Genomic DNA, 1,107,579 nt, shown 5'->3' with positions numbered 1-1,107,579 from the left:
TCCGAGGGTACTTCATATGTCGCATAAATATTTTTTTTTATTTTTTTTATATTTGTTTATTTTTGAGAGACAGAGTGTGAGCAGGGGAGGGGCAGAGAGAGAGAGGCAGACAGAATCAGAAGCAGGCTCCAGGCTCCCAGCTGTCAGCACAGAGCCAGATGCGGGGCTTGAACCCATGAACCATGAGATCATGACCTGAGCCAAAGTCAGATGCTCAACTGACTGAGCCACCCAGGCACCCCTGTCGCATAAATATTTGTATTTTGTAGTCCTGTTTTTATACATAAAACATCTGTTTAATACATGAAAATGAATAGCAGTCTAATCCAGTCATATCTCAGTCTTGTTTCACTTACATATTTACTTCAAATCAATATATTATTTTAGAAATCAGAGTTTTCTTGAAAAGTTTATTCCTGTATTAAACTGCCTACTTAGAGGGAATTAAGAATTAAGGAAGAAAACTGCATGTATTTTTAATTGATGTTGCTTTACATTTTTTTCATTTGATAAAACACAATCAAGCACTGAATATTTAGCAAATTATATAAAGTTACAAAATGCCAAAGGAATGACTCCAAATTTTTAATTCTAATTACTTAGTTTCATCATTGTAGAAAAAAGTGAAATGTTCTAGCATGAAGGTTGTAATTAGGAAACTGTTAAGATAGAAAACTCCATATATAAATTTTATAAGTAAACCCAAACATGTAACTGCAGCTGAAAAATGTTTTCTCATAGCTCACTAAATTTTTCTGTAAATTTTGGCTCTGTTTATGTATTTGTGAATGAAGCTATACTTCTGATCAAAAATGGTTATAAAAGATGCATTTCTCTGTCATCATTCCAAAAATACATTCACTCCTCTTTTTCTAAGAAACATGTCTTATTCAATGGACATTTAGGCTTCATGTGAGCGATTTGAATTGAAAAATCTTAACAAGTTGTTCAAGTTGAGGATGTGGTTTATTTTCAAGTCAAAATTTCCAGGAATCCAGTATTTTATTTTTTTTTATTATTTATTTATTTTTTTAAGTTATATCTAAGTTAGCATATAGTGCAACAATGATTTCAGGAGTAGATTCCTTAATACCCCTTACCCATTTAGCCCATCCCCGCTCCCACAACCCCTCCAGTAACCCTGTTTGTTCTCCATATTTAAGAGTCTCTTATGTTTTTGGCCCCTTCCCTGTTTTTGTATTATTTTTGCTTCCCTTCCCATATGTTCATCTGTTTTGTATCTTCAAGTCCTCATATGAGTGAAGTCATATGTTTGTCTTTCTCTGACTAATTTCGCTTAGCATAATACCCTCTAGTTCCATCCACATAGTTGGCAAATGGCAAGATTTCATTCTTTTTCATTGCCAAGTAATACTCCATTGTGTATATATACCACATCCTCTTTATCCATTCATCCATCGATGGACATTTGGGCTCTTTCCATACTTTGGCTATTGTCGATAGTGCTGCTATAAACATGGGGGTGCATGTGCCCCTTCGAAACAGCACACCTGTATCCCTTGGATAAATACCTAGTAGTGCAATTGCTGGGTCATAAGGTAGTTCTATTTTTAATTTTTTGAGAAACCTCCATACTGTTTTCCAGAGTGGCTGCACCAGTTTGCATTCCCACCAGCAATGCAAAAGAGATCCTCTTTCTCCATATCCTTGCCAACATCTGTTGTTGCCTGAGTTGTTAATGTTTGCCATTCTGACAGGTGTGAGGTGGTATCTCATTGTGGTTTTGATTTGTATTTCCCTGATGATGAGTGACATTGAGCATTTTTTCATGTGTTGGTTGGCCATCTGGATGTCTTCTTTGGAGAAGTGTCTATTCATGTCTTTTGCCCATTTCTTCACTGGATTATTTGTATTTTGGGTGGATTATTTGTATTTTGGGTGTTGAGTTTGATAAATTCTTTATAGATTTTGGATAGTAATCCTTTATCTGATATGCCTTTTGCAAATATCTTCTCCCATTGCATTGGTTGCCTTTTCATTTTGCTGATTGTTTCCTTCTCTGTGCAGAAGCTTTTTATTTTGATGAGCCTAAATGATGATAGTTCATTTTTGCTTTTGTTTCCCTTGCCTCTGGCGACGTGTTGAGTAAGAAGTTGCTGTGGCCAAAGTCAAAGTTGCAGGCCAAGTTGCCTGCTTTCTCCTCAAGGATTTTGATGGCTTCCATCTTACTTACATTTAGGTCTTTCATCCATTTTGAGTTTATTTTTGTGTACGGTTTAAGAAAGTGGTCCAGGTTCATTTTTCTGCATGTTGCTGTCCAGTTTTCCCAGCACAACTTGCTGAAGAGACTGTCTTTATTCTATTAGATATTCTTTCCTGCTTTGTCAAAGATTAGTTGGCCATACATTTGTGGGTCCATTTCTGGTTTCTTTATTCTGTTCCATTGATCTGAATGTCTGTTCTTGTGCCAGTACCATACTGTCTTGATGATGTACAGCTTTGTAATACAGCTTGAAGTCCGAGGAATCCAGTATTTTATATATTCATTCGGATAAATGAGTTATTATACGTCTGTATGTTTACTTTTATTTTGAAGGTGTTTAGGTTGAATACAGCTTGTTTCTATAGCACTGGATAGTACAACTATAAGCATAGTTCAAAGAAATTTAAAATGATAACTTACCAGTTAAAGAATTCATCTATAGATTAGGATATATTTGATCCCTAGTATTGTATATTTTTCTTAGTTGATCAGTGAGTAATAAGTTACAAGCACTAGAATAAAAGAAAATTTCTAATTTTGCAAGAGTGAAACCATTTATCCTCTCAGATGTAGTTCCTAATCCACAGATAAGGGTAGTAGGGTAGTAGAAAGAAAAGCAAGTGGAAGACAAGAGACTTGTGTTCTGTTCCTGGCTCTGCCACTAATTTGCTAAGTCTTGTTGGCAATCACCATGCCTTTTGGGAAATTAGTTTCATCTGTGAAATGTGGGATTTAGTATATAAAATCATGTAAATCCCTTTCAGCTTTAAAAATACATAATTTAAAGATGTTAATATTTTATTCTGAGTCCATTTTCATTTGCTTTTGTTCCAGAATGCTTAAAATAAGGCAAACCAGGGGTACGTGGATGGCTCAGTCAGTTAAGCATCTGACTTTAGCTCACGTCTTGATCTCACAATTTGTGGGTTCTAGCCCCGCGTCGGGCTCTGTGCTGACAGCTCAGAGCCTGGAGCCTGCTTCAGATTCTGTGTCTCCCTCTCTGTCTGCCCCTCCCCTGCCCGTGCTGTGTCTCTCAAAAATGAACAAAAGTGTTTTTAATAAAAATTAAAAAATTAACAGGGGCTCCTGGGTGGTTCAGTCAGTTAAGCATCTGACCTCTGGTTCCGGCTCAAGTCATGATCTCACGTTTGGCGGGTTCGAGCCCCACATTGGGTTCTGTACTAATGGCATGGAGCCTGCTTGGGATTCTGTCTCCCTCTCTCTCTGCCCCACCACTGCTCGCTCTCTCTCTTTCTCTCTCTCTCTCTCTCAAAAATAAATAGACATTAAAAATTTTTTTAATAAAGTAAACCATTTTTTAGAAACAGTGAAATAACACTCATATCTTTAAGGAATAATTGTATGAGTATGTACATAGTAACTTGAGAAGCAAGATATATATTTTTTTAATTTATTTATTTTGAAAAAGAGCGCAAGTGAGCAGAGGAGGGACAGAGAGAGGGAGTGAGAGAATCCCAAGCAAGCTCTGCATGGTCAGCTAGAGCCCAATGCAGGGCTTGAACTCACAGACTCACAAACCATGAGCTCATGACCTAAGCCAAAGTCAAAGGCTTAACTGACAGCCACCCAGGTGCCCCAATATTTATTTTTAACAATGCTATAATGAAAACATTTTTGACCCTTAATATTGCCTTTAGAAGAACTGGCAAATTACAAGAGAAAAATTAAGCACAATATTTTTTAGTCATACCTTGGTGTATTATCCAACCTTATCTCAAATTTGTTCTCTCCAAAATCTAATTCTTTCTGAGGCTAAAAATTTCCACTATCTGAGAACATATGTAGAGCTGTGCCACTAGTGTTTAGTAATTCCAAAAGATATTTTAAAAATTTTGTGCAGTGGTACCATTAGTGAAACAGGTATATAGTCTCCTTAGATAGCAACTTTGACCAGGATAATATTGCAAGAATTAAAGTACCAGCCTTTATAATAGATTAGGTTGTAGAACATTTTAATTAGTAATAATGTGCTTTTAAAAGAGATGTTTTAGAGAGTTAAATAAGTTAAAATGTGAAAGCATTTAAAAGAATATCTGGCACATGTCAAACCCTCAAATATTAGCTAGTAAATCAATCATATATCTGAAGTACACCCTTGCTTTATATGAAGCCTTCCCTTTTTTGATGATAGATGACAGATACATACGGAGATAAACTGACAATAAAGAATTGTTATATAGTAGGAAGGAAAAATTATTTGGCTAGTTATTTTTTAAGGCTTTGGAGATACATAAGTTAGAAATTGTTTATCAGGTAATTTGCCTTACCCATTCAATGGATATATGAGATAATTATACTGAATTTATTTAAGGGCTGAAATTATATAAAGCATACTGGCCATGAATCAGGAAAACTGCCAGCTGGAAAGGGCTTTATTGATGGAGAAAGGTATAATGTAAAGAGTAGATGTTTCATGATTTTCCTTTTGAAATTTAGATAAGTCATTTAAAACTTTTTGTAATTGTATTGGAAATTAATGACAGTTCATACAATGCTGCTACTATGCACTTAGTTATTACATGGTTTTTAATTTGCTAGTGTATCTAAATTCTCATAAGGCTTTGTTTTTTGTTTTTTTCTTCATTAAAAACAAATTTTTTTAATGTTATTTTTGAGAGAGACAGAGCGTGAGTGGGGGAGGGGCAGAGAGAAACGGAGACACAAAATCCAAAGCAGGTTACAGGCTTTGAGCTGTCATTACAGAGCCTGGCATGGGGCTCAAACCCACAAACCACGAGATCATGACCTGAGCCGAAGTCGGACGCCTAACCGACTGAGCCACCCAGGCACCCCTTGGTTTTATTCTTTTGATCTTTGTGTTCATTAACTTTTTTATTTCCATATTTTTCTGCAACGACTTTGTTGTTATTTTTCCAAAGTAAAACACATTCAAAATATTTAATTCTTCAGGATTGTTTATAAAACTTTATAAATCAAAGTGCCTATTGTAAAATCACTTGAAAGACTGGTTATTGTAGTTATTTAATCTCTAAATGATGGCATTTTTAAAAATTTGATTACCACACAGTTATTCTTGCTCATGCCTCAGTTATCAATGAGCTGCACTTGATTTTACTTTAGCCTTCATAAACTCTTGGTAGTTTCTTGTCTATTCTGTAGACAAATGAAATCAATCTTCTATAAAGAGAAGGGCAGTATTAATACTGGACATTTTCATAATAAAAAATAAATTTAATGCTACATCAGACAATGAATGTCTTAAAGAAGCTAAAATAACAAGAAGTATATGTGCAACTATTAAATGTACAATAAAGAACATCACTTCAGGAAATGGAAATTTAGACAGATGACCTGGGCTTATGATTCTCTAGGCTTAAACGATTTTCATGTCTACCCACCTCCTCCCCCCCCCAAAAAAGAAGTTTGTTTCTTAAGGTTTCATTTGATAGAACATTGGCTGCCCAGCTTCCTGTACTCTACAATGGAGCCTTGTTATAATATCCATGGGATCTGAGCCAGTGGATCACCTTATTGGTGAAACTACCTTATAATGAAGTGCTTTCAGTAACTAAACTCTTGGACAAGGTCCAAAACAACCCATCTTATACCAAATTCCACTCTGTAATAAACAAGTTTCAATGTATTAAAAAAAAAATTAAAAGCTGCATGAAACTTACTATTCCCAGAAATTAACCTTTAAAATCTAATGGTAAATACCGATGAAGAGGAATATATTTTAACAAGGCATAATCAGGTAGTTACTTTAGTGCTTTTTTTATAATAAATTTGTATTTTTATCTTGGTTTTCCTTTTTAAAGCAATTTATCTGATTTTTATTTTCTTATGATTTTTCCCAAATTCTGTCATTTTACATAACATTATTTTACATCAATATTTATAAAGCTCAATATTAAAATGTTTAATTTGGCTCTTTGATATTGTAAAGTACTAAATTGTACAAGTGGCGTATCATTTATCTAAACTGTTAGATGCCACCATCTTGGCCAACAGGCACATGAAAAGATGCTCAACATCGTTCCTCATCAGGGAAATACAAATCAAAACCACACTTAGATATCACCTCATGCCAGTCAGAGTGGCCAAAATGAACAAATCAGGAGACTATAGATGCTAGAGAGGATGTGGAGAAACGGGAACCCTCTTGCACTGTTGGTGGGAATGCAAACTGGTGCAGCCACTCTGGAAAAGTGTGTGGAGGTTCCTCAGAAAATTAAAAATAGACCTACCCTATGACCCAGCAGTAGCACTGCTAGGAATTTACCCAAGGGATACAAGAGTACTGATGCATAGGGGCACTTGTACCCCAGTGTTTATAGCAGCACTCTCAACAATAGCCACATTGTGGAAAGAGCCTAAATGTCCATCAACTGATGAATGGATAAAGAAATTGTGGTTTATATACACGATGGAGTACTACGTGGCAAGGAGAAAGAATGAAATATGGCCCTTTGTAGCAACGTGGGCGGAACTGGAGAGTGTGATGCTAAGTGAAACAAGCCATACAGAGAAAGACAGATACCATATGGTTTCACTCTTATGTGGATCCTGAGAAACTTAACAGAAACCCATGGGGGAGGGGAAGGGAAAAAAAAAAAAAAGAGGTTAGAGTGGGAGAGAGCCAAAGCATAAGAGACTGTTAAAAACTGAGAACAAACTGAGGGTTGATGGCGGGTGGGAGGGAGTGGAGGGTAGGTGATGGGTATTGAAGAGGGCATCTTTTGGGATAAGCACTGGGTGTTGTATGGAAACCAATTTGACAATAAATTTCATATATTAAAAAAAAAGATGCCACCATCTTTCATATATGATTCATATGTAGTTGAAAGATTTAAAGATATTAAATACAGATTGTTATTTTGAATCAAGTATAGTTTTGATATATTTTCCCTTTTTTTCAAACTAGTTGTTATGGTATTTATATTTAAATGTTAGCATTCTTTCAAACACTGATGTGTTTCATCTGTTGTAAAGGGACCCAAGTAACCTGTCTTGCCAGTCAGGATGCTATGTATTACATGGGGAACAATTGCCTAAAGCTGGAGGTAGGAAATGTAAAAAAGATTTTGTGCCATCCTTAGTATAGGCCTACCTAAAAATCATAATAAAGTAGATTGATATATTAATATTTCCAGATTTCAGCCTTTAAAGTTGATTGCAATACACATGAAATTTTTTACCATTGGACTTGGAAACATGTTCCAATTCCACCTGCTGACTTTTTTGGACAAATCACTTCTCGGAACTTCCATTTTTTTATCTTAAAATGGAGATAATAATCATAAGAAATTGATCAAACATTATGACTATCAGATTCAGTAGAGTGCACAAAAGCTTTCTTTTTTATTAAAAAAAATTTTTTTAATGTTTATTTTTAAGTGAGAGAGAGAGTGCACAAGCAGGGGAGGGGCAGAGAGGGAGACAGAATCCCAAGCAGGCCCCAGGTTTCAAGCTGTCATCACAGAGCCCTACACGGGACTCAGATCCACGAACTGTGAGATCATGACCTACACTGAAGTCAGATGCTTGACCAACTGAGCCACCCAGGCGCCGCTTTTTTATTTTTTGAAGTAGGCTCCACACCCAGCATGGAGCCCAACATGGGGCTTGAACTTACAACCTAAGATCAAGACCTGAGCTGAGATCAAGAGTTGGATGTTCAACCAACTGTGAGCCCCCAGGCACCCAAAAAGTTTTTTTTTTTAATCAGACGAAGGGAAAAGTAACAGAATTTGGGGTCAAAGGAATAAGTTTGAGTTTTGGCTCTGCTATTTGCTAAGTGACCATGGTCATACAGAGAAAGACAGATACCATATGTTTCCACTCTTACGTGGATCCTGAGAAATTTAACAGAAGACCATGGGGGAGGGGAAGGGGGGAAAAAAGTCAAAGAGGGAGGGAGCCAAACCATAAGAGATGCTTAAAAACTGAGAATAAACTGAGGGTTGATGGGGGGTGGGAGGGAGGGGAAAGTGGGTGATGGACATTGAGGAGGGCACCTTTTGGAATGAGCACTGGGTGTTGTAGGGAAACCAATTTGACAATAAATTTCATATTAAAAAAAAAATGTATGGAGGGGCGCCTGGGTGGCTTGGTCGGTTAAGCGTCCGACTTGGGCTCAGGTCATGATCTCACAGTCCGTGAGTTCAAGCCCCGCGCCGGGCTCTGTGCTGACAGCTCAGAGCCTGGAGCCTCTTTCAGATTCTGTGTCTCCCTCTTTCTCTGCTCCTCCCCTGTTCTGTCTCTCTCTGTCTCAAAAAAATAAATAAACATTAAAAAAATTTTTTAAAAATGTATGGAGCATTCTAATAGTATATTTATTTCTCTCAGGACTTTATCATATGATACTTGACTGTCATAAATGCCTATTTCATTTGACCAACTTCTATACTCTAATGACCTTTCTCTTTCCAAATGTTTTATTCTTTATTTCTTTATTTCTTTAATAGCATTAAATCTTTCACATTTTCTCTGTTCCTTCAGTTATGGGCCAGAGATTTTCTTTTCTCTTTTTATTTTGAGGGGTATACTTTTACCAACTTCACCTATAAGGAATGTTGGATTTTTGTACATTCTATAGAGATGTTCATAAACGGTATTATTTCAACACAATTGGATTCTAAAATATTAATTGAGGGGCGCCTGGGTGGCTTAGTCAGTTGACCGTCCGACTCTTGATTTTGGCTCAGGTCATGATCCCAGGGTCATGGTATCAAGCCCGTCTGATCATGGAGCCTGCTTATGTCTCCCTCTGCCCCTCTCCCCTGCTCACTCTCTTTCTATAAAGTAAAAAATAAAATAAAAATAAATGTCAATTGAATTTCATATTAACTAAATTGATTAGCTAAAATGTCAGCTATTTTGTAAGCCTTTCATTACCACCCTGTGATAAAATGAGTTGTTCTCAATGTAATATTTATTGCATGATATTGCAATTAATTATGTAGAAGTCTGTCTGTCTCTGGCACACTGTGACTTCCTAAGATTAAGGACAGCTTCCTATATTACTTAGCATTTGTTCATCCACTCACTCATCTAGCATATTTTGAGAGCCTGCTTGCATTAAGAGCTATGCTATGCTCTAGGGATACCAAAGATGAGTAAGACAAGGATCATATCCACCAGGAATTCATACCCTAATTAACATACAAGCAAACAGTTACAGTACAGTGCAGTAAGAGCTGTAATAGATGCAAGGCACACAGCATATTGGTATGCATATTAATTATTCTAGTTAGAGGATCTGTAAGTTAACAGTAGAATTTAACACAGGAAACATCTTGACAGATTTTCTTTCATTTTTTAATGGAAAAATACTTACAATTTTGAAATATATTCTTGAGGAAATTCAGGATATGCTATTTCTCCTGATAATCCTATCTTCGGATCTCTCAGGCTCTCTACCCAGGATTATTGAGTTGTTAATTTACCTAAAGGAAAGAAAACAAGAACACGGCAAGTAAATCTTCCATAGTACTTTTAGTATATAGTATGTAGTCTATCACAGAGCTTTCATAACCATTAGCTCTTTGGTTCTCAAAATAGCCAGCCAATGTCAGCAACACATTTTATAACCGAGGAAAATTAAACATGAGGCTACAATCAAGGTCATGATACTCTTTCCACTGTTTTGTTGCAGTTTTGTACTTTCATGTTGATTTCAGTCCACCTTTGTTTCCAAAAATCTCTTTATGAAAAGTATATAGCCTTAGAATTCTGAAAGCAAGCTTCATTATCTTACTTTTTTCCAAGGGAGTACTTGCCAGAATCATCTTAACATTTCTTACTAATGTGCTCGCTTCGGCAGCACATATACTAAAATTGGAACATTTCTTACTATTAAACAAAGATACAGTAACATCCATTAAGGAGTTTAATCTCTTTGAGGGCAGAACAGTCCTAGAGTATAGTATACTGCTTGACCTATAGCAGCAGATGCTTAGTAAATATTTTTTGATGAGAAAAGGAATCTTTTCAAAACTACCCCAAAACCTTAACCTTGCCTTAGGTTACATAGCTAACTAGTGACACTACAGTTCAAAACTTGTACACAGGTGTTATAAGTTCTATATTCTTAACACCTTACCAACTTACCTAATACCAAAGCCTCAGTTTCTTGACTTGTGATTTCATTTCCATTTCATCCACCCACTTCCATTGACTATACCCTGAATGAATATCCTTCTCTCTGATTACATTTCTGATCCTGTCCTCCAGCTTTTACTCCATTCATCCTTGTATACCTACTCTCTCAGTTTTCTCCCAATTTATCAGTTTTCTTCAGTCTTAGCTTCCTTCCTTCCAAGTTTCGACTTCATAGTCAGTCACTAGGACTGTTTTCTTCCTAGTGTCCTGAACTCCTGTCTACTTTCATCATTCTACTATCTTAGCTTTGCAAAATCATAAGCCTAGTTTAATGTCGCAGTCTGTTTTTGCTATTACTACATCTGGGGAGTTGACTACTACTGAAAAACATTGTATAGTAGTGTGGATTGGTGCCACTACAGTATTATGGCTTCTAGTCTTAATGGGATTCTCAATACCACTTTTCCACTTACGTATTTTACCTGATTAGTTTTCCCTCTCCCCTCACCCACTAGTGACTGAACTAAACTTAAATGTTACTTCTTACCCCAGTTTCCTTCCCAGTTGATATTCTTCCTCTGAATAATCTTATCCTCTCTTGAACTATATGCCAATAATTCCTAAACCATCATCTAGCTGTGTACTCAACATCTTGGATGCCCCATAACATCTCAAACTCAATTTGCATAAAACAGTTCTTTTTTTTTCTTAATGTTTATTTATTTTTGAGAGAGAGAGAGAGACAGAGAGAAGAGGAGACACAGAATCCGAAGCAGGCTCCAGGCTCCGAGCTGTCAGCACAGAGCCTGATGCAGAGCTCAAACTCACAGACCAGGAGGTCATGACCTAAGCCAAAGTTGGACGCTTAACCTACTGAGCCACCCAGGCACCCCTGCACAAAACAATTATTTCCTGAAACCTGTTCTGCCTCTTTCAGCTGATGGTACCCATCATTCATCTAGTTCTCTAAATCTTAAATTCAAGTCATCTAAGTGTTAGAGTTGAGCAATATTGCTCAACTTTCTATCTTTACTGTGATTGCATTAAGAACCTCGTAATCTCTTCTAACCTAGTGTAATCAGTCACTTTGCCGCTAGTCTTAACCCCTTTCCACTTTGTTGCCATTTAGTCGATCAAAAATGCAAATCTGACCATTTCATTCGCTTGTTTAAAATCTTCTATGTACAAGACCAAGTCAAAACTCCACCTGAAAACGTACCAGGCCTTTTGTGATCTGGTCTTTGCCGATGTTTCCAACCTCATCTCCTGCCACCCTTTGCTGACATTATACTTAAGAATAGTTTTAAAAACAGACCATACTGTTTCAGACCCATTACTTTTGCTAATGCTCCTTCACTTGTGCAGAGTTCTCTCCCTCTCCTTTACCTGACACACTCCTACTAATCCTGAGAAATTCAACTAAGGCATTATTCCTCTGAAAACATTGTGTTCTCCCAACTGCATTAAGTATACTTCATCAAACTTTCTTGGCCCCCCAGTGCCTAACTTCAACATAGTATTTTCAGCACATTAAGTTGTTTATTTTTGCTTGTCTCTGTACCATACTATATACTTGTTTGTCTTGGTAACTCTTGCATCTGGTACATGCTTTAAAACCACCCAATTTATCGCACTCTTCAGTTCCACAAGCTGAACTGTACCAGGCTATTTTAAGATAGGCTACTTTTATTTAGGTGCTGCTTAGATTTGCTTATTATATTGTTTATTACTGCTTTAATATTTTAGAGTAGGCCAGAACTTTAGGAATCATATACTTCCCTTACATTAGACTTGAGGTAACTGAGGCACAGGGAGAAACTAGACCAAGGTCATTGATAGCAACATCACACACTGTTTGTTTTTAATGTAGTTTAGTATAAATTAACCTGATTTAGCCTCTTTTTCTGGGCATTCTTAGAGAAAAATACAATGTTAGATAACCAAAATCTAACAAATTAAGATACTAATTAAGAATCCACTCAATCACATTCTTTGTGACTGCATCTAACTATAGAGCTTATTATGAGAAGAAGTATATGTTGGTGATAATAGATTTTAATGATAATACATTTACTTGTTTTATTGTTACCACTATGTACAATAATTCTCCATTGGGCTGTCATCTGATTGACTAAATATATACACCACACCTTAACAAGTTACTACAGCCAGCAGTGTATTTTTAGGAAATTAACATAAGTGTTAGTATGATATGTCTTTCCTAAATCTTTTTCACTTTATTTTATTCTTTTTTCAAAAAATGTTTATTTATTTATTTTGAGAGAGAGAGAGTGAGCAGGAAAGGGACAGAGAGAGAGAATCCCAAACAGTTTCCACACTGTCAGCACAGAGCCTGATGCTGGGCTCGATCTCACAAACTGTGAGATCATGGCCTGAGCCAAAATTGAAAGTCGAATGCTTAACCAACTGAGCCATCCAGGTGCCCCTCACCTTATTTTATTCTTAGGAATTTGTTTTAAAAGCTTTTTCCAAGAATCAAAAAAATCCAAAGAATCTTCCTGATGTAAAATTGCACAAAATTCCTTTGCTATTGCTTAACTGAGAGTACAGATCAGAAGAAAATTTATTTTATGTCACTGGCAACAGAGCAACCCTTTATTATTTAAATGCCACATTAACAGTTTATCAGACTTCAGTGAAGAATGAAGATAAACTTACTTAATTGCTACATTGCAATTGCTACATTTGAAAAACTTCAAATGTAAATAAGACACCTTTCTCATTTTCATGTAAATTCTGAAATGAAAAGCAAATTTTTTAATGTTTATTTTTGAGAGAGGGAGCCTGCATGCACAAGCGAGGAAGGGGCAGAGAGAAGGAGAGGGAATCCCAAGCAGGCTCCACATTGTCCGCACAGAGCCCAGTGGGGGACTTGATCCCACGGACCATGAGATCATGACCTGAGCCGAAATCAAGAATCAAACACTTAACTGACTGAGCCACCCAGGTGCCCTGAAAAGAAATTTTTAAGCTGCTTTTCAAAATATGGCCAACTGACTTAATAATTGCAAAGGAAGAAAAAATAAAACAATCTCAGTTCTGTTCAAAACAAAGAAAGTAAGAAATGTCACACTGGAGCAGATAAGCATTGATCTATTTGTGTCTGATAATGAATTTTAAAACAAACAAACAAGTATTCCCAAGTATTCCCAACACATAATCCAGATCTCATGCCTTGGCAGACTTGACCTGGGAAAAGGATGGGCAATAACTCATGGAAGCAACCTAAAGATAAAAGGACTGGTTCTACCAGCTGTTCCTAAAAAGCAATGTGATGGGTGCTCGTATACAAACAAGTGACCCATAAGCATTTTTCCTTTGCATAAGTATGTCTCAGTTTGCCTGCTACCCTTTTTCAATTTCCCAGTCACTTTTTAAAAAATGTTTAATTTTTTTTAACGTCTATTTGTTATTGAGAGACAGAGCATGAGCATGGGAGGGGCAGAGAGAGGAGGAGACACAGAATCTGAAGCAGGCTCCAGGCTCTGAGCTGTTAGCACAGAGCCGGACACAGGGCTCAAACTCAAACCGCAAGATCATGACCTGAGCTGAAGTCAGACGCTTAACTGACTGAGCCACCCAGGCGCCCCTCCCAGCCACTTTTAATGCTGCTCATCATATCCATTTTTATTATTGGATAGAAAAGACTAGGTCACACATGATTTACTTCAGGCCCTGAACCTCAACTAGAAATAATCCTAAACTCCACTTTTCCTAGGAGCAGTATGGCCAAGGAGAAGCATATTAGTTGTATTCCAAAATGCTTACTTAAATAACCAAACATTTATTATTTACCCATTTTCAAAATCAGTGGATTCATCCAAACTCTCTTTTCTACCCATTTAAAAATCTGAGGGTAACAAGTTCTATGATAATATCCATTCATTCAATACTTAAGAATAAAAGACACTTAAAACTATAACTTGGGATTTTCTCTGCTGCTACCCCCTCAAATGTGGACCATTTATGACAAGTCTGAATGTTTACTTTGGTTACAAATGTCTGCAGAAACATATGGTCAGATCATATGGTTCTAATAATGTTCCCTTTAGTACTTTGCAGCTTTGACCAATTTCAATATTTTTTCTGGAATTGGAAATTCTTTCTTGTGGGAATGTACTCATTTATCAAAAAATGAATATGTGGTTGTTAAGAACTTTTTGGCTTAGTGCAATGTGAAAGACTGTAAGAAGTTTTTTGAGAATTACAACTTTGCATAGATTCATAGTCTTATTACACAAATTCTTCTAATTTCAACTGTGTACCCTTGAGCTTGAAGTAAAATACTATGTTGTTATTATTTTTTTTTTTTGAGCTACATCATACAATGTCTACTCATTCTGAGTTTCCACCCCTCTCTACAGTGACTTCCAGACACAAATGTAATTCAATCCCAAAAGAGATTGGGGGAATGTAGTAAGGGAGGCTCTCTCTTGGTCTATTGTCTTCTCTTTGCTGTAACTGAAAGCCTCTGTTATATAGTACCATTAATTCCTACAGAAGGTAGGAGTTTTACTCACTTTATACAAAAGGCAGTCTAACAAAGAAGACTGTCCTCGATTATTTGAGATTTGTTTGGTGGATTGTCCAACTAAAGAATATGGAGAAACTTTTTATTCTGAAGCCAGTAGTGTGACAGTAACATATTATTATTATTATTATTATTATTATTATTATGAATATAGTGTAAAAGGAATGGTAACTCTCACAGGTGTATTACAATGTGGAGGAAGCTTGAATAAAATTACTTTGCTATTTCTAACTGCTGAAGAAATAGTTGCATTTTAATATTTTTCTTTTAAATTAGCCTTCTCTTAGACTATGAATCTTCCATGTAATTTTTGTTATAGCCTCTATTATGGGAAAAATTAAGTTCTTACATATTTATATGATAATCAAATTTCTGTTTTAAAACTAACTGGTTTGAAAAATTTTAAAGGTGCTATTTCACATTTAATTAATATAGAGAGGTTTTTCTTATGGTAGATTATAGAGATTTATTAATATTCTCATTTATACATAATTTAATTAGAAAACAGAAATAGGGGTGCCTGGGTGGCTCAGTCGGTTAAGCGCCCAACTTTGGCTCAGGTCATGATCTTGTGGTCTGTGGGTTCGAACCCTGAGTCGGGCTTTGTGCTGACAGCTCAGATCCTGGAGCTTGCTTTGGATTCTGTGTGTGTGTCTTTCTGCCCCTCCCCCACTTGCTCTTTTTCTCTCTCTCTCTCTCTCTCAAAAATAAATAAACATTAAAAAATTAAAAAAAAAAAGAAATATACTTTTCTCTTGAAAACAGTTTTGATTCTTAGGAAGGCACTAAGCCTAAGGAACTGGAGCATGTGTTTGGGGTTCGGACATTTTCAAACCCAGCCTACTGCTTCCTAACTTTTACTTATATTCTCTGAAACTCAATTTTCTTATACATAAAATGAGGACAATAATACTTACTTCATAGTGTTGCTATGAGAATAAATTGAATTAATGAATTTGTATAGTAGGCAATAGTAAATGTAAGCTAGTACTGTTTTTTTAAACCTATTTTTGTACTCTTCCATGCTAAACTAAAGATTGTGAAAGTTAAGAATTTACTTTTTCCTTTAAAACCTTTAAACCTAATGGTTTATCCAGTCTTAACATCCATTCTACCTTCTATTAGACCTTTATAAGTGAAATTGAGATGTTGAATCTGGTGGTTCAGGGTTTTTGAAAGCCTTTTTAAAAATTTTTTGTAGGCATGGAGACAGGTTTATCTTTAAATGCCATCTGGAATATGAAAGAATGTTCTTTAACCAACTACTTATAGTATAGGAATTGTATCAACCAGTCCCTATTCCCATGCCCTTTAATTGGTGCTGGAAATTAAAAAAGTGATCCTGGAAACATTGCTGAATCAAGGGTAAGTTTTTATACATTTGTTCTTGAAATTTAATATGGAGCTGCTTATGCATAATAATATTTCATATATCTTAATAACATAAATATTGCTGTGATGCAGATAAATATAATTAATAAGGTCCATTCTCTTTTTTAATAAAAACAAATATAAAATATGATATACTATTAAAGATAAACTATTCCTAGATATAGTGCTTTAGTAAATTTGGCATTAAACCATAAGTATCAAAGCCAAAACTAAAAAGCCATTTAGTATGTCAGCATAGAAAAATTAGACACCTTATAGTTCCACATTACAGTGAAATTACACTTTAAAAACTTGCATTGTTAAAGTAATTCTGTCTTATCTCTTCGTGTGTTTTTTAATCTGCTCACTTAAACCTAATCAGGATTAAATATACATTGGAGACAAAGACATGACCCAAAGATTAGCTTTGTAAAATAAGGATCAGATTTCCAACTCAGTAAACTGCTAGTGTACATCCCAAACTAAGAAGATTCAAAGTTATAATAGTAATGTAAACAATTTGGTTATAAATACAGTTTTATCAAAGGATAGAAGTAGTTTCAGCAAATATGTTCTATGAATTAAGACTAGGTATGTTCTTAAAGACCTATGAATAACATTACTTTAAAAAACATCAATCCCAAATAACTAAAGGTAGTAAGATTTTTAAAAATGTTTTCTTAGTGTAATATAATGTAGCAGGTAAGAATGTGAACTCTGCAGTGAGACCAGTTGAATATCAAATTCTACTTCTCTCACTCTTTATTAGCTCCATGACCTAGAGCAAGTTACTTAACTTTTCTGTTACTTTTGTGCAAAACTAGGGAAATAATAATACCTAAGCGATAGGGTTGTAATAAGGATTAAATAAGTTAATTCCTATAAACCACTTAGAATAGTGCCTAGCATGATGTAAGAGTTCATGCAACAACAATCATAATGATAATAATGCTATATTATTGTTGTTATTATTATTACTATTATTATTTATATTACTTTAAAAGTCTTTAGCTATTAAAAAGTACAAGATCACTCATCATCCCAACATTAAATAACGTAATTAGAGGTTAGAACATTTATCCAGTTTAGTGTTTAAGTTGTCTGATGATGGCTAGGCATATGAACAATTAAACTATAATATTCCTGTTTTAGCATTATGAAATAGTATCATAGTCCCTTAGCAACAAGAAATGTCCTACTGCTGTGGATTTTATAAGGTGAGTTTCAATACACGTTCAGAGGAAATGCCATTTATAAGCATACAGTTAATTGAATGCTCACAGGAAGAGCACAGTTAAGTAGTATTCCTTTGTGGGCTGCTGAATTATGCCTTACAATTAATACTTCTCTGTGGGAAAAAAATAGAGCTTGTCTTTCTTCCAAGGAAGGTAAAATTGGCAGTATGGGAACATTGAAAAGTTCTGGCAGGGTTATAGATTTTACTTTTGAAAATTTACTCTTCCCAATTGGAAATGTAATAAAGATTTTGCAACAAGGTTTTGTTCCATTGTCTTGCCTGATAAGAAATTTAGACAGGGCAGTGAGCATAACCTTATTTGGGTTAGAACCACTGGGAATTAACTTTCAAATATGGCTTTCTCTTTTTTGGTTATGCTCATGTCATATCCATCCATATTACACTCTTGTATTAGTGAGTTAGGAAATTATATCACTATCACACATCTTAACTAAACATAACTATCACCTGTGTTACTGAGAGACTGTTTTTTATTCTCTTGTTCAGTCTTACCTAATAGTAACACACTTGATATTTTTTTTACTTATTTTAATATGGTGATTTTCTTTTCTTTTTTTAATGTTTATTTATTTTTGAGGAGGAGGGCAGAGAGAGAGGGAGACACAGAATCCGAAGCAGGCTCCAGGATCTGCGCTGTCAGCACAGAGCCTGATGCGGGGCTCAAACCCACAAGCCATGAGATCGTGACCTGAGCTGAAGTCGGATGTTTAACTCACTGAGCCACTCAGGCGCCCCCATATAGTGATTTTCTTAAGTCCATTCATTTATTTTGAGAGAGCACAAGTGTAGAAGGGGCAGGGGGCGGGGGGGACAGAGAGAATCCCAAGCAGGCTCTGCACCATCAGCATGGAGCTGGATGTGGGGCTTGAACCCGTGAACCATGAGATCATGACCTGTGCTGAAGTCAGATGCTTAACCAACTGAGGGACCCAGGAGCCCCAGGATAGTGATTCTTTTTAAATACTGAATATATTTGGGGATCTGAAATCTGAAATGATTCTATGTTCAAATGTGCTGTGTACAAATAAAGGATTAGTTCTGCTGTTTGTGGCTTTACTGAAGGTGGTTTTTATAACTATTATTGACAATCTTATTGATGAAAATGAGATTTGCTCTAGAGATGTTCATATTTTTAACTTAGATATATCATATGTAACTTAATAACTTGTGGAAGATATATTTTTTATATTTTTATTACCACCCGGGGTAAGCAAACTACATTTTTCTCTGATTTATTATTTTTAACATCTCCCCTTTTCCTTTTGTCTTCAAAATATCCAATGAATAATGTTAGTTTTTTAATTTTTTGTAGATTTATTTTTTATTGTTTTATTTCTCTCATATATGCCTATGTATAACCCTTTTCTCTTTTTTCTCTTTTTGCCACTATTTATACTAAATTAGAGTTTGCATACTAGTGTTCCTTAAATGACTGCATCAGTGAAAATCACATTACTCTGTAAAAATATTTTATTTGTTTTAGGTGGTATAACACTCTTACTTCAGTAGAAAAGCTGGTAGGAATGTTTTCGCACTTTATGCATGTTGGGCATGTGGCTTGATGATGGACCTACATGTACGTATATAGCTTGAAGTCTTTATTTCAGTGAAAACATTATTAGAAGAGCAAATCAATAAGGAAGAGAATCTGAACGAAAAGGGGAAGGGGTAATATTATAGCAAGCACTGGCATCCTATTTGGCAACTATTAGAAGAGTACATTGTATCATTCCAAAACATATAATTTCTCCTTAGCTAAGACAACACTTCTTTCTAAGAATTAGACATACTGTGAGATTATTATGGCACTGCCATAGCAATATCTCTAAAGCAGGATAAAGGATGAAGAATAAACTAAAAATCTCAGGTTACATCCAAAGGTCAATAAGAATAATGGTTCCATAGGGAACTGGTAAAAAACTGCTTTCTTTTGCATCTCCCAGTTTGGTTAGTATGTGTACGTAAATGAAAGAAAAAAAGTTCTAAATAAACGATTTTAAGGTGTTCTTTTTAATAATCCATTCTCTATTGATAGTTCATTAAAGCTTCAGAAAAAGTTGTTGTTATCCTTAACATTTATTGTATGGGGTACCTGGATGGTTCAGTTGGTTAAGTGTCTGACTTGTGCTCAGGTCATGATCTCAACGGTTTGTGAGTTCAAACCCTGCGTAGGGCTCTGTGCTGACAGCTTGGAGCCTGGAGCCGGCTTCAGATTCTGTCTCCCTCTCTCTCTGCCCTTTCCCTGCTCTCTCTTTCTCTCTCTAAAATAAATCAACATTAATTTTTTTTAATTTATCTTTGTAAACTTCTAGATTCTTTAGAAGATACCTTAATACAGCTGAGAAACTATTCGCACACTCATAGTGATCATTTATTATAATTGATCATCTAAGTTTTCAGTAATTTTTTGAAACGATTGTTTAATTCAAATTTACTGGGCATTTTCTCCAGTGAGTTAATTTTCTACCTATTTGTTATTACGCAAATCTTTAGGTATATTTCTATTTTAATCTTAAACTTGCATCTAACACCATAGTTTCAAAATAAACACTTTATTTTTTTAAGTTTATTTATTTTGAGAGTGAGAAAGAGAGAGTATAGGGAAGGAGTAGAAAGAGAGGGAGAGAAAGAATCCCAAGCAGGCTACTTGCTGTCAGCATGGAGCCTGACGCAGGAGTCAATCCCATGAACTGTGAGATCATGACCTGAGCTGAAGTTGGATGCTCAACTGACTGAGCCACCCAGGCACCCAAACAACACACTTCTAAATAACACATGGGTCAAAGAAAAAAAAAATCTCAAGAGAAATTTGAAAATATTTTGAACTAAATGAAAATGAAAGCACAACTTTTCAAAATATGTGGGATGCGGCGACATCAACACAAAGAAGAAATTTATAGCATTGAATGCATATATAAGAAAAGAAGAAAGATCTAAAATTAAGAACCTAAGTTTCCACCTTAGGAAACTAGAAAAAGAAGAGCAAATTAAATCCAAAGTAAGCAGAAGAAAAAGAATAATTTACAACAGAAATCAATGAAATTGCAAATAGGATATAATAAACAATGAATCCAAAAAGCTATTTCTTTGAAAATATCAAAAATCAATAAACCTGAAGCCAGTGTAACTAAGAAAAAAAAAGGACAAAAATCACCAACATCAGAGATGGAAGAGAGGATATTGCTGCAGATCTTGTGAACTTTAAAGGATAATAAATACTAGAAACAACTTTATACCCAAATATTGATAACCTCTATGAAATAGGCCAATTTCTTGAAAGACGTAATTTACCAAAACTCACACAAAGAAACATACAATCTGCATATTGTCTATATCTATTAAAAAAATTGAATCCATATTTAATAACCTTCCAAAACAGAAAGAACCCAGCCCAACTGGGTTCACTGATGATTTCTACCAAACATTTAAGGAAGATATTACGCTAATTTTCTAAAATCTCTTTCAGAGGATAAAAGCAGAGGGAATACTGCCTAACTCATTGTATGAATCCAGAATTACCCTTATTTCAAAACTACACAAAAATAGTACAAGAAAAGAAAACTACAGAACAATCTCTCTCATGAAGATTGATGTAAAAATTCTCAACAAATATTACCAAATCAAATCCAATAATGTATAAAAAGATTATACCCCACAACCAAATGGGGTTTATCCCAACTAGGCAAAGCTGACTCAGCATTCAAAAATCAAATTAATGTGGGGTGTCTGGGTGGCTCAGTTGGTTAAGTGTCCAACTTCGGCTCAGGTCACGATCTCGCAGTTCATGCGTTCAAGCCCCAAGTTGGGCTCTGTGCTAACAGCTCAGAGCCTGGAGCCTGTTTCGGATTCTGTGTCTCCCTCTCTCTGACCCTCCCCCGTTCATGCTCTGTCTTTCTCTGTCTCAAAAACAAATAAACGTTAAAAAAAAAATTAACTCCACTTTAAAAAAAAATAAAACAAAATAAAACATAGATATATAAACTAAGGATCTACCCCCCGCCCACTGCCATAAACAGCAATTCACTCCTGGGTATTTATCCCAGAGAAATAAATGCTGTGTGCACTCACAAAAGCATATAGCAGCTCTATTCATAATAGACAAAAAGATGAAAACAACCCAGATGTTCTTCAACAGGTGAGTAAAGAAACTGTAGTTTATACATACTATGAAATACTAAGCAGCAATTAAAGATATGAGCTATTGGTACACATAACAACCTGGATGTATCTCCATTGAATTACACTGACTTTAAAAAGCCAATCTCAAAAGATTACATGCTGTATAATTCCATTTATGTAAAATTCCTGAAATGACAAAATTACTCCAATGGTGAACAGATTAGTGGTCACCAAAGATTAAGGAGTAAGTACAGATGAGAAGTGTGTGTGGCCATTAAGAGCTGAATCTCGTCATGATGCAAATTTTGCATATTGACTGTCAACAGTCTTGTGATATCATGCTCTAGTTTTGCAAGATATTATACTTCAGGAAACTGAGTAAAAAGTCACAGGATCTCTGTATTATATCTTATCACTGTATATCAGTTTACAACTATCTCAAAGTAAGGTTACTTTTTAAAATGGAGAAATTCTGACACCCTCTGATAAACACAAACAGAATACATTACTAGCAAACTTGCCCTGCAAGAAATGCTAAATGAAAGATGTAAATTGTGTGGCAATAATTGTACAAGGGAGAGGATGGAAATGTCAGAGAAAACTTGGTGTATACCATTGAAGTTAAGATAATATTAATCTGGGGTATCTGGTGGCTCAGTTGGTTAAGCATCCGACTCTTGATTTTGGCTCAGGTCATGATTTCACAGTTCATGAGTTCAAGCCCCACATTGATCTCTGTGCAGACAGTGCAGAGCCTCCTTTAGATTGTCTCTCTCCCTCTCTCTCTGCCCCTCCCCAACTTGGATGCTTTGTGCTCTCCCATTTCTCTCTCTCAAAATAAATAAACTTAAAAAAAAAAAGATAATACTAGTCTGAACTCAATTGTTTTAAGATGCTAATTGTAATCCCCAGAGTACCCATTAAGGAAATAATTTTAAACACATGGGAAGAGGGGCGCCTGGGTGGCTCAGTAGGTTACAGGTCCGACTCTTGATTTCAGCTCAGGTCTTGATCTCAGTCCAGGTCTTGAGTTCAAGCCCTGTGTTGTGGGCTCCATGCTATGTGTGGAGCCTACTTTAAAACAAACAAACAAACAAACAAACAAACATGGGAAGAGACACAAAGGAGTTAAATAGTACACTAGAAGATACTTAGCATGAAAGAAGTCCGTCTCCTCTCCTTATAAGGACACCAGTCATATTAGAATAGGGCCCACACTAATGATCTCATTTTAGCTTATGTTTTTTTTTAGTAGTCCTATCTCCAAATGCAGTTATATCCTGAGTTAGTGGGGAGTTGGGCTCCAATATATGAATTTGGGGGGGAGACGATTCAGCCCACACCATTGTGTATGTAATTTTCATTTTTTTTCTGAGAAATTTCTTCTAACATTTCTTGCAAAACATGAAAGTTGCCTACTGGCAACAAATTCCCTCATTTTTTGCTTTTCTAAGGAAGGTATTTATTTTCCCTTCAGTTCTGAAGTTTAATTTAGCAGCAGATAGAATTCTAAGTTCGTTATTTTTTTACTTTCAGCAGTTTATTTTACTCCACTATATTTGTGCTTGCATGATTCCTGATGAGAGGTATCCTTGTTCCTGTATAGGTAATGTGTTTTTTTTCCTCTGGCTTCTTTCAAAATTTTCTCTTTGTCTTTGATTTTCTGAAGCTTGAATATAATATGCTTTTGCGCAGATTTTGTGATATTTATCCTCAGTGGTTTATGGGCTTCATGGATCTGTGATCTGGTGTTTCTCATTAATTTTGGGAAATTGTCAGTCATTATTGTTTCAAGTATTCCTTTCGTTCCTTTCTCTTTTTTTCTACTTCTGGTATTATCATTACACACTTTACACCCTTTGTAATTATAATTTTAATTCTCATTTCTTAGATATTCTGTCTCTCATTGTATTTTCTCTTTGCATTTCACTTTTGGAAGTTTCTATTGACATTTCATCAAGCCCACTGATCTTTCCTGAGCATGGGTCAATCTATTGATGAGCCCATCAAAGCATTCTTTATTTCTGTTAATGGTATTCTTGATTTCTAGCATTCCCTTTTGATTCTTTCTTAGAATTTCCATTTCTCTGTTTATAATATCTATACATTCTTACATGCTGTCCACTTTCCCATTAGACTTCTTAGCATATTTATCATATGTTTTAAGTTCCCAGTATGATAATTTCAACATCTCTGCCATGTCTGAGTCTGCTTCTCATGCTTGTTTCTTCAAACTGTTTTTTTTTAATCTTTTAGTATAACTAGTAATTTTTTTTTATATCTACTTCATAGGTGGTATTGTATTCTTCCATCAAGAAGTATATGTCTACGTAACTCTCTTTTGATGATGTTAACAGCCATTGATGTTCAACATCTAGGGCCATTAATTTATTAAGAGTTGCAAAAGAGTGATGTTTCAATTCTCTCATCCTTTATTCAGTTATTATATACAGAACTTCTAGGAGAAGAGCTTCTCTTTGTCTGCTATCTGGTTACTCAGAGGAACCATATAAATAGGAAAAAAACTACTTGGTATTTTTCTTTACCATAATTATAATGAGTTAGTTCAACAGCATCCAATAGCAATGTTTTTTGGTTGTTTGCTTTTTTGTTTAATTATAGGCTCAGAAACCTAAAAATATTGATATATTTCAATTCATTTCATATATTAAAAATATAATAATAACTAAAATTTCATTTACATGCTGGTTAATACAACTACTTTTAGGAGATATTATAGTTTGGCTTGGCAGATAAAATGTAGACCAAAGACTTGAATAGGTACTTCACCAAAAAAGGGTATTTAAATGGCCAATAAATATATGAACAGATGTTCAACCTTATTAGTTTTAATGGAAATGCAAATTTAAACCATAATTTAATACCACTATATGCCTACCAGAATGGCTAAATGAAGGCAGAAAATGCTAAAGATTGGTGAGAATGTAGAATAGGCAGAACTCTTGTTATACTGTTAATGGGAATGTGAATTGGTATAGCCATTGGGAAAACTGATTCACAGTATCTAATAAAATTGAATATATGTATATTCTAAGCCCCAGCGATACTCCTGGATATATGCTCAACAGAAATGCATACATATGTTTACCAAAAGACATGTGTAAGATTGTTTGCAGCAGCAGAATTCACTATAGCTACAAAATGACAATAGTATCATGAATAAACAACCCAAAATAAATAATGGTATATTTGCACACAAAGAAATGAATGAGCTATAACTGCTTAAAAACATTGAAGAATCTCAGAAACATTATGTTGAGAGAAAAAGTCAGACACAAGTTCAAAAACAGGCCAAACTAATGTGTGGTTTTTAAAATAGGGTTAGTGAGGGGCGCCTGGGTGGCTCAGTTGGTTAAACGTTCAATTTTTGATTTCGGCGCAGGTCATGATCTCACAGTTCTTGGGTTCCAGCCCCATGTTCAGCTCTGTGCTGACCATGCAGAGTCTGCTTGGGATTCTTCTCTCTCCCTCTATCTCTGCCCCTCCCCCTCTCCCTCTCTTTCAAAATAAATAAGTATGTTTTTAAAAAACAGGGTTAGTATGGGGCGCCTGGGTGGCTCAGTCGGTTAAGCATCCAACTTCAGCTCAGGTCACGATCTCACGGTCAGTGAGTTTGAGCCCCGCGTCGGGCTCTGGGCTGATGGCTCAGAGCCTGGAGCCTGCTTCAGATTCTGTGTCTCCTTCTCTCTCTGCCCCTCCCCCATTCATGCTCTGTCTCTCTCTGTCTCAAAAATAAATAAAAACGTTAAAAAAATAAAAATTAAAAAATTAAAAAAAATAGGGTTAGTGGTCGGGCAGGGAGGCTTCTAGGATGCTGTTTTTTGATGTTTAGTTTTAAAAATCTGGTTATTGGTTAATGTGTGTGCTCACTTTGTGAAAATCCAGTAACCTCTTATTATTTGTGTATTTCTCTGTATGCTGTTCTTCAATAAATCATTTTAAAAACACAATTTATGATATCCTCATCTAACCTCTTACATACTTTATTAATTGGTGCTTATTTAGATAAGAACAATTATTAAACCCCATTGGATCCAAGGCATTTTAGGAATATAAATATGACTAAAACAGAGTACCTTCAAGTTGCTCATAAAATGTCATTGGTAGAAAAACTTCAGCAATGGAACAGTTAAATCTCCTATAGCATAATTTTATCATGTTTTCAGTGTTTGGAGATCAAATTGATTTAAAAATTTTCTGAAAAATTAAATACATATAACTCATAAAGATGTTTTGTCTATTACTTTCCTAACTGATAGACAAGTCAGCTTTTAAAAAGGTGACCTTTGTATAATAGGGATTTTGTGTGGATTTTTTAGGGGGGGGTGCATGTTAACACATTTGATAAACTTTTATCTTAATGCGCCTTTCTGGAATACCAGTCTGACCTCAATCTGAACAAAGCCTTAGTTGATGTTTGCTGGAGGTGGCTTGGTCATTTTCTCAGCCTGTATGTTTATTATCGAATGTTAATCAGATTCATTATTAAAGATTTCATCTGCTACACAAATACGTAATTGGCTATGTCTGAGTGGCCACCTTTTGTCTTGAGCAGATTGCTTAAAACTGCATTAAGCATCATTAGACCAAAATGATGACTGAATTAATTTGTCCTTTAGTTGTTTTCTAGTGAATTGGGTCTTACTATTATGCAAACACACTACAAAGAGCAGTCTTAGAAAAAGCTCATATGAATTCCTCTTATTTCATTATAGGTTTCTATATTGAAGGATGCATGAAATAATTACTGATTATGTAAAACTGTTTCCTTTTGTATATATTATAGAGCATCATTTAAAGTCCATGGCTTAAAAGTAGTACAAAAGTGAGAAATTTGTAAGCATTGCTCTCTGCCTTGATATATTTTATCATCCACTTTGATCAAATAATACAGAAGAAAAAGGATTAAATATATTATTTAAATATACATGTTAGTTTTCTCTTAAAATGAGTCAATGAGTAGAATAAGCAGAAAAATAATCATGAAAGTATAATTATTAAACAATATAATTATAAATCCACATTTTCCCTGCAACATATTTTTCTTAAAATCATATTTGCTGACCCACACAATTTTATTTGTAAATTATTCATCTAAGGTTCTGATTCCCCAAATGAATTATGTATAATGCCTTCTTTCTTGTTCAGTTTCTGTTATTGTTGTGATTAAATAAATTCAGTGACTATGAAATGCATGAAATTGACTGTCATCAGAGATCTGGCAATTTCACCATAATTGGTTTAAGCAGAATGTACTTCAAACTGATCTTAGAACATCTTTAGTAATCTGTCTGCTCCTGGAACTGACTTGGCCACAAATGAAATTATTGCAGCCTTAGAAATGAAATCCTCACCCATTAAGGGTTCAGGTGGACTTAGTTTTATAATCTGGTTAAAAGTTTTGAGTAGATGGAATTAGATGGTTGTCCTTCATATTTCCTGACCAGTGAGTCTTAGGGAAGAGTTATTTATTATTTTCTGCTTTATCAAGGAACTGAATCCTCTCAAATTCATACAATGCAAATTATGTTAGGAATGAGTTATGGTCAAGCATTTTATAAATAAAGCAATTATTATATGCTGTAAAAATATTTCTGTATATCTATTCAAGAGTAAAAATACTCACTTAAAAATTCTCTAGTGCCTTTATTGTTTTCTATCCTCATTTAGATTTACAATGTATCTGGGTTTCCCCCAGTTTTATTAAGGTAAATTATACAGATTTAAGTTGTACCACACAGTATTTTGATATTTGATACATTGTGATATGATTACCACGATAACCTAATTAATATATCCATCACCTCATAAGACCCTTTTTTAAATGTGGTAAGACAAAAGATCTAATTCTCCTACCAAATTTTAAGTACACAATACATTATTATTAACTATATAGTCACCATGTTGGACATTAAGTCTCTAGAACTTATTCATCTTATAACTCAAAGGCTGTACCCTTTGACCAAATCTCTCCATTTCTTCTGCCCCTTGTGAACACCATCCTACCCTTTGGTTCAGTGAGTTAGACTTGTTTAGATTCCACACATAAGTGAGATCATGTAGTATTTGTCTTTTTTGTCTGGCCTATTTCACTCAGCTTAATATCCTATCCTCCAGGTTCATCCATGTTCTTGCAAATGGCAAGAATTTCTTGTTCTCTGAGGTTGAATGTTATTCCATTATATATATTTATATCATATTTTCTTTATTCATCCATTGACAACACTTAAGTTGTTTTCATATCTTGGCCATTATGAATAATGCATTGAACATGGGGGTGCATATATATTTTCAAGTTAGTATTTTCTTTTATTTTTTTTAAATTTATTTTATTTTATTTTTTTAATTTTTTTTAACGTTTATTTATTTTTGAGACAGAGAGAGACACAGCATGAACGGGGGAGGGGCAGAGAGAGAGGGAGACACAGAATCGGAAGCAGGCTCCAGGCTCTGAGCCATCAGCCCAGAGCCCGACGCGGGGCTCGAACTCGTGGACTGCGAGATCGTGACCTGAGCTGAAGTGGGACGCTCAACCGACTGAGCCACCCAGGCGCCCCTCAAGTTAGTATTTTCATTTTCTTCAGATAAATACCCAGAAGTAGAATTGCTGGATCATATGGTAGTTCTATTTTTTATTTTTTGAGGAACCTCCATATTGTTTTCCATAATGGCTATTTCAATTTACATTCCCACTGTAGTTCCCAAGGGTTCCTTTTTCTCCACACTCTCACAAACACTTGTTATCTCTTGAGTTTGTTTTTGGGTTTTGGTGTTTTTAAATTTTATTTAATATAATAGCCATCCTAACAGATGTGAGGTGATATTTCATTGTTGTTTTGCATTTTCTTGATGATTAGTTATGTTGAGCATTTTTCATATTATACCCATTGACCATTTGTACATTTTTGGAAAATGGCTATTCAGGTTCTCTGCTCATTTTTGAATCAGGTTATTTGGGTTTTTGTTATTTGTTGTACAATTTCCTTATATATTTTGGATATTAACCCCTTATCAGATAAATGGTTTCCAAATATTGTCTCCTATTCTGTTCGTTGTCTCTTTGCTCTGATGATGGTTTCCTTTGCTGTGCAGAAGCTTTTTAGTTTATGCAGTCCCACTTGTTTACTTTTACTTTTGTTGCCTGTTTTTGGTGTCATGTCCAAAATATTATTGTGAAGACTAATGTCAAGGAGTTTTTTCCCCTATGTATTTCTTCTAGGACTTTTACAGTTTGAGGTCTACATTTAAGTCTTTTTTAAATACATTTTGAGTTTTGTGTATGGTGAAAAATAAAGATTTAATTTACCTTTTGCATGTGGATATCCTGTTTCCCACTTCCATTTTCCGAAGAGACTATCCTTTCTCCGTGGTGTATTCTTGACTTCTATATGAATGGGTTTACTTCTGGGTTTTCTATTGTTTCATTTGCCTGTGTGTCTGATTTTATGCCAGTGCCATACTGTTTTGATTACTATAGTTTAAAATCAGGAAGTCTGATGCCTCCAGAAGAATATCCATTTGGTTTTTTCTCATTATTGCTTTGGTAGTTTTATGATTCCATACAAATTTTAGGATTGTTTTTTTCCATTTCTGTAAAAAATGTCATTTGGATTTTCTAGGGATTGCATTGAATCTGTAGATCACTTTGTGTACTATGGACATTTTAACAATAATAATTCTTCCAATTCACATACACAGATACCTTCTCATTTACTTGTGTCTCCTTCATTTTCTTTCATCAGTGTTTTATAGTTTTCAGTGTAAAGACCTTTCATTTCCTTGGCTACATTTGTTCTTAGTATTTTATCTTGTTGATGATATTGTAAATGGGATTGTTAATTTCTTTTTTGGATATTTATTGTTAGTGTACAGCAATACAACTGATTTTTTTTAAGTTTGTTTATTTATTTTGAGAGAGAGAGAGCTCATAGCAGGGGAGGGGCACAGAGAGAGAGAGAGAGAGAGAGGAAGAGAGAGTGAGAATCCCAAGCAGGCTCAGTGCAGCCAGTGCAGAGCCCTCTGCAGGTCTGGATCTCATGAACCATGAGATCATGACCTGAGATGAAATCAAAGAGTCAGATGTTCAACAACTGAGATACCCCTAGAAATACAACTGATTTATGTATATTGACTTTATGTCCTGCAATTTTACTTAATTTGTTTTGTAGTTCTAACAGTTTTTAGGTGGAGTCCTGAGGGTTTTTTATATAGAAGATCATACCATCCATAAACAGAGACAATTTTATATTCCTTTCAATTTGGATGTCATTTATTTCTTTTTCTTGCCTAATTGTTCTGGCTAGGATTTGCCATCCTCTGCTGAATAGTAGAGGTGAGAGTGGGCATCATTGTCTTGTTCCACCATGGAGTATAATATTAGCTGTGGGCTTGTCATATACAGACCTGTTATGTTGAACTACATTCCTTCTATACCTAATTTGTTGAGAGTTTTTATCATAAACAGATGTTGAATTCTGTCAAATACTTTTTCTACATCTATTGAAATGATCATATGATTTTTTCCCTTCCTTCCATTAACGTAGTGTATCACATTGATTGATCTGTGTATGTTGAACCATTCTTGCATCCCAGAGATAACTCCCATTTGATCATGTTGTATGACCATTTTAATGTACTGGTGAATTCAGTTTGCTAGTGTCTTTTGAAGATTCCTGTACCTATGTTCTTCTGGTATATTGGTGTATAATTTTTTTTGTAATGTCTTTATCTGGCTTTGTTATCAAATGCTGACCTCATAAAATGAGTTTGGAAGTATTCTCTCCTCTTCAACCTTTTGGAAGAGTTTGAGAAGAACTGGTATTAATTCTTTAAATTTTATGTAGCTTGCCCTCATGAAGCCATCTAGACCTAGCCTTTTCTTTGTTTGAAGGTTTTGATTATTGCTTCAATATCCTTACTTATTATTGGTCTGTTAATATTTTCTCTTTCTTTATGATTCACTCTTGGTAGGTTGTATGTTTCTAGGAATGTATCCATTTCTTCTAGGTTACCCAATTTTTTCGTATATAATTGTTTATAGTAGTCCTTTATGATCTTTCATATTTCTTTGGTATCAGTAGTAATGTCCCCACCTTCATTTCTGGTTTTATTTATTTGAATCCTTTATCTTTTTTTCTTAGCCTAGTTAAAGATTTGTCAAATTCATTTATCTTTTCAAAAAAATCAACTGTTAGCTTTAATGCTCTTTTGTTTTTGTAGTCTCTATCTCATTTATTTCTGTTCTGATTTTTGTTATTTCCTTCCTTCTGATAACTTTGAGTTTAGTTTGTTCTTTTTCTAGTTCCTTGAAGTGTGAAACTAGGTTGTTTAGTTGAGATTTTTCTTTTTAATGTAAGTGTTTATTACTATAAATTTCCCTATAATAAATGCTTTTGTTGCATCCCCAGTGTTTAGTTGTGTTTTGTTTCCATTTTCCTTTGTCTCAAGATAGTTTTTTTATTCCCCTTTTGATCTCTTATTTAACTCATTGATTGTTCAGTGATGTGGTCGATTTTCACATATTTATGAATATTCCAGTTTTTCTCCTGTTATTTATTTCTAGTTTCCTACTGTTTGTGTCAAAAAAAAGATACCTGACATGATTTCAGCCTTCTTTCTCTTAAGACTTGTTTTGTGGCCTTACATATGATTTATCCTGGAGAATACCCTATGTACTTGAGAAGAATATGTATACTGGTGCTGTTGGGTGGATTGTTCTATTAGACCCATTTGAAGTGTAGTTTAAGCCCACTGTTTCTTTATCAATTTTCTGTCCGGATGACCTATACCTTGTTGAAAGTAGGGTATTAAAGTCTGCTACTATTATTATATTATTGTCTATTTCTGCAGATCTGTTAATATTTATATATTTAGGTGCTCTGATGTTGGGTGCATATATATTTACAACTGTTGTAGCCTATGATAACTCTCCTTGTCTCTTGTGACAGTTTTTGACTTAAAGTTTATTCTTTCTCATTTAAGTATGGCCACCCCCCAAACTCTTTTTGTTTCCATTTGCGTGAAATATCCTTTTCCATTCCTTAACTTTCAGCCTGCATGTGTCTTTAAAGCTGAAGTGAATCTCCTGTAGGCAGCGCATAGTTGGGTCTTGTTTTTTTATCCATTCGGCAGTCACTCTGTGTCTTTTGTTTGGAGAACTTAATTCATTTGCATTTAAAGAAATTTTTGATAGATAAGGCCTCAGGATTGCCATTTCATTAATTGTTTTCTGGCAGCTTTTGTAGTTCCTTTTTTCTTCAGTTGCTGTTTTTCTTTATGATTTGATGATTATCATTAGTGGAATTCTTTGATTCTTTTCTTTTTATCTTTTGTGTGTTTACTATATAGGCCTTTGCCTTGTGACTCCCATGACACTTACCTAAAATATATTTTAATTCTAACAGTCTATTTTAAGGTGATAACAATTCAAATTCAATTGCAAAGAAAATCTCTACACTTTTTCTACTCCCTAGTATTTTGTTTTTAATGCTACAATTTATATATTTTTGTATTGTGTATCCATTAACAAATTATTTTAGCTACAGTTATATTTATTTATTTATTTATCAGTTTGTTTAATGTTTATTTATTTACTTTTGAGAGACATAGAGAGGGGAGAGAGACAAGAGAGAGAGCATGAAAGGGGGAGGGGCAGAGAGAGAGGGAGAGAGAATCCCAAGCAGGTCCCACACATTCAGCACAGAGCCCAATGAGGAGTTCAATCTCACGAAACATGAGATCATGACCTGAGCCAAAATCAACTGACTGAGCCACCCAGACATCCCAGATATGGGTATTTTAAATACTTTTGTCTTTTAACTTTCATACTGGAGTTAAAAGTGATTAACTCACCACCATTCTCTATTAGAGTATTCTAAATCTGAGTATGTTAAGGATTATCTTATTTCATTGGACTTTGCAAATATTGCACTTTTTACAAATTGAAGGCTTGTGAGAAACCTGTGTTGAGCAAGTGTGTGAGCACTATCTTTTCCAACAGCATTTTCTCACTTTGTAATCTTTCTGTCACACTTTGGTAATTCTCAAAAAATTTCAAAGCTTTTCATTATTATTGTGTTTGTTATTTTGATTTGTGGTCAGTGGTTATAATTCACAGAAAGCTCAGATGATGGTTAGCATTTTCTGGCAAATTTTTTTTTAGTTTATTTATTTATTTTGAGAGAGAGAGAGAGAGAGAGAGAACAAGTAAACAAGGGAGGGACAGAGAGAGAGGGAGAGAGAGAATCCCAAGCAGCCTCCACACTGTCAGCACAGAGCCTGGTGTGGGACTCAAATTCTCAAACTGTGAGATCATGACCTGAGTTGAAATCAAGATTTGGTTACCTAAACAACTGAGCCACCCAGGTGCCCCAAGTATTTTTAAATTAAGGTAGGTACATTTCTTTTAATGTAACACTATTGCACGCTTAGTATACTATAGTGTAGCGTTAACGTAATTTTTATATGTAGTGGGAAACCAAAAAATTCATTTGGCTTTTATTTATTTATTTATTTATTTATTTATTTATTTATTTTTTATGAAGTTTATTGTCAAATTGGTTTCCATACAACACCCAGTGCTCATCCCAAAAGGTGCCCTCCTCAATACCCATCACCCACCCTCCTCTCCCTCCCACCTCCCATCAACCCTCAGTTTGTTCTCAGTTTTTAAGAGTCTCTTATGCTTTGGCTCTCTTCCACTCTAACCCCCCCTTTTTTTTTTCCTTCCCCTCCCCCATGGGTTTCTGTTAAGTTTCTCAGGATCCACATAAGAGTGAAACCATATGGTATATGTCTTTCTCTGTATGGCTTATTTCACTTAGCATCACACTCTCCAGTTCCATCCACGTTGCTACAAAAGGCCATATTTCATTCTTTCTCATTGCCATGTAGTACTCCATCGTGTATATAAACCACAATTTCTTTATCCATTCATCAGTTGATGGACATTTAGGCTCTTTCCATAATTTGGCTATTGTTGAGAGTGCTGCTATAAACATTGGGGTACAAGTGCCCCTATGCATCAGTACTCATGCATCCCTTGGGTAAATTCCTAGCAGTGCTATTGCTGGGTCATAGGGTAGGTCTATTTTTAATTTTCTGAGGAACCTCCACACTGTTTTCCAGAGTGGCTGCACCAGTTTGCATTCCCACCAACAGTGCAAGAGGGTTCCCATTTCTCCACATCCTCTCCAGCCTCTATAGTCTCCTGATTTGTTCATTTTGGCCACTCTGACTGGCGTGAGGTGATCTCTCAGTGTGGTTTTGATTTGTATTTCCCTGATGAGGAGCGACGTTGAGCCTCTCTTCATGTGCTGTTGGCCATCCGGATGTCTTCTTTAGAGAAGTGTCTATTCATGATTTCTGCCCATTTCTTCACTTGGTTATTTGTTTTTCGGGTGTGGAGTGTGGTGAGCTCTTTATAGATTTTGGATACTAGCCCTTTGTCTGATATGTCATTTGCAAATATCTTTTCCCCTTCTGTTGGCTGCCTTTTAGTTTTGTTGGTTGTTTCCTTTGCTGTGCAGATTTTATCTTCATAAGGTCCCAGTAGTTCATTTTTGCTTTTAATTCCCTTGCCTTTGGGGATGTGTCAAGTAAGAGATTGCTATGGCTGAGGTCAGAGAGGTCTTTTCCTGCTTTCTCCTCTAGGGTTTTGATGGTTTCCTGTCTTTTTTTTTTTTTTTTAATTTTTTTTCAACGTTTTTTATTTATTTTTGGGACAGAGAGAGACAGAGCATGAACGGGGGAGGGGCCAAGAGAGAGAGAGACACAGAATCGGAAACAGGCTCCAGGCTCTGAGCCATCAGCCCAGAGCCTGACGCGGGGCTCGAACCCACGGACCGCGAGATCGTGACCTGGCTGAAGTCGGACGCTTAACCGACTGCGCCACCCAGGCGCCCCAGATGGTTTCCTGTCTTATATTCAAGTCCTTTATCCATTTTGAGTTTATTTTTGTGAATGGTGTGAGAAAGTGGTCTAGTTTCATTCTTCTGCATGTTGCTGTCCAGTTCTCCCAGCACCATTTGTTAAAGAGACTGTCTTTTTTCCATTGGATATTCTTTCCTGCTTTGTCAAAGATTGGTTGGCCATGCGTTTGTGGGTCTAGTTCTGGGGTTTCTATGTGTCTGTTTTTGTGCCAATACCATGCTGTCTTGATGATTACAGCTTTGTAGTAGCGTCTAAAGTCTGGGATTGTGATGCCTCCTGCTTTGGTGTTCTTCTTCAAAATTACTATGGCTATTTGGGGCCTTTTGTGGTTCCATACGAATTTTAAGATTGCTTGTTCAGTTTCGAGAAGAATGCTGGTGCAATTTTGATTGGGATTGCATTGAATGTGTAGATTGCTTTGGGTAGTATTGACATTTTGACAATATTTATTCTTCCAATCCATGAGCATGGAATGTTTTTCCATTTCTTTATATCTTCTTCAATTACCTTCATAAGCTTTCTATAGTTTTCAGCATACAGATCTTTTACGTCTTTGGTTAGATTTATTCCTAGGTATTTTATGCTTCTTGGTGCAATTGTGAATGGGATCAGTTTCTTTATTTGTCTTTCTGTTGCTTCATTATTAGTGTATAAGAATGCAACTGATTTCTGTATATTGATTTTGTATCCTGCAACTTTGCTAAATTCGTGTATCAGTTCTAGCAGACTTCTAGTAGAGTCTATCGGATTTTCCATGTATAATATCATGTCATCTGCAAAAAGCGAAAGCTTAACTTCATCTTTGCCAATTTTGATGCCTTTGATTTCCTTTTGTTGTCTGATTGCTGATGCTAGAACTTCCAACACTATGTGAAACAACAGCGGTGAGCACCCTGTCGTGTTCCTGATCTCAGGGAAAAAGCTCTCAGTTTTTCCCCATTGAGGATGATGTTAGCTGTGGGCTTATCATAAATGGCTTTTATGATCTTTAAGTATGTCCCCTCTATCCTGATTTTCTCGAGCGTTTTTATTAAGAAACGTTGCTGAATTTTGTCAAAGGCCTTTTCTGCATCAATTGACAGGATCATATGGTTCTTATCTTTTCTTTTATTAATGTGATGTATCACATTGATTGATTTGCGAATGTTGAACCAGCCCTACATCCCAGGAATGAATCCCACTTGATCATGGTGAATAATTCTTTTTATATGCTGTTGAATTCGATTTGCTAGTATCTTATTGAGAATTTTTGCATCCATATTCATCAGGGATATTCGCCTGTAGTTCTCTTTTTTTACTGGGTCTCTGTCTGGTTTAGGAATCAAAGTAATACTGGCTTCATAAAATAAGTCTGGAAGTTTCCCTTCCCTTTCTATTTTTTGGAACAGCTTGAGAAGGATAGGTATTATCTCTGCTTTAAACATCTGGTAGAACTCCCCTGGGAAGCCATCTGGTCCTGGACTCTTATTTGTTGGGAGATTTTTGATGACTGATTCAATTTCTTCACTGGTTATGGGTCTGTTCAAGCTTTCTATTTCCTCCTGATTGAGTTTTGGAAGAGTGTGGGTGTTTAGGAATTTGTCCATTTCTTCCAGGTTGTCCAGTTTGTTGGCATATAATTTTTCATAGTATTCCCTGATAATTGTTTGTATCTCTGAGGGATTGGTTGTAATAATTCCATTTTAATTCATGATTTTATCTACTTGGGTCATCTCCCTTTTCTTTTTTGAGAAGCCTGGCTAGAGGTTTATCAATTTTGTTTATTTTTTCAAAAAACCAACTCTTGGTTTCGTTGATCTGCTCTACAGTTTTTTTAGATTCTATATTGTTTATTTCTGCTCTGATCTTTATTACTTCTCTTCTTCTGCTGGATTTAGGCTGTCTTTGCTGTTCTGCTTCTATTTCCTTTAGGTGTGCTGTTAGATTTTGTATTTGGGATTTTTCTTGTTTCTTGAGATAGGCCTGGATTGCAATGTATTTTCCTCTCAGGACTGCCTTCGCTGCATCCCAAAGCGTTTGGATTGTTGTATTTTCATTTTCATTTGTTTCCATATATTTTTTAATTTCTTCTCTAATTGCCTGGTTGACCCACTCATTCTTTAGTAGGGTGTTCTTTAACCTCCATGCTTTTGAAGGTTTTCCAGACTTTTTCCTGTGGTTGATTTCAAGCTTCATAGCATTATGGTCTGAAAGTATGCATGGTATGATTTCAATTCTTGTATACTTATGAAGGGCTGTTTTGTGACCCAGTATGTGATCTATCTTGGAGAATGTTCCATGTTCACTCGAGAAGAAAGTATATTCTGTTGCTTTGGGATTCAGAGTTCTAAATATCTGTCAAGTCCATCTGATCCAATGTATCATTCAGGGCCCTTGTTTCTTTATTGACCATGTGTCCAGATGATCTATCCATTTCTGTAAGTGGGGTGTTAAAGTCCCCCGCAATTACCACATTCTCATCAATGAGGGTGCTTATGTTTATGATTAATTGTTTTATATATTTGGGGGCTCCCATATTCAGTGCATAGACATTTATAATTGTTAGCTCTTCCTGATGGATAGACCTTGTAATTATTATATAATGCCCTTCTTCATCTCTTGTTACAGCCTTTAATTTAAAGTCTAGTTTGTCTGATATAAGTATGGCTACTCCAGCTTTCTTTTGGCTTCCAGTAGCATGATGAATAGTTCTCCATCCCCTCACTTTCAATCTGAAGGTGTCCTTAGGTCTAAAATGAGTCTCTTGTAGACAGCAAATAGATGGGTCTTGTTTTTTTATCCATTCTGATACCCTATGTCTTTTGGTTGGCGCATTTAGTCCATTTACATTCAGTGTTATTATAGAAAGATATGGGTTTAGAGTCATTGTGATGTCCGTAGGTTTCATGCTTGTAGCGATGTCTCTGGTACTTTGTCTCACAGGATCCCCCTTAGGATCTCTTGTAGGGCTGGTTTAGTGGTGATGAATTCCTTCAGTTTTTGTTTGTTTGGGAAGACCTTTATCTCTCCTTCTATTCTAAATGACAGACTTGCTGGATCAAGGATTCTCGGCTGCATATTTTTTCTGTTCATCACATTGAAGATCTCCTGCCATTCCTTTCTGGCCTGCCAAGTTTCAGTAGAGAGATCGGTCACGAGTCTTATAGGTCTCCCTTTATATGTTAGAGCACATTTATCTCTAGCTGCTTTCAGAATTTTCTCTTTATCCTTGTATTTTCCAGTTTCACTATGATATGTCTTGTAGAAGATCGATTCAAGTTACATCTGAAGGGAGTTCTCTGTGCCTCTTGGATTTCAATGCCTTTTTCCTTCCCCAGATCCTGGAAGTTCTCAGCTATTATTTCTTCAAGTACACCTTCAGCACCTTTCCCTCTCTCTTCCTCCTCTGGAATACCAATTATGCGTATATTATTTCTCTTTAGTGTATCACTTAGTTCTCTAATTTTCCCCTCATACTCCTGGATTTTTTTATCTCTCTTTTTCTCAGCTTCTTCTTTTTCCATAATTTTATCTTCTAGTTCACCTATTCTCTCCTCTGCCTCTTCAATCCGAGCCGTAGTTGTCTCCATTTTATTTTGCAACTCGTTGATAGCATTTTTTAGCTCCTCCTGGCTGTTCCTTAGTCCCTTAATCTCTGTAGCAAGAGATTCTCTGCTGTCCTTTATACTGTTTTCAAGCCCAGCGATTAATTTTATGACTATTATTCTAAACTCACTTTCTGTTATATTGTTTAAATCATTTTTGATCAGTTCGTTAGCTGTTGTTATTTCCTGGACGTTTTTCTGAGGGGAATTCTTCCGTTTCATCATTTTGGATAGTCCCTGGAGTGGTGCGGAACTGCGGGGCACTTCCCCTGTGTTGTCTTGAATAACTTGTGTTGGTGGGCTGGCCGCAGTCAGACCTGATGTCTGCCCCCAGCCCACCATTGGGGCCACAGTCTGACTGGTGTATGCCTTCTCTTCCCCTCTCCTAGGGGCGGGATTCACTGTGGGGTGGAGTGGCCCATCTGGGCTACTTGCACACTGCCAGGCTTGTGGTGCTGGGGATCTGGCGTATTAGCTGGGGTGGATCGGCAAGGTGCACAAGGGCGGGAGGGGCAGGCTCAGCTGGGTTTTCCTTCGGAAATCCTCTTCGGGAGGGGCCCTGCGGCACCAGGTGGGAGTCAGACCCGCCAGAGGGATGGATCTGCAGAAGCACAGCGTTGGGTGTTTGCGCAGTGCAAGCAAGTTCCCTGGCAGGAACTCGTTCCCTTTGGGATTTTGGCTGGGGGATGGGTGAGGGAGATGGTGCTGGTGAGTGCCTTTGTTCCCCACCAAGCTGAGCTCTGTCGTCTGGGCCTCAACAACTCTCCCTTCGTTGTCCTCCAGCCCTCCCGTTCTCCGAGCAGAGCTGTTAGCTTATAACCTTTCAGATGTCAAGTCCCGCTTGCTGTCGGAACACACTTGTCCGGCCCTTCCGCTTTTGCAAGCCAGACTCGGGGGCTAAGCTTGGCCGGCGGGCCGCCCCTCCACCCCAGCTCCCTCCCGCCAGTCCGTGGAGCGCGCACCGCCTCTCTGCCCTTCCTACCCTCTTCCGTGGGCCTCTCAGAGACTCTGTTCTGCTAGTTTTCTGGTAGTTTCCTGGGTTATTTAGGCAGGTGTAGGTGGAATCTAAGTGATCAGCAGGACGCGCAGTGAGCCCAGCGTCCTCCTACGCCGCCATCTTCCTAGAGTATCATTTAGCTTATTTAAATGCAATAGTCACTTTATGGTGGTGGTCTGGAACTGAACCGTCAATATCTCCAAGGTATGTCTGTACTTCCCTTTACCAGTGAATTCTATACTTTAATATGGTGTTCATATTAGTAATTAGCATCCTTTTGTTTCAACTTGAAGAATTCCCTTTAGCGTTTCTTGTGAGGTAGGTCTAATGGTGATGAACTTCTTCAGCTTTTGTTGGTAAAGTTTTATCTTCTTCATTTCTTTTCTTATTCTTTTAATTAAAAAAATGTTTGGCAGAGAGAGTGAGAGAAAATGAGGGAGTGGGGGAGGGACAGAAGGAGAAGGAGAGAGAGACTCAAGCAGGCTCCACGTTTAGGGTGAAGCCCAATGTAGGGCTTGATCTCATGACTATGAGATCATGACCTGAGCCAAAATCAAGAGTCAAACAGACTGAGCCACCCACACACCCTTATTTCCTTCATTTGTAAGAGGCAGATTTGCCGAGCAAATTATTCTTGGTTGGCAATTTTTTTTTTCTTTCAGCACTGAGTATCCCTCTCTTCTGGCCTGCAAGTATCTCTCTTCTGGCCTGCAAGATTTCTGCTGAAAATTCTGCTTTTAGTTTTAAGGGGGTTCCCTGGTATGTGATGAGTCACTTTTGTTGCTTTAATAATTCTCTCTTTGTCTTTGATTTTGGTCAGTTTAATTATTATGTGCCTTGGTGATTTCCTCTTTGGGTTAAACCTGTTTGGGGATCTTTGACTTCTATGTACCTGGATGTTCATATACCTCCCATGATTTGGGGATTATTTCTTTAAATAAACATCTGCCCGCCCCTCTTCTCTTCCTTTTAGGACTCTCATACCACATATATTAGGGTTTTTTTGATGGTGTCCTATAAATCCCATAGGCTTTCTTAATTCTTTTTATTTTTTAAAAAAAATGTTTATTTATTTTGAGAGAGAGAGAGAATAAGTAAGGGAGGGGCAGAGAGAGGAGGGAGAGAGAGAATCCTTTCAACGTTTATTTATTTTTGGGACAGAGAGAGACAGAGCATGAACGGGGGAGGGGCAGAGAGAGAGGGAGACACAGAATCAGAAACAGGCTCCAGGCTCTGAGCCATCAGCCCAGAGCCTGACGCCGGGCTCGAACTCCCGGACCGCGAGATCGTGACCTGGCTGAAGTCGGACGCCCAACCGACTGCGCCACCCAGGCGCCCCCTTAGGGAGAGAGAGAATCCTAAGCAGGTTCTGCACTGTCAGTGCAGAGCCCAACACGGGGCTCAATCTCACAAACCTTAAGATCATAACCTGAGCTGAAATCAAGAGCCTGATGCTTAACCTACTGAGCCACCCAGGTGTCCCTCTTTATTCTTTTTCTTTGTTTTTTCTCTCTGACTGTATCATTTCAAATGATTTATCTTTGAGTTCAGAGATTCTTTTGCTGTTGACACTCTCTATTGAATTTTTCATTTCATGTATTTTTTTTGTATTTTTCAGCTCCAGAATTTCTCTCTCATTGGTTTTTATGATTTCTTTCTTTTTGTTGAGCTTCTCAATTTTTTTGTGTATTATTTTCCTATTATTTTGTATTGTTTATGTTATCTTGTTGTTTGCTGATCTTCCTTAAACTAATTATTTTTATGTCTTTTTCATGTACTTTGTAGATCTCTCTTTCCTGGGGTTAGCTACTGGAAAATTGTGTCATGCTCCAGTGACACATGGTCACCACTTTGGTGGTGTTATGTTTCTTTGTTCTGTGTGTGTTTTGTGAAGGCTTGTGTTCTGTATTCACATTTGAAGAAGCAGTGACTTCCTTCAGTCTTTATAACTGACTTTGGGAGAGAGCTACTATCACCAGTCAGCCTGGCTAGAGATTCTGGGGCTCTCTTCAACATTTTCTATGGGTGTGCCCATTCGACACCTCTTTCTGGGCAATGAGGATTCTTTTTTTAACCTTTATTTATTTTTTTGGCACAGACAACGGACGGGAGAGAGTCAGAGCGGCAGGCACAGAATCCGAAACAGGCTCCAAGCGACGGGCACGGAGCCTGACGTGGGGCTCGAACTCACAGACCGCGAGATTCGACCTGAGAGACAGTCAGACGCGCAACCAACTGAGCCACCCAGGCGCCCCATGGGCAATGAGGATTCTTAAGGTTATCTGCCTTTTCTTGATCCCACAAAGCCAGTCAAATGCTGAGATCCTCCCATTTGTTTTTCCTAGGGTGGTGCCCTGAAATATTTAAGTTTATGTGCCTTCTCCCAAACCCACAAAGTCATGTTGGATGTCTGTGTGTGCTTGCAAGTTGTCTGCAGAGACCTGCACATATCCACAGGGGTTATGCATGGTGATACAGCCATGAGGGAAGAGATGCACGGAATGTCGGGGAAGTCTATGGGCCAGTTGTGGGGGTTCTTTACATGAAGCATCCCAAGTGGCTCATTGCTCAACTCAAAAACACCACGTTCATTGCAGCATTATTTACAATAGCCAAGATATGGAAGAAGGAGAGAATTTCTTTGCAAAGCACTGTTTTCTCTGACTTGCTAAAGGCACTCTGATGGAAGCCAAATTAATATCTCTTCCAGGCACTAAAATTCATAAGAAGCAAAGATCTAGTTAGAGTATAAGAAAAAGGAAAGAGCTTAATTGTCGGTAGCATCTAACAATCTAAGCAACCATCGTGCATTTGAATATGAATTATACTAGGCATAAACAAATTAATCAGCAATTTTATCAGAATGTAGAAATAAAGCAGTTAAGCTAAAAGATGTGCCTTTTGCTCAATATTAATTTAACTAAGTGTGATTGTCAGTATTTGGCCTTTTTTACCTACAAAAACATTAATTTCATACAGTGTAGCCTGATGGTGTTAAGGTATTGAATTATTCGGCAAGATTCATATCAAAACCCATTTTCTTGATAATCCAGTGAGGCAGAGGAACTGGTTAAATGACTTGCTCAGTAAGACAGCCAAGACTATACTTAGGTTTTGTGTTTTTTTCTAGCTTAAACACTACATATCAACCCATGACATTATTTTCATCACTGGTGTATTGTTGTTGTTGTTGTTGTTTTTATATTAAGTCATCTCAATACAGTAGGCCTTAACTTGCTCTATATTTGTACCACTTAGTTAATTAACACTTTTGTGGCAGGTCGGGAGGAAGACTACTGGATGAAGAATGAAAAAAAATCTTGAGTACAGGCTTGATTTCAGCTCAGGTCTTGATCTCACAATCGTGAGTTCAAACCCTGTGTTGGGCTCCATGCTGGGTGTGAAGCCCACTTAAAAAAAAAAGTCTAAATACTAGTCTTAGCTTTTCCACTGTACTTCCCTTAAAATCTTGATAAGAACAGCATGTAAAGGATTAATTCTTTTACCCAAGATTTCTGTGAGCCTGGAGAGGTATTGGTATGTTTTCTTCTTTATCAGAAGTCTAAGCTTCTGCTTCTGCTGAATTTATTCAGTTATGGATTATTTGCTCTTCCTCCACATGCTGCCCTTGTCTCACATCATACTAACTTAGCTATAGAATTGGACCCTGTTCATAAATATCATTTTTTTTTTAAAAAGGAGGAGGAGAAAGAGTGAGAAAAAAAGAGAAGGAAGCTAAATAAAAAGAAAAAAGAAAAAGAGCCACCTGCATCAAGGAATTTGTGTATATATCAGGTTTAATGAAGATTTGGAGACGGGGAGATTTAAACTGAAAGAATGTGTGCATCCGATTGTATACTTCAGGAATCGTAAGTGTTGCTAACAATCCTTCTCCTTGTCTCTTCTATTTATTCTTTTATACTATCTTTATGCCTCAATTCCTGCTCATCTCTAATGTAGAGCAATTTAACTATCTCTTGTTTTCCTGTCTCCAGCTAATTATGTTCTCAGAATCTCATATTTTTTATTTCCCAATGACATATCAAAGTTTTTTCTAATAAGAAAGAGTTGACTCCTCAATGGAAAATAAATTTTTCTGTTTACAATAAAGATGATTTTTGTCACCCTACTGCAACAGGGTGAATTTGGGTAAAAAGCTTATACTGCCTAAAACCTAATGTTTTCATCAATAAGTTAGAGGTGTTCTACTTGATTTGCTTTTTTTTTTTTTTTTTTTAATTTTTGGGACAGAGAGAGACAGAGCATGAATGGGGGAGGGGCAGAGAGAGAGGGAGACACAGAATCGGAAACACGCTCCAGGCTCGAACTCACGGACCGCGAGATCGTGACCTGGCTGAAGTCGGACGCTTAACCGACTGCGCCACCCAGGCGCCCCAATTTGCCTGTGTCTTAAAGCAATAAACATTAAATGGGTTATACTTAAATGGAAGTGTCATATAGACTTTTATACACATTTAAGAACTTGGGAGAGAGCATGGCAAAAATAAAACTAAATATCAGTTGGAAATGACATGTATTTACTTTGTGCATTAATTTATTCCTCACAATAATATTGAATAGTTATTACTGCCAATTTTACATATGAATAAACTGATACAAAGAGATGCCAAGTAATATGCAATGTCAGACAATTTTAAGGTAGGAGAGGTGGGATTTAACTCCCAGTTTAATTACCTACAAAACCTGTGGATCTGTTTGTTTTTTATTATATCTCACTTCCAGATCCGAGTTACTAGAGACACTATGTATACACTTAATTTATTAGAATTTCTGAGTTTTTTATTTATAAGTCAGAAATAATACCTGTAATGCCTACCTCACAAAGATTTTCAAGAATCAAATGAAGTATTTTGAAAATTTAAAGACCCATCTAAATTTAGTTAGTATTACTTTATTGAGAAATGAATGCAAACAAAGTGAAAGTAGATACACATACTTAAGTAAAGAATATTTAAATTCAAATGAAAATAATTGAGATCATTTTGAGTGCAAAAAAGTTTATGAGATAAGTACTTCAACATTTGATTCAATACAATGACTTTCCAGAATGGCAGTCAGATTTCCCTTGCCATGTGTTATGGCCACTGCATGTACTTTCTGCATCCTTCTTTTATTTGAAACAAACAAAAAATCATAATTAAAAATTATCATGTGAGATTTAGTCAAGAATGTCAGTTCCAGCCAATGTTTTAGAGTTAGTATAGATTCAACTCAGTGTCCTAAATCATCTGTATTAATGATTCTGAGTTTTTATAAATGTAAGAAATGATAAGTATAGTATACTTACTAAATCAGCAAAGTATGAAATACTACACATATATAAAAAATGATTAAAACACAAATTTTTGAAGTTCGCAAATACCAGCATTTATGTACCCAATAATTCTATTTTTGAGGGCCTACACCAATTCAGTACAATTTTGCTACACTTAGTTTCTTTCTTCTTTCTTTCTTCTTTCTTTCTGTCTTCTTTCTTCTTTCTTTCTTTTCTTTTCTTTTCTTCTTTCTTTCTTTTCTTTTCTTCTTTCTTTCTTTCTTTCTCACTTAGTTTCCTTTTGAAATCATTTAATTTTTCAGCCTTTTAAGAAACTTAGAACTTTTCCAAATATTGAGATGTATTTCTGTTATTATATAGGTACTGGTAACTGAAACTAAAGGATTAAAATAATTGATATAACAAATGTTTGCAATTATTAATATTTAAAAATACACATTCCAGACAAAAATAATATAATGTTGGCCAAAATTCAAAGTTCTTTTTTTTAATTTTATTTATTTTGAGAGAGAGAGAGAGGGAGAGAGAAAGAAGAGAGCAGGGGAGGGGCAGGGAGAGAGAGAGAGAGAAAGAATCCCAAGCAGACTCTGTGCAAATGGCACATGGGGCCTGAACTCACAAAACATGAGATCATGACCTGAGCCAAAAGCAAGAGCTTAACCAACTGAGCCACCCAGGCATCCCTAAAATTCAAAACGCTAACAAGGCCCTTTAAATGTTAAAATATTTATGATTAGGGGCAGCTAGGTGGCTCAGTTGGTTACACTTCTGACTTTGGCTCAGGTCATGATCTCACCTTTCATGGGTTCGACCCTGCATCTGGTTCTCTTATGACAGCTCAGAGCCTGGAGCTTGCTTCAGATTCTGTGTCTCTCTCTCTCTCTCTCTCTCTCTCTCACACACACACACAAATAAATAAACATTAAAAACATTTTTAATAAAATAAAATATTTATGATTATATATAATTTGTTTGAGATGTCTAAATAAGTAGATGTGTATTAAACAAATCTTATAAACATGATGTATGTGTAATTTGTCTTTGCTCATTGTATTATGAATGAAAAACTTTATAAGAGTGTGCGTATGTTTTTTTATTAGCTAATGTATACATAGTTGTATTTTGGGTTACAATTTAGCTTTGGCCATTATAAATTTAAGAATTTTGCCATATAACATTACTTTTAAGTTATGGTATGATGCAGTCATTAAGTTAGAAATCGCATTTAATTCTAGAAATTTGTCATGTGAGATTTAAAAGGTCACATGCAGCTTGCAAGAGTGCTTTAAACAAATTGTTTTTGCATATTATCATTTTGCAAGTTAATGTGTCTCTGTCTGCCTTCCTGAATTGATACTTCAAGACCGTGTAGTTCTAAGCAAGGAATCAGTATATATTTAAAGCCTACAGGAGTACCTGCTAAAAGTAAGAATTATAGATTAGGTTGTTGCATATTTTGATAAAGATTCATTAAAATGGGATTGGGCTTTATGCTGATTGTTCTGCCATTGACACCTCTCAGGAGTATCGAAATATAAACTGCTTCTTTGTTAGTAGCATATTATTTGACTTTGAAGGATGTGAATGCAAAACATCAAACAACACAAAAAACAATCAAATTGAGCAAATGCTATTGGAAAAATGGTACCAATAGACTTAATTAATGCAGGGCTACCACAAATCTTCAATTTGGTAAAAAAAAAAAAAACCCACACAATATCTGTGAAGAGCAATAAAGCAAAGTAGAAAAAAGTGAGGTGAGCATGTAATGTAATCCCTCATTGAATCAATAGGCTAAAAAGAATAATCACATGATCATATCAGTAGATGCAGAAAAAGCATTTCACAAAAGCCAATACCTATGTATAATAAAAACTGTCAGTAGAGTAGGAAGAAAGGGAAACTTCTTCAACCTAATTAAGACTAGTTTCAAAAACCTTTAACTAATATCATACTTAATGGTGAGAAATTCAGAGGTTGCCCACTAAGATTAGGTACAAAGCAAGGGTGTCCTCTCTCATCACTCCTTTTCAACATTATACAAGAAATTATAGCTAATGCAATAAGACAAGAAAAGGAAATAAAATTTAGATAGAATAAGAAGGAATAGGGGCGCCTGGGTGGCACAGTCGGTTAAGCGGCCGACTTCAGCTCAGGTCACGATCTCGCGGTCCATGAGTTCGAGCCCCGCATCGGGCTCTGTGCTGACAGCTCAGAGCCTGGAGCCTGTTTCAGAGTCTGTGTCTCCCTCTCTCTGACCCTCCCCCATTCATGCTCTGTCTCTCTCTGTCTCAAAAATAAATAAACGTTAAAAAAAATTTTTTTTAAAGCTGCAATAATCAAGACAGTGTGGTATTGGAACAATCATAGCTATGTAGATTGATAAGACAGAATAAAGAGCCCAGAAATAGACCCCCATAAATATAGCAAACTAATATTTGACAAAGGAGCAAAAACAGTAAGATGGAGCCAAGACAGTCTCTTCAACAAAGGGTGCTGGAACATCTGGACATGCACATGCAAAAAAAAAAAAAAAAAAAAAAAAGAATCTAGGCACAGACCTTACATGCTTCACAAAAATTAACTCAAAATGGGCCACAGACCTAATGTAAAACACAGACATATAAAACTTGTGGAAGAAAACATATGAGAAGAACTAGATGATCTTGGCTAAGGCAATAACTTTTTTACATACAACACCAAGGGCATGATCCATGAAGAAAATAATTGATAAACTAGACTTCATAAAAACTAAAAACTGTTCTGTCAAGAGAATGAGAAAACAGACCACAGCCTGGGAGAAAATATTTGCAAAATACATATCTGATAAAGAAATTTACCCAAAATATACAAAGAACTCTTAAAACTCAACAAGAAGAAAATGAACAACCCAATTTAAAAACGGGCCACAGACCTTAAATGGTACATCACCACAGAAGATGCACAGGTGGCAAATAAACATATGAAAAGGTGCTCCACTTCCTATACCATCAGAGAAATGTGTATGAAAACAATGAGATACCACCACCCACCTACTAGAATGAACAAAATCTGAAACACTGACAACAGCAAATGTTGGGAAAGATGTGGAGCAATAGGAACTCATTCATTGCTGGTGGAATGCAAAATGGTACTGCCACTTTGGAAGGCAGTTTGGATGTTTTTTACAAAACTAAACATACAATCCAGGAATTGCAGTGCTTTTGGTGTTTCCTCAAAGGAGTTGAACACTTTTATTCACACAAAATTTAATTCATAATTAAAACTTGGGAGCAACATAGATGTTCTTCAGTAGGTGAATTGGTAAATAAACTCCGGTCATGGTACATGACTACATCCAGTCAATGGAATATTATTCATCACTAAAAAGAAGTGAGCTATCAAGCCATTGAAAACTTTTAAATGCATATTACTAAGTGAAAGAAGCCAATCTGAAAAGGGGCACATACTGTATTATTCTAACTATATGACATTCTATTAAAGGCAAAACTATGGAGATAGCAAAAAGATCTGTAGTTGCCAAGGGCTGGGGTTGGAAGGGAAAGAATGAATGCGCAGAACACAGAATTTTTATGGCAATGAATATACTCTGTTACCATAATGATGTATACATCATTGTTATATGTATACATCATTGGTGACAATACATCATTGTTACCATAATGATGTATACATGTCGTTATGCATTTGTGCAACACCAAGAGTGAACTATAATGTCAACTCTGGACTTTGGGTTATCTTGATGTGACATTGTAGGTTCATCAAATATAGCAAATGTACCACTCTGGTGGGGGATATTGATAATGAGGGAGGCTGTGTATGTGTGATATGGGAAATCTCTGTACCTTCCTCTTAATTTTGCCATGAATCTAAAACTGCTCTAAAAACAATACTTTTTAGCAACAAAACAACTACAGCCAGCAATATACTTAATTTTGGTGAAAGATGAAATACTTCCCTAAGATCAGAACAGAAGGATATTTGCTCTCACTACTTCTTTTTTTAAAATTTTATTTAAATCCAAGTTAGTTAACATATAGTGTAATAATGATTTCAGGAATAGAATTTAGTGATTCATCACTTACATATAATCCCCAGTGCTCACCCCAACAAGGGCCCTCTTTAATGCCCATCACCTATTTAGCCCATCCCCCCACCCAACACCCCTCCAGTAACCCTCAGTTTGTTTTCTGCATTTAAAAGTCTCTTACGGGGGTGCCTGGGTGGCTTGGTCGGTTAAGCATCCGACTTCAGCTCTCAGGTTATGATCTTGCGGTTCATGGGTTCGAGCCCCACACCAGGCTGTGTGCTGACAACTCAGACTCTGGAGCCTGCTTCAGATTCTGTGTCCCCCTCTCTCTCTGCCCCACCCCTGCTTGCACTCTTTCTCTCTCTGTCTTTCAAAAATTAATAAACATTAAAGCTTTTTTAAAAATAAAAATAAATAAATAAATAAAAGTCTCTTATGGTTTGACTCCCTCTCTCCTCTTTTTTAAAATTTAATTTATTTTTTTAATTTACATCCAAGTTAGTTAGCATATAGTGCAACAATGATTTCAGGAGTAGATTCCTTAATGCCCCTTATGCATTTAGCCCACTCCCTCTCCCACAACCCCTACAGTAACTCTCTGTTCTCCATATTTCAGAATCTCTTATGTTTTTGTCTTCCTCACTGTTTTTTATTTTTGCTTCCCTTCCCTTATGTTCATCTGTTTTGTATCTTAAAGTCCTCATATGAGTGAAATCATATTTTTGTCTTTCTCTCACTAATTTCGCTTAGTGAAAATAATACCCTCTAGTTCCATCCATGTAGTTGCAAATGGCAAGATTTCATTCTTTTTGATTGCCAAGAAATACTCCATTGTATGTATGTATATATATACCACATCTTTATCCATCGATGGACATTTGGATTTTTTCCATATGTTGGCTATTGTTGGTAGTACTCCTATAAACACTGGGGGGGGGCGGGGGTTGTGCCCCTTCAAGTCAGCATTTTTGTATCCTTTGGATACATACCTAGTAGAGCAATTGTTGAGTCATAAGGTAGTTCTATTTTTAATTTTTTGAGGAACCTTAATACTGTTTCTCATACTGGCTCCACCAGTTTGGATTCCCACCAGCAGTACAAAAGTGTTCCCCTTTCTCTGCATCCTCACCAACATCTGTTGTTTCCTGAATTGTTCATTTTAGCCATTCTGACAGGTGTGAGGTGGTGTCTCATCGTGGTTTTGATTTATATTTCCCCGACAATGAGTGATGTTGAGAATCTTTTCATGTGTCTGTTAGCCATCTGGATGTCTTCTTTCAAAAAGTGTCTGTTCATGTCTTTTGCCCATTTCTTCACTGGATTATTTGTATTTTGGGTGTTGAGTTTGATAAGTTCTTTATAGATTTTGGATACTAACCCTTTATCCATTATGTCATTTGTAATTATCTTCTCCCATTCCATCGGTTGCCTTTTAGTTTTGTTGATTGTTTCCTTCACTGTGCAGAAGCTTTTTATCTTGATGAGGTCCCATGCTCTCATTACTTCTATTCAACATTGTGCTAAAGGCCCTAGCCAGAGCAAGGAGGGAAAAAAAATGAAAGGAGAGCATATATATTGGAAAGCGATAAGTAAAACTTTTTATTCATGGACAACATGACCCCCTTTGCAGAAAATCATAAAGAATGTACAAAATGTTACTAAAACTAAGAAGTGTGTTAAGAAGGTCTCATGATGCAAGATAAAATACAAAAATAAATTCTATTTTTACATAGCAGTGTTTCTTTTAGTGTTTGTCCTCTGGTCACAAAGTCTTTCAATATTTAGTTGTGTGTAAATACTCTTCTTTCACATTCATTTTTGAAGGATATTTTCATTGGGTATAGAATTCTCAGTTGGAGTTATTTTCTTTAACTGCTTTGAAAATAATCTATTCTCTTCTGACTCCCATTGTTTTCATTGAAATATTATATGTCCTTTCTTTTGTCTACCTCTAAGATTTTCTTTTTGTCTTTGGTTTCAGCACTTTTATTATGATGCTCTTAGTTATACTTTTCTTTTTATTTATTGCTCCTGGGGTATTAGTACTTCTTGAATGTATGGCTTGGTATCTTTTATGAGTTTTAGAAAATTCTCAAGCAGTATCTTTTCAAATATTTTCTGTTCCACTCTCCTCCTCTCCTCTTGGGCTCCAGAAAAAGTCTCAGAACTTTTGTACCCAATTTATTACATGTTCACTGAAAGAAAATGGCTTAAAGTGTCCTCATCTCTCTATTAATATTTTTAGACTATCATGCTGTAATTTTGCTACATAGCAACAAAAATAATTTTTTTTTTACTTAGTATGAGCACCAAAGCTTCTGAGTAGCTTTCAAAAGAATATAATATTTCTCTGATTTGTAACTTCTTGTGAATTAAATGTATGTTTTGGCTTTAAAAAAAAAAGCATCAATCTCAAATACTGTTTTGATACTTACACTGTATTTTATAAGCATTAACTTCTATTCACCCACACTTATGGAAAAAGTCTGTATCCTTCCTTTATTACTACCAGCCAAGGATATATGATTGTGGATGCATATTTCTGTTTCAGCTTTTGTTTGAGCAGCTTCCAAAACATCATCCTATAGGTTTTTAGAATCTGTGCCAAGTTCAGTTCAGATTAAGTTTCTTTGTTAGAATTGCTTTTTAAAGCATCTGGATCAGAAATCATATACTTCTGCTGCATAGCAAAGGAACATTTGGAAATCATCAGGGGCATCATAATAGAAGATGATAGTATTGTATGTTTTTTCTCAGAGTAGGTAAAGACTACAACAAAAAATAATTTTATTCAGAATTTAGAAAATGCTGGTTTGATATTGTTAAAACATTTTAAGTAGTTAATGGCTGGCTTCAAAAATGTCATTCTACATATTATTGTTGCTAAATTCATCATAGAATATTTGAGTAAAAGTAGAGATTTCTGCTTTTTACCTATTTTCAATGGTATGCATACAGACATACACACACATGTTAAGAGGCACACATTATTAAAAATTTTTAGTTTAATATCATAATTTTATTTTTGCTTCTTCCCTAAATCTGAAGCAGAGACCGCAGTTAGTCTTCATATCATTTTAACAAACAGCATCCATTTAGTTAGGTTTAGTTTGGATTTCATTAGATGACAATAATAAATTTGCTCTCCTAAAGAGAAAGATCCATCTTTTTCATTTGAAAAAGAAAGAAAGAAGAAAGAGAGAAAGAAAGAAAGAAAGACAAAACTCCAAGAGAAGCCTTCAGTTTCTAATATAGTACATTGTGTCATTTTCATAAATTTATGAAATTTATTCATAAATAAAAAAATTTTCATTGTGTCAATTTAATTTCATAAAAAAATATCATTTTCATTTCATAAATGAGACTAAAAATAGTCTCAGTACTTTTGTACCTATGAAGTAAACTTAAATCTATGGTTTTTAGGCTAATAGTTTCTAAAATGATTGATGGGTTTTGGAGCGATCATTTGATTATTCCATACATAGCCATGAGAAGGTACATTTAGGTTGTGGTCTGGAAATCCAAATGATTTAGTGGATAAGTTCCAGACTGTGGAACCAGAAGAAAAGAGTTCTTTTTCTGGTTGGAGTGTGACCTTTGTCATGCTTCCCTCTGTGCTATTCTTAAATTTAGAAATAACTTTCTCCATTACGTTCACTTCCAAAGATAGTGTGAGCCTATGAAATCATGAGGATACCTCAACAACCTATTTGTACTTTGTCATAGCGACATATGGGATAACCATATGATCTCTCCACATCTCATTAGTCATGAAATTATGATTAGTATGACCATTTTGGTACCAATTAAAATGTCATAGTTCTTATTTTTGTGAATCAGATCACCTTCATATTGGTAGCACTATTTTTCCAAAATCTAGCCTAATATATATTTTGTTTTTCCCTCTCATTAGCCAAGGAAGATAGTAGAGGAAATGTGGACACATCCTTTAGAGAGTAAGGAAATATACTTTTGCTTCTTTATAGCCTACCTTATCTGCTCCTTAAAGACATAGCTAAAATGTGATGTCTGAGATATATGTAACAATGAAGTTTTTATTGATTGATATAAATATGGATGACTTTGTTCAGCTGAATAGTGCTGGTAGGAGTTACTGGCGTATGTAATACATTATCTTATTACACTCATTTTATGGAAGCTGATCCTGATGGGACAGTGGAAGGAGAGCTTACTCCAGCTTTCTGGAAAAGCAATTAATCCTACTGCTTATATAGCAACCATGTCTTGGATCGCATTGGTGTACTGGCACCCTTTCTCCTTTTATTAAAACAAAAATGCAGCTGCTGACCAGAAGTGCAGCTCTACAAGTGGGGCTTTCATCGTATTGGTAAGAGATTCATATCCAGGGTTGACATCATTTCAGTTATGGCTTTTTCATTATTAAATTTTGGAATTTCAAGTTTGTTTATTAAAGATTTAAAGCTATAGGTTAAATCACCAAATTGAAATCCACTTATTTTTCTATACTATGATAAGTGGATAAGGTGTGCTGGAAAATGTATTTTTCAGATTTTACCACCAGATGAATTATTTTAATTATGAAATGCATGGTATCATAAGGAAATGGACAATTTTTTTCTGAATCTTTAGCATTTCTATTTCATGTGTAACTCTCCACATGCCTCAGTTTCTAGTAAGTAAATTTAACAAATGTTTTAGAGCTATTGACTGTTGGTAAAAGTAGTGACCAGGTCTTTTACTTAGCCCTTGTGGCAACTTTACTGTATTTCATCTGTTTCTCATCAGTATTGAAAACTGATAATTCTTTAAAACACGTGGCATTCACTATTAAAGATTTTTAACTTTTAGTATGGTCCTGTATACAAGGGTTCTCTTAACTTATAATCCAGTCTTTCTCAAGGCCATTCATCTTTTACTGCAAAACCAAAAATTAGCAGGATGCTTTTTATCTAGGGTTTAATGTAAATTTTATTTTAAATAGCAGAAGTAACATTGTATAAAGACACTTTTACAAAGACATTAATGAAACAGAAAGTTCCAACTGCAATATATTTTATATTTGTAAATTTTTGATGCTTTGGGGTTTTGATATTTTAGGTCTTGCTTTCCCATTAAATCAAAGTCTATTGGGTTTCAATTTTGACCTCTATAAAAACCATTTTAATAAAGACCATTGAATATATGTAATGTACAATGGCTTCTATTCTCCTGCCCTGTGCATTTTCCATATATATTAGTAGGTTATAGTTGTTTTTTTAATTGTTGTTATTTATTTGTTTTGTTATTTAGGATGAAAATAACATTTAGAACAAGCTACCAGAATAATGACTGACACACCACTCTGTCATATTTTCTTTAAAGACTATTTAAATTGGGGCTCCTGGGTGGCTCAGTTGGTAGAGCGTCCAATTTTGGCTCAGGTCATGAACTCACAGTTTGTGAGTTTGAACCCTGTGTCAGGCTCTGTGCTGACAGCTCAGAGCCTGGAGCCTGCTTCGAATTCTATGTATCCCTCTGTCTCTGTTCCTCCCCTACTCATGTTCTGTCTCTTTCTTTCTCTCAAAAATAAGTAAAGATTTTTTAAAAATTAAAAAAAAAAGACTTTAAATTGATTTCATAGTGCAGGGGGCAGGGGTGGGGAAATAAATCCAAAAGTTTACAGTTCTTAAGATAAAAGTTGTGTGTTGCTGTGTTCCAACACCAATTCTCTGACACCAATTGGGTGTCCTACGATTCCATTCAATTCTGATACCACTTACCCAGAGTCATGTCAGACTCCACAGGTTTAAGACAAAGTCTTTCATAAGACTGCTCCTACTTCAGCTGCCAGTTGCAAGTTTTGGGTGTCACCAAAACACCCACACTTCTGTCTGGTCTACTACAAATTTAGTCAGGGCTTCCCACAACATTTTCAGGTTTGATAATTCACTAGAATGACTCACAGAATTCAGGAAAGTACAATACTTATGACTGACATTTTATTATAAAGGATACAAACGAACAGTCACGTGAAGATACACAAAGAGCAAGGTCTGGAAGGTCCAGAATACAGGAGCTTCTATCTCTGTGGGGTCATGATGTGACACCAGCATATCAATTTGTTCACCAACCTCAAAGCTCCCCTGGGGCTAGGTATCCAGATGGTTTCATTATATAGACACAATAAATCAAATCATAGGACACTGTGATTGATCTCTCTAGCCTACCTCCTTTCCCTGAAGGTTGGGCTGACCCAGAGTTCCAACACTTTAATCATGTGGTTAGTTTTCTGGTTATTAGCCCTCTCATTCTGAAGCTATCTGGAGGCCCTGTCCTAGGTCACCTAATTAACATAATAAAGACACTCCCATCACTCAGGAAATTCAAAGGGTTTTGGGAGTTGTGTGCCATGAATAAGGTCAGATACAGATTTAATTATATTGCAATTGCCTACTATAATAGTTATAATTACAAATACTTGTCATGGGATAAAACATAAAGAGATATTTAAAAAGGTAATTCTGATGTAGAGGTCATCAGTAAATTAATGGCAAACACACTGGATATGTTTCCTGTGGGAGTTGCAATTTTTTAAAATTTCTATATCTACATGTAAAATAGATTTAAAGACAGGACCACTTTCTTACACCATACACAAAAATAAACTCAAAATGGATTAAAGACCTAAATGTGGGGCAGGAAACCATAAAACTCCTAGAAGAAAATATAGGCAGAAATCTGTTTGACACTTGTTGTAGCAACATTTTTTTTAGATGTGTCTTCTCAGAAATGGGAAACAAAAATAAATGTATGCACAGCAAAGGAAAAACATCAACAAAACAAAAAGGCAACCTACTGAATGGGAGAAGATATTTGCAAATGATACATCTGAGAGGAGGGGTTAATATCCAAAATATATGAAGAACTTATACAACTCAACACCAAAGAAACAAATAATCCAACTAAAAATGGACAAAGAACTCGAACAGACTTTTTTTCTTTTTATTTCTTTTTTTAAAAAATGTAAACTTTATAAAAATTAGTTTTATTTTTTGAGAGAGAGAGGGAAAGAGAGGGTGTGTGCATGCTCACATGGAAGTGGTGAAGAGGCAGAGGGAGAGGGAGAGAGAGCATCTTAAGCTGGCTCCACACCCAGTGCAGAGCCTGACGTGGGCTCAATCTCACCTCTGTGAGATCATGATCTGACCCAAAATCAAGAGTCAGACGCTTAACCAACTGAGCTATCCAGGTGCCCCTGAACAGACATTTCTTCCAAAGAAGGCATACAGATGGACAATAGACACATGAAAAGATGCTCAACATCACTAATCATCAGGGAAACACAAATCAAAAACACAACGAAATATCACCTTACACCTGTCAGAATGGCTAGACTCAAAAAGACAAGAAATATCTAGTGTTGGCAAGGATATGGAGAAAACAGAACCCTTGCGCACTGTTGATGGGCATGTAAATTGGTGCAGCCACTGTGGAAAACAGTGTGGACGTTCCTCAAATAATTAAAAATAGAAATACTATTTGATCCAGTAATACTATTTATCCAAAGAATACAAAAACAAGCACACTGACTATGTTTCCATCTATTTGAAAAGATACCTGCATCCTTGTGTTTATTTCACCATTATTTACAATAGCCAAGATATGGAAGAAACCCAAGTGTCTATTCATAGATGAATGCATAAAGATGTGGTATATATACAACGGAATATTACTCATACATAAAAAAGAATGAGATCTTGTTATTTGTGACAATAGGAATGAACCTAGAGAGCATTATGCTAAGTAAAATAAGTCAGAGAAAGATAAATACCATATGATTTCACTTATATGTGGTGGAATGTAAAAAACAAAACAAATGAATAAACAAACAAAAAGCAGAAACAGACCCATAAATACAGAGAATAAACTAATGGTTACCAGAGGGGTGGGGGGTGGAAGATGGGCTAAATAGGTGAAGGGGAGTGAGAGATACAGGCTTCCAGGTATGGAATGAATAAGTCACAGGAATGAGAGATATAGCGTAGGGAATATGGTGTATGAATGATATTGTAACAGCGTTGTGTGGTGACACATGGTAGCTATACTTGTGGGAAGCATAGCATACATATTATATAGAGTTGTCCAATCACTATGTTGTACACCTAAAACTAATGTAACATTGTGTGTCAACTATTATTTATAATAGTTATTTATTTGGTACAGAATCATGAAAATAATGTTCTGATTCCAGTTTTATAATTTAAAAAGCCTTAAACTTCACAAAGTAAATGCCAAACACCAGTGTACTTGAAATATGTACTTTCTACCCATTGAAAACTGGTTTTATTTATCATTAGCCAAATTGTATTTATGATATCCATGTCATAACAATTTGCTAACACAAAGATCAAGCTATTTTTTCAGCCACACATTGTTAGTGCCAGAAACAGATCTGAATACTGACTTTCCATAGCCTGTGCTCAACATGTTTATACATAATATAATTCAAATTACTAAAAATATAGTTTTTTTTGTGAAATACTTTGATAATATAATAATTATTGCATTGTATATATCACATTGCCAGGTCTTATTTGTCCTTTTGTTAATATCACTCCCATTTGACACAATAGATTTCCTTATGAAAATGAATAACAATATTCAAATCTTACAAACATAGAAACTGAGAAACCATGCTGTTTTTATTTTTAGGAGGAAAGGAATTGAATTTAGGTTTTCTGCTAAGTTCTCGGCCTGTGTATTCATTACTATACTAAACATACCCCTTTCTTGTAAAAGAATCATAAGTCACACAAAAAAATATGAGGATTTATAATCTAGGAATGGCTGAACATGGAAGTTAAGATTGTTAATACCACCTTGAGAACAAATCAAGAATGATTTTTTGGGACACCTGGGTGGCTTAGTCAGTTAAGTGTCCAATTCTTGATTTCAGCTCAGGTCATGATCTCATAATAGTTAAGATCGAGCCCTTCCTTGGGCTCTATGCTGGGCATGGATCCTGCTTGGAATTCTTTCTGTCCCTCTCTCTCTGCCCTTCTCCCACTCATGCTCTTTCTCTCAAAATAAACTAAAAAAAATTTAAAAAAAGAATGATTTTTCAAAAAATATATTCTTTTATCAGCAACAGCCATCACTTTCTTCCAGTGAAATTGGAAAATGCAGCAAAACACACAATTTTCAAGAAATTAATAAAATTAAATATTTTGAGTAGTAAATGTGACATTTAAGTGAAATTATTGCTATATTTTGGGATAACGCGAGAAACCATTAGAAGAGAGGACCATTGATTTCAGTAGGGAAAATCAATTTAAGATAACCCAAAATTATCTTTATTTAGTTTTCTAGATTTCTTTTAAAGCAATAAGATAGGAACAAAGTTTCAAACTCTAATAATCAATTATGTAAAATAATAATATATTTTATAGTATATGATTTTTTGTAGGAAGGTTACATAGTTGGTATTATGTTTGTGTGTATGTGTATGTGTAGTTGGATGTATGTGTGTATATCCTGGCAGTGGGAGGAAAAAGAAAAACAGAAGTATTCAGGAGTAACAAATAGAATGAAGGAAAAATGAAACTCAGAATAAGTCATAAGTGGAAAAGGCAGTCAGATTTACCTAATAATGTTGGATTTGGGGGGTAAAAAATACATCTAGAGTTTTTAAACTGATAAGTATTGCTAGAATTTCACAATCAAGTATTTATTGAGTACACATTATATGCTTAAACCATGCTAATAAAGGGAATGAGGGGAAAGTTTAACACATGGTCCCTGCTTTCAAAGAATGTAAAATCCAATGGGAGCGATGAAATTAACATACAAAAGACAACTAGAAAAATAAATTATATGGTTTTGGCGTGGAATGAGTTAGCTTCTCAAAGGAGGTGGAATTTGCAAATTTTACAAAAAGCATGTATATTCCTTTTTATAGTTTTATATAATCATTCCTGAAATCAGGTCTTTGTTTTCATTGAGAAATTATAGCTTCTTTACTAAAAAGTATGGTTACCACAATTCCTTTTACATAAAAGCAAGTCTATTTTAATGTTTTAACTATTTTGTTTTTCTAGAAGGTAGCTGTTAAAGATTTAAAGCCATGCTTCTGCAACTCTTCCTGTTCTTGCTCCAAGAGCTGGCCATATAAAGTTAAACTAAGATTTTGATTCAAACCCTGATATTAGGCTGGAAGTTCTCCTTCCTCTTTTGCCCCTCCCCATTGTACATTAGATAAAGAAAAAATATTAACAGAAAGTACCTACATAAACATAAATTATCAATGATGATAAACTTGCAAGAGATAACTTTTTCATGTTATTCCAATATCTCCAATATTATTAAAATTATTTCAGAAAACAGCAGTATTTGATATGAGGACTTTAAACTAAAATTAATATGCACTTGGTGAATGTCATTGTAAGAATTGTATAGATCAAGATTGTTTTACAATAAGAGAAGTCATTTGTGGTCAGTGGGGTATAAAATGTGGCTTTAGATGCCAAAGTGTAATGAAATTAAATTTATGTCACTCTATTTTTGCTTTCTTTTCTATGGGCTAATCATGAATCTACTATGTCACTTGAGTTTGCTTAACAGCTTGTGTTGATGAAAAGATACTGTTCTTAATATATAGTAAAGGCAGTTATAATAAACCTAGTACAATATGCTGAAAATTTTTATGAGTCAGTTCATAATGTACATGTGAACTTGTCAAAAAAAAATCAATACCTTTGTGAAGGATAAAGTTGAGAGGAAGTGGCTAAGATCAGAATTTTTAGATTATTCTAACATTTGTTTTAAAATTTTTTGAAAGTACTTATTTTAGAATTATATGTGGATTACATTTGCATATTTTTAGGTAGCTATTTTGCCTCATTAGATTAGTAAACAAATCAATGATACTTTACTAGGAAACTTTTCCCAATCTGAATGTTAAGAAAAATTGGGTATGATGATATTAATTTGCTGTTAACTAATGTTGTACAACATTGTTAAATGACAGTCCATCTGTCAAATTAACATCATGACATCCTACTTGTTATTTTAATATGTTATAACGATGAAATGTGTTTTTTAGATATGTTTTACATTTGCACTAAGTAATGGAAAGTACAATATATTATGTGCCTGTGCCCTGAGGAGAGATTTTAACAAAAATAATTGAAGGTAATAAATCTTAGCTCCTTTCCTTCTGTGTTGCCCCTACCCCAGTATACCTTTTATATTATTGTATCTCCTGTACATAGCAAGCTTTCTAGATAGTGACAAAGGTTGAGCACTATTGTGTGTATTATAGAGTAAAACTCACAATACCTGCCAAAAGTTTACTTTGCCCCAAAACATTGCTTTAATATACCCTATGATCACTTTTATGATGGTTTGATCCCCTTACCTAAGATTGAAATGCACTCTTGAATGATGTTGCTCTTGAACATAAGACAAGTTTTTCAAATAATTAGGAACATCTACAAGCTAATAAATCTCTCTACAGTTTTAATTTGATTGTATACCTGGTAGGTGTTTTTGCTTAAGAGTGTGTGTGAGGGTGTGTGATTTATAATGTGTTTGGATTTTTTGTTTAAATTGTCATGGGCAGCAATGATAACATTTGGTACAAAGAAGTGATACAACTCATATTTGATATATAATATGATTATCTTAATCATGCCTTGGTCTTGCCAATATTCCCTAATGTGATTTTTTTTTTAATTTGCAATGGTTAATTTTCAGACACATTATTCTAATAACTGGTATTCCTTATAGTGCTTTGTTTTCACGTGTAACTATATAGCACAGATGATTATATACCATCTTTTCAAAAATGATTACAGAGCCTTGTAACTTTTGTATAATATTATCCAGAGTGTTTTCAGTGTATATTTAAGTGTGACAATATATTGTGAAAAGCGAATTTTAAAATTATTCAGATGGAATACTTTTCAACAAGAAATAATGATGTGAATGAAAACTAATCCAATATATATGAATGTAGCTCAGGCTTGCAATATTGGTTTATCCATTAATTTTCTTAGCCCAGGTGTTTGTTTAGTGGGAAGTCATCTCACAAAGTGATGATAGATGTATTTTACTCAGAGCTAGTAACACAAGTCCAACATCTTGTACTTTTCGTGTTCAAAACTGTTTGGTTAGGAAACTTTGCTTATAAATGTTTAAAAATCACAATTCAAGAAAATTGTTCATGATTTTTCAATAGAGGAAACACTTTCTAAAAGCTTTCAATGAACAAAATAGAACATTTAAAAACCTACGTAGGAATGAATTTGATTCATAATGTTATTAGAAAATTCTTATTGAATAACATTAGAACAGATTTTTTTCCTAAAATGGAAAACTTTTACTGATCTTTCACCCTTAAGGAACAATACATTTTTGTTGTAAAACTCAAGCAATACAAAAAGCTCAAAACTGGAAGATTCTACCCAATCTTCCTTCTCAGAGAAAAACATTGTTAATACTCTGCTTGCAGGATTTTTTTTTACAAAATAGTCTTAAAATTTACTTATACTTATGTATATTACTTTGCAAAATGCCTTTTTTCAGTTACTGTATTATGGATAACTTTCCATGTCAATAAATTTAGATCTTGATATTTAAAAAAATTTTTTTAATGTTTATTTATTAAAAGCTTTTTTTTATCTTTATTTTTGAGAGAGCGAGAGAGAGTGTGAGCGGGGAGGGGACAGAGAGAGGGAGACACAGAATCCAAAGCAGACTCCAGGCTCCAAGCTGTCAGCACAGAGCCTGACGCAGGGCTCAAACTCACAGACCGCAAGATCATGACTTGAGCCGAAGTCAGATGCCCAACTGACTGAGCCACCCAGGCGCCCCAGATTTTGATAATTTTTAATGATGACCTAGTATTCTGTTCATACTTAACTCCCTACAGGCAAATGAGTTTATTTAATGAATCTCTCTAGGGATGGTCATTTAGATTGTTTCCAATTCAGGGTTTTTATAAACCACATTACATTTGTTTAATGACTTCCTTGGAAAAAATTCCAAAAATTCCAATTATTGGATTAAGTGTTTAGGTGTTTTAGTTTTATATATCTTGTCTAGTTGCTCTCTGAGAGAATTATGCAAATTTACAGTGCCATCAACAGTATATGATATCAACACCCTCACCTACTGTGTATAATCCATGTTTCTAATATTTGTTAATTAGATACGACAGAGTAGCACATCTTGTTTACCGACAAATTTAGATTTTTTCATTTGTGAAGTACAGGAAATACATGTTTTCCCCCCCCATTTTTCTATCTTTTCTATTTAATTGGTAAGAGACTTTGAATGAAGATATGAATCATTTGTGTATTATATGTTGAAATTTATTTTTTTTTAGCTTTTTAAAATTTATTTTTATTGTTTTTAAGTTTGTTTATGTAATTTGAGAGAGACAGAGAGTGGGGGACGGGCAGAAAGAGAGGGAGAGGGAAAATCCCAAGCAGGCCCGCGCTGGCAGCACAAGGGAGGGTGGCGGGGCTCCAACCCATGAAACTGCGAGATCGTGACCTGAGCCGAAACCAAGAGTCAGATGCCTAACCAACTGAGCCACTCAGGTGCCCCTGAAATTTTTATTTTAACTTTATGTAATGTGTCAATGTGTGGTCAATTTTATTAGTTTTTTTATTGACAATTTCCAGGTTTAGTGCATGCTAAAGAAGGTCTTCCTTACTCAGATTATGATAATATCTTTTATTTTCTTCTAGGGCTTCAATAGTTTTGTTCCATTCATTTCTTTTTTATTCTTATTTACTTTTTATTGATACACAGTTAATAAATCATACATATTTAAATTCTACAATTTGACAAGTTTTTATATATTTGTAACCCATGAAACCACCAACACAAGATGATGTGCATAATCATCACCTCAAAAAGGTGTTTCCTGCTTCTTTGTAGTTCCTTCCTAACATCTCTTTCTCCCCCACCCCCCAACAACCACTGATTAGCTTTCTGTCACTGTAGATTAGTTTGCATTTTCTAGAATTTTCTATGGATGGAATAGTAAAGTATACATTCTTTTTTTGTCTGGCATCTTTAACTTAGCATAATTATTTTGAGATTCATCTGTTATTGCATATAACAATAGTTAATTGCCTTTTATTACTAAGTAGTATTTCATTATATAGCTATGCCAAAATTTGTTTATCTGTTCACATGTTAATGGACATTTGGGTTCTTTCAAGTGTGGTGCTATTACAAATAAAGCTACTATGAACATTCGTGTACATGTCTTTGTATGGACATGTGCTTTTCATTTCTCTTATTGATGAATGTTTAAGTTTTTAAGAAACTACCAAACTGTTTTCCAAAGTGATGATACCATTTTACTTTCCTACCAACAGGGTGTAAGTGTTTTAGTTCCTCCACATTTTTGCCAACACTTGGTGTGGTCAGTCATTTTAATTTTAGCCATTCTAATAGGTGTGTGGTGGTATTTTATTATAACGTCAATTTGCATTTTCCCTATTGCTCAATGTCTATTCATATGTTTTCATGCTATCCATATATGTTATTTGGTGAAATAATCTGTTCAAATCTTGTGCCCATTTTTAACAATTGGGCTGTTTGTTTTCTTGCTGAGTTTTGAGAATTCTCTATATATTCTGGATTTAAGTCCTTTATCAGATATAGGCTTTGCTTTGCAAATATTCTTACAGTCTGTGGTTTGTCTTTTTATTTTTATTTATTTTAAAGTTTATTTATTTATTTTGAGAGAAAGTGAGAGTGAGCAGGGAAGGAACAGAGAGAGAAAGAGAGAGAGAGAGAATACCAAGCAGGCTCCGCACTGTCAGTGCAGAGCCTGACCTGGGGCTCGAACCCACAAACCATGAGATCATGACCTGAGCCGAAACCAAGAGCTGGATGTTTAACCAAGTCACCCAGGTGCTCCTGGTCTTGTCATTTTCTTAGCAATGTTTTTCAAAGAACAGAACCTTTAAATTTTGATAAAGTCATATTTGTCCATTTTTCTTTTTTTGGATTTTGCCTTTGGTATTATTTTTAAAAAATCTTTGCCTAACACCAGGTTGCAGAGATTTTTCTAGATGTTTGTGGTCTATGATGCATATTAGGGTCATGTTTGTATATGGTGCAAGATACAGGTCCAAGTTTGTTTGTTTGTATCCAATTATTCCAACAACTTTTGCTGAAATGAATACTTCTCTCCACTGGATTGTCTTTGCATCTTTGTCAAAAATAAATTGTCCATATATGTATGGATCTATTTCTGGACTCTCTATTCTGTTCCATTTATTATTTGTCTGTCTTTACAATACCACACTGCCTTAAAATAATGTTAATCCTCCAACTTTTTTTTTTATCAAAGTTAAAATGTCCTTTGCATTTCCATATGAATTTTGGAATCAATTCATTGGAATTTGGATTCCAATTTGGACGAATTGGAATCAATTTGTCAATTTATACAGAAAAAGTTCACATAAACTTTGGCTGGCTGGCTCAGTCAGTGGAGCATGTAGCTCTTGATCTTGGGGTTGTGAGTTTGAGCCCAATGTTGGTAGTGAAATTATTTAAAAATAAAACCTATGGGGCACCTGGGTGGCTTAGTTGATTGAACATCTGACTCCTGATTTTGGCTCAGGTCATGATCTCAAGGTTGTGGGATCAATTCCCACATTGGGCCCTGTGCTGAGTGTAGAGCCTGCTTGGAATTTTCTCTCTCTCCCTCTGTTTATTTCCCCTGTTCTCACATGCTCTCTCTCTTTCTCAACAAAACAAAACAAAGCAAAATGAACAAAAACAAAAACAATAAAACAAAAAAAAACTAAAAAAGAAAAAGATTGCAGTTGGAAGAATTAACATCTTAAAAATATCAAGTCATCCACATATGAATATTTCTCCATTATTTGGGTCTTGTTTAATTTAACAGTGTTTTATACTTTCCATGTATAGGTCTTGCCCATCTTTTGTCACACTTATTCCTAAATATTTTATATTTTTATGCTACTGTTGGTTTGTATTTCAGTTTCTGAATGTTTGTTGTTAGTATATAAACATATAATTGATTTTTGTATACTTATCTTGTGTCCTGCAATCTGACTAAATTCATTTATTAGTTCTAGTAGAGTTTTGTATATTCCATCAGATATTCTGCATAAATGAATATGTCATCTATGAATAAGAATTCCTTTTCAACCGGAAGCTTTTAAATGCTTCTTGTTTATTCCACTGAATAAAACCTCCAGTACAATATTGAATAGGCATGGCAAAAGGAGACAAACTTGTCTTGTTATTGATCCTAGAAAAGTTTCACACAAAAAATTTAACTCTTACTACATATGATACAGTCTGATATTTTCTCTTCTATGTCATTTAAAAAAATTAATACTAGTGGGTGCCTGGGTGGCTCAGTCAGTTAAGCATCCAACTTTGGCTTGGGTCATGATCTTGTGGTTTGTGAATTCAAGCTCCACATCAGGCTCTCTGCTATCAGCTCAGAGCCCACTTCAGATCTTCTGTCTCCTTCTCTCTCTGCCCCTCCCCTCCTCTCTCTCTCTCAAAAATAAATTTAAAAAAATATTTTAAACAATTAATACTAGTTATAACAAACTAAACTGATGAATGACCAAAGTAATGGATTACAACTTGCAGATTGAAAAAGACTATACTAAGATGATAGAAATGTGAGTAAAACAAGGTTCATGTTCTAAAGGAGCTTTCATTGTAATGGCAGAGGAAGACAACATACACAGATAAAGTTTAATGCAACATGATAAACTGTGATAGAATACAGGGCATTGTGGTATATTAGAGTTGGTGAAGTGAACAAAAAGGTCAGTTTTCCAGGCCAAGGGAACAACAAGAGGAAAGAATGAAAGCTTAAGGTTAGAAGTGGAGAGTAGTTGGGAAATGAAGCTAGAAATAGATAAGAACCAAGCCATTTAGGGCTTTGTATGAGGAATTTGGTCTTTATCCTGCAGGTGATGGAAAGCTATCAAAGGATTGTCAATAGGGACTTGACATTATGTGACTGGTGTTTTAAAGAGATCACTCTGAAAACTAAAAGGCAACCTATGGAATGGGAGAAAATATTTGCAAATGACATATTGGATAAAGGGTTAGTATCCAAAATCTATAAAGAACTTATCAAACTCAACATTCCAAAACCAAATAACCCAGTTAAGAAATGGGCAGAAGACATGAATAGACACTTTTTGAAAGAAGACATCCAGATGGCTAACAGACACATGAAAAGATGCTCAACATCACACATCATCAGGGAGATACAAATCAAAACCAAATGAGATACCACCTCACACCTGTCAGAATGGCTATAATTAATGACACAAGAAACAACAGGTGTTGGTGAGGATGTGGAGAAAGGGGAAACTTTTGTACTGTTGGTGGGAATGAAAACTGGTGCAGCCACTCTGGAGAACAGTATGGAGGTTCCTCAAAAAACTAAAAAGAGAACTACCCTATATTCCAGCAATTGCACTACTAGGTATTTACCCAAGTGATACAAAAATACAGATTCCAAGGGATAAATGCCCCCTATGCTTATAGCAGCATTGTCAACAATAGCCAAACTATTGAGGAAGCCCAAATGCCATCAACTGATGAATAAATAAAGAACATGTGGCATATACATATATAGTGGAATATTACTTAGTCATCAAAAAGAATGAGATCTTGCCATTTGCAACAATGTAGATGAAGCTTGAATATATTATGCTAAGCAAAATAAGTCAATCAGAGAAAGACAAATACCATGATTTCACTCATATGTGGATTTGAGAAACAAAACAGTTGAACATATAGCAAGGGGGAAAAAAAGGAGAGAGGGAAACAAACAACGAAAGACTCTTAAGGATAGAGAACAAACTGAGAGTTGATGGAGGGAAATGGGTGGGGGATGGGCTAGATGGTATTAAAGAGAGCACTTGTTATGATGAGCACTGGGTATTGCATGTAAATGATGAATCACTGAAGTCTACTCCTGAAGCCAATTTGCACTGTATGTTAAGTAAAATTTAAATTAAAAAAAAAAAGAGATCACTCTGGCTGTGGTGTGGAAGATAGTTTACAGAGGGGCAAGAATAGGGACAAGAGGACTAGTTAGGAGATTATTGTAAATGCTCAGGTAAGAAATGATGATGGCCTGAACAGAATCAGTAGCAGTGATAATAGAAGCATATTTTAGAGGTTAATTGAAGGATTTAATGATTTTAGAATGCTGAGTGTAGGAGAAGAGAATGTGACCATTGGATTCAAAGGTAATTCTTTCTTTCTTTCTTTCTTTCTTTCTTTCTTTCTTTCTTTCTTTCTTTCTTTTTAATATAAAATTTATTGTCAAATTGGTTTCCATACAACACCCAGTGCTCATCCCTCAGGTGCCCTCCTCAATGCCCATCACCCACTTTTCCCTTCCCCCCATCAACCCTCAGTTTATTCTCAGTTTTCAAGAGTCTCTTATGGCTTGGCTTCCTCCCTCTCTAACTTGTTTTTTCTTCCCCTCCCCCATGGTCTTCTGTTAAGTTTCTCAGGATCCACATAAGAGTGAAAATATATGGTATCTGTCTTTCTCTGTACGACTTATTTCACTTAGCATAACACTCTCCAGTTCCCTCCATGTTGCTACAAAAGGCCATATTTCATTCTTTCTCGTTGTCAAGTAGTATTCCATTATGTATATAAACCACAACTTCTTTATCCATTTATCAGTTGATGGACATTTAGGCTCTTTCCATAATTTGGCTATTGTTGAAAGTGCTGCTATAAACATTGGGGTACAAGTGCCCTATGCATCAGCACTCCTGTATCCCTTGGGTAAATTCCTAGCAGTGCTATTGCTGGGTCATAGGGTAGATCTATTTCTAATTTTTTGAGGAACCTCCACACTTTTCCAGAGTGGCTGCACCAGTTTGCATTCCCACCAACAGTGCAAGAGGGTTCCCGTTTCTCCACATCCTCTCCAGCATCTATAGTCTCCTGATTTGTTCGTTTTAGCCACTCTGACTGGCGTGAGATGGTATCTCTGTGTGGTTTTGATTTGTATTTCCCTGATGAGGAGTGACATTATCTTTTCATGTGCTGTTGGCCATCTAGGTGTCTTCTTTAGAAAAGTGTCTATTCATGTCTTCTGCCCACTTTTTCACTGGATTTTTTGTTTTTCGGGTGTGAAGTTTGGTGAGTTCTTTATAGATTTTGGATGCTAGCTCTTTGTCTGATATGTCATTTGCAAATATCTTTTCCCATTCCATCAGTTGCCTTTTAGTTTTGCTGATTGTTTCCTTTACAAACAGCAGAAGCTTTTTATCTTGATGAGGTCCCAGTAGTTCATTTTTGCTTTTAATTCCCTTGTCTTTGGAGATGTGTCAAGTAAGAAATTGCTGTGGCTGAGGTCAGAGAGGTTTTTTCTGCTTTCTCCTCTAGGGTTTTGATGGTTTCCTGTCTCACATTCAGGTCCTTCATCCATTTTGAGTTTATTTTTGTGAGTGGTGTAAGAAAGTGGTCTAGTTTCATTCTTCTCCATGTTGCTGTCCAGTTCTCCCAGCACCACTTGTTAAAGAGACTGTCTTTTTTCCATTAGATATTCTTTCCTGCTTTGTCAAAGATTAGTTGGCCATACTTTTGTGGGTCCAATTCTGGAGTCTCTATTCTATTTCATTGGTCTATGTGTCTGATTTTGTGCCAATACCATGCTGTCTTGATGATTACAGCTTTGTAGTAGAGGTTAAAGTCTGGGATTGTGATGCCTCCCGCTTTCGTCTTCTTCTTCAATATTACTTTGGCTATTCAAGGTCTTTTGTGGTTCCATACAAATTTTAGGATTGCTTGTTCTAGCTTCGAGAAGAATGCTGGTGCAATTTTGATTGAGATTGCATTGAATGTGTAGGTTGCTTTGGGTAGTACTGACATTGTAACAATATTTATTCTTCCAATCCAAAGATAATTCCTTAAAAAAATTTTTTTTACATGTATTTTTGAGAGAGACAGAGTGCGAGTGGGGAAAGGGCAGAGAGAGCGAGGGAGACACAGAATCTGAAGCAGGCTTCAGGCTCTGAGCTGTCAGCACAGAGCCTGACGCAGGGCTCAAACTCACGAATGTCAAGATCATGATGCTAGCTGAAGTTGGATGCTTCACTGACTGAGCCACCCAGGTGCCCCCCTACCCCCACCCGACAAAGATAATTCTTAAAGATATTCTGTCATTTGACTGTCCGACTTCAGCTCAGGTCATGATCTCAAGGTTTGTAGGTTTGAGCCCCGCATTGGTCTCTGTGCTGATATCTCAGATCCTGGAACCTGTTTCAGATTCTGTGTCCCCTTCTCTCTCTGCTCCTTCTCCACTCACACTCTGTCTCTCTCACACCCACAAAAATAAACATTAAAAAAATGAAAAAATAAAAAGATATTCTGTATATTAGGCACCCTACTGGATGCTAGAGATCCAGTAGTGAGCAAAACATGTGGTGTCTGCTCTCATAAAGCTTACAGACATTGAGGGAGCAGATATTATGCAAATGAATACATAAATAGATTCATTAAAATTGTGATGGGGCTCCTGGGTGGCTCAGTCAACTGAGTGTCCAACTCTTGATTTCAGCTCGGGTCACGATCTCACAGTTCGTGAGTTCAAGCCCCACATTGGGCTCTGCACTGACAGTGCGGAGCCTGCTTGGGAATCTCTCTTTCCTTCTCTCTCTGCCCCTCCCTCTCTCTCTCTCTCTCTTTCTCTCTCTCTCTCTCTCAACATAAATAAATAAACTTAAAAAAATTGTGATACCACTATGAAAAAAGGAACAAAATGCTTTGAAAGAAGAGAGCATGAACTAGTTTAGATTAAGAAATAAGGAAAGACCGGGGCGCCTGGGTGGCGCAGTCGGTTAAGCGTCCGACTTCAGCCAGGTCACGATCTTGCGGTCCGGGAGTTCGAGCCCCGCGTCAGGCTCTGGGCTGATGGCTCAGAGCCTGGAGCCTGTTTCTGATTCTGTGTCTCCCTCTCTCTCTGCCCCTCCCCCATTCATGCTCTGTCTCTCTCTGTCTTAAAAATAAAATAAACGTTGGAAGAAAAAAAAAAAATTAAAAAAAAAAAAAAAAGAAATAAGGAAAGACCAACAAGGCACACAGTTGATAAGGGGAGTATTGTAGATGGGGGGAGCATCATGTTTGAAGTCCCCGAGTTAATAAGGAGCTTATTGTGTTCAAGAAGGTAAAAGGAGGCCAGAATTGTTGGAGCTCAGTGAGCAACTGGGGAGCATGCTATAAGACAAGATTAGAGAAGGTATCTGGAACCAGAATATAAAAGGACTTATAGACCACGTTAAGGATTTAAAATTTTCTCCTTTTCTTCTAAGAACAATGGGAAGCAATTGAAGAATATTAGACTGAGGAATATCATGATCAGATCTGAGTTTTAAAAGATCACTGTGGTTGCAATGTGGAGAATGGATTAGATTTGAGGATGGCAAAAGCAGAACCATGAAAGTTCTTATAACGGTCTGGGTAAGAGAAGATGGTAGCCTAGATTAAGGGTGATATCAGAGTAACTGTATAAAAGTGAATCAATTCAAGATCTATTTTGGAAGTAGAATTAACAGGACTGAATAACATGTGTGAGAAAAGGGATATTGAAGTAGTTAGAATTCTTTTTTTTTAATATTTATTTAATTTTGAGAGAAAGAGAGAGAGAGAGAATGAGTGGAGGAGGGGCAGGGAGAGAGGGAGACACAGAATCTGAAGCAGGCTCCAGGTTCTACACTGTCAGCACAGAGCCCGACATGGGGCTCAAACTCATGAACCACAAGATCATGACCTGAGCTGTAGTTGGATGTGTAACCACCTGAGCGACCCAGGTGCCCCTAAGTAGTTAGAATTCTTGATTGTAAGATATAAGAACTAACTTTAGCTGACTTACATGAAAAGGGAAATTTAAAAAATAAGGATATTGAACAATTCACCAAAATGATTAAAAGGTGAGAGAATTAGGATTAGAAATGATGGAGCAAGTTCAGCTGAAACCAGTTGACAGTCTCATTAGACTGCCATCACAGGAATGAAAGAAATCCAACTGATTTTTTAATCTTTTCATGCCTGCTATAGATAGAGAGGTGTCAAGGATGACTCCCTTTCTCAGACAATAGAGCTCTCAGACTCTAAAAACCCTTCGTTAACCATCCTTAAGCATTACAAGGATCTAAAGGGTAGAGACACCAAAAGTCTCGTTACCCAAAGGCCTGAGCTCTTTGCAGACTCTTAAAAAAAATTGAATTGTCAGAGGGCACCTTTCTACAAATGGGGAAAAAAGCAAATTTAGAAATGAACTGCCATCCCAGGGCATATCAATGAGCTGGAGGCCAAGTACTTCCAACCATTTATACTTATAGTCTTCTTTCACTCTCCTAAAGACTGAAAAACATTTTCTTTAGTTCTCCTATTATTACAACTATTGACTTCAGCTTCTGTTTTCCTGATCTTTTCTGTGTCCCATCAAACTCAACATTAAACTTCTTTCTTTCCTACACAATGTCCTCCCCACTCCCTTCCTATCCTTCCTTCACTGATTTCAAATAAGTGATGCTATGGAATTTGAGGTCCGAACCATTTAGTATTTCTTAGTGGTGCTCCATTGACAGGGGTAACTTGTAGACTTGGGACCTGCTATCTACAACCAAACACCATCTAGAGATTTGTGCACCTGATAATCCACTTAGTAAGCATGAGGGGGGAACAGTACTGGTTCTCTAGGCAAAAGCCCAGCTATTAGGAGTTCTAGAGAACAAATTCCATATGGAAATTCCTAGAGTCTTTAGAAAATTGGAATTGGTCTTTGAGTGGTGATTATATCTCTGATCCTCTTTGAAGAAATAGCACTACACATGAAGATGATCCTGGTTAAATGGAAACCACTGTAATAAACAGGAATTCTTTAACAAACATCTTGTGGGCAGAACTAATGTAGAAAGATGTATTCTTTGTATTTAAGAGGCTATAATTCCTTTTATTTTTATTTATTTATTTTTAACGCAAGTTTCTTTTTTTTTAATGTTTATTTATTTTTGAGTAAGAGAGAGAAAGCATGAGCAGGGGAGGGGCAGAGAGAGAGGGGTACAGAGGATCCAAAGTGGGCTCTGTGCTGAGGCAGACAGCCTGATGCCGGGCTTGAACTCATTAACCGTGAGATCGTGATCCGAGCTGAAATCAGAGGCTTAACCAACTGAGCCACCCAGGCACCCCTATAGTTCTTTTTAATCTCCTATCCTGCCATCACCCGTTAATGAAACACTTGGAAACCATTTCAGATGCTTTCTTAAGATTACAGTTTCTCTTTCCTACCTATAAATGGGGTCTGAACCGAGCTTCAGTTGCCCTGTTCACTTGCCTAAATCTATCCTTGTCCCTAATAGTGTATCAATGTGTCTGTTTGTTTAGGGAGTTCCATTCTAAATTAATAACATTGTTAATCCCATTGTTTGTGCATTTTGTTTTTGTTGTTTTGCAGTTAGCTTTTTCTGGTCCCTGCCATTTGACCATGTTACTTGCTTAATCTTATTGCAACTCCAGTTTGCATAAAGAAACTAATTTGGGGCTTCCTGGGTGGCTCAGTTCGTTAAGTGTTGGACCCTTGCCTTTGGTTCAGGTCATGATCTCATGGTTTGTGAGACTGAGCCCTGTGTTGGGCTCTGTGCTGACAGTTTGGAGCCTGCTTGGGATTCTCTCTCTCTGCCCCTCTCCCACTTGTGCATGCTCTCTCTCTCTCTCTCAAAATAAATAAATAAACATGAAAAAAAAACCCTAATTTGGTGTTTGTTAGTATTTGTAGGCAGATCTAAGAGAGAATTTTATAGTGTTAACTGATAACTTCCAAATGGCTTTTAAGGTCATCATTACAATTAAATCAATTGACAGGTTGTTTTGTTTTTTTTTTTAAGTTTATTCATTTATAATGAGAGAAAAAGTGCGACTGGGGGCGAGGCAGAGACAGGAGAGAGCGAGAATCCCAAGCAGGCTCTGCACCATTAACACTGAGCCTGATGCAGGCTCATGAACCCTGTAAGATCATGACCTGAGCAGAAGTTGGAAGCCTAACTGAGCCACCCAGGCACCCTTCAATTAACAGTTTTTTTTAAGGGATGTAGTGCCAGAGAGATGCCAGGGTGGCTCAGTTGGTTAAGTGTCCTACTCTTGATTTCAGCTCAGGTCGTGATCTCATGGTCCGATGAGTTCAAGCCCCAAGTATGGCTCCACGTTGTCTCTCCCTCTCTCTCTGCCCCTCTCCAGCTTGTGCTTTCTCTCTCTCTCTCTCAAAATAAATAAATAAATAAATAAATAAATAGAATTTAATGCCTGAAAAGTAAAATGCTAGGCACTGGGGAGAAAGATAATACAAAGAAATTTCATGGTTCTTGCCCTCAAATACTGTTTGGTGAAGGAGAGGGACATATAGATAATTAAGTTCAACCTAAGTTTGAATAAGAAAACAAACCCAAGAAACACATTGTCGTACAGGACTGGCCAGATAAGGATAGGGAAGAGTTCACAAAGGGGTCGGAATAAAAATATTTTTTAATAAGAGCGAATATTTATATAGTATCATGAACTAGGTACTGTTTATTTTTTTTTTAATTTTTTTTTTCAATGTTTATTTATTTTTGGGACAGAGAGAGACAGAGCATGAACGGTGGAGGGGCAGAGAGAGAGGGAGACACAGAATCGGAAACAGGCTCCAGGCTCTGAGCCATCAGCCCAGAGCCTGACGCGGGGCTCGAACTAACAGACCGCGAGATCGTGACCTGGCTGAAGTCGGACGCTTAACCGACTGCGCCACCCAGGCGCCCCGAACTAGGTACTGTTTAAAGTGCTTTACAGATACAGTTTGCCCTTCAACAACATGGATTTAAACTGCATGAGCCCACTAATACATGGATTTTTTTCTACAAACATTACAGTAAATGTATTTTCTCTTCCTTGTGATTTTCTTAATAACATTTCTTGTCTCTAGCTTACTTTACTGTAAGGATATGGTATATAATATATATAACATACAAAATATGTGTTAATTGTCTGTTTATGTTATTGGTAAGGCTTCCATTCAACAGTAGGCTATTAGTAGTTAAGCTTTTGGGGGAGTCAAAGTTATATGCAAATTTTCAATTGTACAAGGGTCAGCACCCCTAACCTCTATGTTGTTCAACGGTCAACTGTATTAATTCATTTTTGAAAATATAACTAGAGGGGTACCTGGGTGGCTCAGTTGGTTAAATGTCCGACTTTGGCTCAGGTCACGATCTCATGGTTCACCGGTTCAGGAGTTGGAGCCCTGAGTAGAGCTCTGTGCTGACAGCTCAGAGCCTGGAGCCTGCTTTGGATTCTGTGTCTCCCTCTCTCTCTCTACCCCTCCCCCGCTTGCATTCTGTGTCTCTGTCTCTCAAAAATAAATAAACATTAAAAAAATAAAAATAAAAATACACGTAGGATTTTAATATATGACTATAGAGGGAAGAGCAGAAGTCAAAGCACAAAAGCCTAAGTTCTTTCTTATCTGTAAAAAAGAAAGGTTGGACTAATATCTCTTACCTTTTGGGTTACCTTTCCAAGCCATAAACACAGGAAGTAGCCTTAAACCCTTGGGTGGTGGCAACAAAAGCAGGAGTTAAGTATTTCATCACAGAATGCAAGAATATAATCTCCATTTATACATGTACAGAAAACAAAACATTTCGACAATTTGTCTAATGCTACATAAAGAATTAGTATTGAACAATGGATTAAATCTAATTCAGCTAATATATTTGATAGGATGCAGTTAGAATAACCTTTCAGGTAGCTAAATAAACAGAAGGTGGAATATATAACTGTTTCTTTAGTTAATTCCAAACTGCTGTATCCTGCCTGTAACCAAGCATGCTGTCATTTTAAGACCAGGGCCTTCCATTTATGGTGTTGTGGATCCCTGAGGTATATAAATTAAAGCTGGTCACTATAGAGATCTCTTTGGGACCACTTATATGAAAAAAATAATGGGGTTAAATTAAAAAAAAAACTAAATCCAAAAATCTTTCCCAGAAATTATGTATAAACCTTCATTAGGTACATTTTCCATTTTGAATTCTGGTGGATGGGAGCCAGCAGGTGGGTGAAGCCAGCACCACATACTGCAATATACTCAACACTTAAATTCTTAGTACTTGAATCTTTCATATTTTTGGTTGAGTAGAAAGCAGCAACTCTCAAGCCAAGTGAGAATAATGAAAGAGAGAAAGCTTTCGCAGGTAAAAACACCAATTTTGTTAAGATACAGTAAAACCTTGGTTTGCAAGCCTAATTTGTTCTGGAAACATGCTTGTAATCTAAAGCACTCGTATATCAAAGCAAATTCCAAGAACCATTGGCCCAGTTGTGATCATGTGACATTCGGTGTCTTGTACTACCTGTATCGCAAGACATAGCTCATTTATCAAGTTAAAATGTATTAAAATGTTTCCTCATCTTGCAGAACACTCACAGAAAAAGTTACTCTCAATTCAAGGTTTTACTCTACTGGAATCATATGAGGCTTTAACCCCATCCCCAATTTTTGAATGCATGAGAAGAAAATGTATTTATCTTTGATGGCTTTGGAGAAATATATATATATATTTCCTTTATGTTTGTTTACAAATCTTCAGACTTAAGCAGTAAGCAGTTTGGTAAGGAAGGACAATATTGATGTATACTTATAGTAGCTAAAGAGCCAATTAGAAAACCAGTAATATAAATTGAAACGGACAGAAGCCTGATGTGGCTTCTTTCCATGTTGCTTTGGTGTTGCTCACTCTGGGAAAGTGATGCATTCAAAATGTCCTTGGAAGGGTGATGAATTGAGAAAAATTGTCTTTTTGCGGAGGGGGGGTGGCGGTGCGGAAACCCAGGAATGAACCATCTTCTGGTGAGATTCTGAATTTCAGTGCAATCATTCTCGTGATACAGAAAAGCTTCATATCAGCTATCACTTTACAGACCAAGCAAGTTACCAGGACAGAAACTTTGTCATTTTCTTAGAGACCCAGAAGATAGCAAGCAAGGGATAGAAGGGAAAAAAGTGTAATTTCTTTCGATGCCAGAGGGCCGCTGTCCAGCCCTTGTTTATATTCTTCCTCACTAGTTACATTAAAAGGAAAAATTTGATACTATTGGAAAACAAAATCCTCAAGACCTTCATAAATTTGAACTTTAAAAACCGAGAAGGAGATTTCAGAGCAATGACAGGAGTTTTAATAAAGGAAAACAGAATACTGAACCAGGAATTTGAAAATTGAGGAAATTCTCAGTGTTGATGAAAGGTATGGATATGGAGATTTAAGGAACTAAAGAAACTGCTTTCCCATGGAGAGTCTTAGAGCCTTTTGGAAGCATTCTTTCCCTGGCATTCATGTTGACTACAATTCTGGGGTTTTTTTCCTGTTCTTGAAATTCTTGGCACAGTGTCTCATGTGGCAATTGGGACTAACTACATTCTCTTGTTCATTGCAATTAGAACACATTGTTTCATTTTGAAACATAAAATTTATATTTATCCAGAATTACTATATTCCTACTATGAACCAATTTGCTGTCATTAGGTTTAAATCAAAATATATCTCTAAGTCATGTAATTTTAGTTCAAATAGAAATTCCACGACTAAAATTTAACTTCTCAAAAGATGATGATGTCAGTCAGTTTTCAGCAACTAGAATTCAAGAAATAGAAAATTCACTAGATCTGGCTACAGTTTACTAGAAAATGCTTGGGGATTTAGATTCAATCTTTTCTATTTTCTATATTCTTTAAACTCCTACTCCCACTGCAATCTGACTTCCTCCTGGTCGTCCCCTGGAACTCAAGAAAAAACTCTTGTAACTAACCTCTATTTAACCAACATAATAAAAAATAATGGGTACTCTCCGTTACCTCTATAAACAAAACGTATTAACTGATGCACACAGCACATTGAAGCCATTGAGGTAATATGCCACTGCCCAGTATACACGTAGACTTTTGTTCTCACTAGAGAGTGGTAGACTTACCAAGAAACAGTTGTGTTTATTCAACCTGTTTATGCTAGATATACTTGTTATTGAATTACATCACTTAACTGATGTTTGTATAAACCGTCACATAACTGTTATTTGAAATATAAATAAAGAAAATGGTTAGTTCTATGAAAATGAAATTGAGTACTTTGGAAAAATTCACAAAAGGAAAATGGCTTAAAAATTTTCCATTGGACCTGGTAAAAAGATTGGGGAAAATACTAAGTATCTAGCATTCTGCACTCAGATGGCTTCACGAGCACTTTTTTTCATTTTTTTTATTATGGTTAATAACATTTTCCATTTAAAAATTTTTAAGTGTATAGGTCAGTGGTATTAAATATACTCATAATGTTGTGCTATCACCACTACCATCTATCTCGAGAACTCTTTTCATCTTATAAAACTGAAACTCTATACCCATTAAATAATAACTCCCCATTTTCTCTTTTGCCCCAGCCCCTGGCAGCCACCATTCTACTTTCTGCCTTTATGATTTTGACTAAGTATTAACCTAAGTGGAGTCATACAGTATTTGTTTTTTTAATTTTTAATTTTTCTTGTGAGTGGTTTATTTCACTTAGCATAATGTCCTCAAAGTTCATACTACTTAAAAATATTCCTTTTTAAGTCAGAATAATATCCCATCGTATGTCTATACAACTTATTTATTCATCTGCCAGTGCACATTTGGGTTGCTTCCATGTTTTGGTTATTGTGAATAATGCTGCCATGAATTTGGGCATACATATATCTCTTTGAGACACTGCTTTCAATTCTTTGAGATAAATACCCAGAAGTAGAATTGCTAGATCATATGATAATTCTGTTTTTACTTTTCGAAGAACTATTTTCCTTGGTGGTTGTACCATTTTACATTCCCAAGCATGCACAAAGGGTTCGAATTTCTGTACATTGTTATCAACACTTGTAATTTTCTGTTTTGGGTTTTTTTTTTTTTAATTAGCTATCCTAATGGATATTAGGTGGTATCTCATTGTAGTTTTGATTTGCATTTCCCTAATGACCAGAGATGTTGAGCATCTTTTTTCATGTGCTATAATATGGCCATTTATATCTTCTTTAGAGAAATTTCTATTCAAGTCCTTTGCCAAATTTGGAATTGGATTGTTTGGCTTTTGTTATTTAGTGTCAGGAATTCTTATATATTCTTGATATTATCAGATATGTGATTTGTAAATATTTTCTCCCATTCTGTGGTTTGCCTTTTTACTCTGTTGATAGTGTCCTTGTTTTACAGTTTTAAATTTTTTTAAGTTTTTATTTTAATTCCAGTTAATTAACATACTGTTATATTAGTTTCAGGTGTACAATATAGTGATTTAACAATGCCATATATCACCCAGTGCTCATCACAACAACTGTACTCAGTTCTTAAGAGTCTCTTATGCTTGGCTCTCTCCCACTCTAACCTCTTTTTTTTATTTTTTCCTTCCCCTTCCCCATGGGCTTCTGTTAAGTTTCTCAGGATCCACATAAGAGTGAAAACATATGGTATCTGTCTTTCTCTGTATGGCTTATTTCACTTAGCATCACACTCTCCAGTTCCATCCACGTTGCTACAAAGGGCCATATTTCGTTCTTTCTTATTGCCATGTAGTACTCCATTGTGTATATAAACCACACTTTCTTTATCCATTCATCAGTTGATGGACATTTAGGCTCTTTCCACAATTTGGCTATTGTTGAGAGTGCTGCTATAAACATTGGGGTACAAGTGCCCCTATGCATCAGTACTCATGCATCCCTTGGGTAAATTCCTAGCAGTGCTATTGCTGGGTCATAGGGTAGGTCTATTTTTAATTTTCTGAGGAACCTCCACACTGTTTTCCAGAGCGGCTGCACCAATTTGCATTCCCACCAACAGTGCAAGAGGGTTCCTGTTTCTCCACATCCTCTCCAGCCTCTATAGTCTCCTGATTTGTTCATTTTGGCCACTCTGACTGGCGTGAGGTGATATCTGAGTGTGGTTTTGATTTGTATTTCCCTGATGAGGAGCGACGTTGAGCATCTTTTCATCTGCCTGTTGGCCATCTGGATGTCTTCTTTAGAGAAGTGTCTATTCATGTTTTCTGCCCATTTCTTCACTGGGTTATTTGTTTTTTGGGTGTGGAGTTTGGTGAGCTCTTCATAGATTTTGGATACACAACAACTGTACTCCTTTAATTTTCATTACCTATTTAATCCATCCCCCCACTCACCTTCCCTCTGGAAACCATCCGTTTGTTCTCTGTAATTAAGAGTCTGTTTCTTGGTTTTTCCCTCTCTCCTTTTTTTCCTCTTTGCTCATTTGTTTTGTTTCCTAAATTTCATGAGTGAAATCATATGGTATTTGTCTTTCTCTGACATTTTACTCAACATTATACTCTCTAGCTCCATCCATGTCATTGCAAATGTCAATATTTCATTCTTTTTTATGGCTGAATGATTTTCCAGTGTGTGTGTGTGTGTGTGTGTGTGTGTACACATATATACCATGTCTTCTTTATTCACTCATCAATCAATGGACACTAGGACCACTTCCATAATTTGGCTATTGTAAATAATGCTGCTATAAAAACAGGGATGCATGTATACCTTTGAATTGGTGTTTTTATATTCTTTAGGTAAATACCCAGTAGTCTGAATCCTGGCTATTAAGGTAGTTCTATTTTTAAATTTTTGAGGAAGCTCCATACTACTTTCCCACAGGCTGCACCAGTTTGCATTTCCACCAACAGTGCAATATCCTCCCCAATACCTGTTGTTTCTTGTGTTGTTGATTTCAGCCATTCTAACAGGTGTGTCTCATTGTAGTTTTGATTTGCATTTCCCTGATGATGAATGATGTTAAGGATCTTTCATGTGTCTGTTCGTATGTCTTCTTGGGACAAATGTCTGTTTATGTCTTCTGCCCATTTTTTAATTGGATTGTTTGTTTTTTGGGTGTTGACTTGTATAAATTCTTTATATATTTTGGATAGTAACCCTTTATCAGATATGTCACTTTAAATACCTTTTAAATATGTCACTTAAATATCTTGTTGCCTTTTTGTTTTGTTGATTGTTTCCTTTGCTGTGCAGAAGCTTTATATTTTGATGTAGTCCCACAGTTTATTTTTGCTTTTGTTTCCCTTGCCTCAAGAGATGTATCTAGAAAAAAGTTGTTATGGCTAATGTCAGAGAAGTTATTGCTTGTGTGCTCTTCTAGAATTTTTATGGTTTTAAGTCTCACATTGAGGTCTTTAATTCATTTTGAATTTATTTTTGTGTATGATGTAAGCAAGTGTCCAGCTTCATTCTTTTGCATGTTGCTGTCCCGTTTTCCCTACACCATTTGCTGAAGAGACTGTCTTTTTCCCATTGGATATTCTTCCCTGCTTTGTCAAAGACAAATTGACCATATAATTGTAGGTTTACTTCTGGATTTTCTGTTCTGTTTCATTGATCTATGTGTCTATTTTGGTGCCGGTACCATACTACAGCTTTGTACTATAACTTGATATCTGGAATTTTTTTTAATGTTTATTTATTTTTGAGACAGAGAGAGACAGAGCATGAACGGGGGAGGGTCAGAGAGAGAGGGAGACACAGAATCCGAAGCAAGCTCCAGGCTCTGAACTGTCAGCACAGAGCCCGAGTGGGGCTCGAACTCACGGACTGTGAGATCATGACCTGAGCCGAAGTCAGATGCTTAACCGACTGAGCCACCCAGGCACCTCTTGATATCTGGAATTTTGATGTCTCTAGCTTTGCTCTTCAGTTTCAAGATTGCTTTGGCTATCTGGGATCTTTTGTGGTCCTATACAAATTTTAGGATTGTTTCTTCTAGTTCTGTGGCAAATGCTATTGGCATTTTGATAGGGATTGCATTAAGTGTGTAGATTGCTTTGGGTAGTATAGACATGTTAATAATATTTGTTCTTCTAATCCATAAGCATGGAATGTCTTTCCATTTCTTTGTGTCATCTTCAATTTCCTTCATCAATGTTTCATCGTTTTCAGAGTACAGGTCTCTCACCTTTTTGGTTAAGTTTATTCCTAGGTATAAATTCCTAGGTATTATTATTTTTGGTGCAATTGTAAATGGAATTGTTTCTTAATTTCTCTTTCTGCTGCTTCATTATTGGTATATAGAAAGGCAACAGATTTCTGTACATTGATTTTGTGTCCTGCAACTTTACTGAATCTGTTTATCAGTTCTAGCAGTTTTCTGGTGGAGTCTTTCAGGTTTTCTATAGATATGCAAATAGCGAAAGCTTTATTTCTTTCTACCAATTTGGATACCTTTTATTTCTTTTTGTGTCTGATTGCTGTGGTTAGGACTTCTAGTACTATGTTGAATAAAAGTAGTGAGAGTGGGCATCCTTGTCTTGTTCCCAACTTAAGAGAAAAGCTCTCAGGTTTTCCCCAGTGAGGATGATGTTAGCTATGGGTTTTTCATATATGGTCTTTATTATGTTGAGGTATGTTCCCTCTAGACCTACTTCGCAGAGAGTTTTTATCATGAATTGATGTACTTTGTCAAATGTTTTTTCTGTGTCTATTGAAATGATCATATGGTTCTTATCCTTTCCCTTATTGTTGTGATGTATCATGTCGATTGATTTGTGAATATTGAACCACCCTTGCAACCTAGAAAGAAATCCCACTTTTACTTGGTGATTAATTTTTTAATGTCTGTTGGATTTGGTTTACTAGTATTTGGTTGAGGATTTTTGCATCTATGTTCATCAGGGATATTGGCCGGTAGTTCTCTTTTTTTGTGGTGTCTTTATCTGATTTTTGTATCAGGGTTATGCTGGCCTCATAGAATGAATTTGGAAGTTTTTCTTCCTTTTCTATTTTTTGGAATAGTTTGAGAAGAATAGGTATTAACTCTTCTTTAAGTGTTTGGTAGAATTTGCCTGTGAAGCTCTCTGGTCCTGGTCTTTTGTTTGTTGGGAGTTTTTTGATAACTGATTCAATTCCTTTGCTGGTTGTCAGTCTGTTCAAATTTTCTATTTCTTACTATTTCAGTTTTGGTAGTTTTATGTGTTTCTAGGAATTTATCCATTTCTTATAGGCAATCCAATTTGTTGGCATATAGCTTTTCATAATATTTCTTATAATTGTATTCCTGTGGTGTTGGTTGTTATTTCTCTTCTCTCATTTGTGATTTTATTTATTTGAGTCCCTTCTTTTTTTCTCTTAGTAAGCCTGGCTAGAGGTTTATCAATTTTATTGATTTTTTCAAGGAATAAACTCTTGGTTTCATTGATCTGTTTTATTGTTTTTTTAGTTTCTATATCATTTATTTCTGTCCTAATCTATATTATCCTTCCTTCTGCTGGTTTTAGGTTTTGTTTGTTGTTCTTTTTCTAGCTACTTTAGGTATAAGGTTAGGTAGTTTATTTGAGATTTTTCTTGCTTCTTGAGGTAAGCCTGTATTGCTATCAGTTCTCCTCTTAGAACTGCTTGTACTGCATCCCAAAGGTTTTGGACCGTTGTGTTTTCATTTTCATTTGTTTCCATGTACTTTTTTATTTCTTCTTTTATTTCCTGGTTGACCCATTGATGGTTTAGTAGCATGTTGTTTAACCTACATGTATTTGTGTTCTTTCCAGGTTTTTTTTTTTTTCCTGTGGTTGATTTCTAGTTTCAGAGCATTGTGGTCAGAAAAGATGCATGGTATGACTTTGATCTTCTTGAATTTGTTGAGGCTTGTTTTGTGGCCTTATGTGTGATCTGTTCTGAAAAATGTTTCATATGCACTTGAAAATAATGTGTGTTCTGATGTTTTAGGATGCAATGTTACAAATATTGATAGCGTCTTTTGATGCACAAACTTAAAAATTTTTCATCTAGGGGTGCCTGGGTGACTCAGTCAGTTAAGCATCTGACTTCAGCTCAGGTCATGATCTCATGTGGGTTTGAGCCCCAGGTTGGGCTCTGTGCTGACAGCTCAGAGCCTGGAGCCTGCTTCAGATTCTGTGTCTCCCTCTCTCTCTCTGTCCCTCCCTTACTCACTAACTCTCAAAAAGGAATAAATATAAAAAAATTGTTTTAAATTCATCTCCTCCTATTTGTCATTTTTTCCTTTGTTGCCTGTACCTTTGGTGTCCTATCCAAGAAATCATTGCCAAATCCAGTGTAATGAAGATTTTGACCTGTTTTCCTTTAAATAATTTTGTAGTTTTAAATATTATGTTTAGGTCTTTGATTCATTGAGTTAATTTTTATATATAGTATTAGTCAGGGTCTAACTTCATTCTTTTACATGCAGATATCTAGTTTTCCCAGCACCACTTATTGAAAAACCTTCCTTTTCCCCATTGAATTATTGTGGCACCCATGTCAAAAATCATTTGACTATATGTGTGAGGGTTATTTCTGGGATTTCTATTCTATTCCATTGGTCTATATGTCTGTATTATGTTTTGATTATTGTAGCTTTGTAGAAAGTTTTGAAATCAGTAAATGTGAATCCTTTAGTTTTGTATAATCCTTAGGTTTATTTAAATATTCAACAGTGAAGTCATCAGATCCATTGCTTTCCTTTGTTGGGAGATTTTTGATTACTGATTTGGTCTTTTTTGGATTTTCTATTTTTTTCATAATTTAGTCTTAGTAGGTTTTGTGTTTCTAGGAATTTGTTCATTTTATACAGAGTATCCATTTGGTTGGTATACATGGTACTCCTTTATAATCTTTTGTATTTCTGTAGAACCAGTAGTAATGTCCCCACTTTCATTTTTGATTTTAGTAATTCAAATTTCTGTTTTTCTTAGTCCATTTAGCTAAATATTTATCAAATTTTTTGATATTTTCCAAGAACCAACTTTTCATCTCATTAATTTTCTCTATTTTTTAAATTCTTATTTTGTGTACCTCTGCTCTCATCTTTATTATTTCCTTCCTTCTGCTAGATTCAGTTGTTTGGGTTTCATTTTTTCTTCTTTTTTTCTAGTTCCCTCAGTTGTAGTTTGGTTGTTGGTTTAAGATTTTTTTTTTCTTTTTTTCTTTTAGCACTGTGAATCTATCAGCCCACTTTCTTCTGGCCTCCAAAGTTTCTGATGAGAAATCTGTTGATAATCCCAGGAATATTTCTTGTATGAGATGAGTCACTTTGCTCTGTCTGTTTTCAAGATTCTCTCTTAGTCCTTGTCTTTCAAAAGTCTAATTATAATGTGTCTTTTTGTGGGTCTCTGAGTTCATCTTAAGTCAAGTGCCTTGAGCTTCTTGGATGTTTATTTTTATGTTTTTTATCAAATTTGGGAAGTTTTCAGCCATTATCCAAATACTCTACCCACTTTCTTTCTCTCTTCTCTTTCTGGGACTCCTACAATGCATATGTAGTCACATTAGATTGTATCCCACAGGTCACTTTGATGCTGTTCACTTTTTTCAATCTTTTCAGTTTTTGTTCCTCAGATTCAGTAATTTCCATAGCCTTATCTTCAAGTTTACTCCTTCTTTCTTCTCCTGGCTCAAATTTGCCTTTGACTCCCTCTAGTAAATTTTTCATTTCAGTTATTGTACTTTTCAGCTCCAGAATTTCTTTTTAGTTTCTTTCTAAGTTTTCTATATCTCTATTCATGTTTCTTTTTTTTTTTTTTTAATTTTTTTTTTCAACGTTTATTTATTTTTGGGACAGAGAGAGACAGAGCATGAACGGGCGAGGGGCAGAGAGAGAGGGAGACACAGAATCGGAAACAGGCTCCAGGCTCTGAGCCATCAGCCCAGAGCCTGACGCGGGGCTCGAACTCACGGAACGCGAGATCGTGACCTGGCTGAAGTCGGACGCTTAACCGACTGCGCCACCCAGGCGCCCCTCTATTCATGTTTCTATTTCATACATTGTTTTCTTTTTCCACATCTCCCTGTAATTCTTTGAGTATTTTTAAGGCATTTGTTTTAAGGTCTTTGTCTAGTAGATCCATCAGCAGGTCTCTCCCTTTTTTTTTTTTTTGGACAGTTTCCATTAACTTATTCTTTGAATAAGTTGAATGAATCATTCTTTCATGTTTCTTTCTATCCTTGTGTTTGCTGTTGTTGTTGAAAACTGGACATTTGACCCTAATAATGTGGTAACTCTGGAAATCAGATTCTTCTCCTTCCCAGGATTTCTGAGTTTTGTCTTTTATTATTATTGTTGTTATTTTATTGTTATATGTGTCTCTTTGCCAAGGATTGGCCTGAGGTATAAACTTAAGGTCTTTTCAGGTCTTTTCTTAGCCTGCACCTTTCCCTAGGCATGCATGGTGGCTTTCTAATTTCCTTTGTATATGCAGTTGCTTTTGAATGTCCTAGTCTTTAATGTCTGGCTTTCAAAAGGGGAAAGATAAAAATGAAGGAGGAATGATAAAGTGCCAGGCTTTTAAATCCCCTGGAATTTGTTCAGCAAAAGGGGTGGAACTTGTAATAACTGGGGAGGTGCAACAAGAATGGCCTCATATCTCTTTGTACCTCTGAGATTAGAACCAGTAATTAACAATTAGAGCACAGATCCTTGATATTTTGTGGAAAGTCCTTTTTGCTACCCTGGTTCCTGCAAGCTGCATTGCAAGCTGCCCCTGGAGTGCATGCACAGCTACCTGTCACTGGGCTGAGATGTAGGGTACGTAGCTACTACTATGCTAAAAGCTGAAATTGATCAAAATTTACCATCCAAACCTTCCCCTGGAAATTGCAAGCCTCAGTTGACTCCAGAATTCCAAAATAGTTACATGAAACAGATCTGCCAGTGCAATTGTAGTCTAGATAGAAATACAGATTCCTTGTGCTTCTTACCCTACCATCTTCTCAGAATTATCTCCATGAGCACCTTTAAGTTCTTAATTTACTTTAAATAACCAAAACAGGCTATCATAAAAGATGCAGTTATGGATATGGTCTATACAAGAAAACTGAAGGTGATTCCAATAAACATATTCTAATAACAGAACATACTTAAAGAAATCCAATGAACAGATTATACTCAAAGAAGGTTTTAGGCCCTAAATGAAAAGATTGGCAAACAAATTCACAGTTATATGTTTTAGGTTAAAATAAATGTTAAAGAATGTAAATTTTTCTATGATTCCCCAATTTAATGTCTTTCTCAATGAACTACTCATTGACCAATTCCTAGGTCCTTTTACTAAATAAGAGGCTTTCTGTTGTACTCTGGACTATCTATAATTTATATCCTCTAAATCCAGCCTTATTTCAATTCCAACCTTCTTTGACTTCCTGGCAACATTTAACACTGTTGACATCTGTCTTTTTAAATGCTCTTTTTCTTTGGTCTCCATGCCACCACATTCTCCTGATTTTTTTCTTTCCTCTCTGGCATGCTCCTCAATTTCTTTTGTGGGCATCTCCTCATCTCAGCTCTTAAATATTGATATATCTCAGGGTTTTTCCCAGCTTTGTGCTCTTTTCACTCTATATATTCACCTTAAATTATCTGATTCATTCCTGTTGCTGATGACTCACAAATCTATAATTCCAAATTCAATCTTTGTTCTGAGACACATATGTGTATGTCCAAATGCCTACTTAACATTCTTTCTTGGATCCCCCTCTGGCACCTCAAACATAGCATATCCAAAAGTGAATTAATCACTTCTCCTTTATTGATTGATTAGAGATCTGTCTCCAGTGTCCCCAGCTCAATGAGTGGCACCATCACATACATAATTTCCAAACCAACAACCTGATAATCATTCTTAACTCTTCCCTGTCCTTATCTGTGACATCCAATAAACTTTCAGTTCATGTTGCTCTTACTGCCTGAGCATTTCTTAAACCCAGGTACTTCTCTCAATCGCTACTACTATTGCTGTCTCCAAATTTTTGTAATAACCTACTAAATGGTCTCCTTACTTCCAGTGTCCATTCTCATCAATCCATTCTTCAACCAGATTTGCATATCCATTCTTCAGTATGTACAACTCTGACCTCTGTAATATGGTTTATTAGGCCTTGTATGTTCTGGCCTCTGTCAGTCTTCTCTTGTTATCCCCCCAAAAACACTTAACCATACTGAATTTCTTTCGGTTCCTGCAAAATCGTGCTTCCTTGCCACGAAGCTTTTACATGCTACTGTCTCTACCTGCAACATTTCTACTCATCTTTTAGATCTCAGCTTTAAAGTCATTTTCTCAGGAGAGTTAATCCTGGTCCCTAGATTAACTTAGATCTCCCTCAAATATGTTCCCATTACACCACTCTTTCTGCAATTGCTTATTTAATCTTTGTCTTCCTGACTAGATGAAGAGTAGTGGCTATGTCTGTCCTATTCACTGCTAGATCTACAGCTCAATGCCTATCACATAGTAGGTAATCAATAAATACTTGTTGGGTGAATGAATGAATAAACAAATTGGCAATAGTTAGAACTCAATAACTATTGAATAAAATGATCTTTTTAAAAAAATGTTCATTTATTTTTTTTTGAGAGAGCACAAGTGAGGGAAGGGAAGGGAGAGGAGCCAGAAGATCCCAAATGGGCTCTGTGCTGACAGCAGTGAGCCCGATGTGGGGCTTGAACTTATGAACTGAATTGCAAGATCATGACCTGAGCCAAAGTTGGATGCTCAACCAACTGAGCCGTCCAGGTGCCCCACTGAATGAAGTGATCTAAAAAGCCCCAAAAACCCAAACACTACATCTTTCTATTCAGGGCAGAGTTATCCTCAGCAAACTTATTGCCATGGGAGATGCCATTCAGGCATCTGGAATTTTGGAATTCTTTTTGGGATTGCCTCCATGCAATATATTCCCCTCTAATACCCTAGATTGTGGCAGATATTTATCCTTTGAGGTTGGATTTTATTTTGGAAGCAGCAAAATCACTCAGAGCCAAGATAGGTAATCAAGCAGAGCAATATTATCAGAGGTAAAAAAAAATTATGCATGACTATAAATGAATGAGTCTGATTTTTTTCATATGGCTCATAAACTGGGTCATAAGGCAATTCTAGAAGAGAAGCTTCAAAAATGTTTTGAGCAATGGCAGGATTGTTAAAATATTTGTATAGCATCCCAAGGGAATTTCTTTGCAGGGAACACTGTTCATTTAGATGTATACAGTCAGGAATGTTTTGTTTTGTTTTGTTTAATAATTCTTGTTTCCTTTAGACACAATTTCTACATACATGTAAGCTTTACTCAAGGCTTCAGGGAGAGCATGATATAATAGAGCCAGAAATGTGAAGTAAATGTTACTTATCATCAATATTGTGAACATTTAATAATGTGCAAGGCACTTACAAATTAATCATCATCATAATTTGGGCACATAGCACCATAAAGTTACTTCAACCGACCTACTTTATATACCTCCCCCAGCAAAAATGTTATGAAATATCGGATAATCCTTTGCCAACTAAGATAGCTCTCAAGGGTACCAACCACTGTGAGATTGGGTTGGCTCAGTTTATTGAAGCTAATGAATGAGTCCAACTGCCACAGATGGTGCCTTCAGACTCTGGTCAGACTACTCAAAAATATGTATTATTGGTCACAAGGGAAATCACGGGCAGGAACAGATCTACAGAAATAAATCTATCTTCCCTATTAACAGTAACACTAATAGATCTTATTTAGATCCCCCATTATGTGCCAGAAATGCTAAGCATTTAATATGCAGGTATTATTTTTTCATTTCAGAACCCAAAGCTAAGAGAGGTTAATTAACTTGCCCATCATTAAAAAGATAGCAATTGGAAGATCTAGACTGAGAGCCAATGCTCTACCTAGTTCCGAAGCCAAGTTTTTTCCACTTTACTCAAAATACAAAATGAACCAGGCCATCACCATAGGCAAAGATGGTACATTTGAAGTACCACCTCTATTGACTAGACTTTTTTGTGTGGCTCATCTTGTCATCAGTGTCTTAGTCTTCGGGCAGCTTTGCTTTCTTCAAAATGAGAATCAGGAGTTTTCCATTCATCTTTTTCTCAACTGCCCTTATGCCTCACTTCTAACTTCATTGCCCAAAAAGTTGTTACTGAAGCTCAGATCTTGCCTCCAATGACCTGCATTATGGAAACCAACTTTCCTTGACCTTTGTCTCCTATAAAATGGTAAGCACAAACCCTTCTCTATGGAGGAGGGGGGTTCTTGCCATTTGATATTGAGTCTTGTATGGGGAAGGTAACAGAGGGTGGTTGATGGAACATTCCCAATTATTAAATCTGATATCCATGCTTTGCCCAAACATAGATTCCAATTTGGATATGGACCGCAAATAGACTGTCAGTCTCCCAGGGAATGCATTGACTGTCGTAACATTTTTGTCATATATACATGTTGATTGTGCCATTATGTTGATGGAATCAAATTTAGCTGCCACTTTTAACTTGATGCTGTTGATGAGGGTCTTAGAGGAAAGTATGATTTGTTGTGGGTAGGTAGGTTGATACATTATCTTTGTCTTCTAGCTTAATATTAGCCAAAAAACTATGATGCAAGAGCCTTTAATGTGCAATGAAAGGGAAACATCTGAATAAAGGAAATTGGAAAGGAATTAATAAAGCTTTGTGTCATAAAAATCATCATTACTCTCACATGCATATCAAACTATAAATCAATATTTTTCTACCTACTTACGACCTAACACATTTTAATATTTTTTTAATGTTTACTTATTTTCGAGAGAGACAGACTGTGAACAGGGGAGGGGGAGACACAGAATCCAAAGCAGGCTCCAAGCTCTGAGGTGTCAGCACAGAGCCTGAAGCAGGGCTCAAATTCACCGAGCACGAGATCAAGACCTGAGCCGAAGTAGGCCGCTTAACCAACTGAGCCACCCAGGCGCCCCATGCAACCTAACACGTTTTAACCCCACCTCATTGTGTTTCTCCTCTTATCTATATTCCTGACTGATTTCATGGTGTTTATTTTAAGGTCAGTAGAGTCTGTTTTCAGCTCCACATAATATTTTAACTCTTTATCTGTCCTTCATCCTTCATCATGATTTAATTATTTATTATAAGCATCTCTTAAATCACATCTGTTCATAGAGCTCTTTTCTGTGTCTTAAAATGATATTGAAGCTCTAAGTCATGCTGTATATTCTCAAAAAGGAAAACTCTTGACCTAAAAGAAATATTTTGTAAGGGTATAAAGAACAATCAGGAAGAAAATATGCAATGAAGAGAATTAAAAGAGGTCTAAAAATTGCTATTCTAGCAGGTCTCTCCATCTATGTATTTATCCTACAGTATTACTCAGAGCAGCCTACAGTATTATTAGTCTGCTAATACTAGTTTTCCAAGGGTCTAGAAAGTAAGTTAGCAGCAGAAATTATTCTCACAAAATAGATGAGGAAACTAAATCACAGTAAGATTGTACAAGGTCTCCTGACAATTATAGAACTAATATTTAGATGTCCTGACTCCTACTAAGTTATTTACTAAAGATAAGTTGATTGCTGGAGAGGCTCAGCTACATGTTCCTTCACTATCTGTTAGCATACATTATTATTGTATGTTAGAATACTATTATATATATGTTAGTGTATGTTATCTGTTAGTATACATAATTCTTCTTCTGCAAAGCTTTCAGTGTGGAAAATAAATTCCAGGATATGATAATTAGTGATAAAAAAAAATCAAGGGTTACCAAGAAGGAAACCAAAGAAGAGAAACATGCACAAAATATTGAAAAAAACTAGCAATACTTTTCATAATTGTTTTACTCAGAATCAGTGCTTTTCAAACTTTTAAAACCATAATTCACAGTAATAAATACATTTTATCATAAGACTCAAAAGTAGTTATCCTTACTCTGTATAATGCAACCTTTGATACTACTTTTTTAAAAATATTTTTAATGTTTTTATTTGTTTTTGAGACAGAGACAGAGCGTGAGCAGGGGAGGGGCAGAGAGAGAGGGAGACACAGAATCTGAAGCAGGCTCCAGACTCTGAGCGGTCAGCACAGAGCCCGATGCGGAGCTTGAACTCACAAACCGTGACCTGAGCCGAAGTTGGACGCTCAACCAACTGAGCCACCCAGGCGACCCCCTTTGATACTATTTCTATTTCATTTCTTAAAAATCTGTTTAGGACCTAAGAAGTGTGTCAAAGTCCAGAGTTTGAAAATCACTGCCTTAAGTTGTCCACAGCTATGAAGAAGGAGAAGGAGGAAGAGGAAGAGTTAGTGATGACATAGGCTAGTCCAACTCAAGTTTAGTAAGAGATACTTAACATGATCCTTCTTTTCCCCCTCACTGACAAATATGTACATTTTCTTCCAAAGAGACCTGGTGTACTTGAATTCATATTTTATTATAGGACTCATCTGGGAATGTAGAACATTTTGTTTACCAGTTATGAATCATACAAGAAACATCTTTTCTGAATTTTATACCCATTTTTTAAAACAAGGGAAGTGATACAAATGGTATTCTAATTCTATTTTTTAAAGACTTCAAAAGAAGGAAGTTACATGTGCCCAACATTGCATATTTTTAGGATGCCAAAGAGTTTTTACTTAGGTTTCTTTTTCTTATTTCAAAGTAATAGTCAAAAAGCAAAGATGCATATATGTTTTTTTTAAATCAACTAGTGTGAATTTTAAATAGCAGATTTCTGCTTTCATAAATCATTTGTATCAAATTCATCTGTTCTTCTTTATATGGTATATCACAAGTGGGTTGCAGCTGGCTGCTTTACAAACTGGGAATTTGGATTCTATTAACAGCTGCACTGAAAGATTCTTCCCCAGTATCTGGGCTTCTTCATTGCTACACACACTGAACATGGCTTTAGCACAATTACTTAAAGCTCCTTCAATTAGAAATTGCAAGATAGCTGTCATCAAACTTATGTAATGTGGATCAGCCAAATATCTGGCAGAATTCGTATGTGCAACAGATTAAATACCTACAATGTTTTCTCTTCTTGAAGCAAATGCATTGCTTTTATAGCTAATGGAAAAGTCAGAAGTGTTTCCATTATCCTGGTTTTTAAAATACACATACAGTAAAGCAAATGTCAAAGTAAAATGCATGTTTTTTAAAAACTGCAATTAGGAAGTACATAAAATAGCTTTATTTGCACCAAACTGAAACGATAGCATTACTTTTAAGAGATGAAATATAAAAATCACAAGAAATTGAGAGCATTTGAATAAGTAGCAAAGTTGCTAAGCATAATGAATTTTGCTGTCTGGAAAACCCATTTGAAATTCACTCTACTGCTAAGCAGTATTGTGCTGTATAGTAGAAAATGTACTAAAGAGTATATAAGGCCTGGGATTTGGTCTTAGCTCAGCCATTAACTGATAGTATAATGTTGGGTGATCCACTTAACCTTCTAAGACTCATTTTCCACAATATCCTAAATTCCACAACATCTTGGGGATAGTGAGGTTCGAGATAGGTTTTTAGTATATAAATTGTTAACAAACAGGAATTATCTGCTCTTTTCTTTCCACATTTATTAGTGGATACCTCTCATCATGTAGGTAGAAAGTAAATACCTTTGCTTAAATTCAAGAGAGTTTAATAAACCTTTAAAAAAAATCTCTGACCCCACTTAGAAACTAATGGAATAGAAGTTGCTAAAAGTCTATTCTGGTTATCCAGGCAAAATGATCATTATACTAAAAGAATAAATCACAAAGGAAAACACATTAGTAAAAACTGAAGAGAGTAATAAAACAGTGTGCACATCCACCCATATCACTGAGAAAAGGCAATGTGTTTTTATACAATTCAGATTGAACAAAAATTATACTAACTTATGAATACTAGAGCAATCAGAGAAAGAAAGTGGTGACCATCTGGAGTTAAGAAGTTTCTTCTTCATATAATCACAGTGACGACATCATTCACAAGTGGCAGAACATGATAAAGCATTTATATTTCATTCCACAAGGTGGTGTGTTTATGTATAAACTATTTGAGGAAGTTTTTTTATTCTGAATCTAATGGTGTGCTTTTAAAACAGGTTTCTTATTTTTGCCTTGTTAGTACATGACTTAGAATCCTGCCTCTGGGTCTAACAAATTGCCTGATGCCAATGTAGATACATGTACTTGTTCCCAAATTGATAACATATGCCAAGCTTTTCTGTATTGCCCTCAATAAACACACTTTTAGGGGCATTCGTGACCCTGATCCCAATGAGAACTCCAAATGTGTTCTCTCAGCAAGAGGATCAGCTTCCCTGTGCTTTTTACCCCACAGTTATGTCTTTGAAATTAAACATATTTTGAAGACATAATATGATCCTTTATAAATATTATTTGTATAGAGTATAGGGCTGAATAAGGTTTGTGGAATAGTATTAGAATATATTTTTAATAGGGGCGACTGGGTGGCTCAGTCCGTTGAGCAACCGACTTCGGCTCAGGTCATGATCTCATGGTTTGTGAGTTCAAGTCCTGTGTCAGGCTCTGTGCTGACAGCTCAGAGCCTGGAGCCTGCTTCGGATTCTGTGTCTCCCTCTCTCTCTGCCCCCCCCCCCCCCGCTCATGCTCTGTCTCTCTCTGTCTCAAAAATAAACGTTAGAAGATATTTTTAGGGGCGCCTGGGTGGCTTGGTCGGTTAAGCGTCCGACTTCGGCTCAGGTCATGATCTCATGGTCTGGAGTTCGAGCCCCGCGTCGGGCTCTGTGCTGACCGCTCAGAGCCTGGAGCCTGCTTCAGATTCTGTGTCTCCCTCTCTCTCTGCCTCTTCCCTGTTCATGCTCTGTCTCTGTCTCAAAAATAAATAAACGCTAAAAAAAAAATTTTAAAAAAGAAGATATTTTTAATAGTTTTTTTAAGTTTATTTATTTAATTTGAAAGAGAGAGAGTGAGCAGGGAAGAGGCAGAGAGAGAAGGAGGGAGAGAATGCCAAACAGCTGAGCTGTCAGCATGGATTCCCACACAGGGCTTGATACCATGAACTGTGAGATCATGACCTTAGCCGAAATCAATAACCTAACTGACGGAGCCACCCAGGCACCCCAATATTAGAAGATACTTAAAACAAAAGTCGAGGAGTTTTTGGCAATAGAGTTTGCCGACTGTAACCAAAGAATCTACTTAGAGCCTCCCAAATATCTGAGATTCTGCCTTTTCCTCTCTTCCATAATGACTTCTTCAATCAAACCCCCTCTCAGATAAGTCCAAGATTCAGATGAGTCCAAGATTAGTTTCAAGGAGTCCAGGTTAAAAGTGCTGATTCTTTTTTTCTTTTTCTTATTTTATTTTAAAATGAAGAGAGAGAGAGAGGGTGGGGAGAGAGAGAATCTTAAGGAGGCTCCACACTCAGCCAGAGCCGATATGGAGGTCAGTCCCACCACTCTGGCTGGGATCATGACCTGAGCTGAAATCAAGAGTCAGTCACTCTACTGACTGAGCCACCTAGGCGCCCAGTTGCACTGATTCTTTATGTTCTCCGACATTTTTCTTTCAGATACATCTGTAAACCGAGTATCAGTGGTAAGGTACAGGCTTATGCATAAACTGCAGTGTATATCTAGAGTACGTCGGCCACTTATTCATTCATTCATTCATTCATTCTCTCACTGATGTTTCAAATAGTTGTTGTCTTCATTGTTCCAGGCATGTGTTAAGCATTGAGGATGCCAAATAAAAGATTAATATTATGATATTAATTATATTTACATGTAATATAATTAATATTTTATATTGTATATTAATATTATATTAATATTATATTATTAATATGTTATGTTAATAGTATAATATACTATTGACATATTAATATTAATATCATAATATTAGATTAATATGAGATTAATATAATAATGATAGCATTAAACCTAATATTCAGTAATGTAAATGAAACTTAATAACTTTTCATTTGCAATATCTTTATTTCTAATAATTTTCTCTATTTTTTCGATTATTGATCATTTATCATCTGCTTTTCTGTCTTTGATACAGTTTAAGGTAAGAGTTACTTATGGTTTAAACACTACATCCTATCAAAGAAATTATCAGTAAATACATTTAGATATTGTAGGAGATTTTAGTGGCTCCTAGTTGTTATTCCACTCTTATTTTTGCTCTAAAATAATTTTAGATTCTCTTCGTATGCTTGGGTCTCAGAGTGCTAGGAAAATGGAGGGAAACGGTCTCTGCCAGCAGATCTTTGGGAACTGGAACTTGAACGTTACTTATTTAGAGAGGATTATAATAGGTATGAGCTCAGAGATCAGGAGACAGTACACACTACAAAAGTAAATATAATTATTAATAGGACACATAATAGAAGGTTTAACTGTGTATACATCCGAACTGAGTAGTTGCTTTCCACCCTGGGAGGGACTGGTTGTCTTCTTAAAAAGTGTCCCAATTCAAATGTATAGCAAAGCCAGTGATCAAATGCTTTCCTAACTAGAGATTAGCTCCAGTGTTTACTTTTAACAGTCTTTCTACTCAGGGCATAAAAAATGGCATGTTAAGATGAAAAAACATTCCCTATACTGAGAGAAAATGATGCTGCTAAATGGTAAGATAATTCTTATTCAAACTAAAATGTCTTTTTCTTTCACTCAAATTGAGTCATCAGACCATTCAGTGGTACACCTAAGCCAATAAAAGAAAGAAAGAGTAAAATATTCAGAAGTAAAACATGTCCATACTTACACAGTTTCAAGTTAGAAATGGTTGGTTAATTATCTTGTTAAGTTGCTATCCACTACAATATTGAATGCTTTCTATTTCTCAAATGCTGCACAAATATTAACAGATTGATTCCATAACACCCTTTAAAGTTTGCGGCTGTTGTCACTGTGATTTCTAAGGTAAAGAGAGAAGAGACCATTTTATTAGTGTACTTTGAGCTGGAGGAGTGACAACATGTTCAAATACCTGTAAGTAAGTTAGTCCTGTTTTGGAAGCAAGATACGCACTTCTGGAACAACTAGAAAATATTCAGCACTGGACGTGATCACGTGCCAAAATAGACCTGCATAGAGAGGTAGAAAACCAGATCTATGGTCAGTGTTAGAGCCAGGGCTATTTTACTCCTGAGGTACAGGAAATATTCCTATGCCATGGTTTTGTCTTTCACCCTAACTACCTCAGTAGTCACTTTGAGACCAGGGAAAGTAAGTGCCCTTTCTCAGCTAATTCGGAACACATATGGAGCACATATCACTGCACATATCACTGCACTCAAAGGCAGGTACTTTAACATCTAAAATGGGTGCAACTGTGCTTGTCAAATTTTCCCCAAACAAGAGACAATAAAAGCTTAACTGTTCCCCAGGAACAGATCTTCAAAATTAGAAAAGTGACTGGAAATTTGACGGAAAAAAAAAAAAAAAAGGGTTGGGGCCATTTTCTTCATGAGCTCTCCCCACCAGCCCCTACTGCCTTTTAAAAAATAAATTAACTCATCATGAGACTTCCAAATGCATTCCTTTAACATATGGTAAGAGCGTAAACATACTGAATTTATTTCAGGGGAAGAAGTAACCTGATTGATTCAAACAGTACCTCAGAATTTATTTAGTGATGTCAAAAGTCACAACTTCTTTTTATCACTTTGGATTCACAAAATTGCATCAGAGGAAGATATATGCTTGAGTGTGATTGCTCCCAGACATGCATTTTTCCTCCGTCAAGGATCTGAAATAATACCAAAAAGCCAACTTGTATTCGTGTGGGTTTTAGTGGCACTCATCCAGAATGATTTCCCACTGAATGTTATGTCAAACTTGTGAGGCAATAAGGTTCTATCTTGACACCAGTAATTTTGTCTCTGGTATCTAAAATTCAAATCCTTCTGTTGGTAAAACTGTTCTTCAGATTTAACTGGCTCTCTTGTATTGCTTCTGCAAGGTGAGGATAAGAATGCTGAGCAGGCAAGCATGAGAGTGAACATATGAAAAATTAGAAGAATGTGAGAAATTGCTTAATAATAGAAGAGTTCTAATGATGGTATTCTTACACTTTGAAATGGACAATGCAAAAATCAAAACACAGTTAAATTGAGTGTAGAGGAAGGATACACTGGAATGAAGTCAAGTACTGCCAGGATTAAGCCTTCATTCCTTTTCATTAGGAGTCCCTCCCATGCACACATGTCACCACACTAATAGGCAGCAGGAGACACTGTTGCACTGTTTTCTTCCCAACACAAGAGGCCTCAGGATGAAATCAGAGATCATCTGCTTGTGAATATGGGGGAAAGAACCCATTTTCACTGCAAGGATTTAATGTGATGTTGATGGTAAGTGACATGATCACTGAAAACAGATGCCATATGGAGTCTCGCTGATTGATGTGCTAATCTTTGACAGCAGAAACCCAGGTTGTCAGTTTGCCTTCATGGTTGTCTTATTGAGATCTAGTCAGCAAAGGATCCTCTTCATTTAAAATGTTGGGACATGAATCACTCTGACAGAGAAATAAAAGGTTCTTCTGTCTGGCCTTATTATTCCCAAGTGTAAGCAACAGGGGGAGTTTTTCTAAAGGTGAAACTCAGGAATTTCAAAATCCCCTTTAACAAATTCTCTTCTTTAAACGAAGGACATTTTCACTAAATAGTTCACTACACCCTGTTTTCTTGTTTGAAACAATGTTTTATTATCCTTTTAGATGGTTGTTACTTTTAAGGTGTTTGCTACCACCCCTCCGACGCCCCAGCCCCAGACCCATGTGTGACAACCTTGGTTTACTTGGGGTTTTGTGAAATGAGGAGTCATGGCCCTGCAAACTTTTGTATGAGTTTGCATACAAAGAAAAAACATAACTCTCCCATGTGCATGAAAGAGTGAAAGACGACTGCCTTGAATTAGGAAACCTCTCTGGAAGTAGCCAGAGGAGCCTCTCCACCTGAGTTAAGTTTGGGAGACTTGTGCAATTTGGTTTTAATTGGTGCAGTCTGATCAAGGAAATCAAAAGACGGAAGTGTTTATAAGCCCTAGAGTTAATGGTATTCTTTAGAATCTCAAAAAACTATATATTTTGTTAGATATTAATCATATGTGATTCTGCAAACAAAAGCACTTAGCAACGACATAAGAAATGATGGCATTGGAGAATGTGTGTAGTGGAAAGGCATCTGAACCCAAAGCCTGTAAATACTTTAGTCCAATGGTAGAGCCTAATTATAATCTGAGTCGGTTTTTGATGGGCTGACTCACTTTATATTTGTTGTAATAACATCTATTAAAGATTTTTCTACTATAAAAGCAGTACATACTTTTTATTAAAACATCTGATAATATAAGAAAAAAACACCCTTTCAGTTGGCTAAGTATTCAACTCTTGATGTCGGCTCAGGTCATGATCTCATGGTTTGTGAGTTCAAGCCCCTCATTGGGCTCTGTGCTGACAGCGTGGAGCCTGCTTGGGATTTTCTCTCCCTCTCTCTCTCTGTCTCTCCTCTGCTCTCTCTCTCTCAATAATGAAGACATAAACATAAAAAAAAAAAAAGAAAAACCACCCATATTTTTACTACCCTAAGACAACCAATATATTTTTCTGTGTACAGGTTTTTATTTTTTAAAAATATGCCACATGTAAAATTTTGTACTTTTTTAAAGATTTTATTTTTAAGTAATCTCCACATGGGGCTCGAACTCACAATCCTGAGATCAAGAGTTGCATGCTCCACCAACTGAGCCAGTTAGGCATCCCTGTATTCTGCCTTTAAAACTTGGGGTGCCTGGGTGGCGCAGTCGGTTAAGCGTCCGACTTCAGCCAGGTCACGATCTCACGGTCCGTGAGTTCGAGCCCCGCGTCGGGCTCTGGGCTGATGGCTCCGAGCCTGGAGCCTGTTTCCAATTCTGTGTCTCCCTCTCTCTCTGCCCCTCCCCCGTTCATGCTCTGTCTCTCTCTGTCCCAAAAATAAATAAACGTTGAAAAAAAAAAAACAATTAAAAAAAAATAAAACTTAACATTCTATCACATAATTTCTGTGTAAAATTCATCTAAATTTTCTTTTATTTGCTACTATGACAATCGTCAACTGAATATACTATGGTGTTCTTAAGCATTCCCTCACTAATATTTATCATTTCTTATAATGATAAGTAAGGTTGCAATGAACATTTCTCTGCAAAGTTGTATCTCTGGATCTTAGTTTATATTTATATAATTGGTTCCCAGATATAGAATTATTAGGTTAAACTATACAAACTTTTTTTTTTTTTTCAACGTTTTTATTTACTTTTGGGACAGAGAGAGACAGAGCATGAACGGGGGAGGGGCAGAGAGAGAGGGAGACACAGAATCGGAAACAGGCTCCAGGCTCTGAGCCATCAGCCCAGAGCCTGACGCGGGGCTCGAACTCACGGACCGCGAGATCGTGACCTGGCTGAAGTCGGACGCTTAACCGACTGCGCCACCCAGGTGCCCCAATATACAAACTTTTTAAAGGCAAATTGTGAAATCGTTTTCCCGAATGGTTGTTTTAATTTACACCGTGTCTAGCAGAATGTGATAGCCTGCATTTCATGGCTTATTTGGATGGCTGATTATTAAAAGTCTCTTGGGATTTCATGAGGCCCAATGGAGCTTGGAAAGAGATGTGATTGCTGTTTGACTCTTTCCTTGACCTCCCCCCTCCCCAATCTCTGCATGTTCAATTTTCTTCATCAATGACATTAACTACAAAATATCTCACAAAATTGTTGTGTGAAAAAAACAGTAAAAATAAATGGAAAATAAATCATAATTTAAAAATATTTATTAAGTACCTGCTGCGCATGAGATTATTCTACATATAAATATGGTTTTTCAATTGACAACACCTAACAAATTTTTATTTTCCCTAGATGATAGTAGTCTATGGAAGGAAATAATGAAAACTTTTGATCAGAAAATCAAGAGACCCATTCTCTGTTTTACTCTTAGACTAACTTGCTGCATGACCTTGTGTAAATCACTTAACGTCTTTGGGTCTCTATTTCTTCATCAAGGACAGTGGATTTAATCAGATTATCTGTAAACTACTTCTGGCTCTAAGATTCTTTAATGCTATCAAAAGTCATTTTTCCAGAAAAGAATGACCCTTCTAACTCCTCTTCCTTTCAAAATCCAAATGAAGAGTGCCTGCAACATTTATTTCCAAAAACTTCCAGTGAGTTCAAACGTATATGGCTCAAAAGCTACTAGGGGAAATTTTTGTTTCTATTCAGATTTACTTTAAAGAAATATCATGATGAGAGCATAACCTTTGCTTGATCCTTTGGTGAGTTAAACAAAAACAGATGAAAGTTATGACAAAGAATCCTTTAAAAATATAAGTATACTGCAGAATGTGCCATATCATGCTCTAAGCTTTGTAGTGTATGGTCACCGGTATCAGTGGACATTTCATACAAGTCTTTAAGATTACAATTTCGTACCCATAACTACAACACAGAAGATATCCTACTCTAGACAGAGAACATCATCTTATCTGGGCTGCAGTGAAACCTTATTTTGTTTATTTCATTTTGTATACTCTTAAATATAGTGCTAGCAAGGAAAAAATCACATATTTTTTACTAACAGGATTTTGTTACAAGAAATTTTAGCTTTTTTAAATAACACTTTTATTATGATGTAATTCATACTTCTAAAGCGTATAATTCAATGGTGTTTAGTATGCTTACAGAGCTGCAGACCCATAATCACAGGTGTGTTTTAGAAACAAAACTGAAATGGGGCGCCTGGGAGGCTCAGTCAGTTGAGCGTCTGACTTCAGCTCAGGTCATGATCTCACCCTCTGTGAGTTCGAGCTCTGCATTGGGCTCTGTGCTGACAGCTCAGAGCCTGGAGCCTGCTTCTGATTCTGTGTCTCCCTCTCTCTCTGCCCCTCCCCCGCCCACACTCTCTCTGTCTCTGAAAAATGAATAAACCTTAAAAAAAATTTTTTAAAACAAAATGAAAGTGATACATATATATTCACTCAGGACCTTGTTTAGTTGTAAGAATTTAAATTATTCAGAGTTAATAAAATAATTGGTTGTGTTATGGGAACATTTTCAGTTCAATTTGAAATCCAACATCTACCTAATCCTACTCAGAAATCTTTCGTTTACAGAATATAGAAAAATTAAAAGTGTGTGTGTTTGCTGGTTTTGCAGTACAATTAAATGAATAAGTGGCTGAGAAGAGTTCATGTGTTTCTGAATTTATTTTAAATATTTAGAGTCTTTTAAAAATTTTGCCTCCCTCTGTTGACTTAGAATTCTTATGGACAATTAAATATCATGCCTTAAGAAAAAACATCCCCCAAAAACTCTGAAGGTGATAGAGAGGGACAGTAGTTGTCTTTTCTCCTCAAGCCGTGGGGAAAAAAACTGCTTGTATTTTTAGAAATCATAGGTATGATTTAAAGCCATACATAATAACTGAGATATTTATATTTATCCCTAATATTTCATAAGATTGATTTTGAAAGAGCTAGATTTTTCTACCTAAGCCTTTGCAATAAGCTTGCAAAGTCTTTTCTTAACCGTTTTATAAAGCTGAATATCTTACTACTACCGGATGAGTTTTTAGTAACTTGACTACTGAAGCTATAAACACATAATACTACCACTGTAAATTTAGATAAAACCTTTTTTTCCTTAACATTCCAATCTAAATCTTTCAATATAGCATCTCATTTTTCTTCCCTATCCATCTCTTGGGAATTGCATGGGTTGTCATAAATTATTTTCTCACGGTTCAATTTGAGAAATTGGTGCCCATTTTCAAAGAGAAAATTTATTTTATTTTATTTTTTTATCCAAATATAGTTAACATGCAATGTTATATTAGTTTCAGGTGTACAATATAATGGTCAGATGGAAAATTTGAAATAGGCCTCTCACTAGAGAGGTAGAAAAGGAAAGGTCTAACATTCTCTCTAGGACCTCAGTGCAGATCTTAAGAACCTCTTCTCTAAGTGCTCATGCAACTCACTTGAAATGACCTTGAGTAAGTAATTTAACCCTTAGATGCCTCATTTCTTATCTCCCAAATGACAGTAAAGAGTAGTCTAATTGTGTAGTTACCTATGATAACCAAATAGTTTTATATCTTCTGTTCCTCACAAAGACATCGACAAACTAATATTTTTTTAAATGTTTATTTTTGAGAGAAAGAGACAGAGCACGAGCTGGGGAGGAGCAGAGAGAGAGAGACACACAGCTGTCAGCACAGAGCCAGATGCGGGGCTCAAACCCACGAACCATGAGATCATGACCTGAGCCGGAGTCGGATGCTTAACCAACTGAGCCACGCAGGCGCCCCAACAAAATATTTTTAATATGACCTATAAATTTTCTGTGATATCCTTGTCCACATTTGGGAAACCAGTTGAATTCTTAATCTAAAATACCTAGAAACACTATAAGGGTAGAAACTCATTTCATATCATAATAACTCATTATGATATTTTTGAGAGATTTTGAACACTGATTTTTGTTATCTTATCTTTAAGTGAGCACTGAGATATATGAGAAGCAAACCTAGCTTGAAAAAAATAAGTGGATTCATAATGAGACACAAAAATTTCAGAAAAAATGTGGGACAGTTGGTAGAGATCAAATAATTAGCTGAGCAAAAACAAACTTGGAAACAAGTTAGAAACTGGAAATAGCGATCACAATTTTCACTTTCGTAAAATTGGTTATTTTGGGGAACATTCTGTGTTTTATAAATGCGACTTATGTATTAGATACTACTTATTGAGGCAGCATTGTTCTCTTAGGAAAAAAAAAAAGACTGATGCCCTCTGCTGTCATCTTCCTTCTGCTTGCCGTCAAAACAGGACCGAAAGGGCAAAACCCAAGCAAAGTGGTCAGAGAGCAATAATGGTAAATTCTGGTATCTGCACTGCCATGGACTGAATCACCTGCCTATATCTGACTGTTTTATAACTTCACTCTGAAGTGAATTCACACCATCATTAGAGATAAATATAATTCTTTTGTTTTTTATTTATTAAAAAAAATTTTTTTAATGTTTATTTATTTTTGAAAGACAGAGAGACAGAGCACGAGCAGGGGTGGAGATGGGGGGCAGAGAGAGAGGGAGACACAGAATCCGAGGCAGGCTCCAGGCTCTGAGCTGCCAACACAGAGCCCGACATGGGGCTCGAACTCACAAGCCATGGGTTCATGACCTGAGCCGAAGTTGGACGCTTAACCAACTGAGCCACCCAGGCGCCCCAGAGACAAACATAATTCTTTTAAAAAGATGTTGTACTGATAGAAATGTGTGCCTTTGAAATTGAGGAAAACTGGTATGAAGTGAAAGTATCATCTGTTTGAGATTGCTCCTGAAATCTGATTATCCGAAGAAATCTCAGCCCAAAATGTTTTTGGAACCAATGAGTACCTCCTTATTCAATGAAGCAACCTAAAAGATTGGACAGGCCTAGAATAGTTATTTTTCACGGAAGCATTTGGAAAATTCTGGCTGTAGATGGCAGCATCACACTAATGCATCCTTTCTAAAGCCTCTTGCAGTGAATTTGTGAGAAAGATGCTGAAAACTCTCCAGTGCCTACAGGACTGAAAAACAGCCACCATTTTTCTTTGTTGAGGGTGAAAACTTTCTTTGACTCTGCTAGCGTCCACCTCTAAATTTACTACATTCAGACTTACCCTCAAAGCTTTGAGCATATTCCTATAGTTGTGGGGTTTAGAAGACAAAATGAATGTGTATTTTATTAGAGCTTCTGAAAATACCAATTGTAGGGCCTTTGAAAACACAGATTTGTCAGCATTTCACATTAATGGGTCTTTTATTTGTTTGTTTTTCTTCCTGATTTATAGACAGCACCCCATTATAGAGGCAATATATCTTAATTTAAATAACTTTCAAGTTATTTATGACTGGCAATGACTTTGAGGCTGGGGTGTTTTACTTTGTTTTATTTTTGTTAACAGGTTCATTCTGGTGCTAGTGATAACAGTGGAGCCTAAAATAAAAGCAGTTTTACAGAGTTCTCTGGATGATTGGAATAATCTAGTTAATTATATGAAAGACCCAAATTTTTCCTGAAAAGTCTTTTATCATTTCCAGCTATATTCTGACTTAATTTTTAACAACAGAAAACTATAATCAATAAATGATGAAAACTCACTATGTCACTGATACTATGTAGGGTTCTTTTATCTTATTTCCTTTAACTCTTGTTATGAACCCACATCATTCTTATTTTGCACATGAAGAAGAAAGGGCAAAACAATCCGATGACTTGTCCAAGATTTCTCAGCTAGTGGTGGTAGAACCAGGCTATAATGCACATTTTTTAATTCTCAGGCCAGTTTTTTCAAAGCCATTACAGCTGCTTCTCCTTGGAGAAAGACAGGCTGGTAAGTAGGACATGAGAGATTTAAGACAAGAAAATGGATATAATTTGTAAACACTTGGAATGGGTGGTGGGTGATTTTTAAATTTGTTTGTTTCTTCATTCAATAAATATTTATTAAATGTCTGGTATGTACCAAGCCCTGGATAGGAACTAAGGAAACACTAGTCCATAATACACAATTCTTGTCCTTTTATACTCTATGGGGGGAAACCGGCACATAAATAGATCATTATAACACAGTGACTCTATCTTTGCATTTAGTACATTGTAATATATGGTAATACGAGAACATAGAAAAGACAAACCTTACCTGGGGTGGAGGGCAAGAGAGCCTTCCTGAAGTAATTGATATTTCAATTGTGGCTTATAGGCTAGACTAGCCAACTGAAAGGGATAGAGGAAGGGCATTCCAAACAGAGGGACAGCATAAATCAAAGACAGCATGGTGTGCACATTAAATAATATAATACAGTTCTAATATTAAAGTGAAATTTCCAGGAAATAGTTTTGTTGAAGTCAAAGGGAAGAGTCAAGGTCACTATTTTCTCATCAACCCTTAACTATAACCTAAAACTATAACCTAAAAAACTACAACCCTAACTATAACCATTATAATAATGCTAAATCTTTTAAAAACATTTTTTAGTGTTTATTTATTTTTGAAAGAGAGACAAACAGACAGAATGCGAGCAGGGGAGGGGCAGAGAAAGGGGGAGAAAGAATCTGAAGCAGACTCCAGGCCCTGAGCTGTCAGCACAGAGCCTGACGGGGGGCTTGAACCCACCAAGCCACGAGATCATGACCTGAGCTTAAGTTGGACATTTGACTGACTGAGCCACCCAGGAGCCCCAATAATCCTAAATCTTAAAGACACTTAGATAACAACCTCAGCTATCAAAAATATAGTTAAAAACCTGGAAGAGGAAGGAAAATAAGAACACTGACATTTTTTGAATAGCACTCGTGGTGTCTCAATACTGCACCTTAATTCTGTGATATTAATAGTAATGTGTCTGTTTTATGACAAGGCTTAAAAATATTAAGGAAGTTTCCCATAGCAAGCTCGGGAATGGTAGAGCCAGAGTTGGGGCTCTGATGACTCTAAAGTCTATGCTCTTGTTAAGCTTTTGCAGGGGAGGGAAAGATATCTTTTCCTCCTACCCTTCCAAGATCTTGCCTGGGTCCCTCTAACAAAAGACAGATTAACAAGAGAAAAGCATACAAGGGTATTTAATATAAGTTTTGTGTCACACAGGAGCCTTCATAAGGAAATGAAGACCCAAAGAAGTGATTAAACCAGAGTGATTTTATGCTAGGTGTGACAAAGAGTAGAAAGTCTTGGGGAAAATGTGATAAGGCAAAAAAGAGTATGAGCTCAGAGTAGTGAACTGGGAGAAGCTGAGTAAGGCCTTGTTGACATTCCTCATGGTGTCCCTCTGCACGTCAGAGATAAGGATGCTCCCTTCCTCCAGGTACAGACATGAAGGTCTTATGACCTGCTTCAGGGGAAGATCAGAAAGTTCCTCCTGCACATGGGAATTCTCAAATTCCTTCAGCTTCCAATAGTATGCCAAGGTGCCATATTTTGGGGTAGCATGTCCTGAACCCTGTCACTTTCTTTCTTCATAGTAGCCAAAAGTTAAACATCACAAAGTCTATACACTATGATTTCCTGATGCACTTTATTCATAGGAAAGTTCCTGAAACTCTGACTCACGTGGTTTGCTTTAATAAATCACAAATCCGTTCCCATTGCCCACTCCTTATCATCTCATACAGAGATTAAAAACTCTTTGCCTCAATCTTACCACCAGCACCACACTCCATACCACAAATTTTCTGAAAACAGAACTACTCATAACAGTTATGCAAACAAAAAACTTTACTGCCTTCCAATTGTCTTCACAGTAAAGTTCAAACTCCTTAGCGTAGTTTTCAAGGCTATTCACTCAGCCTCATGTTTTCCCATCTTTATGTCTGTTCCTTTCCTTCTGCTCTTCCTCTCTCTCCACTTCCCTCTCTCTCTTTCTCTCCCTTCTCTTTCTCGCTCTCCCTCTGTCTTCCTCTACCTCTGTCTCATCACCCCCCCATCCTCTCTCAACCCCTACTTAAAAAAAAATTATTTAGTTTTGAGAGTGAGCACATGAGTGGGGAGGGGCAGAGAGAGGGGAGACAGAGAATCTGAAGCAGGCTCTGCACTGACAGCAGAGAGCCGATGCGGTGCTTGAACTCCCAAACTGTGAGATCATGACCTGAGCCGAAACCAAAAGTTGGACACTTAACTGACTGAGCCACCCAGGTGCCCCTTAATCCCCTCCTTTTTTACCATGACTCTAGTCACACTGGAATATTTATTGTTCCCTGGGCATCATATGTTCTTTTCCCCTCGAATGTACTTCCCACCCTTTTCTAGCTGATAAGATCTGATTCATCTTTCAAGGTATAGTTTGTTTGTTTGTTTGTTTGTTTGTTTATAATGTTTATTTATTTTTGAGAGAGAGAGACAGAGACAGAGAGTGAGCGGGGAAGGGGCAGAGGGAGACAGAGACACAGAATCTGAAGCAGGCTCCAGGTTCTGAGCTGTCAACACAGAGCCCGAGGTGGGGCTCAAACCCACGAACCATGAGATCATGACCCGAGCTGAAGTCAGAGGCTTAACCAACTGAGCCAGGAGTCCCTTTCAAGGTATAGTGTACATGTCACCAACCCTGTGAAATCTTTCCCTATCTCCCAGGACTAAATTAATTCCACCTTCTTCATGTTCCCACAACACTATTCTTACCTCTATTAGTGCATTGAGCATTTTATTTTACAATTAGCTATATACATATATGCTTGTTAAATTGTGAGTATGTTCATACTCATCTTAGAATGTGAGAGTCATTAACTCTTTCTCAAAAACTAAAAATGTGGACACTCAGAATGTTTATGGAATGCATAAAGCTCAGTTATCTGAATTCACAGAGGCACTGAAAATAATGAATTAGGAAGGGAAAGGTGAGAATATAAATTGTGATAGGCACCCTGATCATAGCAGAAAAATAACAGCCCTGAGCAAGGGGAAGATAGAAAACCACATAAAACTAAAAACACCAGTCTGAGCTTATTTTCTGTGAAGTAAACATCCAGTTTATTTCAATGTACCCTGAGGTGGCACTGTTGTAACACAGTACATTATAGTTGACACTAAGAGTAGTGATCTTGTATTATGAAAACATTTACAATTTGTTCTGTATGGTGTGTGTAAGAAAGCATGCCGGCATAAGAATAGACATATAGATCAGTGAAACAGAATTGAGAGTTCAGAAAGATACCCATGTGTCCATGGTCAACTGATTTTTGGAAAGTTTCTAACATTATTCAATGAGGAAATAATAGTCTCTTCGACAAATGGTTCTAGGATAACTGGAGAGCCACAGGCAAAATAATGAAGTTGATCTCATACAGTATACAAAAATTAAATCAAAATGGATCAAAGACCTCCATGTAGGCAATAAACTACAAAACTTTTAGAAGAAAACTTAGGTGTCTGTCTTTGTGACATTGGATTTGGCCATGGAGTCTTAGATATGACACCAAAAACACAGGCAACAAAAGAAAGAATAAATTGGACTTCTTCAAAGTTTAAAACTTTGTACATAAAATGACACTATCAAGAAGATGAAAAGACAAACAGAAGAATGGGAGAAGATACTTGCAAATCATGTATCTGATAAGGGTCTAGTATCTAGAATATATAAAGAACTCCTACAACTCAACAAAAGGACAAACAACCCAATTTAAAAATGGATAAAGGTTTGGAATAGACAATGGCCAAAAAGCTCATGAAAAGATGCTCAAAATCATTTGCCATTAAGGAAATGCAAAGCTAGACCACAGTGAGATAGTACTTCACGCACAATGGGATGACTATATATTTTTTTAAAAAAAGGAAAGAACAAGTGTTGATGAAGATATGGAGAAATTGGAACCCTTGTGCATTGCTAGTATGAATATAAAATGATATAGCTTCTATGGAAAGCAGTTTGGTGCTTCCTCAGAAAGTTATGGAATTATCATATAGCCCACCAATTCCACTCCTAGGTATATACTCAAGAATTGAAGACGTATTCATACAAACTCTTGTATACAAATGTTCATAGCAGCATTATTCACAATAGCCAAAAGGTAAAAATAATCCCAAATTCCATCAACTGATCAGTGGATTCAAGAAATGTTAACATTTTGCTATATTGGCTTTAGTTTTGCTTCTCGAGAAATAAAAGATTACATGTACAGGTAAAGTGTCTTTTGTATTCCTCCTTGATCTCATTTCCCACTCTTCAACCCCCAGAGGCAACCACTATCCTGAACTTGGTGTGTGTGAATCTGTTCCATTTATTTTCAAAAGATTTTTTACATACTGAATCCATAAACAATATTTACTATTGTTTCATGTGACTTAAATTTTTTTAAAAAGGTATCATACCTATCCCACTGCATTTTGCTCTTTTCACGCAATATTTTAAATATTGTAAATTTTATTATGTAATTTTAAGACATTAAAAAACTGTCACAGATGTCTCTTAACTTGGTCTCCCCCTTTAAAGTCCTACTATCGCCAGTGAAGCCCTATTTAACCATTTCATCAGTTAAAATTTCTAATGATTCAAAGACAAATGACATAAAAGAAGACATGAAAGACAGTTCTGTATTCCAGAAGCAAAGTCTTACCATGTTCTATGTATTTTTCTGTCACTACTGAGATTTCAGAACTTAAGCTATAAGACATAAAACATTCAAGGAAAATCATAGTTAAAAGATACAGTAAGTACCCAAGATTCTTAAATTTGTATGTTTCAATTTCTGGAGAACACTGGCCCTAAGCATAATCCAAGCACTTTATAAAAATTAACACTATTGAGAAACACAATCTCATTGAAAATACTCAAATAATTTGGGAGTAAAACTATGTACATAACCATATAAGATCAATAGTATGGGCTAGATCATAACTGTATTTGATATTTACACATGGCACTGTATGTTTGTATCTTTAGATCAGGACTTGCAACAGTTATAGTCTCAGACCAATAATTAGCCTTCAACATATTTGCTTTGAGAAACTAATTTTATCAGGAGGTGAACTTTGGTGTTTGATGATTTTATGTGTTCTTCAGGTACCTCTACAGACCACCCCCGTCTCCTAACGTACGTATATGACAAATGCAATCTTTCCTTTGACTCAGGAAAGACGTTATGTTCTGGTATGGAGTACGATTGCAAGTCTGATTCTCTCCTCCCCTCTCTCACTTTGCCCCCTTCTTTGTGCTCACACCAGCAGCTACAAGAACTCAAAGATGGATGAGAGGTTTGGCTCCAATTAGCGTCCTCTGGCACCTGAGCCATTAGGTTGGCAATTCATTTATACATCTCTCTGGCTAACTCATGATCTCACTCAATAGTATTTTCCTGGGTGGTATTTTTTGTTGTTGATCTTTATGCTTAAATATGGGTTCTTATTTTTCTCTGTGAATCATTGTGTCAACAGAGGTGTAGTTGGTTAGGTAAACACAGAGGAGATAAATGAGCTAAATCTGAAACTGTAGAAACATTTTATTTTCATTGCTTATAGTAACGACTTGCACATTTGTAGTATTTCTTTTTGTCTTCTTTTCATGGTAGGTATTGAGACTGGAAGTAAAAAAAAAAATGGAGCTAGGTGGAGATAAACGGGGAATGTTTCCCACTAAGAGTTCAAGACATCTAAAATAAAAGTTGCCTTTTTAACAAAAATGCAAATGAAACACTTGAAAGAAAACAGGTACCTAATTGTTCTCAGGTAGAATTAGTCTCTATAATTTTGTAATACCTTCCAAAGTGTGCTTCTTTGAATTTTCAGTTGAAATGAGACCTGTGTTAATTAGCATGCAGCTTCTTGTCTTGGAGATCAACACATTTAAAAACCAGTGGATACATCAATTTCAATGTTAATCTAAGGTGTCTGAAACTCCTCTTAGCTTTCAAATGCTTTAAAATATCCAACCTTCCAGCTCGATAGAAAAATCAAGTGTTTGTTAAGGAAATTTTCAGCTTGTTTTTCCTTCATTTTCATTGTTAGTTTTTATAGAAATAATAGTTCCTAGTAACAATTGTTTCCAGTGAAAAGAAGTTCAGGGCAGATTGAAAATATTTTTGAATGAGCTCAAACAATTTGTAATTTATATAGAGTACAGTACTCTCTTACTCATAGGTAATATTGTTTAATCATTGTTAACATGTTAGGTATGAGATCAATGATTTCTGTTTGATAATTCCTTGCACTTGAAAGTGTATTTAGTGTTTACTTACCATCTGGTTTTAATGTGGTAGAGTCATAATACATAAAAGAGAATATTCACCAGGCCCATCTTTTGGGTTACACCCATTAACACAAAAGTTGTAATGTTTTCCAAAATGCCTTCATTTAATTACCAGTTATGCTGAACTTTTCACAAGTTGCATCAATGGTGAGTCACATAAATTAAAATCCACGAATGTGTACAATAGAACAAAAGAGAGGGGCAAAAGAAGTTTCAGCCTCTACACAAAAGTAGACTTTTCAAAAGGTACAAAGAAATAATCTTTTGTCAACTTCCCATCCTATAGAAAAGCTGTAAGAAAAATACTAAAGAGTCTAGTACCATGTAAACATTAATAGAAACTAATATTTCAGCAGGTGTGCGTGTTGTTTTTTAAATTGAACAGAGTAATCCTTTTGATCCTGTCTTTGAAAAGGATTTCTTTCCCAGATATGTTGCTGCAACTTTTCTTAAAGGTATAGTTTCTCTTTCTGGACATTTCTTGATATCATTATTATTTTTTGTTTAAAAACATTCCATAAAATAGTAATTTGGAAAGTAACTATTGGCCATTCCGAAAATACTTGTTTTACTCTTAGAATTTCTACTTAGACAAATTTACTAAATTCTGTTATTAACCATGTCATTAACTGACATTAAGTTTTATTATAATCAGAATATAATTTTCTTTACAGTCTAGTTAAAGGAGTGACATTAACATATTTAAATAGTATGTGTAGGATTAAAAATATACATGACACCAAAATAATAGGTAAACTGTCAACATTTGGAAAAGTAATTTAAAAAAAATATACAATTGGTGATACAGTAATGTGTTTTGAAGGTGTTTTTAACAGTTTTACCTTTCCCAGGTTTTGTCAATGTCCTAAGCTTAAGGACAAACCTCTCCATCTCTGCTACTCATACTCTAATTCAAATCTGCACGATATTTTGCCACCTATCTAGGCTTCCTGCCTCTTTTTAATCTTCTCTTCTCCTAAATCTGTCACCCAGAAAAATCTACCTACAACTTCCTGCTTAAAACTTCAGTATTTCTTTAATATGCATATAAGACTGTTGGCCCCTCATTGCCCAATCTTATCCATTTCTTCAACTAGAATTTTATGCTCTAGTAATACTGGATATTTTATTGTTACATAGGCACATATGTTATTTCATATTTTTGGTGCCTTTTTTCTCATTATGTTCCCTCTACCTCTACTTCCCATGAATCTTTGCTTGGCTGATTCTTACTCATCTTTTAAGATCCCAATTCAGGCATCATTTTCTCCTGAGGTCCTAGGTTGAATTTAAAAGTCCTTTTCTTTGTGATCACATAATGATCTCTACAAATCTCTATTCAGCATATTATATTGAAATCATTTATGTCTACATAAAAGATCTGCCTTACTTTTTTTTATGTCATTAGTGTCTAACACTAAACTTAAAATGCATACTTTTGCATGTTTTCTGAAGTAAACATATAATAGCTTATAACAGTGAGTTAGGTGGAATTTTTTTTTCTTGCTTATAGCTTTACTACTTTTTAGCTAATTGCACTTGAGCCAATCACTTGCCTCTTTAAAACAGTTTTTTCATCTTTAAAATGAAGATAACAATTGCTAATATTTACTAAACACTAGCCGTTACTTTTCTAAGCATTTTGCACGTGCACACAACAGAGCTGTGAGGTACATACTATTGTCTCTGTTTTACAGGTAAGCAAACTGAAGCATTAGAAAAGAAATTTAACCATTTTGTATAGTTAGCAAATGGGGAAGCTAAACTTCCAGCTTAAGCAGTCTGATTCCAGAATCCATTCTTTTAACAATTACACTGTGCTGCATCATAGGAGTGAGGTTTTTAGGAGGAGCAAGTGATATGCCAGCGAGAACACTTTGTAAAGCACGTAGTATTATGCAAGTAGTAGTAACTACCATTTCGGAACACTCATATGTGTTGCACATGGTGCAAAGGAACTTGCATATTTGATTAATTGGTATTATAATTGATTGTATCAACTATATTATACTAATTATAGTTAATACTAATTGATTTAATCCTAGGTACTATTGTAATCTCCCCTAGAGAGAGACGATTAAGGCAAAGAAAGTTTGTATGGCAGTAGGCCTGAATCGAAGCACAACAGTCTGAATCTGTAGCCAGCATGCTTAACCATGATACTATGCTGCCTCTTAAATATTACTGTCAATATGGTCGCTGTACGCTCCCTCCACATGAATTTTGCTACGTAAATCTTCCCATTTACATTGTATGTATCTGAAACTATATATGCTTTAAACAAAGTGAGTTTATTTCATTTGGAATCAAATAGAGGTGTTACAAAGCAAAACACACCTGTCATGCAAGTGAGGGCTTTCAGGATTGGCACCTATAAATAACCTGCTTGCTTCCTTAATATAGGCATGTCTTTAAAGATAGAATCACACATATACTAAATGTGCTTATACATATGGTGTAAGTGGAAAAGGAAATCAATGAAGAATTCAACGTGTCCAGTTCATTATTATCTAATTCATTACTTCCTAAATAACAAATACCAGCATTATATCCTCTTTTGAAGAATTACAGCATATGAGTCAGAGACATTTTTTAAAAAATCCAAAACTGGAATCCACTGCTTAGTGAAATAGGGAAATATGAGCTCAAAACACCCTGACTTTTGGTGGGGTTAGGTGAGAAAATAGAGTGATTTCATTTTAGTGCTGGCTTTTAACATTTAATTTCCTTTTATAATAGTAGTTTGGGGGTGCCTGGGTTGAGCGTCCAACTTCGGCTCAGGTCAGGATCTCGAAGTTCGTGAGTTCGAGTCCTGCATTGGGCTCTGTGCTATCAGCTCGGAGCCTGGAGCCTGTTTCAGATTCTGTGTCTCCCTCTCTCTGCCCCTTCCCAGCTCATGCTCTGCCTGTCTCTGTCTCTCAAAAATGAACAAACATTTTAAAAAATTAAAAAATAAAGTAGTTTGACCTTTGTGGAACATGGGAAATATGAAGGGACTGAAGAAAAGCCCAAGGTTACTTTCCCATCCCTCCAGAACCATCTTCTCCAAAGGATGCCTAGACCAGATGACCTGCTTTAGCATTACTCAGCTGCCTTCAGATGGATAGGCGCTTTTTTTTTTAATGTTTATTGTTCAAAGACTGAGAAAGTATGCACATATGTGCACACACAGGAGAGGGACAGAGAGAAAGGGAGACTGAGAGTCCCCGGCAGGTTCTGCACTGTTAGCCCAAAGTCCAACACGGGGCTCAAACTCACAAACCGTAAGGTCATGACCTGAGCCGAGAGTCAGAAGCTTAACCATCCCAAGTGGACAGACTTCCATCTTCGAACAGCAGCTATATACTTGGCATAATATGGCATTTTTACCTAACAGCTTGCTATGTGCCTATTATGCGAAGTTCCTTTTCATGGCTGTTTGTTTCTGTTGGACTATATGTGTTTAAAAAAATAATATAAGGTCAAATTCCATAAGAAAGCATGGTTCTGATTGAATTTCCAGTCCCAAACTCTGGACCTAAGCCAGTAGGATCTGGGAACGTGGCACGGACAGTATGCCCTACACTGCACACTCAAAAGCGACTACGTAGGTTGATTAACTAGTAGTAAGGATAGGTTTGGAGAGATGTTTCAATCAGACTAATTAGCAAGCAGTTAGATATGACAAAAAAGTGAGAAAAATATCTGCTACCTCTCTGGTAGGGAGCTAAAGGAATCACTGGGAAAAGATGGACGCAAGATGCACGCTGGAACCGCATGGTGAGAAAAGTCAGCTCCCCTGCATGACTCGTGCTGTTTAAAAGTGGAGCTGGGAGCTCTTAAGCATGCGTTAAGTTAGACTAAGAGTTCCACCCCAAGCATATGTATTTAGCTATATAATTTTTTATGCAATTTATTATAGGCAATGTTGCCTTTAATGCCAGGTTAGAATTCAAATTAAGATATGAAACCTGGGTGGTTCAGTCGGTTAAGTGTCTGACTCTTGATTTCTGCTCAGGTCATGATCTCACGGGCTTGTGGGTTTGAGCCCCACGCCGAGCTCCGTGCTGACAGCTCAGAACCACCTCAGGATTCTCTGTCTCTGTCTCTTTGTTTCTCTCCTGCTCGTGCAAGAGGTCTCTCTCTCTCTCAAAATAAATAGGCTTAAAAAAAAAAAAAGATGAAATCTTAAAAAAAAAGGCCATATGATGTCCCCTCAACTGCATTAGTCTAAATTTAAACTCTGAAAGGATCAGTTTTTTTATCTTTTTAATTTCCTTTGCAAAATACCCAGAAAAACATACATGTTTGTGTTGACACTTTTTGAAATTAACAATGGAATGAAATGGAATGAACAATCTGCACAAGCATACCACCTTTAAAAAATGGATTGTGATTGTAGATGACGTAGTTCTCTTATATGGCTCAAACAATTAAAACTTTAATCCTTACTTGGTCACCCTCATACTCAATTTTTGTCTCTTGGATTCTGGCTCTCACTTATGTTTCTACTCTGAAACAACTTTCAGTCATCAGCCTGAAATGCCTTTCTCACCTTGTTTAGCTTAATGAAATCCTATTCATCTTTCAAGGAATATTATTTCCTACAAAAATTCTTCTCCATTTCTTACCCTCCATTCTTCCCAAACAGAATTATTCCCTGTACTCCGTGGTTCTGGTACCACTTCTATGACCGTACTTGAAACGTTATATTACAATTAATATGTATTTGTCATTCATCCAAATTAACTTGTAAGCTGCTTGAGGGCAGGAATTCTTATTTATCCTAGAACACCTACTCTCCGTGATCAAGAAATTAACATAAAGTCTTGCACCTTGTTGACACTTCATGTTTTTGAAACCAAAGGAGGTTCAAAGCAGAAATTCTTCTACTTTGAAGGTTGGGGGGGTGGAGGAGGCAGCAGGAAGGATCCTTCCAAACATTCTTCTTCTTTGTTCCTGAATGAGGCTCCCTATTTGCCCATGTTCTCCACAATGTAGATATGAATTTCCCTCTTATATCTGCACATCTGTTTGTCAACTGTTCTCATTATGAGGTTGAACATGTTACTTTGGATCTATTTATTTGTTCAGAAAGTATGTGTTGACCACCCACTATGGCACTGCTGAAATTTTCATCAATGTTAACTCCTCATTTTTCTCAAATACTGATAAATGATAATGCCCACCACCACCACCACCATTGTTTGTGTAGCATTTTACAGCTTAAAAAACACTTTCACAGTCTCCGGTTTCATTAAGTTTTCCAAAATGTATGAAAGTGGGTAGCATTATCTCAACTTTTAAGGCTTTTCTCAGATTCCCAGCTAACTTCATGGAACAATGCCTTTGTTTAATCACGTCTGATTATAAAATTTAAGATCTCTAAGGGACCTTAATGATTGAGTCCTGCTGTTTCTTCCTACAGATAAGTAAAATGATTATTGGACAGGTAAAGTAACTTCTCTGTCACATATTCTTAATAAGTGGCAGAACCTAAGCTGCATTAGAATCTGTCTTCCCAGAGTCCTAGCTCAGTGTTCTATCTACTGCCTTCATTGCCTCTAGGACAAAAAAATTTGAGTACATCATCCTCATTTTTGAAAAATTCTATTTATTCATTTTTGAGAAGTGTCATTTTTGACACAGTTTTTAAAAATTTTTCTTAATATTCATTTTTGAGAGAGAAAGAGAGACAGAGCACAAGCAGGGGAGGGGTAGAGAGAGAGAGAGAGGGAGACACAGAATCTGAAGCAGGTTTCAGGCTCTGAGCTGTCAGCACAGAGCCTGGTGGGGGCTCGAACCCACAAACCGTGAGATCGTGACCTGAGCTGAAGTCGGACGCTTAACAAACTAAGCCACTCAGGCACCCCTCTGACACAGTTTTGTAAATCTCGTTCTTGTTATAGTCTTCTTCCTGGATTTGTATTCTCTTTTCTTCCTTCTACTATTTGAAGTAGAACTTACGCACACCTCCACCATGTACAACTTTTTCTATGCAGCTTTCTCTCTCTAGTAAATTTTATCTGCAGATTTAAAAATCTCAGCTTTTTGGCCTTTAGTTTCCTGTTTTCAGTGTTCAGATAGCTGGGTAGTTTTATAGCCTTTACTCAAGGTCTGCTGAGAGACTTGAGTAATGTGATATCTATGCACCACTGCCTCGTATTCCTCCTTTGCTGAGAACTCAGTGTTTTAAACTGGAACAATTCTTAGAGGTGCTTGGTCTAATTCCATTGTTTTCCAGATGAGGAAAATGATTCTGGTGAAAAGAAACTTGCCTAAAGTCAAACCCAGGCTTCTAACTTCTAACTGTGGCCTTTCTACTACTTGTATTGCTTGAGTGGAAATAAGATCTCTGAGCAAGGGCAAGGGCAAGGCTGAGTACAGAGAAAGGAAATCAAGGAGTTCATGCTGATCATTGTAAACTGGTTAAATATGATCATCCAAAGCTGGTTAAAAATGTAAACACTTTGAGGATATTGTTTGTAAAAATTGATCTTAATTTGCAACTAAACCCGAAGATATATTCTGAAGAGCCTAGCAACATTATCTTCCTATTCCAGCTAATCAAATTATTAGAAGTGTAATCATTTTTTAAGAAAATGACCTTCGTGTGACAATTTCCTGGCACTTTATGCCATTTTACCTTTAAATATAAGCTCCATTATCCTTTCCATGGCGCATTACAGGGAAATACTGATAGTGTCACAGCTGAAACTAGCTGAACTTAAACATAGTGTGCAAACGCTTTATAATTTATTAACAAGATTTGAGCATAGAAGCTGATTTTTGTAAGATTTGGTTCTGTGAGACAGAGTCTTTTACATTGATTTAGGATACCTAAATTCAGACTGAAACTTTCCAGACTTGAGAGTGTTCACATTTTTGTAGCTTAATTGTAAATCATCTTTCATTTAGAAGATTTAAAGACAGGCTAAAGACCTAAATCTTTTCAGTCACCTTCCTAACTAGGAAGGCTTCTAGATGAGCCTTACTATGTTTTTTTTTTTTTCCTAATGGATTAGAACAGTTTGATAATGTTCAAATAGAACAAATATCATCACAAGAAAAACAACTTTGTCCTCCAAGAGTTAAATGTAAAATTAGGTGTCATTATAGGGCATTTGGAAGACGTTTGAAAGCAGTCTAGCCCAAGCAGGCCAAACCGCTCAACTGTAATGGGCAGCAAATCAAAACCAGAGTGGTAGGCTTGTTGTTCCCCTATTTGTTTTGCTTCATTCTGCTTGATTATTTTGGCAAGGCTAAGCTGAAACGGCAATGCTCTGAAGTTCTGTAAATTTAAGCTTTTAATTAGGTAAAAGACTCTTTTGCAGCTCTTGTTGAGTGCTCATTTTGTGCTTGGAATGCTTTATTCCATCCTTCGGTATGTTTGGAAAAGAGTTGTGGTGCCCTGCTGACTCCTGTCAGTAGCCATGAAAACCCTCCATGGGCCTTTTCCTAGTTCTGCGTGCTTACATGCTGTTCTGGTGCCTGGTGCGCTTGAACATCTCTGGGATCTTCTGTACATGTGCGCTGTTGAGAAGAAAACGGAATTCTGCTTTAAGATTGCCCACTTAAAATTATTTTTAAATTAAAAAAAATGTTTAATTAGCAGTGCCTGTAAGTGGTAGATTTTTCTCAGAAGAGAGTCTTTCTACTTTGCTTTTTCACAAAATTTCCTCTAATGTTTAACTGATTTGCACATATTTTTGTATCTGTGGTTTTAACTAAAAAATGGAACATTGGAGAAAAACAGTTGTCAAGTGATGATACAAGACCATGGTCCTGTGGTTTTCTTTTAAGAAAAAAAAGTATGGTCTTTAAGTTGATATTTTTCATATGGATAAAAAAAATCTTTAAATAATAATTCTCATATGCTAGGGTATTAGAGCCTGCCTTATAAAGAATTCATTTAAACAATGTAAGGATCATAGGGAAATCTTGATCAAAATCAGATAGGTTAAGTATGTGTTTAGAAACATCAGTCACTTTTAATGTTTTTTGCTGCAAGGAAAATCTCTAAATTGGCTTCCTTCTGAAATAGAAAATATATTGCTTATGAATTAGTAACCATAGTAAGAGGATGGTCTATTTATTTCCAATTAAAATCCGGTCTGTTTTTTACCTAGAATGTAACATTTATCTACATTGTAGAAAAAGTAGCCACCCTTATGAAAATGAATGCTACAGTATTTGTGTTAATGTTCAAATGTTAAGAATGTCTACAGAAGAAAATTGCTACCCACAGATAATCTTATCACACTTACTCTTGTGAAACAGGTGTCTGAACTGCTTTGGGAGCTTGGGTTTTATTTTTGTCAGTGTTTAATTTCCTGCCATGCAGATGCACTTCGTGTTAAGGGATTTATGTGATTAAGTGGCAAAATGACAAACAAGGTTGTCTGGTGCTCATCTTCCCTCTTTAGTCGACTAATCACCTTTGGATTCTGGGCTCTGTCATTGAGTGTGTCCCTTACCAAGTAAGCCGCATTTATCAATCTAAACATTTGATCTGCACATGACCACATCAACTGGAGGTGAAGTCCAAGAGAAAAGTTATAGTTTGGGAGCGTCTGGGTGGCTCAGTCTGTTGGGCTTCCGACTTCGGCCCAGGTCATGATCTTACCGTTCACAAGTTCAAGCCCTGCGCTGGGCTCTGTGCTGACAGCTCAGAGCCTGCAGACTGCTTCAGATTCTGTGTGTGTGTCTCTCTCTCTCTGTCCCTCTCCCACTCACACTCTGTCTCTATCTCTGAAAACTAAATAAACATGTTTAAAAAGTTACAGTTTGGATTTAGGAAGACATTTTATAATCCTGGGTTGGAAATGGTTTTCTTGGTTAGCATTAGTTTACTTATCTTACCTTCTGGTTATGTTGACGGCACAATCCCGCCCTTGTACTTCAGCTTAAGTGGGAATCACAACACTGTTGCCAAGGTTTAAAGCGTCAACAGAGGTCACCTAGTCAAAACCGTATCTTCTCATAGCAGTGAGGTTAGAATCATTTTCTTAGCAGCAGATGTTCACAGTGAAGGCTTGAAGCTCGTACAAGATCATTCTGACACCATTTGTACATCTCTCACTTGCCCTTGACTTGACACACAACTTGAGGGATTTGAGGTGATTAATAGCTTGTTCTTTCTCTCTCTCTCTCTTAGGTGATGATTACCTCCCTGCAGGTACTATCATCCCAGTGTATTAGTGGTGATAATGACTGGGATTTAGGTAACACTGTCTTAAAGAAGATTGCAAAGTATTTTATGCTTATTATCTCCTCTCATTGTGTTACCAGCCAGAATTGTTATTTAGAGCACTATGGTGGGGAAACTGAAGCATTGGATTTGTCCCTGAGCCCCATGAATAGGCAGTGGTATAAACAAGGTTTCGATCCTTGATTTCCTGATTGTTAACCCACTATTCCTTCAACCAGATTGTTACTCCCTCTTCATTTTTCAAAGTGCAAAGGAAACATTAGCTTTCCCACTTCACTCCAAGCATAGAAAACAACAAAAATCTCCTGGCAATGTGAAAATACATCTATGTGCTAGCTCGAATTTGTATTTCGGCATATAGTTCTCTGCACATGGTTTGATACATCTTTTCACAAAGAAGTTTCCGATAGAGGATGACCTAACTCTGAGTCCTCAATGGTGAGGCATGGGAGCTGTTGAATTTTCTTTGCACAGACGGCCCAAATGTACACGTTGCATGTTGTGAGAGTGGCTCGACGGTGGTTAAAGTGGTGTGAGCCTCCTTTATATTCGAGGCTTCAGTTTCTCTTGTTTTGAACTTTGGTAGGATTCTTTCCCTCATCAACTCCTATACCAAACCACATATTCACGTGCAGCAGTAAGATGAACTAAACTCTTGTAATTCTATCGAATTTCTTATATAAAATGGATTATGCCTTTGGTACTTTATATGTACACCCAACCCCCCTAAAACCCACTTCCTCTGGTCAGCATCAACTCAAATTTGCCTGCCTTTCTTCTGGTAAAAGCACAATCTGATGAGGAGAAGAATTTGGTTTGATTCACAGTTGGCTTGAAAATATGTTGTTGATAAAGGATCCCACCTGGGCATATTTTAAAACACAGATAACTCTTACTTTGAAGTTATTATTTAAAGTGTTCTTTAAAAAGGGAAAGGAAAAGTAGGGAAACATATATTTAGCCTTAATTTGGGGTGAGTCTTTGTCATAGATGTTTCTTACTCAAACCTCATAAAACCTGCAAGATAGTTATTTTCTCCCATTTTAATAGAAAAGAAAATTCAGAGTCAGAGGAGTTAAGTGACTTGAACAAGTTACTTAATAATAAACTAAAAAATGACAGAACCCAAATTTAAGCTTTAGTGGGTGTGATAGTTATTATCCAAAATACATCTGGAGAAGCCTTTGAGTTAAAGTTTATTTATTGATGTTGAGAGAGCAAGAGCAAGAGCGAGCGAGCGAGAGAGAGCGCGCGCGAGAGAGACAGCGGGTGCGCGAGTGGGGGAGGGACAGATAGAGGGAGAATCTCAAGCAGGCTCCAGTCTATCAGCACAGAGACCACAGAGCTCGAAATCACGAAACTGAGTTCATAACCTGAGCGGAAATCAAGGGTCTGAGCCCCCCAGATGCCCTCCCCCCGGTTGGGTTAGTTTAAATGCTATCAATGAATATCATGGAAATAATGGAACTAAGGCTCTCTGAAAGGGAAAGCTTACTGTGTAGAGAGCCATATCCATGCAGATATTAAATATAAACAGAAATCTTTCCCAACCCTATAACTTGTGGCAGTTGAGAAAATCTTCTCACAAAAACCCCAGTTTAAAAAGTAATTACACGGTTTTAAAATCTTCTGAGATAATTTAGAGGAAATCTGAGGGAAAATGTGTGTTGTAGGCTCAATGGTTTGACAGAATCAAACAGCTTTTGGATTCCGACTTTGTAGGGGAGTAAACTGTAGGAGAATCTTTAGTGCTTTTAGTCAACATTTCAGCATCTGGGTAGATTAAAAGAAAAATTATCTGAAAAGAGTAATATTTCTCTTGACCACTTTGCATTTCTAAGCACTAATCATTTTAGATGGAGGTTTTTCTTTAGAGGCAGGAGATGGATTTAAGAAACACGCTCTCCCTTTTCTAAATTAGGTAATAAATTACTATGAGATAATAGATTACTTCCAACTCTTAGTATCAGTGGGGATTTAAATTGTGTAAACATTAGATTTGTTTGTAATCAGGCCTCGGAAAAACTGTAGTAATCAGACCCAATACAGAGTCATAGGCCAGAAAATAGCACTAGGATAAGGGGCACCTGGAGATGAAGTAGTTCCAGGAGATAAGAGGAGACCTAGATTCAACTTTATAAGCATTTCTGCATAAACTTCAGTGATTATCTGTGTGCCTCTGAAAATAATTTCTGAACTTTGGGCAGGCTGTAGATTGCACATGCCTGATGTTTTTCTGAACATTTAATCCTAACATTGAAGCCATTCACACTCTCAACAGTAGAGGTCCTCAGTATCATAGTTCTTCAACCAAGATGCTGAAAATCCCACTCTTGAATTATTTGGCTTTATGATTGCTTGTGGAACTTAAGTCACTTTATGTGTACAATGGTCTACTTTTATGTCATCGATAAATGAAAAAAAAATTAGTTCTAATCATCTTACCTTGGCTTAAATTTCATAATCTTTTGTAACAGCTGAAATAATGTGTCAGACATGAGTTATTCAGGTGGGTGGGGGGATGGGTGAAATAGGTGATGGGGATTGAAGAGCACACTTAGCAGGATGAGCACTGATTTATGCAGAGAATTGTTGAATTACTATATTGTATACCTGACACTAATATAACACTGTTAACTCTACTGGAATTAAAATGAAAAGCTTGAAAAAAAAATGAGTCATTTAACAGTGGGACATTTGAAAAAAAATGTAAACTATTTTCTCGAAATTCTGGAATGAAAAGACTGTGAGAAACTGTTCAGAGAAGATTTTAAAGCTTTTTGAGATGAAGGACAACAATGATTTGGGGAGGAGAGCTAGGGGTTCAGTTCTGGTTTTCTAAAAACTACCAATTTACTTATTGTTTATTGTGTTTGAAACTATGGATCTACAAGATTTGGGACAGGTTATTTTTTGGCTTTGTCCCAGGGATTTTTCTTTTCATTTATTTTTGTTAGGAATTTCTGCTATTAACACAGTTCACTAAGAACATTCCTATATACCCTCTCTTTTTCACCAAAATCTGACATCATACTTAACTCCTCCCAATTCATCACTCTCCACAGCTAAGTAATCACTAAACGTTATCAACTCTACCTCCTATATATTGCTGTGCCATTTCCCGTCTCTTTAGCACTCACAGCCCTAGGTTAGACCCTAACTTAGCTATTGTAACTGTCTTCTAATTAATCTATTTCCAGTCTCACCTGTTTCTAAATGATTGCTTGCATATTTACAAAACCACCTATCTGAAATGCCGTTTTCCTCCTTAATACTTTAAGTGGTTTGCCATCACTACTCAATAAAGCCCAAATTTTCTTAGCATAGCCTGCAAGTTCTTTTATAACTTTGTCCCTAACTACCTCTTCAGCTTTACTGCTTCCTTCTCTCTTCACCACCGCCCTCAAATCTATGTTCCAGTCATACACTGAACTATTTAGAGTTCTTGAAATGCATCAAACTGTTTCAAACTTTCAAAGTTTTCAAACTTTGCATGCTGTCATTCTCTCTAGTATTACGATTCTTTTTTCTTTCACTCCTTGTTTGCATGACAAATAGAGAACTCTTCCTTTAAGATCCAGGCCAAGTATATTCTACTTCGTAAAAACTTTGCTGAATCTAAGACAGGGTTAGCCATTACCTTCTTGTGCCAGTACTCTCCTGTATATACTCTTCTGTAACATACTCCCCATATTGTATTCATTATTTCTCCTGCTAGACCAGTGGTTTGGGTGCAGAGGGGTGGGGTGGGGTGCTATTTTGCAATGTTTGGAGACATTTTTATTGTCACACAGGGGAGAGGAGTGTTACTGGCATTTAATGAGTAGAAGCCAGAGATGCTGCTAAACATTCATGATGGATGCCCAGGGCAGCCTCCCACAACAAAGAACTATCTAGCCAAAAAAGCCAGTCATACCAAGGTTGAGAAACTCTGTCAGACTATAAACTTGTGTCTTTTTTCAACTTTGGATCCTTAGAATGTAAAACAATGCCAGGTAAAAATAGGCCCTAGGTAAAAACTGGTTCAATGAGTGAAAAACTTCATAGGATTCTCTGAAGAGAATTCATCCAAAGATAGAAAAGCAAGATTCTTTGAGAAAATAGCCAGAGCTCAAATTCAATCCCATGCAAAGGTATAATTTGAAATTCATTTTGAACTTCTCTTAGTAACACATTGTAAGATTGGATTAAAATCATGGTCTGTTGTGCCTACTTCCTCTCCCAGCAAGTCACAAAATGTAAGAAAACATGCATTAAAAAGAAAAAACAGTTCATCAGATTAGATATTTTGAAGAATCTCTGAAAGAATACAGAGGATAAAAGTAAGGAAATAATCAAAGAAATAATAGGAGAAAGTTTTCTAGATCTAAAGGAAAACAGAAGCCTTCAGATTAAAAGGACCTACACCAAAATACCACGGATAAAGAGAGGAAAAATAAATAATCTACAAAGGTATAGATACCAGTTCAACATTATATGCTTCATTACTAAGGCTGGACGCCAAAAGACAATGAAACAATATCTCAATATAGTAAGGGAAAAGTATTTTAATTTTTTAAATTTAATTTAATTTTTTTAATTAAAAAATTTTTTAAAATATTTATTTATTATTGAGAGAGAGACACAGAGCATGAGCAGGGGAGGGGTAGAGAGAGGGGGAGACATAGAATCTGAAGTAGGCTCCAGGATCTGAGCTGTCAGCACAGAGCCCGGCACAGGGCTTGAACTCACAAGAGATAGTGACCTGAGCTGAAGGTTGTCACTCAACCAACTGAGCCACCCAGGTGCCCCAAGGGAAAAGTATTTTAAAGCTAAAACCTATTGCCAGCCAAGTTAACACTTAAATGGGGATTGGGGGATGGAGGAAATTAAGGCATTTTTAGGCACATTAAGACTTGGAAGCTTATCACCCACCAACCTTCTCTTTAGAGTATTACTAAATTATATAACTCGACCCCTCCTCCTTAAGAGGAATTTTTAGAAACATAAATGATCAACATAGCAACAAAACCTATAGTAATTCTAATAATGTTCATAAATAATGAAAAATTATTAACAACAACCTGGAGCTAAAATACCAGATAATTTTAGCATGAGCAATAGGAGGGACAAGATGAGAGGACAGAGCAGTAACTGAATGCTTACTAAGACTCTTTTGTTGTTGGGGGCAAGAGCTGTGTTGATAAGTAGACTAATTGATAGGGAAAAATGGTGGAAATTTTTTAAAAATTAATCTAAAAATATGTGTAACCATCAGAAAAATATATAGTTTCCAGTAAGACAGTAAAGGGAAAAAGAACTAAATCAATCCAACAAAAGGCAATACAGAAGGAAAAAGAAACAATAAGAAATCATAGTAAATACAAAATGTAAAATAAGTTGTCAAGTTTGTCTAAATATACCAACAATCACAATTAATGTAAACAGGTTAAATTCTCCAATTAAAGGATAGAAAATCCAATTGAGCTTTTAAAAAATGTTGCCTTAAGCTGTTTACAAGAAACATATAGAATATAAAATGATTAAAGGTTAAAATTAAAAAATGGAAAAATATATCCATTATAATAAATAGATGCTAACAGAAAGTAAATATAGTAATATTAATTTCAGACAAAATATTAGTTTCAGTCTAAAAAAGTGAAAAACATAAAGAGGGCAAAGGATTGTTTATATTGATAGAAAGTATCATCCACCAAGAAGAAATAAGAATTTTGAAATTTTATCAACTAAAAACATAGTTTTGAAATATAGAATAGTAAGTAAAAATTGATAGAAATATAAGGAAAAATGGACAGCTCCATAATTAGAGTGGAATATTCTAATAGCTCTCTCTCAGAAATCAGATAATCAAGTACACACACACACACACAAAGTTAAGAAATAGAGGATTTAAATTGCACAATTAAGCAATCCTATTCTAAATGATACACATAGAATATTATATCCAGCAAAGACATAGTACACCTGTTTTCAAACAGCCATGAAAGATTATTAGAATTTAACCATATATTAAACTACAAGGGAAATTTTAACAAATACCAGTATAGCAAATATTTTCTATTCTACAAATCTCTGGCCACAATGCAATAAAAATAACGATTAAGAATTAACAGTTTTAACTGTTCTCCCACCCAAATTTCTCTAAATGGAAAAAATTAAGCATTCTTAATACTATTGCACCAAATCACAGACTATTTAGAAATGGAAAACAATAAATACATAACATAACCTAAATCTAGGGGATTCAGACAAAGTGATAATTGGAGGAAAATTTAGATATTGGAGGAGATATTAGAAAATTTAGATAATTGGAGGAAAATTATTGCATTTATTAAAAAATAATAAAGATGAAAGATGAATGAATTAAGCATTCAACTCAGACAACTAGGGGGAAGAAAAACAATAAAATAAGCCTGAATGGAGGAAATAATTAATCAAGATGAAAGCAAAAATTAATAGGAAGGTCAAACTAGTAGATCCAATTAATAAAACCAAATATTGGGTTTTTTTAAAAGACTAATAAAATATACAAAACTTCAGTAAATCTGATCCAGAAAAAAAAAAGTACAAATAGACATTGGGACTTTCTAGCAAAGTATAACTTACCCAAATCTATTCCATCAAATAAATAGTTTAATACATCAAAAATAAGAGAAAATTTAAAAGTGGGAAGAAGTCTTCCTCGAAGAAAGCGTTAAGCCTAGTTTTTTTACAGACGGATTCTATCAAGCCTTAAGGAATAAATGTTTCTTTTGTTAGATAAAATGCTCCAGAACATAGAGAATGCGCTAAAGCTAGCTCCATCTCCAAGGTTGAAACCAAATTCAGACAAGGGCAGCATGCAGATATAGGCAATGTTATCTATGAAAGATTCCAAATTTTAAATATATTCATAAATCCAGTGATGTATTAGGAGATAAATGCATTATGTCTAATTAGGATTTATCTCAGGAATGTAAAGACAATTTAATATTCTATAAGTTATAAGAGGGAAAAATCAATAATTTCAATAGTCCCCACCTAAAAAAGAACATTTAACATAACTCAGCTCCATTCCTCATTAAACAAATAAAAACCATCAATTTTTAGTAAATTAGGAATAGAAGTAAACTTCCTTAACTTGATAAAGTTTATCTGTCCAAAATCTACAGCAAACATATAAACATTCCCTTCAAAATCTGGAATGAGAGGATGCCCACTATAACTACTTTTTAATGTTATACTGAAAACCAATGCAATATGAAAAGGAAATGAGAATTATGAATATTGGAAAGAATGACTACAGTGTCATTGTTTGCAGACCACATGATAGTCTGCCTAGAAAAATCAACAGCTCCAAAAACTAAAAGAAAAAAACTAAAGAAAATTTAGCAAAGTAACTAAAGATCAATATAGAAAAATCAATGGACTTCTTATATGCCAACAATTACATGAAGCAGATAAATTCCTAGGAATAAATCTAACAAGAAATCTGAATGAGCGATATAAACTACTGAACTTCAATTAAAGTCATAAAAGAAGCATCAGTGGAGATAAATACCCTGTTCTTGGATTGGCAGACCCAACATTGTAAAGATGTCAGTTCTCCTCAAATTGCCCATTAGTTTAATGCAATCCAAATCAAAATCCTAGTAAGTTTTTTTCATGAAACTTGACAAGCTGATTCTCAATTGTTTATTGAAGAAAAACTGAATGAGACCATAAGAAAACTACTTGATACAGAGCAGTGAAGTGGGAATTGCATTACCAGATATGAAAATACACTATAAACTTATGATAATTAAAACATGTGACACCGGTACAAGAATAGACAATGAAGTTAATGGAATAAAGGCAGAGCTCAGACACAGATATATTCATACAAATAAACTTGGTTTATGAAAACAATGGTATTTCAAATGAGTGAGAAAATACTGCTGGGGTGATTCAATGTCAATTTAGAAAAATAAAACAAAATCATATCACAATCTCACATCAAATACAAAACTCAATTCTAAATAGATTAGAAAGCTAAATATAAAAAGTAAAAAATAAATATCAGAAAAAATATAAAAGAATATCTTAAATTTGGTCTGCAGAAGTCCTTCTGTAAAGAAAAATCTAGAATCCATAAAATAGATTGGCAGTAAATAAAACTTTTGTACAACTGAAAAACACATAAGGTTTTTTTTTAACTTAAAAAAAGTTTTCTTGGGGCGCCTGGGTGGCGCAGTCGGTTAAGCGTCCGACTTCAGCCAGGTCACGATCTCGCGGTCCGGGAGTTCGAGCCCCGCGTCAGGCTCTGGGCTGATGGCTCAGAGCCTGGAGCCTATTTCTGATTCTGTGTCTCCCTCTCTCTCTGCTCCTCCCCCGTTCATGCTCTGTCTCTCTCTGTCCCAAAAATAAATAAACGTTGAAAAAAAAATTAAAAAAAAAAAGTTTTCTTAATGTTTATTTATTTTTGAGAGACAGAGAAAGAGTAGGGGAGGGTCAGAGAGAGGGAGACAGAATTTGAAGCAGGCTCCAGGCTCTGAGCTGTCAGCACAGAGCCCGTTGCAGGGCTCCAACTCACAAACTGAGAGATAATGATCTGAGCTGAAGTCAGATGCTTAACAGACTGAGCCACTGAGGCGCCTCCACATAAAGTTTTTTTTAATGACATGAGGGTAAGTTTTTATAAAAACTTTTGAACTGTATACTTATCATATGTAAATTATACCTCAAGTTTTTTTAAAGGATAGAAAAAATGGGAGGGAGAAAATAATTGCAACATACTTAATAAATAAAGGTAACACTCAAAATATAAAGAGTACTACAAGGCAATTAGAGAAATTGTAAACCAAGAGTGAAAAGAGCAACTGACAGAAGAAATAAAAATGACCAATTAACATCTGGCAAGATGTTCAAATGCACTAGTAATCAGGAAAAGGCCACGATAAGCAAAAAGAGATGCCACTTTTGCTCATCTGCCGGGCCAAAACAAAAAATATGGGTAATATCCACTGTTGATGAGTAAAAGCAATAACCACTCACATGAATCACTGAGCTTGAGAGGTGACTTCACTATTGACAGGTGACATCTACTATTCTCATCAACATTTCACTTGTTTCTTGTTTTTTATTCTAGATAAACACTTGTGCATGTATATGTTGAAATATGTATGATATTATAATAGCAAAAAAGAGAGAAATAACATTAATATGAATGGAACTGACTACATAGACTCTGGTTCTATCAATTCATGGATATGATCCTATTTATAAACAATATAAAAATATACATATACATAAAGTATAAATATGTAGAAAAATGGTCAAGAAGGATATATGAAACTATCAATAGTAGTTACATCCTAGAAAGGAAATAGAATTGGGGACAGGGATGGGAAGAAAGAATTTTTCAATATTTATACTACTATTTCTGTGTTTTTTAAAATGTCATGATAATGTATTTCTTGTTAAATAATTTAAAATTTACATAAATGTTTGAAATGACATCCTTATTATAAAAACAATATATGTTTATTATAGAAAACTTAGAAAATTCAGAGAAGAAAAATAGGAAAATAAAAATTAGCCTAACCCAGAAATGACCATCATTAACATATTGATGTATAAACTGTCACATTTTTTTAATTCACAGATATGCGTATTTCCTCAGACTAGATTCCTAAGCTAGAAGTGTTGATGCTGGATCAGATGTAGTATGCATTTTCTAGGTCTTTGAAATGTACTTTCACAAGCCTTTTAGAAAACTGCTATTTAGTACCCACCAGCAGTACATAAGAGTACCAGTTTCCCAGGGCCCTAACCAACACTGGGTATTGTAATTTTAAAAAATATGAATTAGATAAGTCTGGCATTTTGTGTTTATTCCTTGATTATGAATAAAGTTTAGTATAACGGATATTACCCTTTGATAGAATGTTGCAAATGTGCATAAACTTTTTAGCCTCCAACCCATAAACAGAGATTACATTTGATTGCTTTTAGAGGTCTCAGTAATATTTGTTGTTTAAACATGCTATTAAGTATGTGTTACGCAGTGTGTGTGTGTGTGTGTGTGAAATACATCACTCTACATAGAAAAATAATATTACCCTCTTGGCTTGTGATTGACTACCATATTTCCTCATAGAAAATTTTAATTTATTTCAATCAATTAATAAAGTTTTAAAAAATAAAATGTTTTCTGGAAAACTACAGTCTTCGGTAAAGCTTTCTTCATGAGAGATTAAGATCTGCCTAGACTTTTACATGGATTTAGCTTTAAATTAGCATAGAAGAATAACAATATGAATCAATTTGATCAAAGAAAAAGTGTCACTAATTATTTAAACAAGACACTTACAACAGGGATTTAAAGGCAAAGAAGCGGATTTCCCTTGCATGTGGATCAAATCAGAAGTATCCCATAATTGACTCTTTACAAGAGCCTGCTTCAGTATAATGGACTAGATATTAAAGCTCTAAGTATTTAAAGCTAGTTTCCGTCTTTCTCTAAATGGAGGCCCGCCACTAAGAGCTATTTTACAAGTCTGACACATTAGCTGCATCACGGAGAAATACACTGGCTCTCTTCTAGGGTCCGGAATTTCAAGTGCTTTCAATAGTTAAATGGTGTGAAATGGGTAACATTGAACCTGTGAGAAGCAGTGAGTGCCTAAAAAATAAAATCCAGATGGGAAAGTTGATGAACAGGGATATAGATACTGTAATGGTTCTTTCAATGAATTAATTCCAAAAAGAGCCCATACATTTTTTTAAATATCTTTAGCTAATTTATTTGTGCACATTTGGGAGGGAAACCCTGTATTTCCCCCCCTTCTATTATTTAACATTGTTTGGAAACAAAGGAGCTTTTGTAAACTATTGCTGTCAGATCAAACACAGAAGTAGAACAAGAGGAGTTATGTAAGGAGTATTTTATAACTTTCTTAGAGCAGTAAAGTCAAAAGGGTCAAGTCGAGACCACAGCTCTTCCTTACAGTGTAATTTTAGACTAACTAACCTCTTCATACTTCAGAATTCCCCCCACAGAATGCAGGTTTGGGTCCTACCACTACAGTAGTGAACTATAGTGGGACCCCTAATGTGTTTCAAAGAACCTGAGTTGTTCTGATCTCACAACATCTTTAGCAGTTCACATACAAAATAACTCTGAAGAAGCATTACAGGGTAATGAAAAGGGTTTTAATATTTGACTAGATGTGGATTCGAATCCCACATTTGCCACTCAGTAAATGTGTGATCTGGATCAGGTTACTTAATCTCTCAGAGCCTCAGTTTCCTCATTTATGAAACAGGGATAGTAGTCTTATCATTAGGTCTGTTAAGGGAATGACACAATTCAGTGTCTGAAAAGCCCTAAGAGGAGTGGCTAACTTGAAAACCTTCAAATTCGTAGCTATTATTATTCTTGGTAAAAGCTCATATTTGAATTAATTTTCTTGTAATTTTTCTTCCCAATAATAAAAATAAAGACTAATTAGTACCAAAAAGAGGTCCTGTTTTGACCCTCAAACACTGGCTATTCTTTCTCTTGTACAGAATACTGGAAAATGTATATATGCTTCTACTATCCAATTCAATGAATGGAATAAAGCCAAAGCAATACCCTCAGACTGACTTTTTGAAGCTCTAGCTTTGTATCTTACCAACACAACTGCAGAAAACCGATGGCTCCAAGGCACCATGGTGTTCCATTAGAGAGTCACATTGGCCAGTGAAGGGGGACCACTCTGCAACTCCCACAGCTCCATTTGGCAGGAATTACTCGTAAGTGAAAGGTGCTGGAGGAGTCGGGATAGGGATCTGGCTCTGACTCTAGTTAAAGTTCTCCATACTTTCATTACCAACTCCATTTTTATGGTTTAAACCGTGGCTATAGTAAACTCCAGATTGAATAGATGCCTCAAATATACATCTGAGACCAGCATTTAGCCTTAAACAGTCAAGTTGCCTGCAGATGCATTTTTTGAAATGGGGCATAGAAAGGGTTTAAAAAAATGTCAGGCATCAAGCAGCCTCACAAATCATTTTTACGTGGCTTCCTGGACCTTTGTTTTTAGCAAATCCTTTAACGGGGGATTGACTCATTTGTGTATTTCTTCAAAGGAAGGATTTTGCAGGTAGCTCTTCATGAGGCCTGCTACCTTCTGGGATTCGGGAGAAGGAGAGTTTTAAAAGAGTAGAGATGTTTACTCTTGAGAAGTCATTGTTTGGTACCTGCAGCCATTAGCTCACTAACTAAACCACTAGCAATCTCTGGAGTAAAAGTATGTGTCTGCATTAGTCCTGTAGTCCTCAGACTACAGTTTTAAGATCCCAGGACTGAGCTGGAGACAGAGCTATGATGTTTTGGAATCTCATTAGCATTATTAATAAGTGGACATGGCTCCACGTTAACCTGAAAGCTGATTGTGGCTTACTTTATAAATAAGAATTTTATTGTATGATGTTTGTTTTGAAAGCAAAACCATTTAAATGCGGTGAAATTATTTTTTTTGTCCCTTCATGTTGGGTTTTTGAAATAAAAACATATATGTAATTTAGATGGCGTGTGCCTCTAACTAAGTTAAAACATAAGCAAATCTACTTAGCCAAAAAGCCAAATTTATTCTCATTTTATTAGGCAGGTGGCGTACATATTAGATGATTTCCCTCTCGGGTTTTACATTTATTTCATCTGTTTTTCTCCAAAGAACAGGAGTTATTCTGTCAAAAGTGGGGAGGTGAAACCTCGGTTAAGGGGATACTGCAAATTCTACCCTTTCAGCAGAAGTAATTTATAGTTTCATAATATTCCAGAGTTTCTCTTTGTCTTTTACATGACAATTTATGACCGAGATATTTTCGTGTTTCCCTTACTCCTTGCTACAAGCCTGAACAAATAAACTGTGTGCATATAGGGTCTGTTTCCCCATGCTAGTTTCCAGGTATCATTATTTTTTTCTTTCCCTGACCTCATGTGACATAAACTGGATTCTGCATTGCATTATTTTAATCCAGAAGGCGTGTAATGTGAAACTTAACTAGTGGGAATAAGCTTTTGTGTTATTTTGTCTAAAACTATTCTTTAAAGCAATCCAATTGTTAAAATCCAATATTCTGAATATAGAAAAAAATGTTTGTGGCTGCCTGGAGTGTATATATACCTATATATATCTTTGGTTTACCTAAAGAATGACTTTTTCAGACATTTGCCCTGGAGTTTTTTTTTTTTTTTTTTCAACGTTTATTTATTTTTGGGACAGAGAGAGACAGAGCATGAACGGGGGAGGGGCAGAGAGAGAGGGAGACACAGAATCGGAAACGGGCTCCAGGCTCTGAGCCATCAGCCCAGAGCCCGACGCGGGGCTCGAACTCACGGACCGCAAGATCGTGACCTGGCTGAAGTCGGACGCTTAACCGACTGCGCCACCCAGGCGCCCCTGCCCTGGAGTTTTAAAAACATTTATTATGACCTATACAAAACCATGTAAAAAGTAATACAACAAACACCTCTCTACTCACTGCCTAACTTAAGAAATGAAACATTAAAAAAAAAAAAAAAAAGAAATGAAACATTAGCAATAAAACCGAAGCTCTCTGTGTGTCCCCCTCCCCAGTTCCATCTTCCTTCCAATTCCCTAGATGAGGAAATCTGGTGTTTATCATTTGCTGGCATTTCTGTATATTTTTACTACACATGTATGTATTCCTAAAAAATATACAGCACTAATACCCATTTTTAAAACTTTATATAAGTAGGGGTGCCTGGGTGGCTCACTCGGTTGAGCGTCCGACTTTGGCTCAGGGCATGATCTCACAGTTTGTGAGTTCGAGCCTTGCGTCGGGCTTTGCGTCGGGCTTTGTGCTGGGCTTGTGCTGGGCTTTGAGCCTGGAGCCTGCTTCAGATTCTGTGTCTCCCTCTCTCTCTGTTCCTCCTCCACTCGCACTCTGTCTCTCTCTCTTTCACAAAAATAAAGATTAAAAACAATTCAAAACTTTATATAAATGTCATACTATATGTATTCTTATGAAACTTGTTTTTTCTCCCACATTTTGTGTGAGATTCATTTACATAGCTCTGACTCATTAATTTTTGCTGATGTATGGTATTATATCGTATGGTTATACTGCAACCTATTTATACATCGTCTGTTGATAGACATTTAGCTTGTCTGGTATTGTTTGCTATTATCAGCATTGTTACTATGAACATTCTCGTGCACAGCTTTTTGTGCACACATGCAAGAATTGTTCTAGAGCATATCCCAAAAGTAAATACATATTCACTTTTTCTACTTATTGCCAATTTATTCAACGAAGTGGTAAATCAAATTATACTCCTACCAGCAGGTTTTGCTTCACCATCTCACCAACAGTTGGTATTATAAGGCTTTTTAATTTTTGTTAATCTGAGGGATGTGAAATATCTCATCTCCTTGATTACTTAGAAAGTTTTTATATCTATTTGTTTACTGGCCATTTGTGTTTCACCTTCTGTGCGACATAAGCTTATGTCTTTTGTCCTTTTGAGGGGCAGGAGTATTGTCTTTTTCATATAGATTTGTAGAAATTCTTTATATATCCTGAGTTTTTATGCCTTATTTGTTCTATGTATTACCAGTATCTTTTTCTAGTGTTTATCTTTTCTTTTCATCTATTTCATGGTATCATTTGATAAACTGAAGCTTTAATATTTAAAATGGTCAAATTTATCAGTCTTTATAGTTTGTGCTTTTTGTGTCTTACTATAGTTTTATAATAAGTGGCACAATTTATCCACCCTGTTCTTCTTCATAATTATGTCCTTGGCTTTTGAAAGTGTGCTTTTTCCTGACTTTTCTGACAGTATGATTTTACTACATGTCTATTTCTAGCCATCTGAAGATTTCCACAAATGGGCTGAATATCTTTCCTGACTCTACTCCTCCTCTAACTCCAGCTTCGTCCCAACCTTTCTTCTGCCTTCTCTGATTTTTCAGAAAAGTGTAAAAAAAACTATGAGTATCTCTATGTAGATTGCCAGTTAAGTGATCAGTTGCCCTATAAAGAACCAAGATACATAAACTTTTAATGCTATTTAAAAAAATTTAATTCTAAAAGGAATCAAAGAGATTATTGGTTAAAATCCCATCATAAATGGTGTGAAGATGAGAAAAATTTTAACTAGGTAGAATTTCTCTAGGTAATAGAAAACTAACTCATGATCAAGTACAAAGGACATATGCTTTGGATTCAGGTAGCTCTTCCTCTTACTAGATACATTATTCAACCTCTCTAAACTTTGGTGACTTCATCTATAAAATCAATCTCACAAGTTGGGAATGCAAACTGGTGCAGCCACCCTGGAAAACAGTATGGAGATTCCTCAAAAAATTTAAAATAGAGCTACACTACGATCCAGCAATTGCACTACTAGGTATTTATCCAAGGGATACAGGTGTGCTGTTTCAAAGGAGCACATGCACTCCAATGTTTATAGCAGTACTATCAACAATAACCAAAGTATGGAAAGAGCTCAAATGTCCATCGATGGATGAATGGATAAAGAAGATGTGGTATACACACACACAAACACACACACACACACACACACACACACACACACAGTGGAGTATTACTTTGCAATCAAAAAGAATGAAATCCTTCCATTTGCAACTATGTGGATATAACTAGAGGGTATTATGCTAAACGAAATTAGTCAGAGAAAGACAAATATCATATGACTTCACTCATATGAGGAATTTAAGATACAAAAGAGATGAATAATGGAAGGGAAGCAAAAATAATGTAAAAACAGAGAGGGGGACAAAACATAAGAGACTCTTAAATACAGAGAACAAACAAAGGGTTGCTGGAGGGATTGTGGGGGGGGATGGGCTAAATGGGTAAAGGGCAATAAGGAATCTACTCCTGAAATCATTGTTACTACTATATGCTAACTAACTTGGATGTAAGCTTAAAAATAAATAAGTTAGGGGCGCCTGGGTGGCTCAGTCGGTTAAGCGTCTGACTTCAGCTCAGGTCACAATCTCGCGGTCCGTGAGTTCGAGCCCCGCGTCGGGCTCTGGGCTGATGGCTCAGAGCCTGGAGCCTGCTTCTGATTCTGTGTCTCCCTCTCTCTCTGCCCCTCCCCCGTTCATGCTCTGTCTTTCTCTGTCTCAAAAATAAATAAACACCAAAAAAGTTTAAAAAATAAATAAATAAGTTAATTAATTTAAAAAATTGTCTCACAAGATTTTTGTAAGCATTAAATGTTAAGTATCCTGCATGAGGCCTGAAAGATGGTAGGTACTTAATAATGTTATTCTCTCCATACCCTCATCCTAAATCTTTCCCATGATGTTAGCATAATGCTATGGGAGGAGGTAGTGCTTCAGCCAAAACCTGAAGAATATGTAGTAGGGGTAGGGAAGGACCAAGGAACATTCTAGGTCCAAGGAACAGCATGTGTTTGGCAGTAGTTCACAGTCTGGTTTCCTCCATGCAAGCCACAGCTATCTTTTGGTAATTCATAAAGAAAAAGACTTGCAGAAGCTTCCCTGCAGGTTTTGTACTGTAGTGATAAGTTGGAACAAAGGGGTCAGCCCTCTTAATGGATTTTGGACTCCAGTTTCTTGTTAAGCATTTCAGTCGGTTGTGGGTGTGTTAGTGCCAAGGGGGTAAATAGAACAGTGGATCTCAACTTTACAGATTCCTGGGAATTCCCAATACCTTTTCAGGGAATCCACAAGGGTAAAACTATTTTCTTAACAGCACTGAGACATTAATTTCCTTTTACACTATGCGGATGTTTGCATTGATGGTTCATAAACAATGGTAGGTACGGGTGCCTGGGTGGCTCAGTTGGTTAAGCATCTGATTTCGGCTCAGGTCACGATCTCACAGTTTGTGGGTTTGAGCCCTGCATCAGGCTCTGTGCTGACAACTCAGAGCCTGGAGCCTGCTTTGGATTCTGTGTCTCCCTCCCTCTCCACCCCTCCTCCACCCGTGCTCTGTGCCCCTCAAAAATAAATAAACATTAAAAAATTAAAAAAAAATAAAGCAATGGTAGGTAAAACTACCGTAAAAACTGCATAGTAGTCACTGTATTCTTCACCACAACACCCTCACAGTAAAAAGCAAAAGCAAAACAACAACAAATAAAAAGAGTAAATTTCCCTTGAGAATACCTTTGATGAAACAGTAAAAATTATTAATTTTATTAAAATTCAACTCTCCACTACAGGACTTTTTAGTTGGTGTAACAACAACAACAACGACAACAACAACAAAAAGCATTCCTGCTGCATACCAAGCTATGATGGCTGGCTCAAAGACAGTTATTGTGCACCTGTTTGCGTTGTAAGTTAAACTAACTCCTTTTTTCACAAAATCTTATTGTTACTTGAAAAAATTACTGACAGACAAGGTGTGGTTGCTCAGATTTGGCAGATATTTTCTTAATGATGAAAAAAGGAAGCCAGTCGCTTCAACAATGAATTGGTATTTGTTGCCAATGATAAAAGTCCAGCTTCCAAGCAAAAATAGAATTTTGGAAAACTTTAAGACATTTATTTATCACATCTATATTGATATTGGCAAGCATGATTTTTTTATATTGTATAATGAAATGCGTCAACATTTGGAAGATCTATATAACTCGGTGAACCAATATTTTCCAAATTACTAATGAATGATATTACAAAATCATCAAGAGTAGATGACTTGTTCTCAGTGCATGAGAAACCAATGATTTTAATGAAATATAGTACAAAAATTCATTGATAAGGTTTCAGATTCTACCTTACAACTAACATTTAAGAAACCACCACTTGTCAATTTTTGGTGTAGCATCGAAGAAAAATAGCCACAATTATCTCCAAATGCTACTTAAAACACTTCTCCTTTTTTCAACTACATGTCTGTATGAGGCTGTTTTTTCTTTATATACTTCAAGCAAAACATTTCACAACAGATCAAATGCAGAAGCTGATATCAGAATCCCCTGTCTTCTATTAAACCAGACATTAAAGAGAGTTGTGAAAATATAAAGCATTACCACTCTTGTTGTTATTTTTTTTATCTTGGAAAATATAAGTTTTTTTATTTTTAAATTTGAGTATAGTTAACACACAATGTTATATTAGTTTCAGGTGTACAACATAGCAATTCGACACCTCTATATGTTATGCTACGCTCACCACAAGTGTAACTAGCATCTGTTAACCACACAACACTATTATAATATCATTGACTATATTCCCTATGGTGTACATTTTATTCCCATGACTTATTCATTCCATAACTGGAGGCCTGCATCTGCCACTCCCTTTCACCCATTTTGCCCACTGCCTCTCCCCCTGTCTCTCTGGCAACCATCAGTTTGTTCTCTGTACTTAGAGATCTGATTCTGCCTTTTGTTTGTTCATTTGTTCTGTTTTTTAGATTCCACATATGAGTGACATTACATGGTATTTGTCTTTCTCAGTGTGACTTGTTTCACATGAAAAGTACAGTTTTTAAAAATAAATGTATTTATACTAACATTTAATAGGTTTATTATTAAATGAATTAATAAATATATATAATTTTCTCAATTTTAATTTGGAATACAGTAAATACTGATAGACTCACACAAGAACTCTTTGGGGTCTTCAATAATTTTTTTAATGTTTTATTTATTTTTTTGAGAGAGAGAGAGAGAAAGCAAGCAGGGGAGGGGCAGAGAGAAAGGAGGACAGAGGATCTGAAGTGGGTTCTGCACTCACTGGCTGACAGCAGCTAGCCTGACGTGGGTCTTGAATTCACAAACTCATGAACTCATGAACTCACGAACTGCGAGATCATGACCTGAGCCAAAGTCAGTCGCTCAAGGGACTGAGCCATCCAGGCGGCCCAGGTCTTCAATAATTTTTAAGAATAAAGGATCCTAAAACCAAAAAAGTTTGGTAACTACTAGTATAAAGGGAAAAGAAACTTTGGGCTCCAAAGAGAAAAGTAGCAGAATTCAGAATAATAGAATTATAATTAAAGGTGAGGATGAAGATGGTAGAATTAGTATGGTTAATGGATTGTGTTGAATTAGAGCAAGACTATGATGTATGAAAAGGTAGAACAATATATATTTTTTTAAATCACTGGAGTCAAAACTAATTGCTCCTAATTCTACCATTAAACAACGGTTCAAGTAAGTAAAAGACATTTCCCTTTAATGTTGCCATATTTAGCAAATAGAAATACAGTGGGCCCTATTAAATTTGTATTTTAGATAAACAACGAATTATTAGTTAGTATAAGTATATCCCAAATATTGCATGGGATTTAAATTTAATTAGGTGTCCCGTATTTTATCTGGCAATCCTACTTCCTTTTCCAAGTCTTAATTTTCTCGTAAGTAAAATGAAGATTCAGGTTAAATTCCTATATTTCTACTCTGGTAATGCTGCTGGTCTTTGATGGTAAAATGAGAAAAATAAGCAGTATATAGAGTGTTTGTGTGCATGTTTTGTGTTGAGAAGGTCTACCATTTGTTTTGAGGTTATTCTTCTATCATATGAATTCATAGTTTGGATGTCTACCATCTTCAACCCTACTTCTGATTCCATTATTCCAAATTCTGTTACTTTCTTCTTTATCTCCCTCTAATATCAGCAGTTATAAACTTCTTGGTTTCAGGGTGTTATAATGTCTCCTTTTTCATAAAATTACAGGTGTTGTTTTTCTAGTGTCCTTTTTGGAGAAAATTTATGATTAATCCTTTAAAATAGCTTCAAAGTTTTACTTGTATATAAAATCCAAAATATCAGGAATTACTGTACTAGATGATAGGTCTAAGTTTTCTCCCAGCTTTAACATTCTATGGGCTTTGCCATAGACATGAGAGGCACATACACTTCCACCTGACACCCTATGTGACTCTAACATACATTCTTTTCTAAGCCACATCTTCCTTAATATATAATATATAGAGAAAAGTTCTCACTCTTCCCTCCCGCACTGTTAGTTACTGGCGAGCAAATGAAGTCATGTCTGGAAAGTGCTCTGAGCTCTTCAGAAAAGTACCTAGAAGGGGTGGGAGGTGACATTACTCTGTATTGGGAGCAATAGTTGAGTTTTTAGGATGAACTGAAAAGCTGAAAATATGTTTAAAGTCTTGTTTTTGATTTGCACATCTTCAGTATGATCCTTAACAACATGTGTGCTATGATTCCAGGAATTTTGTGATCTTAGTTCAGTACTGACATTTTACATCCTTCCCAGGACTTTAAGTACTCTTTAAGGAATGCATGGTTAATGTAGTAGAAGGAAAAATCCAAAATCACACCATATATCAGAGCCAAAAAGGCCAGCCTTTTTATTGGCTTCCAATACTGACCTTAAACAAACATGACTTGTTTTTCTAGAAACACCTGTCAACTTAAAACAAGCAAAAAGGACAAAGCCAGAATTCTTAAAGTTCACTGAATAGCTAAGTCAGACATCATTTCTATTCTTCCAAAGATTGTGATTGTTTGTTTTTCCATACAATTTCTTAGACTAGGCTTTCACCAAAAATGAAAGCTAAATATGATGCATCATGGGCAGAGAATTCTTGATCCAAAGCCCCAGAGATTACCTGACTTGATTATTCCACATACTCTGTATTCTCAACCAAAATAGACTTCTTTTTAAAGAGAATCCAATTTCCAATGGGTTTAACCTAGAAAAACAGCAAAAAGCTAATAAAAGCTCGGAGGCTGGTCCAAGGAAAGCATTGTGGCTGCTACACATTTGGAGGCCTGGTCCAGTGGAGCGGTTTGGAGTAGCCGCCAGTTTCTCTAGTGAATTTGCTGTTCTCTGAGATGTGGGATGGGGCACCTGGTAGACTCCTGGTAAATTCTTATCCAGGAATAAATTTTGCTTGACTGCTTTCCTATATTGCCAAAACTTGGAATAACTGAGATACTAGGGTTGTTAACAGAATCTTTGGAAAGAAAGAAAGATTCTTCTCCAAGTTCTTCCTACTCACTCTTTATCACCCAAATTAAGATTATGGCAAATTCATATTTTGTGGTGCACCTGAGAACCAGATTTTTTTTAGGAAAGCATATTTTAAATGCCTGGAATAATGCCTACCACTCCCCTATCCATTCTCTACCATAGTATCCCACACTACCCAAGAGGTAGAGCTTAAAATCATTATTCAAAGTTAAATTGATTTTTCTGTTATCAGTAGCTGGATAATCTCAACAAGCGTCAGATGGGTAATGACCTTTCCTTTCTCCCCATACTTATAAGATGTCTGAATGCAGGGCTTTAAGTCTTATTGTCAGGTTTAGAACCTTGCATCTACATGTATTGTATGGTATTATATAGTAGATTTATATCCACATTTAGCATAGGGTCTGATTAGGAATTTCTTCTTTCTTTCTTGCTGGGCTTCAAAATCAACCTTACTTTCCTTGTTCTTAGCTAGATTGACTAAAGACAAGGAGCTAATACAAATTAGCTATTAACAAGCGATTAATTTGAGGTGTTTTTGTTTTGTTTTGTTTTGTTTTGTTTTGTTTTTTGAGGTGTCAAAGCTATTAACATGAGGTTTTTTTTTTTTTTTTCCTGGACTAAGGATCTAGTATGTTCCCATACTTGTTTCAGGTGTCTTTGGCTGCTTCTCCCTATCTTAGAAAAACTAATTACCCTCTCTAGATGAGAAGTTCTACCTCATAAGTAAGTGTAAAGCAAACAATTATGAAGTGTCATGACTTCCAAGGAAGAAAGTAGACATCAAATACAAAATAGTAAATATCACTATGTAAAGAAATCTCATTGAGGCTTGGGTTGATGCTACCACGGGATGTCTTGTTTCTAGTGTATTATACTCATGGGATTCTAGCATCAGTGGCTTAGGAGGTCAAAGGCCTCTCTGTTTAGAGAAGTTTTTGTTTTAGATGAGCTAAGCCTGTTGGGTTACAGTGGGCCTGAACAACTGAGAAAAACAAAGGATTCCAAAGCAGCTCCTAAGACAGCTTTGTAGAACTTGCTTCTCTGCTGCCAGGATGAACCTACTAACTCTCTCCCCTAGACCATAGAAAAATTGACAACTATCATTGTTAAAAAAATGCATAACAAAATTCATTTATTGAGCATCTACCATGTACCAGTAATTACACACGCTAGCTTGTTCTTTTTTTTAAAATATAATTTATTGTCAAATTGGTTTCCATACAACCCCCAGTGCTCATCCCAACAAGTGCCCTCATCAATGCCCATCACCCACTTTCCCCTCTCCCTCACCCCCCCATCATTAGCTTGTTCTTGAGACAGCTCTGCAAATTAAGATTTATTGTCCCCATTTTAGAAATAAGGAAACTTGCGTCAGAGAGATTAAAGGATTTATTCAAGCTAGTAAGAGAACCGGAGTTTAAGTGGTCCTCTTTATACAAATAGGGACACTAAATTCCAGAGAAAGAAAGTGGACTTCCAGGTCCATATTGTTGATAAGCAGAAAAAGCTAGAGTTAAAACCCAGTTGGATAGTGATTTTTCTATCATATTCCAATTCTCCTTGGTCTGAGGACTCTTCAGCTACAGCTTAAGAGGACCAGGATAGACCATATGGTGGAACATAAAATAAAAACTTCAATAGATTTAAAAAGAAAGAAATAATACAAAGTATGTTCTCTTACCATGATGAAATGGAGTTAGAAATCAATAACACAGGGGTGCCTGCGTGACTCAGTTAGTTAAGTGTCTGACTCTTGATTTCAGCTTAGGTCATCTCACAGTTCATGAGATTGAGCCCTGCACACAAATTACCAAAACTGACTCAAGAAGAAATAGACAATCTGAATAGGTCTATAACAAGTAAAGAGATTGAATTAGTAATTTAAAAAACTACCCACAAAAAAAATCCAGAACCAAATGTTTTCTTTGGTGGATTCTACCAGACATATAATTTAGAATTAATACCATTTCTTCACCAACTCTTCAAAATATAAAAGAGGAAGGAACACTTTCCAAATCATTGTAGAAGGCTAATATTAGCCTGATACTACAACCAGATGAAGATGAAGAAAACTATAGACCAATACCTGTTAGAAAAATGACCGTAAAAATTCTCAATACTTGCAAACTGAATCCAGCACTTATAAAAAGAATTATATACCATGACCAGTGGGATTTATTCCAGGAATACAAAATTGGTTTAACATTTGAAAATCAACTAATGTAATATATCATATTGACAGAGTAAAAAACAAAACCTCATGACCATCTCAATAGACACAGACAAGCATTTGTCAAACTTCAACACAACTTCATGATAAAAAACACTCAACAAAAACTACGAATAGAAAGCAACTACTTTAATAAAAAGCATCTATAAAAATCCACAGCTAACATCCATACTCAATGGTGAATGACAGAAAGCTTTCCCTCAGGAACAAGGCAAGAATGTCAACTCTTGCCAGTTCTATTCAACTTTGTACTGGTGGTTCTAGCCAGAACAATTAGATAAGAAAAATAAATAAAAGACATCCAGGTTAGAAAGGAAGAAGTAAATCTATTTGCTAATAACATAATCTATTATGAAATTCTGAGGATTCCACTAAAAAACTATTAGAACTAATAAAAAAGTTCAGCAAGTTTTCAAGACACATGATCAATACATAAAAATAAATTATATCTATAATCATATATATAATTTGCATATAATATACAAAAATCAATTAACTGTGTTTCTATATACTTGCAATGAATAATTCAAAAATAAAAAATTTTAAATTACACTTACAATAGCACCAAAAAGAATAAAATACTTAGGAATTAACTTAACAAAAGAAGTACAAAACTGGGGTGCCTGGGTGGCTCAGTCAGTTAAGCATCCGACTTCAGCACAGGTTATGATCTCCTGGTTCGTGGGTTCGAGCCCTGTATCAGGGCCTGTGCTGATGGCTCAGAGCCTGGAGCCTGCTTCAGACTCTGTGTCTCCCTCTCTCTGCCACTCCCCCACTTGCACTCTGCCTTTCTATCTGTGTCAAAAATAAATAAACATTAAAAATTTTTTAAAAAAGAAGTACAAAACTTATACTTTGGAAACTATAAAAAGTTGTTGAAAGAAACTAAAGGAGACCTAAATACGTGGAAAAATATCTCATATCCATGCACAAGAAGACATATAAATAAGATGGCAATGTTCCCCAAGTTGATCTATAGATTCAATTCAATCTCTGTCAGAATCTCAGCTGACTTCTTGGTGGAAATAGATAAACTAATTCTAAAATTCGAATTCAATCAAATTGAATTCAAATTCAATTAAAATTGAAATAGCTAAAACAGGGGCGCCTGGGTGGCGCAGTCGGTTAAGCGTCCGACTTCAGCCAGGTCACGATCTCGCGGTCCGTGAGTTCGAGCCCCGCGTCAGGCTCTGGGCTGATGGCTCAGAGCCTGGAGCCTGTTTCCGATTCTGTGTCTCCCTCTCTCTCTGCCCCTCCCCCGTTCATGCTCTGTCTCTCTCTGTCCCCCCCCAAAAAAAAATAAATAAACGTTGAAAAAAAAAAAAAGAAATAGCTAAAACAATGTTGAAAAAGTAGAACAAAGTTGAAGGACTCACACTTCCTAGTTCCAAAACTTACTACAAAACAACAATAATCAAGACAGTGTGATACTGGCATAAGGATAATCATATAGATCAATGGAATAGAACTGAAACTCCAAAAATAAACCCATGTGTCTATGAACAAGAGTGTCCATATCATTCAGTGGAAAGAATTGTCTTTTCAACAATTTGTTCTGGGACAACTGGATGATAGCCACATGCAAAAGAATGAGGTTGGACCTTTACCTCATGTCATACCCAAAAATTAACTAAAATGTGATAGTTAGAAGTATAAAACTCTTGGGGCCCCTGGGTGGCTCCGTCGGTTAAGCAGCCGACTTCGGCTCAGGTCATGATCTCACAGCTCCAAGGCCCACAGTTCAAGCCCCATGTGCTGACAGCTCGAGCCTGGAGCCTGCTTCCAATTCTGTGTTTCCCTCTCTCTCTGCCCCTCCTCTGTTCACACGCTCTCTCTCTCTCTCTCTCTCTCTCTCAAAAATAAATAAACATTAAAAAAAATTTTTAAAAAGAAGTATAAAACTCTTAAGAGAAAGCATAGAGGCAAATCTTCATGACCTTGAATTTGGCAATAGATTCTTAGATATGACATTAAAAGAACAAGCTACCAAAGAAAAAAATAGATAAATTGGACTTTATCAAAATTAAAAAGAAATCTTTGTGCTTCAAAGGATACTATCAAGAAAATGAAAAGCTAACCCACAGAATGGGAGAATATACTTGCAATCACATTTCTGATAAGGGAATTGTATTTAGAATATATAAAGAGCTCTTACAATTCAATAATAAAAAGATAAATAGCCTAATTTTTTAAACGGGCCAAGGATCTGAATAGACATTTCTACAAAGAAGATAAAAGCCAATAAGCACATGAAAAGATGTTCAACATGATTAGTTATCAGCAAAATGCAAATCAAAGCCATAATGAGATGCTAGGTCACATCAACTAGGATGACTATAATCAAAAAAGTCAGATGATAGCAGGGTTGCTTTGGTGAGGTGTGGAGAAATCAGAACTTGCACACACTGCTGGTGAGATGTAAAATGGTGCAGCAAGCAGTTTTGGCAAATTGTCTGGAAGTTCCACAAACCATATGTTACCGATGACCCAGCAGTTCTACTCCTAGATATATACCCAAGAGAAATGAAAACATATGTTTTCAAAGGAGCTAGTCACAAAAGACCATATATTACATGATTGCTTTTATATGAAATGTCCAGAAGAGGCAAATCCATAGAGATAGAAAGTGATTAGAGGTTGCTTTGGGCTAGGGCGTGTGGGAAATATGGTGGCAATAGTGAAGAGATACAGGGTTTATTTTGGAGGTGATGATAACATTTTAAATTGATTATGGTAATGGTTGACAACTCTGTGAATATACTAAAAATCATTTAATTATACACTTTAAATAGGTGAATTATGTGATATGTGAATCTTAATAAAGCTTTCAAAAATGTATCAGGGACAGAGAATATTATAATTAAAGCATTTACCCAAATAAAAATTCTCCAAATATTTAAAAAAGAATAAAGAAAAATTGAAAAAAGAAGAAGTTTAAATCGAAGAAGAAGAAAAAGACGGCAAAATTAAATAAGGTACAAATCAGAAAGCTCACAGAATCAAGGCTGGCTGGAATCAAATCACCTAATAGGTTTTCATCTCGTGTATCCGAATCTTTATATATACCACAAGGGTTTCCACTGTCAGTTTCAAATCCTGTGTGTCTTCACACTTCTTCTAAAATTTTTGACTAAGAGGTAAAAGATTTAGCTAACGATAATAATGAGAAAAGAAGGAGAATGCCTTGTCAGTTGGAAGAGGGTAGGTATGAAGAGGGATTCAAATCCACAAAGATTTGAGAGCCTAGTGTATGTTTTGTACTAGGCTTTATAGGGAAACAAAGATGAATATATTCACATGGAGGCTATAGACTCTAGGAAAAATTTGATTAAATGACCAAGCTATTTGGGCTGGAGAGACATGAGGGAGGAGAAAATATGTACCCTGAACCTTCCTGGCAAGTTTGTGTGTTTCACAAGTTAAAAAAAATTGAAAACTACTAATCTTGACTGGATATGTTCCCTACACTGTGATAGATGACTCTTTTTCATTTCTCTGGTCAGGTTGATCTAAACTTTTAGAGATTAGACCCTCCAATAAATGCAAAAATCTGGCTGCATTATGTGGTTTCTCCTTTCCTCCCCTTCTTTTTTAAGTTCATCATCTTGTGTTCATGTCTCCACATCTAAATGGGGGGGTAAGAGCAGAGTTCTTCCTGACCTTAATGATATCCAGCCCTATCTCCTAGGACCATCATAGTTTACCAGTTGGAGCCCTAAACTGGCCACTTGTTACACACAAGGTTTCTGTTCCTTTTTCTTTTCTTTCTTCTTCTCTCCCCTTTTCTTTTTCTTTCTTTCTCTTCTTTCTTTCTTTCTTTCTTTCTTTCTTTCTTTCTTTCTTTCTCTTTCTTTCTTTCTCTCCCTTTCTTTCTTTCTTTCTTTCTTTCTTTCTTTCTTTCCCTCTCTCTCTCTCTCTTCTCTCTCTTATTTAATAGAGGCAGTAATGTTCTGGATGACTCTGCAGTTAACTCTGGTCTGACCCTGCATCTTAGTGGTTTTATTAGCTGTGTGTTTGGCTGTGGGATCCTCTCTCTAGCTATTGTCATTATTGAGACTACTTGTGTCTCCACTGAATCTCTCCTAAATCCCCGGCTGTTATCTGGCTTGGGTATGTGTGTCTAAGAAGTGAGTGCATTCTTGTCTGAAGCATGTCCTGACTGTCTCTGATAGCAGCCATTTCTGACCTAACTTTACTGGGTACTCAGATTGATATGATTAAGATTAATGAGGCTTACTCTCAGTCATGAATCTATTTGAGGATAAACTTGTAAATCCAATGAGTTCTGAAGATGACTAGTAACTACTTACCTTTCAACCTTTAGGGGATTTGAGGGATGATTTATAACTACTCCTTTTCCATCCAACAATATCATTAGAAAGATGTCGTGAAAGATACTACTTTGCAGCCCACAGATTATCACTCACAAAAATGTGCTTTTATTAACAATAATTCATAAATTATATTTATGTGTTTGTACAAACTCTACCAAATGGTGGTTCAATAAAATCATTGCCACAAAGGCAGGCCAACACATGCCCCAGCTGAAAAGTGTATAGTTCTCATGATTACTATGACAAAATCCTTCCTGAATTGGATTTTCTTCAAATTGTCCACTGAGATGACCATAAAAGATCATCTATAAGACATACAGACATGAAAATTATAATATTGCACTAATGTTAATATCAGGTTGGGAAAACTGTAAGGATCTTGATTATATAGTGCTCCTCTGTTGTTGTATCTCTAGTCATCCTGGAAAGCTAAGTTTTCCAGAGAACTAGGTGTTTGTACACTTTCCATTAGTTTAACCAATACAGTTTCCCTGGATTTTTAAACAGTTATAAATTAACCTTCTTTCAGTGACTCAGAGCCATGCCTATAAACGTGGAGGCAACATGACAATGGAAAAAGCACAGGCTGTGAAATCAGCAGACGTGAGTTTGAATACTGGCTCCTGTTCTTCATAGCTATATGACTTTGGGCAAATTTCTCAAAGCTTTTGAGCTCATCTATAAAATGGGAATGGTGGGATCAAACTGAACAGTGATTATTTGATAATTAAGTGATATAATGCAGTGACTTTTCAGTATTTTTCACCCCAAAATTCTTTTTACAAATGAAATCTTATACAGAGCTGTGTCATGAATAAAAAAAAAGTGGAAATGCTCTGGGTCTTTAAAACCATTGTGTCTAGCACAGAGCCTGACACTTAGTAGATACTATTTAATAATATTTATTTATTTATTTTTGAGAGAAAGAGAAAGAGAGAGAGAGAGAGAGAGAGAGTTTGAGAGAGCTAGCAAGGAAGAGGCAGAGACAGAGGAAGAGAGAATCCCAAGCAGGCTCCACGCTGTCACTGCAGAGTCCAACATGGGGCTTGATCCCACGACCATGAGATCATGACCTGAGCTGAAATCAAGAGGCAGACACTTAACCGATTGAGCCACCCAGGTGCCCCAGTAAGTACTATTAAAATGATAGCAGTGTAGGATTAGCATCACTTACCATGAAGCTTTTATTCATATTTATGATTTTATTCTATATCTGCTTTTAAATGTGGTTTTCTATCTTACCATCAAGCTATAATTTGTCTCTTCTCACAGTAATCACTGTACTTGTTCACAAAAACTCTTCTCCCATCTTCTTTTTTTTTTATTAAAAAAATTTTTTTTAACATTTATCTATTGTTGAGAGACGAGAGAGACAGAGCATGAGCATGGGAGGGGCAGAGAGAGAGGCAGACACAGAATCCAAAGCAGGCTCCAGGCTGTGAGCTGTCAACACAGAGCCTGACGTGGGGCTCAAACCCACAAATCGCGAGATGATGGCCTGAGCTGAAGTTGGACGCTTAAGCAACTGAGCCACCCAGGCGCCCCAGCATTTTTTTTAAATTAATTAATTTATTTTTAAGAGAGAGAGAATGTGAGAGAGAGAGTGTGTGTGTGAATGGGGCAGGGTCAGAGAGAGATGGGGACAGAGGATCTGAAGCAGGCTCTGTGCTGACAGCAGAGAGCCCAATGTGGGGCCCAAACTCGTGAACATGAGATCATGACCTGAGCCAAAGGCAGGCGCTCAACTGACTGAGCCACCCAGGCGCCCCAATTTGCTACTTCTTTCTAATCAGCTCTGGACTTCAAAACCAGACAGCCATAATTTAGAATAAGGGCAACCAAGTTCTGCATGGGGGTTTTAGACTACTTATGTGAATAAGACACTTTGGTTTTATACTTTGTAACACAGGTCTTGGTTATTCAGAGACCTTTTCAGAAAATAGTGTGGTACAGTGGAAAGAATATGAGTTTGGAAGTTAGACAGACCTAAGTCTGAATCTTAAGTCCTCTACTTGTTAGCTGTGTGACCTCGGGCAAGTTACTTGATCAATCTGAACCTCAGATTTATTGACTTTAAAATACAAAGAATAAAACCTGTATCATAGAATTACAATGATTAAATGAAGGAAATGTATAATGGAGTCCTTCATTCTCTTTCCTTGCCTCGCCCTTCATTTTCCTTTCTTCCTGAATTTTCGCTGTGTTTCTGAATAGATTAGGTTGCCAACTGGCTCAGGTGAGGTATGTGGTTCAATGGCATACATTTTGGAATATGTTAGAAAAGGGGTGGTGGTGAGACTGTAGAAGACTGAGACCACGGGAAGCTGAGACATGGAGTATGCCTATAATTTCCCACCCATAAAAGAAAAAAGGAAGAAAAATGCCAAGATGATAAGGCAATTTTGTGAAGGTCGTAGCATACAAAATCAATAAAGCAAGCATTAGCACAATACACGCAGTTACAAGTGTAGTGCATCCTTATTCAGGCACAAGTCTGTCAATCTTGCCCGCTAATTTTTCACATAAAATCTGGACTATAGTCGTGAGCTGGAACCCAGTTCATTCGAGCGTCATCAATAGTTAAAGGGTTTTGTCTGTTTGGTTTTTTTGTTGTTGTTGTTGTTTTTCAACGTTTATTTTTATTTTTGGGACAGAGAGAGACAGAGCATGAACGGGGGAGGGGCAGAGAGAGAGAGGGAGACACAGAATCGGAAACAGCCTCCAGGCTCTGAGCCATCAGCCCAGAGCCTGACGCGGGGCTCGAACTCACAGACCACGAGATCGTGACCTGGCTGAAGTCAGATGCTTAACCGACTGCGCCGCCCAGGCGCCCCGGGTTTTGTCTGTTTGAACTCAAGACTTCATAAAGACTTTTCAGAGTTTCTTCAGAGAATGACTAAAAACATATCATAGAATGAACCATATTTTGTGAAATAGTTAATTTGAACATAAATCTATAAATACAACTATAGTAATAAATAACTCAGTTCTGATGTTAAGCACTGGGGGGACAGCTCTCTCCTGGGCCTGTGAAGTTCCTCTTCTTTCTTTGTCTGCCCTCGCTACAGTGCACTGCTTGCCCATCTACTGTGTCCCACTGTCTTACAGTCACCACTGTTTTACCTTCTCCAAATGCTTTTCAATAATCACACAGAATTTTCAGCTTTTCTGTCTGCAATTGCTCAAAGTTTACTCTTTAATTACAGTCCTTTTGAACTGCATTTCCACAGCACTATCAAAACTGTTCCACATCTGCTCCTGAACAGAACCATTTAAAGCTATAACATATGAAGGTTCATTTTCTTTTACTGTGCACCCTGCAAAATGCCTGCCACAGCCATCCACTCTCTGTCTTCTACAGCTTTGACTTCTCTTGTTCTCACTTGCTTGTGTTCTCTCCCTTTCTCTTTCTCTAGTTCTTTTTTTTTTTTTAATGTTTATTTATTTTTGAGAGACAGAAAGAGAGAGAGTGTGAGCAGGGGAGGGGCTGAGAGAGAGGGAGACACAGAATCTGAAGCAGGCTCCAGGCTCTGAGCTGTCAGCACAGAGCCTGACGCGGGACTCGAACTCAGGAGCCATGAGATCATGACCTGAGCTGAAGTTGGACACTTAACCGACTGAGCCACCCAGGCTCCCCTCTCTATTTCTTTTTTAAAGAAAGAGAATGGTTTCCAGGTTGGTACAATCTGAAAAGTCTTCTCCACTGTGCAGAAGAAATGATAGTTCTTCTTATATCATACCATACTTTCCTTTCTTGTTGTAGCAAACTAGGGTTTTGTTGTTTAATTATTTGTGTATATATACACAAATATATATACAAGTGTATATAGGCATATATTTATAGGCATTAAAACTCTAAGCACATTTTACTAAATTATGAAAAATTTCCCAGCAGTTTCCTTTGATTTTATGTTGTTTTACTCTATTGTTTTCTAATTAAATTCTGATCATGGAGTGAAAGATTTTATAAGACAGTTTCTGAGAGAAAGAAAATTACTGAAACCAAAATTGGAGAAAGTATGAAAGAAAGAAGAATTAAGTTAGACAGTTCAATATAGTCCATTTAAAAACATGCTCATTTGATCCTTGATTGTACCAATTCCAAGGTACTTTCTGGGGTTCTCAGTGATAAAGAAATGAGATATGCTTTCTTTAGATAGTGAGTGTTTTAAAGGTATAATGTCCACGTTTTAGATTAAGAACCCATAAGGTGATGAGGACTCCACCATCACCATCAGCCAGTCCTTCTAAGTCCATGAAACCCATGGATTAGTGAAAAAAGCACCAAACTTAGTGTCAGGATGTGGTTCAAGCCACCCCCCTCTTTTTTTGAGAGAGAGAGAGAGAAAGAGAGGATGCAAGTGAGCGAGGGGCATAGAGTGGGGAGGGAGAAAGAGAAGAGGGTCCCACCCTTTGCAGGGCTCAAACTCACAAACCGTGAGATCATGACCTGAGTCAGAGTCAGATGCTTAACTGACTGAGCCCCCCAGGCTCCCAGGCACCCAGGCCCTGGCTTTTCACTTGCTAGCTATATGGGCTTGGCCATGTCACTTAAGCTCTCTGAGCCTTAGTCTGTACAATGGAGACAACCTCCCTAAGGATGCTCTGATTAAATTATGAGACCATACACTGTAACACATCAGGCAAATAAAATTTTATTTTGAAGTCATCAATTCCATCTTATCTCCCTTGGGTTCACTCATGTGCAGTGTTCCCAGAGCCAGTCCTCTTAGTTCCTGACCCTGCCTCTTGATTCAGGGTAAAAGAGCACACCGCTCTCACCCAGTCCTTCCCGAGTGAGTGTCAAGCACTCCGAGTATATGACCTCACTGAATCTTCAGAACAATCCTGTGAGATAGGTACTGTGTGGATTCGAATCCAGGCAGTCTGACAAAGTCTGCATACTTGAATCATACTGATTTGAGGTAGCTTTCGGGCAGCCATCAATACATGTCATTCTTGCTGCCATGAAGGAAAGCATTTCTGACAGAGGTTTTCTTTCAGGATGATGGGAACTCAGCCAAAAGGCCCTGGCAAATCCAGGGGGAGTCCTGTAAACCTCAGGAATGGTGGCCTTCTGCATCATGGGAAGTATTCCCAGGAAGGTGTTGGCTTGCCACAGCATGATAGCTCACTGTAGTACCTCTCAGGGCCACTTGGGAGATTTTAGGCTAGGAGGGCTCACAGACAGCGCCATCGCAACACCACAAAGCTCTGAAACCAGTAAGGGCTCCACAGGCTGCTCTCTACGGTCCGTCCAGGCATCACACTGAGTATCTCCAGATGGGCCTGTATCTAAGCTTCCTTTCCTAGCTGGGCAAGGGGAAGGCTCGGGGAGATCTAAGAGAACAAGAGGCCCCACAGTAAAGAAAGCTGGACAGGAAGTCTCCTAGCACAGAGGAGGCCAGCAGCAGCAAGAGGATAGCACCACCCCCACTAGCACTCAACGTTCTACGAAGTGCAAAGATTGTGTCAGCATTTCCATTTTAAACCCTTAATTTCATAGGCTTACAGCTCAAGTCATAAAAATTCACTCTGGGTTGAAGTTTGGCATCTACTCTCTTAGCTGTTCTTAAGCTGTGTGCCCAAAAATAGAGACGTTTCTAGTTTTAGGTATTTGGGGGATGTCTATAAACACCCCCCCAAAACTTCATTAGGTAAAAAATAGGCTTCTAAGCTGTTGGTCCACAATGCCTCAAAAGCTTGCCTCTGTAAATATGCAGGAAAACATGTTTTGAAAAAGCAGTGTTTTTCCACCAGAAATATGGATTCTCTATACACTGAACTAGGGCAGTGGAGTGATGGAATCTAATGTTATTGCATATTCAGAGTAACAGGCCATGTGACCTTCACTGTCCCTCACCACACTGGCTGGAGCTGTCCTTGCCTTAAGAGGTTTGGAGTCAGTGACTGATTCAGATTTTTACAGGTTATTGGATTTTGACCAATATGTATTTAAATCTCGGTTATACTTTCCTTGTAAGTTTGGTACCAACAGAAAAGATAATACATGCCAATACGGCCTGACATATAATAGACTCACCTTTATTGGTAGCAAATAATTGGTCTTTTAGATCTGTGAAGTTTATCTATAGTAGTCATCAGTGAAAAGTCCTTTAACTTCTTCATTTTGTTTTTTTATTTTTTATTTTGAGAGAGAGATAGAGAGCAAGTGAGAGAGGGGCAGAGAGAGAGGGAGACAGAAACCCAAGCAGGCTCTGCACCGTCAGCGCAGAGCAGGATGTGGGGCTCGAATTCACGAACCATGAAATAATGACCTGAGCAAAAATCAAGAGTCTGATGCTTAACTGCCTAAGCTGCACAGGTGCACCTAACCTCTTCATTGAAAAAAATTTCACCCATTCTGTTCTTCTTCTAATACCTTTCACTGGCCACTGAAGCTATATAGACACTCAAAGTATCAGACAAAGTGAAAAATAGATTCCCAAAAGAAAGCCCCCAAAGTTTTAGGAGTCAGACAAGTGACAAGGAGCTAATAATGCTACCTGTATGGCAGGGGTGCCGAAGAGCTGTGAGAAATCAGTCAGATGACTTAGCTCTGGTAAGTAATACTCTGACAACTCAGCTCATTAGAACAGCCCGATGTGAGGCAAGTTTGAAGAGTCTGGTCTCCTGAAGTGTTAGAACTTTGGCGGCTAACAAAGAGGAGCTGAAGGAAAAGCAGAGCGGGAGCAGGGAAGCCACCATATGGGACCTCCCATCCCTGAGCAGGAGGTTGCCCTCTGGTCCCCAGTCTGAGAGACTTGGAGAGTCAAGGCTTATCTCAGGGGAGAAAGGGAATGTCTGGCTGTGGCGCCTGGTTTGGGAGCCAGGAGGGGAATCAGTGGCTCTGAGCCCTAATCCCAAACTACCCATATGATATCTATCTCTTGAAACAAAGTGTCTATCAACAGAGGGATTTTCAAAAACATCTTCTTCATTAATGGAGGAACTACTGAAATGTCCATGGAGCATTTAGGGGTCATTCACACCTGAAGTTTACCTTGTACTTTTTAAATGTCAAAAGCAAACTGCAGATCTACCAACAGTTAGCAATTTTACCTACTGCTGTCTAATCCTTTTATCCACTGCAAATTCCATTCCAAAGAGAATCATTAAGGCAAAGTAAAAGTGATGAATACTAACTGATTAGGGAGGGGAAATTAGTGAGGTCCTATTAAAACTAATGCATTTCTAAGCCCTTAATGCTATTTCTTTCTTCATTTTTTTAAGTTATGCATACAAAGGAATGCATATAAAATATGTATCAGGCAGAAGAATAATAAGATAAGCACTCTTGTACCCAAAATACAGGCTAAGAAAAAGGACACCATTCATACCACTGAAGACATCTGTGTGCTTCTGCCCCATCTCAAATCCTGCTCCCTCTTCCCTGGAGGTTACCCTATCCTGAATGTCATGTTTATGACTCCTTGACTTTTCTTTATTATGTAGCTCACCTATGGAAGTAAATATTCCTAAACTGTGATGCTCAGTTTTTTTGTTTTGAGCTTCATAAAAATGTTGTCATACCGTGTGTATTCTTCTGCAACTTACTTCTTTCATTCAACATGCTTGCAATATTCACTCATGTTGATATACATGGCAAAACTTTGTGTTCACTGCAGTATAATACTCCACTGTTTGACTATACTGAAATTGATTTAACCATTGTCCTCTTGAGAGATATTTGGGCTGATTACAATGTTTAGCTATTGCAAACAATTCTGCTTTGAACATTACTGTACCTTCCCTCTGGGGAACATGGCAAAAATTTCTCTAGGGATTTATTTCTGCTGAGTCATAGAGTTTACACATCTTTAACATCCCAAATAATGCCAAACTGTTTTCCAAATTGTTGTACACAACCACCAGCAGTGTACATTTGCTCCAGTTGCTTTATATCCTTTCTATTTCTTGGTTTTATTTGACATTTCAAGTTTTGGCTGTCTAATGAATGTGAAATGTTTTCCCTTTCTGGTGTTACTTTGCATTTTCTTGATTTCCAGTGAGGCTAAGCATCTGTTCATATGTTTATCAGTCGATCATATTTATTCTTTTATGAAGTGTGTGTTCAAGTCTTTCTGTCAGTTTTCTATGGAATTGTTTGTCTTTTTCTTATTAATTTGTAGAAATTCTTTATATACACTAAATCTTTGTCACTTGATATGTTCAAAATATATTTCTGACTTGTTCTTTTCACTTATTTATGCTGACCTTTGATAAGCAGAATTTTAAATATAGTTTGTTATTGCTATCTTTGTTCTTCTTTTTACCTAATTGTTTCTCACAAGAGGAAAAATAAGCTGGAATTTGGTTCATCCTTAGTGAATGGCTTCCCTAGTCCCACTTGGATAGTATTGGTTGGATGAATCTGGAGTTGATTCAGTTTATTTTACACATACTTTTTTTCCCCAAAAGCAGGAGTCTGTCCCAAGAGGCCCTCAAAAAGTATGGGCTTTTGTTGATAACTTTCACCTGTTTCTGGGGGATTTCTGCTTAGTGTCAAACAGCCATCAGAGTCTCACAGAGATTTTTTGTTCCTGAGAGTCAGTAAGAAGTTGTAAAAAAGAATCTTCATCCTTACTTAGGGTTCATGGTGGTGTGGTAATATGGAGCTAACAAACCTCGTATCTAAACCAAGTTCCAATCTTCACCCACTGTGTAAGCTCTCAGACCCTTCTTGTTTGTTAAAGGAAGGTAATTGCACTTGCTTTATTCCCTTGTGAGAATCAATAAGATGATACGTCCACGTGCCCACATGACACATAGCTCTCAACAAATGTCTGTCCCCTTCACCTTAGGAAGGGGGACCCTTTAGCAGTTAGTCTGTTCAGTCCATCTCTAATCTTTGGTCAAAAACCTTTCTTCCACCACTCTCCCCAAATTTGCGTCTGCACCTTTGGCATGTATGGAGACTACAGTGGACAAATAATTGTTGGCCAGGGCTTCTGATTGTTTCTTTCTTTTCTTCAAATACTCAGAAATAGCAGAACCATGTGCTTAACCATTCCAAGCAATTCAGTTACCATGTTCCTTGTATTTGTCAAATGAAAATCCAGTATTATTTTTACAATCACAAAAGCTAGGGAGGAATACTTACGGCAAATACAATTGGACAATCTGATTTTCATTTTGTCAATCACAATGTTTCACTCACAAATTACACATAGACTTTCATTCATATTCTCTCTCTCTCTCACACACGCACACACGCACACACGCATGCACGTGCACATGCACGCACACACAAACATGCTCTTTCCTGCTTCTTATACTAGTATTTCTTAGTTGCCATAAGGTACTCAGAGTAGCCAGTTATGATCAGAATGAATCAGGAGCAGTTGCGATGAGGTTTTGCCTCCAATTCCATCTTTACTGCTCCTTATAACAGAATTTAAGAAGCTTTCTAAACCCTTTGTCCTTGATCAGTCTTCATCAATTGACCTCACCCTGGCTAGCACCAGGGTTTGTGATCTTGGTAAAGTAAGGAGATATCCTAGCATCTATGCTGTTCATTCTCAAATTTATTTTTAGCCAATGTATCAACTCAAGATCTCAGACACTCTTTGTAAGCCATCCATTCCTTTATTTTACAATTTTTCCTGCTTGATTAGTTGCACTGATTCATTTATCACTCTCCCATTCTGAATTACTTAACAAATTCTTCATTCATCATTTATTTAATCAACAAATATATTGTTTCACTTTTAAAAATATGCTCTTAAATTTACTATTGCAGAAATCACTGTTAGAGTTTTTAGTGACTCATAGCACATTTATCTGTGTGTTGTTGGTATGCACATTGCTTTTATTATATATGCATTCAGATACTTTTATCTCATTCTACTTTTCATTAATATCAAAGCCTCCCCTTGATGTGGTGATTTTCAATGTTTCTGTTTTCCTATTCTGTACTCCAATAGTTTTTTTGTATATACCACTCTATGGCATGTATTTTACAGTGCTTTGTATTATGATTTTACTTGTGTTAATCTCCTTTCTAGATTGTAGGTGTCACATAAGTGCCTACCTGCCCCCTTTCAAAGATAACTTTCTCCTGGGACACCTGGTTGGCTCAGTTGGTTAAGCATCCAACTCTTGATTTTGGCTCAGGTCACGATCTCACAGTTTGTGAGTTCAAGCCCCACATCAGGCTCTCTGCTGTCAGTGCAGAGCCAGCTTGGGAATCTCTGCCCCCCCCCCATCCCCACTCTCTATCCACCCCCATCCTCTCTCTTTCTGTCTCTGTCTCTCTCAAAAATAACTAAACATTTAAAAAAATCAATAAAAAAGATCACTTTCTTCTAATATCCTTGATGAAAGGGGTTTTGTTTCAAGGGAATAGCCTTGAACTGTCCTTCTGCCACACACTGCTGCTACCAGCCACATTAGCCTCGAGGAGAGGTGATATAGTGAAAGCTTCACTTCTTTTTACTGCACCTCATTCTAGTTTCCTTCAGCACCATTTATGCAAGGCTGTTATGGATAGTATCTTTTTATGGGAGTCATAGAAGGGCTAACAACATAGCACAGCAAACAACTCGGAAGTGAACATCACGGTCCTATAGTCCCCAGGCCACCCTCATTACAGAGAATCTCTCAGAAAGAAAGGAACTTTCCTTTGGTTCTAGCTTACTGGCCCTCTTGTCTCCTAGTCCCTCTTCACATCTCTGGACATCTCCATCTGGTGGTCCCACCCACTCTCTTTCACAATGATTCTCTGTAGAAACTCAAGTCTTCTCCCTTTTTTCCATATAAACGTTCAGCTCTTTGTCTAGTACATCTAAGCTGTGCCCTTCTCAGCTAAAAAGTTCCATCAAAGTGTCTTCTCAAACAATCGTGTTATGTACCCTGAAAATCAATGTTGCAACTTCCCTATTAGTTGGGGCTGTGAAGTGTGTGTGTTTTTTTTTAATAGAATTTTTTCCTACCACCACAAATGTGAGAATCTTATTTCACACCATTCATAATACCTTACACATGAGATTATTTCATTTTGCCGTTCCCATTCTTTTTTTTTAAGTTTATTTATTTATTTTGAGAGAGAGAAAGCAAGAGCAGCGGAGGGGCAGAAAGAGTGAGAATCCCAAGCAGGCTCAGCATTGTTAACGTGGAGTCCAACACGGGGCTGGATGCCATGAACCGTGAGGTCATGACCTGAGCTGAAGTTAGATGCTTAACTGACTGAGCCACCCAGGTGCCCCTAATCCAACTCTTTTGGCCTTATTTAATAAAAACATTTGTGTTTCAATTGTATGTGAGAAGGAGAGGGCAGGAAGAGGAAGGGGACAAAACTAAGTTTTCTTCCTTAGATGAATGACCAGGTGATTGGTAAATCATCAGCTTCTGCTTAGGACACACGAGAGAAGGAACGTTTTTTTTAAGGGGAAAGGATTTCAATTTTGAGTATGTCAAGCTTGCAGTATCCATATGACATCGGATAACAATACCCACAACTAGGAATACAGATGTTGATATTCAAGACAGAAGTGATTTGTTTCTTGATTTGGAAATCATTAGCATATAAGGTACTGGTTAAGCTATAAAAGAAATCACTCAAAATACCAGGGAAAAGAGAAAAAGAACAATGAGACAGCATGATAGATACAGAAGTCAGTGGATAAATGATGCTCTTAGAAAGAATTGAACAAATAGAACAAATGCAATAATCAAATATATAATATAAGAAAACATAAGGATAAAGTACTAGAAGGATTTCAAGAGAAGTCAGAGTCAAGACAAGAAGGTCCATTGTGTTTTTTTAAATTTTTAAAAAATTTTTAACATTTATTCATTTTTGAGAGTGAGAGAGACAGAACGTGAGCAGGGTAAGGGTAGACAGAGAGGGAGACACAGAATCCAAAGCAGGCTCCAGACTCTGAGCTGTCAGCACAGAGCCCAACACAGGGCTCGAACTCACAAACTGAGATATGACCTGAGCTGAAGTCAGATGCTCAACCAACTGAGACACCCAGGCACCCCCAAGAAGATCCATTATCGCTACACTTATTTTACATTGTTGTTAAAGTAAATTCTGCCCAATAAAAAGATAGAAGGGAAGAGAGGGAGGGAGGGGTTTTATTATTTGCAATATTATCAATGTTTGCAAAAGATAAGATTGTGTAACTAGAAAATCCAAGAGAATCAAAGCTACTAGAACCAAGAGAGGGTAATAGTACCCATTTACAAAATAAAAACTGTTTTCCCACCATATCTCAGAAACCTCCATTTAGAAAATATAATGGAAAGATATTGAAATAAATATCATGCACCACAAAAACAAAATAAGGGGGTCACCTGGGTGGCTCAGTCAGTTGAGTGTCCGACTGGGCTCAGGTCATGAGATCTTGCGGTTCGTGAGTTGGCACCCCACATTGGGGTCTCTGCTGTCAACACAGAGCTTGCTTCAGATCCTCTGTTCTCCTCTGTCTCTGCACCTGCCCTGCGTGTACTCTCTCAAAAATAAATTAAGCATTATAATAAAAATGTAAAAAACAAAAACAAAATGAGGAAACAGCTATGTTTGGAAATGCAGAGGAAAGAAATGAAAGGTACTTCTTTCTTATGTCCCACGTTATAGGTGGTAATTATACTCCACGTTTTTGCTATTGCTGCACGTGTGCTAGTTCTGAGTCTCCAGTCAAATAACAAGCTCCTAGACTGTAGGACCATGTCTTCCCTTCTGTTTCTTCCCTGAAACCGACTGGAAAGCTAAGCACAGAAGAAGAGGGCTACAACCATCTGATTCATCTTGTTTTTGTGCATTTTTTTCCCAATTTAAATTAAACTTTAAGTAGAGACTTAACAGGAGAAAATAACCAGTTTGTGAACTAACAAAAACGTATCACTATATCAAAATTATTCTTCTAACTACCTCCCCTGACTCTGAGAACTAATGGTTCCACAACACAAGATTTAGTGTGCACATTCCTGTTAAATTTTTCTCGCTTCAACTAAGCACATTTTATAAAAAGGCCTTTTAAAAATGAATCTGCTGGAATACCCATAAGAACCAGCATTCTCAAACAGACTAGGGTCAAGGGAAAGAGAAAGCACACTCTTTCAAACCAGAGTTTCCGCTCTCCTGTCACTTCTGTCTCCTCACCTTCTTGCTGGCTGGGGGATTACTTGGTGCAACAAGGAAAGTAATTAGTACATCTAACGCCTAAGAATGTAAGGCACAGCAGGGAAGATAATTAGTATGTCTAAGTCAGGCAGAGAAAGACAAATATTGTATGATCACGCTTACATGTGGAATCTAAAACAAACAAACAAGCAAACAAAATTTACAGAAAAAGGGACTTGTAACAAGAGACTTGTTACCAGAGGTGGAGGGTAGGGGGGAAAAGGAATTAGAGGAAAGTGGTCAAAAGGTACAAATTTCCAGTCATGATGTACAACATGATGAATGGCTAGTACTATTGTGGAAAGTTAAGAGAGTAAATAAATCCTAAGAATTCTCATCACAAGGAGAACTTTTTTCCTTTTTTCTTTTTTATTGTATCGTTTTGAGAAGTTGGATATTAGCTAAACCTATTGTGGCAAGGTAATCATTTCACAATATATATATATATGTAAATCAAGCCATCATGTTGTATGCCTTACACTTATACAGTACTGGATGCCAATTATTTCTCAATAAATCTGGAAAAACAATCCAGGTGAGTCCAGAGTGATACATGAAGAACTGTTTGTTAAGACTAAATCACTGGTGTCTTTTGCCTCATGGTTGACTGAGTTTAGATCCCTGCCATAATTAGAAGAGAGTCACTTGAGAAGTAAAAATGCTTAAGGAAATTTCAAACAAGAGGGGGTGTAATAGTGTTGTACTATGGTTATAATTCGCATTTTCTGGATGACTATCGAAGTCAAGCACCTTTTCATAAAAGACTTCTGGTTTTGGCAATATTATAATCTGAAAAATGCTCCAGCTCAAAAACCTTTTCAAAGATGGATAATATAATATAGTAACTTTCTGCTAACAGAGTAGATCTTAAAAGTTCTTATCACAGGGCACCTGGATGGTTCAGTCGGTTAAGCGGCTGACTTCGGCTTAGGTCGTGATCTCACAGTTTGTGAGTTTGAGCCTCATGTTGGACTCTGTGCTGACAGCTCAGAGCCCGGAGCCTCTTTCAGATTCTGTGTCTCCCTCTCTCTGCCTCTTCCCCTACTCACTCTGTCTCTCTCTCTTTCAAAAATAAATAAACTAAAAAAAATTTTTTTAAAGTTCTTAACACAAGGAAAACATTTTAACTATGTGTGGTGATGGATGTTAATTAAACTTATTGTGGAAATCATTTGGCAAGACAGTTGACCCTTGAACAACGTGGGTTTGGACTGTGTGGTCACTTATATGAAGATTTTTTTATAGTACAGTAATGTATTTTCTCTTCCTTATGATTTTCTCAATAACATTTTCTTTTCTCTAGCTTACTTTATTTTTTTTATTTTAAGTTCAGTATAGTTAACATACAGTGTTATATTAGTTTCAGGTATACAATATAGTGATTCAACAATTCTGTACTTTACTCTCATGTACAATGAGAGTACATTGTACTCTCTGTACAATGCTCCTCATAAGTGTACTCTTAATTCCCTTCACCTATTTCACTCATCCCCCTACCCACCTTTCCTCTGGTAGCCATCCATTTGTTCTTTATAGTTATAGCTGCTTACTTTAAGAATACGGTATATAATGCATGTAATATACAAAATATGTGTCAATCAACTGTTTATGTTATTGGTAAGGCTTCTGTCAACAGTAGGCTATAAGTAGTTAAGTTTTGGGGGAACCAAAAGTCATATGTGGATTTTCGACTGTGTGGAGGTCAGCATCCCTAACCACCATATTGTTCAAGGGTCAACTGTACATACATATATCAAATCACTATGTTGTACAACTAAAACTAGTATAATGTTTTATGACCCGTATATCTCAATTTAAAAAAACAGAGTAACTTTCTCTTAAATATATGGTTAAATTTTAAGAAAGTAAGAAAAATCCTCAAAGATGAAAAATGTAGGAAGAACTAAAGACAAAGTTGTAAATTTAAGTTGATGCTAGGACTACCTGGGTGTAAAGAATCTATCTTATTAAGCCAGGGGCTTGAATTTTGTTTTTCTCTTTTTGATTGGTTATGGAGTGTCTTTTTTAAATAACCTTTTTTTTAAGTAGACTTTTTCGAAGTATGACATGCAGAAATTATAATTGTATGCTTTAATTAATTTTAACAGCGTGAACACATTCAAGCAGTACTCACACCAAGAAACAGACTTTTTTGCCAGCAGTCCAGTAGCCTCAGTTGAGTCCCATTTAGTCACTACTCACCTCTCCAAGGGAAATCCTAACTTCTAACAGCATCAAATTAGTTTTGCCTGGTTGGTCTTTGTATAATGAAAACACACAGTAGGTACTCATCTAAGTCTGGCTTTTTTCCCTTAATATTATGTTCGTAAGGTTTATTTATGCTTTTGCATTAAGTTGTAGTTCACTCATTCTCATTGGTGTGTAATAGTCCAATGTATGAATATACTCTAATTTGTTATCCTTTCTACTGCAGATGGACATTTGGGTTGTTTTCACTTTTGAGTTATAATGAATAGTGCTACTGTTAACATACCATACCTGCCTTTTTGTTAGCATATGCACATATTTTTCTGTATATACCTAAGAGGGGAATTGTTTGTCCATACAGTACATTCCTACATTCCTAGAAAACATAATTGTAGGATGCTGACAGTTCAGTAGATACCACCAAATCATTTTCCAAAGTGGATGTACCAATCTATATTTCAACCAGCTGTGTGTGAAAGTTCCACCAACGCTCAGTATTGTTTGTCTTTTTCATTTTGGCCATTCTGATCGGAGTACAGTAGTATTGCATTATGGTCATAATTTGCATTTTCCTAATCACTATTGAAATTGAATGCTTTTTCATGTTTCTTGGAAATTCGGATATCCTCTTTTGCAAAGAGCCTGTACAAGTTCTTTGCCCATTTATCTTTTGAGTTATTTGTCTTTTTCTTGTTGATTCATTGGAGTTCTTAAAATGTTCTGAACTTAAGTCCACATATATACAAAAAATGTCTTTTTTTTTTCTATTCTGTACTTGGCTTTTCATTGTCTTAGCGATGTCTTTTGATAAACATAAGTTTTTAATTCAATACAGACCAGTCTATCAGTTTCTTTCATTATGGTTAGTGTTTTTTGTGTCTTTAAGAAATCTTTGCTTAGCCCAAGGTCATAGAGACATTCTTCTATGTTTTCCTTTAAATATTTTATTGTATTTCACATTTAGATCACAATACATCTGGAATTTATTGTTTCTGTATGGTGAGTCAGGGGTCAAACTTCATTTTGTTTCAAATTGGTATCCGATTGACACAGAACCATCCTTTTCTACTATAGTATAACGTTTTTCATAATTCAGGTACCATATATGTGTGGGTGTGTTTCTGGACTCTATGTGCTGTTCCACTGGTCTGTTGTCTATCTTTGCACCAGGACCATGCTGGTACAACTGGTAAGATAAAGACTGGTGTAGAATGAATTCTTACAAAATTGCAAAACAATAGAAAAAAATCCTGTTCTGAAACATCAGTAGACCCAGTAAATGGCATATCAGATGCTTCCTTCCAAGAACCTCAGAGAACAGAATTACCATCTAGAGATTATTTTAAAACATGGTTAAGATAGATAAAAAAAACAGATCACACAGAGTAAAAAGCAATATTTTTTTAAAAGACTAAATTGACTGAAAAAGGAATCAAATAGAATTTTAAAGAATGTAACATACTCCTTAAAATTGAGAGTATTCATTGATTCCATGCAAGTGTGTCAAACCTTGACAAATAAGTGATAGGTTTTAACTGTAGTAGCATAAACATGACTCCTGACTGGGGTGCCTGGGTGGCTCAGTTGGTTGAGCATCCAACTGTGGCTCAGGTCATAATCTCACGGTTCATGGATTCAAGCCCTGCGTCAGGCTCTGTGCTAACAGCTTGGAACCTGGAGCCTGCCTCGGGTTCTGTGACTCTCTCCCTCTCTCTCTCTCTCCCCCCTCCCCACTCACTCTCTCTCTTTCTCTCAAAAATAAACATTAAAAAAAAATTTTTTTAAGCCATGACCCCCTGATTATTGTCCTTTCCAACTGCAGACATCAAGCAACCTTCTATCTTAAAAAAAAAAAAAAAAAAGTTTATTTTTGAGAAGGCACAAGCAGGGGAAGGGCAGAAAGAGGGGGACAGAGGATCTGAAGCTGCCTCTCCACCAACAGCAGTGAGCCCAATGTGGGGCTCGAACTCACGAACTTCGAGATCATGATTGGAGCCAAAGTCGCAGGTTCAACTGGCTGAGCCACCCAGATAACTTCCATTTTTTTGTCGTGACATGCTTAATGCAACAGCAGACATGAAATAAGTGGGAAATATTCTGAATGGACTGGGCATCCCTACCGATTCATCTCCAGGGTATTTGTCTGTCTTAAACGTTAAATGTCTTAAATGTTAGTGAAACACCACCAAGAAGGTAATGCCAAAAAAAAAAGACCCAGCAAAATAGAAATTCAAAGGGAGTTTTCCAGGTGGTTAAGCAGTGAGCATTGGAGGGGTTTTTAGTGCCACCTAAGCAAAATAAGCCCCATCTGGCTGATTCAGCCTTAGGTTGTGCTACAGGAGAATTATGGAGATATAATTCTCCATATTTACTTTACCTAACCTGGACAGTGGAACCAGCTTTTGGAGTCAGATCTGGATTTAAATTCAGGTTACACCAGTTATTGCTATATCTGGCTCAGAGTGGACATGCAGTCCCTGAGGCCTCCCTTCTCCCACTCCAGAAGCCTTAACAAAGCCCGAGTACACACAATGATTGTGCTTTTGCCCATCTGAGTCCTAAGGATCCTCATGAAATACTAATGGTAGCTATTTACAATCACCCGGTCGGTCACTGCACTAGATGTTTTACATACATTACTTCTTTCCAAGCCTCCTAATAACCCTGAGATAGATACAGATACAGATAAAGATAATTTTTCCCATTTTATTTGCCCCAGATCACATGCTAAATTGCACCAGAAATGAGATTTGAACCTATGTCTGTTCTAGGTTCTTTCCATAACACTACGTTGCCTGACTTGTGGCTTATTTCGATGTTTTTTACATTCAGCTTCCTTCTGAAAAACGTATTTTCATAAAATTTTACACACTGACAAGTAAAGGACTCTGCTGATTTTCTTCTAGGCGACTTTGTGGAGCTTCACGACAGTCGTGTTTCTGTTGCAGGCCTGGCTGCTCCCCTCAGCTGTACATGCTGCACACTCTTATGCAAACCCCTCATCCAGGACAGGCTTTATTGATCTTTATTGATGCTGCCTTCAAAGCCAGGGCAGCCATCTGAGAGGATGGAAGAAACCAGTAAAAGATTGGATTCTGGGGAGCCATCCCAGGTAGAGTTGTGCTTTTACGCACCAGCACATTTGTGGAGCAAATTTGGTGTGTACTCAGAACGGCAGCTAATGAGCACAAGTGAAGTTCAGTTCTTTGTGTAAACAAGGGAGAGAGCATGTGTCTGAATGTAATTCCGACTGCATCAAGGTCATTTTAGAGCTGGTGGAGCTCTATTTGTCTTAGGAAATCTCGAAAACTTTTATAGGGAATTCGGAAAATATTTTCAGCCAGCAGGAAAGATAAAATCCCTGCACACAAAGTACAGGCATGGGCCCAGAGACTGAACAGACAGACTGCTGTAAAACCCCCGTTTAATAAGGCATTAAAATGCCATCGACCTGGACACATTAAAAAAAAAAAAAAAAAAAAGAGCAATGAAAACAAATACCATTCAAATAATTAGGATCTTATGCCTGGGGCCAGCCTTGATGCCAAGCAGGGACTCCCCTGCAGGAATCAGCATTGAGCCCGATCCCCGGAAGGAGGGGAAGGAGGGATCGGCTAAGACAAAGGCAGCTCTGGCCCGGAATTTTTGCCAGCACCCCCCGCCCCTCCCGCCGCTACCGCCGGCTCCTTGATGCTGAAGGCAGCGCGTTTGAAGTAGTCTTCCTCGCCGACATCTTGGGCGACTTTACAGCCCAGTAGCTCGTGTGGGGCTTCGGTGCTCGGAGGATTACCGAGCTGCCCCAGGGAAGGGTCGAGAGCGCGCTCCCTACCGTGGCGGCGAAGCTAGCGGCGCCGCGCTCTTCAGTTCCATGAAGGACAAGGAGGCATTTGAAGGCCTACTTTATTGGGTAAATATGCTCCAAATTGGGGTGAGGGTTGGAGAGTGAACATTTGTTTACGAACGTAGCTGTGAGGGGAAAAAAGATGTCTTTTCACTAGCTCCTGCAAATACGGAAGCTGCCCCCGAGCTATTTCCTGCCGCCCAAGCTCCTGAATAGCTGAAGGCCAGGTGCGCAGCGGCACGTTTCATTCCCACCCTCCCCCAAGGTAGTTCCCGAGGGCTCAGCCCCAGAAATTTAAAAAATAAAGGACTTGCCTTCTCCTTATTTCTGGAGTGATCATTTGTTTGCTTGTGGCACCAGTATTTTGCAAAGTTGCTGTTACAAAAGGATGCCTCCCAGGTCTAACTGGAGGAGCTTTGATACGGTTGAATTTTAAATCCCATTATATCTCTGGTACAAATGGAGAGGGTCTGGTATTTTTCTCCTCTTCATTCACTTTTAAAAGTTTCTCATGTGAATCTGTGTCTCTGATCAGGAACTCTTGTTAAAGACTCCTGTAGACAAACTTGTGACTACCTGAATATGTTTCTAAGATTTTCATTTCTTCCTCTTCTTGTACATTTCCTTTTCTTCCAACAGATTGTAATCTCCAGCAAAATTTGTAGATGAGAGGCTGGAGAAAGGGAGAGAAGAAGAAAGAGAGAATGGAAAAAGAATGAAAGAAATTATAATTAAAGTCTAAGCATTTTCTGGGGTTAATTTGAATTGGACCAGTTGGTTTTGTTTTGCAATACAAAAGAAAAATTCAGGCCTTGGGGCCTAAAACTTTCATTAAATTCAGCTTTGGTGAGTTCTAATAATACAGCGGTTTATTGCAAGCGTGAAAAATGTCATTGTGGAGGCCTTCCTAAGCAGCAGCCTCACCTCTTGGGTATGACTCATACTTCCTCCATGGCCGCCTGAGCTGTAAAGTTGTGGGCAGGATATTTAAGGTCCAGTGAACCAGCTCCTTGAATCCTTCTTGCCATTTTACTGGGATCATGTCCCAATTAGCAATCTTGCCATCCAGAGCAGTAGCTGGACAGCAAAAGTGAGAGAGGGGCAGGGTGCTTAGGGCTGTTGCAAATGATTAGTCCAAAAGAGTAGCGTAAAACTTAGAACTCAGTCCCCGGCAGGAGTCTGCTGGAGGAAATGAAGGGATCAACAACATGAGAGGAGTACTGTGGCCGATTGTTCCGACCACAGCCACAGGCTTTTCTGTGTGTGCCGGAAATTGACCTCGTCAAAAGCTGAGGATGCAGGCTGGGCAAGGATAATGATAAGGTAGGTGATGATACTAAATCATCCACCTCTCAGAGCTGATGAGATTGTTCAATACCTTGCCAACCATTCCGCCTCCTTAGTCTATGAAAAGCAGTGATTTTTTTTTCATGAATAGGCAGAAATTAGTGTGGGCTGGTGCTAATTGGACCAACGGGAAGCTTAATAATTGCAATCACTTTCATTTCTTACTATTTTCATGCAGAGCGTCTCATTTGGCCCATGAGCCATGCCAAGCCTAGGCCGTTGGCAGCACAGATAGTGCTCATCCTTCTTTGCAAAGAGGAAATTGCAGCCGAAAAAGACTGAGGGATTGTCTAAGGCCTCCAACAAAATAGTGGCAGAGTTGGGACTTTCTTTTAAGAGTAGATTCATTTCCAGTGTCACTGAATATGGCAATGAGCTTTGAATGAAGGAGCAAAAAACTCAAGCTGTCTCTTCCTAGGTGAAGACGGCTGGCTTCTCCGCTGGAGGGATACCCTTTCCTAAATGTCCTTGAATGGTGTCCTGAATCCTGGATGAGCCCCAAACCCCTAGGAGTGTGAGGTGCTCAGAGCGCTGGAAAGACCAAGCAGGATTCTTCCCAGCATGGCCCTCCAGCTCCCCTTGGCACTCTATACCTAACTGCACATAGGCTTTGGCGGCTGTTAAAGAAGGCTTAACTGTGAGACAGGAGAAGCAATAAAGTACCGAAAAGCAATAAAAGGAATTTCCCAGAAAAGAAAATGTCTACATTTTTTCAGCATCTAAAATGAAACCTATGCAGACGGGCATCCCATGGTAGGGAAGGGGGACAACATTAATTGGGCACAGTTTTATCTGTGTTATCTCATTTAATCTGTTATTTAAGCTTGGAAGGTAGGTAGCGCTTTATTACCCCTAATTAAATGTAGGGAGATATTGAGGCTCACAGAGATGAGGCATACAGCTAATAAGTGGTAGGGCTCCAGGCCCATTCTCTCTTCACTACCTCACTGTGCCTCTTCATCCAAAGCTCTGGTAAACTATCTCTGGGAGGTCGTGCAGAGCGCAGAGCCTCACAGTGACTGCTCTAGCACCCTTTAGTCTCCATCCTTTTTTTTTTTTTTTAATGTTCATTTTTGCGGGGGGGGGGGCGTCACGCATGCGGGTGTGCACAAGGGGGAGGAGCAAAGAGAGAGGGAGACAGAGGATCTGATCTGGGCTCTGCGCTGACAGCTGAGAAGAGCCCACAAAGCCACAAACCCGAGATCATGGCCGGAGCTGAAGTTGATGTTAAACTGACTGAGCCACCCAGGTGCCCCTCATCCTTTTTTAAAAATCTCACCTTGGGGCGCCTGGGTGGCTCAGTCGGTTGAGCGTCCGACTCCGGTTCAGGTCAAGATCTCTCAGTTCGTGAGTTTGAGCCCCGCATCGGGCTCTGTGCTGACAGCTCAGAGCCTGGAGCCTGCTTTGGATTCTGTGTCTCCCACTCTCTCTGGCCTTTCCCCGCTCATGCTCTGTCTCTCTCTGTCTCTCAAAAATGAATAAACGTTAAAAGAAAGAAATCTCACCTCCCTTCAGCAAAAAGCTTTAAAGCACATATCCCAATATGTTATTTATTATTTATGAAGTTATTTATCAATTATACATATTTACTACTATGCTACACTAGATATCTGAAAAGGATGAGATAAATATAATTAGAAAAAAGTTTCTGTATTTCCTTCCATTACTCTTTTTTGGAGCAAGTCCTGCTATAGATTCAAACAGAGTCCTGGTTATAGCTAAGAAATTCATGAGTGCAGACATTATTATTCACGGACTTACAGACCTTCAGTGCTGCAAGGGAAATGAGGAGCTACGCGGAAGAAGGAAAAGGAGGCTCAAAAAGAGGGCAAGCCACACAGCCAGCATTTGACGAACTCTCACACCCCATCCCAAGCTCTTTTCACTGCTATAAGAAAAAACCAAAAGCTCATTTTCTTGGGCTAGAAAATGCAGGTTTGCAGTGTGACAGGCCAGAGCTTAATGCCTGAACCTTCGGTGCCTTGTGTGGAGTAAATTCAGGTCCATCGACTGCCCTGAAGAGACAGCCCTTGGCTTTCAGTCTGGGCCAGAGAACATGTGGGCCAGGCCATCAGCACGTGGGGTTTAAGGGAAGGAGGACTGTGCTGTGCTGTGCTGTGCTGTATTTGGTGTTATTAAAAGCAGCTCACATAGTTTCCATCATTCCTAATGGAACTACGTCATTTTACAGACCCAACCCTTGCTTCGGGCACCCTAGCTAGGAATTCTTGGTGTAAAGAATCGTGACTCCAGAACAAGTCTCTTCCAGGTCATCCCAAGGAAGAACTCTGTGGCCAGGAGTTGCAAAGGCAAGGGAAAGATACCCTGGCTCTGCCACCCAACCCGAGGGAGTCTTGAGGCCATTCCCCAGACACTTTAAACAGTCGTTTTAGAGGTACTTGGATTATTTACTAACTCTGCTAGTTTGGACCAACCTGACCCAGCCTCATGGAGAGGATGGGACCTAATGCAGTGACAACCTACCTCCCTGTGAGGTGGAGGGCAGCAAGTTCATGGCCAGCATGTGGTGAGTGGAGGCAATTATAAATTGAGGTGCCACCAATTGTTCACTAAATTATATTTGGAGGAATCTCCCAATTCCTTAGACCTAACTAAGGAACACCATCATTTCCTAAGCATGCACCCTGTTCTAGGTGCTTTATGTACAGAGTCATGTTTGGGGATTTATTGTCTTTGTTTTTCTCTTCTTTTTTTTTTAATTTTTATTTATTTATTCTGAGAGAGAGGGAAAATGTGCACAAGCAAGGGGCAGAGAGAGAGGGAGAAAGTGAATCCCAGGCTCCTCACTGTCAGTGCAGACCTGGAACTGGGGCTCGCTCTCACAAACCTTGAGATTGTGACCTGAGCTGAAATCAAGAGTCGGACACTCAACTGACCACGCCACCCAAGCGCCCCTGGTTTTTCTCTTCTTAAGGGAGAGACAAAGCCAGTCCTAAATTGGCATAGGTCTCACAAGGAAGTACTTGGGAGAGGGGACAATTTGGAATCCCTGAAAGAGAAAGAGATATAGGTACATGGAGGGCAGATGCTGGAAACAGCACCGATCTAGTACTCCTGGGGCTCATTTACCCCCTAGCAAGCAATTGGATACGTTCACAGAGAGTTGTCATTGGGAGCATACACTCTCAATGCCGGCCTACAGGGCAGGAGGGTGGTCAGATAGCTTGTGAGTCTGGGGGCTAGCCTGTGACCCTACAAAATGAGCTGCAGGAGGGCCCTGCTTTCTCACTACCTCCACAGTGGCAGCCAGGGCAGAAGAAGCAGACCACACCATGCCTAAAGCAGAGTCACCAATGAAAGCAGCACTCCTACGTTTGAACAGCCTCTTGTCTTCTGCCTGGGCAATTCCCTGGTTCAACATGTCTGAACAGCCATCACCCCACGAGCAATGTTTTAGTGCCTTGGAGTGCTGCTCCTGCCAGCCCAAAGCCCTGCAGCCTCACACAGCTAACACTAGAGGGTAGGCAGCCCAGACCCAAGGATTTGCCACTCTGGGGGACACAGACTTAATGAAGGAGAGAAAAAAATATACAGATGTAAGCAGTCTTTAGAACATAGAACCTGCATAAATTAGCAAGTGTTTGGGGGTTGGGCAGGTAGGGAACTGAAGCCCAGGTTTCTGATTTGAGCAATGAGACTTTGGCTGGCAGGGCCATTTACCAAAACATATAAGGCAAGGAGATGTTTGGAGGGCTCAGGTTTGAACAGGGGGAGTTGGAGATTCTGAATCTCTTAAACAGAAACATCCAGGAGACAATCTCAGGAGACGGAAAGATTAGACTGGAGATTTGTCAGTGTATGTTGGTGAAAGAGCCGTGGGAACAAATGGCCTCACCCAGGGAGAGTACCTTGTGAGAAGACAAGGCTAAAGCCCCAGTCCTTGAGCAACAGCAGCATTAAAGGACTGGGCAGAAGAAAAGGTGTCTAAGAAGGACAGCCCGAGGATCAGGAGGAAAACAAGGGATGTGAGGGGGCCCAGAGGTCAATCTCTGTCCACCTGACTGGGAGCACTGGCCACTTCCCAGGGTTACTGCCATAGCATTGGACACAGTTTCTTCTCTTTTATTCCAGGCACTTCTATAATCACAAGTTATTTTTCTTTGTTCTTTAATTGAATCTTTTGGTTACAGAAGAAATACATGCTCATTGTAACAAGGAAAATAAAACAGACATGTATGGGGGAACTATCAGAAAAAATTCCTCCTAAGTCTTCTCTTAGCCCCTACCACACACACCCACACCCACCCAACCACCTACCCTCCCCCACACACACCATGCACACACATATATGCACATAAACAGGTTTGTTTTTTGCTTTATATTTCACACAAATGGGAAACCATATCTATTACTTAGAAAATTGTTTTCGCATAATATATCATGGACCTATATATTTATATATTTCATTCTCTTGTCGATTGCTATTTAATGATCTGTAGTTTGGCTGCACTGATGTATTTTTTTCATTCCCAAATATTCTTGAGATCATACTCGGTGTTACGGTCCTCTTTTTTCACTTAGTATTAAATCAATTCTCCGTGTCACTAAACACACTTTGTAAATATATTTTCAATGACTACATCATAGTACAGAGTATGAGTATATCATAATTTATTTAACCATTATTTACTTTCTGCCAATTTGGGCTATTAAAAATAATACCATAATGAACATTATAGAGCATTAAGCTATGTCCACATTTCTGGTTATTTTCTTTAGGATATGAACACTTTTAGAGTCTTTGTCCAAGTTACCAAGTTGCTTTTTCCAGAGAGACTATAACAATCTGTGTTCCCACTAGCAATGATTGAGAGGTACTCCCCACATCTTTTCTTAAATGTTTATTAATTTGTTAGATAGAAGTGATGTTTTCTCACTTTAATTTGCATTTCAGATTATTAGTGAGGTTAGCTTTGCTCAAGTTAATTATCATTTTGTGATTCTCTTATGGAGGGGTTGATCAGGGCCACCCGTGGCTCTTCATTTCTAAATCTGCCCTTCCTCTTTCATTGACAGCCCTGCCTCAGATGCTTATTTCCCACCCGGGGCTCCAAGAGAGCCCTCTCCTTCCTGGTTCTGCATCTTCCTGGCCATCTGCTCACAAACCTCTCTCATTCCCACCTCAGTCCCATAGCTGGTCTCTCTCATGGCTTCTGTGCCTGTGGGGTGCCCTTTTTCTGCCTCCTCTGCACTGGAGAACCAAACACGAGCCTAGAGTTTTCAAGCAGGCTGACAGGATCCACCATCAGACTGGGGTCAGTGCTGAACTTGGGCAGACACAGCCAGGGCCCTTCCTGCCCTGCACTGGGCCCAGGTAAATGGGGGGCCACAGTGGGGGCCTAACCAGCTGGGACTCTGTACAACTCTGTCTCATCTTTTCCTTTCCCATTTGCCTCCTCTCCCCATTATTCCAACTCGGGCTTTCATTTTCGCAAATGATACAATTTGGTGGTTTGGGGTTTCTGCAGGAGAATTTCTGTGATCCTCAGAGCGCTGGGACCTGTTTGCACTCGTTAGGGAAGAGAGACTCTGGACGCTCTGCAGACCCCGTCAGGCTGTGGTAATAAGCAGGGGCTGTTTGAGCTGCAAAGTGTAAAACTGGTCCTTCTTAGTGAGACTCTGCAGAAATCCCACTGGAGATTTTTCTGCCCCTGCCCTGTCTACTTTCCTTCATAATGATAAATGGCTGAAAAGAAAACTATCTAATCTCCAAACTGCTTGCTTTTTTTCTACTCTTTCTTCAAGGAGAGAAGGAAGAACACAGTCACATAAAACAGAGTCCTTCATCGCCTGCTTCTCAGGAGACAGTTCTTTCCCTTTTCATCCCAGGCCTGTTTCTGATCTCTGATGGGCTCGCACTGAAAGCTCCAGCAGGCCCCTCTAATCAGCTGCGACAGACGCTGCAGTTGCTTGGGTCGCCCATCGAAATTGAATTGATTACCCGGCCCCTTTGCCATTTTGTTCTGCACACAATTGCTTAATAGCTGTCACCTTGGCTTTCAGTCCCAACCGGCTGCAGGCTGACTGGTTCCCATTACTCAGGATGGCCAGTGCAAGTTCATCACCTTTACAGGATGTCCCTGATTGATTCCGTATGCCTGGGAGACCTGTAATATATTTGCATAGGAGCAGGGCGTCGCTGGGGGACGTAATAGAAATCTCTGGGCTACAGGGACTGCCAGATTTAGCTGCGGGCTCGCCATATTTGAATCATTACAGGGCTTCTTGTCGGGAGTCTGGCCTCTGCTGACATAGCTGCTAATGAATTTGTAAAATTTTCTAAAAATACAAAACAACCCAGCCTGTCCTAACCTTTGCTGTCGCCACCTGCTGCCTGGGTGGGGAAGGCAAACAGAACCAGGCTTTTCCTGCCTGAGCTTGTGCTGGTCTTTTGAAATGACAGTCTCTCCCTCCCCACTCCCTTGCCCTGCCTGCCAACTGGGGCTTGGAGGGGGACATCTTTCAAGTGAAATCCTTTGCACTGGGAACTACTTCAATTAGACAGCAGGGGGAATGTTAACATGCCCTCCGGCCTTTTAAGTGGGTTTTAATTTTATGTTGTAAGATAAGACCCTGCGAGGCTGGGGCTGCTACTTCTCCAGCAGGCTCCATTAGTGGGGCAAGCTGAGGCCTCTTGACCCCCTGAGGCCCAGCCAAGACTGGAAGTTGGTTTGGTTTTTTAACAATTTGTCAGTCTGCTCCAGCTTCTCTTTCATTCTCCATTTTGTTATTCCAGGCTCTTCTGTTGTTGGAGGGCAATTGGGTAGCTGAGCTGCAGGTAAGAGCCTAGCCCAGCTTCACCAAGTGGCTGGCTCTGGGCTGGTGAGCAGAGCCTTGGGGGCTGCCTGCCTATGGCCTCACAGCTGAATATTCATCTCCCCCCCACCCCCCCTTCCCAGGCAGGGCACTGTAGAAGCAGACACTTTTCATGTGGCAGGTTTCTGGCCCGATGATGTATGACCTGTTGGCGCTACTGAATGGTGCCCTTTGTTCCAGGGTATCCCATGTGCCCCCTTTTTATTGACTTGTTGATTCAGAAGGGCAGGAAAGTTCCACAAATCCCACTGCAGGCCTTGCTCTCTAGCCATGTCCAGGTGGGAAAGCCCCAGGACCTCATGCTTCCCAGAAAGCTGGTAGGAAGATATGGGCCGCTTAGACTCAGAATATCCCATAAGAGACAGACAGCTTTCTTTACCTTGGATTCAGGCAACTGTGTATCTGGAGAGAGGCTGGGAACCCATGTCTAGCTCCCAGCCCTCTGCCTGGGGTTCTAGAAGGTGTGGAGTGTTCCAGAATGCAGTCCACCCAGAAAGAAAAGAACAGAGCAGGTCCGAGTTAGGATGAACCCACCACTTCTCTGTGTCCTAAGCCAGGTTCAGTTAAGTTTTTCTCTGTGACCAAAAAGCCCAAGGTGGGAGCCAACAGCCAAGGAAAGGAGGAGCTTGGCTTCCTTCTGCAGGAGGAAGTCCACCCAGAGAGCAGCCCTAAAGCCACAGGAAAGGACTCTGGGGAAATAGGAGACAAGGTGGACTTTTTATCCAGCAGGAAATCTCATCTTCATCCTGATGAAGGTATGGATTTAAAGAACACCCTTACCCTTGTCTTCTTTTCTCCTGGCTTCCTAGACCAACCTGCAGTGGACATGGTGGGTGACAATGAGGGGAGGGGGCAAGAGGCAAGGCGTTGTAAGGAGGGAGCCCCAACATACCTCCTGACACCAGCTTCTCTTCTAATAGGGTGGACTGGATTCATCTCCTTTTTTGCCACTCCATCGTGTGAGCAAGCTTTAGGGATCTGGTTGAGGAGGAGGATGCAGAGGTCTCTGCCAGGCCTTGAATCCTTTCTCTAGGGTGCAGGTGGCTGATGAGCTCATACATCTGACTGCTCTGGAAAGCCTCAGGTTCTCACTCCAACCTGCTCTTCAGTTCCTCATCTGAAGAAGTTGCATAGATCCCACCGAGAATTCCCTACGTGTAAGACCACCTCCTCCAAACCACCAGGTTGTGTGCTGACTACTGAAATGTGACAGATTCTTGTGTACTGCCTGCCTTGCCCTTCTGGGGTCTTTGTGGACCCTGAAATCCAGACCCATCATCTGCAGAGTAGCACGAGATCAAAGATACAGCTGTTCCGTTGGTCCTAAATTCCTTCACTCTAGGCTCAGAGGCTCCATAGTGTAAATGCTCAGAGGCACAGAAGAAATACCAGCAAAAGGGAGGATGAGACCATTGCTGAGCCAAGAAATGACAAGTCAGTAGTAAAGAGCATCCACACACTTCACAGTTGTAAAATGGCTTTATGTTCTGATATGTAAAATAAAATGTCCATGCTATATAACAAAACACTTGAAGTTCCATACCCCCTGTTGGCTAATGTGTCTTTCTAATAAAGTTTAATCTGTGGTGTGTATGTTTATATATATATATTTATTTATATATTTATATATTTATATATTTATTATTTATTTATTTATTTATATGTTTTATCTAAACCATTCTTAGTTTTTAACATCAAATGTGTAATAAAATTTTAAATAGATGTCTTTCCAAATACCCCCTCCAGCGTTCATTTTATTAGGTTTATTCATTTGTAAAAAGCAAAGCTGAATTTGACATGTGGCCTGCATTTGTGAGATATATATATATATATTTATTTATTTATATATATATAATATATAAATAGCTATTCAGCATGCAAAGAGTTTAGTGATTTCCCAAATTTGATTACAGAGTTCATACCAGCCCCATGGATGGTCTGGTGACGTTCGATGCTAAAGAGCTGGGCTGGGGACTACATGATTCACCTCACTGGAGAATTATCCTTGCTCTCTGAGCTCACTGGCTGAATTTACTGGAAGAAATGAATGTTTTCTCAATTCTTGTTTTTATTTCTGTTGGGCTTTCTTGCTCCAGAGGCGAGGATTTTCTGGGAGAACAGGCTCTGCCTGGCGGCAGCTCCGATGTAACCTCCTGGGGATGTTGCCAGGTGAAGTGTGTTTCATAATTGCCAGTCACAGGATGCAGATGGTGCCTGAGAGGCCGAGTCTTATGCACCGGAGAGTGAGAAACTATATGTCAGGGACGGAGGGGAAGGGCTTTGTACTGTATAAGAAAACCTGAATGATGACAGAGATGCTATTGGTTGCATTTTCCCTCCTCTTGAAGGAAAAAAAACCTTTTTTAATACTCATCAGGTAGCACTTAGCACATGACCTTCTCTGAAAATCATCCCTCAGACCTCAGAACTCCAGGGATCAATTTCCAGGCCAGTAACTGAGCAGTCAGCTCTACTCTCAGAGCAGGCTTTTGTGGCTTAGCTGAGTGCACGTCTCAGGTAGTCTCACAGAATCTCCAGAAGCCAAAACAGTGGGCCTCCTGTCCCCCAAACAAGATTTTCAGCTTCTTTGCTAACAGAAGGCCAGGAGCTCTAAGATGTGCACAGAGCCCTCCCACCCCAGCAATGAGAATCTTCCCCCAACTTTCCCTATGAGAGAGACTGCACCACCTGGCCCCTGAGTAAATCAAAGATTATATTACCCAAATCTCTAAATAACTCGCATGAACTCTCTACTCCCATCCCATCCATGCACATGTCAAGACATGTGAGATAACAGTGGACCCAGGTCCCGCAGCCAAAATCGCTTCTTAGATAATTGTAGTTTTTTTTTCTTGTCATGGCCTCAATTGTATATCAGAAGATAGATGCTTTCCAAATGTACGCATGTACAAACACACACACACACACACACACACACACGCATACATCACACCCTCTGAAATACCTTCCTGTGTTTCTTGGTAGTGCAGGCCACCTACAGAGGTTAACACTGGATGAACATGGTCCTGGGGCTGTCGAGAAACATGGGAGTCATCCGTCAGTCCAGTTCTCTACAGTTCCCATTCCTGAATGGTATTGTAAGGAAGCCTCCCGGGACAAGGAGAAGCTTTGAGAGTAGAGAAACTCATTGGCAGCATTCAAGTGTGGAGAGGGTGGCTTCCTCTCGCACACTGCAGGGAGGCCTCGCTCCCTGGGGAAGGAGGCGGCGGGCCCCCGCTCCCGGACCTGAGACTGTGAGAGCTGATTGTAGACGCTGAAGTGGGTGTTTCCCGGTGGCTGGGAGCTCTGAGCAGAGATAGTAGGCAGCCGAGGCATCATAGTGGTGGCGGTGAAGTGTGTGGGGAAGGATTGGTAAGGCACAGTCTCCATCGTCTGAACGCTGTAGCTTGTGTACGGTGAGACCGATGTCCACATGTTACAGCTCAGTGGGGGTGGGGGCAAGTCGTCCACACCAGACACCCCAGCAATCTCGGGCCCTGAACCTGAGTACATACAGGCTTCTCTTGGGGTCACCTCACTGCAGTAGGAGGGGCTCAGCATCTGTTGGTCATAGGGAGGGGGAGAGCGGAAGTAATGATCCTCCCCCACTGTAGGGGGAGCCTCCAGATAGGATCGCTTGCAGGGCAGGTCCAGGTGGCGGGCACTGTCTGCTGGAAGACAAAGAAACCTTCAGGAAGGGCCATTTCTACCAACCCAGGGCCCAGAACACCCCTTGTGGATGCCAAGACAGCCTACCCTTGCCATTCAGGGCTTGCCCTGCCCCATGTTGCCATGGTACTCCCAGAACCATTTTAATCAGCAACAGCTTTTATGAGGTGGTGGCAGCCAAGAAATGGTCAGATTATGGACACTGCTCAAAGGCCACAGGGGATACCACATCAGTGGACATTGAGTGATGTGGTTAGCCAGGCGGCATATAGCTTTCATCCTTTGCCACCCTGACTCTCGGGGATGGTAAGAGGCCTTAATGTGCATTAGCATTCTTAGGCTAGGCCCACCCTGGCCAAGGAAAGTGGAGGCAATTGCCAGGCCAAACCAGGCCCAGAGGCCACATCTGTCTGAATTAGCCAGAAAATTAAAGCCACAATGTTTCTGCCTTAATCCTCAGCTCCCAGGAAGGCCTTAGCAAGCCAAAGCTACTCGCAGGCACGTTCCTATTACTTTTAGAAGAAGAAGTAAACACTACATATGTTCAAAGAAATCCTGGCAGATTGTTATTATACAGATTCCAACACAACAGTATTTACAAAATTAAGAAATGGAGTTGATAATAAGTAAAAGGTGACTTCTACTTTTAAGGCTAAACTGATACTCTCTTTGGGGAAAGATGACATCAGCTGCCCCAAACCATTTTTGCATGTCTTTCAACCTCCTCAACCATGACAGCTTGACTCTCTTGGAGTGTCACATCCTCCCGTGGGACCCAGGGATGACCCAGGCCTGAAGACTTGGGCAAAAGACCACTAAACAAATTTAAGAACACTTGTCCAAAGGCTTAACTTGGCCTCCCTCCTTCTGTTTTCTCTAGGGATTCATTCTGGGAGCTGTGTGTATGCACAGGGCAGGGTGGCCTGGGGGATGAGTGGACTGAGTTTGAAGGCCTGCACTCATCTCTCCACTCTGCCCCTCTGGAAGCATCTTCCCTGAAGAGGAGAAACTTGCCTCTCTTTTCACCCAGCTCTCTCACCCTTACTCATCCCTCCTTTCTCTCTTCTCTCCAAATTCTTCTTTCCTCTCAAGAGCACTAAGCTCTTGGACCTGCGAAGTGGCCCAGTGACTCTAGGTCAGGAGTGAGCAAACTTTCTCTGTAAAGGGCCAGATAGTAGACATTTTAGGCTCTGTGGGCCGTAACAGAATCTTTTGCAGCTATTTGACCCTGCTGTTATCACACGAAGGTGGCCATGGACAGTAGTTGAGCAAATGCATCTGTCTGTGTTCCCATAAAACTTTATTTATGGATATTAAAGTTTGAATTTCATATAATGTTCACATATCATGAAATAGTCATCCTTTGACTTCTTTCAACTACTAAAAAAATGTAAAACCATTTTTTATGGCTCACAGGTTGAACAAAAACAGACAATAGTCCGGATTTGGATCAAGGGCCACAGTTTGCTAACCCCTGCTCTAGGCCATTCATTCTAACAGGACTAGAGCAGCAGATACTCAGAACTCTACCAGCTGCTCCCTAGGAGCTAGAGAGAACATTCTGGATTGTAAGCAAAAGTCCCTAAAACCCATTCCCAAGAGAATCTCAGGGTCCCTGAGGGTTCTTCTGGTGTAAACACCAATCATCTGTATTTTATATATGGAGAAACTGAGAACTGCTACCAGAGCTCAGATGTGCCAGTTCCCAGCTCAGGGCTCTTCTCCAAAAGAAGAAGAAAACATTTCTTTTGCTTGTCTTCCTGGCTCCCAATCTACATCCACAGTAGTTTATTTCCATTCTCAAGAAGCCTTTCCATTCTCATGACTCTGGGTCATCCTTGTTTTAGGATTGAAGTTGCTTTGATAAATGACAGCCTCAATCTCAAAATCTCTGGACTAGGATGCTTCAGCCTCCTTCCATGCTTAGAGATGGAGTCCAGCTGACTTTGTGTGATCTGCCCATCCCGTGGAGGCTCTGAAAGCAGTGGCTATAAAGCAACATCTGAAACGGGGAAGGGTACCAGTGTCTGGGGACACCAAGACCACAGGCTGTCTCTGAGGATTCTGAAGTCTACATTAAAATCAAGAATTGGGGCACGTGGGTGGCTCAGTTGGTTAAACGCCTGACTTCGGCTCAGGTCATGATTTCGCGGCTTGTTTGCTTTGGGCTCTGTGCTGACAGCTCGGGACAGCTCGGAGCCTGGAGCCTGCTTCAGATTCTGTGTCTCCCTCTCTCTCTCTGCCCCGCCCCAGCTCATGCTCTGTTTCTCTCTGTCTCAAAAATAAATAAACATAAAAAAGATTTTAAATCAAGAATCAATATTCCTGCACGGGGCCTGACCATGGTCCCTAACCTTTCAGGCTTATTCTCCCAGGCCACACAATAACCAGGTGTGTGTGTGTGTGTGTGTGTGTACCCATGCATTCGTGGAAAGTGTTTGTAGGAAGAGCTTTATCCCTCCTCTGACCCTCTAGGGCTTCCAGACTTGGAGAGAACTACCTCGTCTTTTCAGGCAGTGATAGAAGAGACTGGAGTCCCTCTGGGCTGGGAAGGTGTTGAGGGGAAGGTCCTGTGGCTCGGCCGCAGCAAACTGCATGTGAGCACCATTCTCATACTGGTAGTGCTGGAGCGCCTGGTGGGCACCATGCAGGGGGCTGACGTCAGGCTTGGCTGAGAGCTGGGTGGAGACAAGCCTCTGTCTCATGATGCTTTTTGAGATCACAGGATATTCTTTGCTGGAGGTGTGGGAGGACAGTCAGAGGGAGACAGGAAGAGAGTAAAGATACTTTGAGGGTTACCAGGTCTGTGTGCCTGAACCCAGCCGGCCTGCCCTCCCTACCCCCAGGCCTGGCAGCCCCACCTCTGTAGTCGGGCCACACGCAGGTCGCTGTCGTCACTGCCCCGGAATCCCTTGGCAAAAGGGTTGTTCTCAATTTTCAGCTGTGTGATCTGTCAGGAGAGGACACACAGAGTCGCTGGGGTAGAGGGCTGGACTGGCTTTGGGCCCTCCCCCACCGCCCCAGGCACATTCAGACATTCAGAGCCTGGGTAAATTGCACACCCAAGCCCAAGACCAGCTGCAGTCTTGCTGGGTCCTCCTTGGCCTCACTGTTCACATCTGGCTCCTTGCTAGCTTTCATCCATTCTACTAACTGCAGACCTTCTGATTCTGTCTCCTGTCCTCCTGTCCCACTGTGCCTGGAACAGCTTCCCATCTGCGTCACCCTTGTCCAGTACAACTGCCACCTCAGCTTCCAAGTGACCGTACAAATCTGTCAATGTTCTGCCTAAAATATGCCACAGCCTATGGCCCTTCCCCAGTATCCCCAGCCCACCTTGCCAGTCCCAATATGCATGATGTGAAAAGAGCCCCAAGAAGGGTAGCATGGGCAAAGGCAGAGAGACAGGGGACAGCAGCCCATGCAGGGGTCTGGAGGCAGTTTGGGACGGTCAGGCTATGGAAGGGGGTGTAGGGTGGGAGGAGGACCTCTCTGACTGCAGCCTGGAAATGGCCTCCAGAAGGCTCAGTCCTGGCTCTTCTACAGCTGACAGTACCCTGGGCTCCTTTCCCCATTCTCTCCCTTTCCTTGACAGGCCAGAATCAACTTTTAAATCCCACCAGGGAGAAGTTTGTAGAACAAAATGGCTAACTAACACTCAAGCCACAGGGCAAGATCCATGCTCTTGGCTTCTACAGTTGCCAACTTGGTCCGTTCTCCGTAATTACTTTGCACTGAAGATTTAGGGGTCTGGTCTACTTTCCTGCTCATCATCCAATTTCTCACTGCTCTGAGGGACAATATAGGTGTCTAGGGCGTCTCAGCCACACTGCATGGGGACGTCACTTCCTGCCTTTCTGTAGTAGCACAGAAATGCCAGGCAGCATCAGCAGTGTGGGCTATGGGGGTGGCCGTACCTTGTGATTCTGGTAGGAGGTCACAGATATGAAGGAAGTCTCTGGGAACACATGGGTGCAGAAGGCTGTGTTTTTGGAGCCAAAAGCATTGTTCTCATCAGCCTTCACGATGTGTAGCCGTGGCTGGTACTTGTGCATGGAATTGAGGATGATCTGGAAGAGAAGTGTCTCTTTCTGAGCTCCAGGTCTCCACCCTGGTCTCAGTCAGCTGGCCTTGGGCTGGCTTTCATTCTCCTAAAAGCCCAGGCTCCAGGGCCTGACTACGGCCAGAAAGGTGCTAATGCTCCCAAGTGAAGAACCAGGTCCCTGAGCGCCAGTTCAGCCCCCATGGTCCCCACTCAGCCTCTCTGCTCTGGAACCAAAACCTGGCCTTCCTAATGGCACAGATTGTTTTACTGCAGTAATGGAGAACCAAACATTTAAAAGCTCAAGTGACCTCAGTATATTGTAGCAGGTGGAATTCCAAGCCATAGGCAAAGTCCCAGGGTGCCACTGACTTGCCGTGTGACCTCAGGCAAATCACTGGACTTCTCTGAGCCCCAGCTTTCATATTTGTAAAATGGAATCCTAATATATAACTTACCCCTCAGGTTTCCTGCTTCAATTGACTCTTTACCCAGATCCTCTCATTCTTCTCCCACCTCTCCTGCTCCTCCCCACTCCCCATCATGTGACTGGCCTTTCTTATAGATACCTGACTGGGTGTGCAGAATGGCGGAGGAGCGGAGGAAAGAGTCCCACTCTGACTCTTTTCCATCTGTCTCAACATTTGCAGAGGCCTGTGGAAGGGATGCCGGGGAAACCCAGCTACATCCTGCCCTCAGACCTGCCCAAGACACCTCACAGCCTGGAGAGAAGCTCCATCGTGGGCTAGAATTCCAGGTGCCGAGGTAGGAGACAGCAAAGTTCCAGAAGTAATGCCAGAGAAGGCCAGAGGCCCCAGGAACCTACTGGCCCTTGGGGATGCCTGGGACTGGGGAGGAGGGCCACCTCACCAGACACGAAGAGCCCAGGAGGCTTGGCCCCAGAGCCCCGGGAGTAACACACAGTAGTTGCTGCTCCAAACCTGCTTCATTCAGCTGTGCCCCACGGTAGCGGCTGAATCATGTGCCATTAAAATGTATTTTTTATCGTTGACATTTGCCAGACGCCCTCCCCATTGGAGGCAGGACCAGGAATTTGGGGCATTTTATCAGCACCGCTGCTTTCGTTAACCCTTTGGCTCCTATCCTGGCTGGGCAAGGCCGGCCCTCTGGCCCCATTACTCTCTCACCTCCTTTCTTTCCTTCCTTTCCTTCCAGGAGTGCCCCTTCCTGGGCTAGCCCTGCTGGCTCCCACCTTTCCCCATTCCCAGTGACAGGCCTGATGCTGAAGCTCGTTGCAAGATTAAACCCCTGAGCAACCAGACTGCCAAAAGAAAGGCCAGAGCCAGACTCTTCCATGGAAAACCAAGGCAGAAGTCTTAGTCTGGGAAGGCTCCACTTTCAGCACATGCTGGGGACAGAGACAGCTCAGAGGGCAGGCTCAGCTGAGGAAGTAGGTGGGTCAGGAGCTGGGCTGTGGCCTCTGGCTTTCCCTGGGCTCCTCAGTTTGGCCTGGTAGCTTCATCCAGCAGGAGCTTGCTTTTCTGCCTTCTGCACTGGTTGTGCCCCACTAAACCCTAGTGATAAACTTATGGACTTTCAGGGCAGGTACAGAGCACTCCAAACCTCAAGCCAGGTCCTACAGCTGGGGACCCACTGCTCAACTGGGAGCCAGCCAGATTTAAAAAAAAACAAAAACAACAACTCAGGGTGGACACAAGTTCTCCCTTGGGAAACCTCAATGGACGTCCATTTCTAGGAGGCTGGGGAGAGGGACTGGAACTTGGGAAACACCTCCCAGTCTCTTTGGGTTACTCTGTCAACCTGCACTGCTCCCAGCTGCAGGAGTCCACAAAGGACCTAAGTTCCCAGAACTAAATAACTGAGGTGGCCTGGATGCATCCAGAAGTCCCCAGATTCCCACCTCTGGGCCTTTTCACATGAAGTTCCTTCTGCTCAATTTTCCTTTCCCATTCTCTCTCACCTTCTAGAGCAATCATCTCAAGGCCTAACTCTTCTGGGAAGCCTTTCCAGATTACTAGGTCCTGTTCTGAACTCCTGATGCTGACTGAAACTTCCTCCTTGTGCACTGTCTGCCTGGCTGTTGTGTTGCTTCCTAGTGGCTTCCTATTTCTTCTTGTCCCTTCAATTAAACTATAAACCTCTCAAGAGAAAGGTCCAGATCTTTTACTCCTTTTGTACCTCTAGGCTCCTTTACCCCAAAACAGGAACTAGTAAGTACAAGACAGGGTTACAGGACTGGGGAGACTTGGGCCATGATCACAAGCTCCCTGTCCCTTCCTCTCCTGTCTTTCTTTGCTCACTAGAGACAAGGCAACCTCTGAGGCATTTTTCAGGTGAAACACAGTGATTAAACATGTGTGCAGACAACCTCCCCATGAGCACTTGCACACTGCAGTTCCCTGGCCACGCTGGCTCTCCTAGTGCGGGGAGAGCACAGACACCGGAATAACAGACCCAAGGCAGATGCAGGCATCTGCATGGTGAGGCTGGGCTATCCCTTCAGGACACCTTCAGACCAATGACAGCATCCACCCTGCTCCTCTGCCAACTGGGCAGTCACAGGCTGTGTTAGTCCAGCCAGAGTCCTGGGTATTATCAACTCCCCTGCTCCTCACTGTCACTCACCTCCAGGTCCAGTCAATGACCAAGTCCTGTGACTCCATCCGCAGGATAAAAACCTCTCCATTGCCCCACACACCCTTGATTCAGGCCCACCATCTCTCTCCAGGTTTGGGACCACCTCTTCCCTGTCTACATCTATTTCCTCTCCATCTTCACATGCCACTCATCAGATCAGGTCACTCCCCTGATTAGAACCTTCCAGTTCACCCAGGAACACTGCACACTGCTTGAGAGCGGCACATTTTGTAGTTTCTCCTCTTGCCTCCCATGTTCCCCTCCCCCAGTTCCTGCCAGCATTTAGAGCTCAATATATGTCTTATATCTATAATGCCACCTTTGATGGTTCCCTCTTGCCCCTTGGGTTAAAAACCAAACTCCTTAGCCTATCAGACAAGGTCCCCTATTGACTGACGTGGAGAGATTGCCAAACACACCTTTTAGGGGAGGGAACCAGACTGGCTGGCAGGGAAAACTGGGAAGAGAGAAACTGCCTGCAGGGGCAGGAAGGAGCCACTAGGGGAGTGCAATCCCAGACACATAGAAGTCAAGAAGGGTCCAGAAGCTTCTATGGATTTCTGTTCACCAGTGATAAGTCTTGAGCAAGCTCTTCCCCTCCAGTCCCTATCTATAAAGTGAGGTCTTCAACTAAGAAGTGGTCCCAAACACCCCTTCTAAATTGGACAGTCTGGAACCTGGACAGGTGTCTGGAAGAAAGTCCCCTCATTGAACCAGTGCAAATATAAAGTGGAGCCTCAGCCCCAACAGCCCAGGAGAATGTGAAACCAACTCCGTGACTCACACCTGGCTTTACTCGGAAGTTCCCCAGGCGCCACATTAATCTCTTTTGCCAGAGTCTCACATTTATATTTGTGGCAGAGGATGCTGGGCCAAATGGACCAGCCACATCCACAAACCCCACTACATGACTGGTCCCGTTATTGTTTTACAGAAATGGGATTCATTATGTTCTGGCTACAATTCAGAAGCCTGTTCTATTTTAACAACTGTGATAGTGCCAAACATCCATCTCCTCGAGAGATCTCCATAGCGTGCTTGGCCAATGAGGTCCAGATTTATCTGCATTAGAATCACAGAACATTAGGGCATGGAGAGACAGACCTTAGAAATCATTCTAGTCCAACCTCCTAATTTACAGATGAGGAACAGGAGGCTTGTAGTGGGAACGTGACTTGCCCAAGAACACATAGCTGGTTGGAGACAGAATCCTGAGAAGATTCCAGACGACCTTCGAGAGAGCACACACTGCTCTCAACAACATATTCAGTAACAAATAACAAAGTGTCAACCAAACACCGTACGAGATGAGGACTCACCAGGCCCTATTGTCCATCACAGAATGCAGTGTATCTGAATGCTAGCCATACAAGTGTGGCTAATGTCCATTTTGTCATCTATTAAAACCAGATTTTCCCCTGCATCATAGTTTTACTTTCTAAGACTACCTTCTCCATCCTCCTTCTTACACTCTCCAGTCCTGCAAAGAGGGAAGGACAGAGACAGGATCTACAGCTTGCATAAAAAGAAAAGGAGCACCTGGGTGGCTCAGTAAGTTAAGCGTCCAACTTCGGCTCAGGTCGTGATCTCACAGTTTGTAGGTTTGAGCTCCACATCGGGCTCTGTGTTGACAGCTCAGAGCCTGGAGCCTGCTTCGGATTGTGTCTACCTCTCTCTCTGAGAGAGTTCTGTCTCTCAAAACTGAATACATGTTAAAAAACATCTTTTTTAAAGAAGAAAAAAAGCGGAGACCCAGAAAGGTAAGTGATTGGCTGAAAGAATATCTAAACTAGAACTGAGTTAGCCAACTGATATGCCTTAGGTCTCACTCCCAGGGCAGCAACTCAGGGTTCCAGAAACCTTCTGCCTTCTCCCACAGTCTCTGCACTAGCAGCCAGTGTTTATGGAGCATAGCCTAGGTGCCAGGCCCTGTGCCGAGGAACCTACACACATCATGTAATTACTCTTTACAACATCTCTGTAAAGTAGGCATTATTATTAGACCCACTGACTGTGGCTCAGGGAGGTGAAGGAATTTTCCCAACCTCAGACAGCCAGTGGGAGGCAGAGCTAGAATTGATACTAATTTCTGAGCCTGAGCTCATATGTGTACCTGGCCAGGGGCACCAGGCCTGATCTGGAGTGTATGGGGCATCTGTATCTCCCAACACATCCAGCAAGGGCTCGGCACATTGTCAGGGCTCAGCAAATGTGGGAGAAAAAGAGGAAAAGAGGGAGATCAGTAGCTCTGAGTCCCTACTGACAAGTTGACAGCATAAGCTTTGGAGGGATGTCAGCCCCTGGTGGAGGACATGCCTTCTCTGTCTAAACACCAAATATCACCCCCTTCAGCCGGTTCACTCATTCGCTTACTGCTTACCAGCATCCACTGTTCCAGACACAGTAACAGGCACTAGGATAAAATGGTGATTTAACCTTATGGTTTCTGGGGTGCCTAGGTGGCTCAGTCGGTTAAGCATCTGACTTCGGCTCCAATCATGATCTCATGGTTTGTGGGTTCCAGGCCCCTGTTGGGCTCTGTGCTGACAGCTCAGAGCCTGGAGCCTGCTTCGGATTCTGTCTCCCTCTCTCTCTGCCTCTACCCCGCTCATGCTCTGTCTCACTCTTTCAAAATAAACACTAAAAAAAAATTTTTTTTTAATAAATGAATAAATAAACCAAAAGCAAGCAAGCAAGCAAGCAAACAAAAACCTTATGGTTTCTTATCTGGTGGGGAAGTCACACAGTAATCCAAAAACCAAGCAAAAGTAAGTAGTGAGAAAATGTACTGGAAGGAAGACTGCATTTATAATAGTAATGAACAAGATGAAATACCTAACAGAAAATGTGTGGGACCTTATGAAGAAAACTTGAATATACTTTGGAAAGACAAAAAAGAAGACTTCAACCAAGAGAAGGGTATTCCTATTAATCCTCCCTAAGTAAAATTATAATTTCAGGCAATTCTAATAAAAATACAAATAAGTTTCTCAACAATATAAGCTGATTCTAAAGTTCATATGAAAAAAATAGATAAGACTAGCCAAGAAAATGCTGAAAAAAAAAAAAAAAAACAACAGCAGTGGGGGACCAGCTCTGCCAGACACTAAAACCTATCATGAAGTCTCAACAGTTAAGGCACTGGCACATGAACAGACACAAATTCATATGGGGATTTAGTGCACAGAAATAAGGCATCCTAAGCCAAGTAGGAAAGAGAAACAGTCAATTGCTGGTGTCGGGACAACTGGATGGCTCTTTAGAAAAAAAGAAAAGTTGGATTCACACCTCATATCGAATGCCAGAAAAAATTCCAAAAGGATCAATGGTTTAAATGTAAAAATAAATCCATAAAATACTAAAAGAAAACACAAGAAATTTTCCTTACAAGTATGGAGTGGATAAGGGCTTTAAACTAGTCAAAATCCAGAATCCATAAGGATAGAGCAATACATTCAGTCAAAAACTTCTGTGTGGGAACACCACTATAGGTAAAATCAAAAGGCAAATGACAAACTGGGGAAACATCCGAGCAACTCCTAACACATATAAAAGCTAAATTCTCCTAATTTATAAAACCTTCTAGAATTAATAAATGTTCAAAAATCTGGGAGAAAAAATGAGCAAAGGATAGAGACAGACGTTCACAGAAAGGGAAAAAAGATGCCTGACCTTAGTCATAATAAAGGAAATACAATTGAAATACAATTGAAACTATAACCAGTATCTATATTTTACCCATCAGACTGGCAAAAGTCTAAAACTTTGCTCTCCCACCCTGTTGGTGAGGCTACAGCAATGGTGGGAATTATACATCAGTTAAAACCTTGATGGAGGGTGAAACTATGAATTACAAATCCAAATACCTTCTGACCAAGCAGCTTATCACACAGATGTACTTGACACACGTGTAAAATGATATATGTAGAAATTTAATTAAAAGTGCAAAAATAGGGGAGCCTGGGTGGTTCAGTTAGTTGAGTATCTGACTTCGGCTTAGGTCATGATCTCGACATTTGTGGGTTCGAGCCCTGTGTAGGGCTCTGTGCTGACAGCTCAGAGCCTGGAACCTGCTTCAGATTCCGTGTCTCCCTCTCTCTCTCTGCCACTTCCCCGTTTGCACTCTGTCTCTCTACCTCTCTAAAATAAATAATAAACATAAGAAAATTTAAAGATACGTAGATAAAAGAGCAAAAATAGGCATCTTAATTTCTTCAGTAAGGGCTGGCTACATAATTTATGAAAGAAATGTGCACTGAAATTCTATGCAGCTGTTAAAAAAAGGAAAAAGGAAGCTCTATATGAACGGAATGATCTCCATTTTAGACTGTTTACAATGCAAGGTGCAAAAAGTGTTTATAGTATGCTACCTTTTGTGTACAGAAGAAAGGATTTGAGATTCTGTATTTTGCTTGTATATGCAAAAAGAAATGCCACAAAGAAATTAGGAACAATGGTTATGGGTGGCAGGGATTGAAAGAAACTGGGTGGATAGGGAGCCAAGAGGAGAAAAATGGTTCATTACAGACATTTTTATTCATTCATTGATTGATTTTTAAGCCATGTGACTGTATTTCCTACGCAGAAATAAACTTGATAAATAAGTATAAAACTCTTAGTGTGGTAAGTACTAGGACAGAAAGGTGCGTGGCACTCTGAGAGCCAGAGTGGGGACCCTGAACCATCTCTCTGAAGAGGTGGCATTTGAGCTTGGATCCCAAGGCTCAGGAGTAACTAACTAGGTGAAGAGCCATGTGGCCAGAGGAGAAAGTAGCATACAGAGGGGACAAGTGCATGCGCCACTTTGTGACCAAGAAGCTGCAGCCCACACCCCAGCCTGGAGCTAACTCGGCCTCTGGAACCATTAGACTTTCTGTGTCAGAAATCATTTGCTGGTCTTCCTCCTCAGCAATCTGGGAGTCCTGGGACGTAAGAGGTGGTGAAGGCCATTCCTTCTCTCTCTCTCTCTCTCTCTCTCTCTCTCTCTCTCTCTCTCTCTCTCTGACACACACACACACACACACACACACACACACACAGACACACACACCCCACTGCAGCCATTGGCTCCCTGCCTCCAGATCAGGAGAAAAGTAAGTCCCAGCCATCTCCATGTGCTGCTGCAGGATGCAGGCCCTGTCTCAGTGAAGCCTGCCTCAACTTTCTGAAGCAGCTTCTCTTTCCATTTCATGGTTACCTGGCCCAGGACCCTGCTGTGGATGGAAGAGGATGGCAGGTAGGCAGCAAGGGACAGGCAGTCTCTACAGCCAGCAGAACAGAAATGGAACTGAATCGGAACTGTCCTAGCCCCCAGCCCCCAGGATCCTTTCTGTCCCTGCTTGCGCTTACTCCCAGAAACCGGTCATCATCCCTGAACCTGCCCCAGGAAGGAACAGAGGCCTTCCTTGACTACAGCAAAAGCCCACAAAGAGTTTTCTAGTCAGAACCCTGTGCCAAAACATGTGGCCATGTGGTCTGAGGGGTCCCTGTTCCCTGTATGTAGGACAGGCTGCCAAGCCTAAGCTCTCCCCGGGACCCTAGGCTGCAAAATCTCAGTTAAAATCCCTGAGATACTATGAGACCTGAGGGAAAAGTCCAAAGCTCATTTGGCTGAGAAAGGTCCTCAACACCTAGGAGATTTTAGGGAAAACTGAAACTGGAGGAGAGCAGCACAGAATGAAGGGCTTGTTTGGGGCAAATTCATAGTATATGAGATGGCTCTTTCCCAGGTGCCTGCACTGAGAAGCCAAACAGGGTGATGAAGGGCTCAGCACTCCCACTGGTGCAGGCCAATGAGCAGAAAGCCATGGTCCACGTGGCTTATCTAGGAATATTTAGCTCATCTCCACAGCCCTCGCCTGCACAATCAGAAGCTGTTCCCTCTCCAGTGATGCTCCAAATAGCCGAAGATATGCCAGCTCAAGCCTTGGGTGTAGAAAGACAGGTGGACAAGCCAAAAGAATGCTGGACTGGGAAGAGAAGGTGTGGGTTCAAGCACGGCTCCTTTACTCCCAGCCCCTGAAACAATCATATCATCCCTGAGTCCTGCCACTGTACGCAGGGTGCTGTGACCAATAAGCTGCCTGTGCTGGGTAGGTGTGGGAATGGGGAGAAGGAAGATGCTCTGCATCCCAACCCTCTGGAGAAAGCTGCATTTGTGTCAGGAGTATCCCTATTGCCAAGGAGACATGAGTTCTTGGCAGGCACAGCAAGTGTAGCCAGGGGCAACCCCCATGTCACCAGCCCATCAAGCAGCCCAACTTGCTCAGACTCAAGACCATATGCAGGATTATTGCAAACCCTTCATGGACTCCCGTAGAGCCACCAAGGAGGCAAGCCAGGCTGGGAAAATCTACTGCTGGGCTATGAAAGCCTCTCTCCCACTTTAAAAAGCCCAGATTTTCAACCACTTGAGTCCCACCCCTGCCACTTTCTGCTGGGGTGGCAGGGGTGGGGTAAAGGTAGAAGAGTCATCTGAGGCACCCCTGCAGTTGGGAACCATGATAGCAAGCTGTGCATCTGAAATTCTCACCAGAACTTTGATGCCTGGGTACTTTTGGCCACTCACCGAAACATCTAGCTCTTGCCAAGCTCTGTGCTCCCCCCAGTGGTCTGTCCCATGGGGTCCACATGCACATTTGGGGGCAGAGACCTGCCCGCCAGCTAAGCTCCCCAAATCCCAGCACAGAGGCTTTCACTAACCTTTCCAGGTTAGTGTCATGGCCTGGGCAAGCAGAGGAGGCCAGGTAGGGGTCAACTGGGAGCAAAGTCTTGGCCAGGATAGTGCCCAGTAAGACCCAGAAGGCCCTTCTGCCCCTCGATTAAAAGGGCAGTGGGTGCTTGGCCAACCCTTCCCATTAGATCAGTGGCTTATCTCTGCCCCCATGAGAGGTTGGGGCTGCACATTTCTGCCACCCCTCGCCCACAGCATCAGCCTGCCTTGCATGGGAAAGCTTGTGCTGCTCGCAAGATGGAAAACTCAGGGATTAATTACATTAATTAAGTATTCTCCTACTTGCTTGTTTATAGATCACCAACTGAGAAAAAAACTAAACAGACTCTGAGAAAATTAGAACTAAGAGCTGTCTGTCAGTTATATACCAATCAATCAGAAATGACCCATTGCTGGCATTTTCCATGAGGAACTATGATTCACAGAATTCTGATTTGCATACAACTCCCCAGAAATGGAATTCAGATATAAAAAAAGGCACATACCTGCACACCCCTCACCCCTGCTTCCCCTACCACCATCCACACTCTGAATGTTACATGTATGGCCTGGGCAACTGCATCTAGCAGCCTCTACCGCACCCATGCTCCACCCCACCCCATCCTGTACTTCCAGGGTACCAATGGGGAATGGAGAAGGGCAGGGCCTGTGCCCTGGCAGATAATACCAGGTCCCCAGGCTTCAGTTTACCACACACTTGAGCTAAAAATTTCCACATAAAACGCTTTTTGTGGGCCTGCCAGAATCAGATGGGGAAAGAATGAGCCTCAGCAGCCTGGATGGGGCGTCAGCAGAGCATCCCTGGGGCTTCAGAGTCTCTCTGGCAAGAACCAGGTCCGAGGCAAGGCCAGGAAGGAGCTGCCCTCCGAGCCAGAGTGAGGCCTTCCCTTCCAGAGGGCAGGAGCTGCCAGGCCAGGCAGACGGCATACTCCAGAGAGAGGCTTTGGAACTCATAGTGACTCTTTTCTTTTCCCAAGAAAGTTAACTTGCCTTATGCTCCAGCAAGGCCAAATTTGGGGAACCTGAAGCTGAAAGATTTGATCCAGCATCACTGTCCTTGTCATAGCTGCCATATTTAGAGCCTCCCATGTGCAAGGTGCCTCATGCATATTCTCTCCGTTAATTCTCGCAACCACAAAAGGTTTCTAGATAAGGAAACTAAGGCTCAAAAACTTGCCCAAAGTTACCCAGTTAGCAAGTGGGAGGGGAAGGATGTACATCAGAGGGACTCAGACTCTGGGCTCCTTCCTCCAACTGGCCCGGCAAGTGCCAAAGCCTGGAGCTGGATCCCCAGAGTGGATTGTCTAGAGCTCCATCCCTACCTAGCCCACCCCCAGCACTGCTCAAGGACTGGCTCTCAAGGCCAGGCAGTCTCTTTCTTACATGACCGAAGGGGTCCAGGTGGTTGTTTGTGAGTTTCAGCTTCTGGAAAGAGACTAGCTGCCGCATCCAGTGGGCCCCGGTGGCAGGAGAATCGGGGTGGACATAGAGCCTTCCTGGCATGGCGGGCTCAGCCTTCCCGGCCACCATCCTGCCAACAGAACAGATGATTACAGCAGTTGATTACTCTGGGGTGGTCTGGAAAAGCCCAGATTCCCTGTCCCCTGTTAGAGCAAATCCCCATAGACTTGAGGGGGAAAGAAATCACTGCTAGTCTTATACTCTCAATTTCGGACTTTGTGAGTAGGAGTGAAGGTCAAAGGAGAGAGTGCTGAGGAGGAGGAGCAATTATGAACCTCTTTTATTTTACTGCAGTAGAAAGAGAAAGGGAGGGTACAGACAAATGTGATTATTTACTTCAAAGAATGGGGCTAATCACAAATATTTGTGGGGCGATTTAGGCACCTCTGTGTATGTATTACAGTTACAACTTTAAAATGTTATAAATTATATTATTTGGAGGGAGCTTCTCAGAAGACCTAGACAACTTTCAAAATGCTTGTCCCCAAAAGAGTGCTCACCCCCAAGGAAATTAATTGGTAAACCTCCCCTCAGCCAGAGCCTGCTCTGAATGATAATCCAACCCAAAGAGAGAAGAAATAGAAACATGGCCCGTGGCAAGACCTGGTCACCGAATCCAGCCTCCTCAGCCAGGTTTCTGCTGGCCCCACTACCAGCCTACTGTGAAGCCCACATCCTGGCTAGCTACTAATTCAGTCAATCCCTCTTTCTCCTTGGGCGCTGTCCTGGGCTCTGGGGGCAGACAGGGTACTAAGAAGGTGACCTTAGGAAAAGTAGCCTAGTGTTTACTTACCCAGCCCCTGTTTTGCCTTACAGCCCACTTGTTCCCCCCAGCCTCTTGCCAGAGGGTCCCATCATCCAACCATCAGGCAGCTGCCACTCACTCTGGATCAACAGCTTAAAGGGAGGGCTCATAGCCAGACAATGAGGAACTAAGTGGAAGAGCAGCAGAGAGATGTCATTGGATGTCTAACCATCCAATATCAAAGTCCCTCAAGCAAACAGCTCCCATCCTCCTCCCCAGTGCAGCACTACCAGAACCTAAATTCATCCAGTGTTCGTGTTCATCTGTCATCCCACAGCGTAGTCACCAATCTTGTTTGCCCATGGCTGTAGGGAGAGAACAGCCTCGAAATCCACTAAACACTCAAACCCTGCAGCTCACTTTCAGCTGTAGCGGGTGTGCAGACATTGGCCGACCCTGCAGCCTCTGCAGGCTCAGCTCCCAAGACTGCGGATCTGGGCAATCATATGAACTAACTGGTGAGTCCCTGGACCAAACATCAGGTACAGATGGGTGTGGTGAGTGGACAGAGCAGTTCAGAGAAGGCAGGTGATGTGAGGGTCCCAGGTTCTTACCATTTGTTGTCACAGAACTTGTAGCGGTGGTCATCCGCAGGGACGATGTCAATCAGCAGGATGTACTTGGTCTTAGGGTTCATGCCTGTGACTTTTACCTTGTAGCTGGGAAACATCCTCCTAGGGGAAGCCAAGGTGTGAGGCAGAGGCATAGACAGAGCATCAAGAGAGATGCCACCCAGGGGGGAGGGAACAGAAGGCCTTAAGAGACACCGGCCCTGATCAGAACTGTGTGACCTTGCCTCAGCCTCCCCCTACACAAGGGAAAGTTTGCACTAGCCGTTCTCTCTGGGTCCAGATAGCTTCATCTGGTCTGCATGTCTAGAAAGAGGGTTTACATGGCTTCCCCAATGCAATTCCCTCTCCCCAACAATCCCCTAATATTTAGGGCAACTGGTTGTAAGCAGCTAAAGCATAGAAAGTTCCAGGATCATGAGAGAGGATGTCAACACCAACCTGGCTGCTTAATTTCCCTCCTGCCCTTTGCCAGTCCCTACACAGCTGAAGTTCTGGGCTGCCATTACAGGGGGTCAGAGCAAAAGACTTCAAAGCCCTGTCAGTTACTTCTGTAATCAATGGGGTTTCTCCTCTGGGCCTTGTCTCTGTGGAAACCCTCAGGCTGGAACCAACTCACAGAAAAACAAGAAAGTGTTGCTAGGTCTTTGGATTCTTTTGGTGTGTTTAGCAGAGGTGTTTAGCCATGTGAAGACCTTGCCTGGGCTTGTGTATACTAACTGGGTACCAGGTAAAGTCAGTTCAGGAGCCTCATGGAGAAAAGCATGGATTCTAGAACCACTCTGCCATGGTCCACCAGCCTGGCCCACCCCTGACAAGTTTTGAGGCATTAGGCAACTTGCTTGGATCTCATTCTCTGTGCCTTGGTTTCCTTATCTCTAAAATGGGGATATTACTACCTATCTCATAGGTTGGTCTGTGGATTAACTGAGTCCATTTGCGACTATTACCACTGACTCCCACTGCATTCCTCCCTCCTCAAACAAGTGGATGACTTACCTCTGTGAAAAAGGACTCACCAAAAAACCAGGAAGTTTTCCAGTTTCTACAGCTCATGCTAAGACTATCCAGGACCCTGAGGCTCAGTGAATATTCTAGACACAGGCTTCCCCAGACCCCTCAACACACACACAGGTACAATAGCATGTACACATACCTGCAGGGGCAGAGTTCTGCCCCTTAGTCATCGAGTCCCTGACACTGGACTTCTCCAGAGGGAGCAGATAGAACTTTACCACAATCCTCCTCAGACACCCCCACCCCCTCCTAGCTGATCTCCCACAAAGATGTTTCCCCAAGAGAGAGGCAGGATCCAAACCTAACTGAAGACACTAAGGACATCAGGAACCAAATCCCCTGAGTTGGGAAAGTGCCCAACCAGTCCACTGAAGGAAAGCCTCACTAAGAGACCATAAGGGGAACCTCAAGAGAAGCTGTCCTAGACACCTCAGACCCCCGTTTTGTCAACATGGGTACCAGTTTACCAGGGTTTCCAGAAGGGACCAAGGCCTTTACAAGCAGGCAGACCCTACAGCAAGCCCAGGCCAGGACCCTGAGGTGGAAGGTTCAGTTCTACCCCTGGCCCAGCCCCAGCCTGTTCACCCTCTCTCTTGCAGGAGGCAAGGCCCGGGAGAGCACTGCAATGGGCCAGGGATGTGGGAGGTATGTGGCCATGTGTACGCTCAAGGGCACGTACTTGAGTACACGGTGGAGTGCGCATGTGTGCATGTGTGCGTGCCTGGAGGGAGGAGGGAAGTTCTAGCTGCAAGTCTAGGGACTTATAAACCGTGTGGAAGAATTTGTCTCAGATGTCAATTGAAAGCATTTTCAAATGTCCACCCCACCCCCTCTCCAGGAATGGGGGAAGTGAGAGGGCTCAGGAACCCAATCCTGCCTGCTGCTTACCAGCCCCTGCCCAGCCTGGGGGCACAGCTGGAGCCTGCACCACCTTCTTTCCTGGCCCAGCCTCTCCCCTGATAGGCCTAAAGCTGAAGCAGGGAAGGCATCCGCTGCCTCACTTCCCCTGCTCCCCGGGGAAAGGCCAAGAATCCTGTCCCCTCCAGGTCACCATTTTGTAACTGCTACAGGAACTGCCACAAAATGGGGCAGCCCTGGTTGCCCTTGGGGCTGACCTGGCACCAGTGCCCTGAGCTTAGTCTGTTTCTCCTGTAATCACTCCAGGTGGCAACAGCAGAAGGCAGACATGGCTTCCCCCCAGGCCAGTATCCACAAAGGGGTCCAGGAAAAAATGTCCTGCTGCCACTTTGACAGTCTTCATAACCTAGGCTGAGAGGGGGATGAAGACCCTGTCCTTCCCCTTCTCCTACTCCTTACTACACTTCATCTCAGCAGCTCAGGAAGCCAGGCTAAGATCCACTAAATGCTTTTTAGAAGGCCTGTAAGTAGCCTGTGCTCAGCTCCCCAAGGCACGGAGCTGGTGTCCTAGGATTTGGCTTCACCCAGAAGCTGACTAAAGACTGGATTCCTGACCGAAAACACCCTCAGGGAGGTTTTGCCAAGAGTTGGGGCAGGGAAGGAAGTTATCTCCTAGCTTCTGCCTCCCCTGCCTACCAATCCCCCCCCCTTCCTAGGGCAGCTGCCCTTAGAAGCAGGGGTGGGGGATGGGATATCTGGTCTGAAAGGGGACGCTGCTCCAGGCTGAACTACTCAGGCTCAGTGAACTCCACTGCTTTCATGAGAACCTGTATCGGCTTTTCTGTCAGGGTCCAGTTTGGTGACTGCTTCTGAGAACACGGGCCCTGGGGACCCTAGGCACTATCACTGCCCCACCTAGGGGGCTCCAGTGGGATGAAGGGCACACCCTGTGGGGAAAAGGCTGAGTGCCAAGGGGAAGTGTATGTTCCACCCACCCCAGAAGCCTCCTGCCACAGCTGAAGGCATCTGCCCTTGCCCTAAAGTTGAAGCCCCAGGCGCAGCATGGGACCATTCACCAGGCGGGCATGACTCCTGCTACAGAGGCCAGGCTGGGTCTGGGAGCTGTGCCATCCTCTCTGGTGACTCTACACTATAAAGACCCTCTCTACTGAAACAGATGAAAAGGATGGGGCGAGATCAAGTTGTTTCTGTGGCTTAGGATGTAAAATGTACCTGAAAACCAACATCAGTGGGGGAAATGAACACCTGGGGGAGCGGGCAGGAAAGGAGGGAAGGACTCTGAGCCGCCAGTGTCCCACTCTGCCCCGCCGCCAGCGCTGGCCTGGCCGGAATCCCTGGCTCGCCCGCCCCGGACACCTCGCGGCCCCCAAGCCCCGCGCGGTCGAGCCTTCGCCCCACCCTCTCCCTGCGCCCCGCGAGCCTCCGGTCCGCGCGCCTAACGCCCCCTCGGGGCTCCTGGACCCCCAGACAGAGGGGCGCTCCCGGCACACGCGGAAACGGCTCCGCCGGGGAATAAACAAGCCGCCCGCCCCGCCGGCCCGGGAGGAGATGAAAGCCGGGGGTTTCTCCTCTGATCACGAAACAGGCTCTGAAAGGATGCGGGCTGGAGCCTTTATCTACTTCATACTCGGAAATGGTTTTAGAATGAACTGCTAAGATAAGCTTCCTTGGACGTTTCTTCGTGTGGGAGGCCTGCGGGGCACGGGGCAAGGATTCGGGACCTTGTGATTTTGGCAACAACCCCTCAAATGCTCGCTGGTTGCTGAGTGGAGACTCGCAAGTTCAGCTGGTCTCAGAGAGCGGCGGGGGGCTCCCGGCTCTCCGGCCAAAGCGATCGCCAAATTCCTGGCCCGACCTACTAGTCTCCCACCAATCCCGAATGGGGGTGCAGGGAGTCAGCAGGACGTAGGAAACCAGCCAAATTCTCTCCACTTGGCCGGACCCCCAAGTCCCCAACCCGGTTGCAGCCTGACTTTCTGTGAGGGCCTGGAAACCCCAGGAGCAGCTAGATGTGCCTTCCCTTAAACTAGACACAAAACCAAATAGAAGGGGTGAGAAGTCTGGAGAGGGGCTTCGAGGGGGGAGAGGAATGGTGGGGAATGGGAGGGCACACAAGAGGATTCTGCTGTGTTTCTTTATCTGGGTGGTGATTTGTACTAGTGTATTCATTTTGTGGAAGTGTATAGAGCTGTACAATTAAGATTTGCTCACTTATGCAGGCAAGTTCCACTTCAATAAAATTGACATTGAAAATTATACACGTATATATCATATGTGTGTGTCTATACACACATGTATATACATACACCAGCCGTGGATCCCAGAGTCGGAAAGAAACCGGCTGCAGGCAAAGGACAGGGGTCCCCAGAAAACCCCACCATTCTTTCTATCCCTAGTGTCTGGGACTCTTGAGAGGGATTTCTGGGTATGTTGGGAAGAGGCTAAGGCCCCGTCCACCAAGGCTGAGTTTGCTGGAGGGGTGGGGGCTGCGTTGCTGGTGCTGCCTGTACGGAGACTAAACCTTCTAGAGCCAAATGATTTCTGAGAGCAATGGCAAAGCTTTGTAATTTAGTCCCAATTTTCTCTCTCTCTCTAACACACACACAATTTTCTAATTCACTCAAAGCATTTTTAAGAAATATTTTCCCTGAGGTCGGGGGAGGGGGGGTTGCAAGAGTGAGGGTATATGGAATGGATGCTGTTTTGGAAGATCAGTTGCTTCTCAGATTTTTTTAAAGACACTTCCTTCTGATAGACTTTTGCTTTCAGAAAATACTTTAGAAAGAGATCAAAGGACTCTCTCCCCAACCCACTTTCCCAGTGTCTTCAACCCTTACTTGTCTTATCACCCACGCCACTGGGCTCTGACGCTCTGTATACAGAGCAAGGGCAATTGGCTTTGAAGCCCCGGATTAAGCCGGGCCAAATCCTTGCCTCAGAATAACAAACAATACAGGTTCAACAGGAGTTCTCATCGGTAGCTCATTTTTCAAACGCAAATTCACTGTCACTAACACAAGCAACATTGAACTCAACAGGCTATGAAGGCTGATAGTGGAGATTTATCTGGTGGCAAAACCATGACCTAGGAGTAGAGCAGTCAAACGGTTAGGAAATTTTCATTTTTGGGAGGTTTATATTTAAATTTTTGTGGAGCTCACTTTTATCTGTGTTTGGGAGAAAATGCAGTTTCTCACATCTTTCAAGCTTGGCAGGGATGTGAAGGAGGTAGACAGAGGAGGGGTCTGGTCTCTGCAGTAAACAGCCTTCTGGGTGCAGAGGCCCCTGAAAGGGACAGAAACGGGCTGGGAGGATTCTGGCCTCGTTTTACACCTGACATCAGGGGTTACTGAGCATTCAGAAATTGATGTCTCCCAATGTGATTGGCATTTTAATCCCCAGATCAAATGGTTTGAGAATCCGAAGTCACTATCCAATGAAGGGGACTATCCTCTACTTTGGCCTTCAGACCTTCATACCTTCAAGAGCTTATAGGCAAGAGGCTTGTGACTCAAAGACTCAAACTAGCTTGAGAAACATTGTTCCCCTTGTTTGGGACCTGCCTCTCCCTCAGCCAGATAGCAAGTATCATGCCTCTAACCAACCAGGGGGGTCTCTAGGGCAGAGCAACAACCCCATATTGGAGGGCCCTGTATCTAAGGGGAATTTCTCAAAGTTGGGTTTTTTTTCTGGGGGTAGAGTATCATCTGCTTGGCTTGTGTGGACCTGGCAGCTGCTTAATTTTGCTTCTATCTATAAGAGCCAAGTGCCTTCCCTTCTCTGGGGTCAGGCTTATGTTCCCTCAGTTTACCAGCAGTCTAGGAATCTGCGATTCCAGGTTCCGGACAAGGGTTCAGGCCGTCTGCTGAGAAATGCAGGTGTTCCAGGAAGGGTGCCGGTAGAGACACAAAGAAGAGAACTGGGACTCCACAGGATGTTGAAGAACCACAAACCCAAGCAAAGCAAGCTGCCTCCTGTGGAACGGAGGCGGTGAAGGGGGAGGGGGCCACTGGGATCAGAACTGAGAATGTGGTCTCCAAAGTCAGTGAGCAGCAACGCAGGAGGAAAGAAGGTCTGTGAGAACCATGGGGAGGGGCGACGAGGCTAGTGACTTTCTTAAGGACTAGGCCTGGTGCAAGAATAACTTTCTGCCAGAGAAATGAAAGGCCAAGACCGTGATGAAACCATAAGTGGTCAACCTCATCACAGCCATTTAAAAATTATTGTCATCATTCCCTGAGGCGCATCTCTAAGTCTCCACTAGGATCAGGCACAGACATCCACCTGAAGCTGGTCACCTCTGGAGGTGTGTGTGTGTGTGTGTGTGTGTGTGTGTGTGTGTATGTATGTTGGGGAGGGAGGGAGGGAGGAGGACCCATACTGAGGCAGGAAACCTCACTGAGGAGAATCACAAATGTCTTTTGTTTAAAACGGCAGAGGCCAGGCAAACCCGAAGAACATGCAGACCATTTATTTTTCAAAGACAAGAATATTTCTGCTGCCTAAAAAGGGAAATTCTGGATCTTTCTCTTTCTTCTTTCCATCCCTCCACCCCAGCAGTTCCAATAAATAAATTCCCTCTCTTCATACCTATAATCCAGTCAACAATTTACCATATGCAGCTAACGTGACCCCCATTTGAGTCTCACAGTAACTAAGAAAAGAAGAATGGCAGGTAAGTCTACAGTCACCAGCTCTGTTTACCCCAGCACCATTGAGCCACAGGAAGTGTAGAAACCTGCCCAAGGGCACTCAGCTAGGAAGAGGCAAGGCTTGAGAGCCACTGTCTTCAGGACTATTCCAAGTGGCACCCTCTACCAGGCTTCCCTAATGCATCCTCCTTCCCCAGCCCCCAAATGCAGCAAATTCAGGCCCTGACATCCCCATGCTCCTTCCCCTGATAGAGGCTCCAGGTGGCCTTGCCACCTACCAGGGAGCCTGACCAAGTGCCCAGAACTTACCCCCAGCAAAACAAAGGAAACCTCGCAAGGTCTGCCAGTGAGCAGACAAGAAGGACCACAGCACCCCTTCACTACACACTGCAAAAACTACCAGCTTTTTGCTTCTTTTCAACAGCTCACCGTTCTCTAAGCAGTTCAGCAGAGTTCTCTAAGAAGAAGAAAACTGCTGAGTGGGTGTCAGACATTTCTCTAATTACAATTAATTTTGGCTCATATGTATGGCATGCTCATATGTGCCAGGAGCTAGGCTAAGTGCTTTACATACAACTGTATGTATTATTTTGCAGAGGGGGATGTGGAGAGGGCAGATACCCTGAAGCACCTGGCCTGAGGGCTGCACAGATGGAAGCAGCTGAGTGGAACTGGAAGCCACTCTGGTCTGACTCCCCATCCTGGCTCTTGAGGCTTCGCCACCTTATTTCTTCGAAAACCCGATTATGGGCCCACAGACATTTTTACACCTACCCTGTCCCCCAGGGACTAGAATCAAATGTGAGTAAGTGGGGAGAGGGCAGTTCCTACACCTGAACTTTCCAGCTTCTCTGTCTGCAGCAATCCCCCTACACTGATAACCGCTGGCCTTGCCATTCGCGCCCCACCTGAGACTCCTGGCCCCGCTGGCCCCAACGAATCTCTCATCTTGCCCGGTCTGCATCTCCCTCCTTTCCCCTTCTCCTCGAGACTCTCTCCCACAGACACCAGCACATTTTAAAGATGTTTCCACTTTATAAATCATCATCTCTGGCAACCACCCGAGAGTTGCTCCCCAAACAACACACACGCAGGGCCCAACGGTGCCTTCCCCTTGGCTGAGGTGGGGGGGCTGGCAATAGACGAGCAGCACCCCGAGGGATGAGAGGTTTCCTGGTTGCCACTGCCAGGAAAAGTTATGGAAGTAGGAAAACATGGTCCAGTCCCCTTCCTCCATCTGTTGAGGGTCATCTCCGGGTCCCCAATCAATGCAATCCTGAGAAACCAGGCAGGTCCCCAAAAGGAAGAGGACAAAGCAGCCCCCCTGGGGGCCAATAGTGCAGGGACTGGGACCTCCGGAGTCGCGATCCTTATTTGCATTTTATTTGCATAGCGCTACCCCTCCCATCCTTCCAAGTCTGGAGGCTCCCTGGAGGAGATGGATCCTCTGGTGAAGTTCTGCGGCCCAGTCAAAAGCCGTGGTAGGACAAGGGGCTAAGACCCGAGTGGTGAAAGGAACTTCTGGCGCTCCTTTGGCAGGAGCCCGAGAGGACTGTCAAGGGAGCTCCTGGGGGATTCCCATCGCTCCCACCAGGCATCCCCATCCCCCAAATAAATGTCCCAGCGCTGACCTGCCCGCCTTGGTGATGATCATTTCGGTGCCCGCTTCGTGGAACTTCTTCCAGAGCTCCTTCTCATGCAGGCCCACCTTGATGTTCTCGATGGTCTAGGGATGAGACGGAAGGGGTCGGCCTGAGCCACGGCTCCATGCGGAGCCCACAGAACGGAGAACACAGGCCCAAGGAACTGTGCAGAGTCCTGCCAGCCCCCGAAGCCCATGCCTCAAGATTTCGTTTCATAAAATTATCCTGTGCCGCTGGTGAATTTTTCAAAATTTAATCAGTAGCTGAAACCCACTCCTTCGGAGCTGCACCTATAGATGGTCCGCAAAGGACACATGCTGACCATGCCAGGGTAGATGACACACTACACAAACATAAACACTCCACGTGGCGGGACACAGCCACAGGCTTGCAGACACACACAGACACAGGAGGGACAAACGCCCCTGCAGCCAGACTCGCGCACCCTCAGACTCTACGCAGACCCACGCAGGCCGAGGGTGCGCACAGACGGATTCCTTACATTTTGATCATCAGATTGTCAGTGTGACCCTCTCAGCGACGTCCCCGCGGCGGCTCCCGCTCGCACACGACTGGGATCTGTTCTTCCCTCCCGATGCCAGGCTTTCGCCCACGCCCTCTCAGCGTCGTCGGAGCCGGACACTTGGCCCGGGCTCGCCCCGCTGCCACAAGGGTCCCCTCCCCAGCCTGTCCCCTAGTAGCCCCAAGGGAGCGAAGCAGAAGAGGGACGAAAGGCAAAGAGCGGGAGCCCTGCCCAGCGGAGCAGAACGCGCAGTCCAGGACGCAGCCAGGTCCCCCGGGAAGCGAGTCTTGTCCTCAGTGGGGCGGATTGGCAGACGCAGGCTGCCCTGCAGACAGACCGACGCCCGACCTCTGCCCGAAGGCCAGCGCGGCCCTACCTGCTCGGCGGCGGCAGCGGCGGCGGCGGCGTCGGCGCCTGGGCCCGGGGGGCTGCCGAGCGCGGCTCCGCTGAGGCCCGGCGCGGCCAGCGCGGGCTCGGGGTTGTTGGCGGCGTTGGAAGCGCTGGCCTCGCCGAGCGCCGAGCCCGGGGCCCGGAAGGCCTCCTCGCTCTCCGACAGGCCCTTATCCTGCAGCATCTCCTGCGGGCACAGCACACACCGAGTCACATGCCCAGGTCCACACTCGCCAGAGGCCCAGCAGCTCGCTCCAGCCCAGCCAGGGGACTTCGGGGCCGGGGCCGGGCGGGAAGGTCGCCCTGGCGCACGTGGACACCGCCCCCTTCTGAGCTGGGGGAGGGAGAAAATGCGGAGGGCAGGACCGTCGCCTCCACCGTCTGGGGTCTGGACTTGGGAGGGTCTGTGTGCGGTTCAAGGTCTGCCTGCCTCTGGGTGTGGGGCTGTGTGATGAGCAGGTCTGGGGGAAGGACCGCCCTCTCGGCATTGCCCCAGCTGCACCCCCAGTCCCTCCCTCCTGCTGGGCGCCAGGGGAGCCTGAGGCCTGGGTCTCTCTTCGAAGTTTCCTAATAATTGGGGTCCAGGCTCACTCTTGGCCCAGGGCAGCCAGGACAGTGAAACCAGGAGGCAGGGCCCAGGCTCCTGGGGCTCCACACCTGCAGAAAGGGCCTAGGGTTGGGCAGTTCCTCAGGCTCCTGCTCACCCATCTGCCCTCACCCACTCCCTTAGACAGCAGTCAGGTAGAGCCTCCCTGAGCCAAAGGCTTTCACTCCTGCACATTCCCACTCCCACAGACACCCTGTGTGTCATTCACACAGGTACACACTTCACACCCAGACACAAGCACCCACACAGAGTCTTCTAGTCACTCAAGCAGCCACACTGTCCCAGGGCAGCTCTGATTTAGGCCCTGAATTCAGCCAGGGGCTCCCCAGCCTTGCCCATATATTCACATTCGCTGGCTCCCTCAGTCCAAAGGGCTCTGCTTTGGGGCAAAGGATCCAGACCCTTCCCAGCTAAGGACCAGGCCAGTTGGGTGGGTCCAGTTCACAGACACAACCTAGTCCTGCCCACCACACCCCTCCCCCCTCCCCAGCACAGCTATCCTTCCCCAAGAGTCTAGAACTATCCACCAGGCTATCCAAGGCTGCAGAACCTGCTTTTCCTGCCTCCATCATGGATGCAACCCTGCATTGTATCTGCTTCTTTCCACCTCCCTGCTCTTCTCCCTTCTTTTGGGTCTGGTGCGGCTTTCTATGTGCCTGGCTGCCTCTCTTGTGGAAGAGTGTTCCCCTTTCCTCCTGTCTTCTTTCTGTTCTCTCCTGGATCTCCCTGAGCATCCCAAGGCCCAGGCCTCTGGCCATCCTGCCTACTGGTTTCCCCATCCCAGGTCCTAGACATCGGCTCCCAGGGCCTCACAAAGTAAACAAGCCAAGTGCAACAGAGGGAGATAAAAAAGGGGCCTGGGCCAGTAGGGCTGGGAAAAGCCCATAAAGATAAAGCTGACAGCCCTCCCAGTCCTTGGTCCACAGGCAGCAGGAAACAAGTCTTGCCCGGCATGGCCAGCCCCAGTACCGGCCTTGGGCCACGTGCTGGTTCCAGCGGAGCCTAGGAAACCCAGAGCCCCCAGGCAAGGGGACATTGCGCGACCAGGGTAGTTGCACGCCCTGGCCCAAGACGCTGGTCCGGACTGTATCTGGGGTCAGAGGGATGGGCGCGGGCCATCGGCTGGTCACAAGCGCGGCAGACCACGGGGGCAGGAAGACGCGCCGCCTGGCGCGATGCTGTTTTGGCCACCGGGTCCTCTACGGAGCACTTGTCGCACCCGGAGCCGTGCAGGGCCGCCTTCTGGCTCATGCCCGGCACTCTCAGTCTTGGGCACTAAGCACGTCCGCGGCCGGCATCCACTGACGCGGGTCCCACCGCTCCCACCTGGCACGAGGGCAGCGTGGTGCTCTCCTTCCACTCCGCGGGCTTCACCTCTTCCTTTTCTCTCAGCCGCGGAGACACATCTCGACATCGCGACAGCTGGCCCTCGCCCTCGATGGGGCTCCCCCCTAATTTCCTTTCCTTCCCTCTGGACTGGCCCAGACTGGCCGTCCCCTTGGTTCCCCTCGGACCCCGAGCCCCGGCGCACTGTACAGCCGCGTTCCACATCAGCCCGAGCCCGAGGGCCGCAGCCCATCGCCCTCGCCCCTCTCGCGGACCCCTTCGCGGACGCGCCGGCCGGCTCGGCGCGCTTTCGCTCCGTCCGTCGCTTTCAACCAACTCGCTTTCTAAGGAGAACAGCATTTTTCTCTTTACTCTAAGTTACTGGTGATATTTTTCTTGCACTGGGGAAATTAACATTTTGTATTATTTTAAATATTTTAATTATCTCTATTATGAGAGCAGTATTCGGGTCAGCTCGATAGCATTAAAAATATCACATAAATTATTAGAACCTTTTATTTTTAACACTGTATATTTAAAGTACTGGTTTGATTTGTTAATTCATCATTATTAAATATGTTGTTGCTCTCTGGTCCCTGCTCCATCATTCTAGGGCTTCCTGGTACATTAGTGACACAGTTACTAATATCTAGGTAATTACTAAATATAGTATTCCAGCAGGTCATGTTAATCTATTGTTATTTTAATTTTTATTCCGTACCCCTAAAATGGTTCTGTTGCTGGCTCCTCAGTCTCTGTACTTTGTCACAGTTTCAATAACTTATTATTTACCATAACTTGTAATATCATTGTTCTCAATATAGACGTTAGTTTTCTTCACATCCTTATAATACTTCTTGTTATTTTATCATTATTTGTTTTGTTAGAATTGTTCACAATACTCCAGGTATTCTTCATCACATCGTTACAATATCTTGTTACTTTGTCATTATTTGTAACGTTACAATCTTAATTCGCTGGTTATTTTTCATCACATCATTACTCCTTGTTACTTTGTCATAATTTGTGATATTGCTGTAGTTCTTAATACTCTGATTATTTTTCATCACATTGGTACGATACTTCTTATTACTCTACCATTATTTATAATGTTGCTGGGACTATTAATATGTTGGTCATAAATTGTCATATTATTTCAGCAATTCTTGTTGCTGTCTTTGTTTATATTAGCATTGCTCTAAAGATTTTGGTTAATATTTATTATAATAATTCATAATAGTATCAATAATAAATTATATATAATACTCCATCAATACTACTAATATTAGTATTTCCCTTAATAGTGTTTTTAATTGTTTACCCTTTTCCTACAGTTTTATCATTTGTTACTATTTCCTATAGTATCACTATTGATTTTATTTTATTTTATTTTTACTATTGATTTTAATACAATGGTTCTTATCACATTGTTCCTATATTTGGAGTTACTTTGTCTATGATCCTTTTAAGTTTGTGATTACAATTTTCGCTTGGTTCTGAAAGTGACTATTATTTTACTGTTGTTTTAAAGTGTGAGTGCTGTATTAGTTTTCCACTTAGCCCTGTTTCTTTGGTAATTGCTCACATTCTGATACTTCCTGATCATTGATAATTATTTATATACAATGCTCCTTGCTTTAATTTTGACGAGCCCGTTGCATCAAAGGCTCTGAAGTCCAGGGTTCCGATCACACATTTCTTCATCGATATCGCCTCAAGCACCCGGGCCCTCTTCCTTGGACTTTCTTATTCTGCAAACACCAGTTTCAAGACCAACGTTCCTCTAGTCGCAGCTTAACCATGTTCTTTTGGCTCTGGCGCTGTTGTTTCTTTGCCCTTGGGTCCCTAGACCCAATTCATCCTGTTACTCGGTGGAGATGAGGGCTCGCGCCCCAAACCGCTGGAAGTAGGGCCGAGGCGGCAGCCTGATCTGAAGCACATCGCGGCACCATCCTGCAGCCTTGCCTTTCCCTGAGGTTCTTACCCCCGTCCCGTTACTCGCCTCTTTCCCAGTTCACTCTCCTCAACCCTGCAGCCTAACGCTGGGCTCGGGGTGGCCCCTGTCCCGCACGCCCGGCTCACCCCCATCCCCGCCGGAACCCACACTCACCCTAACTGCGCTGCAGCATGCGGAGGCGCCTGCGGCCCGAGGTTCACTGCAGGCTCGGGTCCGAGTGGCACAGGACGGCCTGGGCACCGACTCGGGGCCGCTGGGTCAGTGTCCCGTTGCCCGCCGCGCCCTCGGGGCCCGACACATCCTGACTCTGGAGCGGGCCCTTGATCTCCGAGGCTGCACTTTGGGGCCTCAGCTCCCTCCTCCTTCCTCCCTCCCTCCGGGGCCGCCACCCCCCTGCGCTGACGTCGCCGCTGTCAATCAGTCTGCGCCCGCCGCCCCCCGGGGAGGGGGGCTCTAGGGTCCCTTGGCTCCGCGGCCCCAGGACCCCGAGCCCCGAGCTGGCCGCGCGCTCCCCCACCGCGTGGCTCGGTGCCCTCCCTGCGGCCCTCGGCCCGGCAGGCCTGGCTGGGACAGGGATCCCCGCATGGTTTAGATTAGAGGGGCGGGAAGAGGCAGAGCGGCCTGGCGGTGCCGCACGGCTCGCACGGAGACTCGACAACCAGGACCGAACGCCCGGAGCCGCAGCGCGGCCCGCACACTGGGGCGCGGCCCGGCCCGGCCTGGTCGGGCCGGGGGCCCACTTGCAGACAGCCGCCCTCCGCCGAGCCCCAGGCCGCGGGCTCCGCGCCCGCACACCCCGCGGTCCGAGACCCGCTCCCAACGGTGCACGCAGCGGCTCGGTAAGCCCACGTCCCGGGAGGCAGGCGCACAGCGCCCCACAGCCCCGCACTCGTCCACAGACCATGCCCCTCACACATTCTCACACCTACGCGCTCCGGCCCGCGCGCTCCTGCTCCCGGGCTCTGGGCGCGGGCGCGACGGCCAGGGCGCGGCCCCTCTGCTCACCGGCCCCTGCTTGTCCCGGCCTGGCGGACAGCGGCCGCCGGACCCGGCCTGGCGCGCCTCGGAGTCGGCCCGCGGAGGTCACGGGTGAGGGCAGGCCCTTCGCTCAGGCGGGGAGGAGGCCGGGCCGCCAGGCCTGAGCGGCGGCAGCGGGGAAGTGCTGGGCCGGCTTCTGAATCCGAGCCGAGGCCCAGGCTTCAAGGTGCCAGGGCTTGGCAGAGTCTCTGGGCGAAACTGCAGCGGTGAGGGCCAAGACTCCGCCAGCAGCCTCAAGATCCCAGAAAGCTGACGAGGAAGCCCAATCCCTGCCCCAGTCTAGGAAGCTGAGACCACTGCACTGGGAGCTACCCGGCCTCTGTGCCTCAGAAAGTCAGAAAGTGAGGCCCCCTCACTGCCTAGACCTCCCTGACCAACCTCTGACTCTCCACTCCCTCTGTCTCCACTTACCTCTATTTCTTTATGTCTGTCTGTACCTCTCCACAGGACCCTTGAGCTCCACAGGCAGACAGAGCCATGTGGACCCCAGTCCATGCCCAAGCCTCACAGCCTGTTACATGCCCAGAATACTGAGGCAAGGCTAGGTCTGCCCACCTATCCCAAAGGGCCCAGAGTCCCCTGTCAATAGAATTCCCAAATTAGCTCCTTGCTCCTCAGCATGGGCTGCATCGTTTCCTCCACTGGTGCCCCCAATAGTTCCAATCAGCTTCTGTTCCTATCCAGATTTTTACCTCAAAATCAGATGGAAGGAAATAGGACAGGGAAATTCCTTCCTTGGATGGATCTGTCCCTTTTCTAATGCTAGGAAATGGAAAGCCAACATCCATGCCTCTCCCACTACCCTGCACTCAAAGGAGGAGGCAAAATACCAACTCAGAAAAGCCAGCTGCTGCTGTCAGGAGCCTGGGAACCCATTTCCACAATGGGCTCACTGCTCAAGAATCCCTATCACCCTTAGCAATACCAGATTCCACTACCCCATCTTCCCTGCACAATTTGTCTGATGGAATCCTGAACCAGGAAGGGGAAGTAAGGTCTAAGGGATGGAGAAGCTTAATCTTCCTCCAATCCTGCCTTCTTCTGGAGTGGAGAAAGGAAAGGCCCTGGTGTTTCAGAGATGCCTGGGGAGTCATGTTTCCTGTGTTAGGGAGGACTGGATGACATGTCTCAGCTTCTGCTCCCAAGCCCCCTCCCATGCCCTCTCCAATAACCTGTAGGGAAATCCCTTGCAAATAAATAGTGTACAGACTAACCAACCAACTACTGTATGGAATGGTGAACAGGGAGGGCAGTGAATCACCAGATACCATGGGAAGACTACATTTAGGCCAGACTCTGGAAAGAATTTGTTGACAATCATTGGAGGAAGTTCATAATGAGACCATCTAGTGTTGCTCTTTAAAGAAACTAGAATGGAGACTTTCTGTAAGTGCAAGTCTTTCTGGAGATTCACAGGAGATACTCCAAATCAGTATCAACTAGTTCATGATGACATGGAAAAATGAGATATGCAAGGGACAGGCAACGTTTTGGCAATGAAAAGGAAGGGGCAAACCAGCCAGCAAGTAAGAGAGAAAGGGAGGTTTTGTATACACATTCCCCGTTAGTAGAATGGAATTCTTTCTTTCAGTGATTAACACATACATTTCTTTTTAACGTTTTGACATCTTTGAAATTTTGACATCTTAGAATCAAAGGTAATTTAATTCCTTGTAGTGTTGTAGTTTAATTGGTATTTTTTTTCCTTCTTAGTAGTACATAAAATAATAGGAAATGGGCTGATAAATGGCCTGTGGGAGGAAAAAAAAAGACCAGTGTTTTTGTTTTTGTTCTTCCAAAATGGATTTGAGGAGTTCAAAGTATAAAAATTCTCCTCAACTAGCTAAGCAAATAGTTGACCATAACCAAGCATCTATCACACTGGCTTGGGTTGGCTGAGGGGAAACCCTCAGGTTTGGTGTCAGGCTCACCGTGGTTTTGAAACCTGGCTCATCATTTAGCAACTGTGTGACCTTGGGCATGTCCCTTAACACTTAAATAAAATGGAGATAATCACATGGACCCACTAGCTTATTGTGAACTTTGGCTAAGTTAATGCATATAAATTCCTGACATGTGGTAGGATAGCTAATATGTTAGTTCCCAAGTATTTCTAAAATTTCTTTTATCCCACTTCTTTTCCAAAAAGGCTTGAGGTGGTTTATAACCAAAATAAGCTAATAAAAATACAAGAATAAAGGTGAACTAGGATCAAGGAGAAAGAATACATGCTATCACTAAGCGTTGACAAAGTTGCTATAATTGAGAACAAAATCTGGCTTATCAGCAGCAGGGCAAAAGGTAGTTCTCCATTTCAGAAATGTGGAAACAGTATGTTTTTGGTGAAGGGTGGGGAACAAACTTTCTCCTGGCCCTAAATTTTAAAGTAGTTTCTTTTGTCAACTTTTATTCTTATGTCTGTATAGTGTCTTGCTATTTACGAAGTGGTTTCACAACTACTATCGCATCAGATGCTGTATTAATTCCATTTTATCTCCATTTTATGGATTCATTCATCCAAAGTCCTTACTATGCTTACCATGTAAGTAAGTGCTCACTATGTGTCAGACACAAAAAGGAAAGGCCAACTAATTGGTAAGTTTATTAGTTCTATTAGTTAGTCAACTGATTGGCTAACCAATTACTAACTGCAAATTCACTAATGAATAACCTGCAAACTTACTAATTAATAAATCCCAAGGGGAGCAGGGGCTGCAGGATAAACCTGAGAATCCCAGTCAGTGCAGTAACGTGGCTTATCCAGAGGGGAGGGGAGGCTTGTTGAGGATGACTACTTCAGCTGGCTCCACAGTGTGGTGAAAAGCAAATTACAATTAAAAAATTTTTAAAAAAAGAAAAGAAAAGAAAAGCTTTTGGAGTATTTAGTAAATACCAATGTCAAGACCCACCCCAGACCCACTGAGTCAGAATTTTTGAGGATAGGATCAAAGCTGAAAATCACTGCTGTATGTCAATCATGGAAATCCTGTTCCCTGCTTTCTTAGTCTCTCTTGTAGCTAGCAGTGGGCACATGATCCAATGTTGGCCAATGAGGCCTGGGCAGAAGACTGGCAAGAGGAAGGTTGGGAAGGAATTTTTTGCTTTCTGGATGAAGGGGAAAACATAATCTTTTCTCCTGTAGATGAGATCCTTGGCATTCTCACTCTCTAGAGACCCTGATGCAAGGATGAAGGCCAATATGCTAAGGATATCAGAACAAAAAGAAAGAGCCTGGGTTCCTGATGGCATCACTGAGCCAGTAGACCAGTGTCAAACTGCTTCTTATAACGTGAGAAAAATAAACCCTATTTCTTTGCATCGTTGTTAGTCTGGGTCTCTGTTACTTACAGCCAAATACACTCCAGAGACATGTGTAAAGATCCCAGCTCAGTGTTGAGTGAGTCCTTAGGCACTCCATAATGACAGATACATATCTGAACGTGTGTCCTTGTGCATTTGCACATACCTTCCCATTCAACTCCAGGACACAAAATTCCTCCACATCCCCTTCCCAGCCATGTTATTTAATGTGTGCTATGATCTAAGGCCTGGGGGTCCTTAGTAAGTCCCCAAAAGGGAAAAGATGGGTGAGGAAGCAGGGAATTCACTTGTCCCCTATGACTTTATTGTTACCGAGTAGCCCCAAATCTTGGTTCTAGATTTTCCAGCCCACATCCCATTGGGTTTATCAAGCTAAGGCAACTGGGGTAGTGGAAGCAGGAGCTTGAGCTCCTTCTCGAAATTGGAGGATGGAGCAAGGGGAATGGGTAGTAGGTGGCAGCTGCTTCAGGGGCTTTCCCTCCTACCACAGGTGCAGTTCTGCTCACCTGATCTCTCACCCTGGCCTCCCGGGCCTTCTCCCACAAAGAGAATTAGGAAGCTTCCAGTGAGAAGAAACTGAGGACTGTGCTGCTCTGATCCCTGCTGGTCTGAGCCCCCTCAGGACTGAGGACAGAGGTAGTGATTTACCAATAGCACAGGTGAGTCCCTCTTATAACTCTCAGTTGAGGCACTACAGAGATAAGGAATGAATGATCAAATTTGCGTTTTGTATAGTCAGGGCTAGCAATCTAGGCCTTCTGTTCCAGAGTCCTTATCCATAGGTGGATTCTCTGCAGATCAGACTTTCTCCTCCATTACACTACATGCTCCTGCACTGCTACTTCTTTCCATTTCCTCCAGTAAGACTTCTCTGAAATACACACTTATTTTACTACCTGTCTGAGGAAGTTATATCTGCTAGGGTCATATTGGGTAAAAAATATTCCTAAGTCAGAGAATCTATTGCATTATCCAACCTCCCTTTTCTTTCCTCCTCTTTCTGCCCTCTATTCTTCCCAAGCACACACTATCCAAAACTGGGTCCTCAAGGTTTTTTTTAATTTGGGTCCTCAAGTGGTTTTTTTTTTTCTTTTCCAAATGTTTATTTATTTTTGAGAGAGAGAGAGAGAGAGAAGAGAGAGCACAAGCAAGCACACAAAAGGTGAGAAGGGGCAGAGAGAGGAGGACAGAGGAGCTGAAGCAGGCTCCATGCTAATAGCAGAAGGCCCTATGCGGGGCTCAAACTCACAAACCGTGAGTGAGATCATGACCAGAGCTGAAGTCAGACACTTAACTGATGGAGCCACCCAGCCACACTGAGTTTTTTTGTTTGTTTGTCTGTTTGTTTTTAATTAATTTATTGGTTAGAGACAGAGAGTGAGGTGGGGAGGAGCAGAGAGAGGGGGACAGAGAGAATCCCAAGCAGGTTCAGTGCTGTCAGCTTGGAGCCTGATTTGGGGCTCAGTCCCACAAACCATGAGATCATGACCTGAGCCAAAATCATGAGTCAGATACTTAACCGACTGAGCCCTTTGAATGAGGGGCTGAAACAAATTAGGATTCAAGAATGAAAGAGTACACGAGCTACCACAGCGTCCTTGGAATTTGAGTTAAAAAACCTAAATGCAGGTCATCAGCAGGCTATTAACAGAGGGACCTACAATATGATATGCTTTAAGCCTGTTTCCTCACCTGTAAAATGAATTTAATAATAACAGCCACCTGAAAGGACAGTAGAAAGTATCTACTTATCATATAGATAATCGTGCTTGAAGGGCTCACAAAAATAGCTAATGTTTATTGAGCACCTACAATGTGTCTGACAGGAATCTAAGAGCTTTATGTGCTTAACCTCATTTCAACCTTACCACCTCATCAGGTGAGTACTATCATAGTCCTCATTTCAACAGATGAAGAAATTGGGTAATATACACAAGGCCATACAACCAGGAAATAAAGTCAGGATTTGAATCCAATTAGTCTGGATCTTCAGTGACCATGTTTTTAAATATGCTGCTCTATGGTCATTTAACCTAAGTTCATTTCACTTGTTAAGCAAGGATAATAATACCTCCCCCACTGGGTTGTTGTAAGAGTGTAAAATACTGCCTGACACATAATAACACTATTCTCATTTTTGTAAACAGGACTCTCCCAAGGTCTCACAGTAAGAAAAGAGGTCATTGGACACCCAAGTCTCAAGAGCCCAAGAGCTTAGCTATCATTATTGTTTATTTTCTAAAAAATAAAATACCTACCTAGTTTCTCTTAGTTTCTCTTTAAAAAACTAAAGACTTAGTTTCTCTTTAGACTCCCCAAAGAAAGACAATACATCCTTCATGGTCCCAGAAACGCCATGCTCTGCCTCCCACTGACCCCACCAACCTGGCCACTGGAAGAGTCAGCAGGACTCATGCAAAAGGCTGCTCATTCACCAGGACACTTGGTAGTGGAATGGAGAGCACTGGATACACAGACTGTACCACAAACTTTTCTTATGCAAAGACCATACTGATGGCCCTTTCTAGCTGGTAACACCATATTGACCAAAAAAAGGCAGTGTTCACTAACCCAGGCACAAATGGGGATAAAGATAAGTGTGCTTTCATCTGAAATAAAATCCTCTATAACAGGCCTTCTTCCTTGCTTCCAAGATTCATAAACTCCCTCCACCTAGCTAATGTTTGGGAAGTGCCTCCTAACATCTAGCTTCAACCCCTATTGCTGCAGTTGGTCCTTTCTCTGTCTCTAAGGAATCAGAGGCATACTGGGGCTCTGTTAACTGGTCGGACCTCCACAGTAAGTTTCCATTCCCTCATTCAGCCACGGAAGCTGGGCGGATGGAGCTATTCAAAGAGCCCTGAGCTTAAGAGCTATGCCAGCACTGGCGCTGAACAGGGCACAGACCCCGTGTGCATTTCTGGGAGGCAAGGCTGTGGCTCGCCTAGAATTCAACAGACCCTAGAAGGGGAGGGCAGGGAGGAGTCCCCACGCTAGACCCCCATGTCCCTGTATTTTCTGAAGTTCCTCCTTTGAACACGTCCCTTTATTTATTGGGTCTCATTTAACCTCAGCCTTGTCCCCCTGAGGTCATTATTTGGTAACTGTCACTCAGCCTGCTGTGGCATTAACTTCATAATCCTATTGATTTCCTTCAAGTTATTTGGGGGTTTTCTCGACATCTTCCTGGGCCTGTAGGAGCTCATTCCCAGTTCCGGTCATTCCCGAGGAAGAGGCCCCAGGCCGTTAAGGATTTGCCCAGAGGCCCGTCCCGGGCGGGGTTCCTTGTTCCAACCCTGGCCCTTCCCAAGATGCGAGATTTGGACTTGCGACACCGCCTTGGTTGCTTAAGTGTGAAGTAAAGCGGCTAGGTGCCCACTACCACCTCCAGGAGCTTCCTGAGTGGCTACTGAGGCCGTCCTTCAGCTCACAAGGCCTGGGCTTCACCAATCACAGCTTTGCTTGGCCTGGAACCCCGCCCCATACCCCATCTTGGATCCGGAGGGGTAAGGGGCCCAATCACCACCGGATGGGCGGGGGGAAGCGGGTGAGGGTGGGGAGAGGTCGCCGCTAGTGCCCACGTGGCCGCCGACCTGTGCCTTCCCGCCACCTGCGGCCGGCTGGGGCCTGGCCCCTGTCGAGCTGCAGCTGCAGCTCCCAGACACCACCCCAGCCCGTCGCCAGGGGATTAGTGTCTGTCTGTGGGTTGGGACAGCCTCAGTGGGGGTTGTCCTGGCCCAGACGAAGGCTCCCTTCACCCTTCTCCAGGAGTGCCTTCTCAGAGTCCAGTTTGGGCAGAGAAAGATTGTGTTGGGGGTCTGACAGCCTGGGGTGCTGATCTCTCCCAGAGCTGAGGTGTGGGGTGACAGGAGTCCCCCTCCCCGCCAAGCCTGAGCCACATGTGCTGGGAAGTTCATTTCCCCTTGTTTTGCAGAACGGGCTCAGGGATTGACCCCAGGAATGACCCCAGTGTCAGGAGGCATTAATGATCTCCATACGGGCAATAAACAGGCAGACCGGCTGGCTTGGTGTGGAGGTGCCCTGGAATGGGGCTGCCTTATTAGCCTCACATTCGCTCATGGGTAGAGGCTTAATTAGCAAGGGCTCCCTCATCTGTCTCCCCTCCCCCAAACATCCTTGAGCTCAATGGGAACGAGGTTGGAGACACTGGAGTTCTCTGGCTGGTTCCTCTGCTCCATATGGGCCTCCTCAAGAGGCCGACTCTTCAGACTCGGACATTTGTCTACTTCTAACAGGACTTGGAAATTAGTCCTCCTGATAAAGTCTCTCTTGTTTTTAAAAGCCCCCAGAGGTCAAGTCCATGCATTCCGAGTCAGCTCACTTTTTTTGTCTAGGAACAAGAAGGCCTTGCTCTTCTTTAACTTAAATCTCTCCTGACTATTTGAGTTTGAGCCCAATTTTCCCAAAGGGAAATTTCCCAAGGGAATAAATAGGCGACTACCACCCTGTATATGGGTGGGAGGTGGGGGGCAAACAGTCCTTAGCAACTGCCTAGACTATAAAAAGCACCATCTGATGTATAACATCTCTCTCTCCAAATCCCTCCATCAGGTTGGTTACTTCTTCTAGGTGTGTGACTTAACCTCTTTGGGCTTCAGTTTTCTGTATAGTTCACTTAAGATTCACTGAACCCTACATTCTAGGCACAGTGCTAAGCACTAGAAGAATGAAGCAGAGGAAAACCGAGGCTCTTCTTGAAGGGAGCTCCCAATCTAGTGGGGGAGACAGACTTGTAAACAAATGCAGTAATAAAACGTGCTCAGGGCTGTAATCTAAACCCATACTGGGTATGATGAGAGTACAAAAGAGGGAGTTACCAACTCATCCTGCCTTGTTAAGGAAGGTTCCATGAGCAGATAACATCTGAGCCCATCTTTGAAAGATGAATACGTATGGGATCCTGAGAGACAGAGAATGTGAAAAGGGTATTTCAGGAAGAGGGAATAACCTGTACAAAGGCACAGAGAACATGTTTGAGGAACAGCAGAGCTCAGCGACAGAAAATGAAGTTTCGTGGGAAGGTAAAAGTTTAGAAGGGCCTTGTAAGTCATGTTAATAACTTTACCTAGACAGCCAGTGTAGTACATTGAGCTCCATAGAAATAGCCAGGGCACTTGAGAGTCAGACAGGCACTGGGTGACCTGAGCCTCACTGAGGAAAAATAGGGAAACAGGAGCAAAGGAGATCCTAAGAGGGATTCTGAGAGGCAGAACATCATCATATGCATTCTTTCTGCAAACTTGCCAGGAGGAGCACAAGACAAAGTGCAAAGATGTTTCAGTCAACTTTTCAAAGTTTTCTAAATAGTGCTCAGAAAGGTGGAAGACTTGTCTTCTAAAGAGAAAGGAAAATTTGAAGACAAGCTAAAGACCAACAAGGCTCAGTATGAGACATGAAAACCTGTATCCATCCCCCCTACAGGGGAAATAACAGGGAAGTTCAAGGATCCCAGTGTATCCAAGATTGGCCTTTGGCCTTTGGCCTTCATCTTGTTTTGTTCTGAGTATCATCCAAAAATCAAAGGAGAACATCTGGGCTTGTCCATTGGTGATGTTGCAAAGGACCTGGGTGGGACGTGGAATAGCACTGCTGCAGATAACAGGCAGCCTCATGAGAAGAAGGCTGCTAAGCTGAAGGAAAAGACAGGAAAAAAGGATATTGCTGCATACTGAGCTACAGGAAAGCTGATGCGGCAAAAACGGGAGTGATCCTGGCCAAAAACAAGAAAAAGAAGTTAGGTAAGGAAGATGGTGATGATGAAAAAGTTGGTTCTAGGGCAGTTTTTTCCCATGTCCATAAAGCATTTAACCCCCCAGAACTCACTACTTTTAAAGAAACAAATTTACAGCTTTTTTTTTTTTTTAATAGAGTTTACACACTACTGAACGCATCTTTAGCTAGCCTTATCCCCATGGTATTTTCAGTAGCTACTAACCTTGGTAGGTGCAGTATGGAGGCTGTAAATTGGCATGGGAATTTAAAGCAGGCTCTTGTTGGTGCACACCCCAAATTAGATATCCATGGGGATGGTAGTTTTTTCATCTTTAGTTGTTTTTGATGCAGCTTCTGTGAAATGTTTTTCTGTTCATTCTGCAGTTGGGGGGAAAAAGTTGTAGCTGTTTTGTTGACATTCTGAATGCTTGTAAGTAAACACAATTTTTTAAAACTAGCATTGTCCTTTTCATAGATCTGAATTTTTTCTTCTTAAGGGGAAAACTCTAGTCCTCTGCTTTTGCCCTTATTGGATCACATGAATTACGTACAATATATATCTTTTCATGTAGTTAGCTGATAAAAAGCTTTTGTCTACACACCTGTGTATAATGAGGGTAATAAAAGTTGAATTGAGACAAAAAAAAACCCCACACCTTTATCTAAGGTCAATGGGGAAGCCATAACAGGTTTTTAGGAGGGAACAGAGCTGGGCTAATCAGATTTGTATTTTAGAAGATGACTAGTGGTGGGGTGGGAAGATTGTGGGGTGAAGAGTGGCAGCAAGGAGATCACTTATGCAGGCAGGGAATTTATTAGAATAGTATTTAGGAGAAGTGGAGCAGGAAAGAGGCAGGAGTTAAAGATGTTTCTGGGCAGGAATATGTTAAACATATGTCATTTTGCATCCCCCGAGTCCACTCCCCCTTTTCATGTGCAGAACCCCAGTATAGGGGCGCCTGGGTGGCTCCATAGGTTAAGCGTCTGATTTCGGCTCAGGTCATGATCTCACGGTTCATGGGTTCGAGCCCCACATCGGTCTCTGTGCTGACAGCTCAGAGTCTGGAGCCTGCTTCAGATTCTGTGTGTATGTCTCTCTCTGCCCCTGCCCTGCTCACACTCTGTCTCTCAAAAATAAATAAACCTTAAAAAAAATAATAAAAAGAACCCTAGTATAGTTTTAGGGGAAAGAATCATTTCCACTGAGGATTTTGGTGGGATTGTCAGTGAAGGGGATCTGTCTGCCCCAGCCAAGATCATATTAGATGGTGTCTTCCCAGAATTCTCATCTTGAGCATAATGGCAGGAAGAATGAAAGGAAAGGGAATTTAATTATGTTATGGGGCCTCAACTTGCTTATCTGTACTGATCACAGTACAGATTCAACAAACGCTACATGGTAGGTAACATTCTTATCCTACATTCTTCAGTCTTCATGCCCTGAAGGAGTTATTCACCTGCACCAACTGCTTGGCTCCCAGAACTGCTCCAGCCTCCATCATTTCTAAGCCTGGATCTTCAGCCTTTCCTTCAAGATGGTGAGTGGATCCATCCTTCTAATAAATCCCCTCTCTGCTTAAGCCAGCCAGAGGTTCCTTTCAGTCATGACAAGACTGAAGTTGGAAATACAGGGTATCTGGGCACCTGGGTGGCTCAGTCGATTAAACATCCAACTTTGGCTCAGGTCATGATCTCACTGTTTGTGAGTTTGAGCCCCGCATTGGGCTATCTGGTGTCAGCACAGAGCCCGCTTTGGATCTTCTGTCTCCTTCTCTCTCTCTGCCCCTCCTCACCTCTCAAAAATAAAATAAAAAACATTTAAAAAAAAAGTCAAAATACAGGGGCTAAAGATTTCGAACACATCAGTGCATGGTGGGGGGCTTATACTGGTAGTCGATAAGGCCACTAAGGGCGAATTCCTAGAAAGAGAAAAGAAGGAAGCCCAGAGAAGAGTCTGGAAGGTGTGGGAAAGGAGAAAGGAAAGCAGCGATGCAGCCCAAGAAGAGCCAGTTAGAGTTGTCTAAGACACAGTGCAGTCCTGGCAGAAAAAGAGCAAAGGAGAGGTCAGCAATGTCAAATACTGGCAAAGGTGTCAAGGAGGAGCGTGTAAATGATTAGGGGAGGGGGGCAATTAGAGGTCACCGGGGACCTCAGGAAGAGCAGATCGAGTGCAGGGGAGAGGAGTCTACCTGCTTCCCAGACTGTGGGAGGATCAAATGAGCTGGCTCTAGTCAATGGGAAGGGGCCACCGAATAAGAGAGCAGGCACTCTGGTTTCTCTGGGTTTCTGGAAAGAGCAGTAGTGCTACCTTCTATATCATCCTTCCCTCTTATGGACAGCGCCTAAAATTTGCCAGCAAGTCCCTACACACCACTGGAGGCCTCACCCACCCAGAGGGCCTGTACTGAGGGGCTCTGTCTCAAACCCTCTTAGCCGCCCAGGAGCCCAGCTGAGAGGCTGAAGACAGCCTTGCCATCATCCTGGATTCTACTCCTGCTGCTTTAGAGTAAAATATCCTCCTTGTAGAGAATCTGGCAGTCAAGAGCCAGATGCAAAGGAAACAAAACAGATAACTAGTGTCAACATTTTGCTAGATTATCTTCTTTTTTTCTTTACTTTTAGAAAATACTTTTTTAAAATTATGAAACAAAATAGATGTAGAAAAGTCAGTCATTGGCTTTTCAGATGAGGGTTGTTTTGATGAACCATTGAATACCCTTTGTGCATATTTAAGCATTAGTGCCCAGTTTTTATAATTTTTCAGGGTTTTCTTTTTTTCTCCCTAACAAATATTTAGCCCATTACTTATGTTCTTGAGTACTTGTAAGAGCAAAGAGTTGTAACAAAGCAACAAAAATTACTTAACTGAATTATGGCCACCATATATACCAAATATATACCAATGTATACCAAATTGTATATATGGTGTGATCGAAATTTTACAGTTAATCATATCTGAAGGGACCCACAGCAAGGTGTGATTGGTAGTTGTCTCAGACAGGGTAAGATTGTGGATATTCTTCCTTATTTTCTTTGGCTTATGTTTTTCTTTGTATGTAAAATTTTCTATTATGAGTATGTTTTGCTATTACATATATATATATATGTTTATTTATTTATTTTGAGAGAGAGAGAGAGAGCACAAGTGGGGAAGGGGTGGAGAGAGAGAGAGAGAGAGAGAGAGAGAGAGAGAATCCCAAGCAGGCTCTGCTCTGTCAGTGCAGAGCCCAATGCAGGGCTCGAACTCACAAACTATGAGATCATGACCTGAGCTGAAATTAAGAGTCGGATGCTTAATTGACTGAGCCACCCAGGCATCCCTGTATTGCTATTTTTAATAAGAAAAATAGAAATAGGAACAATAATGATAAGTAATAACTAACTTTAAACACTTGTCATATGCCAGTATGCTAAATGCTTGATATAAATTCCCTTACTGAAAGCAACAACATAACATAAACACTATTATCCACTTTTAATTTTTTTTTAAGTTTTATTTATTTAAGTAATCTCTACACCCAACATGGGGCTTGAACTCACGACCCCAAGCTCAAGAGTCACATGCTCTTCTGACTGAGCCAGCCAGGTGCCCCTATTATCCACTTTTTAAAATAAACTTTTTATTTTAGAATAGATTTATGGAAAAGTTGCAAAGATAGTACGTAGAATTCCCATATTGCTCACACTAGTTTCCCTTATTGTTAGCATCTTACATTAATATAATTGTCACAACGAATAGATATTTTACATTATTATTAATTAAAGTCCACACATACTTTATTCAGATTCCCCTAGTTTTAACTTAATATCCTTTTTCTGCTCCAGGATCCCATCCAGGATATCACATTACACTTAGTCATGTCTCCTTAGGCCACTCTCTGCTGAGACAGTTTCTCCAACTTTCCTTGTTTTTGATGACCTTGACAGTTTTAAGGAGTGTCAGTCAGGTATTTTGTAGGACCCCCCTTGATTGGTGTTTGTCTGATGTTTCCCTCATGACTAGACTAGGCTTACGGATTTGGGGGAGGAAGGCCTCAGAGGTGAAGTGCCCTTCTCATCACATCCTATCAAAGGTTTGTATTATCAAGATGACTTATCACTAATGATGTTGACCTTGACCACCTGGCTGAGTGTTTGCTAGGTTTCTCCTATTAAGTTCCTCTGTTCTCCCCTCCCCTGCAGTAGTTGGGAGGAAGTCACCGTGCATAGCTGGAGTGTCAGGAGTGGGGTTACACTGGCCTCCTTGAGGGAAGAGCATCTACAAACAGTATTTGGAATTCTTCACAGTAGATTTATCTCTTCTTTAACGTTTCTTTATGCATCTAGTCATTTATTTATATCAGTACAACCTCATGAATACTTATTTTATACTTTGGGTTAAAATCCAGTTTTACGTTATTTATTGTGTCATTCAAATTGTTCCAGTTTTAGCCATTGGGAGCTCTTTCTCTGGCTGGCTTCAGTGTCCCTCTCACATACCATCGTTATTATCTATCTCTTACAGATGAAAAAATCAAAGTCAAGAGAAATTGAGTAACAGCCCCAGGGTTATACTGCTGATAAATAGGGGTCTCTTTGTAATTTCTGGGCAGAAAGTACAACCACTATACTCCACTGCCGCCTCTAAAAAAATTTATACACACACATGCTCATTTCTACTTACATCCTTAACAAGGATTTGAACTGTGCAGGTCCACTTACATATGGATTTTTTTCTTTAATAAATACAGCACAGTACTGTAAATGTATTGTCTTGTTCTTACAATTTTCTTAGTAACATTTTCTTTTTTCTAGCTTACTATATTGTAAGATTACAGTAAATAATATATATAACAAACAAAATATATATTAACCGACTGTTTATGTTACCATAAGCCTTCTGGTCAACAGTAGGTTATTAATAGTAAGTTTTGGGGGAGCCGAAAGTTATTGGCAGATTTTCGACTGTGCAGGGGTGGGCGCCTCTAACCCCTGTGTAGTTCAAGAGTTCAGGCCACATGTGCTATAGGTCAACCTCAGGAAGGAGATGCTGGAGTGAGTGAGTGCTGTGCTGTTGGCCCAATGCAGGTTGATTAAGAGCATGGTTGTGAAGTGATGAACACTTATACCCACAGCTGATGTTCTGAACATATTCATATTTTTAGTTCCTTGTGAAGTGGTTTTGCAACCTTTAGATATCCTTAGGCGTTTCTGTCCACCTTTTTAAGGTGTTTTAAATCTAGTTTTAAATTTCTAATTCTTTTGTAGCTATTTCTTCTCTATGTTGTATATATTGGCACAAATTTGGAATAACTGAAAGGTCTATAATGAACATTAGTCGGAACAAAATTAAATATCTAACAACAGAAATTTGTGGGAACAAACTAGATGTTCTCTCCCACACATGTGCATGAAAAGAAAACCATAGCCAAAGGTTATGGATTAAGAGATATTAGGGGGCACCTGGGTGTCTCAGTCAGTTAAGCATCTGACTTCGGCTCAGGTCATGATCTCACGGTCCGTGAGTTCGAGCCCCGCGTCGGGCTCTGTGCTGACAGCTCAGAGCCTGGAGCTTGTTTCAGATTCTGTGTCTCCCTTTCTCTCTGCCCCTCCCCTGTTCACGCTCTGTCTCTGTCTCAACAATAAATAGTAAAAAAAAAAAAAAAAACTTTAAAAAAAAAGGGAGAAATTAGGAAAGTTTTATAAGTAAGAAAATTTTTTTCCAAATTCCTAAATTCCTAAAAACTTTGGGACTCCTGGACAGCTATACAGCACCTTCCCCCTCTGTGTGAGAGCTACAAAAGAAAACAGAATCATCAAACGAAGCCTCCATCTGCTGCCCAGCACTGTGCTGCCAGCCACCCCCAACCCCTCCTTCTCCATCCCCTCCTTCTCCTTCCGTTAGTACCTGGTTGTTTGTAACCCCACAGGCTACTCATTCTGATCTCTCAGCCCAGAGTTATCCTCCCACCTCTTGCTGGCCACCTGGGAAACTCCTGTATCCACACACACAGGCTGCTCGGTGGGTTGGTACTGCCTGACCTTTGAGTTTTCCAAAACCCAGTCACACCCTTCATCTCCCCTGACCCTCACAACAACCCTGTGAGGAAGGCAAGAACAGGCACCTGTGCCCAGAGGAGGAACTGAAGAAACTGAAGCACAGAGATTAAGTGACCAAGTCAGAAGCAGAGTCAAGCAGAACTAGAACCCTTCAAATCCAGTGCTCCTTCCTGCCCCTTGCTGCAGCTGGTCTCTGCTCTGGACGCTCTTCCAGGGGAGATACTCATGCAACACCTTGCCTCACTCTCATCATGCTTGGGTTGGTTCCTGGGCACCTCTTCAAAGGCAGTTGCCTCCTTATATCTGCTGACAAGAGAGGAAGCAGCAGAGAGCCAAGGGGTCCCAAGCCTCTCCCTTCTGACAACAACACCAAGGCCAGGACCAAAGTAAGTAGGACAGAAACCAATGCCAGGGCCAACACCCTGGGGTCCACAGGTACAGCACCAGAGAGCCTAGACCAGGGTTTTTCGACCTGGGCACAGGCTGACATTTAGACTGGCTGATCCTTTGTTGTGGAGCTGTCCTGTTGTGGAATGTTTGGCAGCATTCCTGGTCTCATCCCTACCCTAGGTTGTAAAAACCAAAAATGTCTCCAAGCATTGCCAAATATCCCTTGGGAGTCAAAATCGCCCCCATTTAGAATCACTGGCCTAGATTTTCAAGACAGTGTCTTGCCTTGATTGCATTCTTTTCCAGAAATATAATTTATTCTGTATGTAACTACAACATAATTTATATATGTTTAACTTTGATTGACTTTTTGCATCAATCAATCTACAAATTTTTTTTATCAAGCATGATGTCGTGATTTGGGATTTTATTTTGTTTTATTTTGTTTTATTTTATTTTATTTTATTTTATTTTTATAGGTTTTTAAAAAAAGTTTATTTATTTTGACAGAGAGAGAATGTGTGCCAGCACATGAACAGGGGAGGGTCAGAGAGAGAGAATCCTAAGCAGGCTCTGCACTGTCAGTGAGGATCCCAACACAGGCCTGAATTCACAAACTGTGAGATCATGACCTGAGCCGAAACCAAGGGTTGGACACTTAACTGACTGAGCCCCCCAGCTACCCCTATTTTTTAATGTTTATTTTTGAGAGAAAGAGCAGGGGAATGGCGGTGGGGGGCGGGGGGGACGACCAGGATCTGAAGTAAACTCCAGACTCTGAGCTGACAGCAGCAAACCCAGTTCAGGGCTCGAACTCACAAACCGAGAGATAACGACCTGACTGAGCCACCCAGGTGCCCCCTGATTTGGGATTTTAAAATATGGTCACCATGGCATGTTTTCAAAGAGGGGACAGTTTTCCTCTTCTGGGAGAAGGATGGCGGCTAAGGCCTGAATGCTTGCCTTTTGCCCAAAGTCCTGGCCAACTTTGGGAAGGGTGTCTAGCTGCTGACCCTGAGGTACTGGGTGATCTCTAGCTGTGACATAGAACTTTTCTGAATGTTGTGTCCCCACTGCTACCACACATCCTCCTGATGTGTTGGGGTTTTGCTCATGAAAACAAAATGTCTGCTTGCAGAGTAGAGAGTGCTCATTGACATGGTGACCACCTCTCCCTGTGGCCTGAATGCACAGAGGAAGGAATCCCCCCCACCCCCTCCAACAGCTTCACACCTACCACTCTGACCATGGGGAATGTGTTCACTAGGTTAGGTTAGCATTGAATTATCAGGCCAGAGGAGCAGAAACACTGCCTCGTCAAAGGACCGACATGTTTGACCCAAGTTGCAGAACTGCTTAATAAAACATTTACCCTTCTGAAAGATAGTGGGATTTGGGGAGAGGGAACTTTTTTCTATTTTTCCCAAGATGGACCAAAAAGTCAGGAGCTTCTGAAGGGGGAGAGAGTTAACTAAACAGGGGAATTTCTGGTAGACAGGCTGAGACTCCAGGAGCAGAGAGGAAGAAGGAGTTGGCAGATTCCCATTGGCCAGAGGTAGGTAGGTAGGTGGGTGGGAAGGGTTACCCTTCACAGGCCCTTCTAGTTCAAAGTCCTCTAAATGGGGGGGGGGGGGTGATTCCCACCTCTGCCTGAAATAGAGACCATTTTCTCTAAATTTACCCAATGTGAAGATTTCCCTGGGACACTTATTAAAAACAAAGATTCCTAGGGGCGCCTGGGTGGCGCAGTCGGTTAAGCGTCCGACTTCAGCCAGGTCATGATCTCCCAGTCCGTGAGTTCAAACGCCGCGTCAGGCTCTGGGCTGATGGCTCAGAGCCTGGAGCCTGTTTCCGATTCTGTGTCTCCCTCTCTCTCTGCCCCTCCCCCGTTCATGCTCTCTCTCTCTGTCCCAAAAATAAATAAACGTTGAAAAAAAAAAAATTAAAAAAAAAAAACAAAAAAAAAAACCACAAAGATTCCTAGGCCTTTTCAGCATTTCTAAGTCAGGGATGGAGCCCAGGCATTTTTAATACTTGTAACAAGCATCTCAGTCAAGGTAGCACTGATGACACATTCTTTTCCCTTGGCACATTCTTTTCATCCTAGCTCATCTGTCTTTGGGAAATTGGCAAGCTCTGTTTCAGCCCTGGCCTCCTGAGGGCACACCCTACATTATGGACCTCCCAGTGCCAACCAGATGCCCACACACTGGGCTGGTGTTCAATACATATCTGTTTTCTAAATAAATTCTCGAGGCACCTGGGTGACTCAGTTGAGCGTCCAACTTTGGCCTAGGTCATGAGCTCGCTGTTCCTGAGTTTGAGCCCCGTATCCATCCCTGCTGACAGCTCAGAGCCTGGAGCCTGTTTTGGATTCTGTGTCTCCCTCTCTCTTTCTACCCTTCCTCTACTAATGCTCTGTCTCTCTCTCTCTCAAAAATAAACATTAAAAAATTTTTTTAAAAAAGTAGACTTCTCCACATGCAAGATGCATATTCTATTTTTATTGAAGTAGAGGTTGTAGTATTTAGGGCCCACAGCTTACAGAGTTTTCTTTTTAATCAACTTTATTGAGATATAATTTACATACAATAAACTGAACCCATTTAAAGTTTTGATTTGATGAGTTCTGATAAATGTATACGTCAATGTAACCATAACCGTGAGCAAGATGCAGAATATTTCCATCACCCTCAAGAGTCCCCTCCTGCCCCTTTGCAGCCAGTCTTCCCTCTACCCCAGCCCCAGGCAGCTTCTAGTCTTCCTGTCACGATAGATTAATTTTCTGTTCTCTAGAATAACATGTAAATGGAATAGTATAGTATGTACTCTTTTGTGTCTGGCTTCTTCCATTCAGCATAATGACTTTGAGATTCACCTATACTGGTGAATAGATTAGTCCTTTTTATTGCTGAGTAGTATACCACTATAGGGATATACCACCATTTGTTTATTCAGTCACCCGTTGATGGAATTTGTATCGTTTCCAGATTTGGCTATTGTAAATAAAGCCTCTCTAAACATTTGTGTACAACTCTGGGTATGGACATGTTTTCACTTCTCATGGAATTTTCTAAGACTAGGGTAAAGGTGGGGACATCAGCAAAACCCATCCCTTATCTCTTAAGTCAATAAATATTTATTTGGACAATGATGTACCAAGCCTGCCCTACAGACCAAGCAGCACAAAGAGGTTTCTCATGACCTTTTGGTCTGGTCAGTGTTTGGGCAGAAGTGCCCTCTGCAGAGTGAGCCAGCCCAGCCAGGGAGACCAAGAAGGCCTTGAAAATCTTCAGACCCACATTCCACCAAGAAAGCTTCACTTGGAATGCAGGCGTGTGAGGGAAAGTTTTTAATGCTCAGAGGGAAAGACTTTTTTTTAGCTAAATTATCCTATTTTTTTCCACTTCACATCAAGGTAAATTTCCCCAAGAGGTGGGTGTTTTTGCTAGGAGGAGAGAGAAATGTGAACAGACCCTTGCAACAGAGAGTGAGCCTGGGCAGGGCCTCTGGACAATCGGAAAGAAAGGTGTACTCATTTCCCAGGGCTGCCATGACAACTCACCACAGACCTGGTGCTTTAAATGATAGTCATTTTTTCTCTCACAGTTATGCAGACCAGAGTTGGGAATCAAGTTGCCTCTGAAAATTCTAAAGAAGAATCTTTCCTTCCTCATTCCAGCTTCCGATGGCTCCACTTCTTTGGCTTGTGGCAGGCATAAATCTGTTCTTCACATGGCCTTTTTGACTCCATGCCTCTCTTTGTGTCCTTTCTCTTGTAAGGACACCACTCATTAGATTTAAGGCCCACTCTAAATCCAGGGTGATATCACCTTGAGATCCTTAACGGCCTACCCAAATAAGGTCATATTCACAGGTACCAGGGGATGGGACTTCGATATACCTTTGGGAGAGGGAGACACGGTTGAACCCACTACAGATGGGGAAATACCATTAGTTTAAAAAACTCTGGCCCAGAAACTACGAGTAATGAAATCAGTATTACTAAGAGTTTCCCATGTGTCAAGATCTGTCCTGAGCACTAGCCATAAAAAATCATTTAATCTTCTTGGCAATTCTGAGGCAGGTAAGATCATTAGCTTCAATTTGACAAAAGAGGAAACTGCGTTGTGTCAGGAGCTTTGTTAACATATCCATGGTTGCAGAGCCAACAAAGAAGCAGTCTAGCCCCAGAGCCACTGCTTTGTTGTACCTGCAGCAGGTACTGAGAAGCATGTTCTGGCGCAGGCTCTGCTCCTACAGTTCTTGGAGGTTTTGGACATTTTTCTCCTTTCAGGGCTTGGGAGATTTGGGGGGGGGCGGGGGGGAGGTGGGAGGGGCCTCTCAGGCCTAGGCCTGTGGACTTGGGAGAGGGGAGTAGAGGTGGTGGATGAATCTGCTGCCTGGCTGGCTCTGTCCATCAGTCCTACTCAACCTCTGAGCCTGGGGACTGCCACTGAGACAGAAGCACCAGGCAGGAACAAACACAGAATATTGTGACATCTCAGTTTTGAAACATGCATCTCAAGAGTAAGGCAGGAAGCCCAGCATCTGAGGTGTGTCAGGAATGAGGATGCTCAGGGTGAGGCAGAGGTCTGCTTTAGGAGTCCCATCCATCTAGGGCAGAGGTTTGCTCTGCCTGGGAGCCAGGCTTGGCTGGGCACCCATCTTCTTGACTTGCTATCTATGAATGGGCTTTGGAAAGTAAGATTCTGACAGTATTATAAGTAACCAGCTAAGAGACAAAAGAGAAACAGGGGGTAGAGGAATCCTCCCCCAGTTCAGCCAGGGCTCCTTCCTCCCACTTGAAGGGTTTATTCTCTTCTCTTCTTTCTTAGTTAATCAATCTACTTTCTTCAGGTAACCTATTTTGAAACCTACCCACTACCCAGATTAACCCAAGAAAAACTGAGGCCAGTAACTGACCAACCCCTGTTGCAGTGTGCAGATGGATGATCTAGCAATGGTGTGTGAGTGGCTCAGAAAAGCAGCCAGCCCAGATTCATTACCAGATATATTAATATGTCAATGTTTATTGATCACTTATGTGCTAGGCACCAAGCTAAGTGTTTCTATGCATTCTCTTTTTAATCCACAGCTACCATATTAGGTGGGATTACTATCTTGATTTCAAAGAAACTGACATGCAAACAAGTTAAGGTCTACCTGACTCCAAAGCATTTCCTTTGCCCCCATACATCAGTGGTTCTCAAAATGTGGTCTCTGGACCAGTAGCTTTACCGTCACTGAGAACTTACCAGAAATACAAGTGCTGGGGCCCCACTCAGACCTCCTGAATCTGAATCTCTTTGGGCAGAGCCTAACAGTCACCCTCCAGGTTATTTTTAGCCATGCTCAAATTGGGAAACCATTTCCCTGCTTTATCCCATCCCCTTAAAGATGCATGCAGGCCAAAAAAAATCTCATTTTCTTTTGTAATAGGATATCCAGACTGGCAGATGAAGGAGATACCCTGTGTCTGGAGTTTGGTGAAGACTTTGATCTAGTTCTCAAGAAATCTTTGAGGACAATGTGGGAAAATGTGGAGAATACTAGCGAGGAAGGAGGCAGGACACAGCATGATGATATATGTATTATTCCAGAGGCACAAGTAGGACGAGTGGCAGTTAGACTGTCATACCCTAAGGGTGTTAGTCCAAGTCAGTAGAAGTCTGGCAGGAGGGCTCTACTGAGGAGCCACAGAGTTCTGCCCAGTTTGGCTTTTCAATCAATGGTGTGGAAGATGGCATAGTATCAGCTCTGTAGGTATCACCAAACTGGGGGAGATGGCAAGTATATTGGATAACAGAATGAAGACCCAACATGATTTTCACCAACCAGAAACAGAAATAGAAAATGTAGCACATGGTCACCATGTATGGTTGCATAGGCTGTTCACTCCCCAAATGCATCTTACAGGTTGAGAGACTAAATGGGAGCTAAAATGAAGGCACTCCACTCAATTTCACCCAGAGGAAGAGGACCCTTTTTCAAGTTCACATTGAAGGTATTTTATGACCTTGCAGCAGTGCTGACCCATTACCTTTTTTTTTTAACTGAGGTAAAATATATACAACATAAAAATTGCCATTTTAATCATGTAAAAACATTTTTCTAAGTTTATTTCTTTATTGAGAGAGAGAGAGAGAGAGAGAGAGAAATTGGGGGAAGAGCAGAGAGAGAAAGAATCCCAAGTGGCTCAAACCCACAAACCCTGAGATCATGACCTGAACCAAAATCAAGAGTCAGATGCTTAACTGACTGAGCCACTCGGGTGCCCCAATCATGTAAAAAAGTTTTAATTGTGGTAAAACATATATAATGTAAAATTTACCATTTTAATAATTTTTCATTGTACAGTTCAGTGGCATTAAGTACATTCACATTTTGTGCATCAGCAATATCTATTTCCAAAACATTTTCATCATCCTAAACAGAAACTGCACATATTAAGCAATAATTCATTTCCCCCTTCCCTCAGCCCCTGGTAACCTCTAGCCTACTTTCTGGATCTAAAAATTTTCCTATTCTAGACATTCTATGTGAGTGGAATCATACAATATCTGTCCCTTTGTATCTAGCTTATTTCACTTAGCACAATGCCTTCAGGTTTTACCCATGTTGTAATATATATCAGAACTTTGTTTTTTTGTGGCTGAATAATATTCTCTTGTACATATGAACCAAAGTTTGTTTATTCATTCATCTGTTGATGGACACTCAGGTTGTATCTACCATTTAACTATTGTGGATAATGCTGTAATCAACATAGGTTACAACTGTCTGTTTAAATTCTGTTTTCAATTCTTAGGGGTATATACCCAGGAGTAGAATTCCTGGATCATAAGGTAATTGTTTAGCCTTTTGAAGGACAGCACCATTTTAGATTCCCAACAAGATATGCAAGTGCTCCAATTTCTCCACATCCTTGTCAACACTTGGTTTTGTTTTGTTTTAATTCTAGCCATCCTAGTGGGTATGAAGTAGTATCTAGTTATGATTTTGATTTGCATTTCCCTAATGATTAATAATGTTGAGCATTTTTTCATGTGCTTTTTGGTTATTTGTATATCTTCTTTGGAGAACTATCTATTCATGATTCTTTGCCCATTTTTAAATTGGACATTTGTCTCTCTGTTATTGAGTTGTAGTTCTTTACATGTTCTGGATGTTACACCCTTATCAGATATGTGATTTGCAAGATTTTTCCATTCTTTTGGTTGCTTTTTCACTCTCTTGATAATGTCTTTTGATGCACAAAAGTGTTTAATTTTGTGAAGTCTAATTTATTTATTTTTTTCTTTTGTCACTTGTGCTTTGGTATCATATTTAAGAAACCATTGCCAAATCTAGGGGCCATGAAGATTCTCTCCCATGATTTCGTCTAAGAGTTTTATAGTTTGAGCTCTTACATTTTAGGTCTTTGATCTATTTTGAGTAATTTTTATATACAGTATGAGGTAAAAATCTAACTTCATTATTTAAATGTGGATATCCAGTTTCCCCTGCACCATTTGTTGAAAAGACTCTCCTTTTCCTATTGAATAGTTTCCACACCTTTGTGGAAAATCAATTGACCATAGATGTGAAGGTTTATTTTGGGGTTTTCGGTTCTATTCCATTGGTCTATACATCTGTCCTAATGCCGATAGCACACTGTTTTAATCACTGTAATTTTGTAATATGTTTTGACATTGGGAAATGTGAGTTTTCTTCCTTTTTAAGATTGTTTTTGGCTATTTAGGGTTCCTTGAAATTCTATATGAATTTTAAAATAGGTTTTATCATTTTTGCAAAAAAGAAAAAACCACCATTGATCTATCATTTCTTTTCTTTTTTCTTTTAAATGTTTACTTATGTTTAAGAGACAGGGAGAGTGAGAGAATGCAAGCAGAGAAGGGGCAGAGAGAGAGGGAGACAGAGAATCCCAAGCAGCCTCTGCACAGAGCCAGACATGGGGTTCAAACTCACAAATTGTGAATCATGACCTGAGCTGAAATCAACTGAGGTGCTTAACCAACTGAGCCACCCAGGTGCCCCAACCCATCATTTCTGATTAAAATAAAAATCAGTGTCACTTGTCCATAATGGAGAGATGATGTGGCCAAACAGCTGACCCCATAGAACCAATTTAAGCCAACAGTGCTTCATGGTTGCCAAAAAGCAAGTGATACTGAGTTCTATTTAAACCAGTGCAGGAAGAGAGAGATGCTGTGTTCTGTGCTCTACCCGCTGAGGCCCACATTTTTCAAAGGGTCTCTTGAGACCATAGATTCTTATTAGTGGAAAGCAGTTGAGGAAATTAGGGAGATGACTGGGTGGGTTAGAGGAAAAGGGGTGCATGACAACTTTCAAGTATTTAGATGGTTCCCCCTCTAGAGAATTCTGTCTGTTCCTCCACTTATAATCCAAAAGCTTTCCTACAGATGAATGAAGACAATCAGGAGCCAGCCCAAACTACACTGTTTCTAATCATTGGGGATGTTTCTAGCCATTAGACTAGTTCAAATCTGGAATAAGTTGCCTACCTTGAGAGGTGGTGAGTTCCTTGTAAGGGCAATGTCCAAACAGAGGCCAGGTGATGGATTACTGACTCAGTGATTCAGTATGGCAACAGGAGTTAATGATCTTAGAGACTCTTTCAATCGTGGAGCAGGGCTTGTAAAAAATTTAATCTGAGAGTGTGGCCACCCCCTCCTCCCAGGGCATCCTCTCTGTGACAGCTGCCACAAGAGGTGCTGGGAACAATATAGCTGTCAACAAGATTCTACTTCATCAGGTGATGTTTCAATATCACTTTAAAAAGGGGTAGGGTGATGTTCTGGGAAGAGCAGGCAGACAAAAGTTTGAATCCCAACTGTGTCTCTAGCCCTGGTGAGTTTCCTAATCTCCCCATGCCTCAGTTTCCTAATTTGTACAATAGGAAAATTATACCAACAATAGCTGGTCATATGCAATCTGTTTGCTCCTTCCCAATTCTTGTGGCACCACTGCCCATAGGTCTGTCTTATCTTCTGGCTGCAGGGGTGGCATGTGATCTGGCCTGGCCAATTAGAGTTGCCCTTCCCATGTCCACTGAATAGATATGTGACCTTCTAGAAGCCCAAGTATCCTCAAGTAGTTTCCTCTACACACAGAGAGCAGGCCTGTCTCTTGCCCCTGGGATTGAGGGCTGTTAAGGCCATCCAGGCTTTGGATGCCTTGGGCATCTTTCCAGCTGTGTGGGCAGAATGTTCCTGAGCCAATACAGAGGGGAGTCAGGTTAAGAGCTGGAGTTAATGAGGGGCACCTGGCTGGCTCAGTTGGAAGAACATGTGACTCTTGATCTTAGGGCTGTGAGTTTGAGTGCCACTGGGCATGGAGATTACTGGGGGGGGGGGGGAGGGACCTTAAAAAAAAAGAATTGGAGCAGGGGTATCTGGGTGGCTCAGTTGGTCTGACTCTTTAACATTTTTTTAAATGTTTATTTAATTTTCAGAGAGAGAGAAAGACAGAGTATGAGCAGGGGAGGGGCAGAGAGAGAGGGAGACACAGGATCCAAAGCCGGCTCCAGGCTCTGAGCCAGCAGCACAGAGCCTGACGCGGGGCTTAAACTGTGAAATCATGACCTGAGCCCAAGTCGGTGGCTTAACCGACTGTCCCCAGTCTGTATTTCCCCGTATGTCCCCAGTCTGGCTCTCAATTTCAGCTCATGTCATGATGCCACGGTTGTGGGATTGAGTCCACCTTCAGGCTCCACGCTGACTAGGGATTTTCTCTCTCTCCCTCTGCCCTTCTCCCCCTCTTGCATTCTCTCTCTGTCTCTAAAATAAAATAAAATAATAATAATAATAAAAGAACTGGAGCTAATGAGAGACAGCCCAACTAATCTGTCTCCCTGGATCTAGCTATGCCTAAAGTCCACTCCTGTTTTTATCAGTTATGTGAGCAATAAACTCCCTTTTTGGCTTAAGCTAATTTGAGCTGGGCTTCTTGTCAGTGGGAGGTGAAAAAGCCCTGACCAATATATCTTTCTGCAGGGCAGTTGTGTGGATTAAAAGAAATTATATTGCCAAGTACCTGGCACCTGGAGGGCATTCTTCGAGAGACCAACAAGCCCACCTGATTTTCTGGTGTAACCGTACAGACCACAGTGGCAGATGGGAATGGATTACTTGTGTGTATGTATGAGGGCAGTGAGTGTGTCATCAGCAGGGGAGCAGCAGGGCCACTAAGCTGAATTCTGTAGCCAAGCTCCCTGTGCCATGAAGAAGCTCAACCATGGTAGGAGAGAGTGAAAACAACATGCAAAGAAAAGAAATAGGAGAGAAGACAGAGTGAGAGAGCTGGGGACATTCATGTTGCTCGTCCCCAGCATCTTAACCCTGCACTTCTAGGTACCACATACTCCAGTGAACTATTTCTCTTCAGCTTGATTTCTGTCCCTTGCAACTGAGGGATCCTGACTAATGTGCCCAGAGGCCAGCTGAGATAAGGCTGTAAAAGACCCACCGGGTCAGCTCTGCAGCTGTGATGGTTTGTCCCTCACTCCTGGCTTGGGAAAGGCCAGCATCCTTTCCTGTCAAGCAGCTCTCACATCCAGTGTCTGAGGCAGACTGGGCTGATACAGGGCACTGATGTCACAGTCTACTGCCCTCTTCAATGGCCACCTTTCAAGTCCTTGACTAAACTGTTGCCTGACAGTGTCCTGACAGGTGGACCTATTTAATGATTGTGTGGTGAACAAACATGCTTCCCCCACCTTTTCCCTCTTCCTTAGGGAAGAGGTTTGATCCTCTGTCACCCTGGCTGATGAGGGTGAAAGCATGAGTGGTCTGGACTGAGCCCCCATGACAGATTTGACAGGTGGAGGTAAGGGGCCCTTGGTGATGCTCAGGACACCTCTCTGAGGCTTCACCATACTGTACGCTGTGTCCCCAGCAGAGTGCCATCCACGTCTTCATTCATGTGTTACTCCACAAACATTGTTTGAACAGATGTTATGTGCTGGGCACTGTGCTGGGAACAATACAATGAACAAAACAAAGCTCATGTTCTAATGAGGGGAGAAAATAAATAAAATAAAAAATGCATAGTGTGAGATGTCAATAATGACAACAGTCACAGGAGGGGAGGAGGACAATGGGGAGGGTGAAGGTGGGTGACAGTTTTGTAAAGGACGACCTCTTCAAGCAAGCAGTTGGGGAGCAAGGAGGTTCATGGCTGGCATATTCAAAAAATGGCAAGGAATTCCTGGTGGAATATACAATGGTACAGCCACTTTGGAAAACAGTTTGGTGGTTTCTCTCAAAAAGTTAAACAGTTATCAGAGCACCTGGGTGGCTCAGTCAGTCTGACTTCAGCTCAGATCATGATCTCAATGTTCGTGAGTTTGAGCCCCACATTGGGCTCACTGCTGTCAGTGCGGAGCCTGCTTCAGATCCTCTCTCTCCCTCTCCTTCTACCCCTCCCCCACTCACACGCTCTCTCTCAAAAATACATAAGCATTAAAAAAAAGAGTTAAACAGTTATCATTTAACCCAGCAGTTCCACTCTTAAGCGTAGACTCAAGAGAAATGAGAACATATGTCCGCCTAAAGACTTGCACATGAATGTCCACAGCAGTATTACTCATAATAGCCAGGAAGTGGAAACAAACCAAATGCCCCTCGACAGACAAATGGATAAACAAAATGTGGTATATCCATATGGTGAAATATTTTTCAACCTTAAAAAGGAATAAAAGCACTGATTCATGTTACAACGTGGATGAGCCTTGAACATACTATGTAAAGTAAAAGAATCCAGCCACAAAAACCCACAAATTGTATGATTCCATTTATATGAAATGTCCTGAATAGGCAAACCTCCAGAGACAGAAAGTAGATTAGCGGATGCCAAGAGCTGGAGGCAGGGGCCATGACTGCTAATGGGTCAGGGTTTCACTTTGGGATGATGAAAATATTCTGGAATTAGATAGTAGTGATTGTTGTACCACCTTATGAATACACTAAAACCCACTGAATTGTACACTTTAAAAGAGTGGCTATTATAGTCTGCAAATATTTCAAATTTTTTAAAATTTTTATTTTTTAGAGAGAGAGAGCGAGCAGGGGAGAAAGGAGGAGAGAAAGAGAGAGAGCATCTTAAGCAGGCTCCATGCTCAGCAAGCCCGGTGCAGGGCTCAATCCCATGACCCCGGGATCATCACCTGAGCCAAAATTAAGAGTCGAACACTTGGACCACCGAGGTGCCCCAAATTATATCTCAGTTTTTGAAAAGAATGAAAACAACCCAAGGAGACCAGTGCCTCTGAGAGAGAGGATGAAGCCCATTGAGTTGAATGGGCCCTCACCCACCATTGCTGCAAGGGAGGGAGCCCTGGGAAGGGTGAGACTCCACCAATGCCTGGAAAGGCATTGTCCAGAAACATTCAGGAGGTCAGCATGCAGGGCCACGGGAGGGGTCCTGAGGACAAGTTGTACAGCTGCCACAAGCCAGCCTGAGGCTCGGGCTCAGCCAAGGACCGAGGAGGAAGGGGAATGATGGATGAGGCAAATGAGGACTGTCTTACATTCATTCAGTTTCTCCTGCTGGGTCAGCTTGTTTTATGTGCTCACCAGCAAGACCATTCCACACCCTCTCTGTGTGGCAACCAGGGTGGCCACATTTCCTCTTGCTCTTTGCAGAATAATTAGACTCAAGTCTTTTTTAGAGATGAGGACACTTGAGGCTCAAAGGGTCAAAGCCACAGAGCTAGAGGTGCAGCTAGGATTTGAACTCAGGTGTCTGGCTGCAGAAAGTCCGTCATTCCCTTCCCTCAGTGTCATTGCCTAGCAGCAGGACCTAGCCAGAAATTAGAATGGAGGCACAGGAAGTAGGCTTGGATCCCCCAGAGGCAGCAACCAGGCAGGTTGAGAACGCTTGATCTGAAACAGGCCTAAGGCAGGAGGGGCAGGGACTTTGGGTAGAAGCCCAAGCCCCAGACTCCAGGCCTGGATGACTCCAGATCCCCATCTAGTGGTAAAAGGTAGCCACTGCAACATGGCCCAGGCAGCTCACTGGCCACACTGATGCAGTCAGGTCACCAGCAAACAACCCGCCAACAAGAAACGTCCCTTCCCCCGGCCTGAGTTCCATAGAGAGAGAAGAGGACCCATCAAGGGGCATGCACACTGGGGTTCATTGCCCTTGAGATTTCTCTGCAGCAGCACAGTTGCCTGTGGGAGCTCTGTCCTCAGCCAGAAACCTCAACACACGGGTCCCCACGTGGAGGTCAGATTCTTCAGGCTCAGGGACTTGACAACTTGTCACCCCAGAAGGCAGGTCTCATTGGCCTGTGCTGGCCTCCAGGGCGGGAGGGGTCACCTAGCTCTGATAGGCTGAACACTGGATGCTGCCCAGGATGGGGGAGGAATTTGCTCTGCCTCTAGATGGCTCCTAGGACCCCATCCTTGGAAGCTCCGAGGCTCCTCCAAAGGGGCAAGGCCTCCTCAAGAGGGGCAGGGATGCAGCATTTACTATTGTTGTTTTTTTTTAATTTTTTTTTTTTTTTATTTCTTTTTGAGAGAGAGAGAGACAGAGCATGAGCAGGGGAGGGGCAGAGATAGAGGGAGACACAGATCCTGAAACAGGCTCCAGGCTCTGAGCTGTCAGCACAGAGCCCTACACGGGGCTCGAGTCCACGAACTGTGAGATCATGACCTGAGCTGAAGTCAGACCCTTAACCAACTGAGCCATCCAGGCGCCCCAGCATTTACTGTTCTAAACAGTGTTTCAATCAAAACACCCCAAGAGCTAGGTACTATTATCTCCATGTGGAAGAAGTGATGGGGGAGGAGTAATTAGCTTTAGTCACTCATTAGAATGAGTCACTCATTCATTGAATACTAACTTAAAACATTGTGTGTGGTCACCTTACCCAGAAGGGAGAAGGTCAAGGGGAAGCTTCCTGGAGAAGGGACTAGTGGGCCAAGTTTTGAAGGAAGAAAGGAAAAAGATTCCAGGCAGAGGGAAGAGCATGTGAGTGTGAGAAGGACATGAGGCAAGGTCAGCAAGGTTAACCTAGATAGACCTGGGCAGGTGGACAGTGTGGGTAGAGCCCTGGGGTGGGGGTGGGGTGAGGTTAGCAGGCAGAACTCATACAGGCGCCACTACCAAGTTAAAGATTCTGGACTCCAAGGTCATGGGAAACCTTTAAATAGGGCGATGACCCCATCTCATCTGTGTTTCAGGAAGGTCCTGGCTGGCAGGAAATGTGGTCTGCCTGTGAGGCTCTCAAGTGTCCCAGGTGCAGAGGCTTGCCCTGGAACTGGGGGTGGCAGGGTAAGGTCCTTAAGGCAGGGGCTCAGCAGCAGCAAAGGCCCAGAGGCCAGAGGGCCCCAGAGCCTCTCAAAAACAGAGAATCACTCAGCATAGCTGGAGAGAAGCGTTTGAGGGCTGGGAGGGCTTGGGCTGTTGTAACATAATGCCACAGACTGGGTACCTTATAAAACACAGATATTTATTTCTCACAGTTTTGGAGGTTGGACATTGGATATCTTGGTGCCAGGAGGGGCAAGTGAGGGACCTCTTCCAGGGCACTGACGTCTCATTGTATGCTCACATGGTGGAAAGGGGAAGGGTCTCTTGTAACAGCACCGATCCCAGTTATGAGGGCTCTGTCCTTGTGACCTAATTACTTCCCAAAGGTTCTGCCTCCTAATACTATCACCTTGGGTGTTCGTTTTCAACATGAATTTTGGGGTGATGCACACATTCAGACTACAGCAGCCTGGACTGTTTTCCTGCAGAGGCAAGTCCTCAGGCAAGATATACAGCTTCTCTGGATATCTCCTCAGGAGAGAAAGGAGGCTCTATTGGCTGTGACTGAGGTTCCCAGCCCTCAGGGGCTCTCTGCGGCCAGTGTCAAGTGGGCTTGCAGCAGGGGCTTGTGGCCTGGGGCCTGGGCAAGCATATCCTGGAAGGACCAGGTGTGGGCCCTGCTTCTGCAGTCTTCCTTTCTTTCTTTCCTTTCTTTCTTTCTTTCATCAGCAAACACTTTCTGCACCCCTGCCATGTGTTAAGCAATTTTAGGTCTGGGGACCTAGCAATAAGCACAACAGACACCAGCCCTGCCTTGAGGGAGACAATGATCTCATAGAAGACAGAAACCTTAAACAAATATAGCCCCTCCTGGAGGAGATGTGGCAATGCTGAGGGGTGGGGTGAACGGGCTCCGCTCCAGCAAACTGAGGGAAGAGGGGAGCCTCAGAGAGTCTGGACAGGTGATTTCTCCAAGGAAAAACACCAAACATCTTTGTGAGAGCATATCTATGTGTGTTTGCATCCATGAATGTCTATGTGTGTGTGCATGACTGTGTGTGTTTGTATGTACATCTGAGTGTTTGCATATGCTGTTAAATGAGTGTGTCTGTGTGGTGTGTGTGAGGTGTCCGTGTATGTATACATTTGTGTGTCTGTGTGGGGGTGGTAGTAGTGTGCTATGTGTGAGTCTCCGTGGGTATGTATGCATGGTTGTCTATAGGGGGGACTCTGTGTGGGTGTCTGTGTGCGAGAGGTAGGGTGCCTGCTGGGTGACTTCTAAGGGGAAACCACAAGATATCAGTAATAAAACTAGAACTGCCATGAACACACTAGGACAGCTGTGGGAGGCCAAAGCTGGAAGGGTGGACAGCCCCTCCAAGAAGGGAATAAGACCCAAAGTTGGGGCAGGGTGAAGAAACAGACCAGCCAGACCAGGGGTGAATAAGTACCAGCCACATAAGAGCCTGCCACAGGGGGCTGGGCCAAATGTCTGGTGGGACTCAGAATCCCCCAGAGCTGTAGAGAAGGAACTCTGAGACCTCCAGGAAAGAGTATAGGTTTGGGGGCAGCCATACCTTCTTAGCAGCTGCATGACCTCGGGCATGCCCAAGCCTCGGTTTTCTCCTCTGTAAAATGGGGATAATCATATCCACTGCCCAGTGCCTAGAACTAAGGAAATGTATGCCCGGTGTTAAGCGCACTGGTCGGTGTTGCATAGCTCCTCCATCAGCTCCTCCCCATAGGACCTGAGGATATCTTATTTTCTTTGGGATGGAAATCAATAATAAGCAAAGCAAACATGAGCCACGCTTGAGCTAAGCACTTGCCAGTGTGACATCTCAGATAACCCATCAACATCCCTGCTATTGTTTTACACAGAAGCCCCCGCTCCCACCAGGGGTCCCCAGCAGGCCCTACTGTGTTGATATGAAGCTGGGAGGCCACTCTTCCCCTTGGTCTCCTGCACTTAGACTCTGAGTCTGGCTGCTGTTTTCATGGACACACCTCTGGGCGGGCGGGCCAGAGGGCATTCTCCCAGACTCTGCCTTTTCCCAGCTGAGGCTGACTCTTAACCATTATCACTTATCAGCTAATGTTTTCAAGGATCAGACCCAAGGGATTGGGAAAGACCTCTTCCTTTATTTACTGGATAGCCAGGGGGCATTTTCCTTTATTTCTCTGAACCTCAGTATCTTCATCCTTGAAGTGGGGATTCATAATCAACACTCTGCCAGTGAGGGCTCAGTGAGAGCTCATATGTGCAACTGCTTTGAACAAAGCTTTCCACACAGGTAAGGAATTAGCCCATTGGGTGTCCCAGGTGTGGGGGGGCATCCTTCAACACAGGCACCTGAATATCCTCCATTTGTGTCCTCTGGTGGCTCTGGGAAGAATTCACATTCAACAAACTGGTGCTAGGTGGCAAAGCCACCCTCCACCCGTCTGTGCCTCTCCTAAAGTTTGCTCCAAGGTGGAAAGCAAGGCAGGAAATAACCACATCCCACAAGGAGTGGAGAGGCAGCTGGAGCCAGCTGGTTCTTGAGGGTTTCAGGACCTGGAATGCAATTTCCTAATTGTGAATTCATCCTGGCCACCAGCCCCGCCCCCACACCAAGAATGTCAGCAACAGTATCCCTCAGGCTTCCGTTCCTTAAACATTAAGTAGAAGTATAACCCCTACCTCTTGTATGAGGAAGTTGAGGCTGGGGATCACTGAGAATTGGACCAATGTCGACTGGCCACTCACACATCTATTTGATTTTGGCCCAAACCACTTATTCTCAGGAAGAGGATTCTGGGGTCCAGAGAAGAAAGTCACATTGTCCAAGGTCGCACAGCTGAAGCCAGAACTTAACCTTGTACCTATCTCCCATGCAAGCAGTAGATGAATATGTAGATAACTATTGAATTACCAAACGTTTGACTCTATCCTGCATTATAAATCGAAGAGGGAATAACTAACTGGAAGCCTAGTTCAGGGAAGACACCTGGCTGGGATCACAACAAGCTGGTGACTGTGTCGTGGTGGAAATTACCCTAGCTGGTGTGGACTGGGCTGCTTTCTAGCTATGTGCCCTTAGTTAATAATAAAGGAGATAATCTCCCAGAGTGCAGAGCTCATCCAAGGACGTTAAGGGTCAGCTGGAATCAAAGCCTTCCCTGAGTCAAACTGGCAATCTGGCCTCACATCTTTCCCCCCCTCCCATTCATACCTGACAGAGAGCTTGGGTGGCTTTTAACCCAAGGGAGAGATTCTCAGGCTGACCCCTGTGCTTTCCCCATTTCCCACCACCTTCCACAGGAATAATGCAGACCCAAAGCTTCCCCAGGGCTTCTGGCACATGCGGCCTAAGGCAGGTCAACCAGATGAGCAGCTCTTCTGGGCTCGAGGGAGCATCCTGCACGCCCCGCCCCTGCGCCCCTCCCCGCCGCCTCCCCCCGCCACGCCACCCTCGCTCGACCTTGAAGACCACAATGGAAAAGGTGAGGAGCTGGAGGAAGGAACTTAGGCTGACCTCTGCGAGGGAGGAGCATTGAATCCGGCCAGTCAGCCCCAAGTGGGCCCGCAGGCCAAAGCAGTTTTTCCCTCATGCGGAGGATCCAAGCCCATAGCCCTGCTTCTGAGAGGCGAGGAAGGCCCGAGTCAGGACCCCAAGAAGGTCCCAGCCTAGTCGGGCACACAGAAGGCCGAGGGGAGGTATTTGCAGCCAGGGTCTCAAAGGTCCGGGAGTTGGCACCGCAGGACGGTCCCAAGGGAGGGAAAGAAGCCTCGTTCCTGTCCGGGTGTCTGTAGGCCCACCACAGCCCCATTCGGGCTCCGCTGAGCCTCTTGGTCCCTCAGATGCTTGTACCCGTCTCTAGGCCAGGATTTACGTCAGTTTGTGGTTTTGTCTCCGTGCGCCTCTGCGGATCTCTCTGTTCACCTCTGGCTCTAGCTCGCGGCCGGCTGTCCGGCCGCGGCCTGGCCCCTGGCCTGGAGCGCCATCTCGTGGGCTCTTGGGGAGTTGTCGCGGCTCGTCGACGGGGCAAGCTGCAGGTTTGCTTTGGGCGGGGAGTTTCCAAAGCTACCTAGGGGAGGGGCTGGGAAAAGAGCAGCGGCCGTCGGCTTCGCGAGTGGGTGTGGGGTGGGGCAAGCAGATCTGCGCCTCTGAGAACCCAAAAAAGAGTTCCAAGGGCAAATATGAATTCCAGAATCTGGCATTGGCATCAACGCATTCACTGAGGAAAGACCAGACTGCACTCCCAAGGGCGCTCCCCGGGGAACCCAGAGAGACGCCCGGAGCTCAGGTTCCTTTCCCTTTGCCTCTTCCCCGGGCGTACATTCCCTCTGTTGTCCGGTCCCTATTACATGGTCGCTCGGCCCCTCGCCGGACTTTGAGATCGAGGATCGCGAAGAGAGGAAAAAGTGGGATTAGATTTGGGGTGCTTTCCAAAGCTGGGAAGAAGGCAAGGCTCAGCGTTTAAACTTCGGTCTCATGGAGACTCTGTCCCTCGAACCATCCAATATCCGGGAAAGGGAGGTAAGGGGGCTCGAGCTGAGGTGTTCACCTGTGTCCTGGAGCGCGAAGCTGAACGTTCCGCTCCAGCTACAAGGAGTGCCCTGTGTGGACGTTCACGGTACGCACGGGAGGCGGACCCCAGTTCAGCGCCTTTGGGGGGGGCGGGGCCAGGTCGTAGATTTCCGCCGCCGCAGCGTGAGTGGGGTGGGGTGAAAAGAATGGCTTGAGGGGATTCGGTAGACTCCTATTTATCCCAAGAGGAAATGAGTTCTCCTGGGCCTGGAGATTCACACTGCTTGGCCGCTAGGGGTCTCACGGAGACCCCACACCCACATCCCCCGTCTCCAAGTTCCCCAGGGAAGTCACACTCAACCATCCCACACAGCCAAGCACAGTTCCCTCTCTAACCCCACAGTTCCAACGCACACGGCCCCTCAGTGACCCCTCAGTCCCCATCAACCCAAACGCGCCCTCCACATACAGCCGTGCGCAGGGGATTCTGCCGTCTAGGGCCCCTGGTGTCAGGCCCAGAAGGGTTAAGAAGGCCTTGGGGCACCAGAGCGGTGGGACGCGGAACGCCGGGGCTAATTGGCGACCCCGGGAACAATGAGGGATGCGAGGCGGGGAAGGGGGGTGACGGGTGGCTTAATTGGGCCAGGGAGCGTCCTGGCCTTTGCCTGGGACAAGGCCTTGCTGCCGGCCGCGCGGTTCCCGCAGCCGAACTCAGGCTCTCAGCTGAGACCCAGCGGAGCGCCTGGAGGGCGACTCCGGGACAGGATTTGCCGGCGGGAGGCGGGGGAATTCAGGACGACTCCCCAAACTGCACTCAGGGCCTGGGGCCTCTCGAGGCCCTTAAGTATCACTCCACCTCATCCGGGGTGCTGCAGCAACGATGCGGCGAGACTGCGGCCGCAACCAGGCCGCCCTGCCTGGCATTCGCGGCCACCCTCTTGGAGTTCCCCACTCTGCGCGCAGCCCTCACCGCAGCTTTAGGTTGGTACTGCCCCCTGGTGTCAGCAACCCGCTCCTGAGACTGCCGTGCACTTGCAGCCTCTGACCAACTTTCCTTCTTAGACGTGCGGGGAGAAACCGGAAGAAGTGAACGCGCCCCGCTCTTCGAAAATTTCAGAGATGTTTTGAGCCGAAAGCGACCTCAAATAAGCACACTGTCCACGAGGGATTCTATTTGAGCTGAGAAAGTGGCCTCTCTGGCCCGCCCGGTTCCTGGACTGCCCCATTCGCTGTCCTGCCTGCGGAAGGTCAGAGAGCGAAGAAGCAGCCCACACTCTGGGAGCTGGGACAGTTTTTGCACCCTTTTGCTCGCTCAGTGGCCAAGCCCCTTGCCGAATTCAGCGTGGGCTGGGTCCAGCTCCCTCCGTGGAACAGGCGGACACAGTTCTCTTTCCTTGCAAGTGTGTCGGCCCACGGAGGCGTCCTGGGCCCTTGGAGGCCCGGATACTGGCAGTTCCACCTCCACCTTCACCCTTCCTTCATCTTACCATTCCTGGTGTTCCTGGTGAGTTGGGGGACCTGTGCTTGCCGCCCCCTAAAGTACCCAAGGTGGGCAGGCAGTGTGTTTGTCCAGGGCGGCACGGACTCCCAAGGCTTAAAGAGCAGAGAACTGGGAAGGAGGTGGGGGCTCGGTGATGGACAGACCTGAGGGTGGGTTAAAGGAGTGACTTCCCATCTCTCACCCCTTCCCACTACTAGGATTTGGGGGTCAGAGACACCTGTTGGCTGTGTGAAGCAGAAAGAAGCTCAAAGGATGGGGGTGGGAGGCCCACTTGCAGGAGGGGGCCACTGGGAAGAACGTGCCACTGGGAAGACACATGGGACTCCCAGAGATACCCCAGCGGAGCCCTTTATTATACCAGAGGAAACTGAGGCAGTAAAGGAAGTAGCCTATTGACCCACACTTCCCACACCCCCAAAAGAGATTTAGATGAGTTACACGGGAGAACTTTCAGGTTAGACTCTGTCACTCTAGTCAACAGCCCTGACAAGGAGAAATGCTTCTTTCTTCTTTTTAAAGAAAGTAATATCTAAGTCAAACGTGGGGCCCAAACTTACCACCCCAAGATCAAGGGTCTTGTGCTTTACCCACTGAGCCAGCCAGACGCCCCAAGAACGGTTTCTTTTTGAGGTCCAGGAGGCAGAGAGATGAAAAGGATTCTAGGGTCCGCGGTAGTGGGTGCACCACGGCCAAACTCCTCCTCAGAAGGGAGAGAGGGAGTAGGGTGCACCCATCTTACCAGCTCCGCCTACCCAGAGGCGCTAAAACGGGATTCGTTTCTACTCTGGAGCCCCAGAAAGGGAGTCAGGAGTCCCGGTGCAGAGTGGCTGGGGCGACGGCCGGAGGCAAGTGGCCAGCAGAGGGAGCCCGGCCCCTGGCTTGGGAGGCGGCCCGCGCCGGGAGCGCGGGGGACTCGAAGCGGCTCGGCGCCTCCCGGCCCAGCCGGTGGCCCGCGCCGGCGCCGCTCGGCCTCGCAGCTCCGCCCGCTGCCCCAGCCAGCCTGCTGCCGCCCCCGGGGTGCAGCTGCCGCCGAGCTGGGGGCGCCCGACGTTTTGTCCCCGCCTCCAGTCCCTCCTAACGCGCTTGCTGCGCCCCTACCCCACGCGGCCCACAGAGCGCACAGCGCCGTTCACTTCGCATTGCAGCGTTTTATTGTTTTCTCGAGTTTTTGTCTTTTCGTCTCGCTCGGTAGCGAAAAGTGAAAACCTGAGGTGGAGCCCGCGGGCCGGGCGAGCAAAGCCCGGGCGGAGGGGCCGAGGGGCTGGCGGGGTGGGAGCCCCTCCAGGGATGGGGCTTCTCCCGCAGCCGAGGACCCCCCAGCCCTGTACAATATAGATGCTTATGTAAAATGAAAAGAAATTTTAAATGCTATGAATTAATCTCTAAATATTATGTACACAGCAATGTACACCTTTGAATAAATTAATACCAATTTGTATATTCTGGGAACCTTAAAGCTTATTTACACAAATTACCATTTATTTTATAAATATCTTTTTTTTTCTCCCCCTGGGGACTCAAGGCAGAAGTGCCACTCCCTCCCCTGACCGAGGGGTGGGAGGAGCGCCTGTCTTTCGGGGGAAGAAGTGGGAGGACTAAAAGAACAGGTCCCTCCCAGCTCAAGTCTACACTGATTTCAGTCTTCACTGAGCCCGCATCCCTTACTGCAGATTCTCAAGCGGTCCAGGCCCAAGGCTAGGGGCTCTGGGGTTCCCTCCGAAGTTCCCATCCCTGACTCCTGCACCTTCTGTCTCCCGAGGAGACCACTGGGCGGGGCAATGAGGCCTCCCCACAGCGCTGGAGGACCTGGAGGGACACCTGGCCAATGCCACTTTGACATCGGAGCAGATCTGGACAGTGACCAGTGGCTCCTAAGCGACTGTGTTCCCGGCAGCCGGGTTCTTCTTGGGGCCTGGGGAATTGTCCCAGGCTCCGGCTGGCTGGCCAGGGCTCTATTCCGGCTGCAGCAGCCCGCTTTTGCTCCTTTATTTAAATAAATACCCATTCTGTGCTGTACACGTCCCAAGCAGCAGGGGCAGGCAGCCGGGGAGGTCTGCGTGGCAGCGGAGCAGCTGGGCAGTCCCCTCACTTGGGCGACTCCCTGCCGGGGGAGAGGGCTCGCTGGCTCTCCAGCCCACTCACCAGTCTCTGGATGCTCTGCAGTTCACTGGCCGCCTCTTTGGCTGAGCCGCTGGGTGACAGGGCACCGCGGGATGGGGCCCCAACCTTGCGGAGAGCCAGCTCCGGTAGCGGGCTGGGCTCGCGGCTGTTGCTGCCGGCAGCCTTGGAGCCCTCTGCCGCCAGCCCCGTGGTGAGAAGACTAGCGCTAGGCGGGATAGTGACCGGGATCTGGTAGGGGCTGAACCGCAGGCGGGGCCGGGCATTGCCCAGAAAGTGGCTCCGGGATAGGGAGCCCGCAGCGGCAGCAGCTGCAGCCGCAGCACTGGTGGCTGGCAAAGCAGAGGCCGCTGCCGCAGCGGCCGCCATGTAGGTGTAGGGGTAGGGGAAGAGGCCTCCGAAAGTGGGCATTGGGATTCCCTGAAAGAAAAGAACAAGACAAGGGTTAGGCATCCTGCCTGAGGTGTTCTAAGGGTGAGCTGGGTGCTGGGGGTGGTGCTACCACCAGGAATCCTTGCCCTACTGTTTTAGGAATATAATACCAGAGCTCACATAACTGTAACCCCAAGCAGCACAGGTAGAGGAGAGCCAGTATGCCTATGGCCAAACCCAGTTAGACAGGAGCTCACTTCAGGTTATGATGCAAAGGTCTGGTGCCGTCAAGCTCTGTGCCAGGCATTACAGTACGAGTGAGGGAAAGACATGCCAGGTGGCTGAACTAGCATGAGCAAAAGCCTAGAGGGAGGAAACTGGGCAGGCATAGAGCCAGGTGGCAAGTAGGCAGCTTTGGCTGTCTTGGGAGGTTCTGCTCATTTAAAAGAGTGTCCTCCCCAGCCCTTCTATCTGCAGGTGCCCCAAAGGACTGAGAAAGCCTGGGCAGGAGCGGTGAGGAACTCCGTACATTCTCCTTCTACCTGCCTGCCTGCTCAGGGATCTCCTGCCTGGGTCAGAAGGGCATAGATGCCAATCCGTTTATAAACTGGCCTGGATATTCTACAAAGAGCTCCTGGCAGCACCTCAGTGGCAGCTGAGGAAGGAATGCAAAGTCTGCCCGTGGAGAGCACAGTAGCCAGGAAACCCTGACAAACATCTGCTGAGTCTATGAGGCCCGACTTTTGGATTATCTGACCTTTGAGATAATGGCTCACTCTCCAGAGTAAGAGGGTATGGGGAGGAGGGCAGGGAGCTGGCTGTGCTGGGCTTCCAGGGAGCCTCAGGCCTGGCTCAGGCAGGGAGAAGGAAAGAAGTAGCCCAGTTGGGAATGAGAAAATATCCTTCCTGAGAAGGTCAAGTCCTACTGGGCATTTAGTCCTGGTATCTCAGGGGGAGAGGAAGGAGGGAGGCTTCAAATCTCCCCAAATTTGGCTCTACCTGATGGCCAAGGGCGGGCTACTCAGGCATAGGAACTTAACCAGTAGCAGTATACCAAGTGATACCTCCTGAGTGCTGGGTACTCTCAACCTGGCCTTGCACCTGTTGACCAGGCTGTATCTAGAAGCCCTGACTTCCCGACAACCTTTATGATGCCCATGCTGGGGAGGAGGCATTCACATACATATGGAATCAAGGATGCAGATTAAACCTCCAGGACCTGAGCTACATTTTCCAGAAGCTTCCTTGCCATCTCAGAGCCACAGATATGTGATGTTAGTGTTTCAAATGTTCACTCCACATATCCCTGACACTGAGCTCTATTTAAAACCCATTTCAGGATCCCTTCCCCCATTTTAAAAATATTTGCTTCTGAACCAAAGGAGCCTTCTCAGACCTGAACTCCTATTTTCCTTCCCTTAAGATAAGATCTCAAAGGTTCAATTTGCCAGAAACCTCAGAGGGAAGAAAATGAATGTAGAGATTCCAAATCTTTCCACAGGGAATATTCCACCCAAGCAACCAAAGAGGCCGCTCTCCCCATTGGGTCTCCTTATTTTGCTCCTAGCCAGTTTCATAAAGTCTCCCCTGGGAGCTCAGAATTTCAGCCTGGGCTTGGGGAACTGAGCCCTTCTTTCCTGAGATGTGTGGTTGGGAGACCTAAGGTGGGGGAAGGAACAGGAGGACTTCTGGAGGGCCTGAAAGGGGCCAGAGGCATCTGAGAGGTGGGTCATTTTGGCAGTCAATTGTCCAGAAAATATTGCAAATCTTCCTACTCCCTTTTTCCAGGCATCTTAGCCCTTCAGGGACTGACAGTGAGCCAAGGGTTTTTGTTTCCAAGAGAAGTGTCCTGAGGCCAGGAAAGTGGACTTCACAAAGCCAGAGGCAGACTCAGTCTGTCAGAGGAAGAGTCTACTGGGTGCCACTCTATGCTGGAGTTATAGGGAAGGAAACAGGCCCAAAGAGGATCAGGCACTTGTCCACAGTCACACACAGTCAGAACAGCACCCTGGCGAGACCCTAGACCTACACCCTCAGTCTCCCCGAACCTAGGTGTGGTGGAGTGTCAGGTCTCCCCAGGACAGAGTCGTTGTCCGCTAGAAACTCAGAGCACCTATGACACCCCCAGGCCCTATGCCCACCTTGCTCTTTCTCCCTTCAGATCACAGGTCTTACCTGAGATGCCAGCATGTGCTGGGAGAGGTGGAACGGGAAGGGCGCAGCGGTGCTTGCGGCGCTGGCCGCGGGACCCAGCCCGCCTGCGTCCAGCCCGGTGGCGGTCCCTGGGCCGCCAGCCCCCCCACTGCTGCTGCTGCCCGCCACCGATGCCAGCAGGTGACCCATGCCCATGGCAGAGAAGGCTCCGGGGCCCATGGCGAACTGTCCCGGGTGCAAGAAGAGCGGCTGGCCGGCCCCCAGCGGCCCGAAGAACTGCTGCCCGTGCAGATGGCCGGAGAAAGCCAGGCCCGGCAGGTGTCCGGCGCCCAGAGGGGACGCACTGTCCGTCTGCACCACCAGCGGCGCCAGGCCGGGCTCCTTGCCCTCGCCTGCCTCCTTGCGCCCCTCGTCCTTTCGCCTTGCTTCCGTGCGCTCCTTCTCTAGGCTCCGCAGGCCAAACGGACCGTCCCCGCCGCTCTCCGCCGGCTCCTTGCCCCTCTCGGGGCTGCGCCGCTCCCGGGACCGCTCAGGTTCGGTCAAGCGAGGGGGGCTGGCGCTGTCCAGGGCCGGGCTGCGGCCGAGAGCCGGCCCTGCGCGCTCCTCGCTCAGCCTTTCCGGCTCTGGGTCGCTGTCCGCGGCGCACGACTTGTCTTCGGCTGCAGGGAGAAAGGACGCGGGAGGTCACAGGGGTCCCGGAAGAGACAGACGCGAGGCCTCCCCTCCTCCACCGGTGTCTGGACCGGGTCGGAGAGACTGGGAGAGGCCTGCTCCCGAGGAAGCCACGTTCGAGGAACTTCCAGATCCTCGTCGGGCAAAGGGGCAGCTGCAGGTCACCTAACCTAAGGCTCCGTATTTACAGCGGGAGAAATTGAGCCATGTAAAGGAAACTCACTGCTAGAGTCACACAGTGCCAAGGACCTAGCTGGGCAGCCAGATCTTCTGGATACCCGGACCGCCCTCACTGGAAAGGCCTCGGTCGTTTGCCCCATCCCAGACACACTGCTGACGCTTCCCGCAGGTTTTGTGGTTACCCGGAAGCTGAGCAAAGAGCCAGCCTGGGGTCGGAAGGAGAACCTCCCCTTCCTCTACCCCAGGTCCGACCACCCAACTCTCACCTCTGGTCCGATGCAGGCGCAGGGGACTAGGCGCTGACCCCGGGGAGGGTGGCGGTTCCCGCGCGGGGGCAGGGTCGCAAGAAGAGGCGTCGGACTCGGCGCCGTCGCGTTCCGGTTTGCAGTGCTCCTCGTACAGCCGCAGAGACGGCAGCGTCAGCTGCTTCCTGGGGATGAGCGGAGGGAGCCGGTCAGAGACGAGCTCACACCCCCCAGCGTTCTGCTGGCTCAGTCTCCCACCGCGCAGCCGTCCAGCTCACCCCTCACCTTTTCTCCCGCCGGCCATTCCCGGTGTCCCGGAAGCCCTTGGCAAACGGGTTGTTGTCGATCTTCAGTTGAGTGATCTGCAGGGACCGAGGGGGCGGCGCCAGGTCAGGACGAGTCTCCTCCAGCCTGGGCTGAGGCACCCCGAGGTCCGAGGCTGCCGCCCCAGAGGAGAACCCCGCGAAAGTCCACTTGATACCCGCCCGCCTAGGATACTACTCTCCGAGCTGGAAGACGAGTTGAGACCAGCGGGCGGGCCTCGCGGGAAGCCACAGGGTCTCTCCTCTTCCACTTTATTCGAAGCACATTCCCTTATCTTGCACACACAAGCCCAAAGGTGTGTGCAAAGAGTCGAAATCTGCCCAAGCATGCACACAGACGCACTCGGTCACTCAAGTTTAACAAACCGGGCATCGGAGCAGGCGCGCACGGAGACAGCAAAACACACGCGAGTCCACACCACAGAGACAAATCACACTCACGGGCCCGCGCACACGCAAGTACACACAGACAAAATAAGCAAGTGCCCAGAGAACAGAACGAATTCACACTCCTCCACACGTATCTGAGTCTCCCGAAATGTTGCCCACATACCCGCATACACGCCATTTCACAAAGACAAAAAGAACGACCGGCAGGACACTTGGACACTCTCCCGAGAGTGGTATATGGGCACAGGCCCAGAGGGAGTGAGCTCTGCACCTCTAGAAAAGGGGGATAGAAAGGCAGCAAGCAGAAAAATTCTCTAAGCACCTCCCAAGGGGTTCACAGCCTGGACCGACCCAGAGTGGGGATACTTTGGGAAGCTGTGTCACCTGTCCCGCCCTCTGGCTCCCCCGAGAGAGTGAAAACTGGGCCCCAGGTTCCTATTGCTGGTTTCCAGAGAGTCAGGAGAGCCAGGGCAGGGTGCCTCAGGCTCCCTCTCTTCATTTAAATTCCCATTCCAATGCCAAGAAATAAACGAATAAAATGTAAAAATGTCAGCACGGGCTGGGAGTCTCGGCTAATTGCTAAGTAAATATCCCCACCCCTTGGAGTGCCCAGCTGTTAGCGCCCCGAGGGGGAGCCTGTGTATACGTGTCACGGACTTGGTTGGGGGGGGAGCCTGGAGGATTTCAGTGGGTGCTGCGGTTACAGATGAGACTTGCTGCTCTGGAGTGAGCTGTGAGAGCGAGAGATGGGTGCTGGGGTCTACGGGCAGATATGAGTGAAGGGGTGGAGTCTGCAGGTGTAAGGGGGCATCGGTGCAGGGGCTGGGCCCATCGCCCCCCCCAAGCGCACCTTATCGTTCTGGTAGGCAGTGACCGCGATGAAGTCGGTCTCAGGGAACACGTAGGTGCGGAAGGTGCTGTAGGGCAGCTTCAGGATGTCGTTGGCTCTCACAATGTGGAAGCGCGGTTGGTACTTGTGCATGGAGTTCAGAATGGTCTGTGGGGAGGGTGCGGGTCAGCCGATAGCCCCCAGCTTTTGGCTGGAGCATTTCTACTCTCTGGGGACCCGACCTCTTTCCAATGCTCTCTCTCTCTTCGTCTGCCTTCTACACCCCCTCCTTCGCTATTTTCTCCTGTCTTCTCTGCCTTTTTTCTTTCCTATATTTCTTTTTATTTTTCTCTCAGCTTTCTTTATCACAGTTTCTCTCTCTTTCTCGCTCTACTTAAAAAAATTATCCCAGTTGAAAATAGAAATAAAACAAAACAAAACCCCCATAAAACTCCACTCTTAACCTCTCTTCCTGGGCTCATTGCTAAGCCCCTAGTAACTCTACAGAGAGAAGCTTTGGATCTTTGGGGGCTCAACGAGCGCCCTACTTCTGAACGGACAATCCCTTTTGCCCCATCACCCCCCCCTTCCCATTCGCTGGGGCCCTGCCTCAGGCAGAAATGGAGAGAACCCCCCAAACTCCCTCCTCCTGGTAGGGCGTTTGCCTATGGGAGGAGGGAATGGAGACTTAGGATGTTAAAGGGGCTGGTTTAACTTTTAAATCTCCTAGGCTGGGGAGGGGGTGGGAAGGGAAATGGGGACACAGGTCATGGGGAAGGGTGAGGACAAGCTGAGGTTGGGGGCAGGACTTCCAAGCTCAGCACTTAAACACCAGAGGCCACACAACTGAGTCGCACCTGCCTCCGGCTGGGCTCTAGGAAGAGCTTTGGAAGGCTTGACCCCAGCCAAGATTGTGAGCAGCCTGGGGCTTTCCACCGCACAACCCAGGCTTGCAAAGGGGAGCCCTCTGGGCCCAGACTCAGCCAGCATAGGCCACAGGGCGGTGACCCAAGCAGGGGCACTTTGAGAGTTCGGCCAGCGCTCCTCTCTGGGGAACCCCGCCGCCTGCTCTCCCGCCCCCACCCCCTGCAGCGTAGGACACTCAGGCTCCGACCCCCATCCCCACACCCGCCCAGCACTCACGAAGCCATGCTTGTCGGAGATGTTGTTGGTCAGTTTCAGCTTGTGGAAAGCCACAGGCTTGGCCATCCACTGCTCTCCCGTGGCCGGGCTGTCTGGGTGGATGTACATGCGTTTGGGCATCTCTGGGTCGGCCTTGCCCGCCACCATCCAGCGCGAGTTATGGAATTTATACCGGCAATCATCAGCGGCCACAATGTCCATCAGCAGGATATATTTCGCCTTTTTGTCCAGGCCACTGACTCGCACCTTGAAGGGAGGAAACATCCGCCTGCGAGGAAGGGAAAGGGCAAGACTCCATGGGACCCGGTTTTATGTCGGAGGACCTCACTCCCCAAGCACACACCACTGCCAGGAGCTTCCCCATCTGTGTTTCCCGGTTGTCTGGGCTCTGCCCCCATATTACTGCCTGAGAGACCCCACCTGTGGTTATTATTCCTGGGGGATCCCATTTCCGCTTGTCAAACTCTCTCTTATTATATGGTTTCCCATCGGCTTTATCCTCAGATCTGGTGACTCTCTTTCTCCCTCATCTGAGATGAAAGCGGATGTCCAGGAAAGAAATCCAGGCCTCCTAGAAATACACCTGCTTCTTTTGAATCTTCCCAAAATTCATTCAGGAGATATGCCCACTGGGACTGAAACTCCCAAAAATAAAACCAGAAGATGTTTGCTTGGGTAACTGGGTTGCAGCCCAACAAGAACCTTAAGTTTCGGGGGAAGAGGGTGAACCTGAGGCCTGGATTCCCGGCGGCTGAGTCAAAGGGTGGAGGGGCTGGGGGCTGTGATTTTCTTCAGGCGTTAAGGCCTGGAGTGGTGTGTGAGTAGGGAGCTTTTTGCTCCTTGGGCCAGGACAAGGCTCCCAGCCTGGGTCAGGCTTCCACAGGGCCGCTTGGGGCTTACTGCCGGAAAGGGACGGCCGGCTGGAATCGGCTGGCCAGCCAGGGCCTAGCATGGTACAGATTTCATTATGGGCTTCAGGGTCAGAGGACAGTCCGGGAGATGCTACATCTCCCTGGAGCTCCGAGTCAGACCGGGAGGCAGGAGAACGAGGCGGCGAGGCTGAGTTACCGCGGAGATGTCTGAGACCCGCCCGGGCCGAGCCGCAGGACCTCCTCAGCTTTGGGACTCAGAATGGTTAGGACTGTTCTTTAACAGCATGTTTTCGTTTTACTTTATTCGGGAGATTTTCATGTTTTAGTTTTTAAAATTTCTCTCGGTGCCAAATGAGAAAAGTCAACTTGGTTGCCTGTGGGAGCTAAGCGTGGCGCCGGGGCCAGAGCCCGGAGCCTCGAGCGGCAGGCTCGGCGCTGGTCTGTGCTGTCGGGTCCCCCAGCCCGCCCGCCCGCCTGCTTGCCCGCCGGCCAGCCGGCCGCCCTACCTCCCAGACTTGGTGATGACCATCTCGGTGCCCAGCTTGTGGAACTGGTCCCACAGCTCCTTGGCCTCCAGCGTCACCTTGGGGTCGTCCTCCACCTCGTCCTCGGGCTCCAGGCTCTTAAGCGAGCGCAGATGCGCGGCGGGCGGGTGCGGGCCGAGTGCCGAGACGTGCAGCCCCGCCTCGGCCGCCGCCGCCGCCGCGGCCGCCGCGGCCGCCGCCCCCGCCAGGCCCGGGTCGGGCAGCGGCTTGGCCAGCGCGCCGGGCGGCAGTGCGAGCGCCGGGAAGAAGGAGGGCTGCGCCGCCGCCAGGAAGGCGGACATGGGGAAGTCGGCCGGCCGTGGCGCGTGGAACGGGTGGTAAGCCATGGCGCTGGCCGCCAGCGCCGGCTCTCTCATCGGGACATCCGGCCCAGGCGCCCAGGGGCCGGGGCCGGGGGCGCGCGGCTCGGACCCCCGGCCCGGGCGGCGGCGCGCGCGGAGGAAGGGCGACCCGGGTGGCAAGCGCAGCGGCGGCTCCTCCCGGCTCTCCGTCCGAGGCACGGCGAGGGGCGCGGGGCTCTGGGCGCGGGGGTGGCGGGGGCTCTGCGCTGGGCTGGGCTGGCCCGCTCCGGCGCCGGGGACCACGCGCGACTGGTTAGATCTTGTCGTGATCTCTGGAAAACTGTGACTATCTCACATGTCCTGCCCTGCTCGGATCCCCTGCGCTAACGAGCCAGGCCCCCCTTGATTGCTGATTTTACGCTTTTTGGACCAATTGTGGGTCTCCGGGGGCGGGGTTTTGACAGCTCTAGCCAAGCTCCGGCCGGGAGGGGGGGCCGGGGAGAAGGTGTCGGAAGCCTCAGCAGTAAGAAAACATGTCAACAGAATAAAATATTAACCAATGACGGGCAAGCGGGCCCCGAGACCCCTCCCCCTGCCCCGGCCCCCACCCCACCGCCCGCGCCCGCGGCTGCCTGCGCCCGGACGGGAAAGAGCGGCGGGCCGACCCGACCCGCCGAAAGGGCCTGAGGCGGGGGGCGACCGGGTCCCAAGGCCCTGGGGAAGGACCCCCCAGCCGCACGCCGGCTCCAAGTGCAAAGCATTGACATGGCCCCGTGAGGAGAGGGGGCGCCCTCCTTCTCCCTCGCCCGGCGGCTCAGCCGCTCTGGCCCGCGCCCCAGCTTGGCCTCCGACCCCGCTCTCGGCGGAGGCGCCGCCCGGGGCCCCTGCACTCCGGAGGGAACTGGAAAGAGAGGCCGGTGGGCGGGCGAGTCGGGAGGCAAGGGCGGCCGAGGTCCTGGAGAGGAACCCAGGTGGCGGGAGCCGGTGAGTGGAGCGGTGGTAGAGCCCTTCGGTGGGGCCGGCATGGGAGGGAGTGGGATGCGGCCTTGTACTCGGGAAACGCGGGGACCCCCCAGTCCGCGCCTCCCCCTCACAGGAAGACTCAGGAGGAACTTGGAATTCTGGGCAAGCCCTGAACTCAGCCCAGTATCCTGCCTCCTGCATCCAGCCCTGAGACATCCGACGGCCGGGAGAGCCGGGTCCTCGGGGCTAGGAAGGTGAGCGCATAGTTCGCCGAGCTGGACGGCTGGTCCCGGTCCCCAGATTCTTGACCCGCGCAACGAATTTTCGCCGTATCCGGTACCGGAGACACAAGTCTCCCTCATCCTAAACAGCGGCATCCTTTCTCCGCTCTCGGCCACATTCCTAGAGTTTGTTTCCGGCTCTCCGAAGCGCTAGTCTCCCAAGTTCAGTAGTGCAGAGAAACGAGTACGGGGGTCGGAATGTTTGCACTCACCTGTGGTTGAATCCATCCCCACCCCGACTATCGGCAGTCTTCGTTCTTCACCAGCCCCAGTATCCCCCCCCTGCCACATGGGTGTGTGTGTGTGTGTGTTGTGCGCTCTGTATGGTGGTGCCCACTGTGCGCGGCGCGAGCGGCAACTTAAGGAGTGTGCCCAGAGAGTGAAGCCGTCACACACCTGCCGTGAATCGGGCTGGGGCGCTGACACTCAGACTGATTCCTGGTGGTCGCGTTCGAAGGATAAGAAGGACCACGTACTGCACATAGGTGACACTCCTGCCCGCACAACCAATACAAGTGAGGGTGAGTTCAGCCGGTGTGGGCCCTGTGCCCGCGTGGTAGGTGTGTACAGCCCACATCCAACAGTGATCCAGGCAACACTGGCCGTCCACTACGCACACCAAGTCGCAGGGCACCTTTTCGCTGCACACGTGGACCTGGCATGTAAAGCCTGCTAAGTCGAAGGAGTGCGGGTTCAGGACCGGCCGGAGTGGTTTGGCCTCTGCGACCTTTTTTCTACTTTTCCAGGCCAGTCCCGGAGCCCTCAAAGCTCCTTTACCCAGCTCGCAAATGAGCGCCGCCCCCACAGGGTTTTCCTTCAAAACCCTGCTCTTCTTGTAGTGCCTCCTCTCTGTCCCGAACGAATCTTTGACTCTGCTTTGCGCAGTCTGCGAAGATGTGGCAGGATCCGTTGCAGCTTTGCATAGGCAAAGTCCTGCCGGCTCCATTTAGGCGGGATATGGCCCCTCAGGGAGGGACATGTGTGGGCAGGTTTGCGCAGTCAGTGAGGTGACCAGATAAAAGGGCAGCGTTCCTTAGCCGGGAATCCGGGTGCGGGCCTGGGAATACGTGAATACATTTGCAAACTCGTGCGTGTACACATACTTTCCTACTCGTAAGAATGTGTGTACAACTAATTGTATGCAATTCGGACATTTTCCCGGGAAAGATCCGTAGCTGGTCCAGAGTTCCAAGGCCCGGAGAGTTCGAGAAACACGCTGGCCTGGGTTGTTTGCCGAAGAAACCCGGCGACGGTGCAGCGGCTGCATTTGGGGACCACGATCCCAGCTGGCCACAGCCACTGGGTCATGGACCTGCCCTCCCGCGGTCACAGGCTCTTTCCAGTCAGGCCCCTGTCGTCTGCCCGGCCTTGCTGTCCCGCAACCACCCCGAGGTCCTGCTACAGCCGCCCTCAAGATTCTGAATCTACCGACCCCCCCCCCCCCCCCAGCCATACTCTCCAGCGAGGGATATCCTTGCCTCCTCGAAAACCCAGGCAGGGGAGGCCCAAGAGGCCTCGGAGCGGCGCCTAGAGGTTCCCAGCTCCTGCTCGGCCCCTCCCCCACCTGGGTCTACCCCACTTCCCCTTCCCGGGAACAGGCGCCTCTTGGGGGGGTGGTCCCCGGGGCTGAGAGTTCGTGTCTCTTTAAGAGGCCCCGGGGGGCGCCTCGCAAGCCGCCCGGGGCTGGAGAGGGGAGGGCACGGGCGGGGGCGGCTGGCGCCAGGCGGCCGAGGCTCCACAACAAAGCTCCGGCCCCTGTCACTTCGCATCGGTCGGGCCCCGCAGACGGGCGGGGGACGCGCGCTCAGCCGCCCCTCCCTCTCCCAGGCAGTCCTGGGCTCGGGCGTCGGACGGGCGCGGGCCTCCCCGCCTCTGGCGGGTGGTTGCGCGCCCTCAGTACGCTCCACGCTTCCTGCAACCAGGAAATCGGGCTGGGAAGGCCTGGGAGGTGTGGTTCCTTGGTCCTGAGCCTCGCTGGGCTGCCCGTCTGTCCTTGGCCCCGTAACATTTCGCGTGGTTAAGGGCCACTGATGGGACCTGCCGCGGATTGGGCCTCGCTGGTGTCTTTGGTCTGTGTGACCGGGCGTGGATTCGCGTGCGCCCGCGTGGATGGCTTAGTGGTCGAGTGGGGACCTGCGTCGTGCGACGTAGCTGGGGGCTGTCATGAGAAGAGTACTAAGGAAATGAGTGTGCCCGGGCTAAGCTCAGGTGATGTGTGTGGCCTATGCGTGTGACCAGCAGTGGAGGTGCCACTGGGCGCCTGTCCCCGTCTTGGCGTGTAGCGTGTGTATGTGTGTGTGGTGGTGGGGCGCGGGGAGACACAGAGTTGCTTCCCATTCCCGCTTCCCGGACCGACCCGCGCCTCCCGGAGTCTTGGCGCCAGCCAGCCCGGTTTAGCGGCCGGGCCCGGCTCCCCCGCGGTCCCGGGTCTGGCTGGGGTGGGGGCCGCGGCCTCGATGACCCTGGCCCACAGCGGCCGGGCCTGTCCCGTCCACTTAGACAAATTGCTGCTGACAGGCGCACAGTCTCTCTGGAGTCGCCGCCCGCCCGACGCCTCCCTCCCGACCCAATTACCCCGCGCAGGGTCGGGCCAAGTGGCTGGGATGGTTTGGGGGGTGTGGGGAGAGCGGGAGGCGCGACCTTTTCCAGGCCCGCGTTATGGCCCCAGCCTTGCGCCAGGAAAGGCGCGGGGCCACTTTTTTCCGGGTAGGTTCCGGGAAGTGCCTGAGCAGCCACGGCCTGTGTGGCCCAGTCCCCAGTCTTTCAGGCTAATGCGAAGCCGAGGTCCCGCCTGGCCGCTCTGGTCCAGGACAGACCTGTCTTTGAAGGGTGTCGTTCTACACCCGAGGGCGAGGGCGAGGGGGAGGTCAGTGGGCCGGCAACCCAGGGCGCGTCCCCTCTGAACTTTGGACGACTTCCCCAGAGTTTTGGGCACCCCGTAACCCTAAGGGGCTCCAGACTATTAGCTGCTCTGGAGTCTTGGTCGCCGCTGTCCGCTTCGGAGCGGCGGGTCGGCAAAAGTGAGGTGTACCTCTGTGAACCTGAGTGTGCGTGGACGCACACAATTGTGAAATGGTGGGTGTGGGTGCTTGGGATCACGGCAGCGCGAACAGGCCACGCTCCGGTGGCACTTGAGAGAGGGGGCAAATCGCAGGAAGGACCCCGAGGACCAGCCCACCTGCGAGAGAAGGGCGGGGCTGGTCTGCCAGCGCTCACCAGGATTTGGATTTGCTTTCAAGAAACTTTCCCAGGGAGCCGGGCGGCGAAGCGTCCGGGGGGCTGCGCACTACAATCAGGGCTCCAGCTGTGCCGCACCGGCCCTCCCTCTCCCGAGGTAGAGCTACCTGGCCTGTCTGGGCAGTCTCTGGGCCTCAAACCAACCTTTTGCCTTTTTTGACCTGCAACTTCCCTTTTGCTTGCTTCAGCCCAGCTCTTCCTCTTGGCAGGGCTTGCACCTCTCCCCATTTTACAAATGAGGACCCTGAAGCCCAGAGGTGCAGTAATTTACCCAAAGCCACATGGCTACCAGTGGCAGAGCTGGGATGGGACCTTGGGACCTTGAGAGCAAGGCTCCATCCACTCCTTAGAAGCTGGTGATGTCATTGCTGTCCTGATAGCTACCCCTACTTCTACAGCAAGACAATACTGAGACTTTGGAGACCCACACTCAGGCTGGGCTCTTGCTTTGAATACAAGATATACCAGATGCTTTCTCCAGTTGCCGCTAGAGTTTCCAGCTCTAGGTCTGTAGGAAGGGGCTGCCTTTCCAAGTTACACAGGGACAGGGAGCAGCTTCAAAGTCAGGGGCTGGGTCTGAAAGCTCTCAGGAGTACGGGATGGGAGTGAGTGGGATCAGAGTCTTGGACTGTGCGGGGGTGCAGGCCAGTGCAGAATCTGGCCCTGTAAGGGAACCAGCCAGGGCATGTGAGGCAGTAAGGAGCAGACAGAGGTCAGACTAGCTGTGTGACTTTGTAACCGTGGGCAAGGCCAGGGCCTTCTCTGGGGCTCAGGCTTCTCATCTGCAAAATGAGGACCAAACAGTGCTCTCTTAAGTTCTTTCTAGTTTAGAAATTCTCTGATCTGTGAACAGCAGAAAAATGAGCACCTGAGAAACCATTTCCAATCCCAGACTGGCAGCTGCCTGCTCTGGCCTCTGCTTGCTTCCAGAGCTGATACTGTTTGGCAGAGTGCTTGTGTGCCTGAATTTGCCTTGGGACCACTGGGCCTTTTCTCAGATCAATCCCAGACAGTGCCCTCCCTCCTTGAGCTGCCACCCCAACTCCCATCAGCCTCCTCACAGACCATGAAGATATTTTTTCCTGCATCAAACTGAGAGAAAGTCCATGGTAATTTGCCCGTTGAGCAGGTAGCACTGTGAGAATCAGGGAGATCACATGGCTTCCTCAAGGTCACTCGGTCAGGCCACAATTAGATGCCTGTTCTAATGGCCTCCTAGGTAAGTAATGCCATCATGGAGGTCTGCTGGGCTTCTGGGGGGTGAGGTGGGAGATTGCCCTTGGTGTTATCTCTAGAGGATAGGAGGCTGGCTGCTCCAGGGCCAGTGGGCAGTGAGGTCCCCCACCCGGGGGCCCAGATCTCACTTCCAGCTGATTACAGGCTGTGGCAGGGTCCATAACCTCCCCAATTAGCCAGGGGCCAGGCCCAAGGCCTCTCTGATAACCTGAGCTCTGTGGCAGCCGCCATGGGGCCAGCTTATCTGGCCTCTCTTATCCTTCCCCTTCCCCCACATACTCAAAGAGTTGCCCTGGCTGTGAGCAGATGAATAACCAGATTGTCCTGCAAGCTCAGCCGGCAAGTCCAGCCCTACACCCACCACTTTCCCTGACTAGAGGAGGCCACAGATGTTTTGCACCCCCTGGAGGGAAAGGGCTGAGCCAGGGAGGACTCCTGACTCTAAGCTGCCAGCCGGTTCCCTGAATGGTTGGAGAGAGCTCCCTATATCTGCCCCATCCATAAACCCACGTGGACTCAGAGGGGCTCACCTTTCCTAGAGCTCTGGACCCATCCCCAGGGAGCCAAGCAATAGATAGTATGCACTGGCAGCCTGGTGGCACCTCTTTCGCCGTCCCTTTTTGACTGAAACACTGCTCTGGCTGGGGGTTGGGGATGTGCCAGACACATCAGTGTCTCTGATTCAGCTGAAATGGTGAAAAGCTGCTGCTAGTCTGACAGCCCCCACTGGCTGTGCCCAGACCTCCTTATGTTCCCAGCCATGCCTCTCTAGGGCATGTGATTCCTCACCTTGCAGGTCCCCAGACAGGAGGGACTGGCTTAAGCCACCCTATGGAAGGCCATCTACTCAGCCTACAGAGCCTAGTTTGATTCAGGTCCCGCTTCTCCCAAGATGCCCAGCTGACCCGGTGGAGGGAACTGAGGATGAAGTCTCTTTTCAGTTGTGAGGACTGGATGGGATGCATGTGAAAGGAGCAGAGGCTCTAGATGCTGCTCCAGTTCCGGCTGGATGGTTGCATGGGGATCCCTGCTTGTGAATTCAACTCATCTGCAACCATTACATTAAACTTTACCCCAAACCACACCTGGCTCAGTGGGTTTCCTTCAAACCTCCCAGGCTTTTCTGGGTTCTCAGGGAAGAGGGGAACAAGGGCTACCATTAGTCTCCTTCATGCTCAACACCCCTTTTTGCTCCTGCTGTTCCTGTCTCCTTTCTGCCATTCACTTTAGGTCCAGAATTGGGAAGAGATAGGGGAACAAAATCAGGAACCTGTCATCCAAGGTTCCAGCCAGGTTTCAAGAGACCTACCTACACCTAACTTTTCACCTTCTGAGTTTGAAAAAAGAAGCAATTACAAAGTGCCCGCCTTAAAGATAAGGTTAGGGTCTTTCCTCCAGCAGTCCTCCCTTAGCCCATGTCGAGGACCTGACTGGCCCTGACTGCCACAGCCAGGGAGGCTCCAGGCCTGTGGTGCCTCCAGAACTACCTGCTCTGGTAACAGGCAAGAAATTTGGAGAATAAATTTAAATCAGGCCCTACCCAAATTGCAGAGCAAATATTCTCCTCCTTCTTACCCCCCCACTGACTCTCCAATCAATTGCTCGTATCATCAAGGCAGGGGGTGCTGGAAGCAGGGACACATGGTCAGGCCCACAGGACTCTGCTCGGTGCTTGGAGAGGACCCTGACCCCAGCAACTCAGGGATAGACACCAATTGCAGCGTGATTTATTGGACAAGACGTGCACTTTTTGACAGGGTCTTGGTAACCACGGTTTCCTTCACTCAACAGTACAGGACCAGGGTAAAAGGGCTTACAGACAAAAAAGACAAATCCTTCCCATGAGCCAAAGGGGAAAGAAAAGAGGAAGGGGGGGTGCTTCTCCTTCCTTCCTCCTTCCCTGATACTCTGGGCCTCAGTTTACCCTATGCCAAAGGGAGGTTGGCCAAGGGAAACTGGGCAGTGCATATCATAGCCAGGAGTGGGCTAGAGCTGTCTGCTCAGGGTCAAAATGCCCAGGCGGGCCATCCACTCTCTCTCCTCCCAAGCCCCCTGTGGGTATGGTTAGAAAATACAAAAGCGGATCCAATGCAGGACATCATGTGCAGAGGAGGGGACGGAACTTCTGCAGAGTCTTTTTCAGCCACAGCCCCACTGATGGGGGACAGAGGTCAGAGTGTGCCAAGGTGCTTTGGAGAAGGGTCTCTTCTCCATCCAGGGAGGGTGGGCGGCTGTTGTCACTAAGCTTGGGGAAGGTGGTTGGTGAAAGAGGAGCAGAGACTGAAGGGTAGGACCACGAGGGGGGCTTCTCCCCCTCCCCCCAGCAGGTGAGTGGGCCGGCCAGTCAGAAGCAGGTTGCTGGTACTATGGGAAGCCAGTAGGGAAGAGGCTGAGCGGCTGACTCTCGTTGGTGGGCAGTGGAGATCGGTAGCCATCAAAGTTTCTTGGGATGCTGCCGCTGGTGGAGCCTGAGCTGTTACTCAGAGTCTCGATGCTTCCCTCTCGCTGTAGTTCTGCAAGACAGAGGAGAGGACCAGGCCTGGTCAGAGTGGGTCTGGGGGGAGGGGCACACCCTGGGCTGGGCTGTCTGCCTGGAGGGGGATCTCCACCTGCTCCCCAGATGCACCAGGCAGCAGCTCAGGTCACAGAGCTCAGCCGAAGGAGGGAGAAGCTCCCTTGGCTAGGAGACTCCAGTTTTAGGCCACAGTCTTTCCCTCACTGTGGGAATCCCTTTGGGCCAGAAGTATGGCCACCCTGCTGATTTGTCTGGACCACACTGCCATACACGGGACGTGTGCCCACACCTGCACACATACTCATGCTCAGCCAGCATGCTCCCCAATTCCGTAAGTGGCTCTGGTCCTGGATCTACTGGTTAGGCAGGAGAAAAGACAGACCACAGCAAGGACTGCAGCTTTCCTGCCTGATCTGTCCCTACCTTTCCTCCCTGGCCCTGCCTGTTACCCAGAGCTTCCACCCTGGCTTAGCAACTCACTTGCTTACATATTCTGACCCATCCAATCTGCCTGCTGGCCAGGCCTTGGCTCATCTTTGGCACCTCCTGGAAAGTGTCCTGTTTCCCTGCAGGAGGGAATGCCTGGTTTGAGAGGGGCCTATTCCAATGGAGGGAAGGTCCCTACTTGCCTGCAGTATCTCCTTCCTTCCTTCCTTCCTTCCTTCCTTCCTTCCTTCCTTCCTCTTATCCCTCAAGTGTCCTGGAGGCCCCTCAGAATGTACTTGCTCAGGGTTGCCCTGGGAAGTAGGCAGGGAGGCTCCAACCCCTTCTACTGCCCTTTCCCTGGCCCCAGCACAGCCATGCTGCCATCTTAGATAGGGCAACTGGCCCTATCTCATTGAGTGGTGGGCACCTTAACTGTCCCCACCACCATCTCTTGACTTAAGATAGGGACTGGAGCAGGTGGGGTGGAAATAGATTTCTTTGCGTGCTGAATGAAAGGAAGAAGGAATTACACCTTGGTTTTTTGCAAGCGGCTGGTTTCTATCCCCTTTCAGTCCCTCATAGTGGGCTCTGAGGTACGGGCACACACATACCTGGGAAGACTCTGGGAGCCTACCCCAAGCCAAGATGTGGTGACCTGCAATTTCTCTTCTTCCAAGGTACACTTGCCTGGGACTGAGAGGATCTTAACCGTCCACCCCGGGAGCTCTGGACCCCAAAGCTGCCACTTGGAACAGCAAGGTGTGCTTGAATGTTATACTTGTCTGGTCTGGCTTGAGACCTTTATCTCCAGCTTGCACCTGCTCCCAGGCCCCCTGCCATCATACACACACAGCACAGCTAGTTTTGGTTAGGGAATGAGTCATGGACTTTACTCTTGGGCTGGCCACCAGCAGCCATCCAGGCACTAACCACTGACTCCCACTCTTTATAGGTCACCCCCAAAGCACAGAGGCTACCCCGCAGCCACCACAGAATGGGGTGGGAGAGTGTGCCTTCAGAGCAGGCACCTGTACCTGGCCGTGAGGGGCCCTCAGGCTGCATAGACATGTCTGGGGCCCGGGTCCAGGCTGGAAGGGTGCACTGGACACTGGAACCTCTCAGCAGATAGGGGGCAGTGGAAGGAGGGGGCTGTGGGCCCGATGATGGTCCCAGTCTCCAAGACGCACTGGCTTCCCTGTTGGGCCAGGGGCCCTGGGATACATCAAGAGTTATCTACATATGGACAGAAAACAAGGCAGGTGACTACTGCATGAGCTCTGTTTTCCCTACTCGTTCTCTGGTCTCACCCTAACTTGGGAGTACAGACCATGTGCCAAGAGAGGGACAGGATGGGAAAGCAAAGAATAGACCCTGGAATTTCTGCATGGAAGTATCAGACTCCAAGAAAGCTTCCTTTGTTCCCTTCTTTGCCCACAAGCAAGCCAAGGAGCGTGTGGGGGATCTCTGAAGCCCCACTGGATTTCAGAGACCCTTGCCCTCATGCATGGCCATCCTGGCACTAGGGGGCGCTAACGGCAGGGCCAGGAGGGCAGGAGAGAGGAACACCCGCAGTAGCAAGGAAAGCAGGGGCTTCCTTAGGATCTGGACACCAAGCCTAAGCAAGAAAGCCCCAGATGAAGGAGCAGGAATGGCCACTAGTATAGGGAAGGCTGGCCCCCTTCCAGAGCTGGGGGACAGGCCCATAGCTCTTGATGCAAAGTTCTGACACATCCACGCTGCCAAGGAAACTGAGGAGACTGGAGCCCAGGACCAAGCACAGCACCCCCACTGCCTCTTGGCACTGGCCAAGGGCAACCCCCTCGGCAGCTCCAGGGGTCCCGCTCACACCTCATCCCATCATGTGACAGTGCAGGGACCGTTGCTAAAGGGACTTATGAGTTTGCCATTCTTAGGGGGCCAGATGTAGCCTGACCTGCCTGGCTCCCATTTTCTCTTCACCAGTTAGGCCTGGGGTAAGATGGGAGTGGGCAGGCTTCTCCCCTGCCCCCAGATCCCGGGTGGTCAAGCTCTGCCCAGTCGATCTCCTCCAGCCTCATCCCCCCTCTCCACTCGCACTGCCGCTGCCTGGTTAGGCCTGCACTTCCCACCTAGATAATTTCAAGAACTCCCTACTGGCCTCCTAACCTCCAGCACCCGCTGTCCATCCCACTTACCAAAGCCAGAATGGCTTGTCTACAGCACAAACCTCATCTCGCTTTTTCTCTGCTTAAAAACCTTTATCACTCCCAATAGTCCTCAGGATAAGGCCTAAACTCAGCACTACAAAAATGACCTTTCATGACCTGCCCCTGAGACCCCACCTCACCAATGCCACTCATTATTGGATTTGAAGCACCAAAGTAATGAACTTGTGCAGTTTTGGGATCTCTCCAAGTTGCCTCAGGCCCCTGGGTCTGTGCTGTTGCAATTTCCTTTGACTGAAAAACCCTTCCCAGGATCCCCAGGCCCCCAGAACACCTACTCATCTTCCAAAGGTTAGCACATGTGTCTACTCCTCCGTGAGCCTGTCCTGCTGTCCTGCAGAGCTGGCCAGGCCCCACTGTGCTCTGTACTTCCTTCTGCCCCAGGCCCTCTAACACTCTGTGCACCATCTGTTCACACTGTGTGTCCCCATCCAGGGGGAAAGCCTCTCAGGGACTGGGTCTGTGCCTTATCTCTGTATCCCTGATGCCAACCACTGGGCCTGGAAAAGAGTTGGTGCTCAGAAAACATTTCTTGAATGAATGATGTGGGAAGGGGAGTCGGGAGCTTCTTCTCAAGTATGGACTATCAGTGAAAGAGCCAGCGCCGGGCTGGACCTGGGCACTTTTCCATATGCCTTCCGTCAACCCCCTTTTCTCTTCTCACTGAGACAGGGCAATGAGTGTGTGCGGAAGAGCAAGTGGAGGAGGGCTGCACACAGGTTCCCCCACCTTCGAGTTACCCCGGCCGCCCAGCCCTAGGAGCAAGCGGCAAATGGAAATGTGTGGCCTTACCTTCCTCCATCCCGAACACCTGCTTTGTTACTGTTGGGTTGCTCACGGACGCTGGGCTGTTGGCATTGTTTTTTTTTTCCTTTTTTTTTCCCTTTTGAAAAGAAAAGCATTGAGGAATCTTTTTGGAAAAGATATGGACAACGATTGAGAAGTACACTGATCTCTGCAAGCAGGTGGAGGAGGAGTGAGGAGGTGTGGGGTGTCACGCTGGGAGGAGGGCAGGCTTGCAGCAAAGTCCTGCAGTCAAGGAGGGTAGTGACATGCACGTGTAGGGGGGTGAGGACCGGTCAGTCTTCAGGGTCCCAGATTTGGAACTGGTGTGACAGAGTGGAGACCCCCTTCGGCATGGGGGGGGTGGGGAGAGAGGAGCTGCACACAGAGCATGAGGGCAGCTGTGGGAAGGGGAGAGAAGGGTGCCAGGACACACCCCATGTGGGCAGGTTGCTAGAGGGAGAGGAGACAAAGGCAGGCTGCAGAGTTCTGGGGGACACCTCCAGACCTTTTGACTCAGGGGCCCAGCCTCTGGGCTGCTGCCCTCCTTCCCCATTCCCAAGTCCCCAGTTCTGGGCAGCTCTGCCAAAGTTGAGGTGAGCTCGTGGGGAGAGTCCACCAGCTACCTGCCAGGGCCGCAGAGGGGAGCTGGGGGCTCTGTCAAGTGGGGGGTGGTGGTGGCTAAGAAATCACTCCCAGCAGCCTCTCTGCTTAGAAGAATGCAGATTCTGGCCAGTGGGAAAATGCCAGCTCTAAGAGAGGTTGCTCCCCTGGCCTCAAAGCACAGTAGGGGATGAGGAATAGTTCCCAGACCAGTTGCTGGACTGAGAGAGAAGATAACTTATTGTGCCCTCACATCCTCCAGTGACCCTGTGTGCCGGGGAGTTGGGTGGTTGTCTCCCCATCTTACAGACGGCAAAACCAAGGAAGAGTAGGAGGTCACCGGCTCTAGGTATACAGTCTCCCCGAGAGAGAACTGGTGCCGGTTTGGCCCCAGGATGGAGATGTTGGCAACTCCAGGCATCACCGACTGGGTCCCAATGCCCACCGCTGGCTGTGCCCACCCATTCCCATACTGGCTCTCATTGGAGAATGGGCCTACTATCCACAGATGCCCCTTGATGCCATGACCAGGATGGGCAAGTCATGGGGGATAGGGGCACAATGGGATGAGCAGCAACTACAAGGGAGGTGCCTGGGCTCTCGCGAAATAAGTGAAGGAAAGGGAATGCTCAAGCCTCTTGTTGCTCCCATTCCACCTGGAGTCTGGCAAAATGCAAAGGTGTCAAAAGGGGCAGGGAGGTGGCTGCCCTTGTCAGGGAGAGCTACTCTGCTACCTGGTCATGTATGCAAAGGAGACCTAGGGAGGAGTCACGGTTAGTCTGTGTGAGGAGGCAGGAGTCTGGTTGGCTGCAAATGTCGGCCCGCCCGGGGTTGGGCCGTGCAGAATGAGGGAGTCTCTGTGGTAGTTCACTCCCTCATCCCACAGGAGGATACTGCAGCCCTTTTGCAAAGGTCCCCACTAAATGCCATGGTCTTTGTTCCCCCATTTCCTGGGAGGGGGCAAAACGCTGAGGACAGGTACTAGGTGAGACTTGTGGGGAGCTGGGGAAGCCCAGGTGGGCAGGGGATCCCAGTAGAAGGTTGGGAGTGAAGTCTCCCGACTTCGGGTCGAGAAGACAGTTGGGCTTTACCCTCTTCAGGCCTCTTCTAGGCAGGATGGCAGTGGGTCAGTTGGCCAATCAGAGACTCTGAGGGAAGCCCCTGAGGCTTCTGGTAGGTGGGGGGTAATTGTGGAAAGCTCAAGGCTCAGGACTCAGAGGGAGGCCTGTTTCTGGGATCCAGCAGGGTCAATGAGGGCAGTACCGCGCGCGCGCGCGTGTGTGTGTGTGTGTGTGTGTGTGTGTGTGTTTGGGAAGAGGGTGCCTGGGACCCCTGGTTCAGCCTCCAGGCAGCCCTGGCACTTCCTCCACCACAAAAGCAGCAGCATCTACCAGTGGCCCCTCTGCTGTGCTCAGCAGCCAGCTCTATTCTGTACACCTAGAGCCTCACGATGCTGCTCATTAAAGGGATTAGCAGAGCACTTTTATTGGGCCCTGGCTGCAGCCACACAGCTCAGTCCTAAGCTAACCACCCAGGAGGCTGGTGGGAGTAGGATTAGACCTTAGGGCAGAGTCTTACCCTGCACCCACAGCCTATCCACTCCTGGCAGTGGGAGGGGACAAGGCTCCCCCCACTGCCATCCCCACCCCACCCCCACCCCGCAGCCTCAGGGGCCTGAGAAGAGGGGAGGGGCAGTGTCTGGCCAGAGTGGGGAGGCAGTTTAGGGAAATGGTTAAGAGCACAGGCTCCGGCCTGCTGCCACCTGGGAGACTTTGGACAAGTTATTCAGCATCTCCTGTACCTCAGTTTCCTGTGCATGAGAACAACAATGTTTGTTTCATAGTGTGGTTGTAAGAATTTAATTAAATAATGTAATGCAGGTAGAGTCCATCACAAAGTGCTTAAAGCATCCATCCAGCAAATGTGAGTTACTATTATTGTTGCAATTGTATTAGTGATTGCGACTGTCCACAGGATCCTCTGGGTCCCTCTCGTCTTCCCCCTCCAGCAGGTGCCTCTGCCAAACAGGGCCCTAGCAGCTCGCCCTCCACTGGAGCTTGGGAAGGATTTTTTCTTTTTAATCAAGAAATGGCTTGCTGAGGAAGATGGCAGATATGTGTTTACACATTTCATTTCCCTCCTTGCCTCTTTGTAAATACCCTTTTCCAAGCTGGAAAATAAATTTCCAACCCTGCTGACATGCATTGATTTTTCCCTCCTGCGTCCACCTTCCCGTTCTTCCCTATCAGAAGGGCCTGTGGTTAAGCCCCTTGCCTGGGTTGGGCTCAGTGGCACCCCAGGGGCGTGGGTGGCCCCGGAACCCAGAACAGCCAGCCAAACTGCCCTACCCTGCCCACTGCCTGGCTCAGAGGAGGCCTGCAAACAGAAATATTCCAATCCCCTTCTTGGCTGGGAAGTGAGGTTGGGGTGGGCAGGAGGGGGTGGTGCTCTGACTGGGAAGTTAGAGATTTTCAGAACTTCTCTGGATGGGATATATGGAGAGGAGACCAGGGGACTACTGGACTGCTGCCAAGTTCAGCAGATGGATCCGAATGGGGTCTGCCTCAAGCAATCGACTTGGTCAGCCACGGCCTACCAACAGGCTGGGGACCAAGCAAACTGGGACTCAGAGAGAGAAGAGTTAAGCAGGTAGGGGTCTTGAATGCATCCTGTGGGGCTGAGCAGGACTGGCAGCCTCCTGATGGTGGAATCCAGAGAGATGACCTGGATGCCAACCAGGCAGCGGTGTAAGACAGCTTTGGGCTGCTTGTCTTACAACAGTCCTGGGTCTGGAAACTACTGCTCTCTCCTCCAGAGTGCAGCTGAGGGAGGCAGAGACAGAGAGGGAGTTGGTTACAAATGTTTCTAGAAACCCCAACAGCCCTGTCAGAGACCACTCTCTGGATTGGAGCCAGTCTCAGCACTGGCAATTTTGAGGAGGACGAAAGGGTAGCAGGTAAAGGAAGTGGCCTTGCTTTTCTCCACACTCAGAAATGCCCACCTTGGAGGCTGCTGCCTCCCCCATACCTTCCCTCTCCCCAGCCCTCTGCCAGGCCCACCCTGCCGTGTCGGGCTCCTCTCCTCCTCTGGCAACCCTACAGGCTGCAGGGCTGGCAGAGATGCCAAGAGACCGGCACGGACATCTTGGGAGGATGGGGCTGGGGGACACAGGTCACCCTCCCCTTTCCAGGTATGCTTGTAGAAGGAAGTAGGGCAGCTTCTTGAAGCTGAGGATGAAATGGCCCCTCCACATCCAGATAATAGGAGTCCTGGTTTGGGCTGATGGAATCTGGGAGTAGAGAAGAAACAGGGCTAATTCTGGCCTGGTTGCCTCCAGGCCTCACACCTATGCTGAGTGCAGAGCCCTGGCCCACTGATGTTACATACTTCTGGTGACCTGACTTCACACAGCCTGTGGGAAGGCAGGTGCGTCCTTCTTAGCTGGAGTCCTTTTCAACCCACAGGGCTCCCACAAATGTGCTTTCTCTCCCCCTTGCCCAGTTCTCGTCCCTGACCCCTGCAGGTACTGAGGCCCAGAAAGCCACAGAACAAGGCTAGGACCACATGGCCTGCTCTGCCCCCCCCCCCCCCCCCCCCAGTTTCAAACAATGAGAGTAAATATCTGGTGCTTTTGGCTCAGGAGATTACAAACTATTTCCCTTAGCCACTGGGGCCATGCATGTGCCTAATAACCTTAGGGTTTTGGGTGCAGGAGACCTGAAGTCTAGGGAAGACCTCAGATCCTCCCGGGCATCCACTGGCTCCTGGAAGATTGTGGTCAGTTGTGGAAAGTTGTGGAAAGGATGATGGTTGAGGAGACTAGGCAAGCAGACAGCCTCCGTCAAGGAAAAATGGGGAAAAGGCACATCACCTTTCTTCCTCATCGCCCTTTCCCTCCAGTAGCCAAAGAGGAAGGCTACTCATGACAGCAGGCCAGTGTGGCATTAATATCATGACGTGGAAGCATAGAGGTAGCTAGATTCACAAACTCCTGGTGGGCCCAGTAGGCAGAGGGGGGTGGCAGGAGCTGAGCATGCTGGAATGTTGGGGAAGGGAGAATAAAAGTAGAAAGAGCGGGGGAGGGAGGCCTGAGGAATGAGGAAGACTCAGGAGGGAGGATCCATGTTCAAAAGACCAGTCTCTTACCACATCCTGTGCCCCCTCTCTCCATTGGAACTGGCTGTGTGTGTGTGTGTGTGTGTGTGTGTGTGTATTGGGAGAGTGGAGAACAGAGCATCTGAGTTACAACAGAGCAGCTCATGGCCTGACCCCAGGTTCCTTCACAGCCTTTGAACAGCTGATGAGCTATGGCAGTATGTGGGGTATGAGCCAGAAGGTGTGCTGGTCTGGATGGGGGCTAGAGCCTTTCCCCAGGTCCCCCCAAATAATAGCCATGATGAGGCAACCAATCCCAGGTAGGGAAAGACTTGAACCTGAAATGCTGCCACACTCCAATCCCAGGAAACCCACATTACCTAAGCCTTCCTAAGTCTTGGCTTCAAAGCACAAGACAGCAGGATCCCCCACCCAGACCACCTGGACTAGTATCCCATGTTCAGGGACCCTCTCAGTACCACTATGTTACTATAACTTTAAATCCTGCCCTGTCACAACCTATTCTACATGGGGACAGCAAAGGCTGAGCGGACCTGGCTCATGTTTCCCTGTTTTTGAGGTATTTGGTAAATCTGGCTGAAGCCACACTCCGGGAACAGCTCTGCACTGAACCCCGCTATAGATGGCAGGAAGGAAGAGTAGGAGGCGGAGGGCTCACTCTTGCGCCAGTCCTGCCGCCCACGTGCTGAATGACCTGGGCGAGTCACTTCACTCCTTGTCTGCTTCAGCATCTGTCAGGGGGGTGGGGAGGGGCTGCTCTGGCAACCTCACTGGGTGTGTGAGGCTCTAAAGAGAAAGGAATGCGATGGGGCTCTCAGAAGCAGAACATTCACTGAACACGTGTAAGAGATCACTATTACTGCAGTGGTGTTTTGGCTGGAAAATCAGTGTTGCCATCTCTGGTGTTTCAGCAGGCTGAGACCCCTGGAGAAGGGCTCCCCATGCAAGAGGGCCTGGAAGGGCCTTTCTGGCTCCAGGTCACACACAATCTTGGGGGCCGAGCCTTGGTAGATGCCATCTAAGGTAGACTCAGGCCTGGGTAGTTCGGAGATGTGTCTTTGGTGGTAGAGAATGCCCCGCCAGGTGCTGGGACATGAGTTCTTTGTGTGTGTGTCTGCGTGTGGGGTAGGTGAGGGTGCTAATGAGGGCCCTGCAAACATGCCCACTCAGCATGGCTACCAGGACGACACAGCACTTGGAAACTCTCTAGTGGAACCGGTGCTTGGTACCTAGCCTTGACCTGCCTATCACCTACAGTCCAGCCTTGAAGCTCAGGAGACCCCACCGAGCTCCCAGGCAGGGTGTTCCCAAAGAGTAGCCCTCCAGGGCTAAGAGACAGCACAGGGGTCTGCAGACCACAGGAGAGACGCAGCTCCTTGAACCCTGCTGGCCTGAAGGGCCAGAGCCACATCTGGTTCTCATTCAAATGTCCAAACATAATTAAATTCTCTATGATGCAGCGGAAGAGTTTGGTAAGATGTGGCTTTCCCCCTTTCCATCAAGGTTAAGAAATCAGTCTCTCATCCCACCAGCCGGCCGACTCATTCTCCTCCCTGCCACTGGTCTGTCCCATTCTGCAAACCAGAGGTCTGTGCTCTGATCTGATTTCTAGAGCTGAAGGGGCTGGGCCGGCGGGGGCTACACGAAGCCTCTCTCCCCCACTGGCCCACTTACCCACCTGAGACGATTAACAGCTGAGGCCAAAGCAGCAGGCTGGCAACTGAGAAAGTTAGTATGCTGTGGGCTGGGTAGGGGTGAGGAGGCAGCTGTCTACCCAGGCTATGCCAGGACACACCCCTGTCCTCTCACTGACTAGAGGCGAGGATCCCCTCTTTGTAGTTCCTCACAGTGGGAAGCTCTTGAGAGTCTCCAAAGTCTCTGGCTTGGCCCTCTAGTCCCTCTGTGGGAAATGGAGCTTTCCACCATCAGGCAGGGTGAGGCAATCCCCCTGTACCTCTTAACTCTCAGCTTGCAGCCCAGGGACTGCGGCAAGGCGACACCCTGCCCCTGGCCCTCCTCCACACACAAAGGAGGGAGGCACGGGGAATGCTGGAGGAATGGAGAAGGCCACGAGCAGCGCTGAGCCCTCTCAAAGAATCCCTGGGATCTCTATGTCTCCCAGGATTGCTGGTTGTTTCTGGCATGTTGAGGCTCTGAACAGGGTCCAAGGTGCAGTCCTCAGAGGTGGAAGGTGGCCTGCTCAACAGGAAGGAGGCCCACTAATCTGAGGCTTCGATGCCTCTCCTAAGTCGCCTGTTCAGGACTTCCCCGAATTCAAGCAGAATTCCCCTAAACAGGCTGCCTTTTCTAGCTCCCCTTCCCAACCTGGTATCTTCTGTTTATGGCTTTTTTAGTTTTAAACTTAGGGATTTAAGACTTTCATGGTAATGGGTTCCATTCTACTTCCTCTGTGCCTATTTTTCTAATCTTTGTGGTATAGGCTTTACAAGAGTTTCTTTATAAGTTGGGATATTTTCCCTTTTGAAACAAGCTGTCCTGCAAGCTAATGACTTATAGTGGTTGTGCCCCAAAGACAAACAGGGGCTGGGAAGGGGATAACCAGGGTGGTGTAGGGGAGAATCTTCTAGATTAAACAGAGCTATATGGAGGGCCCTTTGAGACCCTGTGTCAGAGGGTCCTGTACTAGAGTCCTCACCATCATCTCTATCAGAGAACTAGGACCCTTTCAGGTTCATGTGGTGTTTCCATGCCAGAGAATGCTCATCCTGGGGACTGGTGTGCCTGTGCACACACGTACACACACACACACACACACACACACACACACACACACACATACACAATCCCAACATTGCTGACCTCGCTCTAAGTAGGAATAACTTTGTGTATCTTTTTCCAAATGGTAAACTTTCGTTTAGTAATGAATTTAATTAATTTCTTGGTGACATTAGTGCCAAGGCCATGAGTCTGGTGCCTTCATATCAGTGGAGAAGGTTTTAAGGAAACTTAAGCCAGTTGTCCTAGGCCAAGCCTAGCAAAGAGAATGACAGTGGGGCCAAGATCCCTACTGTCCCAGCCTGCGCTCTGGCACCCACACTCCATGGCTGCGGGAGGAGCACGAGTCTCAGTTAATTGCTGTGGTGCCACCCGTCCAGATGAAAAAGCGGGGTGGATGCCGGGTCTGCCTTTGTGCTCTGTTCACAGACTGGCTGCTGGTGCCGGGGCTCTATTCATTATTCAATTCAGCTAGCTCAGACCAGCCTTTCCATTTGCTCCTCCAGGAGGAATAACAAATCTAGAAATGCAATTCCACTTTGGTGTATTAAGATATTGATTTGCCTGTCGAGTGGAAGTGCATTTGTTCTGTCAGCCCTCCTGTGGGCAGGGAAGGGTTAACCAAATGTTTATCACAAGGCTGGCTTCAGAGTTGAAAGTAATGTGATCAGTAATGAATTTTGTGTTACATTAGGTTGTATAAATGGACAGACAAGCGCAGACAACAAGTGGCCAGGAGTCGGGGCTAATCTAATGATGTAAAAATAGAGACAGCACCAATTATACTAGGGGCCAGCTCCAGGCTCCTGCAGGGACTGCAAATGAATAGGTACAAATCAAATTACTCACTAATAGACGCACTACAAGAGGGGCAGTCAATGGTAAATGCATTAGAGCCTAGTGACCTCTCTGCTCTGCACAGCAGAATCCGAAAATTTGACTTCCATCTTAAAAGTGGGGGGCTGGGAACGAGGGTCTCAAAGAAACTCTTGTTGGGTGAAGAACAGCAACTACTTCCCATCCCAAACCAGTCTGTTGCCAGAAGGTACCTCCTGTCTGTGCTGACCTCCTGCCCTTGTTTCAATGCCTCCTGAAGCCTGAGCACCAGGGGGTAAAGGGGCAACTTCTTGAGGGACAAAGCCTTGCACGTAGGCAAAGACGGGAGGTTACATACCAACATACTTCACAGCCACGTGTCTCTCGGGGGTGGTGGTTTTTACTGCTACGTCAAGGGCTGTGTCTGTATTGAAAATAGAATATTTCTTTAAAGAGGATCACGAAATGGACCTTTGAGAGAGCAGCAAGAGCTGAAACCAAAGAGAGTAGGTATCAGAATCTGGTTTGACCATTGAGACCTCTGCAGGGGGTGTTTGTGGTCTGTTCCAAGGAAGAACACATGCAGGCTTTTACCTATATCTCTCACGAGCCTAAACCACTGCCATCCTTCCTTCTATTCCTCCTGCCCAGTGCTGCCTACCGAGTGCCCACATTCCTGCCTGCTGCACGGCCCTGGGGGCAGGAAAAGATGTGGAGGTAAACCCAGAACTTTGGGTGGCCCCTCAAGCATTCTTCCTCCTCTTGGGGTCCACGGAGGTAGAACCAGGCCTGAAGTTCAAAGCTGCTTGGCAGTGTGGCTGGACTGCTGAGAGAAGGATCATGGAGAACACGCTCAAAGGCATGAACTGTACACTCATATTCAGCTTTCCGTGGCTTAGGGATGAACAAAGTGTGAAATCAAAGAATCTCCAACCCTTCCGAGGACCCAGCCAGGCCCAGATGTAAGCAGGACCCCGGCAGGCTTAGCCCGCACTCTCCCAACCCACCTCTGAGGCCAGCACCAACGTACACATCAAAGTGGAGACGGCATGCTGGTCCCGGCCAACTGGAGCCCAGAGAGGATGGGAACATGCCAGTAGAATGAGCACAGGGAGGACACAGAATGGAAAAAGTCACCCTACACAAATGAAAAACCTGGATGTCGATTCTTCCCAAACCTAATTAAGCACACAGAGGAGTGGAATTGCAAGCTATCAAGCTATACTAAATAAGATGTTGGGGGAATTGGGGGAGGTCTGTGAAGCCTGGTGCTGGAGGATTCTGGCAGCAAACTAAAAAATTTATGCTTATGCAGTAGGCCCCGCAGTTGCCTGGGGGTAGGGTTGGGGTTCAAAGAGAAGTGGGCAAGGAGAAATCACCAAATGTCAGAGGTTAGACCACTCATTCTGGTACAGGTACTTGGAAATGTCTCATTCTGTTCAGTTCAATCAGATTGGCATGGCTTGGCCTTCTTGGTATAGTGAGGATCTGGATTCCGAAAGGGTCAGAGGGTCATTTCCAACTGTTATTTTTTGTGTGTTTGTGTGTATGTGTGTCTCTCCTCTGTTACCAGCCATCAAACATGGGGGGTGGTCCGTATACCTCAGACCATCTTCTGAGGAGGCAGAGGCAGGAGCAGAGGGAAAGATGGGTACTTAACGATCCATGACTGTGTTCAACTTTGTTTAGATCTCACACCTCACAGAGAGGTCAATGGTTAAAGGTGAATTCTCTGGCAGAGGAGGAAGAACAGAGAGAAATACTCCCTTTTGTTAACCATTTACCTATGTTAATGTCTCCAGAGGAGGGCCTTCATCTGGGGGTGCAGCCACCCTTCCCCACCCGCTTGTCCAAGCCTGTACATTTTCCACAGGGACTCCCGCCTCCAAGTTGGGGGCAATATCTGGAAAGGGGGCTCTGAAGGTTCACCAAAGAAGCCACACTGGCACTTCCTCCTTGTTGACAGGAAAACAGTGTGCTTTGGTTAAAGAATTCAAAGTAGACTTTGGGCAACTGAAAAATGCGCAGGGAAGCTTCTCAGCCCTAAGCTCCCATTATAGTTCTGCCTCTGCCTTGGACTTCTAGCAGTCTTGGGAGGAGAAGGAAGGGGGGACAGAGAGAAGTAGGAGAGAGGGAGAAAGGGAAGAATGGAGATGGGGGGGAGAGAGAGAGACAGAGAGAGAGAAAGAAAGAAAGAAAGAAAGAAGGAAGGAGGGAAGGAAGGAAGGAAGGAAGGAAGGAAGGAAGGAAGGAAGGAAGAAGCTGTTTACCTAGATTCAGATTTGATGACTGGCCAGAAACTAACAAGTGTGTCTTAAACACAGTAATTTTTCCCACTGCTCTGGCTGGCTTTCATTTACCTCTTAGGAGCCATAAAAACCCATGCAGTCATTCAACAAACATTCACTGGGGCTCAGCTTGGCTCCTGTCCCAGTGCTGGATGCTGGGCAATGAGGAGGTTGGTGGTTACAGGTAACAAATATGAATCAGACTCAGTCCAAGGAACCGGAATTAGGTTAAGACAAGCAGTATGGGCAGTATGGCTGAGGGAGCTGAAGGGACCACCAGAGCTGAGCCTTCCCCCAGTGGCACGTAGAAGGGAATCAGACACTGCTAGTTAAAGGGAAAGGCAACATACACGACTTGTCCAGGGCCAAGTGTCCAGTGAGTAGGTGGTTCAGAAGTTCAGAGGAGAAAGGGCATTTGGCTGCATAGTTAGGGAGGGCTTCACAGAGGGGTGAGATCGGAGCTTGGTCTAAAAAAGTGACTGGGCAGAGAGGGAGGGTGGAGGGTACTCTAACAGCTGAGTGAACAGCACATGTGTGGCAGACGATGGGATGGTTTTGACAGGTGAGCTTGTTTGCACGAAGGTGGTGGTGGTGAAGAAATATGAATAAGGGGTTACTGTGGGCAAGCAAGGGGGAGATCAGATTGGAAAGTAAGGTGAGGAAGTACGATAACACTTGAAATCTCACAGAAAGGAGCCGAGGCTGGAATGTGGGCCCTGGGCACTTGGCAAACAGGGAGACAGGAAGACAGAGCAGGCCCTGAAGGTGAGAGACCCCTTCCTCTTCTGGGGATCCCCTCTTATTCTGAGTAAAGGGTCGGGGGTCACTGAAATACCCTCTGACCAAGTGAGACTGATGGGATCTTAAATTCCTCCTAGTTATCTCTTTTTGTTTTTTCTTTCCCTTCCCTGTTCTCTTCTCCTCTCCTCTCCTCTCCTCTCCTCTCCTCTCCTCTCCTCTCCTCCCCTCCCCTGCCCTCCCCTCTCCCCTCCCTTTCCCTCCCCTCTCCTCCCTCCCTCCCTCCCTCCCTCCCTCCCTCCCTCTGTCTCTTTGAATTCTTGGGCAGTGTGAGCACAGTCTCATTATTTAATGTTCCTGGGCCTTAATTCACTTCTTGTGAGGTTGCATCTGATGCTTCTAAACCTCGGCCTTGCTTACTTTGTGGACGAGGTGAATGCATGGCATACAATGGAAACAATTTCAACAGACCTGTTTCTCTAGATCTCCTGAGTCAAGTTTATACAAAGTTACTTCTGTTTTGTGTAGATTCCAATTTCACAAATCTTTCTCATGAACAACTTTTATCATTTGCATACACATGTGCAACCTTATTTCCACTTCTCTAACCATGACTAAAATAACCAGTACCATAGGTCCTTGCCCAATATTGTTACCCATGGAGAACAGAAGCGCGCCCAGTTGGCTGATGGGTCACTAAAGGGCCCTCATTATCTTTACCTGGGGTAGAAATAAACATTCACAGTTGCGGGTGGGGGTGGGTTTGGAACCACAACTTGTGTGTGAAATCCCAGACAGAGAGTCACAGGTAGGACCCACAGGTGTGGGAGGACCCACAGGTGTGGGAGATCCCACCCAACCTTCACCTGCAAGCAAGGGTGTAGGCACATCTGGCCAGGACTGCAGCACCACCACCCGGTCTCAGAGGCCCTCCCTCCACCCTCGGAACAATGTCCTCTGTCCAGGAAACCCCTGTAAGGAGGTTTGGTCTGAACGCCAAGAACACCATAACCATGGTTGCCCGAGAATGCTATTGTCCATGGGAAAGACCCTTAATGAAATAACTATTCTAACACCAGAGTGAAGAAAACTCAGCTCAGCTAATTGCACTACTTTATAGAGGCTGGGCTTCCAGCACTTCCTTGACGTCTCATTTTGAGCCTATATCTTTTAGTTATGATCGGACTTCAAATCTTTAATCTTTCCTCTCTTGTGAGTTGGAGAGACGAACGTCCACCTGGTGGTGTTGGTGATTTATGTGGCTAGCATAGAGTCTGGAACACCGAGGCCATTTGGGAGGTGTGGCTGTTAACTGTTGAGAGGAGGAAGTGAGACGCCATACACAAAGTGCTCAGTACAGCAGTCCAGCGGCCAGGACCCAACACACATGGAGGGCAAACATTTACCACATTTACTGGTTTCCCTCGCCCATGGGATTAGAGAAGAATGGGAAAGAAACTTGCCCAAGGTCACAGGCTTCCCCCATTCCTTGATGAGGGTTTCTAAATGCCACTGAAAAGAAAAAAAAAATTACCCCCAATGGCAGTAATTGGACTCTCAGATTTGGCCTTTCCTACCAGTGGAAAATAGCTAGGGACAGGCACTCTGCCACCGAACTGAGGCACAGATAGCAATACCAACAATGCCACCACTGCCGGAGCCACCCGCCACCCCCAGTCCCAATGGCTGCTTCCTGCCACCCTCAGCAAGAGTGCTCGTGGCCTGCCGATGGCACTAGGCTCTATGTCTGGGTGCTCCTATGTCTCTGGGGACTTACTCTTTTCTCCCCACCCTCAACAGTCATGGCATCTGTTCATCCTGCTCTTCACATCCTACAAAGACCACAGCCTGTGGGCAGGGGACCAGTCTAGACTTCTGTTTGGTCCAGCTCTGCGAGGTGGGCCCCAGTGGGCAGGTGGGGATAGGAGCCAGAGAGGAACACCCCCACAGTTCACTGTTGCCTCCTCTGGAGCTTTCACCTCTCTGAGGGTAGGAACCATGCCTTACCTCTTCCCCACAGTGCCCAGCCTAGTGTGGAGAAACCAGCAGGTGTCTATAGAGAGCCTGCCTGTCCACTGCAACCATGGAAGAAGGTGCAGGCCCACCGAGGAGGTCGTTGAGAGAGACACAAGAAGCATTTTGTAAATGTACTGTAACGGGAGAAAAATTCCAGGGCCCAATTAGGTAAAGCAAAGGAAAGGACCTAAGCAACTGGCTAAGTTACCTGGATGAAAGTACTTGCCTGAGAGTAGGAGTGTCTAAAAGATAACAGAAGTAATTCACTGCCCCATGCCCGCAATTGTGGTCTGCCGATGGCACCCTGATCATGTGGCACCCTGAGATGGGACAGGGCTAATAGGGCCCCTACTGGAAATGCAGCCTTAGCATGAAAATGTTCTCAGCTGTCAGCAGTGGGGCGAGCAGGAGTTTCAAGACCCATTGGAAAAGCTAATCCTAGAGGAAGGATAGAAGGGCCAATGCTCTGGGTTATTTGTTTTGAGGTACATAACCGGTCAACTCCATTAACAATGGCTAACATTAATTATTTACATTAATTTCTATAGTCCTGAAATGAAAGATGGTTATTAGCATGAGGGTGCACATGTGCACACATGTGTATACACACACACACACACACACACACAGTGCTCTTAGTTCCTCTTTTGTAAAACATAGGTGATCATCAGGTATTTGTTGATTAACTTACTGAAACTTTCTTCTGACCATTTGAAAACTGTGTACAGGGGCGCCTGGGTGGCTCAGTCGGTTAAGCGTCCGACTTCGGCTCAGGTCATGATCTCACGGTCCGTGAGTTCGAGCCCCGTGTCGGACTCTGTGCTGACAGCTCAGAGCCTGGAGCCCATTTCAGATTCTGTGTCTCCCTCTCTCTCTGCCCCTCCCCTGTTCATGCTCTGTCTCTCTCTGTCTCAAAAATAAATAAAAGTTAAAAAAAAACAACTGTGTACAATGTTCAAAATGTGCTTTTCATGTAAGAAGGAAAAAAAGGCAAAGCCCTTTAAATAAGTAAAAGTAATTTCTAACAAATCTTTGGAAGAGCTTTTGCTGAAAATAATCCTAGAGCTTTTCTGCTGAGTAATTAATATACATATAGGAGAACTCAGAGGATTTGGCAGAATATACTAGCACATTGGCTTCCAAGCTATGGATGGAAATTCATTGATGTATTCTGAAGTCCGTTTAGTAGGTCATGACCACATTCTTAAAAAAAAAAGAAAATAGAAAGTACTAGAATGCATTGCTTATAATATTGTTTTGTGAAAGCTTTGCATGTTTGGTAAGGAAGTAAATGTATGTACAGAAGGTAAGAGGCAAAGACTGAGCCCACAGTGTGATCCTCTAGAGTAACTGTTTCTGGACTAGAACAGAATTCACTGAAGACACGGTAGACAGAAAGAGACGGAGCCTCCTTCCTACCTTTAGTGCTGTGATAGTATAGGAGAGTGAAACAGTGTTCCCAGGACTGCAGGAAGCCACAGTCAGGGGGAAGAGACAGTCCCTCTTGACCTTGAGAGCTGACTTAGTGAGCTCTTGAGGGTCAACAGCAGCAAAAGGAGGCTGCCTGCAAACAGAGACGTGTCAAGCTGATCAGGACTTGTGAATGAGGCCTGGGGCTTTTGCTGTTGGATGTGGGAGAGAGCAAAGAAGAAAGACAAGGTTTAGCTAAAGATGGAAAGAGTTAAAGTCTAAAGAGAAAATTCACTTAATATGTATCCAGGTGTTTATTAAGATTTTTTTGGTATTAAGTTATATCTACCTAGACTCAAAACAATTGGAGTACGTACATGTTTTGCTTATTTTAAAAATTCTATTTTTCTAGAAAAGGCAATATTGAAAGGAATGTCTGCTAAGCAGGAATTAGTCAGGTTATTTTGAGGGGGGTGATAGAGAGAGGAGGGGATGTGGGAGACAGCATTCCGGGAAGGAGGAGAAGTATGTGCAAGGGCCTGGCAGGCAGAGAGAGCATGTGTGCTTGGGGACCCTCCAGGGAGTCCAGCTTGGCTGGAGCTTGCGCAGAGCAACAGGAGAGGGGTCTGGAGAGAGGGCAGTGGCTGGTCATGAAGGGCTTTGTATGCAGTGATATGGGGTGGTCTTGGAGAAGGACAGGGCTGGGGGAGAGTTCAGGAATTGGACATGTGGAAATGTCAGTAGGTGGCTGGATAAATGGTTCTGGAGTTCAAGAGAGAAAGCCAACTTGGAGATTATTTGGAGACAATTTGTGGATAGCATCTGAGGCCCCAGAAGCAGAGGAGACTGCCTTGTACTGAGTGAGGGAGAGGGAAGAGGGCCAAGATAGTGCCTTGAGAAATACACTTAAGGCCAACAGAGAAGGAAAACCCAGAAAGGGGACTGAGAAGTGGTCAGAGGCAGAAGTAAAACTGGGAGAGTGTGGTGGGACAGGAGCCACAGGAAAGCCTCTCAGGATCGCAGGGCCAGGCTCTCTGCCCCTCCCCAGCTCATGCTCTGTCTCTCTCTCAAAAATAAATAAACATTAAAAAAAAAAGATGGACTGAGGAGCACCAGGGTGGCTCAGTTGGTTGAACATCCAACTTCAGCTCAGGTCATGACCTTGCAGTTTATGAATTCAAGCCCCGCCTCGGGCTCTATGCTGACAGCTCAGAGCCTGGCTCCTGCTTCAGATTCTATGTCTCCCTCTCTCTCTGCCCCTCCCCCACTCATTCTCTCTCTCTCTCTCTCTCTCTCTCTCTCTCTCAAAAATAATAAACATAAAAAAATGATGGACTGATCATATGCACTGTATGAAATAAAGAGTAAAAATGGAGGGAAAATATAAAAAATAGAACAAACTCTTAGAGGAACCAGAAGTCTGTGGAGTTGTCAGGAGAATGAAACCAGGCCAGAAGCCACAGCAGCAGAACTGCTAACATCTAGGTTGAATGTAGAATTCATTCATTCGGTAAATAGTTACTGCATGTCTACTGTGTGCCAGACACTGTTCTAGGTGCTGGTTTCTGCCGCAAAAGATGAGCACCAACTGAGAATAAGAGGAGGAGCACTAGAAAAACAGAGAAGGCCTCCCATGGCTCACTGGAGAGTAGGAGCCAGAAATTTGTAGAGGTGCTAATCTGAACAATCTGTGATTCTTCTTCAGCAACGTAAGGGTAAGAGCGGAGTTGGACTGACCTTGATTTGGAGTTTTGCTGAATGGGGACAATGGAAGGGTTATAGGGACAAGGGGTGTGATGATATTGCAAGACAGCAACTCAGCCAGTTATTTTAGGGCGGATTTGCAGATCACACGTCTGACCTAATTAGACTAATTGGTCAGCAGACCTCATGGAGGACAGAACTAACACCTGCCTCGTAGGTTATCCATGTTTTAAAACAGACCTTCTCAAACATGCATAGAGCTCTTGTTTAAAATGCAGGTGTTGACTCAGCAGGGCTGGGTGGGGCCTGAGTCTACGCATTTCTAACCAGCTCCCCAGGTATAGATGGTTCGAAGACCACTCTTTGAACAGGAAGGCTTTAAAAGGTTTTGCTTTACTTTTGGGGACAATTAATTTGCCCACGGTACAGCTTGCCAGTGGGGTGCTGGAGCCAGCTGACTGTTACACGTTCAGGAATTCAGCTAGCCTACTGACACCATGTTGATAGTGTGAAATTGGCCCTAATGTGAGTTTTTATACTACAGAAATGTTCAAATGCTACAAAGCGGGGCTTTCCTGCTTCCCTTTGGAGGACTTGTTGTGAAACAATTCCCAGCAGGTCACTAGCTAAGCCTGTATAATAGGCATGCTAGAGGATGGGTTTCGGTGCTGGGGGGTCACAGGGCATGTTCCATTCATACCTTGATAAAGAGGCCATCGGTCGTGGTTGCTATACTATACAAAGTGCCTGCTGGAAGGCTTTACAGGACTGATCATCTCGGGTGCCTCAGAGTACCTAACACAGGCAAATACTTAATGTCACCTTATCTGTATATCCGATGAGCCACTGAGAGAAGCCAGATTGTGGGAAAAGAGAGAGGGAAAGGCTGCTATGGCAAAGGGTGGCTTGTTGGAAATTCTCCCCTGTCACACTGTACTTCCTAGGCTCTTTCTGGGTGTGCTGGGCTGCCCTTCCAAGGCTCTGGGCTCAACCACCAAGGTGATACTTCATCTGGAGTTGCAAAATGTGAAAAGTGATTCTCGGCAAAGACAGGGGGAAACAAGCTAATTTCCATAATATCTGCTTTGCTTATTGACCGTTAAAATAGAGGCAGATTAAAAAAAAATTGATACATTTAATATGATCAAAGAAAACCAAATGAATCTCTTTTGGTGATGGTTTGGGGAGGAAAATGAAATCCCTCTGCCCAAAAAGGGCATCTCCTATTTTCTGACCGGTGGGTCATGCAGTTTTAATTTCCTCTCTCGTTTCTTTTCTTCCTTTTTTTTTTTTTATTTCACAAACCTGCTTAAGGCTACAAAGACTCTCCTGAATCCCTCAGCTGTCTGGCAGATGAATTGCTGCCAGTTTTGTTCAGGTTACTGTTTGTGCCAGGCTGAAGTTCCCCAGCTCTGGCCGAACGCACCTTTAAAACTGCTGGCTGGCTGGTGCTGAGGGGCCCCAAGCGGTGTCTGAGGAGGGCTCCCCTGGAGCTGCTCCCTGCAAGGGTGGCTCCCAGGGAGTGAGTCTGGTGACGCCAGGCCCTGGTTTACATAGCAGGGGCTGGCAGGAGGGAAGGTGGTGCTACAAGGAGGTTCGGAAAAGGAAAAGCCCTCCTCCCTTTCACCGGCTTCCAAGGAAAAAGGGGTCGGAGCTCCCGCAGATGGCACAGCCGTGCCTCACCTCCAGATGCAGGTAGAACAATGGCACAACGGGCTGCTATCCACAAACCGGAGGGCTGGATGTCGGGGTGGAGTGCTGGTGTGCACACGTGTGTGCATGCGTGTGCGCGACGGAATGGGACATGGCTTGTTGCCACTTCCGAGATCCACACCTCCTCTCTTTCCAGGGAAGAAGTGGATGTGGAAGGGGGCTGGCCCTCAGAGACAGCTGTCTCCTACAGCCTGGTAAGATACTTCTCTATCTCCAGACAAAGACCTTCTCTCCCCTTCGTGCCTCCACTCTGTACATTTGCCAGTCAGTGCACAAGAACCGTGGGCAGGCCCAGAGCTGGTGCTGTGCAGGTGGAGATGGGAGTGCTTTGGTCTCTCTCCTCTCCATGCAGGAGCAGGAGAACTGAATGGGAGGGAAGAAGAGAGGGAAAGGCTCAACTGCCAACTATCTGAGGGAGAGGGAGGAGCCGCATGGAAGTGAGAAGAAGTGTGATGACATCAGGCATTTCAAGACCTGCCAAAAATGCTTTGACTCTGATTCCTGTCCCACGGTTGTAAGTTTCTCCTGGCTGGGATCCTCTTTCCAGGTAGGCATGTGGAGCAGGGGCGGAAACGTTGGCGGTCAAGAGTAACAGTCTTGAGAGGCCTCGGGCAAGCAAGAGCAGGAGGGCCCACAGCCAGGATCTGCGTGACCCGGTAGGAAGTTCCTGTTGACCTCAGGGAGTGGGGAAGAGGCCTGTTGTGCAGTCTTTCTCTTGGGCCTAAACGTGGGCTGGAGCAGGCATTAGCAGCACTGATATATAGAATGAGGAGGCGCTTTGGAAAAAAGGAGAGGCAGGCTGTATTGTAATCGTGTGGAGATGGAAGAATTGTGGTCTTTCCTAACTGGATGTTGTATACGTGTGTGCGTGCACACATGTGTGGGTGTGTGCACGTGTATGCCTGCTGCTGGGACAGGGCTCACCCATCTTCGAAAGATGCTCTTCTGACTGCTCTCTGGTGTGAGAAGCTGCCCTGGGCCCCAGCTCCTGGGCCCTCTCACAGGCAAGAGTGCGAGGGCAAAGGCAGCATAAGAAGAAGCAGTCTGGGAGCTTAAACCAGCCTTGCCTACTTCATGTTTGCTCTCTCCAGGTCAGCAGGCCCCCCTGATACTTGCTAATCTATGAAGCCTCAGGCATGACAGAAGGTGTCCTGCCTTCACACTCAGTGTCTTAGGGCTGCTAAACTTGGGGACTCCATGGTTGTCCCTTCCCCTGGAGAAGATGTCCTTCGGGGAGCCACACATACAATACAGTTGTGTTCATGACAGCATGTTTTAGGTATTCTTCCATGTAGGAGGGGTCAGTTCCACTGGGAACTCCTTTACACAAGGCTTTCCTGATACCAGAAACTTCGAAAACAATGGCAATCAGAGTGCTAACTAAAGAAACACATGGTTAAAACAAACACATACCCTCTCTTGCCAGAGAAGGTCTACACCAACATGTGCCAGTCACGCCCAAGTCAGGCTGGAAGTGTGAGGCCACCTTTACCTGTTCCAGATCCCACAACGTCCCGGCTTGGTGACTCTGCCATGGCATCGGCGAGCCGCTCCCGCAGGCCTTCCTCTGTATGCTCCATGGAGGACATGTGCCGTAGCCCAAAGCCCTCAGGCCAGCTCCCACACACCTCTAGCAGGGTCACGCTCCGGTCAAAGGTACCTGTGGCACACATGGGACATCTGACATTGAGTTCGTGCTTTCAGAGAGCGGACTGTTCTTCTGGCTGCCCACCACCAGCTCCCCTCCCCGCCCAGGGCCCATTTCAGCTCCTCTACAAGCTGGATGGAGGAGAGAACACCACGAAACATTTGTAGGGCAGAATGAGGCAGCTCATGCCAGTGGATCAGAGAGTGTAGACATTCAGAAAAAGACCTTCACATCACTGGGCTAGTGGTTTTTAAAATGTTCCCTTAGGGGGACCCCTGGGTGGCTCAGTTAGTTAAGTGTCGACTTTGGTTCAAGTCATGATCTTGTGGTTCTTGAGTTTGAGCTCTGCGTCCAGCTCTGTGCTGACAGCTCAGAGCCTGGAGCCTGTTTTCAGATTCTGTGTTTCCCTCTCTCTCTGCCTCCCCAACTCGTGTTCTGTCTGTCTCTCTCTCTCTTTCTCAAAAATAAATAAAAACATTAAAAGTTTTAAAAAAATGTTTCCTTAGGGGCTACAGGGGTCCTCTGAAGTCTTCAGGGACTGCTTCAGAGAGAGGTCAAGGGCAGAGAACCTCCTTGCCAAGTTCAACCACAACACCTCTACTTTTCTTTGACACAATAGGGCTTCCCTTAACAGCTCATTTTTTTTAAATGTTTATTTTTGAGAAAGAGAGAGAGAGAGAGAGAGTCCATGAGTGGGGGAGGAGGAGGGGAGAGGGGAACAGAGGATCTGAAGCAGGCTCTGTGTTGACAGGCTGACAGCAAAGAGCATGACATGGGGCTCGAACCCATGAACTGCGAGATTATGACTTGAGCCAAAGTCGGATGCTCAACTGACTGAGCCCCCCATGAACCCCCCACCACAGTTCATTTTAAAGAGGGGTTACATAGCTTAAAATTTTTTTAAAGCTTTCTAAACCACTATATTCTATAACTTATGCACAATCTCCTCATTTGACATTTGAGAATCAGAGAAGTAATGGCCCAAGATCCAACAGCAAGTTTGTGACACACTTGGTTCAAGGACTTAGATCACCTGATGCCTCAATCCAGAACTCATTCTACTCTACTGCATATAGTCTCCTGGCTGCCCAAGGACATATGTACAACTGGGGCACCACTTGGGGGATGCCAGTTGGGTGATAGAATCTTCAGCAAAAATCTTTCCTTAATCTGAAGCTGCTCTCCAATTCCAAAAAGTACATGGTGCTCTGTTTGGTGCTGAGATTAGATTTTACATGCACGATCACTTCAAAGTCAAAATTTAAGTTATTCTACTCTATTATACAGCAAGTCTTCTGTGAAAGCTTATTTCATCTACTCTCTTTTGGAAGGAGATTATCGTCATGCTCTGTTGCTTTAAGCACATACCATTTTCCCAGTGATTAGGTAACTGAATCCACTGCATTTATTGGGCTTGGTTCCTGCCAGCACCAGGAAGATGGGGAAAAAATGCAAATGCCAATGTTTCCTAAAGTTAAAAGTACGCACAACACACACTTTTTATCAGGCCTTGCTTCTCCTCTTTGATCAGCCGTCAGAAACTATCTTTCCTAGGCGGTCAGGACTGGGCAGCGTCAGCACACACTCTCTACCAATGACAGGTGGTAATAGAGAGGGTGCGAGCCCCGGCCCCGGCAGGCGGCCCTGCCTCTGATAATGGCCAAAGCATTGAGGTGATAACCGTTAGTAAACACTCCGACAGCCGGTGACTCCATACATCAGCAAAGAGGGCCAGATAATCCCGAGCTCTTCTGACCAGACAAAGGCCCTTGGCCAGCCGGCTGGGATTTATATGTGTGGCAAGGGTCACTACTGGCTCCTGAATGTCATCAGCCAAGTTTGGCTTTGATTTATCTCTTGCCTAATTGTTGGGTAGATTTCTGGTGCTGGGAGAATGGGAGACATCTATAAATGTATCTCCCCAAGAAGAGGCCCACCTTGGGACGGGGTTGCTGGGAATTGGCTTGTCAGGTAGGACCCAGGAATGGGGAGCTGCCCTGTACCACCGTCTCTCCCCATCAAGTAGGGTCAGGATGGATCTGGAGAGCCAGGCACTGGTAGTGGGGGTAGGGTGCTCTGAGTGTCAGCCCTCCAAGGGCCTGAACTGTGCAGTCATGCCTTGGCAGTGCCAAGCCCAGAGCCAACACGAGACCAGCATTAGCAACAACTTAAAGGTGCCCAGTCCCTAAAGACACACAGGGACTGATGACAGAAGCTAAGATTTTGATTCCCCTCCCCGCTCACAAAGTCATGTTAGGCCAGTCCCTTTATCTCCTTTTCCCATCTCTGAAGGAGAACTAACAACCCTGCCTTGAAGGAATGAAAGGTGAAGCAAGGTTCCTGCCAGGAGCCTGTGTTCCTCTCTAGTGCTGCCCCGCTCTTAACTACAACAGCAAGGGCTACAGCATCACTGTTTCTCCAAAGACTCTGCCTGGGACACGTACGCCTAGTAACTTCCAGCTGAGGGAATTAATAATAAAACACGGACACTCCTGCTCCTTGTACTCTCAGGGCTGGGGCGGGGGTGGCTTTCTTATGGGCAGACATGTCTCAGAGCCTGTCTCAGGAATGGGGAATGCCCTTTCCTTTTGTCACTTCCCAAGAGGAGCGTGCCTGCCTTTAGAAAGGCACTCAGTCAGCGTTCGTACACGCTGCTCTTAGAGGTCAGGGCGGCCAAGCATACAGCAGGGCCAAGAGGAGAAGAAAACAAAATAAGTCAGCAAGATATTACAGCAAGAAAGGTTCAGGTAAGAGGGTGGGCCTGGACTGTGACAGATGGCAAAGGCCAGAGGAGCAGTAGCGTTTGAGGGACAAAACAACAGCACACAGGAGGAAAGAATCATGCGCTGGTGGAGAATGGAAACAGATCTGGACCTAAATGTAGGCTCTAACACACTTCTTCTGATCCTCTGAAACCTCATCCGTACAAATTGAAAAGCAATACAATTCTACAGGGTTGTTGTGAGAATTCCATTAGATAAATGCACAATCACCTGGCACATAGTAAGTGCTCTGCACAGGAAGGGTGTGCTCATGTATATGTTAATAATAACAAATAGGTACAACTTTATACCACTGGAAGCATCATCATAAATTTTGACTCTCACAATGATCCTGAGAGGCAGTTCAGGTACTACTCCAATTATGAGAGAGGAGCTGGACGCTCAGAGAGATTAAATGGCATGCTGGAAGTCTCTAAGTGACAGATCCGGAACACAGGCCCCTGATTCTTCCCTGGGAGTTCATTCTATCAGTTTACACATTGCTTCCCTGAGCTGCTTCTGCATATGGAGAAATCACCTCGTCTTTTCTAACTTGTTCTGAGAACTCTTGTCACCTTCAACCAATACCTTTAAAAAAATCTTTCCCACTGCTGGGTGCTCAGTCATTTAAGCATCCAACTCTTCATTTTGGCTCAGGTCATGATCTTATGGTTCGTGAGCTTGAGCCCCGAGTCAGGCTCTGCGCTGACAATGTGGAGCCTGCTTGAGATTATCTCTCCCCCTTCTCTGCCCCTCCGCTGTGCTCTCTCTCTCTCTCTCAAAATAAATAAATAAACTTAAAACAAAAATCTTTCCCACTCCCAACCAACCCAGCTTCCTTGGAGTATCAAGCTAATGCTGATGATCCTCACGGTAATTATCCTGTCTGTTGGATGGTACACAGGAGGGAAAAAACAGTGAAAGAAGATAGAATATGTTCTCTCTCTTTTTTTTTTTTAATTTTTTTCATGTTTATTTATTTTTAAGAGACAGAGAAACAGAGCATGAGCAGGGGAGGGACAGAGAGAGAAGGAGACACAGAATCCGAAGCAGGATCCAGGCTCCGAGCCGTCGGCACAGAGCCCGATGCGGGGCTCAAATTCACGAAGCGCAAGATCATGACCTGAGCCGAAGTCGGACGCCCAACCAACCGAGCCACCCAGGCGCCCCGAATATGTTCTCTCTTAACATGGGCATTACTAGGATGCTGTTGGTAGGAGGCTGGGGATACAAAAAGCATCCAGCAAAGGAGCATTGGACCATTTCTACTGTCCTGAGAACTCAGAGAGAGGATACAATCAGTGGTCCTGCTTATTGTGCTGGAAGGAATCCCAGTAGAGCCCTCTCCCTTGTCCTTCCTTCCACCCCGGCCAGTGCAGATGAGGACAGCAAAGGAGCTCCTGCATTCTCCCAGTCTTGGGGAGAGAGAGCTGCAGGTGTGTGTGTGTCAGCAGGGGCTGGGGTTAAGAGGCCAAGCCCTTAGAGAGTGAGGTCACCTCCTCGCTCTCAGGCAACCGCACATCTTGTCGGTGTTGTCGGCACCGCTATCATTCATCGGGTTGGCCCAGAGACACTCCATCAGACGAGCGGGCCCTCTGAGTCCCATTATGGGAGAAAGGGTCAGTTTCAAGGGGAAAGGACACTTAGTGCAGGCCGTTTTCAAAGCACAAAATATACATTCTTAGCAACAAAGATCTTTTGCGGAAGCAATGTTCTGCTGTTTGCAAAGCCCCCTTACTTTTATGATTTCAGTTAACTTGCACGTTCATCAAATATTGATTAGTGTCCACTACGATTATGAGTCAAGCATTGTACTGAGGTATGAGGATACACAGTGAGCCAAAAAATAAAAATAAAAAATAAGTTCATGGTCCTTCACAAAACTCTGGGAAGCAGCAACTGTCACCACTTTACAGATTTATCTTTCACTGAGTCTGAGGGAGAGAGGTGAGGTAGCTTAAGGGCACGGGCTTTGGATGTAATAGTCTTCCTGGGACTCCCTCCCCTCAGGGCTGCCACCCAGCCTGCTATTCTCTGCACAGCATTTTCTAAGATTTAGTTCAAGTCTCACCTGCTCCGTGAAACCTTGAGTGAGTACCCAAGTTATAATGGGTGCTGTTTCATAAAGCCTGATTGTATGACAGGCCCTTTACCTCTCTGGTGAAGCTGATGAAAGCGATAAACTTACCTGAAAAATGTGTTTGCACACATGAAATTATGTAAGCAATGTCATAAAACACTGTAAAGGGATTATGTTTCTGTATGCTTCTGAAGCCCCACTTTGGATCCCAGGTGGTATCATTCCCATCCTGCCTTATATTATTCTCATGATCTGCTCTCCAGCCTAGTTTAGAAGCTCCTCGAGGGCATGGATTCCTCCATAATCCATAAGTCTGTAGTAAGTACAGGACTTTGGGCATCATGCTTACTCAAAATATGTTTGCTTATCAACTGATTACGACAACCTGAGAAACACCCTTTGGAGTCGATACCCTTTGAGTAGGATCTCAGAACCTAAACATCTAGGGCCAGGATTGGGAGGAATGGGATGGAGGTAGGTAGAAAAGGGGGCTAAAACTAAATAAGTTAGGAAGGAGGTTATAAGTGAGCAGAAAACAATGTCACAATATCCCTCTGCTGACTTCTGTGCATTTATTTTAGATTTGAGACCCTGGGAATTGGAAGAACCAAACAACGTGCCTTGGATGGCACAGAGAGCCAGGCTCATACAGGTGAGCTTCCCGAATTCTGCTTCCCAGCTTGGCATCCTGTGTTACACTCGTTCCCCAGAGGAGAAATGGGTCAGGTTCTTGGGTTTCACAAACCCATTAAAGACATGCTGTGACAGCTGGTAAGCCTGCAGATCCTGGGGAGCCTAGGGGAACACGTGCTCTATCTTTTGTATACCATTGTTGAGGGGCAACGAAGCTTGAGGGAAAGAGGAGGTATGGGGGAGGTGGGGTGTTCCTCTGAGCTGATAGTGTCTAATCACACCATAGCTATTCAGGAGACTGTGACACAGCCTTCCCTTTGCATCAATTAGGTTCGGCCCAGGATCTGGATCTTGATGAGAGCCCGTTGATCGGATTTCCAGCCACCAGGGAGGCCAAGTAGCAAGAACAAAACTCATCATTAAACAATTCTCTTCAAGACATAAGCCCTTCTAGGTGAGAGCTCATGACAATAATGATGTCCACAATAACTAAGAAATGAATCCAGGTGGGATGAAAGCAGCCACTGGAGAACTTCCTTGCCCGTTCTCCGAACTAGCTCGCTAAACTGAACTTGAGCCTGGTACTGTGGGAGAGAGCTCCTCCCCTGTTCGTTCTGTATAAGCACAGGCTGAAGACATTAGCTTTATTTGGTTACCGGATGTGACCACTGGCATATTTCACTATGTCAGTATGCACTATGTTGGTTCTGACCAACAGAGATTGGTTCACCGTAGGAAGGTGAGAGAATATGAGGACCCTGTCTGTACCTCTCAATCCTTTAGGATGGTTCCCAAGATAACCATGATCCCATACCCACAGACATGGTACAAAGCAAAGGGACCCAGACTCTCGAAGTCTTTTATGACTCAAGATTATCTAATGTGACAGTGTGCCATGTTTGTTCCATATTCATCCATTTGGCTGTGGGGTTTGGATTTTAGGGTTGGGCCGTTTTTAAAGGATTTGCTATTCCACTGGGGCCCCTGGTTGGCTCCGTTGGAAGAGCACATGACTCTTGATCTCAGGGTCATTGAATTCAAGGCCCAAGTTAGGTTTAGAGATTACTTAAACATATAAAACTTAAAAAAAAAAAAAAAAAAGGATCTGCTACCCCAGTTCAGAAGTGAATTGAGCAAGAGAAAGGAAAGGTACCAGCAAAGTAGAGAAATGCCTGCACTAATGTTGGCAAGCCAAGATACGCTGACATTCCAGATGTGATGATGTTGTGCACATCTGTTCTCACAGGCCCTTGGGGCCACTACTGGGAAAGGATTATTCATCATTCATCATAGGTCCATGACTAGACTGCCCTGTGTGACCAACATATCGAGGGGTCCTAAGCCAGAGAACAGGAGTTCAACAGTAAATAAGATGCCAAGATTTCTTTGCAATTTAACAGAGTAGTTGTTTTAGCAACTGCTTTCACAAGTGCAATGTACGATCACAACTCCTATGTTAAAGATTAGAATACAAATCACAACTCAAGACATCTAGGTTACAAGTAGACTCCTCCCATGAACTTTTCTGGTTATTCTAGTCTTAACTTCCCCACTTACCACATGGACAATAAATGACTGACCCCACATAAGGGGTTCATTATGTTAGCACGAATGGTTTCAAATGTAATTAATAGTCATACACAGAGTACTGGAGAAATGGTGTTTGATGTATCCTAGAGTAAAAGGTACCACATTTCATCTTCTGGGAATCAGAAAACATAATTAAGCATTCATACCATATGTGTCTTTTTGTTTGTTTGTTTTCTTAATTAAAGGCATATGGTAAGCAGAAGACCTGGGTTCAAATGCCATTTCCTGCTGTTTTCTCACTGTATGACCTTGGGCAAGTCATTTAGCCTCTTTGGACCTTGGTTTCTTTACCAGCTAAAGTGGGTTGAATTGCATTTTCCCCCAAAATAAGAATATGACCTTGTTTAGAAATAGGGTCTTTGTGGACATAATTAAGGATCGAAGATGAGAGTATCCTAGAGTTACAGTGAGTTCTAAATGCAGTGACTGGTATCCTTACAAGAGAAAGGAGAGAGAGATCAAAGAACGGGAAGAAGGCCATGTGAAGACAGAGGCAGAGAGCAGACTTCTGCTGTAACAAGATGAGGAATACTGGGAGCCACCAGAAGCTGGAAGAGGTAAAGAAGGATTCTCCTTTAGAACCTTTGGAGGGAGTGTGACCTTGCTGACACCTTAATTTTGAATTTGTGGCCTCTAAAAGTCTGAGAGAATAAAATTCTGTTGTTTTAAGTCACCAGGTCCGTGGTAATTTGGTACGGCAGCCCTAGGAAAGGAATACACGTATAAAACAGGGAAATGAATATTTGCCTTCTAGGTTATCGTGAGCATCTGATCAGATAGTACATGAAAGAGTGCCTCGTAAAACTGCACAGGGCCGCAAGAATACAGAGGACTACCCTCGGACTATGTGTGCAGCTCTCTGGAGTGGCATGGGATTCGGTGAAAGGTTTAGAAAGTGAAGAAAGTGACTGGGGACACCTCTAGGCCAGAAGACAAGAAGCTAGAGGAGAGGTACTGGTGTGGGAGCTCCATCATTTTATTTATTTATTTATTTATTTATTTATTTATTTATTTATTATTTTATGTTTATTTATTTTTGAGAGCGAGAGAGACCGAGCATGAGAAGGGGAGGGGCTGAGAGGGGGACACAGAATCCAAAGCAGGCTCCAGGCTCTGAGCTGTCAACACAGAGCCTGATGCAGGGCTCAAATTCACAGACCACGAGATTTTGACCCAAGCTGAAGTCGGAGGCTTAACAAGCTAAGTCACCCAGGCCCCTATGGGAGCTCCATTATTAAAGCTGAGTGGTTCTGTGTGGTCACACAGCAAAGGCCTTTGATGGGGACTTATGGCACAGAAGTGGGTGCATGTCCCCCACTTCTCTGAGGATGTCTGCAGGGGGCCCAGGAGGGCAGGGCAGGTGGCCTCTTAGCTCTGAGGTTGGTTCCTTTCCATCCTTGTGATGTCCCTACACCCGTAGGCAGGGACAGGATGTTTTAGCTCCTAAATTCTTTAATAAATGAATAGAATCATACTCAACACAGGTAAGGATAATATGAGGTAGGCTGCTGCTGGTGGGAATACTACTGCTATAAACTACCTGAAGGACAGTTTGGCAATATGTATTAAGAGACTTTTAAAAACATGCCCAATTACTGATCCAGGGATTCCACTTCCAGAAATCTAGCCCAACTAAATACGATGCCAATATGGTAAGATGATAAGATGATCATCTTAGGTATGATCAGATGCCTTCATGCATAAAGATGCTCACTGCCACCTTGACACGGCCTTAAAATAAGGTAGTTGTTAAGTAAATTATACTTGCTTCTTGCAGTAGAATATTAGGTAGTCATGAAAAATAATGTTTATAAGAGGGGAAATTCTTTAAGATATCATATTTAATAAAAGAAGCCAAACAAAATTATAGAGTTCGTACTACTGAGCAGTGTAAAGGAAACATAGGCAAACATTTTTGAAAATTTATGACTAAGTGTTAATCATGGTCGTAGTTGGGTTACCATGGACCCTTCTGTTACAGATTATACCTGTCTATATATTTCCTGTGATGTTGGCAATCAGTATAAAACAAATAAATAAACATGAAAAAGCTGAGAGAGAGAAAAAAATGCCCTGTGCCAAAGCATCTGTGCTGGGACCCAGACAGCAGCCCCATGAGGAGCACTTGAGGGGAGGACCTGAGCGCTGAGTCGCTTCCCCTGCACTTGGACTTGACTCAGCTGGAGGCAGGTGAGCCTGCAGCTCCATGGCCCTTATTTGACTCCTCTCCCAGTGTCCATCACTGGCTGAATGTGATGTTGACTCATCCCTGTGTACACTTGACATACTTCCTTTAAGTTCGTGTCAGGAATGTGCACCAACTTGTGTGTGAAAATGGCAGAAACAATTCTACCTCTGTACAAATTTCATACATCAGATCAGAAAGGACCAGAAGAGCAACTCTGGAAGGAGTCCATTTTTAAATCGAGTCCCTTTATCTGTCATCTTTGTCCGGCCCTGTCATCCCAGCCCCCAACCTTTTGATAAACAGGACACAGCTTGCTAGGAGACGCCCTTTCATGATTGTCAAGGAATGTCTGAGCCCCTCACACATCATTAGGAGGTCATTGAACAGGGCCCCTGACTTTTGCCTGGGAGCCCAGGAGATCAGTCATCACTGAAGGGCCCACTAAGGAGACTTTCAACTGGCTCCACACTCAGAGCAGACCTGGAGGTGCCTCCGACAGAAGAGCTTTCCAAGTCAGGCTGACACTGGCATTTCCCAGACAGGATCTCAGAGATCCTTTCCCCCTCTGCTTTAAAACAGACACAATCAAGATTTCTATCCTTCCAAGTGGGAAGAGAAGGATCATTTTGTAGCTAGACTGCAATGAAAATATTCTCTGCAGGACGCTCTGCCCTGCTTCTGAGGGTAAAGAGAAAATGTACACACGGCACTCTGTTATAGGACTCCTATGGCAAGGCTCAGAATACACCGCAAGACAAACTATATCCTCGGAAACCTAACATCTCCTTGAATGGAAAAACTTCATGGAACTGTATCTCTCAGGACAAGTAAGCACTGGGTTTTCTAGAACAGTCCCGCTCCCAAATAATTAGTTCTGTGATCAGATCGGAGAGCAGGGAAGGCAAAAGAACTAACATTTGTTACCTATTTTGTGCTAGGCATTGTCACTTTATAAGACATTATCTCACAGAAATTACCCCAACAGGTCTATGAGAATGTGCTAACATTTCCATTTTACAGATCAAGAAACTGTGGCAGAGAAAAGTAAAATTTTGCTTAAGAGGACAATGTCAAGGGTATGGTTAAGATTTGGATTCTAGGGGCACCTGGGTGGCTCAGTCAGTTAAGTGTCCGACTTCGGCTCAGGTCACGATCTCATAGTTTGTGGGTTCAAGTCCCACGTCAGGCTCTGTGCTGGCAGCTCAGAGCCTGGAACCTGCTTCAGATTCTGTGTCTCCCTCTCTCTCTGCCCCTCCCCCACTTGCACTCTGTCTCTCTCTCAAAAATGAACATTAAAAAAAAAAAAAAAGATTCGGATTCTAGGTCCAAAGCCTATACTTTCCCAACTAAAATTCAGGCTGGATTTTCATTCTGAAAATATGGCTGCAGTACTAATAAGCGGTTTTTCAGTTTAGTCTTTCTATTCCAGGATTTTTAAGTGGTTCTTGCAGTTAGGCAGTAGGGGGGGGGGGGGTGGGGACAGGACAAACAACCCAACCGAAATCCTGTGTTTGTCTTAACAGAGATTTCAATGCTCCACAAATAAGCCAAATTTGAGGCTCTCAACTGAGAACTCTGAAGTCTGGAACCTGGGGCTAAGAAGTCTCCTGTTTTTATTAATTAAAGAAGATGTTTCAAAATCATCAGATTTATCACGACTGGATTTCAGATATGAAACTCAATATACACACAGACATGCATGGCTTGTCCTTTTGGGTTATTTTTGATCCTTCCTGAGGATCTGCATTTCCTCAGATGAGACCTCTTTGCTTCCTGGGCTGGCTGAGATGTCTGGAGACCCAACGTTGCAGACCTGGGCCCCTGCTGGCCTCAGGAATTTCAAAGGCCAGGGAGGGAAGAGTGGGCAAAGTGGCTCCAAACTGCCATTTGCTCCTCTAAGCCCCCAAGGCAGTAGCTGTGGGAAAGAAGACAGGAAGTCACCCTGTGCCGAAAGAGTGTCCTGGATGTGCCTGCAGGTCTTGGAGCTGACTGGTTTGATGCGGTGCCAAGTTTTGGTTTTGTTATTTTGGTAGTCACCTAACCATGTGGGCTTTAAAATGATGCTCCCAGCTTGGGCATGAAGCATTGCCATTTGTAGTGTGTGGTCAGCCTTCCGCTTCTCTCTGCCATCAAAACCCATCAGCTCTCACTCCAAGGGGCAAACCTGAACCAGATTTTCAGCCACAGGGGTCTTGGGATGAAGATTTGTGCCTGGCCTACCATTCTCACACGGGGTATACTATATAACAGGATCCCTACTTTTCAGGCCCTTACAACAAAGCTGTTCAGCAAAGACTTGGCCTCGGGGCCTGAGAAGAGCAAGATGAGAAACAGCACTGTTTGGACAACGGGGGACACCCACTGGAGCTGGGGTGGTTGGGGACGGTTTCCATCAGTCGTGGTGGTTTGACGTGGGTGGAAGACATTCCACAGTAAAGGGGACTGTCTGAGTACAAACAGGAAGGCAGGGATGTTCCTCATGTAGAGGCGGTCAGTAGAGTACACTGGGGTGGAGGGTCCCTCATGAAGAGTAATATCTCACATGGTTTCTCAGAATCGGTGCATATTTTCACATAATTGTTTCCTTTTGATTGTGGGATCATAGCAATTTGTACCATAAGCAGGACAGACACTGTTGATTCCATTTTACAGATGAGGATACTGAGGCTCCTGCTGAGTAAATGACTTGCCTCAGTTACCTTAGTTTCTTCTCTTTTTATTGCAGTATAGTTGACTGTCACCTTACTTTCTTGCCTCACAAGGGAGCTGTGGAACCATCGGTGAAGGTCCTCCGTGAACAAACTGACACTACAGAAATACCATCATGGTGGCCTGAGGCAGGCGCCAACACTGGATCACAGGGTAGACGGGTGATTTACCTTGCTGAAAACCTAACTAGTGCTTGCTTAGGCCCCCTGTCCTACAGAGACTTCCTTGACTTTCGGCCTCGTTTCCAGTCTTGCAGCCCATGGGGGTGTGGGTGGAGGTGGGGGTTCAGCTTGGTATCACTTGAATTTATTGCACAAGGTGTGTCCATAGCTTGTTCCACACCTGAAACAGTGGGGGTGCCTGGGAATTGTCATTTCCTGCCTTGACATGTCCAAGTGTTTGTTCAGCCCTGGCTGGTCACACTGACTCATCAGCCCAGGCATGGAAACCAGGGAGGATGTAGGGAAAGGTTGAGAAGCTGCAGGAGCAAACAGGGGGAGCAATGAGGTGCAGAAATCTTAACAATGACAATAATCCCTGAGACTGCACCTCTGCTTTACCCTTTACAAAGTGCTTTTACTCTCTTAATCCTCACAACACCCTTAGAGAGGAAGGCACCCCTAGAGAGGAAAGCTACTAGATACCTCTAGTCCTGGTTTCACAGCTGAGGAAGTAAGTGCAGGGAGTTAAGTGAGGGGCGGAGAGGAGTTTGGAGAACTCAGTCCTGCTACACCTTTGCTACTCAAAGTGGGAGCCACTGGCCAGCACAGCAGCATCACCTGGAGGCCTGGGAGCAATGCAGGCCCCTGCCCCAGGAAGCAGAGTGGGCACTGAAATCACACCCCCAGGGAGCTGTGTGTAACTAAAGGTGGAGAGGGCTGCTGACTCTGCCCTCCCCTCACTCTGCCCTGGTTCCTCAGAGTATATCTGGTTCTTCTTCTTCTTCTTTTTAAAAAATGTTTATTTACTTATTTTTGAGAGAGAGAAAGAGAGAGAGAGAGAGAGAGAGAGAGAGAGAGAGAGAGAGAATCCCAAGCAGGCTCTGCACCGAGAGTGTAGAGCCTGACGTGGGGCTCAAACTCATGAGTGCTGAGATCATAACCTGAGCCGAAATCAAGAGTCAGAGCTTAACCACTGCATCACCCGAGTGCCCAGAGTATACCTGGTTCTATCTACACATTTAAAGACCAGGAAATTGAGGCCCAGGGAGAGGATGGGATGTTGCCTGCTATACAAGCAGGAGCAGACAGAACCTTGGTCTCGCAAATCAGTCCTGGGTCCACTTAATCCAACTGACATTCAACTGCTGTTGGCCTTTCCTTGCCTCCTCCCTCTCTACAAATTCAACCCTCAAACTGCTCTCAGCTGCCAGTCCCTTGGCCTCTCCCCTCAATTCCAGCCTTGTGTTAAGTGTTAACACAAGTTCTAGGGCCTAGGGTTAACACTCTATTAAAGCCAATAGGGAAGCTGAGACCTCCTGCTACCATGGAGGAGCCAAGCAGGAGTGCGGGGCACCCAGGGGCTCCTGGCATAGCTGCCCAGGGCTGGCCACAGCTCAGCCAGCCCTCCCCCCGCGCCCCCCCCCACTGCCCCCACCTCTCCCCTCATGGCCTTACTGACTTTAGGAGAGGGCTGGGAAACCCCTGCTTACCTGTGGAGGAGATACTGCACAGGCCTTATAAAATGTCCACTTCATTAGGAAGTGTGAAAAATGCCCAAATAAACTGTGTTAAGCCGGTTATGATTTCCCCTCCACTCACTGGTCTCCCTGGGTGCCAAGTTTGGCGCCTGTGAGTAAAGCGATTCCTAGGCCTTGGCGGGAGCCTGGGGCCAGGATTCCCCCTCCCTTCCCTCACTTCTAGTCCATTGAGGCCAATCAGGATGTTATTCATTTCCCTAGCTGAGAAGCAAGTTCAAAAGGGCCAGCAGAGCTCCTCTGCTCTGTCCCAGTGTGAGAAATGCCAATCTTTCCCATGAGGAGGAAGCCACATATTTTGTTTCTGCTACACTCATACAAGGAGCAGCCTAGAACGAGTGTGTGTGTGTGTGTGTGTGTGTGTGTGTGTATGTGTGTGTGTGCACACGCGCGCACGCGCATGCGTGCAGAAACCTAGCTTTTTATCTCTGGACCTATGGTTCATAATGGATCCAGAGATCGGAGGCATCCATAAGTAGAGAGGCGAAAAAAGCCAAGGCGCCAAGAGGCCCCTAGGAGGGGCCTGGAAACCTCCTGTTACTCTCTCAGACAGACACAGACCTGTCATCCAACCTTGAGTTAGGGCTAACAGCTGAACAAAAGAATTTCTCATTGTGCTTCATTTGAGTTTCAGAAATGCCTTTAGGGTTGAAAAGCTACTAGAAGAGCTTTCTTACATCCCTCAGACTGTTAAAAAAAAAAGTAAATAAGAACCAAGTATATTTATTGTAGAAACACCTACCAAATAGCTAAATGAACTTGCAAATTTACCAAAACTCTCCTGGGCAAGTCATTAACCCTTTCTGGGCCTCCCTTTAAAATAATGAGGCCTGGGGGCACTTGGGTGGGTCAGTCCGTTAAGCATCTGACTTCAGCTCAGGTCATGATCTCACGGTTCGTGAGTTCGAGCCCCACATCAGGCTCTGTGCTGACAGCTCAAAGCCTGGAGCCTGCTTTGGATTCTGTGTCTCCCTCTCTCTCTGACCCTCCCCTGCGCATGCTCTCTCCCTCTCTCAAAAATAAACATTAAAAAATTATAAAAAATAAAAATAAAATAAAATAATGAGGCCTGGATAAGAGCTCTATGATCTTCAGAAATGACTCTCCTGCTCTCAAGATCCAAAAGGGGTGGTGGCACCTGGTTTACTGGGTGAACCAGCCGTCCTCCTCCTCCCCTGCCCAGCAGCTGCTGCCTGTACTCTTTGAATCTAGCTGCTATCTCTTCTCTTCATTTAGTACCTTTCTTCTTATTTTAAAAACCATTGTGAGATAGCGGTGTGGGGCAGATCTCTTGGACAGATGAGGTGGTTGTAAGGTCACTGAGTTCTCTGTTGGTAGAAAGAGCACTTGCTTAAGAGTGAGAAACCAAGTGCTAGTTCTGGTGCTGTGTGACCTTGTGCAAGTCACTTCCTGGAACCTTGGTCTCTGCACTGTAAAAGTAATAATGCTAGTTATTATTATGACTAGCTATTCATAATTCCCAAAATTATGCTAAGATTCAAATGACAATGTATGTGATAGAGCCTTTGAGACTATAATGGTAATCAGAATGTAAAGTATTGATTTTACCCTTAGAAGCCAGATGGCTTTATGCTGGTGTTCTCACTACTTCCCTCTAGATCCTTTGAGACTTAAGGATAATGTCTAAGCTGTCTGGCTTCTGGAGGTGGGGAATGTCCACACAGCTCAGCACACTGCTCGATTCTAAAACGGGAATGTGAAGTTACCAATCGTGTTTTCACTGGAGCATTAATACTGCACGAGACACTTAACTGCTCTCCTCCAGGGTCAACGGACCTCACCCTGAAATTATTATTCTGATGTCCCAGAGATATCCAAGAACCAAGAGCCTGCAGCACAGATCTTGCCACGTAATAGGTGCCTAATAAATGTTTATTGAATGAATGAATGAAAGAACAAACCTTCAGTATATTTTGATCTGAAGTGTGTATCAAGGGTCTGAAGAGGAGTGCATGAAAGCACCTCCCAGCCACCTGCCCTCCAGGAAGCACTCCCCTTAATCTCTCATTCTAAAATAACTCCAAAAAGAGGAGGTCTCTATGCTTTTTAGAGCCACACTCCTTAGTATTCTACTCAGCAGTTACCTCTCCCTGCAATATTAAAGCAAGTACAATTAATATCTCTATTTATCCTGGAAAGATAATATCCTAAGATGAATCATTTAGGAAAGATTACTTGTCCTGACTATTCATGAATGACCATGTTTGAATTTCACAGATTTGCAATTTCACACAAGGGGCACAGACCCTCTGAACCACTTCTATGTCTAATAAAATACCTTCAGTAGAGACAAAGCCTTTCTTCTCAAAATTGATCCTGAGAATAGTTGTATTAAACATATTTCATGAACTTCACTGTGAGGGCCAGTGGGCAGTATTAGGTCCCAAACATATAAGTGAGTAGAGCCAGCTCCTACATTGGCAGTAACCTACAAATGTCTTCTTTGTCTACAGATGGTGCCTCTTCCAAACTTCTTTAATAGCTTTTTAACATATGGTGGGGGCTTTTTTTTTTTTTTTTTTTAATGCTGGATCACATTCAGGCCCATTATTCCATAAAATGGAGTGGGCAATCAGACTGTCTACACCAGAGGGCAGTGAGGGTGCTCTAGTCTAAATGCTTTAGAGAAGCACCGCTGGACCAATTATCTGTCTAAATGCAGGATTTCGATTGGCTTCCCGAATACTCAGACAGTTGCTGAGAAACTCTCCTTTAGATTAGTGGGGTAGCACTTCCGTCTTCACATATCTGAGGAATGCCACAGAAACAATGGCTCAAACTACGGGGATTCTCTGGAACCTGAGGTGGAATCCGGCTGTGTGTAGGGTGGGAGGGTGGGTGTGATTTGTGTCACTGGAAAGTGCTCCAATGCTCTCAGGTTATTACTGAACAGCCTCTGGTGTAAAGCATCATTCCCAGATTTTCCTAATGAGAAGAATCACCCAGTGTGCTTCCTGAATAAACAGATTCTCAGGCCCTTCTCCAATGTAGTGGTCCTGGGATAGGGTCCGATTTTTACCTGGGAATTCGGGGAACCACTGCTCTAGAGTAACAGGTCCTCAAATCCAGCCTTATGGCAAAAGCATGTGACTGCCCTCCCTCCATCCTGGTAGCTCAGGACTGTCCCCTGTGGCAACTCAGATGCTACAAAGAAAAGCTGACTGTACTGGCAAATTGCTGATGACTCCCCATCCTTCCTTAGCTTTCTTTGGTTTTCCTTCTCCCTCTCTGACCACCCCCAAGTCTCTCCCAGGGCCTAGCTTGGCTCCTTCTGCTCCTCAAATTGTACTGCTTCTAAGGGTTCTACCCTCAACCCTCTTCTCTTCTTCCTCTGTACATTTTGCCTGGGCGAGCTCATCCACTCCCAATAGTTACAACTACCACTGACACGCTGCCTCCCATAACTGCATTTCTGACTCAGTTCTCTCCTGGCCTCCAAATCCACGTCACACACCAAATACACTCCACAGGCACCTCCAACTCAGTATGTCCAAAACAGATTCACTGCCTTACTTCTCTCAAACTTCTCTATTTTCTACCCGAGTGAATGGCAGCACTGTCTTCTCAGTGACTGCCCACCCAGACTTCCCCCTTTCCTCCAGCCCACTGCTCAGGAAGTGCTATGGATTTTACTTCCTAAACCCTCTCCAATCTGTCCCCTACTCCGCAGCCACTGAGTTTAGGCCCTCATCGGTTCCCATTGGGATTATTCCAACAATCTTTACATTGGTCTTTCTGTCCCTTAATATAGCTTCCCTTCATTTAATTCTTCTTAGTGCCACCAGAGTAACCTTTTCTACAATGCAAATCTGAACATTTTACTCGTCTATCCTCAGGACAAAGCCCAATCTTCATAGTACCACCGTCTCTCATCAGGTCCTGGCCAGCTCTCCAGACTCCCCGCACACCATGCCCCACCTTGAATTTTGCCCCTGTGCCCCTGCATCTGTGTCTCCCTCTGCCTGGAATGCTCTTCTTCTCTAGCTAAGTCCTACTCATCCTTGAAAACCTAGATCAGCTGGGAAAGTTAACCACTCTTCTCAGTCTGACTTAGGTCTTCCAAAAGGCCCCCACAGCATCCTGGCTTACCTTCCTCATTGCACCCTGGTGTAGGCAATTCAACAACAGACACTTATTGGGTGCCGGGAATTTTGGTAAAGGGGCAGAGTGCAAAGGAGAACAATAAAGTGTTTCCTGGTCTACCCTGCTCACTTGACTGTAAGTTCCCGGAGGGCAGCATCTGCTGCTGCTTTTTTTTTTTTTTTCTAAATCTCTGTATTCTAAGTGCACAGCATATTGCCTCAATTCTTGTCACTTAGCAGGAAAGAAAGAAGGGAAGGAAGAAACGGAGGTTGTCTAACCTGGAGATTAAGAGAGCTGGGATTCCAGTACTCAAATATTTGAAGCGCAATTTTATGGAAAAGGGAATCGATTTTTTATTTTTATTTTTTTTGAGGCCCAACAGGCAAAACAGGACACACACACAGAAGACAACATGCTGGCATATTTCGGACCAACGTGAGAAGCAGCACCAAATGACACGACAAGCTGTCTCCTGCAGCCACTTCAAGACCCAACCCGTGCGTGAGCTCCTTCATGAAGCCTTCCTAGAGGCCCCTGGGGAGGGACTGGTCCCTCTGCTACATCCCCAGAGAATCTGTGCAACCTCTGACGCGGTGCACAGGTGATTGTGGCGACCTGTTCTCGTGTCTTCCTCTCAGCTTAGTGCTGTGAGTGTTTTGCCTAATTTTTGTATTCACAGAGCCTAAACATGCAGTACAGGAGATGGCTAAAGGCTCAGGCTTTTGGGCTTTTATTCTGTCACTTAATAGTTGCATATGTTGGGCAAATTAGTTAACTCTCCTGTTTCAACGTACATCTCTTTAAAAGGCGACTAATAAAAAATATTAAGGCTGAAACAAATGTGCTCAGCACAGTGTCTGGCACACAGGAAATATTTCCATGTACTACCAGCCTGCTGGTCCTCATCATGACCTGGTGAAGTTCTTCTGTTTCACAAAGACGCTGAGGTACAAAGAGACTTTGCACTAGGCCATGGAGCTGGACCCTGGGGCCAGCGTTTTAGATGTCTCATACAGTGTATTTCTTCCAGGCTTAAACTTTAAAAAAAAGTTTTCTCCCTGATTTTTCAATCATGCTGAAATGAGCTGGCAATAAAAGGAAGTACTTTCTTCTCCAAGGGAATACAAGTGTTCTTTGTGAATTACATCACCTTTTCCAAAGGAATTATTTTATCAATCAGGAGAGAAGCGCAACACTCCCAGGAACTGTTTACAACAGTGCCCCTTGTCCTTTTCACTGGACTCTGCGGACCTTCTAAGTCGATTCCTTGAATTCAAAGAGGACTATGGCACTACACCACTGTCACTGTCCCAACAACAGCTCCAGCCAAATGCTGAGAAAGTGTGATGCTCAGGTGTGTGACCAAAGCAACACTCCTGGCCTCACAATTCAGTGACCTCACACGCCAATGACTTCACCTTCATTCCAGCAGCTCACTCACCTGGATCTTGCAACTACCTCTTCTAGTATTTTAAGCAAGAAATCCCACATCTTGACCATGAAACTTCCTATTTGTCTATCTCCCTGACTTTATTCTTCCTGATGATGCTCTCCCACCTCGTTGAGCCAGCTAGCCCCTGGAGCCCTTCTCTATTGTCCCAATCTACTCATTCCTTCCTAGTGACACTTCTTCACTGTCCATCCCAGAGTTCAGGCTCACAGGTCCAAGCGCACCCTCAACAACTCCCCTGTCACTGCTCCCCTGGTCTATCTGCCTCCCACCTGCTTTTCCACATGCATCCAAGATGATCCATCTAGCCACTGGATTCCTCTGCAACTACTCCTGGGCTGCTGGGCTGCGCTGGAGAAAATCTTGCACTTGCATCCACTGGTCCCACGACAAATTTACCAGCCAGGCCTTCCCTGCTCCTCAACCTTTTTTTTTTTTCCATTTGTTCTTGGTCAGTTCCCTCCTGTATTTCTTCCTCTTCTCAAACTCCCTAAACCTGTCACAACTTTCTCCCTCATCCTCAATAGATGACCTGTCAACTAACTGCCTTTGGGATTTCCTTTTTAGTTCTTTCTTTTAAAGATTCAGAAGTCTGTGCATCTTAAAAGCGACCAGTGTAGGGGTGACAAGCACAAACCGCAGCCCCTGAAGAATCAGCCAGCAAGCCAGTCAGGCATACTGGAAGCGGAGACTCCTCTGGTAAGAGAAAGCAGGCGAGAGGGGTGTCGGCTGGGAACACGAGGAACGCTCTTCCCGCCTTTAGTTTCCCACTGAATATGTTCTGGAGGGTTTTTGATTTTGCCCTTGTCACTTCTATTCTTCATCAGATAGCTGGTGCTGTGTGAGGCTGAGTGGCATCCTAAGGTGGAAGAAAAAGATGATTACAGCAGGAGAGTGAGCTTCTGCCCCAGGCGGGTGGTTTATAATCCGGATTACCCTGTACTGCCTCCAAACGAGAAGGGACAGGGCAGTCAGTGTTCCTGTCAGATGTGCGCCGTGCACCTGCACGCATATGTGGATCTATTTCAGAGTGATCCCAGGACTCCGAAAACACCTGTCCAAAGTGGCAGAAAGGTGCTAGAATGATGCCTCAACTCTTTGCCATGGTTGCCAAGCCTCTTGATGACCTGATCCCTGCTCACTCGTCCAGACTTGCCTCTCCCGCTCCCTCCCTGTCCTTTGCATTAAACATAAGAAACCTCTTTCCGTTCCTCTGGTGGACTGTGCTCCCTTTCGCCTCTGGCCTTTATATCTTCATCTTGCTCTTCCCTTGATGGCAGCTTAAACAGAACTTCTGGGGCACCTTTCCTGACTCTCCCCTAGATTAGGCCAGGTGCCCCTGCTATGCGCTCCAACAGCAAAGCCTCCTGAACCTCCCTCATCATAGTACACTCCGTAAGTATTGCTGGTGTATCTGCTTCCTCTTCTAGAATAGAAGCCCCACAAAGGCAGAAGTATCATCTGTCTTGTTCTCTATGGTATCCTCAAGACTTAGGACCCACTTTCTCTAATATCTCTATACTGATCCCAGAAAATCAAGCGTTTTAGATGTGGACAGAACACCAGTATCAGTTCACAGAGGGAAGAAAGTCCTGGTGAGGATGAAGCCGGGCCCGAGAGGGAACCAGTCTCTAGAAGAAGACCCAGAATCAACTATTGCAGGTTTCACGATGCAATAGCCCCAAATTTCAGCACAAGGTCACGCATGAAGAGGCCCACGCCTCTGATAAAGTAGAAGCAACTGGTAGGAGATGGCCCTTGAAGACCAAGGGGACTTAATGACAAAGAATGATGTAGGCAGGTGAATTCAGGTTCCTGTACGTAACAAGAGCTCATGTGTTCCAACTCCTCACGGGCTCCAGTGAGACTCTCAGACCCAGTTTCAGTGTTTTGTGCTGCTCTGGCCTGCACCTTCAGCCTGCTGTCCAGGCTCCTGGCCCTAGTCTCCTGCTCTCTGATCTTATTATGGACATTCACCTCTCTCAGCCCACCCAGGACCTTCTTGCCAACCAGATTTTATCTGGCCAACTATACCCAAGCCTGCATCCAGCGAGGCCCTCAGTTCCTGCTGGAATGAGCTGACCTCCCCAAGCAGGTACCTAACAAAGCACTAGACCTTGTGGCAGGAAGAGAAATTTGGGGGCAGTGGTAGAGGGTGCCCCGTGGAGGCTGCAGGACTGAACTAAGCAAAGAACACTGCCACAGATTTGCTTTGCTCCTTCCAGGCAAAATGCCCAACTGGCACTGTTTTCAGAAGAATTAAGCTGCTTTGGACTTAGGCTGAGGATAATCACAAGTTCCTGGAGGATAATATTGAGAAGGGAACTGGCAGGAGAAATATTTGATCACACTCAGATCTGGTAGAGGATTGGCAGTGGGATGTTGCATATCTGGCCATCCAGTTGTTTGGCACAAACTTCTACATATGCTTCCTCGACCAGTACTTCTCAACTGGGGCTACAACATCAGAATCAACTAGGGGGGTTTCCAAATATATGGAGGTACGGGTCTCACCCCATATCATAATCAGAATTTCTAGGGCACAAGATTGGGGCCTGGGCATCTGCATTCCCAGGTAGCTTGGAGGCACTCCCGGTTGCTGTAAGCCATGACCAGATAGATCTCTGTTCCCATCTAGGTCCGCCTGGGCCTTGGCTAACGTGCTCACAAAGGAACATGGCCAAGAGGGCTGATGGAGGCATTTGATGCATACCCTCCATGAATCGACCCACCTCAGTGGTCTGGCAAGCTGGGAAACTAGGATGAGGTGGCTAAGAAGAGGTTACTTTCTTGGAGCATGCAGGAATATTCTCCCCTTCCTTTACGAGGAAATCTCTTCATGCAGTGCGTGGAGAGAAACCTGTAACCATTTGCTGCACTTATTTCTTTAGGGTAGTGCTCATCTCTGGATGCTCAAAACTGCAACAGGTGATCAACACGCGCTTGCTAACTGAATGAACAACTGAGATCACATTTGTTTGGGTGTGGGCTCTCTGCCTATGAGAGTGGGTGGCTCAAGGAAGTTGGAGGGATGGGGTCACCCAGCAGTTGGGAGATTCCCACACTGCCCTATTGCCCTCTCACGGAGCCTGAGAATCAAGGATACATTCTTTTTTTTTTTTTTAATGTTTATTTTTATTTTTGAGAGGCGGGGGAGAGGCAGAGAGAGAGAGACAGAGACACAGAATTTGAAGCAGGCTCCAGGCTCTGAGCTGTCAGCACAGAGCCCAACGTGGGCCTTGAACTCACAAGCTGTGAGATCATGACCTGAGCCCAAGTCGGATGCTTAACCAACTGAGCCACCCAGGTGCCCCAGGAAGGAAAAATTCTTAAGAACCAAGTCCTGAACTACCACGGCTTAGGCATGTTCTTAGACACCTAAATTCCTTAAAACTAAAATGCCATATTATTTCCATTTAGGAATTGTTACCCCAATTATTCCTGAAAGGAAATGTCCACTTATGTCCCATTACTGGCTGCTAAGTGTAAGATATTTTGGATGTCACAGAGAACAGTGGATCCGAGAGGGCCGAGAATAGGCCAGCCTGACTTTGGGTGCTGAATCTTACGCTATGGAGGCAGCATTACAACACTTGTGACTTTGGATTAAGTATGCTTTCATGGGTTCTATGGAGGCCTACTGGAAGGTTGTTGAAAGACTCAAATAAAATAGGAAGTGTATATATACTTCCTCTCTAAAGTGCTGCACTTTGAAAAATACAAGGATTTCTTCTGAGGACGCTGCCTGCCCAGTAGTCCTCCCCTGTGGCTGATTTCTCTCCTCCATTCCTTTTAGCTCCTCACTGATGCAGACTTCTCTTCTTTTTTTCATAAAACCCACAGCTTTGACTCTGGTGGCATAAGACTGTACTGCCTCTGGCCTCTCCTTGTCCAGCACCCCACCCCTCATCCCCCATCACACCCCTTACTCCTTTAAGAGTTTAGCTCCTGATTTCTGTCATAAGTCATATAGACGATCCTTCCAATCACCTGGCCTCTTAATTCCTGGACCTCCTGACTTCTAGCACTCACCTCCTTTGCCTCTGCCACTCACTGCAATGGCCGTTCCTTTGATATAATGAACAACAACGGCAAACACTGCCACAACGTCAATTACCAAATTATTTCCCCACCTCCTATCCTTCTAGTACCACAACTCCCGACAAGCCTCCGACCCCACCAAGGTCTCTTACCCATTGATCCTGCCTGCCTTGGGTCCTTCTCCTCCCACCATATGCAATTGTTACACTCAATCCCTCATATATATCCTCAACTTCCATACCCCCTCTCCTTTTGCTCTACTCACCTGGTGAAATCAAAACCTTGTTAGTCTGCCCACTCACTGTCCCCATGCAGTTACTTGCAGCTGAGGAAAAAAGCACACCATGCTAACCGGTCTTACTTTAAATTTATGATCACTAACTGCAAATGGGCTTTTAATGCTGCCTTCTGATCACATTTCCTCAGTCCATTTGCTCTCTCGCTCTCCTGGCCAGTGACTTCCCATACCTTCTCCACCATTCCCATGTTCAGCTGAGGATTTTAATTACTGCTTCATAAAGAAAGCTGAAGCAATCAGAAGGAGATTTAAAGTCCCAGTGCTGCACCTACCCACCCACCTGCATCTGAGTATATATACCCTCCCTCCTCCCACCAAGTCCAGTCCATCCACCCATGCACTAGAGCCCATCTCCTCTTGTCACCATTATGCCAGTATTTCCTCTATTAAAAGAAAGAATGTCTTGACCCCCACTTCCTTCTTGAGCTACTGTCCCATTTCTCTCTTTCCCATAAAATTCTTTAAAAGAGATGTCTGGATTTGCTGTCTATAATTTCCTTCCTCTCTATGAAACCAATCATGGTGCTGCCCCCACCTCTCCACTGAAACTGCTCTTCCAAAGTTAATGACCTCCATATTACTAAATCCCATGGCCATTTCTCAGTCATCTGCCCCAACCTGTCAGCAGATCAAGTCACTTGGCTTCCAGGATGCCACATGCACCTGGTTTCCTCTCGTCTTTCTAGCTGCTTTCTAGCTCTTGGTCCCTCTCGTGGACTCTTCCACATCTTCTTAGCCTCCAAATGTCGAGACTCCCAAGTTAACAAGCAAAGCCTTGGTCTTGCCAAGAAAGGATCAGAGTGCCCAGGGAAGTCCTAGTTTGTGTTCCTTCAGGTTCCTCGTCCCCAGCTTCCTTATCACCTGGGTCTCAAGTGAGCCAGTGCCTGGGGAATCTACTCACTGAACCAAAACCTTTTCTTCACTGGCTTTTGAGGTGTAACCCGGGAATGAAGAAGTGGATTCTGGAGGTGAGGCTCTAAAGCAGACCAAGGACAAGGGCCAACTGCCGGCTGTGGAACATGATGGCCAACTATCAGCTTCTGCAGGTTCCACAGAACAACCTTCCAAGGAGCCCACAGGTTGCCTCTTGAATAGACTGACTGAATAATAAAGTCTAAAACAACATGAGGAAATGGGACAATTCAATGGCTTTTTGCACTTTTTTTTCTTTTAAACCAAGATGTTAAACTTTGGCTCAATGAGAACGGGTATGAAGAGGGACGTGACTGCCATGAAGGACAGAAACAAGGGTTCATTTAATTTGTTATTTTTCCTTTCTTTTTTGGTAAGGGCACCAGACTGGTTTCCCATTTGAGGACTGATAAGGATTTACCATGGGACACCGAAAAAAATAAATAACTTGTTTCAGTGTCACAAGGGAACATGTATTCTTCCTGGGAAATGGGAAAGGCATTAGTCAGGGTGAGGGCAAAAGGGTCTATTCCCACATAGGCTGCTTTTTCCAGATCCAGTGGTGCTGGAATCTGGAACCTTCTCCTTTCAGGCGGGGTGTAGCCTGACTCATAGCTCCAAAAGCTCCTACCTCCACTTAGCAAACAATGCCAGAGAAACATCTGCTACCCCTAACCCTCCACTTCCCAAAAGAAATGATTAAAAAGTTAAAGAAACACTTCCATATGGAAGAACCCTATCCCAACAGGTCACTACAAAGATACTTCAAACACAATAAAACAGGAAGAGCTAAAAAAAGCAGGGAAGTTCACAGAACCCACACAAACTTTTATATAGGGGGGAAAAGCCACCCTGGGTAACTTTACACAGTTCAGAACACCATTTGGCAGTTAAGTATGTCCTTAATCTGCTCAATTTGCTTATTATAGTAAAGGTTTAGAAGAATTTGAGAGTGGTGGCCAAAAACACTGCAATAATCTCTATTCCTAAAGTAAACTCCCAAAGTGAATTAAGTTCTTTAACTGAAATATTTCAAAGCTGAAGGCCCTCCCTCCTTGATGTAGAGACTGGCCACAGGGAAGCCACGGTTGCTTAAAAGCAGAACCACTTCAGTGGACTTATGGTTGTTCATCCAACAAATATTTATTGGGCACCTAGTACAAGCCAGGTCCAGCACCAGTCACCAGGAAACAAAATTAAGCATGACATTTAACCTGCCTTTGAGGTGCTTACAACACAGAAGGGATACTGTAGTTCCTAAGTTAGAACTTGGACCTTGCATAGAAGGAGGGATAGGATATAGGTAGCAGGGAGAGGCCACCCAGTGGAGAATGCAAGCCTTGGACTTACACAAATCTGGTTGCTTCATTCTTAGTTGTGCCATACATGTGTGACATGGAACAAGGCCCTCATGGAGCCTCGGTTTCCTCACTATTAAAATGGGGATGGAACTGTCTTCCTTGTAGGTTTAGTATAAGAATGAACAGAAATACACATAGGTGCTCCACCAATTGCTGATATTAAGGAGACTTTTTCCATCTCTAAAGTCCTGTGAAATGCTGAAAGGCTTCAGCTAAGAACCTTGTGGATATTTAAGGCCAGAGGAGAGGGAATGGACAGAAAATGACCTTTAAGGAGGGAGAGCAAACAAGAAAAAGGAAAAAATAACACCAGCAAAAAAAAATCCCACCGGTATTCAGTTTAGGTGGATTAGAAATAGTGGTTTTGTGTGCGTGCGTGCGTGCGTGTGTGTGTGTGTTTTGGAGAGTAACAAAAACAGAGGCAGTTCACATGGAGTTTGGCAAATCAAAGGCGAAGGGCAGCCTGTCGGGAGCTTGGCAGGATGATGGCGGGAGTATTTTCTCACTCCAAGGGGAAGACCTGGGGCTGAGGGTGCTGGGCGAGGCTGAGCCTTCCAACCAGGAGGCTGCAAGCTGACTTCTTTGGCTACCTCCCTTGGGCCTTGAATTGCTTCCTGAGGCGAGGACCCAGCTAATGGTTTATTTACAACAGGAAGAAGCAATTACCTTGGAGAATGTGGAGTCATATACCCCACCATTAGCCAGGAACACCGCACTCTCTACCAATAATCTCCAAAGATATATGAACCAGTGACTGCCCCCGTTTAAAGACACTGCCACCCCTCTCCTCCCTACTCATGAGGGGATTTTAAACAAAGTATGAGAAAGGGAGCCTGGGTCGAGCTTTGAGTTGGGAAAGTGTAAAGTTATTTTTGGTTCTGCAGCTGCCTTTTCTGTGTGATGTTGAGCTTTTGTTTTGGTGAGATGTCTGTCCTCTACGGGCAAAGTGACATGACATATTCATGCCCCAAATCTACCTTCCCCAAAAGAATGCTGTTGGTAGCATTAAAACAAAAAATGGATAGAGAAAACTCCTTGTGGGTGAGTTAAACAGCAATCGTGCAAAGGACTCAGGCCTGGAAGTGTGGGGAAGCCAGACTTGGAACACACACCGTGCACCTCCAAACTGGAAAGCCAGATTATCTGTTAGGGAAAAATTGGCACGGCTGCCGCCAGGGAAGCTGGGTTGGGGGTGGGCATAGGTGGGTAAGGTTTCTAGAAAGACCCACAGAGAATGGGAGGAAAGCCGGAAGCTCTCTATGGGAGGAGGCTGACCAAGACAATGGGAGAGAAGCCTACGGAAATGCAGGCTGTCTGTTCTGATATTTAATATCCGAGAACTAAAGGCAGAAGAGGTGCAAAAAGCTTAATAGTATTTGTAGTTCAAATTAAAGTGTTCAAAGCCCCGTTATAGAGCAGGGTAATGTATGCAATGACATCTGGGACTGTAATCAGCAAAGCGCTTTCAAGAGCTGCCAAAGCAAACAGCCAAATAACAAATCCACTTTACAGATCATCAATCTGGTCGTGGACTTGCCAAGGTAAATAGTACAAGGCTGAAGTTTGCTTTGCAAACCAGGGAGCTGGGAGTCTAGTAAGGCCTTGATCCAGAGCAGCACCGTTGGGGCAGGGCCTCTGGAGCTTCGCTCACATCAGCAGAGTTGACAAGCCTTGCATCTGAGCAGAACACAGACAGGAGGCCTGCAGAGTGGGCTCTCTGAAGCGGGAGTCTGGGCAGCCTTCTGGGGTGGGGTCGGAAGACAGTTGTCAAGCTGGTTGACCGCCACAGCTGCCAGGCTAGGTGGTGACCTTTCGGGTGCTCACTCTCCAGCCAGAGTCTCCAGAGTCTCCAGACTCTGTCCAGACTGGAGTTTGTGGGCTTCTGGGAAGACAAAACAGCCCAAAGTTGCTTCTTCTCCCATTTTTCCAAGCACTGTGAAGGGCCATGAATTCCCAAGGCAATTATTTGTTTAATGTCGGTTTTCCCTCACAGACTGGGTGGAGAGCTTCCTGACTGCTTGGGTTTCTCACTGTGGTATCTCCAGGGTCCACTGGAGTGTCTAGTCCACAGGAGGCCCCCAGTAAATGTCTGGTAGCTAAGGGGGCAATGAATGAGAACTACCAAGTACTGAGAACTACCAAGTACTTAGTATATGCAGAGGTGCTCATCTAGGTACACTGTTTAATCCTTAACAAGAGCTTTGTGAGGTATTATTACTATCTGCCCACCCCCTCCCCCGCCGCGCCCATTTTCCAGGTGAAGACATTGAGGCCCAGAAGGCAAACAGTCATTCAGACCCCCTTCACTGTGTCAACATTAATGAATTGACAAAAATAACTGTTGGTAGGGACGTGGCTGCTCAGACAATCCCTACACCTTGCATCTTTGCATTTCTCACATTGTGGGATTCAGAGAAGAGACTAAAGAGTATCTGTCAAATGGCGAAAGGTAACAGAATCTACTCTGCTTATTTCTTACTATGTTAAGGATGTAGGGCAAAAATAGCTGTTTTGGGTGAGAGGGTTGAAGAAGAGGTATTTCCAAAAAGTCAGGTGCCTTGACTGAGGGCATATTGTTAACCAGCCCCAGGACAGCAGGACTCAGCGTGCCAGGCCAGAAGGGAATATGCTCCTCTCCACCTCTGGGAGGAATTTGCTGTTCCGAATTTACAGAGCGCACACAGGCCTGAGGATTTTAAGGACTAAAATGGGGCCTCCCAAAGGGAGGTTTGCCTCTGTGGACCTGGTGAGAAAAAGAAATGGGCTGAAAATGATGCACATCTACAAGAGGGCAGCGGTGTGTCTGAGGAGGCCCTCCATGGCCTGTTCTTCAACAGTGCCAGGGCCATTACAGCTTTATTCTTTTACTGTCTTCTTTTTAGTTAGATAGTTAATTAATTAATTAATTAATTAATTAATTAATTTGTAATCTCTACACCCAACGTGGGGCTTGAACTCATGATCCCAAGATCAAGAATCACATGCTCTACTGATGGAGCCAGCCAGGTGCCCTTAGAGCTCTAATCTTGGCTGAGCTCCTGCACTGGAGGCAGGTTCTGGTTCTTTCTACCAGACACCAACCTCTGCTCAGGACTCCCAGAGTGCAGCTGAGGTTTCAGCCTCAGGTGCTGGGCTGAGTCCCACAAACGGGTCAGGTGTTTACTGGGCACTAATTAATATTGCTGTCATGAGTTGTCCCTGTGACACTTATTTTTCCAAAAATTAAAATTCAATATTCTTTGTGGCATCTTTGCTATCTATGACATTACGTACAAGGCATTGACTCGATGCTTGAATACACTGGGCATTATCCTTACAATGAAACTCTGTATCGTAGGCTTTATCATCCCATTTTATAGATAAGGAAACTGAGGCTCAGAGAAGTTATATCACTTGCCCCAAATCATCCAGCTCACCCCTCTCTGTGACTTCTAGAGAATGATCCCCACATTCTCTTTCCCTCAACAGCCTTCAATGCAGATAGCTCTGACCGGAGCTGGGAAGTACTTTGTTGATGCTCCTACTGTACCATGATCATCTGTTTATACATCTGTTGCCCTGCTAGATTATGAACATCTGGGGGTGGGGGGCAGAGAGATTGTGTCTGATTACCTTTCTGAATCTCTAGGGCTTGGAGTCCTATAATTTGAATCTTGGGGACACATCAAATTATATGTTGAATGAATATAAATGAAAGAATTGATGAATGCATACATGCATTCTGACTTCATTTCTCAATCAGGGAGATAAAGGACCAGAAAGGTTCAGGAACTTAATAAAGCTGTACAGCTAATCTAGTGGGCAAAAAAGGGGCTCTTGTGCTCAGGAGGAAGGACGGGCTGGGACAACTGTATGGTATGCTCAGGACTGGCCAGGGCTGGGGCGGCAGGGAGTGGGCCGACAGGAAGGTATGCTACTGGTGATGATGAGGCAGAGGCCCATCTGTCTCACAAAATGCCTCCATTTTGTCCTGGGCCTGGCGTGAGGTCAGGGACAACTATTGCGTGATGGGAACTGGTGCTCTCTGGAGATTACAGGTGGAGATTAGTGGCTGGGCACAAACGCCTCTGAAGATGGAGCTCTTCCAAGAGCGGCAGCCATTATGGCAGTGGCTGTCGGAGTCTGAGGGGCCAGCTGCTCCCTGTGCAGTAACTGCACTTGTTCCCCTCACAGAGATTTCATTCTTATGCTCACACAGGCCGCCCCCTGGCCCATACACCAACTGAGGTCCAGAGACAGGTGTGAGGTGGCACAAGGGAGACAGGAAGAGCCTGAAAAGGCACCCTCATGGGGTCTATGGGAAAGGGCTTGAAGAGGCGTGAGGCTGCAGAGATAGAAGTTTGGGGAGTGCAGTGTTTTAGAAAGAGCACTGAACTTGGAGTCAGGAAGCCAGGATATAGTCTTGGCTCGCTCTCTGCCTCTTACTGGCAACATATCTTCTCCGAGCCTTGAGAAGAATACTTCCTACTTCACGAGGTGGTTGTGGGGATTAATGAAAGTTAAGAATTTGAAAAAAACTTTGTAAAATTATAACATACTCTTCACGTGAGGTGTCTTTTTCTGCTGTCACGTTGTTCCCCCTCCTTTCAATCTGTAGCTATAAACCCTATCAATCAGTCTATTTGCTCTTATAAACACGGTGAGCAAAGGCTACATTCTGCCGGGAAAGGAAGTTTACCTCTAGCATGGTGAAGGGAGGGGAAGAGAGGATGTTGGTAGTCAGAGCAAGAAGTTCAAGGCCTAGAGCATTCCTTACCTGAGAGCCACGTGCTGCTTGGCTTAGGCCCACTGTCCTAGTGAGACTCTGTTCCAAGTGGGTCACCAGGCAGTAGTTGTTCAAAGAATGCCTTCTTCTCATGCCTCACTAAACCCCAACAAGAAGCCCATCTGGGTGCCTCTCCACAGAGCCTAAAGGGGGCTATGCTCTTCAGAGAGCCAGCCAATGGCCTCGCTCCAGAGCCTGGCAGGCTGGGCAGCAACTCTCTGAACTTGACTGAGGCAGCCTCACCCTACTCATGGGAGGTCGGGATGCACATGCCAAACCAGACACACATATGGAGAAGATTAGCCCAACATGCAAAAGAAACAGACCAGCATAGGAGGGTACATGGAAAAGGCTGGTTTGGTACAAACCAAAAAAAGTACACCACCCAAACCCGTCATGGGTTCAATTATGGGCAGATAAAACTCTTGTCAGCACCAGCGATGAGCTGAGAGCTCAGAAGGGTAGTCACTTTTGGCCAATTAGTACAAGCTGTACACCTGCTGTGTGTTGAGCACACACTGAGGAGCCCACAGCAGACGGAAATGACAGAAGTGGAACTGAAATGTGTTCTTCGTTCATGGTTTTCTTGACAAGTCATTCCCCTCTCACTTTCCCTAACTCCTAGGAGTGGGATGTAAGAAGGGTTATATCATTTGAAACCTCTCTTTCTGCCAGGGTGGGCAGTAAGTATACTCTAGAAAAAAAGGAAGTGGGGGCCTCAGGCTGCTTTCCAACCCTCCCTCACTCCTCAGGAGGTTTCCGACGCTCTAGTTCTCATACTCTCATACCCTGTCTGAAACCGATTCAGAGAACAGGATGTCCTGGAGTGAAACAAGCCAATGGGGCTTGCCACACTCCCACCACTGTTAACCTGCTGTGCACGGACCATCACTTCTGCGAGAGTTCCTTGGGCAGTTCTGCCTCATTATCTGCCTGTTCCCTCTACACACCGCACACCTGGCTGTCAGCTACCTCTTCACACACCCGCATCACATTGCTACATCATTTACTATATCCATTTGTAAATGTCTCCTGGAGTCTGTAGTCCCATTGCCTCTCCAGATACATTTGGGGAAGCCAAAAGGGAGAGAAGGTGTCTATTCCATCATTTTTTCATCCTTCTCCCTGTCCTTCTCTGAGGAAATGCCTAGCCCAAACATCTCTTCTGTGAGGACCCACAGATACAACTCTAAGGATGTGGAGTCAACGTCTTGACATCTCCATGGAAACTCAATGGGCCCGAGCCTCCTTCCCCACATGACTGGCAACACTAAGTGAATGAAATAAAAAGAGTAAAACAAGTCAGAGAACTGAGGACCATCCCTACCATCTCTTCCCCTCTTGCCTTCCCGTACCGATGCCATCAGAAAGTCCTGATGACCGTACCTCCTAAATGTCACCTGTGTCTGGCCATGTCTATTACTTTTTTTTTTAAGTTTATTTATGTTGAGAGAGATAGGGACAGTGTGAGTGAGGAAGGGGCAGAGAGAGAGAGACCGAGAATCCCAAGCAGTCTCTGCATGGTTAGCATGAAGCCAGACACGGGGCTCAAACTCATGAAACCGTGAGATCATAACCCGAGCCAAAGCCAAGGGTCGGACGCTTAACCGACTGAGCCACCCAGGTGCCCCTGTCCACTTCTATTATTGGTACCAGTCCAATCCATGCCATCATCTCCTATGGGACTTCTGTAACAGTCTGCTTCCAGAGCGATCTTTCCAAAACTCCAATATGATCCTACTACTCTCTGTTGCAAACACATTTCCCATTGCCTTTAGGATAAGACTGAGATCCTTCACGTGAACAGCAAGGCCCAACCCCATGCTGTTCTCCCTTTTGGGCACTGAGCCAGCCACACAGGCTCTCTTTCACCTTAACCATTCCCCTCACCTCCCCTCACCCCTGCCTCCTTTGCTGACTCAACTCACCCCTTAGGGCTTAGCTGAAATGTGACTTCCCGCCTGGAAACTCTCCTCAAATGCCACTTTTATATGCTCTTCTACCACGTGGGATTTTTCCTTTATTATACATCACACAATTTATAATTACATTTATTTGTGAGGTCATTTGATTTGTGCCTTTTTTTCCTCCCTGGACCATAGACTTCACATGCTCCACCATGTCCAGGCCTAGTGCATTTGATATGCACATAGTAGCATTTAATAGATATTGGATGGATGTTGAAGTAATGAACAGTGGGTGCTTGGTAATGTATGGCAACATGGTTTTTCAATTTTTTGCTGTCAAGGTTTCCTTGCTCTATATTTTAACCAGATTTATCAGATGCTGTGAGTTTTTTGGTGGGAGAAGCACTCAGCATGACTGGTTCCCAGATGACAATCCCCAGGGACCACCTTGTACTCTTTATACTACCAAAGACACCAGGAGAAATGGAGACGCTGTTTTCAAAAACACCTCCTAAAAGAGCCCCTGCTTTGCAGAGCTGGCCCATCTCTTTCTTGCTAGTCAGGCCTGTTGCTCCTGGAATCTAGCCAGTCATTTTTTTGAAAAAGAAACCCTGTCACTTTAAGAATTTAGTCCCTTGCCTGGGCCATATATCAACGTTCTTTGCTGCAGTGACTATGCTGCCTGCTGTTCAAATTTGTCCAATTAGACACAGCCCCACAGGGTGGAATTTAGTGTGAAATGTGCCTGCCACTGACCAAGAATGAACTGGTGCGTAACTCTGTTGCTCTGCAAAACCCTCGGGGAGAGCAGGTCTTCCCGGGAACGGCTCCCCGCCTTCTGGGTAGTGCCCAGTGCCTGGGGCAGAGGGTCACCCTTCCCACACCCCTCTGAGGCCTGAGAACCAGGCAGGACAGGGCAGGGCAGGGTGTGGGGCGGGGTGGAGGCTAAGAGTCAGCCCCCACAGACATGAAAAGGTCAGGGTGCTGTTTGGACGGCTGAGAGTTCCTTACCATGGTCTCTGGCCAGATACCAGCATTCTGCCACGCCCTGAATGTGACTGTGCTATAGCCTGTGGCTTGTGCTGTGGTCCGTGGACACAGAGTCAAACGTTCAAGAGCCTCCAACCAGAAACTTAACTGTGATGCGTACTTCTAAGGCATAGGCAAAGTGCTCACGATGGGACCCTAGTGGAAAGGGGCTTTAAGATAAGAATTTTTAACAAAAGACCTCCTTTGCAGTAATTCTGTAACTTATTTTTATGTGTTTTGTTATTTCTGCTCAACAAGCTCAAACTTCTAACAACTCATGCCGTTCTTAGAACATCAGACTTCTGGAATACGGAGAGACTTAGAGATCATCTCAGCTAAACCCTTATTTTATAACCCAGGCAAATGAGATGAGGGAGAGGAAATGACTTAGCCAAGGTCATGCAGCCAGTCACTGGCAGGGTGGGCAGCCAGGCTGCTGACTCTAAGCCCGGCTCTTGCCTTACCATCTGGTACTGCCTTCCTTTCCAGGATACGTTAGTTTGCTTTTTAACACCCAGTCAACACTCAGTCAGGATTTAGCCGTAGATATACCAGAGGCAGGGTATTCTAGAACTGAGATTATTTAAATATATACTTATTCTAAAAGTGTATTTAATCTTGGTTCTAGTTTTCTCTGCATGATCAATACACATAGCAGCTGTGGGCTTTGGTTTCCTCAACGTGTGCAATGAAGGAGGTACTCTGGGTCCTTTTCACCTCTAATTCATTCATTCACTGATGGAAACATTTACTGAGTGCTTAGCCTGTGTCAGGTCCTGGGGACACGCAGATGCAGAAAGGAGGGGGAGAGAGACCCTATGGGAGAGACCCCCTCCCATAGGAAGAGAGACCACAGGATGCCCTGTGTGCTAAGTGCTCCTCCAGAGGTGTATGCAGAAGCCCTGGGAACACAGAGGAAGGAGGCCCTCGCTGAAGAAGAACTAGGATTCCCGTTGAAAACTAAGGTGTACATGATGAAAAGACCCCAAACACTTTGCGGACACTAGCAGTTCTAGTCTCGTCTCCAAACCCAGCTTTGACAGTGAGTTATCATTTTTCTCCAGGAGGAATGTGCACACGAGAAGGGAAAAGGTAGTCTGGGAAAGAGGGGAAACAAAGGGCCAACAAACCCACATAGGGACCAAGGGGCCAAAGGATAAGTGAGGGCTGCCTGCTTCTGTTGGATAGCTTATGAGCAGCAGAGTACAGCAGACAGCACAATCCTGGGGATTGTGCACCGTAGTGATGAATAGACTCTGAATCCTTGGAGGGAAGTGGGGTCTACTAAGGAAACACAGACCCACCTTCTGACTGAGATGCCATGTGGAGGACAGAACTGGGGACATTGGTCACCAACACCCTCCCCAAATTCACCTCCCCTCCATACCTTCAAGCATATAATTTTGAGAACATCTAAGATATTTCTTCAAGTATTTTTTACATTATTAACTTTTTTACATTATATTTTACATAATCAACTATTTTTTCCCTTCCAAGCCCACCCTCCAAGGTATGAAGCATTCATTTTATTGCTTCATTTTACAGAGCAGAAAGCCAAGGGCATCTCAGGGCCACTCAGTGGCCTCAGTGTGGACTTAGTGAGTCCACAGCTCCTTGGGAGGTCAGAGCAGAGACCAGAACCCAGAACCAGAACTCCCTGTTAGCTGATCTCTTACTGCATTACTTATTTCCATGGCGTAGCTGAGTGTTCCACATATATTCATATTTAACCAGTGAGATTTAGGAGAAAAAAATAATCAGAATGGGTTATAAATGAGTCCTTTCCCCTGGGGAAGTTCAGGCTCTAGACAAAAGTCTTCTCATCTTTAAAAGACTCCCTTTTGTGAAATGAACAATCTGGCCCGTGGTCATCAGCTGTCTAAAAGACTGCTGGGTTACAGCGAATTTCCCCATGTGATGCTAAGTCCATGTGACCATTATCCTTTTTCTTCTCCTTTTTCTTTTTTTAAAATCAACTGCTTAGCAGCTCAATCAAATTAATTGTGGTGCTTTCAAAAGGCATCAAAATAGCCACAACTCTCCCTGAAAAGAAGGAAGGCGCCTTGTTTTCAGGAAAAGATGTAAAGTCCTCACTCTAGGGTACTCAAACAGATATTCATTCCATGACAAATCTCCCTTTTCTCCCAGAGCCCTTTTTTTTTTTTTTTTTTTTAAAGAGAGACTTAAAAATATCAACACCAATAATGAGACTATACTCTCAGCTTACTTCTGGCCAAATTTTATTTTCAGCTTTGAGTAACTGGGAGTTCTTTATGGTCAAGGACAAAAAAAAAAAAAAAAAAAAAAAAAAGAGGCTGGAAAAACCTCCTTAGAAAAGTAACCAACACAACTCACTTGTCTAAAATAAAGTGGAGGCTGCAGAGAGGGAGAAGAAAGGAAAGCAGAGTGGGAGGCACAGTTGAGGCCATGTTCTTGGCCCAGCCTCAGGCCTGAAGAAATGTCCCAGCCAAGTCGTGACTGAGTTACAACCTCATTCCTAAGAGGATGGCAGAGGGCTTGGAGGGCTGGGCGTAACCCCAGTAGGCAGTACTGATCCTTACCAGGAGTGATGAGAGGAAAGAATTCTTTCTATTCTTAAGAACTGCTCAGTTTGGCAGCTCCCCTACAACACCATCTTCCAGAGACTACTAGCACCTTCCCTCAGCATGAGTCTCTTGCATTTGAGTGGGCTTGAGAATGAGCAAAGTGCCTTTATACATGAGCTCATTTTTGCCTCATGATAAACCACCAGAGGAAATAAGTGGGAATTGGTGTTACTAGCCACATTTTACTGATGAGGAAATTCAGCTGAAGCCCAGAGAGATAGAATAATGTGCCTAAGGTCGTACAGACTGCAAGAGCAAAAACCCAGCCCTCCAGGGGCTCTTGCTACTATCATTTCTCCTCTTCCAGCCAAAGCCTGGGCCAGAATGGGGAATACTAGCCAGACTGGTTCTCATAGTCCGGGGTAGCCACAGGGGCAATTTGCTGGCTCCAGTATGAAGAATTCCTGATAACAAGGCCCAAACGCTAACCTAGTGACACTCAGCAGAGAAAGGTTTCCTGAAAGCATAGGGAGCCTAGTAATCCACAGAGCTATCCAGATGGTGCCAGGAGCAAAGGGCTTCCTGGCCCAAGCCTCCCACACCCGAGGCCAAAAGGCCTTTTGTTGGGGGTCATCAGCCACTTAAAACCACTGCTTTTCTCATGTGCTTCCTCCTGGCCCAGGACCGCAACCAAACTCTTTGAAAATGGGGGTCATGAGCTCCCCAGAAAGGCAGAGGATGGATGGATACAGGGAGAAGAGGGTGGGGGGAAGAGGGGAGTGAGTATCCCTCAGTCAAATATAACCGACAGCTTTCCTCTTCTGTTAGCTCCATCCTTCCCTGGGTGAGTAAAATGTGGCCATTTAATTTCATACTACATTTGTCCAGGGTACTGGATGCCAGAAGGAAACTGACAGCCTATTTTAAACAGGTAAGCTGAAAAAGGGAAATTGGAGATGCCACATTTTTAGTTATGTTTTGGGAAAAACGATAGGAGGCCAAAGACACTAGATTAAGGATTCAGGAGACATGAGTTCTAGTCTCCACTGACATGGGAAAGTATTAAATTCTCTGGGCCTCTTTTCAAAAATCTGTAAAATGAACTAATAGTAATAATCCCTGCCTATATCACAGCATTCTTTAAGGATATCTGAGATAACGTATGGGACAGCCTTCTGTAAATGTTAAAGTGTTATACACATGTGATCTATTATCATTATGACTGAAGAGTTTATTACACATGTTGCAGGCAGATTAAAGAAATCCTCTCTGCCTATTAAGAAAACATATGAAACACCCAAAGCAAATATTAGAAGAGGTCTAATTATACTCTCTGGGTCCTGTCACCAAAGCAGGTAAATGTTTTGTGATTTAAGAAAAGCAACGGAGAACTGCGATGACAAAAGAACATACAGCCAAATATTTTCCTTCACCAGGTCCCCTGGCTCCGAGCTCCAAGGACGAGTGAGGAACCCAAGACTTTTTGGGTTGAAGGTAGCTGTCCAGGAAGACATGGCCCGCTGCAGAACAAAAGAACTGGGGTTTAGAGCCACAGACCCGAGCTCCGCCAATTGCTAGCCATGTACCCAGAGGAATGTGCTTCGCCAATTTGGGCTTCAGTTTCTTTGTCTGAAAAATGAGGATGAAAGTATCTTATTTGTGCAGAGTTGCCATAAGAATTTGGAATTATGCATCCAAAGTGACTGGCACATAGCAGATGCTCATCAGAAAGTGATCTGACATCCTACACATCTCCTAAGATACCGTAAAATTCTAGTGGCTTGCTGAAGAAGATGTCAGAGAGACGACCTGAAGACATAGTGGAGCAGCAGACTCAGGTTTTGAAGGCCTGGGTTACTAGCTCTGAGACCATGGGCAAGGAGCCGCTCAAGTTTCCTCCTCTGTAACACAGGAAAAATACTATACCATAAGAGACAAACTACGAAAAACTCTAGAATGCTAAGTGCATAATAAGAGATCAATAAATAGCAGTTACAGGTACATCTTCTTTTCTCAATTTATCCCCCCCCTTTTTTTTACAGTTCACAGTGTCTGAAATTTGCCTGTGCAGACATCATAAATATATTACATAAACTTTTAAATTTCATTTGCTAATTGTTTCTCGAGGCCTATAAAGCAAAGTACAGATATACAAAAGTGGCCAGTTGTTTTTCCTGGCCCACCACATAGAAAGTGCCTTGGTTTTTCCTTCTTTTGGCAAACATCCAGGGCCTTGGATTTAAAGTAATGGACAGCTTTAGTATAACAAGAACTTAACAAGCATTTCAGAATGATTCTAGATAGGCAAATATCAGACTCAAAAGTGTGCCTCGTGTATCACAAAGGTTTTCCCGCCTGCCTCTGATTTCCTGTCCCTACTACTGCCATCTTTGGCCTCTGGAATCCTGGGACAGTTCTGTACATACGTTTATTGCCATACCTGTTCTCGTAATCCAATCCAGAAACACGTCTCTTCTCTCAACTCCCACCTTGCCTACTTATCATCGTATTACATCTCATCTCCCTCACTTGGACTGAGTCTCATGTCCAGTACTGTTAGAGATATAGCAGTTGGCTAATACGTGGACGTTTATTTGCTACTTCTACATTGAACTGAAGAATGCAGCTGAAAGCTAGAAAAATTATAAAGGCATATTTGGAAAATATCTCATAATAAATGTATATAAAAAATAACCTGTTCTCTGAAAACTCTGAGTTCATGCAGAAAAAGACATTTAAAACCTACCTTCAAAGATACAGACTACTTTTCGTTTTAATGGAATTATAACTATTTAGTCTGACTAAAGGCTAAAAGAGAGACAGCACTGCACTAGAGAGGAAGAAGAAATTACTTTAGTCAATGTCAAAATGACAAGCCATCAAAAATTTGTGGTTTATTAAGAAAAAAAAAAAAAGAGCTCTTAAACAGACCTAGATGGCCTGGCAAACTTTTGAATTTAATCCTGTGATATACTGTAACAACAAAGGCTTCTACAGCATATCAAGCAAATTTATAAGAAAATGATCAATACATTTGACATATTATTTAATTATAATCTTTAGTGACAAAGACAATATGAAAACCCAGCATCAACGTTCTGACAGTGGAATAAATAAATAGATATAATTATTCCTCATACTAATCCCGGCAGAATTGTAAATTATCAGGCCACACTGCAGGTCTGAGTTCTCAGGTTTCCTTAATAAGACTGAATTTGATGTAGGGGGTGTCATATCACCAATATTATGCCTTTTTATTAGAACGAAAAGCTCTCTGAGGATTTCAGGTTCAAATGATCAGAATGGCCCGAGGGTCCCTACATATCATTAGTATTCACAGTCCTGGGTAAGATAGGCACATGGAGAAGAACCGTGTGGGGAGAGAAGCAGGGTCGAGGCGGAAGTAGGAGTTAGACTAGCAGCCTTCTCCAATTCTTGGAATCTCAGACTTAGAGGTGGAAGGGCTTCAGAGACCTGCTAGCCTTCATCCATCATCACACAGAGCAGGAAAATGAAGATCAGAGAAGAGGATGGATGTGCTCAAGGTCACATGGACCTGGCAGAACCAGGTCCAAACCCGAGTTCCACGATGCGCGGTGCAAAGCTCTTTCTATGTCACGACAGGAGAGAAAGCAATTGCTGAGGTGGTCAGCTAGAACACAGTCAGTATAACTGTGCCTGTTATCATACCAACAGAAGGAATGCACTCTCCTGCAAGGGCCAAGAGAAATTATAGTTAACATTTAACATTATGGGACCAACTTCAAAGGCACTCCAGCTGGACTCTAATAATGGGAGATGAAACTGCTAACACTGGCAGAAAGTTGCAGGTGGACAACCGGCTGGAAATAGCACACGTCCTCTGAGCAGGAGGGCTCTTCAGAAACCCCACACCAGGCTGCCGCCTCACCGCAGGGTGGGGAGAAATATGGGAAATACCCTTCTGTCTGTTTGTGGTTCGACATGTTATTAAGCTGTCCATTCCTTGTTAATGCTACAGGACACTTAGAAATGGCCACGTTTGCCATGTGGGGGAGGGGAGTAGGGTGTGGATGCTGATGACAACAGGATAGGGGGATGGTGTTGCTCTGGTGGGCTTCAAGAAGACCACATTTTGCTACAACAGCAGGAAAGGAAGAGAGGAGATGGCTGCTGCTCAGATGTCACCAAGGAGGAGAGAGTGGACAGTGCACATCCTGGAGCCTGACAGGGGTGGTTCCAATTTAGAAAAGTCAGCTAATTCTGGAATCTCTACTCTTGCCTCAAAAGCAGCAAACTTTACACACAGAAGCCTTACTAACTTCAGGCCACTGCCAACATCTTGAATGAAGGATTGATTCCACCTAGCAGGGAAACTGTTCCAGACATCCCTTTTTAGCAGGTTCTAGTCCCTTCTAGCCAGGACTGATCCCTGGTGCGATGGTGCAGGAGAGGATCACAGGCACAGGACAGAGCTCTGGCAGCCAAGGAGGTCTGGGCCCCTGCTTCTTTTTTTTTTTTTTTTTTTTTTTTTTTTTTTTTTAAATTTTTTTTTCAACGTTTATTTATTTTTGGGACAGCAAGAGACAGAGCATGAATGGGGGAGGGGCAGAGAGAGAGGGAGACACAGAATCGGAAACAGGCTCCAGGCTCTGAGCCATCAGCCCAGAGCCCGACGCGGGGCTCGAACCCACAGACCGCGAGATCGTGACCTGGCTGAAGTCGGACGCTTAACCGACTGCGCCACCCAGGCGCCCCTGGGCCCCTGCTTCTTGCACATCGTGGGACAAAAGCACTGACCTTGCCGGCCCCCTTCACCACTTGGTTGGACGTGTCAGGCCTGCAGAGGCATCTTGGTCAGGGCAATCTGCCATGCTCTACCTGGTTCCTCCCCACCTCAGACCTGGGTTCTTCATCCAGGTCTGCCCTCAGGTGGTAGAGGGGAAGAGATTCGGCATCAGCACCTCCCTGCCCCCTGCCCCTGAGGCAGACCATTGGCTGGCTCCAATACTGTGCCTCTGCTCCAATATCTATGCTCTGTACTATCCCTGAGGACAAGTCCCCCAGTGTGTGCTTTGTACTGGCTTCAGTTGTCTAAGAACAAGACTGTGCCTTACCCTGTCAACTGCCACTCCCCTGCACCCCCCCCCCACCCCCAACCAAAGAATCTTGTTGGATTCTCAACGTTTATTTATTTTTGGGACAGAGAGAGACAGAGCATGAACGGGGGAGGGGCAGAGAGAGAGGGAGACACAGAATCGGAAACAGGCTCCAGGCTCCGAGCCATCAGCCCAGAGCCTGACGCGGGGCTCGAACTCCCGGACCGCGAGATCGTGACCTGGCTGAAGTCGGACGCTTAACCGACTGCGCCACCCAGGCGCCCCTCTTGTTGGATTCTCAATGTGCCGTTGAGGCCCCATGGCCAGCTGCCCCTAATGCTGCTACTACCCTGTCAGCCCAGAGGTCTGTACAGGGCAGTTCCTCGGGTTCCAGTCACTCTACCAAATGAGGAACGGTATGTCCCCAGGTCACGGCCCCAACACCATGAACTGTGTGGTTCTTCAGGCCTAATGCTCAGCACAGGTCCACAGGTCCAACAGTTTAAGAGAGGCTTTTTGCTGACAGTGAAAATGACACTATCAGTGAATGAATGAATGAAATCAGATGAATGAATGAAAGGATAAAGTCATATGATCTATTATTTAGGCAGTGTTGCCTTTGTTTTATTACATCCTGTTATATATGTCACCTCTGGGTGGGCTCTGGTGACAAGTCCCCTCTCCTACTGGTCCACTGGTTCATCCTGAGACAGATGTGGAGCAGAAGCTTCTTAAAAGCTTGGCAACAAACACACACATCGATCAAATACCTGGGGGAAGACAGCTAAATATAATATAATGGATATAATATAAAAATACATTAAATTTAGAAAGAGGATGCTACTCTTTGGAAACCTGAAATTTTTAGGAAAATAAAGCAGGGAAAGCAGTTTTTATACATGCCACACCCGTCTCAGAACTGTATACGAGTCTCCCAAACTCTAATGGTATCATCAGTGTCTGTGTGGAAAAGGAACTTTGGATCATATACTAGCAGTTTCACAAGAGGACCAGCCATGGCTGGAGTTAGCTTCTTGCACAAATAGACTTAATTCATGAGGAATTCCATCGGGGAAAGCAGCTAAACATAATGTAAGCTGAAACTGTTAATTTAATAAACCTAAATGGCAGGAGCTGTTGTATCTTACCCTGAGGAATCTAGCCCAGAACACAGTCCTGCATGTAAGCCTGAGCAGGTGTTTGACTTGTTAGTCAAAGCCACACCATTCAGAGGGCCTGGATTTCTTTCCTGAAGAAGTCACCTATTTTTTTCTCCTTCTCTTTCCCTTCCTCTCTCCCTCCCTTCCTTTTGTCTTTTCTCAGGCATTAAGTATACCTGGCTCTATGATCTTATCTTTGCTGCTCTAAGAATGACATCTTAGGCTTTCTGGTGAGATATAGGTCTCATTCAGCACATATTTGCTAGGCACCAGCCATATATCAGATACTGCTCTAAGCACCAGAGGATCACAGATGAAAAGTCCTGCTCCTGAAGAAGTTCAGTGAAACAGAGAAATAGAGGGACAAGGGAGGTAGAGCTAAGATATTAGCCACGGGAACCCCCGAGCCCCCCAAGCGGTGAAGAAGAAGGTTGGACCGTGAGGTGTTGCCACTGGGGTGACTCTAGAAGGAGAAGAAAGTGGCAGTTGGCGGATGGAAGGGAAGAGGAGGGGAGGGAAGGGGAGAGGGTGAGTAGGGTGACATCTCAGGGACTGGTAATGAGCAAAGGCAAAGGGGCATGAGACTGGGGTCAGAGAACTACAGGCCATTTGGCCTGGTCAGAATCCAGGACCCACAAGAGGGAGCGCAGAGTGGGGAGAATACTTGATATTAGGTAGGACAGTTGGTTTACTGGCCCATAATCTCGACTGTCATTAACCAGCGACACTGTGCAGCCTTTTCTGTGGGATCATTTGCTCTCTGAGGTGAGAGCACAGGCCCCAGGGCTGAGAGTCGTATTTGAGGCTGTTCCGTAGGCCCTCCTGTGCCTCAGAACAGGGAGTGCAGGCTGAGATGTGCAGAGAAGCGCAGAAGGGCATGCCATTGGAATGTTTGGGAGAGGATTAAAGGCATTTTCTAAGCAAACTGTTCCTCAGATGGGTGAAGAGGAGTTCCAACATCAGACGAATGCAGTTATTGCTAATAGCATTCAAATTTGGAATCCTCTCTGGTGGCTGAAATCAACATTTCCCACAAAGGAAACCTGGACAAGTATGATCTGTAAAGAGCATTATCCATTCCCTGTGTACAATTTCTTGGCCCAGAGTATAAGGTTAGCAAGCTGAAATAATTAAACATCAGGCCAGCTGTTTTAGGCAATTAGGTAACATTTTTCATCTAGGAGACCACACAACAGAGAGGAGAGAATACAGAGATAAGACCGGTGTTTTGATTTACTGAGTCTCTGCTGCAGATAAAGCCCAGCTTTTTGGAATCCTTCAGGCAATTACTATTTCAGGCTTGGCAAGAACTTGAGTCTGAAAGTAACTATTGGGCTTGTCTTGGCAAGACTCAAAGTGACTGTAGTTGTAAGGTTGTCCCAGGCAGCGGTAGAGGGAAAAGTCAGTGGCAAGAGGAAGCCAGGAACCGTAGAGCCATTAGGAGGGCTGTTGCAGGCTTGGAGCTCAGAGGAGGCCAAATTTGGTCCTCCCACAACATGTTCTTAGAGAGGGAATGTGGTCAGATGGTGAAGGCTCAAGCCTGCTGGTTGAGATTTTGTGGTTCCCTCTCTGGCATCTGTTCTTGTCAGTTCTGTGGGCACTGCTTACACTCCCTGTCTTAGTATCCTTTCCTGTAAAAGAGGAGGAGGGCTGAGCACTCCTGTGTTTGGGGGAAAAAGGGAAGATGCATGTCTGGCATATTGTCAAATGGTGGCTTAGTACACATAGGGGGAGGGGAGTGTTGCTAAGGCCATCAGAACACCTCGACTTTGATCTCTTCCCTGCTGGTAACCTAGCTGACAGAGTGACTCTGGTCAAGTCACTTCCCCTGTCTGGGCCTCAGATTCCATAGCATTAAACCAGGGAGCTCGACTAGGCGAGAGGGTCTCTAAAGACCCTTCTAGTTCTGACATTCTACTCTTCTGAGACGCCAAATAAGATAAATCACTGGGCTGAAGGCAAGCAAGTTTTTCTTTGAATGGAAAAGAGAAAAAGCCTGCATGCTGCCAGCTGACATCCCCCACAAGATTCTGGAGCCAACACTAAGTATGGGGCGGGGAGAGCGGGGCCGTCTGAGGAGACAGCAGGCCCGCGTGTGGTCACTGGCGACACTGTATTGAAACATCTCTTCTTGAGCTCTTCCACTTAATTGGGAGCTTGCCTTTCCAGTTGTATATTTTTATCTGCGCCCTGGAACCCAAACCATTAGGTTTGTAGCCAAAGGCTGCTTCTTGTTTAATCGTTAACTGCCTCGGCACTGAAGAGCTCTAGCTCAGCCGGAAAAGTCCGCGTCCAGATGCCGCACCTCTCCAGCGGGCAGGACTCAAGGGAGGATGCGGAGCTGGACCAGAACTCAAGTCCTGTCCTCCGACTCGGGAAATAAATCCCCTACGCTGTCTGGCCCACACAAGCCCCGGTTCAGCCCGGTCTCTCCTGTGGGGTTATTCTGGTAACAAAATGCTTGAGATCAGCAATTCTTTTCTACTCTTACCCACTCTCAGCGAGGAGCCAACTGGGCTATTCCTTAGGCTCCACTTTCCGTGTCTGAAATGTGGTTGAAAACTAATATTCCAGATGTTTCCTCATATTTTAAGTGGAACCACAGATTAAGCTTCCTGTAGGAAGGCAGTATGGCACGGTGGAAGGAGGACAGTCTTTGGATTCAGACAGGCGTCTGCATCGTGGCTCCACCCTCTACAGCTGTATGGCCTTGAGAAAGTATTGATTTTTTGAACCTCACTTTCCTCTTTTATGGGTGTAACAGCATGCACTTCTACTTGGCGGTAACCTCCATGAGTACAAAGACTGTCTGATTTGTTCCCCATTATGTAGTCTAAGCCTAACACAGAAATTTCTCAATTAATATGCACTGAGTCAGTGATTAAAAACCTCACAGGATTTTGAGAAGATGAATGAGATTAAAGATATGAAATGCCTAACCTTGTACTTGGCCCTTGGAAAGTGCTTATTTACTAGTCTGCCTTGCTTGGAGACACATTTCTACCTGAGTGAAGTGAATGCTCAAAGAAGTATACAAGCCCTTGGTTATGCCCATTTAAGTGAGGAAAGGGCACCTCCTGGGAGAAAAGACAGGCACTTCGAAAGCCCTTTGATTTGGGGATATTTTCCAATACGACCAGTGCTGACCCTGAAGCTGCTGCTGCAGCTTACTTTCTGGAGATGGGAAAAGAAGCCGATCAGACACAAAGCCACTGATGTCACGGATGGTGGCAGGAGGTCCCCCAGTAATACCAATGGCTTCCTGGCCTTAGGGTCTTCCAAGGAGATTCACGAAACTAGACCCGGGCATGGAAACTAGATTTTCGAGGGCCCCCAGTACACTAGACTATTGTTCCAGGACAGAAACAACTCAGAATGAAAGGATGAGTGGGATTTTCCTTGCATTGGCCACAATACATATGTTTGTTCAAGAAAAAAAAGTTGGAGCAAGAAGACATGGACGTCTGCTGCTAAAGAAAAGCCTGTTTGTGCAGCCACAGTGGTGAGATTGTTCAGGGAGTTCATCTTGAAAGTCCAATTACCCCAACAACATGGCCAAGATCAGTGTCATATTGGGGTGTGCCAACACTCCAGTCTCTTCAGTACCAGATGTGAGTTACACAGGAAATCTGCCTTGTGGGAGGACAGGCATCCACCAGACTAGCTAGCCCATCTGGGTGGACACCACCTTTCTTCCTGCTCCCTTCCATCTCCTTGGACAGGCCTGAGGATACCACCATAGATACCAAATAACTACAAAATGTAGAATCCCGGACTTGGATCCAGGTCTGCTGTTCTTAGGGGGTGAATTGTGGAGAACACTTGCAAGGGCCAGGACCTCTTCATGATGACCCAGGACCCACATTCAAGGGGCAAGACATCAAAAGATCCTCTTGCTTTGTTTCTAATGGAACTCCCTGAAACCACACCAACCTGGAGAAATACGAGTCTCCTGAGGCTAGGATGGGAAGTGACCTATATCTCCTAACACTAGGCGTAAAATGTACCTTTAAACATAGGGTGCCAAGTTCCCTTCTGCCCTACCTTTTAGGGGGATTCAAGGGTAACAATTTACCTACAGGTTCTTCAGGCAGCCTAGAAATTAGTATACACTGATTTCTCTAAACAGTGAATAATGTGCCCTGATATGGATATAAAAAACAAAAATCTAAAATTCTCACAAACTATGGGGCACCTGGGTGGCTCAGTCAGTTAAGCATCTGACTTTGGCTCAGGTCATGATCTCACAGTTCGTGGGTTCGAGCCCTGAGTCAAGCTCTATGCTGACAGTACAGATCCTCTGTCTCCCTCTCTGTCTGCCCCTCTCCAACTTGCATGTGTGCTATCAAAAATAAACATTTAAAAAAAAAAAGAAAAAAAGAAAATAAAATTCTCACAAATGAAGCAGCCTAAATGTGGACTTTGAAGGATGTAACACCGACAAGTGCAGGAAGATCCAATCTTGAAGAGGTGCCACCACACAGAATTTCTAACCTCTGACGGGGTTTATAAAATTTCTCAAAAAGAAAGTTGATTTAAAAAAATTTCTTTTAATATTTTTTCATTTTTGAGAGACAGAGAGAGAGGCGGGGGGAGGGGGAGAGAGAGAGGGAGACACAGGATCCGAAGGAGGCTCCAAGCTCTGAGCTGTCAGCACAGAGTCTGATGCTGGGCTAGAACCCATAAACAGCGAGACCATGACCCGAGGCAAAGTCGGATGCTTAACCAACTGAGCCACCCAGGCGCCCTGAAAGTTGATTGTAAATTAATGTCTTAAGATAAATCTGTATGTGCTGATATGGAAAACAAGTTAGGGCTTCTGTATACTATGAGCTCAAGTGAGAAAAAAAGGATAGGTACACATGTATGATGTTTGTAATACACTCACACAAAATATGTGTAAGTAATAATAATAGCTAATACTTATATAGCATTTACTGTCAGTATTTTGTGTGTGTGGTGGGCAGGCAGTATTTTAAGTGTTCTTCATATTAACACACTGAATCCTCACAGCAACCCTAGGATACAGGTATACAATTGTATGGATGAAGAAATGAGGCACAGAGAAGTTAAGTAACTCGTCCAAGGTCACACAGCTAGTGAGAGGCAGAGCTGGGAACTGAAATCAGTGTGAGCTGTTCCAGAGTCCACGTTCTAATCTGCTGAGCTAACCTGCTATGGATGTCCTGGAAGATCCTCAAAAGCCATTTAGAACACAGCCTTCCCTCTTTGGCCTTCAACCTTGCTCCCAGCTGCTCAACAGAACTGGGGGCCCTTTTTCTCTCATACCATTTGCCACTCGAGCCATCTGTTTCTACAGCATGAGCCTGGGAGCTCTCAGAGGGAAAGGCACAGAGGCCTCCCTCTTGTCATGTCTCTCACACCTCTAATTTGTGGTTCATAGCTTGGCTTTAATTAACGGGGTTCAGGGGAAACACTGGTTTCCGAGAGATGGTTCACATGCAGGCGAAAGAGAGAGATCTGAGAGTTCTTTAGATGGGCTCCATTCCCGATTACTCAAATGGCCCTTTGAAAGAGGGATCTGTGGGTCAGGGAAGCTCATATGCATATATGCATAACAGGGAAGAAGGCCTGGATATCTGGAAGCTGGATATCAAGAAGGAATGTGATCCCTTTTGATCCATGCACCTGGCAAACCTATGGCAATTCCCTCTGATAATTGAGAATCAGAACCAGGTTCATTAAGCTTTGAGTTTTTATATTTATTATTATTAACCACATGGACAGCAATGACTAATTCCTGACACATGGCTAGAATATGGCTTCCTTATTAAGGAAACACAAGGAGGTAGACTAAATGCTTTAAGAAAGAAAACTGCTTTAAGCATATAAGCTTTTCCCTTCATCTTCAACCACCAACGTTCTCATTTGCTAGTGTTCATGGCTTCTTTTTACAAATTGCCATTTGACTTCACATGTTTCTTACAAGGATGTAGAGGTTCACGGAAGGCTCCTGGTCTCCCCCTTGTCATCTGTCCTTCCTCCTTCATCCATAAACAGGCACCACTTTCCCACAGCGGCTGCCTCACAATCTTAAAGCACCTAGGGTCGCCTGTCTAGCTCCAGACTCTTCTCAGAGTGCCTTACATATCCATTTTCCTGGGGAGGTAGGACACACTTTGGGAAGAGGAAGCAACATCTATCTGAGATGAGGACTATTCTCTCTCAGGGAAAGCAATCAAATCAAAATATTTTTTCATGCTGTGATGAAGCTGGGAAAGAGGCTAAGTGAGGCAGGAAAGGGTCAGGGCTACATTGGCCATGGCACGGTCCATGTGACACCCACTTCAGGTCCAGTTATGCCCCTCCAAGCAGCTCCCTGCTGCCCTTACTTTAAAAAGACAACTTGAAGAGTGATGCTCTGGAGTTTAGTACTCAAACATTCTCATCTCCCCACACCAGTGCCCTCCAAAATTTTACACTACCTCGCCATTATCCTTCATTATGAATGGGGAAAAAAAGGAGACTCTGGATATCTCTTCTATCTTGAAAATTTTGAGGGATGTTTGCAGAACCGTAGAGAATTATCTGATTCCCCTATAAGCTTTCTCACACAGGCTAAGTTTCTTTTTTTTTTTTCTTCTGTCACTAAACCTAGAACTCCAAAGGAGACTTACTCTTCATTGGTGGGGGTGGGGTGGGGTGGGTATTAACCCTTGTTAGGGTCAAGAACCATGGACTCCGAAAGGAAACAGGATTCCATGCTGAAAATACGCAGAGGGTGGGCCAGACAGGTCTCAGCATCTCTGCTGGAAGAGTCCATATAGCCAGATAGAGGGGACACGACACAGAATACTCTCCAGGCCTACTTATGCTTTGGTACATAAACTTTATTATAAGTACAATGTTGCCAGATTCCGGTGCATAAAAAACTGGCTGAAAAAACTCAAACCATAAATAATGCCAAGTAATAAAGGAGGTGAATGTTTCTGTTATTAGATTCTTTCATTGTATAAATCTGTTTAATAAGCTGGCTAGGAATCACTGATAGAAAACAGACTTAGTATGGTGTTACAGACCAACCCGTTCTAAAAGGCCAATATGGGAACTCATGCCAAGTTATAGTTTTCTGTTCTTAACCAATGCAACTTAAAATGCAATTGTTGTTTTCTTGTTCAAAAGTGGAAAATGGCTTATGAGGCTGTGTTTAGAGGGAGGAAAAGGCATGCTTGGTGTCACAGATTACTACCCCCTCCTTCTTCCTCTCCTCTCCACCCCCAACACTCTTCACTTGAAGGCACTTTACCATATTTATAGATCACGCTGCCTTTTGTCTTACTCACCCAGAGGGGCTGGGGTCTGTGTACAACTCATAGTTTTTAGAGTCCTATTTCTCAACATTTATATGCGTGTGTTTAGAAAAATCCCTCCAAATATCCTCCTTTTGACCCAAGAACCATGGCAACCACTTTGACTAAAGAAATTCACTGAACATTAAAGGGGGTGGCGAGGGGGAGTGTGATGAGATGGTGGAGCGGATGGAATGGAGGTCTCTGGGGTCACATTCATCTTCCAACACTATGGTTTCTAACGGCTTGTTGATGTTTTTCTGGGGTTGGTTACTATCATCATGATGGGCTGTAAAATGAAATGCTATAAACTAGCTGAGGACTTAAGGGGAAATATTTGCCAAATGGCATAAACAACAACACCAGGAGTCCCCACATACTCGGCCTCACTCACAGGGCTTGGCCATTGTACCCAGGCTGCTGTTTACAGCACTGGGATGCATAAACTCCACCGCCTGGCCAGTCTACTCTCTGACCCTAGTTCCCAGGTCCCTTTTTTAGGAGGCCCACACACAGCTAAATAGATAAAACAGAGCTAATTGGATGAAATAGGTATTTATCTGCCCAATTTCATTAGTGTTTGGAAAATTTAAGTCTCAATGGTATAAAGGTGCATCGGAATTGTTTGTGTAACTGTTACATTTGTAACTATGAATTAGATGTTTTGCTATGTGTTTTATAGAGGTCATGTGGAAGTGCCTATAGAAGGTGTTCCAAAAAATTAGTTAAAAGTTGGAATTAAATCCTTATGGTTATTTCCCAACAAGTTAGCCATTAATTCTGTAGTCAGGAATATGACTCCTTACAGAATACCGTTTATATGGGAAAAAGTAATTCAATGTAGAGCACTTGGGACATGAAATTCCTTAGAGGCTTTTCAGTAGTTTCTGGGATTCATATTGTTCCTTTCGTTTCTGAATACTAATTTGGGGGGACAAAATCCCATTGAGGAAGACTAGGATTATTCCTGTTTTACACAGGTGGATGCTAACCACAGAAGATGAAGTTTAAAAGGCTGCTTGGTAAGGTATACCATGATATGTATTGTATATTTGAAAGTTGCGAAGAGAGTAGATCTCAAAAGTTCTCAGCATGAAGGGAATAAAAAGTATGTGAGGTGATAGACATTGATTAATCTTGTTGTGGTGATCATTTCACAATATAGACATAGACCAAAACATTATGTTGTACACCTTAAACTTATGCGGTGTTAGATGTCAACCATATCTCAGTAAAACTGAAAAAAATAAAAGGGGCTGCTTACATGTTGGCTAGAGGCTAAAGAAGGGTAATACCACATGTATCATACTTACAGCTGTGGGAAATGCAACGGGAGAAAGAAAGAATGGGTTAGATTTGTCTGAGATTACTCTCAAGTAATTTTAGGAGTCCTATTACTCAAGGAACTTAAGTAAAACTCTAGTAAATGCTAGTAAAACTAGAGGGGGGGGGACAGGAAAAATTACAGGTAGTATTCTTTGTTCCCCCCAAATCAAAGTAAAAACGGACACAAAGTTTTCCTTCTGGGAACAATCCCAGAGGAATGACACAGCTGAGGCAGACTGCAGTGTATTCTCTGTGACCGTGGGGACAGCAACCAACATTCAGCAAGTGCCAGCCCAAGCTTGACACCGTTCTAGGCCCTTAGCTTCATCCTTCCTCTCGTAATTCTTTGGCGTATGGGGAAAGAAGAAAGAGAAAACCACAAGGACTCAGCAGGAATGATTCTCTGACAAACACTGTCAGACTTTGGAGAGAATCACAGAATCTAGGAAAATGGGCCTGGAGGTTCTGATGCCAAACTGGCCAAGAGATCCAGAGCTGTTCCTAGAAAGATCAGAGACCAGGAAATAACAGAGTTAGAAATAACCATCCTACCTAAGCCTGGGGGAAAAAATCCAAAGCTCCATTAAGGAATGATTAATACTAATGAAGATCTATGTGCTTATTTTCAAAGAAGTGTTTGAAAGAAAAGGGCTTCTTTAATTATCTTTGGGAATTAATATCTGGTGATACAGATAATGTTATGGTTCCCAAGGTGAGTTTTGTTTTCATTTAAAAATGAAACAAAACCTGCTAATCTCTCTCCTTTTTTAGAGATTTATTTATTTTTGAGAGAGAGAGAGAGAGAGAGCAAGTGGGGAAGAGGCAGGGAGACAGGGGGGACAGAAGATCTGAAGCGGGCTCTTCAGTGACAGCAGCGAGTCCAATGCGGGGCTCGAACTCACGAATCATGAGATCATGACCTGAGCTGAAGTCAGACGCTCCACTGACTGAGCCACCCAGGTGCCCTGTAAAAACTGCTAGTCTCTGACTAAATAGTTATAACCAAACCAATACTGTACTGCCAGAGTACTTTCATTGTTAGCAAAGTATCTTAAAGAAATAAAAAACATCCAACAATAGAAAGTTTCATCTAGGGGTGCCTGGGTGGCTCAGATGGTTGGGCGACCGACTTCGGCTCAGGTCATGATCTCACAGTTCATGAGTTCGAACCTCATGTTGGGCTCTGTGCTGACAGCTCAGAGCCTGGAGCCTGCTTCAGATTCTGTGTCTCCCCTCTCTCTACCCCTCCCCTGCTCACGCTCTGTGCCTCTGTCTCTCAGTAATAAATAAACGTTAAAAAGTTAAAAAAAAAAAAAGAAAAAAAAAAGAAAGTTTCATCTATACGTTCATCTCACGGGATGTTCGCAACTCAGGTGCAGAGCTGAAGCATCTGGATGTACCTGAGGTCATGCAGCTGCCAAGAAGAGAACCAGGGTCAGAAGTCAGGTGTACCAACCTTTTCTATACTATACTGCTTTGCCACATACAGAAGTGGGGCTTTGTACTGTTCTCATTAACTGTTTGAACACTGGAAACACATACTACGATGTTTGAGGCCTCCTAAATCAGCAGCGGCCCAGGGCTCTGGATTAGGCACACTGGTGGATTTGGGAGATAAGCCTCTGGGTCAAATTCAGTGAAACAAGAGGGATACACACAGACCTTAGGGATTAAGGTTTTCATTGCTCAGTATTGTCTTTCTGGTGGAACCAAGACTGGGGGAAATAACAACAAAGGCAGCCATCATTACTGATCGCCTACTCTGTGCCAGTGACTCTTCTAAGCATATAACATATATTCATTTAAAGCAGTGTGCACATTTAACAGAGGAGGAAGAATTTTAAGGAACTTGCTAAAGTTTACAGAGTAAAGAGGCAAATGATGGATTTGAATCTGGGTTTGTCCATCTTTCTTTTTAGTTCAGTCCCTGCGGCTGTTTCCACTTTTCTGCTTTCTCTCCAGCTGCTTTTGGGTGGGAGGGGGGTGGCGTTTTTCCCATATTCTCTGCCCCCATCTCTGTCCTCTCTCCGCACGCAAAAGCAGCTCCCTGCCTTCCATGGCTTTTCTCTCCCCCAGTTCACCTCTCTGCGCCGTGTACCTGCTGAATTCTGTGGTTCAGGTTGTGCAGATTGTTGTGCTAATCCTCAGATCAGTTTTCTAGGTGTGCAGGATGGTTTAGTGTTGGGCTGGCTGTATTTCATGGACGAGAGACACACAAAAAACTTCCATGCTGTTCTGCCATCTTGGCTTCTCCCCTGGGTTTGTCCATCTTTCAAAGCCCATGAACTTTCTAGTAATGCTGTCTTTTCTCCTGGCTGGGCTCAGCACTGCTTTCAGCTCACTGCCCCATTCTGCAGCGTGTGCTGATGCTCTGCTTTCTCCATTCCTTGCACTACACAGAGTAGAAACTGTTCACTCAACTGAGCAGCTGAGTCAGAGTTCACTTGATTCTTCGTTATCCACTGTGTCATCTGGCAACGCCATGGGAGGCATCCTCATTCACTGAATAAGGCCGGTATTTCATCTTTAGAGGAGTAAGCCCCCATAAAAATGGCAATCCTCTTACGAAAGATCATGCATAGCCGTTACTTTCATCCTAATACGAATAAAAACTTTAGAAAATGACCCAGAAGGCAAATGGAGAGAATTTGAGGATATCAGGCAACTGAAAGAGACATGTTGGAGGTTCGATAACTTATGGACGTGTCGGGCACATTGAGGTGCGTACACAGTTCTACGAACGCCCACAGGAGATGTCACATACCTTCCTCTTCCTCCCTCCCTTCCAAGGAGGCCCCTTAGAGAAGGTGACATATATGTTGAATCTCACAGTATGACTAAGAATGGAAAAAGCAAAAGTGAGAGGGGCATTCTGGGCATCAAATAGTGTAACTAATATGGAGAATGACACAAAGTCTGGTGATGCTGAAACATAAAATTCATGGCAGGAAGTGGTCTACATGGCAGCTGTAGATACAGGGGCAGGCAGAAACCAGACCAAGGAAAGTCTTTGTAGACCATGCTAAAAAGCTTGGGCTTTTTGTTGTGGGCAAACAGGGAGCCTCTGAAAGGCTGTAGACAGAGTAGTAACACGATCAGAGTGGCCATGTCACAGGACAGATAAGTGGATGCCAAAGTGAAGACAGGAAGTCTAGATAATTCCAATAATCAAGCAATGAATTAGGTAGTGGTAATATGAATGAAAAGGAAAAAGGACAAATTTGAGAACTATTTAAGAAGAAATCAGCAGGAGCTGGGTACTTGTGTGGAGAATGAAGGAGAAAGAGGCAATGGTGAGGATGACTCCTGTATTTCTAGTTTTACTGACAGGGTGGATGGTGGTGCTACAAGTTCAGACCAGAAAATAATAAATGGCATTGTTGGAAGTGGAGCACGGTTAGAATAGATCAGGCCAGGAAAATTTCTACTCTTTAGCCATCCATTCAACAAATATTAAGAACACCTACTAAGTGCCAGGCACAGAGCTTGGTGCTAGGGTCACAGAGATGACTTTTCAATCTCTGCTGTCCAGGGGCTCACAATCCAGAAGGGAATCAGAAATGTTAGCCAGGGGCATCTGGCTGGCTCAGTTGGAAGAGCATGTGACTCTCGATCTCCAGGTCATGAGTTCGAGGCCCACGCTGGGTGTAGAGATTACTTAAAAACAAAAATAAATGTTAACCAGGAAACTAAAGCATGGTGTGCCGAGGGCTCAGTAAAGGGGGGACCAGAGAGGATGGAGAAACACTGATCCTGCCCCAAACCAAAGACGGGCAGGGGATGAGAGGGTCAGCACCGGCATACACCCGGGCCCCCTTCCTGAGGGCTGGTCTCTCCCCACTGTACCTGCTCCCCTAAAAAGAGGTCAAGGACAGAAATGAGAAATGACAGGAGGCGAGAGCACCAAAGTCCAATTAACAACAGGTGGTAAGGCTGTCAGTTCAAATCGCCGTTCTGGAAGTCAAGCAGATTTGAGGCTGACTCTGGATCAGTACTCAAACTCTATTAAACCTACAGCAGTAATTGCTCAGTGAGGCCCATGTGTTCCTTCTCACCCAGTGGATGCTTCTCTGGCAGTTCAGAAGTTCCAGGCTGCTGCTGTGTCCCCACACATAGGCGCTTGTTTACATTCTTTCCCTAGTCTCACAGAGGAGAGATTGTTTTTTCTTTTCTTTTTTTTTTTTCAGGCAGCTCAGAAGATGCCCACAGACAGAGTCTCCTGCAGCCATGTGCAGCTCTAGTTCCCCATAAATCCTCTTCATTTTGTCTCCATCAGAGGACATTCAAATATTATTCGAAAAATCAATAACATCCCTGGCTTTGCTGTATCAGCAGAGTTGTTCAGCACACAGGCCGATGGCTGCAGTGCGCTGCTCCATCTCAGAGGTCCCGTTGCTGGGAAAGTCTTTGCCTTTAATGGCCAGCCTGAAAGGCAGGGTGGGAGCTCATCACAGATTGGGCTTTTTCAGCCATTCTTTGCTTTGAGTAGCCTAGAACTTCTGATGGTGAAGTGGCACTGTCTCTCCAAAAGGCCTTATTGCATGATGGGAAACTTGGGAAATGATCCAAACACTATACTAGATCCTCTGAGTTTATAGTCAGAACTACTCCATTTCATGGTCTTTCTTTCTCTTAGATAAAAACACGCCCAGGGGCTATAGCTAATCCTATAAATGAAGGGTCATATAAAGTAAGGTTGTCTTTTCTTCCAAAGCTGGAAAAAAACATACATGAATTCTGGAACCTCATCACTTACCGATGTGACCTAAACTCCCTATATCTTAGTTTTCTCAGCAATAAAATAGGAGTAGTGATATGGACCTTCTGAGTCTGAGTCTGTTGTGAGGATTAAATATGACAATCCTAGGGCTCCTGGTAAAGAGACTAAAACTAGTGTAAGAAAACAATGCATTTTTATTTCCAGTTCTCAATTCATAATAAAGAGGATATTTCATTCCTTAAGAGTCGAAAAAATGACCATACCAAAAAAAAAATAGCAGGAAAATTTGCATTTCATTATTGGAATGGTGTGGTTAGCATGTTGAAGATTCCATTAGATGGTACCAATTTTCACATTAAGTGGACATGAGTTATTGCTGAATACTTGACGTCGTCTCTGGAGAATAAGACATCATAGCCACATAAATGATAAAGTCAGATTTCATGGTATGTCTAGATGTGACATCAAGAGTCAAGATAAGAAAAGTCAAGTTATATACCATAGATGATAGGAGAAGCTTGGGAGGAGGAAGGGAAATTCTGGCTCTTTCTTCCAGTGGGGCAAGAGTGGTAATGAGTGATTATGCAGAGAATCTTCTATTTTTCTTAGCATTAGCTGACTGAATGAGTTTTCCCCAGAAAGACACCCCTAATTATAGGGATGATATGGATTATTTTTCATTTACTACTTAAATATCCCTTATATGAAAATGTTAAGTTGCAATACAATTGTAAGAGGAGTGCAGAGGGAGCAGATTTTCCACACTGCAAAAAATTCTTTCTTTCTGCTAAAAGTTCCTTTAAATTGTAACCCCATTCAAAGGTTTCTAACCTAGGGTCCACTGGTTTAGACAGAATTCAGGTGGCCTACGGATTTGGCTGGAAAAAAATCCACCTATATTTTTGCTAGCCTCTAACTGAACTTCAGCACTTCTATCAATTATGAATGTTGGCAACAAATAGTGGTTCACAGTACCTATGACTGTCACCAATAGAAATTAGCATTTTTATTGCACATTACTATTGTTGTAATTTACACCAAGGATTGGGAAACTTCTTCTGTAAAGGGCCAGATGGCAAATATTTTAGACTTTGAAAGCCATATGATCTCAGTCCAACTATTCAACTCTGCTGTTGCAGCATGAAAGCCAGCAAAGATGATATGTAAATGAATGAGCATGGCCGTGTTCCAATAAAACTTTATTTACGAAAATGGTCTGTGGGCTATAGTTTGCTGACCTGGTGTACATACATTATGACTTTAAAATTATAGTAGTGATTAGTTCTTGTTACTGAATATGTTAAAAAAATAAATATGCATTACTATATCATAAATGTGTGGGCATATAAAATATTTTAATACTGACATTCATATACATGTTATTTTAAGCATTGAAAAATATTCTGAGAATGGGTCCACAGGTTTTATTGGATTACCAATAGTCCATAGCATGAAGATTAAGATGCCTTGTCATATAGATATAGTGCTTGTTTACAAATTACTCCTGGGCAGAGACTAGAAGGGATAGGGAAGAGGAAAGATAGAAAACAAAATCAGAGTGGTAGATGGCACTGTCCACTGAAACTAATCAGGTAGGAAATCAAAACCTCTCTGGACTTCCTAGGGCAGTCTATGAAAAACTGGAATTCTTTTCCCTCTGTTCAGCTACTGCAGGCAGTTTCATGTTTTGTACATTACTTCTCTCTGTTTACAACGGCACTGAGGATTCCCAGTCTGCCTTCCCTGCCATTACTTCTTGCTGCCACACATTTTTCTGAAGGGTTTACAGTGCAAATATGTTACTTCAGCACAACACGTTCAGATACGCCAAATTGTGACTTGCCTTCCTGATGATTTATTTCCCCAAATGTCACCTGCATAATGCTTATGGGATAGTAGGGAGCAAGTTTTCACTTTGGAATTTTCTACTTAGAAACCTGAAGTGGAAAGATGGGGGGAGCTGGAGGAGAGGAGGGGACCTGGGGACCAGGCTTCTCTGTGCCTCATCAAGGTCAAAGCTCTATGAAAATATCCTCAGGGTCTCGGAGCAGTGAAACCAACTGGGAATATATGTGACAACTCACATCTTTCTCATGGAGGACAGGCTGTTTTGTCTTTTAAGTATAAGCCATATTTACTTCTAATAATGCAACAGCAAAATATAATGTGAGGAGAAAGCACCTTCTGCTTAGTACTGTACTAAACAGCTCTGGGTTACATTTACAATTTTAATAAACTGATTTGTCAAAACTGTCAGAATCAAGGGAGATCATCTGGATACCAGATGAACAAAAATATCTGTAATTATAAGTTGTCCATTTTTCTCTTTCATCTTCTATATATGTATCTGTGAGCAGCTACATATTTTCATGCACATACGTACACATAAATTTTAGATCATTTAAAAAAACCTGTCATAACAAAATTCAGGAGAGTAGAATATACAGTTCTCCTGGGATAGCAGTGGGGCCTAGAGGCTAAGCCGTGCTCCCCATCCTAGGACCAATATCCTTTTGCTGAACTATCCTGTCAGAGCCAAAACATTTCAGTTTCATTACCACCTGGATTGTTACTAATGTTCGCTGGTTACTCACTTGCTGTGCGAACACAGGCAAGTAACTGAACTTCTCTGGCTCTCTGAGACCTATGTGTGAAATAAATATTTTGATATACGTTAACTGCCTCACTTAAGTGGCACAAATATTAATGAGATTCTTTTGGTAAAGAACCCCAAGCCCTCTGAAGAATGCTATGAAATATTGCCGTGAATGTCATGAATTAATTACTTAATTAACATACTTCCCTCAAGTTTAATCAGAATCCTATCTTCTACAATGCAAGTGTTAGATTATGATATGTGACTACTTTCAGCTGGAAGGTAGCCCACATTTGAGGGCACAGAAATCTATTCCCATAGAAGAGGTGAGAGGGATGAATGGAAAGATGACAGGATGCAGCCTGAAACACGGAAACTGAAGAAGCATGAGTGTCACGTCATAGGTTGTGGGACATCCCCGCTGGGGTCTGGATCTGACTCCCTTTTGGAAGTAGTTTGGAAAGGCAGTAGGATAGTCTCCAGTGCCCTTTTCATCATTATTCTCAGGGTAGAGAATTTGAGCTAGAGACTCAACTCACATGGAGAATGAAGATGTTAAGAGAGCCAGGGTTAGCAAAGGCAGAAAGATCAGGACATTTGGGAGAGTTTCCATGTATTAGAGCTCAACATCTTTTTCATTTTATTTTGTTTTTATTTGAAGACCAATGAGGAATGAAGCCTCTAGATGAGGCTAGCTAGGAAGCTGACTTTGGTGGTGGTGGTGGTGGGGGGGGGCAGCATAGATAGTTGATTTTTAAGCCTGACATTTTAAATGACCCCTGAAGGGTTAAGGGCTGCAGTGAGCATCTCTATGGCAATTTTCCAGCCTAGCTACCCACCAGGCATAGAGTGTGCTGGGAAGCACAGTTTACTGAAGTATATTGCCTGCCTTTGGTGAGTGAGAAGAGTCTACCACTTTAAACAAGTCTTTGGGCTTGTTTAGTCCAGAAATAGATACAGATATGGAATGATAGTTCTAGAAGTGATCCTAGAAACCTGCTAGGATGTGTTACTTAACTTTGGGGAAGTGAAAGCTAAAGTCCAGAAAGGGAAAGTGACTTGCTCAAGACTCCACAGTGAGCTACTAATGAAGCCGGAGGCGGTACCCAAGTCAGTGTCCAGACTGCTGGTCCAGCATGCAGGCTATGGAAAAATGTTAATCAATGGTCCTTCTTTGATACTATCCTGTCTGGACCACTTAGAAAGTCTTTCTAAGGTAGGAAACACTTGACTACAGAGGAAAAGGGAATGTGTTACTAATAATGGGTAGAATAAAACATTCTTGGAAGCCTAGCCACTGGGCACAAGTTCCTCTCAGAATGAATACAAACATCTGTACTTGTTCTAGACTCCCTATTTCACTCTCTCCATCACACCCGGCTTGCCTTGTTTCATCTCTGTCCATCGACCACTGGGGACCCACACTGCAGTGACCTTTCTAGCAGGAACACCTGGGCTTGGCTTTCTCTATAGGCTTGCTCCTTTGCTTAGCCTACAGTGGTCTAGGTCTTTGCCGACTGCCGCTTTAATCATTTGTTAATTTGCTTAAACATCTGGTCAAATTTTAGAAATAATCTCAACAGAAGGGTTTATGCTAACTTCTTTTGGATGTTGAGAGTTTCCACATGCTTCCTCTCTCCCCTTCTCCCATACTCACACACACAAATAAATCACCAAGGAAAGTGAGACAGTCTAAGTCAACAGAAAGTCAAGGAATATGACTCTGGCCACGATTTCTCTTGGTTGTTCCTTAAGCTCCTTAAATTCAACAGGTTATGAAGTAAACATATCTTCTCTCCATCCCCACCCTTTTTCTGTATAAATGGTACTTACGCCTTCTACTTAGTTGCCAGACCTTGAGTATCATCCTGGACTCCTCCCTCTTTATTACATTCTGGGCACAATATGCCATTAGCTCTCATAGAGTCCTTCTAAATTTCTCTTGCATTTTGCCTCTTGTCTCCATTCCTACAACCACTACCTTACTTCAGGTATTTGTCATTTAGATTAATATAGTTAGTACCTGATGGTTTTCCTGGATCCAGTCTCACCTCACTTCAATCTGTTTTCCAAACTGTAGCCAAAGTGGTTTTTCTGAAACACATATCTGATCATATTGTCTTGTTTAAAATTCCACAAGAGATCCCCAAAGTCTTCAGGCTCCTACCATGACACCTAAACTCCTCATGACCAACTTTCTATCTCTCCCTTCTCATCTCCTACGTGCCCTATATCCTGGCCTTCCTGACCTAAATGAAGCTCTACTGGTGCTCTGACCTCTTGTATTCATGGACTTTGTCCATGCTGTTCCATCTTCACTGCTGCCTGGCTAACTCCAACTTATTCTTCAAGACTTGGTTCAAACCATCATTTCCCCAGGAAGCTTCCCTGCACATGCTTGGCTCTTCATACATTTTTTGAATGAATGAGTAAGCCAAACAAAATGGTAGAAACACGTTCTAGTAAACACATCTCGTTCCTACAAAAGCATGGTTATAACTGCAAAGGGAAAGGAAAGAATGTAGGCTGGGGAATGTTACTTTTGTCAGAACTGCCTTTCCAAAAATGAGATAGAATCCTAAAGGCCAGTCTTTCTGCAGAAGACCTGAAGCCTAGACCCCTGGGTCGAGGCTGTTTAACCTGCTTGGGAGAATGAAGGAGTGAGTGGTTAAGTGGAGGCAAGTACATTCTGCCTCATATGGTGATGATACACAGTTAGATTTTTGTGTCCCTGGGGGAAAATGTCACTAAATATCATCAGCAGGACAAAACTCATTTTCAGAATAAAGAGAAACTTTTCATGACCCTCTTGGGCCAACGCAGGAGCTGTCTCAGCAACTGTTAATGTTTAAAATTGTGATGATCTTCAGAAATTTCAAATGGCCACAACAGACATCTCAATAAGATTGGCCTTGAACTGAGTCGTGCCAGAAACAGGTTTTACCATAAGCACGTAGAGAACCAGACAGAAGAACCTTCACCTTGAAGACACTGCTTTGGCTCTTGGTGGCAGCAATCTCGCAGAAAAGGCACTCCCTCTACTACCTCAGAGCTGCGAGACAGCTACTCTTCTGAAAAGACGCTCTCAGTCTGTCCTTTGCCTTGGGAATAATGCTGGGCATTGTTAGTCTCAGAGACAGAGGTTCTCTACTCTGTCCTCCCCGCCCAGGAGTCAGACTGCTCTCACAGAAGTCCCCATCACTGACACCTCCTTGCCGCCATCACCTGCTCCTTATAAACCTCTTCACTTGAGAATTGAGTTTTAGGAAAGAAGAAAGGGGTTGCTAGTGAGGCTGCCTAGTAATCCAGCATGATCATTCCAGATGTTGTGACTCATTTGAAGGGAGTTCCCGTCTGGACTGCCCATCTCAGGCAGCTTACGAGGGAGTGTGCCCTCCAAAGGCTTAGAGAGAAGTCTCAGAGGGGAGCACATTCCCCAATCAAGACTTCGTCACCCAGCAGGGGCTATTTAGAAGCCGGGCATCTCAGCTTGTCTCCTCCGTAGAGTGACACCAAGACCTTCCTGTCAGCCACAATCCTGAGTAGTGATGACATCAAAGTGACGTCATGTGGGTGGAGGCAGTCTTTGTTTTCTGAATTACTGAGGTGGCTAACTGTTCACCTGACCTGCCATACTGAAAGCACCATAGGAGCAGAGAGAACTGTCTTAGGGGCAAAGACCTCAAGAGTAAGAAATGAACAGGAAGTCTCCAGAGAAACTGTCTTATGATGTTTGGAAAAGACTGATTTTATCCCCAAGCACGGCTGCATTAAACGCAGGCTACATCCCAGCAAATGGGACTTCACAGAGTCTGGCAGAAAGGACTGGCACTGCCGGATTGTGCTTAAGTAACAACACTGTCCTGAGAAGTCTGACAAACACAGGGACAGGAGAGGTGGACCAGAAGAGGTGCCCCATGGGATCCGGCATTTCTGCCAGCCAGCGTAGGCCTGAAATTCGACACTGTTAATGACTCGAGCAAGGCCTTTCAAAGCCACTTTGCCACCAACACCTGGAGCAGAGCATTAAAAGAGCACTAGACAAAAGCTCTCTATTTCTTATCCCTCCTCGGGCTTCCTGAACTCATACTACCAGTGTGGAATTTTTTAATAACAAAAGGAATTCCAAATACCATGCTGTGGGTAGCAGAACTCTGTTTGCCCCTTGTATGGCTTAATCAAACGTTTAAAGATACTTAGGCCGGGTGATTCTCCCCAGGCTGGTGAGAAGTTCCATGTGTCACAAATCAAGAGGTAAAGGACCTGCAAGTGTGAGCACATGATAGAGTTTCTAACTACCTGTGGGCCCAGGGGAAAAAAAAAATTAATAAGCTATTACATGTCAGGGCTCTTTTTAAACACAGGGCACCTGGGTAGCTCAGTCAGTTAAGCGTCTGACTTCGGCTCAGGTCATGATCTCCCAGTCTGTGAGTCTGAGCCCCACGTGGAGCAGAGCCCGCTTTGGATCCTCTGTCCCCCTCTCTCTCTGCCCCTCCCCTCCCACGCACGTGCGCGCTCTCTCTCTCTCTCTCTCTCTCTCTAAACAATAATGACAACAACAAAAATTAAAATAAACATAATGAGTAACTTCACAGTAGTTGGGCATCTCTTGTATACTTTTCTTTTTTTAATAGCAACTCCTTTTAGTGACTGGAAGATACAGGAATAAAATGCTCTAATGCATTACTTAACTACGTTGACCACAGACACAACATTCTACTTTGCAGTGAAAGGAGCTGCTACCTCTACCAGATCTCTTGAATCCTGCATAGAATGGAATTTAAGCTTATGACCATATGCAGTTCTTCATATCATTTCACTGGCGACATGGTCTTTTCTCTTTCCTGCTTGACCGCTGTTGACCCCTGGTCACCTACGTGAGGGTTGTAACTTGATGGCTTAGAAACGCCTGGTTTAGGCTGCGACAGAACAAGAAGACCTCAGTCTGTTTTCTTCTCTAGGAGTTCCCCGGGCCCTACTTTTCTCATCTTAAAAATGAGCCCTCCCCACCCCACTTCCACCTCAACATACCTGAAAGATCAGCATCTCTCCTAGTAAGAGCAGGAACGATTTTTAAGTTGGGGTGGGGAAGGTGAGAAATAAAAGAGAAAGTGATCAGGATCCCTTGGATAGGAAGGACAGGGGGGCTTTTCTCAAATTCTGAGATTTCCAGCCGAAGGGTTTCTAATATCCCCTCTAAATAAGGAACTGTAGGGGCGCCTGGGTGGCGCAGTCGGTTAAGCGTCCGACATCAGCCAGGTCACGATCTCGCGGTCCGTGAGTTCGAGCCCCGCGTCGGGCTCTGGGCTGATGGCTCAGAGCCTGGAGCCTGTTTCCGATTCTGTGTCTCCCTCTCTCTCTGCCCCTCCCCCGTTCATGCTCTGTCTCTCTCTGTCCCAAAAATAAATAAAAAACGTTGAAAAAAAATTTAAAAAAAAAATAAATAAGGAACTGTAACTACCTCCACACCCCATCACCCCCTCATTTTCTCTCCATTTATTCCCCAGTGAGGTTGGGGCCGCATCTCTTTCAAGATTACATCAGCAATGTTTTTTGTTAGTGGTCTCTGAGCTTGCTCACAGAACGTGAGTTCACAGAGACCCTTCTGGTTGCCAAATTTTAGCAGTAATTGGCATTTATGCTTTAAGAAATCTTTATCAAAAGTCTTGTACATATATCAAATAATACATTTGTCAAAAATAACTCCCTTAAATTATTTTCTTCCTGGCGTATATGATCACAGGTTATTGCTTAAGTTTATATGATTTAATTGGAGATGTTTAATCACCAAGGGTTCAACTTTGCAAATATTCTGTATGTACTGATGAAAAACAGACATCTCTGGGCAGATTTAAAAAAAATGAAATCCACATACTTTGTTACTTACATGACATCATGTAAGTGATAGTTTGCAAGGCTATGGTAACTGGTTCGTCAAGTACAAGTACTAGGGGCACAATTAGGGGATCCTCTGTATTCTCCCGACCTGGCCTCACCTACCCAATTCCCAAGCATGCGGGACCTCCCCCACCCACCTTTGTTTTCAATAAAACTAGGGAACTGTCCTCTTCTCTTAATTCTCTGAAAACCTACCTGAAAAAATAAGAAATACAAGAGCTGCTCTGAGAAGGTGCAGCGACAAAGAAAGAAAGTGAGGGGGGGTGGTGGGGGGTGTTGGAATTCATCTAAAGAAAACATCGGGGTGATCCTAGAATCCTATCCCCTAGAGGTGAGTGGGTGCCAAGTTCTTCATTTCTCCTAAATGATCCCAGCAGCTGCAGCACGTTATATGTGGCAACTTTTTTAGGATCTGAAAGGGTTTTCAAAGTCATGCTGGCAGCTGCCTCCTGTCGCCCCACTCTGTAATGATTGAACCTCTTGTTCCTTTTATAGAGTTGTTCTCTCCTAATAAAACACTAAATGCTGGTCCGAGCAACTGCTCCAGGATCACTAGATGCAATCCTCCCTCCCTCTTGCACCTCACCCTACATGCATTTTCTTTTCTGGTCACAATGGCCCCCTGTGTAAACTGTTCCAGCAGTGACTTACAGCAGCACAGGCACGCACGCAGGCTTGAAAATGTGCACACACAAACACACACACAAGCACCACCAGTCCCATTTCAACCGAACCTGAACTCCACATCCATTTCCAGCTATTTTAAGAGCTGCTACTTTAAAACTGGGCAGCCGTCCTAAACACATGAAAGCATATATGAAGCACAAACTGCCATAAATGAAGAACCGCAATTCATTGTGTCGGGAGCCTGCAGACGTGACACCTTCAAGCTGTTTGTCAGAATCAAAAGCTGTGACTTGTCAACCTTTGGATGGGAAGCCCTGCAAAACAAGCTATTTTTTTTTCCTGGCAAATATGAACCATATTTTAGAGGTGTAAACTTCTTCTAAACTTCAAAATGCAGATGGAAATAGCACCATGCCAATCTAGGAATCGGCTCGCAAGGGATTCCTTGCTCATCCCAAACCTCAGTCCTTCTGTTAAGCCACGACCTGGGAGCTACAGAAAGAAAGCATGATTCCCTTTCCCACATGGAGTACAGCATAATTTAAAAGGGGCCTCTGTTTTTAAGGTTTCATGCCCAGTTTATATTTAATCTGTATTTTTATATTTCCATTTAAGACTGTAAGCTTCTCAAGAGCAGGAGACCAGGTTACTCAGCTTTTTATCACTGGCAGCTCGCAACATGCCTGAAAGGTAGCAGTTGTTTGCTGAATAAACAAGTGAAATCCTGAAAACAAAACGAACTTGGCTTGTGGGTGCTTGGCAAAAACAGGCAAACTGTAACAGTCCCTCGATCACATTTGCTCCTGAGATTTTGAAAGATTTTTGCTGGGCTTTTAACGAGAGAATCCTACCTTTTTGAAATAATTCTAATTGAGCAATGGCCATTTGATTATAAATGAAGACAAAACAAAACAGAAAGAAGCTTCAATGTCTAATGGGTAGTAAACAAATGAGGGTACCCAAATTTTCTGTGCAGCTTTTCTTTATCCTGAAGATGTCTCTGAAAGCATAAATAAAGATGCTGTAATTGGTGATTTAATACTTTGGCCTACATTAGCTTGTGTGCGTTGTTTTTCTATTGAGTGCTAAGCATTTTATGTGAACTGCTTTATTTACTTTCTATTATGGAAACATTTTGCAATATAGAAGCACAGAAGATGGCATAATGAACCGCATCCACACATTACCCGCTTTAATGATTTTCGATTCACGGCTCCTCTTATTTCATCTATATAAATTTGTTTTTAACTTAGGTTTTGTGACAATCCAACTTTTGCCTAGAGCTCTCCAATTAGTTTATAATTACTACCAACTTTTTAGTTTTGAGAACCTCCCACTCAGAAGGTGGAAGTTTTGAGCAAAAATATGACATTTGACATGGGTGCAGCTGCTTAAAATATGTCTTCATTAAAGTCAGATGAAGGAGATAAGCCTGGTCTTGGCCTCCAATGGAACACAGTCAACGTTTGCATTTTTTCTTTTAAGCATAAAAGTAGAACTCTCTCCACCACCACACTCCCTCCCAGACTCCCCACCCCTGCCACGCAGTAAATACCCTAGTTCTGAACAATTTCCTTAAGAGTACGTTCCTAGACTTTCTGGTCATTAGCACCCACGCCTCCTGTTCCCAGTTTCTGCACTCACACTTTGAAGGACCTGAAGGCAAGGACATGGGACAAAATAAATGCTCAAACAAATTCATTTTAAGACACAGACCTTTATACATCTTTTCATTTTTATGGCTTAAGATGGTGCAAAAATGTTACTTACTCCCTAAACAGTTATTAGTCTCTGTAATGTAACATAGCAGATACTTTCTAAATCCTTTTAGCCTTCTCCCCCTTACTGGAAAGATCATCATTTTTTTTTTTTTATTTCAAAGTGGATTTAATAAAGAAAAGGAGCGCTGTTAAAGTAATACGTGAGGCTTTGACATTAAGCAGGGCAACCCTGCGGAGTCGGCAAGAACAGGGTCTCTAATCTCCAGTGATTTATAGAGGCTCTTCCTTCATCTCTGTACTTGGGGAGGGCCAAAAAGTTTAGAGACAGCCTGGCGTCCCTCTTACTCCACACCACTAACTCCTGCTGGCCAGTCTGCCTGCTAAAACTTTTAACTCTTTAGCTGCTAGCTGACAGCACATCCATTAAAGCCAGTTATTTGCTTTCAGGACAGAGGTTTCATATTGCAGTAATGCACATGGAGGTAAACATCTACATCTGATACTGGAAAATTATAAGCAAAGAGCGAAAAAAAAAAGTTAAAAACCAGATTGGGCTCATTTGAAGATGAAGAGAAACTCCTTTTCATGAGTGAATTGAGAATTTACTGGGTCGGCACCCTTACCCCGCCCCCACTACTTGCAGTGAGCCAGCTGAGTCATGGTGGCTGCATTCTCTTCTAAGTAATGCTTGGAAATATAACTCAAGGTCAAAGCCAAAGTTCCAGAATATGATTAGAAGGATCAGACAACATTAAGGGTCTGAAACAAGTTGTTCTAACTTACTACGTAAACTACGGGGTAAGAAGGAAGGTGTACTTGTCCTGGGCCCTGCCCAAAAGGAAGTGTGCATAGACAGGGCAGTTGGGCCTGTGTGGTCCTTCTGGAATGGGAGGGACTGAAGGAATGATGCCATGAAGCTGACACTAGTACTTTTAGACATTGATAGATAAATACTATGAGCATATTTCCTCCCCTCTATCCCTGTCTTCTGAAACAAAAATCCTCTTGCCCAAGCCTCTCTTTAACATCAAGGTACCTGCAAAACACCAGTCACTCACTGCCTGTGCCTAAGCAGGATCTGATGGTTCTCAGTACAGTACTTTCACCCAGGGCTGAGTGCAATTGCTCTTGAAAGGATTGGCAGGTGAAGAGTAGGTCCTTTCTAGGCATCTCTGCATAAAAACCCATCAGGAATACTTCCTGGCCCTCTAGAAGGCCATATTTTGTGGTTGCCTCAGACTTGGTTCCTTGTCTCTACCACTCAGAAAAGGAAGCACTCCTCCTAATGCATCAAGAGTGAAGGAGAACTTACCTGAGTCAGGGTCTTGGGCTGAACTGCACTTTTTTTTTAATGTTGATTTATTTTTTGAGAGAGAGTGCAAGCAGGGGAGGGGCAGAGAGAGAGGGAGACACAAAATCTGAAGTGGGCTCCAGGCTCTGAGCTGTTCTCATGAACTGTGAGATCATGACCTGAGCTGAAGTTGGACGCCCAACCAACTGAGCCACCCAGGCACCCCTGAACTGCATCTTTTAAAAGACCAGAGAACACTGCATTTGATAACAAGGCCTGACAGGGGATCTAAAGTAGAAAGTACATGCTGATGTAAAGCTAGGACAATTTATATCAGAGATGGCCTTGGGACAAGACCCTTGTGTTTGATAACCTTGGGTCCCTGCTGCCTGGGCCACTTACGACAAAGAAAGGTAGAGAGCCCTACTTTAAGAGGCTTTCTGGAATCAAGCACACAGGTCAAGAAGACTGACAAAGATCAATATCACTTTGTCTAGGGCTTGCAGATGGCAAGTCAAGGTCACAAAATTCACAACTGATAGTAGCAACAGCAAGCAGCAAAAGACCCTATTCTTCCCCCAGCCATAAGCCAAGTGTTTTCTATGATTCAGGAAGCTGGCTGAGTGCCTCATCTAATGGTGGGGCTAGGGAGGGAACTGAGGCAGAGATAGGCAGTGACCTGCTCAGAGCTCACAGCCTGTTGGTCGGAAAGTCAGCCCCAGACCAAGAGCTTCTGAAATTTGAGTTCTGGCTCCTATCTTTGGCAAGTTATTCAGTTTCAGTTTACTGAAACTTCAGCAAGCTTCAGTTTACTCCTCTTAAAATGAGAGTAATAATTATACCTATATGATGCTGTGAAGATTTGACTGAATGAACAAAAGCCTGTAGAATGGTACCTGGTACACAGTATATACTGATCAAATGTTCTTAATTACTGTATTGTTGTTATTACTGTTTTTTTCCAGAAATTCCCACTCAAGTGAAAAGGGTAACAAGTGCACTTCTTTGGAACAGCACATGGCCCTCAAGCCAACTCCAAGCTGCTCTGAACCCATGCAGTAGGGCAGACAATTTTCCCCATGATAGCCCACCGCCATATGCCTCCTTGTTTCTGACGCGGCACATACCACATTTGGTTGTGATTTAGCCTCTATACAGATTAATTCCTCAACTAGATAGAGCTCTTTTGGGGTAGAGTCCATGGCTTATTCCTACTCACATCTCCAAATGTCTGGCCCCGTAGGTGGCCCACAAGCATTTACTGGATGAGTAAAAGAATGAATGTAGCTTATAGGGCCTAGAAAGCCTTCTCTGTCTCTACTCACTCTGCCAGGATTTCTAGAGTGTAACCTGTCTAAATATGCTGCCTCCTCACTCTGGTAGGCCCAGGGCAGAGTTTAGACACCAAACATATTTACAGTCTAACCTTCTCTGAAGGTGACACATTCAAGGAGTCCCTCTGTGATGCTCTGGGCAACTCTTTCACCAGGCCGTGAAGTGAGTATTTAACACATCACACCTCTTAACAGCATTCCCACAGACTCTGGCATACTGTTAGCACTCTCTGTTAGTGTGAAAATCCCTATTTTGTCAGGTTATTTTTTGGTCCTGCACCAAGCAGCAGCGCGCTAATGTGAGAAAATCTGGAGACACTCCTTCTAGGTCGAACTGCCAGAGGCCTCCAGGGTCATAAACACCATGTCACAATTCTCCTCTGGTGGCCCATTTACCAGGCTCGCACTAACCACAGGCCTTGCCACATGCCAGACTTTGCCAGCTCAGGAGTAGGAGCTGACATCAATACCAATCCAACTATTGAGGCTTCATCTCCTCATGGTGACCTTCAAATGCAGATCGAAAGAATTCGTGAGCAAGAAATGTGCCACATTTCCCATCCAGGCCCACAGAGGGCCACTTGCAAAGACCCTCCCTTGGAATGCTGTAAAGCAATCGCGGAGGGAGAGATGGATGGAGTTAAGCTGCTTTGTAGCAGTCTGTGTCTCACACTCACAGACCGAAACTCTTTGGAGAAAATTTGCCACAGGTTGTTTCCTTTTATGAAACATTTCTGGTCAACAAGTAACAAAGGTGTCACAATATTCTGACAGCCAAAGCCTGGTGCTGGCTTTAGGATGGAGTTTCCACAAGGCAAACACCATTTGTTTGACTTTTTTTAAATTTTATTTTATTTTAAGATAAGCTTCCCAAGTCTTGAAAATCAAAACGTGGTGGAGCTCTAGAATTTAATGGATTAAGCCGATTTGCCCAAAGTAGGGACCAGAAATGGGAAGGAAGATGCCAGAATCCAGAATCTCAGCTGTAGGCTCTCTACCTCTGGAAAACTGCAGACAGACCTCCAGCTCCTACCTCTCTAGGCATCCTGGATACACAAGCCTTATCGGCCACCCACACTACTTCAGTTAGTAAAACGGCTTAGGAATGTAAATCACACTGGAGTGAAGTGTGATCCTAATTTGCACTTAATCAAAGCCAATTAGAGGTACATTATTTACACAAAGCCCATGCATCTCAATTATGCCTAGCACAGCCCAAGACAGTTTTGAGTCCAGACCTTAATTCTGCTTAATTAGAGAAGTAAACATTTTCACTGAGTCAATCCTCCAGTCTAGTCTCGAGCCTATGGCTAAACGGAACCAAATAGGCAGAGTTCCTCACTAGAGGGCCAAAAAAGTGTAACTGAAACCTGCTGGAAATCAGCAGAAAATAAAGATCAGTATTCAGACCTGGGGGCTACGCTGGGCTGAACAAAGTAGCACGGGGTTCTCTGTTTGACACCTTTCTTAGCACCTACTCTGCCAGGCACTAAATAGCATATTTGTTTCTCCTCCTTTTCTGTATTTTAGCAAGATAAACCACAATCTAGGGGGATGGGAAAGCAAAGGACCCCAGTTCACCTCTCAGGTAATACTTTTCATTTCTCTAGTTCATGTGGTCCCCGGTCCACTTAGCTGGAGGCAGCCTCAAGGGAGGTGGTTTGAGTCAGGAGGGGGCAGAGGAGGCCCTGAGGTCCAGGCAGGAGGCCAAGAGAGAGCAGCAGTGTCTAGGTAGAGATTGAGAACAGGAATTTAGGGCAACAAGGTTTCCAGAGCCTACAGACCAGATAGTCGGGATAGGGCCCTGGTGACAACTGCTTGAGAACGTCACTCACCCATCCATTCAGTGACTAGGCGCTCTGCACTGAGCCAGGTGCTGGGGAGGCTTCTGTTGCCCTTGCTGACAAGGCCTCAGGTCACCATGCTGTGCCTTGCAGTGCCTGGGCAAATCCCCCGACTTTACTAGTAGGCAGAGGGGTGAGGAGCTCTCCCGGAATAGACTCTGATGGCTCCTTGGAGGGTTCCTCCTCTCCATGGTTACAAAAAGCAGCATGGCCTTACAGGGACCAACGAAGGCCCTGGCAGTGGAAGGACCAGCACTACGAAGTCTAAACAGCCACCTCCAAAGCTCAGCCAGAGAAAGAAAACAGGAGCAGAGAAAAGACCTGCAGCTGTGGATTGCACTGCTAATTCCAAGGAGCTCAAAGGCAGTGGAGGTCAATAGGCTTCAGATCAAAATACCAAAGGTACACTTCAAGCTGCTCTGGTGAGTGAGGTCAAGTTTTAACTTGGACTATGGTCCTCAAGTTCTGATGGCTCATAAATCAATTTATTTTAAACTTCATTTCGGTCCACTTCCCTTCTAAATCCACTCACCCATCCCTCTGTCACCTCTGTCTCCTCCCAGCTAGGAGTGGAGAGGCAGAAGGAAACAGAAGCAAGACATGGCACCTGGTGCAAAGTGGGTGCTTAGTACCAATTGTACAAAACCAAGACAAGTTAGATTCATTGGTACATTTCCAGCACAAATAGTCCTATTTGTAATAAAAAATAAACGAGATGGTAAAATCACTGAAAGGACTAGGCAGCACTATGGAACGTCCTGGCGGCCCAAGTGTTTTCATCACATAAAGGAGCAAAACGGAGTGAAGTAACCATTACATTACAATTTCCAGTATCACAACATCATAGTATTATTTAGACATAATATGCCATGGGCTGCTTTATTTTTAATATTAAAGGGGGGAAATCACAAATATATTCACATATATATATTTCCAATTGTTACTGTTTATTCAATTACACATTGCATTCCACTGCATGAAATATTTACCTCAACAAAAATTGTTTAGGTAGATAAAGGGATGATGTAATTTGACCAACTCATTAAACCAGGATGGACACAAAAATAACAGTATTATTCTCAAACTGAGGTATAGAAACTTCTAGAATGATGTGGCCTACAATACTCCTTGTTGACAGGCTTTCTTCTTTTTCATTCAACTCAGCTCTTCCACTTTATTAACAAGGACCAATCCAACAAAACTTTTTATAACTTGGGCATTTAACATGTCCCAGAGCCTCTGTAGGTCAGGCTAGGGAACTTTCCCTGGCTGACATATTTGTCTAAGAGTAAACCCACTTTAGTTCCCAAAATATTTTCCCTTCAAACTCTTTCAACACAACTGGAATGGACTGGGTTCTCTGTCCTTGCACATGAACCAAATGCCCTGCCCACTTTTCCCAACCATTCAACTCTCAGAAATTACTAGTCTGGACACTTGGGGAGAACCTCTCACTAACAGCCCAATATCCCCCTCCTTTTTCAGCTGCCAATTCGAAGGCTCAGTAAAGATTTCACATTGGTAAGTTATTCCCAAAGAAGCAATAAAGGAAATTTCACATTTATGAGGTTTGCTTTTTCCTAGAGACAAATTTTATTTCAAACCTGAGACCAATTAGGGAGAAAAATAACAAAAGCGTGTATGCAGTCAAATGATCTATCTACCCCTGAGCTATGCCCCCAACAAAAGCATGTATGAATGTGTTCACTGAGACACCATCCTGAACAACTCTTTTACAGCTAAAACAGCTCTTTCTCATATATTATTTCATTTGATCTTATTACACATTCACAAAAGTCCAAGAGGCAGATACACAGTATATAGCTGGGATCTATGTAGTACAGTTAGTTGGTCTTCTGAATCCAAATTCAGTGGTTCTTCCACTATGTGAAACAGTCTAAATTGAAACAGTTGATCAAGAAAAAAGTTCTTGAGCATCTTTTTGTGTGCAACCTCTGAAGGAAGTAACAGAAAAGAAAGTAAAGATACTTGCACGGGAACTAATATTACACTGTGTGTTAATGAACTGGAATTTAAATAAAAACTTGGAAGAAAAAAAAGATTTGTCATGAAAACACAGGAGAACTTTTTAATCAGTAGAGAAGGGGAATGTTATTCTAAGTATGATGCAAGCCCCAGAAACCATTGAAAATTGCTGATAAATTTAAACCCATAAAAATTTAAAATATTTTATGGCAAAACAAGTATCACAAACCTGTTAAAAGATCCTGACAAACCAGGGAAAATATTTATAATAAACATGAAAAATAAAATGCCAGTTTACTTAGTATGGAGAAAGTTTCTCCAAATCAATATGAGTAAGACTAACAACCCAATAACCATGGAAACAATGAGTGGAGAATAAAAAAAATAAGGAACTTAAACATAAGAAAAGATGTTCACAGCCCGTCTAAGAGAAATGCAAATTAAAATCACATTGAGGGGCGCCTGGGTGGCTCAGTCAGTTAAGTGTCTGACTCATGATTTCGGCTCAGGTCATGATCTCACAGTTCATGAGTGAACAGTGCAGAGCCTGCTTGCGATTCTTTCTCTTTCCCTCTCTCTCTGCTCCTGCCCCACTCTCTCTCTCTCTCAAAATAAATAAATAAACTTAAAAAAATCACAATGAAATATCACATTGAATCTGACGGTCAAAACTAAAAAAATCTGATAGCATGCTGTATTGGAAAGATATAGAGAAATAAGCACTCTCATACATTGTTGGTGGGAATATAAGTTAGTAGAACAAGTATGATGGGAAATTTGGCATTTGTTAATATGCACCTACTCTTTTAACTTGGGAATTTTACTTCTAGTAAGTAACTGTAGAGTTCCTAATCGAACATTACACAAATGCTCAAAGATATAAAAAGATGTTTATAACAACAAAAGATTGAAAACCATCTATAGGTCCAAAATAGAGGTTCTAAGTAAATTATGGTAAATCACTGCAATGAAAACCATGTTTTCTCTAAAAATAACACGGACATTCCATAAATACTAAAAAAGGAAAAATATCCAAGATATATTGACGTATGATGAAACTAAAACACAAAAAGAGTGTGCATAGTAGGATGTTCTTTTGATGAAAAAAAAAGGATATTTGTATATGCATGAGTATGCTTGGAATGACACACAGGAAACTGGTAACACTGATTACCTTTAGGGATAGATCAGGAGATAGGGGTGGGAGACTTCACTATATACCCTTTTGTGCCTAATTTTCAACTTTTTAATTTTTTTTTTTTTCAACGTTTATTTATTTTTGGGACAGAGAGAGACAGAGCATGAACGGGGGAGGGGCAGAGAGAGAAGGAGACACAGAATCGGAAACAGGCTCCAGGCTCTGAGCCATCAGCCCAGAGCCCGACGCGGGGCTCGAACTCACAGACCGCGAGATCGTGACCTGGCTGAAGTCGGACGCTTAACCGACTGCGCCACCCAGGCGCCCCTAATTTTCAACTTTTTAAAATGTTTATTTATGGGGCGCCTGGGTGGCTCAGTCGGTTAAGCGTCCAACTTCGGCTCAGGTCACGATCTCGCAGTATGTGAGTTCGAGCCCCGCATTGGGCTCTGTGCTGACTGCTCAGAGCCTGGAGCCTGTTTCAGATTCTGTGTCTCCCTCTCTCTCTGACCCTCCCCCGTTCATGCTCTGTCTCTCTCTGTCTCAAAAATAAATAAACGTTAAAAAAAAATTAAAAAAAATGTTTATTTATTTTTGAAAGAGAGAGAGAACAAGCAAGCAGGGGAGGGGCAGAGGGAAAGGGAGACAGAGAACCTCAAGCAGGCTCCACGTTGTCAGAGCAGAGCCCGATGTGGGGCTTGAACTCACGAACCATGAAATGATGACCTGAGTGGAAATCAAGAGCTGGATGCTCAACCGACTGAGCCACCCAGTCATGGTATATATAATACCTATTTGCATATGGTACATAATACCTATTGGAAAAGCTGAGATATCATAGAAATAAAATAGACCAATGAATTGAAACTTGCTGGAAAAAGCAAGGTCCAGATATTCCCATATGTCTCCATCTTTGCTGTCCAGGGGAGGAGGCAGGTGTGAGGAGAGCTGGCAGAACCCCTGGCTCTGGTACGGCCCATGCAAACACTAATCTGTCATAAGAATGTCCTTGGAGGGGCCACTTCTCGCCTGGCACATGCACAAACACACACAAACAGTACTGGATCTTTTCATGGGAATACACCTTTTGTTCCAAGTTACAAGAAGTTTTATATCTACAATTTCATCAAATCTGCATATGTTCTAAGGGAGGTACTTTTTATTCCTTCCAGTTACATAAATTTGTACCTTGAAGCTCAGAAACTCAAGTCCTCACCCCAGATGTAAAATCAGTAAGTGGCAGGGCTGTGATTTAAACCTGCATCCCCTAATTCCAAACTGGATATTCCTTCTGCCATACAAACTACCTCGCATTCCCTTCAAAAGATAAATTGTGATTCCTCAGACCCCAAGCTGTGACGGTTACAAGCTATGAAGTATTTATTCTGCCTGTGTGACTCCCTGGATCCAGTGGCATCCAATGGCCTCCTGGACTTTAACAAAGCATAACTGCCTTTCCCTGGGCATCCAGGGTGCTCAAGTGTCAAGTAGGGAGATTCGACTATAAGAATTCTGAGAGCTCTTACAACTCTATTCTGCAATGAAATAGAAGATTTCTTGAGTTCTGCTAACAGTGGGGAGCACATTACCCCAGGGATGAACACTTAACAACAAAGAAAGTACTCCTAGCTGTGGAGCCAAGCTAGAGTTAATGCTGAGAGACACTGGAGAGGGAGAAAGAGTGAGCCAAAGGAGGCTTAGCAAAACTCACACCATCACAGTCGTCCAGCTAGCATGAAGCAGCCAAGCCCAGAGTGGCTTGTGGTCACCTGCTTGGCTTTTTTTTACTCAGGCAGAGGGATCCGGGCCCCCTCACCATGGAGGCCCGATGGCTTGGCCCACTATTTTAAACATGGTTTGTGGTCTATACTAGGATGGATTGAACAACTCTGTGTCCTCCAAGCGATTAAGAACAAATGTAACATATGCTTATCCCAATGACAGTGATGAGGATGGGTGAAGAGACATTGGGCCACAACAACATTAGGCCCCAAATTTTTCTAAAAATATCCTCTGTGAAGCCCCAGGGAAAACTTTGCCAAATACAAACAATGTCTAGTAAATCTCTTCACCACAGCAAGCTAGGTAGAAGCTGCCATTTATAAAGAACCCAAATGACAAAGAATGGAATAAAGCTTTCCATCTGCTCACACACCTGCCCACAAAAGGAATTACTGACTAAGGAAAAGAGGAGAAATAAGCAAGAGCTTCTATCCTATTAAGTATATCAGTCCTAGGTTGCCCTCCACCTTTGAAACAACAGCTTTACGGAGATATAATTCACCTACATACATTTCACCCATTTAAAAGGTACAATTCAGTGGCTTTTAGTATAGTTATAAGATGTACAACTGTCACCACAATCTATTTTGGAACACTTTAATTACTCCAAAAAGAAAAACCCTGTACCTCTTAGCCATCACCTCTCAAACTTCTCATTTCCCCAGCACTAGGCAACCACTAATCTACTTTCTGTCTCTCTAGATTTGCCTATTCTGGACATTTCATATAAATGGTACCACGGAATCTATGGTCCTTTGTGATGTGACTGGCTTCTTTGAGTCACAAATATTTTCAAAGTTCATCTGTGTTATGGCATGTATTAGAACTTCATTCTTTTTTATGGCTGGATAAAATCCCTTTGTATGAACATACTACATTTTATCCATTAATCTGTTGATGGACGCTTGGGCTATTTCATCTTTAGGCTATTGTGAATAATGCTGCAACGAACACTGGTGTACAAGATTTTGTGTGGATATGTTTTCATTTCTCTTGGATATATACCCTGTTGTGGAATTGCCGGATCATATGATAACTCTATGTTTAACTATTTGAGAAACTGCCAAACATTTTGCCAAAGGAGCTGCACTATTTTACATTCCCAAAGGCAGTGTACGAAGGCTTTGATTTCTCTACATTCTTATCATGCTTATTATTATCTATCTTTTTTATTATAGTCATCCTAGTGAGTACAGAGTGGCATCTCACTGTGTTTTTGTGTTGTATCTCCCTGGTGGTTAACAATGTCAAGCATCTGTTCACGTGATTATTGGTCATTTGCATATCTTCTTTGGAGAACTGTCTATTCAGATCCTTTGCCCATTTTTAAATGGGGTTACCTGTCATTTTACTATTGAGTTGTGGTAGTCATTTACATAGTCTAGACACAAATCCTTTATCAGATATATGACTTGCAAAAATTTTCTCCCATTCTATGGGTTGTCTTTTCACTTTTGTGATGTTGTCCTCTGAAGCACAACAGTTTTTCACTGTGGTGATATGCAGCTTATCTATTTTTCATTTTGTTTCTACTTATGGTGTTATATCTAAGAAACCATTGCCTAATCCAAGGTCACAAAGACTTATACCTATGTTTTCTTCTAAGAGTTTTACAGAATTAGCTCCCATATTTAAGTCTTTGATCCATTTTGAGTTAAGTCATATATGGTGAGAGGTAGGGTCAAACTTCATTCTTTTACATGTGGCTATATAACTGTCCCATCGCCATTTCTTGAAAAACTATTTTTCCCCAAGAATTGCCTTGGCACCCTTGTTGAAAATCAATTGAGTATAAATGTGAGGGTTTATTTCTGGACTTTCCACTCTATTCCATCAATCCATATGTCTATCTTTATATTGGTAAGACATCATCTTGATTACTGTAACAGTAAATTTTGAAATTGAAAAGTTGAGGCCTGTATATGTTCTTATTTAAGATTGTTTTGGCTATTCTGCATCCATTGTATTTATATATGAATTTTAGGACCTGCTTATCAATTTCTACACAGAAGTCGCTGGGATTTTGACAGGGATTTCACTGAATATGTAAATCAATTTGGGGAGCACTGCCCTCTTAACAATATTGTCTTTCCATCCACAACATGTCTTTGCATTTATTGAAGTCTTCTGTAATTTAACACTTTGCATTTTCAGAGTATAAAGTTTATATTTCTCTCAAATTTTTTTTCATGTTCATTTATTTTGAGAGTGAGAGAGAGAGTATGTGTGTGAGTGGGGGAGGGGCAGAGAGAGAGGGAAACAAGGAATCCTCTGCATTGTTAGCACAGAGCCCAGTGTGGGGCTTGATCTCACGAACCATGAGCCAAAGTCCATAGTCAGACATTTAACCAACTGAGCCACCCAGGTGCCCTTACACTTCTTTTAAAAAATTTATTCCTAAATGTTTTAATCCTTTTGATGCTACTGTAAGTGGAATTGTTTTCTTAGTTTTGTTTTTGGTTTTCTCATTACTACTACATAGATATACAAGTGCTTTTTATATATTGTTCTTATATTCTGCATCCTTGCTGAGTAAGAATTTGTTCCTAAAGCTCTTAAAAAATAGTTAAGTCTTGTGGTGGCTTTGTACTGACTCAACTTATATAAGCTGGAACTATATTTCCCAGAATTTCCTTCCCTATATGGCTATGAGTTAGGCTTGTCTATAAGAAAGATTTATATGAGATTCAAAAGATGGATGTGCAGCAGCCAACATTACACTCTGAAGGTTAAATGTTGGGCGCGTGGCACTGTGGCATCTTGTGCATTCTGTTGCTAATGTGCTGGCCAACCCACCAGGCCTGCATATCCCCCAGCTCTCACCAGATATCCTCCTTCAGATTCTTTGTGTCCTGGGCCAAGTGCATGTGCAGCTGTGTAATGAGGAATGTCAGTGCCTGCTCCAGATCACCCATTTCATCATGGCTACCAGCCCTGAGAAAGAGACATGGGTTCCAGTTTGCCTCATGGGTTAGAGTTTGTCCTTTTACTCTGTCACTTCACATTAAGCTTTCTTCCCAACATCAGCCCTGATCTCCATTCAGGCCCACCATGAGACTCAAAGGCAACAGATTTCTTAAATAGCTACCACAATCATACAAGGTCAGATATAGGTCTAGTCCCAATAATGGATACCTTATTCTATACCAGTGGTTCTGCTTCTGTGATGAAAAATTATTAGAGATGCATTGCACAACAATATGCATAAGGTCAATACAACTGTACTGTATACTTAAAAAAGGTTAAGATGGCAAATTTTTATGTTATGTGTTTTTTACTATGAAAATAATAATGTGAATCTAGTAAAGGGAAAGCAAAAAAAGACTAAAAAAATGTGGTAGTGGGGCGGGTGCTTGTTGTTGGTGATACAAAAGGGGAAGGAGGGACAGACAGGCTATATAACTCTGTCTTCCTAATTGGAATAAGGATATACCTCGGAGATGGAGAATATGTCTTATTCATTTTCATCTCTGAGTAGTCAAGAGAATCTTTAGTTAACGAAAGTACTGAATGAATGAATGAATGAATGAATGCAAAACGGGCAGGGGTGACACAAGTAAAGGTGGAAGCAGTCCCCCAAATCAAATATGACTAGCGATGCTGAATCTTCAGTGAATGACAGAAGATCTGTGGCTTGAGTGACATCTACAAGTGAGTAAAGGTTTTTCTCCAGGCACAAAATGTAGGACATGATATTAAACATTCAAGAGATACATGACCTAGTTTTTGGGGGGTAAGGTGGGGGTGTTGGGTTTTCAGTGAGCTCTGAGAATACACAGACCTATATAGGACAAGTTTGTGGACATAGAGGAGAACAAAACAAAGGAGAGCAGAATCTCTTACCCTATGGTCATGTTTCAGGTCAAATAGTCCTTTCTTACATAGCCCTTTCTGGCTATGCTCTGGAAAATTCCACGTTTCACCTCCCCATCTCTGTTCTTGAGTTCAGAATCAGACTCAGACTGTAAGTCTATGGGCATCCATGCTTTTTTTTTTTTCATCCTATGTTTCTTGCCAAAGGTAATACTTTTGGGCAACACAGCATTCACTCACTCACTCACTCACTCACCCACCAACCACAGCTAAGTGTTGGGAATTTACTGTTAAGACATGGTCACTACCACTGTAGCTATTTGTAAGGGCCCTGAATACTTCTGAGAGACCAGTCAATCTCCTGTTTAAGTTTCCAAAGAAATAAAAGCCTCGGCATCACTACTAATTACCTTCTAAGTTACTAACCACTGGGGCGATTTAAAAATTAACTTTCCTATCTTAGTAGAGAGGGGACAAGAAGAAAAGAAACTTGCTTTTGGAAATTTGGCTTTATTAAGAAAATATTGACTGTCCCCATTTAAATGTATCTCTGACCGGAGATGGTTAATCTCTGGCAACAAATGATGTGCGTGTGTGAGGACACTGTTTATTCTAGCCTTTCTGCAATTTACAAATCGAAACAAATAATGGTGGAGACATTTGCAACTATGGAAAAAGGGTGTTTACAAAGTGGGAGAAAATAGACTAAATAGGCTTAGACTATAGAAAATTTCTAACACGGCATGGGACGGACTGCACAACAACGGAAGGTGCAAAAGGCTATGAGTCACAGTTATTGTAGCAATTAGATCTTTACAGAGATTTCCTAAATATGTCAGTTTTAGAAAATAGTATCTACATGCAAGTTATCTTGGTAAACCCTGGGGACACCAGACAGGAAAATTTTCCTAGGCCTCCTGTCTCATCTCTCCACCCTTAGAGATAGCTTCTCAGATACCAGGTCTTAGTTTAGTGTTAAATCATTCAAGCTCAAGGTGCTTCTCACACTTTCCTTTGGAAAATAATTCTTCTTTCCCAAACGTTTCCTTAAATGGCATTGCTCACAGTGAGTTTCCCTGTGAGAAGCACGCAAGAGAAGATCTCCTTTAAAAATCCACACCAGCCATTTTCTTTGTCCATGATCTTTCGCTCCGTTTTTAAAGCCATCTGTCCCCCTTACCTATTACAAAGCCTTTCTTTTTAACATTGAATGTCATATGTAACTCCTCAAATACTAGAGTAAAAAAGAGGTTAAGTCTTAAGCCACAATCCTTAATTTGCTGTCTTCTTGTTGCAGAAGTGTTCATATGAAAAATATCAAATTACTTGTTAATGATCAAAGGGGGTCTGCCTAGAATAGATAAAATTTTAATGACAGTGAGGACAAGTTTCTCCCATGTAGAAACTGACCCTGACTACACAGGCTTTCATATGGATTTCGTATCTTTACAAAAACAACAATCAAATAGCAACTCATTAGAGATGAAGAAGGGAAACAGTTTAGTATTCATGAAAAGTAACACTGGGTTTTCACAAGATAAAGACGTTTATCTTTTATGGTGCTGAGGGGAAGAACTATTCCCCAGCTCAGCTAGCAAGAGAAGGTGTAAGTTCACAAGTGCTTATTACAAAAACAGTATAGTCAAAGAGGTTTTAGGATAAAGGTAAGGACTGTGGTCATTAGCTCTTTATTATCCAAAGTCCAAGACAGCACTACACACGCAGACACTGGGAAATAACAGTACTTGATGGAAAAAGAACGATGATTTTATGCAGTGAGATCCTCAAGTTCATTTCTTTATCAAATGAGCTTGTTTCACTAAGTTTGGGCATGAACTGGCAATGCTTACTTAAAGTCAACATGAACTGAAGCCAAGACAAGATTGTGGAAACCAGGCCCACAGAAGCAGAAATTTGGTCTAGAATATTTTCCAAGGAAAATGTTGATGAGACTTTTTCTTCCTTGCACAAGAGGGAAAAGAATGGAACGATAATTGAATGTCTATTATGTATCAGGCACTATGCTATGTTTTGTATGCTATGTTCTGCTATATTCAATATAAAAATACATATACTATGCTACATACAATATACATTATATTATTAATCCTCAAAATATCCCAGTGAGGTAACTGATGTTAAGTAACTTATACAAAGTGACAGATCTAATTTTTTTAAAAAGTAGAATGGAACCCGGGGCTGTCTGCCTACAAAGACAATATACTCTTTTCCCTACAAGGTAGTTTCCTCCTATCATACTTCTAATATCGCTTTCATGTTTTTAAAACCTGGCCATAACTTACTGCTTAGCTCTCTCTCTTTCCAGTTCAGATTTTTTTTTAAAGGCTGTTAAAGATATTTACTATTACAGATATAGCTGAAATCTCTGTGTACCTTACCCCACCACGGTCCTCTTTGTCAGTAGCACACTATTCCCATTCCTCTGCAGTCTGTTTTCTCCCTCAACATGTTTTTAAGATTTAGCTACATTGCTAAAGATAAGTTATGCTCACTCACTTCTACTCTACATAATAAACTTATCATAATTTTTTAAATGCTCATTTAAAAAAATGTTTATTTATTTATTTTGAGAGAGAAAGCTAGCAGGGAAGGGGCAGAGAGAGAGAGAGAGAGAGAGAGAGGGAAAGAGAGAATCCCAAGCAGGCTCCATGCTGCCAGCGCAGAGTCCGATGTGGGGCTTGAACCCATGAACTGTGAGATCATGTCTTGAGCCAAAACCAAGAGTCAAACACTTAACCAACTGAGCCACGCAGGCACCCCATTTACCATGATTTTTAATAAATCTATGCTTTTGTTCATCTGCAATAAACATTATTATATGAGTCTTCTTTTATTCAAGTCAGAACTTTCTCCGGACTACCTAACCTTGAGGTGGAACCGCCAGATCCTAGAAATAATAATGATGATAATAACTGACACTGACATAGTGTTTATTTTGTGTCATTGTGCCAAGTACTTGTTACGTTAACTCATTTAGTTTTCACAATAACTTTATGAGGATTCTGTTATTATCACTATCTTACAGATGGCAAGTAGTCTGGCTCTAGAATCTTTGCAACCAGACATTGCAAAATATCTTCCAAAACGATTACATCAATTTATATTCCACCATCAGCCTATGACTTTCCACATCTTTGCCCGCACTTGTGGTCAAAGTTTTTAGTTTTGTTGTCCTAATATGAATTTTTCCTAAATTATTCCTATATGCGTAACCATTTGTCTCAGCACAATTTATTGACTAGTCCATTTTACAGTACTGATTTGTAATGCTATCTCTATCACATTTCAAGTTTTCAAATACATGCTGATTTCATTCTATTGTTTGTCTACCTCTGTAACAATACCATTCTATACAATTACCGCAGTTTATATAATACATTTTGGTATCTGAGAGATAGAACTTAAATGAGATTCTAATAAAAATCATAATTGGTTGGTTCTCCAAAATTGTTCTTTGCTATTTTTGGTCCTTTCGTCTTCCATATGAAGTTCACGATCACCTTGAAAATTTTTATGAAAAAACCTGTACTGGATATTCTCTGATTGCTCCTTCAGATCCACTTCCCACTCTTCTCCATCTTCCTCTATCCCCATGCACTGTCTTCCAGATGGATAGCATCAACTGGGTTCCTTTATCCTAGATGCAGCCAATGAGAGTCAATGGCAGGAGAAGGAAGAGCAAGAAAAACAGGTACTTTACTCCTTGGCTTTCTTGCCATGAGGTCCAGGTTAGCAGTGGCTATTTCTCTGTGGAAGGCCTGTCAGATACCTTCTCCAAAAGCTACAGCTACAGCACTCTCTGGGTTCTGACAACTGCTCTACCCCTTGCTGTTTCAGACCCAGGAGTGCTAAAGGCTTCTATTTTTTTTTTTTTAAGATTTTTTTATTTTGAAGTAATCTCTATACCCAACATGGAGCTCGAACTCACCCCCTACCGAGACCAAGAGTCACAAGCTCCATCGACTGAGCCAGCAAGTTGCTCCTAAAGGCTTCTATCTTTTGATAGCTCAGGGTACTTCACCTTCCTCTGTTGGTTTCTTGGTTTCCCTAAGCTTTTTCTAAACATTTGCAAACAGACCCTTCATTAACTCTCTTTAGTAAACACTTTCATATGTGCCATTGGTTTCCTGCCACGCCTTTGACTGATTCAAAACCTATTATGATTTTCATTAGAATTTCATTTCTCAATTAATTTGAGGATAATTGACAACTTTAATATATTGAGTCTTCTCATACATGAGTATGTTATATCCATTTATTTAGGTCTTCTTTCATCCCTTCAATTTTATAAATTTTCTGTAAATGTTTTGATATTTTTTCTAAGGATTATTCCTGGCTTCTTTGTGCTTTCGACCATTAGTGCAAATAGGACTTTTCTTTCATTGGTTATTGCTGACATGTAGGAACACCATCCATTTCTGTATTCAGCAACCTTGTTGAACTCTTTTATTAATTCTGTTTGTTGACTCTCCTGGATTTTCTTTCTTGCAAATCATATCATCTGCAAATAAAGTCAGCTATGCCTCTTTCTTTCCAATTCTTCTATCTCCTATCTCTTGCTCTTACTTCATTCCATTGGTTAATACTTCCACACAATGTTGAGTAGAAATGGTGTTAATGGGCACCCTTGTCTCATTTCTCTTAGCATATTCTTCATGAAGTAAAACCACTGTAAATCCTAAAGCTATGGCTCCTAGCTTCCACTTGCCCTTAAATAATTACACTCAAATTAAAGCGCCCAGGAGTCACATTAGCCAAAAATTCATGTTACTACTATGTGCCCTGGAGAGTACGCTATAACATTCTAATACAGAAATAACAAGCCTTGACAATCGTAGTCTGCACTGAAACAGCATTATGTGAGTTGTGAACTCTGGCTTAGGTGGAACTAATTTAAACAATAAGGTTCAACCAATTCCTATATAAGCAACCACCATCCATTCACCCACCAGAATTTGTGGAGATGGTCATATCAAACATTACATGATTTACCATTTTAGCTTTTGAAACTGGGAGGAAAACATGCCGAAAAGAAATAAACAGCTCCCTCTCTCTCTCTTTTTTTTTTTTAATGAATGTAATAACAGAAGAGTAATGAGGTTGGAAAACAGATGTGGACAAAGGGAAAGCGCAGGCTACAGTGTGGCCCACACATTCTGGAAAGGAATGATAAAAAAAAAAAAAAAAAAGCTTTACAAGCTGTTCCGAGTCTTGAATTAAAAGAAGTAATCAAGCAAGGCTGACTTATAAAGGGTCAGGGGGTAGCATCCTGCAGCAGAGAATAAACAGAACTCCTTTTCCTTAACTGTCCCCTGCCCAGCTAAATATGGGAAGGAGGATATTCCTGGGTAGCAGCCTCTCTGAACATATTCTTAATTCAGTGTTTAATAACTGCCATGTAACCTCCTTTCCCTGCCCACCCGCTCCCCAGGGAGGTACTTCCCTAATGGGTTGGCTCTTTTTAGTCTGGTTTTAGTCTCTAGCTCTTTATATTCTGACGGGGGCACCACAGTCTCTTTCTATGACTTCCAGGCAAAATGTGTCAAATTAGATAAATGTGTTCAATGTTGGTTTGGGAGAGCTCTCATTCTCTAAATGGCTTCTTCCCACACCCTTTTCACCATGTTTGCCTCCTAGAGTCAGTCAGAATGTGTATAAAAAAAGAATCCTAACTTGAGAGTGTCGAAATCCTCAAAAAGAGGTTTGTTGTTGTTGTTGTTGTTGTTGTTGTTGTTATTTTAACTTCAACAGTACACCCGCAGTAGAGCAACATCAAGAGGTAAATGCAGCATCTTGGTAAAAGGGAGATAAAGTCTTATCCTGTTTCCAAGGAGATTAACCACACAAAGCTAATTTTCTTGTGTTCCTATGGGCACTGTTATTAATAGTGTTTTATGGCGGAACTGTCAGGCACTCGTCAGTTTACCAAACTATGTTAGTCTGTACAAAGTGTCTTTCCAAGTGGCACTGTGAGAAAGCAGTCTGCTGCAGTTGTCTGACTTGGCCTCTGAAAGCTTTCAAACCAACTACTGAAGTCCAGCCAGCATCTAATTTTACCCGTGAGTTCCAGGAGAGAGTAAAGCTGGTGGGAAGATTACAGAGTTCCTTGAAGCTCTGACCTACAACAGGAAGAGAGTTGTCAGCCTTCATGTCTCTCACCCTAAATCCCAAGGCAAACAACAGTGGCAGGGCGTTTTATAACACGTTCCCATTGTAAAATTGCATATTTCAGAAACATGATGCTGGCTCCCTCATTTTCCATAGACTTCGTGTCAGTATAAACAGATGACCTTAAAATGAATATTTTTTACTTAAGCTTTTTGATTCCAATTTGTCTAACTTGGGCTTCTCTGGGTTGTCTTGTAAAACTGTGGAAATCTACTGTTTTCAAATTGGCTAATGCCTCTACACGTTCAATTCTGATCACTTCATTAATGTCCTGGGAATTTCTGGTAATGTTAGTGTGAAATACCACAGGGATTTCAGAGTTTCAGGGACATTTTGAGCTTACTGTAAACAGAGTAGAAAAACAGGGCTTTGAAGTTAAGTCTTGCTTTGACATACAGCAACTCGGGCAAGTTGCTTAACTTCTCTTCTCCCATGCTTATCTGTAAAATGGGTATAATAATAAGACAAGGGTTGCTGGGAGGATCAGCGACAACCTGCGTTAAATGACTTGCAGAGTGCCAACTCACACGGCAGTTCAATCAATAGTAGCTATGGCCAGTCCAAAGTGAAAGAAGTCAAACCTACAGTTCTGTTCAGTAAAGGTGCCACAGAGGACACCCCCTAGGGAAAAAGATGACCTCAGGTGCCCTTAAAAACACTAGGAGGATCAGCCAACAGGAGAGCAGAGGTGATAGCAAGTGTCTGGTGTCTAGGGAGATCTCCAAGATGATTGTCCTAGGCCAATAATGATGGACAACTGCCCATTCTAAGGCTGTTTCCCTCAGAAAGAATACGAGCCTCTTCTTGGAGGTAGGCTGATGAAAGGGGGGAAAACAAACAAAAAGCAAAACATAAAACAAGAGAACCAACTCCCATGGGTGGAAAACTTAAATGGTTTCATTAAAATTCTTATGTTGACCACCTTGCTTTCTGGAGTAGCAGTTCACAAAGTAATAGCCAGTAACCTAAGAATGGACCAGTCTTAGGCACCCTCACCTTCTCCAGTGTTTAAACAGGTGATCTGCTTTTCTTGTCCCCTATGGATAGGAGCTGACAATTGCTGCTGTGCTATTAAAGTCAGAGCTGGACTCTAATAAGAACAAAGCACAAACCATACTGGAACATTGACCATAACTCTGGGTCATTAACTGGCTGAATTTCAGTGTTCTCAAATTCTATGTGCCCTTGAGAAGGGAGATCAACACAGATTAGTTATGCCCACTACTCCAAGCCTCTTCCAAAATAATAAAAAAAAAAGTAAATAAAAAGTAAAGATCATACTACTATTTACTAAGCAACTACAAAGTACCCGGTACTACTAATACTACTCTTCGGTCCACTAGAAGGAAACATTTTAGAAGGGGCTCTGATACTATAAAACCTCTTCAGTATTCAATAGAAAAATAACAAGTTTACTTCTGACATTCAAATAAGCTGTTTAGGAGAGAAGGGCAGTATATACTTAGACCCTTGGGTTTAAGAAAGAAACTCATCTTTTAATCAGATACAAAATAAGAATCCCCAAGAGCTCAAGGCTCACTACAACATCTGCCAGTTTAGAATGGATTAATAAAATTAAGAGGTATGGTAAAATCTTATCTAGGGAGAATTACAAATACAAATCCATATGCTGGAATGGGATAGAACAGTCAGCTGTCAATATTTAGCCAGTGTTCCATAATTCTTTTACAGAGTAACACCTGCCTTCCCAAATAAACTACAGAGAGTTTTTGTCAGTCTCCATTATTAGGAGAATATACTAATCATCTTATATCATATTAGACAAATATACTAAATTCTAATATCTAATATCATATTAGACGAATATACTAAAATTATTACCAATAAATTCCTTGCTTAGAAAATCATGGCATGAGTAGGCTTCATCCTACTTACTTAATCCATTTTTTATTGTGATCAAGGGAAAGAATCTAACATTTATTACGTGTCTATTTGGTGGCAGGCACTCTAAATGTTACTTCATTTAATCCACACAATGAATCCATGAACTAAGTATGATTACCTATATTTTATAGAGGCTCAGTGGGTGATGTAACTTGTCTAAGGTCAATGGCTAGTAAGGAAATGGCAGACCCAGGATTCAAACCCAGATAAGCCTTCCTCTAAAATTTGTGTTCTTTTGACCACACCATACAACCTCTCAGGAATCATGCTATGTATTAGCATGATCTAATCCAGATTAGATATCCAATCTGGAGGCAATGAGTTTAAAATCTGAGTGAAAGATAATCAAAGTATATAAACAAAGAACATAAGACAAAACATGGTAAGTGCCACATGAGGGCAGTGATTATTAAAGACATGGACATTCAGAAAGACAATTTTTGACTGGAACAATCAGGAAAGGCTACAAGGAGAAGTGATATTTGATCTAAAACTTGAAGGATGAGCAGAAATTCTAGGGGGCTAAAGAGGAGTGTGTGAAAGGACACTGAAGACAGAAGGGCTATTTAGAGGAAGGAGACAGTGTGTACAAAAATATGACGGTGGGAAGACAGAAGGCATGCTCAAGAGATGATAAATAATTAAATCTGGCATGAACAGAGGGTTCATCTAAGAAGGAGTGGGAGGTAAGGTAGAAAGGTCGGTTTGAACCAAACTGTGCTGTGTCAGTTCATTTAGACTGATCAGAAGGAAGACACTAAGTGAAGGTCCTACGTTTATTACAGAACGGAATCATGTTCCAAATTATTTGATTGCTCTTAAATTACATGTTCCTCCCACAGCACGATGTCACCTTAAACAAGAAATTAATGAATTTGGATTTCTATTATTTGAAGGTGGCAACACGTCGTTTAAGTTTTAGAGGAGGAAAATATTTTGACATGATCAAAATATTTGTTATTTGGGGATAAAGACTCTACTGGGGCCACTGAGGTATTCCACTGAAAGGGAGGTAATGTGGTAAAAAGTATTCTTGAAGGGATGACTGAGGGCATGGGTTGAATGCCAGAGTTTTGCCCTTTATTAGCAATGTGATCTTTGAGAAGTTTCTTTTGCTAAGCCTCATTGGTAAGATGGGGATGACAACACCCAACTCACAGGTTTGGATTTGAAAGGATATAATATGGGTAGAAGCACTCTACAAGTATAAAGAATAATTTAAATTTTTAAAAAATCCAAAATTCTTGATTTGGTAGAGAAAATACTTTAAACAGAACCTGAGTTCACCCCCAGAAATTGTTCATACACATGCTTATGTGCAAAAATAAGGTCCAACCCTTACTTGTAGGTTGCTCAAAGTCTGTCCGCAGGGTTTGGGGTTGAGGCTGAGTAAATTACTTTGGGTTCTTGCGCCTTGGGATACAAACCAGCTTAACCCCCAGGCCTCTTCTGAAATGGTTATTTTTGTGTAGCTCCATCTCTGTTCACCTGGAAATCCTACTCATCCCTCTTTAGTCCCAAGACTCAATGGTTTTAAAGGCAACAAGTGGGCATCAACCTTGGATGCACAGCACTCCATAGGCAGAGACATTAAATTTTTAAAAAATCAACAAAAAAGAAACTACTTCTTGACTTGAAAATGTAAGACTGATGACTTCACATAGTCTGGTCCAGTTCAGGGTCACTTGGAAGGCACTCTGAAACATAGTATTTTCATGTTAAAAAGGAAGCCTTAACTGTACAACGATCCACTGGCCAACTTATTCTGTGACTACCAGTAGAGGTTGGCAGTGGGTAGGAAACATTTGTTAACCACAAAAAGTAAATATCAAAGTCAGAAAATAAATATAATATACTTGTGACTTAGAGTTTCAGAAAATAATCTCTCAGTTTGATGACTCATTTTTTAGGGGAAAAAGGATGGTGTGGCATCTCCTATCCTGAGCCTAGGAGCAAAGTTGCAGAGAGTTGGCAAGGAAACCATCAACGCCTCAAATTCCCTTAGAGTCAAACCCCATCCACTTAGTATTTTATTAGGTGTTACTCACTGAACATCTAAACAATTGCCAGGACCTTCCTACAAAAAATAGCTCAGGGAAGACAAAGCTGTGGTAAGGTTCTCCACATGAGCAGCTCTATCAGGAAACCTTTAGCCCCAAGACCCTACACACAGCATACATAGTCAAGCAAAAAATGTTTATAAAAGTCTTCCAAAGAATGAGTACTCTGATGCAAAAAACTTCCCCCAATACACTTAAGCCAACTACGGATATAGACACGCAAAGCCAAGTCTACTCTAATTTCAGGGCTCACACTAACACCACAGGATGCAAGCATGTGTCCATTGTGGTTCCACAGAAGGATAGAAAGACTTATGGGTACTGATGACAGTATGACTGATGACATACTGATGATAAGTCTCTGCCCATTGGTTGTCACCATCAGTTTCCCATGATGCTTTCTAGACATTGTCAAACTAAGAAGAAATTTAGCAAAGTGAAATGTGTGCACTAAAGAAAGAATATTTCTGGAGGTGTTTTGGAGGCTGTAAGGGGAAAGAAACTTGTGCGCACACATCCAAGCTCTCTTCTTACCTTGTCAGGTGACCTTGAGATGAATAGTCACCTCTTGAGCTTTGTTTTTATTCTTTGGAAAATTAGGAATGTGATTAGCTGGGGAGGGTATTTCTGACAAACACCAGAGAAAGGAAAACTTTGATATTTTCATCCAACTCTGGGGTAGAGAGGAGGATGGAGAATCTGTTCCAATCTCCGGTGGCTCCAAACAGAGCAAAATTTGAAACTTCAATAAGTCATTGTGCTCTTTCTGTGACAATTACAGCTCTTTGAAAATCAGCTTTAGTGCCTTCAGAGCAAGTTTGGATGAATGAAGCCAAACCAAGTCCCAAATAGGAAGGTACAAGGAAAGGGAAAGTGGGATGACACACAGGGCTGTCTCAGTGTCAGCAGGCAACACCAGAACTTAAAGTCTTAAAAAGAAACGCTAGAATGTTCTAATTGAAGACTGGGATGAATTTATGGTTGATTTTTGTAGGTAAATAATCGTGGGTGTTATTACAGTACTGTTGTTGGTAAGTATGCAGGACCTTTCCAGCAACCTAATACCGTACTTATTTTCTGATCTTACCAAGTACTTGAAACGTTTTAGAAAAACAGGAAAACCAATTTGACACTAGGGCAAGGGAGAGATAAAAACTCAAGGAAAAGACAATTGAGGCATAAACTAAGAAAGTAATTTTACTTTCTAAACCAGTGAGCATTGTATTAAGCAAAGAAATGTACTTGTCATAGTTTTTAAAGCAACCTGAAAGTAAGTCTTTTTAGTACTATGTGAGGCCTGTGCTGCTCACAGAGGACACTGCTGTGAGTGAGGCAGTCAGGGCCCAACAGGGTTAAATCTCTTCAGGGTTTTAAATGGAAAACAAACATCCATTTAATTTGTATAGGGGGTTGTTCTCTCATAATACCTAAGAAAGGGGCTGGATCTCTTGAATTTTTTCTTCGGGTTGTCTCTATGCTGACTAAGGAATAAGGTCACAACTGGGGTTTTAAGTAAGGTAGCAGTGGGCCTGATGTAGAAGAAAGGCCAAAGGATTTAGGTCTTGTGGGTATTATCCTAAGGCTCTTCTCCTCCAGTTTTCCTTTTATATATAAATAAGACAAGAGCTCCAGTCGGTTGTGATGTTGGGGTAGAAAGGCACAAGGCAAATCACTTTATCTTTCTGAGCTTCAGTTTTCCCAGGTTAACTGAAGAGTCTGAATTATACTAATAATATATATATTATATATATAATTACTCAGTCACTTCTAAAGTCTGTTTCAACAAAAATTACATAACAAAGTTGGAAAAGCAAGCCACTCCCCGAACAAAAACAAACAACAACAACAACAAAAACCCTTCTAAACTTCTGCTCCTCAGTTGGAATGTGATGACAGGACTTTATGAAGCGCTGGCCCAGACATATCCATGACTCATCGTCCCCTTTACATTGCCCTTCCATCCTGGGTGTGACAGTCTATGAGTGACAGAGCTGAGGCCCCTTCCCCCGCCAACTCCAATCACCAGAGGGTGACCACTGATGTAGCGACTGTTGAAACAATAGCAGTCATAATAATGAAAATATAAATGACAGTAACAATGCCAACAGATGCTATTATTAAAGATAATAGCTAACATTGAGCCTTTATCAAGGTTACATGTATTTATTCAGTTAATCCTTGTAATAACTCTATGAGGATTTAACACTGATGTTATATCTCCATTTTGCAGATGAAAAAACTGAGGCTGAGACACAGAGCAGTTAGGCAAGTAGTAAGGGCAAATAGTAGAGCAACGAATCATGGACAGCCAAAGTCCAAGAAGGAGGATGTCCACAGGGCTCTGAAACAGTACAGCAGGATGCTAAAGATAGGACAGAGTTCCTAGGAGTGGAAGGCTTAGCAGACTGAGAGCAGAGAGATACAGATTCCACCCTTGGCTCTGCCACTATTGCTGAGGCAGGTCAATTTCCTCATCTACCAGACAAGGGCAGAAGATGAGATAACCCTTAAGGCCCTTTTCAGCTCTGACATTCTCCATGAGGGACCATGTTCCATAAGGACTCAGCAACTGTTGGATTCCCAGGCTCTTTTTTTTTTTTTTAAAGTTCTTCATTTCTATTTTAAAAAATTGCATGTTCCCGTGGCCCTGGAATGCCTGCCTCCGGCCCCTCTGGAGCCCTGGGTTATGTGAAAGCAGCCGTGCCAAGCTGGCCCATGGGCGGGGCTGAGTCTTCCTGGCTGGCTTGTGACATGTTCCTGACGTACTGTGTGGTCAAGGAGCTGGGACTGGGGGGGCTGAACGAGGGCCAAGCCTTGCACTTCAGCTTCCTGACCTGGCAGCCATTCAGAGAGACCCTGCTAAGTGCTATTTCCTAAATACACTCTCTTTTCATAACAATCTTACCACATTGCTTTCCTTTACAAGCGCTCTTAAAAAAGGGACTGGACTCCTTCTGGTTAATCTACACAGACTACATTTGGAAACCATCAGAAACTGAACTCTAAACAAAACGTTATTAATGCGTTGTAATCTGCCCTCTATGTTGCAGATGAAAAGAAAATGTTTTATAGTTTCAGAGCATACGTTTTAATTGCCTTTTAAGAGTGCATATACTTTTAGTACTTAGTGTTATAAAACTGTAGTATCTGTTTCTTGATAACTGTTGAGTGATCTCAGCTATTTTTATTAGTTTTTTTCCTTATCCTTTTCTCTCTTTTTCTCCTAAACTGCCACCCATACAAAGTTCCTTTAGATCAAGCTTGATATAGGGCTCACATATTTGAGATCTTCATTATAAATAGCTTCTTAACAACCTCCACCTCACTATATAAAACACTTATTCCTGAAAATGAGTTCTATAAACAAAGATGGAGTGGGTGGCTTTGTCTAATAATCCAGTATAGCTGGGAACCTAGCAGTCTAGCCTTTTCCCACTTGCTATGGCTTTTTTATAGGGGCCAGATGACCTACAGAGATCGGATGCTCCTGCTACTTCTCTCAGCTGTACAGCTTTGTCCCAAGAGTCCAACATATCAGTCATCGACCCAGAGGTTTCAAGGGCAGACTCTTGGACACACCAGGATCCAGTCTTCTTTTCAGCAAGGAATCCCGAATCCATTAGAATCAGGCTGAAGTTAAATGAGGGACTGGACTCTTCTATAGCTTGTCACCAGGCAGACAACACCTGGAAGGTCAGGTCACTGACAGAGTCTGCGGGGGCTGAGGCCTCCATTGCTCATCTTCCAGTTGGGCAAACAGTATCCAGCTTCAGTGATATAAGACTGAATCACAGACTTACAGGAAATGAAGTGACCATTTGAGCTAAGAGTCTGTTGGGGCAGGGGCAGAGGACGAAGGTGTATGGCCATCTGAATTATTGGCTAGGAAGAAACAGCAGCTTTGGGCGCCGGCATCCGCAGTGGTCCAAGCGGCATGTGCTCTCAGTGATAGGAAGTAGCCACAAATGATAAAACCTTTTGGGGTAAATTATCCAATGTAGGATAATGTTCAAAAAAACCAGATTCAAGACTCCTTGGACCAGAAGGGCTCACAGAGATGTTGTGGTCCATCACTCATTTTCAGGCGAGGAAATGAAAGTCGAGATGGGCAGTAACTTGCCCAAGGTCTCCTGGTGAGCTTAGGAAACTGGTCTCTGGCTCTCTGTCCTGGCATTCAACCATCTACAGGATGCCCGTCAGAAAGTAAGGGAAGCGTCACTAAAAGCGATTCCCTTTAGTTGTCTGAAAATTAGAGTGTGCCCTTTTACTACAGTTTCTTTTCAGAGACAGTCATCTTCCTTATCTCGAACATTAACTCCAATGTTTCGTATGGTGTCTCCAGTGTTTCCCTAATGCCTTCATGACTCACTGGATATTATGGCCTGATACAGCACAGAGCAGTGCTCGGCTACAACCTTGGTTTCTAAAGCAATTTTTTATGAAAAATAAGCCTTTTTCTCAGTCCCCTTCCCATCAAAACTCACCCAATACATTGAGAATTCTTCCAATGGCTCAGCAGGCCCTGATTTCACAGTGCCCCAGGTCACACTGTGTGAAAGAGCAACTGTCTATCAATCTCCTTCTTAACTTTAAATTATCAAAACTTGCATTTTAAATTGGGTTTTCTTCCCTTTAGTAAGCTTTTACTTCATATATGTGCTGAGGAGGAGAAATAAACTAGGGACATTGAGGTCTTACTGTATACAGACAACCATGAGGCCAAAGCTCTCTATTGGCCCCAGGGTCTGAACTTTTCTAAAACTCTCCAAACTCATGGGAAAGACCCTTGCCATAGAAAAGCAAGGTCTTTCCTAGTCTTCTCTACATCTACAATGGCTGCTGTTATTCAGTACCTTATTTTTTGGGTCTTCTTCAAATTGCTGATTCAATTTGATTTCTGGTTCTTAATATTTGGGTGCAGGTGACACTTGAATACCTTAAGAAATCAGCTGAAAAGAAAGCTTTAAAAAATTGGGTCATGACATTTTTGTCTTCCATGGGCCTGTCAGCTAACTATAGCAAGTCTGTCTCCCTTTTGACAGATCACAGATTAAGGAATGGTAATTACAAAACTATTGGGCAGAGAGCAGCTACCTGAATATCCTTGAAAATAACTCCTTCTACTACCATTTTACAGCTACTCTTAAAGAATTTTCTTTTGAAACACCAGAAATAACACAAAAAAGGAGTTTTCCCTTAGATTAAGGGAAAAAAGCCTTTTTATTCGGTAGCTTTTGTATTAATTGGTGCTCCTAAAACACACCGTTTGTTCAGCTAGGGACATGACTCTATGTTGGGATAGGAGAGTCCATCTCTGCTGCTCAGATGTCCTTAAGATTTCAGCAATACAGTTTTTGGGTGTGTTTCATGACCTTTTGTGCTAGCAAATAAGCCTTTGGAGGATTAAAATTAGCTTTTCTCATCGTACTTTAAGGAGTGCTCTGCCCTGGGAACATTAAAAAAAGAAAAGAAAAAGAAAAGAAAAAAGAAAAAAATTAAAGCCCTGGTCTTGAGCCAAATACCCAGTCTACCAGTACTGATAGTGCTTTCAAGGTTCTTATTTTAAAAATAAAAGTTTGCAGGAGTAGTCTAGGAAATAGGGAAAGAATATACATTAAGTTACACAAGTTCTTCTCTTTAAGATCAAAGAAGCATGAAGCTTTATGTTACAGGTATTTGAGCGTATACTAGTATTTTAAATGAGTCCAAGTGGTTTGAAATTGTAAAAATGAATATACTGCTTCAAACTTCTTGATCTATAGATCTAAAGAAGTCATTCACTTTGTCCTATGTATCTTAATATGGACGAAATGGAATATTCAATGAGGTCCCAGTATCATATGCGTTATAAGCCTTAAAATCAGGCTATCAGAACTGATCATCTGCTACAAAATTGGCTAGATAAACTGCCACAACGACACGCTCCTAGTATGATGTTGAGGGACTCAGGTCACTGCTACTTCTTCCTGGCTGAGGAAGCACAAAGCAGGCAAATTCTCACCATATGGCCTTTGCTCTCTGATCTTACATCTTACCTGTCCTCCCCAGGCCTAAGGCTCTGTGGGAATTCATGCCAGACTGGGGCTTAGACACTTAATTGCCATTATCTTTATGAGTTGATTTCTTTGGAAGGTCCCAGGGAATAGGCTGCAATCACTGAATGGAGTGGTCCTTAAATTTCCATTAAAAAAAATATTATCAGCCACAATTTGAAAATCTATTCCTTTACCTCTGTACAAAGAACAGGGAGAGAAATTGTATTAAATCATCCAAACCAACTCAAAAGCAAAACCAGGCCTTTAAAGTGCTCCAATTTTCAGGCTCAAATAGGTACCATCCATGATAGGTACAAACAGATGGGATCAGAAGAAGTTCCCTTAGCTGTCTTCATGGGGAAAGAGTCAAGAAGTACTCAGGAAGGCAGAAAGCTCTCCAAAAGAAGCTAATTGAAAAGAGATTTCCAAGTCAACATCCAAACCAAAGAGATGTGGAAAATTTCAGAAAAGCATATCCTAACAAAACATCCCAACAAAGTACCCTAACTCCTTTTTTGCAAACCCACAACTGGTTTGCAAAGTTCCAATGTGTACACACACACACACACACACACACACACACACACACGGGTTTGTTTTTTTTTTTTTAATTACATGGGTGGGTAGGGAAGCAAACTCAAGAGGACTGCAGTTTATAAGAGGCCTGGGAGGTAAGATACATGGAACCTATAAGTGGGGGCCTCGTGATAGAGAGGAGGGTGGCTAAGATCTCTGGTCACTCATCAGGCAGAGTATACTGCTCTATACTTGCAAAACTGTTCAATAAAATTTTACTGGCAAGGCAAAAGGAGAAACATCTGCTCTAGTCAAGAGCAGCTGTGGTCAGCAATAAGGCAGTTGGCACAGGGTCAATGCTGCTCTTGCTAGTAGGTGGTATTGTGGTCACCAGTAATTACTTTGGAGAATTTCATGGAGTCAAGGATAACTAAATGGACAAAGAACATTTTATTTTACTTTCTATCTTTAGCCCAGGAGCAAAAATCGTGACATGTTGTACAGAATTCAGAAGCCCAATGCAATCCATATTTTTCATGGCAGAACTTTTTACCCCAAAGACTGGAAATCCTTAAATGTAAGTATTTCAAACAATATGTTCTTGACAAGTGACCTCTCCACTCATTATTTCTGATTGAACAGTTCCTGTAGATTGCATTAGTCTTTAAGTGTTTCCTTCTGAAAGATATATTATAGACTACTATAAAGAAAATGTGAAAATTATATTTAGCAAATCAATAAATGGTGCAAGTTTTTAAAAACCTCATCTTTATCAAATCTGCATGGTATCTTCAAAGTTAAATAACTCTACATTGAATGACGATTTGGAGTGTAAATAAAAATCTGTTCAATGCATGCAGCTGTGATAATTTTTCACGGAATGATGAATGTCAGAAAGTAGCAGTTAAATTAATATACACTGTACTTAAAAAATTAAACACTTGGGAAATAACCTTTTGAGCCACTGGAAAATGACACAGTCTAAGATATTTCAATCAAGTTAATTTTAGTACCAAAGTAATGCATTTTTCCCACCAGAAACTATATGAAAAAACAAATTAACCAAAATGGGTCTCCGAATGATGGGATAACATCAGGCTCAAAGAGAACTTCATGATTACTTGTCAATTAGGTTATTCTACACATATACACTCAAAAGCAAAACTAGCCGCATTCATTTTAAATCATGTCAAGGCTGAATGGTTGATATTATATTAAAATGAAAGCATGACTTGCATTTCAAAGAGGAAAAGGAAATTCTCTTACCAACCAAGAGAGCTGACCTACAACAACTGACATAATTCAGGTACACAAGCTCCAGTGAGGCCATGCCAGGTGAGCCACGTACAAAATGTTACCAGATATGATATCTCTGGTCTATCCCTTGGCCACTGGGGCTCCTAGAAAATCTTTAGGATAGTTTTGGAAGTAGAGGGAGAGACCCAGGGACTAATTGCTACTTACTTTTGGCATATTCTAACCATCTCCTGAATGCTACCTTTAGACTCAAGTCAGGGGTCATGTTAGGTATAGGGTTCTCCCAGGACAGAAAAGAATCCCTGGTCACTATGTGAGACAGGCTAAATAGGGGTGTAAGAAGGCTGGCATTCTGAGTATCAGCTCTCTCAGTCACTGTGGAATCTTGGAGAGCTCACCTGAACCCTCAGAACTTCAGTTTTTTTTCACATGTTGGAGGAGGAGGCCTTCCAGTGTTAACATTACACTGAGTCTACAAAGAATGGGTCTCTAGACCCTAAAGAGCTGGCTCATCAGCTCCCTAACACTCATGACTTTGTACTAGGCAGTAAGAAGTAACTAACAATCTCCTGTTGTTTTGTCTTTCAATGAAACCCTTCACTACCATTAAAAACAAGTACTAAATTTAGGTGTTCCCTTAGGAACTGTTTTTTATGATAGTCCAACATCTCATATTGTTATGTTAAAGCCTACCATCTGAAACCACTGAACAGCAGTCAGAGAAGTACTTTCTATCATTTTGATTTGTACATATACAATTTTCTACCAGAGAGAAAAACTGATTGACATTAGATTGTTTGGAAACAACTTTTCCACTTTTAAAAATAAACACTTGTATACAGATCAATATTACTTGTTTAAGGATTGCCTACAATTACAGTCTATTACATTGCATTTGGGAAGGTGAATAGTGAAATCACAAACTACTACGCAATTATAGTTAAGTCTTTAAAAATATTGCTTTTTCCCTGTATGTCCCAATTCATAAAACACAGAATAAAGTCTGTGAACATTAGGCCCTTTTAACACTAAAGTAAGATTATCTTCTAAATTCTACCTATTGTTATTCTTTTATGACACATATTTTTGCTAACTTCTAGTCACCCTGCTTCCAAATTCATGTCTTTGCCCATATTACTTCCATCGACGGAATGGATTTTCCTTGTTTTTTTTAACCCATTGAAAGCCTACTTCTTTGTCTTCTTTTTTTTCTTAAAACTTTTTAATGTTTATTTATTTTTGAGAGAGAGAGAGAGACAGAGTACAAGCAGGGTAGGGACAGAGAGTGAAAGAGCCACAGAATCTGAAGCAGGCTCCAGGATCTGAGCTATCAGCAGAGAGCCCAACATGGGGCTCGAACTCACAAACTGTGAGATCATGGCCTGAGCCAAAGTCAGATGCTTAACCGACTGAGCCACCCAGGTGCCCCTACTTCACTGTCTTCTAAAGACACAACCTTCTAAAGAATTGGCAAAAAAAAATCCTGACATATCAAATGGTGGAGTATGCACCCATTATATACGATCATAAGTGAATTTCTCATGAATCTATTGAAAGAAATAGGGATTAGTTTGTAAAAGCAGTGAGGGACTCAACAATCTTTAGAGAACTGTAATCAACGGTATTCCCTGTACTCAACATTGACTCAGAAAAAGTGGGTTAAACCTCTTTGCAAAAAAGCAGATTGGCCGGGAGAAGAGACATTCTGAATGTGAATTTTCCCTTTAGTTCTTCCTGAATTCCATGCTCTTTGCATCTCATGGTATTGTAAGTATAGCTTACAGCTCTTTGCAATAATTTGCATTCAGTGATGTTGTTCTAATTGGAGGAAGAATCTAGGCATCACAGGCTAGTCAGTGAGGAAGTTCTTGTCCTGTTGAAAGTGTCAAATATAAAGAGAGAAGGACTGGAGTCTGGGCCTAGCCACAATAACCAAATATGGACTGGGACTAAAATAGACTTGTTAGTTACTAAAACACCACTATGAACATCTTTATGTGTTTTAAGGTAGAGTGATCTGTCAGAGGGCTAACTAGGACATATTGAAGGGTCACTTCTGGGTCAGATTCTGGGTCAGATTCTTTATACTATCTTCCTCATGTTTTTGGCTTCTTCCTCTTGGATAACAAGACCCACTCTGGTCCTAGATATACTTATCACTGGGAAACCATTCCCCATTAATTAAAATACACACACACACACACACACACACACACACACACACACACACACACACAGACTAAACTTATTCCATTATCATGAAAGCTCTTAGATTTCTTAGAAAATGTGAACATTTATTCAATAAACTTTTACAAATACCTAATGTGCTAAATGCTATTAGTGGGGGGGGGGGGAAGTATGATTTCAAAATTGATTTTGCCTGAGAACTATTGTTTCATAGGCTTACTTTCTCTTCTCTTCTATTATTAGCATAAAGAGATGGTTATGCCAATGTTTATACCAGCACTATCAACAATAGCCAAAGTATGGAAAGAGCCCAAATGTCCATAGATGGATGAATGGATAAAGAAGACGTGATATATATGCATACAATGGAGTATTACTCAGCAATCAAAAAGAATGAGATCTTGCCATTTGCAACTACGAGGATGGAACTAGAGGGTATTATGCTAAGTGAAATTAGTCAGTCAGAGGAAGACAAATATCATATGACTTCACTCATGAGGACTTTAAGAGACAAAACAGATGAACATAAGGGAAGGGAAACAAAAATAATATAAAAACAGGGAGGGGGACAAAACATAAGAGACTCATAAATATGGAGAACAAACAGAGGGTTACTGGAGGGGGTGTGGAAGGGGGGATGGGCTAAATGGGTAAGGGGCACCAAGGAATCTACTCCTGAAATCATTGTTGCACTATATTCTAACTAATTTGGATGTAAATTAAAAAAAAAATAAAATTATAAAAAAAATAAAATAAAATATGATTTATTTTTCTTTTTTTTTTTTTTTTAAATTTTTTTTTTCAACATTTATTTATTTTTGGGACAGAGAGAGGCAGAGCATGAACGGGGGAGGGGCAGAGAGAGAGGGAGACACAGAATCGGAAACAGGCTCCAGGCTCTGAGCCATCCGCCCAGAGCCCGACGCGGGGCTCGAACTCCCGGACCGCGAGATCGTGACCTGGCTGAAGTCGGACGCTTAACCGACTGCGCCGGACGCTTAACCGACTGCGCCACCCAGGCGCCCCGATGATTTATTTTTCAAGAACAATTCACCCTCAGCTTTTCAGGTATAATAAATACTGATAATTAAAAAAAAAGAGATGGTTATGTTGTGGATGTTTTAAATCATGGCACGAGATGACAAATAGGGAACAATAGAGCCAAAGGGAGATGTGGGTGCTGGATGGTCAAACAGACTGTCTCACTGGCTTTGCCACTTGCTCCTACAAATCAGTAGCAACAGCAAATTCCTCATTGACTTTTGGAATCCCTTTCAAATAGTCAAACCTCTAATGTCAAATCTACTGATTCAGTGTGTTTACTATTTTGAGGGTCCCCCAAAGAAAGCCTAATTGGATGGTGATTTGGGGATGGATTCTTTTAAAGGGTGAGAGATGAGGAGTGAGAGTGGAGGGAAGGGAGCAGATGGTTTCTCATGGCAAGAATTCTCTCATGCCCAAAGGAAAATTCCCAAGTAAGAGTGGCATATTGAAATCTAATCAGATGTCTAACCTATTTTTGCCCTTGAATTCATCAAAATCGAGAACAACAATCCTTGGCACCTCTTAAGAATGCTTCTTTCGGGGGAAGGTTTTAGTTAAGATATACTTCAGTGTGTTTAAGGCTAATTTAAAACGAGCCCTTCAGTCATAGGTCTCCATGACCCAGGTAAATGAAATTGGTTTGCTTTATTCGATAAGATTGGCTTAGAACTTCTTAGGGTTATGTGTGCTAAGTTTTAATGAGCATCACCTACAACTCATGCCTTTTTAATATCATGGTACAGTGGGAAGAATATAGACTTTGGAGTCAGAGAAACCTGGGTTCAAATCCTGTCCCTATCACTTATCTTCTCTTAGGCTCAGTTCTCTTAACTGTGAAATAAAAATATTATACGTGAAAGGATAGTTGTGAGGATAACATATTATGTATATAAAGTACCTATCATGGAGCAGGTATTCAATAAATGGTAGCTCCTGTTATTATTATTATTTTTAAATTATTACATATATTTTTTGAGATGACATGGTTACAGTTCCCAAGCATCCAAAGGTTTTGGCTTTCTACCTATACCAAAATACTGGTCATTCCCAGTATTTCTGGTGTTCCCAGAAAACCCCAATCAAAATATTGTTATCATATGCATATTTAAAACTCAAAGGATAAGACTTTTAGTCTTGTGAACTTCCAACACAACAGTTATGGCTCCACATACCTGAGTGTTCTTTTAAAAAAACATATTCACATTTAAAAGGTCAAGTTGTAAAGCCATTTGATTAAAACAGTAATGAAAGAGTAAACATTAACTCACAATTTCTCCTTTGGCCTTTACTATTGCAAGTGGTACCACCTCCAGAATAAGTTGCACCTTAAGACATTTTAAGATTATCTTGATTAAAATCTTGAAGCCCTTAATTTTAAGTAGGGAAAACCTAATCTCCAAAAGCCAAGTTTAATACTTTTAGCATGATCTAGATCTTAACAGTAGCAAGTTATCCTCTGCTACTCCTGAAACATTAACACATTGAAACATGATCACCAAAGTAAATGAAGTTCCCTTATTATATGAATTTTAGAGCCACTGATAAAATGCAAATAATTAACATTATAAAGGAAGAATTGCTCATCATTAGGCTACCCTCATTTCCAAAAGTATCATAAGCCATAGAAAGCTTGTCTCTAGAATCTCAATAGTTTTCTCAAAGGTTTTGGAGCTATCTGCTAGAGGCCTGACACACTGAATTAAAAAACAAAAGAAAACAAACAAATTACCCGCTTTCCCCTTCCCTGCCCCCATCCGTATGGCTTTCTTCTTGCATTTGTAACTATCCTTCATGGTGATGCTGTTCAAGTTAGTATGTCCTATGCAGAGAATTTGTTTAAAGCCAAGCTAAATAAGGATGTTGGTGCCAATTAACTTCCTCTATCTATAATATGGTAACTTGCTATTTTATTCATTCTTGCTTTGGCTTTTCAAAAATAAGCTCACTAAAGCAGCACCTGATCTTCCCATAAGAACTGTAAACCCAACCTATCTGCCATCCATAGGAAAAAATGACAAAAAATATGCAATATTGCTTTTATTGTTAAAAATACCCACTAATAAATTTAAAAATCTGAAGTATCCAAGCATTTGGATTTCTTATTTGTTTGCCTGGACTATCTGCAATATCCATTTCGATTTTTGCTATTTCTAGCCACGAAGCCATCACAGGAGTTGGCCTCAGGGCCCTGAGAGGAAATCTGGCTTCCACCTCTGGGACACACGTTTCAGTGCTTATGTCTGACTGACCCTGCCAATCACCCCTCCCAGAAGCCACAAGCCTGGCTTACAATAACAGAGTATATCAAAGAGGACAGGAAAGAAAACAAGACAGTGGCAGGGTCAGCAGAGGATAAGAATACAGTGAAGATGCCCTGTGGAAACCGGGAAGTGGGGAGCCATATTCTAATAGTATCAAATGTGTTTCTCAGAAAAGGCAACGTCATAAATACCTAAGACCTTCACTGCCAAAGTCAGCTCTGTACTACTGTAAAATCACTGTCAGAAGTACCTAGGAAAGCAGACTGTCATTTGATGGAATTGGTCAAGAATACTCCTCACACGAACTTACTACAACCCATATGCTTAAACCAACTCCAAGTGTTCATTGTAATTGTATAACTGAACTCTGATATAAAAATCATCCATGTAGGGGCACCTGGGTGGCTCAGTTGGTTAAGCGTCTGACTTCGGCACAGGTCATGATCTCACAGCTTGTGGGTTTGAGCCCCGTGTCAGGCTCTGGCTGACAGCTCAGAGCCTGGAGCCTGCTTCGGATTCTGTGTCTCCCTCTCTCTCTGACCCTCCCCTGCTCATGCTCTCTGTCTCTCTCTCTGAAAAATAAATAAAGCATTAAAAAAATTAAAGAAAATCATCCATGTACCATGATCTCATACTCATGGGTTGGAGCCCCACATCAGGGTCTGTACTGGGCATGGAGCCTGCTTAGGATTCTCTCTCCTCTCTCTGCCCCTTCCCCACACTCACTCTTGCAGCCTTTTTCTCTCTCCAAAGAAATTCATCCATGTAAAGTAATTCTCTTCACTCTAGCCATCCAACTAAAGAATAATGATAATCCATTAGAATCAAGCTTCTTGCTTTCATATAAAAATATGCCTTTTATATTCTGCATTACGATCATAAAGTCAGCAAATTAAAAAGGCATAGAGAGTAGAACAGAAAAGTGGTTAAGAGCTGCGGGGGGTGGGGTCTATAGTCAGTCTAGGTTTGAATCTTGATTGCCATTTATGGGCTGTGATCTTGGGAAAGTTCCGTAGTTCCTCTGAATCTCAGGCTTGAGGAGAATTATTATCAGGACTCAGTGTCCTGACAGATGGTAGACTTTCAATACATGTTAACTTATCATTAAAGACAGCTATGTAAAAATGAAAGATAACTTTTATTGGCTTCTTGATGTAGCAAATAAAGGCCACTCTCTTAGCCCTGCCATTCTCAATCTACTTTTAGTCCTCATCTACTTCTTCAGCCTTCTCTGCCTCCTTCCCTTCACATCCACTCTCCATCTCTCCTGCCTTGATTCCTTTATTTGTGCTGTTCCCTCTGCATACAACCACATTTAGGGTCACCTTTAAAGATTCAGGGTGCCTGGATGGCTCAGTCAGTTGAGTGTTCCACTCTTGATTTTGGTTCAGATCATGATCCTGGGGTCATAGGATTGAGCCCCACATCAGGCTCTACCCTGAGTGTGGAGCCTGCTTGGGATATTCTCTCTCTCTCTCTCTCTCTCCCTCTGCCCTTCTGCCCCACTTGTGTATACTCTCTTCTTCTCTGTCTCTAAAAAATAAAAAAATAAAGATTCAAGCTTACCTTTCCTCAAAGTTAGTTCAAATGACACTTTCTTCAAAAAGCCTTTATTTTCCATGTTCCCCTCTAGCTAAATTACTCAGAATATTTTATAATCTTTTGACAGCTGATTGTTTTATGCATCTATTATAGCCATCTGTATACAGGCATACCTCAGAGATATTGCAGGTTCGGTTCCAGACTACCATAATTAAAGGAAGTGAAATGAGTTTTTGGTTTCCCAGTGCATGTGAAAGTTATGTTTACACTATACTGTTGTCTATTAAGTGTGCAATAACATTTTGTCTAAAAAAAACACTGTAAATACATTAATTTAAAAATACTTTATTGCTAAAAAATGCTAACCACCATCAGAGCTTTCAGTGAATCATAATTACTGATCACAGATCACCATAACAAATATAATAATAATGAAAGTTTGAAATATTGTAAGAATCGCCAAAACGTGACACAGAGACACAAAGTGAGCAAATGCTGTTGGAAAAATGGTGCCAATGGTCTTGTTCAATTCAGGGTTGCTACGAACCTTCAATTTGTAAAAAACACAATGTCTGCAAAGTGCCATAAAGCAAAGCACAACAGAATGAGATATGCCTGTATAAACAGAATATCTAGCAGAGGCCTTTGTCCATAGGAGCACTTAATAGATGTTGGCTAAAGGAATAAACGAATCACAATTATCCTCTCTCCAACACAAAATCTAAGAAAATAAGCGACTTGCCTTCACCACTTCCCTACGGAACACCACGAAAATGCCTGTGCCTATTAACTCTGGCAGGATGGGAGACAGAAGTGGCCAGGAGTCCAAGCCGTGAGAGTTGGCACTTTGTCTTTGCATCCAAGGAGTTAAACTGAGTCCCGGGCAGATAAAAATCTCTGGTTTGATTGTTTCGTGGGGCCTGCCTGACAAACGAAGATCCAGCTGCAATTGTAACATTCCAAGCTCATAAGGCGCCAAGTTTTACTAACTATAATTTAACTGGTCCGACTGCTGCAGTCCAAATTCTTGTTTGGATAATCAGCCTTTGTTTGAGTATGTTCAAAAACAGCACAGGCTAGCATTAGCCTCTGGGTATGTCATGTGAGCCGATTACCCCGTGGCTCCCAGTAGCAGAAACTCATACACAAGAGGAGGGTTATTTTCCTAGTATTACTGTTACTCTAACATATAATCAGTCCTTCTACCCCAGTCTTCCACAGCCTCCCCCGGCTTTTTTTCTCCTGTCTTTCTTTCTTCTCTCTTTTTTTTTTCTTTCTTTCTTTTTTTTTTTTTTAATAATTCAAAAGTCTTCTTTCCAAGTTCAAACAAAGTTTAAAGGTGAAAAGGTCAAGAAAGTTTCATGGCTGCGGCTGTTTAGAAAAGGGTAGGACTAACTGGGGTCTCTAGCTCAGCCTCTACTAAAGGCTCAAGAATCTCATATTTCACTGTATTTCTGCAGCTCCCAGTCGCCTTGACACAATCTGTTTGGAATGAAATTAAACCCTTGTTAATAATTTTTAACATAATGGCATAATAAGAACTCTACCTGCCAAGCAATCATTTCATATGTAAACAACTCAAGTGGTTCATTTGTTAAAAAGAAAATCCAAATTCTCAAAAACTGTACATTTTCATTTGAAGGGCACTCATTTGGGATCTGCCCAGCCTGCCTGTCTACAAGTCAGTTGGCCATAAGTAGCCAAGAAGGATTCTGGAAACTCTGCACGTATCTTGTCACTTGGGCCTTGGTCAGGCCATTCTCAAAGAGCCCCCATGAGTTAACACATTTAAAGCGCTCAGGACAGCGCCTGGCTCACAGAAAACGCTAAACAGTATTGCTATTATTATTTGGGGGGGGGAGAAATCCTGACTCAGAGCTACAGATCTAGCAATCGGTGGAAAAACTGTTGACTGGGGAAGCCCAAGGCTCAGAAAAGGCCAGCATGATTAGCTGTTGGTGCACAGGTTGGCAAAATTCTGCAGACTGGGAAGGTGAGGTGGGAGCTCTAAACTGGTCTGGAATTGTCCGTGTAAATCCGGCCCCAGCAGCTCCTAGATTGCTTGAGGGAAGCCCACCAAAGGAGAAGGAAACTCTACTCCCTGGGAGGGAGATCTGTTTATTTTGCAATTAACAACACCAAGGGAATCCTTTCTGAAGTTTTTCCTGGAAGTCTCAGAGTTTAATCCTACACAACAGTTTGGTACTGAATCTGCAAGGTCTTGGTGGAGATGACAGGTAGAAATCAGAGTGGTTCAGACGTGGCTCCAGTTAGAAAGATATCAGGAACCAAGGAAAGCCCTTCTGGGGCTCAAATGCTGAACCAGGCAGTAATCTGGGACTTGAGAGAAGAGAGGAAGGAAAAAGGGGGAGCTGTATAGTAGTATTCCAGGGGAAATATAGAGAAGTGAGGTCTAGTGGTTGAAGGTTTATCTTTTATCTGCTCCTCTGCATTCTTGCTCCAAGCATTCTGGGGCAAAGGAAGAAAGGGTTTCTATTGTGAATTTCTACAACTTGTAATAGTCATATATTTAGACTTGTATTCATCTTTAATATCAATGAATTAGATCTTCTATTCACTTAAGTCATGCTAAAATTTAAGACCATTTTTTTTTCTCCCTGCTGTGGGTACCAAGGGAAAAAAACCCAGACCCAATGATATTAATAATGCTCCATTCACATTAATTAGAATTATAGAATGCCACAGCTGGAAGAGCTCTTTTCAAATAACGTAGAAATGCCTTGGGGGCCAGAACTGAGGTCAGAGAAGACTCTTCCCTGAACCCTCTATTAAGGAAACATCTCCACTTGTATCTGCTTTATATACTGGGGTCCTGCATAAAATTTCACTAGAAAAAAGGCTCTGTTGTTGGGGAGGAAGGTTTGAGAGGGAGGTCTGAAAATCAAAGAGCTGGTCCAATCCTTTAATTTTACAGTTAAAGAAACATGGGACAAGGGAGGTTATGACTTGTCCAAGGTCTCTCAGTCAGTCAGGGGCAAGGCTAAGATAAGAATCCCTCTCTAGTCTTCAGTTTCCACCATCAACTATGGCTGGGAAGCAGTTGATCCCCTCTGACTCTACGCCACATGCCTGTGTCATTAACCTCACTTCATCTCATCACATAGGCATTTTATCATTTTACATCATCACAAGAAGAGCAAATACAGTATAATAAGATATTTTGAGAGAGAGACCACATTCACATAACTTTTTTACAGTATATTGTTATAACTATTCTAGTTTATTATTAGTTCTTGTTAATGTCTTACTGTGCTTCATTTATAAATTATACTTTATCATGGGTACGTATGTATAGAAAAAACATGGTATATAAAGGGTTCAGTACTACCCATGGTTTCAGGCATCCACTGGGGGTCTTGGAACATATCCCTCCAGATAAGGGGGGACCACCGTATGCTTCATCTTCAAATCATGTCTGTCTACTTCACCTTGTAGGGAAGCCCTCCATTTACTGTGTTTTGATCACAAGACTGCAACCCAAAAAGAAACACTTCTTAGAAATATTTTACTGGTGAAATAAGTCACATTAACAATCATTTTTAGATCTGGACAATGAACTAAGACAAGCCTGGTTGATGGCCATCTTTAGTTGTAAAATCACTTCTGCTAAAGCCATTAGCCACAAAGTGTTCTGGGCAGCTTGGATTTTACAACAAAACCTGTAAAAGCCTGGGGTCAAAGCTCTTCCCTGGGGCTCAAAGGTGTGAAGCTTCCGAAATGAGGCTTGGGCGTTCAGAACTTTCCCAACCATTTCTAATCTTCACCACCTCCTTTCCATTATCCTTCAAAGAGTGTTGTTAGATAATATGGAGAAACACACACACACACACACACACACACACACACACACACACACACACGAAGTATTTTTAGCCTCTTCTTAAGCGGTGACAAAGTTTATCACACTCCTACTCAAATTAGTCACACAGGTTAGTCCCAAGGGAGGGCAGTCTGGCTACAGATCATTGCAAAGGAATGACTTCTTGGAGGCCTAAAACAAACACTTAGGCACATGGTTCCATCTGGAAATATAGTCAAATAGAAGCAAATTCCATGAAATTCCCAACTGATGCAGGCAACATAATTTTGTATCTTACAATACTAGTTCAGGCTAGCTGCTGTGGTCTGCTAAATGGATATATGACTCTGAAATGATAATAAGGAAAACAGTTATTTTAATAATAATAATTATTATTTCCATTATGCATAATCACAAGGGCTGAAAGTGCCAATAAAGCAGCATCGGAGGAGAGAGACAACAATGGAGAATAAAATAGGACTTGCAAAGAATTTCTCATTTTAGTTCTTTTTCCTTTTAAGAAAGAGAAAATGGGTCCTGGATTCTCAGAATGAAACTCAGGAACTTAAGGTTTTTAAAGATTTTCTTCTCAAGCAATAGGGGTTTTCAGGGCAGAACCAATTCATGGGTCATGGATTGGTTATATTCAAGGGTCTGCCAAACTGCCATAAATGGAATGAAGATTTCAACTTGAGACTCTGTTTCTCTGTCCATAAAAGAAAAACACTCCCTTCTTAACCTGCTAGATAATGGTTTTGAAAGAAATTAGCCCCCCACTCTTGTTTGCCATGATGTACCTGGTTATGAAACATTACTGCCAGTATCTACAATTACATAAAACATACATGTTTATCCAAAATTGTTTCCAAGCTATCCGGGAAACCAAGCGCACTGCCCATGAATAACTCATAATCTCTAACTTTGTGGAATATTTTTAAACCTACCTCTTACTTCTCTTGAAGATAGGATTCCTTAATACCCAGCATAGTTTTGTACCATAGATTTGGAACTCAAGAAAGACCTGGGTTTAAAACACTTTGCTGCTTCATAGTTTATGAACTTGAGCAAGTGCCTGAACTTTACAAACCTGTTTCTCTTCTGTAAAATGGGAACAAAAGAAAGCAATTAAAAAAAAAAACCCTCTACCAACGTTTGTGTTATTACACTATTTCTGGGGGTATGTAGTGGTGGGCCAGGGAGAGCTGATTTACTTGGAAATTTTAGGGAAAAAAGTCATCTGGCAAATAATTTATATATCAAAACGTACACACTGTGAAAGAGAATATATTATCAACACTGATTTTAAGATAAAACCCCACCTTCAAGAAAAATTTTTGCTCGTGACAGACAAGGCTGTGGCTCCAGAATTCGGGACTGGGTAAAGAGGACACATAAGTCCCCTCCTCTGCTACGCAAGGTACTTTACTGGAGAACCTTTAGAAACACAAGAATGGGGTTCACCAACTTAAGACTGGGGCCGCCTAGAAGAAAGTTACTGTATTTAGACACAGAAAATAGATCTGTGACTTCAAAGGCGACACTTTTCATTCTTTAGGGTAACATCCAATGATTTTGGAGAATACTATACTTATTGGACCTACTACTTTAGTGCTTTCAAATCCTTTTAAAACATGCTATAAATTATGGTTTCCTGTGAAGGCAGCTACTCTGGTTAAAGACTTCAATGTGTCTACAGTCTCCTTCATAATTTCTCAACACCCCTGGGGCTTAAACTCTCAAAGCAAAATAAGAAAGGCCTCCTGAAACTGTTCAAGGCTTCAGTTAAGAGCCAGGTGACTGGACCTACCAACAGGAGTCACACTTGCTAGAATGAGGAAGGTCCTACTGGAGTGTCTACTGCGCTTGTGGGGTGAAGCAAGAACATGCAGGAATGAGTGTAAAGGAAGAGGCATTCTTATGAAAACAAGATATAAAACCCTTCAGCTTTGAAAATCTGAGAGGAGAATCTCCAGGTGAGAAGCGAGTCTACACCAGATGCTAAGCCTTTGCACTTTATTTCAGGGGGAAGGGGGTTTGTTCGCTCACAAGTAAGAGGAAAAGTGCTGCTAATACCATTGCAGGTACTGTTCTTCCCTTTCTAAAGGCTCAAGGATTTATTTGCAAAACTCCCTTTCTATGCTGAACTTAGTGCAAACTTTACACAAAACCAAGGAGAAGGCAAAACCAAATCATTATAGAAAATATAAACAGCATCAAAAGTCATGTTTTCCAAGTACAGTTCTCTGATTCTGAAAGTCTCTCCTCAGAGCAGAAAGAACTGTCCTGAGTTGAGGCCAGTGTGCTCTAACCTGACAGACTGGCAGAACTCTACAGGACCTCTGCCTGGGCTCTGCTTTCTTGGCTTCAGTGCTTCTCTCAGGCATGTGACCTCCAGGTGTGTAAAGTCTCTCTGGCATCCGGCACTGGCTCTACTGTCTCCTTGTTCATCTCACCCGATTCAAGGACAAATACGAATCTGCCACCTCCCTGCCCTCTGCCCCACAGCTAAAGCCCTTTCCTGTTTCAAATCTCCCACAGTCCCTACAGTTCCTCTGTCCTCAAGTATAATTTCTGGTCTGAGGGACATATTTCAGTGATAACAGCATTAGTGACTAACACCTACCACCAGGGGCCAAATGAATTCTCTTAATCTGGGGTCCAGGGATGGGTTTTAAGGGGGTCCTGGAAACCCTGAAAGCATATGCAACATTGTATATGAGTGTCTGTACATAGTTTTCCTGGAGAGGACTCATAAATATCACTGGCTTCTCAGAGCAGTCTATGACACCAAACTACTAAACGCTGATGGCTTAGCCTTTCCAAGTTAGGCTACGGAACATGCACCCTTCTAGAATAGTGTGTGAGGACTCCTTCATGTAATTCCTCTATCCCTAGGCAAAAAACTGGTCTAGCCAAAATCTACCCATCCTGGCTAACAGTGTAACATTACCTTAACTACAGCATAACTCGAACCTATATGAAGGGGCATGAGCCTACCTAACCTAACATACCTCATAAATGCCCGACCTGGAACCCCCTCCCTTGTCTTCATCATTCTTTACCCAGAGGTTCACATCACAAGGACTCACCAGAGCATATTTTATTGTATGCATGATCCAGTTACCCAGATTTCTGGCCTTCAGAACTGGAAGCAACCAATTCAAAAGGAGAGAAATGACGTAGGCAGGTACACAGAGAGCAGTAAGAAAACAGCTTCATCTTTCTCAGCCTCAATTCCCTCCCATGTATAGTGGGTACAGTAAGTGCTAGCTCAAGGTGGTTGCTGTAAGGATTAAATGTCCAATGTAAAGCTATATTTATTATATGCTATATTTAGCTATATTATATTTAGCTATAACATATAGCATATATTATATGCTATTATAGCTATATTTATTATCGACCATATTATGTGGTCGATAAAAAAAATCTCTGTCTGGGATGCCTAGGCAGCTCAGTCAGTTAAGCGTCTATTGATTTTGGCTCAGGTCATGATCTCACAGTTCATGAGATCAAGCCTCACATTGGGCTCTGTGCTGACAGTGTGGAACCTGCTTGGGATTCTCTCTCTCCCTCTTTCTCACCCCTCCCCTGCTCATATTCTTTATTTCTCTCTCTCAAAATAAATAAATAAACATTTAAAAAAAAGATTTCTGTCTGGCTCTCTTTCTCTAAGAGATAAGGTCATCAGTTGTGATGGCAGAAAGACAAAGGAAAGTTACAGGAAATACAAATGAGCATTGAAGCTATTTTGCATCTGAACAAAAAATAGATTTAAAAAACCTCAACATTTAAGATCTATGTGCCAGTACAATATTGTATACTTATACCAATTAATCATTCAACACAACTGAACAACTGAGAATTGCATGTCTATTATGTCTATTATGTCTATTATGGCTAGGCCTTGTCCTAGAGCCATAGGACCCAAGAAGTAAGAAAGCATAAAATCTTCTTGAGAAAGATCTCCATACAAAGGGTTAAAACATTTAAAATCTAATCACTTTCTTCTCTATGCACAAAAAAAAGAGTGTTAATATAATTTAAATGCATTAAATGTTGTCAACCTTTTTTTCTGAAAAACTGGAGTTACCTGGAAAGTAGCTATTGCAGGACAAATATTTCCTGAATTCTATACAGAAAGGATTTGAACGTGACAGCAAGAATGTTAAAATGTATGCAATAGACACCATTTGTGATCAGCAGGCATTTTAAACACCATGCTGTATTTTTGAACGTATAGCAAGTGTCAAATCAGAATCAGCATGTGATAGAGAAAAAAGTGAACCTTAATTGGCAAAGGTAGAATCATATATTCTGTAGCTGAATATAGATAGGTGGCCACCATAATACCATATGTAAAGCAAACATTCTTTGAACAATCACTAATAATTAAGCACCCACCCTCCCTTCCTTGATTGTACCCATTTAAAACAGGAATAAATATCCCCTTCATCACCATACTAGGTCCTGCTAAGGTCTTAGGTGGAAAAAGAAATTGGGAGAGTAAACTGATTACACATGCATCACGTACAAGCACACAGACGTGTTTCTGGATTGTAGGGATAAGATGCTCTGGACTTAGTACTGCTCCTGATCCAAAGAGATTTAAGGATCTGGTTTCAATTAGATGCTTTAAGCTCGTAAAACTACATCCACAAAGACACACTTATAGAAGAACTTAAAACTAAGATAATTAAGATGCTGAAGAAACTGATGTATTCCGTTCCTTTTCCTTCTCCTTCTTTATCATCCATTTGCCATCCAACTGAAAGAAGAAAAAAGGGCCTGATGATTTTATGAATTAGCCAATGGCAGCAAAATTAAATAAACTGATCTAGAGGTATCCTAACAAATTGAGCACTGATACAGTGAATCTATTGGGAGGAAGTGTATGAGGTCATGACCTCTGACCCAGTGGTCACTGGCTAAAAGCAACACAAGCATAAAAGGTAAACTTCAGAAGCAATTGGAATTAGATCAGTACAGGGAATTCAGATAACTGTTATACTGAGCACATAATCTGTGTTCCTCCAAGGTTGTTAAATCTGAATACAAAGGCAGTATTGGTCAGGAAAGAATAAAAGGAGAGATGAGTCTTACTCCTCATGCCAGAGCAAAACTCACATGTCTACCAGGATGGACGTGTACCAGGGATTGCTTTCATTCTGGATAATTGCTGACAAATCTCTTGTGACTGGCCAACTGAGAACAAAATTTATTTGGATTAACTTCTGTCATGTCAAAATGTAAATGGTAGTTATGGATATCAGCATAGAATGACTTTGAGTTCAGTTTGAATGTTTCTCTGTGTTCATAAAACCAAAGGCAGTATAGTCAAAGAATGTTCTAAAGATTGTAGATCTGTGCTGCCAATGTGTGGCTGTTGAGCATTTGAAATATGGCGAGTCTGCATTGAGATGTACTGGTAAGTATAAAATATACAGCAGATTTCAAAGACTCGGCATGGAAAAAAGAATGTAAAATATTCCATTAATTAAAATTTTTTTTCTTTTTTAATGTTTATTTTTGAGAGAGAGACAGAGCATGAGCTGGGGAGGGGGAGAGAGAGAGAGAGAGAGAGAGAGAGAGAGAATCTGAAACAGGCTCCAGGCTCTGAACTATCAGCATAGAGTCTGACGCCGGGGTCAAACTCACAAGCTGTGAGATCATGACCTGAGCTGAAGTTGGACACCCAAGTGACTGAGCCACCCAGGTACCCCTCCATTACTTTTTATATTGAGTTAATCTTGAAATGGTATTTTACATATACTAGGTTAAATAAAATACAGGATTAAAATTCATTTTGCCTGTTAGGTTTCATAGCACGAAACTGAAGTGCAGAGATGCTATGGAGCAGGCCCAAGGTCTCAGTGGTAAGAGGTAGTGGAAGCAAGATTCAAATCCTGACATATCAACTGACTCCAGAGATGCAAGAAACGCTGCAAAGTATTCAAAGCCTTATACTCTCCAGTGTAACTTACTTTTCAAATGTTCTCTTCTCTCTTGGTCACACCCTGTCCTACAGGCAAACCAAATCATCTGTTTTCCCCATATGTACACCATGTTTTCTGAGCACTGTTCTCCCTGCCTGGAATGACTTTCCTTTCCCTATTTCCATATAACAAAACTCAGCTCAAATGATACCTTCCATGGAACCTTTTCTGAAACTTCAAGTAGAAATAGATTTCCATTTCCTCTGAATGTGCCCACTGCCTCACCTGTATTTCTGGTATTATTTTATAGTCATAGGTGTACTTAGCCCATTTTCCCACTAATGAGAACTTTGTTTTGTGCGTCTTTAGATCACCTACAGTTCCTAGCAGAGAGAGGCACATAATTAGTGCTCAAAAATTCCTCTTATAAATAAATGGGCAAATAATAAAGATATAGGATTAAAATTAAAAACTGCTTTTCTATCCTCAGCAGGCTTATCATCAAGTACAGGAGGAAAGATGGACTATCAAATTGCTATAAAGCGAATGCTTCTCTGCCCTCAACTAGAGATGGTTGAAGGGAACTGAAGGATGGCAGTTTCCTCCCTCTGTTCAAATCCCAGCACATGATAATGTGCTTAGCAGATACCCTACAGGTGCAATCAGGCTCTAAGTGAGTTCTCGCCGTATTGCCCAGTGACATCTGTAGCAACAACTTTACACATCGCAAGGAACCCAGGTTTAGGAAATCAGTTGTTTTGAAAATACTTGACCTGAGTCTTTCATTACATGGCCCACCTCACCAATGGCGCTCAGAGATGCAAATATAACTTGCCTTTTGCAGTGTTCTGAGAAATCAAGATATTCCCCCTTTTAAGTGTATCCCAATTGCTACTTTTAAATTTTTAAAAACTTTACATCATGAAAAGGTACTTGTACAGCCCTTTATAAGACTCATGGTCAAAGACATCTTGTAGCTAGCCACTGGCAGGTGATAGATAAAATAAGTAAACATGTTAGCCTAAGGAGAGACAGGCCCCACGGCAGATAGGAGAATGACTGGGTCAGGTAGCCTGCGGGTCCTCTAGAACCTGGTTACAGGTATCTCTACTAACTTTTAAATTGTTTTGAATATTTATAAAAACCAGCTCGGAATCCTGTGTCACACACTGAAAGCAAAATGAATATTTGTAAGGAATATGTTCCACAATTACCACCTACAATTATGATTAAAGAAAGGGAGATACAGTACTCTTCAGATTTGGAGAATTAAACTAGTGAACTTGGGAACGACCAACCGGAAAGTGAGGAAAGTCCAGTGTGGAGTAGTGCTGTCGCTGAGGGAAGTCGGGAGGGCTAGCTCCTCTGCCGCAGGCAAACTACATCCCCATCATTCAGAGCAGTAGCAAACACGAAAGTGGAGGAGATCACAGGAACAGAGGAGTAGCAAATGATTGCACTCAAGGCAGCCGAATGAGGCTAAAGGCCATGAGGCCCAGGAATTAACCTGGAGTAGTAAAGCAGCCATGGGCCATCTTGACCAAGGCCACTGGTCATTGAAAAAAAGCCAAAAGACCGTGAAAATAAAAAAATTCCCAGGGCACCCTGCTAGCTCAGTAGGTAGAGCATGCGACTACTGATCTGGGTTGTGAGTTCAAGCCCCACGTTGGAACTAGAACTTTACTTAACAACAACAACAAAAAAAATCCCCACTTGCCACATGATTTAACTCACCCAATCTGCCACAAAACAGAATAAATTAACCACAGAATGTTATTGGTAAGATACAGAGACACAAGGTAGGATCTGAAATTTCACAGAAAGACATATGAAGGCAGATGTACAAAACATCTTCACCTCAGGGAAAATACAGCTAGGCAATTGTGAAAAGAGGAATACTACTATCTCTATTTCTCTTTCAATAGACTTACACAATTTAGAATGGAAGATAACCTGGAGACCATCTATTCCCATCTTACAGGGACTGAGACCTAGAGAAAGGAAGGACCATCCCAAGACCACAAGAAGGTACAAGCTTAGGTTTCTTGGTTCCAGACCATAAAAGAAAATATTGAGTCTCAAACTTGAAATGTGTGAATTGACAAACCCAGGGATGCTCTTTCTGTCAACAGCTTATGCAAAGTCTTTATTTTGATCGTTTTATAGCTCCCCACTGTTCCTTCGTGTCTTCGTTTACTGATTTTATTCTGCCATTGTATGTTCTCTATACTTGTATCTGTGTCAGTGTGACTAACAAATCACTAAAATTGGACACTTTGAACACATGGGGGGGGATTATATATACCTTTATTGAGCACCAGGCATGAGTATTTAATATTGGCTCCTGTTAACCAGCCTCTTAATGATGTGCCCAGCACTGTGCTATAGTGCAATATCTCATTTAATTCCTGACAATCCTGTGAGTAGGTACAACTCTCATTATAATTTTCACTTTAGAAATCAGGAAGCTGAGGTAGAGGGACGTAAATCCACTTGCTAGTTAATGGCGCTGTTGGCTTTCTCTCGAACACTAAGGTTTGTACTCCATCATTACGCTCTCCCATTAGGCCATATTCTCATGGTTTTCCCTTTACACTAGGTAGTTTACTGCGGTTTTCTTTACTCAATGCCTAACCGAAGATCCCAAACACAGGTGCATCTAAAAAGGCTTTTTTTATGATGCTGGTTTGGGTAGGATAGCGGCAGCAGCTTTAGGAGTGAGAATCAAAGGGTAAGCAGGCTTGGGCCTTGCCAAGAATCCATTTCTGAATGTGTCCCAGAGGTGTTTTTCTCCCTTCCAACCTTGATAATCAGATTTATCCCTTAATAGCTAAAGTCATGCCTCTGCTGGTGACAAGAAGTTAAGAATCTTAAATCTCTGAAGGGCAGATGATAACCCAGTACTATCAGTCTGGTTTGGAAAGAGAAGGCTGTGAAATGGCCTTAAGTGTCTGATAGGAGATTGTTCTCAGGCAGCCTGAAAAAACTGTGGAGGGTGATAATGATAAAAACCAATTGCAAGCAGGTAGAGCTTGAGGCGAAAGCAGCCTCTTTCTCACATTAGAAGGAAGTATTCTTAGATCTCCTTCAAATAGCCAGGCAAACTACTGTTTCTATGTCCCTGAGAAAGGAAGTTGACAGAGAGAAACAATTACAGCGGCTGCTGTCTGCACTGATACTTCCAAACACAGGGATTCTACTAATAACTAAACTTTCTAAATGGAATGCAGACATATTCTCCTTGCGGGGAGAGGGGGGGATGCCCTCCTGATTAGACTTGAGTTCTTCTATCATACTAAAAACGTTATTATTTTGACCACCGTTTTTTTTCTTCCATTCCCCTCACTAGTTTCCTTTTGGATACCCTGTTGACCCTGGGCACTGAGATCACGAATTGCACCACAGCTGGGAGGTCAATGTAACGTCATTTTTTTTTTCCCACCTCATTTTACTATCTCATTGTCTACTAAGACTAAGACTCCTAGGAAGAGTAGATATCCATCCTCTTTCATCCTAGGATTTGAGGTTTTAAGTTACTAGGTTGGGAATTCAGTCACTTTGTTGCAACAGATGATCAAGTAATGGAACCAAAGTAAATGAAGCAGCATTAATTCACTGTGCTTTAACTCTTGAGATGTGTTTCCTAATAGTGGAGAAAATCCCAGGGTATCATGAAACAGTGAACAACTGTCTTCATGTGTGGAAAGGTGCCTTCCTCATTTGTGTGCCTGCCAACCATTAAATAAAACTCTAAAATGTGGGAAAGCTAGAAAACAGGGGCTCTGGGCATGGCATTCTCCAAATAGATTCTTGTGACTCCACCAAATGAGAACACTTTAGTTTTAATGACACACCAGGAATTTTCTCTGAAAGGTTCTGGGAATGGCAGACTTATTCCTGGTTAGACCCTCTCTCTTGCCCTACCCCCCATAACCCGCCTTATTTTTCCTGCCCCCAACAGGATGGGAAGAAAATGTCCTTAGGAGACCTTTCCTTTTTTATATTACACAATCTCATCTCTGGAATTCAAGTCCTAGTTCTGTTCAGCCCAAATAAGAAGTGCTTGTCACCAGGAAGGCGGCCATCTAAACAAGCAGCAGCTGGATGAGAAAAGAGGGCATGTCAGCCCAGAGCAGCAGAGAGGGTTTCTCACGGCAGCTATTTGCAACCCTCCAAGGAGCTACAGAGGCTGCCCATTAAAACCCTGTTAAAACACTTCTGATGTTGTCAGCAGCAGAGAGTTGAAATAGCACAGTGATCACTGAGATGCTATCTGCCTCAAGCAATTCAGTGGTACAGTCAATACTATGAGCAAGAAGGTACAAGATAAGCAACAACCTAATTTCTATATCAAAATTTCATAAACTCCCTAAGCTAGCAGCACTAGTGATGTGGGCACATGGAGACCAAACCAATGGACCACCTTGGGGAGAGAAAGACATTTATGTTGAGATCTGGCCCAAAAGTCCTGAACATATACACACTGCTCAACTCTCAGTACTCCCAAGGAAATTTGCCCAGAAAGGAATTACTGGAATGTTCCTCTCCAGGGCACCAATGGGCACCACATGAGGCATGGGAATTCTGGATAAGCTTCCCTTCTCAGGGGTTGTATGTTTAGAAGACAACTCGGTCCACCATCATCTATCCACCTCTGTCCCCATGAGAAGAGCCAAATTTTATTGAAAAGGCTATAGAACCTGCCTGATTTTGTACTTCACGGCTTTCTGATTTCCTATGAAAATACTAGTCAGAGGCCAGAATCCTAATTCTAGAGCGCCTTCCTTTGTTGGTAAACATGAAGACGATGACACCTTACAACTTTTTTTGGATTAGCATTGAAAACAACAGGTTATTCAGGCCAATTCTAATGTTTAAGAAGCACACATCTTGGTATCATTCCAGTTAGTGGCTCCTTCTTTTGGCTCCAAAGTCTACCCTTGGGTGACAACCAGGGTGACCATTATCCAGACTAGTCCACTCTTAATGGGAAATGAGTGCCACTGATAATTAAAGTGGCACAAGTGAAAATAGGACCTGGGTAAATCAGGGCCTATGGTTACCCTCGCTAAGTCCCTGTCCTCACAGCAAATTGAGGCCTGAAAAGTTATGTGATGAAACAGGACATGAATAAGAGGCTATTTCCTCAGAGAACTAACAGGCAGGATGGAATGGAGATGCTCAGCCCACCAGCTGGATGTCTTGCTTGCTTAACAACAAACATCAGGCTTTTTGATCCATGGTGTTCTTTCACAGACAACTGTGCTGACAGGGCCCTGACTCCTTAGTGAGAGGAAGGAGGCGTGGCCACAGTGATTACAGCACAGTTGTAATTACCCACTGTCACTGTAGTGCAGGGTCCTAGAACAGCTAGCAACACACTTCTGTGAAATTGACCTGAAGCCAAGACCATACTGGTCTTAGGGTCCTTTTCTCTGGCTCAAAGGACAGACCCTAGAGGACAGACAGAATGGGCATTTGCCACTTTGATAGAAGAGAAGAATTTAAGAAAATCTCAACAATCAGTCTCCCAAATTCAGGCTACAGTCTTCAGCTAGGGAAAAGAGTATTATCTAACCTTCTGCATGCTTCTAATTACTGTGCTAATAGGCTCATAGCAGCCTAGGCATGGGGCAGTAGGGAGGGGACTTCAGACTGAGAAAGTCCGCGCAGTCAGCTCCAAGAAATGAACAAGAAATGAAGTGCTCGATTTAATTTCTCATGATCCAACATTTAGCATTTCTTCCTTTAAACACCTCGGTTGTTGTTCTGGTCAGATCCAGATCATGACAGCATAACTAGATTGTAAGCACAGCAATATTAGATGGAGAGCCACCTGGGGATAATCCCAAGGATTCCGGCAGTAACTAGGCCACCTAAATTATCAGGGGTCAATTATAGCAGTGTTTATTCAAAAGCATGAAGGCCTCAGGGCGCTTGGGTGGCTCAGTTGGTTAAGCATCTCACTTTGGCTCGTGTCATGATCTCAGTTTGTGAATTCGAGCCCCGTGTCAGGGTCTGTGCTGAGAGCTCAGAGCCTGGAGCCTGCTTCAGATTCTGTGTCTCCCTCTTTCTCTCTGCCCCTCCCCTGCTTGTGTTCTCCCTCCCTCTCAAAAATAAATAAATAAATTAAAAAAAAAAAAAAAAGATAAATGTGTCTCCATAAGCATGAAGGCCTTTCAGAGGAGCAAGAAACTCAATCACCAAGGGTTTTTAGAGGAAGTGTGACACTTTTCTCATATAGTTTATTCTGTGCCTGGCATTAGGAACTTTTTTTAAGTCATTTTGAAAAAGGGAGGAACAAAAGGCTTAGAGGAATAGAAGCAAAGCAGTATGGGATACTACCTGATTGAAAACAATATTTCTCAAGCAAATTAACAAGTTATGAATAATCTGCCTAATGATAAAACCCAACTTGGGATAAAAAGGAGGAATTCTGGAGTGAATCTAAGTCTTGGGAATATGCCCTTCCTTTACTTGTCCATTCACTAGCTCCAAATAATCATGACAAGGGAAAAAGCATTTCTGCCCTTAGTTCCTGTTTATCTTTTTCAAGAAAGGTTTCCTATAATTTACATTACTAGAGCAAACCAAACTAAACCACAATGATTTCTGGGCCACAACATGCTTACAAACATGCTTCCAAACCATTGTAAGGATTGGAAATCATCCAGGTGGGAAAAGAATCTATTCTTTTCAGGAATCCAGATTTTTCACTATCACAAAAAGCAGAGGACACTTTAAAATCAGTGTCAACTTTAACCTACACATGGTAGGCAAACAACTTTGCAGAATAAAGGCCTGAAATTTAGATAAAGGAAAACCTGCATGAGACCGCTCAGAGTCATCGTTAACAAACGCACATTTAAATTCTGTATCTTGGTGGAGCAATGTATTTGAAAATCATCTTACTTCATATAAAATCAATAAATATTTCGTGAATTGCTGAGTTCATAGGTACAATGACATATGCTATATAAACCTACATGAGTTTTAATTTCGTATCTCCTTTCTGAACTGTTTTTTTCACTTTTTAAAATTTTTTATTTTTTTTAAGATTTTATTTTTTTAAGTAATCTCTACACCTAATGTGGGGCTCAAACTTACAACCCCAAAATCAAGAGTCACATGCTCCACCAACTGAGACAGTAAGGCACCCGTTTTTTCACTTTAAACTTCATTTTGGTTAAAGCCAATTCTGAAAGAAAAGAACTTCAAAACCTTGTATATACTTGAGTTAAGGCAAATCTGACAGAACAGTAACCTAAGTTCCAATAGCAGCATCTTCTGTTGTAAATAAATATATTGATATTACCTTAATCCACTCATGTGTCTCAGGCCACACAATTTCTGGACATCCCATGAAGCACTAAGGAATATTCCTTCTAGCTTAATCAAAGGAAATGGGAATAGAAAATTCCCATTGAGCGTGGGTGGCTCAGTCAGTTGAGTGTCCAACTCTTGATTTTGGCTTGGGTCCTGATCTCACGGTTCATGAGTTCGAGCCCCACATCGGGCCCCGTGCTGTCAGTGCAGAGCCTGCTTGGAATTCTCTCTCCCTCTCTCTGCCCCAACCCCACTCTCTCTCTCTCAAAATAAATAAGTTTTAAAAAAAATGAAAAAGAAAAAGAAAATTCATGCCACGTTGCCTCATCTGAAACCATGTTACACCTCCAAAGGAAAGGAAATGGCTATCAGAGAGATTAGTATCAAATAAAATATAAAATACTTGGCAAAATATTCTGAAATATAAAACATGTGATACTGGGAAAACTAACCTAAATATATATTTTAATATATTAGAAAAGCGGACTTCCACATTATAGTCTGAAAAGCGAAGAGATCCAACTAAGACAGAAGTTTTCAAATTTGGTTGTACATTAGAATCATCTGGGGAATCTGAGAAATACTGCTGCCTACACTCCAACCTCAGCTGCTCTGAGTATGGCCTGGGTGTGGGGATTTTTAAAAGGCCCCCAAGGAATTCTAATGTGTGGCCAAGGTTGAGAGCTGCTGCATCAGGAGTTGTTGGTGTTCATATCTAATGGAGCCTGGACACCATGAACAGAGGAGTTAGCAAATGAAGGAGGTGAAAGTGAAAGAGATGGAAACTGGGAAAGGCTAATGTTAATATAACACATTTCTCTTAATTCTAACAATTTTAATTCAAGCTCAGGTAACTTTTAAAATATGTGAAAATATGTTCCTTTGTATTAGAGAGTCAGCACTGTAATTGACATTGGTTCCCACTCTATGCAGGGGGAGCACTGCATATGAGTGTTTGGAAACTTACATTCAAATGTTACCTGCATTTCTCAAGTGATATGTTAATACTACAGATCTACAGGAGAGGTCAGGAATCAACTAGTTTAGATGCTCCACAAAATATGAAACTGAAGCATAGAGAAGCGAAGTGTCAAAAGGACACTTGTCCCCTGTCCCCTACTCTTAAGAAGCCAGCTCTCTGAACTGAAAAGAATTAGATCAAGCCAAAGAGTCAATTAAGAAAAACTACAGTAATAGACAATATGTGAAATTAATCCTGGTTAGTTGTATGTCCTGCCCATCTGCTCCAGCTATCAAAAGGGATCCCGATAAGTTCCTTAAATTTTATGTAGTGAGTGAAGGAGACCTTCAGGTGGGAATTCTTTTTCTTAGAAGGCAAGCCTGTGCATTAAATATATGGAAGTGGTACATTTTCTGAGATGAAACTAACAAAAACTGGTTAATGCTAGACACTGCTTAGCATCAGTAGAGTGCATTTACAGTCAGAGCATGTCCTTTTGAATAGTCAGCTTTCGGTATTTTCCAGAAAATCCAAGGAGTACTTCCATCAAAACAGTCCTGTATGTGGAATGAGCTTTGAAACCAGCCATCCTGCGTGGTGAGTTAGGGTCTCTTGCCCACAATTACATCAAACAATCACGCACAGCCATCATTCTCTTGCCTTTCCCTCTAGGAGTCATGTGGCTGCCAGGACTCCTTACTCATCCCTTTGCACTACATTACTAGAATCTTTCTATGCTATTCTGTGACAATTACAAAAAGGCAGAGGGCAGAATTTGATATCTCATTCCATTCTTGCCTGCCTGCTTCCTTTACAATCACATGCTGGGAGCTGCCATAGTTTGGTATTCATGATATACTAAAACACATCCAAAAAATTCAAAATTTGTGAGTTCTAATCCAGTTCTGTTCCAAATTCATCCTCTGGCCATTCATCTGTCTGCCCATTCATCCTCTACTTTTCTTCTACCACTTTCAAAAACAATTGTGATTTAAAAAAACATTCAAATATAAGACATCTAAAGGTCTGGAAGACAGATGAGCAATAACGTAGAGGAGTGGCAAGGAGATCATTCTTCTTGACCTAAGGTGGTTACTGTACTACTGTTGCTTCAAAAATCTTGTCAACTAAACAAATAATAAAATTCTCTTCCTGCCTTACTTTTCTTATATGGGAAATTTACAGAAAACAATTAAATACATAAAGGAAATTAACACCTGTTTATGTGTTGAACAGTTTGTCAGGTTTTAAGGAACACAGAAAAAGTATGACATGGGTCCTGCCTCAAAGAAGTTAACTACCTGGTTGGATTCAATTCTGAAACATAAACACATCTGCACACAATATAATAAAACAGGTATTAACTAAATAAGGGATGAACTCTCAGGAAAGCGTTCTGGAAGGAAAGGTTGGAAATATCTAGAGATAGGGGCAAAATTTCCCAAGGGAGCTCATGAAAACAATGCTAACCAAATACTATTGGCTAAAAATGGGGTATCCACAGAGGCCACTTCATTTTCTAGTGTAATGTCAAAGAACTGCAGAGAAATGGAAGCTGGAAACTAGCACCAATGAGTCTCATAATTGTCTTGATTACAGCTAGCCTGGTGCAAATCTCACTGCCTAAAACAAGGCAAAAGTGAAGGCACTTCACTAACTCCACTGAGTTGAATATACATACACACTTATATTTTATATACTTACATCATAATTATGTTTATATATTTATATGTACATTATTTTACTATATTATTATATATAATTTTAATATATTCAAGTGTATATATAAAAATAAAATACATGAAGTGGAACAATTAATATTGTTGAAATGTCCATACTATTCAAAGCAATCTACAGACTCAATGCAATCCCTACCAAAATACTAACAGCATTTTTCAAAGAAGTAGAACAAATAATCCTAAAATTTATATGGAACCATGAAAGACCCTAAACAGCTAAATCAATCTTGGGAAAGAGGAACAAACCTGAAGATATCACACTCCCTCATTTCAAGCTATACTACGAAGTTACAGTAATCAAAACTGTATGGTACAGGCACAACAATAGACACACAGATCAATGGAACAGAACAGAGAGACCACAAATAAACCCATACATATGTGATCAACTAATCTACAACAAAGAGGCAAGAATACACAATGGAGAAAAGACAGTCTCTTCAACAAATGGTGCTGGGAAAACTGGACAGCTACATGCAAAAGAATGACATTGAACCACTTTCTTACCCCCATATAAAAAATTAACTCAAAAAAGAGGGGCCTGGATGGCTCAGCCGGTTAAGCATATGACTCTTGATTTTGGCTCAGGTTATGATCTCACGGTTTATGGGTTTGAGCCTGCTTTGGACTCTGCGCTGACAGTGCAGAGCTTCCTTGGGATTCTCTCTCTCCCTCTCTGTCTGCCCCTCCCCTGCTTGTGCTCTGTCTTTCTCTCAAAATAAATAAATAAAACATAAAAAATAAAATAAAAAAATAAACTTGAACTAGAAGAATAAACTCCTAGAAGAAAATATAGGTGGTAAGCTCCTTGTGATTTTTTTGACCTGATTCCATAGGCAAGGGCAAGAAAAGCAAAAATAAATAAGTAGGACTACATCAAACTAAAAAGTTTTTGCACAGAGGAAAAAACTATAAGCAAAATGAAAGGCAACATACTGAATGGAAGCAAATATTTGCAAATCATATATCTGATAAGGGCTAATATCCAACATATACAAAGAACTCCTACAACCCAACAGCAAAAAACAAACTATCCAATTAAAAATGGGCAGAAAAACTGGTGCAGTCACTCTGGAACAAACAGTGTGGAAGTTCCCCCCAAAATTAAAAATAGAACTACCCTATGACCCAGCAACAGCACTGCTAGGAATTTACCCAAGGGATACAGGAGTGCTGATGCATAGGGGCACATGTACCCCAATGTTTATAGCAGCACTTTCAACAATAGCCAAATTATGGAAAGAGCCTAAATGTCCATCAACTGATGAACGGATAAAGAAGATGTGGTTTACATACACAATAGAATACTACTTGGCAATGAAAAAGAACAAAATCATGCCATTTGCAGCAATGTGGATGGAACTGGAGGGTATTATGCTAAGTGAAATAAGTTAGTCACAGAAAGATATCATGTTTTCATTCATAGGTGGATCTTGAGAAACTTAACAGAAGACGTTGGGGGAAGGGAAGGGGGAGAAAAAGTCACAGAGAGGGGAAAGTGGGTGATGGGCATTGAGGAGGTACTTGCTGGGATGAACACTGGGTGTTGTATGTAAGCCAATTTGACAAGAAATTATATTTAAAAAATTGATCGTGGTATTCATGCATGACTCTATGAATCCACTAAAAGATATTCAAGTGTACAGTTTAAAAGGTAAATTTTGTGTTATATGAACTATATCTCAAAAAAGCTGTTTTTTTAAGTTGGCCAAAAAAAAAAAAAAATGGGCAGAAGATCTCAAAGATCTCAATAGATATTTTACCAAAGAACACATGAAAGGATGCTCAACATGACTGATTATCAGGGAAATGTAAATGAAAGCCACAATGAGGTATCACCTCACACCTATCAGAATGGCTATTATCACAAAATGAGAAATAATAAGTGTTGTGAGGATGTGGTGACGGGGAACTCTCATGTACTGTTGATGAGAATGTAAACTGGTGCACCCACTCTGGAAGACAGTATGCAGCTTCCTCAGAAAATTAAAACTAGAACTACCTTATTACCCAGCAATTCTGCTTCTAGGTATTTATCCAAGGAAAATAAAAACACTAAATTGAAAGCTATATTAATTAATTACATGTACTGAATTATATGCACCCCTAAGTTCACTGCAGAATTATTTTAATAGCCAAGATATGGAAGCAACCTAAGTGTTGACTGATAGATAAATGGATAAAAAAGATGTGGTATATAAACACAATGGAATATTACTCAGCCATAAAAAAAAGAATAAAATCTTGCCCTTTGCAACAATGTGAAGGGAGCTTGAGAGTATTATGCTAAGTGAAATAAGTTTGACAAGAGAAAGACAATACCATATGATTTTACTTATATGTGGGGAAAAAATCAGTCAAAACAAAATAAAAGCAGATAGACAGATAAAGAGAACAAACTGATGCTTGCCAGAGGAGAGGAAGGTTGAAGGGTAGATTAAACAGGGTGAAGGGGATCAAAAGGTACAAACTTCCAGTTATAAATAAATCATGGGGATGTAATATACAGCATGGGAAATGTACACAATAATGTTGTATACCTCCATATAGTTACAAATAGTAACTACACTTATGGTGATCACTTTGTAATGTGTATAAATGTTGAATGACTATGTTGTATACCCAAAACTAATATAATATTTTATATCAATTATACTTCAATAAAAAAGTAAAAATAAATTTAAAAATAAAATGTGTGTGTATATATATATATATTAAAGCTTTATTCTATGCCATGTCTTTTGCTAATACAGCAGGCTTTGGATAGCTCTTTAAAGGTATAGACAGGGGCACCTGGGTGGCTCAGTCAGTTAAGCTTCTGACTTCAGCTCAGGTCATGGTCTTATGGGTTCATGAGTCCAAACCCCACCTTAGGCTCTGTGCTGATAGCTCAGAGCCTGGAGCCTGCTTCGGATTCTATGTCTTCCTCTCTCTCTGCTCCTCCCCCATTTGCTCTCCATCTCTGTCTCTCAAAGATAAATAAACGTAAAAAAAAAATGTAAACGTACAAATTATTTGCTAAAGACAAAGAATTTAGGGGCTTATTACACATATCATCTTATTTTAAAACTATTTGTGCTTCAAAAGAGGATATCCTTACAATGGAACAGATCTTTTCACAGGTATGCCTTTTGTGGGCAGGATATGGATAGTCTTTAAAGAACAACAAGTTGAGGATATAAATCTGTCAAGTCTAGAATATTCCTATTGAGTTTTACAAATGATAGAAAACAATAGTGTACCAGTTCTTTCTAACATTAGCTGCTTTGTTCCTCCTCACAGCCTTATATAAAAGATTATTTGCAACTCTTCACATCCTTACAAAATATTCAGATTCTTCAATGAAATGAGGTTCCCACATTGTGGATACACCCACACAGTGAACTGCAACAGTGAATGAAACGGATTATAGTCAGATCTTTGACAATATTAACTTTATGCTAAGGCCCTGCTCTGGTGGGCAGCTTTCCCTCCAAAAACTATGCCTGAAAAATTTTACCCAGCAAATACACCCTAGACCTTCAGAGGAGCTGCTGAGTGGTGATTTGAGTCATAACATTTCATGTGTGGGAACAGACTGGTATAAGTTCAATGATGGTTCCCCGGCTGAAATGTCGGAGGCCTTTTTGATGGAGAAGTGGCCTGAATGCAAAGAAAAGATCCTGAGTCTAATGATGCATAATTCCTACTGGGCCAATGCACAGCTGCAAAACCAGCCTCAGGAGAGCCTGCCTACCTTCTGTGGCCACCTCTGCTGCTCTGGATAGTGCTCTTTTCAGCCAATAGCTCTTATGGGGAGCAACACTCACTTTAAATCAGCTTTCAAACAGCTGTTCATCCAAGGGAGGCCAACTCCAAAGGGCTCAAATTGGGCCTCTAAGAAATGTATAGCCAGGAAAGTGATGAAAGAGGTCAGAAGGGACCCAGTGGGAGGGTGGCTCTCCAAGAGGCAGGCAAGTGTCCGGATGTTTAAATCCTTGTCTGAGAAGTCTTCCAGGGCACAAGTACAGTCAGTACGGAGGCACCACCACTTGGTGGCCAACTGGCCTATCACATGAACTAACCAGGCAATGATTACTGATTACAGATGGGAAAAGTGAAGGGGGAGCTGGTTCCAGAAATTTTCTGTAAAGAACTTTAATGTCATTCTGTTTCTTCTGAAGAAGTGAGAATACTTCAGTCACCTGACCATTCTCTCTTTTCCTGCACCCAGGGCCAGGACCCTGGCTCTGAGAAGGCTGCAGGCAGTGAAGACTCTCTCTCATTTCCATCACCTCTGTGGGTGTGGGTCAAGCTTGGCTGAGATGAGCAGAAGAGAAATCTCTTCCACATTCCTTAGTTTCCCTACATCTACCTACAAAGAAGAAAATGCCCATGAAAAGTGAGTTCCCCGTTTCTTTTGTGGTACTCCTGGCTGTAAAATGGGATAGTGTGTTAGTGGCTGAAAAAGTCCTTTCTCTTTCACTCCTCGTTCATGTATGTTACAGCTCAGAGTTAGGGAAACACTTTATAATCTGATTTAATAACTGCCTCTGAAATTGCTTTTGCCAACTAGTTCACGATTACTGCCACCACAAGGAGAATTCCATGCTTAGCACCTGGTCACAGAGCAATTGCAGTGACAGGTCCTAGATTAGAATTTAGTGAATCTGGGGGCGCCTGGGTGGCGCAGTCGGTTAAGCGTCCGACTTCAGCCAGGTCACGATCTCGCGGTCCGTGAGTTCGAGCCCCGCGTCAGGCTCTGGGCTGATGGCTCAGAGCCTGGAGCCTGCTTCTGATTCTGTGTCTCCCTCTCTCTCTGCCCCTCCCCCGTTCATGCTCTGTCTCTCTCTGTCCCAAAAATAAATAAACGTTGAAAAAAAATTTTTAGAATTTAGTGAATCTGAGGCTTTCACTGATACTACATTACTCCTGGCCACAAGGTATGAATTGGAAGAAATTCAGAACCCCAACTTGTTAATGCTGACCCTACCTTTCAAGACTTTACTCCAATAGTCACTCCTTTATGGGTTCTGGATATCGTTTCATAAACTGTAAAGGTCAATTTCTGAATGGTTCCAAAAGGAGTCCTCAGTGTTAAAAAGCCACTCTTTCACAAAAACTACAAATTTCTTTGTTATACAACAAGATCAAATCCACTGGGCGACTGCACCTTCCAGGGTATAAATGACTCTTCTTCCTGACAGGATGACATTAACTTTCACAGCAGTGATGTTTTAAACACGATCAGATCAGTAGGTACCGATATTTCTGATGATCTATTTTATCCATTTGAACCTCCCTCATATTCTGTACTTTTGAGAAACGTGACACTTCCTTTCTGCATCTGATGGAATCAATTCCCAAACCCAACGAATTTTATGTCTAATTAAAGCACTCTCCAGACCTTCCCACATAGGCTGAAGACTGGACCACATTCAACTGGGTTTCTGTTCAGCCTCCTTAAGAAGCAGTGGCAGCAGCTCTCCTACAAAGTAGTGTAGGGAAGCCACCTAAAAGGGTGGGTGATCTTCATAAATGGACAGGAAACAGAAAAGACGAATATTGGGCGGATGACAGATCCCTTAACTGGCCTTCAAGATACGAGCTGTTCTATTAAACATAGGGCCATTATGCTGGCCGGCCATCCACTTTAAACCCCAGAGTGATTAAAATGCTGGCAGGAAATGAAAGCTCTCTATTGAAGGTCCTTCCCTGAGGTCCTAATTTCAAACCAAATTTTACAGCACCGCACAGGAACAAAGGAAGCCCAGTCTTCCAAGTCTTCTTTTTGTCACTTTGGACAAAGACACCCCCTCATACTCTTCAAAGAACAATGGCCTCTGTAGAGCCACAGCCACGCCAAGAATGGGCACAAACCATACAGAAACACATTTTAAAAATACATTTTACACTGCCCTTGACATTTCAGATAAATAGAAACCACTGCACTGAAATTCCAAATATTCCATCCTTTCCCTCCTCCCTCTGCCTTTATAATGAGAATTTTCCTATTCTCCTAATCTACTTGATCTTTGACATTTTGGCCTCTGTGAATGGAGGACACAGTAGAGTAGCCAAATAAATTAATTATTCAGATAATTGCATTTTATTAAAGTAATCACTGTAACTGAGACAATCACATGATTTTCACCAACAGAAGACAACAAGGATGCCTACAAATCTTTTTTAATTGAAACCTCTGCAGAGCCATTCCTGCTCCACAGTCCACTTTGAACAAGCCAGGGAAAATACGTTATCAGAACAGGATTTCTTTTTTACTTTACACTAGCTGTTGTTTCGGGGTGGCCTTTTTTTTTTTGTTCCCTCTTCTTCAGCAAAAACAGCTTTTATGTTTTTACTGAACCACTTCACATTCACTCTTCCACACAGTGGATGTTTACTTGGATTTGGCAGGCTGAGAACAGCTGGTTGTTTCCTAACGAATGGAACATGAGACCATATGTTTCAACATTTAAGCAATTTTGAACCAGAGGTATAATTCTGAATGTCCTTTGTTGAAACTGTACATTAAATACCCAAAGGATCTGAGCGGTACAAGAGATACATCTTCCCCTACCCCCCTTAGAGCACTTTTCCTTTAGCAAAAAAACCACTGAACACCACTTCGATCATAGGCTTGTCCCAAGTTTGCAGAGAGCCCTGGTGAGCTGACGACGGCTCTGCTGCAGGGGCAGCTGTATTTTAAACAGGAAAAGACAGCTAAGCAGGCTTTTTCCTTCTAATTCTGTTTGGGAACAAAATGTGTTTGAGGCCCTCTCCGGGGAGTGTCAACAACATGGATACCTGCTTTCCTCACAGAAGCACGGGCCTAATAGGTTCATAAAAGAAGAATCTTTGACATTAGCATTTAGGACGACCATGCGCCTTTCTCCCTCTTCCTTTTCCGAGAACATCCTCACGTTAAACAGGCCTAATGAGATTCAAGCTGAAATCACGCTGAAGATAAGAAACGTCCCAAACACACTTCTCATGAAAACTTACTATCTCGGCTCTCTAATGAAACTATAGCATTTCCTTTCTTTGGGTCTTCAATATTAATCATTACTAGTGTTCAAAAACAAAACTATGGATTTCAAGTCAGGCTGAGTCAGAGCATTAGCAAGGCATTAGCAGAGCATTGGGAAGAAATGTCTCTTGTTCCTGGAAGGAGAAGAGAGCTCAGCTTTAGAAGAAAATGAAATACAGTGAAAATTCAAATAATATATGTAAGTAAGCAATATAGTCACGGAAATACCAAGCACAGGGAAGTGGAATAGGAAGCCACCTGCCTCTGGAAAGTCTGGGAATCCATGAAACCTCCCCATTTGGAATTTAGACTTGAAATAGTAAGTTGAAGTCAATAAACTTTTTACAGATCATTTTCTAAAATATTAAATAAGAGTTGTTTATTCAGATCTAACAGGTAAGATGTAAAGACAAAGGTAAAAACAGATTATTTCCACCCTAGATTCACAGAGGCATTTCTTTGAACTTGTTTTTGAGTCCCTAAGTGTACCAATCTATAAATCTTACACAGGTGGCTGGATGTACTTTTTTTGTTGTTAAGTTTATTTATTTATTTTGAGAGACAGAGTGTATGCAAGCAGGGGAGGGGCAGAGAGAGAGGGAGAGAAAGAGAATCCCAAGCAGGCTCCACACTGTCAGTGCAGAGCCTGACCCGGGGCTCAAACTCACGAACCGTGAGATCATGACCTGAGCAGATATCAAGAGTCAGGTGCTTAACAAACTGAGCCACCCAGGCACCCCTTTGAGAGGATTTTAAAAAGAGCCCTACTTACTATCCTTACTATATACTTTAAAGATAACTTAAAGAGGTAATCAAGATTACGTCCTGTTTGTTTTTGTTTTTATCGAGGTTCCTATGAAAGTAAGATTAACAATACTAATAATACTTTTCTTTTTCTGATTCTGCTTACGTGCAAGGATCTTACAGAGAATTTTACAAAGCCAATGTTTTCAGCCATGTTACTAATAAAACTTCAGTAAAAACAGAAACATTATCCTTCCCACCACTTCCCACCAAACAAGACACAAATATGTATATATACATTAGTTGGTCTTAGTTTAAATCTCACAGCTCCAAGAAAACTTTGAAAAATGGATCCTCTGCCAGCTGAATTTCCTTGAGCCACAGGAGAGGGCAGATTTTCTCCATTTCTGGGTTCTGGAGCAATCCAGGGATTGCCTGGGGTAAGAGTGGGTGGAGAGGGCAGTTATATCCATACTTTTAAGATGCTACTTAGTGCACAAGGAAATATGTAAAAAGATGTTCGCTGCAGATTTGCTTGTAAAAGGAAAGATTTTTAAACAACCATTGGTAGAGAAGCAGTCAAATAAATTGTAATATCTCCATTTAATAGAATACTGTTGAAAAGAGCTGAGTGATCAGGAGCACAAGCTAAGGAGCCAGAGCATCTTGGTTTGGATCCAGTCTTGGTTTTTAGTGTTTTTGTAACCTTGGATGTGGTTGTAAGCTTTCTTTAACTCAGTTTCCTCATCCATCAATACATATATCCTACAGCTATACACCTGCCTCTAGAAATATTATCATTATTACTATGAAGACAGTAAAAAGAATAAGGTGGATATGTATGTACAATATGTACTGACAAGGAGACGATGTCTATCATACAAATCAGTGAGAAAAACACGGGCTGGAGAGCAGCAGGTACAGCAGTATGAGGGCAGGGAAGGAAAATCTTATGCATGTGGCAGACAAAAGGTTAAAGAACATTTCTGCTCTTTTGGCACACTGCAAGAGTTCATGTGCAGAAAACTTGGAAAAGGTGGTAAAAACAAATACGAAAACTGTATCTTCCAATAAAGAAATACTTGAAAAACACACTCCTTTGGTAGCTTACATGTCAGTTGTTCCCCTAATATATCTGTCCTTTCAAAACAAAATTATTTTGGATCTCTACAGAGTTCTTCAAGTTAAAAAAAGAACTAGATTTTTTTCAAAAAAGGAACTAGCTAGAATCAAAGTAAAAACTCATACATTCACAGGGGAAAACCTCCCCACAATTTTCTAATATAGAAAAGTGGTTTTAGTTAATATTATAGTTTTTCATAGTGCCAGAAAAGAACTGGAATAATTTATAGATGTGTGTGTGTGTGTGTGTGTGTACAAAGCAAGATATAATATGGACTTACTTATTTTCAAACATAAAGAAACTTATTCCCAGCACTCAAGAATCATCTGCACAGCACTGACACAGGATATGGGGAACACCATACACACGATGAGTAAAGAACACCCCAGTATATGCTCTGAGTGTCAGCTGTTCTGACATGTAGTCACACCCCACTGCACGTCAAGGTGTACAACATCACAAAAGTTAATGTATCAGTTTTAGGCTAGAAATCAAAGGCAAGACAGACTTAAGGACGCATTTCAAAGGTGATGATTTGGTTGTAAGCAAGGCTTTTGTCGGGATTATTGCTTATCCCACACATCTTGAGTGGTGCAGCACTCATTCATTCATTCACTCAACAGTTATTAAATACCTATAACTAGGGTGCTAGAAACAGAAGAGCCTATACAAACTTTTACTGGCTAAAACCTACGCTCATCAGATAAATGAAAAACCTACAAAAGGAAAACAGAAGTACAATTCAGAAATAAGTTGACTCTTTAGGTAGGAAAGAGATACTGTTTCCCCTTTAAAAGCACAGATCTACTGGTCTGAGGGGTACAGATAGTGTAAAGCGCTTTGGGGCAAAAATTATCTTTCTAACTGAGCACCAAAGCTGTCCTTCTGATTGTGTCAGCCTTAAACTCTGCTCCTGACACAGTTCACACCCTAAGAATACAGAGACTATTCATTCAGGAAGTACTTGGGTAAAACATACGCTCCATAGGTCCTACAACACTTATGCAACTTTAAATTAGCCATTTTAAGACTAACCAGAGTGGGAAAAGCATGCTGGGCAAGGCTCTATAGAACATGCAAGAAACATATTCTCTGATGAGTAGTTCTTTCTCCTGCCCCCTTCACTCTAGACCAACGGGAGGGTTAGCAGGCCCTACAGCATGTGGTAGCAATCACAAAGACCAATTTGTTCTGAGTATGTCAAGGTCAATGACATTATGGCTGAGGAGACGGTCTTGAGCACTGGAAGTCTGCAATAGTTCCTGAATGTCACACAGGATCACCTATAGTGTTTGTTTGCCATTTCCTTCATACTAGTTCTCTTACCAGCTATCTTTCCTGTCCACTTAGAAATAGGCAGAAATGCAAATGCCTCATTCTGGTGGTCTTCTGTTGGTCAACAAATAAATGTTATTGATGTTGACAATGTGGGAGGCCTACCAGGAAGTCCAGATGGATTTGTTGAAATAAAACAATTTTTCCTTCCTAAAACACATTTTCTCAGGAAACTAGTCATTAGCTGTATCCAGCTTAGGATATGCTCTGTTCTGGCTCTAGAAGACAGAAAAGGAGAAAAGAAATAATACTTATTTTGTTTTTTTCTTTCAGTTTCAACCTTTTTTTGACAGGTAGAAAAGAGAAAAATAATACTTCTTGCATTTCCCAGGCAGGTAAGTTCCAAAGAAAGTCACTGTTTAATAAGAGAGTCTTATAACTTTGCTTCTACTTTAACACTGGGCTAGGAAAAGGAACAGATAGGGGAAATCCACTGTGGATTTGTCAGAACTTGCTACTTAATTTCTTCTTAGTGTGAACCAGGAGTTAGCCTTTGATTTCTGATGGAATTGGACTTCCTAATCTTTTATCCTCTCATTCTTTAGCTTTTTTTCACATTATTCTTGATGTTTATTAAGTTCCAAGGTATCCTTTCCTTCTCAGCCAACGTAAAGACTGAACAATACAATGGGAATTAGATTTAAAGAAAAAAATCCTGGCATTATGTTTCCAAGGTAATTATATCCTAGATATATTTAATGTAAGGGCTATAAACTCTGTTTTAAAGAAAGTTACAATGATGAAACAACAAGAAATTTTGTTATTTTTAACATGGATATTTTAGTTTTAGAAAGATTCCACTCAATGTTTCCCAAATTTAATGTTTCACATAATGGTCAGTCTTAATATGAATGTGGGAAAAAAAGACAAGTCCAAACATAGAGTATTATTTTCAAAAAATAGTGAACTAAATGTAAAGGTCCAGTAAAATGTGATATCTAGATTTTTCTGAGCTCGTTCACATGACCTTCATTCTATTTATAGAAATGCAGCAATTCCCATTTGAATATAGAGCAATACCTTGTAGGAGAATTTGGTTTAGCACAAATAAACTTGGGGAAAGTGTTGACTTAAAAATAAAACACTGGAAGAGGAGGGAAGGTTTTTTCTTCCCCCTCTGTGAAAATTTCCGGAAAAGTTGTAAACAAATGCAGGTTTGGCTCAGAGACTGAATGACTCTGGTGAGCTGAGGAGGATGAAGAGTATATCAAACCTCCCAGAGTGAGGAAATGTTTGTAAAACAGTTAGTAAATCACAGGCGGCCAGGGTCACCATGCTGAACAACTCGAAGGACACACAGCCAAAACCCCAGCTGTGAAAGAAGGGGGCCAGGCCCCGTTCACAGCTTGAACCCCATTTTGAATGATCTCTTGGTTCCATTCTCTGCCCTTTCCCCTCTGTCACATCAGAGCTCCGACAACCACTCATTTAATTAGCCCAGGGCCACAGGCAGCGCTGTCTGTCCCTCTACCTCACAAGGTGAGGATACCAGGACACTGAAAACGTTCTCTGCAAAGTGATACTGATTGAGCCTTTGGTCCTAGGGACAAAGCTGAAAGTTCCAGCTGGGAAGAAAGAATCACACTCAACCTGGAAAAAAAAAAGTTTACAAAGATAAACAGAAGACAAAATATGTAGCTGGAAGTTTCCATGAATTTTGAACTATCTTTTCAAGCCCTTTTTGATCACTGTTCTCCCTAACTATTCTATGATACATCTGTTAATTATTCTTTTCCTGATTTTACACAGATGACAATGTGGAAACTGTTAAGTACTTCATAAACTGTCTCTTTTGTGCCCCGACGGTCCCCCAGAAGTCAGGAAGACAAAACTAAAATAAAATAAAAATAGGAATGAAGAACTGCTAAGGGAGAGAGAAGGGAAGATGTACTCTGGAAGCCTCTTCTTAATGACTCTGCACAGAAGTTTCTTCCTGACTGGATTTACACTTAGTTCTCTTCATTAATCTTTACTCTTCAAAAATGATTTTTTAAAGACTTCATATTCTTTCTTCACACCAAACTCAATCTGCTCACTCAGAGAACATTACTATGGTATGAATGAAGGATAATTATTGATGGCTTAAAATTATTCTTGAAAATGAGAAGTATGGTGATAAACAAAAGTTTATTTTCCAAATATTGAATGAAAAAGAGGTGGAAGAGATAAAAGCAAATACCTGTTGATTACAACCAACAGAGACTAAAGACAGGCACAGTAAGGTGCTTACATTGGAAAAAAAAAAAGTTTTTAAATTATATGAAAAACTCTTCCCTTTTGTACCAGGAGGTACAAAAAAAATTTTTTTTTCAAGAGAGAGGTGATAAACACAGGCATTAGCAAACTTCTCCAGTAATCATGTATAATTTAATATGAGTCCTGACTCACAACAGAGGATGAAGACCACCCTAGTCTCAATGCTGATATTATAAATATAAACCTGCTTAGAGAAAATTCAGTACCTTGATTACCTAAATTGAAACAGGACAGATACATAAGAATCAGCTTTCCTGGTGAAAAGCTATGGACTTCATACAAGTTATTCAGGCTGTTTATTTCTACTATAGACACATTACTTTTATCTCTTTTGGATACTTCCACCATGTAAAAGCAACAGGGCATGTGCTGTTGAGTTGTTTTTCTGGCCTGGCATTGAGTCAGACACACTCTTAGCTCATCTCTCACACTTTTGTCATAATGGCAGGCCAATGTGATGCCATATAATTCTCAGTTTTGCTTTGCAAAAAATTAACTTGGCCCATCCAGAGATCAAACAAAATTTGGGACCCAAAGCATTCTTATTCTAACTAATGGAGTAATTAGCCCAGATAGCCTAGAGCAGAAAAACAAGAAAAATCAAGGAAAGTAAACTCTGTTGAGAGCTCTAGTAATGCTTTGAGTAATACTTCAAGGCATTTGATAAAAGCCTGGGTTTTGAAGCCAGATCTGGGATCAAATATTGATTTCAATCTTTTAAGCTGTGTTAGACTGGGCAAGCTATCTCAGACATCATCAGTTTCCTCATCTGCAAAATGGAGAGAAAAAAATCACTACCTACTAGGAGTCCTGGTAGAATGAAGTGTGTTACTTCTGAAAGTACCCGGAATGGTGTCTGCCACATTAAAAACTACTAAAAAATGTCAGTTTCCTTTTTCCAATTCTCCCCTCATTTCACTGGAGAATACAGAAAAGCCTTTCTTTAAAAGTCTATGGCTTTTTCAGGCAGAACATGAAATGTACTTCATGAAGGGGGCCACAGCATTCTCTCTCACTATTAACCACAACTTGGGCAAACTCGCCAGGACCTCAAGTCTCTCACCTCCTCTAGCACCACATCTGTTATAGTCTAAGTCAAAAGGACTCGGTTAAGCCTCAAGGAAGAGAGTGTCCCCCCAGTAATAAATGGACTTGACTCAACCTTTGGATATTTAGCTATTTAAACATGTTGCTCACAGCTCATGTTCTCAGCTTGAGGAATTCCTCTTGGATCCTTTCTCCAGTGGCAATGGAAGATTTGCACATTACATTCCTTGCCCCCTTATTCAGCTGGCAAGTCAGATAAAATAAAAATAAATTCAGAACAAATACACACACACACACATGCTTCAGTGCTATTGTGAGTCAGACAAGTATGTGATTAATACAGGATGGAAGTATGATTTTCGTTCATAAGGCTCCTCCCTCTAATTCTGATACTGGTAGATATTTGCAAATGTCAGTCTGCATTTCAGAAGAAATACTGCTGTCATGTTTGATTTTAGGTTTAGGTTAAATTTCAACTTAATTTTTTAAAAGCAAGATCTCATAATTTTAGCAGCGCTAAAAGACAACTGAATAATGACTTAAAATTTTTTTACCATATGTCCTCTTATGCTCTGCCTGGTGGAGCATAGTAAATAGTATGGTAAATAGTACTTCCTGAGTAAGGATCAAAGACAAATACTTGTCCTCGGAGCTTCTCTTTGACTTTAAAATCCTATGTGAGGGGTTTTTGTGGTCTAGAATTTTCCAATTCTGTTTGGAATTTCAGCACTTGAGTATTAGCTCAGAGAAGTGTCTTCATAGAAAGAATTATAAATTCAGTCTACCTGTACCTGGCCCCATAGGTGTGGCAAAGAAAAAAACCCCAAATATTGGCTGAAACAGAAACAGGGTAATACCAAAAAGATATTACTGTCATGAGAGCTGGTGAGTCAGCCAAACAACTGAAGATATCATACCACCACCCTAGTTGAGAATTAAAAGAAATTCGCTCTACTTCTAAAGGCCCTCTACCAGGAATGGTTGGCTGCAAAGGATCAGGATCCAGGAGGCTAACATTTCCACATCAGCTCTGCCATTGATTTTCTGTCTGGCCTTGGGCAAGTTGAGGACCTCTTCTGAAGCTCAGGTTCCTCTACTGTGAAATGAAGATAGTCTCTCTCACACTAAATTGATATGGCTATAAAATGATAAAGATGATATGCTTTGTCAACAGTAAGTGCCATAGGGATGTTAGCTGTTACTATTATCCAATAATATGCTGACCAGTAGGGCAAGAATGATAGGCTAACTGACTGATTTTATTAATCCAATTCGCATTCATTCAAACTACTTTGACTCCTTCTGATACCTCAAACAAGCTGTGCTGACCTAAATAAAACTTTTATCACTAAGTCAACAGTAAATTCTAAGGTTTTTTTGTTTTTGAAAGGGAGTATAAGAAATGAAGGGCCTTCTACTTCAAACTGATTTAGACAGGATGCTGTAGTTAGTTTTGTTACATTTTTCCCAAGCATGTTTCTATTTAAAATCATCCTTTTGCATTATTCTGGAAGAGAGGGTAACTCTTATCTCATCTAAAATTGGTGTTTCCAATTTCCTTATATAACAAGGCTTGAATGTTGTGGAGGAAGTAGGCAAAAACTAAGGAACCAAGAAAGATCAAAAAGCAAGAGACCTATAACCTATAAGGTTAAGAGGTTATGACCCTAGGCCCTGAAGTAAGGTGGAAGTCTAGAAAGATGTTTTCAGGTACTTTTAAGCAACTAACTTTACAGGACTTTTTGAAAACGGATAGAGATAGGATCTAATGCTTACAACAACATTACTGGCATGGAGACACTTAGAAAGATCATAGAGATCTCATCAAAATTAACCTGTCATTGTTTCTGAGGAAGGGGCTATAGTATTAGTAATTCATTACTGTTTGCCTTCACTGTTTAAAATCAACATTTGTCCATACTGAAAGTATTTCTTTTGACTTACATATCATGGTTATTATCCTAGTCCTAATAAACCTTTGGCAAAGCAGTCAGGCCACAGATTAGAAGAATAGATATGATTAGATAACCACATTGAATCACATGCACATCTAAACAATGGTGTCAATCATATCCTAAATTTGTCTTGGTACTATTTGCCTTTAAAACAAGAGAGGAAAGTGGCAGTCATATAGTGTCAAGATGTCACTGATTAACACCACATACTGGTCTCCTCTCTCTGTTTCTCTAACATTTGATAGGGAAGTAGTTATAGCCATGGCAGGATGGAGAGGAAGAGTAAGGCTGGCTGGTGTCATATACATTCAGTTCAACAGAACAGATATAAACCTATGTCTTATATGGTTGTACATGGTACACAAATGGCTAGAAGAGGAAGAGAAAATGGAAGGAAAAACTATCTTCCTGGTATATCCTAGCAAGACCATAATGAATTGTAGAGTGGGAAAGTTTCAAGAAACATAAAAAGAAGATACAGAGCTACTTTAAATTCAGAAGCCTCTACCAAATACTTTTCTTCACTAAAAATTACAAAATGAAGAAAAATATTTGTTTCCATTATATATTACTAGTAACCAAAGTATGATAAAAATATATTCAAAAGTCTTTGGAGTTTGTAAACATATATTAGAGACCTTAGTCATCAGGGAAGAATCAGTGATTTCTAAGTATCATTACCTTAAAAGCTTTGGAAGCATGTACCTTTCAAACTTCCAATTATGTTAAACTAATCTGCATCAATCTAAGGAAACATTTAGATACTCAGAGTCAGGAAATTAAGCCACTAGTTCTTAAATTCTGAGCACACTTCTAAGCCTCAGTCTTGCTTTTATACTTAAAGTTTGTAGATAAATGCTAGGAAGATGTTTGAGATGAATTGAACATGTATTCAAGTTAAATAGATTAACCAGAAGTAAGTGCACAGAAACTTTTTAAAAAGGGCTGGGTACCGGCACAGAAAATAGCAGGGATAGCAATGACAATTTGTCAGAAACCCCTTTGCCATACTCTCCCTCTCCTATAAAATATAACTGAACTGGCGTGTAAATTAAGGTAATAAAAAGCCCCCCCCCTCAAAAAATTCAACATTAAGCGACTGTAGGTATTCTAGAAGAAAACATTTAAATGAGACAATGATTTCAAAATCAGCATTTCCTGTACCTTATTTAAATTTCCCATCAGCAAACATCGACTAGACACTCGTATGTGCAAGACTCTGTGGATACAAATGAGTAAGACCTAGTTTTCTTGCCCTCCGAATGCTTAACATCTAGTAAGTACTACATACACAGCGAGGATAAACTCCTGACACATTCTTAGCACGCTTACCTTATTACTTATCCATGGAAATAACCTGACTAAAACATCATCTAGAAACCACCAGAATATCTAATAAAATGTTGATGCTTGAGAAACACTTGCTTTGATCCTCTAGGGCTACAGACCAGAGTGGAAAGCAAGCGCAGTTACAGAGTAAATTGGGGTGTATCTGGGATCAGCAGATGGCACTGATGATCTCAGGCTTCTATAGCTCTTTACCCAGCTTGGACTAGCGCTGTTCTTCCTAAGCCCCGGGTCTGTATGTATGCATGCCTGACTAGGGGTCCACCGCATCCACCAGCTACACACCCTACCTTTGTGACCTTCACTACTCTGGCGGGAAGATGAGAGGAAGTATCTCAGATGATCACTAAAAGTTCCTTCTAGTTGTTACATTCCATGAGTAAAGCTAAAATGTTTGTTTCAGGCGGATCATTACAAGAAGGAAAAAGCGTTATTTAACTTCTGTGTCAGACTAGCATTCTCTAAGACAACGTCTCCATTTTGGCAAAAGACCCTAATTTATGTCTCTTTATGGATTCCAATAGCATGAGCTCATCCTACACCTAAAAAAATGTATTCATTATGTAAGCTTTCCCTTAAGCAAATATAAGGCTGGAGAGGAGGAAAGTGCTGCTTGCCATTCAATTTGGCTTCAGCAGAACTTTCCATTATTAGGGAGGAGGCTGCCCATTTCTAGATAATGAGAACAAATTTTTCATCGTCATTGTGGTGTCTTTTATTTCACTATGTCACTCTGGAAGAGTTTGAAAGTCATATACTCTCCACCTTTGCCTCTTGTAGCAACAACAGGTTATAAAAATAATACTTTGTCTCATGGTATGCAACCTTAAGATGAACTCAGGAAAATGGTATTCGTTTTTCTGTTGGATATATTAGATGTGCAATAACGATGTATTATAAAGCAAATCAAATTACAAAAATGAACCCTATCCCTTGGATAAAGTTCTGGGAGTGAGCCAACACCACAATTATTATCTTCTCTAGCATTGAATGTTCTACATAAGTGTTTGGAAGATGTAAACAGGATATAAATCTGAGATCGGTTCTTCAATCTGTCTACAAATAACCATGACATTATATATAAACTATACTTTAGAGCATATATGCTTTCTGTTTAAGCAGTTAAGACGTGTATTAGACACTATGATAAACAGAAAAAATGAATACCGATAAATGCAAGCCTTCCGTCTCGGAAAGTCTTCACTTATTTGATTAAGTTAGGTGAAAAACAGAGCAGTCATGCTTGTAGCCTTTCTTCCTTTTCCCTTTCCTCTCCTCTTTTCATTTCTAATGCGAATCGGAAGTCTATGTGGAGCAGTCTGGCTAGCCCCAGTCTAACCTCCCCATCTGGAAGGGGACTAACCAGCCTTGGGGCTACTTCCAACCCTTCCCAGCTGTTGGGTTGGGGTTTTTTGTTTTTGTGGGCTTGAGAAAGCATATTTATATAAATGATTGCCATATCCTTTGCCAGCTGTTGACCCTGCTCTTGTCCCGGTTGGGGCATGGTTTTCATTTTTAGCGGCCACAGACTGGAACTGACCCTGATAGAGTTAGCACGCTATGCAAACAGCTTTACGCGCTATTGCTGTGACAGTTCAGACAATGGATGCACAGTATAATCCAAGGGGCCGGTGTTTCCCTTTGGGCAAATGTCACAGAATCCAGAGCTGGAAGTATCAGTTGAAAAAATAAATTCTGAGATTCACTGTGTTATGGAATAGCTTCTCTTCAGTAATTCAGACTGCAGTGATTTCCAGCGAGGGTCAGAGCAAGAATTTATCAGCAGCAATAAATTAGTTTTCCCTTGTACAAGTATGAACCCCAAAAGTTCTCTAGGTAGAACTGCAGAGGCAATGGCCTGTATAATTATACAAGAGGTAAAAAGAAGTTATATTTTCAGTTTTAAGACTACGTATATATGCTTCTGATGTTAATGTCCATAAAGAAAAAAATTTAGATTCATGTACCTTAACAGGACAAAAAGAAAAGCAGTTTGGGTTTTATTACTATAGCCTACCAATATTCATTCCTAAGGATCTAATCAGATCACTTATGATGCTCATTACCAACCAGAATAAATCTATGTTTAATCTGTGGATAACTATAGTCACAACGAACTAGAAAGTTTAGAAATATTCTTAGGGAGAGAACAGTTAGTTGGGAGAGAGGGACCCACAGGGATGGGAGGGAATTTATCCTAAATGATGAATTTATCCTAAACAACGAATATTTCATCTGCAGTTAAATGGGAATAAGAGAGTAAACAGCAGATTTTTACAACTTTCATAAACTATACTAAGTCCTTCTGGCCATAAGGACCAATGGCATATGTGGAAAATGAGGAAATTTGATTAAAAAGAACTTGATTGTTGATGCTTAAAGTGATACATCTACAAAAACTGAAGATTTGTAGTATTTGATGATTTACTGGGTCATTTAGTCATTGCAACAGATTATTATTTTGAGACTCTAATGGTAAAGGGAAAGTAGCAAGATAGCTTGTCAAAAAGAGGTCCTGTATTAGGTTGTCTCTTTCTCTCCTGTCAAGCCTGCAGGCTGGCTGGCTGGCTATGGCAGATGGAGACTGCCATACATAACTGTAATTAAAATGTGAACCCCATCTTAGAGGTCAGGATAGAATAGTTGACAAATAGGGAAGCTGGGAGATGGAAAGAGAAAATATTTCCTGACAGGCATTTTCAGTCTTTGAAAAACAATCCAAAAGGAAATTTAGCCTATGAATTTAAGCGTCACATACTTAGTATATCTTTTTAAAATCCTCAGAAGCTTGAGGTCTGGAATTGCTTTAAAGGCAGATCAGAATTTCAATCAGCTTTAGCACAATGAAAATTTCGAGTGCTGGGGGAATTAACTGATGGGATCTTTGAAGCTTCTATGAACTCTGATTAACTAATGACAAAATCTGTGAAATCACAAAGCAATATTTTATTTCTCTGACACAAACATATTTGGAATAATGAGGAAAAGAAAATGAAGCCATTTGTTGCTTCTGCTATAGCAGATCCTGACTGAAAATTTCACACCATTGGCACAAGCTGATGGCACAACCTCCAGATATACTTTATTTGTAAGCAGAATGTAATTAGATTTTTGAAAATTCAATATTGTATCTTTTTATATTTATCTTAATTATTGATATACTAGGGCTTAATTCTACCACCTTATTTTTTTAATGTTTATTTATTTTGTGGGAGAGAGTGAGAGAGAGAGAGAAAGAGAGAGAGAGTGCATGCGTGTGCATGAGTAGGGGAGGGGCAGAGAGAGAGTGAGAGAGAATTCCAAGCAGGCTCCTCATCATTGGTGCAGGGCCTGATGCGGGGCTCGATCCCATAACCGTGAGATCATGACTTGAGCCAAGATCAAGAGCTGGATGCTCAACCAATTGAGCCACCCAGGTGCCCCTCTACCATCTTATTTTGTATGCTTCGTTCTTCTGTGCCTTCTATTGCACTTTTATTTACTTAATTTCTTTTTCTTTTCTTGTTTTTTAAGTAGGTATCATGCCCAGCATGGAGCCCAACTCAAGACATTGAGATCAAGACCTGAGATGAGATCAAGAGTTGGTTGCTTAACTGAGTGAGTCACCCAGGTGTGCCTAGTTTATTTCTACTGCTTTTCTATAATCATTTTTCTCTCTACATTTGAAAGCTACAGATTGTATTTTTATTAATGGCTTACCCTTAATTTTTCTCACACTGTACACAACTATTCATTTCTCTAAGTTACTTAATATCACAGTATTTGTCCTAAATATGCTTTAATTGATGCTGAACAGCCCCACATCTTGTCCTTATTGTCTGGGATTGTAGTTTCATACAATATATATGATCACATGAAAAGTAATGTTATTATATTACTACTATAACATTCAAAGTTAATTACCAACATAATTCTCTATTGTGCACATCACTCTTTTCCTCTGAATTCACAATGTTGTGATAAAGTACATCTTTAAAGGATTTTCTTTTCAGCAAGTACAAGACAGTAGTAAATATTTACTATAGTGTGAAAGTACTGAATGCTAATTTTAGCTGGGTATAGAATTGTAATTTAAGAATTATTTTTGCTCAGCACTTTGGTATATTACCACATTATTTTCTGGCATCTAATGCCATCCAATAGAAGTCTATGATCTATGTAATTTTCATACCTATGTAGGTAATATGTCTTTTCTCTCTATTAGCTTTTTAAAACAGTGGTCTTCAATTTTACTATAAAGCATACAGACGTGAATTTATTTATATATATTCTGCTCAAGTTAAACTTTCAATTTGAGGACTAAATCTCTCCAATTCTGTAAAATTCTTAGTTATAATGTGAATGTTGTTTCTTATTATTTTGGAACTCTTATTAAATATATATTGAAGTTTCTCAACTCCTTGTTTCTTAACTCTTTCACATGTTTATATCTCTGTGCTGCTTTCTGAGAACGACTATCCAAAAACACAGCCTGAAATTGTTACTGAGTTTTAAAATGTCAATGTCTTTATTATTTTATTACTAATATTCTGAAGTGATTTTTTTCTCATATTCATTTATTCTTGTCTAATTTCATTTCTGCTGGCTTCATTTTATGATTTGTTTTATAAAGCTATTCCTTTATCCTTTTGAAAATTTGAAATATAAAGGTTTTCTTTCAGATTTTTCTATTATTTTCCTTTCATCTGAGTGAATTCATCTCCTATCTGCTGACTTTATTGTCTGTCTTTTTTGGTATTAATACATTATTTTATTTTATGGATTTTGACATTTGATTTGTAGGCTCACCTTTGATCTGAGTTACAGTGATTTATTTCTGCTTTCTCTATGAGTATACCACTCCTTGTCTTCCAGTTTAATGGCTGCCTCTATGGAATCTCTAAAACTCCAGTCCAGAATTTGGTCTTATATTGAACAACTAGGGATCAGATCCCTTGGTAACACTGGGGAAAATCCAAATCAGAAAATGAGTCAGTTCCTAAGGCGGTCTTTGTCTTCCCACCTTCTTGGGCATTCAGTTTCAAACAAGCCACAGCTCTTGGCAACAGTCCTTCTGTAGAAGTCTAACTCCCAGACACTTGAGCCATCTTTCAGACACTAACACCCATATTCTCCACCTCTTGGCCCCTTACCTTTCTGTTCCAATTTTGGTCCAGGGAGATGTTTGTCCTATTTTTGATCTTTGTCATATATTCCAAATTTTCTTTTCTGTTTTTTTCCTCTTTTGTTTTTCCAATAGTTTATCATCAAGGTATAGACTTATAACATCATTTTTACTAAAAGAGTTTCTCCAACCAACTTTTTAGTAGTCTCCATGTCATTGACCTTTTGATTTTCTTCTAAGCCAAAAAGGCCTTATTATTGCTATATCACAGATACTTATAAATATAAGTCATGATGAAAACTTCTTATAATTTATAATTATAATTGCAATTAATTTCTTATACTTTTGATTATTCAAGAAATGAGTGAAAAATACTCAAAATATACCCTCTTAAATGATCAAAACAAATAAAAAGTATTCAACGTCAAAGAAATGCAAACTCAGGGCACCTGGGTAGCTCAGTCAGTTAAGCGTCCGACTTCTGCTCAGCTCATGATCTCACAGTTTGTGAGTTCAAGTCCCATGCCGGGCTCTGTGCTGACAGCTCGGAGCCTGGAGCCTGCCTCGGATTCTGTGTCTCCCTCTCTCTCTGCCCCTCCCCCACTCACACTCTGTCTCTCTCTCTCTCTCTCTCAAAATAAACATTAAAAAACATTAAAAAAAAAAAGAAGAAGAAGAAATGCAAACTTAAAAGACACCACTTTTGCATACTGGGTTGGCAAACAGTTAAGAGAGTAAAGAGAAACCATTCTCTTATACTTTTATGGTAGTGCAAATGTGACAATCTGTTTGGAAAGTGATTTGGTCAACGTACATCAAAAACTCTAACAGAACACATACTTGATGGAGCAGCCATTCTACTGCTGGAAAATTTATCCTGAGAAAATAATAACATAAATGTACCAAAATGTACAAGGAATTCATTGTTTATAAAAGCAAAAAACAAAGCTAACAATAGTGAAACAAACAAAAGCAAAGGAACAAATAAAGTATTTATTAACACGAGACTGGTTAAATAAATTACAGAATACTACATAGTCACTTTAAAAATACACTCATACACACAGAAGAGTGGTGAAAGGTTATACCACACTGTTAACTCTGCAAGTATGTTAACGGGTATTCTCTATTTTCTTTTTCTATGGCTGTGATATTAAAATTTTTATGGTTACAGACTATGTATGTATATGTCTTTAAAAAAGTAAAAATCGAGCAGAGGCGAGAAGAATAATTATTCTTAAATGCACAGAAGGCAAGAGAAGGGAGATAATATGAGCTTGGGGCCAACCAACTAAATCCCTCAACTGACTGTCTTCACATGTAAATATATCCTCATCCACCTAGAGCTATTTCTTCCTATTACATAAATCTGAGCTCTCCCTCCTTCTTTTCAAGATCTCCAACCCAATCTCCTCCTGCTTGCTCTGTCAGGCATCTGATCTCTCTTCAATTTCTAATTCATCCCCTGATTCTGCATCCTTCCCTCAGACTATGAATAAGCTCAAGTTTTTTAAAAGAAAAAAAAAAAACCTTTTTGAAAATGAGTTCCCATGTCCTATTTTCTCACTCCCTAGTCATTTCTATTCACTCCATAATTTGTGGTAGTGTGGCTCTCATCTTGATTGCTATACTCAAAACTATTCTTGCTAATGCCCCTAATGACTTGCTAATTGCTAAATCCAATGTATATTTCTATCTTTATTAGCCAGGATCATTGTACTATCCTACATTTAATGACACTGCTGTTTGAAATCCTCCCCACCCACTACCCCCATCACTTCTGGTGGCAATGTACTTTTGGGTTCTAGTCCTGATTCTCTGACAGCTCCTTCTGAACAAATCATCTTTTGAAGGCCTCTAATATTTTGCTGATTTTCAGGGTCTGCTCCTGACCAACTATTTTTCTCATTCCATACAATTTCTCTTTCATCTACACTGATAACTCACATATTTTTACTCAGGGCCAGGTGTTCTACCTTGGTTCTTATAGGTACATCACTTTCAACACTGCTAAAATTTAAAATATTAAGTTCCCCATTTATCTGCTTGTCCCTTATATTTTCTCTTCCATTCAATAAGCACAGACAGAAACCTGAGATTCATATTTAAACTCCTCCCCCTTCCCCATGCCTGATATCCAATCACCACGTCTGACAATTTTTACTGCTAAACACTTCTCAACTTTCTACTTCCGATTACCGCTGTTGTAGGTCAGGTCAATACTATGCGTGTTCTCCCCGACTCCAGTTTTAACCTTTCTTCATATCTGCCTTCTCTATAGCTACCAACTGGAGCATTCTGTAACATATAATTGCTGAATCACTATGTTGTACACCTGAAACGAATATATGTCATCTATAAAATATAAATAATAAAATCAAAGAAGTTAGGCAAAAAGGAAAAATAAAAATAAAAAAATAAAATAAAATAAAATAAAATAAAATAAAATAAAATAAAATAAAATAAAATGCAAGCCTGATTATATCACTCCTCTTCTGCTTAAAACCCTTCTCCATTCCCACACACTGTTCTGGATTCATCTCCTATAACTCTCTGCCTAGGAATTTATATTATGGCAATGTCAACCTCCTTATGAGACCTTTGAATATACCATGGCTTTTCTTGTCTCTAAACCTTTACTTATGCTATACTGTCTACCTGAATTGCTCCTCATCCTGGATACCTTATCTCCAGAAAGCTTTCCTTAAATATTCTCTACCTTCCTGAACACCAAGCATATAAAGGAACTTAGCAACAAAGGGCATGCCCTTTGAAGTCTGCTGTTCCTTTCTGCATAATATTATTAAAAATCCAGTTGATTTTAATCTCTCTCTTACCATAAGTTTAATTGAAGTTTTTATGTACATACATCACTTCCTCTCCTTTTTACCCATTAAGCTCAACATTGCACTCTGAGAAGTCTGTGTTAAAGAACTTTCCCTGCTTGTTGTACCTTCCACCCACAGTGTATTCATTATAAGCTTATCCACAGGCTAAGCCCTACTGCTAAGGTTATAGAGAGAAAGAAAGCAAATCATCAATAGCAATAAAGTTTTTTAAAGGCAAGTAAAATGTCTTTTTAGTAATCAAATGAGCTAAGACAGAAGAGAAACAACTTTGGTATAAGAGACCTAACACTGACTTACCAACTGGAACAGGCTTGTGGTTTATACCAGGATATAAACTAGGAATTGTGTGGAAATTCTCATGGGGGAAATTCCACAGAGAACACTTTTTACAGGGCAACTGATGAAACTACATTATAACAGGTGATTCTTTTTGCTGAAAGGTAGAACAAGAAGGTTTCAGATATCCGGGAACCATCTAAATAGGGCCCTAAAATTAAACAACTATAACAATAACAAAACTTGCTAGTTTAAAAGTTGGACATTGTTTAATAGCAAGGAGACAGGCTATCTCAGGGGAGAACACATCTCTGAAATCCTAAAATTGTGATGTGGATCGGTTAGTTTGGTATGCAAATGGGTGGGGAAAAATGTAAAAGTTGAAAACTATTAAAAAAAATAGCTGCATTTGTACATTGGGAAATGGATGCTGAGGGTAAGAAATTTTTTAAATCTTACAAAAAGTTCACATTGCTTCATGGACTAGAAAAAGGGTCTGGTAGGAGATCTGTATAGAAAAAACACCTTTATGAATACTTAACTAAAATTCAGATCAGAAAGGAGAAGTTCTTCTAAAATTGGGCAAGATTAATTTGGCATGTTACACAAATAGGAGGCAATCTGCTAAAAAGAAAAAAAAAAGAGAGAAAAAACTTAGCTGCTAATCTTAGGTTAATAGCAAATGACCCCATCCACTCTTAACCTCAAAGACTGACCTCTTGACCCACAGCCAGTGGCCCTGTTCAGAAACATGTTGCCACCAGAGTAAATAAAAAGAGAACATAACGTGCTGAAATTGTTACTGCTAATGACAAGTGACACACACTATATACTGCCAATGAGCAAAACCATCAATAAATAATCCTGAACATGTTTGCCAATGTTCTTCTGGATTTTAGTTTCCTCTCCTATGTCTATAAATGTTTATTTATTTATTTGTTATGGAAGGGGGAAAATTAGTATTCTCAGCCCTGGGTATTTTAGGACATTTTTTTAAAGTATAGACTATAGGGGCACCTGGGTGGCTCAGTCGGTTAAGCGTCCGATTTCGGCTCAGGTCATGATCTCGCGGTCTGTGAGTTCGAGCCCCACGTTGGGCTCTGTGCTGACAGCTCAGAGCCTGGAGCCTGCTTCGGATTCTGTGTCTCCCTCTCTCTCTGCACCTCCCCCGCTCACATTCTGTCTGTTTCTCTCTCTCAAAAATAAATAAACTTTAATAAAAAAAATAAAGTATAGGGGCGCCTGGGTGGCGCAGTCGGTTAAGCGTCCGACTTCAGCCAGGTCACGATCTCGCGGTCTGTGAGTTCGAGCCCCGCGTCAGGCTCTGGGCTGATGGCTCGGAGCCTGGAGCCTGTTTCCGATTCTGTGTCTCCCTCTCTCTCTGCCCCTCCCCCGTTCATGCTCTGTCTCTCTCTGTCCCAAAAATAAATAAACGTTGAAAAAAAAATTAAAAAAAAAATAAATAAAATAAAGTATAGATTATAAAAGTAAGGGAAAATCCCCTGGCTAGATGTGTTGGGATCAGTCTACTCAATAATTCATATCTATGCTGTCTTTCACTGGCATGGTCCATACTAAAAGGTAAATGACAAGAGAGAAATTTCACAGACATACCAGAATTCTAGCCTGGAACACATGTCATAGACATCAAGTCCAGAGAAAAGAAACTCCAAAAGCCTGACATTCAGAGTATTTTAAGTTCTTAAAATCTCCTATTGAAGAGTCTATCTTGATGTCACTGATAACGCTTAAAAGCTTAGATCTGGTTTATGTTGTCAAGGTGATTCTATACAAATCAACAGGTAGAAACTGGCAGTACTCTAATTGAAATTTTGATCCTGGCCCCAATTTATAAAGTTTGCTTCATTTTTTTCCCTTTAACCCGAATATATATTGCATAAAACATATCTGGAAGGATTAAAAAACTGATAATGTTATTGGGGTAGAAGAGAGGTTTTTCATTATGTACCCTTTTGTATTACAGGTTTGAATTTTGAGCCTATTAAGATTAAAAACATTAAAAACAAAAAAATTCAAATGAATAAACAACACAAATTATGAGCCTATCTATAACCAAATTTAGAGAGCTGGAAAAATATATTTAAGTATGAAAAGATACAAATTACAAACAGGAAGCAGGCTCTGAGTTAAGCGGTATAGATTTGCATGTGTAGACTAGTGAAAATAGAGGTAAAATACAGGAGCAGATAACTAATTTTAATAAAATTCACTTTAATGCACAGGTTAAAAATTACTTTATAGAATGTATATGAATCCACACATAAGATATAGTACAAATCAATAATAATTTAATGGAATACAAAGAGTAGGGATGCCACATTTTTCAAACTAGCTGCCTAACTAGGTGGAAAAATGAAAATTACATTTTACCTTCTATCCGACTCCCACATCCCTCCTCCAGGAATACTATGTAGTATATGTACAGATGAAACCAAATTGTGTATAGACAACTGTGAATTGACTGTTTTCTTCTATTTTCTATTTTCTTCTTTCTATTTCCAAGTTGAAGATAAGATGAAAGATGAAGGCTTTGTAGCACAGTTATAATTTGTAACCAAACGAGAGCATATAAAGTAATATAATCCACAGTTCTTGGAGATAAAATTAAATTATGTTTAACTATAAAAAGTAACCAGTTTCTCTCCATTTCTCAGTCAAATTTTTATTTTTGTAAAATGTTTTCTGCTTTAAAGTTGTTCAAGAGTGAAAGATACTTTGACATGCTTTTAATTGATTCGTTTTACACTCAAAGGGAGGATAACAGTGATTTGTGAAAGGATTTTTTTTCTGTCTTGCACACATCTCTCATTTGTCCATCTTAATTCAATTAAAGGAAATAAGGACAGTTTGACCGATGAATGAACCATATTTTAACCGAGGACACTTCTATTTAAACTGGAGTGTATCAACCACTGTAATTGTCAGTTAGTTACTTCCGATCTCTAACTTTTGTTTTCAGAGGTCACAGCATGGTCATAGAAGAGAAGAACATACTAGAATATGGATAAGTATTTAAACCATTAGCCCATTAGCTATTCAAAAAAAGAAAAATTTTAATTATTACTGGCTTATATGAAGATAACTCCACATGATCAGTAGCCCTTGTTGGGCTGAAGACCTATAAATTCAAATACAAAAAAAAAAAAACCTTTTATTTGTTTTAAGTTGAAAAAAAGTAGGCACAGTTTTATTATGCTGGGCCTTATCGGTTCTGGTAAGTTTTATTGTTGCTGTTGTTTTAATTAGCTTCAGAAGGGCATTAATATGAGAGGTTTTTTTTAATCTATATAATATGCAATCAATCACCACAGTCAAGATATAGAATATTTCCATCACTCCAAAAGGTCTGCACGTGCCTTTTAGAAGTCAATACCTGTCCCCCAACTCCTGGCCCCTGACATTCACTGATCTGCATTCTATCTCTACAGTTTTGTCTTTTCTAGAATTTCATATAAATGGAATCATGTGTCGTGTTTTATGTCTGTCTTTTTTAACTTAACCTAATGCTTTTCCAATTCATGCACTTTGTTACGTGTATCAATCAGTACTCCCCTTCCTTTTATTGCTAAGCAGGGATAGAACACAGCTTTTGTTGTCTGTTCATAAGCTGATGAACATTTGGTTTGTTTCAAGGTTTTGGCTATTATGAATGAAGCTGCAATGAACATCTGAGTACAAGTCTTTGAATAAACGTATGTTTTCATTTCTTTTGAGTAAATACCTATGAGTGGAATGGTGGAATCATATGGTAGATGTATGTTTATAAGAAACTACCAAACTAGGGGCGCCTGGGTGGCGCAGTCGGTTAAGCGTCCGACTTCAGCCAGGTCACGATCTCGCGGTCCGTGAGTTCGAGCCCCGCGTCAGGCTCTGGGCTGATGGCTCAGAGCCTGGAGCCTGTTTCCGATTCTGTGTCTCCCTCTCTCTCTGCCCCTCCCCCGTTCATGCTGTGTCTCTCTCTGTCCCAAAAATAAATAAACGTTGAAAAAAAAAATTTAAAAAAAAAAATAAAAATAAAAAAAAAAAGAAACTACCAAACTAGTTTACAAAGTGGCTATACCATTTTGCATTTCCAACAATAATGCATAAGCGTTCTGCAGTTTCTCCATATCCTCATCAACACTTGGTATTAGTAGTCTTTTAAATTTTAGTCATTCTCGTAGCATACAGTATCATTTCCCCAATGTCAGAGTACCTTTTTATATACTTATTTGTCACTTTTAAAATCTTCTTTGGTGAAGTCTCTTTGCCCACATTTTGAATTGTGTTTCTCATTATTGAGTTATAAGAGAAATTTCCTAAGGGAAAACTAGAGCAAGGTTCCCGTGAGCTTGGGATCACAACACTGTCATCAAATGAAATGCCATTTACATTATATGGTTCATTTGCCAATGTCTCATCAGCGTTGAAAACTAGTCTCAAAAGCATTGAAAGGCCAACAGGCAAATAAAAAAAATGCTCTACATCATTATCAGGGATATGCAAATCAAGATCAGGAGATATTACCTCATACCTGTCAGATCAGCAATTATAAAAAAGAATTAAAAAAACAAGTGTTGTTGAGGATGTGGAGAAAAGTGAACCCTTGTATATACTGTTGGTGGGAATGCAAATTGGTGCGGCCACAGTGGAAAACAGTATAGAAGTGCCTCAAAAAATTAAAAATATAAGTATCATATAATCTACCAATTCTACTTCTGGGTATTTATGCAAAGAAAATAAAAACCCCAATCTGAAGAGATATATGCACTCCTATGTTCATTGCAGCATTATTTACAATAGCCAAGATACGGAAGCAACTCAAGTGTCCATTGATAGATGAATGGATAAAGAAGATGTGGTGTGTGTGAATTTGACTCAGCCATAAAAAAGAATGCCATTTGTAACAACATGGATGGACCTAGAGGGTACTATGCAGAAGTCAGACAGAGAAAGACAAACACCATAGGATTTCACTTATATGTGGAATTTAAAAAATAAAAGAAAGGGGCACCTGAGTGGCTCAGTCGGTTGGGCGGCCGACTTCGGCTCAGGTCATGATCTCGCGGTTCGTGAGTTCAAGCCCCGCGTCGGGCTCTGTGCTGACAGCTCAGAACCTGGAGCCTGTTTCGGATTCTGTGTCTCCCTCTCTCTCTCTGACCCTCCCCTGTTCATGCTCTGTCTCTCTCTGTCTCAAAAATAAATAAATGTTAAAAGAAAAAATTTTTAAAAATAAATAAATAAATAAAAGAAAGAAACAAAACCAAAACAAACTCATAGATACAGTAAACAAACTGTCGGTTACCAGAGAGTTTGAGGGAGGTGGGTAAAATAGGTGAAAGGGATTAAGAGGTACAAACTTCCAGTTATAAAATAAATAAGTCATGGGAATATAAAATACAGCATAGAGAATATAGGCACTAATACTGTAATAGCTTTGTATGGTGACAGATGATAACTAAACTTATCATGAGAATCATTTCATAATATATTAAAATACTGCACTACTATGATATACACCTGAAACTAACAGGATATTGTATGTCAATTACACTTCAATATTAATAATAATAGTAATGATAATGATAATAATAACAATAAAGCATCAAAAACCTTCTCATCCACTTAACTTTTTTTCCTATCACTTAGCAGGTATTTAAAAAAAATTTTTCTGCAACCTCCCAATCTACAGAACTTTCCTTGATTACAAATTTAGCATTTTTGTGCTATACTGTCTTTGGAAATATGCAAGCCAGCCGGCACTAATCAAAATCGGTGTAAGGTTTTCCCGACCCTGGGTAATGTGACTATAAAGTTCTTTTCAGTTTTAGCTCTTACTTTAGATTTATGATACCATTTAGAATTAATTTGTATATAACTTTACCTTTTTAACAATACTGTCCACCACAATTTTTATCAGTTGTCATCTCCTAAATCCAGAAATTTAGCTGCTTTCCCTGCTAGATGTTACTCTAGCATTTCCCAGAGCAGCTTCATGTACGGATCAATGAATTCCTCTTCCTTTTTCTGTATGTATCGTATTGTTAATTCATTAGCATTGTACTCATGGCCAACAGAATTATAACTCATACACGAACTAAGTTCAAGTAACATGTCTATTTTGTGTGTGTGTGTGTGTGAGGCACATTGCAGCCTTCCTGCACTTAGGAACACTAGATAGGACTTCAGCACTATGCTTGGGGGTTGTTTTAAATGGTGAAATCACTAACAAAAACACAACAATGCAAAAAAAAAAAAAATGGAACACTAAATAGATCAGAAAAAGAACATTTAACCATAGCATGAGAGCTCAAATAAGGCAAAGCAAGTGTCACATTATTTGAAGTCAGTTGAGAAAGTGCATGTCAGGCAATTGAAATTTTTTGCAGCTTTACCCATCTGTCCAAGAAAGCACAGCAAACAGGTTTTGGTTTGGGGTTACAAATAAATTTTGGTACGCGGGTAAACTCGCAAATATGGAATCTGTGAGGAAGAGGATCAAATGTATATGTTCTGAGAAGATTTTCTTCCAGTCTGTGGCTTGCCTTTTCATTTTCTTAACAATAGTTTTCCAAGGGCAAGCATTTACAATTTTGACTTAGTCTGATGTGTCAGTTACTTTTTCTGGTTCAAGGTTTTGCATCCCATCTAAAAATCTCTGCCAAAATCAAGAACAAATAGATATGCTCCTAGTTTTTCTTCTTAAAGTTTACAGTTTTAGCTCTTTATATTTATGATCCTATTTAGAATTAATTTTTACATATAACCTTACCTGTGATTTCCCAGGGATAAATTACTTTTTAATTATCATCACTCTTAGCAAACCTCATGTTAAAAAATAACAAACATATGTTTATAGTATTTTTATAAGTCTGTTATATAATATTTAGCTTGAAGCATCATATGAATTAAAGTAATATATTTTAATGAAAGATATTTAAATTAAAATAATATTTTTATTTTGAACTACCAAGATAAGGAGACATCTCTTACTAATGTGGAACAACATATTGGAAAACACATTTGTCTAGGGGTGCCTGGGTGGCTCAGCAGGTAGAGCACATAACTGTTTTTCTTTGTTTTTGTTTTTGTTTTTTTGAGAGAAAGAAAGAGCACAAGCAGGGGAGGAGCAGAGACAGGGAGAGAGACAGAATCCCAAGCAGGCTCCACAAAGCCAGCACACAGCTCGATGTGGGGCTCAAACTCACGGACCGTGAGATCACGACCTGAGCCAAAGTTGGACACTCAACTGACTGAGCCACACAGGCGCCCTGAGCATACAACTCTTGATTGTGGGTTCAAGCCCCATGTTGGGTGTAGAGATTACAAAATAAATAAATAAACTTAAAAAAAAAAAAAAGAAAACACATTTTTCTAAAAGCCACACTTAAGACCAGGTTTAAGCCTTTGTTCTTGTGAGGCTTTTGCCAAAGAATTTTCCTGTCATGGACAACTTGGCCACTGACACATGAAATGTGTAAATATGCAAATGACCAAAGTTTTCTAAAAGCAAGAAACTATAAATTTTAAAATGGAGGAAATTTCTTAATGGAAAACTATAATAGCAAAAATTTTTAAATGGCATTCAACACTTGAAGAGGAGGAGGACCTCAAAAGAAGGTTCTTGTATTAAGGAAACAATTCCTTCAACAAGTCACAATTAGAATGAACACATGTTTCTGGGCATATCGATCCATAAATGGTTGAACAAAGGTTCAAAGAGAACGAACGTAACCTGCAGTGAGTAGCTTCCCAGTACTGAGCTGTGGTTGGCATTATCTCCTCGCAACTCCATACTTTGTTCTGAGCTGCTTAAAATCCTTCCCTTGACCACCATCAGTGGGCCCGCAGTGTTCTAGGTCTTACCATAGAAGTATAAGGCCCGGATCCGATTATCTCTTGTCTCTTATCAGTCATGGCAATTAATGGATTCAAATTTCATATCAAATCACCATTATCTGCCAGGGACTATTGCAGCTACTGGGAATTCACGGACAGAAGATAAGGCTCTAGAGAGCTTATATTCTATCCTTGGGCTCTACATGGTCATTTTACTTCCCCCTCAATTCAATTTTATTCTGTGCCTAAAGAACAAAGCCAGTTGTAGGCAAAACCATCTGTGAGGCTGGACTGCTGCTTTTTGGTCCGTTGCACAGACACACAGCACAGGACCAATGCTCCTGATAAAGGTAGCAAGTGTCAGCCAACACTTGCCCATTACTTGCTGCAAGAGTCCCTCTGAGTTGTTTCCTCAGACTTGTAAGGCACACCTGTTCTTTGGTGACACCCGGGGGTAACAGTAACAGTGACAATTTTCACTGTTTCTCTTACATCCTCTGATAACACAGGGTTTAAATTCAAACAACGTTATTTCTACCCAGTGGCTCCCAGTGTAACAGTATATTAGCTCAGTATTTATTTATTACAGCTTGTTAGCTGAATCATTTAATCTCTTACCTGTGGCCATAATCATTTTCTTTGTTTATCTTTCAAAATTTTTTAAGTGAAATAATAACTTCTCAAACTACTCATTAGAAAAAAAAGAGAGAATATTGTAAAGCTCTTGGGATTAATATAAAAATGTACAAAGGCCTCTCTGAGCTTTTAATCAGTCCTTCACAGCAAGTCCCCTACACTAATGACTTAATGACATTTGGCAAAACAGGGAGCACTGAATCTGGTCTCAGACACTAGACTATTTTCAATACTGAGAATTAATTCCATAGCCACTCTGTGTGAGTGTCTCTAAAAAAGAATCCTAGAAGCTATAGCTTGCAAACATGTTTTTATGAAATATCCCAGCAAATACAAAGGGCTCTCCATGATACACAACTGGTATCCTGCTGAAAGTATCTGAAGAGAGCTCTTCCAGATGATGTATGCCACCAGGCCTGGAACAAGGTGGGCTTCAAGAAAAGGATAGTGATATTCCACCTGCAAATTTCTAGTAAAGACAGACATCCCTCCTGCCCTCTAGAACTCATAAGGTTATTCTTGTGTTAATGATCTCACACAACAGACAGATCCTTTTCTGCTTTTCTTTCTTGTAGAATGATTTCCCTAAAGCCAATGTTGGGCAAAGTGCCACTAATACCACCATAAAGCTCCTGCAGTGCTTGAAGGGGGAGGCAAGAGATAGAGGGTTAGGAGGTAATCAAGCTTACAGATTAAAGCTTACTAAAGCTACAAGATGAGCACAGCTCTTGGTGTTTATTAACTCTTCTAGTACTGAGTACTTCTCCCCCACCCTCATGGCACAAAATACAAAAGTCTTTTCATCAATGGACCTCAAAGGCTGGTATGCTTGAACATTAAACTTCAAGAACAGCATCTCTACTGGGGTTTTCTTTCGTATCCACCACAATCAGTCAACAGTTTCTGCCTTTCCATACAACGTTAAAATTATTCATGCCTGCAGACAACGAAATTTTTCTATTCATGCACTGACATCTGTGAAGGCTGAGTATGCCCAATAATCTAGACACACACACACACACGCACGCACACATGACTTTTTCTGTGACAACAGGAGACAGGAATAGGAAAAAGTTAAAATAACGAAAATCAAAAACTATTTTAAGAGCAAAAAACCCCTCATATTTGCTTATAAATCAACAGTTTATAGGAGGACCTCTTCTATTAATTTATTCTGGTAAAGGTTTTCTAAGGATTGATTTTTTTTTTCATAAAACATGCTAATATTAGGATGATTGGCCCAATTAACCAGTAACCCATCTTAGTCACTTAGCAGATACATTAAACTGCAACTCTTTTCCTCCCTCTTGAATTCCTCAACCCAAGCCCAGGAAAAGCGGTCACTTAATTTTTAGAATTTAACAACCACAGGACTTCTGTAATAAGCTAATAGTCATTACTTTGCAAACCTCCAGCATCTTCATGTAGGGTATGAAAACTTCATTATTTCCACTTTTTGACATCTTGAAGGGCTATACACAGGTTGCTAAATTTGGGAGTACTAATTCCTGAGGGCTATTTATTTGATTTTAAGCCATGAAAAATTTCCCACTGCTATTTAATAAATTATATTCCTTCACCCTCACAACTAACTTAAAAGTTATGTAAAGTATCCAGATGAACAAAAACAATTTACGATTATAACATTGTTAAATGAATTAGATAACAATGGCTACAGCTTCCCAATTGCAGTTTGAGACAGATAAATTTATACTGTATTGATAGCAGGAGCAGAAAGCCCTAATCACTAAACGCCAGCATAGTCTGGTTTCTGTAGGTTAATGACCCATCTTCTCTATAATAACAATCTCATTCATCATAATTCACATTAAAAAAAAAAAAAGAACTCTAGTCAAGCTAATGGAGGAAACGTGTGAAAAGTGATTGGCTGGGTAAAACTCTGTATGCAGCTGGAGGGTCCTAATTGATTATATTGTGCTGCAACTAAGCCTTCTGCCTTGTACAACAGATCTTTATCTAACTGCATTTCAATTGATTTTCACTGATAGTCTTCTTTCTTATGTCTAAGGCTTAAAGTACTAAACTAATAAAAGGATAAAAGACTTTGTAATACAGATTTCAAAATACAATGCCCAAGCAGGACTTCCAAGGAATAAGATGGCAGACTGGGTGTGTATAGCTCACCAAACATACAAGAGCCAGAATCTGTGAATTTGGGAGGTAATTTTTCTTTAATGTTTAGGATTTGAGTCTGTATTTTAGAGTCCAAAAAGCAAAACAGTAACCTAAACATTCAAAGACACAGTGTCTAATGTTCATTTTATTATAAGATGCATAAGTGTAAGACAAAAGATTATCCATTTAGTAGCTCTTACATGTGTTCTTAAGTAATACATCCATTTTATTGGTTTACTACAGAATCAAAAATGCCCTGGATTTGGTTTTCTCACTAAACAGTGATGGGTTTGGAAACAAGGCAAGTACAATGGCTAGATAATGTTTAACCTCCAGGTGAGAGACCTAAGAGGTTAATTGGAACACTAAACCAAAAATCTCAAAACAGCATTGTTGAACAGAATTAGAATGAGGGTATACACACTGCCATCCTTGAAAATTTAAGTTTAACTGACATGAATAAACTGTGCATATTTAAAGTATACAGTTTGATGTCCTGATATATGTATACACCTATGAAACCATCACCGCAATCAAGATAATGAACATACCCATCATGGCCAAGACTTCCTTAATGCCCTTTTGTGATCCATCTCTCTCCCCTGCCCCACTACATATGCAGGAAACCATTCATTGGCTTTATGTTACCATAAATTTGTTAGCATTTTTTAGGATTTTATATGAATGAAACCATACAGTATGGTTTCTTTGGTCTGGTTCCTTTTATTTATTTTGAAACCCAGCCATGTTACTGCATTTATCAAAAATCCATTCCTTTTTATTGCTGAGTAGTATTCCATTTTGTGGATGAATAGCAATTTGTTTACCCAGTGACTTGATGGACATTTGAGTTGTCTGCAGTTCTTAGCTACTACAAACATAGCCTCTGTTACATTTTGATGCATGAGTCTTTGTATAGACACATGCTTTCATTTCTCTTGGTTAAATATTTAGGAGTGGAATGGCTAGGACATATGGTAGGTATATGTTTAATGTTTTAAGAAACTGCCAAATTATATTCCAAAGTGTTTCTATGATTCTATATTTCCAATAGTGTATGTGAGCTCCAGTTGCTCTATGATCTTGCTAAAACTTGGTATGGTCAGCAGTTTTTAACATTAGACAATCTACTAAGTATGTAGTGGTACCTCATTATGGTTTTAATTTGCAATTCTTTAATGACTACTGATGTTGATCATCTTTGCATGTATTTATTTGCCATCTGTATTTCTTCTTCAGTGAAATCTGTTCATCTCACTTGCCCAATTTTTCTTTCATTGTTTTCTTATTGAGTTTGGGTTTTTACATATTTACATATTCTTTTATCAGATATGTGATTTGAAAATATCTTCTCCTAGTGTGTGGCATTCCATTAATAGTATCATTATAAGTACATATGTTCTTAATTTGATGAAGTCCAATTTATTAATTTTTTCTTTTATGGACCATACTTTTTAAAGTTTATTTATTTTGAGAGAGAGAGTGTGAGCAGGGAAGGGGCAGAGAGAGAGGGAAAGAGAGAATCCCAAGCAGGTTCTACACTGTAAGCACAGAGCCTGAGGCAGAACTCGAACTCACAAACTGTGAGATCATGACCCAAGTCAAGATCAAGAGTCGGATGCTCAACTGACTGAGCCACCTGGGTGTCCCTGGACCACACTTTTAGTGTCAAAACTAAGAAACTAATCTTATATTGATTTTCTCTATTGTTTTTCCATTTTAAATTAATTGCCACCTTGATCCTTATTCTAGTTTACTAAGATGGGAGCTGATATGAGATCTTATTTTCTAACACAGGCATTTTAGTGCTATAAAATTTCCTCTAAGTACTGCCTTAGTATATCCTGCAAATTTTGATATGCTGTGTCTTATTTTCACTCAGTTCAAAATAATTTCTAATTATTGAAATAGTTGGAATTGTGGTTATTGATTTCTAATTTAATTTCACTGTAGCCAGAGAACATACTTTGTATGATTTAAATTCTTTAAATTTATCAAGGCTTTCTTTATGGCCCAGAATATGGATTATCATAGAAATATTTTATATGCCTTGAAAAGAAGGTGGTTCAGCTGGTGGTAGTGGAAGAGATATATAACTATATAGATATAAATACAGATATAGATATAAATAGATATCAATTAGATTAAGTTGGCTATTAGTTAATTCAAGTCTTCCATGTCCTTGTTGATTCCCTATTCTTCTGTCAATTATTGAGAGAGGGATGTTGAAATCTCCAATTATAATTTTGTGTTTACCTGATTTTGCTTGCAGTTCATTTTGTTTCATGTTTTAAAGCTCTGTAATCAGGCACATAAATGTTCAGAATTGATAGGTCCTCTTCATAAATTAACACCCTTAACACTATGATTGTTTCCTTATTCTGTAATAATATTCTTTCTTCTGGTTATTTTGTTTTTTAAAATAACCATTGCTGTTTTCTTTTGATTAATGTTAACATAGTATATTGTTATTTCCATATCTTTTGTCCTATTTATGTCTTTGTGTTAAGTTGTGTTTGTGTTTCTTACAGGTAGCATATAGTGGAATCTTCCTTTTTTATCCAAGCTGGTAATTTGTCTTTTAATTGGGTATTAGGCCATTTACATTTAATATGTTTTTTGATAAGGTTTGCTTTAAATTGACCATATTGCTGTGTTTTCCATTTGTTCATGTTTTTTGTTCCCTCTTTTTTCTTCCTCTCTAACTTCTTTTGGATTGAGTATTTTTATGATTCCTTTTATCTCATTTGTTGGCTTATTAGCTATATAGATCTTTGGTATTTTAATGGTTACTTTAGGGTTTATATCATATATTTTATCAAAGTTTACCCTTAAGGAATATTATAACACTTCATATATAGTATAAAAAGCTTACAATGTTTTTCTCTTTATCACTGGCTCTAAGCAATTTGATTATGATGTGCTTTTAGGCTTTGTTAGGCAGGCCTGGAACAGTCTAGGACAACAGTCTAGGAAAAATTCTGTCCCACTGTGGAGACAAAAAGGTTCTGAGTATTTTCCCCACTTGCCTGTAAATAATAAGATTTTCCACTGTGGCTAGTGGGAACAGAAACTTCTTTGCAGTCCTGTGTGAGCTCCAATGAATGATTCCCTCTAATCTTTTTAGGTGGTTCTTTCCTGGGCCCTGGGTAGCTTCTCATGTGCCAAAATACTCAGCTGAAGGTTAGAGATCTCTGTAGATCTCTACAGTTCTCTATCCATGCAGCTTTCTCCTCTCTGGTACTCTGCCCTGTGCATACTATACATCTTGGCCTCCCCAAACTCCTAGCTTCATCTCTTCCACTCAAACTGCTGTGCTCCACCTGGATGTCCCCCTCCCCAGAATATGTGTTGGCAATGAGCCAGTACAATTGTAGGACTTACTTCATTTATTTCCCATCTCTTGGGGATCACTGTCCTTAACTGCCTCATACCCAATACCTTGAGAGCTATTGTATCATGTAATTATCCATTTGTTTTAGGTGGGAGGGTATGTCTGGTACCTCCATTCATTGAAGGCCTTATAAAATTCTATGTATGGAGTATCCAATTAACACTCAGAGAATGAATGTTAATTATTTCACCTTTATTAAAATCAACTTACAGAAATTGAAAGGAACATAATCTCTCTTTTTGTTTTAAATATAATTTATTGTCAAGTTGGCTAATATACAGTGTAAACAGTGTATACCCTCCTGGTTTGGGGGGTAGATTCCTGTGACTCATCGCTTACATACAACACCCAGTGCTCATCCTAACAAGTGCCCTCCTCAATGCCCACCACGCATTTCCTCCTCTCCCCTGACCCCCAACCCCCATCAACCCTTAGTTTGTTCTCTGTATTTAAGAGTCTATTATGGTTTGCCTCCCTCCCTCTCTGTTTACAACTATCTTTTCTTCCTTCCCTTCCTGCTTGGTCTTCTGTTAAGAGTCTTTTAAAGGAGATTAGTAAAAAATTGTTGGATATCCCCAAATATCCTTAGCTTTAAAAAGTGCCAGTTCACTATCTTATCACCAGTACCACACTCTGCTCCTCAAATGGTCTTTAACATCTGTATAACAAATGAAGAAGTATATTTATTTTTATGATTTTGTTTATTTATGAAGGTTGGTGTTGAGAATTTCTAAAGTACATTAAGAAATCCTTAAACAAAAGAATCCTGTTTCATAGCACAGTTAGGTTAGCTGTGTGCAGAATCCCAAACCAAGTTACTATACTTGTGTGTAAAGAACTGGACACACAAAATGTTATCTTCATTCTAGATTTCATAAAAACTGTTAAGTTTCAAGTGATTTACCATTTTGCTTCATGTGAAATATTTAAAAATCAGCTAAAAGTAAGCTTACTAGAAACTTATGGTGAAAACAATTTATGGTACTGCCTAAACATAGGAATGAAATGGCTGTTAGAAATATTGAAAGAACACACTTCTTGATTGTGAGGTCTTAAAAATCAGCATGAAACACATTTCAACTTTCAATAATGTGTTAGCTGAGAGTACAATGAGAATCCCTGCATTCTGCTCCTTAAAACAGAGGACCATTTTAGATAATTAGGTTAAGAGCAGACCCCTGCCTGATGTGCCCATTGGTGGGGACATGCTTATTCACACACATCTTTAGGGGTGAGATTTTCTATTTGCAGGCACTAGAAAACTAGGCAAAATTACCAGAAATTAGCTTATACTACTGTAGATCTTTCAACATCCTATATCACCCCAGGGCATTACTGAAGTGGACATAAGTCATTTCAAAACTGTACTATATTGTATTTCGAATATAAGGTATGAGGAGTCATATTTACAATGACTATAAGCCCTCAGAGGAAGTTAATGAACTAAGGATGACCTTGATCATTGACTCAGATCCTGCAGCACAGGGCAGTACCTGCTCCCTCTCCCACATTTGCCAACCTTTGCTACAACAGTAATCAATTTGCTGTCTTGATCTCTGAAGCATATCATACATTTTTTGATCCATCATTAAACCTCAAACTTGTGGCCTAATTAAATTACTGCAGAAAGACACTGTGGAATTCTAGACTTTGGCAGGAAAAAAATTAGAGATAAATATTTGAGTAAGGTGAGAAAATTATGACCTAATCTCCAAGCAGTCATTAATGATTCAAAATTGCTGTTCAAAATAAATTAACTTTTATTTGATTGCCTTTTTTTAAAAAAAAAAACACAAAATGATGTCAAACCATTTTGCAGCATGGTAATTAAATGCTAAATACAAAATGTAAGATGAGAGAAATAGAAAAGGCTCCAGGGACAAGACAGCTCCACATAACAGGTGTAAATAGATATGGATTTGGTGTCTAAAAATCATCAAAAAGATCTTCCAGTGTATAGAAGTTACATGGGAAAAACTGTGGAGGGATAGAGAAAAAAAAAAAAAAAGCCAAAAGTCAGAGAAATGAAAGACAGAAAAAGGAAGACAGATCAGAAAAGAGAAAAGTCAAGATTGATGCAGCCAATGAAACAAGCTAATGCTGAATTTTGTCAAGAGGCATAAATTTCAGTTGTTTCCTATGAATGATAAAAGCCAATGGAGAAATCAAATTATTTCTAGAATCAGGAGACAGACAGTGCCATATTATACCAAAGAGGAGAGGGAGTAAACTTTAGTTACAGCAAATATCAAAAAGTAGTTTTTACAAACAATTTTTTTTTTTAGTATTTATTTATCTTTGAAAGAGAGAGAGAGAGAGAGAGAGAAAGCGAGTGAGGGGGAGGGGCAGAGAGAAAGGGAGACACAGAATCTGAAGCAGGCTCCAGGCTTTGAGCTGTCAGCACAGAGCCTGATGCAGGGCTTGAGGTCACAAACTGTGAGATCATGACATGAGCCGAAGTCAGATGCTTAACCAACTGAGCCACCCAGGCAACCCTACAAACAGACTCCTAAATACAGAGGACAAACTGGTGGTTGCCAGAAGGCAGGTGGGTGAAGGAATGGGAGAAAAAGGTGAAGGGGATTAAGAGGTACAAACTTCCAGTTATAAAATAAGCAAGTCACGGAAAGTACAGCATAGGAAATGTAGTCGACAATGCCATAATACTGTTGTATGGTGACAGACGGTAACAACTACACTTAGCATGGGGAGCACTGAGTAATGTATAGAATTATCAAATCACTATACCTGAACCTAATACAACATTGTCAACTATACTTCATTTTTTTTAAAAAAGGAGGTTTTAGCAAGGCAAAACCCCGTAAGAAGTAGCTAAGATGGTGAAAAATAGGTATGGGGAACAGGTGAGATTAGAAAGAGTAAAGGAAAATAGTAACTAATTGTGAAAGCACTAAACAACAGACAGTAAATCACAGCACTTCTCTTTGCACAGAACGCCCTTCCAAAAACTACCAGCCATTCAAATGTATCCCCTACAAGAAGCCTTAGTCCCCATAAATAGGATTTCTCCCCATACCTTGGGACTCCCATCACATACACACACACACACACTATATATATATATATATATATATATATATATATATATATATATATATGGCTCTTTCGTGGCATTTATGTGAGTTTACCCTGTAGTCCAGTTAACTGTAAATATTTCTACCCCATCTGATTGTAAACTACTTGTGTCAGGGATCTTTTTTTTTATTACAGTACCTAGTACCTTGTGCCCAGGGTACACCAGGGTACTCAATAGGTAGCAGCTTAAAAGTTACCTGTCAGAAGCTTAAAAAATACTAACGGTGAGATTTCACTTTTCTCTCTCAAAAATCTAAGTGATTCCAGGCCAGGGAGAGTTGAATTCTAGATCTGGCAAGATCCTGTTATATAAATTTAAGCCTACACATCAATCTTGCTGAATTTTACCTTCTTTCAAGGTGGTAGGACTTGATAAGGACTCTATCAGTGCTACAATTCTAAGACTATGATTCCCCCTTCCCTGAATGCAAAGCATTTATTATCTGTACCATTAATTTTGCAATTGGTCACATAATGCCTTGTGGTATTTCTTCATCTTTTAAGTAATTCAAATTCATTTATGCCTCATCTTTCCCAACTAAAGCACTTGAATGGAGAAAGCAACAAAATTTTCTCGTCTCCCTCACTGCTAAGAACACAGTTAAGGTTTCAATAAATATCAACCTAGTTCACAAAACAAAATGATCATTGGGTTGGAACTTCACATTTTGAGGCCCTACTGCAAATTGCCTTTTAACTAGAAGTACGCAGTTGGAAGGGAAGACTGATGAAGCTGTCAGTTATATAAGCTAGTTTACAGGACAAAAATATGCCACAGCATTCAAGCCTTCTGCTTGTTGATAACCTGCCAAAAGGAGCTCCGGGGAAGGGTGTTTTGTTTAGCAAGGATGAAAAGGAACTGAGCAGGGGCATCTCCTAAACCAGCAATAATAGGGGAAAACTTATCAGAGACTTAGTTTCCTTTGTTCATTGAGAAGCCCGAGTAGCAATTACCTGCTTTCACCATGATCATTACCATCACAAAGAATCAGGCAGTGTCACACAGTGGAGAGACAGTATTTGGATTTACAGAACCTCCATTTGACTCCCAGCTCTAACACTTAGTCACCATGCTGAAATTACTTAACAATGCTAAGCCTCAGTTTAAAATCGGCTATACAACATAAAGTAACAATTCCTACCTGGGTTCTTTCAAGGATTAACTGACGCAATGCAAGTGAAGAGTTCTCTATAAATTAGAATAATTAAAAAAAAATCACATATCTCAATCAGAGTGTATGACACTTAATTGAAGTAGGTGAGGCTAAGCTAAGTAATTGTGGGCAGTAAGGATGTTATTTTCTGCAGGGCATTGGAGTTCCTAGGTGCGTTTGTACTAATTCCTTTGGATCCCAGGGCTTCCTTTGGGAAAAAGTCTCCAATGTAAGTACTCTGGGCCCTAACGGGGTTTCTTTTGAAACATATCAAATAACTGAAGAAACTATAGGGAGAAGAAAAGTCATTGCAAGCAGTAAGAATCTACTGGGTAGACAGAAACTATCATGGCATGCCTTCCCCAGGTAGGCCTGCTGAGCATTCTGTTTCTTCGACAGATATCGCAATGGAGAACCAACTAGGGATTGCCACCTTTCAATCTGAATACCCATCCTATGGTTTATCTGGTTCAGCATTCTCAAAACAGATCATGGAAGTAGTCCAAAAGGAGATAACATGCTCTGGGGTTCTTACTAATGAAGAGGTATCATGTCTGTTATATGTGAATACAAAGTTATAAGGAACTAGAAAATTATGAACTATACTTAATACAAAAACTATACTGACCATAATTTATTTTTTTGATGATTTAGAAGACAGTTCAGTGTCATGTCACTGTTTCAGAATCACTATACACATGATTCCCTGGTACTTTTACTGTCTTCCATTAAAGGTTTTCTAAATTTCCCAATATCCAGGTCTCCAAAAATAAAAAAAAAAAAAAGTCACATCCTTATTATTGATTTCAGTGCCTAAGGATATGGTCATTTCAGTTAAAACTTCGGTTTATTTGTTTTGTTTCTTTGACTCCTAAATAAATGGCATATTACCATTTCTTAAACTATACTCCAGAAGGGACTCTGGAATAAAATCTTTAAACTAAATAAAAAATCTGGGCAGCTCTGCATTGGAATAATGTATTGTAGCTATTCCTTCAAACTTTAAAATATCTTGGTCAAGTATTTAAAAGAAAAAACAACTATCCTATCTCCTGATACTTAAGAAGCATCGACCCCCTAACTTTTAGTATAGAAAAAATGTGTTATTCAATAATATTTATCATGTGTGCTGTAGTGCTTCATTCATATAATGGGGACAAAATCTACTCCAGTAAATTCATTCTAGGCATTCACTATTTTATCACACAATAGGGGCTCACTTATTACATGAATGTGAATAGAATGTTATCATGATCTTTACCTCCAGAACTACGTACAAAACTTGAACAAGATAGGTATGTAATTTTTTTCAGGAAAAAATTCTAACACTATGATGGTCCTCTTGAATGTCTCCTACACTAAGAAAAGACAGGAACATTAAGAATGTAAACAGTACTTTGTTCATTCTCATATTCCATCAGGAGTGGTTCCTCAGGTTCCAGCCTTGGCTGGAGATATAGCTCCTCCCTAAGGAGGGCACTATGACATGGAATCAGTTTCAGAAAGAGAAATATATCCCTGAACTGGTTTACTTATTATTTTTGTTTTCAACAACAAAAAGCTGAAAACTGCAAAAAGCTATCAGAGAAGTCTGCTAAAATAAATGCAGAGTCCAAAAAAATCAGTGAACCATACCAATAAGGTTTATTACTGGGATCATCTTGGTCTTAGCTGCTGTACAACAGATTGTAGCACAGAAAAAGATAGTGAAGAATCCTGTCAGGACGTCTCCAGATAAAATATGGTGTGTGTATCTGTCCTTCCTCTGTAGCCATATAATATGAGTAAATTCCCTTTCTGTGGAAGTAAATACATGTGAAACCTCTATTGGTTGGAAATAAAAAGAAACCCAGCTGTCAAGAGCACTTCTGCAATTCCACTGTGAGAGTCATCCCTCATGACATGATTCTCTATCTACCCCCATCCTAGTAAGAATCACAGTCTTCTGGGGCTTCCCCTTCTTATGTGACCTGTACACACACCTGTTCGAATGGCGGCTCCAAACACACTGCAGTCACTGTCTCCTTACCCAGAATGTTTTCTGATATGAGATCTTTACTTTTCACTTAAAAAAAAACTGCACAGGATCAGGATACATACATACCACTTGGGATAGTAAAACCATCCACATACAGACTAAATTATATGTTCTATCAACCAAATCTACATTCAGCATGTATATATAAATCAGCTCTACATTTATCTATTATACACAAATTTAGGATTTCTTAGAAGGAATCCAATTTAGTTATGGCATCAAATGTGCACTTTTTTCCCTCTGAGAGAGTAACATAATTGAATTCTGTCCATCACAGCAGATCAGTGCTGTTCATCTTTGTCTAGCAATCGTGTTTATAAAAGGCCAGGGAAGGCAGTACTGATACTTTTCCAGCACAAGCTACTAGTTAAATATCAGCTGAGGAGAAGGAGTTCAACCAACCAGACAGCAACTCAGGCACCATGAAACTGGGTTTGCAAGGCTGGTGTGTGTGTTGGGGGGCAGGGGTGGAGCACTACCGCCAACCAGCAACCACCCTTGCCCTCGGCTGACATCACCTTTCCAGATGGCTTGCTCAACCATTGCTTAGGTTGTTCAAAGTTAAGGCATTGTCTGTCTTTTCACTCAGAAGTGTGTACACTAAGGTACAAAAATGTAGAAAAAAAGACACTGATCAAATTTTGCCTAAACCTACAGGCATATTTTGTGTCACTGTCTCTGTGGCACTGTATTTAACAAATAAACTGAAAAACAGTGTGTTCTGTGATAATGAAAAAAGGACAACTGCTTTAAATTAAATATAAGTAGACCTTGCAACCATGAGTGAAATCCATCCCAGGCTTTTTCTAAATTCCACATGCACCAAATTCCTCTTTAACAATATTTGATAAGAGATGTTTAACACTTTTCATATATTTCCTGTAATTACACATTTATAACAAAACGTGGATTTACTTGGCAGCCAGACCAAAATGTTTCATATTGCTCTTAGATTGCAACCCTTGCTGCTGAAATACAGTATACTAAAAATGAAATAACTTTTCCATTTTAATGTGGTTATAAGCTTCCTGCTAGGCAGCAACCTAATTGAGACTTTTGATGTTAGCTTTTTTAAGACATGCTATCCTTCATCATCTGTAGAGTATTTTAACTATAGATCTCTTGCAGTCTTCCGAAAGTTGACAGAGGGAAGGGGGATGGGGTGGGAGGAGGAAGGCCACTTTATCAAAGTCAATGGAAATACAAGGTATTAATTATGTTAAATGAAGAAATATGGGCATTTGGTTACTTTTGTGGGTCAGAAATATTTTAATCTGTTGCTGCCAGCCAGCTGCCTCTCCCTGAACACCCCTGCATTTATATCAGTTGCAGAAACACATCAAAGTTCCAAAAAGTGAGGAAAGCAGCCACCAGTAGGGCATTTCCCCATCCCCCTACCCAGGTCACAGTTTTAACTAGCACGGCCACAGTGTTATCCACTGCAATCAGTAACAAGGACATGACCTTTTTTATATTTTGGAAGTATAGATGTTAGAAAAATTGGTAAACCCTTGGCCCAAGGCAATTTTTTAAAAAAGCCCTAGTGAATAAGAAATAAAACTTTCGTGATATTTAGAAAAGAAAACAAATGGTGTACTCAATTGCTCCCAGTCAAAGCAGAGTTGGCTCACACGGATGCAGCTGACTTCTAAGCTTTGCTAAGTCGGCCAAGCACACGGTCCAGAAGCAGAGTTACAGGGAGGGGAAACGTAAATGTCGGCCTCCATGCCCAAATGTGTTTTATTAAAGCAACACTTGGAACCCCTGACAGACAAGAAAGCCAATAGCAATTATGTAAATGCAACCTATTCTCTTTAAGACCAGGGTAGGGACTTCTGCAAGGTCACCCAAGAACATTTTCAAAATCCACTCAGACTATTTGATAAAGTTTTTCTGATCAAGGAATCAGATATGTTAAGAAGTCACGTCACTATAACGGGCAACAATTGTGCAAATAAATAATACAAAAAACCAACCACCACCCTGCTTTCGGCCAAAAGAGCAACTTTTCAGGGAACTGTACTTTCCTGCACTTACTCTGTATTTTTGAATCTAGTAGCATATAATGATTTTGGATGAATGTATTTATAGATGGTTCTATTTTCAATATATACTTTTATTTAAATCAAAGATAACTACCCATTTTTTCTTCTACTTCAATTTCAGAAAATTCTCAAAGGAATTAATTTAACAATGGTGATAATTTAGAGAAATGAATCCTTTCCATACAATAGCAAACAGAATTTACCTGTTCTGGGACTGGGTTTTGAGAGTTCTCATGGTTGCATTTTTTAAAAACAGGAATTAATCAGAATAAGGCACAAAACCCCCATGATTGTCTTGAATCTTATATTATAGATAAAGAGGGGGATATCATTTAGGTAAAAATACCCACCCCCCAAACAACCAAAACACAAGAACTAAGCCCACAGCACTCAAGTGAAAAGACAAAGGCCCTCCCTCTCCCTGACTCTGAAAAGGAACAACGAAGCCCAGGGTCTTTTCACTATTGTTGAGCCACTGCAACCTTACTGAAATGCTTGCGCTTCCCTGTAGATCTCCCGCATCCTCAAGGATGTTAAAAATGCACAATATTTCTTCGTAAAGATATTCATTACTGAGCTGCAAGTACTTTTTCCTAATCTTAATTTAATAAAAATCCACATACCCGGAGTCATGACGGCTTACCAACTAACGGTTTTAAGTCAGGAGTGAAAGGATTTAGAAATACATTCACCTGCAACCTTCTTCCTCATTTCACATACCGCTTCTTGGAACAAAAACGGACTGATACGAAATTTTACTTTTGTTGATAATTAATTGTTGTTAGAGGTAGCAACTACCACCATAAGCAATTTAAAACTAAACCAAACGAAACCTCTTTAGGCTGACCCTGGGTATGCCTTCTCTGATATTAAACCGTAGCAACATTCAATTTTGAAAATAAGCAGAAGTAAACATATTGATTTTCTGTTCCTATGTGTAATTCTTATTGAGTAATCAAAGGCAAAAAAAAAAAAAATCCCTAGCTGAGACAGTGGAGACTATAACTCTGTTCTTAGGCTTTAAAGGAGAAAAATTTATGAATACATATGGATTCATAAGTTTGTGCTTTAAATGAGAAAAATTATGGCTACATGTATTTTGATTTGTTGATGTTAAATTGTGTCAAGAAAATATGCAAGCTCATATATAAATAATTTCTCCCTATATATACATAAAAAATAAATGCATTTCTGACAATATGACATGTGAACTTCATATCAAATTTCTGAGTTTTTAGCATTTTTGTTATTTGCTAACTTTCGTATTTGTAGTATTTTTCAAATACATTAGACCCTTATTTTAAACAAACGTAGTCAGACTACTCTGGCTTTTCCACCGATGTCTAAATAGAATTCCTTTACTGGAGCTTCCTTACTGACTCACGTACTACCCCTCTCTCCTTTTAAGCAAATAACAGTATCAGCCAACCGGCTATTTGTACAACTTGAATTTATTTCATTGTTGAGAGAGGCGTGTGGAAATTATTCAAAAGTCTAGATAAAGACAGCCTGATATTTGATGCAATATTAATGCAATCTGTCTAATCTCAGTTAAAGATTTACTACCAAAAATTACCAATTATAATATCTACATGAAGTCAGTAAAATGCTTTTGAAAAAGGTACTAGCCTTGTAGGTCTAACTTGATTTTTAAAATTATTCAGAGATTTAGCTTAACTACATGGAAGCGGCCAATGTTGGACTAAAATAAATACCAACCACAAAAAGTCATGCACATATTCTAGCACTTTCTGAAACATGACTGAAGCACTTGGAAAACTTGGCATAAGGTACAGTACTGACATTACAAGAGATTTGGTGGGTCATGTCAAGAATAAGAAATTATCTCCTAGATTTGAAGGACAGGAAAATAAATTTTTCCATGAATACAGAAAAAAAATCCAAGTATAAGGAAAATATCCACGATTAAATAAAACATTAGGTGATTAAAATTGGCTAGCTTTTTACAATATTAATGCTAATGGTTCATCATAGTCTTATTTGTATGTTTAACAGCTCCCATTTAAAAAAAAAACAAAAACACTTGCAGGAAGGAGAAGCAAAGGGAAAACTAAAGTCAGATATGGTAAGGATGGAGATAGAAGAAATATCAAATCAGCCAGAAATATACAATGGCAGTTTCCAATGTTGGGTCAGGAAATAAGGTAGAGAAAAGTTGCAATCTAAAGAGAAAACACTTTTAGGAAATGGCAAAATTAAAACAGAAGTAGATATGTAAAATAGATGAATGAAGACAAGGTCTTCCTGCACCAAGGGAGTTGTTTAGGAGAAACAGTGTCCGTTTGTGGCCAGCGATAATACTTTCCATTCAATAGAGTTTGCAGCTTGCTGATTCATATGATTGCAGGCTGGCGCCCTGCTGGCGAGCCTCTCCACTGAAATTAAATCCACTCTCTTCAGTTATAAATTATAATGCTCTATAAACAACACTCCCATTGGGAATGGGGAGAGCGAGAGAAAGAGGGGAAGGGAAGGAGAGGGAAGAGTGGAAAAAAGAGGGAGGGAGACAGGGAGGGAAGAAAAAAAACACTGGAGAGGGAGAGCATTTCTGCATAGTCCACTCACTGTTTAATGTTCTGCTCTTCTGCAACAAACAAGGAGGGCAAGTCTTCCACAGATAGCACTCCTGCTGTAATTCCTACACTGTTTGATGTAGAGCCCAGAAAGGAAAGGGGGATAGTAATGTGAGTCTATGAGGAAAAGCACTTAGAAATCAATGAGTATGCAAGAAGGAAAAACACAGATTTTAGCTATGGGTTTTTCAAATATATTATTGAATGTGTCTCTGGGGTCCCAAGGGAAAACCAAAATAAAATTCCCGATTCTACTTAGCTAAATGAGATCTACATGTTGTATATCTTTTGATATCCAAATCAGTGATGTTTCCTCAAAATGCTCAGGAAGCAAAGGAAACATAGCAAAGTGAAGATAAAAATAATCATGCCTACACGGCCACAGACAAGGAGTCCAGAGCAAAAAGAAAGTTCAATGATTCGATCACCCAGGGCACCCAGAGATTAACCTTTTTTTTTTTTTTTTTTTTTTTTAGAAATACCTATTCCAGAATTAATGCTAAATTTATAGGAAAGTGAACCTCAGTTGTTCATTGTGGAAGTTTTTTTTTTTTTTTTTAAGGTGGTTTCAAAAGGAAAAAAAAATGGCAAATACTCAGTTTTGTCAACTGGCTAAATAACTCGTGGAGGAGTCCATCATAGAGCTGTTTCGTATGCAGCAGTTTGGGGCATCCACTTCTATCCATATTCTGGGTTTTTTTTGTGTGTGTGAATCTTTTTTAGGAGTGATTTATGCTTCAAGGCAGGGAAGAAACAAGTATTGTCATGTGCCAATCAGCATTCTGAAGAATCACATTCACAGGTTACTCATCAACTACGAAAGGACACGGTTCTGTACGAGGAAAACATCTTGGAAATTTCTTTCCAAATGGTAAACCTGGACATAAAAATGTAAGGGGAGGCAGGAGTTGGCGGAGGGAAGAGGCAGGGAGAGAAGATCCGTTCAAACCTAGGTCTGAATGTGATTTAGGAAAAGCAGCAAACCTTCCAAAACCCAAGATGCATTTCAGGTGAGGAAACTCCTGGAAAACTGAATCCTCCACAAACACAGCCTTCCATTTCTCTATCTCATGCAGGCAGACAGAATACTGCTCTAAGTTTCCTTCTAAAGCAACACGATAAAAGAAAGCTGCAGCTTTCTACTGAAATCACATAATGAAGAAGGAAAGGAAAGGTGACAGATCCCAGTTTAGACCTAAAGTAATTTTACCAGGCTAAATTCCAAACCCTGAGAAAGAGACTTTAAAATTGAAACACTGACCAAACCTTAACTAGAGAATTAAGTTTAGGAACGACTCCGATTTTACTCTTTTTTTAATGTCTGGCTGACTGTCTCTCTCTGTCTCTCTGCTTCTGGTTGTGGTGCATACCAAGTAAATTATTTGCTGATAGGTGAATCTCAGCAAATGCGTTTCTCCCTTTGAATGCCTGGTGAGCTTGTTGGGAAAAGTCATTTCAGTCACTTAAAACAATCCCATGAAAAGTAAAACTCAATTCTGAAATAAGAGTATAACTTAGAGCTTAAGAATAAATTAAATAAAGGAAACATTAAAAGATAAATGGAGCAGGATGCTCTGTGGCTGAGGTAATCTGAGTGGAAAGGGAAGAAGGAGGGTTCCGTTAATAAATGATTAAAAGGCCCTAACAAGGGCCTATCAGGTTGACCAGGAAAGCATTCTTCTCCCCGGCTCCTCCTCAAGACCACCTTTTTTACATTTGTTCTCAATGCTGATCAATATGGTTTTCATTTGCTGATTTCCATAATGCCATATGCGATCTGCCAGCCTGACATAATGAAGCTGGAAAGAGCTGAAGTCATTCGAACATTCTCGCTCGCACGACTGTCGCCAGTTCACCAAAGGCCTGGTATTTGAAAGCCAGTGTTTTTCTTTTGCTTATTGACAAATACCAGAGGAGTCTGCCCCTAGACACATGTGAAAACTCAGCATTGGGTGGCAAATTTAAACTAAGATTCAAGTTAGGTATTACACTTTTTCTGTAGCTTTTTTTTTCTTTTGCCACTACGTTTAACCTGTAATTTAAGCTTGATTAAATAGAGAAAGATTTATGTGAATTATCCATTTTTGAGCACAAATGCTCCCTTGTGCCGATAAAGTAATAAAATCACAAAGAACAAAGCACAAATCTTTTCTGATGCCACTAAAGCCTCAGGACATATTTATTATCCCAATTCATTTTTTTTCCTATAAAGATACCAGTTTGGTTGGTCCACCACTGTTTGGGTCTCTGATAACTTTCACCAAAATTCATATCAAACTATGCTTAATAGTTTTTTTACTCTGTCAAAGTGACTTGAATCCATGCTCTAGGATGGAGAAACATTTTTATCATGTGTAAGCTTCGTATACTTTTTTTTTTCCCATCGTGTAGTAAAATGAGTTTGCTGAGGTCATCTCACACGAGTGAAGCACACACAAACCTTCCACAAAGCCTGAAAAGCCTCATTAATAATTCTGTTTTGTTTATTGGCCACTCTTCTATACTCAAAAGATCGTTTCAAGTAAAAGTGTAGACAGGAACACATCTCTGAAATGACTTCTTTTGTCTTAAAAAAAAAAAAGGTCACATTCAATCAAAGGAATACTTCAGATTTACATTAAAAAAATAAGATTATACTTAGCGCCTGTACCTTCATTCACAATAAATTTTATTCCTTCGTACAGTGAACACATTAAATAATAAATATTCCAGTGATTAACCAATGTCATGTTTTAGTTCTCAAGAATGTGAGTCTGTGGTGGGGAGTTGTGTCCGGAACTACGAAAACAAAAATCACAGAATTTCACCAAAAAATTTCCCTGAGTTTTCCCAAAAAGGTGAATGTGTCATGACTGAGTCAGAGCCCAAAGTTTTTAAAATAATTCTATCTCCAAATATTGTATTCGTATCTCAGTTCACAATATCTGCTTGCTGTATTACATGAGTTTTCCTTCCTTCCTTCCTTCCCTTCCTTCCCTCCCCCCCTTTTTTTTCAGATCTTTATTTAAATTCCAGTTAGCTAACATACAGTGCAATATTGGTTTCAGGAGTAGAATTTAGTGATTCATCACTTACATACAACCCATCACAAGTGTCCTCCTTAATACCAATCACCATCTAGCCCATCCCCCCACCTACTTCCCTCCATCAGCCTTCAGTTTGTTCTCTATCATTAAGAGTCTCTTATGGTTTATTCCCTTCTGTTTTTACACATGCTCATCCAGCAAAGGGCATGGCCAGCTCAAAACAAAACAAAATTGAAGGAAGGCAGTGTGACAAATATCTAAATGAAGGGTACTTAAAGAGAACAAAGTGGTCTTAGGGAATGACCCCACACTTCTTTACTCAGTCCTTGCTTCCCTTCTCTAAAAGAATGAATTGTCTGTTTATTCTCCTTTTTTCATAATTCAATTATCAACAAGGAAAGGACACTAAAACGATGAGCCCTTTAAACTGGCTTGTTTCAGAACATGGATCATTCAAATTTGTTGTCAGTGGTGGTGGTTGTTAATTCCTTTGGAAAACAGTAGCAGATTCTACCCCCAAATGGGAAGACAGAAGTTTGAACATAGCTGTGCTACTAAAGAATCTTATAAATGCTATTGAGTTGTGATATAAAAGTTGATAATGAGGTCAGCAGTAATGTCTAGCAAAAACAAGAAAACAAACAATACAAGGATTCTAAACGCATACAACAGAGAATGCATTTCAGGGACCTTTCTCTGGGTCTCTAGATTTTTGGATTATGGTAAAAGCAAAAGATAAAAAAACATGCCATCAGTCTGAAAGTACTAAGCTATTTTCTCTTATGAATTCCAAATTAAGTAAAAAGGAGAGGTCACATTACTTTTTTTTTTTTTTAAAGAATTTCATGCAGTTTTTTTTTTTTTTTCAACGTTTATTTATTTATTTTTGGGACAGAGAGAGAGACAGAGCATGAACGGGGGAGGGGCAGAGAGAGAGGGAGACACAGCATCGGAAACAGGCTCCAGGCTCTGAGCCATCAGCCCAGAGCCCGACGCGGGGCTCGAACTCACGGAGGGCGAGATCGTGACCTGGCTGAAGTCGGACGCTTAACCGACTGCGCCACCCAGGCGCCCCGAGGTCACATTACTTTAAGGGTTTGGTGAAGTCAGATCTTTAAAGCACACAGAGTCATCTCTTTCCCTCTGATATTTATGGGAAAAAGAGTAACAGAGCAAACAGACTGAGAGAAAAGGTAATCTTGCCTAGATATGAATGAAGGCAGGAGTGATATTCTCAAAGTCTAGTGGAACCAGTGCCAAACTACCCTACAAGAGATTTAGCTACTAACATTTTGCTTTACTTGAACCATAATTACCACACTGAAAGACTACACTCTCCTACATCGTGACATTATGGTAACAATAGGTCAGAAGACTTGAATAGACTCTCCTAAAAGATGTAATCCCAATCAGAATAGACCTCTAAAGTAAGGTAATGAGCGGGAGGTGGTGCGAGGAGGGAAGGCAAAAGTCACCCATATTTGCAGAGGCAACAGAAGAGAAAGAGGGCTCCATGTACAACTGACCAGAGAGAAAACCATCAAGGTTCTTTTGAGCGCTAGTGAGCTCGGGAGGATGAGAAAAACTGAGTCAGAATAGGACGATAGAAGCACATTTTTAAAAGAAGTAAGAAGGAAAGGAAATCTCTCTTGCAATGTCCAGGCAGCACAAATAACAACAGTTCAGTCATAAGTGGCTCCCTTGCAGAAAAGAAATCCCTGGGAGGTTGTCTGTAGATCCATAGCCTCAGGTGGGGCAACCATACCTTTCACAGCTTTGTAGAGGGAGGTGTACTCATCAAACTAGAGGGTGTCTTTCTTTCCAAAAGGAAAATGACCAGGAATCTGCAGTGTTGGGATAGTTGTGGTCTTTTAGGATTTTAAACATACCCTCAATATTTTACACTCTTCCTAACAAAATGAAACATGAAGCTTAGAACTGGATGTCTGGCCCTTCCTTTTATCTCCTCCCAGTTCAAAATGCTTGCATCTTTTCCTAGCCAACATTCTCTGAGATCTGCTGTTGGGCTCAACACAGCCAAACCTCAGCACCATGTTCTTGGCTGAGTTAGCCTTTTTTGAGGGAAATTTACTTCGGCTACCTGCCGTCACCACTTTGCTTCGTGTCCCTAACACTGCTTCCAGTGGGCATATGGAGGATCCTTGCTCTTCTTGTACTGTGTCACTCTGTGGGGTTGGTGCTTGCCATACTTCTTACAGAAAGTCAGGCGGGATAAGGAATGTTCATCATGTTCGCGGGGGCACGATCGGTACACACAGCTGTGGTCTGTCGTCACCACCACTGTGTCCACGGCACTTCCAGGGGGTGTCTGCTAATAGAGCAGTCATTCAAGACATGGATGCTGAATGATGGAGAGCTTTCAAAGCAATGAGAGGATCTGCAGAAGACTTTCACATTTTTAAGTAGTAGCAGTGAAATTAAAAGAGTAGAAGAAACAGGAGGAAGTAAACAGTAGCCACGGTAGTTGTGGTCACCACAGCCCTAAGTGACAAGCTGGAAGCGGAGGTGAAATCCAGTGGTCTGGATGCAGCTACACAGAATTCTGTGGCTCAGGGGCCTTATCATCAGTAAAGATTTACTCCCCTTCACCTGGGCTCCAGGGAACTCTGAAGGACAAAAGAAGGTCTGAACAAGGGTGGGAAACCAAGATCTTGAGTAACGGAAGGATTTATAGTCAGGTTTAGCAAGTGAGAAATGAAATGATGAAGTAAGTACCTTATTAGTAATGCTAAGGTCAGGACCAGGTCAGGGTGGGTTAAGACAGAAGAACCCCGTTGCAAGCTCCAGAAGGCGTCTCAATGGTTTAAGACATTTTAAACAAGGCCTCAGTTTCCTTAACTCTAAAGTATCAGTGAGCAAATTTAATTATCAGAAGTCAAAAGCAAAATCCAAGTGTAATCAATTAGTATAAATTACGAGGAGGTGAGAAACACATCTCTCGAAGGCAGGTAAAGAAAAGACGACTGATTTCTGGAACTACTGTAAACTCTATGCCGGTAGCAGAATTTCTATTTCTAGAGCAGGTAGGGCTCGATCACACTTCGAGTATGATTGTTCCCACTTTCCACCATGTGGGTGGTGGTTATTATTTTTAATGTATTCCTACTTCAATAAGCCATAAATAAGCTTACCTATTCAAATGACCACAATAAATGATGAGAAATAGCACACTGACCCATAAGCAGCAAAGACCCAGAAGGCAACACTTAAAACATAAACTGCCAACAGCAACCTGCTCAGCTTTCATAAATCAGAGCAGCAATGGCCCTAAAGAGTGGGAATGAGAGCTCCAGTAATTGCAGCCTTCTGTCTGGGAGCATACTGTAAAAATAGCCACCGTAAGCACTCCTCCTGACCAATCAATAGACTCCTATTAACCTCCTGGCCAATTACAGGATGATTGGCTAAGCAAACAAAGAATTATTGGCTGTTTAGTTGGGACTTTACTCAGGCCTCTCTCTTTCCCTGTTTCTCATTCTTTTCCTCCTCTCCTCCCCACCCCCTTTCCTGTTAGGAAAAAACATCTGCAAACACCTGATATTCATCTACGTCTCTGCAGTTGTACAGTCTTGTTAAATTGTTACCACCTTTTCCACAAGCAGTTTTGGCAATTAACCTCATGGCCAGGGACTTCAAAGAAAACAACTGTTGAGTTTAACCTCTCTGAGCTACCATAGATTCTTTTATGATTTTTCCTGAAACACTTTCATCCAGAGAGGAAAAAATGCAGACTGATTAAATTAATGTTTATTTTAATATTTGGTTAATTTATTAAGAAGATAAACGCCTCCGACATTTGCCATAGTGTGGTGCACTCACTTCTCAAAGTCTCCACCAAGGTTTTATTTTAATTTACATTCCCAACACATGTGTGCTTCTCTGCTCTTCCACAAATCCTAGATTTGCTGGAATCCAAGGATTTGATACATTTGACCCTCTCTTGCCCCTGTTCACAAATCTCTCATGCGTTTCTCAAAACTGTTTAAAAGTTCAGAATGAAAAATGCATGTAAAATTAATGCTAAGAACCAAAGTTGCCATTAAAAATCTATTTTCATTTTATATTTTTACCCTCATAGATACACTTTTTACATTAAAAGGAAGGCTAATCCCCAACTCTCATGAGAATAAACTACTAGCAATAAAGATCAAAATATATGACTGAACAAGCAATACAATTCTTCTTGAGTAATCTTGTGGCCTAAGTGTCTCAATGCAATTTATGCTATGTAACCAGCTTTTTACAGCTGTATATAATAATAATAATGGGCCTGATCTTACCAGCTGAAAGCAGGTTTGTGGAGGTGTGTTAACTCCTTCAGGCCACAAAGTTCATTGAGAATTTTAACAAAAGTGCTTAAATATTTAGTAGATCCTGAGAACTAATGATTTCTCTCTCTCTCTGGCAAGGTCAGGCCTTGTAAAATTGCCACAAATACTGTGGCCACTCTTTGTGAAACTTGAAGAACTCTACCAACGATAGAATATTTGTGTAGCTTTTGTTTGATACTTACAGTCACCAACAGCTTCCTATTATAATTAATTCTCCCCAAAGCCATAAATAACTGTTCTCTGGAAGATGCACTCTGGTACAGCATTACCTGATGAGATAATTTTGATAAGGGCATGGCTTTAACCAAAGACGACTTTTCTGCCAAAAACTATCACCACCACCACTCCGGTGAATCTACAGGAAGACTGGAAGGAAGGAGCGCGGTAACACTGGAGCTGTTGGAGACAGACCCGGGGTAGAATTCCACTTGTGCTACTTTTGCTACTTATTAGCCGTGTTGAAGGTGGGCAAGTACAAATAATTATCCCTATTTTTCAGGGATGTTGTGAGGATAAAACGGGGTTGAGTATTATAATATAAAAGTCACAAACGTTTACTTGGCCTATACTGTTTTTAAAATCAGGAAATATCCATAAAAATGTGAATTTCCTGTCTCTCTTGACTAAATGGAAGGTCTGGCGATACCAAGTCCACGCACGTTTCTGCAGTGGCAACATGGAACGTGGCAGCAGCAGCAACCTGAAACACAGGTAATTTGCCATGGCCCCTACCACTTAAACTTAGCCAGTGAATCGGAGTTTTTGAACCCTCCTTGAATAGTTTAAAACAGAGTTTGGAACAGTGTCTGCACAAAATGTCTGGTACATAAGAAATACTCAAGAAAAGATAGGTATTATAAGAAGAAACCAAAATCGACAGAGGTTTATCAGGTAAACATTTTATGTGGCAAACGATGTATCAAGCTCTGGAAATGAAAAACGAAAAACAAAAAACCTCCCTCCCATGTGTTTATATATATATGTGTTGTTTTCAAAACCTTCCTAATATCTGTACTGATCTAAAATTCCTACAACACTTACTTTTTATAGTGTTTTCTATGGAATTTAGCAGACTACTACCTTGTATTGGTCTTTGCACCCCCAACCAACTTGTAAGCCCCTTAAGTGTGTATTCCCACAGCATTGTTCAGAACATAAAAGTAACCCTAATTCAGGCAATTAGAGAAATGGCCAGTCTCAAACAAGGAAACAGGAGAGTTATACTTAACAAGAATACTTGCTGAGTGGGAGAAGTCTGTTAAAGCTACTTTGATATAAGAAACACCTGCAATTGGGAATGTTGTATACAACTAACTGCATACATACAAGTGTTCGAAATGTTTTCGTTTTCTTCAATAAGTGAATGTTCCTCTCTGAGATATGGTTTAAAACACCACTTGCATAACATACTTTACTCACAGGTAGTTCAAAGATCAGCTATAATTGAGCATGATCAAACATTCTAAATTAGTGGGGTCCAAATTAGGGACTTGATTTTGTTATCAGCCATAATCCCATCTTTTTGCTGTGATTGTGAGGGTTACAAGGAAGAAATCTTGAAGAACAAAGTCAGTGCAAGAGCAAAGCCTAAAATTCAAATTTGCCTCTCTAGCTCAGGATTCTGTTGTTTTTACTTTAATTATAGTTTTATTTTCAAAGCCATGAAAACAACCTACCAATTTGATTAGGTCGTTTTAGACCTCTGGGGAGGGAGTGGGTAGAAATAAACCTAAGAGGTCAGTCATTTTAAACAATCTGTGTTTGAAAGCAATTTTCAGACTGAGCCAAACTGGTACACAAGTACATAAGTGACCTCGCGCTATGGAATGGTAATGTACCAACTGCGTGTCTAGGGTAGACTAGACACACCAGGGATGAGTCCTCTGTAGAGGAGTCAAGGCGTTCCAGAGAAAAGTACAAAAATATGTCTCTACTGGGTGGCTCAGGCGGTTGAGCCTTCAACTCTTGATTTTGGCTCAGGTCATGATCTCACGGTTCATGGGTTTGCGCGCTGCATTGGGCTCTCCGCTGACAGCAAGAAGCCTGCTTGGGATTCTCTGTCTCCCTCTCTCTTTCTGCCCCTCCCCTGTTCTCTCTCTCTCTTTTTTTTTTTTAATTTTTTTTTTCAACGTTTATTTATTTTTGGGACAGAGAGAGACAGAGCATGAACGGGGGAGGGGCAGAGAGAGAGGGAGACACAGCATCGGAAACAGGCTCCAGGCTCTGAGCCATCAGCCCAGAGCCCGACGCGGGGCTCGAACTCACGGAGGGCGAGATCGTGACCTGGCTGAAGTCGGACGCTTAACCGACTGCGCCACCCAGGCGCCCCTGTTCTCTCTCTCTTAAAAAAAAAAAAAAAAAAAAAAAAAAAAAAAAGGTCTCTACCAAGAAGAAGATAAAAGGCAACCTCAAATTCCAGGAGTATCTTAGAAGCAGCCAGAGAAGGTTTGGTGGTTTTTCAAACAAGTGCCTGGGCTGAAACTTGTGAGAGAAGGAAAAAATGAAATATGTCATGTACATGAAGTTCAAATCAAACCTAAAACTTCCTCTGTCCACTCTTGTTAAGAGGACTTTCATATTAAACAGAACTCTACAGAGAGGAAAGCGATTTCTGGTCATTCTCATTGCAATATCTGGCTTTTTAATTTCTTTTTTTGTTGTTGTTTTTATATTCTTTGTCAACTTAAGTAAAAGGGAGGGATATTTGTGCTGAACATTTAAGAACAATTTTAAAAAGTAACATTAAATGACACAAGGGTCTGGTGCTATGCTGTACAGTTCAATGAACTCCTGCACAGATCAGCAAGATGGTTGGAAATGCCTCTCTCCGTCTGTTTTTCATCTCCAAAGTCTGTGTACTCAGTAGAGTGTGAAGAGAGCCTCTCTTCTCTTCAGAACATTCTCCCAATGGTCCTGCCCCATCCCCCACTCCCTCTCCATAGCCCCTGCAGCAGAGAACAGGAACTAGAGCAAATGCTTTTGTGAATTAAGAGATCTTGTGAGCGTAAATTTGGTCAGGCTGCTCCTTTCTGCAGGCCAGCCCCTGCTGCTGCCCCAGGATGTGAACTGTCAGTTTGCATAGCTGGTGATGAGTTGCAGAACCATCAGCAAAGGTGAAGACGGCAGAAACAAGAAAGATTCAAGACTGGTGGAAATCATTTCACAAGGAAAATTTCAGCCATCAGTGGGAGGAAGCTTTGAAAAATGCTGCCATTTCCGAGTCAGAATGAAGGAAAAATTAAATTACTGCCGGTGAGGCGAGCCAAAGTTGCATCTCCCTCCAGGGAGAGTTTTGATAATGGTAAACATTTGACAGCTGGCCTGGAGTTGTTATCTTGTTCTAACAGTTGTTATGGTCTAAATGAATATTTCTGATAAGGAAACAGAAAGAAAAATTTAAACACTTTTATATTTTTTATGCTTTAAACCTTATGGTGGTGAGTCAAACAGGTTTAGAGCAATTTGTCTCTGCGGGCCTACTCAAAATCCTGTAATGATCCTGGTCTGGAAATCTTACTGGTATCATTATTTCAGTTAATCTACATGAAGTAATTCTTTGATGTAAATCAACTTCCTAAGAAACTATCTTTAACCTTTAGCTTCCTCAGCAACTCACAAACAATTCCAACAGCTAATGTGGAAAAGCCAAGAAAAATAAAGGGTTAATTAAAGCAAACTTAAATGCTCAAGAACTTATACCTCCAGAACATGCAGAGAAATGCTGTCGTTAAAGAGCTCATTTTTAGCTAGTGAGGATCAGCCATTACAAAATTTTAATGTTTCACAGAACCTATTATTTTCATGAAAAATACTGGGCCAAACATTTCAGAAAGGTAATAACTAAAGTAGCCACCACTTTAAACTTAAAAAGGGCTGCTTATTGGGTGCCTGAGGGTTTTGTATCACTAGACAATGCAGAATGCATGGAGAGATATTTCATTATAAAACACTCGCTCAATTCCTAAATATAGCATAACAAAACAAGTCTGAGTTAATTGTCTGAAGTGTTCCAGGTCTTCACAGGCATTGGATCTATTATGGTATCTAGACATACACGCAGAAGGCTCAGAAGAGAAGGGAGGGAGTCCAGTTGCCTTATATGGAGTTGCTGATGGATGTGTCTTCAGAGAAAAAAGTGATGTCCTGAGAGTACTATAACCCTCTCAATCTACTTAAAAAAAGAAGAACTACGCTCTTGCTTTATTCTGCCTCTGACATTCTCCTATGTGGGAGTTTACCAGTGGCCAAAAAATAAGGACAATGGCAAAAAAAAAAAAAAAAAGTAAAGAGAAGAAAGGAATCAGGAAACACACCTCTCTGGAATGAACAAAAATTAAGAATTTATTTTTAGAAATAGTTTATAAAATTTGAGCTTCACTTGTCTCAAATATAATTGGCATGATGTAATGGGCATTTAGTATTTGCCAGTCAGAAACAAATTCATGGAGCATCTACTCGGTGCTACGAACTGAGGAACCAGTCTTTATCCTTAAGCAGTCAGTAGTAAGGCACGCAGGCCGTGGGAATCGGCCCCCTGAACTGGAAGGCATCCTTCCATTCTGTGACTTGCGTACTTTAGAATATGTTTGCAATCGCTATACCTGACCAAAGGAAAACTTAACCCAAACTCTTTCCCTACTTTTTTCTAAAAAGCAAAATCCGAAAAATCTACCTTTATTCCTATATTTGTGGGAAGTAAGAGTTTCATTATTTTTTTTTCCCCAGGGACCCTGCCCTGCTTTAATATGAAAGTATATAAATCGATATTAAAGTATGGTATTTTGAGAATGTTTCAAAGTAAGGTCAAACTGGTGTTAAAAACCCTACTAGTGAAGGCTAAAATAACAGTCTGGCGGAACAGTCTTAAGTGCAGCTGACTCCAATTACTAAGTACATCCTAGCGATTTTTTTACTAACAAGAACAATGCAAGCAAGTCTTTGAGTTCAAAAATAATGTCAAAGAGAAGTTACTCATAAGAGAAATTAGATAAATTATCCCAATACTGTAGCCATATAGGCACTCACTGGGAACGCTGGGTTCTTTCTCTAACAAATAATCAGAAAAAGAGATGAAGGAGTTTTTTACAGAGAACGAATGCTAGGAAAAAATGCTTCTTTTGACTAAAACATCCAAGAGAGTTTTGAATAAGAAGACATATACATAATCTAACCACTACAAAATCATGAAAACAGTGCTTTCAAATAACATTTTAAAACATTCTATTATGGAGAATTTTGAACATACACCAAAATAGACAAAAAAATGTAATAAAACCCAAGCATCCATTGCACAAGCCAACAACCATCAAACCATGGACGATCCTGCCCCATCCACATCCATGTCCGCTTCCCTCCTCCTGTACTGTTTTTGAAGCAAATCACAGACGTCATCAAATCAGACACAGTACATGGAAAAGCAGAGATCCTCCAAGTACGTTATTCCACAGACTGCCTCTTTCTGCCTTCACCTCCACCTACAAAGCAATCTTTGTCTGATGATGACTGCCTCCCCCAACAACACACACACATAGGATGCACACACCCTGATTACTACTACTTCAGGCACTATATGAATCTAATTAAATAGAGAGCACTTATTAGATACACAGGACTTTTGTTTTACATGAGGGCTGATGACCTCCATATACCCTTCCATTCTTAAAATTCTATGACTCCCCTATGGAGACATCACTTTAGACCAGTGTTCCTCTGTCACCAAAACTGGGGTCACGTCAGCTGGCACCAAGGCAGGCACAGTGGTTAAGGAAGTATAGTGGTTAAGACAACGGCTTCATTCATTCAGATCTGGTTTTAAATTTGGCTCTGCCAATTACTAACTTGGTGTCCTTGGGCAAGTTACCTAACCTCTCTGCGTTTCTGTCTCCTAATCACTAAAACTGGAATAATTAACACCTCATAGAATTGTCAAGAAGAGTAAATGAAATAATATATACAGAGTGCTTATTAGCCAAGAACTTTAATAAGTGATAGCTCACTTTTAAAAATTAAGCAACAGAATCTTACATGTGACCCATAAAACAATGAGAAGGGGTATGTGTACAGTGAAAAGGAGCAAGTAAGGGAGGAAATGAGAGTAAAAAGAGTCCATTTTTATAAACTGTACTCTCAACTAACTTCTTTTAAGAACTTGAGTATCTAATTGTTTAATGGGATTAAAGATTATAGTTGTTTAATGAGATTAGATTAAGCTTATAGTCTAAAACAGGTGATTCAACCTATCCATGAATGTTGAACCTTAAAAAATCAAATGTCTCATACACAAACGTAAAAGGCTTTGGTTAAAGAATGTAATATGTATATACTGATATAAAGAGTCAGGGTAGAGGGGGATCAACGCTCACTACCTTATCTGAATGAACCAGCCCAGTCCATTTGTGCAGGTGGGCCAGAGTCAAGCAAAGAGCAGTGATCACACTGATAATGAAAAGTAGTAGCAGCAGCAATGGGTTTCTCACTTGGCTTTACACCTGCACCACTTCACTATTATACTTTTGAAAAAAATCACTCGAACAAAGGGCGCAGGGAGGCATGCTTTTTGCTTACTTAACAGTGTCAGGACTCTTGCAGATTAGGACAAAATGTATCTTAAATGATGCACTATCAAATCACTACATTACAATCTGTAACGTGCCCAATGTCATTTAGTCATTTCCTAAGGAAAAGAACTGACACAAGAGTCTTACGTAAAAACTATCTATCTACTAATTAAAAATCACAAATTAGCTTTTTACGGACTTTATAATGAAAGTGTTCTTTTCTCTCTCTCTCTCTCTCTTTTGTATTTCAAAGTTATATAAAGGTCTGCTAACATGGCTGAATGCCAGAGCACTATTTCTCCTGTGGGGGTGGGGGTGGGGGGAAAGGAAAGCTTAGCAACTTTCATGTGGTTTTACAAATTAAGCCTCAGTTGTGATTACCCGATAAATGTTTGACTGTGATAACCACTTAATGGTTTTTAGTCTTTCCCACATCTATTCAATTCTACTGCTAGAATAAGCTTTCTAAACTCATCACTTGCCTACCTCAAAAACCTTTCATTCCTTGTCCCCTATTCCAACTCTTCTACCAGCACTCTCCTTCCACAGTCTGGTCCGAACCTCCTTAGATAGCTGAGACCTCCACAAGTTCCCTTCACATATCGTTTCCTCTATATTCAAAGCAGATTCAAGTTTGTCCTCAAATTAGTCCAGTACATGTACACCTTGGTGCCTTTGTTTCTAGAGGAGCGAGCCCCTTTTCTCAATCTTCACCTATCAAAATTCTAACTATTCTCCAGATTCTAGCTCAAATGGCACTTTCCCCACTAAACTTTCTCTGACTTACCCTGGTTAAAACTAGTCTTTCCCTCCTATGTACTCTAAGAGGACTTGATCTGCCTTCTGCTATAGTCACTAGAGTTTTTTTTCCTTATCACCTGAATTCTGAATTCTGAATTCCTGGGGGTCAGGAAGCATGCTTTTTTCATTTTTGTACCCCCTAAAGCATGGGACGTGGAAACTTCTAATCACACTCAACTATGCTGCATATTTGAGACCTAGGAAACCGTCAATAATAGCACTTACATCTTTTCTAATAAGCAGTCTGCACAAGGAATTCTTTGAAGGAAATTTCTTAATTATCCCACCAGTTCCTGGACATTATGGTTTCTGCTATAGACAAAGCCCCCACTGAGCCCATCTGTTATATGCACAGAATACAAATGGAGCAACCAATTCTCTCTTGACAGGGTAGGAAACTGAAGAAGGAAGACACATGTGTAAGAGGAAACACCAAAGCCACAAATATGGAAACAGTATTTGTGAGTCTTTTGGCCAGATCACAGATCACAGACATCTTTAACCTTATCACACTTTCTTAAAAGGAGCAAGTAGAAAAGGGAAAAAAAAATATCTTTAAACTTATTTTTAACTCTTCCAAATTTTTAGATTAGATCATCTGTAACTATAAGGAGAAAAACAAATCATCTTTAAGAATGCACCTATTGCTTCTTGGCCTTTTGGCTAAGATCAAGTGAAAAATACATCTATATTTAAGAACTTCAATTACTAGCAATTAATACAAGGTAAGTGCTGGGATAAAATATAAATAAAAAATTAACAATAACTCTTAAAAATGCAAGAATAATAAAACTCATCTCTGTCTCCATTATACTGAAGTTGCTTTTTTCCTAGATCCAACAGATTTAATAAAGAAATACAGGCAAAGGCATAAAATGGGTTTAAATATAACTTGCCCCAAATTACAAATTATTAATTTAGGATGGACTTTGAAATATTTTTCTCCTTTTTAAGAGTGTATTGCTCATGAAAATACACCAATGTAACATCATTTTTATTTTCATCAGCATAAGTAAAATATCACAGATATGAAAAGAATATTCTAAAACATTGCATCTTCTGAAAATACTCCACAATATACTCAAGAAAAATTCTGTTAGTTTCCTGTTGAATTAGTAAAATGTAGCTCTCATGCAGACCAAGACAAAAAACAAATATTCTAGTAAATGATTCTAGAATTTCAACAAAGCAAAAGTCTCTTATTGCCACAATAATTCTTAAGTACCTAAAACAATTAAACATATCACATTATTCATTTTATTCCTCAATGTCTCAACATTACTCCTTAATGGAGAACTTATCACTATAGGAATCAAGTCATCAGAAAAATACAAAATTGCTTACTAGAAGATGTGCATAAATGTTGAATTAACACTGCAATGTGAGTTTACCCCTAACAGAGTAATTTTGTCCTCTACAAGTCACATAGCTGAATATAACAGTAACCTTTTAAATTGTATACTATAAAAATAGATATCCTATGGGGCGCCTGGGTGGCGCAGTCGGTTAAGCGTCCGACTTCAGCCAGGTCACGATCTCGCGGTCCGTGAGTTCGAGCCCCGCGTCAGGCTCTGGGCTGATGGCTCAGAGCCTGGAGCCTGCTTCCGATTCCGTGTCTCCCTCTCTCTCTGCCCCTCCCCCGTTCATGCTCTGTCTCTCTCTGTCCCAAAAAATAAATAAACGTTGAAAAAAAAATTAAAAAAAATAGATATCCTACACTCTTCTGTATGTATTCAACAGTGATAATTTATTCAGTCTGAAACTGGGGTCTCTGATCCCTTAAGATATTCCCTGGGGTTAAGCTTAGGTGTGTGGCTTTATCAAAGCTAAAACTTCTAGGGGCGCCTGGGTGACTCAGTTAAGCATCTGACTTCAGTTCAGGTCATGATCTCGTAGTTTGTGAGTTTGAGCCCCGCACTGGGCTCTGTGCTGACAGCTTGGAGCCTGGAGCCTGCTTCAGATTCTGTGTCTCCTTCTGTCTCTGCTCCTCCCCCGCCTGTTCATGTTCTCTCTCTCTCTCTCTCAAAAATAAATAAACATGAGGGGTGCCTGGGTGGTTCAGTTGGTTAAGCATCTGACTTTGGCCTAGGTCATGATCTCACCCATCCCAAGTTCAAGCCCTGCGTGGGGCTCGTGCTGACAGCTCAGAGCCTGGAGCCTGTTTCAGATTTTGTCTCCCTCTCTCTCTCTGCCTCCCCCACTCACACTGTCTCTCTCTCTCAAAAATAAACATTTAAAAAAAAATTTTTTAAATAAATGAACAATTAAAAAATTTTTTAGAAAAAGTAAAGACTTCTAAAGCTATGCTGTCCAATATCATAGCCACTAGACACACATGGCTATTCAGATTTCAATTAAAATTAAATTAAAAATTCAGTTCTTCAGTTATATCAACCATATGTGGCTATCATATTGGATGGCAAGGGCTCTAAACAGCATATATCTATCACTGCAGAAAGTTCTATTGTACAGTACCATTCTAAAGATTACCAGTCCTACACATTATATTTGTTTTAGTGCCATTGCTCCAAAGCAAAGTGAAAGATGGAACTGATAATTCCACCTATTGATTTTCTTTTGTTTTTGTTTTAGGATAAAAATTAGGTCTTTATGATGTTTTAGAATAGATTCCCCACCACCTCAGGATCTAAAGATATGGAAGAGAAATCAGTGTCCCCTTGGTATAACACTAAAAACAAACCAACCCTAACAGCTACAACTACAACAAAATTAAAAAACCCACCATACAGCATGTATGCTATTCTACTGATAAGAAACTCACTATTTAGTATTTTGAACAAAAATAATGCTCCCATTATTTAGAAACTGCTCATATTTACTACCTACATACACTGTCTTTGGTAGGTACATGCATTTTTACCTAATCTAAGAAGTTAGGCTTCTTGTGGCTAACATCTGGCTGTGGAAGCAAATTGGTCAAGTGATATGAACACAAGTTTTAAAACCAGACGAGAGATGGGGGTGCCTGAGTGGCTCAGTTGGTTAAGCATACAACTCTAGATTTCAGCTCAGGTCATGATCTCATGGTCTGTGAGTTTGAGCCCCGTGTCAGGCTCTCTGTGGTCAGTGCGGAGCCCACTTTGGACCCTCTGTCTTCCTCTCTCTCTGTCCTTCCCCCTCTCCCTCTCTCTTTTTCAAAAATAAATAAATACTAAAAAAATAAAATAAAACCAGACAAGAGCTGAGTCCTCTATATTCCTTCATACACGCTCACTAGTCACATGACTTTTGAGTAAATTAATAAATCTTTTTGTGTCTGCATTTCCTAAAAAAGTAACGAGAAAAATCGGGCCACTTCCCAGGCCTGAGGTCAGTATTAAATAAGACAATGTAGATTTGGGATCAACTAGTACAGTACATGGTGCAATCAGTTGCACTGGCAACTATTCTAGAAGACAAAAACAAAAAAAACACCATAATAATACCATTAGTAATAACTAATAGTAAACCAAATCTTTTTTATTAAAAAACAGTTTTATTGAGAGACAAAACACTGTATAAATCATCCATTTGAAGTGTACAATATGTAATTCAAGATTTATTCAGTATCCACTATGGGCTAGTGACTGTGGAAAGTTCTAGGGCAGTAGTTCTTAAATGGGGACAATTCTGACCATCAGGAAACATCTGGCAATGATTGGAGACATTTGATTGCCACAATGGGGCAGGGGATGGGGAAGGCTACTAGTATTTTAACGGGTAGACGCTGGGGGTACTGCTCAACATCCTACAATTTCACAGAACAGCCCCACAACAGAGAATTATTCAGTCCAAAAGGGCAATAGTGTTTAGGTTGAGAAACTCGACTAGGGCTACAAAGGTGAACAGGAGACAACATCTGTCTTATAAAAGCTTTCTGTACAGTGAAGGTGTTCAAGGTGGAAACAGAGCACATAATGCTAGGGTTGCACAGAAAGGATGTTTAAACCAAAAGAATGGAAGACGAATGCTAGGGGTGCTCAGGATGGAAAGAAAGGATTTCATACAGAGGGAATAGCATGGGGAAATATTTAGATATGTAGAAATCATGCCAGAGTCTAAGAAGTTCTGGTAATTCAGAATGGTTAGCTCAGAACAGTTAGACCTTAGGCTGCTTATCAGAGAGAAAGAGTACAGATGAAGCAGAAGAGGTATGCAGAAGCCAGAGCATAAAGGTTTTGTACACCATGCTAGGAAAGAGTTTGGATTTGATCTTATAATCAGTGGTTGGCAAACTTCTGTAATGAACCAGACAGGAAGTATCTTTTGGCCATATGGTCTCTGTTACAACTACTCAACTCTGCTATCCTAGTGAAAAAGCAGCCCTAGACTATACATAAATGAATGAATATGGCTGTGTTCCATAAAAACATTATTTATAGGCACTAAAATTTGAATTTCATATAATTTTCAGGTTTAATAACACATTCTTGGTATTTTGATTTTTTCTACCATTGAGAAATGTGAAAACAATTCTTAACCCATGGGCTGAACATAAACAGGTGGTAGCAGTAGTTTGCCAACCCTGCCATAGTGAATACGTAGGACTTCAAGGTGACAAGTTAGCTGATCAGATAAAAAATGAAGCAGGGCATTTCTCTTCAGATCTCTAGAAGTACTGACCATCCTGTAGCTAAAGAACAAATGGACGTGGGTCTAAATTTTATCAATAGCTTGCTTCTAATACTTACAATGAGATGGTATGCTAACTAAAGGAATAAATAGCTCATTTCAGGCTACTGTGGTGAAATGACATTTACCTAATGCAGATATAAATTTCTTCATAATTAGTGGGCACTTGACACTGATGTAATTTGATTACTGCAGAAAAGTCATCCTTAAACCAGCTCCCCAGCACTCAAAGTATGTCCTTGAATTAAGACAATTAGGACTAAGTGACAAAAAGCACCAACTGCTAAGAAACAACTCTTCATTTGTAATCATTTGTTACAATGAAAATAATACCAAATACCTCCCAGTGTCACTATGAGAAGTATGAAATAGGGTGCATGACACATAGTTTATGTATTGTCACTCTCTCAGATGGTCCTGAAGTTATCCCAAGTCACGTTCTGCAGACCTCAAGCTACTGGAAACTTCATACCTTTAATTTGGAGCTATTTTCAAGAGAGAGGTCTAATAACATGAATTCAAATTATAAAGAAAATGTATGACTTTTAATACAACTTAAAAATATTTTATTAAAAGAATTACCATATAATCCAGTAATTGCACTACCAGGTATTTACTTAAAGAAAACAAAAACACTTATTTGAAAAGATAATACATTCCTATGTTCATTGCACCATTATTTACAACAGTTAAGATGTGGGAGCAACTGAAGTGCCCATCGGTAGATGAATAGATAAAGAAGCTGTGAATATACATACTATGGAAGATTATTCAGCCATAAAAAAGAATGAAATCTTGCCATTTGCAAAACATGGATGGATCTGGAGGGTATATGGCTAAGTGGAATAAGTCAGAGAAAGACAAACACCATGTGATTTCACTCATATGTGGAATTCAAGAAACAAAACAAAGGAAAAAAGAGACCAACCAAAAACCAGGCTGCCAGAGAGGAGGGGAAAGATGGGTAAAATAGATGAAGGGGATTCAGAACACTCTGTGATGAGCATTGAGTCATGTATAGAATTGTTGAATCATCATATTGTACATCTGAAACTAACATAACACTGTATGTTAACCATACTGGAATTTATAAATACATACATACATACATACATACATACATACATACAAAAAATATTTTATTAAAAAAATTATGTATGAGAAAAGCACAGACTACTAATCTAGAGAAACATTTCCTTAAAAAATTTGTTGCTTCCTGACTCCAAACTTTTTATTACTTTTATGAGCCACAAGTAGTATACTACAATAACTACAGCCATTTGAAATCTAAGCAACTGTCTTTTACATCTTTAATGTGGCCAACTCTTTATGAATAATTATGATCTTTCTTAGGGACAATAAACCTATGTCAGAAGGACTGTTTTGAGGATTAATTGAGCTGTTTGTAAATTTAATTACATATATGCTCAATTGATGCTGTCATTAACTTGAAATGGTATTACAATCTCTACTTCAGTTCCTCTCAAATGTTTCACCATGAGAGAGTTCTCCCAACTTTATAATACTTTTTTAGAATTGCAGAACGAAAAGAATCTAGATATCGTACATTTCAACTCTCATGTTATCTAAATGGATTGACTGACCAAAGTCACACAGGGAGGTAGGATATCTTGGTATAAAAAGTGAGGGTTCTGGGAGCACTTGGGTGGTTCAGTTGGTTAAGCATCTGACTCTTGATATCAGCTCAGGTCATGATCTTGTGATCATGAGATCAAGCCCCATGTTGGGGTCCACGCTGAGCATGGAGCTTGCTGGGGATTCTCTCTCTCTCCCTCTGTCTCTCTCTGTCCCTCCCCTGCTTGTGTGTGTGCGCTCTCTCAAAATAAATAAATAAACTTAAAAAAAAAAAAAGGTGAGGGCTCTGGAGTCAGACTATGATGGTTTTGAATCCTGGCTCAACCAGCCAATCAGCTGAGTAAATTCTGGCAAAACCTCAATTTTCTTACTTATAAAATTGTATTTCCTCTACTCATCTTTTGAAGAAATGTGTGTAAACTGCTGTTGTACTGAACCTGACCCGTACCTAACCCTACTGGCTGACCACACTGAACTAAAACAGACTATTCCAAATCAGGCAAATTCCACCTCTCCCTGTGTGTGATTCCTTCCCTAGTACATCCCTCAATTTCAAATTACTTTGAAGTCTTCTAAGGCTTTGGTCTCTCCCAACTTGGCTCCATGGATCCTGGGAATACATATGTGAAAATCATGCGCTAAATCTGTCTGTGAAATACTTTGTTAAAGATTACACAATAAGGAACAAAAGATGGTGTTTTGGAGATTCTAGGCAGTTGTGGGCCAATGAACGTCACAGAAAGCATCCTTCCAATTCACTTGCTTCAAAAGGCTAAGGAAATAACCTATTTCCTTTTCCCTCTTTTCTATCTGATTTCTCTGATGTGTTCCCAGATACTCAAAGAAAGATTCAGATATCCATGAAATCTTAATATGCCTGTTTGAAGCCAGGAAAAATAAAGAACAGTATGCCAGTATTTAAGACCAGGAAGAGTCCATCAGTACTTGGGGGGAATTTGGTACAGTCTTGGAAATTACTAAAAGAGTCTTTCTTCCCCAGTTAACAGGGAGGTAATGTCAAACAGCTCTAATTTGCATGGAATTCTACTACCCTGGAGCATGCTCCTGAAGTAATCCTACGATCTTGGCCATTACTCCAGCAGCCTGAATCTTCATCTGTTGCCAGATGAGCTGCAGCAATTTTTGGCCTTTCCTACAGCCCTGTACTTGACATCGTTTAGCCTAGACTCAGACCTTGACCTCGCCTTTATAGTTGAAGAAGAGTTCAGAGGGACTGAACCTCAATAGAAACAACCTAAGTGTGAAAGGTTTTACCCAGTGTTCTCTCAGTGAGTGCTCTTTAATCTTTAATGTTGATCTTTAATCTCATATGTTTGTCAGCATGGAATAACCTCTAATACTCCCTTATATTTGAGAAATATTAAGCTCATAATTATTTGTTGTTGTTATTTGTTTCCTTGTTTTTGTTTTGCCTTAGGATAGAAATAAAAATGCTACAAGGGTAACTTGAAAGGCTCTTCTCACACTAATGATTGTTTTAATCAGCTTTGTTCATCTGATAGGATTAGACTGAAATTTTCCTTTAGCCTTAGACGTTTGACAAGGTTCTCTAAGTACGCTGAGACTCTGCAAAAAGGGATCCACTTGATTCAATAAGAAACCACTACTTGCCTCTGGAAATCAAACCTTTTAGTAGGCCAGGTCAGTCAGGGGTGGGGTAGCATTTCCTGAACTTTGCTTGGATGCTCTGATATTTTCCTGTTAATGCATGCAGATCTGCTAATAAAGACAGGGGCAGGAGGCAGACTCTATCTTCTATTTCTTGCCTTTCCTTCTTTCCTCCTTGAATACTGCATCCTCCTCAGCACTGAACAAAGTATGCAGCCCACTAACCAGATGCATGCATAGTGGTTTGCTCCTGCTCACCAGACTACTTCATAGCTTCCAAGGTACTTTATCTTTCTATGTGTTCCGAATATGATACTCTGACCATTCAGTGTAGTTCAGAGACTCATTGTGTAAGCCTGTCAGAAACAATCTAGATCCTTAGCATTAATTCCTATGTTAGTGATTCTTCTGAAAGAAAACAGGATATTGGTTACGTTTGACCAGGGCAGTGGATTATAGCTCACATGGCCACACATGGTGGGACTACTGATTTGGTCATGCCCAAAGACCCCGATCAAGCCATGGCACTTATTTGCAAAGGTCCCACCTAGACTCAAGTAATTCTGGAATAGTGTCTTTAGTTATGGACATAAGATATGAAACTTTTGACCTAGTTTTGATTAAAATTACCAAGAGAATTTGAGAATTTGGTTTTTCCACTGGCATTCTGTCTTACAAAAACCAAGAAGAAGGAAAGGTGATTATGGGCATCTACCTAACATCAAATTTAGTAAAAATCATTGGGAAAAAAAAAAAACCCAGAAGTGTGATTTAATGATCTGAGAAATTAGGCACAAGTGTCAAGTCTGAAGAATTTAAAAATGGTTATAGGTCAAAGCATTACAGACTTCTTTGGGGATGGAGTGGCTATAAGGGGAACCTGGTGAGGAATCTGCCAGGGGTTAATTGCAACCCTGCATGGAAAGCAGTTAACAAGTGAGAATTAGAACACCCAGGAGGAAAAGAAAAATGTTTCCAGTGCCATGAGAAATAAACAACAAAGGAGAAATATTTCCTTTGGCTACCACTGCCTCCTTTTCAAAAGCTCAGAGGAGCTACGGGGAATGCCAAAGACTGGTTTTCTCTCAACTCCCTCTGAAACATTTGTCTTCATTACCACTCTTTTTAATCAGGGCTCCTTCATGAGTGTTTCTGCTCAGCCCCTAAGGGGCAGCTCTGGTCTGCGATAAATCAGAATCCACACCGCAAGTCACTAATCAGCACTCCCAGGGAAAGAAAAACAGAGACGTGCAGACCACTATGCTGAGAAAACCTGGGGGCTCACAGGCCTCAAGGAAGAAAGGTCTTTGTGTAGAAATAATAAGTTAGGCATAGGCAAAGTAGAATAGCACTCCTGTGTTTAGGATTTATTTTAAAACTTCAAAAATAAGTTGTTCACACTTAAGTGTAAGAGTTTGAATATAATTTCATTTGAACAATGTAAAATAGATTATGAGTTTGCTTAATGAATTATAGTTTGTACCTCAGCTTACTGATTTCAATAGCTAATTCAAAGCTGAGTAAAACCAAGGCAGAGGGGCAGGAGATAAATTTTTAAAATTAAAATGAAGTCAGACTCCTTGCTTCTTGTTTTCAGGGATATTATTAAGAAATGAAATAAAAAATTCCAGGTGAGAACTGTCTAATGTCTATGATATGACTATTACTTTGCTTAAATGGAATAAGGATCATAAATTTAAAAACACATTGTATTTTTTCACTGGGAAGGATCTTAGAAATACTGTAAGAGAAAGATTAAATGGTCTTATAAAAAGTCAGCATAGCTGGTTGGTGGCAGAGTTTCCTCTAGAACCTAGGATTCCAAACATCTTGTACAGCTACAGATCTCATGCATGAGGCAAATACTGAAATCCCACCACTTACAGAGAGTGAGAAAAGTGAAGAAAAAAGTAGAATATAAGTCAAGAAATGTGGGCTCTAGTCCTATACCCACCACTTACTGGTTTACCTTGACAAAATAATCTAATAGTCTGAGTCTCAATTTCTCCATCTGTGAAATGGGGTTTACATATTTACTGAACGTATTATAGGGTTGTTGCAATTTCCTCCTAAATTAAAGGTATTATTTAAATTATTATAAACAATTTTTCCAAGAGCATTAATGCGCTGAAGAGCTAACAGAGTTCATGTTAAAGCGAACAAGTACTTTTCATAGGAAGATAGATCCAGATGATGGCAAATGCTTCTAGGACTCTTGGAGACAAGTATAAATATGAAATCACCCCTTAAGTTTAAAATCAGACCATAGCTTGGCATGCAAATCAGCAAGCAAAAGTTGGATCCATGGCTTCCAAAATTGATGCTAACTTTTCTACTGACAAACCTAAAACCCTACTTTTTATCTATCTGCCTATGACAGAATGTGTATGGCATGGACTCCAGAAGGAAATCATGGGTGACATTTAGCCAAATACATGATGCTATCTGGCAACAGAGGCAACACACCTGCCCAGGAGCCAAGAGTTACTACTGTCCCAACTCTGTTGGCACCTTACTGCTTGTTGTCTGTGAACATTGTTGGCATAATAATATTATCTCACCATGGCCTGACAGATATGGACCTTATCCTTACACAGAGGAGCCACCTCTGAGGCAGAGTCACATCTATCCCAAAATGCTAGTTTTCCAACACTCCAATATTATTAAAATATAACTAAGGAACTAGCATCCATCAAAGCGATGAATACTTCCTGAATCTAACTGCATAAAACAGCCTCCTGCTTTTCCTGTTTCAAGCAGAACCCTTTTCTTTCATTGACTTTATGAAGAAAAACTCTCATAAGACCTCAGGAGACCTGTTTCTTGATACTGACTTCAGAAGCTAGAACCTCAACTGCTTGGAGACTGAACCAAAAAGGTCAATTTGACTTGAGTCCAGGTGCTTACAGAAGGGATATACAAGAAACATGGCCAGAATTGTGAATCTTCATCCACAGTATTTAGACTTCATGTTGTAAAATGGGACATATCAAAGGTTCTTGGAAACAGAGTGACCTGGCAGCATCAGAGACTTAGGTTTGTGGGACCAACTTGGATACCGCTACAGTGCTCCAGGCAAGAAGTAGTTAAGAATCAGTTTTGTGCTATTCTGATGAGTTGTATTGATTATTCCTTGGGATATTAGAGAACTAATGATGATAACTAAATTGTACAGATTGGTTTCTCCTAATTAATTGGAAACATGTTTTATTTGTTGGTTTTTAAGAAGCTCTGGAAATTAGAATTGAGAGAAATACTTAAGCAATTATTGTTGAGTATTAATAAGCATCTGAAAGGGCTTTGGATAAAAAAGTGTTTACAGTAAATTTAGAATTAGTCATATAAACTTAGTAAAGTTGAATGTGGGCCTTTCAGCTGTCTACCAAATACGTGATTAGAACAACTGGGCAGATGCTATTAGGGCATCATCCATATGCTCTCTCTGGGACCTGCCAGCTGTCTGAGCCACGGAAGTTAAGTGTGGGTGAAGATGTTGTGGAACACAACATTGCTTTGCAAACAAACCAAGAATCACTCTTGGTCTACAGAGAAGTGTTGGCAGCATTTTTAAAGTACAGATAGGGATTTTATTTTTCTTTGAAATTTTGCAATTAAGCACGATATAATTTAATGATCTGCTGTGAGAAACAAACAGGTTTACCTTCTGCACAAAAATGGCTTCTGCAGACTTGCTAGAGTGGCTCAACAAAAGAAATAAGTCAAATTGTAGTTTCTAAAATGTGGGCACAGAAGAACATGAAGAAGTCACAGGAGAACGAGCAAGAGGTGTCAAACAAAGGCTCAAACACTGAGGCTCTACACCTCCCTAAACTGGACACTCAAGGTGCCGCCAACGTCACACATAAGAGCAGCAAAGCCCCTCCTCTCTGTTTCCAGAGTGCTTTAAGGAGACTCAAAGCCATGGAAGTTGAAAATCAAGTCTGGCTGCTGTAAAGCAGCCCCTCTCAGACATATTCTCATTCCTGACAAATACCCACCCACTGGCAGGCCTGGGAGACACATGGCGACCAGAGCAAGTTGTCAAAACTTATCATTATAAAACGTCCATCTTCCAAAAGTACAACTTTTGCTCAATACAATGTTTTCCTTGGAAGACAGCTCTTCTGAGAGCTATAAAAAGGTGGTTAGAATTGATGAGGTTAGCTCCTGAAGTCTATGCTAACAATCATGTTAAAAACGTAAAGGTGAATAATGATGGTGGAATGTTTTACCGAAAACAAAAGCAACAGCCACAACAAAATCATTAATTATGCTCCTCTACTTCAAAGAATTTCATAATTTTTAGCATTCCTCTTAGTAAAACTGCACATAAATTATATGGCCCTCCTTTCTTATTCTCTACCCTCAGGTGTCTAGCCCTGTGCTATATGGCCTAGGCTACATATAAAGTTCACAGCCCTTTGCCTGATCTCATGATCCTCTATCAAAACAGCACTTTCAAAACTGTTTCCTGTCTAGTGCTGCCATTGCGTGTTTCCTTGGCTGGATCAGTTGCCAAATTAAGTCCCTTTGCTCGAAAACTGCAGAGAACTCACTATAGCCCTGTCCCCCTCCACCTCAGGCTTGACATCCGGAAGTGACTTAGGAAGTACTCTAATGGTTACCAAATTTTGGGGAACTGCTTTAACTTTTCTGAGCTAAACATATGTTTAGGAGAGGCTGCATCACTAATCATCACTTGACCTTGTGACAGACCAAAAGTTGCTGCATTTCTTTTCTTAAAAAAAAGAAAAAAAAAAAACTTTACCAGCAAGCACAGTGATGTAAATGCAAAGTCATGTTGTGAGATGGCTGCAAACATGCTGATCTCCAGATGTTGGACACGACAGCGCAGGAACGCCAGAAAGGCTGGTTCACAGTTTGTCACAAACTCTGCCGAGTTACTTGTGTTCTGGGGATTTTACACAGCTGTTAAACAATTTAGGATAGAAAGGCACTGAAGGTTTGTCTATTACCTGTCAAATTCTAATACATTGATTATGGGGTAAAAAGGAACTTTGTCTTTGAAAACAGAGAAAATGTTCCAAATCTATTATTACTGTGTTCAGAAATAACTGCAGTGTGATTTGCTTAAATGTATATTTATTGTTGCTTCAACATTCATTTAAATAAGCTTGTACACCAATCAAATAAGATAGGAATCTTGAACAAAGCCCTGCACATTCCACTAACTATCCCCTCTGTATATCAGCCATAGATAAAATCTGATTTAAGTCAAAACATAATATTGCTCAGGCTGTCCTTGATGTATGGGCTTCTTTTTTATGTACTCATCCTTGATTCTCACTATTCCTGGTGGAAGTCTTCCAAAAACAACCAGATTTAGTTGTCAGATTTACAGTATCAAGGAATCTCTAAAATGAATGGGTTCTTTAAAGGAAAAGCCAAACTTTGGGTAATTACATTCAAATTCCTTAATCACATTTTCTGAGCTCAATGGGAATTGTGGTGTTTGTTTCCAGAGCCACACGAATGCAGTACAGATTCTTCCTTCAAAAGGATCTCTAACATGAGGACTCTCCCTTGGCAAAATGTTAGTTTCAATTGCATGTTTCTTATGTTTTCTTTTTCATGCAGTTAGAAGCAGTCTGTGTGTGTGTGTGTGTGTGTGTGTGTGTGTGCACATATTGATCTATCTTACCCTTTTCATGTTTTACACACGCACACACACACACACACACACACCACACACACACACACACACACCACAAGGTTAAAAAAAAGGGCTTAGAGGATCTCAGGGAGTATCTGCAAGCATATAGTTTACCAAAGGTGGTAGACATTATTGCAGTTCAGTAATATTTGCTACTTCACCACCTCTGGGCACACAAGAGGACTGCATTTCCCTATCCCTTAACATTCTAGTACAGTCGTCTCCAATGGAACTTCCTGTGTTAACGGAAATGTTCTACATTTCTGTTGTCCAGTATAGTAGATTTGTAATGTGGCTAGGGCAACTGAGGAACTCAATTACAAATTTTATTTTTCACATTTAAATTAGGTAACCAAATCATACCACACAGCACAGTTCTAACTTATGAGTTATAAGAAGTAACCAGTTGTGAGACCTCCAGTGTCCCCTTCCACCCTGACATTGTCACTTGCCATAATTCATTGTTGGAACCTTAGTTAACCTAGGTTCCTGAGTGGATACAGCATGAAGTCAAGACCCGTGCTACCTGACAATTACTTAGCCAGAAAAGCCACAAAAATATACAAGAAAGAAAATAGAGCATAGTCTAATCTTTGTGAAGAACTTAGGGTCAAATGTGACCCATGAAAATGTCAAGAAGCTCCTACTTCCCATATACAGGTGGTGGTGGAATAAGAGGGGGAGCTGTAGGAGCTCATGCAGATGAAAACCACTGTACCATAATATAAAGATGTATCATAATATAAAACTTAAGCACCTGTGATAAAGGGTGGATTATGCCGGGCATTGTACTACCACCTGGAAAAACAACTCAAGAATAAATCTTAACACGTTTTATCTTGTTGCCACATAAGACATTCTTGTATCTAAAGTAGTAAAGATATGTTTGTTAGCAATCTTTTTTCCCACAAAGAGAAAAGTTCCCCAGTCATGAAAGAGTTAAAAGAGAACAAAATTAGACATAGTTCATGTTAAAGGTTAGAAGAATAATCAGTCATTTGAAAAACACTACATAAACATTTTTCCGGATGCAATTTTCAGTCCAAGGATACATTTCCCAGTAGAAATCAGCAGCTAAAAAGGAAATCATTTCGTCTCCATAAGTGCCAAATTGTATCCTGATTTTTCCTGGTCTGGCTCAACTTTCAAAACTAGTGGTTCAACTTCTGCAATCTTTCACCCAATGACTATGTAAACACATCTTTATAAGACAGACATAATCCTTGGGTGGGCCAATTTATGTTGGATTATGAAAATACTTAAAATACAAAATCGTATAATGACTGTTGTCCTTTGGTTTTTCACTAAAAGGGAAGAAAAATCCAGTTAACACAGGCAGTGAGTGGTTCATCTGAAGATAATATGACACATATACATTGCTTTCTCTTTTTCCAGTATCGTTGAAAATATTCCGGACAATTCAGTAAAGGATTGCCTTGTATTTTGGCAAGGTGACATGTAAATTAAAAATTTGTAAATATACCTCTGCTGTACTCATATCACATGCTATCCTGGATCACACAATCAGGATGAATTAAACTACTCACACAAGGCCAGGAAAAATTCTCACCCCTGGAAGTACTTTGGATCTTCTGTATTCGGTCAGAGGTTACAGAAACATTAGTTTTAAGGATAAAGTAATCTAAAGTAAAAACCCAAAGATTCATTCAGAATTTATTACTGCCTCCGATTCATATATATTTTACATTATTCAGAACTCTCCATAACACAATTCAAGCAGCATCTCAACCCTATAGCTAGAAGAAATCATAAATTTTAAATCTTCATAGAGAAGTAAACTCTGCTTTTTCACTTCTCCCTTGAAATCCTAGAGCTTTTATAGTCAGCTACAAAATGTATCGTGAAAAGCCTATCTCCATCATTCAGCATGTGGAGGAGAAGAATTTTAACTTTTCCTCCAATGGATAAAGTTATGTAAAAGAAGACATTTTGGGAGTCTTTGGAGAGTGCAGAATAAATTATAGCTTCAAGATCTGGAAAAGTTTGGTTGAACGTTAAGAGATTTTCCCATCTGTCTCTACACACTCATGTCTTGGGAATAATGTATCTCCAAAACCATTCACAGAAAAATGTTGTGAAGTACTCCTTCCTTCAGTAAGCAAACATTTCATCATATGCTGTTGAGAGTTACATCAAATATCCATAATTATATTAATTTAAATAATTTTTGCCAATATGCTATTGCAAACCAGAGAATTTAAAATAGCCTAACGCTAAAAACTTCTTACAATTTATACTATAACTCTGAATAATTTTCCCAACGGCTGTATTAGTTCTTCATCTTTGCTTCCCAGAAAACAGATAAATCTGTCACTGAAGCAGTATGAAAAGACTAGAAATGACCACGGCACAATGCACATTTTCTTTCATATGCTAGGAGAGGCTGAGGAATGATATACTTTTTTAATTCATAAAATTTTAACTGAGTGCAAGGACATATTAGGATTGCACTCTCCTCTTCAAATGACTGGCTGTGCCCAAACCGGCATGGAGTGTTTAATTAAATATTTTCGTGTAAGTAAACTGAAAGACATATAACTTTTAACTTGTTTGCCAAAATGAGAAAATCTTTAGTCCTTCTGAACATAAAGACTTTCAAAACTAAAAATCGAAAGTTGATTATTTAAATCTAGCTTTTAAATTAAAATATTTTGCATTCCTTTCTGACTTAAAACACTCTCCAGTGAAAGCCACCATTATTTCTAAGTGAAGAAAGAAAAGGGAATTTGTCTTACTTCTCCCCTCTCCTCACTTTGCCATTGTCACCTGTATCTATTTCCAGGAAGCCAATATTCATTAGGGTTAATCTGCCTACTAAATGAATAAACAAAGGATTTCTCTGTCACTAAGAGGCCAGGTGAGCTGATAGCATCTTCCAACACAGAAAATCATCTGTACCATACAGCTCAGGAAATTACCTGCTGCAATCCCACACCTGGGATCATTTGGCAGGCAGATCGCTAATGTTGAGTAATATATGGAAAATGGACTATAACCATTTTTTCAAAGGACTGAAAATCTCACATATTTTAAGAACAGAAGAACATTTTCATGTAATTAAGTGTATAACTCACAAAGGAAAATAAGTGGGGGGGGACCCAACTAAAGACTCTTCCATGTTTGCCCCCTAAAAAACAACCGTGGATGTAAGAACTAATACCAAAGCACCAACAGGCAATGAAATAAGAACTAGTCCAGAAATACCAATATTTATGGAGATCACAAGATTTTAAAAATGATATAACGGGTTCCAGAATAGAATGCAGTCAACAAACTAAGATATACTGTTAGGATCCCTACCTTTATAGACTGAAAAATCAGACTAAGTAAAGTTCATGAACTCAGTGGTTCAAGACTCTGGGAAAAAGAACTCAAGACCTATTTTTTAAAATTAAATTAACTTTATAATATTCCGTCTGCATGTTTTCCTTTACGGAGCAAAATCCTAGCTCTTGCTTCCCTGTGGAAATCATGTTTTTTCCAGCTAAATAATCCAATAGTAAACCACTGGTGGTAAATAAATAAGCACAAAATAAAGGAAAGGAGGTCAAAGATACATACATGACCTCCCTCCATATGCGGAAAGAAAGAAAGAGAGAGAGAGGGAGGGAGAGAGGGTGGGGGGGGGAGAGAGAGAGAGAAAGAGAGAGAGAGAGAGAGAGAGAGAGAGAGAGAGAAATCTAAGATATTCCTTTAAATATCATCTGATAGCCTGAAAACTATGTGGTATAAGCAGATACAAGAACTGGAGGGCTGATTTGATTATGCATGTGACACTGCAGCAAGAAAACTCATTTACAAAACATGAAAACAAACAGTGATTAGGGATTATTACTCTCTCAAAATGAGGTTTAGTCCTACAGGAGGGCTGAGTTGTGACACAGAATGAAGTAAGACTACGTCTATCAGCTTGCATGCCCATGAGAATCAGCCAATGTGCTATCCTTGGCACATAGACCATTAAGTAGCTGAAACTAGTGCTGTCTTTATTCAACTTTTAATAATATACTTGCACAGAAAAGGAGCCAAACTACTGGGCAGATGATATATCATTCTCTAGGGGGACTAGAGACTGGAGAATGAGAAGATTCAGAAAAAGGGTTAGTCAACATTAAATGAGTACCTATTGTTTATGAAACCCCACATGGAACAGGACTGGGTTTGCTCAAGGGTGATTAAAAAACAGACACAGTCTCGACACAGTGTGTGTTGTTGTTGTTGTTGTTGTTGTTATATTGGAATTTCTTAGCTTCACAGGGTTCCCTGGTTGTTTTTATACTGAATGTGTCACATACACATCAGATACTACAAAACTGGGGGAGGAGGTATCCATGTGGGGGAACAGTGCTATCAATGGAGAACTACTGAAAATTAGGAACCCTAGCTCCATGTACATTGCTCCCAAGGAAAAACAGAGTAGAAACAAATAAAAAGGCCTTATTGAAAATGTGGGATCTTTCACAGTTTTTATCTGTGGGCCAGGTTTTCTGAGATAAGCCATTTAAACATAAATCAAAGTAAATGCAAACTGTATGTGACTCCCAATAGCCATCAGGTTATATTGTTGTATTGACAACAGATGCTAAGTATATGAATGTCATATATACATATTGCTGAATTTATTTTTGCTGAGAGGGTTTTTTTTTTTTTTTGGTATATGTGGGAAAATTCAGCATGTCAGTCTAAGGAAATGTATATGATTTCCCTTTCAAGATCCCACAAAAACATATGGGAGCAAGATAATGTTTGTCCTGACCTGCCAAAATCCTGGGGAGATCATCTCAAATCCACATCACATTCCTGAGTACTAATGCTCACACGGGGGCTTTTGCATTAGCAGATGTGTGAAAATGCATGTACTCTGAGAACTCCCTCATGGTCTCACATCTAAAGAAACTCCTCTACAACAACTCTTCCAGCCAAAAGCTGAAATGATATTTCCAAGTTAAGTATACCTTCATTTAAGCCAGTGTCTGGACAGAAAAATTCAACAGAAGGGTTCGTTATTTGGCTCTGAACCAAGAGGAGCCTGAGTGCATGTTGGGCAGGTTTTCAGGAGGCCTCCCATGTTCTCCTTCCCAGACCTCGAATCATATCAAAGACTGGTAAATTTTTCCTCACTTGTGTAACAATTCCTAGCAATCAAATTTTCCCATTTCAAACATATCGCTGGAAGAGTCATGTGTATGATTTTAGTTGTGACTCAAATGGGGAGGGGGGTGCTGTGCAATACTGTCCCTAGCTCATTATTTAGGCTGTGGAAAAAAAATACATATACATATATACATATTTGCTGAATATATACATTTGTATGTATATATATATATTTGTATGTATGTATGTATATATATATATATATATATACACTTATTTGCTGAATATATATATGTGTGTGTGTGTGTGTGTGTATACATATATATATGCTGAAAATATTAAGGAAACCAAACTACTTTGTATACTTTCTTTAATATTTTCTTCTGTAAAAATAAAAGGGTTTTGAGCCTCATAAAAATAACACAGGCTCATGGTAAAAAACTTTGGAAAGACTTTACAGAAGAAAATTAAAATTGCCCATAATCCTATCACTCAGAGGTCAAAAACTGTTTACACTCTGGTCTGTATCCTTCTAGTTTATCACATACCTATAGCTATATCTATAACATTGTATATAAACATACTTTTTTTTTAAATAACACTTTATACAGTTTGGTATCCTTGTTTATAATGACAAAATGAAAAGCACTGGTCATAATTTTAATAAACAAAAAGCACTAAACATTAAAAAAAAAAGGACACTTAAAAATGTTAAAAAGATGAGAATGCAAACTGGTGTAGCCACTCTGGAAAACATATGGAGGTTCCTCAAAAAATTAAAAATAGAACTACCCTATGACCCAGCAATTGCACTACTAGGTATTTATCCAAGGGATACAGATGTGCTGTTTCAAAGTGGCACATGCACCCCAATGTGTATAGCAGCACTATCAACAATAGCCAAAGTATGGAAAGAGCCCAAATGTCCATCAATGGATGAATGGATAAAGAAGATGTGGTATACACACACACACACACACACACACACACACACACACACACACACAATGGAGTATTACTTGGCAATCAAAAAGAATGAAATCTTGCCATTTGCAACTACGTGGATGGAACTAGAGGGTATTATGTTAAGCGAAATTAGTCAGAGAAAGACAAATATCATATGACTTCACTCACATGAGGACTTTAAGAGACAAAACAGATGGACGTAAGGGAAGGGAAGCAAAAATAATATAAAAAGAGGGAGGGGACAAAACACAAGAGACTCTTAAATACGAAGAACAAACAGGGTTCCTGGAGGGGTTGTGGGAGAGGGAATGGGCTAAATGGGTAAGGGGCAGTAAGAAATATACTCTTGAAATCAGTGTTGCACTATACGCTAACTAACTTGGATGTAAATTTAAAAAATAAATTAAATAAAATGGTAAAATAAATAATAAAGTCAGCATAATAGGACTTTACATATGCTGTAGAATAGCTTTGTCATTAACCTCACTATTAAGTCACAGAAACCAAAATCATGAATTCTTTGCTCATCTGTAAAGATTTGCTCATTAATGTTTATTTAACATAAATGATTTTAGATATAATATTTGTTTTGAAAAATATCCACAATTGTCTTGAATCACATTATATGACTTGTATGAATCTGCATGCTATTGATAAGCTATTTAGTTTTTTTTTTTTTTACATTTATTTATTTTTGAGACAGAGAGAGACAGAGCATGAACGGGGGAGGGTCAGAGAGAGAGGGAGACACAGAATCTGAAACAGGCTCCAGGCTCTGAGCTGTCAGCACAGAGCCCGATGCAGGGCTCGAACTCACGGACTGCGAGATCATGACCTGAGCCGAAGTTGGTCGCCCAACCGACTGAGCCACCCAGGCGCCCCTATTTAGTTTTATTTTTAACTGTGTATTAAAAATGGCAGAATTTGATCCAAAATAAAAATAAAAATAAAATAAAATAAAATGCACCTCAAAAAAAAGTTAAAAAGGATACCTAGGTATATTATATTCATTCTATAATGAATCCCTAAGAGTTATGCATATCCACATATCACATCATATAACATTAACATTGTATAGTATAGCTACAGAATATAAGGAGAGATAATGAGAAAATTAGTAGCATGAGATTTTAAATTTAACTGCATGATAGGAGATGTGTGTGTATGTGTGTAAACTTAATAATATATACACATAGCATCAGAAAATACACAATTAAGGAGGTAAATCTACCCAACATCAATATAACTTTATATCCTGAAAGCAGAGAATATTCCTTTTTCAGGTGCCCATGACATAAAATTCATAAAAAATAAGCATTTTCTGCCGAAAAATAAAATCTGATCTAAGAAATCTTCTAGATGTAATTAACAATTCACAGGAAATTTCAGAAACCAAAGAACACCATGGGGATGCAATCAGCAAAATCCTGTCTGTGGGAAAGGAAACAGTGTAGCATAAATGGTCCTGTTTCTTCAGAAAATACGAGGAGGTGATAAAAAGAGATGGAAGAGAAACCTATATATAAGGAGATTCTTATGAGATCTGTCAACCAATTGCAATGGAAACATGGAACATGATTTTTTTAAATGAGATGATCAGGGAATTTGAAATGGATTAGAAACTTGATATTAAAGAATTATTATTAATTTTTTCAGGCTTGATAATACTATGCTTTAAAAAAAGAGCCCTTATATTGTGGAAATATGTACTGAAATACATATAGAAGAATGACAGGATGTCTGAATTTACTTCAAAATAATCTGGTGTGTGTTGGGGGGGTGCCTCGGTGGCTCAGTCAGTTGAGCTTCTCTTGATTTTGGCTCAGGAGGTGATCCCAGGGCCATGGGATCGAGCCCTGCTTAGGCTACATGATGAGCGTGGAGCCTGCTTGGAATTCTCACTCTCCCTCCCTCTGCCCCTCTCCCCCTCTTGTACTCTCTCTAAAACATAATAATAAATATATTTTAAAAAATAATCTGGTTGGGGCTGCGGGGTAAGATACAAAACTAGTCTGGTCAAGTGTTGTCTATTGTTGAACCTGATAGTTAGGTGTTCATTATGCTATTCTTTCTATGTTTGCATATATTTGGAATTTTTTATAATAAGGAGTTAAAGAGATGAGAGAACATGTGTGTACACACACACACACACAGAAATTGCAAACAGCAAGGACAGATAATTCTTTTGAGGAGTTATGCTTTAAAGAAAAGGACAGAAATGGGTCTGTAGCTGAACCACTTTTTAAAAACTTTTAAAATGTTTATTTATTTATTTTGAGAGAAAGAGAGAGTGTGAGCAGGTGAGGGGAAGGGAAAAAGGGAGAGAGAGAATCCCAAGCAGACTTCACACTTGTCAGCACAGAGCCTGACACCAAGGCTCAATCTCACGAAGTGTGAGATCATGACCTGAGCTGAAACCAAGAGTTGGACACTTAACCAACTGAGCCACCCAGATGCCCCAGCTTATACCACTTTTAAAGCAGAAACAGACCTCACAGTTCATTCATTTTTATTTAAACCTTATTCTAGACAGATATTACAAAATGTTAGCAATTAATTCTGAATTAATTTTGGAATACCTGCAATTTTTACAATAGTTACTTTCCTTATTCAGAAACATTATATATTGTTAATGTATATAAATAATCTGTATTTCTCTGAAGAGTTTCAAAGCTTTACTTATTGCAGACTTTCCATATTTCTTCTTAGGGTTTTTCCAAATATTTTATGTTTTCTGATACTATCATTAGAGAATTTTTTTAAGTTTATTTATTTTGAGAGAGAGAGAAAGTGAGAGAGAGCGGAGGGAGGTGCAGAGAGAGAGGAGGAGAGACAGTCCCAAGCCAGCACAGAGCCCGACATGGGGCTCAAACTCACAAACGGTGAGATCATGACCTGAGCTGAAAGAGTCAGCTGGCTTAACCAACTGAGCCGTCCAGGTGCCCCTTGAGATAAACTTTTTTAAAGAATTAGATCCTTTAATTAGTTTTATTGGTTTATAGAAACTGCATGGATGCTTTGCCTATTAACTGAGTATCTGATTAGTGTAAGTTCTTTAAAAGTTGATGATTTGGGGGTACCTGGGTGGCTCAGTTGGGTGGCTCAGCTATCAACGCAGAACCTGCTTGGGATTCTCTCTCTTTCCCCTCTCTCTGCCCCTCCCCTGCTCATGGTTGCATGCATGAATTCTCTGTCTCAAAATAAATAAATAAACATCTTAAAAAGTTCATGCTTTTGAATTTTCTAGGTCAAAAGTTATATTGTCTATAAATCATGATTTTGTAATTGTATCTCTTCTTTATGGTTTAGTATTACTGCACTGTCTGAAATTTTCTGAGTAATTGTATAATAATGGTCATGGCATGATTGCCTTATTCCTGATTTTAGAAGAAATGTTAATAGTATCCCACATTAAAAGTGATGCTGGTGATTGGTTTAAGATAGCTATTCTTTATTATTTAAAGAATTTATCATTTTATCCCTAGTTACCACAGAATAAATCTCATAAATAAATGCTGAATTTTATTAAACACCTTTTCAGCATCTAGTGAGTTTATCATGTTTTCTTACTGGACCAATTAATATTATGTATTATAACCACAGATTTTCTAACATGAAATAAATCATATTTGGTCATGCTAAATGATTCTTATTGTAATGTCCAATTTGGCTTGTTGGTATTTTATTTGAGATTTATGAGTCTAAATTCAAATGTAAGATTGATGCATAGCTCTCTTTTTTGTATGTTATGTTTGTTAGGTTTTAGTCATTCATTTTTAAAATATTGTCTTATAGGGGCTTATAAAAATCCTGTCCTCAATAGGTGTTACAAAGTTCCTGAATGCTAATGCTATTTATTATGAAATAGGAAAAGGCAAGAGGCCCCAGCCTGCATGCACAAAGGTGAGATAATGGCTTCCACATCACTTAGCTGTCAGTCTTACTTAGTGTGAAGTGTTGTGTCTAGAGACTCTGAACCAAGCCACCATTTAAAAATATATAGAATATTAAAGTAATTGACAAACACAAGAACTGTCAACTTTTTGGAAGATAATTTAAAAACCATACACATTTTTTTCTCAGTATCAGTATGGAATAAGAAATAATAAAGCTGGGTTAGAAAACACACAAATAATATATATTACAAATAGAGCACTAGAATCCTAAGAAGTTAGTCCCGACTTTGGCAGGCATTGAACATTTCTATAGCTCATTAGAATCCTTAGATTTAGTACTAGTTTGCTATAGATTCTACCAGTTTGTGATAGAAACTACACAATGACCTGGAGAAAGAAAATACTCTGATTTCATCTTTGGGATAGGTTCTTCATTTTATGAAGTGTACTACATCCCTGAGTAATGACATTTCAATTGCAAGATACTCAGTACACAAAGGAACTAAACAGAGGCAGTAACTCAAATCACCTACTGTATGAAAGACTACCATCTCATTTTCAGAGAAGCCTGAATTTGAGATCTCTGCAGGTTTACTAGTAAGGCTGCTAGCAGAGAAGAGATTGGTCTACAAACTCTATTTGTAATAGAATAAAGCCAGATAAAAGAAATGGAAAGAAAGCAAAGTCTGCACCCAGACTTAGTAAGGCTCAAGATTCCATACACAAAACCAATCTCATACTCAGTCAAGGCACAATCTATGGTCATCGTGGTTTCAATATTTTTCCTTCCCAGTTTTTTTTTTTTTTACAACATATTTCAAAAAGAGAAGTAGTGTTGGCAAACATTAGCTTACTTTATTGCAGGTGAAATTTCCAGCTTGGTCTTTGACTTGTGTAATACTGAACAGGATGCTCTAAAATACAGGTAAAGTAAAAGGAATAAAGGAAGAAATAAAAAATTCAAATGTGCCTACCATTACAGTATGGTCTTCAAAGTCTAAAATATTTACTGTATGGCTCTTTAGAGATACAACTTGTTGGCTCCTGATACTGACAAATCATGGACGACTGGTTCACTTACAAGATATGTGATTTCTTCATATACACACAGACTGACATATACATATATATTTTGGTGAAAGATTTGAGTCAATTGCAAAAACTGATTCCACTTAAGGGAAGACAGAAGTAGATGCACATTTCTCCTGCCAGGCACAACCAAAATTTCTGAGCATTATATATAAAACAAACATTAGATGATTCTGAAAGGTGGAGAAAAAGCAGTCAAGCTAGGCTCTTCAGTATACAAGTAATGACACAAGAACATGAAGGCCTTGGGCTTTCTTTTTGCCTCAAATATCCCAGCCTTGGAGCTGAAGAAGTCAGAAACCTGAAAATGCCAATGGATAAGGGCACAAAAAGTCTGAACAAAAACAAGATCTCTCTAGCCAAAGGAATATGAAAGGAGCAGCTTCACTAGATGGAAACTTTTTAAAAATAACTGCATTACTCTAGCAAACACCACAGGAAACAACTGGCTCTACCACACTATCCACGCCAGCAAAGGCCAAGTGGGGAACCTAGACTTTCACTCTCATGAGCCAGTAACAAGATGCCCAACACCTCTACTGGGGTGGTCTCAGAGCAAGCTAAGTAGGAGGGAGGACTTTAATTTCTGCCAGCTGTTAATAAGTACCACCCCCTAACACACACAGAGTGTCAAAGCACAACAAATAGAGAGTTTGGACTTCCATCCTTATCTGGCAGTAAAGAATCACCCCTGCTCCTCCTCACTTGGCTGCTGTCAGAGGAGGCCTAGGAGAAAGTCAGGTCTTATGTCATCATCCAGCAGTAATGAGGCCACCCCACAGCATTATCAGTGGAGACCAGATGGGGAACTGGAACTCCCATCTCTGCCCATAGTAATCCGACCTTGGATGGCAATGCTATTCAAGGGGAACTTCTATCTCTCACTTCCTCTGCCAGAGTGATGTCTGAGAAAGCCAGTTAAAGCAAAGGGTTTACATATAATCCAAATCTTAGAAAATTTCAACTGCAAATCACTCAATATACCAAGAACCAGGATGATCTCAGACTGAATGAAAAAAAAGACAACCAACACCAAGATAACAAAGATGTTAAAATTAGCTGACAAAGTATTTTTTTAATGCCATGATAAAAAAATGTTTCAAAGAACAAGAAAAAATGAAAAAGTAAAAAGCCTAAGCAAGGAAACTGGAACTCAGCAAGGAAGTTGAAGATGTAAAGAAAAATCAAATGGAAATCTTAAAACTTAAAAATACAACAAGCAAAATTTAAATTCAGTGGATAGGTTCAACAGCAGAATGGAGGGACAATGGAAAGAATCAGTAAATTGTAAAGAACAATAGAAATTACCCAATTTGAACAATACAGAGAAAACACACTGAAAGATTAACAGAATCTTAGGGATCCGTGGGATTAAACAAAACAGTCTAACTTTTAAGTCATAATGGGCTTGGAAGAAGTGGAGATGGGAGTGGGGCTAAAAAGGTATTTGAAAAAAAAATGAATGAAAATTACACAATTTTTTCAAGACACATAAATCTACATGTTATAGAACCCTATACAGTATACTCCCAAATAAATTCATGGAAAGACACATCATAATTAAATTTCTAAAAATTAAAGACAAAGAAAAACTCTTATGGGCAGCCAGAGAAAAATTACACTTTGCCTGTAGGGGAAAACATTTCAAATGACAACAGATTCCTCGTCATCAACAACAACAACAAAACACGGAGGTTAGAAAAAAGTAAAACAGTATTATTTTCAGCATTTAAAGAAAAGAATCATCAATCCTGAATTCTGTATCCAGAGAAAATATCTTTCAGGAATGAAGAGAAAATTAAGACATTCTCAGATGAACAAAAATGAAAAGAATGGATTCCCAGAAGACATACTCTAAAAGAATGACTAAAGAAAGTTCTCCAACAAAAAGAAAACAATAAAAGAAGGAATCTTGTAACATTAGAAGGAAGAAAGAACATAGGAAACAAAAATATAGGTAGGGGCGCCTGGGTGGCTTAGTCGGTTAAGTGTCTGACTTTGGCTCAGGTCATGATCTCACAGTTCGTGAGTTCGAGCCCCATGTTGGGTTCTGTGCTGATAGCTCTGAGCCTGGTGCCTGCTTCAAGTTCCCTTTCTCCCTTTCTCTGCCCCTCCCTCGTTCATGCTCTGTCTGTCTGTCTGTCTCTCTCTGTCAAAAATAAACATTAAAACATTTTTTAAAAATAAGGATAAATATAATAGGCTTTCCTTCTCCTCTTGAGCTTTCTTTTTTTTTTTTATTTTTTTTTCAACGTTTTTTATTTTATTTTTGGGACAGAGAGAGACAGAGCATGAACGGGGGAGGGGCAGAGAGAGAGGGAGACACAGAACCGGAAACAGGCTCCAGGCTCTGAGCCATCAGCCCAGAGCCCGACGCGGGGCTCGAACTCACGGACCGCGAGATCGTGACCTGGCTGAAGTGGGACGCTTAACCGACTGCACCACCCAGGCGCCCCCTCTTGAGCTTTCTTAATTATATTTAAGAGTTGAAGTAAAAATTGTAATTATCGTTGGTGTGGTTTTTGATGTATATTGATGAAATATTCTTTAAGATAATTGTAAATAGGAAGGTAAAGGAACAAAACAGGAGGAAAAGTTTCACTCAAACTGGTAAAATGACATCAGTACAGCATGTAGTAGAGAGCGAGCATGTAGTAGAGTTATGCATAGTTAATGTAGTACACCTACAGCAATCACCAATAAAGCTGTACAAAGAGGTAAATAAAAAACAGATAAATCAAAATGGAATTTTATAAAATGTTCAAGCAACCCACAGGAAAGCAGGGAAAAGAAAACAAAGAAACATAAAACATAGAGAACAAATAGAAAACAATAAATAAAATGGTATACTTAAGCCCTAACATATAGCTACATTCAATGTAAATGGTCTATGAACACCAAATAAAAGAGAAATTGGTAGATAATTTAAACATGACTCAACAACATGCTGTCTATAAGAACCTCATTTCAAACATAATGATACAGAAAAGTTGGGTATCCATCTATATCTATAGGAGATCTTAAAATCAATGAGAATAGGAAAACTCCAAAGGTAATGGTCAATGGCTAATTAACAATTTTTCAGTGTTCAACTTCAATAATAAATACAAACTAAAATTACCTTTTTAACAAAAACAAATCTTGTTGATTCTTGCTTGTTATTTTAACAAAAATAAAACTCATTATTTTTTGTGGTAATACATATAACAAAATTTGCTATTTTGACCATTATTTATATTAAAAAATCAAAATACAAATGACATGTGCCATTATATTAATTTCAGGTGTACAACATGATCATATATGTATATATTGCAAAATGATCATCACAGTATGCCTATTTAATATCCATCAAGATGCACAGTTACAAACTTTTTTCCTTATGATGAAAATTTTTAAGATCTATTCCCTTAGCAACTTCCAAATATACAATACAGTATTATGAACTATTGACACCTGGCTGTATATTATTTCCACAGGACTTATTTACTCTATTTACTTTATAACTGGAAGTTTGTACCTTTTGACCACCTTCACCATTGCGACCACCTCCTACCTCCACCCCATGTCTGATAACCACCAGTCTCTCTGTATGTATGAGATTAGTTTGTTTTGTTTAGATTCTACATACAGGTAAGATCATATGGTATTTGCCTTTCTCCGTCTGACTTATTTCATTTAGCATAAAGCCCTGAAATTTTATCCAGGTTGTCATGACAGGATTTCCTTTTTTATGGCTGAAAAATATTCCATTGTATATATACTACATTTTCTTTATCCATTCATCTATCAATGGATACTTAGGTTGTTTCCATGTCTTAGCTATTGTAAATAATGCTGTGGCAAACACAGGGATGCAGGTATCTTTTTAAGCTAGTGTTTCAAATAAATACCCAAAAGTGAAACTGCTGAAACATATGGTAGTTCTACTTTTAATTTTTATTTATTTATTTATTTTGAGAGAGAGAGAGAAAGAGAGAGAGAGAGAGAGCGAGAGAATGTGTACAGGTGGGGAAGGGGCAGAAAGACAGGGAGAGAGAGAATCCCAAGCTTTACAGTGGCAGCACAGAGCCCAACACGGGGCTCGATCTCATGAACCATGAGATCATGACCTGGGCTGAAATCAAGAGTCAGATGCTTAACCAACTGAGCCACCCAGGCGTCCCTCTATTTTTAATTTTTTGAGGAACCTCCATACTGTTTTCCACAGCAGCTGCACCAATTTACTGTCCAAAATTCCAATTTATAGTGCATAAGCATTCCATTTTATCCACTTGTTATTTCTTGTCTTTTTGACAATAGCCTTTTTCTTTTTGACAATAGCCATTTCTAATAGGTGTGAGGTGCTATCTCAATGTGGCTTCAATTTGCATTTCCCTGCTGACTAGTGATGTTGAGCATCTTTTCATGTACTTGTTGGCTATTTGTACATCTTCTGTGGAAAAATGTCTATTCAGATCCTCTGTCCATTTTTAACCAAAATTTTTTTTCTATGGAGTTGTATGAATTCTTTATATATGTTTTATTTTTTATTAAATTTTTAAATATTTATTTATTTTTGACAGAAAAAGAGAGAGAGAGAGAGAGAGAGAGAGAGAGAGTCAGCAAGGGAGGGGCAGAGATAGAGAGGGAGACACAGAATGTGAATCAGACTCCAGGCTCTGAGCTGTCAGCACAGAGCCCAAAGCGGAGCTCAAACTCATGAACTGTGAGATCACTACCTGAGCTTAACAGACTGAGCCACCTAGTCGCCCCTATATATATTTTAGATATTAACCCTTTATCAGATACATGATTTGCAAATATTTTATCTCACTCCATAGGTTAATTTTTCATTCTGTTGATGTTTTCTTTCACTGTACAGAAGCTTTGTAGTCTGTAGTCCCAACTGTTTACCTTTGTTTTCACTGCCTTTGCTTTTGGTGTCAAATTCAAATATTATCGCCATGACCAACGTCAAGCTTACTGACTGTTTCCTTCTGGGAGTTTTATGGTTTCAAAATGGTTTTACATTAAAGTCTTTAATCCATTTTCAGTTGAAATGTGTGTATGTTGTAAGATAGTGATCCAGTTTTTCCAAAACCATTTATTGAAGAGACTATCCTGGGGTGCCTGGGTGGCTGAACATCTGACCCTTGATTTCAGCTCAGGTCACCTTAGGATCGTGGGATCGAGCCCTGAGTCAGGCTCTGTGCTGAACATGGAGCCTGCTTGAGATTCTCTCTCTCCCACTGCCCCTCTCCCCCACTCACATGCTCTCTCTAAAAAAATAAAAAATAAAAAATCAATTAAAAGTTTTAAGAAAAATTTTAAAGAGACTATCATTTCCCCATTGTATATTCTTGGCTCCTTTGTCATAAATTAATCGATCATATATCTGTGGGTTTGTTTTTAGGCTCTCTATTCTGTTTCATTTATCTATATGTCTATTTTTATGGCAATATTGTATTGATTACTATAGCTTTGTAATATAGAGTGGAATCAGGAAACATGATGCCTCCATGTTGTTCTTCTTTCTCAAGATTTCTTTGGCTATTCAGGGTCTTTTGTGGTTCCATACAAATTTTAAGATTGCTTGTTCTATTTCTGTGAAAAATACCATTAAAAGTTTGATAGGGAATGGATTGAATCTGTACACTGTTTTGGGTAGAATGGACATTTTAACAATATTAAATCTTCTAATCCATGAGCACACAGTATCTTTCCATTTATTTGTGTCTTCTTTGATTTCATTCATCAATGTCATATGGTTTCCATATACAGGTCTTTCACCTCACTAAATTTATTCCTGGGTATTTCATTCTTTCCAAAGCAATTGTAAATGAGATTGTTTTCTGTTAGTTTGTTATTAGTGTATAGAAACACAACTGATTTTTATATATTGTTTTTGTACCCTGCAACTTTACTGAATTCATTTATCAGTTCTAGTGGCATTTTGGTGAAGTCTTTAGGGCTTCTATATAAAACATTTGTCATATGCAAATTGTGATAGTTTTACTTCTTCCTTTCCAATTTGGATAACTTTTATTTCTTTTTCTTGCCTAATTGCTCTGGCTAGGTCTTCCATACTATGTTGAATCAAAGCACAGAAGTGGGCATCCTTGTGTTGTTCCTGACCTTGGAGGAAAACCTTTAAGCTTTTCACTACTGGGTATAATGTTAGCTGTGGGTTTGTCACATATGGCCTTTACATTCCCTCTTATGCCCTTTACATTCCCTCTTATGCCCACTTTGTTGAGAGTCTTTATAAAAAATGGAAGTTGTATTTTGTCAAGTGCTTTTTCTGAATCTATTCAGGTGATATAATTTTAATCCTTTATTTTGTTAATGTGCTGTACCACACCAATTGATTGATTTGTGGATGTTAAACCATCCAAGCATCCCTGGAATAAATTCCATGTGATCATGGTATATGATCCTTTTAACATATTGTTGAATTTGGTTTGCTAATAGCTTATTAAGGATTTCTGTATCTATGTTCACCAGGAATAATCTGTGATTTTCCTTTCTCATAGTGTCCTTAATCTGGTTTTGCTATCAGGGTAATGCTGACCTTGTAAAGCGAGTTTGGAGGTGTTCCTTACTCTTCTATTTTGGAAGCATTTGAGAAGGATTGATATTAATTCTTCCTTAAATGTTTGGAAATATATAAACCAAGGATTTATATATAAGAATTTTATTTATTCTTAATTAGCATGGTAAAAAATTAAAAACCAAAAAATTTAATGACAGAAGATTAGACAAATGATTCAAAGAATATAACTATTAAATTATCTATGTTTTGAGGGGTGCCTGGGTGGCTCAGTTGGTTAAACATGTGACTCTTGATTTCAGCTTGGGTTATGATCTTGCCCCATCTTGGGCTGTGCACTGATAGCATGTAGCCTGCTTGGGATTCTCTCACTCTCTCTCTCCCTCTCGCAAAATAGCTAAACATCAAAACTTGTCTGTTTTAAAAAATATTTAATTATTTAAAAGAAATCTGCTGATGGTAAATGAGGCAAGTTACAAAATATTGTTTAATGTATTGCCAATTTTCTAATATTTTATAAATAAAAAGGCACTAAAAAGTTATATGCCAAAATGTTAAGACTAATTATACCTGTGGAATGAAATCAGTCTTTAAATTTTATTCTTTATAATTTTTTGTACTTGACAAGTTTTCTAGAAAGAACATAGACCTACAAGTAGGGGAGACTTTCAAATAAAGCACCAGTAAGTGACACATGACCCCCAACAAACTTTCCTTGCTCCCCTGCTTTCCCAAAATGTATCAGCACTAAAGCTCTTCCACCTTCCTCGTTTCCTCTTTTCTCCTGAACACTGAAAGCAAAGCAGTATAAGAGTTCTGTAGCTTTTCCTCTAGTGTCAGCAGAGTCATGGCTTTTCACAGGTCTGGTTTCCTAGCCACACTCCACTTAACTTTTATTGAAAAACCTCACAAATGAAACTGGGTTCCTTCTATTTAGTTTAAAGAAATTAAAAGTCTGAGTAAAGCAAAGTCCAGGTTTTGGGGTAAACCACCTGGGTGGAAAACTGGGCTAAAGCAAGGCAGTTTTTCAAAGTGCTATGCCCCACGGCAGGGTAGTTTTCAATAAATGTAAGTTGAGAATATTTAAATAGCACCCAATTTACTTTTTATTCTCATAAAAAGGGAGGGATGAAAGAGCAGAGGTGCAGAAGTGGCTCCATTAAAATCCACTGCTGAGCCAAGAGCAGGGAGGCAACCTATGGAGGTTACCTGAAGTATGTATTTATACAGTTTATGGTGATAAAAAAAATCACAATTTTTCTTCTTTTCAGATGTTTCTAGGTTTATGTTATAATCTGAAACCCTACCGAAGGACACAACTTGCTTTGGCCAGGAAATCCTTAAATTTCTTCAGTGGTTTCTTGTGGACCCATCAGAAGCTTAGATCTATCGGGCTCACATTAAGAGTGCTCTGTTCCAAGGCTGAGCAAAGTTACTCTGATAAGCAAAATGTAAGATAAAAGTTTTTTAAGTATTATTTTTAGGGAGAGGGCAAATAATTTTTATTTCATTAAAGCCCTAGATACCTTGGAAAAATGAAGACGCTTAAATGAAGCAGAAACAGATAGGGGCAAAGCAGAGAATCTCTCACAAAGGGACAAGTAATACCTGATTTGGAGCTCAAGGCGCTGACCTGGATCCTAAGCAAATGAAACTATTTGATCCAATAAATGACGAAGTATGAGATTAATTGCAGATTTGAAAAGCATAGATTTCAATTCCCCAACGGTGCCTGAAATACTCATTACTGATGTTCTAAAGCATCTGTTCTATGTTCCATAAGTGAAACAAACAGTCAAAAACAAGCCTGCAGCATCCTGTCCTTACTTCCATTTTGACTGAAAAACTTTCTTTAAAAATAACAGCAGATAAGCGTGTCTTGGTTATTCCTTGGTCAATCATTTGCTTCCTAGAAGCCTGGAATTATGCTTAAAGCTCTCAGCATTTCTGCCAGTGTGAGAGTGTGGGTAGAGAAAGAGTGGGAGAGAGGACATCGAGCCCACCCAACTCCCGGAAATTTTAAAGAAAAGACAGAACTTTCCAAGAGAAATAATCATTTTGGTAAGTGAAACCATTTGTAACTTTAGAGGAGTTTTTTTCTTTCCCTCCAACATATCATAAGAAAAATCCACACTATGCACTAATAAGCTATAAAGCTTTGGTTTAAAAAGAAGGGTCAACAAGAGCTGAAGCCACTAATGTCATACTTCAAGAAGGAAAAGTGGAGGGCAGTGACGGCCCAACACTTTCATGATCCCAATAAAAAGTCTCACCCAGGCTAAAAACTATCTGCCAAATTTATGCCAAGAGCAAGCTTTACAGCCAAGCTAAAATCTTCTGTGCATATAAGGAGTGCTGTAAAAATAAAGGCATATTCAGCATCCTGGGAGAGTCTTTCACTTACAGAAATAAAGCAGAATTATCAAAATAGGAAGATAGAAGCTAGACAGGAGAAAGAGAAACAGAAGACAAACTGAAACAGAGACAGGGGTAAAAAGAGTGAAGGAGAGACAGGGACAGATCAAGACAGTCAAAACCAAATGTAAACAGCCAGTCTAACATACTCCGGAGAGTGGTCTGCTCCCCTTGCAAACAAAACAAGCTCCATTTTTGAAGACAGAGTACCTTCTGAAGACTGAGTGAAATGTATTTATATGCAAAAACGAACATCCCTAAAGTCAAATCCGTTTGGGCAGAACTATTTTGAGGTTCCTCTTTTTAAGGAGTGAAGCAGCTCAAGGAGTTAATTCCTATTCTGTAGTCCCCACCAAAACTCCCATGAAATGGCTAATTTCAGTTCAGTCAAGAAGTCAACATATTCCTTATCAAAATCAGTGATGAATCCCTTTCCCTTAAGGGACTATCAGAGCTGCCTCAGAATACTGCAAATGTAACCAAACAATATAGGATCACAGATTTTACAATCAGAAAGGTCTCTACATATCTAATCTAACAAACTTACCGTAGGAATCAAATGAGGATCAGGAAAGAAATTGTCATACTGTCACAATCTGAAACTGGAAGAAATGGATGGTGTAGGAGGGGGTAGGATGACAATTTCTGAGATTTAAACTGTTGCTTAAAATATCAGAATGTAATCTATTGTTAATGGAACATGTCTTCCAAGAAAATTACATATTAGTTAAGAATACAAGCTCTGGCATTAGACTGCCTGGCTTCCAACATAGGATCTACCACTTCTCAAAGTCTGTGTCCTCAATTATAAAATGAGCACAATACTATAGCCAGTCTCCAAAGGTATATAAACATAAAATATATAGAAAACAAAAACTTTGGGATACAGTAAAAGCTATTGCATCATCATCATCATCATCATCATTATTATTGAAATAAAGTAACAAGGAGAGAACATTTAATGAGTCCTTGTTGTGTACCAAAACTTTGATATAGTAAAAGCTATTGCTGCATCACCATCATCATCATCATCATCATCATCATTGAAATAAAGTAACAGTAACAGGGAAAGAACTAACATTTAATGAGTCCTTGTTGTATACCTGGGCTATGGCCAGAATCTTTACAAATGTCCTATGAATTTTCCCAATAGGAGACAGGTGTTCTTATATTCTTCTTAAGGAAAAGAGACGCAAGGTCATATACCTGGTTGGCTATAAGGACAGAATTTACACTTGACCACAAAGTTCATGTACTTCCGCTATGTGTAACCTGCCTATTCTAAAAATGCACCTATCAAAAATAAAATTTAATAGAGAGCTACATCAAACACGTTCATGACAAAGAAATTCAGATGGCATTGCCAAAGTGGAAGATAGTACAGCATACATAACTCTTCTGAGTCATAGTTCCCTATTCTGAAAAAAGGGAATTACAGTTGATCCTTGAACAACATGGGTTTGAACTGCATGGGTCCACTTAAACATGGATTTTTAAATACATAAACACAGTATAGTACTGTAAATGTGTATTGTCTTCCTTGTGAGTTTCTCAATAACATTTTCTTTTCTTTAGCTTACTTTATTATAAGAATACAGTATATAAATACAGCATATAATATATATAACATGCAAAATATGGGTTAATTGACTGTTTATGTTCTCAGGAAGGCTTCTGGCCAACAGCAGGCTATTAGTAATTAACTTTTAGGGGAGTCAAAATTTATACATGGATTTTCAACTGCACAGGGGGGTCAGCCCCCCTAACCCTCACGTTGTTCAAGGGTCAACTGTATAACAATACCTTTACCTCATGGGAATTTTATGAAGAATAAAAAAGCTAATGTATATGAAGTACTTAGCAGAGTATATTAAGCAATCAAATATTGTCAAAAAAGGTATTATTTATTATATATAAAATTTAATATGCAGCACAGGAACTGTATAGGCTGCATGTAACTCAAGATTTAAATAGAGATGTTAAATATCCTGTTTATTGTTTTTTAATGTTATAACTTTCCCAGAATACATAGTCCAGTTAGGTTTCCTTCGTAAGTAAGGAAACACATAATTTAAAATTATGATAATTTTCATGATCACCACCTCAAAATAATTTTGTCTCAGTCAAGGACACCTATTAGTTTGCATATACTAATATGTATATGCTATTTTTGTGCATGTTAGTGGTTTTATATTCATTAATGTTCCTTAGTAACTTCTTTTTTTATTCTTAAGACTATATTGTTTTTGTTTTATTTTTAAGTGTATTTATTTATTGTGAGAGAGAGAGCACAGGCAAGCAGGGTAGAGGCAGAGAGAGGAGGAGAGAGAGAATCCCAAACAGGCTTCATGCTGTCGGCACAGAGACCAACACAGGGCTTGATCCGATGGACCATGAGATCATGACCTAAGCTGAATTCAAGAATCAGACACTTAACTGACTGAGACAGCCAGGTGCCCCAAGACTATAATGTTAAAAATAAACCATAATAAACCAAGAACAAGCCATAATGTTTATTCTTGAAATAACAATGAACAAACTACAAGTGAAAATTCCACCATCGACAGCAGGAGCTGACAGAGGTATCAATCCAGAGCCTTTCGGTTTGTTAGTATTTTGTTTATTTCAACCAAATAGAAGGCAAATATTTAGTTACCATTTTGCAGATGAGAAAACAGAGGCATAAATGGGCTGGTTAAAGATCCTGTAGTTCCCAAGCATTAATGGACAGGAAAAGCAAGCAAATACATTTCTCTTTCATGTACACTTTCATACCAGAGTTGAATTCTTTTCTCCACCTTTATTAAAGGGCCAGATATTATTTTTCAGAATTTGAAGTGGGGAGTTATTTCTGAATAAACTATACAAAACAAACCAGAATAACTTAAACATGTGAAAACACAAGTCCAGTGGATGGGATGTGAACAGCTTTTATAAGTTTCAAAGTGGCTAAGAACTCATAGATCTTTACAGTTATAAATATTGTAGTGTACAAAGGTCCTTTGGGAATCCCCACTCATATATTATGCCATGATAGATCAAGGTGTCCAGTCCATTTAGTATCAGGACATTTTCGGCTTCTTTTATGCTTTAATCCATACTTTGAAAAAGCAATTAAAAATATTTCTAAGAGAAATATCATCACTTTGCCTCCCTCTCCCCTACCCCCAAATACAGAATAAATTGTGAGTTTCAAACACTAGTATTCTTTTAGTTTGCATTTGCCCACAAGCAGATGGAAAAGAAAGTGACCTTGGGCAATCACCATTCTTTAGTGAATGCCTTTTTCAGCTTCAGAAAACATTACCTGATTGATAGTGGCTTTCCTAGCTGAAAGTAAATATTTACTGCTTAAAGAGTAAGAGTTTCTCTGTGAGCAGCAGGAATACCTAGGTGAGCCATCAAAACCTTATCAAAGAGGTCTGGCCAATGGCTCCTTAAAATAGAGGTGCCACCCAAGAGTGGAAAGGCTGTAGTTGAAGAATTCTATGATGCACACAATATATGCTATAAAGAATAGGGGCACCTGGGTGGTTCAGTTGATTGAGTGCCCAACTCTTGATTTTGGCCCAGGTCATGATCCCAGTGTTGTGGAATCAAGCTCTGCATCAGGCTAAGTGTGGAGCCTTCTTAAGATTCTCTCTCTCTCCCTCTGACCCTCTACCTCACTTGTGCTCTATCTCTCTTAAAAAATAAATAAATAAATAAATAAATAAATAAATAAATAAATAAAGACAGTTCCTAGGTCAGATATAACACCTGCTAATCATATGAATGAAATCAAGGCAGGTTATTGTGGCCAAGATGCTATTTAATACCCTGGAAGAAGTGAAGGTTTCACAGAATCATATCTTTGCTCTGCTGCCTACTAGCTATGTGACAACAGACAGGTTATTTAACATCCCTTAACCTCAGTTTCTTCATTTATGTAAATAAACAAACAAACAACTTGCAATGGTAACCTATCAAATACTGAAAAATATGTTAGGTGTTAAACAGTTTCATTTATGTTTTGTGGATAATGCATACACATGTTCTAAAAGACTACATTGAAAAAAAAGTCTCCTTTTTATTTCTGTTTCCTGGCCACTCAGTTCCCTTCCTAAAAGCCAACTACTGTATCTAGTCAAATGCAAAAATTTGGTTTCAATATTTCATGCTGAAATGTTGAATTCATTAACATTTATTGAGTGCCTATTATGGGTCAGAACCATTCAGGGTGCTGTGGGGAGCACAAAGATGAGCTCACAGTCTAGAATGGGAAATGGTTCCCAGCTAACTTTAATATGAGGTGATAAACACAACAGTAAAAGTTTAAGAACAGCGGAGAAAGCAATTAATTTAATCAATGGGGTGAATTGGAATAAAGAGTAAAATTAAGAACAGGTTTCAAGGCAAATGAAAAGTTTCAGGCACCATACCAAAATTTTACTAAGATCTCTCTAGTTTAGGCCCTCTGACTCCGGGAATTAGGATCCTACCATGGCTATAAATACTCTATTTAAAGGTATTCACTCATGGCTAAAAATTTCTAACATAGGAAAGGTCAGCCCAATAGGAGAATGTCAAAGGGACTAGTATGGATGCTGTAAGTGTCCTTTTTAGGTAGAAAGAAACAGAAGAGTGAAATGAAAGTCTTTTCTCTTCCCAATCATGCAAACATTGTTCATTTGAAAAGTATATAAACTCATCTAAAAAAGGGATTACTAATGGGAATTCAATTAAAGTTTCAAGTGTAACCTTGGTATTCTCTCCAGTCTTAACATGGAGCATTTATAGAATAATTGTGGTCTTTCCAATATTCTTAGCTCACCAAAGTAAAACAGGTTTAAGACTCAAGATACCATGTCTCACAGGGCTGCCTGGAGCATAAGTACAAGTCACTGAACTGCAATGACATTACAAAAATGGTGGCAATTCTTCAAGAAATTATTTTGGTTTAATGGAATTTAGGTCAGATATCCCTAAATGCTAATATCCTGGGTTCATGTATAAGACAGGCAAGCTTAAAAGACAGCCCCAAATAACCATACAATGGTATGTCTGAAAATTAGCCCAGTATGACCAGAAAACAAAAGAAGGTCCATTCCTTTCAGTGGATGTTTTCCAGGCTTGAGAAGATTCCAGAAAGCAGAAATTTGCTATAGTGAATGCTTTGTAAAGATAACCTTAAAACACAAATTCCTATGCAAGTCTAATACTACAAAAACACAACTGATTTGAGGGCCATAATTCCCTTATTTTTATTATCTGGTTATGTAAAAGCTATCAAAGATGAGAAACAAACTACTTAAACATAATGCTGCTTTTAAAAAATGACATGAAAGATCATTTGAAATGCTCTGCAAAAATATTCCAACTGGGGGCGCCTGGGTGGCTCGGTCGGTTAAGCGTCTGACTTCGGCCTACGTCCTGATCTCGCAATTCGTGCGTTTGAGCCCCACATCAGGCTCGGCGCTGACAGCTCGGAGCGTGGAGCCTGCTTCCAGATTTTGTGTCTCCCTCTCTCTCTGCCCCTCCCCCTGCTCATGCTCTGTCTCTCTCTGTCTCTCAAAAAAATTAAAAAAAAAAATTAAAAAAAATATTCCCACTGATAACACAGTTTACTAACGGCCCAAACAAAGAAATAGTGACAATAAGCCTAAGGGCAACTCTAATAAAGAACTCTAGGCCAAGATCATATTTTCTAGGTGTAAGTGATGTAATGTAGATATAAAGATGCAATGTTATTAAATTTTAATCAGTTTATGGTATATTTTAAGCCTTATCAGAAATCAACAATGCAACAAATATTGATTATCTGCTCCATGACAAGCACCAATACCAGGCATGAGACATACAAAGACAGCTCTTGTTCTTAAAGAGCACTTTACTATAAAACGTTACTTCCCCCCTCTTTTTCAAGGCATCCTATCCATAGGGTAATCCAATAATAATGCCATCCAGAATTATGTTAAACCAAGCAGTAACAGAGGAATCAGGATTCACATCTCCTGTTAAGTCATTCTGTGCCTTTTCCCCCACTATTTTCAATGGCAAATTAATCTCGATCACAATATACTTAAACACATCAGTACAAACAATGACTTAAGAACTGCTACCAGTGTCATCCCCTTCTGCTCACTCCTTCCCATGGATCACAGATGCTGTAATGTCTGTTTACCCGGCTTTTTTCACCATACTCTTAGCAGCAGGAAAATAGCAAACTCAAAATGTATATTATTTAAAGCTGCACTTCAAATCCAGGAATTTGGCTCAATAAAAAAAAAAAAAACCCTATTTTGGCATTCAAAACAATCATAGCTGCAAAACATTAAAGTCACAACTTTTTCTGGGATTAGGATTGCATCAGAGGTAAGATTTAAACTTCAGCACCCCAAAGCCTGATGATCCAATGTTCTACTAATCCTATAAGAATACCCTGTTCTGTGATTACTATGATAGCTTCCTAAATACTGTGAAATATAGGAAGAGGGACAAAGCTTCTATTTTTCTTCCCTCCATTCACAACTTAGTCCCAAAGTTCTGAATATAAGCATTTTCTGTAACAACAAGCTACCTTTATAACATCCAGATAATTATAGGTTCAGGTCAAGAACTCTAAACCATATTGATTACATCTCTATGCAATAAGGACCCTCCAGCACTGTTTGTATCCACTATAACAGGGACAGCTTTTAAGTATCTGTGACACGAAGAATTTTCAGTCCTATCAATGCCAGAAATGGAAAGCCAATGACCAGTCAGGCCTGTCAGTTGTTGCCTGCAGCAATAAGGACAAGTTGGGAATTCATCATACTGGAACTTCATCTGCCAGCTGCATTCACACATTTTCACCACCTGAATAGTTGATTCTCTTCAACTCCCATGTGACTCATTTCAGCATACAGTGTTTTGAAATGAATATTTGATCAGTCAGGGTAAAAGGAGATTTGGACTTATCTGAGGTGTCACCATAATGCACTTTAAGTAATTCTAAGTATCAGGAGCTAGGTGTCTTAGGTCCCACGCTTTGCATATTTCTGAGATGGGCCTGTGATCCTAATTAAATATGATTCAGTGGGATAAGCCATGTAAAAGCACCTAGCACAGTGTTGGGCACAGACCTGTTTATCAATAAATACTGGCTTTCCATATCTTTTACTTCTATCTAATGGTGAATATCCTAAAGATTCCTCATAGATCCCTGGGAGATGGGGATCTCATACTGCCAAAGAAACTTAAGAATCACCCTAATTTTGTCATAACTCTAAACTCTCACCCAAATATGAACCCAAGAAATAAAGAAATACAGTGGAGTTTTTAAAATTGCTTCATGATTTAAGGATTTCAACAGTTTGCCTCTGATATGCCTTCATGTGATTTTGTTTTTCTCCTATTTGGGGTATAGTGAGCTTCTTGAAACTTTGAGAGTTCAGGTCTTTAAGTAATTTTGGAAAATTCTCAGCCATTCACTTTTTTTTTTTTTTTTTGCCCTTTCCCTCCTTGTCATCCATGTGTAACAACCACATACATTAGACAGTTTAATATTACCCCACATACTTCTCACACTGAGTTGTTTTATTTCATTATTTTCTTCTCTCTGTGCTTCAGTCTGATAATTTTTGACTTGTTTTTGAGTCTCTGATCCTTTTCTTCTGCATCCAGTCAACTATTAAGCCCATTCCACAAATTATTTATTTAAGGTATATTTTTCAGTTTTAGAATGTCAGTTTGATTCTTTTATGAATTTTGTCCATCTATTCCTCACTCCAATAAAGAAATAATATTCAAATGTAGGTTTTCATTTTAAAAATTACATGTAACATTATACAGAAATATTAAAAACTTCTTTCTAAGACAAGAATGTTCAATATCTTCACTTCTATTCAACATTTAGCTGGAATGTCTAAGCAAGTACAATAAAGAGGAAAAAGAAATAAAAGGTATAAAGATGAGAAAGAAAGAAAACCATCTTTGTTTGCAGATCAATGACGACATAGTAGAAAATCCAAAGGAATCTATTAGAATACATGAATTTAGAAAGGAGGGCACTCGTGATGAGTGCTGGGTGTTGTAGGTAACTGATGAATCACCAAATCCTACACCTGAAACTAATATTACACTATATGTTAACTAACTGGAATTTAAATAAAAACTTGAAGATTTAAAAAAAAAAAGAGGTTTCTGGATACAAGTTCAACATACAAATAAAATTATGTAGTCTATATGCTATGAAAAAAAGTCTGAAAAATGAAACACGATACGCTATTTATACTAGCATCAAAACATCAAATAATTGAAGTAAATTTTATAAAATATGTTTAAGACTTCTACATTGAAATGTAACAGTAGTAGGAGAAATTAAAAAGGCCTAACTAAATGGAGAGCTATAAAATGTTCATGGGTTAGAAGACTGAATATTTTTAAGATGTCAATTCTCCAAAATTTGATCCAATGAAATCTCATCTAAATTTCTGTAGAGATGATTATACATTTAATGTGTCTGTATATGAGGATATAGTTATATCTCAGTGATTTTTTTTTTAATTTTTTTTTTTAACATTTATTTTTGAGACAGAGAGAGACACAGCATGAATGGGGGAGGGGCAGAGAGAGAGAGGGAGACACAGAATCGGAAGCAGGCTCCAGGCTCTGAGCCATCAGCCCAGAGCCCGACGCGGGGCTCGAACTCGCGGACCGCGAGATCGTGACCTGAGCTGAAGTCGGACGCTCAACCGACTGAGCCACCCAGGCGCCCCGAGTGATTTTCAAACATTTTTTGATTCAGGACCCTTTTGTGCTCTTAAAAATTGAGGTTTCCAAAGGGCACAAAAGGTTTATGTATTTTATATCTATCAACATTGAAAACATTTATGTATTAACTCATTAAAATACAAGAAACTCTCTATGTATTAACATAAGTGATATTTTTTATTCAAAATTTCCAAACTGAAAAATAATGAGAAGACTGTCATTTTTACTTTTTTGGACAGAAACTTTTATAATAAACAACAGGCAGATTCTCTTATCTATTTGTGCATTCAATCTGTTGTGATATGTTGTTTTGGTTGAGTATGTGAAGACAAGTTGGCCTCACTCAAAAATGTAACTGGAGAAGGATAGAGCATATTCAGATCCTGAGCCTTTTCAGATTCTTAGAATATTCTTCTTTGAGATGACCCTTAACAAGTTAATTGAAACGATATCAATTAACTTTTGTAGTCTGTTACATGAAAATCCTTTGTCCTTTCTTACATTTGGAATGAGTCCATTACCCATACATACTTTTGTAATATAATAAAATTGGTCTTTCAGAAAATATTTCAGATCTCCAAATGTGGATTTATATTATTATATGACATAAAAATATCACACTAGTTAATATCACCACCTATCTCATCAGAAATGTCTTTAAGTATTGGGAGCTTATTAAACAGTGGTAGATACATGGATATATGATTTTCAATTTTCCAAGTTTTAATTGCAAATGAGTTTTATCATTGGTAACAAATATTGTCAGTTGTTTTCTTTGAAGTGGCAGGCCTATTTTGTTTATTTTTGAGAAAATTTTTGCCAAATACCCAGGTTTGAATAAACAAAGTTTGCCAGTTGTTCTTTCTAATAAAATAGTATTCCATGAAAATAGTTGCTAGTTCAGTTCACAATAATCACACAAGTGCATTTTGTCAAGACAACTATCATTCATTAATTCAACTGTGATATATAGAATAATAAAAAGAAGTATACAAGCAGCAAAATTGAATAAAATTTTCACATGTCAATGATTTTGTCTGTATCATAGACATTCTTAAGTAATTGTAGCTTTTTTAAACTATGAGTGAGTACCCATAGCTACAAGCATAGTTTGGTACCACTGCTTTCACTATGCTAAGATGCCATCAGTTTTATCAACCATTGCTTCCGCATCATCTGTACTTAATCAACACAGCATAAAAAAGAAAGGCCAATAATCACTTCATATTACCATAAAAATAGCTTTCAAGTACCGATCCCTTAAAAGTGTCTTGGGGACTTCCATAGGTCAGTGGACCACACCAGGAATTAGTGGTATGTATATACATACACATGTGTTTGGAAATGCAAAGAATCTAGAGTAGCCAAGACAGACATGAAAAGCAAAAGTGAAGATATTAAACTGCTATATCTCTTACTAAAACGCTACAATATTAAAACAGTATCATATTGGTGTAAAGGCAGATACACACACACACACACATACACACACACACACACAAAGGAACAGAATAGAGAATCCAGGAAAAACATGGATTTTTTAAAAAGGCAGCAATGAAATTCATTGGAGGAAAAAAGTATCTTTTTGATAAATAGTGCCAGAAGAAATTGCATGGAAGAAACTGAACCTTGATCTTTGCCTTATAGCATGATAAAAAATAATTTGAAAAGGTTCATATACCTAAATGCAAAAGCCAATACTATACAATTACTAGAGAAAAGCATCACTCAAGACTGGGTGGAATGGGGAAAAATTTTTGTTTAAAACACAAAACATAAAAGGAAAAACAGTGGAAAAATTGGACTTCTGGCTGTCAAAAACCACCAATATGAAAGTGAAAAGGCAATAAACTAAAAGGAAATATTTGTAAAATATGACAGAAGACCTACATCCAAAATATTTAAAGAATTTAAATGTAATAAGACAACAGACCACATAAAACTTCACTTCACAAGTACATTACAAAAGAAGATCTCCAACTGGCCAGAAAGTATATTCAAGGTACTCAGTATTGATATTCATCAGAGAAAAGCAAATTGAAACTACCGTTTACATTTACAAGAATGGCTCATACATTTCTAAGAATGAAAAATGGCATAGTCATTTTGGAATACCTTTTTGGAGGTTCCTAATAAAGCTAAAGACATGCCTACTTCTTGAGCCAGCAATTCCAGTCCTAGGTATATGCTCAAAATATATGCATGTATATGTAAAAAAAAAAAAAGTGCATATGTCAAAAAAGAAGGCTTGTACAGTAAAGTTTATAGCAGCTTTATTCATAATAACCTAAAAGCAGAAAACAGTAGGACAATGGATATATAAAAGCATTTTTTTAATGTTTATTTTTGACAGAGAGAGAGAGAGAGAGAGAGAGATTGTGAGTGGAGGAGGGGCAGAGAGAGAGGGAGACACAGAACCTGGATTAGGCTCTAGGCTTCTGAGCTGAGCTGAAGTCGGCCACTCAACCAACTGAGCCACCCAGGCTCCCAGGACAATGGATACATAAACTGTGTTATATTTGTACTACATTGCAATGTAAAAAAAGGAACTAGTAACACATGTAACACCTGGATGAACTCAAAACCATTAAGAATCCAGACACAAAAAAGTATCTATAAAGTTTAATACAGATAAAACTAATTTATGATGATAAAACTCATAGTGGTCATCTCTAGCTCAAAGGTAGTATTGACTGGAAGGGGCATGATTTCTGGAATGATGGAAATATTCTAATTTATTCTGAGTAGTGATATACATAGGTATAAAAATTCATCAAGTTGTATGATTAAGATATGTACATTTCTGCTACATATAAATTTTACCCTGATTTTTAAAAATTCTTCAAAGGTGATCCAAAGTACAAGTTTATCAATTTCTCAAGCTGGAAGGGGCTTTGGAAATAATCTACTTCAATTCCTTCATTTTATGGTAGAAAAGTCTTGGGTTTTGAAGCAATTTCCCAAACAGGTAATTACAGGCAAAGTTGAGAACAGAGCCAAAGATTCACAAGTTACTAGTCTCTATTCTTTACACTACACCAACTTTACAAAACAAGACTTTTTCCTGGGAACAATTATTTTCACTTCGATTATTTGCTTTAGCTTTTCTCTGACAGTTTTCAACAATATCCAGGGGACTATCATGAGCTCTGGTTCCGACTAGTTGCCCGGGTGAGGTCCCAGGCTGCTTTTTAATTGCTCACTGGGCTTATATATTCAATGGAAAGAGACTCTTTTGTTTCTTTCTAAGTTTATAGATGGCACCTATAAGCATAAGCCTCTCAGGCTCTTGGACACAATTTAAAATAGCGTGGCACTAACAGTTTGACACTAACGTCACTAAGACAAATGGAATTCCCGGTTCAGACTTAAACAAATTCTAATACTGCCCCCAATATTGTCCCTCTGCCACCACAGTCTCAGGCAACAGACTGCATAAACAGTCCAGCCTTGTATTAAAGATGTAGTAATAAAGGTACAAAAAAGGAAAGTTGGGTCTTTTGGCCAAAAAGCCCCTTGTAAATATGTGGCACCCCGGTGTATCAACAGTAGGGAGAATTCCATCAATTCCTTTTCAAAATGCTTAGGAAAGACTTAAAGTCATGTCAAGGACTTGGTGCTTGCAATAGAGAAAGCAAAGGCGAGGTTTTAGTTGACACAAAGATTTATTCAAAGAAGCAATGTGTCAGCAGAAAAAAGCTTTCCCAACAGCTTCTTCTACTTCTGTTTACAATTTCTTCATCTTCAAGTGGGGCACTTTTCTTAATTGTGCTGAGCTAAAATTTTCCACATTGTTAACTTGAATTTCATCTTCTAACATCCTATAAATATTAGAAAGAAGAATGAGAGGAACATTTAAGTCAGAAGGAGAGAGATGTGGCTGATCACCTTCCTCATGGGCAAAATCAGGTCTTTTCCCTATGCTCTTAATCTCTAACGCCTATTTTTGATTCTATACAGACAAGTAGGTGTTCATTAGAGTTGAAACAAAGCATAAACTTCCTCTTTTCTAATAAAAAAGCCAGTCTTAATATCTGAATTCGAATATTTGCTAACTGTCTCAAGCATAAATAGTGTCAAAGTAAAATTGCTGACCTCCTTTTTCCTCTCTGAGGGACTGTTCACAGTTCACGACTAAGCCTTCTTTTAATTTCATCCTCATCCATAATCCTCTTACTGATCCCACATAGGCTTTGAATACTCGAGGTACAAGTATGCCTGGGGTTTTCGTCACCTTATAATCACAAAGAATATATGGAAGTCCATTAAATGAAAGCCGCATCATGTATTCAAAGAAATATATCAATATTTCTAAAGAACTTTATATCCTTTATATCTGAGAATTATTTTAGGAAATAATGAACATGTCCCTGCCAAAAAGAGAAAAACAATTTTTTTGTGTGTGGGGGGGACCTTAAACTCTTTTTACAGAAGCAGAGAAGACTAGATAGGTAGGAAACATCACTTGTTGAAAGTTTCAACAAATGTTCAAAACACGATTATAATGTCATGGCTTTCATCATTCAGCTCTAGTTTTTAAAATCACGGCACTAAGTTGCCTCACCATTGGAAGACTAATGGTGTTTCTTACAAATCTCTTTGCTTCTTACCACCAGCATCTCTTGTGTCTCTGATAGCGGTAAGACACAGTGACTAAGCTTGTCTGCCTCAGATTGGAATGGCAACTGTAGATACAATGAAATATAATCCCTAGGAATATTCTTCCCCCGGCATATCAGAAAAATCTCTGTAAAATAAAAGCATGCCCCAAGTGAACGTCCTTCCTTCCAGCAGAGGTTTGACTTAAATAATCTCCTTGTTGCCTACCCAGTCATACTTCTCTAGTAAGTACCTTTTAAAAAAAAAAAAAAAACGCCTGATGCATCAAATGCCAAATACACAAAGCAGGCACAAATGATCGTTACAAAATCAGTCAGAGCAGGCCCAAAAAAATTATTACAAAATCCACCAAATCAAATCAGTTTGGGTTTTAAGTATATCATTTTCTTCAGTACACAAATTACTTTCCTAATGGGAAAAAATGGGTGTCGAAAAAGTATCTCCTGAATTAACAAATCTCTTGGAAATTATTTAGATTACTTCAACTGTACAACAAAAATAATATTCCTCTTAAGTCAAGAACATCAAATACTAAGTCTGGAACTTTGTCCTTATTTGTAGAAATACTTGACATAACACTAATACCTTATTTATCAAAGCCTACTCTACAGGATAAGAACTCATTTTGCTTAACTGTCACAATTTTCCTTCTACTGTCATCTTCCTCAGGAATGTACATAAATACTGCTCCTACCACTTCCAATAACATTTTCTCTATTAAAATGTTTACTTTAGTAGAGTTTGACAAAGAGGCCTGCTCTTCATATGAACCAGGCATGAGTCTGTCTTTAAATCTCAGTTGCTTTGAGTTCTTTCTTGGTAAACATCAATTTCCATAGTAAAACCACAAATGAGGAGAAGCAAACTTAGGATGAACCAGATCTTTCTAGGCTTTCTGCCTGGAGGGCTCAGAAGCAACTTTAGAGCTGTTATTAAGTTACTCAACAGGTATAGCCTACAGGTCTGGGAATGAGAGATCAGTCACCAATGTGAGAAACAAAGTTTGAATAGGATATTGGCAGCTATATTTCTACTTTTCCTTCAGAGGTCCTATATCTTTATCAAAAGAAGGACACAGGTTATAAAAAAAACAAACAATGAAAAGAAATTCTTAGATAGCTGACCGAAAGGAAATGTACAGAGAAAAAAAGTACTTCATCTAGAAATATTATCTATGATTTGGAGACACTGATGTTAATGAAAAATGGAGTAGTTCCTTCAAATCTCATTTGTCCTACGTAGCCTGTGTGTATAAGGGTAAAATCCTATAAAGTATCTTTCCAGAATGGTCTTCTTCTTGGTCAAGAAGGGAACATCTCATAATTATCTAAACTCAAAATTTAGCTAGGATAGTACATTTTGACTCACCAAAGTTCAGATGAAACATGCTGTGGGAGTGACATGTACTTATAAAGCAGTTATAGTTCTGCCAGTCTAAATACACATATTTATATAGAGACAGTAAGAAGCTGGTTCGTAGGTATCTAAAGGCATAGAATTTATGCCATGCCTAAATCACTGAAGTTAATAAGCAAAACATACATATTTTGGGAAACGTATTTTGATGTGAAGGAGTGAAGCACAGATATACTAGATGATCAAGAAATTATAAAAACAAAATTTCTTAGCAAAAGTGGTATAATGCTCTGCTGATCTCTTTTAGTTTGAACAGAATAACATTGCCAGATAAATAGAGCTCTAAAACATAACATGCTATAAATAAATAAATAAATAAAGTATAAATAAAATATTTTCATTTTGAAAATTGTTACAACTGTCAAAAATTAATCATATCACATTAAATTTCATTTCATTAAATGCCTCTGAAAAGTAATCATATGAAAAATAATTACTGCACTACTAGTTTAGACAGAGCAATTGCTGTCACTCAAATAGAAGGATAGTTATAAAATATGCCACAAGAACAATTAAAAAGACAATACATTTAATTGTATAAACTGCTTGAAGGTTAAGACAAAGCCATGAAGACCATTCAGAGGAGGCACCACAGTGGTCTTATCTCTAAGCAAAGGCAATCAGAACTCCAGATAAGCATCTTCATAATATGCAGCTGACTCCAATGGTCATAATCAGAGAAGTACTTCCTGGTTCAGGAGCAGTTATACAAATTTATTAGACTCTTTTTAACAGAAAAATCTAAAACAGAATTTTCCCATGAGCTTCTTTTTATAAGGAACCCGAACCATTTAGTCTCTAACTTCCCTAAATATTAGTAGAAAAGTAAGTCTGTTACAACACCGGTCCTACTGGATAAAGTAGATTAAGTTTCCCCAACAAGATATTATTTTCACTCACTTAAAAAATACGTTGAACAATAGGGATCCAAACCATTTGAGAGGCAGAGAATTATTCATAATAGTCCGACTCCTCATCTATAGGGTTTCTTTAGCTCCAAGTTACAGAAAGCAGCACACACATTTCATTGCTCTGTCTCAGAAAGGAACTATGGCTTTCTGGAATGAAAACAGGCTTAGAAAAATAACAACAGAGCTTAGTCACCAAGAAGCTCTTTCTCTACTCAAAAAGATTATCACTTTCAGGCAGAGGCTCAGAGCTGTAGAACAATACCCTAGAATCTCCTACAATGTGTCTCTGATGGAAATATGAGTGAATCAAGGGCAAAGATGTTTCCTTTTTTAAACATCATTTTAAAAACTCTTCTTGCAGCAGATTTAAATCAAACTATGGTTGCCAATAGTGCACTGATATTCCTCTCTGTGGCATGAGGATATCTTTACAAAGAGCTAAAATTGATATACTGCTATATGATAAATGTGGAGTATCATTACCTCAGAGTAAAGCGCTGAATATGGCAACTTTTAATAACGCACAACAACTGCTTTAGTGATGTGTGTTTTACTTGACTGGGAGTCACCTGACTCTAAAACATTAATAATATGGCAGTTAAGAATGTTAAACTCCTACAACAAAGGCTACTACTGTAATCTTGAACAAAATACTTTAGGTTACAATACATCACTTCCAGGATTCACAATTTTTAAATGATAATTCCAGATGAGCAAGATCTCTTAGCACTCTCAGATCGAAACTATCAAAAAGATTTATTGTTTGAGACACCTATCTCAATATTTCATTCAATGCAGGGAAGGAAGGCTAGAGACTTCACACATTTCTGTGCTTGTTTCCAGGGGACAAGCATGGTTGCCAAGCGAAAGCAGAAGGACAAGTATGAGCCCTCTCAAGCAAGAGTCTACACTACAAACGAAGGCACAGCCCTGGATGCGGACAGCTCAATCAGACACAAGGTCCGATCCACTGAGAGAAAAAAAATCAGAAAGCTAAGAAAACGTACAAAACCATTTAGCTTTCAAACTTCAAAATACATCCAGACACAGAATCAGAAACAGAAGCTTTGGTCTTTAAAAAGTGACCTTCACAAATCAGTTTTGTGTTTGTTTCCATTTTCTTTCACAGTTTAAGCCTCAATCAAATCAGCAGTCTCTGGGGATTTTGAAATTGCTATAGATTAAAATCCTGTCTGACTCAACTGTTTGACTAATGCCGAGTATTTAATAATTCCACTCAGGAGAGACTTTTTCTTGATGAAACCCTGCTGTATGCTAGCTTCAGATGCTCTGCAGCTGCACCATAATATAAAGCATCACTGTCCTTATTTTCTTTATCAATGCATTCAGAGATGAAAAATGTATTATTATAAACAGTTCTATTACTTGGCAGACCTGGCAGAACACAGTTTTACAATACTAATGCAGCAACTATCACCTACAGAGGCAAAGACCTACTTCCAGATACTAATGATACATAGCCATGGCTTGGTTCCAAGGATAGGTGGTTAATAACTGTGATAGATAGAGTAAAGTTAAGTTAATGAATTTCTAAACTTTATGCTTTCAATAATAAAACCATTTAAGTTACAGCACTTGGACTCTACTTCCACAGATCGAGCACTTTGATACTCAACAGGTTGAGTAAATTGAATCCATATATTGTATTTACGTTCTCTGTCAAGGTTGCTTCTCCACATTTGAGAGATCAAAGGCAAAACAGTGATCAACCCTGTAGCCTTCAATACCGTGTTCATTACATTTAATCAAGTGCCAACCCCACAGCATCATTCACGAAACTTAACAATACTTAAATGCATGGCATTGTTTAGCAACAAATGTAGGCACAGTATTGGTTTAACAGATACACACATACACACATGCACACATATCCCAAAACAAAACAAAAAAAAAAAAAAAAAAGAAGAAGAAGAAGAAGAGGAAGGCAAAAAAAAAAAAAATACCATTCTCTACATTGTGCAGGAAAAGAAATTTAAAATGCACAGAACTCTCCAGCACACATTTTAGAGGTGGTTTTCTACCTGAGGCAGCATCAATCACGGTGGAAATTCCCCTTCGATCAGAGACTGGACGGGATGACCCTGGCATGCTGACTGGGTCAGAGCGGACTGGCTGGATCCTGCAATGCAATTTAATTTAATTCACATATGTTACTGGCATCAAAACTGTCGCATGCTACAACAGACCTTAAATCAGGAATGCTGGAATAGGCCAATCCGTTAAAGAACCATTCATTCTAAAACTAGACAAACGGGGGAACTGTAGTTCCTAATTCTTGCACAAAGCTGAAGGACTGCAAATATTCCCTACACTCTGGGCCCCTTCTTCTCTTTGTAAGTTATTCAATAGATTTTAAGTAAGGGATCGAAAAATTGACATTAATTCAAAAGGATAAATTTAATATAATGGGAAAGGAAACAAAATACTTTATACCAAAACCTTTGACATTTCCAAAGGACAGATATGAGAGTTATAACACTCTTAAAATTCATGAATAGCACCATAGCTAGTAACACGTGCCATAAAACGCAGCATACACTAGATATAAAATTTTGAGCAACTCCCTTACGATCCTTAATGAAGGTTACTTTATATATGACAAGAAGCAGAGGAAAACAAAGCTGTGTTCAAATGTGTGGGCCAGAGGCTTAGCTAGGATCACTACCATCTGAGTTACCTCCATAAAATTACCAATTAGCATGTGAGAATCAATTAGAGTTTCATCAAAACTGAAATTTACTACATATAATTTCAAGTTGCTTAGGAATGATAAATCTACAAATACAGAGTCTATTTCCAGCTGTCTTAGATTAATACTATTAACATAAAAATACCTGTATGACTAGAAGATCTGAGAGCCTAGGCAACATAGAGGAATAAAAACTTGTCATAGCAATACAAACATGCATTTTTGGCAAATTCATTCATTCAATGAGTATTTGGTGAATATTAATCATGCCATCAGTATTATTTTAGGAACAGGCAGAAACGAAACATGAAATGTAAGGTGTACACGTGGATATATGGTATAGCAGGTGCACATTCCTGGCTGATGCAAAAGAAAAGTGTGAAAATGAGTGCAATAGGTAATAAAAGCTCAGAATGAGAAAATGGGGGAATGAATACATGGTCCACAGCAGATAGATCTTGTGGAGCTGTAACAGGAATTGGATGTGAATACAGTAACAGGATGTGTGCATATGCAGAGGAGCAATAAGTGCTCTTTAAGCACAGAACTGGAACAAGAAGACCGTTGGATTGATGACTAAGCATGGCAAATGCAGGGCATCTTGAGGAGCATGATTTGGCAGAAGCATAGAGTTCATAGTGGATACTGGTGGAAGAGAAACGGTTGATAAGCGCCATGGACAGGTTATAGAAGCCTAAAATACCAAGTACAGACTTCAGAAAAAGAGTAGTTCTTGAAAGCTCAGTTTAAACTTACGTGTATTTGTTGTGTGAGTAAAAGAAATGGGAGACAGGTGAAGGACAATGCATTTGATTCAGCATTGGAAGATGGAAGCTAGAAATACTGATATACAAATACTGGTCACTGCTATTGTGGACAACATGTACCACCCAGCATTCGTTCTACCCCAGCTGATTTTGCTAAACCAGTCATGGTAATCTCATCATCTCATGGCAGAGATTAGTCAACTCCATGATGGGCAGGCCTAAGCAAATTTGGGCCAGTGGGAGAAGAGGAGCTGGTGTCTGGAAAAGATGTTTTCTGGTTCTTAAGAGAAAAGAAGCTAGACAGATATGATCAATTTATCCAAAGTAAAGCCCCCTCCTGGTCTAAATAGTTTAAGCGGGCTAATAAATTTCCCATTATTAATTCAATCTATATTGGGGTGTCTGAAAAATCCAGAGTTATGGGTGGGGTGTACATGGGGTTATAGATGAAACAAGGCTGGTCACGAATTGATGTGTTGAAGTTGGCAACAGATACATGGGGACTTATTCTATTATTTTCTTTAACTTTTAATATGGTTATATATGTTTGAAATTTTTCCATAATAAAAATGACAAAAATAAAAACAAACTGGTAGAGGTGATGGAAATGTCCTGGAATTAGATAGTGGGGATATTGCTGAAAATAGTGAATATACTAAAAACCACTGAATTATGCAGCGAATTTTATGTTACGTGAATTATGTATCACTTAAAATAAAATAACATGAATAAGGTCTGAGGACCTAATGTATAACATGGTGACTATAATTGATAACACGGTGTTACATGAATGAAATCTGCTAAAAGAGGAGAACTTAGAGGTCCTCAAAAAAAATCACTATATATATATATAGTGCCTATATATATATATATATAGTGCCTATATATATATATATATAATATGCATATTATATATATACACACACACTAAATATGCGAGCTGATGGATGTGTTAATTAAGCAGATGAAAAATAAAATAATAAAGGAAAAGGAGCTATTCTTGAGTAGAAAACTAGACTTTGTATCTCAGCTTCTTTATGTGATCTATTTCTTAGGTCTCTGAATAAATATTTCATTCACCTTTTTTACAGTTTAAATCCCTCCCCCAAGTCAGGAGCTGCCATGAGTTTAAGCCATCCCTGATGTCCTTATGAATATGACAGTCAACTCAACACCTGCCTGTTCCCCACTTAGATCAGGATCTAGGGAGGCAGACTATCAGAGCACCATGTAATTCTTGGTGATACCTTATGGAGTGCAGGACAGGGTACCAGATGTTAAAGGGTTAGGCTGTATCAAAAACATCTAAATAAGTTTTTACAATTCAAAGGACAAAATAAGGTTAACAGCCATGGTGTCATTGTACATAAGCCTAAAGAAACGTAGAAGAAATAGAGGTGAGGCACTAAGAGCAATAGTAAACAGGAATGAGGAGAATGTAAATAGTTGCATCTCTAGCTGGATGCTGGGCAGGAAATGGTACTAAACAGTCCACTTGCAACTGAAATGATGTAAGTCAAATCTGAATTTCCCATCAAAACTGTGTTCTAATGGAAGTTAAGGTTTTAACCAAGAGTCTATATGCTCATTATAAGAAAAAGGAAAGCCCCTAGGGAAAATTCTAGAAGGAGTTCAGAAAAGTAGCTTTGTCTGAAGAAGCAAGTTAGAGAGCTCTTAGATGAAGGGCTCTGTCTGAGGTAAAGAGTAATTAAGCAAGCTGGAGGTCACAAAGCAGAGGAACAGAGCTGTCTATATAGGAAAGCTAGAGATGTCCTCCAAAGAAAAGGGACAGGGGTTTATTACAGCACCAGGTGACAGTCATCAGAAAAAAAAAAGAACTTGTGAATAGTTCAATAAAGAGAATATATATAGTTTTATGGGTCATCTATTTTAAATGCTTATTATTATTATTATTTTTAAATTTATATCCAAATTAGTTAGCATATAGTGCAACAATGATTTCAGGAGTAGATTCCTTAGTGCCCCTTATCCATTTAGCCCATCCCCCCTCCCATAACCCTCAGTTTGTTCTCCATATTTATGAGTCTCTTCTGTTTTGTCACTCTCCCTGTTTTTATACTATTTTTGTTTCCCTTCCCTGTGTTCATCTGTTTTGTCTCTTAAAGTCCTCATATGAGTGAAGTCATATGATACTTGTCTTCCTCTGACTGACTAATTTCACTTAGCATAATACCCTCCAGTTCCATCCGCATAGTTGCAAATGGCAAGATTTCATTCTTTTTGATTGCCGAGTAATACTCCACTGTGTGTGTGTGTGTGTGTGTGTGTGTGTGTGTGTGTACCACATCTTCTTTATCCACTCATCTATCGATGGACATTTGGGCTCTTTCCATACTTTGGCTATTGTTGATAGTGCTGCTGTAACATTTGGGGTGCATATGCCCCTTTGAAACAGCACACCTGTATCCCTTGGATAAATACCTAGTAGTGCAACTGCTAGGTCATAGCGTAGTTTACATGCTTTATTATTAACATTAAAGTACATGAGTGACTTAGAAACATGAATAACTATACAGTAAATCATTAAGTTGAGGACTGATGACTTCCTGAAAATGGACTGGCTATCTAAACCAGATCACATTTAATAGTTGGTACCGGTGAAAACTGGCGTTAACACTCAGTACTGCCACTATTGCCTAACATCTTGGGGGAAAAGTCCCACTTCTGAAAAGCTGAAGATCTGCTAGGTTAAAAAAAATGTATAGAGGAAAGAAATAAAGTACAAAGCAAACAAAAAATTAAAACACTGAAAAAGGTATTACAGGAGGCATGTTCCATTATATGAATTACTCTTTTTTTTTAAATCTTTTAAATGTTTATTTATTTTTGATAGAGAGAGACAGAGAGAGAGAGAGGCAGAGAGAGAGGGAGACAAGGAATCTGAAGCAGTCTCCAGGCTCTGAGCTGTCAGCACAGAGCCCAATGTGGGGCTAAAACCCATGAACCGTAAGATCATAACCTGAGCTGAAGTCAGACACTTCACCGACTGAGCCACCCAGGTGCCCAACTCTTTTTTTTTTTTTTTTTTTTAATTAGCTCTACACTCAATGTGGGGCTTGAACTCACAACCCTGATATCAAGTGTCGCATACTCTACCAACTGAGCCAGCCAGGTGCCCCCCATGAATCACTCTTAAGGAAGAAACATTTGGGACTAATCTATCTCTGCAACACCTTTTGCATTGTTAGAAATGATATTGACAAAGAGATATATAAAAATATATTTCCAACATGTGATTGGGACATATTTTTCCATAATTTTTAAAGAGATTCAAGAAAAGTGTCTATTTTAGACTTAAATAAGATACATTACAGAACTTTTTATAAGAGAAGACAAGGAAAGGGAGATTACATTGCATTAGACTAAGCCCTTCATTGTTATATCCTAATGTGTCAAGTCTGAGTGTAACAAATTAAATTGGTTAGCAAACCTGAGACCTAAAAAAGTCAAAAAGTTCTCCATTGCATTAAAAAAAAAATCTTTAATAATAAAAAGCATACTTGTAAACTTTGTACTATGACTCTTACAAGTGAGGGTCAGAGAATACCTCTGAGGAATATATAGATACAATCAACTATAAGTGAATTTATATCAATTCTTTCTCATCCAAAAACTTTTTAAAGCCTAAAAGAGGGAATAAGCAGGATTTGGATGAAGGTTGGTTGAAAGATGAAGAAGCGTCAGTAAGATCAGGAAAGGAGGGTACCCTCAGACTTTAAGCAGTTAGAAATAGGAGGAAAGCAGCATGAGATTTTATTATTATTATTTTAATGTTGATTTATTATTTTGAGAGAGAGAGCACAAGGGGGAGGGACACAGAGGGAGGGAGACACAGAATACGAAGCAGGCTCCAGGCTTTGAGCCATCAGCGCAGAGCTCAACATGGGGCTCACACTCATGGACCCCAAAATCATGACCTGAGCTGAAGCCAGATGCTTAACCAACTGAGCCACCCATGCGCCCCTGAGATTTTTTTTTTTAATGCACTGAATATTAGGTTTAGGAAAACACAATCTGAAATACAAATACTTACTGAATGTGAGGAGAACCCACATAAGATTCTCCACCAATAATAATGAATCACAAGCTACAGTGCATGTATTTTGCACCATTAGTGGTGTGCCAAAAGGACACAGTAAATTAGGTAAATATAACCTAAGATGCTCATTACAAATGAATATATTAATCTACTTAAATCACTCCCCAGTTCTTATTTCTTACCTGAGACTGTTGAGATCAAGATCATCTGTATCAAAATCCAAAAGGGGCTGTGGAGTATCACTTGGACCATGAGACTGCAACACAGATGAACTAGATGATATGACTGTGGTTTGGCCTGAGGGGTGGATGGTTTTGAACTGGAACTGTGGACCCATCCACAGACGTCTGTGGGGTCCAGTGTGCGTTACAATTTCTACCTGGAACAGATTAGAAATCATGATTTAAATGTAATATGACCTCCTTCAAAGAGCCTTTCATGATTCCCTCCATCTTGTCTCTGAACACCCTCTAAGAGAAGCCCATCTTAACCAAGTGGGAGAGGTAAGGGGCATCCACAATCAGAAGGCAATGGTAATCACAGCCTATATAAACATTCACTACCTCCCTGTACTGATTTTTACCACAATAAACAAAAAATTCATTGTGTGTGTGTGTGTGTGTGTGTGTGTGTGTGTGTGTGTATTTATATAGGTGTGAATCCACACACACACATGTCCCCCACATACAGAACACAAAGTCACGTGAGAGTAAAAGGACCAGTTGCCTGCCTCATATAACTAGCATCAACTCCCTAGGAAGTACCTTTTTTATTCATTCTAGACAGTACTTACCACTTTGTGGCCATGCACTGAATACTACACCTATCAATCCACAGATTAAAAGTAATTCCTTCACTGAGGATCAAGCTCATGACAAACCTGAAGTTGTTCTTGAACTAACCAAGGAAAAGAAAAGGTCTGAAATAATTTTCAACACCCAAAGCCAGTTTCTTTCTACAATTAAATATTATAATATTTACTATACTGCCCTCAAAATTCCCCTAAATCAACTTTTAAATAAATGAAAAGAGTATTATATATTTTCTCTCAGACTAGATTTGTCTTCAAAATACTGTTATTCAATTAGAATGTTTCCTCCACTACCGATAAGTGTGGCAAAACAGTAACACTAAAATGTTTACAAGTTTCATGCTCTATGGAGGGGATAGGGAATGGTGCCAATATTATAATAAAGACTTTAAAGATAATGCATAGAGTAGAAGATAAAACCTGAAAATAAACATATCAAATGATTTTATACATGAGCAACTTGACTAAGACACTAAATATGCAAACATTTGGTGAAAAACTACTTCTCAATGTCTTTAATTGCTACATCCATGTCTGTATATACACTTCATAGAACTGACTTCCACATGCCGTATTTTTGCCCTGAGTTCATTTATATTTAATCACATTTCTCTGATTGCGGTGATTAATTCTTAACAAAACATAATTGAAAAGGTTCAGAGTGCAGCTCTGGGTTTGTTAAGTCCTAAAGGGCAAAAGCATCATGGTCTTGGAACAATATTCACATTCCCACTAATCACAGGGCGAAAACTACTCAGATTTAGGACAGTGATTTCTGATTCAAGTAGTTGTATTCCACAACACAAATTAGGCCACAGATAAAGCATTCTGTGTATTTTAAGCTCAAAACCATCCGTGTCACAGAGCCGAGAGGTAAACAGATGCCTATGCAATTTCACTGAGGCGATGGCCAGATGTTCCTATTCACTCTCCTGTTGTGTGCAGTACAAACATATTGTATATACTTTCACACTGACAGCACACATTACCCCTTTTTCTGATTGAAAAGTTGAAGTGAAGGACAGTGGGTTCTTTGCCAGCATTTTAGGTTTTTTTACTTCATCGTGGTATCTCCTTAAGGAAGGAGGCATCTCCATATGCCAGGAGCTGAAGTATCAACCCTTTATCCAAGGAGCTTCCTGTGAGTACTTTAGGTGTAATGAAATGTATGTTACCTAGAAACAGTTTGATTCTCCAACTTCCAGATTCCCTTTTGTTTTTTGGGGCTACCCTCCCTGAGAAAGCAGTGAAACTGCATGGGCCTCCACTGAGGCACCTGTCTGATGAAAAGCCTCTGGATTGGTAATCTGAGACAGGTCATTAACTTCACCAAATGATGTCAGACTTGAGGCAGACATAACAGCATTTGTAATGAAGTCATTTGTAATCTCATCATTTTGAAATCTGCCCAAGTATCTTTTATTTCAAAGCCCTTGAGATGAAGACAGCTTCACCTGGCAAAGGGAGAAAGGGTCAGCTGAAGCTGTCACAGGACTGCTTTGGAGACCACTGGAAGCAGTAGTACGTGAGCTGAGGAAAAGAAACCCAGCTGGGCACAATCAGGACATGTGCAGATTAGAATGCTGAACTTTTCTAATCAAAGTATGGGCCCAATCTTCAGAAAATGTTGGCTCCACAAAACAAATCCCACAGATTGTTGAATGGTTGCACTTTCAACAAGGCCAATTTTTATTTTAACCCAAACAGTTCATCTAAAATCCAAGGTTCTAAGAGATATACATGGATTGTTTGAAAGAAATGCCTATTTTATACAGAGGGCTAATGTACACATACACATATGTATCTAATACATATAAAATATATGGATATACATCCCTGCAGCAGTACTTATAAGAAATTATTTTTTTATTCGAAAATTTTTTAAATGTTTATTTATTTATTTTTGAGAGTGAGTGAGAGTGAGACAGAGTGCGAGTGGGGGAGCGGCAGAGAGAGAGGGAGACACAGAATCCGAAGTAAGCTGGAGGCTCTGAGCTGTCAGCACGGAGCCCAATGGAGGGCTCGAACTCACAATCTGAGAGATCATGACCTGAGCTGAAGTTGGATGCTCAACTAACAGTCACCCAGGAGCCCCCTATAAGAAATTCTTAATATGGAAAGACAACTGATTAATTCTTGGTAATCCTACAAAGAGTTCCAAATTCTGCCTATTTTCCTCCAAGGAAAATAATTTTTCAGTTCTTAGAATTCAGTAATAAAAACAGACAATGGATTTCTGTTCTCTTTCACTTTAGTAGGCCAAACATTTTACAGTTTTACCTGAGAAAGCCATTCTTCATCTTCCTGTCCACTATGGTCAGAAGCTAAACTGTCATAGGACCCATGCCGAGTAATGGGCCCAGGACTTCCAGGGGGAACCACTGTATGAGAAAGAAAACATATTTTAACAACTTTAACCCATGCAGTGGAAAAATTAATGTGGGCACGACCATCCTGGATATTGTGTTAATTTTTAAGATAAAATATAACATTAAGTGCACAAAAGCAATTTAAATAATTAATGAACAAGAAAGACTGAATTTTTTAGGACTAAGAAAGATCTCCAATTAAGAGTATACTTTAAAAAATATCTATACAAATTTCGTCATGACATGTATCGGTGTAAAAGAAATAAACAACCAACTATATCTTAACAGTGCAAGTACGTTAAGGAGCAGTGACAAATCCACTACACATGCACCAGTGTATTTCATAGTCTTCAGGATTTAGGACATTTCAATCACCTCCAATTAACAAAGAAATTAATTTGATGCAGTTCCTATAATTTGTAAAGGAATTTTTGAAACAAATGCCAAGATTCTTTAAGAGTCTATTTAATAGTTACATATAAATTACAAGGCATAAATACGCATTTTTAATTTAAAAACATTTTCAGTTCCTGAAACATTTCATTTATCCAAAGAAATATTTCATTTCCTTGGGCACTTCATTAGTTTCCCCAGTTCTTCAGTGGTGGAATATAGGCTGAAAACACAAAAAGCCTACTTTCTCACACAAAGAAGAACCTTTGCTTAGTCAAAGTGATAAAATTATTTAACAAACATTTGTTGAGTTCCTACTATAAACCAAATATTAACCCAATAAAAACTTAGCTTCTTTTTAAATATTTATTTGCTTATTTTTATTATAAGATAGTCTTTATTTTTTGGAATAATTTTAAATTCACAGCAAAACTGAGCAGAAGGCACAGTAATTTCTCATATACTCTCTGCTTCCACATATGATTTTAATACTGAGAGAAATAAAACAGTGAAGTACTGGGGGAAATAGAAAAGGAAAAGTAGGGGTGGAAGGAGGGAGGAAAATAGGTGAGTATTAAAAAAGAAAAGAATTAGAAACAGAAAATTATCTCATAATTTCCATCACCCAGAGATACATTCCTTGGCTACATTCCTAAAAAGGAAATAAAAGGATATGAACATATTTAAATATCTCAAAGCTTATTAGGAGTTATACACTTTCAGGAGCACTGACTGAGAACACAAATCTCACTGCACTCTTGCCAGAACAAGGTATCTTGAAGAAATAAATCTTAGTGAAACAGATAACAGATGAAGTAGACCGAGTAGAAGAACCTTGGGCAAGATTGTAAAAGGATGTACACTCACAAAAACCTAACTTAACTTGGTGGCAGAGGACAAGTGGTACCTAAGCCATCAATTACCAGTCAGAGGGAAATAAATAGTATTCAAGTGTAAGATTTGCAGTGGTTAAAATGATTAGCTGCTATTTTTTCAAAATCATAGTTCTACTAGTGAGAGGCGTGTGGCCGTTGGCACAAAACACCAATGACCATCAAAGCATAACATCTGATTTCTTGCAATTCTAAATGATTACCATGAAGAAAAGAGTATCATAATAATTATCTAATTAATATTTAAGCATCCTCTTGGGAATAATTTTGGTGTATACTACAAAACTGTTAAGTACATTTATGTTTGCAAAAGGCTGAGTTATTCCTAAACCATTTATTATCTTTTCAATAAATAAATTTTATATTAAATTCTTAATACAGAACAGAGCAATGGATCCTTCAAACCCTCTACAAACAGTAGTCGAGAAGGTAACTAAGGACAAATATTTAAAGGTTAGGACAGCCTTTGAAAAGCAGTTGAGGGCAAAGAAGATTTTAAGGAGGTGAGGTAATAGGCCGTACAGATATATGAGAGGAAAGTGTTACAAAGAGAATATCAAGTACAAAAATTTTTTAAGTGAGAACATAAAGGAAAATTTTCAGTAATTATTAGGAGGCTAGCATGGTTGGGTGTGAGGAGGCAGGTTGAGAGTGGAAGATGAGTCAGTAAAACAAAGGGGGCAGAGAGGGACGACAAACCTAGGGATTTTTGTTTTTTAAAGATAAAGCTATGGTAATGTGATGGAAAGATATAAGAAAGTTGTAATGCGAAGTGAGAAATTGCACCCTTTTATAACTAACTAGTATTTGATGAGAATTTTTCCAAGAGTTTATGTTGCATTCTCTACATGCTGAGTCAAAGCTAGTACTTGTCACAGAATAAGCACTCAGTAAGTATTAGGTGAAGGGAGTTTGGGGTTCTGGACTAAGTAATGGCACCAGAATGGTTGGACACTTATTTATCCATTATCAAAATGGGATAAACTTTAAAAGAATATAGTGTCAGGGAGGGGGTAAGGAGTAGGACTGTAGATGAAAGAAGATTAGTCATGAGTTCATCATTGTTGAAGCTGGATGATAGGTACATGGAGCATCATTATTCTACTGTTTTCTAATTTTGTGTATGTTTGGCATTTCCCATAGCAAAAAGTTAAAAAAAAAATAGGAAGAAAAAGAAAAAGAAGAATCCTCTTCTTCCTCCTCCCAACTGTCCTCTACTTTCCAAAGAAAGTGATAAAAATACCAAATATATATCTATAAAACATTAACCCTGAATCCTGAATTCTTAAATAGAGATTGTAAGAAGTGTTCCATTACCTTACATTCACTAAAAAATAGTTTTCCAATAGATCTGAAGCATTCAGAAGATTCACAATATAAAATACAAGTCTGGTGGGATGATATTTTCAGCATCAAATAAATATCCTTCCCTTTCTCTCACTTTTATTTGTGTTTAAAAAATTTTCCCTAATCCAGGTCAGAAGAACAGTCACGTTCACTACCTTAAGGAAGCAATGACCCACGAAGTCACAATGAAAAAAGAATTCAAAATGTTGACCCTGGGACAAGAAAAAAAAATTTTAAGTATGATAATAAAGAGGGCACCTTTTGGGATGAGCACTGGGTGTTGTATGGAAACCAATTTGACAATAAATTTCATATTAAAAAAAAAGAGTAAAGCTTCCATGTTCTCTAACCAGCCCATTATTAGGAAAGATTGAGATTTGAGCAAGAGTGCCATAAAAGGGATAAAAAGAGAGTCCAGTCCCCAAGGAAGGGTAAAAAATGGCAGAATCCTGAGAGTTTTAGGGATAAAACATCTGTGAAAAATCGTATCTTTATTCTTGAGTAGAGTTCAGGGGAAGTAGCAAGAGATTCCACACGGTGCAAGAGAAAAGGAGGTATGCACATAGTGTGTCTACACAACCAAGTCTATGATAACCTCTCCAAGTTCCCCATGGATCAGGTGAGAATAATATTTAGTATGTGTCCAAGAGTAATATGGATGAGATCCAGAGAACTGACAGGTATTTAGAAGGCTTGGAAGTAGAAACACGGATGAATGCTGCAGAGACCTGTCTGAACCAGTAACCAACGATCAGGCAGGGAACTGGAACAGCCCAGTGGTCATGCTAAGGATAAAATGTCTCCAATTCTCCTATCTCATATCTTTGCACTCTGAAAGCCCTATAGAATTTAGATGCAATTTTGGAGGGGGTATAATTGACTGAGATTAATTTTTTCCACATATGTTAGAAAGAAGGCACAAAAGAGAATTACAGGAAGGCAGTTTTTTTATAGAAAAAAATTAAGCTCTGTATCTCACAAGCCTAAGTTTAATGGACCAACATACACACCTTCTATATAAAGAAAAATGTTTAGTATCTTCTGCATTTGCCAACTGTTCTTAGATAATTAATAAACTTGGGGTGGGAAAAGACTATGGAATTTTGAAATAAAAATCTCTGCCATGTTCCTTCCCTACCTTTAGAATAGTAATTTAAGACAAACCTATCCATCTAACTAAAAAGGATACACTACCAATTTACTTTAGAGAATACAACTTCAAAAGTACTGCCTCTACACACAGGCATGTGGTAAGTATAGATCAACAAGCAAGAGCAGGATGAGCAGATCATTATGAGGTAACTGTGAGCCAGACTTTGTTTATATTGTGTTCTCAGGAAAGCAGATCATGCTTCTAGTGAGTAAATAAATGCTAAAAAAAATCACGACGTGTATTTTGCTGTCTTAAGTGATATATGGGTGTGTGTATGTGTACATATGTGTGTGTTTCTATGTACATATTTATATATTTTAATATGTGTTTATATGCAAAGCAAAAACAAATCTGCTGCAAGGCCGACCTTTGCAAATTAGTCCTGTTAATCTAAACCCAAAAACCTTCCAAGTCAGTAGAACAACATGAGTAAAATTATGAACAGAAAGATTAAATGCTCCTTTGATAACAACCCTAAGTCTGAATCCCACATAACAAAATTCTCAATATTATAAAGTGGTAAATGTCAATTCATAATATAACTTCTCAAATATATAAATACTTTGCATAAGTTCTCTGGTTTTCAATTTTTAGATGTCTTCTGCCCTGTAACACAAGGATCAAACAGTACAGAATTTTTACAAATTATCCATACAAAATACAGTATTTCTGCGTTAGAGATAGTTAAAAGTATTGCTTTAGATTCTGTTAAACTATAAATACAAAGCAGTAAGCGATTCAAATAATAACTAAGTGAAAGTTATAAACATTGTGTTAACAGACATCTAAAGACACTCTTAAGTCTTCTTGTTAACATTGAGTAATAGAATGAATATAGACTATTACTTGTAGGTTAGGGTATGTAGGATTGAATCAAGGTTCCAAAAATGAGTTCTAGTCCTGGAGAAATTTAAACTTCTTGACATTTCAGGGTGTTTTTGCCAAAACAATAACAGTATATCCTCAATTCCAAGGAATCAAATTCTTTCTAAAATATGCTAAAAGTAACAGCTAGATCTCAGTAATCTAGATTCACCTACAAAATATCCAGTCTTCCAATTAGAAGGTTGAAGATAAGTCTTCACCATTAATATATTGAACATATTAGGGCAGGTAATTAATTTTCTTAGTGTATTGGGCATGGTTTAGATATTCAGAAAAAAAAAAAAAGTCAGATCTCCTAACTATAGAGTTTACAACAGAGTACCCAGGGTCTAGGTATTCTGTTAAGATGTTGGAATAAAAGGAGTAATTATTTGCTCCCAGTACCATGTGCTTTTAAAACAATGAAAGAAAAAAGATTTGGCAATGCATATCAAAGTAAACAGACCAACCACTTACAGGTTATAAGCATCCTTTTTACATAAACTAACACAAAGCATAACATTGAACAATAAGCAGTGATTATGTATGAAGCCAATGAAGGAAAATCTATTTGGTTCTATTCTGTTCTTGTTCTACTGTTCCCTACATTTCTTGAACTCCCAGTAATAAATTCTTTTAGATGGAGCTCTGGAAGCTTCAGAGGACATAGCTAATCAACTACAGGTGCTGCTGCCAGTGAACTCCACACTCCCAACTTTAGAAGATTTTAAAAAACTATTCTACTCCCTGAAATGAACCTCAACGCTATTGGAATAGAGAAGTCTGCTTCTCAAATAAGGGGCAAAATGCTAATCTAAATGGTATCTAGTTTTTTATATGAGATACAATTCTCTGGTTTAGCTCCTGTTGAAAAACCTAAAATGTGTTTGTAACCTGAATATATAAATTTAGAAACAAACTTAGAGAGTCTTTTTTAATGAAGAAATGAATGTGGAGCCAAAAGGTTTTTTTTTGGAGGAGTGTGAGCTGGGTCATAGCAGCAGCCGTATGGGCAGTGGAATAAAGTATTCTTCGAAAGACTCAAGACCAAATGCAGCTTGTTTCCTACTCCCTAACGTATCCCACCCCCCTACCCCATCCTCCACAAACAATAAAACCTTCACCATGCTGAAGTCTTTAGTGGAGACCTGAGAGGTGAATAATGTTGTGCCGGCATTATTTGGTCCTTTCAGTTATTTAGGGGAACAACATTCCTTTTTCTAGCAAAAGAGAAATTTGTGAGTTAAATGACATCATGTTGCCTTGAATGAAACAGCTCTGGCTCAAAGTTCACCCAAAGGCCAACAGTGATAAACTCTCACCGAAGGACAAACTTCAATATATTTTTGGTACTTATTAAAAACAGCATTTATATAGCAGCCATACAATAAGAGAGGGCTCTTTACCAAACTCTGTTTCTGATCAGAAAGCACTTGGGATCTGAGGAAGAAATGCTGCTTAGGAATGTACTTTCCTAGTACAGAAATCAAAATTTGCCTTTTAAAAAGAAAGGCTCAAAAGACAATCTAAAAGCAAAGTGGTCTAAGGCATTTTCCAGTGAACAAGCAATTCACAAAAGAGGAAATACGACAGCCAACAAACACATGTAAACAGTAGCAATCAGAGACTTGCAAATTTAAACAAGTTAGGCTTTTATACTATCAAACTGGCAAAAATTAAACCCTAGTCTTTTAAAATAATTTTTTTAAGAAGGGAGAAGGCTAGGGGCACTGGGTCGCTCAGTTGGTTAAGCATCTGACTTTGGCTCAGGGTCATGATCTCAAGGTTCATGAGTTCAGGCCCTATATCAGGCTCTGTGCTGACAGCTCAGAGCCTGGGGCCTGCTTTGGATTCTCTCTCTCTCTCTCTCTCTCTCTCTGCCCACTTCCCCTCTCAGTCTTTCCCTCTCTTTCAAAAATAAATAAACATTAAATTTAAAAAAATTAAAAAGAAGGGAGAAGGCTCTCAGGTCAAAAATGTCACACCTAAATACATTAAGAAATGGGAAACATTCTTACTCTTATTAAGGAGGCAACTCTCTACTCAAGTCTAGAAAGAAGTTTTTTCTCTGATTTATAAATGTTTCCATTTAAAAGTAAATTCACTGAGTTTCATACATAGAGGAGTTAAGCAATAGCACTATATATTACTGACTATTCTGTTTATTAGGGGCCATCTCTTGTACCAGAGCAACAATAGTTGAAGTGTTACAATACATAAAATGGAACAAGCTTTACCTACGTTATATACTAAACGGATCAATGATTTTCCTTGCACCCTGACCCTGTGGTACCATAGATGTTCTCTAATTAATTATTAAAGTTTTCTAACAGTCACTCATTGTACATCTCTGGTTTCACTTTCCTTTTATTCCACATTCCCAGAAGAACAGTCACAGGCAATATATAATTAGAAAAATGACATATTCTCATTGCCTATGAGATAATAGATTTCACTGAATAACTGACAACACTGGGTGCACCTCTTCCTCGCCCTGCTCTGTCTCCTTTTCTCTACCCCCAAAGTATCATATAATATTCCCACAGAAGACATAAACTAAGGAGCTTTCATTTGTTATTCCTGCTGCCCTAACAGTCATTTGACATACAGCATCTGGACAAGTTAGACCTGGAGGTAGTCTGAAAGGGTTCACAATTTAGTTTTGCTCACCATACCCCTAAATATCATAAAATGAAGAGAAAGAAGAAAACATGGCTTCATGCTATCAGCAAGATCAGGTATTCCACTAAATATTTCAAACTGACCTAATATACTTCTAAGAGCTAAAGAGACTGCAACAATCCTTTCAAAACATCTGCAACTAAGGTCAAGGTGGAGTTTATTTACCTGGAATGATGCACACAATGCCTATTTAATATGTATTATGGCAACTCAATTCTTAGTTTGACTACATTATATATACATTAAAACAAGAGCAGGATAGCTTTAAAAGTCCACCCTTACTATTTTAAAGGATCATATTATGACTACATAATACTTTGCTTGGAGCTTACGGATAACAACTTTGTCTTACCATGGGTCACGGAATCTACCAAGACGTGTAAGTCTGAATAACAACAAAACCATTCTTATCAAAGTTCTCCTTTACAGAAATGTAGATTACAAGGCATCAGTTATAGCAACTGCCTCCTGGGAGGGGATGAGGATGGCTGGGCACAGAGACAGAGTATTTTTCATTTAACATTCCTTGATATCTTTAAAACTGTATTTACCATGTACCTATTTAAAAATTGATATTTATAAAAAGTTGTGGAACAAGCACACTACAATTGATACGGTTAGTGCAGTCAATCCAAGAAGTCCAAGAAAGGAAAACATAGAAATCAGTTGCATACCAGTGAATGATGGAAACCAATGTATGAAACAAAAGTTGAGCTTATTGCATAATGAGTCATGCATTTTCTCCCCTATTTTCTTAGGTTTAGTGATATTTTCTTTAAGGGGGAACTGTGGAAGTGCCTATACACACTCATATAGCCATTTATCTCTCCATATATAGCCATTTATCTCCATATATAGCCATTTATCATTATCTCTCTATTTACACACACACGTATCAAATATAGGACCAGCTTTTAGCAACTGCTCAAGGACATGTGGTAGTATGTGTTTCTGTTGAGGAAAATGACTGTTTGCTGGAAGCCAGGTCTGCCAATGTTAATTCTATGTAGAATTATGAGCTGTAATCCTTCAATAATGGCAAATGTATTCTTACAGGTAACCATGTATGCTAGATGCATTTCCCTCAGGAATAATCAATTTTCCATTCTAAATTCAAGGAACACTAAAATAGAATACCCTTTGCAAAGAGACTAAGATGAGTAGAGGATTTGCAGAAACTATTGTGAACTAATGTCTTGAAGGTAAAAAGAAAAAACAAATCACTGTTTTTGCTCATTAAACTGAATTCAGTCATCAATGTACCAATTTGTACAAGTAGGCAACAGGCTAGTTAAACTTACTGTTCTTGGTCCCATCTCTAATGGCATAGTTGAAGAGCAAACACTCTAATGTCATTAGTCCAGCCCCCACAATAAAGTACAACAAACAAAAATAAAGGAGAGACAGTTGTTTGTAAATGTAAAAACAACAAAAATCTTTTTTTTTTTTTTGCAAAGAATTAACGCAGTCTTTTCCATGCTTCATTTACTTACTATCTAGTTACATATTAGGAAAGTCCAGATCATTATACAGCAGGAAGAATTAAGTACAGATTTTCTCTTGCCTAAGCAAAAGAGGTGAAGTTCTTTTGGCATGGAGAGTTAAAAGCTTTTAGACGTGGAAGACGTCAATGTTTGCAACCTATGCTTAAGAATATAATAAAAATCTTTCCAAACAATCATTAAGGATCCATGATGTATTCCACACAATAGAGAAACTACATGTTCAAAATTTTACCTCTAAATAAATCAGAAAATTCACAGAACCAAGAAAATGGAGGAAAGAATGAGACAGAGAATTCTAGCCTACAACAACCACAGGGTTTTCTCTCTTTCCAAATGTTTCCAAGAAGAACAGTTTCCAAGGCTTGCTCTCCCCTCTACTGCTCCACAGTGTAAAACTACTGGAAAGAGTTACTTCCACAAATCATCATCACTGTATAAACTATCTATTCTGTAATGGCACAGTAGTTATGATTCTTTCAACTTTATCATTAGATACACACTCAAGTATTTGTAGGTGAAAAGATACAATAGTGGGTGGGCTTTATCATAATACTTTATCTGCCATACATTAAAAAAAAAGATTTGGGGGAACCTGGCAGGCTTAGTAGGGCATGCAAGTCTTGGTCTCGGGGTTGTGAGTTTGAGCCCCCCGTCAGGTGTAGAGATTACTTCAAAATAAAATCTTAAAAAAAAAAAAGATTTTAAAAAACAGAGGAAACAAGACAGGGACAACGCTGTTAATTGCTGAAGCTGGGTAATGGGTAGTTTCATTATACTAGTCACTGTATTTCTGTGTATGCTTGAACATTTCCATAATAAACATATTTAAAAGACTTGTGTGAATGTTTGAAAACAACTGAGAAGACATTTCTTGATCTGCAGACTGACAGAGTCATCTTGATTCTTCTCTTGGCTGGCTATGAGATATGCGAAGTATTCAGAACTATGTTGTTTTCACAAAGCACTATATGTATGAAAATCATTTGTTAGTTCCTTTAGCTCTAGTTTACTATGTAACATTTAATGTCTAGTCTCTATAACAAACTGAAATAGTTTGTCCTTCCTCCTCTTTCCTTCTCTTCTCTATTTTCCTGCCTTCTTTTTTCCCTCCTTCCTTTCTCTTTCTCTTTCTCTCTTTGCTTTCCAAAAAACTTTTGAAAATCACCTAATTAATATTATATGAATACATGTTTATAATAAACTTCAAAGAACATGAAGTAAAAAAAATGAAAGGCTTACTGGAAATAGTGAACAGTGATTTTAATGATAATCTTGCAGAAAATCAAATGTTCTTCTGGCTTTTCAGAAATCTTAAGGTTGAGGGTCTTACCTTTTAAGTAAAAATTTCAGAGTCTTAAAGCAACCATTACAAAGGACCTTCAGGGTAAAGCCTTTTAGAATGCAGTGGATGCCAAGAAAAATCTCACTCCCTATAAAATTACTAAGGGAATGAAGATACTCAAAACAAAGAAGTCTAGGAGAAATTTTCAATTTGCATCAATAAATTAGAATTGCTAAGTAAAATTTCTTTCCATAGCTTTGAAAATGCACACATACTAGGATAGAGCCACACTTATCCAGATGACCACTTAAGAACAGAAGAGATATGATTCAGCACCAATGTTTTATCTTCACTGCTGTTTGTTAACAACAAAGCATCTTTAGCCATGCCATCTGGTAGTATCTTAGTCATAAAGCACTTCGAATTGAGAGAGGCAAGAAAGACATCCAGAGAGAACAAGGATACTATTTCTATTAATACCAACTACAACTAACAGCTATCTCTAGTGAGTTTTTATTCTATCCAAGATAATGTGTAAAGCTTTTTGGATGAATAGCCTTATTTAATCTAATTAACAACAATCTATAATGTAAGTATTATTAACTTCCCATTTCAAAAGCCCAGAGAGGTTATTTGCCCCAAATCACTAGCATTTAGTAGAAATGGAATTTACAACTGCAAACTCCAAAGACCAAGTTCTTAATCTCAAGCATAAACTGCCTCAACTCATCATGGCTTTACCTAATAGGTTCTTTATTTTAAAATAAAATTTTCATATAAACATATAAAAGATGTTTATCCTCAAATATCAACTGTTCATTGATTTAGTCTCCATGATGTCTGTGTTCCATGTCTCCTTAATTTAATGTAATCATTTTATCATCTTAATAAACATCTATGTATCCTGATCTGAGTTACCATATAATGCTATCAAACAATGGAGAAAAATTACCTTGACCAGAAGTTCACAACACAAGGAAGTTACAGACATTCAAGGGAGCTTTACATGTAGTGACAGAAACAAAGAAAGTACTTTGGGCCACAACTCTACATTCTCTATAATACCCTTGAGGAATTAGAAGACTTCATGTTAGAAAATATTGAATTGGTCTTATACTTAAAAGCCAACTGACATAGCCATGGAAGGACCACTGGCACCTGGAATATAGCGTTGGAAGGCAGCAAAGTGCCCAAGAGGAAGAAAACAAACAAACAAACAAACAAAAAACAAAAATAACCACTAGCCTCAAAATACTCCTTATAAACCTCAGTCTGACCCAGACTTGACATCCTATAAGAGTGATTCTGATGTTCTTCATGTGGTCATAAAATACAAAGAGAGCATAGTAGAAAAGGCAAAGAAACCAATGGTATAAAAGCAATGAAGGCAATTCAGTGTTTCTTGTCTCTCCACCAAGTTCCACAAAATCACATGGCAAAATGCCTCCTGTCATATGACAACAATAAGGAGAACAGATTCAAACTGGAAAGAGACAATCTATGGCATTCACCCACCTCCCTTATGCCTCGGTCACTGGATGGTTACCTTTAGTAAGACAGATCATGCGAAAAATTTTTTTCTAAAAAGGAGAAATTCAGTGATGATAAAAAGCCTATACAACATCAAAGCTAAAGTAAAGCTTTGACTTAAGCGAGAACACACATGCAAGATGGACAAATAGAGATATAATCAAGAACTGAGCAGAAAGGCTCAACTACAGAGGCTGCCCAGTATTTTCCACTTTCTTGGAGTAATAACTAAAAACTATTTTACAGTCAGTAGAGCCTGAGACCTATAACACAGCAGAAATTATTATTTTTGTCTCAGTTAAAGGACAGTGGGTAAGAGCAGCCCTTTTATTAATGGCAAAGAAGTGTAGATACACACATAAGCAACACTACCATAAAGCAGAGATTTTTGTTTTAACAAAATCCATATTTATGTGATTATATTTCCTATGGTTGAGAGCAGCTATAATTAATGGATTTCCCTCCTTCTCTTAATGCAGCCATTTGTCAATTCAAATACAGAATGTCCAATCAATTTTGATGTATTTAGTAAGCAATTTGTCAAATGGTGCTATAATCCGGTTAATATATTAATTCTTGTCATGGAGAGAGTTCTGACAACTACAGTTGACCTTTAAACAAAGCAGGGGCTAGGGGTGCCAAACTCCCCACAGTCAAAAATCCACATATAACTCTTGACTCTCCCAAAACTTACTGCTAATTGCCTACTATTGACCGGAAGTCATACCAATAAACAATAAAGTAAGCTAGAAAAAAAGAAAATGTTATTAAGAAAATAATAAGGAAGAAAAAATAAATTTACAGTACTGCTATAAAAAAATTCACGTATAAGTAGACCCATGCAGTTCAAACCCATGTTGTTCAATGGTCAACCATAAGTGGTTTTCTATAACTGGTTTGGAAAGAAAAATCTGTACTGGGTCTCACAGGTTATTCTTGGGAGATAACACCTCTATGTCCCAATATCTGAGAGCATGCCATAGCACATCACTTAACAGGAAAACTACTTTGCCAGAATAAAGATACCTGGGTTCCACTGGACAATGTGGCTGATTCCTTGTAATCAGCTGGGTTTCTCTCAATCCCTGTGTGTCTCATATGTTTTTAGTAAAGTTAGCAAGCCAATACATGTGACACTAAACACAAAATAAGTAGGCTTCTAAGAGAGGAACAAGGCTTTACTAAGGAAATGCATGCATCTTAAACTTAAAAAGTACTTCTATAAACATTTTCCTCTATTCTAAAATTTTCTGCATATGAATTGCTAAGGAAGTAGTCTCAATCTTTTATTTTCCCTACCCCAACATTCTTCAGGCAAGAACTCACCAGTACTTAACACACACAGTGTACTAAGGCCACACAGTTAGTTACTGGTAGTCAAGCTTCACTTTACACGGTGTGAAGCTCTGGACGTGACAGTTTTTTTGCTTTGTAAATATATTTCATCTGCTAATTACTATGCTATCTCCATCTTTTTCCAGGTCTATCTATGTACTAGGAGCCAGAGATAGAACAACTAGATGTGCAAGGATTTCTGGTCCGGGGTCCAAGTTCATATCACAGAAGAAATCTGGACTATAGTAACCAAGAAAGGGTCAAATCCTTTCTCAAACTTTTCAACTGGGAGATTTAACCACTACCAGTTTGGGCAAAGCAGAGGACTAGAAGACAGGTTTTTAATATGTCACAGATAACTTCCAGAGCACCTGGGTATATTTGGCAAATAGTTTCCAAATATGATAGCTCTCTCCATGCACTACATCCAAATCTCTATATTTCTCTATCAGAAAATACAAGAGTAGAGATGAAGGCAAACCCCTTCTAGAGAACAAAACTGAAAAATATGGCAACAATTTTTTTTGAATTACAAGAAAAAAAAGGAAAACTACACTTATCTTCCAGACATTAGAATCCCCTTAACCCATTTATGAACCATGAAAGAGCAAAGAGAAAAAAAATTGCCAAAGTGACTTGGCACAAGGCTGTGTATTTTAAAACCTAAAATGTGTATTGGTCCTCCAGACTACCAGACGTCCCATTGTTGCATGTGTCTGCTGAGAAAGGTGCCCTATGTGTCAGAAAAGCACACTGAATATTTTTCAATGACCCAGGGGGCAAAGGTCACTTATTATAAATGGATAATGAGACCTAATGCAGTGCTCTGGGTATGGACAAAGAAAGGGTCTATCCATAGCCCCTGGTGGATTGGTCATTCAAGCTTTTATTTCCTCTCCACACTTAATGGAGTCAAACAATTGACAGAAATTCTATAGAGAAGGCTGAAACTGAGAGAAACAACTGTATTCTAACTCTGATAGACAGACACAAATAGCGACCCTGAAATGGCGCCAGAACTCCTGTTACCACTAACATAGCAGACAGCTGTAGCATTCCCCCTAAATTCCCATTTAGTCATTTGTTAGCAATTAACCTTACTGATGGAAGTGATGGCACATCAAACCACAAGCTCCTGCCAATATCAACCCATTACATTATCGCAGGTAAGCAGACACAGATCATTCTGCTCTAGCTCCTTCTTTTTGAAGAAAAGAAGTAAACAAATATCCCCATACCCTCCACCCTATATTCCCACTAATCAACTGACAAAATGAACATTCAGGGATATCAGGGTCTGAATATATGAACCTTAAACTCAGGTGGGATAGTATAAATGACATCAGAAGCCAAGGTACTCATGGACTAGAGGCTTTGTAATCTACAAATTATTTTTCTTTAACCAATCAGAATCAGTGTCCTATCCTAGTCAAATCTACCAATCCACTGATAATAAATAGTAATAGTGTCAATGAAAAGGAATGTATACTCTAACCTGTACCTGAAAAAAGGAAGTCATAAAACAACCTAACAAACATTAAGATACTAGTATCACTTACAATTCTGTAAAATAAGGACATTTAAAAATACAAAACAAGGGGGGCATCTGGGTGGCCCAGTCAGTTAAGCATCCGACTTCAGCTCAGGTCATGATCTACAGCTTGTGAGTTCAAGCCCCGTGTTGGGCTCTGTGCTGACAGCTCAGAGCCTGGAACCTGCTTGGGATTCTGTGTCTCCCTCTCCCTCTGCCCCTCCCCACTCATGCTGTGTCTCTCTTCTTCAAAAATAAATAAACATTAAAAAAATTAACAACAAAAAATAAAAATACAAAACAGCCCTTTAAAAAAAAAACTTTCCTTTTGTTTCGTTTCAAATTTAAGGACAATTAAGACAGGAAGGTGGACTGACATGTAAACTATTTTTTTCCCCAAATGGTAAATGCTCAAGCAAATGACAGGAATGCTAAGGTTCACTTCAGAATGGAGTATATAGGTCATTACATCGTAACAAACAGGGCTTCTGGTTGAAACATCTCGACAATAAATCAGCAGTGACAGAAAAACCCAAGGAACTATTCCATAAATGTGAAGCTCTACATAAAGATATGGGTATCAATAAGAAGTATATCTCCCAGAGACACAAAGAGAAAGAAGAAGGAAAAAGGGTAATCTAATCTAAACTATTCAATCCATAATTTATCAAGTTTGCAGATTGTTGATGGCAGTTTCCTTTAACTATTCAACATCTTTACATTGAAGAAAAGGTATTTAATTTCATAGTGTTCCCCAAGTTATACAACATATATATGGCTAAATTCGGGGTCAATATATATTAATCTTGAGGTCTCTTGAAGAAAAACACTCATCTCACTAAAATTATCTATGGAAGGACATGTCAAGTTGATAAAATTAAGTACAAATAAGAGAAATCATCGAATACAATTCAGTCTGAAGTGGTTTCTTAACTACCTCAGATATTCAGACCTGGATAGAGCAGTATGACACACCCAAGGACCAACAATAGACTATAAATACTCTTTAAATAAGTCCTACATTACAAGTTTCCTCTACAAGAGAAAAACATTTCTTTCTTCCCCTTCCACCCTACCCACTCTTGGGCAAATATTTATTATGGACAATGCAAGGAAATATCGTTGAGTACCTCCATCATACTTGGTACATACCACAGCAGCAATGCAATCCAGGATGTTAAGTTAAATCCGATGTCACATTCAAAAGAGAGCAGCTCAGAAAAGCACTGCATATTTAATTGCTTTTCCGAGGCACTGACAATGACCATAGGAGATAAGACCAGTGATTTTTTTCCTTTTTGTATCAATATGTTCAAAATATATCACCACTGTATTGTAAAACCAATAAAACAATAGGATAGTAAAATTCTAAAATAACTTCATTCTGAAGTCAAAAGTATGACTTTATATTACAAGGGAAAATATTTGCTATTTCTATTTTCATGGTTATAGCTGGTAGGACAGTAGTACAAAATCTGTTGGGAATCAGATCTCTAGATTCTAATCTTAAATACACTGTTGACTTGTGATTTTTATACTTTTATATGTAACATAAATCTCAATACTATTTTCAGGTACTATCTCCTTCATTATATATAAAGACTAAAATAAAAGTGCTACTGAAGTGTAAGAGATTAGTAAAGCAATAACATGTTTTGAAACCATACATACCAAGAGAGAGCCTAGCTATTCAAAAGAAACTCAGAACTTAGTTCTCTTTAGTATAATAATAAACTAAGATTTCTGTCAAAGCAACACTATTCCTTGAAAGTAATGTTCCAGTTGGAGCTTTTAGAGTGATTTTTAGAGTGAATACCACCTTCTTACCTGTCGTACTGTCTAGAGAATCACAATGCAACCTTACTGCTTCTTTCTACACTCTTGCTGGGATAAGATTATTTCATAGAAAGTGTACCTGCATTACCAATTACATCCAAAAAAAACCCCACAAAAAAAAAAAAAAACAAAGAAACAAAACAAAACTCAGAAGGGAGCTGCAACCTGTAAACACACATATGGAAGTTTTGGGGTTATTTCTAAAAGCCTACTGAACATTACCACAGGTACCAATACAGAAGCCACAATGCAATCACCAATTCTCTTTCCTACTCTAGACAACATAGTTCGGTTAATGTCGCAATGAATGGCATAAGCTATTGCCCAAGCCAGTCATCCTTTCCTCCTCACTTTTCTTCAGTCACCTTACATAGTTCTAAATCCTAGAGATTTAACCTCCTCAGCCACTTCTCTCCAGCCCCACTAATAACTAACTTCTTTCTTCTTTGAACTTTTGTACCAATTAATTCATGCTATCAACATAGCACTTATCACAATGTGTTATAGTCACTCACATATATCTTTCTTATTTGCGTTTATGTTAGAGGCAAAAAGTAAAAAGAGTCAGAAGTAAAACTGCAGAAGTGGTGTAATGCAAGATAATAATTAAGATAATACACAGGTTTCAAGCAACTGAAGCTTAAAAAATAATTATGATCATACATTACCACTACTGGCCACATAAGAGAGACTTGATTTTCATTATCTCCTAAAATAACTAAATTAGGCCTAAGCAAAAGGCAATTTGGAACCCTCCATAATAAAGCTTAAGAATAGGCATAGAAAGAATCACATTTATTACAAGTAATATGAATGCATCCTAGGAGTAAAGAACAATCCACCACTTAACAACATGAAACTGAAGATGCCCAGCATCTTATCAAAAATCATTAGGGATATAAAGAAGCAAGAAAACACACCCCAGACCTAGGAGAACAATCAATCAATAGAAAAACCTCCAAGAAACACCGTAGTGGTAAAAGGAAATAGAACCCTGAGATTCTAGAAGAGCTATTATAAAACAAATGTTCCATACGTTCAAACACATACATGATGAGGAAAGAAATGAAAGATATAAAAAAGATCCAAATGGGACTGCCAGTGATGAAAAATATGATACCTGAAATTTTAAAAATATGTTGAATGAAATTAACAGCAGATTAGGCCAAGTAGAGTAGAAGACCTAATGTATTTAAATATGTAGAGGGGCACCTGGGTAGCTTAGTCAGTTGAATGTCCAACTCTTCATTTTGTCTCAGGTCATGATCTCATGGTTTGTGAGATCAAGCCCTGTGTTGGGCTCTGCACTGGTGGTGTGGAGCCTGCTTGGGATTCTCTCTCACTCTCTCTCTGCCTTACCCCCTGCCAGCATGCATGTACACACTCTCTCAAAATAAACTTTTTAAAAGAGGTAGAATACTATACGAAATCAGAGAGAAAAAGAAAGAATTTTTAAAAATGAAAAAAATTTAGTAAGCTGGGAAAATATCAGGTGGTCAACATACATATAACTGGAGTCACAAAAGGAGAGAAGGGAAGTGACAGAAAAAAATATTTGAACATGTAATTCCATAAAAGTGTTCAAATTTCACAAAAACTATAAATTCCCAAATCCAAGAATCTCATAAACCCCAAGCAGAAGAAAACCACCCCATGACATCATAGTTTAATTGATTTTTCCTGTTTTTTTCTATATTTTCTATTTCTTCTACTGTTTTTGTTTTCTGTTTCACTGATTTCCATTCTGATCTTCATCATGTTCTTTCTTTTGCCTCAATTTATTCTACTTTTTCTAGTTTCTGAATGTGGAAGCTGAGGCCATTGCTTTCAGAACTTTCTCTTTCATAACATTAGGCATTATTTAGTCCTATAAATTTGCTCTTGAAAACTGAGCTGGTGCCACCCCATGCATTTTTTTCTATTTTTCTTTAAAGTGTTTATTTTGAAATGATTATAGATTCATGAGAAGCTGCAAAATAATATAGAGTAGTCTTCTGTATAGCCTTCAGCTAGTTTCAAAACCAGTAAATTGCTATTGGTACAATCCACAGACCTTATGCAGATTTCATGAGTTTTGTATATTCAGTTTTACATACACTCATTTTGTGTAAGGGTATGTATATGTTTGTGTAGAGTTCTATCAAATTCTGCCATGTGTTAATTTGTGTGACCTCTACTACAATCAAGATACAGAACTATGCCATCACTACAAAGATCGACCTAACCCTTTACAGTCATGTTCAATATCTTCCCTTCTATTTTGTCTCTAAGGCCTGGTCAACACTAATCTGTTACTCATTTCTAGAATTCTGTCATTTTGAGAACGTTATATAAATGAATTCTTTTTTTCTCTTGGTGCTTTTAAGATCTGTAGTAAGCAAACTTCTGAGACTGGCTTTCTCACTTGGCATAATGTCCTCGAGATTCAGCCAATTTGTTGCATATATTTACACTTCAATCCACTTTTTTTTTCTTGAATAGTATTCTAAGATATGGATCTTTTCTGTTGTAATTTTCATTCAGTTTAAAATAATTTCTAATTTCCCTTTTGATTTCCTCTTTGAACCATGTATTATTTTGAAGTATGTTGTTTAGTTTCCAAATATTTCTGGATTTTCCAGAGATCTGTTATTCATTTCTTATTTAATTCTATTGTGATCAGAGAATATATACTTTGTATGACTTGAAAGTTTTTCAATTTATTGAGACTTGTTTAATGGCTCAGAATATGGTCTATCCTGGTCATTGCTGTGCACTTGAAAAGAATGTGTATCATACTTTGTTGGATGAAGTATTTCATGTAGTCTGATATTAATGTAGTAACTCAGGGTTTCAAGTATGTTTCTCCTAAGCAGAATATAGTTGGGGCTTATTTTTTTATCCAATTTTAAAAACTGATTTTTTATTACAACATTTAGACCATTTATAACTCATATAAGTACTGATATGCTTTAGGGTTACATCATCATGCTTATCTATTTTTATTTCCTTTATTTCCTTTTATTTTCTTTCTTGGTGTAGGTTGCTTTTGGTTTCATTATATACATCGCACGCATTTCATTATATACATTATATAAATTTAATTATATACATCAAAGTTTGCTTTCAAGTGATATTATACCACTCAAATATGCTATAAAAGCCTTAGAATAGCTCCATTTCCCACATTCCTGGCCTCAATGCTACTGTTGTCATACATTTACACACACACACACACACACACAAAGACTACAATACATTATGTGTGTGTGTATTTTAAAGACTACAATACATTGATACTATTTTGGGGTTAACAGTAAATTTTAAAGAGACAGAAATCATTACCCCAAAACCCCGCATATTTTGTGTTTTAACCATATTCAGTGTTCTTCACTCCTTTCCATCTAGTATCATTTTTCTTCTGCAACTTCCTTTAACATTCCATACAGAACACATCTATGGCTGATCATTTTTTAAATTTTTTGTATATCTGAAAAATATGTTTATTTTGCCTTCCTTTTGAAGGATTTTTTTGGGGAAGGGGGACAGAATTCTAGGTTAACAGTTGTTTCCTTTCAGTACTTAAATCTGCCATTCTTATCATTTTTGTCTAGGTATGTAACATCTTTTTTTTTTTCTTCAGCTGCTTTTAGACTTTTCTCTTTCTAAATGATTTTGAGCAATTTGATTATAATGTACTTTTTGGTACGGTTTTCTTCAAGATTCTTGTGCTTGAGATTTATTGACCTTCTCAGATCTGTGAATTTATAATTTATATCAGATCTGGACATTTTTTGACTATTTCTCTTGTCATACAACCCCTCCGTCAGGGACTCTGCTTTCAAGTGCAGGTTATCCTACAGCTCAGTGAAACTGTTTAAAATACTGTTTTTACTGTGTTTCATTTTGGACAATTTGTCTTGGTCTATCTTCAAGTTCACTAGTATTTTCTTCCATGATTTCTAATTTATCTTCAATCTTATCCAGTACAACTTTCACATGTAGGCTTTCTTATCTAGAACTTTGACTTGAATCTTTAAAATTTCCCATGTCTCTGCTTAACTTTTCAAACATATGGAACACAGTTGCAATCACTCTTTTAGAGTCACTATTCCTGACCCTGTGTGAGCTCTAGGACTCTCTGGTGGTTGTTTCCTTGGCTTCTGGTGGTTTCCTACAACCACCAGTACTGTGCAGAATACTAGAGAAGGACCCTCTGCAGATGTTCAGAGTTCACATTCTGTGCAGATCCATTCTCTCTGATGGCTTAATCCAGAGAATTCTAGTTAGGAGTTAGCAAACAGTAAATAGGTAGTGTTTTGTGGGTCATTATTACTCAACTTTCTGGTTATAATTTTTAGGTGGCCAGAGACAACATATAAATGAAATGGTATGGCTGTTACAGGTGAACTTTATTTATGATAATAGCTCATAATACTTTGCTGGTAGATGCTCTTCCTTGGTCTTACTGGACTCTCAGCTCTGTGTCCTCTCTCTGTATTCCACTTGGATCCCCCCTTGCCCCCCCTCACTGCAGCACAGCCCAGAAACTCTTTCAAGGCAATAAATGGAGGCAGTTGTAAGGCTTGCCTCGTTTGTTTCCCATCTCTCAGGAACCACTGTCTTTCTCTTTTTAAAATGTTTATTCACTTTTTGAGAGACAGAGACAGAGTGTGAGCAGAGCAGGGGCAGAGAGAGAAGGAGACAGAGAATCTGAAACAGGTTCCAGGCTCTGAGCTGTTAGCACAGAGCCCGATGCAGGGCTCAAACTCACGAACCGTGAGATCATGACCTGAGCCGAAGTTGGACGCTTAACCGACTGAGCCACCCAGGCACCCCAGGAACCACTGTCTTTCAATACCTGGTATCCAGTAACTTGAAAACAGTTGTTTTATATATTCTGGCTTTTGTTGTTGTTTCAGAAAGAATGGTACAACCCAAATGGAACTTTGAGAAATACCCAATAAAAACATTATTTTCACACACATAAAATTTTAAATCCAATTGAAACATATATATCTAAAGTATATATGTTTTAACCATTTTCTGTGTTTCTCATTCCTTTCCATATGGTGTCAAAAGTTCTCTCCACCTTTCCTATAATGCTTGTAAAGGTAGAGGAAAACAATTATATCCCAAATAAAACAGAGAGAGATTCTATGGATCCCAGTTACCTTTCTATTGTGTATCAAGGCTATGTTTCTGTTGAATGATCTCCTGTTCCCATTTAACCAGGAAAATTCAATAAGTTTACAGAGGAACTTCTCACATACCCATGGATTATCTCAGAAAGAAGTTCAAAGTCTGACCTCCCCCCAATAAAGCTAGTTAATGTCAGCAACTTAAAAATACTGCTGCTGCCAAATTACCTGAAAGAAAAGGAGGAAACATTATTTTTCCCCTAAATAAAACTTTCCCAAATCAACTCAGTAAATCCTATCTTTAATTTATAATTTGGGAAGCACTGAAGCAGACTAAAGAAAAAGCTATTGTCTATTTTGGGGTCATATTCAAAGCAAAATGATATTTGTTAGTCTCTTCTAATGCTTATCTTTGTTTTTGGCAAAGTAATGCACTGAAATAAAGTGCTTATTTCAGAAAAGGTAATTACAGTATGCAATTTTTTTGAAGGGAGAAAATTTTTTTTGTGTTAACACAAAAATTACTAATTTCCTCTGCTATAATCTTTTTATAAACTGTTCCCAAGATTTCTTATGACCAAAGCAAAACATTTTTTTCATATTAGATTCTTGACTTTTACCTTTACTGAGCCATACAGCAAGATTAGATTACCAACTGTACATTCATTTTACACATTTAAATTAATCAATGTACTCAAACAATTTGAATTTGCTGATATTTGACTTCTGTTTTACTTACTCAAAATGGTAATTTCCTATGGTTCAACCTAATAACAAAGAAGACATCTCCACCTCTGTAGAGTAAGGAGCATTCTAGTATGATTCAATTTCTGATAGACCAAAATGCCTCAATTTTGCATCATTCCCATTCAATTAATACAGGTGGGAAATGTGACTTACAGTTAAGAACACAACATTTGGAGGTTTTGCTTCCTTCAGTTCAATGTTAGGTGAGAAGTCTTTAGTGTTTCAGGCAAGTTTCTTTTCTCCTCCCCCATCAGTCACCCTTTTGCCACATATGCAGAACTTTGTTTATCAACTAGCAGTGTACTTATTATGATTACAGGGCTGGAAGGGGAGTGGGGATTCCTTGCTAAACATCCTGCTCTCCTACTCTCTTCTCCCTGAGACAAAGTCTCTTTCCCATTTCCATTTACATCATACTTTGTCTACTATTATTATAATTTCCGGAGTTTGTACAAGTCTGCTTCACTTGATTCACAGATCCAAATACAACAAAGAAAATGTGTGTAACATCTGAGACGTTTGCAGTAGAGTTTTCCTCCAAATGGTTATATCTGAAAATACTTTGAGTAATATATTTATCAATTTTTCAAATTGGCAAATAACAGGTAATTTCCAATATGGTTAGGTAAAACAAAAGCTTCCCAGCATCAGGTATGGTATCCTTGTGTTTTAAGAGGTCACAACATCTTCTCAAATGGTTTAACTAAGAGGAATTGGAGAGAAAGCAAGAGGGTAATAAGAATGTCTTCTTAATGAGGCTCTAACTTGCATAAAGGAGCCAACAGATGGGCAGGTAAAGACATTCTCTCTAAACTGGCTCCAGCATTGCTTTTACCAATTGTTATTTCAGGCTTTTATTCCTCTGACGCCGATGTCCATCTTTTGCATATTTAATTGCTTCAGTCCTGTAATACACGGGCATGTCCAAGGACTCTCAATCAAACAGACTTTCTTTGTGTAAGAAAACAGGACTTTAAAATCAGGCTAATTCTGTGTCACTACCATCAGTGTAAAGAAGTAGTATAATAATTATTACAAAAATACTTATCTCCTAGGTGTTTTTATACCCTATTAAATTATATCTACAGTGACATTTCACAAAATCAGAGAAAACAAATTAATTATATTCGCCATTTGGAAAACAGATATTACAACATGGCCAGTATCGCATAGTCAGCATAGGTATTTCATTATTAACTCTCTGAAGTCTATTATTTGGAATTCAGTACTTTTGAGACAAGAAACAAAGATAAAGAGTGATGCTTAAACTGTTTTACAGTTTTTACAGAACTTCAGCATCCCTTCATTGACCATAATAACATCTTTATTAAGAGCAAGTGTTGTTATTAATATTTTACACTTATCAAATTATTGAGAGGTGGTTTGGTACTGGAACTCGGGCCTCTTTATCCTTGGCCTAAGCTAGTCCATCTGGAATGGTCTAACATGAAATGCATTTATATTACATATTTTAACTAGAAACTGTAGAATCATCAGTGACTACTTTCTTACAAATTATCTCTAATTCTTTTCTATTCCAACTCTGCAACATCTCACAGGTTTGTCCTGTCTTCTCTGTAATACAGACATAATTAAAGCCATCTCACCTTGCTCCAGGGTCACCGAGCCTCCACACCCCTCCCCTCCTCTGAACCTCCCATTACAACACTGTGAGAGCGATCTTTCTAAAATGCAGTTCTGATGGTGTCATTCCAACGCTTGAAAACATTTGGTGGTTTGCTACTGCCTATAGTGGTAGTTCTTAAACTGTGCACCTGGGGATCTCTGTAACTCAAAGAATTAGACAAAGGTGTTTACAGCTGTTAAAATCAAGTAATGTCAATCAGCTTAATTTGCCAGGACACAAAAATCAAGGGACAGAGCTGCATTTGGTTTATGCCCCTATCTTTATCTTATATATCTGGGACTTGTTACTATTTGTCTATGGAACACAATAAATGACAAAATATCAGAATAACAAAACAAAGAAAACCATTATTAATTCTGAGTCAACTCTTCTTAATTCAACACTATTTTCACCACTGTTGAGAGGCAGGGAGAAAATGTTCTCCTGATTTTCATGTGATAATAAAATTACACTTTTTTCCCAATTCAAATGATAAAAATTAAATACATGCTTCAATAACCTAGAACCTAACAACTTTTATATATTCTGCTTCTTGAACCTGAAAATGACTTACCACACCCCCCTGTGAGGGCTTTGGCAACTAAAGTCATTGCCCTCACAGTTCACTAATATACCCATCTCATTTTATTTTACTTCTTTATTAAACGCCTGTCTCCTGCATTAGTGAAGCAACATATTCTTCATGTTAAATCACAAGTGCCTGACACACAGAAGTCACTCAGTAAATACATGCTGGAAGAATCAGTGAGTTCAATTTTATAAGAGAGCAAGGCGCCAACTATTTGTTACAATTATGGAGTTTCAGAAATTTCAAGGAAAGTCAGTAAATTTTCTGTTTCCAGTGTAATATGTAACACATTATAAACATAAAATAAAATAGGTTTAGAACTATTTTACTTCATGCTGCATAAAACGGCCAGGCAAGATAGTAAGTTCAATACAACAAAACTCCATTAAAAGCATGTCAATGTTGATTCTTTAGGAAGTTTCTTAAAAACGTACAGTGCTCATAGCCATCAAGTGAAATTAAGGATCCAGTCAATTCTACAAAATTAAGTTATAATTGTAAAGAATTTTTAATTCTATGAACATAAACTGGATAATAAATACTAAATTGTCTTTCTATGTCTCCCCTGCAAAAAACGCTGTTTCCAGTTCACTGTACATTTTTCCCTTACGTGAAAAAAGACCGTGGATCAATCTCTATAAATGTTTGGGCTTAGATATGAAAGTAAACAAATAAATACCCCATGGAGTTGCAATCATTGCTTCATTGTTCCAAGTAAAATCCTACAAAAAGAAAAACCTGCTGATACTTTCACGGTGAGAAGTGCTTTTTTTTTCATGTCAGAAACAGATACCAAGTTTTATGAAGTTTATTATATCCTAGTATCCTAATTAAAAAAAAAAAAACTCTGGAGACCATCAGATATACCCCCCATGAACTTATATAATTGCAGGAGTATATCTCATGGCCAAGTAATATGAATAGAGGCATACTTAATGTGTGCTAAAGCTTATGGTTTACTTTTATATTAAATTTCTTATTTGCCTCAATCTGATTGTTTACAGCCTATGGGCCAGTGGTCATATGCATGGCTGCATTAAAAGTCAGCATTTTAAGATGAAATCTCAAAATACCGTATGGAAAATAAAAAACAATGAGAACTACTTACGGCCAGCAAGCAGGAACTGATAATACTGGACTGCATCGGCAGCGAGGAGCAGAGGGTGGTTTGCATTAAATGGTGGTTGCAATTCATTCCATTGAGGAGTTCTAAGGAAACAGCAGAAGAATATTAATATTTAAGCTTAATAGATGGGATGTAAATCACCATCACTGTCACCACTTATAGACACTGATATAAACTCACACTATCTTTGCAATCATTAAAATGAACTTGTTGGAATGCTGAAACCTGAAATACAAGGTCATCTGCTTAAAAAGAATAAAAAGGTGGCAGGGAGTCATACAGTTAAGTAGAGCTGATATTAGTTTAATGGCAGAAGACCTACTAATAGCATAGACAAGACATTCAAAGCACTGGACAGAGAGGGAGTGTAGAATTCAAATGTCACAACTAAGTAGTTCTAATTTTACTTAATTTTGGACAACTGTTAGGGCTCACTATTCAGAATACGTGTATATTTTAAGATAAAATAAAGCAGGTAAAGTGGTTTTTAAAAAAAACACCATGCAGTTAAATTAATGGTTGACTTATTACAGACCTAATTAGTATTTGAGTTCCAAAATAAGCCACTTATGTCAACGATAGTGCAGTAATTTTAATTAGATCTGCCTGCTCCTAAATAGCTTGATAAATAAGATATTGATCAGATCAATCTAGTCCAGTAAAGTAGTAGTAAGAATGCTGGAGCCTCCCAAAATCAATATAAGAATATTTTAAATGTCAAAAGGAGAGGCTTATTTTCAGATCCATTTTTGTCTGTTTCCTTCCATACCTGTCAGGACGAATTTTTTTCTGCCTCTTCTGTAACACTGTACACTAAATTGAACAGGTATTATTCTAGATTTTATTTCTCCCTCTTTAATACTTGCTTATAAAGATTCTAATGATCACATACTTTTTAGAAGGACTCTGACTCTTAATAAACATTTCTACAGTGCTTAGCCATTATATCCTGGGGAATCACTTTAAAAGGAAACCTTCCAATCTATTTATATTAGTTTCCAGTCCCCTTAATGGCTGTTCCAATGTACTCTCTATTTTCAGTGAACGTGAGAATGGAAACAGAGGAAGCATAAAGCTCTATCTGTGAGACAGAAAACAACCCAAGTCCTAGAAAACATAACACGAAGATGCAAGGACAAAGTAATTCAAAAGGTGGCATACAGTAAAGACAACTGAAAGCATATGATCACACAAAAACTTGTATGTGAATGTTCTTAGCAGCATAATTCATGACAACTAAAAAGCGGAAATGTCATCAACTGATGGATAAACAAAATGTTTAAACAAATGGATACAAAATGTGGTATATCCATGCAGTGGACTATTATTTGGTCATAAAGAGGAATGATACATGTTACAACATGGATGGACCTTGAAAACATTATGCTAAATGAAGAAAAACAAATGTAAATGGTCACATTTTGTATGATTCCATTTATATGGAATGTCCATAGTGGGGAAATCCAAAGAGAAAGTAAATTGTGATTGTCTAGGGCTGAAGGGTTGGGGGAAAGTGGGGAGTGACTGCTAATGGGTACAGAGTTTCTTTTTGGGGGTGATGAAAATTGATTGTGGTGATGGGTACACTACTGTAGGGAAACCTACTGAAAATTCAGTTTAAATGGATTGTATGTACATTATATCTCAAAAAAGGAATTACTGATAAATGCAACAGCAGAGATGGATCAAAATAATTTTGCTGGGTGAAAAGCAGTAAGACAAAAAAGAGTACGCACACTATGATTCCATTTATATAAAATTCTAGAAATTATAAACTAACCTCTAGTTGCAGAGAGCGGTGATTGCCTGGGGTTCAGTGGGTGAGGTTGGGATAAAGAGGGGCAGGAGGGAAAGACAACAAAGAGGCAAAAGAAAACATTTGGGGGCAATGGATATTTTATAATGTTAATTATGGTGCCAGTTTCACAGACGTATACGTATGTCAACTTTATCAAACTGTACATTTTTAATATTTTATACTTCAATAAAGCCACTAAAACAATGGAAAGAGGTACTAACCTAACCAGAGTCCAGCTGGCTCGAGGTGATGTCATCACTTCCAGTGGGGTGTCATCACTAATCTTGGGGGCAGTGCTGAGTGGTCGTGGCTCCATCATGTGCTCCACTAAGGTCCCATAGCAGCTAATAATGTAGAGAGATTCAACGACAACTTGTTTGGACTGATCTACAAACAGAAAAAGGGAACCTGGTTGTGTGATAATGGCATAAAAGTAGCACAGCATAAATTTTATAAGTTACTGACCTTTCAGAGGCTGAAAGAGACCTTTCTGAGGCTGTTGAGAGAAAATACAGCAGGAAATTTTTTACATGGTGCCTGCTCCCTGCCTAAAGGTTGCCTCTTGGAAGTAGATGCTAGTGAATATGAGAATCTCTGTGCTATCAAAATATTTTTAAATCTTAAGCAATTAATTTCAAGAATGTTGAAAATATACCAAAATTCTAATACAGTGAAACAATATTTCAGTTTTTTGTATTTGTCTGCAATGTAATTTGTTCCACATTACAAAAAATGAATGACATCAGGTGGGACAGGGAAGGACTGACTGGAAAGGAACATTGTATGGACTAAGTATTTAGTTACAAGGGATGTACTAACTCAACTGCATGAGAGGCTCTCTGTATGCCTAAATTAGCCTAACTTCTCCTCTACTTTCTCTCAGAAAACTTTGTCTTTTAAATTTGGATTAAAATCAACAAATGAAAAACATGCAAGTCCTCCCCCTCCCCCCAAATCCTCTTTCTTCTTTCCTCTCCATGGGATCACTGGCCCCTATAGTAAATGAAGACCATTCATACTTTAAGGTCAGGTGCTGAATATGGATTTAATCAAATGACTTTATAAGGAGTACACATGTCCTCACGACCAAAACAGGTTTAGTCCTCTATCTTGGGTTTTACAGTAAACCTAGGAGCATATAAAATCACTCATGAATGCTGGGTGGGTCACCTTATCTCCATGCCAGAGGAATCAATTACAGCTGATTTGAGAAAATGGCTAACGACCAGTCAGTCAGACATAAAGGAGTAGTAAGTTAAAAGGGTAATTAGAACAGAAGGGAGAAGCATTTGAAATCGAGTTTCACGGAGGGTTTTAACTAGTAACAAAAAGTCATTTTGATAGCATCATTAAAACTAAGGAGGTAACAAAAAAATAAAGATGGGATAAGAAAATGGAAGGCCTGCATACTTTACTGTATCCTTTCCCACTTAGGCAAGAAACCTGCTGTGCCTGAGATCCTATTTCCAAGGAAAGGGTCACAGAAAGGCGATAACAAGGGAGAGGGCTGATGTCTGACTGCCAGTATTAAGTGTAAAGCAGAGCCATTTTGCCAAGAACAATACAGCCTGTGGAACACGGCAGAAAAGTGCCTCGCTAACAACTCAGTTTCTGACCTACTTTAATAGTGCTAAAATAATAAAGACAAAGTCTTAACACTCAACATTAAATACCTGTTCCATGAATGCAGGCACTCTTCTACACAAGAAGGAATAATACACTAAAACTATAATTATATAAATTTTAGGTACTGATCTTGGTGACTGAAGTAGGGATAAAAAAAAACTATATAAATTCAAAGAAGCAATGGTTACTGTAAAAGAGGACTCCTATTTCTGAGTGGGAGACTGTTTTTATCTTAATTTATAACACGACAAAGTTGTTGGTAGTTTTTGGTTTGTTTTTTAAAGTCAAGACTGAGCTTTAGAAAACCTGGGTTCAAACTCTGATACTATCACCTCCTAACTGGTGCTTTCAGCTAAGACATTTAAACTCTCTGATCTCAAGCTCTTTGTCTCTAAAACAGGGATAACAAGGGTTTTCCTTTCCACACCTCAGAGGCAATGGCATGAAATTAGCTTGTCAAAAATGTAATGAAAAAAAAAATGTATAATGGTATGGAATTAACAATGTTGAAGACACTGGTAGACTGTGGCCAACAAAACAAAATACAAACATTCAGATGGGCTAAAAGTTTATTTCACATTTATAGTGAGAGGATAGCCTTTCTCCTCCACGAGGCTTGAGTAGTTGAGGATGGATACGCTAACTGAATGGAAAATGAATTTAGAGAATACTGGGTCCAAGATTATTCAAGGAGAACCACTATGAATTTTACTAAAGGCAAATTTAAGCATCAGTAAACTACATACCTTTTTCTCTTTTCAGACCTGCATTATTTGCAAACCACGATCTGGACGTCCCAAACATTGCAGCCACGCAAAATTCTCCGCCCATTGATTTGCTGGGTGAAATTTGTGGAGGTGGTTTAACTTTGCTTAAAAAATAAAATGATAGTAAGAAAATTACCATGATGGAATCACAGACCTCAAGACAGTGACATATTTTCTTCAAAATTCTACCCTAAGTATTCAAACCCTTCAATGTGGACATGCATTTTGCCTTAAGTAATAATTGGCAGTGTGAGATTGCGTTCTGCAGTAAAAGTAAAATTAGTTCAAAATTCCAGAGTATTATGAGAATAGTAACTTATAAAAATGATAAAAATTAACTCCTTGAATTATGTGCTGGTGAAATCCAACTCATTTCTTTTCAGATGAATAACATTTTTCTGGAGATTTTAAAGAACAATAGAATCAACATAAACATCTCACAATAATAAAATAGTTTATCATTTCATTTTGATATATAAGATGTGGGATTGACACACCATGTGTGAAAATAACGAGATGATACAGTTGAAAGCACACACCATGTGTGAAAATAACGAGATGATACAGAATGAAACCCTGCAAATGGTCTCAGCCACAATGCTATGCACGGTGAGACAATGAATGGGAAGATCCAGTGCTCTAGGGCAATATTCACTGATCTGCCTATTTGTTGTTTATTTTTTCTTCAAGGGTCTGTGAAAATGATGTGTCTGTTTTTGTTCTGTTCTTCACATATTTGAGGACACATTAAGTAACTGATGTAACTACCATAAAAAAGTACTTGCTTTCTTCTTTGTTTTCTCCAATTTAGCTTTCATACCATCAACTTCTAATATCAACCTTTCATCTTCTGTGACTCTTTTGACTTGGCAAAGACTTCCTCAAAACTCACTGACAATCCTGCTGACCACCTCAGATAAACAATGGTAAGGTTTTCTCTAATTCATACACCAGAAAATAGCCTTGCTGCAAATTGGTCAAGATCACAGCCCAGCTGGGACACCAGAGCTCTGATGTTCCTACTCTGCTAGTCAGTCTCCAATGTCAAATAACATTATTTCTACCTTCTTTTGTTCACTATCCTCTATCTCTTCATCTTTTAATAAAGTATGATTAGGTAGAGAAAGATTGGGTTTTGGAGTCAGGAAGAAACCTGAATACTGCCACTTATTAGCTGGGTGATTTTGGTTAAGGTATTTAACTTCTTAGAGTTCAGACTACTAATATGTAAAACACAAATAGTAATGCCTACATCATACGGTTATTTTAAACGTTTTTTTTTATTGTATTTGTTCTCTAAGTATGCTCCCTGGCTAGTAGTACCACCTGAGAACTTCTTAGGTATGCAAATATTCATCAAGCCACACCCCAACTCTGAGGATGGGGCTAATAATCTGTGTTTTTTTTTTTTTTAATAATCTTTTTTTTTTTTTTTTTTAAACAAGCCCTCCAGGAGATTCCAGTGCATGTTCAGGTTTAAGAACTGCTATATTAGGAAAAGTACATAAAGCAATCAGGGCAGTGCCTTCCCATATTATGGTACTCAACAAGCCCTTCCCATATTATGGTATTCAACAATGTTAAGTGTCTTCTATATGGCACACAGCCTTAACCTAATTTTCAAAAACATCAGACTGTGCTTTGGTTATCTCAGTTTCCAGGCCCATATGACACTTGAAATAGGCTTCCACATATTTTATTTCCCTAGCCTTCAGCTCTGACATCTTCCTGCTAGGGAAAGCAAAAAGCTTGGATCAGAGGTAACTGTGATTGGTCTTTTTGGTCTCTCCCTTTGTACCAAATCTATGGTAATGCACATTGTCATATATGAAAAGGCCTCTTCTTTCCATCATTTACATTTCTTAATCACTTCACATCATCACCCATAAAAATCATACCTGTGCCTAAAATACCAATACCAGTCACAGTCAGACTTCCACTGACAGGGGATAAAGACATGTTTTTTTGTTTTTTTTTTAAATTTTCTGTGAGGAAATGAATCTGGTTCTACAAACAGTTTCACAATTTCCTTGTTGCATTTGCCACAACTACAATAATCTACCAACAGGAAAGAAGACACCAGCCCACCCCCTCCTCCACCCTGACCTACACCAGAACAAACATGTACCTTTCCTCCATATCTGGGTAACCAACATCAGCTTATCCCTTCTGGTTATGATGCTCTCTGCTGGAATACCTTAGAGTCCAAATTCTCCTTCAAAGCCTTTATTTCCATCACTGAACTGCTATCACTGAGCAAGTAAGTTGCTATAACTAGCATCTTTTAGTTCCTCTGGTCATTTTTAACCCTTAGGAGTTTGGGGAGGTTGGAGAGAGGAGGAGAGAAAAAAAAAATTCCATACTTTGTTGAAAGGTGTTTCCAATTATGTGACTATGTGTTTTTACTAGAATCACCATCAGGGAACAATAATACTACAATGTACAAATAAGCTTTCACAGGGACAAATTCAAAGCTCTTTGCAAATTACTGGATGCTATTTTTGTTTTGTTTTGTTTTGTTTTTAAGCATGTGGTAAGCAACAAGATAGAATACAAGTGAACAGCATGACACTTCTTAAGAGAGGCTATGGTACAGATAAAATGTGCCTACTGAACAGACTTAAAAAATAGTTGCTATCAGGCCAGATAGTTACCTTCACAACACAGTAATAAAAAGTAGAAATATGGTAAGATATCAACTTAATCTTTGGCCATGCAAAAATATATTCTGTGTGTGGTTTTTAGCATATTGTCTATTCAGTCCATGACAAAAGCTAAAACTTCTTACGCTTCCATAATATTACACATAACTCAGCATCTGAGCACACAACTAAAAAGCATCAACATGGTATTATCTTACACAAACTCATTATCTGCTGCAGAGAGTAAGTATCTTATGATAAAAGTATGCTTAAAATTATGTAAAAAATCATCATTTTAAGTTTTAGACCTTATTTCTTCTTTTTCTTCTGATAGGGTCTTAATAAATCATATTAGTAAAAGTTTGTGTTAAATAAGTGATTAAAAGAGTTTTTATCCCTGAGAATAACTTGCTACCTTGTACATGGTATAGTGCTGTGTACTGGGGATAGAGCATATTTGGTGAATATATTCATAGCAAGTCATTTCTATCATCAGTCTATATTTGGAATGACTGTGGTATTTAACAAAACAACATAAAAATATGCATGTGTCTAGAAGACTTTCAGAAAAATTAAAAGGAGAAATAATCTGAAGAAAAGGTTACTATTAATAAAGTATTCCTACCTAAAGGGAGAAAATTTAATTTTGAGTAACTTTGCTCTTTATCCTAAGTTTTAAAAAGACCAACACCAGGAATTTTGGATGGAAGCAGAAATGAACTTTTCCAAAACGATCCAGAATACTTCTATTGCAAAATAACGTTCTGTTGGCAGAAAAATAAAACACTGAAAAGTGAAACATACGTGGAAGGAACAAAAGATAAAAGTATTAGTCTTGTAAATCATGTTCACTTTATATTGGTGACCCAACCGTTTTAGGAAAGCATTCCATTACTACCTTTTTTTTTTCTTTCTTCCTCTCAACCTCTCCCTTTATTCTGGGAAAAGGACTTAATAAATCCCATTACAAAACATTTGCAAGTTTAAGAAGAATACCTCTGGGTGTTTGGAGGCCTTCCTTCATTTATTTATCAACGTATTAAATTGTCTTGATATAAAAAATAAAATTTCAATGTATATGGTGTCCAGAAATTCAATTGTGTTGGTTATGCTTTAAATCAGAAAAAAGCATTCTGATAGAGCTTATGATGGATTCCTTTCTACTGAGAACTCTTGCTCTTTACTCTCCTGAGCCCATCATAAGTAACATGTTCAAAAATTAAAAGTAGAATTTGGCTTAATTTGTGTGCAGTATGTAAAAGAAAAATGAAGTGAATTCAACTTTCACCATATTGGGCACAATAATGATCATAGAATATCATATTTGCTAAATTTTATACCAGAAAACAACATAATAAAAAGTAAAATAAACATACAAAGAAACAAAAAACCAAAACAAATAAGGTACTAAATTTAAAACTCTGGAGTTTACCTTTTTGTCACTCCTTTTTGAGAGACTTAACCATCTAACTGTTAAGTGAGAATCATTTTCACTGCCATCAGAAGTTCTAGGGACATTAACACTATGACATCTTCCAAAATACTTATAGAGACTACTGAAGTTACCCATTGGCTTTTACTGTATTATGTAATCCAATCAGATTAACATATTGAATTTCTCTTGCCTTTTTTGTTTCTCCACACCCTACTGCAAAGAGGAAAAAAAAAGCAAACTAATAATATCTGCTTTAAAATTACAGAAAAATTATGTCCATCTGGATAAATCTACTATGTCCCATAGAACAGGGCACAAATGGAGTATCTGCGGAAGGCATGAAAAGCAGCAATGACGTTCTTTGCCTTGGTTAGAAGGACACAAGCATGGAAAGAGCTAAATTGAGATAGAAGCACCGTTTCTTTCCTTTTCTAGAACATAAGGGTACACTCGATATTCCAGTTTAAATGTTGGACACAATATTGCTGTAAGAATTACAAGTGGTATGGTGTCTTTGTAGATAAGAAGAAAAATCTTTCTTTATATTCTTCACTGTGATTGAACTTTTAAAAGGAATTTAGAAGTTTTCTCTCACCCTCAACTTTATTTTTCTAAAAGAAGAACTAAGAGGGAAACTGAAAGTATTTTATTTCAAATAAAGATATTAATAATATACCTAAAATTATTCTATCACAAGTTATTCTTAAAGCTCTAACAGATTCATGTAAACTTAACAAATAAGATTCTCCCCTCCATGTAAATCTTTCCTTTCAAATATGAATTCCTAATATTTTAAAGATTCTCAAAAGAACAAGATTAGTTTAAATAAAGTATTTATATATAAATTGAATATTCTCAGGCAGCACTAATTAAAATTTAAATATAGTTTGATATGTAAGTTTTAATTCTTCTTTAACTTAACCTTATATAATACAAATACAGGTTATGAGTATGGGATATTTCCAAATGGGCTATTTTTGTCCACACTACTATGTATATATTTTTTCTTGTGATAAGCAATTCAAAAATACCAGCAGTTTAAACATAATACTACATGTACATTAGAAGCTCAATAAATACTTGTTACTTATTTGTAATACTGAAAGCAAAATCCATTTTTAACAATTCACAATGACTATTTCTCTTAAAATTTCTATATTAAAGAAGTATTATATGTGTGATTCTTTTCTAATATTTTAGACAGTCATTCAAACTCATATATCCTGGAGGATGCACAATCCCCAGAGTGTAGAAGATGGCTAAAATGTCGAAGACGACCTATATAACTTTCCAACAAGTTTATTTTGTTATCAAAAGGAAAGACATTATTTTAAACTGACTCACTGCAACTGCATGAATAAAAACAAACCAGTTTATCAAAGAATGAAGAATTAGCAGAAACTGTGATCTATCAAAAGCAAAATCTTAGCTAAATACAAAGGTTGCAACTTGAAAGTAATAAAAAAAATTGTATGAAGTGTTCATTACATTTTAAGAGGAACTATAAAAATTTCATATTCTTCCAAAACACAAATGTTAACCTGCAACTGGAAGTACTATAAAAATATTTGTTTGGCATAACGTTTTATTTCGGAACTGTAAATAAAAACATCCTCCGGTTGAATGCTAAATAGCATGGAAAAACAGCAAAAACTGTTAAAACAAAGAAGCTCTTATAAACAAGCTAGAAGTTGTCAAATTTATATTCATTTTGCTGCCTTAATTTGAGGTTTCATTAAGATCTTAATGGGAAAAACATGCACCACTAGTGAAGGAACGTATTTTAAAGGAGGATCTTTTAGGCCAGTATAAGTGACTAAAAACGAGTTTCTTGTGAGCTAACGATGGCATCAAACAAACCACAAAGCAGTCTTCTAAAAGACAGGCAATGATTTAAAAGTCTACTATATTTCATATATCCCTTTCTTTAATCTGGCTCTTTTAATCTTGTTTCAACCTCAAATCATTTCTGGTTGACAAGTGCTTTTGCTTAAATTTGAGGAGCATATAAGCCGGTGAAGGAATGGAGTTTTCTTATTTAACATACAACATTTGTTACTCCATCTTTATTTACTTCCATGCTAAAAATTCAATCTTTATTAACATACTAAAACTCTTTTCTTTGTACTTAGAATGAGAAATTTATCCTAAGATGGAATCTAATTCTAAGTTTAGTCTACAAAGGAAATCTGTCATATGTTGAATCTAGCATTTAAAAACTGCTCACTATAAGCTCCTAAGTAAGATCCATGTATCTTATTTGTTTGGGGATGAAATCTGGTTAACAAAAAGAATGAAGATGGACTTGCAGGGAATTTTTATGCCCTTATTCCCTGAATTTCTTTAAAATAGTTTCACAATCTGTGTCCTAACTTTGATGCTGCATTTCAAGGAGGAAGTCTTTATGATTTGTCACCCTGTTCTTATATGATAATAAAATTTTCAGATGTTCTTGTGGCAAATGAACACTGAAATTAGTTTGCATTACATTAGAGTGTACCTGAAAGAACTACGGCAGTTTCTTTTTATTCAGGAGAAAAATCATTGGCAGGCTTTTCCCTAGAATAATGGGACAGTATGAACAATTCCCAGGAACAGTTATAAGAACTACACACACACACGTGCAAAACTCTCTCAAGTATTCTGACTACATTTATAAAACTGATATACCTTATATTGCCCCAGTCCTTCTGGCTCACTTAACTCTTAAAAGCAAAAAAAAAAAAAAAAAGTATGATCTAATTCAAAGAAGCTTCTCTTCAAAAATGGTATTTTTCCCTTTAACAACATAGTAGTAGAAGCAGCTAACATTTACTGATCTCTTACTATGTGCCACTTAAAAGATAAGGAAACCAAGAAACAGGAAGATTTTAGAAAATTACGCACGATCATATAGGTAGTAAGTGTGTGAACTGGAGTTTAGGACCTGGACAGTCTGATTCTGGAGGCCTTTTAACCAGAATATTAAATATACCAGGCTCTAAATTCATTCTACTTCACATCTTTACATGAAAGTATTACATATGCTCTGTTTCTTGTCTATGACTCTCGTGTCTAAGACTGACAGTTATATTTTAGGCATTATTATATGCGAATTTAGTAAATAAATAAGTTATAGTGAGTAGGTGCTAATAACTCAAAATAATAAATTATTTAGGGGTTTTTATGTGAATCACAAATTTCTTCATCATGTAGGCCCTTAAATACTTAAACTCTTCAAAACAGAACTGACCCTATTCCTTTGGTACCAAATAAAATGCAGTACAAATTTATAGACTATTTTTAGTATACCTTAAATATCTTTATATTTCAAAATAAATCCTATCTTCAAATGTTCAGCACGATACATAAGGCGCTTTTATCACTATACTACTCAAAGCTTTAAACTCTGTTGTTAGCCTTGTCTTATAACATACACTAGCATTATGAGAAAATCCTTATTTCTTATTTTTAAATATTAGTCTGTGATTGTTTTATTTGACTCTTCAAGAAATTAAGTGAAACAAAAAAAAAAAAAACCTGCTCTTTTAAAGCTTAAATATCAACATTCATGTCCCATCAATAAATTGTTCAGTAATGTGCATCTATCTGTGATCAGGCCATGCAACTGAAGACAAAAGTACGAAACAGAGTTACTTTTTGAGAGTACAGCAAATGAATTAGGCATGCGGGACTGAACTGGGACTCACCATGGAGCTTTTATGGAAAAACACCCCGCTCCAAACAGATAAGGCCTTCATGGAAAAGGGGGGAAAACGCACAAAAAATTAGAGGAAAACTCATTTCACATTAACAAATACATGTATATCATACTGTTATCGAGTATGGATAAAATAACTGAAAAAATTAGTAATCATTTGCAATTCTGCTGTAGATACTAATGAGTCTGATATAACCAATAAACAGAATGACGTGAAATAACAAGTCCCTTAATTTTCATAGGATTAGCGATTTCAAAATGGTCTATTTCTCCCCCTTTTCTGGAGTACCCCTGTAGGGTTCCTAAGGTAAAATAAAATAAATTTCACTTCTGAGGCCCTTAAAACAAAGTACAAGTTAAGTGGAATAATCAGATAGAGAGAAGAGTGGAATCAGGAGCAACAGATGTGTGGTTGTATGACACAAAATGTTTAAAATCAGCTAAAGAGAACCCAATAAAAAATTGATAAGCATTATTTGCTCTTCACTGATTGCATTCTCAGAGCCACAGAAAGAAAGTATGTATTTTCTAGGCTACTTATTTAAAGTAAATTGAACTGTGCATTGCTGGCCAAAGGAACAAACACTAAATATAAGTAGTATGATTTATTTCCATGTAGGGTCACATTCCCAGAAATTAGCATTTCTCTTAATAGTGATAGAGATTGGCTTCTTCTACCCAGCCTGCATTGGGTTAGGTTTGAATACTATAAAGCCACAATTGTTTATTTTAAATACAACTGGGGATACAAAGTCCAATTTCATTGTTACACATACTCATTAATATTCTGTTCGTAGCCATTTCAGACATGCTACACATATTTGCATACAAAGAAGATTGGCTGATTTAACTATATCCAAAAAAATGTTGCTGTAGTATCTGACATTTGGAAGTAAGACATAAATTGAGAAAGAAAGCACACTGGCAAAACCTGGATATTCTTCTTCAACTTTGGTGTTAAGAACATTATAAAAATAAAAATTTCTGCCAAATGATTAGCATTAATCTGCCTGTGAATTGAGTTTCACAAAAAGAAACTTGGGTAAAATGTTTTCACAACAATGAGTACAATTCTCAGGACTGATACACAGAAGAAACAAAGAGGAGAACAGAAAGGTAAGTATCTCTGATTAGAGATACTAATCAGAGAAAAGTGAGTTGGAAGAACTGGGATATCAAAGAGAAAGAAAAGAAACTTTTGAAATGGTGTCAATGCAAAGTAAATCTCTCTCATAGTTAATAAGACACAACCAAAAGATATGATGTCATTATCCACATTAAAACGTTGGATTTTCAAACTTTTTTAACTGAGACCCATAAAATACATTTTAAGGTGCAGGCTGATGTGTACATGAATACACATAAATTGAAACAATAATTGAATGAATGTATTTTTTGTCTGTAATCAAATTTACTATTTTATATTTCAATGTTTTATAAACATTAATGTTGGGATTTAGTTACAAGGAAGATTAATGCACATTCTGACAGGGTAGGTCTGGGTGGGGCCCTAGATTCTATATTTCTAACAAGCTCCCAGGTCATACCAAAGCTGCTTGTTTGCAGAATCAGCAGTAGCAAAGTTACATTTTATTTTATTCTATATGATTAATGAAAAATAGTCACAATCCCCTTATCTGATTGCATGATTCACAAATTGTATCAGAAACAAAATGTTACTGGAGCTCACCCTGCACTCCGACAAACCAAACACCCATTTAAATAACTCAAACCACTTGAAGACTCCAATCTCAGTAACACAATAACACCCTGCAGAAATTATCAGAAAATGGAAGCTTCGATATGTTTCTATGTGCCCACAAATACCTCCAAAATGAAAAGGTTATTGTTAGCATACAGTACCCAACTTCCTTTGAGTTTCATTAGGCGAGGCACGTGAAATAACAAACAGTTCAAATGATTCTGACACATGCGCTGACCATTGGGAACATCTAGACATGAGTCGCTCTTCAGTGTATATATTATATCAACACTGGACAGTGTCCCCTCTTATTCTAAATATCAGACTACAGCTAAGTCACTGTAAAACATTTGAAAGTTTCATCCTACTCCTTCATGACTTAAAAGGCTTCTCTACTGATACCAAAAAGCAACCCAACAAAATTGAAACAAAACTTTAAAGTTTCTACACTTCAAAAGACCAGTTGATGCTTCCCACCTGTAGAGCCAGCAAATACCCTTTCCTAGGTTAAAGTTTCCATATATATATAAAGGAAACATGAATTTGCCAAACAAATTAAACACAAGCTTAAAAAAAATCTCCTAAATTTTCCTTTCTAGGCAATAGCAGTGTATGTTATTAACAAAAGATTTCAACAACCATTTCCTTCCCCACAATCCTAAAATGACTGTTAACTCTCCAGACACTATAGTAAACAGGCCGGTACAAAGCAGCAGCAATGTCAAATTTAAAGACAATACGGTTCTCACTGTTCAAAACATAACCCAATTGTGTGAGTTAAAAGCAACCCTCCTTCAACCAAATAAGGATCCATTGGCTAACACAGCTCAAGGAGAAAACAGAGGGCTAGAGAAACTGAATGAGGACCCGATCTCATATACACTTGGCATGTTCCCCATCTACACTTACCCACTTCTTACCCACTCCTACAAACTGGACCTCTGCCACATACATGTAAAAGAAGAGCCACAAACTCCAAAGAATTAGAGTGACTGACGTAATTACTGACTTTGTATGGGTAGTGTCAGCTGTTCTTTTGAAATGTGCCTGCTTCATCTTTCCTCAGTAGCAAAAGAATGAAAATATAAAGTCACAAAGGACAAGTCCATGATCCAGCTGTCTTTGCCTATGACTTCCCCTCCCCTTTCAAAATCCCACATTTGTAGTTTTATATGAGGATAGTTAAGAGGAAGAAGAGAGTATGTGAGTGGGAGTGTATGTTGAATAAAATGGTTTATATTAACATATGCAACTCAAATTATGATGTTCAGATATTAAGAATTTCTGTGTTTTCTCAACACTATTAAGTTTCAACAGGTTTAACAATCCTGCCATACAAAATCTATTCACTTTGTCACAGTTATGTCCTTTTTAAGCTGAATTCTGATTCAAAAACATCAGGACTGGCCAAGAGATGAAAAATCCAGAAATATTTTTTATATACTTATTTATAGTGCAACGTGAAGGGACTTGACCATTGGTTCTCAACGGGTTTCTTCCAGAGATTCTCAGAAACCAAGAAGGAATTGTGTTTTATATCATAATAAATGCTATATAAGTTTTTAAACACTGATTCATTTGGCTGAATGTCACATAATAAAACAAAAGCTTTGGTGTTACTAGCTGAAAGCAAGGCAAACATGAAGGTTTTTTTTATGTTAATTTATTTTAAGAGAATGACAGAGACAGTGTGTGAGTAGGAAAGGGGTAGAGACAGAGGAAGACACACGGAATCCAAAGCAAGCTCCAGGCTCTGAGCTGTCAGCACAGAGCCTGACACGGGGTTCAAACCCACCAGCCATGAGATTATGACCTGAGCTGAAGTCAGATATTTAACCGACTGAGCCACCCAGGCACACCAAGATTTTTTTAAATGCAAGGAAAAAGTAAAACTAGATTTTATTTTGAATGCGCTGAAGTGTTCCATAACCCAACTTTAGGGCTGAAAGGTATAAATGGTTCAATCATCTTTAAAGAATTAACTGGAGTCTAAGAGAAAAATTCTATAAATATACTCTGAAAGTCCTATTTCTCAATTGCTCAGGTCTTATGAAAATTCAGACACTATTGTATAACAGACATCAGAATGAGCCCATATTATGGACAACTATATGCCAACAAACTGGACAATCTAAAAGAAAAGGAAAAAAACCTTAGAAATATACAACTTACCAAGACTAAATAAGAAATAGAAAATCTAAACAGAACAATTATTAGTAAGGATATTGAATCAGTAATCAACAATCTCCTAATAAAGAAAAGCATAGGACTAGATGGCTTCACTGGTAAATTTTACCAAAACTTTTAAAGAATTAACACCAACTCTTTTTTTTAAATATGAAATTTATTGTCAAATTGGTTTCCATACAACACCCAGTGCTCATCCCAACAGGTGCCCTCCTCAATACCCATCACCTGCTCTCCCCTCCCTCCCACCCCCCATCAACCTTCAGTTTGTTCTCATTTTTTAAGAGTCTCTTAAGTTTTGGCTCCCTCCCTCTCTAACTTTTTTTTTCCTTCCCCTCCCCCATGGTCTTGTGTTAAGTTTCTCAGGATCCACATAAGAGTGAAAACATAGGGTATCTGTCTTTCTCTGTATGACTTATTTCACTTAGCATAACACTCTCCAGTTCCATCCACATTGTTACAAAAGGCCATATTTCATTCTTTCTCATTGCCACGTAGTATTCCATTGTGTGGAAGTTCTAACATCAGCAATCAGACAACAAAAGGAAATCGAAGGCATCCAAATTGGCAAAGATGAAGTCATGCTTTCACTTTTTGCAGATGACATGATATTATACATGAAAAACCCAGCAGACTCCACCAAAAGTCTGCTAGAACTGATACATGAATTCAGCCAAGTCGCAGGATACAAAATCAATGTACAGAAATCAGTTGCATTCTTATACACTTACAATGAAGCAACAGAAAGACAAATAAAGAAACTGATCCCATTCACAATTGCACCAAGAAGTGTAAAATACCTAGGAATAAACCTAACCAAAGATGTAAAAGATCTGTATGCTGAAAACTATAGAAAGCTTATGAAGGAAATTGAAGAAGATATAAAGAAATGGAAAAACATGCCATGCTCATGGATTGGAAGAATAAATATTGTTAAAATGTCCATACTACCCAAAGCTATCTACACATTCGATGCAATCCCAATCAAAATTGCACCAGCATTCTTCTCAAAGCTAGAACAAGCAATCCTAAAATTTGTATGGAACCACAAAAGACCCCGAATAGCCAAAGTAATTTTGAAGAAGAAGACCAAAGTGGGAGGCATCACAATCCCAGACTTTAGCCTCTACTACAAAGCTGTAATCACCAAGACAGCATGGTATTGGCACAAAACCAGACACATAGACCAATGGAATAGAATAGAAACTCCAGAATTAGACCCACCAAAGTATGGCCAACTAATGTTTGACAAAGCAGGAAAGAATATCCAATGGAAAAAAGACAGTCTTTTTAACAAATGGTGCTGGGAGAGCTGGACAACAACTTGTAGAAGAATGAAACTAGATCACTTTCTTACACCATTCACAAAAATAAACTCAAAATGGATAAAGGACCTGAATGTGAGACAGGAAACCATCAAAACCCTAGAGGAGAAAGCAGGAAAAAACACCAACTCTTAAACTCTTCCAAAAAATCAAAGTGGATGGAACACTCCCAAACTCATTTTGCAAAGCTAGCATAATCCTGATACCAAAACCAGAAAAAGACACCACTAGGAAAACAAAAAACAAAAAATAAACAAACAAAAAAAACCTATAGGCCAATATTCAAAATGAATATAAATGGAAAAATTCTCAATAAAACATCAGCAAACCAAATTCAGCAGCACACTATAAGGATCATTCACCATGATCAAGTGAAATTCATTCTGGGGATGGCAAGGATGATTCAACATAACACAAACCAATCAATGTGATACATCACATTAGTAGAATGAAAAAAAAATCATGATCATCTAGCAGACACAGAAAAAGCATTTGACAAAATTTAAAATGCATCCATAATAAAAACTCTTAACAAATCAGGCAAAGAAGGAATATATCTCAACATAAAGGCCATATAAAACAAGCACAGCTAACATCATACCCAATGGTGAAAGATGGAAAGCTTTTCCTCTAAGATCAGGAACAAGACAATGGCACCCACTTTCACCACTCTTTTTCAATATAGTACAGGAAATCCTAGCTAAAGCAATCAGGCAAGAAAGCAGAATCGGAAAAAAAAAAAAAAAAAGAAAGAAAGAAAGAAAGAAAGAAAGAAAGAAAGAAAGAAAGAAAGAAAACTGTCTCTATTTGCAGATGACATAATTTTTTTATAGAAAACCCTAAAGACTTAACCAAAGAACTGTTAGATCTATATAGATACAAAATTAACATATAAAAATCAGTAGTGTCTCTATACACTAATAAAAAATTTTCTGAAAAACAAACAAGGGATTCAATCCCATTTACAATAGCACCAAAAAGAATAAAACACTTAGGAATAAATATAACTAAGAAGATGAAAGATCTCTACTCTGAAAACTATGAGACATTGATGAATGAAATCAAAAAAGACACAAATAAATGAAAAGGTATCCTGTGGTCATGTACTGTGAGAATTAATGTTAAAATGTCAATACTACCAAAAGCCATCTACAAATTCAATGCAATCCCTATCAAGGTTCCAATGGCATTTTTTATAGAAATAGAAAAAAACTTCCCTAAAATTTATATGGAACCACAAAAGACCCCAAATAGCCAAAAAAAAAAAAAAAAAAATCCTAAAAAAGGAGAACAAAAGCAGGAGGCATCACACTTCCTGACATCAAGTTATACTATAAAGCTATAGTCATCAAAACAGTATGGTATTGGCATAAAAACAAATAGACCAATGGAAAAGAATCGCAAACATACATGGTCCACTAATATTTGACAAGGGGACCAAGAATGCTCAATAGAAAAAATGCAGTCTCTTCAATAAATGGTACTGGGATAATTGGATATTCACATGTAAAGAATGAAACTGGACCCAAATCCTATACCAGTCACAAAAATTAACTCAAAATGGATCAAAGATTTAAATGTAAGACCTGAAATCATGAAACTCCTAGAAGAAAATACAGAAACAAAATCTCCTTGACATGGATCTTAGTAGTAATTTTTAAAAGATGACACTTAAAGCACAAGCAACAAAATTAAAAATAAATTAAAAACCTTCTGCACGTCAAAACAAACCACGAACAAAGTGAAAAGACAACCTACAGAATACAGAATGGGAAAAATATTTTCAAACCATCTATCTAATAAGGGCTTAATATCCTAAATATATAAAGAACACATGCATTCAATGGCAAAAAACAACCCAATTAAAAGATGGGCAAATGACTTGAATAAACATTTTCCCAAATAAGATATACAAAAAGCCAACATGTTCATGAAAAGGTGCCCAACATCAGTAGTGATTAGGGAAGTGCAAATTAAAAGCAAAATGAGACGCCACCTCATACCCGTTAACATGCCACCATCAAAAAGACAAGAGATAAACAGCCAAACTACAGAGAGCCCAAATTTCCATTGACTGATGAATGGATAAAGATGTGGGTGTATATATACACATATAAATGTGTTTGTATACACACAGACACACACAGACACACACATGCACATATATACATATATATACATATATACATATATATACGTATATGTATATGACAGAATATTATTCAGCCATCAAAAAGAATGAAATCTTGCCATTTGCAATGATGTGGATGGAACTAGAATGTATTATGCTAAGCGAAATAAGTCAATCAGAGAAAGACAAAAAACATGATTTCATTCATATGTGGAATTTAAGAAACCAAACAGATGAACATATGGGAAGTGAGAGTGGGGGAGGAGAGAGGGAAACAAACCACAGGAGACTCTTAACAATAGAGAACACGGGTGCCTGGGTGGCTCAGTTGGTTAAGCATCTGACTTTAGCTCAGGTCATGATCTCACGGTTTGTGGGTTCAAGCCCCACAACAGGCTCTGTGCTGACAGCTAGGATTCTGTGCCTCTGGCTCTCTCTGCCCCTCCCCCACTCACCCTCTGTCTCTGCCTCTCTCTCTCTCTCTCTCAAAAATAAATAAACATTGGGGCGCCTGGGTGGCTCAGTCGGTTAAGCGTCCAACTTCGGCTCAGGTCGTGATCTCGCAGTCCGTGAGTTCGAGCCCTATGTCAGGCTCTGTGCTGACAGCTCAGAGCCTGGAGCCTATTTCAGATTCTGTGTGTCTCTCTCTCTGACCCTCCCCCATTCATGCTCTGTCTCTCTCTGTCTCAAAAATAAATAAAGGTTAAAAATAAATAAATAAATAAACATTAAAAAAATTTTGAGGGGCGCCTAGGTGGCTCAGTCAGTTAAGCACCCAACTTCAGCTCAGGTCATGATCTCACAGTTCCATGAGTTCAAGCCCCACACTGGGCTCTGTGCTGACAGCTCAGAGCCTGGAGCCTACTTCGGATTCTGTGTCTCCCTTTCTCTCTCCCCCTCCCTCCCTCACTCTCTGTCTCTCTCTCAAAAATAAACATTAAAATTTTTTTTAAATTAAGTAAAAACAATAGAGAACAAACTGAGGGTTGATGGAAGGAGGTGGGTGGAGGATAGGCTGGATGGGTGATAGGTATTAAGGAGAGCACTTGCTGTGATGAGTACTGGGTGTTGCATGTAAGTGATGAATCACTGAATTCTACTCCTGAAACCAATATTTCCTGTATGTTAACTAATTAAAATTTAAATTAAACATGACAAGAGATAGAAATGCTGCCATGGATGTGGAGAAGAGAGAACCCTTGTGCATTGTTGGTGTAAATTGGTATAGCCACTATGGAAAACAGTAGGGGGGGGAAATCCTCAAAAAGTTAAAAATAGAACTACCCTATGATCCAGCAATTCCATTTCTGGGAATATGACCAAAGGAAATAAAAATACAAACACAAAAAGATATCTACATCCCCATGTTCCTAGCATTATTTACAACAGCCAAGACATGGAAACAACCTGAGTGTCCATTGATGGATAGATGAATGGATAGATAAAAATGTTGTGATGTATATATGTATATGTATATGTATATATTATATATATTATATTATATATTATATATATTATATTATATATTATATATTAACTATATTTAATATTTATTTAATATATTATATATTATAGTGGAATATTATACAGCCATAAAAATATGAAGAAATCTGACCATTTCAAACAACATGGAAAGACCTTGAAGGTACGCTAAGTGAAATACGTCAAAGAAAGACAAATACTGTATGATCTTATTTCTCTTAAGATAAATCTTTAAAAGAAAAACTCAGAAAAAGAGATCAGATTTGTGGTTCGCAGATGCAGAAGGTAGGAGAAGGGGGAGTTGGAGGAAGGTGGTCAAAAGGTACAAAGTTTCAGTTATAAAATCAATCAGTACTAGGTATGTGATGTACAACATGATGGCCATAGCTAACTCTGTGGTATGACATACAAGAAAGCTGTTAAGAGAGTAAATCCTAAGAATTCTCATCACAAGGAAAAAGTGTTTCCTTTTTTCTTTTCTTCTTTCTTTCCTTTTTATTGTATCAGTAGAAGATGGATGTTAGCTGAACCTATTGTGGTAATCATTCCACTATATGTGTAAATCAAACTATCACGCTACACACCTTAAACTTATATAGTGAGATACATGTCAATTATGTCTTAAAAAAACTGAAAAAAATAAGCCCATATAAATGTTAAATGTAGAGAAAATGGTATGTGTAAAATTGTAAAGACGTATCCTCTATCAATATATCCTAGGAACTTAAATGACTCTGTTACATTCTGTATATCCTCTGTTAAAGAGCTACAGAAATGGACTTACAATTCTCACATACATATGAGAAATTAGTCCTTGTGTCAATTTTTCCAGTGTTACTTATAACTTTTCATTAATTTAATTTTAACCACTCCATAATAAAGACACCCATGGCACTGTTGGCTCTCAAATTCTTGATCTACAGGGCAAACTGAAGCTGAAACAGACAGGTTCACTATCTGAGATATACTCAACATGCAAATTTAAATTACAAACTCAAGATTTTCATTAGGAAAACATTAGATAATTTAAAAAATTCTACCAGATGTTTCAGAAGAGACTGGAATAGCACAGACTATCAAATTTCTGTATAAAGTTACCACTGTTGATTTTTAATAGTAGACTTAATTCAAAAACTAAAAAATCCACAGATTTATGGTAAAATGGAACAAACCATGGTATATTTTAAATACTCAACTGATGGAGCATGAAAATTGTAAACTCGAACTGTGGTAAGTATATTGTACATGCAGATATATCCATATCCATTCTAATTAAAATACATTATCTGTTATTTTATATTTGGAACCAAACATTTATAACTTTAGTTATCAAAAACTAACACCTATATAAGACAAGGCTGGGAAGTGGAGAATTACCATCTGCTACAGTATCTGGTGAGCCTTTCTCCAAATCTTTCCCATTTAATTCTCAGAACTTAGCATATAAGGTTTGGGGCTCAGGCAAACTTTAGATAAGCCAAGGAAGGAATGGACCTTTCTGCAAGCCCTACTGTAGGCCAATGTCATTTACCCACTTAGCAACTTCTGTGGCAGATTTAGTCTACAAATTTGAGATAATCAAATAAATGCTATTAAATATTTCCATTTCTAAATAAGAACAATCATCTATGTTTTCTAAATGAAGCTCTTGGGCGCCTGGGTGGCGCAGTCGGTTAAGCGTCCGACTTCAGCCAGGTCACGATCTCGCGGTCCGTGAGTTCGAGCCCCGCGTCAGGCTCTGGGCTGATGGCTCGGAGCCTGGAGCCTGTTTCTGATTCCGTGTCTCCCTCTCTCTCTGCCCCTCCCCCGTTCATGCTCTGTCTCTCTCTGTCCCAAAAATAAATAAACGTTGAAAAAAAAATTAAAAAAAAAAAATAAATGAAGCTCTTGTTACTGGCCTATACCTTGACAATGAGTGAGGCTTAGAAATTAGGGAATGGAACCAAAGTCCTGGTAGGAACTCACACAATGTACAGCTGAAAGATGATAATCCAAATACATAAACTTATATTCTTCAGATGAAGAAACTTATCTAGGACACACTGGTAATACGTAGCAGAGCCAACTGAGAAGTCAAGGCATCAGATTCTAAGTCAATATCCTTTGACTACATTAACCTATTTCTACAGTGTCGGGCTTAAGGTTCTTAATACACACTTCAGATTGCTCACAAAGACATGAATAAATAAAAAGACAGGAGAAGGGAAAAGAACAAGAAGCTTCTCCACTTAAGACAAAGGAAACATGAAAGACAACAAATCATCTCATGTTTACTTCACTGTTAGTTAAGAGTAAGGAAGCAACTTCATTACCAATATCTGTATTTTTTATTCCCATGAAATTACTCTGATCTCTTTTAGAAATTTGCTGCTCTCTATTTGTCCCTGGACAATGATATGTATAGGTTAATAACTTTAGATTTAATGCACATAAAATTCAGCATACTGATGAAAAATTATCTATTTAGTAAAATTTTACATAGGAAGCATTCAAACAAACAATTATCACTTACTTGATTCAGTAATTCAACCAAACATCTATGAAATGCTACTTAATAAATCCCTACTATTAATACTTAACACTTCAAAAAAATGAGCAATTCCTTAGTACCCAGTTTCACTTTAAGAGATGAGAACTATTCTTATTTATGTGTCATAAAACATGATGGAGGTTTTTCCAGTTCTCCAGTCTTATACTGGAAGAAAATGGACCCTGTTTGAATGAATGATTATTGAGCCAAGTGATTTCTAGCACTTGGTTTGCCTTCATCAATGTATACTGTAGTCAGGTTAAGCAACAGCTGTTGCCAAAATGGGACTTATTTCCTCCAAGTGCTGCTTCAAGGTACAGAACATGAAGGTGTAAATACATCTGTCTTTTGCCATTTGCAGTTCTACTGGCCTTGTGTATGTCTTGAAGTAAGACAGATGGTCCCTGACATTGCACAGGCTTCCAGGGATATATATTTCCAAAAATAAGAGGGCAGATGTGAAATATGGTAAGCACACGTTTTATCCCCTCAAGGTTTGAACTGAGGCTTCTATCTCAATTTGAATATTCTCGTATAGGATCCTAGGCAATTCTTTAAAAATCTCTGTGCTAGAAATACAACTTTTTGTGCTTATTTTGACTTTTTGCCAAATATCTAGGACATGGAGTAAATAAAGGTTGATGTAGCCTAGGTAAGTACATAATTTTATTAGATATATTATCAGGTATACTGGAAGTAGTCACAAAACTTACATGTCTATAAATGAGTCAGCTCTGTGCTTTATTTCTACATATTCTATGTCAAATACTTCTTGTTAGTTTTATTTTTAAAATGCTACCAAAGGCATTTCATAGAAGCAAACTTAGAGTAAATGAGAATTTCTAGAATGAAAAGAGACCTGGAAATGAAAATCCCATTTGCTCATCACTCTGGTAACCTTAATATAGCAAGCAAAATTCTCAGTAAATGTAACAAAATTTAATGGAAATAATGCAAATTAGCTAACTTACAGTCATGAGACTTGGTCATAGTAAAAAAAATGTTAATAAAAATTGAAATAAATATAGCTTTTAAAATCTAATGGGATGAAATCTAATGATATGAGATGTAAGGGATTTGGTTCAAATCTCAACATATATAAAAAATGGAAGTTAAGGGAATTTTTTTCTCATAAAACAAATATTACTTTTGGTAAGGCAAAATACATGTATTTCAGTGAAAATGCCAAATTTTAAGGTAATAAAACCATAAATTGTATTCTAAAAATTCTATGAACAAATGTTGGGGTGACTTAGAATAAAAATTATAAGGAAATTACACTATAGCAATTTCTGGATATAATCAACAAACCCTTCAGAAAATGGATTAGAGGGGGTGTCTGGGTGGCTCAAGTCAGTTAAGCATCCAACTCTTGCTTTCAGCTTAGGTCATGATCTCACAGTTCGTAAGTTTAAGCCCCACTTCTCAATCTCAATCTCTCTCTCAAAAATAAATAAATAAACATTAAAAAAAAAAAAGTGGCTTAGGGTATTAAGTCTCATAAGAAGAGCCAACTATAAGTTATTAATACTATTATCAAAGTGTTTATAGGTCACTGTGATCTGTGTTAATAGGAAGCCAGAGAAAATAGCAGGAGGGGTGGGGAAAAAACGAACAGCAGGTGGGAAGAGTGGAAAATAATGGGCAGGGTAATAATGTGTGCTACACTAATGGCTCTGCCACAAGTAGAGAAGTCATTACAGACAACTCTACGAAAAAGACCAATAGTGAGTTTTAAAATCTCTTCTTTTGATAACTGTACTATAGTTATGTAAGAGAATATCCTTGTCTGTAGAAGTTATATATTGAAATTTGTAGGAATAAGGAATTACTAACTCTACTTTGAAACAATTTAAGAAAAATATGGTGTGTGTGTGTGTGTTTGTATGTGTGTGTGTATGCACACGTGTGCATACATGTATGGGCAGAGTGAGAGAATGTGAATGATAAGGCAAAAATACTGGATTGTCAACATTTGGGGAAAATGGGAATTCATTTTACTGGTCTTATAACTTTTTTTTGTAAATCTGAATCCTCCGAAAATTTTAAAAATTACAAACCAAGTATTCGTTGTGGGACAAATACTCTCTTTAAACACTTCAACACAGGACATGCTAAAAAGAATTTAAAAACTCAGCAAAAATATAATGGTCTGGGAACTGAGATAAAAAACCAAGTCAACAATGCAACATGTGTACCTTGAATTAATATTAATTCTAAAGCACATAATTCAAATTCATTTAAGTTATTTCATTAATAAATAATTACTAAGTTGTCTATAATATAAGGGAGCCTAATGTATGCAATCTAAAAATCAAGGAATTGTGACTAAGTTTTTAAAAAGAAAAGAAACAGAATTTATCCAAGTTCATAAAATATGGCAGTGGAGGGAGACACCAGGTGATTAATAGTTTCTGTCCATCTAAGGGCAGAGAAATAGAGAGTAGCAAGAGAGAGTGTGAAAGAGTGTGAAAGACTTTCTCTTTTTATTGTGGAAAATTTCAAATACATACAAAAGTAGGCTCAGTTTCCACTCCTCCTCACAACCATGTTGAATTAAATTCTAATATAATAGGATTTCATGCATAGAACCTCAGTCACTGTCTTAGAAAAGCTTATTTGAAAAAGAGAGCTAATTCTTTACATTATAAAAATAGCATAGCTCGTAAGTTTTAAAAACAATAAACACCAGAAACAAAGCTAGAATTAAATTCAAGAAGAACAATTTTGAGTATTCTTTCACTTGGATTCAGGAAACACACAAAAACTCATAAGTACTTTGCAGAATTGTACAATGCTCAGTTGAATAAAAAAGGTACAATTATGGATGATTTCTATAAGTAAAAAAAATAACTTTAAAATTATGATTCAAGATTTAGTCTAATTTTTATTTGATTCTACATCCCAGAAAAGAAAAAATGAATGAACAGTAAATAACCTCTTCATAACCTCTTTCCTATTAATAGCTACTGTAATTTTAAATATTTTTATGCTTATTTATTTTTGAGAGAGAGAGAGAGTAAACAGGGGAGGGACAGAGAGAGAGGGAGACACAGAATCAGAAGCAGGCTCCAGGCTCTGAGCTGTCCGCACAGAGCCTGATGTGGGGTTCAAACTTACAAACAGCGAGATCATGACCTGAGCCGAAGTCGGACACTTAACTGACTGAGCCACCCAAGCACCCTTTACTTATCTTATTTTAAAAAAAAGAAACTAGGGGCGCCTGGGTGGCGCAGTCGGTTAAGCGTCCGACTTCAGCCAGGTCACGATCTCGCGGTCCGGGAGTTCAAGCCCCGCGTCGGGCTCTGGGCTGATGGCTCAGAGCCTGGAGCCTGTTTCCGATTCTGTGTCTCCCTCTCTCTCTGCCCCTCCCCCGTTCATACTCTGTCTCTCTCTGTCCCAAAAATAAATAAACGTTGAAAAAAAAAATTAAAAAAAAAAAAAAAAGAAACTAAAAGAGGAAAGGGAAGCCAACATTCTATTTAAATCACTGAACATAGTTAAAGAGCTGAAATAAATTAAAAAAAAAAAAAAGGGATACAGGCCCAATGATCTATATCATAACATGCCTAATTTGGGACCTAAGTATATTTTTCCTTCCCCCTCCCCAAATATGCCACAAACTCCATTTTATTTCTGCATTCAGCAATAAGATCACTTTGTATACGAATACCACCCCACCAGGTAGAGGGTCCATTTCTGTGCTATGGTGAAATCGGGAGTTCAAAGGCCTTATCCCTGAGCATGAGTATTTCTTCTCACAAAAGTGACTTCTATAAACACTTTACCATCCAGCACAAAAATATTAAGACCTATTGATATAGTAGCCAAATAATATAATCTATTTCTTTTGTTGGAAAGGCCCTGAGGATTGTTTGAAGCCAGGATTGGGTTTTCTCTGAGCTACCTGCAGACAAAATTTAAGACAGTTGTTTCATTTCAAATTAGATAACAATCTCAGGATTGCTTATTGATGAAACAGGTAATCTGCCTATAGATATATATTTTTCTGGTACAAATGGAATTTCAGAATCATTTTGCGACTGATCATCTAATGATATCTTAAATATAGTACTTTATTTTCAAGAACTCAAAGAAGTGAGTTTTATATTCCTAACCAGTAGCAATTAAAAATGTTTTTAAATAGCTAAAATAAGCACAGACACATCAAGTGAGTCATCAAATGTCTTTGTGGATGTTAATGACCAATCTTGAGTAAAGCCCAAATTTTAGGACTCTGGCTTTTGAAAACTACCCATAATATCACATTGTCGTAACACTAATGACAGATTATTATTTGTAAATTATACCACGATATAGGTTTTTTTTTTCCTTTAAGTTTCAGAAACATGGTTGTCATCTAACAAAGTTCTTTCCTTAGTATTTGGGCCAGGTAAAATCTGGTGGTCATTATAAACACAGATTATGTCCACAAAAGCAAGAAACTGAAACTGTACTTTCAGACAAAGCCGCAAGGCAGCAAGTATAAGACTGAGTAGATGGGTCTGGTTTTTATTAGCCAGTACTAGTTTTCACAACTTGTCACTGCTTTGTCTTTGCTATGAATGTATGTGCACATGGTTGTATTTGAGTATGTTTGTACATGTTCTATACTTTGTACTTATTCTGCTGCCATTAAGTCTCACATGGGCTGGAAATGAAGAACGTACTCAAACGACCCAAAGAAAATGTGTTTTATTTTTATGTATCCAATCCTCTAAAGCAGCTATTTTAAAAAGTAGCAAGCCTAAGGCCTTACCCTGTTCGTTTGGTGATGGTCCCCAATGTCATTGGTTGCTTGATTTGTGCAAGAGGCATCAATACCATCAAGCTGGGGAGAGGAGAGAGCCGAGGGTTGCCAGGGTTGTTGTTGGCAAAATTATTGTAGGAGTCTTGGCTGTTTAGTTTCCCTACAAAAAGAAAAATAAAGAAAAGCATCACCAAGAGATGTTTCCTTCTCTCATGTGATTTGCACTCACTCCACTAACCATTTAAGAAAGTTATCAAAGGCAGAATTGATTCTAAAAGAATCATGGTTATATGGATGGGAAAAAACAAAGGATACTGGTAACACCAAGTGTGACTTGATTATAAACAGAGATTTTAGTCTTTGAGGATAGAGGAATGGAGGATACAGAAATGGATGGATGTTAAGTGGTTATACAAATAATTAGTATAAAATTTAATTATAATTTTATGATCTTATGAAGGAATATAGGATAGTAACAGAAAACACAACAGGAAGATATAAGGTAGTCTAGAGGAGGCATGAAGCAATTCTCTAAACAAGCTGAAAGTAAGTGGGTAGAATATTCCAGCCACAGCAGCCTGTGAAAGCTGGGAGGGTGGAAGAAAGAGGAGTCATGAGATTAGTATCCACAGAGAACAGGAGACACAGGATGAGTAACAGAAGTCATAGGTAAAATCATCACCTTCTTCCCAATATCTACCACCCTCCATCATAAAGTTTAAAAACAAAAATCAACACATTTCCCTTTATTTTATGCTGGGCATTAATATAAAAAATAAAAAGAATAGTCATTATGGCTCACTAGTAACCAGGAAAAACAAACTCATCTGTGAAGTAAAATCTGATCTGCAGAGGGAATAATTACTTTCAGCCCACTAGTAAGCCAAATTCCTCCTACATACTTATCTTTTTTCCCTCTCCATGGTATTTTCCAGAATGTCCTATAAATGAAATCAGAGTATGGGGCTTATGGGGTCCAGCTTCTTTCATTTGCCAATAAGCATCTGAGATTCACCCACTCTATATTTTCCTGAAAGTATCAACAGATCTTTCCCTCTCCTCCCCCCCTTTTTTTTAAGTGGGCTTCATTCCCAGCACAGAGCCCAATGTGGAGCTTGAACTGACAACGCTGAGATCAAGAGTCAGATGTTTAATCAACTAAGCCACTCAGGGCACCCCAGATCTTTCCTTTTATTCGTGAGTATGATGGAATTATATGGAATACTTCAGTTTGTTTATCTAATCACTGCTTTTGGCTATTAATGAATAAAGGTGCTATAAACATTTATGTACAGGTTTTGTATGAATATAAGCTTCCTTTTTTGGATAAATAATCTAAGAATGGAATTGCTGGTCATAGTAAATGAATGTATGCATGACATAATAATTGTATGTTTTAAGATTATAAGAAAATGCCAGTTTGACAAAGTACCTGAACCATTTCTCATTCTCACCAGTAAAGTATCATAGTTCCAGATCTTCCATATCCACACCAGCATTTAGTATTGTCATTCTTTTTGATTTTAGCTATTCTGGCCTTTATTTGGATTTCTCTAATGCATAATACAATGTAGTACTTTTTTGTTCATATACTTGTTATCCATATTTCTTTTTTGATAAAGTATCTGCTCAAATCTTGTGCCCATTTTAAAAACTGAGTCAATATTTATGCTGAGATATAATTCATATATTGTGAAAGTCACTCTTTTAAAATGCACACTTCTGTGGTGTTTAGTATATTCTACAGTGTAGCACAACCACGACCACTATCAAATTTCAGAATATTTTCATCACCCAAAAAGAATGCCCATACCCATTGGCAATCACTCCTCCTTTGTCCCACCTCTCAGCCTTTGACAACCAGGAACCTCCTTTTTGATTCTATGGCTTTGCCTATTCTGGATGCCTCATAAATGGAATCATATACAATGTGGCCTTTTATGACTTAGTATCTTTTCAAGGTTCATCCATGTTGTGCCACATGTCAGTTCATTATTTTTTATAACCAAATAGCATTCCATTGCATGGATGTACCACATTTGACTTATCCATTTATGTGTTCTCAAGTTTTCTTGGGTATACACACCTAGAAGTGGAACATTTCAGCCTGTATTTAACATTTTGATGAACTGCCAACCTGTGGCTGCACCAATGTATAAGGGCTCCAACTTCTCCACATCTTCAAAAATACTGTTATTGTCTACCTCTTATTTTAGCCATCCTAATTTTTTTTAATGTTTATTTATTTTTGAGAGACAGGGAGAGGCAGAGGGCAAGCAGGGGAGGGGCAGAGAGCGAGAGGGAGACACGGAATCTGAAGCAGGATCCAGGTTCTGAGCTATCACCACAGAGCCCGATGCGGGACTTGAACTCATGAACTGTGACAGTATAACCTGACCTGAAGTCAGATGCTCAACCGACTGAGCCACCCAGGCGCCCCTGTTTTAGCCATCCTAGTGGGTATGAAGTGGTGTCTTATGTGGTTTTGATTTGCATTTCCCTAATTCTAAGGATGTTAAACATCTTTTTCATGTGCAGTTTGGTAATTCGTATATCTTCTTTGGAGAAATGTCTAATCCGAAATATTTGCCCATTTAAAAACTGGATCGTCTGGGGCTCCTGGGTGGCTCATTTGGTTGAGCGTCTGACTTCAGCTCAGGTCATGATCTCACGGTTCATAAGTTCGAGCCCCATGTCACGCTCTGTGCTGACAGCTCTGAGCCTGGAGCCAGCTTTGGATTCTGTGTCTCCCTCTCTTTCTGCCCCTCCACCACTCGTGCTATGTCTCTCTCTCTCTCTCTTTCTCTCTCTCAAAAATAAACATTTTTAGAAAATTAAAAGTAAATAAAATAAAAATTGGATTGTCTTTTTACTGTTCAGTCATAAGTTAATCATATTCTCTGGATACAAGCCCCTGGTCAAATATATTATTTATAAATATATTTGTCCCATTACATGTGTTGTCTTCTCACCTTCTTCATGATGTTCTTTGAAGTATAAAAGTTTTTAATTTTGATAAAGTCTACTGTATCCATTTTTTCTTTAGTTGCTTATACTTTTATTGTCATATCTAAGAAACCATCGCCAAATCCAGGGACACAAAGATTTATGCCTATGTTTTCTTCTAAGAGTTTTATATTTTCAGTTCTGACATTTAGGTCTTGGATCTATCTTGAATCAATTGTTATAAATGGTGTGAAGTAGGGGTTCAATATCATTACTGTGAATTTTGGATATCCACTTGTTCCAGTCTTTCCACAGAAAAGACTCTTCTTTCCCACATCAACAGATTGTCCTGGCACTCTTGTTGAAAATCAAAAGGCTACAAATGTCAGGAATTATTTATAGATCTTACTCTCAAATTTTAAAAGATCTTTATATATTCTGGACATAAGCCTTTTGTAAATTTTCAAATATGTTCTACCACCCTGTAACTTGTCTTCTTACAGATCTTTCAATAAGCAAAAGATTTTTTCCCATAAAGTCCACCTCATGAATTTGTTTAGTATATGTGGTGTTGAATTGATGAACTATTTGCCTAACCTAAGGTCAAAAAATTCAATCTAAAAAATTTTAAGTCTTGTATTTTATCTTCATATATATAATTTATATCATTTGTTACATGATACAGTTAATTTTTTAAGGTATGAAATGTGATTTTTTAAAAAAATAACAATGACATGAAATGAAACAAATGAAAGCAAATAAAACAAAATCTCCAAAGTTTAAGTGAAGTTTATAGCAACTTTACATATTAGGATTTTTTTTGTTTATTTTTTAATCAGTGCCCTGATATTAATGATAAAAATTTTATATTACCGATATAAAATATTACTGATAATGTCTATTACTCCAGTATTATGATAACTGAAGCCTGAGACAAGGCAGGATCCATGATCTCTGTAATTTTTTGATATATTCACCAAATGACAAATCTGAGCTAAATTTTGGTGAGCTGAAGTGGTATGCCAATTTGGATTGCTTTCTTTTTTTTTTTTAATATGAAATTTATTGTCAAATTGGTTTCCATACAACAAACACCCAGTGCGCATCCCAACAGGTGCCCTCCTCAATGCCCATCACCCACCCTCCCCTCCCTCCCACTCCCCATCAACCCTCATTTTATTCTCAGTTTTTAAGAGTCTCTTACGGTTTGGCTCCCTCCCTCTCTAACTTTTTTTTCTTCCCCTCCCCCATGGTCTTCTGTTAAGTTTCTCAGGATTGTTTTCTTAACACAAAAAGAAATCGTATTATAATTACTGAAAAGAAAGAGAACAGTATATCAAAAGGGAACATACTATATTCTGGAACAGAAGCACCCACTTGGACATTTATTATTTCTATATTATTTGGTGTCACCACCTTGTGGCCTACAGCTACAAAATTCAAATTAGTTACAGATCTCATAGAGAGAAGGCTATGAAATACAAAGACAGAAATTGTTATTATGTTATCAAAGTTCTTTTCAGATACAAGCCACATGGGATTAGAAATTTTAGAATATTTTACGTGTTTTTCTGAATGTCCATGTTTTGAAATGCTGTCATATTGGGAATTAGGTTCCTAAACAACTCATAACTTCTAAAATAGACATTACACAAACATCTACCCAAATGCACACAGAATTCACTAAAAATGTGCTTTTATTTTCAAAATTCTTAGCACCCCTGTTCAGTCACCTTTTTCCAAGGAAAAATTATTGTGAAGCACCTCTGTCCCAGTAAATAATGGTTTTTCAGAGGGACTAAAGATAGAAAAAAAAATAGAGAAAAATAATATTGAATTTCATTTCTTTTAGTCAGTGGTTTCATGTCACTGTATTCAACAAAACCTGCTGCTTCCACCAACGTTGTCATTTATTTGCAAAGACGCCAGCTAGGATTCTGATTGGAACTGCAATGAGTCTGTAGATCAGCTGAGGAACTACTGCCATCTTACCAAGCCAAGAATATGAGATGTCTTTTCATTTATTTAAGTATTCTTTAATTTCTTTGAACATTATTTTGTAGATTTCAGGGTACAGGTTTTATACTTCTTTGGTTAAATTTAGTCCTATTTTATTCTTTTGGATGCAACTTGTAAAAAGAATTATTTTTAATTTCACTTTTCAGACTGTTAATTGCCAATGTAGAAAAATACAATTAATTATTGTACATTGATCTTATATCCTATAATCTTTGCTGAACTTATCTCAGTTTCTTGTGGATTCCTTAGTATTTTCTACATACATGATCATGTCATCCTCAAAGAAGAAAGTTTTACTTCTTCCTTTCCAGTCCAGATGACTTCTATTTATTTTATTGCCTAAAAGCCTTGGTTACAACTGCCAGTACAATATTGAACAGAAGTGGCAAGAACAGACTATGATTCATTTTAAGTTATTTTTTGTATATGGACTGAGGTGTGAGTTGAGGTTGTGTTCATGCTTTGAAAGTGGATATCAACTTGTTTCATCACCATTAGAAAGATGATCCTTTCTCCATTAAATTGCCTTTTCATCTTTGTCAAAAATCAAATGACTATACACGTGTGCATCTATTTCTAGATTTTGTTCCATTGATCCATGTGTCTATCCTTTCACTAATACTACATTTTCTTGATTACTGTAGTTTTTTTTTTTTTTAAGACAGAGAGAGTGCACGTGTGAGCCTGTATGAGTGGAAAGAGGGGCAAAGAGAGAGGAGAGACAGAATCCCAAGCAGTCTCTGTGCTGTCAGAGCAGAGCCAGACACAGGGCTCGATCTCACAAACCGTGAGATCATGACCTGAGCCGAAACCAAGAGTCGGACACTCAAGTCACTGAGTGACCCAGGCACCCTGTTGACTACTGTAGTTTCATAGTGATCCATGCACTTACACAGAAACTTTACAGAAAATTTTCCACACTTTCCATGTTATAAAAACAAGTCCAGTGTTTATAACTCAACAACTCTTCCATACAGAAAACACCTTATTGACCCAATGTTATTTTCAAATAATTGTTCTTAACTTATAAAAGTTATCTGCCCCAGTTCAATGGTTAACAATAAATATTGTATTTTATAAATAACAGCAAACAGTAAGCATTTTTTTTTTACTAATTTGTAAGTGGAGTGTTAAAGTCCCCTGCAATTACCACATTCTTATCAATAAGGTTGCTTATGTTTGTGAGTAATTGTTTTATATATTTGGGGGCTCCTGTATTCGGCACATAGGCATTTATAATTGTTAGCTCTTCCTGATGGATAGACCCTGTGATTATTATATAATGCCCTTCTTCATCTCTTGTTACAGCCTTTAATTTAAAGTCTAGTTTGTCTGATATAAGTATGGCTACTCCAGCTTTCTTTTGGCTTCCAGTGGCATGATAAATAGTTCTCCATCCCCTCACTCTCAATCTGAAGGTGTCCTCAGGTCTAAAATGAGTCTCTTGTAGACAGCAAATAGATGGGTCTTGTTTTTTTATCCATTCTGATACCCTATGTCTTTTGGTTGGCGCGTTTAGTCCATTTACATTCAGTGTTATTATAGAAAGATATGGGTTTAGAGTCATTGTGATGTCTGTATGTTTTATGCTTGTAGCGATGTCTCTGGTACTTTGTCTCACAGGATCCCCCTTAGGATCTCTTGTAGGACTGGTTTAGTGGTGACGAATTCTTCAGTTTTTGTTTGGGAAGACCTTTATCTCTCCTTCTATTCTAAATGACAGACTTGCTGGATAAAGGATTCTCGGCTGCATATTTTTTCTGTTCATCACATTGAAGATCTCCTGCCATTCCTTTCTGGTCTGCCAAGTTTCAGTAGAGAGATCGGTCACGAGTCTTATAGGTCTCCCTTTATATGTTAGAGCACGTTTATCTCTAGCTGCTTTCAGAATTTTCTCTTTATCCTTGTATTTAGCCAGTTTCACTATGATATGTCGTGCAGAAGATCGATTCAAGTTACGTCTGAAGGGAGTTCTCTGTGCCTCTTGGATTTCAGTGCCTTTTTCCTTCCCCAGATCCGGGAAGTTCTCAGCTATTATTTCTTCAAGTACACCTTCAGCACCTTTCCCTCTCTCTTCCTCCTCTGGAATAACAATTATGCGTATATTATTTCTCTTTAGTGCATCACTTAGTTCTCTAATTTTCCCCTCATACTCCTGGATTTTTTTATCTTTTTCTCAGCTTCTTCTTTTTCCATAATTTTATCTTCTAGTTCACCTATTCTCTCCTCTGCCTCTTCAATCCGAGCCATAGTTGTCTCCAGTTTATTTTGCAACTCGCTGATAGCATTTTTTAGCTCCTCCTGGCTGTTCCTTAGTCCCTTGATCTCTGTAGCAAGAGATTCTCTGCTGTCCTTTATACTGTTTTCAAGCCCAGTGATTAATTTTATGACTATTATTCTAAACTCACTTTCTATTATATTGTTTAAATCATTTTTGATCAGTTCGTTAGCCGTTGTTGTTTCCTGGACGTTTTTCTGAGGGGAATTCTTCTGCTTCGTCATTTTGGATAGTCCCTGGAGTGGTGCGGGACTGCGGGGCACTTCCCCTGTGCTGTCTTGAATAACTTGAGTTGGTGGGCAGGGCCTCAGTCAGACCTGATGTCTGCCCCCAGCCCACTGCTGGGGCCACAGTCAGACTGGTGTGTGCCTTCTCTTCCCCTCTCCTAGGGGCGGGATTCACTGTGGGGTGGCGTGGCCCGTCTGGGCTACTTGCACACTGCCAGGCTTGTGGTGCTGGGGATCTGGCGTATTAGCTGGGATGGATCAGCAAGGTGCACAGGGGCGGGAGGGGTAGGCTCAGCTGGTTTTTCCTTCGGAGATCCACTTCGGGAGGGGTCCTGCGGCACCAGGAGGGAGTCAGACCCGCAGGAGGGATGGATCCGCAGAAGCACAGCTTTGGGTGTTTGCGCGGTGCAAGCAAGTTCCCTGGCAGGAACTGGTTCCCTTTGGGATTTTGGCTGGGGGATGGGCGAGGGAGATGGCGCTGGCGAGTGCCTTTGTTCCCCACCATGCTGAGCTCTGTCGTCCGGGGCTCAACAACTCTCCTTCCCGTTGTCCTCCAGCCCTCCCGTTCTCCGAGCAGAGCTGTTAGCTTATAACCTTTCAGATGTCAAGTCCCGCTTGCTGTCGGAACACACTCGTCCAGCCCTTCCGCTTTTGCAAGCCAGACTCGGGGGCTAAGCTTGGCCGGCAGGCCACCCCTCCGCCCCAGCTCCCTCCCGCCAGTCCGTGGAGCGCGCACCACCTCTCTGCCCTTCCTACCCTCTTCCGTGGGCCTCTCGTCTGCGCTTGGCTCTGGAGACTCCATTCTGCTAGTCTTCTGGTGGTTTTCTGGGTTATTTAGGCAGGTGTAGGTGGAATCTAAGTGATCAGCAGGACGCACGGTGAGCCCAGCGTCCTCCTACGCCGCCATCTTCCCAGGATCTCTCTTTTTTTACTAATTTGAATAAGACAAATTTATATAAAAAAAGCAAACAATCCCCACAAGAGATCAGAATGAATATCTTATTTCTAAATGACATCCTGAAAGACATTATTTTTTTTAGTTTGTATTTAAATTTCAGTTAGTTAACATATAGCTTAATAGTTTCAGGTGTACAATATAGCAATTCAACACTTCCATACATCTCAGTGCTCATTACAACAAGTACACTCCTTAATCCCCAACACCTATTTAACCTATTCCCCCGCCCACCTCCCCTCCAATAACTACCAGTTTGTTCTCTATAGTTAAGAGTCTGTTTCTTGGTTTCTCTCTCTCTCTCTCTCTTTCCCCTCCTCTTTTACTCATTTTGTTTCCTAAATTCCACATATGAGTGAAATCATATGGTATTTGTCTTTCTCTGCCTGAATTATTTCACTTAGCATAATACTCTCTACCTCCAGGCACATCTTCGCAAATGGCAAGATTTCATTCTTTTTAATGCCTGAGTAATATCCCATTGTGTATATATACCACATTTTCTTTACCCATTCATCAGTTGATGGACATTTGGGCTATTTCCATAATTTGGCTACCGTAGGTAATCACTGCTATAAACACTGGAGTGCATGTATCCCTTTGTATCTGTATTTTTGTAGGGTTGTAGGGTAGTTCTACAACTTTTAGTTTTAACTTTTTGAGGAACCGCCACACTGTTTTCCAGAGTGGCAGCACCAGTTAGCATTCCTACCAACAGTGTAAGGGGATTCCCCTTTCACCACATCCTCGCCAACACCTGTTGTTTCTTGTGGTGTTGATTTTAGCCATTCTGACAGTTGTGAGGTGATGTCTTATTGTAGTTTTGATTTGCATTTCCTTGATGATAAGTGATGCTGAGCATCTTTTCATGTGTCTTTCAGCTGTCTGTATGTCTTCTTTGGAAAAATGTCTATTCATATCTTGTGCCCATTTTTTTTAAGTTTATTGATTTATTTTGAGAGAGAATGAGCACAAGAGAATCACAGGCAGGCTCCACAGTGTCAGTGTATAGCCCGATGGCTCACAAACCATGAGACCATGACCTGAGCCGAAGTCAGACACTTAACCGACTGAACCACCCAGGCATTCCTCTTTTGCCCACTTTCTATTGGATTATTCACTTTTGGGGTGTTGAGTTTTATAAATTGTTTATATATTTTGGATACTAACCCTTTATTGGATATGTCACTTGCAAATATCTTCTCCCATTCTAAGGCTGACTTTTAGTTTTGTTGATCATTTCCTTCATTGTGCAGATGGTTTTTATTTTGATGTAGTGCCAATAATTTATTTTTGCTTTTGTTTCCCTTGCCTCAGGAGACATATCTAGAAAGAAGTTGTGATGGCTGATGTCAAAGAATTTACTGCCTGTGTTCTCTCAAAGACATTCACTCTTAAAACAGCATGGATTCAATACAGAGGGAGAACTATCACACCATAATTAATGGTAGCTTCAGAGTTAGTGGAATGGTAAGAAGTTCTTTTTAAAAAATCATTACAAGCAGCACTTGGGTGGCTCAGTCGGTTAAGTACCTGACTGCAGCCCAGGTCATGATCTCATGGTTCGTGGGTTTGAGCCCTGCGTCTACTCTCTGCTGACAGCTCAGAGCCTGGAGACTGCTTTGGATTCTGTGTGTCTCTCTCTGCCCCTTCCCTGCTCACATTCTGTCTCTCTCTCTCTCAAAAATAAACAAACATTTAAAAAATGTAAAAAAAATCATTACAAAATGAAGGTATCTTCAGAATTAGCATAATGGCTTAACCAAATGGGACTTGTTTTTTGGGGCACAAACCTATGGAATAATCAAGTTAAATACTGATGTCTCTTCAGCAATGTAAGAAATTCTTATTGAGGAGGGCACCTTTTGGGATGAGCACTGGGTGTTGTATGCAAACCAATTTGAAAATAAATTTGATATTAAAAAAAAGCTTCTCTTTCTGTGCTCACACAATGGGCAGCAAAAAAAAAAAAAGAAAAAGAAAAGAAATTCACAGAAATTTTTATCTATCTCCTCAATTTCTGAATACAACATTTGATATCTGTAGAGGAATAACAGAAAACTTTTTTATACCAGTTAAGAAATGAGCAGAAGACATGACACAGACTTTCTTCCAAAGACATACAGATGGCTAACAGACACATGAAAAGATGCTCAACATCACTCATCATCAGGGAAATACAAATCAAAACCATGATGAGATACCACCTCACACCTATCAGAATGGCTAAAATTGACAACACAGGAAACAACAGATGTTGGCAAGAATGTGGATGAAGGGGAAACCTCTTACACTGCTGGTGGGAATGCAAACTGGTGCAGCCACTCTGCAAAACAGTGTGGAGGTTCCTCAAAAAGTTAAAAATAGAATGACCCTATGATCCAGCAATTACACTAATAGGTATTTACCCAAAGAATGCAAAAATAGAGATTTGAAGGGGCACATGCACCCTGATGTATATACAGCACCATTATCAACAATAGCTAAACTATGGAGAGCCCCAAATGTCCATCAACTGATGAATGGATAAAGAAGATGTGGTATATATACACAATGGAATATTACTCAGCCATCAGAAAGAATGAAATCTTGTCATTTGCAATGATGTGGATGGAGTCAGAGTGTATTATGCTAAGCAAAGTAAGTCAGAGAAAGATAAATGCCATATGATTTCACTCGTATGTGGAATTTAAGAAACAAAATAGATGAAGATAGGGGAAGGGGGAAAAAGAGAGAGAGAAGCAAAGCATAAGAGACTCTTTTTTTTTCTATGTATTTTTTTTTAATATGAAATTTATTGTCAAATTGGTTTCCATACAACACCCAGTGCTCATCCCAACAGGTGCCCTCCTCAATGCCCATCGCCCACTTTCCCCTCCCTCCCACCCCCCATCAACCGTCATTTTACTCTCAGTTTTTAAAAGTCTCTTATGGTTTGGCTCCCTCACTCTCTTTTTTTTTCCTTCCCCTCCCCCATGGTCTTCTGTTAAGTTTCTCAGGATCCACATAAGAGTGAAAATATATGGTATCTGTCTTTCTCTGTATCACTTATTTCACTTAGCATAACACTCTCCAGTTCCATCCACGTTGCTACAAAGGGCCATATTTCATTCTTTCTCATTGCCACGTAGTATTCCATTGTGTATATAAACCACACTTTCTTTATCCATTCTTCAGTTGATGGACATTTAGGCTCTTTCCATAATTTGGCTATTGTTGAGAGTGCTGCTATAAACATTGGGGTACAAGTGCCCCTATACATCAGCACTCCTGTAGCCCTTGGGTAAATTCCTAGCAGTGCTATTGCTGGGTCATAGGGTAGATCTATTTTAATTCTTTGAGGAACCTCCACGCTGTTTTCCAGAGCGACTGCACCAGTTTGCATTCCCACCAACAGTGGAAGAGGGTTCCCGTTTCTCCATATCCTCTCCAGCAAGGAGACTCTTAACTATAGAGAATAAACTGAGGGTTGATGGAGGCGGGTGGGTGGGGGATGGGCTAGATGGGTGATGGGCATCAAGGAGGGCACTTGAGATGAGCACGGGGTGTTATATGTAAGTGATGAATCACTAAATTCTACACCTGCAACCAATTTTACCATATATGTTAATTAACTAGAATTTCAATAAGAAGTTTAAAAATAAACCATAAAAAGAAAAAAATTATGGTTAAATCATTCACTCTTTAGACCACTGTAGATGCAAGATTCACCATTAGACAACTATAGTAATACTAATTTGAATCTGAAATCAGACTGCAGCACTAAAATATCACAAGCTAATGAAATTCAAGGAATGTTCATGACACATATTTCACAACTAGTAGTCAAATATTTCATGAGTGCCTTAACCTAAGATTACATGCTGTGAAGACTGCCTTCTCTGTTATCACAGAGCTTACAGTCTTATATGCATGAAACAGGAATAATTTAAATGCTAACGGCCTAGTACTGAAAGATAAGTACAAATGGGATCAACTATTTGGAGAAGAGATCATGGAGCAGATGGGACATAACCTAGGCTTTGAAAGATGTGCAAAATATGGAGATGACTAGGAGAGAAGAAATATGCTGAGCATGAAGGATAACATGAAAAGCAGAGGGTGTAAAGGGATGCCACATATGTGAGCAACAGTAAGGAATCTCTAACGAGAGGAGATTATAATAGAAAGCAGTAGGAAGATTAAATGATTTCAGTTTTAGAAGAACTTTTTAATTGAGCCAGAGGAGCAGGGACTTAGGTAAATTCTTCAGCAAGGGAATATACAGATTTTGAGATCACTGAACTTTATAGGTAGGATGAGTGGTCTAGAAAAATGAAGTGATTCACTGAGAAGCTCCAAATCTTGTGATATAGTTAGCCATAACTTAAAACCCCTCACCTCATAATAGTATACAAGGTGCTTCATACCTATCCCTCTCAGCATGCTATTGTATTGCCAAGCAACACCCAAGTTTGTGGGCATTTACTCTTGGTGTCTGTGTTTATGATGTAGCCTCTGACACGCAGCCCATCTGAAAGGGTAAAGTAAGTCTACCTTAAGGGTAAAGGGTTTTATATTCATATAGGTATAGTGTCTGTCTTATATTTTATTGGACATGGCAAGCAACTTATAACAATAGCTTTAATGAAAGAATAAATGGATTAATAAAACACTCCATGATGACAAGGTTCAGGAAGGTAAACTCAGAAAACTACTAACTTTGGTAATCTTCAATAAGGTCATTTCAGTAAAGAGGTGGAAAACTCAGATGGAAAGGGATAAGTAAAAGAAACATTGATCGGAAATGATCAAGGTAATGGATATAGAACACAGATATAAGAACTTTGGGCCTGAAAATAAGACATTCTTTTGATGTCTGCAGACATCAAGATGAGTTACTGTCCCAAGCAAAGTTTTCATCAATATTCATTCTTTCACTTAACATTTTTTGAGCCTTATCAGTATAAGGCCCTGTTCTAGCCCTGGATGAATAAGTCCAAGGGCCTCCTAAAGAGTTCATAACATAATGAGACAGAAAGTATATAAACAAAAAATTTTAAATGGGCGAAAACATGCTAACAAAGATATCTGCAGAATGTCTCAGGAACAACAACTATAAAAGGGAGACATTTTTATGTTGTTTCAAAGGGACAACTTAAAAGGGAAGCTAAGGCATACAAATTTTAAGCATAGAGGAAGAAACCTGTATCTTTATACCTTTATTTTTCAAATAGAAAATAAAGGATAAGATGAGAGATGTGCGAACAATTACATAGCAGTTAGTAAAATGAGGGAAATGGCTTAGACAGGAAATCTCATTAGCTGACACATAATGATCTACATGTAAAAAATATACATTAAAAAACAACAAATTTAAAAATGAAAGTTCATACTCAATAAATCAAACATACAAAAGTCATAATGATCCTTTCCTTCCCTTTTCCAGTGTTCAAAGTCTTTGGTTAAAAATAATTTTTCACTGTCTCTTGTATCATGGATTTTCTTTGAAAATGCAGCTAGATCTAACAAACCTCCAGATTTATTCTCCAGGAAAACTGGAGACTCTTCCAGAGTAGGGGCAGTGTTTTACTATTGTGGACAGCACAAATGTTTGCTGAATGAATGAAATATATTTTTTCCCATATCCAGGAAGTACAAGAAAACAGAGTCCTATGATCCATAGAAAAAATTAATTTTGGAGGGACACAAAATACTTCAGAAGATAGCCAGATGCTGGAATCTATGGCTTTAGCTATTCTGCTTAGTCTCATGTTGACTGAACCAGAAGCCTAGACTTGATAACTTTTCGAACAGATCTTCAGACACTTCCTTACGGGTATATCAAGCCTAAATTTCCAAGTCAAGATTTTTCATTAAGCCTGAAGTCTCTTAATATAATGAGGTTCAGCAGGAAGAAACTTGTAGTATCCCAAGTCTTGGATGAGGATTAAGTCTGTCCCTCCATTTTATCCTTCAATTTCCCATTGGACAGAAAGGAATAGTAGCACTATTTCTTTCTTGCACCTCTCAGGCATATATATATGAGAGTAACAGTAAAATTAAAAATTTCCAAGCTCAATGAAGAGTCACTACATATATGCTAAATGTCATTTTCACGAACTGTTCTTTCCTTTTCTCTTTTCTCTTAATTGTATAAGTACAATGAAAATAGCAGAGGTTGTTGAATTGCAGTTTTAGTAGTAAGCTTTTTAAAATCTTAAGACACATGTAATATTTCCACACACTATTATACTTTTGAATTCCAGCTGGGACAAGACCTGTAAGTGACAAATGCCATGAGAATGGATATTCTCACAGTATTTCTGGCACATCCAAACAGAGGAAGTCCCAAAGATCTCATGAGAAAATAAGCTCTTCTAAGACTCTCATCCCAGTTTTTGGGCTTACTCTATATAGATAAACTTCTATAAGCCTTCAGGCTTTTGGGTCTTTATCCAAATCCACAAGAGCTTTGATCCTTTAGAGGTTTACCAGTCTCCAAGATAGACAGAGTTCTCTTGGGAGAAAAAAATCCCAAGTTCCAATAAAATGGTTTCTCAATAAACTAGAGCAGGAATTCTATTTGGGAGTAGGAAATCATTTAAAAATCAGAATTTATAAAACATCCCTTGATGCTTAAAGCTATGATATTTTGTTTTTGTTTTCAGTTGTTTATTTGCTTAATTATTATTGTTTTTATTGTTAGAATGCAAGGCACTAAACCAGTACAGTTCACACTGGGCTTTAACCACTGACTTCTGGGTTTACTTGAACAAGTTTGCATTTTTGAAAAAGGAATTATGAAAACAACCTCATGCACTCTTTTTTTTTTTCCTTCCACCTTTTGGAAGAATACCTGCAGATACCTTTTACTGAGGAACTCTCAATATCCATACCAACATATGGTACCATTGTCTGTGTGTCAGGTTGACATGGTATAACCTGTTTACAAGAAGTTTTGCTAACTTCAAAATGCCATCTTATCATTTATGCATTGTCCCTAAGTATGTTTTCCCAGACATTCTATACTATAAAAACACAGAGGAAAAATGGATTAAGTTGAGTATAAAAGTAAAGAGAGAAAATAACAATGGGCTTTGTTGCTGCACTAGAGGAACAGCTTGTCAGGTCAGCTTTGCAGAGAGGCATATTCCCAAACCAGTCATCATTAATGGACTCACTTCCACAGGAAAAAAAAAAAAAAAGACAGAGTCTGAAAACTCCGGACAAAAGAAATCCCTGCAGACAAAGTAAAAACAAATTAAAAGACCCATTATAAAACACAGATGCTACAAGGAAAATAAACTTTGCAAGATTTACTGGGCTTTGACAAACGTGAACATTTGTGGAAAAGACATCAGCAACAACTCCCAGGTAATGTGGCTAGACTCCTTTCTGTTTCATCTTTACCCTCTCTTCAGAAGCTGCCAGGCTGGGATTCTTAGCTTCTGAATGCAGTGATGTGAGAACACGTGAATGTGGCAAACTGCCAGCTTCAAGAAGTTTCTGAAGCCAGCAATATCCTGAAATTGTTGACCATTTCAGATTATGCTAAATATTAAAGTTAATATCAGTTTATCTATATGTGTATGCACTTCTTCTTAAATGCAGTCAAGAGGAAAAACAAGCCATAAATGTAATTACTTGCCTCCTCTCCCACTTTAAAAACTTTCCCTATCCCACCATACTATGAACTAAAGCAAATAAAAGCAGTTAAAATGACATTAAGCAATCAAGGGATAGAGTTATAAATCAGAAAGTACCTTAAAACAGTATCATATCAGTAAGAAAGGGAAAACTTTTTATTATAGATTTCTAGAAGCACAAACTACAGTCTGCTGCCAATGGGGGTTACAGGACGAGAATATTCTAGGATCAGAAGGTGTAAGAAACTAAGAACTGTCATGGAATAAAGTGAACCAAGTGGAGCATTTGAAGGATAAAGGAGCATTGTCTTTTGTTGTCAGTAGGGACACAGGGATAAGTACAAAAATGGCAAAGGTGTAGTTGTAAAAAAGCAAAGGACACCAGGCTGTGTTGACCATGCCCTCTGGGAGAGAACTATTATTGGAAGGTCTGCATTTTTTTTCGCACTTTTTGTTCCTTATCATGGGCATAGAACTTGTTCACTTTAGGTATTCCACTTTTCAGAAGGTTTACCATAGAAACTTTTCTATATATGAGACTCCTACAATAGTATCAAACTCTCTTCTTATCACCTCTCTATACACTTACCAACAAGATCCACTCTTATTCTAGGATACAAGCCTCCCTGTTAGGGTCCTTGGTCTGCTAATATTTTGAACCATTACATTTTGTAATCAGATTAATGACGGCCACTGAAAGCCAATGTCCATATAACAACCTGGCACTCCCAACAAGGCAGTTCTATAGAAAGAGCCCCACTCCCAATATCCCATTGTGACTGTTCTCCTCCCATCAATTTCCCTACTCTCAGACCTCATGTAGATGTTCTATCCCCTACATATCTTTCCAAAATAAAAACCGGGTAATGAGTTCGTATGGGGATTTTTGTGTGTGCTTTTTGCTTTCCACAGACAACCAAAACTTTTGGTCTGCTTTTAATATCCTGCTGTGGAATTGACAGGGATAAAAATCCAAAATATACCAGTGAGTTTAACTAAGTTAACTCTGTAGTTGAAAAGCTCCCGACTTCTTGACTCTGTCAAAGAGTACAATGGTAGCTTGTTTTGAAACAATCACTGGAAATCTGGGCTCTGAAAAGTTAAAAACACTGCTTAGCGCTAGCTTGCCATCTAATTTAACATTAAAGCTTTCTCAGCCAAACACTCGATAATTATTTAATCAAAACCAAATAAAATCCTTTCAGAGTATATAAAAAGTATCCTTTGCAAACAGGAATTTCCTGAATGTGGGTTGTTTTGGTTGGGATGGGAGTCTCTATTTCTCTCTTTCTTTCTTTCTCTTGTTCTTTTTTTTTTTTCTTTCTCCTTTCCTAGATGAGAATGACAAGCTTCCCAGCTGCAGTTCCAGGACTTTCACCCTCCTTTTTGACCTTTTCTCAGGCGTATTCCAGTATAATCTGTAATCTACTCAAGTAGGAAAAGGAAACAGCAGCGCCCTGGTGAGAAACAGCGCCTTCTGACCCACATACCAAACTGGGCGGAAGCAATGCTTGTTCACAGGAGCCAGGGAGAGTAGAACACACAATTAAAAGAAAAAATAATATATACATATTTTTTAAAAGACTGTTAACACAACAATCAAACAGTTTAGGTGACAAAGTTCAAGACAGAAAAGAGTTCAGGACAATCCTGATTGGGTATTGACTTGTTTCTCCTTGTAACTTTTCTGAGGGGAGTGACAGATGATGAAATCAAAGTGCTGCAAATCTTTATGCATTTCAAGCAAAAACACTTGTTGCTTTTCAACCAAACAGTTCACGGCGACACAGACATTACACTAGGTACTTTGGGGAAGGGTGGGAAGGTAAGAAGAGAAATCTCCCACAAATCCGACTTGAAAACCAGTGTCCAATCCTTTTTTTTTTTTTTTTTTATTTTTACGTGATGGGGACTGAGGTTTTGAATGATGACATTGTCATCACTGCGTCTCACTACATACAAAGTCGCCTGCGTGGAGATTTGCACTAGTGCTTCTTAAATGTCAGAAGAATTAAAACTTTATGCCCTGGAGAATTGAGATGCCACTAATTATTGAATAACTATTTACATAAATTTGTTTATCTATTTATACAAATATATGTTTATAAATAATTAAATTAAAAAACTGCTAGATTGCTTTCCTTTCTGTAGTCTGAATACATTTTCACCAGTTAATGATTTAAATGGCTCACAACTATCATATACAAGTTTGATTATTTTTCTTTCCTTAAATCTAAAATAAACTCAATAAATTCAGAAAGTTAGAACACAAAAATAAAAATCAAAAGAAACAAGTTTGCTAAAACTATACATACAGCAAGGGACAATCCACCCTGCTCCAAAAAGATACTAAAGCATGCTTAGAACAAGGAGTCTGGAATGTAAAAATAAGCCTGAAAAGGGAGACGAGATCAAGAGTTAGAAACATCGTTTATAAAATGTAAAAATATAAACAGGGGGAAAAATATAAACAGGGGAAAATAGAAGAAATATGTCCAAAAAGTTCAAGATAAAATAAGGTGTATGAGATAGGCAATGAAATACATTGTAGGAAAATCTCTTGCCTACATTTCCTCTCCACTACATTTGTGGCACAATTTAGTCTCAATCACATAGCCAACCCAAATTTATAAAATAAATGAAAAAAATTTCCCCCCTAAGTAAAAATTTCATTACTTTAAGTTTATTATTCTTAGAGCATTCCAAGATTGGAGATGAAGAACATTTTATAAACTATAAAACTTCTTAATATTTAAGTTTTAATTTAAATAACTTAAATAATTTAAATATCAAGAAGTTTTAGCAAGTTTTAATTCATTATAAACATTAGGATTGTAGCCTGCCACTCTTACAACAATGAAATATCAAAAACAAAACAACAAAAAACAAACAAAACAGTATTTAGACTATATTTAACACTAGAGATGACGAAGCAAACTCTTTTATGAATAAGAAGAATAAAAGAAAAGAATCCTGGGTCTTTCACTTTAAGATTCACATTATTCCTAAATCTAATATATTTAAGCAGCCTCAAAATTTCCCACTTTGAATTGAGCTCAAGCTTCTGAGTGCTCAGAAGTGAAGACTGTTAGCCCTGGTGAAAAATCTCCAGAATTAAAAACCCAGCAATCTAGCATCACTTAAACCAAATTTGGGGTTCAATGAACTTCCCAAAGTATAAATAAATCCTCACTTAAATTCTTTTGAAAATATACCTACGCTCATATCCCCCATGCTTATATCACAATGAATTTTGTATCATGTCAGCAAAGCAAACAGGAGGATGAACTTCACTGTCCGAAGGAAAAAATACATAAACTTATCTGCATCATTCAACAAATATAACTTTATTACTTAAACTGCTGAACATACAGCATGTGGAAGAATTGGGAGTTGGCTATGAGATAAAAACAAACACTGAGACAACATATTAAGTAAGTTGCAAGATTTAGGTGCATTTGTTTCAGACTTGGAGGATTCAAATGATTTAATTTAACATTTGCAAAACTTGTCTTTTGCAAATAAGCACTGTATAGTTAAGGAAAAATTAAATATAAAATCAGAGTATTTTCTGTTGAACAATTATAGTAGTAAAATGTAAGCAACATTCCTAATATTCAAAAAGATTTAAACTGGAATATCAATAGCAAAGATGCCCTGCTCCCCTGCTCTCCTTCCCGCTCCCCCACCCCCACCACACAGAAGCCTCCCTTCTTTTTACCCATGACTGTTAAGGATATTTTCTGGCTCTATTTCAGCATCATGACTCAGGTCATGAGAAGTGTCAAAGATGCATTTCCTTCAGATGGGAAAGAGCAACAGATTTTAACAACCATACAAAGTTGGGAGTATAGTGCAAAAGGGCCAAGTCAGCTTTTTTGACAGCAGGGAAGATAAAACCTTTTATATTCACATATATTTTATTTCCAGCTTAAAAACATTTAAATATCTCTCTATCAAAGTATGCTTACATGTTCTGCTCAAGAAGAAAATGGGAAACCCATGCCCAATTTAGCTGCCTAAATTACCAACAATTTGTGAAAGAGAATTGTTCACCTCCTCCCCCCCCCCAAAAAAAATCAGAGTATGCCATATGGGTGCTAATAAACTGTTCAAGTCCTTGTCTTAAAAACTAACTTTTCCTAAAGCAAAACCATGAATTTACTCATGTACATAAAAACTCCCTTGATAGAAATTCCCTGAGAGTGAGAACCACAAAGAGGAGTGCTACTATGACCATATCTGGGCGCCATATCCTTCCCTGTAATTCTTCTGCCATAGCAGAAACACTTTTTCTTAATCAGCTGGCTCACTGCCAAAAACCATATTCATTTATCAGTACTGTCATTTTATATTTTCTCTTATCCATGATTTTATCAAATGTGGACACATTTCAATCCACTCCCAAATCAGACAAGGGTGAAATATTAAGCATTCCCAACTAAGGATGAAAATAGAATAGCCTCTCTCTTCTGAGGCTGCCAACAACAACAATGCCCACATCAATTCCAGTATATCCATTCTGAAATAGTTTCACTCCTGTGCCTCGTTCTAGCTTCAATATTCTCACCTGCAAAAACACACCATCCAATGTTAATAACTCTTTCAATGAACCTTAAATCCCTTTCCTTTTCTCATCCTCCTCCAAATTCTAAACATCATTTTATGCTAAGAACCTATTATGCTAAGAACCATAATAGTTTCTATTTCTCAGTATGTGTAACCCTGGCAGAGCCCTGACCCCACTCTCTGTACCCTTTTGTAGCTTATAAACTATGGGCCAGAAGTCAGATTTTTACTTCCTGCTCGGATTTTAAGTTCAAGAGTACTCATGGTTGCTACTCCCAGCTGTGATAATTTCTAAATCTGTTTATTGGAGTCAGTTATTCAGACACTGGTCATTATGTATCCTAAGAAGCCTAATTTCTACTCTCTTTCCCTTCTCCATTTTTTCTAAAACCAAATTTTGAAAAAAATGTTTCACTGGACTCTGACCAGAATTTTCTTACTTCTTTGTCTTCCTCACTAGAAAAGTAAGGCAATATAGTAACATACAAACAGATATGCCAAATCCTCTTGTTGTTATTCTAATCACTAAAATAATATAACTCCTTCAAATCCCTGAAAACTGACTTCTAAGTTTACTGAGAGAAAGTTTCTACTACCCCAAATCCACCCCAAACAGAGGATTCCTTTGTGGGAAAACTGACCAGTCTAAGTGAAAAGATCTACAAATAGTATTGATTGGGGGTTCCCTAATACAATTGCCAGTCCCACCTGAGGGATCAGTGGGAACTAGAAGTTGGTATGACCTCCTCCTGCTCAAAGAACTTCCAATCATTTCTTTAGTACAGATGTATTAATTAGCTGAATAAAAATAAAATAATGAAACAAATTAATAAGTAATAAAATTTCAATAATAAAAATAAGAATGATCACCAAGGATTCTAAGATATCCAGGTCAATATTTTGGTTTAATCAGTCTGAGACTGGGCCTAGGCACCAGTACCTTTTATACTTATAAGGTAAATTGTAAGGTACAATCAGGGTTGAGAACCACCGTCCTAATATGAAAGATAATGATCACAACAAAAAAATTGAAAAAGGAACTCATACGAAATAGAGATAATGCATCAAGCAAAAAAATGCCTCAAAACTATATCCATATCTCAAAAGGATAAAGAATGTTCCACCTATAAAAAAAAGAAAAGGATGTGATAAAAAAATCATTTGGAGAGGGGCGCCTGGGTGGCTCAGTTGGTTGAGCATCTGACTTTGGCTCAGGTCATGATTTCCCGGTTTGTGAGTTCTGTGCTGACAGCTCAGAGCCTGGAGCCTGCTTCAGATTCTGTGTCTCCCTCTTTCTCTGCCCCTCCCACACTCATGCTGTGTCTCTCTCTCTCTCAATAATATAATAAATAAATGTTAAAAAAAATCATTTGGAGAAAAGGATATTAAAAACATGATACAGAAATAAAAATACAACAAGATTAGAAGACAAAGTTGGGGATACTCCCATAAAGTAAAACAAAAAGACAAATAGAAAAATAGAAAAGGAAGTTACAGATTCAGTGTAGGAGATCCATTATCCAACTAACATGATTTCCAGAAAGGGGCAAAAAAGAAAACAGCAAGGAAGAAACTATGAAGAACTGAAAGAAGACGTCTCTCAGGAGTGACACCTAAGAGTAGAGAGGGGTGAGGCAAGAGAGTGCCATTTGTCATTATAAAATTGTGGTCTTATTTGACTTTTATAATACATGTATTACTTTGACCAAAATATACATTAAATAGGTAAAGAAAGACAACAAAACTTCAATCAATGTTAACAGAAAAGAGAAGCAGAGATTAACTGTAAACTCTAATAATGCCTCAGTGGTAGAGTTTAATCACTCTGGTCCCATAAAGTATAGAGATAACAAATCCTTGAACAGTAGTACACAGAGGACTAAAGAAAGGAATTTTTAGAACATATAGACATCACTTATTCAAATGATTAAAAAATTTGCCTCCACTCAATTACCTAAATTCATTCATAGAAGCTAGGCATCTGGATGGAGTATTAAAATGGATATTAATTAATTGTAATATATTTCAAAAGTCTGATTCTGTAAGAAGACTCTGAGAAATAAACCATAGAAAACATAGTAACAAGGAAGCCGGGTTATTATAAAATGTTATAAGACATCCACATCCATAGTACACCAAGTTCATGCTAGGGTGGCCATGATTACAATCATGGGAAAGTTTAGAAAAGATCGCCCTCTAGAGGCATGTCTCCTTAACCATTTAAAAGCAAAACTATAAAAACCTGGATGGAGTCTGATTTGCCAACATAAAAAATAGAGAGAGAATATAATTGCATGAGCAGTAAAAAACGAAAGAACAAATTCTGGGTGGGTTTCAATTGCTAAATACCTTATGTGGCATTTAAGAGAAAACTTCCAGAGGGAAAAAATGTAGCATAGTCCAAATGAAATAGACAAAATGATAAAATATTCTAGCAGAGTTTAATCAGTTTTCATAGCACTACACGAAAGTTTATCTTACAGGCAATGTAAGAGTTTTTAAAAATACTCCACAGGTAATTTTATTTTCCTCAAAAACTATGCTATCTGAACCTCCCTCTCAGTTTTGCTGTGAACCTAAAACTGCTCTATAAAATAGTCTAGTAAAAAATTATGCTATCTTTATTTAATAGATGGTTCTTCAATTACTGCTTCTGAAATGAAAGCATCTTGTTTTCAGTAAGGTATTAATTATGAGGTCTCTCTTTTGTATCCACTTGCCCTAAAGAACTCATCTGCTCTGAGAAGCAATAGGAATTGACATAAAAATACTTAAAATACCATATGATTTTGGTGTATAGTAAAGGTAAAGACTAGCATAATATTGTAGCAACATTGTAAAAAGGATGATCAAAGAACTTATAAGAAAACAAATTCACTGGGAAAACTATTAGATCTAACAAGAACAAATTAGAAACAAGACTTCAATCTGAACTAAAACAGTAAAGTATATATAACCAGTAAAAATCCAGGTAGTAAACTAATATAGCCTAAAAGAAGATTTTATCCAGTTAACATGTATATACTCTATATATACTCTGTGTGATATGAGGCATAAAATTTAAAACAGAACTACAGTGCACATGATTGATTTTTCTTGGCAAAAATTAAAACATACAAATGGAAACTTCAATCCACAAGTAAACAGTGATGTAGAAAGAGAAGTCAGGAATCATCACATTATTGATTGTCTTAAGTAGGTGAAACTGTATAAGGCTGAAATGTGTGGTTGTTTTGTATTTACAATTGTGTTGTGGTCTGTATCAAGAAAACTACTGATCAACAAAAGTAAGTAATTACAAAACCATCATAAAGACTATAAACAATTTCTGAGCGGTAAAAAGAATGCATCACACAGATGCTAAAAAGACTAGTAATGCTACCAGTTATTTAAAAGTACTTTACTAAAATCAAGAGGCTTCACATCCAAGAATTCAGAGGCCCCTCTAGAGGTCTCAGTCTCATCAGCCAGCTCCATTTGGAAGAAGCAGAATCTGGAATTCAGATGCCAAAAACTGTGACTCAAAGAGGACTCCTCCCCTGAGGAACAACGAGTTGATGGGAAAGGAGACACTTCCAAGAACTCTGGAGAAGTGCAAAAGTGAATCCAAAACCCCTGTGTTAACTCAGTGGAAATTGCAGGATTAAAAAAAAAAAAAAAAAAAAAAAAAAAGGCTAAAAAGCCCTATCACTTTGCAAAGGACTAAAGAACAGGTAAATAAATTAATCAAAATGTATTTCCTGATGATATTAAAATAACAAAAACAGATGAAAAAGAAGGAATACCACTACCTGCACTTACAGTTTTGTGTTGGTATCTCCCTTCATTTCAGAAACATATCAGAAGTCAACTTATCAGAGCGCCTGGGTATCTCAGTTGGTTAAGCATCCGACTCTTGATTTCGGCTTAGGTCATGATCTCATGGTTCTGAGATCGAGCCCTGCTTCAGGCTCTGCAATGACACTGTGAAGCCTGCTTGGGATTCTCTTTCTCCTTCTCTCTCTCTCTCTCTCAAAATAAATAAATAAACATTTTTTAAAAAGTAGTCAACTTACCAATACTGAGTTCTATAATGATATTAAAACCTATATACAATAAAGTCACAATTATATTTCATTTACATTATTCAGTGACTTACTCGTTTATTCTGTTTTCTGGATTCAAGAGGTACTATATAAAAATACAAAAAATGAATCAGTCCTATATACCTCCTCAATAATAAACACTATCAATGACACTAATCATAGCAGCTAATTTTTACTTAGGATTTGATATGTACAAACACTATTTAAAGTGCTGTGATCCTGCCAGGTAGGTAATATTAACCCCATTTTATAGATAGAAAATTAAGGCACAGGTATTTAAGTAATTTGTCTAAGATTACAGAGTTATGAAATCATGGGGGATAGATTCCACCACAAGTAGTCTGACTCTAGGTCCTCCAACTGCCTCCCTGAGCACATTCCAGCTTCATAATGGAGATCATCAAAAAAAGAAGAAACAAAAAGGTAGAAAGTAGTAAGTAACAAGAGCATACAGAAGGAGTAAATACATAAAGTTACACATCATAATCTGAGCTGAGGTTGAAAAATGCATTGTGTACCAGAAGAAATATGCAGAAAGCAGTTCAGGTGTAGAAATAAGGTATCATACTAGAGAGCGAAGACAAGTCATTGAATTTGCTTGGGGCATAAGTAATCGTGGAAGAAATGGTTTCTCTATTCATCAAAAATTTACTAACTGGTAAAAGAAATGCCGTTCTCCTAGAGGACTATTTTGTGACCTTTGCCCTTTTCCTTAAAACTCCCAATACCTGCCACCATCCTCACTTCCTGATTCCATGAAGAAACAAAAGCAGTCTTTTCTTTCCCTCTAACTTCTCCCCATTTTTCTGCTCCCTTTTACATCAGTGTTTCTGGAAAGACTTGTTAATACCAGTCTCCAATTTCCCTCTTCCTGTCTCACCAGAATCCATTCCTATCAGGCTCCTCCCACTCCACCAAACTGCTCTTATCATGGTCACAGGTCCTCTACATTACGAAATTTGATGGTATTCTATTGCTTTCTCAGTCTTTCTTTTTTCTATAAATTATTTTTTTAATTTTATTTTTAATTTTGTAAAATTTACATCCAAATTAATTAGCATATAGTGCAACAATGATTTCAGCAGATTCCTTAGTGCCCTTACCCATTTAGCCCATTCCCCCTCCCACAAACCCTCCCGTAACCCTCAGTTTGTTCTCCATATTTATGAGTCTCTTCTGTTTTGTCCCCCTCCTTGTTTTCATATTATTTTTGTTTCCCTTCCCTTATGTTCATCGGTTTTGTCTCTTAAAGTCCTCAAATGAGTGAAGTCATATGATATTTGTCTTTCTCTGACTAATTTCACTTAGCATAATATCCTCCAGTTCCATCCATGAAGCTGCAAATGGCAAAATTTCATTCTTTTTGATTGCTGAATAACACTCCATTGTATATATATATATACCACATCTTCTTTATCCATTCATCCATTGATGGACATTTGGCTCTTTCCATACTTTGGCTATTGTTGATAGCGCTGCTATAAACATGGGGGTGCATGTGTCCCTTCGAAACAGCATACCTGTATCCCTTGGATAAATGCCTAGTAGTGCAATTGCTGGGTCGTAGGGTAGTTCTATTTTTACTTTGTTGAGGAACCTCCATACTGTCTTCCAGAGTGGCTGCACCAGTTTGCATTCCCATCTCAGTCTTTATCTTAAGTGGCCTATCAGCAGAATTTGACACCTGGATCCCTCCCTTTTCTCAGAAAAAAAATTTCTCATTTGACCTCTAGGATTTCTCATATATGGTTTTCCTTCTCTGTTACTAGCTATTTCATGGTGGAGGGCCCAGGTCTCAGTCTTGGGACATCTTTATTTTTTTTTCTTACTCAACTCACTAGGTGATCTCATCCAGCTTTTGGCTTCACCTGTGCCTTCCAAACACTTATCCTCAGTCTAGTCCTTTCCACTGAACTCCAGGCTTGTAGAACCGAATATCCACTTAATATCACTAGGAGGCCAAAGACACATCTTAAACTAAACATGTCCGAAACTTCTGATCCTGCCCCTATCCCCAAACCTACTTTAACATTGTGTTCCTCATTTGACATGAAGGCAACCCCGTCCTTCCAGCTGCTCAGGCCACAAGCCTTACTAGTTACCCTGACTCCTCTCTTCTGTCATACTTGACATAATAAATGCCAGATCCTGTTAACCCTACCATCAAAATGTATCAAGAATAAAATCACTACTCACAATCTCCATTATAAACAACTCAGTCTAAGCCTTTCCTCTCTAACCTGGATTTCTGCAATGCTCTCCTAACCAGTCTCACTAGGCTTCTACCCTTGTCACCTAGGACTGTGAATTCTCAATAGAAATCTCCATTCTGATCCTACTAAAACACAGTCTTATGTCACTCTTTTTCTCCAAGCTCTCTTCACAGCTTCTCCACCTCACTCTGAGTAAAAGTCAGAGGCTGACATGATCTGACCATATTTCCTCTGTAACCTCATCTTCTAGTATGCACCTTGCACACTGTGCTTCAGCCACACTGTCTTCTTTGCCTTTCCTTGAACACTCTAGGCACACTCCCAGTGCAGGGATTTTACACTGGCTGTTCCTTCTTCCTCAGACATACTCCCCAGATATTTGCATGACTTTCTCCCATACTTCCATCAGATCTTTGTTCAAATGTCATCTTAGTAAGGCCTGTGGGAACCTTTCTAATTTCAAATTGGGATCCTATCCAGGCATCCCCTACTTCCCCTTTCATCCTTTATTTTTCTTCACAGCACACAAAACTATCTACCTACCTATCCATCCATCCATCCATCCATCCATCCATCCATCCTTTTCATTGTTCATATCACTGTACTAAAAAGTCAGCTTCATGGAAATAGGGATTTTTTCCTCTTTTGTTCACTGCTCTTTTCCTAGGGTTCAGGAACAGTGCCTGGACATAGTAAACATTAATTAACAGTTGTTGAACAAATGAATGTATCTCACAGATGTTAAAATGAAAAGCAATGTTACTATGAATGAGAAGCTCTTCATTCTGACAAGCAATGATTTAAATCTAAATTGTTTTTATTAGAACTTCTAAAGATGTTTGAAAACTCTGGCTTGAAGCCTTAGAGTCTACATTTTACCAATACTATGTGAGGTGTCAAAATACAAATACAAACAAGAAAAAGACCCCATCTTCAGCCAACATCAAGGCTAATACAGACTGACACAACATCAAGAGATTTTTAAGACAGGCTTAAAAGATGAAAGGATATTTTTAGCTAAATAGGGATTTAATAGGCATTCAAGGGGGTTATAATTATTTCAAATAGAGAAAAGTATATAATAGGAAAGGTGCCAAGAAATAGACACATGTGGCATATTCAGGGAAACCTAGCTATGGTGGGAGGGACAAGAAGTTGGAAATAAGATGGAACCTTCTCTAATATTCTATAAGAATGAAGAGACACTGAAAGATTTTAAGCAGAAAAGTAGAAGATCATATTTATGGTTAACAAAGGAAAGGCTTTTGACAGTCACAAAAGGCTGGAGGCTACTGAAACAGATGAGGTAAGAAATGATGATCAGGGTTTTTTTTTTTAATTAATTAATTTATTTTTGAGAGAGAGAGACTGAGAAAGCGAGGAGGGGAAGGACAGAGAGAGAGAGAATGAGAAGGAGAGAGAGAGAATCCCAAGCAGGCTCCACACTATCAGCGCAGAGCCTGAGGCGGGGCTTAAACTCACAAACTGTGAGATCATGACCTGAGCTGAAATCAAGAGTTGGATGTTTAACCGAGTAAGCCACCCAAGCGCCCCAAAGATTAGGTACTCTTAATAATTTTTGTGTCAAGGACTACTTGGGCAGTCTGGGAAAGCTGTGGACTCTTTTTTGGAATACTTACAAATTAATGAAATAAAATAAATAGAATTACAAATTAAAAATTATTTAGAAGCATAGTTATCAATACATTCTAAAAATTAAGTTCTGCTATAGCATTATACGTAATAAATATTTAAATCAGTAATATTATTATGTCATAACTTATAACTGCAAAGCAATGATGAGCATAATCAGTATTTCAAAATATGTTCAGTAACTCAAAGCATTTCAAGATACACATATTTTGCATATAATGTGATATGAAAATATCTGTGTTTCTATTGGTGACAATGTACTACTTGTGACGTTGTCCCCAATAAAAACACAGATGTTTTGTCTATATTCAAAATAAAAATAAATGCTTAATTTTGGTTAGAAGATAGTAAATACAAAGATGCAATTTCTCCCCATGCATGTTCATGGATCTTAAGTTAAGAACCCTCAGAGAGACTAAGGTCCAGGCAACAAGATCGGAAATGAAAGAGATTATTTAGAGAGAATATATTTCAAATAAATAAACATCCTCTGTTAAGAAAAAAAAAGGCAAATAGATAAAATAATCCTAACCTAAACTGGATTGACTCCAGAGAGTAAAAAGGAAATATCCCTATATCAACTGTTATTTAACAGTTTCCTTTACTTTGCTAAAAAGAGCACACACAAACAACGGTAATACTGCCAAAGCATGATTCATTTTCAAGATGAATCCCTCCCTGTTCAAAGGTTTACATTGTTTTTGACCAGCATCAGACTGTTTATCCACACAAACTGTAAATACATCATTTTTAGAACTATCCAACAACAATGCCCATTTTGTTTTGACATGTAAGACACAAAAAGATCATGGAGAAAAATGACCATCACTCAAAGGTCTATGCTTTACAAATGAGAAATACTACACAGAAATATGGGGTGAAATTCTAACATAATAAGACTTTAGTACATGTTATCAGGAGGAAAATGCCTCCTGAAATTCCTAGCTTTCAAAGGGAATGTTAAGCACAGCAGTCCTGTCAAACAGTATAATCTCCTCTCTGAGATGCCTTCTGTTAGCTTCACGCAAAAAAATGAACAGAGCTGTGAAATCAATAAAGCTGAGAGAAAATCATGTATTTTTACTCAGAAATCAAGTATTTCTCTTCAACTATTTGTTCTTTCACAAATGACACATCCTTAATTGAAAACTTCCTACATCCTACATCCTTAATTGAAACTTCAATTGAAAACTTTCCTACAGAAAATGTCTAGAATTGATTAGGTATTACAAAAGGATACATGTTTAAGCAGAAGCTGAAACAAATAAGGGTAGGTATAAAGCCAAGAGAACTTCAGAGGTACTCAAACAACTACTTGCATGCTCATATTCAGCACAGCGCTATTCAAAACAGCAAACAGGTGGAAACAACCCAGATGTTGATCAATGGAAGAATAGATAAAATTGGAGTATATACATACAGTGAAATATTACTCGGCCATAAAAAGGAATGAAGTACTGATATATACTATGTGTGGCTGTACCTTGAAAACATTATACCACGTCATATAAGCCAGAAAAAACAATCACATATTATATGATCACATATGGATTATTATATGAAATATCCAGAACAAGTAAATCCACAGAGATGGAAAACAGGCTGGTGGTTGCTAGGGACTTAGTGAGAGAGAAACAGGTAGTAACTGCTTAAAGAATACACGGTGTTCTTCTTAGGTGAGGAAAACATTTTGGAACTAGTTAGAAGTGGTGGTTCATCGTGAGTGTACTAAATGCCATTGAGTTCTTAATATTAAATGGTTAATTTTATGTTATGTGCATTTCAGATCAATTGAATAAATACAAATTGATTTCTGTAGTGGGGCACCTAGGTGGGTCAGTCAGTTGAGCTATCGATTTCAGCTCAGGTCACGATCTCACAGTTCGTGAGTTTGAGCCCCGTGTTGGGCTCTGTGCTGACAGCTAGGAGCCTGGAGCCTGTTTCAGATTCTGTGTCTCCTTCGCTCTCTGCCCCTCCCCCCCCCCTCAAAACTAAACATTAAAACATTTTTTAAAAATTGGTTTCTGTAGTAACCATAATCTCTCTGTATAAAATCCTCTATTCTTAAAAATATAAATTGGTCATCTGTCAAGAAGAACCTGCAATGCTCTAGAAAAAGTATCATCTAATATAAACAATTTTTTTTGCCATTCTAATGGAAATGAAATGGTACAACCACTCCGGTATTATCTACCAAGGTCAAGATGCACATACACACCCAGCATTTCATTAAAAAATGAGAATACATACACACACATACACACAAATGAGAACACATTTGCACCAAGAAACAAGTACAAACATTTTCACTGCATCACTATGTATAATAACCCAACACCAGAAACCTCCCAAATATACATCAACAATAGTAGTAAAAAGGATAGACAAATAAATACATAGAAGCATATTTGTACAATGAAATACCTAAGAGCAATGGAAATAAATGAAGTAAACCTCCATTGAACAACATGAATTAATCTCATAAACATAATCCCACAGGTGTATTTTAAAATAAAATGCATACAGAGGGAGAGAGCCAAAGCATAAGAGACTCTTAAAAACTGAGAACAAACTGAAGGTTGATGGGGGGTGGGAGGGAGAAGAGGGTGGGTGATGGGTATTGAGAAGGGCACCTTCTGGGATGAGCACTGGGTGTTGTATGGAAACCAATTTGATAATAAATTTCATATTAAAAAAATAAATAAAATTCAAATGCTATTCCAAAATACATATGACTCATGACTATTACTCTCCAACAATGAATATTTCTCAATGAACTAAAAGTTAGTTAGTATGGCTAAAATCACCTTTCCCATATGGACTTCAATTTATTAAATTATTTAATAAATTAAGAATGTCCCAAAATAAGCCTAAGATCTTGTCTTTGCATGAACACGAGGGGGAAAAATGTTTTAATTATTTTATCCCAGATCTTGATTAGTAAGGATAATGAGAGAAAGATAGGAGGTTCAGTGGAGAGAGAGAAAATTAGGTTTACCATGCAGAGGTGATCCAGAAGGGCTACTTGATAGACCTGGAACAGGGCTACAGCGACCTCCTTGCTTAGATGTCAGTTCTTGTTCTATCTCTTCCAGCCCAGCACTTTTCTGGAAACGGCTCATACGATTCACAACTCGTGGTGACATATGTGTTCGAACACAAGGCTGGCCACCATAAGGGTTGATGGGGAAAACATGGGAAGTCCCCCGGAGTGTACTGACCACAACCCAGCGACAGTCATGGCTGAAGCAGATGTCTTGTACCTGGAAATAGATAGGGGAAAAAAGCAAAAAGAGAGATTGAAACTATTTGGATTTATCTAGGAGTATCACATACATATCAGCAGATGTGAATAGAAATACTTGCCTTTCTTACCAAATTTACCTAAGATCAAGTATAACTTAAAACTTTTTATTTTACAGACAAGTTTCATGGTGAATATTGATCAAACCACCATATCAGGGATTTGATAAGTTTAGAGTAGAAAGTTCTGCCCCCTGCGGCACAGAGTGCCAAGTAAAAAAAATCCAGACCTAGGCAGTTTTACCTACAGAGCTACAAAAATATGGGTCAGCTTTATTTCTCTAAATTAATTTTCCTTCTAATAAGCATAAAATAGCAAAAATAAAAACAAACATTATACAATGTAGGTGAAGTTATTAATCCAATCATTCACTGAGCAAATATCTGTTGGGTTCCACACTAAGCACCAGGAATAAAAAGGTGAATAGGAAATAATCTTTGGGCTCACAGTCTAACAGGAGGAAAAGACATGTGAGAAATTTGTGATAATGTATTATATTAAAAAGCAAAATAAGTGTCTTGTGTACCAGGCACAGTGGTAAGAAAAAGGAAGAAATATATAGTCTCTGTAAGAGGTAAAAAGGAGATGGTGAAGGTGGAGGTATAGGAAAGGCCTGGATTCTGGAAATAAGTTTTGAAGTAGGATATACTTACAAAGAAATAAGAGAAGACACTCCAATTTAGAGATATTCAGATATTCTACATTAGCTATAAATGCAAAAGCATAACACAGAAATGATGAGCAAGTAGTTCAGCATGTCAGAAAAAAAAATCAGACTTGGCAAATCCAGAACAAGAGGTGTCTGCATTTTATTTAAGAAATAGTGCAGTCAAGATTTCAGGTTTGGAAGAATGATTATGGGAGTGAAATGCAGGGGAGTGGATTTGCAGCAGGGATGAGGGTGGCTGAAGGAAAATTATGTAAAAGTTCCTTCAACAGTCAGGAACATAGGACCCTTAAGAAAGGTGGAATGCAGAAGAGAAAAGGTCTCAAAGCACTCTAATCTCTCTCTCTCTCTCTCTCTCTCTCTCTCTCACACACACACACACACACACACACACACACACACACCTACACCTCATGTATCTGCAGTGGTTGGCAAACTTTTACAGGTTATCCAGTCTCTACTTTCTGCTATAACTACTCAGCTCTGACCTTCTAGTGTCAAAGTAGCCACAGAAAATATATAAATGAATGAGTGCAACTATGTTCAAAGAAACCTTTATTTGCAACAAGTGGCTGATCACACACTTGATTTAGGGGAAATTAATTACTAATTTGTATGACACTTACCAGGCATTGAATACAGAAGTTCAATTATTTTCAAATTAGTAAACCTAATTTACTACTTTCATCTTAATATCAATCTAATGATAACAACTTGAACAAAAATGTCTCCATTTACTTTTCTTCTTAAAAAGAAAATCAAGTAAAATTTAACGTTGTTCTAACCATTTTAAAGCATAGCCTCTAAAAGAAAGGCAAGTTACAGATTGTTAAGATTTTCTGTATTATTGACTAAATGATTAATTTTCCACCATATAAAACTATAGTCAAACAGTGCTTTAAAAAAAAAAGAATTCAAACAACTAAAAGTATGGTATAATAAAGATAATACGTTTGTAAGTGGAATTTAACATGGAAAATGTATACAGGTATAGACACATAATATATGAATGTGTGGCATAGCATTATAATATAAGCTAAGTAAAACTCCTTCAGCAGTCAGAGAAACCAATACTTTCCAATATATTAGATGTTCAAATAAGTCTAAGTTCAGATTAAAACCATGACTAATATTCCAGAAATATTCTACCAACAAAACCTACAAGTATACATCAAAGTACAAGTCTCTAAAAGAGCCCAGAACCTTGGAAATCAAAAGAAATCTTAGTCATATATATCAAGACAGGATACTTCATTGCTAGGCTATTGCTAGACTAAAATTATCAATACACAGATAAGCCCAAAATTCAACCAAACTCCTTTTATTTCAATCACTGCGATATATCCTAATGACATGTTTATGTTTAATGTTAAAAGGACCTCCTGAAATCTGAAAAAATTAACTCCCAAGATTCTAGAGTTATGAATAAAAAGCTAGTCCACAAGTGCTTTACCTCTGCAGTATGCCTACAATAACTTCCAGCTAAACAGACTTACAGAAAAGCAAGACAGGGAAGGAGACAAAGAAAAGTATAAACAGCAGAAGCAAGGAAAAGAAAAATAGTTCCAGACAAGTTTAATATTGTAATATGAAATGCATTAACATAAGCCAGAATCAAACATATAAAGAAAAAACACCTGTAGACTTATTGAGTAACTTGTGTTCCATCCACAGGGCAACTAATCCACGTTATCTAAAACCTTTTTCCAGAATACTTTATAATCAAGACCACTTCCTGGTCTGTCCATGAAAAGAAGTTTTCTTCTTTCATTTTAAAAATACTTCTGATATAAAGTGGTGCTAACAATCAGGGTCAAGGCAGGAAGACAGAATTCCACCTAAATGCTTGCTTACAAAAGTGCTATTAAAGAAGTGATTCTGCTGTATGACCTTGAGACACATCAGGATACTTAAATGAACACAGAAGATATTAGCCGTCAAGAGACTTAGAGAAAGTTTAATCCTTTACATAACATAGAAGATAATAAGTCATCTACTCACAAAATGCAAAATAATATAACTGTTGGTCTTATGAAACAAGTTGGGTGGTTTTTCATATATTATTAAAGACAAGAAAGACTATAAAATGGCAAACTAGTAATAAAATGACAACATCATCTGCAGCATTTCTGGACCTCAATTTTGAAATGATATTTCTAATAAAGACTTTCTCTTCACAAAACAGGAAAGCTAGATGGCAGCTATATCTCTGTTTCCATGCTACAGTACTAAATATCATGGCAAGTAACATCAGGCAATTGTTAGAAGCTTAAACTAAACAAGTACAGGTACCAAAAAAGTATGGTCCAAACATGTACCCTCAAATTTAGGAAGTAAGCATACTTAGATAATTATTATTTTTAAGGACTATTTACTATACTGAACTCAGGAATTAACCCAATCCAAGCAGATCTGAACAGCAAGAGATATATTGTATGGCTCCTACTTAGCATTTCAAACTGCTATGAAACTAGAGCAGAGAATGAATGTGGACTTGAGACAAGTACAGGTTTCTCTCAGAACAGGGGTCAGAAAACTTTTTCCATAAGGGGCCAGAAAGTAAAATTTTAGGCTCTTCAGGCAAGAAAGCAAAACCAAGGATACTATCTAGGTACTGAGAATAACAAGAAAGAAAACAAAATTTGACAAAATTTTTACCAAATATAATTTTTCTAATGTAAGTCTACTAATATGAAGAATGGCATCTGTTTTTTACAGGAGATAATATTTTGTTTATTTAGGGTTCAAAGCCCATAACATTATCATCAAGTAGATCCCAATGCTGATGTTTATAAAAACCATTCTTGGCTCATGAGATGTACAAAAATAGAGGGCCACATATGGCCAATGGACCACAGTTTGCTGACCCATTTTATACCACCACCATGGTAGTAAATGTAAACTTGTCAAATCATCATAAACTTCAAAGCAGAAAGGGCCTTGAAAATCTAAAGTCAAAGTTAAAAACACAGTAAGACCCTCAGGTCAGTATTATTCCTATGGTTTACAAGATACTCCACAGTAAAGAGAGGGAAAACTACACAGAAAGCCTTCCCCATAAGAAGAATCCATGCAAGATATTAGTTAGGAACATGACACCAATGAAATTATAGTTCTTTTCTAAATTCAACAGCCAGCAGACATTCTGTTTTGTCTTCAAGGTGAATAGAGCTGTATTCAATTCAACATTAACCCAAAACTATTGGAGAAAGTCATCTTGGTTGGAAAAAAAAAAAAAAAAGTCACACACATATACACATATAAACCCCCAAACCCAGAGACAACTATTTCAAATTATCTTGGACATCTCTTAATGCAAAAATAGATAAGTATGTATAGATATTTATGTGTATATATGTATATATATATCACATAAACACACATATAGATACACAAAGACATGTGAGACATGCACATACACATATAATTTTCATTGGATAAGAGTAACCAATTTGAAATGTAAAATAATCATTAAACTTTAATATTAAAAAAGATAGTGAAAACATATGGAAACAGCACTGTTAAGTATAAAATCTTTACATGTGATTACAGGCTTTCCCTACAGGTAGCACAGAGGAGTAAATATATCTATCACTTACTAGGTACAGAGCCATGGAAAAGTTAGTTAACAACTCTCTGCCTTATGGTTCTTCAATTGGTAAAATGAAAACAATAATGCAAGTCTCTGGGGTTTTAGATTTAATGAATTAACATGTAAAGCACTTAGAATAGTGCCTATCATTTATTAAACAATGAACAAAGATGTTTGCTATAATTATCAGAATTACCATAAAAATATATCTCTATTCTGTTCAAACATCTGTTTTCACTGCTTAACAACAAGGACTAAACCACTATTATCACTCTAACAGGTTACTACATTAGATTCTTAAATGGATTATTAATTGAGACTACCTACAAGCAACAAGAGACAAAGTAGATAAATTGTACTTATTCAAAATTAAAAACTTTTCTGCAGCAAAGAATACTATTAAAAATTTAAGACAATCCATAGAATATGAGAAAATTTTCCAAATAATATGTCTGATAAAGGTCCAGCATGTAGAATACATAAATAAGTTTTTCAACTCAACAACATAAAGACAAATAATTCAGTTAAAACAAGCAAAAATTTTGAAAAGATATTTTTCCAAAGAAGGTATAGAAATGGCCAAAAGGTACATGAAAAGATGTGCAACATCTTTTTAGTCATTGGGGAAATGTAAATAAAAACCACAATGAGATACCACTTCATACTGAAAAGAATGGCTATTAAAAAAAAAAAAAGTAAGAAAGAAAAAGTTAGAGAGGGAGGGAGCCAAACCATAAGAAACTCTTAAAAACTGAGAGTAAACTGAGGGTTGATGGGGGGATGGGAGGGAGGGGAAAGTGGGTGATCGGCATTGAGGAGGGCACCTGTTGGGATGAGCACTGGGTGTTGTATGGAAACCAATTTGATAATAAATTTCACATTTAAAAAATAAACAAATAATAAATAATAAACATAAAAATAAACTTCATATTAAAAAAATAAATAAACCTCATTACAGTGAAAAAAAAGATAAAATAACAAGTGTTGATGAGGATGTGGGTAAAGTTGAGCCCTCATACATTGCTGGGAAAAAAGTAAATGGTGTAGACACTCGGAAAATTCCTGTAAAAGTTAAACATACACTTTCATTCTTAAATTTTTTTTTTTCAACGTTTATTTATTTTTGGGACAGAGAGAGACAGAGCATGAACGGGGGAGGGGCAGAGAGAGAGGGAGACACAGAATCGGAAACAGGCTCCAGGCTCCGAGCCGTCAGCCCAGAGCCTGACGCGGGGCTCGAACTCACGGACCGCGAGATCGTGACCTGGCTGAAGTCGGACGCTTAACCGACTGCGCCACCCAGGCGCCCCAACACTTTCATTCTTAAATACCCAAGAGAACCGAAAACATGTTCAAACAAAAACCTGCACACTAATGTTTATAGCAGTATCCTTAGAGTTCAAAAGTGGAAACAACCCAAATGTCTACCAACTAATAAATGGAAAAAATGTGGTATATCCATACAAGGGAATATTATTCAGCCACAAAATGTAATAAAGTTATGATACATGCTACAACATGAATGAACTTCTAAAATAGTAGGTAAAATGAGAAAAGGTTACATATTATATGATTCTGTTTATATGAAATGTACATAATAAGCAGATCCATTGATATAGAAAATAGATTAGCAATTTTCAAGAGCCAGGAAGAAGGGAAGGGGGAATAGTTGCTCATGGGTACCAGGTTTCTTTCTGGGGTGATGAAAATGTTCTAGAATAAAATAGTAGTGATCAATATACCAGTCTGTATACTAAAAAGCACTAAACTGTACACTTTAAAAGGGTGAACTTTATGTATGTGAATTCTGTCTCAGAAAAGCTGTTACTTAAAAAAATGAAAAAACTAACTAGTCAGTTTGCTAAAAGGGAAGTTCTACAGCCTCTTTTTTATAGTTGAGGTTTCTTTTAACTGTCGTTTAGTTCTTTGAGATGTCTCTATTATTCTGTGCTCAAAAGAAGATACACAGCTGCTACATAGCCTAAGTTAGCATTTTATCTGTGCCCATCATGGCTCACTTCACATCTGGGGTTGGAGTAAATAAGTGACTACAACATAACATGGGTAAGCAGTATATTCTTATTAAGTGTCCCTCCATTCAGCAAAGAAGTGTGGTATAAAATGATAGAAAAAATCAAGGAAAGAGTAACTAACATAGTCTGGGAATCCTCATTAGATGCTCATTATTATCAATTTTATCAATTTAGAGGCTTTTAAGAATACATATGTCAGAGGCGCCTGGCTGGCTCAGTCAGTTGGGTGTCTAACTGACTCAGGTCATGATTTCAAAGCCTGTGAGTTCGAGCCCTGTGTTGGGCTCTGTGCTGACACCTCAGAGCCTGGAGTCTGTTCCTAATTCTGTGTCTCCGTCTCTCTGCCCCCTCCCTGCTTGTGCTCTCTCTCTCTCTCTCTCTCAAAAATAAATAAAAACATTACAATTTTTTTAATTTAAAAAATAAAAATAAAAAAGAATACAAATGTCGAAATTCTTAGCTAATGAGATATGAATTTTAAAAATACAGAGTACTTAATTAAATGTTTTGCAAATTTATACTAAGTTACATAATTTATTTTTGCTAAATGGCTCCTGTGTTATTTAGAATATTGATAACATTTCACAACTGTTTTTTATTGTAATGATGTAAAGTTTGGCTACCAGAAACCATTAGGCTTCTAGAAAGCTAATATATTTGTTCCTTAAAATATAATATAGCTATATTCCAGTAAATCTTTTTTTTTCCAAATTTTTATTTAAATTCTAGTTAGATAACATATAGTGCAATACTGGTTTCAGGAGTAGAATTTAGTGATTCATCACTTACAAATAACACCCAGTGCTCATCATAACAAGTGCCTTCTTAATACCCATCACCCAATTAGCCCATCCCCCACCTACATCCCTCCATCAACCCTCAGTTTATTCTCTATAGTTAAGAGTCTCTTATGGTTTGCCTCCCTCTTCTTTTCCCTCCCCGTATGTTCATCTGTTTCCTAAATTCCACATATAAATGAAATCACATGGTATTTGTCTTTCTCTGACTTATTTTGCTTAAAATAATACACTCTAGCTCCATCCATGTCATTGCAAATGGCAAGATTTTATTCTTTTTGATGGCTGAGTAATGGTCCACTGCAGATAAATATCATATCTTCTTTATCCATTCATCAGTTGATGGACACTTGGGCTCTTTCCTAGTTTGGCTATTGTTGGTAATATATTCCAGTAATTCTAATTTATACAAATATTTTTTGAAAATCTAAATTATCCATTTTCAAATATTTTGCTGATTTAATAATCCAAAGCAACAATATATGGAGCAACCAAATCTAATTAGCAGACATATACTTAGAACAATTACGCCCATTTTATCAAAACCAAAAAAAAAAAAAAACTCCATCCCAAATGTATACTTAAGTCATAAAACAGGCTGAATTCAAATTACACATGAAAAAGAGTATTTGAGCTCTAGAATTAAGTGGTACCATTTAAGCATCTAAGGTATAGAAATCAGCATTTTAAAGGGCTCCAACTTATGCCACAAATTCATCACCAAAACCTAATTAATAACAGCAATAAAAGCATAGGGTCAGTATAATATCCTAAAATCTAAAGCAAAATTTCTCAAACTTTAGTGTGAAAAGAAGTACCTAAGTTACTTGTAAGAAGTGCAGATAATTGGTCCAACCTTCAGAATTATGATTCTGTAGGTACTGGGAGGTGGGAGAGACATAACCAAGAAATTTGCACTTTTGGAACACTCAGATAATGACTCTGATATTGACCTACAGTCTCTAACACGGAGCCAGAAAATAAAGTGGCCAGAAATGGCAGTCCCCCTACTCCCATACCAAACGTTAGAAAGCATTAAAAGATATTTTTTTTAATTTTTTTTCAACGTTTATTTATTTTTGGGACAGAAAGAGACAGAGCATGAACGGGGGAGGGGCAGAGAGAGAGGGAGACACAGAATCGGAAACAGGCTCCAGGCTCCGAGCCATCAGCCCAGAGCCTGACGCGGGGCTCGAACTCCCTGACCGCGAGATCGTGACCTGGCTGAAGTCGGACGCTTAACCGACTGCGCCACCCAGGCGCCCCAAAAGATATTTTAAAAAATAACAAAGTAATATCAATGATTGCCCAGGGCATGAGTGAGGTAGAATATTGACTGAAAAAAAGATGCAGGAAATTTTCTGAGATGATGAGAATCATCTGTATCTTGACTGTTGTGATGGTTATACATATATGACTAGTAAATGGCAAATCAAGCATTTCCAACATTCTCTCTCTCACCTGACACCTCTACAGATACTTCAGACTTGCCCAGACTAACAGGAAGTGTTGACACAATTATGATCAGTCAGACAAAAAAGCAGGATACTATTGCAGGATTCTGGGAAAGTATCTCCTTCCCTGATATAAGAAATTAACATCACCGAGGCTGCCAAAACTCCCCATCTTAGTGCCATGAGCTCAGAAATGATACCCACAAGAGTGGCAATTATAAAGCAGTCATGACAGAAAGAACAAAAAAGTCACAAGGACACTGTTGAACAACTGTACCAAAACTAGCAGCAGCCTTCTTATAACATGACAAAAATAAATCCTAAGTTTTTAAAACCATCGTTAAATATGATTTTCTTTCTGTAGCCAAATATATACCTAATGATTCAAATATCAAATTGCTTTCCAATTCTCTTAAAAAGAAAAAAGGAAAGAAAACCCAAAAGCAGACAGCACTTGGATAGAAAGTCTACAATCCAAGAGTATCATTGTTTTTCAGAAGCCTGTAAGAATGGCAGTCAACACTATAAAGATAAGTCCCCCATAGAGCAAAAACTAGCCAGGGTCCAAGCCCTCAGATGTTTATGTTTAATGAAAACTTATAGTAAAATATATAAAAGAAGTTATTTGCTTAAGAATTAATATACAAGTTCTAGACACATTCCCAACACAACATTTCAATAGCTTTTATCCTTCAAAATTAATATAAACTTTCATTTTAAATGCTGTAATTCTTACTATCATGACAAGGTTAATGGCAATAAAAGTTTACTTGGGAATAAATTGCTTAGAAAGGAAATGTGTTAAATTAGACAGATAATCCCCTCAGACCCTCTATCCTATCTGCCCAATTCCCTCTCCCTATCAATTCTTCATAATCATTTATTCAGTAAATATTTATGGAAGCTTATTACAGGTTTTACACTCTTCTAAAGTGTCGCAAATTAAAAAATGAGCTAATGCTAATTAGCAGCATGCAATTATCATCTGAACCAACAACTGCACTCTTGGGCATCTACATCAGAGAAATGAAAACTATGTTCACATAATATATTCATAACAGCCCCAAACTGTAAATGCCAGGTGAATGTAGGTCCACTTACAAAAGGGCAATGTGAGGGAACTGTTCAGTATCTTAATGGACATACAAACCTACATTAAATTGTATAGATCTAAACACACTCATTTACACACACACACACACATACACAAATGCACAAATGAGTACGAGTAAATCTAATGAAATGTGAAAAAGATCAGGGATTGTACCAATGTCAATATCCTGGTTGTGATATACTCTAGCTTGCAAAATGTTTACCTTATTGAGATAAAGTGAGCCAAGGGTACATGGGATCTCTTAGTACTACTTCTTACAAGTCCAATTGAATCAACAATTATTTCAATAAAAATCTGAACTGAATAAAAAGTGAATATGATGCCTCACAAACACCACAGAGCCAGCAGTGCTAAAATAGCCAGCTCCTGCTGCAATCCGAACTTGAGTGGAAACAAGGATGAGGGGTGTCCAAAATGCCAAAGGCTGTAGGGATGAAACTCAGCAGTGTTGAGTGGGGGCAGAAAAAAAAGGGGTGGTTATGCCTGGACACTCACTGGATGCTAGCAAGTAGCACTACTGCCCATAGGGAAATAAGTGGCAGAAACACTGGGGAACCAACACTTGGCCAAGTGAGAAAAAAGGCCAACACTTCTGGCTGCCCCCATAGTATCTGCAGGCTAGCCTCCCCTGCCAACAAGACAGAATAATGTGATTGCCTGGCAGCTGTCACTTGAATAACTGACATGTGCACATTAAATACATTAGTCAGTGTTCTGTAGGGAAAAGAATTCCATGCCCTTGTGGGGGTGGGGGAAAATACCCTGGAATGAAATGTAAGCAAAGTTTGCAATAGGGAAGAGAAGCTAAAGTGACCTTGTAGGAATACTCTTGTGCTTCTGTTGATAAATGTGTAACTGGTATTAATGGCTTAATTGATTGTATTTACATGCTTGTAAGTATCAGACGGTATCCTCTGCCATGCAGACTGAAATGATAGTGGGAAAAATGCATGACAGAGTGCCTACTAGGCTTCCAGTTCCTTCCCAATGTTATATAATAGAAACAACAGAATCCCAGTAGGAATAAGTTAGGTAATGACTTAATGGCTGCTGAAGTACTTAAGGTGTTATCCCAGTACAACATCGCCACCTGCCTGATCCAACAACCAAATACACTCCCTTTTTTCAGATGGTAGCTACTAATCTGCTACTAAGTTCTTGTGAATGAACAACTGACCCATGAGGCCTTGTGATTTTTCAAGACCTATATTGGAATGGATCAACTCAAATCTGATAATGAACATGGTGGTAAGGACCCAACAGAGCTTGCTAGTCAAGTGGAAATGGTATGTTCCAGAGTATGTTCCAGCCTGACCCTAGAAACATCTTGTTTTTACAACTACTTTATCATCTACTCCACTGCCCAAAGCAATGCCACTGGTTCAATAGACCCCTGACTCACAGAGCTTCCTTTAAATGCCTGTGCCTGATTCCCTGATGGCTTGGCTAAGACAAAAACTGATGGTGTCCACTAGCCTATGGCAGCTGTACAACCCCAACAAAAACTCTGGTGGAACAAATGAAGACCAATTAGCACAGTAGGATAATGGAGAGCTGACCTCTGTTTTAATTGAGGGGTCACTATAGCTGTGGGGCATTCATATCCACTTGTTTATATATCATCTATAGATGATTTTGTACTAGATGACAAAGGTGAGTACAGAGAATATATACGATGCAGAGTTTAAATATTTACTATTGGCCTTTACAGAAAAAGTTTGCTGACCCTGCTTTAAAATTTTTTTTTTCAACGTTTATTTATTTTTGGGACAGAGAGAGACAGAGCATGAACGGGGGAGGGGCAGAGAGAGAGGGAGACACAGAATCGGAAACAGGCTCCAGGCTCTGAGCCATCAGCCCAGAGCCCGACGCGGGGCTCGAACTCACGGACCGCGAGATCGTGACCTGGCTGAAGTCGGACGCTTAACCGACTGCGCCACCCAGGCGCCCCTGCTGACCCTGCTTTAAACAATACTGTTGACACACTGGCCAAACCTAGTGTGGTTTACCATGAGGAAGACTACATACTGGCAGATTGAAGATGTCCCTCTTTTAAGGCCAAGAGTGCACAAAACAAATCACAGTGATAACTGAACAATCTGGGTCACTCATACCCAAGGTAAGATTCCATTGGCTGATGGGAAGACAATTTGTGCCTTTCATTCTATTAACAGTGTTTCTCAAAGAGCAGATATGTTTTGTTTTAATGAACTCCCAATGTATCAATACTACTTTCATGGATTTTTCTATTAGTGTCACATCTGAGAAAGCTGTGTCTAACCCAAATCACAAAGGTTTCTCCTACGTTTTCTTCTAAAAGCTTTTCATAGTAGGTTTTACATTTAAATCTATGATCCAAATTTAGGTTCATTTTTGTATATGGGATGAGGGATGGATTGATGCTTATTTTTCTTGCACATAAATACCCAAGCAGTCCATCACTATTGTTGAAAAGACTAGCCTTTCTCATTTTGCACCTTTGTCAAAAATCAATTGTCCATATGTATGGGAATGTTCCTGGATTCCCTACTCATTCTGTGGCTTTAATAAGTCTTGATATCAGGTGGTAATATTCCTCCAAATTTGTTTTTCTTTTTCAGCATTATTTTGCCCATTATAAGCCTTATGTATTTATACATGAAGTTTAGAAGTAATTTGTCAATTTCTACACCCTCTCCAAAAATTCCTGCTAGCTTTGTTTATTTGTTTTTATCCTGCTGAGTTTTTGATGGGGATTGCACTGAATATACAGATCAATTTGGAGAGAACTGATATCCTAACAATATTAAGTATTCCAACCCCAAAACAAGGTTCAACTCTCCATTTAAGTATGTCTTTACTCTCAGCAATGTTTTATTGTTTTCAAAGTGCATGTCTTACACATGGTAAGTACATATTACACACTATTTTTTACTTTTAACTTTAAAACAATTTTTTTAACATTATCCATTTCTGAGAGTGACACAGACAGAGCAGGAGTGGGGGAGGGGCAGAGAGAGAGGGAGACACAGAATCTGAATCAGGCTCCAGGCTCTGAGCTGTCAGTACAGAGCCCAATGCGGGGCTTGAATTCATGAACTGTGAGATCATGACCTGAGCCAGTCAGACACTTAACCAACTGAGCCACCCAGGCGCCCCTTAACTCTTTTTTAAATGATCAATTACCTATTGTTTGTTGCTAGCATGTAGAGGTCCAACTGACTTCTATATACTGATCTAATATACTGAAACCTAATTAAAATCACTTACTCTAACTATTTTTGTAGAATCCATTAGATTTTCTACACAGACAATCACATCATCTTTAAATACACACAGTTTTACTTTCTTCCTTCCTGATATGATGATGATTCTTTCCATGGCCTAAGATTTCCTCTGCAGTTCTCAGGAGGTTCTATCATTGCAGCTTTTATCTCTCCAGTACTCTGTCCTGAGAACTCCATGATCTTCACCTCTCAGCACTCTTAGCATTACCTTATCAACAGGGGGAGTCTACTACGCACCACTTGGGCTCCTCCTTCTTGCACCACAGGATGGAAACTCTGCCCAGGCAGTAAGCTGAGGCAATCACAGGGTTTCTTTCATTTACATCCCATCTCTCAAGGATCATCATCCTTCATAGCCTTATGTACAGTCTCTAGAAAAGTACTGTTTGTTCTTTAACTGTTTCAGGTAGGAAGGTAAATCCAGTTCCTGTTATTCTAGGTTATTTATACTGATGTAAGTGTTATCTAGCTGTATCCTAAAATGAGGAGAGCTTAAAGTCCTCCTATTCCACCATCTTCCCACCAATCTCCTTCTTACTCTACAATGACCAAACGTGAAGGTCCTCATGTTAAATCCTTGTCATTTACTGTGCCAAATGTTCTACTAAGCACAGTAAAACACATTTTACATATATTATTTCTAACATTTCTTGAAATAAATGCTATGAAATGGACTTTGGTCCCATTTTACAGTAAATTGAAACTTAAGGAAAGTAGATAATTCATCCTTGGTAATATAATTACTAAGCAGCATCCAAATATATATGAAAATTGGGGATGGGGAATGGGGAGTGACTACTAATAGCTAGTGACTACCAATCCACTCAGTGTGGAGCCTGCTTGAGATTCTCTCTCTTCCCCTCCCCAGCTCTTGCTCATTCTCTCTCTCTCTCACAAATTAAATACATAAGCATTAAAAAAATACAGAAAGTCCAGTAAAATTTAAATTTCAGTATAAACATAAGTAGGCAATCTAGACATACTCATACTAAAATTATTTATTTTTATCTGAACTATCAAATACTATCAATTAATAATATTAAATAGCTAGATTCTTTGCCATTGAGAATTAAGCCTAAAATCTTACCATTTTATACAACTATTCTGATAAGGTAGAAGTAACACTTATCTGATGTGCAAATGTTTCCAAAGTAAGTTGACCATTTACTAAAATTAGCATGTTAAGTACTAAAATGACTTGTATCTGCTTGAGTAAGATATTATGGAAGTATATTAACAAAATATTGTAAGTTTTTACTATGTGTGTGTGTGTGTGTGTGTGTGTGTGTGTGTGTGTGTATGCGTGTGTGTGACTGTTGAAAACTAGGAATATTTTTCTAACTGCATATGTGACTTATGAGGAAAATTGCTGTCAGATGCAGAGGATATCCCAAGTCATAGATCGCAAAACAACTTAATTCAACATAATTAGATCCACATACTTGAGGTTTTTTTCCTTGCCTGATTAAAGTACCCTCAGAGTTGTTGGAAGAATCCAGAATGACATGATTTTGAAGTACTCAAAGACAGATAGATCATATGCTAAGTAGATTCCAAAATCAGTGTTAAATTTTATATATCATTTCAAAATAATTTTTAGTAGAAGGTTACAAAAATTAATTTTATGGTCATTAATTGAGTTTCTTTAGATCTTAATATTTGACATTTAGAAATTCCAGTCTCCTAAATTACAGGGTGTGACACAGAACAAAATAATTTTAATAATTTCTATTTGGTTTCCCTACATGTTAAACCGGAATAACATTGGCAGCAGCAAATATCTGTACCTATAAACATTTGCCCATGTTCAGGGCACTGTTCTAAGGATGACAGATACCAAGAAGGTTAAACATGATCTCTATTTCCAGACTGCATGTTCAAGTAAATTAAATGATAAATAATGTTAATGCAAATGAAGTATAAGTTAAATATATTAATAGTTATAAGGTAAAAAAAAAAGTATAAATATTTAAAATACTCAAGTTCTAGGAGGTTATAGCTAACGTAGGGAATACCAGGGACTGGTGAGGACCAGAGTTCAGAAATAAAATGTGCCCAGCAGCACAGTGAAGTATTGAATTTTTAACCCAAAATGTTCATCTAATTGGTACCTTCCATACAAAAGAAACAAAATTGAATGGCAACTAAAATAAGAATAAACAAGTTTAGTTGTGCCAGAGGGTAAGGACATTGTCAGAGAAAAATGGAGATATGTCAAAGGACACAGATGTCAAGTTGATAGGTGCTAACTGGCCAAATCTGGGATATTCAGAGCATTAAAATAAACAGTTACTGAGTGAATATAACCCACTGAATAAAATAGGAATTTAATGATATATATAAATAAAAGCAGTGTTACAAATTTTGGGGGGAAAATGGGATATTTACATAGTTTAAAATGATTTCTCTTAACCCCCTATCCATTCAGGGCACAAAACTGAACAGTAGACTAAAATGTCCATCTCTTAGACCATCCCTAAAAGAAGTATTTTTTCATACTTTAAAAGATGCGGCCTGAGAGTCCAGCTTCCAATCAGCCTCTATCTAGATGCTGACTGAGATCCATACCACATTAACAAAAAGAAGGATAGAAACCATATTATCATCTCAATAGATAAGGAAAAAGCATATGAAAATATTCAACATCCATTCATGATAAAAACTGTCAACAAAATGAGTATAAAGGGAATATACTTCAACATAATAAAGGCCATCTATGACAAGCCCACAACTAGCATCACACTCAACAGTCAACAGCTGAAAGCTTTTCCTCTAAGGTCAAGAACAAAACAAGGATGTCCACTCTCACCGCTTTTCTCAACATGGTACTGGAAGTCCTAGTCAGAGAAATTAGTCAAGAAAAATTTTAAAAATCAACAAATGTGATATAACACATCAAAAAGAGAAAGAATAAAAACCATATGATCATTTCAATAGATGCAGAAACAGCATTCAACAAAGCACAACACCCATTCATGATAAAAACCCTCAACAAACTAGGTTTAGAGGAAACATACCTCAATATAATAAAGGCTATATATGAAAAACCCACAGCTAAAATCATACTCAATGGGGAAAAGCTGAAATCTTTCCCCTTAAGATCAGGAACAAGATAAGGATGTCCACTCTCACCACTTTTATTCAACATAGTTCTGGATGTTCTAGCCACAGCAATCAGACAACAAAAAGGAATAAGAGGTATCCAAATTGGTAAGGAAGAAACAAAATTTGCAATATTTACAGATGACATGATACTATATATAGGAAACCCAAAGATTCCACCAAAAAACTGCTAAAAGTGATAAATGAATTCAGTAAGATCACAGGATACAAAAATAAATGTACAGAAATCCATTGCTTTTCTATACACTAAGCAATGAAGGAAGAGAAAGAGAAATTAAGAAAGCAATCCCAAAGGTGCCTGGGTGGCTCAGTTGTTTAGCGACCAACTCTTGGTTTTGGTTCAAGCCATGATCTCACAGTTTATGAGTTTGAGCTCCGCATGGGGCTCTGCACTGCCCATGCAAAACCTGCTTGGGATTTTCCCTCTCCATGTCCTTTTCTTTCTCTCTCTCTCTCTCTCTCTCTCTCTCTCTTTTAAGAAAGAGAGAGATAAATAAATAAACTTAAAAAATAAATAAACTTAAAAAAAAAAAGCAAGCCCATTTACAATTGCACCAAAAATAATAAGATACCTAGGAATAAACTTTACCAAGGAGGTGAAAGACCTATACTTTGAAAACTATAAAACACTGACAAAAGAAATTGAAGATGACACAAACAAATGGAAAGAAAATCTATGCTCATGGACTGGAAGAACACATATTGTTAAAATGTCTGTACTACCAAAAGCAATCTACAGATTTAATGCAGTATCAAGAGCGTTTTTTACAGAGCTAGAACAAATAATCCTAAAATTTTCATGGAATCACAAAAGACCCTGAATAGCCAAAAATTGTAAAAAAAGAAAACAAAACTGGTGGTGTCACAGTTCCAGATTTCAAGTTATATAACAAAGCTGTAGTAATCAAAACAATATGGTACTGGCACAAAAATAGACACACAGATCAATGAAACAGAATAGAAAACCCAGAAATGAAACTACCACTCTATGGCCAATTAATCTTTGACAAAGCAGGAAAACATATCCAACAGGAAAAAGCCAGTCTCTTCAACAAATGGTGTTCGGAAAACTGGACAGCGACATGCAGAAGAATGAAACTGGACCACTTTCTTACACCATATGCAAAAATAAACTCAAAATGGATAAAAGACCTAACTGTAACCATCAACAGGAAACCATCAAAATCCTGCAGGAGAACACAAGCAGCAACCTCTTTCACACTGGTTGTAGCAACTTCTTACTACACACATCCGTAGAGGCAAGGGAAACAAAAGCAAAAATGAACTACTGGGACTCCATTAAGATAAAACCTTCTGCACAGCAAAGGAAACAATCAACAAAACAAAAAGGCAATCTTTAGAATGGGAGAAGATATTTGCAAATGACATATCTGGTAAAAGGGTGAGTATCCAAAATATATAAAGAACTTATAAAACTCAACACTCAAAATAATAATAATAATAATCCAATTAAAAAGGGGCAGAGGACAAGAATAGATCTTTTTCCAAAGAAGATATCCAGATGGCAAACAGACACATGAAAAGATGCTCAAAATCACACATCATCAGGGGAATGCAAATCAAAACCACAATGAGATACTACCTCACACCTGTGATAATGGCTAAAATTAACAACACAGGAAACAACCGATGTTGGTGAGGATGCAGAAAAAGGGGAACCATCTTACACTGTTGGAATGCAAACTGGTGCAGCCACTCTGGAAAATAGCAGGGAGTTTCCTCAAAAAGTTAAAAATAGAATTACCCTATGATCCAGAAATTACAACTACTAGGTATTAACCCAAAGGATACAAAAATACTGATTCAAAGGTATACATGCACCCCAATGTTTACAGCAGCATTATCAACAATAGCCAAATGATGGGAAGAACCCAAATGTCCATTTATGAATGGATAAAGAAGATGTAGCATATATATTTACAATGGAATATTAATTACTCAGCCATAAAAAAGAATGCAATCTTGCCATTTACAACAATGTGGATGGAGCTAAAGAGTATTATGCTAAGTGAAGTAAGTCAGTCAAAGAAAAACAAATACCATATGATTTCACTCATATGTGGAATTTAAGAAACAAAACAGATGAACATGGTGGGGGAAAGAGAGGCAAACCAGAAAACAAACTCTTAACTACAGAGCACAAAATGAGGGTTACCGGAGGGGAGGTGGGCAAGAGGTGGAGGGGGATGGGGATAGGAGGGGATGGGTTATGGGTAATGGGTATTAAGGAGGGCACTTGTTATGATGAGCACTGGGTATTGTATGTGAAGCAACAAATCACAAGTTCTACACCTGAAACTAATATTATACAGTATGTTAACAAACTGGAATTTAAATAAAAACTTGAAAAAAAGAATAAATAAATACATACATAAGTCTCTTCTTCAAAAAAAGATGTCACACACACGCACACACACACACCCTGGATTATTAGCCATAAAAAAGAATGAAATCTTGCCATTTGCCATAACGTGCATGGAGCTAAGTGAAATAAGTCAGAAAATGACAAATACCATATGATTTCACTCATATGTGGAAATTAAGAAATAAAACAAATGAACATAGAGGGGATAAAAGAGAGGCAAACCAAGAAACAGACTCCTGACTACAGAGAACAAACTGACGATTATCAGAGGCGATTGGGTTAAATGGGGATGAAGAAGTGCACTTGTCCATGTTGAGTACCAGATATTGTAAGTGTTGAATCACTAAATTCTACACATGAAACTTATATTATACTGTATGTTAACTAACCGGAATTTAAATAAAAAACTTGGAAAAAATCAGGCCACATTTATAATGAGGAACTTCCTACATTTCAGAGTTGGCTAGCTGCATTCTCAAGATACTGTTTAACTTGACCCTCTATCTCTGTCTTTTATGTAAGGTACTAATTATATTTAGGGGCTGAATTAGATTCAGATTTAATTGAGAGGACTTGGAAGAAATATTTCATAGAAGATATTGTATATATACATCCTATTACACAAATCAGGAAGCACATAATGATATCTGACTGTTCCACTTTGGTAATGTTAAGACTCATCAGCTAAAGCCAAATACAGATGATTATTGCCTAAATTCATTGTTTCATTAGGGGTAGTGACAATGGTGATTCTTAAAATTCTAACTTTTATTTTAATTGACATATAATTGACATACAACATTATATTACTTTCAGGGGTACAACATAATTCACTCTGTGTATATATTACAAAATGACCTCCACACTAAATCTAAATTCTAAAATTTTTAATACTGGAACTCTTCCATAAGCAAAAACTTTACCTCATCAACTATTCAATTATCTTATTAAATTGATACAAGGAAGACAAGGTAAATGCTGAATATTCTCTCTTTAATTATCAGTTTTGAGGATAATGAGTTAGTAAACAAGCTACCTACAATTATGTCCAATGCTTCCTTTTAAAGTATCATTATAAACTCATGGATTTCTATATATTTAAGATGTTTCATTTTATTATAGAAAATTCTTTAAATTTTTTAATGTGTATCTATTTTTGAGAGAGAGAGAGAGAGACAGAGCACAAGGGGGGGAGGGGAGAGCAGAAGAGAGGGAGACAGAATCCGAAGCAGGCTCCAGGCTCTGAGCTGTCAGCACAGAGCCTAATGCAGGGCTCAAACCCATGAACTGTGAGATCTTGACCTGAGTCGAAGTCAGATGCTTAAGCAACTGAGCCACCCAGGTGCCCCTCTAAAACAGCATTTTAAACTATTGGGAAAGGACAAGACTAGTCAATAAATGGTGGTGGGTGGCAATGAACTATCTCTCAGAATAAAGTATTTACAGTAGTGTACTGGTAAATGCATAACCACAGGCTCTGGGAAACAAAAGAATAGTTGGGATTTTAGCTTATTAAGCTATCACAGTATCTACCAAGTGATATTAAGAGTATTAAATACATGTAAAAGCATTTATCATGGTGCCTAATACAAATGCTTAGTAAATTACATATGTGGTTGTGTGTGTGTGGATGTGTGGATGTGGGCATGCCCATACATGTGTGCACAGTGATGTGTTGCTAAATGTTAAAAGCTGGCTGCATAAGAAAAAAATAGTTCTGATTTGTAGCGTTTGCTGACTCCAATTATGTAAACACTCTTACCATGGATGATTTCATACCACCAACACAATGTCACTATATCCAGAGTTTGGGAGAAATGTACATAACTCATTCTCACTAGCCACTGTGAACTGACTCCTACATACCACTGAATATTATCCATATAGTCATACATTACAAAACTCAATTATTTTTGTGTATATGTGAATGTGTTTACATGTATGTGTATGTGTGTGTGTGTGTGTGTGTGTGTGTGTGTACATGTATGCATGCACCCGAAGAGACATCAGATAGATGACAGAGTTTTTGCTGGGGCAAGAAATGGTACAGGGTAGGAGGAGAAGGATAAATAGAACTTATGGAACTTTTGTTTTATCAACATTCATTGACTTGTTCACCTACTACTTATGTATTTATGGGGCCAAATATTTATATAGAATAATATTTATAGGATAAATATTTTTTCTTAATTACCTGATATACTCTATCACCAAGAATAGTATGTTGTCACTAACATTAAGCTTCAATATGATATAAATAACCAGTTATTTTAGATGTCATATTACACACATGCATGCGCATGCACACACACACACCTTCTGAAAAATACACAACTTACTTTGGCTTCAGTTTCTCCCCTGTGAAGAGTATACAGATGATGGACAGCACTTTGTGACGAAGACCAAGGATGAGTCAGAATTTGGAAGACATGAAAGTCATGGCCAAGGGTGTCTGTTGTAACTAGAAGCATTCCTGAAGAACACACCAAAAAGAGAGTAAAAATAAAAACAATTATGTATGTTGATGAAATATTTTCACAAAATATTCATTATGCTTTAAAATATCATCGAAGGAAAAAATGACCAAAGATGTAAAAAATTTCCCCAATTAAAAAAAAATTAAAATGCAGCATCTTTTTCCTGTATGAACACAAAACCTTAATGCCATATCAGTATACAAGCATAGTGAGGATACTAGCTGTAAAGGTTTTATGAGGTTCCTGTACAACTAGTAGAGAAAAGTTTATGGAGAGTTCACAAGCCTTTTAATATAGCAAATCTGATAACAAAGAATGTGAAAATGACTTCTCTCCATGGAACTAAAACTTGCTCCCATTTTTTGCCACTTCTTAAAACCTGAATTTTAAGTTTCAGTGTATCTGAAATACCCTACACTTAATCCACCGGTTTAAAAATGTTTCTCTACCCTGGCATAATATTTATTCAAATGCTGAACAGTGTCTCACATAGCAAGTTTTTAATTTTGATGAAATGTCATAGCTAAGAATTCTTTGCCTAATCCAAGGTCACAAAAATTTTGTTTTCTTGTCAAAATTTCAGTTTTATATTTTGCATAGAGGTCTATCATTCGTTTTAAGTTAATTTATGTATAAATTGTGAGGTATCAAACTAACTTTTTTTTGCAAACAATGTCCAATTGTTCTAGCAAGATTTCTTGAAGGGAATATTCTTTACTCACTGAGGTCTTTATCCTTTATTCTTTATCCATTGTCAACTTGCCAAAGATGAACTGGCTGTATCTGCATAGGTCTTCACCTGGAAGTATTATTCTAGTCCATCATTTTCTGTGTCTATACTTTCATTAATACCACACTTGCTTGATTACCATAACTTTATATCAAATGTTGAAGAAAGAACCTTTTTTTTCAACATTATTTTGGTTATTCCAATTCCTTTCCAAACACAAAATCAGATTTTTTTTTTTTTAATTTTAGATAGAGCACATGAGTGGGGAGAGGGGCAAAGGGAGACACAGAGAGAATCTCAAGTGGGCTCCATGTTCAGCACGGAGCTAGATGTGGCGCTTCATCCCATTACCCTGGAATCATGACCTGAGCTGAAATCAAGAGTCAGACACTCAACCAACTGAGCCACCCTGGTACCCCAAAATCAGATTTTTGATATTAAAAATTCCTAGGGGGGCATCTGGGTGGCTCAGTCAGTTGGGCAGCCGACTTCGGCTCAGGTAATGATCTCATGGCTCGTGAGTTCGAGCCCCAGGTCAGGGTCTGTGCTGACAGCTCAGGGCCTGGAGCCTGCTTCAGATTCTGTGTCTCCTCTCTCTCTCTGCCCCTCCCCCACTCGCACTCTGTTTCTCTCTGTCTCAAAGGTAAATAAACATTAAAAAAATCTTAAATAAATAAAAATTCTTAGGATTTTGGGGAAGGTTATATTAAGTTTATAAATCAAATTGTCAGTGATGGACAGCTTAACAATATTGAGCCTTCTAATCTATGAACACTTCCTATTTCTTGATATATGTTTTCTTTGACTTCTTGTTTTTCCTGTTGAGCACATAAATTATATACATTTTTTCTTGGATCCATTATAAATGGTACTTTTTATTTTATCTCAATTGTCAATTATTCCCTGCTGGCATATAGAGACATAATGGACATTTTTTTATATTGACTGGATAGTCTGCCAGTTCTAGTCAGGGCTTTTTGTAGATTACATGGAGTTTTCTTTACAGATTATCATGTAGTTTGTGAATAGACATAATTTGATTTTTTCCTTTACAAACTACATGCCTTTTATTTTTCTTCACTTACTACACTGCTGAGGAAAACAGAAATGGGGAGAAGTAATATTCGTGTCTTCCAAATTTTAGGAGAAAGCATTCAATCTTTAAGTATGATGTTAGCTGTAGGTTTTTTTTTTTTTTATAAATACTCTCTATCAAGTGAAGGAGGTTCCTTTCTACTCCTAATTTGTTGATAGTTTTTATAATGAATGAATGTTGAATTGTGTACAGTGTTTTACACCTGTGACATGACTATGCATTTTTTTTCTTTACTCAATTAATATGGTGAATTTTAGTAAATAATCAAATGTCAAACAAAATCAAACGTCAAATAAAACTTGCATTTCTAGGATAAACTCCACCTGGTCAAAATCCTTTATTATATGCTGCTGGATTCAATTAGCTAAGGTTTTAAGATTTTCATGACTGTTCCTGAGGGTTATTGGTTTGTAGCTTTCTAATTACGTGTTTGTCTGTTTTCAGTATCAGGCTAAAGCTGGTCTTGTGAAACTGAAGAGAGAGATTGTGGAAAACCACTATTATTTCCTACTTAGATTTTCAGTAGAATCTGTCAGTAAAACTATATGGGCCTTTTTAAAAAAAAACAACAACAACAACAACAACAAAAAAAAAAACCTTTAGGGGCGCCTGGGTGGCTCAGTCGGTTAAGCGGCCGACTTCGACTCAGGTCATGATCTCGTGGTCCGTGAGTTAGAGCCCCGCGTCAGGCTCTGTGCTGACAGCTCAGAGCCTGGAGCCTGTTTCTGATTCTGTGTCTCCCTCTCTCTGACCCTCCCCCGTTCATGCTCTGTCTCTGTCTCAAAAATAAACATTAAAGGGGCGCCTGGGTGGCGCAGTCGGTTAAGCGTCCGACTTCAGCCAGGTCACGATCTCGCGGTCCGGGAGTTCGAGCCCCGCGTCAGGCTCTGGGCTGATGGCTCAGAGCCTGGAGCCTGTTTCCGATTCTGTGTCTCCCTCTCTCTCTGCCCCTCCCCCGTTCAAGCTCTGTCTCTCTCTGTCCCAAAAATAAATAAACGTTGAAGGAAAAAAAAAATTAAAAAAAAAAAAATAAATAAACATTAAAAAAAATTTTTAAAAATACCTTTAAATATTTTTAATTTAATTTCTTTGTAATTTAAATTTTATTATTTTAAAATGTAAAATTTGGGGGCTTAATTTAAATGTCCTTGGGTGAATTACTTTCTGTAACTCAAGGAAATGGCCTTTATTAATACCTGTAAGGTCTTTGGTGATGTCCACTTTTTCATTGAGGTTATCAACAATTTGTCTTCCCTCTTTTTTTCTTGATCATTCTAGCTAGATGTTTTCAAGGAAATCTATTCTGAGTAGCACTGATTTTCTGATTTCTTTTTTTAATTTCTGCTTTTGCCTATCTTTCTCCTTCTGCTATTAGTATCTTCTGCTACTTCATTTTCCCTGCTTTAGTTTATTTGCTCTTTCTTTTTTCTGTTTTCTTAAGGTAGAAGCTTAGATTACTTTTTCAGGAACTTTCTTCTTTTTCGGAGTAAGCATATATTGATATAAATTTCCCTGTAAACCTGAATTCCAAAATTTTGACACACTGCCTTTTCTTTTGCATTCAGTTCTAAATGTTTTCTAGATATTTCCTCTTTTACTCATGGGATATTTAAAGATATATTGTTCAGCTTTTCTAAGTATTTGGGTATTTTTCAGGTATCTTTCACATACTAATTTTTAGTGATGACGAGGAATTTGTTAAACCTTGTTTTATATTTGAGAAGAGATCGTGGTGACTCTTCCATGTATACTTGAAACACCTGGAGTGTTCTATAAAGGTCAATTAATTCAAGTTTACTGATAGCGTTGTTAGGATCTTCAATATCCTTACTGATTGCCTGCTTTCTTGTTCTACTATTGAATTGAACTGAACACTGAACATCTCCAAGTATAATTGTGGATATGTTTATTATATAGCTCCCAAATATTAAACTTTTAAGTTCACACACATTTAGGATTCTTAGGACATCTTGGCGAACTGCCTCTTTCATCATAATGTCCCACTTTAACCTGGTAATTTCCTTGTTCTGAAGTCTACTTTTCTGATACTGATACCATCACTCTAGCTTTGTTTTGATTGGTGCACTCATGGCATATACTTTTCTATTCTTTCACTTTTATAATCAATATAATTGTACTTAAAATGACTTTGTTTTAGGGGCACCTGGGTGGCTCAGTCGGTAGAGTGTCCAACTTTGGCTCAGGTCATGATCTTGCAGTTCGTGGGTTTGAGCCCCATGTCAGGCTCTGGAGCCTGCTTTGGATTCTGTGCCTCCCTCTCTCTGCCCCTCCCCCACTCATGCTTTGCCTCTCTCTCTCTCTCTCTCTCTCTCTCTCTCAAAAATAAACATTAAAAAAATGACTTTGTTTTAGGTAATAATTGAGGTCTAATTTGTTTTTTTTTTTTAAATCTAATTCTGGACTTATAATTGGTGTTTGTAGTTCATTCACATTTAGCCTAACTTATTGGTTGAGTTTATAGCTACCATTTTATTACTTTTTATTATTTTTCTGATGGTTTCCTTGTTTTTATTCTTTGTTTCTCTGTTCTTGCTTTCTTCCCTTTTTCTATATGATTTCAATATTTTTAATATCCAATTTTAATTTTTCCATTTCCTTTTTTTGTGTCTCTCTTTAAGTTTCTATCAGCCGTTCTTGGAACTATAATACACATATCTAAATTTGTGCATGTTTGTTTATATTTTGTCCAGAATTTACATTTGTTTTCTGTGGGAAGAATGGTTTGTTAGTTTACTCTGCTGTGCCGGAGGCAGAATCACATTTTTTAACTCCTAAAACTTCTGTCTTTTGAAAAAAAATGTATGAAAGAATATTAAGTACTAGTGAGAAGATAAGGTAAGCATTTAAATAGAAAGATGAAGTATATCTGAGCTTCTTATTTACTAGGGTAATAAAAGGTACAGTTCTTGTCACGATGTTAAATTAAAAAATACCATACTAGATGCCTATTTCCAAGAGAATACATTTAAAAAAATTTTTTTTCAACGTTTATTTATTTTTGGGACAGAGAGAGACAGAGCATGAACGGGGGAGGGGCAGAGAGAGAGGGAGACACAGAATCGGAAACGGGCTCCAGGCTCTGAGCCATCAGCCCAGAGCCCGACGCGGGGCTCGAACTCACGGACCGCGAGATCGTGACCTGGCTGAAGTCGGACGCTTAACCGACTGCGCCACCCAGGCGCCCCGAGAATACATTTTAGAAAATAAAAAAGTGTTATTTATTGAGATCTACTTCAAATGTATAACAATTTAGATAACATTTAGATAACAATTAGATCCCACCCTGTAACCAGCTATGGTCATGAGGTCACTGACATACTTTATATTCTGTCCATCTTATTGTTGTTAACCGACCAACAAACTTCTAAGGTTGGGCATGAATGCTTAGTTGTCCTTTTGTGAACAATATTTCTTCACTCCTACTTTTTGCTGAGTTATACTAAGTCTGAATTATCACAATTCTACTATGTTCTGATATCACTTTTCCACTACAAAACTATTTTCTGCACATGATAAACAATTCAATTGAAACATTCTGACAGGAAAATGATGGGCTTATATTTATAATACAAATATATGACTCACCTACTGAAGATAAACTTCATTTCTTCTAGAATCATATCAGTATTTTACTAATAAGCACTCCAATAAAAGTCCCTAGTAGCCATATTAAGAGGATTATTGTTTCACATGTGAATGATAATCACAAATGTACACTTTTCAACATGCTCCTAGATTTTCAACATCTGTCTGGTTTCTAATATGTAAAATGAATTCAGATTTTTAGAGAAATGGGCCACTGAAAATGTATCTTTATTATCTTCTGTGTATCCTATCCCAAAAGTTTTTTCCCATTTCCTCATGTAAATGTAGTTTCTGTGATCCACCAATGAACTTACCGTTTTTGACAAAACTTTAAAATAGTAAGAAAAAATAAAATAAAATAAAATAAAATAAAAATAAAAGAGCAGAGAGAAAAAGAAGAAATAAATAACTAGTATAGTACTATACAATCATGTTTTCTTTTAATTTATAATTTCCTCTTTTGCACACATTCTGCTGGGAGAAAGACAAGCTTTTTTTTTTTTTTCTAGAAAACAAGTTAAAAAGCAGATATACATAAAAGGAAAAACTCGTACAGAGTAGACTGTGGCTTAAGAACTATTTATGCAGCATCAGAAGACTAAACCAGACTCTAGCCTGGCCATAAACTAAAACCCACGCCCCAAATGAGGTGCCAAGCCACAAAAAGCATTTGCGTCATCTGGGAATACAAGGAAAAGAAGGACTTCTAATTATAGGGCCTGGAAGCGGAAGCTTAGAGTGATTAGCTGTTTAGGCGCTGCTGTGTGTTTATCTGGAAGCTTCCTCTCCCTCACTCTCAGCCTCAAGTTTGATAGATGAGCATTAGCATTAGAGGGTGGAGACTGAAGCTGCTGATGGTACATGGCGTTCTCCAAAATCTGAGGTAGCTGGAGACTGAACATTAAGGCTTTTGCGGCCTCATAAGAACATAAATCTTTTCAACTGGGCGTCAGCTGGTTAGCCCAAAGGACAAAATTAAAGAGTAGCAAACCTCTACTGGGCATATGTTATAAAATCTTGGAAACATGAGTAGGTAGGTCTTTTTTACCGTATCCTATTTATAACACCTCCCTAATTGTATGGTTCTTTATCACGTGCACACATATGAATTGGAAAACAAATTACCAGCTATTCACACTCTCTTCCAAAAATAGATATAAACACTGATATGCTGGGGCAAATGGAAATCCTTATAGGAATTCAAAATATATCACTCATAAAATAATTTTATATTTTGATATTAATTCTTGTGAATTTAATACTTCCCCATCAGTACTTGTACAGATTAAAAACTTACACATTATCTAATTATCTTTTAAAATTACTAGTCCAGGGGCACCTGGGTGCCTCAGTCAGTTAAGCCTCTGTCTGACTCTTGATTTCAGCTCAGGTCATGATCTCACGGTTCGTGGGTTCGAGCACCATGTCGGGCTCTGTGCTGACAGCGCAGAACCTGCTTGAGATTCTCTGTCTCCCTCTCTCTCTGTCCTTCCCCCTGCCTGTCTGTCTGTCTGTCTGTCTGTCTCTCTCTCACTCTCAAAAATAAATAAATAAATAAATAAATAAATAAATAAACAAACATTAAAAAAAATAAAGTTACTAGTCTAATTTGTAACCATAAAAGCAGAGAAACAGAACCCTAGTACTGATCAAGGTCTTTTAGGTCTTCAAATACATAAAATCACAATAAATAGCCTATTAAAGTCTGATTTAAAGTAAATGTGAATACCTGAAAACAATGGTCTCAAAGTGTCCCTGTGGGCAGGGTCAGTGTTAGCAGATTTCTTAAGCTGCTTAAAGATGCTAATAATCAAACTCATCACTGTATTTTTCTAAATTTGTGGTCCAGGATATAGTAAGAGTCTTTCTAAAATTTAAGCTCAAAAACACTGTTAACGGCACTGATGTACACACTGTCGAACACATAAAACACATGATTCATTTTATCCCTTCCTAAAATTGCATATATCCACGATCAAGATAAATTAGACCAAAATATCTGATATGGTTCTTACCAATTTTTTCCATGTGGGAAAAACTAAAATCATAATTGGGTTTCTAGCTCACTTATTTTATAGCTTATTATTTCTATCCTCTTGCGTTTTTAGGAGTCTCAACGTTAAATGTTCTAACATCTTTATTCGAATACTTTGTTTTCCTTCTTTCACTTAGCGTCATGAAATATTTAGAGTTCTGAAGACATCTTTGGCTATATCCGATGGGTCTTCATATTAAATATTCTACTATTATTTTAAATGGTCTTTTCATCCAAGAGACATATAGGAAAGTGGTGCATGTCTATGTGTATTTTTTTTCCAAGTGGCTGAATATATTTTTTCTCAGATTCCAGAAAAGTTTCTAAACTTTATTAACCTTTAATATATAATTTATGTACAATAAATGCAGTCATTTTACTACAGTTTGATGAGTATGACAAGTATATATACACCTAGGCTACTGCCATTAAGATAGAGCACATGTGATAAAATTCTATTGTGTCCACCTGCTGTCCATCCCATCCCCACTGCCTGGCCCCAGGGAACCACTCATTGGCTTTGTCATTATGAATTAATATTGCCTACTTAAGAATTTCATGTAAATAGATTCACACAATACCTTGTTAAACCTACTGCTGTAACAGTACTACATTCATTTATTTATATTACTGGGTGGCATTCCATTATAAAGACATATAATTTATATATCCAGTCGGCAGTTATTTCTCTTTTTGGCTATTGTGAAAGAAACCCCCAGTAAGATTCAAAACAAGTGTCTGTGTGAACATATGTTTTTATTTTTCTTAGGTGAATATTTAGGAGTAGAACTGCTAGCTCATATGTATGTTTAACTTGATAAAAAAAAAAAAAACTGAAAATGTTTAGCCAAAGCAGCTGTATCATTTTAACTTTCCCACGAGCCCCATGACTCATTAACATTTGATACTGTTAGTCTTTCAAAATCTTAATCATTTCAGTGAGTATCTGATGATTTCTTATGGTTTTAGTATGCCATATTCCTTGGTGATTGGTGATGTTGAACAGCTTTTCATGTGTTAAGGCTACGTGCATATTTTCTTTTGTGACATGACTGGTCAAATCTTTTGTCCATTTTTAATTGTTTTGCCCCTTCATTACATATATATTTATGAATATGATATATAATTATATATGTGTGTGTGTGTGTATATATATATATATATATATATCATATATGATATTTTCTCCCACTTTATGGTATCCCACTTAATTTTCCTAACAATATCTTTCCCAAGGTGCTTAATTTAAAGAAGAACAATTTTATGGTTTGTGTTTTTGGTGTCCTACCTAAACCTCTTTCTTTATCTCTCCTGGGTCACAATGATATAATCCTTTGTTTTATTTTTGAGGATTTACAGTTTAAGATTTTAAATTAAGTCTATGATCAACTTAGAGTTAATTTTTGTACATGACATTAAGTAAAAGTTTATTTTTTTCCCCAAGTGGATATCCCAGTTGTTCCACCAACATTTTTTCAGACAATTATACCATCCACATTGAATCACCTACTGTTTTGGTCATACATCAAGTGACCATGTGAGTTTAATCAAATTCTGGATTCCATTCCATCCACCTATAACTATATTTGCCCAACACCATACTCTCTAGATTACTGTACAATTAGAGAAGGTCAGACATTTAGGTAGTTTCAGCTTTCAAAATTCACCCATCTTTTTCAGGATTCTTTGAATTTCTATACAATTTTAGAATAAACTTGTGTTGATTACTTTTGATTTAACCATGCACTTTTAATAAAGTTAACGATTAGTGAACAATACTAACACAAAACACTAATAAGATACCAAGGCATAAAAGTGATTCAATATTTTTATAAAATATAATTTTCTTTCATAACTGAATGGTTTTTCTTACCCTATCATATTGTACACCTCACAACATGGCGGGCAAAAACGTAAAATTTTTAGATAAAGTAGAAGAATTGGGAAGATAAGGAAGTATAGATTGGGAAGAGTAATTTGACTCCTGTCTTTATTCAGGAAAAAAACATATCATACAATTTCAGAGGTTTACAACTCTAAGGGCCTTGGAAATAGCATGCCTTCCAGGGCCAGATAGCTTCCCAGGGGAATTCTACCAAACATTTAAAGAAGAGTTAATACTTCTTCTTTTGAAGCTGTTTCAAAAAATGGAAATGGAAGAAAAACTTCCAAATCCATTCTAGGCAGCCACCATTACCTTGATTCCAAAACCAAAGACCCCACTAAAAATGAGTATTATACACCAATTTCCATGATGAACATGGATGCAAAAATTTTCAACAAGATACTAGAAAACTGAACCCAACAATACATTAAAAGAATTATGTAGCACGATCAAGTAAGATTTATTCCTGGGATGCAAGTGTGGTTCAATGTCTACAAATCAATTGACATGATACATCAGATTAACAAAAGAAAGGATAAGAACTGCATGATCCTCTCTAGATGCAGTAAAAGCATTTGACAAAATATAGCATCCTGTCTTGATTAAAAACCCTTAAAAAAGTAGGGATAGATAGAACATTCCTCAAGATCATACAAGCCATATATGAAAAACCCACAGCTAATACCATCCTCAATGGGTAAAAACTGAAAGCTTTCCCCCTAAGGTCAGGAACAAGACAGGATGTCCACTCTCACCACTGTTGTTCAACATAGTGTTGGAAGTCCTTGCCTCAGCAATAAAACAACAAAAATAAATTTAAAAGGCACACAAATTGGCAAGAAAGAAGTGAAACTTTCACTCTTCACAGATGACATGACATTCTATGTGGAAAACCCTAAAGACTCCACCAAAAAACTATTAGAACTGATACATGAATTCAACAAAGTCGCAGGATATAAAATCAACATATAGAAATTGGTTCATTTCTATACACCAATAATGAAGCAGCAGGAAGAGAAATCAAAGAATCGATCCCATTTACAACTGCACCAAAAACCATAAAATACCTAGGAATAAACCTAACCAAAGAAGTAAAAGATCTGTATGCTGAAAACTATAGAAAGCTTATGAAAAAAAGTAAAGAAGACACCTAGAAATGGAGAAACATTCCATGTTCATGGATCAGAAAACAAATATTGTTAAAATGTCAATACTACCCAAAGCAATCTGCACATTCAATGCAATACCAATCAAAATAACACCAGGGGGAGCAAATAGGAAGATGGCGGCGTAGGAGGACGCTGGGCTCACCGCGCGTCCTGCTGATCACTTAGATTCCACCTACACCTGCCTAAATAACCCAGAAAACCGCCAGAGGATTAGCAGAACAGAGTCACCGGACCCAAGTGCAGACGAGAGGCCCACGGAAGAGGGTAGGAAGGGCGGCGAGGCGGTGCGCGCTCCACGGACTGGCGGGAGGGAGCCGGGGCGGAGGGGCGGCTCGCCGGCCAAGCAGAGCCCCCGAGTCCGGCTTGCAAAAGCGGAGGGGCCTGACGGACTGTGTTCCGACAACAAGCGCGACTTAGCCTCTGGGAGGTCATAAGTTAACAGCTCTGCTCAGAAAGCGGGAAGGCTGGAGGACAAAGGGAGGGTGAGCTGCGGAGCCCCCGGACGACAGAGCTCAGTTTGGCGGGGAACAAAGGCGCTCTCCAGCGCCATCTCCCCCGCCCATCCCCCAGCCAAAATCCCAAAGGGAACCGGCTCCGGCCAGGGAAATTGCTCGCTCCGCGCGAACACCCAACTCTGTGCTTCTGCGGAGCCAAACCTCCGGCAGCGATCTGACTCCCTCCGGCTGCACAGGGCCCCTCCTGAAGTGGATCACCTAAGGAGAAGCGAGCTAAGCCTGCCCCCCCTGCCGCCGTGCACCTTGCCTTCCCACCCCAGCTAATACGCCAGATCCCCAGCATCACAAGCCTGGCAGTGTGCAAGTAGCCCAGACGGGCCACGCCACCCCACAGTGAATCCCGCCCCTAGGAGAGGGGAAGAGAAGGCACACACCAGTCTGACTGTGGCCCCAGCGGTGGGCTGGGGGCAGACATCAGGTCGGACTGCGGCCCCGCCCACCAACTCCAGTTATACACCACAGCACAGGGGAAGTGCCCTGCAGGCCCTCACCACACCAGGGACTATCCAAAATGACCAAGCGGAAGAATTCCCCCCAGAAGAATCTCCAGGAAATAACAACAGCTAATGAGCTGATCAAAAAGGATTTAAATAATATAACAGAAAGTGAATTTAGAATAATAGTCATAAAATTAATCGCTGGGCTGGAAAACAGCATACAGGACAGCAGAGAATCTCTTGCTACAGACATCAGGGGACTAATGAACAGGCACGAGGAGCTGAAAAACGCTTTAAAGGAAATGGAAAACAAAATGCAAACCACCACAGCTCGGATGGAAGAGGCAGAGGAGAGAATAGGTGAACTAGAAGATAAAGTTATGGAAAAAGAGGAAGCTGAGAAAAAGAGAGATAAAAAAATCCAGGAGTATGAGGGGAAAATTAGAGAACTAAGTGATACACTAAAAAGAAATAATTTACGCATAATTGGTATCCCAGAGGAGGAAGAGAGAGGGAAAGGTGCTGAAGGGGTACTTGAAGAAATCATAGCTGAGAACTTCCCTGAACTGGGGAAGGAAAAAGGCATTGAAATCCAAGAGGCACAGAGAACTCCCTTCAGACGTAACTTGAATCGATCTTCTGCACGACATATCATAGTGAAACTGGCAAAATACAAGGATAAAGAGAAAATTCTGAAAGCAGCAAGGGGTAAACGTGCCCTCACATATAAAGGGAGACCTATAAGACTCGTGACTGATCTCTCTTTTGAAACTTGGCAGGCCAGAAAGAATTGGCACGAGATTTTCAGGGTGCTAGACAGCAAAAATATGCAGCCAAGAATCCTTTATCCAGCAAGTCTGTCATTTAGAATAGAAGGAGAGATAAAGGTCTTCCCAAACAAACAAAAACTGAAGGAATTTGTCACCACTAAACCAGCCCTACAAGAGATCCTAAGGGGGACCCTGTGAGACAAAGTACCAGAGACATCACTACAAGCATAAAACATACAGACATCACAATGACTCTAAACCCGTATCTTTCTATAATAACACTGAATGTAAATGGATTAAATGCGCCAACCAAAAGACATAGGGTATCAGAATGGATAAAAAAACAAGACCCATCTATTTGCTGTCTACAAGAGACTCATTTTAGACCTGAGGACACCTTTAGATTGAGAGTGAGGGGATGGAGAACTATTTATCATGCTACTGGAAGCCAGAAGAAAGCTGGAGTAGCCATACTTATATCAGACAAACTAGACTTTAAATTAAAGGCTGTAACAAGAGATGAAGAAGGACATTATATAATAGTTACAGGGTCTATCCATCAGGAAGAGCTAACAATTATAAATGTCTATGCGCCGAATACCGGAGCCCCCAAATATATAAAACAATTACTCATAAACATAAGCAACCTTATTGATAAGAATGTGGTAATTGCTGGGGACTTTAACACCCCACTTACAGAAATGGATAGATCATCTAGACACACGGTCAATAAAGAAACAAGGGCCCTGAATGAGACACTGGATCAGATGGACTTGACAGATCTATTTAGAACTCTGCATCCCAAAGCAACAGAATATACTTTCTTCTCGAGTGCACATGGAACATTCTCCAAGATAGATCATATACTGGGTCACAAATCAGCCCTTCATAAGTTTACAAGAATTGAAATTATACCATGCATACTTTCAGACCACAATGCTATGAAGCTTGAAGTCAACCACAGGAAAAAGTCTGGAAAACCTCCAAAAGCATGGAGGTTAAAGAACACCCTACTCACGAATGAGTGGGTCAACCAGGCAATTAGAGAAGAAATCAAAAAATATATGGAAACAAACGAAAATGAAAATACAACAATCCAAACGCTTTGGGACGCAGCGAAGGCAGTCCTGAGAGGAAAATACATCGCAATCCAGGCCTATCTCAAGAAACAAGAAAAATCCCAAATACAAAATCTAACAGCACACCTAAAGGAAATAGAAGCAGAACAGCAAAGGCAGCCTAAACCCAGCAGAAGAAGAGAAATAATAAAGATCAGAGCAGAAATAAACAATATAGAATCTAAAAAAACTGTAGAGCAGATCAACGAAACCAAGAGTTGGTTTTTTGAAAAAATAAACAAAATTGACAAACCTCTAGCCAGGCTTCTCAAAAAGAAAAGGGAGATGACCCAAATAGATAAAATCATGAATGAAAATGGAATTATTACAACCAATCCCTCAGAGATACAAACAATTATCAGGGAATACTATGAAAAATTATATGCCAACAAATTGGACAACCTGGAAGAAATGGACAAATTCCTGAACACCCACACTCTTCCAAAACTCAATCAGGAGGAAATAGAAAGCTTGAACAGACCCATAACCAGCGAAGAAATTGAATCGGTTATCAAAAATCTCCCAACAAATAAGAGTCCAGGACCAGATGGCTTCCCAGGGGAGTTCTACCAGACGTTTAAAGCAGAGATAATACCTATCCTTCTCAAGCTATTCCAAGAAATAGAAAGGGAAGGAAAACTTCCAGACTCATTCTATGAAGCCAGTATTACTTTGATTCCTAAACCAGACAGAGACCCAGTAAAAAAAGAGAACTACAGGCCAATATCCCTGATGAATATGGATGCCAAAATTCTCAATAAGATACTAGCAAATCGAATTCAACAGCATATAAAAAGAATTATTCACCATGATCAAGTGGGATTCATTCCTGGGATGCAGGGCTGGTTCAACATTCGCAAATCAATCAACGTGATACACCACATTAACAAAAAAAAAGAGAAGAACCATATGATCCTGTCAATCGATGCAGAAAAGGCCTTTGATAAAATCCAGCACCCTTTCTTAATAAAAACCCTTGAGAAAGTCGGGATAGAAGGAACATACTTAAAGATCATAAAAGCCATTTATGAAAAGCCCACAGCTAACATCATCCTCAACGGGGAAAAACTGAGAGCTTTTTCCCTGAGATCAGGAACACGACAGGGATGCCCACTCTCACCGTTGTTATTTAACATAGTGCTGGAAGTTCTAGCATCAGCAATCAGACAACAAAAGGAAATCAAAGGCATCAAAATTGGCAAAGATGAAGTCAAGCTTTCGCTTTTTGCAGATGACATGATATTATACATGGAAAATCCGATAGACTCCACCAAAAGTCTGCTACAACTGATACATGAATTCAGCAAAGTTGCAGGATACAAAATCAATGTACAGAAATCAGTTGCATTCTTATACACTTACAATGAAGCAACAGAAAGACAAATAAAGAAACTGATCCCATTCACAATTGCACCAAAAAGCATAAAATACCTAGGAATAAATCTAACCAAAGATGTAAAGGATCTGTATGCTGAAAACTATAGAAAGCTTATGAAGGTAATTGAAGAAGATTTAAAGAAATGGAAAGACATTCCCTGCTCATGGATTGGAAAAATAAATATTGTCAAAATGTCAATACTACCCAAAGCTATCTACACATTCAATGCAATCCCAATCAAAATTGCACCAGCATTCTTCTCGAAACTAGAACAAGCAATCCTAAAATTCATATGGAACCACAAAAGGCCCCGAATAGCCAAAGGAATTTTGAAGAAGAAGACCAAAGCAGGAGGCATCACAATCCCAGACTTCAGCCTCTACTACAAAGCTGTCATCATCAAGACAGCATGGTATTGGCACAAAAACAGACACACAGACCAATGGAATAGAATAGAAACCCCAGAACTAGACCCACAAACATATGGCCAACTCATCTTTGACAAAGCAGGAAAGAACATCCAATGGAAAAAAGACAGCCTCTTTAACAAATGGTGCTGGGAGAACTGGACAGCAACATGCAGAAGGTTGAAACTAGACCACTTTCTCACACCATTTACAAAAATAAACTCAAAATGGATAAAGGACCTAAATGTGAGACAGGAAACCATCAGAACCTTAGAGGAGAAAGCAGGAAAAGACCTCTCTGACCTCAGCCGTAGCAATCTCTTACTCGACACATCCCCAAAGGCAAGGGAATTAAAAGCAAAAGTGAATTACTGGGACCTTATGAAGATAAAAAGCTTCTGCACAGCAAAGGAAACAACCAACAAAACTAAAAGACAACCAACGGAATGGGAAAAGATATTTGCAAATGACATATCGGACAAAGGGCTAGTATCTAAAATCTATAAAGAGCTCACCAAACTCCACACCCGAAAAACAAATAACCCAGTGAAGAAATGGGCAGAAAACATGAATAGACACTTCTCTAAAGAAGACATCCAGATGGTCAACAGGCACATGAAAAGATGTTCAGCGTCGCTCCTTATCAGGGAAATACAAATCAAAACCACACTCAGGTATCACCTCACGCCAGTCAGAGTGGCCAAAATGAACAAATCAGGAGACTATAGATGCTGGAGAGGATGTGGAGAAACGGGAACCCTCTTGCACTGTTGGTGGGAATGCAAATTGGTGCAGCCGCTCTGGAAAACAGTGTGGAGGTTCCTCAGAAAATTAAAAATAGACCTACCCTATGACCCAGCAATAGCACTGCTAGGAATCTACCCAAGGGATACAGGAGTACTGATGCATAGGGGCACTTGTACCCCAATGTTCATAGCAGCACTCTCAACAATAGCCAAATTATGGAAAGAGCCTAAATGTCCATCAACTGATGAATGGATAAAGAAATTGTGGTTTATATACACAATGGAATACTACGTGGCAATGAGAAAAAATGAAATATGGCCTTTTGTAGCAACGTGGATGGAACTGGAGAGTGTGATGCTAAGTGAAATAAGCCATACAGAGAAAGACAGATACCATATGGTTTCACTCTTATGTGGATCCTGAGAAACTCAACAGGAACCCATGGGGGAGGGGAAGGGAGAAAAAAAAAAGACGTTAGAGTGGGAGAGAGCCAAAGCATAAGAGACTGTTAAAAACTGAGAACAAACTGAGGGTTGATGGGGGGTGGGAGGGAGGGGCGGGTGGGTGATGGGTAGTGAGGAGGGCACCTTTTGGGATGAGCACTGGGTGTTGTATGGAAACCAATTTGTCAATAAACTTCATAAAAAAAAAAAAAAAATAACACCAGCATTCTTAACAGAGCTGGAACAAAAATTCTAAAATTTGAATGGGAAGAGAAGCCAAGATGGCAGAACAGCATGGAAGGTTTTTTTTGCATTTCGCATCCATGAAATATAGCCAGATCAACATTAAACCTGCATTCCTAGAAAACTGATTTGAGGATTAACACACAATCTGCACAACCTGAACTACAGAACTCAGCAAGTACGTGGCACAGAGAGGTGAACTGGGGGAGAGAGAAGCCATGGAGGGCAGGGAGCTGTTTTTGCTTGTGGAGAGAGGACAGAGATGGGGGGAGAGTTTGGGAAAAGCACCCCCACACACAAAAGAAGTTGGAGAGAAAGTGGAAATGTGGAAACAGCCATAGGGACTGAACTAAAAAGGGAGAAAGGAGAGGGTTTAAATTACATTAAGACTCTATAAACAGGGGGAGCACAGAGTCTGAAATTCTACAGCTCAATACCTGGCAGTGCCCTGGTGGGAAGGGCAAATCCCCAGGAGCAGAGTGGGGTCCAGAAGGTCTTCAGGCTACATGGGGAGAAGCAGTTCCACTGCTGGAAGGATATTTGGTAGAAGCTGTGTGGCCACCTGGTCCAGCAGACCCCAGAGAACAACCACATTCACTGGTGATGGAACGAGGTCATTAAGGGTGAAGCCTGGTGCCAAATGTGTGTTGCGATTTTCCATAATCCCTGAAATGCTGCTGCTACATGATCTTGTGAACTTTTTCTGGGGCAGGCTGGCACCCAACTGCAGTCTCTGGGCATTGGCATCAGCATGGTCCTGCGAACATTCCTGGGTGCAGTGGGCACTCAGCCATTGCTCAGTGAGACTCTCCCCCAGAGGATCTGAGTGGGTCAAAGCCGCAGTCCTTCAGAAGTGAGGGGCTGGGAAACACAGCCACATCTGAGATAAAACGCAAGAGGGAGATGCCTCCTGGCAACCTGATGGTTTGGTCACAGACAGTGTAAAAGCAGGGAGTAGACAGAGGCCAGAGACAAAGGATGGGTGCACAATTGCTGATTGGGGAGAACAAAGTTCCAATACTAGAGACTGGGTAGCTGGGTGATGCCATTTTCACCCCTCCCATGCATGCGCATATACACCTACAAGCCCCACAACAATCCACCCCAGTAAGCTAAGCAGCATGAATGGGCTAACCAAGAAGTTAAAGAGGGAATTAAAAAGTACATAGAAGCCAATGAAAATGATAACACCACAGCCCAAAACCTCTGGGATGCAGCAAAGGCACTCATAAGAGGAAAGCACATAGCAATCCAGGCCTTCCTAAAGAAGGAAGAAAGGTCTCAGATACACAGCCTAACTTTGTATGTTAAAGAGCTGGAAAAAAGAACAGCAAATAAAACCTAAAACAAGCAGAAGACAGGAAATAATAAAGATTAGAGCAGAAATCAATGCTATTGAACCCCCTCCCCCCAAAAAAGAAACAGTAGAACAGATCAATGAAACCAGAAGCTGGTTCTTTGAAAGAATTAACAAAATTGATACACCACTAGCCAGTTTGATCAAAAAGAAAAAGAAAGGACCCAAATAAATAAAATAAAAAATGAAAGAGGAGAGATCACAACCAACACAGCAGAAACACAAACAATAATAAGAGAATATTATGAGCAATTATATGCCAATAAAATGGGCAATTGACAAATTCCTAGAAACATATAAACTACCAAAACTGAAATAGGAAGAAATAGAAAATTTAAATAGACACATAACCAATAAAGAAATTGAATTAGTAATCAAAAATCTCCCAAAAAAACAAGAGTCCAGGGCCAGATGGCTTTCCAGGGGAATTCTACCAAACATTTAAGGAAGAATTAACACCTATTCTCTTGAAGCTGTTCCGAAAAATAGATATGGAAGGAAAACTTCCGAACTCTTTCTATGAAGCCAGCATTACCTTGATTCCAAAACCAGACAAAGACCCCACTAAAAAGGAGAACTACAGATCAATTTCCCTGATGAACACGGATGCAAAAATCCTCAACAAGATATTAGCCAACCAGATCCAACAATACATTAAAAAATTATTCACCATGACCAAGTAGGATTTATACCTGGGATGCAGGGCTGGTTCAATATCCATAAAACAATCAGTATGATTCATCACATCAATAAAAAAAAGGACAAGAACCATATGATCACCTCAATAGATTCAGAGAAAGCGTTTGACAAAATACAGCATCATTTCTTGATAAAAACCCTTTAAAAAGTAGGGATAGAAGGAGCATACCTCGAGATCATAAAAGCCATATATGAAAGACCCAACACTAATATCATCTTCAATGGGGAAAAACTGAGAGCTTTCCTCTATACACTGAAAACTACAGAAAGTTTATGAAAGAAATTGAAGAAGACACAAAAAATAGAAAAAGATTCCACGGTCCTGGATAGGAAGAACAAATATTGTTAAAATGTCAATACTACCCAAAACAATCTACATATTCAATGCAATCCATATCAAAATAACAACAGCATTCTTCACAGAGCTAGAACAAACAATCCTAAAATTTGTATGGAACCTGAAACGACCCCAAATAGCCAAAGCAATCTTCAAAAAGAAAACTAAAGCTGGAGGCAATCACACTCCCAGACTTCAAGACGTGTTACAAAGCTGTAATCATCACGACAGTATGGTACTGGCACAAAACAGACCCTTCGATCAATGGAAAAGAATAGAGAACCCAGAAATGGATCCAGAAACATATGGCCACCTAACCTTTGAGGAAAGAATAGAAAGAAAGGAAAGCAGGAAAGAATATTCAATGGAATAAAGACAGTCTCTTCAGCAAGTGGTGGCAAAACTGGACAGCAACATGCAGAAAAATGAACCTGGACCACTTTCTTACACCATACACAAAAAGAAACTCAAAATGGAAGAAAGGCCTAAATGTAAGACAGGAAGCCAACAAAATCCTTGAGGAGAAAGCAGGCAAAAACCTCTTTGACCTTGGCTGCAACAATTTCTTACTCAACATGTCTCCAGAGGCAAGGGAAACAAAAGCAAAAATGAACTATTGGGACCTCATCAAAATAAAAAGCTTCTGCATGGCGAAGGAAACAATCAGCAAAACCAAAAGGCAACCGACGGAAAGGGAGAATATATTTTCAAACGACGTATCAGATAAAGGGTTGGTATCCAAAATCTATGAAGAACTTATCAAAATGAACACCCAAAAACCAAATAATCTCAGTGAAAAAAATGGGCAAAACACATGAAGAGGCACTTTTCCAAAGAAGACATGGCTAACAGACACATGAAAAGATGCTCAACACCACACATTATCAGGGAAATACAAATGAAAACCACAATGACACAGATACCACGTCATACCTGTCAGAATGGCTAACATTAACAACTCAGGCAACAACAGATGTTGGTGAGGATGCAGAGGAAAGGGAACCCTTTTGCACTGCTGGTGGGAATGCAAACTGGTGCAGCCACTATGGGAAACAGTATAGAGGTTCCTCAAAAAATTAAAAATAGAACTACCCTACGACCTAGCAATTGCTCTACTAGGTATTTATCCAAAGAATACAAAAATGCTGATTTAAAGGGGCACATGCACCCCAATGTTTATAGCAGTGCTATCAACTACAGCCAAATCATGGAAAGAGCCTAAATGTCCGTCAACTGATGAATGGATTGTGTGAGTGTGTGCGTGCACGTGCATACACACACACGTGCACACACACACACGTGCACACACACACGTGCGCGCGCACACACACACAATGGAATATTACTTGGTAGTCATAAAGAATGAAATCTTGCCATTTGCAACTACGTGGATGGAACTAGAGTGTATCATGCTAAGCGAAATAAGTTGGTCAGAGAAAGATAAATATCATATGATTTCACTCATGTGTAATTTAAGAAACAAAATAGATCAACATAGGGGAAGGCAAGGGAAAATAAGACAAAAACTGAGAGGGAGGCACACCATATGAGACTCAAATACGGAGAACAAACTGAGGGCTTCTGGAGGGGTGTTGGGTGGGGCGATGGACTAAATGGGTGATGGGTACTAAGAAGGGCACTTGTTGGGATGAGCACTAGGTGTTATATGTAAGTGATGAATCATGAAATTCTACTCCTGAAACCATTATTATGCTATATGTTAACGAACTTGGATTAAAAACAATTTTTTTAATGCCAACTGTTAACATTAAAAAAAAAAAAATGTTGCGGCGCCTGGGTGGCTCAGTTGCTTAAGTGGTGGACTTCGACTTGGGTCATGTTCTCACAAGTCATGAGTTCGAGCCCGCATTGGGCCCTGTGCTGACAACTCAGAGCCTGGAACCTGCTTCAGATTCTGTGTCTCCCTCTCTCTCTGCCCCTCCCCAGCTCTCATTCTGTCTCTGTCCCTCTCAAAAATAAATAAATGTTAAAAAAAAAGTAAAAGGGCTTTAAAAAATCTTAAAAATAAGAAATAGCATGACTGACTTCAATTAACAGGTATGATAACTGAAGCCCACAGACAGTGAGAAAACCAGATTTAAAAGTCTAAAGATAAAAGTGTCAGCTTGTGTTGTCCTTATTATGTACCAATACAAGATTCTATCCTCAAAGACAAATTACAGGCACAGACACACATACACACAACTATCACAGACAATCACTGCTAGAAGTTCAAAATTAAATACATTTTAAATTGAGGTTAAAAGGAATTCGGTAGACAGATGGAAGGGAGAAGAAAGTGAAATATGACCAAATGGCAGAAGGCTGAAGAAGTAAAGAGGATGTCGTGCAGATCAGTCAGTTTGGAACAGATATTCTATGTATTAGGACTATAAAATATAAATTGAAAGGTAAATTTGGAAATTAAGTATTTCCAAAGGAATGCCATTCAGTGTGCTTCAGGGATGTGTAAAACAGAACATTTAAATTTTCTGGGTAGAGCTTATACAGGTAGGTGTGTGTGTGTGTGTGTGTGTGTGTGTACACCAAGCTAGACACTTAACATTTATGCAATCTACTTTATGTAAGCTACAGTTCAATAAAAATGAATATAAACCAAAACAAAAATAAGGGTAAGAGTAAAATTGGTGGTTTTACACACAGTGAATGTAAACACAGTAGTTAGAAACTTAAAAATCCATGAATGAGTGGGTTAAATGGGTGACGGGCATTAAGGAGGGCACTCTTTGGGATGAGCACTGGGTGTCACATGTGAGATTAATCACTGTGTTCTACTTCAGAAGCCAAGACTACGCTTTATAAAGTTAACTAACTTGAGAATGATAATAATAATAATAATAATAATAATAATAATACCTGTTAATATGAAAAAGAAAAAGAAAGAAAGGCTCCTAAGAACAATTCTAATACAAAGATGGGCAAATCCTTTATGTAGAAACTATAAATTTTTATTGCAAGATGCTAAAAGACAACTAAATAAATGGAAGGATATACTATATTGCAAGATGTTAAAAGACAACTTAATAAATGGAAGGATATACTATGTTTGTGGATAAAAATACCCAATATTGTAAAGATACCATCTCTCTATCCCAAATGGACCTACACTTTCAATACAATTCCAATAAAAATTCCAAAAGGGAAAAAAAAAAAAAGAAAGAAAGTTAAAATCCTACCCCTATGGGGTGGGATGGGGTAAATACAATAAAATCTAAAAACACAGCAGCCAGACAGGGATGTATAAGAAATATAGATACATAGTGAGGAGTCAAGAAAGAGGTCAATGAGTCTCAGATGTGTAGCTTGGCCAAATGGGTGGTCAAAGCACCACAAATCATGTATTCCAGAGCACATATATGACAGTATAACAGACTTCAATCAAGTTTCTAGTAGTGGAGATCAGAAACTATGTAACAGGGGCATCAGACTGGCTCAGTCAGTGGTTCCTGCAACTCTTGATCTTAGGGTTGTAAGTTCCAGCCCCATGTTAGGTGTAGATATTACTTAAAAAAAATAAAATCTTTTTTTTAAAAAAGAAAGAACTATAGAACAAAAAAGTATTAGATGAAAAATAAAAATTTTCATCATTTAGCATTTTTATTTTGGGTATATTTGCAAATATATCAAATATTAGCAAATTACCAAGTGTCTCTGGAAATTAGTTTTCTTTACCTATCTGATCTACTTCAAAACACTACTCCTTAATTATGTTTCAGAAAGAGTATTTATAAGAACAACCGCTAACACATAACAAAGATTTCTGAGCAGGTAGGCATTTGTTGCACAACCTAACTCTATACATCTATATCTACACAGATTAGTGTAGTGGCTTCTTAGCCCATCAAAAAGATAGGATTTGAAAAAAGAGACCAAAACAATAACCATCAGAAACTTCCCTGAAACCATCAAAGCAACAAAAGGAAAACCAAAAGATTAGTTCATTTTAAATTAGAGAAGAATAATTTTACCATTTTTTAAATTTGTTTAATGTTTACTTATTTTTTAGAGACAGTGGGAGAGTGTGAGCAGGGGGAGGGGCAGAGACAGCAAGACACAGAAACTGAAGCAGGATCCAGGCTCTGAGCTGCCAGCACAGAGTCCGACACGGGGCTTGAACTCATGAACTGCAAGATCACGATTGGAGCCGAAGTCGGATGCTTAACCGACTGAGCCACCCACGTCCCACGAATTTTATTTTTTTCTATACTGTTGGTACCCTAAAGACTTTGTAACACCCATTATATTAATTCTGAATACTAACACGGCCTACTGTTTTTTACATTCTCCTATTCATCCTCCATTCCTGCACCCAGTCCTCATTCCCATCCCTTCCCACCATAGGTACCCACCCGACTGGATGTAATATATGTCCTTTGAAATATGTGTTTTCAAATATGTGTTTTTGAGACATATTTTCACTGTTTTCAAAGTACTGTTCAAAATAATGCATGGCAAGAGTATAAACAAATCTGAATGAGAACACTGAAACAAGCCTGAATCTGGGGGAGGGCCAGAGCATTCCAGAAGACAGGAAAGCAGAAGGGACAATAAATATTCAAGTACTTCACTGCTTAACAACCACTAAAGTTGTCCTGATAAGAAAAAGTTTAATTCACCCTTGGCTACTTTGCATGTATGTACTTGGCTACAGATATTCTTTACGTTCTTCAAAATTTAGTACTGTTATAGTTACATCTGTTATGGGTAGCTATAGTGTTACAAGTGTGTGTGTGTTTGCGTATGCATGTACCTCATTTTTCATAGTATGCCAATGTATGTATTCACATCTTTCATTAGTTCATTTAGTGTGAATTGGGCATCTCTGTTTAATTAACTAGAAATACTGTGGCAATGGTGGTGGAGAAAGAGAAGGGCTCTTCCCTACTAATGGATACCCAGGACCTGGGGCTACATTAGGACTTTCATGGGCCCTGGGCAATTTTGCCTTTATGGACCTCCTCTTCCATGAAAAAAAATATTTACAATTATATTTTATAATTACAGTTGCTGGTTTTAAAAATATATTAAAGTATTCCATTAGCTTAAAAGTTTATTACTATTATTATTATTTTTTTGCTTTTAAAAGGAATTAAACATTTTGGTGGGACCACAATACCAGCATGGGCCTGAAATTATGATGCCTACTGTACTTTATGATAAGTCAAACCTGAAAAGTTACCACTAACTCTCATATAAGGCCTGTGTCACAATGAACAGAGAGCAAAAAGAACAAATCCTTTAGGGAGTAATCCATTATGTGAGTAAGATATGTCATTTTGCAAGATGACGACAGAGGAGAGTAATTACAAATCTATAATGGAAACATCCCCTTCTTAGGGGAAAAAAAGCAATAAACTCTTCAAGCTGCCTTTGAATTATTAGTGATATAGTATAAATGACTGGCAGTAATAAACCAGAAGCTGTTGGATGAGAGGAAAACTCAGAAGCCACATAATTCTATAAATCTGTGAGGCATTATAGATGTTAGCAAAAATCAAGACAAGGTATTTTTCTGACCACTTACTGTGATCAATGGGAGAAACTCTGTGCAAAAGAAAAAAAAATCCAACCTAAACTTTTTTAATGATTAACCCACGACCACCATCACCTTTCAATATACAACATTTAAGTAACCAGAAAAATTTCAAGTCTGTTAAAGATGCAGTCAAGCATCCAAAGGGATACATGTTTAATCTACTTTACTACAGACCCAACATTAATTTTCCTCTTATTAATGGATGGAAAAGCAATTTCTCTGCCAAGGAAGGGCAATTATTTAAAATGTAGATGTGCTGTACTTCACAGCTCTCAGCTACTCAGCTGGCAGAAATAATGCCTCTGGAAAATAGATCAATTATTTACCAAATTAAAGACAACAGGTCTGTTTTAGAAATGTCAGGCTTACTGCAGAGAGTTGAGAATTTCCTTTTCTTTTTTTTTAATGTTTATTTATTTTGAGAGAGAGAGCAAGCAGAGGAGGAGCAGAGAGAGAAGGAGAGAATCCCTAAGCAGGTCCATGCTGTCAGTGCAGAGCCTGACATGGGCGGGGCTTGAACTCATGTATTGGGAGATCATAACCCCAGCCAAAATCAAGAGTCAGATGCTTAACCGACTAAGCCACCCAGGCACCCCAAGAATTTCTTTTTTATGTTTCTAATTTCCAATTTGATTAATAAAAATGCTTATCTTCTTTTATGTCAAAGGTAATATACTTAATACCCCAATCTAGTTTACTTAGTTACACAAATATGATTTAATTTCCACAAGATATTTTTAATATATGTTACATATTTCAATCTTAAGGATGTGTGATATGTTTCTTCATTTTATACAATTTGGCATCAAGGATCACTCCTAGGGCGCCTGGGTGGCGCAGTCGGTTAAGTGTCCGACTTCAGCCAGGTCACGATCTCACGGTCCGTGAGTTCGAGCCCCGCGTCAGGCTCTGGGCTGATGGCTCGGAGCCTGGAGCCTGTTTCCGATTCTGTGTCTCCCTCTCTCTCTGCCCCTCCCCCGTTCATGCTCTGTCTCTCTCTGTCCCAAAAATAAATAAACGTTGAAAAAAAAAAAAAAAAAAGGATCACTCCTACAATTCATAGGGAAAAAGACAATTCTCATTCAAACTACAAATTAGAAATAACTGAGTTTCATTCAACAAATGAGTAATTACATTGAATTAGTGCCTTATCTCTGCCCTGCCATGGTTTTTTTCATAATAATTATAGAAAAAAATAGTAAGTGTAATTATTCAGTGTTTACTTATTAATTATGTGAAAATTACCAGGCTAATAATAAATACCTGGGTATGAAGTAAAAGCTTATCTATAGCAGAAAACATGTTGAAAGAATACTCTTTTTTTTTTTTTTTTAATTTTTTTTTTCAACGTTTATTTATTTTTGGGACAGAGAGAGACAGAGCATGAACGGGGGAGGGGCAGAGAGAGAGGGAGACACAGAATCGGAAACAGGCTCCAGGCTCTGAGCCATCAGCCCAGAGCCTGACGCGGGGCTCGAACTCCCGGAGCGCGAGATCGTGACCTGGCTGAAGTCGGACGCTTAACCGACTGCGCCACCCAGGCGCCCCAAGAATACTCTTAAATGGGTATAAAATTTAAACTAGGATGAGGGAAGTTAATAATAATGAAAACAGCAACAGCTAAATTTTTGGAGGTGACCCTATGTTTTGGGTATTGTTTTGGATACCATTATCACCCTCTCATTTCATTGATGAGAAAACTGAAGTACTAGGGGGGATCCAAGCGTATTAAGTTACTTGCCCAATTAAGCAGCAAGGTGGGGGCGGGGAGAACATGATATTTTGTTTAGGGTCATGTAGGTCTTCACAAAATAATACATAAAAAATGGGACTCGAGAGATAAATAAGAGTTGCCCAGGCAAAAGAGGATTTCAGGTGGAGGAAAAGTGATGTAAAATGTTTAAGGAGCTGAAAAACAGTATGGCTAAATGTTGGAAGGAAAGGTAGAAGAACAGGTTAAAGCAGTAAAGTTGTGCCAGGCTATATACTTTTGGACAACACACTACAAGATGAAGAGATCATTAACATTTAACATTTCTTATAAAATATTTATCTTTTTATTTTTTTTTAATTTTTTTTAACGTTTATTTATTTTTGAGACAGAGAGAGACAGAGCATGAACGGGGGAGGGGCAGAGAGAGAGGGAGACACAGAATCCAAAGCAGGCTCCAGGCTCTGAGCCATCAGCCCAGAGCCCGACGCGGGGCTCGAACTCACGGACCGTGAGATCATGACCTGAGCTGAAGTCGGACGCTTAACCGACTGAGCCACCCAGGTGCCCCTAAAATATTTATCTTAAAATGAAACTAAACACATGGAAAAAGTATGATACAATAATCACAAACAGAATAACCCAGAATTGGACTACGACCAAATAAGAGTCTTTTAAAAACTAAGAGTAACCAAATGATTCTATATATGTACTATTATGAATTAAATATCTGTGCAGCCCTCACATTCATATATTGAAACTCTAAAAACCCAGGCTATATTTGAAGATGGGGTCTCTAAGGAAGTAATTAAGTTTCAATTAGGTCATTGGCTGAGACCCTGATCTGGTATGATTAGTGTCCTGATAAGAAGAGACACCACAAACCCTTGTACGCTATTGGAGGGAAAGGTAAATTGGTGTAACAGCTATGAAAAACAATATGGAAGTTCCTAAAAAAAATTAATATTAAAACAACCATATGATCTAGTAATACCACTACTGGGTATTTACCCAAAGAAAACAAAAATACTAATTCAAAAAGATATATGCACCCCTATGTTTACTGTAGCATTATTTATAATAGCCAAGATATGGAAGCCACCCAAATGTCCACTGATAGATGAATGGATAAAGATGTTATATATATTTACATATAAAATAAGGAATATTATTCAGCCATAAAAGAGAATGAGATTTTGCCATTTGCAATAACATGGATGGACCTAGAAGGTATTATGCTAAGTGAAATAAGACAGAGAAGGATAAAACCATATGATCTCACTTAAATGTAGAATCTAAAAAGTGAAACAAATGAACAAATAAACAAAAACAAACAAAAAAAAACAGACTCTTAAATATAGAGAACAAACTGATGGTTGCCAGAGGGTAGGTAAGGGGGATGGGCAAAGTGGATAAAAGTTAAGAGGTACAAACTTCTAGTTATAAAATAAATAAGTCAGGGAGATGAAAAGTACAGCTTAGGGAATATAGCCAATATTATTGTAATAACATTGTGTGGTGACGGATAGTGACTGCATTTATTATAGTGAGCACCAAGTAATGTATAGAATTGTCAAATCAAGATGTTATACACCTGCAACTAATATAACATTGTATGTTGATGATACTTCAATTTAAAAGACACACACACACACACACACACACAAACACACACACACACACCACAGAACTAGCTCTTTTTCTCTGTCCCCACTTCCTTGCACCAAAGAAAGGACATGTGAAGACACATTGAGAAGGTGACTGTTTGTTAGTCAGGAAGAAAGACCTCACTAGAAACCAAATCAGCTGGAAGTTTCATCTCAGACTTCTAGCATTCATAACTGTGAGAAAAAAGGTTTTGTTGTTTAAGCTACTACATCTATGGGATTTGGTTACAGCAGCCCAAGCTAATATATGTACACAGGTTACTGCCTAAATTTAGGGTCCCTGAGAACATTTTACCCACTCAAACCGACCAGCAAAGAGGATTTTGGGTTGAATTTGTAAAATCAAAAGAGACTGCTGTTTTAACCCTATAAAAAAACAAAACCAATAAACAAAACAGAAAAACCCCAGAGTTTTAAAAAAATCTATCTCAAAGTTCAATACAAAAAAACATAAATAAAAATAGTAGCTCTTACATCAGGCAGAACAACAGCCGGAGGAAGAGGAACCCACAATATGTGAAGGCAAGGAGAACACAGCAACCTTTTCAAAAATTTTCAGTGAGCTGACGCTACAGATTAAAATGCTGCCCCCCAAAAATTCAACTCTGTACCCAACTAATCAAGAGGATCAAGAGTATTAATACTAAAAGCTGTGAACAAAGTAAGAGTGTTGACCGCTGCTGAAAAATTAATAAGTAACTGTCAAAAACTATCTAGTCGAAACATGCCTGAAAATTATGGGCAAAATACAGATATTCCCATACAGAAAATAGCTAAAAAGTCGTCTTCATCAGAGAATCCAGAAATAGCCAACAGAAGTATGTTACTTTAATGAAAAAGTACAAAAGAAACTCATCCGAGAAAGAATGGAATTTTGAAAAAATAATAAAGTATCAACTGGATATCCATAAGCCAAAAAATAATAACCATGACCTAATCCGATACATTATACAAAAAATAACAATGAATTTGGATCATAAATTTAAATATAAAATGTAGGGGTGCCTGGGTGGCTCAGTCAGTTGAACATCCGACTTAAGCTCAGGTCATAATCTCTTGGTTTGTGAGCTCGAGCCCTGCATCAGGCTCTCTGCTGTCAGCATGGAGCCCACTTCAGATCCTCTGTCTCCCTCTCTCTCTGCTCCTCCTTCTCTCTCTCTCTCAAAAATAAAATAAATATTAAAATAATAATAAAAACAAAAAAATAATAAAAATAAATTTAAATACAAAATGTAAAACTAGAAAACTATCAGAAAATCACATAGGAGAAAAATCTTCAGGCCCCAGACTGGTGCACATTTCTGAGGCAGGAACACAAAAACACAACTGATATATTTTTTATTGGATTTGACAAAAAGTAAACAATTTTGCTCTGCAAAAGACTCTGTTAGAAAGATAAAAATACAAACTTCTGACTGGGAAAAAAGATTTCCAAATGACCTCTCTTACAGAGGTCCCCATCTAGTATTTATAAAATTAAGAAGTGGCAATAATACCAAATGCCAGCACGGATGCAGAGAAAGCATGTTAAAAGGATTAAAGGAAAGTATGAGAACAATGTCTCACCAAGCAAAGGATATCAATAAAGAGATAATACTATAAAAAAAGGAAACAAATAGAAATTCCAGAGCTCAAAAGTACAATAACTAAAATAAAAAATTCAATAGGGGGGCTCAAATCGTGGTTTTGAACCTGGCAGAAGAAATCAACTGATATTATCGAGTTTGGGGAAAAAAAGAAGAAGAAAAATGAATAGAGCCCCAGAGACCTATTAGACACCACCAAGATTAATCTGTGAGTAGCAGGAGTCCTAGAAGGAGAAAAGAGGGAAAAAAAGGTAGAAAGAATGTTTAAAGAAATAATAACATCCCAAACATGATGAAAAACATTTAGGCAATGGAACTATCCTGTATTATACTATAAAGGTAGATATATGTCAATATTAATTTGTCAAAACACAGAGAATATATGAACACCAAGTTTACAAGTCATGTAAACTACAGACTTTGGTTGATAATGATCGGGTCAATATATGTTCATCAACTGTAACAAATCTACCACTGTGGTGTTAAATGTCAATAGTGTAGGAGGTTTGGAGTGAGGGCCGGATTATATGAGAGTTTTCTGTACTTTCCAATTGTGCTGTGAACCTGAAACTGCCCCCTCAAAATTGGAGTTTATTAATTTAAAAAAAAGCTCCTGAGAAAATGTTACTCATTGTGTATCTAAATCACTGAAACCAACAAATTTACACCACCCATATTGAACCTACCCAGATCTAAGCACCGGAGGCCTCTCTGGCACTTCAAACCATATCATAAATGTTGCCATTAAAATATTTGTTTTAATTCAGGACTCAGAGTCACAGCTAATAAACAAGAATGGGAAGGATAAATTGAAAAACAAACTGAATGCAGCTGCTGAACTAAAAGTTTCACAACGCTATTTAATGGCATCCCTTAATTTCTTTGCTGAATAGGTCCCATACAAAACCGAACTGCATACCACCCAAACAACCTACATTTTCTCCTTAATTCACCTTGGACTGTTATTTCATCATGTACATTTTACATTGTTTTTAAAATTTCTCAGAAGGTGGACAACAGGTCTGGTTTTCTCCTTGAATCCTGATGTATGTCTAGGACATCTTAATAATTCTGTCATCAGAAAATATGCCTCTCTAAAAAAAAAAAAAGACTAAGAAATTTATTTATATTGTTAAGCATAACGGGGATATGTTCAGGTAAAGTGGTTACAGAATGATCAGGTTTAAAAACAAAAACACACAATAAACATTGCTATGTTTTGTTCTGCTTATTTTTTAATGAACTTCCCTAAACTTGTAAAAAGTATTCTAACAAGCACTACTGTTATTATTGGCCACACTACATACCCCAAGAAAAAGCCTTTAACTAAATAAGAGAATTACTGGAGGAGCAAAACAGTTAAAACTTATTGGTATAAATAAATTTAGAAATATGTATGGATACATGTTAAAGAAAAACTGGAAGGTGTTACTAGAGGATCTACAAGTTGTATTTTGAAAAGATCAATTTAAGTAAAAAATTGTAAGTACTGTTTTAATGCCCATTTAAATTACACACCTTTCTAAAAAATACCAATTAATAAAAGTTCAGAAGCTAATAAAACTTTTTCAACCAGAGAGCAGAAAATGTATCATTTTATAACATAGGAGGATTTAAAGATCAATAGAAAATACATCATTTGCTCTCCCAAAAATATTTTTTTAAACTATAACATAAATAACTACAGGGGAAAAATAACAATTACTAAGGAATCCATGCATTTACAAAGGGCAATGCAGCCTCTTGCTTCAAACATTTCATATGCATTCTCAATTTGAGAAGGTTAGGATAAAACAAGCAATATAATACAGAAACTAGACAAGTAAAATAAAATGTCACATAGGAGCTGGGTAATAGTTAGCAGCCACAGCTAAACCCAATATCATTCTATAACTAACAATTCAGATAGTGACCAGCTTAAAAAAAAAAAAGTCAAGGCTTTCAAATCACTGAGAATTGAATCTTTTATAGATACACTTGCTTATACTCAAGCAATAACAGTCATACTCTAAATAGCAAAGACACTCAGAGCTGAACAGTAAATAACTAAGATGAATTGCAAGCAGTTGCATGAAATCTCCACTATCTTCTATGAAAGATTTTGCAAACCAATTTTGTGAGTGGTTGCTGAGTTATGAATCCTCCATTTAATTCAAATATTTAAACATGTACAAAGCATTTATAAAATGCTGCAGAAATGATGATACACTGAAAAATGTATCTGCCACATAATAAACAGATGAGTCCACTGTATAGACCCTGCTTCACAATCTATGTCAAATATGCCATATTTTTCTTGCCTCATTCATTCAACTAATATTTATTTATATACCAGACACAGAATCATTATTTCCTAACTAATCATCTTTTAAGTTCCAATTTAGAATTGACTTCTTTTGAAGAACTTTCCCCAATAGTCGAAACCAAGTAAATATTCATCTCCTAGCATTCTGTCCTTACTCCACAAAGGATTTTCCTTCCTTGCTTTAAGTCCCTATCACACCAGTAGATGCCATGAGTAAGGACTGTCCCTTGTTAACTTAATCACAAAGACTGAGCCAGGTAATGTGAACGGAGTCTCTAGGGAGCATAAACCTTTTTGATTAACAGGATCCTAAACATTCTAGTGCCATGAACCTTTTAAGCAATATGGTAAAGCCTAGGAACATCTTTCTCAGAATAATATATTTTTAAGACAAAGTAAAATACATAAGATTTTAAAAATTGACATACAGTGTATGTCTTTTTTTTTTAGGTTTTTTTTGTTATATATTAAAATACAGTATCTACTATAATTTTGAACCATAAGCAATACTGGGAGAATTATGTAAATAAGATAGAAATGATGTGGAAACATCTATTATTTTTATTTGTTCATAAACTCAGGAGTACAGCTAATATTTCACTATTTTATTCTACATTTTCATAAGTGAAGGAAATTTTCATCAGAGATTAGAGAAAATAAAGATGTAATTTTTTTCCTAAGTTCACATACTCTCTGAATTCTATCCATAAACCTTCCAGATCTTAGACTGAGGTTAAGAAGCTTCATTTGATATTCAAGAAAAAAATGAAAGAGATCCTAAAACTCATAAAATAGTTCTCATATAAAGATCTTCCCTCCAAGAAATTACAACATCCAATGTGAAATTGAACTAAGAATACAACAGAAGAACATCAATTTGTATATTTTAAAATGTTACATACACACCAAAGGAATGATCTAGACAAGAAATAATTGATAACTCAGAATTCATTAAAATTAAATAATTCTCATTTTTAAAAATACTTTCAAGAGAATAAGAAGACAAGCCATAGACTTGGAAAAAATATTTACAAAACACCTAATACAAGACTGCTATCCAAAATATACAAAGAACTCTTAAAAGTCAACAATTTAAAAATGAACAACCCAATCAAAAAATGGAAAAAAGATCTGAACAAGCACCTCATCAAAGAAGATACACAAATGGCAAATAAACTATGGTATGTCCACACAATGGAATGTTATTCAGCACTAAAAAGAAATGAGTAATCAAGGCATGAAAAGACATGGAGGAGCTTTAAATGCTTATTAGTATTGAAGGAAGTCAATCTGAAATGACTATATACAGTAAGATTCTAACTATGTGACATTCTGGAAAATGAAACAAACTATGGAAACAGTAAAAAAGATCACTGGTTGCCAGGGGTTGAGGAAGGTAGGGATGAACTGGTAGAGCAAAGGGGATTTTTAGGGCAGTGAACCTACTCTGTATAATGGTGGATATATGTCATTACATATTTGCCAAAATTGACAGAATGTACAACACCAAGAGTGAACCCTAATAATGTAAACTGGAACTCAGAGGTTAGGTAGGAAGACAAGTATTTAAATAAATGATTACTTCAAGATAAATTATATCATAGCGTTATACAAATAGTGCTCTAGGAACACAAAAAAGGAGGTATAAATATAAAAATTTTTAATATTACCATAAAAACACAAATTTGGGAGTTCAAATAAAATCAAATGAAAAATGTATGTCAAAATTATGAAATCCCAGTAAACTGTGGTTTTCTAGAATTAATTGCTAGACAATGATACAGATAACTATAATATTCTTTAAGGTAAGTGGTACGTTCTTGTTACAATGGAAAGCCACAGGATGGAAAAAGTACAGCTTCCAATGTCTAAAGCATTCTGACTATGGAGATATGAAATATACATTAATACAAAGGAGATTTGACATAACAGATGGACCATCAAAATGAGTCATACTGGTTACTCCAAGTAGAGTGCTGTAAGTGACATAACTTCCAGATTGTTTCTTCAAATTTAACTTAATTCCCATAACATTCAAAGCATTTCCATAAATCTTTGTCTTTATTAATTAAATCAATCCTACTGATCAACAACCACTACAAAAATCTTCCTCTCTATCAAAAATGACTAATTAAGATATTAGAAGGAAGATTATTCAAAATGCTCTATATTATCCTCTTACCATCATTCTTTATTTGAAAAGATGAAAAGGGAAAAAAAGATGGGTCTTTCCATCAATTTTAACTGATAGGATAATTTCTGCAGAATAAGATAAAAATGACAATCTCTTCAGATCCATCAACCAAAGGGATAAGATCTAAAACGACTGTAAGTTTATGAAGACTATTTCAGCTCCCAAAGCAAAAGAGCAATTTTATCTTTTACTTAAAAACAAAGTATTTTAAAAATGACTACACTGGAATGGAATTACACCACTGTAAGTATTAAACCAACTCCTAACAATGAAAATTGGTAAGTAAAGGGAAAGAATTAAGTATTTATCCTGCCTTTCACATACAAGAGAACTATGGTGCATTCCTGGTTGATGAGAGAAAACTTTTTTTTATAGAACAGTAGTTAATCTTACAGAAAACATGGTATTATTAGAAAAACCACCATTCTCCAAGCTTCAACATAATCCAACTATTAAGTAAAAAGTTGTTTCAGAAATGAAGCCAAGTGGCTTCAGCCAGTTGAGTGTCTGACCCTTGATTTCAGCTCAGGTCATGATCCCAGGGTCATGGGATCGAGCCCCTTGTTGGGCTCTATGCTGAGCATGGAGTCTGCTTGAGATTCTCTCTCTCTCTCTCTCTCTCTCTCTCTCTCTCTCTCTGCCCCTCTCCCCCACTCATGTTCTCTTGCCCTCTCTAAAATAAAAAATTAATAGATAAAAAGAAATGAAGCCAAAAAAATGCTCTGCAGATTACTTGCTAATCTCCATAAGAAAAACCTATCTCCAATATGTAGATATTTTGAAGGTCTACTAACATAGCCATGTGATCAACATAGTATCATATTATATATTTTGCAGGATACATTTTTGAGATAATTGGAAACTTTAAATTATGGCTTGGATATTAGATAACATAATGTGTTAACTTTCAAAACTACAATATAATATCTGGCTATATGGGAAAAGGTCATTATTCTTAGGAAACCATGATTAATTTGTAGTGGGTAAGTTGTCATTACATGAGTAACTTACATTCAAATGATTCAACAAAATACATATACTTATGTACATCTATTATACATACATGGGTATACAAGTACATATACATAAGTATACACATACCTATACATATATATATTTATTTATTATGCACAGCAATGTGAACACCTATTTAATCAAGGTAGTGATACATGGGTCATTACTATACTATCTTTTAAATCTATTTTTATGTCTGAAACTTTATATAACAAAAAGTTTGAAGAAAAAAATGAAAAGTAGTAGGACGTTCCACATTACTATAACATCTCTCCTAATCAAATGCTTTAAGAATAAATAGAAAAACAAAACCACTACCAAAACACAGGGAAAAATACAAGCAAATACTTTATAATACGCTTGTATGTGAAAGTGAAAAAGAAATTTGAAATTACAAGGAAAGTGCCACTTACATACATTAATATGTAGTCTGGAATACTGAAGTTCCTGGCTTAATTATAATACAGAAATTAATGCAACTCAATAGCACAGTTTACCTACTGCTGATATTCAATTACCTCTTTACTGAGAGCAAAACTAATGCTTGGTGGGTTTCTAAATTTTTATTTATTTTTTTTAATGTTTATTTATTTTTGACAGACAGAGTGTGAGCAGGGGAGGGAAAGAGAGAGAGGGAGACACAGAACTCAAAGAGGGCTCCAGGCTCTGAGCTGTCAGCACAGAGCCTGATGCAGGTCTCAAACTCATGAACTGCAAGATCATGACCTGGGCCAAATTTGGATGTTTAACTGACTGAGCCACCTAGCCCCCCCCCTAAATTTTTATTTTAAATTCATCACTCAAGAACCACTTACTGAGGTCTACTTACTTTTCTGATACCCATTGACACATTATGAAAAGTCAGATTCCATGTTTCATATTTTCCATTTCCAAAAAAAAAAAAAAACTTGTTGAAATCCCATGACATAAATGGAAAGAAAAAGGACATACCACTTGTATTAAATGCCATACAGCACACTGGTTTCTCATGAGCAGGAAAGTGGGCCACGATACCATCACTGTCAGAATCTTCGCTCACAAGCACCTTCACAGAAAGAAAGAAGGAAAATGGAAATTAAACTTTACTCACCAATTACTGAGCCTGAAGATATACACAGCTACACTACAATATCCCTGACCAAAAGTATGCATGATTGCTTCCACTATACTGGAAGATTATTGTCACTGTAAGGTGAGAATGCCACTTTAGGAATGAGGAAAAGATACAATATACTCCAGAAGATCAATCATATAAACTCTAAAAACAGTGGATGGGCTTTACGGTAGATGACAGAGACAAAAATTTCTTGAAGTAGAGGTTCATAAAAAAACAAAAAGCATAAAATCAGCTTTGTAGAGCTTCATCCAAAGACAGGAACATACAATTCTTATTATGTTATGACCTACTGGAAAATGTTTGCTTACAACTAGATCATTACTGGATCATGATATTCAGACATAAATAATTTAATCTGAAGTAAATCAGGAACTAATCCTAAACAGGCAATGTTAATTTTTCTTTTAGTATGAAAAACTTTACAAAGGTATACTTTACATACCATAAAAGTCACCTATTTCATGTTTACAATTCAATGATTTTATATAGTACTGTAACCATTACAGCAATCCATTATATAGAAATGTCTGCTTTGTCATCCTTTACTATCCTAATGCTTTAATTTTCTTGCCTATTGCTGACTCAAACCTACAATTCAGTAAAGCTACTGATATATCAAATTTTTTGTGCATAGATCTTTATTATCATCTTAACAATTTTTAAGTGTTCGGTTCATTAAGTATACTCACATTGTCGTGTAACAAATTTCTAGGACTTTTCCATCTTGCAACACTGAAACTCTACCCACTAAACTCTGATTCTTCTTCTTCCCTCCCCCCAGCCATTGATAACCACTTTTCCACTTTCTGTTTTTATGATTTTGACTACTTTAGAGAGTCAAAATAACTGGAAGAATATAGTTTTTACACTTTTGTGATGGCTTTACTTCCCTTACCAAAATGTCCTCAAGGTTTGTCAATGTTGTAATATGTCACAATATTTCCTTCTATTTCAAGGCTGCATAATATTATAGTATGTATATACCAGATTTTTCTTTATCTATTCACCTAGTGATAGATATATGGATTGCTTCCATATCCTCGCTACTGTGAATATGCTGCAATGAACGAGGGTGTGTAAATAGTGCTTCCAGATCCTGCTCTGAATTCTTTTGCATACAAACCTAGAAATCAGATTGCTGATCATATGATAATTTCATTTTTAACTTTTTAAGGATCAATTTTTTTTTATCTTTTCAAAGAACCAATTTTGGAATTTCCCCAATATTTCACTATTTAGTATTTTTTTGACTTATGTTCATATATTTAGTATTTACTTCATTTGTTGTTTGGTTATAATTTGCTCTTGTTTTCCAGATTAGAAAATGGGAAGAGTGAAGATTATTAGTTTCAGACTGTTTTTCCTTCCTACTATAAGCATTTAAAGCTATAAATTTCCCTCTCTGTAAAAGAATAGCTGCACTTCATAAATTCTTATATGTTCACTTTTTATTTTTATTCCATTCCAAATATTTTCTAATATCCTTGGGATTCCTTCTCCCACCCATGAGCTATTGATAGGTGTGTTTTATTTCCAAATATTTGGAGATTTCCATAATTTCATTGTTATTTTTTAAGTTTATTTATTTGTTTATTTATTTTAAATATGAAATTTATTGTCAAACTGGTTTCTATACAATATGCAGTGCTCATCCCAACAGGTGCCCTCCTCAATACCCATCACCCACCCTCCCCTCCCTCCCACCCCCCATCAACCCTCAGTTTGTTCTCAGGTTTTAAGAGTCTCTTATGCTTTGGCTCTCTTCCACTTTAACCTCATTTTTTTTTCCTTCCCCTCCCCATGGGTTTCTGTTAAGTTTCTCAGGATCCACATAAGAGTGAAACCATATGGTATCTGTCTTTCTCTGTATGGCTTATTTCACTTAGCATAACACTCTCCAGTTGCATCCACGTTGCTACAAAGGGCCATATTTCATTCTTTCTCATTGCCATGTAGTGTTCCATTGTGTATATAAACCACAATTTCTTTATCCATTCTTCAGTTGATGGACATTTAGGCTCTTTCCATAATTTGGCTATTGTTGAGAGTGCTGCTATAAACATTGGGGTACAAGTGCCCCTATGCATCAGCACTCCTGTATCCCCTGGGTAAATTCCTAGCAGTGCTATTGCTGGGTCATAGGGTAGGTCTATTTTTCATTTTTTGAGGAACCTCCACACTGTTTTCCAGAGCAGCTGCACCAGTTTGCATTCCCACCAACAGTGCAAGAAGGTTCCCGTTTCTCCACATCCTCGCCAGCATCTATAGTCTCCTGATTTGTTCATTTTAGCCACTCTGACTGGCGTGAGGTGATCTCTCAGTGTGGTTTTGACTTGTATTTCCCTGATGAGGAGCAACGTTGAGCATGTTTTCATGTGCCTTGTGACCATCTGGATGTCTTCCTTAGAGAAGTGTCTATTCATGTTTTTTGCCCCCATTTCTCCACTGGATTATTCCTTTTTTTGGTGTGGAGTTTGGTGAGCTCTTTATACATTTTGGATACTAGCCCTTTGTCCGATATCTGTACATTGATTTTGTATCCTGCGACTTTGCTTAATTCATGTATCAGTTCTAGCAGACTTTTGGTGGAGTCTGTCGGGTTTTCCATGTATAGTATGATGTCATCTGCAAAAAGTGAACGCTTGACTTCATCTTTGCCAATTTTGATGCCTTTGATTTCCTTTTGTTGTCTGATGCTAGCACTTCCAACACTGTGTTAAACAACAGCGGTGAGAGTGGACATCCCTGTCGTGTTCCTGATCTCAGGGGGAGAGCTCTCAGTTCTTCCCCATTGAGGATGATATTAGCTGTGGACTTTTCATAAATGGCTTTTATGATGTTTAAGTATGCTCCTTCTATCCCGACTTTATCGAGGGTTTTTATTAAGAAAGTATGTCATCACCACTAACCCAGCCCTACAGGAGATCCTAAGGGGGATTCTGTGAGTGAAATGTTGCAAGGACCACAAAGTACCAGACATCACTACCAGCATGAAATCTACAGACATCACAGTGGCTCTAAACGCATATCTTTCCATAATAACACCAAATGTAAATGGACAAAATGCACCAACCAAAAGACATAGGGTATCAGAATGGATAAAAAAACAAGACCCATCTATTTGCTGTCTACAAGAGACTCATTTTAGATCTGAGGACATCTTCAGATTGAAAGTGAGGGGATGGAGAACTATCTATCATGTTACTGAAGTCAAAAGAAAGCTGGAGTAGCCACACTTATATCAGACAAACTAGACTCTAAATTAAAGTCTGTAACAAGAGATGAAGAAGGGAATTATATAATAACTACAGGGTCTATCCATCAGGAAGAGCTAACAATTATAAACGCCTATGTGCCGAATACGGGAGCCCCCAAATATATAAAAAAATTAATCACAAACATAAGTACCCTTATTGATAAGAGTGTGGTAATTGCGGGGGACTTTAATACTCCACTTACAACAATGGGTAGATCAGATCATCTAGACACAGGATCAATAAAGAAACAAGGGCCCTGAATGATACATTGGATCAGATGAACTTAACAGATATATTCAGAACTCTGCATCCCAAAGCAGCAGAATATACTTTCTTCTTGAGTGCACATGGAACATTCTCCAAGATAGATCACATACTGGGTCACAAAATAGCCCTTCATAAGTATAAAAGAATTGAGATCATACCATGCACACTTTCAGACCACAATGCTATGAAACTTGAAATCAACCACAGGAAAAAGTCTGGAAAACCTCCAAAAGCATGGAGGTTAAAGAACACCCTACTAAAGAATGAATGGGTCAACCAGACAATTAGAGAAGAAATTTTAAAATATATGGAAACAAAGGAAGATGAACATACAACAATCCAAACGCTTTGGGATGCAGCGAAGGCAGTCCTGAGAGGAAAATACATTGCAATCCAGGCCTATCTCAAGAAACAAGAAAAATCCCAAATACAAAATCTAACAGCACACCTAAAGGAAATAGAAGCAGAACAGCAAAGACACCCCAAACCCAGCAGAAGAAGAGAAATAATAAAGATCAGAGCAGAAATAAACAATATAGAATCTAAAAAAACCATAGAGCAGATCAATGAAACCAAGAGTTGGTGTTTTGAAAAAATAAACACAATTGATAAACCTCTATCCAGGCTTCTCAAAAAGAAAAGGGAGATGACCCAAATAGATAAAATCATGAATGAAAATGGAATTATTACAACCAATCCCTCAGAAATACAAGCAATTATCAGGGAATACTATGAAAAACTATATGCCCCAAACTGGACAACCTGGAAGAAATGGACAAATTCCTAAGCATCCACACACTTCCAAACCTCAAACAGGAAGAAAGAGAAAACTTGAACAGACCCATAACCAGAAAAGAAATTGAATCAGTTATCAAAAATCTCCAAACAAATAAGAGTCCAGGACCAGATGGCTTCCCTGGGGAATTCTACCAGACATTTAAAGCAGAGATAATACCTATCCTTCTCAAGCTGTTCCAAAAAATAGAAAGGGAAGGAAAACTTCCAGACTCATTCTATGAAGCCACATTACTTTGATTCCTAAACCAGACAGAGACCCAGCAAAAAAAGAGAACTACAGGCCAATATCCCTGATGAATATGGATGCAAAAATTCTCAATAAGATACTAGCAAATCGAATTCAGCAGCATATAAAAAGAATTATTCACCATGATCAAGTGGGGTTCATTCCTGGGATGCAGGGCTGGTTCAACCTTCGCAAATCAATCAATGTGATACATCACATTAGTAAAAGAAAAGAGGATCCTGTCAATCGATGCAGAAAAAGCATTTGACAAAATTAAGTTTATTTATTTTTGATGGGGGGAGAGCACAGTAGGTAAGCGCAGGAGGGGCAGAGAGAGAGGCAGAGAGAGAGAGTCCCCATTAGCCAGCACAGAGTCCGATGTGTGGGGCTTGATCTCACCTACCATGAGATTATGACCTGAGCTGAAATCAAGAGCTGGACACTCAACTGATGGAGCCACTGGGGCGTCCCATTCTGTTATTGATTTCCATAGTCCTCAGGAAACATACTTCTCATAATTTTAATACTTTTAAAGCTATTTATATATTTTTTTGCCCAACCATAAGGTCTATCTTGGAAAACATTCCAGATGTTCTTGAAAAGAATGCAAATTCTAGTCAGTTAAGTGTCTAACTTTTGATTTTGGCTGGGGTCACCCGGTTCGTGGGTTCGAGCCCCATGTCAGGGCTCTGACAGCGCAGAGCCTGTTTGGTCAGTTAAGTGTCTCTCTCTCTCTCACTCTTTTGCTTTCTTGCTCTCTCAAAATAAATAAATAAACTTTTAAAAACATTTAAAGAAAAAGAATGCAAATTCTATGGGTTTGTAGGGTAGTGTTACACCGTGCTGGTTGGTAGTGTTCTAAATCCTCACAAATTGTCTAGTTTTTCCTATCAATTATTGAGAGCACAGCATTTAAATCTCATGCTGTAAAAGTGAGCTATAATTTCTCCTTTCAATCTGTCAGATTTTGCCTAATGTTTGTTGGGAAATGCTGTAGCTGTTTACACATTAATAGTTGCTTTATCTACCTATTACATCGACCCTCTTATTATTATGAAATATCTTTTTCTCTGGCAATATTTCCTGACAAAGTATTTCTGATATTAATATAGCCATTCCAGTCCTATCATGGTTACTGTTTGTGTGGTACGTTTCCTCAGTCCTTTTACTTCAGCCAATTATGTCTTTGAATCTGAATGATTCTGGTCTGATAATCAATGTCTTTTAACTTGAGTCCATTTATAGTTAATATAATTATGCACATAATTGGATTTAGGTTTGCCATTTTGCTATTTACTTTGTCTCAGGTGTTGTACCTCTGATCCTCTTCTTTTGTGTTATTTTTAATATTACTATTTTAATTCCTCTGTTAATTTTGGGGGGTTAATTTTTTAGTGGATGCTGTATAGGTAACAAGGTGCTATACAGATTACAAGATTGTCAGTTAATTGCAAAAATTATAGCTCCTTGCTCCAATATAGCTGCACTTCCTCCCCATTCCTTTGTGCTACTGTTGTCATATATATTATCAGCTGAGAAACGTTATAGTTATTCCCTAAAACAATCGTTTTAAACTACCTTTTAAAGAAATTAAGGGAAGAGAAATGTAAGTATTTATACACTTCATTTCTTCAAATGTTTTTCTGCCCCTTTCTCACCTCTCTTTCTGAGATCCCAGTCACACATATGTTGGTACACTTGTTGTCCCAAAGGTCTCTGAGGCTCTGCTTATACTTCACCAACATTTTTTTCTCCTGTTCTTCAATCTGGCCCCCAACTGAATTGCGATCTCAGGCCAGTGGAGCTACACATTTTCCCTTACTCATCACCCACCAAGTGAAAATACTGTTGGGCTTGGGTTTTAACATACTACTCCAAATCAAGTAAATCCCCTGTCTAGAAGGGAAAAGCCTTGTTTACATGGCCCACTCTGCACTGGTTAAACTAATCACACTCACCAAGCTCCAGGCAGATGTGAATGAGAGCAGCCTCGTGCAAAAAGGCCATTTTCTCCTACAACTATTATCCAAGCTCTAAAGTCTTTACACACTTATCATTTCATTCTTAGTTTTGGTCAATTTCTGGAGTCCCCAGATAGTTATTTTTGAAAATTCTTTCTAGTAATGTATTCATTTTCTGGAGACAGGATCTACTTATGTACCTCTTCAGCATAACTGATAGTCATCCCCAAACATCAGTAAATTTATACATTCAAATCACCCATTTTAAATACATAAGTGGATAATGCTTAGTAAATCCATACAATTGTGTAACCATCACCACATTCTCCATTTAGATTTCTTCCACCATCCCCAAAATGTCTTCATATTAACTTTACAGTAGATTTCCAACCCTAAGCCCCAGGCAATCCCTATGTATATTTTATCTCTTTTGCCTTTTCTAAAAATTTTGAAAATGTTTCATATAAATAGAATCATGCAATTTGCCTTCTACTTTCTTTCACTTATATAATTTTTATAGTTCAGCCATGTTGTTTCAGGTATCAGTCATTTCTTTATATTGCTAAACTGTTATCCACTGTATGAAAATACCACAAATGTGGGTTCACCCACCAGTTCTTGGCAATTTGGATTATTTCTAGTCAATTGTTACAATGCATAGGCAGCTATGAATATCTATGTGCACGTATTTTTGTGAATATGTTTTTATTTCTCTTGGGGAGATACCTAGAAGTGAATCTGGTCAGTCATATGGTAAACATATGGTGAACTTTTAAAGAAACTAACAAATTGTTTTCCAAAATAGCTACATCATTTTATATTTCCATCAGTGAAGCGTGAGGTTTCCAATTTTTCTACAACCTTTCCAACATTTTGTATTGTACATCTTTTTTAATTATGGGCAATCTACTAGAAGCAGAAATCAGAATGATGGTCACCAGGGACTGTGGGGACAGGGGTTTGGGGAGTTACTGTTTACTATTTAATGAATCCAGATGATGAAAAAGTTCTAGAAATAGATAACAGTGATGGTTATTGTGATAACCATGGATATTGTGATGTGCCATTGTGATGGCACAACATTGTAAATACACTTATGCACTGAATTGTAAACTTAAAAAATGGTTACATGTCAATGTTTATGTTATGCATATTTTATCACAATGGGGGTGGGGGGAACATGCATTATAAGTTATTCTCTTTTTAGTTGTTCGATTGACTTTCAAAGTATTAAGTGAGAAGAACAAGAAAACGAAGTCTTATAGTAGTAGTATCTGGGAAAGTGTGTTAAACTACACTTGTTAAATATTTACTAAAGGTTTGTTTTGGGATATATGGTATATTCACACAATTGTAGAACCATCACCACAACCAAATTTAGAACATTTTCATCACCAAAGGAAAACCCATAATTATTAACAGTCACCCCACATTTCTCCATTCCTTCCAAACTCCCAGCCCTGGGAAACTATAATCTATTTTCTCTTTCTATTGCTTTGCTTATTCTAGACATTTCATATAAATGGAATCATACAACATACACTCTTTTGAGACTGGCTTCTTTCACAAAGTATAATATTTTCAAGACTCACCCACATTATAACATGAAACAGTGCTTCATTTATTTTTATTGCTGAAGAATATTACATTGTAAGTGCATATCACATTTGATTTATCCATCTACTAATCAGTTGAGGTACACTGGAGTTGCTCCTAGTTTTTGGCTCTTGCAAATAATGCTGCTATGAACATACAATTATGTGAATATATATTTTCATTTCTTTTGAGTATTCCTAGAAGATAAATTGCTAAGTCATTTGGTAACTCTTTTCCAAAGCATTTGCACAATTTTACATTCCCACCAGCAGTGTATGAGGGCTCTCATTTGTGTTTATTGGCCATTGGTAAATCTTTTTCAGAAAAATGTTTATTGTATCTTTGTTCAATTTAAAATTAGATTATTTATCTCTTTATTTAGTTGTAGTTCTTTCTATATTCTGGATAGCAGTCCATTATAAAAAATATAATTTCCAAATATTTTCTACCCTTTAGTGGGTTGTCTTTAAACTTTTCAGATACAGTGATATGTAGTACAAAATTTTAACATTTTTATGAAACTCAATTTACTTCCCCACAAATATTTCTCATAAATATGTTGATCATAACATGAGATGTTATCATTTTTGCTTCAACTAAATTAACTTACGAAAATCGATATATTATATACGCTTCTATTTTTACCTCTTCCACTGTTCTCTATTTCTGAAGTTACAAGCCTTCTTCTGTTATAATTTCTTTAGAAAACTTCCTTTAGACATTCTTTAAGAGTAGATCTGCAGGGTGCATGGGTGGCTTAGCCGGTTAAGCATCTAACTCTTGGTTTCAGCTCAGGTCATGATCTCACAGTTCCCAAGATTAAGCCCCACGTCAGGCTCTACACTGGAAGTGCAAAGCTTGCTTGGGATTCTCTCTCTCCCCCTCTCTCTGTCCCTGACTTGCTCCTGTACATGTGCTCTCTCTCTCTCGCTCTCTCTCTCTCAAACAAATAAAAAGTTAAAAAAATAGGGGTGCCTGAGTGGCTCAGACAGTTAAGCGTCCAACTTCGGCTCACATCATGATCTCATGGTTCACGAGTTCAAGCCCCATGTCAGGTTCTGTGCTGACAGCTCAGAGCCTGAAGCCTGTTTCAGATTCTGAGTCTCCTCTCTGCCCCTCCCTACTTATGTGCTCTCTCGCTCACTTGCTCTCTCTCTCTCTCTCCCACTCTCTCCCTCTCAAAAATAAATAAGCATTAAAAAGTAAATAAATAGATCTGCTAGTGATTAATTTAGCTTTCCTTTTATAAGAATGTCTTTATATTCCCTTCATTCCTGATAGGTATTTTCATTAGATGTGGAATTCAGGTTTAACAATTCATTTATTTCACTATTTTAAAGATGTTCTAACACTGCTTTCATCATCCATGGATTCTGATGAGAAAACTGCCACCTATCATACATTACTGGAAGGAATGTAAACCAGTTCAGCCCCTCTGCAAAAACAGTTGGGCAGTTTCTGACAAAACTAAATATGCACTTATAAAATTTATCAATCATACTCTGTGGCATTTAATATAGAGACATGAAAACTCTACAGAAATCACACAAAAACCTTTACCTAGATGTTCATAGCAGCTTTATTAATAACAGCAAAATGCTAGAAACAACTCAAATGTCTTCCAGTGAGTGAATGGTTGCACAAATAGACACAGCTAATTCACAGGAATACAACAGAGAGATAATAAAGACTTAATTACACACAACAAACTAAATGAACTTCAAGGATATCATATTTAGTCCAAAAGTTAACTTTAAAATGTAATATACTATATGATTTCTCTTATATCCACTCTATAAATCACAAAATTATAGAGATAGAGAACATATAATAGTTTTCAGGAGAAAAGGAAGGAGTAGGTTGAAGGATGAATCTGAATACAAAAAAATGTATGTGTTGAATAGTCTTATATCTTAATGGTGTTGTTGATTATGTGAATCTATATGGGGAATAAAAGTTATAGAACTATATACACCCAGGAACACACAAATAAATTCAGGTAAAACAAATAGTGAGAGCTGAGTAAAGTCTGTGCCATATTTTTTTACAGATTTTATTTTTAAGTAATCTCCACACCCAGCACGGGGCTTGAACTAACAGTTCTGAGTTCAAGAACTGCACGCTCCACTGACTGAGCCAGCCAGGCATCCTAGGTCTATAGCATATGAACAGTATTGATATTTGTCAACTTGATATTGGTTTTAATATTTTCTTACAGCTATGTAAAATGTCACTATTCAAGGGAAGTTGGAGGAATCTGGGTAAAGATCACATGAATACATTTCTGCAACTTAATGTGACTCTACAATTATTTCAAAATTAGAAGTTAAAACGTAGAATACACTGCTTTTGAATTTCCCTCATTCTCACAGGCGACAAATGGTATCTCAGTGTAGTTTAAATTTGTCTTTCTCTTATAACAAGTGAAGTCATGGATATAGATTATACAGCATTTATATACAGATCTTCCTCAACTTACAAAGAGGTTACATCGCAATAAATCCATCGTGAGTTGAACACATCTTAAGTCAAAAGTGCATTTAATACACCTAACCTACCAAACATCATCCTTAGCTTACCCTACCTTAAACATGCTCAGAACACTCACATTAGCCTACAGTTGGACAAAATCATCAAACACAAAGCCTATTTTATAGTAAAATGCTGGATATCTCATGTAACTTATTGAATACTATGCTGAAAGCGAGAAACACAATGGCTATCTGAGTGCAGAACAGGTGTAAGTGTATCAGTTGTTTACCCTCACGATCACGAGGCTGACTCAGAGCTGCAGTTGGTTGTTGCTACCCAGAATCACAAGAGACTATTATACCACATATCACTGGGCTAGGGAAAGTTCAAAATTCAAAATTCCAAGTATGGTTTCTACTGAATTCCTATCACTTTCATATCATCATAAAGTTGAAAAATCATTAACTCAAGACATTTTAAGTCAGGGACAATCTGTATGTTTTATTTTTTTCTGTGAAATATTTGTGTTTTGTCTACTTTTCTATTTTAACTCAATCTTAGAAGATTCCCTTTCCTTTCATACACTATAATCTTATATCTCCGTCTCCAATACAATTAGTACTGAGTACTCTATTTGATGGTACCAATACAGAAGCCGTCTAGTAAAAAGGCACATTAATCTTGGTGCACAGTAAAGCCTGATACCATTACATAAGACTTTTTGAAGCTTCTCTTTATGAGTTTCACAAACATAACAACCAGATACTTTTGGAAGGATTTTCTCCATTGCCTTATCACTTCGCCTAAAACATCAAATTAATAATATAAAATAGATCCCAATACAATTATCCTAAGATATGTACCCATTTAACTAAACAGGCTGAACTTCTTAAGTATACATTAATAATAACTTGACTATATTAAAATTAATCAAAGTACTTTAACTGATACAAGGTGGATAAGCTTTTGCCGTGTGAACAAAAAGATAAATAAAACACTTCAGGAACCAGTAAATTATTATGAATAACACTTGTACCCAGAGAAAGAAATAGCTCAAGTTTAGGTCATCATTCTGGAGCATTTTCCTTTGATTAGGGACTTTGCCACACTGCTAACTTCAATTATATAAATGTGTAAAGGCAAATTATATCACTTAGCTTATCTTAGCCACAAAATGCTTTTAAATAAAACAAGTAACACAGATTAAAAAATGGACACAAAGTCAATCAAATCCACTCTTCCTTAATGCAGTTACCACGCAATGATCCCGTCAACATAAAATCAAATTAATCAATTTAGCATTAGAAAGATGGTGAATCAAATTTTATACATTGCCACTGTAAACATGAAAATGTCTTTATTAAAGGCTCAATGGATTTAAACAGAAAAAGTGGACATAATGTCAGCTTTAGATGGAAAAGGAAAAACATTACAGCTAAGGTCAAACATCAGTCGGAAAGGGCTAGAGGTGATAAATCTAGGACAATAACCCATGAAGTCTTTTTAATACAATCCAGCATAACCTAAAAGCAGCTCTGTACTCCAACTGAACTATGTATCAGAGACAAAAATGTCTTCTTAACAAAAAACAGATTCACAGTAATAAAAAAAAAAAAAGGAGGATAGTATTATAGTCAGGAAATCTTGTTGCTTTAAAAAATAGTTATAATTCTTTCAAAATGCACATAGTAACTTACCATTTACTGAGTATCAATTTATTTCCTCCCTTATAAAAACAATTTTTAAATGAAATAAAAATTCAGAATGTTATAAGTGGGAATGAAAAGAGATTATGAGCTCAACAAATAACAGAAAAGATAATATTTTTCAGGTTGAGTAACACTTTTTAACTTCTTTTAACTTTTAAAGTTAACATTTCTATAATTCTTATTTCCTAATAAACAACTTTACTTGTTTCAAGTGTTAATAATTCATTTACCAAAGAAAAGTGAACTTTTGCAACTCCACAATCTACAGTTCATTTCCATATTTCAAATCTGAGAATTGCACTTTAAAGTTATAAAAAGTTAATAAAGAATGGGGGGCATATTTGGAAACATAAGGCCACTATTTAATATGTCATTAATTAGAATTATATAATTACGTAAAATTTTTCTTTTTACATGTTTCTACACTTAAATATAATAAAATAAATTGAGTTGTACCTCTATTTCATCAAAAATCATGAGATAACATTTTCTACTTTTAAATGACCACAATCCATCTGTCAACAAACGTTAGATGTTTAACAGACTTATGCTCACCAAACTAGACGATGTTCAGGAGGATTGTTACTACTCAGTAAACGTGTGTGGCCCTGGAGGTAAATTGATTAAGAATCAAAGGACAAAAGAAAATATTTTTTACTTTAACACTCATAAAACACTAGGGTTTAAATATTTAATTCCAATTAAGAAAGAAAATTAACATCTGTCTGTATCTATCAACTTGAGCTAATTAACACAACTTAAAAAAATTCATTACAAGTCAACTGAAAAGTTTGCTAGCACTTCATTAAAAAGAGTTTTAAACAAGAATACAGGCCTGCACTCTAACATGTTTGGTGAACCATAAAGTTAACACGGGGGAGGTGGAGATTGATTATTATTCAGATTTCAAATAAAATACAATAGCTAAATTCAGTAATCTAGAACTTCAAAGATTTTTTTGTCTTTTAATTGCAGTAGAGTCTACGTTTTTTAGAAATGCGAATTGATCTTACTGTAGGAACTAGTACATGAGTATTGAGTCAAAGCTAATCTTTTATCAGGTATCGAATCACCATTTAAACTGAAAACACATTTCCTTAAAAAAAAAAATGCAGTATTTAGGTTTAATACTTTAAAGACTCACATAGCTTCTAGACATTATATTCTGAAAAAAGAATTAAATATATATTCTATATAAAATTAAAATAATTTCTATTTCATAAATGTTGATCTACTCCTATCCTATTCTAGTTATCAATTTTAGATTGGATTTTTTTTGTAGCAATGATCACAAACTATTAGAATTTTAAAATTACCTTCCTTTCAAAATGTATTTTTTAATGTTTATTTTATTTATTTTGAGAAAGTGAGAACACGAGCAGGGGAGGGGCAGAGACAGAGGGAAAGAGAGAGAATCCCAAGTAGGCTCCACGCCACCAGCCCAGAGCCTGACGTGGGGCTTGTACACCCGAACCATGAGATCATTACCTTAGCCTAAATCAAGAGTCAGACACTTAACCAACTGAGACACCCAGTCACCCCCAGAGATGTATTTTAAAATTCAAGACTATGATACAAAAGAAAAAGATTTTTATGAATACATGGGGGAAGAAAACAAAATCCAACTGGTTTCTTACCAGCCAGATTTACACTATGTAATTTATTTTTCCATGTTTATAATAATTAGATTTTTATAATCTATATGTTTCTGCATTATCTGAAGATACAGGATTACAACGTATGTATGTAGATAAGCATTACCATGTATGTATCTTAACATATACTTTGAGACTTTATGTATTTCTCATATTTATAAATGTCTGTAATAAAACTTGATATTATTTATAGTATTGTCACTTGTAACTATCATAATTAATCAATAATTTATTTAATTCCCTCCAAAATATGGAAGGTCCTATTGATTGCTTCTATCAGCAAGCCTCTGCCTTAAAGATCAATTATTAATCTTCCAATTCAGGTTCTATCAAGTGTCATCTTTATTATTTTTTTAAAGCTGATTTATTTATTTAGAGAGAGACAAGACAAGGCAAGTGGGGGAAGGACAGAGACAGAGGGAAACAGAACCTCAAGTAGGCTCTGCACTGTTAGCACAGAGCCCGAAGCAGGGTTCAAACTCACAAAACCATGAGATCATGACCTTAGCCAAAACCAAGAGTTGGACACTTAACTGACTAAGCCACCCAGACACCCCTACAGGTATTATTTTTACATTACTTGCATTGGAAGTTCTTACCTGGCCCTCTCCAACGGTTTCAGTGTCAATTACTGTGATAATGCCTGGAACCAGAGGACTCCGCCTTGAATTACTATGGAGGGCAACGTCATCTTCTGTCACACCTGAAGGCAGCGTGCCTGTCAGCTGAGTCACTACTTTCCCGACCATTGTCAGACCAGTTTTCAATGTCTATGCAATGAAATATAAAATATATGACTTCACATCAGTATTTGAATTCTAAACAGAAATATGCATTTGGCTCATTCTCCTACCTTTTCAATTCCCTATTGTCTTACAAACCTATATGTAGCAGTGAACTGTCACAGAAATTCAGTCTGACTTTTCATACGATCTTAAATTTTAGTTAGAAAATCAGTATTAGTTTGAGTAAATGGTATCAGTAGAATCCCCAAAATCAGCATAGTGAGAATAAAGCCACAAGTAAATGATTAAAGAACTTTGTTTCACATAAGGGAACAATTATACATATATATGTGTATATACATATACATATATGTATGTATACTTACATATAGATATATAGTATATATTTACATATATATTTTTTAATGTTTATTTATTTTTGAGAGAGAGAGAAAGGGGGTTTGGGGGAGCGTCAGAGAGAAAGACAGAGACACAGAATCCAAAATAGGCTCCAGGCTCCGAGCTGTAAGCACAGAGCTCAATGTGGGGCTTGAACTCACAAACCATGAGATTGTGACCTGAGCTGAAGTCAAACGCTTAACCAACTGAGCCACTCAGGCACCCCAGGAACAATTATATCTTTCTAAAAAAATATTTCTTTTTTCTCCTGTCTTTAATGCCTATATCAAGTGCAAAATTTCATTATTTTTTATGGCTGAGTAATATTCCTATTTATTTATTTATTTGTATTTGTTTGTGTTTGTTTGTTTTAATGTATCTTCTTTATCCATTCATCAGTCAACGGACACCCGGGCTATTATTGATAATGCTGCTATGAACATCAGGGTGCATGTGTCCCTTTGAATCAGTATTTTTGTATCCATTGGGTAAATACCTAGTAGCATAATTGCTGGATCGTAGGGTAGTTCTATTTTTTAACTTTTTGAGGAACCTCCATACTGTTTTTCCAGAGTGGTTGTACCAGTTTGCATTCTCACCAACAGTGTAAGAGGGTTCCCTTCTCTCCACATCCTCACAAACATCTATGGTTATTTTTTGAAATATTATAAATCTAATTTTCAATCTATTTTTTAGCATGAAAAAGACTGAACACTGGTAGAATGCCTATGTGAAAAATGTTATGCTTCCAAATTAAATCTATAATATGCTGTTATATAATATTGCACAACAAGATTAGGCATGTAGACACTCATTCCTATGTCACAGCCACACATCACAGACAAGATGGGCCAGACAAGAGCCCCATGCACTCATGCCACAGCCACAGCTCCTCCACAGGAGATGGGCAGCCATGTACAGCTCACATAGGAGACACCCCTTGAGCATCTGGCACTGGGTGGCCAGGAAGGATAAATGCTTGAGTCCCACAGGATACTTGAAGGCCACTCATTCAAGATTGGTATAGAGGTAGCTGATTTGCCTAATACATAGAAACAAACACAGAAAGACAAGATAAGAAGACAGAGGAATATGTTCCAAACAAAGAACAAAACCCCAGAAAAAGACCTTAATAAAATGAGATAAGCAACAGAGTTCAAATAAATGGCCATAAAGATGCTCACCAAACTCAGAGGAATGAATTAACACAGAGTGAACTTCAACAAAAGGAGTGAAAACATTAAAAAGTATCAAACAGAAGCTACAGAGCTGAAAATATAATAAGTGAACTGACAAATACACTAGAGAGGTTCAACAACAGACTAGATGAAGCAGATCAGTGAGCTGGAAGACAAAACAATGGAACTCACCCAGACAAAGGAGCAAAAAGAGAAAAGAATTAAAATAAACATATATGTATTTAAAAAAAAAACAAACTTGGGAGTACTTCAAGCAGAAAAACATTCACATTACATGGTTCCCAGAAGAGAAGAGAGAAAGGGCCAGAAAAAAAGTTTTAAAAACTAATAGCCGAAGACTTCCCTAATCTGGTGAAGGAAATAAACATACAAGTGGGAACCCCAAAGAGTTCCATACCAAGACACATTATAATTAGAATGGTAAAAGTTAAAGGGAGAATCTTAAAAGTATCAAGATAAATACATACAAGGAAACCGCATACGGCTATCAAGATTGTTTTGCAGAAACTTTGCAGGCCAGAAGAGAGCACAACATATTCAAAGTGCTAAAAGGAAAAAACTTCCAACCAAGAATTCTCTACCTAGCAAAGTTATCACTCATAATTGAAGGGGAAATTAAGAGTTTTCCAGATAAGCAAAAACTAAAGGAGTTCATCATTGCTAAAATGGCCTTACAAGAAATGTTAATGGGACTTCTTTTAAGTTGAAAAGAAATATTTAATATTTAGTATTTAATCACAAGGAAACATACAAAAGTAAAACTCTCATTGGAAAAGATAAATATATTGTAAAGATAGTGGATCAATCACTTATAAAACAAGTATAAAGGCTAAAAGAGAATAGTAGTAAAACTAATTAAAACTACAATTAGTTAAGGGATGCATAAAATAAAAAGATGTAAAACATGACATTAACTTTACCCTGATACCAAAACCAAACAAGGACACTACAACAAAGGAAAAGTACAGGCCAATATTACTGATGAACATAGATGCAAAAGTCCTTAACAAAATATTAGCAAACCAAATTCAACAACACATTAAAAGGATCATACACCATGATCAAGTAGGAATTATTTCAGAGAAGCTAGAATGGTTCAATATCCACGAATCAATGTGGTACACCACATTAACAAAATGAAGGATAGAAATCATAAGATCATTTCAATAGGTGCAGAAAAAACATTTGAAAAAACTCAACCTCCATTTATGATAAAAACTCTCAACAAAGTGGGTATGAAGGATACATACCTCAACATAGTAAAGGCTTTATATGATAAACCCATAGCTAGTATCATACTTAATACTGAAAAACTGGAAGATTGTCCTCTAAGATTGGGAACAAGATAAGACAAGAATGTTCACTTTCTCCACTTTTATTCAATACAGCATTGGAGCCTAGTCACAGTAATAAGGCAAGAAAAATAAATAAAAGGCATCCAATCAGAAAAGAAGTAGTAAAATCATTACTATGTGCAAATACATAGAAAACCTCCATCAAAAAACTGTTAAAACGAATAAACAAAGTCAGTAAAGTTGCAGAATACAAAATCAATATACATAAATCTGTGATGTTTCTATATACTAATAATAAGCTATCAGTAAAAAAGAAATTAAGAAAGCAATGTCATTTACAACTGCATCAAAAGAATAAAATACCTATGAATAAATTTAACCAGGGAGCGAAAGACCTGTACACTGAGAACTATAAGACACTAATGAAAGAAAATGAAGAAGACACAAATAAATGGAAAGATATTCCATGCCCATGGACTGAAGAATTAACACTGTTAAAACGTCCATACCACCACTGCAATCTATAGATTCAGTGCAATTCCTCCCAAAATTCCAGAGGCATTTTTCACAGAATTAGAACAAATAATTCTAAAATTTGCATGGTACCATAAAAGACCCAGAACAGCCAAAGCAATCTTGAGAAAAAAAGAACAAAGCTGAAATCATGGTCCCTGATTTCAAACTATTCTATAAACTTATAGTAATCAGAACAGTATGGTACTGGCATAAAAAAGACAAATATATCAATGGAACAAAATTGATAGCTGAGAAATAACTACCCAAATATACAATTAATTTACAACAAAGAAGCCAAGAACATACAATGGAGAAAGGACAGTCTCTTCAATAAATAGTTCCAGAAAAAATGGACAGTTATGTAATAGAATTAAACTAGACTACTCTCTTATACCATACACAAAAATTAACTCAAAATGAATTAAAGAATTAAATGTAAGACCAACCTAAGACCACAAAGTTCCTATAAGAAAACATAGGCGGTAAGCTCACAAACATCAATCTTAGAGATGTGTTTGTGGATCTGACTCCAAAGGCAAGGGAAACAAATGCAAAAATAAACCAATGGGACTGTATCAAACCAAAAAGCATCTTCTGCATAGCACAGGAAAACAACATCAAAATTAAAATGTTTAATGGGAGAAAATATTTGCAAATCATACATCTGATACAGGGTTAATATCCAAAATATATAAACAACTCCTAGAACTCAACAATAGCAACAATAAGAAAAAAAAATGATGGGGCGCCTGGGTGGCTCAGTTGGTTAAGGGTCCCACTTCAGCTCAGGTCACGATCTCGCAGTCCGTGAGTTTGAGCCCCGCATCGGGCTCTGGGCTGATGGCTCAGAGCCTGGAGCCTGCTTCCAATTCTGTGTCTCCCTCTCTCTCTCTGCCCCTCCCCTGTTCATGCTCTGTCTCTCTCTGTCTCAAAAATAAATAAACATTAAAAAAAATTTAAAAAAAAATGGGCAGAATATCTGAAGAGACATTTTTCCAAAGAAGACATAGATGGCCAACAGATATGAAAAGATGTTCAACATCACTAATCAACGGGGAAATAAAAATCAAAACCACAATGAGATATCACTTCACACCTGTCAGAATGACTATTATCAAAAAGACAAGAAATAACAAGTATTAGAGAGAATGTGGAGTAAAGGGAACCCTTATATGTTGTCGGTGGGAATGTACACTGGTGCAGCCACTACAAAAATTAGCATTAAGATTCCTCAAAAAATTAAGAATAGACCTGCCATATGGTCCAGCTATTCTACTTATGAGTATTTATACAAAGAATATGAAAATACTAATTCAAAAACATATATAAACCTCTATGTTCATATGTTCATTGCAGCATTATTTATAATAGCCAAGATATGGAAACAACCTAAGTGTGTCCACTGATAGATAAATGGATAAAGAGGGTGTGTGTGTGTGTGTGTGTCTGACACGTGCACACACACACACACACACACACACACAAATACTACTTAGCCATATGGAAGAATGAAATACTGCCATTTGTGACAACACGGATGGAGCTTGAGGGTATTATGCTAAGTGAAATAAGTCAGACAGAGAAAGACAAATGCCATTTGATATCATTCATAAGTGGAATCTAAGAAACAAACAGAAGAATATAAAAACAAACTCACAGATACAGAGAACAGATTGATTACCAGAGGGGAAGGGGGTTGGTTGGGAGGTGAGCAAAATAGGTGAAGGCAGTCAATTCGATGGTGATGAATGGCGACTTTTGGTGGTGATCACTTTGTAGTGCATACAGATGTCAATTATAATGTACATGTAAAAGTCTATGTTATATACCAATTTTACCTCAATTAAAAAAAATATTTGGCACGTAGAAATACAGTCTCCATCCAAGATACCAATTACTAGATGAATAAAACATCATAAAAGATTAGCTAAGAAGGTTATTTTCTCTCTGGTAGCAGAAAACAATTCAATGTAATACTTCTAATATACTATTTCAATTAAAGACAACTTAAGATGTTTTATAATTACATTTTAGTTCCATTTCATTTGAAGCAAATAGATAAACTAATTCATGTGAGTATTTTTCTTTTATGTGAATCTTATTATCTGATTACTTTAACAATAATGTTAAAGTAACAACAGGTTTTTGTGGGATTTTTTTGTCTAAAAGAGAAAAAAAAAACAAAAAGAAAAGCACGCAACTCATAAATAGTGAAAAAAGATCTAACCAGTAGAGCCAAAATAAGTAATGTAGATTACATGGATATATCAAAATTTACATGTAATACAGACATTCAGAAATAATTTTCTTCCAATTCCAATTGTGAGAAAGTTTTTATTAAAATATTGCAAATTAACCTTTAATGAAGTGACTCTCTTTTCAGAATAATCAAAGAAATATGCTCACCTATACTCTGATATATACTATAGCTAAATTTTAAAATGAAAATTATTAATATACATAATATTTCAAATAGTTTTATAAATGGTAGGCAAAGAAGGTAATTTATAAAGGCCTAAACGTGATTTAAGCAACACTTAGATTGGAATTAAGATAAGGAAATCTATTTTCCAAGGAAATTTTTCATTAAAACACCATATAACACTAGTAATATATGTATCATTTTACTGTAACTATGTTCTGTGGAAACTTAACTGTGAACTTGTCAAGGCTCTTAACATAAATGATCTGTACAGATTTCCTACAACACCTCAGGTTTATAGAACAGAAAACTGAGACCACAGTAGATGCAAAACAGCATCTCAAACAGCTAGCCAATGACAAAGCCGGAATTCAATAATAGAACTGTCTATCTCCAAAGCCTGATTTTAACCACCAACCAGTACTGCTTTGTAATCTATTCCTGTTACTACTTGTGATCTCACACTTCATGAATTCAGAACACAGACAAATTCTGGGGAGGTGGGGGGAATGAAGACCATAATAGTATGTCCTAATAAATACTTAAATAAAATGACCATCAAAGCCATTTGCTGAACTTGAGCAAAAAGATGTAACTTACAGCTGACTGAAACCAAGAAAAGGCCACAAATCAATTGTAACTCCTTTGTTTAGCACTAAAAACTCAAGCTGCAGTGATTATAAAACACATTAGCGTTCCTCAATTAGCAGCCAAACATTTGTTTCAATAATTCACAAGAAATGACTTACACAAAGTCTGTTAGTGTTGTCAAGAAAGCCTCTGAAGGACCAACAAAATCAGGCGCCACAGTGTATTGATGTCAAAGCTGGCTAGGAAGCCTGATTAACCTCTAAGATGCCTCAGCTGCTATACTTACTCCATTAATGCTAATGGAGATGCTCCCACTTAAACAGAGCTATCCCTTTATCAAAGGAATGTGCCTTTCAGGTTTCAAGCCTTTGGTTGTATATCCTCCCAACTTGCCCTTGAGCCTATTCTTTCATGCTTTGATACCAATGAATAGGAATAAAACTAAAATAACTGGAGCACACAGAAAGTGGGAAGAAATGTACCAAAGAAACCATAAGATAAAAGGAAAAGTCAATACAAGAGAACTAGGAAAAAACTCCAGGAAGGGGGAAAACAGAGTAGTATATTTCACAAAGCCTCATAACACATGAAGAGTTACTGATAATTCACACACACACACACACACACACACACACACACACACACACAACTTAACAACAACCAGTGGGGTCATCTTATTAGTGGATAAAATCTAAACCCAAGACTTAACAGTCATCAAATCTGCACTTTTATAGTAAGTGACAAGATAGTACTATCTATTATAGTTCATTAACTTTCAAAATAAGGTATAATGCAGGGGATGAGAGAGGGGTACTGGAAGTTTTCTGCATCAATAAAGACCTTTGCTTCTAGAAGAAATTTGTTTCCATGTTACACTCAAACACATTGTCCAGAAGAAATATATAATGTTATTTAATAGTGTTATATAACATATTTAAATATCTAAATCACCTCAGAGTAGTCTTTTCATTACATTTTAGTCAAAAGAGTGTATACATACCTGATAATTTCCTCAACATACCAAAAAAAGGATGAAGACTCAGTAAAAATTAGGACTAAAAAAAATCTAATTTGGCCAAATGGAGATATTAACTTACACTGAGTGTCTTCACAGCCTGAGGTAGCTAAAAAGTTTACCATATTCCTGACTAACCTTAACAGGAGTATCCACAGGACCAAACTCTATCTCGTAAGAGAGCTGAATGTAAGATTATAACAAATATGTCAGATAATCCACTCAGACCAAAAATTCAAATGAGCATGGTACTTATTCTGTTGTGTGCAGACAGATTTGTCAAAGGGTCACTAGTCATCTTTAACCTTTCTCATGCCATATCAGCTGTCCACCCCTGTCCATTAGTGCTAATGGTGCTGCTCTCACAAAAGCTGTTAGTTGTCATTAAGAAGTTATCAGATAACCAGGGGGAAAAAAGAGGCATATTTACTAAATCAATTTACCACACTGGGGTTAAAACACATTAAAAGGAAAAATCAAATAGGTGGTAATATGTGGTAACTAGGAAATATGGACCAAGATTTTACAAATGTATCAAAATAACCCAATTTGAACTATTTAAGTATTAAATTTTTCCCCTTAGCACTGCCACAGAGAATTCATCACCATTATATTCTTTATAAGGAAAGCCAAATAAATTATTTGGAAAAACAAAGAGAAAAATCTAGAAGTAGAAAGATAAATTTTAACCACTATTTGAAAATCCAGAGAAACTGTAAAAACATTATTTCCTCTAAGGAGATCCAAGTACATATGCAATTAATATATTTTTGCTTACAAGTATCTAGTGAGACAAAAAATAAGAATAAAAATTTAATAATGAGTCCTTCTGTATAACAAAGTGGTTAACCTCTATGAAGTCATATAAGCAGCTGTCATCAGCAAGAGAAAAATATTAATGATTAATCTTTCAGAAAAAGTGATTTGACAAGTAATCACTTTCAGAAAAAGTGATTTCACAAGTTCCTCAAAGTTAATATTTTAAGATTAGTATTTTAAGGAGCACATACTACATGGTTTTTTAAATATTTTCCATTTTGTATCTCAAAAATTACCTTTTTTATCATTTCTAAGTAGATAAATAAGTAGGCAGAAAATAAATAGAAATTTTATTTTCTATTTTCAATAATGGCAGGCTAGGTAAATCAGATCAATCCTACCAATGAAAGCAAGTAGGATAACCGAGAATTTTTTTTTTAACTCTGCTTAAAGGTATTGAATATTTAACAAGATAGTAGAGAGCTTCTAGATCCAAATCCAAGAGAACAAGAAAATCGCACACATGTGAGTTGGGTATTTAGGCCTAGATGGATCTGATGATTCTAGAGGAGACTTCTAAGAGACTGAGTGGTGTTTTTGATGGACCTGTGGTACTAGGTGGTCATGTCCAAGGGGATCTATCTAATGAGTTTCCATGTTTTTGGTTGAGGCACAAAGGAACACAACAATAGAAATAATAGTTAATCTGTAGTAATCAGGCTCCCATAACTATTTCAGGTGAGCTTTAAATTCCTTAAGGAACTCAATCCCTGAAACTGGATTAGGAGGGTCCAAGACTAAGAGTGGCACAGAACTCTGGTATCTCAAATTCAAACTTGTTTCTACAGATTTTTAAAATAAATTCTGGCAAACAAGGAGTCAAGACATCATTAGTGAGAACCAGCAAAAATAGCAAACAATAAAAATACACCCAAAAAGAAGCCAGACATTGGAGTTATCAGGAAGACTTTATATTAACTATGTTTACTACATTTAAACAATTTGGTAATTTGAGAAAAAACTGAATTCTAGAGAACCAGAAATGATCACTATTTACTAAAAGACTTTATCAATGCATATATGTTTGATTTTATCAAACCCTTTTTGTGTATATATTAAGATAATCATATAATTTTTCTCCTTTATTCTGTTCATGTACAAATTACATTCATTGATTTTGAGTAATAAACCAGCCTTATATTATGGAATTATCCCAACTGGATTGGGACACATTATCCTTACAACATATTTAATTTTTCTCTGCTAATATTTTGTTCAGGATTTTTCAGGATTTTTCATGTTCATGAGTAAGACAGGACTATAGTTTTCCTTTTTCACAATGCTCTTGTCAAGATTCAAGGTCATCCTGCATCATAAAACAATATTAGGCATTATCTCTTATTCTATGGAAGAGTCTTTGTAATATTGCCATTGTTCATTCTTAAATGTGAGCATTCTCTGGAAAAGGTTTCTAGGCCTGAAGATATATACGTGACATTGTTCTTTTCTTAGTAAACTTATATTCCCTCATACAGAAAAGTACAGGAATTATAAGTGTACATCATGATGAATTTTCATAAGTGAATATACTAATATAAATAGAAGTATAATACATAATGTAATAGTAACAAAGACTACTTAATTCTGATGTACCTACCATGGAAAACTGGAACTGCCTTATACCTCAGAAAGCTAATTTACCCACAAAGTTTCTTGTATCTAATATCTTACTAGAAGAAATTACCACTTAGGAGGCAAAATCATCTCAACTTTCCAATCTTTCCTATATAAAATATCCATACCTTGAAAGTGAAATGAAGGATCATTCTATTTCTGGTAGAATTTCAGGAAAATAACTAAATACTAGTACTAAATACCAAATTAACTTAATATTTTTAAGTAAATCTCAAAACATTCATGGTAACACAGGAGTCCATAAGTACATAAATATTACATATGAAAGTGTTTTCAAAAATATTTCATGGCATATAAGTTACACATAAGTTTAAAAGGCAGTGTACAATATGGATTTTACTACCTGGTAAGTCCAGTAAGACTCAAGAAATGGGTGACTTTACAGATGGCTAACAGACACATGAAAAGATGCTCAACATCACTCATCATCAGGGAAATACAAATCAAATCTACAATGAGATATCACCTCATTCCTGTCAGAATGGCTAAAATCAACAACACAGGAAACAAAGGTTTGGTGAGGATGCGAAGAAAGGGGAGCCCCCCTTACAGTACTGGTGGGAATGCAAACTTGTGCAGCCACTCTGGAAAACAGTATGGAAGTTCCTCAAAAAGTTAAAAATAGAACTATCTGGGGCACCTGGGTGGCTCCATCAGTTAAGCGTCCAACTTCAGCTCAAGTCATGATCTTGCAGTTGGTGAATTCAAGCCTCACATAGGGCTCTGTGCTGACAGCTCAGAGCCTGGAGCCTGCTTAGGATTCTGTGTCTCCTTCTCTCTCTGCCCCTTCCTCACTCATGCTCACTTGCTCGCTCTCGCTCTCGCTCTCTCTCTCTCTCAAAAATAAACATTAAAATAGAACTATCTTACAACCCAGCAATTGCACTACTGGGTACCAACCCAAAGGATACAAAAATACTGATTCAAAGGAATATATGCACCCTATTGTATATTTATAGCAGCATTATCAACAAGAGCCAAACTACGGAAAGAGCCCAGGTGTCCACTGACTGATGAATGGATATAGAAGATGGATATATAATATGTACATATGGAATATTACTCAGCTATAAAAAAGAATGAAATCTTGCCATTTACAACAGTATGGATGGAACTAGAGAGCAAGAGAAGTCAGAGAAAGACAAAAAACATGATTTCACTCGTATGTGTAAGAAACAAAACAAATGAACATAAGGGGGAAAAAAAACAGAAGCAAATCAGAAACAGACACTTAACCATAGAGAACAAACTGAGGGCTACTGGAGGTGGGGTGGGCAGGGGGATGGGTTAAATAGGTGATGGGTAAAAAGGAGGGCACTTGTGATGAGCACCAGGTGTTGTATGTGGGTGATGAATCACTAAATTCTACACCTGAAACTCATGTTGCAACTGTATGTTAACTAGCTGGAATTTAAATAAAAATGTGGGGGAAAAAAAAGAAATGGGTAACTTTTATGTTTATGGTTTCGTTTTTCTTTCATTTTGTAAATTTATAAATAGGAGCATGGATAAGCATTAAAATCAGACAAAAGCGGGGTGCCTCAGTGGCTCAGTCAGTTGAGTGTCCAACTTCGGCTCAGGTCATGATCTCCAGGTTTGTGAGTTCAGGTGCCACATCGGGCTTGCTGCTATCAGCACAAAGCCTGCTTCAGATCCTCTAAGCCGCCGCCCCCCCTCCGTCCCTCCCCTCTTGCACTCTCTCTCTCTCAAAAATAAATAAACATTAAAAAAATAAGTAAAAATGTTTTTAAAAATCAGGCAAAAGCATTTAAACAAAAATTAAATATTAACTACTTTATTCAAGGGTCAATGGCAGAATTTTATCAACTGCCTGAGCTAATGATGAATTTCAATCAACACCAATTCCACTGGTGACCAATGGTCTATTGGAAACTGATTGGATTAGAGTGTTGTCATCATTATAATTTCTGAGAATTTAAAATGTGGAAGACATGAGCTTATCCCTCACAGTTCTCAATATGTGGTATAGAAAACTGGAGAGTTCAAACTTGTTCTTTTCCAAGCACATTAACTCTAGCCTCATTTAACTAGAGTTTGTCCACATGTCCACATTCAGCTAAAAGTTAAACAGCAAAACTGTTACTGAATGAAGCAGGTCAGTTTTCTTTTACGTAAGCACACAAACACATTATAGCAAAGAAGACCTGAAAAGCTGTCCACTACCACAGAACTGAAAATTATTCAAATGATAATACAATGAACTATCCTAATTAACATGTATGGCACAGATAAGTCTAAAAGGAATATAATACATGAGAACTAGATCTCATTGGTATATTTTGTGGATCTATTATAAACTAACTATAGAAGAACACTGATGCTGGCTACTCTGTCTCAGAATTCTCTTCACTGAAAAAACCATCATAATTTTTACATACACAATGGAGAAAAGTAAGCCATTTTTTTGAACATTCTAAAATCGAAAGTATATAGTGCTGTAAGCATAAAGACATTCAGTATTTCATTTCCTTTCTGAGTAAAAAATATGTAATGCTTCTCTCATCAAACCAAGGAACACATTCTAAAGCATATCATGTAAGTACTTGTGATCAATCTTGAAGTATTTTTGTATTTGTTTTACATAAAACAGTGTGACCTTTCATTCCCTCCCTGTGGTTTGCTTTAAACTGTTGTTCTTTTCTGAATAGTTGTGCTTTCTATTACATACTGTCATTTAGATTCACTATGTCATCCCTATTATTAGAATTGTTTTGTTGTATACTTCACAATTCAAAAGGATAGTGATTATAAGAATACCTTATAATCAGCATAAAGTTTAAGAGCCATCATCAAAATTAACCCTCACACACACACAAACAGAGCTCACTTGACAAACACACAGAGGGCAGCCCTGTGACATGAAAGAGTCTTTGAATGTGCCAGGGGTTTGACTCAAGTTTTCTTAAGGAATAATATTCTTTTTACATGAAGAAGATTCATAAATGTTCGAAGATACAAAAGGATGTCAGTATAGATGGAATGATGGAAATCACAGAAAAAGAACCCAGAAGTCACTACTTAAAACATATATATAAAACTTCTCTCAAAAGTGTTATTAATTATATAATAGACTTTAATCTAGCTAACAGACTTCACTATTTAAAATTTGATAAATACAAACCCTATAATCATTATAATAGAAAATAATGTATGATTTATGAACCTTAAGAGATTAAATATCTAATTATGTAGTCATCAATCTTCACGAGTGGCAAAAATATTCTGACTTACTTAAGTTTATTCCACATTTGTGAACAAAAAGGGAAGGAAAAATTTCAACACAATTCAGGAGAGAAACCTGATACTTACTCCACAAAATCACAATTCCTAGGGACTACTCAATACTCACTTTAGCAGCACTAATGACGGTGGCAGTATAAGACTGAATGTTGTCTCCACAGGCTCCACCACGGGACTGATGACATCGAATCAACTGGAAAAAGAGACAGAGAGAAAAGGCAGAAAGTTATTCCTATTAAACTGTTTAATTCTACAGGCTATTAGGACAGAGCTTATTTATCAAGCAGAATGACGGTGGGAGGGGTGAATGTTTGTATGAGTGTTTCAGGCAAACAGCTAAAAGCCCTGCCAAGACACTTTTCCCTCTTTTTGTAATCTACTGGTGCCACTCAGGCAGTGTCATGCTCAAATACAATTTTTAATTATCAGATGAATAGTCTTTAAGAATTCATAAACTCTAAAATGGTAGTATTTGGGATCTGGCCGCCATTCCACAAATAAATTTTAAAACATAATCAAAGGACTTAGACTTGACTTTCTAACATTAAATATTTAACATACTAGCAAATTGGAGGTTTTGTCCTCTTAATTCCTACATAAAGATGGTAAAAGAAAAGCCAAAAAAGAGGCAAAATAATTTATCATATTTCCATTTTCAATTAAGTCAGGGGAATAGTGGCACAAACCATGCATAAATCAACTGTGAGGCATATAGTAGCTGTCCACTTCAGAGGGCTTACTAGTATTACCACAGAATGAAAAAGACGTGCCTTTAGTCACGACTGATGTAAATAAACCAACCAAATCAATTCACTTTGATTCAATTTTCAAAGTGAATCACTAGTTTGATAGCATGATTCTCTCATGGACTAAAGCAATAAACCCGGATTAAAATCTCCACTGCTCCTACACTTCCTAAATTTAGGGTTTTTTAATTCATTAGCCAGATCTTTATATTTATTTATTTTTTTATATATATATGAAATTTATTGACAAATTGGTTTCCATACAACACCCAGTACTCATCCCAAAAGGTGTCCTCCTCAATACCCATCACCCACCCTCCCCTCCCTCTCACCCCCCATCAACCCTCAGTTTGTTCTCAGTTTTTAACAGTCTCTTATGCTTTGGCTCTCTCCCACTCTAACGTCCTTTTTTTTTTTTTTTTTTCCTTCCCCTCCCCCATGGGTTCCTGTTAAGTTTCTCAGGATCCACATAAGAGTGAAACCATATGGTATCTGTCTTTCTCTGTATGGCTTATTTCACTTAGCATCACACTCTCCAGTTCCATCCACTTTGCTACAAAAGGCCATATTTCATTTTTTCTCATTGCCACGTAGTATTCCATTGTGTATATAAACCACAATTTCTTTATCCATTCATCAGTTGATGGGCATTTAGGCTCTTTCCATAATTTGGCTATTGTTGAGCGTGCTGCTATAAACATTGGGGTACAAGTGCCCCTATGCATCAGTACTCCTGTATCCCTTGGGTAAATTCCTAGCAGTGCTATTGCTGGGTCATAGGGTAGGTCTATTTTTAATTTTCTGAGGAACCTCCACACTGCTTTCCAGAGCGGCTGCACCAATTTGCATTCCCACCAACAGTGCAAGAGGGTTCCCGTTTCTCCACATCCTCTCCAGCATCTATAGTCTCCTGATTTGTTCATTTTGGCCACTCTGACTGGCGTGAGGTGATACCTGAGTGTGGGTTTGATTTGTATTTCCCTGATAAGGAGCGACGCTGAACATCTTTTCATGTGCCTGTTGGCCATCTGGATGTCTTCTTTAGAGAAGTGTCTATTCATGTTTTCTGCCCATTTCTTCACTGGGTTAGCTTATGAAGGTAATTGAAGAAGATTTAAAGAAATGGAAAGACATTCCCTGCTCATGGATTGGAAAAATAAATATTGTCAAAATGTCAATACTACCCAAAGCTATCTACACATTCAATGCAATCCCAATCAAAATTGCACCAGCATTCTTCTCGAAACTAGAACAAGCAATCCTAAAATTCATATGAAACCACAAAAGGCCCCGAATAGCCAAAGGAATTTTGAAGAAGAAGACCAAAGCAGGAGGCATCACAATCCCAGACTTTAGCCTCTACTACAAAGCTGTCATCATCAAGACAGCATGGTATTGGCACAAAAACAGACACACAGACCAATGGAATAGAATAGAAACCCCAGAACTATACCCACAAACGTATGGCCAACTCATCTTTGACAAAGCAGGAAAGAACATCCAATGGAAAAAAGACAGCCTCTTTAACAAATGGTGCTGGGAGAACTGGACAGCAACATGCAGAAGGTTGAAACTAGACCACTTTCTCACACCATTTACAAAAATAAACTCAAAATGGATAAAGGACCTAAATGTGAGACAGGAAACCATCAGAACCTTAGAGAAGAAAGCAGGAAAAGACCTCTCTGACCTCAGCCGTAGCAATCTCTTACTCGACACATCCCCAAAGGCAAGGGAATTAAAAGCAAAAGTGAAATACTGGGACCTTATGAAGATAAAAAGCTTCTGCACAGCAAAGGAAACAACCAACAAAACTAAAAGGCAGATCTTTATATTTAAAAAAAAATTTTTTTAATAAAATGACAGGGGCACCTGGGTGGCTCTGTTGGTAAAGCATCCAATCTTGGTTTCAGCACAGGTCATTTTCTCAGAGTTTGTGGGTTCGAGACCTGCATCAGGCTCTGTGCTGACAGCACGGAGCCTTCTTGGGACTCTCTCTCTCTCTCTCCCTCCCTCCCTCCCTCCCTGCCACTTCCCTGCTTGCTCACTCTCTCTCTCTCAAAAATAAACAAATAAACTTTTTAAAAATTAAAAAAATAAAATGACAATTTTAGAGTATTAGAAAAGCTCCACATTGTGTTATGATTTTAAAAGCCTACATAATTCAGAAAGAATCTACCTCTTTCAAAACATAAAAACAAAAATGCTTATATGATTTAAAACATGATTATTTGATAAATATGAATGTCACCTTTTTATTCTTCTAAAATCAAAATTTTTATATCGCCGACACTACATTGAAAAGCAATTGCTCAAAGCAATAATAATATGTTATAATGGGGTATCTTTAGAAGTCTGATATGAAATGTCAAGCTGCCACACTAAACGTGTTGTTGCATGAGCAAATTTCAAGGCCAGTAGTGAGGAAATTTTTCAAATGACAGATGATCACAAATGTGATTTCACATAGGGGAAAACAGGTAGTTTGAAAGTGATCATTTCAGCTAATAAAAAGTATCCCTTTCATTCACTCACTCGCTCATTCAGTCATAAATACAATTTCAAAGAATTATGCAAGTTATCCCTCTGCTGCCTCCTGCCACATATGCAATGAAAGACATTATCTTGGAAATACTACCATCTTTTCTCTGCTTCCAGTAATTAAAATAATCAAGGATAAATATGTGAAAATAAGCAACACTATCACTTTTTCAATTCAACTGAAACCGAGTCAGCATTTCAACACAAACATAACTAAGCCAGAAATTTTTGTTTAAAACTTTAGACTTGTTAGAAAATTACACTTGCAACTCAATTCATCAAAATTAAAGATGAATCAGAAATTTCTGTAGTGCAAACCTCTATAAAATGGACTGATTTTCAAAAAATATAAGTTAAAAGGCAACATACAAAAGAGCAAGTATATTATTTAATCTTTTGGAAAGAAAGGGAAATATAAATACATATAACAATGAAATATATAAGCAAGTAAATAAAACATAAAAATAAAGGTAAGTGTATGTAATTAGATATCAAATGAAAACTGTAACAACAATGAAGGAAGGCAGAAAGGGAGAGATAAGGATAATCTAATCAAAGTAATATTTGAACACAGTATTTGACTGTATATCTTCAGTTTGGGGCAGCAGTGGGACTGGAGAGAACTACAAGAAATCCTGAACTCTTTTTATTTGGCTTGATATTTGTAGTTGTGTGAGCAAACAATTCTGCAATTACTTTTGCCATTATAGGATTCAACAAATGAAATAAATGTGTGATATCAGAGTCTCCCATGCGAAACAAGGAACATATAAATAAGAAATAAATGGAGGATGAAAGGAAAGAATCCTGTGGAAAATACCAATGTCTAACCTTCATTTCCAAAATACGTGTGTGTGTGTGTGTGTGTGTGTACAGGTGTACAAATACATATATGTATTTGTATATTTTCCCATTATGTATGCATAGAAGTATGTGTGTTTCCAAACTTTGTCCACTGAAAGTGTCTAGAAGTAAAAACACCCCAGTAACAATGAGCACATCTACTGGACAAAGCTAAGTATCTAAAGTTCTGGCCCATTAAAAGGAACCAGGAAAATAAGAAGTAGCAGATTCCAGGGCTGAGACAGGGCAGATGCTAGATGAACCCTCTCCCTCTGCCCTTCCCCCACTTGTGCTCTCTCTCTCGCTCGCTCTCTCTCTCTCAAAAAAAAAAAAAAAAAAAAGATTAAATTGACTAAGTATTTAGGAGTAATGTGATATATGCAACTTACTCTGAAATAATTAAAAGGTCAATCTGAGTAAAAGATATATGGGTGTGCTTTGTGCTATTTGTACTATATTTATTCTTACAACTTTTCTATAAGCTTTCCTAGTTAAAAGTACATTTAAAAAGAACCATTTATGGAATGCAAGCTGGTGCAGCCACTCTGGAAAACAGTATGGAAGTTCCTCAAAAAACTAAAAATAGAACTACCCTACGACTCAGCAAGTGCACTACTACACATTGATCCACAGAAAAAAGGTGTGCTGTTTCGAAAGGGCACATGTACCCCCATGTTTATAGCAGCACTATCAACAATAGCCAAAGTATGGAAAGAGCCGAAATGTCCATTGATGGATGAATGGATAAAGAAGATGTGGTGTGTGTATATATATATATACACACACCACATCTTCTTTATCCATTCATATATATATGTGGTGTGATATATATATATATATATATATATATATATATATATATATATGTAAAATGGAGTATTACTTGGCAATCAAAAAGAATGAAATCTTGCCATTTGCAACTATGTGCATGGAACTGGAGGGTATTATGCTAAGTGAAATTAGTCAGTCAAGAGAAAGACAAAAATCCTATGACTTCACTCATATGAGGACTTTAAGAGACAAAACAGATGAACATAAGGGAAGGGAAACAAAAATAAAAACATGGAGGGGACAAAATATAAGAGACTCTTAAATATGGAGAACAAACAGAGGGTTACTGGAAGGGTTGTGGGAGGGGGGATGGGCTAAATGGGTAAGGGGCACTAAGGAATCTACTCCTGAAATCATTGTTGCACTATATGCTAACTAATTTGGATGTAAAGTTTAAAAAATAAAAAATAAAATAAAATAAAATAAAATAAAGAGAACCACAGAAAGGCAAACCCAATCAGTATATATGGCGTCTTGCTTAAAATTTTAGTCAAAAAGCATTTTCATTAAAAAAGATTGTTACTCCAAAATTCAATTAAGTTTGCAATTCCACACTCAGCCCCAAAACCAAAGCAATCAGACACTGGTACTAAAACAATCAGAAACTGTTAATAAATACTAGCATTTACATAAATGCTATTGGAAATACATGTATCTGAAAATATTTCTTCCAAAGGATGGTAGAGCTATCTGATTAGCAAACTCCCCATAAATGCCACTACACTTTCTGATCTCTGTATGTAATGCTAGATATTATCAACACATATCTCTACAAAGGCAAGACAAGCAAGATAACTGGCACATACCCAGTATGTATCTGTGAAGGGAGTTTCCTCTGCTAGAAAACGATATGTAACTATTTGCATATCACCTACAATTCTAAATGGGTACTTTCCCACATGTGAGAATACATCTACAAGAACCAAGGGACAATTTATACATCTTCTTGTTGGATGTCTCCAGCACTCAAAGAAATGTATTATATATTTAAACATTTGAAGACACCATTATGTTACCACACTGAATTGTATGCCTCTTGTCTTGTTTGAAAAGAGTAATTTGTAAAGAGCTATTTTTATGAGATATACTAGAAAATGAAGAGAAATAACAGAATGGAGCATAAACATGGCATTCAGTAAGATACAAAGTATCTATCTGTAGCAAACAGAATTTTGGAAAAAGTATCAAGGAATTCATCTACAAAAATAACTTTCTGCAGTAGTTTCTTGATTTTGTGAATTCCAGAGATTTACATGCTATGTAGTTTCTCCAAATAATTATTGTACTTACCATATCCAGATTTGTGTTAAGAACTCTTCAATAAATATTATTTCCTATTATTCTGCTATTATCTCAATATATAACTATACAAGCAAACTAAAATGAAACAAAAAATGATAATCTTCTTTGAAGTCTGTAATATTTTTTAGATTTCATCCTATATTCACATGAAGGGCACTAAATGGTATAAAAAAGATTTCACATTTTCTTTCTGAAAATTCAATTTGTCTTTGGTTTTGAATTGGACATAAATAAAACATAAAAACAACTAAAAGATTCAACAAAATGTGATCACCTACGATTTAATTATTAAGACAAATAGTTTAACCCTTGTTTAGATTTAGTTGTAGACACATAACATCAATTAAATTATTCTATGCCTCAGTTCCCAATCTACCAATAAAAACAAAGTCATTCCTGGGGCGCCTGGATGACTCAGTCAGTTAAGCAGCCGACTTTGGCTCAGGTCATGAGCTCACGGTTCACAAGTTTGAGCCCCACATCGGGCTCTGTGCTGACCACTCGGAACCTGGAGCGAATTCTATGTCTCCCTCTCTCTCTGTCCCTCCTCCACTCATGCTCTTTCAAAATTAATACATTTAAAAAAAAATTTTTTTTAAGTCATTCCTGCCCCCTGATTTCTAGCTCCACAGAAGCTATTAAAGTAGTATCAATGCTGTGCCTAAGATCGATGGAGTAAAGTTCTCTATAAAAAAACAAGTCTAGGGGCAGCTGGGTGGCTCAGTCGGTTGAGCGCCCGACTTCGCTCAGGTCATGATCTCACAGTTCGTAAGTTTGAGCCCCACATCGGCCTCTGTGCTGACAGCTCAGAGCCTGAGCCTGCTTCAGAGTCTGTATCTTCCTCTCTCTCTGCCCCTCCCCTGCTCATGCTCTGTCTTTCTCTCTCTCTCAAAATAAACATTAAAAGTAAACAAACAAACAAACAAACCAAGCCTAGGAGTGCCTGGGTGGCTCAGTTAAGCATCCAACTCTTGGTTTCGACTCAGGTCCTGAGCTGGTGAGTTCAAGCCCGGCGTTAGGCTCTGTGCTGGCAGCAAGGAGCCTGCTTGGAATTCATTCTCTCTCTCTCTCTCTCTCTCTCTCTCTCTCTCTCAAAATAAACACATAGCAAAACTAAAAGGCAACTGACAGAATGGGAGAAGATATTTGCAAATGACATATCAGATAAAGGGTTAGTATCCAAAATTTATAAAGCACTTATCAAACTCAACACCCAAAAGGCAAATAATCCAGGGAAGAAATGGGCAAAAGACATGAATAGACACTTCTCCAACGAAGACATCCAGATGGGCAACCGACTCATGAAAAAATGCTCAACATCATTCATCATCAGGGAAATACAAATCAAAACCACAATGAGATACCACCTCACAGCTGTCAGAATGGCAAACATTAACAACTCCGGCAACAACAGATATTGGCGAGGATGCGGAGAAAGAGGATATCTTTTGCATTGTTGGTGGGAATGCAAGCTGGTGCAGCCACTCTGGAAAACAGTATGGAGGTTCTTCCAAAAACTAAAAATAGAACTACCCTACAACCCAGCTATTGCACTGATCCAAGGGATACAGGCATTGATCCACGGGATACAGGTGTGCTGTTTCGAAAGGGCACATGCACCCCCATGTTTACAGCAGCACTATCAACAATAGCCAAAGCATGGAAAGAGCCCAATGTCCATCGATGGATGAATGGATAAAGAAGATGTGGTGTGTGTGTGTGTATATATATATACATACACATATATATGTATATATATATGTATAAATATGTATATACATATACATACACACACACACACATACATACATACATACAATGGAGTATTACTCAGCAATCAAAAAGAATGAAATCTTGCCATTTGCAACTATGTGCATGGAACTGGAGGGTATTATGCTAAGTGAAATTAGTCAGAGAAAGACAAAAATCCTATGACTTCACTCATATGAGGACTTTAAGAGACAAAACAGATGAACATAAGGGAAGGGAAACAAAAATAATATAAAAACAGGGAGGGGGATAAAACAGAAGAGACTCTTAAATACGAAGAACAAACTGAGGGCTGCTGGAGGGGTTGTGGGAGGGGGAATGGGCTAAATGGGTAAGGGACATTAAGGAATCCACTCCTGAAATCATTGTTTCACTATATGCTAACTAATTTGGATGTAAATTTAAAAAAAAATTAAAAATAAAATAAAAAATTAAAATTAAATAAACACATAAACATAAAAAATTAAAAAACAAAAAACAAAAACCAAGCCTAGAAAATTAAAGTTGAGCCCAAATACTGATCCTAAGCAATAAGGGAGATAGGATAATTACTGGTTGCCCAATTAAAACCAAAATCTAACCAAAGAAAAACTAGTAAGTTAAATATTCATTATTGGTTGGCAATGAACTTTGGAAAATTCTTCAACACTTGCTCCATTACAAACAATCCAAACATGAGCCACACCTTACCTTGTTTTCTGCATAAGCAAGCCAACGGCTCCCAAGAGCAATAGGATTCATGTTGGGCCCTGGGCAAGGATAGCAGCCTGAAAAATTTGAAATGGCAATATTGAGATATTTCTTAATAAGTTTTCTGTTGGCGCATCATATTTTGATGCCATAAAAACAAAACAACCAAATGGTTTTATTTTCTCAAGTCTCACATAAAATTCCCATAAAACTGGTCATTATTTTAATAGCTAAGTGAAGTTCTTTCTTTTTCCCCCTCTACAGTTTCCTTTTGGTTTTGGCACCATTCCAATAAGAAACAAATCTGGGAACAACTGGTAATAACTTTTAGCAAAAATTGGGCATTTTTTACAGTTACTCCTAGAACAAGAAAGAGTAGCTAAAAGGAAACAATGCTTTTAGGTCAAGCAACAATGTTTAGAGAAGAAAGAAAAAGGATACAATTGGTTCATGAATTTAAAGGCAAAAGATAACAAACACCTAAAAAGAAAATGATGATACACTGGTGAGAAGAAAAAAACAGAGCAAGTACTTAAGTAAGGCACCAGGGAGGCAACGTAATTCACCAAGATTGCTTCAATGGAAAGATGATGGAAAACTAATTTGCATAATCTTGTGTATTTACATTAAGCACTCTACTTCATTCTTCTTGCTTTCAGTCCAGCCAATAGCAAACTAGTAGGAAGGATTGCTTTGTGGCTCCTCCTCTCAGGAAGAATAAATCATACAGTCGTGATAGTGGACACCATCAATGCATGGAAACTCCAATGCCGTCTTCCTGAACTACTAACCAAGACACACCACAACTCAGTCAAGTAAGTGACGTCTGTCATCCTAGAGGCTCTCCTCTCCCCTCCTAGCCATGCCAGTTAGGTCTTTGAGTCGAGTGCCCTCATCATCAACTACACAAAATAATATTTCACTGAGTCACAAAACAGCTTTAAAGGATCTACTCAAAGGCAACTGCAAAATCAGACAACACAAAAAGCCTAAACTAAAGAACTTCAAGTTTATCATTCCACAAGTATCTGGTTAATATTTTCACAAATGTTCTCCTCCAAAATGTACACCAGAGGATCAAACTGAGATATTCTATTTCACAGTTTAGGTCCCAGTTTGGAATCTAAATTTATACAATCTTGAGACAAACAAGATTTTATAACAAAACCCTTTTCTTCTTGTAGCAAAATAATAGCCAAATTACCTGAATCATGACCATAATAGCAAAAAAATAACATGACCTGAATTGTAAACTGCACACCTGACAATGTGTTACCCTGCAGAAGTCCTGGTCTGTGTTACTGACCCTAAGAGGAATAGAGTTATCAATGTATGATAATTTTTTATCCAAAAGCATACTTATTAATGAGAAAAAGAACAATAAACTACTTTAAGACTTACTTTCAATAATAAAAATAATTTATATGTTCTGTGATATATTTATTATTTTTAAATTTATTTTCTATCTTCCTCCCACTTGATTAGGGGGTATGTAAGGTCAAGAATTTGTGTCTGTTGCATTCACTACTGAATCTCCACTGCCTAGAATAACACCTGAATGCAGCTTGATAAATACATCTGAACAAATTAAGAAAACTTTTCAAATATTCAAATAGTGTGCTCACCTAAAAGCCAGATCTTTCATTTCAAAGCCACTTTTTTAATAGGAATCTTTCAAAAACATAGATCTTTTGTAAACATGTATTACATGCTTTCTGACTCAGAAAGCCTTCTGAATAGCAACAGTCACCATTCTGAAATGCTAGTGTCACTGTGTTCGCAAGCACTAAAGAAGCACACATTGCTGCTGCTTCCATGACATAGCAGTTTTCATTTGAGCTCCTTCAAATGCCATCTATTTTGAGTTTCCCTTTTTATTTATTTGTTCAAGTTTATTTATTTATTTTGAGAGAGAAAGAGAGCTCCAGTAGAGGAGGAGCAGAGAGAGAGAGAGGGAGAGAGAAAATCCCAAGCAGGTCCTCAATTGTCAGTGTGAAGCCCCATGCAGGGCTCGAACTCACAAACCGTGAGATCATGACCTGGGCCGAAATCAAGAGCCGAACACTTAACTGACTTAGCCACCCAGGTACCCTGAGTTTTCCTTTTTAAAGAAGATAAAGATTTTATAAAGCAGATAATGGCCCTAAGAGAAGATCCATATGTCAATTGAAATACAAATCAAATATGAGGTTTCTAATTTTTGCTCATCTTAAAAAAAAAAAAAAACACAACTTTTTGTTTCTTTCAAGCTTTAAAGGGTTGTGTTTGGGATGTTTTGGATTTTGGGAAAACTGACCTCTAGGTAATATATCCACTGAATGTGTCCACATATTATGGACACATACAAAGGACCAAGGCCCACTAAAATAGTACAAAGACAATACACTCTAACATATGTTGTGCAGTCTCTTCATAGATTTAATTATTATAATCCCATTGAGTAAACTAATTCAAACACATATTCCATAGATATTTTCAGAGCTGGAAAATGTCCTATAAGAAAATTTCCCCCTTTTAAATATTTTTTGACAACTTCCCCCTTTTAAAATGTCATGAAAAAAAAGAACCAAATGAAAAACAGAAATAAATACTTGTGAACTTCAGCATTACATTATATGTAGCTAATGCCCTGAACTTTAAAGTCAATGTAATCTAACTATCACTCAATTCAGGTAACAATTTCATCTCAATAGATCTTAATAAGTATATTCTCCTTTCCAAATACTAGAAGATACTAAAGGAAAAATGTAGTTAACAATTCTTCATTTCACTTTTTGAGTCAATGTTTTTACAAACTCAGTGGACCTCAAGAATTATTATGTACTAGAATGAAAGCAAATTGTTTTTCTGTTCTCCAAAAAACACTTTACAGCTGGAATCACCAGACCATCAGCCACTCAGCACTATCCCAACTTTATAAGCATGACTCCTTTAAAAATTAACCACTGCCTCCAGCTAAACTTTGAAAACAAGGCGGGGGGGAACCCAATCTCTATAATACTAGGACTAATTCCAACATGTTTTACAATGTTTGTGAATAAAATAAGAGAACTGTATATTAAAAATACGGAGATTTCCAAATCGAAATAAAGGTAAAATCCAAGAATAACACATTAAATGAAGATTCCTCCATTACTAAAGAAATATTTTTAAAGGCACAGGAGACTGATACAATTTTAGATGGCATCCTCCCATAAGGTTGATCCCTAATGGGGAGGTGACCTGATCCCATTTTGAAAAACAAAGGATTTAACTACTCTCTGTAACACTCTGCCTTATTTTTCTTGATAAAGACAACTCAAAAGATTTCAGACCTTTTTGAAAAAAAACAGATGTCTGCATTTATGGTCAATTAACTCTCAACAAGGGTAGCAAGACAAGTCAATGGGGAAAGAATAGTCTTATCAACAAATGATGACGGGCCACCTCCATATCCACATGCTAAAGAATGAAACTGAAACCTGACCTCACACATACTGCATACAAAAATTAACTCGACATGAATCAAAGACTTAAATGAAAAAGTTAAAAGTACTGCTCTCTTCCTTGGCACTGCCTGCAGGGTGGCAGCCATCTCCTAGCTGCCCTCAGACCTCTGGTGAAGTCCACGAGCATAAAAAAGAGGACCAAGAAGTTCATCCGGCACCTGTCAGACTGATATGTCAAAATTAAGTGCAACCGGTGTAAACCCAGAGGCACTGACAACAGGGTGTACAGAAGATTCAAGAGTCAGATTTTGATGCCCAACACTGGTTACAGGAGCAATAACAAAACAAAGCACATGCTGTCCAGTAGCTTCTGGAAGTTCCTAGTCCACAATGTCATAAAGTGCTGCTGATGTGTAACAAATCTTACTGTGCAGAGATTGCTCACAGTGTCTCCTCCAAGAACCACAAAGCCACTATGGAAAGAGTAGCCCAGCTGGCCATTAGAGCCACCAATCCCAAGGCCAGGCTGCACAGCAAAGAAAATGAATAGACAAACAGCTTCTGTACATGTCATATTTGTGTTAATAAAACCATAAAACTACCAAAAAAGTTAAAACTATTAAATTCTTGGAACAAAACATAGTGGTAAATCTTCATAACCTTAGATTAAGCAATGCTTTCTTAGATATGACACCAAAAGTATGCGTGATAAAAGAAAAAAATAAGTAGGGCGCCTGGGTGGCTCAGTTGGTTAAGCATCCGACTTCGACTTAGGTCATGATCTTACAGTTCATGAGATCGAATCCCACACTGGGCTCTGTGCTGACAGCTCAGGGCCTGGAGCCTGCTTCAGATTCTGTGTCTCCCTCTCTCTCAGCCTCTTCCCTGCTTGTGCACTCCCTCTCTCTCAAAAATAAACATTTATAAAAAAAATTTAAAGAAAAAAATAGAAAAATTGGACTTCATCAAAACTAAAACATTTGTGCTTCAAAAGACATCACTAAGAAAGAAAACAAACTCAGAATGGAAGTTTTACAAAACATATGTCTAACTGACTTGTATCCAGAATATAAACAGAACTGTAACAACTTGATAAAGAAAACACAAATAACTCATAAATTTTGACAAAGAAGATATATGTTGGTGAATGAACACATGAAAAAAGATGCTCAACATCATTAGCCATCAGGGACACGCAAATCAAAAGTACAATCTGATAGCATTTCATGAGATATTAATAATATGGCTATAATCAAAGAAAGGTAGTAACAATCACTGGTGAGAATATGAAGAAATTGGAACTTTCATACACTGAAGGTGGGAATGTAACCTGGTGCAGTCACTCTGCCTGGCAGCTCTTCAAGCAGTTAAGGATAGAATTACCATATGACTCAGCAATTCAACTCCTCATTGCATACTCGAGAAATGAAAACACATGTCCACACAAATACTTATATCCAAGATAACTGAAAATACAGTTGACCCTTAAACAACATGAGTTTAAACTACACAGGTCTACTTCTATGCAGATTTTTTACAGAACACTACTGTAGATGTATTTTCTCTTCCTGATGATTTTCATACTAACATTTTATTTACTTTGACTGTAAGAATATAGTATATAATACATATAACATACAAAATATGTATGAATTGACTGCTTATGTTATTGATAAACCTTCTGATTAACAGTAGGCCAAGTTTTGGGGTAGTCAAAAGTTATACGTGGATTTTCAACTGTGTGTGCATTTGGTACCCCTAGCCCCCATGTTGTTCAAGGGTCAACTGTGTATGTCCCCACAAAAACCTTTCATTCATGAAAATATTATTCATAATAGCCCCAAAATGGAAACAAACTAAATGTCCATCACCTGATGAATACATAAATATGGTATTATCCTCACAATTAAATATTATTCAGCAATAAAAAGAAATGAAGAATAACATTCCGTTGTCTGGAAATCCCACAGCTTATTTTTCCATCCACCCACTGAGAACATCTTGCTTGCAGTGTGAATCAAGCTGCTATAAACAACTGTGCAAGTTTTATAAGTGGACGTCAGTTTCAAACTCCTTTGGGTAAATACCAAGGAGTGTGATTGCTAGATTGTATGGTAAGAATATGTGTAGTTTTGTAAGAAACTGCCAACTCATCCTCCAAAGTGGCTATATCACTTTACATTCCCACCAGCAATGTATGAGCGTTTCCGTTACTCCACATCTTTGTCAGCACTTGGTGTTCATTGTCAGTGTTCTAGATTTTAGTCAGTCTAATAGGTGTGTGATGGTATCTCGTTTTAATTTTACTTTCTCTAGAAACATATGATGTGGAGCATCTTTTCATATGATTATTTGCTATCTGTGTATCTTCTTTGGTGAGGTGTCTGTTGAGGTTTTTGACACATTTTTTAATTCAGTTGCTTCTTCTTGTTGAGTTTTAAGCATTGTTTGTATATTTTGAATAATAGTCCTTTATTAGATGTGTCTTTTACAAAAACCTTCTCTTAGTCTGTGGCTTGCCTTCTCATTCTTTTGATGCTGTCTTTTGCAGAGCATAAGTATTTCATTTTAATGAATTCCATCTTATCAACTATTTCTTTCATGAATTGTGCCTTCGGTGTTATATCTAAAAAGTCATCACCATACTCAAGGTCATCTAGGTTTTCTCTATGTTATCTTCTACAAATTTTATACTTTTGTGTGTTACATTTAGGTCTGTGATCCATTTTGAGTTAAGTTTTACAAAGGCTGTATGGACTGTGTCTAGCTTCAGTTTTTCACATGTGAATGTACAGTTGTTCTAGCACCATTTGTTGAAGAAACTATCTTTGCTCCATTGTACTACCCTTGCTCCTTTGTCAAAGATCTATCTCTGGGCTCTCTATTCTGTTCCACTCATCTATTTGTATATTCCTTTGCCACTGTCACACTGTCTTGATTACTGTAGCTTGATAGTAAATCTTGAAGTCAGGCAGAACATGGCAGAAACTTGAATTGTATTACCAAACAGAAAAAGTCAATCTGAGAAGGTTATGTACTATGCGATTCCAACTATATGACATTCTAAGAAATGCAAAACCATGGAGATAACAAAAAGATCTGTGGTTGCTGGGGCGGGGAGAGCAGGGATGAACAGGCAGAGCAGAGGATTTTTAGGGCAGCGAAAATACTCTGTATGATATTACAATGATGGATATATGTCATTATACATTTATCCAAACCCACAGAATGTACAAAACCAAGACTGAACCCTAAGGTAAACTACAAACTCCAGTTGATAATGATGTGTCAATGTAGCAAATGTACCACTCTGATAAGTAACATTGAAAATGGGGGACACTATGCATGTATAGGGACAGTGAAATCTTTGTATCTTCTGTTCAGTCTTGCTGTAGACTTAAAACTGCTCTTGGGACACCCGGGTGGCTCAGTTGGGTAAGCATCCAACCCTTGATTTTGGCTCAGGTCATGATCTTATAGTTTGTTAAGAGTGAACTCTGCACTGGGCTCTCCCTAGTGTGGAGTCTGCTTGAGATTCTATCTCCCTTTCCCTCTGTTTAGCTTGCACACATGCTCTTTCTCAAAAAAATAAATAAATAAAAATTTTTTAAGAACCTGCTCTAAAAAAATAAATATAAAAAAAAACCTTTTAAAAGAACTGACATCCTACAACATGAACTATGATTATCTATGTTCAATAAAAAAAAAAAAACACCAGTCACAAAAGACCACATATTCTATGAAGTCCAGAAAAAAACTCTCAACACCCTCTCAAAAAGACATATAAGCACATAAAATATTAAACACCACTTTAAGAGATTAATTTGACTTTCTTATAACTGATTAATGACCCTCTTTGTTTTTTAACATTTATTTATTTTTGAGAGTGAGAGAGACAGAGCATAAGTGGGGGAGGGGCAGAGAGAGAGAGAGGGAGACAGCAGAGAGCCCGACACGGGGCCTGAACCCACAAGCTGTGAGATCATGACCTGAGCCAAAGTCAGACGCTCAACCGACTAAGCTACCCAGGCACCCCTGATTAATGACCTTCTTAAAGTTCCATTAGCTTTCTGACTTATTTTTGCTTTATTTTTCATGTATATAAATGTATCATGAATTTAAGAGTATTGCCATTGTGGGGTTAAATGTGTAGGAATTATGTGGAGAGGATAGGAAAGTCACAAGTTAGTTCACTGCACACATATCCATTGAGTGTCCACTTTGTACTGGGCAACTGCCCAGGCTGTGAAAACATCATGGCAGTATAGAGATGGGAACCTGAAAGAAGAGGGATAGATTTGACTTTTAACTTGTCCTGAGCTTGGAGCTCACATTAACCTGCCCATCTCTCCTAATAAATGTTACAAATTTGGTTCTAAACATAAAAAGGAAGCTTCTTCTTTCCAAAACTAAAAATAATCCTACATTTTTAAGATCCTTTAAATTCATTCCTTGTATTTGTTAATTCATCATTAACATAAATCAAAAATACACATAGTAACACTAAGAAATAACGTTAGGATTATAAGGAATAAATTTTCCTCCCCAAAGTAAATACAGAGGCCACTGAAAAGAGTTACTTATTACACAATCCTCTGGTCTCTCCAGAGACTTCATATCTAACTTTCAATTTAAGCACACTGGAAATGACTGCTAATGACATCTATCAGTCCTTGTCTTTTGTTTTCTTAATCATACATGGGTTTTGAATTTCCACACCAGACAGCTGCTGAAGGCCACGGTTTCTATACAGGCAAATACAAAGGTGTCTCCTTTCTCATTATATTGGCTGCATTCCCTTTCTAGTTCTCTATCAGCTCTCTTTACCTGATCCTTCCACCCTCTGTCACAAATTCCCATGATGCCTTCTCTGATGGACACAGGTGTCTCTACTTATTTTACAGTCCCATCATTGTATTCATATATAACTGAGGCACTCACAATCGTATTATACAAGAGCTTTTCAAACTACTTTAGAAATCAAATGCTTGCATGATCAAAACATTATCATTAAGCAGAGAATATGTCATTCTATGTGGGCTTTGGTCCCAATTCTTCAAGAACTAGAAACCAATCACTGGAGAAATACTATGTGGCACAGGCAAATGGACTACAACGAATGCTATTTTCAGTACGCCGCCTGGCTCAGCTGCATCTTTTCAGTGCCCCAGGCAGGATGGCTTATACTCATGGGATAACCCAAATTTAGAGAAACAAATATAAACATGACTCGTTTCACCTGCTAAAAGTTTCAGTCTGTATAAAAGAATAGTAGGAAGATGGCAGTAATTAAAGAAAAAAAAGCTTCTATCAAGTTAGGAAATGGCTCGCTTGTTCCTTGATCTTAAATATTAGGTTATGCAGAATTTTGTTCAACATGTTGATATAAATCACTTTAGGTGAAGCAGCATTTCAGAGACAAGAAGCTACATTCCTTAATACAAATATTTGACAAATATTATCAATCTTACCGACCCTACATCATTCACACAAATCCAATCTCTAGGGTTTTCAAGTCAAGTAAAATAATATGTAACTAACAATGAGATACTTCTCCACAGAAATATGAAATGCGGTGTGTTACCACTATTGGTCAGAGTATTCATAGATGAAGAGGTTGGGAAGACTTGTGAAATGCTACAATGGATAGTATTCAGAAAATCACAGACTTTTGTTGTTGTCATTGCTGTTGATGCTTTCTCAACTCTTTTTTCTATGTAAACTATATATTTCAGTACAATATGTATATATACACATAAGTTCCCAAATCAACAAAGTGAACATATATATGCATATGCAGTACCTGAAACAAAATAAACAAAAAACCCCAAAACTTTATAGAATCCCAAAAGCCCAATCTCATATACCCTCCAGTCCTATTCTCCCAAGGTTATGCACTATCCTGCCTTCTGACAACTATACTAAACATCTGTCCTCAAAAGACATCACTGGGCTTTAAAGCACAGTTTATTACACTTATTTCCATTTTTTTATCGCCAGAAATGACAGGTGTACTTTTATACTACCCCAGTTTTCAATATTTTTTAGTAACATACCTTTCAGATTTAATGACCTTCACATTAAATAGACTTTATGGCATCCCGATATCATGAGAGCTATTTTACAAACACTACACTGAGAGAATAAGTAATAATCCTAATGGATCAGGTATTACTAAAAACTCACTTCTTGGGGCCTCCAGCCACTTGACCAAGACTTACTTATAAAGCTGTATGTCACTTATAAGGCACCTGACTCCAATACTATATACACTGCCAATCCCTCCAGATCTCTTCTTCTTATCATGCACAATTCACAGAATACAAGAGAGACTAACACTTCAATAACACTTATTTCAACTATTCGGTGGGTCCAGCAATGCAGAAGGAAGCATTTAGGACTACATGGCAAAGGTCCCAAAGGATATTCAACTAAAAAAGAAAAAACAAAAGCATTAAGAAAGAGTAATAATGATTCAGTCTTCCATTCATCTTTAACTTCACTGATAGTTTGTACTTGCTAAAGGCTCATAAAACAGATCTTCGTATTCTCAAAAGGGGAAACATTCCATGTACAGGAGAGATACTCAAGAGCTGATGACTACAAACATACATTTTTCAAATAAACTCATATTTCAAGAAAATTTCTGGATTTACTCCAACACAATATGTAGGAGAATCTTCATTCATATATGCATTCATATATTCATTTCTTTAAATATTCACCAAAAACTATTAATTTCTACCTCAGACCTCCTCCATGAGGTCAGTATTGATCTTATATTAATAATTTTTTCCTTATCTGATGACCTGTAACAGAGCTGTACTACATTCTAAACTATATTGGTTAACTAAACATCTTGGTAAAGGGCCACTGATGCTTTGAAACCAGAAAATAGCTGTGATAAAGGTTTTTCATCTTTAACAAACTGAGTTGGGGTTTGTTTTTTTGTTTTTGGGGTGGTTTTTTTTTTGTTTTTTTGGGGGGGGTTGAGAAAGAAAGAGAGAGCATGAGCGAGGTAGAGGAAGAGGGGGGAGAGAGAATCTTAAGCAGGCTCCATGCCCAATATAGAGACTGACACGGGGCTCAATTTCATAACTATGAGATCATGACCTGTGGGGTGCCTGGGTGGCTTAGTCGGTTAAGCGTCCAACTTTGGCTCAGGTCATGATCTTGTGGTCTGTGAGTTCGAGCCCCATGTTGGGCTCTGTGCTGACAGCTAGGAGCCTGGAGCCTGCTTTGGATTCTGTGTCTCCCCTCTCTCTCTCTCTCTGCCCCTCCCCGACTCGTGCTCTGTCTCACTCTGTCTCTCAAAAATAAATGTTAAAAAAATTTTTTTCTTTAAAAAAAAGAAATGCAGTAAATAAATTTAAGCAGTATAAAAAGGTTAATCACCATTACCATTCTCTAATAGGAGACAGCATTTCCTGAGTATATTTGACCAGGGCATTCTGATTTGCACATGTTGAAGGTCTAGTGTTCTGCCAACAGACTTTGGAAATTGTTATCTTTGGGGACTTAAAAGAAGGCAAGGTTGCTTTAAACTAAAGGTGTCAGGAAATAGTTCACATAAGAACTAAAACAGATACAGGGCCTAGAAAGATATGTAGGCTTAATACATTCTGGGAAGGCAGGGTGCTAGTGAAAAGGCCAATTGAGGCAGGAAAAGAAAGCAACAGTGTACCTGCAAAGAAATGAGAATAATGAGTGGGGTTCAAAATAAATGTAGCATAAGCAGCATGAAAATGAGTTGTAGAAATAAAGAGTTGACAAGGATATTGGATATTGTTAAGAAGGCTTTTCTATGTTAAAAACCTTGGAAGCTGAGACGGTAGGAAATATGTAAGATACATGTCCCTGTTGGCCCAGAACATTTCTAGTATACCTGTTAACCAGACTTGACAAGAATTAAATCAAGTATAGCATTTGTTCAAATAAAAAGACCTCAGTTTAGATGACATATTATATATGGTCATTTAGTGTATCAAAAATATAATTTTGTTAAGTTCTTATCATTTAGATATACATAATAGAATATGTACTGATGAAATTAAATAATGTCCAGGATATGTTTCAACATAATTAGGGGAAAGGTATAAATAAAAAGACTATCCATGAACTGATAATTCTTGAAACTAGATGATAAGTACATGGTGGTTCATTATACCATGACTTTATTTAAATAACAGTATGTGCTTACTGAAATTTTTAAAAAAATGTTTCAATGGCATTCACAGGAGATGAAATAGTATTTCTGCGGCATTATTAATTTAATAAAACACAATATTTTCACCATATATATACTAAATGTCTATCAAATAAGAAAAATTATTAAAAATCAAAAATACATTTAACCATTTTAACGTAACTAAAAATTCACCTTCTTTCAACAAGAACTTCATAATTTCAAGGAAGAATGAACACTAATGGAGCGCCTGGGTGGCTCAGTCAGTTGAGTGTCCCGCTTTGGCTCAGGTCATGATCTCATGGCTCATGAATTCAAGCCCCTCATGGGGCTGTGCTGACAGCTCAGAGCCTGGAACCTGATTCTGATTCTGTATCTCCATCTCTCTCTGCCCCTCTCCCTTCAGAGTACTCTGGAAGGCCTATTCTTATTCCAGTGTATCAAAAATATTACAAAGCTTGTGTCCTTCAACTCTAATTATAAGTTCAATACATAAGTCTAATGATTTTATGCCAAGTGAAATACATCAGAGAAAAACAAGTATCATATGATTTCACTCATATGAGGAACTTCAGAAACAAAATAAGTGATCAAAGAAGAGAGACAAAAAAACCCAGAGTCTATAATACAGAATACAAACCAGGGGAAAGAGGAAGATGAGTGAAATAGGTGAAGGGGATTAAGAGCACACATATCATGACGAGCACTGAGTAATGTGTAGAATTGTTGAATTACTATCACTTCTTGGCCTCTTGGCTAAGATCAAGTGTAGAATTGCTGAATTACTATATTGTACACCAACGCTTTTAAGTTGTTCCTTTATAATAAAGTTTAATTTTTCTTTGAAAATTCTATACTGGGTAATTAATTATTGAAAATCTGTATTTTTTACTTATTTACTAAAAAAACTATAAATAAATACGCTCTATAAAGTAAATATCTCTATTATTAAATTATTTATATTTATTAACTTCTCTTTAGTCACTGTGACAACTGAAGTTTTACCAACACTTACTACAAAGAAAGAAACTTAGATCTATTGGTAAGTATAATATTACTTTCAACATACACAGTCCAGTAGAGCCTAACGTTTAAATAGGGTTTAAATTTCAAAACATACATTGTCATTTAAATAAACTATCTTAACAAATAATGATTTGGGATTTTTCCCCCCAATTTAACACTCAGCTGAGACAGCAAAAGTAGGCTATCTTTATTTTTTAAAAAGAAAAAAGAAAGTAGTTCTATTCTCCTGAACTGATTTTAAAAGGTAAAATTAGCTAATAAAAAATAGAGATTCTAAGTGTAAAATTAATATGGAGTCACAACAGGGGTGCCTGGGTGGCTCAGTTGGTTGAGCGACCGACTTTGGCTCAGGTCATGATCTCACGGTTTGTGAGTTCAAGCCCTGCGTTAGGCTCTGTGCTGACAGCTCAGAGCCTGGAGCCTGCTCAGATTCTGTGTCTCCCCCTATCTCTGCCCCTCTCTGCTCATGCTCTGTCGCGCTCTCTCTCTCTCTCTCTCTCTAAGTAAACATTAAAATATATATATAAAAAAAGATATGGAGTCACAACAGAGATATCTGACTTTGCAGAAGTCAGGCCACACATATCTTTGATTAATGATGAAGGGCAGAAGACCACTGATAAAATGTAACATAAATGCTCAAAAAAACCTGGTATCTGAATCTGACTGAAGTGTTCACACTGTCCTGATTCACTGCTCTGTAGCCCACACCCATGGAAGTAATGGATAGATTCAGACATGGCTCCTTAGATATGTTCTATTTCTCTATTGTTTTAATTGTAATAATGAGTAATACAAATATAATGTAATAGATTAATGCATAAGACCTGTATAAGAAACAATAAGCTAAAACAGGCCATGTAATATCCAAAGTTTCCCAGATTACCTATATAATACATTTGTGAATGAAGATGTTATTAACAAATATACATGTTCCTCAAAAACTTTTTAATTTTTTTACATATAAATGTAACAATATAAAATCCTGCCTAATGATCTACATTTAATAATTATTAAAATATAAATACATTTCTGATCACCATAAAATCACTGATAGCTGGATTAATGTACTCATTCATTCAAGAAATATTTAATGAGAGCCTACACTGTGCTAATCAATGTCCCAGGGGCGAAAGATATGAATGGTACACATTAGGCCTTGTGACAAAACAAAAAATATCCCAGTAACATGATCTCCATTATTATCTTTGTGGATCTCTGAGAGATGATTGCAAGCCAAAGACAAGTTGTCATAATTCTCCTTCCTAGTCTACAAAATTATAAACCATGCATTATGAGTTATTACATTATGTGTTATATATCATATATAATACATGCAATTCCATATAAATTATAATGTGCTAGTTATCTCAAGAACATGAGTTCTTATCAGAAAGGATAATGTCTACTACCCAGTGCTTAATACATAGCAGATATTTGATAAACCTAATGAATAAGTATGTAAATAACCGTGATACTTCAAGAGCTACAGCAATATGATTTGGATTCCCTAGTTATAACAAACCTGGGATCTGTTCCAACAAAACTATTTCTGCAGCATATGCATAATTATACTCTTTGAAAAAACATATATAGTTTTGATGGTGAGTTATAGAAGTTAAAATATAGAAGATAAGAATGAAAACTACTATTTTACTAGAAGTATAGTAAAAAAAATTCTAACTCCAGACTTCCTTTGGACTCAGTTCCTACTGGAATCTCCACCTTGCTGGCCTGCCAGCCAGCCCCCACAACTGTGGACTTGCCAGCCCCCACAACTGCATGAACCAATGCCTTTCAAAAAAAAAAAAAAACAAAAATCAGTCAGGGGTGCCTGAGTGGCTCAGTCAGTTAAGCATCTGACTCTTGATTTTGGCTCAGGTCCTGATCTCACAGTTCATGAGTTTAAGCCCTGTTATCAGGCTCTGAGCTGACAGCATGGAGCCTGCTTGGGATTCTCTCTCTCTCTCTCTCTCTCTCTCTCTCTCTCTCTCTCTCTCTCCCCCACACATGTGTGTGTGGATGCTCTCTCTCTCTCTCTCAAAATAAATACATAAGCCTTAAAAAAAAAATCAGTTGACCAATCAGTGAGTGTGTGTATGGCTCCAGATTCTATGCTTATTTTTGCACTTTCAAACAGTACTAGAAGTCATGGGAGATGGAATAAGAAGGAGGGAGACACAGAAAGAGACTGAAACATTTCTCTAAGTTTCAAATCCCTCAGTTGCAATAACCCAGATATCTCTTCAAGTATGTTATGTTAATAAAGTAATTTAACACAGGCTTTGAAAGTATAACATAGATAGCTACATGAACCTAAATTAATCACAATTACTCAAGGAGACTAAGGAGAAATTGAGGCAATACAGTACAAGGTGTCCTCAATAACAGATAGAAAATGTGCTGTGGGTTGTAAAGATACACCATAAAATTACAGTAGTAAGAGATCCACAGAAACACTGGAATATCATAATAATCGAATAACCACGAAACACTGATGTTATGATTACAATAAGTTTGCTGATTCTATCAAATAGTATAAACTCAAATGTATAAGAAATCAATTTGATACATACTTGTGACAAAAAATTTTTTTGTGAAAGTACAGCTATCAAAGGCAGCAATTTTCTCCTGCAAGACTACAACGAGGATCCTAAAATTAGAGGGGGAAAAAAATGTGAATGTGAAATTCTGTAAATTAAATTATAAATAAGATAAATCATTAGATTTAAATAAGTATCTACCAATGCAATTTTGGCAAGAAACCTCTGCCTGTTAAAATATAAAAACAGAACCACAAAATCCTTATAGTAATCAAGAAAAACATGATTAGAAGAAAAGTGACAGAACAAACTATAGCTTAAAAAATTATTTTTCTCTGAATAAAATTTTATTTTCATTCATTATTAATCAAATAAATCTATCTTCATTAGGAATGTATGAAATCAATAAACTGCTGGCTATTTACTAAAAGTGTTTTCCAGTGCTGCTCAAAGTCATGAAATTAAACATAAAATGGATTTATGTAACCTGTCACTTAAAATGACTGCTGAATTTCCCAACACAAGAGCAAAAGAAAGAAAGCAAACTCAGACAACTGTTATTCAGTATAAATGAGCCATTTCTGATTGATTCAATATATTAAAATTTAATCAGAATCTGTATGAACTATCTCCCAAAGCCCAAGATGTGCAAATAATTAGGAACATAATTCAGTTATAAAATTTTTTCATAATCAAAATTCCTAAAATACATCCAAAATGAAGTTATTTCATAAATTATGTTTTAGAATACTTCTCCTTGCATAACATTAATGTAAAGATATAAATTTCAAAGTCATTTTAATAATTAAAGATTACAATTGTTAAATATTTAACATGCTCAGTGTATTTTTCCAAATTTGGGGGAGGTAAGCCTGAGTAACAGATGTGAGCGGGAAAAAAGAAGTGTTGTCTTCAACATGCATGCTTTAATAATCTTGTTCATTTGCTAATGCAAAACAAAATCCTTAACACAGTTGACAACACATAATAAATGATTCAGTCATGGCACTTAACATAAGAAACCAACCAATCCTCAGACCCAGGTTAAAGGCTTAGGGAACCCATAATAAGAAGGTGACAAACTCAAATGAGAGAAAACGCAGACAAACCAGAGATGAAAAGTTTTGCTATAATCAAGCATCCCCTCCCCATAATACAGTCACAAAGAATGATTCCAACAAGGACAGTTTAATTTATTATGAATATTGCTAAGTCCAAAACACTGTGCCATAGAGCTGATTTGCAAAACCAAATGCAAAAGTAACCAGGGAAAGACCTGGTGAATAGATTTGACACTTTATAGAGCAAAATCTAAGCAGTATCCTAAAATCCGCATGATAGCTTTTCCTCTAACCTTCACCATTTGAACTCATGCAACTTCTAATGGGAAAATCAATTTTTAAAAATACTACATAATGTGCCCAAATCAACAGATGTTTTTTGTTGGAACATATCTTCAAATAGTTTTTCTTAAAAAAAAAAATAAAGGTAGAATATGAACCTTTGCTATATCAACCAAATATCCAGAGAATTTCATAATCACTTTTCATTAATGATATCTCATATTCATAAATCACTCTTTTATCTCCTTTTACTCCTACTTACAAGTTTCACAATTACTAATTACTTATGACGAGCACACTGATGACTACAAAAAAATTAACTGTATTAATTTTCAATGTAATTTATATCTGTTAAATATTAAATGTGCTCATTACTTCATGGCTAAAATTAAAAGTGATAAACACAAAAATATTTGTTGTAGGAAAAGCTGACCTAACTGCAGTACTTGGAACACAGTACTTGGAACAAGTGCAGACTTAAGAAAAACCCAAACCTGCCATTCATAGCATCTGTAACAGGTTGTGTTTTTTTTAATGTCTTATTTATTTGTGTGTGTGTGTGTGTGTGTGTGTGTGTGTGTGAGAGAGAGAGAGAGAGAGAGAGAGAGGGAGAGAGAGAGAGAAAACAAGTGGGGGAGGGGCAGAGAGAAAGGAAGACACAGAATCTGAAGCACACTCCAGGCTCTAAACCACGCTCCAGGCTCTAAACTGTCAGCACAGAGACCAACGCAGGGCTCGAACTCGTGAACCATGAGATCATGACCTGAGCCGAAGTCGGAAGCTTGACGAACTAAGCCACCCAGGCACCCTGTCTCTGTAACAGTTTTAAAATATTTTGCAAGAAATACTTTTTTAAAAATTTAACTGCACTTTGTTCCTCTGTTTTCTAGTGTATTTGCGTATTTGTAGTACTACAAGTAAATTGTGCCCTACAAATCTTATTTGTACTTAATCTCCCTTTACAAGTGTGTGCAAGTTGCTGTTTGGCTAAGTAGGTATGTAATCTGTTGTGTGAGACAGCACAAGGACACTTGAAAAAGGGCTTTCATTACATTTTCCCAGGTTAAATATATTATCCATTGGATCCAGCCATTCAATAATGTTGATTTTGAATAATTTGCTGTGTCACTGGATAATTACATTATCCCAGCAATAATATTTCTGTTTCCTATAATTTTGAGTTTGAGATTATTTAAAGTATAAATATGCATAATAATTAGATCTTCACTATGAACTGCACACTATCACTGAACAGCTTTTCTTTGTCCTAGTTCATGTTTTTATACTTGAATTCAAACACTTTTATCATTAGTATCAAAGCCCACATATCCTTTTAGTTTGCATTTGTCAGGTCTGTCTTTAGCTTCTTTTTATATTCAACCTTTCTGAGTCACTTTTTGAATCTCTTTAAAATCTAACCTGAGAGTCTTTTATTACAAAATTTATTTTATATTGACACAGCACAAAATATTGTGTTTTCCATGTTCCATGTGTTTGCTTTTTGATGAGATGTTCAGATTTACAGTTTGCATCCATGACCTTGATCAAGACATTTTCCAATGCAGGGCTGCAATTTTCTCAAACGTAAAATGAAGTGCTGAGTAATAGAAGATTCTTAAGGTCCCTTTCTCCCCTAATATTCAATGGCTATAAGTTAAATCTTCATTATCATTAGGTCAGGTTCAACCCAGATCTGAGTGTTTTCTTAGAGATTTTAACAAAATAGATTTGAAAGAAGGAAAATGTATCTAGTCCATGCTTTAGTTCTACTGTTAAATATAAATAAATAACAATATTTAAAAGCCACTTTTATTGTTCAGATATATGCTTTGTTTTGATGAATGCTAACAGGAAAGTTATATTTCACATTATAAACCAGTAAACCCACAGAAGTTCATACATTCTACATATTAAAAAGCTATGTTATACATGTAAAAAAGTTCCCCAAAGCAATGCTTAATCTTTGTACATTTGCTTACTTTTTGTTCTTTTCCATTTCAGTCTTAAAATACTGATTATGGCTTGCTAAACTTAATTCACTAATGGATCAAGACTGGAAGTTTGAAAACATTCATTCAGAAATCTTAACAGTTACTCCACTTGGCAAAATTCAGGGAAGGTATTTTGTAACTTTAAAAAAAATAAATAAATCAAAGATAGTCAATGATACCAGTAGAGCTCTACATGCCCAGGAGGTGCATTACTTTGTATAAGAAACACATGAAAGGGGCACCAAAGTGGCTCAGTCAGCTGGTTAAGCATCCCACTTCGGCTCAGGTCATGATCTCGAGGTTCATGGGTTTGAGCCCCACATGGGGCTCTGTGCTGACAGCTCTAAGCCTGGAGCCTGTTTCAGATTCTGTGTGTGTGTCTCTCTCTCCCTTCCCCTGCTCAGTCTGTCTGTCTGTCTCTCTCTCTCAAAAATAAATAAACATTAAAAAATATTTTTTAAAAAGAAGAAATACATGAAAAAATGCTTACCGCTTGTTGCAGTGGAGATCATAGATAGGTGTTTTAAACTGAATAGACTTGACCATCTCACCAGTACGAAGTGAATATAGATCTACACAACAGTAAGGTGGACTTGTGCTAAAAAAAAAAAGAGAGAAAGAAAGAAAGAAAGAAAGAAAGAAAGAAAGAAAGAAAGAAAAACAAAAAGAAAAAAAGACAAAAGCCATATTTTTAAAAATGTGGGGGGGGCCAGTAAACTCTATATTTTCTTATTAACATAATCTTAAAACCCCTAATTAACATAATACAAGGAAATTTACTTGAACTATTAAAATAGTTCATAATATCATAATATATCCCAATCAATTCATTTCATTAATGCAAAATTAGGGGGAAAAAAGAAAATGAAACTCATTCACCAAATTATCACTATACAAAAGAAAACTATAAGATTATCTCAATAAATACATAAAAGTATTTGATAAAATTAAAAACTTGTTCATAAGAAATATTTCATTAATCTGATAATGTATAGCAACCTTAAAACTAAGAAAAACTATCAATTATATATAATGGTAAAACACTGAAAACCTTCACCCTAAAATCAGGAACTAGACAAGAATACTCATTATTACCACATCTACTCAAGACAGTATGGAAAGTCCTGTGCATAAGGCAAGAAAAGAAATTACTATAAGGAAGAAAAAAAGCTGTCATTATTTGCCAAGAATTTGTCTGTGTATGTATAAAACCCAGTAAGACAAATCTGTATGTCAAAATATACATAAAGAAAACCCCACAATAAAGAAGAACCATTAATATATGGATTAATACATGAATTAATTGGTAATATGGATTGCTAATTAATTGACATATCAATTTACCCTGGTCACTAGGTACAATACCACCCATATTTTTATAAATTAAGGACAAACCATTATAAAGTGAAATTTTAAATCCGTATATATTGGATATATGAATATATTGAATACCTTGGAATAAATCTAAGTAAAAATTTTGACATATTTACACAAAAAGAAACAAAACAAAACAAATCAAAATAAACTGAAGTATATACCACAGGCTGACAGACTTTCTAAACTGAAACAGTTCAACTCTAATAAAAAATCTACCAGCATGAGACCTCACTCCAAAATGTATATAAATATACATTCCACATGATCAGATTATTTTGGAAAGGTATAGTTATTAAGAGACTGGGTTCTTGACTCTAGAACAGATAAAGAGATTCATGTTTCCACCTTAACAAGGTAGGAAAAGAAGAACAAGTTAAATCCAATAAAAGTTCAATGAGGGAATTAATAATAAAATACAATATGAAATCAATGCATTGAAACGGGAGTAAGCAAAAGAAAAGAAAACATGAAACCTAGTTTTCTGAAACCAATCTACAAAGAAACAAATAATTTGACTATTCCAGTATCTATAAAAGAAACTGAACTCATAATTTAAAACTTCTCACAGTGAAATCCTTGTAAAAATGGCTCATTTGTAAATCCTATTAATCATTTAAACAAAAATGTTTAGATATCCTACATAAACACTTTCAGAAGGTAGAAGAGGAGTAACTTCTCAACTTATTTTATGAAGCAAGTAACACCTGATTGCAAAACTAAACAAATACTTTGGAAGAAACTACAGATACATTTCTGTATCTATGTATCTCATGACTATACATAAAAATTCTCCAACAAAATATTAACAAATCAAATCCAGCAATACAAAATGAGACGAGGTTTATCCCAGGAATGAAAGGTTGCTGCATATAAGACAACTTCAAATTGCTGAAGGACATCTACACAGACTTAAAAACAAAACAAAACAAAACAAAAAATCTTTCACCAAAAGATCAAGAACAAGGGAAACCTGTCTGCTCTGACCACTCTCATTTAACAAGTTAATTTCTAAATATTTATGAAAATTTGCAAAACATGATTAGTGACTTTATATGTATGAAACATTATTAATCTATAATAATTAAGATAATAGGAGATGTCACCTCACATCTGTTAGAACGGCTATTATCAAAAAGATAAGAAATATGAGTTAGCAAGGGTGCAAAGAAAAGGGAACTCTTGTGCATTGATGGTGGGACATGTAAATTGCAGCACTCACTATGGAAAATAGTATGGAGGTCCCTCAAAAAATTAAAACCAAGAAACAGAGTCTTAACTATAGAAAACAAGCTGATGGTTACCAGAGGGGAAGTGAATGGGGGTATGTGAAATAGGTAAAGGGGATTAAGGGTTGCACTTGTGATGAGCACCAGGTGTTGTATGGATGTGTTGAATCACTAAATTCTATATCTGAAACTAATATTATGCTGTATGTTAACTGGAATTTAAGTTAAAAACAATTTTTTTAAGTAAAAACATCGTATGATCCAGCAATTCCACCTCTGGGTATTTATCAAAAAAAAAAAAAAAGGCTCACTCAAGGGGCACATGGTGGCTTAATGGGTTAAGTGTCCAACTCTGACTTTGGCTCAGGTCATGATCTCGCTGTTCGTGGGTGGGTTCAATCCCCGCACAGAGTTCTGCACTGGAGCACGGAGCCTGCTTGGGATTCTGTCTCCCTCTTTCTACCCCTCCCCCACCTGCTATCGCCTTCAAAATAAATAAACATAAAACTTAAAATAATAATAATAATAATAATAATAATAAAAGATACGTCATGCACTGGTATGTTCATTGCAGCACTATTTACAACAGCCAAGACATGGAAGCAACCTGGGTCCATCAATGGATAAAAGGATAGAGAAAATGTGGTAGATACAGATATACATAAACAATGGAGCATTATTCAGGCATTTTTAAAAAAAGGAAATCTTGCCATTTGTGACATGGACACACCTTGAGGGCATTATGCCGAGTGAAATAAGTCAATGACAAATATTGTATGATCTCACATATATGCGGAATTTAAAAAAAAAAAACAAAAAAGATGAACTCATCAATTCAGAGAACAGACTATACTTGCCAGAGGTAGGGGGTAGGCAAAATGGGAGAAGATGGACAAAAGGAAAAAACACCCAGTTAGAAGATTAATAAGTCCTGAGGATACAATGTAGAGCATGGTGACTATAGTTAACAATACTGTATTATATATTTAAAAGTTGCTAAGAGAGTAGGTCTTAAAAGTTCTCATCAAAAGTAAAATATGGTAACTGTGTGGTGACAAATATTAACTAGACTTACTGTGGTGATCATTTTGCAGTATACACAAATATCAAATCATTACATCGTATACCTGAAACTAATATAATGTCATATGGCAAGTGTATCTCAATTTAAGAAAAAAAAAAGGTATTATGATACTGGTCTGAGCCCAGACATACAGGTCAAGGGAGCAGAATAGAGCATCCATAAATAAACTCACATGTATGACCTAATGATTTTCATCAAAGGTGCCATATAATTAAGTGATGAAAGAATGATTTTTAAACAAATGTTGCTTTTAAAAATTAGTTACTTGCACGGAAGGAATTAAATTTTTCCCTAACTTATGTATAAAAAATAACTCAAAATAGATCACAGCCTAAGAATATAAGAACCAAACAGTTTCTAGAACAAAATATAGATAAAATATATTTTTTTTAAGATTGATTGATTCATTGATTGATTGATTTATATGCAGGGGGACGGGTAGAGAGAGAGGGACAGAGAAAATCCCAAGCAGGCTCTGTGCTAGGATTCAGCACAGAGCCTGATGTGGAGCTCAAACTCAAGATCGTGAGATCATGACCTAAGCCAAAATCAAGACTCGGACATTTCACCACCTGAGCCATCTAGGCGCCCCTAGATAAATCTATTTCTTAAATAAGAAAAAGAAAGTATGAACACAGACATAATTGACAACACAAAATTATCAAAACAAATTTTATTTTTGGGGGAATGCAAGCTGGTGCAGCCAATCTGGAAACCAGTATGGAGGTTCCTCAAAAAACTAAAAATAGAACTATCCTATGACCCAGCAATTGCACTACTAGGCATTTATCCAGGGGATACAGGTGTGCTGTTTCGAAGGGGCACATGCACCCCAATGTTTATAGCAGCACTGTCAACAATAGCCAAAGTATGGAAAGAGCCCAAATGTCCATCAATGGATGAATGGATAAAGAAAATGTGGTATATATATACAATGGAGTATTACTCGGCAATCAAAAAGAATGAAATCTTGCCATTTGCAACTATGTGGATGGAACTGGAGGGTATTATGCTAAGTGAAATTAGTCAGTCAGAGGAAGACAAGTATCATATGACTTCACTCATATGAGGACTTTAAGAGACAAAACAGATGAACATAAGGGAAGGGAAACAAAAATAATATAAAAACAGGGAGGGGAACAAAACACAAGAGACTCTTAAATATGGAGAACAAACCGAGGGTTATTGGAGGGGTTGTGGGAGGGGAGATGGGCTAAATGGGTAACGGGCACTAAGGAATCTACTCCTGAAATCATTGTTGCACTATATGCTAATTTGGATGTAAATTTTAAAAAATTAAAAATAAAATTTAAAAAAAATTTTAATTGATATTTAAAAATGAACAAGCAAGCCCCATATCATGAGAAAATATTTTCAAAAGATATATCTGACTAAGGGTTTGTACCCAGAACATAAAAAGAACTTTTATCATTCAACAATAATGATACATACAACACATTTTTTAATGGCCATAATATTTGACACTTTACCAAGGAAATACAGAGAGGGCAACTAAACACTTGAAAAGATGCTGAACATCATGGAAATACAAATTAAAACCACTAAACCACTAAGGGATACCACTATACTCATTAGAATGGCTAAAATTTAAGACTGGCAATCAATATAAGAATGCAAAGTAATTAAAACTGTCATACACTGCTGTTAGGAATGCAAAATGATATACTCACTTTGAAAAATAGTTTAGCTGCTTTTTATACAGTGAACATACCCTTACTGTGTGTCACATTTAGGTAATTTGTTACTCATAATAACAAAACACTTAAATGTAAGTCAATAAGTGAATGGATAAATATACTATGATATATTGAGGTAATGCAATATTACTCAGCAATTTTGAAAAATGAATTATCCATACAAAATGAATCTTAAAACCATTAGGAAGTGAGAAAGAAAAGGTCAGATACAAAAGTCTACACACTGCATGAGTCCCTTTTCAATGAAAAGCTTCAAAGGTAAAACTGTAATTATTGGAAGTAGATCAGTTGTTGCCAGGGGACAAAGAAAGAGGGAAGTAAAGTGCCATGAGAAAATTCTGGGGATAATGGAAATGTTGCTGTGTCTTGATACACTTGATACACAACTGTATACAAGTGGCAAAACTGGGGTGGGGGGAAACTAGTAAAACCTGAACTTCAATCTCTAATTTGACACAAGGCAAAATTCTTTTCTTAATGTTCCCAACTAATTAATCCAGTCCTCTGCTGAGAAGCAATGAGTTAATAATGAATGAAATCTAACATTTTGCCAGACCAACTGGGAAGAAAAAAACAGCTTGTCACCTTCAATTAGCAGCTCAGTATAGCCACAGTACACTAGAAACTTGAATTCTGATCATTTCACTGGCATCCATACTATGTCACAACTGAGATTCTTTCTGCAGAAAATCTTCAATACAAACAGACAAAACAAATACTATGAAGGCTCAGTTTAGAGTTGACCAAACAAGACTTGGTAGAATTGAAAAATCTACTTATATGGGGCGGGGTTGGGGGGGGGACCTCTTATTCAATGCCTAACAGAAAAAAGATAATTCTTTTAAAACAAGAGTTTTCAGAAAGTCACACATTCATAAAGGAGTCAGTCATGCTATCTGCCAATAACACAGTTGTGTATACGCCTGACATATCCTTTTGTTCTCTATTTTTTCTCTTTTTAAAAGCCTTGACTATTTCCCTGGGACACAGCAAGACAATCTTAATTTTTCTCATGGGTAGGCTGATGAGAAAGCTTTCCATAACAGCAGCAGTGTGCATGCCCCATAACAGAAAGGATATGTGTTAAACTCAAATGAAGATATAAAACAAGTTTTGACTCTGCACTCTAGTATACACCAAACAGTGCCACAAGAAACTTGTTTACAGAATGAGTTTTCATTAGATTTCTAGAATTTGAATGGGGTAACATTTTCATATGTTTGTGTCTGACATTTAAACATAAAGCTGTGACTTACTTTACAATAAACCTAATTAATCCTTTAAGGAAAAAAGTTCCACATAGATATGTTGAGAGCCAAATGTAGAACGTAACTGAATATATTGCAAGCAAACACCAGAGGTTAGAAGAAAAAGCAGGAATGATACAGTTTTTATTATTAAATGGTTGGTTCAGGAACTCTAACTTGTGAACCCAGCACCTCTGTCTTACCAATACACAGACAGCAACATGCATAGTATAAAGTTATGTTACACTTTTTATGATAAATATAAAATAGACATGAATACAGGGGCGCTTGAGTGGCTCAGTAGGTTAAGCATCCGACTTCGGCTCAGGTCATGGTCTCACAGCTTGTGAGTTCGAGCCCCACATCAGGTTCTGTGCTGACAGCTCAGAGCCTGGAGCCTGCTTTAGATTCTGTGTGCCTCTCTTGCTCTGCTCCTCTCTCACTCATGCTCTGTCTCTCTCTCTCTCTCAAGAGTAAATAAAACATTTAAAAAATTTTTAAAAATAGACACGAATACAAATTGTCCTTAACTGACCTTTTCTTTACCTAAGTAGCCTGTTTTATAGTAAGCAACCAAGAACATTTTTGTATCAGAATAATGTGTCACCTACTGTACCAGCGACCTATACCCATAAGGGAAATTATTAAGCTTCTATTAGAGAGTTTTGGAAAAGTCCTTCCGTAGCCAATGGTATGATATTTACATATTTCATCTATTTCAGTGAAGAGCATTGACTAGAACTACTTAAAGAGCACATTTTTTTAAAAGCCTCCATTATTGAAAATGCAATGGTTAAATTAAGCAATAAGGAACTATAAAACCAAGTAGTTACATTAGATTTCTCAAAAGGAAAAATATTGAAAATATTATAAATACCATCTATAAATATTAGAGATAAACACCAAGAAAACACTAAACATTTCCATACAAATATCTTGCCTACTTCAGTATTTCTTACTTTCTATGTAATACTTTTCACCACATTAAAAATATTTTAATATATTTAATGTATTTTTTTTTATTTTTAGAGCAATTTTTGCTTCACAGCAAAATTGAAAACGTACAGAGATTTTCCATATACCCCTTCCACCATTCATGCATAGACTACCTTTAACAACATCCCCCATCAGAATGGAATGTTTGCTACAATCGATGAATCTACAATGACATATAATCACCCAAAGTCCACAGCTTACATTAGGGTTCACTCTTGGTGTTGTACATTTTACGGGTTTGGACAAATTTATAATGGCATATATCCAACATTATAGTATCATAAAGGATAGATTCACTACCCTAAAATTCCTATATGCTCTGCCTATTCGTCCCTCCTTCACCCCCAACCCCTGACAAACACTAATCTTTTCACTGTCTCCATAGTTTTGCCTTTTCCAGAGAGAAGAGTTGAAATCAGATAGGATATAGCCTTTTCAGACTGGCTTCTTTCACTTAGTAATATGCATTTAACTTTCCCCCATTTACTTTTATGGCTTAACAGTTAATTTTAGTCCTGATTAACATTCCATTACCTGGATGTCAACAGTTTATTTCTCCATTCATCTACTGAAGGATATCGTGATTGTTTCATGTTCTAGCAACTATAAATAAAGCAAATATAAACACCTATGTGCACTTTTTTGTGAAAATTTAAATTTTCAACTCCTTTGGGTAAATACGAAGCAAGGCAATTCATGGATTGTAATGGTATGAGTTTAGCTTTGTATGAAACTGCCAAACTGTCTAACGAAGTGGTTTTACCATTTTGCATTCCTCCCAGAAATAAATGAGAGTTCCTGTTGCTCCACAACCTTACCAACATTTGATGCTGTCAGCTTTCTGGATTTGGGCCATTGTAACAGGTATATAGTGACACCTCATTGTTGTTTTAAATTGGCTTCCCCTGATGACATAAGATACGGAGCATATTTCCACATGCCCATTTGACATCTGTATATTGTGTTTGAGGTCTTTTGCCCAATTTTTAATCAGGTTGTTCATTTTCTTATTGTTGGGTTTTAAGAGATCTCTGTCCTTTATCAGATGTGTATTTTCCAAGTGTTTTGTCACTGTTTTGTATTCTTATTCTATTGATGGTGTTTTTGAAAAGCAGAAGTATTTAATTTTAATGATGTCCAAATTTGTTCAGAAAATTGAATCTGTGAAGTATAGGATAACCTCAGAAACATTTCCAGAATAAAGAGGAAATGAATAAAAGGGATGAAATGGAAAACAACAGATAAAAATCACTGAACATAGGGGCGCCTGGGTGGCGCAGTCGGTTAAGCGTCCGACTTCAGCCAGGTCACGACCTCACGGTCCGTGAGTTCGAGCCCCGCGTCAGGCTCTGGGCTGATGGCTCTGGGCTGATGGCTCGGAGCCTGGAGCCTGTTTCCGATTCTGTGTCTCCCTCTCTCTCTGCCCCTCCCCCATTCATGCTCTGTCTCTCTCTGTCCCAAAAATAAATAAAAAACGTTGAAAAAATTAAAAAAAAAATCACTGAACATAGAAATTCAATTTATGGAAATACATATCATTGAAGAAACTGCCTCAAGATTGTAGCATCAATCCCTACCTGATAATTTCCAGCCTGCCAGCCTACCCTATTTCTTAACTGCCATCCCCTACAATCACATAATTCCTTTAAATGAAAATCATGTTGAATCACTATACTGTATACCTGAAACTAACATAAAACTGTTGTTAATTATAACAAAATTAAAATAAAATGATTTTTTTTACAAAAAGCAAAATCATGTGTGTGGGTATGGGTGTGTAAACTGAATGATATACTGGGTAATTCAGTATATAATACACATGCCCAGAGCTGGATGTATGCTCAGAAAAGAACCACTAGGACACTAGACTTGCATCTCTGGCTGGGCCTTTGACTCTGCACAGGCTGGACGTGAGGGTTAAGGCAGAATAATAGATGGCATAACTACGCACTCAAGGACTGTTCCAGCTCAGTACCAATTTGCAAAAGTTAGAGTATTTTTTCATTTTGGGGTCTGCCATTTAAGCAAACCTCTGTCAGGTCACTGACTCACTGCCAAGATAATAGAGATTTCAGTAATCACATAAGACGATAAACATACAAAAAGTTTGGAAAAGCCATTAAACAATGGGTAGATGCAGGCAAAACCAGCATACTTTGGGGAGGAGGACAACCTGATGTTCAGAGTTGCCGAATTGCAATATTCAAATGTCCACTGATCAACAAAAAATGCAAGGCATAAAAAAAAAAAAACAAAACAGGAAAGTATGGCCTATTCATAGAAAATAAATTGAGAGGCGGGGCACTTGGGTGGCTCAGTTGGTTAAGCGTCTGACTTTGGCTCAGGTCATGATCTCGCAGTCCGTGAGTTCAAGCCCCGCTTCAGCTCTGTGCTAATAGGTCAGAACCTGGAGCCTGCTTCTGATTCTGTGTCTCCCTCTCTCTCTACCCCTCCCCCGCTTGCACTCTGTCTCTCTCTCTCCCTCTCTCAAAAATAAATAAACATTAAAAAAGAAAAAGAAAGAAAGGCACCTGGGTGGCTCAATTGGTTAAGTGTTCAATTTGGGCTCAGGTCATGATCTCACGGTTAGTGAGTTCGAGCCCCATGTCAGGCTCTGTGCTGACAGCTCAGAGTCTGGAGCCTGCTTCGGATTCTGTGTCTCCCTCTCTCTATGCCTCTCCCCAGCTCATGCTCTAAAATAAATAAGCGTCTCTCAAAAATAAACATTAAAAAAAAATTTTAAGGAAATTAATTGAAAGAAACTATCAGAGGAAACCAAAACATTGTATTTCTCACTATACAAAGAATTTAAATCAATTGATTTAACTATTATGCTCATAGAGCTAAAAGAAACTACAAGAGAGAAAGATGAACAAATTGAGAATATCAATAAAGATCTAGAAATTATGAAAAAAGAAATCACATAGAAATAATGGAACTAAAAAGTACAATAATTAAAATGGAAAACATAATAAACTTGAGAAAGAGAAAGAAAGAAAGAAAGAAAGAAAGAAAGAAAGAAAGAAAGAAAGAAAGAAAGAAAGAGAAAATGGCTTTCGTGATGGCTAACACTTATCAAATGCCTATTCTGAGCCAGACACTTCACATGGTTGGTATCATTTATACTTAACAGTAATCCTGTGATCGAAGTGCTATTATGATCTCCATTTTTCAGAAAAAGAAGCTGAGACTTGGAGAAATTGAATAACTTGCTAAGATCATACAGCTATCAAGTGGTTTCAAATCCAGTTCCATTGGATTCCAGAGCCTGAACTCCTTACTACTGTCATGCTGGGCTGCAATTTCTCACAGTCAGGAATTCAAATAGAAACAAGTCCAGCTGGAACTTACGAAAAGAACAGAGTCCAAGGTAGTGAGGAGGACACCATTAAACTAGCTGACCAGAGAGTGCAACCTGGGAAGGGAAGCTGTTGTGACCAAATCACATGGTCATGATTCAAATGGAATGGAAGGTACTGAGTGCTGAAGTGCTCTAGGGAGGGCAAAGAACAAGTTCAATGACTACAAGGATGATGGAGACAGCATATAAGAATGATGCCATTAGAGATGAAGAATGCTATGTGGAAAGCGGCTTGTGCTGGTCTGTGACTTCTGTGAGTTTAAAGGGGCTAGCTCTTCTATCTCCTGCCATCATCTTCTTCAACATTGTGTTGATTTCCTGATTTTACAAAACTCATCAGAGTCCTGACTTCACAGTTTTGTTCTCCTCCTGGTCATTCAAGTACAATTTATATTAAGTTTAAATCTGTTTTTAAACATTCTCCCCAGTAGTTCTGGGTTCCACTGGGACAAAATTCAGGTAGTAATTTGGGGAGGGGAGTATATTTGTGCCACACAGGCACCAGCTTATTTCTCTTTGGTTTCAAAGATCTCTATTGGTAGGGAAATTACATCCAAGAATGCTCAGCTCTAATATATGTGATATTGCATGCTTGAGGGGCTTTAATAATGATGATTCACATATTTCAAACATTAAAAAGTGACTTTAATGTTCAAAAAATAAAATAAAGTGGAAAACACACTAAAGGTTTCAAAAGCATATCTGAGTATCAGAATAGGCAGAAGATAGAATGTGCAAACTTGAAAATAAGACAACTGAAATTATACATCAGAGGAAAATTAAAAAAGAATGAAGAAAAATTAACACAGCTTATGAGCAACACTATAAATCAACTAAAGTTAGCCAATTCACAGAAGACTCCACCCAACAAAAGAATACATATTCTTCTGAAGTGCACATGGAACATTCTATAGGGTACACCATATGTTAGCCACATAACAAGTCTCAATAAATTTAAAAACAATGAAAACAAGCTTTCTAACCAAAATGGAATGAAATTGCTAATCAAAACCAGAAGGAAAACTGGAAATTCACAAATATGTTGAATTAAACACCTCTTAAACAATCACTGAGCCACAAGTATGTGGGATTAAACAATAAACTCTTTAACAATCAACACCACATTAACGGAATGCAGGGGGCAGGGGAGTAGGGGAGGAACACATGATCATCTCAAATGATACAGAAAAAGCACTTCCCGAAAGTCAACATCCTTAAATGATAAAAACACATAAGAAACTAGGAATAAAAGAAATTTTCTAAATATCATAAAGGGCATTTATGAAACACCCAGAGCTAACATATTCAATGGCAAAAGACTAAATGTTTTCCTCCTAAATTCAGGAAAAAGAAAAGGATGCCCACTTTTAACACTGCTATTCAACATTATATTGAAAGATCTAGCAAAAGCAGCTGGGCAAGAAAAAGAAATTAAAAGCTTCTAAATTGGAAAAGAAGTTTTATTAACTTGCTCTATTCACAGACAACATGATCCAATACATACAAAATCCCAAAGGATCCAAAAGAAATAATACTAGAACTGATAAATTCATGAAAGCTGCAGAGTATAATATCAAACATATAAACCAGCAGTTATCAATCCAAAAGAGAAATTAAGAAAGCAGTTCCATTAACAACAGCAATGCAATCTCTATCAAAATTCCAAAGATGTATTTTTTTTTTGCAGAAATGAAAAGCAAACCTTAAAAAGCAAGTAGAAATGCAAGAGGCCCCAAACAACCAAACAATAATGAAAAAGAACAAACTTGGCAAATTCACATTTCCCAATTGCAAAATTTACAACAAAGTGATTTTAATCAAAACACTGAAATAGTGAAATAATATTAGAAAGATAAACCAATGGAACAGAATTAGGATTCCAGAAACAAACACATACCTCTATGATCAATTAGTTTTTGAGAGAGATGCCAAATCTATTCAATGAGGGGGAAAAGAGTATCTTCAAAAATGGTGCTGGGTAAACTGAAAGTCCATGTGCAAAAGAATAAAGTTGGACTCCTATCTTACATCATATATAAAAATTAACTAAAAATAAATTAAAGACCTAAATATAAGAGCTAAAACTCTAAATTCTTAGAAGGAAAAAAAGAGAGATAAATCTTCATGACCTTGGATTTGGCAATATTCTTAGATACAAGACCAAAAGCACAAGCAACAAAAGAAAAAATAGATAAATTGGATTACATCAATATTTTGTGCACAAAACTTTTGTGCATCAAAGGGCATTATAAAATGGCGCCTGGATGGCTCAGTCGGTTGAGCATCTGACTCTTTATTTCAGTTCAGAGCATAATCTCACAGTTTGTGAGTTTGAGCCCCACAGTGGGCCCTGTGCTGACAGTGTGGAGCCTGCCTGAGATTCTCTCTTTCTCTCTGCCCCTTCCTTGCTTGCACACATGCTCTGTATCTCTCAAAAATGAACATTCTTTTAAAAACGGGGTATTATCAAGAAAGTGAAAAGACAACCTAAAAAAAGTGAGACAATATTTGCATATCAGAGATCAGATAAGGGTCTAGTACCCAGAATATGTTGAATTCTTACTATTCAACAACAAAAAGACAAACAACCCCATTTACAAAAGGGCAAAGGATATGATTAGACATTTCTCCAAAGAAGACAGAGATATGGCCATCAAACATATGAAAAGATGCTTAACATCATTAGTCATTAAGGAAATGCAAATCAAAACCACAATGAGATACCACTTCACACCCACTAGGTTGGTCATAATAAAACAACTGAAAAAGAGCAAGCATCAGCAAGGATGTAGAGAAAGTGGAACCCTGGTCTGTTGCTGGTAGGAATGTAAACTGGGTGCAGCCTCCACGGAAAACAGTTTGATGGCTCTAGACATATGGGGTGCCTGGGTGGCTCAGTAGACTGAGCGTCCAACTTCGGCTCAGGTCATGATCTCGTGGTCCATGAGTTCAAGCCCCACGTTGGGCTCTGTGCTGACAGCTCAGAGCCTGGAGCCTGTTTCAGATTTTGTGTCTCCCTCTCTCTCTGACCCTCCCCCGTTCATGCTCTGTCTCTCTCTGTCTCAAAAATAAATAAACGTTAGAAATACATGAACATTAATATCAGCATTATTCATAACAATCAAATTGGAAACAACCCATTCATCCCTTTAACTGATGAAAGCATGAACAAACTGTGGTATACACATATGATATAATATTATTTGGCCTTAAAATGAAGTTCCAATTATATGACGTTCTGGAAAAGGCAAATTTATGGAGATAATAAAAGAAGATCAGTGCTTGCCAGAAGTCAGGGAAAGAGTGAAGGATGAATAGGCAGAGCACACAGAATTTTTAGAGCAGTGAAAATACTCTGCTTGATACAATAATGACAGATACATGCCATTATCCAGTCTGAGAAACACAGTAATATTATTAAACAAGACAGTCAGTGGGAGCATCTATGTGTATATATTCAACCATATTGATAGAAAAAGGTAATAAATAAGTAGAAAAGGAAACTTGACCTAGAGAATAGAACAGAAGATGGAACCTTGGGAAATAATCACATTTCAAAAATATTATAATATTATTATGCTTTATCAAAATTATCTATTTTCAAGTCTCCAATATACTGCAATCATGTTCAAGCCACTAATGACATATTCATTTTTCATGCCCTCATCATATGCCTAGAACATAGTATACCATCAAAAAATATTTTTGAGAGTAATCAGAGTGAATGAAGGAAAAAGAAGATGTTCAGAAACAGAGTGTAATGAGCAGTGCTCACAATTAAGGACTATCAGTGTAAGGATTTGTGCTCTGTTTCATTATATCACACTCAAGAGTTACAAACTTAAAACTCTATCTACTTTGCCATAGTAATCTTAAACAACATCTCCGATCATTTATTTCTGTTTCAGAAACTTTCAAAGGCACTCACTCTCACAGAATTTATTCAACAATTTGTTCAACCTTTCATCTAAGCAGATAAAGCCCTCCATGATATAGACTCAATTTTTTAAATATTTAATTGACACTCTCTCCTTTATTTTTCTAGAGGAAGTGTGTGAGGAGAGGGGCAGAGGAAGAGAGAGGCGGGGAGGATGCGCGGTAGAATTTTAAGCAGGCTCCATGCTCGGTGCAGAGCTGGACGCGAAGCTTGATCCCATGACCTGGGGATCATGACCTGAGCCAAAATCAAGAGTCAGATGCTCAACCGAGTCACCTAGCCCATGTACCATTAGTGCCTTTTTTTTTTTTTTTAAACTCATGGTCTCTATCTACCTGGTTCTATTCCATCCCCAACTCCACACACCTAAATCTAAAACATTCTTCAGAATAAGCACAATAACATCCTCCTAGCTTGAAGTACTTGCTTCTTTCTTTGAAATCTCATGAATCTGCCAGGTCAATTAAAGATCTACCAGCCATAATCGACTTACTGAGAAATGTCCTACTAACCATTCCATGACTAGTCAGCAGTCTTAAAAGGCCATGCTGTTTGCTACAAAGGCCCTCCCCTTAGACTAGAGGATGTATCTGACTTAAGGACAAGCAACCTATGGGTAGCTGTAGTATAAAACTGTATCCATATAGAGATGTACCATAGCACCTTAAAAAAGGGGAAAAAAAGAGAGAATAAAAAAAAAGAACTATAGGGGCGCCTGGGTGGCTCAGTCGGTTAAGCATCCGACTTCAGCTCAGGTCACGATCTCACTGTCAGTGAGTTCGAGCCCCGCGTCAGGCTCTGGGCTGATGGCTCAGAGCCTAGAGCCTGCTTCGGATTCTGTGTCCCCCCCCCCCCGCCCCTCCCCCGTTCATGCTCTGTCTCTCTCTGTCCCAAAAATAAATAAACGTTAAAAAAAATAAAAATTAAAAAATTAAAAAAAGAACTATATTCAGAGAAAAGAGGATTATAGGTGATGGCAGTATATCCTAACACTTCATATATCACATATTTAAAATGGTTAAAGAGCAATAACATTATAAAGCAATATGGAAGTAAACAATGAACAAAATACAGTGTCAAAATTAGGTTTTATTTTCAGAATGATGGAAGAGAATTATTGCCTTTTATCTTTTCATTAATCTATTCATTTGATAAATTTAATTACTAATCTCTGTGCTGGGTATTCTGAACAAAAAGGCCAAAGATCTTTCCCTTATTGAGTATATTCTAGTAGATGAAGACAAACATAAATACATAAATAAGTGAAATAAACCAAATGATTTGATCGTTGGTGAATATTGGTGAATAGTATGAATAAAGAAAAACACAGCAGGTTAAAAGAATAAGTGCAGGGGATGAAAGGATATGCCTCACTGCCCACAAAGTCTTATGAGGATTAGAGAGTAAGAATTAGAAATAGCCTGGGTGTACTGGTGTCTTCTGAGGACTAATATAAACCTGTAAACAGGCACAATCTGTCATTATGGTCACAAGGTATATAATGGCAGTGTGATTAAGAGTGTAGGGAGAAGAGCAAGAGAGCACATCTTGTCTGGAGTATGGAAATGAGATTTCCTCTTCACTGAACAGTGACACAGACACTAGGGAAAGAGGAATTACATATTTTAAGCCAATTTTTTAAACAACAAATACTACATAAAACAACAATCAAAAAGGCACATAAAAATTAATAAAGCTAAGAGAATACAAAGATCAAATTAAGGGAGTATTATTAGGAAATTTTGTCTTTTGAAAGAAAGCCAGGCTGTAGATATGAAGGAATTAATTTTCAATACAATGGCAGAATCTAAGAATATAAAAGACAGACCCTAGAAACTGGACACCAGAGTATGAAGAAAGAAAGAGAGAAGGGGAAAGTACCCTATACATCAATAAGAAAACAGAAAAGTGGAGAAAGAACTATATCCCACCATAAGAGGTCAGACAGAATCCCTATTCCACAAAGTATGTGGAATATTGGGAAGGAGAAGAAAAATGGCTTAGAACTAGCTATGGTCAGGGTTCTAAATAGAAAGTTGAAAAAACTTGTTTTAGCCCACCTTCTATTTTCTATCATCATATAGGCTGTTAGTACCTTGGCCCCAAAAGTTAACACCAGAGTAATATTAAGGGCCAATACCACTGCATATGATATTCTATGAAGTAGCATTCTTAACATCATCAATGATTACAAGATTCCTAATAAATTTACCAAATAATGTATGGCTGTCCACTACCAACAAACTGAAATGAAATTCCACTGCAATCAAAAAGAGAGGTGGCGGGGGAGGGGAACAGGTTAAATTGGTGATTAAGGAGTACACTTGTGATGAGCACCAGGTGTCATATGTAAGTGTTGCATCACTAAATTTTATACCTGAAACTAGCATTACACTGTATGTTAACTGGAATTTAAAAAAAATTGGGGGTGCTTGGGTGGCTCAGTTGTCAAAGCGTCCAACTTCGGCTCAGGTCATGATCTCACGCACGGTTTGTGAGTTCGAGCCCCACATCGAGCTCTATGCTGACAGTTCAGGGCCTGGAGCCTGCTTCGGATTCTGTGTCTCATTCTCTCTCTGCTCCTCCCCCATTTGTGCTCTATCTCTCTCTGCCTCTAAAAAATAAATAAATGTTGAAAAAAATTTAAAAAGAAACATCACCTATTTTAAAAGGTTATTATCCAATGATCTATGGTTAAAGAGTGGTAGGATTTACCTCTCACTCACTTCTAGTGATAAGTAATATTGACCAAATAATTAGTTCCAAAGTAGAAAAGTTAAGAAATATGAAAAAATATGAAAAACATTGAAAACCAAAAAATACACTGAAAAATCTGTAAGTCACTAGCAGTTGTTTTATGTTTTATAATTATTTTCAGATAAAGATAACTGAAGTAAACATACATGAAGAAGAGTGTACAAGTTGATGAATTCTAAGGTGAAGTCTTGGTGAATTTTCATAAGTAGATACACATATGTAACTCTACACAGATAGAAAAATACATTTCCAGTATCTCAGAAATGTTCCTCATGCCTCAATAAGTTACCATTACTAGTCCCTATCCTCTCAAAGGTCATCACTATAGTCTCTCTTTGGTGGTCTGATAAAGTAATTAAGCAGCCATGTGGGAGAAGCCCCCATGTCCAGGAACTGCAGACAGCCCCTAGCACATAGCCAACAGTATTTCAGAGCCCTCAATCCTAAATCTACAAAAGAAATGAACCTGACTAAATTTAGAAATGGACTCTCTTCCAGTCAAGACTGCAGACAAAAACCCAATTCTGTGGACATCTTGACAGCAGCCTTTTAAGTCCCTACACTGAAGACCCATTTAGTTGTGCCTGGACTGCCAATCCATAGAAACCATGAAATAATAAGTGTTTGTTGTCTTACGACATTAAGTCTGTCATAATTTCTTACACAGCAACAAATAACCAATAAAGACCTTCTCCCTCTTTTGTTCACAATGATCTTTAAATACAGTACAATCCCAAAGACCAGTAGGATTTTCAATGGAAATATAAAAGTTTAAGTCCTTCTGCCATTGTACTACTTCAAATAACATCAGGCTGTCTTTTCATTTCACTGTATTTAACGATTAAATTTCAGCAGTGTAACTAGAATTATGATTTACTGTTTACTAGTTTATAAATTTCTTAAAGTATAACATGAACAATTAAACCAATACATATTTAAATACATTTTTTGTTTTAATTTCACTAATATAAACCATTCTGAAACAAATCTGAGTGGACTTCCATTTTTCAGGTTCTTCTATGACACACTAACATTATTGGTATCCTAATCCACTTTTATTAAGACAACAGAGACAGTTTCCAAAATAATAAAACTGGAAAACTACTGAGCATTAAGCACTTTTAATCAAAAATTTATTTTAATTTTCTTAAGTTATATCAAGAAATTGTTCTTAATAAATTGAGGTCATGCAGTTAAAAGATTTAGCCAAATATACATAACCACATCATTTGGCTAAGTGATCATCAGACTCTAAATCTATTACTTCAGAATCGTTTTATATACAAATAATATTATACATGTTGTAAACATGGGAAAACATTCTGACAGTGTTTCAGATTCAACAATTACAACATAAGGAAAAAATCAACAATATGGTGAAGCCTAGCCAAATAAACCACTAAAAGGAGCACTGAATTGGTCAAAGGACAGGAATTAAATAAGATTTTTAGGTCTGTATAGTTAAGTATTCCTGTTAAAGTACATCTTTCCACGGAAGAATCAATAATTCCTTCCCATTACTAGTCCCCATCCTCTCAAAACTAGGTTATCAGCATCTAGAAAATGAGGAATGACCTAGGTATCTTAGGCTTTTTGTGAAGACTTAGTATGATGTTGACTACTTTGGCATTTTTTAAAATAATGTATGAACAGGGGTCCCTCGGTAGCTCAGTCAGTTAAGCATCTGACTCTTGGTTTCAGCTCAGGTCATGATCTCATTGTTCAAGAGTTTGAGCCCTGCATTGGGCTGTGTGCTGATAGCACTGATTGAGCTATGATTGCAGAGCCTGCTTGGAATTCCCTCTCTCTGTCTCTCTCTCTCTCTCTCTCTCTCTCTCTCTCTCTCTCTCTCTCTGCCCCTCCGCTGCTCATACTCCCTCTCACTCGTGTTCTCTCTCTCTCTCAAAATAAACATTTAGAAATTAAAAAAAATAATGTATGAACAAATGATGATGGCATCCTTACACGTTATCTTTGAAATTTGAAGACTGCCTAAAAATGGTGTATTAGATACAAAACTATCTATTGTGCCTGATGGAAAACAATAATTACACATAATACAATATTAAACTCCTAAGCTCAAATTTATAAATCTCTACCAAAAATACTTAAAATTTCACTCTCACAATCTACTTTCAATTTTTATAACAATACATTTTTTATTTTCATATATTTTATCAGAATCATAGCCATTTCTTACCATGGATGATGTTTTCAAAATAGTATTTTTGTAATGCAATACAATGAGCATCATGTTAAAGCAATGTGAAATATGGCTTTTATGATTTGAAAATTCTAAACATTAATACCATTTTTCTTTACAAAGACTTCTATTATTTTTATTCATGATATTTAACAGATTGAACCAAAATTAGGAAAAGCGGAACAAAGTATTGGAGAAAGTGACATTTTCCAAGAATGTGCATGTATAAACTGAAACACAAAATAGCAAAGACATTTTAAATCTACCACAAATTGCAAGAAGCATGGAAACACTTATTTTTAAATGGGAAAAAGCTGCACAACCTTCAACATGTGTTACTGAATCTAATCCTTTAAATGTAAGAGGAAAATTTTTGATAGTATTACATTAGTTGTATTCTTAGTCAGCTCCTAAAGAACAAAAGCCAGTTGGTCACGTTTTTTATTAAGTAATTAAAAACAAAAGCAAAGAAATGGAAACTTAACCATATTAAAAGCTAAATTTGTGATTAGCCTCATTAATAATAACATTTTTCTTTTGTAAAGTGCTGAATAAATACTGGGTAATTAAACCTCCCAACATTCCCATACATTGAGAGAATGGTATTAATGATGCTTTTATATGGGGTGGTAATCATGCAGGAAGAAGTAATATCTTCACATAAAAATAGGAGGTAATGTTAGAATCAGGGTTGGAATCAGATATTCTTCAATAGTGATCCTCATCTAACATACCATTAGGAGGCAGCCAAAGGCATAATACATTGTATTTTTTAAATAAGTTTTTATTATTTTTTTAACGTTTATTTATTTTTGAGACAGAGAGAGACAGGGCATGAACGGGGGAGGGGCGGAGAGGGAGGGAGACACAAAATCCGAAGCAGGCTCCAGGCTCCGAGCCATCAGCCCAGAGCCCGACGCGGGGCTCGAACTCACGGACCGCGAGATCGTGACCTGAGTCGAAGTCGGACGCTTAACCGATTGAGCCACCCAGGAGCCCCAAGTTTTTATTATTAGTACTTAAATGCAAAGATGAGTTAGAAATACACTACCTTCAAGGGGATTTTAAATAATCAGCTGATTTTTTAAAAAGGGTAGAGAATAAAGTAAGAATACAAGGAAATATGTTTAAAATACCACAGTGAAAAACAAATGCAAGGGAAATTCAAATCCTGGAAGAGAGATATTAAGGAAACAAGTCTTCAGTTTATTTCATGTATTCATATATGAATAATATAAACATATATATAATTTATATATTTACAATACTATTTTCAACAATGCCTACACAATCTTTGTCCCCTAAAAACCATTCATAAACATAGCACTTAAAATTTGATTTAGAAAAAATTTTCAAAAAATTTAATGTGTAGTAGAGGTCAACAAACTACATCCTAAATCCAACCCTACTGCTACTTTCATTGGAACACAGCTACACTTATGTATGAATGTATGTATTTTCTAAGGCTGAGTTCAGTAGCTGCCACAGAGACCATACAATCTACCAAGCTTAAAACATTTTGTAGGGGTACCTGGGTGGCTCAGTCAGATGAGGGTCCAACTTCAGCTCAGGTCATGATCTCACAGCTCATGGGTTTAAGCCCCATGTGAGGCTCTGTGCTGACAACTCAAAGCCTGGAGCCAGCTTCAGAATGTGTCTTCCTGGCTTGTGCTCTGTCTCTCTCAAAAATAAATAAACATTTTTTGGGGCGCCTGGGTGGCGCAGTCGGTTAAGCGTCCGACTTCAGCCAGGTCACGATCTCGCGGTCCAGGAGTTCGAGCCCCGCGTCAGGCTCTGGGCTGATGGCTCGGAGCCTGGAGCCTGTTTCCGATTCTGTGTCTCCCTCTCTCTCTGCCCCTCCCCCGTTCATGCTCTGTCTCTCTCTGTCCCAAAAATAAATAAACGTTGAAAAAAAAAATTTAAAAAAAAAAAAGAAAAAAAAAGAAAAAAAAAATAAACATTTTTTAAAAAGATTTTGGGGGCGCCTGGGTGGCTCAGTCGGTTAAGCATCCAACTCGATTTCAGCTCAGATCATGATCTCACAGTTTATGAGTTTAAGCCCTCCCTGCATCGGGCTCTGCACTGACAGTACAGACACTGCTTGGGATTCTCCATCTCCCTCTCTCTCTGCCCCTCTCCCTTCACCCCTCTCAAAATAAATAAATAAATAAATAAATAAACATTAAAAAAAATTTTGCATATGACAAAAAAATTTTACTGATACGTGATCTGCAGTTTTTTATTCTAATGTAACTGAGTTGCTTTTACACAGTCTTTTTCAAGGGTCTTAAATTATTTGCTTCAATTGTTGTGGGAGAATATGAGGTAAGCCTGAGTTCCTGAAATATAGGAAACTCTACAGTGATTTCTTTGAGGACTCACCATTCTGATATTTAATATTTCCTTTCATTGGACTACTTTGCTTCTCTTGTTTGGGAACTATGTTATTGTTCTTGTTTTCTCTCCATTTTTCTCAAGTTCTTGTTTTATTCAGTTTTCTATCTCTTCTCCCTTCTGTACCTTCTAATTTCTCCATCAATTCTGTAATAAATTTGTGGGGCTTTTTCCTTCTATTTCTTCCCCTCCCATTATCTCACCCTGTCTTCCCTGAGTTGTATTTCTGTTTTGTGCTCTTCAGAGAGAAAATCAGTTTATTAAATCATTAAAAAAATTGTAAAATATTTGTTTACAGCTATCAACTGCTCCATAGTAACATTATTCTGATTGTTCTTCACTTACTAATAACTTTTAACTGAGCTAAGTTCTCCATTCATCCATTTCATGTAAGTTTTCAAAGATAAAGTTGTTCATACTATTGCTTATTATCCTGTGATGACCATAAGATCTGTAGTAATGCCCCTTCATGCATTCTTGATATTGGTAATTTGTGTCTTCCATTCTTCTTCCTCTTCTTCTTTTTTTTAATGTGTCTTCTGTTCTTCTTGATAAGAACTAGTTTTTGGCTTAATTGATTTTCTCTGTTGTTTACCCATTTTCTTTCACTGATTTCCATTTATTATATTCCTCCTTTTACTTATTTTAGGTAAACTTATTCCTCTCTTTTAGATTCTTAAAGTGAAAGGTTTTAGATCTTTCTTCTTCTCAAATGTGAGCATTTGGTGCTATAAATAGCCCTCTGTCTCTGCTTTAGTTACATCCTAAATTTTTGATATGCTATGTTCTTTTAATCATTCAGTTCAATATCACTTCTATTTTTTCATGATATTTCTTGACCCACAGTTTAATTTCCAAACATTGTACAGATTTTCCAAAGAGATGTTTGTTATTGAATTCTAATTTAATTGTATCATGGTTATAAAACACAGTCTATCACTGAATCTTGGTTTATCATCCAGTATGATCAGTCTTTGTAAATGTTCCATGTGTACTTAAAAGTATGTGGATATAATATTCTATAACATCAGTTCAGTCATATTGATAATGTAGTTTATATCTTCCAAATCCTTACTGATTTCCTATTGGTTACATCAGTTACCAAAAGAGGAGGGTTAATTTCTAATTTTAATTGTTGATTTCTCTCTCTCTCAGCTGTATTACTGCTTCATGTCTTTTGAAAATGTGTGCGTTTTGAAACACATATTTGAATAGTCATTTTCTAAAATACTGACATATTCAAGAAAGAACATGTGTTTGCCAGTCATCTCCTCTGAATAAAAAAATGTTAGGTGATCAGATATATTACACAGATTAAGCAGGTATTCCTTTATAATTATGCATAGGTACGTTTAGAGGCAGAGGAGAAATAATCTAGAGGAATTCCAAATAGATTGGATTAAAGATCTAATGAAGTAAATAGGTAGGTCAGGGTGATTAAGAAGTGTGCTTGTGATGAGCACTGGGTGTTGTATGGAAGTACTGAATCACTATATTGTACACGTGAATATTACACTGTATGTTATAGGAATTTTTAAAGTTTTAAATAAAAACTTAAAAAAAACAGGTACGGTAATCTGCTAAATATGAAACGGCTTAAACAAAGTTATGAATGTTTAGAACAGGTAATTCAGCATCTTTTGTTACATCTATTTATTAAATGTTGTACATATACCCATTAATATGCATTTTACCATCCAAATCTAAATAGTTGAACTTTTCTGACATCTACTAAGAAGGTAAATTTTCCACTAGATAAAAGGAAAATAAGGTTAAAGTGCAATCATTTGAGAATAGAAAATCCTCCAAGTCTCCAAGAAATTATCAAGTCTCATTTCCCAAAAACACAAAGTGTAACTTTGTAAGCCTCTCAAATATCTCTCCTAACTTTAAAATCTAGGGATCTTCCCCCACCCAAAATAACTCAACAAGATCAGTAAGAATTAGAACATTTTTAAACTTCTCATCAGGTTTTAATTAGACTAATTAGGTACAAGTGAAATGTATTTTTTCAAGTGAAACATATTTTAATTACTTTCCTACATAACCTGACCTAACATAAAGTAATATATAACTATTTAAAGATTATTATAATTAAATAGGAAACATTTTATTTCAAAGCTATTAACATGATATAACTGCAAAAATGATATGACAATTCATAATAATATACATGTGAGATATTTATAAATAACATTAACGATCCATATGAACAACTGCAACATTTCTGAGGACAATAACAGAATTTAAAAAGTACAAATAGTTTATTCCAACAAATGAGGAAAATAACTGTCCACTAATCCTCCCAGAATATTTTCCATGTTTTTTAATAATTTAGAGATATTAAAACATTCTTAATGAAGGAATGCAAACAAAGGGACTAAACAAAGGTAGTTAGTGTCACATGTACATTTTGCAGACATATAAGCCCTTTCATGAAAAAGAACTGTAAGTTTCTATAAGGCAGAGACTACATCTTCTTTATTGTTGTATGTTGAACACTATACTATTTGTTAAAAGAATCAAGAATTAAGAAAACTAATTAATCAATGTTAATTACTTATTATCAATTAACTATTCTACGTGATACTATAATGGTGGTACATCATACATTTGTCCAAACCCACAGAATGTACAACATGGACTTCAGGTAATTATGATGTGTCAGCGTAGGTTCATCAAGTGTAACAAATGCACCATTCCGGGGGGGGGGGGGGGGTTGTTGAAAATGAGGGAAGTTATGCATGTGTGGGGAAAGGCTGTATATGGGAAATCTCTGTACCTACCCTCCGCTAAAATTTTCTGTGAACCTAAAACTGCTATAAAAAAATGAAGTCTATTTTTTTAAAAAACTAAAGGAGTAAATAAAATCAAGAGAGATACTTGGCAAAACTCCATTTCTGAAATAAAGGTATGAAAATGTTTAACATTCTACCTTTTGTGAATCTTACTTTTCTAGTACTAAGTCCCATGTCTGTGGCAGCTCAGTAATTCTGATTACTGTGCATTTGATAAATACCAGCTATTGTTATAAAGACATTATATGTAGTATTTAATTTTAACCATTACAATGATCCTATGGTGCAGGAAAAATTTTTATAGAGGAAAGTGTTTCTTTAAGCATTTATTTCATTCTTCAAATTTCAATGTTCAGTAATAAAAAGACCATAGGAAATGTTTATATCAACAGCAAAGATTTCAAATATTAGATAGCTAATATCTTAAGGTGCTGATGTTCACTTACTGGTTGCTTCAAAAAGTGATTTATAGACACAGAAGAGAACAAGGATAACAAAGGCTAAAAAAGCTCCAACCTTGCTTTTATCAGCATGTTTCCGAAAACTCAAAAGGAAAACAAATAAATCTGCCTCTGGTATTCACATAGTAAATATTATAATTAGCCACAGTTATAACTATAATATAGTATTCTTGAAGGTAATAGTTCAGGATCCTAAAATCTCACTTTGTAATTCCCTATGTAGAAGAAAAAGTTTTTATTTATCATTGCAGAAATATTTGCAAATTGTTCACTACTTTATAAGTTTGGAAGATATGGAAATTTAGTGAGTCTATTAGATCAAGAGTCACATGCTCTTCCAACCAAGCCTACCAGGTACACCCTCTTAGTGAGTCTATTAGAAACTTTGATCGTAACTTCCTATTTTTTTCCTTCCCATGGACATTTTCCTCTAAAATAAGGAAAACCACTGACAGAGGGATACAGAAGAACAGAGACAAAAAGTTAAAAATTCAAAATTTACTTAATAATTAAGAAACACATCATAAATACGTTCCCTAAAAAGATATAGTTAATTTTGAATCATAATATTATAATGAAACTTTGAGTAGAAAAAGACTATATCAAGGGAAATGTATGTGGTGTTTATGGTAGAATAATGCTCCAACAAAACAAAGCAAAATCTTGCTTGAATTTATCTCCCTATTAAGCAAACTAATTTATAACTGCTTATCTGTTACAATAAATAAAGTATATACAGAATCATGTTGCACATCAACAGATATGTATAACCATAGCTTAACTGACAAACATGGGATACTTGAAATGAGAACACTGAAGTCTGGCTCAATTTACAAAAAGATGTTAACTACACCAACTTCTGCCAAGCAAGCACAGAGGCCAAATACATTATAGTGTGAAAGCATACATGGTTTTATTATTCCAGGGTTACCCTAAGGCTTTATCAATGTGCATGGAACCAGTACAAACGAACTTATTAAACATGTCAAAGAATCCAACAAATTATTACATCATTTGAGACACCTTGAAAAATGTAGGAAAAGTAGTTAATAGATTATATGAAATCTGTTTCTCAAAATCAAAGAATACCAACATGTACTGCTGTTCACACATACTTTCAGAAAAGGACATGTGTAAAATCTATTACTTCTATTTTTTTCACTTAATACTTAATATAGTATTAATACTTATAAGTAGTAATACTTAATATAGAAATTTGAGCATTTCTTTTATTTTTTTAGAAGAAAACTAAATATACTGTTCAAAATCAATTCTTCTAATTTGACTTATTAAAAGTTCAAGAAAGTCATTACTTGTACACCACAGACTGTGTTTGTTTGAAAGCTAGAAGGAATATTTATCTTCCATAATACACAATAAAGCCACATCATTGTCACTTCTTTTACCTGAGGTATCAGATTTAGGAAAAAGCAGATGAGGCTATAAATACTTCTCATAATAATATGCAAAGTTATTTTATAATGAAGTATAAATTAAATTGCAACAGCACTAAATGCCTAAAGATATAGACATGATTAAAGCATAAGTAGTTTTCCAGTTTTAAAGTATTATTGCAATAAAAGATTACTTTTATAGTATAATTAGAAGAAAACTGTTTTTATTTGACTATTCTTGTAAAGGTATGTGGAATGGGAGAGAATCAAGGGGAATCAAACAACAAAAGTTGTGAAATTCATATTTTACATCCAATATGGATATTTATAATTTCAAAACAATATATTAAAGAGAAAATGTGTAACTGCCTTCCACTAATTAAAAAGTTGTTTACAAACCTATGTACAGAACAAAATAAAAATAAAGTATTTACAACATAATTTTGATACTGGTAAGTCAAAAAACTAACCCTAATCCACAATTCACAAATAAAACTATTTGAATGGTCACAGATGCAGTGCAAAACTATACAATATACAAAATACTAAGGTTGTACTGGAGCAACTGTAACCACAGCTTAACCACAGCAAGATGTGAATTTGTGACAAGCCTTATAAGAAATTTTAGATTTCATTATGAGGAATAAAAATTATCTTTATTGCCCAGGATCAAGAAAACTAATAACCTACCACCTTTATAAATTAAAGCTATTTCTATACAATACCTAAATAAAAGACTGCTAAAATAAATTTCTACTCAAGGGAAACCATGAATTTATTTGCATTACAAAATAACAGTGCAATTAGTGTTTTTCAAGAATTATCTACAAGGTATTTAAGATTAGTAAAGGGCTAGAGCTGGAGATGTAAGTTAGCACAGATGTTCATAATTGAAATGTGGATGGTCTCAGAACATAGAGAATGCAAGGTCGATGTATTTATCCTATGTATAGTATAGGAACACTGATTTTAAAAGTAAAGGATGAAAAGCAGGTGGTTTTCACAAAACTTACTCTTTTCATTTCAAAAATATGTACAAGGAGCCAGAAATTTTATGACAGATAAATGGAATGATGTAAAGTTTCAGAAAAATTAAAAAGAAATGTCTCAAAGGTTCAAGTCCCAGTCGGATGGAGAGTTAAAAAGGGAAACTGGAAATTCCCATTTCATCTTCCAGGATTAAGCAACTTAATAGTTATCGGTTTGATGCTATGAAAGTAGTTACACTTCATTTTGCAAAGCATACTTTAAGATCCGAATTCTCCTAAGAAATGGGCAGAATGTTTTTTCTCACTTAGCAAAAATAACTTCTTTACATTTGAACCTAAATTTTAAAATAAAGGAGAAACATATTTTTTAAAAAGCCACCTCGGGCAAGCCTCAGTTCACTGGATCTATGTCACATTGATTTATAACAGTTATTTCTTAGAGGGAAAAAAAGCACACACAGATGCAAACAATTACTCTATTTTTGTAGGCAACAAGTGAGGTGGGTGGTAACTGAGAAATTTTTTTTAAATCCTGTCACAATATTCTGCTTTTTCTTAAGAAACCCTCCTCACACAACAAACGTTTGCCACATCAGAGAATTTCCAGGGCCCGAAGCACCACTTTGATTCCAGACCGCTGCAGGCATTAGCAGGAGGTAATTAGGGTAAAAAGTTCAGCCACAGTTCCATGTCTAGAGTCCTGCCAGAAATAAATTTCCTCTCTATTCACTGGTTTCTACTGTACCCTCCCTAAGAATCATATTGAAAACATATTTATCTTTGTAGAGTTTGTTCCTCTTCTAATTAACATGATGGCGTTTAGTGTTTAATAATTTCAAGTGGCCCCAAACGCAGCAGTTTTGTCGGTGAGACTGGAGGGGTGCGTTACCATTTTTCCTATGTCACTGCTTCATTTGACAAGTGACTCACAGAAGTATGCTCTGCAGCTGTTTTCATCAAGCTATCTGGTCACATAAACTTAACTTTTATTTCTTTGTTAGAGAAAGGTACGTGGAAAAAACTGACAAACAGATGCATTCAGAATGTGTTCTTGAAACTTTTCAAGGAAATGAAAAGACTGTAAGAAAATAGAGTTTAAAATGAAATGGGAAATGTTACAACACACAAATTTATTATATTTCATTGTTTCCACAGAGAGAAAGAGTAACTTACATTTAAGTAAGTGATAAAATCTAAACAGACCACACGTTTAAACGATCTGTGGCCCTTATAGGTTTAAAAAATGTTAATAATAACTCCAAAGGGGCACTCAAAATACTGTCTCTTGTGCATCTCTACCCACGCTGCTAGTCCATAAGCACATTCACCCCCACCCAAGCAGGAGGCTCAAACTAATGTGCCAGATACCTCACAGTAATTGCTGTAACCTTCTTTAGACTGTGTATGAAAAACAAGATGTTAATAAAATTACTTGAATGCCAAGAAAAACCACTTGTTATAACAATTGTGTCTAACAAAGGATAAAATCAGTTAACATTAAGATATAACACACTCAAAAGACTTTAAAAACAACAACAAAAATAAATCTTGCCTCTGGGATATTATATTGATTGTGACAACTACCTTATCGAGGCCAGAAAGTTTATTTTTAAATAATAATAATCTGTTTATATACATGAAACAATACTTCAATTCATTTGTAATTTTTTCAAGTTTTTCAGCAAAGTATTAGTCCAAAAGGAGTTTTTCTCTTTTTAAATCCCCTTCAAAGTATCCTAAGATACGACTAACCGCTTTACGCATAGAAATAAACAAGAAAACTATAACCCTCTATACCATCTTGCACAGAATACAAAATCCAGGAATTTAAAGCATTAAAAAAAATTTCCTCTACCATTTCATTTAGCATGCCCTTTCAAAGTAACTATCCAGGACTTCCTATTTGTCCTTTCCCCCGCCCCATGACCTAGATGACTTTAAGGATTTCTGCTATCTTTCAGGTAAGTTTTCCAACTAGATTTATGAGACAATATCATGTTTTGTACCATTATAGTTGCATTTACATTTCTCAAACATAAAGAAACGCTACATCAAAGTGTTCAATAATTGGAATATTAGGAAGATAAATTAAGGCACAAAGGAATTTTTTTTAAAGGACTACAAATGGAGAAAAAGCAAATCCAAGATTTGAAAGCTAATTTTTTAGGACAATCTTATGGGACCTACACTATCATCCACATAGGAAATGATGCACATTCTGCTGTGTTGTCCTCACTAGATGATAATTCCATATGCTGACATTAAATAAAGGTTTGTGGGACAATGAAATCCTAGCTTTTCATTGCATTCACATAACAGGCTATCACATATACATGATATATCACCCAGTGAAGCAATTTTCTGTATAATATCAAAACTAACAGAATATAAATCTTTTCCTTTTTTTTTTAATTTTTGTTAACATTTATTCCTTTTTGAGAGACAAAGAGAGACAGAACACAAGCAGGGGTGGGGCAGAAAGAGAGGGAGACACAGACTCCGAAGCAGGCTCCAGGTTCAGAGCAGAGAACCTGATGTGGGGCTCAAACTCACGAACCATAAGATCTTGACCTGAGCCGAAGTCAGATGTTTAACTGACTGAGCCACCCAGGCACCTCATGAATCTTTTCCTTTTTAGTCAGGACTTAATATGTTCTGTTTAGGGAATATCTGCCTACCTTAAAGTCATGAAGATGATTTATCTTCAAATATTGTTGTTTTTTTCCCTCAGATCTAGGTCCACAATACATCTTAAATTTATTTTTGCTTGGTATAAGGTAGGGAATAAGATTCTTCATTTTCCATATGAATATCCAAACAAACCATACATGAACACTCTCTGTACTGCAGTAACAACTTTATCTGTTTCCGGACTCTCTAATTCAACTAATTGAATTAGATTCAACTAATCTAAACCTTCTCCTTATGCCAATGTGTCTTATTTACTGTCACTTCATAAGCTGATATCAAGTAGTGTAACCCCACCAAATTTGTTCTTCACAACTGTCTTCACTATTCGTGGACCTCTGTATTGATACCCATGTACATTTTGGAATCAGCTTCATGACCTTGGGGTAACCAGGATTTAATCATAAAAGGGGCACACATTAAAAGGACTCCTACAAATGAAAAAGACATATAATGCAAAAGAAAAATGAGCAAGACTTGGACAGGCACGTCAGAAGATATTGAAATAGCTTGCAAATACATGTAAAAGTATTCAAACTCATTAGCTGTCAGTAAAATGCAAGCAAAAACCACACGAGATACCAACGCAAACCCATCAGAATGGCTAAAATGAAGACTATCAATGCCAAGTTTTCACAAGAAGTACTGCACCTGGAACCCTCATGGACTACTGGTAGGAAGGTAAAACACCTTAGAAAACTTCATGGAACTATCTAACAAAGCATAACTTATGATATGGCAATCCTACTCCTAGGTATATATGCCAAACAGAAATATACTCCAAAAGGGTATACACATGGACACAAATGATCAGCTCTATTCACTACAGCCCAAACATCAAGTTATCTAAATATCCATCAAAAACACATAATATTGCTCTATCCAACATCAGTTAACCACCTTATCTAGTATTGTTTACATATCTCTCATCACCATACTATGTATTTTACTTATTTGTTTCTCTCTATGCTAGAATGCCAGCTCATCTGGTGCATAATTTTTTGTCTCCTTAGGTGCAAGTTTCTCAACCTTGGCCCTTTTTGTTGACAGGCTAGATAATTCTTTATTGTCAGGGGCTGATATCTACATAACAGGATATTTAGCAGTATCCTTGACTCTACCCACTAGTTCCTCCCCACCTCAAGTTATAACAACCAAAAATTGTCCCCAGACACTGCCATGGGTCTCTGATCAAAATCACCTCCCATCCACCTTCCTTTCCGCAGTTTAAAACCATTGCCTCAGATTACTATTAAATTCCCAGATACTGTGAGAGTAGCTGAAATATAGTAGGAACCCATAAATATTTCTTAACATAATGTTTCAGGGTGCCTGGGTGGCTCATTTGGTTCAGCATCTCAGTCTTGATTTCAGTTCAGGTCATGATCTCATGGTCATGAGATAGAGCCCCACATCAGGCTCTGTGCTGAGTGTGGAGCCTACTTGGGATTCTCTCACTCACTTTCTCTGTGCCTCTCCTCTGCTCACACATGCACATGCTCGCTTGCATGCTCTCTCTCTCTCTTCTCTATCTCTCAATAAATAAGTAAACATTTTAAAAAGAGAATATAGGGGTGCCAGGGTGGCTTAGTTGGTTAAGCGTCCAACTTCAGCTCAGGTCATGACTTCACTGTTTGAGTTTGAGCCCCACATCAGGCTCTGTATTGACAGCTCAGAGCCTGGAGCCTGCTTCAGATTCTGTGCCTCCCTCTCTCTCTCTGACCCTCTCCCACTCTCAATCTGTTTCTCTCTCAAAAATAAATAAAACATTAAAAACTTTAAAAAACAGAGAGAATATAATGTTCCTTCTTAGGATAAAAGGGAAAAATATTAAAGCATTTCTTTGCAATAGCAGCATAGGTAATCCATAGCAAACATTTTTTCATAGCAAACATTTTTAAATCATACACACACAGGTATGATTTACTCAGAAGCAAGTAAGGATTCCTTATATCTCACTGAAATGTGTCAATTTACTGCTATGTAGTAATCAACATAGCCCTTGATTAAAACATGTTTAAGTGTTAGTTAAAGCAAATTATCTTTCTCAAATCCCAATACTTGGATTCAAGAAAGTCATCAAGTAACAGAACTAGTGACATTTTTTTTGCCATTTTATTTATTTTTTTAAATTTATATCCAAGTTAGTTAGCATATAGTGCAACAGTGATTTCAGGAGTAGATTCCTTAATGTCCCTTACCCATTTAGCCCATCCCCCTTCCCACAACCCCTCCAGTAACCATCCGTTTGTTCTCCATATTTAAGAGTCTTTTATGTTTTGTCCCCCTCTCTGTTTTTATATTCTTTTTGCTTCCCTTCCCTTATGTTCATCTGTTTTGTCTCTTAAATTCCTCATGTGAGTGAAGTCATATGATATTTGTCTTTCTCTGACTAATTTTGCATAGCATAATACCCTCTAGTTCCATCCATGTACTTGCAAATGGCAAGATTTAATTCTTTTTGACTGCTGAGTAATACTCCATTGTGTATATATATCACATCTTCTTTATCCATTCATCCATCGATGGACATTTGGGCTCTTTCCATACTTTGGCTATTGTTGACAGTGCTGCTATAAACATTGTGGTTCGTGTGCCCCTTTGAAACAGGATACCTGTATCCCTTAGATAAATACCTAGTAGTACAATTGCTGGGTCATAGTTCTATTTTCAATTTTTTGAGGAACCTCCATACTGTTTTCCAGAGTGACTGCACCAGTTTGCATCCCCAACAGCAGTGCAAAAGAGATCCTCTTTCTCCGCATCCTCGTCATCATGTCACAACTAGTGACATTTAGCAAGATTTTATTCTGGCTAAATACCATATGGCTACATTAACAAAATATTTCCCCCAAAAATTATGGAATTATACTTGATTCAGAAACTGCCATGGTTCTTCATAATGAATTAATTTTCATCATCAATTTTGTCTTTAGGACAAGCACAACAAAACAGTGATCTCTTTATACAGCTTATTCACTGTGCACATGCCCTGCTCCACCAGAAGTAGAGTCAGTGGGCCTGTATGGAATTCCACAAAGTCGGAATCTATGCAGATGTTCTTCCCCTTTTGGTTTTCCTTTAATTTGCAAATCTTGTAATCTAAGCCTGAAGTTGACCGAACCAACATCTAAACCAATATAGCAATATCAGCCAAAAACTCAATCTGTTTTCTATTTATATGTCAAGACTGCATCCTTTTGGTGGCTGAAAAATTTTGTTTTGAAATGATTACACAGAGAAACCGTAAGCCCTTTAGTAGTTTTATGAACTTGTCCTAGATGGAAAGCTTTTCTTTTAAAAGGCCTTTAGCTTCAGATGTAGAGCAGAAGAAAAAAAAATTTTGAATTAAAAACTACTACCTTTATGTTTTTAACTATATACTAAAGTCATCTTAAACTACATGACAGCAAAGTATCTCCCCCCCAAAAAAAGACCTCAGTGATACTTGGAGACTTATTACATAGAAATGTGCTGCTTCTATTCTTCCTACTGGGAGGGACAGCAAGGATGCATTAATGAGGGGCATGAAAAAATTATTGTGCCTGATGGATACGCTCATTACTTTCACAGGAGTGCTGGTTTCATGGTATATACATACATCAAAATTTGCCATACAATACACTTTAAAGATGTGGTTTGTTGTATTTCAGTTACACCTCAGTGAAAATATAAATATATAAATATAGCATGAGCTTCTTTAGGGAATATAAACAAATAACCATTTTCCAATGAAAGTAAAGGGCTCCTGTTCATCAGAGATAGACAGTACTGGGCTAAGACATGAAGCCTGACAAACCTGTAGCACAAGTACTGGATAAACTGGGCACGGCCACATTTCTCCAACAGTCATGCAGGCAAAGCTTCCCCCAAACATTACATATATACATAATGTATACATATATACACACACATGCACATATACATACATACATGGTCGAGTATTCCCTGGCTGCCCTTCATATCTTTCTCACCCAATTAATGTGAGGTGCTCCTAATATGGACCTGACACTGTATGAAATACTTGAAAACATTATCTTGTTAAATCCTCACAAGAACCAAGCCCAGTAGCTGTATATGAGCACCACTTTACAAATACAAAATTAAGCCTGAATACTGTTGACTAATTTACTAATTTATGCAGCTAATAATTCATATCTAGGTCTGTGTGACTCCAAACCCTTTGTTTTTTTTTTCCATTATTCTACACTTTTTGCCATGCATTCTGGAGTATTAGTGAATATTATAGAGCACTAACCTCCGCATAAATGTTTACAGAAAGAGAATTATAGAACCAAAAATGAAAACCAGATGCATTAAACACAAATATCACAATAGGTAGCGTTCTTATTAGATTAATACTAAAAATGCTGCCACTGAAGGCTCAATGTCATCCAGAATATCATAAAGTCAAGGTTTGCTTTGAAGGCTTCTTTCTTCAACTATACATTATAGACTATTATCCTCTGGCAATCTTTCCTTACACTACATTTCCAGGAACTCCTGTAAATATTCCTGGCTAACAGCTCAGGAGAGATGAATCTATAGATCTGTACATGTAAGAAGAAAATGTGGGGAAGAAAAAGAGAAAAACTGTGATGGTTTTCCACAAAGAGGTCATCAGAAAGAATCCATATGTATACCCATACACCAAATTAAGGTTAGAGCAACACAGTTTAATAAAAGATAAAGTGAGCTACATACGTAATGTGAAATTTCCTAGTAGCTACATTAAACAAAAGTAAAAAGAAACAGGTGAAATTTATTTTAATATACTTTTACATAATATATCCACAACATTATCATTTCAATTGGCATCAACCATGTTTAAATTTCTCATAGCCAAATCTGCTTGAACAATACAAGAATTGCTAGTCAGCTAATACTTAAGTATATGGATCCTAAAGAAAAGTGGAAAACATACGAAACACATCCAAGAGAAGAGATAACATCTTCTCAACTCCTTGTAATGATGGATTTCAATACTCACTTTCTGAAAAAAAGGGTCAAAACTTTGTGTGGGTTCGTTCCTCAAGGACTTCTATTAAAATCAGGCAGAACCACAAGACAAGAATTAAATGTAGCTCTTGGAAAATACACCTCTCTGCAACACTGCTACATGAAACATACACTGTAGTAAAATGGCAGGAGAAACAGCCCCATTTTAATAAAATTTGTGGCTAATTTTTTATCTCAAATTTAGAATCAGACAGTATAGGAAACAAACCTTTCACAAAAGCTTTCTTCTTTGCCTTACCGTCATTCTCTTACACAAAATCTTACAAAACTAAACATGAGATCCTTAGATCTGGTGATAGCACATCATGGCCTATTTTAAGCTTTAAGCTTTCTATTTATGATCAATGTTTTAAAATATGTATATTCATGAAATATGTATACAATAGGATAATGTGCATAAGGTAGCATTAATAATCATTGTTAAATGAAAACACACCATATTAACAAAAGGCAAAAACAAGCAAGGTGCAAATAAGAATGATACAACCCAAATGTTTTTTAAAAATGTGTTTGTGTGTGTACATATGGCCAATTAACTCTGAATCTCCAAATATCTTCAAATATATATATATTTGAGATATATATATATATATCTCAACAAGGCAAGCAAATGAAATTACTCCTGAATTGTACTATAGCATAACTAAGAATGAGAAAAACCAACAAATTTAAATAACATTTACATAGGGAGATCAGAAATATTCAAAATTGAGCTCTGGGCCCAGAGCTCAGTAAGGATTATGTGGAAAAAAGTAGAAACTGCAAGGTCCTACTAGTGGCAGAACATAGATAAAATCACCTAGGATTTACTTCCAGAAGCAAGAAGTCTCACCTAAGTGGGGAATTGCTGAAAACAGGTCTCAGATCAGTTGGATCAAAGTGTTGTCTACTAATGAATCAATGGAAAGGGCTGAGAATGAGTGCAGGACCAGAGATGCCAGTCAGAGGGAAAGCGTCAGAGAGGAATCACAACAGACATGTCCTCAGGAACTCAACAGGAAAAGGAAATATGGAAGAAAGCAGATGAAGGTAAATGTCTTACCAGAAAACCAGAGGAGGGGGGAGAAAAAAAGAGGAAGAACTGAAGTCATTGCCCCAAGGTGTCATTTATTAAAGAAACCCTATACTTCACCATATCTACAGAAAAAAACATACACCCACTAGGAAACCAGGTAACACATCTGAACCCCTCCAACCACAACTCCTAACCTCTATAAAACTATTGTTAAAACTGGCCCAGAAAAAAAAAACATACTGTGTTCATCATGAACAAAAAAGACAAAAGAAAAAGAAAAAGAAAAAAAGAAAAAGAAAAAAAGAAATTAATAACATTCACACTAAGCTACTAAAAAACAGAATTTTATCTTAATGAAAATACCCCCCCAAATCCCACAAAATAGAAAACTATAACCCCACAGTACAAGATAATCACCTAAACATGCATGCCTCACTTAGTGACTTTAATTTGTTCCTGAAAACTCTACCACTAAATGAAAAGGCATTAAATGGAAAATCATTTCTATTACTTTCAATGGTAAAAACTGTAATAAGTTCTATTCCAATCCAGATTTTCACAGAGAAAAAGACAGTAAATAAATACTAAATATGTACTTACATGACAAACATTAGTCTGAAAGTAAATACACATTGTACTTTAATTATAAAATAATGAAAGTTTATCACACTAGTCAAAGTAGAAAGACTTGTTTGTAAGTGGTTGTTGACTTTAAAAAGGTATCAGGAAGTCCATTTCATGGAAGGTAAATCTCCTTTCAGATGACCTACTTTCAGGTGGATATCCAGTATCAGAATGAGACATGTTTAATGAGAATTACCTTTCCATCATACTATGATAATAAAAAAAATTTTTTCAACCTGACATAGCCATAAAAGAAGAATCTGTGTGTGAAAAAAAGTACAATGTGAAAGCTTGACTGACTTCTCATAGTTTGTCTCCATTTAATACATCACATACATTTTAAGGTTCTCAAATATCATGACTATTTCTAATGACATGATATAATTTCTGAGAACATACACCAGGTCAGTAGTTGGCTAATTCTTAAGAAAATGCCCTTTTTTAAAACTCGATTTCCATTTTCAATCCTCTTTATAAAAAAGACCATCTTTTGCTTAATGATTTAAGCTTTTTCCCTTTGCTTCTCTTTTATCTACACCATTCTCCCCATCAGTTTTTCAACCTTTTTGGGATTCATGGATCCCCTGCTCCCAGATCACACATTAAAATAAAATTATAGCAGAGAAATACTGGGACAAAATAAAAACTAAAATCAAGAGTGTTCCCAGACCAGCAGGGGTGGCAGGACCCAAGTCCCCTAGCGCCGTGAGGACACACGGCTGGCCAATGAGTATAACTGGGGTGGCCAAGAGCCCAGTAACAAAGGTAGTCCCTTTGCTGCCCTGTTGGTACCACGGGAGGCTGGCGCCCAGCCGAGACCAGATTTGTGGAGCAAAGACAACTGGGAAGGTCTGGAGACAATGAACCGGTAAGGGAAAGCTGAGCAAGCCTGGAAGAAGCTCAGAGGAGCATCAGCAGGAGCTGGAGGCCAAACATACTGAAAAGAAGGTGGGCAAGGATCCTGTGAAAGTGAGAAACTGGAAGCTGGGTGGAAACTGGTGTGGGTGCTTTCTGGCCGCAGAGAGCAGGCCCCACTGATGTATTTATTATACAAACTGTACGAGTCTAGCTGGCCTGGCCAGGCACATCTCACAGGTACATAGTTGGAGTCACAATAAATTCTATTTCACAAAAAAATAGAGTGTTCCCAACATCTGAAAGTTGTGGCTGTAAAAAACAGACAAGAGTTAAGAAGGTGCTACCACATCATCCTTCTCACCAGGTATAAAAAATAATGGTTAATACAGTTCATGTACCTATTGCTATATGACAAAGCACTAAAAATCATACTGCTTTAGACCAATAACCACTTTATTTCCCATGATTCTGTGGATTGGGGAGGTGCTGGTTCTGCCATTCTCTCCTGGGCTCATATTCCACCTTCTAAGTTGGCTGAGCTTTGGGCTCAGTTGGGAAAGCAAGAATGGTTAAGTCTCTTTCCATGTGGACTTTCACCCTCACATGCTGTTGGTGATGATGACTTGACGTAGAGGCTTCAGTATGCAAATATTTATCAAGCATGTGACTGTGGTACGTTTACTGATAGATTATTAGTTAAAGCAAGTCTCACAAACAAGCTTAGTTTCAAGTGGGGGGGGCCTACACAAGAACATGGAGAGGCAGGACTGGGAAGTTCGATTCACTGAAAGACATTAACCATAATAATTAGAAGTAGTGTACTTTAAAAGTTATTTGATAGAATATTCTGACTAGAAACTACTGTTTTGATTAAGCTGCAGTGGTAGCTTCACCTGAAACCATATGTAGAAATAGGACTCTTATTTCATATTCAATTACTGCGTTTTGTGTTAAAGCTCTATTATAACAAGAAGAAAAAGTTGTATAGATTTTAAAGAACTATTACATATGGTAAGTCTGTAACTAAATAAGCAATTATAGATGTGAAACACCACTATGAATCAGAAAGTCACAAATTCAGAATGGTCAAATAATAAGATATGAAAGAAGAATTAACTGAAGATTAAGGATTTTTTAAAAATTGACAATGTGCAAAATGAAACCATAATGAGAAACCACTACATATTTCTTAGAATGGCTAAAATGAAAAAGATTGATAAAGCCAAGTGTTAATGAGGAAGTAGAACTAAAAATCTCATATGCTGTTGGTAGGATTGTAAAAATAGGACAACCACTTTGAAAAACACACTCCTAACATGTGATTCAGCCATTCTACTCATAGGTATCGGTCCAAAAGAAAAGAAAGCACATGTTTATACAAATACTTGAAAATTATGTTCCTAGCAGCATTATTTGTAAAAGCCAAAACCCAGGAACAATTGAAAGATATACCAATAGGTGAATGGATAATCAATCATCATAAGATAGTAGTAAGCAATAAAAATGAACTATTGATAAATGCAATAACACAGATGAACCTCAAATTAAATATGCTGCATAACAGAAGAAAAAGTGACCTAGCCAAAGAAAAAGTGCATGCTGTATGATTCCATTTATATAAAACTCTAGAAAATGTAAACTATAGTGATAGAAGGTAGATAAGTAATCATCTGAGGAAAAAGAACTGGGAGGGAAGAGTTATAAAGGGACACAAAGAATATTTGGGGAGTGATAAATATGTTCCTTATCTTGTTTGTAGTGATGATTTCATAAGTGTATACATATGTCAAACACAAAATTGTACACTTTAAGTATATATAGGTTATTCTACGTCAGTTATACTTCAATAAAGCCATTTAAAAGTGTGTGCACACACATTACAGGTTTTTTTGCTACAATTTATAATTCTAAACGGAGAGTTATGTCAGTATATCAAGGAAGTTGTATTAATAAATAAAACTGACAGTATTTTAATTTTTTATGCTACAACATAACAGCAATTGAATACACTGGCTCAATTGAATGCATAAAACGAGGAGGAATCAGGTTCTTTATGGCTCAGTTTAACCATGTGCTCAGGCTACGATGTACTTAGAGCTTGTTTCTATCTGATCGTTGTCCATTTTGCTCTTTCTTTGCTAACCTAACTATCTCAACTCTTCCTTATACCCCCGTTCCAACAAAGTATCTTCATTCTCCTTTCTAGGTAAAATTCTTTATTTACTAGTAATTTTTATTGGCATTAACCTTTCTTTTTAATAGTTCTGATTTTGAATCAGGATTATTGCTCTGATTACAACATGGCATAAATTTCCGCCACACTTGTTTTCCCCATAAACTCTGCTTTAGTATGAAATTTTGCTGAATGTAAGTGTGCTGCTCCTCCAAATACACTTTATATTCTCTGCACCCTGCTTCCTGCCTTGGGAGATTGACCCACACTATAGAGGTTGCTAAATGGGCTCTCTGAACCCTCAGAACCCAGCCTCTGGCTTCTGGCTGGGTTCAGCCTGAGGGAGCCATCTAGAGAAAAGAGAGTAAAGTTGGTACACCTCTGACTGCTCTATCTCTGCCAAATCCTTCCACCAGAGGCTACTGCTTCTGTATGTGACCCTCCTGACAGGGCTCCCTTTTCAGGCTCTGCTAATGGCTCTCTCCCCTTGTCTGAAAATGGTAAAAGGTCTCAGTTCCCGCATGGTTCACTGTAACTTTCCTCAAAATATCCAATTTGAGTATGTCATCTGTTTCTAGGCAAGACCCTAACAAAACAGGTTTTGAGGAATACATATAGCATATAATAGCAAATAAGGAAGTTCTTTCTAAAAACTAAGCCAACTTTCCTTTGGTTTGGTCACTTACATACATCCATTTTGGTGGGCCATTTGAGATTTGTGCCAATTTCAGGATCACAAGGAAATATACAGCAGTATCTGTAAATACGACCTTACAACACACCACTTAGGAGTGTCCACAGTTCAGATACTATTTTTTTGGAATAAATACATTTTAAAAACTTTCCCGGGTTAAAATATAACATAATAATATGTGTCTCAGTTTACAGATTTGTCCAGCATGTGTTTTAAAACTTTATAAGTGTGAGTCAAGTATGCAGTATCCTGGCTCTCTTCCTTCCCCCACGGGAAAATTAAAAATTTGCTTTAAGTAAGTGAACTTGGTAAATGTTGCATAATTAACATTCATGCTAATGACTTTTGTTTACTAAAGGCAGTGTAACATTTCAAGATATATAAAGTATATCTCTAAGTCCATGAGAGAAAGCACTGTAATGTAATGTCATCTTCTAATATCATTATAAGATATAAGTAATAGTAATGTCATCTTATTTCTTTAAGATTTCATTACATCTACAATTAGATGAATAGGGCATACTCTAGATAATAAATACTAAAGTCCAGAGGCTCATGAACAATCCATGATATTCGATACCCTACTATAGAGACTGATTGCATTAAAAACCTCTATGCCAACGTGGCAGCTCTGATTAGTGATATGTCAAAGATTTTTACGTAAAAGCCCATTCTTTGAAAGCAGTAAAGAGAGCCAGACAGCCATGCAGAGAACTAGAAGAAAATGCAGAACACCCACAGGAGGGAAAAATACCAGAGAGATGGGCAAGTGAAAGAGTTGTGCTTGAAAGAAGGCCAAGGAACTGCTTGGAAAGCGCATGTATTAAAAAAACATCAAAGACTGGAAGACTAGCATAAATCTCTCTTTTGTGTCTGCAAAAGCAATACCAGCCCCAAATGTGATTTCCTCATTCTTCATGAACACAATAGGATGAAAATTAGTCAAAACTCAAAATACATAGTATCACATGTAAAATCATCGGTGACATTTCACAACAAAAAGAAACATTGCATACCTATTATCCCAAGCAATCTCCCTTCTACTTCTAATTAACAGAACTTTTATTTACTTTAGACACAACATGAAATAAAGTCTCTTCAGTGACACTTCAGGACACTGAAACTGTGCTTAACTTCTACCCAAATAACTACTGCTTTCAGGCAGTGGCTACCAAACACCCATCCCATGGAATCCTGCCAATCCAAGATGACTCTTTGGCAGTCTGTAAAAAAAAAAAAAAAAACTGCAAAAAATTAATCCTTTGAACTAACTGTATTATATTCAATGAACAGTCCTTAATTTTTAAATTAAGACTTTACTCTTATATATAGCTAACTTACTTTGCTTTTTTCAAGGTGAATTTAAGATAAAAACAGGTATTTTATGTTTTTTACATGTCTTTGGTTGCCAAATTTCAATTTTTCTGATTATTAAAATCCAATCTTGGAAATATGGCCAGAGAGTGCCTATTTAATAAGAGATAAGGGATTCCAAACCAAATGAAATGAGGAAATTTTCTCACTCTTACAAGAATTTCTCACCACCAAATGGATATATGATAGAAGTCTCTGGAACAGCTTTGTTTTGTTTGTTTGTTTAATTTATTTATTTATTTTGAGACAGAGAGAGAATGTGCAAATTGCACAGAGAGAAAGGCATAGAGAGAGAGAATCTCAAGCAGGCTCCACACTGTGAGTGCAGAGCCCAATGCGGGGCTCGATGTCACAAAGAGTGAGATCATGACCTGACAGCTAAAATCAGACACTTAACCGACTAAGCCACCCAGGTGCCCCAAGATTTTCTTTATCAGGAGACAAACTATGTGATGTTCAACATTCTTTCCACTTCCAATTTTCTATGATTCTGTCATTATAAAGGACATATCTCTATTCCATATAATGTATATAAAGTGATGACAGTGTATTATATGATTAAACATTCTTTAAGGTCTGCAGTCAGCTGTTAAATAATGTTACTCTTTTGCTACATTCTAGGAGCCATTTAGCATACAGTATACAATGAACTCTGGTTTTCCTAAAAGAGTGTATACTCTGTAGTATACTGTCTGTACTTCTCCTCCCCTCATATTATTACACCAAGCACTGACTTAATCCCTGGATCAGTAGCACAACAAACATTATCTCCCTCCAAAACCTAAATGGCTTATCTGGAATTATTATGGAATCACATACACACATACACACATACACACAAACAATAATAATAATTTAAAAATTACTAGAATACCAAAATATATATTTTAGTGATAGTCATGAATGCAATTTAAAACTGTGGGCTAGGGACGCATGGGTGGCTCAGTCGGTTGAGCATCCAATTTCGGCTTGGGTCATGATCTCGCAGCTCGTGAGTTAGAGCCCCACGTCAGACTCTGTGCTGGCAGCACACAGCCTGGAGCCTGCTTCAGATTCTGTGTCTCCCTCTCTCTCTTCCCCTCCCCTGCTCATTCTCTCTTTCTCTCTCAAAAATAAATAAACATTAAAAAATAATAAAATAAAACAAAAAACTGTGGGCTAACTACAACATACTTATATAAAACGGATAAAATATGAGGAAGACTAGGATTATTTCCATAGCAATTACCTCTTCCTTGAAAAGGCACTATAAATTTATAAAAATAAAAAATTATAATCCAATCAAATCAAAAGAAAATGCTGTTGACTTTTCATAAGAATAATTTAATAAGCAGTATAAGCAACTGACAATGTCCATAGCAACAGGTTATCAACAAAGTATTTGCCAGAGAAATGGATGGCAATGGACACATCTTGTACATCTCCACAGGGGGAAGGAGGAGGTCTTAAGACTGTGCACCACTGGTTTGGAAGAAGGTATCAAAACCCAGGTGCAGTATGTATGGTTTCTCAGATTAAGAGACTTTTTTTTTTTTTAACTTAAATTCAAGTTAGTTAACATATAGTGTAGCATTGGTTTCAGGGGTAGAATCTACTGATTCATCACTTACATATAACACCCAATACTCATCCCAACAAGTGCCCTCCTTAATGTCCATCACCCATTTAGCCCATCCTCCCACACACCTCCCTTCCGCAACCCTCAGTTCTCTGTATTAAGTCTCTTGGGGCACCTGGGTGGTTTAGTAGGTTGAGTGTCCAACTTCAGCTCAGGTCATGATCTCGCAGTCCGTGGGTTCAAGCCCTGCATCAGGCTCTGTGCTGACAGCTCAGAGCCTGGAGCCTGCTTTGGATTCTTTGTCTCCCTCTCTTTCTGTCTCTCCCCCACTCACACTCTGTCTCTTCCTCTCTCAAAAATAAACATTTAAAAAATATTTTTTTAAAAAAAGTCTCTTATGGTTTGCCTCCCTCTCTGTTTTTATCTTATTTTATTTTTCCTTCCTCTGAGATTTTCTCAATCATAAAAAATGATTTCTATATTTTGGAGCTACTAATATTCAAATAAAGGGCTAGTATGACTATAAAGCAAGCTTATTAAAATCTATTCACTAAAAAATAAATATTTTGAGGGCCTACTAGATAGAAGACATTGTGCTTAATAACAAGAAGATAATAAAGTCAAGACAAAGTCAACATTCTCAAGGTGCATGTGACATTAGACAGTATCTCAAGCAGCCACTGCATGAATGTATGGCTTTCTCCATCTCCATTTGATTCAGTCACTTCTCTTTTAATTATTCTCCTACCTTTCCATTAGTTCAGTTTTTTCCTTTTCCTTCCTCAATGGTTCCTTATATCAACCACCTTTATGTATATGAACTTGAGTTTATTTTTTTTAAGTGAACTCCACACCCAACGTGGGGCTCGAACTCATGATCCCAAGATCAAGAGTTGCATGCACTACCAAATCAGCCAGCCAGGCACCCCAAACTTGAGTTTCTTAATTCAAACTACAGCAGTCTACCCTTACCTACAGTTTCATTTTCTGGATTTCAGTGTTACCCATGGTCAACCACGGTCCAGAAGCAGATGATCCACCTTCTGAAGTACCATGAGAGGTCAATAGTAGCCTAACTACGTCATAACACCTACTTCATTCACCTCACTTCATCTCATCACATAGGTATTTTATCATCTCACATCGTCACAAGAAGAAGAGTGAATACAGTATAATAAGATATTTTGAGAGAAAGAGACCATTACATAACTTTTATTACAGCATATTGTTATAACTGTTCTATTTTATTATTGTTGTTAATCTCTTATTGTGCCTAATAGGGGCACTTGTACCCCAGTGTTTTTTTTTTAATGTTTTTATTTATTTTTGAGACAGCGAGAGACAGAGCATGAGCGGGGAAGGGGCAGAGAGAGAGGGAGACACAGAATCTGAAGCAGGCTCCAGGTTCTGAGCTGTCAGCACAGAGCCCGAGGCGGGGCTCGAACTCACAGACTATGAAATCGTGACCTGAGCTGAAGTCGGACGCTTAACCGACTGAGCCACCCAGGTGCCCCGTACCCCAGTGTTTATAGCAGCACTCTCAACAATAGCTAGATTATGGAAAGAGCCTAAATGTCCATCAACTGATGAATGGATACAGAAATTGTGATTTATATACAATGGAATACTACGTGGCAATGAGAAAGAATGAAATATGGCCTTTTGTAGCAACATGGATGGAACTGGAGAGTGTTATGCTAAGTGAAATAAGTCATACAGAGAAGGACAGACTCCATATGTTTTCACTGCTATGTGGATCCTGAGAAACTTAACAGAAAACCATGGGGGAGGGGAAGGAAAAAAAAATGGTTAGAGAGGGAGAGAGCCAAAACACAAGAGACTCCTAAAAACTGAGAACAAACTGAGGGTTGATGGGGGGTGAGAGGGAGGGGTGGGTGGTGATGGGTATTGAGGGCACCTGTTGGGATGAGCACTGGGTGTTGTATGGAAACCAATTTGACAATAAATTTCATAATAAAAAAATTAATTTAAAAAAATCTCTTATTGTGCCTAACTTATAAATTAAACTTTACCATGAGTATGTATGTACAGGAAAAAACAGTATATATAAGGTTCGGTACTATCTATGATTTCAGGCATCCACTGGGGGTCTTGGAACATACTTCCCCTAGGAAACGGAGGACTACTATACCTTAGATACACTCATACCCTCCTTTCAAGTGCCTTCCATTTTTGTTACTTTATTTAAAACTGGAATGGGGTGGGAGCACATGGGTGGCTCAGTGAGTTGAGCATCCCACTCTTGATTTCAGCTCAGGTCATGATCTCACCGTTCAGGAGATTGAGCCCTGCATGGGGCTCTGCAGTGATAGCACAGAGCCTGCTTGGGATTCTCTCTCTCTCTCTCTCTCTCTCTCTCTCTCTCTCTTTGCTCCTCCCCCACTCACACACACTCACACACTTGTGCACACACTCACTCCTTCTCTCAAAATAAATAAATAAACTTAAAAAAAAATTGGAATGGGTGGGGAGGGAGCATGCCCTGTCTTAAAATTACTTTGCATTAGACAAAAGTTGGCACTACACTTCATTAAATAAGAGTATTTCTAGGCCTTGGTAACCACAGTGCAATGTGGTTTGGAGAACATCGATTAAGGAAGCATTTTCCTGATTGATGAAAAATAACTCATTTATGATCATCTACCTCTTCTGGAAGGTTATGCAGTGTATTAATGTAGCACATAATAAAAACAACAAAAAATCTTATGTATTTCTTAAATTAGCTACTTCTATTTTCCAATCTCCATGTGCTTTGCATGTTCCTGCTATCATGCAAAGAAGATCCCCTCTGCATTTAATAAAACAATGTGTTAAAACAAACAAACAAACAAATCAGGGCAGTCCCTTTACACTGAAAAACTTCCAGCTAAGTAGCTATGTAACAGTATGTGTCACTCTGTTTGAAACAATAAAAGTAAAATCAACAACAAAAGTATACTCCACTTCTACAGAAATATACTGAGACAACATATGCACATAACAAAAACTCTACTAAGAAGTTACTGTTTAAGTAAGTGTGTAACTTATTTGCTAATTTTAAAATAATTCTATTATTAACTCTAAAAATAACTGGCCAGAAAATAGGAAGGTTGGATGCATGAACAAGAAGTTAGGGCACCCTAAATGCAAAGGTATGTTCCATCTACAGACCTGGCAAGTGGGCAAAGGCCTGGGTCCACAACTAACTATGACTGAATCTCACTTAGTTTCAGTTTCTTCATGTATAAAATGAGAATAGCACAATCTCCTCCACAGTCTTGTTTTAAGATTAAATGATGTTACATAGTGGAAAATATGTAACAGACTAGATACATAGTAGGCATTCAACATTTGCTTTCCATTCCCCAGTGCTATAATAGCATAGTCAACAAGCACATGCCTCATAAAAATTTTGAGTTATAACTTTTTTCTAAATCCCAGAATCTGGGAAACAGATTTTAAAAGAATTGACCTATAATTAGACTCGTTATTATATTCAACTTTGGAGTTATTAAAAAGTGTCTAATCTGTTCAACATCACCATCTTCTAACCCACTGCACACTTAGAATTAACTCTTAAAATGTGTACATATTCACAAAGCACTAGCTCAGAGAGAAAATTCTATTCACCAGCAAGCATAATGCAATACTTGCAAGAAACACAAGACAATCCTATGTGGAAATGTCCTTGAGACAATAAACATTCTGACAAAGATGCTACATACAGTTGTTTATTATAATCAGATCAGCAAATAAGTGAAAACAAAATGAGTATTTCCTGCCATCATCTTCCATTAGAAAGAAAGGTATAAAACAAGAGAGAAAAAAGACAGCATGCAGGCAAGAGAAAGCTTATATATAATAACAAGACACCCTAGAAGTTACAGAAGTTACAGTCCATGAAATGACTTGTGAACTTAATTCAAAAGTATCTTTGCATTTATTCATCAATAACCACTCTTAAAACCACCCAGCAAATGATATAGAAGTCTCTTGCTAGAATGATTCCTCTACTGTGAAATAATTTAAGGAGCAGAAATGAGAAGAGGAAAATAAATGTCTACAATAGATATATTTTCTTAAATAGGCAAATTCTATTTTAATCAGGACTACATTCATTACCCCTGTGGTGATTAATTTTGTGTCAATGTGGCTAGGCCACAATAACCAGATTTGGCCAAATAATATTCTAGATGTTTCTGTCAAGGTAGTTTTATGTAAGATTAATATTTAAATCAGTAAAGTTTGATTCTTAAGCAGATTATGCTCTATAATGTGAGTGTGCTTTATCCAGTCAGTTGAAAGTCTTAATATGAAAAAACAAAAACAAAACAAAAAACTGACCTCCTTGGGGGAAAAAAGAATTCTATCTTTGGACTGAAATTGCAACTCCTCCCTCAGTGTCTAAATTTTGGACTTGCCAGCCTTCACAATCATGAGCCAATTTCTTGAAATCTCAATCTCTCTCCTTCCCTCTTTCTCTCTTTCTCTCTCTCTGTCTCTGTCTCTCTCTCTCTCTAACCATAAACATACACACACATATATCCCACATGATACTGGTTTTGTTTCTAGGGAGAACCCTAACTAATATGACTCCCATACCATTAAATTCAACCCTCAATAAATGACCTCATCACCAACTACATATAATCACCTTACTCTTCCTTTTTGTCTTATTTTTTTTTTATAAAATGATCCCTCAATAAATGAATCTTGTAAAAACAAAAACAATCTCCTTAATCATACAGTTAGCAGGGTTGATAAGGAATGGAAAACCTTTCAAGAACTGCAAACCCAACCCAGCAGGTAGGCAAATGCCTTCTACAAATACATCTTTCTGTGGAGTTTCCACAGGTCTACATGCACTTGAACTTAAAGGGCCAAACATCAGGAAAACTGAAATCAACAAAGTTTCCCTCCAGCACAGCAGCTTATCTTCTTCTGTGTGACACCCATTCTTTTTCAGCAACTTTGTCAACACATCAGTGCCCTAATTCTCACGCTGGCTTCAATATAGTATTGAGTTCCTCTAGCCAGATTATCATCTCACTTTTTGCATCTTCTCAACTCCAGGATTCCCATTTGGTTTTCTATAATTTCTAACTCCTTACTGAAATCCTTTATTTGTTGAGTCATTGTTACCATGCTTTCTTTAATTTTAGAAACACAACTCATTTAGTTCTTAGAACATATTATATGAATATAATATGGTATAACAACTCTAGAAATCTGTCTTCCTCCACAATGTGCAGCTACTAATGTCTCTGCTCTGCTCTGCTTTTCTTTAATTCTTGTTATTTTAAAGCCTAGTTTCCTGGAGTTGCCCCTGTGTCTATGTAGCTTAGCCAATGATTCAACAGAGAATTTACTTAAATACTCAATAAAAGTTGTCATCCTTTCCAAAAGGATCTATGTGTGGTCAGGGTAGTATATCCAACATCCAGAACAGTTTCAAGTCTCCCCACATTTTAGTTTAGTCTCCACTGTGGAAAGCCATCATAAAAGTTACTATAATAAAAAAACACAGAAACTAAAAAACATTTTCCTTAATGATGCTAATCTTTTATTTCAAAACTGAATTCTGTTCTATTACTTGTTTTCTTTTGTCTCCTACTGTAATCCTGCATACGAGAAAACAGTAGGCAGAGAAATAACAAGGCCTCAGCCACAGGAAACCCTAAATATGTTTTTAATTCCTTTCTCTTCTCTCTTGTAAGAGCATTGTCTTATGGTAACAAAGATTTTAGGATAGCAAAATTCACTCTCTGGAATAACAATATAAACTTTTAATAGTGGTTCAAAGAATTTTTTTAATTTCCTTACCCAGAAGATCCAGTGCTCTTACAAACACCAAGGAGGGGCCTTTTTTCAGCAAAGTTGTCACACTTTTGAGTACCTGATAAGGAACATAAAATAAAATGTAAAATAAAACTTTGAGAAGTATTCTTGTATATTTTCCATTATCTTCATGCTCTCAAATTATTTACAGCTGAAGAGACAGCAAAACATTCATTATAAATTGACATAATTTATACACTTGACTGAACAAAAATAGAACAGCTATAAGTAAAACATAACTATTTTTAAAGTGGAACCAGCATTTAAAACATCTTTTTTAAAAAACTGGCACCAACTTCAATCTTATACACATTCTCCATGAGATCAGAAACCTCTTCCAACTCCACCAACTAATTACCTAAGACTAGTATAATTTTCATGTCAAAACTAAATAAAGGTAGGTCAGGCCAGAAAAATTATAAAATTATAGGCCATTATCAATATACATAAATGCAAAATTCCTTTTCAAAAATGTAAACTGAGTAGCAATATATGAGAAAAAACAAAGTCTCATAACAAAGTTGGATTTACTCAAGTTATAATTTCACATTACAAAACCTACTAATGTAATTGCTTATATTAGCAATGTAGCAGATGCAGAAAAAACATTCTATTCTGCACTATTCTATATACTATCCTGTATTCATCTAGTCATGATGAGAACAAAACAAAACAAAAAAACTTGTTTTCTTGTCCCAATAATGATTATCTACAAAATATTCTACAACAAAATCATAGGTAATGCTTTCAGAGTACTGCCATGAAAATCAGTAATAACACAAGGATATCCAATTAAATGTTCTATTCAACCCTATTCTGGAAGTCCTAGACAGGATAATAACAATAAATGAACTCAATAATATTGAGTTCAGGGGCGCCTGGGTGGCGCAGTCGGTTAAGCGTCCGACTTCAGCCAGGTCACGATCTCGCAGTCTGGGAGTTCGAGCCCCGCGTCAGGCTCTGGGCTGATGGCTCGGAGCCTGGAGCCTGTTTCTGATTCTGTGTCTCCCTCTCTCTCTGCCCCTCCCCTGTTCATGCTCTGTCTCTCTCTGTCCCAAAAATAAATAAACGTTGAAAAAAAAAATTTTTAAAAAAAAAAATAATATTGAGTTCAATAATAATAATATTGAACTCAATAATGTTGAGTTCAATAATATTGCTGGATATAAAATCAATGTAATAGCAGCAACAAGCAGAAGAATAAAGTCAGGAGTCAGAACCACAAAAAAAAAAAAAAAAAAAAAAAAAAGATGCTCAACCTCACACATGAGAGAAATTCCACTTAAAACTATATTGAAATTTGCTAATTTTCAGAAGTGATAATGGTACTATGGTTATAATTTTAAGATTCCTTATCTTTTGGAAATAAATAATAAAATATTAACCAATAAGCTGGCATGATATCTGGGAGAAGATAGTTCACAATTTTCTGGATAAAGGGGAATAGATGTTAATGAAATAAGATTAGCCATAAAATGATGGGTAATAGATTATTAGAGATTGATATACTATTTTTACTACTTCTGAATAAATTAGAAATTTTCCATTAAAAATGTTTAAATTAGGGGCGCCTGGGTGGTGCAGTCGGTTAAGCGTCCGACTTCAGCCAGGTCACGATCTCCCGGTCCGTGAGTTCGAGCCCCGCATCAGGCTCTGGGCTGATGGCTCGGAGCCTGGAGCCTGTTTCCAATTCTGTGTCTCCCTCTCTCTCTGCCCCTCCCCCGTTCATGCTCTGTCTCTCTCTGTCCCAAAAATAAATAAAAAACGTTGAAAAAAAATTTTTTTTAATGTTTAAATTATACTTATAAACACTGACCTTTACATAAGACCTTCTCAAAAAAATCCAAAAGTTCTGTAAAATTTTCTGGTTATATCAATCAGTTATAAATGCAAATAGCCTTCAATAGAGAAATATCACTGCTAAGATTTCATCCTACATATATACTCAGCCATGAGGAAAGTAACTTGTATACAAAATTATTCACTGTAGCATTGTTTGTAACAGCAGAGGACTAGTAAGTTCTAAATATATAACAAAGTATTTCCTATAGCTGTAAAAGAATAAATGTATGCTCTATGAAAATATGGAATGAAATCCAAAAAAAAAAAAATATATATATATATATAATAACAGAAAAATACAAAATATTGTCCCATTTTTTGTATAACATGGAGAAAAAAGACTTATTTGCATATAAACATATCCACACACACTCTAAGATACATACAAAATCTTATCTAATGGCCACCAATGGGAGGGAGAATGGAAAAAGCAAAAGACAGAGAACAAAAATGGGAAAAAAAGTTTTTCATAGTCTATATACTTTATACTTTTCAATTTTAAAACCATATGAACATGTTAATTTCCCCCCAAATTTTGCTTTGTTTTGAAATAAGGAGACAAATGCCAGAAGACACCAGTATGTGTTTGTTTCACTTTCTGAGATAAGCTGGTAGACTGAAGATATGCATTTCATTTTGTCCGTTCTGAAAATTCCAGTGAAAGCATATTAAATCAAACAGGGTTAAAAACTATATAATAACATCAACAAATACTGGAACTAGATAAGTGATAACTAACTTAGCAGTCCTAAGTGAAAGTTCAAGCTACTCTTGGGAGAAAAAACAGAATCTGAGACTCAAATTACTTGACACCTGATTATACCAGGTATACCTGAGATTTATCCTTATACAGTTAGGAGATTGTAAAGGAGTTTGTAAGCTTTCTCTAGAGAATTTAACAAGTCAGTCCATGAATAAAAGACCAAAAGACACTGTCAGTCAGAAGACCCCAACAAAGAGCACAACTAAAGCACCAAACAATAAATTAAAAATTGACAAACACATCACAGAACTTTCAATCAGGTTTTTAGTTTGTCACTTATAAATATGTGCAGACAAGGAAAAGGAAAACAATCATCTGCAAAGTGGCTAACTCTATACAGGAAGAAAAACATCTATCTATCTATCTATCTATCTATCATTTCTAAGATATAAGAGAAGCTATTTTAGGCATGGAACAATACAAGAATGCAATGAAAATGGACTCTTGGAGAATAAAAGAGAACTCCTGGAAATTAAAAAACAAGATAGATTATTTAATAAACTCAACACAAGGGTCAAAGGTAAAACTGAGAAAATGTCTCAGAGAGCAAAAACACAAAACTAGAGGAAAATGGCATTAATCTACACACACACACATGAAATGTTAAAGGAGCAATCTCAAAAGTCTAATATAAATAGGAGAAAAGGGAAAAAACAGAGAAAATAGAGAGGAAGAAATCATCTATGAAATGTTTCAAAAAAATTTTCACTGAACAAAAGTATATGAGTTTATAAGCCCTTTGAGAGTCTAGAACAATTGATTGAACAGATCAACCCCAATATGTATCGTTTCAGGATAATGGCAACAAGAAGTTTCTACAAGTCTCCATGGAGAAAAAACAGGTTGTTTACAGAAGCAAGAATTCCAGTGGCTACTCTAGGTATTATATAACATCAAAAAAAAACCCAGCTAACATCATATAAACTGAATGCTTTCCCCCTAAAATCAGAAGCAAGGCAAGAATATCCATTCTCACCACTGCTATTTAACTTACTACTGGAAGTTCTAGCCAAGGCAATAAGACAAGAAGGAAAGAAAAAAGGTATACAGATAAGAAAGGAAGAAATAAAATCCCTATGTGCTGATAATATGACTGACACATAGAATCAACATCAAACATAACAAAATAAAAAAGAAGCAAATTAGTGAGTTAGTTCAGCAAAGTTATAGGAGATACGATCAACATACAAAAATCAACTATTTCTTAGAATTACCCTACAACCCAGCAATTGCACTACTAGATATTTATCCAAGGGATACAGGTGTGCTGTTTCGAAGGGGCACATGCACCCCAATGTTTATAGCAGCACTATCAACAATAGCTAAAGTATGGAAACAGCCCAAATGTCGATCAACAGAAGAACAGATAAAAAAGATGTGGTATGTGTATGTGTGTGTGTGTGTGTGTGCGTGTGTGTGCGTGTGTGTGTGTGTATATATATATATATATATATATATATATACACCATTGTGTGTGTGTGTGTATATACATATATATATACATATATATATATACATATATGTATATACATATATACATATATGTATATACACACACACACACACAATGGAGCATTACTGAGCGATCAAAAGAATAAAATCTTGGCCATTTGCAACTACGTGGATAGAACTAGAGGGTATTATGATAAGCAAAACTAGAGAAAGACAAATATATGACTTCACTCATATGAGGAATTTAAGAGACAAAACAGACGAACATAAGGGAAGGGCAGCAAAAAGAATATAAAAACAGGGAGGGGGACAAAACATAAGAGACTCTTAAATACAGAGAACAAACTGATGGTTGCTGGAGGGGCTACCGGTGGGGGATGGACGAAACGGGTAAGGAACATTAAGAAAGAAACTTGGAATGAGCACTGGGATGTTATACATAAGAGATGAATCACTGGGATCTACTCCTGAAAACATTATTGCACTATATGCTAACTAACTTGGATGTAAATTAAAAATAAATAATTAAAATTAAAATTAAAATTAAAAAAATAAAACAGGATATCCTATAGTGGATGTACCTGGAGCATATTATGCTGAATGAAATAAGCCTGACAAAGAAAAACAAATATTGCATGATCCCATTTAAATGTGGGATCTGCAAAGAATGAAACTAGACCTCTTTCTTACACCATTCACAAAAATAAACTCAAAATGGATAAAGGACCTGAATGTGAGACAGGAAACCATCAAAACTCTAGAGGAGAAAGCAGGAAAAAAACCTCTGACCTCAGCCGCAGCAATTTCTTACTTGACACATCTCCAAAGGCAAGAGGAATTAAAAGCAAAAATGAACTATTGGGACCTCATGAAGATAAAAAGCTTCTGCACTGCAAAGGAAACAACAAAACTAAAAGGCAACTGAGAACAAACTGAGGGTTGATGGGGGGTGGGAGGGAGGGGAGGGTGGGTGATGGGTATTGAGGAGGGCACCTTTTGGGATGAGCACTGGGTGTTGTATGGAAACCAATTTGTCAATAAATTTCATATATATATAAAAAAAATAAATTAAATAAAATAAAATAAAATAAAAAATAAATAAATAAAAATGATGTAATTAAGAAAATAAAATAGAACTGAATTTAAAACACAAAAAAAATAAATAAATAAAAATAAATAAATAAATAAAAGGCAACTGATGGAATGGGAAAAGATATTTGCAAATGACATATCGGACAAAGGGCTAGTATCCAAAATCTATAAAGAACTCACCAAACTCCACACCCAAAAAACAAATAATCCAGTGAAGAAATGGGCAAAAGATATGAATAGACACTTTTCTAAAGAAGACATCCAGATGGCCAACAGGCACATGAAAAGATGCTCAACATCGCTCCTCATCAGGGAAATACAAATCAAAACCACACTAAGATACCACTTCATGCCAGTCAGAGTGGCTAAAATGAACAAATCAGGAGACTTTAGATCTGGAGAGGATGTGGAGAAATGGGAACCCCCTTGCACTGTTGGTGAGAATGCAAACTGGTGCAGCCACTCTGGAAAACAGTGTGGAGGTTCTTTGAAAAATTAAAAATAGATCTACCCTATGACCCAGCAATAGCACTGCTAGGAATTTACCCAAGGGATACAGGAGTGCTCGTGCATAGGAGCACTTGTACCCCAATGTTTATAGCAGCGCTTTCAACAATAGCCAAATTATGGAAAGAGCCTAAATGTCCATCAACTGACGAATGGATACAGAAGATGGTGGTTTATATATACAATGGAATACTACTTGGCAATGAGAAAGAATGAAATCTGGCCATTTGCAGCCATGTGGATAGAACTGGACAGTGTTATGCTAAGTGAAATAAGTCAGGCAGAGAAAGACAGAAACCATATGTTTTCACTCTTATGTGGATGCTGAGAAACTTAACAGAAGACCGGGGGGGGGGAAGGGAAGGGTGGGGAAAAAAGTTACAGAGAGGGAAGGAGGCAAACCATAAGAGACTCTTAAATACTGAGAACAAACTGAAAGTTGATGGGGGTTGGGGGAGAGGGGAAAGTGGGTGAGGGGTATTGAGGAGGGCACCTGTTGAGATGAGCACTGGGTGTTGTATGGAAACCAACTTGACAATAAATTATATACATAACACTGAATATTATAAGTTATATATTATATATTATCATATACTGAATATTATAAATTATATATATTATTATACACTGAATATTATAAATTATATGTATTATATATATTGTATATATATATATATATATAACACTGAAAAAAATAAATGTGGAATCTGCAAAAATTGAACTTATAAAAGCAGAGAGTAGAATGGTGGTTGACGAGGATTGGGGAGTGGGGGAAATGACGAGATGTTAGCCAAAAGGTGCAGAGTTTCAGTCATGCAGGATGAATGTACTCTGGAGATGTACAGCATGGTGACTGTAGCTAATAATATTATATTGTATACTTGAATTTTGCTAACAGAGTAGATTTTATTTTCACCACACCAAAACAACACAAAAAAACAAAAAACGGTAACTACGTAAAATGATAGCTATATTAATTAGTTTGAGTGTGGTAATCATTTCAGGATATATACATACATGAAACATCACACTGTAATCTTAAATATATGTAATTTGTAATATAATTTGGCAATTATACCTCAATGTAATGTATACCTCAATTATACCAATATGTAATGTAATTTGTCAATAATACCTTAATAAAGCTGGGGGGAAAAATCAGCTATTTCCATCTACTAGCAATGAATGTATGAAAAATGAGATTAAAGGTACAATAACAATTTGTACACCTGCAACTAATATTACACTAACTGGAATTTAAATAAAAACTTCTTTAGAAAGTAAAATTACATTTATAATTGCTCTAAAATTAAATACTCAGGTATAAATCTAACAAAACATGTGTAGAATTATATACCGAAAACTACAAAATGCTGACAAAAGAAATGAATGACAATCCAAATAAATGGAGATATATAATTGATATAAGATACACAGATTAAGGGAACAGAAAAGCACCCATAAATATGGCCAACTGATTTTTATAAGGGGGAACAGCAATTAAATGGAGGAAGAGTAGTTGTCTTTTCAACAAATAGTCCTGGAGCAAATGGATATCCATAAGAAAAAAATAAAACCTAACCTAAACCATACACCTTATCCAAAATTAACTCAAAATAGATCATAGATTTATATGTAAAACTATGTAGCTTTTAGAAGAAAATTTAGAAGAAAACCTGCAGGACCTAGAAGAGTCTCAGACATACACAACATAAAAAGTATGATTCACAGGACCAAAAAAAATCAATAAATTGGATTTAATTAAAATTAAAAACTAGCAAAAACTTTTAATAATAAAAAAAAAGCTACACTTTGGGGGAAAAAAATACTTACAAAACACATGTCTGACAAAAACCCCATATCCACAATATATAAACTCAAACTCAACGCTAAAAAAAACATACAATCCTATTAGAAAATGGGCCAAAGATATAAAGAGATATTCCACTGAGGGGCACCTGGGTGGCTCAGTCAGTTAAGCATCCAACTTTGGCTCAGGTCATGATCTCACAGCTTGTGAGTTTGAGCCCTGTGTCAGGCTCTGTGCTGACAGCCCAGAGCCTGAAGCCTGCTTCAGATTCATTCTCATTCTCTCTCTCTCTCTCTCTCTCTCTCTCTCTCTCTCTCTCTCTCTCTCTCTCTTCCCCTCTCCCACTCACACTCTATCTCTCTCTGTCTCTCAAAAATAAACATTAAAAAAATTTTTAAATAAAAAAAATGAGATATTCCACTGAAAAGATACGGGTAGCAAATAATACAGATGAAAAGACTGTCAACAAATAATACAGATGAAAAGACTGTCAACATTACCAGCCATCAAGAAAATGGAAATTAAGACCACAATGAGATACAATTATACAGCTATTAGAATAACTAGAAGAGAAAATTATTACAGTGACAAATGTTGGCAAAGATGTAGAGAAACTAGATCTTTCATACATTCCTAGTGGAAATGTAAAATAGTGCAGTCCCTCTAGAAAAGAGTTTGATGTTTTCTTTAACACATCCCAGAAATCACAGTACTGGGCATTCATCCCAGAGAAATAAAAACGTATTTCCAAACAAACTTGTACACAAATGTTTATAGTAGTTTTATTTGTAGTAGCCAAAAAGTGAAATCATCCCAGATGTCATTCAACAGATGAATGATATCTCTATACCATGTAATATTAATCATTACAAAAATGAAACTGTTCATACACTGAACAACTTGAATATAACTCAGGAACATTGTGCTAAGTGAAAAAGCCAATCTCAAAACTTCACATACTGTGTTATTCCAGGTATGTAACAATCTTGAAATGACAAAATTATTATAGAAATGGAGAGCAGACTGATGGTTCTCAAAAGTTAGGGATGGTGGAAGAAGACAACATGAAGGAAATTGTTGTAGTGATGGTCTAGATTTGTATCTTTTTTGTGGTGGTGGTTAAAGCGATCTACACTTGTGATCAAACATCATGGAACTATGTGCACACATTCCAGCACTGTCGATTTCTTGGTTAACATATTATTCTATACTTATATATGATGTAACCAGTGGGAAAAATTAGGTGAAAGGTACACAGCACCCTTCTCTAGTATTTTTGCAACTTCCTGTAAATACATAATATTTCAGAAAACTCCTTGCTAGGATTGCTTTATAAATGTTTTTCTACAATATTAAATAATTTGGATTTTACTCCTTAAAAGGTACATATGTCTTGCAGAAGAATGAAACTGGACCACTTTCTTACACCATACAAAAAAATAAATTCAAAATGGATGAAAGATCGAAATGTAAGACAGGAAAGCATCAAAATCCTAAAGGAGAAAACAGGCAGCAACCTCTCAGCCACAGCAAATTTTTACTAAACATGTCTCCAGAGGCAAAGGAAATGAAAGCAAAAATGAAGGGACCTAATCAAGATAAAAAGTTCTTCACAGCGAAGGAAACAAGCAACAAAACTGAAAGGCAACCAACAGAATGGGAAAAGATACCTGCAAATGACATACTAGATAAAGGGTTAGTATTCAAAATCTATTAAGAACTTCTCAAACTCAACACCCAAAACAAATTATCCAGAGAGGAAATGGGCAGAAGACATGAACAGACACTTTTCCAAAGACATCCACATGGCTAAAAGATACATGAAAAGATGCTCAACATCACTCACCATCAGACAAATACAGATCAAAACCACAATGAGATACTACCTCACACTTGTCAGAATGGCTAAAATTAACAACTTGGGAAGCAACAGATGTTGGTGAGGATGCAAAAAAAATTTGTGCTGTTGGTGGGAATGCAAACTGGTGCAGCCAACTCTGGAAAACAGTATGGAGGTTCCTCAAAAATTTTTAAATAGAACTACCCTACAACTCACCAATAGCACTACTAGGTATTTATCCAAAGGATACAAAAATACTGATTTGAAGGGGCACATGCACCCTGTTTATAGCAGCATTATCAATAACAAATTATGAAAAGAGCCCAAATGTCCATCAACTGATGAATGGATAAAGATGTGGCATGTGTGTGTGAATATATACATACATATATGTGTGTATGTATATATGTGTGTATATATATATAAGAATATATATACATATATGTATGTATAGACAATATGCATTGTACATATATATTACGTATGTATATTTATACACATATGATATATATACACACATATACATACACACACACACACACATATACACAAACACAATGGAATATTACTCAAAGATCAAAAAGAATGAAATCTTCACATCTGCAACAATGCGGATAGAACTAGAGTATATCATGCTAAGCAAAATAAGTCAGAGAAAGAGAAACATCTATTATTTCACTCATATGTGGAATTTAAGGAACAAAACAGATGAACACAGGGGAAGGGAAGGAAAAATAAAGTAAAATAAAAATAGAGGGAGGTAAGCCATAAGAGACTTAAATATAGAGAAAACTATATTTAAATTGAACATTGCTGGAGGGAGGTGAGTGGGCAACAGGCTAAATGGGTGATGGGCATTAAGGAAGGCAGTCGTTGGGGTGAGTACTGGGTGTTATATGTAAGTGAGGAATCACTAAATTCTACTCCTGAAACCAATATTACATTATATGTTAACTAACTTTATAAATGATTAATTTACTAAGGATTATGTGCTGTTATCCCTGCTAAACAAATAAATCAAATTTCACAATTAACAATGTAACTTGAGTGAAGCACAAGTTAACAATTAACTGGTCCAAAGCCCACAATATTTATGTTCCAAATTAATTACAGCTTGACTTCATCTATGCAAACCTAATTCTTCACTCCTACATATTTCACCTTCACTTTTAACAATAACTATTTTACTTCTGCTTCCTGGTCTCTGTAAGATCTTTACAGTTTGTACCTGTGTTATACATAACAACTTGATATTCTGATGAATGAAACATCATGTCTTTAAAATGCAAATAATACTGGCAAGAATAGTTTGATTGTTTTGCATTTCTCAAACCTAAACGGAAGAACTCCCATTGGTTTCAGCTGACCTAACAGGTTACATAAGTACTCCCGACTTTGCACTAGAAGGTCAGCCACCTGACACTTACTGAAGACTTATACTCTTCATGGATATTCAGAGAAGATAGCCAAGCAAAAATTTTAAACCCTCTCCCTCAACACAATTTTAAAAACCTTAACTTGCCAAAAGCATAACCTCCAACGCAACTACTACCAAAACCATGCAAGTAGAAAAGACCAGCGTCAACAATAAGCAAACAAATAATAACAGAACCTCCAAATCTATTTGAGGCATGCTTTTCAGTTTAAAAAAAAAAAAACAAAACTTTAATTTTGGAGTTAGAAAACTAAGTAACAAAACCTTAACTCTGCTTTAAATAATGTCATTGTAGATGGTTTGAAGAAATACAGTTTTTAAAGTGTTAGTATAAAAATTCTACAATCTCATGAACACTATAGCTATTAACCTGATTTTTCATGCAGTATAAATAGGAGCATGTACTCTCCATGATGCCTAATGGAGTCATCACCCTCCCATAACGTAATCCTCCAAATTGTAGAGATTAACTTTTTATATATAAAATTGTGTTTATTTGCATGTACAATAGAGAGAATGACGTTACACACACCTGTTCTACAGCATTTAACAGAATGTAGCATGATGATTGAAATGAAAAGCGGCTAGCCAAATCCATCAAATATAAAAACTATTGCAATCCTGTTGTAAAGTCCTTTTGTTAAACTCCTTTTATTCTAAATCCTTTTAATTCTGTCCTATAACACTAAAACATTTATAAAAAGCTTAAAATCCTAATAAATCGCACAATTAAAGTAATGAAAATGGGCTTGCCCACCAAGTCACAACTCCCCTCTCCCTCAACAAAATTCAAGACAGTTTGCATGTCAGAAAATGTTAAATAATATCCCCCACCATACATACCATTATAAACTCATTTAAACCAAAGAGTTTAAGCTCATAAATAAGCCTTAAAGATTTCAAGAAATCAAACAGAAACCACTTTTGCAAGGATCCGAAAACAGATCCAGAGGCAAATACAAATCCAAGTGATAATGAAATATTCCAACTCTACTATGATGGCTTGAACATAAAGATCTTACACAAAAGTATGCTAATACTAATAAAATTTAAATGAGAATGTATTTTACAGAAAGATCCCATTGAACAATTTAATGCATCTTATCAGTTAATTAAACCATTTCCAAGCCTCCTCCATTTTTTATTTTACTGAAATAATTTTCTTTTAGAAAAGATTTAATCCAACCAGTTTGTCCATGTCCAGTTTTCCTTATAGATTCTCTCAATGTGAGCTTCAAGTTGCAGTCATTATTCTGCAGATCTAAATTTTAGCTAGAAACATGATTCTATTGTCATTTATAGTCAAATTTTATTGTGTGTAATTTTAGATTCTTTCAGGATCTTTTCCCACTAAAAAATTATATTTTCTTACAAAATTTTCTACTTTATGCTTCAAAATAATCTCCAGTATAATCTGGGTAATCCTCATATTTATATCTTACCTAAAAGAGAAAAATGCAAGGAATTTTTTAAGACAGAGAAGACAGAGATGAAGTTGGAGATGAGCAGGGAGATAGATACAAGAAACTAGATACAGAGGTTGCAGGTTCCATCAACCAACCACAAGGAGGATAAACAGGACAGAAATCTTATTACCTTGAACAATTTTATCTAAATATGACCACCAAAGACATATTTGTCATTTGCCTCAAACATCCAAAATATGTGTAATACATTTTAGCTTCCACAGTTTCAAAAAGTTTAATATATTAAAGACATTTTTTCATTACAGCTAGCTTTATTACCTTCCTCCATAAATTAAAGTGTTCGATATGTGAAGTATCCCTTAATAATGGCATCACATGCTTCACTTTAATAATCTGGCCTTTGCGGCTCTTTCACAGATGAGACTCCTCAGACCCTAACAAACACAAAGTACAAACCATCCATCTGACAGCTGAGTAAACTGATACTAAGAGAGGTTAAATAACTCGACCAAGTTGTTGTGCTATTAAATGCCACATGTGAACCTGAAAGACAGTCCAGAATTCCTTCCTTTGCTACCATTGGTCACTGAAAAAAGCTACTGCCAGAAAATTAGGATCAACTTCCCTGCTGAAAAATAAACAAAATTATTGGCAAAGGCTAATGTATTTAATCCCTTAGTGCTTTAATTCTTTCATCTGTAAAGTGAGGATAAATACCAATACCTCACATAGGATTGCTGTGAGGATTTAGAAAGATAATAAATGCAATGGACTAAGCAAGGTGCTGTAACATGTAACAACTCAATAATCTTGATGTAGTTATGATTGTTGCTGGCAATAGTGTGGTGAATCCATTCATCTGCTTTTCTGGTAAAAAACAAAACAAAACAAAACAAAACAAACAAAATACTGTTCACATGCTTGAGTTTCTATTTGCTCTCCTACCATGGGGCCAGTATCTCTTTGACCTAACCCCCTCTGTGTCTTGTACACTCATAATGGAATACGCCAAGCACACTTCTGCCTCAGGAATGCTGCACTTTTCTGCTCTCTGCTTAGAAATACCAAGTTATGCCCTAGTTATGTGCATAGGTCACTTGCATGCTTTTTTTTTTTAGGTCATGCTAAATATTTTCCAATCAGAAAGATCATCGCTAATCATGTTCAGGCTCCTTACTCTGATTTTTCTTCAAAACACTTAACAGATTACATTATAATATATATGTATTTCTCTTTGGTAAATTATACCTGCATTAAAAATATGAAGCAAATGAGAAATTTGTTCAGTAGCAAAGGAAATAAACTGTGTGCATAACATTGATAATGGTTAATTAGAATGGTTAAGACTAGTGAGCTTTTCCTTTTTCTTATCTAAAATGTGACGAAAATATTTATAATTATTAAGGGAAAAAGGTATAGAGGAGTTTATTATCCCACTCTTTCTACCTTTCTGGGGCTTTGATGTTTTTCAAAATAAGAAGTTGGAATATATATGCATTAGAATACAAAGTAATCTACTTCATTCAAAATGTTAATTACATCCACTTTAGAAGTGATGGCCAATGCTACAACATAAAGGTTTTTAACAAGTTTTACCTCAAACTTTTTAGAAAAAAGGTTTGCCTAAAACGCAAAATAACCTCAGAAAGGATAACTAATCTTTCATTTGAATTGCTGAACTACAAACGTGAACATGATCATGCACAGTCCCATATCAAAGTCAAATAATATTTACAATTGTTCTTGAGTCTTAATCATGAATATAATAAATTTCCTACATATTCACAGTCATTGTATACATGTATATTTCACATTTCAAATAAAACATATGTATATTAAATACAGATATTTTTTAGATGTGTTTTACAAAATGGGATCACAGTATACATATCATCTGAATCTTATTTTCCTCACTCAATGCATCATGTACATCCCTCCAGGTCAACATCTAATGCACTTTTTCATAGCTTCCTAATATTCCATGGTGCACCCACAACATAATTTATTTGACTATTCCTCTTAATGTGTGCATCCAGGCTGTCTGCTATAAACATTCTTGTAAATATATAGTATATCAGTATAGACTGATACTTCTGTTCCTATGAAGTAGACTTTCGAACATGAAACTGCTAAGTCAAAAGACATGTGTGGGATTGAAAGATGTATTTAATTTAATAAACACTGTTTGCTCATTTTCCAAAAAAGCTTTTAAAATTCACGTTCCTCCTGGGGCACCTGGGTGGATCAGTTGGTTAAGCATCTGACTTTGACTCAGGTCATGATCTCATGGTTAGTAAGCTCAAGCCACATGTCCAGCTTTGCACTGACAGCTCCGGGCCTGGAGCCTGCTTCGGATTCTGTGTCTCCTCTCTCTCTCTGCCCCTCCCCCACTTGTGTGCGCGCACGCGCGCTCTCTCTCTCTCTCTCTCAAAAATAAATACACTTGTAAAAAAAGCATTAAAAGGCAAAATTAGTCTCAAACCATACATGTGGCATTACATCACAGTTTATATTAATACAGAAACTCTGTATATACCAGAAAAGAATGTACATTTAGTTTAGAAAAAATACACTCAGGTAAGAAAGGTAAAGAGGAAGTTCATGATGAAAATTCTATTATATGGCTAGTATGAGAATAAAGGAAGCAAAACCACATTACCAAAAATCTAAAGATGTTTAGGAATTATCTATTTACAAATGTAAAAATTTACAAATGTGTAAATATAAATATGCATGCACTTAAAGACTTGATTTTAATTAGCTTAACATGTTAAGATTTAATGCAAAATATCCAAAGGCCAATGAACATGTTTTCTAGTCCTAAATTTTGATTTGAACATAATATAGTAAATAGAGCATGGAATTTGAAGTCAGACACAGGTGGACACACAGAAACACACAAAACTCATTTCTGCAACTAATTGCTTTATAACCTTAATTCTGAACTTTAGTCTCCACTTCTATAAACGAGATTCTACCTAACCTACACATAGCAAGTGCTTAATAAATGGCAGCTATTATAATAAAGTAAGATAAAATGAAAGAATTCTAGGGGAGAGCTGATGTTAAAAAGTTGGCGAAAGAGCACAAATCTTTCACCATAAACTAAACATAGCAGGCAATTATTAAAAAACAATGTTGAGCTTCACACAGTGCTATAAGCTATTTGAAAGAATGCAAGAGATAAACAAAAGTAGTCTTATTAAAGTCATACCTCCTCAATAGGAATTTCTGGACTTCGGAAAACTAGCACACATGAAATAATAAGAAGAAAACTAAATGATAGGCATTAGGTTCTCTTTTAAGCACCAAATAGCTCATAGAGATCATCTTTGCTTGGTTGATAAGGAAAGTTTCATGGAGAATATCAAATTGGAATTAGGAGTCCATGAAGGATAAGAATATGTGGATAAGGAGAGGAAAAAAAATAAAAACATGGACACAAGAAATACAAATGAATCAACATAGGACTGAAGTCCAAAGTATGTATATGTTTAACTAGACAAGGATTTATTGTCAATTGACTAATAAAAAATAAAGTTGATGAGTTAGGACTGGACCAGTTTGGACCCTAAAAAAGAGAGTTTGGAATTAAAGGTGATATACAACAATAAGCCTTTATCAAACAAGCAAACAAATAAAACTACTAGTTAGAGAGGAATTAACCAGCAGCATTATTTATAAAGACTCTAGTTAACAATGAGAAATCTGATTTAGGGAGTGGGATGGAGAACTCAAGCTTATTTTTCTCCAAGTCCTTTGCAGTTCCACATAAATTCTAAATCAACTTGTTGAGGTGCTAGGGTGGCTCAGTCAGTTAAATATCTGACTTTGGCTCAGGTCATGATTTCATGGTTCGTGAGTTCGAGCCCTGCATTGGGCTCTGTGTTGACAGCTCAGAACCTGGAGCCTGCTTCTGATTCTGTGTCTCCTTCTCTCTGCCCCTCCCTGCTCACACTGTGTCTCTCTCCCTCTCAAAAATAAACATTAAAAAAAAAAAAACTAAATCAACTTGTCAATTTCTTCAACACCCTAGTGTTTTGATTGGGATTTTGCTCAATCAACAAATTAATTAATCTGTATAATGAGTGCTCTAACACATTGGTTCTCAACCAGGGGTGATTTGACAATGCCAGGAGACATTTCTGATTGTCATGACTAGGGGCAGAGGAGGACATTATTCATTGCAGTCTCAAACCAGATAAAACTGAAATGTCCATTAACAGTAAAACAGACAAATATGATACATTCATACAGTGGGTAACTTTCACAGGGTCATCATACTTTTTCTTAATGGGACAGACAGTAAATATCTCAGGCCTGTGGGCGATGATGTCTCTGAAACAACTACTTAGCTTTGCCCACTTAGCACAAAAGCAGCCTTAGACAATATTTGAACATATAGACATGGTTGTATTGCATGAAATTTTATTAAAAAAAAAAAAAAAAAACAGGGAACCAGCTGTGGCCATGTCTGTCAGCCCCTGCTCTATGTCAGCCTCTATACGGCAGTGGGAGTTCACAAAGGGGACAGAAGGAGGTTGTGCTAGTGACATCTAATAGGTAGAAGCCAGGGAATGCTGCTAGACACCTAAAATTATGCAAGAAAGACCTTCGCAACAAAGAATTTTCTGGCAAATATGTCATTAGTGCTGAGAAACCCTGCTCTACAGTGATGGAAATTGGTAAGCTATAGCTTCAAAAAACAACATGAAGGCATTTGAAAACACATGTCTAAATAAGAAGCCATGCAAAAGAATGTATACTCTATGATTCTATGTAAGTTCAAAAACCATAGTGTTCAGGGGATGCACATTTGCAGTAGCTTAAAAAGAAAGGAACTATTCACCATAAAAATCAAAAATGGTGATTTCTTTAGAGGAAGGAAAGGAGACTGACTCGAATGAGTCACTTGGGGGCTTTGGGCTTGCTAACAGTGTTGTGGTTCTTATCCTCCATGTTGCTGAAAAGGTACTCATGTTACACTGTATATCTTAAGCTATATATGTTAAACTGTTTATGTCTTATGTACTTTTCTAAACCTGTTATAATTTACAATATAATCAGAAACCAAAAGTTATTGAAGTTAAATTTGACAGAATGGAAGATAAATTTAAGAAATCCTCCTCCAAAATTAGAACAAATGGAAAATGAAAGATAAAAAGCAAAATTAAATAAGAAAGTTATAGATGCCCAATATCTAACTTGTAAGAGTTCCAAAAAAAGAGAATAAGGAAAACAGAAGGAAATTATAAATAAAATAATACAACAATTTTCCAAAACTGAATAACATAAAGCCCTACACCATACCCTCTATTCTCCACACAGCAGAGTATGATGCTATAAAAGTACAAGTCTGATTGATCGAATTTGCAAAACCCTCTAGTGGCTTCCCAACTCATTCATAGATGGAAAATAAAAGCCAAAAATACTTATAATGGTTTACAAGTCCTACATCCTTTGGTTCATCATTTCTCTCTCACCGGTCTCTTAACACCCCTCACCCTTTCTGTCTCACTAGCATCCTCTTTGAAGTTACCCAAATATGCAAACAATGTTCCCTCCTTGGGGTCTTGACACTCTGCCTGTAAAGGATGACTAATTTTTTCAAGTCCTAAGGTTATTTGACATTTAAAGCTAGGTAAATGATTTGTTCATTTTAGCCACTCTGACTGCCGTGAGGTGATATCTGAGTGTGGTTTTGATTTGTATTTCCCTGATGAGGAGCAACGTTGAGCATCTTTTCATGTGCCTGTTGGCCATCTGGATGTATTCTTTAGAGAAGTGTCTATTCATGTTTTCTGCCCATTTCTTCACTGGATTATTTGTTTTTCGGGTGTGGAGTTTGGTGAGCTCTTTATAGATTTTGGATACTAGCCCTTTGTCCGATATGTCATTTGCAAATATCTTTTCCCATTCACAATGGAATACTATGTGGCAATGAGAAAGAATGAAATATGGCCTTTTGTAGCAATGTGGATGGAACTGGAGAGTGTTATGCTAAGTGAAATAAGTCATACAGAGAAAGACAGATACCAAGTTTTCACTCTTATGTGGATCCTGAGAAACTTGGCAGAGGTCCATGGGGGAGGGGAAGAAAAAAAAAAGAGGTTAGAGAGAGAGACAGCCAAAGCATAAGAGACTCTTAAAAACTGGGAACAAACTGAGGGTTGATGGGGGGTGGGAGGGAGGGAATGGCAGGTGATGGGTATTGAGGAGGGCACCTTTCAGGATGAGCACTGGGTGTTGTATGGAAACAAATTTGACAATAAATTTCATATTAAAAATAAAATAAAATAAAGTTAGGTAAATGAGGGGCACCTGGGTGGCTCAGTTGGCTCAGCGTCCAAGTCTTGATCTTAGCTCAGATCATGATCTCATGGTTCATGAGTTAGAGCCCTGTGTTGGGCTCTGCACTGACAGCAAGCAGCCTGCTTGGGATTCTGTCTCTCCCACTCTCTGTCCCTCCCCCTCTCAATAAAATAAACTCTAAATAAATAAATAGATAAATAGATAAATAAATCTAGGTAAATGAGTGATTTCTAAAAAATAAAACTTAAATTTCAATAAAAAAAGAACCTCTGTTGTTAAATGAATACACATTTAGGACTGTCCTGTCTTCCAATAAACTGATGTTTTTGTCTTTATGAAATGTCCCTCTTTATCCCTGGGAATACTTGCTCTTAAGTCTCTAAATAAAGTCTTTACCCAATACTAATACAGCCACTCCGGCTTTCTTATTATTAGTTTCTACACAGTATAAATTTACCACCTGATTACCTTAAATGTATTGGTATCTTTATATTCAACATTTATTTTTTATTGACTGCATATAACTAGGTCCTGTCTTCTTTTGGATTAACTAAGTCTTGTTTAATATTCTATTTTATCCCTTCTATTGTATGATGAACTACATTTATTTGGTTTTGTTGTTTTTTTCCTTCTGCTTTTCCTTTTCTCTCTTGCTCTAACAACTGCAGTATGTGTCTAAGTTATTTCACTCATTATCAGGAAAATACAAATTTATCTTCAAATAATATAGTATTTCATCTATAATTCAAGACTCTCCTAACAGTATATTGTTCTTTTTCTTTTTTTTCCTTTTTTTTTTCTTTGAGAGAGAGAGAGAGCACGCGCGAGCACCCACACGCACACTGAGCAGGGGAGAGGGGCAGAGGGAGGGGAGGGAGAGGGAGAGGGAGGAAGAGGGAGAGAGAGAGAGAGAAAGAGAGTCAGAGAGAATATCTTAAGCACTTTCCATGCTCAGTACGGAGCCTGATGAGGGGCTTGGTCCCACGACCCTGGGATCATGATCTGAGCTAAAATCAAAAGTCAGATGCTCAACTAACTGAGCCACTCAGGCACCCCAAGTATATTTGCTCTTTAAACCACTAGTTATCCTCATATGCTGTTCATTCTTAATTTTCAGTTCCTATTTAAGGCAAAAACAAAAACAAAAAACTAAGTATCTGGTGTGGGTTTCTTTTCCTTTGAAGGTTAGCCTGTTTTCTAGCTAGGTTGTTCACCTGGTTGAATTCTTGACAGAAATGTCTTTGTGGAACATGATAAAGGCAATGACAGAAGGACAGAAAGAATTAAAAATATGATATTCAAAGAGATAAGCAGAGAATTTTCCAGAATTATGTAAAGGCAACAATCCTGTGATCCAATAAGCTTGATAAATCTCTAGTAGAATAAAAAGAAATTCACACCTAGAAAAAAGCCTGGAAACACATACACCAATTGTTAATATTTTCACTAATAAAGAAAGAAATAGAATTCCTGCAAAGAAATATACATGTATAACTACATGCAATTCATTTTTATAAATTTAAAAAAATTTTTAAAGACTAAGAAAAAAGATGAGAACAAGACAGAGACAATACAAGGAAATATGATCCAATTAAGTATATGATAGAATAAATTCAAGAAGAAAAACAAGGAGAAGAAGGAAAACTCTTTGGGATATGACTTCAAATCCCAAAATAAAAAAAAAATTTAAACATGGTGGAAAAATTATCTTAAAGGGCCAACATTTAAATTGTTTCCATGTATGTCTATCAAAGTATCTATAGATATCCTATAATTAGCTTAGGAGTGTACCTCAAAAAATGCCACATTTAGCCACAACTCTAAGAAAGATGTAAAGAACTCCAACCTAGAAATTAGAAGCAACAAAGTTGTTCATACACTCTGATCACTACCTATATCATCCTTTTATGCTCTGAGTGGCTACAACTTATAATAGGAAGCTCTAGGTCATGTTGTTTAAGAGGAACTATCTTCTAAATAAATTATCAAAAATTAGTATTAAAAGGCCTACTTTCAGGGTGACTGGGTGGCTCAGTCAGTTAAGCATCTGACTTTGGCTCAGATCATGATCTCACAGTTATTGAGTTCAAGCCCCACATCAGGCTCCCTGCTCTGAGCAGAGTCTGCTCAGATCCTCTGTCTCTCTCTCTCTCTGCCCCTCCTTCCCTCTCAATCAAAAATAAACAAACATTAAAAAAATAAAATAAAATAAAATAAAATAAAATAAAATAAAATAAAATAAAATAAAATAAAAGGCCTACTTTCAGCCCCAATAAATTTCTGTGTATGAGAAGCTACCTAAAGTGTTAAAAGGATAAATGTCAACTTTTTAAAATATATTATTCTTTTCCCTAAAATACTATAATATACCATGTTCCAATAACCATGTCAGAGCCTATACATTAAATACCCACCAAGAATACTTTTTATTTTTTCTACTGAATTAAAAAAAAAAAGTTCTATTTCCATATGCTCCTACACAGATGTTTACAAAAACTAGTATCTAAATGAAAAAGCTATTAGTTTAAGGACTCACTACACACAGTGTAGTTTCAATGAGTTCACTCTCACCACTATTACTTAACATAGTACTGGGAGTCCTAGCTGTAACAATCAGATAACAGCAAGAAATAAATTGCAAGTAAGAAATCAAACTTTTGTTATTTGTAAATGGCATGATACTCTATACAGAAATCCCAAAAGACTCCACCAAAAAATTGCTAGAATTGATACACAAATTCAGTAAAGTCACAGGATACAAAACCAGCATACATAAATCTGTTACATTTCTACACACCAATAATGAAGCAGTAGAAAGAGAAATTAAAGAATCAATCTCATAACTGCACCAAAAACCAGAAGATACCTAAGAATAAACCTAACCAAAGAGGTTTGTACTCTGAAAACTATAAAACACTGATGAAAGAAAGAGAAGAGGACACAAAGAAATGGAGACATTTCATGCTTATGGGCTGGAAGAACAAATACTGTTAAAATGTCTATACTACCCAAAGCAATCTACACATTTAATGCAATCCCTATCAAAATACCAACAGCATTTTCACAAAGTTAGAACAAACAATCCTAAAATTTGTATGCAACCACAAAAAAACCTAAATAGCCAAAGCAACCTTGAAAAAGAAAAGCAAAGATGGAAGCATCACAATTCCAGACTTCAAGTTATATTACCAAGAATACTTTTCAAAGAGCATCATGCCACACTTGCATGATTTAGACTAACTCTATTAGTAGTGATAGAATAATGTATTTAGAATCAAGGCACAATTAAGACAAATTAAAAACACTACTACTGTATTAACCAAAAAGGGTACTGCAAAAATTTGTATTTAGGTATAAACTACCTCATCCTGGTCAAATACCAGGCTTGGTCTTTTTACATGATAGGTAATTATATACTCATAGAGAGATGTAAAGCCTCTTACACCACCCAGGGAGCAACTATATCAACTAGTAAACTTTGGGGATTTATCTAGTTCCTTTCAGGATTTGCAGACTACAGAGAAATAAATCTTGAATAACACAGAATCCTTGTTGAATAAGCACCAGTTTCCCCAAGCATAACAATATCTGAGAAACAAGAACCAAAATACAGAATATCAAAGTTAATAATGTATAGATGGATCTCTACTACTGTACCAAAATATTCCTGAAGAAAGAATCCTTTCATTTGAAAAGAAATGATTAATTGGACTTCATTTAAATTGAGATGATGGGGAAAAAGCCACAGATAGAAAAAAAGTTATTTGTAAATCATATATCCAACAAAGGACGTGAATCTAGAATACGTAAAGAACTCTCTAGATTCAACAGTAATTAGCAAAATACATGAATAGACACTATCACCCAAGCAGATACAGGGATTTCAAGTAAGCATATGAAAGATGTTCAACATCATTAGCTATCATCAGGAATGTGATACATAAAACCACAAAATAAAAATTTAATCTTTGAAAACCAAAAAGGTAATAACCAAGAAAGACTGCAACATGGAAAAAGGAAAAGAACATTCCAAAAGAAGTTGGTTGAGGATATAGGGGATTTTGCAGATAACAATGACTTCCAGAGGGCCTGGTAAAAAAATTTCAGGAGTTGGGGTGAGCAGTGCAAGGAGAAGGGGAATTAAGAGAGAGATCTGAAAAATCTGGCAAGTGAATGCTATATGGAAGGAGTGTAAGGATGAGAGATGATCTTTAAGCTTCTTATGGCAATTGAGTAACACAAGAATAAAGGACATGAGGAATTTAGTTCCCATGGTCTCCAGATAGTGATGGCAACACTATGAGTATAGTGTGAGAGGAGAAGGAGGTGATGGGGAAGACACTAAGAATTCTAGAGCCACTTTTTCTCTCCTGTCAGTAATGGAATGGAGGTCATGAGACTCCCTCTTGATACCTGCTCATTTTAGCAACTTCCATCAGTGAAGAAAAAATTTCAATTACACGTTACTTAGGGCGCCTGGCTGGCTCAGTCAGAAGACCATATGACTCTTAATCTCAGTGTTGTGAGTTTGAGCTCACCGTGGGTATAGAGATTACTTTTAAAAAAGTAAAACCTTTCAAAAGAATTACACTTTACTTCATTTATCCTCATGAGAGTTCTGTGAGGTAGGTTTAAAAAGGATATTGGGGCACCTGGGTGGCTCAGTCAGTTGAGCATACAACTCTTGATATCAGCTCAGGTCATGATCTCACAGTTGTGGGATCGAGCCCTGCATCAGGCTCCAGGCTGAGCATGGAGCCTGCTTGGGATTCTCTGTTATGCGCACTCTCTCTCTCTTTCTCTCTGCCCCTCCCCCACTCACATGCACACACTCTCTCAAAATAAATAAATAAACATTTAAAAAAATAAAAGTTTTTTGTATGGAAACCAATTTGACAATAAACTTCATATAAAAAAAGTTTAAAAAGGATATTATTTACATTTAAAACGTTGATATACAGGTCAAAAGACTAATTTGAGATGATACTGCACTGGTCTTTTCAATAATATGAATAAAAATACCAAGAACAGATGTTAGCTCCATACATGCAGTCACTGCTCTACATGAAAATAAAAGAAAAAGAGGGAAAAAAATACACACATATATACATACATAAACACACACACACTTTTAAAACAAAGAACTGATTTAATACTACTAAATTTAAAACATTAACAAATTAAGGAATGTATCCTTATGCAAAAATAAAATAAATCTCTCAAGGCAAAATACATACAGAGAAAAATAACCCGCCCTTGTACTTCTTTACTCTAAACTTGTAATTCTCATTTCTGATTTCCATTTCTGTCCCAGTAAAGACTGCCATATTCAGTTTCTTTGCTTGCTTCTTTCTCCTCTCCACCTAGGGCAATGAGTGCAAAGAATTATACCATTAATAATCGTTGGTTTATTTCTCTTCAATGGTGAACGCTTGAACCTCTCCTGTATGTTTTAATAATAAACTAAACACCTATGAACCCATCACCCAAAAATGAGAAGTAAAATATTACCAATAATTTCCATTTACTTATATAGATTCATACCCTGACACTCACCCACTACCAGGTAGCCATTCTCCTAAACTTCGTGTTTCTCACTCTTACACACATACACCCAGAATTGTATTTTTGTTTTTCACATCTTAAAACTAGAGTTTTGATTAGTTCATGTGGCAGGCTGTTGCTGTTAAATATAAAGCTGAATAAATGCATGTGGCCTCAAATAGATTCTCTCATGTTACACAAGTGAAAATAATGGAAATTCAAAAATATTCCCAAAGTAAAACCATATACACATTAAAACTGCAAGGCACAGCAACAGCAACAAGAGGGAAACTTTCAGTGAAACCTAGGATAAACAGTAGGTGCCAAGAAGATACTTCAAATGATAACAACAAAGGCTCAATCCTCTTGTTTTTAAGACTAAAAGCATCACAAGCAAAGGAGAAAAAAAAAAAAAAAAAAAAAACAAGATGCCATTCTCTGAAAGCCAAGAATCACAGTAGTCCCTTGGTGACAGTAAAAGAGGAAGGAAAGTTTAAGCCGCCTCTACCTATTCATGAGATCAAAAGAAATAAAGGAATCCCTTGATGTTTTTATCATTTTCTTTTGCTACTACATCTAGCACCAGAGAGAAGAAAGCACAATTAAGACTACAATACCTCTAGAAATTCCTGTATAATACTGGCAACTTTTAAAGGATCTGAGATTCAACTTCTCTAAAGATACATTAAATTTTAAACTATCCTACAAATAAAATCCAAATCCAATTTATTTCTTTGCTTAATTTACAAAATTCACATGGAGCTTTTACTATGTACCAGGTGCTGTTCTAAACAATCTTAAGAAAAACTATCTAAAACTTAGAATTAAAGCAAAATGCTGAACTTTCACATCCAGCCATAATGAAGTAACAGAGAGTAGATATACCCTCCTGCTGGAAACTTGAAAAAGATAAGATGTATGGAAAGACAGCTTCCAGACATTGAACAATAGGCAGCATAGGACCAGTAATCCTTGAGACAAGGGAGCCCTATGAATGTTCCAACATTCTAATCTATTTAAGTACAACCAATGGGTGCTTTTGCACTATGACGGCAGAGGTGAATAGTCCCGACAGATACTATATGGCCCACAAGTCTAAAATATTTATCTGGCCCTTTAAGAAAAGATTTACACACCCCTGTCTTAGAATAAAGGCTGTTCCAGGCATATCAAGCAAAAATTCAAGTAACTTAAGTCAGGTAGCCCAAAACAAAGCCCCAAAATACTTAAAGGAATACTAACACCAGCCCTGAGCAACATAAAATTCAGTGTGTGGCATCCAAACAAATATTTCAAGACATGCAAATAAGCAAAAAAATATGACCCATATAAGGAGATAAATGAATCAACAGAATAAAGTGATATTTAAACTGCTATGAGAGAGGCACCAGGGTGGCATCAGTGTCCGATGACTTGATTTCAGCTCAGGTCATGATCTCACAGTTCATGGCATCAAGTCCCATGTCAGGCTCTGCGCTGAAAGCATGGAGCCTGCTTGGGATTCTCTCTCTCCCTCTCTCTCTCTTCCCTTCCCCTGCTCACATGCACATGTGTGCATGTTCTCCCTCTCTCTTAAATAAACATTTTTTTAAAGACTATCAGAAAAATACTTCATTTATTCAAAAAAGGAGAGCAAAGTGAGAGCAAGTTAAAGACACATGGAAGATCTTGCCATATAGATAAACATACACTCACACACATCTAAAAATGAAAAATGCAGCATTTGAGGTGAAAAAATACACTAGATAAGTTAATAATATACTAGATACTTTTGAATATGCTCTGGGAAAGACGATGCTGTCAAAAGAATGAGACACGCCACTGGCTGGGGAAAAATATTTGAAAAATAATACATACGATATATATCACATATCATATATACATGTACGTGTGTGTGTGTGTGTGTGTGTGTGTGTGTGTGTGTATGATAAAGGGCTGTTATCTAAAATATACAGAATAATCTTAGAACTCAACAATAAGAAAATAAACATCCTGGGCTAAAGACCTGACAGATACCTTACCAAAGAAGACATACAGATGGCAAATAAGCATATCAAAAGATGCTGCTTCTGCTTCACATCATCCATGATTAGGGAAAAACAAATTAAACTGAGATACCATTACACAGCTAGTAGAATGGCCAAAATCCAAAACTGACAACATCAAATGCTGGCAAGGATGTAGAACAATAGAAACCCTCATTTCAGGAAATATATGGGAACCGTCTGTACTTTCCACTCAATCTTTCTATAAATCTAAAACTGTTCTTAAAAAATAAAGTCTATTTAAGGGGTGCCTGGGTGGCTCAGTCGGTTGGGCATCCAACTTTGGCTCAGGTCATGATCTCACAGTCCATGAGTTCAAGCCCTGTGTCGGGCTCTGTGCTGACAGCTCAGAGCCTGGAGCCTGTTTCAGATACTGTGTCTCCCTCTCTCTCTTTGCCCCTCCCCTGCTCACACTCTGTCTTTCTCACTCTCAAAAATAAATAAATATAAATTTAAAAAACATTTTTAATTAAGAAAATAGTCTATTTAAAAATATATATTCTATTTTTTTAATATTTATATAAATAACCAAAATTTTTCATAAATCCACTGTTTTTGAGAAACCACATACCACTTTCCACAGTGGCTACACTATTTAGTGGCTACACTAAACATATGAGTTCCAATTTTTCCACATCCTCATCAACACTTGTTATTGTCTGGGGTTTTTTGTTTCCTTTTTTTAATAATGCCATCCTAATGGATATGAAGTAGTAGCTCATCATGGTTTTGATTTGCATTTCCCTAATGATGATATTGAGCATCTTTTCATGTGCTTACGGACCATTTTTATACCTTCTTTGGAAAAAATATCTCTTCAAGTCATGTGACTATTTTTAAATAAGGTTTTTTGTTGTTTTGAGATTTTTATACAATATGTGAAATGGCATTATATTACTTGAAGATTGGCTGCAATGAGTTAAAGATATATACTATAAATCCTAAAGAACCACTAAAAACAAGATAAAGAGACATAAACAAAGGAGATAAAGTAGAGATATAAAAATACCCAATCCAAAAGAAGACAGAAAAAGTGGGAAAGAACAACAATGAACACATATGAAAAAGAGAAAATAGTAAACTAACAGATTTAAATCAATTCCCACTGATATACACATTAAATGTAAATTGTCTAAAGACCTAATTAAAAGACAATGAAATAGTAGATAAAAAAGTAAGCCCCAATTCTATGCTGCCTACATAAATGCATTGTACATATAAATATTTTTTTTAATTTAATGTTTATTTATTTTGAGAGAGAGAGAGAGATAGAGCACAAGCAGGGGAGAGGCAGAAAGAGAGGGAGACACAGAATCCAAAACAGGCTCCAGGCTCTAAGCTGTCAGCACAGAGCCTGACGCAGGGCTAGAACTCATGAGCCATGAGATCATGACCTGAGCCAAAGTCAGACACTCAACCGAATGAGACACCCAGGCGCCTCAAATGTATTTTACATATGAAGAAATCCAAAGATTAAAAGTAAAAAAATCACAAAAAAATATGTCATGCCAACACTAGTTCTAAAGAAAGCAAGAATGTCTGGGGTGCCTGGGTGGCTCAGTCGGTTAAGCGTCTGACACTTGATTTCAGCTCAGGTCATGATCTCAAGGTTCATGGTTTGTGAGTTCAAGCCCTTCATTGAGCTTGGCACTGACAGTGCTGAGCCGGCTTGGTATTGTCTCTCTCTCCCTCTCTCTCTGCCCCTCCTGTGCACGTTCTCTCACTCTCTCTCTCAAAATAAGTAAATAAATAAACTTTAAAAAATGAAAGCAAGAATGTCTATAATAATAACAGAAAAAGAAGATTTCAGAGCAAGGAATATTACCAGGGATTTCAGTAACAATAAACTGATCAATTCACAAAGAGGACTTTTACCATCCTAAATAGTTTTGCTCCTAATAACGGAGTAGCAAAATACATAAAGCAAAAACTGATAACATTACAAGAATACCCAAACAATATTATGGAAGATTTCAACAACCCTTTCTCTACAGCTGACAGAATAAGCAGGAACACAACTCCTAAGGATAGAGATCAATGAAGTAAGATAGACCATATTCTAGGCCATAACACAAATCTCAAAACACTTAACAGGATTGGAATCATATAAACTAGGTCTTCTCAGGGGATTAAATTAGATATCAGTAATAGAAAAACATCAGGAAAATCTCTCAAAATTTAAAAACAAAATAACATCCTTTTAACTAACCATAGGTCAGGGACAAAATCACAGGGCAACCTAGGAAATGTGTTGAACTGAATGAAAAAGAGAACGTAACAAACACAACCTATTTTTTAAAAACTCAATAAACTGGAAATTAAAAATGAAGTTTAAAATGTAAAAACTTTTGAATACTAAAGATATTTGCTCTTGGGACACCTGGGTGGCTCAGTTGGTTAAGTGTGGACTCTTGGTTTCAGTTCAGATCATGATCTCATGGTTTGTGGGTTAGAGCTGTCAGCATGGAGCCTGGTTTGGACGCTCTCTCCTTCTCTCTGCCCCTCCCCAGCATGCATGCACGCTCGCTCGCTCGCTCTCACTCTCTCTCTCTCTCTCTCTCTTTCAAAATAAGTAAATAAACTTAAAAAAAAAAATTTGCTCCTGAAAAGTTTGAATGTACTTTCTGTGGGAGGATGTTGATAATAGGGAAGAATATGCACATGGGGCATATTAGGGAAATCACTGTACCTTCTGCTCAATTTTGCTGTGAACCGAAATATACCCTAAAAAAGTAGTCTATTTAAAAAATCCCATTAAGGTAAGTCACACAAAGGAATAAAATTTTTGTACATATTTTACATATATCTAAAAAAAGGACCTGTATCTAGACTATATACAGAACTCTTACAACTAAATAAAACAACACTATTAAAACATGGCAATAAATTTCAATAGTTTTATAAAAACAATAAAATGGCAAATATGCACAAGAAAGATCAGTATCATTAGTCGTTAGGATAACTGGAACACTGCTGGTAGGAATGCAAAACAGTATAGTCACTTTGGAAAACAGCTGGGCAATTTTCTACAAAGATAAACCTACACTTCCTATATGACCTAGTAATCTTACTCTTACTCAAGAGAAATTAAAACATGTATCTCCAAGCAACTATTCAGAGAAGATTTATGCATGAGACAAAACTGGAAACAATCCAAACACCCATTCACTGGTGAAAGAAAAAACAAACTAGTATATCTGGACAATGGAACACTATTCAGATTTTTTTTTAAGGGAATGAACAACTGAAACAACAACAGATGATTCTCAAAAGCATTATGTGAAGTGAAAGAAACCAAGCACATATAAATGTTACATATTCCATTTTTTCAAATTCTAGAAAGGCAGAAACAATAGTGACATAAATTCTATTAGTCATTGCTGGTGTTCCAGGTGCGGGGAGGTAAGGGGCACAAGAGGAATTTTGTTATAGGGGTGCCTGGGTGGCTCAGTTGGTTAGGTGACTGACTTCGGCTCAGGTCATGATCTCACAGATCGTGAGTTCGAGCCCTGCTTTGGGCTCTGTGCTGACAGCTGACAGCTGACAGAGCCTGGAGCCTACTTTAGATTCTGTGTCTCCCCCTCTCTCTACCCCTCCCCTGCTCACTCTCTCTGTCTCTCAATAACAAATAAATGTTAAAAAATTTTTTTAAAAAAGGGGAATTTTATTATAAACAACTTTATTAAATATAATTCACATAGAGGCACCTGGGTTGCTCAGTCAGTTAACCATCCAATTCTTGATTTCAACTCGGGTCATGATCACACAGTGGTGGGATGGAGCCCCGTGTCAGCACAGAGCCTGCCTGGGATTCTCTGTCTCCCTCTCTCTCTGCTCCTCCCCTGCTTGTGTGTGCACATACACTCTCTCACTCTTTCTTAAAATAAATAAATAAACATTTAAAAATATATAATTCAGGGGCACATGAGTGGCTCAGTCAGTTAAGCATCTGACTTCAGCTCAGGTCATGATGTCACGGTTAGTGAGTTCAAGCCCCGCATCAGGCTCTCTGCTGTAAGTGCAGAGCCTGGAGCCTGCTTCAGATTCTGTGTCTCCCTCTCTCTCTGTCCCTCCCCCACTTGTGTGCGTACTCTCTCACACTCTCTCTCAAAAATACACTTTAAAAAGCCTTTAAAAATATATACATATATAATTCACATAAATATATTTCACCAATTTAATGTGTACAATTCAATGGTTTCTAGTATATTTACAGTTGTGCAACCATCACCACAATTTTTTTTTTAAGTTTATTTTGAGAGAGAGAGACAGAGTGAGCAAGGGAGGGGCAGAGAGAGACAGGGAAAGAGAATCCCAAGCAGGTTCTGTGCTATCAGCACAAAGCCCAATGCAGGGCTCAAACTCACCAACAGCAAGATCATGACCTGAGCCGAAACCAAGAGCCAGATGCTTAACCAACTGAGTCACCCAGGTACCCCAACAACTAATCAAAAAATGTAGAACATTTTCATAGCCCCCAAAGAGAAATCCTGTGTATATTAGCAGTTGTTCCCCAAACTCTCAGAGTCACCTAATCCTAGGCAACCACTAATGTGCTTTCTGTGTCTACAGATTTGCCTATTCTGGATATTTCATATAGAGAGAATCAACAATTTGTGGCCTTTTGCAGCTGCTTTCTTTCTTTTACTTAACATGATGTTTTCAAGGTTCATCTTGCAGTATATATCACAACATCATTTATTCATGGCCAAATAATACTCCATTGTATGGTTATACCACATTTTCTTTATCGGCTGATAGACATTTAGGTTGTTTCCACTTTTTGGCTATTACAAATAACGCTGCTATAAATATTCATTTACAAATTTCTATAGATGTATGTTTTCATTTTTATTGGCTACATGCCTAGAAGTAGAATTGCTGGGTTAATGGTAACTCCATATTTAATATTTTAAGGAACTGCCAAGCTGTTTTCCAGTGGTTGTACTATCTTAACATTCTAATAAATAACATACGAGAGTTCCAATTAGTCCACATCCTCACCAACACTTGTTATTACCTCTCTTTGTATGTAAGCCATTTTAGTGGGTGTGAATTGGAAAGGGGGACTTTTTATAGTGAAAGAAAGACTTTGTATTTTGATTGTGGTGGTAGTTCCATAACTGCATCCATCTGGCAAAACTCAAATTATATACCCAAAATTCATAAGTTGTGTTATAGGTAAATTATTTCTCAATAAAGATGAATTTTTTAAAAGGCTAACTTTACAATAAGTATACTTAGAAAATTATGAGTTTTCACTTTCACACCTAGGAATGTGTTATGATAAATGAACAAAGATTTCCAAGACCACAACTTGTCCAATTCACTAAGACACCCACATTCTTCTTTACAGCTCTACAGTAAAAAGCCTTTAAGCTGCACTGATAATCATCAGCATCTCCATTACAAGTCTGTTTATTTGGGTCAGAATCATTAAGCTCACATGTAATTTAGTTGCTTCGTGTTACACCTTTGTTTTTATCTGATTCAAGATATCCGTCACTAACCCTTTTGATGTACTTTTAGTAGTTTATACCAAGTCCTATAAAAAGAAACCAACATTTCTTTTCAACAGTTGATTTAATTTAAGGTGAATGTAACTTGAATAGACTACAGCTGTTTCTGTGACATTCTTTATCCTGACAGCTTAAAATTTTAAATGTAGTTATGTAGGATAATGGCTTTTCTATATATTGATGCCCAGATTGACTCTTTTAATTGCTCTTCACCCTTAGACTAAACAACCAAGGACTCCAAATACAATGAAGACACTAAAACAACTGAAGATACTTTAAATTTTCAAATTGGAAGAAATACAGAGAAACAGCTACTTTTTACGTATGTCAATGAATACACAACTGTTTGATTTCTTCAGTCAGAAGCATAACCTAGAAACACCTGAATTTGGTAAAAGTGTTGCCCTGTAAACATGGAGACAGTGAGGCCTAATGATTAGGAGGCCAAGCTTTAAAGTTCAAATTCCAGTTCCACCACCCATCAGCTACATGTCTTTATGCCAGCCACTTACCAACTTTGAGCTCTAAGTCTCCTTACCTATCAAACAGGGTAATGGTACTCACCTTTCCAGACTAGTGGTAAAGTGATGATAATGTATATAATCAACCTAGAATTTCATCTGAAAAATATCAAGCATTATTATTCACTCATTTATAAATTTACTTCCTATCTTTTCTATTTAGTACACTTCCCTCTCACTATAGCCCTCATAGGAAAAATCTTTAATTACTGGGTTCAAATAGATATAAACTGAGAATACTCTTAGATCAATGTCTCAAATTCAACACCATGACATCACAAAAACTAAAAAACCAAAAAAGCAGCACTTCTAAAACAGATATTCTCTCCTGGAAACAGTTTCTCCGACCAAAACAATTAAAGAAATTTAAGAGGAATATATATTTCCAGTCATAATTTACCTAAATCACAGGTTTAGCAAAATTTTGTAAAAACCTAAATGATTCCAAGTAGTAAAGGCCCCAACGAAAAAGATGAGGTGTTATTAAAAAAGAATACACAAGGCAAACTGAGAAATAATTAGAGCAGAAAACATTAGGGAGGCCTTAAATCTCATAGTTTGGCCATTTAAAATGTCAATAAGCCTGTTTCCTCTTTGCAAAGTACTGGTGATGACTATGAGCAAATGTCAGTTGGCCTACTTTTAGAAGGCTGCCGGTGTCTTGGTTGAACAGAGTCTGTGCGTCTGTGTGCGTGTTAACAGGATTTATTTGTTTGAAGTTAGAATTTTACAGCAAAACAAAAAAAAAAAAATTATAGCAAATCCTTCTGGTGAAGTTAATCAAAATTTCTGAATTCACACAGCTGAAAAATCAAACAGCTCTTCTTTGAATGTGATCAAAAAGCACATTTAAGTCATTTGAAAAGGATGAAACTGGTGGTTGTACCTTATGAAAAAGTACTCTGAAAATTTACAAAAATAAGCAAATGAAAAAAGTTTAACTTTAGAATTACCCTGCATGTTTGTTTCTAGAAAAATAACTTTAACCATTCATAGCATTAAAAACCAGCAATGATTAGTATTTTTGACTGCCTGGTGGTCTCTTTATAATATTATAGGTTTCAGAAAATACCTGGAATTTACCTTCCACTAGGAAAAACTGGGTTGGATCTTAGGGTTCTTTTTAAACCCTTAAATATTTTGAGATGTGAAATTGTAAATTCCTTATAGCAGAACAAAAAATAATAGTACCTTTCCAGTGATAAGTATAAATAACCCAGAAGAAATAAACCAAATTGGCTACCCAGTATTGTGGATGAGAGAACTTTGGCTCATAGACACTCAAGGAAACTTCTATCTCCAGAGTCCTTCTACTCTCAGAAAAAAGGTCCTAGCTTATAAGAATTAGTTCTAATACATTCTCAATATGAAGAAGTTCAGGTACTCAGTACACTGGACTCCTAAGGATAATGAATAAGATTTAATCTGCATTTCTAAGAAATCTGATTCAAGTCTGAGACTAAAATAATCTTTCTCCATAACCAATAAGAAAACAGCATGAATACAAGGCTAATATAACTTCTAATACAGTTACAAGCTCTATTACAGTTAAAAACAGCATTATTCATTTGGTCACTGACAAATGATTTTTAAAAAATACTTTATACAAAAGTAGAGCTCTAGTTCCTCTTTTGTGAAATACAGAATAAATACATTTTGGGTCACTACTCATTTTCCACATAATTATGGAAAGCACTGCAGAGAAAGTGGTGATTAGATTGCTGTCCCATTATTCCAAAGAAATATATCATAGTATGGAAAAACACCTTAATAAAGGAGAAACTCCCCAAAAACCTATGAAAATCAGAAGATGTCAAGGAACAACCAAGAAAATATAAAAATAAAACAAATAGGGGCGCCTGGGTGGCGCAGTCGGTTAAGCGTCCGACTTCAGCCAGGTCACGATCTCGCGGTGCGGGAGTTCGAGCCCCGCGTCGGGCTCTGGGCTGATGGCTCAGAGCCTGGAGCCTGTTTCCGATTCTGTGTCTCCCTCTCTCTCTGCCCCTCCCCCGTTCATGCTCTGTCTCTCTCTGTCCCAAAAATAAAATAAACGTTGAAAAAAAAAATAAATAAATAAAATAAAACAAATAACAAAAAAAAATTAAATTCAACTTTCAAGAAGAGTCAAGATTTAAAGTTAGACATGGTTATAAAATATGCAAAGATTTTCTTTGCATGAAACTAAAGACTGATAGATTTCATCAGATAACATGACAAATGGCAAACTATATATGAAGTTTACAGGATACATATCCATAACAATATATCACTAATAATAATCAAGAGCTCAATCAATAAGAGCAAAGGGTACAAATAAGCAAGGTATTAATCAGAATAAACAGCAAAAACGTGAAGATTTTCTACTCTTCCTAGCACTCAAAGACCAAAAAATTATAAATGAAAAGGGTTTTCCTCCATCAGATATGCAAAAACTGTAAAGATTCATAATAGATAGACAGTAAAGGACAGAATTGGAGAAAAAAGGAATTTTCATGTACAGATGTCGGTATACTCTCTCTGAGAAGCAACTTTACAAGATGTATCAAAATTTTACACGTATATAATCTTTACCCAGGAATTCCCTTCTTTTTAATTTTATTTTTAATTTTTTTTAATTTACATCCAAATTAGTTAGCATATAATGCAACAATGATTTCAGGAGTAGATTCCTTAGTGCCTGTTACCCATTTAGCCCATTCCCCCTCCCACAACTCCTCCCATAACCCTCAGTTTGTTCTCCATATTTATGAGTCTCTTCTGTTTTGTCCCCCTCCCTGTTTTTACATTATTTTTGTTTCCATTCCCTTACGTTCATCTGTTTTCTCTCTTAAAGTCCTCATGTGAGTGAAGTCATAGGATTTTTGTTTTTCTCTGACTAATCTAACTTAGCATAATACCCTCCAGTTCCATGCACATAGTTGGAAATGGCAAGATTTCATTCTTTTTGATTGCTGAGTAATACTCCATTGTATAGATATACCACACCTTCTTTATCCATTCATCCGTTGATGGACATTTAGGCTCTTTCCATACTTTGGCTATTGTTGATAGTGCTGTCATAAATATGGGGGTGCATGTGTCCCTTCGAAACAGCACACCTGTATCCCTTGGAAAAATGCCTAGTAGTGCAATTGCTGGGTCGCAGGATAGTTCTATTTTTAACTTTTGGAGGAACCTCCATACTGGTTTCGAGAGTGGCTGCACCAGCCTGCATTCCCACCAACAATGCAAAAGAGATCCTCTTTCTCTGCATCCTCGCCAACATCTGTTGTTGCCTGAGTTGTTAATGTTAGCCATTCTGACAGGTGTGAGGTGGTATCTCATTGTGGTTTTGATTTGTATTTCCCTGATGATGAGTGATGTGGAGCATTTTTTCATGTGTCAGTTGGCCATCTGGATGTCTTCTTTGGAGAAGTGTCTATTCATGTCTTTTGCCCATTTCTTCACTGGATTATTTGTTTTTCGGGTGTGGAGTTTGGTGAGCTTTTCATAGATTTTGGATACTAACCCTTTATCTGATATGTCATTTGCAAATATCTTCTCCCATTCTGTAGGCTGCCTTTTAGTTTTGCTGATTGTTTCCTTCACTGTGCAGAAGCTTTTTATTTTGATGAGGTCCCAGTAGTTCATTTTTGCTTTTGTTTCCCTTGCCTCTGGAGACGTGTTGAGTAAGAAGTTGCTGTGGCCAAGATCAAAGAGGTTGTTGCCTGCTTTCTCCTCGAGGATTTTGATGGCTTCCTGTCTTACATTGAGGTCTTTCATCCATTTTGAGTTTCTTTTTGTGTATGGTGTAAGAAAGTGGTCCAGGTTCATTCTTCTGCATGTCGCTGTCTAGTTTTCCCAGCACCACTTGCTGAAGAGACTGTCTTTATTCCATTGGATATTCTTTCCTGCTTTGTCAAAGATTAGTTGGCCATACATTTGTGGGTCCATTTCTGGGTTCTCTATTCTGTTCCACTGATCTGAGTGTCTGCTCTTGTGCCAGTACCATACTGGCACCATATAGTGCCAGTACTATATACAGCTTTGTAGTATAGCTTGAAGTCTGGGATTGTGATGCCTCCTGCTTTGGTTTTCTTTTTCAAGATCGCTTTGGCTATTCAGGGTCTTTTCTGGTTCCATACAAATTTTAGGATTATTTGTTCTAGCTCTGTGAAGAATGCTGGTGTTATTTTGATAGGGATTGCATTGAATATGTATATTGCTTTGGGTAGTATTGACATTTTAACAATATTTGTTCTTCCTATCGAGGAGCATGGAATCTTCTTCCATTTCTTTGTGTCTTCTTCAATTTCTTTCATAAGCTTTCTATAGTTTTCAGTGTATAGATTTTCACCTCTTTGGTTAGATTTATTCCTAGGTATTTTATGTTTTTTTGTGCAACTGGAAATGGGATTGATTCCTTGATTTCTCTGTCACTTCATTGTTGGTGTATAGGAATGCAACCGATTTCTGTGCATTGATTTTATATCCTGCAACTTTGCTGAATTCATGAATCAATTCTAGCAGTTTTTTGGTGGAATCTTTTGGGTTTTCCATATAGAGTATCATGTCACCTGCGAAGAGTGCAAGTTTGACCTCCTCCTGGCCGATTTGGATGCCTTTTATTTCTTTGTGTTGTCTGATTGCAGAGGCTAAGACTTCCAATACTATGTTGAATAATGGTGGCGAGAGTGGACATCCCTGTCTCATTCCTGACCTTAGGGGGAAAGCGCTCAGTTTTTCCCCATTGAGGATGACATTAGCGTTGGGTCATTCATATATGGCTTTTATGATCTCAAGGTATGCTCCTTCTATCCCTACTTTCTTGAGGGTTTTTATCAAGAAAGGATGCTGCTGTATTTTGTCAAATGCTTTCTATGCATCTATTGAGAGAATCATATGGTTCTTATCCTTTCTTTTATTGATGTGATGAATCACATTAATTATTTTGCGGATATTGAACCAGCCCTGCATCCCAGGTATAAATCCCACTTGGTCGTGGTGAACAATTTTTTTAATGTATTGTTGGATCCGGTTGGCTAATATCTTGTTGAGGATTTTTGCATCCATGCTCACAGGGAAATTGGTCTATAGTTCTCCTTTTTAGTGGGGTCTCTGTCTGGTTTTGGAATCAGGGTAATGCTGGCTTCATAGAAAGAGTCTGGAAGTTTTCCTTCCATTTCTATTTTTTGGAACACCTTCAAGAGAATAGGTGTTAACTCTTCCTTAAGTGTTTGGTAGAATTCCTCTGGAAAGCCATCTGGCCCTGGACTCTTGTTTTTTGGCAGATTTTTGATTACTAATTCGATTTCCTTACTGGTTATGGGACAGTAATTCCCTTCTAAGAGTTATCTTAAGGGCTGCCTGGGTAGCTCAGCCAGTTAAGCATCCGACTTTGGCTCAGGTCACAATCTCATGGTTTATGGGTTCAAGCCTCTCATCAGGCTCTGTGCTGACAGCTCAGAGCCTGGAGTCTGCTTCAGATTCTGTGTCTCCTTCTCTCTCTGCCCCTTCCCCACTTATGCTCTGTCTTCCAAAAATAAATAAACGTTAAAAAAAATTTAAGAGCTATCCTAAGAAAATAATTCCCTGTATTTTTTAATTGTACATATATAGAAGTATGTAACAACATAACCTGCTGGGGGAAAGTCAAAATTAATATAAATGTTTATACAAAGGAATGACGCACACACCCTAGAGCCAATACATGCAACATATGTAAAGAACTTGAATCAGGCCCTGGACATAATACAAAAGTTAATTTCATGCATGTTAAGGGGAAAAGTCAGGAAATGGATACTCTAAGCTGTGAACTCAGTATCTGGAGGAAGGAAGAAAAGGAAGGAAAGAAGTAACCTAGATTTATCTCTGATAACACAGAACCAAATGAATTTTCACTTTCTACAATTAGTATTGCTTAAATTTTTATCTTTTTTTTTTAAGTTTTATTCATTTAAGTAATCTCTACACCCGATGTGGGACTCAAACTCACAACCCTGAAAGAGTCGCACACTCTTCCAATTGAGCCAGACAGGCACCCCTCTTTAAATCTTTATAATAAATATTTTAACTGGTTAGAATTATACGGTCTTTATTTTAAGATATTAAAAACATATTAAAGTGAAAGTGCTTTCTGATCCCACTCCTTGGAAATAATCATTACTAGCACAAAGTTTATAATCATATACATTTTTAACTTTACATTAACACATACATGCTAATATATTTTATTTCAAATGTGAGGTACTGAGATACTAAAAACCACAATGGCTACTGAGAGTAATGATATGAAGAACCTGCTTTGCTTGAAATAAGTTCTTGAAATTTTTGAAAAATAAATAACAGTTTTTATCTGATATTAGAACACCAATTGATTGGTCATACTTTTCTGAAATACTCTCATAAAAAATTCTAAAGCAGGTGTAGGTTCATTAAGAAAATAATCAATTATTGCTGACCATGGAAAGCACAGACTATGCTGATATGAGTAAATGCCCATTTATAGTATATTATATTTAATAACGACCTACCATGGCATAAGATGCCATCCAAATCCTTCAGTTTCTCACTTTTAAAGGACAGACTTTCCACAGAAACACCTACAGAAAGGGAACCTGCTTTTCTTCTGGGTCATAATTTTCAAAAGATCTTACCATCTTTTGAAGCAACTTTCTTTTTTTTTCTTTTTTTTTAATGTTTTTATTTTATTTTTGAGAGAGAGAGAGAGAGCAGGGGAGGTACAGAGAGAGGAGGGTACAGATGATCTGAAGCAGGATCCACACTGAAAGCAGAGAGCCTGCTGCGGGGTTCGAACTCACAAACCATGAGATCATGACCTGAGCTGAAGTCAGACACTCAACCAACTGAGCCACACAGGTGCCCCACCATGTAACAACTCTCAACAAATATTTATTAACACCTTGAAACAAGTACTTGGTGAGGTGCGAAAGATATGAAGACAGAATACAAATCTAGCCAAGAGGTATCGGTTGCCTGGCTGGCTCTGTCAGTGGGGCATGTCACACTTGATCTAGGGGTTGCAAGTTCAAGCCCCATGTTGGGTGTAGAGAATACTTAAAATAATAAAATCTTTAAAACAAAAACAATCTAACAAGAGGTAAATGAGCAACTAAAATTAAAAAAAGGAGAGTAAATCGTACATCAGCACATACTATTAAATTGAATATGGAGCAAAAGGGTCAGCAGAACATGAGAATTCCAGAAAAGGAAATAGCAATGAAATGACCTTAAAGAGAATGGATCATTTGAGGAAATGAAAGAAGTTCAGTACAACTATCACAAAGGAGTACTATCAGAGCAAGGAAGAAGATGTGAGACACTCTTTAAGGATGGCTGAAAATGCATGCACCTGGGTGGCTCAATCAGTTAAGCATCTGACTCTTGGTTTCAGCTTAAGTCACCATCTCATGGTTCGTGGGTCCGAGCCCTGCACTGGGTTCTGTGCTAGCAGCATGGAGCCTGCTTGGGATTCTCTCTCTCTCTCTCTCTCTCTCTCTCTCTCTCTCTCTCTCTCGTTTTCTCTCTCTCTCTCTCTCTCTCTCTCTCTCTCTCTGCCCTTCTCCCCTCTCATGCTGTCCCTCTCTCAAAATTAAATAAATAAACTTAAAAAAATATTTTTTTAAAAGGATGGCTGAAAATGATGCTGGAAAAATACAGTGAGGGGATCAGTTCACAAAAGATCTAATGAACCTGGATTCAACAACTGTGCTAAATTCACTTCTTAATTCTAAAGTTTATAGGTTCTTTTGCATTTTCCATATATACAATCAAGTTATCGATGAATAAAGACAATTTTACATCTTTCATTCTAGTATTTACACCTTTTATTTATTTTTCTTGCCTATTGTAATGTCTAGGACCTACATTCAAAGATAAATAAAAGTTGAGGTAGAAGCTATCCCAAACTCAGCAGAAAGTATTTAATATATCACTATTAAGTATAATGTAAGCTGTAGGTTTTTTATAATCTTTATCATACTGAGGATGTTTCTATCCTAATTTGTGGAAAGGTTTTTTTAATCATAAATGATTACTGAATTTTATCAAAGGTTTTTTCCACTTCTAATAAGATGCTCATCTGGATTTTCTTCTTTGTTCTATTAATACAAATTACACTGAATGATCTGAATGATTTTCAAATGTTAACTAACCTTGTATTTCTGAAATATCTTACTCGGTCATGATATATCATTCTTTGCATATATCACTGGATTCTAGTTGGTAATATTTATATGTAAATTACATCAAGAAAGAAAGAAAAGAGAAGAAGAGGGAGAGGAGAGGGAGAGAGGATAAGAAGGGAGTAGGCAGAGAGGGAGAGCGAATTGTTGGGTATGAGAAGGTAAGATTAAGAAAAACAAGTTAGTATAGAGGTGCCTGGGTGGCTCAGTTAGTTAAGTCCAACTCTTGATCTCAGCTCAGGTCACGATCTCACAGTTCATGGGATGGAGCCCCACACTGGGCTCTGAGCTGACAGAGCAGAGCATGCTTGGAATTCTCTCGTGCACTCATGCATGCACGTGTATGCTCTCTTCCTCAAAATAAATAAACATTTTTTTAAAAAATAAGGAAAAAAAAGAAAAACATGATAATAGAAAAGAATTATTCAACAGAAGAGTTTATAATCCTGAGGGAGACAATCTCCCAAAAAGAAAAGGAAAGAAATTGTTTTTTAAAACTGATCATTCTAGGGGCACTTGGGTAGCTCAGTTGGTTGAGCATCCGACCCAACTTCAGCTCAGGTCATGATCTCATGGTTCGTGAGTTCAAGCCCTGCATTGGGCTCTGTGCTGACAGTTCAGAGCCTAGAGCCTACTTCGGATTCTGTGTCTCCCTCTCGCTCTGCCCGCCCCCCCCCCCTCATGCTCTGCCTCTCTCTCTCTCTCTCTCTCTCTCTCAAAAATAAACATTAAAAAATAAAAATTAAAAAAATAAAAAATAAAATTAATCATTCTAGAGAGTATAACAGCCAAATAATGTAAGTACCTGAGAGAACAAATAAAACTAAAAGAAGGTATCAAAAAATAAATTTAAAGAAATTTTCTAAAACTGCACTAATTTTCATCCTCACTGAAGGGGCCCAGGACAATGTATGAGCTAAGAAACATCATTGTAAAGTTTGATAACACTGGGAACAAGACTAACATTATGCTAGTTCCCAGAGAAAAACAAGCCATAGACAAAGAAAAAGGTATCAAAATGGCTTCAGACTCTTCAACCATAACACTAGATGAATGCCTTAAAAATTCTGAACACCATTTACAAAAAAGTATTTGTTAGCCAGCCAAATTAGCAATCAAGAATTAAGAAAGAATAAAGACAACTTCAGACAAACAAGATTTACCACACATCTTTTTTCCAGAAGCTACTAAAGAACTTACTCCATCAAAATGATCACACAAAGCAAAATGGATGAAAGAGAGGGATGGGGTATTCTATTTTCCATTACAAATTTTATGTGATCAGTCACATGTAGAACTTCAGTGAAAACAAACCTAAAAATTAATCAAATACAACAAAAGTGATACATATGTAACTTTTGCACAAGAACATTTAGCTGTGTGAAATTATATTTTAAATATAATATTATATTTTTAAATATTATATTATAGAAGAGAAATCTTTAATTAGATAAAATAAATTAAGCATATTCAAATTCTACTACCAACAATAACTTTTATAGCTTTATACTCTCTCACGAAGTATTTCTGCCCAAAGTAAAAGTTGAAAAACATGGGAAATCAATAACTGACATATATAAAAGAGCTTCATAAATGAACTGAAAGGAGAAAAATCTGCCTCTGAATTACATACAAAAGAAACAAAGACATAGCAGAGTCTTTTAATAATAAAGTTGTTCTTGAGTCCAACTACCCAAAGAGAAGGCTGGCTACTCCAAAAACCTTCCAGAAAAAGATGTTCAACAATCTTCCTTGTTAAAGGATTTCACCAAAACTCAAATGCAATAAAAATCAGAGCAAGAGAGAGTGAGAGAGAGCAAAGGAGAGACAGCTGAACTCTGGATGTGTCATACAGCCCAATAACAAGGAGAAAAATCTCTACATGACTGCAGGATGCTGTTGCCTTGTTACCTCCACCCTTCCCATTTCAATTAAGCAGATTTAATCATTGATCCCTGACATTACTTACACATATGGTTAGTGCATAACGCACACAGTAGTAAGTTTTAATGAACTTCATTCTCACCAGTTTAGAGAATTATAAGCTAAATGAAGTATTATAAGGAAGATTATCCAACTTCTAGTAAACTTTAAAAACAGAATTAGACTTTTTAATATCCTCTTTTTAAAAAGATTTTAGAGTATGCAAACAAGATTAAAATGACTATGTTTTCATTGCTCGTGCAAAAACATTCTGAGTGAACACAGGCAAATTAATGAGAAAACATATCACTAAAGAGTCAGGAGTTATTAGGCACCCAAATAGCATATTTAATTTAAACACATATTTGACTTTTTAAATCAAAACATACATAATATTTAAATACAACATTAAGAAGTATTCATTTTTAAAGCAGAGATTAAAGGTCAAAAGCCCGAAACTGTACTCCTGACAAGGCTGGAAATGTAGACAGCAGACTTATCCACAAGCGAGATAATGGTGAAAACCAAGCTCTCCAAGGCAGTTTAAGAATAACTGCGAAGAAGAGCAAAGACATGAGAACAACAGAGACTTGGGGAATACCCACAGAAGAAAGCTAAGCCAGAAGCATAACAAAAGCAGTACAGTCAGCAAGGAAGGGATCTGGGAAGAGTGATGCCATGAAAACCAAGAGAGAAGAGGGTTTCAAGAAAGAGCCAGCAAAGTCAGAGGCTAAATTGAGATCAAAGAGGATGAAGATAAATCAAAACCACAGTAGAATGTGAATGGCCATATTGAATTGGTTAAGATTACCTATTTCCATCTCAACTGACAGAACAAGAATTTATCTTGTGGGGAGGAAAGGATGGGGCATGGACACTTGGAGGAAAACAGACTTTAGTTATCATTCTTGCTGTCTGTAGTCCAAGACCAATAAAAGAGAAACTCCTAAATGATTTGTTTCTTCTTAAGGGCTACACTCACCAAACTGTGGAGCAGGCAAGATTCTAGCCGCTCGAATGGGGCCATGTCGAACAGAAAAGAGCTCCTGTGCTTCCCCACTGATCTGCATGAGAAGACAAAAAATTTCCGTAAATGAAAATACAGGTCAGAACATGATTATACGAAAACAAGATCTCCTAAATTTTATCACTATTTTTTGTCTGAAATGTAATATATGTACACACAGAGACACACACATTTATGGTTGTTCATACACATTCAGCATATTCATATTTAAATTACCACAAATATTTTTAGAAAATGATAAGAGCACACACTTAATATAAACAGGAAAATGAATGATCTGCTCTTAAAGTCTATAATTCTTATCTTTAAGAAACTCCTGTTAGTCTGCTCAGTTCCTGCATGATTGCCTTTCATTTTAGAGCAGAGCAACTATGATTTTTTTAATTAGTACCAGGTGTTCCACGTAACAAAAAGGCAAATATTCTTAGTATTCTGAAACACAGAACTTAAATGCAGTAATTTCTGCAAATATGTTGTAAAGGAGAAAAAGCAAAACATACTGCAAAGAACACATAGTGGAACATGAATAACCTGTGCACCAGGTTATGGTTCTGCAACTACCTTCCTGTTAACGACTTTGAACAAATCATTTAGCATCTATAAACCTATATATTTCTCTTTTTTTAATATATTTTGAATTAAAATCATAGATATTTAAGGTGTACAACATGATGGTTTCATATGCATACATAATAAAATTATTACTGCAGTCATTTCCTCCTTTTTTGTATGATGAGAACACATGAAATCTACCCTCAACATTTTTAAAGTATTCAACACAGTGTTATTAACTACAGGCATCATGCCTGAACATTATATCTCTAGACTTACTCATCCTACATAATTGCAACTCTGTACCCTTTGACCAACATCTCTCCACTCCCCTCACCTCCCATAAGCCTGTATTATTTTGCATTTATAAACTTAAAAGGTAAAGGTGCCAAAAAACCTCAAAATACTAATCATTTCAATATTCTATGAATTAAAGAAGTAATATATAAGCATCTTTAAATGTCATCATTTTTATTACACACATAGATCAAACACTGTAAGAATGTTCGTTTTGAGTCATATCAGATTTATTCCTCAGATATAAAGAGTACAGTAGTATATTAATCCAAAGGTAAAAGGGTATGACAATATATGTGTCAAGTGTAAAAACAACTGCTTTTCCAAATTAGTGATTCAAGAGAACAGTTTGCTGCTAATTGAAGTATTGAGCAGATTAAACTAGAATTAGTTAAGACTGCTTTAAGTGATAATTTAGTCCCTGATACATTTTCATAACTCTCAAGCGTTTGATGGAATATGTGATATCAGATGGGGAAAATGGCCAAAATTATAAAACTAGTTCTAAATACTCAAGAACTTACAACACATGTAATAAACATTCAATAAGAGAAACATGCGGATGGTAGTTTTTTTTCAATAGGGCCTGCCAAACAAGCAGTTTAAAATATAAACAACATATATAAGATAAAAGGCTTATAAAGCTTTCAATATTAAACTGTAAATCTGCAGCACTTCCTTTAACTACTTTTTCAGATCTTCAGCTTCTCTTCTGTCTGAATTTAAGGACTGCAAACTATAAATATTTTGTTTCTTATAAATGTTAACTTATGGTGATGCCTAAAGAGCCATCATATTCATTCTGCCTATAAAAATTACTATAAACTTATTCGCTGGCCACAATGGCAAATCTCTCTATAGCACTTGGGATGCAGGTTTGAGGAATGCTAGGCTCTTCTCACCAACTGTGCAACAACAGCACCACCTATCACCAATTAAACACACCAAACTATAAACTCAGTATAGCAAAAGATAAGAATTTAGCTCTCTACAAACTCCTTTGTGAACATTAATTTTCTACATGAAAAACATGGCCATTATATACTGTAGCTCTTAAGTCTACAGTTTAATATTATAGAACAGAATTTAAAATTTAGAAAAAGCCTTAAAAGGTCACTTTGTTCAACCTCCCACCCAACACAGGAATCACACATTCTCTAAAATCTAAAAAGTATGATCTTGCTGATATTAAGCACACTTTTGCTGAAAGGTATGTCACTAATGTAATACATTTATATTATAGAGTTATTATTAGCTATCTCCACCAAAATGGGGATATAAAAATGGATAAATAATATTCTTCAATATACAGACTATTCTACTTACAAGGAAATAAAAAATTATAAAACAATATTGTAGAAGTTGCACTGAAATTGTAATTCAGAGCAATGAAAAACACTTCTCACTCTAACAAATATACATTCATACTTTTAACAAATCATAATATTCTAACACAAAATCTGCTGTGTACTATTATGGCCATATTCCACAGATCTAGCATTTAGCTTTTGGTTCTATCAAATAAAGCCTTAAAGTAAAGTAAAATAAAAAATAAAAGTCTAATCATATTTAACTGACCTATGTGTACTAAATTATACTAAATAATAAAGAACAAGGCAAACCTGTCTTGGCATTCTCACAATATGATAAACATTTGTTAACACTGGATTTAATTCACATGAGCTTTACTCTGACATTGAAAAACATTTTGAAATCTGAACACACCATGCTCTCCAGCATAACAGCTTTCAAAACAGACCTAAATGCTCTATTCTATTCTAAGCTTCTACTCTAAATCCCTCTTTAAATATACCGCAAAAGGTAAGAAAAAACATTAGGACTGATTACAAAATGCATCCCACATTTATTACCCATCCTTTATTACCTCTAAGTTAAGATCCTTGAATCTTTAATTGTAACATAAGGGAAGGGAGGGATGAAGAAACATTCTGTCACTATTTACAAATATTTGTGACTATGTTAAAATCAACATTGTTAGAAGCATAATTCCAAAGTATCCTAAGTGAGTCTCAAATGCCAAATTTCTGAGATGAGAGAACTCTCCAAATAATGTGTACAAATGCTACACTGGAATACTATTTCAGAAGAGTGCCAACAAAGTGTGTACAGATAAGACGTGCACATTTTAGAAAGAACACAAGTTGGATATGTCCTTACAGGCTCGGCTTTAGCTGCCGCTTTCAATTGCCTCTAATAATTTTATACAGCATGTTCACTGGTAATTCTGCTCTCAAATAAATGCGTGTCAAAACTGATTAAGTTTTTAAAGGCTTTCAAAGTGATTTTTACATTTCTTAAAAAAGAGCTCACTGAAAATGGGGAAAAAAAATCTCAGAGATGAGGATTTTATATATCCTGACAAGAATTACCAGGAGCGTTAAGTTCATTTTTAAACCAACAATAATAATAAATACAAGGGCAGAACTACAAGGAAGGAGTTGTACCAAGCAATGTTCCAACTTCCTGGCAACTGTGGTAACTTGGGGAGAGGAGCAAACAGGGAGGAAACCTCTCCAAGAGTTCCTCATGGGTCTCTGCCTTTGTTCTTACTGGCATTTTAATTTCTGATGACAGACTTTTGTTGTTTGGAGCATAAACCGGACGTACCAGTTTGGAGGCACAATAAGGAGAACAAAGAATGATTTGTTCACACTGTAGGAAAAAAATCTTTTCCAACCATAGAAAATAGCTTTCGCATGGTGAAAATATGCAAATTACATACCAAACCAAAAAAGTGGGGGGGAGAGTACAAGTTTAGAATCTCACAACTCAATCTAAGGCAAAGGGAAATTATAACAGCCGAGACAATACACACAGGGAAAGGGCTATAAAAGTTGTGGGAGTTTATAACTACCTCTAGAAAATTCTAAAAGCAAATGAAGGTCATCTAGCCCTCAGAACCAAACTTGTTTCTGAAATCATGATGACTTTTCAAAGATATATGACTACAAAATAGAAAAGTCAATCAAATACCGTGGACAATAATAATGCTTTATGACACAGAATTAGGACAAGAGTACATATTTACACCCCCAACTTCCCTTTTAGATACCAGTCAAATGGAGAATTGTGTCTGCAGTTAATTCTTTTTATCAAACATTGTTGAATAACAGACACAGAAATAACACCTCAATCATACATATATGTACAGCTTAATCAATTTTCCATGTTAAAATACCTCTGTTACCAGCACAGACATCAAGAAACAGAACATGACAGATACTCAGAAGGTCCCTCACACCCCTTTCCCAGTCACAAACCCAACTCAAGAATAATCATAACCACTATCCTGACTTCATTACATATAAATTTTACTCATTCAAATTTATGCAAATAGAATCACACAGTATACACTCTTTTGTGAATTACATATGTATGAAATTCATTCATGTTGTTGCATACGGTTGGTTTTTTTATTTTTTTATTGTAGTTTTTAAATTTCTATTGCTATACAGATTTCCACTGTGTGAAAAATATTACAATTTATCCATTTTACCATTGGTGGACTTCCAGGTTGTTTCTAGTTCTTGGCTCTTAAGATGTCAGGAAAAATTGAAAAAACTTTCAAATGAGAAAAAGGTCACTATATGTCCTTTCAATGGATTACCAAGAGTGTCTAGTGGACCCTTTGGGGTTATTTGATTTTATATGCATCTATACCCTTGTTCTGCAATATTGTAAGTTATAGAAATCTGATGGTAACTGACTCTTGTCCACAGAAATGCAAGTGAATTTTGTCTGGAAGAGATACAATTGAATTCCACTCTATAAAAAAGATGATTCCAGGCAGTACATTTTAGTTTCAGTAGTATATTAACCAGGTTTGCACCTTGTAAAAAGTTCATTGTAGTATTTCTAATTGCCTATATTGGTTCTTCAGATTCTCCCTTGAACCAGCTGTAACAACTTGCCAAACACCTCATTTATTAATGAGTTAAATAAAATCTATGACATCTGTTCCATTTTACAGTTGTAGGAGAGCCATGATTTTAGCATTTTTAAAAGAACATTGTAAAGAATACTGTTATGAATATTCTTGCACATTTCATTTAGTGAATATATATATATATATTTCTCCTGGGTATAAATCTACTAGTTAGAATTGCTCCTATATTAGGCATATGTGCATATTTTGTAGATTTCAACAAAATAGTTTTCTACAGTGATTGTACAAATTGACACTTCCACCAGCAATGAAAAAGAGTTCTACCTGCTCACTTCCTCACCAACAGTTTGTATCAGGCACTCTGGCGTGTTCAATGGGACTTTCACTGTGGTTTTAATTTGTATTTTCTTCATGACTAAGGAGATGGATCAAACACCTTTCATATGCTTATTGGAATTAGTTATACTATTCCATGAATAACTGTTAAAGTCTCTTGCCCACTACAGTTCCCTGATTCTAAGACATTATGGATTTAAATCTATTGTGCACAGCGAATGAAATGCAGGTCAGTATCCTCTGAAAAGTAATGCTGCCTCAAACTAACTATATAAATAGTCTTTATTGTAGTGGCCTGCCATCAGGGAAAATGATGTAAGACTTTTGTCCTGAAGGACCCTTGATTACCACATGTATATATGATGAATAGTTCAGAATATGAATGAGACTCAAGAACTCATTTCAAGAAAAAGGTAGAACTCTTTGTAGCTAATCAAATTCATATCTTAATTCCAAATCCAGTAATAAATAAGGAACCCTCCCTTCAACAAGGTACAATGGCTTGGTTATAGCGACATGATATCCATCTCTTGAAGTGAAAAATATTGATTTGTAAAAATTCATACTAACATTCAAAGAAAATTCCGTCTCTGTTAAAGACAGGAAACACACAAAAATTGCTATACTTTCCCTGGAACTCAAACAGCTCAAACAAAAGATAATGACTAGTAGTTCTTTTTCTTGATACTTTAACAAGTTTTCATATTTAAAAAAAATTAAAAAGAAGTATTAATTTGCCTATTTTTTTTCAAAATGGGTACAGCATATATAGCAGATGATTTCCAGGCTAGAAATATGAATTGAAAACCAAGACACCAGACATGAAAGACAAAAGAAAAAAATTCCCCATGTTTATCTCATGCACATGCAGACTTTCAATCAAAAATATCTTTCATGTCAGAGTTCTCCACACCAGTAATGGCTCCGGTTCCACTTGGAAAGTCTGACAGAGTAAAAGCAGCCCACAGGTGGGACCCTGGAAGTTTTATTCTTTTCCCAAAATCAAGGGAAAGTACAACAATGACAAGTACAATGGCAAGTACATACAACAATATGCCAGGATCATAGGTTGCAAATATCACACATCAACCACATCAAATATTCCAACAGTTTATTTTAGTAGAAAACAAACTGGACTTGTGTTTATTAACTATACAAATTTGCTAAATATGAGTTTGGCTCTATTTTTTTTCTTAATGTTTATTTTTGAGAGAGAGAGAGAGAGAGAGAGAGAGAGCACGAGTGGGGGAGGGGTAAAGAGAGAGAGGGAGACACAGAATCTGAAGCAGGCTCCAGGCTCTGAGCTGTCAGCACAGAGCCCAATTCAGATCCTCTGTCCCCTTTCTCTCTGCCCCTCCCCTGCTCTCACTCTCTCTCAAAAAATAAAATAGAGGTGATGATATATCTAAGAAGGCAACTGTAATGATTAAATTGCATATCTAAAATAGGTAACATAAAAGACAGTTAAATCAAAAAGATGCTTGTTGAATAAATGGATGAATAAATGACTGGGTCTATATCAGCCTCATTATTCAATCTTAATGGTATTTAGCATAAATCTGACTTTGCCCCACTGTTCTCAAAGCATGTTATTAATATTTAATGTCTGAAAATGTGTTATAATACCATACAATAAAACACATTTGGTACATCTCATTCTTGAAGCCACCAGTATATTACTTCCTATGTTTTACAGCTCTCAGTAAAAGGGCTATTACCATGGTGGAAAGCAGCACATCATCTGTGCAACACTTCTTACAAGGCAGTCTCCACCCTCTCTAGCAAATACCCTACACTCATTCCAATCTTTATGTGTTTATATGATGTTTTTACCTGCAACAGGTTTTCTTACCAACTATGATGTTTTAAAAACAGCACATTTAAATATGCAAATAGAGAGTTATCAATCTTTCTAAATGTGCCACATGTACTAACCACACAGATACAACTAAAATGAAGTTCTTTAAAAAAAGAGCATTTGGGGCGCCTGGGTGGCGCAGTCGGTTAAGCGTCCGACTTCAGCCAGGTCACGATCTCGCGGTCCGTGAGTTCGAGCCCCGCGTCGGGCTCTGGGCTGATGGCTCGGAGCCTGGAGCCTGTTTCCGATTCTGTGTCTCCCTCTCTCTCTGCCCCTACCCCGTTCATGCTCTGTCTCTCTCTGTCCCAAAAAAAATAAATAAATGTTAAAAAAAAAAAAAAAAAAAAGAGCATCATTTCCTTAAAAGGTAACACCAAATAAAAGTTTTTTAATTAAGGAGAAAATGTAAACTATAAAGTTATTAATAACATATCAATATTGGTTCATTAATTTTAACAAATGTACCTCACTAATGCAAGATGTTAAACAGGGGCAAATACGGTGGTGTGGGGATACATGGGAACTCTCTGTACTTTCTACTCAATTTTTAGGTAGACCTATAATTGGTCTAAAAAATAATGTCAATTAACTTTTATTTACATATATAGGTATGGAAAAATGTGGAAATTCCACAAATAAATTTTAACCTTTCCTGATACCCCCCCAAAAATACAGAGAGTGAGAATGAAGAGGTGATGAGGTCTTATACTAAGGGAATTCAGTTCTTAAAGCAACAGAAGGAACTCACTTCGCCTATTTAAATGTACAAGTGTATAGTTACCACTTTGCTAACTACTTCACATGTGCTAATCATACAGACCACACAACTGAACTGACGATGAAGTTCTTTAAAAAACTGAACATTTAATGACTTTTTTTTTAACTTTAGAAGTCACAAGTTTTTTTTTAATTGGGAGGAAAAGCAAAAATACAAAGGAATATAGGGAAAGGAGTGAGAAGTATGACGTTATACCATGGTATTCGATTAATAAGCAACAAAATGACTCCACTAGCTACATGAGTAACTATTATAACTACAAAGCAATCTCTAATGAGAGCTGATAGTCTCTCTCTAGAATCACCCCATGAGCCAATTTGATGATATATTTTCATTTTAGATGTAAGGAAACAAAAAACAATATTCTCCAAACATGACCAGACCAAAGAGGCATCAAAATCTCCTGTTAATATACTGTATTCAAAACAGTTTTTAACCTCAAGCCTTTTTTCTCCAACAAGTCACTGCCAGGGCATTATTTTATGTTTTACAACTCTGTTCCAACAATTTCAAAAACTTAAGACAGCACAGTTTGAAGAAAGGATTCCTAATAGTAACAGCTTTGGAAAGCTCTTAAAATTAGGAGGAAGACAGGGATAACGTTTTTGTTTTATTTTTGCCTAACTAACCACAAATGATTCAGTTAATGTCAGAGTGTCAGTATCTCTGTAACCTACTGTGTATGCCATCAAAAAAAAAATGCAAACCACAAAAACCACCTGAAACACATATTTTTGAGGACTAACAACTTATAGAACAGATATTTGCTAACCACATAAAGCAGACAGCAATTGAGTCTATATTTTGGTCTTGACACGAAATTCAAAATACAAAACTTGAGCAAGAAGGAAGTGAGTTTCAAGAACAATATGAAAACCACAGAACACAAATAATGAATGGAACTTGTAATCATATTTTCATACTTCCAAATTTTTGCACACACAGAGGAGTACTTTAAGGCAACTTTAACCTTTCCCCTCCAGTCTGATTTTTGAAAGGAAGATCAAAGAAAAGCAGTTTAAACTCACACGTTCCTTTGGTTATGCAACACAGATTTAGACCTTACACTTCAAAACCCCAGCCATTATTTCAGCACCACCAATCCAAATACCATTCCGAGCTTTGAAGCAGCCCTAATGGTATCTTCCATTTGAAAGTAACACTTTTGTAGTCAAAAGATCTTACTCAGGGTAGATGTTAATGTAAAACCACTCAGACTACACAGACACATATGGCTGGAAGCAGCCTGGAAGGTGTTCAGAAGTCAATGTAACACCATTACAGAGAGTGTCAGCCTAGCAGCTGTCATAAACACTTCATCATCACTCAGACACACAAACTGGATTCCCTTTAACTTGTTACTTTATTTTGTGCAGAATACATGTCCAATTGGAAAGAGAGAAAACAGTGCTACAGATAAGCCAATTTTGGATTACAGCCTCTTTCTACTTCTAAAAGACTGAGTTTGGGGGCGCCTGGGTGGCTCAGTTGGTTAGGCAACTGACTTCAGCTCAGGTCATGATCTCATAGATCGTGAGTTCGAGCCCCGCGTCAGACTCTGTGCTAACAGCTCAGAGCCTGGAGCCTGCTTCAGATTCTGTGTCTCCCCCTCTCTCTACCCCTCTCCTGCTCATGCTCTGTGTCGCTCTGTCTCTCAGTAATAAATAAATGTTAAAAAAAATTTTTTTAAAGACTGAGTTTGTCATATTTGATTGGTATTGTAAATGTATCCTGATACAATCTGTTGGCTGAAGATAGTTTTGCATAGATATCTAACCAAAAAGAAACATTATATTAAATAGAAGCCTAAGATTGTTCTTCTGAAAAATAGATACCTTATGAACTTGTAAGACTGACAAGATGATTTAAAAAATGAATGACAACATCAATGGTAGCAGGAAGCAGAGCAACTACAACTCTCAGATAGTGCAGGTGAAAGTGTATCATGGTTCAACATCTTTGAAAAACCTGTAGGCAATTTCTAATCAAGTTAAATATATGCCTGACCTGTGGCCCAGCAATGCTGCTCCTAAGTACATACTCAAAAATAGAGCACATAAATCTACAATTATGTTCATAGGAGCTATATTCATTATAGAAACATATATGCCCATCCCAAAAGGATAATGGCTAAACAATTGGTATATCTAATCAGTGGGATATAACACAGTAATAAAATCAAAAATCAAAAATACAAACCATGACAACGTGCAACAACATGGATGGATCTAAAAAATACACTGAACAAAAAAAGACACAAAGGAGTACATACTGTGTGCCTCTATTTATATGACGTTCAATACAGATCTGTGGTCAGAATAGTTATCATCTCACCTGAGGGGAAGGGAAATATTGGCTGGGGAACTATATAAGTAAGAAAAATGCTCTACATTTTGTTCTCAATGTTACTTCACTTATTTACATATGGGTACAAACAAACATACACATTTACATAATCACATATACACACAAAGAGTCTTCAAACTACAGACTTGAGGTTTGTACTTTTTAGAGTATGTATGCTATATCTGAATTTTTTAAAGATATCTATCATAAATAAATTATGGTACATCCAGACAATGTAATATTATTTAGTGCTAAAAAGAAATGAGCTATCAAGCCATGAAAAGACTTGGGCGTAACTTAAATGTGTATTACTAAGTGAAAGAAGCCAATCTGAAACAGCTACATGCTGTATGATTCCAACTATATGACATTATGGAAAGGCAAAACTATACAGTAGTCCCCCTTTATCTATGAGCGATACATTCTAAGACCTCCAGTGGATGCCTGAAACTGTGGATAGTAAGAAATCCTATAAATATATTTTCCTATATGTACATACCATGGTGAAGTTTAATTTATAAATTAGGCACAGTAAGAGATTAACAACAACAATGAAATAAGACAATTATAACAATATACTATAAGAGAAGTTATACGAATGTCTCTCTCTCAAAACATAATGTACTGTATTTACTCTCTTTGTGGTGATGTCAGATGATAAAATGCCTACGTGATGAGATGAAGTGAGATGAATGATGCAGGCATGTGACGTAGTATTAGACTACTATTCACCTTATGGCAATACAACAGATGCAGGATCGTTTGCTTCCAGACCACAGCTGACTGTGGGTAATGGAAATCGTGGAAAGCAAAACCACAGATAAAGGGGACTACTGATGTGGAATGTTGATAGTGGGGAGGCTGTGCATTTTAAAGGTTAAATATGAGCTTTAATTTTTTATCTACAAAATGAGAATGACACTAAATAGTGAAACTAAGGGGTGCCTGCCTGGCTTAAATCAAAGATTCTTGTGTGCATCTTGAGTGTGCAATTCTTGATGTCAGGGTTGTGAGTTCAAGCCTGATTGTTGGGTATAGAGAGTACTCAAAAATAAAAAATCTTAAAAAAAAATAGTAAAATTGACAGGATAATAGAGAATAATAGGTGATGCACCTAATATGATGGTGTGATATATTCTGATTATTCAAATTACAGATGCTATTATTTATATTAACATTATGAAATTTCACTAGGCAGCGCAAGTGTCAGAAACTCCCCCAGGCATCTCCTCACTACTCAGTGCTCTGCGGTGCTCCATTCATTCCTCCACTGGAACATGAATTTCACAGGCCAGGGTTTCTCAACTTCAGCCCTACTGACATTTTGGAATGGACAATGCTTTGTTGAGCAAAAATGTCCTAAACATTGTAGGAAGCTTTGCACATCTCTGGCTTTCATCTACTAGATGCCAGTAGCAACTCCCAATCGTGACAATAAAAAATGTCTGCAAACATGGCAAATGTTTCCTTGCGGGCAAAAGCACTCCCATCTGGGAAGCACTGACACAGACTGCAATTATGTAGTGACACCTCACATATGTAGAATGTGATCTGCTCAGGACTCAGGTCTTAGTGATATTTGTATCTCCTAATACGTGGCATAGACCCTAGGCTTCAATGTGGCTAAATGGAAAAAGTATGGTGCTATTAATTAATAAACATAGAGACTTTAGGAAGAAGGGACAGATTGGGAATGGAATGGGATGTAAGCCAATAGCAAACGATTATGAACTTTAGTTTGTATCTTTCTAAAATTGACTCTCTAGCACTCTTAGATGAAAATACTCAGCAAAATATTGAAATCTTAAAATACATTTACTAAACATATACACACATATATACATGTACATGTACACATACATACATAAATGTATATATATAAACATATATATATATATATATATATATATATATATATCCAACTAACTGCCAGACAATGTACTTGGTACCAGATATATAAAGACCATGAAAACATGATCAATGTAATAAAATCAAAAACACAAACCATGACAACATACAACAACATGGATGAATCTAAAAAATACACTAAACAAAAAAAGACACAAAGGAGTACATACTGTATGCCTCTATAAAGAACTTATCAAACTCAAGACCCAAAAAACAAACAATCCAGTGAAGAAATGAGCAAAAGACATGAATAGACACTTTTCTAAAGAAGATATCCACATGGCTGACAGACATATGGAAAAATGCTCCACATCACTCATCATCAGGGAAATACAAATCAAAACCACCATGAGATACCACCTCACACCTGTCAGAATGGCTAACATTAACAACTCAGGCAACAACAGATGTTGGTGAGGATGTGGAGAAAGAGGATCTCTTTTGCACTGCTGGTGGAAATGCAAGCTGGTGCAGCCACTCTGGAAAACAGTATAGAGGTTCCTCAAAAAATTAAAAATAGAACTCTCCTATGACCCAGCAATTGCACAACTAGGTCTTTACCCAAGGGATACAGGTGTGCTGTTTTGAAGGGACACATGCATCCCAATGTTTTACAGCAGCACTATCAACAATAGCCAAAGTATGGAAAGAGCCCAAGTGTCCATCAACAGAAGAACAGATAAAGAAGAGGTGGTATATCTATACAGTGGAGTACTACTTGGCAATCAAAAAGAATGAAATTTTGCCATTTGCAACTACGTGGATGGAACTAGAACATACTATGCGAAATGAAATTAGTCAGAGAAAGACAAATATCATGTGACTTCACTCATATGCAGAATTTAAGATACAAAACAGATGAACCTAAGGGAAGGAAAGCAAAAATAATATAAAAACAAGGAGGGGGACAAAACATAAGAGACTCTTAAATACAGAGAACAAACTGAGGGTTGCTGGAGGGGCTGTGAGTGGGGGGATGGGCTAAATGGGTAAGGGGCATTAAGGAAGACACTTATTGGGATAAGCACTGGGTGTTATACATAGGGGATGAATCACTGGAATCTACTCCTGAAATCATTATTGCACTATATGCTAACTAACTTGGAAATAATAAATAAATAAATAAATAAATAATTTTAAAATTTTTTAAAGAGTAAAATCATAAAGAAAAGTGAAAATGTCAGAATACCTATAAAGGAGACTATTGGGACAAATGATGAAATCAGAAAATGGATTGTGGATTACATAACAGTATTGTATCAAATGTAAATGTCCTGGTTTTGATAGTGCTATAGTTGTATAAGATAATGTGCCTTATTCTTAGGAATATATACTGAATTATTTATGGAAAAGGGGTACATTATTTCTCCTACTTATTAACCGTTCAGAAAAAAATCTGCACAAATAAAAAAACTGAGAGAAAGATACAGCCAGTGAGGCAAAATGTCCATGACCGGTAAATTTGGGTAAATCAAGGAGCTCCTTGTACTAATTATAAAATTTTCTGGAAGTTTAAAATTATTGCAAAATAAAAAGCATCTTTCAAACTCCACAATGAGGTACTAGTACACACCTACCAGAATGGTAAAAATTTTAAAAGCTAACAATACCAAAAACCAATGAGAAATATGGAGCAAATGAAACTCTCATACATTGCTAGTGGGCGTACATATTGGTAAAACTACTTTGGAAAACTCGTTATATGAACTAACGTTAAACATACATATACACTATAACACGGCAAATCTACTCTAGGTCTATATATCCAAGAGAAATGGATACAGTATATGTCCACCAACAACCATATAAAATAACATTCAGAGCAGTTTTATTTATAATGCTCAAAAACTGGAAACAACCAAAAATGTCTATTGGCTATATAGTGGACTTCTTTAAATGTGTTGTATTCATGATAAAATACTACACAGAAAAAAAATAAGAACAGAACATGAAAGAATCTCATAGTCATACTGTTAAAAGAGAAAGAAGCCAAACATAAAAGAACACAGGTATCTATGATATTTTTTATGAAGTTCAAAAACAGAAAAACTAATCTCTGGCAGTAGAAGTCAGCATATTGGTTATTTGGAGGTATAGGGAGGACAATATTAACAGGGAAGTGGAATTCTTCAGAGTTGCTGCAAATGTTCTATATCTTATTCTGAGTGATCTACAGAAGGTTATATACATATAAAACAATTCAGTCTGCACACTTAAGACCTGTGTACTTTACTGTATTTAATATATTCAATAAAATTTAAAACAAGAGGATTTATAACAAAAGAAAAAATTGCGTTCCACACACTCATAAGTCTGTGTCCAAAGAATACTTTCTGCTTTAGAACAGAAAAACATCAAAAATATTTCAAACAAGATTCCAATTTGTGGTAATAAATTTCAAACTCAAAGTAGAGTGCATATATTAAATCAACAAAAGTAACATAAAGCCACTATTAAAACACAAGGAAAAATTAAACTTCAGATGTAAGACTTTTTCTAAAGTGACACTGTAAGAAACACTCTAAGCAAAAGTATTTTTCTCTATTAATACAGGTGGATTCTAGAAGTTGTTGTAACATCATTCTTCATTTTTGCTTCCATTCATTCCAGGACAATCAATGCTATTCTATTGCAGATGACTAAAGAGCCATCCTTTACTTCTCTTCCCAGTAAACAAGAGACTAGACCAAACAAAATAAGGACCTATTTTCAATGAACACAATTTTTTGATTCAGGTCCATATTCAAACTTCCTCTGTTTGCCAGATACCCAAATCATAGACTTTATATTGCTCCCAAGTGAAACTCATAAAAATTGTTCCTGGCTAGCAATCGTGACATGGCAAGGTCTACTGGCACCCAACTTCTAATAAATAAAAGACTAATTGGTATTTACCTCAAATATGCCCTTGCATGTTTCTCTAAAGCTTTAGTGTAAAAGCTACATACACTAAAAGCTAGGGGAAATAATTTCCTTTCAAGGGAACAGCTGCACTTTTCTTACCGCAATGTGTTAGTGACACCTAGTGTCACATCTTTGAAGTACATTCAAAGCTCCAAGAAGGCACTCCACATGAACCTTAGGTTCAGTAAGTTAACATTTGGAGTGCTTTCTTGGAGCTGCAGGGGAGGTAGGGGGTGGGGGATTTAGGCTAAAAGGGTGATTAAGGAGGTATTAAGGTGATTAAGGGTATTAAGGAGGGCACTTGTTGTGATGAGCACTGGGTGTAATATGTAAGTGAAAAATCACTAAACTCTACTCCTGAAACTATTATACTGTGTGTTAATTAACTAGAATTTAAATAAAAACATGAAACATTAAAAAAAACCTTTGGAAAAAAAAAGAAAGAAAAAATACCGTTTCGTGCAATGCAACCGTCATCTTCTAGGTACTGTAATGAATATATTTTCAAGATTTTTTAAGATATTAAGAATTTCAGGGGCACCTAGGTGGCTCAGTAGGTTAAGCGTCCAACTTCAGCTCAGGTCATGATCTTGTGGTTTGAGTTCAAGCCCTGCATGAGGCTCTGTGCTGACAGTTCAGAGCCTGGAGCCTGCTTCAGATTCTTTGTCTCGGCCCCTCCCCCTCCCTCCCTCTCTCTGTCTCTCTCGCTCAAAAATAAACATTAAAAAAAATTTTTTAAGACATTAAGAATTTCAAAAGAGAATGATAAAACTAAGTAGCCACTTAAACAGACACCAGGAAAAGCACCTGACTGGCTTGGTCAGTGGAGCATGCGACTGTTGATCTCAGGGTTCGAGCCCCACGTTGGGTGTGAAGGTTACTTAAAAATAAAATCTTGGGGGGCGCCTGGGTGGCGCAGTCGGTTAAGCGTCCGACTTCAGCCAGGTCACGATCTCGCGGTCCGTGAGTTCGAGCCCCGCGTCAGGCTCTGGGCTGATGGCTCGGAGCCTGGAGCCTGTTTCCGATTCTGTGTCTCCCTCTCTCTCTGCCCCTCCCCCGTTCATGCTCTGTCTCTCTCTGTCCCAAAAATAAATAAAAAACGTTGAAAAAATAAATAAATAAAATAAAATCTTGGGGTGCCTGGGTGGCTCAGTCAGTTGAACGTCCGACTTAGGCTCAGGTCACGATCTCACAGTTCATGAGTTTGAGCCCCACATCGGGCTCTGTGCTGACAGCTCAGAGCCTGGAGCCTGCTTTGGATTCTGTGTCTCTGTCTCTCTCTGCTCCCCCCACCCCCATTCACACACACACACACACACACACACACACACACACACACACACATACACACACTGTCTCTCTCTCTCTCTCAAAAATAAATAAACATTAAAAAAATTAAAAAATAAAATCTTAAGGGGCAGTTGGGTGGCTCAGTGAGTTGAACATCTGACTCTTGATTTCAGCTCAGGTCATGATCCCAGGGTTGTAGGATCGAGCCCCATGTCGGGCTCTATGCTGAGCATGGAGCCTGTTTAGGATATTCATTCTCTCTCTCTCTCTCTCTCTCTCTCTCTCTCTCTCCCCTCTGTCTTTCCCCTTTCTCTCTCTCTCTCTCTCTCTCTCTCTCTCTCTCTCTCTCTCTCAAATTAAAAATAATGGCTAGGGGCGCCTGGGTGGCTCAGTCGGTTAGCGGCCGACTTCGGCTCAGGTCATGATCTCGCGGTCCGTGAGTTCAAGCCCCGCGTCCGGCTCTGTGCTGACAGCTCAGAGCCTGGAGCCTGTTTCAGATTCTGTGTCTCCCTCTCTCTGACCCTCCCCCGTTCATGCTCTGTCTCTCTCTGTCTCAAAAATAAATAAACGTTAAAAAAAAATTAAAAAAAAAATAATGGCAAGAAAACAGACACTCAGATCAATGGAACAGAATAGAAAACCCAGAAATGGACCCACAAATGTATGGCCAACTAATCTTTGACAAAGCAGGAAAGAATATCCAATGGAATAAACACAGTCTCTTCAGCAAGTGGTACTGGGAATACTGGACAGCGATGTGCAGAAAAATGAACCTGGACCACTTTCTTACACCATACACAAAAAGAAACTCAAAATGGATGAAAGACCTCAACGTAAGACAAAAAGCCATCAAAATCCTCAAGAAGAAATCAGGCAAAACCTCTTTGATCTTGGCCACAGCAACTTCTTACTCAACACGTCTCCAGAGGCAAGGGAAACAAAAGCAAAAATGAACCACTGGGACCTCATCAAAATAAAAAGCTTCTGCACAGTGAAGGAAACAATCAGCAAAACTAAAACTGAAACTAAAAACTAAAAGGCAACTGACAGAATGGGAGAAGATATTTGCAAATGACATATCAGAAAAAGGTTAGTATCCAAAATCTATAAAGAACTTATCAAACTCAACACCCAAAAAACAAACAATCCAGTGAAGAAATGGGTAAAAGACATGAATAGACACTTCTCCAAAGAAGACATCCAGATGGCCAACCGACACATGAAAAAATGCTCCACATCACTCATCATCAGGGAAATACAAATCAAAACCACCATGAGATACCACCTCACACCTGTCAGAATGGCTAACATTAACAACTCAGGCAACAACAGATGTTGGCAAGGATGTGGGTGCATGTGTCGCTTCGAAACAGCATACTTGTATCCCTTGGAAAAATACCTGGTAGTGCAATTGCTGGGTTGTAGGGTAGTTTTATTTTTAATTTTTGGAGGAACCTCCATACTAGTTGTGAGATGGTGATGAGGATGCAGAGAAAGAGGATCTCTTTTGCATTGTTGGTGGGAATGCAAACTGGTGCAGCCACTCTCGAAAACAGTATGGAGGTTCCTTTAAAAATTAAAAATAGAAAAAAAAAAAAAATTAAAAATAGAACTTCCCTACAACTCAGCAATCGCACAACTAGGTCTTTATCCAAGGGATACAGGTAGGCTGTTTTGAAGAGACACATGCATCCCAATGTTTACAGCAGCACCATCAACAATAGCCAAAGTATGGAAAGAGCCCAAATGTCCAACGATGGATGAATGGATAAAGAAAATGTGGTACATGTATACAATGGAGTATTACTCGGCAATCAAAAAGAATGAAATCTTGCCATTTGCAACTAAATGGATGGAACTAGAGGGTATTATGCTAAGCGAAATTAGTCAGAGAAAGACAAGTATCATACGATTTCACTCATATGAGGACTTTAAGACACAGTACAGATGAACACAAGGGAAGGGAAGCAAAAATAATATAAAAATAAGGAGGGGGACAAAACATAGGAGACTCTTAAATATGGAGAACAAACAGAGGGTTACTGGAGGGGTTGTGGGAGGAGGGATGGGCTAAATGGATAAGGGGCATTAAGGAATCTACTCCTGAAATCATTGTTGCAGTATATGCTAACTTGGATGTAAATTTAAAAAATAAATTAAATTAAATTAATTAAATTAAATTAAATTAAAAACTAAACTAAGGGGATCCTGGGTGGCTTAGTTGTTTAAGTGTCCAACTTTGGCTTGGGTCATGATCTCAAGGTTTGTGAGTTCAAGCCCCACATCAGGCTCTGTGCTGACAGCTCAGAGCCTGGAGCCTGCTTCAAATTTTGTGCCTCCCTCTGCCTCTGCCCCTCTCCTGCTCATGCTGTGTGTCTGTCTGTCTGTCTGTCTCTCTCTCTCTCTCTCTGTCTCAAAAATAAAGACTTTTTTTAATTTAATAAAAAATAAAAATAAAATAATTAAAATTAAAATTAAATTAAATCTTTAAATAAATAAAAAAAGAGACAACATAAAAAGTAGGGAAAACTATCAGGACTTTTATAATGGTATATCTTGGGTTTCTTATCCACTGAAAATTTTAAGTGAGAACTCTATTACTTACACTATGCAATACAATTTTTGCCTCATACAAATTTTTAACATAATGTAAGTATAAGTCTAATAATAAATTCTACTTCTTCTAAAACTAGCCATCTTACATACCAGGTAGCACCAGCCCCAGGTCAATACCTTGGGAACATCTTTGACTCTTTCTTCTCCTCTTAATATCTTATCAGATACCACAAAAACAAACTTTGTTCAAGGTTCTCAACCTCACATTGGACAATGTTGAAACTGATTCCTAAGTAGCCTTATAACCTCTTCTTTTCTCCCTATTCTCTATTCATCCCACTGTCACTGCAAAATAAATCTTTATTAAGTATGGATTTTGCAATGTATCTCTGTTACTCAAGGATTTTTAATGAGTTCACACTGGCTGAAAGATTTAATAAATCCAAGTTCTCATCCTGCAGTTCAGATTTCTTCCCTGAAACTTCTATATCTCATCCCATGTCCAGAGTGCATATAACCACTAAAATGGATGTTAACAATCATAGAAGTGAGAGTTGTCTGTGTTAAATAAAATAACATGACTACACAATGTCTAAAACATAGACACTATCATAAACAACTCCTCCACCTGGATGCCCTGTTGATAGTATTTGTCAAACCATGTTATAAATGCCCAATTATTTAATTTCCATTCTGGCACAAACAGATACTTCTGTAAATGACAAACATATTTAGATGATGTGAAACTAGCAAACTGTTATGGATGTCTAAAAGCTTACTCTCATTTTCTGTACTTATTTTGTTGCATACAGTAACAAATACTTCACTATTACCAGTTCGTGGACCTGCACTACCAGTTCATCCTCCACTAACTGAAAACTGAACTCACTATCTTTCCACCCATATTTGCTCTTTATCATACCTTTACTATTTTGTAAGAGGCATCGCTGTCTACATCTGTTCAAAATCCTCAAATGACTTCCACAACTCATTTTTTTAGTGGGCAAAAAAAATCCTAAAAGATATTCCTAAAAGATACTCAAATGGTCAACAATATATGAAAAAGTAGTCCAACATTATTAGTCCACAAGGTGCCACCCATAAGAATGGCTAAAATTAAAAAGATGGACAACACCAAATGTTGATGAGGTTAATGGAACAACTCCTACACGGCTGGGGGAAATATAAGATGGTACAAAAAGGTTTGGAGTCTGTTATAAAACTGACCACATTCCTACCCTATGAAGCTGCAATTCCACTTGTAGGCATTTACCTAAGAGAAATGAACACACACTTAACAAAAAGACTTACAGAAGATCTTCACAGTAGCTTTAGTCAGAAAAGGCAAAAGCTACAAATAGCCCAGCTATCCATCACTAAAAGAAGGGATAAACTATGGTATATTCATAAGTTAGGAGTGTTATTTGGCAATAAAAAGGAATAAACATCATGGGTGAATCTCATAAACATGCTGAGTGAAGGAAGCCTTCCACACAAAAAAAGAAAAAGTGCATATAGTATAATAGCACAGGAAGTTATAAAACAGGCAACACTAATCTATAGTGAGGGAAAAAATGAGAACAGTGGTTGCTTCTGAATGGGATGGAAAAAAATTAACTAGGAATAGACATGAAGGAAATTTCTTCAGTGATAAACATGTTCTGTATCTTGACAGAGATCTGGGTTACCTAGGTGTATGCATTTATCAAAGCTCAATAACTTGACATATTAAGAATTGTGTATTTAATGGTTGTAGAGTTTATCCAACAAAAATTAATCAAATATTGAACTCTAATTAATGATAGCACGAAAAAATAGGGTAAAGTATACTGAAGTTTACAATTTATTTTGAAATGCATTGAAAAGATGGATATGAAATAAAGGAAGTATAGTAAAATTTTAATGGTTCAAATCTAGGTGTAGATATACACGCTTTCACCATAAAATTGTCACAACTTTGCTCTACATTTGAAATTTGTGAAGTCTGTAGTTGACAAAGCTCTAGCCCACGACCACTTCTCAGGCATCATCTCCAAGCATTCTTCACCTTGCCCACCCACCTCCAGCTAAAATGCCTCCTTGCTGTTCTTGAACACAGGAAACAAAGTCCTACCACAGAGTACTGGCTTTGAATGTTCCTCCTTCACATACCCATAAGGATCACTCTTCCACACTTTTGCTCAAAAGATCTTTGAGAGAGACTTCCCCAGGCCACCCTGTATAATACAGCAACCCACAGCAACATCAACCACCCCATCCTAACACTTACCATCATCTAGTATGCTAGATGTTTGTTTATTATCATCTTCCTCCCTACCACACGAAGAATGATTTTGTTTTGTTCATTGCTGTTTTCCCAGCACCTTGAACAGGGTCTGGCTTATAAACAAAAATCAATAAATCTTTGCTGAGTAAGTGAATTAATAAATGAATGGGGTAAGTACAAATGGCTTTACAAGAATGCAATCTGGAAAATCTATCAAGAGCCTTGGTGTATCTACTTTCATTGATCTCTCCAAATTACATGATCATAAAGATATTTGTCTCAATATTCTTTAAGAAGACAAAAACTTAAAAAATCTAAATCAATGTCCAACCATACAGGAAAGAACATTTCCACCTCAGAGCCACAGACTTTACTGTTTGCTATTTCAAGCTTTCCCTGGCTAAATCCTAACTTCTAGGCCACTTTCTTACTATAATCTCTTATTCTTTTCCTTGAATTTCAATTTAAGTTGTATATTAATTGATTTTTATTTAAATTCACCTCCCCTACTAGCTCCATTAGAGCAAACACCATGTCTGTTTTGTTCAAAATACATTATTTTATCCCAGGCCTGTGCTGAATAAATGAACACCTTTTAAGTCCTCATAGTTCACAGCACGAAATCACTCTATGTATAAGAAAAGAAAAATAACGAATGTAAGTATGATGTATTAAAATAACTGAAATATATACTGAGATAAGAGCTAATAGAATTAAAGGAGTCATGAAAGGAAAAGTATAGAGCTGCTTTTTTTAAAACAAATCTCATAAAACTATTTGGCTTTTAGTCCATGTACAACCTTTATTTATTTTTTTTTTTAATTAAGAATTTTAAGCACAAGAACCTGTATTTATGTTACCAAAAAGAGGCAAAGAGATTGTTAGGCATGAATGGGAAAAGGGCCTGTTTATCCAAAACATCAACAAATAATCATTCTTTCTTACATCAGATGTGTTGAAAAAAGAAGGGCCTGACAGCTTGGGAAAGCCAGTGTTTTCCTACAGCCACCCTGTAAACAAAGTGGTGGGGACTAGGCAGTCGAGAAACTACTTCTGGGCAGTTCTGCTTCTGAGCTAACTCCACTTAACTGTCTGTCAAGGCACTATTTAAGCCTTGTTCAAATGTGTGCAATTTGTAAACAATTTTTTAAATGTTTACCCAGGATATGTTTATTTTCTTCATCTGAGACTCACAGGTTATATAAAATCAACACGAGGGAACCCTGCTCACAAACTTGAAGCAAAAACTGAGCTATGGTTTGGACAGGGATTGACTTTCTGCCCACTCACACTTACTCAAAAGCAAATATGATTTATGGTCTGCAAAGACCCCTAAGAGCTGGGATTATTCCTGGGTTGACCAACATAAAGCTCCCCACTGTCTAGCACATGGAAACACTTAAGTGATTACTGAATAACTGACTAGTGATAAACAAGTTTTGGAAGGGGTTAGTTAGTAATGAGTAACAGTCATGATACTCTATAAAAGATGAATATTTGAAACCATATCATAACTTTTCACAATGAACACTGGTGTACTTGCATGGCATATCTTTTGCTATCATATTTGGAGAGTAATGAAGTACAGCTCTGAGATCATACGCTTTGAAGACGAAGTCAGATAGAACTGGGTTTGAATTCTAATCCCGCCTCTTACACGTAGTGTGATGTTAACACCTATAAATACGACAACTTCTACCTCACAGTATACAACGGATGAGATCATGTGTATATAAAATGCTTTGGACATAGTAAGAGCACAATCAATGCAACAGAAGGAGCCTATTTTCCCAAAATGCCTCCTAATTCATGAAATAGTTCTCACAGAGCTATAATACTACAAGAGTAAACAACCAGCTAATGAATATTCCATGAAGAAAAGATTATTCAAGTATCTCAAAATACAATCTGGGCATAAGAACTATTTTAAAGAAGTAATTTAAATTAGTCAGAAAACTTTTAAAGTTACTCACAGCTAAACACAAGTTAACTTTAAAACTATTAAAAGTGATACCTCTAATTATAACCGAAACAACTGGGTAGCCTGAGTACCACCAAAGGAATGTGCTCAATCCAGTCAACACCCCTAATCACACAGACTCAACCTTCTTGTTAAAGCTCTAGCTTCCCCTCTGCCTTCAAGTCTGTCAACAGACAGCATAAGGGTTTAAAATGTTGTATCTATTAATAAGAAAAAGTTACACTTACAAAATCTTTTCCTCTGATCACAACCTAGAAATATTTCTCTTGGTAGGGGGAAAAAAAACAAAAAACACTGCCTAATTTTAAGTCCTTTGTCTTTGGCATGATACTTAAATCACAAACAACATTGTAGACCCATGAAAAAACATCAACTACACATCCAAAAAAGGCAAAAGAAAGAAGACACTCATTATATGACATATCAGCAGGATTCTTCTACCTCTGAAAAAAAAAAAAGCCAATCTTTAAAAACAAGAAATATAAAACCCCAAACCCTAAATAATAATACCATACATAATTAAATATATGATTAGATGAAAGACTGAAGTTCATGATTTATCAAAGAATAATTTTTTACTAAAAATGTTAAAGAATTATGAAGTCCAATGTGATCATTACTTAATAATCCTTATGCCACTGAAGCCAAATTCTGTACTCAAGAACATCTCAAATTCCTTTAAATTTGACATAATAAACTTTGTTTTCCTATAAATCTTTTAAGAATTGGTATTACCCAATGGAACCAAAAAGAGGGGGCAAAAATTTTAGCAGAAACACACACATACAACAATTTGGTGAATGAATTTATTAAAGGTATAAGTTAAAAGTCTCTGTATTGACCCTGAGCCTCCAACTGCAAAACAACCACACAACAGAAGTTCCCCTTCCCCCTATCATCTACTGGAGAGATACGATATTTAGGCCATGCCAGAATGTAAGTACAAGCCAAATTATGCAATCTTTACTACAGTTCACTCAGCTATGATCCTACCTAGCCTCTTCCTCTTTTAGGACATTTTATTTTTCGTCATCCCAAAGAGGAACATGTAAGATTTAACAGGCAAACTGGGACCAATATTAGGCAATTTTAAACATTTATCAAAATTTAGATTTATCTCATACGGATACACAGACATAAAATAACCTTTGTTCAAATTCACATATTATATCATTATGGCTAAGAGCAGGGAAAAAAAAAGACATTCAAGTTTTTTCAATATAGGAAATAAATGACATAAATTAAAGAAAATCCAAACAATGGAATTATACACAGCTATAACCTTCAAAGAAGAAGCTCTCTTAATATTGACATTAAGAGTAAAACACAGGGGCGCCTGAGTGGCTCAGTCGGTTAAGCGTCCGACTTTGGCTCAGGTCACGATCTCACAGTTCGTGGGTTCAAGCCCCACGTCCGGCTCTGTGCTGACAGTTCAGAGCCTGGAGCCTGCTTTGGCTTCTGTGTCTCCCTTTCTCTCTGCCCCTACCCTGCTCACACTCTGTCTCTCTCTCTCTCAGAAATAAATAAACATTAAAAAAAATTTTTTTAATTAAAAAAAAAAGTAAAACACAGCAAGGTATAGACTAAGTTGCATAATATGCTACCATCTTTTAGAGAGGGCAGGGTGGCAGAAACAGATTTATTTATGTTATCATTTGCATAAAATACAGCCATAAGGATACATAAGAAACTAGAAATCCTAGTTGCCTCGAGGGGAAATGGGGGACAAGGGTAGAAAGGAGGTTTTTTAACCCTTTGTAACTTGAATTTTGTACCACATAAATGTTTTAACTGATTCAAAACATTGATTTTTAATGACTGCTAATTTAAAAAAGAAAAGAGGGGTGCCTGGATGGCTCAGTCAGTTAAGCATCTGACTTCAGCCCAGGTCATGATCTCAGGGTTCATGAGTTCGAGTCCCACATCAGGTGAGCTCGAGTCCCACTTCGGGTGAGCCCCACTTCTCTCTCTCTCTGCCCCTCGTGGAATTCTCTCTCCCTGTCTATCCCCTCCCTTGCTCATCTGCACCCTCTCACTCTCTCCAAAAAAAATTTTGATTAATTAACTAATTAATTTAAAAAGAAAAAAGAAAAGAAAAAGCCTTCTGCAAGCTTTTTTACCATTCTGGAAAATAGAAGGGAAATAATAATAATAATAATAACTACTTAATAGAGTTAATGAGACCTTACAGAAAGTTATCACCAGATTTCACATCAGCTAGCATGGTGGAAAGTATTATATTTTAGGGATCCAACCTTCTTCATACTTACCGGGATGCTCCAGACTTGCATTCCATCACTGTAGCCGATCATAATCAGCAGAGGCGGCTCATTCCCAGTGCTGTGTATTTCATGAAATTCCAGATTTCTTGATGTATCTGCATTAGAATTAAGTCACAAAGAAGCAAATTAAAAAGTAAACAACTACTCTTCTTTAATATTATTAGTGTAACAGTTGTTTAAATTGTTTTTCAATGATGTATCACTAAATTCTATTCCTGAAAACATTATTACACTATATAATCCAAGTTAACTAGCTTGGGTTTAAATTTTAAAAAAAGAAAAATAAATAAACAAACATTTTTTCAATAAAAAGTATTTGGAAGACATCATTTAAAAGAAAGTGAACAGGGATCGGAAGCTGAAATTAGAAAACTAGTATTTTTTTTTTTAACAGTACTTATAATTATCTGCACAAGTAAGGTTTTAAAAACCAAAGTCTCATTAGAGAACTTGGGAATATTAATACCAGGAACAAAACCATCTATCTGTAAGTGATACATGAAAATAAAAAATTTTACTAAAATTAATTAAATATAAATATGAAGTGTAAACTGCTAGAATTTCTAATATTTGTAAATTTAACAGTGGAAGACAAGTTATATTCCTTCATGGATAGTAAGTGAATCCTGATATACCTGAACACCAGGCATAGAGTCCACTACAAGAGAATTATATGTACTTGTGTAATCAACTTCCAATTCACATCAATGAATATTAAACATCTGTTATAAAATCAATATGACAAAAGATATCCTTCCTGAACAAAACTATTGCACCTCACAAAACACTAATTCAAGCATTCCATTCTTAAATCACAACCTTATCTTCCAGCAAGTTTGCTCAACCACTTCCATTATGATCCATTCTCTGACTTCATTAGGCCCTCAGGTCCACTGACACCCCTAACTTCTCTCTATTCTATAGATCATCTTATATTGACTCTCTTTCCATCTTACACTCTTGGATCAATTATCTCAGTAACTTCTGTCAATAATCTACAGTCTCAAATCATTTTTTGTGGAATCTCTGCATGGTGCCCAACTCACAAAATCTCAATCCTAGATGAATCCAACTATCCATTATCTTAGTACATTCTATGGCAATCCAGCACCGCTATAGAAATATCACACAAAATATCACCTAGGGGCACCTAGGTGGCTCAGTCAGTTAAGCATCTAACTTTGCCTCAGGTCATAAGCTCACAGTTCATGAGTTCAACCCTCACATCAGGCTCTCTACTGTCAGCACAAAGCCCAGTTCGGATACTCTGTCCCCCTCTCTCTCTTCTCTTCTGCTCTCACACACATGCCCACACATGCTCACTTTCTCTCTCTCTCAAAAATAAAAAAAAAAGTTTTTAATCTTTAAAAAAAAGAAATATTACACAATCCTACTACATTATCTATTACATTAAAATGAAGAATTTCAATTAATCATGAGCCACCCTTACCAGAAAAGTGAAAAGGCAAGCCACAGCAGGGGAAAAGAGACTTGTAACAAATATAACCCCACAAGGACATATCTCATACACATAACAATTAAAAATCAATATGAAAAAATCATTAGAAAAACAGGCTGGAGATGTGAAAAAACACTTCAAAAAAAGGATATTCAAATAAATCCATCATCAATAAATATGAAAAGTAGCTCAATCGCATCTGTAATTAAGGAAGTGTTGATTAAAACCACAATGACAAAGGGCCCCTGGGTGGCTCAGTCGATTAAGCACCCAAACTTCAGCTCAGGTCATGATCTTACAGATCTCATGGTTCATGAGTTTGGGCCCCACATCGGGCTCTGTCCTGACAGCGCAGAGCCTGGAGCCTGCTTCAGATTCTGCATCTCCCTCTCTCTCTGCCCCTCCCCTGCCCTCTCTCTCAAAAAAAAAAAAACAAACATTAAAAAAAAATTTTTTTAAACCACAATGACAAAACCAAGGGGCAGGATGTGGAATAAAGTAATTGTTTATTTACTGCTAGTGAATGTAAAACAGTACAATCGCTTTGGAAAACAGTTTGACAATATATTCTCAAATTGAAGATACCATGCCCTTTGACCAAGTAGTTCTACTCCAGATATACACTCATTTGAAGCCAAGAGACAAGCACAGGAATATCCATAGCAGCATTAACTTTAAAAATTTTTTTCAAGCCTATTTATTTTTTTCTTAGTAATCTCTACACCCAGTGTGGGGCTTGAACTCACAACCCCTAGATCAAGAGTCACACACTCTACCGACCGAGCCAGCCAGGCACCTCCACAGCAACAGTGTTTGTAAAGAGCCAACAGCTGGAATCAATCCGAATGTCCATCAAAACAAAAGTGGAAAAGCACAGTGGGTATATTGCAACAATGGAATAGTACTGAACCACTGCCATACATCATAACATGGATGAACGTACAAACATAATAAGCAAAAGAAGCCAGATATAAAAAAAACTATATAGTAAATAATTTTATTTATGTGAAATTCAAAATCACTAGGCAATTAGGTAGCGATATTCTATTTCTTACCCTAGGTGATTGTTACACAGGTGGTTTTGTAAAAATCTGTTCACTGAGCCATACTTTTGTATTATTTACCATGATATATTTGCACAATAAATAAGGTTTTAAAAAATCATAAATTGAAACAATAATATCCCTCTTCCTTTATTTGACTTCATTACTCTCCTCTCCTTCTAGAAGCTAAATTCCTTGATTATTTGCCACTGTCATCTATTCTGCATTTCTTTCACCCCAAATCCATTTCAAAATGTTTTCTGTTCTCACTGATAATCAATACAATCTCAGCAATAATCTCCAAGTTGTTGAATGCAATATGTGTTTTTTTTTTTTTTTAATTTTTTTTTTCAACGTTTATTTATTTTTGGGACAGAGAGAGACAGAGCATGAACGGGGGAGGGGCAGAGAGAGAGGGAGACACAGAATCGGAAACAGGCTCCAGGCTCTGAGCCATCAGCCCAGAGCCCGACGCAGGGCTCGAACTCACGGACCGCGAGATCGTGACCTGGCTGAAGTCGGACGCTTAACCGACTGCGTCACCCAGGCGCCCCGCAATATGTGTTTTTTAAGCCCATCTTTTCAGACTATTTAGCAGCTATAATCAATGCTCATCAGTTTCTCCTTAAAATATTTTCCTTTGGTTTTCCATGTACAACCTTCTCCTAGTTTTCCTCCTATTGCTGTAATCATTCCTTCACCATTTCCTCCACTGGCTCAACCCTTTCCACCTATTCTTTAAATATTGAAGTTGTCCAAAGCTAATTCCTAAACACCCTTTTCTTCTCACAATATACCCTCTCAAGTGGTCTCATTCCATCCACTAATTCCATTAGTGTATGCAAGTGACTTCCTCAACATAGGTTTTTGGACGTCTCAGTAGAAAATCAAATTCTACTCAAAGATGATTTCCCGGGCACCTCGGTGGCTCAGTTGGTTAAGACTCTCACTTCGGCTCAGGTCACTGTCTTGTGGTTCATGGGTTTGAGCCCTGCATCAGGCTGTGGGCTGATAGCTCAGAGCCTGGAGCCTGCTTTGGATTCTGTGTCTCCCTCTCCTCCTCTCACACACGCACTCTCTCTCTCTCAAAAACAAACATTAAAAAAAAAAAGAAAGATAATGATTTTGTCGCAAACCTGATCTTCCTCCAAGGTTCACAATTTTGGTGAATAGCATGATTATCTAGCCAGTTGGCAAAGTCAGGAATCACCTTCTTCCTTCTCTCTTGCAATAAATCTACCACCAATCTATCACCTGTGTCTTCCTAAACAGCTCTCTTCTTACACCAACATCAACTCCAAAAGCATAAAATGGCTTCCTGCATCCACCATTGCCCATAAACTCCATACAACAGGTGCTTTTTTAAAAAATACAAATAATGACATACTTCTTCACCTCCATCCACTATATTAGTTATGCCCCATTGCTCAACTATAAAGATCAAAATGTTTGACAAAGCTTATAATCAGTCATTTTTTTTACTTTCTTTTGACACAAATTCACTGGCACAAAGTTAACAGCACATGGTTCTATGTCTAGGAAAATTCAGAATTACAAACTTATTTTCCAAGGGCATAATTCTCTTTATATCTAACATCAATATGGTCTTTCATAGTTTTCAATGTGCTCTGATACCTAGATCATGTAATCTGACACACAACAATCCTGTTTTATACAAAGAGCAGGAGCCAATTTCATTTTGACAAAGTAGGTATAATTTACTCAAAACTGAAGAAATCCCTCAGGATTTTTTTTTTTTTTTTGAGAGATATTACATGTGAGCACAGGAGAAGGGCAGAGGGCGGGGGAAGGAGGAGGGGGAGAGAGAGAGAGAGATTTTGAGAGAATCTTAAGTCTCACACCTAGCACAGAACCCAACTTGGGGCTCAATCTCATGACCATGAGATCATGACCTAAGCCAAAATCAAGAGTCAGACACTTCACCAATTTATCCACCCAGGTGCCCCAAGAAATCTCCAGATTCTTGTTACGCAATCCAGGTATCTTTCTAATACAGCTACCATCTTGATCACAGATTATTATTTTTAGAAGGGCTCAAATGCCACATATAAAACCCTGAGGTCATTATATGAACAAAATCTCCTTTCTCTTATTTTAGATTCTGCTTAGTCACTTGCACTACTTTTCTTTCTCTGGATGGTGGTACAGAAGACTTCATTACTCTTGAATGAAACTCCTAATTTTATAAAAATTGTATGCATCCTTATTCTTTGACTTTCCTTTATATCCTCTATTATACCATCACTGGTTATTCTACGCATAGCTGCTCTTTATCTTCTTTTCTGGTTTCTTTTTTATTCCACCCATAAATATGGATTTTACAGTCTCTCCTTTAGAGATATGTAGCATTCTTTTGTGGTTTTAGACAACTACAATGTTCTCCTTTCATTCACCCATCTTCCAAAACCTTGTCCAGTCTTATAAGTGAACTTCATACTGCACTCTGTACACTCTCCCTCCTTAGAAAAATGTTTGCAATTGGTGGAGGAGGCAGGGGCTGGGTTTTTGACTCACCTAAAAAATCTAGGTGTAAAGTGAAATTAGATCTTTCTCCCAAACCAGCTTCTTCTGTATTCCACATTGTACTAATAGCAGCAACACACTGCCAATACCCAGCTAGGTACACCTGGTGGGTGGCTTAGTCGGTTGAGTGTCCAACTCGATTTTGGCTCAGGTCATGATCCCAGACTCATGATCCACAGTCGGCATGGAGCCTGCTTAAGATTCTCCCTCTCTCTCTCTCTCTCTCTCTCTCTCTCTCTCTCTCTCTTCCTCTGACCCTCTCCCCCACTCACACTCTCTCTAAAATAAAAATAAAATAAACTGCCAATACCCAGTCTAAAAACTGAGATGTCATTTTTAGTAGATGCTAGTAGATGAATGAGAAGTAAGTCAGAAAAGAATGTTTCAGCCAAAAGGCCCCCTGTACAAAGATTCTGAGGAATGAAAAGTTCTGTGCCATTAATGACCTGAAAGCCAAGTGGGGTTGAAATATAGCTTTTGAGGGGACATAGATGGGAAAAGGAATAAGAGTTTGAAGCACTTGTGAGACATCTAAGTGAAAGGTCTAGGAGACAGCTGAAATGTGGACCCAAGCACACTAGAGCAACAGAGACTTACAGCAGCTATTATCTTTGTATGCTTCACACACTTCTTACTCTAAACCTCCCCCCTTACCTGGTAATTGACCTCACTCCCCACTAAGCATAGGAACAGGCACACAGCCAGTTGAGCCAATTCTAGTACTACATCCTTGGCCATTGCAACTATACCAGTAACTGGAAGGTAATCTTCCTGGATCACCGAAAGAATACTTTGTCCTCCTTGATCATATAGCATAATCATAAAGGTATGATCAGAGAGCTCTGAGTAATCACTGCTCCATCCTCGTTAGAGAAGTCAAAGAAGAGAAGCAAGCATTCATAAAGAAGTAGTGGCAAGAAGTGAATGACTAGAAGTTTCAAGCCACTATCCTTTCCAGCTATATGATATGAGTAGGATAAAGAAACTAATTCTCCTGGGGCACCTAGGTGGCTCAATCGGTTAAGCATCCAACTTGATTTTGGCTCAGGTCAGATGATTCCGGGGTCATGGGATCAAGCCCCACATCAGACTCCATCTGCACTGAGCGTGGAGCCTGCTTGGGATTCTCTCTTTCCCTCCATCCCTCTCCCCCACTCGTGCTCTCTAAAATATAAATAAATAAATAAATAATTCCCCTATGAAAACTAGTATGGTGCCTCTTCAAAAAAATTAAAAACAGAATTAACGTATGAGCCAACAATTCCACTTATGGATATATACTCAGAAAAAATTGAAAACAGAAACTCAAAGAGAGATTTGTACACAAATATTAATAGCACAATTATTCACAAAGCCAAAAGATGGAAGCAACCCAAATGACCATCGATGAACAAATAAACAAAATGTGATATATACAAACAATGCAATATTATACAGCCTTAAAAAGAAAATAAATATCATATTGTATATAATATTTAATAATTATTTACATATATTGTTTATATATTAAATATAATATAGTATACATTATATCATATTAAAAGGAAATACATGCTACCGCATGGATGAACCCTGACATCTGTAGTGAAATATGCCAGCACATAAAGACAAATGCCACTTACAAAGTACCTTGAGTAGTCAAATTCATAGAGCCAGAAAGTAAAATGGTGGTTGCCAAGAGCTAATGGGAAGGTGAGAATGTGGGGCTGGGTACAGAGTTTCAGTTTTACAAGATGAAAAGAGGTCTAGGCATTGTTTGCATAACAATGTGAATGCACTTAACACTACTAAACTGTACACTTAAAAATGGTTAAAATGGGGGCACCTCGGGGCGCCTGGGTGGCGCAGTCGGTTAAGCGTCCGACTTCAGCCAGGTCACGATCTCACGGTCCGTGAGTTCGAGCCCCGCGTCGGGCTCTGGGCTGATGGCTCAGAGCCTGGAGCCTGTTTCCGATTCTGTGTCTCCCTCTCTCTCTGCCCCTCCCCCGTTCATGCTCTGTCTCTCTCTGTCCCAAAAATAAATAAACGTTGAAAAAAAAAATTTTTTTTAAATAAAAAAATAAAAAAAATGGGGGCACCTGGGCGGCTCAGTTGGTTGAGAGACTCTTAATTTCAGCTCAGGTCATGATCTCATAGTTTATGGGATTGAGCCCCACAGCAGCCTCTGTGCTGATAGCACAGGGCCTGCTTTGGATTCTCTCTCTCCTTCCCTTTCTGCCCCTCCCCCACTCACTCAGGCTCTCTCTCAATTAAAAAAACATCTTTTTAAAAGATTAAAATGGTAAATTTTATGTTATATGTATTTTACCACAATATAAAAAAATTTGATTCTCTTAAACCAATCACACCTGGAAAAAAAACAAACCTGTTGAATATAAAAATGGATACCTAAGTATAATAGTGAGTACTATACTATACTATAGCATAGTATATATAATGCACTATATAACACATGGAATATAGTAGTATACTAGTACTTTTATACTAGAACTGACCAAGTCAAGATGGGCTAGGAAGTGATAAGAATTTCCCCTCACAGGCTAGAAGGTTGGCAGTTCTTGTAATACTATAGAAAACCACCTGGTTAACATGATGCATTTTGGGACTCAAATTATATGCTCACCTTTAGGGACTCTGATAGAAAAATGTTAGGATATTAACTTGCTTTGGCTACTTCTTGTGCTTTTTCCAGTACAATGCCTCAAGAAAAACAAGCTTAGATATAAACCAGACTGCCTGGAAGCAGAAAGAGAATGGTGACAATGACACTAAGGGACATAATCCCACTCTTCAATGAGTTCCAAAAGCAGTAGTCTCTACCTAACACCAAGTCAAAGTTAATGCAACGATTAAGAATGGAGACACCTAGGAAAACCCAGGATTAGAGAGTCCCAATAAGCCATGTTCCTTAGAATTATCTTCTGTCAGTCGTCAACTACTCAACCCCCAACCATGATAAGTCATAATGAAACGGGCTGCAATCTGGAGACAAAGGGCCAACTGGTACCACTCTTATCATTCCAAACTAAAAAGCAGAGCTTCCAGGCCTGATGAAAGGAGGAGAAAGCAACCACCAGAGCAGAATTTTCAATCAGAACACTGTAACTTTTAATTTAATTAATAGCTAATAGAGTTTCATTAATAATATAAAATAATTTAAATCTATAGACAGCTAATAACCTTCTAAATTATTCTGCAAGACTTTGAATGGCACACTGGACCAGACTGACTTAAGAGATATATTCACAACATTTCATCATAAAGCAGCAGAACACACATTCTTTTTGAGTGCACATGGAACACTCTCCTGAATAGATCACATATTTGGTCACAAATCAGTCCTCAACAAGTACAAAAAGACTGAGATCATATCGTGTATACTTTCAGACCACACCACTATGAAACTTGAAGTCAACCACAAGAAAAATTTGGAAAGACAATAAATACATGGAGGCTAAAGAACACCCTACTATGGAATCATTGAGTTAACCAAGAAATTAAAGAAAAAATAAAAAAAATACATGGAAGAAAATGAAAATAAAAACATAACAGTCCAGAACCTTTGGGATGAAGCAAAGGCAATCATAAGAGGGAAGTATATTATAATAGAGGCCTACCTCAAGAAGCAAGAAAAGTCTCAAATTCACAACCTAATCTAACACGTAAAGGAGGTAGAAAAGGAACAGCAAATAAAGCCTAAAGCCAGCAGAAGGGAAACAATAAAGAGTAGAGCAGAAATAAATGACATAGAAACAGACAAACAAAACAAAACAAGAAACAGAACAGACCGATGAAACTAAAAGCTGGTTTTCTGAAAGAAATAATAAAACTGATATATCCCTAGCCAGACTTATCAAAAAGAAAAGATAAGGGCCTCAAATAAATAAAATCACAAATGAAAGAGGAGAGATCACAACCAACACCACAGAAAAACAAACAATTATAAGAGCATATTATGAAAAATTATATGCCAACAAACGGTAATCTGGAAGAAATGGATAAATTCCTAGAAACATACAAACTACCAAAACTGAAACAGGAAGAAATAGAAAATTTGAACAGACTCAAAATCAGCAAACAAATTGAATCAGTAATAAAAAATCTCCCAACAAACAAAAGTCTAGGGCCAGATGACTTCCCAGGGGAATTCTACCAGACATTTAAACCAAACATTTAAAGAAGAGTTAATATACCTATTCTTTTCAAACTGATCCATAAAATAGAAATGGGAGGAAAACTTCCAAACTCATTCTATGAGGCGAGCATTACCTTGATTCCAAAACAAGACAAAGATCCCACTAAAATGGAGAATTACACGCCAATATCCCTGATGAACATGGACGCAAAAATTCTCAAAAAGATACTAGTAAATCAAATCCAACAGTACATTAAAAGAATTATTCACCACTATTCTTGGACTGCAGGAGTGCTTCAATATTCATAAATCAATGTGATATGCCGCATTAATGAAAGAAAGGATAAGAACCATATGATCTCTCAACAGATGCAGAAAAAGTATTTGACCAAATACAGCATCAATTCTTGATAAAAACCTTCACCAAAGTAGGGATAGAGGAAACACCTCAACATCATACAGGCCATATACAAAAGACCCTTAGCTAATACTCTCAATGGGGAAAAACTGAAAGCTTTTCCTCTATGGTCAGGAACAAGACAGGGATGTCCACTCTTACCACTGTTGCTCAACATAAAATTTCAAGTCCTAGCCTCAACAATCAGAAAAACAAAAAGAAACAAAAGGCATCCAAATGGAATTGAAAGGAGTCAAACTTTCACTATTCATAGACAACATGATACTCTATGCAGAAAACCCAAAAGACTCCACCAAAAAATTGCTAGAACTGATACACAAATTCAGCAAAGTCATAGGATATAAACTCAATGTACATTCTGTTGCATTTCTATACACCAATAATGAAGGAGCAGAAAACAAAATCAAGGAATTGATCCCATTTAAAATTGCACCAAAAAAACGTAAGATAGCTAGGAATAAACCTAACCAAAAAGGTAAAAGGTCTGTACTCTGAAAACTATAGAACACTTATGAAAGAAATCGCAGATGACACAAAGAAATGGAAAAACATTCCATGCTCACAGGTCGGAAGAACAAATATTGTTAAAATGTCTACACTACCCAAAGCAATCTAGCCATTTAATGCAATCCATATCAAATTACCATCAGCATTTTTCACAGGGCTAGAACAATCTTAAATTTGGATGGAACCAGAAAAGGCTCCAAATAGCCAAAGCAACTTTTAAAAAGAAAAACAAACCGGGAGGCATCACAATTCCAGACCTCAAGCTATAATACAAAGCTGCAGTCATCAAGACAGTATGGTACTGGCACAAAAACAGATATACAGATCAATGCAACACAACAGAAAACCCAGAAATGGACCCACAACTAAATGGTCAATTGATCTTCAACAAAGCAGGAAAAAATATCCAAGGGAAAAAAAGACAGTCTCTTCAACAAATGGTGTGGGAAAAACTGGACAGCAACATGCAAGAGAATGACACTGGACAACTTTATTACACCATACACAAAAATAAATTAAAAAATGGATGAAAGACCTAAATGTAAGACAGAAAACCAGAAAAATCCTAGAGGACAACACAGGAAGCAATCTCTCTGATATCGGCCGTGGCAACTTCTTATTGACATGTCTCCAGAGGCATGGGAAACAAAAGCAAAAATGAACTATAGGGATTTCATCAAGATAAAAAGCTTCTGCAGAGCAAACAATCAACAAAATTAACAGGCAGCCTATGGAATGGGAGAAGATATTTGCAAATGATGTACTGGATAAAAGCTTAGTATCCAAAATCTATAAAGAACTTATCAAACTCAATGGCCAAAAAACAAATAATCCAGGGAAGAAATGGACAGAAGACATGAAGAGACATTCTTCCAAAGAAGGTATCCAGATGGCCAAGAGACACATGAAAAGATGCTCCACATCACTCATCATCAGGGAAATATAAATCAAAACCACAATGAGATACCACTTCAAACCTGTCAGAATGGCTAACATTAACAACACAAGAAACAACAGGTGTTGGTGAGGATGTGGAGAAAGGAGAACCCTCTAATACTGCTGGTGGGAATGCAAACTGGTGCAGCCACTCTGGAAAACAGTATGGAGTTTCCTCCAAAAAATTAAAAATAAAACTACCCTACAACCCAGCAATTGTACTACCAGGTATTTTTCCAAGGGATACAGGTGTGCCGTTTCGAAGTGACACATACACCCCAATGTTTATAGCAGCACTATCAACAATAGCCAAAGTATGGAAAGAGCCCAAATGTCCAACGATGGATGAATAGATAAGATGTGGTGTGTGTGTATATATATATATGTACATACATATATATATACACACACACATACATACAATGGAGTATTACTTGGCAATCAAAAAGAATGAAATCTTGCCATTTCTAACTACGTGGATGGAACTAGAGGTTATTATGCTAAGTGAAATTAATCAGAGAAAGACAACATATGACTTCACTCATATGAGGACTTTAAGACACAGTACAGATGAATGAACATAAGGGAAGGGAAGCAAAAATGATACAAAAACAGGGAGGGGGACAAAACATAAGAGACTCTTAAATATGGGGAACAGAGGGTTGCTGGAGGGACTGTGGGAGGAGGGATGGGCTAAATGGGTAAGGGGCATTAAGGAATCTACTCCTGAAATCATTGCTGTACTATATGCTAACTAATTTGGATGTAAATGACTGAAATGAAATGAAATGAAATGAAATGAAATGAAATGAAATGAAATGAAATGAAATGAAATAAAATAAAATAAAATAAAATAAAATAAAATATTAAAAAAAAAAACACCCTAAAAGACTCCACCAAAAAACTACAAGTTTCTGTGAATTCAGTAAGTGAATTCAGTAAGGTCACAGGATACAAAATCAGTGTATAGAAATCTGTTGCACTTCTATACATTAACAATAAAGGAACATAAAGACAAATTGTGAAGGCAGTCCTATTTATGATTATATCAAAAATAACAAAATACCTAGAAATAAACTTAACCAAAGAGGTGAAAGCTCTGTATTCTAAACGTGATACCTGAAACCATAAATATCCTAGAAGAGAGCACAGGTAGTAATTTCTTGGATATCAGCTGTAACAACACTTTTCTAGATACATTTCCTAAGGCAAGGGAAACAAAAGCAAAAATAAACTATTTGGACTATATTTTTTAAAAAGCTTCTGTACAGCAGAGGAAACAATCAATAAAACCAAAAGATAACCTTCTGAAAAATAAATAAATAAATAAAAATAAAACAACTACTGTAAGTTCAATAGCACACACAGACTAAAATAATTTTCAAGCAAGACCCATCTACATTTCCAGGTGCATTTTACTTCAATAAAGCAAAGGCTTTATGGAATATTATGCCAGCAATTCTTACTCACTATTTAAAAACAAAACAAAAACAAAAACAAAACAACAGAAACCATGCTTAGGTAAAGATTATTTTGACATTTTCTAAATGTTAATTTTGCGATATTAAAATCATTTTGGTTTTTGTTGTGGACATGAACCTATGCCTTTAAAAATTATTTTCAGTAATCCCTATCAAAATAACACCAGCATTCTTCACAGAGCTAGAACAAACAATCCTAAATTTAGATGGAACCAGAAAAGACCCCAATAGCCAAAGCAATCCTGAAAAAAGAAAACCAAAGCAGGAGGCATCACAATCCTGGATGTCAAGCTGTATTACAAAGCTGTAATCATCAAGACAGTATGGTACTGGCAGAAGAACAGATATACAGATCAATGGAACAGAAAAGAAAACCCAGAAATGGGCCCACAAATGAATGGCCAACTAATCTTTGACAAAGCAGGAAAGAATATCCAATGGAAAAAAGATAGTCTCTTCAGCAAACGGTGCTGGGAAAACTGGACAGCAACATGCAGAAGAATGAACCTGGACCACTTTCTTACACCACACACAAAAATAAACTCAAAATAGATGAAAGACATAAATGTAAGACAGGAAGCCATCAAAATCCTAGAGGAGAAAATAGGCAACAACCTCTTTAACCTCAGCCACAGCAACTTCTTACTTGACATGTCTCCAGAGGCAAGGGAAACAAAAGCAAAAATCAACTATTGGGACTTCATCAAGATAAAAAGCTTCTGCACAACTAAGCTAACAATCAACAAAACTAAGAGGCAACCAATGGAATAGGAGAAGATATTTGCAAACGACATATAGGATAAAGGGTTACTATCCAAAATCTATAAAGAACTTATCAAGTGTAACACCCAAAAAACAAACAATCCAGTGAAGAAATGGGCAAAAGACATGAATAGACACTTTTCCAAAGAAGGCATCCACATGGCTGACACATGAAAAAATGCTCAACATCACTAATTATCAGGGAAATATAAATAAAAACCACAATGACACACCACCTCACACTTGTGAGAATGGCTAACATTAACAACTCAGGCAACAACAGATGGTGGCAAAGATGTGGAGAAAGAGAAACCCTTTTGCACTGCTGATGGGAATGCAACTGGTGCAGCCACTCTGGAAGACAGTATGGAGGTTCCTCAAAAAATTTAAAATAGAACCACCCTACAATCCAGCAATTACACTACTAGTTATTTAACCATAGGATACAGGAGTGCTGATTCAAAGGGCCACATGCACCCCAATGTTTATAGCAGCACTATCGACAACAGCCAAGTATGGAAAAAGTCCAAATGTCCATCCACTGATGAATGGATAAAGAAGATGTGACAGGGGCGCCTGGGTGGCTCAGTCAGTTAAGCGGCCGACTTTGGCTCAGGTCATGATCTCACAGTCTGTGAGTTCAAGCCCCACGTCGGGCTCTGTGCTGACCGCTCAGAGCCTGGAGCCTGTTTCAGATTCTGTGTCTCCCTCTCTCTCTGACCCTCCCCCGTTCATGCTCCCTCTCTCTCTGTCTCAAAAATAAATAAACATTAAAAAAAATTTAAAAAAAAAAGATGTGACATATATACACACACACACACACACACACACACACACACACACACACACACGTATAATGGAATATTACTCGACAATCAAAAAGAATGAAATCTTGCCATCTGAACATGTATGGAACTAGAGCATATTATGCTAAATGAAACAAGTCAGTCAGAGAAACACAAATAGACGATTTCACTCAGGTAGAATTTAAGACAAAAAATAGATGAACATAAGGGAAGGGAAGCAAAAATAATATAAAAACAGGGTGGGGGACAGGGGCGCCTGGGTGGTTCAGTCAGTTAAGTGTCCGACCTCGGCTCAGGTCATGATCTCGCAGTCCATGAGTTCAAGCCCCACGTCGGGCTCTGTGCTGACAGCTCAAAGCCTGGAGCAATGCTTCGGATTCTGTGTCTCCTCTCTCTGCTCCTCTGCCTCTCATACTCACTCTCTCTCTCTCTCTCTCTCTCTCAAAAATAAATAAACATTAAAAAATTAAAACAAAAACAGAGTGGGGAACAAAATATAAGAGACTCTTAAATACAGAGAATAAACTGAGGGTCGCTGGCAGGGTGTTGGGTAGGGGGAAGGACTAAAGGGGTGGGGGCAATAAGGAGGACACTTGTTGGAATGAGCACTGGGTGTTATATGTAAGTGATTAATCACTAAATTCTATTCCTGAAATTATTATTACACTATATGTTGACTAACTTGGATTTAAATTAAAAAAATAATTAAAAGCTAAGGGGCACCTGGATGGCTCAGTCAGTTAAGCGTCCAACTTAGGCTCAGGTCATGATCTCACAGCTCGTGAGTTCAAGCCCCGTGTCAGGCTCTGTACTGACAGCTCAGAGCCTGGAGCCTGCTTCGGATTCTGTGTCTCCCTCTCTCTCTCTGCCTCTCCTGCTCTCACTCCGTCTCTCTCCCTCAAAAATAAACATTTAAAAAATAATAATAATTAAAAGTTAAAAAATAAAAAAAAATAAAAATTATTTTTTTTTCCAACGTTTATTTATTTTTGGGACAGAGAGAGACAGAGCATGAACGGGGGAAGGGCAGAGAGAGAGGGAGACACAGAATCGGAAACAGGCTCCAGGCTCTGAGCCATCAGCCCAGAGCCCGACGCGGGGCTCGAACTCACGGACCGCGAGATCATGACCTGGCTGAAGTCGGACACTTAACCGACTGCGCCACCCAGGCGCCCCTAAAAATTATTTTTAATATTTCACGTATGTTGTATAACAAGCTCTTGCTACCATCTGGCACTAATATTTCCAAGATGACAACCATTTGCTTTGTAATTAAGGTAAGTAAGTTCTCTAGGGGCACCTGGGTGGCTCAGTCAGTTAAGCATCCAACTTTGGCTCAGGTCATGATCTCACAGTTTGTGGGTTCAAGCCCCACATCAGGTTCTATGCTGACCATTCAGAGCCTGGAGCCTGCTTTGGATTCTGTGTCTCTCTGACTCTCTCCTGCCTGAATTCTGTCTCTTCTTCAAGAATAAACATTAAAAAAAAAAAAAAAAAGGAAAGAAAGAAAGAAAGTGCTCTAATGCTAAGCCTGGCTGGCTCAGTCAATGGAGCATACAACTCTTGATCTCAGGGTTGTGGCTTTGACCCCCACACTGGAAGCAGAGATTACTTAAGAATAAAATCTTTAAAAAAAAGAAAAAAGAAAGAGAGAGAGAGAGCTCTCTAATACTTTCTGACATCCACAAAACAAAATATACTTCCAGAAAAGAAGAGTCTGAATTCAAGAGGAAAAGATAGAAAACAAAAGATGAATAGTTACCTAGTTATTAATGAAGGAAAGGAAAAAAGAAGGATACACTAGTAAACAAGGCAATTTAACAGTCATAAAAAGAAAGAAAATCAAAGATATAAGAAGCTTTCAAAGGCAAACATAGTAGGAAAAGTTTATGTCATAAATAATTACCCATACAAATGAATTTTTATTTCCCACAAAGAGAGCCCAACAAGTTGCTATTATTTGAATGAATTAGCTAATAAAGAATCCAAAATGCAAAAAAAAAAACAAAAAACAATTTGCAGAAGTGCTACTTAGCCTCTCTCTCCTGGACAGTAGCTTAAAGAAAAAAAAATACAGCATCACATTTTCAAAGTCTTAGAGGAGATGAATACTCAAGAGTATGATATCGGTCAAAGACCCACTAGGAAATGAAAATAATTCAGTGTGTTCATAACTGAGAATTTAATAAAGACAACTGGTTACAGACGACAGAATAGCTGAGAGACTAAAAAAGGAACTTTGAGGCTGCCTATTGTATTAACAACAGTAGGAAACCATTACCACCCCTAGGCTTGGGAGACAGAGAGTATAGGATGCTGGGTCATCTGGCAAAAACTGGAACACCAATGGAACTGCCTGGAAGAAGCTAGAACGACAGAGGAAATGCAGTCACTAACAGAGAGAGGAGAAGGAATAATATTCTTCCCTTTCTCCCATCCTCTCATTCAATTTCTCACCAATGCCTCCCAAACTCAGCAGAAGACAACAGACATGGTATCATGGGAAAAAGACAATGGGCAGCCACCTTGCAAGGGAGCAGGATGGAGCAAAGAAATGGAATGCAGGAATGTATCTGAGCACAAAAGAGCCAACCCAGACATAAATCCTGTCCAGAAAAAAATGTTAAAAGTCTAAAAAGTTCAACAGTAATGATAAGTGTGCAGTTATAAATCCTATACAACTGATCAAACATTAACTTCTCTAAGAAATCTTTATGTCCTAAAGCTTAAGGCTAGGCACCATATGTTACAGTTACTTTAAGACTTGTACAATACAGGGGCGCCTGTGTGGCTCAGTCGGTTAAGTGTCCAACCTCGGCTCAGGTCATGATCTTACTGTTCGTGAGTCCAAGCCCATCGGGCTCTGTGCTGACAGCTCAGAGCCTGGAGCCTACTTCGGATTCTGTGTCTCCCTCTCTCTCTGCTCCTCCCCCACTCATGCTGTCTCTCTCTGTCTCTCAAAAATAACCAAACATAAAAAAAAAACTTTTTAAAGACTTGTACAAGTTCTAATGAAGTTTCCATAGTGTGGTTACGTTACTTTTTCAACTAAAAATAAATTTCGTTTGAAAACTAAAAACTTACTGTAGAGAAAGTAATCTAAAGTAAGAGTTCTCTTTTTAGAATTAGGTCATCCTCCAACAAACATTTAATTCATATGTTCCAAAAAAGTTAAAACCATACCATTTAAATCTGCATTTTCAAATCTGACCCAGACTATTTTCTCCTTTTCTTCTGTCAGAGGTGTTCCACTGTAAGCCTGCATAGTAAATAGAAATGTTTGAATAAAAATGTTTTACAGGTATAGTATTATAGATGTTCAAGACAAAAAGTAACTTAAATAAAGCCAATCTTACCTCTTTCCAACTTCACCAAGATGTTCCAACATCTTAGGAACTAGCACATTTTGTAATATCTTTACTCCCAAAGAAAGTTATATAGAACTGTGATAACCTTGGCCAAGAAAAGGGGTTTTAACTTACTAAAGAATTGCAGAAACCTAAAATACAATGATCATAGTCTATTAGGAAACATCACTATAACTGAAAGGCACTCAAAAACCTACATCACCCCCTATATTGATCAACAAATAAGAAGGCTTAAGAAACAAACAAAATTGGGGCACCTGGGTGGCTCAGTCAGTTGAACATCTGACTTTAGCTCAGGTCATGATCTCATGGTTCGTGGGTTTGAGCCCCATATTGGGCTCTGTGCTGACAGCTTGCTCAGAGCCCAGAGCCTGCTTCGGATTCTGTGTCACCTTCTCTCTCTACCCCTCCCCCACTTGCACTTTGTCTCTCTCTCTCTCTCTCTGTCTCTCAAAAATAAATAAATGTTAAAAAAAATTAAAAAAAAAAGAAGAAAAAACAAAACTACCACACGTATCTATTTAGTCTCAGGTGTTTATGATCATGTAACTACACTCTACCTAGAATTTTCTAACATATTACTTTCTGCTTGCCTCCAGTTCCAGGTAGAAGACAAGAGCCAGAGTTGGGGGTGAATAAAAAAGTACAGTATTAAACTTTTTAAGTCTCTTATCTGGCTTCTAGACCCAACCTATTAGCTGGTTTCTGCAGGCCAGCAAAGTTCACAAAGATAAGCTTAGCTGCCATGAAATCATAAGTGTCAACCGTGTCCATCCATATTTAAAGGGAGTCATTGCTGCATAAAGCAAATGTTTCCATTTTAAAATGTTTAAAAATTGTATATATTTATAAGCATTTAGAATGTCAACAAAAGGCCTGCAACATTTTCAATTATAAAGTGGTACCCAGTTCACAAAATAATTATTTAATATAAACTGTACCAAAAGCATATAAAAACTACCAACCTGCATATAATTTGTGTTATACTCGACCCACTTTAAATTTCCATGCCAGTTTACAGCCCTTGTACCTTGTATGATAACTGAAAAGTATCTACATTGGGTGCCTGGGTGGCTCAGTCGATTAAGCATCTGACTCTTGATTTTGGCTCAGATCGTGATCTCAGTGGTAAGACAGAGCCCGGCATTGGGCTCACACCAGCCATGGAGGCTGCTTGAGATTCTCTCTGCCCCTGCTAGTGCACACACTCACACGCAAACACACACACACACACACACACACATACACATGCACGCTCTCTCAAAAAAAATTATCTACATTGAAAATACTACTAAAAGACAAAATTACTTTAATAAATTTACTACGTAAAAGAAATTATCTTACAAATCCTTACAAATCTCATTGCCTTTAAAAAAAAAGTGAGATGTGTATAGAGTAGTTAATTCCTTTGAAGAAGAGGAGAAAACCTGCACTATATCTAACTAATTTATCAACTTTATCTTCAACTGCCTCATCCTCACCTCCTTCCTCTTTCTTTTCATGCTTAAAATCTTTTGTAAAAATAAACTTTTTATTTTGGAATAATTTTAGATTATTACATACAGTACAAAGTTCTCATATATCCCTCAACCAGTTTCCCCTAATGTTAACTATCTAATCAAATCTGACTTTACCATGGAACATTTCTCAAAACTAGGACACTGACAGTGATGCATTACTATTAATTAAGCCCCACACTTCATTTGGATTTCATCAGTTTTTCCACTAATGTTCTTTCTCAGTTCCAGGATCCAATCTGGAATAGCACAGTGCATTTAAGACAACTTTTTCTCCCCACATCACGCTCTCCTTTCATCTGGTAAAGCAGTAACATTTTTCAGAATTTTCTTCAGTTTAGCAGATTTATCACCTGCAGCATTATTCAACATTCTCTCAATTCCTCTGCAACATTTGCAAGATGTTCTCCTTTGATTTCTGAGTGATATGCAGAACAAAACAAAGTTGAATGAGGTCTTTCAGTGTACTGGGATTCTTGAACTTTTCTTTCCCCTTCAGGGGAAAATAAGACTTTCAAAACAAGCCTTGTCTACTTTTGCTATGTCTTCAAGTTCTCCTCTCTCCTTAGCAGACATGGTGTTCTTTACTAAGCATTCTTGAAAAAAATGTGAAGCTGAGGCATCTGAGTGCTGTTTCCTGTGTGCCTTCCTGCAGGTCTGCACAAAGAAGGCATGTGACATCATGTCATTTTGCCTCTTAGCTTATGATATCTCTTGCCCATGTGTAGGTATTTTATTCTTAGTGAGGCACATACTCACCCAGTGCCCATCCAGCTTTCACTTGCTACCTTAATGGAGGTCAATATCAATGTACCACACAAAAGTCTCCTGCCGAGCACTGATTATTAGCTCTCCTTCTTCAACCAAGATGCAATTACTCTAGTCCTCTTATTTAGAATCAAAACTTCCACCCCATTATTTACAGTATTTCGTTATTTTCCCTTTTATTCCTTACCAGGTTTCTACCACATATACCCATTCATAAGCATAAGGTTATTGTTGAACTTTAAAAGACATAGTTACAGCCATTGTAGGTATGTTGTATTGTTTTGTTGTATGTATATGTTTTGTTTCTTTTACCATACAGAAATAACCTCCCTTTTGCCAAAAAGTATAATTGTTAATTACCGCAAATTATTCTATAGGGATAACGTACCATAATTTGTTTGACTGCTATTGACATTTGGGCTGGCTATAATTTTTTTTAAGTTTTTTTAAGTTTTATTTATTTTTGAGAGAGAGAACAAGTTGGGAAGAGGCAAAGAGAGAGGCAGACACAGAATCCGAAGCAGGCTCCAGGCTCTGAGCTGTCAGCACAGAGCCCGTTGCGGGGCTCAAATTCACAGACCATGAGATCATGACCTGAGCCAAAGTTAAGACGCTTAAGTAAGACTGAGCCACCCAGTCACCCCTGGGCTGGCTACAATTTTTTACACTGAAAATGTAGAACTTTCACACACAAACACTGAAATGAAAAATTCTGAGCTTTAACTTTTTCCTTGCTGAATTATTTTTTAATAAATTTTCATAAGTACAATTATTAGATCAAACAGCACAGCTAAGGGCATCTACAAGGCATCAATGACATCTGCTGAACACAATGGTAATTCATTCTATCTGTAACAGCTGCAGAAGCTGATACCAGTCTAACAACACATTTTCCCCCTTTTGTGGCTATTTGGAAACCCAGAGAATAATTTCTAGGCTCCATGAATTTGACGATTTCCAGAACAGGAGTTGGAACATAACATCAGCAAAAAACATAATTTTTCCAAATGGTTGACTGCACAGTACCACTGGGGGATTCTGGATTAAATATGGGGAAAAAAAGACCAGAGGTCACCAAACACCAAATCTGGCCCACCACCTGTGTTCATAAATAAAATTTTATTTGAATATGGCCATGCCCTTTCCTTTACATAAAAAGCAGTACTGAGTAGATGCAACACATATTGTATGACCTGCAGAGCTTATCCGGCCCTTTGAGGGAAAGTTTGCCAACTACTGCTACACAAGACCATGAAGCCTTAAGGAGAAGCACCAAATATCCCTTCAGTGTAACACAGTGCCTGTCCCATAGTGGGTGCTCAAGTAAATGTCTGCTGCCTGAATTTTTGCTTTCTTTCCAGAGTAAACAGAATAATGACTTACATATTTCTTGAATGAACATTCTAATTCTTAGATTCATGACTACAGCTTTACCTCCACAGTTGCTACTCTGATCCAAATCTTCACAATCAATTGCACAGATTATCCCCTTTCTAATGTAGTAATGCTCATAAACACTATATTAATCTTATACCTTCCAGAACATTTACCCTATCAGTTTTAAGAACCCCCTTTTGTCAATCTATTACTCAATCTGGTATTCTTGTTTCTCTACCAAACTCTCTATTCCCTCAAAGCCTCTGACCACAGCCTTTCTCCTCCAGCCAGCAAGAACTGCTTGCCATGCAGGGTTTCCACTAACACAAAAGGTGCCTTTGTAAAAATGTGATAAAGAGGCACTCTAGGGGCAGGCAAATTACAAAATATTTTAAACGCCCCTTCCTTGGAACTAGTTTCATGCCAGGGCTCAGGGCTTAAGAGAAAGAGCAGTTTGTAGAGCCCAGGTTGGATTTCAGTCCCAGGTTGCTCTCTAGAACTAGTCTTCTGTACATAGTCTAAGATACTCTACAGCCACAGCAATTCCTTTGCCTACCATACCCAGGTAGCCAGCCTCCTCCAACATCAAATACCCAAGCATTCCATTCATTTTAACTAATGCTACTTTTGATATCCTTTGGAACTTGACTCTCACTCTTTCTCTGCTATGCATTCTCTTAGCAATTACACATTCAGTCTGTACTATCATGTAGAACACTTACTGATATGCTTGTTTTAGCAATTTTACTTCCCTTAGTAACCAAGTTCCTCAAAAAAGGAAAGCATTTATTATTCCTTTTTTAAAAGTTTTTTTAATGTTTTATTTATTTTTGAGAGAGAGCGAGCGAGCGAGTGCACGCACAAGTGGGGGAAGAGCCGAAAGAGAGGGACAGAGGATCTGAAGTGGGCTCTGTGCTGATAGCAGCAGCCCGATGTGGGGCTCGAACTCACAAACTGTGAGATCATGACCTGAGCCAAGGTCAGACACTCAACTGACTGAGCCACCCAGGCACCGCAAGCATTTGTTATTCTTTACATGCTCCTATGAACCTTGTCATTGTGACCTATTTCCATTAGAGTTGTCTGAACATAATAAAGGAATACCAATACCCCGATACTTTAATTTATTTGATAAATACAATTTATTTAGTATAACTGAGATCTGGATTTTAGACTTTTCTAGGATGTGGTCATAAAGCTGAGACACTGGATCTATGAATGTCCTTTTCTGAACAGTGCAGTTACAGATCCCTTGCAGTCAGGAAATACTGACATCACCACAAGGAGAAAATAACTTTCCCTTCAGTAGTTCCACGGAACAGTGCTTCCCACAGCTACTGTTTCACAAGAATCACCAGAGGCTCAAACTGGATGCCACCTCAATTCCACTGAGTCAAACTCTCTGGGAAAGGGGCCTGGAAATTATTATTTTTAACACATGAGCCAAGTGACATTTATGTTAAATCTGGACAACACTGCACTAGATATGATCCCAGAAGGGTTGCTCTTATTCTTTATTGTTACATTTATATAGATGGAACTCTGTATAAGTTAGAGTAACAAGGTATACTCTACTTGGCATATAAATACTGCTCAATATTAAAAAGATATAGATTTGTGTTCAGTATAGTATTTAGTTAATATAATATCTAGTTAATAAAATGCAAAATATATACTTTGCATTAATCACTTCAGACAGGCAACATTTAACGAGGACAAGAGGAAGATGCTGGAAATAGAACCCAACTAGAGAGTCCCAAGTCCCATCTCTCAACTAATGTCTCACCTTGATTCTGTTTATGAGAGCAAGTCCTGAGGAATGATAATTGTGCCACTGTCAGCACAAAACTAAGGCACATGTAATACTAACAAGTATGGTTCTACCCTACCAATGCTCAGGATGCTAAAACATCAAAAGTCTTTGTGAAGTTGATGATACCTGTGTCAAGTTTAGGAAAGAGAACATTTCAGAACTTTCCTGGCCAATGGTTCTACTACTGGGGTATACTATTTCTGAAACTACACAGACACTTACCTGTGGTACAACATCCTGTAGAAAAGTCACAACACTTTCCATGTAGGACTGCTCCCTGGAAAGGGGTGAAATGGATAAAATTTATCCTGACAGCTTAAAACAAAACATGAAAAAGTTCTTTCTAAAGTCACTTAAAATATTTAAAAAAGAAAAAAGAAAAAAAACCAACTCTCATCAACTGATAGTTCTGCAACCCTGCTTTCTAGTTTCTTTGAATATGTTATTAAGTGAAATGCAAATGAAATTTTAATATTTTTAAACATTGTCTCTTCTTAAAAGTCATGTTCTCTTAATTTGACACAGATATTCTAACTTGTATTTGAAAGAGTGATGACACAAGGCTATGGCAGGACCTTCCTCTTGAGTCAAAGCAAAAGAATTTACCAGAGCAAGAAAAACTGTTGCTGATGACTCAGTATTTCATGACCTTTTCTTTAAATTGGTTACGTACCTAGTCTCTTACCTGTATACAGCAAAATGAATCTGTATTTTGCTGCAGCTGCAAAATTAGGAGATACTAAGACATCCTCACAGAACTTTTGCAATAGACAAGACATGAGAAAATATTACAATGCAAAGAAGTGAAGAAAAATGATACTGTTAGGGTCACTGAGATATTTTAAATAGGAAGTATATGGATATCAGCAAGTGGGAAAAAATTCTTCAAAATACCAAATCAATTCATTTCATTTCATGTGAAAAATTACATTTAAAGAAAATCATAGGAGTTATCCTAAATCCTATAAAAAAGCGGTATGCCTTAGATAGCTACCAAAACTGATTAGGCCTAAAAAGAAAAAAAAAGAAAAACAATTTGATTAGGCCTACCTCTCCAACCTTATTTTCCTGCCACTCTCCTAACTTACTCTGCTTCAGTCTCCTGCAACTTCAATTCCTAAAATAGACCAAGCTCCTTGAATCAAAACCTTTACACCAGCTTTGTTCCTGTCAGGAATCTTTCCCATACTCTTCCATCCCTTTCATATCTCCAGCTTATGTGTCACCTCCTCAGAGAGGCCCTTCCTGACAGCCTAAGTCCTACTCCCTACTATCATTCTCTATCATAGCACACTGTGTAGTGTTCAAGCCTATAGTAACTTAGTGTTCCTCCCACTAGAATATAAACTCTAGTACAGAAAGGAATCCAACTCTCATTTTCCCTTCTACCTCCAGAATCTACAATCCAGTACTTTAGGCATGGAGTGGATGTTTGAGCATTATTTGTTAAAAGAATACAAATAAATAAAAAACTGTTTTTAAAAAAAAACACTAAAATTACGTATTTAATTAACAAAAAAAAGCAATATATGTTGAATACCAATATGGTAATGCAACATACAATACTGCCTAAGTGCACAGGCTCTGGAGACAAACCGCCTGGGTTTTATCCAGGTTCCCCTTCTTGGCTGTTCCCAAGGGCAATTTACTTAATTTCTCCCTGCTTTGGTATTCTCACCTATAAAACAAAGGCTGAGAGGGAGGGGGGAAAAATGAAGACTGAAATAGTACCTAACTCATAGCTAATAACATGCTTAACTTGTTCCATGGCCCATAGTTAGCAAAGAAATATGGCCCCAGGAAATACAGGAAGGAAAAAAAAGGAAGTATTATAGTAAAATACATATACTTTTCTTAGTCTGAAAAGGCAATCTTTATGTAACATGCTAAACTGCCCAAGGGAATAATACAAAATATTAACATTCCCTTATAAACATTTTAAAAGGTAGAAAACAAGTTTCACCTCATCCAAATGCTGAAGGATCTTAATTGTCCACCCTAACCTACTTTATATAGGTCAACCTCCCTATATTCCATTTACAAAAATAGCTTGCCTTACCCATATCTGTTCACTCTAGTCCCTTTGCCTAAAATGTACCTTTGATTCTAATTGTCTAAACTCCATTCAGCCTTTAAAGTACATTATGTTAGCTTCTTAATAAAACCCTTTAGGATCTAAAATACTAAAATATTCCCATTAAATACTCCCACTAGAATACTCCTTTCAATTCTCATGCTGTTGTGCTGGCATCTTTTTTGTTAATTATATTGATTTCAAGTATACATATCTTTTTTTAATGTTTATTTATTTTTGAGAGAGAAAGAGAAAAACACAGAGTGCAAGCAGGGGAGAGGCAGAGAGAGGGAGAGAGAGACAGACAGACAGACAGACAGACAGACATAGAATCTGAAGCAGGCTCCAGGCTCAGAACTGTCAGCACAGAGTCCAATGTGGGGCTTGAACTCATGAACCGTAAGATCATGACCTGAGCCGAAGTCGGATGCTTAACAGACTGAGCCCAGGTGCCCCTCAAGTAACATATCTTAAAACCACGTTAGATCATATGCTCCTAGGAGCGCCTGGGTGGCTCAGTCAGTTAAATGCCAACTCTTGATTTTGGCTCAGGTCATGATCTCAGAGATCATGAGATCAAGCAAGCACAGAGCCCACTTGGCATTCTCTCTCTCTTCTTTTCTGCCTTTCTCCTTGCTCACGTGCACAAACATGCGTGCCCCCTCTCTCTCTAAAAGTGAATAAACATTAAAAAAAAAAGATCATATGCTCCCAGAAAGTATAAATAGGCTTTGTCAAAGAATGCTTAAAATATAGAATGTACTCTTTATGACACTGACTCTGAAACTTTCTGACTGAGACTTAGAGTAAGAGATACATTTTACATCAGGATCTGGTGAACATATACATACATATGAAAATATCCATGTGTGTGTCACAAAAGAATACTCCCAATTATATTTTCTATTATATGCTATTTCATTTTTTAAATAATGGTCCTGATCCACTGAATTAATGATCCACCAATTTTTGAACCTGGAGTTGGAAAAACGATCATTCCTTAGAATTTAGCACAATGTTTTTGACATACTCTGTAAACGTGACTACATCGACTTGACCCTCCCATTATTCCTTTTATTTGGCCTTGGCGATATTTATTATCCTATAAAGCCTTAATTAAATTTAAAAAGTAATCAACGTTCAGAAAGGAAACCTGAATGTTAGTTACTATTCTGAGCAAATTTTCTTTAGCTTTTAGGCTTATACTGAAATTTGCTTACGTGACAGCCTGGGGGCGAACCACAACTCCACCAGTACAACGACTGGGTCTTCTGGGAGAATCTGTAGCCATAGCTTCATTCACTAAACCTGTTTGCAGAATGGAAGAGATAGAAAAAAACTGATCATTATTGTTGGCTGTAGAGGGAAAGGTTTATGGTTGCTCACTAGAGATCCCTTATCAAAAATGCCTAAAATATAGGAAACCTTCCCAGAAATTCCAATTATACCAGAAAGGGGGAAGATTAGGAGAGGAAGTAGATAAAGAAGTTTTCTAATTATCGTGAGAGGTTTTTTTTTTTTTTTGGACTAAGCCTCAGAACCCCAAAACTAGTTAAGACTCTTTCTGGCCCCTCTCATCCACTGTTAACACAAACTAGAAAGGTAAGATGTGCTAGATAGAGAGTCTAGCACAAGACCACTTAATATTTTTTAAAAATGTGCTATCTCTGTGTGCCAAAATTTTAAAATGTACTAAAATCTTAAATTGAGATAGTGAAAATACACACAACACATTATTTGGAGACTTAATGGAACAGTGAGGTAATATCTTCCAACTAAAACTGTTGGGAATCTATGAGCAAGACTGTACATTGTAACTATGTTTGGTGATGGATGTTAACTAGACATTGTGGTGATCATTTCAAGATATGTACAAATATCAAATCAAATTATGTTGTGCATCTGAAACTAATACAACGTTATGTCAGTAACAGCTATAAAAAAAGGATTGCATGATCATAATTTGACAAGAGTTTTTAAATCAGATTTGTCAATCCCCTTACTATTATAACCTAAACACCAGAGCCTTAATAAGTAAGTAATAAAAACCTATATGACATTAGAAGCCCCTTGTCCTTTCCTGTCACATCACTGAATCTTCATCCTTGAATGGTCATTAAGCATCTGAATCACTGTGTAGATTTTAAGAACATAGAGTGTACTTGGTTAAGGCTAAAAGAGGACTGACAGCAATATCAATGATCTCTTACAGGGCTCAGGAAAGTCCACAACCTGGAACTAATCTTGAAAGCTCTTAAAACCATCACTTCTAAGTAAGAAGCATTCTCTCACCGTATTTGAAAATTCCCAAACCGAGGAGTCTCACCTGCTACAACAAAAACACCCTTTGCCCCACCTAGTCCAGGTACCCCTTCCTCGGTAGGTATCTTCACCACCAACCCCTCAGCACTCTCATTTCCATTCCACCCTTCATTTCCCGAAACAGAGCCTTCCAAGAAATGTCCTATAAGGGCCCTGTCTCCTGAGGACGACCCTCAGGCCCCACTCTCCTGAAAGACACGAACAGCGATACCCACTTAACCTCCAACGCGGAGCCACCGCTGCCCCCGGCCGCCCTCTGGCCCCTTGCCCTTCTTCCCCTCCCCCTCCAATCTCGATAGCTCTCTCTCGTCGAATCCACACCAGTCAAGCCCTCTCCCCTCACGCTGCTTGCACCTCGTTCTCGCCAAGCCTCCCCAAAGCCACAGCCCCACCAGCCCTCTCACCGGCCGCCCCGCCGGTAAACGCTGTTCTCCAGCTCAAGGCTCACTGTTTGGAGTCTCCCCTCGTGATTGACGGCTACCACTTCCTACCACGCCTCAGCGGAACTACTTTTCTAGCCAATCCCAGAAGGAAACTGGCTCCGGCCGGGCACCGCCCTTGGAGGTCAGCTTCGCCAACCAGCAAGTAGAAAAGAGGCGGACCCGCCTCCTGAATTTATCCAATCCGCTGGGGCTCCAGGGAAAACAAAACAGTATGTAAGTTTGGGTGAAGCCGAGGTGTCAGGTTCGGTTGCGAACGCAGGCAGGAAGGGAGAGTTACGGACATGTCTATTTTCCTTTGCAGACAGCACACCTTCGTGGCTTTGTCAAAAGGAATTAGGTCTCAGACTCCTCTGCACCTCAGCTGAGCGTCTCGGGCTGGGAGTCGGAGGACCCGGGACTGGTCTGTTTACATCGAATTCTCGCGACAGCTAGTTCGAAGCACAAAGCACGTGGACATGGCAGCTGCCAATCACTTTCTGCTGGCCACTCACCCATCCCTAACCCGCCTTCTGCCCCGCCCTTCTCGATGTGTTTACCTTCCGGGAGCCTCGGCTGGCTTGCGCGGGTGGGCAAACCTAGAGCCAAGGAGGTATTGAGCTAAATGAGGGGCGCGGCCGGTGATCGTGTCAATTTGAGCAAGGTTTGTGGAGCTCACCTGACTCCTTCCTTACCTGTTTCCATTTCCCCTATGGAAGAGATCGCGATTTCTCCAGTGTCATTGCGTCAGTTACATTTCCTTTACATTTACATTTATTGATTTTTTGAAACAACGCTCAGTACAGTCTTAAGCATTTCATAAGTATCATCAAATGTAATACGGCAATCCCATGAGGATATAGCTTATTAATAGGCATGAGGTTTGTAGAAAATTGGCTGAAACAGCAATAAAAATTTTAAAAAGGTTTTAAGCACAATGGAGGATGGAAACGTTTAGTAAAGAAACTACCTCAACGGAAATATGCAGTTAATCAGGTGCTGGAGAGATAGATGACAGATATACCGATATAGATGTAGATGTAGCCAAGAAACCACCTATATGCTCTTGACGCTCTATCAATGCCAATAAATAGCACACCCAAAGTGCTATTTATCGAGCTAATGTTTGAACATTGGCTAATAACAGATTCTGAACATTTATCTTCTTCCACTACACACAAATTCTGAGCACCATGGCCTTTTAAGATTTGCTTCCTACATTAAGCCCACTAACGGAAGAATCTTTCCACAGTTCTAAATTCCTTTTGCTCTTATTGCTATCATTAGCTTACTTCTTTGCTGTATTTGAAATGTTTGGAGTTTCTCTTGTGCATATCTCATTTTCCCCAACTAGAATGTTAAATTCTTCCTAGGTGTTAGAAGACTAAAGTTTTCATATTTTTCAATCCCTCTTAACACCTAACAGCCCCAAACACAACAGGTATTTCAAAATTCAGACTTACTTGAATTAAATAATTACTATTTTCATGCCGTCTAGACCCAGAGCAGGAATAAAGAGGAAATCCAGAGGAAACCAATAGGTAATAATCACAAATGGGACAACCAGCATTTGTATAAAGTTATTCAGTTAAAATAGCTGTTTCATATGCATTGTTAAACTCCATAGCTCTTTGACTATTCCTCTACAAAGCTATGGAAAAAAACAAAGAAACAAAAAAAACATAAAGAATACCGTTGTACACAAGTTCACTCATTCATTCATTCATTCATTCAACAAATATTTTAATACCTATAAAATGTCAGGCATGTTCTAAGCTCCACAGGTACAGTGATAAACAAATCAATCAATGTGCTTTCCTCAGCCAGAGAATTTACATTCTGATGGGAATACAGAAATAAACAGAGAAATTTAAGTAGTGTAAAATGCTATGAAAAAAATATAATAATCCAGATAAATAGATGGTTGGATATACGTAGTGTCATCAGGGAAGCCCTCTCAGGAGATAACATTTTATTTTTTATTTTTTATTTTTTATTTTTTCAATATATGAAGTTTATTGTCAAATTGGTTTCCATACAACACCCAGTGCTCATCCCAAAAGGTGCCCTCCTCAATACCCATCACCCACCCTCCCCTCCCTCCCACCCCCCATCAACCCTCAGTTAGTTCTCAGTTTTTAGAAGTCTCTTATGCTTTGCCTCTCTCCCACTCTAACCTCCTTTTTTTTTTCCTTCCCCTCCCTCATGGGTTTCTGTTAAGTCTCTCAGGATCCACATAAGAGTGAAAACATATGGTATCTGTCTTTCTCTGTATTTTAACAAAGACTTTAATGAAGTATGTGAGAAAGCTACTGTGGGAAAAAAGCAGTCCAGACAAAAGGAACAAGTACAAAGGTCTAAGAAGGGAATGAATTTTGATGAAGAGTGAGAAAAAGAGTATGATTTAAGCAAAGTGAGATAAGTAGAAAGTGATAGCAAACTAACTAGGTAAGTAGTGGCAGATGGAGTATGGTCTTGTATAGAATAATAGTTTCAATTTTATTCTAGGTGGGAATCTTTTGGAGGACTTTCACCTAGAAAGTATCATGATCATATTTACATTTCTAAAAGAGTATTCTATCCAGTATACAAAGAATAAACTGTTGTCAGGGAGGGAGTATGAGCGGAAGCAGTGGGTCAAGTAGTGAAGCTATTTCAGTAGACCAGGTGGGAGATGCAGTCTAGAACTGGGCCTAGAAGTGAAGCAGTATTGGGTTAGTTGTGGGATAGAAGGGAAAAAGAGAATCAAGGATGATGCCTGTGTTTTGGGCTTTAACAACTAAGTGATGACATTATGAATAGGATGAACACTGGTGAAGTTACACATTTTTAGGAAGGGCGCATTTCTGTGCTTTGGTTTCATCCTTTATAAATTGTAAAAAGACTATTCTGAGGTTCATAGGATTTTTATGAATAGTAAAGAAATTTTAAATTCTTAGAACCAGGGGCACCTGGGTGGCTCAGTCAGGTATTGGGATTCTGCTTGGGATTCTGTCTCTCCCTCTGTCTGCCTCTCACCTGCTTGTGCTCTCTCTCTCTCAAAATGAATAAGTAACTTTAAATAGATAGATAGATAGATAGATAGACAGACAGACAGATTCTTAGAACCAGTTAGAAATTTCTCCAAATTAACTACTTCTAATTAACCACTATTTCTAATTACTCCATTTTTTCTCCACAGAGATAGTATAAGATTGTCTCATGAGACTTCAAATAGAGAGAAAGCAAATTTGTGGAGATCATTTTTTAAATGGAAGTAACTTAAGGCTATTCAGTACATATTGCCAGCTTTTGAGTCATTTTAAAGCATTGGTATATGAGGAAACTTTTCAACAATCTGTTCTGGTAGCTGAGCAATACTAACTAGGAAACTGATTTTCAGTGTAAAAGAGTGACTTCGAGCCAGAATTCTGTGTTCTTCCAGTTCCTAAATGATCCATTATAATAAATCACTAATGATTAAAATTGCCTCTCCTAATGGCCCTGCAAATCAAAACAAAAAATCTCCAGAAAATCATCAGGGAATGATCCATATGAAAACCAATTTGGGGGCACCTAGGTGGCTCAGTTGGTTAAGTGTCCAACTTTGGCTCAGGTCATGATCTCACAGTTCATGGGTTCAAGCCCTGCATCAGGCTCTTTGCCGACAGCTTAGAGCCTGGATCCTGCTTCGGATTCTGTGTCTCCCTCTCTCTCTGCCCCTCTCCTGCTTGCACTCTGTCTTTGTCTCTCTCAAAAATAAATTAAAAACAGTAAAAAATTTAAAAAGAAGAAAACCAATTTCAAGGGCAGTTTATACTTTATCATGAGTTTTTGTTTCGGTAGCGTTAGGAGTCCTTTTTAGCCTCAAGCAAGCCAATGCCTCATTTACCTTGGCCACCAAAACCACTTGGACAACAATCACATGATTTAAGCAGTGGTAAAATAATCTGATTTCACACAGAACTATGATAAACACTAATATTTTAGTTTTTAGTCAAGTGAAAGGAAAAAAAACCAAACAGGTAAAAAAAATAACCATCATCAAATGTAGGATCAATTGTATCACTCTGGGGATTTTGATAACGAGGGATACTATACATGTGTTGTATAAGTAGAAAGTGATAGGAAACTAGTTAGGAGAGGGCATATGTGGGATAGCTGCACTTTCTGCTTAATTTTGCCATGAACCTAAAACTGCTCTTAAAAAAAAAGGCTATTGTTTAAAATCACATTTCTCGGGGCGCCTGGGTGGCGCAGTCGGTTAAGCGTCCGACTTCAGCCAGGTCACGATCTCCCGGTCCGTGAGTTCGAGCCCCGCATCAGGCTCTGGGCTGATGGCTCAGAGCCTGGAGCCTGTTTCCGATTCTGTGTCTCCCTCTCTCTCTGCCCCTCCCCCGTTCATGCTCTGTCTCTCTCTGTCCCAAAAATAAATAAACGTTGAAGAAAAAAAAAAAAAAGATTTAAAATCACATTTCTCTAAAATCCCCCAATTGTGAGGTAAAACTACATTAATTACTCACTATATAGACTTTCTTTGGTGCATTTTTTCGGTTGAAACTTTTGAACACTACCTTTTATAGTAATATCCTAAAAAGTAGAATTCTAAACTTTGTAGAAGAGTAAAACCAACAAAGGTCATATCACCTCATATCTATTTGATTGCAATAGTGCCTGCCATTTATCTGTCCTGCATATTAGGACATAACTGTGGCTTCTAAAACAGCATGTTCCCACATCTCTATTCAAAATTCTAAGTCTTTGTTTAGATTCATTTAGCTCATTCTGAGGCCCAGCAAACTTTCTGAGGACATGGTGATTGTTTTCCTTTCATTGTCTTGAAAATAACCAGTATCTATACCATTTATCATCCTAACCAGAAAACCTTCATGAAATGAGGGTCTGTTAACAATTACACACACACACCTGCAAGAAAAGGTAGAGTAGGACTGTCTCAGGCAAACCATTAAATATGGCTTCCCTTTATTTCTGATACATTAGTACTACTTTGTAACTCTTCTAGTTGATTAATGTATAATTCTATTGTCTACTTAGAAAACATGGAAACTCTTTAGCAGAAGGGATCATTTGTTTCATTTCTATTCTCCATAAAACTATGAAACATAAAACTAACAGGAAAAATTACATGTCAGAACCCCAACGATTTATCCTGCAATCTGGAGCATGTATTTATAATTAAAAGATACTGAAAACCAAAACTATTTACAAAGATCAAAAATTAGTTTCATCAACCATTTTAATGATGCCCAGGGCATAGTTTGCCTTCCCCATATATACATAACCCTGAATAAAAACTGCTTTAAAATCTGAGAAAACCGAATCTGTATTAATAGTTTTGAGAGGCTAAACATTTAATAAGAGTAATATTAGGTAACATTTAGCTATATAGGCCAGGCATTGTGGTATTATTATCTACATTTTATAGATGAGTACCAAGACACAAAGGTGTTAAGCCATTTAGCTCCAAATGTAGGCACAGTGGTAGAAGTGCATAGTTCCTAAAGTCACAGCTTTCTGCCCAGAGAACTGAAAAGGGGAGGGACACTTGGGTGGCTCAGTCATGATCTCATGGTTGGTGAAATCAAGGCTTGTGTTGGGCTCTGTGCTGTCAGTTCAGAACCTGGAGTCTGCTTTCGATTCTGTGTCTCCTTCTCTCTCTGTCACACCCCCTCTTGCACTCTCTCTCTCTCTCTCTCTCTCTCTCTCTCTCTCTCTCTCTCAAAAATAAATATTTAAAAAGGTAGTGGGAGGGGCTCCCTCAGTCAGTTAACTGTTGGACTCCATCTCTGCTCAGATCATGATCTCACAGTTCGTGGGTTTGAGCCTCACATTAGGCTCTGTGCTGACAGCGTGGAGCCTGCTTTGAATTCTGTCTGTCTCCCTCTCTCTCTGCCCCTCCCCTGCTTGTTCTCTATCTCTCTCAAAATAAATAAAAATAAACTTAAAAACAAAAACTGAAAAGGGGAGATGCTGAGTAGGGAAAGTACCATGGAGACTGTAGGAAGAGGGGAACTCAGGAGAGGGACCTTATAGATAGCAAGGATCTGGTCCTAATTAGCATATCAAAGACTTTGAGAACTTTGAAAGAACCAGGAAAATCTTAACTCACAGAGAAAAAACAATCAACAGATGCCAATACCTAAATGACAATTATCCTTCAAACACTTTAAAGCAGTACTATAAAAATGTTTCTGGAGGGGCTCCTGGGTGGCTCAGTCGGTTAAGCCTCTGACTTCAGCGCAGGTCATGACCCCACATTTTGTGAGTTTGAGCCCCACGATGAGCTCTGTGCTGACAGCTCAGAGCATGGAGCCTGCTTCAGATTCTGTGTCTCCTCTCAGCCCCTCCCCACTCATGCTCTGTCTCTCAAAAATAAATAAAGATTAAAAAAAAATGTTTTTAAATGTTCCTGGGGCACCTGGGTGGCACAGTCAGTTAAGTGACTAACTCCTGGTTTCAGCTTAGGTCATGATCTCGTGGTTCCTGAGTTCCAGACCTGTATCCAGCTCTCTGGAGCACAGAGCCTGCTTTGGATCCCCTCTGTCCCCCCTCTCTCTCTGCCCCTCCCCAGCTTGCTCTCTTCCTCTCTCTAAATAAATACATAAACTTAAAAAAAAAAAAAGTTTCTACGGGCAATTGTGAACACCCTTGACATGCATGAAAAAACAGAACAGCTCAGCAAAGATACAAAGAAGACCCAAATGGAAAAAATAAAATAAAATAAAGAACCAAATGGAAATTTTCAAACTCAAAAATATAACAACAAATGTTCTAACAAAAGGAAAAACAAAGAGTTTCAAAGAAAGAAGAAAAAGAATGTGATGCTGAAAACAAAAATGGGGAAGGGGGGAAATGGTTGTAAACCTCCTCAAGTTTGGTGAAAGATATAAACCTACAGATTCAAGATGCTCAGCAAACCCCAAGCAGAAAACCTCGAAGGAATCCATGTACAGACACTTCATAATCGTACTACTAAAAACTGAAGACAAAGGAAAAATTGTTGAAAGCAGCCAGAGAAAAACAATGCATTACCCACAGAACAATTTGAATGACTACAGATTTTTTCATCAGAAACCAGAAAACAATACTAGAAGGAAACCTAGAATATCAGGAATGAAAAAAGAGGAATAGCGATGGTAAATATCTGGATGAATATCACAGAGCGTTCTCCTCTTGAGTTCTTTAAAATGTTTGATTTTTGATAGCAAAAGTTACAATACCACATGATGGGGTTTTCAACATATACAGATATGACAACTATACCATATAGAGGAGAGGGTAATACAGTGGTAAATTTTCTACATTGTACTTTAAGTGGTAAAATACTGACTTTAAGTAGACTACCAAAGTTTGTATATTGTAATCCGTAATGCAACCATTCACAGAGCCAAAATATTTTGCCTCAAGGATCAAAGTTTAAGTTTTCAACTTTTCTATGACATAGTACATTCAAGAGAAAAAAGCCCACTAAAATGCTTCCCTCCATTAAAGCACTATCTTCCAGATATCTGGAAGATGAAAATAACATCATTAATGTGACCAAAACAAACTTAGTGCACAGCTTATGAAAGCAATGCTAAAAAGCCTGTATTTTACATGATTAATGCTTTTAACTTCTAGATTGTGCTAGACTCCAAGATGGCTTTTAATGATGCCCATCTGCTGATATTCGTGCCCTGTGTAGTTGCCTCCTACACTGTTACCAGTTTGGTCTGTGCAACTTATAAAACACAGAAATTGGCACAAAAAACAGACAGATCAATGGAACAGAATAGAGAACCCAGAAATGGACCCACAAATGTATGGCCAACTAATCTTTGACAAAGCAGGAAAGAATATCCAATGGAATAAAGACAGTCTCTTCAGCAAGTGGTGCTGGGAATACTGAGCAGTGACATGCAGAAGAATGAACCTGGATCACTTTCTTACACCATACACAAAAAGAAACTCAAAATGGATGAAAGACCTCAATGTAAGACAGGAAGCCATCAAAATCCTTGAGGAGAAAGCAGGCAAAAACCTCTTTGATCTTGGCCACAGCAACTTCTCACTCAACATGTCTTCAGAGGCAAGGGAAACAAAAGCAAAAATGCACTATTGGGACCTCAGCAAAATAAAAAGCTTCTGCACGGCGAAGGAAACAATCAGCAAAACTAAAAGGCAACTGACAGAATGGGAGAAGATATTTGCAAATGACATAACAGATAAAGGGTTAGTGTCCAAAATCTATAAAGAACTTATCAAACTCAACACATAATCCAGTGAAGAAACAGGCAAAAGGCATGAATAGAAACTTCTCCAAGGAAGACATCCAGATGGCCAACCGACACATGAAAAAATGCTCCACATCACTCATCATCAGGGAAATACAAACCAAAACCACAATGAGATAACACCTCACACCTGTCAGAATGGCTAACATTAACAACTCAGGCAACAACAGATGTTGGCGAGGATGCAGAGAAAGAGGATTTCTTTTGCATTGCTGGTGGGAATGCAAACTGGTGCAGCCACTCTGGAAAACAGTATGGAGGTTCCTCCAAAAATTTAAAGAACTATGCTACAACCCAGCAATTGCACCTCTAGGTATTTATCCAAGGGATACATGCACCCCCATGTTTATAGTAGCACTATCAACAATAGCCAAAGTATGGAAAGAGCCCAAATGTCTATCAACTGATGAATGGGTAAAGAAGGTGTGGTACATCTGTACAATGGAGTATTACTTGGGAATCAAAAAGAATGAAATCTTGTCATTTGCAACTACATGGATGGAACTAGAGGGTATTATGCTAAGCAAAATTAGTCAGAGAAAGACAAATATCATATGACTTCACTCATATGAGGACTTTAAGACACAGTACAGATGAATGAACATAAGGGAAAGGAAGCAAAAATAATATAAAAACAGGGAGGGGGACAAAACAGAAGAGACTCTTCAATATAGAGAACAAACAGAGGGTTACTGGAGGGGCTGTGGGAGGAGGGATGGGTTAAATGGGTAAGAGGCATTAAGGAATCTACCCCTGAAATCATCGTTGCACTTTATGCTAACTAATTTGGATGTAAATTTAAAAACTAAAAAAAAAAAAAATAGAACTCCTCTACAATTGCAATTGCACTACTTTGTATTTTGTACCCCAAGGATACAAAAACACTAATTCAAAGGGAATCACATGCACATGCATCCCATTGTTTATAGCAGCATTCTAAACAATAACCAAATTAAGGAAAGAACCCAAATGTCCATTGACTGATGAATAGATAAGGAAGAGGTGGTATATATACACAACGGAATATTATTCTGCCATAAAAAAGAATGAAATCTTGCCATTTGCAATGGTGGGGATGGAACTAGAGAGTATTATGCTAAGCAAAATAATTCAGTCAGAGAAAGACAAATACCATGTGACTTCACACATTTATGGTATTTAAGAAATAAAACAGGGAAACATACAGGTAAAAAGACAGAGAGAGAGAGAGTCAAACTAGGAAACAGACTTTTATCTATAGAGGAGAAACTGAAAGTTACTGGAGATCAAGTGGGTGGGGTTGTGTTAAATGTCTGACAGGTTAAGGAGGGCACTTGTGGTAATGAGGACTGGGTATTATATGTAAGTGATGAATCACTAAATTGTACACCTGAAATGAATATTACGCTGTATGTTACTGTGTGGAATTTAAAGAAAAACTTGTAAAAAATCCAGACATGCATTAAGTAATAGGAACTAGAGTAAATATGCATCTAGCATGAAGGGTTATGTTAGTTTGGCTGGGAGTCAGATTTATTTAATGTTGGCTGTAGCCAGAGGTGCCAATAAATTCAAATTCCTATCACTTAATTTTTGTGTCCTCTCTTGACTTGGGGCTTTGCACTACTCAGAGAAAGTCTAAATTTTATAGTTTCAGCTCTGTGTTTATACTGGATATACTCTGTTGTGTGGTGGTAAGATGTGGAGGAGGAAAAACATTCTATAATATTATGATTAAATCTCAATCTTTTAATAGAAAAAATAAAAATAAAAAGATTAAACACAGAATTGGTATATTTTTTTGAGGTTAGGTTACAAAAGATATTGAGCCTTCTGCATTGTTTCCGGTATCATTTGCTATGGCGGTGGCAGGGGCGGGGGAAGAGTTAACTAACATGTTGTGAGAAGCCGTACATGTGACAGTAACTGAGGCCTCCTACTAACAGATAGGTTAAGTGAGCACTGTGCAACAGTGCTAGTGAAGCCTTTGGATGACTGTCGCCATGATTGGTATCTTGACTGCAACCACATGATTCTGTAACCTAGCTTCATCATTCCCAGTTCCCTAACACTTAACTGTGTTCCCTAACATTAACTGTGAAGATAATGTTTTTTGTTGTTTTAGGCTGCTGAATTTTGAGGTATTATTATGCAGCAATATATAATACGTATTTTAATCTTTGAGAAACAGGATAATTATGTTTTACAAAATATTGAAAAGAACCAGTGTGTGGATGTGATATTGTGATAAAATAAGAAACACATATTTTGGCCTTTGTCCCAGGCTCCTGGCTAGAGTATGTAAAACCTTTGTGATTTCTTAGGTAATAAAGTCACTAGGAACTTTTGTCTTTGGTCATTAACTCCTATTCCTGACACCAGCTCCTAAATCCCTTGGAATTTCCTGGTAGGAGCAGCTTTTGTTCTAATGAGATAACTTTCTTGGAGAGCTCACTACACACACACCTTTTTTTTTTCCTGGAAGGGAAGAGGCTCGAGATTAATAATTGACCACCTAAATGATGAAGCCTCCACAAAAATCCCTGAAGTATGAGGTTCAGAGCTTCTAGGTTGGTGAATACACTCACATGCTGAAAGAGGTTCACCCCAAGCCAATGGTCAGAAGCTCCTCTGCTTGGGACCATTCTGGACCTCACCTGATACATCTCTTTATCTAGCTGTCATCTGTATCCTTTATTATAGAATAAACCAGTAAACATTTCCCTAAATTCTTGTGAGCTGTTCCAGCAAATTATCAATCTTGAGGGGCTTCTGGAAACGGATTTACAGCCAGTTGATTAGAAGTATATGTGACAACCTAGGACTTGCAGTTGGTTTCTGGAGTGGGGGCAGTCTTGTGAGACTGAGCCCTTAACTTGTGGGATCTGATGATAACCCTAGGAAGTGTCAGAACTGAACTGAATTGTAGGACACCCAACTGGTATCTACAGAAAATTAGAGAATTGCTTGGTGAAGGAAAACCCACACATCTGGTGTCATAAGTATCGTATGAGTAAAGGAAGAAATGTTTTCCTTTCAGTGGACATAGGTAATGCACTGTTAAATAAACTTATATCCACAGATTAGAATACTAAAACCTGAGGAGGCTCTGTGAAATAGTGATAGAGAAAATTTTCAAGATTAAGAGGTAAAGTTGCATGTGTATTGCATGCTATGCATAGATTATCACTAAAACAACACAAAAAGGGGGAAATGTTGGCTGCCTTGGGAACCGAAGTGGGAGTTCTTATGTACCATCTCATACATCATATACTTTCCATAATGTACTATACTACTGATCTATGTCACACAGGCAAATAAATTTAGAAAATAAAACAAAGTAGAAACATTAAAACACTGCTTGTGATTGCATAACATCTTCAACTCCTTAAAGTACAGGACTAAACACAATCCTAGAAACACATACAGAAAAGGGCTAATCTTAGCATTTGTAGTCGTGTCTTAAAACAAAAATGTTGGGGCGCCTGGGTGGCCCAGTCGGTTAAGCGTCCGACTTCAGCCAGGTCACGATCTCACGGTCCGTGAGTTCGAGCCCCGCGTCAGGCTCTGGGCTGATGGCTCGGAGCCTGGAGCCTGTTTCCGATTCTGTGTCTCCCTCTCTCTCTGCCCCTCCCCCGTTCATGCTCTGTCTCTCTCTGTCCCAAAAATAAATAAATGTTGAAAAAAAAAATTAAAAAAATAAATAAATAAAACAAAAATGTTTCTAGTATTAAATAGCTACTACTATATGGAATTGGACTCCATTGCACTAAAAAGGTGATCTAGGAAAGAAATGTGTAACGTTTTTACATTAAAAAACTTATCTGAGGGGCACCTGGGTGGCTCAGTCGGTTAAGAGTCCGACTTTGGCTCAGGTCATGATCTCGCAGTTTGTGAGTTCAAGCCTCACATTGGGCTCTGTGCTGACAGCTTAGAGTCTGCAGTCTGCTTCAGATTCTGTGTCTGCCTCTCTCTTTCCCCGCTCACACGCTCGCTCTCACAAATAAATAAACATAAAAAAAACTGATTTGAAAAATCAAGATTCAATAATGCATTACTCTAATCAAGTGAAAATTTTAATTTCATGTAGATACATTTACAATCACTGGCAAAAAAAGTAAAAGCAGTTAAATGAATTTTCTTTAATATACATTCAGATTGGTTCAATTTCTAGTTGGTGCAGCTAAGATGGTATCACAGGTCTAAAAGATGGAACCCCCCCCCAAAAAAAATAAATAAAAGATGGAATAACCCTTCACAATAAATTGACTTCTAAAGTGTCTATTAGTTGCTAGCTCTCTGTCTTGGAAAGATTGGAAAAGCAAACTCTTCAGTAACTAAAAATCCTTTTTAAGAACCACAATTACTGTTTTACCTGGACCACTGGTTCTCAATCCTGTTATTGAAAACTGGCATGCTTCCGGTTGTGCAGTTCCTAGCATATTGTGGATGTTGAATGCGTGAATTAGCTCTTCAATCTCTTAATGAGATATCTTGTTCTAAATTAATAAATTAAAAAGTTTTCTTATTGGAGAACAATTCATACCAAAATGACATACTCTTAGGTATAGTATACTTCTACTCACTTTTAAGTGGGACATAATATTTCATCAAATGGTTACAAGCCATAACTGACTTAACCATATTCTTAACCATAGTCTATTGTTGGATATTTAGCCTGTTTCAACGTATTCTAAAATAAAATTAAAAAGTCAAGAGCTAAGGGGTGCCTGGGTGGCTCAGTTGGTTAAGCATCTGACTTGGGCTCAGGTCATGATCTCACGGCTTGTGAGTTAGAGCCCCGCGTCCAGCTCTATGCTGACAGCTCAGAGCCTGGAGCCCAGCTTCACACTCTATCTCCCCCTCTCTCTACCTCTCCCCTGCTCATGCTCTGTCTCTCCTTCAAAATAAATAAACATTAAAAAAACCAAAAGTTAAGAGCTAAATAAACATGTAAAAAAGAGGGGGGGCACCTGGATGGTTCAGTCAGATAAGCGTCTGACTTCGGCTCAGGTCATGACCCTACGGTTCATGAGTTCAAGCACCACGTCGGGCTCTGTGTGACAGCTCAGAGCCTGGAGCCTGCTTCAAATTCTGTGTCTCCCTTTCTCCCTGGCCCTCTCCTGCTCACGCTTGGTCTCTCTCTCTCTCTCTCTCTCTCTCACAAAATAAATAAACATTAAAAAAAGTCAAGAGTGCAAAAATAAACATGTATTTTTAAAATGTTGCTCTAAAGCATGATCAGAGCACAACAAAAAATTAATATCTACCATTAAACCAACGACAAAATTCCAGCACATCAACAGTTCACTGATTTATTAGATGAACATATATCCATATAATCAATGAAAACTGTCCAATATATAAAATAATTTAAGAAATGTTGGGAATTAGCAGCACCATCCGTTATTGAAATAGCAAGAAAAACTTCACATATTTTATGCAAACACGAGAAGAGGGTAACTACTTTAAGACCCAATAATGCCACTGAATGTCTGGGATGATTGAGAAGGGCACCTTTTTAGGCAAACACACCTCCTTCTACTCCAAAGATTTGAGGAGTATATCTGATGATTGATGTTTTACAAAAATGCTAATGAAATAAGAGATACTGCATAGTATTTTTTATTAGGACAAGAAGACTAATGCCAAGCTACTTTAAGCATGGCTCAACACTTCTGCTATGAAAAATTTAGTTCTGAATTATGAAATTAGAAATAAAAAATAATTTTTAAAAGACACTAGCTGTCTCTAAGAAACATTAAGTGGAACACAGGTCACTATGAAAATACATCACTTTTCCAGTTTGCTTAATAATTTACTTTAAAAAGTTGTGTAGTTTTCATCACAAGTGACTTATACAAATTTCTTAATAAGCATTTTTAAAAGTTTAAATGTATTTCTAAAATCTAATAGATTCTTTTGATTTTTTTTAAATTTTAGCCCTGTTGTTACATTTACTGTGTCAGAATAAGAGACTGAGTTTGTGTGGAGTATACAAATTTACACACATTTTACAGCAACTTATACCCTAACATCTACAAAATTCACATTTATAATACAATACAAGGCCAGGATAAAACTGCCAAATTCCAAAAAGTGAAACTGTATACTATTTTTATTTTGTCCCCCTAAAAAAAGTTCAAGTTCTGCACCAACTTCAAAAAGCCCTCTTATATCCTAAGTTTGGGAAAAAAACATTTTCCAGACACATTTCAGCAGACACAAACAGTTTTCCTGTGCTGATGAAGTAAAGGATTTCCAATTTTCTTCTGGCCCCTAAGTCTGCGTCGCATGGTAAGTTTAACAGCGTTCTTTCGCTGTGAGGTGGTGGGGAGGCTTGCAGGCTGAGCACCACTACTTCTACTTAAACAATTTCGTCTATGCTTCTTCATAAGAGGACCAGAGTTGGATTCCTCTAATGTCCTTTTAAAGTTTGCTGGAGGGGTTCTTTCAACTTCTTGGGCTTTCATTTGACCTGGAGTTGACATCTTTAAATTTTTTTGGTCCATGATGGTATTTGTCGAATTGGTAGGCGCAAGGCCAACTGACAGGCTATTATTCAAAGAATCATGTATCCTTAAAGTCAGGGCTTTAGTGCAATTTTCTTCAAGTGGCTCTGGATCTTTTGCGGGTATGACTGCCGCCTGGACATTGCCTCGAGCTATCTCAGTTGGGACTTCTAAATAATTCTCTGAGAAGGCATTACTACGAACAAGGGCAGGTATATGGTCCTTAGAGTTCAGCCGTGGCCATGGGTCCTCCTCCAGTGACTGAAAAACAAGAAAGTAAGCCAAATAAATAATTTATTCTAGAATTCAACTCAACCATTGGGGAGATGAAGAAGTTTCATTAGAGTAAGTGACAAATTTGGTTGGTTTATTTCCTACTTTCCCATTTTTTTCTATATTCTCATTTCTGAATATTTAGTAGTATAGATAATGTAAAGTGTAACATTAAAGCAACAATGTCATAATGCAAACTCATATTGTTGCTTTGTACCTATTTCCCAAACACTAGAGGCTGTTCTGTGACTTGAGAAAAGCAGGACATATGGGAACCTACAGAGCATGGATGGGGCAACTCTCAAAGAAACAAATGAAAATCATATGGAAACTTTCAGATAGTTTTTTAGAAGTTTGACAAGTGATTCAGATATGCATTACTCCTTCAGATATAGTGCTCTACATACACTCAGAATATTTTTCCCATTGGTAGATGATATTTTTCCTATCAAACCCAAATCTTCCACACCACTAATATTTTATAAAATCCTTGGGGCACCTGGGTGGCTCAGTCGGTAGAGTGTCCAACTTCAGCTCAGGTCACGATCTCACAGTTCGTGGGTTCAAGCTCTGCATCAGGCTCTGTGTTGACAGCTTAGAGCCTGAAGCCTGCTTCAGATTCCATGTCTCCCTCTCTCTGCCCCTCCTCTACTCGTGCTCTGTCTCTCTCTCTCAAAAATAAACATTAAAAAAAAATTTTAAATCCTTGTCTTAATAGTTTCTCAAAAATGGAGTTTAAGCATAAATATTATGGCTCCTTCAGGTATGTAACATTTCCCTCAAATCATTACCTCTTTTAAATCAAATCAAGTTTATTAAAATATTAACATATTCAGAAGTAAACCCTTTTATAGAAGGGTAAATGAAAACATATTATTTTCCTGATATAAAATCCCTTAGAAATAAACACCTTTCAGAAAGTGCTATATAAAAGTATACTTCTAAAAAGAATGCTTTATGTTTCTAGAATTAAAAAAAAGGGAAATTTAAGCCATCTGAAAGCATTTCAATCAAACCAAATCAAAATATAATGACTTTAGGTCAAATGGAGACTGGAGATGAGAAACCCTAGTTCCTAATTCGGTACTGCCTCAATTAGATTACTGCTGTTTTTATCGTTGTTGTTTTAACTAAGAAAATACTCTTTCCTTCTGCAGTCATTGGTTCATTTATTTTATATTGCATAGTTTATTGAAAGCCCAGTTCTTATCTGTTTTAACACTGACTAGATGTTGGGCAGCAATCTTATTTCCAAGTGCCACTGTCAAGAAAGGACAACGGAACAGTCTTCATTCCAGGATATTTACATATGACTTTCAATAATATCAACAAGAGTTGTAGGTGAGTTTATCCTTCTGCATTAGTTGATTCCAATGCCTACTGTGGTCACAAGCATGTTCTGGATAATCACAGAAAACTGTATCTACTCATAAGAAATTATTGACCTCGAGTTTGTCCTGCTTTAATACAGAAAAAGGATTTACAAAAAGACAAGGCAGACAGAAGGATTCCTACTAACCAAACAATCACATCACTAATTCAGGCCTAAGAAAGAAGGTAATAGTCAAGCCATTGACAGGAATAGAATATACTGCTCCAGTTTGTAGAACAACGTTACACATTTTAACACAATTTATTGTAATTTCTGGTGTGCTGGGTCTTTTTAAATTCACAGATTATTATTCTGACACTACAGGCGTGCTGGCTTTTCTTCCCCCACTTTCTCCTTGAACTTTTCCTTTTCATTCTCTTTTTATTGGCATTCTGTGGGAATACGTTGCATCTGTCAGCACAGGCAACTGCTTAGAGTTCTCACACTCATCCCAAATTAATTAGTTGTTTTACTAGACCTTTTTACATGTTCATAAAACATATGTGATATTGAGATTACCTCCTAAAAATACATACTTTACAAGTTTCACTACTTCAGAGATCAACTTCCTCGCTCCATCTACCTTACAATCCAACAATATTAAACAACTAATTGAAAATTGTGTGGAGAACTCAACTGAAACCAAATGTTAATTTTCTGAAACAACTCCCTTCCCTATTCCTCCTTCCTATAGCTCTTGGCTTATAAAAAAAAAAAAAAAAAAAAAAAAAAAAAAAAAAAGGTAAATTTAGTTTTGCCCTAAAGAAAGGATAGAGAAAGAAATGTGTGCCAGAGTAATATATCACTTAAACAAAGTATTTCTACCATATCTATTCCAAAACAAAGATATAACTAGTGGTATACCTTAGAATCCATACCCAAGTTCACATGTCTATAGATAGATAAACCTACACTCAAATGCCTAGTCCAAATGTTGGACAGTCTGTTTTATTTCCTTATTTTTAATTTACATAGAAGTTAGTTAGCACATGGTGCAATAATGATTTCGGAAGTAGAATCCAGTGCTCATCCCAACAAATGTCTTCCTTAATGTCCCTTGCCCATTTACCCCACCCCCCCCATAATCCCTCCAGTAATCCTCAGCTTGTTCTCTATATTTAAGAGTCTCTTACATTTTGTCCCCCTCCCTGTTTTTATATTATTTTTGCTCCCCTTTCCTTATGTTCATCTGTTTTGTGACTTAAATTTAAATGTGGGAAAGTCTTAAAAACCAAATTGCCCAAAATGTCATTATATTTATCTAGATGTTACTAAACATGGGATTATTTTAACAAGGAAATAAATCAGAGACAATGTACTTATGGTTGCCAATTAAGATAAAACACAATTTCTTGGGAAGAAATTTGCCTTTACTTACTTGTTAGGTCAGAGCCAACAACACTAATTATTCTGAATGGCTCCAAATATTTTCCTCTATTTGGGTGGGGCCAATTGGTTAACAAGTAACTATGCCTAAATATAAGTCAGTGTATACACAAATCTCCTTATCTTTATTTTAGTATTAGATCATTATTTCTCTAGAATCATTATTTTCCTAGATCCTTATATCTCTAGATCATCATTTCTAAAATTCTAGAAATAATTTTTGAAACATATGTACAATTTTTACTAATGCCAATCAGCAGGCTGCAATAATTTTTATGTGAAATCAATATTAAGAATATTTATTCTGGCAATCCCTATCAAAATCCCAACACCAGCATTCTTCACAGAGCTAGAACAAACAATCCTAAAATTTATATGGAACCAGAAAAGACCCCAAATAGCCAAGGCAATCTTGAAAAAAGAAAACCGAAGCTGGAGGCATCACCATCCCAGACTTCAAGATGTATTACAAAGCTATAATCATCAAGACAGTATGGTACTGGCAAAAGAACAGACACTCAGATCAATGGAACAGAAAAGAAAACCCAAAAAAGGACCCACAAATGTATGGCCAACTAATCTTTGACAAAGCAGGAAAGAATATCCAATGGAATAAAGACAGTCTCTTCAGCAAGTGATGCTGGGAAAACTGGACAGCGACATGCAGAAAAATGAACCTGGATCACTTTCTTACACCATACAACAAAAAGAAACTCAAAATGGATGAAAGACCTAAATGTAAGACAGGAAGCCACCAAAATCCTTGAGGAGAAAGCAGGCAAAAACCTCTTTGACCTTGGCCATAGCAACTTCTTGCTTGACACATCTCCAAAGGCAAGGGAATTAAAAGCAAAAATGAACGACTGGGACCTCATCAAAATAAAAAGCTTCTGCACAGCAAAGCAAACAATTATCAAAACTAAAAGGCAACTGACAGAATGGGAGAAGATATTTGCAAATGACATATCAGATAAAGGGTTAGTGTCCAAAATCTATAAAGAACTTATCAAACTCAACACCCAAAAAACAAAATGCAGTGAAGAGATGGGCAAAAGACATGAATAAACACTTCTCCAAAGAAGACATTCACATGGTTGACACATGAAAAAATGCTCACATCACTCATCATCAGGGAAATATAAATCAAAACCACAATGAGATACCACCTCACACCTGTCAGAATGGCTAACATTAACAACTCAGGCAACAACAGATGTTGGCAAGGATGCAGAGAAATCTCTTGCACTGCTGGTGGGAATGCAAACTGATGCAGCCACTCTGGAAAACAGTATGGAGGTTCCTCAAAAAATTTAAAATAGAACTACCCTACAACCCAGCAATTGCACTACTACGTATTTACCCAAGGGATACAGGTATGCTGTTTTGAAGGGGCACATGCACCCCGATGTTTACAACAGCACTATTGACAACAGCCAAAGTATGGAAAGAGCCCAAATGTCCATCGACAGATGAGTGGATAAAGAAGATATGGTGTGTGTATGAATGGATAAAGAAGATATGGTGTATACATAGGCACCCCATAAGAGACTCTTAAATATAGAGAACAGAGGGTTGTTGGAGGGGTTGTGGGAGGTGGGATGGGGTACTCCTGAAATCATTGTTGCACTATATGCTAACTTGGATATAAATTAAACAATAAATAAATTAATAAATTAAAAAAAAGAGAGTATTTATTTTGGATGCCTGGGTGGCTCAGTCAGTTGAGCATCCGACTTCAGCTCAGGTCATGATCTCATGGTTTGTGGGTTCTAGCCCCATGTCGGGCTCTGTGCTGACAGCTCGGCACCTGGAGCCTGCTTCAGATTCTCTGTTTCCCTCTCTCTCTCTGCCCCTCCCCTGCTTACACTGTCTCTTTCTCTCAAAAATAAATAAACATTAAAGAAAAAAAATTTTTTTAAGAATATTTATTTATTCCTGGGGGCACCCAGGTGGCTCATTTGGGTAAATGTCCAACTTTGGCTCAGGTCATTATCTCATGGTTCGTGACTTGGAGCCCTGTATCGGGCTCTGCGCTGACAGTGCAGAGAGGGCCTGGGATTCCCTCTTCCCCTCTCTGCCCCTCCCCCACTTGGTCACGTGCCTGTTTGCACTCTCTCTTTCAAAATAAATTAACTTAAAAGGTAATAATATTTATTCCTATCACAATCTATGTCCCCTTACCCTTTATCTCCATTCTAATGAATGCTTCCTTCTTTATTCTGCCTAAAGGTCAGTGATTCAAATACAAATAAATACATTAGGGAACATGAAAGTAATGAATACATTCAAACTGAGGAATAGACAAATACTCAAATGAACATAAGCTCCTTCACAACTCTCAAAAAGAGAAAGGAGATTTTAAAAGGTTTCAATCTGCATTATTATTCAAAAGTTTTCAAAGAAAAGAAAGCTTTGACAAGAAATTCTTCTAAGAATATAAGTACAAAATATTAATTTGTCAGTTTCTAAATGAAGAGTCAATGCAAGGAAAACTAAGTTGCCACCTGTATGTGAAGTAAAAGAAAGCACTAAAAGTAAATTTCCAAGTACTGAGCATAGGATCACAATACCAAAATCAATCAAATTTTTTGTACTGTGTAGCTCTGAATACCTTAAAAAACTGTCGAATACATAACATAAAATTCTACTGTATTTCCTATTTTAATGGTCAGTCTTCTAAAAAGCACATTCTCAGAAGGCCCAAGTATAACAAAGTAGTTATCAATACTACTAATTTTTAGTAGGAAAATACTGGGATGAAATCAGAAAAAAAGGAAATATGGTACCACTTAAATTTGTTTCATAGCCTATCTTAAACTCATTCAATATTAACATGAGTAAGAAGAGGAATAATGTTTCTTATCCATGTTATCAGGCAACCAGTTCTAAGGTCTGATATCCTAAGGTCCACTTCAATCTTGAGTCTGTACGATCTAATCCAAACTGTTTAATCTCTCAGTCTTATTATCTGTAAGACTGAGTAACAACTGCACTATTTACCTATTTGGGTTATGAGGTTCAAATGAAATATATATGAAAGTACTTCACAAACTTTTAAATGCTTACACAAATGTTCATAGTATTAGAAGAGGATCATTAGAATATTATTACATCTACATCACCTTTCTATTAGGTGCTGTACACATAGCTAGCATTCAGAATAGCACTGATGTGAAGATGAATCAATGACAATAAGTTACATGACAAAGATCTATCACTTTCTTGAACCTCATTCAAATCCAAAATCCTTTTCTATGAAGAATCTGAAACCAACCAAAGAAATTCTGTTTATCAGAACAACTTAAATACCATTTAAGAGAATTACATACCTTGACTGGTGGTGTAGAACATGGAGAAGGAGTCATCACGCAGGTTTCTTGACTATTATAGGAAGGACTATCTGTCAGGTTCAGATAGAGCTCATCTTCATTGGTGAAATTTCCCTGACTGTCCACTCCTGGAGAAATGCAGATCACTATAGCACTAGTATTATCTGCTCGAAGCATACGCTGCCTCCAGCGGCCTAGTGCTCGATTCACAAGCATTTTGGCACAAGACTGTCCATGCTCACCCTATATTTGAAAGAACAAGAAGAAAGAAAGTTCACAACTCAGATTTAGTTGCCACTATATCTGTTATCAAATTTAAAGGTGTGTGTGGGTTTTTTTTTTTTAATGTTTATTTATTTTTGAGAGAGAGAGACAGAGCGTGAGTGGGGGAGGGTCAGACAGAGAGGGAGACACAGAATCCGAAGCAGGCTCCAGGCTCTGAGCTGTCAGCACAGAGCCCGACACGCGGCTCGAACTCACAAACTGTGAAATCATAACCTGAGCTGAAGTCGGCTGCTCAACCAACTGAGCCACCCAGGCGCCCCTGTTTTATCAAATTTAAAATGAGGTATTCATATGGCTTAAATTAAATCTCCAAAATTTCAAACATTATCCACAGTCCCCATAACTATGTTAAAATACTATTGCTCTAAATTTTTTAAAGTAATAAAACAAGGCCTTATCCTGTGGTTAAATTTCACCTGTGTTTTTTTCTTTTTGGTAGCAAGAAACTTAGTCTTCACTGTAACTTTAATTAGGAAAAGCTATATAGAAGTTATCTAAAATGGGAAGTAAACATCAAATTATTACAGATAAACAATTCACAAATGAGATAATCAGGCATGGTAAAAAAAAAAAAAGAAACACAAACAACAAAAAACACGTAGTTCAAACTCATGTTGTTTAAAGGTCAACTGTACATAAAAATGATGCCACTGATATGAGGAAAAAAACAATACAGTAAGTGGCTATGGTATGGAGATCACCACATACAAACAGAAAGAATAAAAAAAAAAACAAAACTCCAAATGATCTCATGTTATGCAAATAAATGTGGCTTGGAATAAAACTTTTAGTATCATACACAGATTCAATACATGTATTCAATAATTACTAAGTTTCAAAGAACAGAAATGAAATGATTTTCTTCCACCATACACTCTTACTAGGTGATCTCATAAGTTGTCACAGCTTTACCTAACTCTTAATACTCAAATTTGTATTTGAGAGGCTTCTCTCTCAAATATTCCTGCCTAATGAAAATACCTATCTAGATTAACCACAAGCACCTCCAATTCAACATGCCTACATCTGAATTATCACCCTTCTACCCCAGAATAATGTGTTTCTTCTTGATAATAGCTATCACCAGTCAAAAATTTGGGCATCACCACATTCTTCCTCCTTAAAAACCCAAATTCTATCAATTCTACCACTCATGTATTTCTTTTGTTATTGTGTATATATGGATTTGTTGTTTTTTACCACTGTTACCCTATATCAAGCTTGCAAAATTTCTCATTTGGAATATAACAGTAGCCTCCAAAAGGAAGCCTAATAGATCCATTGCTAAAAATCAAATCAGGGGCACCTGGGCAGCTCAGTCAGTTAAGCATCCAAGTCTTGGTTTCTGCTCAGCTCATGATCTCATGGTTAGTGGGTTCCGGCTCTGTGTCAGGCTCTGTGCTATCAGCACGAAGCCTGCTTGGGATTCTCTCTCTCCCTCTCTCTCTCTCTCTGCCCCTCATGTTCTCTTTCTCTCTCTCAAAATAAATAAACTTTAAAAAAATAAAATAAAGAAATTAATGAGGTTTCATAGGCCCTTAAGTCTTAAGGCTATTCATAAAAGTCTATGGTTGTGTGTTTTGTTATCTAGTTTCATTTATTTATATCCTGTCTCCTTCTCCTGATGAGTTGCAAAGTCTGTTTTACTAATTCTAGAGCCAGGCAAATGCAAAAATCTACACAAAGTGAACATCCTTAGTTCATATTCAAGACTCCTGACCAACGTACTAAAACAATGTACAGGTCATAATATCAAATTATTGAGTCACTTCTCACCATCAAGTATTTTTTCTCCTCTTGGTCCTGGCACATTGAGATGGCATCCTGCGGTGGGATCATATTCCAAAGTCCATCACTCCCCAAGATAATGTACTTGTGCTTTTGGGGGTCAAGAGTGTGGACACTTGTGTCTGGTTCAGGTGATACCACAAACTCACCACTGAAGAAATCATAGCTCCACAAATCACCTGGGGGTGGGGGACAGAAGTAAGAAGCAAGAAGTATTATTTCCAAGCTAGTAATATCATGTCAACAGATTAAAGGAGAAAATCTACATATTCATCTCAACAGATGTAGAAAAGTATTTGATAACATTCAAAGTCTACACATGATTTAAAACACACACACACACACACACACACACACACACACACACACACACACAACTTCTTAAGCAAACTAGAAATAAAAGACAACTCCCTTAACATGATAAAAGTTCTTTTCTAACACTATACTGAAGGTCCCGCCCTGCATAGTTAAGTTTAAACAATTAAAATCAGATATATAAACTGGAAAGGAGAAAATAAACTACCATTTGTTTCAGATAATTTTATTTCTACATGGGAAATCAAAACCAAATCAGATAAATTATCAGAAAAGGAACATTTAGAAAGGTTGTTAAATACAAACCCAGTTTATAAAAGTGAACTGTATTTCTAGACAGTAGTAAGAAATAGTAAATATAAATTTAAACAATGTATTTATAACAGTTAACCAAATGTAAATATCTGGAAATAAATTTAACAAAAGTTGTGCAAGTCTTTTATGGACAAAATTATACAATTAGATTACAAAACATTAAAAAGACTATCTAAATAAATGGAGAAATAAACTATTTCAAAGGAAGACTTAATACTTTAAAGATGTTAATTCTCCCAAAAATAGCTTTTAAAGTCAATGTAATTCCAAGCAAAACCCCTAAAGAATTTTTGTAGAATGACAAGCTTATTTTTAAAATGTACAGGGAAGAACAAGGGCCAAGATTAACCAAGACAAGTGTGAAGAAAAGATAAAAGACAGAACTTGCTCAACAATGAGGAGTCTTAGTTGCTATCTGAAAACCCCTGCTCACCCGTAGCGTCAAGAAACGATCTAGTCAAAACTTACAGAATAAATGTCAGTCACTTGGAAGAAAATTCTAGAAATAAAAATGAGCATTTTTATGTTCTTAAACTACCACATGACCAGTCTTTGGAGATTAATAGTTCACCCTTTCAGTGAGTGAGGAAAAGAAGTCCTCATACAGTTACCCTCCTTCTTGATTAGCTCTCTGTGAAACAATACCTAAACTCCTACCTTTCAGACGTATTAGTACAAACCTCAAAATGTGCAACTTAAGAACTTTTAGTTGACTCAGGCCATCAAAAAGATTTTTACAAGTGAGATAGAAAAAACATTTTACAGAAACCATTTATTCTTCTGTGATACATAATACAAAATAAGTGGAACAATGTAACTTTTCTTTTGCTCCCCAAAACTGGGGGAAGAGTAGAAAGAAAGGAGAAAACATTAATCTCTGACTCTTTTGTTTATAGTGAAATGTACTCTGAGTAAAGACCTAAATTAAAAGCAAAAGGTTTTCAGACAAGAAGGTGGTTTTTGCACTTTCACCATGTCTGACTTCTTTTTAAAAAAGAGGAAGCTCCTAGTCCTTTCTCTTCCTTACTTAAGCTTCCCTATTACCACCCAGCAGAAGTATCGGCCAATTCAAACATGCTCAGAGTCTAAGGAAAAAATAATTCATATCAATTACTCCACTCTAAAAGAGCAAAATTCATTGCTAAACCAGCCCCTTGAAAGAGAAAGGGGCAATTCAGTCTTCAGAGTAGCAACAGAGTGCACATACGGGCACCTCACTGGCTCAGTTGGTAGAGCATGCAACTCCTGAGCTTGGGGTTGTGCGTTTAAGCCCCATGCTGGGTTTAGAGATTACCTAAAAATAAAATCTTTAAAAACAAACAAACAAAAAAGAACACACGGGACCACTAAAAGCTAATTATAATCCAGGTCGACTCACAAAGACACATTTAGTTCTTTATGTTAGCAAAACAAAGTTCTTTGGCTGATGAAACTTTTAAAATGAGCATGGAAACAGTTCAGATAAATATTAATATAGCAAGTACAGAATTCATAAGTGATGCTAAAAGCTTTCAAAAGCAGTTTTTCCTCATTATTTGGAATTACTATTGCCATTCCAAGTAAGAACATATGTCTAAGTTTAAAATCTATGTAAAAAAAGAAATTCCAATTTTCAATATAATGCAGATTACATGACCTTTAAAAAGGGCCACAATTTCTCATGTATAAACTAGTATTAATATCTTTATAAATTTAAAAATATTTTTAAATAAGTAATTTTTTTCACTTAAGAGGCACAGTGTGTCAGTTTCTCCCATCATTGGCAATGCCAACCTAAACTATTTGGTTCAAATGCTATCAACCACCACTGTACAGGTGCCCTTTTCATTTTGTAATTGATATGTAATCCAAAGGGTGATAGCTTTGAGTGTGTGTGAAATATCCTCTTGTCCACCAAAATATGCCATGTTTTAGCATTCATTAATGATTCTTAGCCCCCTATGTTTAACTGTATGTTTAACTTTAACTCTCTATAATTAACTGTTACTATGATGGTTGTAAACTGATGACAGAATAAGAACATTCTAAATTACACTTTTTGTTGTGTTTTCTGAAGAAGAGTTTCCCATTCTCCTCTACTTGTTTATAATCTTTTTAGTATCTTTATAAACTTATGGATTCTTTTTCCTTCAATATGCTATAAATTACTCCTGTCGTTATTTGCTTTGATGCTCAAGTTGCTTTAAATTTGCCAGTAAAAGTCCTTGGAGTGTTAATTTTTAACAAACTCATTACGTGAGTTGTATTCATAGCCAGATTTAAGAATATATGATATAGCCACAGTTCCTTTATGTTACCAATTCAGAGAATTTACATGGCTTTACCTGAGATCAAATGAATGAGGATTAGAATTGGCCCTTGAACTAATTGTTTCTATCACTGACCTACAGTTTGTACACCAAAATAGGATCACAGAGTATCATTCCTGTACATTCTAAAGGGAGGGACCTTGGGCACTGGGGCAGATGTAGTTGGTTGCCTGCTTGTTGGCTGTTTCCTTTTTGTCTTCAGTAGAGGCACTGGAGGGACCCCAGAGGAGAAAGAGGTCTTCCTTCTGGTTTCAGTATGTTTTCTGCTTTCTTCTGTGGCACATGGCAGCCCAGTGCACAGGACACAGTGGTCCTCACCCCCAGTGAATTTCAACATTCCTCTCCCTACCCTCTTTGGGTGGCTTCCCATGGAGAGCTCCCAAACAACTTTTGCCTCACTTAATCCATTCTTAAAACTGCAACCCAAATCATCCTTTTAAAACTCAAATTTAACATGGCGGTATGGGGCGCCTGGGTGGCTCAGTCAGTTAAGTGTTCCACTTTGGCTTAGGTTATGATCTCACAGTTCATGGGTTCAAACCCCGCATCAGGCTCTGTGCTGACAACTCAGACCCTGGAGCCTGCCTCAGATTCTATGTCTCCCTCCGTCTCTCTCTCTGCCCCTCCTCCACTAGTGCTCTCTCTCTTTCAAAAATAAATAAATGTTAAAAGAAAAAGTTAAAAAAGAAAAAGATGGATGGTGGTGATGGTTGCACAACATTGTAAATGTACTTAACACTACCACTGAATGGCACACTTAAAATGGTTAAGATGGGGGGCACCTGGGTGGCTCAGTCAGTTAAGTGGTTGACTCTTGATTTGGTCTCAGGTCATGATCTCACAGGTTCATAGGATCAAGCCCCCCATTGGGCTCTGCACTGACAGCGCAGAGTCTGCTTGGGATTCTCTTCCTCAAGATAAATAAACATATATTAAAAACAATAATGATAAAATAAAATGGTTAAGATGGCAAAACTGTATATGTATTTGCCATAATTGAAAACACACACACAAATCAAGTTGTTTCCCACTTCTACTCTGCAACAGTTTATTCCTATTCTTAAGACACAACTCTTAACCACAGTCTAAAAACATGAAATATTTTCTCATTTTATCTGTGCCTCTTATTCCTGTATCAATCTCTGTTCTAGCTACACTGTCCTTTGTCAGAGCTCTTTATATTCACCAGCCTTCCTCCCATCACAGAGTTGTTCGTAAATGCAGTTCCTATGCCTAGAACACACATTCTTCCACTTTTAACATCAAGTAATTGTTCAGACTTAAATATCTCTTGCTTCTCCAGCTAGTAAAATACCATTTTATTTTATTTAAATGTTTTATTTATTTTTGAGAGAGAGTGCACGTGTGCAAGCAGAGGAGAGAGTGGGGGGGGGAGGGGACAGAGGACCTCAAGTGGGCTCTGCGCTGACAGCAGTGAGCCTCATGATGAACCGTGAGATCACAACCTGAGCCAAAGTCAGATGCTCAACCAACTGAGCCACCTAGGCGCCCCTAAAATACCCTTATTTTAAGTTCTTATTAACATGCATACAAATATTTAGAGATGTAATTTTTCAGTCCTTTTTGTGATCTGATGAATGCCTCTCCCCTTCTCTAAACTGTAAGATTCCATGAGGACAAAGGCCAACCACATGCTTGACACATACTGTAATCAGTATCTGTTCAATGAATAAATGATTTGCAAGATTCACATGCAATTCCATGAGGCAGCCACAAGAAGGCACCTTTGTCACATCTGTACTCAAGTAACTATAATCCTAATGAGTGCCTAAAAACGATACCAATTTCTGCTAAGCAAACTTCCCTCTTTCCCAAAACGCTAGAAGAAAAATGGCCACATACCATAAGAATGGTGCTAAATACGATAATTTAATTTACTATGAGCCAATAAGTATTATCATGCAACACGTTAAACTATTAATTTTTTTAATTAAAAAAATTTTAGCAGGGGTGGGGAGAGACGGAAAGAGTACATGCATGCACATATGTGCAGGGGAGGGACGGAGGGAGAGAGAGAATCTTAAGCGGGGTCCACGCTCAGCACGGAACAAGACACAGGACTCAATCTCATAACCATTAGATCATGATCTGAGCTGAAACTAACAGTGGGACACTTAGCCAACTGAGCCACTCAGGTGTACCCCATCAACAGTATTTAAAATACTCCTATCTATGCCACTGACTCCCAAATTGCTATCTCCAGCCTGGACCTCACCTACTGCCAATTTTCATAACCAGAAGTCAACTGGACATCAGTGGTTTTATGTCTGATAAGCACCTCAAACTAACTTGTTAAAAACAGAACTCCTGACCTCCTTTTACAACTGATGTTTCAGTATTTGCTATGTGATTAATAGCTGTTCAGTTAAAAAAAAATCATTAATAAGGATATCTGCATTCATTGTTCCTTCTGCCTAATAAATTCTCTTGCCCCAGAAGACACCCATAGGTCTCAATGCCTCATCTCTTGATTCAAATGTCATTTTTTTCAGATCTCCTCTGAGTATTCCATTTAAAATTACACCCCTACTTCCCACAACATTCCCTGCTTTATTTTTCATGATAGCACCTTTCACTACATAACACAATACATAGTCTACTTATTATTTCTTTATTGTCTGTTTTCTCCTACTAGAAGGTAAGTTCCATGAGTCCAGGAATTTTTTATTGTTTTGTTCATTCTGGAATCCCTAGAACCTAGAAGACTACCTGGCACATAATAGACATTTAATAGATATTTGGTAAATAAATCAACAAAGATTCATTTATGAGTCATGAAGAAGTGGGAACTCTGTGTGGTTTTAAAATATGTGCACAAATTCATTATACTTCGTAAGCAGCACAGCTTAATTCTGCTCAGAAGAAAAATTGACTAGATTTTCTAGTCTAGTCTAAGAGGAAGTGATGATGTGTCGCTTTTGACACTAGACCATAAAAGCACATTATGGTTGTTGCACCTTGCTCTCTTGCATCACTTGATCAGGGGAAGCCAGCTGCATCAAAGAGCCCTACAGAGAAGCGCACAGGACAAGGAACTGAGGCCTACTTCCAACAGCCAAGTATGTAAGGCATCCTAGAAGTGAATACCCCAACCCCATTCTGGCTTTCAGATGATACCCATAGGTGATATCTTGATTACAACTACATACGAGACCCTGAGCCAGAATCACTCCCAGGTTCTGAGCCACAGGAACCATATGAAATAATAAATGTTTTAAACTAAGTTTGAGAATATTCTGTCAGATAGCAAGAGATAACTAATTCAGTTACTCACTCTGGGGAGATATTGAGTAAGATCTAACAACATTAAAAATGTACTTATCTATGAACTGAGTTTTCCAACTGGTATGCCTTGAATGGATTGAGTATGACCATGTGTTAGCAGGATGGGACCTGAGTGGCTAAAGCCTTTAGGCCAGTTACCTCCAGCCTGAAGTAGCCTCCTTCACTTACTGAAGAAATATTATCATACTGTATGTGTATGTCATAGTATTTAAAAAATTTTTTTGAATGTTTACTTATTGAGAGAGACAGATATTGAGAGAGACAGAGCATGAGCAGGGGAGGAAGAGAGAGGGAGGCACAGAATCCAAAGCAGCATGGGGCTCAAACTCACAAACTGGGAGATTATGACCTGAGCTGAAGTCAAACGCTTAACTGACTGAGTCACTCAGGTGCCCCTGATGTGGTGTTTTAAAAGTAGGGGGCGCCTGAGTGAGTCAGTTAAGTGTCTGACTTTGGCTCAGGTCATGAACTCACAGTTTCATGAGTTCGAGCCCTGCATCAGGCTCTGTGCTGACAGCTCAGAGCCTGAACCCTGTTTTAGATTCTGTGTCTCCCTCTCTCTCTGTTGTTCCCCCATTCGCACTCTCTCTCTCTCTCTCTCTCTGTCTCAAAAATAAATACAGATTAAAAGTTGGTAAGTAATGTACTATGACCCAGCAATTCCACTTCTAATTTATATGCCTTAAAGAAATCTCATAGGTGTATATATTCATAGCAGCATTTTTCATAGTAGCAAATGCATAGATATAACCTAACTGTCCAATCAGGGTGTGGAAGAAGAAAATACAGTTTCATAGTGAGACTGAACGTCTAATAGTCAACAATTAAATTAAAACTACATTTATAAAGATGAATAAATCTCAAAAACAACACACAGTGAAAATAGCAAGTTAAAAAAAGGTGTTTTGACTATGATAGAAAGCTAATCCAAAGATCAACATTTAATTATTTATTTGTTTGTTTAACTTATTTATTTTAAATAAAGGCAGACTGCCACATGCAGACCTTATTTGGATGTGTCTGGAGTCTTGGAAGCTTGACACTACCCTACGTTCTCCTATCAGTGGACCTCGAGAGCTTGTTTGGAGACTCTAGCTGGGGGGCACAGCTACTAATATACCCTTAACCGAAGAAGGGTCCTCCTCTATCAGGGAAGGTCATCCTCATCAACCAAGTATGCAGCTTCAGGAGGGATGCACATGGAGCAGTGAGGGAGGAAGGGGACACCCACCTAGCCAGCCAGATCAGTCAAATCAACCCTGGCAATCAATGGGTTGACAGATGTCACAGCCAGATCGCCCTCACATCCCAAAGATCAACAATTTGAAAAATATTACCATGGACTCTCAAAACTATAAGAGATCCTCAAAGTCTTATATTCTCTAACTTCCTATCCACTGTAGAAATCTATGCTAACCACAATGGGTAGCCATTTAGCCATGTGAACACTTCATGGAGCACTTCATGGTTCGTGGGTTTGAGCCCCACACTGGGCTCTCTACTGTCAGCACAGAGCCTGCTTTGGATTCTCTGTTCCCCTCCATCTGCCCCTCCTTTGCTTGTGCTCTCTCTTAAAGAAAAAAAAAAAATCTCTCCAAATACACCAATCAATACTTTTTGTATTGACTATACATTCTGTAAGAAGCTCATTGAATGCCATTATTCAGTCTCCATCTCCCCACCCTCACTATCCCAATAAAGAACAAAGATGCAATATAGAAATTTGACCTGGTAGCGGTTAATAAGAAAAACATCTAAAGACTGGAGCTATTTGAATAAAACAAATGTGATATGATTACTAAAAGCTAATGACAGGATTCCAGGACTGTTATTAGTAGAAGTACAACACTCAGGTAGCAGGAACTAAATATTTCCATTATACTTCAAATTGGTCACACCACATCTTGTAGAGTGTCCTCAATTCTGGAACATTTACTGAAGGAAACATCTAGAGGAATATGATAAGAATAATGAAGAGACTGAAATTAGCCTAGAGGAAAGACTAGAGAAACATGCTAGGCAATTTTGAATAGGTAAAATGATGGTCATTAGGCAAAAGGCAAAATAAATATACTGCTTTGTTTTTGTTTCAGTACACATAACTAGAGCCAACATCTGAAAGATTCATGGAGGCAGATTTTAACTGACAATTATGCAAGTGTTTATACTATGAAATATTAGGATTTACTGAAGATATTCAAGCATGGGCTGAATTATTTCTTGTCTGAATTGCTCTAGAGATATCTCTGAACAGAAGAATATGTGAAACAGAAAAACCAGTTAGTTTTCTTGGTCTTTCTGCTCCTTCTTTTCCACTACACAATCACTAATGGGTTTCAAGGCTTAAAATGCTTGGCACATATACTTCATATATACATAATAACTTGGCATCTACTCTTTAAAAAATGTTTATTTATTTTTGTGAAGAGAATGTGAGCAGGGAAGGGGCAGAGAGGGAGGGAGAGAATCCCAAGCCGGCTCCGAGCTGCCAGCCCAAAGCCAGATGCAGGGCTTGACCTCATGACTGTGAAATCACGACCTGACCTGAAATAAAGAGTTGACACTCAACCGACTGAACCACCCAGGCACCCCAGAATCTAAACTGAAGGTTCACTTTACTTTTTGAACCTGAAGTGAGACCCTGCCCTCAGTCCAGTGAATTGCCCCATAAAAAACCCTCTATTCTTTAGTAATATTAATTCTCTACCAATTATCACCTTCCTCCCTCTTTTTCCTTGCTAAGAATTGAAGGATCTCTTACATCACATGCTTATACTATGACATGAATAACCTGGGTAACTAAGATAGCATTCTAGTTCTGCAAAAATCTACAAAATATGTAAAGTGCCTATATACTGCTACAAGCCCCTAAATAGTACCCTTGTCTCTAATTTTATTACCCTATAATTTTAGCCATTATAGCAGCCAAAACGACCCTTTAAAAACACACTCGATAGTACCATCAACAATAGCCAAATTATGGAAAGAGCCCAAACGTCCATCAGCTGATGAATGGGTTAAGAAGATGTGGTGTGTGTGTGTGTGTGTGTGTGTGTGTGTGTGTGTGTATATATATATATATATATATATATATAATGGAATATTACTCAGTGACCAAATGAAATCTTGCCATTTGCAACAACGTGGATGGAACTAGAATGTATTATCCTAAGCAAAATACGTCAGTCAGAGAGATAAATATCCTAAGATTTCACTCATATATGTGGAATTTAAGAAATAAAACAGATGAACATATGGGAAGAGAAGGAAAAATAAGATAAAAACAGAGAGGGAGGCAAACCATAAGAGACTCTTAAATACACACAAACTGAGGACTGCTGGAGGGGGTATCTGGTGAGGGGATGAACTAAATGGATGATGGGCATTAAGGAGGACACTTGTTGGGATGAGCACTGCATGTTATTTTTAAGTGATGAATCACTAAACTGTACTCCTGAAACCACTATTACACTATACGTTAACTACTTGGATTTAAATAAAATTAAATGAATAAAATAATAAAAAAATAAAATAAAAAACTGAATCAGTCCCTGTCCTACTTCGATAAGCGATAACAACAGCTAACATTTATAGAGTGCTTATGATGTGCCAGACACTATTTTAAGCACTTTAAATATATTGTCATCCAATCCTCACAAAAGAATGAGGCAGGTACCATCATTAACCCCATTTACAGCTGAAAAAACTGTACCCCATTAAGTAATTTACATATAATAAGTGATTTGCCCAAGTTTGTATAGTAAGTAAACAGCATTGGATTGGAGCCTTGGAATCTTGGCTCCAAAGTTTCTCTCTTAACTACTGTGGTATACTTCTACTCCTCAATTCCTTCCCAAAAGTATTTATTTGTTTATTTATTTTTATGTTTGTTTATTTTTGAGCGAGAGAGAGTGCGAGCTGGGGAGGGGCAGAGAGAGATACAGACACAGAATCCAAAGCAGGCTCCAGGCTCTGAGCTGTCAGCACAGAGCCCAATGTGGGGCTCGAACTTACAAACTGCTTAGATCATGACCTGAGCTGAAGTGAGATGCTTAACCAACTGAGCCACTCAGTCGCCCCAAAAGTTTATTTATTTATTTTGAGAGACAGCATGAGTGAGACAGGAGCAAAGAGAAAGAATCCCAGGCAGACTCCACGCTGTCGGTGCAGAGCCCAATGCCTCAGGGCTCAATCCCATGAACCACAAGATCATGACTTGAGCTGAAACCAAGAGTCAGTCAGATGCTTAACCAACTGAGCCACCCAGGTACCCTTTTCTCAAAAGTATTTAAAATGAAGTTCCTTATCATGGTCTAGCCATAAAGCCTTGTGGGGTTTAGTTCCTGCCTACCACCCATGTCTTCACCAAACTTACCTTACTTAGCCTGCACAGCCCTTCTTAATTGGGTAAGTATCCTCATCTCCACTTTCATTTTACATCTCTACCTCCTCTCTCTCACACTGGTTTCATTCATGTTCCTTAAAGACATCAAGCCCTTTCTTTCCTGCATTAGGATTCTGTGCTTGCAAATGACAATTTCCAACTCAGGTTAAGTTAGGCCCAAAAGGCAACTCAGAAGAAAACCCAAGTAGTTCACACATCAGACAAGAAACTGGAGAACCAAGCATGGATACAGGTCAGTTTCAAGCCTTAGGCAGGAAAACCCTACCATATCAATGGGCACTGCTGAAAGAAGTCAATATTCCTAAGATGAATTCATTCCAACCAGTTTCTTTGTTTTTAATTTTTGTCCTTACTAGAGTCACAATTCAAAATCCTAGAATAGAGAATCTGACTGATTTAACTGAGCTGACCTATGTTTTACAAAAGGACCCTGAATAGGAACATCTAAATTAAGACTGCACGTATCAGGGGAGACATAATTCCCAAAATTTAAGTATGTTATTTAGTAGGAAAAGAGAATACATGCTGGACAACTCACCCATCCACTGCCCCAAATCAAATACCTACTGCCTAATGGCTTTGTGGGAATGTTTTGACTATTATTTTCCTCGCCCCCTTCTCCTCCTTCAGGTCTTAACTCAAGTAATAAATACTTTTTTAAAGAATGTTCCTTGATCATCCTCTTTAATGTAGCCTTCCACTGTTACCCACTAATCCTCCTACCAATTACAGGTATATCACCTTGTTTAATTCCTTTATGACACTTTTTAGAACAATTTTCCCATTTGTTCATTTATTGTCTATTTCCTCCACTAGATTATAGGTTCCATGAATGCTAAGCCTATCTGCATTTGATCACCAAAGACGAATTAAGAGATAGTAATATGAAAGGTAGAATGATCTTTTGAAAATGCAAATCAGATGGTGTTACTCTTTACCTTAGTATCATTCCATGTTTCCCAGTACACTCAGACTAGAATGCAAATATCTGCCATGATATGGCCCATGTCTGCCTCATTAACTCCAGTCTCTTGATAATTCCTAGAACATGTCAAGTTCTTTCCCAATTCAGGATCCAGGCCTGAAATATTCTTTAACAGACTCTTCACAAGAATAGCTCCTTCTCAGCCATCAAATCTCAGCTAAAATAACACCTCCTAAAAGGAGCATTTCTATTACACTATATAAAAGTTTTTCCATTCTAAATTATTTTTTATTACAGAACCCCATTTCTTTTCCTCACAGTACTTCCTAATCCATACTTATTTCATTTACAAGCTTATTTCTTTATTGCCTATCTCCTCAACTACATAGTCTTGTTCCGTGAAAACAAACAGAATATATCTACCAGTAAAATCTCTCCAAAGCCTAATTCTGTTAGAGGAAAGAAGGAAAAAATCAGTGTTTCCTAAAAGAAATTTGCTGTACAAGAAAATTTAACTGGCACATCCCAGGTAAGATATTTCTGTAGCTATAATCCTCTAGCCTTTCTTCCAAAACCAGGTAGACTAGAAAAGAAGTATTTTTATTTTGTAATGAACAATTATTTTGCTAGCTAAAAAGAAAAAGAACCTTAAAGGCTCTTAAGAGAAATATGAAAGGCTGAAGGAAGCACATTTAAAAACAGTTTTAAGGGTAACACCAAGCCCAGACATACATATACTTCCCTAAGTATAGGTAGGAATCAGCAAAACATTAAACGTGACTCCTAATTAAGAAGCAATTGGCACTGAAATCCGTATTTTAACCTTCCCCTGGATTGAGTGTTAAAGCATTTACTATTAAAACAGCATATTTCTGCCCCCCATTATCTGTTAAATGAAGGTTTAGTTCTTAGTTTCCTCTTTTATGTTACCACCGTACACTGGAGAAAATGTAATAGGATTTCACTAAGTAAGTCCTACTTACCAAGTGCTCTTGCTACTGCCAGAAAAGGAATCTGGTCAATAACTGTACTCCTTCTAACAGGTCCATTGTGAGTGAGCCGAGGTCGTTTCCAAACTACACGATTCACCCCAGACTTGTTCATCACACTGAAAAAAGAGTTCATAAAAATACTCTAAATGAATAAAATATAACAAAGTAGGTCAATGTGTCAAATACCTAATACAATCAATTATCATGAAATAATGACTTATCTATTTCAGACACAAAGATGCATAAGCCAAGATTCCTGTTTAAAGAGCAAAGACAAAATAGGGTAGATTAACATGGGGAATTTGGAGATTACTAAGGTAGGTTAGACAGAACAGAGTGGAAGTAATGAGAAGAAAAATGAGTAGATAACTTGTCAGAGAAAAAAGCAAGGTAATGTGATAACTAACAAAACTGAGGAGAGGAAGAGGCTATAAATAAACAATGATAAAAAAATTAAAAGGGGAAGGTTATGTAGTTTTTGAGACTTGTACTGAAAACGGTACAAATTCAGTTTTAATATTCTTAATTTGAGGCATAGGATATACCTAAATAGAAACAACTATGTATTACAGAAATATTTCTGTAATTAGAAGTATGAGAGTAGACTTTGCAAGCAGATCAGCTGTAGAGATATAGATGTGGGAGTTACAGAACAAGGAAACTCTTAAAAAGGAATGTGGCATAGGAGCAACAGAAATCTGTAATTAGTATATGGAGAAGTTAGTACATGTTAGGGTACCTAAAACATGAAGATATAGTCAATCTTTGAGCAAAAAAAGTAATAACACAATAGAGATGGTCTCTCTGCAGTTACCTGGCATGACTGAAATGGTAAACTGACTCTTAATTTAATAACCTGCCTGGATTAAAAAAAAATCTACACAAGAAAAATGTTCCTCTGGAAGGCTAGAAAAGTTGGGGAGAAAAACACAAAGAGGATTTTCAAGAAACTATATTAGCCTAATTGATATTAAGTCTACCTGACAGATACATGCAGAAGACAGAGGGTAATTCCCAAGACTCTGAGACAGATGACACTAAGATAATTAAGTCTTCTCACTTAGAACTCCCATGCATCCAGAAACCCTTTGATTATAATCTGAAATTTCATTTCATCAACAGCAGGCCAACTGACAATAACATGAGGTTTTCTTGTCAGTTATTTTTCTCATGATTAATGAGTACTAAGACATCTTGATGAATACATGAGTCCCTTATCAGTTGATTATGTTGACCTTGAGTAGCATGACTCTATCCTCCTAAACTTGATGAACACCAAAATAAAACTGGCTTTAAGATTTAGAAAGCTGTGGGGTGCATGGGTGGCTCAGTCGGTTAAGCATCCAGCTTCGGCTCAGGTCTTGACCTCACGGTTTGTAGGTTCGAGCCCTGCATCGGGCTCTGTGCTAACAGCTCAGAGCCTGGAGCCTGCTTCTGATTCTGTGTCTCCCTCTCTCTCTGCCCCTCCCCTGCTCATGTTCTGTCTCTGTCTCTCAAAAAAAAAAAAAAAAAAAAAAGATTTAGAAAGCTGAAGACAGGACAACTAATGGCAACCACCCTCAAAGGAATGTCACTATAAAATGCCATATACCTCAGCAGCTGCCAGCTAGTTAAGCCCCAACTATGGCTTTTCTATCTCTACTCTAACTTCAAAAGAATGAAGATACTAGAGAAAAAAGAGATAACAAATGGAATAAAAGTCCTAAGAGAAGAAAAATAAAGGCATAAGCCATATAAATGAGAAAAGGCCACTCTTCCTCTGAGCCAAGAAAAACATGAATATGGCAGAACAGCCTCAACCTTTCTGAAGTAGAAAACAAACTTATCTGATAAGGGCATGCCAGGGGACTTGAGCAGCTGTCTCACGAAACTTTCTGTGACGATGGAAATGTTCACTCTGCTGCTCTCCATGGCTACTGAGCACTGTAACTGTGGCTAGTGCTAAATGAGGAACTGAATTTTTAATTTTATTTGATTTTAATTCTATTTAAATTTAAACAGCTATATGTGGCTAGTGGAAACTATATTGGATAGCACAAAGGAGGAATGAAGCAAGTACAGAATGGTCACAAAACGTTGTCAATGATAACACAGAAGAGAAAATTAAGAGAGTTGTTTATTTACTATCCCTTTGAGAACCCATTTAGTTTAATTCACAGTCCTCAAAGCAACATTATTCTAGGTCATAGTCTCAAGAGTGAGACTATCAAAGGTGGCCATTTTGTTATTCTATGCTTTCTTCAATGCTGATCCTCAAAAAACAAACAGGAGAGTAAAGATTAAATCTACCATTCACAAGAAGAAACACCATCATTCTATCTTCATACCACCTAAGTCCTATTCTTTCCTAAACCTGCTCCCTAAAATGTAAGTTTTAATACATACTTAGGTAATTACAGTAGCTACCCAAATTGTTTCCATTATAAATCTAAGTAGGAGCTCTCTTGACACTTAATAGTCAAAGATATTATGGTCTCTGTGTTTCTGAGGAACAAAAAACAAAACAAAAAACAAAAGCAGACTGCTTTTATTGTACTCCCTGCTGTTGTCCTGTATGATTAAAAGGCATACACAAAAGGAACAGCCTGATATGCAGAGAGCTGACTGAGCAGCAACAGAAGGCTGGAAAAACATAGCACTGGCCAGTTGCCTAGGGTGAGACAGAGGGAAAGGAGGAAATAACTTCTAATAAAACAGCTCAATTTGTGCAAAAAGACACCTGCTCCCAAATGGCAAAGAGCATCTGTCCAACTATCCAGATGGTATTTTAAGTGATAAGACAAAAAACAAACTCTAAAAAAGTTATTAAAAAAAAAATCAAAGAAAATCTAATTTAACAATTCATATAAAAAATAAAGAATCATCAAGAAAATATTTTTAAAAGATTAATGAAAAGGGATCAGGCCTACCAATATTAAAAATTGCAACAAAGCCTCAATTAAAAAAAAGCATTGCTATTGGTACACATGTAATATTTAAAAAGCTCAGAAAAAGACCCAAGGATATAGAGGAATTCAGTTTATAATTGCAAAGCCCACTTTGCATGACTACCAGTAGTGGTCTCAGATACAGACTGACTTTCAAACTCATAGGATCACATAAATGACAGCATGAAACCAGGCTCATTTAACTTTGTAGGATACAGAACAGGAAGCACAGTATGCCAGCATGGCAGCTTCAGTCATGTTGTCTCCAGAAATGATCCTTAACAGAAATCCAAGAGCCATTTTCTAGCCCCCATAAATGAGCTTCATATGCCACAGGAATCAGTATCTTTTAATAGCCCATCCCTGCACAAGTCAAACTGCATGATATAGGGCTGCTAATAAGGTCTGTGCTTTCCAACAGAAATTTATAGTACACTCAAAATCTTCTCTAAACAGATACAGTTCCAATTCAAGGATCAGTATACCATAAGCAATGTTACCTTATAACAGAGCTAACACTCTGTTATTTATCTTAACCAGAGAAACAGTGCTAGAAGAGAGTAAACTCAAGGTCATCTTCCCATTAAAGAGGAATTTTATGCCTGGTAAAGACTTCTAATCAGTAAGAAAAAGATATATAATTGTTCCAGTAGCTACTAATGACCATAAAGAAAAAAAATTACTTGTACCCTACTACACATCTCAGATTTTAAAATTCCAGGGAGACTGAAGGTCTCTCCATACAAGTACTAGAAAAGTGATTCCCAGATCTTTTCAGGGGGTCTGCCAGGTCAAAATTATTTTCGTAAGACCACGTGTATACAGTGGAATTTTTGAAAGGCTACATGTCTTGATATGATATATGATAAAACGTGTCAATATTTGGATATGTGTAACTCAATAAACCAGTATTTTACAAATGACCAATGCCTATGTTACAAAATCACATATGGGCACTAAATACTATACCATTCCAACTATATGATCTTCTAGAAAAAGCAAAACCATGGAGACAACAAAGAAACCAGTGGTTGCAGGTAACAAAGGAGGTAGGGAGGATAAATTGGCAAAGCGCACAGAATCTTTAGACAGTGAAACTATTCTTATGATACTGTAATGGTAGATACATATTACTGTATGTCTGTCAAAACTCTAGAACATCCCTAAGGTAAACTACGGACTTGGGGTAATAATGATATGTCAATGTAGGGTTATCAATTGTAACAAATACACCACTCTGGTGTAGGAGTGAAGTTTGTGTGTATAGGAGGAGGCAGGGAGTATACAGGCATTCTCAGTACCTTCCACTCCATTTTGCCATGAACCTAAAACTGTTCTAAAACATAAAGTCTATTAATAAAAAAAAAAAAAATCCTATGTGGATTTAAAAAAAAAGCCATTTAAGCAATAGCTCTCAATTGATATACCTATGGATCTTAATGTGAGTGTATAAAAAGGTCATTAATATATACTATTATTAACCCTTAAGAAACTACCTCTTTTTGAGTTCTGGAATAACATCAAAGATGAGTATCTCCAATACATGGAAAAGTTTTTAAAATATTCCTCCTTGGGACACCTGGGTGGGCTCAGTCAATTATAGTCACAATCTTGCAGTCTGTGGGTTTGAGCCTCGCATTGGGCTCTGTACTGACAGCTCAGAGCCTGGAGCCTGCTTCCATTTCACCCTCTCTCTCTCTCTGCCCCTCCCCCGCTCACATGCTGCTCTCTCTCAAAAATAAACATTAAAAAAATAAATACATAAATGAATGAATGAAACAAAATACTCCTCCTTTTTCCAATTATGTATCTATGAAAGACCACATTTTACTTCTGATACTGCAACTAAAACATCTTACAACAGATTGAAGGCAGAAGCAGATATGAGAATCTAGCTATCACTATTAAGCCAGACATTAAAGAGACTTTCAAAAGTGTAAAACAATGCCAATCCTCTCACTAAATACACGTGTTGAGAAATAGCTATTTTTCATAAAAATGTTCTTTATATTAACACAATGGGTTTAGTATTATTTTTTAATGAATTAAGAAATATTTGAAAATGTCTCCATTTTTAGTTTCTAATACGGTAAAATCATTATATATAATCCATATAAACAAAAAGCTCTTTGAGGTCCACAATTTTTAAGAGTATAAAGGGTTCCTGGGGCGCCTGGGTGGCTCAGTAAGTTAAATGTCAACTCTTGATTTTGGCTCAGGTAATGATCTCATGGTTTCTGGGAAGCATGTTGTGCTCTGTGCTGACAGTGCAGAGCCTGTTTGGGATTCTCTCTCTCTGCCCCTCTTCCAATCACATGCGCTCTCTCTCGATCCCTCTCAAAATAAATAAGTAACCATTTTACATTAATTAATTAATGATTTAAAAATTTAAAAATACTCTTCTTTGGCCCAGCAATTCCATCTAGGAAATAATCCTACAAATATATTTGTATGCACAAAAAGATGCGTGCACAAGATTTTTCATTTTACAGTAGTGTTTGTAATATCAACAACAAAAAAATAGAAACAAATACTCTTCAACAGGAGACTAGTTAAATAAATGATGGTACATCCATACATGGTACAGCTTCATATTGGATTGTGCCTGAATAGCCATCAAAGAATACACAGTAATACTGGTTTCTTGAGAGGGAGAGGAACTGGGTGGCCTGTGGGACAGTAGTAGTTGAGAGACCTTCTAAAGTACATCATTTTATGCTACCTAAATTTTAACCAAATGAATGCTCCCATTAAAAATTATACATATTTAGATATATGTAAATCATCATACAGAAAATTATTAACATTTGGTGTATTCCTATACTACTCCTATTTCTCTGCATAGTTGAGATCACACTACAAATATAACTTACATCCTGCTTATTTTGTGACTAGTAAGCATTATCCTATATTACTAAAAATTCTTCATACATATGAGAGTTCATTATACTACTCTCTCTACCTTTACCTATGTTTGAAAATTTTCTTAACACCATGATTTTTAAAAATTTACTATAAACATTTTTAATAGCTATATCATATTCAATGTTATAAATATGTTTGATAATTTACTTAACAATTCTTCAATTGTTGGGCCTTCAAGTTATTTCCAGGCTTCAACAGCCATTAAACATCACTGCAATCAATAACTCTCTTTAGATATTCTGATCCACATTTCAGATTTCTTTAGAATACATTCCCAAAATTACAGAATCTATAAACATTTTTAAGTTAGTGATGTGTATTATATTCTATATAGGTCATACCAATTTATAATCCTACCAACAGGATTCCCATTTCACACTATAAAATATTGAGAAGTATCTGGTTTTTGTTTTTTTTTTTTTTAACTTTGGTAACCCAATAGCAAGAAATAGTTTCACTTCAGCAATTTTTTCAAATATTTACTCGCTTTTGCATTTTTGTTGCTGTTGTTCAAAAGTCCTCTCCTTCATTCACCCATCTGGGTGTGGCAGTGTTTTAGTGTTTTTCTTACTGATTTTTGAACCCCTTATAGTTTAAGGATATTAATTCTTTTCCCAGTTTATTAATACTCTGGAAAAAAACTATTTTGATCTAATAGAAGGAAGAAAAAGGAGGCAAGAAATAATATCATGGTAAGACTTTAGTTAGAACAATTATTTAGAAAATACTGGATTCTATTTAACTTGCCTCATACCCTGAATTTTTAAAAATTAGTATTGGAATAATTTTTAAATGTTCTCATGTTATTCATTCCTCTGGTTTTTAGAATAATCTTGCATTTTAGTGTGCATCATAAAATATGCTAAAGCCACTTTCAGTTCATAGTTTACAAACTACACATTGAAACAATAACTTGAAACAGGCAAAATAAAATAATCAGAAGAAAGGTTTGCAGCAGCATATCTGACTTAAAAAATCAAAGAGCTAGGGGCGCCTGGGTGGCTCAGTCGGTTAAGCGTCCGGCTTCAGCTCAGGTCATGATCTCACAGTACGTGAGTTCGAGCCCCGCATCAGGCTCTGTGCTGACAGCGCAGAGCCTGGAGCCTGCTTCAGATTCTGTGTCTCCCTCTCTCTCTGCCCCTCCCCTGCTCATGCTCTGCCTCTCCCTGTCTCAAAAATAAATAAAAACATTAAAAAAAATTTTTTTAATAAAAAAATAAAACAAAGAGCTGAAGGTTAACTGTAACAAAATTCTATTCTCAAAGCCAGATTCAAACTGTTCTACTCCAGAATCCTAAGGGCTGTTCTGTTCAGATTCTGAAAGTCATGCTGATCAGTATTTATGTAAAAGGTGATCAGTAAATCCTTGTATGTGTTACTTGACTCCCATTAAAATAGTATTTCCCTCTGGAGCCATTATTAGAAAAAAAAAAAAAAGTCAATTCAAAACAATGAGGTAAGTATGAACACAGATGGGTACTTTATATTAGGCAAACTAAAAACATGTAATACTGAGAAAATAACTTCAAAAGTGAGTAAAGGTCAATCTGGTTAGTAAAGCAGAAAAGGACTAAATAGAACCAAGAGAGGAAAGACAAAACAGCACAAGGATTACCTCCCACCAAGTCCTTCGATTCGTTCTCTTTCCTTGGGAAGTTCTGGCTTATGGTCCTGTGTCACCTCCACAGCTCTGACAAAATCATCCTTCGGGTCATCCTGAATTCCAAGAACCACCCCTGAGTCACCCACGTGAGCTACATACATCTTCATGCCCCGTATGATGACCACACTGGCAGTTGTCCCTGATGTGCTGGGAAGACCTGTCATAGTCTTTGGCCATTCTGCTGTAATAAGAAATAAAATATTTTACTCTTCCAGATATAAACGTTAGTATTGTATCAGAATAAAAATGGCAACATGTGCTGAATCAGACTTGATTTAGAAAAAAAAAAAAAAGACCTGAATTAGCATAGAATAAAATTTAAGAATATTTTTAAAGCTATTCAAAAAGAACTTGTGTTAATTCCTTCATCAATATATTAATGAATTTTATAAATAATATAATTATATTACAACCATCAAACCAACATTAGGAAAAAAATATTACAGGATAGGGGCAGCTGGGTGGCTCAGTTGATTGAGTGTCTGACTCTGGCTCGTCATGATCTCCCTATTCGTGAGTTCAAGCACCATATTGGGCTTGCTGCTGTCAGCCTGTCAACACAGGGCCCACTTTGGATCCTCTGTCTCCCCTCTCCCAACCCCACCCCGCTTGCACTCTCTCAAAAATAAATAAATATTTTTTAAAAAATATATTATAGGATAAAGTAACTAGTTCCAAATGTCTTAGTCCTAACTACATTTAGCAGCAAGGATGTCCTCAGAGTTTTGATACCTCTATAGCCAGTAGCTTAGCATCTATTTATTAATTTCTCTTTGAAAAGATTTCCATAAAAAAGCTACTTGAGTTGTTTTTGAAGTAGCTGTTTTGAATATTCGTAATCTAACAAATAACATTTTTATTGAGCACTTATTGTATACCAGGTTCTGTGCTAAGAGCTTTACATGAATAATCTAAAATAACCACTTGCAAAAACCAAAACAAAAAAAACAACAAAATAACACTTGCATGGGGCGCCTGGGTGGCTCAGTTTGCTAAGCATCCAAATTTGGCTCAGGTCATGATCTCATGGTTTGTGGGTTTGAGCCCCATGCTGACAGCTCAGAGCCTGGAGCCTGCCTCAGATTCTGTGTCTCCTTCTCTCTACCCCTCCCCCGCTCACACTCTGTCTCTCTCAAAAATAAACATTAAAAAAATTTTTTTTGATTAAAATAATACTTGCAGCAAACCTCCAAGACAAGTAAAATTATTCCCATTATTTTTATTTTGCAAATAGGGAAATCAATAGTTTCAAATAGTTCAGAAAGTTGCTCAAGACAACTCAAATATCAAGTGGCAGAGACCCAATATATTTAACTCCAAAATCTTAAATGTCTAGTTCATTGTTATTGAAAAACTCTAAATATTCTGGGGGCACCTGGGTGGCTCAGTCAATTAAGGGTCTGACTCTTGATTTCAGCTCAGGTCATGCATGATCTCAGGGGTCGTGAGCTTGAGGCTCAAAGCCTGCCTGGGATTCGCTCTCTGCCCCTCCCCCACTTGTGAGTGCGCTCTCGCTCTCTAAAATAAACTTTTAAAAAACTTGAAATATTCTGTAATATTAAATAAACTACAATTTATGGTTCAAGATAGCCAACTGAATCCAAACACTGACACATTCTCCTCACCAAAATCCCATTGAAAGGACAGAATATAAGTATTAGAAAAAGTCCATAGCAGTCATGAACACAGAGAAGGGGCATAAGCAAATCTGAGGAATCCCCAGAATTTTAAAGAAATGGAATTACATTAAAGGAAAAATCAGAATGCAGAACTTGTAATCCAATATAAGCAAAAACCACAGTCAGTAAAGAAAGCAATACATCAGTTTTCCCTGTTAAGAGAGTCCCAGAAAAGCTCAAACTCACAGACAGTGACAGCAGCTGTGTCAGGAATAGATAGCAGAAGTTTGGCAGATATAGTTAAAACTTCAGGAGCTAGGTCAGTGCCTAAACTTCTGCACAGTAAAAGGTGAAACATTTTAGTTCTTAAGCTGCCAGTAATTATAATACCTTTCTTTTAAGGGAAGTGATGCATCTGTTGATAGAGACAACAGGGGCTCAAAGGGGATGAGGGATAAGAAATAGGGCCTAAAAAACTGGATGGGGTGCTACACACCTTTCATAGCCACAAGGTTTCTCTAGTGTATTCAGGTTAACTAGAGTTCTTTTCTTTTTTTTTTTTTTAAACATTTATTTACTTTTGAGAGACAGAGACAGAGCATGAGCAGGGGAGGAATGGAGAGAGAGGGAGACACCGAATCCAGGCTCCAGGCTCTGAGCTGTCAGCACAGAGCCCGATGCGGGGCTTGAACTCATGGACCATGAGATCATGACCTGAGCTGAAATCAAGTCGGATGCTTACCCACTGAGCCACTCAGGTGCCCCCTAGAGTTCTTTTCTTTACAATATTACATACGCTAAAAAGATATTTCTTGAATCCTACCGTGCATCTCATCTCATCCAGCAGATGGAATCCACCCCACAGAATGTCCTGTCACTCACAGCAGAGGGCTGCTTGCAACATATGAAATAATGGCCCTCACAACTGCTGAGGGAAACCAGAACAGCTACCAATACTGATGAAGCTAGAAATTCACACAATGTAAAACCACTGCAACAGTACTAGACACACAGTAAATGCTCAATAAATGTTAGTTTTTGTTATGACCATTATTTAAGAAAAGCAAAGAGCCTGAGAGGCATCAAGAGGAGTATACAAACAAAAAAGGCCCCCCCCAAAAAAAAATCTGTGGAAAAATCCTAAGAATCTATAGATTATTGGCACTGACAAGGTTCAGTACGGTTATATATTGTTATATAAAATATCAATGCTATTTCTGTAAACCAGCAACAAAAAATTACAGTGTTACAAATGTTGGGGTGCCCGATGGCTCAGCTGGTTGAACATCTATCTGACTCTTGATTTGGGCTCAGGTCATGATCCCAGGGTTGTGGGATTGAGCCCTATATCCAGCTCTGTGCTGAGCATGGAGACTGCTTAGGATTCTGTCTCTCCATCTGCCCCTTTCCGCTGCTCAGGGGCACACGTTTTCTCTCTCTCCCTCTTACTGTCTTTTAAAAAAATTACAAAATGTAACTTTTAAAATACCACTCACAATTAACAGCAAAAGGTATATATCTGGGAACATGGCTAACAAATCTCTAACAAGACTTTTATGGAAAAGTTGTAAACCAGAGTATGGTTTACAAGAGAATGGTAAGCACAGAAACGGACCCATGCATATTTAAACACTTGAGGGGCGCCTGGGTGGCTCAGTCGGTTAAGCGTCCGACTTCAGCTCAGGTCACGATCTCACGTTCCGTGAGTTCGAGCCCCGCGTCGGGCTCTGGGCTGATGGCTCAGAGCCTGGAGCCTGCTTCCGGTTCTGTGTCTCCCTCTCTCTCTGCCCCTCCCCCGTTCATGCTCTGTCTGTCTCTGTCTCAAAATAAATAAACGTTAAAAAAAAAAAAAATTAAACACTTGATACACGAACAGTAAAGATAGCATCCAGTACATGAAATTGCAACAAGATTTAAAACAAAACAAAAAGCAAAAAACAGGTGTCTGGGTGGCCGACCACGCAGAGCTTGCTTGAGATTCTCTCTCTCCTTCTCTCTCTGCCCCTCCCCTGCTCTCTCTCTCTTTAAATAACCCCAAAACTACCAAACATTTTGGGTCCCTGATGCCAAGCACAAAAAGTCAATTCTAGGTACATCAAATGACTTAATATGAAAGTAAAGCTTAAGCTGCTTAGAAAATACTTAGGAAGGTACATTCATGACCTCAAGATAGGGAAGGATTTCCTAAAGACAAAAGATGGGCTAGCCATATAAAGAAAATGTGAAATGGTACTACCATCAAAATTAAGAATTCTTGTCAGGAGATCCCATGAGTAGAGCGAAAAGATATCTCAAAAAATGGAGTTTGTAATATATATACATTCCACAGGAATAGTATCCAGAATATATAAAATGCTCCTACAAAATAAATCAATAAGACTATGCAATAAAAAATGGATAAAAGGCTTGAACAGGCCTTTTGCATAAAAGGAAATCCAAACAGACAAAAACCATGCAAAGGTATTCAGCTTCTTTAATCAACAGGGAAATATAAAATAAAAACCACAATGAGATTCCACTACACAATTATCAGATCACATAAATTAAAGTCTGACAATAGTAACTGTGATTAGGAATATGGAGCAACATGTTCTATCAACTACTGGTGGGAGTATAAACTGATATAACCACTTGGGAAAACATCTAGGCATTATCAAAAATAAATATACATATACACTTTGACTACTCACTATCCCTAGACATATACCATAAATCAATGTGTGTATGTGCATATATATATATATATATATATATACACACACACACACACACACATATACATACACACAATACATATCAATGTTCAGAGATGCATCATTCATATGGGCTGAAAAGGAGGAACAACCCAAATGTCCTTCAATGTGACAAAAGACTACAATAGACTACACTACATGTAACATGTAAGAATCTCACAAGAAGCATGAGATAAAAGCAAACCGCATGATTTTCTTCAAAAGAAAACTATCATGTTTTAAAATAAGTAGTAAAACTATTGAGAAAAATAAGTAAATCAGGGCAGCTGGCTCAGTCAGTGGAGCATTCGACTCTTGATCTTGGGGTTGTGGGTCTGAGCCCAACGTTGGGTGAAGAGATTACTTAAAAATAAAATCTTTAAGGAGTATCTGGGTGGCTCAGTCGGTTAAGCATCTAACTCTTGATTTCGGCTCAGGTCATGATTTTGTGGTCATGGAATCAGGCCCCACGTCAGACTCAGTGTAGGGCACAGAGCCTGCTTGGGATTCTCTCTCTCTCTCTCTCTCTCTCTCTCTCTCTCTCTCTCTCCCTCCCCCCCCCTCCCTCCCTCTCTCTCTGTTCTTTCTCCACTCGTGCTTGCTCTCTCAAAAAAACTTTCTTTTAAAAAGGAAAAAAGAAAGAAAAATAAGTAAATTGCTATAGAACTATCACCACAAAAGTCAGGACAGTGGTTACCCCTTGAGAAGATAAGAATATGAGATCAGAAAAGACATATGTGGCTTCTGTTGTACAGGCAATGTTCTCTTACTTAACTTTTAAAGCTCATTTTTGTAACTACTCATTGAAGTGTACATTTACGTTTCGTGACATTTTTATATGTATGCTATATTTCACATTTTGTTTAAAGTTAAAAAACAAAAACAAAAACAAAAAAGCAGGAAGGAAGCATCAATTTTGCATGCATAGATCACAGCAGACAGCTCCCTAGCCCATCTACTTTCCCAGTTTGGTCACAGGTATTACTCCTAGAAGCTCAACCTACAGTATGTTGAATGTTTCTTTCAATTATTTTGTGGGTTAACTACAGCTCCCGCTTAAAATTTTCTTTTTCTTTTTTAACTTTCATTTATTTATTTTTGAGAGAGATGGAGAGAGATGAAAGAGAGAGAGAGAGAACAAGTGAGGGAGAGGCAGAGAGAGAGGGAGACAGAATCCAAAGCAGGCTCCAGGCTCTGAGCTGTCAGCACAGAGCCTAATACAGGTCTGGAACTCACGAACTGTGAGATCATGACCTGAGCCAAAGTCGGACACTCAACCAACTGATCCACCCAGTTGCCCCCATAAAACCTTTTCTTTTCAAATAAGCTAAAATAGATTTTTTTTAAAGTTCTTAGCTGCAAAAAACAATTATCACAGTAAGTATGAATGAGAGAACTCCCAGAAAGGTTCTTAAGCACATTCAGAAAGCAAAATTTACCTAAAATTTACCAGCTGTTTGCAAAAAGCACCTAAACAAGATGGAAAAGAAGAAAAAGAACTTTAAAGAAAAAGGATATTCAAAATTATAATATTAACATTATTTAAATCACATTTTTTGGTCAAAAACACTAATATGTACAAAGTGATATTCTGCAATGATCTAAAAATACTGAACATGCTCTCATCATTTGAAAGTCACCTTTTATCATATGCTACATTTTGCCTCAGACCTATTTCTAGACTCATCCTACTAATCTATTTATGGTTCTTTTCAATAATTAGGAATTTAAGTATTCCCCAATTCTTCTTCTATTTTTAACAATCTTAAGATTTCCATGGGGCGCCTGGGTGGCTCAGTTGGTTGAGTGTCTGACTTTGGCTCAGGTCATGATCCCACAGTCCATGAATTCGAGCCCTGCGTCGGGCTCTGCGCTGACAGCTCAGGGCCTGGAGCCTGCTTCGGATTCTGTGTCTCCCTCTCTCCCTCTGTCCCTACCCTGCTCATGCTCTGTCTCTCTCTGTCTCAAAAATAAATAAAAACATTAAAAAAAAAGAATTCCAAAAAACTTTAGAAGTTGGAAATTTAAAATAACAAACCCTGTTGAGGTCTGATTAAAACTGCAATAAATTTATATACTAAGGAATCAACATCTTTATAATTAGTGTTCCTTGTTTTCTACTTTACATTTTATTTTAATCTTTTAGTTTTTAAAAAATGACTTAACAGGGCACCTGGGTGGCTCAGTTGGTTAAGCGTCCGACTTCAGCTCAGGTCACAATCTCACAGTTTGTGAGTTCAAGCCCTGTGTTGGACTCTGTGCTGACAGCTCAGAGCCTGGAGCCTGCTTGGGATTCTGTGTCTCCCTCTCTCTCTGCCCCTCCCCCGGCTCACACTCTGTCTCTCTCTCTCTCTCTCTCTCTCTGTCAAAAATAAACATTAAGAAGAATTTTTTTTTCAATGACTTAAAAAAGGGGCGCCTGGGTGGCTCAGTCGATTAAGCGTCTGATTCTTGGTTTTGGCTCTGGTCATGATCTCATGGTTCATGAGTTTGAGCCCCACAACAGGCCCTGCACTAGAAGCACAGAGCCTGCTTGGGATCCTCTCTCTTCTCTCTCTCTCTCTCTAAATAAACTTTTTTAAAAAATGTATTCAAAAAATGATTTAAAAACAAATGACTTAAAACTAGGAGCATATTAAAAAGACAGTATCATAGGGCGCCTGGGTGGCTCAGTCAGTTAAGCATCCAACTTTGGCTCAGGTTGTCATCTCACAGTCCGTGAGTTGGAGCCCTGTGTCGGGTTCTATGCTAACAGCTCAGAGCCTGGAGCCTGCGATTCTGTGTCTTCCTGTCTCTCTGCTCCTCCCCCATCCACGCTGTCTGTCTCTCTCTCAAAAATAAATAAACATTTTTAAAAATTCAAGAAAAAAAAGGAAGCAATTAGGTAAACACTAAAATCTATTTTTTAATATTTTTTTAATGTTTATTTGAGAGAGAGAGACAGAGCATGAGCATGGGAGGGGCACAGAGACAGAATCTAAAGCAGGGGGCTCAAACGTGGGGCTCAAACTCACGAACTGCGAGATCACAACCTGAGCTGAAGTTGGACACTCAACCAACTGAGCCACTCAGGCGTTCCAACACTAAAATCTTTTAAACACATTTTATTGACCCTTCTCTTGAGGCAAGAATATTAGTCAAAGAAGCCGCAACTAAAATGGGTTCCTTGATCTGTGTAGGGATTAGAGAACCATGAGGTTACAGAAATCAGATAGGAGTAGTTACATAGGAGTAGTTAACGCAAAGCAAAATTGGTAGGATTACCTTACCTAACTGACAACAGGGCAGAGGGAAAAAATGCATCTCCAGAATGGTCACTCACAAGGCCTTATTTGATTCAAAGAATCAAAAACAAAACAAGAAACAAAACAAAAACCAAAAACTTTTCCTAGTTTAATTAAAGAAATCATTAACCTTCTTCAAAATGGTATATGGCCATTTACATGTACTTGTACACCAAGGAAAGAGAAATACCCACATTATTGAGTAACTAATGAATGACGGCTCTAAGTTAATAATTCTGGAGCTACAGAACACAACCACAGTCCACTGGTCATGGGCTAAGGCTCATGGAGACCAAGTACTAAATAGCACTTTGAATCCAGTCCACCTCAGGCTCAGTGGAACCCCAAACCTATGCCACAGCTAGTTTAGTCCCCAAATAATTGCAGCAACTAATAGCTTCTCCTCATAGCTCTTAATTGACGAGTCAGGAAGCCTATTATACTTGAAGAGGCCAAGTGTTAAGATTTTAGAGCACCCTAACAATGATACTCTCCTCCAAAATAGTAAATGAAAAGCATTATCTCATCTCTCAAAGAATCACAAAGATTGGTTGGCACCATTAAAACATGAAAGCAGGGGTAGGGATCCAACATATTTAATTCTATAGTTTGACCACTGCAAAAGTTCTGACAGTTCTTGGAAAACGAGAGTGGATTACATTCAGTGGTGATCCTAAATGCAACTGCTGTTTCTGATTTATCCTCTTTAGTAAAACAAATAAATACAGCCTTGGCTATCTGTATGCATTCAGCAGCAAGGCCCTGATGAAACTGCTACTTAAATTCCTGGAGATACCCAGGCTTCCGATCTTTCTGAGACCTGTTTCTTTGGATTTACTTTTTTTCTTTTTTGCATAAAATGAAGTAATTATGCATGAATAATTCAGACAATTTCTTGTTCTTGAACGGATAGAGACTAAATAGCCAAGAGTATATCCCATCACTCCCAAGTACTATCACAGTATCTAATTCCTATAAACAAGGGCATTCTCCTACAGGCCCACAATCAACCATCAAAATCAGGAAATTAACACTGATACCATACTACCAATTAATCTACAGATCTCATTCAAATTTTCATCAATTATCCTAACAATATGCTTTATAATAAAAGGATAAAATTCAGGACCTCTTTATTATATTTACTCATCCTATCTCTTTAGCCTTTCAATCTGGAAAAATTCTTCTGTTTCCTTGATGCTTTTTAAGACTACTAGATCAATCATTTCAAGAATGTCTCTCCATTTGGGTTTGTTTCATGTTTCCTCATGTTTGTATTCAGATTATGCATTTTTGGCAGGAATAACACAGAAGTGTTAAATATCATCTTCTCATTGCTGGCAGTATGCAATCTCAATTTATGCATTAAAATAACACTACCTTTGGTCACTTAAGTTCGTGTCTACCAGGTTTCTCCACTCTAATCTTTTTCCTCTTGTAATTAATAAGTATTTTGTGGGAAGATAATCTGAGACCATGTAAAAAATCCTTGTAGTGGGTTGAATGAAATGTAGGTCCACCCTGAACCTGTGAATGTGACCTTATTTGGGAAAAAGATCTTTACAGGTGTAATTAGGTTAAAGATCTTAAGAGATCATCCTGGATTAGACTGGGCCCTAAATTTTGGATTTAGTGCCCTTAAAGGGAACAAGTGTCCTTAAAAGAGAAGGGGAGAAGACACAAAGGGATATAAAGATGGTGGATGGGGCTCCTGGCTGGCTCAGTCAGTGGAACACACAACTCTTGATCTCAGGGCTGTGAGTCCAGCCCCACTTTGTGTGTATACAGTGCTTTAAAACAGGGGTGCCTGGATGGCTCAGTTAAGCATCCGAATGGATTTCTGATTTCAGCTCAGGTCATGATCTCACGGTCCACAAATTCAAGCCCCACATCAGTCTTACACTGACAGCGTGGACTCTGCTTCGGATGTTCTCTCTCCCTCAATCTGCCCCTCCCCACTGTGTGTCCGCCCTCTCTCCCTCTCCCCTCTCTTTCTCTCTCTCAAATAAATAAACCTTAAAAAAAAAAAAAAAAGGATGCTTAAAAATAAAATCTTAAAAAAAAAAAAAAGACGGTGGCAAGTAGGTGATAAATCTACAAGCCAAGAAATGCCAAGGATTGCTGGAAGCCACCAGAAGCTAGGAGAGAGCATGGAACAGATTCTCCCACAGAGCTTCCAAAACAGAGGCTAACACCTTGATTTCAGATGTCAGACCTCCAGAACCATAAAAGAATAAATTTCTGTTATGTTAAGCTACTCAATTCATGCTAATTTATTATAACACCTTTAAGAAACTAATATAATTCTGTTCCTCAAATTTTCACCCACTAGTTTTAGCATTCACTTATGTCTCCTGATTGAATCATTATTATGATGGTTACTAAACATGATTCTCTATCATTCCTGCTACATTTATTAGTGGCCTTTCTACTGTAAAGCCTTACACATTTGTAATAGCCAAAACTGAAGACAACCCAAATGTCCATCAGTAAGTGAATGGATAAACAAATTGTGGTGTATCTACACAATGGAATGCTACTCAGTAAAAAGGAATGAACTACTGATATATGCCAAAACATGTGGTAACAGAAATTATCTAATACTGATCGAAAGAAATGATTGACAAAAATAGAAAAAATCTAGTACTGGATAAATATGGCAAACTCTTTCGAACATGTGATGTGTGAGAAGGTGAAGGTCCTTGAAAGTAAAAACAGAAATACCAAACCAAAATAAAGATACAGGTTTAAAATTCTCTGATTTAAGAGAACTCTTCTTCAAATTTAATTCTATCACACTTTCCCTTATCTTTCCTTCTATCCCTCCCATTCTCTTTCAGTGTTGGTCTCATTTCTAAATTTAAGGTAAATGAAAACTATCTGCCAAACCTATTCTTCAGCAGCACCTGGGTGGCTCAGTCAGTTGTGCATCAGATTCTTGATTTAGGCTCAGGTCATGATCTCACAGTTTATGAGTTCAAGCCCGGCCTCAGGCTCTGTTCTGACAGCTCAGATCTGGAGACTGCTTTGGATTCTGTGCCTCTGTCTCTCTCTCTCCCTCAAAAATGTCCCCCCACCCCTCAAAAATAAACATTAAAAAAAAATTTTTAAAGCACAAACTTTAAAACATTATTTCTTAGAAGGCGAGCATAACACAAGAATAACGCATACATGTGAATACACATAAATCAGGTACGTATTATAACTTGGGAACAAAGAGTAAAGAAAATAAGAAAATAATATGAAAAAAAAATGACTTTAATTCCATTTCTAGGGTTTCTACCCAAAAGAAATGAAAACAGAATCAAACAACCTATGTTCACAGCAGCATTATCCATGCTAGCCAAAAGGTGGATACAACCCAAATGTCTATCAACAGATGAATGGATAGACAAAATGTCATATATACATAGGATAGAATATTATTCACCATTAAAAAGGAAAAAATCCTGATACATGGCTATAATCTGGATGAACCTTAAAGACATTATGCTAAGTGAGATAAGACACAAAAAAGACAAATATTACATGATTCCACTTATACGGGGTACCTAGAATAGGTAAATTCATAGTGACACTAAGTAAAACAGACGTTACCAGGGGCTAGGGATGAGGATAATAGGGAATTACTGTTTAATGATTACAGTTTCTGTATGGGAGGATGAACAAATTCTGAAAATGGACAATAGTGATGGTTGCACAATACTGTGAGTATACTGAACTGTATACATAAAATTGGCTAAAATGGTAAATCTTGTATGTATTTTACCACAATTTTTTAAATGGGAAAAATTTTTGTAATTAAAAAATAGAAGTAAAAAATCCAATTTAATCATTTCACCCACAGAAATTCAACTAAACTAGCAGTTACTTTAAGCAAGAAATCAGCTCTAAGAGATTAATTATGAAGTATGTAAGGCATCCCCAACCAAAAGACCTCAAAATTTACCTGAAAGACAGATAAAAACATAATGGTCATCTCACAATTGTCTGTGTGATCTTTACCGGGATTTCACAAAGCCAAACTCTTTTCATAATAATTCTAAGAGCTTATTTGCCCTTTTCACTGTGTTGACATTTGAACTGATGGTTCAAAAGCAGTGCTTTGTAAAACTGCTGGTGCCTTAGCAGGAATCAAGGCAGTGACACCAAACTGAATTAGTAGTCTCTGTATTCTCCACAGCCACCCACTTACAGTTAAAAAACAAAAACCAAGTGGGGGGGTGGGGGTGGGGGGAGGGAACCAAACCAGTTTTACTTAATGTCCTTGATGTCGCAATAAAAAATTAATTTTATTAAGCCTCCACCCATGAACACATGTCTTTTTATATTCTGTAGAGAAAGAGAAGTACATACAACAGGCTTCTGTTGCATATTATGCCTGTCTAGAGGAAAAGTACCTTTGACTCTGTGAGTTATGAAATGATCTAGCCCATTTTTCACGGACCATCATTTTTACTTGCAAGACTGATAAACTATATTAACAACACTTGGGCATTTGACATACATTTTCTTCAAAATGAACAAAGTGAAGGGCGCCTGGGTGACCCAGTTGGTTAAACGTCGGACTACTGATTTCTGCTCAGGTCACGATCTCACGGTTCGTGAGTTCAAGCCCCATATCAGGCTCTGCACTGACAGCATGGAGCCTGCTTGGGATTCTCTCTCTGCCCCTTCCCCATGCATGTGCCCAAGCACACTCTTTCTCAAATAAAATAAACTTTAAAAAATAATAAACAAGGGGCACCTGGGTGGCTCAGTCGGTTGAGCATCCAACTTCAGCTCAGGTCATGATCTCACAGCTGGTGAGTTGGAGCCCTGCATTGGGCTCTGTGTTGATAGCTCAGAGCCTGGAGCCTTCTTCAGATTCTGCGTCTCCCTCTCTTTCTCTCTGCCCTTCCCCGCTTGTGCTCTCTGTCTCACTTAAAAATAAATTTAAAAACATTAAAAAATAAATAAAAAGTAAACAATATGTACAAAGTGAGCTCTTGACTTCAAGAAAAACAACTGGCAGTATTTGTTGCCAGTGATAAACTTTTTTTTTTTGAGAAAGCAAGAGAGCACAAGTGGGGGAGGGGGAGAGAGAGAGAGAGAAAGAGAGAATTCCAAGCAGGCTCTCCTCTGTCAGCACAGAGCCCAATTTGGGGCTCAAACTCATGAACCGTGAGATCATGATCTGAGCCAAAATCAAGAGTTGGACACTTAACTAACTGAGCCACCCAGGTGCCCTGCCAGTGATGAATTTCTAATTGCTGCTTAAAAACTCACATTTTGGAAAATGTGTATTCACTACAGTGAACTTGATAGCTTCCCAATCTTAAGACTTTTCTGATGAGATCAGGAATATTAACAAATGTGACATTTTCATATTGCATAATAAAATGTCAATATTTCAAAAATAGGCATAATTCAGTGATTATTTCCCAAATGACTAATGTACCGTGTCATAAATTACACATGGGTAATGATTCATGATTCATTCCAAGTGCAAGGCAGACCAATCAATCAGGTTTCAGATTCCATTTTTACCAACCTTACGAAACTATCACTTTGGTGTAGGATATCCACAATTATCTGAAAACACCACTAAACTATTCCTCCCTTTTCCTATTATATATGTGAGGTTGCCTTTTCTTTCCTTACATACTTCAACCAGAAAACCCAACACAATAGACTGAATGCAGAAACAGATATGAGAATATTTATTTCAGTATTTCTTATTTCAGAAAAAAGCATTTTCACTTAAATTATATATTGGGGTGCCTGGATGGCTCAGTCAGTTAAGCCTCCCAGGTCATGATCTCATGGTTCATGAGTTCAAGCCCCACATCGGGCTCTGTGCTGACAGCTCAGAGCCTCCAGCCTGCTTCAGATTCTGTCCCTCCTTCTCTCTTTGTCCCTCCCCCGCTCACACTCTGTCTCTCAAAAATGAACAAACGTTAAAAAAAATTTTAATTATATATTAATAATGACTATTTATTGAATAATGAATATGATGAATTATGAATATGTTCATTTAAATGTATTAACATACATTTGATTTACTTTTAATAGGTTAATAAGTATTTTTAAATGTTCTCAGTTTTAATTTCTCACAGTGCAAATATAATGGATGTAGTCCACATAAACAAAAGCTCTTCAGGGTCCTCAATCATTTAAGAGTAAAAAGGGTTCTGAGAGCAGAAAGTTTGAGAACCACTACTATAACCTAAGGAGCACTACAAAAGTAGAAACAAAGGATGCTTAATTCCAAAAGAAACAAACCTTCACAGAAGAAAACATATTGACTTAGAAACTTACAGGAGTTTTTCAGTTTTCTTTTTTGGGGGAGAATTCAAGAAAATGGAGTATTTCAATGTGCTCTGGGACTGTGAAAAGACTAATGTAATAGAAATGTGGGTAACAAATAAAATTGAATAAAGAGTCTAAAGTTGGACTGGGAAGGGCTTACCCTATAAATTATAAACGCAGTTCATTTATATAGAAAATGAGGGGCTATCCATGAATTTGGGACTGAAGAACAATTTTTTTCTAACAACCTTTATCTCCTGGGTGTGCCTGGGTGGCTCAGTCGGTTAAGCATCTGACTTTTGATTTCCACTCAGTTCATGATCTCACAGTTCATGAGTTTGAGCTAATAGCGCATAGCCTGTTTGAGATTCTCTCTCTCCCTCTCTCTGTCCCTCCTCTGCTTGTTTCTTTCTCTCTCTCAAAATAAATAAACTTAAAAAAAAAATCTGCAACTCCTGTGTCAAGACTTTCATATACTCAGCATATTCCTTTTTTTAGGTTTATTTTGAGAGACAGAGAGGGAATTAGTGGGGGAGGGGCAGAAAGAGACAGGAACCTAGGATCCAAAGCAAGCTCTGTGTTGACAGCAGAGAGCTGGATGCAGGGTCTGGAACTCAAAAACAGCAAGATCATGACCTGAGCCGAAGTTGGACACTTAACCTACTGAGCAACCCAGGCAACTTAACCTACTGAGCAACCCAGGCACCCCAATATTTTTTTTTTCAAGTTTTGAGTACAAGGCTTAGCTGTGGAACAAAGCAAACTTTAACATCCGTTTGGTGTATAAGGCTCTAAACTATGCCTCATAAGAGTGAAAGTCTGATTTAAAAAGTATGGTATGTCGGGGCGCCTGGGTGGCGCAGTCGGTTAAGCGTCTGACTTCAGCCAGGTCACGATCTCGCGGTCCGTGAGTTCGAGCCCCGCGTCAGGCTCTGGGCTGATGGCTCAGAGCCTGGAGCCTGTTTCCGATCCTGTGTCTCCCTCTCTCTCTGCCCCTCCCCCGTTCATGCTCTGTCTCTCTCTGTCCCAAAAATAAATAAACGTTGAAAAAAAAAAAAAAAAGTATGGTATGTCAAAAAACATACACATTCACATTTGACAGCATGGTCCCTGCCTTATTAAAAAAATGCTCAAGTAACAAGGTTTATACTTTATACTTTTAGTTCAAATATATGGCACACTCATGCTGCTCCAAGTGTACTGCAAAATAAATAGGCCTCTAAATACTTCTTTGTGTCTAATCTTCCTCTATCTTGATGTCCACTCCTAGTTGCCCTGTAGGCAATGAAATGACATATTTCTGGAATATACTGCAGCGCTTTCCAGCTCTGCTCTGCCTACACGAAAACAAAACAAATAATAGGGGCCTCTGGGATTGGATGGGAAACGCCTCTGACAGGAGGACTGGCTGTTCTATGAGTCAATCAAACAATTTTTGGCAGAAAGCCAGGCAAACAGAAAACAGACTTTGAAAGAAGCTAGTCTACAACTCTGACAATACCTTATAAAAACTGTTCTCTATTTGACCAATTTTTACACTCTTCTATCCCCCTGTCCCGCTGCCGAAAATAAAGCAATATTATGCTACCACAAACGAGAACTTTTTAAATGACCGAGGTTATTATCCTCTCTCTAAAAAAGGCTCATGCCATTCATTCGGAGTAATGGATAAGCACCTATAACTCTGTATAACACATGTTGGGTACAGAAACAATGGCTGCTTTAGAAAACATTTAAAGCTTAGAGGAAACTACAACTCTGCTGAATTTTTAAAAATAAAGCTATTTCCTTTTAGCATATCAGTAATTTCTCCTGTTACTTTGACCAGCAGTTACAACTTTTAAGTAGTAAAAGTGAGAACTGGTGAGAATTATCTGATGGCTTAGCTAAGGCAACTATTAAAAAAAAAAAAGTATACTTTTAAAAAGCCCTAGTCGAATTTAACACACACGCCTAAGGCGGGGCCAGTTTGAGACATAGCAATGCATTCCCCGCTTTTTTTTTTTCCCATAAGCAGTATAAGCATAAAGATCTTTAACACATTTTATGATAAGCAACCGAATTCCTCCCAAGACTTAACTCGTTGGATAATTATATTTAATCTTATTAGTCTGCAGTATACTTCAACTACCAACCACCCGGGGTCAATTTGGTGAACTGACACCACCGGTAGGAGGCAACCGACAGGGACAAGTCCTTCCAGAGCAAAATTATGACAGATTCTAGGGAAGCACTCTCATTTTTGCCGTCTCCCGCTTCCTTTGCGCGTGGCCCAGGTAACAACGTATCTTCAGTTCATCTTTTGGCCAAAATCTGGCGCCAGGTTTCAAACACATTTCCGCAGGCTGCCACCAAAGTGACGCTGGGAGAGGACCGCTTCCCTGGGTCCTTGGAAGGTGGAAATTAAGCGCGGGCCGACTGCGGGGAGACAGCGATCCGATCTTTCCCAAAGCCACTTCGCCCGACCCTCCACCCTCGAAAGCGCTACTGAACCTAGGAGAGACTTCACTTACAACCAAGGTGCACTTTGTAGCGATCTGGGTGCCGGGGGCCCACTCGGGGCTGGCGCTCTTATAAGAGCCCTCAACTGCACGAAGAAGAGACAAACAAGCCAGCGAACTTACCCAGTTTCTTCCACATGGCGAGGTGACAAGCTAGGAAGCCTTTGCGGATGGCAGCGCAAACCTTCGCCGGCTCGGACGAGGTGAATCCCTTCTGCTTCTTGATGAAACCCCACAAATGCTCCCGGGCAAACTGTGCCGCCTCCCGCCCGCCGTGCCCGTCGCACACGGCGAAAAATGCCACTGAGGAACGGCGGCGGCAGCAGCGACCGGGAGTTGGTGAGGCCGCGGAGTCCGGGGGAGGGTCGCGAGCTTCTCGGGCTGCCGCCGCCGGGCCTCTCCCCGAGACTTCGCTGCCAGCAAGAGTCGACGGTGACCGCTGCGGAGGCGACGGCTGAGAGAGCGACCGCCGCGTCGAGGGCTTTTCTTCAGCCGTCGGCTCGGGCTCCACCACGATTTGAGTAACGTCCTCCATGTACTTCCTCCCGCCCTGGTCGGAGAAGACGCTCACTCCTAGCGAGTACAGCCCCGCCATGGCCGGCTGGCCGGGATCCCACCGGTCCCACGCAGCCCGCCGAATCTGGCGGCGGGAGACACACTCCGCGCCCGCCGGCCAACTATTGTTTACCTTCGACGACGCCGAGAGGGGGGAGGGGGCGGTCCCGGAGGGGGGGCACGCGATGTCGGGACTTGTCCGCGAGAGCTGGGCCGGGGCTCTAGGGCGAGAGGAGCCGAGCAGCTGCGCCTGCGCAATGCGCTTCCCCGCCTGCCCGCGCCCACCACACAAATCAGACGTTCTCCTTGGCTGTCGTCATTCGGCTCCCTGGGCCTGACCAATCCGGAGTCGGGTTGGGGCAAACCCGCCCCCAACCCTCGCGCCTACCGGCAACGGCCGAGCTTCATCCTTCTTGCGCGGGCACTGGGCCCGCGCGCTGCCCTGCCGGGCTTTCCGCTTTGCCGTGGGTGTTGTCGCCTCCGGGTTTTCGTCGGATGCTGAGCACTTGTACAGCTTGGGCTGTCACCTTTATTGCTCAGTCGCCGGGATCGTAATGCAGCCTACTGCGCTTGGCGTTCCGCCGCTCGCCTGAGTGGGAAGCCGCGTAGGCTCGGGCCTCCCACGAGTGGAGAATCTGGGGAGGGGAAACCTTTCATTCCTTGAAGTGAAATGGCGGGAAACCCCACTTACGAAGGTAGTTGTGAAAAGGCTGGAAAAAGTGTGGCACTCTTGAACTGGATTTGGGTGGGATGTATCCGACTGGCAGGGAATCCAGTTTGTGTTGTTAAGGAAACGGGAAATTTCCACCATCCGCTGCAGTTTTGTTTCACATAACTAGTATGTCGGAGACTTAAAAGGGTTATATTTTAACTAATTTTAAACATCTTTTCAGCTTTTGTTAAACCTAGTACTTTTCCCAACGAGCCCTGGGTACAGTATTGTACTCCTTTGGTGGTACCACTTCAAGTTATCACTTGGAAATAGCTTACGGAAATTGCCAAGGACTCAGTGCTCTAACAATTGGGGATAGCTTTCCACCCCCTTTGCCCAATAGGTTGTATTCTAAGCACTGAAACCTTTGCACGGATTTCCACAAATGAAACCTCAGAGTAGGCAGGTTATATGTTCTTAGCTGCAAACTTTCTTGAAGTGAATCAGTTTAAAGTTCCCTTTTTCCAGTTTTAGCCACTTCATCAATTCTCCCGTGTGCCCTTTGCTGTAGGGCTTTCCAGAGTCTCAAATGGAATTCTACTAGTACAGAAATAGGAGTAGGGAAAATGTTCATTCAAACAATTGGCACCAAAAAAAAAAAAAAAAAAGTTGGCTCAAGAAGTACAAATAGAAAAAAAACCTCCTTGTACTACTACTACTAATAACCAAATCAGGGGGCGCCTGGGTGGCTCAGTTGGTTGTGTCTGACTTCAGCTCAGGTCATGATATCTTGGTTTATAAGTTCCAGCCCTGCATGGGGCTAACTGCTGTCATCACAGAGCCTGCTTTGGATCCTCTGCAACCCCACTTGCGTTCTGTCTCAAAATAAGTAAACTTAAAAACAAACAAACAAACAAAAAAGCTCAAAATGTAGAAAATCTGAATTACATAAAATTACAATTAAAAGTGTAATCAGAGATGATCCTATACACCAGAATACACTAGACCAGATAGTTTCAGAGTGTGAAAATACTTGGAAAAAATACCAGCTTGTTTTGAAAGATAATCAAATCCTGTAACCAAATCAATCAGGAGGACTGGGTAGCTCAGTGGTTGAGTGTTCACTTTTGATTTCCACTCAGGTCATGATCCCAGGATCATGGGATCAAGCCCCTTGTGGGGCTCCTTCCTGAGCATGGAGCCTGCTTATGAATCAATCTCTCTCTCTCTCTCTCTCCCTCTCTCTCTCTCTGTCTCTCTCCCGCTCTCTCTTGCCCTCCTTTCCCTCCCTCTGCCCCTTTCCCCCACTCTAGCTCTCTCTCTAAAAATAAAAAACAAACAAGAAACCTAATAATCATAACACCAGAAGAAAATCTATAGAGTATTTTATAACTGTAAATGCAAAAATCCTAAATGAAAAATTAGCAGTTCTAACCCAGTAGCCTGCATACCTTGAGACCTGCAAGAGAAAACAGTTTGTGTAGCTTTATATTATTCATCTTAAACAGTTTACCCACCTTCCCTCCCTCCCTAGAGATTACAAAAAAGATAATTCCCTTGAGCTTTATAATCCTTTTCACTCATTCACAACCGGTAGCCTCCAGGTCATACACCATTACACTGATTAGCATCTCCATGCTACCCACTACTTCCATTAATCTGATTCAGCGTCCACTTTTCACCAACCATTCTAACCATTTCACTCCACACTTTAGATTTCAACATCTGCTAACAGTCATTTCCCCTTTATTCTTCACCTCTTCTCTAAATGTTCCCATCAACTTCCTGTTCCAACTGAAAACTGGTTTATCACCTGGCAAAATTACCTCTCTTGCAACTTTCCAAGTAGAGGAGATTGTTTTACTTCTCACAGTTTTTTTTTATCTTCAAACCTGCTGTTCATGTTCCTCCAAATCATTTCTCTTTTTCCTTCAAAAACCCAAGCTTTTTTAAAGTACTGCCAACTGCTACTACACCAAGATGTCATCACCCTAGTAACTCCCTCTTCATTTGTTCATGGCTCATTGTCTTCCTTTCTTCCACTATTTTTGTCACTTCTCAGCCACTTTTTCAAAATGTAATCCACATTTTCCATCCAACACCCTGTCTTCTCGGTTCCAAATTCTCCTCTTCATGAAGTGGTCTTGATACTGTTAAAAGCAAACCCTCCATTTGTGTTCCAGATCCTTTCTTCTCTCTCCTTCCCCAGAGCTTTGCTCCACCAATTATCTTTTCTTGCTCCTACCTCATAAGTTTTTCCTCTTCTACTGGGTCATTTCCATCTGTGCACAGACATGTTCTGGTTTCTATTTTAACTAAAAACAACAACAGGGGCACCTGGGTGGCTTAGTTGGTTAAGCCTCTGGCTTTGGCTCAGGTCATGATCTCATGGTTCATGAGTTTAAGCCCTGCATCCAGCTCTCTACTGTCGGCTTGGACCCCACTTCAGGTCCTCTGCCTCTCTCTCTGCCCCTCCCCTGCTTTCACCTGCTCTCTCTCCCAAAAATAAACACTTAAAAAAGCAACAACAAAAAAACTACCTACCTTGACCCCTTACACTACCCCATGTCTCTGCTCCCCTCACAGGAAGATTCTTTGAAAGATTTGTCTCTAATATTCTACATTTAATTGCTACTTCATAATTTCTCCTTTAACCTATTCCAAACAAGCAACAATACCCATTGTTCTTAGACTTTTTGTGACATAACCAGACCTCTTTATTTCCAAAGCTAAGAATGATTTTTCTGTTACTGACTCTGCTCCAAATGAAGAAGCAAATGAAACCACTGTTTCCTTCTTGAAACTTAGTAGCAAGTCAAACCAATGCTTCTTTCTTAAAACTTCTCTTGGTTGAAAAGAAACCACACTATGCTGGTTTTCTTCCTACCTGATTGACAAACCACCCTTTCTCATTTTCATTTGCTGATTGCTCCCCAGCCAGAACTTAAGTTGCTGGGGAGAGTCCAGGGCTTGGTCCTGGGCTCTTTTCTCTTCCTATACACTCCCCCTAGATAACAGCATCCAGGACCATAGCTCTCCTCGCTCAGTCTTATCCACATCAGTAAGCATCACCATCCACCATGCTATTCAAGCCAAAAAAACAAAAACAAAAACAAAACAAAAAAACCAAACCTAGGAGTTTTTTTATTCTTTCTTTCATTCTCTTCCCCCCACTCCATCTCCCTACCAATTTCCAATCCTTCTAATTCATCAGCAAATCCTTTTGACTAAATCTCCAAGATCAATACTGAATCCACCACTTCTCACTCCCTCCACCACTGCCATCCCAGTTTAAGTCACTATTACCTTTCACCTGGGTCACTACATCAGTCTCCTCGCAAAATCTCATTTCTTTCACTCTTGACCCTGGCATTCCTTTTTCCACTGGCTACTATCGTGATCTTTCAAAACCGTAAATCAGGTCAAGTCATTCTGCGACTCACTATGCTCCATGACTTCCCCTCACATTTAAAATAATATGTATGGGGGTGGGAAGATAGACAAAATAAGTGAAGGATTAAGAGGTACAATATTCCAGTTGTAAAATGAATAAGACAGGGGGAGGTAACGTACAGCATAGGAAATATCAATAATGTTGTAACAACTTTGTATGGTGACAGATGGTAGCTAGATTTTGTGGTGACCATTTCATAACGCATATAAATTTCTAACCAACTATGTTGTACACCTGAAACTAATACAATATTGTATGTCAATTATTCTTTAATAAAAAATAATAAAGTAAAATAACATTATTTCATAATAGTTTTCCCCTTCCCCACTACACTCCAGCCTCACTGGCCTTCTTTCTGTTCCTTGAACCAGCCAATCTATTTAACAGTCCTAGGACTTTCTGCATTTAGCTGTTCCCTCCCCATAGAATGCCTGCGGGGGAGCCTAGGTCGCTCAGTCAGTCAAGCAACTAACTCTTGATTTCGGCTCAGGTCATGATCTGTTTCATGTGTTCTAGCACCACATCAGGAAGACAGTGCAGAGTCTGCTTGGGATTCTCCCCCTCTCTCTGCCCCTACCCCCACTCACGCTGTCTCTGTCTCTCTCAAAATAAATAAATAAACTTGTAAATAAAGAATTATAAATAAAGAATGCTTGCCTCACCTCTAGTAGCTTAACAAGGCTGGATTCTTCATGCTATTCAGACCTCAGTCTAAATATTAAGGGACTTTCCTGGCTATCCAGTCTAAAGTAGCCACCCAGTATTTCTACCACATAATGTACGGTGTCTCTCTGCCCAGTGGGACGGCGGCCCCCAAATGTGAGGCGATGATTGGGTGGAAGATGGTGGCATGGACGGTGAAAGGGCTCACCCAAAGCACAACAAAAAAGAAGTTTGTTGAATACACTGCAAGGGATGGGTAGGCAGGACTGCAAAGGAGAGACTGTCCGCAAGGAGGCAGTGGGTGGAGGTTGTATTTAAAGCAAGAAGGTGAGGAGACGTGGGGACATATGAAATTTTCCCCTTTTTGGTAACTGCCTGGATATAAATAGCCCATTGGTGAGCTAGGGCTTATAGATATTTTGATGTGGGCCGCCTGATGGGCCTGTGTATTCAGCCAAGTGGTTGCTGGGGGCCCTTTTGCCTTGATCAAGTTGCCATTGCTCAAGCCTGTTTTCTTTTCTCTTTTTTTTTTTTCTTAACGTAATTTATTGTCAAGCTAACATACAGTGTATACCATGTGCTCTTGGTTTTGGGGTTAGATTTCCGTGATTCATTGCTTACATACAACACCCAGCACTTATCCCAACAAGTGCCCTCCTCAACGCCCATCACCCATTTTCCCCTTTCCCCCACCCCCTCCACCAACCCTCAGTTTGTTCTCTGTATTTAAGAGTCTCTTACAGTTTGCCTCCTTCCCTCTCTGTTTGTAACTATTTTTTCCCCTTCCCACCCACCATGGTCTTCTGTTAAGTTTCTCAAGTTCTATATATGAGTGAAAACATAGGATATCTGTCTTTCTCTGACTGACTTATTTCACTAAGCATAATACCCTCCTGTTCCATCCACGTTGCTGCAAATGGCAGGATTTAATTCTTTTTCATTGCCAAGTAGTATTCCATTGTGTATATAAACCACATATTCTTTATCCATTCATCAGTTGATGGACATTTGGGCTCTTTCCATAGTTTTGCTCTTGTTGAAAGCAGTCAGGCCTGTTTTTTAAAAGCGGCCTCTAGCACTTGCTTGGGCAGCACATATACTAAAATTGGAACAATACAGAGAAGATTAGCATGGTCCCTGCGCAAGGATAACACACAAATTCGTGAAGCATTCCATATTTAAAGAAAAAGCGACTTCTATGATAACCCTACTTAAGTTCTCTGCAGAGGACTTCTTACTATCTGATCTTTTTAAAATATATTTATTTTGGGGCGCCTGGGTGGCTCAGTCAGTTGAGCTTCTGACTTCAGCTCAGGTCATGATCTCGCGGTCTGTGAGTTTGAGCCCCGCATCAGGCTCTGTGCTGACAGCTCAGAGCCTGGAGCCTGTTTCAGATTCTGTGTCTTCCTTGCTCTCTGCCCCTCCCCCACTCATGCTCTGTCTGTCTCTCTCTCTCTCTCTCTGTCAAAAACAAACTTTTAAAAAATTAAATCAATAAATATATTTATTTTATTTTATTTTATTTTATTTTATTTTATTTTATTTTATTTTATGTTTATTCATTTTCGAGAGAGGGAGAGAGAGGGGGGAGGGAAGGGCAGAGAGTGAGGGAGACATAGAATCTGAAGCAGGCTCCAGACTCTGAGCTGTCAGCACAGAGACCTAATCGGGGCTTGAACTCACAAACCACGAGATCATGACTTGAGCCAAAGTCAGTCGCTTAACCATCAGAGTCAACAAGCACCCCTGTATTCTTTTTATTTTTTATTTATTTAATTTTTAACTATTTATTTATTTATTTTTGAGAGAGAGAGAGAGAGAGAGAGAGAGAGAGAGATTGTGAGCAGAGTGCAAGCAGGGGAGGAACAGAGAGAGAGGGAGACACAGAATCTGAAGCGGGCTCTTGGAGCTTTTAGCATAGAGCCCCACGTGGGGCTCAAACTCACAAATAGAGAGTTCATGATCTGAGCCAAAGTCAGATGCTTAACTGACTGAGCCACCCAGGTGCTCCTATATTTGTTTTATCTGAGAGAGAGAGAGAGAGAGAGAGAGAGAGAGAGAGAGAGAGAGAATCTTAAGCAGGCTCCAAGGTCAGTACAAAGCCCAAGGCGGGACTCGATCCAATGATCTTGGGCTCATGACCTGAGCTGAAATCAAGAGCTGGATGCTCTACTGACTGAGCCAGTCAGGCATCCCTCTGATGTTTTTTACTTATTTGTTTATTGGCTATCTTATTCAATTAGAATATAGGCTCCATGGAAACAGGGAACTTGTCTTGTTCATCTCTATATTCCCTGAACCTAACACAAAAAGTTGTTCTGTGAATGCGTTCATTCATTCCGGAAGAAATGTGTAAAATTGTTAAGAAGAAAACCATGAAATTTTTTTGTTATAAAGGAAAAAATAAATCTCTGAATAAATGGGAAAATAAATCACATTCCTGGATGAGAAACTTGTTTATTCCAAATGAATCTATAAATTTATCATCATTTTAATCAAAATCCCAACTGGATTTTTTTTTTTTAATTTTTTTTTTCAACGTTTATTTATTTTTGGGACAGAGAGAGACAGAGCATGAACGGGGGAGGGGCAGAGAGAGAGGGAGACACAGAATCGGAAACAGGCTCCAGGCTCTGAGCCATCAGCCCAGAGCCTGACGCGGGGCTCGAACTCCCGGACCGCGAGATCGTGACCTGGCTGAAGTCGGACGCTTAACCGACTGCGCCACCCAGGCGCCCCTGGATTTTTTTTTTTTAAGTAAGCTCTACACTCAGTGTGGGGCTTGGAACTCAGGACCCTGGGGTCAAGAGTCACACGTGCTCTATCAACTGGCCTAACTGGGTTTTTTTTTTTTTTTTTAATTTGACAAGTTGATTCTCAAATTTATCCAGAAGAGAAAAGGGATGTTATTGAAAAAGAAGAATATTAAGACAATTAGGTGCCCTGCAGATATCAAATATTTTATAAAATCGACAGTGGCAGATAAATGTCCATTTGGTCATTTGGAACCAGGAGTCCAGAAAGGAATCAATATACAATGCAAAGGACTATATGATGGATGTGACATTTCAAACAATTGAGGGAAAGACTGATTATTCACTGATGTGAGGACATCTGGCTATCCCTTTGGTAGGATAACTCACTCTCTTGAGGGGTGAAAATGATGAAGTCCTCAACTTGGACCACCCTGAAAGTGAAATGGCAAGTGGATTAAAGAACTACATTAAGAAAAAAGTGTAAGAGTGCAAGAAGTAACAATGAGATATTTTTTTACCTATTGGATTGGCAAAAACCTTTAAATTTAGTAATATGTAAGGCTGGGAAAGGTGTGGAGACAAGCACTCTCATTAACTATTAGTGGGAATGTAATTTAATATCAGTTCATATCAAATGAAATTTAAACTACACATATCTTTTGGCCTGGAAGTTCCATTGCTAGGAATTTACCATATGGGCATCTTTGCAAAAGGTACATATGTAAGGACTTTCACAGCATTGCTTATAATAGTAAGGGAATTTTTTTTTAAGTACTAGAAGAAAATATGGGATAGAATACACTAAAAAACTCTTGATATTTCCTTTCTTATATTTCCAGTGATGTTATGCTTAAAATGTCCTTTTATCTTTTGAGATCAGTTCAATAGAACTTATAGAACTTTTTTTTAAAAAAGATTTGTTATTTTTTTTTAAATTTTTTTTTCAACATTTATTTATTTTTGGGACAGAGAGAGACAGAGCATGAACGGGGGAGGGGCAGAGAGAGAGGGAGACACAGAATCGGAAACAGGCTCCAGGCTCTGAGCCATCAGCCCAGAGCCCGACGCGGGGCTCGAACTCCCGGACCGTGAGATCGTGACCTGGCTGAAGTCGGACGCTTAACCGACTGCGCCACCCAGGCGCCCCAAGATTTGTTATTTTTAAGTAATCTCTACACTCAACGCAGGGCTCAAATTCACAACCCCAAGATCAAGAGTCATGCGCTCAACAGACTGAGACAGCCAGGTGCCCCTAAAGTTTCATATTTTCTTCTAGCATTTTTTTTTTCTTCTAGAATATTTAATGGTTAAAATAGGTCTTGACATTAAAATTTCTCTGGAATTATTTTGGCGTGAAGTGAGTTTTAACTTCTTTCAAATAACTGTTCCCCAATGCTTTTTGTGAAATGATCCATTTTTTTTTATGTATTGGTTAGTGATACTCCCATTATTAGATAGTAGGTTTTTACACACCCTGGGATCTATTTCAGGGTTAACTATTCCTATACACTGATTTATTGATTTGGGAGTCCTGTCTTGCTTGTATTGAGTTCAAAGTCTTCAAATGTAGACTATAAGAATTAATCTTAGAACCAAAATAAGAATCTAATTAATTTCCTATTGTTTCTTCTCATAGCTAGAAAAAAATCAGTAATATCTACTCCTAAGTATTAGTCTATTGTTCATCTATCAGAGCCACCTTGTGTGTTTAGAACTGTGAGGTAATGTGCCTCAAGAGGTTAAATTCTATGACTCTACCTTTACTCTGCCCCTGTTGTTTTTGTAACTCAATATTTGACAAAATAATCAGTCTAATCTGGCTACTGCTGTCACACTCGTTGTGTGCAAATGTAAACTGGTAGGAGACACAAAATTAGAATCACTGCTGCCAGAGTCCCAAAGGTGTCAAACCTGTATCTGTTCTTAATTAGCCATGGAAATTCAATCTGTCATGTTTTCTGCAGATAACTATTTTCAGAGTCATTAATGTGGAAAGAATGCTCATACTATTTCTTTTTAGATACCTCTACTTATACACTTAGCCTTTTCTTCTAAAGAGACCTACTCTTGAATTTATTGCTTCTCCTTGATGTAAGTTCCATTCTTTTCATTTTCTGATAAGTTACACAAAAGTTATTTAAATAATTTAGAAAAATCTTTTTTTTTCCTTGAAGTAACTACTGTGTGCTTTATTTTTACTCAGTAGTACTATTTACTATATTTATGTTGGAGAAAATTTTAAGCCCCAAAGAATGTGTCCTCCAGAATTAGAGACAAAATCAGAGACCACCTTTGAGAGAGAAACCAATAAAATTTAAACATTACATTTGGTTTCTGAGGTAGGGTAGGAACAGATTACTTAGAATACTCACTGCATCCCCTGTGCTGAGCTGTAAGGCATAATATTACTCCCCCACCCCATTTTCTTCCTCCATCCAGTCTGTGGGACTTGAGTGAACTTAGTAGGGACGTCAGAAGTAACTGTTAAAGGTGAACTTTTAGATCACCTATTTAAAGAGAGGAAGTTTGTACATTTAAGTGAATATTGGCCAAGTAGCAAGAACACTTAATAACTTACAGTTGGCTTTTGATTTAAACTTTTTATTATTTTTTTCCCTAGGATATTCTCACATCAGAAAAATCCAGATTCCCCATCCCCGCCCCCCCCCCCAAGCGTGTGCTTTAACAGAAAAATCCATTTCACTTTCTTGCTATTTAACTTGGCACGAGTTACATTGTATCTACCTCCTTAGTTGTTTGTAGGAAGATAGGGCATGGAAAAGGTCTAGGATGGTGCCTGCATACAATAAGCACTCAGTAAATTTTATCTCTTGTCATTTGTTATTAATGATTTATTGTTATTAAGCATCTTGATTAATTTTTCTCAGTACAGTGGTTTTATTTTTCACCTTACTCTCCTGTAATCTGGCCTCCATCTTCTTTACCTTCCTGAACCACTTCTTACCTCCTAATTACCAACTTCAATTCCAGTTCTCTTGTTTACAGACCTCTCTGCTTAATTTATAACTTTCAACACACATATCCAAGCATATCTTACACATTTATTTTAATTTGCATGAACATATATTAATTTGCCAATCTTTAGATGTACAGCCAAGACCTTTACTTTGTATATGAGTCCACTGTTTGGAGTTCAGCATCCTTTTTTTTTTCATAAACCACATCAATAGTGTATCACCTAAGTCTTTCAGTTTTCCTACTTACTATAAAGTGGAACAAGACCTTAAAAACATATGCAAAGTGCTCTCAATGCAGAATCCTTCTGGGTTTTATAATTTACCCAAAACACCATCAATCTTTTATAGTTGTCACATGTATACCTAATTCACAGCAGGGTTTTGTTGTTGTTGTTGTTGTTGTTGTTATTGATTTGCCTTTATTAAATCTTCCTAAAGCATTGAATTTAATTTTCATGGAGAGAAATTGTTTTTCCTACATTCATATTTCATCATGTTGCACAACATTTAATTAAATAGATAATTAAACAAGAACAACTGGAATAAACAAGTTTGTGAACCAGCATTGGCTCACCATGTGGGAGCAGTAGTGCATGGATGTTGCAGACTATGAGTCTGGAGTTCTCTCTTGTCCAGCAAGAGAGTGGACGCAGAATTGAATATGAGAGAGGCTGATGTCTGGGAGAAGACAAGAGCCCTGAACAGGGATTTCGTCTCTGTATTTATTTATTTTAATTTTTTTAACATTTATTTATTTTTGAGAGTCTGAGCGTGAGTGGGGGAGAGGCAGAGAGAGGGGAGACACAGAATCCAAAGCAGGCTCCAGGCTCTGAGCTGTCAGCACAGAGCCTGATGCGGGGCTTGAACCCACGAACCGTGAGATCATGACCTGAGCCAAAGTCAGACACTCAACCGACTGAACCACCCAGGTGCCCCTTGTGTCCGAATTTATTGAGCTCTCAAGATCTTACACACATAGTGAACATGAAGAAAACAATCAGATAGTATCATTAACTTGTGTGTGTAAGAAGCAAAGGGTCTGGGGTGGAGGGGGGCAAGTGGAGTTTGAAGTTGTGATCAAAGTATATTGGTGCCAGACAGAAAGTAGTTTCCTGCAGGTAATATAACAAGTTACTCATTATCCTATTATAATATCTTGCTAACTAACCTTGGGTGCTTTCGCCCTGTGGTGGTGGCTTTCTGCCCTAAGCTTTTTTAAAAAATTTTTTTAATGTTTTTATTTATTTTTGAGACAGAGAGAGAGGAGCATGAGCAGGTGAGGGGCAGAGAGAGGGGAGACACAGAATCTGAAGCGGGCTCCAGGCTCTGAGCTGTCAGCACAGAGCCTGATGCGGGGCTCGAACTCACAGAGTGTGAGATCATGACCTGAGCTGAAGTCAGACACTCAACCGACTGAGCCACCCAGGCGCCCCTGCCCTAAGTTTTTTTAACCCATTTATGTAACTATAAGGAATTCTTGAACACATCTCCCCACACTTGGATGTAATAGGGAATTGAAATCTAGCCCCAAAGAAACATCAAAGTATCTGTGATATTTCGTTTATTTTACTTAAATAGGTAAAAAAGATGTTATGAAAATATTAACAATCTTCACTCCTTGGTAGTGAGGACACAGGTGTTCATTTTAGTGTTCTCTACATTTTCTGCAAAAAAAAAAAAAAGTTCTCAAAGAGAAAAAGCAAATGATTCCATAGCCTGTATGAAGAAGAGAACTAAAGGAGAAACTAAAGATCTTAGATACTGGTGTGTTCAAGAGAATGTTATCCTGTGCCTAGTCTTCTCTGCGAGCTAAGCTTGGGGGAAGTCCATCAAAGTCTTCCACATGGTTTGATCCTCCAGTGTTTTGCCTCATTTTCTTGGGAAGGCAGCAACCTCTAAGCCTTACCTCTCTGCTCTGTCCACCATGGTAAGGCATCAGGAAAGTAGAAATGACTACCTTTAGGATTTGGGAAGATGTATCCAAGGTCCCTTTCACCACTCAAGTTAAGTAAAGCCTCACATATGTGAGACCCTGAATGGAATCAGCTCATCTGATATATTTAAAATAATATTCAATTTGCATTAAAAACACAGGAAACAACAAATGTTGGCAAGGATATGGAGAAAGGAGAACCCTCTTGCACTCTTGTTAGAAACGCAAACTGGTATAGCCAACAGTATGGAGGTTCTTCAAAAAGTTACAAACAGAACTACCCTACAATCTAGCAGTTGCACTACTAGGTATTTACCCAAAAATACAAAAATACTAATTCAAAGCGATACATGCAACCTGATGTTTACAGCATTATCTACAACAACCAAATTATGAAAACAGCCCAAGTGTCCATCAGCTGATGAATGGATAAGGAAGATGTGGTACGTATATATACAATGGAATATTACTCAGCCATAAAAAGAATGAAATCTTGCCATTTGCAACCACATGGATGGAGCTAGAGAGTATTATGCTAAATGAAATCAGAGAAAGACAGATACTATATGACTTCGCTCATATGTGGAATATAAGAAACAAAACAAACGAGCAAAGGGGAAAAAGAGAGAGAGAGAGGCAAACCAAGAAACAGACTCTTAACTATAGAAAACAAACTGGTGCTTACCAGAGGGGGGTGGGTGGAAGGATGAGTTAAATAGGTGATGGGGATTAAGGGGTGCACTTGTTGTGATGACCACTGGGTGTTGTAGAAGTGTTGAATCACTATATTGTACACCTGAAACTAATATTACACTTTATGTTTACTAACTAGAATTTAAATTAAAACTTAAAAAGAGAACATTCAAATAATTAAGATTAATTTTTCAGGGTGCCTGGCTAGCTCTGTCGATTGAGCGTACGATTCAGTTTCAGCTCACGTCATGATCTTATGGTTCATTAGATCAAGCCCCACATTAGACTGTGCTGACAGCATGGAGCCTTCATGGGATTCTCTCTCTCCCTCTCTCTCTACCCCTCCCCAACTTGCACATGCTCTCTCTCTCTCTCAAAATAAATAAACATTTTTAAAAGATTAATTTTTCATTAACTTGGGAAAGTAGGGATATTAAATATGAACATAATTATAGAAAATAAGTTTACATTCCTCCCAGACCTGAGTTTGTGTACTCACTACATCTGGATGTCTCTGATTTTCTCCAAGACATTTTGCAAAATATTAGGTAAGGTTGTGTGATGGTACTCTATAGATTCTTGTTTCCTTTTCTTTCTTTCTTTCTTTCCTTTTTTTTTTTTTTTTTTTTTTGCCATCTTAAGCATCCTCTGCTTGATTTTTGCGTTTCCTTTAATAGATAAGTATCTTCTGATGCAATTGGAGAGGAATTTTTAAAACACTTTTTGGGAATCACCACCTGAAAACAGAAAGCCAGCAAACTGTCTAACACTTTCATAAACTCATTATAGTGGCTTTGCTTTGAGGGGATAGTACACTCATACAGAGAGAAAGGGAGAGGGAGAGAGGCACCAGTTAGGCACCATGTCTTACTCAGATATCCTTTCCTTGTACCTTGTCTTGCTGGGGAGTCTTGAAGGTAGTTGTCCTGGGTGGTCTATACTTTGCCCAGGTTCTAAGTAGGGATTCTAAAGATTTAAGTGATCCTGAGGGTATAGAGAAGTAACAGGACCGAAAACCATAATTACGATGAAACAAGGTGTTCTGCCTAGAGGACTGTAGTGATTTGCTAGACATAAATTCTGTAGTGGGAATACTGGTGGATCTGTCATACTATCAGTAAGATATATAGAGACACGGGCATTCCCTAAGAATCCATTTGAAATTATAGACACAGTCATCCATCTGTGTGACTGGTAAGCAGTGAACTTAGAGATTCTTTAAGAATCTCTAAGATTCTGTCAAGCATAGGATTGTGAGAAACATACTAGAGATACATGATACAGATACAACACAAAGCCTATTGTGGAAGAAGTTTATAGCAGAGTCAGCAGAGTGCACACAGTCCCCTAGGGTCTCATTATCCCATAGAGAGGTAAGCTTGGGTCAAGCTTGGTAGGACATTCTACAAATAGTGCTCCAGGAAAACACACACACACACACACACACACACACACACACACACACACACACCCTGCCCCAAGCCGCTCTTTGTATTTACAGGGAAATGGGAGGGAGTAGAGAACACTAATCAACCAGAGTTTTTTATTTGGAGGAATGGCCATGAATACAAAAGGGATATTCTGTGGGACAATTGTCTAAAGGAGTTCAAACACTAGTGCTGGTATCTACTAGTAGTATTATAGCCCTTTGTGCTGAGCCAGATCATTTCAGCTGACCCAGCTCTTTGTCAGGCTACTCAAGGGTAGAGGCGATTGCCTTTGCAATCCAGCATGTAAAGGGTTTGTCTCCCCTCACTTCAAAATCTGGGATTTAAAGTAAAGGCAATTCTTAGAAGGGAATGAGCCATTCATGCAGGCAGATACCACTGAAAATTGAATGAATAGTATAGTGGGGACTGGGTCAGGAAATAAAATGTGCCATTATGAGAATGATATCAGATCTATAAAAAGTATAATCTCTGAGATAAAATCCAGAGTATTCTAGAAATTTTTGGTTGCCATTATCTTCATTCTTTGGGAAGCAGGGTTTCCCAGGTCAGTCCTTGAGCTAAGCACAGATATTCTAAGTATGGTCTGAGGCATGTGTGTCATGTGGAACTGGCCCAGAACACTTCTACTTATATCCTATTGGCCAGATTTTACTCACCTGACCACATTAACTTATAGAAGGCTGGGAAATGAATTCCTCTTTCTAAATGGACAGTGTGCCCAGATTAAAAATTCTATGGCAGTCTAGGCCAAACCCCAATTCTTCTTCTTAAAAAAGAATTTGTTGTGAGTGGCTCAGTTGGTTAAGTGTCGATTCTTGATTTCGGCTCACATCATGATCTCCTGGTCATAAGATTGAGCCCCATGTTGGCCTCCAGTCCCACATCAGGCTCCAGCCCCACACTGGGCTCTGTGTTGACATTGAAGAGCCTGTTTAGCATTCTTTCTGTCCCTCTCTCTCTCCCTCTCTCTCTGCCCCTCTCCAGCTCGCACATGCATTCTCTCTCTCTCTAATATAAATAAAATGTGTGAGTGTGGAGCTCACTTAAGATTCTCTCTCTCTCTCTCAAAAAAATTTTTTTTGTTTAAAAAAAAAAGAATTTGTTATACAAATGTAGGGGTCTCTCATGGAACCAAAATTCAGGAAGCCTACCAGGACGAATTAGGACCTTGAATAGGGACTTGTCAGAAACCAAACCAAGGCAATTGTTCTCTTTATCTTTCTAGGGGCATAAAGGGCCTCAACTATGCCTTTCTCAGCAGACCAGCCCTTTAATTGCTCATCAGCACACTTTCACTCATCAAATATTGACTGAGCACTTACCATGGACCAGGACTGTTCCATGCACTGGGGACAGAGAAAGAAATAAAACAGACAGAAATATGTGTTCCCAAAATGTCATCCATGCCCCTCCAGTCTATGTGTCCTTGTAACTGCAAGAATCTAATTTTTGGACTTCCTGTTTCTATTTCTCAATTCCAATTCTTCCGTAGGATTAAGTGGAGTTCTTAAAACTCCAAAGAAAATTGGTTTCAAGTTAGAATAGTTCAGTCTCCTGAAATAATATCAGCAGAGGGAACCACTGAGCCTCAAGTACATCGAAAGAGGGTTCTGGAGCCCAGCCAGACCTCTTTTCTGACTTACGTGTTCCAGGTGTCCCTTCAGCTGTGCAGAGAGAGTTATTTCTGAGGTTTCAGTTGAGCCCTGGGAGCTGGGAGTCATCAGGCCAGTGGTGAGATGGCTGGCCTCCATGCAAAACATGGAGAAAGAAAGAAAAATTAGTATCCACTGGGAAACTAAAGTAGAAAACCAAACATAAAGTGCAAATAAAATGTCAGTCTAAAGGGAACAAGCTGAGACGAAAGACAAGTATAAGGAAATGAGACAACAGGAAGCAACAAGATGAGTAAATTTGGAAGGTATATTATTCAAGATTAAATCCAGAGGAAGAACAGACATTAGAACTGGTTGATCCAGTGATCCAGTGATGTCATGAGACGCATCTCATTCTTCACTCAGAGTTATAGGATGGCTGCCTGTAGCAATCAACATTACATGCTTCCCACATGTAGTGGGAGAAAAAGAATGGCTTTCCATAGCTCTTTCTCAAGTACAGAACTTTCCTAGAAATCTTCAGGAAACCTCTCTTAGTGCTTATTAGAACTAGGTCACATTAGATTGCTTTTAGCCACTTTCACCGTAGGCACTTTTACCATAGGCACTTTTTCTCCTCAGAAGACATTTAGCAATATCTGGAGACATTTTTGATTGTCACAACTGGAAGAAGGGGCCACTACTGGCATCTAGTGTCAGGGATACAACTAAACGTTCTCCAATGCACAGGACAGCCCCCACAAGCGTCTGACTCTTGATTTCAGCTCAGACCATGATCTCACAGTTTGTTAGTTTGAGCCCCATTTCAGACTCTACACTGACAGCTTGGAGCCTGCTTGGGATTCTCTCTTTCTCTCCTCTCTCTCTCTGCCCCTCCCCTGCTCTCTCTCTCTCTCAAAAATAAAAAAATAAACATTAAAAAAAAAGAATATTGAGACTGGGAAATCCTGTTTTAGACCAAGCAGACCCACTCCTCTGAAGCACCAAGACTAGGTGAGGGAGGGGTACATACCAGAGAAAGTCTGATAACGAGTGGTCAGAGAGGTAGAAGATGGAAAAAATGGTCTGTTCAAAAGCCAAAGGAAAATTTTAAGGAAGATATGGCCAGTATTATCAAAGACTGTAGAGAGGTCAAGTATGTTTATGACTAAAAATCATCCATTGGATTCATCCATAAAGGTGTTACTTGTTACCTTTGCCCAAGAAGTTCCAGGAGGGTGGAAGGAGCCAAAGTTAGGCTGATATGGAATGAGTGAGAGATGGTAATCAAGAGACTTTAATTATGGTATAGGCAAATCATTCAAAAAGCTTGCGTGTGAATGAAAGGAAAGAGAGAAGTAGATGAAGGGGTCAGGAAATCATTTGTTTTTAAATTATGAAGAGACAGGATCATTTTTAAAAAGTTTTTATTTATTGGGGCACTTGGGTGGCTCAGCTGGTTAAGTGTCTAACTTTGGCTCAGATCATGATCTCATGGTTCATGAGTTCAAGCCCCACATCAGGCTCTCTGCTGTCAGCACAGAGCCCACTTCAGACCCTCTGTCCCCTCTCTCTCTGCCCTTCCCCCGCTCACTCTCTCCCTCTCCCAAAATAAATGAGCAAAAAAAAGTTGTTATTTATTTATTTTGGGAGAGAGAGAGAGAGAGAGAGAGAACACTGATGGCATACAGCCTGCTTAGGATTCTCTGTATTCTTCTCTCTCTGCCCCTCCTGCGCTATCTCTCTCCCCCTCTCTCTCTCAAAAATAAATAAACTTTAAAAAAATAAAAGTAAAACTAATTAAAAAAATAATAAAGTAAAATGCTGATCAGAAAGATCCAAAGGAGTGAAATGTAATAGATCAATAAAAATGAGCCTGGTCTCTGAGAATGTCATCTACAGCTGTGCTTCTCAAACTTTATATATGCATGTGAGTCACCTGGAGATCTTGTAACCACCCCTGGGATTCTATTGAATGCATATTCTGATTCAGTGAATCTGGATTGGGGCTTACAATTCCACATCTCTTTTTTTTCTAAGTTTATTTTACTTATATTTGAGAGAGAGAGAATGTGTGAGCAAGCTAGGGACAGAGAGGGACTGTGAGATCATGACCTGAACCAAAATCAAGAGTTGGACGCTTAACCAGCTGAGCCACCCAGACACTCCTTGAGTTTACATTTCCAACCAGCTCCCAGGTGATATTATCAGTGCTGCTGGTCCATGGACCCGACTTTGAATAGTAAGAATTTAGACCAGCAGTTCTCAGCCTTAAGTATGCACCAGAATCACCTTGGGTGCTTGTTAAAACAGGTTGTTGGGCCTCACTCCCAGAGTTTCTGATTCAGTACATCTGGGATTGGGCACGAGAATTTACATTTCTAACAAGCTCCAAGGTGCTGCTGATGCTGCTTGCCCAGGGATCATACTCTGAGAATCACTGATTTACTGTATGTGTAGAGAAAATCACCTTCAAAGAGAGATCACTTCACCACTGAGAAAATAAGGAAAAGGCAAACACTGACAGGGCTGCAGATAAGTTTGTAGATTTTGGGGGGAGGTAGGATGCTAAAGAATTTCCTGCCTATTGGCCTGATCTTCTCTGTGAAGTAGGAGTGAAATCATCAGCTGAAAGCAAGAGAGAGAGGAGGATGGAATAAGGAACATAAGTATTAGGTGAAGCTTAATGCCCTCCAATTAACTCTCCTCATAACAACATACAAAAAGTCTATTTATTTTGTTACTTATTAAAGGAATGTTTGCAATTAATTCATCCAGACAAGTTGACCAGGAAGTTATGTGGGGCAGTGGAAGAATTAGCAAGATTTTCCTTTAGCTGGTTAACTGGAAACTCCTGCTTCGGAAATTTCCATGCTTGAATATTGTTGACCATGTACTTTGATGTAGAAATTTAGGAATTCAATTGGTTTCAAAAGGCAGAGTGACATAGAATTTACTAAGGGATAGACTCTAGAATGAGAGGCTCTGATTTCTAATCCTGCCTCACCACATATTAGCGGTGTTGGGCAAGTGTGTTAACTTCTCTTGGCTTCAGTGTCTCACCTGTAAAACGGGGACATGAATGGGAATGGTACCTATCTCACAGAGTTTGGGGAGAATTAAATAAGATTATGCAGTAAGTACTTCTGCCCAGTGTGTGTCATAGGAAATGCTTCAAGTCAGTTTCTCTCTTTGAATCTGTTTCATGAAGATCTTGTGGGAGGATCGAATTAAATCAAATCTAGAGCTACACCCAATTTCATCTACAGCTCTAGGTGACCATTCAGGAGAAGTTGTAGAAAATATATATATTGTTGTTACTGTAATAGCTAACATTTATTGAGCCATTTTTTGTGTGTGCTAAGTATTGTTTTAAGCCCTTTACACATATGAATTCAGGTGATCCTCACAATAGCTCCATGAGATGGGTTCTATTATTATCCCTATTTTGTAGGTGACACTTGAAGAAAATAAGTTGCTCAAAGTCACACAGAAAATAAGTGGTGGGGTTTGATCCCAAACAGTCTAAATCCAGGGCTATGTTCTCAACCATGTCATAATATAGTCTTTTGAGGGCTCTGTAATGTGAATTCAGTTCAGATTAAGTGTCAAATAAGTGGGTCAAGTGCGGTAGCTTTTTTCTTTTTTAATACTATAGAGCTTAAAAATTTTTTGTTTTAATGTTAATTTATTCTTGGGAGACAGAGAGACAGAGCATGAGTAGGGGAGGGGCAGAGAGAGAGAGGGAGACACAGAATCTGAAGCGGGCTCCAGGCTCTGAACTGTTAGCACAGAGCCTGATGCAGGGCTCAGATCCACGATCTGTGCAAGATCATAATCTGGGCTGAAATCCGACACCCAACTGACTAAGCCACCCAGGCAACCCTGAAATGGCTAACTTCCATTTGGTATTAATGAATTTTGGGATTCCAGAATCTAGGATATGGTTTCAGGAACAACCTCTTTCAGTTTTGTTCAGATCCCAAGTGGTGATCCCTAGGGTGTAGTACCAATTAAACAGAGATTAGCTTTAAGCATATTACTTCACACAAACTCTCAATAGTCTCCTATTTAGGTTGCCAACTACTTATTCTTATTCAACTGGACTATTATACTTAAAAAAGTATAGTTTATGGGGAATTAAAATTATAATACTGGTCACTATTTGTCTATTTCATGCTGGGTTCCTTGTATGCTTAATACAATAGCTCTGCAAAGGTAAATACTAATACTATTTTTTTAATATTTATTTACTTTTAAGAGAGAGAGAGAGAGAGAGACAGAGTATGAGCAGGGGAGGGACAGAGAGAGAGGGAGACACAGAATCTGAAGCAGGCTCCAGGCTCTGAGCTGTCAGCACAGAGCCTGACATTGGGTTCAAACTCATGAACCTTGAGACTATGACCCACGCCAAAGTCGGATGCCTAACCGACTGAGCCACCCAGGTGCCCCTAATAGATAAGAATAGAAGTTAAAAATTTGCTGGGAGTCAAGGAAGTTTTCCTATTTCCTACATTTTAGAACAAAATTAATTACTTCCAGAAACACGGTGTAGGGTTGTCTGGGTGGCTCAGTCAGTTAAGCCTCTGACTCTTGATTTCAGCTCAGTTCATGATCTCACAGTTTTGAGTTTGAGCCCCACATCAGGCCCTGTGCTGGCAGCACAGAACCTGCTTGGAATTCTCTCTCTCCCTCTCTCTCTCTTCCCCCTCCCGCTCAGCACCCTCTCTACTACAGCATAGTAAAGAGAGGAGGAAACAAATCAATAAACAAACATACACTACAACACAATAAAATCGCAGGAGAAGTGACAACATCATTGAGATTAGATCTGTGGGAAAAGATTCAGAAGATGAAGTGAGCTAAGGAAATGTCACAATTGTAGATTGATTAGATGGAGATGATGGTAGGGAGTGAGAGGGGCAGGGAAATTCTGTTTAAAAGACATTTCTTCCACCTCATCTGGTAATGAAATGATTTCCCTATGTTCTTTTCAGAAGCTTGAGTCTCATAGACTTTTCAGTGACTCTTTTGGACATGTTTCATGGGATAGAGTACAATGAATTCTTCCCTCTACCTCCTCTTCAACAAACACACTTTCCTACCCAAAATTAAGTTCATCTGGTCAATACCCTTGCCTTTGGGCAGGATGGTCTCTGCTATTCCAGTTCCCTAGGATAGGCCATTCCCATCACACTATGGGATAGGCAACTCCCACCCCAGTCCTAGGACTGTTGAAATGGGACAAATAACTAATACACATTGAACACTCACTATATACAATAGCTTGGAAGTTATTCAATGATAGAGCCAAACTAGACTGGCTCCAATATGATTGCCTCAGCTCCCCAGCTTGGATATCATGATACAAATCCACTGAGACCTTATCTAGATATAGCCATCTTAGGAGATCTCCTGAAGCCAGACACCAGGATTGCATCTAGAGGCCAGTTGAACTCACCTATCATTCTCGGATTTTGCCCAAAATGTAGGCAACTCACCATTTAACCTCTATATCTCCCATTCTTTTTTTCTTTTCTTTTCCATACTTCCAAACCAAAACCACTTTATTCTCTCTTTCCTGACTCATCATCCCACTGCTCCCTTGCCTAAATTACTTTTCCACTGTGCCTTCTGGGTATTTATTTCCATTATAAACAAACTTTCCCACACTCTTCTCTCCTATATTCTTCCCTTCCTCCTTTCCTTCTTGTCTTATCCTGAAAATCCTATTCTGGTTGCTATCCTGTTGAAGTTAGGGGGCTTGTGGTCTCCCATAATCCATACAGTATAGGGGCTGAGGGAATTTTGAATTTTTCTCATTTCCATTATTGCCAAACCAGTATTCCTCTCAGATGGGTAAAAATCCCTCTACCACTTTCTCTCTTACCTTCCAGTTTATGGTTACTGTTCTATATTTATAAGAATAGCATGTAGCACTAGGCTCCTATTTACCTCTAAATCCCATATTGTGCCAGCACTCTGATAACTTTCTTTTGGAAGAGCCATTAAACCCCTAAACCTCACACTTGCATGACTTTCTCAACTCAAGTGACATACATCCTTCACTCCAGGTCAACCAGTCTCACACATGACCGTGCTAGAAACTGCTCCACATTAGAAATCTTTGACTCTAATGTACCTACCATTCTCTGTCTTCCACCTTTTACCTGCTCTAACTTTCATTACTATTGTTCTTAGGTCATACAGAGAGACCTATAGTTTATTTTCATTTTCCATATTTATTGAGATTTAACTGTTAAATACTTATAGCTTCTTGATCTTTCTTCTTTTCCCCACCCACCAGCCCCATTGTTGCCTCACTTCTTTCACTCTTTAGTCTAACCTCCATGGCTTGTCACCTCAGCTATTCTTTCAGAACTGTCACCTCCCTCACATCCCTTCCTTCTTCAATCAACCTACACATTAAAACACCATCTCTAAAATAAATTCTGTGCCCTTTTCTCTGCCCCATACCGAGAATGATGAGAAATGCCATGAAGATAGATGCTGCTAACAAATTTCTGGATCTGCAGGCGCAGAGTAATGCTCAAGAATCTTATACTTTGTCCTTGGTCAGTCCCCTCCTATTCTTCTCTCCCACCATCCCAAGCTTCCCCCACTCACCTCCAGCCCCCTGAAGTCCAGAGCTACCCACTCTGCAGCTCACTCCTGACTAGTTTTGAAATCACTTTCATGTTATACCTTTGTTCAGATCTTCTTTTGGTCAATTTTAGTCATTTTTATTTTCCCCAAATCTTTCACTTAATCTAAATTTCTGACATAACACATATTTCTTTTAATTTACATATGCAGAAGGAAAGTGACAAAATCATAGAGAAGCAGATGAGATAAGAGAAGGGATAAAAAGTATGATATTGCCCCTCCTTTTGAAGCACCCATCCTCAGTTATCTGAATTGATAGTCTTTTTCTACTTAAGCTAGTATGAATTGGATTTCTGTCACGACCAGAAGTATCTTTTTTTTAAATTTTTTTTTTCAACGTTTATTTATTTTTGGGACAGAGAGAGACAGAGCATGAACGGGGGAGGGGCAGAGAGAGAGGGAGACACAGAATCGGAAACAGGCTCCAGGCTCTGAGCCGTCAGCACAGAGCCCGACGCGGGGCTCGAACTCACGGACCGCAAGATCGTGACCTGGCTGAAGTCGGACGCTTAACCGACTGCGCCACCCAGGCGCCCCAAGACCAGAAGTATCTTAACTAATGTTTATATATCTTGTGTATGCTCTGTTTATCTTTTTCTTCTATGTTTCATAATAATCACAGACTCAGTGTCTTCCCTCATTATTCATATTTGAGTGAGGATAAGTCTAGATCAGCAAGCTAGAGCCCATGGGCCATAACTGGCCAGCCACCTGTTTTGTTTTTACAGCCCACAACCTGAGAAATGTTTTTATATTTTTAAATGATTACATTTTAGACGGTTATATAAGTATCTGTATAATAGTCTTGATTGTGTCTTTTGGCCCACAAAGCCTAAAATATTTACCTCTCTGGCCCTTTAAGAAAAACCTTGCCACCCCCTGATTTAGATAGACATGATAATTGACTAAAAATATCGTGTCTTTATTTTTCTTGGGTCCCTCACTATTTACCTGGCTGCTGTGGGAGTCCTTCATTATGTGGATTTAAATCACCAGTTCAGTGTTTCAGCATCCTGCACAGGGTTGACAGGAAGTCAGAGTCATGGGTCTTCTTATTCAGAACTTTGTCTTGGTAGAACTTTTCCCATTGTTTGTTCATATTGCTGCCGTAGGTAACAGTTTTTGGTATCAATTTTCTGTTTGGCCTGGTTTCTGCTTTTGGGACAGGTGTATGACTTCCTTCCTGGCTGTTTTGTAAGTTGCGCTGAGGGTAGCTGCCTCACAGGGTCAGTTGTCCCTGAAAATAAAGAAACTTCTTCCAGCGTTGAGATGAACTACCTGCTCTAATGAGAGGTACAGTCAGGGAAAGATGTCTCCACAGTTTTTTTGTTTTGTTTTGTTTTGTTTTCATGGCCTCCTTTTCTAAATTCTGCAACGGCCTTCAGGTGCTATTTATCTGCAGCATCAAAAGAGTTTCCAAGTAATAATGGCCTCAATCCCTCTAAAAAACAGTTTTTTTCTAGGAGATTTTATTTTTTAGATTAGTAGGTACTAGTGTGGCTCTGCCAGGATTTCCTCTGCTTAGTTTTCATGATACTACACTACTCTCTTGAGAATGATATGTACGGGTTTTTGCCTTACATTGAGTCCTAGGTGGCCATTATCTACCAAAAATTCTTCTATGATTGTGGAATATATCCACATCTCCCTTCCATCATTTCATCATTGGTGTTATTTTCTTTGATTATTTCAATCAGCTCCATAGAGATAGGGGAGTAGGTGTATATGTCTTTCACCCACTCTCAATTGTTGGAGGGTAACAACAAGCTCATTAAAGACAGAAAACTTCTGTCAGACTAGCACCTAGGACCTGAAAAAGGCATAGTTCATGTCCTAGCAGTAAAGTCATGAATGACATGGAAATGATATGAACTGATTCTTAGGGGAGGGACTGAGATGTCTGCAAAAAAGGCATTATTGATTCGCTCCACTAATGCCAAGTGAAAGGTCCAGAGCTAAGCAGGAAAGATTAGCACTTCATTCCAAATAGCCCATGATGCTTTTCCCTTCCCCAAAGGTAGCAATGATGGGTCAAGAACACATCCTGGGTGATAGGATGAAAACAGAACGAGAAGAATCTACTGGGATTTTTTTCAGCTAGGGCAGTTGTAACAGAGAACTTGACAGCACTCAAGTGATCACCTTCTGTCAGGGTCTGCTGTCAGTAAGCAATCTTCTGTTGCACAGCAGGCTAGTGGGATGCTCTTGATGAAATATGTTCCAGTGATCTCTGGAAGTTCCATTTAAGAGAACCATACACCTTAAAGATAACTGGGATATTTCACATCAAAATAATTTTAAATCATGCTGTGACAAAGACTCGCATTCTGACCTTGAGTCTGATGGAAGCAGCACAAACTTTAAATAAAAGCTCTGTTGCAGAGATGTAGGATATGTGAGAAGAACCATGTTTAGGAATGAGCTTGCCGGGAAACCAACTTCCAGAATAGCAGAATGAGGACCTCAGTGAAACTTGCTTTTCCACAAAAACAATGAAGATACTGGCAAAACAACTAAAGTGAACCATTTTAGAATTTTGGAAATTAACCAGAACCACAGAACAAATTGGAAGTCATCTATTGAAGAGAAACTACTGAACTTCGGTTAGAAAGTGGGATCTGGGGTATTTTAACTTGTGGATGGGATGCTATTTCCATCCACCCTCCATTCCCAGCTCACTTTGTGGTAAAAAAAAGTCAGCAGTCTCATGGCCAATGGAGAGGACTGACCTCTTGTGGAGCTCAGTTAAAAGCAACATCCTCAGAGCACAGACAGTGTCTTTGTCCAAACTTTGCAGCTCCCTGGAAAATCTTTCTTTAGGTTGTTCTGGCTGTTTGATTTAACTCAGAATTCTTTCAGCTCAGTAGAAAGAAAAAAAAAGAAAAGCCCTACTCCCAGGGCATCTTCAAAAATAATAGCCATCTACTGGCAACATTGCTGCTGCGTAAGTCTTTGCTTTTTTGGTTGCAGTTAGCAAAAGACAGGATAGGAATTTTAGAGTACATCCTGCAGAACTGGATAACCATAGGGAACTCTGAAAAGCTACATCATATTCCAGGAGATCTGAAAGACTGTGTAGGGGCACCTGGCTGGCTCGGTCGGTACAGCGTGCGACTCTTAATCTCAGCGTTGTGAGTTTGAGCCCCACATTGGGTGTAGAGATTACTTAAAAATAAAATCTTTAAAAACAAAAGAAAGAAAGAAAGAAAGAAAGAAAGAAAGAAAGAAAGAAAGAAAGAAAAAATCTGAAACAGGAAGAAATAGAAAATTAGAAGAGACCCATAACCAGTAAGGAAATCGAATTAGTAATAAAAAATCTGCCAAAAAACAGGAGTCCAGGGCCAGATGGCTTTACAGGGGAACCCTACCAAACATTTAAGGAAGAGTTAACACCTATTCTCTTGAAACTGTTCCAAAAAATAGAAATGGAAGGAAAACTTCCAAACTCTTTCTATGAAGCCAGCATTACCCTGATTCCAAAACGAGACAGAGACCCCCACTAAAAAGGAGAATTATAGACCAATTTCCCTGTGAGCATGGATGCAAAAATCCTCAACAAGACATTAGACAACCGGATCCAACAATACATTAAAAAAATTGTTCACCACGACCAAGTGGGATTTATACCTGGGATGCAGGACTGGTTCAGTATCCGCAAAACAATTAACGTGATTCATCACATCAATAAAAGAAAGGACAAGAACCATATGATCCTCTCAATAGATGCAGAGAAAGCATTTGACAAAATACAGCATCCTTTCTTGATAAAAATACTCAAGAAAGTAGGGATAGAAGGAGCATACCTCGAGATCATAAAAGCCATATATGAGCAACCCAATGCTAATATCATCCTCAATGGGGAAAAACTGAGAGCTTTCCCCCTAAGATCAGGAATGAGACAGGGATGTCCACTCTCACCACTGTTATTCAACATAGTATTGGAAGTCTTAGCCTCTGCAATCAGACAACACAAAGAAATAAAAGGCATCCAAATCAGCCAGGAGGAGGTCAAACTTTCACTCATCATAGGTGACAGGATACTCTATATGGAAAACCCAAAAGATTCCACCAAAAAAACTGCTAGAACTGATTCATGAATTCAGCAAAGTTGCAGGATACAAAATCAATGCACAGAAATCGTTTGCATTCCTATACACCAACAATGAAGCGACAGAAAGAGAAATCAAGGAATCGATCCCATTTCCAGTTGCATCAAAAATCATAAAATACCTAGGAATAAATCTAACCAAAGAGGTGAAAATCTATACACTGAAAACTATAGAAAGCTTATGAAAGAAATTGGAGAAGACACAAGGAAATGGAAAAAGATTTCATGCTCCTCAATAGGAAGAACAAATATTGTTAAAATGTCAATACTACCCAAAGCAATATACATATTCAATGCAATCCCTATCAAAGTAACACCAGCATTCTTCACAGAGCTAGAACAAATAATCCTAAAATTTGTATGGAACCGGGAAAGACCCCGAATAGCCAAAGTGATCTTGAAAAAGAAAACCAAAGCAGGAGGCATCACAATCCCAGACTTCAAACTATACTACAAAGCTGTAACCATCAAGACAGTATGGTACTGGCACAAGAGCAGACACTCAGATCAATGGAACAGAATAGAGAACCCAGAAATGGACCCACAAACATATGGCCAACTAATCTTTGACAAAGCAGGAAAGAATATCCAATGGAATAAAGACAGTCTCTTCAACAAGTGGTGCTGGGAAAACTGGACAGCAACATGCAGAAGAATGAACCTGGACCACTTTATTACACCATACACAAAAAGAAACTGAAAATGGATGAAAGTCCTAAATGTAAGACAGGAAGCCATCAAAATCCTCGAGGAGAAAGCAGGCAAAAACCTCCTTGATCTTGGCCGCAGCAACTTCTTACTCAACACATCTCCAGAGGCAAGGGAAACAAAAGCAAAAATGAACTCTTGGGACCTCATCAAAATAAAAAGCTTCTGCACAGCAAAGCAAACAATCAGCAAAGCTAAAAGGCAACTGATGGAATGGGAGAAGATATTTGCAAATGACATATCAGATAAAGGGTTAGTATCCAAAATCTATAAGGAACTTATCAAACTCAACACCCAAAAAACAAATAATCCAGTGAAGAAATGGGCAAAAGACATGAATAGACACTTCTCCAAAGAAGACATCCAGATGGCCAACCAACACATGAAAAAATGCTCCACATCACTCATCATCAGGGAAATGTAAATTAAAACCACAATGAGATACCACCTCACACCTGTCAGAATGGCTAACATTAACAACTCAGGCAACGACAGATGTTGGCGAGGATGCGGAGAAAGAGAATCTCTTTTGCATTGTTGGTGGGAATGCAAGCTGGTACAGCCACTCTGGAAAACAGTCTGGAGGTTCCTCAAAAAACTAAAAATAGAACTACCCTGCAACCTAGCAATTGCACTACTAGGCATTTATCCACGGGATACAGGTGTGCTGTTTCGAAGGGACACATGCACCCCCATGTTTATAGCAGCACTATCAACAATAGCCAAAGCATGGAAAGAGCCCAAATGTCCATTGATGGATGAAGGGATAAAGAAAATGTGGTATATATATACACACACACACACACACACACACACACACACACACACACAATGCAGTGTTACTTGGCAATCAAAAAAAATGAAATCTTGCCATTTGCAACTACGTGGATGGAACTGGAGGGTATTATGCTAAGTTAAATTAGTCAGAGAAAGACAAAAATCCTATGACTTCACTCATATGAGGACTTTAAGAGACAAAACAGATGAACATAAGGGAAGGGAAACAAAAATAATATAAAAACAGGGAGGGGGACAAAACAAAAGAGACTCATAAATATGGAGAACAAACTGAGGGTTGCTGGAGGGGTTGTGGGAGGGGGGATGGGCTAAATGGGTAAGGGGCATTAAGGAATCTACTCCTGAAATCATTGCTTCACTATACACTAACTAATTTGGATGTAAATTTTAAAAAATAAAAAATAAAGTTAAATTACAAAAAAAAGAGAAAGAAATGAACAAAGAACAAAAAGAGACCAATCAAAAAATAAATAAATAAAATAAAATCTTTAAAAATAAATGAAATAAATAAAAAATAATGAATGAATGAATAAATTAAATAAATAAATAAGACTGTGCAAATGCACAAGGCTGTGCACATGCCCAGGAGACACATGGGAATGGAGAAGATTCTAGTTACTAATTTCAGGCTGACTTTAAGGCTCTTTGCAAGCAAAAGTGAAAGCTGAATCTGTCTTAGAGACTGCTTGAGGTTTGAAGTCTGTTCCTAATGGATTTTAATTTTTCTTCATATGTTTAGGGAATGAGTAACAGTATCTAGAACCCCATTCCCAAAGAGTACAAGAAGAAGAGAATTACTCCTCTGGACAAATTAGAGGGAGAAATGGAGAAAGCAAAATAACAGTGCGATCATATAAGGGTACAAAAGTGACCTAGCACTGAGGCTGCACCACAACTCCTGAACCCGAGAATCACATATACAGGGTAAAAGTGAAGAGCTCAGTGCCCTTTGCCTTCCTATAACCTATCATGAATGTCTACCTGATGACCAGCTGGGAATATCAAAAAAAGCAGGGAGATTAGGGGCTAAGGAAGGGTAGGAATGAACTAGGGATTCTTGGCTATAGGGCCTGACCCATGCACTCCCTTCTCTCCTTAGAAGTTTCATATTTGTCATATATCATCCCTGGAATGGAGGTAATAGCCATTATTGTATGTTCCTGCACGTGTCTGGGGCACACAGATCATATCAGAATAAGAATTAGGGAAGAATAGGAAGGGGGAGTAATATGTCAATGTAGCCTCAGTACAGTCTTGAGCTAGTCTCCTTTCTAGAGTGAAGGTGTATGCTCCTTTTGGATTGTCCAGGACTCCCACTGATCCTCTTCTCCATTCCATGAAAACCCTTCCTCTTCTGCCTTGTCCAGGTCTGAATTCTTTTCTCTCCTCATCTGTCTCTGTTCACTGCAGTATTATCCTATACTCAAAGCCATCAGTTTGTTCCCACATATCCCCAGCCACATGGTTCCCTGGAGGGACCAAGTGCCAAGATATCTGGTTTCCTGTACAGAGAACTCAAATACCAATGATGACTATTCAGTTCATCTGAAAGCAGAACCTGCGAGAAGGAATTGGGTAAAGGTAGTTTGTTTGGAAGATAATCACAGGAGGGACTGAGGAAAATGAAATAGAGAAGGAAAAGATCACATAAAGTTCATTAACTAGATTGTTTTTGTGGGCAACAGGGGCTCCAGTTAGCCAGGACCTCCTGAGAAACTACAGGATGCCTCTCAGAATGGTCCGTCTGAAGGATGGGAACCTGGATCATCATCCCCTCTCATTCCCCTTCAGATGAGTTTGCCCTGGACTGCACTTGTCTATGGGTCTAGCAGACTCCTGTGGCACTGGGGACTGTCCTAGGGCAGAATATGGAAGATGCACAGTATATGGCCATGGGCACTGTCAGCGCTAAACACACCTGACTCACACAGAACTATCCACCACAGCTGTGACTGAAAGCAGAGATGAGTTGAGGGGATATAAGGAGGAAGCCCAGAGGGTCTGCCATAGACCCCTCCCCTTATTTCTATAACTTTCTCATCAGAAACTATTATTTTATTTTTTTTTAATTTTTTTTAACGTTTATTTATTTTTGGGACAGAGAGAGACAGAGCATGAACGGGGGAGGGGCAGAGAGAGAGAGGGAGACACAGAATCGGAAGCAGGCTCCAGGCTCCGAGCCATCAGCCCAGAGCCCGACGCGGGGCTCGAACTCACGGACCGCGAGATCGTGACCTGGCTGAAGTCGGACGCTCAACCGACTGAGCCACCCAGGCGCCCCCAGAAACTATTATTGATGACAACTTATAATGGGTGTTTATTTCTGTCACTTCCTCTAACTGACAACATTCAAATACGAAATTCCTGGCTGGGAGAGAGGGAGAAATGTACTATTCCACTAACCCTAGGAGATAGATCAACAGGAGGGAAGAAACACAAAAGGGCTTCTACACGACTCAAGAAAAGTGTAGTCACTGATAATTTGATGTTTCAAGTGCTTCTATAAGTTTCAGATAGTTTTTCTGTTTAAACCCAGGTTGGATTTCAGTTTTTCTCTGACATTTCTCAAGATAAGATTTCAAGGATCTTGTCTAAAATGGTTCAATGTCTGAGGTCAAGGAATGCTTCTTACCTTTGTTTAAAAAAACTTCCAGAGCTTTTGGTTGCTACTCTTATGCGTGGAAACAGTCATGATTTATACTTTTTGCAAGTAATAAGGCATCTATTGAATTCTTAGATGATATATAGGATTTTTGGGTTAGTGGTTTTCCTGTTGAGCACAGGCATTCTATGCTGTTGGAGAGTGGATATACTAGTAACTAACTTCCTGGGGCGCCTGGGTGAATCAGTCAGTTTAGAGTCTGATCTTGCACATGCTCAGGTCATGATCTTGCACAGTTCATGGGTTCGAGCCCCATGTTGGGCTCTGTACTGACAGCTCAGAGTCTGGAGCCTGCTTCAAATTCCATGTTTCCCTCTCTCTCTTCCCCTCCCCTGCTCTCTCTCTCTCTCTCTCAAAAATAAACATTAAAAAAAATTTTTAATGACTAACTTCCCATAATTGCATAGCACTTGACCTTTACTGCATATACCTTCCCAAAATATCTTGCTACCACAATACCTAAAAACTTGGACAGCATGATAACATAAATTGGAAAAACAAATATTTTCCTCTTAATAATTGTATTATGATTAATGTAGAGGGAAGCAGAAAAGACAAGCAAAATGGTGGAGGTCATCAAAGGCCATATTGGCTGGATTACACGGAGAGTGAACCCAAGTAGAGGGGTTTGTTCACTCCCTATGCCTATTCTATTATCTTCAATAACTGTTGTTAACTGTTACAAAGGAAAACGATACTAGTTCTGTCCACCAGAGGGCATTTTCAAAATAGAATGGATAACATTATGTTACAAAATTTGCTCTTGCCTAATTGGGGAATGATCCAAAGTTCTAAAATTGACATCCAGTTTCAGAGAGGGTGTGTCTCTTCTGAAGAAACCAGGTCCCTTGAGGACACTTGTTAGCAGAAAAGAAAGATACTACATATCATCAGGATGTAAGAGAGATTTCTGTTGCTAGTCCACAGTGAGTGTTACTAAGGTATCATCTGGGTTCTAGATCTTAGTACATGATGGACTTAATGATCCTGATTGTTCATAGGATCACAGGCAGGTTCTATTTAGTTAGGAGTACCTGAACTCTCCCATCTTCTCTTGGATATTAGGTATAATGCTTTGATCCCAAACAAAGAATTCTCTTATTGCCTCACCAAAATCCTAATCCATCCAGTTGACAGCAAAGTACTAAGATTGAACTTTTTACTTATCTCTAGAAAATCAACAAGAAAACAGACAACCTCAATCAAATTTATACAGACCTGATGGGTGGTTTCTTTGTGGGATCCTCAATTACTGAAGTACTTATTGCTTTTATCTGCTTGGCATCTCTGCCATCACTTTCTTCTGCTAGCAGACTCACGTTCTAGGCAGAGAGAAGGCATATGACCAAACTAGTTTAATCATAACACCTCACCTGCAGGGATTAGGGCACCAGCAGTCATGAACATGTGCAGATTCTATCTCCCGGGAATTGCAATTTTGAATGGAGACACATAGAAACAGTCTAGAATGGAGATGCCCTATGTCAGCATAACAAGAAGTTCTCTGAGGTACCTGGACTGCTCTAGGGTCTATTCTTTCCAATCTAGGCAGAGTGATTAAGAAAGAAAGAAAGAAAGAAAGAAAGAAAGAAAGAAAGAAAGAAAGAAAAGGTATCCAAATTATAAAGGAAGAGGTAGAACTGTCTCTACTTGCAGATGGTATGATCTTATATGTAGAACACCCTAAAGAGTCCATCTGCCAAAAAAACCTGTTAGAGCTAATGCATGACATTAGTAATATTACAAGATACAAAATAAACACACAAAAATCGCTTCTGTATCTATACACTAGCTACGAACAATATAAAAAGGAAATTAAGAAAACAATTCCAAATAACTCATAGGAATGTTATGTGCAGCATAGCGACTATAATTAATAATACTGGTATTTACAAGTTGCTAAGAGAGTAGATTCTAGAAGTCCTGTCACAAGAAAAAAAATTTTTTTAAGTGTGTATGATGACAGATGGTATATTAGACTTACTGTGGGGATCATTTCACAATGTATACAATTATCAAAATGTTATCTTGTACACCTGAAACCAATACAATGTTATAGGTCAATTATGCCTCACTTTAAAAAAAGATTTCTGGGGCACCTGGGTGGCTCAGTAGGTTAAGTGTCCAACTCGATTTCAGATCAGGTCATGATCTCATGGTTCATGAGATGGAGCCTGGCATCAGGCTCTACGTTGACAGCGTGGAGCCTGCTTGAGATTCTCCCTTCTCTCTTTCTGCCCCTCCTCCATGCTCGCTCTCTCTCTCTCTCTCTCTCTCTCTCCTTCAAAATAAATAAATGAACATTAAAAACTAATGTAAAAAGTTGCTTGTATATATACACTCCTAATAAAGAATAAGCTCCTTGAAAACAAACAGGCAAAAAAAAATTCTATTTGTAATAGGATCAAAAAGAATAAAATAATTGGGAATAAATTCAACTAGGAAAGTGTAAGACTTGTATACTTAAAACTATCAAATATTGCTGGATAAAATTAGAGACCTAAACAAATAGAAAGACATTTCATGTAATGGATCAGAAGACTTAATACTGATAAGATGGCAATACTACTTGAAGTGATCTACAGATTCAATGTAATCCCTAGCAAAATCCCATATTCTTTTGCAGATGGAAAATGACAAGATTCTTTTATTTATTCCAAGATTTCTGATATGATCACATTTAAGAAATACTTCATTAAAAAATTAAGTTTATTTATTTATTCATTTATATTGAGAGAGAGGGAGAGCAGGGGAAGGACAGAGAGAGAGAGGGAGAGAGAGAGAATCCCAAGCAGGCTCTGCGCTGTCAGCACAGAGCCAATTGCGGGATTTGAACTTACAAACCATTATGAATCAAGAGATCATGACTTGAGCGAAACCAAGAGTCGGATGCTTAACTGACTGAGCCACCCAGGCACCCCAAGAAATACTTTCTAAATTCCATAAGGAATCAGTAAAAAATAAATGTTACTAGAAGATTAATTTATGGAAAATAGTATGGTGATTCCTCAAAAAATTAAATACAGAATTACCCTATTATCCAGCCAGCCCAATTTGGGGTATATGACCACAAGAAATGAACACAGGGAATCAACTAGATATTTGTACACCCATGTTCACAGCAGCATTATTCACAAGCGCCAAAAGCAACCCAAGTGTCCACTCACAGATAGACAGAAAAACAAGTATAAAAAGGGATGAAATTCTGATACATGCTACAACATGGATGAAACTTGAAAACATTACGCTAAGTGAAATAGGCCAAACACAAAAGGAAAAATATTGTATGAGTCCACTTATATGAGGTACCTAGCATAGTCAAGTTCATAGAAACAGAAAATAGAATAGAGGTTACCAGGGTCTGGGAGGTTGGGAGATGGGGAAGCTATTGCTTAATGAGTACAGAGTTTCTGTTTGGGGTGATGAAAAAAGTTTTGGAAAGAAATAGTAGTGACATTGCACAACACTGTGATTAGAATTAGTGCCACTGAATTGTACACTTTGAAATGGTCAAAACAGCAACACACACACAAACAAAACAAAACAAAACAAAACAAGACTATTTTTTCCAAGGCCCATGAGCTGCTTCAAAATCGAATTTCTTCTCTTTCCCTTAGCATGTAGCAGTCACTTTCTGTTTAAATCCAAAGGAATTTAACTGATCCACCACCACCACTTTCCCATTCTTTGCTGATTAGGAATTCTGAGTAGTTGTTAGATAAGCCTTTATACTTCTGCGTTTCAGACATCCATGATGCCCATGCAACAACAGTGAACGGAAAAATCCATGTGAACCATGTGTGGCTTCTTGAAAAAAAGTGGGAGAAAAATGAGTGACATTTTTGACCTTTAGGTTTATGAAATTTCAGTTAAAGAGAATCTGCATTTGGAATCCTCAGCTTATGAGTTAGGCTGAGAGAGATGGAGGAAGGGCCTCTGGCAGAAAGAAGAACGACTACCGGAAAAAACTTTTAGTAACTTTATTTATTTATTTCGAGAGAGAGAGAGAGAAAGAGAAAGAGTGAGAGAGAGAGTGCAAGTGGGAGAGGGGTGGGACGGGGTGGAGAATCCTAAGCAGGCTCCACACCATCAATGCAGAGCCGGATTTGGGGCTCGGAGTCATAAACAGTGAGATCATGACCTGAGCCAAGATCAAGAGTCAGACATTTAACCGACTAAGCCACCCAGGTGTCCCTGTGACTATAGGAAATTTTAAACAAAGAAGCAAACAGCAGTTTGTATACAGAATTGGCAGAGGATAGACTAGGGGTTATTAGGACATGAGGGAGGAGAAAGCCCTATCAGAAAAAAAGACTGTGCTCTTACAAGTGAAGGGACACATGAAAAATCTTTACTCAGATATAATGGTCTTGGAAAACAGGCAGTCCATCAATTGTTACTATTTCAGGGAGGATTGGGGACCCCAAAAGATATAATGAAGAATCAAGCAGTACCCTCAGAAGTAGATGAATCTCTTCCTGGAAAAAAGTTTAGGAAATTTACCTTCTGAGGGGCTCCTGGCTGGCTCAGTTGGTAGAGCAAGTGACTCTTGATCTCAGGGTTGTAAAGTTTAGCCCCATGCTGGGTATAGAGATTTTAAAAATAAAATCTTTAAAAATTAAAAAAAGGAAGAAAGAAAGCTACCCTCTGAAAGCAGTAAATAAAGAGCAGGGCTGGTAAGTGAGGCACTAGAGTGTACAATGAAGGAGGTGTTCCCTCTCAGGCTCCCAGAAGTGCAGGCTGTGTATAAAGCAGACCTATTCTCTACAATTCAAGTGTATTTTCTGACCTTGAGTCTCCATCCTGCCTGAGGCAGAAAACATTCTTGCCAATTTAAGGCAAACAATCAAATTCAGTTATGTCTTAATTCTTGTAGTGTGTTGAGGGGCACCTGGGTGGCTCAGTCAGTTAAGCATCCAACTTTGGCTCAGGTCATGATCTCACAATTTGTGGGTTCAATACCCATGTTGGACTCCAAGCTGGCAGTGCAGAACCTGCTTGAGATTTTCTTTCTCTTCTCTCTGCCTCTTGCCCACTCACACTTTCTTTTTCTCTCAAAGTAAGTACATAAACTTAAAAAAATTTTTTAAATAAAATATAGTGTGTTTAGTTTCATTTCTACTTGGTCCTTCTTCCCTTTGGACTTTAACCTCCCTGAGTGGGGATGGGAGGGTGGTCATGGAAGTAAGAAGTCACTTTCTCAGTCTCTACCTATCTGGTCTTCTCTGCTGGCTGTTTTTATTTACTTTCTTAGTATTTTTTGCTTTACAATACAGAAATGGCTTTTGAACTTACAATCAGAACTTACTGACTTTTGTTTCAGATATTACACAGTGATGTCCCCACCCTTTTACCCCTGTTTTCCAAAACAATGGGGGATTCAGAGCTAATTCTATGTTGTGGAAAAATCTCTTCTGGAAGAAGCAAAAAAAAAAAAAAATTGTGTGTGTGCGTGTGTGCATGTGTGTGTGTGTGTGTGTGTGTGTAAGCCCATCTTACACATAAAGACATATGCTAAAGGAGCATGCTTAGGATGTATATGAAGCTGGGCTTAGAATGTATATGAAGCCAAGGGAACCCACAGACACTGAGACACATGAAATGGGAGCCAGAAAGCTCCACAAATGACAACACCACAAAAGGTCATACATCAGACTGGGTTGAATCCCCAGCTGACAATGGAAAGCTCATTCCCTAAGAACCCCACCAAGGACATGCTGGGTTAAGAGGAAGTTTTCAGACCTTAGGCTCATTGACTTCATATCTCACTCTAGAAGCTCACCACAAGACAGGAGTTAGAAGGGTATAGTATTATGAAAATAATTGTAAGTGCCCGTATTTGTTTCCTAGGGCTACCATAGCAAATTACCACAGATTAGGTATCTTTAAATATTTATTTGTTTATTTAAAGTTTATTTCCTTTGAGAAAGAGTGAGCAAGAGAGCAGGGGATGGGGCAGAGAGAGTGGGAGAAAGAGAGAATTCCAAGCAGGCTCCACGCTGCCAGAACAAAGCCCCATGTGGGGCTCGAACTCACAAACTGTGAGATCATGACCTGAGCCAAAACGAACTTAGCTGGATGCTCAACCAACTTAGCCACCCAGTTGCCCCAAATATTTATCTATTTATTTTTGAAAGAGAAAGAGAGCAAGCACGTGAGAGTGGGGGAGGAGCAGAGAATGCCAAGCAGACTATGCTGTAAGCACAGAAGCCTGAACCCATGAACACTGAGATCATGACCTGAGTCAAAATCAAGAGTCAATGACGCTTAACCAACTGAACCACCCAGATGCCCCCTAGGTGTCTTTAAACAACAGCCCCTTTTGTGAAGAAATTGACCATCACTTCATCTTTTCATCACTGGATCAAGGCTCAAATCCCTGGATGGGAGCATTTGTTTGATTTTGTGTTCTGGCTGCTAAGAAGGAGAAAGATGGAGGGAGGATTTGCCTCTCTGCTTTATGTAGTGGGAAGAGAACTGCTACTTCTTACCAGGAAATAGTTGGATGGTGGACAGGAAAAAACAAAGCCCATTAATCTGGGCCTTAGGAATAACTATTACAAGTTTCCTTTCTCTTTTTCTTTTAAAGAGAAAGAGGTAATTCAGATGCTATTGTTTGAGAAGGGGAAGTTTCTATGTGAGGTAAATTTTTCTTCTCAGGTCGTGGGAAGCTTAGTGTCACAACTTCTTACTGTGGACCTCCTCCCACTTGAAGTTCCATTACATAGATGGTATGTTCTGAATATCTGGAAGGAACTGATAAGACTCACGGCAAATCTAAAACAAGGAAGCCCTTTCTTAGTTTCTCTACTTTCTAGCCCCAGCAATGCAAACTCTCCTAGATTGACACCTAGTCTGTGGATTTAGACTGCTATTAGATTATGGAAAACACTGTTGCTTAGGAAGTGAAGTTTTGTGGACTAGAGGATTATGCTGAAACATTTTCATGTGTCCTTCTAAAACTCAGGAAAAGTATAGAATTGGATTGCCACATTCTGGAAAGAGAAGAACCACAGTGGGTCTAGTGAAAGATGGATAGAGCTGTAGTAGTCAAAGAAAGAACCCTGATGATAAGCAGATACCTGAATGAGACCTTTCCAGCTAAAATCCAGAATTGGGAAGGGGAAAATTGGGGGATTTTAATTTTTCTCTGGCAGTAAGAAACAGATTCATTTTGGGGAACATCAATTTCTCTTAAAACATAAGGAAAAGGGATCATTCTGTTAAAATCCAAATGTTATGATTTTAAAAAGAGCTAGCATAGTATTATTTGGGTGGTGTCATCTAATAAACTAGGCGTGAGAAAAGGGGCACCTGGGTGGCTCAGTCGGTTGAGCCCCGACTTTGGCTCCGGTCATGATCTCAAGGTTCATGGGTTCAAGTCCTGCATTGGGCTCTGTGCTGACAGCTCAGAGCCTGGAGCCTGCTTCAGATTTTGTTCTCTCTCTCTCTCTGTCTCTCCTCTCTCTCTTTCCCTCTCCCTCTCTCTCTCTCTCCATCTCTCTCCTTCAAATAAATAAAAAAAAATAGAAAATATAACTGAGCAGAAAATAACATGACTTCTCAGGTAGTATATAATGTAGCTGTTGGATAAAAAGTGAATGTTCTGCCTTGACCCATTTCAAAGGCTTCAGAGGCCAGTATCAAAGAGGCATTCATAAAGGCTTTGAGGAGCTAAACTAACTAGACTGCTTGTCCTACTTGCTCCAGACCAGTGTCTGGGAGCCCAGTCCAGGATGTGTGGGTAGGACTTGTCTGATATTACTTGATCTCCTTCCCTAAAACATGCAAAGTTTACACTGTTCCAGGAAAAACTGATACAAAATGGTCAGCACATGACAAATTCTGAAAAACTTGCCTAGTGGACTTCAAGTCTGACAAGACACTAGAAAACATTAAAAATACAAAACAGAACACACAGAAATATAAATTCCTCCAAAGCCAAAAATAACCATAAACAAAGACAAACTACAAAGGACAAACCAGGAGAAATATTTTGCACCACTTGATACGGGGTTCCTATTCTTAATGCATATTATTAGAAGTATATATATAGAATTATTATATATATATTATTATATTATAGTATATATAGAAGTATATATAGAATTATATATATTAGAATATATATATATTCTTAATATATATTATTAGAAGTAAATCATTCCCTAGAGGGAGAAAAAAGGAGAAAAAAATAAACAGGCATCTCATGAAAAATAATAATCAAATGGCTAATAATATGAAAAGGTTTTCAATATCGCCAAAAATTTAAAAATACAAATGAATACAGCAGTAAGAAAATGTTTTCATTTCACCTACCGGAGAGGCAGCAGTGTAAAAGACCAATACTACCAAGTGAATTTTCAAGTTATGGAAATGAGCAATCATGTCCTGTGAGTGAAAATGCAAGTTGGTACAGCTTTTTTTGCAGGGTTATATGGCAATGCTCGTCAACCTTTACAACATGTACTTCTTTTAAAGTATCAATCCCTTTACTAGGAATGTATCTTACAGGCATATTCATATACATGGAAAAAGATACATGTAGAAGGTTGTCCACTGCAGTATTACAATAGGAACTTTAAAAAAACTTAAAAAAAAAAAAACCCACCCAAGTTCAATGTAAATATCAAATAAAAAGGAAATTGTTAAATAAATTAGTAAACATCCATCTAATGGAAGACTCTGAAGCCATTAAAAATAATGAGATCAATATCTTTTTACCACATCAATGTTCAGCTCAATAAATTATTACAAAGCAATTACACCCACTAACAGTCCAGGTGCCCCTTCATGCACTTTTCTAGTCACAAGCATCTTCTCCAGAGATAACCATTTCCTTCATTCTATCACTACAGATTAGTTTTGCCTGGTTTGAACTTTATATAAGTGTAACCATACAGAATATTTTCTTTCATGTGGCTTCTTTGGGCATCGTTATTTGTAAGATATAGTCACATTGAATCTTGCTATAATTTGTTAATTTCTGTTTTTACATGGTATTTTTATTGAATACACTAAAATTTATTTTGTGCAGTCTGTAACTGGTTGTCTCTAGTTTTGATTTATTATGAATATTTTTTTATTGTTTCTTTTACATTTTTTCTTTAGTTTATATATATCTACATTTCTGTTAGATATATACCTAGGAGTAAAGCTGTATACATTTAAGTCCTTTTAAAAAATGACAGCATTGGGGCGCCTGGGTTGCACAGTCGGTTAAGCGTCCGACTTCAGCCAGGTCACGATCTCGTGGTCTGTGAGTTCGAGCCCCGCGTTGGGCTCTGGGCTGATGGCTCAGAGCCTGGAGCCTGTTTCCGATTCTGTGTCTCCCTCTCTCTCTGCCCCTCGCCCGTTCATGCTCTGTCTCTCTCTGTCCCAAAAATAAATAAACGTTGAAAAAAAAAATTAAAAAAAAAATGACAGCATTATTTATTTTTTTAAAAAACTAATATATAATATTTTTCTTCTTTATCTTTTCTATACTCTGTACATTTTATAATTAAAAAAAAAAGCATGATCTCAAATATAAAGACAGAGATCTTGTCCAAAGAAATGGAAAAGATAATCAGGGTAATTAATAAGAGTAATAGCAGTTCAGTGCATAGACATCAAAGTTAACTTTGAGCTGCCTGACAGCCCAGACAGGATATACTCTGAGTAATTCAGGGTAAATAGGTGTTCTCAATATTGATAAGAATGTCAAGAACACGATTCATCATGTGTTGCCTAATGAGGCAATGGCCGTTTTTTTAGCATAATTGAAAACTGGATTTCAAAAAATAGGGGAGTGGGGTAGAAAGCAGGGTAAGAATAATGAAAGAGGTAAGAAATGTAGGTTTGGATTCCATTGTGAAGGCTTTAAAAGCCAAATTAGGAGAATGTAGACTTTATGATTTGGACAATGATGAATCACGAGAGGTCTTTAATCAGGGAAGTAAAACAATATATTTATACTTTAGAAATGTACCCTGCTATCAGTAACTATGTAACAGTAAGCCAACACCCCACCTTTATAACTACTTGCCCCAAGAAATATAGCTTAATATAACCACTGGCACCAAAAATCAAGTGTCTACTCCATCCAACCAATGGAACAACAGAACAACAGTGAAGCAGAAATGAGCCTTTCCAGTCTCTAGTCAATTATTTTTCAAACTAAGTCTGACACCAGGAGGGAGAGGTGTTGAGCCCTGGAAGACAGAGCTCAGCTCGGTGGGGAATGAAGGCGCTGGCCAGAGCCATCTCCCTCTCCCATCCCCCATCCAAAATCCCAAAGGGAACCAGTTCTCCTCACTGAACTTGCTTGCACCAGGCAAACACACAATGCTGTGCTTCTGTGGATCCATCCCTCTGACGGGTCTGCCTCCCTCCCGGTGCTGCAGGGCCCCTCCCTTGCCACCAATGGCAAACCGAGCTAAGCCTACTCCTCCCGCCCCTGTGCACCTTCTAGACCCCCCCTCCCCCCCGCTAATATGCCAGATCCCATCACAGCAGCACCACAAGCCTGGCAGTGTGCAAGTAGCCCAGACAAGGGCCACACCACTCCACAGTGAGTCCTGCCCCTGGGAAAGGGGAAGATAAGGTATACACCAGTCTGACTGCGGCCCCAGCTGTGGGCTGGGAACAAACATCAGGTCTGACTGCAGCCCCGCCCACCAACACAAGTTATCCAGACAACACAGGGGAAGTGCCCTGCAGTTCCGCACCACCTTAGGGACTATCCAAAATGATGAAACGGAAGAATTCTCCTCAAAAGAAACTCCAGGAAGTAGTGGCAGCTAATTAATTGATCAAGAACGATTTAAGCAATATAATGGAACAAGAATTTAGAATAGTAGTCATAAAATTAATCACTGGGCTTGAAAAAAGTATAGAGGACAGCAGAGAATCTATTGCTACAGAGATCAAGGGACTAAGAAATAGTCATGAGGAGCTAAAAAATGCTATAAATGAGGTGCAAAATAAAATGGAGGTGACCACAGTTAGGATTGAAGAGGCAGAGAACAGGTGAATTAGAAGATAAAATTATGGAAAAAGAAGCTGAGAAAAAGAGAGATTAAAAAATCCAGGAGTATGAGGGAAGAATTAGAGAACCAAGTGATGCAATGAAATGGAACAATATTCGTATAATAGGAATTCCAGAAGAGGAAAAGAGAGAGAAAGGGGCTGAAGGCGTACTTGAACGAATCATAGCTGAGAACTTCCCTGATCTGGGGAAGGAAAAAAGCATTGAAAACCAAGAGGCACAGAGAACTCCCTTCAGGTGTAACTTGAATCGATCGTCTGCATGACATATCATAGTGAAACTGGCAAAATACAAGGATAAAGAGAAAATTCGGAAAGCAGCTAGGGATAAACACTCTCTAACATATAAAGGGAGACCCCTAAGACTAGTGGCAGACCTATCTACTGAAACTTGGCAGGCCAGAAAGGAATGGCAGGAAATCTTCAATGTGATGAACAGAAAAAATATGCAGCCAAGAATCCTGTATCCAGCAAGTCTGTCGTTCAGAATAGAAGGAGAGATAAAGGTCTTCCCAAACAAATAAAAACTGAAGGAATTCATCACCACTAAACCAGCCCTACAAGAGATCCTAAGTGGGATTCTGTGAGTGAAATGTTGCAAGGACCACAAAGTACCAGAGACATCACTACAAGCATGAAATCTACAGACATCACAATGACTCTAAACACATATCCTTCCATAATAACACTGAATGTAAATGGACTAAATGCTCCAACCAAAAGACACAGGGTATCAGAATGGATAAAACAATAAGACCCATCATTTGCTGTCTACAAGAGATTCATTTTAGACCTGAGGACACCTTCAGATTGAAAGTGAGGGGATGGAGAACTATCTATCATGCTACTGAAGTCAAAAGAAAGCTGGAGTAGCCATACTTATATCAGACAAACTAGACTTTAAATTAAAGGTTGTAACAAGAGATGAAGAAGGGCGTTATATAATAATTACAGGGACTATCCATCAGGAAGAGCTAACAATTATAAATGTCTATGCACGGAATATGGGAGCCCCCAAATATATAAAACAATTAATCACAAACATAAGCACCCTCATTGATGAGAATGTGGTAATTGTGGGGGACTTTAATACTCCACTTACAACAATAGATAGATCATCTAGACACAGGATCAATAAAGAAACAAGGGCCCTGAATGATACATTGGATCAGATGGACTTCACAGATATATTTAGAACTCTGCATCTCAAAGCAACAGAATATACTTTCTTCTTGAGTGCACATGGAACATTCTCCAAGATAGATCACATACTGGGTCACAAAATAGCCCTTCATAAGTATAAAAGAATTGAGATCATACCATGCACACTTTCAGACCACAATGCTATGAAACTTGAAATCAACCACAGGAAAAAGTCTGGAAAACCTCCAAAAGCATGGAGGTTAAAGAACACCCTACTAAAGAATGAATGGGTCAACCAGACAATTAGAGAAGAAATTTTAAAATATATGGAAACAAATGAAGATGAAAATACAACAATCCAAACACTTTGGGATGCAGCGAAGGCAGTCCTGAGAGGAAAATACATTGCAATCCAGGCCTATCTCAAGAAATAAGAAAAATCCCAAATACAAAATCTAACAGCACACCTAAAGAAAACAGAAGCAGAACAGCAAAGACACCCCAAACCCAGCAGAAGAAGAGAAATAATAAAGATCAGAGCAGAAATAAACAATATAGAATCTAAAAAAACTGTAGAGCAGATCAATGAAACCAAGAGTTGGTTTTTTGAAAAAATAAACACAATTAATAAACCTCGAGCCAGGCTTCTCAAAAAGAAAAGGGAGATGACCCAAACAGATAAAATCATGAATGAAAATGGAATTATTACAACCAATCCCTCAGAAATACAAGCAATTATCAGGGAATACTATGAAAAACTATATGCCCCACACTGGACAACCTGGAAGAAATGGACAAATTCCTAAGCACCCACACATTTCCAAAACTCAAACAGGAAGAAATAGAAAACTTGAACAGACCCATAACCAGCAAAGAAATTGAATCAGTTATCAAAAATCTCCCAACAAATAAGAGTCCAGGACCAGATGGCTTCCCAGGGGAATTCTACCAGCCATTTAAAGCACAGATAATACCTATCCTTCTCAAGCTGTTCCAAAAAATAGAAAGGGAAGGAAAACTTTCAGACTCATTCTATGAAGCCACATTACTTTGATTCCTAAACCAGACAGAGACCCAGCAAAAAAAGAGAACTACAGGCCAATATCCCTGATGAATATGGATGCCAAAATTCTCAATAAGATACTAGCAAATCGAATTCAACAGCATATAAAAAGAATTCTACACCATGATCAAGTGGGATTTGTTCCTGGGCTGCAGGGCTGGTTCAACATTCGCAAATCAATTAATGTGATGCATCACATTAATAAAGAAAAGATAAGAACCATATGATCCTGTCAATCGATGCAGAAAAAGCATTTGACAAAATTCAGCATCCTTTCTTAATAAAAACCCTCGAGAAAGTCGGGATAGAAGGAATATACTTAAACATCATAAAAGCCATTTATGAAAAGCCCACAGCTAATATCATCGTCAATGGGGAAAAACTGAGAGCTTTCCCCCTGAGATCAGGAACACGACAGGGATGTCCACTCTCACCGCTGTTGTTTAACATAGTGTTGGAAGGGCTAGCATCAGCAATCAGACAACAAAAGGAAACCAAAGGCATCCAAATTGGCAAAGATGAAGTCAAGCTTTCACTTTTTGCAGAGGACATGATATTATACATGAAAAACCCGATAGACCCCACCAAAAGTCTGCTAGAACTGATACATGAATTCAGCAAAGTCGCAGGATACAAAATCAATGTACAGAAATCAGTTGCATTTTTATACACTAACAATGAAGCAACAGAAAGACAAATAAAGAAACTGATCCCATTCACAATTGCACCGAGAAGCATAAAATACCTAGGAATAAACCTAACCAAAGATGTAAAAGATCTGTATGCTGAAAACTATGGAAAGCTTATGAAGGAAATTGAAGAAGATATAAAGAAATGGCAAAACATGCCGTGCTCATGGATTGGAAGAATAAATATTGTTAAAATGTCAATACTACCCAAAGCTATCTACACAGTCAATGCAATCCCAGTCAAAATTGCACCAGCATTCTTCTTGAAGCTAGAACAAGCAATCCTAAAATTTGTATGGAACCACAAAAGACCCCAAATAGCCAAAGTAATTTTGAAGAAGAAGACCAAAGTGGGAGGCATCACAATCCCAGACTTTAGCCTCTACTACAAAACTGTCATCATCAAGACAGCATGGTATTGGCACAAAAACAGACACACAGACCAATGGAATAGAATAGAAACCCCAGAATTAGACCCACCAAAGTATGGCCAACTAATCTTTGACAAAGCAGGAAAGAATATCCAATGGAAAAAAGACAGTCTCTTTAACAAATGGTGCTGGGAGAACTGGACAGCAACATGCAGAGGGATGAAACTAGACCACTTTCTGACACCATTCACAAAAATTAACTCAAAATGGATAAAGGACCTGAATGTGAGACAGGAAATCATCAAAACCCTAGAGGAGAAAGCAGGAAAAGACCTCTCTGACCTCAGCCACAGCAATTTCTTACTTGACACATCTCCAAAGGTAAGGGAATTAAAACCAAAATGAACTATTAAGACCTCATGCAGATAAAAAGCTTCTGCACTGCAAAGGAAACACTCAACAGAGCTAAAAGGCAACCAACAGAATGGGAAAAGATATTTGCAAATGACATATCAGGCAAAGGGCCAGTATCCAAAATCTATAAAAAGCTCACCAAACTCCACACTCGAAAAACAAATAATCCAGTGAAGAAATGGGCAGAAATCATGAATAGACACTTCTCTAAAGAAGACATCCAGATGGCCAACAGGCACATGAAAAGATGCTCAACGTCGCTCCTCACCAGGGAAATACAAATCAAAACCACACTCAGATATCACCTCACGCCAGTCAGAGTGGCTAAAATGAACAAATCAGGAGACTATAGATGCTGGAGAGGATGTGGAGAAATAGGAACCCTCTTGCACTGTTGGTGGGAATGCAAATTGATGCAGCCACTCTGGAAAACAGTGTGAAGGTTCCTCGGAAAATTAAAAATAGACCTACCCTATGACCCAGCAATAGCACTGCTAGGAATTTACCCAAGGGATACAGGAGTGCTGATGCACAGGGGCACTTGTACCCCAATGTTTATAGCAGCACTCTCAACAATAGCCAAATTATGGAAAGAGCCTAAATGTCCATCAACTGATGAATGGATAAAGAAATTGTGGTTTATATACACAATGGAATACTACATGGCAATGAGAAAGAATGAAATATGGCCTTTTGTAGCAACGTGGATGGAACTGGAGAGTGGTATGCTAAGTGAAATAAGTCATACAGAGAAAGACAGATACCATAAGTTTTCACTCTTATGTGGATCCTGAGAAACTTAACAGAAGACCATGGGGGAGGGGAAGGAAAATAAACAAACAAACAAACAAACTGAGAACAAACTGAGGGTTGATGGGGGTGGGAGGGAGGTGAGGGTGGGTGATGGGTATTGAGGAGGGCACCTGTTGGGATGAGCACTGGGTGTTGTATGGAAACCAATTTGACAATAAATTTCATTTTAAAAAGGGGGGGCACCTTTGGCTCAGTCGGTTAAGTATCCAACTTTAGATCAGGTCAGGATCTCACTGTTCTTGAGTTCAAGCCCCACATTGGCTCTGTGCTGACAGCTCAGAGCCTGGAGCCTTCTTTGGATTCTGTGTCTTCCTCTCTCTCTGCCTCTCCCCCACTCATATTCTGCCTCTCTCTCTCTTTCAAAAATAAATAAAACATTACAAAGAAAAAAAAAACCAAGTCTGAGAAACAGACCCTAGTTCTCTTCCTCAACAAAAAGAATCCTTTGGGACTACCTCTCCACATGTGCTTTTTCATTCTGAAGCAAGAGAATACTCCTTCATCTGGGAGCTATTCAACAGGGAAGATTAATTCCACTTTGGAGGTATTTCAAAAGGGCTTCACTTTTGGGGGAGAGGCAAGATTTGAGATTTAGATACTGCTATTGGAAACCAGATTCATCAGGCCCAATAGAAGTGGGGAGGATAAAAGTTGGGGCTTTAATTTATAAGACTAAGGGAATTTCATTTTTTGACTTTGATTTCTCTGCAAGACTGGCTGAGTGTGTGGGTCATAAGATCTGAATTCAGGCCAGCAATTGGAGTCTGTATTTTGGCCTCAGACCTAAGCTAAATTACAGCTTAGCATTGAAGTAGTATGATCTTGTCCATATTAATGGAATTGCACTTCAATTACCATTTGACCAATTTTGGGGGGGTGATATTCTTCATTAATCAGAATTGGGGTAGATATGGGGAAAGGAGCATCTAAAATCTCCAATAATACAGTTCATGGAGCTATATAGTGGTATGACATTTTTTGAAAAAAATCTGGCAATATTTATCAAATGTTTAAATGTATATACTCTTTCACTTAGCAATTTCATTTCTAGGAATTTATTTTAAAGATAGTGTATAGGTATGTAAAGATATAAGGAATGTTTATTAGTAATATTAAAAACTTGGGGCACCTGGATGGCTCAGTCAGTCAGGTGTCTGACTTGGACTCAGGTCATGATCTCACGGTTTGTGAGTTCGATCCCTGCATCGGGCTCTGTGCTGACAGTTCAGAGCCTAGAGCCTAGAGCTTCAGATTCTACGTCTCATTCTCTCTCTGTCCCTCCCCCACTTGTGCTCTGTCTTTCTCTGTCTCTCAAAAGTAAATAAGTGTAAAAAAAATTTTTTTTAAATAATATTAAAAACTTGAGGGGGACATAGGTGGCTCAGTCGGTTGAGCGTCTGACTCTTGATATATCGGCTCAAGTCATTCCAGTGTCATGGAATCAAGCCCAAAGTCTGGCTCTGTGCTGAGCATGGAACCTGCTTTAGATTCTCTCTTTCTTTCCCTCTGCCCCTCTACCTCCTTGAGCGGTCTCTTGCTCTCAAATTAAACAACAACAACATAAAAATAAGCCTTAAAATAATTTAAATGTCCAGGGACAAGACAGGTTAAATATGGTTCCTCCATCTTATACAATCAATATTCTTCTGATAGCATCAAAAAGAAACAGACTCTGGGGCACCTGGGTGGCTCAACTGGTTAAGCGTCCGACTCTTGGTTTCAGCTCAGGTCATGATCTCAACAGTTTGTGGGTTTGAACCCCACATCGGGCTCCAAGCTGACAGTGCAGAGCCTCCTTGGGATTCTCTCTCTCTCTCCTTCTCCTTCTCCCTCTCTCTGCCCCTTTCCCCCTCTCTCAAAAAATAAGATAAATAAATAAATAAGTTTAAGAAAAAAAGGAAAAAGAAACAGACTCTGGGCGGTTTTGGGGGGGAAATTAGAATATACTAAAAATATCTTGTATTTCATGAAAAGGAAGGAAAAGTTGAAAAATTAATACTCAGGAGTTGCTGGAATCAGGGCAGTTTCAGAGAATGAGGTATCCTATTTACTTCATATAATTCTGTACTCTGTGTGTGTGTGTGTGTGTGTGTGTGTGTGTGTGTGTGTGAAACAAAGACACATTATGTTTATAATTTTTAAACTTTAGGAAAGAATTGTCACGTTTTGTTTTGTTTTATTTTGTTTTGTTTTCCAAAAACTAGTATGAGTGACATATTTTTAGGCAGCAGTTCAGATTCGTTTGGCCCAGCTTTTCCTATATGTATAAACCTTGAGTTAACTCTTTGAAATTTATCCTGGACATAGTATATTATCTATTACTATTACTATTACTATTACTATTACTATTACTATTACTATTATCTATTACTGTATAGAATATTACCACAAAATTTGGTGGCTTAAAATAACAAACATTTCTTATTTACAGTTTCTGTGGGTCAAGAATCACAGAAGGGGCTCAGTTGGGTGTTTTTGACTTAGGGTGTGTCATCAGAGTGCAATTCAAGTATCATTTGGGGCTGCAGTCATTGCAGACTTATTGGGCTCCCAAGATGGTTCACTCACATGGCTATTAACAGGAAGCCTCAGTTTCTTTCTTTCTGTTGGCTGGGGGCCTCAGATCCTTACTACATGGACCCATATGCTTGAGTATCTTCACAGCATAGCAACTGTTCCTCACCCCACTCCCAGTAAGTGATCCAAAGAGTGCTAGGCAAAAGCCATAATATCTTATTATACCCTATCCTCAGAATGGACATACTATCACCCCTGCAGTATACTACTGGTCACACAGACCATCCCTGTACACTGTGAGAGGAGACTCTACAAGGAAGTTGTTTATGGAAAATACCCTGTTTTCCTACTCTACTTCTGGTCATGAATTATGTGTTTTGTTGTGTTTTTTTCCCCACATACTAACCAATACTCCAACAAATCCATTGGGTGTCCTACAATTCAATTCAGTTCTGACACCATCTCTCTGGAGTTAGCAACAGATCCCATAAGTTAGGGGCTCAGTCCTACAAGACCATCTTCAAGACTTCAGATGTCAATCACAAGTCCCAAGTTGTCACTCATACTTCTGATGACTGAAACTATAAATTGGAGTTCTCATGACCCCATCCTCAGGTTTGATAATTTGCTAGAATAGGTCACAGAACAGGGAAATACCTATGCTTACCATTTTACTATGTAATAAAGGATACAGATGACAGTCATTCAAACATAGAAAGAGGTTTGAAAGGATCCCCATGCAGGAACTTCTGCCCCTCTGGAGTTTGGGTGTGCCATGCTCCCAGTATGTGGATGTGTTCACCAACTTGGAAGCTCCCTGAACCCTATAGTTCAGGAATTTTAATGGAAGCTTCATAATGTAGCTATGATTGATTATTAACTCCTCTTCTTGGGTAGGGTGTGGGGCTGAAAACCTTCTAATCATGACTCATCTTTATGGTGACCAGCCCCCGTCCTGAAACCATCCAGGAGCAGACTAAATCAACTCATTAGAACAAAAAATGCTTCTACCACCCAGGAAATTCTAAGAGATTTAGGAGCTCTGTCAAGAATCAGTGTCAAAGACCAAATATTCAAACAAAAGATGCTTCTAGCACCCTTATCATTTAGAAAATTACAAAGGTTTTAAGAGCTCTGGCCAGGGGTTGGGGATAAAGACCAAAACATATGCTTCTTATTACATCACAATATCAGAGGAGTAAATACCAGGAAGCAGGGATCAGTGGAAGCCATCTTGGAGGCTGCCTACCAATATACCATTCTGATTGCTTCTGGGGAGGGGAAACTGATGGTTTGGGCCAGGGCAAGAAAGGAAGCTTTTCACTGTATATGCTTTTGTACTTAAAAATATTTTGAACCATGTTAAATATATTAAAATGTTTTAATGTTTATTTATTTAAAAAAATTTTTTTAACGTTTATTTATTTTTGAGACAGAGAGAGACAGAGAATGAATGGGGGAGGGTCAGAGAGAGGGAGACACAGAATCTGAAACAGGGTTCAGGCTCTGAGCTGTCAGCCCAGAGCCCGATGCGGGGCTCGAACTCACGGACCGCGAGATCATGACCTGAGCCGAAGTCGGCTGCCCAACCGACTGAGCCACCCAGGTGCCCCTGTTTATTTATTTTTGAGAGAGAGACAGAGCATGAGTGGGAGAGAGGCAGAGAGAGAGAGAGGGAGACATAGAATTCAAAGTAGGCTCTAGGCTTTGAGCTGTCAGCATACAGCCCAACGTAGGCTGAACTGTGAGATTGTGACCTGAGCTGAAGTCAGACACTTAACTAATTGAGCCATCCAGGCACCCCCCACCATGTTGAATATATCAAGAACAACATTTCTCCTACCAGTTCCCTATGATTTAAAAGTAAAGTAAAAAAGATTCTCCTACCAGTTCCCCATGATTTATTTATGTGTTTGTTTATTTAAATCAGAACATATATTGTGTGACTAAATGCTGAAATCCTTAAGATGAACTGCATGCTGCAACAGCTGCCCCCTTGGGTTTAGGTGTTGTTCATGGGTTCAGGAATCCATGCCTGAATCTGCAGTATACAATTTTTAGGTGCCTCATTCGACCGGTCCCAGTGGTATTTGGTCTTTCGGCTCTGGCACTCCAGTTATACTTTCTCTTCTGCTTGGCAGGATAGCCACATTTACCACAGGTCAGCTTTTTTTTTTTTTAACATTTATTTATTTTTGAGAGAGAGTGTGAGTAGGGGAGGGGCAGAGAGAGGGGGACGAAAAATCTGAAGCAAGCTCTGTGCTGACAGCTGAGAGCTCAATGTGGGGCTTGAACCCACAAACCACAAGACCATGTTCTGAGCTGAAGTCAGACACTTAACCAAGTGAGTCACCTAGACGCCCACCACAGGTCAACTTCTGAAGGTGGTAGGCCTTGAAGCCCAGCGGTGGCACAACATGATGTACGTGACCCATAAGCGGGTCTTACTGTGATGTTTTCCAAATGATGATGCCCCCTTCGTCACCTTGTTTCTACAGCTGAGACCAAAGAGCCTCCATGATTTAGACTGGTGTTCTCAAATTTAACATGTGATAGAATCAGCAAAAGACTTGTTTTTGTTTTTTTTGTTTTTTGTTTTAAGTTTATTTATTTTTGAGAGAGAGAGTGAGAGAGTGAGTGTGTGCATGTGTACATGCAAGCAAGGGAGGGACAGAGAGAGAGGGAGAGAAAATCCCAAGCAGCCTCCACACTATCAGTGCAGAGCCCAATATGGGGCTTGAAACCAAGAACCATGAGATCATGACCTGAGCTGAAATCAAGAGTCAGATGTTTAATGGACTGAACCACCCAGGCATCCCACCAAAAGACTGGGTTCCAATGTCAGAATTTCTGATTCAATAGGTCAAGGGTAGGGATTGAAAATTTGTATTTCTAACAACTTTTAGAGTGATGCTGATACTGTTGCAGGATGGTCAAGAAAGAATTCTTGAGATGTTTTATGGTGCAACTTAGTAAGTTTATTTAAATATCAGGAGGGCAGGACTAGTGGGCAGAAAGAGCTACACTTTTGCTCTATGAAGCTGGTGGTTATATGCTTTGTGCTCAAGGGGGAGGGATTTGAGCAGGGAGTATTACATCATATATGTTTCTTCGAATTTCTATTCATAAAACTACTTTCACAAGATTTCTCTGGTGCTTATCATTCAGTTCGATATTAGCTATTGGTGAGATATATAGGCAGTCATGAGACCCTTTAAGAATGTAGCAATCAGCATGTATTTGATCCTTATCGAAACTATGCAGGCTATAGGTCAGCCTTCTGGGCTGAAGGTGAACGTTTTTCTGCTTCTAGTCCTTATCAATACTACTGGCCCAGGGAGCACATTTTGAGAAGCTCTGATTTAAACCCACTCTGTCCAATACAATAGCCACTACCCACATGTGACTACTAAGCACTTCAAATGAGTCTAGTCCAAATCGAGGTGTGCTGTAAGTACACGCTGGATTTGAAAGACTTAGTACAAAAGAATGTAAAATATCTCCTTAGTAATTTTCTTCATTGATTCTATGTTGAAATGATAATATTTTAGATATATTGGGTTAAAGAAAATATATTAAAAATTCCATGTTTCTTTTTACATGTTGGTTACCAGAAATTTTCAATTAACATATGTGGCTCATGTTACATTTCTGTTGGACAGTGCTGATTCAGACAATTCTTTGTTCTCTCCTCCTCAATGCTCACCATTTCTGGTCCTGTAACACCAAGATTTTGCTAAGAGATTAAGTCTGGTACACTTATTGTCTAAATTTTTAATAAATGATGACTTAGTAAATTTGCTCAGTTAAAGCCTGTTTCAACCTGTTGTCCACATGTAAAAGAGTAACCGATAGGAGGAAATTTTTTGACATCTTAACAGCCAGGTGGAGAAGATACCTTTGGTTAGTCAGACCTTCTCAACTCTTCTTGGCTCCCACTGAAGTCCAGCCACTTATGTGGTTTCAGCACAGGGAAGGACAGGACCCTCAGGCAAAAGAAGAATTCATTCCCTTTTTTCAGGCTTGACAGAAGTTTTTTTCTCATAACATAAGCATGTTAAAAAAGAAAAACCAAATTAATGTTAAACTACAGAACAACTATTTTAAAGGATTTCAAGTTACCACTACATGAATGTCACATTATTTTTGTGAATGTCACATTCTTTCTTTATGTGGGTCAAAGGAATTTTTAAAAATATTTTTTATTTTAGGGGCGCCTGGATGGCTCAGTCAGTTAAGTGACCTACTTTGGCTTAGGTCATGATCTCACAGTTCTTGAGTTCTCACAGTTCTGCTGTTAGCAAAGAGCCTGCTTTGGATCCTCTGTTACCCTCCCCCCTCCCCCCCCCCCCCCCCGCCACTTCCCACTCACATTCATTTTCTCTCTCTCTTGGGGCACCTGGGTGGCTCAGTTGGTTGAGTGACTGACTTCGGCTCAGGTCATGATCTTACAGTTTGTGAGTTTGAGCCCCGCGTCGGGCTCTGTGCTGACAGTTCAGAGACTGCAGCCTGCTTCAGATTCTGTGTCTCCTGCTCTCTCTGCCCCTTTCCTGCTCACAGTTTGTCTCTCTCTGTCTCTGAATAATAAACATTAAAAACATTTTAAAAACATCTTCTCTCTCTCTCACTCTCAAAAATAAACACAAAAAACTTAAATTTATAAAACTTAAAGTTTAACTTTATTTATTTATTTATTTATTTATTTATTTATTTATTTATTTTTAGTAATCTCTACACCCTAGGTAGGGCTCAAACTCAAAACCCCAAGGTCAAGTATTGTGTCTTCTGACTGAGTGAGCCAGGGGCCCCTCAAAGGACTTTATTGAATCCATACACAAATAAACATTTTCTTTTTCTTTTTTTTAATTTTTTTTTAACGTTTATTTATTTTTGAGACAGAGAGAGACAGGGGAGGGGCAGAGAGAGAGGGAGACACAGAATCTGAAACAGGCTCCAGGCTGTGAGCTGTCAGCACAGAGCCGGACGCAGGGCTTGAACTCCCGGACCGTGAGATCATGACCTGGGCTGAAGTCGGACGCATAACCGACCAAGCCACCCAAGCGCCCCACAAGTAAACATTTTCAAAACATTAAGCTTAATCACTTGCTAGTTACTTTATCAAGTAGAAAAATTAGCTTTTTATTTCCATATATGAATAATAATTAACCAGCTAATTCAATCATCATGAGTCTTTCCTTTTTTTTTTTTATTTTAGAGAGAGAGAGAGAGAGAGCATGTGAGCAGGAGAGAGGGGCAGAGGGAGAGATAATCCCAAGAGGGCTCCACACTCAGTGCGGAGCCCAACACAGGGCTCGATTCTACTATCCTGGGATCATGACCTGAGCCGATATCTAGAGTCAGACATTCAACTGACTGAGCCACCCAGGTGCCCCATAAGTCATTTTGTTTTTAATATGGTACTCCAAACAGAATTACATAAAATATTTTATAATTAGTTTTTTCAAAGCTACACATTCATGTAATTTCAAGAGTCAAATAATTCTACAAGTTCTAATATATAAAATAGCAGTTCTTTCCATTTTCTGGTCTCAGATTGTTTTAGATTGGAAACAGTTTTTCCTTCAAGGTTATTCACAGAGTGTATACACTAAGTAACAGTTTCTCAATAACGATGTTTCCATTGAAAAGCTTAATATATTTGTTACTTATTTACCCTTTTTATGAAATATGTTCCCAAGAGGCAACCAATTTTCACCTTCTTAGGTAATTCTTTTGGAATTTACCTCCGGGTCTCTAAAATAACATGCATTGCTACTTCTTCTTTTTTTTTTTTTAAGCTTATTTATTTATTTTCAAGACAGAAAGAGACAGTGTGTGTGGGGGGGGGGTTGGGTAGGGGGAGAGAGAGAGAGGGAGCGAGAGAATCCCAAGTAGGCTCCACCGTGTCAGCACAGATCCTGATGTGGGGAACCAATGAGATAACGACCTGAGCTGAAACCAAGAGTCAGACGCTTAACCGACTGAGACACCTAGGTGCCCCTGCATTGCTGCTTCTTATTTTTCAAATTCAGGCATTATTTATTGTCTTCCTTTCACGGAAGATGAGGATTTAACTCTTTTGCTGTTCTGTACCATGTCACATGTACTCTTCCCATTTCCTTATGCTTCTCATATATTGAAATAGAATTTCAAAAGAGCAACATACAGCATTTGCTTTATTATAACCACGTAAATGATGTTTTCACGCACTCATCATGATGAGCACTGAGTAATGTGTAGAATTGTTGAGTCACTATATTGTACACCTGAAACTAATAGAACACTGTATGGTAAGTACACTGGAATTAAAATTTAAAACTTAATAAATAAAAAAATAAAACTAACTAAATAAATGCTATTCTTATTGAAGTTAGTATTATACTATGAGCACTTCTCCTTTCTTTCACATTTTATCTATTGTGATTATCTTGGTTTTTCATTTATTTATTTTTTTAATGTTTATTTATTTTTGAAGGAGAGAGAGACAGAGTGTGAGTGGGGGAGGGGCAGAGAGAGAGGGAGACACAGAATCCAAAGCAGGCTCCAGGCTCTGAGCTGTCAGCACAGAGTCCGATGTGGGGCTCAAACTCATGAACCGCGAGATCATGACCTGAGCCGAAGTCGGACGCTCAACTGACTGAGCCACCCAGGCGCCCCTTGGTTTTTCATTTATTAATGTAACCTCAAACTTCCTCTAGTTATAGAAATCTGCTTTTGATACATGGAAAAATATTGGTATTCTAGCAATAATATTTTATCAATTTAATCTACTTTTAGACATCTCTTCCAGAGCTTTCCAGTCTATATTGGTTCCTCTGTAGACCTGTACCACTATTTTGCTGGTCTCTGCCTTTACCATCTTCCTAAGGGTTTTACTACTTTAGTTCTGTTTGATTGGACCTTCGATTTTGTATCATATTTTCCCCCCTTCCTGGTTTACTCCTTGACTTTGGTGGAGTCCATTTCCTAGTTGTTTTTGAGAAAGGGTAAATGGTGAATACATTTTTTTTTTGAGATGTTCTATGCCTGAAAATATTTTTACTTTACTTCCACAACTGATAATTTGTCTGAGTAGGGAATTTTAGGTTAGAAATAATTTTCTCTCAAAGAGGTTTCCTGAGAGTGTACACTAATAAATATTTTCATAGTAATGTTCCTGCTGATAGGTTTACTGTCATTTTTACTGTGTTTTAAAATCCTGCTGGAAGGATTTATTCTTTATCCTTGGTGCTTTGAAATTTCACAGTGATAAGCCTTGGTGGAAGCCTGTGTTCATCCATGTTTACTAGACACTTGGTAGACCTTTTCTGTCTAGAAACTCATGTCCTGTGGTTCAGTAAAAAAATAAATAAATAAATAAAATAAAATCCTAAATTATTTCTGGATTATTTTTCTCCCCTCTATTTTTCTCTCTTCTCCCTTTTAAAAGCAAAAAACAAACAAAACTCCTACTCTTTGAAAATGTTATTCCTCTCAGTCTGATCCTACATTGTTTTCTCTTCTATAATTTTTTTTTTTTTAGTTTTTAGTTTTTCCTCAACTTTCAGGGAGATCTCTTCAAGTCAGAATCCCAAACTACAGCCAAGATTTTAATTTCTGTGATCATATTTTCAATTTCCAAGACTTTGTATTGCTCTTTAAAATTTAGAATTTAGGGGCGCCCAGGTGACTCAGTCAGTTGTGTCTCGACTCTTGATTTTGGCACAGGTCATGATCTCAGGATTTGTGAGATCAAGCCCTGCCTCAGGCTCTGTGCTGAGTGTGGAACCTGCTTGAGATTCTCTCTCTTTCTCCCTCTCTCTCTGCCCCTCCCCAACTCACTCTCTCTCTCTCAAAATAAATAAACATTAAAAAAATAAGGTCTCTTTAAAAAAATTTAAAGTCCATTTTAATTGCAACTTATTCTTGTTTTATAGATGAAATATCTCTGAAGCTATGAGAAATAGTTTTTTTATTTGTTTTCTTCTTTCATATGATATAGATTTCCTCCAAGTTGCTTTTTCTGTTTTTTTTTCCTAGTTATTGTGTTTCATGTTAGATTTTTCATTTAATGTCTGATGATGTGTGGCTAAGTGCTCATATTTAATATTGCACTTCCTCTAGCCTCTTTATGTGGGTAGGAATTGTCCACTGTGGCCTTTAGTATATGGCAACCTGACTTAGCTGTTTTATCAAGGAACCATTGATGTCACTTTCTTTAGCTGTTTTGGGCTAATCAGACTCTCTAGAGAAGCCTCTTCTCTTGAATGACAGATGTGGACCTGGATGTTAGCATTCTGGGAGCTGAGTCAGGAAGAAGGACAGGGGTAGGGAAGTATCTCAACAACTATATATATATATATATATATATATATATATATATATATGCTTTTAGTTTATTTTTGAGAGTGAAAGAGTATGAGTGTAGGAAGGGAAGAGAGAGAGAAGGACAGAGGATCCAAAGTGGGCTCTGCACTGAGAGCAGTGAGCCTGATGCGGGGCTTGAACTCATGAACCGTGAAATCATGACCTGAACCGAAATCAAGAGTGGGACACTTAACTGACTGGGCTATCCAGGCACCTCAAGATTTGTTATAAGAATTTTTATTTAGTATACTTGTTTCTAGTGTGAAACCCTTACCTTCAAATGAACCTGGTATCACCTAGTCCAGTGACCCTGTATTTTACCCTTTCTAAAGAACAAGCTTCCATTCTTCTGCCAGGATGGAAGAAGCAAAAGTTGTTTTGTCAGCAGATGTGTGGGTGGGCACCCGGGAGCCTAACATTTCCTAATCAGATTTTCAATCTTTCTGTCTTTAGCCTCTCATTTTCCCCCAATTCAGAAGTGTCTGGTGCCACCAACTTCTGAGTCTTTTATGAGTTTTTCTGATATAAATCAGATTGATTCCCTGTTTTCTCCATTGTTGCCTTAAGATCTGCTAAGTCAGTTAATACCCATCCATCTCCATTCCAGTTGCCAAAATATGATTGCTATTATCATTTTTGTTTTCTTTATCCTTACTTGTTTATTTTTTAAATACCTTCATTGTTTCTATAATGGAGTTTTGCAAGAGGGAACTTTGGCAAAAAAACAAAACAAAACAGGGGCGCCTGGGTGGCGCAGTCGGTTAAGCGTCCGACTTCAGCCAGGTCACGATCTCGCGGTCTGTGAGTTCGAGCCCCGCGTCGGGCTCTGGGCTGATGGCTCAGAGCCTGGAGCCTGTTTCTGATACTGTGTCTCCCTCTCTCTCTGCCCCTCCCCTGTTCATGCTCTGTCTCTCTCTGTCCCAAAAATATATACACGTTGAAAAAAAAAAAATTAAAAAAAAAATAAATAAATAAAAAAAACAAAAAACAAAACAAAACAAAACAAAAAAGAAACAAAAAAACCCACAGTTGTTCAAAGTACCATTTTAGGGGCGCCTGGGTGGCTCAGTTGGTTAAGCGGCCGACTTCGGCTCAGGTCATGATCTCGCGGTCCATGAGTTCGAGCCCCACGTCGGGCTCTGTGCTGACAGCTCAGAGCCTGGAGCCTGTTTCGGATTCTGTGTCTCCCTCTCTCTGACCCTCCCCTGTTCATGCTCTGTCTCTCTCTGTCTCAAAAATAAATAAACGTTAAAAAAAATTAAAAAAAAAACACAAAGTACCATTTTAAGTAGAAGTCAGAAATGTGTTAAATATTGTTTAGTAAAAAAATTAATTTAAAAAAACCAGATGTTAAATTGGCCAAGGTAGTGAACAAATCACACACTTCGACTTCCTATCTTTCCAACTTCCTGATGAAATGATTCAAGAATTGTAAAAAAATATTTTTTTCTGGAAACTAAAGAGGAACCCATTTCCCACTTTAATCTTGATGTAATTTCTATGGATCTAAGTCTATTGAAAGGTTTGGAGCAGAGAAGCAACTATATAGACAATTTTCTAAAGTTTGGGACTATCTCATTTGGAGATAAAACAAAAGAAAACAAACAACAAACAAACAAACAAACAAACAAACGACCTTGTGCATTGAGAATTCCCCAAAGATTACCTCTTTTGGGGAAAAAAATATAAGCTGGTATTGTCTTTATTTTAGGTTCCTAAAAGGTAAGCCACATTTAGATATACTGCATACATTCAATTCAACAAATATTTATTGAGTACCTGCTATGTGCTGGGTACTGCTCTAGTCACTGGAAATATAACAATGAACAAAACAGACAAAAATCCCTGCCCTTGTGGAACTTCATTCCAGCAGGAGAAGATGCAATAAACAATACACATAATAATTATAAGAATATGTAGTGTGTGAGAAGACTGTAAGTGTTATGGGAAAAATAAAGCAGAGAAAGGAGAGGATCTGAAGTAGATGGGTTGGAGGGCTAATTACAACATTATTTAGGGTGACCAATGAAGGTCTCATTTGAAAGGTATCATTTGAGTAAAGACTTAAAGAAGGCAAGCAAATCAATAGTGAAGTTATTTGTGGGAAGAGTGTTCCAGGCAGAGAAAACAGAGGGGCAAGATGACAACTGTGGTTGGAATAGAATGAAGAAGAAAGCATTAGGAGATCAGATCAGGGAGGTGAAGTAGGGTGGGAGGAACTTCAAGTTTTGTGGAGTCTTGTTGGCTATTACAAAGGTTTTGTTTTTACTTTGAGTGAAAGGGGAACCATTGCAGGGTTTTGAGTAGAGGAATAACAAGAGCGAATACAGTGAGATCATTTTAGGAACTATCTCAGCATCCAGGGGAGAGATGATGATGGCTTAGACCAGGCTGGTGGCAATAGACACGGTGTGAAGTAATCAGATTCTACATGTAATTTGAAGGAGGAACTAACCAGATTTCCTGGTGGGTAGGATATGCACTGTGAGAAAGAAGGGAATCAAAGGTGATTCCAAATGAATCCTGAGGACTTTCTTATTCCAAAGATAAGTAGAAACTCATAAGATTCCATGCATTCTCATATGTAGATGAAAAATAACAATGGAATTATGCTAACTGTTTTAAGGGGAAAAGATCATGATCCTAGGCTGTTATACCTAGCTGTCTCTGAAGTGGCAAATTACTGTGGCAGTCAGAGAGATCAGCTGGCTGAGATCAAACTAATTTTAGGCAACCACAATGGAAAAAGAGGAAATGAGTAAAAAAAAAAAATGTTCATCACAACAGTCAAATGACATCAATGAAACACCTTAAGACCACCACCTCCTTTGCTTTCTTGCCTGGGAGGGCCTTCTCTTGCAGATCTGTTCTGTGCCCATGTATCACCCCTAGGATAAAGCCTGCCAGCAGAATGCTGCAGCCTTGGTGTGGGAGGCCTAGCTCAGGGGAAATTGAACAGCTCAGTGACTGACACAAGTTCTGAGGGAGTGCAAACCATCTATCAACAGTTTTTTGTCCTTAATAAAAAAATTAATCACAATAAAAAGCTCAAAAAAAGCATGATATATAAGAAATAGTGATAAGCAAAGAAACTGGAAAGCTTAGAGTTAAGTATAAATAGTTGTTGGTAAAGTGATTTTGAAGTTTAAGGTGATTCCTAGAAGAAATTCTTAAAATAGGAGAGACAAAATAAGAAAAATTAATAGCAATCTTGAACTGACTCACAATAAAAGTGAAAGTAGGGTAAAAGGAAGGGGAGAATAAAGTCTTGGTAAAAGTATCCTAGTCTAACATATGCAATGGGAAAAAGTCTCTTCAACCAATGGTGTTGGGAAAACTGGACAGCTACATGCAAAAGAATTAAACTGGACCACTTTCTTACACCACACACAAAAATGAACTCAAAATGGGTGAAAGACCTAAATGTGAGACCTGAAACCATAAAAACCCTAGAAGAGGACATAGGCAGAAATGACTCTGATATTTGCCATAGCAACATTTTTCTAGATATGTCTCCTGAGGCAAGGGAAACAAAAGCAAAAATAAACTATTGGGACTTCATCAAAATAAATGCTTCTGCAAAGCAAAAGAAACAATGAACAGTGCTAAAAGACAACCTACTGAATGGGAGAAGATATTTGCAAATGACATATCTGCTAAAGGGTTAATATCCAAATATGTAAGGAATTTCTACAACTCAAAAAACCCCAAATAATCCAAATGGGCAGAAGACATGAAAAGACATTTCTCCAAAGAAGACACCTTGATGTCATTTGACTGTTGTGATGAGCATTTTTTTTAACTCATTTTCATCCAAAGAAGCCAACAGACACATGAAAAGATGTTCAACATCACTGATCAATGGGGAAATGCAAATCAAGACCACAATGAGATATCATCTCACACCTGTTGGAATTGCTAAAATCAAAAACACAAGAAACAGCAAGTGTTGGTGAAGATGTGGAGAAAAAGGAAAACTCGTGCACAGTTGGCGGGAATGTAAAATGGTGCAGTCACTGTGGAAAACAATATAGTGGATCTTCAAAAAATTAAAAATAGAATTGCTGTATGACCCAGTATTCTTCTAGTGGGTATTTACCCAAAGAATATGAAAACACCAATATGAAAAGATATGTGCATTCCTATGTTTATCGTAGCATTATTTACATTATATATATACATAATATATGTGTATATACACATATATACATATTATATACATATATATTGCCATTTGCAACAACATGGATGGATCTAGAGGGTATAATGCTAAGTGAAATAAGCAAGTCAGAGAAAGACAAATACCATATGATTTTATTCATGTGTGAAATTTAAGAAACAAAACAAACAAAGGGGGCACCTGGGTGGCTCAGTTAGGTGAGTGTCTGACTCTTGATTTTGGTTCAGGTCATGATCTCACGGTTTGTGGGATCAGGCCATGCCTTGGGCCTGTGCTGACAGTGCAGCACAGATCCCTGCTTAGAATTCTCTCTTTCCCTCTTTCTCTAGCCCTCACCCACTCATGCGTGCACACATGCACTCTCTCTCTCTCTCAAAATAAATAAACATTTTTTAATTAAAAAAAAGGAAGAAAACAAAAAAGAGACAAACAACAAACCCAGCATCTTAAATATAGAGAACAAACTGGTGGTTACTAGAGGGCAGGTGAAAGGGGGAATGGGGGAAATAGGTGAAGGAGATTAAAAACACACTTATGATGAGCCCTGAATAATGTATAGAATTGTTGAATCACTACATTATACACCTGAAACTAATATAACACTGTATGTAAATTATACTGGAATTTTTAAAAAATTTAAAAATTACAAATAAACAAATATTTTTTTAAAAGAGATGAGATTAGGACATAGAATGCACAGAAGGAATGCCACATGAAGACACAGGAAGAAGGTAGCTATCTGCAAGCCAAGATGCAAAGCCTCGGAAAAAATCAACTCTGTCAACATCTTTTTTTGTTTTTTAGAGTTTAAGGAATGCAAGTTTATTTTAATATCCAGAAATAAATAATAATTATTAAAACACACTAAAATAAACAATTCATGTTGGTAGATCAGTAGATAGTGAAAATGTATTTGACTAAATTTAATAGCTCTGGGTTTTTTTTGCCATACAACTTCTCTATATAAGTAAGATATTAAAAATAGATACTAATAAAATATGATACAGACTTTTTCTCCAAAAAACTAACCCCATAAAAATATAGGCCTTTGAAATTAAATTATGATAGTCATAGAGCACATTTTATATTGGACTTGAGGTGTTTTAGTGAAATGAAAAAAATTTTATGTTTCTCAAGTTTTTGAAATTCTGAAAAGGTAAAATTTGTAAAGAGTTATAAATTAAATCAATAGTTAAAAAAAGATTTGAATTTAATTAGGAACTAGACAGGTATGTCTATTGTCAACATTATTATTCATTGCCTTAGAAGTTCTTGAGCATCCAATGTCTTGCATAAACACTAGAAAAACAAGAATAAAATGCCCTATTTTTGCTGATGGATTATATTTCCATAAAATGCAAGCAACCAAGAAAAAATTAAAGACGTTTAGAATCCATCAAAAAATTGGGTAATGTGGGGGCACCTGGGTGGCTCAGTCAGTTAAGCATCCGACTTCAGCTCAGGTCATGATATCATGGTTTGTGGGTTCAAGTCCCGCGTCGGGTTCTGTGCTGATAGCTTGGAGCCTAGAGTCTGCTTCGGATTCTGTGTCCCCATCTCTTTCTGCCCCTCCTCTGCTTGTGCTCTGTTTCTCTCTCTCTCAAAAGTAAACATTAAAAAATTAAAAAAAAATAAAATGTTAAAAAAATTGGGTAATGTGAATGGAAGGAATAAACATAAACATAAATCAACCCATTTTTTTCTACTGCAGCAATACTTAGAAAAATATAGGTCAATCTGTAGTGGAAATTATTAGTTATAGCAAAAATACCCTGAAAGTACTTAGTAATAAATTTAGGTAAAAGTGATATAAGATTTACATGAGAAACTCTGTCAACATCCTCATCTCAGACTTCTAGCCTCCAAAATTGTGAGAAAAATAAGTTTCTGTTGTTAAACCAATACATAAAATAAAAATAAAATAAAATAAAATAAAATAATTGTTTATAGGGGAGAAAAAATTAGATAATGTATCTTGATGGTTATAAAAAATGTTGTTTCCCATCATAATTCTTAACAATTTATGGGTAACCACATGTAAAAGAGAAAAAGGACGGAAACAAAAATTGCAAACTCAAATGTCCACAGGGGTCAGAGAGGTAACATAGAAGTAGGCAGTCTTACCTTTTTTTTCCCCTTGAAACATAGCTGTATTGTTCAGCTCAGGCCACCATAACAAATACCATAGACTGGTTGGCTTAAACAACAGAAATTTATTTTCCCACGGTTCCGGAGGCTAGAAGTCTGAAAACAAGGTGCTAGTATAATCTAGTTCCGGTGAGAGCTCTCTTCCTGGCTTACAGATGGCTGCCTTCTTGTTGTGTCCTCACATAGAACAGAGAGAGAACAAGCTCTCTGGTATCTTTTCTTATAAAAGAACTAATCCCGTCATGAGAGTCCCACTCTCATGACTGCCTCTGAACCTAATTATTGCCCAAAGGCCCCATCTCCAAATACTATCACTTGAGGGTTAGGACTTCAACATATATATGGGGGGCAGGGGACACAATTCAGTCCATGGCAATGGCCCTCTTCAGTCTTTAATAAAAATGATCATACCATGAGAACAGAGGCATGTTCTACCATAAGAAAACAAAAGTGCAAACAAAGATTATAAATACAAAGTGAGATTTACTTTCCACCTTGAAAAGAACACAAAATGGCGAGAAATATGGTAGACCAGAGGGTACATACCTCCTATAGGGGACCAGCCACCATTTAGTTCCAGATGATTGTTGCCATGCTAGGAGCACCTTATTATAGATCTTCTGGTTTTTCAAGTGTGGCTAGACAGATACCTGAATTTCTATGTGAAATATCCAGAATTTTAAATATTAGATCAAAAAAATTTAAATACTCTATGAGGCCAAGACAAAAACAAAAAGAAAACCCAACCATATCTGTGGGCTGAATATAAACTATCAATTTGCAACCACTGATATAGGACTTCAAAATTACTAAAGATCAGGAAAGTAAAATACATAGAATGCACGAGCCAAAATAGCAATAATAAGAATAGATATGATTTAAGTACAATAAAAGTAAATGTAGTAAATTCTCCCATTTGTAGGCACTCGTGTTGAGAAAAGAAAAATCCCCAAAGACACACCTGAAATAATATGACTAAAACAGTTTGAAAATAAAGGGAGATGTTTTATATTAAAACATGTGCCAACAAAAGAAGGCTTTTGTGGGTAAAATGATAAGGAAATGTATTGGCTCATATAACTGGAAGGGTAAAGTTAAGGAGGGGTTTATGGTTATTTCTATAGCTCGATGATTTCACCAAGGACCCACTTTATTTGATCTGTGTGATTTGTACCCTGCAATATTATATTCATCCTAAACCAGGCTTCCTTTATGATAACAGGATGGTTGCCAGTTACAATCTGAATATAGGTTTTAATGTTTATGGGTAAGTGGAAGAGAGTTGCTCACTTAACTATTTGAAAAAAAAAAAAAAGGAAGCCTGTCCCTTTGGTAGATTTGGGACAGTTTAGTAATATGGCTGTTCCTAAACTAATAGAGTTTACCTGGGAATGCCATGTTCTCATTGGCTTAAGTCTTCTATTAGTTATCTATTGCCACACAACAAATTACCCTAAAACTTCATCACTTAAAGCCACAACAAACATTTATTGCCTCTCAAGGTTTCTTTGGGAGAGGAGGAGCTTAGCTGAACAGCATTGGCTTGGGATTTCTCATGAAGATTCAGTCAAGATGTCAGGTGGAGTTGCAGTCTTCTGAAATCGCAGCTGAGTGTGGAGGGGCCCCCTTTCAAGATGGTTCACTCACATTGCTGATGCCTCAGCTCCTCTTTTCAGGTCCACTTCACAAGGCTATAGGAGTCATAACATGTTGACTGGCTTACCCCAGAATGAATAATTCAAGGGGAACACTCAGTGGAAGCTATGTCCTTGGAAGTCACATAGTATGCTTTCCACCATATTCTATTTGTCACAGCAGAGAAAGAGAATTTCTTTTTCCCAACAGTTTCAATCAATATTCTAGAATTGTTTCTCATTAGTCTAGCCTGGGTCCTTATCACTGACCAAACCTGAGTCTTGTGCTTGGAGCTGAGGGGTGGGATCAGTCCCATCTGAAACATATGGACTGAAAATGAGGGAAAGAGAGAGTTCCTCAAAGGGAAATCAGGATATTGTTACCAGAAAAGGAAGAAATAGATACAGGACAAGCAAAAATAAAAGATGTCCACTATGGTGGCCATGTATTAATTGAAATTGTTACAGGAAGTGTGCATTACTTCTTTGAAAAAAATTTAAAGACATAAAAAGTTTAAAGATATTAACAGTGATTAACATCTACATGGTGGGATTACAGCAAAATTTCTCCTACTTTTCTATTTATTCCAAATTTCTTTTCATGGGTATGTATAACTTTTATAATTAGAAAATAACAATAACTATTATTTTATAAAAGGTAAAATTCACTGGTCTAAAAATGGAAATAGGGTACAGCACTTAAACAACACAGATTTTTAAAAAATCGATTTAGCCAAAGGGACAGGAAAAAGAAAGGAAACAAGAATATACAATGATAGAAAATGTAAACCATGATCACTAGAGCAAAATTATATACACCACTTATTAATATGAATCTATATATCTTTTTAAAAGATAAAGTCCAACTATATGCTATATTGACCATAAAAATGACGTGAAATTGTTGAGAATAAAGTAAAAATCACATCTTTACATTATTGTCTTTCTCTCTGGAAACAAAGCATGTCCTCCATTTATTAAAAGAATCTTTAAAATGGAAAGTATTTTGGGGTGCCTGGGTGGCTCAGTTGGTTAAGCATCCAACTTTGGCTCAGGATCATGATCTTGCAGTTTGTGAGTTCGAGCCCCGCATCTGGCTTCATGCTGACAGCTCAGAGCCTGGAGCCTGCTTCAGATTCTGTGTCTCCCTCTCTCTCTGCTTCTCCCCTGCTCTCCCTCTCTTTCTCTCAAAAATAAAAAAAAAAAACATTAAAATAAATAAATAAACTAAAATATTAAATCTTTACTTAAAAATTTTTTAATGTTTAAAAAAATTTTAATGTTTTTTGTTTGTTTTGTTTATTTTTGAGAGAGGGAAAGAGAGACAGAGCACAAGATGGGGAGGGCAGAGAGAGAGGGAGACACAGAATGCAAAGTAGTTTCCAGGCTCCAAGCTGTCTTGCACAGAGTCTTATGGGGCTTGAACCGACAAACCACAAAATCATGACCTGAGCCAAAGTCAGACACTTAACCGACTGAGCCACCAGGTGCCCCTAAAATGCAAATGCATCATGGGAATTACCCCCAAAACCAAGAGCACACTGTACACACTGCATGTTCGCCAATCTGACAATAAATTATATTTATAAATAAATAAATAAATAAATAAATAAATAAATAAATAAATAAATAAAATGTAAAAATAATCTTTTCTACTTGATATAGTCTTGGTGAATAGTCAATTATATTGCCTTGTACTCCCCTGGCCAAAGGTGGACATGTAACCCAAGCTAACCAATCAAACTCTCTATTCCTGGAATTTGAATCTTGAGTCATGTGATCTGAGAACCAAAAAGGGTTGAAGCTGTTTTATCTGGCTAATGATCAGCATCTTCAAGATGTCAATGTCCTATTTAGATCTTTGCCATAATCCATGCCCATCACTGCTGTACTTTTCTCCTTCTGGATCTCAGAGGTTCTTAAGAGACAAATTCTTTCTCCTCCCTCATGGGCACTTTCTGTACGTTGGATTTTCTGCCCCTGTGACAGGCAGCCAGTGACCAGCTCTGGGAGGCTGTGTAAGGCTCTTGGGCACAGAAATTGTTCTGAGCAACTCTTGGGATGCTGAAAGCCCTTCATAAATGCTGGTTACCCCCAAATAATTAAAGAAAGTCATTCTACTACTCTCCTATCATGCTGGAGAGCCCTGTGATGTTCTTAGGCTCATCTGCCTGGGCCTGTCATCAGGCAGCCCTTCTCACTGTACATTCTTACTGCCTTTCTGGATTCTGCTTATGAAAGTAAACCTTCTGCACTCAGACCACCCTAAATCTTCTTTTCATAGCTACTCTAGGATCCATACAGAGATGTGGAAGTGAAGGGTAGTTGTGGTCAGGGTACAGCATGTAGGGCACTTCCTCCATTATCAGGTTCCTATTCTTTTTCTCTGGAATCTCTGGAATACACAGTCTTCCTTTCTTTTTATATACTCTCTTGTCTTCAACTATCATAAACAATCATCATTTTACTTTGGGTTTTCCCTCTTCATTCTTTCTCTTTTCCTGGGACACTGGCTGGTGTAAGGGAGGGGGAAGCTCTACTGATCAAATCTACTGAGTTGTCCATGCATATAAGTTCTTTCTGTTTCCCTGCAGGGCCTAGACTTTTAAAATGCAAAGGCAAATAAAAGATTCCTTGTTTTCCCTCTTCCATGTCCTCTCACTAAAAACAAATGGCATAGAACCATTCTGTCTGCTGTCTCAATGTGGAGGGAGGGGGAGGACTGTTGCTGTACATATTTTAAAACTGATAACCACATAAGCTGTGTGAACATCCTTATATATACGTCTATTTGAACACATGAGGAAACATCTATAAATTAAGTTGGAATTTGAATATTTTTAACGTGAATTTTGGTGGAACACAAAAATATTCTAATACATTTCACAGTCATTAGGATGGCTACTATCCAAAAAATGAAAAAATGGAATTTTTTTTTAGTGTTAGTGAATATGTGCAGAAATGGAAACCCCTGTGAATCGTTGGTGGGAATATAAAATGGGGGTGGAAAACAGTTTGGCAGTTCCTCAAAAAGCTAAAGGTAAAATGACCAAAATGTCCAGCAATTATACTCCTAGGTATATGTCTAAAAATATTGAAAACAGGGACTCAAACAGATGTTTGTATACTTCTGTTCATAGCAGTGTCATTCACAATTGCCAAAAGTTGGAAAAAGTGGCCATGAACAAATGACTGGATAAACAAATGTATTATATACATACATTGGAATATTATTCAGCCTTAAAAAAGAATAAAAGTAGAAAAAAACAAAAACAAAAACAGAAAACAAATAATAGGGGTGCCTAGCTGACTCAGTTGGTTGAACATGTGACTCTTGATCCTGGGATTGTGAGTTTGAACCCCAGGCTGGATGAGATTACTTAAAAACAAAATCCTTTAAAAAAATTAATGAAATTCTGATACATGTTACAACATGGATGAACCTTGAAAACACGCTAAATGAAATAAACCAGGCACAAAAGGACAAATGCATGATTCCACTTATATGAGGTACTTAGAATAGGCAAACTCATAGAGACAGAAAGCAGATTAGAGGTTACCGGGGACGGGAAGAGGGGGTAAATGGGGAATTGTTGTTTCATGGATACAGAGTTTTTGTTGGAGATGATGAAAAGTTATGGAAACGGATAGTGGTGATGACTGCACAACACTGTGAATGTACTTAATGCATTGTACATTTAAAAACAGCTAAAATAGTAAATTTAATGTTATGTATATTTTGCCACAATTTTTAAAAAAGGAACAAAACACTTTAAAGAGTATGTTTTTGAAAATTTGAGTGTAAAATAAATATTTTACAAAGCAGCAAATTGTGTGGTTCGCCCCCCACCCCGCAAAGAGAGGTAGGAAGGCCATTTATCAATCTAATTACCAAATGTTCACTTTATGTCTGCTAGTGCACCAAGACATAAGGCTTTGTATCTGAAACACACACTATTTATGGTCCAGTCTCAAGATGTTAATGAGCGCTTTGGGGAGATAAGGCATCCATGCATGATATAATTGACGTAAGACATCATTATAAGAGATGTTACAGGGTAGATTATAATGTGATCTCTTAGTTTTTTCTCTTCTCTGGAATACACAGTCTTCCTTTCTTTTTATATACTCTCTTGTCTTCAACTATCATAAACAATCATCAAGATTTTTTTTTCCCACACTTGAAACCTTTCCCAAGTCTGCCTTTGTATCTTATAGATATATCATACTTTAAAAATCCAAAACTGGACCTAAGCTCTTCAGTATGTTGTTAAGCTCAGTAAATGTGTTCACCGTACATTTTGTCATCTAAGTTAAAAATCTCTATCATTTGTATATTTTAACTAAAATGTTCAGTGGGGCATTAGAGGTGAATGGGATCACTCAGGTAGGATAATGGCATTTCTCTAGGATGGCTCAAGAGTTATTACTATATCACTTACCTCGTTCCTATTTCTACCTCATTGAAAAAGCTAAAACTTTTCACTGTCACTATTGAAGAACTACAATTTTCACTCTTTTCCATGTGTTTTTTACATTCTGATAATTAGGAAATTTCCCCAAAATTCGTGGTGTAGTGTCATGGCAAAATGAACTTACTTATAATTGTTCAAATGAATCTATTCAAATGTTCTTTTCCTATGAATTTCATTGCAACTAAAAATACTTTGAGAACTAACCTACATTGGAACCGTTATAGCATTACTATATCCCAAACCAACTCAGTATCTCTTTAGCACTCCCACAATGTCCTGTGCAAACTATCACAGTATTTCTCACACTGTATTATTATTATTATGTGTCTGTCTTTCCAAGAATGATCTGTAAGCCTTTATTCCATACGATGGACCAGCATCAGCAGCATAAGTTTTCTAGGGATATGGGTAATAGTACAGAGGAATGAGAATTGGGCCAAATCTCCTATCTGCATTATTTTCCCAAATGACAAGAACTTGTTGACAAACCCTTGCTCTGTTCTTTGGTGGCTGCAAGTTACATGACCTAGTCATTTTGCCTCTATGATGTGTGATGTCATATGTGTGCCTTGACAATCTTATTTCTGAGGTCCATGTGATTTTTGGTCTGTGGCTAATGGGTGTTGAATATGTGGATTTAGACTTGGAGGGTTCTGAAAAAGATTCTTCAAATTTAGGACAAAAATTGTCTCTATGCTGATACTCTATGGTTGGACAATTCATCAGAAAGTTAAGATTGTCTAGCATGGGTTGTGAATTGTATCATTTCATGAATGCATTTATATCCTTAGTAATATGTAGCCCTGCAAGGGAATAGGTTCAATATGCAGTCTAAGGTGATGCGTTCCTGAACTTTAGGGGACTGGAATGGGGTGTTCCAGTGATCTACTATAGCATAATAAACCACCCAACTTTAGTGGTATATTAACAATCACTTTATTATGCTCCTGTGGGTGAGGAACTCAGAGCAGAACAGGGATGCTTGTCTCAGCTCCATGGTGCTTAAGCCCTCATCTGGGAACACTGGCTTAGGGTGACTCAAATGTCTTGGGAGTTGGAATCATCTGGAAGCTTCTTCACTGAAATAACTGGTATCTGAGCTGGGATGACTCAAAAGTTGTACTCACCTGGAATTGTTGACTGGAGCACTTACGCATAGCATCTCCATGTGGCTTGGGTTTTTTGAGAGCATGGTTGCCTCATGGTAGTTCCTCTTTTTAATATGGTGGCTCAGGAATCCAAAAATTAGTATTCCAGAGAACAAAGTGGACTCTGTATGGCTTTTTCTGACCTAGCATCACTTCTGCTGAACTTTCCTTGTTGAAGCAGACACAATCTAACCACATTCAAAAGAAAGGTACTTAGACCCCACAACTCGATTAAGGGAGTAATTGCAATTTAAAAATGGTCACGATGTAGATTGCCTCTTAGGATTCTTTTTGGACCAGGTTCATGCCTCATATAGCTTTGTATGCTAGAAAGACTTCTGCCAAATTTGAGGCTACCAAGGCTTAAAGAGGATTTGGTGCACTGTAGAGGTAACTTCGTGATAAAAGGGACATCTGTCCATCAAATGTATAGGTGGTCATGACAATTTAGTAGGCCTCTTCTGTATTCTACCCTCCTATAGCTAAGAGTGCATGATTCTGGACCTTCTGGCTCTTCCATCATAGATGATTTCTGTCTTCTTTCTGACACATAAATCTGATCCTTTTACTTCCCTGTTTACAATCCTTTAAGGATTTCCTATTATCTCTAAGATAAAGTCCCAGTCCATTAGCATTACATATAAACCCCTTTATGATCTGGCCCTGACCACTGAAAACTCAGATGCTATTGTACAATATATGGCAAGACATTATTTATATAATTATTGAGTTCAAATCCAAGTTCTGCTGGGACTCATTAATTTCCTAGGCACAAGGGAGAACCGTTCTTCCCTCAGTTGATGGTAGTGTACAAGAAAAATAGCCTAGTTTCCACTGGTTTCTTTGTTAAGCCAGTTCTTGAGGGCCCAAACCTGCAGATGGGTCTAGTTCTGGAGTCAATGCTCCCCTTTGATGCTTAGTCCTTTGTACAGATGCCAGCTATTGGTCCCGATTCCTCCAACCCTCATGTTGAATTGTTTCTTGGGGGTCCTGTCCTTTCAGGCAATCTGTCACCCTTGGTCAGGGCTTCCCAGTCCATCAAACACATTTTAATAACTTTCAATCTTAAAACAATGAAGAAGGGATCAAGAGGCCTGTTTGTCCATTGAGACCCCTCTGTCTATACACATTTTTGATGTCTAACTCTGCCCAGCAGCATCTAAGGTCCATATAGCAATCAATAACTGTGTCTGACACAGCTTAATCTTTTTATAGGACTTGAGCCCAGGTCTTGATTCAGTCAAAATTTCCTAGAACATCTGCATTCAATTTCAAGGCATTCATGGATCTCTTGAGGTAAGATTGCTGGATAAAATACAGATGCCTATTCGAATGTGAATTTCAGGTGAACAATGAATAATTTTTTAGTATAAGTATGTCCCATGCAACATTTGCATGGATAATATACGGATAATTATACATTTTTGTTGAAAAAGGTCCAAACAGCCTCAAAAGATCTAAGAACTCCTGATGCAGAATTTGTTGGAAGAAACTTATGTGCTACAGTGACTTGAAATGGGTGCGTAAAACTACTGTACACAACATACTTATATTAAAAGCCATTCATTGTTTATCTGAAATTAAAATGTAACTGGGCATTTATATATTTTTTCTACTTGCTCAGTCTGCAACCCTACCTTAAGGCCAACCAGAGATTTCCTAGATTCATGGATTATAGAACTGGTATAGACTGAGAAAAGAACTGTGTTTCTTTTTTGCCAAATTATTTAGACATTTAACATAAAAATACCAAGGTGAACTCCAAGGACCACTTCCAATTCCTTTAGCTCTAAATGTCAGGACATATTATCATTATTGTCTCCAAGTTTTGCATTGTTATAAAGTGACTATGAAACAGTGTCATCAATTACGGCCAGTAACTTCCTTGTTAAATTCCTAGAGCAGAAAGATATTGCATAAAGTTGTTGAGATGGCCGACTTGGAAAATTAAGTTACATAAATAGCAGATGTTCAGGCTGAGTAAGGAAGGGAGCTGAAACAAGTTTTCTCAATTATTCAACAATCCCCTGAGGCTGGGACTAGAATTATGGGAGAAAATTGAAATCTTGATTTCTATCTCACCATTGACCCCTGACACAGCCAGCAATTAGCCCTTTTTCTCTCACCACTATTTGTAATTCCATAATCAGGCTAACCTTCCTACCAAATTCTTCTACAGCAGGAGTTTTCTTCTTCTTATTTTTTGTTTGTAAGTTTTCTTTGGAAAAAGAAAATATTGTAAAAAGTTCAAAAATGCAAGTGGTTAGTTATACAATGACCTATGCCGACTCTTAGTTCCTGGACCGAAGGTTCGTAAGTTGGCTTAAGGACCCGAATCTAAAGAAGGGTGTTGAGACCCATATGAATTCCCTGAATGCCTAATTTTCAGTGTGCAGATACGGTGCACTTTTGTGAAGGATCCAAACTTTTACCTGAGCCGCGATACAGTCCATGCCTAGGAACTCCCGTGGCACGACTGACGCGCCCGTGTAATCGGGAACGCTAGAGCGTTACTCGTCTTAGTGTAAAAAGTCCACCCCCACCCACCCAATTGCGGCCCCTTCGGAAAGTACGTTCTCTGCGAAAAGAACCACCACTCTTTTCTTCCCAAGTTTTCCGCCTGCCGCATTCCTTCCCTCCGGCGCGTCAGCGTGCGCTGACGTCATGACGCCGCACACGCAGCCCCGCCCCTGCAGAGCTCGGTGCTGGGACGGAACCCGGGTTTCTCTCAAACCCGGAATGTGAGGCCTGGGCTTGGCTCTCCCTCTACCCGTGCGCCGCTGTTTTCCCGGGCCTGGGTGCGCCGCCGCTGCCCTACAGCTCGCCCCGAAGGAGCCAGGGTGGCCGTGCGCTTCTGCCGTGTGCCCGCGTGGCTGCCGCCGCCCGTCCGAATCCTCCGGGGCCGCAGAGGAGTTCGCTACGGAGGGAGGCGGGGGCCTTCGGGAGGAGGAGGCGGAGGAGGCGGAGGAGGAGGGAAGGAAGATGGCGGCCGTGGAACTAGAGTGGATCCCAGAGACTCTGTATAACACCGCCATCTCCGCTGTCGTGGACAACTACATCCGTTCCCGCCGAGACATCCGCTCCTTGCCCGAGAACATCCAATTCGATGTTTACTACAAGGTACGCACCGTAGGCCTGCTCTCCGCTCCCCTGCTGCAACCCCTAGGGCCGCACCCCCTTCCACGTCTGCGAGCCCCCGCAGTTAACCCCTCACCCCTCGTAGCAGGATCGCCTCCCCAGACATCTGGCGCGGTCTCGTGGTTGCCAGGATAGGAATACTCTGTCTCCATATCCTCTGTCTCTCAAGTTCTTGGGCCTCGATTGGTATCTCTTCCTAATGAATCTTTCCGCGTATTTTGGTGTTCCCTCCAACACTGTGCCCCCCACCCCCATAGGCCTTTTGCTTGGACTTCCTCTATTGCTCCCCTGTCCCACTCAGTTCTTTACTGCTCACCTGTGTCTTCAGAATATTTTCTCCCTTTTTACCCATATTAAGTGTCAGCATCAGCTGAACTTTTTGCTCTGCTCTTATCCCTCCTTCCTACTTACTTTCTCCTCTTGCCAAGCATTTTTTTTTCTGCTTCGTGTTCGTTTCGCCTTTCGTGTTCTTCGTTCCTAATTGAGAGGGAGATGAGGAATTAGTAGAAGTAGTTGTCTGCTTTATTGGCATTTTTTTTTAAACTTTGGTTTTTGTTTATACTTGGGGTTGAACTGGAGATTTTGTTAATATGTGAGTGGTGGTAAACTATTTGAAAGGAAAGGGGGGAAATCTTTTCTGAAAGAAAAAATACTTAAATTCTAAAGTTACGTTCATGTATTTGAAAGTTGCAATCTTGCCGCATTCCTAAATAGCTCCCCCTCAGAAATCTGAACAAAAAGTCTCCCAAGTCACTCTCCAAGGAGTTTCAGGGGTAAATGTCTTAGACTTGGACAGTTTTTCCAGTGTTTAGAGAGGGAGGAGATACTTTACGGACTCGGAGCCTCCCTTTTCCTCTCCCCCTACATTTGAAAGTGAACAGTGGATTTATTATTCAGTCCTCACTGCCTTGAATCTGCGTAGATAACCCCTACTTGCCAGTAGCCACCCGTGCAAAATGTGACCAGAAGTGGAATATGACTTATTTTTTAGATCTTAAATACTTTCTCTTGATTACTAAGTTGGCAGAACAGTGTAAATTGATATTTAACAGATGTGTATATTCTTATGTATGTATGGGGTTTTATGGCAGTTGTTTTATTGGGAAGATTGCCCACCTTCTCCACCCCACAATATTTTTTTCAGAAAGCAACTGACTTGCTACATTCTACTCAAGCCAGCTGCTTTACACCAATTCTAATAATTAAAATGTTTTTTCCCCCCATAAATATTTGGAGAGGATTTGTTTTGGTTATTCATTTTATTATTTGGGCCCCTAAAGTAAAGAAAGCCTCCATTCATTCAAATCCTTTTGATACATTGATTTGCTTTTGTGTATATCTAAGGAAACTTTGTATATTTGAGATCCATTGCTCCCAAGGAAGGGTGAGTTTAGATTTGTCTTTCTCAACCTGGGAAACTACCGCTTTGTGTGTATGCTTACTCTGTCCATTTTATTAAATTTCATGTAATCTTTTACACTCCGTAGAGGAGAACATTGGAAATTCAAGCTAAGTACGTTTAGTAGTTGAATTCCCTCAAAATACTTGAACATCTTTTAGTAACTTGTGCTTCTACTTGAAGCCTTTCATTTGAAGATTATTATTAGTATAAACAGATGGTGCTTTCACCACATTTTCTGTTTCAAATAGTTCACAAAGTTTTAATATTCTTTTTGGTACACTTTTACTTCTAAATAGTTGTATGTATCTTGGAGTATGGCATTGCGCTAAAGTGAAGGAAGGTATTTAATGTGTTCCTGGAACTGTGCTAAGTGCTTTTACACGTCTTGTTTAATCCTCACAGTTAAACTGTAGAGTAAGGTATAACCCTGTATTAAGGGTGAGAAAGTTAAGTAATTTAATCAAGGTCTAATATTTAGTATTTAGTTCCTACCTATCCTGCCTTCTTGCTCGAGAAGATTTTGCATTCTGAGGTAATCGATTATTTCATGAAAGACGTTTATAGAACTAATTCCCTGGACTTGAATCTTTGATAGAAATATAAGGAACTTTTCTTGCTTTAAAACACCGTTTTGGTACATAAATATAAAATGCTTTTTAAGCATTTTAATGCATATAAATATAAGATACCCCTTGCCCAGTTTTTGAGCATTTTAAGAGATTGCTTATAGTTTCCAATTTTATCCAATTTAGAGCCAAGGAGAAATTCATAATCAGATTCCTTCAGCAGTCCCAACTTCCATCAATAGGCATAGTTATAGACAAAATCATAGTATTTGTGGAACCAAAAAAATACCCAGTTCCTCTTGATTGTTGTAGTCCAGTGTCACAGTTAATTTTTGTGAGTAGCTTCAGGCAAAGGCACAGTCATAAAGCTTTAGGAGATGGGGTAATGGAATGAATGGAAGGTGAAGTAGGCATGCTGACTTTTCCCTAAGGAAAGGAAGGGAGAAATATGTTGATATGTAGAAAGGGTAAAGTGTGAAGGGATTTTTTTTTTTTAATGTTTACTTACTTTTGAGAGAGAGAGACATAGTATGAGCAGGGGAGGGGCAGAGAGAGAGGGAGACACAGACTCTGAAGCAGGCTCCAGGCTCTGGGCTCTCAGCACAGAGCCCGATGCAGGGCTCAAACTCATGGACCGCGAGATCATGACCTGAGCCAAAGTTGGAAGCCCAACCGACTGAGCCACCCAAGCACCCCAGGATTTTTTTTTAAAGCATGGACGACATTAGAATACATTGGCTGAATTTATTGGCTGAAAATGGAATGAGAGTTTAATTGTATAAGTTAGGTGGGAAATGAATTATGGAGTGGAGACCTGGAACAAGAGAATTAATTAATGAGTCTTGCCTCTTCCTTCACCATGTGTAAATTAAGGTGTGGGTCTTAAATTGTAGTTGGAGAAAGAGTACTTTTTTCTCTAAGATCAAATGGAACAAGTTAGGGACTTCAGGTGTCAGCATAGCTAAGTTTGCAAAGAATGGTTATCCTGAATAAGGAGGTAAGGTCATCTGCTGAGAGTAAGGGTTAGGAGTGGTGTGGTTTCTATGTAGGGAAGCTAAACCGAAGTTGGAAGTGGCTGTTGATGTATATGGGAAGGGAAGTTTATTAACAATTTGTTTTAAAAAGTGACAGGTGGAGGAGCGCCTGGGTGGCTCAGTCGGTTAAGCTTCTGATTTCATCTCAGGTCATGACCTCGTAGTTGGTGAGTTTGAGCCCCACATCGGGCTCTGTGCTGACAGCTCTGAGCCTGAAGCCGCTTCAGATTCTGTATCTCCCTCTCTCTCTGCCCCTCCCCCTGCTCATGCCCTGTCTACCTCTGTCTCAAAAATAAATAAACATTAGAAAATATATTTTTTTAAAGTGACAGGTGGAAAAAAAATAAAAATTTTAAAAAGTCACAGGTGGTATAGATGGTTCAATAAAAATCCATATGTTGTAAAATAATGTCTTTGAATCTGTACAGCTTTTAACCAGGAGTGCTCAACCATTTAGGTATAGAAATGGAAAGATAAATAGAAGGAATTGTAAAGCTGTGTACCGAGTGAAAGCAAATATAGAGTGAAGGGCTGGGTTTTTAAAGAATGAAGTTTAGGATCTTTTTAACTGCTGACTGGTCTGTTTTGTGTCCTATTCCAATTACAAAATTGGCCATAGAGTTAAGTTTTGGCTAGGTGAGGTGTTTCAGTAATGTGTTCTGTTTATTTATTTTTAATTTTTTTTAATTTAAAAAAAGTTTTTTTTATTTTATTTTTGAGAGACAGAAAGAGACAGCATGAGTGGGGGAGGAGCAGAGAGAGAGGGAGACACAGAATCCGAAGCAGGCTCCAGGCTCCGAGCTGTCAGCACAGAGCCCAATGCGGGGGCTCGAACTCACAAACTGTGAGATCATGACCTGAGCCACAGTGAGACGCCTAACCAACTGAGTCACCCAGGTGCCCATAATTTTTTTTGTTGTTTTTTAATTTGAGAGAGAGCATGCTGAAGGGGGAGGGGGAGAGACAGAGAGACAGAGAATCTTAAGCAGACTCCACAGAGCATGAAGTCCTGACACAGGGTTCAATCCCATGACCCTGGGATCATGACCTGAGCTGAAATTAAGAGTCTGATGCTCAACTGGTTGAGACACCCAGACGCCCCAGTGTGTTCTATTTATTATTGTTAGGTTTTTTTTAAGTTTGTTTATTTTTGAGAGAGAGAAAGAGAGCGTATAAGCAGGGGAGAGGCTGAGGAGGGGGGGACAGAGGATCCGAAGAAGGCTGGGCTGACAGCAGAGAGCCTGATGGAAGGCTTGAACTCACCAATGGCAAGATCACAACCTGAGCCAAAGTCAGATGCATAACTGAGCCACCCAGGTGGCCCAATTTATTATTTTTAGTCTTAACTTCAATGATTTTGGCTTTGTCTCATGCAGAAAACCATACAAATTAATGCCTTTACTTGGTATTAGAGTCAATTTTTTCTTTTTCTATGTATATTTCTGTTGTATAGCTATATAAAGCCTCAACTAATATCCTTGGTACTCTTTTAAAATTGGCTGGTAACAAATTGAAAAAAAAAATCTTGCAACATATTTGACAGCCAAAGAATTAATAATCTTTTCATATAATGAGCTCTTCAGATTAATAAATTGAGAGCTAAAAACTTTATGGGGGAAGGGCATAAAGAACATAAATAGCCCAACATACCATGTATCTCTGGATGGTAAGGTAATATGTTATAATGTCAGCTCATCTCAATTTAAGCTGTGAATTCATCTGATATATGAATCAGATGCTCAAAACTTTACCAGTGCAGGAAAGTGACTAAATATGAAGTTCATCTGGAGAAATTGCTTACATGAGAATAAAGGAGTCAAAGAAATTTCCAAGATGCACAATATTTAGGAGACATATGCATTATAATGTAGTCCAGTGCATTAGAAAGCTACATATTTTATTTATTTGAGAGAGAGTGTGTGCGTGTGTGCGCGCGCGCGTGTGCACACAAAAGCAGGGGAAGGGAGAGGAAGAGAATCTCAAGTAAGCTGCCACGCCTAGCACAGAGCCTGACGTGGGGCTCCATCTCTTGATCCTGAGATCATGACCTGAGCCGAAATCAAGAGTCAGATGCTTAACCAACTGAATCACTCAGGCGCCTTAGAAAGCTGCATATTTTAAAATTGTGTAGCATTGGCACAAAAACAGCAGAGAGATAAATTGATTCATAGAACATAGTAGGCAGTCTAAATAGAAGTGAAAGCACATTTAAGAATTTGTTAAATGATACGGGGTGCCTGGGTGGCTCAGTTGGTTAAGTGGCTGACTTCAGCTCAGGTCATGATCTCATAGTTTGTGGGTTCAAGCCCTGCGTCGGGCTCTGTGCTGACAGCTCAGAGCCTGGAGCCTACTTCAGATGCTGTATGTCCCTCTCTCTCTGCCCCTTCCCACCTCCTGCTTGCACGCGTGTGCACACACACACACTCTCTCAAAATTAAACATTAAAACAAAATTTTAAAAAGAATTTGTTAAATGATTAAGTAAAGAGACAATGCTATGTTTTAATTTTTTAAAGTTTATTTTGGGAGAGAGAGAGCGAGCAGAGAGGGACAGAGAGAGAAGAAGAGAGAGAATCCCGAGCAGGCTACATACTGTCAAAACAGAACCTGACTCAGAGCTTGAACTCACAAACCATGAGATCATGACCTGAGCCGAAATCAAGAGTTGGACATTTAACTGATTGAACCACCCAGGCAGGCACCCCAGAGACAATGCTATATTTTAATACTTTATTTACTTTTGAGAGAGAGAGCATGCCTGCGAGCGAGCAAGGAAGGGGCAGAGAGAGAGGGAGACACAGAATCTGGAGCAGACTCCAGGCTCTGAGCTGCACTTAACTAACTGAAACACCCAGGTGCCCCAACAGTGCTGTATTTTAATTGGGGAAAATATTTTTGAGACAGAGCGAGACAGGGCGTGAACGGGGGAGGGTCAGAAAGAGAGGGAGACACAGAATCGGAAGCAGGCTCCAGGCTCTGAGCTGTCAGTACAGAGCCCAACGCGGGGCTCGAACTCACGGATTGTGAGATCATGACCTGAGCCGAAGTCGGACGCTCAACCAACTGAGCCACCCAGGTGCCTTAATTGGGGAAAATAAAATACCTTGGGCAGCTGGCTGTTTGGGGGAATATATTCGCACTATATATTAAAATGACTTCCAGGTGTATTAAAGATTTAAGTATGGCAAATGAAATCATATAAGTATCAGAATAAATTATTGGGCCATTATTCTGTTGTGGGAAATGACTGAAATTTCTTCTTTGAAGAAATTATTAAGGTGCTTTACAAATGTAAAGAATGTCAAACATTATAGGGGCACCGGCTGGCTCAGTCAGTTAAACATTCGATTCTTGATTTCAGCTCAGGTCATGATCTCAAGGTTTGTGGGATTGAGCCCCAAGTGATTATCTCCCTCTCTTTCTGCCCCTCATCTCACTCGCATGTGCGCTCTCTCTCTCTCTCTGAAAATAAACATAAAAAAAATAAAAATAAATTTAAAAAGTCAAACATTATAAAAATACGTAACGTAAAAGACGAAGTCCTACGTTACTCATTTTGCCAACACTGTGATGCCATCTTGGCATGGAGAAGGCTTTTCTAAGTGTGAAACCAGAACCTAGAAGGAAAAAAATCAATACTTCTAAGTACATTAAAAAAGTAGGGGAAAAAATGTAAGCATTTTTTTAAAGACTATGGAAATGACAGCATTTGACTGGGTTATATATAACCATGGGTTATATTTTTTCTTCTTTTTTTTTTTAATGTTTATTTATTTTTGAGAGAGCAAGAGATAGCTTAAGCAGTATGGTAGGGGCAGAGAGAGAGAGGGAGACAGGGAATCCCAAGCACTGTCATAACAGAGCCTGATGCAGGGCTCAAACCCACAAACTGTGAGATCATGACCTGAGCCGAAATCAAGAGTTTGGATGCTTAACTGACTGAGCCACGTAGGTGCCGTGCCCCCTCCTGTTTTTTTCTTTTTAATGTTTATAAGGGGTGTATTTTCTAATTGAGAAAGATGTAATACTAATCAGTATGTGAAGAATAACCAACTCATTTCCAGAACACCTGAAGAGCCAGCTCATACAAGAGGAAGATATGAATGGCCAGTAGACATCAAAAGATGCTCAACTGAAATGCAGAATCAAGCCAAAGCAATCACAAGGAACAAGAAAAAAAATCTGGAGGACTTACACTACCAAGTATCAAGCTGTAGCAATTAAGATTAATGTGGCATTGGCACATGGATAGACAAATAGATTGATGGAATAAAACAGTCCAGAAACAGACTGATATGTATACTGTCACATGATTTATGATAAAAGTAACACAGTGGTACAGTGGGGAAAGGAAAGTCAAATAAATGGTGCTGGTCAATTAGATATCCATATAGGAGGAAAAGTATCATGATTTTACCTTACCACCATATGCAGTGATCATTTTTGGATGGTTTGCTGACCTAAATTTGGAAAACAATTCTCACTATGTCAACAAAGATATATTTACAAAATGGCCCAAACATCAGGATAATTTCATAAATTGGATTATGTTAAGATTAAGACCATGCATTCATTAAAAGATACCATTAAGATCATGAAGAACCAAGCACAGAGTGGGAGAAGTGGGAGAAGATGCTTGAAGGACATATGCCTGATCAAAGACTCATCCTGCATCTAATATTAATACACCCCCTTTTTTTAATGGGAAAAGAACTTGAATAGGCACCTAAAAAGACCAATATTCAATGCTATATTTTAATATTAGAATTAGAACTTGAATAGGCACCTAAAAACACAAATATCCTGCATCTAATATTAATATACCCCCCTTTTTTTTAATGGGAAAAGAACTTGAATAGGCACCTAAAAAGACCAATATTCAAAGGACCAAGCAAGTGTTTGGAAAGCAATCATGATTGCATGAAAGGGGCTCAGCCTCATTTTGGGAAATTGCTGTGGTAGTGTACATTCTTCAGAATGGCTAAATGAGGCAAAACAAAACAATGTTAGGACATGGAGCAATCAGAACTCTCAAACATTGTTACTGGGAGTGTAAATTGATGAACTATCTTGGAAAACTAGCCTGTCTGCTAAAACTGAGCATATACATACTCTGGAACACAGCATTTCCACTTCAAGAAATGTACACGTAAGAACATTCACAGTGAACAAAGAAAAAAGAGAGTCTTAAATATAGAAAACAAACTGATGGTTACCAGAGGGGAGATGGGTGTGGGGGGGGTAGTTAAAATAGGTGAAGGGAATCAAGAGTACACTCATTGTGATGAGCACTAAGTAACATATAGAGTTGTTGAATCACCATATTGTACATTGAAACTAATATAACACTGTATGTTAACTAAACTGGAATTTAAATTTTTAAAATTCACACACACCATCAGTAGAATTAGTAAGTAGTGGAATAGTCATGTAGTGGAATATTATGCTATGAAAATGAACGAATTGCAGCTGTTTGACACAATATGAATGAATCTTACAAGTGATACTGTAAGAAACCAGTGACAGGAATATACACCAGAGGCTCCCAGACTTTCTCCCTTCATGGTACTTGGTTCCTGGCACTTGTGGGCCAAAAGAAATACCTAAACTGTTCTGTTTATTAAGTAGTAGATATGAACAACTTAGTAATACTTACGTCCCAACAAGTTAAGAGCCATTAAAATAATGCACAAAAATTGAAAAAAAATTAGTACTTTTACTTCATTTTTAAATAACCACAATTAGTAATGGGATGTATACTTTCAGCACTGTACAACTTCTCAAATCTTGGAATCAGATTGGACACCCACCACCCTCATTTTCTGTTCCATGTTGATTTTTACACATTACTTATTATTATAGCAACCACTGAAAATGGCAACTTATTAACAAAGATTAGACATCACTGAAAAGAATATAGCAATCTAGTAGTTGGCATGGTGTAATACAGATGTTGAATATCGTTTCTCTCAAATTTAAAATAACTTGCAGTCCCCAGGCACCCTTGGTGCAGTTTGGAAACTGTGGGTATATTGTGTATTTTTCCATTTATTTAATGTTCAAAAACGATCAAAATTAATCAAAAGTGTTGGAAGTCAGGAGAGGATCTTTTTTTTTTTTTTTTCTTTTTTAGTCTTTGGAGGGTATTGATTACACAGGGTCACAAAGGGAGGTGCCTGGAATTCTGATAATACTCTGTGATGTAGATGTTAGTTTACATGTGTGTTCACTTTGTGAAAATTTATTGTTACATTTATGAGTTGTACACTCTATGTTATGCTTCAGTAAAAAGGTTTTTAAAAAATAACATCCGTCTTTATCAGATTGTCAAACTTAAAGATTGAAATCATTCATACCCTTTAACCACAATACCATTTATAGATTTTAATCCTACAGGATTGCTTGTGAATGTGGGAAAGTTCCATTTAGGGATGTTCACTACAATGTTGTTTATGATGGCAAAAATTGCAAACAAACTAAATGCTAATCAAACAGGAACAGAATATAATACTGCAGTTATAAAGAATGAGGAGGCTGTATATACTGAGGTAGAGATGCCAGAGCACATCAAGTGGGGAGAATAAGAAGCTATTTATAAAGTAGTATGAATAACATAATCCTGTTTGTTTTTTTTAAAAAATGCTTATTTATTTATTTTGAGAGAGCGAGCAAGTGTGGGGGAGGGGCAGAGAGAGAGGGAGAGAGAATCCCAAGTAGATTGTGCACTGTCAGCGAAAAACCTGACATGGGACTCGATCCCACCAACCATGAGCTCGTGACCTGAGCTGAAACCAAGAGTCAAGACACTTAACTAACTGAGCCACCCAGGGGTGTGTGCGTGCACACGTGCGTGTGTTTTAAAGTAGAAGAATATACGTGTATGTTTCTATGTGCGTTGAAATAGAGAATCTAGAGAAACACAAAGTTTTAATGGTATTTATTCAAGGGATAGGATTGCAGTTGCTTTTTACTTTGCACATCCTTTCTGTTTTAATACTTGGATTTTTATGACCATGTATTATTTTGATACATAAAATAAGTAAAATTGAATTTTTTTAAGTTTTATTTATTTTGAGAGGGAGAGAGTGTGTGTATGTGCACGAGCAGGAGAGGGGCAGAGAGAGAAGGAGAAATAGAGAATCCCAAGCAGCCTTCACACTGTCATTGTGGAGGCTGACATGAGGCTCGAACTCACAAACTGTGAGGTCATGACCTGAGCCTAAATGAAGAGTTGGATGCTTAACCAGCTGAGCCACCCAGTCTCAGTTGAGTTAAAAATTGAATTTTTAAGATAGGATATCTGAATGTGAAATCGTCCTAAGAGGAAAATAGCCTAAAAACTCAAATATTTGTCAGTGTGAATGAGAACTAAGTCCATGTAGTTTAATACAAAAAAATAATTCAACTAATTAATTACATAGTTGATTCAGTAGCTAGCCAAATCAAGAAACATGAGTGAAAGCTCTCATTTTCAAAATTAAGAATAAGAAAGAAAATAATAAAACCACACAGATACACTGGAAAGAGGAAAGTAGCTTTTTAAATTGTAGAATGGCTTCTTTAGTTGTAGGAGAGTGTGTACAATTCTATGCTAATCTGCCTGAAAACCTTACTGAAATTATGTTTCTAGGAAAATATAAATGACCAAAGAAGTTAATAGACTAAAAACCATTTTAAAAAGTTGAACAATTAAAAAAAAAAAAGTTGAACAATTATATTTCTCCCTTTGTACATCTGCCTTCTCCCTCAGCAAGCAAACAACTACCACTGACTTCAGGAACTTTCTTGAGTGTATTCAGAGAAGAATTGATGCTACTGGAACTTAACCTGTTTCAGACCAACCTAATTCTTTCCAATTAAAAAAAAAGGAAAAGAGGTCAACGTAGGGTGCCTGGGTGGCTGAGTCAGTGAGCGTCCAAGTCTTGATTTCAGCTCAGGTCATGATCTCACAATCATGGGATCCAGCCCGAGTTGGGCCCTGTGCTGGACCTGGAGCCTGCTTGAGATTCTCTCTCTTCCTCTGCCTCTTCCCCTCCCTCAAAAACAAAACAAAACAGGTCAACATAACACTGATACCTAAACCTAAAGTAGCAACAAAAAGAAGATCTCTTGAGAACCTCACTTGTGATTCATGAGGCAGAATTTCTAAATAATAACAACTACAAATCAGTGTGTCTATTAATATAATTCATCATATTAATAAGACAGGGAACTATCATCATAATATAAAAACCTAAACGTCTCTCCCTTTAAACTTTTAATAGGAAATACAGATTGACATTATAAACATACTTAAAAGATAATATATATATATATATATATAAACAGGAATACTTAGTGGTGAAACACTTAAAGCATTCCGATTAAAATCAGGACTATAATATACCTTCTATTATCCGTATCATTGCCATTGTTGTTTCTTTTGGCCACTGAAGCCAGACTGATTTTTTCTTTTTCTTCTTCTTCTTCCTTTTTTTTTCTTTTTTTTAAGATTTTAAGTAATCTCTATACCCAATATGGGGCTCAAATTTACAACCCCAAGATCAAGAGTTGCATGCTCTACCAACTGAGCCATCCAGGCACTCCAGACTGATTTTTTTCTTTTTTCTTTCTTTCTTTCTTTCTTTCTTTCTTTCTTTCTTTCTTTCTTTCTTTCTTTCTTTCTTTCTTTCTTTCTTTCTTTCTTTCTTTTTAATGTTTGTTTATTTTTGAGAGAGAGAGACAGAGGGTGACCAGGGGAGGGGCAGAGAGAGAGGGAGACACAGAATCAAAAGCAGGCTCCAGGCTCCAGGCTCCAGGCTCTAGGCTCTAGGCTCTGAGCTGTCAGTACAGAGCCCAACATGGGGCTCAAACAGCCTTTGAACTATGAGATCATGACCTGAGCCGAAGTTGGCCACTTTACCAACTGAGCCACCCAAGTGCCCTGGACTGATTTTTTTCTTAAGTGAAATATAGTTGAGTATCATTCAGTTTTTTTGTTTTTATTTTTTTAAGTTTATTTTTGTTTATTTTGAGAGAGTGTGCACTCGAACAGGAGAGGGACAGGATGGAGGGAGAGAGAGAGAATCCCAGGCAGGCTCCACACTGTCAGTACAGAGCTTGATGTGGGGCTTGGACCCACTGACTGTGAGATCATGACCTGAGCCAAAAGCAAGAGTTGGATGCTTAACCAACTGAGACACCCAGGGACCCCTAGATTTTTTTATTTTTATTTTTATTTTTTTAAGTGTTTAGACTTTTCATACTTCTTTCTGGAACTGTATACTGCATATTCAGGATTTCTGAGGTGCTGATTAGTGCAATTAGAATAAAGAAATTTAAGGGGTGCCTAGTAGCTCAGTTGGGTGTCTGACTCTTGATTTCAGCTCAGGTCATGATCCCGTGGTGGTGGGATTGAGCCCCACATTTGGCTCCCTGCTGACAGCATGGAACCTGCTTGGGATTCTCTCTCTCCCTCTCTCTGCCCCTCCCCTGCATGCTCTCTGTGTCTCTCTTAAATACAAATTTTAAAAAATGTGAAATGGAAAAAGGTTTTAATTTACATAATGGAGTATTAAAGTTTATGAAACATACTCAAGGCTCTTGCAAATCAGTAAGAAAAAGGACTGAAAAGAAATGTGCTATTATGTTGATAGTGATTTTCACTAGATGGTAAAATTGAGTGAATGTTTTTCCTTTTTATACATTATTTTCCATATTCTCTAATTTTTCTAAAAACATGTAATTCTTCTAAGTCAGAGGAAGCAAATTGTTTAAAGTTGGTTACCTACAATACAGAATGAGTTTCCATATAGAGACAGAATGTATTTCTTAGAACTATACTGCTGTCTTTCTACTGCCTCCTGGATAGACCTAATTTTCACCGCAGATTGGTAATGAAGCTTTGAGAAGCTGAGAAACTTCTTACCAAATAATAGAGATCACAGACACATATTGACTTACATATGGCTGGTTATCGTTGTTAGGTATTATTACTAACCCAGATTTTTTGATCATTTATATCATGGTAGCCTCTTCCACCGTTAACATACTCATGTAAATTACACAAGTGACCCCCTCAAGTGAGGGATAGAGTTAGAGAATCTGTATACTAGACCTGATTTCATCCTCATTATGATTGGGGAAAAAACTCTTAGTTTCTTGTTAAATGGATGTGGATGTAATAGCATCTTCATATGTGGACAGCATATTTAAACTTTAGTAAAGGGTTGCCCTCTTATTTGAGTGTTAACTGTTTCTTGTGCTTTTTAATAATATGAGTGTATTAACCTCTTGGACTTACTTGCCAATAAGCAAAGCATTTGCCCTGCAAGATAAGAATAATCATGTTGGTCAGTTGAATTAAATTTAAAAAAGTATGACATGGAACCAATGAGGGTAGAGCAGCTAAGAAATTAAAATGTTAATAAGAAGCAAGACATTTAAGTGTTGTCTTCAAAAGAAAGCATTTACCTTTTAATTATGTATTATGTTAAAATACTTCTGTGACACTTTAATCCAAGAATTTATAATCTGAGACCCCAATGTAATCAGGTACAGGATTTACATATCATATACAATATAAGAGCAAAGGAAATATTATATTACAATGTGAATTTTTTCAGAGCTACATTTCAGATGAATTTTGAGATTAGAGAATTTTTCGAGTAAATACATCTTATGAGTGAAGATAGTACGTGTGTATTAAATAGAACAATTTGTTACTTTCATTTATTTTAGAGGTGAAGGATACATTTGTTTAGAGATAAAGGAGACATTATTTTTTAAAAACTTTTTATTAAAAAATTTAAACACAAAAGTAGATGGAAGACCTCTGTGTGTCTGTTGTCCAGCTTTAACAGTTACCAGTTTTTGGCCAGTCTTGGTAAATCTGTTCTACCACATCCCCCTTTCCTATAGTATTTGGAAGCAAATCTAGGCATCATATAATTTCATCTGCTAATGTTTTAGTAGCCACCTTACTCTTACAACCCCTAAAAAATTTAATAGTAGTTTCTTACTGTTACTGAATATACAGTTATTCGATTTTCAGTTTTAAATGTGAAATTTGTATGTAATTTTACAGTTTGCTTATTTGGGTCAGGATCTAGATAAGTTCTACAGGTTGGCTGTTGGTTGATCTCTCTCTTAAGTCTTTTTTGATCTATAGGTGGCCTTTCCATCTGTTTTCTTATCTTTGCAGTTTGTTGAAGAAAGAGAATTCTTTGTCTTACAGACAGTACATAGTTTTCCTGTAGCCTGGATTTCAGTGATCATGATATAAAACATTTTCATCATCCCTTCTAGATGTTTTAGTCTTTGTCTCTGTGGGGGCTTCATGGGTTTCACTGATTTCAGATTTCAGCTTTTAATACCAAGTTTTGGGTTTGGGGTCTGTAAATCATTTAGGTAGTATGAATTGGGACTGCATAGTCCTATGTGTCTTAGGTTTGAAGTTTCAGTTTTTCACTGCAGACTTTGAAGGCTGTGGATATTCTTGACTTTTTCATTCCTGGTTTAGGCAGGTAGTTCAGCTCCAAGTCCCTTTGCTTACAAGGATCTGCTGTCTGGACTCCTTCCTACCTGGTGTTTTGTACTCTACCCACAACCACTCAGAGGTATAAACTATTCTGTTTTTCTTCCTTCCCAGCTGTTTTTGAGTTTTGACAGCTGTGAAGTTTTTGCTCTTGGTTTCAAACTCAGCTATTTATCCAAAAGTTCTTTTCTGATAACTTTATTCAGCAGTTCCTTTTGTTTGGGAAAGAGCTGGAAGGTTTTCATATGTGTCGCTGTCATCTGCCTATTGCCAGAAGCTTTACTCCGGTTTGTCTTCAAAACTCAGCTGAAATTCTTCTTAGAGTAGTTACTTCATTTGTGATACTAAAACACTCTGTTTACCTCCATTGTATAATCTATGAGCATTATCTTTCTGCTCTGACAGATTCTACATTTTTTGAGATCAGAGAACAACTCTTACTTTGTATTCCTGTGATGACCATAGTCACTAATATATCCCTGATACCTAGCACAGTGTCTTACACAAATGTTCCTGATATTTATTAATGAGAAAATAAGTAGAATATTTCTAGCTATAGTTTTCTTGCCTTTGATGTGAAAAATGACAAAGATAAAACAGGTTCAGTAAGCCATGAGTTTCATGTACTGAATATGCCAGGGTACTTGGTAAAAGATCAGATGTTAATAGGAAACATCTATTTTTGTCTATCAACTTAAGCATCTATTATTTAGAATTTGTTCTTGACTTTCGCATTTAGGTACTGGCAGTTTATGTTCTTCATCGCTAGGGTACACTAGTGTATGAAGTTTGCATTGAAATTTGTTCTCAGAGTTTATTGTATGAGCACTATTGTATAGAGTACTATGAAGAAAGGACATAAGATTATGTCTAATCAGTGTTTCTCTTTAAGGTGCTCACAGTGTGGTTGGGAGACAATAAGTAACTATGTATGAAGCTGGGGTTTTTCCCTAAGTGTTGAATTCTTTAGCTAAATTTGGGCAGTTTCAATAAATAATGATAGAATAACAATACTAAATATTTGATTCTCTAACTGTAAACTTCAGAATAGAGACTGTGTCTTGATTTTTTTTGTTTGTTTCTTCTGAGGTTGAGTTCCATCCAAAGTAGATCGTTACCAATTTGGATTATGGATTCAGAAAGCATTGAATGTATGCTATGCAATGTGCTAGGTATTGGGGGTATAGTGATAACAGTGGTTACCTCACAGAGTGTAGAGTGTAATGGAGTGACATGTTGAACAAGTTTAGTGAATGTGTGCATGTATGTCTTGATGCTGATGTGGAGGAAAATACAGTGTGTCATGAGAAAGTATAACAGGGAACAGAATTTAGATTGGGGAGTAAAGGGCAGGTCTCTATGAGAAGGTGACAAATTAGTGGAGACCATTAGGAAGAGTTATAGATTAACCCGGCAAAGAATCACGGTACTAGTGCTTCATGTGGAGGCAGTAGCATATGTGTGCAAAACTCATGAGGTGAGATAGAGCTAAAAGAAAGCTAATGTGGCAGGAATATAGGAGACAGGGAGAAACAATGGTAAAAAATGAGGTTTGAAAAATAGGCAGGAGTCAGATAACTTTTAGAGACTTGTAGCCCATGTTAAAAATTTTGAATTATGTTCACACTGAGGCTGCCATTGAAAAGTTTTAAACAAGGAATGCCATGAAATAATTTACATTTTTAAAAGATCATTCTGGCTGCTGTGCGGAATTGATTAGAAGAGGACAAGAGTGGTAATGGAGAAGCCAGTTCTACCTAACCTTTTCAGTAATCCAAGTGAACGATTTGAAATATAAATCCTGTCTCACAGATGTGCAGTTTATTGAATATTGTCCAGCTTTTGAAAAAACATACACATATGTAATGGTAGATAAACAATTTAAAAACAAAAGAGGGCTTATATTGCTCAAACTTTTCTAAAACTCATTTTTACGTGTCATGGTAATTTTTCTTTGATAACAACTGCTTTTCATTTCTGAAGATTTTTGCTCTTTACTGACTCTTCAAGAGGGGATAACAGTTTCAAACATGAGTGAGGTACATATTTTTTTTATATTTTTTTAATATTTTATATTTTTTTATATTTTTTTCTAAACCTTTCCAAGTTTCTGTTGTTGGGAATTAGCCAAGATTATTTTGTATGCTAATCTGATGTCAAAACTAAGCTGTTCAGTCTTAGCCTGTGGTGATTTTGAGTTGGCTGGGAAAGCAACCAATTAAAAATCCCTCTGGTTAAGGAAGACTTTCATCCCCATCTTTATCTCCCAAAGAGTTTTCTGGGTTTGGGGATGGCTTGGATTGCCCTTGCAGTAGTTTTTCCTTCAGTATGTTATAAGATTTTTACTTTAGTCTGTTCGAAAACATCACCAGGAATTCCATCCCTTTGTATCTTCAAGGTGTTAATTCTTATATATGTGTGTTACTAATATTTTACTCGGTTTCGTTTACATTTTTTATTGATAATATTTTATATTCTTGGGCATTTTAGGGTTTTATGTAATCACTTATCTCTATGATTTTTGCCTGTGATATGTTTCAAAAGGCAGTGTTTACCAAGTAGCTTTTAATATTGCTGTCATTTAAGTCTGGAATTTATTTTTACTATATTTTATTAGGAGACATCTAACTTTGCTTTCCCATTTTTTTCTTTTTTTAAATGTTTATTTATTTTTGAGTGACAGCATGCACATGAGCCAGGGGAGGGGCAGACGGGGGACAAAGGGATCTCACTAATCGTGAGATCATGATCTGAGTCAAAGTCTGATTGATGCTTAACCTACTGAGCCACCCAGGTGCCCCCCCCCTTTTTTTTTAAGTTTTGAGAAAGAGAAAGAGAGTACATGCATGCACCCACAGGAAGGGTGGAGAGAGAGAATCTTGAGCAGGCTCCACATGGGGCCTATACCTGGAACTTGAGATCATGACCTGATCTAGAGTCGGATGCCCAACCGACTGAGCCATCCAGGCGCTCCTCCTTTCCCCATTTTTATGCACTCTTTGTTAGCTCCTTCTTCAGTGATCAAAAAATTTTTTTCTTCATCATGTTAATTTTTTACACATACTGTGGTCTACTTTTGAAGTTTGCATTTTGTTCCATTGATTGGTTTGTCTTCATACCTTTCCAGTATTGTTTTAGTTGTATTATATTGTCTGGTTTTATATCTCTTGGGAGGTAATTTACCTACTTCTAAAAATAAACTATTTTCCCTTAAAGAACCAAAAGTTGATAGAGTCTTTTAATAGCCTTGTTATTCATTGGGTACAGAATATAATATGAAACACTTAACAATGAACTGAAGTAAGATTTAAAAAAAAATTTTATAAAAAAATTTTTTTAACATTTTTTAATTTTTTTTTTTATTTTTGAGACAGAGACAGAGCATGAACGGGGGAGGGGCAGAGAGAGAGGGAGACACAGAATCTGAAGCAGGCTCCAGGCTCTGAGCTGTCAGCACAGAGCCCATTGTGGGGCTCGAACTCACGAACTGTAAAATCGTTACCTTAACCAACTGAGCCCCCAGGCACCCCCTAAATAAGTCAGATTTTTAAAAATCTAATCAGAATTCTTACCAAGGAATCTGGAGCCTCAGTTTCCTCCAAGCTCTACTCTATAAGCTGTATGAATCTATGAAAGAATAAATCTTTAAGTCTTCTATAAAAACGTTAAAAATTACCCTTTTTATCTATTTATTTATTTATTTTTAATTTACATCCAAGTTAGCATACAGTGCAACAATGATTTCAGTAGTAGATTCCTTAATGCCCCTTACCCATTTAGCCCATCCGACTCCCCCCAACCAAGCTAAAAATTACTCTTTTTATATATACTCTTCCTTCCTGATAGATTATCTTTAAGAGGCAGTGTAGTGTACATTATTAAGAACATGGATGTAAAGACAGACTGCCAGGGGCCGGATTTGTGCTTTACCCCTTTTTAGTTGCATGATTTTGAGCAGGTTATTTAATTTTATATGCCTCAATTTCCTTATCTGTGAAAGTATAGAGTGAGTTACTTATGTAAAGCACTTAGAACAATGCCTGGCACATATTAGATCTTTTTAAGAATTAAATGCTATTTTTATTCTGGATCAGTATCCATAAATCCCATTCACAGAATGTCTAAGTTTGCATTTTTGGATAAACCTGGTAAGGATAATTGGAAACAATTAAGTCATTACCCTCTTCCCAGAATTTAAATGTGAACCCATTTTTAGCTAGAAAAATTGAACAGAGTAAAAGGGGGAGGGGCTTGTGTTAATAAGGGCATGTTTACATTGTAACTAAGGAAGCAACTTTTCAGAATTTTAATTTCAAATCCCATTTAGTAAGATGTACCAGTTTTCAGTCATTAAAGGCATACGATGAGTTGTAATGTATACAAAGCTTAATTGTCTTTGGTGAGTACAGGCAAAAAGGTTGTATAACTTGTTTTCATTTCTCCTATCTTAAAGAAATTCTAAGCCTTAAGTTTGCTAATGATAAGTTATTTTGGTAAGAAGTGAGGTTTTTTTGTATTATACCATTTTGGGAGTGTGTGTATATATTTATTTTGATAAGTAGATTTACTTTTCTGCCCTAGATAAAAACTTATCACATTGTTAAGCTTCCAAATACAGATTAGGTCATACATTCTCAACTTTATTTTCTGAGTTATTCTCTGTTGGTTAATAGTCAAAGTAAATATGACAGTGATTAATAATAGTGAATTTTACTGTTTACATTCCCAGAAGCTCTGACTATAGCAGAAAACATAATCATCGCTAAAATTAGCAAATCTTTCCTTACGAAAGTTTACTGTTAATGAGTATCCAACCGTTTTATGTGAAGATAACATTTTGCTTCCCCTTCCTGGGCATGTGGTAGCCCTTATCTCTTCTCTTCGGTAATTGTTACAGATTTTTCACAGCAGTCCTTATTGATTTGCATTAATATACTTATGTAATTTGACCTGGCTTCCATTGTGACTAGTGATTTATGCCCAAGAACTAGTTGATTGAGTTTGTAGTATATTTTCCCAGCACAAAGTTAACTGGCCCATTTTGGCACATGAACTCTAGATCTTGTCTTTTTGAAACCCCTGTTCTGTAAACTGAGCTAAGAGTTAAGTGTAATATAAAGTGAATAAGATAAAATTCCAGCCTTCTAAGGCACTATATTTATATAGCATATAAAAATTCAAAGCATTTGGTGAAGCTGGAGTGGGAGAAGGAGGGACAGTAGTATTTGTCTCTTTTTAACCATGTGCATATATTATTTGTGATAAACATTGAACACATTTGTTAAAATGTTACTTTTAAAAGAAGTTCTAAAAAGTCAGGCAAAATGCGTAAGGGATTGTGACATGATTAGAAATCCTGCCATCTTGGATTATTTTAATTTATTTATTTTTCATCCTGGATTACTTTATTTATTTAAGATTTTATTTTTAAGCAGTCTCTTTACCCAATGTGGGGCCTGAACTCACAACCCTGAGATCAAAAGTTGCACACTCTCCTGACTGAGCCAGCCAGGCACCCCCCCCCCCATCCTGGATTACTTTAGACTTGATCTGTTAATTTTAAAAGTTTCTTGAACATAACTTTTTATGTTTATTTAATAAGTGTATAGCACTTTGTAGAATTTAACATGTACCAGATACTAATTTTTAAATTAAATTAATTTTAAATGTTAATTTTTAACTTTATATACAACTATTAAAATGTCTTGTATGAATTGTAAAAATTTGTTAATTTACTATTGCTGTGGAATCATACTGACTTTGGGTAGTACCCATTAAATTCATTAAATATTAAGTCCATCAAATTATATCTAGAAGTATAATTAAAGTAAAATTAAAATTAAATTAAAATTTTTTAATTACCTTTTTTATTTTTCATTTCAGCTTTACCAACAGGGACGCTTATGTCAACTGGGCAGTGAATTTTGTGAATTGGAAGTTTTTGCTAAAGTATTGAGAGCTTTGGATAAAAGGTAAATACACTTTTTAAAAATTGTAGTGAACTATACATAACCTAAATTTTATCATTGTAACTTTTTAAGTGTACAATTCAGTGACATTAAGTACCTACCTACCCATTGTTGTGAAACCATCATTACCACCTTGCTTTTTGTGTTCAAGAAAAGGAGACTGAATTCATCTTCCCCATTTTGGCTGTTACATGTGGTGGAGCCACATACAAGTATAGACGACACAGCCTTTGATTATATACTTGCTGTTCTCTTTAGCATTCTTCCTGAAATTTGCTTTAAATGCTATTTCTTTTTCCTAACCCACACTTCTAGGAAAATAAGAATATAGTTTTACAAAATACTGCTAATTTCTAATATGAATATTGCCAAGTTGTTTTATTTGTTCAACAAATTAACTAAGTATATACTTGTTCAATGCCTAGTACAAATCAGGTACTGTTCAAGATGCTGTGAATAAGTTCTACAACATCTCTTCCTCATGGATTTTGTATTTGAGAGAGGAAAATAATAGGTAAATAATACAATTTCGCTGTTAGAGGTAACTTTGAAATGTGGCCTGTGTACTGTAGAGAAACTTTTTGGTTAGTTGAATAATTAAAATTAATCTGTAAAATAAATGAGAACTTCATTTTGGTAAAAGAAGGCTATAGCAAAACTTTTAAAAAAGCATTCTTTAAGAAAAGGTTACCTTTCTGGAATTTAAATTTCTCTATACAATTCTAAACGTAGCCATTGTAAAGATTTAGTGGAATACCTCTCTTTCATCTCTCAGGTTATCTTTCACCAAGTCAAAATCCCTTGGTAAGTGTTTAATGTATTTGTGAAACTAAAAGCATGTAGTTTGACTTTTTTCCCCTTTATCCAAAGCAGTGATTCTGGTATTTACAATTTTGTCATTTAAAAGTTTTTTATTAAGATATAATTCACATACCACCACATTCACCATTTTAAATTATATAATTAATTCAGTGTCTTTAGTATATTCACAAGGTTTTGCAACCATCACCACCATCTAATTCTAGAACATTTTCATCACCCCATAAAGAAACCCTGTACCCATTAACAATCACTTCCTATTTCCTCTTACCCCCAGCCTACCATTAATCAATTTTCTGTCTCTAGATTTACCTGTTCTAGAAAAGAGAATCATATGGTATATGGTCTTTTGTGACTGGCTTCTTTTACTTACAATGTTTGGAAGGTTTATTCATGGTGTTGCTTGTATTAGTACTTCTTTCCTTTTATGGCTGAGTAATTTTCCATTGTATGAATATACTGTGTTTTATTTATCTAGTCATCTGTTGGTGAACATTTTGGCTGTTTGGCTATTATGATAATACTGCTGTGAACGTTTATGGACAAGATTTTGTGTAGGCATATGTTTTCAATTGTGTATATAACTAAGGGTGTATACATATGATAACTCTGTTTAATTTTTTTAGTAAACTCTAAACTGTTTTCCATAGTGGCTGTATCATTTTATGTTCCTACCATCAATGTATGAGAGTTCCAATTTTTACATATTTTTGTCATCACTTTTTTAGAATAATGATTACATCCTAGCAGGTGTGAAGTGGTATCTCATTGTGATTTGGGTTTGCATGTCCCTAATGACTAATGATGTTGAGCATCTTTTCTTGTACTTATTGGTCATTTGTATACTTTCTTTGGAGAAATCTCTATTCAAATCCATTTCCCATTTTTAAATTGGGTTATTATTGAATTATAAGATCATTTGGTTTTTAAAAGTTAGTTTTAGGGGCGCCTGGGTGGCTCAGTTGGTTGATCATCTGACTCTTGATTTCGGCTCAGGGACTCTTGATTTTGGCACAGGTCAGGATCCCAGGGTTGTGGGATTGAGCTCCACGTCAGGCTCCACACTGTGTGGAGCCTGCTTAGGATTCTGTCTCTCTCCCTCTGCCCCTCTCCCCTGCTCGTGTTCTCTCTCTCTCTCTCTCTCTCTTTCTCAAATAATTTTTAAAAAAGAAAAGTTAGTTTTATTCTTTTTTATTGACATTTGTTTACACATACAGGAACACACAGTGATCTACTGAATAAAAATATTAGGCTAAATTATGGATTATTATGGCCTCATAATTCATAAGGCAGAAAGTTTTTTGTATCTTATTCCATCTTGGAAAATAATGGTAATGTTATTTTTTAAAAAGAAAGCTAGTGGACGCCAGGGTGCTCAGTCAGTTAAGTGTCCAACTCTTGATTTGGGCTTAGGTCATGATCACACAGTTCGTGAGTTCAAGCCCTTCATTCCCAGCATGGATCCTGCTTGGGATTCTCTCTCTCCCTCTTTCTCTGCCCCTTGCCTGCTTGCTTGCACACACCTGTGCACACCCATGCACATGTGTTCTCTTTCTTTCTCCCTCAAAATAAATAAATAAACTTAAAAAAAAATAAAAATCAAGCTAGCACTTTCTAAAACTGTAAAATATGTTATCTTTATAAAATAATCTTTTCTTCTCTTTCAGACATTTGCTTCATCATTGTTTCCAGGCTTTGATGGATCATGGTGTGAAAGTTGCTTCAGTCTTGGCCTACTCATTCAGTAGGCGGTGCTCTTACATAGCAGAATCTGATGCTGCAGTAAAAGAAAAAGCCATTCAGGTTGGCTTTGTTTTAGGTAAGTAATAGTAAAATAGAGGAGTGTTTTATTGTAGGACATGACTCATTAAACCTACTAATGATAAAGGATTACACCAGAACATTCCCAAAGTCTACATAAGGAAGTTGAGAAAAACATCAGAAAAATTAGGTGTGATTTATTGAATGTTAACTTTGTGCCAAACACTAAAGTAGGCATTTAAATGTTATATTTTCCAAATCCTCATAACATTCCAGTGGTGTGATGGTATTAATGGCACTTTACAAATGAAAGATTCAGAAAAGTTAAGAACTTGCTCAAGTCACATAGCTGGTAGTGTACTAAAAGTTTAGAATCCTGCATCTATAAATTCCTTACCACATGTTTTGCTAACATGTCCTGCTGCCTCCAGCCTCTTTCACCAGCTTACCATATGCTGTGGCATGAGACTTAATCCTTTTAAGGCCTCAGTTTTTCAGTCTCTAAAATGAGGGTAATCCTGTATTTCCTGATGGGATGTTACAAGAATACTGAAAACATATGGGGAAGGAGTCTGAGAAGGTTTTGTTATATACAGAGAAAAATACTGTTTAAATTTTGTGTAACATTAAAAAAAATGTTTATTTGGGGGGTGCCTGGTGGCTCAGTCAGTTAAGCAGCCAACTTTGGCTTAAGTCATGATCTCGCATTCGTGAGTTCGAGCCCTGCATTGGTTCTGGCAATTTGGAGCCTGGAGCCTGCTTTGGATTCTGTGTGTCCTTCTCTGTCTCTCCCCCACTCATGCTCTGTTTCTCTCTCTCAAAAATAAATAATAAGCAATAAACATTAAAAAGAAATTTTTTTAAATGTTTGTTTTAAAGACACAGAGAGCGTGAATGGGGGAGGGACAGAAAGAGATGGAGATCAAGAATCCCAAGCAGGCTTTGTTCTGTCTGCACTGAGCCTGACATGAGGCTCGAACCCATGAACCATGAGATCATAACCTGAGCTGAAATCAAGAGTCAGACGGTTAAACGACTGAGCCACCCAAGCACCCCTGCATAACATTTTGTATATTTTTTACAAATCTACATAGATAAGTATGTTTCAGGCAACTACTTATTAAAGTTGTTACTTACCCTTCTTTTTACTTTCTTTAAAAATTTTTTTTTGAAATAATTATAGATTCACAGACAATATCAAAACCAAGAATTGACATGACTTTAACACTATTTAAAAAAAATTTTTTTAATGTCTATTTTTGAGAGAGAGAGAAAGAGAGAGAGATATGTGGGGGGTAGGGGGGCAGAGAGAGGGAGACACAGAATCTGAAGCAAGCTCCAGGCTCTGAGCTGTGAGCACAGAGCCTGATGGGCTCGGACTCATGAACCGTAAGATCATGACCTGAGCCAAAGACGGACGCTTAACCAACTGAACCACCCAGGTGCCCCCAAGTTCAGTACTGTTAAGTAGACTACAGGCCTTATTGCATTTTCAACAATTTTTACATGTACTCACGTGTGTGTATGTTTCTATGCAGTTGATTCCATGTAAAGATTCATATAACTGTCATTACCATCAAGATACAGGACTGTTCCATCAACACAGACTACCTTTCACTTTTAACTCCTTACATTAATGTGTGCACATGCCTGTTTTAGCTCTCTTACACATGCACATACACTTTCTTTGCTAACAAATTTTCATGATCATTTCCTTCAATCTTAGAATAATTCTTTGTAGTGGTCATAGACAGTTTGCTGGAAGAACTTCAGAACATTTTTCCTGAAAAGAAATTTATCCTCTGATAGTCCCACGGAATAAAACTGCAACCAAGAATTGTCCCCCAAAAATGTCTCTAGCAAAAGAGTATCTGTGATCTTGATGAATGTTAAGGTTGACATCCCTTTGGTCCTAGATGATTATGTAAAAATCTGTAGAACAACTTCAGTATCAACCAAAGTGAAAGGCAGAAAGTTTTTAGTGTTCATTGACGTCCTCTGTCAGCTCCACAAGCATTTATACCAAATGTCTGGTTGTTATAATGAGCCAGACTGAAGAAATATCTTGCAGGTAGAATCAAGTTCTAACAAACTCATAGTTAAGTTATTGGTCTTGATCCTAAAATTACCGCAATTTGGAGACAATGGAGACAATTTTCTTAATAATAGCTTTATTGAGATGTTCTTTGAGATTGGGTATAGAGAGACTGAAAATGTTAGGATTATTGAAATATATGGCTGATTAACTGGAAAATGTCAATTCTTAGAGTATAGAGTATTTTTAGAGGGTTAAAACTCTTGACTCCTTATTCAAGGTCTCAACTTTGATCTAATCCCCCTAGTTTGAAAGTTTTTGTTTTGTTTTTTGTTTCACAGTAGCTTTGTTTTGGGCTAAACACAGGACTTTAATATTACGGGTGTTTTCATTTTAGATAATACTAATTTTAAGCGTGTCATTTTAGCTTTCAAGTGATTTATTAAATTATTTTAAAAATTACTTATTAAATTATTTAAAATTATTTAAAGTTACTGGTTTTCTTGTCCTTTAGGTGGCTTTCTTTCAGATGCAGGGTGGTACAGTGATGCTGAGAAAGTTTTTCTGTCCTGCCTTCAGTTGTGTACTCTACATGATGAGATGCTTCATTGGTTTCGTGCAGTAGAATGTTGTGTGAGGTAAGTTGGAACAAATCCTACTGTAATGGTCCTTAGTGGCTTTTATAGTTTTAGCTTGTATAAGTATACTCCTAACAATTGGACAAACCTCAGAGGTTATATTTGTTTGTCATAGTTTCATTAGTCTGGCCTCCTATCTCTGATCACCAAAATATAGTTAACTTGCTATGGGCATCTTAGTTTAGATTTGAATATTATGAACCAGACTGTATATTTTATGTATGTATGTATGTATATATGTATTTTTGGGAGAGAGAGAGAGAGCATGAGAGTGGGGAAGGGCAGAGAGAGAGAGGGAGACAAAGGATCTGAAGCAGGCTCTGTGCTGACAGCAGAGAGCTCAATGTGGGGCTCAAACTCATGAACCCTGAGATCATGAGCTGAACTGAAGTTGAATGCTTAACCAGCTGAGCCACCTAGGTGTCCCTATTTTATATATATATATTTTTGCTATGTCGTAGAGCTTGTGTGTTCATTCACTCAACAATTATTTATTGAATGCCTCAGTGTACCCAAAACTGTGCTAGGCACTGGATGCTGGGAAAATAAAAACATGTTTTTCTTGGGTGTTTATTTTTTTTACCCCTGTTTACATTTCTAGAATTGTGTAATAAGATTAGTATTTTATTTATAAATAACTATTTTCTTTAAAAATACATTTTTTAACATGTACTTAAAGGAAAGGCAGGCAAGGCTAGAAATAACTCTTCTTTTTTACTGTCTTCGTTTTTTCTATGTAACATTTAGTTATGGGTATTTTTATGTAAGTTTTCTCTCTGTCCCAAAATTTGATTTGACATTTTTTTTTAATGTTTATTTATTTCTGAGAGAGAGAATGAGAGAGAGCCTGCGCATGTGCGAGTAGGGGAGGAGCACAGAGAGAGGGAGACAGGATCTGAAGTGGGCTGTGCTGATGCAGAGAACCCCATATGGGGCTCAAACTCATGAACCACGAGATCATGTGACCCAGAATCCAGAGTTGGAACTCAACTGAGCCACCTAGGCGCCCCATCTTGCTCAGTCTTAACATGAATATATTCATAAGCTAATGACTTCTAAACTTGTATATTTTCCTTCCAAACAGTGAATAGTTTAACCAGTTAAATAGTAATTGCTTTTGACAATAGCTGTTGATCAGGTAGATACAAATGTATTTTCTCATAAAAATCACATACTATGGGAGGGGCGTCTAGGTGGCTCAGTCAGTTGTGTCTGACTTCAGCTCAAGTCGTGATCTCACAGTTCATGAATTTGAGCCCTGCATCAGGCTTGCAACTGTCAAGTGCAGAGCCCGCTTTGGATCTTCTGTCCCTCTCTCTCTGCCCCTCCCCTGCTTGTGCGCCCTCTTTCAAAAACAAAACATTAAAAAAGAATAACATGCTATGAGAAAGAAGGTATATGAGAAATCTGTACCTTCTCAGTTTTATTGTGAACCTAAAACTGCTCTTAAAAATAAAATATTTTTAAAAGATAATAAAATACTATACTTACATTGTAGAACCACATTTGGAGAACCTTGAGAACCTGCCTTTTCATTAGACTGAGTATATTAAGGCAAAATTGGATCCTCAGTTGGATCTAAAAGTTTCTTGGATCCTTCATCCTGTTCTGTGTCAGCCCAGATGGACATACAGACCCTGAAGAGTCTCCATATGTTTAATTTGCCCTTTTGTTTCAGTAGACAACCAGCAGGAAGTGGAGAAAATATCAAGCTGTGCATTTCTGGCTTAAAATATTTAGTTTGATACCCCATCATATGCCAATTATTAAATAATTTCTAGAAGTTTATTTTTAGTGAGAATATAGTGAATATTGTTGGAAATGCAATTTCTAGTATTGTATAAATGAAAGGTGAATACTGTTCTTTTCCTTCTGTAAGTTTACAGCCTGTGCTTGAGTTTAACCTTTTCCTCATTGAACCCTTTGGATCACTACCAACTCTGTATCTCTAATACGCATCCTTTTTTCTCAAGGTCATTTTTGGGTTTTTTTGGACTGTTGTAATACCTTCTGTCCTGGTTGTCTTCCTTTCACTCTTGGCTTTATTATAATCCATCTTCCACACTGTAGCCAGAGGAGTCTTTCTAGAGTTGCACTGTCCAGTATATAGTCATTAACCATGTACAACTTTATAAAATTAATTAAAGTTAAAAACTGGGTCCTCAGTCACATTAGGCACATTTCAGATACTCAGTAGACACTTGTGGCTGGTGGCTACCAGATTGAGCAGAGCAGATATAGAATATTTCAGGAAATTCTATTAGCGTTGTTCTAGAGCATAAACCAGATCTCACTGTTACAGCCAAAACTCCTTACCCTGACCTGGCAAGGCCCTATTAAATCTTTGTTATCTCTGCTTTCTCATCTCTCTCTCCTCTTAAAAAAATTTTTTTTTAATGTTTTATTTATTTTTGAGAGAGAATGTGCGAGAGAGAGAGCATGAGCAGGGAAGGGGCAGAGAAAGATGGAGATATAGAATCCGAAGCAGGCTCCAGGCTCTGAGCTGTCAGCCCAGAGCCCGATGTGGGGTTCAAACCCATAGAATGTGAGATCATGACCTGAGCTGAAGTTGGACGCTCAACTGACTGAGCCACTCAAGTGCCCCCTCTCTCTTTTTTTAAGTTTGTTTATTTTGAGAGAGAGAGAGAGGGAGGGGAAGGGCAAAGAGAAGGGGAAAGGGAGAATCCCAAGCAGCCTCCATGCTGTCAGCACAGAGTCCAGCTAAGGGCTTGATCTCCCAAACTAAGATCATGACCTGAGCTGAGATCAAGAGTTGGATGCTTAACCAACTGAGCCATCCAGACACCCCTGGTTTCTCATCTCTTTTTACATAATCCTTTATTCATAATACTTCAGACATGTTGGTCTTCTGTCTGTTCTTTGATTGTGCCACATTTTTTTTCCCTTAGGGCTTTTGCAAGTTGTTATTCCTTCTGTTTGAAACATGCTTCCTTACAGACCTTCACATGATTGCTTCTTCATCATTTAGGTATCAACTCAAATGTTAGCTTCTCAAGAGAATTCTTCCATATCTACCCTGAGAACCTTCTTTAGGAAGTTCCTGATCATGGGGCACCTGGCTGGCTTAGTCGGTAGAGCGTGACTCTTGATCTTGGGGTTGTGAGTTGGAGCCCCACATTGGATGTAGAGATTTCTTATTTTGTTTTTAATGTTTATTTTATTTATTTTGAGAGAGAGAGAGAGAGTGAGCAGGGGAAGGGCAGAGATGAAAGGAGAGAGAATTCCAAGCAGGCTCCTTGCTGTCAGTTCAGAGCCCAATACAGGGATTGAACTCACGAACTGCGAGATCATGACCTGAGCTGAAATCAGATGCCCAACCAACTGAGCCACCCAGGCACCCAGATGTAGAGATTTCTTAAAAAAAAAAAAAAAAAAAAAAAATTTAATTTGAGAGAGAGCAAGAGTGAGTGGGGGAGAGAGGTGGTGGGGTGGAGAAAGATTGAAAGAGAATCTCAAGCAGGCTCCACGCTGAGTGTAGGCTCAATCCCATGACCCTGGAATCACGATCTGAGATGAAACCAAGAGTTGGATACGTAACTGACTGAGCCACCCAGGTGCCCCAAAAATAAAATCTTTTTTTTTTTTTTTTAATTTTTTTTTTCAACGTTTTTATTTTTGGGACAGAGAGAGACAGAGCATGAACGGGGGAGGGGCAGAGAGAGAGGGAGACACAGAATCGGAAACAGGCTCCAGGCTCCGAGCCATCAGCCCAGAGCCTGACGCGGGGCTCAAACTCACGGACCGCGAGATCGTGACCTGGCTGAAGTCGGACGCTTAACCAACCGACTGCGCCACCCAGGCGCCCCCAAAAATAAAATCTTTAAAAAAAAAAGGAAGCTCCTGATAATGTTACCCTATTTTTATAAGATTCGTAGCATTTATATTTTTTTAAGTGTATTTGTTATTTTTGAGACAGAGAGGCAGAGAGAGGGAGAGAGAGAATCCCAAGCAGATAGCCTCATGCGGGGCTCGAACTCACAGAACCATGAGATCATGACCTGAGCTGAAATCAAGAATTGGACGCTTAACTGACTGAGTCACCCAGGCACCCCGCATTTATTTTTAAATGAATGTCTTATTTTTTGGTGTGTTTGTCTGCCTATCCTATACTCCTTCCCCCTAGAGTGAATCTCCTTAGGGTCTTATTTACCACTGCATCCCTTTCACTTAGAAAAATGACTGGCACATAATAGGTGTTCAGTCAATAATGGACTGTAAGAGTCTCTCAAAACTTTATCATATCAACCAGCATATTTCTTTTTCCAGTAATCTTTTACTAGTTTTCAGTTCTATTTTCCTGTGCGTAGTTTCCATTGTGACAGGGATCATTGCTAACTACTTGACCATTAGAATAGCAATTTGGCAGTCAATTGACATTGTCTCTTTTTTCTGTATCAGTACACTTACTTTAGCATTAAAAATTTTCTATATACCAGGATGCTGGGTGGTTTGGTCAGTTAACCGTCTGACGCCAACTTGGGTCATGATCTCATGGTTCGTGGGTTTGAACCCTGCGTTGGGCTCTCTGCTGTCAGCACAGAGCCTGGAGCCTGCTTCAGATCCTCTGTTTCCCCTCCTTGTCTCTCCCCCACTCATGCTCTCTCTCTCAAAAATAAAACATTGAAAAAATTTTTTTACTTGAAATGTATACCAAAACATACATTTTTTTCTTTTATATTTCTGCTTAAAAATATAAATCCAGGGGCGCCTGGGTGGCGCAGTCGGTTAAGCGTCCGACTTCAGCCAGGTCACGATCTCGCGGTCCGTGAGTTCGAGCCCTGCGTCGGGCTCTGGGCTGATGGCTCGGAGCCTGGAGCCTGTTTCCGATTCTGTGTCTCCCTCTCTCTCTGCCCCTCCCCCGTTCATGCTCTGTCTCTCTCTGTCCCAAAAATAAATAAACGTTGAAAAAAAAAAATATATAAATCCATTCAATTCTCCATTCTAGGAAAGCCTGAAAATGACTGCTTATTTCTGCTTTATGTTTGAATTTGATGTTATAAAAAATTCAGAATCTTTGGTTAACCTTAGTATATTATTTTGCTGGAGGGTCTTAGTCTTTTTTAAAAGCAGATAACTGTATGGAGAATGTTGGAAGGATACACACTGGCATTGTATACTGTTTGCCACCTTATTGAGTTGTCTTGGTTCATTTGAAGTTATTCCATCTGTTTTCCCTGACTGTACAAAGAAATGATAGCGATTAGAAGACTGTTACATGTTTCTCATTCTGAGTCATTGATCTGTTAATATTTTTGGTATAGTTAGAAAAAATAAATTTTAAATATCTGTTTTTTATATTCTTGAAGAATCCTTCCCAGATTCTCCATACCTGGTTTCTTTCAAATGATTTTTATACCCTGTTCCCTCTCAGGGCTGAGCATTTTCAGAAGATTGTATTGGCATAATACATGCACATAAAGTTCTAGCCAGCATTATAATAGATACATAAATATATGTCAGGTCCTCACTGTTCTGTCTTGCATAGTCTATACAGATGTATGTAGTCTGTTGGTACCACAATCTGACCTAATGCATTTTGCTACTCTTACATATCATTACATAGTGTACATGGTTTTACAGTTACTTTGTGTAAAGAACTGTGTTTTTCCACCATAGAAGATAAAGGTTATAAAAGAAATAGGTGACAATACCACTATTTTCAGTCAACCTACCTTACTGGAAAGATAACCAAAAAATGAGCATTTATGAAGCAACATGAGATAAAGTTAGTAATCAAGTATTGCACAAATAAACTAGAACAAAAGAATGGAAAGTAATGGTAGGTAATAGTATTTCATGTTGATCTTGTTTTTTCATTGTTTTCCAATTTTTTTATAATGAGACTGCATTACTTTTGGATTTGAAACAAAAAGAGTTAAGGGTTAGATGTAGCACATTCTGAGTGCACAAAGTATGCAAAATATTTAAAGAACAAAAAGAATCAGAGTTGGATGAGATTAATCATGGGTAGTTTTCTGGGAAGAGACAACTCTTTGTGTGCTTTAGTCAGTCATGGTTTGGGCCAGATGGTTATTTTCCAGTGCTGCCCCGTACTTCTTACATCTAGTTTCCTTAACTCATTTGGGTGGTACTACTAAAGTAGCGATCTGTGAGAGGACCATGCTAGAAATGTCAAAAATAGAGGAATGTTATTTCTGGTTTTACAGGTTGCTTCATGTGCGAAATGGAAACTGCAAATATCACTTGGGTGAAGAGACGTTTAAGTTAGCTCAGACATATATGGATAAACTCTCAAAACATGGCCAGCAAGCAAACAAAGCTGCACTGTATGGAGAACTGTGTGCACTACTATTTGCAAAAAGTCACTATGATGAGGTGAGTGTTTTGAAGTGCATTTCATTGTGATCAGCAGGTAGCTATAAACAGGATAAAATCAAAACAAACAGATAAACAAAGAGAAACTAATAGTTACAGGCTGAGGGGATGGGAGAAATAGGTGAAGGATATTAAGAGGTACAAAATATCCAGTTACAAAATAAGTCATGGGCTTGAAAAGTACAGCATAGGGACTGTAGTCAGTAATATTGTAATAATGTATGGTGACAGATGGAACTACACTTATTGTGGTGAACATAGCATATTGTGTAAAATTGTCAGATCACTGTGTTGTATCCTGAAGCCACTCTAACGTTGCATGTCAACTGTACTTCGATTTAAAAAAAAGGACGGGGGTGCCTGGCTGGCTCAGTCGGTAAAGCATGTGACTCTTGATCTCAAGTTTGTAAGTTTGAGACCCACACTGGGTATAGAGATTACTTAAAAAAAATAATGAAATTTGTTTAAAAAATGAAAATAAATAATAAAATAAAATAAAAATTTTGAAAGGATAAATCATACAATCTTATATTTGTCTTAATCATATTTTTACATACTGGATTTACTTAAAGCAATACACATTTGTAATGGAATGTTTATTATTTGTTTTGATTTTATCTTTTGTAATGGAATATTTAAAATGAGACAAAAAAGGGGCGCCTGGGTGGCGCAGTCGGTTAAGCGTCCGACTTCAGCCAGGTCACGATCTCGCGGTCCGTGAGTTCGAGCCCCGCGTCAGGCTCTGGGCTGATGGCTCAGAGCCTGGAGCCTGTTTCCGATTCTGTGTCTCTCTCTCTCTCTGCCCCTCCCCCGTTCATGCTCTGTCTCTCTCTGTCCCAAAAATAAATAAACGTTGAAAAAAAAAATTAAAAAAAAAAAAATAATAAAATGAGACAAAAAAACATTCTGTGAGATGTATTTTAAACATACACATATATGATTTATGGCCTATTTTTGTTTTTAATTTGACCAAATATATTGCTATCTAAATTATTTTGATGGGCATGCTCTGTCAAATGAACCTTCAGTAGATGGTTTCTTATTGGATGTGCAGCTCTGGGTAAAATATCATAACTTGAAGGCATTCATTTTAATGGGAAGCTAGGTTTTATTTATTATACTTTATTGCATTGTTTTTCTCCTTCCTCTGCCTTATGAGAAAGATAACTTTGCTCCTGTCTTTATACTATTAAATTAATGCTTTAGTGCTAATGAATATGTAGTTGAGAAGTGATTTATGTCTTTTTAACTCCTTTACTTGGTTGCTTTACTTATGGAAAGATATCATAATTATTTTATGCTGCCACATAACTGTCATTTAACTTTCATATTTTATAATTATTCCTATCTTGATTTTTGCCCCATTAATATATTCCATATTCTCCATAAAGGAAAATTACAATTAGAGGTAAAGCTAGAAAATTCTAGAATGATTATACAATGACGTGCAACCCTGCTGCTAGGATCATCCTGCTATTCATATCCATGTGAGAAGACATCAAACCCACCTGTAAAAATCTAAAACCTTTACCAACATGCCTTCAATTTCTTAGGGGTGTTATGTATGTTTTTCTGGTTACGTTTGATGATGAATCCTATATCTGCTGAATTAGTTCTGTTGATGGATTGTTTTGCTGCCCCTTGTGTGCAATGATTGTTCCATAGCTTCTCAACCCAAATATAGAACTTAGCCTCTTTCTTTTATTTTCACACACCAAGAACAAAGAACCCATTCACAGAAGGCCTTTGTGTGGATAGCTGACTTTATGAGATCTCCAATGACAGTAAAGGAGGAAGTGAGAGAGAGATCTCCAACAACAGTTTGAGTAGTAGAGATGCTTACCTTAAGGGGCACCTGGGTGGCTCATTTGGTTAATCATCCAACTCATGATCTTGGCTCAGGTCTTTTTTTTTTTTTTTTTTTTTTTAAGTTTATTTATTTTGAGAGAGTGATGTGCACGCATGCTCCCACAAGTTGGGGAGGGGCAGAGAGAGAGAGAGAGAAAGAGAGAGACTCCCAAGCATGTCCAGGCCTAGCCCAGAGCCCAATGCACAGGGAGGGCTCCATCTCACCAACCCTGAGATCATGACCTCAGCCAAAATCCGGAGTCTGATGCTTAACCAACTGAGCCACCCAGGCACCCCTCAGCTCAGGTCTTGATATCAGGGTCATGAACGCAAGCCTGGCATTGATTGGGTTGCGTGCTGGGCGTGAAGCTTACTTAAAAAGAAGAGGGGTGCCTGGGTGGCTCAATTGGTTTAGCGTCCGACATTGTCTCAGGTCATGATTTCACGGTTCATGAGTAGTTCAAGCCCCATGTCGGGCTCTGTGCTGATAGCTCAGAGCCTGGGGCTTGCTTCAGATTCTGTGTTTCCTTCTCTCTCTGCCTCTCTCCCTCTGCCTCTCTTTCCCGCTCCCTCTCTCCAAAAATGAATAAGCGTTTTTTAAAAATTAAATTAGAAAAGAGAGAAAGAAATGCCTACTTCTAAAGTTCTTCACGTGCGCCCCCCTCCCCCATCTTTTTATATCTCTGCATAGGAACTCATCTTAGCCACTTCTGATTCCTCTTTTCATTCCTGTTGTTCATACTGTCCTCTGGAACTCTGCACTCTTCTTTCTGTCACGTAGATTGATTCATATCTTGCCATTCTTTGCTTCATACCCAGTTCTACCAATGTATTGGTGGTCCAGACTCACCAGTGTATTCAGTGGAACAAAAATGCCTTTTATTTATCAGTTTCCACTTTCTTTACTAGGCAGTTACTGTTTAATTGACAGTTATTTTGTGTCTACATTTAGATTAAGAGTTTATAATGTTTTTTATTCGTGGTCTTTGCAACACTCAGCACATTCATGAGGAATGTTTAAGGCCGTAAATGTATCTTGAAGGATTTTGATTGTTTTTTTTTTTTAAGTAAACTGTATGCCCAGTGTGGGGCTTGAACTCACCACCCCAAAATCAAGAGTCACATGCTCTAACAACTGAGCCAGCTAGGCACCCTAGATAGCTTATTCTTTTAAAAATAGATAAGTTTGTCATTGATAGCTACAGAAAAGTATGCAAATATCGAGGATATAGCTTAATGAATTATCATCATATTTTGATATTAGCATGGCCTCAGTTATGCCGAGGTAATATAAGCCCCAAAATAGCAATGACATGGAAAAATAAGGTTTTCTTGCTCATGCTACATTCTGTCTTGGGATGCCTGTGGCTCTGCTTAACATTGTTTACACTTTGATCAAAACCATGTGGTGAGCATCCTGTATTTAGAACATTACCAGCCTTAGAGCAGAGGCAAAAACATCATGAGGAAGTATTACTTGCTCTAAGAGCTTTTTCCCAGAAATCACACATTTCACTTCTCATATTTTAATTAGTTTTTAAATTGGCCAAAGGAAATCACATGACCATGTCATCTTTAATGTGGAAGGGAAGTATATCCTTCCCCAAAGAGGAGCTGTAAATATTTTAAATTTTTTTTTTTTTTATTTACTTTAAGAGACAGAGCGGACGAGGGACAGAGAGAGAGGGAGAGATAGAATCCCAGGCGGACTCTGTGCTGTCAGCGCGGAGCCTGATGCAGTGCTCGAACTCATGAACCATGAGATGATGACCTGAGCCAAAACCAAGAGTCAGACACTTAACTGACTGAGCCACCCAGGCACCCCAGGAGCAGTAAATATTTTAAAGCAGTATTACAGTCCACTACAGTTTGAAGGATTTTAACTTACTACTCTGAAACAACATCTGGTTATTATAAACCAGGTTTTCTTGGCCTAAATCACATACATTTCATTTTTATATAAAAATTGCTTCTGAATCTTTTAGGTGGAATGGAGAAGGAAGCTTGCAAAGGAAGTATTTTCTTCCACTAAGCACTGGGAGAGGAAGGACATATTGTTTTATTTCCCAATAGATACCTAGGTGTTAACACATTGCCTGGCACTAAACCTCTCTGCACCTCATTTTCCCATAGTAGTTTGCATCTCATAAGGCTGTTGTGTCAGTTAAATGTGTTAATACACATAAAGTGCTTAGAATAGTAGTTCTCACAAAGTAAGCACTCAACTAAACAGGTAGTTAAGATACAAAATAATAAGCATTGCCTTAGGAGAAGAAAGTATAGGAAGCCTAATCTAGGGCTTGAAAGACAAGTTAGGTGGGTTTAACTTAACTAACTTGGTTAACTTAACTTGGGTTTAAGAGTTCAGGAGAGAAGAATGTATACAAGGCAGAGGGAGCAGTATCTGCAAAGTCTTGTGGGCAAGAGAGAACATGCTCTTGATTTCTTCATTGTCAGTTTTTCAAAGAAAAATGTAACAAACTTACGCTTTCAAGAAAACTTAGTCTCAGAAAATTTTAAGTGTAAATACTTTGTGTGTGTTCTTATTCAGGTACTTGAAAGCTTAGGAGAGAGATACACAATCATTTCATTACATACTGTCAGTTTGATTAATCAGTTTTTACTCTTTGTAAATATTTTTTAGGCTTACAAATGGTGCATTGAGGCAATGAAAGAAATCACAGTGGGCTTACCAGTCAAAGTTGTGGTGGATGTTTTAAGACAAGCTTCTAAGGTGAGTATAATGTTAAAATTATTAATGAATTACAAGATTTAGCAAGCTTTAAATCTGTTTTAGTTAACTTGTTATTTAACAAGTTAGGTATTATGTACTTCATGGACCAACAAGGTCTATTTTCTACGTTTCTATGCTCACTTTTAGAAAACTGGTTTCTAAAACTATCCTATGTTGTAGAATTGAGCTAATTTTCCTATATCCAGAAAACCCATGAAAAAATTCATTTTGATAATACAACTCACTGAAGTACAGATTGAAACATTATTTTGGTGCTATCCTAACTTGAGTTTGCTTTTCTTTTTCTTTTATGTTTATTTGAGAGAGAGAGAACGTGTGCGTGCGTGCGTGTGCATGAGAGGGGGAGGGGTGGGGTGTGTGTGTGGAAAGAATCTGAAACTGGCTCTGTGCTGTCAGTACTGAGCCGGACATGGGGCTAGAACTCAGAAACCATGAGATGTGACCTAAGCTGAAGTCAGATGCTTAACTGACTGAGCCACCTAGGCGCCCCAAGTTTGCTTTTGTTTTTCTTAGCCTTTCCAGCAGCCTCAATTCCTTATGCCACAATTGTAGGGACTTTGGTCATTTTTCTCCTTAAGGCTAACCTAGTATTAAATCTTAGAGTGGTAGTATTATAGCCTCACAGTGTCATACTTTTCAAGTATATTCTTTCTACCCAGAGGTTTTTCAGTTTTGAGTATTCCATTTTGGTTGATTTTAATTATGGAAATTTCAGTTAGAATAAAGATCCTAAATTTGTAATTTAAAAGGGTCTAAGATTCTGCGAAACTTCTTAAATAAGTCATTTTAGACAAGTAAGTGGCATAACTTTATTCATATTATCAGAGCTAGAAGAGGGATATTACTATATTTTTAATTAATTTAAAACATTGAATATACACTTAATGTTAAGACAGTTTAATATATATGCAAGATTTAGGAGTGCCTAGGTGGCTCATTTGGTTAAGTATCCAACTCTTAGTTTCGGCTTAGGTCATGATCTCATGGCTCATGAGTTTGAGCCCGCACTGGGCTCTGCGCTGGCATCACGGAACCTACTTGGGATTCTCTCTCTGCTCCTCCCCTGCTCATCCTTTCTCTCTCTCTCTCTCTCTCTCTCTCTCTCTCTCTCTCTCAAAATAAACTTAATATATATAGGTGCAAGATTCCAAGATTTGTATTTCTTTTTTTTTTATTTTTAAAAAAAAAAAATTTTTTTTCAACGTTTTATTTATTTTTGGGACAGAGAGAGACAGAGCATGAACGGGGGAGGGGCAGAGAGAGAGGGAGACACAGAATCGGAAACAGGTTCCAGGCTCCGAGCCATCAGCCCAGAGCCTGACTCGGGGCTCGAACTCACGGACCGCGAGATCGTGACCTGGCTGAAGTCGGACGCTTAACCGACTGCGCCATCCAGGCGCCCCCAAGATTTGTATTTCTATATGCAGATAATATTTAGAGTTTGAAAACTATTGGCTATTTTCATGAATCAGAATATTTTAAGAATAAGAAAACTTGAAATTCTATGCATTTTAAAATTAACAGAGGAAAACTACAAGATACTTGAGCCACTCTAGAACTGAGATATAAATAAGCAGCTTAGAAAATACTATATTGAACCCTCCCCCCTACTTACTTATTATGTAATCTGGAAGGATGGGAGTATACCAGCTTTGTAAGATAACTTTGTTATAACAGGTTTGTATTGGGCATGACTGTCAAAATTTTTAATTTTGTAATTTCCCAGAATATGTACAGATCTGCTTATAATAGAATTTTCAAGTGCTTGGAAGGGAAGAAATTAATAAATAGAACCCTTTTATTTATGTTTGAAGATGCTTCTCTTCTTTTGACCTTTATAGTCTGAATATATAATACGTACTTATTTTAGCACACTAATTAACTGAGAGTTATTTAATAATCTTTTGCTTTATCCTTAGGCTTGTGTTGTAAAACGTGAATTTAAGAAGGCAGAACAGCTAATTAAACATGCAGTGTATTTGGCACGGTAGGTGATTATTAATAAAAATACCATTTCAAATTGTCTCTCCCTGCTTTATATCCTAATAGTTTTATATCTTTTTATAGGGATCATTTTGGATCCAAACACCCAAAATACTCTGATACACTGCTAGATTATGGGTTCTACTTACTCAATGTAGATAATATCTGTCAGTCTGTTGCAATTTATCAGGTATGTTAATGGTTGCACTTTTTTCTTTAAACTGGAATTGCCTTGCTGACCTGTATTTGTTTGTGGTGTATAACCCGCTTTCTAAGAACAACTCTTTCTGAGCCCCTCCTCAAATATGGCACATTATTTTACTAAATAATATCTAGAAGGATTAAAAATAAATGTTTTAAGAGTTAAAGAGAACTATCCAGGAAAAGAATTTTTAGCTTGTGGGCTCATATTTAAGAGTACTTTTCCATTTATCATTTTGCCCCCGTAATGACTTGTCTTCATTGTTGATTTGGTATGAGTCATTAGACCTGTCTTTGTAATAGCAACGAGAGTTGATAACAATTCTTTTAGGTCTTATATTAGTCATTCTCAGGTAAATGTGTTATGCCATCACTCTGGACAAGGCATTCTTGATTTTATAGTTCACTTTTGAAGAAGGACATAGACAAAAATACTGATGTGATTCCTAGATATATGAATGATTTTTAGTATGAAACCATTGCCTTTTAAGTTCGATTCAGTCTTCAGAAAATCAGGCCTTATAAGTGATTTTTATGTTCTCTTGTGATTTAAATACAGCAGGACTTTTGCCTCAAAACTGATGAGATTGTACATAGAATATATATTTAAATTACTAGGGTGCTTAATATTACTGGGTAGCATTTTCTAAGGATTTATAGTAGTGTTTTCATTACTCTTTCAGGCAGCCCTTGACATTCGGCAGTCCGTGTTTGGTGGCAAAAATATCCATGTAGCAACAGCTCATGAAGACTTGGCTTATTCTTCTTATGTTCACCAGTATAGCTCTGGGAAATTTGACAATGCACTGTAAGTTCCACGTTCCTTTTCAGTGAGAGATTAAATGTTGTTGCTGTTATTTTGTTTTTCTTAATCCTTTATGGATTAAATTTGTCTTCCTGGAGTCTTAACAAGATGCCTAAAATGTTTTTGAAGTCATCCAAAATAGTACCAATTTATAAGCCATTCATTTAGATTTTATGTGGTTTAATGTTGGGACTTGTATATCTTCATGCAGAATATGGCTTATCTTTTGAATGCTTTAATAATTTTTCTTTGGGTATAATACAGTAGTCTCTGTCTAAATGATAGACTTAGAAACATTTTGCTCAAAACATGCAGAAATACTGAATAAAATACAACACTCATCTTTTTAAATGTGTAACTGAGCTTCAAGGAGAGAGAGGAAATCCCCAAGGGCCAGTCATGGACTAAAATCCAATAGGGTAGACATGAACTATGGCATAACTGTCCGGGGGTGACGAGAAAGCTTAGAAGTTTCTGTACCCTTGGTTTGACAGCAATCCTGGATTCAAGAGGCGTTTAGCCCACATGAAGGTGTGAGTTAGAAGTGAAACACTCAGATGAAGCCAAGATCAAGGTTGCACCCTCAGGGAAAGAAAGGGCAGACTGGGAGGAAAAAAAAAATTCCCATTGACAAGAAAGAGGGCAAGGAAACTTGTTCATCTCAGGTTGGGCTCTCAGTTGAACAAAAAAGGAGCCTCATAGCAGAATTTATAACTGTCATACATTCAGGAACCCCCAAACTGAGGAAAACATTTAAAAAGTACTTTAGGACTGCTAGTTCTCCTGAGATGCCTTTTGGAAGAAAATGCAAAACTCTCGAAAATGATTAATTCTCAACTGAAACCATACAGATTTTCCATAGATCTAGCTCTACCTAAGATGAACTCACCATAAAAATATTTCAAAATAGGGGCACCTGGGTGGCTCAGTCAGTTAAGCATCTGACTCTTGATTTTGGCTCAGGTCATGATCTCACAGTTTGTGAGTTTGAGCTCTGCATCAGGCTTTGTGCTGACAGCATGGAGCCTGCTTGGGATTCTCTGTCTGTCACTCTCTCTCAAAATAAATAGACTTTAAAAATATGTATTTCAAAATCCACTAGGGAAGCATTTCTTCTATTAGCGGGAATCAGCAGATATAATGAACAGGATTAGAACCCAAACAGTATCAGCTAATAAAACTTTTTGGTTGATACTATAAAGTAAGTATTCTTAAATGATTAAATATATAAAATGGGTTAGCAAACTATGGCCTATGGGGAAAATAGTTTTATTGGAATATAGCAATACTCATTCACTCATGTATTGTCTGTGGCTTTCATGTTACATCAGGAGAGTTTGGGAAGTTGGGACAGAGTATATGGCCCCACACAACATAAAATATTTATTATCTGTTTCTTTACAGAATAAATTTGCTGACCTTGATGTAAAAGAAGGAATCAGTAATATTTTGGAGGGTAGATAAAGGTGAAAAAAAGGGCAGATTTTAAAATAAAACAACTGATAGATGCTACAACCTGGATGAACCTTGAAAACATTCTTCTAATTGAAAAACCAGTCACAAAGGACCACATATTGTATGATTCCATTTGTATGAGATGTCCAGAATAGGCAAATCTGTAAGAGACAAAGTAAATTGGTGGTTGCCTAGGGCTGATAGAGTTGGAAGAAAGTCAAGAGAGACTTTTTTTGTTTTTGTTTTTGTAATGTTTATTTTGAGAGAGAATGCACATGTGCCACACGTGAGTGGGGGAGGGGCACAGAGAGAGAGAGGGAGAGGGAGGGAGAGAATCCCAAGTAGCCTCCACGCTATCAGTGCACAGTCCTATGCAGGGCTCGATCTCACAAACCATTAGATCATGACCTGAGCTGAAATCAGGAGTCAGATGCTTGACCAACTGAACCACCCAGGCGCCCCCTGCCCCACCCACCCACCCCCTGCCAAGCATCCCATGCCAGAGTTTCTTATTAGAGTCATGAAAATATTCTGAAGTTGCTTGTGGTGATGGATACACAACTCTGAATATACTAAAAACCACTGAATTTGTACATTTCAATGGGTGAATTGTGTGGTATGAATCATATTTCAGTAAGAGCTATTTGAAAAGATAAAATGTAATAGCTAGTATTAGAACATAGTCATTGACATTAAAACTCAGTAGACAAGTTAAACAGCACATTGGACACAACAAAAGTGACCATTAGTGAATTGGAAGACAGATATGAGAAAATTAATAATTACCTGGCAGATGGGGATAGAAGACTTGGAGTTATTTGAGAGGAACTGGTAGATAAAATAGGCAGATAGCTTACCTTCTGTTTGGTGAGAGGGGCCATAAACAAACAACCAAACACATCAGATGAGAATACTTGTTATGTGAAGAAGAATAAAATAAACTAAGAGTAAAGAACTATAGTAAATTTTTTAGGGACTTTTGTATAGGCTTGTCTGGAAAGGCTTTTCATTGAAGAGTAAGCCATGGATGGATATTCAGGGGCAGAGTATTCTGTAGAGACGGTAAAGCAAGTGCAAGAATCTTAGGTGAGAGTATGCTTTTGCATGTTCAGAAAACTGCGATGCCTTTGTGTTTGGAGGGCAAGGAGAGGGCTGTTTCTGAGAATGTAGATGAGGTTGGAGAAGCAGCCCCAGTGAAAGATCATGTTGAGACTTGTAGGCTGCACTAACAGTTTCACAGTTTATTCTGTGGGAGATGGAAATCTGTTGGATGCCAAAAGTTCAGTCCACAACAGATTGGAAATTTAAAAAACAAAAACCAGCACCCTTTACCACAGATAGTTTTAGAAATTCCATCGGTATTACATTAAAAATTGTGATTTTTTTAAAAAATGCTTTAATTATTTGTAACTAAAAAATGCCAGAATATATCTGTCTGTATTGCAGATTTCATGCAGAAAGAGCTATTGGTATCATTACCCACATTCTACCTGAAGATCATCTTCTTTTGGCTTCTTCAAAGAGGGTGAAAGGTACCCTTTACAATTAGTCTCCAATATATGTGTGTATATATATATATATATTTAGGTTTCTTTTGCTGTCAGTTGTAATATATGTCTAGTCTCATTTTTTTTAATGATATATGGTATATGTTAAGACTATTTGTTTCCTTGGGTAGTAGCATAGGATTAGACTATATCTACATATTACTAAGATAGCCAGGTCACTGATTTAATGTATCTGCCTGCAGCTCTACTTAAGAATCTCCAGTAGTTCATAGTAAAAAGGTTAACTTCTCTCATATAGTATTTTTAATAAGCCAGAATATCTTTTGTCTCTTTTTTCTTTCTTCCTCCCTCCCTTCCTCCTTTTCCTCTCTGTCATGCCTTCATTCATTCATTTCTTTTGAGAGGAGGATGAAAGAATAGCACATGATTATTGCACAGTAACATGGATAGCAGACTATAGATGAGTTTTTACATACCTTCAACTTTATAGTGCAGGATTTTGAAACGCAGCTTTATATCAGGTTGCCCTTAATGTTGCAGGACTCTTACTAAATACCACTTTCTTCTCTTCTTTTTTTAAAAATTTGTTTTAATGTTGATTTATTTTAGAGAGAGAGACACAGTGTGAGCGGGGAAGGGGCATAGAGAGAGAGGGAGACAGAATCCAAAGCAGGCCCCAGGCTCTGAGCTGTCAGCACAGAGCCTGATGAGGGCTCGAACTCACAAGCCATGAGATCATGACCTGAGCAGAAGTTGGGTGCTTAACCGACTGAGTCCCCCCAGGTGCCCTGACTTTCTTCTCTTCTTATATTCACTTTTCTTCTAATCACCACCAAAGCCCTTTCATTGACGGCATTTATTTTGCCAGCATGATTGGGCCACTAGTGTAATGCCATGCATATTGGAGAAGTTTTTACCTTAATTCTGGAACTGGTTCTTTTTTCTCTCTAGGTTTGCATTTTTAAGAAGCACAAGTAATACATATTTAATGTAAAAATTAAAAGTTAGAGAAAAAAGAAAAATAATAAATTAAGTTAAAGGTTATATTTGGTTAAGGTTAAATTTCTGAATCTTCTGAATCTTTCCAGATTCAGCATTTTGGTGAATATTTTTTATACTGTTTTTCCCCAAATTATGAAATGAATGAACTTTTTTAGTTGTATTTTGCTTTTTTCACTTTATACATTGTGAACATGTTTTCATTGCAGTACATGCGGATATATATCCTTTTCTAATGTTTTTAACCTCACCTCTATTATTTGTCCTTTATATTGTTTTTAACCTTTTGTTCTTTAAAAATGCTATAATGGGGGTGCCTGGGTGGCTCAGTCAATTAAGCATCTGACTTTGGCTTGGTCATAATCTCACGGTTCTTGAGTTCGAGCCCCACTTTGGGCTCTGTGCTGACAACTCAGAGCCTGGAGCCTGCTTCAGATTCTGTGTCTCCCTCTCTCTTTGCCCCTTCCCTGCTCATACACTGTTTCTCTCTCTCTCTTTCAAAAATAAACATTAAAAAAAATTTTTTAATGCTATAATGAACTAAACTTCTTTTACTTTTGTGCATATGGACAATTTTCCTAGAAATAAAATCACCTCGTAAAAGAATTTGTATTTTTAAGACTTTAAGTGGAATTTGAAAGTCTTGTATGTGACTTTGAAATTGCACTGTCTTCTTGCCTGATTTAGTTGGTCAAATGAGTAGGAGGAAACCAGTTCTTTCTGTTGTATTTGGTTAAAGGTTATATTTTATAAAGTTTGGTTTCAAAATGTTCAACAGTACTTAGGTACTCCTTGACACAGTTTCATAACTTTAAAAATTTTGCCTTTTCCTCCTTGTCTTGGATTGCTTTACGTAAGAAATTCACATTGGCAAAATATAACGCTCTAGTAAAGCAGAAATTAATTCTGCAAAATATTTGATGTGTACCATTGTTTTTAAATTCGAAGTTCATTATACTATCCGAAGTAGAATGACCCTCCCCAAAGTATATTTTTTCATTAAAGTGGAATATTTTCATCTTTACCAGTTCTAAACCATAACCACAAACATTTGTTGAATTTAATTTTAAATTATATGCTCTGATTAGCTTTGATGGTTTTATTTAAGCTAATTTTATTGCTTTCTTAATCAGCTCTTATTTTAGAGGAGATTGCAATTGACTGTCATAATAAAGAAACTGAACAGAGGCTGCTTCAAGAAGCTCATGATTTGCACCTGTCTTCACTCCAACTAGCTAAAAAAGCTTTTGGGGAATTTAATGTACAGACTGCAAAACACTATGGAAACCTTGGAAGACTTTACCAGTCAATGAGAAAATTTAAGGTAAAAGCCTGTTTTACTACATTTTTCTCTTACTAAATAATTTTAGGTAATAAAGTCCGGTCTTAAATAACAAGTCTTAAATAATACATCATCAGTAATCTTAACTATTTAAGTGTACATTTATTGGGGTGCCTGGGTGGCTCAGTCAGTTAAGCATCCTACTTCGGCTCAGGTCATGATCTCATGGCTCATGAGTTCGAGCCCTGTGTCAGGCTCTGTGCTGACAGCTTGGAGCCTGGAGCCTGCTTCAGAGTGTGTCCCTCTCTCTCTGCCCCTCCCTCACTCACCCTCTGTCTCTATCAAAAATGAATGAACTTTAAACAATTTTTAAAAATAACAGAGTGTACATTTATTTTACTCCTACCTTATTCCATGAAAAAATTGAGAAGATAGCTAGTGTAAAACAACAGAGTCAAAATATAAACAAAATTCAAAATCCAGACCCTGGAAAAATAAGAATACATCAAAAACCATAAAGGCTATTACGGTTATTATAGTTAGACTATAACTACATAGTCTATAGTTATAGACTATATAGCTAACTATATAGACTATATAACTATAGACTATATAGCTAACGGCGGGGCATCAGGCTGGTATACAGGGAATGTCAGATACTAAGGTGTTATTAATTGTAATGATAAAAATTTACTGAATTCTCTTTTAGAATTTTGGGTTATAAATTCTTAATCAAGTGTATGCCTATGTGAATGAACGTACTATAGTATGGGGTTTCTTAACAAGGTTCAATTAAATTTGGGATCATGTTAACAAATAATTTTCATTTTAAAAGGTTTTAATGTTAATTTCTTCTAATAATTTTTTATTACCAGGACAAGTTTTCTCATCATTTTTGGCATAGGACACTATTACTGTCATCAACTAAGTAACTTCCCAAAGTAGTAATGCTGCTCATAGGCGACTTTTGGATTAACATAGTATGGTTTCTGATCTGATTATGTTATGCCATCCATGTTTTTGGCATTTAGAAGAATCTTGCTTGTTGGGTAAGAATTGTTAACATAAGAAAAAATATAATCTAATGCTAATACAGCTTCATTTTTTTTCAGGAAGCTGAAGAAATGCACATCAAAGCAATTCAGATTAAAGAGCAACTTCTTGGTCAAGAAGATTATGAAGTAGCCCTTTCCGTGGGACATCTGGCTTCTTTATACAATTATGACATGAATCAGTATGAAAATGCTGAGAAACTTTATTTGCGCTCTATAGCGATTGGTATGTTATTTTAAAATTTTATTAGTCAACTGATTAGAAATCAACATATCAACATGTCCCATATGTTGTGTAGGGAAGTGTAATTACTAAGACTTCAATGAGTTTAGAGCTGCTAAGGATATCCAGAAACCACTCAAAACTCATCTGAAACATTTGCTAAAGATGATTTATTGATGTTGAAGCCAGTAGCAAGAAGTATGACAGTTTAGGCAGAGTGTCAAGGATAGGCAAAAGCAGTAATTCTAAACTATTTGTGTAGTTACTGCTCCCTCCGCCTCCCTTTTCCTGACTTTTAACATCATAGATCAGGTTTACCTGTTTTTGATAAAATAGAATCATACAATGTATATTTTTATATGTCTGGTTTCTTTTGGTGAACGTGAATTGTGAAATACATCTGTGTTGTTCCATATCACTGTTGTTTATTAATTTCCAGCGCTATATTTTATTGGATTAGTATATCATTATTTATCCATTCTGCTGTTAATGGATATTCAGAACATTTGGTTTCCATTTTCAGGCCTTTTACAAAATAAGATACTGTGGCCATCATCTAAGGTGCCTGTTAAAATTCTTCCCTGTTTTGGGGCACTTGGCTGATTCAGTCAGTAGAGCATGAGTTTGAGCCCCATACTGGGGGTAGTGATTACTTAAAAAAAATTCTTCCCTATTTTTATATTGAATTGCCTATCATTCCTTATTGGTTTATAGAAGATCTTTATATACTATGGATGCAGCAAGCCCTTTGTTGGTTGTATGTGTTGCAGGTAGATAACTTTCACTCTGTTGCTTGTTTCTAAATGGTGCCTTTCAAAGAACAGAAGTTCTTAATTCTAATGTAATCGAATATATTTATCTTGTTTGTGGGTACGCAATCTCATTAGTTTCTCATTTATCCTAGGAAATAAAACCAAGCCATCTTATTTAAAGAATTGAACTTGTGTTGTCTGTAAGAACCTCTTGTTGTTGCTTCATTATTTGAGCTTTCTTTCTTTCTTTGTGTGTGTGTGTGTGTTACTTTCAGGGAAGAAACTGTTTGGTGAAGGCTACAGTGGACTAGAATATGACTACCGAGGTCTCATTAAACTTTACAACTCCATTGGGAATTATGAGAAAGTGTTTGAATATCACAACGTTCTGTCTAACTGGAACCGGTTGCGAGATCGTCAGTATTCGGTGACCGATGCTCTTGAAGACGTCAACACCAGCCCCCAGTCCACTGAAGAAGTGGTACAGTCCTTCTTGATTTCTCAGAATGTGGAGGGACCGAGCTGCTGAGGGAGTACCTCAGTTAACTAATTTACCTTTTCCCAGATTCCAGGGAATTCATACTGTGAAATCAAAACCATGTTGTTTTTTGGGGCTGGAATTTGCATTGAAACACTGGTCCAGTCCATTGACCCTATTTGGGTGATCCCTATCTTGCAGAGTGTCCGTAGGAATAAGCATATATTCAGTTATATTCAGCATGTACCGCATGTATAAGTAGTCTGGCCCATATTTTCAACCTAGTAGAACAAACAACAGGAAATCTTTTTGTTGGTTTTTTTTTTTTCATTTAAAAAAATAATTCATTTTGCAGAAAGCCTGAAAAGAACCCCTAAATAAAACTATTTAAGAGTTTAAAAGAGTTGCATTCTTATTACGTAAGGATGATTTTAACAACTTTTTAACATATAATTCTTCCTTGTGGAGGTATTCAATACTGTATTGTAAAGAAATTTTATGGGGAAAATCTTTATATGCAGTATGGAAAAGTTAACACAGTGCTGATAGAAGAGGGACATCCTGACTTAGGTTTGGCCACCTTACCCACGGAAGTGGATACAACCACTCCAGAGCTCTCTTACGGGAAGGACTGTCAGATTCATCTGAACTGGACCAGTGTTGATCTGTAAATCATAGAAAAGCTGACAGACCAGCACTTTTATTAACCCTTTGGTTGTGTTGGGGTTTTTTGGTACAACAATGCAAGATGCTCTGATAGCATTTGCTGACAGGACCAGGAGGACCTAAAATGGACCAGCCTAATCTAGAAAGGGGTTATTTGGACCAGAGGCTTTAGGTTATTATTTTAGCCCCTGCATATACTTTTATCAGTAGAATGTTTCATTTAGATATATGATGAAAAGTAACAATGCAAAACTTATATTCATGTAATTAGACACCAAACTTGGGAAATTTGGCAATTTCAGTGGCATATCTTTAGTCAGTGTGCACAGATGGCAGTGCCATAAGCAAGTCTATAAATATCTGCCGCAACCAACCCCCTCATTTTAAATGTTACCCTAATAATCAGTGCAATTAACAAGTATATTGGCTAAGAGTCATGAAATAATAGCTCATGTTTGGGAGGGACTTTTAGGTTACTATGTGGTTTGTGGGGATTCATGGAAAAATGAATGCCCAAAAGAAGCAATTCTTCTGAGATCCTTTGTTTTTATGGTAATAATAGTACAACTGGGTCATTTTATTTGAACTTCAAGAGTCAAATACAAAGATCCCCTAATTATATATCTATTTCACTAACTTGTCTTCCTTTTATTGGGTTTTGATTTTTTAAATTTTAACCCAGTCGGGTTATTTAATGTTGAGGTAATTAATATTCAAATTTGGGAAGTTGTAACATGTAGCAATTCAAGAAACAAAAGGTCTTTTGCTGTTACCTCAGTTCTTATTATAGTGGCCTATTGGGTGCCTCTATAGTTAAGAATCAGGGTTTTCCCCCCTATTTTCAGGGGTTCATGACTTGGCTGTTAGAGATGTTGCTCTTGGCTAATGCTTGGAGTAGTCTGTGGGTGAATGAATGTGTGTTGAATTTTGGTTTTCTTTTAACATGCACGTTGGGGTTGGAGGGGGGAAGAAATCTAAACTGTCTGCCACATTGAGTACAGAAAAATTAATTAGAGATTTCAGATCAATTTGATTTTAAACACTTTTGAACTTCACAAATCTAATCTTGTTTAAAACTATTATTTGCAGTCTTGTTAGTTATGAGCCAGTGTTTTTAAGACCCCATGAGGGGATTGACTGGGGGAGGTACGTAAAGAGATGAAACAAGCCTGGACCCTAGGATTATAACTATGATTTCAAAACCTGAGTTTATTCCTCAAATTGAATTAGTTTCTTTTTAATTTTAAAAGGAGTACATTGGCACACCTGCATCTCCCCTCCCAGCTCATTGCAGTCTAATGCCAAGAGGCACCTCTTTGTTAATTACCAAATAGTCCGTGACCAAGGACTAACATTTTTTAAGTTACTCAGCTCTATCCTCGTGGGCCTATATATTTAATACCTCCAAAGATATTTTCAGGATAGGCTTTGTATACTTTTGTTGGTTATTTAGAGTCCTGTGGTATGTTTGTGGTATAGGAATGTCATGGTAAATTGTTTTTCAATAAATATTTTGAAACTCACGTTTCCATACGAAGTTTTTTTTTTTTTTTTTTTTTGTAATCTGTATTTTTTGGTTTTGTGCACATACAGCATTTCCTATGATAAAATCAAGCAAATGACTTAAGGCCTCATCCTCTCTTAATTCAGTTTGAGCTATAAAGCAACATGATATTTAGAAGCCTAAGATCACAGGGTGATAATGTTAAGTGGCAGCCAGTTTTTCTAAAAACCATTGGTAGTTTCCCTTTATTACCACTGCTTTAATGTAGTGTTCTGTAAATCTGTTTGATTTAATGCAAACACTGTAGGTTGAGAAAAGAGATTGCCAGTTTCTGTTAATGATCTAACAATATGTTATTAATTCTGGTTCTAATGAATAATACCCTTATGATTTTAAGTCTGGGATTTATCCTTTTCCTAGGGATGTTTAGGGTAAATTAGAGAGGTGAATGTCACCATGATTTATAGGGTTAAAAAGAATCTCAAAGAAAGAAAAGAATAAAATTTACCTCACAATAACCAATAGCTTGCACAAGCTTTTCACATAGGGTGGGGTTAGGTGTAAGGAAGCCTAAACCAACCTAAAGATATTTCTGAAAGTTCAGCAAAATAATAAAAGGCCTTTGGTCTCATTCTTCCTGACTTTCATTTCTTTCCTCTTACCCAGTCTTTTTCCTAAAGTTTGGTGCTATTCAAGTTGGGTGCATCAGGGGGCTCTACAAATACTCATGTGCTACAGATTGTCAGTCACTCCAGCATCCAGTGTAATAGAACTGATTGGGTTTTTTAGAACACCATATTTAAGGGTTCCCAAAGCTGACTTTGCCCAAAGCTTTAGGACCCTCTATTGTCATCAAAGCTCTGTCTCTGCTTGGTTAAAAACAAACTCACCATTGCTCTGTAGTAACCCTTGTGCAGTATGCGCTCATTAGTGAAAATAAAGGATTTGACAAAGGCCTTTGTTCCCAGCCTGTTTGGGAAGAGTTCATAATGTTGTGAAAATTAAGTACATAGGCTGCAATCTTATACATAAATGGGAGTGCCATTTGGTAGCTCCTTACGTGCAAACAGAATGCTGAACAGTAAACACACCTGAAACACAATTGAAGCTTGTGGCCGTACTTTACGAATTGAAACAACGGTTTGCTTAGTAGCAGGTATTCTTAACTGCCACTTGGTCTTTATTTTTCTCCCCAGAATTTGTAGCCTTGCTGCTTGCAAACTCTTCCTTTCCTGGATGGCAAAGTTACTACTGGAAAAATACTTATTTATATAAGTATAGACTTTTTTAAGAGTTTTATTTTTGCTTTAAAAATTAATGTATATATTTCACCTCTTGGCTTTGGAGGACCTCAGTTCTTGCTAGGAAAAAGAAAATTTTTTAATCTGACACTTGGATTACTATCCAGCTTGAACACTAGTAGTTGTATTGTCCACAAATCTCAGGAATGTGTTAGGCAGAAAACTGGTTTTACCCTGTTGGTGATCTGAAGGAATGTGCTTTAGGATTTATTAAATAATACTATTCTTTAATTGCAATCCTAGGTATCTATAGCATGAGTGGCCTTAGTGAGTTTGTTGAAGTGCACATTTTTTTCAAAAGTAAAATTTAAGATTAAAAATATATGCTATATATAGATATCTAGAAAACCTGGTTTGTGGTGCACAAATTAAGTGTTGGATCACTAAATAACTGTTGCAGGTACCATTTGTGTAACATTACTCATTTCTGTATATTCCTTTTATGGAAAGATATGTTGCCATGGTAACTAAAACTTTTCAATTTAGTTCTACTTTTATGATGTGAATGAATGCTACATTTTATTAAATATTACCAAGTCAGTACTATTTTTATACTTTATTAAGCAACAGGGGATTTTAGGTTAGTAGACTCAAAAGCTCTTAATGAAACAAATTACTAACAATTCTTTACATGAAAATCCCCACGAATAGTGCCACAGTAATTTCTATAGAAATATCTAGGGTCATTGATAGATTTTTTTAAGACGATTCTTCATTGTGTCAGAATGACCTTTCATATCATCCTTAACACAAACTTGTAGTGCCCACCATTATGTGTAACCATTGAACCATACTAAGTATGTTTGTAACCAGCATTGTGATATATTCTGTACTTGTATTGCTAAAAATGAATTATTGACCTAATAAATATAGTGTTCCTGCATTCATAGTGTATCTGTTTCCAATGTAGTTGTGATCGCTTTTGGTCAGGACTTGGGATTATTATTGCAGCCTGTCTTTATTAGAGAACAGTGTGAGAGAAGCTGTTGGAACCAGAACAAAAGTGCTCTTGTTCAAGAAAAATAAGATGTGTGGCAGAGGAGACACGTGGTAACCGCATCTGGAGGTGGTGCTCATGAAGGTACTTGGAAAAGACAAGGTAGTACTTAATGCAGGAGGTGTTTAGTCTTTACAAAAGTAACTACACCATTTTCCCTAGTCTTCTATCTCTGAAGCTGAAGGCGGGTGAGGAGACCTGGTGAAACTCTGCTGGCAATAGTGGAGAGAACCCTGGATTTGGGTTTCAGTTCCAGCTCTGCCTCTGAGCAGTAAGAATCTGAAATACGTCATTATGAGCCTCTTTGTGTTTCATTTCTTCGTATGAATGCGGGGGGGGGGGGGGTGTCAAAATAGGTCTTTTAAAACATCTGCCATGAAACAACATGAATCTTAAGCACTCAGAACAGCAAGTACAGGAAATGACACCAAATTTTAAATTACTATTAAGAAAATTAACATTTAAAAAATTCCACCTTCACTTGCAATAGCACTGGTTTTATCTCAACTGCCACCTTCAGTGATACTTGTAAAATTTTTCCTTTTACGTTCCATGACTTTGAACATGCTGTTCTCTCTTTTGTATGGAATCTCATTTTCTGCCTAAACTTTAATTCATCTGTCAACCTCAAAGGACAAGGAAGCCTTCCCTGAAACTTCCCTGAGTTGCCTCTTCTTGATACTTAAGCAGCATTTTATTTAAAGCTTTGCTAAAGCCGTTACCATATGATCGTGCAACTCAAGAATTAAAACTTCCCAGCTTATAAACATTGCTGATTTGTGTGTTTAACAAATTTAACATAGAGTTTACTCCTTGACAGATACTCTTCTTTTTTTAGAGAGAGAGATTTTTGTGTGTGTGTTTTGTTTTTTTGGAGAGAGAGGGCTCAAGTGAGCAAGGGGCAGAGAGAGAGAGAGAGAGAGAGAGAGAGAGAATATTGTAAGCAGGAGTTTAAGCTCGACATGGAGCTCAGTCCCACAACACTGGGATCATGACCTGAGTTGAAATCAAGGGTCGGACACTCAAGTGACTGAGCCACCCAGGTGCCCCTGACATATTATTCTAAGTGTGTTAGCAAACCACACTCACTCACTTTATAGACATTTATTTTTGTAGTTTGAAAATTCAAGGCAAACTCATCAGTATATATATCCAAAATATATAAAGAACTTCTACAACTCAATACCAAAAAACAATCCAATTGAAAAATGGACAGAAGACATGAACGGATATTTCTTCAAAAAAGACATACAGGGGCGCCTGGGTGGCGCAGTCGGTTAAGCGTCCGACTTCAGCCAGGTCACGATCTCGCGGTCCGTGAGTTCGAGCCCCGCGTCGGGCTCTGGGCTGATGGCTCAGAGCCTGGAGCCTGTTTCCGATTCTGTGTCTCCCTCTCTCTCTGCCCCTCCCCCGTTCATGCTCTGTCTCTCTCTGTCCCAAAAATAAATAAACGTTGAAAAAAAAAAAATTTAAAATAAATAAATAAATAAAAAAGACATACAGATGGCCAATAGACACCTGAAAAGATGCTCAACATTATCATCGGAGAAATGCAAATCAAAACTACAATGAGCTATCACATCACACCTGTCAGAATGTGTGCCTGGGTGGCTCAGTCAGTTGAGCAACTGACTCGATTTCAGCTCAGGTCATGATCCTGGGGTTGTGGGATTGAGTTCTGCATGGGGCTCTGTGCTGAGCATGGAGCTGCATAAGATTCTCTCTCCCTCTGCCCCTTTCCCCTGCTCACGCTCTCTATAACAAAACAAAACAAAACCCAGAAACAGGCATTGGCAAGGATGCAGAGTAAAAGGAACCCTCTTGGGGCACCTGGGTGGCTGTCTTGGTTAGGAATCCAACTCTTGGTTTTGGCTCAGGTCATGATCTCACCATTCAAGTTCAAGCCTGGCATCAGGCTCTCTGGAGAGCCTTACAATGTGGAGATTCTCTTGCTCCCTCTCTTTCTGCCTCACCCACCCACACATGCATTGTCTCTCAAAAATAGATGAATAAACTTTAAAAAAGGAACCCTCTTAACATTGTCCATGGAAACACAAATTGGTGCAACTATTGTGGAAAACAGTATGGAGGTTCCTCAAAAAATTAAAAATAGAACTACCCTATAATCCAGGAATTGTACTACTGGGTATTTACCCAAAGAATACAAAAACAATCAAAGGGATATGTGCTCCCTGATATTTATTGCAGCATTATTTATAATAGCCAAACTATTGGAGCAGCCCAAGTGTTCATCAGTAGATGAATGGATAAAGAAGATGTGATATATAGATATATAGATATCATGAGATTGCATCACATATATATATATATATACACATATATATATATGAATATTATTCAGCTATAAAAAGGAATTAAATCTTGCCGTTTGCAACAACATGCATGGAGCTGGAGAGGATAATGCTAAGCAAAATAAGTCAGAGAATGACAAATATCCTAGGATTTCACTCATGTGGAATTTAAGACAAACGAGCAAAGGGAAAAAAAAAAAAAGACAACACAGTCTCTTACTATAGAGAACAAACTGGTGGTTACCAGAGGGGAGGCAGGTGGGGGACTGGGGGAAACAGTAGATCAGAATTAGAGTACACTTATGATAAAAACAAACCAAATAACATGCCAGTTAAACATTAATAGGAATGTGGTTAGATAATCATAGATTCAGTTAATGAACAATATGCAGAAGATCAAACGATTGAAATGATTAAAATACCAAACTGTATGTTTATGTAGAAATAACCAAGAAACATGAATATAGGAAAAGCCCATGGTGAATAACTAGTGATTACTTTATGTAAACAAAAAACCCCATACATATTTATGTAAAAATATATGTGAAACCATTTTTCTCAAAGTATATTCATTATAAAAATATATTGACAATGATCACCTTTGGAAAGAAGGAGTAGGGGTAGAATTCTAATAAGGGAGGAAAAACTTTTCATTTTGTAACTATCTTTACATTTTAAATATTTTTACTAAGAAAAATTCTTGTAACTGTATAACCAAGAGATAAGTACATTTAAAATATTGGCACATTTCTCTCTCTCTTTTTTTTTCCTGTATATATGTATTTCACATTTCATTCATGTTTCATATGCATTTTGGTATCCAGCTTTATTTCTATCAAACTGTTTCCCTACACTATTATATATGGAAAATGTTATTTTTAATGACAACATAGTATACCACCATGTGGATGGACCATAATCTATTTAATGCATCTTCTATTGTTGGAAGTGTTATCTATTGCTTTACAGCAAATTACCCCCAATTTAATGGCTTAAACAAAAAATATTTATGAATTAACAATTCCTATGGAACTGGAATTCAGGAATGGCTTAGCTGGGTGGTTCTGACTTAGGGTGTCTCATGAGATTGCATCAAGATGGCACCGGGACATCTGGGTGGCTCAGTTGGTTAAGCATCTGACTTTGCCTCAGGTCATGATCTCACAGTTCATGAGTTCGAGCCCCATGTTGGGCTCTGTGCTGACAGCTCAGAGCCTGGAGCCTGCTTTGGATTCTGTCTCCCTCTCTCTCTGTCCCTCCCTCGTTCACGCTGTCTCTCTCAAAAATAAAAAGGTTTTCAAAAAAAGATGGTATGAGGGTTGCAGTCATCCTAAGACTGGTCTACAACTGAAGGATCTATTTCCAAGATCTCTCCCTCTCATGGCTATTGGCATGTCTTAGTTCATTGTCACATGAGCTCTCCATAGGGCTGAGTGTCTTCATGACATGGCAACTGACATCCCCCAGGACAAGTGATTCCAACAGAGAGAGCAAGACAAAAGCCACAATATCTTTCGTGATCTACCTGGAAGTCACACTGACCATTTTCACCATATTCTGTTCATTAGAAGTTGGTCACTAATGACAGCTCACACACAGGGAAGGGGAATTATTCCCATGCCTTGGAAGGAGCAGTATCAGAATTTGTGGGTATACTTTAAAACCACCGTACTAGAGTTTTTCCCTATTGTAATTACCTCTCTTAATGATTATGCTTGACACTAAAGCTTTGTGCACATCTCAGATTCATGTCTTATACATTCCTCATAATGGAGTTGCTGAGTCCAATTTTGACACACAGTGCCAGGTTGTATTAATTTCCATTCAGGTTGTAATATATCAGAATTCTTATTTTTCCACACCCACAGCAACTCTGGGCTTTATAATTTTTTTTCATTGCCAGTGTGATACAAAGAATCTCATTCTTTTCATTTGCATTTCTTGGATTAGTGCAATAAGATGATGTGTTTTAGGTTTGTGAACCACTGACTTTTCAGAGACTTAACTCAGAAGTCTCCTGCTGGCAAACAATGCCCTGTATCAGTCTTTTTTTTTTTAATGTTTTTTTAATGTTTATTTACTTATAACATGAGAGAGAGAGAGACAGAGCACGAATTGAGGAGGGGTAGAGAGAGAGAGAGGGGGACACAGAAGTCAAAGCAGGCTCCAGGCTCTGAGCTGTCAGCACAGAGCCTAACGCGGGGCTTGAACTCATGAACCACGAGATCATGACCTGAGCTGAAGTCGGACGCTTAACCAACTGAGCCACCCAGGCGCCCCATACCCCTGTATCAGTCTTATGTGCATCAAGAGCATTTCCTTATTCCAGAACATCTTCCATGACTCTGATACTCCTGTTCCAGTTCTCTGGAAACTTGTCAGCTATCTGGAGTTCAAGACTTGAATTGGATTCTAGTCTGCCCCTTCATCCCACCTCCTTATAGAAAAACAATCCTAAGGGAAGGATCTGTTTTGGGGCAAGTTTCTAGGCTTACATCAAGGCTGAAGACTATCCTCTGTTTTAAATCAGGAGGATTATAGCTCTTTTAGAAATAGGAGAGAGGCAATGGATTAGCTAATCTTTTGAAACTTTTTATTAAACAAAAATTTCAAATATATGCAAAAGTAGAGAACCTGGGATAAGGAATTGCCTTGTACCTCTCATCCAATTTATAAATCCATGGCCAATCTTGTTATGACTATTCCTTCATCTGCTATGGACCCTGCCTTTGCTGCTGGATGGATTTATTTATTTATTTGTTTATCTATTTAAGTTTACCTATTTATTTTGAGAGAAAGAGAGAGAGGGGCAGAGACAGAGGGAGAGAGAGAGAGAGAGAGAGAGAGAGAGAGAGAGAGTCACAAGCAGTCCCTACACCATCAGCACAGAGCCCAATGCAGGACTTGAACTCATGAACCATGAGATCATGATGTGAGCCGAAATCAAGAGTCAGATGCTTAACAGACTGAGCCACCCAGGTTCCCCTACCACTGGATTATTTTAAACCAAATCCCAGACGTCTACAAATAATACATTGTTTATCTCTAAAACATAAGTACTTTAAAAATACATAACTCCAGGGTCGCCTGGGTAGCTGAGTCCATTAAACATCTGACTTTGGCTCATCAGGTCATGATCTCGGGGTTCTTGAGTTCAAGCCCTGCATTGGGCTCTCTGCTGTCATCACAAAGCCTGCTTCAGATCCTCTGTCCCTGTCCCTCTCTGCCCCTCCCCCACCTCCCTCTCTTTCTCCTCTGCTTGCTTTCTCTTTCTCAAAAATAAACACTAAAAAAAAATTTTTTTTTAAATACATAACTCCAGCAGAGAGCTTCTCCTCTACGGTTCTGCCCACTGCTCCCTTGTTTTATTCAATAAACTTCTATCTCCTTTTTAAAAAGTACATAACTCCAAAAAGTTATTACCATACTCAAAAATATCTAGTTATGGGGGCGCCTGGGTGGCTCAGTCAGTTAAGCGTCCAACTTCAGCTCAGGTCATGATCTCGCGGTCCGTGAGTTCGAGCCCCGCGTCGGGCTCTGTGCTGACAGCTCAGAGCCTGGAGCCTGTTTCAGATTCTGTGTCTCCCTCTCTCTCTGACCCTCCCCCGTTCATGCTTTGTCTCTCTCTGTCTCAAAAATAAACGTTAAAAAAAATATTTAGGGGCGCCTGGGTGGCGCAGTCGGTTAAGCGTCCGACTTCAGCCAGGTCACGATCTCGCGGTCCGTGAGTTCGAGCCCCGCGTCGGGCTCTGGGCTGATGGCTCAGAGCCTGGAGCCTGTTTCCGATTCTGTGTCTCCCTCTCTCTCTGCCCCTCCCCCGTTCATGCTCTGTCTCTCTCTGTCCCAAAAATAAATAAACGTTGAAAAAAAAAAATTATAAAAAAAAAAAAAAATATTTAGTTATACCTTTACATCTTCAAGTAGTCAGTTCATGTTTGATTTCCCTGTTTTATAGATGTTTCTGTGTCATGTTTATGTTTGTTCTAATCAGTATGTAAACATGGTCCTCATTGGCCATATCTTTTCAGTCTCTCCTAATCTTTAGATTCCCTCTCCCCCGCCCCGCAACTTTTATTTTTTAAAGTAAATGGTTCATCCATTCAGTAGATTTTCCCCATAGTCTAGAAATGTGGATTCTGTCCCCACTCATAGTGTCATTTAATATGTTCCTCAGTCCCTTGTACTTCCCATAAACTGGAAATTTGATCAAATTCAGGTTACATTTTTCTTTTTGCAAAAATACTGCTTAACTGGAGTTCCATAATGTCTGGTTATTTTTCTTTATGATATTCAGATTGATCCATGAATTCAGATATTCACTGTTTAACTTGACCAGTAGGTTTTTAATATCAATGATGATTTTTCATTTCTAAAAGTTGTATTTGGTTCTTTTTAGAATCTGTCTATACTCTTTTCCTATCATATGATATTTTGCTTAATTTTTAAAAAATAATCTCTACACCCAATGTGGGGCTTGAACTCACAACCCCCAAGATCAAGAGTCACGCTCTACCAACTGAGCCAGTCAAGTACCCCTTATCATACACTGTTTTGTTATTGTAGTATATTTTTCTCCTTTTTCATTAAAACCCTACATGGACACACAGATCAATGGACCAGAACAGAATGTTCAGAAATAGACACAAATAAATCAGGAATTTAAAGTATCATAAGAGTGACATTTCAAACAATTCAGGAAAGATGGATTTTTTCCCCTATATGGTATATCCTATAAATACACTCCCACATGTGCAAGGACACTTTCAGCCATCTGGAAAAAAAAAAGTTGGATTCCTATTATACAACTTATACCAAAATAAATTTCAGATAGACTAAAGATTTAAATGTAAAAATTGAAACACTAGTGCTAGAAGGAAAGATACAATTTTAAATATTCTCTGAGTGGGGAAAATCTTTCAAAGTCCTAAAGAAGCCATTAAAGGAAGGACTGTGAATTTAACTACATAAAAATAAAAAATGTCTGTACAGGGTGCCTGGGTGGCTCAGTCAGTGAAGCATCCAACTTTTGATCTTGGCACAGGTCAAGATCTCACAATTCATGAGATGGAGATGTGACATGGAGCCCTGCATTGATTAGGCTCTATGCTGACAGCTTGCTTGGGATTCTGTCTCTCCCTCTCTCTTCCCCTCCCCCACTCACAGCCCTCTCCTTTTCTCTCTTTCAAAATAAATAAACTTTAAAAAATGCTTTAAAAAAAGAAAAAATGCACGCGCAAAAGAAAAATCGTAAAACACAGGAGCACTGGGTGTGCAGTCAGAAGACACAGAAAGTCAGTATTTCAGTTCAGCTGTGCCAGCCTCTAAGCTGTGCTTAGCTGTTTTCTTCTCTATAATGGGGCAGAGTCTCTCCCACAAGCTTGTCATGAAGATCCAGTGCGAATGCATACAAAGCCTTTTGCCATCTGTGCTGAGTTACATGCATTTGTGGTAGTGTTATAGGAAGAGGAGGCTGCCAGCTGACTCCTGTAGCCTGGAATAGGAGTGGGTCAGGCAGTGATCAATCAGTGTATCTGTGGTCGGGAGCCTCTTCCATTTAAGACTTTAGGGAAAGTATCCAGTATTCTCTAGGGAAGGGACTCTCCTTGAAGGCTGCCTGGTCTGGCTATCAGTGAGGCAGTTTCCCCGCAGTAGACTACCCCTACGGCACTATAGGCCCCTGCACCTCCAAATAACCTTCCCCAACCACCTGCTTCTGGTGTCTCCAAGTCCAGCTTAGAGAGTCATACTTTATGCAGAGATATGTTAACTAAGAAAATACAAATTATCCTAGAAGCAATACGTTAAGCATTTTGAGTTATTTGAGTGATACAAGCATTTTGGCCAAGAGCAAGGAGAGCACGTGTCATTGGTGTATGGGAGGTGGCCAGCATGACACATGTATGTATGGCCAGTAGGCATCAAGTCTGAATTCTAGTCCCAGTTCTGGTGTTTGACTTACTGTCCAAACTTGGAGAAGTCAACCTTTCTTCTTGGGCCTCTTTTCCCCCCCTCTGAACCAGGAAGTGTTTGGACTAAATGCTCTAGTTTGATTTGTTAGTTCATTCATTAATTCATTCTACAAATGTTTATTAAGTACGTACTCTGTGCTGGGTCCTGTTGTAATTGCTTAGGATATAGCAATGAACAAAACAGACAAAAAACTCTGCCCTTGTGGAACTTACATGTTAGTGGGAGGATACCATCAATAAATTAGAAATATAATCATTAAATTATATAATATTTGAGAGGTATACGTGTCTTAGGAAAATAAAAATAGACTAAGAGATACTCAGAATGTGTGTAGTTGTTGGAATTTAAAAGGCTCCACTGAGAAGGTAACATTTGAACAGAGATTTGAAGGCAATGAAGGAGTTAGCCAACTGGGTATCTTAGGAAAGAACATTCCAGATGGAGGAAACGGCCAGTGAAAAGGGCCTGAGGCAGGAGTATCTTGACAAGTATGAGAAAAGAATGAGTTCAGAGAGGTAACATAATGGACAGTGGGAATATATCATAGTAGGCCTTATAGGCCCTTGCAAAATCTTTGGATTTTAATCTGCATGAGATGAAGAGCTGTTGGAGGGTTTTATTCCTTTGTTTTAATATGTTTGTAGAGCAGTTGTAAGTCCACAGCATATCTGAGCAGAAGATTCAGAGATTTCTCATATACCACTGTTCCCACACACACATCGTCTCCCCCATTATCCACACCCCCACCAGAGTGATACATCTGTTATAGTGACACATCCTCACACAGAGTGCCTAGTTTACACTAGGGTTCACTCTTGATATTGCCCGTTTTATGGGTTTGGGCACATGTATGATGACATGTATCCACCATTCTAGTATCACACTCAGTATTTTCACTGGCCTAAAAATCCTCTGCGCTGTTTGGAGGGTTTGGAGTGAAGCAATGTTATGTGATGTTCGTTTTTGGAATTATGAGATCTCACTAAATTTGAGGAAAGAGTTAAGAGGGCTCAAAAACCAAGACTGTTGCCTATTTTGCCTTCAGGGATCCTGCTGGTCCCCAGGCTGATATAAAGTTCCCCCCACTTCCTCCTGGTGTCTGCCTCTGCACATACCTTGCTATAGAATCCCATTATTCCTCTAGGGGGTGGTGCTGCCTCACACACAGGACACCTCCCTGTTTTCATCCGTTCCCAGAACCACTGGCCCTTTTCCTGGGACCTTGTCAGTGAAATCACTCAGGAGTAGAGAAAGCTGGAGCACCCCCTCCCCATCATCAGGGACACCCTCCAGCTTGCTCGCCTTCTCTGGCAAATCCTCCCTGCTTTGTTAGGACTGTCAGGGACCAATGGAGTGAGGCTGGACTGCAGACCTGTGTCTCAGTACTCTTCATCTTGCCATTTCTGGGAGGCGATGAGTGTGAAGAACAAAGAGAGAGCTGAGGCCTTCTTTCATGCATTATGCTTCCCTGTCATTTAAGCTTTTTAAATGTTTATCATTTATCATTTTATCATTTAAACATTCTGATGATATTCACTCATGAAGACAAATCGAGGGAAGGGAGAAGAAAGGGTCACACACATATGTTCTGGTCCTACCCCCTCCAAGGCAGCACTGGGCATTGTCTGCTGCTACCTCAGGCAGAGTTCCGACTCTGCCGCGTTTTCAGAAAACGATTGCACCTGCTTCTCTTCCTGGAGTTGAACACCATCTACAAAAAATCTACCATCTTCACTTCCTCCTCCTCCCTCCCTATCTCTCACATCGGTCACCTAAAATTGTCAATTTTATTCTATCTAATGTTACAAATGTACTCATCCCCCTTTTATGCACACCTTCATTGACTTTGTATATCCCCAAGGTAGCAAATATGAAAAGCCAGAAGAGTCAAATGGGTGATACAACTGGGTGAAGAAGGTCAGTGTGTGACGCAAGAGAGAGGGGGTGGAGACTGTGGTGAACTAGAAAGAATATCAGTGAAACCTGAGCAATTGTTTCTGAGCTCCAGCCTCACGCGGTCATGTGGGAAGGCACATCCAAGTGGGGCAAGTTTTTAAAAACCAGAAATCTGTTGTTCTTGTTCACATCCAAGTGGGGCAAGTTTTTAAAAACCAGAAATCTGTTGTTGTTGTTGTTGTTGTTGTTGTTGTTGTTGTTGTTTTGAGAGAGAGGGAGAGAGCACAAACGTGGGAGGGGCAGAGAGAGAGGGAGATACAGAATCTGAAGCAGGCTCCCGGATGTGAGCTGTCTGCCCAGAGCCTGACGTGGGGCTCGAACCCATGAACCGTGAGATCATAATCTGAGCCAAAGTCGGACATTCAACTGACTGAGCCACCCAGGCGACCCTGTTGCTGTTTGTTGTTTGTTTGTTTTTTAATTTTTTAATGTTTTTGTTTATTTTTGAGAGAGAATAAGAGAGAGCATGAGCAGGGAGCAGGCAGAGAGAGAGAGAGAGAGAGAGACACAGTATCCAAAGCAGGCTACAGGCTGAGCCATCAGCACAGAGCCTGACGCAGGGCTCGAACTCATGAACTGTGAAATCATGACCTGAACTGAAGTCGGATGCTTAACTGACTGAGCCACCAAGGTGCCCCTGTTTGTTGTTTTTAAGGTGAAATGTACCAAGTTAATATTGGCAACTAATTTTTTTTTTTAATTTTAAACAGTAAGTAGACCACCACAACGGGCAAACAACTAACACATCAGTGGTCTGAATTCAGCATGCAGCTGCTGACTTTTGACCACCAGTTTGAACCGTCATCCCAGCTAAGGCTACTGATATGATTTCTTCTTTGGTCTCTGGCCTTCACCCTCTCTCACTTCCATGCACTGTGCTCACTGCCTCCGGAGCATCTCCCCAATCGCCAGGTCACATCAGCTCATTCCACTGCTTGACACCTCCCTTACCTCTCTCCCCCCAGGTTATCCAGGAGACCAAGTCCAGACAACTGAGGCAGACTGCCAGACTTCTCCCTTTCTGCTGCAAGGCCCCCTCCACTCTCCACTGTGCTCTCCCCTGGCACACATCACTCCTTTGTCACCTGCCGAGGTTTCCCTGTGCACCTCTATTCAGCCTGTTGTAATGTCTATTCATGTGTGTCTCCTGCACTAGAGTATGATGGTGATCACTTCTTATTCATCTGTGTTATTCATCTGTGTTATTCATACCTGCCAATCAGAAGGTAGCTGGCAAACATTTTTTAAATAAATTAAAAACACGAATGAATGATGATTGTTAGCCAAGTAAGGTAGAACTGTCTTAAGGTTGTTTATTTCCCGCCCCATTTATACGTAACTAAGACCTGAGCATCCTTCTGATAAAGACAGTTTTCTTCTTTCCCTTCATTGGTCCCAGCCCCCAGGGTGCAGAGGTGTTGAAGACAAGTGCTCTGGGACCCAGGGCAAGCTGGCCCTCTGTTCTAGCCTGATGTTCTTATGGGCAGGTCTCTGGAGTCTCTGGGGCTTCCTTAATTCTCTTATTCTCGAGTTTTGTTTTGTGAGGAAGTTTCCTTAGAGAATCTGAAAAGGGAAGGTCAAACACAGTCCTGATAACATCACAAAGAGTAAGAGAATCTCAGGCTGTAACATTCGGGGGATATGGTAAGGACAGAAAGGAAGAACAACACAATCTTATCTTAACTTGCAACCTATGTCCCTCTTTTCTCAAAGAACCCTGTGGCAGAGGAAGATGGTATCACCCTAATTTACAGATGAAGGATCTCACCCAAGCACAGAGTAAGGAAATAGCCCACCCAAAGCCCAAGGCAAGTTAGGGGCACAGTCAGGACTATACCATGTGTCTTGACTCTGATTCTTCCCCGCACCCCTCTCAGGTTTCATGCCCCAGGTCCCAGGACTTTGCTGCTAGACTGTTTGCAAACACCACCGCCATCTTTTTTCGTAAAAACGGACTTATGAACATAGAGTCAAAGAAACACCACATGGGATACATTTAATATCACTAATAGACTCAGTGATTGACCTTACTTAGCCCATTCCTGGTGGGCCCGCCAAATAGTGTGTGTTTTGTCATATTACCACAATGTGAAGAACACAACCTCAGCTCTACTGTATCCCAAACAAATGTTTAATGTGAATTCACCAAGACTTTCTATCTAAAGAGGAACAAGCTTTAAAAATGCCAAAAGGAAGCAACAAGAATCAAAAGTGGAACATTCGGCAGATCAGTGGCCTGATCTCCTCAACAAGTCAGGGTGTAAAAAGGAGGACATTGTTAGGTTAAAAGAGATGGAAGGGGCATAACCAGGGCAATACATGCTTGAGAAACCAGCACAAAAAAATATCTTTGACTACTTGGAAAATTTGAATATGAAGTATTTAATCCAACAATGAGATGAAATGAAAACGTTGACATGGAAGGTTGATCTAATTAACTGAAAAAAGCAAGTTCCAAGCAAAATCCTATACACAGCGAGGTCTCATTTGGCTAAAATACAGGTATTTATATGCGTAAAAAACATCTGGAAAGTGCTAGCAGTAGTGATAACAATGTGGTGTTTATATTTGCTTATTTTTGTTTATCGGTATTACCCGATTTTCTATGCTATGCTTATGTTTATAGGTAGGAATAAAATGTTATTTTAAGAATTACATTAAAAAAAAAAAAGAATTACACGAAAGCCAAAGTTCTTAACCTACCATGCAAGGCTTTTTCCTATTACCCCCCCACCCCCCCACCCCCACAGACCCTTCCATCCTCCCCTCCTCCCCATCCTGCACTTCTCCAACCTGTTCTTCCATTCACCTCCAGGCTCCGGACTGTCCGCTCATTGCCCCTCACCTTTCCTCTCTCCTCCTACTCTTCCTTCCCCCCTCCTCTCCTTTTCCCTTTTTTTTTTTAAATTTTTTTTTTTAACGTTTTTATTTATTTTTGAGACAGAGACAGAGCATGAACGGGGGAGGGGCAGAGAGAGAGGGAGACACAGAATCTGAAGCAGGCTCCAGGCTCTGAGCCATCAGCCCAGAGCCCGACGCGGGGCTCGAACTCACGGACCGTGAGATGGTGACCTGAGCTGAAGTCGGGACACTTAACCGACTGAGCCACCCAGGCGCCCCTCCTTTTCCCTTTCTTTAAAGCCTGTCCCAGAGTTACTTCCTCCAGTCAGCCTGTCCCACCCTTTGCCCTATGGCTTCAGATTGCTCATTTGTGCAAGGGGGACAATAATACCCTCCTCATGAGGATGTTGCAGGCATTAAGTGAAATAAAGAGATACAGAGCACCTGGTACAGGGAAAGGCTGACCCAAAAGCCCAGACCTCACTTTCCTGATCTGATTCGTGAGCTGCTTGGCCTACATCATCTTAATGACGTCTTGGCCTTCATCCCATTGTATGTTTTGCTTTCTCAATTTAAACTGCAGGCACCAGGGCCAAGGACCCTCACAGAGCCCAGACAGGGCTCTGGGTCTCTGGAATTGCCTAACTCGTGACCACCGCCCCCTCCCTATTCTCACCCCTGCTCTCCCACTCGGTGTAGCTATGACTGGTGGAAGAGGCCCCGAGAGCTGCTGGCCTGCATCAGCCCCAGGCAGCCTGACCCTCAGAGGAGCACCTGGTTCCAATTTAGGACCACACTTTGAGGTCCTAGGCCACCCTGTTTGCCTTTACTTTCTCCCCCAATAGCTAAGCAAGAGCAGCTAACTGGGGTCCCCGGAGCCAGATCCGGAAGAGGGAGGGGTAAGTGGCTCCCACATCTCTTTGCACCTCAGTGCACAGGAGGGGGACTTCGTAGGTTCCAACCTTGGCTGGGACCCCTTGCTGGAAAGTCTGTCCCTAACCCCACAGCCTCCGTCCAGTGCGCCAAGCGGTGCAATCACTGCAGAGACCAAAGCTGCTGGGAAGGCCATCCCCAGTCCATCTGACTTGACTTTCTCCCCGCCTTGGGAATGAACCACTCCCTTAGCCCGTAGCCACCTGAAACAGGGAGTAGGCAACCTGCCCCTGTTTGAAGCCCCCACTCTTGGCTGCTAGAAACTGTCTCTGCTTCTAGTCTTGTGGGAAAGTGCCTTCATTTAAACTGTTAACTGAAAAACGCAGGAACCAAAACTATATATCACAAGACCTCCGGAGGGAAATCATACAGAACACTGAAGGCAACACACCCAAATGTTACCTGTCATGGTCTCTGGGTAATGGGTGATTTTCCCCTCTTGTGTTTTATACTTATCTGTACATTTCAAACTTTCTATGATAAACATGCCTGCAGGCAGGGGGACAAAACAGAGAAAAGAAAAAAGTGCAGAAGAGGAAGGAGAATGGACAGAAAGAGAAATGGAGGGCTAAAAAGAAGATGGGAAGGGAAACGTGTCAGGCTGCTGGGGGTGGGTGGGGGGGCGGTTAGGGGGCATGTGGCACCGCGGGCGAGACCCCTCCTCCAGACATGGTTCCCACATGGAAGGGGCATTACCTTTCATGACCTGGATCTGGGATCTTGGCTCCCCCAGCAGGGAGGCCTCTCGGCCAGGGGCCTGCATCTTGGACAGCCTCTCCTTCATGCCGCTGATGTTGCCGTGCAGCCCCCAGGCACTGCAGAGCTTGGGCAGACTGTCTTCCTGGTTGGCCAGCAAGGAGCTCTCCGGGGTGTCCAGGGGACAGAACGCCACCTGCAATGGGCCCATAATGTTTAGAGAGTACGGAGAAGACAGGCCCCACACTCCAGAGCCCCAGCCCTGCCCTTGTTAGGAAATTACTGTGGTCTGGCTGCACCTCACACGTGCCTAGTCAGCAGGAACAAAGGGTCACAGATGTGGGAGAGAAACAGAGACACTGAGGCCAGGCTGCCAACTGTCTTTTATTGGGTGGTTATTTACTTTGATATACGTCCTCCAACTCTTAGTGTTATAGTATCTTTTTCTGTTCATTTCAAGTTCATATTCAAATTCTAGTTAGCTGGGGCTCCTGGGTGGGTCAGTTTAAGCATCCGACTTCGGCTTAGGTCATGATCTCATGGTTTGTGAGTTTGAGCCCTGCATTGGGCTCTCTGCTGTCAGCACAGAGCCCGCTTCAGATCCTCTCTCCCACTCTCTCTCTGCTCCTCTCCCCCAAAATAAATAAACATTAAAAAAAATTAATAAATAAATTCTGTTTAGTTAACATATAGTGTAGTATTAGTTTCAGGAGTAGAATTTAGTGATTTGTCACTTACATATAAGACCCAGTGCCCATCACAATAAATACCCTCCTTAATACCCATCACCCATCTAGCCTGTCCCCCACCCACCTCCCCTCCAACAAACAACCCTCAGTTTGTTCTCTATAGTTAAGAGTCTTAGGTTTGCCTCTCTTTTTTTTCCTTTCCCACATGTTCATCTGTTTTTATTTATTTTTTTGTTTATTTTTGAGAGATTGAGAGACAGAGCTTGAGTGGGTGAAGGGGCAGAGAGAGGGAGACACAGAATCCGAAGCAGGCTCCAGGCTCTGAGCTGTCAGCACAGAGCCCGACACCGGGCTTTGAATTCACGAATAGGGAGATCATTACCTGAGCCGAAGCCAGACATTTAACCAACTGAGCCACCCAGTCTTCCCTCATCTGTTTTGTTTCTTAAATTCCACGAGTGAGGGGCGCCTGGGTGGCTCAGTCAGTTGGGCGTCCAACTTCTGCTCAGGTCATGATCTCCCAGTTCCTGAGTTCGAGCCCCTAGTCGGGCTCTGTGCTGACCACTCAGGGTCTGGAGCCTGCTTCATATTCCGTGTCTCCCTTTCTCTCTGCTCCTCCCCCACTATGTTCTGTCTCTCTTCCCTTCAAAAATAAACATTATTATTTTTTAAGTTATTTATTTATTTTGAGAGAGAATGAGAGAGGGAGCATGAGCAGGGGAGGGACAGAGAGAGAGGGAGAGGGGGAGAAAGAATCCCAAGCAGGCCTTGCACTGTCAGCATAGAGCCCAATGCAGGGCTTGGTCTAACAAACCATGAGATCATGACCAGAGCCAAAATGAAGAGTCAGATACTTAACCAACTGAGCCACCCAGGTGCCCCCCAAAATAAACAAACATTAAAAAAAAATTCCACGAGTGAAATCATATGGTAGTCTTTCTCGGACTGACTTATTCCACTTAGCATAATACACTCTAGCTCCATCCATATCATCACAAATGTAAGATTTCGTTCTTTTCTATGACTAATATTCCATTGTGTATATGTACCACATCTCCTTTATCCATTCATTAGTCACTGGACATTTGGGCTCTTTCCACAGTTTGGCTATTGTTGATAATGCTGCTATAAACTTCGGGGTGCATGCCCCCTTCGAATCTGTATTTTTGTATTCTTTGGTAAAACACCTAGTAGTGTAATTGCTGGAACGTATGGCAGTTCTATTTTTAACTTTTTTTTTTTTAATTTTTTTTTTTCTTCAACGTTTTTATTTTATTTTTGGGACAGAGAGAGACAGAGCATGAACGGGAGAGGGGCAGAGAGAGAGGGAGACACAGAATCGGAAACAGGCTCCAGGCTCCGAGTCATCAGCCCAGAGCCTGACGCGGGGCTCGAACTCACGGACCGTGAGATCGTGACCTGGCTGAAGTCGGACGCTTAACCGACTGCGCCACCCAGGCGCCCCTATTTTTAACTTTTTGAGGAACCTCCATACTGTTTTCCAGAGTGGCTGCACCAATTTGCATTCCCACCAACAACGTAAGAGATCCCCTTTCTCCACATCCTCGCCAACACCTGTTGTTTCCTGTGTTGTTAATTTTAGCCATTCTGACAGGTGTGAGCTGATAACCTCATTGTAGTTTTGATTTGTATTTCCCTGATGATGAGTGATGTTGAACATTTTTTCATGTGTGTATTAGTCTAGAATTATAGCGTCTTACGCATTTCTTTGTAATGAAACAACGGTACTTATTTTAAAGTCCTTGACAAAATTAAAATTGAGAACCTGAAAATATCTTTTGAGATTTTCCTGGCCAGTGAAATCCAGGTATCACTAAAATGGCAACTCCTTGTATTCAGAGGAGGAATCACTGAAACGACTCACCCATTCATGTTCAGAGGAAGAAATAGAGACCCAAGGGGGAAAGGATTTCGTTAAAGCTGCCCAGCAAGAGTGAGGTGCCACAGTTAGAGGAGGGCTTTCCTCTGAACCAGATGTTTGAACCTGGCTCTTCCCTCTACTTGCTATGTGGTCTGGGTCAAGCTCTCTGCATTTGGTATCTTCATTTACACACTGTGAACACTATTTCTAGTTACCATGTAGGGTTACTTTTTTTTTCCCCCTAAATTGTTTACTTTTGAGAGAGAGAAACAGAGTGTGAGCAGGGGAGGGGCAGAGAGAGTGGGAGACACAGAATCTGAAGCAGGCTCCAGGCTCTGAGCTGTCAGCACAGAGCGAGATTCAGGGCTCAAACCCATGAGACATGAGATAATGACCTGAGCTGAGGTCGGACGCTTAACTGACTGAGCCACCCAGGTGCCCCAGGGTTACTTTTGAAGATCACGGGAGGGAACATAAAGTTCTGGAACATAGAAACTGTTACCCATGATTATTATTTTGAATTAGTGATTCTCAAAGTGTGCTCTGTGAGCCCCTGGGGGCCCCTGAAATATTTTGACCTCACTGACCCCCTGAAAAGTGGGGTCTACCCAAAGTGCAAGAGAGAAACCAATGGAGTCTAATGTAAGCCAGTGTGAAAAAGTCATTGATACAAATCCGAAAAGGCTACATACTGTGTGATTCCAACTATATGAAATTCTGGAAAAAGTAAAAACATTGAGATAGTAAAAAGATCAATGATTGGGGCGCCTGGGTGGCGCAGTCGGTTAAGCGTCCGACTTCAGCCAGGTCACGATCTCGCGGTCCGTGAGTTCGAGCCCCGCGTCGGGCTCTGGGCTGATGGCTCAGAGCCTGGAGCCTGTTTCCGATTCTGTGTCTCCCTCTCTCTCTGCCCCTCCCCCGTTCATGCTCTGTCTCTCTCTGTCCCAAAAATAAATAAACGTTGGAAAAAAAACATTTGGAAAAAAAAAAAAAAAGATCAATGATTGCCAGGAGTTTGGAGGGAAAGAATGAAAGGATGAATACGTGGAGGACAGGGCATTTTAAGGCACCAAAACTATCCTGTATGCTTTGTAATGGTGGATACATGTCATTATGCAGTTGTCAAAACCTATTAAATGTACAACACAAAGAGTGGGCCCTAATGTAAGCTACGGACATTACTTAGTTAATAATGTGTCAATACTGGATCACCAATGGTAACAAATGTACCTCTCTAATGCAAGATGCTAATAATAAGGAAAACAAGAGGGGGTAGTATATGGGAAACATCTGAACTTTCTACCCAATTTTTTTGTAAACCTAAAAGTGCTAAAAAAAGAAAAAGAAGTATTTTATAACGTTCATTCATATGGTTTCAGATTCCACATTGCTACTAAGTAGCTGCCACTTGTTGAGTTTTGGTGTGGTAGCAAAGAAAAATATACAGGGGCATCTGGATGGCTCAGCAGGTTAAGCGTCCAACTCTTGCTCAGCTCAGGTGGCAATCTCACTATCATGAGAGTCGAGCCCCGCATTGGGCTATTCACCGAACATGGAGTCTGCTCTCTCTCTCTCTCTCTCTCTCTGCCCCTCTCCCTTGCTCTCTCTTTCTCTCAAAGTAAATAAATTAAAAAAAATATCCATAACTATCTGAAAATGCTAATAAAATATTCCTCTCTTCTCTAACTATACAGTTGTGCAAGTCTGGGTTTTCATCATGTACTTAAGCCAAATCACATATCATAAGAGATTGTAGAAGCAGATATGAGAACACAGCTGAGCTGTCTTCTATTAAGCCAGACACTAAAGAGATTTGCAAAAATGTAAAACAATGCTATTCTTCTCACTAATTTTTTTGGTTTTGGAAAATACAGATATTTCTTGTAAAAATTATTTATGTTAAAATGTAGTGGGCTCCTTGCTTTTATTTTTAATTGGATTAGTAAGTACTTATTTTGAATTTTTTCTTTAGTTTTAATTTTGGATGAGGCAAATATCGATTGATATAACCTACATAAATGCTTTTGGGGCTTCTCAATGGTTTTTTAAGAGAGTGAACATGACCTGAAACCAAAATGTTTGAGAGTCACTGTTTTTGACCAAAGCCAGGCCAGGCTGTTGCTAGTCTTTGGAGCCTTCCCCAAGCTGGCTGTGCCTTTCTGCCTGGCCTCAACCGTCCCCACCTATAGCTCCTCAGGAAGGTCCCTGCCCTTGTTAACATCAGGGTGTTGGTGTGGAGAGTATCAAGAACTTGAAGTTGAGCCTCTGCCCTCTTTAGCCCCACTTCGCCCCCTATAGGGATAAAGGTAGGGGCAGTGGGGTGTTCCCCAGCCAGTGAGTGTGGAAATGACTGGAAGGATGCTGGTGGTATCAGAGGGACCCTCAGCCCCAGGCCTCCCCCCCCAATCCAAGAATATACCAGCCAACCCTCAGCCAGGCCTGGGGAGGAGCTTTCCTGAGCGCCTCACCAGGAACTTGGCTGTCTGGTTGCTCTTGGTGTACTTGTAGAGCCTGCGAAGCTGTTTTGCCTCCAGTTCTGAGAAGAGAGAGACAAATCGCCAGAGCATCCTGCAGGGGAGAAACCAAGGCTGAGGGAGGCAGAGCACAGCCCCTCTCCCTTCAGCATTTGTCTTGTGTCCAGGACCCACCCAGGGAGAAATGGACCACATGCTGCCTCCTTGGATTTCGCTGGGGACGTGGAGAGGTGGAAATTTGCTAGACCTTGAATACCCCAACCTGGTGATGGGCACCCACACCACACAGCAGTTGTTCAGAGGTCATTCTCCAGAGTCAGGAGAGTCCTTTGTCCACTGTGTACGTAGCTGCCATGAATCAATGCTGCCCTGAGTAACTAGAGATCCCATTCTCTCCACCCCCTGTTCACCATGCTCACTCTAGGATCCTGACTCTTTCACATAAAGATGAAGGAATGAAGGACTCAGGGATCTTGACTGAGGTGGGACCTTGAATCGGGGGTGGGAAAGGTATGTGGCCCAGGAGTGGGAATAGTGGGAAGGGCAAGGAGGCTGCCCTACTTCCTCCAGTGCTTGATTTCCCAGGTTCGGCAGTAGTGTTGCAGAAAGGTGTTGATGTGGTCCCCTAGGGCCACCAGGCTCTGCTTCATGTACTTTAGCTTCTTCTTCTGGGGAAGGTCCCTGGGCAGGTGCAACTTTCGCAGGAACTTCTTCAGTGGCCTTAGATATTCTTTACACTGAGGAGGCAACAGGTCAAGTGAGGGGTCATAGGAGAAAAGAGGTAGATGGGCAGCCCCAAGTAACCAGAAGCCTTTATGAGCCAGGAAGTGTTAAGCGGGTTAAGTAAGGAGGCTCCAGTCAAGCTCCTGCCCCACTTCCTTCCCAAGAGCATGACAAGTGGGACAATAAGCTATGGTTCTGAGGCCTGCCAATTCTGATCCAGGTCTCCTGACCTGTAGGGAACAAGAGACAGGGTCCTGGGCTGGCCCCTTACAATTTTGAAGGTGTCCTGGTCCAGACCCTTGGCATGGCGTACAAGTGAGTCTCCAGAATGGGTGGTGCAGGAGCTCTTCTCTAAGTAGGGTGCATCTGTCACCTGGGAAGAGGCAGGAGGCAATGGTCATCTGGGGAGCTTAGGCAGGTGCTCTTGAGGGGCAGTGCTAGGCAACCAGTGGTCCAAATTCCAGCCAAAGCCCTTCTCCATTTTCCCTGAGGACCCTTTCTTGGCCCAGTCCTGAAGCAGTAAGCCCTAGGAAAGAAACCCATCCCTGAACATCCCTGCTTAGGAAACCTAGAATGCCCTACCCATTTCTTTTATAATAATTATAGCACAGAATAGTAGTTAATTGTACAAATCACTTGATAAACATGAACTCATTTTATTCTCCCACAAATTCTGTGAGGTTAGATATCATTATCCCTGGTTACAGATAAGAACACTTTGAGGCGCCAAGAGATGTAAGAAACTCCTTGGGGGAATGAGCAAGGAGTCATTTATTCATTCATTCAAACAAACATTTACTGAGTGCCTAAGCCCCAGGACCACCTCTAACCTTTAGCATCATGCCATGATAACAGGCACTCAGAAAACCATGTGACAGTGATGGTGATGAGGAGGAGATTTCTGACAGCAAAAGTGGGCCCCCCAAAAGCTGAAAATTAATGAAGACAAAGTGACTACGAAATAATAAAGTCAAAGCACAGGATTAAACTGACATGGTGGGATTTGCACCTGACCTTTCAAAAGCCTCTCAGAAAAGGGAGCATTAATTCTTGCTTGTGCTCAGGGGGAACAAGGAAGATCCCGGCCCAGACCACTCTGAAGGGAGAGACCAGGGAAACGGAGGAAAGTAGATGGAGAGAGTATGTATCTGAGGCTCCTCCAGGCCCCAGAGAGAGGGGACTCTGGCCGATCAACTCTATAAACACACCCCTCACACCACACAACCACACACACAGACCATGACACAAGTGTACACACACACGTACACACACACACACACACACATGCCCTTGTGTCTCCATAACCAACAATCATCTTGCCAGGAATACACGTCTTTGATAAACTTGTGTTTGAATGAATTATCCTTTTGTTCTTTTGGTCTCTTGCTAACTTGTGTACATCAACATTTTTCCTTCTTCTTTCCTTCCCTTAATTTCATGTTCTCTGCTTTCCAAGACTAGCCTCTCAAGGACCTTCTTTCTTCCTTCCCTCACATCCCTCACCCCACTTCACCTTCTTTAGGGGCTTGTCTCTTTCACCCCCTTGCCCATTTGAGGCCTCCATCTCAACAGGTGCACTGGGGGGCTCCAGAGTGGCACTCCTTATATCCCCTCAGGCTTCTGACCTACTGCTTCTGTGATCTGAGTGTCTCAAAGGGTGGGCAGGTTGGCTCCAGAACTCAGAGTGAAACCATGGCAACTGCCAACACAGAGCCTAGCTCCCCTCCCCCTGCCAGGCCCTCATTCTTAGGGGTGGCCCATCCATCTTGTTCAACTGGGAACTGGAACAGGGAAGTGAGCAAGATGTGCCGGGTAGACCCAGGACTTTCTTAGAGCTCACAGCTGGCCAGGAGGGGCTGGCACCTCTTCTCCCAGGAGAACTGTCAGATGCTAGTGTTTGTGAACACTGGTAAGACTTGTGAAGTAATTTTCTTGCATGTGTACCATTCACGACTCCTCAGTCACACCGTGGGCTTCCTGAGATGAAGACCATGGTTTATAACATTTCTTTCTGGATTTGGGGCAAAGGACTAGAGGGTACACCAAGAGAATTGAATACAGTAAATCTCTACTGAGATCTTCTACTCCTCTGTAGCCTCCAGGAAGTTAATAAGTCAATTGTGTTGGGTGTTGGTTGAAGAGTGGTGGTGTTTTGAGGGAGTGTGCAAAAAATACAAGCCACCAGGTATTATCTCAATTAATCCTCACAACAACTGAGGTGGTACCATCAGTGATCCCATTTCATAGAAGAGGAGCCCAGACGCATAGAGGTCCCGTGACTTGCACAGGTCGGAGGCCACTAAGTGGGGCGAGGGGCTTTCTGTTGGATCCCAACCGCTCTAGCCTTTCCCACCGACACCGCCCTCCAAGGAGAGTAAGCGCTGCCGGCGGGGTCCCTGCGTCTCCCCGGCCGGTTCAGCCCGTGAGTTCTCGGAGGCGCGAAATCCGACCTCTCCCCTCACGCGGCCCCAGAGCCCGCTCGCGACCTCCACCAGCGCGCACCGCGGGGTACGGCGCTGATGGGACCGTTGCAGCCTCCGTTTACACAACCCGCATCTTCTTCCCTGCGACGCTGAAGTCCGTCTCCAGGCCGTTGCCCTCATGTCCTCTGCGCCCGGGGCCCGTGTCCTCCAAGTCCATGCTTTCCACTTCCTCTCCTGCCTTCGGCCGCGCGGGGTCGGGTCGGATCGCCGTGGCCAAACGAGCCGGGCTAGTATTCCCCACCCTCCAGACCCCGCAAGGGTCGTCCCAGGCCTCCCTCTCGCCATCTGGCGGCGGTACCTGCACCTGATAGGGACATTGTGGCTCCTGATAGTCCTAGGGGAATATGGCTCTCCTCCAAACTGGAAGGTGTGTTCTCTGAGCATTAATCCAGGACTATTTTATGGCTATTAAGGAAAATTAGGGGCGCCTGAGTGGCTCAGGTTAAGCTTCGGACTTCGGCTCAGGTCATGATCTCACAGTTCCTGAGTTGGAGCCCCCCGCCCGGCTCTGTGCTGGCAGCTCAGAGTCTGGAGCCTGCTTCGGATTCTATGGCTCCCTCTCTGTCTCTCTGCCCCTCCGCTGCGCGCGCGCTCTCTCTCTCTCTCTCAAATATAAAACATGAAAATGGACTTTAAAAAAAGAAGGAAAATTATATTTGCAAGAGTACGGGGAAAGGGGCTCTCTTACTTCTGGGAATAATGCAAAATGTTAAATGTACATTCCCTTCGGCCCACAAATTCTACTTCCAGGAGTTGGTCCCGAGAGAAAATGTATGTATGAGGACGGTTGCAGTGGTGACAATTTGGAAAAAACTGAAGTATCATCAGTAGGAAAGGGTAAATAAATTATGGGACACCAATACTTAAAAATACTACTCTATTAAATAGTAAACAAAATTAATTTTAAAAATGCCTCACGACCAAAATACTACTAATTATTGAAACATTATTTTATATTTATATAGTAATAACTAAAATTAAAAATGTTTTAATTTCAACTTTACATCTATATTTAACAAATGGGAAACAAGACCTAAAGCAGCATGTCTGGTATGATTCCATTTTTGAAAGTATGTAATTATACATGCATAGAAAATGTATCCTGAAAGATACACTTCAAAATGATTTTTCATTTTTTGGGCATATTGTCTGCATTTAAGCAATAATGAATATGCTTTACATTTACAGTAAAAAAGAGAGAGAGAGCTGAATCTGTTTTTAAAAGGAATAAATAACATCATTAACAATGTGATATAATACTAAGTTTAAACACAGAACACAAAAGAGTATTACATTATAACTCTTACTTAGATAAGTTGACATGAATATGGACCGACACTGGAAGAAAACAGTAAAAAGAAACAAGGAATTGAATATAGATATAGATGTTATATATCTATCCTTCCCCCTGCCCCAAATAATATTTACAATCGAGAAGGGGGAAGTAAGTCAGAATCTCAAAGCTTATCTGTCCCTGCCTGCTCCCTCAACCCACTCCACTTCTCTTCCCTCCAGAGCCTCCAACAAGTCCTAGACTCTGGATGCCTGCCCTAGTCCCATAAGCATTTTATTATCAACCTTAGGGAGTAGCCTGAAGAGACCATTGAGTCTGACAGCAGCCAGGAATAATGGCTCAACACTCAACATTAACTAAAACAAAATAAAAATCCATTGCCTTTGGGAGACAGTCTTCAAAATCCACCCAGTTAGCTGAAAATGACTCTAAAATGGCCGGTTAGCAAATCAACTCATTGACCTGAGTTATTCCTCCAATAGTTAATTTTGAAAACTCTATGTGCCATATACTTCAGGCAGGTGGGTCTGGAGTGGAGAAGGTGGGGGTGAGGATGTTAATTTGTTCACCCTCTACTCCATGCAGGCTGGCATGTTTCTTAATGGTATGGGCCAGTTGCATAAACATCATGTCTCACTCATACCCTCTAGTGACCAGATAGAGCTCATGAAATTTTTGTTGTATACCCTGAACTCAGTGAACAGGGAAAACAACTCTTGGCATCCACTGTCTATGCATCCTCTCATAGACTTGAAGATCTTTCTTCAAAAGAAGCCTCTTGATCTTGTTCTGAATTGTCCAGTTATCCAATTAGAATTGTATCAAGTCTCCAAAAAAAGGAAGACCACTCAAACTCCCATCATAGCTGAAGTGCTGGGTCTGGAGGAAATGGGACAGTTCCCAGCTGAGGGCCAAGGCGTCCCTAATCCAAGGCCATGAAGGACTCTTATCACTACCTGAGGCAGAGTCTCTTAACATGGGGTTCACTGATAGACTTGAGGGAGTCAACAAACCCTTTGAAATTCTAACTAGCGAGTTATATGTGAGGACCTGTAGCTTTCATCAGGTAATCAGAGAGGTCTGTAGCCCTAAAGAAGTTAAGAACCAATGATCTAAGAGGTCTAACCTAAGGATGTAGACCTTCTCAGCAGTGGTTTTTCAGATGGGTCTTTAAATCTGAGCTCTTGGAAGCCCTCAATTGTGAGAAATGCCAGAACACAGCTAATCTGGAAAGAAACAGGATAAAGGAAGAAGGCAAGGGGGTTATAGGCCTAACTATAACCATATTCCAGACCTAAACCAAGAAACCAGTGACAAACGAGAAAGCCAGTAAAATCCTTGACTGTGTCCAGTAAAGCTGAAGTACTGCATCCCCTACCAACAGCCTATGCCCGTCCCTCACCAATGGGAATGAAGCTCCTCCTGCACCAATCCCAGGGTGAGAGCCTGTCAAGGTAGGGCCTATAGGCGTGACACCTTTCCCTCTCACCCTGGCAGGACATAGGCACATCTCTGCATGCTGGTCAGAAGCATCTCTTCATCTCTTCTCTGCTCAAAATAGTTCTCAAAAATATTTGGTACTTTTTCCTTCACTCCTATCTGATGTTTACTGTAGTTTTCCATTTATGGAGCCCTGGTTTAATTTCACTTTTTTTTTTTTTTTTGGTAGCAATGTTTTAATTTGGGCTTTATGTGCTCTAAAAATATCTTGTCAGGATATCAAAATAACACCACAGAATGGCAAACTCATAACTTCAAAGCATGTTTCTAAACAATTTAATGATATGCAAGCTTTCTGAGATGGTGTTAAATTGCTGAGCCTAATGATTTCCACTTGCCTCTCTCTGGAAGGTGTTCTTTCCTAAGATGGGAAGCAGGGAGACAGGCTGGAGAGAACTGTATAGTCAACAAATATTGGAGTTGGGAAGGATTTCGGAGAGAAAAAATGTCACCCTCAAATTTGCTACAAGTCATGCAAGTTCTCCCTGTAGGACTTACTCTCACCTCCTCTCCTTTAGGACACCACAGTTTTACCCCCTGCCCTCAGTCTAGATCTGGTGGTACTGGGGGTTAATATCAGGTTTTCCAGACTGAGAAAAATTCCAATGAGAAAAGTCACCTCAGACTTTCAGAATCTCCCAGGAAGGCCTAGGAACCAATATTTTAATAGGTCCCGGGGAATTCTTATCATCAGGCAAATTTGGAAGAGGCTATGTGGTGAGGTGAATCCCAAATTGGCCCTTGTTTAGATGCAATTGGATAAATTATGTTTTCAGTGTTGTGCCAGAGCTGGCTCTAACAGGCTTATGAGAGCAGATTACTAAATTTTCAGGAATTTTGCCAGCTGTTTGTTGAACAGACATTATTAAGTAATATTGAAAGCAGGGACTCGAATACATACTTGTACACCAGTGTTCATAGCACCATTATTCACAACAGCCAAAAGGTGGGTACAACCCAAATGTTCATCAACACATGAATGGATAAACAAAACGTGGTATATACATACAATAGAATTTTATTCAGCCAAAAAAAGGAATGAGATTTTTATCTGTGCTGCCGGATGGATGACTCTAGCAAGCATTATGCTAAATGAAATAAGCCAGATACAAAAGAACAAAGATTGTATGATTAAATATCTAGCACAGGAAAATTCATAGAGACAGAAGTAGAACAGAAGTTACCAGCATGGGAGGAAGGAAGAATAATTACAGAGTTTCTGTTTGGGATGATAAAAAAAGTTCTGGAAATAGTGGTGGTAGTTATACAACACTGTGAGTATACTTAATGCCACTAAATTGTACACTTAATGAAGGTTAAAGTGGTAAATTTTATGCTATGTATAAGACAATAAAAAAGTTACTTCTGTAAAAATAAAATTAAATATCAACTTAAAATGAAAGAAATGACATGGAAAACAAAATACTTAACACCCTTCCTATTTATTTTTCAACATTTAATAGTTATCTTTGCCCTTGAGGTTATTTGTGTCTGTTGTATCTGTGTAGTAGAAATACTATATAATCGTATGCTGAGGAGCATTCCTTCCCAACTGCACATCCAGTGATGTTACATTGGTCACTGGATGTTGGCCATAGTGGAAATATTTACACAAGAGAAATTAAAACCACTGCAAATCAGGGTCCTCTCCTCCCCACCAAACTGTTAAGCATTTGCCCGCACACCACTCTTTCCAAACCGTAACTTCCTCAATGGCAAAGAGGAAATAACAAAACTTATCACATAGAGTTTCTCTGAGGATTAAAGATACTTCAATGTGGGAATTGATGGAGGTTAACTAAACTTATTGTGAGGATCATTTCACAATATATACATATATCAAATCATTATGTTGTACACCTTAAGCTAATACAATGTTATATGTCAATTAAGAATTAAAAATTGTTTTAAGATTTTTCAGGTGAAAGTGCCCATCCATGTGACTGCCACATAGGAAGTGTTTGTTTAGCATTCCCTTTCACTGGAGACCATGAGCTCCTCAAGAACAAAATCCTGCTCAAATTAGCTTTCTATCCTCCAGATCTCTATTACAGGAGCTCAATAAATGTTTGTTGAGTTGAATAAATGAATGAATGGATGGCTGTTCCCATTACAAATGGAGAAAATGTTATTATCTTATCAGTGAGCACCAGAATTACTTTTAGGAGAGGAAGTAACTTCACTAGCTGGGGGCAGAAGGTGAGATCTGAGGGTAAGGCAAAAAGAGATAGCCAAGCTGCTTTGAAAGAGAAAATGAGAAGTATTTGGCCTTTGGTTTTGTTTTTGATCTAGAAAAGGGTGTCAGAAGAGAGAGGAGGAGAGAAGGGACACTACGGAGATAGAAACTACCAAAATAGATGATGAGAGGCTGGGTCACCATGGGACAAGGTGAAGGCTGGGTAGGATGGGCCCTACACTTCCAATAAGGCATGCCTGGGGAAGGATGACCCAAAGGATGAATATGGGTTGTATTCGTTTGCTGTAAGGCATGGGATGCAACATTTCATTAGAACCTCTGTCTACTCTACTTGACAGCTTTGGAGTTGTGTTTATTTTAGAATGAGATGCAACAAAAAGAAACTGGGCTATCTATCCTATTTTGGGCCCAGGCTGCCAGTGAGAGATAAGGGGCAGCAACAAGATATGGTACAGAGGAAAAAATGTGGCAGAGGCAAGAAATGTGATCAGAAGGGACCACCATGATGACATAAATCCTGGGAGTTTGGAGAAAACTTGAGAAACACTCTTCCATGGTTTATAGATTGGAGAGCTGAATCAACTCTCTCTAGATTTTAAAGAGCTGGGAGATCTTAGTTGCCAATGGATTATATTCAATTAATGTTGACATTTTTATAGCTATGTAATGTTCCATTGCTTCACCAGTGGGCATTAATACACTTTGGCTTATTCCTATTGCTCAGAGACTATATTCCTATAATTCCTATAGACTTTGAGAGGATTCTTTGTCTTTTTGGACTCCTGTTGGAATTAGGAATGTTCTGGGTAAATCCATAAAACGTAAAGCCATTATAATGTCAAACTACCCTACTCCCTTACAAAATATTTTTTGATGTCCAGCAAAATCTGAGCTATCTGAAGAACAGAGTAGGAAAATAGAATGGTAGTAACTTTACAGTGAAGAAGCCTGGTAGACACTAAATTAACCTAGTGAAGAAGGTTAACATTATCAGTGGTGTCATGTGGATTTCATGTACTACTAGATGTGATGTATGATGAGAAGAGGACTTTATTTCTGCAGTATTCTTTCAAAAACAAAACAAAACAAAAACAAACAAAAACATAACCCCAATCTAATCATGAGAAAAAAATCAGACAAACCCAGATTGGGAGACATTATACAGGATATCTGGCCAGAACTCAAGTTTGACAAGGTCATGAAAAATGAGACACTAAGAAACTGTCACATACTAGAGAAGACTGGGGAGACATGACAGCGAAATGTAATGTGGTATTCTGAGTTGGATCCTGGAACAAAAAGTGAACTTTAATGGAAAAACTGGTGAAATCCAAAGCAAGCCTGGAATTTAGATAATAATATACCATGTCAATTTTTTTTAATGTTTATTATTTTTGAGAGACAGAGGGAGACAGAGGATCTGAAGTGAGCTCTATGATGACAGCAGACAGCCCGATGCAGGTCTCAAACCCACAAACAGTGAGATCATGACCGCACCCAAAGTCAGATGCTTAACTGACTGAGCCACCAAGGTGCCCCCCCCACCCCTGCCCCAATGTCAATTTCTTAGCTTTCACAAATGTAGCATGGTAATATGTTAACAATGGTGGAAGTTGATTAAGCGGTACACAGGAATTCTCGATACAATCTTTGCAACTTTTCTGTAAATCTGTGTTTCCAAATAAAAAACTTTTTAAAAAAATCTGAATTACATGGCCTTTGGTCTGACCCAGGGAACCCAAGTATCCTTACATTTTGAGATTTTCTGTTTAAGGGAATAAAATTATATGGTTTATTTGTGCCACCTGACAGAGTACATTTCAAGGAACCTTCATTTATTCCCATTGGCAGAGAAACAAAAACACCTTTTTTCTAGGTTCTGCTGGCCCACAAAAAAAAAAGATATATTTACATTCCAGGAACCTGGTTCCAGGAAAAACGTTAAGCTGTTTCGGTAGGATCAAACCTGGCTTCCTTTCCAGGCCTGCACTCTGGGATAATTATCCATGGATGCTTCATTTGTGCAACAGTAATATATTGAGTTCGAGTGCAACTCTGTGCAAAACTCTGTCCTGAGTACTTGCATAAGAAAGGAAAACAGAACAGTGGTGACTGCACTTATTGTCAACCTGGGAAACTTTTTCTGGGCAGCCAACAAGCCTATGATGGCCATGAATAAATTTGTTCAATGACCAGCTTGTGCCTTCTAAACTGGGACTTCTACTAGTGATTATTCTGTTTGTTTGGGGATAGTTACACTGGCTAAAAAGACCAGCTTTCTATTTAAGTGTCCTTTTCAAACTGGAAACATGAGAAGATTGTTTCTCACAGCCACTATTTTTAGAGTATGTGCTCTGGGAGCACAATGATGGTGCTTCAGGGGAGCTAATCCCAGTCTCTCTCTCTTTTAAAAAAATTTTTTTAAATGTTTATTTATTTTTGAGAGAGAGAGACAAAGAGACAGAATGCAAGCAGGAAGGGACAGAGTGAGAGGGAGACACAGAATCAGAAGAAGGCTTCAGGCTCTGAGCTACCAGCACAGAGCCCAATGCGGGGCTCAAACCCACGAGCTGTGAGATCATGACCTAAGCCAAAGTCAGTTGCTCATACAACTGAGCCACCCAGCCACCCCTCCCAGTCTCTTTTGTTACAAGGGGGCTGATGCGCATCCTTCTACAGTTTCTCCAGATAAACCAAGCCACACTTAAAAATTTTTTTTTTTTCTTCAACGTTTATTTATTTTTGGGACAGAGAGAGACAGAGCATGAACGGGGGAGGGGCAGAGAGAGAGGGAGACACAGAATCGGAAACAGGCTCCAGGCCCTGAGCCATCAGCCCAGAGCCTGACGCGGGGCTCGAACTCCCGGACCGCGAGATCGTGACCTGGCTGAAGTCGGACGCCCAACCGACTGCGCCACCCAGGCGCCCCAAACCAAGCCACACTTAAAGATGCCTTTTGTGTAGTAGGTAACACAAAGACCATTGAAAAGCTGTGTTTCAGCATAGCCAAAAACCCTCTCAAAAAGGGATCTTTCCCAGACTAGCTCTTTAAGGAAATGAGATGTGGAGGAACATAGGCTAAAGTGGGAAGTGATAGTGCCTTCTCATAGACACCTGGGCAAAGGGAGAACTAAAGGGTCTTCTCTCAATCTCCAAAAGTTAATACCAAGATCAAGTTAGGACTCACCCCTGGAATAAAAAATATCAAAAGATTAATGCTCAGGAGCTATGCCATGTGCATCACATAAAAAAAATTTGGGGTGCCACCTAGGTGACTCAGTCGGTTAAGTGTCCGACTCTTGGTTTCAGCTCAGGTCATGATCTCACAGTTTCATGAGTTTGAGCCCCATGTCAGGCTCTGTGCTTGGGATTCTCTCCCTCCCTTGCTCTCTGCCCCTCCCCCACTCATGCTGTGTTTATCTCTCTCAAAATAAGTAAACTCAAGAATTTTTTTTTCTATTTGGAAATAATTTGAAGCTACAAGAAAAGTTGTAAAAAAAAAAAAGAACAATGAAGAATACTCGTATAGCCTTCACTCAGTCATTTGTTAACATTTTAATCAATTTGCTTTATTATTAGCATCCTTCTTTCCCATTCTTCTGTCTCTATGTATATATGTATACACACACTACGCATATATGTACATACAATATATATATTCCAGAAATGCTTGTATTGTGTGCATAAAAAACTGTGTTTTTTTCCTTAAAAGTAAGTTTCACACATCACGGTCCCTTTCGCCTAAATAACCCCAGTGTACATTTACTAAGAACAGGTATTCAAGTCAAGCGATACTATATTTGAGAGTGCCTGGCTGGCTCAGTCAGTAGAGCACGAGACTCCTTATCTCAGGGCTGTGTTTGAGCCCTGTGTTGGGTGTAGAGATTACTTAAAAATAAAACCTTAAAAAAAAAAGAAAAGACAGATACTGTATTTGAGGAAACACACCTGAGGAGCCTCATTTGCACCTGTACCTGATTTAGATCAGGAGATCCTACACTCCAGGCTTGAACCTGATATCATAATGGGGATTTTGGAAAAAGGGGTGAATGTATATTACATACAGGAGAAATGCAAGTTGTTGTGAGCAGACGGCAGGCTGTGATGCAGCAATATTGCTGGAGACTATTTCCCGTCCCCCTTGAACCTTGGCAGAACTTTGTGACCACTTCAATGACTGGAATGCAGCAAAAGTGACACTGTGTTACTTCCAAGGCTAGGTCATAAAAGGTGATACAGCTTATGCTGATTACTCCCTCCCCTGACTCCAAACAGATACACACACACTGCTCACCTTTGGAAGCTAGCCACAGTGTTGTGAGGAAAGAGGAAGTATATTACACGTGTAGTTGTTCCAGCCTACACCTCCAGCTAAGGTCTCGGCCAACAACAGGCATCAACTGTCAGACATGTGAGCGAGCAGGCCTTCAGAGGATTCTACTCCTTAGCTTTCAAGCTGTTGCTGCTGGCTAAATGGACCAGAGTTTAGCTATCTCTGCTGAACCTTGCCCAATTTGAGGATTCATAAGCAAAATAAATATTGTCATTGTTCTATGCCACTAAGTTTTGGGGGTAATTTCTTGTGCAGCAATAATAATCAGAATCACGTGCAACAGCACAGGTACATTGACATGTACAAACAAATTACCATGCACTGCAATGTAATTCCACTTAGTGCTCTAGTACTTCAGAAGAATGAAAAAAATTGAGATCAATGAGGGATGGAATATTGAGGATGGAGAAAATCCTTATGTTAGTGTTTGCATAATGCAAGATTGGGTGCAGTTAATAAATGCACACAGTGACCTATAAACTAGAATTTAAGTCTGTCCACCTTTGTTTTTGTTCCAATTCCACAGAAACTAGATGACTTTGGTTAAATTAGCACTATTTTTTCGAATGGTTGTCCATGAATCTAGTACATGATCTGAGCTACTAATGAAGAGAGTTTGTCTGAAGGGGGGAAATTTGAACCCTTTTCCTATGAATTTTCTGGGGACTATCTTTGTATATATTGGCTACTTCCTCAGAGGTTTGCATGAGTTAATTAGGATGTCAGTATTATTTACTAATGCATGCAAAAAAATATATGGGCGTAAAGAACTTTCTTGAGTGATATCCAGGCTGAAGTTCATGCATGGATAGAAATCTACCTTCAACCATTAATTATCATACTTTAGCCTAATTCCATTCATTCTTTTAGAACAAATTTTAAGCGTGCCTATTGTCCCCAGAACCTCCTTTCAAGTACTGACCTATTGACAGGTCAAAGAAATCATAGCAAAACAAAAATCTGACAAAGAACAACTAAGCTTCTGTGTGCCTGGGTGGCTCAGTTGGCTAAGTGTCTCACTTTGGCTCAGGTCATGATCTCACTGTTTATGAGTTCAAGTCCCATGTCGGGCTCTGTGCTGACAGCTCAGAGCCTGGGGTCTGCTTCAGATTCTGTGTTTCTCTCTCTCTCTCTCTCTCTCTGCCCCTCCCTCACTCACACTCTGTCTCTCTCTCTCTCTCAAAAATAAACATTAAAAAACAAAAACAAACAAAAAAACACAACTAAGTTCTTAAAATCTACCTGAAAGCATTCTTCAAATGTTTATAATTCTTACTAAGTATTAGAAGTGAGAGTAACTACCTTGCTAGTTAATAACGTGTTTTGAATTTTCATTTGTTAATAGCTAGCTGTTTTGTTCATATAAAGGGCATTTCTGATGAGGCAGAGCTTCTTACGTTTTGAGTTCCACTTTATACCTCTGTGCCTTTATTCACACTTTTCTTCTTTCCTGGCACACTCTCTCCCCTTCTTTGCTTTCCTACCTCACTGGTGTTGCCTTCTCAGTCTTCTTGCTAGTTCCCCATCTCTGAACTCTTTAAAAAAAATTTTTTTTAATGTTTATTTATTTTTGAGAGAGCAGAGACAGAATGAGAGTGGGTTGGGGCAGAGAGAGAGGGAGGCACAGAATCCGAAGCAGGCTCCAGGCTCCGAGCTGTCAGCACAGAGCCTGACATGGGGCTCAAACTCACGACCTGTGAGATCATGACCTGAGCTGAAGTAGGACACTCAACCGACTGAGCCACTTAGGTGCCCCTCCCCATCTCTGAACTTTTAATGTTGCCAGTCCCAGTTACTTTGGGAGTAGATCGTGTCCTTGGCAATCTCATCCAGTCTCATGTCTTTAAGTACCATGAATCTCTAATGACTTCTCAATTTGTATCTCCAGCCTGAACTTTTTCTCACTTCATTTAACTTCATATTCAACATCTCTGCTTGGATGTCTAACAGGCATTTCAAATGTAACAGATCTAAAGCTGAGCTCCTGAACTTGCCCCACAAACCTGCTCCTCCTATTGTCTTCCACATCTCAATGAATAGCAATTCTAGCCTCCTAGTTACTTAGACCGCCAACTTTAAAGTGCTTATTTTCTGACATATCCCAATTCAGTCTACCAATAAATCCTGTTGGCTCTTCCTTCAAATATTATCTTGGACCCAACCTCCCTTAACCCTTCCTACTTGGATAACTGCATTAGCCTTCCAACTGTTCTCCCTGTCTTTGCCCTACCTTCCTTTCTCTCTTTCTTTTTCTCTCTCTCTCTCTCCCTTCCTTAGTAAACTGTGCGCCCAATGCCTAACATGGGGCTCAAACTCACAACCTGGAAATCAAGAGTCACATGTTCTGCCAACTGAGCCAGCCAGGAGCCCTCATCTTTACCCTTTCGTCTCTTCTCTCATTCTAGTTCATTTTCAACACATCAAAGAGATCCTTTTAAAGTGTTTGACAGATCTCTTTATGCAAAATTCTGCAGTGGCATCCCATTTTCTACGTAGTAAGAGCCAACCTCTTCAGGGAGGATATGCCTCCATCCACTTCCCTTACTGTTGCAGCCCCAGTTGCTGATCCTTATACCTGCCAGGAATAAGGTGCCTAGGATATCCACAAGTTTTACTCCACCATCTCCTTCAGATTTGGGCTTAAATGTCATCTTTTTGCTCGTCTCTGACCATTTTATTTTTTTAAATCACCTTGTTTTCTTTGAAAAATTTTTTTTATTTATTTTTATTTTAGAGACAGAGCATGCGAGCTGGGGAAAGGGGCGGGGTGGGGGGAGAGAGAGAGAGAGAAAATCTTAAGCAGGTTCCACTCTCAGTGTGGTGCCTACGAGGGGCTTGATCCCATGACCTTGGGATCATGACCTAAGCCAAAAGGCTCAGCTAAATGAGATACCCAAGCACCCCTGACCATTCTTTTTATTTTATTTTCATTTTAGAGAGAGAGCGTGCAAGCAGGGAAGAGGGGCAGAGGAAGAGAGAGAGAGTCTTAAGCAGGCTTGACACTCAGCAAGGAGCCCGACAGGACTGGACGCAGGGCTCAAGGTGGGCTTGATGTGGGGCTTGATGGTGAGATCATGACCTGGGCTGAAAACCCACTGAGCCACCCAGGAGTCCCCTGACTATTCTATTTTAAATTGCAACCCTCATCTCAGCACTTCCTGTCTCCTTTCTCTGCAATTTTTCTCCACAGAACTTGTTACCAACTAACTTACCATTATTTTACTTACTTTGTTTATTGTCTATTCTTTTCCACTAAAATGTACATTTCATAAGACCAGGAATCTTTCTTTGTTCAAATCTGTATATTCAGTACCTAGGACAATGCTTGTCTAGTAAGGCACTTTGAGCTTGTTGAAGGAGTAAATGAATGGCTGATTTCTTACTTGGTTTTTTAAGACTCCCATCCCCCAAGGCTTCCCTCCCTCTGCCACTCCTTTATTTTGGACTCTCTCTCTTCTCAGTTCCCATAACACACTATATTTATCTTGATCATAGTACTTCTTAGAGGCTTTAAAAAAATCATCTTGGTATTCCCTAAGGTTTAGCACAGTCCCTTGCACACAGAAAATGTTTAATAAATGTTAAAATCAACTATTTGCAACATCCATACCAAATGTTGGGGCAGTGAGATGTTAGACACGCATGAGTGAGAAACTTAACTTCCTCTGTTTTTATATAAATTTCCTTCCTTTTTCAAAGAAATCCAGATTTGATTCCACTCTTACCCCCAGAATGCCAGTAAGTGAATATAATTGCCAAAAAACATTCAGCCAAATGCTATTTTATAGCTTTCAAATCTTTTTGGAAGAAAATGTTGGGATTTTTAAAAATGCTAATTGTTGGATCAGGACCACCAAACAAAGAATTTTACCTAAACCTAAAATCACAACTCACATACTGCATATTTAGCTTCATGTACTAAAACCTTTGAAGACTAATAATGATTTACCCCATCCCCATTCCTACAGTGAATCTCTCTCAAGGGTTTTTTAATTATACCACAATTAGTAGCTATTAAATACTTACATGTAGGCAGGTGCATCTCTGTATCAGAATTTTTGGTTATCAGATTCTTTTAGGAGAGTTTTAGGTTTGAGGCAAAATTGAGCAGAAAGTACAGAAATTTTCCATATAGCCTCTGTCCCCACACATACATGGCCTCCCCCAACAAAATAATAGTTATTGATCAAAAGTAAGCCTGGAGTCGAGAAAGGGAGGACAATTAGACAAACAGCAAATTGGTAGTTCAGCAAAAGGTGGAAAAGAGAATAGAAGTATTGTGTTAATAACCAGGTGAGAAGAAAACTCAGGCTGAACTAAAAATAAAAAGATTTGAGCTGGCAAAAGGATGTACATTTCAAGAGATAAAGGTAGGGGCGCCTGGGTGGCGCAGTCGGTTAAGCGCCCGACTTCAGCCAGGTCACGATCTCGCGGTCCGGGAGTTCGAGCCCCGCGTCAGGCTCTGGGCTGATGGCTCAGAGCCTGGAACCTGTTTCCGATTCTGTGTCTCCCTCTCTCTCTGCCCCTCCCCTTGAATAAAAAAAAAAAAATTAAAAAAAAAAGAGATAAAGGTAAAGAATTTAAGAACTGGAAAAAGCCTGATTGAGTTTAAATCTTTCATCTACTAGACAAAGAAATCAAAGTCTAAGGTATACAGCTGGAGTTGGTTTTTCTCAAATATCTAACAAAGCATATTAGTATGATAAGCTGGACTTTAGATGACTAGACAAAGTCTATTTAGAACCTGGAAAGTGAGGTAAGGTATATCTTATCTGTTTACAGCTGGAGTCTGTATTATTCTATGTTTTAACTGCTGATTAGAATTCAATTAATGTACTTATTCTTAAACTTGTAGTTTGTATTTTGCTGGAAAAAACTGGCCTAAGAGTAAAATGCAGTTGCCACATTAGAAGGAATAAGATCAGAGGAAGACTGAAAAGAAACTGCTTGAATTTTCAGGAACTGTACACAATACCCACTCCCCAACCTTTGTAAACTGTTGAAAGAGATGTAAATACACCTTCATTGCAGTTGGGGTGGAGGAGGGCAATTTGCAATATTATAAAGAGTAAACATTTACTTACAGGTTCAGTGGGTAGTGCAAATTGTTTGCCAAGCATGGATTGTGGTAAGACAGAAAAAGAGACCTTCTAAACTAGGTCTAAGTTAAAGGCCTTCACTTTGAATGTTTTACTTCTTTGCCATTCTTAGTTTTAGCTTACGTGTCTTGTGAAGCAGAAGCTCTTAGGGAATGTGCCCTGTTGAAATTTTGCCAATTTTAGGTGTCTTCTAAAGAATGATAAATAGAAAGGAGAAACATCTTTAAATGCAGACTAGAGAATGACATTTTTTTAGTCATTCCTAAAATATTTTGTTCAGGTTTAAAATGAAAATGAATTTCATGTTTAGAAAAACAGGGATTCAGAGGTGTCTGGGGCTCAGCGTCCGACTTTGGCTCTGGTCATGATCTCCTGGTTCATGGGTTCAAGCCCTGTGTCAGGCTCTGTACTGAGAGTTCAGAGCCTGGAGCTTGTTTCAGAATTTGTGTCTCCTTCTCTCTCTCTGTCCCTCCTCTGCTTGTGCTCTCTCTCCCTCTCTCAAAAATAAATAAACTTAAAAAAAAAAAAAAAGCAGGGATTCAGTTCTGTGCTGGTAGGATTTGTGATAGGTAGAGGGTAATGACAAAAATCAGCTTAAATTGATATTAATGTTAGCAAGGTGAAAGGAAATTGGCTTTCTCTGATACTCTTGATTAGAATGTAAATTGATCCAAATCTTTAGGCTGGCAATTCAGCAACATCTAACATACTCTTAGACTCTGAATTTCAATTTCTGGAAATCCCATCTACAGATGCAGTCATATATGTTAAGATGATATATGTATTAGGATGTTTATTGCAATAGTGTTTGTAATATTGAAACGAAACAATCTAATGTTTGTCAACAGGTAATTGGTTAATTATACATTAAATATACAAAATTGGCATATTATATATGTTAAAAAGAATAAGGTAGTTCTATAAGGTGATATGAAAACCAATTTGAGCTATACTATTGAGTGAAAAACAAATTGCAGATCAGTATGTGGACTATGAAGAAAGTGTGCAGTGGGTGTAGTTACAGAAAATTGGAATGAGGGAATGATACTGGGTGAATTAGAAAGTGTGATCTTTGGGGTGCCTGGGTGGCTCGGTCGGTTAAGCATCTAACTTCAACTCAGGTCATGTTCTCACTGCTCGTGAGTTCGAGCCCTGTGTCGGGCTCTGTGCTGACAGTTCAGAGCCTGGAGCCTGTTTTGAATTCTGTGTCTCCCTTTCTCTCTGATCCTCTCGCGTTCATGCTCTGTCTCTCTCTGTCTCAAAAATAAATAAATGGTAAAAAAAAATTTAAAAAAAAGTGTGATCTTTTACTTCACATACACTTTTTTTAGTGGTGGAAAAATTTTTTAACATAGAATATATATTATTTTCATTAAAAATAGCTTAAAGTGCTTAAAGTTATACATATATTTAAATGTTTACATACTTATTTTGAGAAGGGGGGAGCCTGAGTGGGGAGAAGCAGAGAGAGAGGGAGGGAGAGACTCCCAAGTACCCAAGCAGGCTCTGTGCATCAGTGCAGAGCCACGCAGGGTGTGATCTCATGCGAGATAGTGACCTGAGCCGATATCGAGTCAGATGCTTAATGACTGAACCATTCAGGCACCCCTAAAGTTGTATTTTTAGGGGCACCCAGGTGTCTCAGTCAGTCGGGTGTCCGACTTCAGCTCAGGTCATGATCTTATGGCTCATGCACTGGAGCCCCACATCGGGCTCTGTGCTGACAGCTCAGAGCCTGGAGCCTGCTTTGGATCCTGCATCTCCCTCTCTCTCTGCCCCTCCCTGGCTCGCACTCTCTCTGTCTAAAAAAAAAATTTTTTTAAGTTATATTTTTATTTATTCTAAAACACAATATTTTAAAAATACAACACAAGTGACCACATCCTTATATGGTGTCATTATAAGGTGACAAGTATATAATACTGGGGAAAAAAATCAATTCTCTTTTTTTAAATTTTTTATTTTTTAAACCTTACATCCAAATTAGTTAGCATATGGTGCAACAATGATTTCAGTAGATTCCTTAGTGCCCCTTACCCATTTAGCCCATCCTCCCTCCCACAACCCCTCCAGTAACCCTCAGTTTGTTCTCCATATTTATGAGTCTCTTCTGTTTTGTCCCGCCCCCCCGTTTTTATATTATTTTTGTTTCCCTTCCCTTATGTTCATCTGTTTTGTCTCTTAAAGTCCTCATATGAGTGAAGTCATATGATTTTTTGTCTTTCTCTAATTCACTTAGCATAATACCCTCCAGTTCCATCCATGTAGTTGCAAATGGCAAGATTTCATTCTTTTTGATTGCTTCTTCTTTTCCATTCATCCATCGATGGACATTGGGCTCTTTCCATACTTTGGCTATTGTCAATAGTGCTGCTATAAACATGGGGGTGCATGTGTCCCTTCGAAACAGCACACCTGTATCCCTTGAATCAACGTCTAGTAGTGCAATTGCTGGGTCGTAGGGTAGTTCTATTTTTAGTTTTTTGAGGAACCTCCATACTGTTTTCCAGAGTGGCTGCACCAGCTTGCATTCCCAAAAAAATCAATTCTCTTATTGTATAGTCATGCTTCATACATTGTTGGCCTCACTTGGTGAAAATAAAGTTATACATGAATTGGGTGCTGTTGCACCCTTCTTTATTGTATTGACCTCCCTGTCTATGACCTAAGCTTCTTTGGCAAGTACTAAAATGACTCTGTCCTATTCCTGTGTGATTTCTCTGAGAATAAACTGAGGACCTCTGTCATTTGGGTTGCTCAACTGGAAGCAGAAATTACATGCCAATCTCCCATGCTTTAAATCTTCATATGGACAGCTCTTTCACAGGTATGTAATCATAGTGAAAACAATGGTTCCCCAAGTGCAACCTAATGCTTAGAGTCAGGTCTCTGGCCAACTCTTCAGTGGATTAAAGTGAAATATAATGAAAGTGAAGAAACTAAATGATTAATAGAATTCCTTTCAGCATGACAAGTAGACTTTAGATTTTCTACATAATCAAACTTAAGTACTGTGTCAGTTTTAACTTAGAGAGGGGTGTTTAACATTTGACTGCCTGATACTGTGTAATACAAACCAAAAGGCAAGTTTTAATCCCAGCTTAACATTTAAAATTCCCATCAGACATAACTGTCTGCTTCACTGCTTTCAATAATACGCTTAATTTAACTCAGACAAAGGAGAAATACTATTTCTTTGTTTGCTATCTCAACTCAAAATTTTGAGAAGTGTGTAATCCATGGTAAATGCTGTGACGGGGTGAAAATTTTTATGGCCCTATAGGAAGCCAGGCCTGAAACCAAGCAGGAGAATTTTAAAGTTCTTGTGTGTTAGTACTGCTCTAAATCTTTCATTATAAAGTTCATATTCTATTCTTTGCTGAGTATAATAATTTACTATTTCATGTGATAGATTAAGTCCAACTCTAGTCTCACCTTTCAAGTGTGGCAAGTACTACAAAGACCTAAAACAATTTGCTTCCAATCCCACTGTAAATCAAATGGGTAGACAATCACTCAGGTCTGTCTTTTGTGCACCAAGGTTGGCTTTAGGTAGTGATTATTTGGGACAGTAATAATACTTAGGTATGTTGTAGTTGAATTCTTGAGGGTCTTTTCCCCTGTATACAGCTGAGCCCTTAAGATTCACTTCCCATTAATTACGATAATCTAAGTATAGGCTGAAGATGACAGAGTTGTTTTGTCTGGATACTTCTGTCTACACCAAATTAATGATCTGGAAATTAAAGGATTTGAAATACATTCCCAACCCCTTTATTCATGGCCTTTAACTAATCTGAGGTCTTAAAATTAACTGCCTCACAGTGAACTGGAAAGGGCAACACAGTGACTAATAAAGCCACGCTGCTCATCTGGTCTGCCAGGAAAGGTGAGTACAGAAACAAGAGTATTACCTTCTCTCTTTAGCAGGGCATATTATAATCTGTTGGCTTAAGGAATTAAAATCCTTTCGTTGGGTCTGAATTACCTAACTGGCACCTCCTATGTAATCTAATCCAAATGGTTATTTTTTAAAAGTTCTTTCCTTATCCAAAAGCTTTATACTGTGACTTTGAGGGTGAAGACTAACAAAAACAAATTGAATAGACTTAAAAAAGTGCATTCCACTGTACATACAGTTAACTCTTTTCTTTTTTTTTTTTTTTTAATGTTTATTTTTGAGAGAGAGAGAGAGAGAGCAAGCTAGGGAGCAGCAGAGAGGGAGGGAGACAGAAGATCCAAGGCAGACTGCTTGCTGACAGCAGAGAGCCCAATGCTGGGCTCTAACCCAGGAACCCAACTGTAAGATCATGAGCTGAACTGAAGTCGGTCTTAACTGAGCCACCCAGGCGCCCCTATACAGTTAACTCTTGAAGAGTGAAAGGGTCAGGGGCACAAATCCTCCTGCAGTCAAAAACTCTTATATAACTCCTCCAAAACTTTACTAATAGCTTACTGTTGACTAACCAGAAGCCTTGCCAATACTTGCCAATAACGTAAAAAGTTCATTAACACATATATTACATGCTATATATAATTTACAATAAAATAGACGAAAGAAAATGCTAAGAACTAAGGAACATACATTCACAGTACTGTACTGTATTTGTAGAAAAAGAAATCTACATACAAGAGGATCCATGCAGTTCAAATCTGTGTTGGTCAAGGGCCAACTATACCACATCTATTCACCTGTCCATTGTTGGGACACTTGGGTTGTTTCTACATTTTGGTTATTGTCAATAATGTTCTATAAATATGGGTGTATAAATATGTGTCCCTGAGTTCAATTCTTTGGGTATATACTTAAAAAGTGGAATTCTGGGAACTCTGTAAATCTGAGAAATTCTGACATGTTACAACAGCGACCAACCTTGAGGACATTATGCTAAGTTAAATAAGCCAGGCACAAAAGGGAGAAATACCATATGACTCCACTCATGAGGTACTTAAAAATAGTTGTATTTTACCACAATTAAAATTTTTTTTGAAAAGCAAGAAACTCCGTTGTAAAACTCGTAAACCTCACATCTCCCCTGGGCGGGCGGGGTGGGCTATGCTTGGACATAAGTAAGCCGAAGCCTTTTGCACAGCAGTTTCCAGTAGAGGCAGGCTCAGAGGTGGGCTTGCGAATGTGAAAGGAAATCTAGAGTCAACAGGGGTGGGGAGGTACAGGTAACGTGAAAAGAAATATATTCTAAACGTTGTCACAAGGTTCATTTTCCTCAGGGATCTCCCCACCAGGATTAAGAATGCTTTCATCACAGGAAATCCTTGAGAGTCTCTTTTCTTCTCACAACTCCCTCCCAGCCAAAACGTTACGTTCCGTAACGTTAGGAGTTTCTCCCCTGCCTGCCTCTTTCTCTCACTGCACCCTGAGACCCCGATTCCCTAAGATTCCACCCAAGACAGGGCCTGGCCAGGGCCAGACAAACCGCCAGTTGCTCCAGCCTCGCCCGTCAGGCGCCAGAACCCGTGGGCGGGAGACGCGGCCCCGAGCGCCCCGGAAGTCACCTCCCCCCACCCCCGCAGACGGGCGGAGGCTCCCCGGCATTGCGGCTTCGGATTGGAGGGAAACTGGGAGATGATGCGTTACGCGCGGGATCCGGCCCCTCCTCTGCGCTCCTGCGCGCGGAGAGCTTGGGGCGGGGCGAAG

The 1,107,579-nt window shown here is 39.0% G+C and overlaps 6 protein-coding genes, 1 non-coding gene and 1 pseudogene across 12 annotated transcripts; 3 read left to right on the top strand and 5 right to left on the bottom strand.

Annotated features, from left to right (window-relative positions):
* Positions 1-177,172: 177,172 nt before the first annotated feature.
* Positions 177,173-203,307, bottom strand: TBX4 (T-box transcription factor 4). The gene is made up of 8 exons (XM_047081511.1): positions 203,110-203,307; positions 202,199-202,293; positions 194,005-194,124; positions 192,568-192,715; positions 181,708-181,860; positions 180,652-180,740; positions 180,291-180,526; positions 177,173-177,789 (listed from the first exon to the last, which is right to left on the bottom strand). The coding sequence occupies exons 1-8, from the start codon at positions 203,305-203,307 to the stop codon at positions 177,173-177,175; spliced, it is 1,656 nt and encodes a 551-aa protein (XP_046937467.1).
* Positions 203,308-245,917: 42,610 nt separating this feature from the next.
* Positions 245,918-254,031, bottom strand: TBX2 (T-box transcription factor 2). The gene is made up of 7 exons (XM_047081739.1): positions 253,637-254,031; positions 252,259-252,526; positions 251,137-251,283; positions 249,859-249,935; positions 249,595-249,758; positions 248,498-249,135; positions 245,918-246,370 (listed from the first exon to the last, which is right to left on the bottom strand). Exons 1-7 carry the CDS (start codon positions 254,029-254,031, stop codon positions 245,918-245,920), a joined length of 2,142 nt encoding a protein of 713 aa, XP_046937695.1.
* Positions 254,032-261,378: 7,347 nt separating this feature from the next.
* BCAS3 (BCAS3 microtubule associated cell migration factor) lies at positions 261,379-878,239 on the bottom strand. 6 transcript variants are annotated; one of them, XM_047080916.1, is made up of 26 exons: positions 878,141-878,239; positions 876,635-876,722; positions 873,563-873,617; positions 867,681-867,756; positions 850,395-850,501; positions 825,101-825,182; positions 781,889-781,961; positions 732,611-732,718; positions 728,820-728,896; positions 713,605-713,681; positions 704,991-705,074; positions 691,604-691,774; positions 676,898-676,991; positions 640,803-640,936; positions 619,726-619,990; positions 588,164-588,314; positions 564,250-564,374; positions 562,099-562,264; positions 560,062-560,162; positions 534,431-534,531; positions 531,522-531,718; positions 525,845-525,942; positions 285,234-285,401; positions 274,231-274,296; positions 265,611-265,701; positions 262,063-262,186 (listed from the first exon to the last, which is right to left on the bottom strand). In XM_047080916.1, the coding sequence occupies exons 2-26, from the start codon at positions 876,703-876,705 to the stop codon at positions 262,150-262,152; spliced, it is 2,775 nt and encodes a 924-aa protein (XP_046936872.1). In that variant the 5' UTR covers positions 876,706-876,722; positions 878,141-878,239; the 3' UTR covers positions 262,063-262,149. The 6 variants fall into 6 exon arrangements, with proteins under 6 accessions (XP_046936871.1, XP_046936873.1, XP_046936875.1 ...); XM_047080915.1 differs by lacking the exon at positions 265,611-265,701 and having other exon boundaries at positions 261,379-262,186; XM_047080918.1 differs by lacking the exon at positions 274,231-274,296.
* LOC124513087 (60S ribosomal protein L32-like) lies at positions 714,467-717,582 on the top strand (annotated as a pseudogene).
* A 13,467-nt stretch (positions 878,240-891,706) lies between the features above and the next one.
* PPM1D (protein phosphatase, Mg2+/Mn2+ dependent 1D) lies at positions 891,707-938,609 on the bottom strand. The gene is made up of 6 exons (XM_047080911.1): positions 937,985-938,609; positions 921,387-921,615; positions 913,911-914,035; positions 901,341-901,531; positions 899,280-899,522; positions 891,707-893,180 (listed from the first exon to the last, which is right to left on the bottom strand). Exons 1-6 carry the CDS (start codon positions 938,454-938,456, stop codon positions 892,623-892,625), a joined length of 1,818 nt encoding a protein of 605 aa, XP_046936867.1. The 5' UTR covers positions 938,457-938,609; the 3' UTR covers positions 891,707-892,622.
* A 5,655-nt stretch (positions 938,610-944,264) lies between these two features.
* LOC124513691 (U6 spliceosomal RNA) lies at positions 944,265-944,367 on the top strand. The gene has a single exon (XR_006962511.1). It is a non-coding gene; the product is annotated as a U6 spliceosomal RNA (small nuclear RNA).
* Positions 944,368-1,012,202: 67,835 nt separating this feature from the next.
* Positions 1,012,203-1,064,427, top strand: APPBP2 (amyloid beta precursor protein binding protein 2). Its single transcript, XM_047080907.1, has 13 exons — positions 1,012,203-1,012,619; positions 1,033,037-1,033,125; positions 1,035,609-1,035,760; positions 1,038,252-1,038,375; positions 1,044,564-1,044,732; positions 1,049,225-1,049,314; positions 1,051,255-1,051,322; positions 1,051,403-1,051,508; positions 1,052,203-1,052,327; positions 1,055,226-1,055,311; positions 1,057,420-1,057,610; positions 1,058,681-1,058,846; positions 1,059,871-1,064,427. Exons 1-13 carry the CDS (start codon positions 1,012,482-1,012,484, stop codon positions 1,060,122-1,060,124), a joined length of 1,758 nt encoding a protein of 585 aa, XP_046936863.1. The 5' UTR covers positions 1,012,203-1,012,481; the 3' UTR covers positions 1,060,125-1,064,427.
* Positions 1,064,428-1,076,256: 11,829 nt separating this feature from the next.
* Positions 1,076,257-1,086,581, bottom strand: CHCT1 (CHD1 helical C-terminal domain containing 1). The gene is made up of 6 exons (XM_047080909.1): positions 1,086,531-1,086,581; positions 1,085,289-1,085,390; positions 1,084,856-1,085,031; positions 1,084,289-1,084,388; positions 1,079,250-1,079,445; positions 1,076,257-1,076,342 (listed from the first exon to the last, which is right to left on the bottom strand). Exons 1-6 carry the CDS (start codon positions 1,086,579-1,086,581, stop codon positions 1,076,257-1,076,259), a joined length of 711 nt encoding a protein of 236 aa, XP_046936865.1.
* Between the last annotated feature and the right edge of the window lie 20,998 nt (positions 1,086,582-1,107,579).

Source organism: Lynx rufus, unplaced genomic scaffold (genome assembly GCF_022079265.1).
Source record: "Lynx rufus isolate CCGP_SWC_20201006 ecotype Redwood Valley unplaced genomic scaffold, mLynRuf1.p SCAF_18, whole genome shotgun sequence".
NCBI lineage: Eukaryota > Metazoa > Chordata > Mammalia > Carnivora > Felidae > Lynx > Lynx rufus.
Note: the sequence above shows the minus strand (reverse complement) of the source record. Positions and strands in the feature narration are given on the sequence as shown.

Excerpts from the sequence above, each read along its gene's own strand:
- PPM1D (XM_047080911.1), bottom strand. The coding sequence starts at position 938,456 with ATGGCGGGGCTGTACTCGCTAGGAGTGAGCGTCTTCTCCGACCAGGGC. Across the intron at positions 914,036-921,386 it reads ATCGAAGGACTTGGTGGGAG|TGTGATGAACAAGTCTGGGG; the intron begins GTAATCCTTGTG and ends CTCTTTTTTCAG. Across the intron at positions 901,532-913,910 it reads GGCAGTAGCAAGAGCACTTG|GTGATTTGTGGAGCTATGAT; the intron begins GTAAGTAGGACT and ends CCCCACCCCCAG.
- CHCT1 (XM_047080909.1), bottom strand. The coding sequence starts at position 1,086,581 with ATGGAGGCCTCAAATGGGCAAGGGGGTGAAAGAGACAAGCCCCTAAAG. Across the intron at positions 1,084,389-1,084,855 it reads GAAATCAAGCACTGGAGGAA|GATGCTCTGGCGATTTGTCT; the intron begins GTAGGGCAGCCT and ends TCTCCCCTGCAG. Across the intron at positions 1,076,343-1,079,249 it reads CCAGATCCAGGTCATGAAAG|ATTCTCTAAGGAAACTTCCT; the intron begins GTAATGCCCCTT and ends TTCCCTTTTCAG.
- BCAS3 (XM_047080915.1), bottom strand. The coding sequence starts at position 876,705 with ATGGCTACAGATTCTCCCAGAAGACCCAGTCGTTGTACTGGTGGAGTT. Across the intron at positions 732,719-781,888 it reads AAGAGCACTGGATCTTCTGG|CACAAGTCCACCTTACTGTT; the intron begins GTAAGGAAATTA and ends TTTTTTTTTTAG. Across the intron at positions 274,297-285,233 it reads CGTTGTGGGATCTGGAACAG|ACACAGCCCTTGACGTAGCA; the intron begins GTAAAGGTGGCC and ends TTTTCAATACAG.
- APPBP2 (XM_047080907.1), top strand. The coding sequence starts at position 1,012,482 with ATGGCGGCCGTGGAACTAGAGTGGATCCCAGAGACTCTGTATAACACC. Across the intron at positions 1,044,733-1,049,224 it reads CAAAAAGTCACTATGATGAG|GCTTACAAATGGTGCATTGA; the intron begins GTGAGTGTTTTG and ends AATATTTTTTAG. Across the intron at positions 1,058,847-1,059,870 it reads TTTGCGCTCTATAGCGATTG|GGAAGAAACTGTTTGGTGAA; the intron begins GTATGTTATTTT and ends TGTTACTTTCAG.
- TBX4 (XM_047081511.1), bottom strand. The coding sequence starts at position 203,307 with ATGCTGCAGGATAAGGGCCTGTCGGAGAGCGAGGAGGCCTTCCGGGCC. Across the intron at positions 202,294-203,109 it reads CCGCTGCCGCCGCCGAGCAG|ACCATCGAGAACATCAAGGT; the intron begins GTAGGGCCGCGC and ends TCTCATCCCTAG. Across the intron at positions 194,125-202,198 it reads ATCATCACCAAGGCGGGCAG|GAGGATGTTTCCCAGCTACA; the intron begins GTCAGCGCTGGG and ends GGCTTCCCCTAG.
- TBX2 (XM_047081739.1), bottom strand. The coding sequence starts at position 254,031 with ATGAGAGAGCCGGCGCTGGCGGCCAGCGCCATGGCTTACCACCCGTTC. Across the intron at positions 252,527-253,636 it reads GTCATCACCAAGTCTGGGAG|GCGGATGTTTCCTCCCTTCA; the intron begins GTAGGGCGGCCG and ends CCTTCCTCGCAG. Across the intron at positions 251,284-252,258 it reads TCTCCGACAAGCATGGCTTC|ACCATTCTGAACTCCATGCA; the intron begins GTGAGTGCTGGG and ends CCCTCCCCACAG.